This window comes from Leptinotarsa decemlineata, unplaced genomic scaffold, assembly GCF_025532065.1.
Source record: "Leptinotarsa decemlineata unplaced genomic scaffold, Ldec_3_MD MMD2_tig00004307_RagTag_RagTag, whole genome shotgun sequence".
In the NCBI taxonomy this organism is placed as follows: Eukaryota; Metazoa; Arthropoda; class Insecta; order Coleoptera; family Chrysomelidae; genus Leptinotarsa; species Leptinotarsa decemlineata.
Window position 1 is genome coordinate 1,102,366 of NW_027412606.1, and position 1,063,713 is coordinate 2,166,078.

At 35.9% G+C, this 1,063,713-nt stretch overlaps 20 protein-coding genes, 2 long non-coding RNA genes, 1 other non-coding gene and 1 pseudogene across 32 annotated transcripts in view; 13 read left to right on the forward strand and 11 right to left on the reverse strand.

Moving 5' to 3' along the window:
* Csp1 (chemosensory protein 1) overlaps positions 1 to 5,024 on the forward strand; it is a 10,135-nt gene extending 5,111 nt beyond the window's left edge. For both annotated transcript variants that reach the window (XM_023167426.2, XM_074178734.1), the window contains exon 3: positions 4,663 to 5,024. In XM_023167426.2, coding sequence (XP_023023194.1) covers positions 4,663 to 4,802 — 140 coding nt within the window. In that variant the 3' untranslated portion in view covers positions 4,803 to 5,024. The remainder of the gene's footprint in view (positions 1 to 4,662) is intronic.
* Positions 5,025 to 8,444: 3,420 nt separating this feature from the next.
* LOC141483846 (uncharacterized) lies at positions 8,445 to 9,732 on the forward strand. Its single transcript, XM_074178735.1, has one exon. The coding sequence runs from the start codon at positions 8,743 to 8,745 to the stop codon at positions 9,613 to 9,615; it is 873 nt and encodes a 290-aa protein (XP_074034836.1). The 5' UTR covers positions 8,445 to 8,742; the 3' UTR covers positions 9,616 to 9,732.
* Positions 9,733 to 23,150: 13,418 nt separating this feature from the next.
* On the forward strand, positions 23,151 to 24,374 carry LOC141483811 (uncharacterized). Its single transcript, XR_012466299.1, has 3 exons — positions 23,151 to 23,443; positions 23,509 to 23,601; positions 23,902 to 24,374. It is a non-coding gene; the product is annotated as an uncharacterized lncRNA (long non-coding RNA).
* Positions 24,375 to 26,600: 2,226 nt separating this feature from the next.
* On the forward strand, positions 26,601 to 52,727 carry dy (transmembrane protein dusky). Its single transcript, XM_023167427.2, has 3 exons — positions 26,601 to 26,823; positions 38,137 to 38,211; positions 50,283 to 52,727. Exons 2-3 carry the CDS (start codon positions 38,167 to 38,169, stop codon positions 51,924 to 51,926), a joined length of 1,689 nt encoding a protein of 562 aa, XP_023023195.2. The 5' UTR covers positions 26,601 to 26,823; positions 38,137 to 38,166; the 3' UTR covers positions 51,927 to 52,727.
* Positions 52,728 to 58,862: 6,135 nt separating this feature from the next.
* Positions 58,863 to 94,830, reverse strand: m (zona pellucida domain-containing protein miniature). Its single transcript, XM_074178736.1, has 8 exons — positions 94,488 to 94,830; positions 91,428 to 91,511; positions 87,046 to 87,475; positions 75,397 to 75,519; positions 73,066 to 73,417; positions 70,735 to 70,942; positions 65,376 to 65,830; positions 58,863 to 59,444 (listed from the first exon to the last, which is right to left on the reverse strand). Exons 1-8 carry the CDS (start codon positions 94,509 to 94,511, stop codon positions 59,228 to 59,230), a joined length of 1,893 nt encoding a protein of 630 aa, XP_074034837.1. The 5' UTR covers positions 94,512 to 94,830; the 3' UTR covers positions 58,863 to 59,227.
* A 14,844-nt stretch (positions 94,831 to 109,674) lies between these two features.
* Positions 109,675 to 125,966, reverse strand: Nemp (Nuclear envelope integral membrane protein). The gene is made up of 8 exons (XM_023169315.2): positions 125,807 to 125,966; positions 125,634 to 125,749; positions 121,062 to 121,269; positions 119,244 to 119,410; positions 118,985 to 119,135; positions 111,639 to 111,828; positions 111,190 to 111,351; positions 109,675 to 110,744 (listed from the first exon to the last, which is right to left on the reverse strand). The coding sequence occupies exons 1-8, from the start codon at positions 125,880 to 125,882 to the stop codon at positions 110,621 to 110,623; spliced, it is 1,194 nt and encodes a 397-aa protein (XP_023025083.2). The 5' UTR covers positions 125,883 to 125,966; the 3' UTR covers positions 109,675 to 110,620.
* Positions 125,967 to 128,392: 2,426 nt separating this feature from the next.
* Positions 128,393 to 131,283, reverse strand: Vps60 (Vacuolar protein sorting 60). Its single transcript, XM_023169312.2, has 4 exons — positions 131,117 to 131,283; positions 130,175 to 130,492; positions 129,448 to 129,675; positions 128,393 to 128,560 (listed from the first exon to the last, which is right to left on the reverse strand). Exons 1-4 carry the CDS (start codon positions 131,183 to 131,185, stop codon positions 128,513 to 128,515), a joined length of 663 nt encoding a protein of 220 aa, XP_023025080.1. The 5' UTR covers positions 131,186 to 131,283; the 3' UTR covers positions 128,393 to 128,512.
* Positions 131,284 to 133,793: 2,510 nt separating this feature from the next.
* On the forward strand, positions 133,794 to 142,057 carry ics (ras suppressor protein 1). The gene is made up of 6 exons (XM_074178740.1): positions 133,794 to 134,072; positions 136,066 to 136,116; positions 136,829 to 137,068; positions 137,274 to 137,356; positions 137,870 to 138,117; positions 139,219 to 142,057. Exons 1-6 carry the CDS (start codon positions 133,967 to 133,969, stop codon positions 139,301 to 139,303), a joined length of 813 nt encoding a protein of 270 aa, XP_074034841.1. The 5' UTR covers positions 133,794 to 133,966; the 3' UTR covers positions 139,304 to 142,057.
* Positions 142,058 to 144,885: 2,828 nt separating this feature from the next.
* LOC111513155 (heat shock protein beta-1) lies at positions 144,886 to 160,027 on the reverse strand. The gene is made up of 3 exons (XM_023169318.2): positions 159,843 to 160,027; positions 147,577 to 147,772; positions 144,886 to 145,258 (listed from the first exon to the last, which is right to left on the reverse strand). Exons 1-3 carry the CDS (start codon positions 160,025 to 160,027, stop codon positions 145,067 to 145,069), a joined length of 573 nt encoding a protein of 190 aa, XP_023025086.1. The 3' UTR covers positions 144,886 to 145,066.
* Positions 160,028 to 162,846: 2,819 nt separating this feature from the next.
* Positions 162,847 to 191,299, forward strand: Ucp4A (Uncoupling protein 4A). Of its 2 annotated transcripts, none has more exons than XM_074178738.1 (7): positions 162,847 to 163,139; positions 165,801 to 165,918; positions 176,220 to 176,323; positions 181,058 to 181,262; positions 183,051 to 183,227; positions 186,466 to 186,688; positions 188,947 to 191,299. In XM_074178738.1, exons 2-7 carry the CDS (start codon positions 165,816 to 165,818, stop codon positions 189,119 to 189,121), a joined length of 987 nt encoding a protein of 328 aa, XP_074034839.1. In that variant the 5' UTR covers positions 162,847 to 163,139; positions 165,801 to 165,815; the 3' UTR covers positions 189,122 to 191,299. The 2 variants fall into 2 exon arrangements, with proteins under 2 accessions (XP_074034839.1, XP_074034840.1); XM_074178739.1 differs by having other exon boundaries at positions 162,854 to 163,139; positions 176,220 to 176,296.
* A 4,236-nt stretch (positions 191,300 to 195,535) lies between these two features.
* On the forward strand, positions 195,536 to 201,517 carry LOC111513149 (uncharacterized). The gene is made up of 2 exons (XM_023169313.2): positions 195,536 to 195,719; positions 201,115 to 201,517. The coding sequence occupies exons 1-2, from the start codon at positions 195,594 to 195,596 to the stop codon at positions 201,445 to 201,447; spliced, it is 459 nt and encodes a 152-aa protein (XP_023025081.2). The 5' UTR covers positions 195,536 to 195,593; the 3' UTR covers positions 201,448 to 201,517.
* A 1,088-nt stretch (positions 201,518 to 202,605) lies between these two features.
* Positions 202,606 to 229,583, forward strand: LOC111513147 (sodium-independent sulfate anion transporter). Its single transcript, XM_074178741.1, has 10 exons — positions 202,606 to 202,763; positions 209,248 to 209,522; positions 211,480 to 211,612; positions 213,500 to 213,720; positions 215,290 to 215,599; positions 216,267 to 216,428; positions 219,887 to 220,027; positions 226,329 to 226,474; positions 227,098 to 227,274; positions 229,245 to 229,583. Coding segments are annotated over exons 1-10 (1,884 nt in total). The 5' UTR covers positions 202,606 to 202,762; the 3' UTR covers positions 229,563 to 229,583.
* A 4,574-nt stretch (positions 229,584 to 234,157) lies between these two features.
* On the reverse strand, positions 234,158 to 257,863 carry LOC111513156 (uncharacterized). 2 transcript variants are annotated; one of them, XM_074178742.1, is made up of 4 exons: positions 257,709 to 257,863; positions 240,124 to 241,107; positions 236,207 to 236,418; positions 234,158 to 235,350 (listed from the first exon to the last, which is right to left on the reverse strand). In XM_074178742.1, the coding sequence occupies exons 2-4, from the start codon at positions 241,009 to 241,011 to the stop codon at positions 234,993 to 234,995; spliced, it is 1,458 nt and encodes a 485-aa protein (XP_074034843.1). In that variant the 5' UTR covers positions 241,012 to 241,107; positions 257,709 to 257,863; the 3' UTR covers positions 234,158 to 234,992. The 2 variants fall into 2 exon arrangements, with proteins under 2 accessions (XP_074034843.1, XP_074034844.1); XM_074178743.1 differs by lacking the exon at positions 257,709 to 257,863 and adding an exon at positions 245,030 to 245,167.
* Positions 257,864 to 269,960: 12,097 nt separating this feature from the next.
* Positions 269,961 to 287,561, reverse strand: LOC111511923 (integrator complex assembly factor Brat1). 3 transcript variants are annotated; one of them, XM_074178744.1, is made up of 6 exons: positions 287,155 to 287,561; positions 286,210 to 286,341; positions 278,755 to 280,211; positions 274,713 to 274,917; positions 274,173 to 274,345; positions 269,961 to 271,167 (listed from the first exon to the last, which is right to left on the reverse strand). In XM_074178744.1, exons 2-6 carry the CDS (start codon positions 286,331 to 286,333, stop codon positions 270,271 to 270,273), a joined length of 2,856 nt encoding a protein of 951 aa, XP_074034845.1. In that variant the 5' UTR covers positions 286,334 to 286,341; positions 287,155 to 287,561; the 3' UTR covers positions 269,961 to 270,270. The 3 variants fall into 3 exon arrangements, with proteins under 3 accessions (XP_074034845.1, XP_074034846.1, XP_074034847.1); XM_074178745.1 differs by having other exon boundaries at positions 287,084 to 287,561; XM_074178746.1 differs by lacking the exon at positions 287,155 to 287,561 and adding an exon at positions 286,911 to 287,066.
* An 871-nt stretch (positions 287,562 to 288,432) lies between these two features.
* Positions 288,433 to 293,036, reverse strand: LOC141483847 (uncharacterized). The gene is made up of 3 exons (XM_074178747.1): positions 292,881 to 293,036; positions 290,371 to 290,504; positions 288,433 to 288,853 (listed from the first exon to the last, which is right to left on the reverse strand). Exons 1-3 carry the CDS (start codon positions 292,936 to 292,938, stop codon positions 288,566 to 288,568), a joined length of 480 nt encoding a protein of 159 aa, XP_074034848.1. The 5' UTR covers positions 292,939 to 293,036; the 3' UTR covers positions 288,433 to 288,565.
* A 4,386-nt stretch (positions 293,037 to 297,422) lies between these two features.
* Positions 297,423 to 301,693, reverse strand: Rrp42 (exosome complex component Rrp42). Its single transcript, XM_023167995.2, has 5 exons — positions 301,544 to 301,693; positions 301,293 to 301,489; positions 300,890 to 301,055; positions 300,657 to 300,836; positions 297,423 to 297,719 (listed from the first exon to the last, which is right to left on the reverse strand). The coding sequence occupies exons 1-5, from the start codon at positions 301,589 to 301,591 to the stop codon at positions 297,459 to 297,461; spliced, it is 852 nt and encodes a 283-aa protein (XP_023023763.1). The 5' UTR covers positions 301,592 to 301,693; the 3' UTR covers positions 297,423 to 297,458.
* Positions 301,694 to 361,627: 59,934 nt separating this feature from the next.
* On the reverse strand, positions 361,628 to 362,878 carry LOC141483962 (uncharacterized). The gene is made up of 3 exons (XM_074179102.1): positions 362,365 to 362,878; positions 362,091 to 362,305; positions 361,628 to 362,032 (listed from the first exon to the last, which is right to left on the reverse strand). Exons 2-3 carry the CDS (start codon positions 362,268 to 362,270, stop codon positions 361,628 to 361,630), a joined length of 585 nt encoding a protein of 194 aa, XP_074035203.1. The 5' UTR covers positions 362,271 to 362,305; positions 362,365 to 362,878.
* A 5,668-nt stretch (positions 362,879 to 368,546) lies between these two features.
* On the reverse strand, positions 368,547 to 935,159 carry LOC141483851 (selection and upkeep of intraepithelial T-cells protein 1). Its single transcript, XM_074178752.1, has 7 exons — positions 934,753 to 935,159; positions 770,023 to 770,193; positions 755,502 to 755,699; positions 589,764 to 589,881; positions 543,780 to 543,943; positions 399,980 to 400,072; positions 368,547 to 374,080 (listed from the first exon to the last, which is right to left on the reverse strand). The coding sequence occupies exons 1-7, from the start codon at positions 934,793 to 934,795 to the stop codon at positions 374,070 to 374,072; spliced, it is 798 nt and encodes a 265-aa protein (XP_074034853.1). The 5' UTR covers positions 934,796 to 935,159; the 3' UTR covers positions 368,547 to 374,069.
* TRNAP-AGG (transfer RNA proline (anticodon AGG)) lies at positions 531,612 to 531,683 on the forward strand. The gene has a single exon. It is a non-coding gene; the product is annotated as a tRNA-Pro (tRNA).
* LOC141483849 (uncharacterized) lies at positions 611,118 to 616,076 on the forward strand. Of its 5 annotated transcripts, none has more exons than XR_012466323.1 (5): positions 611,118 to 611,906; positions 611,964 to 613,283; positions 613,343 to 613,564; positions 613,622 to 615,222; positions 615,280 to 616,076. XR_012466323.1 is itself a non-coding variant. In XM_074178749.1 (5 exons), the coding sequence occupies exons 3-5, from the start codon at positions 614,771 to 614,773 to the stop codon at positions 615,928 to 615,930; spliced, it is 1,044 nt and encodes a 347-aa protein (XP_074034850.1). In that variant the 5' UTR covers positions 611,118 to 611,906; positions 611,964 to 613,564; positions 613,622 to 614,770; the 3' UTR covers positions 615,931 to 616,076. The 5 variants fall into 5 exon arrangements, 3 of the variants coding, with proteins under 3 accessions (XP_074034850.1, XP_074034851.1, XP_074034852.1); XR_012466324.1 differs by having other exon boundaries at positions 611,118 to 611,625; positions 611,685 to 611,906; positions 611,964 to 613,564; XM_074178749.1 differs by having other exon boundaries at positions 611,964 to 613,564; positions 613,622 to 614,941; positions 615,001 to 615,222.
* On the forward strand, positions 651,135 to 653,140 carry LOC111514679 (small ribosomal subunit protein eS6-like; annotated as a pseudogene).
* LOC141483848 (uncharacterized) lies at positions 910,931 to 917,942 on the forward strand. Its single transcript, XM_074178748.1, has 2 exons — positions 910,931 to 917,080; positions 917,144 to 917,942. The coding sequence occupies exons 1-2, from the start codon at positions 916,929 to 916,931 to the stop codon at positions 917,442 to 917,444; spliced, it is 453 nt and encodes a 150-aa protein (XP_074034849.1). The 5' UTR covers positions 910,931 to 916,928; the 3' UTR covers positions 917,445 to 917,942.
* A 14,709-nt stretch (positions 935,160 to 949,868) lies between the features above and the next one.
* On the reverse strand, positions 949,869 to 971,846 carry LOC111512244 (juvenile hormone esterase). Its single transcript, XM_074178758.1, has 11 exons — positions 971,690 to 971,846; positions 968,580 to 968,720; positions 968,008 to 968,145; positions 965,668 to 965,824; positions 965,422 to 965,613; positions 958,797 to 958,972; positions 957,548 to 957,692; positions 956,595 to 956,755; positions 952,944 to 953,076; positions 951,112 to 951,253; positions 949,869 to 950,094 (listed from the first exon to the last, which is right to left on the reverse strand). Exons 1-11 carry the CDS (start codon positions 971,756 to 971,758, stop codon positions 949,914 to 949,916), a joined length of 1,635 nt encoding a protein of 544 aa, XP_074034859.1. The 5' UTR covers positions 971,759 to 971,846; the 3' UTR covers positions 949,869 to 949,913.
* A 38,256-nt stretch (positions 971,847 to 1,010,102) lies between these two features.
* On the forward strand, positions 1,010,103 to 1,011,621 carry LOC141483852 (uncharacterized). Its single transcript, XR_012466325.1, has 2 exons — positions 1,010,103 to 1,010,620; positions 1,010,680 to 1,011,621. It is a non-coding gene; the product is annotated as an uncharacterized lncRNA (long non-coding RNA).
* Positions 1,011,622 to 1,063,713: the final 52,092 nt, after the last annotated feature.

The following is a 1,063,713-nucleotide window of genomic DNA, read 5'->3' on the forward strand; positions in this document are numbered from 1 at the left end:
TGTACAACCGCCATAATAATCATTTTTGGTCAGCAGAAAATCCAAAGCTCGTTCGCCACCGCAACTTCCAGGATTCATGGAGTTTTAATGTTTTTTGCGCTATAAAGGAAGACCGAATTTTATGTTTATATCTTTATGAAGAGAATTTGAATAGCGATAGATATTCGCATATAATTAGGAATGTGGTTGTTGAAACCATAAGGCATGTTTGTGAAAAATACCGTTTCAAGTTATGGTATCAGATGGATGCACATAGTACTGATACCGTTGATGGGTTGTTAAATGGGATGTTCGAAGATCAGTGGCTTTGCTACAATAATGGGCCACTTAAATTTCCTCCCCGCTCTCCAGACCTGGCGCCACTGGAGTTCTTCATATCGAAGAAAATGCTTATGCGGATCCTGTGAGTGATAAAGAAAACATGAAACTAAGGGTTATGAGAGCTTTCAATAATTTGATTCCTGACTCCATAGGTACAGAAAGTTACAAATAGTAGTATGCAAAAATGAATATATTCTTGTTTAGAACAAAACGGTAACGTCTTTGAACATCTGTTGAAATGAACCACAATATTATTTGAATTTAAAGAAATTACGTTAAATTCTAAAATTAAAGTAAAATGTAACCTTAAAAAATATGAACAAAATAAAATTACTGTATTCGATATCAATAAACAAAGATATAATTCATCTCTCTGATAGTATTTCATTTCAATCCATCCATTTTCATGTTGAGTTACCTTTTACCAACGACAGAGTTAATATTAGTTCATTTCTTGGTTTGGTATTGTTTCGAATGATTCAAATTTCAAATATTTTCCAAAATCGTATATATCTTGCCAGGGGTGTATTTTAGTTCAGGTATAGGACGTTCTTCACGAATTTGATATATTTTTTCGTAGAATCCAAAAATAATAGAATAGTGTATGGTTTCTAATTGGAAAAATCGTGTTTCTTCATCAGTTTTCTCGATGTTATGTTTTAGGTGGAAATTTCAACCATCCTGTGAATTATTTTCGAAAATTCTATGGACCTGTTCAAAACTTGATGCTTTTCTGAAAAAAATGAGTATCTCGAAAACCAACAAATCAGGGTATAGGCATTGTTATACAAAGTGGGCATGGCATGTGCTGAGAAATTCAAAAATGTAATAAAATACAGGGTGTTCCATTCAGGGCTGTCGCCATTAGGGAGATGGGGGGGGAGCTTCCCCCCTGCTTTTTTGACTTGGGAAAAAGTTGGGAAAAGTTGGGAAATTTTGGGTGATGAAGATAGAAAAAAATAATAGTAAAAAAATTAATAAAAATTAAAATTGAGAGAAAAGAAAAGGAGAGGAAATAAGAAAAGGGAAGGAACCAGGAGAAGGTTGGGATTTCCCAGCATACATAATTTGAAGAGAATTTTGAATTGTTGAATTGAATATCGTGATCCTTAATTAAAGACAAACCGTAAAAGATGTAAATACTTCATTACCAAAAGATAGAAAATGTGGTTCTACCTCCCATTTATTTACCATAATACTTACTATACACAAAAGGCAAGTTACAGGTTGTAGTGCAACAAAGTCTTCATCACCATCACTATATTTTCTACCCGGTTCTGTATTATGTAAAGCTTCGTTTGCCTTTTCAACTTATGTATCATTTTCCCATTTATGCAAATATTGCATAACTATTATGAACATATTAGTCATTACTTATATGATTTTACTTTTAAAGAAGAAGTTTAACTGAAGGTTAAAGGTGTTCGCATAATTCTAGGGCATTTTTGATTAATAATTTAGTTCTTTCACTCATTATACACCGTACTATGAATAAAATATTTTAATAAATAACCCACTCAAGTAAAATATCGTAACACGTGTTTCAACAGTTGAAACTGAATAAGTACTCAACGCTTTTGTTCTGTATACTATGTTGCCCGGCTGCTATGGTAGCTGGTATAGGTAAATCTAATCAAGTGCATTTTCAGTTTTGCTTCTCAGATGATTGCTCATAAATTTGCACTTGGTTATTTTTACTAATACAGTTCTATGAAACTAAGTAGAATTGACACTTGGTTATTTTCTCTTCGTGTAGAGCATGCATTAAAAAGTGTACTTGTACTAAGTGACATTTTGCCTCAAAATGTCACTTAGTGAGTTTTACCTTTTAAAGTGACGATTTCTTGAACAGCCCATTATATACAGTGTGTCAATTTGAAAACTTCCCACCCTCAATATCTCCCTTCCAGTACATAATATGAAAAAATGGTCAGACAGGTCAACTTTATTTGCAAGGGGGACACTCTGAATGAATATTTTCAACCCTCGGGGTTCAACCCCCTAGGAGGGGTGGATGTTACCCTCAGAATTTCAAATGGAAAGGGGGGTCAAGTGGCACATCATTTTGAAGGGCATTCAATTCGCTTGCCGACGGTGCCCTCATTTATTATTTTCCGATCAGCAGTATCCGAAAATGTAGTTCTAAACTAATAGAAGTAATTAGAATTGGCCTATACTAAAATGCCTGGTTATCAAGTTAGTATGCAAAGAAATACAATTTATTGACTCTCTTATAAGTAAAACTTGTGATGACGGGTCAGCTTTTCAACTTTCCATCAGGGGTAAAATTAGACAAGCCTCAAAAAATTTACATTAATTAGTTATCTGATTTCGGTGACTTTCATTTGGGTTTATTATCGGATTTAAAACTCTTATCCCTTTTTTGTTACTTCTGCTATAAAAAGTATCGTTTTTTGAGCAAAAAAGGTGTTCATCGCATTCAAGCCATTTGGTAGTACTATCATTTCAGTTTCATTTGTTGAGCTGATCAGCGATACCTTAGAAAGTGTATAAATTGTAAGAATGGTTTACACTATCCAAGACCGAATTGAAAGCGCACGAAGGGCGGCATCTCTTTTTAATGAAAGAAATCCAAATCTTAATATAAGTCACCGGTATGTGCTTGATTTGGTGACAAAGTTTTCCGAAACTGGTTCGGTGAAGAATAAAAAAAGGAATAACCCCAGAGTACTGAATGAGGATGCTCAAATTGAGGTGTTGGGAATATTTGCTGCAGAGCCGACTAGCTCCTTACGATCAGTAGCAGAACAGACGGGAATGTCACACGAGACTGTAAGGAAAGCACTGAAAATGCACAAATTTCATCCATATAAAATGCAGATTCTCCACGAGCTCCATGAGGATGATTATGACAGAAGAATAGAATTCTGTGAAATCATGACTCTTCGAATCAATGCTTTACCTAATCTTCTGTTCAATATCTGTTTCAGTGATGAATGTTCATTTTTCCTGAATGGCAATGTTAATAGGCAAAATTGTCGCTATTGGAGTGACGAAAACCCTCACAATTTTCGAGAAGGACATACACAACACCCACAAAAAGTTAATGTTTGGGCTGGTATTCTTGGAAATGCCATTATCGAACCTTTATTTTTTGAAGAAAACTTGAATGGTGATCTGTACCTAGATATGCTTCAAGCACCTATCGATCCACTTATAACTCACGAGCTCGAAACTCAAATTGATGCACACGGTAATTTACTGTTGCAGGAAGATTTGTTACATTTCCAACAGGACGGTGCGCCACCTCATTATTTTCGCCCCGTCCGACAATGGTTGAACGAGCGATTCCGGGAGAGATGGATTGGCAGAAGGGGATCAATTGAGTGGCCACCGAGATCACCGGATTTGACTCCATTAGATTTTTTCTTTGGGGATATCTCAAATCTGTCGTTTATAAAACACAGCCCACTGATATGGATGACCTCAAAGGACGAATTACAGCAGCATGCCGGTCAATTAGTGGTGAAGTTTTCCAAAATGTTCGAGAGGAGTTCGAAAACAGACTGTATTACTGTTTAGAGCAGAATGGACAACATTTTGAACATATTATCAGATAAAGCGTAACAAGATGGTTGAAATTTGTTTTTTGCAATTTAGTATTTTTTGTTTGCACTCGATGCGTATTTCGTTAACTAAGTAGTTCTACATTCCTCTCACATCCACGAATTCGAATATTACTCAAGGGTTGGAACGATGCTACCTAGTACGATGCTCACCTTTTCCAATAGTCCATTACAATCATTTGTTTTGAATACCAACCTGAATACCAAACATCTAGTGCGGGCGAGTTTTAATCATTTATTCTTATTCACTTCTAATCACCGTTCGTTTGGAACGTTATTGTTCAAAAACTGCTCATCAAAAACTAATGAAAAAGGTATCATTGGCAAGAGAATTGAATGCCCTTCAAAATGATGTGCCACTTGACCCCCCTTTCCATTTGAAATTCTGAGGGTAACATCCACCCCTCCTAGGGGGTTGAACCCCGAGGGTTGAAAATATTCATTCAGAGTGTCCCCCTTGCAAATAAAGTTGACCTGTCTGACCATTTTTTCATATTATGTACTGGAAGGGAGATATTGAGGGTGGGAAGTTTTCAAATTGACACACTGTATAATAGTTCCAAAATAATCAGGTAATAAACCGTAAATAGCTAGTTATCTCTTGTTTTCTACATTCTACACCGTGCTAAGAATCACACGTTAAAAGGTAAGACCTCGTTAGTCCTTAGCTTGACTTTTGAGAGTCATGTTCGTAAAGTGGCGATATCTGGTTGACGGAAAAACAGATTTTGACAGATTTTTTTTAATATTCCAGGTTTAGCTCCATTGGTTCTTCAAGGATCTTGTACGCAGTGTACTCCACAGGAACAAAGGCAAATCAGAAAAGTTTTGGCATATATGCAAGTGAATTTTCCCAAGGAGTGGAATAAAATTTTGAAACAGTACTCTGGATGAAGAAAAGTTCAATTTATACAAGTTATGTGTAGGTATCCTAATTGACATTGAAATACAAGTAAGAAACATTCAACTTGTTGCAATACAAACCTTGATGAATAAAGAACATGAAGCAGGATATAAACAAATTTTCAGTATATGTGTATCATTTCTTAGTGGAGATTAAAATAAATAATCTATTGTATATGTACAAAAAATAGTGAAATAAAAAAGTATAATCAACATCATGTCTATGAATGAATTATTATTACATCGATGTGAAACCTCTATAGTCATACGTAAAGCCGATTGCAGGTGTGGTGACGCATGCCGTGGCGACGGGTCGCCATGCGCAAGCGACTGTGAGATTCTCTTTCCACTGGCTTTCACCACCCTGAGCTCGGATACCTATAGTATATACAGGTCTGTTTAGTAAAGTACACATAACGTGTGTTTTACTAAATAAATTATTTTTGAAAATGATTAAAAATCGAATATATCCGACAGTGATGATTTAGAAAGTGAAAGTGAGCAGCCTCCTGGAAAGAAAGGTCAATCACACTACGGCCCACTATGAAGTCATCAGTAGATCAATTATATCCTTATATTTAACAATCAAAATGTGCATTTATCTGAGCATTGAGCCCACGTATATTAGGTATGTGTCAAGGGTCAGTAAATGTTAAATCTATTCTCATATTAGATAAACATTTACATTTTAAATTAATTAGTTGATTTTAATTTCATTGTTTTGAAAACTAATACACTAATAAATGCAACTAATAAATTTCATAAACCATTTGATCTTCACAAACTTAATTTTCATAACTATCACGAATATCTGACACAGTAGCTTTTTCCTGGTGAATAACATACTGAAAATTAATTATTTAGGTACCTACTCAAATTTTCACATACCTACACCATGTAATCACATAACTACCTAGTCAGCTACTTACTCGATCATAATTATTACCTGAAGCATCTACTTACCTAGAGCCCAGATAATATTATATCAATTGACATTAATATTATGATTATTAGAATAACATCGATTTCTAAGAAAACAAGTTCAGTGATGGTGATAAATATTGAACTTGTTTTATTAATAATCATTGTTATCCTAGTCTTCATAGATATATATTAATGTAGAATTGATATAATGTAATCATAATTGAGGTTGTTATATGAAAGTTCAGTAGGTAGATGCTATAGTTAATTTTGATTGAGTGGAAATACATACTCAATGTGATTACTTAGGGTATATAGAAATTAGAATAAATAATTAACTTTTAGTAAGTTATTGAATACGAAAAAGCTACTGTGTCAAAAATTTCACTCATGACTGAGGCATGACTATACAAGTTAATTGTGGCACTAAAGGAGAAACAAGCAAAGCAGAAGATAAAATAAATTCAAGTGACCTGTTTATTTTGAGACATGCCCGAAATATGATGAATTCAGAATAGATTTTATACTAGATAGTGTACCTAGCAACTGAGCATCTAGTGAAAGAGGAGGTAGTAAGATATACGTTAAATCTACAGAGGCTAGCTGAAGAAATAAAAATCAGGATTGCGAACGGGAATCGGGAATGTTCTAACTCTAACAAGAAAAGGCGAATCAAAAGTACAATATGGAACTTCAAAAATTTTAATTTCTGCACTAATTATGCCAAACTCAACTGAGTGACTTGTCAGTCGAGAAACTCAATGGAAAAGGAAATGAGTTTTCATTTGAAGATGATAAAGCCAGTATTTAAAACAAAAGTTGGTAGATGTCGATTATTTGGTAATTCACATGTGTTATGAATGAACTTCTTCTTCTTTTTTCCTTAATGGCTTCAGCTGCCAGGGCTATCCAGCCCTATCCAGAATCATGTTGCTACAACAGGTGGAGCCCACACTGAAGTGGATCGGAGTCGGACCCAAACTCAACCTGGGTTTGCACTTAAACAAAGTTGAACTGAGTTAACAGGCAACGTCCGACTATACGTGTATGGACATTACTATCAGGTCATGATTGGCGAAGCAATGCATGCGCACAAGTATTAGCTCTGTCTTGATCACTACATCTTCATATTGGATGCAATCAGGAATTTGGATATGGTTTGTATGTTAGATGGTGATATATGTTTGAAAAAGATATCGTGGAAGGTAAGAGGCTTAATAGTTGAAGGAGGGATGGTGACAGAGGCATTTGTATATTGTGAGAATTGTTAGGGCAGGCAAATAATATGTGTAGGAGAATCTGTACTTCCCCACATTCGCAGCGGTCGTCATCAACTATCTTAAGTTTGTGGAGATGCGCCTTATTGAGGGAATGATTGCTCCTAATTCGGCACATATTAACGATTCCTCTATGAGAACAGGTAGCCAGATCCTTGAACCGTGGAGTTTTGTAAGGTTGTGGCAGAGGAAAAGTTAAGTTTGGCTTTGAATTGGTCGAGTCTATGTTATGTTTCAATAATGCTTGAAACTCTCTATAGTCTGCTTGAGGATGATTAGAGAGTGGATGGTTTCTTCCAATATTGGCTAAGGTGTCGGCTGTACCATTACCCTTGATGTTGTAGTGACTATATAGGGATCCATGCTGTTTCCCTTTGTGGTGGCTCTATATGTCAGTTGACTGTTTGCAGATATGGTTGACTGGGAAATTTTTGCCAGTGCGCTTTTTGAGTCGCTAAAGATGACTGCGTGTTTGATATCATTGTCAACAACATACTGAACTGCTTCTCGGATGACTGTTATTTCAGCTGAATAAAGTGTTAGCAATGCTGAATAAACAAGAATAATAATAGGTTAGGTATGAACAGGATGAAACAGTTTCCTTTTTTCCGTGGTCATTGATATATATTATCATGTATCTTAATATACATGTATTAATTTTCTAGGGAAGTTTTACATCAACAAATATCTGTGTAGTAATTTTTGAATAACCAGAATAAATGTATAATATAGTCACAACTGAAGATATTTGGTACTAGAGATATTTGGCCTATATGAAGAAGATGAGTTCACCAACTGAAGATTTCGTTTGATCATCAGGTGAAAAGGTTGCAGAGTGTCACTTCTTGTAATCTGAAATATTGATAATTGATGTTTCGATTTTTTTGGACATTTTAAAAATGGGCAATTTGATGACTTTTCACCAGGGAACGTAGACGTTGTCTACGTCATAGTCACCCTATTTTCATATTGTGGTAAAAATTATTTGAAGTTAGTTATATATAACCATATATGAATGAATGAACGAACAACGACAATTTGAAGTTTCATTGTTTTCACTTTTCTTCCCCTGAGTTTGACATTCGAATTGTGAAACCTAGATGTCAGCCACTCCTCCCTCTTGAATATCACTGCGAATGAAGCATAGTTAAAACTTTCAATAAACTTTTACCGTAAATATACTGCTGAGATGAATAAAATGCACCTTGATATTTGTTAATACTGTGAATGTAGCAATAGTCAAAACTGATTTTCATATGATAGCAAGATAATGTTCCATACAAATATTGAATCTAACTTAATCTAGCGGAAACTTTCCCAACTTTAAGCAAAATCGTTTAGTTTGTATTAACGCAATCAGATGGCGCGTTACGCACCTTTTCGTCATTTAATGTTGGACATACTCATTACTTTTTATCTCTGTTCTTCATGTATTCAAACGAAGTTGCGTTATATTGAAAATTATGCAATCTGTGATATTCGTGATACCTACTTCGATGTCAAAAATTTCCAATGAAAACATCTGATTTCTGATTGATTGCCAAAATAAATTACTTCAAGATTAAGTATTTGTGTGTGAAACTAGCGATTTTTCATAAACTTTGTGAAAATGTAGATTTTGTTGCCCAATAAACTGTTAAAAGAGGTTGCTGCGACTAGTGGAAGTGTTGATCAATACCAACTACCAAGTAATTGTTTTTCTGTGAGTTGGAATAGGGGTATTTTTTTACCTCATGCCTAAACAAGATAGAGGACAACACTCACGTGAAAGTGATTCTCTTGAAGATGACAGACCCCTCAAGAAAGCCAGATTTGTCTGGGAAGTTAAAGGTAAATACCACCTCAAGGATTCCAGGAAAAACAATAATCCAGACCTTTCCAATACTTTTGCTTCCAATAATCAAACAAAAAACGATAACATGATTGCCAATGAGAGGTCAGAAAAAGAGATCCAATGTTCGACTAACCAAAATCAGGAGTGCTCGAGCAGATGTTGCCTTGAAACATTGTTAACGAAAACAGAATCTATAATGAGTAATGTAAATGAAGAATTTTCCAGTATTGTAGATGGGGTTTTTCTGGATGAAGATCCTATAACTTTCGTAAGTTTGAAACGAAAAACTGAGGAGTATTTTTTGCAGAAATGGCAAGCTAGGCAATTAGCCAGGGGATTTGTTGATAACACTATAAATAGTGTGCTAGACACTTATTCCAATCCACCGTTTGATGCAACTGATTTTGTAGAAAATTGTCAAAATGATGTCCAGGTTGAGGATGATGCTATATTGATGGCAATACAATCTCATGGATTGCAGTCAAGCTCTCAGAGAAATATTCCTTGTTTCAAATCTTCTGAAAACAATATATCTTTCAAGAAGGCTGAAATAGAAGAATCAACACAGGATAATTTTGAAAATGTTCAATCGGAGCTCATCAAAGAAAATGTATCAACATCCAACTCTAATGATACTGATATGATGTACTGTGGATCAAGTTGTTCCAGCCAAATGGATCAAAGGAATACCGTTTCAGAAGATCCCATGGAATTTTTGAATGCAGCTGTTTCAGCAGCTATACAGAAAAATGGACTCTCTTATAGTTACTGATCAATCAAAAAGTGACTGTTTTTATTTGATTCTATGATTTTTCAAAAAAGACTGGTGTTTTATAATGTAGTCAATATGCTTAACATAGTAAGTAAACAATAAAATATTTACTAATTACCACCACTGAAAAATAGACCTGGAACCCCCAGTGTGAAATGAATATAATTGAAATTCTGACGACAATTCCAGAACAACTTCCCGATACATGTTTCATCAACCACTAACAGTATAGCTCATATCCTGATGGCATCTAAATTTGTGAAACATGCTTCGAGAAGAGTATTATAGTTCTGGAGTGTAGCAGCAGTGATGCTGTTGAATAACTTAGCTGAAATTATTCATTTGAGTCAAAGTGGCATAGAAAGAAAGAAATTTTAATTATTTATGTATTTCAGAGGTTACACCATTTTTATAAAATATAATACTTGGGAAGTTTATAATAATAGTAGGAGCAATTAAGAAAACTACTACACTATGAATAATCATAATTATGCCCTGATCTCTACCTTAACATTAGCTCATAACAACATCCTGAATCATTTACATAACACTTCACATGATAATTTCAGTAGCACTGCTTTTAAATTTACCCATACTACCACAAAATGGATCACAATTACTTTGCAGCTCATTATAATTTCTACGAATCCTAATAATAGGGTTATAATAGCTATATTTTGTAGAATAAAACAGAATGGCAAAAACAGAAGGGTTGCGTCTTCTCGCCAATGTAATAAACCTAATCATGCTTAGTAACAGAGGAGACATGATAATTCCATTAACCATTTTATAAAGAAAACACATTTTTAAAACCTTCCTTCGCTTTTCCAAAGTTATCAAATTTATTTCGTTTAAAATGATCTGGTAGTTTACATGGGTAGCAAAGGTGCCCATACGAAATGAACATTGTTTTTAGAAACCTTTTCTGAATTCGTTCAATACTGTCAATGTGTGTTTGATAGTGAGGAGACCAAACAATGGAGCCATACTCGAGTGAAGGTATGACTGAATGGCAATACAATGATTTTAGTGTAGCGGGGGAGAATTGTCTACTATTCCTGACACTAAAGCCTAAATTCCTGGATGCTATATTCACCATTTTGTTTATAAGACTTCTGAAAGTTTAACCTCAATAACTATCTTCAGTCCAAAGTCATTGATTGAATATACATTTTCAATACTACTATAACCCATTATAAAACTAATAGAGAAACATTTTGAAATATTCAAATCCGAGTTATTTTAAGTAGACCAGGTATTGAAGCTATCTAAATCAGACTGAAGCAAAACAATATCCATGTGATGCTGTATTTCCCTATGAATTTTTAGATCATCCGCATATAACATAAAGGCAGAATGTGATAAATATTTATCATTATCAAGAATAAACTCCGATTTTTTGGCAGTGTTTTGATAATGTATCTTCGGTAGCCTGATGATGTCTTTGTGTATTGTGTCATGATTGTGAATTCTGGAGCCACTAAATCTCTCACAATTTTTCTGGAGAATAAATTCTTCACTTGCGTGTGGTTAAGTACCCAATATCAGTATTCCATAGTTTATGTTACAGTGAGCCATAACAAAATGTGCAATTCTCAGCACATATACTGAACTCCTTAGTCCTCTCAATGCGAAGCGACACCTTGAGAGTTTTTTGCAAAACGATGTCGTATGTCCATTTCAATTTAATTTACACATTAGACATTAGAAATCTATTTGTGATAGTTATTTACTGAATTTCACATGACAACTGATCTTACTCCTCCACTTGTTTGTTACTTATGACAAAAGTTGCAACATCGGCATATAAAAAAAATTTTGCTGTATCAATATACCTATGTAGGAAGATCATTTATATAGATAATAAATAAAATGAGACCAAGTACGGATCCCTGGTGTACTCCATGCTTGACAATTTTGGTATCAGATTTCACATTTTTTTACATAATATACAGGGCTATTCAAATTCGTTTCTGTACATGGGGATCTCGTAAACGATAAGAGATAGAGTGTCGGTTAAATTGTGGCAAAGTTGCGTATTTTAGAGACCTATTCAATGATGTGAAAAAATCGAATATAGCTCTTTTGGTTCTAGAGATATACAGAAAAAACCAAAAAATACCAACTTATTTTTTTGACTATATCTTCTTTATTCGCTGACATATTGAAAATCTGTCCACATTTTGCTATTGGCACTTGATGTGGGCTATCAGAATATGTCTATGAATCTTTTATATAGGGTGTCATCTGACTTGGGCCACCCCCATCTTTGAATTTTTAAATACGGACTTGTATTTTTGTTGTAGTTTTTGGATCGTAGATGTTCACTTCATACTGATAAAGTAAATTCAATTTTATGCTTCGGGATGTTTCAGTAATATTTTATTATAATTGTGTGAATTGTTCCCTTTCAAATTACGGCCCTGGAAATTGGTTGACTGATTTAAATAAAACACAATGGTAACTTTCACGTCTCCCTATGTACCGTAAAGTTTTTCGAGAGTTTTTTTTTTTTCATATTTAGGTACCTATTCATATTTTTTCCATTGCTAAGAGCGTTTTCTATACTTCTAAACTTCGAATAAGAAAACCTTTTATGATTATCTGAATCATAACGAAAATATATTGCATGATGAGCAGAAAAAGAAATGATAGCAATAATAACATCCGAAACGAAGACTATAGGTAATTGTAATGAAAATTGAAATGAAGTAATTTATATGTACAAAAAAAGTAATGGCGCAATATATGTTCGAATTATTCGTCAGTTATATGTCCTTCCATTTCGAGACAAATAATGGGCCAATAAGATGGCCTGCAAGATCACCAGATTTTACTATTTTAGACTGTTTTCTATGGAGGACATTGAAAAATAGGATTTATGCTGGCAGAGAGTTAGAAAATGTGGAAGACTCGAGATTGAGGATTTTGAATGATTTCGCAACAATGCAGCAAATAAGTGTGTTGATGGCAATGAATAATATGAAAAACCGAGTTCATAAATGTCTCGAAATGGATGGACTACAATTCGAACATTTATTGCGCCATTATTTTTTTTGTGTATATCAATTACTTCATTTCAATTTTCATTACAATTATAGTGTTCGTTTCGGATGTTTTTATTGCTATCATATCATTTTATGCTTATTGAAACACATGTAAGATATTTTTGATGCAGATATGTTTTAGATAATTATAAAAGGTTTTCTTATTTGAAGTTCATTGTGGAAAACGCTCTTAGCAATGGAAAAAATATGAATAGGTACCTGAGCAAAAAAAACTCTCAAAACACTCTACGGTGCATAGGGAGACGTGAATGTTGCTATTGTGTTTTTATTCAACTCAGTCAACCAATTTCCAGGGCCGTAATTTGAAAGGGAACAATTCACACAATTATAATAAAATATTACTGAAACATTCCGAAGCATAAAACTGAATTTACTTTATCAGTATGAAGTGAACATCTACGATCCAAAAACTACAACAAAAAATACAGGTCCGTATTTGAAAATTCAAAGATGGGGGTGGCCCAAGTCAGATGACACCCTGTATAAAAGATTCATGGAGATATTCTGATAGCCCACATCAAGTGCTAGCAAAGAGCTATATTCCATTTTTTTACATCATTGAATAGATAGGTATCTAAAATACGCAACTTTGCCACAATTTAACCGACACTCTATCTCTTATCGTTTACGATATCCTTATGTACAGAAACGAATTTGAATAGCCCTGTATATTGCAGCCTGTCTGTCAAAAAATGATTCATTAGGTCATACACTATGACTCTGTCACTGTCAAATGATTCAGATATATCGCAAAGAAGTAGGTTAGGTCCAAGTGAGCGAGTTTGTTCGACCCTCCACCGCAACCCTCAAGGGTTTATTGTGGCTCACACCTATTCACACTCGTCCAAATAAACCCAGCTTCTCAACGAAGGTGATTAGTTTGTATGATGAGTGGTCTTTCAGGTCAGGTGGTAAAAGTACGGCTCTGCCGAACTCTAAAAACCTGATTCGATCCCCAGGGGGGCAGGCACAAAGTATGTGCTCTGCTGTTTCATTATTTTCCAAACAAAGGCGACACACATACTGTCTTCCGAGTTTCTGCATATGATGATTCAAATGACAGTGACCTGTAAGAAGGTCAATAGCGTAAATTTCCGCTTGAAATACAGTCGCCTAGGTTCCTAGGCAGGTTGATATCTCTGTCCTGGGTCTGCGACTGAAAATACCAGAACCGGAAGGTGTTTTTGATCCATCTGTTAACCAACAACTATCTGCTCTTAATATTTCCTTCTCCAGGAGGATCCCAAGAAGTAAGCCAGTGCAGATAGCCAAAATTATCCTCAATGATATACAGGGTGTCCCTGGACTTCCTCTTTTCCTCTCGGGAATGTATAGATGGGGTCAAAATATCACCAGTACTTCATATAACTTTTTTTCCTAAAATCCTTCGTTACCAAGTAACGGGCCTTCGAAGTTACAAAATGAAAAATGTTTTTCTTTGATAACTTTTCAAGTGAATATTCAAAATCATCCAAATTTTGGTAATTGACTAAACAAATGAATTCCTTCGATGAGCTTTCATGCAGGAGTCAGTTGTTTTGCTACAAAGTCAGGAACGGACTACCCCCGATAGTCCACACCCCAAAACTTTGAAATGACAGATATTTTTCAATATTTTTCAACAAATTAAGGTTACTTGGACAATTTTATGATTAAAAGTACTCGTGTGGAAAGTCGATCGGAGCAACGAGTCTTGATAAAAATGTAGTTTCACTCGACGACATCAAACCCGCTCGTCCACCAGTATTTGAAATGAATAATTATCAAAGCAGAAATAATAATAATAACGTTAATTCAACAACATTTATCCTGAGATGTCTACCATTATTCGAAAATATTAGTTTTTAAGGAAAATGGAAATGATAGGTAAAATGTTCATAACAAATTTTTATAATGCAAACACGTTTAACTAACGAAACTCAAGAGCCTCAAGAGCAAACAGAAATGAAAAATCCGCTACAGAAACTGCTCGATATGACCACCTTCTCTCTCTATACATTTTCTCAGTCTGCGAAGACACCCTCTCTGTACTTGAAATAGCATTCCAGGGTCGTTTCGTATGGCTTCACAATGTAATGTTATTCTATTCAACAATGCATCTCTTGTGTGAATAGGTGTAGCGTAAACAAGGCTTTTTAGATGTCCCCACAGAAAGAAATCCAATGGATTTAAATCCGGAGACCGCGATGGCCATGAATATGGCCCACCTCTACCAATCCATCTATTGTGGAAAATATGGTTCAGATGGTCACGCACAATCAAACTAAAATTAGGAGGAGCGCCTTCATGCATAAACCACATATCTCTTCGGGTTTGCAATGGAACATGTTCCAAAAGTCCATTCAAATCGTTCTGAATGAACTCCAAATAACGTTCTCCATTCAATCGGTCCTGTAGAACGAATGGTCCTATAAGATGGTTTCCTATGATACCAGCCCAAACATTCACGTTGAATTTCCGTTGGTGTTTGGTTTGCAATATCCCATGGGGATTTTCTTCGGCCCATATATGGAGATTATGAGAGTTGATAACTCCATCTCTACTGAAACCTGCTTCATCAGTGAATAAAACTCGATTAATAAAAGTCATATCCTCTCTTTGCCTATCCATGAACCAATTGGCATATTCCAGTCGTGCTGGAAAATCTTGAGGTGTCATGGCATGTACCTTCTGGATGTGAAATGGGTGGAGCAGTTGTTCCCTAATTATTCTATGAATAGTGGACTTGGATGTATGGAACTGTTCTGATAGATTTCTGATGCTCATTGAAGGATCATCAGCGACGGCTTCCAAAATATTTTCCTCCAATACCACGGTACGTACAGTCCTAGGAGCGCCCTCACCACCTCGTTTTGGCAAAACTGTACCTACAATAATATCGAAATAAAACAACGTGCTCAAATTAATTATCAATTATTACATACCTGTCTCCCTCAAGCTGCGATCGACACGCTCGAATGTTTCTCTTGACGGTACCGTTCGATTGGGAAAATGCTCGGAATACAGACGACGAGCTTCTGCAGCATTACAAAATGCTCGTCCATAAAATACATGCATATCTGCATATTCATTGAATGTAAACTGTTCGGCCATATCAAAAAAATTCAAAATATCCTATAGAATATTGACAATACAATGATAGTCATATGACAACGCACCACTCAACAAAACAAAATCGCATTCCAGTTTCTCATTTTTTAACAAAACTTTCTAAAAGGTTTTTTTGTCAACATCTGTGAAAGAAATGGAACATAATTATTCCCTGGATATTTTTCACCTGATCATGTGCAGCCGTTTTTGTAGTTCATTCGTTTGCTTTTTATTAGTATAGTAAATATTTTTTCCGATGTGCGTTTTTTCAGCTAAAGTTAGATTCGTGTTAAAGAATTTCTCCCATAAAATTATAATTATCAGTGAAACTCCTCAACAGTTTAGCTGTGAAGAAGAATTTGAAACATTCGAATGTTGAGTTTCATGAGATTCAGATAACTGATCAACACGAAACGTGATTATTCCACACGTATTATGTACATACAAAATATGGAATGAATTCGATATTTCATAGTAGAGTAGCTTGTTAGTTTAAAAACACCACGAATCTACAGAACTTGATATTTCTTTTGAAAAAATATCTGCTATCACAATTGTGACTTAAACTTCCATATAGGTACTGTACTTTTTGTTTACGACTTCATTTTAGCATACTTTGTATTATTCCTGTTATAAATGTTGTTGAATTAACGTTATCATTATTATTTCTGCTTTGATAATTATTCATTGCAAATAATGGTGGACGAGCGGGTTTGATGTCGTCGAGTAGAACTACATTTTTATCAAGACTCGTTGCTCCGATCGACTTTCCACACGAGTACTTTTATTCATAAAATTGTCCAAGTAACCTTATTTTGTTGAAAAATATTGAAAAATATCTGTCATTTCAAAATTTTGGGGTGTGGACCATCGGGGGTAGTCCGTTCCTGACTTTGTAGCAAAACAACTGACTCCTGCATGAAAGCTCATCGAAGGAATTCATTTGTTTAGTCAATTACCAAAATTTGGATGATTTTGAATATTCACTTGAAAAGTTATCAAAGAAAAACATTTTTCATTTTGTAACTTCGAGGGCCCGTAACTTGGTTACGAAGACTTTTAGGAAAAAAAGTTATATGAAGTACTGGTGATATTTTGACCCCATCTATACATTCCCGAGAGGAAAAGAGGAAGTCCAGGGACACCCTGTATGAACAGTGTTGGAGAAACTTATTAATAGTAGACTCAAATTTTGCAAGACGTAGTGCCTTCAGAGACGAACGAAGATGATTATACGAATATGAGTTTAGTGAATCTATTCTACTTATCTCGTCTTTTGACTTTCCCTCTAACACATAATATGTTCACAAAAGAAAAACGTACAATACAGAAAATAGCAGCCACTAACAGTTCCTCGAGGGGTATTGTAGATACCATAATAAGGAAGAAGAAGTTTAAGTTAAGAATTAACGAAATTTCGACTTTCAAAAAGGACAAAAACCAAGATAAATAATCTCAGTTCCATACCATCAATACACGAAGAACTTTGGAAATATTTTCAAGGAACTAGGTATGAAGGTGATTTTTAAAACAAGTCATACACTACAGCCTCTTGGGAAGCCCAAAAGACAAAGTCGAGAATTCAGAAAAGTCTGGAATTTAGGAAATTGAATGTAAGGACTGCGATGCAAAATATTATGGACAGACAAAAAGATCTATCAAAGTAAGATACAAGGAACACCTAGCACACTTAAAATATGGAAGACCTGAAAAATCAGCAGTCGCCCATCATATTTTGCAACAAAACCATTCCATAGACTCAAGTTCATTAAGATTAGTTAGACAAGTTAACAACAACAGGCAACTAGATGCCTATGAGAGTGTAGAAATAAGTAAACATAATAATATTATGAATAACGATGACGGACCAATACCAAATAGCATATTTATATATAGCTTGTTGAAATAATATTATTCGGTTTACTGACTATTACATAAGGACACATTCTAAAAATTTAGATAGGCAATATTGTGCAATTAATTTTGTATATAGCTTGAAAATTGCTTTATATATAATGTAAAATTAATCTAAGACACCAAAGGTGTGGTACACCTGTAAGTGTGGTATATTTGAATAGCATAAATAGGATTAGCTTCGCAAACTTTTCAGTTTAATCTTCCTGCAAGGTATATATAATAGTACAGTTACAGTGATGGTATCTTATATTATTCTTATAAAACAAATTTAATAATGATTGGTAAGTATTGAACATGCTGTGCAGCTGAAATTTCTTGTATATCATTCTTTTCAGCTTGACTGAAAAATGGAAGAAGAAATTTAAACCGTTGGGTGTGTCAGACCTTGACCTTCTTTCATATCGAATATTTATTCAAACTTACCAGGTTGGGTTCATACGTGGGACCCCAACCCGTTATTGTCTTATTCGATTCATTCACTTACATTCAAGTAGTCAACTGGAATTCTTGGTGAAATTGCCAGTGTCAATATTGAACGAACTCCATTTCTCTGCATGTTGATTTGTATTCAATCAAGTTAACCGATAGAGGTGAAATTTTGATAGGCAGGTTCGTGTGAAATTGATTTTTCTCAATGGCAGCGTCATTAACTTCACTGAAGGCAAAAGGACCCCGCAAAATCCTAAAGGAATTTGGGGCTAGGTGGATTTTTTTAATTTTTGATGTGATCTGTCTGTTTCTGTTTAAAATCTGTTTTTCCGTTAACCAGCTGTCGCACCCCTAAGAACAACTCTCAAAAGTCGAAACTTGTGCGAGCTTGTGACTAACGAGGTCTTACCTTTTAACGTGTGATTCCTAACACGGGTTGGACGATAGCAAGTGAAAATCAATCGTTGAACTGACCAGCTATTTCCATGTATTTCTCAACCAATGTTACCACTGCGCCAACCCCAAAAAATGAACACTTTTGCCGCTAGGGGTCGTTAAAATCGCCCCTTTCTCAGAATAGACTTCATTTTCGAAACCGGGAACGACATTTTCACTTGTTTCATTACATATAATGTTGAATATCATTATACTTTTTTATAAAGAAAATTATTTCCCCACCATGAATTAACGCAGAGAAATGATATGTGATATTGCGGGGTCCTTTGTCTGTTGGATCTTTGTTTGAAGATATTGTTTGGAATCAACTTTTCGGAACTGAATTTGAAGCAGTGAATCTTGGTGAGGATATCTCATAACTGCACTCTAACATCTTCATTTAAGTCATGTGATATCGTCAGTTATTGAGACGGACTATAGGGTCCTCCATCTCTAGCTACACTTCCCTGAAATTTCGGAAAATCGAATCAGCAGAAAATCTTGCATTGAACACCGTTTCTGCCTCGTGAAAATTATTACCGGTTCGGCATGAATGAGGATGGTTTCTGTTTTTTCTCTGAAGATCTAGCGCACCATTTTTGAGTTGTAGATTTCTGGATTGGTGGGTAGTGCCACCAAAAGAACTATCGAGGCGTTTTTCACCTATTTTTTTTATTCACATGAGCCTAATGTTGATAGTTTATATCAATAGATAATCTTGTTAACCTTCATTACCCCTTAGTTGAAGTCAGTCTATTTTGTCACAGACACATATCTTATTATCATTTTCTTTTCATTCATTTCATTGATTTAAAACACAATGATAGTGTGAGATATTTGACGATTGGTTTGGAACAGTACCGATTTCAAATACCTACAACTTGACATAAAAACTTTCAAATCAAGGCTATGCTCAATACATACTGTTGAGGTTGAATTCTGTATTTACTGCGCTATTATTTACCTACCGGTTATTTTAGATCATTTACAACCTTTCGGCATCGTAACATTCGCTGGCAGTCTATGGCATAATGAGAATGAGGTAGATCGTCGAAATCAACCGCAATAAGTCAAGGTCAGTTAACATTCTTTCTTGGCTGCGAACGCCAAACATCTTACTGACCTACAATTTTCACTTCCTGTAGTGTGAAGACCCCAAGATAAGACAGCCACCCATGATGATTTGGTAAATTATTATGGGTACAAAAGAAACAAACCATATTAAAAAATCCTGAACAAATTTCGTAAACAATGTAAACCGGAGAATAAATTAATATAATAAATGATCTGTCTCTTTCTGTCTTTGAGTATCTAATATCTGATACTTTATTAGTTTACCATAAACTACAGTTTGGGAGCCATGGTGCTAGTCAACAGTACTCTAGTCACAACTGAAAATTGATGCCTTCCCTATGGACAGAAAATTCTGTGAAAGTTATGCATCATTAATTTATGATACTTTTTCCAATATGAATGTTTCTTATACAGTTTTCGGTTTTCGTCAGAATGTCACTGATAGGTAAAATGTCCATGAAAGCGAAATATGGAAAATTATTGTTAAAAAAATGCTAATCCATTTTCCATAAAAATCATTTAAAGTAATCAATTCGTTTCAGTTTGGATTCTACGAGATTATAACACTCTTATCAAACTATATTCTGCATCAAGTTGGGATTCCCCGGTACATCAAGTGCAGTAAAGCTCTCAGAGAAATATTCCTTGTTTCAAATCTTCTGAAAATAATATATTTTTCAAGAAGACTGAAATAAAAGAATCAACACAGGATAATGATATTTAATAATGATGTTTATTCACCATATATATATATATATATATATATATATATATATATATATATATATATATATATATATATATATATATATATATATATATATATATATATATACATACATACAGTGTCACCATTAAAGTGCGCACCATATGGGAAACTTTTTTTTCGAAAAGTTTCAATGAAGTTCAACTTCGGCACTTGTTTGTGCTTCAAATTTAACTTAAAATGATGCGGCCAACTGCGACCCACTGACGTTCAGTGTTTGTCAAATTCTACTTTTTTTTAATTGGAAAAGTGCATTTCTAGATCGAATTTAACAAAAAGTTACTTGAAAAAGTTGTGTCTACGGCAATTTTATATCCAAATGCCAAATTTTATGCAACTAGGATAAAGTTAACGTTTTGCTTATTTTTGACAGATATCCCCTTTATTTTAAAAAAACAAGTTCGGTTAATTGTCATCAATTCATGTATACATAACAAACTCATCATGGAGTTTAACTTTTCTGATAAATTTTTACTTATACGCACATTTTTAGAGAGAAATTAAAAATGTGCTATAAAAATTTGAACATGACTGGTGCAGAGTTTCAATCACTTGGCTATTTTCTTAAATAAACGTCAATACCTTCAATTTTGAAAAAGCAGACACAACTCAAAAACTGCAATAAGTATTAATAAAATTACTAGAGTTGAAATTACATTAAAATTTCAATATTCAGTATTTACAGATTATTTATAAACACTAACTAGGGCGGTAAGGATGCTTAATCACGTTGAATAAAAGTACCTAGGTCTTGACAAACAAAATGCATGCTATGGTAGTGTCAAGTTGTTGATTTACTTGTCAAATTTTTAACAGTTATTGTGGCAATAATGTTGTTTCTTCAGGAAAGAATAGAAATAGTTTTAAAATGTGGTGAGAATACACCATACCGGCAAGTAGCTAACATTTTTAATGAACGGCATCCAGGAAAAAATGTTCAACATACTACTGTGTCAAGGATCACGACGAAATTCAGAGAAACAGGATCCGTAGCAAATCAATTTAAGAAAAGGCATACTCCAAGTAAATAAGATGAGAAGGCCCAACCACTAATTGAAAAGCGTAGCTCTATTGAAATTTGCAGGAATATACAGTGCCGGATTAGGAAGGTAGCAAGAGTAGCAAATGCTACGGGCCCGAGACTCGAGGGGCCCCGCGGCCCAACACCTGTCTGACCGTAAAAAATATCAATTTAGATAGGAGTGTAAAAATTTTTGCCAGGTTATGCTTCTCTGCCACCTGAAAATCTATAACTAGATTTCGTAACGTTAAATATTATCAGATATCAATCATTTATATTTATATTGTATAAAAATATATTCATTAAATGAAAAATTGATTAGTTGACACGTTTTTCAGAATATAAATTAACACGTTCATGTAAAAATAGTTGATTTTACTAACTTTCAACGTTAATATCTTGATGTTTATGCTGTTGAAAACACTACAACTATCAATATTTTTTTTTCGTAATACTCTTGAGCAGATCCCCTTTGAAAATTGCGTTTCTCTACTTTCCGGCTCAATTATAATCGATTACTATATAAGGTAATATTTTTTTACGCGCAAATATTTTAAGGGCGTGTTCGGGCCATGAAACTGAACAACTTTTCACAATGGACTTATATAGGACAAAATTGAAACGAATTTTCGGTCCCCCATACAAAATTGTCGATCAGCTGATTAATTTCCTATAGGAACACCAAAATTTTGCGACCTATGTTTCTTGACGAAAGTTGTTAGTTTCATTGTTCGAACACACCCTTATATATATCTAATTTATATATAATGTCTAATTTATTTCGAGAATAAGACGAACTGTTTATTTTTTTGAACCCAGTCATGATCTCTGGTTGCTAGATTTATTATAGAATATAGAATAATTTCATGAATGAATATAGCTGACCTTTTTTTGAATCGATTATCATATCGATCATGTTTCGAGATTATTGAGAGCTAGTGACGGTACTTTGCCTATTAATTTAGATCAAGATGTTTCATTATAGGTATAGTACCTACCAAGAGAAACGTTGGTATCAAAATATACAACAATAATTCAAAATTTTACCACATTTCCAAAATTGAGCGCTGGCCACACCAAAAGTTATGCGTTGTTCTACTTGCATTCCCACACAGCACTAGATATTCATGGAATATTCCCTGTATATCATAAAACGAACGTATATATTCCAAATATTCATAGAATATTCTTGGAATATATACATGCCTTTAGAATACTCATAGAATATGCTTGAATGAATATGGCAGGATTATTCCCGAAAGAATGTGCATAGAATGTCTATAAATGGATTATTCTCCCTTGAATATTCTAAGAATATTGTCGATCGAATATACCATATGGTATATTCTTAGAATATATCCCCACGGTATATTTTGGAATATTCTATACAATGGAATTTTGAATTATCTTATAATAACGTATTCAAATAATTCAATATCATTAAAAACAAAAATATTTGAAGATCTTAATCGAATGCATAACGTAATGTATATAACCCTGACAGTGTTAACCAGTTTTTGAACTCAACGCAAAGATTCTGGATGAATTGCTCCAACAGCAACTGTTGGAAACGACAAAAAAATTTGAATGGGCCAATAAATGAACCAATTGCATCAATAAATTGGTTAATTCTCATCCTATTTGTTTTTTTGTATTTGAAATTATTTAATTACAAAGCGAAAAATCCTGGAAACAGAGAAATGGGGAAGTGAATAATTGGAATAAACATTTCTCATTGGTCAATTGAAGTGTAGCGCGCGACAGTCGAATAAGCTCTGTGAAAGCGGCTGTCCCTTAATGCATGGTACATTTGCGTTTGCGTTAAATTCGACATTTGATTCAACATGGCGGTTGACGTGGCAGGTTCGCGTGTGTAATGCATGATGTGTTGGTGTTATTATCAAAATATAATTCTGTCACGTTCAGTGTACCATTTATAATTTGGGGTTGTCCAATTTGCAGTACAGCGAATAGTTTGATTTTGGATCTTCAAACAGGAGAGTTGCATCTATTCAGTCTTCAAGAAAAGTAAGTAAAATGCAATGGTATCGATAGTAAAGTCAAGGTGATTAACCTACTATACCTCATTTTAGGTTCGAGGAGAGTTGGTGTGTGGGATTTGTTGGTTTGACTAAGTACATGTTTGAACTAGAGTGATTTCAGTTGTGTATCTTCAATAGAGAAAAGTAAGTGAATGACACATTCTTTTGTATCATGTGTTTTCATAATTTTTATCACTCGTTTTCAAGATAGTATCAATTTGCCCAAAAGGAAACAGAGTGGTACCTGGTACAGGCAGGTGCGCCAAGGAACTGAAAACGTAATGATTACTTTTCAACAAGACAATGCAATTGCTCTCCAAGTCATAAAATGTTGTAAATGTTCATGAGTAACCTATGCGAAAAATATCTATTTGATTTTTATTCCAGTTTTATTGTGCCACTTTCAAATAGTGATAATGAACGTTAATGTACATTTTGTTCCAGGTATTACTATTGAAACACTGGCTGATGCATTGTTGGACAAATATAAGGAAAACTATTCTGGTGAGCAAAGTTTGAATAACTTTAAGTAAGTGAAATTCATTGAAGAACCCATCATACCACTCATTTTAAATACTTCATTTGTGGGTTTATTTTTCTAAGTGAGAAACCTAACCTAACCTATTTCTTGATGTAATACACTTTTTCTTTTTCAATGAAATGATATGTTTATTATTTTTTAATTAGTGCTGATGAATTCACAGAGTTGTTTTTTTAGTATATTTTTTAGTATACATTTGTTTGAGAGTAGGAACATCCTAATTTGAATACATTTCTAATATTTGTAATATGACAGTATTCAGGAATATTTTATTCAGTGAATAAATATTTTGAATTAGATTTTTTATTTTTAATATTGGTTGAAACGTCAAATATTTCAGTGTATATTATTTTTAAAATATATTTGTTTATGAATATTATGTGTTTTATTACTTGTGTGAATCTTGTATCAAAATGCAATATATTCATGCCTAATAGCGGTTACTCGTCACATTCTTGGAATATTCCAAATATTCCTAGAATATTCATAAAATATATTTAAAGAATATTCTATGATGTTTCTCTATTGTACATTCCTACAATAAACTAAGAATATCCTGAATATTTTATGAATATTCCTCGGGTTCTATTCCTGGAATATTCTTAATAAAATATACCTTAGATATTCTAAGAATATTATAAGATATTCCAAGAATATTCCCAAGGAATATTCTTAAAATATATCAAATGTTCGCCAGGAGCACTTCCAGGGAATATTCTCCAGAAGATATATATATATATATATATATCCATGGCATATTCATATCATAATACAATATCCTTAAATGTATATTCATGAAATATACCTGGAATATCTATTGTTATGTGGGTTGCACTACACGCAAGTTGGCAGCACTGCAAAAGTGACGAGCTAGTCGTAACAACCCGATCAAATGAAATAGGATTCTGTCGACTATCAAACAATAATAAAATGCTGTACATTTACGTTTGGCACAACATAAAAAAACTTTTGAAAGCACTTCAGATGTGAGCCATTCTTAAGAATTTTTTTTTTGGCATCGCTACGTCCAAGCAATGTTATCCATATTTCCAGTTATTGAAGCAGAAGTCAAAGATTTGACCGGTTATGAAGAATATCAGCAACAGACTTCAAGACGATGCAAGCGGAATACAGAGTAGGACCATTTTACCGGATCTACTCCAGTCGACGACTTTGTTGAAAATGAAACACCTGGACAACGTTTTGAAATTAATGTGTTTATTGTCATTATTGATAAATACTGTCTGCTTTATCTGAACGTATAGAAGCATATCATAAAATTTCTGGTGGTTTTGACAGCTAAAATCCCTTACAACGGAAGAGATTTTGGAAAACGCCTCAAATATGGTCAGTGCTTACGGAAACGATTTGGAGAACAACCTAGGCGACGAATTAGCGCAGTTCGCTGAAATGCTAAAAACAGATGTGGCTACTGTTGTTGACAGCAAGAAACAAGAGCTTCTGGAACTGCAATTTTATAAACTTTTATCAAATAATTCCTTAGAATCATGTTTCTCAAACGTAGAAATTGCCTTTCGTATTTATTCTTCTCCATGATCACTGAATGCAGTGGCGAACGTTTTTTTCAACGTTGAGTTGTAACAGGATGAATATAGACTATGATTTGCCCAAAGAAGTCGATATATGAAAGTGTTATCTCTGAATTTACCCATATTGAATCCAGAAAAGTTTACTTGTAACAGTTTTGTTTTACTTACTACCCATAACTTGAGAACCTTCAGCAAACCAAGAGCCTCTTGACAGAATTTGCTACAGGCCCTGCGCTAGCTTAACCCGACACTGGGAATATACAGTGTGCCCCTTTAAAAAACTGTTTTTCGTCAATAACTATTGATGTTCCATTTGCAAAAACTCAGTTTTTTACACCATTGAAGTCTACGTAAAAAAGTGCTTTGGAAATGTTTTCATAGACACAAGAAATTTTTGACCTGAAGAAGTTACAGCAATTTTTCGAAAATACACATTTTACAAAAAAGCTGTAACTCAGAATCAATGATATTTATTTATTTATTTAGCTATTATTTATTTAGTATTATTCTATTTGTGGTAGGTCCGGACATAGCAATATAAAATAAAATAAAATACACATTCAAAACAAAACTACAATTTAAAATATATTCCCTCATTTCTAATTATTCAGAGTTTAATTGGTTGAAGAGTGCTCCCCAATGGCATGTGTTGTAGTAATGTGTTTGTCATGACACTATGTAGTTTCCAATTAACTCACACCGGCCTCCAAATACTCAAATAGATATCGATATGTGATATTCACCATTGAGTTTGTCATAAAATTTGACCCTGAGACACAGCCATTAGTTTTCTCATCTATTAGTTTGAAAACAGGAGTTTCCCTTTGAAAGTGTCCACTTTGGCCCACTCTGTACATTGAAGTGTGTCCCTTTCAACTCCGGACACTACTATTGATACCCGCCAACAATTCTGCGTATAGGCTAGACGCATATGAATTCGAGAGCTGGCAGGCCACTTTTTCATGTTAGTTAAATAGTTTAATAGGCTAATTTTTCCCAATGCAGTATGATGCGCAAGATGTGTTATAACTGTTCTGTCTCGTGTCTGGGTCAGAAGGCGGGTCGCTCTTCTTCTTTTCTTTGGAGGGGCCTCATGTAAGATTAATCCGCATGGTGTGTACCTTTACTGGTGGTTTTCAAGACAGGTGGATTCCATTTCTGAAAGAAGCTCCGCTTTAGTTGGTTTGTGTTGTGTTTATAAAAATTCATAGTGACTGCCTCAAAAGTGAAGCTCGGCCTGAGCAGGATTACCAATATTACTAAATATAATTTGAGGTACGTTACACTTTATTTCTGCCTAAAACGCTGATTTCGCGCCAACGATCTGGTGAACACGTGCGTTGGGAGATTAGATGTGCGTGGTTTCTTTCATAAACAAGCCGCTCAAGAGCAGTGTCGATTGAATTATTCAAAATGATCAGTCTTCAAATCGAAGTTTATCAAAAATATTCGTGAATTGCTCTCACGTTACATATCGATATATATTCCACAAAAAGCTGCAGTGAATTTGAAAAAACGTGGCATATTAGTATCGTTGAAAAATAAATATATCATATAAGTTAAAAGATACAAATTTGTCACAAATGGGTTCCTTTATGCGGGCTTTAAACGCTATTCCAGTTTGCCCTATATAAACTATCAGACATGACCCACACGATAATTTATACACTCCTGATTTTTCTAAAACTGAACTTTTCTTTGTTATTCTTATGTGCATGCCTAAGTTGTTGTTGGTTTTGAAAGCAGTATTTACACCTTTGCTGTGCAGAAAATCTGAAATATTTGTAGTGGGTTGGCTTAAGTAGGTTAAGGATCTATAATTTTTATCCTCTTCTCTTTGAATTGGGTAAACTTCTTTCAAAGCTTGACTGTATAACTTTTTTGATAATAAAGAATGTATTTGACCGCTATCGTAATCATTGTTGACGGGAATTTGCTTCATATTCTATATTCAGTTCTTTATAGAAATTCGCCTCTGACAAAGGCACATTAATCAGTGGATCATACTGTTGAAAGCTGCTACTTTATGCTGATATAATTCATGATTATTGTTATTTTTCGTGATGGTTAAGTCAAGGTAATTTGTTGAATTATTTACCTCCCTCTCAGTGGTGAATTTTATTGACGGGTGGATGGAATTGACATTCAATGAACTTGCCTAATTGCCTATCTGTACCAGTAAAACAGACTGAGGTATCATCTACGTATCTGCACCAGTACAAGAAATTGTTAGTTAACTGATGATTGTGGATTCCATACTCTATATTTCCATGGATATTTCAACCAGCAAGGGACTCAAAGGGTTCCCTATTATTAGTCCTTCACTGCATGAATAGAATTTTTAGTCAAACTGGAAATAATAGAATAGAATAGAAACAATAGAATTGGTTATGAACGGAAAGAATAAATGTAGAGCATTGACCATGAACCCACAATCACCAAAACTCTATTCTCTTATTAAATTACACCAAACCAATTTCTCGATTAGACGTTGATTTATAAATTATTTGAAATTATTATAAGCAGCTGTTCAATATCATCAAAGGGTACAGTTTCACATAAACTAAGTTTACTTTTCAACCATCAATATTCATATCGAACAACTCAAATTTTAGTTGTTCAAAAGAAGACTTAAAATATCAAAGTTTATTCGCAATTCATACTTCTTTAAATAATCAATTCAATTGCTTCCGGTGAGCTCAGGAAAACATGCATCGCTGTGAGACTGCGGTTTGCGGTTTTCTTTTTGAATGTAATCGATGGTTAAGTAATGACTGAGTAAGGAAATTGTAATGATTATTACTTTCGTTAATATAGACGTTGATATAGACAGTTATTATGAAATAATAAGAGTGTCAATGTCTCAAATTGAAGCACATTTACTTCCAAATTTGGTACGTTCGATAGCAGTATGAAAGGGGTCCCAAGCGATTGGATTTGGAATAGTTATTGTGGCGGAGGCGCCAGCTTGACAGGGAGTTACCTGATTCATGCTTAATAATAATAATAATAATGATTTATTATTTACCATAACATAAAATATTCTTCAGATCACATAACGAGGTAAATAAATGGATTATGCTAGGTCTCAACACAAACGTTAACCACAACTTATACTGACATTTATTGTGTACAACTAGATTTTTTCTCAAGATTTTTTCTCCCGGATGTCATCATTAGACTGAACAATTACTAATAATAATAATAATAATAATCGTCTTTATTCATCGACATAATATGAAAATGAAATACAAAAATTTAGAACAATAATTAAGGGTCAATGAAAAGGTGAAGTATCAGCCTAGGCTGCTTTTCAACTTAACCTAGCGAAAAAAAAAAATATAGGTGTATCATAGAAGACTATGAAAATATAAATGAATCATAGAAAAATATAAAAGTAAAATTTGAGTATTAGCGTATATAAAATCAAAAATACTTATTATAGAAGAGAGACAAATCTCCAACCTTTCTTCGATGTTTCAGAGCATCAAATTTACAATTGATGTTTGTGTGTCCAATCAAGCGAATGACTGGTTCTTTTCTGGGTGGTATTTGGCAGCTTCAGGTGCTTTTCACCAGGTGCTGTGAGTTTCATCAGCAAAAATTATACTCTCCAATAATTTTGATTCAATTTGCTTAAATCGCATTTTATTACATTGTGGTATCATACGTGTTCAACAATTAAGTATGAACATTGAGTATCATATACATGTTGATTACAATTTATTATTCTGGTCACAACGATGTAAATTGGTTTCGAATTGTTTGTATGCACACGTGTTAACATCACATTCAAACGGTATTCTTTCATTATAACCTTTGCTAGAATTGACACCAATTGAATCACTGTGGTCCACTTCAGTTTTCCTGTACCCGATTTCACAATATTATTTTCTCACAATTCTGAAAATCACCCAATATTTGAGTGAAACTAACTGAAAATGTTTCAGCATTTATCTTGAATTTCTTCTTGAACTAATTAATATCTTCCGAATTTTCATATCAATACAAATAGCAGAAGTCCGAGAGAGTCGAACACAATTTATCTTGAAACTTTGATCATTCAATAAACACAGAAAACATTAACAAACAGTTACAGATAAAGGGAGATTGTAACTGACCACTATTAACTTTCATCAGGAAGATAGATACGTACATTTTCATTAGAGATGAATGAATCACGAGAAAATGAATGCATAGTTTATAGAAACGGTTATGAAACGAAACGAAAGTAGATAATATACAGAATATTGCGTGCAATATTATAATAATAATAGCTTTATTGTCCAACAGTTTACAGGACAATATAAACTTTCATTCACATAAACGAAAAATAAAATTAACAAATAAGAAAATCTAATTCTAATTACCTACTTGAAGTACACGTTCACAATTCTAATAATGTTATGCAGGTTAGTGAAGAATAAATCACCATGGGCACAAATGCTATTGAAATTTGTGCACATATATTGGGGAATTGAGCAAAATGTTAGTTCTTGCTCTGAGAGGTCTAAAAATAGATTGAGATCGTGAATCTGGCCGTGGTACATTGAAGTTAGTTTGTTCAAGAATTTTAGGACAATCACAACCCTCTCATTCACTAACTTGAATAAAAATATGAGCGACGCACATTTTCTGCGATGCTCTAAACTAAAAAGTTTCAAACGTTTATATATGACATCATCACTGATACCTCTCTCAGGGTAAGAACCATCTATTCTGAAAATTAGAAATTTACAAAACTTTCATTGAACTCTTTCAATGGTTATGTTATGAATCTCATAGAATGTACTCCAGACGACACTTGCATATTCTATCTTCGAACGTACGTAGGTGAAATACAACAGCTTCATGGCTTTAATATTATGAACAATGGCCTCTTAGTTTCACCAATATAGGGTATCCGGTAAATGCAATTCTTGGAATCGCAGTCCGCGTTTGGTGGCCTGGTTTTCGTGAGGCTGCTACGGATAGTGTTACCGGATCTGAAGCAGGTTCTGATGTTGTATTTGGAACCAATTCTTTTTATCCTCTCCGATAATCCTCTGATGTAGGGAAGTGCAAGCACTGTTTGTGACGGCTTCTCTTCCTTGCGAGGCTCCTGCTGTCTTTCAGCCAAAGTCTTTTCTACCATCGCTTTGGAGTAGCCAATCCGTTGAAGATCATCTTTGATGATGTCTAGTTCCTTTTCGAGACCTTCCTTCGTATTACAGAGCCCAAAAGCACGGTCTAATAAAGTCTTGATGATTCCTCTTTTAGTCAATTGATGGTGGTTGGATTCGTGGTTCAGATACTGTCCCGTATGAGTGGGTTTTCGGTATACAGATGTTTCCCACTTAGTGTCGGTCCTCTTCACCAAAACGTCTAAGAATGGCATTTACCGGATACCCTGTGAGTGCGGAAAATCCTATATTGGTGAAACTTAGAGGCCATTGAATGTTCGCATTGCCGAGCACAAGAAACACACACGGCGAGGGAAAACCAGCAAATCAGGAATAGCAGACCATGTTTGGACCCATCAACACAACATCGAGTGGTCCCAAGCTGAGATCTTGCACAGAGAGGAACATTGGTTTACGAGAAAATTCAAGGAAGCCACATACATGTTGTCCAACAACGTATTCAGCCAAACCAGCGTAGAAATACGCAACATATGGAAACCCATCATCAAGCGAAAAATGGCCAACTCCCGCCAAAACGGTCATCTCCCACGGAACCAGTGAAGCGGAAAATGGAAAGCGGGGATAAGTGAAAGTATTCGAACGACCTATAAATAGTCATCTCTCGGAGACGATTGTAGATACTAACAATCGAAACGTCGTGAACTAACGTGACTTGGAATCTCTCCACTTTTTATTTTTATTTTCTTTTTTCATTTCTTTATTTTCATTTATTCAATTATTCTATTTTTACTTGTATTTTATTTTACTATTATTTCATTTCAGGTTTATTTTGGTTAATTAATATAATTGTTATTTTCAGCTATTCATTTTCAATTCTTCTTTTTTAGTTGTTTCAGGGATTTCAAATTATTTTATATAGTAGACAATGGAAGTCCAAACTAGTGAAATTCATCAATTAACGTATACATATACATACATACATACATACATACATACACATATATAGATGAAGTTATTTGAGATTTATAGTATCTATACTTTTTCATTGAAGGAAACTTAGTCTACAGTGAAAACGAAGACCTCTGTAGAACAGTATTTCAGTCCTATTGTATTATTTCAGAAATTATTCTTTATATCAATCAGTTGATGGGTGAATGATCTAGGAAGGTTTCAAATCCAATTTTTCAGTTCTTTCTTGAATAGGCTTAACGAGTTGATTGTTTTCAGTTCACTGGGAAATGCATTGTATACTCTAGGTTTGAGGAAATATGATGAACGTTGGGATATTGTTTTAAATATTAAGAGCACTGCGAGGTGGCGAGCACTCCTTTCCGAGTATTGTATATGTGCACATAGTAATTTTCAGATCCTTCTTTTTCTGCTTCACTATCAAGACTTTCAAAAATAATTGCTTAGTATATTATCTTCAGTATCCTTTTCTGGAGTACGTCGAGTCCGTTCATTGGATTATTGTAGGCACCTCCCCAAGCTATTATTCCGTCAGTGCGAAGTATAAAGTTCTCAAGTATCTCATTTCAAGAAAGTGTCCCATTTCATGTGACTATCTAAGTAGACTCCCAAGTATTTGATGTTTTTGATTATGGGTATAGTGAAGGTGTTATTATTGTCGGTGATTGATAGATGTGAATTATCCGGCAAAATTGGTTTCGGTGATTGAAAACGGAATACATTTTATCTTATCGAAATCAATCATGAGTAATTTGGAGTCGAACCATTGTTTTATTTTGAGAAAATCTTTATAGACTCTGCCAAACAACTGTTGCCAATTTTCACCACAATAGATGATTGCGGTGTCATCCGCGAAGCTGATTATGTGGCCTTCTGTATCAACATTGTATAAATCGTTTAGGTATATGTTAAATAAAATGGGACCCAGTACTGTACCTTGTGGGACTCCAAATTCCACAGTTTCGAAGTAACTGAGTCTGCCGTCAATTTTTACGCATTGCTTTTTTCTTTCTAGATAACATTTCGTCAGTTTATATATATATATTGCCTCTCAATAAGTAGCAAAAACGTATGTGTAATTCTGGAACTTCAACTAGCGTTTCCTAATATGGCTAATAACCAGTCCGTGCAAAGCTTATTGTTAAATCATCTGAAAATGGAACTTTCAACAGGTAATGATCGACTGTATTGTCAAAAATGCGCCAAACTAACTGACAGTTATAAGAAAACAAGTATAGCTGCGGCACCAGTCGATCTAATAACACTGATGATCTTCCAACATGACAACCTCTGGCGGTAGCACCAAACTCTTACGAAGGTTCGAAATAGATAAACACTTCAATCTAGCAGACCACTATTATGATCTTCATGCAGTCATTTTTCACTGTGGTTCTAGCGTTTAATCTGGTCATTATTACGCCTTGATCAAAGACGAAACGGACTGGTTTAAGTTTAACGATAGTCGTGTCACTAAATGTTCTGGCGATGTATTGAATTTATTGGAGCCTCTGGAGACACCCTACATTTTGTTTTATGAAAGAGAGGACATTGGCAAACCAAGATCTTCAGACTATGTTGTGGTGCAGGTTTTTCCGGGTTTTCCTGCAGCTCAAACATCAAATGTGCCACCGGAATCAATGAAGTCGCCCCGGAGCGCCAATCAATTTTTGTTGTTGTTTTATAATTCCAATGAAGTATTTAAATTCAATACAAAATTACTCAAATTCGACTAACTAGTCAATGAGCCAGTGAATATGAGCTGCTGGCTGATAAAATCGAGAAGACATCCACTGGGCAGTAAATTCGAAGATGTGGGTCATGGATACGACGCAAGAGAATCTAGTCTTGACATTGGCCCATTGCTGAAGGCTATAAACGAAGTACCGACTATACCAACCCAGCTCATTAGCATATCTTATTGTAGTCGGATGTTGATCTTGGTTCCATGATGTCTCCTACTCAGTCGAATTCTCTTATTATACACCGGGTGTTAGCGAATGGGTGCGACAAACTTCATGAGGTGATTCTGCATTTATTCCATTCCCCTCGAAAATGTTGAAGACCTGAGAAATCGAATTATACCCGACTGTACGATAATGGGAAATATAGATGAAATATTTGCGTGAATACGGCATTAGCTTTGCGCCTATTTATTCTTTAGTATTAATTTCTGCTGTGTTCATTTATTTTCATTACATTAGATAGGTTTAGTTCTTGATGATATATTGAAGTAATGAAAACTACACGTTAAACGTTTTTATTTTTTGCATAAAAACGGCAACCGATAAGGAAAATAGGCGGAAGAGATTTTTTTGTCACAAATTGAACGGGGAATTCAAAAATGAAGTTCAGTTTGAAATATCTCATCTCTGTTTCTCTGTACTGGTAATTTCTAGGAAGCTAAACTTTGGTATATAGGTACTTCTTAGGTCTTTGATGCGCAAGAAAGGATTTTCAAATATTCCAACTGACGTGCCCCCGTGGGGGTAAAAAGGGGGCGTTTACATATGAAAATAACTTTCATCACTGTTTCTTCATGCCGATATATTTTCGGAGGCTGAAATTTTGTATGTAGGGTCATTTTATGTTGTGGATGTGCAATAAGGAAGGATTCTCAAATATTCAAACTGGGGCGCCCCTGTGGGGTAAAAAGGGCGCGTTTACATACGAAAATTACCTTTCCATCACTGTTTCTGTGTACCCCTATGATTTCGGAGGGTGAAATTTCATATGTAGGTTCATTTCAAGTTATAGATATGCAATAAGAAAAGATTTTGGAATATTCCAACTGGGACGCCCCTGTGGGAATAAAAAGAGCGTGTTTACATATGAAAATTACCTTTTCATCTTTGCCGCTATATTTTCGGAGGCTGAAATTTTGTATGTAGGTTAATTTTATGTTTTAGATGTGCAATAAGGAAGGATTTTCAAATATTCAAACTGGGGTGCCCCCCATGGGGTAAAAAGGTTGCGTTCACATACGAAAATTACCTTTCAATCACTGTTTCTGCGTACCGCTACATTTTTGAAGGCTGAAATTTTGTATGTAGGTTCATTTTATATTGTAGATGTGCAATAAGGAAGTATTCTCAAATATTCAAACTGGGGCGCTCCCGTGGGGTAAAAAGGGCGCGTTTACATACGAAAATTACCTTTCCATCCCTGTTTCTGCGTACCACTACATTTTCGGAGGCTTAAATTTTCTGTGTAGGTTCATTTCATGTTGTAGATGTGCAATTAGAAAGGATTTTCAAATATTTCAACTGAAAAGCCTCCTGTGGGGGTAAAAAGGACGAGTTTACATACAAAAATTACCTTTCCATCACTGTTATTCCGCACCGCTTTATTTTCGGAGGCTAAAATTTTGTATATAGGTTGGCTTTATGTTGCAAATGTGCAACAACGAAGGATTTTTTGATATTCCAACTGAGGCTTTCCTACTGGGGGTAAAAAGGACACGTTTACATATAAAAATTACCTTTTCATTATTGTTTCTCCATACCAGCATATTTTCGGAAGCTGAAATTTTCTAAGTAGGTTCGTTTTATGTTGTAGATGTGCAATAAAAAAGGATTTTTAAATATTTCAACTGGGGCGCCCCCCATAGGGGTAAAAAGAGTCTTTCATAAAATAAATTCACCTTTTCATCATTGTTCCTCCATATATTTATATTTCTATCATTATCACCTCCTGAAGTTTATCGCACTTATTCACTAATGCTCTTTTTAATATATATTCTTTCAAATACCCATACATAGGTTAACATTGCATTTGATTCTGCTTCAAATTTGAAGAATACTTCAAGTTTTTGGCCACTCTTTGATACGATAAACAATTATACTTATGTAATTATTGATTTCCATGTTTGTAAAGCATATAAAGCAGTTCAAGTCGGCATACCAAAACCGCCACGGCTGATCACGAGCTATTACGCAGGTATAGACTCTCCCAACTAAATTTACTGTTGGATTACGATGAGCCCCTTGCTGGCCAGTGTCGTACCTATAATCAGTTTCAATTGGGGTAGCAAATGGAACATGCCAAAAATAAATTTCAATCAGTCACTTCTATCAGAATGCAAATTTTCTTCATCTTCACAGCTGATTTAGCTTGTACTGCTATCGTCATTTAAATTTATAATCACTCGTAATTACCTTTGTTTGAACGTCTGTGAATGTTTCATTTTACCAATATCTCGGCTCTAAATCTACTACATGCCATTTTTTGGAAGTGATTTGATCAAACTTGTGCTCCTCCTCCTCCCTTTTGTTGATTCATCCGTCCAGTTTTCGGAAGATGTATGCCACTATGAAGGTATGTTTCATCAAGAAACACAATTGGACGCTGTTGGCTATGAAAATAATTGATTTTTTGTAAATACTTGATCCTCAATGCTCTAATGGTCCATTATTTACAGCCCTTCTCCATTTGAAATGTTGTATTTTCTTTCAAATTCTACTAAGAGATGTTTCGGAAGCAACAATTCCCAAAACGACTATTTATCCCATAAAAAGCAAAAAGTCAGAGTTCAAGATAATATCTCACAGGAATTGGATTTACATATAGGTGTGCCTCAGGGTAGCGTTTTAGGACCTCTGCTTTTTATCTTGTACTCAAATGACATAAACTTGTTTATAAATGTTGATTTCATAAAAAATGTAATTGCAGATGATACACTATTGGCATGCTATGATTCAAGCTTAGATATAGCTATTGATAAAATGAATACCGCATTAATGGATGTAAATGGGTACCTCATGGCAAATAAATTGAAACTGAATAAAATGAAAACTAAGGGAATGATTATTACAACAAAATATAAATGGAACAGCCTTGATTTAAATGAAATGAATCTACAAATCTATAATGAAAACATTGAAATTGTATCATGTATCAAATATCTTGGATTTCAGTTAGATAATTTATTACTTTTTGGCAATCATCTCGATTTTATATGTGAAAAAATATCTGAAAAACTATATTTCTTTGCAAGAATTTCTGGCAATTTATCCACTCAGTCTAAAATTACTGTCTGAAATGCGATTATCCAACCACATTTTGATTACTGTGCTTCTATTATTTTCTTGTTTAATCAAAATCAAACATCTCAATTACAAAATCCTTAATTTCGCGGTATGCGAATTGTTCTAAAAGTGAATAGATTCACTGAAATCGGAATTATGTTACAAACTTTGCGGTGACTACCAGTTTCATTACGGTTGTATTACTTAACTATGACATTTATATATAAAATTCTGAATAACTTATCACCTTCATATTTTTTTAAATTTGTTAGTTTAAATTCAGAAGTGCACAAATATGCCACAAGAAATCATACTAATTTGCATTAATGCAGAACATATAGAAGAACTGCCATGAATTCTTTATGTTTCAAAGAGTTTGATGCATATACAATAAATCACCAAATGAAATGAAATCAAGTCCATCATTAAGTATTTTTGAAAAACAGTTATTGAAATCCATCCACAATGTTAGATAGAATAATACTTGGTAAGATAATATTAATAAATATAGTATTTGTATGTTGTTTTCTGCTTTTTATCATTGTATTGGATCTGCACCTATATTGCAATGTATTTTTATTAGCATATGTCGTTATTTTTCAAACTAAAAATTTTTATTTTCAATCTCTATGTTAGTAATATGTTTTATATAATATTGTGTAATAGGATTACCTATTTCAATAAATATATCCTTCTTCTTCTTCTTCTTCTTCTTCTTCTTCTTCTTCATCTTCTTCTACTTCTTTTTATTCTTCTTCTTCTTCTTAAAACGTCATTAATTTCTTGCTGGAACTTTTTTACCGTGATACGAGACCCTTTCGTCCTATAAAAGTCGTAAATAATCCGTCTTATATTGGAATACTCATACTAGGAAATATCAGTTACTGGTGCTCTTCTAGGCCGCTTCTTTCTTGGGGTGAGAAAGTTTACCCCTCAGTTATTTGAAGAAATTAATTGCTCTTCTTCTTTAATCACTCTTTCAAAATAGTTTTTATTGAAATACCTAATACAAATAATAGTATTGGAGGACAAGTAACTATACGCTTCCCTACAGAGCATTCGTATGTCTTGCAAGAGTTGTAGTGGGGGCGGGCCAGCCATCACGTTTGGCACTTGCTGTTTCTCATTTTGAATTGAATGAAGGGGTTTTATGCCTGCAAAAATTTCTGTTTCATTTGAGAAATCACTGGTTACATTGGCGCTACAATGATTGTGTGGCTCTTGATGAAAATTACATTAATAAAAAAAGTCAATTCTGTACAAAAAAATAACGCGTTTTATTTTTTAGGCCCGAGATTTTTTAGCCCTGGTGTTGCTGTGTCCCTAATTTTCTGCTACTAAACTTTGAACTGTTTGAGTATTGAAGAAGCTATTATATAGTTGAAAAAGTATTGCGATTTTGTGAACTGTTTAATTGAAATTTATAAAACGATTGCTTATTTCTACTTTGAAAAATAGTATTCTGATTTCAGAAATTCTACATCTGGTCAAGTAAAAGGGACATGCGCTTCTGTTTCTTCATTTTTGTTGGCCTTTTATGTCAAGGGGTGAGTATTGAACCAAAAGTAATTATTATTTCCCTCTATGGTTATAGTTATGATGATTTCCTTCCTTTCATAATCCCAATAACTCACGTTAGCACTTATTGGCAACTCAAAGAGAAGACCCTGTATATACAGGGTTGTCACTATATTTTTGAATCCACATTTACTGCAATTCACCATATTCAGTCGTATATCATGAATAGTACGTCAGGTGTCGATTTGTTTGTACTTTTAAATCATCTGAAATTAAATTTCATTATCAATTATGTTAAGCAATACAACGGCAAATGTAAATATAGTTAAACGAATAAAATAATCAAGATTCAAAATGAAAATGATCACAGAGCGAAAAGAAATAAAAAAGAGTGCAAATAAAAATAGGCAAAAAAATTAAAAACTAAATTGAAAAATTAAAAAAGATCTCAAACCAAGTTTCTTCTCGATGTTTCGATTGTTGGTATCCACAATCGTCTTTGGAAGATGACGAGACTATTCCTCCAGGACCATGCGTACAGGTCAAGTATGTCAACAGAAACGGCTCTACATCGGGTAACAGAAAAGGTAGAACAAGAAAGTACTTTTAGCTACTTCTTGGAGGGCCCATTTGACAATACGACGTTAGAATCAATGATCCAGACGTCAAGGAGAAGAGGGATCGTCAAGACAAGCTGTAGGTGGATAGACTGCATGTTTAGGGGAACATTGGTATATACAACCATTATGGGAGAAACAGTCATAGCACGGGTAGTAAGGGGCTGTCCTCAAGGGGGAGTTTTATCCCCTCTTTTATGGAACCTTGTAATGGACGAGCTATTATGTATTCTGGGCCACAATGGGTATAAATCACTGGGCTATGCAGACGACTCAGTCATCTTAGTCCAGCGTAAATACAATAATGTAGTGAAGGGTTGCATGAAGCAGGCCCTGAACATTATAACAAGATGGACCGAAGAAGAAGGGCTTAACAGAAGCCCATCCAAATCGACCATAGTAGTATTCACCAAGAGGACTAAAGCGGAGAGTCTCGGACCTCTAAAACTTCGAGGTGAAGAAGTGTCGGGGGAGGTTAAATATCTGGGAGTAATCCTAGATTCCAAGCTGACCTGGAACCAACACTTGGACAGGATAAAGAGGAAAGCGGAGGTAGCACTGATGCTCGCCAGATGCACCTATGGAAAAACATGGGGGCTGAAACCAGACATGGTATATTGGCTATACACGATGGTGGTTAAAACCATGATAACATTCGCATCTTTGGTCTGGTGGCCAAAGATGAAGCAGGCGACCGCCATCAACAAACTAGGCAAGTTGCAAAGACTTGCATGTTTGGGAATGACGGGAGCAATGAGAACTACCCCAACAGCTGCATTGAAGACACTCCTGAATCTACTTCCTTTACACTTTGTGATAATGGGGGAGGCCAGGATGGGCCAATTCAGACTGAAAAACTTACCGAACTACAAACAAAAGATCGGAACAAGTGGAGGAGCATATATTGAACCACATGACACCGAAGTACACCTTTAACACAAACTTTACGGCGAAAATCATAAGCCGTGAAGAGTGGAAGAACATTTTTAGTCATCCCGAAAACATGTATGGAAAAACACCTGGTATATAGATGGATCGAAGACCAAACATGGAACGGGAACTGGAATATACCGAGCGGATAGAAATCTAAACTACAGCTATCCGCTAGGACTATACACATCCGTCTTTCAGGCGGAAGTGTATGTTATCTTGCAGTGTGCAAGGCTTATTAAATTGAGACCTCAAAGAAATGAGCGGATCAATATTTTTACAGACAGCAAGAGCGCACTAGGGGCTCTGACAAACCCGAAGGTGACATCAAAACTGGTCTGGGAATGCCATGAAGAACTGAATGAACTTGCAAACAGGAACAACTCAACTTTGTACTGGGTGCCAGGACATTCAGGAATCACAGGTAATGATAAAGCTGATGAATGCGCTAGACGCGGATCATCAACTTCATATATAGGTCCTGAACCATCTCTGGGGGTACCAAAATTAGTGGTACGAAACCAAATTAGGACATGGACTAATAAGAAGGACAGAGTACTGGACAAAAGTACCTGGCAACAAACACAGTAGAACCGAAGAACTACTTCAATATAGTAGGGATCGGCTCAGAATGATTACAGGGTTACTAACCGGTCATTGTCCGCTTAGAGGACACCTGAATAAAATGAGGCTGTACAACGGAGAGCTCAGCTGCTGTGTTTTCCGGAGACTTGGACTAAATGGACAAGTCAGACAGCTCCCAAGGGACCAAAAAAAAAATTATTCCGAGAGGTGACTTTTTAAAAGTCATTCGACCGCTGTCACCTATCCCCTCTTCTCTCTCTCTCTCTCTCTCTCTCTCTCCACTTCACTGGTTCAGTGGGAGATGACCGTTTGGCAGAAGTTGACCTTTTTCCGCTTGATTACGGATTTTCATATGTTGCGTATCTTCACGCTAGCTTAGCTGAATGCGTCGTTGGACATTATATATGCAGCTTCTTTGAACTTCCTCTTATTTTTTTCATCTCAATTCGTTAATAACAAATGCAATTGTTCCTGATGCAAAAACAATAAAAACATTTTTCTACACGTCATATGATGTTTTTCATGTGCTACTGCTGGCAAAGCTCGAGCACTATAAGGTAAGGAGAACCCCACTGAACATCGTAAAGTTCTATTTGACCAACGGTTAACAAGTGGTATCGGTCAACGAAACCACTTCGCTACAGGCTCAAACTGATCATGGCCTGCCACAAGGATCCGTTCTTGGGCCACTGTTGTTCACCATTTATGTCACTGATATATTCCATTACTTGCTTTAGAACATGTGTAGTGCTTTTGCTGATGACAATTCTTTAATAAATTCGCACAAGTTTCTCAACTTCTGAGAGTTGTCGTTCGTATGGGGGCGACAGCTGATTAATGGAAAAACAGATTTTAAAACAGATTTTAAAACAGATTTGAAACAGATTTTTTTATAGTCGATTTATACTCAATGAATTAATGGCGACTACTGCATCTAAAGCTGAACTGTGGTTTGCGACAAATAATCTTAAAATGAATGATGATAAGACCCAGCACATCATATTCTCCTCTAATAAAAACATTTAGAATGGATGTACTGTTAAACTTCTAGGGAAAATGCAACCTACATTCCAACAGCTCTCCTTCAATAATATAATTAGGGAACTAACTAATTTCGTTATTCAGTAATCGTTTCTGATTATATAAGAGTCACAATAACTATATATGATATGTATATAATCAAAATATATATAATAATGAATATTTTGTTTATAGGGAAATTAGTGAGTGGGAAATTAGGGATTCAAATGACGGGGTGAAAATACTTCTGAATGCTACTTACTCACTACTCAAATTTCTTTTTCAATCCTTTTCTGCTAGTCTTCTTCGATAATATTAGATTCTTCTTCTTTAATTAGCGCTATTACCTTCTTATCAAATTTTGAAAAATTATTTTTACGCCTGATGCTTTGTTTCAATTTCTCACAAGTCAACTCGATGGTATTGAAAACACAAAAATAGAGGAAAAGTATCAGTATGGTGTGTCTATACTTTTCAGGAATACATTTTTTCAAATGTTTTTGCCTGTAAGACTTCAAATAGTTGGCTTTTGGTATAGTAATCTTCAAAATACAAATTGTTATCCATTAAAAAACTTTGTATTTCATCTTTCCTCGAATATTTATTCGGTACTTTGATGAGCTGTCGCGAATGATAGAAAGCGTTGTCGAGAACTATTACACTATTTGCATCCAAATTTGGAATCAATGTGTTTTCAAACCATTCTTTGGAAATATTAGCTTTCATTGTTTGCGGGCATGTTAGGCGTACACATTCTCGAACCATCAGTTCACCTTTTCGTAACTGTGTAGTAAGTGTCATACCAAGTTTCTTCCGAATAGAAGATTTGCCGTTGTTCTTGTCTACATTAACTTATTTGTTTTGAGTATTTGTTACGCAATTCCACTATTCTTCTGCTTTCCATAGCTGATTGAAGTTCATTCAATATTTTGAATCTAAATCCTAATTTCTTGGTCCAATTCTGAAGAGCAGCTCACAGCAGCTCACGTTATGGCCGGAATTATTAAATTTCTTCCTTATGATTTCAGTGCCAGGTATCTCATTGCTTTTGTAACAGTCGTATATTATTTTTTCAATGATTTTATTAGATGAACATCTAAAGGTTCTGGTAATTCTGTATCACATCGCGTCTTGTGTTCATAAGATTTGTTTTTGACTATTTTACGTACATTTGAGAAAGGAAATTCGGTCAGAACTGATGTTGTAATAGTTTGTTTCCCTCGAAACCATACTCGAGATATAGATTCTCATATGCATTGAAACATACTCTCTGTGTTACAATATTAAAATGCATCCGAATCTCATTCACTGGTATCTCTTTTCTGCATTGTTCACCAATCGCTATTGGAATCACTACACTGGAAAAAGTCTGCGTTTTTATCACATTCGTTGTTTCTATTAGTACTTGTCCAAGGATGCCACTTTTTAAACAGATAACAAAAATTTTAAGTAATTAAAACTGCACCAATATCGAATTTCAACACTTAAATCGCGATCAATTCTTGAACTGAACACGACGGCGATAACCATCCCCATATTTCCCGATTTCTATTCGTCACCGTAACATGACTCTTCAGCCAATCATTAAACTCGGTTAGTAAAAATTATCTAATACGAACCGCCAAGTCTACAGTCCACGTGGACTACTCCGCTGCCGGTTCATTTCTATGTATTGGTTTTTCTGGCCTTTGAGAGTGCCGCTAACTTTAAGAGTGCACAATATCGTTTACTTCGACTATACGCGTATAATGCATCCATATACACAGAAATATGCACATATGCACAGAAATAGATGAATCTAAAGTTGAACTCAGATTTCCACAATTATCCCTCCTGTAACAATAAACAGGTGAGGCCAAACAGGTTCAGACTTTTGACAACCAAGTTTTGCCTATCCTTGCACTTGGCTGCACCATACTGATGATAGGCTAAAAGCCCGAAACACGTGTCTATCGTTTGCCACTTTTTTGAGTGTTATGTCCGATAAATCATCTCCTGTATTTGAATCAAGACACTCAATAATCTTTATATCTGTATTCTTTGTATCTCTACATTTATATGTGTACCTACTGTTACTGTCCATCTTGTGATATCTCTTGAATTTGACCTGCTACTCGTGTAATTTATTCCTTATACAGGGTGATTCAAAAGTACTTTGACAAACTTCAGGAGGTGATTCCTCACAATATTCTAATATGAATTGTCCAAATAAATAAATGTCCGGAAACGCTTCGTTTCCAAGATACAGGATGTTGAAGTTTTATTTTTATTTTCGTTTTTTCCAAATAACTTTTGAAATACTGAACTTAATTAAACGAAACTTGGTAATAGGAGGTTTTTAAGGTGTCGAATTCGAACCTGATGTTCTTATTGCTCTTACTCGTAGGGGGCGCCACCTACACGTCTTTTTCTTTTTTAACGATTCATAACTTTTTTGGGCGTACTTCTAGCAAATTTTTCAGTAAAAAAATCGATTCCTCTATCATATCTACGTAAATAAGTTACCCTTGTTACTAGTCGCTGTAAGCAACCGTTTTCTAAATATTTGGACTTCAAGTCGATTATTTGATAATCGATGCATGTTGAAGTTATTACGAATATTTTGCTTTTTCACAAGAATGCTTTGGAATGAATTTGACGTTTTACTCGTTTGAAGAGGTCATTACTGTTGGGTACGTTCCTTTATGACATCCTTAAGCGAAATAGTTATTTTTGTATCAAGGGTGCATAATCAGTATTTGTTTCCTGAAAAAAATGTCAACATTTTATTTCAGGAAATTTTGAATATGTAGAATAAACTAAAATAAACGAAACTAAATTGTATTCAAATGAATTGTTGGAAGTGTCCACCTTCAGCGAAGATACAGGCAGTCAGTCGTCTAGTCATTGAATCTCGTACCCGCTCAAAAATTATTGGTGTGTTTCTTATTGTTTCACAGGCGTCTACTATTCGGTTTCTTAGATCTTCCTCGTTCACTACTGGAGTCTTATAAACTAGTGACTTCAAATGTCCCCAAAAATAAAAATCTATCGGGTTTAGATCTGGGGACCTTGGTGCCTACGCCTGGTTAGGTTAGGTTAGGTTAGTCTATCCAAATCGATCCATCGATTTGGATAGACTGTGTTAAGGAATTCCCTGGCTACAACGCTAAAATGGGCCGGAGCCCCATCATGCATAAACCACATGCGGATACGAATTTCTAATGGTACATTCTGAAGTAGTCCCGGCAATTAATTTCCTAAAAAGTGTCTGTAAGTTGCGCCATTCAGTCGGAGCGGAAGGAAGAAAGGACCTATCAAGTAATTATCAATTATTGCCGCACATACATTTACAAAAAATTGATACTGATAATGCCTTTCACTAACTGCGTGCGGATTTTCGAGAGCCCAAACATGGTTGTTATGAAAGTTTGTGATAGCATTTCGGGAGAAGTTTGCCTCGTCCGTGAATAGTATATATCTTAAATATTGAGGATTTTCAGCCAATTTTCTCAAAAACCATTGACACATAGTAATGCGTTGGGGAAAGTCTCGTGGCAAAAGAGCTTGTACCCTTTGAATATGGTATGGATAAAACTGTTGATCGTGGATAATTCTCCAAACTGTGGACTGAGTGGAATTGACAGCTTCAGCAATTACTCTTGTGCTTGTTTCTGGATTCTCCTCGTGAGCGTTCAAAACAGCTTCTTCCAATTCTGGGGTTCGGACTGCTCGTCGTCTTCCAATAATATCAGCTGCCCTCTTAAAGCTACCTGTTTCTGCTAAACGACGGTGGAGACTAGCAAATGTTGGAGCTGAAGGAAGTACTCGATTAGGAAATCGCTCCTGGTAAATACGTCTTGCTTCGCGCGCATTGCCATCCGCAAGGCCATAAACGAAATGCATATCGGCTAAATGAGCATTATTGTTTGAATAATCCATTTTTTCAAAATAAGTGTTTTCTACTTCTACTTACGTAAAGTTCAACAAAACGTCTAACTGTCACAAAATATGTAATTATCAAAACTACTCACAAATGTCAAATTTATTTCCAAAGCATTCTTGTGAAAAATCCAAAATATTCGTAATAACTTCAACATGCATCGATTATCAAATAATCGACTTGAAGTTTTCGAGTCCAAATATTTAGAAAACGGTTGCTTACAGCGACTAGTAACAAGGGAAGCTCATTTACGTAGATATGATAGAGGAATCGATTTTTCTATTGAAAAATGTGCTAGAAGTACGCCCAAAAAAGTTATGAATCTTTAAAAAAGAAAAAGACGTGTAGGTGGCGCCCCCTACGAGTAAGAGCAATAAGAACATCAGGTTCGAATTCGACACCTCAAAAACCTCCTATTACCAAGTTTCGTTTAAATAAGTTCAGTATTTCAAAAGTTATTTGAAAAAAACGAAAATAAAAATAAAACTTCAACATCCTGTATCTTGGAAACGAAGCGTTTCCGGACATTTATTTATTTGGACAATTCATATTAGAATATTGTGAGGAATCACCTCCTGAAGTTTGTCAAAGTACTTTTGAATCACCCTGTATAGTCAATAAAGTTTACTCAGAATGAACTTATGGCTCATATTTTTAAGAAGTTTATGACGACTGAACACGAATTTCAACTTGTAAACTAGACTAATATATTCGTTAGTAGTTTGGCTACGATAAAAAATAGTTCATGGCCATACCGCCGTTTTAATGAAGAAGGTTATGATGCCGGCTGCCGAAAGAAACATATTTGCAGGTGATTCTTCAATATTCCGGAAAGCAATCAGGTAACCGTCTAAATATAACGGATTGGTAGTATGGGCAGGTCAGTCGGCCAGAAGCACTTATTGCGTCCAGTTCAGTCAAAGACCGCACCTAAGATCAATGCCAAACAAACAAGACTCTATTGACTCGAATTACGGATGGCGGATGTGACATTTTCAAGTCAAAGATTGTTTGCATTATCACCTTATTGGCCCACTTTTTGATAGCCTGGGAAAATCTTTCAAAATTTTATTGGGTGTTCAGTAAAACTTTTGATCACATGAGACATGTTGTTTTTTTGGCAAGAATTAGGTACTTGAGAAATAGATATTTCATTGTTAAACGTAATGGAATATTCCATGCTAATTCCGGTGTTCCTCAGGGATCAAATCTAGGACCCCTTCTATTCTTATTATTCATCAACGATTTGCCTTCGGTCTTACATCACTCATTTTGTCTGCTATTTGCAGAAGATCTCGATGTTATTAAACGTATTCAAACTGTTAGAGACTGCATATCACTACAAAAAGACATTAACAACATTGTGAATTGGAGTTACCCTAATAAGTTATTTTTCAACAAAAAAAATGTTATACGTTAACAATATCTCGTTTGAAAGATGTATTAAAATTTGAATATCATATGGACGTAGAGGTCCTGGGTTGAAAAACTGAGTTGACAGACTAAGGTTTTACTTATAATAGTACTTTTTCTTTCACAAAGCATATCATGTTGTTAGTTCAATCTGCAAATCGTATGTTGGGATATTTATTGAGATAATCGCATGCGTTCGAGTATATAAATACACTCAAATCACCCTCATACACTCTAGTTGGACCGAAAGTGGAGTTTGCTTCAATACATTGTACAGAAGAATATCCAAACTACTTTAAAAGAATTCGAGATAGTTCAAAACAATTTTCTTCGAAATCTTTGTTTTAAAAAATATCATAACGATTTAGAAACGAATTCAAACTTTTATAATCAGAACAGTGACGCGATTTGATATCCCTGATTTTCATGTATAACATAAACAATAATTGTATTGATTCCTCCGAAATCCTATGCTTTCATAACACATAGGTACAACTATGTTTAATATTTCTGTGTCAATATCTAAACTAGAGCAGCCATGTTGATATCAGTAAATGAATTTAATGAAAGACAGATATTGATTGGTCTTTACCAAATTCCAAATTTTATAACACAATACTGAAGAATATACTAAAGATATTCAACGAAAGTCATTTTTTGTGGAGGAAAAAATCAGTTTTTTATCGACCTTTTTTGGGTAATTGTTACCTTCCACAATCTGAAAAAATATAAAAATTATAATGGAGAACTTTATACAAGTGTAGAAGGGCAAACTTTTTAGTTTACCCCGATAAGTTACTGCGTAAAAATCAAAGTATTTTTCACAAAGAAAAATTTTCTATTTATCAGTAACTTGTCGTATTCAACAATTTTGCCTATCAAAAAAATTATTAAGAAATAGTACTTGACATCTGTCGAAGAAGTAAAGAAATTAGCTCTCAAAAAAGGAATAACTGCGTATATATTCGAATTTTTATCCATTTCTGAAGACGGAGGCAGATTTTGGCCTCCGAAACGTAAAAGATATTATTCACATGAGTTCTACTTTAAATGAAAAGTAACAAATTGCACTTACATGGAACACTGTCATCCTCACTGGTATACATCGATGTTTCGCCGTAAGACACTTGCCCTAAGGCTCTTCAGTACCAAATTGGATATAGAAAATACACACAATTTATTCATGAATTACGATTTTTAATGTCACGGAATAAGCTTGATCTGCTTATGCCATCTACATATCCATGTATAGAGTCGCTTATTTTCAAATTGATTTACTTCCTTCCTTTCTTTGGAAGATTCCCTCTTCTTTTTTTTGTATCGAGATGGAGTAGTAGAAAGCCAAAAACTTTCTTTCCCAAAAATTAATCACTCCTAAAAATATAACCCCTTCAATTCTAATAAATATGGTTCTGCCATTTTCCACAAACAATCTTACATGGGCATCATTATACACATTTCATCTATACATCCATATCAACATAAAGTAGCAACATTCAATACTATAAATCACAGAATATCGATTATTTCACTTTCAGAAAGCAGTTATCAAAGAGACCTGATTTTCATAAAACATATTGCTGTCAAAAACGGTTACGAGGTGTACATTATCGACTCAACTCTTTCTAAAAAATTGCAGAAACAAACTCTAAACCGAATCTATCCAGTTTCAAAGAATAATGAACCTGGCCTCCAGAACAAATAATAATAATAATTATAAATATACTTTATTTTCAGAAGTCATACAAATTCATTGATAAAGCTTGAATATAAATAAAATATATGTCATATCAGATAGTATAGACGGAAACAACATAATAGAGTACCTGAAATATGAAACATTGTATGCACAGTTAATGAAATGAATGGAAGAATTCCTGTAACGAGTAGTCTCTCAGGAAGAATTTTTTTTGCAGTTCTTCCGAAATTATTTCAGTTAAGTTTGCCGTCCTAATCAACTGGTAAGTGATTAAACATCTTGCCAGTCGTTCGTCTACTGATTTAGTGGAGTCAAAATAATAGGCGTAGCGCGCGGTACGTTGCCCGAACAGAACAATTTCATCATTTAAACGTGTTGTTGAATGCTAATGCGTGATTTTTTGCTGGTATTTTTTGGCAACACTGTTTTTGACAGATCACGCGTGAATCGTGTCTTGTGTCATTGTCAAACTTGTTCAGTTTTTTCTATAATTTACCAATAAATCGACTTACGAATGAACAACGCTTGCAAATTATTGAATTTTATTATCAATTATTATTATTTCGTCAATCTACTGAGGAAGCTATTCGGAAGCTTGTGAATAAATTTCGAACCCAATTTACACTATTGGACCACCAACACGCATACGTAGAGTGAGGACCGAAGAAAATATTGCGACTGTATTCGCCAGTGTTCCTAATGACCGTGAAAGGTCGATTCGCCGCCGTTTGCAGCAATTGGGCCTCTGTTACTCCACTATGTGGAAAATTTTGCGAAAGGATTTGGGTGTAAAACCTCATAAGATACAGCTGGTGCAAGAATTGAAGCCACACGACCTCCCACAACGTCTAACATTTGGTGAATGGGCACTGGAAAGTTGGAGAAAGATCCACATTTTTATCGAAAAATTGTGTTCAGCGACGAGGCTCATTTCTGGTTGAATAGATACGTTAACAAGCAAAATTGCCGCATCTGGGGTGAACACCAGCCACAAGCATTGCAAGAGCTACCGATGCATCCCGAAAAACTCACTGTTTGGTGTGGATTAAGGATCAATGGCATCATCGGGCCATACTTCTTCAAAGACGACAATGGCTGAAACGTTACTGTGAATGGAGAGCGATACTGTGTGATGATCGACTTTTTGTTGCCCAAAATGAAAGAATTGGACATGCCTGACATGTGGTTCCAACAAGACGATGCCACATGCCACACGGCGAAACAATGGCCCAACTAAGAGGCGCCTTCGGTGAACAGTTTATCTCACGTTTGGGTCCCGTCAATTGGCCAAGTAGATCGTGTGATTTAACGCCTTTGGATTATATCTGGTGGGGTCATATTAAGGCTCATGTCTACAGGGATAAACCAGCAATGACTGACGCTCTGGAAGCCAATATTGAAGCATTTATACATGAAATACCGGTCGATATGTTAGAGAGAGTGTGCCAAAATTGGACCTTGCGCATGGGCTATCTAAAGCGGAACCGCGGTGAACATTTGCATGAAATCATCTTCAAACATTAAATTATATCGATCGTTCTATCTATTCCAATAAAGACTTCATCCATTTTTTAAATGTTTTTGAGTTGTTTTGAAAATCAAATCCTATACCTCTTAAAAAATCACCCGTTATATACATCCACGATGACTTAGCAGTACAGACTGAATAAATGACAATTGATTTGACAGCTGTAGCTTCAACAAGATGACTGTCATCAGGTGTCAAAATTCGGAAGTCCCTGTTAGAAGACCCTGTATTGTTTCACATATCTTCCACAGTTATAGCACAGTTGTGGCATTTTTGTATAGAATAGTGGAATCTGATTTGAGGCTTGTCCTGTACAGATTTGTTTATTTTATCTTGATCATCATCAATAAAGTCCAATGATTCATTTATGTTTTCATTTTTTCCAGCTGACACCGTCTGCTGAAGAAGTGGAGGTAATAGAAGCTATCCCTGGTTCCGAAGAAATGAAAGATCACAACAAAACCCGCAACGAACCTAGTTTGGGTCACCTATCTCTGGAATCACTCATGGACCTTGCAAATCCCCCCAAAAAACATGCATATAACGCCGGACCCTCAAGGACTGCCAATCCACCTCCGCGACCGAATAACGACCATTATAGTCACACACCATTTGGGATTCAGAAGAACAACAAAAGATTTGACAACAAAAATTCCTATAATGGTCCACCTCCTCCACCACCTAATCAGGCAATGGACAAATATGACACTAGTGAAGGGGAGATTTGGCCAGCTCCTGCACCAGATATGCCTAAAATAATATCTTTGGACGTGAAGTGCGAAAAAAATCTGATGAAAGTGTATATTGGATTTGACAAACCATTCTATGGCATAGTTTTCAGCAAAGGTCACTATAGTAATGTACATTGTGTACACCTTCCTGTAGGCCTTGGAAGAACTTCGGCACATTTCGAAATAGGTATCCATGCGTGTGGAACAGCAGGTAATACAGAAAACGGACTCTATGGGTACGGTGCGGAATCAGGTTCAGGTACATATTTCGAAAACGTTATCGTTATCCAGTATGATCCGCAAGTACAAGAAGTATGGGACCAAGCAAGAAAATTGCGTTGTACTTGGCACGATCAATACGAAAAATCCGTGACATTCAGACCCTTCCCAGTGGATATGTTGGATGTTGTACGAACCGACTTTGCTGGTGATAATGTTGGTTGTTGGATGCAGATACAAGTCGGAAAAGGTCCTTGGGCTTCTGAGGTGTCCGGACTTGTCAAAATCGGCCAAACTATGACAATGGTTCTAGCGATCAAAGATGACGATTCCAAATTCGATATGCTGGTCAGGAACTGTATGGCTCATGACGGCAAACGTGCACCCATACAGCTGGTCGACCAGCAAGGCTGTCTAACGCGACCAAAGCTCATGTCGAGATTCACGAAAATAAAAAACTTCGGGGCGAGTGCCTCAGTCTTATCATACGCACACTTCCAAGCCTTCAAATTCCCTGATTCAATGGAGGTTCACTTTCAGTGCACCATCCAGATTTGCAGATACCAATGCCCCGATCAGTGTTCTGATTCCTCAGAACATATCATCAACAGTGATTTCATCGAGTTGTCGCACGGTCCTCCCAACTCGAATTATGGAATTCCACCACCACATCACCCTCATCTCGTTGAAACATACATCCGACCAAGGGAAGACAGAAGGAGTAGGAGAGCTGTTAAATTCGACCCAGAGAAAGAAGTGGGGGTCAATAGGGTGATTAGGGTTGTTTCTACAGGAGACCTTACATTTTCTTTAGATGAAAATACCAATAGTGCCACACCACCCACGATGGTTTTTCCGACCAGGGCCGAAGTTAATAATGCTGGATTGATCTGTATGACGAATTCTGGATTTGCTACCACATTAGTAGTGCTGCTGGTTATTCTCATGTTGTCTTGTTTGATGTCGGTCTTTTTGTGCGCAAAATTGAGACCTCTTACCCAAAATAAGTTAGCAAGCGTAACAGGAACTAATCCTAGGAAGAGAAAATCGATACAGACAGCCAGTTGCTTTTACTCTTGAATGATACGAACGATGTTTGTCATTCTAGGCAACTGTATAGAAATTAATTACGCCATATGAAATTGTTGGGATTTTTTGATATATTATCAATTTTGATGACCTAACCTGAATATATTTCTGTGTGAATAATTGTCTGTCAGAATTTTAATATTCAGGTTGAAATTGTGATAGGTTACCTGAAAAACTGTTTCAGAGAATTCAGAGGTATTCAAGAAAAATGTATATACAAGTTTTACCTTAAATCTCTCTGATTCCTAGTTTGGTTATGGTTTTGGTTATTTTATAGTTATTTATTTTATTTATTTGCTAGTGTATGAGTTTCAATCACTTTTTTCCATTATTAATACCATATGTACCTGTAAATCACTCTATACGAGTGAGACTTTCATTTCACTCTCCTATCGCATATCCAATATATTTCCATACATTTTCGTCGTTATTTGTCCCCTATGTAACTTTCATTGGCTATCTTTTTTTCTGTTTCCCGATTTTTTCCTTACTTACTTACTTTCCGGCTTCACACAAAAAGCTTCTTCATATTTCGATCGATTCAGACAAAACATTATTGAAATATATACATAGACAAACTTCTCTCTCGAATCATTCCGTTCATTTGTCAACACCATATCAAAATTCATTACCTAGTTTATGAGTTTATGACGTTTAGTATATTTTGTTTGAGGTGACTTTGTGGACATATCAAAGATTGAACATTTTCAACTTTTTTCTCTTGAAAATCAAATATCTAGAGAAATGATCTGTTTGTATTGCGTTATTTTTAATAAATGGTATAAATCTTCATAGTTTGTTTTTTTTCACTTTATTTCGTAGTTATGCTAATTTCAATCTCATACGGCCATCATTGAAGTAGAGGACCAGCTTCGTATTAAAATCTTCTCAAAATTTCAACATATTTAAGGTGACAAATTGCGAAATTTTATATAATTTCACTTCCGATTGAATGAAATAAAAAGTGAAACTAATAATAATCAAATGCATTGGCAGAAATTTGGGAAGATTTCCTGGAATGTCATCGGAAAATAAATTCACCTTTTTCTAGAAATGATATGAAATCAAGATAAGTTAATGCAGTCAAGATGCTAGAAAATAATTCCATGAAATTTAAAAGATGAAGGTGATATTCTGATCATTCCCAATTTGATTTCAACTTAAGAGAAACCGGTAGACAGCTGTTTCAGCCTATTGGGCATCGTCAGTACCGGGCAGGCGGTCCTCGATTGAAGACAAAATGTGAAAGACCAAGAACAGTACTTGAGAAAAATAACTGTGTAACAGTAAGCGAGACATAAGTGGAACCACTTATTGGTATAACACCCAAGTTAGCTTGGAAATGATCAAAATAGTACTTATCTATTTATCTTTTCATTTTCATGGAATTATTTTCCAGCAGTTTGACTGCAATAACCTTTCTTGATTTCATATCAATTCTAGAAACATGTGGATTCGTTTTCCGATGGCATTTCAGGATAGCTTCCCAAATTTTTGCACCGCAGTTGTCGGTTGATTGGTCAAACCACCACCTCTGACATAAAAACTTGGCAAGTTGACTTGGGTGTCACACCAATAGGTGGTTCCACTTATGTTTCGCTTGTGTTTACGCAGATATTTTTAGTAAGTACTTTTCTTAGTTGTTCACATTTTGTCTTCAATCGAGGACCGCCTGCCCGTACTGACGATGCCCAATAGGCTGAAACAGCTGTCTTCCGATGGCTCTTAAATTGAAATCAATATGGAAATGCTCAAAATAGTACTTATCTATTTATCTTTTGATTTTCATGGAATTATTTTCCAGCAGCTTGACTGGATTAACCTTTCTCGATTTCATATCAATTCTAGAAACATGTGGATTCGTTTTCCTATGGCAATTCAGGATAGTTTCCCAAATTTCTGCTACCGCAGTTGTCGGTTAATTGGTTAAACCACCAACACTGACATGAAAACTTGGCAAGTTGACTTGGGTGTCACACCAATAGGTGGTTCCACTTATGTTTTGCTTGCGTTTACGCAGCTATTTTTATCAAGTACTTTCTTGGTTTTTCTCATTTTGTCTTCAATCGAGGACTGCCTGTCCGGTACTGACGATGCCCAATAGGCTGAAACAGCTGTCTACCGGTGGCTCTTGAATTGAAATCAATATAGGAATGATCAGAAAGTACGTATCTATTCATATTTTGATTTTTATGGAAGTATTTTTCAGCAGCTTGACTGCATTAACCTTTCTCGATTTCATATCAATTCTAGAAACATGTGGATTCGTTTTCCGATGGCATTTCAGGATAGCTTCCCAAATTTCTGCACCGCAGTTGTCGGTTGATTGGTCAAACCACCACCACTGACAAAAACTTGGCAAGTTGACTTGGGTGTCACACCAATAGGTGGTTCCACTAATGTCTCGCTCGTGTTTACGCAGTTATTTTTATTAAGAACTTTTCTTAGTTGTTCACATTTTGTCCATTAGTCAGGGAAGCTATGGATTATACTGTAGACGACCTCTCTCGATATAGAAGGCCCCGACACTCTGTCGAATGAGGCCCCTATATCTTCCATTGAAAGATGAACAACGTTTTTATCCAATTCACCCCAGCCAGGCAGGGGTACACCGTGGAGGGCGCCATACCATCAATACCCACATCAGGCATGACCCGCTTGTCCTTCTGGCAAACATCAGTTCAAAGGGTAAGGGAGCCAGGCTCCAACCTGACTAAATTGAAGATGACTTCCACCATCACATTTCGTCTTCAATCGAGGACCGCCTGCCCGGTACTGACGATGCCCAATAGGCTGAAACAGCTGTCTTCCGGTGGATCTTAAACTGAAATCAATATGGAAATGCTCAAAATCTTTTGATTTTTATGGAATTATTTTCCAGCAGCTTGACTGGATTAACCTTTCTCGATTTCATATCAATTCTAGAAACATGTGGATTCGTTTTCCGATGGCATTTCAGGATAGCTTCCCAAATTTCTGCTACCGCAGTTGTCGATTAATTGGTTAAACCACCAACACTGACATGAAAACTTGGCAAGTTGACTTGGGTGTCACACCAATAGGTGGTTCCACTTATGTCTCACTTGCGTTTACGCAGTTATTTTCATCAAGTACTTTTCTTGGTTATTCACATATTGTCTTCAATCCAGGACCAATCAATATATATATATATATATATATATATATATATATATATATATATATATATATATATATATATATATATATACAGGGTGTCCCTGGACTTCCTCTTTTCCTCTCGGGAATGTATAGATGGGGTCAAAATATCACCAGTACTTCATATAACTTTTTTTCCTAAAAGTCTTCGTAACCAAGTTACGGGCCCTCGAACTTACAAAATGAAAAATGTTATTCTTTGATAACTTTTCAAGTGAATATTCAAAATCATCCAAATTTTGGTAATTGACTAAACAAATGAATTCCGTCGATGAGCTTTCATGCAGGAGTCAGTTGTTTTGCTACAAAGTCAGGAACGGACTACCCCCGATGGTCCACACCCCAAAACTTTGAAATGACAGATATTTTTTCAATATTTTTCAACAAAATAAGGTTACTTGGACAATTTTATGAATAAAAGTACTCGTGTGGAAAGTCGATCGGAGCAACGAGTCTTGATAAAAATGTAGTTCTACTCGACGACATCAAACCCGCTCGTCCACCATTATTTGAAATGAATAATTATCAAAGCAGAAATAATAATGATAACGTTAATTCAACAACATTTATAACAGGAATAATACAAAGTATGCTAAAATGAAGTCGTAAACAAAAAGTACAGTACCTATATGGAAGTTTAAGTCACAATTGTGATAGCAGATATTTTTTCAAAAGAAATATCAAGTTCTGTAGATTCGTGGTGTTTTTAAACTAACAAGCTACTCTACTATGAAATATCGAATTCATTCCATATTTTGTATGTACATAATACGTGTGGAATAATCACGTTTCGTGTTGATCAGTTATCTGAATCTCATGAAACTCAACATTCGAATGTTTCAAATTCTTCTTCACAGCTAAACTGTTGAGGAGTTTCACTGATAATTATAATTTTATGGGAGAAATTCGTTAACACGAATCTAAATTTAGCTGAAAAAACGCACATCGGAAAAAATATTTACTATACTAATAAAAAGCAAACGAATGAACTACAAAAACGGCTGCACATGATCAGGTGAAAAATATCCAGGGAATAATTATGTTTCATTTCTTTCACAGATGTTGACAAAAAAACCTTTTAGAAAGTTTTGATAAAAAATGAGAAACTGGAATGCGATTTTGTTTTGTTGAGTGGTGCGTTGTCATGTGACTATCATTGTATTGTCAATATTCTATAGGATATTTTGAATTTTTTTGATATGGCCGAACAGTTTACATTCAATGAATATGCAGATATGCATGTATTTTATGGACGAATGCTGCAGAAGCTCGTCGTCTGTATTCCGAGCATTTTCCCAATCGAACGGTACCGTCAAGAGAAACATTCGAGCGTGTCGATCGCAGCTTGAGGGAGACAGGTATGTAATAATTGATAATTAATTTGAGCACGTTGTTTTATTTCGATATTATTGTAGGTACAGTTTTGCCAAAACGAGGTGGTGAGGGCGCTCCTAGGACTGTACGTACCGTTGTATTGGAGGAAAATATTTTGGAAGCCGTCGCTGATGATCCTTCAATGAACATAAAAAATCTATCAGAACAGTTCCATACATCCAAGTCCACTATTCATAGAATAATTAGGGAACAACTGCTCCACCCATTTCACATCCAGAAGGTACATGCCATGACACCTCAAGATTTTCCAGCAAGACTGGAATATGCCAATTGGTTCATGGATAGGCAAAGAGAGGATATGACTTTTATTATTCGAGTTTTATTCACTCCATATATGGGCCGAAGAAAATCCCCATGGGATATTGCAAACCAAACACCAACGGAAATTCAACGTGAATGTTTGGGCTGGTATCATAGGAAACCATCTTATAGGACCATTCGTTCTACAGGACCGATTGAATGGAGAACGTTATTTGGAGTTCATTCAGAACGATCTGAATGGACTTTTGGAACATGTTCCATTGCAAACCCGAAGAGATATGTGGTTTATGCATGATGGCGCTCCTCCTCATTTTAGTTTGATTGTGCGTGACCATCTGAACCATATTTTCCACAATAGATGGATTGGTAGAGGTGGGCCATATTCATGGCCATCGCGGTCTCCGGATTTAAATCCATTGGATTTCTTTCTGTGAGGGCATCTAAAAAGCCTTGTTTACGCTACACCTATTCACATAAGAGATGCATTGTTGAATAGAATAACATTACATTGTGAAGCCATACGAAACGACCCTGGAATGCTATTTCAAGTACAGAGAGGGTGTCTTCGCAGACTAAGAAAATGTATAGAGAGAGAAGGTGGTCATATCGAGCAGTTTCTGTAACGGATTTTTCATTTCTGTTTGCTCTTGAGGCTCTTGAGTTTCGTTAGTTAAACGTGTTTGCATTATAAAAATTCGTTATGAACATTTTACCTATCATTTCCATTTTCCTTAAAAACTAATATTTTCGAATAATGGTAGACATCTCAGGATAAATGTTGTTGAATTAACGTTATCATTATTATTTCTGCTTTGATAATTATTCATTTCAAATAATGGTGGACGAGCGGGTTTGATGTCGTCGAGTGAAACTACATTTTTATCAAGACTCGTTGCTCCGATCGACTTTCCACAGGAGTACTTTTATTCATAAAATTGTCCAAGTAACCTTAATTTGTTGAAAAATATTGAAAAATATCTGTCATTTCAAAGTTTTGGGGTGTGGACCATCGGGGGTATTCCGTTCCTGACTTTGTAGCAAAACAACTGACTCCTGGATGAAAGCTCATCGAAGGAATTCATTTGTTTAGTCAATTACCAAAATTTGGATGATTTTGAATATTCACTTGAAAAGTTATCAAAGAAAAACATTTTTCATTTTGTAACTTCGAGGGCCCGTTACTTGGTAACGAAGGATTTCAGGAAAAAAAAGTTATATGAAGTACTGGTGATATTTTGACCCCATCTATACATTCCCGAGAGGAAAAGAGGAAGTCCAGGGACACCCTGTATATATATATTTCAAAAGATAGAAGATATAAAGCTTTAAATCCTTTTTATGAAATTTAATATTGAAATACTGGAAATGATGGAAAATTAGTTGCATCATTCAAAATATATATATATAAAGAAGTGATTTGAAGCAGAGTATTTCATTCCTCTTCCTAAGTTGGAGCGAACAACAAAATGTCACTCCATCTAGTGGACGAGATACTAAACGACTGCATATACGAAATTTTCCCAATTCCTCTGAATAAGGAAGAAATAAAAACTTTCTTATTAGTCAGTCGATGATGGCCACTATCTTGCACTGATGAGTGGCTAATGAGCCCGAAACCGGTCTGCAACTGTGTCCGTTCCAAAATTGAAGGTCGACTCTTTCAGTTGTATTGCCAATTGCATATGCCTGTCGGATATAATCCAACGCCCTTCGTGGTATTATCCAGGGGAGTAGTTGTTTTCTGATAGGCGTCAGTCCATTCAACCTACTGTGTAAGTATATTCGAGACTCGCTTGGACGTTAAGTTCATTTCTTTTGATTCAAAGAAGAAAAGTTTGTCACACAATACGTCGTGATCTCATGGGTTTTGCTGGGTATAGGGAGATAATGAAAAGTTGAAAAGCATTCATTGGAGAAGTCGACGCACAATTGTTGTAAAAAATCTGGTGAAATCTTCTAACATCAATAAATAGAATGCAGAATCAGGCTGTTTCATAAGACCGCCAGGAACTGAAAGTTCTGAAAAACTATAAAACCCTCTTAAACAGATTTGTTCAACCAACTAACCCATTTTGATAAAAAAAAAACTTCAGATAATCTGCAAATATTTATTTTCGCCATTCTAGGTCAAATATTTTACATTCTTTACCACACTCATTTAACATACATTCTTCGCAACTTTTTTATACTATTACCTGGCCTTTAAATAGAAAACTGATGAAAATACTGCTAGAAAAGTTTCTTGGATATGCATGTATCAAGAAAATGTAATATTTGTATGCCCACCTTAAAAACTCTAGATAATAATAAAACAAGTTCTTGAGTATAACAATTAGTGAATCAGTCGCTTCAGGAAACTGAATTTTTTCACATAGAATTCAATGAAGAATTAATACCGTTCACTCCTTAACACTGAACAATTGGAATTATAAATATATTTCGAATTATATTTGGTATCTTCAAGTATAGGAGATAGTACTCGATTCGTTGTTAGTTGAATTCAGTTCCACAGGAAGGTCGACATTTCCATTCTGCTTAGTACTTCTCCTGGTATTCACAGGTCTACTCCTCGTCTTGAGCCATTGAAATTTCATGCAACTCAGAAAGACATTCATTGTTGAAAATCCTTCTTGATTACACACATGTTCTTGTAGATGGTCGTTTTGAAGTTGATATCTGAAATTTAATAGGCTTCAATTAAAAGCAACTCCTAATGATTATTTTCAGAAAAGGCAAATATGCAAAACCATTTTTCCCCCCATTGGATTATATGAACAGCTTGGCAAATCTAGTTGTGCCTTTTAGGTGCGCGAATGATGAAGAGAGATGGTGAAAGTCAACTACCAACATTTATCGGGAAATTTTTTTGTGCAGCTGGAAAATAATTGAAAGATAATTAATGGGTGATATACAGTGCATTTCTTTAACGTCCTCCCCTTTTATTTTTTGAACGGGTCAACACAAAAAATTGAAAATTGAGATAATGAAATTAATGCATTAATGCTTTATTTTGAAGTGAAATTAACAGATGAAACTTTCAAGATGGCGACTGGGCATCATCTGGAAAGAAATGAATGGAAAAAGGGGTCTAGTGACACATAATTTTGAAGCTCCTGACAAATACTTCACAACCCTGGCATATGAAGTCAATATCTTCACCTACTACAAAATGGCGGAACATTCAATAATTTTCTGACGACAAACACATCAATATCGATATTTATTTCTAGAAATATTCCTTTTTATCTGCAATATAACAACTCTAACAACCCGATAAGGTTTGTTGAGTTATTTTTTCTCAATAGAAACATCAAAAAATGTCAGTACGACTATGGAAATCATTTTTCAGTTGGAATATTCTCATTAAGTTTTCGGTTTCACTAGTAGAAAGGTACCACGTCAACAATCGCTGAAATGGTCAATTTTCGTCCATTGAAAGAAAAAATTGACGCGATTTTTGTTGACGGTGCGACGCGTAACTTTCACGAGACCGAAAGGATTCTCAGTAATCGTTTTCCGAAGCGTCCTATCTGTAGAAAATATTTGAGGAAACTTGTATCCAAATTCTCAACTACCGGTAGTGTACATAACAAAAAGCCCCCTTCCATTCCGGAAGAACAGCAAGTGCAAATAATTGGTGAGATAGTAGTAAATCCTGAACAGTCTACTTATTCCGTCGTGAACGTTTGTGAAGTGTCTCCTTTTACTGTGTGAAGACTTTTGAAGAGGAATAGGTATCATCCATAGAAAATTAAAATGGTACACCAAAGAACTGAAGATGACCCTGATCGAAGAACAGAATTCTGCGAAATCATGACGGAAACCATTGCAAGGCATCCTACCTATCTCCACATTATTTGTTTTAGTGATGTATGTAAATTTTTTCAAACGACAATGTTCACAGATAAAATTGCCGCTATTGGAGTAAGAAACTATTTGGATACTACTTTTCCTGGTCGTTGGATTGGCCGTCAAGGTCCTACAGTCCAGCTCACTCGCCAGATTTTACATCTTTGGACTTTTTTCATGGAGCTATTTGAAGCAAAAGGTGTACGAAACTGAACCTGCTTCAATATCGGAGATACAGCAGAGAATAATAAATATTTGTAGAGATATTGACGTTACTGTGTTCGAAAATGTTTGGCGCGGAATATCGGATAGGCTGTTCATATGTCAAGAAGTTCAAGGCAACCATTTCGAGCATTTTCTGAACTGACCTCATGCTTATCACCTCATGTTATCTAGTTAAATGCCAATGTATTCAGGCATCCCAAATTTCAATTTTTTGAGTTGACCTGTTCAAAAAATAAAAGGGGAGGGGGATTAAAGAAATGCACTGTATAATTTCAAATAATAGACAGGTGTAGCCTCATTAGAAATGAATGAAATATAAGAAAATGGAAAAACTTACAACCGATAATTGATAAATAATTAAATGCAATGGTACTAGAGATGATTATGAAACATAGCAGGTAGATAATCTACAACACAATGCTTGCAATATTGATAATAACATATACCATATACATAGATACAATTCATAAATATAATATTTTGGAAGATTGGTTGCTTTTGAATCATAATATGATAATTCGTCTACTGTTGTTACATGGTTCTATCATCGTTTCTGAGTCACACCTTGTTTTTCAGAAATATGCATTTTCGAAAAGTTACTGTAACTCTCTTCTTGTCAGAAATTTCTTGTTACTATGAAAACAATTCCAAAACACTTCTTCACGTAGATTTCAATGGTGTAAAAAACTCATTTTTCAAATATGATATCAATAGTTATTAATGGAAAACTATTTTTTCAATAATACAAAAATGTAGCACACTTGATGTTTTGTTAGAGCTTTTAGGTTTTTTATGTAGGCTTTGGACGATGCGACGATAAAACAGAATGCAAATCTTTACTGGTAGCTGCTAAATTTTGATTCAAGCAGTAAAGACGCTCTTCAATTAGTGATTTTTGTTCAATTTTCAAACGCATTCGCAATTAAGTATGAGGGTTATGAAAAATGGGATATGATAGTCTGTTTCGTACAAAACGGGGAAAATGCAGAAGGATCAAGCAATCTGTATTAGGATTTAAAAAAAAACACAAATTCAAGTCAACTCAGACCAGGAAATTTTGAACGCTGCATGGCTTGTTGCCAGTTATTCCTGGAAAGTTATAACCAAATGCGTGATTTTTCGTTGAATTGTATTCGGACAGACAAAACTTGTGAGCAGTACCAGCATTTTTAACCGCTACAACTCTTATCCTTGGGCACAACAAAGTCCACATTCTATTGTGGAGCAGAGAAGTCAAGTAAGATTTGGATTTAGTGTGTGGTCAGGTGTTTTGAGGGGTAGAATTATCAGCACGTTCATTCATAACGAACGCACATCTCAGAGGTATTTATAGAATTTCAAGGCAAAATATTGAACCCCTTATTGATGAATTCCCTTTAATGTAGCCCCGAAAAATATATTCTCAACAAGACGGGGCTTTGCTTTACAACACTACAATTGTCACCAAATTTTTGGCTGCAAATTTTGGTAATGATAAATGGAGAGCCAACCAAGGACCCAACTGTTGGCCGACCAGGTCTCCAGACCTAACGCCTATTGACTTTTATCTCTGGGCAAGATTGAAAGGTCCTATTTTCAAATTGCCGACCAATTCTAGATACGAATGGAAAGCAGCAGTGAAGTTTTGCTTTTCTCATTTCTAACTAATTCAGCACAAAAGCGTTCAGGAAAGGTATTGCCTATGTGTAGGAGAAGCTGGTAAACATTTCGAATACCTTCTTTGAAAGAATATATTTCATTGTTTGTTCTTTATCATTATTTTTATTATTGTTGAAGTTTCACTCATTAGTAGTAAATATAGTATAAAATGTTATTAGTTTTATTGGAACTATGCGTTTTAATTACTGCTGTGGAAAGCTTTTTTAATATGTGATAGCTACTACTGAACAATTTCTTTCTTATTTTATTGCCGCATCGTCCGAAGCCTACTTGATCAAGTATGCGTTTCAAAGTCCACATGAAAAAATCTGAAAGCTCTGTATTTCAAAGATGACTCTAGCGAAAAATCAAGTGTGCTACATTTTTGGAAAGGTAATTTTAAGCTATATCGAAATATGTAGGAATATACAGGATGTCTCATGAAAAAGAATAGTTTTCTATCAATAACTATTGATATCTCACTTGAAAAAATAAGTTTTCTACCCAATTGAACTCTTCGTGAAAAAGGTACAGCCACTTTTGGAAGATGCACATTTTTGAAAAACGTACTGTAACTCAGAAACGATGGTAGATATCTATATGAGGTTTTCACCATTGGGTTCATCATAAAATTTGACTCTCAGGCACAGCCATCAGTTTTTATCTATCTAGTTTGAAAGCAGGAGTTTCCCTTCAAAATTGTCCAATTTAGCCCATTCTGTACATCCAGGCACTTTATCGGCTCTTGAAATAATTGAGATAATTCCAAATGTGATTTCGCTCCATCAAGATATCAATTTTCATTATTTCAATGTAGTCCGGTCATTATACAATATTGAATTGACGAAAATTGCGACAGAGCTAAATTTTGGTGAAGACCTTTATATTACCGAAAAAAATAAAAATTTGAAAGTCCCAATCTGTCCCATGAGCGCTTCAAAAGTTATTAGGGGTCAAAGGTCAAAATTTCAGGTTTTTTGAGTTTTTCTCGAAAACCGTGAGTTTTATCAAACAAATACTTGTTGTAGATCTTAAAATTCTCTACAAAAATGGTCCTTATAATTATTCTGTAAATGTTACCGTTACTGAGATATCGCAATTGTAAAAGTTACGTTCTATGTAATATGCACACATTAGCCACGTATATACACATTCAGGTACTTAAGCAAGTAAAAATACCTGTTTGTGTCTCTTTTATGTAAATACTTGAAGGACCGTCAGTCCCTTCGAAAATCCCCTCCACCCGTATGGCCTTGAATATAACATCTGGCTACCTATTCTATTGTCTATGTGGCGTCGTTCATGTGCCTGCTTCTTTTAAAACGTTCTGTTCGAATGAATATACGTATTCATTACAAGCGTCTACTATAAGAGTTTTTAGTGATTAATATTTGAAAAAAAATGTAGCAATTTTGCTTTATTTGCTCTAAGCTTTTGACTGAAGGTGAAACTGTTGTGGTCAATCGTGGAATGCAAACTTTAATCGACGCAAATGATGCGAGAAGTGATGAGTTTACTGAAGATTTAAGAGGTCTTAAGTCCGTTACAATCCACGTGGATTGCCGAAAATCATACACCCGGAAAACTTCAATTGCCGCAGCAAAAAGACAACGTGAAGATGTAAGATGGAATCGGCAGATACTTGATGAAAATCCATAACTAACGTATTCTAAAAACACTTTATTGTGAGATTTTCACCAGATAGTTTTACTGAGGACACGCCCGAGGAAGCCATTGTATGGCGAAACACGTGTTGCGTTTTTGTAAAAGTATCAAGTGAAAATCTTACAATGAAGTGTTTTTAGAATACGTTAACGTGAAGATGAACAGGCCAGTACTTCAAAAGTAAGTCCACCTCCTCCTAGAGCACGAGTAAGTGAATCCAGCTTTAGTTTTAAAGAAAACTACTAATTTTGTAGCGATGAAGCAGATGAGCAGGCAAGTTTCTACACTCAAATTTAAAGAATCTATTTTGAAATTAGCAAAAGATCATTCTGATGACTTATCAAAAGCTGTCGTTGATCTTATCAATTTTGAATATTAATTAGTAGCTTCTGATGCTAAATACCATGATAGTTGTTACAAGACTTTTCTAAGACCTAATACTGGCGGTAAAATTGGGCGTCCACGAAGTGAGGCTGTAAACTTTGCGATGGAGGAAATTTTTGAATTTTTGGAAAATAGTAACGACTGCCAGTTTACTTTAGATGAACAGAGGATGATTCATGTGATGCTGATGAAGAGACAACTGATACATCATTATTTGAACAATTTATGAACATCCGGCAAGAAGAGGAAGAAGACGAAGAAGAAATCGCAGAAGACGTGATTGTTGAAGGTAACTGTGACGAGTATGAATCAGATTGAAGTATCAAAAGAAATCACACTGACAATTACACTCCATAACCATTATCAACCCGAATAATCTTCATGCAGTTAAATAATTATTGTGACTGAAAATTACGTAATAACGATTCGTGGAATAGGCCTACTGGGGAAACCACGTTAAAAAACGCGCCGAGTACACTACCTCACAGATGGCGTGGAAACGTGTGCATATTACATAGAACGTGACTTTTACAACTGCGATATCTCAGGAACGGTGATACTTACAGAAAAATCATAAAGATCTTTTTTGTAGAGATCTACAACTTTGGTATTAAATGTTTTTTTGATAAAACCCACGGTTTTCGAGAAAAATTCAAAAAACCTGAAATGTTGACCTTTGATCCCGAATGATTTTTGAAGCGCTCATGGGACATATTGGGACTTTCAAATTTTTATTTTTTTTGGTAAAATAAAGGTCTTCACCAAAATTTAGCTCTGTCGCGTTATTTCATTACTGTTTTCAGGTCTAAATTGACCGGACTAATGGCTCAAAATCAATATACAAACCTGTATAAGAGCGATCCTGCAACCAGAGCGGACACAACAGCTGATGCAGCTACCACCACAAACAACAAACTAAATCCAGGAACTGGCATGCAAATTCCGTACACGACTTCTTCTCTAATACGTCCTCTGAAAATCGTAACAGCTTCGGCTCGATTATCCGGACTGAAAGCCAGGTCAGCTTCGGAAATAACTTCATAGAGGCTACTGACTCCAACATCAGTGCTCCTTGCCTTCCTATCTGATAATACAACTGATCTCTTCCTCCTGCCTGCGAATCTTTCTGTTACTTCATTTGTAGAGTGGTTTCCATTTTTATGTACCTTTTTGGATGGCTCTACCTTCAAAATTTTTTCGTAAGAATTGTTACTGTTCATACTTCTGGGGTTGGGCATAGATTCTTCCAATATCCTTGGTCCATGAGGAAATGTATCCTGGAGGGGTAAAGGATGAATTCCCTGAAAATGATTGAAATCTAATTAACGATTCACCAGCGAAATTTTGTGGAATCGCAAAGTATTCTCATGTTAATATTGAACATGTATCAATTTTCTGAATTTTTTTATCAGGTTAACCCCCATTGATTTCATTTGGGTTTACTGCATCTGCAAGGATGCAAGGAACATCATCTCTTTGTATCTGTAGAGTAGGGAGGGTGAGTGTAAGCCCACGCACTTAGGCCACATGTGACCCATTGTACATCCTCACAAGAAGTTATCCTCCTAGGTCATCGTCCATCCTGTCCTTTCCAGGAAGGTGGACAGGTCACTGGGAGACATCTCCTTTATATCGGCAGGTGTAGGCCAAGACTCGCCGAACACACCCTCTCTTATTGACGACATGACTGACAGTCTCATCTTCCTGTTCGCACATCCTGCATAGAGGTGTGTCCACTAGCCCCATATTATGTAGGTGTTTCCTCAGCTGACAGTGGCCAGTCAGAAATCCTACTGTAAGGCGTAGATTTTTCCTGGTCATCGCCAGATATTTCTTCGGCGCCAGCTTCCCAGGGTCGCCCAAGATGATCCTGGCAAGATTACATCCTTTGATTCCATCCTATCTCTTTAAGGATTGAGCATGGGTGTAACATTTGACTAGTTCCGCAATTGTCGAAGTCATCAGGCCGTGGGTGCCACTAGGTCCTAAAATTCTTAGTCCAGCCGCTTCCTTGACTAAAGAGTCGGCAATGCGATTACCTTTACTCCTGTCGTGCCCTTTAACCCACCTCAGGATAATGTTATTATCTACCGAGGGTTTGGCTAAATCTTGGTGGCACTATAGTACTAGCCCTGAGGTAACACGCTGTCTGTTCAAGGCTAATAGTGCTTGTCTGCTATCAGTGCAGATTGTTATGTTTTTGCCAGAAATTCCTTTCTTGGTTATTTCTTTTGTGGCGATTGAGATACCAGCCAGTTCTGTTTGGACCACGCTGGTATTTCTTCCCGTTCCCCACTTTAATCCTTAGGCTTAGTGATCTGAAGTACCCTCCACATCCTGAGTCTTCTTTGGTTCTTGAGCCATCTGTATAAATCCGTATTGCATTTGTAGCATCTGACTCTGTGTTCTGTTTAATTTGTATTTTGTAGGGTATATTAAACACAAACCTGGGGTCAATTGCATCACTTGTTGTCTGCAGAAGAGGTTGCGCAGTAAGCGCTTCCCGCCATAGGCCCAGCATTCCTACTTCGAGGTTTACACCAGCCATGCGCAATCGTACCATGGCCATTAGCGCAACCTCCTTAACGTACAGATCCAGAGGGGTCAGACCCGTGATTAATTAAATTGCCGCGGTTGGTGTTGTTCTCATGGCTCCTGTGATGTTTAAACAAGCCAGTCGCTGTATTTGATATAATTTTTGGATGGCCGTTGCTTGTAGAACTTTCGGTCCCCATGCAATGGCTCCATACGTTAACATAGGTCTTATTATTGCAGTGTGATCCATGCGCGTCCCACTGTCCTCCGACATTGCTCATAAGCCACGTATGCTCTTTTTGCTCTATTCTGTAGATGAGAGTTCCATGTTAGCTTCTTGTCGAGGATAGTACCAAGGTATTTCACCTCTTCAGAGAAGTTTAGTTTGCTTTCGAAGATTTCGGAAGGCTTTAGGCCCGTTAAACTTCTTTTCCTGGTGAAAAGGACCATCTCAGTCTTCTTGGGATTGATCGACAGTGAGTCTTCCTCACACCATGTTTATATTAATTTGAGCCTATCCTGCGCTCTATCGCACAGTGTGTTTACAAATTTGCCGGTCTGCAAAATAACTATGTCATCTGCGTATGCAATTGTGTAGAATCCATTTTTGTTAAGGTGATTAATTAGTTTATCCAGGACTATGTTCCAGAGAAGGGGTGATGAGACCCCTCCCTGTGGACTTCCCCTCATGACCAGTCCTTTCACTGTGATGTCTTCTACATTAATACTTATTGCTCTACTAGAGAGCATCTGGAGTATCCATTCTCCTACTACCAGGGGTACATTTCTGGAGTGTAGTTGCTGGGTAATTGTTGGAAAGGTTGTTTTATCAAACGCTCCCTCGATATCTATGAATATACCCAGGGTGGATTCTTTGTTGTCCATTGATCTCTCGATTCTACCAACCACATGGGTGGTTGGTAGAATAATACCCATGAGGGTGTTATTGGTACATCCGTCCAGTTCGCCGTTCCAGGAAAGACAGAACCTGGTAAGTGAGTTTCCATAAGAATCTCAGCACTCTCCTGGAGGTTGGCAGCTTTGTCGCCATTTTCCCTCGTCAGGATGCCGATACTCTTATGGTGGTCATTTGAGAGTGTCTTCTGTAGCCTAGAAGCTAGTGGGAAGTCTTCGACTGCCTCATAATAGGCTCTCTAGGCTTCTCTTTGCTTTCGTCTGCAGACTTTTTTGAACTCTCTGAGGTTGGCTTGATATATAACCCAGTCCTCTTCGAGTCTTGTACGTCTTGCTTGAAGGAACATCACATGAACTATGTAGATAAGAAAACAAGTATTTGATGGAGGTAGTCCCAGTTGTAGTTACCTGTGGTATATAAATTTTAGCTTAAGAAGCACCTTGTAATATTCAAATAACTGTTGAAGAAGCAAATGTGTTAGCGAAACATGTCGTGATATATTTTCCAAATAGAGTTTGTGAAGATCAAATTGTGAGTTGTTGTTTATGATATTTCATGTCGGATACACCTGTTGATGGATGTACGACGATTCATCAGTTAAGACCGTCATGAAGAAGACGTGCTGAAGCTCCAGGAAAAGCGAGTTCCTTATTTGTTGTTCTACAGATGCAGCGATACGACTCGAACTATACAACGACCCCAAAGGGGTGAGTTTACTCAGTGTCTGGGATCATACATAGTGGATTTTTTATTCTTTCATTCTGTTGTTATGTAACTTCTATTTGATTTTACTTTATATTCAATCAAGAATGATTTTTTGTTTCAAGTTAGATGAAATATCTATCTACCTCAGAATCATGTTCTTCAGCTTTTATCGAAATGAAATTTGGTTCAAATTATCCATCTGTTAGGAACTTTCAGCCTTTGTGTAGTTTTTGTAAACTCAGTTAAGATTGATCTGACCACTCTTCAGTTCTTGGTTCTTATTTAGGTTATTTTTGAGCTGTTGCGCTTGATATTTCTAAGGCCTTTGACCGTGTGTGGCATGGGGGTTTGCTGGCCAAACTTCGATGCTATGGCTTGTTGAACCATTGGTGTATTTGGCTCTCCAGCTTCCTGAAAAAACGTCCGTCGATGGATATCTTTCGAATACTTTTACTATGAACGCTGGTATTCTCAAGTATCTATATTATATCCAAGCCTATTTTTATTGTTTATCAATGGCTCATTGGAAAAAAAACAAGAATCCAATATATTGCTTTGCTGACGACAGCACACTTGTCTCGTCATTCCATTTGGATTCCAGGACATTGGCTACGGTGGGACATCTTCACCGGCAGTGGGACGTTGTATATCTTAATGGGGATCTAGAAGTGATTTCGAATTGGGTTGAAAGGAACCAGATTCAATTCAATGCCGCGACAACCCAGACATCGATTTTCTCCAAAAAGATAAATGTTTCCAAACAGGCAATTCAGTTTTCTACTTCAATAATTATCAAGTTACAAGTCTTGATCACTTTTCCATATTCACGACAATCAATACTCAGAGGATGCAGAGAAATATGAACAAGTTCCGGAATTATCATTTTGTCACAAACTTGAAAAGTCTACCATAAATCTATTCAATTCTGTTTCATGCATGTAACTTCAAATTACTCATCTCGCTGGTCCAATAATGGAGAGAACCATTCGTGATTACTTGGATCAATGGAAGATCGACAGCTAAAACAACATTAGGTATATGAGTGATACATTCTTAAGTCAAAACCCTTGAGCCTAATGGGTTGAGAAATATTGGCAACACCTGTTTCATGAACAGTGTAATCCAATGTTTATCAAACACGAGATGGTTATTGAAATAAATGAAGGATATCAATACTAGTATTTCTAATATGGAGGGTGCTTTAATCAAAGTATTCGCAGAAGTTATCAGGGAATTGAGGTCAGAAGATTCATCTGATAGGTTAACATGAAGACGTTAATAGAATTAATGAGGAATCTTGATCGATTCTAACGGAGATTGACGAAAAATGGAGCGACAGCGAAAAACCACAAAAGGCGTGGCTGAGATATTTAAGTATGTATACCTCTAAGATTGTAGATATATTCGTTGGTCAATTGAAATCCACTCATCAACAACCTTCGATCCTTTCTGGGATTTGTCACTCCCCATACCACAAATAATTGGTCAATTGAGTTTGTTATAATGCCCACAAGAGGTAAACTTTTGGATGGACATGAAAAATAGACGTGTTCGAGTTACTAGGAAAGAAGAAAATCCATATCAATCCATAAGTATCCCCATATTTCCCGTATAGTAATTCATTTTGAAATATAAGAAAGATATAAAGGAATATTGAATGTTTCCAGCAAATTTCCTCTAGATAGATAAAATATGCGCAATTTTGCAGCAGACAATGTGACTCCTTGTCGTTATAATCTATATGCACTTTCAAATTACACTGGGTTCACTTACACCGGACATTATACGGCATACTGCAAATATCCCTACACTGGCAAGTGGCACGAATACAACGATTCATACGCCGTATCACCAATTCCAACAAAATCGCCCGTGAGTGGAGAAACAAACATCCTGTTTTATGAAAAGGGATAAACGAGTGTGCATCTTCAAGATACCTGAGAGGATGTTTCTTTTCGCGTTTTGAAATGTTATTAATGACCTCTTAATTATTAGATAAAAACTCTAGATATGAAAATAAAAAAAAACAACAAAAATCTATACCCATACCTTATAGGAAGAAGACATAATATCCAGCTTTGCTTCATCATGTTCAACTGACGATTCCTTCAACTGTTTATTTATGTTAGGATGGTTGTCATTGAGAGACATTCTAACACCATTAAAATTTGTTTCCAGGGAAACATCTCCAGTTTCTTGTAATATATCTTCATATAAAGAATCGCCTCCCAGTTTTCCCTCGGCTGAATTTGGAAATCTGAAGAGATACAACTGGAATTTGAATGTGTTTTTTCTACTCATACAGACTGGTGTACTGTTCTACTCTCAAGAATACACAACAAACACAAAAAATATTTGAAAATTTCATAATCCAGAAGCTACATAATTTCATATCACATATCATCTCACCTCAGTTGATTCAAAGTAGAAACTTTCAAAAAACATTCATTGAAATAACGATGTTCATTTGAAAATAAACTTCCAAAATCTATGATCATCTCTGGAATTATTTTTATATATTATATTATATTTTATGGTCTGTTGGCGATCTGGATCATTCTAATATTGATCTCTTGAAATGTATTGAATGAAATGTGAAGTAAATTAGTCCCCAAGTTTCTCTACTAATAAAACACTTGAATACGTTCCTGAATAAACGTTTAATACTGCTGTATTTTTTACCAGAATGGAAAAACAAAGATGAAAACCGAATGTAGCCACATAAATATTGAGAACTAAAAAGGACTATAGCAAAACGTGTATTTTTCAAAAATCGTGTTAGCTTGAGTCAAATTTGAATCACTTCTTTCCATTTTTTTGAAAAGTTTAGTTGATTCTATTAAATGAAACACAGAGTATCGAATTATTGATTATAGTTGATATGGATCTGGCAATATGATTTTCAGTTCTTCGGCGAGTCCAAATCCCATATCGTGGAATATGCAGCTGCCTCGGGTGTTCCACAAGGAAGCAACCTAGGTCCACTTCTCTTCAACGCCTTCATAAACAATATAGTTGAGGTCATTGACATCAACTGTTTGATATACGCGGATGACGTGAAATTATATTGTGAGATCAATAGCATCGAGGACTGTCGTCAACTCTTTTTCAATTTGAAACGTGTTGAGCAATGGTATTTTTGCAATAATCTTCCTTTAAATGCGAGTAAATATAATGTAATGACGTAAACACTAAAAAATCGTCCACTTGCATATCAATATTTAATTAACGATATTCCACTTCAACGGCCTCTCACATTCACCGATCTAGGTGTTACCTTCGACACAAAACTTTCCTTCGTACCATACATTGAAACCATTCCGTCCGCTGCCAACAGAATGTATGGATTTACTGCACGAATCTTCAAAGATTTCGCGAATCGATCTACATCAAATTCCATACTATGCTTTCGTCAGATCAAAATTAGAATATGCATCCATAATCTGGAATCCATCTCATCAGTTGTATACAGAGAAAGTTGAATAGGTATAACGTCGTATCCTAAAAGTTCACTTCTATAGATCAGACAATATCTAACCACAAATTGGATTTCTCCATGATGGGAGCATTGTTAGCAAGACATGCTATGAATAGCTTGAGTTGCCGTCGTGAATGTTACTCCATAATTTTTCTATTCAAACTGATTAATAATTCAATTATTGCCCACATATTCTGCAAAAACTGAATTTCAATGTACCTAGACAAACCTCTAGAGTGGTTAACCATTTTTATCTGCCAACACCATGTACAAATATTCTGAAACGTAATTTGTGCAGAATTGAAAGTTCCATTTGTATTGCGAACAGATTTATAAGAGGCTGAGCTTAGTATGCGAATGTTTGACTATTGTTGTAAATTATCCCCTGAAAAAAAATCCGAACGCCACTGGTCTTTGTCAATCGACCTTGGCCAGGGTCACGCTCACTCGACTTACGCTTCTCGATCGTTCTAGATGTAGCTTCGCTTCCAGAGACTTCCCAATCGGCTTCCAGAGAATTCCATTAGGCTATATATGAACACTACCAACAGGCAGACGGGGCAAGTCTAGTTGAAAGTGCGGAACGGAGCTAGCAAGGCGACAGACGTTAGAGTATTAGTGTGGAGTTTTTTGTAACAAAATGGAGAAGTAGAAGGCCAAAAATTTCCTTTCTCCTAAAAATATACCCTTTCAATTTGAGTTGAGTTCAATTGTACAGTCTAGTCAAATTATTTTCGAACCCACGCGGAAAATGTAACACTATATTAATTGACCTGGAAACAGTTTGAGTACGAACAGGAGAAAACAGTGCTCTATTTGAAGTATAATTCCAATTGGAAACGTTCTTCTATTCAAAATATATGAAAGGGTGAGATTCTAATGAGTTGCTATTATTTACTAACCTGTCTTGAACTGTCGGCATATTGCTATCCTTTCTCTCTAGGGAGTTAACGTAATGTGATAAATCTGGATTCACATCGCTTGCTTCATCTGATTGCAACTGGCAGTGATCCAAACACCCTTGTCTGCATATTTCTACTTTACATTTTATATGAACGCTCAGTGCGTCAGGAAACTTGAAAGCATGGAAAAATGCGTAAGTGATTACAGACGCCCTTTCGTCCGCACCTCGCGCTTTGAGGAAACGACTTATCATTTTTGGCCTTAAAACGCACCCAAACTCATCAGACAGTTGTATCACATGACCTGCTCCGTCAGAGGCTAAACATGATTTCACTCTCATGTCGAATTCTCCTGCAAGACAAAATCACGATTTCAGTAATTGAAAAAGTCGAGTGGTACTAGGTAAAAAATATTAAAATGTCATTTGGGATTGATCATTTTTTGGCAAATTTTATTTTTATTTATGAATTCAAATTGAACCATAGCGCTGTTGAGATAGTCCGAAAAATCTACCAAGGCTTTGGCAATGAACGAAATGGTCGGCATACAGTAATCTAGGACGGGGATTCGGGAACCCTGGTAGAGATCACAAACCGTACGTGGGATGACTGTGATAAGTCACCTAATAGAAGAAGAAGAAGAAGAAATGTTATATGCATCAGGAGGTTTGCATATCTTAATAAGGATAGAGGTGATTTCGAATTGGGAAAAAAGTAACGAGGTTCGATTCAATGCCACAAAAACCCAAGCGTCGGTTTTCTCCGAACTCTAAAAACCTGATTCGGTCCCCAGCGGGGCAGGCACAAAGTATATGCTCTGCTGTTTCATCGTTAATGAGGTAGTCGGATAGTCGAGGTGCAAGATTCCCACTTTGATATCCGCGACAACCTTGACATATGAGGGGTTTATGCGTGTCAGCTACACCTGACGATGCTTTAGATCCAACCGTGCAGAGCTTTTTCGACTCTGGTTTTGGTGAATCATTACTTGAGCGCCAACGTTTGCCATACTACTCATGGAGGGTTTGTTACCCCACCAGAGACAGATTCAGCGCACGCAGCTCAAGAATTTGGTGCAACGCGGTTTTATAAGGTACCCCGCTCTTGAGGAGACAACACACTCCTTTCCTGGCTGCACCATCAAACTTTTTTTTAAGGTTTCGCTGTTAGACAGGATTTGGGGCATTGAGAAGCTCTTGCTCCTGAACTAAATTTACAGGGAGGTCAGTTGGAGTCGTAAACTCGACATCCATCTCCTCTGTAGACTCGCTCCTGATCTAAATCTACAGAGAGATCAGTTGGCGTCGTAAACTCAACAACCATCTCCTCTGTAGACTCGCTCCTGATCTAAATCTACAGAGAGGTCAGTTGGCGTCGTAAACTCGACAACCATCTCCTCTCTAGACTCGCTCTTGAACTAAATTTACAGGGAGGTCGGTTGAAGTCGTAAACTCGACATCCATCTCCTCTGTAGACTCGCTCCTGATCTAAATCTACAGAGAGGTCAGTTGACGTCGTAAACTCGACAACCATCTCTTCTGTAGAGTCGCTCTTTCACTAAATTTACAGGGAGGTCGGTTGCAGTCGTTAACTCGACATCCATCTCCTCTGTAGACTCGCTCCTGAACTAAATTTACAGGGAGGTAGTTGGAGTCGTAAACTCGACATCCATCTCCTTTGTAGACACGCGCTTGAACTAAATTTACAAGGAGGTCGGTTGAAGTCGTGAACTCGACATCTATCTCCTCTATAGACTCAGCGTCAGAAAGAATGTTTGAGTTCACTCTGTCCATAAAAGTCCCACGAGTAGCTAGGGAAAGAAGGTCAATAACGAGAGGGCGCCCGGTATCTCGAAGGTTCCGTAGAGATAGCTGATAGGCTCAGTGTCATTCATCCTCTCGGCACGGATACAAACACCTTTGTATTAAGCCATCGTTGAGATGCCACTCAGTTAGTTAATCACCACAAGTGATTCTGTCATTCCCATATCCAGCGGGGCTACGTGGCAGGCATCCGATGGCCGGTTTGCTCAACCCCCGCACCCCAAGCCATTGCACTCGCCAAACAGCATGCACAGTGGTTCAGGCAGTGAAAGATGAACAAGGACAGCCAACCATATAGACTCAAAACTTGTAGCGCCATCTGTTTGTTAGCATGCGAACTTTTCAACCCACCCAATACAACCCATTGAAAGGCTTGCCAGTTTACCGATTTCAGTATGAAATGGTGTGATAAAAGTAGGTCGTTCATAACCTATTTTAACTTCATTTTTGAAAAAAATGTCAGTTGAGGGGTTTCTGAAATAAATGATTCGTTTATTAGTTCACCTACCTCTGTAATCATTTATAGCGACTACCAGGGTCAATGTGGAACCTAGTGGAACAATACCACTAACAGGGGGGGCCCATGGACCTTTACCGTGTTGAATTTCCATCCAGCAGTCGACATTGTCACCTGTTGAAAAATACAAATATTCGTTATTTTTGTATGAAGTGTGTAGAATATGCAATGTATTACAGGTACCTGAAATAACAAAAATGTTACCTGAATTATAAACAGCTCATCTGAGATACCAAAACAAAATTTTTTTTATTTCTATACATATCAAAATTACTGATTATTGATCCAAAAACACTACTTGTGGATAGCTCCAGTGGATCCTAAACTAGTTTTCAAAACTCACAAATTCAAAAGGGGACAAATTTTCATGTTTTCTTTATTTTGCTGGGTGTTTCTTGTATTGATACTTAATATAAACTGCAGTTTATAATTATATTACCTTTCGTATATCAAGTGGTCAAACGAAAAGTATGCACCTTGCTTCTCTCCTTTTTTTGTAACTTAACGCAAAAATGCTCGGACAGGTCAATTTTGCCTTTGAGGGGGACACATTTTAGATGTATTTTTCTACCTGTGCCTTCAACCCCTCAGCGAGGGTGAGTAACAACCCTAAAATTTTAAATGGAAAGTTAGGTTGAGTGATATATCATTTGAAAGGGCACAAAATTCTCTTTCCAATGACACCTAATTTGTTGTATTTACTTGAATAGTTATAAAAAAAGCAAGAACATTTACTCGATATTTTTGGTGTTAATGAAAATGCGGAAAAAACGGCATTTTTATCACTACTACATTCCTTAATTTCTCTCGTGCGTTTTTTGGTTCAAATAACAACAGCAGATAAGTGTACAAAGATAATTTAGGCAAACGTTCATTGATTCAGTTCGGTTGCTTTTAAAATTATTTCAACTTTACTGTTTATTCCATTCCTGAACGAATTGAAATTGTTAAACTTTATTATCAACATGATAGTTGTGCTAGACTTACTACTCGCCTCTTTAATAACAGTCATTCCGGGAAAAATGTGAATGATTCGTACGTTGCTAAGTTAGTCCAAAAGTTTGTCGATACCGGATCTGTCTGTAATGTGAAACACCAGCCACGGAAACCGATCAGAAATGAAGCAGCGGAAGTCGCTGTTTTGGGACATGTTGAATTGGATCATACTCAAAGTACCCGTCAGCTTGCTGCAGCCTCAGGTGTCTCCCGTTCGTACATAATACGGATATTAAAAGCCTATAAATTTCATCCGTACAAAATTAAATCAGTACAGGAACTCAATGAAGATGATCCTGATAGAAGGTTGCAATTTTGTGAACAGCTACTAATTGACGATCCGCACCTATCATTCAACACTTGCTTTTCCGATGAGAGTACATTTTTTTTAATGGAGCTGTGAATAGGCATAATTGCCGTTACTGGGATGACAGTAACCCACACTTATTCCGAGAGGTCCATACCCAGTACCCTCAAAAAATCAATGTCTGGTGTGGCATATTAGGTAGTTATATCGTAGGGCCACTTTTTATTCCTGGGAATTTAACTGGTGAGGTCGTCTACGTGAACATGCTTGAAGATACAATTGATCCTCTTATAACAGAAATAATTGAAAATGACCAAAATCATAATGATGATCGGCTTCATTTCCAGCAAGATGGAGCACCTCCTCACTATGTTGCTCCGGTACGAGAGTTTTTAGATGACCGGTTTCCTGGACGGTGGATTGGAAGGAGAGGCCCCATCGAATGGCCTGCCAGGTCACCTGATTTATCGCCTTTAGACTTTTTCGAGGACACTTGAAAAATAAATGTTTTGCTACCCAGCTCGAGTCCATAGAAGATCTTCGCCAACGAATTACAGCAGAGTGCAGAAGTATAACACCTGATATGCTACAGAATGTTAGGAATAGATTTGAACAAAATCTGTATTATTGTATGGAAGCAAATGGGTCACATTTTTAGCACTTGCTGAAGTAGGATTCTACTAAGTCAATTACACATTTCAAAGTACTGGGTTGTAGTTGTTTTTCTTCATAATACCTACATGTTTGAGTGAAATACAACAAATTAGGTATCATTAGAAAGATAATTTTGTGCCCTTTCAAATGATATATCACTCTACCCCACTTTCCATTTAAAATTTTAGGGTTGTTACTCACCCTCGCTAGGGGGTTGAAGGCACAGGTAGAAAAATACATCTGAAATGTGTCCCCCTCAAAAGCAAAATTGACCTGTGCGAGCATTTTTGCGTTAAGTTACAAAAAAAGGAGAAAAGCAAGGTGCATACTTTTCGTTGGACCACTCTATTTTGAGTAAATTATTTATTTCAACTTTTTTTAATGTTTCCAAAACTGTAGGTCCATATGTTTGCTCAACGGAAGAGAGTTTAAGCAAGCCCAAATCTAAATTAATTCCTCAATGTCCTCTGGATTTTCCTAGAATATTTGCTCTTCGATTCTAGCAACGCTCTTTCCAATTCGTTGGCAATATGCATCAAATTATTTGGATCTGGAGCTTTTTCCTTTTTGCTTTCACTTTTATCCTCTCTTTCAGTTTTCAATTCAAGTTCCATAGCTACTACAGGTACTGCTTGTTGTAAAAGGGCTCTTAATGAAATCTGTGCCTCGAATTGTCATTCAAACTCCTTTAGATCCTTCATGATTCAGGTATAGTTCGTTCCTGATCAATTTTTGGTTTTTATTGGGGATGATATTCTCAAATGAGTCAACTGGAATGCGGTTATTAGATACTACCTGCTTCATGGTCTTCATTTCTTCTTGAAAAGCTTTTTCTGTTGAGGGAATCACAGATGTTCCATGTACCATTGATCTGAATGCAGATAATTTATGTGATAATGGACTGAAAGAATCCATGGGGATTGTGCAGTCCGTAAAAGTGTTTTTCTATAAATGTTGAATAGGTCATCAATCGAAGGAACAGTATTCGTGTTGGAGTGAAGAAAACTCTTTAAATTGCATGAGGTATCAGAACTATTCAGTGGTTCGAGTCGGCAATGAATTATAAACGTGTTTAATTATTCGAAACTAAATGTAATTCATACGTATCTACAACTCCGGAAATGTACAAAATGAATTGTTCCGCAGAGAGAAGATGGTCACCTACTTCCAAGAATCATAAATACCGCTACATTCGAAGGATCAACATCAGCTGGCATGGAATGAGTTATACTGGTGAAGTATCATTGAACAAGGCGTCTACGTAACCAGCGAGACCGGATATCAAGACAGCGGTTCCGTTCTCAGTAAACCCGTATTTCTGTATATCGGTGTCTTGTTAGTTATAATTGTTCATTATAATCTAGTAATAATCCCGTTCAAAATATTCTCGGTCTGAAAATTTCAATTTTCTAAGCAATGTAGGCATATTAAAATGGGAATGTTCGTAATTAATTATTTAAGGTAATACTGTTGATAGAAACAGGAAACGTTGACCATCATATTGAATCATCTTTGAAGTATGAATCCATCGAAATTTTGTATTCATTTGAATGGCCTATTGATGCCTTGCTTATATCCAGAGAGATATTCTCTTAAGGAAAAACATGATTATTTTGTACTATAAGTCTCACTGAATCAATCATCAGATACTGCATAGTCGTATGAGGTGGTGCTTTCATTACCACATTACAATCTTTACAGAGAGCACAAAACATCTTCATAAAGATCATACTAAGAAAAGATAGATTATTCTCCACTCTATTACTCTATGTAGATACCAACCTGCTCAATATAAAAACACTCTTCATTTATCAATCGTTACTACGAATTATAATACGCATAAAAAATTCACGGTGAGAAAACAAGAATGACCAGATCGACTCTCAACAAAAACCTTCAACTTCACTCTTTCAAAAAATCTTTAACCCAAAGATCGTTTATGAATTTCGATCCAAAATTTTTCAACCTTATCCCATCCGACCTTAGAGAAATAAAAAATCACAAAACTTTGAAAATACAAGTGGAAAAACGTATATTACTGACAGGTCCGTCTTTAACCTATTGGAGGCCTGGGCATAATAGGATAATGAGGTCCCTATGACTTTGACAGGACACTATTTTGTTAGAATAGACAAAGAAAGTAGATAAACAAGGTTAAATATTAATTTTTATACACAATCACATGAAACGAATAGATGAATGTAATAGATATAGTCGACAAAAGTAACTTTTTTAGCATTAACAGGTTAGTGCTTAAAAATCTATGTTATTTGAAGAGGAACCCTTCTAGATTTCAGATGGGCAAAATCGTTAATCACTTCTTTAAAATCTATGCTTTTTAGCACATCAAATTCTGTCGACATCAGCGACAAACTGGTTAATCTCTCTTGAACCACTGTACTTCTTTCAATTCATTTTTAATTCTTTTTAATTTGGAGAAGAAGCAGCACTGCAGTTAGTTACCATCATGCTTAAAAAGATGCTCAATGCGATTTCTACATTTGGGAACGTGTCTTCAATTTTGTTTCCTTTCAAAAGTTGATATATTTTTAATATACAATCCTCATTTTTACTGTCAACAACTTTCGAATATTCTGTTAAATGCAAACATTCTATTTCTTCCCCTTTCTCGTTAACATCTTCATAATGAAATTCAGCAAATTCTTCGCAACTTTGTCCCAACTCTTCAGAATTCAGAGTTTTCAAGCGAAAAAATAAATGAAAACTTTTACTGATATTCTTATACGAACTTAATCGCTGTTTTAAATGAACGCTGAGGATATCAATTATGGGAAGGAAGGTTTCAATTTTGAATTTCTCTCTTCCATTCAGTTGGACTGACGGCGCAGAGCCATAAAAAACTCTAGCGAGAACTTCTGCGTTTTGTTCTTTGAGATAGGTCCTTGTAGTCAGATTCCGGGTTTCTTTTTTTGGCAAACGATTCGAAGTAATCAAATTTATCCCTGAGGTTAATAATAAAATCATCAAGTGAAGTGAACATATTAGAAGCAACGTCTAGTGTTATTGTTTCTTTCTGAAGATAATTACTTCTTTTGTCTATTCTTTCCAATATACAGTTACAAATTTCCGTTAGTATAATATATTAAAGTTTTTCCATTTTTCTGGACAGACTAAGAGCTTCGTCTCTAGTTTCTCGTGTCTGTTCTGCATCTTTCGCGATGGAATCTATCCTTCTACAACTTGTTCATTACCTTCATGCAAGGCGCTTACTGCATCTGCTCGGGCTGACCATCTGGTTTGTGAAAGACTTTCAACAATTTTTTTTGACCTAAATGTTCCATCGACGAGTAGAGCCCAAAAAAAAGTTGTACACTTTCTGAACCATTTCAAAAACGTTGTTGCCTTCGATACACACCCAGCAGCATTCACTTGGAGCTTCATACTTCGCTTCGTTTGCTCAATTTAAATGGAGCGAATCACACTGATGAGTGTACTACTGATGATTTTTCTTTAAAATGTGTATGTGCTTATATTCATATTTGAATTTGTCTAAGCATGATGAAGTCGGAAAGCCTAATTTTTGGGAGAGAGTAGAATAACTCCGCGCATGTAAAAGCTAGTAAGTTGGTATTGCAGTCAGTAATTTAGGTTCGATTTCTCGATTTCAAAGTGCCCACTGCGAAAGAGGGGTCTGATTACTAAACCTCGATGAATTCCAAAAAATTTCCGATAGATTAAATTTAGACAATGATATATTTATTTATTCTATTGATTCCGTGATGCACCTAGAAGGCATAAAAGGAAAACCAATCCCTGTTGTCTCCGTTGGTTCCTCCTCTTATTACAACAAACTTCTTTTTGATTGATTATATACTCTATACTCGCAACTAACTTACATATAAAATAATTGCCTAGGCAATTTCTGCTCCTAAAGCAGATGCCTCTTTATAGCAGTAACCAAAATATATGTATTATTATCAAATGAATTCATAAATTGAATTGAATTGTATTATAATATCGTCAAAATGTCCGCCACGGCAGACATTTTGACGATATTCGATTGGTATCGTTCCAAATTCGATCATTTTGTTTGTTCATGTATACATTCATCCACCCATCGCTGGATATATACGTGGGACCTTCACCTTTTGTGGTATTTGTTATCGATCTCTCAGAACATGTTGACAATCGTCTCATAACTATGTTTGCAGATGATACCAGAATGATAATAACTGGGTTCACACTGGAAAATATACTAACAAGTGTCAAAGAGATTATTGATGGATTTACCTCTTGGTTCTTTCAGGAAGCTGGAGAGGCATACACAAAAATGATTTTACAAGCCATTGTATCAAAGTTTGGCCAGCAAACCTTCATGGCACACACGACTGAAGGCATTAGAAATATCAAGCGCAACAGCTATTGTTTCTCCATGTTTCTCAATTGCGTTACTCCAAATATGGGTGACATACGATAGAAGGTCGCCTGTTGATCTTTGTTTCCGAAAGCGATATTGATGATCGCTCAAGATGTTGAAACCTCCCAAATATTTGAGGATATGATGGTTCACGACTTACTCCATGATTTTTGATATCACTGATAGTAAAGCGACTAGTCTATAGTTATTTGGAAGATTTTTCTTGCCCTTTTTGGAAACAGGCTGAACGAGAGCAAATTTTCAACAAGAGGGAAAAATCCCTTTCTTGTAAGGGTTGAAAAGTCTGCAAAATACTGTTGCGAGTTCATTTGTCCACTTTTTAAATACGATGACGGGCACTTCATCAGGGCCTTGTTGATTTTAAGCTGTTTCAAAATTCGTCTGACTAGACGCTGTCGAAAAGTAGTTTCCGGCATTGTGGATTATAATTGGGGAATAGTGGGTGGTGCTTTTCCTAGTAAATTTGCTTTTTCTACGGCTGTTGTTGCAATTGAACCATCCGCTTGTGTTAGTGATGGAATTGTGGATTTTGTAAAATTATGATTAACAGCTTCAGCTACCGACCAGAAGGATCTACACCTGTTGGGATTGTCAAGCAGGTTGTCCCTAATTCTCTGATGGTGAAGTTCTTTGTTTTAATTTATCCTAATTTTGCAGTTGTTGCGAGCATTCACAAACCTAGTTCGGTTTTCACCACCGGGATTTTTACGCTACTGCCGATAGGCGAGATTTTTGGAGGCGACAGCTTCCTCGCAATTTTTGTTGAACCATACTGATGGAATATCGATGTCACATGGTGTTAAATTCCTAAGTACCATCTTAGATGAATCTCTGCATATGATAATGTTTGCAAGAAACTAAATGCAGCACTTTTCGCGATTAGACGAATGAAATTGTTTGTAGATGAAAAATCGCCTAAGTATATATTTAACAATGGCATTATTTCTTCAAATGTAATGTCATGGGGATGCGGTAGGGATTTTAATAGAATATTTGTTGTTCAAAAACGCACTTTGAGGCTGATTCTTGATATGAGTCATTGTGATAGCTGCAAACCTAGTATTGTAATAAACAATCTTGCATATTCAAAAAAAGGAGGAAAAATCAGTTTTTCATCGACCTGTGTTGGGTATTTGTTACCTTCCACAATCTTGCATCTTTTGAAACGAATTCTTTTAGTCATAATTATCGTACACGTCATGGTGGAATGTTAATGTGTAATGTAATGTAATGTAATGGTCGCACAAATCAAATAAATTTAAAAATTCTTCAATGTACAATGCTATCTCACTTCACAATTAATTTCCAAATTCAATCAAGGAGCTCAAATCATAATAATACGAAAACAAATTTAATAAAAATGTTTTCAATAGTTAAATAGTTCAACAGACTATTGGGGTAATAATTCGTGGAAATAATCCCCAATGTAAAGTAATATACAGTGTGTATGAAAGCCAAATAGAATAAATTCATTATTTTGGTAACGGTACGTATTTTAACAAAATCCCGAAATACGTCAAATTTAAATTATAATTTGACATACTTCAACGGAAAAATGCTACCCCTACCTTCAACCCCCGTCGAATGACAGGTACAACCCCCAACTTTTTGAATAGGAAGTATAGGTTTGTGATATATCGTTTCAAAGGTCCCTTCATTTCCTATTCAAAAATGTTATCGTTTTCAAGTTTATTGCAACAATAAAGATTGGTTACGGAGATAAAACCCGAACACAACAGGAAGTAGCTATTTCATGAGAAATTTCCTGATTTACCGTCCATAACTTAAGGAACAATAGAAGGCCGTCATCCTCGTTTCTTTCAGGTTTGGAGTCCAGCTCCCCTACCCTTTCGGCTGATTTATTGGTCGCAGGAAGGACCAATGGGTAAGAAACAATAAGCAAAAAGCAAAATAAAGAAGCAGTTTAGCGAGATTGGTTATGTGGGGCAGAAAAAAAAGCAGCTACTAATGCAATGAGTGATGAACTGAAATAAGATGTGGTGCTTGAGTGTGAGGAAAACCCATATACATCGAGTAGACAGGCATCAACTACATTCAATGTTAGCCATACATCGATAGTAAACATATTAAAATAAAATAAAATGATACCTACTGTCAGCAAATGATGGACATGTTAGATATCAATATCATCCAATTGAAAAACATTATGTTTTCTGATGAGTGTACTTTGTCTCTTAACAGTCATGCTAATCGGCAAAATTGCCGCTACTGGTCAATGGAAAATCCTCACTGTATGAGAGAAGAACGCACGCAATGCGACCCACAAAAGATTAATGTTTGGGCAGGGATTGTAGGAAACCATATCATTTGTCCCTTTTCCATTAAGGGCAACTGGAATGGGGATGATTATTTGGCACTACTTCCTGGTTCCAGCAGGATGGAGGACCACTACATTATCAAGCTAATGTCCGGCATTACCTCGATACAACATTTCCCAATCGATGGATAGGGAGACGAGAATCGATTGAATGGCCAGCGCGATCACCTGATCTTTCATCATTAGATTTCTTTTTTTGGGGATATGTAAAGAGCAATGTGTGCAAAACTAAACCTTCAGATGTGAATAACGATTCCCTTCCCTTTTGAAAGATTGGGGGTTGTACCTGTCATTCGAAGGGGGTTGAAGGTAGGGGTGGAATTTTTACGTTGAAGAATATCAAATTATAATTTACATTTGACGTGTTTCGGGATTTTTTTGGAATATGTACGGTAACCGAAATAACGAATTTATTCACTTTGACCTTTACTATGTATTTGTTCCTTTTAAAATTGTGACATTTGTATATTATGTGCCGTGATTTAAGTTCTTATTTTCATGTTTCATTTTTATTCTTCAATTTTTCCTTCAAATATGGCAAACTATTGTTTTCATTCTTTTTATGTACATACTATGTAGTATAGTATTTCCAATACCAATTGGAAAAGCAAAAAATAATATGCCGACATAGGCGTCGGCATATTATTTTTCAGTGGTAGTTTTTCAGTTACTTATTCTTACAATCATAGCAAATGATCACCCCATGAAAAAGTGATCTCAACTGAATTTTTCCACCATGGGTAATTATGAAAAACTTCGAAATTCAAGGTAGTTGATTTCCGAGTCGAAAACTCTAAAATACAATGAAAACACAAATAATCACACCAAATTCTCGTCAGTCAAACATATATATACAAAATAATAGAGGCCAACAAAATTGTTAGAAAAATCAAAATTCTTCTTCGCTATATTCGGATGAGGTGGAATCATCATCGGGTTGAATAACGATCGGATTTATGGAACTTTGCACATAATATTTGTTCTCCTCTTTTATAACGTGGGCCACACAGTTCTTCCACACATCACTATTACCTACTCCATTCACCACTCGCCTTATATTGTCAAGCACTACAGCATTCAAAGTCGGTGACTGGTTACATTTCCGCAAGCTTTCTTTCATTGTGGCCCAAACCATTTCAATTGGATTGAACACACAATACTATGGAGGCAAACGTAGGAGAATATAACCACGTTTTTCACACATCGAATCAATAATATACTCTTTTTTGAAATCACGTTGTTTTATGGTCGCCAGTAATACCTTTTTCGTTGGAATCTTTTCGGGTATTTCCATGTCATGATTTCGCATGAAATCAACAATATCTGCTTTTTTGTGTTATTGTTTGGTATTGTAGTCAATAACCGAGAATGATACGAAGCGTTATCCATAACAATAACCGAGTTTGGAGGAATATTTGGGAGAAGCTGCTCACTGAACCAGGTTTCGAATAAAGCCACAGTCATATCTTCGTGGTAATCAGCAGACGAATCTTTTATATTTTTGGCCGACAGAAGCAAAGCGTTAGGTATGAAACCACTTTCATTCCTGGCATGCAAAGTTATAACACGTTTTCCCCTTGAAGAAGGTGTATTCAAAGCACAATACTTGGTTTCGTGTACCCAGCCATATTTGACAACATCATGGGTGTCAAACCAAGTTTCGTCGAGCTAGATTATATGTCTGCTGGATTCTCGGTAGCTTTTCATTCCCTCAAATATTCTTGTCGGAGTTGAACAATGCGTATCGATTCCATTATGACCATCTGTTTGCTTAATTTTTATATTTGAAACCACAAGACAATAAGACACCTCGTAGAGTTTCTAAAGACTTGTAATCCTAATCGGGATAGTCGTGTAATCATTTCCAAGGTTGGTACTTCATTTTTTTGGTATATACCATACATTGTTCGCCGAATCACATCTTTTGTAGCACCATCAACGTTTGCGAATTTTTCATTCCTTTGTTTTTGTTTCATTGCATGGTCAATGACATCCCCTATTTTAATGACTCGAAGAACTGTCGAACGAGATAGTTTCGTTAACTCGCATATTCTATTCACAGTGTGACAGTTTTCCTTCTTCAAGCATTCATGAATATTTGAAATTACTCGCTAAACTTGAACATGTAAGTCCTTATTTTCAAATTCCGGATCCCTGTCGATTGACACACGTAATGTTATCATTTGTTTCGAAAGGTCTCTCATAAAGCCATATGTATTGTTGACAAATTAATTTGTATATTCAGGTATATAAACAGCTAACCCTTGTCTTTAGATTGAGTATCAATTTGCTTCTCCTGAAGATGCTAACCTTGTTAGCGAAACGCGCGTCGAGTGCAAAAATATCAGTTTGGTGTTAGGATAATTGATCTCTAGAAAAAGTATTCAAAAATCGGTTTGCAAAACCACTCACTACCTCACCTAACCCCACGAACACACGGCACTGATGAAGAAATATTGTGAAACGACAAAAAATTAGTATTCAACCAGTCCAGCTTTATTCCTCAACTACATTTGATAGCACGTTTACTAATTATCTGGGCAACTAGGTTTATGACTGTACTCTCATTTTTATTGCCGTTCCAATTGGGAATGGATAGACTATACCTACAATGATTGACATACCGTATGTAAATTGATTACCGAAAATGGTTAATGAAATTATTATTATTCCATCTAGTCTATTAGGCTGCTGGTCGACAATATAGACTATGCAATAATATTCGTGTTATTCAGAAAGATGCAGGTGACATTTTTGTCGATGAAAATTAACAGTAGGTAATTCTGCAGCACACATGCTTTAACAATAATCACCTAGACTGGCTTAAGGCTCAAAATTTTCAAAATATTGACAAGTGAGCTCGCAAGAAACTGTAGTCACACAAAGACGTTTTTAGAAAAAAATATTGCAAATGAAAAGGTATTCAATGTCTCAAGCTGAATTTACCTCTGAAATCAAGTTGTACAACATCAAGATCAGCTATGACCATGGGCGGTTTGGAAGCAGTCTTCTCATAATCATTAAACCACTCACACCTCAGGCGTTTCGCTTCATCCCAAACTTCCAAAAGATCCTTATCATATTGCACAACAACGGTATTTTCGTAAAATTGTCCGTGTAAATCTGGTTTTGTTCCACACCTAGCGTAAGCTATCCGAAACGAAAATAAAGTTTGTCCAGTTGATGGAGGAACATACACACATCTTGGATCCCCGTGCTGTCCTTTGGAGGAAACTATGCCTTCGAAAGGCTGCGAAAAAGTCAGGTGCACATCCATATGATCTTTTCCGCACATCACTTCCAAAGACTGGATTGCGGGCATCCCTTCTGGTCTGTCCAATGGCCAAAGATCACTAGCGATAACCGCATTCGCAAACTGAAACGAAAGAAATGAGTTAATAGCATTTTCTATAGTGGGAAATGGAATCCAGTATGGTTTGGAATGACTTCAGTTCTCAGTTAGTCTGTTCTCAAATTGTGACATGAATTTTTCGACATCAAACTCGATCAATTCCGCAACAATAATTCCTTTTTTATTTTAATTACTCATTGAATATTCCTCACTGTTGATCCGGTGAAATTCGTTATTTTAACAGTAATAAAGTTCGGTTTCAAGTTCAGCTACCAAGCAGAACACATGAATATGGCAAGTGGGTTCTTACCGAAACGTTGTGATTAAATCAAAGACGAACGGAATACACCCAAGATATACAGGGTGACACTCTGAAAACTTACAATGAATATATCTGAGCAACCAAACAAAATATAAAAAATGCTGAAAACGACTTTCATTATAGGAAAGGGGAAACAAAATGATGTAATAGCTAACTTATTTTCACTCACCTCCTCGTCCCCAGGCAAATGCTCTTCAGTGGTACCCTACAAAGCTACATTCGATGTAAGAGTTTTTGGTTTATCAAATAAAATACTATTTGCTTGAATTAAACTTTTTATTTCTATTATTACTTTAGGAAATGTTCAAAATTATTTCCATTTCTTTAAGACAATAGAGTTTATTTTCAAACTCTTCAAAATCAAGGGGAAAAAGGTCCGGGAATCTAGAAGGCTATTCAATGGGACCTCTTCTTTCAATCTACTGATTAGCAAAATTATTATCTAACCATTGTCTTACTGAAACTACATAATGAGGAGGTGCCCCATCCTATTAAAAATGTAATATGATAGATTTTCTTCTTCAGATAAATGTATTTATTCATTTATTTATTAATAAACGGATTTCACCTTTTTTACATATGAAAATACAGATACATACTCAAACTAAATGTGTACTAAAAATGAACAATTCAACAGTATTACAGTAATAGACGGACACTCATACTACTAATCTTTTTAGGTTGGTTTAGAATGTATTTAATGTTTGTCGATTAAAATCTAAACCTCTATTGCAATATTCATTACCTAATCTTACAAAACGTGACAAAGCACTAGAGACATTCCATTATTTTGTGACCAGTTGATCAATTCGTTCAGATCAGATTGAAGACATTTACAGTCTAGGTTGTCATATAAATTTTGAGGTCATCAGCGAAGAGAAGATATTTACAGTGGCGAAAGTTTAGAGCTATATCATTAATAAAAATATTAAAGAGAAGTGGACCCAGATGTGATCCCTGCGGTACGCCTGATGTGACCTGAATATCACTGGAAATGTGGTTTTGAATTTTTACCAGCTGTTTCCTATCAGATAAACTGTTTAACCAACATGTCAACCAAGTTGGAAAACCTATTACATGAAGTTTACTTATCAACAAACTGTGGTTGACTCTCTTACTGATTCTCTAATTCATGAACTATTTCGCCATTTGAATTATTTTCTATAAACATGGACTAATAATAACATCTCCAAATATACCAGCCCAAACTTTTTCGCGGTATTGCGTATGCCCTTCTCTAAATAACCCTGGGTTCTCGTCACTCCACTAACGACATTTTTGTTTATTTGCGTGCCCATTCAAATAAAAAATGCACTCGTCGTTCAAGCAAATATTTTTGATGAACCACGGTTCTGCGATGATTCTAGCTGTCATAGTTACACAAAAGGCAATTTTTCTGTCGGGGTCATCGTCATTGAAGGATTTGCATCTCATATAGATGGAATTTGTGTAATTCAATTACCTTTCTTACTGATTCGTTGGATAATATGGTTGCTGTAGCTGCCTGATGGGTCGATAAAGTATGAATCATTTCGACTGGGCACCATCTGGGAAAAAAATATATGGAAAAAGGGGTCTTGTGATACATCATTTCGAAGCTCCTGACGAATACTTCACAACCCTAGAATATGAAGTCAATATCTTCACCAGCTACAAAATGGCGGAACATTTAATAATTTCCTGAAGACAAAACACATTAATACAGATATTTCTAGAAATATCCTTTTTTATCTGCCATGCTGCAATTCCAACAACCCGATAAGGTTTGTTAAGTTATTTTTTGTTTATAAAAACGCCAAAAAATGTCAGTACGACAATGAACATCATTGTTCAGTTAGAATATTCTCATTTAGTTTTCAGTTTCACTAGTAGAAATGTACCACGTCAACAATCTCTAAAATGGTCAATTCTCGTCCATTGGAAGAAAAAATTGACGCGATTTTTGTTAACGGTGCGACGCTTAACTTTCACGAGACCGAAAGGATTCTCAATAAACGTTTTCCGAAACGTTCTATCTGTAGAAAATATTTGAGGAAATTTGTATCCAAATTCACAACTACCAGTTGTGCTGGAAACTACTGTTGACCCTCTAACCACATTATCAGATTATTACCAGTTCAGACCTGTTGTAAACCAGTTCAAACCTGATAAAACCTGTTCATAACCGGATCAAAACCAGTTCAGCAGACCCGATAGAAGTAGATCAAGTATCCGTTCAACCTATCCAAAAACCTGATCTATTCAAAAACCTGATATAGAACCAATTTGACCCTGTCTCGCGTGACAATTTAGTTGTATGCCTGGCTGATGACGTCACTGGTACACCACGGTTGGATGCCTGGCTGTCTTTCTCGCTCCGGCTGTCTGTCTCGCTCAATCGGGGCCGAGTCTATTCCCGGTCGTTGGATTGGCCGTCGAGGCCCTACAGAATGGCCAGCCCGCTCGCCAGATTTGACACCTTTGAACTTTTTTTGGGGGCTATTTGAAGCAAAAGTTGTACGAAACTGAACCCGCTTCAATATTGGATATACGGCAGAGAATAATAAATATTTGTAGAGATATTGACGTTACTGTGTTCGAAAATGTTCGGCGTAAAATATCGGATAGGCTGTTTATATGTCAAGAAGTTCAAGGCAACCATTTCGAGCATCTTCTGAACTGACCTCAAGCTTATTACCTCATTATATGTAGTTGAATATCAATTTATTCAAGCAATTATTATAAGTTGCGCCATTTTGTAGTAGTTGAAACTATTGCCATTATATTCTAGTGTTGGGAAGCATTTGTCAGGAGCTTCAAAAAGATGTATAACAAGACCCACTTTTCTACTTATTTTTTTTCCTAGATGGCGCCCAGTCGTCATTTCGAAAGTTTCATCTGTCAATTTCACTTCAAAATAAAGTATTCATGCATTAATTTCATTATCTCAAATTTCAATTTTTTGTGTTGACTCATTCAAAAAATAAAAGGGAGGGCATTAAAGAAATGCACTGTATAAGGATTTGTTATGCTTTTGTAAATGAATTGATTTCGAATGGGCATATTCGGAAATCTATCTCATGTTTATTTTCAAGACATAAAAATGTTCATACTTGCCCACCTAGATAATTTTATTAGATAAAACAATTTGAAAAATGAAGATTAATCCCAATATCAACAATATGCCGATGACCTACTATTTCCATGACAATTCCAGTTATATTCAAAATCAATATTATAATGGATTCGATTCACAAGGTTCACTTTTAAAAAGCTGTTCCTTTTTACGGGACTAACAGATGTATCATCAATACAAAATGAAGACAAATAATCACTAACCATGGGTTTGTCTTATAACAGTTATTTCAAGTTGACCTGGTAGCACAGCATATGGGCAATACCAGTGATTCAATCGACTTGTTGAAGTCATTGTTCAATTTCAATAGGATTTCGATTACCTGACACACAAATTGTACTGCGAATGATTTTTTTTGAAAAAGATACTCCAGAAACCTTTCCAAATAATTTTTATCTACCAATGAAGTGATACCTTCTCTCAGGTCATTTCAACGCGGCTCAACTGCATGTATGAATGAATTTCGAATTGAATTAATTCTCTCAAAACACCGATCCTAATTACGCACTAAAATTATCACTAAAATTGGGTATACTCACTGAAATAATGTAGAAAATGATGACTGTAGAATGCACCCCTAGAAGTCGCCAGATATAGCGTTCTATGAGCATCTTATTTCGATCCTGAAAAAAAAAACAGAAGAATTATGACTTTTACTGCCACACGTATTCATGAATCAGAGCTAGAGTATTTTCTCTCAATGCGCGTATCGTTTACTAGGTTTACTTCATCAGGAGATTACTGATTAATCTTCCTCTTGAAGATGATCACTTGGTGATCGAAACGAGTGTCGAGGTGTCAAAATAACGGTTTGGTGTTGGGATAAAACTCTAACAATATTCATTACTACATCAAAGGTTCCAAAAATGCTTCACAACTAGAAGAAGTACTTTTTGTTTTTGTTGTGTAAATACTTCCCCAGAAATTTTCATTTTTGGAAAAGTATTCTCTAGATTATTAGATTTGGGAGCCAAACAAAGAGTTATTGGTAGATTGGCATGGATGAAATTGCTGAAGTTGAATTTATCTTTGGAAAGTGTTCTAGTTCTGGTGTATGAAAAAATTATTTTCATTTCGGAGGTTCCAATTATATCTTCTCTTCTGACGGTATGATAACATTTTTCCAAAATGAAAATTTTTGGAGAAGTATTCTTTAGATATCGAATATCATTAGAGTGTTATTCCAAGACCAAACCGTCATTTTCAACACCTCGACACGTGGTTTCTTCCTCTTCAAGAGAAAGATTGAACTAAATATACATACATTGTCATCCTTATTTATATCATAGACACCTCTGCTAGGTACCTTCGTCTCTCGAAATCTCGGCTTGTAGAAACGACGAAAATCAAGATAAATATTTCTCAGTTCCATACCACCTTTACACGAAAAACTTTGGAAAGATTTTCAAAGAATTAAATACGAAGGTGGTATTTAAAACAAGTCGTACACTACAGAGCCTTTTAGGAAATCCAAAGGACAAAGTCGAGAATTTGAAGTCTGGAATGCAAAATATTTTGGACAGACTGAAAGATCTATTAAATGAAGATATAAGGAACACTCAGCTTGTTGAAATAATATTGTAATTATCAGTTCCCCCTGAATATTACATATGGCCACATTGTAAAATTAATTCGAAACTAGTACATTATAAGACTAATTTGAAACAATTAATACGCAGCAGAGTTATATATGATATAAATAAGGTTGATATTGTATGTATATTCAGTTCAATCGTTCTTCTGAAGATGATCACTTGGTGATTCGAAACACTAAACACCAGCCTAGCTGAGGTTACTTTAGTTTTCTCTCTCATAGGTCTTATGGAATTCTCTTATGCATTTTTTCAAGTGATTTAGTTCCTCAGGCAGACTCTCAGGCTGCTAAATATGTCTCCCATGCATATTTTAAGTGATTTAGTTCCTCAGGTAGACTCTCAGGCTAATAAATACGTCGTGCTCTCTCAACCAACAATATAGTTTCACGGCCGCTTTCTTTAATAAAATGTTGAAACGATATCAGTTGTATGTAAACTAATAAAACAAGTATTTTTTATTAAATATCCAAACGCACGCCACTGCAGGTAATAAATCGACCCGAACTCACACACATTATTTTGCTCGGATACAAAAATATGGTGGACCTGGTAGAGTATTTACCTTTAACAGCCATGGTAAATCATAATGCGATCACAGAATTTCGTTCAAGCAGTCTGTTAGCGTTTATAATGAGCATTCATTACTTTTTATTATTAGGAAACAGAATATAATCCATTTATAATTAATGATCAATCGCAGGTATGATGTTGAAACAATTAAATTTTTACAGAGTTTATGCTCCGTTCGTGTTTTTCAGATTATATTGTCCCAGTTAAGATTTTCATTCAAATTAGTTGAAATATTCGAAAAATTTTGAGGAAAGCATATGTTTCAATAATTGAGCACTGCGAACCTATTATATTACGTTGTAGGTACTCAATTCTGGGCGTTTTACGTTCATATTATCAATCAAATCAACCAAATTATTTATTGAAAAAAAAATCTGTTTTTCCGTTAATCAGTATCTAATGAGTATCTATAGATCACAAAAGTGATATAAGAATTGTCAGATAAAAATATACATGTATACTATGGAAACAAATACAGTACATATACAATATTAAAACACTTCAAACTCAACATTATTCACATATATATGTACTCACACACGTACATATACAGGGTGTTCCAAATTAAGTCGGCACCATTGCCAACTCCATTATTATTTATGATACGAATTCGGTTAAGTGGACAAACTGGTAGCATTTTTAATGACCTTTTCAATGCCGAAAACAAAAAAAATACAGTATCGTATGTGCTTTGTCGGTGCGAATGTTATTACGAATAGAAATGTATGATAAAATATAGGGTGTTCCATTCCCAAAAATTAATTTCATGAACCATTTTGAGAACGCGACTGTCAATTTTTTGCCTATTCAAACGAATTCGTAGCATCAATAATAACGGAGTTGGCAGTGGTGCCGACCTTATTTGGAACACCCTGTATACTCGTACACATCACTAAATAGATTCGGAAATATACCTATCACTTCTTTTCTGAATATTCTGAGACTGAATGAAAACTGTCATGAACTAAAAATGATTTTAGTTCTTTCTTGAATTTGTTGAAGTTTGTCTGTATTTTGACACAAAAACTAGCACAAACTTTATTCTGCTGAATGAAACTATAATCAAAAGATGATCCAAACTGATTCTTAAACAACAACTAGGTATATAAATACGCAAACAGTACTGGAAGGTGGCCTCTTTGAAAGATTCTTTTTTTATTATAATTTAGAGACATCAACCGTTACCGACAGTTGTGAAAACCATCTCAGCTTTGATTGATTTCGCAAAGAGTTCAAATAAACGCATTTCTATTTCAGAAAGACGGTATAAAAAAATCTTGAATGAATTCATCTCTAGATCTAAGACAAGTTTCAGCTGCATTTCAGTTGATTTTCTTTTAATCAGTATCACTTAAAGAATTTTTTCTCAAGGGTCGTCTCTCAAAGGTAAGTAATTTGACTTGTATCATCTAGAGATATTATTGAGAGACTTACTGTAATCAAATTCTGCAATTCCATCCTCTTCAAACCACTAAAACCATTTTATTTCGAAGTCGGCACGTGTGATTCTCAGTCGGCTGCACACAAAATCATCAGTAGATCACGTTAAGTTGCACAACAAATTCCACATAACGGAATTATCTTCTACTAGACGGCTTTTATTCATTCATGTCACGAGATATCGCGCACGTATTATCCACGAGAAGAGTGTTTTTGAAGCTCTCTCAGGTGTTCTTCAGTAACTGAAGACAATAAAGACACGGTCAGGATGAAGACTAGTAATGCGAGTCGTCTACCAATCGAATCTCGGTAGAGCAGGTGGACTGCGGGGCCAGCAGTAGAAGCGGGAGTGATGGTGAACAGACACTAAAGGCCAACGACACTCACTAAAAGATCGCCAGGAACTATACCAGCAACACATGACACATGTTCAATTGATTGATTTTCATCTTCATTCCTAATTCTTCTCGAAATTGTGCACTATGTTCGAGATTTATGAATTCAGGCGTAGATTTCTGGACTAATCAGGTCACTCGTTAATGAAATCCACTTCAACGGTAAAAAATAAATTGCTGTTATATTTTAATAATGCACAATACATTACTGCAAATGAGTAACAGTGATACAGATTCAAAAAATAATTTGATTTCTTTATCCATTCCACAGGATTCAATCATGTCGCATCATTTTATTAAACAATAGAGCTTGGTGAACACATGATTGAAAGTATATTCTTGATATAATTATTGACAGTAAATTACAATTTGATACCTACGCAAATTACTGCTTTAAAAAAGGAATTATCTTCTGGCTGCTTTGCCATAAATGTGATATCTCGTGAACTCGGATTTTCAGCAGCAGCAAATGCATCCTAATCACTTATGGGGTGTCATCTCCGGTATGGAATTCCTTTCTGGGTCTCAGGCAGCCAGATTTTGAAGCAGAGTATATTCGTTATCTAGAAAAGAGCTTTGAGAATAATATTCAAATTGAAGATGCGCGACTCGTGTAGGCCAGAAATAAAATATTAACAATATTTGAAATATTCATTCTGTAGACTGTTTGCTTACTTCACAAACATAAAGTTTATACAATCCTTGTTAATATTGAATAGTACAATAAATCATGAAATTTGGAACAATCATGAAATACAAATCAATTCAAAGAACTAAGATTATAAAAAAAAGGAAAGAAGAAAAAAAATCACATCAAAGGTGCTGCTTCGTTCCCTCCTGTTCATAAAAGAGGACATATGCCTCATCGCTCACAAGTGATTTTGGCGAAATTGGGAACAAGGGTTGTCACGGTTTAAAATACCGCGACAACATTAAGATTATTTTAATTACCTCGAGAATCCCCCCGTAAATATATTGACTCCCGATACTCCGATCGATACGCATGATTCCTACGAATATTTACGGGATAACGACAGAACACCCACGATTGAATGAGTCTTTGTCTATTGGTCGCTAGAAAATCTACGTTTATTCGATTTATCAATTCGTACCAAGTTTTTGGGATTTCAACGTAAATTTTCATATTAAACAGTTGTGTCACGTTACGTATGGTATTGATCAGTGTGAAAAACTGTTACCCTAAATGGGATTTGAATTGCACCAAAGTTAAAGATCTAAAATAAATCTGGTTAAACAAAAACAAAGCTCAAGGCCCTAGCAAAAAAACTATATATTTACTGGTATTCATTGATTTTGAGAGAAACCTCCTTCCATAAAAGAGGTAATGTAGTTTTTTTTTATATTTCCAATTCTTGAGTAACAAATACACGAATTGTTTTTCATTCAAATTTGTAGGGTTCTTGTGGGATATTTTTGTTCTTATCATTGAATTATTCGATATACTCAGAAGCTAAGTTTCAATATATTCACATATAATCAATACATCCCTCAATTATTTTAATGGTGATCATTTCACGAAAATTACCTGTTGGTTCCTCGAGATCTGGAAGTCCTCTGGCTTGGGCTGCTTGAGAGCCAGTGGCGCCCCTTTTTTTTATAATAAAACCTACCCCCAAACTCTACGACTGAAGCCGTGCATCCCCTTTGTACGCGTGTACTTAAGCATCGACAGGTAAAGTGATTTGTTTTGGTTTCTCTTATTTTTTTTTTGTTTTCATTCGTTTGAGTTACTTTTAGTTTGAAAAGATTGAACACGCGTTACAGGGTGAATCGTTGTATTCATGCTACGTGCCACTATATGGGTGTCTGCAATATGCTGTGTAATGTCCGTTGTAAGTAGTCCCACTGTGATTTGAAAGTGCATATATATTATAACGACAAGGAGCCACATTGTCTGCTACATAACTGCTCATATCTAATCCATCTGAAGAAAAGTCAATGGAAACATTCAATTTGCCTCTGAATCTTTCCGTTGGAGAGAATCTTTTCAAATGAATTACTAAAATACGGGGAATAGATTGATAAGGACTTAGGCCAACCCAAAACGGAAAAAATGAGCCAACCCAAGAAGGTCAACCCAACCCGAGGCCAACCTTATCGGGCCAACCCATGGTCAACCCAATCAAGCCAACCCAAGGCCAACCCAACCCAAAATCAGGAAAATTTTGAAAAACGGATTTTCTGGAAAACGACTTTTTTCGACTAATTCGGCTATCAGGAATCTCTTGCGACTACTCCCGGAACCGAGAAACAATTTTTCCGGTATTTTTCCAAGACCGTATCTCGAGAACTATAAACTTCCTCCGAAAACGGTTATCGGCACGTGAATCGGGGCGTCGAATAGACCCAGAAACGATCAAAAAATCGAAATATCCGGGTGTTACTAACCTAACCTAATTTAAGCTAACCTAACCTAACCTAACCTAACTTAACCTTTTTTTTTTGCTCTGCGAGTGAGTGGTGCAGCCACTAAAACTCCCCCCTTTTCGCCACGTTTGTCTACCCCGGAATCAAAGTCAGTGTTGACATACTTCGGGTTAGACTGGCAGACTGTTAAAATCATCAGAAATCAGATCCCTTGCCTTCTTCGTTTTCCTTTTCGGACATAATTTTCCTTATGTAACTGTGTAATACATTCCAGTTGTGCAGTTTTTCAATCATGATGTTCATAATTGAATTTCTACCTGAAGGCGTTCCCGAGCCCACCTGTCACATACAAAGATGGTATGTTCTGGCGTGTCCCTCAAACCACAGTACACGCATTTATCGTCCTCACTTTTTCCAATTCTATGTGTGTAAGTCCTATATGAGCCGTGACCTGTCATAAACTGCGTCAGAAAGTAGTCCAACCTTTTACGTCTACAATTTAGCCACGGTCTTTGTCCATTGGGCCGTTTCACTATGTCTATTCCACCTCGTCTGCCAGTTATCCAGGGTTTGTTCCCTTGTGATTTTCTGCTCATACCCTTCCTCTCGTCTGCGGCGATAGATTTTTGCCCTTTCTTCCACCAAAAGCTCTATGGGGATCGTGCCAGTGATCACGCAGAGGCCTTCCGCCGGTGCGGTGCGGTAAGCACATGCCACTCGCAGGAGCATCCTTCTTTGAAGAGATGCCAACATTTTCCTTTATGTTTCTACTCTTGTGACCTTGTCCCATATTGGAGCCCCGTACATCAGGATCGATTGTACCACCCCGTATAACACTTTTCTTTTCTGGCTACCCAGCCCGCTTATGTTCCCCATTATCTTAGTCAGCGCTGATACTGATTTTTCGGCTTTCCTGGTAGTTTGCCTAACATGCTCCCCAAATATATTAAGGCTATCCAACCAAATACCCAGATATTTGACGTATTTTTGTAGGGTTATCTCTGCCCCTCCGACCTCGAAAGTAATTCCTTCCCTTTTCCGTGGGCCCTTCAAGATAATTGCCTCTGTTTTCTCAGGGGCAAGGTCTAGGCCGTAATCCGTCATCCAGATCTCTATTTCTCTGAGTGCGTCGTTTCCTTTGTCTATCAGTTCTTCTGTAGTGCAGGCCGATACTATAAGGGTCAGGTCATCAGCATAGGCAGCAGTGATGCATCCTTCTGGAAGAAGAGTTTATCATACAGGACATTCCACAGGGTAGGTCCTAGGACCGACCCCTGCAGAACCCCCTGCGTCATGTACATACTACTTTTCCCTGCGCTCAGCTCTCTATCACTAAGGTAACTCTCAATGGTGTTTACTAGGTATGCGCTGATTCCTATCTCTCTAAGGCCGGTGATAATTTTACTCCAGATGGCAGTATTAAAGGTGTTTCAGACGTCAAGCATTATCGCCACTGTCCATTTCCTCCTGTCTGCTTTCGCGTGTTCCAGAACCCATGCCACCGCATCCACAGTTGACCGTCCTTTCCTAAATCCGAACTGCCTGTTTGATATTCCGTTTTTTTGTTCTAGCTCTTCTTCCAGTCTGTTTCTGAGGAGGTGCTCAAAAGTCTTCCCGATGGCATCTAATAGACAGATGGTTCTGAACTTCGGTATGCCCACTAACCTAACCTAACCTAACCTAACCTAACCTAACCTAACCCAACCTTATCCTTTGCTTGCACCCCGAACGCGTTGGTTTTTCATCTCCATCCAGAGTTTCCTCTCTTATGAAAGAATCCAAGCAATGTGACAAACTCAATTGGCCAGTTCTTTGTGGTATGGGAAGAGACAAATCCCACAAAGGATCAAAGGTTACTGATGAGCGTCCACAGTGCGTGAACTTCATAGTGGATTTTAATTGACCAACGAAATAGTCTACAATCTTGGAGTTGTTCATATTCAAATATCTCTGCCAGGACTCTTGTGCTTTTCCGTTTTCGCTCAATTTTTCGTCAATCTCAGTTAAGATCGGTTCAGGTTTTTCAGTAACTCTGTTGAGGTCCTCATGTAAACCTTCTAAAAGATATCGAAGGAATTCGTGGGCGTCTTAATGGGCAGACCCATGAATCGAGGGGCAAATCTTTGAATCTGATTTTTGAAGTAGACTGTGTTAATAACTCTATCAGTTGAATCTTCTGGCCACAATTCCTTGATAACTTCTGCGAACGCCTTGATTAAAACACCTTTCATACTAGAAATAATAGTGTTGATATCTTCCATGTATGTATCCTTTTTTAGGTATTCCAGCAACCATCCCGTGTTTGATAAACACTGGATTATACTGTTTATGAAACAGGTGTTTCCAAGATTTTTTAACCCATTGAACCGAAGAGTTTTGACTGAAGAATGTATCACCGATCTATTGTTGCAACTACGTTTGCCACTACTATCTTCTTCTGAGTAAACACGGATACGGTGATTCACCCCTTTATTGGACTGGTAGGATAAGGAATTCGAAGCAAAACTGCTCAAAACTGAATTAGATATTAGTCCTTTTGGGGACTGTGAGGGCTCAGCCAGAGGAGCAAACTCAGCCTCATTTACACAAACATTTAGACAAACATATAATCATCTACCAAAACATATTACATCAATTAATGAACTTGAAAAATTTAGAAAATCAGTAAAGAACCTTGTTTTGGGATAGTGCTTCCACAGTTTGGAAGAGTATTTTGCATAAAAATTCTAGTCTTTCGGTATACCACAATGTATATTACGATTTATGTCAAGTCCACTAATTCAGTTCACGATCAACAAACACCCGTACGTCGACGTAACACAAGATCTGCCGAAAACATCACAGCTGTCTATGAGAGTATGCAGGAGAAACCAAAGCAGTCGATCGCGTCGCTCACAAGAACTCCGCTATCCGCAGACCACAAAGAATTTTGCGTCGTGACTTGGGCCTGCCCCCGTACAAAATTCAACTGACCCAGGAACTGAATGTAAACGACCAGAAACAACAACGTATGTTCGCTGAATGGTCTCTGGAGCAGTTGACAACTAACCCTAATCTTCATCGAAAAATCATCTTAAGCGATGAGGCCCATTTCGGGAGTGAACGAACAAAATTGTCGAATTTGGTGCGATACCAATCCACATGAGATCCAAGAGCGTCCAATGTATCCCGTATAATCGTTCCGTATTTTAATAAACAGGGTCTATTTATTGTGAACTAGTTTGGTATTCGCAAGGGATTGTCCACAAGTCAAGCGATTACACAGTTCCTCAATAAAGTGTATAGGGAGTTGGATGTAAGTAAAAAGACACTAGCGGTTTTCATAGACTTAAGTAAGGCATTTGATCTGGTAGGTCACAAAATTCTTCTAACAAAACTTGAAATGTATGGAATCAGAGGAATAACCCACAAATGGTTTGAAAGTTACTTAGAGGGTAGATACTACTATGTAGAGGATAGCATAAATGAATCAGAATCTAAAAATTGTTTCCTCGGGGTTCCTCAGGGTTCTATATTAGATTCACTCTTATATATAATATATGTAAATGATTTTATAGCGATCAGTTCGTTATGTATGCTGATGACACACACCTTTATTGATAACTCAGGAAAATATTAAAGCCACGGTTAATAAAGCATCTGATGAAATAAAAAGGACCAAAAAGTGGTTCTCAGACGATGGTCTCTTGTTAAATGAAAGAAAAACTGTGCTTTTACGTTTAAATCATTCAAGAACCATTCTAGATCATAGTTTACTAGTAACGTCAATTAATGGATCAATTCAACAACAAGAGGAGACAAAATTTTTGTTTTTGAAGATAACAGAAAATCTCAAATGGAAGAAGCATATTGATATGATTTGTAAAAATATATCCTCAATATCTTGTATTCAACAACTACGCTGGAATGTTAATAGATCACTCTTATCAATGTACTGCCATGCATACTTTCATTGTAAGATTTCCTATGGTATTATAGCTTGGGGAGCATTTAGTGAGTGTTCCAGAATACTCAATATTCAAAAAAGAATCATAAGGTATATAGCAGGGGTTACTAGAAGGGCAAGTTGCAAACTCATCTTCCAAAATCTCAGAATATTGACTGTTATAAGTATATACATTTATGAGATATTAAAATATGTAAAATCGCATACAACCAGTTTTCCTACTCTTAATGGTAATAAGAATTATAATACTAGAAATTCTCTAGAGTTGTAAGTGCCAACACACAGATTAGTTGTATCTGAATCATGCCCCAGGCTTATGGCCAATAAATTGTACAATAAACTTCCAAGTACAATAAAAAGTCTGTCTTTAAAACAGTATAACTATCGAATCAAAGAGTTGCTCCTGGATAAATCCTATTATTCTCCCAAATAATATATCTGTTTAAAAAAAAATCTGTTTTTCCGTTAACCAGCTGTCGCACCCCTACGAACGACAACCTTCAGAAGTCGAAACTTGTGCGAGCTAAGGATTAACGAGGTCTTACCTTTTAACGTGTGATTCCTAACACGGGATGTACGATAGCAAGTGTCTTCACTCGATCGTTCAGACTAGGGCTTGAACCACCGACCAACACGGCAGTCAACTCGAGTGAGTGAACAAATCACCCACGCCGAACCACTTGGCTACCGACCGACCGATTGACTTGGCTACCGATTAATAACTTATGACCCTGTACATGTGCAACATTTTAGGAAGATTTTAATAACGATGATGTTTACACAAATAACAAATTATTTTTGGTTTCAACTATTATACAGTGCTTTTCAGATAAAAGCATCCACCTTTAATAGGTTTTGTAATCCTGGTATTTAGGAAAAATCCAAAAACACGTCAATTTATGTTGGAAGGAGCAAGCATTATGGCTTATTTAAACTTACTGGAAAAGCCACCCCCTCACCCCTAGCATCATCCCTTTTTTTTTAAATTACTTGTCATATTTTTTATGTAAAAATTGGATACTCCTCTTTGAGCTGATTTCAAAAATGTATAATACTTGTAGGTTAAAGTGGTTAGTTTATGAGATTTTTAATAGCACAAATTTTACTTATTTTTTACTTTCACCTTATTTGCCTGTAATAAAATGGGTTGTACAACAGTTCAAACTCTTTAATCTTGTTAACTGTGCTATTTATTATGAAGTTACAATAAGTGTTCAAAATGAGTACCATTCACTTCCATACAATGGTATAATCTATTTTGAAATGCCTCTCTGACATTGCTCAATACGGCTGGATTTAATTGTCGACATTCATTTTCTATCCTCTCTCGTAAATCATCCAGAGATTCTGGTTGGGTAGCATAAACTTTTGTTTTTAAATACCTCCAGAAAAAGAAGTCTAGGGGTGTTAAATCCGGTGACCTAGGTGGCCACTCCATCATCTGCCCTCTTCTACCTATCCAACGAGCGGGGAATGTTTCGTTTAAAAATTGTCGGACAGGCATAGCATAGTGCGGGGAAGCTCCGTCTTGTTGAAATACCAGTAAATCTTCGGAAAGGTTATCATCATTTTCTATTATTGTTGTAATACGTGGGTCAACCCCTTCCCTGAGTAACTCAAGATATGATTCACCATTTAAATTTCCGTTAATGAAGAAAGGTCCGACAATGTGGTCACCTAGGATACCACACCAAACGTTAACTTTTGGGGATGTTGTGTATGGAATTCACGCATAATATGTGGATCACTTTTAGCCCAATATCTATAATAATGAAAATGAGCATTCATCAGAAAAGCAAATATTGTTTAACAATTGTGGATTGTTATTGATAAATTGCGTCATTGATTCGCAAAACTCTAGACGACGATCAAAATCATCTTCATTCAACTCGTGCACCAACTTAACTTTGTATGGGTGGTACTTGAATTTATGTAGAATTCGGAAAACTGTAGAAGATGAAACACCGATCGCTCTACTTATTGTTAACAACGATTGGGGTTGTTGAGCCTCTAAGCTGACTTGCCCTAAAATTGCCACTTGGATTGCTTCGTTATTTACGAGTCCCTCTCGCTTATGCACTTTATTGCAAACAGACCCTGTTGTGGTAAATTTCTTCATCAGTTGAATTACATACTTATGAGTTGCACGTCTTCCGTCATGTAATTCGTTAAATATTCTAGCAGCAGCTCTTGCACAATTATTATTTTGGTAGTGTAAACCTACAATTTCAATTCTTTCTTGCAAAGAGTAAACCATTTCAGCGAAACAAAATAAATAATGTATCAAAGTACACTATCAATAGTGACTACAAATTCTAGTTGACAATGTCAAACTTTAATAAAAAGTAGAGTTTTTTGTTGTTTGGATTTTTGAAGTAGAATAAATAGCACAGTTAAACAGATTAAAGAGTTTGAACTGTTGTACAACCCATTTTAGTACAGGCAAATAAGGTGAAAGTAAAAAATAAGTAAAATTTGTGCTATTAAAAATCTCATAAACTGACCACTTTAACCTACAAGTATTATACATTTTTGAAATCAGCTCAAAGAGGAGTATCCAAATTTTACATAAAAAAATGAGAAGTAATTAAAAAAAAGGGATGATGCTAGGAGTGAGGGGGTGGCTTTTCCAGTAAGTTTAAATAAGCCATAATGTTTGCCCCTTCCAACATAAATTGACGTGTTTTTGGATTTTTCCTAAATACCAGTATTACAAAAGTTATTATAGGTGGATACTTTTATCTGAAAAGCACTGTATATTATGAACGTGTCCAACATTTTGGGCCGATTTTAATAACGATGCTGTTGCATGCTTTGTTCACTCAGTCAATCGGCCGATATGTGAGTCGATGTGTGAACGCTCGATTTCCACTTGCTATCGTCCAAGCGGTGTTAGGAATCACACGTTGAAAGGTGAGACCCTCTTAATCCTTTTGAGGGTTGTCGTACGTAGAGGTGCGATAGCTGGTTAACGGAAAAAACAAAAAAACAAATTTTAAACACATAATGGCATCAATAGGCCTTTCGAACGAATACAAAATTTCGATATCTCACACACACTTTGTTTTATTGGAATTTAAAAATAGGAAGCACCTAATGAAAGACCCTATATTACCTACGCAGTAACTTTGTAATGTGAACTTTTCAGTTTGCCCTGCATTACACTTCTGCAGATTATTTGTTGATTTAGCTCTGTTTATTTTTCAGATTATGGAAGGTTATAATAGGTATATTAAAAAAGCAATAGGAAATAAACAGTTATTATCATGATGATTATTACCAGTATCTAATAGAAATTACCAATTCCTACAGTGTAGATAACGAAAAATACTGACAGAGATTTCTTGTTGACGATGTGAACATTCAGTGAGAGAAAATGCTGTAAAAAAAATAATATTTTTCTGTAGACTTCTTTTCAAAGTCGTTTAACATCGTTCGCCATGTGCGATGGAATTAATGTTGTTAGCCATCAATACTATGAATAATCTCAAGTTGTACTTTTACTTTGAAATGATTATAGGCAATTTGTGTGTGTGTAGTGGTGTCGCTTGTCATTTAGCAATACCGTATACAGACTCTATTGGCATACCTCACTACCGACATTGTTCACATTACATAGCTCCCCGCAACAGCTATGAAACTTCAAGACATGTGGTCTTCTCTTGTTATGTCTTTGAAAAAAACTTCGTATTATAGACGAAGAAAAGGAACTACCGACCATCGCAAGTATTTGCAGGATTTTTTCAAACTTTGAAGCTGCAAAGGAAAAAACATCGAATTCAGAAACATGATCTAGTGTTTATTATACGACTTCTAAGAGCCCTAGACTTGACTCATGAGAATCATGACGTATACAGTGTGATTGAATAAAAGAACCGAGAATTGAGTATCTGTACTTGGAATTTCCTTTTTTTTATACTATTCTATGTTGAACAAATTCCGTGACGTGTGTGACGCTCTGCTAGAATATGACGAGGAGTTTGGTTGATTGAATAAAGTCGCTGGATAGTTTCCCCTTTGAAGTCATATAAGTGAACAAAATACAATCGTGTGTTTATCTGTAATCTCATGTTTTTAGGCTTTCGATCTGTTACTTTACTCTTTGTTGTTCGCTAGGTTGTTCATGTTCTAACATCTGTCAATTCAATACAACCAAGCATCAATAGTATAGTCTAGTCCAGGGATCTCCAAACTACGGCCCGCGGGCCAAATCCGGCCCGCCAGTGTCATCAATCCGGCCCGCGACAGCCAAAGATTGATTTACTGTCATCAATCTGGCACGCGACAGCCAATGATTACCTAATTGTTGTTACTATTGCTGTGATAAGTTGAAGAAGAAAACACAGAATGATAATTACTCGGTTTTATTTACTTGCAAGGTAAAACTCAACGACAGAAATGATGACAAAGAAAACTTAACTCAAGTATGCAAGTTTAAGCATATTAATAACTAACAAATAATTGAAATGAATCACAGTAAAACAAAAACACTAATGAGATTTATGTAATTGTGATTTTCCACCGACAATACTTTGTAGTTGTGGATCAATTTTACTTGTACCAATTATCAAAAGAGATTTAAGATGATCATCGGTTAATTGAGATCTGTTAAACATTCTTTGTGTACTTCATCTTGAAAAACGTTTTCTCACACAAGTAAGTAGTACCAAAAACAGAAAACAACCCACGAGCAAATTTATGCAAATTATCAAATTGTTCCAGTGGAAGACTCTTATAAAATTCCAACAAAGATGAATTTTGATATTTGTTCTTAAGCATATCACTGCACCGTAAATCAATAATTTCCATTTGGACTTCCGGAGCCAGGGTTTCAATGTCAGAATCAAAAGGATTTTGAAAAAGCTTGATTTCATTCGCAATGACATCAAAATCTGAAAAACGAGTATCATAATTTATCTTCAAAGCACTCAAAGTTTCGATTGCAAAATTGACGGGAAATTCAGTCTCTGTAGTGTGGCTGAATATTTCACATGTTTCAAAATATATGAAACATTTTTTACGTAATTGCGATTGAAATAGTATTATTTTCTGCCTGAAGGATTTGATATTGGTGTATAAATCAGGGAGAAGCTGATTTTCTGCTTGCAATCTCAAATTCAGTTCGTCCATATGATTTGTCAAATCGACATAGAAGGCCAAGTTCCACATCCATTCACTATTTTCTAAATCGGCAAAAGGGCGCTGCTTTTCATTAAAAAAAAATTCGATCTCTGCTCGAAGTTCAAAAAAGCGCTTAAGGACTTTTCCGCAACTAAGCCAGCGTACGGCAGTATGATATGGTAAATCATTTTCTCCAATCTGTTGAATAAACTCGCGGAAATGTCGGTGATTCAGTCCAGTGGATCTGATGAAGTTAACAACTGATATGACTGGTTTTAGAACTTCAGACATATCCAACATTTTCCGCACAAGGACTGTTGATGAATGATACAATGTAAGACCATCATTTTCTACAGTCTTTGACACAAGTGCAACCACTCCTTTATTTTTACCATACATATTTTTGCCTCCATCAGTTGTTTTAGATTTCAAATTTCTCCATCGAAGGTTCTTTTTATCAATGGCATTTTCAACTCCCTTAAAAATATCTGCCCCAGTTGTCGTGCCGTGAATACTATCAATATCAAGAAGTCCTTCATACACTTCATAGCTTTTATCTACTCCGCGAATGAAAATCAACACCTGAGCATTATCTGACACATCCGTTGACTCATCCAATGCTAGAGAAAACCACTCATGATGTCCATTTTTGTCAGACAGTTGAGATGATATATTTTCTGCGATGTCTTGCACCCTCCGAGCCACGGTGTTTGCTGACAAACTGACACTTTTAAATAAATTTACCTTTTCGGGGCATATTTCTTCGGCTACTGCAATCAAGCATTCTTTTATCATTTCTCCATCGGTGAATGGTTTGCCACGTTTTCCGATTTCAAGAGCCACACGAAAGCTGGCGCGAGTTGCAGACTCTTGTTCAGTATTCGCTTTGGTAAACAAAGATTGCTGCGATTTGAGTCCGCGTTTCAAAGCCGTTTCCTTCCGCAAACTTCTTGTATACTTGGAGTAACTTTGAAGATGTTTCGATTCATAGTGTCGTTTAATGTTATAGTCTTTGATAACAGCTATGGTTTCATTACAAATTAAACATAGCGCCTTATTACTGGACTCAATCACAAAATACTGAAAATTCCATTTTTCTTGGAACGTTCTGCATTCACTGTCGATTTTTCGCTTCTTTTCCATACTAACAAATCACACATAAAAACAATAAGTCAAATCAAAATACTTTTATTGACGGGTGTTACTTTATTTCACAATAGACAGTTTCGCTTCCTTCGCCTTTCCTACGCAGACTAACTCGCAGTTGCGCCGCTAGACTTTTTATATGCAATTATTACTGCCATCTCGAGGTGATCTAGCTAGAACCAGAACTTTCTCGAACCAACGCGGTAATTCCAAATATTTAATTACGCCTAATGCCACCTAGCGGGTAGCTGAAAAAGATAGTACATAGTACCACTACTCGCCACTAGATGTTAAGTGTCATAATACACAATAATAATTGAAATGCAAAAAAAAGCGTAAGTTTGCTTAGGTCACGCACTTTGCGACTATCCTAGTCTAGAAATATAGTTAAGGGCAGAAATTGGCCCTTGGAACAAACAGAAAAAATCATTATGGCCCGAAGGCTTCAAAGTTTAGAGACCCCTGGTCTAGTCGGTCACTAGCAACTAACAGAATCACATCTCTCAGATCGAAGCCAAGTCGTTAAAACGACAAAATACTCCAACGAGTTGCATGTAGAATGTGGTGTGCCTCAGGGGTCAATACTCGGGCCAACTCTCCTTACTCTGCATAAATAATGACTTGGTTAGAATAAATATTTCAAGAAAAGTAACGTTGTTTGCGGATGATACGAGTATAATCTGCAATAATAAAGATCCCGAAACACTTCTTGAAGTTATCAGGAATAATATTATTGAGTTATCCATTAATATGGCAAAAACTAATATGTCTTTCAAAAGTGAATTATATGTTGTAGGAAGCGCTAAACATACAAGATTTCTAGGTGTTCACATAGATTGCAGGCTGAAATTCGATGAACATGTTTCGAATTTAAATAAAAAATTGTCCTCTAGATGGTATGCAGTGAGAGTAACATCGAATGAACTTGGTCTTTCTTCCGCCAAGGTTGTGTAGTATTACTTAGTAGAATCCCACTTGATATGTGGAATCCCATTCAGGGGGGTGTGTAATATGAGTCTCGTAGGCTCTGTTTTTGTACTACAAAAACGTGCAGTAAAATACATGTGCAAAGCAAGAATTCGAGATTCCTGTGAACCTCTTTTTGTTAAACACAACGAATTAACTGTCTATTTCCAACAATATTTCACTATCACAAATTAATTTATTTACAACACTTAGCAACTAACGCTTACTTTATTTCCACTATTTGAATTCCTTGTTTAACCGCTCGATTCACTTTCTGAATTTAACTGCTCTCTCTAGACGAGAAGCGGGCCTTATATATCGGTAAAGATCGTTCTAGAATTCTATAGTCGTTTCGTTACTCGACTAGAGTTTAATCGGCGGTTGCCGATTGCATTCCTTTTGCGGTGATGTCATGTGTTTGTTAGCTGGCCGACATATCGAGTCAGGGGCAGCTTCATATTCGTTACAGTATAATTAAAAAACATTCACAAATTTGACACTACGTACAGACGTCCCGCCACCCGTCAAGCTGGCAACATTAAACTCCCGATCCCATCACTGACACCAAAAAAAAATGTTCAATCACACGTTGAAGAAATAAGTTCCGGAGATGATCACTTGGTGATCGAAACACGTGTTAAGGTGTTAAAATAACGGTTTGGTGTTGGGATAAAACCCCAGTCATATTTATTTTCCTATTATAGTTTACAAGAATTTTATAATGACTTAGGCTTGTTATTTTAATATGTTGTAAGATGTGTCTCATGTGCTAGATTTTATATATTGTTGTAGATATGAGACATTCTAGTACAATGTCGGTGTCGACTTACTTTCTCATTTCTTTTTTCTGTGTGTGTATTTTACTTTACCTTAATTTAAGATTGTTTTAGGCCTTTCTTTGTCAACAAGATTTTGTATATTTGAACAATAAAGTATATTCTCTCTCAGTCTCTCATCACTAGCATGATTAATGTGTCTGATATTATATACCGGAGAGATGAATGTAAAATGTAATGATGCAAACATGGTAAACAACAGAGGTTGATACCACTAGGTTAACAATGATTACAATTGGGATTTCAGTAGAGTGTTAACAAAATTATTAATGAAAAATGAAGCAGAAATAAATCAGAAAGCTCAGATGTTAGTGAACTGCACCAAGGTGTCAACTAACACACAGAGAGAGGGAGAGGAAAAGGGAGAGAGATCCAGTCTAGGCATTTACGAAAAGTCAGTCATATCTTTATTCAAGTCTGCTTTGACAAAAGTTGAATGATTGCCGAGTTAATAAATTCATCAAAGGAGTAAAAGGAAGTATAATATAATGAATAACCAGAGCTACCTGAGCTACCTGTTCTGAACACAATAATTAACACTTATAAGAACATAGGCTTTCACGGCCGGTATCACGATTAACAAGAACGAAATCCATGCTGGTTAGACATGGTGGAATGGAAAGTTATATCTCAAAGTTTCAGCAACGACTGAATGACAAGCTAAGTATTCACTCGTAATTATAATTTCAAAGGGTGGTGGAGGTGATAGTGGAGGTGCTAGTGGGTGGTGGGGGTTATAGTGAGCGGTGGGGGTTATAGTGGGGGTGGGGGTTATAGTGGGTGGTGGGGGTTATAGTGGGTGGTGGGGGTTATAGTGGGTGGTGGGGGTGATAGTGGGTGGTGGGGGTGATAGTGGGTGGTGGGGGTTATAGTGGCCGGTGGGGGTTATAGTGGGTGGTGGGGGTTATAGTGGGTGGTGGGGGTGATAGTGGGTGGTGGAGGTGATAGTGGGTGGTGGGGGTTATAGTGGGTGGTGGTGGAAACTTCCAGATATAACCTTCGTCCTCGCAGTCAACACATACCACTGATGATGTATGTCGCAGTAGTAGACGAAACGTTCGGTATTTCAGGTTACATTCAACCACAGACCGGATTTTGTTGTCGTTAATTCACATTCAATTCGAACTAATTTAAATTGGTTCATTAGTTACAATTGAACTGATGAGAGTTACCAAGAATGACTATTAAATACATTGATAAAAAAGCACAATGATTTTCAGCTTGGCTTTCTGGGAGAAAATGTTCATAAGTTTGAAATTCACTTTAATTTAGGGCAATCATTTAATGGTGAAAATATAAAAATTCACAATTGATTATGTTCAGGAAAGTCTACGATTCTTCTTCAGAAAACATATCGCTGTTGTCATCTGTCAAATCTTCTTGAACTGATGTTTCATATTCAAGAATTTCTTGATCACTCAAGTGAGAACTACCTTCGACGAAAGCTGCAAACCTAAAATAGGTTCAATGATTGAAATTCGAAACATTTTGATATATTGAGAAAAATTAAAAATGAAGTTTGAAGTATCAAAGTAGATACAGCATCAGTTTCTATAGATACTAGACGAAACATATTTATGATAAAGTTTTGTTGAAGCCTATCTGCTTCCAAAATTATGAAATATTTCGTTTCTCAATGGAACATTACAGAAATAAAAATTTCCCTTCATAAATTGAAACCATAATTCGAGTGATATGCTCGACTTTTCGGAATTGATTGATTTTCTCAAAAAACTTTCGCAAAAATTATACCCAGCTATTGTATAACAAAACATGTGCTGCGTGCCATGTTTTTAAAATGGCAGTTTTGCATGTTCTGTTGATGAATATGTAGTTCCTCAGTGTTTTAATAAACAAAAGTTGATAATATAATGAATAATAATGAATTCGATACAAACCTTTTAATGTCACGCAGTTTCTGAATAGTTTTCCACTGATTACAGTCTGGACTCAAGCAATAGCTCCTCAACTCGTCAAGCGCTTTTGACGTTTCTCTGACTCCTTGTTGATAATACTCTTCATCGCTAAGCAACTTGATCTTTGGTGGAAATTTTCGCCTCCTGTATGAAAAACGCTATTAGTCAAACCCAGAATAGAAAAATATGTTTATAGTAAATCGATAACCACTCCTGAAGGTAGTCTCAAAATAAATTCTTAGGCTAGCTAATTGCAGTGATTTTGTGCTTGGTTTGGTATTGAAATGAAATTTATTTTATTTAATAGTTCGACGTTGAATTGCGAAATTTGTTTCTCGAGATTTTAGCCTCGAAGTGGTCGACCTACAGGACGAGGATTTGAGGACACCTCTTACCTATAATACTATGTAGATAGGTTTATTTCGACTTACCAATATACTTTAGGAAACAACAGCCAACTGCTTGATAAGTTATATCCAATTAGTAGCAATATAATTTGGCCCACAGATGCCTCGCGACACTGGCTACTATTAAATACACAACTCAGACCTGCTATCTGTAATGACCATCTCACCAAATTCAATGTCCTCGGATTCTTCACTGGTCCCCATATGTAGCAAACTAAAATATAATAAGGATTCAAACTGAGTCTAAATTACAATTCAATGACAATATTTGCTAAGAAACTATTCTGATATTCAACAGCAGAGTGGCTGTGGAAAAAGGTAGGTGACGATTAAGATGCCTATACACTGGTGTAGCGACTCAAACGTGTAGAATTTTCATCTGCCGAGCAATAAGACTCAATTGATTTCATTTGGTCTTGAAACTTTCCCAAAATAACGTTGAATACCATAGAATTCTTGGCGGCACAGTGCTACATGATATAAAGTGAAAGATAAATGTGAATTGTGACGACAGTGTTACGTTTATCTTTGAATCGCATTCTTTAATCTATAAGAATCGTAAACGGTTTTTATTATCAAGCCTATGTCTGCCATCTGTGTTTGTGAGGAGACAAACTTTATTTTTATGTGAACAATGAGTTGAAAATATATCTATATTGCGAGAAACTCATTTGCGACCAGTTGTTGACTGGTGGCAGAAGAGGTCCGATCCTGCCCTACGACAACGCTCGTCCACACGATTCAGAAATCACCGGCCGAAAATTAAACGAATTGATCGTCGAAGTTCTGGCCACCATACTCCCCAGACCTCCTGTCAACAGACTACCATCTTTTTACACAGTTATCTTCATGAAACGGTCACGTTATTATATTCACTGAAGTTTCTTCTTCAAGTTGTTTACTAATAGTTTTACTTTCTGAATTGTCTGGCCAACAGTGTCTGACGAGAGTTTTCACAATACAGCATTCTTGGATTGATATAGAAATTATTTCTATAATTTTTTTCATGAGCTTAATTCTTTATACTTTTGATTCAAAATTAATCATAAAATATTCTAGTTCTTACCTATTTGTTGTACGATCTTAAGCCCTTCCAGAATAAATTAAAATCGATCCAAACTCTGACCACCATCATTACCTCAAGCGTAACCAACATATCCATCTATTATCTTTCAAACAGCTTGTCTTTCCAGAATTCTAGTACTACATAATTTTTCCCCAAATAGATTTATGATATCCATTTGAACAAATCAAAACATTAAAGTCTGTCTCAGGCAAATGCATTTCATATGAACCCCATATTACAAAAAATAGTTCTAACAAAAACTGTGAAGACTCAACAGGTTGATCCATTCAAAGGAAGATGTGGAATATATCAAAGAATCTGGAAAAGACATTTGAATTAGTCACTGGTGAAAGGTTGACAGATGAAGAGAATGAAATTTTCAACGACTTGAAAACAATTGAAAATATGATAATGACGGTTTGGAATAATCGTTCAGATTATTAGGTACTTTTGCCTTCACCTCAAACTTAGAAATTGAGCTTAAACTCTCCAAGAATGTTTTGCCAATCAGAAAAATTGTACTGGATCCAATATCAGAACAAATTTTTTGGGAAAGAAAAGTTTTAGCTTTCTACTTACCCATCTTTATACTTCCAAAGAAAGGAAGAAGGCAATTAATTTCAAAAATACTATTGAACCATTTACGAACGTGTGTAGATCATGCAGTTACTTTCATACACAAACTGGAAGAAAATGCCCTTTCGAAACAACTACTTTCAAATGAACATTGAGTAATACAAAAAACACTCTTTTCTATTCAGTTTGTATTCCAAACATTCGAATTATCTGTCAACTCCCTACACTGCAGGTTAATGCACTGACCCCTAAAACAACTACTACCCTGGCTAATACCACGAAAGGCGTTGGATTATATCCAAACATTCGTTATGGAATTGAATCAGATCACAAGATTGATACACAATGCAGTGAATGAAAGAGATAAAATTTCACTTACACTGTGAAAACCTTTCTTTCCCATAAAACTAATCCCTCCAAAAACTATACCCCTTTAAATTTGAACAGAACAAATTATTTTTACACTAAAAATTGACTTTGTTTACAATTGTTTGTGCTGAAGAGTTCACTAACAAACAAGATACCATTTTATACATACTCCAATACTAGTGAATCATTAGTTCTTCAGCTTTATTTGTACATACGAGGCCCGGCTATTAAATAACGAGACAGCGCGCCTATAGGGGGCCCTAGAGAAGTGGGGAAAAAACGAGTAGTGCTTTGGGTATCTGGAAATCTCTATTCACGTACCAAAAGACGTTTTCGTCACTATTATAAGATAAGATAAGAGCATTTATTAATATAGAAATCCTAATATACATAATACTATTATAACAATCACATTTTGAAAATATAAGCAAAAGTATAACAAGAATAATAAAAATAAATAAAATCAGAGGATGGAGTGTACAACTCCCAATAGACCAATGAACTGAAAAGCTGATATGAATGTGGAAGATATGTTAAACTCAAACATATTTTTCTTTCAGATATTTAGTTAGACGGTTTTTAAAAATTAAAATGGAGTCACTACATTTAATATCATTGGGAAGTTTATTGTAGTTCAAGAGACCCTTGTGGAAAAGATAATTCATTGTCATGGTATATTTTGTTCGGGTAACATATAAGTTCTTATTCCCTCGTGTAGGGTAATCATGGATTTCATTTTGATAAGTTATGAACTGGTTGAAATAGGTAGGAAATTTTCCAGTAATAATTTTGAAAATAAATATCATAGAAAAATAGGAAAGCCTGTCTTTTACAGATAGCCAATCGAGAACCTGAAGCATGGTCATTATAGGGGTGTATCTATTACATTTTAGGAGTATACGCATACATCTATTTTGTAGTTTTTGCAAAGAGGATATAGAGTTTGCATCAAAAAGGTTGAGAAGTGTTGGACAGATCAAAATGAGGTCGAATTATCGTATTATAGACTGTTAGTGATGTTTCAAATGTCAACGTGTTACTAATTCTTGTAAAGAAGAATATTTTTTTAATAATTTCGTTATGAATGTAATTAAAATGTTTTTTTAGGCTCAGAGTGTTGTCTATCATAAATCCGAGGTATTTGAATTCCTCAACCAACTCAATTGTTTCACTATATAATTTTATGGATTTTTTGTCGATTAGATTATATTTATATTGAGTGGTTATGATCATTGATTTGGTTTTGTTTATATTGAGTTTCATTTTATTGATATTGAGGAATTCGGATATTCTAATAAGCATATTATTAATTTTTTTGATAACATTCGTTAAGCTGATATCGCTTGCTGTCAGCAAAATGTCATCTGCAAAGAGGTTAATAAATTCACAGTCCTGAATTCACAGTCATTTAGATATAAAATAAACAGTAACGGACCTAATACACTACCTTGTGGAACACCGGTATTGATGACTTTTTTTGTTGAAATGTAGTTGTTTACTTTAGTACACTGTGAATTCTCTTGTAAATAACTAGAGACCCAATTGAAAACGTTGCCAGTCAAACCATAGTACTGTAGTTTCATAAGTAGAATTGAAATATCTATAGTCTCGAAAGTTCGTTTAAAATCGAGGAACACTGCTACAATGTACCTATTTGCATCCATATCAATTTTCCATTTGGATAGTGTTACTTGAAGAGCAGTTTCACAGGAATGACCAGCTCTAAACCCTGATTGGTATTCCATTAAAAGTTTATTTGTATTGATGCAGTCAAGAATTTGATCGTACACAGCTAATTCAACTACTATTTCCAAGATTGGTAATGTATTGATAGGTCGGAAATTGATAGCCTCGTTTGTATTTATTATTTTGGGAACTGGTACAACTGTACTTGTTTTAAGCTGATGAGGAAAACACCAGCAGTATGTGACATTTTGATAAAGTTCAAGATTATCGGACCAATCACATGAAAGATACTTTTCAGCACTTTATTATTCAGAATATCTGAATTGCACTTGCTGTCTAAACTATCTACTAAAATTTTTAGCTCATTTAAGGTTAAAGGCTTAAAAACTACCAGAGTGCATTCAATTATTCGAAGGTTATGGTTTGACCAAGGGTGGGCTAAGGGAATACTATTAATAGTATTTGTGCAGTAGCGGTTTGAAACAAACGTGTTTTTTTCTCGTGCCAAAAACCATGTGTGACGAAAAACAGGAGCAACGTATCAATTTCAAATTTCTCGTTAAATTGAAAACAACTCCGACTGAGTGCAATAAATTGTTTGCAAGAGGCCTATGGGGACAATTCTCTGTCTGGTGCGCATGTTTTTGAGTAGTGTAAGCGCTTCAGTGGGGGCAGAGAGAGCAAGAATGTCCAAATCAAAATTGGAAGCAAAGTTGATCATTTTTTTAGACAATAACGGTATCGTAATGACTGATGGGAACCAGAGGGTCAGACTGTTAACCCGACTTACTATTTGTCAGTTTTGGCAACACTGCGAGAACGAGTTCGTAAGAAACGGCCCGAGTTATGGAAACATAACTCGTGGATTTTGCACCAGGAGGCAAGGTCCACGTCGGAAAGGGTAGCTTGTAATATCCTCCAAAGCACGTTGGACGTTGTTCACAGTTGGTGCCTGAGGGAGCAGATGTCTGTCAACCCCAGCAAAACTGTGGTAATCCCCTTCACCAAAAGGAGAAAATTGGACGATCAAAACGTCAATTTCCCTCAATGGTGAGGTCATTCCATTTGGAACGGAGGTGAAATATCTTGGCATTGTCCTTGGCATTGTCACTTGGAAAAAGTTTTGCACAAAGCCAAACTGTCTCTATGAACATGTTGAAGGATTTGTGGTGAAATTTGAGGTTTAGGTCCCTAACAAATCCATTGGATTTACGTGATGATTGTCAGACCAATGATCACTTTATTCCTCCAACTGTCAACTACGAACTGCCTTATAAAGTACTACTCCCGAGTAGAGAGGACTGGATCCTCCGGGAGAAGGAAATATTCAGAGCAGATAGTTGTTGGTTCACAGATGAATCAAAAACATCTTCTGGTTCTGGTGCATGTGTTTTCAGTCGCAGACCCAGGACCTAGACCTAGGAATTTATGAGACTGTATTTCAAGCGGAAATTTGCGGTTGGATAAATCCAACCTTTGGGCTTTGCCAAACAAGCATTGAACACCTGGATGGCAAGAAGATTTATGGACTTCTGGCGGAATCTTCCAGGATTGGCTTACTCCAAGGCGTTTATAAACCCTTCGAAGCTTGATACCAAACGATGGACTACAGTAGGGATGAACTACGATGTCTAACAGGCCTTCATACAGGTCACTGTCACTTGAATCATCATATGCAGACTTGGACTGCCGGAAGACAGTGTGTGTCGCCTCTGTCTGGAAAATGATGAAACTGCAGAGCATATACTTTGTGCCTGCCCCGCTGGGGACCGAATCAGGTTCTTAGAGTTCGGCAGATCCGTACTCTTACCATCTGACCCGAAAGACCACTCACCATACAAACTAATCGGCTTCGTTAAGAAGCTGGGTTTATTTGGCCGAGCGTGAATAAGTGTGAGCCACAATAAACCCTTGCGGGTTGCGGTGGAGGGTCGAATAGACCCACTCACTTTAGACCTGACCTAACCAAACGCACCCGCCCATAACGCGCTATCTGTGAAGCGATATTTGGCCGATAAACGCACTCCAGTGAGTTTTTTTGTTTCCGAAGATAAAATCTGGTTTGAAAGGGACCCGAATCGAGTCGGTGGAAGCGGTAAAGCACAAAACGGCAGAGCTCCTAAAGGCCCTCACCAAAAAAGAGTTCCAGCACTGCTTCGATCAATGAAAAAACGTATAGAAAATTGTGTGGCGAGGGAAGAGGAGTATATTGAAGGGGAGCATTCAAATGTAGAATAATTTTTATAATGAAACCCTTTTTTGGCCCCAGTCTCGTTATTTCAAGCACTTCGATAACTTCCTCAACGATAGAATCTTCGCCAATCAGGACCAAGCAAAAACGGCCTTCGTCGACTCCATCAATTTTTATGCCGACGTATTATGTATTAGTTGACAAAAGTGCACTGATTCAAATGGCGCTTTTTTCGATTGAATGGAATTAGTACATATTCACTGATATATTACAGTTTGAATTGGACACATAAAAACGGACAAAACTTTTGGTACCAGGTATTTTTTTCAAACGTTACTTTTGGCTTTTTGAAATCTGAATAATTTTTTAACCTTCGTTCTGTGATTTCTTCAATCAACCTCTCCTTAGAAACTAATTCAAGTTTGCTTTTGGAATAATTATTCCTCGCTCTCCCTAACTATAATAATAGGAACCTTCGATTTTGTGATTTTTCCTTTTGTTTGTCTACAGTACGGAATTTTCACTTCCAGTGACTAATTGGCTTGTTTCATGCTATTGAAAATGATACTCGTTTGCTTATAGACTGATCGAGTTAGGGGTATATTATACTTAGCGAGCCTAATATCTCTTTATATTTGCAGATAAAAGAAAAATTTGAGAAGCAAGAGTTTAAATTGGCCGCGTGTCTGTTGATCAATAAAATTGATCGTGTCTACAGCGGTGTTGCCAAGTGCCAATTATTTTAACAAAAATACGATGTTACGAAACATTAGAAAGAGTACATTGTCTCATACATTCAAGAGAGATAGCTGACTGGATGACAATATGGCTAATATACCAGTAACGTTGAATTTCTTATTTTGGGTGGGTGGCAGGAATGCATAGGTAATTGATTTATTTTATTAGGGTTCATGAGTCTTCGAGAACCATTTGAAAATAGAGAATATGGAGAAATATGGAGAATTTTTTCATGAATTTAAACGTTAACGGGTTCATATACACTTCCATTATTAAAATTTCTGTGATATCAACATGAAAATGTCACTGCGTTTTGTGTTATTTGGATCCCGTGTATAATTAATTCTCCCTTCCAATGCATTTCTTACAATTTCTTCTTAGATTTAGTTGTCGGAAGTGAGTGTGATTTTACTTTGAATCACGAATGAATCAGAAACTGTTTATACGTTCCGTGAATTGGCAATGTTCACTATTTGTATTGTTCCTATTGGTCAATCGAACAAGATGCGGGACCAGGCCCGTGACGTCACGAGCCTAGAAAATCCAATTTTTAATAATTAATTGCGGTAAAACAACGTTATTTAGAGAGCTGAAACAATGTAGACTATTTCTCAATTTGAAATTACTACCAAATGAACTGTAAACCGAAAATCATGAAACATACCAATTTATTATTGAAATTCAAACTTTGATTCAATCTGGGCATGATACAATTGAGACCTTCATACATCAAACTAAACTCACCAGCAAAACTAACTAAACTTGTTGCCACAATATACCATACAAGATACAACTTGTAGGACGTAAAAATACTTTGTAAGTTTTCCCACAGTAACTGTAACACATAAACGGCTATAGTCCAACCACATCCAAGAACTCCATACATGAAGGTATTCTGAAAAAAAACTCATCAACTTATCGCAACAGGAACTGGATTTATGAAAAAAAATTAATTCTTCAATTTGATTTATAAAAATGAGTACAATAAGAAGGTACAACTTACCCTTGGAAATATTTTCCCAATGAAATATACCAATATTAAAACCGATGCACATACTCCTATTGCTACTCCACACATATATTGAAATACATTATTTCGGCTCATCTTATCTGCTGTCACAAATATGGACACTCCTGTCAGCAACAGAAGTACTTTCCAGAAATCAATAACTGAAAAGAACAATATTTAAATCAAATATTCGTCTGTTTCTTATGTGGTCTGTTTATTTTAAATTCCTTTCTAAAAAATGCGTTTTTTTACTCCTATTTGAAGAAAGAGAGTTGGACCAGAGACAAAATCATCAGAATTATCCGCCAACACCATATAGTAACATCAACCAGAACGTACAATAAGGTCCATGCTTCGTAATTCAAAGGATCACATACCACTGTAGTCCCAAGGAGTTTGAAAAGTACCACGTCAAGACTGTGACAAGACTTACATTGGCCAGACTAATAGGCGAATTAACATACGCAAGTATGAACACAAATTACCAAAGAAGGGAAAATTCCCACGTTTTTTCTCTTCCAACACGTATTGGCGACAGGGCCCAACGTCAATTTCGAGAACATAAAAACACTAGCAAGCAATGAAAACTTCTACTCACGAACAATCAGAGAGGCTATCGAAATTGAAAAACGACCTAGTAGTAAGAACAAGAGGGATAACGATTACCAGCAACATGGAGATCAGTCTTATCACCTCACAAAATCAAACCGACCGCACAACCTCAAAAGCAAAACCTAGCACATGATAATTCAGGTATAATGACAAAGTTATTATCGGGCCATAACAGGTAATTGGGCTAATATAGGTAGTGGGAAGCAATCCAGGTAAATGGTAGCATCTGCTGACGCTACCATTTACATCTGCTGCTATATAAAACTATTAATGTAAGTTACAAAAAGGATTTGAAGCTCTATAACTTCTATTTAATTATTTGCGAGCGCTTTCGACATCTGGTCGTGCTGTCATCCTCTAGGCCCTACTCTATCAGAACGTGTCATTCTGTTGTATGTCCTTTTATACGATTCGAACGCCTCAATACAGGTACTTCAGGTACTTTAGGTAAATTTGCCTGTATTTGAATTACATCAGGTACTATTCTTTGGGTGGGATCTTCTCTAGGTTTATTGTTTCTAAGAGTGTGTATTGCTTTGTTTAATATATTGAATGTTAGGTCTTGTGTTTTGATTTGTACTTGTTCGATAAGTGATAAATCACTTATCGAGGCTGTGCTATCGAACGCGCTCGCATATAATAAATAGAAGTTATAAAGCTTCAAATCCTTTTTGTGGCATATGGTTATACTGAAATACTGAAAATAAAGGAGAATTAGTTGCATCATTCAAAGTATATCCGGAAATGTTGCGTGCCCAAAGTTCAGGTGAAAAACAGCTCACCCCTTGCCTCTCATGTGGACCTACGATTTTGTAGGTACGTGTGGTAGATACCCGACGGAAGACAACAACTAGCCCAGTTAATGCCGCATAGAAGGCTGAAGTGAAACCATCAGGCACTTGTTCAACTTCTTCCGTTCGGAAGATTTGTCGCAAGCTACTTCCTGCATATGAAAATCTCAAACTACGACTACATGAGAGGCAAGGCAAGTGTTTTCACCTGAACCTGGAAATTACTAAGTTTCGGTCACCATCAGGAAATGACTAAGTCGCGCGTCGAGAGAAAGCATTTTTGTTCTGGTGTAGGAAATGTGTTTCATATTTTCATTTTATGCCAGAGGTTCCAATTCTTACTATCAAATAACTGTGAAGAACATTTTTATATAAAGTTTTCACCGTAGTCAATCATTAACCTACTTACGTATAAGAGTAACGCCGGCCGAATAATTTTTACTATTTTCAACTCCAATACAACTGTTAACGAATGGATGAAGTTTGATAGTTCCATGATTCGAAGAAAAAATGTTGAAAGACCAAAATGAATGTTTCTTCAAATATTCTTTTTCCACTTCTTCCGGGCTAGATCCCTCATAGACTGAAAAATCATCGCCATCGTGTTTCAAGTTGAACTGAAAGTTTTGAAAAATAATTACACCTCATAATATGTGATGAAACATCCTGAAAATTAAAATTTTAAAACAATATAAAAAAATATTCAGATATTTCAACGAAATTTCTCTTATTTAATTCGGACATATCGGTGCTGACCTCTTAACATAGGTGAAACATTTGCCGAATTGAAGAATAAATTTTTGCCAATATCGATAAGTTGCAGTTAGAAGGTGAAATTGGGAATACAAGATGGAGGGATAAGAAAATTTCATAAAATCGACACAGTTCTCAACAGCTAGTATTGGCTATTAGGGGCGCATCGACGACGAAATGTTGATTGAAACACAATAAACACCCTTAGCGAGAAGAATCTCATTTAGGGACGCATGCCACCCTAGAACAGATCCTAATTCTGAAAATGAACATGATTGTGACTGGAACAAATTCAAACATTGATTAAAAAGTCTTGGAATTACAATCAGAAAGAATAAATAAGAGAATGAAAAGTACAAAATGAAGTTTTTCTGTGATTTTAATGATACTTTTGGTTGCTACACCTTGAGAAGAGAAAGCAGATGTATGTCAACCCCAGCAAAACTGTGATAATCCCCTTCACTAGAAGGAGAAACGTTTGTTTGAAGGTGGTTGACAATGTTTCGTAGTGTATTTTATCAGTTCGGACTTCCATTGTCTAATATAATATAATTTGATTTGAAATCCCTGAAAAAAATAAATAAATAAAAAGATTAACCGAAAATAACAGTTTTATTAAAACAAAAAACTGAAATTACAAGAAAATATCATACAAGCTACAACAGAAAATAAAAAATTTAAATTTTAATAAAAGCTGAAAATAAAAATATATTATTAACAAAAATGAAAAATAAAAATTAAATGATTCCAAACCAAGTTACGTCACGACGTTTCGATTGTTAGTATCCACAATCGTCTTCGAGAGATAACTGGACTTATTCCTCTGAGATCTGACTATTTATAGGTCATTCGGGTGCTTTCACCTTTCACCTATCCCCTTTTTTCGTTTCATTGGTTTTAGCGGGAGATGACCGTTTGGCGGGAGTTGGTCGTTTTTCGCTTGATAGGAGGTTTCCATATGTTACGTATCTCTATGCTAGCTTGACTAAATGCGTTGTTGGACAACATATAAGCGGCTTCCTTGAATTTTCTCCTAAACCAGTGTTCCTCTTTGTGGATGATTTCAGCTTGAGCCCATTTGATATTATGTTGATGAGTCCAAACATGCTCTGCTATTCCGGATTTGCTGGTTTCTCCTCGCTGTATGTGTTTCTTGTGCTCAGCAATACAAACTTTCAATTGCCTCTTAGTTTCACCGATGTATTATTCTCCGCACTCGCAGGGTATCCGGTAAATGCAATTCTTGAAATCGCAGTCTGCGTTTAGTGGCCTAATTTTCGTGAGGCTCCTACGGATAGTGTTCCTAGATCTGAAGCAGGTCCTGATGTTATACTTGGACCCAATCTTTCTTATCCTTAAGACTTCTGGCAAAATCTTCCAAGATTTGCTCACTCCAAAGCGTTCATTCACCCTTCGAATCTTGAAACCAAACATTTGTAGGACTACAGTAGGTATATGCAGAGACTCGGACTGTCAGATCCAACGATCCATCTCAAAAAAGAAGATATGAAAAATTTGCTTTAGTCTCTTGCACGAAATTCAACTCCGGAAATATATTGTTGTAAACCATGGCCTGAAGAAAATAACGCCGGCCGCTACTGGTAACCATAAACCAATCGTGACGTAGCTTAGAACGCGCGAATGTTCCCTGCCGCTCTAGAAGCAGCGGGAATAATGCTACCGGTTTCGATGGAACTTCGATTACGATATATAAACGCTTGCCAGGAGCATATCGACACAGCCAAGAGGAAGCTAAAGTGCGGTACGCGAAGCGATCTAGTAAGGCGATAGACATTCGAATAATAGTTGAAGTTTTAGTTGAAGTGTTCATTGTATTTAAAGTGAAATAAAGTTAAGTTTGATTATTCAATGTAGTCAATTATTGGTCAACCCGCGGGTAAAAACTTAAGAATATTGAGAAACATGAAATAACATTATATATAACGAAAGCAGCCAACTTTATTGATTTTTTCCACCATGTAAAACTATTTTCCAAGTGAATATTTTAGGGTGGTTGTTCTCTATTATTGTTATTCCATGTTTCTTTATATATTTCCGTTGCTAAATTTCACGCAGAATATCAAAAAACCTGTATTATACTTGTATATGGAAAAACTCAGTCAACTTTATTGAATTTTGGTTTTCACTGATGTTATTCCATGTTTCTCAATATATTTCCGATGTTAAATTCCGTATAGTGAATTTTCGCTCGCTCGCCTTTTCTTGAAGGATGACATATACATGATATAAAAGTTCATTTCATGACCAGTGTTGCCAATGATGAATCTTCAAATCACCCACAAGTGTGTTTGAAATTACCCGATTATTGACAGGGCCCAACATTGTCAAAAAGTCGGCATTTTCAGGTAAAAATGTATTTCAGAAGCAAGAAATGTGATGCTTTGAAAATCAATTCCAGAAGCGGAAAAGTAATGAATAAATAGTAAAATAGTTGAATTTGTCTAGTGATAGATGGCAACAGCAAATTATTTTAGAAGACTTCCAGAACTCGTGCACAATTTCTTTTCTTCAAACTATATAGTGATGAAAAAAGATAAAAATACACCTACACCAAATATGCACTTGCTGCCAAAATAATTCGGTATAAAATGTGCTAGTAGCATTATTAGAGATGCCATTGGCGCCAATTCAAATAATGAGATTTGAGTAGTGACTGGGTTCTATATGTAATTGTTGGCTAACATAATTTCCGTCATAACTTTCAATGTCATACAAATGGTGCGTTCCACCAAGCGTTCACAACGCCTAAAATACTCATTCAGGCGTTCCACATGGCGACCGCGATCGTTGTGGTCGCGGCGAAAACGTCATTAATGACGTCATTACTTATGCTCACGCCTAGCTCACGACGACCCATCTCAAGAGGTGGGTCGATATGAGCGTTTTGAGAAACTGAGCGCAATTTTTAAAACTAAAAGCAGCAAACATGGCGACAACAATATCGTTCTATTGTGCCGAACGAGATACTGTTGTGGATCTCAAACTTTCTCCTGCAGATGCTGAACGTGCGTTAACTGGTGAATATTATTGTTAAATGAAGCTTATTAAGCATAATTGCAGTTTATAATTTATCGCAATTTATATATTTTCATCCTTTGTCAATAACATAACCTAAATTCATGAATCAACAACTTTAATTATCAATAAAAATATATTTGTCAAAAGAAAAGATCAATAAAGAATTCCATGAGTAAAATTTTCAAAATCTAAGTGTATTAAGTGATAAAAAATAATTTACCTGAAATGACTTTTAAATTCTTCACCTGAATAACGATAATTACATTATCGTAATCAATAATACGTGGTCTAAGTTTTCGTTTTTCACGATTATATTTTTGTAAAATTGTATTCCATTCTTCATCTGAAATGGACGAACTAGTACTTTGTGGAGCATTATTTCGACGCACCAACAAATTTCCAACTGCCGCCGGAAAAGGCATTTTTATTATATACGAACATAAATTAGTTAAATACTCCTCTAAAATTAAAGTACATACATAATTTTTGTTTAATAAATCATGTTAACCAACAATTAATAGAACTTATTGATACCACTTACAAATTGTAACATAACCTCATCAACTTTTTGTTTTGGTTTTTTAAACGCGCCATGTGTATTATTTAAATGAACGCTCAAAACGCTCCAAAATCCATTCCACTTGAGTTAATGATTGTGACGCCCAGAACCAAGTGGAACGGCAAAAATCGTGGTCGTGAGCGTGGTCGTTGTGAGTGCTTAGTGGAACGCACTGAAAATAGTGTCAGGATTTTTAGCATATCGTGAGTTCGATTACCCGGTAATCAGCCAAAATAAATTTTGTTAAAAAATTGCCAGAAGGACCTCGAATTATTCACGATCCTGGTAATTATCTGGTCATTGGCAACACTCTTCATGAAACGAAAAGTACCAATTATAACTTTTACTTCGTACGCCACTGGACGTTCGGAAGTATTCGGAAATTTTGACAGCTATCATTAGCAGCCAACTTCACACTGCTTCAAAAAAATATATATATTTGATCTAATAGAAATTGTATGAATAAATCGACCCTAAGACCACTGTAGTTATATAACTTTCTGTAAAATAAACAACTCGGTATTGTACTTCATCAATTCTGTGAATAGATTACCTAATGATTTGTGCAATGAATAAATCTGGACCAAAATGAAGCCTATACAAGTTGATTAAAAGATATAGGTAACTCACCACAACGCTCTGCCAAATATTCATAATACTCTTTGGTTGTCCTTTATAACATAATATGTGGAATTCAGACGACTTACTATGAATTATTAATGTTTCTCCGGGTATTAATTCATGGACTGAAAAAGAAAGATAATGGAAATTCATCCGGATAGCAATTATATTATATATTATACCATCGGCATTTTGTCCTGCCCTAGAGTGTAATGAATATGTGAGAACGATCCAAATAAATAAATAGTTGCGTATCATCTTATTTTGAATTTTTGAATAAAAAACTAGAAATAATAATAAACATAAAAATAAGGTTATAATGGATACGAATAACAGTGTTGCCAATCTTTCAGAGAGCGAAATGGTGAAAGCAACGATGTGAATTGACAGCCAAATTAATCAGCTGCAATGGCACAAAGGAAAAAAACTATTATTCATTTGTGGCAATCATTTATCCACAGAAATGGACAATTATCGAGTAACAAGTGACGAGTATAAGTTGTCCAGCTTTCTAACTTCAATTAAAGATGATTTTGTTTTGACAAAAATTCTCGACGCGAGTTGATAGATGTAGCAAAAAAAACGAAATAGGTTAGTTAGTTATTTCCAGTTAAGAAAAGTTGAGTATAATTACTGTATTTTCGGAAATTTAATTTATTCAGATAGTTAATGAATTTATACCTGACCTTTTCAGATAGATTCATTCGTTAGAAAGTAGGCAAACAAGTAGATAATATGTTAGAGTATGGAATAGTTGTAATTTAGAAGTAATGTATTATTAACGCTTGAGAAAGCTATTGTATAGCAAAACTTGTCGCGGTTTTTGTGAAACACTTCATAGTGAGAATCACACAATAAACTGTATTAATAAGTTTCAATATAGATTTTCAAGTATAGGCTAGTTCTATTCAATTACATTTCTTGTTTTTATGTTTTGAAAAACACTTTTCCAAACAAGTATGAAATAAGGATTTCAAAGAATATAAAGATAAAATGGAAACTAATTTTGAATCATTTATGATGTATTGTATAACTAGCATTCATTTGACCACATAAACAAAATGGGAAATTAATTTGAATTTTGGACATGATTTTGTAAATCTTCTCTCGGAAACATTTAGGTACCATTTTCTCTAGGAAAATGCTGGAGATAGAGTTAGACACTAACTCAATTTCTTATAAACTAAATTAATTGTTTCTCTGTTTTATTTTCTTAATTTCATATGTGTGATTGATGACTTGTTAATTTTGTGGTAATTCATTATATTGTAAATTACAATTTTCTTTCTTCTTCTTTAAACAGCCACTGGCCACGGCTTTCAGATCCATCTCCCAGATATATCACTCAAAAAGGGTTATCAATAACACTGTATTCGTTTCATCTGTGTTAATAATAGAGTAGATATCAATATACTGATTTTTTTTTACTGAAAACTCAAAAAACTCAACAAAAAACATACTTGCTAATTATTGAATAGTAAATATCCGTATACTGAAGAAATCCTCCCAGAAAAGGAAATACTTAAGTGATTCATTTTCAGCAGAAAACTTTTTTTAAATAAATGACAAAATTTAACGTATTCTAAAAACACTTTATTGTGTGATTTTCACTAGATAGTTTTACAAAAACGCAACACGTGTTTCGCCATACAATGGCTTCCTCGGGCGTGACTTACGCCCAAGGAAGCGTAATGACAAAATTTAATAAAAGGTATATACCTGGAACCTTTGGAGTAGATTAAATTTCAGAAAAAAATAATTCGATGAAAATTTGGCAGAGAAATTCTGTACGATCCCAAACGATGACCTAATCCAAGCGATGGGTCGAAAATAAGGGAGTCAATTCGCAAAAGGTCGTGAGGAAATGAAATTTGGTGGGATAGTAGTATGTAGAGGCGCGCTTCAAAACATCATAACATTCATTACATAGGGTCAAATTTACCAAATTGGGCATCTGGCAGACTCAGAAATCATTACTCTTCAAGAAAAAAAAATTACCTAATTGTTTCACAGCGACCTTCGTTTTGATCCGCGCTGAAATCGTCATTTTGTTGAACATTGCAAATCAACCCCCAACTTTGAAGCGCCGTAGACGAGACACTGTTGGTCTAAGACAAAAAACGCAAAGATCAAAATTTAGCACGATTTTATCCTATACATATTTCACTTGAACTTTTTTTTGATAGGATTTACCACAAAGCTCAATTTCCTCTTAAAGCGTCGCGAAGCAGTTTTCATCCCCCCACCCCCAAACCCCCGAGTTCGCGAACTTAGGTGTACTATCAAGGAACCTATGTGTACCATTCCACCAAATTCCATTTCCTCCCGACTTTTTGCGGATAGAAACTACCGACTGCTTGGACTAAATCCACGTGTTATAAAAAAATCAAAGCTGTTTGGAACCTAGTCAAAAAATTATACAGTTGAAATACCAAAAAAATCAGCTTCAATTTTTCAACTCGCCAATGGAAACAAAGTCAAAACAATCCCAGATAAAGCAAATGCAAATTCCACTGAGCAATGTGTGGATTCAAAAACAAATAATTTCTAGGAAAAATATACCCATAATAAATTCACTGTTCCTGAATCATTTTCCAGTCTTATAGGTTTGATCAGAGCATAAACTAAATGTATGTTAGATTGATCCCAACATGAGAAATTTTTTTTTCTGATGGCCTTTCATTCATGAGTATTGTCGTTCGTTGGTATTATATGAAATAAAAAATAATACATGGATTAAGGGACATTCCTTTTCCATGCATTTGAAGTAAGTTTTCAGCAAAATTTATTGATCAAAGATTATTTTACATATAAAAAAAATCAAATGAATATATATATATATACTTTATTCTATAATATACTTTTGGGTCTCACGGAACATTCGGAGTTCATTTATTCAGTTGCGGTAATCCAAACTCGTCTACGGGAACTCCATTCTGAAATACAAAAAAAATATAAATAAATAATACGTATTGTTATTTGACTCTGCTCTCATGATCAAATTCATATCGATTTTATATAGAATAGGCAAAAAAACAGTTCCAGGATTAGACATTTTTTAACATAGAGATCACAAGCTGGAGTAAGAAAAAAAACAAATATAGTAACTACACAATGTAGTAAAACTAAAAAAAAATCAACAGTTATATCGCCGAAGAATCCAAGTGGGAGTTTTTCACAGCACTACAACAAGGCATAGTTTCTACATATTTGTAATACAGATAGTCAATGAAATTCACTGGTCTTCATACTGTCGTTGTCCAAGGTCACGCTAACCTCTACTTGCGCTTCTTGATCGTTCTAGGAGTCACATCGCTTCGAGAATACCAACAGGCAGATGGGGCAAATCAAGTCTAGTTGAAAGTGTGAAACAAAGTGTGCTAACAAGACGATAGACATTCAAGTATTAGTCTGAAGTTCAGTTAAAGTTTTTGTGTTATATTGGCAGTGTAGTAGTGAGAAAAATTTGAACATAATTGTACAGTGTAATCCATTATTTTCAAACCCACGGGGAAAACGAAACATTATTTTTGATGAGCTCGAAAACCATTTAGCTACTTGTTTATAGTGAAAGCTGCAGAGATGAATCAGAGATGTGGGTATATAATACGTGTATATTTTTTCTTTACTCGCCTTTGTATTATTTTTTTTGTCTTCTTTCCCGAAATGTAACTTTGTATTTATATGCAACTCCTATTATTTTTTACATATTGTTAACCCTGTAAATATTTTTGAACTGTTGGGTCATAAATGCTATTTTCATCATATATATAAATATAACACAATTATTAAAAAAACAAACTGAAAAATCAAAGCAAGTTACCTTATTAGTGTCTCTTTCCGAGTCTGGTTTGGTACTTGGAGCTTCTGGAGCCTTCAAAACATCGTCTAAATAACTCTGATCGTCATCAAGATTCATTTCATCTCCCAGGGCATCCAATTCTGCAGCCAATTCATCATCATCTATTTCAGGTGTATTATAGGTTCTTCCTAATGCTTCCTGTACTTCATCTGCTTGCTCCAACATGTCTGCCAGTTCATCTTGGACATCCTAAAAATTGACATTAATTTGGTATGAAAGGATTGAAAAATCTATTTGATATAAATTCCAGCGTATGACAAATCGAACAGAAAAGATGCAAGAAAAGAGCGACAAGAAAAATTGTCGGCTGGAGCATACCGACAAATCAGCAGTAGCGAAATATGCTATTATTGAATTTGTTATTGCGATTGAGACCCAAGTGCTCGATAGAACTTCAGAGCTGCTTTTTAAAATTATATAGGAAGGCGATAATTCCAGCCGAAAGAAACAGGGAATGAACATAAATAAAATCTGGCTACCTGCACTGGATTCTAAACGTAGCCGAAAGAAACAGAGAATGAACATACATTAAATCTGGCTACCTGCACTGGATCAGGTCATTTGATTCAACCAATAGGAAAAAGCCACGCCCACCACGAAAGAAATGAAACTGTGAGAACAACTAAAGCACTTTGCATGTAATGTCGACAAAGCCCCACTGATATTGGCTGATATTGTAGATACTCACATCAATATCATCGATGTTGATCTTCTTGAACTCTTTTTTCATTTGTTTCATCCCATCCTTCATTGCAATGACAGTTGTATGAGTATCCTTCAGAGCCTGATGAGCCATGTTTGCTTGTTCCATATTGAACGACTGACCTCGTAAGTTATCTAGTTGGTTTTCGTAAGCCTTCTTTTGTTTCAGAATTCGTAATGCTTTAGCTTTAACAGCATTTTTTCCAGGTCCTTCTCTCATCTTTGATAACTGGTCACGAAATTTTCTTAGATCATTTTCCAAAGAGTTTATCTTCTTTTCTACAGCTTCTGCTCTTTGATCTACCTACAATATTATATCTATTATCATAACCCATAATTGAAATCATGAATTTAGCTTTCTAAGAATTCACTTCACAAATTATGTCTTGCTTTAAGCTGTATTATACGTTTTGGAAGCCATGATTTGAAAGAAGTATTTCTTTCATCGTGTGAAAAGCATAGATCATTTTTCAATTTTTTAACCTTTATCCATAGCCAATTATGTTATAGGTCTCTGCTATAGAGCTTCGCTTTGTTGAAAATATAGTGAAACCATGGTTTAGGAATATAAACTATGTTCACCTCTATGATGGTGAAGTCCACTTCATGTTTTGGTAGATTTTTGTTATCTTGCAATTTATGACATTACTACAGTTCAGTGCCAACACCAAACCTTTATTCAATCACCAAGTGATCATCTTCAAGAGGAAAATTAAACTAAACTGAGTACATATAAAGGCTTCTGGAGTACTTTATTGTTCAGATTATGGAAAAACTCAAAGAGCCCCAAAGAAATTTAAGGAAATCTATAGATCATTGCCTCTTGGTAAATCCAACCTTAGTTTTTAGGCATACCTATCTGAGTAAGTGCGACAATTTCATCACAAAATGTTTGTGCATGTAATTAATGTAATAATACAGTTCTTACCCCTGCAATAGCATCCGAAATACTAGGTGCAGGTTCTTTAGCCTTTTCTTTTCCAAACAATCTATTCATTTCTGATGTCTTGAATCCTGGTTATAATGTTGACACAAAAAAATTTAATGTTTTAGATTTATAACTTTTATATAGATTATAATTATAAATAGTAAGCGAGCAGGGTTGCCACTAGTTAATTACATTTCGAACTTGAGATATGTTCCAAAAATAATATTGTCTTGACTTCTACTTAACAAAATTTTTGACATAGAATACTTGAAAAATATAAACATTTTTATTAGTTTCGAAACACAAGATCAACATATTGTTTTTCTAGTTTTCTCAAAACGAAATATATAATAATCATCCGTTCAAATATTCCAAATTCAAAGCTGTCATCTGCCAGGTGTTATATCTGAACAAAATCATCGGTTAGTATTTTGACGTCTGATTCACCAGTTTTCAGGAAACCGTGTTTAATTTCTAACCGGTTTTTCAGTTTTTCTACATTAGTGGTAATTTAGAACCACCAAACGGCATTTCTGGTTACTTTTGGAACACATCCTATAATTGAGCGTTCAAATGAGCTCTTGAAATTCGATCGTAATTATATGAGGTAATTTATCCAAATCAATTATTTTATGTAGACTACCTTTAGTACTAGAATTGCATACAATTTTTTAAATTTCCTGAAATTTTCAATGTTTACAGCCTCTTCAGTATTTACAGGTACCTAACTTACCGATCTGACGTTTCATTCAGTGTAAAGCGGTAACTTTCAATTCAATTTCAAGTTGCCTACATGCAACATTTACAACGAAAATTCCTAATTGTTGTGAGAGAAGGGAGTCATTATTCGGCCTAAGCGCCTCATACAATTACGATCGAACTTCAAAATTTCGTTTGATCGTATAATTCTATTTTGGCGCTTCGTCAGAATAATAGATTATATATGTATACTATGTAGATGTTTGAAACAAACTAGAAATGTTGGTATAATGTAGATATTTCCATTTGGTATTGTTACAGCGATGAATCTTGAAAAATAAACCCGTTCATTTATAGCAAGAGATTTCCCTGATAAGCTTGAATGTATTTGGGTAATTTGGAAACTCTCCTCATAGAAGTGTTTGAAGTTGAAAAATGTTGTGTGGAGTATTTTTTATTCATTTCAGCTGCATCATCCATTTTTTCTCGTCTTTGAAATGGTCTCAATGTGATGAATTAAAATTCCTGATCTTATTGTCTACGCAGTCATAATGTTTTTTCAATGTAGGTGTGAAACAGTGAGGCTATGCGAAGTTCACATTACATTGTGACGCCCGAAGATGATATCGCATTGCGAAACACATGAATTCAAGTATCTATCATTCATCAATGAATAACCATTTTAATTACATACAGAACTTTTTTGAAGAAAATAAGTAGGTATATTTTATTCAAAAGTGTCCCAACACTCAACTATGCAATCACGAATAACAGTATATGAGACCATTATACAACCACATTTCGAATATTGTCCCACTCTTTTATACACTGCTGATTTTTAAACAGACAGATATGTGTATTAATGTTAACGTTATTATCATTGTTGTATATTACTAGTATGTATATACCTTATTTGAATAAAGCATTTCATTTCATCTAGATATACTATTTTATTCTCCCACATGATAAAAATATTGTATTTTTCGGAAGCACAAAAAATTTCAAAACAATCCAAATTAAGGTTCGAAAATGATAAGATACTATTGGAAAATCCCAATATACCAACTATTAAACGATAAAACTTCAGAAGATTGAATATTTCTTCTAAAACTTTTTATTTTGAGAATATTTTCGAGTATCTGAACGTTTGCGGATGTCTAAACACTTCCATTTTTCAAATATAAGTAGATCTTTTTTGTATTATTGTATTTATATGTATATTAATGTTAACATTACTATAATTGTTGTATATATGCATGTATCCTATTTGAATAAAGCATTTCATTTCAATCTCCTTTTATGCCCATTAAAATAGCTATACTGATGTCGTAATTCGCCACCCACGGACTTTTTGCGTCATAGTTCTCTCTCTCTCTCTCTCTAATGTAATCATTCACTACAAGCAATGTGAAAGTGATGTAATACCACAAGAAGGCTAACTTACAAGTTTAGCCTTCTTAACGCCCAAACCAATCCAACTTGTCACGTCTATTGATAAAAGATTTGTTTTGAGTTCTCTACCATTCGATCTTGCGCAGATAATAAAATTTGTTTTTATTTCATTTAGATTTGTTCTGATACCATTCCCAGAGTGTTTCTGTTTTTTCATTAGCTATTCGGAACTATTCTAGAACGGCAAATATTGTTTTGAATATTGAAGTAAGGACTGGTTGAAACTTTTATATTGCACATAATCACTAGTTAAATTTTTGTTGTGTATGAATAGACAAACTCTTTTGCTTACATTAACCTATTCTTCATTCTTATCCAATCTTCAATTTGAATATTTATGATTGAAATTACAAACGAAACAAACAACAAAAAATAAATGACATGAATTTTTCTGTTTTGGTTTTTCATTTGTGGAAATTGTTACAGAACTGTTCTGTATCTTGCGCATCGATTTTGCGACAAATCCGATCGATTCTCTAACAGTTCGAAGTAGAGAACAAAAACAAACCTAAAAAGTCTGTCACAGTTTTACCACAGAATCCTGTGGTTTGTGGTTTTATACTGCTTATTTCATCAATTATGAAGAGTTGAAGAGTAGAGTTACAATAAATATTTGGTTCTAATATTCATAAAAAGGAAAATATCGTTTATCGGTATTTACTATTTACAGTATTCTTGAAAATAAGTTTGAAGGCGACGATGTCCAAGGCAAAGAAGATTTTAGAGGAGGCTAGGGAGATTCAAACTCCTGAATTAGATTTATTTGATAGAGGGATTTCCTCATTTGAAGAGATGCCTGGTTTATGTAAGTTATTACAAATTTATCAGGCAATGTTTGAGGAACTCGAGTCGGGAAGTTTACTAAATGATAAGCATTATTATGATAAATAAAAGAATGAATCCCTTCTTTTAAAGTTCATATACTGCAATGAATTTATTAAGTTTCATATTATTTCCTTAAATGTAAGTGTCCACTCCCATCAAAGAAATTAAATGCTTATTTTCACATACATTTTTACTATTTGAATTGGAAAAGTTCCTCATATGTTGCTCTATTTGGTAGCAATTCAAGCAAGGAAAACCAAACTATGTGCACCCCAGAGTCCTAAAGTTGGCATTGCTCTTTATGGTGTGTTTATGCAACAACACCTAGGAACTAACCGCAATAACTAGCTCCTAAGATATACGATGGAATTGGCCCATACTTGATGAAAATCCCCAACATATTCAAGAAACATTAAACAGTTTTACAAAAACGCAACACGTGTTTCGCTATACTATAACTTCTTCAGGAGTGCTTATACTATATAGGTCTGTATTTAGTAGAACTACAACTTCTGGCATAGAATAAATCCAAAGCAAGCAATTCTCTCATACACCAGAACTTCAACACTTCTTTCGATACGCCTTTCACCAACCAAGTTGGCCTCTTTAAGAAATGAAGTAGACAGTCTACTTCATCTCCTGAAGACGTCAATTACTTTTCATGTAAACTCGGGTAAAATAAAATTATAAGTCATTAACTAGGCCGAAGGTAATATATTTCAAACTGTTATTATATGAAGCACAAATTGAGTAGAATTAAATCAAGATGAGTATAGCGAAACACGTGTTACGGTTTTGTAAACTGTCCAATGAAAATCTCGCAATAAAATGTTACTTGAATAAAAAATGGTATTTAGTTAACAATCAGTCATTATTAAACATTGGATTAACCAGAGTAAATTGGATATATTTTGATTAAAACATAGAAATTATTTCTGATTTTTTTTGTAAAAAATCACTTAGTATCAAGCTTCAACTGCATAATATATATCTATAAAATATTTCTGGAGTACAGTTTTTAAAATCTATAGTTCACAATTTCTGAAACCACATTGCTGATTGCGGATTTGTGGTTTGTTAGTTGATATATTATCGAATCACTACCAAGGACTGACATCATTAGCTCAAGAGAACAGGCATATCATAAATTGGAATGATATTAGTTATTATAAGCTTTTATATCACTATCTACTCAGAAATATCAACAACTGTTTGATACATTGTGCATTATAGAAAAAACGAGGGGTGAATGACAAACATTCAATGACTTTCCACTTCGACACAGTCTTTCAGATGATTCTTCATGAGTAATCTTAATTGGGAGCTTGAAATCACATGTGAAAGATACGACAGCCAATTTAAAAAAATTAAATCTACCATTTATATAATTGTTATTTCAGCTGTTCATTCGAATTTTATTTGTTTTTTCATAGTCCCAACAAGTAGAATTTAAGGAAGTTACTTGCAACGAATCTTCCAATGAAAAACCCATGAAAGAGAGAGAGAAATGAGTGGTTTTTCAGGGGTTCAGTCTGTTTAGAAAGTAAATGATACTCTTTTTAGCTGCCCGAGCTTTCGCTAATGTTTATTAGCTATATCGAGAGCTGTAGTATAAAAAACAATAATATATAGAAAACATAATATGGGAGGAAACTGTTACACACATGTGCTATATGATACATTCATTCTAAACTATTATTCATCCCCAATTTATAGGTAATTGAAAAAAACAGCATTATATTATCGAAATTAGTTTTTGTTATGACAAAATTGCAATAATATTATTTCTATAATGATAATCGCTTCTGAAAATTTCCATTTCAGGTACCACTTCGTTATATTATTCTGCAAGCTTAGTATTTCCCAAAGTTTTTAAAAGTATCTAGGAACTACAGAATTTGAATTTTCAAGCATTGTCTTTATAATGTTGATTAGATAAAATATGATTGTTAACATACATGTTTTCTTTACAGTGAACATGTCACAGCTCACCCGCCTCACTTTAAGTCACAATAAAATAAAAAGTAAGTATTTATATTGTAAGTGAAACACTTAAATATTTATTGCTGTTACTAGTTTGTTCTGATTGGTTTACATTGTGACAGATCTCTTAATGGCTTCTCTTAGAAGTAGGGGGGTCGTAATGTGTTGAATTATAAGGGACAGCAGTTTCATTGTATTTTATTACATGGTCTTGAACAAAAATATAATTTTTCAAGTGACATGATTTCATGAAAACAAAAGTGGCGCAGTCGGTATGATTGTGAAAGTGAAAAAATTCTTCATGAAATTAACAAATTTCACAACTCTCTGCTTATAACAAAGCAGATGATGTTATTACTAAAAAGTGTGAACAATTATACCGGTATGAAGTTAGCTATCATTTTTCAGCCGCTGTCGGTAATGAATAAGTAATTATTGGGAGATGAAATTGTACCACAACTAACAGTTTATCCAAATAAATAATTGATTACCAAGAGACGGCATATTTTGAGGTAGATTTTGGCACTGGTTTATACTTGAACAAAATTTAATCGTACAGCAGTTTTTCATTAAATGGTCTGTTTCTACTGGGACTGTTCTGCAGTAGCGGGTTTCGAAACGATTGATATTTCAGCTTCCATTCGACAACGGCCTGGATTTTATTTTTCTTACTTTGGTCGTGAAAGCATATTTTTTGTCTAGAGCTAGAGAAATATACTATTTGTTCAGTTAATAGCTAATTATTTATTTCAGGTATTCCCCCGGGTCTTGCAAATCTCACGAACTTAGAGATATTGAATTTGGCAAATAATCACATAGAAGAGCTACCTCTTTCACTTTCATCGATGCCAAAATTGAGAATCTTAAATGTCTCACTCAATCGACTGTATAAGTTACCAAGAGGATTTGGTGCATTTCCCGTTTTAGAAGTGTTAGATTTGACCTACAATAATCTCAAAGAGGAGTCTCTACCTGGAAATTTTTTCATGATTGGTAAGTAATTACCGTAAGTAAGTACCATATACCATATATTGGTGCTTAACAGCACCAATATAGTTTTGACTTGTCAGTGTAAGAGCGAAGTTTGTTCCTACAGTGTAAAATGATCAAAAACTGTTCGAGTTCTAGTCATCTCTTGATGATGCTAACTTCACAAATATTTGTATATTTCAGGTAGTTATATATTGTTATTTTTCAGAAACTTTGAGAGCACTCTATTTGGGTGATAACGATTTTGAATACCTTCCATCTGATGTCAAAAACTTGAAAAATTTACAAATCGTAAGTATATTTCAGTATCTTACTCGTTTATGTTCTCAATCTACTACATGTCGCTCAACACAACACATGTCGCTTCACAAAACTGAATAGGTGCCGTATTCTCTTTGAAACAAGATTTGATAGCCTGTTTAGTCTGACCAACGTATTTTTATTTGCCTTCCTTAGCTTATAATTTCCAACAACTTGTCTTGATTTGTACACTGCAAGACCTCACATTCAATATATTAAACAAAACCATACACATTCCTAGAGAAGATCTGACACAAAGAAGAGTACCTGATGCAGTACAAATACAGGCAAATTTATCTAAAGTACCTGAAATACCTGATATATAAAATTAGAAGCTAGTTTTAAACTTAGAAATTAGTTTGATTCATCTCCTGATGACGCCAACTTTGTGAAATGCGCGTCGAGTAGAGTACTGCAGTTCTGGTGTTTGGGAAAATTTTGGATGTGCTCTGCGCCAGAGGTTCCAGTTTCACCTCTCACTGTCATGATGATCTTTTTTTTCAGTTGGTTCTCCGTGAAAATGATCTCATTGAACTACCGAAGGAAATAGGCGAGTTATCCCGTCTCAGGGAACTACACGTCCAAGGAAACCGACTTTCAATTTTACCACCCGAAATTGGTAATTTGGATATGGCTTCCAATAAGTCAGTTTTCAAATTCGAAGGCAACGAGTGGGTTGCGCCGATAGCAGATCAATTGCAATTGGGGCTAAGTCACCTCATGGAATATTTGCGAAGCGAAACATATCGAGTGTGAGTATCTTTACATTACTGTATAGGATGATTTTAGCAACCGAAACGAAATCAAGGCTAGCTTTATCTTGGAGATCAAGGCGCATTTTTTTTTTTATTGATTTGATTGTTTCGGAGAATTTTCATCCATTCAACAATTTCTTTTATCATTTGAATTTTTTTTATGAACACGTTGTTCCAATATAGACCTGTCCGAGATGCGGTCAAAATTAAATCAAAATGGCCGCCTGTAGGCACACATGTTGTTTGTTCTAATGGAAAGAAAACTAGAAAAGTCCATAATCAACTCGTCTTTGTGAGTGATTGTGTTGCTGCTTGCTGAAATTCGTTGTCTGAGGCTGATTTTACATATCAATCGTCCTTCATAACGTAAAATCATGCCTACAACGTGTTGTGTTGTAAATTGCGGAAGCTGTGGGGATCGTGATCGGTGAACTTTTACAAAATACCTAGTGAATTTCTGCTTTTACTAAAGGCCTGCCATGCAGGTACAATGAGCTGATATTATTGCACCATATTTCTCGAATATAATCCAGACTTGCAGTGGGGGATTGTTCATCCTCTGTGAATGCTTGACCTAAAATTGTGAATAAATCAAATTCGAAAAATATCTTGATACCTTGGCAATCACAACAATGTGCTCTCCAATTGACTTTACTACATAATCATTACAAATCCAGCTTCAAGATATTTGCAGCCAGTCAAACTTTTGTAGGCCTTCATCTGCTGATTTGTATAGAAACTATGAGTTAGCACCAGATAAGAAATCATATCGAGAACAGTAACTGGTGGAAAACATTCTATAGAACTGTTCATTTCTTCTGAAATGAAAGTAAAAGAATCCATGCACTGTATCACTCTGGTTTTATCTTTGTAATGCACAGCAATGTCTTCGTTTTCACGTTCCAATGTAAGTAAATAATCACTTTTATTACAAACAGCCATCATAATTATTTTCACAGCTTCCAAAGATAACAAAACACGAAAAAACTGTGAAGTACCTATGTCATTGTACTCATTGTGTGCCTACAGGCGGCCATATTGTTCGAGAATTGGTCACGTGTTCTGCACATCCTTATTGAACTTTTCGTTTATTTTCAGGTTATACAGCAGATTTTCAACAAATAAACCTCCTGTTCCATCGCCATGTGTAGATAAAGCAAAAAAAATATCAAGAATACGTTGACTTGATTCATTCAACTGGTATTGCTGTACTATTAACTCACTAATATTTATTTAACAAACAAAAAAGAAATATATATATATATATATATATATATATATATATATATATATATATATATATATATATATATATGCTACATTGTCATTACGGGTGACATTCGTTTGTCTTTGACATCATCACGACGTTTTGCAAATATCGCACTTGCCATATTTATGTGCTCTACATAACTGAAATTAAAAATGGAGTCGTTCTTGTCTATTCAGTGTGCGTCATCTCTTTTAGACTGCCGGCCTTCTCATGTGTCTCTCTTATCGTTCTGGATTGAAAAGATTGGCAGTCTAAACAAGAGGGATGATGCACTTTACCTCTGAGCTGCAGTGACGGCTCGTGCATTGGAGAACAAAAGTCATAAAGACTATATACACACAGAAAAGCCCGCCGGAGGCGCGAAATTTTTTGGAATACTGCACCTATTTAAAGCAAAATACGTGATATTTGCATAAATGCAAACAAAAATTGTGTAATTATACGTATAAAACTGACCGTTGAAAAAAAAAAACAAAAACAAGGAAAAAGGGTTGTCTTTGAGTTATTTAATATAAATGAACTCTTCTCAGTCAATAAATAATATTTTTCTCTTCTGATATAACAGTTTTGTTAAAAATTGCTACAAATATTTTCCAAGCACAAGTACTCAATTATGCTTATCTTTGACATATCTAAAAACGATTGAAAGTTGTGATGTACATATAATATCGGTAGTTTCATATTTGCCCCATAACATTAAAAGTTCCTTGTAATAGGGCAGACAACTTTTTAATTTTTTTTATTCAATATTCACTTCATTTTGATATATAAAAAAAACATGGCTGTAAGAGTATTAATTATTTTTTCATAAAATATTAAAAATATTGGTTTAATTTGACAAGCTCAAACGCTCCTATTTCTCGCGCGCTTGAGGCGTGACGTCATAGGGCACGCCTGTCAGTTTATTGTTTACATTGAGAATTAGTTTGATAGTTAACAAAGTGTTTTAGTTTAAATATCGCCTAATAATCATGGGAGAAAAAAAAAACCATTTTATAGATATTGCATGGTACCAATGTGTCCGAACACTATAAAAAGTACACCAGATAAAGTTTCATAACCTTGAAGTTCATAACCTTATTTACGTATGTCATACAATGAATGTAAACAACATTTGAGGTTATATTGAGGGAAATAATTTTATAAGTGCATGTATGCATAAAAACAGATTTACTAGATTAAAAATACCATGTTTTACAATAATTACCTTGCAGCTTTTACTCTCTTAACCTCAGCAGATGTAAAATCCGGGTTTGACGCAAAATATGTGGTCATCATGAATGCATCTATTTTTGGAAGATTATTCGACTGTGCTTTCACAAAACTGTTGTCCGTCATTGCTGTTGATGACGCTTAGTATTTCTTGACATTAAAATATTAGAAAACTAAGGTAGAATAGCAATACAACCAATTTTTCTCTCCAACACAACCTAAATGTATGAAAATAAATCACAGGTGACTGACAGGACATGCCGTATGACGTCACGTTTCATTTCGACCAATGGTGGGGCATTTCACAAATTTAAATTTCGCTCGTAAATTTTTCACTTTTTGATTTATATTTTAAATAATTAAATACATATTAAAGTAGAAAATAACGAATTGAGTGTAATACTAGGACCTTAAAAGCTCAGGCAAAAAAAAATCAGGCCATTTTATTTTTTATGCATATTCCTTATTGTCGCGATTAATCGAATCTTCGGTTTCATGGTGTCCGCGAAAAGCTAATTTTGGGGAACCCAAATAAATAGAAATATCGATGAATCTTTTTAAATTCGACCGATTTTCTCTAACCTGGTTATTAAAAGAAATTATGGCCTCTTTTTGAGCTGTATCTAAAGCTGTTGCTATATTTTGTTTGCTAAACAATTTTAATTTACAAGACGAAAATATATGCTCCTTAGATTCAAAATGTCTTTCTGTAGAAAGAGGTAATTTTTTTTAAATCGGAGTATCCTATTTTAGACCACGTTTGGTGTTCGGTTTGTACGGAAAATAAAACACAGGGCCAACAAAACATTTTTTCTCGTTTAATGGAGCCGGTTAACTAATCGCATTTATCGTACCAACTAATATTAAATCCTGATTTTGATCGGTACGACCAACTGATTGGGTATCTCGATCAAACATCCGACTACATGAGAGGCAAGGGGTAAGGTGTTTTTCACCTGAACTTCGGGCATGTGATGCACCTCTCCGGAATCTCATTATTTTTCTGACTCCCACCATGAAGTATGTGTTTGTGTCCCTTGTGGGTTGCGATGGAGGGTCAAATAGACCCACTCACTTTAGATCTAATGTGTTTGTGTAGTTGTTTCCTGGCTTGATCTGCAGGTGGCCCAGTGCAAATCCTACTGAATCAGCTGCAGATGCAGTTTATGACTAGCTGGAATTAATTTCGTTTGGTCAGGATACTCAGTTGGTTCACTCCGTCTGAAATGACCTGTCCAGTACTGATGATGGGGCAAGTACCCCGAAACCGGTGTTTCGGTTGGTCGTACCGACCAAGTGAAATTAATTTCTGCTTTTCATATGCAGGAAGTAACTTACCAGAAATATTTTATGTTGTTGAATAAAAATTAATTATTTAAAAATTATTAAAGAATATTTATTATGAGAATGATTTTATATAATTTTACTAAAAAATAAAATATTTTATGCAGTAAATATTGTTTATTTCTCATCTATAGCTTATTTTGCTTTTTCAAGTAATGGAGGTTATAATTTACGTCTACAGTTTACTTTCTCCAAAAAAAATATTGTTTTTAAGACCCTGATAATTAATCCTGTGTAATACCACCACCATTTATTATATGGAAGAGAACCTTCATCTAAGTTTCAGAAGTCATTATACTAGAATAACTTGAGTTTCATATAAAAGAGTTGCGATGGGTCTTATCCCGGCAACAGAATGGTATTTTTCAGTTAATATTTAAGTTATAAGTGTTATAAAATAGTATCAAGTAGCATGGATACTCACTTGACATCATTATTGTACTTCCACAAGTCCAACTGACTTCAGGAAGACATATTTTCTTTGATATACGGAGCTCAACTTCAGAAGCTCCTTCTAGGAGAAATACTTCAACTAAGATTTTTTTTTTCATATGTATGTAGCTGGCAAATAAATAATCGATCGTTCTACAGACCGTGTCGCTTCGAGAGACTTCTCTATCGGCTTCCAGATACTTGCGTTGCGATATATAAACACTACCAACAGGCAGATGGGAAAAGTCTAGTTGAGAGTGCGGTACGAAGTGAGCTTATTTTTTGTTAAGGACAACGCTATGTGACTGACGGCAGTACGTAATGACATTTATTCGCTTATAAATAGTAGATTAAACACTGAGAGATGTGCTCTCAGTAATCATGTTTTTAAAGGTCACAAGATGGGTTTTAATTCGACTAAAATCTTGACAATTGAAATAATGATAACTGTATCAATATAAGGTCAGATATTAACCACCACAGCAAAATATATGTCTTTTTGCTAGACATTGATGAAAATATACACAGATTTCAAAGTAGAAATGATTTTGAAACTTTGCCAAAATAAATTATAACTTTCACTTCCTCTCACATTTGGTTAATGAGTAATATAATTTCTTTCTTTAAATAGTACATTACAATTTAATTATTGAAGTTCATTCGTTACTTGATATATTTTCTTGAAAAAAAGTTTCTTTTCACATAACAAAGAATTGTAATGTTCTAATGATTCTAATCAAAGTTTTCTAATGTTTTTTTGATGAATTTGGCATTGGATTTTCTCATTGGTATGCATACTTTTACAGCAGATGTCTCTCATCACACATACACCGAAACTGTTCTGTTTGTTCCATAGTTTCAGCATGAACAAACATATTTTAAATTGATTCTATGACAGATGTCATTGTCATGTTTCTTGGTATTGAGCATATGGTATTACGAAATGGAAGTAATAGATTTAAATATGAAAAAGTCAAATGTTAATAATAATAAAATATTTCATTTAGCGACCGAAGACTTAGAAGAACAATATACTTTCGTATACACAGACGCTTCAAAAAGAGAAGGAAAAACGGGTATAGGAATTAACATCACAGAAATAGATATCTCCTTTTCGGCCAGAGTAAATGACATGGCAAATATCTGTAACGCAGGACTAATAGCCATTCATGAAAGTATGGTAGTATGCTTAAGAAAAAACTTGAAAAAGAATCTAATATTTACGGACTCCAGAAGTGCTATAGAAAAAAATTTTACTAAAAGCAATAACAGCTAAAAATGATCATATAAGTTTATCCATCAGAGACATGGCATATCAGGCTTCATTAAATAACACCTTGTTTAAATTTGCTTGGATACCAGGTCATGCTAATATTAAAGGAAATGAAACGGCAAAAATAGGAACCAACTTAAATATTCCGTTAAATATTAAATTAAACAGTCAATCAATTTATTCAAATATAAAACATACAATTATAAATAATTTTAAATTACAATGGGAAAAGGAAATCAAAAAAGCAGGAAAAACCTATAATAAAATTTATGAAAAATACCCTAATAAAACCGACAGGAGACACATCACAACAATAATCAAGTCAAATAGAAGATTTAAACTTAAATCATATTTTTTTTGGAATGCCCTATCAACAGTCTCTCAAATGAAGATATATATTTTGAATTCAATAATAGAGGGGTTAAAACTCCCTTCAACATATTCCAAGTTCTCAGTAATTTGAACCTACAAATCATAAAATTTATTATCCAATTTTTAGACTATAATAAAATAAGACTGTAAATGTTATTGCAAATAATCTATCTCCCATATATAAAAAACCTTTATCAAGTAACCTAGAACCTATTGTTTGTATATCTTTGTCAACCTACTAACCTTTAAAGCACATGAAGAAAAAGACACACAATACTAAGAAGTGGATAAATTGAATAGAAGAACCGAACAAATTTAATGGGTTCTTCATGGGCTTAGCTCAGATAAAGACAACCCCAGATATTGAGCTGGACCCAATTGCGCCTGAATAGGAAGCAGCGGCCAATAAAGAAAGAAGAAGAAGAAGAGCATATGGTATTATACCGTTAAATTATATTTCAAATATATTCGGATGGTTCATCAAGACTTTTCATGTAATCATTGTGCTTTAGTAAGAAATCAAGCTATTTTAACTTGTGACTTGTCCTATTGTACTGACATGTATTATTTTTGTAAAATTCACACCTTTACTGACATGGCCAATCTCAACAACAGTAAGTTTTAACTTTGTCTTATAATTTTCAAAATCTTTGTAGAGCTTTTCCTGGAAGATGATAATAAATTTGACCGAAATATTGGAATGACTTATGTACACTTCCCTTCTGCTGATCACCCAAAGGTACTTTCCCTTATGTTGCTTGGAAGCATATAATTAATGTAAAGTATAATCATCTGAAGAGTAATTATACCCTTCAGGAAATTATAGCCATTGGTGAAAAGGAGGCAGAATAAAAAGATAATATTTACATAATAAATTATTTATATGGTGAAAACCAAGTCATGAACATATTCAAGGCAAAATGTGAGAACATATAAATTACGAAGATATAATATTACAGCATACTATAGATTAAACTTTGTTACTTGAAGACATACTCTACAAGCTCCACCGAACCCTAAAAATTGGTGTTGTTCCATTCGAGTTAGTGTTGAATTGGAATAAGCTTTTCTCCAGCCGTAATAGCCGGAAGAGGTGCTTCAACAGTGAGAACACCATCCTTGCTCAAAGAACTCTTTATTTGTTCTGGATTTGTTCCTTTAGGTAACAAAAACTCTCGGTTATATTCTCTATAAACCGATTTTGATTCCGACTTCTCCTCGTGTTTGGCGTGAACCTGAAACATAAAATGAAACTATATAGAATTTCTGTTGAAAACCACACATCAAAAGGTGAAACCTCGTTAATCTTTAGCTCAAACAAGTTTTGATGGAAAAAATTAACCAATTTAACCTTTGAATAGTCGCATGAAATTTTATGGCATCGGTACTTACGCCGATTTGTCAGACTGGGTTTCAATAATTTATTCATTCATTTTTTCTTCAATTTCAATAAAATATAATGTGAAAAGAAATTGTTGATTTTAATGAGGACGTCCAGGAATAGAAAGGAGTTATTTTCAAATCCATAATGCCATATAACAGATGACACGAAGTCAACAACGTAGGTGTAGAATGTAGTATATATTATATGAGAATAATTTGTGACTGGTTTCAATATAAATCGATTTATTTCATGAGGTAACATTCGGATTGGTAGGGCTGTTAAAAAGAAGTCTCTGTGATATCTGTCAAGCTTTTGGAAAATTTATTACCTTCGTCAGGACAACTAAAATAGACTACAAGATATTTTTTAGATACAAACATGACACACTCACTAAGGAGAGAATATAACTTTCTCTTATTTCTCTCGTGTTTAAGTATCTGAGCCATTTATTAAGTCCGACATGAGTCGGACTTTAGACAAAACCAGATGGAAAACTGAAGCTTCTTTTCATGCATCGAGAAACTCTTGTTAAGTGACTGACTGTACTATGAAGAGCATTATTTGCTAATAAAGAGTAATAATATAAAACAGGGTGACCTCATTTATTGTCAAACCCGAAATAAAGATACATATACGAGGGTTGCCTTTTATATTTTGAGATTAGAGGACAAAAACCAATATTATTCATCGAAAATCACTTTATTGTCTTTCAATATATTCCCCATGAAGATCTATACACTTTTACATGCGTTTGAACCAATTGTCGAAGCACTTTTGCCACTCTGATTGATGTATCTCCAAAACATGCATTCTGAATGCAGCAACAGCTTCTTCAGGTGTCGAAAAACGTTGACCTCTCAGTTTGTTTTTTATGTGCCGAAATAAAAAGAAGTCATTCGGTGCCAAGTCAGGACTATACAGCGGATGACTCTCAAATCGATGTTTTGGGTGCTTAAAAATGCAGTTGTTTGAGCCGATGTGTGAGAGCTCGCATTGTCGTAATGAAGAGTGATCCGTCTTTGGCGGTTGGTTTTCCTGACTTTTTGGTAGACAACTGGCAAACAAATGGTTGTGTAACACACTCAGAATTGACTGTTCTGCGTTGTTCTAGTGGTACGGTTGCGACATGTCCAGTTCATGTGGAAAAATTGTATAGGTGTTTACATCTACCAGCAAAGTTTCAAGGCACATTTGTCTTTGAGTCCAGATACGAAGAGTATTGGTCTCTACTTTTTTTGAGAGACATCAGTGACGGGGAATTGAACGAACTGACTGATGAAAAAGACTAGATAATCATATCGAAAGAAAAAAAAAACGATGATGGAATCCAATGAACGAAACGTTTCATTGAAAATTGGTTCGTACCGAATCATAACAAGCATGACAGTGAAAAAAGTTTCACCGACTCATTTTCATATTATTTTGAATGAAGGTGGTAGAGCCAACCAAAGTAGTTTTTTGCGAATATCCCAAAAATGGCAATTGACAGCCGCTTTCTGAAGATTTTTATTGTCTCTTTAAATAGACAAATTTTGTTTAATTATGCCAACGTTGTGAGTCTTACCATTTCTGAGATAGCTAGGAAAGTAGGAGGAGCTAAAAAAACGGTATGTAACTTTTGGAATTGTTGTAAATTATCCCTTGAAATCGTCGATCGACTGTGACTTGGCCAAGGTCGCGCTCAACTCTACTTGTGCTTCTCGATCTTTCTAGTTGTCGCGTGGCTTCAATAATATTCCAATCGGCTTCGGAAGAATTCCATCGGAATATATAAGTACTATCAACAGGCAGAGGAGACTACTCTAGTGGAAAGTGCGGTACGAAGTGAGCTAATAAGGCGATAGACATTCGAGTATTAGTCTGAAGTTCAGTTGAAGCTTTTATGTTGTATTGACAGCGAAATAATGAAATAACGTTGAGTCAATTATTGTCGAACCCACGAGGAAAACGTAACAGTATTTTCAATTGAGTTCCATCGAATTGTTGATGTTAATTTTTGAAATTATTAGTAAGTTATTCTATATTCAATCTTCAACATCTTATTAATCGAGAGTTAGTAATTGTCCTGAGAAATGTACACTACAATCACAATATCTGCTCAATTGTGTATAAACTGTACATTGCTACAGTCACTAGAGATGGATCAATTATTTCTACGCAGATACTCACCAATAATTTGTTGTCTACGGTTTTAACTACAATCTCTTCTGGTGCATACTGACTAACATCAAATCTCAATTTGAGGCATTTACTGTTTCCATCTTCTTGAATAAGCGGCGAATTCAGATCATCATACCATGTCTTCACATCCCCAGAGGGAACTTTTTGCGCTACATCAGATCCTGTAGTTGATTGCGTGGTAGTGCTGAAATCAAATAAACCAATATTGAGATCAATTTCATTGTCATCCAGTTTCATGAAAAAATTGACTGAACATTTCTAAATCAAATTGATTAAATTTATTAAGCTTTAGTTGTTTCCGTTCATTAAAAAAGATCATATATTCTAGAGAGGCTGGATATTTTCCATAATGAAGTCAAATTACTTTAATCATTTTCATTTAAGTAAATATAGAGCACAGTTTTTTTTTGTAAATTGTAAAACACTGTCGGCTGTCTGGTTATCTCTTTCCACTGTTATGAGTATTAATTGATCTTCACTATAACAGTCTTTGATTAGAAGACAAATGTTAACGAATTGTCATCTGTTCATAGCGGTTGATAGAAAGAGATGTTACATAGAGGGTGTGTGATTTCTATGATCATAAATTGATGACGTATCGGTAAAGTTAAAATAATCGAAGTGTACGTATGCTAAAGCCGTAGAAAACAAGTTGTGTGTTGTTTACTGCAGTATGTTAACTGCGTGAATATGAATAATGATAAAAAAAATAACGTTACAAGTATTGCATCGTTCCTAAATGCTAGAATTCTTCGGTAACTGCACCATTTTTACTTCTCTTTTAAGAAAGTTATGGCAGCGCGCTATGCGGAGGGCCGACTTTGTATCTGCCAAGGGGACGCATTTTTGTTGCAAAGATCATTTTAATGTAAGTATGAATGATAATGATTAATAAAAAAAAATTATAGTTTGCTCTGAGCACTACTTTGAATTTTAGGTTGAAACAGGCTTAGAAAATTACATGTACCTTTATAAAAACTATGAAAGTGGGAAAAATTATATTGAAACCAGGCGTAACTCCCATATATTTGATTGCCAGATTGATAGACCGACGGCCCATACATCTAAAGCTCCACCGTTTATTAAAAAAAAGGAAAAACAAATGTTGTTAAATACTGGTAACGAAGATATCGCTGAAAATCAAATCATGTCTCATGAAGCAGGTACACAGGAAAAGACCTTTGATGTTAAAATTCAAGTTAATGAACAGGTTTTTCGAAGATCAAAAGCTAAACAGACCGTAAATATAATGTAGCACCGAAAGAGAAATCGTTCTAAAGAAATAGAAAATACAGAGTGTATTGGAAAAAGTTACTACCAAGGTCCCCTGAGGACAGTGAGAGTTTGAGTACATCAGACATGACTTCTGTTGATACATCATCAGATTCTACTTTTTCTGGAATATTAGTTGAAAACTGGAACCCGAAAAACAATATTGAGCGAAGATCTATTCACGTCATAGAGAAATGTCTTGGAATCCCAAGGTACTCTTTATTTATTATAGAACTTTTGTCTCAAAAATGCCAGTTACCCAGAATTGATATATACATTACTTTGAAGAAAATTAAATTGAATTGACATATAGCAGCGATTCATAATCTTCAACTACAGGCCTGGTTGCTACCGCTCCTAAAATTCTTAGTCCAGCCGCTTCCTTGGCTAAAGAGTCGGCATTGCGATTACCTTTACTCCTGTCGTGCCCTTTAATCCACCCCAGGATAATGTTATTATCTACCGAGGCTTTGGCTAAATCTTGGTGGCACTGTAGTACTAGCCCTAATAGGCTAATAGGGCTTGTCTGCTATCAGTGCAGATTGTTATGTTTTTGTCAGAAATTCCATCCCTGGTTATATCTTTTGTGGCGATTGAGATACTAGCTGGTATCTGGGACATGCCCATCTCAGACCTAAAAAGCTCCTATATCTCAAATTTTAGCTTCCTAGGACTTACCAGTACGGCGAAACAGGCGTGAACGAGAGTGACTTTCGCATTCATAAGTAGAGATGCATAAAATGTTACCTATTATTTTGCAGATGAAGTACTCATTCATAAATCCTATTTTTATTTATTGAGTAAAACAAAATATTTTATCATTTCAATGTCTTGTTTTCAAAACATCATTTCGAAATAATAAATTAGTTTCTACAAGAGAGAAACAGCATCGTTTCGCGTATTTTTTTCAGAAGCGTCTGTCTCTATATTTAGATCATGACAGAGTCCGCAAATAATGCTGCTCCATTACACACACACAAATAAATCTACAATAACATGAATGTACATTGTGGTATGTCTCAGTATTTCTCAATTCTTCATTTCGGATTTTTGAGACGCTTGCTTTGGTACATGAATAAATGAGACAATTCGTCACATTTAATTTCAGATACCTAGAATCATTTACTCTCACTTTATGAAAACTGAAATGCACTTACGTAACGAAATGTTAATGAGATATTCTCGAATATAACTGGTCCATCTTTTCCATACCAGTAATTATCAATCGTCTTTTGCATTTTCCACAAATGGTCAAAAAATAAAAGGTGCGAGAACAAATGTATGTGTTTGATTTTTCACTTCAGTCCTACGGTGGCTGAAACATGATTACGTTTTTTTTTGGCAAAAAAATTTTGAACAATCTATGAATAGTTCTCCCACAATACCGGACGTGTATTACTTCTCGTAAACGGCGCATGATAATATTCCTTATTGATCGTACGACCATGTGACAAGAATTCGTGATGCACTACGCCACGGTAATCGAAGAAAACCGTGAGCAAAACCTTGACATTTGATCGAACTTGGCGTTCTTTTTTTTAGTCTAGGCTCTCCTGGCTCTTCCATTGGGACGATTGGACTTGGTTTCGATGTCATAACCATATACCCATGATTCCTCACTAGTTATTACCCTTTTAAGCAAATCTATATTGCCGTTGACGTCATTCAACAATGGGCTCACTCAGGCTAATTTAGTTTTTTATTAAAAAATCATATATTATAAAAGTAAATCATCTCCCAAGTATCCCACAAAATTTTCAGGTTTTTATGTCAACAACTGAGCAAGAGCAATTGAAAATGCGGTACATCTTGATGTCACACCAGGCAACGAGCTTCGAGCGGTGGCATCCGGGCCTGTAGTTGGAGATTATGAATCGCTGCCATCGTCGGATTTTGTTTCATTTGCTGACTGGTTTGAAAACACCACGTGTTACATAGTCACGCAGTTGATACACTGCAGTAAACAACACACAACTTGCTCTCTACGACTTCAGCACCTGAGCGGTGCTCATGAAACGATTCTATTGGTCAAAATTCAGCAGTTTTAGAGCGAACTTGCTGCCACAAAAACCCCAAAATTCACGAAAAAATTTCATGTATGTATGTAGTGCTCATCAAAATCGTTAAATCTTGGTACAAACCAACAACTCGAAGCGAATCACTCAACAGTTCGCGTGCTCTTCACAATTTTCAGCACATAGATCTCTGCTGTCTAGTTTCCCTGTCAGATCTTTTCTACACATCATTACCATCGTATCAGAGAACACCTTGTACTACATCGAATGTTTCAAGTAGACAATCAACAACATTGACATACTTCAGAACATCTTTGACATCTGTCGAGAAAATTTAAAACTAAAGAGAATCAGCGAAAAAAGTGCTTATACTCAGGTTTTTTCAGGAGGGTTTTAGCCTCCGATCGTTAAGATACGTTTCTGTATAATTTCATAGCTCTTTTTCTGATAGTCAAAATTATCAAATACAAGTTACTGATAAAAGAACATTTTTTTTTGTTGAGGATACTTTCACGCAGTAACTTATCGGGGTGAACTAAAAAGTTTACCCTTCTACACGCGTAGTTCTCCATTATAATTTCCATATTTTTCAGATTGTGGAAGGTGAAGATACGCCAAGAAGATCGATAAAAACAGATACATAATTATTTTCAATCGTGTAAATTTCATGTCATTGAGTTAATTCGTTGTTGGCCACGAATTTGATCCCCATTTTGGGAGCCGCTGATTAACGGGTGTGTCACATCGCTTCGACCAATCAATAGCTGTCGCTAGAGTTTTTCTTTCACACTAAATGTGAACTACACTATTTGGGGTTTATTTTAACACGTTTGATCCTTTAAGAAATTCCATCAAGGCTGTAGCATTCACAATTAGGTTTATGCTCTAAAGTAAATTGGAACAATATATGTTGATAATAATAATAACATTCACGAATACGCTCACAAGAGATAACAGCAGTGAAGAACCGTCTCCGCGGCAAGTATAAGCACAAACTCCGACAGATCTGGTTATCGGAACTCTCGGAGAAGCACTAAGTCGCTGTTACGAATATGCTCGCCGTTCCAATCTTACTCTACTGGTTTGGAGTAGTGAAATAGACCCGAGAGCTATATCAACTCGAAAAATGATACACTTCTATAGGAGTTTGCATTCCAAATCATCCGTCCCACGTTTGTACTTCCCCCGACAACAGGATGGCCGTGAACCTTTGAGTTTGGAGTGTCTGCATGACAGAATGGTACTGGGAGCCTGTAAAGTCGTCAGGAGTTCGGATCCCTTTCTCTGAATGGTCCGCGACCAAGACAGAGCAGGAATTGAAGCCTTTCTCTTTAGGCCAGCTGCTCGAGCGGCTAATATTCTCGGTTTAGTTTTCGACACTGAACGAGGTGATCACAACACTATCACTGAGTTGGAATCCGTCCTGCGAATGCGGCTATACAAGGATAAAGTCAATGCATGGAGTAGTCTTCTTCAGAAACATTGAAGACGTCGGCTTATTAGGGGAATCTTCAAGGCAAATAATATCTTGACAGTATATGCGATCTATATCTATGAGAGTGTAGTATACCTATTTAAAAATAAAAGTAGATTTGCATTTGATATTGGAGTCCTTGGAAAAATCCAACCTCATACACAGCAATGAGGCTGCTTTCTCCCTTGATAAGGAGGGTGCTGCAAGCAGCTTCATCGGACCAGAACCTGTCATTGGCATCGCTTTAGACTTTGCCATACAAAGATTGAACACCAAACAACCAAACAGTTGTTGGACTACAGTAGGGATGAACTACGATGTCCAACAGGCCTTCTTACAGGTCACTGTCATTTGAATCATCATATCCAGAGACTCGGACCGTCGGAAGACAGTGTGTGTGTCGCTTCTGTTTGGAAAATGATGAAACAGCAGAGCACATTCTTTGTTCCTGCCCCGCTGGAGACCGAATCAGGTTTTTAGAGTTCGGCAGAGCCGTACTCTTACCGTCTGAACTGAAAGACCACTCGCTATACAAACTGATCGGCATCGTTAAGAAGCTTAGCCGGACAAATTCTTGGGTCACCGCGCTTGCTTAGGGCACATGATTCTCGGACCCAATGATCACTTACCCCACAGTGTGGGGGATTGGTCATCGGTTGATAATGATGGCGCGCCCTCCCGAATGTATATATGTATATGTGTAGATATACATGTATATATATATATATATATATATATATATATATATATATATATATATATATATATATATATATATATATATATATATATATATATATATATATATATATATATATATATATAATATATATATATATAATAATATATATATATATATTTTTTTTATCATGTAACTTCAAATTGTTTATTTTGTACGGCTTGCTACAAATGTGTATACATAATGTGGTCAAATAAAATATCTATCTATGGTGGCTTCAGAGGACGGGGCCCAACCAGCGTGACCTCAGCGATTGAAAAATAATAATGAGAGCATATTCTAATGAGTATTTATTTTTTTGAAAATAAAAGGCGAAGTTTAGCCTTTTTTCAGCGATCGATGCTCAAAGCAGTCTGTAACCCACACTGGTGGGTTACATTGAATTATTCATCCCGAAATTACCCCCTTCCCGAACTTTAGGTCTAGATCTGCCCTTGAATTGTGGGGTGAACACTCCACAATTCAAGGGAGAAATAACAATTCTTCTTCAGGAGAGACAACATCCAAAATGCCATTGATATTGAAATATATTTTGCAAGAATTCAAAATATGTAATTACGTACTTCAAAGAAACTCTTACTCCATCTCGCCTCGCCTCGCGGCGAAACCTTCTAAATCCGTCTTTATTGTTGTCAGTGTTTATTTATAGAGGAGTCTTGTTTTGGTTAGTAACTCACCCAACGAATTCTATTCTTAAATAAAGATAACGAATATTGAATGTCTAATATATATCCACTTTATAAACATTTCTTCAATATTTCTTGGCGTTTGGAAAATGTAGGTATCGATTTCCAAATTTTATAGTACATATCCATACCCTGAGAAGATATTTCACAGTAGTTCTCATAAAAGCTAATCTCAAAGTTTTTTTGTCAATGATTGACGTTGCAATCAAAAGTAGCTCCAATATTGACGAGACAGACTTCAGTGATAGAAATGACATATTCGAGAACCGAAGCAAACACGAGGTCTGTTGAAAAAATTGGGTGAATTTCAATTTTTCTCTAAAAATATATACCTTGAGCTCTTTCAGCGATTCGGATTTCATCTCCTGAACCTTCGCAAAACACCTTTTATGGGTCTCTTCAATCTTGAGAACAGGAAAGGGGGCAAATCTGGTGAATACGGTGACTGAGGCATGATTACGGTGTTGTTTCTGTCAACCAAATACGAACAAGCAATGATTAGTGAGTAGGTGTATTATCTTGATGCAAAAGCCATGAATTGTCTTTCCTAAACACCAGACGTTTTCCTGATGCACTACAGCATGAAGAAAACACCATGGACAAAATACAAGCACTACAGGAAAATCCTTAAGGCGTTCTCAGAGCGGTGTCTGTGCGAAAGTAGCGATTCACATTGGATTTGAATCGCTGGAGATAAAATCCATTTGAATCTCTTGGTGGAATCAAATGTGCCAAGTCACTTGAACACCTCCCGTGGAAGTATCTGTATGTTTGGGGGCAGAGCTCTATACATGAGAACAATACTCCAAAGAAGGTCTGATCTGAGCTTTTGAGAAGCAAGAGTTTAAATTGGCAGCGTGTCTGTTGACCAATAAAATTGATCGTATCTACAGCAGTGTTGCCAAGTGCCAATTATTTCGACATAAATACGAAGTTATGAAACATTAGAAAGAGTACATTGTCTCATACATTCAAGAGAAATAGCTGACTGGGTGGCAACATGGCTAATATATATCGTTGAATTTCTTGTTTTTGGTGGGTGGCATGAATGCATAATTGATTTATTTCAACCAATGAGCCTTAGAGAACCATTTAAAAAATAGCTCGTTAAATTCTATTTAGAACCATGGTTTTCGAGTACATTTTATTTCATATGGAGAATCTTCTCATGACTTTAAACCTTAACGGGTTCATATACACCTCCATTATTAAAATTTCTGTGATATCAACATGAAAATGTCTACTGTCGGAGATATTTCAAAAATAACGTTGTCATTGCGTTTTGTCATTTGGATCCCATGTATAATTAATTTTCATTTCCAATGCATTTCTTACACTTGCGATTTTACTTTGAATCACGAATGAATCAGAAACTGTTTATACGCTTCGTGAATTTTACGATTTGGCAATGTTCATTATTTGTATTGTTCCTATTGGTCAATCGAACAAGAAGCGGGACTAGGCCCGTGACGTCACGATTCTAAAAACATTTTTAATAATTAATTACGGGAAAACGACGCTATTTAGAGAGCTGAAACAAAGTACACTATTTTTTAATTTGAAATTACTATCAAAAGAACTGTTAACTACAAATCATGAAACAAGCCCATTCTAGATCCTCATTAAGATATGATAGTACTTGGCGTGCTTTTTTGGTAAAGTTTTGGTTTCTATCATAACCGCCTTATCACCAGACAACAATTTTCGGACAATGCATTGCCCGGTATTTCGATTTCGAAGAATAATCGGCGTTCCTACTGATTATTAGTCACTTTTCGATTTCCTTTTAGAACCGTTTTAATTGCATGTATTAAAATTCGAAGGTTGACTACTACCTGCCCACGTATCGAAAGTCTATGGATGTTGTAAGACAACCAAAACTGGCTGGCAACCTACCTACGTAAAATATTTTGTTTACGACAGTTTTAAAATAAATCCAAAAATGAATACTTGTTATGCACTGGTGTAGGTGAATAATTATTAGTCACTACTTTTTGTCTCTACTTCTTCAATATGTCCATATGACTGCCATTTTTGTTCATTGTATTAGTAGACTGCATCTAATGCATGGTTCATGCCCCAGAATACGAGGTATGTTCAAAAAATAAGTGGAATTTTCATTTTTCTCAAAAATATGTATTTATGCATCAATTTCTATTTTGTCCCCTTCAATATAATAAACTTGTGCCAGTGTTTCGTCCAATCCTTGAAGCAGTTCTCAGCGATTCGGTTTTTATCTCCTCAATCGTCGCAAAACGCCATCCTTTCATGGGTCTCTTCAATCTTGGGTACAGGAAAAAGTCGCAGGGGGTCAAATTTGGTGAATACGGTGGGCTGAAGCATGGTTACGGTGTGGTTTTGGACCAAAAATTGCGAACTGCTAATGACGAGTGAGCAGGTGCATTATCGTGATACAAAAGCCAAGTTATGCGTCGTTTTTAACACAATACTGGTGCATAACTTCAAGATAATACTCCTTATTGACCGTACGACCATGTGGCAAAAATCCCTGATTCACTACGCCACGGTAATCGAAGAAAACCGTGAGGAAAACCTCAACATTTGATCGAACTTGGCGTGCTTTTTTTTGTGTTGGCTATCCTGGGCTCTTCCATTGGGACGATTAGACTTGGTATCGATGTCATAACCATATACCCATGATTCGCCTTTTAGGCAAATCTGGATCGCCGTTGACGTCATTCAACAATTCCTGAGCGACGCTCTTGTCATTTTTGTTGGTCAAAATTAAGCTATTTTGGAAGGAACTTCGAAAATATTGCATGGCATAAGCCAACCGATATGCGTCCTCGGCAACTTCTCTATAGTCTGTTCAGAACTGAGATAAACTACATATATTTGGATGATGCAACTAATTTTCCTTTATTTTCAGAATTTTACTATTGATGTAAGTTACAAAAAGGATTTGAAGCTCTATAATTTCTGTTTAATTATCTGCGAGCGCTTTCGACAGGTGGTCGTGCTGTCATCCTCTAGGCCCTACTCTATCTGAACGTGTCATCCTGTTGTGTGTCCTTTTATACGACACGCCATACAAAACAAACATAATTTCCCCCCACCAGAGAACATAAAACTCATAAAACAAGTCAATAAATGAAATCGCATGGACATTTGGAAAAACTTTCCATAAATTCAAGTCATAAATCACTTATCGAGGAATAAGTACAAATCAAAACACAAAAAGACCTAACATTATTAAACAAATCAAGACACACTCCTTGAAACAATAAACCTAGAGAAGATCCAACACAAAGAATAGTACCTGATGTAATCCAAATACAGGCAAGTTTACCTAAAGTACCTGAAGTACCTGTATTGAGGCGTTCGGACTGTATAAAGTTGTGTGAAGGTTCGACGTCTGTCTCAGTTGAAGAAGAATCTTTTATAATTTTCGGGTATGCAGTCAATAAGATGATGGTAAAATAAGTAAACTCTTTTTTCTGTTCTAGCTTTCGAGTCTTTACTGGTTCTTCATCAAGAACTCTACAATGAATTGATAATTGATTTTAATAATTAATTTAACAAATTGTGAAACGTGTGACATTTACGAAAGTGAGGTTAGTAATTCCTTTCACTTGCCGCGATTTGGGAAATGCTATGTTTACAAATCGCGTCAACTACGACAAACATGAAAATATGTCCAGTAGTAACCAAGTCATTCTCCAACAAATAAGTATTTAATTGAAGGGGGTTTCAAAAACATTGTTTTTGAAGGCGGAATAAATAGATATTCCTTTGAATTATACCGTAAACAGACACACTGTACCCATCAGTAGGACCGACTTGGCTTTTTCCATAGAAGGATAATATTACATCATTTTCTGTTGAGCGTTTAAAGGGCATGGTAGAGGGGTCAGTCTTAGTCATTGAACATGGGTCAGTGAGGTTCATACCGTCTCGATGGTTTGGCAAGACCAGAACATCAAAATCCTAAAGTGTGTCCCTCAGTACAGCCACACTTTTCTACTTCTTGAAAATGGCTTCAAAGTCGAAGCCGAAACGTCGAACAATGCAAAACTTTGAGCGCGGTTCAACCCGAAGTTAAGATATTCAACCGCGAAAACCTATTCTATTTCTCTATTTATCTGGTGACGTTTCGAACCCCCATCCATTTTCACTATCAAACCTACGATCAATTTGATATTGTCAGTGTCAATAATAATAATATTGAATTGATTTACATCAAAACACGAATTAATAAAAATTATAATGTTTTGATTTAAATAGGTTGGATAAAGAAAATGGGATAGTCTTCAAAAACGTCACCAGATGACACATATTTATTTTTATAATGCAAATTCAGAAATGTTTTACCCTTTCTACCTTTGTATTTATTATTCAATTTGATATTCTGATTATTTTATAGATCTGTAGAACGTAGCAATCCTTAATAAAAAACTATTTCAAATACAAATTGTCCTCAAAATAAAATATTTAAACAAAATTAGTTTTCACGATATTTCAATTATCTTCGCATCATACAGAATATATCATTGGAAAATTTATATTAATACTCCCAGTCCGACGCCTATTAATACTATTTTTAACGCAATATGACAAACAGCGTCGGCCGCCTCTTTTGAAGTTATTTGTTAAAAGTCACTATTTTAATGGCTCGTTAGCGGCATTCTCAACTTATTCACCTTATTTTGTGAACATACCTCATACTTTGTTTTACTTTGATAAAGTTTTAATTCATTGTCAATTAATGGTAGCGTTCATACAGCACACTTTTACTTCGAAGTCCCATCCCTTTGGTTTACCTTGCGACAAATTTGCTGAACGAGTAAAATTTTGGCGTATCAATTTATCCTGTGATTGCTCAAATCAAGTTTTGAGTGCAAGATTGATTTGAGAAAATCAAAATGAAATGTTTTTACTCCGCCAGGGGTGAAAGAAGTTGCTGAAATTTCATCAATGAATTCATGGCCAGAAAAATTTAAAAAAATGGTATATTTGTGGCGGCGTATATCTCTCATTTGAATTGGAAAAAAATCGATTTGGGAATCTGTCGTATTGGTGTTTTTTACGGAATTAGCCATTATTAAATGAAGTGAGTAGTATCGATATGCATCAATACAATTATGTTTTTATTTTCTCATGGTTGCACTAATAATGAGATGTACTGCATGAAAATTTGTGTTTTACAAGGCCTTGAAATAGCTTTATTAGTAAATGTGTCCAATTCCAAGACAAAAATAACTCGAAACTTTACAATAATTTGTATAAACTTTATAACTCATACAGGAATAGTCGTCCAGCTAATGTCCAAGATTTGTTGTTTTTAAACTATCAACTAACAGCATGGCAAATGCACTGCCTAAAGAATTGGTATTAATTAACTCATGAAAATGGGAAAAGGTAATATTCCTTTTTTTAAACTCAAATTTTAGAGTGCAGAATTTCTGCAAGTCTACTTGATGTTGCAGGTGCTGACATAAAGGCTTTTAAACACTATGGCAGATGGAAATCATCAGCAGTAGCTTAGGACTACATATAAGACTCCATAAGAAACAAAACAGATGCAGCTAACAAATATCAAGTTTCATACAACTAAATAAATCTTATTCTTATGCCGGCAAGCAAAACATTTCTACTCATGATCAGAATAATAATTTAGGCGTTGATTCTATTCCTGCAATTAACCAAACAATTTGGTCGAATATTCTAACTGTCACAATAAATAATCAATATCCAATTGTATCTAATTAGTAACAAGTTAATAGTTGTTATGTATTCACCTCCATGAAAGCTTCTCATTAAAATCTGTACTAGACAAGATTCTATTCACACATATAAATGGCTAATATAAGGGCTGATACTCATACGGGTGATTTATATTGAATAATATACTATTTCTACTACTTAGGTACTGAAAAACGTTGTCTTATATTTTTATAAAACCGACTGTTCTGAAGAATCAATTAGTATAGTCTAGAATTTTCCAGTTGTTGTTTATATAACTCATTGAGAACTCCTGCATAGTCACAGATATTTATATCTGAGGGGTCATATATTTTGGAGGTTATACCTATGAATACGTTACCTACCTTGTAGTACTCCTGAAGAAATTATTGGATTCTCTGTTCATCAGTTCAGATCGAAATTTGCTCATTTCTTCTTCCATTTTTCTCATTTCAGCATCGAATCTTTCTCTTATGCTGCTGAATTCAGTATCGATTACACTGAAATCGCCCATTTTGATGGGAATATTACGTTTAATTCCTTCCGCCATTATTGCCAAATCTACCTCACAACAGTCACAACACTAACTTAACACTGTGCCTCGCTGCCTCGCCCGTAAAATCGCTTGAATTTACTTTATGAAATGCTTCGTATTTCACCGGCTGCATTCACTAGTTATCGTCTGAAACCGGGGATTGGGATTTAAATAGAACTTTTTCGTGGGGGACGAATTCAGGTTGCGTAAAATGTATACACTGCAATGCCTTATGTGATATGATCTTTATATTAGTAATGCCATGTTAAATTCAGGAGGGAGGTGGAGAGACTCACGTTACCTAATTTAGAAGTTAAACAGAATTAAGAAGAATTGAAGGAGGTGTTGAGACCAGTGTTTCTTTTTTAGGATTTAAATTGATTTATGGCAAAATAAACCTTTTTTTGATTATATGACTTTTTTTACAGTTATTTTTTCAAAATCTTAACAACCGTGTTAATTTCAATAACGGACATTTATTTTTTGAAATTATTAAAAAAATATGACAACCTTTCTGTTTTGTTTCTCAAGGTTTTCTCAATTTTCATTATTCATTTAGATTGGGAAAGGAAGGTTTTGACGTTCTACTTCTCCATTTTATACATCTTTGGAAGATTCTCACATTTTTTTGTATAAAGATAAAGAAGTAGAAAGCCAAAATCATTCTTTCTCAGAAATCAACCTCTCCTAAAAATATACCTCTTTCAATTTGGTCAAATAGGTTAGTTGCCACAATTTAAAAATAAAATAAGTAAAAAAATATGTTGAACGGTTTTATTAAAATAAAAAATAATGCTGCAGATATGTACTGATAGCTAAAAAATAATGCTGAAGAGTTCATCTGCTAACACACAGTTTTAATTAACCCTAACCTTCAAAAGATACGTATACAAAGTTCACAGCTGTCGGACTATTAGTTTGTGGAATAGAACATTTTGAGTGAAGCAGCTACAGTTATTTTTGTGGTGCACTGTTTGGAACCTTTGGTGTAGTAATGAATATTACTGGAGCTTAATCCCGATATTGAACCATTATTTTAAACACCTCGACACGTGTTTCAATCACCAAGTGATCATCTTCAAGAGGAAGATTAACCAGTTCAATCTTCCTCGCACGTTTCACCAACCAAATTGCATCTTCAGAAGATGAAGAAAAGAAAGCAAGGTTTTAGCTTCCTACTTCTCTTATCTTTATACAAAAAATGTAGGAATCATGTAAAGTAACTTTTTGCAAAGATGTAACTTTCAGACACAAACTGGAAGAAAAGTCCTTAGGAAACAGTTACTTCCATAAAAGCATTTGGATAACATCATAAGGAAAAGCAGTCGATTAATTCATAAAATTACGACTCTTGTCACGAATAAATTTAATCTACTCATGTCATCGACGCCTGTACATAATGACTGATTCACGTAATGATTCATTCTCTTGATTAAATTCCAGTTACCTTTTTTAAAATTAGGAATAGTATTGCAGTGCTGGTCACTGAGATAAGTGCTTGTTTTCGTTTGTGATGTTGATGTCTATTTTGGTTGTTAATAATTTATTTTGGTTGAGAAATCATCCATGTGTTCCTCAGAAGAGGTGCGTTCGTTGCAACTAGACGGAATTTTTAGGTTAACTAAAGATGCACAGCAACGTTGCCAATGATAAACCGTCAAATTACCCACAAGTGTGTGAAAGTCGGCATTCTCAGAAATGTGTGTTAAAAGCGAAAAAGCTGTTGCTTCAAAAGTCAATCTCCTCATCGATTGATACGAAATGTTCAATTCCCAAGCTTTTACTCCTCAAGGCTTAGTTTGGGAAAACTCTCAATTTCGATTTCAAAAAAAAAGAGTAAATAAATAGTGAAATGGCTGAACTTTCCTATTGGTGCATGCGACGGCAAATTATTTCAGAAGAATTCCAGAGCTCGTGCACAATTAGTGTTTTTTTATTCTCCAAAGTACGTAGTCATAAAAAAAGATAGAAATTCACTGAATAAGCACTAGTACTCTATTGCCAAAATAATTCGATTTGAAATGTGCGAGTAGCAGCATTACCGATCCTCAATTCAAAATAACCCATTTTAGCGAATGATCACATTTGGTAAGGGATAAGTAGTGACCGGTTTTTATATTTATAAGTTGGCAATCATAATTTGTTATTAATCTCATTGTCATACGAAATGATGCCAGGATGTTAATCCTATCGTGAGTTTGATTGCCTGGTAATCAAACCTGGTCATTAGCAACAATGATGCACTGAACTCCTAGTTTTCGCTTTCCTTTCTCTATCTCTTTTTCTCTCTCTCACACTATTATAGCTTTTGATTCCGTTTTTCGCCGCTATTTTGTCAAAAATTCCGACGCGAGAAATTAGATTGTTTCAATTTCGTACATGTGTTCATAGATGGTGCAAGAATCGAAATCTGTCGCACTTATATTATTCAGATTTTCGATTCATCGAACATAATATAAAAAATCTTCCATATAATATCAATTCTTTCACAAAAGATGATAAAACTGAAAATGTAAATACCAATTGGACATTGTTAAGCAGTGACACCTTTGTATAGAGACTAACCGTGTACAAAGGTGTCACTTCAATGTGTACTCAGCACCTCTGTGAATGGGAGGCTGAAACTTAAAGATCTCTTTATTATTTCTTTATCAAGAGTGCCGTAGGTCCAAAGTTTTTGTCAAAATTTTTTATATTGGAAAGGGGTCCAGTGATCACACTAGAAATATTTTATGCACCTTGGGTTGACTATGACACAGGATTGCGTTGGTTAAAGAATACTGTGACTATTCGACTATAATCACCTCAAGATTGTAATCTGTCAAAAACGTCGATGGCTTCTGTTCCGTGCTAAGTGTTTGTTTTGTTAAGGTATTCTGTGATGATAGTAAATTAGTAGTATACTAATAATACTACTACAGTTATGATTAGTATTGTCCCCATGTGAAAGTGTTAAGATCGAGTATTGGGTGTCATGAGTACATTATTATTGGTTATTGAGTGTTATGCAATCTTGCAATTAGATCACAGATCAGAATGTGCTGAAATCTGAAATGATCTAAGTCCAAGTTTCATTTACTCTACACGAGCAAAGCAGTCTGTTCAAAATAATCCCGAAAAATAAATGGTGAGTGAATGATTGCATTTGTTTCATTTTAAAATTCATTGCAAGAAAGAAACAGTTCATTTGATTATTAACATATCTGGAAAAATTTATAGGTTATTTGTTTTGTTATGTATTCGAAATAAAGAATAATTTCGTTTTTTAATGTTCAGGAATGATTTCTTATGAAAATAACCTAATTACTGGATTGTTTTTGTCAGTGAGTCGCGTTGATTTAATAATTTAAAAAGTTTTTTTAGGTAAATAAGTACTTGATAACGAGTTTTAAAAATGTTTAAAGATCTTTTTTCCAACTATCAACATTCAAGGAAATTTTGATTGTTTTGCAAAAGACTGGGAATTAAAAAAAAATGCTCCAATATTTAAATATATTTTTTCACAATACGTGTTCTGGCTGCTTAACATTTTTTTTGTAAATTTTTGTTGTATGTAATAGTGTTTGCATAGAGTAGTTAGGTATATTGGAAATGTGATTTGTGAGTGAATTGAAGTTGTTGCTCCAAATGAAGATTAAACCTATCCTGCAAATCTTCGATCATTTATTTCCTCATTGCATAATGTGACGGGTGGTATTTTATAGTTAAAATACTTGAACCCATTTGAATATTAATTTTTTCGGATCCAAACGTTTGTGAAGAGTGATAAAAATGGCAAAAGTTTCCATTCACTACACAGAAAACAAGAATTCTGTGGATACCAGGAAGGTAGTGAGCTAGTTGGCTATCCATCCAAGTATATGAAAAACAAACGCTCTGAGATATCCAAATGGTCCTCATAAAGTCGTGACATTGAATTAACTTTATACTCAAGGTTGTTACTAGGGCTCTGAAGTCGGTAAAATTATCCACTTGGACTTCCATCACATTTTCAAGCAAATGGTATCAAATTAGTCTTGCATTTCTCTGCCACTTATTGCAATTCGGAACCCTATTCTATTGAGAATGTAAAAAAGTGATGTAATTCGTTTCAAAACAAGTTTTGTAGGTCATGAATTATGCTCCATAATATTGATAATGAATAAAAATTCATTTACATAATATAGTTCTTGTTTTCTTTGTAATATTTTATTGGTCAAAATTGGCTCGCTGAAATTATGATACTATTGCGTAACTAGTTTTAGGTATTATTATTGCTTTTTTGAAAATAAGTTATAAATATGATGAATAATAATTTCTTTCTTTTGAATACAGGTTGATTTATATTTCAAAGGTCATTGAAATATTAGATTGTTTCAGTAGTTTTGTCCGTTTTCAAACTATAATATCTCAATGAATTCTTATTTAATTTAATCAAAATAAGCGTCATTTGAATCAGTGCAGTTTTGCCAACGTAATACGAGTTGGTTGATTCCGTCAGCATAACAATTAATTGTGTGCCTTCGGCCTTCGTCGATGAAGTTAAAGAAAGCTGTTTTTGCCTGGCACTGATTTTTGAAGGTTCTACCGGTGAGAAAGTTATCGAAGTTCTTGAAATAGTTATTTATTATACAAGGGAAAAAAATATTAGATTTTAGCTCCCGACGCGAAGCGAAGGGAGACAAACCGAGAGCTAAAATCTAATATTTTTCCCGTTTATAAAACACAACGACGATTCAATATTGAAAAAAAACATATTACTACGATATGTTAAAGTCAGTACGGTACAGCCAAGTGACGAAGGCTAAATAGCCAGAAACACGTGTCTGCGGTTTGCCCACTTTCATATGAGTGCTCGTCCAAAAAGAATCCTTATCATTGTTATCATTGATAATACCATATTCACTCACGATCCCATCCATATATATATATATATATATATATATATATATTTTGAATGATGCAACTAATTTTCCTTTATTTTCAGTATTTCAATATTAAATTAAAAAAAAGGGTTTGAAGCTTTATATCTTCTATTAATTATCTGCGAGCGCTTTCGACAGTTGGTAATACTGTCATCTTCTAGGCACTCCTCAATATACGCGTTCCGCGTTTGTAATTTTCATCGTTCCGACGTTTCGGCTTCTGGAGCCATTCTTGAGAATCACTTAGATTTGTACTTACATGACTCGAGGACGAGGTCGTAATCTCCTTTGTCCCCAAATCTCGTTACTAGATCTGTTTGCTGTGTTCTAAGTTCGTACTGTACGAACTTACTACTACTGAACGAACTAACATTCATTTCAAAACGTTTATTATTAATTAAACAAATTTTACAAATCTAGAAGACCTGCGACAAAGAATTGATATCTTCAATAATGTAAAGAATGCTTTTGAAAGTTGACTATATTTTCTATGGAACTAGATGGAGGTCATTTTGAATACTTTATCCGTTGATTGTGTTGCCATTGATATTACTTTTGTTGATTTCCTCAATAAAATGAGCGACAGCTTATTTTCTGTTTTTTCTTAAATAAAACGTTCAACATTCAATTTCTCGATAATGAATGAACCAATTTCTAAAAAAATTACAGAAGTAATAGAGGAACAAAATACCTTTCAAATGATTTATCACTCGACCCCCCATGCTATTGAAAAAAATAGGGCGGGTAGTTGCTGACCGTAGGGGGGTGAAGTTTCCATATCAGAGTTAGTTCCCCTAGAAATACAAGTTTTAGGGGGGTCAGTTTGACTTTTTGAACACAAGAAAACCTCTTTAGAGAGAAAATACTTGTTTATTCCGTTTCAGGGGCCTCAGTAAAACATGCCTCCTGTGCCACCCCAAAAGGCCGAATTTCCCAAATTTGTTGACTCATTATGGTGTGTGTACATAGTGTCGGTGGCAGCAGCATTCAACGCAGAATTTGGTGAGTATAAGTCGGTTTCATCATACAGGACTTTAGTAAATTCAAATCAACTACCTACACCTACATCATTGTATAATTCAAACAGATAAATGATCATTTTGTTTACACAACAATAAGGAACACATATATAGGAATTTAGGCTTTTAAGGCTGGTTCAATGTTTTGGTTGTTTTTATGTTTTGCCGTGTTAAAACGTTTCAACTGCAACATTCATCCTCAGTGACGTGGTCAAAGTACTCTTCTTGACGTAACAACTGAAACTCAAGTGATCAAGACATTCCGCCACTGAAGATGACTGCTGCTGTTGAAACGTTCAGAAATTGTAACCAAAGAAGACCACGGCCAAACCCGGAAACCAACGAAAACAATAAGGAACGTAATTATTTTTTCACGTCGGAAATAAACTATTATTACGTTGTTCCAAAAGTTTTGTTTTTTATGAGTATCTCTCTCTCTCTCTCTTTATATTTTGGATGGTCGTTGCTTCATATCTTCAGCCGAATTTTACCAATGCTCCTCGTGTTACGTAATTGGCTGTTACAGCATCATCCTGCCTTGGATATTACTTGTGTACTTGAAACGAAGGCTAACTACAAAAATAAACTGCATTCCTGTTTCCAGAATAATTATAATTTCAAAAGAGCCAACTTGTTGAATTGGCCGCGGTGGTAGTGCGTCCGACTCACGATCGGAAGGTCGTGTGTTCGATTCCCGCCTCGACCAGATATTTTTCTCGAGAGAATTTAACTGGTTGAAGCTGGAATGATTCCGCAACCGTGTTAGGAATCACACGTTAAAAGGTAAGACCTCGTTAGTCCTTAGCTCAACTTCTGAGAGTTGTCGTTCGTATGGGGGCGGCAGCTGATTAACGGAAAAACAGATTTTAAACAGAAACAGATATCCACAACTGTATAATCAAATATCTCATATTGACTGGACCTTCTTGGAAGTTCTTGATGACGCAGAAGATGCATCCACATATTTCTATGGAAAACTTTATAATGTTTTTGATTGCCGATGTCCCAAGTATCCAAAAATAAATATCCTCCTTGGTATAATAGAAGCATTATTAGAGATTTGCAGGCTAAAAGCAGAATCTGGCGGAAATACAAGCGTGAGTGTAATCTGCAGGCCCTTGAAGATTTCAAACATCTTCGAGCAAAAATAAAGCATGATGTTGATGTGGCATATAAAAAATTCTTAGGTGAAAATGAGGAAGAAATACATATCAATCCCAACAGATTTTGGTCATTTACTTTCTTCATTAACGTGAGGATTTTCGTCGGCCCAAAAATGGTCATTGTGGAAATATTTGGTAAAAAATTATTATTGTGTGCCATGGTATGAATCCACAGCCGTCTATACCTGATATGGGTATAGAAGGTTGCTTTTTGAACTGTCCATACTGTTTTTGGGATGACTTCCAGCTGCAGTGTAATCTTCCTGGTACTTTTTAAAGAATCTTCTATCGATCCGATCCAAAAAAGGATCGTTTTGGTTGCGTAAAAGCAAAGAAGAACAATTCTCGAGCTTGTTTACCCTTCCAATACGTTTTAAAACATCAAATACCATATGGGAGCTGAAGCTTATAGTATAACCAATAATGATTGAGAGTAAAGCGCGTTGTCATATCTAAATTTTACGTTACCAGTTTATAGCAGAATCAAAATATAGTAAGCAGTAGAGTTGTAGGTTGTGGCAAATTATAGATAATACACAATACTAGTACGATTAAAAGGTATTATTTATGACAAAAATCAGTAATGAGCTTGTAATGAGTAATACTTATACATTTCCTGATTACTGATCAGTTAAAATTCATTATTTTCTGTATAGTGTTAAATATTTATTACAACTAGTGGCAACGCTGTACGCAACGATATTTCTGACTTTGTCACTTTACCGTAACTTCCATCTCATCGTTGCAGTCCTCACTAATGTACTTGCAGCCATGAGCGTATCATTGGTTTGTGAATTATACAGCGTGAATTGTACGTTTTACAGTTAAGTTAGTCAGCAATCGACGTGTTGTGATAACAATTGGTGAAAATAATAGTGCTAATAAGTGTTTAAGCGTTACATAATTATATTTCTACACCGTTCTCAAACTACTCAAAAAATGGGAGACATGGTCGGGCCTTCCACGTCGAAAATGGTAAAACGGTCGGAGTCTCGGTCAGTAAGACAAAAATAAATTGTACTGCGAGTATTTCACTGTCACGAAAGAGATCATCAGCCACCAAAAGATGACTTTGTGCATATGTGCTGTAATTCTACATGTGTACCTCCGAATAACCAACCGGGCATTAAGTTCCACAAATACAAAAGATAAATTAGTTGATATGTGCTCTGATTATACCGGTGTACCAAAATCATCGATTTACAAAATACTGAGAGAAGCAGAAATTCATGGGGACGTACAAACGCCAAAAACTAGTAGCGGACGAAAAAAAATCACAGTTGATGAAGAAGCCAAAACCAGTATACGCAGAACTATTCACAGTTTCTTTTTCAGAAATGAGCTGCCCACACTACAAACAGTTCTGGAGACACTTAGCGATCATGAATTGGTCCCAAAAATGGGTAAAGAAACTTTTAGGAAACTTGTACACGAAATGAAATTTACGTACGGAAAAGTTGACAGGAAAAGCATTCTCATTGAACGTCAAGAAATAATAGCATGGAGAAGAAACTATCTAAGAAAAATTGACGAATTTCGGAAGCTCAAAAAAAATTGTACTTCATGGACGAGACATGGGTTAACCAAGGACATACGGTCAAAAAAGTATGGCAAGATGGTAATATAACAAGTGCACGACAAGCCTTTATTGAAGGTTTGTCAGTTGGGTTAAAACAGCCATCTGGAAAAGGTAGTCGTCTGATAGTTACGCATATAGGAAGCGACAGTGGATTTTTACCAAATGGTGAATTAATATTTAAATCTAAGAAAACAGGCGACTATCATGAATAGATGAATGCGGAGGTGTTTGAAAAATGGTTTGAAGGCATCATTCAACTTATGGAACCTGGGTCTGTCATCGTCATGGACAATGCCCCATACCATAGTCGACATTTAGAACCATTACCGAAACAATCATGGAAAAAAGCAGCAATTCAAGAATTGTTAATTAATAAGAACATCCAATATAACAAAGATAGTTTAAAGGCAGAACTACTTCAGCTAACAAAATTACACACAGACAAATATAAAAAAATCGCAGTGGATGAAATAACGTTGAGTCGTGGAATTACAGTTTTAAGGTTACCACCATACCACTGCGAATTAAACCCAATAGAATTAATCTGGGCGCAAGTAAAAGGATATGTGGCACGAGAAAACAGAACATTTAAATTAGTGGACGTGCAACATCACCTACAAGAAGCTATTCGAACTGTTTCTGCAGAAGACTGGAAGAAATGCATGCAGCATGTTTTAAAAGAGGAGCAAAAAATGTGGGACGTAGACAACCGTATTGAACATAATATTGAACCAATCATAATTCACTTTGATGATAGCGGTAGCAACAGTGACGAATCTGAGGTTGAAGATTAGACGAAAATTTGTACATTTACATTTATATTATATTCTATTATCAAAAATTTGTAATTTGTATTTTCTAGTACCCCTGACGATGAGTTTAAGTTACTCGAAAGCTTGAGAATAGTTATAAAGAGTTCACTTATCAATTGCTGCAACCCAATAGTGAAAAAAAGTTATATATATATATATATATATATATATATATATATATATATATATATATATATATATATATATATATATATATATATATATATATATTGTGTTTTTTATTAATATTGTTAATTTATTTGGTACCTACTATAATTACCACGATTATTGCTCCGTTTTCATAAGGCCCACCTAATGACTACAACGATTAGGTAAATTACGATATTGCAAAGTTTTAATGAAATAAATAAAAAATGTGTATGAATATTTTAACTAATTGTACTAAGAATTTTTCTTTCATTCTCAACCCTCTCAAAAATTAATAAGCACGCCCCCGATTTGCTGTCAACTGGGCTTACTTCTACTCTCAATCATTATTGGTTTTAGTATAGTTCTTTCGCTATGGCACGCACCGTTTCTGATGGGTCAGTCTTCACCAGGGTGCATAAAACCTCGTCCTGGATTACTGAAATTCACTGAAACACTCTAATAACGCTTTATAATAGTCGCTGTTGATGTTGTTTCCCTTTTCAAGGTAATCGATAGATATTATAATATGCGAGTCCCAAAATACTCATACCATAACCTCGCCAGCCGACTGCTGCGACTTTGCACGTTTTGGAGTCGATTTACCACGTGCAGTCCACTCAGATAACGATCGTTTTGATTCTAGTGTGACATCATAATATAGTTAATCAACTGAAAACATGCAGAAAATTATAGATTGGAAGAAATGAACAGCATCAAAGTATAGAGTATAAAACTGTCACCTCCTGAAAAGTCACAAATCTGTTACGAAAACCAAAAGTATAATGTACTAAACAATAAAAAACAAATATACTTTCGTCAATATTTTTAGGCGACCTTGCCCTCGAATTGTGCATTACTTCAATTTAGTTGTTAATTTAATGGCAAATTCGCGGTTCAACACAGCTCATCATTATGCTGATCGGATGTTTTTTTAACTGAAGCTCATTGAATTTACATAGACGTGTTTTTACTATTCTGAAAATGCTAGGTTTCAAGCCATTGAAAAGGTATTTTGGATCCCAGATGTACACACTGAGATCCAGCTTTTTGAATTTATGAAAATTTCGAAGTCAATAATAATAAATATTACTGGAGTTTTTCCCTACACCAAACCGTTATTTCAACACCTCAACACGCGTTTCGATCACCAAGTGATCTTCTTCAAGAGGAATTTCAAACTAAAACTGTTTTAGTTTGATCTTCCTCTTGAAGATGATCACTTGGTGATCGAAAAGCGTGTCGTGTTAAAAATAACGATTTGTTGTTGGGAAAAAACTCCAGTAATATACATTACTACACCAAAGGTAGAAACAACGCATTTGTTCATACTTTTTTTTAAACAATACCACATAAACATTTTTTAAAATAATTTTTATTTAGTTTATGGTTATAAAAAATGGATCGATAGTAATCTTGAAAAAAATTTCAATAAATAATGAAGCTTTTTAATTTTTAATCCGAGTGAATTGTTAATATTGTAATATTGAATTGTAATATTTTTTTATTTTTCCAACAGGAATCTATTCTCAGACCTTTCAAAAATAGCTGCAAAAAGTATATTTGTTATTTAACAATTATCCCTGTTTCAGTAGAAACAATTTTTGAATAACTAATAGATAATCACAGTAAATTTTTTTAACCGCGAATCATTGTTCATTCATTTATTCAGCAGGTGCTGGATAATTCTTTACTTTGATATCCAGTAAGTTGAAATAATATTTTTTCATTAAAGGCCCAAAATGGGCGTGTCTCAAGCAAACCCGTTTCATGACGTTTTTTCAACCCCCTGGGAGACCTATAAATATCGTCTGGATCATTATATGCAGAGACTCGGGCTGTCGGAAGCCAGTGTGTGTCGCCTCTCAGCCTGGCCACGGGACATTCGCCAATGCGAATATTCGCGCGGTGCGAACAGCAAAGCGTCTATCGACTGAAATAAACGCATAGCAATATAGATATGAAGCCACGCGCAACGTCGACCGGCGAAATGTACCCAGCGAACCGCGTGGGCGACTTTCGGCGCGGCGAGCGAGCAAAACAAAGGCATGAATCAGTACGGCGCGAGCCACGAAGTCGAGTGGCAGTCGCGGCGAATAGTGCGGTGATCAAACGAGTTTACAGCCTGGCTACGGGACACTCGCCGATGCGAATATTCGCGGGGTGCGAACGGCGAAGCGTCTAGCGGCTGAAACAAACGCATAGGAATGTATTTATGAAGCCACGTGCAACGGCGACCGGCGAAGCGACCGGCGAAATGTACCGAGCGAATCGCGTGGGCGACTTGCGGCGCGGCGAGCGAGCAAAACAAAGGCATGAATCAGTACGGCGCGAGCCACGAAGTCGAGTGGCAGTCGCGGCGAATAGTGCGGTGATCAAACGAGTTTACAGCCTGGCTACGGGACACTCGCCGATGCGAATATTCGCTGGGTGCGAACGGCGAAGCGTCTAGCGACTGAAACAAACGCATAGGAATGTATTTATGAAGCCACGCGCATCGGCGACCTGCGAAGCGACCGGCTTTTATTGCTGAATAATTATTCATTCTACCGTCAATTACAAGTTAAAAGTTGTTTTTTTGTTTTAGTTGTACAAAAAATTACTGTTATATAATTTAGATTTTTGCAATAAATAACATAAATATCTGAAAGTGTTTTTATTTCATGAAATAATAATATACAGGGTAACGAGGATTTCAATACTCATTCTGGCATACTCAAAATATTTTTCTGGATATAATCTGTATTTCTCGTACTTCTTGTGGAATTCTCCATCTATAACCCGGTTCTAATTCAAATCATCTTCCAAATATTAGGTTTTGAACCAAAAAACTATTACTTTCCAAGCAATATCGAAATAATTTCGATAAAGACATTTCTTTGTCGGACTACTGGTCGCGGCGGCGAACGTGACTGCCCGTGGCCTGCAAACGGTGCCGCGCGAATGGTCGCCTCGCTCCCCGCTTCGTCGTTCGCACTGCCGATCCCCGTGGCCAAACCGTCTGTCTGGAAAATGATGAAACAGCAGAGCATATACTTTGTGCATGCCCCGCTGCACACCGAATCAGGTTTTCAGAGTTTGGCAGAGCCGCATTCTTCCCATCTGGCCTGAAATATCCCTCATCATGTATACTAATCGGATTCGTTGAGAAGCTGGGCTGGTTTGGTAGAGTTTGAATAGGTGTGAGCCACGATAAACCTTTGCGGGTTGCAGTGGAGGGTCGAATAGACCGTCTCAGTTTTGTCCTAATCTAACCTAACCTAATACAGTTCCGGCTGTAAGACTTTTTTTTTGGTGAATTTCCTCCCCTTTTTGAATATCTTTACAAATTTGAATAACGTCAAAAAGTTCATGAAATTTTCAAAAAATAACCTTTTTTTTCAGTTGATTGATCATAACATTTGAAATTTTTGCAATCGACCCTTGAATTTTTTCAAAAATCATCTACGTATCTCGTTCATATTTTGCGGAGGCGTAGGAAAAAGTTTGACCTGAAAGGCACAGAGTATAGGTTAGGTCTAAAGTGAGTGGGTCTATTCGACCCTCCACGGCAACCCGCAATGATTTATTATGGCTCACACCAGTTCACACTCGACCAAATAAACCCAGCTTCTTAACGAAGCTGATTAGTTTGTATGGTGAGTGGTCTTTCAGGTCAGATGGTAAGAGTACGGCTCTGCTAAACTCTAAAAACCTGATTCAGTCCCCAGCGGGGCAGGCACAAAGTATATGCTCTGCTGTTTCATCATTTTCCAAACAGAGGCGACACACTGTCTTCCGACAGTCCGAGTCTCTACATATGATGATTCAAATGACAGTGACCTGTAAGAATGCCTGTTAGACATCGTAGTTCATCCCTACTGTAGTCCAACAACTGTTTGGTATCAAGCTTCGAAGGGCGAATAAACGCTTTGGAGTGAGCCAACCCTGGAATATTCTGCCAGACGTCAATAAATCTCTTCGCCATCCAGGTGTTCAATGTTTGTTTGGCAAAGCCCAAAGCTATGCCAATGACAGGTTCTAGTCCGATGAAACCGCTTGCAGCACCCTCCTTTGCAAGAGAGTTAGCAGCTTCATTACCTTCCAGGCCAGTATGGCCAGGAAGCCAGACCAAAGACAATCTGTTAAGTCTTCTTATCGAGGAGTGTCGTTTTTGGCAATTTGCTACCAATTTAGACGTTCCTTGGTAGGAGCTTCCAATGCCGCTTGACTGTCCGATAATATTTTTATTGATTTGCGGCGCGGGACTTGGCGAGTCTGGCTCGCGAATTGGCGAGTCACGCGCTGTGGAAATGCGAAGGCTCGCCCGTTCGCCAAGCGGCTTGGCGTTCCCGTCGGTTGTCGGTAAATTTGGCACGAGTCAAAGGATGAACGAGCATCGCAGGCTCGGCTTGTCCGAGCTTGTGAATCCGTTCCCACACAGAATGCTTGCATTTGCAGTTTTCCCTCAGTGGCGTTGTGTTGTCAAAAGATGGCTAGTGCATCCAATGCTTTTAAATTTTTCTATTTTCACTTTAATTTTACTTTCAGAATGGAGTGGTATAACGATTTGATTCTAGAATTTTTGGAACTATATGAAGGGGAACCAGCTATATGGAACCCAAAGGATCCGAAGTATAAAAACAGAAATTTGGTGCACGATAGCTGGAAACGGATTGAAAGCAATTTGAGTATGAAATGTTCTGTTGCAGATCTCAAAAAGAAGAAAGAAACGCTGATGGCAACTTATCGAAAACTGTTGCAAAAAGTTAAAAGAAGCAGTGGAACTGGCTCCGGAACTGACGACGTTTATAAGCCAGATTTACTTACCTACTTCGACTTTTATACAAAGACGTCATCCACCATCGTCTTTTTCTTTTTTCTTTATTTTTGTTTGCTTTTAAATATTCACCGCTCATTACTATAAAAGCTGCAGCACAAGTTGCAATACGCTGATTTTGTTCTTGTTGGCGTCTCATCATTTTCCTTGATGCAAACTACTCCAGAATAACAATCCAGTGGGTACGTCGAGCGCAATTTAGAACTTGGCGAGTGACGTTGCAAGCTGTTCAACGCGCCGTGGGAATAGTCACGGCTCGTCGACTTGCCACTTGGCAAACTGTTTGCCAAACCGATGAACTCGGCAAGCACTCGCCAAGTCCCGCGCCGTTGGAAGCCGGCTTAAGGGTCTTCATCCCTGAAAAAAAAGGAGTCAGAAACGATTTTTCTTATTCTGATTGAGGAAAGATTGTATGAGTGTATGAAGGAAAAATAATAAAAAAAATATTTTTCGGATATTAGATGAATAAAAAGTATTCTCTCTCTCATTTTTGGGCATTTTTCTTCAATTCCACCATCAAAACTAACGAATATTTTGGTGTTATTCCATTTCGGTATTGAAGCCTATCATTTTCTCAGTTAAACGACTTTCTCATTTTTCTTTTTAATGTTTCCTTTATTCTGTTATTAATTTAATAAGAATGTGTTATTTATTCGAATTTGATTTCCTTGCATTATGCCTTTCGAAATGGGAAATATGAAATTTTATCAAAGTCAACTAATAAAGTTTTGCTTCAGCCGTCGACTAGTGAAAACTAATTATTACTTTTGAATCTGGAGTCAGAATAGTAGATGAATTTCTTTTAAATGACACGCCCGTCAGGTAGCTCCTCCCACACGTCTGGTGAGGGAGAGAGAGTATCATAGAGTCATTGTAAAATGTAGCACAGGGTCGGATTAGGAATAGGAAAAGATAAAAGTTATTCTGACCGAACGAATGATTGAAAGAATGAAATATTAAAATTTCTACAATAACCAGATAGTTTTCAATTTACCTATCTGTATGTTTGCGTGTGTACACGTTTGTATCAAATCTTGCAAGTCTAATATCTTCCGATTGGCTTGAAATTTTACAGGTATTCATTACTAGGGACAAAACTTCATGATATTTTCATATTAAGAAATACTAAGATGGAGGCTCTAGAATGTTGGACGAATTTCGTTATTTTTGATTTGATTACAATCAAAATTGGTAGCAAAAACATTGTTGGATTTCATTTATTTTCAACAGTTGCATACACATCAGCGGAATTGAATTATTCACGATTGGTATTGACTTATATTGTCTAACCCTTTATATGGAATCAGACAAATTATTCAAACTGTGGACCTTTCCTGTAAAATATTATATTCAAATCATTCAATTTTAAAAATATATCTGGCAGTATGAATTAATTTTGAGGAAAAATATGAGTAATTTACCCCGGAGAGCCCTGGAATGCCCCGGCCTGGTCAAGTTAGAATTAGGGAGGAGTTTGTATTTATTTCATCGGGCGAAATCGCACTGCCATCTGGCGGTATACGTTTTCGTAACTAAAGGATAAAGACACTTAAGGTTGGATCTTCCAATCTCTCCGCACGCAATTCAATAGCCTACATTTCCACTTAAAATACAGTCGCATAACTTCCTAGGCAGGTAGATAGCACAGAGTAACATTTCATTCAATTTACACACATTTAAAGTCGTTTGAACAAATGTCAAGAATCTGATTAAATAATGATCTTGATGTCAGATTTTTGGTCTCCAAATTTTCTTTCTTTTCAGTTACATACCCCTTGGATCTAGTCAAGACCAGACTTCAAATACAAGGAGAACAATCGAAAAATGGGAAACTCGGCCAGGTAAAATATTCAAAAGATTTGGAAAAGGTAGGGGAATGCGAAATAAGTTCCTGACAAAATTTTTTGAGCTGCTCCACTTGGTTCAACAATATACAGGAATATATTCTTTTAAAAAATTTAACTCAAACGTGAAAGCACGAGATTATGAATAAAATAAATGACTTTGAAAAATATACCCCTGATGCACTGTTTGGAACCTTTGGTGTAGTAATGAATATTACTGGAGTTTTTTCCCAACACAAAATCGTTATTTTTAACACCTCGACAGGTGTTTCGATCACCAAGTGATCATCTTCAAAGAGGAAGGTTAAAACTAGAAACTAACGCGAAGCTAACCCTATTTATGCTATATAGATATCCCATACAGGTAAACCATCCAGGTGTACCACCCATACAGGTATACCAACCCAAATTAATTTTACAATTTTTCCTTATCTATGATTTTACAATATATGTTTAACTGTTATAGCTGTATATAAAACAATTCTCAGCTATATAAAATTAATTTCACAATATTGCCTATCTAAATTTATTTTTGCCATGTGTCCTTATGTAGTAATCAGTAACCCAAACAATATTATTTTACCAAGCTCTTTGGTATAGGTCCGTCATCGTTATTCATAATATTATTGCGTTTACTTATTTCTACACTCTCATAGGCATCTACTTGCCTGTTGTTGTTAACTTGTCAAACTAATCTCAATGAACTGAAGTCTATGGAATGGTTTTGTTGCAAAATATGATGGGCAACTGCTGATCATCCAGGTCTTCCATATTTTAAGTGTGCTATGTGTTCTTTATATCTTACTTTAATAGATCTTTTTGTCTGTCCATAATATTTTGCATCGCAGTCCTTACATTCAATTTCGTAAATTCCATACTTTTCCGAATTCTCGACTTTGTCTTTTGGACTTCCCAAAAGGCTCTGTAGTGTATGCCTTGTTTCAAAAACCACCTCCATACCTAGTTCCTTGAAAATCTTTCCAAAGTTCCTCGTATATTGGTGGTATGGAACTCAGATGTATTTATCATGGTTTTTGTCCTTTCTGAAAGTCGAGATTTCGTTCATTCTTAACCTAAACTTCTTCTTCCTTATTATGTCATCTACAATACCCCTCGAGAAACCGTTAGTGGCTGCTATTTCCTGTAAGTCTTTCTTTTGTGAACCTATCATGTGTTACAGGGAAAGTCAAAATACGATGCACTAAAAAATTCAACCCAGTATGTTTGTGCTGTCCACAGTGATGTGAACTGTCAGGAATATACATGTACGTGCTTGTTTCTTTTCTAAATATATCGTATTCTAACCCTCCATCTTTGCTCCTCATTACCAAAACGTCAAGTAATGGTAGTTGTCCCTTAAAGCAACCTTCTACCTACCTGAAACCGATTTTTTTCCATACACAAATTAGTAAGAGAAACGAATTCATCGATTTCGTTATTATTGAAATTATTTTTCTCTAGTAATTCCCTGAGGTATTGCAAGGTATGTGAAATTGGGACGCTAGGAAATAAGGAACTAACATCAAAAGAAACCAAAATCTCACCTTCTTGCAGAACCACGTTTTTTGTATGTTGTATGAACTCTTAAACAGTTTTTTATACTAAAACTTGGTTCCGCAATAGCCAAGGTTTCAAATTCCTTAAAAATTCCTTAAAAATAACGATTTTGTGTTGGGAAAACACTCCAGTAATAATATTCATTTGAAATATACAATTAGCAATTAAAATAAGTTATTATCACTATATATAATATAGGAACATGAAGCGAGACTGCGTTTGCATGCGATACTTTGATTGGCTTCTTAATAAGGGGAAGTCCTGAGGTCTCTGACCGGGGATTCCCCGCCATAGCAGCTTAACGCCAAATAAAGTTGCCAGACCAAATAAAATCGATGAGAATTTTTTAATGAATTAATTTTGTTATATAATATAGTTTAAAAGAAAAAGAAGTATAATCACGAATTTTTCATTCATATGCAACAAACTTGATAAATATGGAATCAAAGGCACATCTTTGGACTGAATCAAATCCTATTTGACAAGTAGAACCCAACATTTGATTGAAAATGATGTCTGGGGGATAATTAAATCAGAATCAATTGTGATAAAAAAAGGTGTGCCACAGGGATCCATCCTAGGCCCATTAAAATATATACTGTACACAAATGAAATACTAAATGTAGTAAATGAAGATATTGTATTATATGCTGATGATATATCGGTTATCGTAAAAGAAAAGAACTCTCAGTTGGACATGACAAAGACAACAAATGTGCTAGATGTATTAAACAATTTCCCCACAGCAAATGACTCACTACTTAATAGTGACAAAACTAAAATAATTCATTTCGCAAATAGAACCTTGACAGAGTTGAATACCTTTGAATATAATAATCAAAATATAAACATATGCAATCAGGTAAAATTTTTGGGACTGTTGATAGAAACTGTGGAAAGAATCACGTATACAACACAAATGATCTTAGTATTATTATTATTAGTAGTATTATTTATTAAAAAAATCATGGCGTGTACTTATGGATTTTCCATACTTTTTTTAAATTTATTTTTGGCTTTTAGGCGCAGGGTCCTTTGCAACGCGAGGCCGTTGGTGATAGCTCATACCGTCGAAGATCGTATGATTAGCAAAGATCGCACGAGTTTATATGTATATTAAGCTATTGTTCAGTTGAACATGGATATTTCAGAAAGAAATTAGTTTCGCAACATCATAACCACTCTTATAGTCCCGTCACGTAAGCAAAAAAAGAGGTCAACCTCGGAATGAGAGATAAACTGTAAAATCTTTCATTTTGGTGTTCTAAAAAATGTCTCTGAACTCTCATCAAATCTCTCGTCTGCGCGGGAAGTTATTTAAGGTCAAAGGTCACAAAAATAAGTTTTTCGCGGTTATCTCTGTTTCTATTGCTTCAATGATGTTGATATTTATTATAAAAATTGAAGAGTATAAAATTTGTGACAAATTTTGTTTGAATTTTTTTTTCATACGCCCGACCGTTTTTGAGCTCAGCCACACTCTGTAATGCAAAGTCGAAATCGAATAAAACAAAGATGAATTTTTAAATTGACATGAAATTCACTTTATTCGGAAGATAATCTTTTGGTATTACAATTTTAATATGATTTCTGGCATATGACCGCCACGGCCACAAATGCCGTATGTCGGCCACAAATATTGGCGAATGTTGACCACCAAACAGTCAATCGTGTCGGGCTTATCGGCGTAGACTAGCGACTTCACATATTCCCACAGAAAATAGTCTAGCGGCGTTAAATCGCACGATCTTGGGGGCCAATTCACGGGTCTGAAACGTTAAACTATGTGGTTACCAAATGTTTCCTTCAGTAAATCAATTGTGGCACGACCTGTGTGACATCTTGCGCCGTCTTGTTGAAATCACAGCTCCTGCACATCATGATTGTTCAATTGATGAACGAAAAAGTCAGTAATCATGGCTCTATAGCGGCACCATTGACTGTTACGCTACGACCTGCATCGTTTTTAAAGAAGTACGCACCAAAGATTCTACTAGCCCAAATAGATGTAGAGTGCGATACGTATTTCGAACAGAACCATCATTTTCAAAATGATTTTGCACAATCTGGAAGTTTTATTAAGTCATCGTCTATTCATGTTGAAATGCTAAACCAATCTAAACATAAATCGCTTCACAGTTGACAAAATGGCCGCCAGTTAAAAAAGTGTTGCCAACTTAAAGTTCTATAACGAATAACGATGAGATTGGAACCTTTGGTGATTTCGTAAATTCCCGAACTTTCTGTGTTTTCTAGTCTATCTTTTGGATTACCAAGAAGCTGTTGCAATTTATGAAAAGGTCGGGGATTTACGAAATCAGTTGTCAAGATTGCAACAGCAAATACATCGGCCAGAGCCGACGAGCGATTAAAACCCGCTTCAAGGAGCATTGTGCACACATGAAATACGAAAGGATAGAAAAATCCAGTGTCGCCCAACATGCTCTAGACAAGGACCACCTAATTGGTGAAAACAATCTGAAACTGATTAAGCATGTGCATGTAAAAACAGCATGAATGGCGATAAGGGACCCATCCCGTTTAGCCCGCTGTTTAATCCTCTGTTAGGAAGAGAATAATTACTAAGAACTTGTAGGTAGTTAATTACCGAGAAATTCCACATTGGACTTCAGGTATACAACCTCAGGTAACAAATTTTAGTATATAAGGACTAACCAGACTAGACTAGGTATCAATTTTCTTCTCCTGAGGATGCTAACTTTGTTGGCGAAACGCGCGTCGAGTGCAAAAATATCAGTTTGGTGTTAGAGCAATTGATCTCGAAAAAAGTTATTTAAAGTTCTATACCTCAATAAAAAATACCCTTTATAAAGTTGTTAAATTGATAAAATATTATTAACACTGAATAATTCGTATTATTTATCAGTTAATACATTGCAATTGATATTTGCATATCTATAATATTTGCATATCTATAATATTTGCATATCTATAATATTTGCTAAAAATGTCATCACATCCTATGGAGTAAAGGCGATACTTTGTCAGTAATTTTAGATAAATACGTTAAGTATTTACAAAGACATTCCGGTTCAAAAACTGTTGTATTTGTCAGATACGCAGACTACACTGAAAACATAAAAGGAATGAAAAAAATAAAGCAAGTAAAGGAATCTTACTATTATTTCGACCTAACGTCCAACCAATCGTTATTGTATTTTTTGTTCTTTTTTTTTATAGACACCCTACCGAGGAATGATAAAAACGGCACTTGGTATCACAAGAGAAGAAGGCATACGAAAACTTTGGCAAGGTGTTCACGCAGCCTTCTTCAGACATTTAATTTATTCTGGAACTAGAATCATAACCTACAAAGCGTTAAAAGACGCTTTCATAAAACGACATCCTGAGCAAACATATTTTCCATTGTGGCAGTCAGCATTATGTAAGTGCCTTCATAATTAAATAGTTCTTGCTTTCTGGACTTGAAATTAACTTTTCAAAATCCGTCGAATGTTCCGGATGTGAAGGGTTTTCAACGTTGATGGCCAATTCAACTTTTTCACTTAATCTGCTAGATGGGCTGAAAAGTTCGTAGACTAATACACAGATGGCGTTACCATTATTAAATCCGTATGGTTTTTAGTTCACCCTAACCTTCAAAAGACACATTTACAAATTTCACAGCTGTTGGACTATTAGTTTGTGGGATAGAACATTTTGAGTGAAGAAAATGGATAAAAAGGAACTTCGTGTGTTGACGAAGCAATGGCTTTTTGTCAAAAAATTGTGTTGAAGCCAAAGCTTGGGACAAAATTTGTAATATTTATTAAAGTTTCAGGGCATACTGCGATATTTTTTCTTAGTCGAAAATCGGGATTTTTAATTAGCGATTTTTTATTGAGAAAATCACTACGCTACTGGATTCAGAGTGCCTCTAAACAGGTGTGACCAACATTTCATGAAAAAATTCATTATTAACAAAGTTATGACAACTCAAAAATTCGAAAACTCACACAGCTAACTGTCACAATATATAATTTTTTTATGATTTCAACAATAAAGTGCCGCCAGATGAAAAAAAAACAAATAGCGTAAATATTTTTAATGAAAATAACGGAATTACATTCAAGTTTTCACGCAAGTTAACTAAAACTAAGACCTAATATTTCAATTTAAATCTGTTCTTCGAATTATTTTGTGTCATGGCTGCAAGATTGAGCGTAAGAGAGAAAATTGAAATTGTACGCCTTTCGGGAGATGACGTTAGAAGTGCTAGAGAGGTTTGTAGAGTATTTAATGAGAGACGTCCAGATCGTCCTCGTATTATCTGCGGTAGGGTAAATAAAATAAATAAAATATTCAATGAAACTGGTGCAGTATCAAAAATGATGTTAATAAAAGTAATCCTGTACAAAGACGAAAATTATTAAAATCGATTTACAACTTCAAATTTTAGGGGGGTGTTTCAATTAAAAATGGGTCACACTGTAAAAGAACTCAAAATATTTATATTGTACAAAGATTTTTATACTGTGACTGAATTTTTGTGTACATAATTTGCTTATTTGTTTTATACACTCATTAGTTTGTAAGTTTTATGGTTCTGTAGTATCTGTGGCTATCCCTGTACAATGTATGTTTTCAATTATGGAAAATGATTGATTGATTGATTGATAAAAATGGTATCGAAAAATTGTATAACTGTCATAATCGTTGTATTGCCTGGAAGGCAACGATATTGAATAATAAAATCATATTTAGCCTACGATTTTTTCAGCCCAACTGTTAGTAATATCTATCAGTATCTTGTCGATTTCCAGGAAAATAATTTTCCTGGGGCTTTTTGCATTATACGTAAGAAGTTCAAAGAATTTTCTTGTCACATTCATTGGATTAACTATACAAGCAAAAACCCTAATTTTTGCTCTGTTGAAAAAACTAATAGATCAATGAAAAAGTTGAATGTTTCATCGGCATTTCCTGAAAACTGTTCCTTCATTCGTATAATACCTAAATTATTCCTCTTCAAACCGAACTATTGAAAAGATATTGAAAATAAATTGAGATTATATTAACTATCAACCGAACTACAGTCATTAATTTAAAGGAACTGCCTTACAGCTTCGAAAAAAATATCCGATTTTGATGCAGACTATCATATATAATTGTATGAAATGTTATGTGAAAAAAGATGTGGTGTTTTGCATCAAACCGACGATATGTTTTGAAGGTGGGGTATCTGCTGGGGCATTTGCCCAATACCTGGCCAGTCCCACCGATTTGCTCAAAGTACAGCTCCAGATGGAGGGTAAACGAAGACTTTTGGGACTCCCCCCTCGAGTCAATGGAATCGCAGACGCTTTCCAGAAAGTTTGGTCAGCTGGTGGAATTAGAGGATTATGGAAAGGTAAAGGCAACAAATAGACTTATACGAAGTCAATTCGAATGGCATAAAAACTGAATGGTTACCGAACGTCGGCAGTTTCTTTGTATGGCATAGGAGGCGTGGTATACGAGGTCTAATCATTATTTTTATGGGGGAGGCTTTGTACGGTATTGATTAGTGCTTGTGATGCACTTTTTGGAATCTTTGGTGTACTAATGCATATTAATGGAGTTTTATCTCAACGCCAAACCGTTATTTTTAACACCTCGATACTTGTTTCAATCACCGGGTGATCATCTTCAAGAAGAAGATAAAAATTAGTGAATTTATCAAACTCGGTACATTAGTTTCTTAATTAGCTGTTCGAATTGACATCGTATAGACCAGGGGTCGACAAGTAGTTTTAGGTGGGGTCCGGATACTGTGGGAAAATTTTAACGAGGTCCAGAGAAAACAACTGATAAAAATTGACTGCTAGCTTTGTATTATTTTGGTTTCAAATCAAAGTCTGAATTATAAAACACAAGACCTAAAATTAATGTGAAAAATTACACCGACGGTCGTGAGCCAGTTTTTCATAGTTTGGTTCTCAAGAGGAATAGCAAATTAGAAGTGTGTCTTCTAGCTAGGCGTTCGTTAATCTCGAACGATATTTGTTTTTCAAAAAATTCATCGTTGCGAAATATGTTTCACATACGTATGTAGAGCCAAACATAGTGGCCAAATTTACAGCTAGTTTCTTGAAATTTTCATATTTTTCTGGGACATGTTTGGCCCAAAATTCTTCAGTGGATACCGTTTTATACATTTGCAAAGACACATCTTCTTGCAAATCAATTATCTCAATTTGAAGTGATGCCTTTGACAGATTGAACAATTTGGCAGCCACATCTGTCCATTCTGCTGCTACACCGACTTCAAATGGTGATTTAAGAAACGGATAGCTTGTCCATCTCTGCAAAGTCTTGGAATCTTGTAGCAAATTCGTTTCTAAGATCGGCCAGAAATTTTATAAAAACTGCAATGTCTTCTTCAGAGTTCTTTTCATATTCAAGGACTGTCTGATAATGAATACATTCTTGTCTTGCAATATCTTTTTCAAAGATATCCATTTTTTGTAATTCTGTGTTGATCGCATTTAAATATTTCAAAATATCCCCAAGTTTTTTTTTCAACGTAATTACAAAGAATTCGGAACCCATCCTTTACTTTCTCCACAATGCACAATGATTAATCGCGATCCTTTGTTTGCAGGCATGTTATGCGTATACATTTTCGAACCATCAGTCCACCCTTTCGTAACTGTGTCGTCGAAATGGAAAATTTGCCATTGTTCTTGTCTATATTTAGTTATTTGTTCTAAGTATTTGTTACGCAATTCCACTATTCGTCTGTTTTCCATAAATGCTTGACGATTGTTTATTATTTTAAAACTAAATCCTAGTATCTTCATCCAATTCTGAAGAGTTTTGTCACAGCAGCTCAATTTATGGCGGAAGTATTCAATTTCAGCCTTATGATTTCAGTTGTAGAAATCTTATTGCTTTTGTAACACTCGTATATTGTTTTTTTCAATGATTTTATTAGATGAACATCTAGAGGTTTTGGTAATCCTGTATCACATCATATCTTGCATTCATAAGGTTTGTTTTTGATTATTTTACGTACAGTCGAGAAAGTAATTTCGGTTAAATCTGATGTTGCCTGTAATAGTTTGTTTCCCTCGAAACCAAACTTGAGATGTAGATTCTTATATACGTTGAAACATACACTTTGTTTTTCAATATTCAAATGCATCCGAATCTTATTCACTGGTATCTCTTTTTCGCATTGTTCACCATCGCTATTGGAATCACTACACTGGAAAAAGTCTGCATTGTTATCTCACTCGTTATTACTGTTAGTACCTGTCCAAGGACGCCACATTCTAAACAGATAACAAAAATTTAAAGTAATTATAACTGCACCAATACCGAATTTCAACACTCAAATCGCGATCAGTTCCTGAACTGAACACAACGGCGATAACCTTCCCCGATTTCTATTCGTCACCGTAACATGACTTTAAATTTAATTTTATGACTCTTCAGCTAATCATAAAACTCGGTTAGTAAAAATTATCTAATACGAACCACCAATTCTACAGTCCACGTGGACTAGTTTGCTGCCGGTTCATTTCTATGTATTGGTTCTTTTGGCCTTTGAGAGTGCCGCCACCTTTAAATGTGCACAATATCGTTTACTTCCACTATACAGGTGTTAGCACATCAAACGACCTGAATCAACATAAATACGCTTTACGCAGCTGTAATATCCAGTCAGCGGAGATTAACCCGGGATGTATAAACATCTGAAGAAGCTAGCCACTCGAACAAGCGAAACGTCAGGAAGAAATCCCAAAAATCTATGGCCTTCAAACCCGAAAAATAGTGACACTGGAAATTCATCAAGTTGCAATGAAAGTTTTCATTCTTCCGGCTACTAAGAGTTACAGTAATGAACAACAGTGTTGCTGGTATACTATTATCGCAGAATCTCTTATTACCCACATGGATGGGAACATGAGTACGAATCACCATCAAATTGCCGTCCTTGCACTCACTATTTTGTTAAATCATGTTACAGATGATTATTTCGGTTTAACTCGTGTTCTGATGATGTAAATGGAGGATTAGTTCGATGTACTGAGATTTCGACGTAGTGATACTCCTAGACTAATTTCTCTTCTTACGTCGAATTGTCGCTGCGTTGAATTATCATTACGGCACCCAGTGAAACCTACGGCCTGATGAATTCGACAAGTTTCATATTTTGGTGACGTCAGGAGAAGGGATGGCTTTCGACGTATGAAAAATTCGACATAGTGAGAATTCGACGTAGTGATATACCCCCATTGACTTTTATTTTGGAAAATTGAAACATTCTTCAAAATTGTTCACTTTAGAGTTGAATCTCGTGTCTCAAACGGAAACTGGGAAACACGAGGTTTATAGGTTATGAAATAGGAAGTAGTTGACAGATTTGAATCTCATGTTTCGTTCCATCTGGTGAATTTCCGTTCCAGCATATAAATTGTTCACTTCAAGAGGTGCAATGTCCTATGCCTCACAAGTAGTTCATATGTTTCTTTTCACAAAAAAATATAATAATCTTCCTCATTACTGACGACGGTCATTTTTGAATTAGATAGTAGGTTCAATCGTGTGCTCATAAATTACATCGACAAACCAGAATTATTCTCATAGATTTATTTGAACAGGATCTGTTCCGAACGTCCAGAGAGCGGCTTTGGTTAATTTGGGAGACCTGACAACTTACGACACTGCGAAGAGAGTCATCATGAGACACACTGATTTACCGGACAACTATGTCTTGCATATTTTGGCTAGTAGTTGCGCTGGATTCGTTGCCGCCTCTATGGGAACACCAGCCGATGTCATCAAAACTAGGGTTATGAATCAACCGTTGGATGAAAAAGGAAGGTGAGAACATTTTCTGACTTAATTAGGTTGTTTCAGAAGTTGTGTTCTTGTTTATAACTTTGTTGTTGGTAACTTGAAGATGAAAAGTAATAAAAATGAAATTGTAGAATATTCAATTCACTACATTTTATGTTTGATAAAATTTTCTGTAGGGTTGCTAGTTTACGAGATACATGCACCCTTTTTCCAAGATGGCGGCCGGGATACAAGGGTGGCGACCCCACAAACTTGAACTTAAGCTTCTACTGACCCTCCTTACACAATAAAAAAAATTGCAACCTTTGAAAAACGCAAGCTAAGGCCTAAAAAATTGTAGCATTTCAATGGATTATACCATAAAAATAACATGGTTACTGTATGGTGGTTAGCGTTTGGTGTGATTTATTATAATTATGCCACTATTTATCATTAGGGGTCATTCATTAATGACGTCACATGTTAAGGGGGGAGGGGGGTCGCCGAAGTGCAATATTGTGTGACAAGGGGGTGGGAAAGGTCCTAAATTTCGTGACGTCACAGTTTAAAATATATTAAAACATGAACTTTTAACTATTAACGAAACACTCAGAAACATTTGCAGTAATGGAATACCTGATGTGGAGTTATAAAAACAAAACTTTGAGAGTGCTGGCATTGATGTTACTAGATTGAATATTGAACAGGCTGAGGAATTGAAAAATGGTACTTAAATTATGTGCCTGAATCTTAATATTTATTGTAAATAGTAAAATACGCGGTTGTTTCATGTGGTGTGCGACAATTTAGTTTTTACAACCACTTGTTTTAATTAATCAGACGTCAAGTGGGTGTGTTACCATAGAAAGAGATATCATATAAGAGATAGAAGGTGAATTCGCCAGCTAGCATTGGATCTCCAAGCGTCGTCACATTTGAAGCAATTTTGGTATGATAGCTATTGCCCCAGTGTCGAGGCATTTGTTTGAGCGACCATGTAGCATCTGTGGCCTATATTTTTCATCATACACTAATCAACACAAGCAAGTACATAAGGAACAACAAGAAGTTTTTAATAATTGAATAGAACTGGCCGATACTTGAATGTTTCAATATTGGTTTCCAGAGCTTCAGTCGTTGGTGGTTTATCCCTGTAGACACGGGCCTTAACATGACCCCACAAGAAATAGTCCTAAGGCGTTAAATCACACGATCTAGGCGGACAATTGACGGACCCCAAACGTGAGATAAACTGTTCACCGAAGGCGACTCTTAATTGGGCCATTGTTTCGCGTGCCGTGTGGCATGTGACGCCATCTTGTTGAAACCACGTGTCAGGCATGTCCAATTCTTCCTTTTTAGGAAACAAAAAGTCGTCAATCGTCACATGGTATCGCGCCATGGTATCCGTCCATTGTCGTCTTTGAAGTAGTACAGCCCGATGATGCCGCCGACCCATAATCCACACCAAACAGTGACTTTTTCGCAATGCTTGTGGCACTCCAGATGCGGAAATTTTCCTTGTTAACGTATCCATTCAACCAGAAATGAGCCTCGTCGCTGAACACAATTTTTGGATGGATGTGGATCTTCCTCCAACTTTGCCAGCGCCCATTCACCAAATGTTAGACGTTGTGGGAGGTCGTGTGGCTTTAATTCTTGCACCAGCTGTATCTTATAAGGTTTTACTTCCAAATTCTTTCGCAAAATTTTCCACTTAGTGGAGTAACAGAGGCCCAATTGCCGCACGTATGCGTGTTGGTGGTTTAATGTTCAATAATGTAAACTGGGTTCGAAATGTAGTCACAAGCTTCCGAGTAGCTCCCTCAGTAGGCCGACCAAACTGCCTATAAATTGAAAGAAGTGTACGATGCACGTTCTTCACCGAGCATGAATTTTGATAATAAAATTCAATAATTTGCAAGCGTTGTTCATTCGTAAGTCGATTTATGAACTGTCAAACTGAACAAGTTTGACAATGTCAAAAACAGTATTTCCAAAAAGAAAGCAGGAAAAAATCACTTATCAATTAAGTTTTTGATCCAGAGTTACCCCCAAAAACTTGATGGATTTTTGACTGTTCTTCAGTTCTTTTTAATACGAACGTAATTGTTTCAGTTTTCTTGACATTCAAGCATAACTTATCTCTTATAATAAACACAATAATTATAACAATACACGTATTTTCTAGTCAGTTTAAATTTTAAAAAAAATGTATTTGTTACCGTGTACCTTCAAAAATATGAAGACTTTTCACTTCCACTTCCTCTTCGAAGTTCAATATCAGCTCTATTTGTTTTCAGGGGCCTACTATATACTTCATCTGTGGACTGTCTGCGTAAAACGATCAAACAGGAAAGTCTGGGTGCCTTGTACAAAGGTTTCATACCAATTTGGATGCGAATGGCGCCTTGGTCTTTAACGTTTTGGTTAACCTACGAAGAAGTTGTCAAGCTGATGGGAGCGAAGAGTTGGTAGAAGATATTTGATTAGAAAATGAAGTCGTGTAGTTTTTATTTTTGAAGAACACTCGTTTGGAGAGCAACTTTAGGTCAACCGTATTCATTTCTGGTAGGATCCGTGTATCAACACGTATGCTTTTGGATATATGTTGAATTTGCATCAGTATCTTATTGTGACAGCCTGAGTTCGGAATTTTTTTTGGAGTAACAGTTTGTACTTAGTAAGCCTGTTTTTCTGGTTCAGTTTGAGAGGATTTCGTAACATTTCCATTTCATTCATTAACTATGGATGTGATCTTCAGTAAGAGTGAAGCCGTTTCAAACAGTTGAATGTAATTCAACTTATCCAGGTGAAGTCATGATTTGAAGATGGATCTCAAGCATTGGAGTATTTTTACAAATGTTTTTCAGATTATCATCAACTGTCATTTTACCAGTCTCCTCAATGTTTGTTACGTGAGCCAGAATACTCTTTAAAAGTGAATATGAGTGCAATATAATTATTTTCAACTTGGTCAGGAATATCTATATAATATAATGAAAGGCACAGCTTCTTCATTGAAATCTTCTCAATGATACCGAGTCAACACCAATTTATATGGAGTTTGGTCAACTTTTGATACAAAAAAGTTAATGGTGATATCTGTTTTCACTTCACTTTTACAGAGGCCTGTAACTCACCAACGCGGGGTTTTAGGAAATTTTGAATATACAGAATAGACTTTATCTCCACCAATTTGCTCCCTATTTGTAAGAGAAACAATCTTCAGATAATCTGTATATTCACCCAGTTTGTTATCAATGCAAAAGAAATTTGTGTGAGCGATAAAGTAAGTACTTTGCTCTCATTTATGGATAGTCATCAACACAAACTGAAAAATGTATCATATATCTGTTCAATAACCTCTGAGGCGGCAAGATATTTTTTATGTTCTTATCAATACATCAATCACAAGTGGGCCTAATGAAGATACCATTCATGAGATTGATACAAACTTCATTCATAGAAGATAAACGAAGATTTAAACGGCCTCTTGTTGCAAAGCTAACTTTGAAATAAGGCAATTGGATGATCCCAGATCTCAAGAGCAATGCATTCATGATTAAGTAGCAGACAGCGCAGTATATTGAAGATGATGAGGAAATCGCACACCACTCATATATATTTATCATCATAAATTTATAATTAGTAAAATAACAATAAATTTACAGAAGAAATGGATATTCGGCAGCTCTCCCGTCTATCCGGCGGCCTAAATACTATCCGGCCAAATGTTGGATAACTAGCTCCTATCCGGCCGAATCCCGGAATAAAAAAATCCGGTAATTAATTGCTTCATACAGTTAGTGCCAATTGAAAAATACAATCAGTACTCACACAAGAATTCTACAACTTGGAAAATCAATTAGTACTCGTACTTCACTAAGCGCAAATTAAGATGAATGAATACTAATTACTCTGCATAAGGTAGCAAGCGGTTTCGCTTGTCTTCGTTAACGAGGCCAGCTTCAGAAAAAAATCTTTGGCTGTACACTAGACTTGAAACGGATATCCGCTAACTATCCGGAATCCGGTCTATCCGGCAGCCTGAATACTATCCGGCCGAATACCGGGTTGAAAAAATATTTTTCGCTTCATTCAGTTAGTATCACTTGAGTTATATAATCAGTAACCACACACTAATTCTACAAGGTAGCAAACGGTTTCGCTTGTCTTTGTAGATAATGTAAATATCCGTTTACTATCCGGAATCTGGTCTATGCGGCAGTCTAAATACTATCCGGCGGAATACCGGATAACTACTGCCTATCCAGCCGAATACCGGAATAAAAAACTATTTTTTAGGCGATTAATTGTCGTATTCAGTGATAATCATACACAATCAGTAATCACACAATAATTCTACAACTTGGGATATTAATTAGTATTCATACTGCACCAAAGGCAAATTATAATGAATGAATACTAATTTCTCTACATTGAGAGGTAGCAAGCGGTTTTCCTTGTCTTCGTAAATAAGGTCAGCTTCAGGAAAAAGTATTTTTCTGTACACTAGACGTGAAACAGATATCCGCTTACTATCCGGAATCCGGTCTATGCGGCAGTCTAAATACTATCCAGCCGAATACCGGATAACTAGCGGCTATCCGGCCGAATACCGGATAACTAGCGGCTATCCGGCCGAATACCGGATAACTAGCCGCTATCCGGCCGAATACCGGAATAAAAAAAATTTTTTAGGCGATTAATTGCTATATTTAGTGGGAATCACACAATCAGTAATCGCATAAAAATTCTACAACTTGGGAAATTAATTAGTATTCATACTGCACCAAAGGCAAATTATACTGAATAAGCAAGCGGTTTTGCTTATCTTCGTAAATAAGGTCAGTTTCAAGAAAAAGTATTTTTCTGTACACTAGACATGAAACAGATATTCGCTTACTATCCGGAATCCGGTCTATGCGGCAGTCTAAATACTATCCAGCCGAATACCGGATAACTAGCGGCTATCCGGCCGAATACCGGATTAAAATTTTTTTTAGGCGATTAATTGCTTTATTCAGTGGGAATTACACACAATCAGTAATCACACAATAATTGTACAATTTGGGAAATTAATTAGCATTCATACAGCACTAAGGGCAAGCTATGGTAAATGAATACTAAGGTAGCAAGCGGTGTAGAAAGATAGATGCACTGCAATCGATACAATAAGTCAATGAATTCGCTTCGCTAATCAACGAAAATATCCGAAATGGAACGAGTCCACCCTATTGTTCGCGCCACCTATGCAATGCACCAAATGGCAACGTTCCGCCTATTATTCGGCGGCCGTATATTCGGCTATCCGGCTGCAAGGTTGGACGAATATCTGGTATCCGGCTAAACTGTTATCCGTTTCATCCCATATCAGAACTATTGATTGAGAAACATAAACTCTTTCATGTCAATTCAATCTAAGGCCCCAATGAAGTTTTTCATGCTGTGGGCGTCTTTTTCTATAGTTTCTATTCGAACTGAACGAAAATCAAAGAATATTAAAATTCTTGTTTCTGCAGTGCTTGTTCATTAATTGTTTGAATAATCTTATTTCTGAGTCATGCAAAATTTATTCTGATATAATGAAAATTACATTCCAGATGCATAGATCCCTGGTGTGATGACTTGGACCCCTTCCCCATATAAAATATTTGTGCAAAACTCTAACCTACGGCACTCGTCATACAGGATCAATACAGAATAATATCAATAAATTTCAAGTCTTTATTCACAGAGATGCTGAGTAGACCAAGTGACCAAGCTTGACAACGCCAAGTTGGCACTTCAATGTTAACATTGGGGAGCATTTGGGAAAGTTTTTTTTTTCACATAATGGTCCATGAATTGAAGATCTGAAAAAATACGCGCTACAGATTCCGATTCTTGCACCATCTATCAACATGTGTACAAAACTGTGTCAGTCTCATTTCTCACGCCGAGCGGTTAAATCACCAGGGTTTCTATGCATCTTCGTCTTATTCAACTGTTTTAAGCTTCACACAAATCTGTATCTGAGCTTTTTCAGAGAAAATTGTTATTAATTTTATCATTTTCATATAGAAATCTTTGGTGTTTTTGACTATTCACGTTGTGTTGAACAAAATAACGGAAAGTTTTATTTGTAATTCAATTCAATGGCCTCGAAAACTCTCAGGTTACTAATTTGTTGAACCTCTGATGAAGAATATATCAGTTTGCTTTGAAGCCTATTGTTTGAAACTTGAATTATTGGTGTAGGCGTAAATTAGAACAGCATTTGGCCAAACACCCATTTGGTAGTTATAAGGCCGAATAGCAGATGGCCGGCAATGTAACCGTATGGCCGGCAATGTAACCGTAAGGCCGCCCATTGGAGCCGGGTTGCGGTAACTTAACCTAACCATTGGAGTCGGCTACCAGTTGAATATCCTCAGGTTATGGGCTACTAAAATGGATGTGGAGGAATTAATATTGTTACTATTAGATAAACCTCACGAAGGGCAAACACAAAAATAATGGATCTATCCGATTATAACAAGAATAACGAGCATAACAAGCTCCAGGAAGATGTTGCCAAATTTTTCAATTACTATCAATACATTTTGAATTATATTTGTTCATCTGTTTCAAAACGGTCAAATTTCAGAGAAGTTATAGCTCAGCGGAAGAATGCTCAGCGATGATCTTGAAGTAAGTGGTATTCAATAATAACTCATTAAGTTTGAACAAAACATTTTTATTTTAACTATTTCTCAACGTCAAATTGTAAATTTTCAAAAAGATTATGGCATCATGGAGGTGGAATAATATTGGTTTTTGTTGTAATTAATACCTGTCAATAATTTGCAATTAATGTAAAATCATTCATCAACTTATCTTACGCATTCATTTCCTCTGTAGCTCTTGCCCATAGTTTTTTTGTACATCACGACGGTGGTAATAATTACTTTTTATGTCCATCTTGAAGACCTAGAAACTCTCAGAAAGTGTGGACATGAGTTCTTTATAATAACTACACTTGTTAGACTGTTCGACCGAATAGCACCGTGAAATTCCATTTCAATCGGATCATACCGGCGGACGGCCGATAACGGCCGAACAGTAGTGTCTAGTGGATGAGCTCCAATGGTTTGAAACTGGATCGTTCAGCCGTACACGGGTCCCTTCGGCCGTACACGGGTCCCTTCGGCCGTACACGGGTCCCAATGGCCGGATACGGTTCCAATGGACGGCTAGCGGTATGCTTCTTGAACAGGGTATAGATGTGTGATTATCTAATACTTATGCTAGGCTGTAATTGATCCCTGATTTACAAGGAAACTTATCGTGAATGAAAAAATATGTGGAAAGTTTTCACTTGTATTGGTTTTTTCTATTGGTGTGCATATCATATTCTTTAATTTCTTCATCCTCATGTATTTTGTGTTTCTTTATCGAAGATATCTCGCAAATTTGAAACGGACGATCAATAATAGGAATTAGAACAAGTAGTGGAATCACTTGTAGTATTTGTCAGTGTTGCAATGGCAAAAAATATCCCAAAAAATTGTCATTGTAGCTTGTCTTGTTAGAATAGAAACCAATTTTTTTAGTTTCCTTTTCATGACAGTGGAACGTTTATCTTGAATTCAATTTATCTGACGAATGAATATTTTGTTTTATAGAGAACAAAACCAAAATATATCTCTGAACTGCCCACACTTACATTAGACTTGAATTGAGTATATTCTGAATATTTAGGTGAAGCTATAAGCACTGATTTTTTATGTAGACTTGATGTTAGTGCCACAGATTTTTACAAAGAGATGATTATATTTTTGCAGATGTATAGTATATTGCATAAACCTTGTGAAAACTATAATTTTATTGTATGATTTTTTTTTCAGTACAATGTTTCAAAGTTATACATTAATTTCGGGTACTGAGTAGTGAGAAATTCCATGATATACTTTTTTCATTTAGTTGTTTTATTATTGTACATATAGAATGTTACGAAAAATAACTTGTTTTATTTCTTGATTCCTTCTGATGAAAAAATTGGGTGTAACTGGTTCGATTTCGTGGTTGGAACTACTTCACAGGTGATTACTTCATTGAAAAAATAGTTCTCTTCTAAATATTTGTTCTCTTTTTCCCCTTCCCCCTCTCTATTGTTAATGGCCATCACTTTCAACTCGGGCGCATTTGTCCAGGCTTCGTCGAGGAGCGCGGCGGACTTGCCCTAAGCAATGTTGTTTTTCTTCTCTTTTTCTTTTCTTTCATTTAATGTAATGAAAGATTATTTATTAATAGAATCTTTTTTATTATTTTGTGTATATACATCTATCATAGCCAAATGCTACTTTTGTAATATTAAATAATGATACTCATAATGTACATACACAAAATTAGTATCATTTTTAAGCCACGTTTCACACAATAAAAAAATATTACTTGTTTACTGGTTAGATTTTTCTAATACTGCCAACAGTACGTGTCTATCGCACACTAAACACTGATCGTTTGTCCGACGAGAGAGGAGGAGTCTGCCTTCTGCTGACGAATTCGCGAGAGAAGGGTAAGTCAGATAAACTGGCGCCGTTACGCGTTAGGTAACGAAGCGGTTTATCCTCCTACTTAAAAAAAAAGGTTAGTTCAAAAAGTACATAATATCTTGCTCTCCAGGACATTAGCTTTAAGTGATATCATTGTTTCATAAATCTCCCCTGAAATTGTTTCTTGAAAATATTTTTTAACAGGTGATCTAAACAAAAATTCCCAAAACAATTTACACTGGAAATAACACTATTAGCTGTTGATCGTGTTATATTGAGAACCTAGACGCAAAACTATTGAATAAATATTGTTCATCTTCATTCATTAGTACATATTATTTTCACTAAGTGTTAATTGTTAATTTAATCTAGGTATATTTTTTTCCTGTCTAGTTGAATTAGTAACAGAAAAATAATTTCCTGGAAAATGAATGTCAAATATAACTGTGACTTCACCGGGGATAAAAGTGTTTGAATTCATAAGTTTCACACCGACAGCAGAAGGTGGCAACAGTAGTGAAGTGACAGAAAATAAACACACAATCATGTTTATTAAAGTAAGTTGTGTTCAAATTCATCTCAATGTTTGATTTTTCGTGATTTGGACAGGTCTAAATGTCAATATTCTTCCAGCTACCTGTATAATAATTCATATTAGCTTTATTGGTATGTGATGAATTTAACGATACGCTGCCTGTTAAAAAAAATACTCATTCAAAGTAGTACCTCTCAGATATAACACACTTGTGCAAGCGCTTTTTCCAATTTCCGGAAGCAGTTCTGACTTGTTCTTTAATGTACGTCCTTGAACTCTGTCAACGATTTGGTTGGTATCTTCTGAATCGTCGCAAAACGCCGTCCTTTCATGGGTCTCTTGATACTTGGGAACAGGAAAAAGTCACAGGGGGCAAATCAGGTGAATACGGTGGCTGTTGTTTTAGGCAAAAAAGTAAGAACAAGAAATGACTAGTGAGCACGTGCATCACCGTTATGCAAAAGCCATGCAATGTTTCACCACGATACCGGTCGTTTTCTTCGTATGGGTTCTCGCAAATGTGGTAGGATCTTCTGATGCACTATGCCACAGCAATCGAAGAAAACAGTGAGCACAATATTTTCGAAAAAATCATTTGATCGAACTTGTCGTGGGCTCTTCTATTGAGACGATTAGACTTTGATTTCGATGACATAATCATAATACTCATGATTCATAACCAGTTATGATCCTCTTGAGCAAATCTGGATAGCCGTTGACGCCATTCAACAATTCCTGAGAAATGCTCATGCGACCGTTTTTTTTTTGGGACAAAATTCAGCAATTTTGGAACGAACTTCGCTGCCACACGCTTCGTGCCCACAATTTCCGGACAAATTGCATGGCATGATCCATTCGATATGGTGACATCCTCAGCAACTTCTCTACTAGTGATTCAACGATTCTCCATAACAATTTTTTCTCTTTCTCGAAATTTTCATCGGTTTTGTATATTCTTTAGCCTCCAGGGCGAGCATGGTCATTCACATCTTCTCCACCTTCTGTGATAAGCTTATACTATTTTTAAACATTTTTCCGGTTCAGAGTACAATCCCTGTAAGTTACTGTCAGAATTTCAAGTGTTTTTGAGCAGTTAATTACATTTTTTACACAAAATTTGATGCAACTTCTTCGATAACAGAAAATCGCCTAACACGCAAAACACTTCTAACTTTTATGCCTCTCACCAAAAAACTAAACATGCTAAACAGCTGAAACTGTGAATATACGTTCGAGATGAGCGTACCAATATGAAAAAAAATAAAAATCGCTAATCGAATATTCGTAGCCCGCGAAATTTGAACACTCACCTAATTTTATAAACAGTCCACCGAGTCCACGTACCTCATGAAAATCCAAAACCCACTATGAATACGCTCGAGAAATCTATTGTATAGCGAAACACACGTTGCGGTTTTGTAAACTGTTTGGAGAGAGTTAATAAATGCCTAGAAGTTAACGAAAATGTCTTCGAACATCTCTATATCTATAGAGTAGGGAGGGTGAGAGTAAGCCCACAGCACTTATGCCACATGTGACCCATTGTACATCCTCCTGAGGAGGTGTCCTCCTAGGTCATCGTCCATCCTGTCCTTTCCAGGAAGGTGGACAGGTTTCTGAGAGACACCACCTTGATATCGGCAGGTGTAGGCCAAGACTCGCCGAACACACAATCTCTTATTGACGATAACTTCGGGCACTCGCATAGGACATGCCTGAGAGTCTCATCTTCCTGTTCACACATTCTGCATAAAGGTGTGTCCACTAGCTCCATATTATGGAGGTGTTTCCTTAGTTGACAGTGGCCAGTCAGAAATCCTACTGTTAAGCGTAGATTTATCCTGGTCATCGCCAGATATTTTTTCGGCGCCAGCTTCCCAGGGTCGCCCAAGGTGATCCTGGCAAGATTGCATCCTTTGATTCTATCCCATCTCTTTAGGGATTGAGTATGAGTGTAACATTTGGGTAGTTCCGCAATTGTCGAAGTCCTCAGGCTGTAGGTGCCACTGGGTCCTAAAATTCTTAGTCCAGCCGCTTCCTTGGCTTAAGAGTCGGAAATACGATTACCTTTACTCCTGTCGTGCCTTTCAACCCATCTCAGGATGTTATTATCTACCGAGGCTTTGCTAAATCTTGGTGGCACTCTAGTACTAGCCCTGAGGTAACATGTTGTCTGTTCAAGGCTAATAGGGCTTGTCTGCTATCAGTGCAGATTGTTTATGTTTATATTTCTTTTGTGGCGATTGAGATACCAGCCAGTTCTGTTTGGATCACGCTGGTATTTTTTCCCATTCCCCACTTAATCCTTAGGCTTAGCGATCTGGAGTACATTCCACATCCTGAGCCTTCTTTGGTATTTTAGCTGTTTGTATGTCATTTGTGTTCTGTTTCACTTGTATTTTGTAGGGTTTATTAAACACAAACCTCGGTTTAATTGCCTCACTGGTTGCCTGCAGCAGAGGTTGCGCAGTAAGCGATTCCCGCCATAGGTCCAGCCTCAATTGACCCATTTCTACTTCAAGGTTTATACCAGCCGTGCGCAATAGTAACATGCCTTGAAACATATTTTGGACTACTTTTTATATTTTGTGTGAGAAGACAATGCACTATTTTTGAGTTATCGCTCTTTTATAAAACATTCAGGATAAACACTTTGTAATTCATTAATAATAATAATATACTTTATTTCAAAAAATGCAGACTAATACAGCTGAAGCAGTAATGAAGACATAGAATGAAAAGGCGTCACAGAGAAAAACATTAAACATTTGTATATATGAAATCTAAAAAAAAATTAAATAATAAAGTAGATATAAAATATGTTGCAAAAATATTCATAAACATATATTGAAGACATATAGAGTTGCCTATCAGCTGGGAAAATTACAATTAAAATATTCACCAGTATTATATGGTTCATTTTCTATAATAATTTTTTTAATTTCTTTCTTGAATTTGCTGATGCCATTGATTGATTTTATTCGAGCTGGCAATTTATTGAAAAATTTTATACACATGTAGTGAGGACTACTTTCTGTTATAGAGAGTCTGTGTAATGGATACATGATATTTCTCGTTCTTGTTTCATGCCCGTGTGAAATATTATAGGTCAAAAAGGTATTTTTATTTTTGAAAAAATATATTAAGCATTCATATATATATATATATATATATATATATATATATATATATATATATATATATATATATATATATATATATATATGCCAAAAATTGTCATTATATTATTCTTCCGAAAACACCCTCTACATGATGCTATGTAGGCCATGTTTAACATAACCCGTAAGGTTCTTTTTTGTATTACAAAAATTTTTTGAACATCATGACTACATCCCCAAAACAAAATTCCGTACTTTGCCACCGATTCGAAGCTGGAATGATATATTATTTTCATTGAGTTTGGGTGGAGATATTTGTTGAGAGATCTTATAGCATAAAGCACCCTATTGAGTTTCATACATAGATCTTCTATATGTTCTGACCAGGTCAGAAATTCATTGATATATAAACCAAGAAACTTTGATTTAGATGTTATTTCTCTGTCTTTTGTAACTATTTTAATTGTCGGTGGACATTCCAACTGCAACTGTCTTGAGCGAAACAATACTGTGTGGGTTTTTGAGTCGTTAAGAATTGATTTGTTGCTATCAAACCATTCTTTTGTTTTTTTAAAGAGATTTTCAGTATTTTCTATGATTTTTGGGAAATTTTCACCGCCAATCAATATATTTGTATCATCAGCATAGCTTGTTATGAACTGATCATTTCTGGTATTCATTGAGCATAAGTCATTGGTAAAGATTATAAATAGAATCGGTCCGAGAATGCTACCTTGCGGTATTCCAATATTTGATTGAAGTATCTGTGATTTATAAATCATTCCCTCACTTTTAATGGAAACTCTCTGAGTTCGACCATTCAGGTATGAACTATCCCATTTCAAAGCGTTTCCTCTAATTCCATACTTCTCTAATTTATACATCAGAAGAGATCTGTCCAAACAGTCATATGCTTTAGAAAGATCTAAAAACATTCCTAAAGATAAATATTTTTTTTCAATGAAGTTCAATACATGTTGAGTGAATTGGAAGATGGCTGACATTGTAGATCTACCTTCGATGTAACCATGTTGATTCTTACTGAAAATGTTACATTTATTAAAGAAATCTATCAGTTGTTCAGAAAATGCTAATTCAAACAATTTTGAGAAACTAGGAGGTTGACTTATTGGCCTATAATTTTCCATGAGTTCTATATCACCGTTTTTATATATAGGTGTAACTAAAGACACCTTCAGTTGTTCTGGGAATATGCCAACTTTCAAAGAGTTGTTTACGATATACGTGAGTATTTCTTTCATGTTAGGAATATTTTCTTTGACTAATGCTGAAGGTATACCATCATCCCCGCTACTTTGTTTATTCTTAATCTTGCGTGATAAATTAATTAAGTCTTCCATAGACAAAGGTTTCAAATAAATTGGCTGGTTGTTCATCAGAAATCCTGTCTTCAATAAAAATCATGACGGCAAATTCATGGCTTTAATAAGTTTTCTGTAACTGTTCGAAATGAAAGTTTCGTAGCATGCAGTTTCATGGTGGTCATACTCATGTTTTATTTCATCAAAAAAATCTGAATTATCTCGTGACCGGTTGATTTGTGATATAGAAAATGTTTCATGTGCAAAAATAGCGATTGACATTGGATTTGAATCGCTGGAGATTAAATCCATTTGGAAAAACGTTCTCACGAAGTTCATTCCACGTTAACGCAATTCTCCAGATGAAAGATTTCTTAAACAGTAAAGTTCGAGCTGTATTGAGTTGAACCTCAAAACGATGAGCAGCTACAGTCCGTCGCGTATTTCTGATATATACTGCTCTTGTGTGGAATCAAATATGCCAAGTCAATTGAACACTTACGGAGAATATATATATTTATAAAAGATAGACAAATATCCAACCTTTCTTTGATGATGCAAGTCATGGACACCAATATGTCTTGGCACAATCTTGTCGCTGGAATTGCAAAAGCTGCTCGAAGTTCAACTCAGTACATCTCGAACTTCAACGTTCAAAAACTCTTTCATTTGGAGAACGGCTTTTATATGGAATAAACTTCTTTTCCAAATGGATTTGATCTTCAGCGATTCAAATCCAATGTGAATCACTACTTTCACACAGGCACCGCTCTAAGAGCGCATTAAGAATTTTCCTGTAGTGCTTACGTTTCGTCCTTAAAAAAAATAGGCGTATTATTAAAAATGAATCTTTGAGAAGCCAGAAAAAATTGAGGCTGATGCCTACTCATTATCACCTTCATATTTTTCAACGACATAAACCCAATAAAACACCTACATATTGTAATGTTTCACTAATTACTACTATTATTTTTAGGTATTTTCACTCGTCATAATCCTGTTGATTGTTTTGGAAATTGAATCTGAACCAGGTCATGGAGGCGGTCATGGAGGAGGGCATGGAGGATTTGGAGGTGGCCATGGAGGAGGATTTGGAGGAGGTCGAGGTGGAGGATTCGGAGGAAGCCGTGGTGGAGGATTTGGAGGTGGCCGAGGTGGAGGATTTGGAGGAGGTCGTGGTGGAGGGTTTGGAGGAGGTCGTGGTGGAGGATTTGGAGGAGGACGTAGAGGATTCGGAGGAGGTTTTGGAAGAATACCAGGTGGACTTGGAGGCGCAGTACCTTTTCTGTTCAATCGTAGAAGATTTTGAAGAGGAAGAGATTGTGATGTGGATTATTATATTTGTATGAATTGGTTAAAATTATAAAAGTGAAGCATAAGTCTGTCATTTTTTTTTTGATTTTATGTCGAAGAATTATTTCTAACCAGAGTTTTGATGGTTAGATAAGAGGGAAGAGATCGGATGTTCTAATTAGCAAATTTTATCAACTTCATCTACCAGCTGAACCAAACAGTAATAATATGTGACGTTGAATGTTTTTGTCCGACGACCTAATTTAAACTGAAACTGAAGAATACTGCTGCAGCTTCAGTTGAAACATTTGGAGATTATAACCAAAGAAGAACACGGCCAAGCCCAGAAACCAAACAAAACATTGACGCCAGCTTGAAAGCCTACATTCCAATTCAAATTATGTTTTACTAGCTGTTGCCGACGGCTCATTAAGTTTCGTGGCAGACAGTTTTAAACAAATAGTTACAATATTTTTTTATTAACCCAAAACTTCAGATTTCCAATTTCAATATTTTCCCTTTGGGGTGGAAATTCCTGATTCCCTTTTCTTGATGCTTATTTACGCTATACAAAGAACCTACCTGCATTTTTCAAGATTCTAGGTTCAGTGGCTAGCTTCTTCAGATGTTAATACATCCCGGATGACTATCTGATGTCGTAACCATTTTGTCATTATTTAATTCTTTATTTTTGGAGTAGCAAAGCATTAGGACATTTTTGAGGACGATAAGTTTATACGTAGTGCGCCCGACTCACGACTGGGAGGTCGTGAGTTCGATCCTGACCTCGACCAGATATTTTTCTAGAGATAATGTATCTAGTTGAAGTTGGGATGATTCTGCGACGTTTCATGGCTGACAGACTGCGAATAGCCATGATGCTCCCTATGTGGCTCGGGGAGTTATTAACATTGCCTACTCAGGACTCGAGGAAAATGACTAATGTAGTCGATGCCGATGACACCAAGAAAAAAGTTTAAACGGATTGGAATTATTACTCAATCCACTTAGTCACAAAGTCATCTCTCTTCCATTTTACGTGAATTTGTGAATGAAATATAAACCGTGATTGTAAAATATTAAAAATAGGATTGTTTCTAGGTTATTTTTGAAATGAACGACATAATTCAACTTTTATGATCCCATTTTGAATCTTTCTCCGGTGATAATAATTATGCACATTCAAACAAAACCTGTGTAGAAAAGAATATAAATCATGATGTTTGAATGTTTTATCTGTATTAATACCTCCTCGTTACGTTTTTGATAATAAATTTTGTTACTTCTATTGTGCTCTTAGCGGTGACATATTTGTTACAGCTTACATTACAAGTAAGTAAAAATATCAATTTTTTAAAAAAATATTGATTTAATGAAATTATCAAATTAGACTTGAAGAAAGTGAAACGCATTTTGGATTCTTATTGAAGGAAAATTTTATGCACTGACCTATTTCTAATAGGAATATTTTATACTTCCAGTATTACATGAATTATTCTTGCTCATTGATTTTCATATTTATATAGGTAGAATTCGAAAAGACCTTCGTTTTATGAAAAGCAGCTTCCCGGAATCAAAAAATCAATACCCTTCTGAGAAGATCAAGAATGACTTACAAGCAGAGTCGTGCTTGAATCATTTTTCACTTTACAAACTAATTCATTTCGGTAATAATGTCATAAGTTATTTCAATTTTGCTGGGTTTGACAGGTAATTTAATCAAAAGTGAATAATTTGTATTCCTTATTATGATGTATATTCAAATGTTACTTCGATTCGAAAATGTTTTAAAAATAATTATAAAAAACATTTTCGAAGAGAGACTTTCATATAAATCCACCAAATTGGTAAACTAATTTCTTTCATTGTTTGATCTAGGTTTTTCTGTGAGTAAGTGGCTTATCGCGGATACAAAATACGTAATATTGCGCGGATAGATTTTGAATACGTCACAGAATAACCTAGATCGAACAATTAAAGAAATTATTTTTCAATTCAGTGCATTTTTGTATAAAAGCTTTTTTTCATTATTTGTCCAATCTGGCGTATAATGATTTTCACCATAAATATCGGTGAAAATTGCGATCCCATTGGTAGTCCCCAATCTTGCGGTTATATCCAACATATATATGGATTGAATATCCATTGGAGTTTTTTCCCAACACCAAACCGTTATTTCATCACCTCGACACGTGTTTCGATCACCAAGTGATCATCTTCAAGAGGAAGATCAAAACTGTTTTGATCCAGTAATATTCATTACTACTACAAAGGTTCTAAACAGTGTATCACTAGTATACATACATGGAGTGGTTTGAAACTCTTGCCATTGAAGAAGCTCACAAGAAGCCCCGAGTCTGGTTGAGATACGTTAACGACACCTTCCTAATATGGAAGCATGAGAATATAGAATAAGACACCTTCCTGAAGCACATCAACAACGTCCTCTTATCATTTTCACAATGGAGAAGGAAGTCCACAACGAATTGCCATTCTTAGACATATTGGTGAAGAGGATCTACACTAAATGGAAAACCCACTCACACGGGACAGTATCTGAACCACGAATCCAACCACTAGCAATCGACTAAGAGAGGAATCATCAAGACTCTAGTAGACCGTGCTTTCGGTCTCTGTAATACAAAGGAAGGTCTCGAGATGGAACTGGGCATCATCAAAAATGACATTTAACGGAATGGTTACTCCAAAGTGAACAGATTTTGGCCAGAAGACAGCAAGACAAGGAAGAGAAGCTGCCACAACCAGTAGGTACTTGTGCTTCCCTACATCAGAGGATTGTCGAAAAAGATAAGAAGAATTGGGTATAGAACCTACTTCAGATCTGGGAACACTATCCGTACAGCCTCACGAAAACCAGGCTTTCAAACGCGGACTTCCAAGAATTGCATTTACCGGATACCCTGCGAGTGCGGAGAATCATACATCGGTGAAACTAAGAGGCCATTGAAAGTTCGCATTGCTGAGCACAAGAAACACACACAGCCAGGAGAAACCAGCAAATCAGGAATAGTAGAACATGTTTGTATTCATCAATATAACAAGTGGTCTCAGGCTGAAATCATCCACAAGGAAGAAGACTGGTTCAGGAGAAAATTCAAAGAAGCCGCATATATGTTGTCCGACAACGAATGTAGCCGAGCTACCATAGAGATACGCAACATATGGAAACCTATAATCAAGCGGACCACGACCAACTCCCGTCAAACAGTTAGCTCCCGCTAAAACCGATGAAGCGGAGGGAGGAAAGAGGGGATAGGTGAAAGCACTCGAGTGACCTATAAATGGTTAGATCTCGGAGAAATGAGTCCAGTTATCACCCGAAGACGATTGTGGATACTATCAATCGAAACGTCCTGACATAACTTGGTTTGGAATCTTTTAATTTTCAATTATTATATTTTAATTATCATTTCGATTCAAATCCAATGTGAAACGCTACTTTCGCACAGGCACCGCTCTGAGACCGCCTTAAGCACAAAACCCTTTAAAAAAAAAAACACCACCTGGAATGTTATTTTTTCGTCGGAACAGAATTAAAATTATTCAATATTAAATTGTTGCGTTCACACAATGAGGTAAATCCATCAATAACCTCTTCGACTCTTGTTAGTACATCTTCCAGTGTCGTCCCAGTGATTGTCATTGTGGTATCATCCGCAACCAAAGTTATGTGAAGATTTTCAACAAGTTCTGAGAGACCGATAACAAATACCACAAAAGGTGAAGTTTCCACGTATAGATCCAGCGATGGATGGATGAATACAAACCACAGTGGCCCCAAAGCCAATATAACTTATGCTGTCGGTCAAATTCAGGCTGAATCATGCACCAGAGTCATGTAAAATTGGACGTTTCTGATGCGCCCCGCTCAGAAAAGCCGAGGCGGACATTTGAAAGATGTTATATGCCACATATGAAAGCATCAATAGGCCTTTCAAATGAATGTTTTATTTGAAGTTAAAAAATAGAAAGCGCTTGATGGAAGGCCCTTTATATTAGAAGATTCTAATTAATAAATCTATCCTCAGAGTTGATTCATTATCATTTATTTTATTTCGTCGGTCCCGTGCCAAAACCGCGAAAGTGCTTTTTTCTAGTTTTTCAGGAGAAGGAAAATGAAGTTTAATTCTTCACTAAAAATCACAGTTAATTCTATTTACGAATGTTTTCTGGTAAAAATATCTCAAATATATCTTATTTTCGTACCTTGCCTAATTTTTTTTTTCTCAAAGAATTTTTCAAAAAAAAATGCACATTCGTTGTTTTAGAATTGGAAAAATTTTAATTTTTCTTTATTCGTGTGGTAAGGCGTATATAAACGTATATAAAAATATACGTTGTAATTAATTTTTCAATTTATTTTGACATTAAGAACGCAAGACAAAAACAATAACAGATTCATTCTGGTTCCTCATCTGGTTCCTCAAAATCTGGTTCCGCCAGCGCATCACTGACATCCTTGTTTGTCTTTAGAGAATTATAAAATTCATGATATCCTTTTGTTATGGTGTTGTCCTTGCACATCGTTTGCAGATCTGCAAATTTTGGTACTGAAATTGGAAGAGTTGCTTTGTAAGCTTTCAAAAGAGTTAGAGATTTGGGCGACCCCTTGTTTTCTTTACTGAAACTTCTGTGAACTCCTCTTGATCAAAACTAGTTTTGTAAAAAATCTTGTCAGGATATTTTTTGTCATAGTGCAACCAACAAATAGTTTGTATAGGAAGTTTGTTCTTTGCAATTATGTTCTCTGACAATGTTTTATAATCATAGAAATCGTCAAAAGTCATTGTATGGACCTTGTACGGAGCTGGATTTCTACGTGAATCCCTAATAAGCTGAGCCCAACCCTCAGGAACATAGACAGGAACATTTTTTGATTTTACTTCAATTTTTGAATGAATTGAATCGCACTCCATTTCCGTGTGTCCCGGCTCAAAAAATCTATGATCAATAACTTGCAACTTGGGATGTTTCAGCAAAAGTTGCAAACACATAGCCATAACTATACTGTTCTTTTGTTGACCTCCGCAACCATCTGACATCATCCGAACTGCGGTTATGTTTGGATGAGCCATTACATAATCAAAAATAATTGTACTTATTTCATTAGATCTTCTTTTTCCTTCAGTTTCATCCCATAAGTAGCAATCCACGTCTTGTGTTACTAGATCATAGACAGTGAAGTTATATACCGCTAATTTTCTCAGGTAAAAGATTTGACCTGCTGATCCTTTTGGTGTGTATAAGACTGCTTCCAAATCTGAATTAAACGCCAGTATAGAAGTGTCTGCTTTAGCCAAGCTCTTGTCCTCATCTCTACATTTTCGAGCATCGTTCTTTTTGTTTATATGTTTATCATGACATTCTTTATTCAATGCCTTCTCTTCTTCTGTCATGGTGGAATAAGATAAACATTTTTTGCATTGGTTTTTTTTCGGCTTGTAAAATCCCAAATTATATTCCTTGAAGACACTTCTGTACTTTTCGTCAGACACAGGTTTTCTGTTTTCTTCCATACACTTTTGTTTGTACATACGGTGCATAATCGAAATGTTTAATGTAGCATCCAAATATTTTTTTTTAGAGGATTGTCTACAATAATGCGACTCTACAGCCGGAAATGACAAAATATGGTTTCGCAAAAATAAATCGTCTGCTTCGTCCAGCTTATTGTGAGGTGGGCGTTTTCCACGTTTATCTTTTTCCAAAACACCACTGGCATTAGTTTTTTTTAAGCATCTTCTAATAAAGGCGTCAGTAACGTTTAAAGTCGCCATAAAAAACATTCTGCACACAGATACCCGGTTGTTATTTACTGTTAACGAATAATGATTCGTGTAGTGTTTTCTGGAATTCTCAATATTTCTTGTTGTTCTTTTCTTGAGTTTTTGTTCAACGTGAGTTACAACAAACTGGCGCTGATCGTCTATATTTTGAAATGATCTGAATTCGTTGTATATTGTTTTTCTATCTTCTTCTCTTATAAGACCAGAGCACTTGTGTTTTGATTTTTCCAAACACGGAGAAGGTAACATGGGACGACTGGGATGTATCTGGTTTTTAAACCCAACGTATTCTTCTCCTTTTAACCGTTTACAGTTTATTAGATTTTTCTTCCACCGCGAAATTATAATTAAACAAACAAGCAGTCACACGTTTATAAGCACGATGTTTTTGTGTCTGTTCTGAACGCGAATATATCACACTCAAATTGTTCCAAAGCCAAAACAGCGAATGTGCCACATTCATAGTTTTGGCATTTGAAAAATAAATGAATTTTCACATACGCGATATCACAATCCTTTATAGCAGGCAACACATAATACATATCATATTCGCTGTTTTGGCATTGGGTTCTCTGATAATAATTTATAATTTTCCAACAGAAAAGCGGAAACCTTAAAATTATCACATTCGCGGTTTTGGCACAGGACCGACGATTTAATGTGTAATTCAACATTTATCAGAACAGATAAACATTTTGTTGGTCAAATTTACCTGTTTAATTTCTGAGGGCAAGTGATCAAACATCTCGACCCCATTGTAATAAATTGAAATACTGACCAAATTTGTTAAAAGAATTAGCAATTTCAACGCGGTGGAACGGGTGCTATAAGAATGGCATGAAGCCTCGAATAGGAACAAATTTTTGTAAATGAGGCAAACCGAGTTCAAAATGAACAAAGCAATCACTGTTATAATCTTTTGTGACTGCATGAATCACGGGGTTCAATCTTACACATATAACTAATAGCCTGTTTCTGCAGTACTAATACAAACAGAAGTGCCGATGAATTGCATTATCCCCAAAACGGTATTCTATCCCACATAGGTGGTATTCAACGAGGGCGTAATACACCGCTCTGGCAGTTTTGATTCCCAAATTTATTGAAGTTACTCTCACTGCATAATATCCAGAACAAATTTTACTTTTAAGTTGTTTGATATGTTCAAAAATTTAAGCTTATTATCAATGTGAATAAGTACTTAGAAATTTAGATTGAGTGTCGTTCTTGATCCCTAAGTTATCACCAAATGACAGGTCATCAAGAGCACATCTGAATGATAAAATGTTTGTTTTAGTGATATTGAAGGATAGCAAATTAGCATCACACCACTTCTTGATTTTTTTCATATCAGTGGATATTGCACTGTGTAAATCATTTGAGTTTTTGTTGTTCCACAATATCGTCGTGTCATCAGCGAAAAGATGTAATTTCCAGAAATGCTCAAATTTGCAATGTCATTGACATATAATAAGAATAATACGGGTCCTAAAACTGATCCTTGTGAAACACCACACAAAATATCCTTTTTTTCTGAAAGTCCTGTTGTTCTTATCACTCGATAAAACTCAAAATTACTATAGAAGAGTAGATAGACAGAAAATATAAATTAAAAAAGAGGGATAATTTCTAAACAAGAAAAGAGGCAATGAACATCAATAAAATCTGGCTACCGGTCCTTACAGATGAACAAACAAGATCAGGTAATCCAATTAAGAGAAACCAAGCCCACCAATAATAATATAAAACCTTAGTCAAATTCAAGCATCGTAGTGAATGCGTTCATAACAACGGGACCACCAATTCGGGCCCTGCGACCATCACTACATCGCCTTCGATAATATCTACCGCAGTATTAGATGAAACAACAGGCATAAAAACTGCAGATCACGACCAAAAAAACCGGCAAATATCTTTGACACAGTTATCTCCGGCCGTGAGAGTTTACTTTTTCTGATTCCATGATAGGATCAACATAATTTACTCGTAAACTTTTTTATGTATTTCAGTGGGTCCGCTTCAAAATACGTCGTCAGTATCAACGGAAAATCTTTCCTCTAAAGCGAAGAAAGTGCTTTACAAGCGCGTGCATATTCTGCAATGGTTACCGAAGTACACAAAGAAAGACGTCTTGGCCGATTTTATCTCCGGACTGACCGTTGGCCTGACTATGATGCCTCAATCTATCGCTTATGCTGGACTTGCTGGAATGGCTCCCCAATACGGGTTGTATACTGCCTTTATTGGCTCGTTCACGTATGTGTTTTTTGGAACAGTAAAAGAGGTGAGGTTCGCACATATTCATATGTAGAAATGAAAAGATATTTAGGAACATACGGGCACCCCATACAGCACAGTCCCTGTTAACCAAACCGTTTTTTTTTTTCGGGAATTCCTCCATTTCCTTATATGTATATTAATTTGGAGCCTGCAGGATGGCTCAAAAAATGTGACACATCAATGGAACACCCTGTATTTCGTTACATTTTTGAATAGGTCAGGAAAAAATAATATGAGCTGCAGTCTTCGTGGTTTTGGTTTCCTTTCAGTGGAAGAGCTTCATGTAACAAGAGCCGAATCGATCCCTCTACGAAACCTTTCATCACTTGGAAGGATCGATTGCAACTTGAGAAATGGTTTTCATGCAGATTCTGTGGAACATGTTTTTCCTTACGAATCAGTAGAAAGTTCTCCTGAAAATCTTGCGTTGAAAATAGGATTAGATAAATAAAATGAAATTAAAAAGTTAAGAGATTTCAAGCCAAGTTATTTCGCTACGTTTCGATTGTTAGTATCCACAGTCGTCTTCGGGTGATGACTGTTAAGACGGGAAGGGATTTCAAATCATTTTATATAATCTCAGACAATGGAAGTCCGAACTAATGAAATTTATCATGAAACATTAATAATCACCTTCAAACAAATAATATGGGAGTTTTGTTTTCATTATTGATTCAAAGAATGCATTTAAATAAAAACTTCTATTTGGAAACTCTGAGAAACTATTTAGGTTAGGTATAGGGAACTCCAAAATGAAATTAAAGATAATTAAACTTCATATTGTTTAGCCTTAAAAAATACAGGGCGTTCTATTTGAAATAACAAAGTTATCTTTATCCGAATTTATAAAGTGACAATGATTTTTGAAGGGATGATTTCTATATATTTGGATGTTATTTTCAAGAAAAAATCAATAACTTGAGAACGGTTATAGTTAGGTACATAGTACGTTATATGAAATCATATTATTTTTTTTTCAAAAGTGTAAATAAATGAAAGGTGTTCTACTAAAAAAACACAATTTTGATAAGTCACACTTTTTTGAGCCACCCTGTAGATAAAATATTTTCCTGCCGCAGCCCTTATCAATATACTTATAATGAAATGGAGAAATTGTCGAAAAAAAATTTGTTTGGTTTACAGGGACCGTGTTGTATGGGTTGCCCCACCCTGTATAATCAGAGATTACATATATTTTTCCTTTCCATCAGTTGGACTGATTCATCAAACTATTCTACGATGTCTTTTATATAACAGTAGGAAATCAAAATACTCAAATCATTGATTCTGATAAACCATATTTAAAAAAAACAATTACATTACAGTTTGGAAAAACAATATCAATATAAAATTTCTTCTAGAAAAACAGGTGAAATATTGGCATTTTATATTAAAATCTAATTGAATAAATGGTTAATTCTAGCAAAACAGGTAGATTTCGAAAAAACAAATACAACACAATATTACTTTCAGGGAAACCTATCCAAACAATGTTTCAACTGCTTTATTGAATGATAAGCTAAATCTAAATTGCTGTCCACTTTTTGTATGTGACTCTTATCTAAAATAGTTTCCAGAGAATTTATTTCTCTTTGTATTTTTATGTCATTCAAAGTGAATAAATCACAACAGAAATTCCTTCTTACAAATTATTTCATCAATACTGACTAAGATTTATTTGAAACCAGTTTATTACGTTGATACCAACTACTAAATTTGTCAATAATTAAATATATTTTTATCGTTTTTTTCAAAAATAATGATTGTAGTATCGTCAGCATATCTGGTTATGTGACAATCTGATATGAATTCAAGCAAGTCACTGATAAAAATCAAGAATTACAATGGACCCAGAACATATCCTTGTGGAACTCGTAATTTCGCATCATGAGGAACTGATGTAATTCCAAAGTATGGTTTTCCATGTACAAATCAATCCAACGCAACACATTTTTTTTCAGGTTTCCATAGGACCAACAAGTTTGATGTCAATTTTGTCATTCTCGTATACAGTCGGAAAACCAGTTGAATATGTTATTTTATTAGCTTTTATTGCTGGAGTCGTGGAATTACTGATGGGAATATTGAAATGCGGTAAGAAAATTCATTATTAACACACGAATACTTCTCCAACACACCAGAATTGCGACTCTCTTTTCGATAACAATTAAGCTGGCTATAATGTATAGTTGATTACGAACTATATAGGCGAACTAAATAGTATAGATGAACTTTAGAGAAAAGTTCACTTCTCGATGACACCAACTTGGTTGGAAAATAGTGTTATAGTTCTGTTGTGTGGGAGAAATATTTGTGTTGGATTCGTTCTACGCAGAAGATTACAGTTTTACCTCTCATGAATGAATTATGTATATTTCCTTGTCATTATACTACACGGTCATTTCGAATTGAATGCGGAACATATATGTCTTTCTGGCTAATACTACGGCTGATATTGGATTACATCCGATATTTTCTTCCAGAAAGTATTTTCTTACAGAGAAACTTTTTTCGGCAGGCATTTGCGAAATGCCCGATGAAAACAGTCATCAGAGTGTTTTGTTACATGGAATGCCCTTTTCCTGATAGTAGAGCTCCATTGACAAAATGGAGCCGACAACATTTGATTACAGACTAAACTTCTCCAATGTGTTTTGACTTGATCTATTCTGAATTGATGAGAAATAACACTCCAAAACCGGTCACTCAATTGATTTAAATCAGGTCATGATACCAGACTGAGAGAATCATCTCCAATAATTTTCTCTGCAAGAAAACTTGCATTAATCCAATATCCATCCTGGTAACAACAAGACAAATAGTGTTTTCCTCAGGGACTTGATCAGATCATTCTGAGGTGAGAGTTGTATGTTTCTTTCGTTGTTATAATACTGTTTTGATGTATTAACCACTTCAATAGAGACTTTTTGGCGGTAATTTTATAATATTGTTGTGAATCATGCCCTGAAGAAAATAACGCCGGCCGCCACTGGTAGCATAAATCAACAGGTTGCAGAGACCATGGCACGGACCTTACTTAGTAACCAAAAAGATAAACGATCTGGTGTACAGGATCCAATTGCCATCCAGAAGCAAGCCTAAAGTTGTCCACATAGAGAGACCGAGTCTTGCATGGGTCGTGATGTCACCTCTTGGAATGTTGTTGGCGGCGAACAACCCCAAGGAATGGGTTAGTGTTGTGAATCATGCCCTGAATAAAAATAACGCCGGCCGCCACTGGTAGCATAAACCAACTGTGACGTAGTCAAGGTCGCATATAGCGTCGATTATTCTAGCTTTTGCACCGACTTCGATGGAATCCCGGCGACTATTCCGCTGGCTTCGATGGAATTCCTCGGAATTTTCTACGGCCTTCGATTGCCAAATATTATAAACACGACCCACACGCCTATCGAGACAATCAAGTGGAAGTTTGATAATAGTTGAAGTTTTAGTTGAAGTATTTGTTGTATTCAAAGTGAAGTAAAGTTAAATTTGATTATTGTCCAGTGTAGTCAGTTATTGGTAAATCCACGGGGTAGAGAGGTAACAATATATTTCTAAGCCCTTAGAGATAAATTATGAAAGTCAGATGCAATTTTATTTTAATGAGAATAATAAAAAGAATAAGAATAGTACAATGTTTTTAATCAACTGTGACCTAGATAACTTGTGAACACTGAGTGTTGTTCATTTCCAGTGTGATCAGTCGATTCGATACAGTGAAATCCTCTTTCTCAAGGCTAGTAAATGACTTTATAGTTTAGATACAGATAAAGTTGAATTTTTTTCATGGAGACTTATGTTTTTGTGTTTTCGAATCAATTGTGCTGCATCTTTATCATCTCTGTTATATGTGGTTAGTACCAATATGAGTACGTCGTAAATAATGATTTTGAAATGAATGTATTATGGTTGAAATTTCACATTATCACACAGAAATATGTTTTCAGTAATTGAAACTAATCATTTTATTTGCAGGATTCCTCGTGGATTTCATTTCACCATGTTTGACCTCAGGTTTCACATCTGCAACAACACTCATAATTACGATGGCTCAGTTGAAAGCTCTGTTTGGTTTGAAAATCAAGAGCCACGATTGTATTGGAATAATTAAAGAATTTTTTCAAAAATTCCATGATATTAAGTTAGCTGACACCATCGTCTCTATCTCGTGCTTTGTCTTCCTGATTGCTTTCAAGGTAAACTCATTTGGAATGTTTTGATTTTAAAATGAACCATACATTTTTCCATGAGGCAGACCTTCCTAAAACAGTTGACATAACGTCAGAAGAATATGAAGTTGTTAATAGTGTAGACTCCATTCATTTGACTTTCTTCCCACGAGTGTCAGTTCTATGAAAAAGTTAATACTTTTCTTATTAGAACATCAGAATGAGTGAACATAATTATAATCACAGTGTTATTGAATACAAAATGGGAGAAGGCAGATTGAGACCCCGGTGTCAAGTTACAAAACCCTTAAAGACCTCAATGTAGTGATAGCTTCTTGAAAATGGTTTCAAAGTGGAAGCCAAAACGTTGAACAACTGTAACGTGGTTCAACTGGCACAGATTAACCGCTGCAAAATATTCGTGACTCGACCCCGGGGCCTTAATCTGCCTACTTTCCAGTTCTCGCTACTAAGCTCTGTAATGGTCTCAATCTGCCTACTTCTAAGCGTAGGGAACCTCCACAGCGTGTCGCTACCTGAGGAGTAGGCAGATTGAGATCTCAGTTTAGTCATAGCTTCTTGAAAATGGCTTCAAAGTCGAAACGCGTAGAACAACTGAAAATATCAGTCGCGGTTCAACCCGGACTCTCTCATTACTAATTTTTCATAATTTTCTAATTTCAAGAAATGGATTGATTAGCAATCAACGCGAGAGGCAACTTTCCTTCAATTTTCTAACATAGAAAAATGTATTTGCGAGACTTGTTTAGATTGACATCATTCACTCTGGTATGAATTCATGGCCTTCTAGCTTCCAAACAACTTCACTTTTGTTACCTAATTTCTCTCAAATGTTCCCTACAAATGAAGAACTTTTTTGTTATCGCTCTGTCGGAAATTTTCAATCTTTGAAAAAAGGTCTGTATCGTCCCAAACTAAGATAATATACATCAAATTTGGAAAACAACATTTCATCATACAGGGGAACTGAAATCAGCAATTGGTACAAAAGAACCCTTATATTTCCAAATACAGAAAAAAATGTATCTATAAAGTTGTTCAGATCATTTGACAGAACATAAATTAACAGCGTCCTTCCAAACTTCCATTCTCTTTTATTTTCACGCTTCAATAGCTTCAACGATGGCAAAATTGCATGAATTTGCTATTGCATCCACCGCATTCTTCAGATCTGGCCCCCAGCGACTTTTTGCTGCTCGCTGGAAAGAATATAACGCCGATGAAGAGGTAATCTTCGAATTTGAGGCACACTTTGAGGCAAAAGACAAATTGTTCTACAAAAGTGGTATTGAAAAATATTATAACCGCTATAATCGTTATATTGCTCTTAAAGGCAACTATATTGAATAATAAAATCAAATTTTATCAAATTTCTTTTTTCTATGGTAGCTTACCAACTTTTCAGGCCAACAATAATATTGTTTATTTGACTTGAATGCTTTACTTTATGGACACTGCACCTTGCTATAATTTCAAATATATTTTATTGTATGTACAAGTATCACTTCTTCCGATGTTATATGTATACTGAAAAATATATTTCTAGCACTACAATAATCAAGAAAATATTTTTAGCAACTGCCCAAACTGAAAGTGAAGAATCCTTCTGTGAAAAAACTACTGTGGTTCCTGGGGATTTCTAAAAATGCATTGATTGTACTAATAACTTCAATGGTAGCCTTCTATATGGAAACTAATGGCGGTGTGCCTTTCTCAATAACTGGAAATGTGCCTAAAGGCTTACCTGATTTTAGCTTTCCTTCTCGGCCCAAAATTGGTAACGAAACGGTTGGCTACAAGGAAATGATCGATTCGTTAGGATCAGGCGTTATAGTTGTTCCAGTGGTGGCTGTATTAGCCAACGTTGCCATTGCCAAAGCATACAGTGAGTATGAAATATTCACGTAACTAACCTAAAATGCTGATGTTTTTGATACATTGATGGAGACGGAGGATCGTCTAGGCTTGGCAGATTTCTGTTATTTCAATTTCTCGTCAGGAAACCACTAAAACTGATTTTTTTTGTGATAATGTTAATGTTTTTATTCACATCTTAAGAACTATCCTTCACTTAGTGAGGACTATCAAGTCAATTTGTAGTATAACCTATACGAAGTGTGTTCGTCTGTTCAAAAATAAGATGAATTGTAATTTTTCTCAAAAAGTAGTCATTTATTCATCAATTTCCATTTTGTCTCCTTCAAAGTAGTCCTCCTCAGATATAATAGATTTGCGTAAGAGGTTTTACCATTCCTCGCAGCAGTTCTGATGTGCGATTCAATTTTTCAATCCTCAATCATGAAAAAACACCATCCTTTCATGGTTGAGTCTTTTATCAAGGACAATGCCAAGATATTTCCCCTCCATGCCAAATGGAATGACCTCACCATTGAGGGAATGTGGCGTTAGATCGTCCAATTTCCATCATATCATAGTGTAGGAAAGATATAAGTTTCATGAGGTATCTTTTTTTAATAAGTTACACAACTCACATACTTTGGTGACTGACTTTTCACTACAAATTGCAGCATTTATTTTTTGAACATTTTCAGGTGGTGAGGTAATCATTGATGCTTCTCAAGAAATGATATCATTAGGCTTGTGTAATATTTTGGGATCTTTCGTCAAAGCCATGCCCAGCTGCGGTGCTTTCACCAGATCTGCTGTGGCAAGCAGCAGCGATGTCCGGTCACCTCTTCAAGGAATTTACTCTGGTAAGTATAATGTGTCACTGAACAATATGTGAAGAAAAATAATTCTAATTATCAGTATTAGTTATATAATATTATTTACTACACCAGGACTACAGAGGTAATTAGAGAATATAAGTAAAGTGCCACTTGGGTCACACTTGTCTCGTCATTCCATTTGGATTCCAGGATATCGGCTGCGGAGGAAAATCTTCTCCGGCAGCAGGAGGTTGCTTATCTTAACGAGGATCTAGAAGAGATTTCAAATTGGGGTGAAAGTAACCAGGTTCATTTCGATGCCACAAAAACCCAGTCATCGGTTTTCTCCAAGAAGATGAATGTCTCCGAACCGGATATAATAATGTCAGGTCAGACAATTCCGCTTTCTGCTTCGATGAGTTTGTTGGGGGTTAAAATGTACACTAATAGGTCTTGGCACAATCATGTCGCTGAAATTGCAAAGGCTGCTCTTTAAAAGCTTGGAATATTGTTTCGAACCAGAAAACTGTACACACCTCAGCAACTTTTGATGCTTCATTAAGCTCAGATCAGACCTTCTTTGGAGTATTGTTGTCATGTATGGAGCTCTCCCCCAAAGATACCCTGAAGTTTCTGGATTTCATCCAGAAAAGAGCTTCACATATGAACGTCCTCCCAGTGGACTGTATTTATTAATGTTGACCTCGAGAAACATCATTTTTTGACAAGTCCAACCTAAATTACAAAACAAAATTACTATTCAATCTCGTTGAAATTTACGAAAAATAAATACCTGAGTCACGTTCCTGGAATTCAGTTGTTTGAGCCACAATTACATCGCGGAATCCATCAAAAACGGCATTCAAATCAGAAGATTGGTCCACTATTTTATTTTGGGAATTAAATGACTTCGTGTCCCTCGAATCTTGAGTCTGAAGAATATAATTCCCAAAAACTTACATATTCACTTTGATGCTTTTATGGATCCTGATGGCCGATTCCAGTAATTCAAAGACCTTCTGTCTAATCTCATTAGAAAATGACATGTAGTTAGTGGATACAATCGAACTCTTCACATGTATGTAGCAATGCGGCAATTGAATGCATTCGTTATAATTTGAATACTTTCAGACAATTGAACACATGCACTATTTTTATGACTCATGGTTCTTCGGTGAGAGTTCACTTGGGTCATAGGAATTGTCACATTACAACAATTGCATGTATACATAGTTGTTGCATTACCCACTCTCATCCATTTCACTGAAGGCCCACATTGGCAACTCTGGAGATGATGCCGACGAAGATCATCACTACGAGTGAAAGATTTACCACAGTCACAGGAATACATTTTCTATGATACGTTCTCACTAACTCACTTGATGTAAACTGACATAATCAACACTCGTCCGCTTCTTAAATACAGTCTGATCGGGTCCATCAAGACGTCATTGCCAACCCCCCCTCCCAACTACACGCGCCAACCGAACCTCTCAGCTAGATGCGTTAACAGATATCGATACGAACAGACAGTGGTCGTTGCGCCATCGTAGAGGACAGACGCTAACACAGTCCTCGCCGCCTGCGCGTCACCATCGACAGCGAGGGTAGAGCGATGCGTTACGTCATAGCCATCGTCGCATCGAGAGAGGTAAGGACACACTGATGAATACGCTTTACTCAGCAACACGCCATGGAGTGAACATCTCGCTCTCCTACTGTTGAACGGTTGCTGCTGTGACGTCACACCACTAACTTGGTGGGCTCATACCAATGGAACATTCATTACTTGGATGATCTTTGAAGTATGCAGACGTATGTTTGTACATAATACGCACATGAATAACCCTGTACCATGCATTCTCTCTCACAGACACACACACCAACCAAATGTAATCACGTCATTATATCACACACACAAAAAATTCTGAATGATCTATGCACCAGATACTTCAAGGTCACATCGTTTTGATTTTACTAAAGAAAAAAAATGAATACGTCATAGTGGTGGGGGGAGGCCCAGAAACGGCTGTAATCTACTACTGGAGACGCGAACATCACGTGCAACATTGATAGCCTGGGCATCGAAGAAAGGTTGGAGATTTGTCTCCCTTCTATAAATACTTTTACGGTTTTACGGAAAGTGTTCAAGTGACTTGGCACATTTGATTCCACCAAGATCAGTACAAATCAGAAATACGCAACGGACTGTGGCTGCTCATCGTTTTGAGGTTCAACTTAGTACAGCTCGAACTTTACTGTTTGAGAAATCTTTCATCTGGAGAATTGCGTTTACGTGGAATATACTTTGTGAGAACGTTTTTCCAAATGGATTTATTCTCTAGCGATTCAAATCCAATGTGAATCGCTACTTTCGCACAGGCACCGCTCTGAGAGCGCCTTAAGGATTTTTCTGTAGTGCTTGTGTTTTGTCCTTAAAAAAAGGACCTCCCGAGTGGTTACGTGGTCAATTCGAGGATATCTTGGGTGTATGATAATTTTTTCAGAAAAAACACTGCAATTTTTGTTCACTCTGTTTATGGGAACAACACAACATATTTATACATAAAAAGAACTGAATTTATTCTAAGACGTACTACCTACTCTTGCTTGTACTTTTTGAATTGATTCAATTCAATGTTATTTTATTGCGAATTTCATGCATCTAATATATAATTCAAAAATACAGTTTTCCTTGAGAAATATTTTTTCTGCAATAGTCATCAGCGACCTTAGGCGATTATGGTTCGCGATTGTATTTTTATTATAATAATTTTATGAGTAGGTATATTTCTAATTTTTAGTCGTGATAAGACAGTACCAAACGGATAATAAATCTACGTTGCGTTGTTTAATACTTGCTCTGGGAAAATAATAAATTTGCAATGGATATATTTTTGCGGTATGAATGCTTGAATTTTTTATAACTGACTTGTTCAAATATTTAATATTTGTATAAAGCTAACCTTGAAGGCTATTTGATCTGATTTTAGGTTTCTCTTGCGTTCAATTGACTCACTAATACAGAAGATGATTTTGATAACTTTTGACAACGTGAAAAGTATATATTGATTGATTTTTTTAATGTCAATATGGATGATATTATTTCATCTAAGTTATGTGCTTCCAGTGAAAGCTCGGAAAAAATCTCTGGATCTCATTTTCAGATCTTTAGTATCAATTCATATTTAGAATGGTTCAGTGTCAAAATATAATTGATTGAAAACGAATATACCTTATAAGTAAAAAAGTCATAAAAGTTCCTGCCTTGTTCAACGTTGAATAAATCTGCCCACAGATCTACGGAAGGATTGTGTATAAATATAATTTTTCAGTTGATCAGTTCCTTTGTGAAACTTTTTCCAGAGTAGTTCTTTTCAACTTAATTTCTTTCAAAGCACTATACATAGCATTTTTTGTACCTATTCAGGCAACGTTCTGTTTTTTTCATGTCCTACAATGAAGTTACTCAATGTTTGTCTATGAAAACTAATTTGTTTCAGGTTCTGTGATAATTTTGGCGCTCAGTTTCCTAGCACCATATTTCCGCTACATTCCAAAATCGACATTGGCAGCAGTATTAATTACAGCAGCGAGCTCTCTTTTGGACTATCAAATATTTCCAGTTTTATGGAGGACTAATAGTGAGATTTTATATTTTCAGTTGTTTCAAACGTTTTGTCCTTTTCAATATCATGTTTTTTCGTAGCTCCATATCTCAATAAATATTTATTCGTGGTGTATCGGGGTATACAACGTGACTCAGTGTCGATGGTGGGTAAGACGTTTATGGTAAATGCAACACAGGATTTTTCTGAAAATTTCACATCTTACATTTCCTTACCTATCCTATCGAAATAGAACACTCCATACATTAATACATTTTTGGAATCGCTCTTCTATAACAATACTTTTTTGTTGATAATGTCCTACACATATCTATACTATAACAATTTTCAATTGAAGGTGATTCATTAGCAACGTCGCATTTGAAGTGACCAACGAATAATCCTCTTACCAACTCTGCAGATGCGTACCAAAATAATATTTTTATTCATTTAAACACATAGGTAATTAGGTAAAAATTGTTATAGTAGGTGGCGCTACCTGTTGTCAATGGTAAAACTGATTACATTTTCTTATTATGCCTAATACAGTACTTCAAAAAAACAGAAAAATTTACAAAATAATTATTATGTTCCTTTTATATAGAAAGAGAACTACAAAGCAAAGAAATAACTACCGTTATGCTTTTGAAGTTTCAGAATCCATTGACTCGTCCGAAGAGGAATCCCCAGTCACAGTTAAACCTATAATTATTTGGTCGAAAACAGTGTCTACAATCCCGTCCAATCTCTTCATTTTTTCTTCTTCCTTGATCACATGGGCTACAGCATTAGCCCAATCTTCTTTCCGTATCCGTTCCATTGCGAGTTCTAATAAACGTTGGACATCAGAAACTTTATATGTCACGTTTTCACGAGCTACGTAACCTTTAATTTGAACCCAGATTAATTCTATCGGGTTAAACTCGCAATGGTAAGGAGGAAGTCTCAAAATGGTGATGCCTTCAGCACGAGCTATTATATCCATCACATGCTGGCGATATCTGTCACGATGCTGTTTAATGACACTCGTAAGTTCGGCTTCAACCATGTCCTCGGAAAATGGAATTCCTTTTTGTCCTAACCAACTCTGTATGTCTGCTTCTCTGGTGGTCATAGTTGGCAGCTGTTCTACTAATCGGCTGTGATAAGCGTTATCCATTACTATTACCGAATTTGGCTCGACTCGTGAAAAAAGGGATTCAAACCATCCTTCAAAGCGTTGGTCGTCCATGTCTTCGTGATAATCCCCCGTCAAAAAAGCCACTCTCGCTACCTATATGGGCGAAAATTAGTCGTTGCCCTTTACCCGTTGGTCCGCGTAACCCTGTTGATAAACCGTCCACAAATGCTTGACGATACAGTAGTATCTTGCCAGATCTTAGATACTGTGTGACCAGCATTCACCCACGTTTCGTCCAGATAATACATTTTTTGTGAGCAGAACTCATTTCTCTAATAGAGCGAAGATATCTCCGTCGCCATGATACTATATCTTCTCTTTCTATTAAGACAAATTTACGGGAACGTTTGGCATATATCAATTTTAAATCTTCTTATATTATTTTCCTTAAATTCTCTTTGCTCATTTTTGGAATGAATCATCATTCATTATCTTTGTCCTAATGGATTCGATTCGTACAATGCGTTCAATTGTCGAGACGGATATTCCCGTTAAAAATGAACACTGGGCTACAGCTTCCACTGTACGGAGTGTATTTTTTAAATTTTCGTACACACAACAGACAATCTGTTTTTCTTCTAACGACATAAACTTCCGCTTTCTTTGTGCAATACTTGGACCTGCTACGGCATCCATCTTAATACTATGAAAATAATAAAATTCAATCATATTATTCAGCTTTTTGTCAGTTGTTTGCTTACCTCAAAAACTGTTTTAAAGTTGATGTATTTTGAAAAAATCTTTATTGTGAGATTTTCACTAGAACAGATTAACAAATCCGCAATACGTGTTTCGCTACACAGTAGCTTTTTCAAGCGTGTTCACTAAAAAACTGAATTCTACATACATTGTGATTTATATATACTTTTTGAAATATTACTACCAATCTAGAAACTGAAATATTCTAGGAACTATTTAATGACAGTTATACTTGAGTTTAACGAAAATTTATACCTGAATTTAATGACTGGGTCAACTAATTATCTCACAATAAAGTGTGAATGTGATGAAAATCTATGATAATATATTTTGAAAAACAGGTATCGGCCAACTCTATCTTATATTTTAAAGTTAATAAATATAAGAGTCTATTTAATAAATATAATAAAATATATTTAATAAATACAAAACAAAGTCACCTTCACAAGAAACAGAACACACTACGCCTATGCACGCTTGATAATGAAGAAACCGAATGACTAGTTATGGCATTTTAAGGACGCAAATATAATAGACCTGCGAAGTGTTGATCAGTTTACCGATGTTTCAAAGTATTTAACGAACTGGTTCATCTATTCGCTCGTACATCCTATCGATATACAGAAGCTATCTTGTTACGAGGGGCAAATTTTATGGTATCATCTTACTTTTCAATTATTCACAATGGCGATGCATAGAAAATAAAAATGACCCCGGTAAGAATTTAGTTCTAACATTTACCATTGTTGCCGTTAGCTCTCAGTTCAATTTGTATATGAGTTACCTTCAATTGAAAATTGTTATACTATATATAGGTTTTCGAGATGAAAAATAATTTGTAGTAAATATGGTCCAAAACCTAGCCCTAAACAAACTTAAGTACATCAGAACTCTCAATTCATGAAAAGTTAATATTTTGATGATAGTTTGAACAAATTCGATATATTCAATTAACATCAAGGAATCGACGCAATATCATACAGGGTGTGCTAAAATTACTATTATTTCCATTGTGCATAAAAGTGGTCAAAAGCTCAGTTTTCAAATGAAACCACTTGTATATTACTGGATATCTAAAGAGGAAGATGATGGAAAACGCTCATGTCCCTATACCTGAATCAAAAAGTTTTTTTAATAGTCACTTCTTCTGGAAACACTATTTGTTTAAGAATTTGGTTTTAGGTAGCAGTGGAATTATCAAGCTTATAACAGTTTGGTTACTTTTATAAGTAATTTAAAAATAGTTATCGACGGTGTTTCAAAACAACTTCCAAAATGAATGCAAATATTCGAGTTTCGTTTCTGACATCGTGGTGGGCCGTGCCGATAGCGACCGTCCACGAAGAAGGTACGCGGACGCCATTATTGGAGATGGAACTCAGTTCATGTTGTGAATGTCCGCCATTTTATAACGTGAAAGCATCAATTGAAAATTAAAAATAGTGTTAATAAAAATTGTTTGTGTTTTTTAATAAATAGTGCTCCCATTCACGCCGGAGTGGGCCGGATGTCCACGTGGGAGAAGGATCGCAACGAAAAATATTTTATGAAGAAGACGATAACTTTATATGTATGTATGTCCGCCGCAGGAAGACGTGCCTATCAAAAATTAATAATTTGGGAAGAATAAAAATGGAGTGCCGCATTGCGTAAAGTAAGACTTTTGCACTCCCCGGACGAAGTTTTTATTATAGTTTTTACTATAATAAAAAGAGCAATGGTCACAATAGCGCCATCTGGAAGCTGGGACCAAAATTAAGTAGAAGAAGAATGGAAATATCGATTATTGAAAGGAAGTTCTTATGAAATTATTTATGAGAAAAAAATATTTATATTTTATATAGAAATTTAAAACGATAAAAATAAAAACAACAATAAAAATTAATTGGCGCTCCGGGGCGACTTCATTGATTCCAGTGGCGCATTTGTTTTTTCAGCTGCAGGAAAACCCGGAAAAACCTGCAGCACTAAATCATCTGAAGATCTTGTAGGGTGTCTCCAGAGGCTCCAATAGATTCAATGCATCGCCAGAACACTTCGTGATATGACTTATCGTCAAACTTAAACCAGTCCGTTTCGTCTTTGACTAATGCGTAATAATGACCAAATTCAACGCCAGAACCACAGTGAACAATGACTGCATGAATATTATAACAGTGGTCTGCTAGATTGAAATGTTCATCTATTTCGAACCTTCCAAAGAGTTTCTTGCTTTCGTCAGAGGTTGAGTCTTGTTTGAAGATCATCAGTGTTATTATTAGATTGACTGGTGCCTCAGCTACACTTGTTTCCTTATAACAGTCAGTTAGTTTGGCGCATGTTTGGAATACAGTCGATCATCACCTGTTAAAAATTCCATTTTCAGATGATTTAACAATAAGCTTTGGACGGAGTAGTTATTGGTCATATTAGGAAAAGCTAAATGAAGTTCCAGAAATTCACATAAGTTTTCGCTACCTCTTGAACATTTACTACAAAGGAAACAAGTGAGGATTTTCCAGCAAAAGATTTACAAACACAAGACTAGATGGACTGTACGGAATCATTCATTCCAGAGCTGTCAGGAGTATTGATTTTGCTATTGTTTTGCTCACGAAGAGTATTCAACAAGAACTCCAAGAATTCGGAACAATCCTCTTGTTGTCCTAACGAGTACTATCTAGTGGACTTCAAAGACTCCAGGAAATCGGTTGGAGGGAAGGATGATACCTTCTTACGAAACTGCAGCTGCATGAACAGGTGTTTGAGTTTGATGAATAAGTAGGAAACATTCCCGTTGTCGTTCATCATTAAAATCTTGTTCTTGAAATTCTTCGTCATGAACAACACTTGTAAAATGCAATTCATGTAGCAAGTGTTTCTTGCTGCGATCGATCCTTCCAAGTGAAGAAGGGTTTCGTAGAGGGATCGATTCGGTTCTTGCTTTATGAAGCTCTTTCACTGAAAGGGAACCAGAACTACGAGGACTGCAACTCATATTTGGGGGGCAGGAATGACCTGAGTCCACTGACCGCACTGAAAAAGAAGAAGGTGGATCAATCACTTGTGAATTAACCTTGATAGGAGACTGGTGAATATCCACGTATTTCGGCTTGTTTCGAAGAGATTTCAGTTCCGTACTGAAAGTAGGGCAATGCATGATCCCATCAAAATTATGTGAAGGAGGAATAGTTCCAAGGACTGAAGCAGCATTGCCACGTTGAATAGCAATACTAATTATTTCTATCGAAAAAGAGATAGACCGTTGCTTGGCCTAGTCTCCTTCCGAGTTCATGCACGAATAACAGAGACTCCGGGCCATAAACACCAATTTATTACACATGAACAAAGTGACCAAATCATTGTCAGAACTTGCAGATAATTCAACCAAATGTATCCTGAATCAAAACCAATGAACGAGAGGAAATTTGTAAGGTTACAAAATAATTTTCTTAACTACCGACCGTGAGTCACGCTGTATACTGATCGATAGAGAATTTTGTGCTCTCTACATTGATGCTGTTCATTTATACCAAACTTTAATGTTTTGCCTCTTTTCAGTAGATTGCTTTATGATGCCGTATAGCGATATTCGGCCAATTCGAATGAATTCAAATTGAATCAAAGCTCCTCCGAAACAGCTCGAAAAATCAACCAGGTATTTGTCAATGACAGTGTTAATAATGAACGGACTGTTCTACGTTGCTTTGGTAGACATTTTAGCTTCGAAGATGAGCCCCTGAAATGGCCGACAAGGCGTGGATTTGAGAACCTTGGTGGAGATTGACCCATCACATCAGTTTAATTTTCCTCTTGAAAATGATCACTTGGTGATCGAAACACGTGTCGAGGTGTTGAAATAACGATTTGGTGTTGTGAAAAAACTTCATTAGTATCCATTACAAATAGTGCGTGGGGTAGTAGAAGAACTGAGGTTATTGGAAACTTTAAAAAGCTCGAAAAGTGGTTGAACCACTTGAATGCTTAAACGGACTTCGTCGTTGTCATCGAATCCCTAGCACAAAATATTTATGCTGACAGACTTAATCGTTCAAATGGCGTAGATTCATAAAAAAGACAATAAACGAATAACTAGCTAGGGTTCTGTCAAAAAATGTCTACTAATTAGGGTTGCATGGCTATATAAGTTTGGAAACCCCTCCAGTCGTCCCTAGTTTAGTTCAGACAGAAAATCAGGTGAAATCCATTGTTCACTAGGATATCTACACCTTCATGATCGTGCAACATATTGAAACGGAGTTACACACCATTTTTTATTCAAAATCATTCTGTTGTGTGGAAAACTTTCATATCATCTTGGTTTCAGACTATTATTGACCATTTTGATATCAACACCTGCCGCAAAGTGGAGAAAATTAAATAAAAACCTAACAGAAAACTTTATACAGGTTTACAATGTATCGTTATTTGGGTTCTTTTCATATTCATCCAGTCTCATATTTGTATTATCTATTTCAGAGATGGACTTTTTCCTGACATTGCTGACTTTTATTCTCGGTTCTTTATTCGGAGTTGAAATGGCTTTAATAATTGGGTGTGTATGTAACCTAACAGTTCTTCTTAAAGTCTGGTTCAGACCAAAGATATTAGCAGAGACTCGTATTGTGAGTAAACTTACCCCATTACTTATTCAGTTTGTAGATAGATTCACGAATTATTTCAAACAAAATCACTTCCATAAAGTGGGTCTTATTCAGTTCTTTTCCAAATTTTATTGATCAGTTAATAAGATCATAAAATTATATAAATAAATATCTTCTTATCCATTCGAAAAGTAGGCGTCTTGAAACAGAATTTGTTCATATCCAATATACGTGAAAGTTAATTTAAGAAGTAAACATATCCATATTGATACTGATTGATCCTCATACCAACCAAACAAAAAATGAGAGTATATTTTTGACACTTTAATTTTCAAAACTACAATCAATGTTTCAATTGAGATTTCAAATCATTATTTTATTGTTAATCTGTAGAATACATGTAATTTCTTATCTTAATATCATCGACAAGTTCAAACCGTTCTAGGAATGCCACTCTGAAAGGCAAGACCTCGTTAATCTATAGCTGACACAAGTGAAAGCTGGTTAACGAAAAAAAACAGAAATTTGTTCAAAAGTTAAGAATTCGAAAAAGAACTGTATAACAGTTTGAAGACAAAAAATTGTAACACTGTGTTTTTATAATTATTGTTTGTGAACCCGTCCTAATTTATGATTTTTTTCAGAAAGGAGTCAATGGTGAAAGTCGCCAGTATCTATATATCAAACCCGAACTGGGATTGTACTATCCTGGTGCCGATTATGTTTCGGAGTATATTAAGAAGATGAGCAAACAAATTCCAAAACTGCCTATAATCATCGACTGTTGCAACATAATCAGAATCGATTATGCTGCTGCAAAAGTGAGTACTTATTCATGCCAAGAATTCTTGTTCAAAACGAATTCATTGTGATTTTATGTTTTACATATTTTTTGTGAATTTGTCAAAGGCAACTTAAAAACGAGAATTACACCTTACGTATTTCTATTTCTCTTTTTAGTAGTTCTATATTTTCATTTCAGCCTTAATCCGAAAACTTTTGGCTTGCTATACTTATAATAATGATAATCTTGCTCTACTTGTTTGGAGTAGTGAAGTGCTTTATCAACTCGACGTGAAGGCCCAAAAATAATGCAAATAATAAGTACAATCGTGGAACGGTTGTATAATCGTATAATAAGTACAACCGTTCTACGGTTGTACTTATTATAATAAATGATTCAAATAATGCAAATAATAAGTACAACCGTTTCACAGTTGTACTTATTATTTGTACGGAACGGTTGTACTTATTATTTAATGTGATACTTTATTTCTAAAGAAGTTAGACTCGTTTCTTGCTTTTCACACTATATTCAATTGCTTATAATACATTCTATCATACATTTCTATCATACATTTGATAACATAACAATGACAACGAAAAAAAAAGTATTTCATTCCATAATGTTATTTATACCTAACCTATTCTTCTTCTTTATTCTACAATGCCAACACCTTATTCATACCACATGTTTTAAAAAATCTGTTTCAAATCTGTTTTTCCGTTAATCAGCTGCCGCCCCCATACGAACGACAACTCTCAGAAGTTGAGAAACTTGTGCGAGCTAAGGACTAACGAGGTCTTACCTTTCAACGTGTGATTCCTAACACGAACTATAAAACAGTCAATATCTACCAATCACTGCTTACACTAAAATACAAGAAAATCATTGCAGAAAAGTTATTTATCTCAACAGTACTTCCCTCAACAACAGGAAGGCCGTAGACTTTTGAGTTTGGAGTGCCTACATGGCAGAATGGTACTGGATAGACTCTGTTGGGATCCCCCTCTTCGCGACCATTAGTGAGCAGGAATTGGAGCATTTCTCTTAAAGCTACTCGAACGGCTGACGAACTTGGTTTTCGACACTGAACGAGGTGATCACAAAGGCCTACATAAAATCCGTATAGATCACTTCACTCCTTGAAGATCTTGGGTTGGCAAAACACCCGACCCTCCTCAGGTCCAGTGGGCTAAAATCGGAAACTTGAGGGGTTCATCATGATCCGCTAGGATGGTGTCTTTAACACCTTAGTCCACCGCAGTCGCGTGATGGGTAGAGAAGTTCCTAACACAAAGTGCAGGGCCTGCCGCGAGGCGCTTGAGACCCTAATACATTTATTGTCAGCATGGAACTATCCATTTCCCACCTTTAGCTTCAGGCAGGTTAATAAGCCTGATGTAGTTCTTCGTGACCATCCTAGCAAAACGATATTTGTCGTGGAGTTTTCAGCTTCCGGTGAGCGAAATATCGTCCGGAAAGAGGAGTAAAAACCGATAAAATATCGAAAAATTCCCTTCGAACTCCGCAGACTCGATATCTCGACTTCTTTGTTAGGATTGTTGTTCGATTATTGGAGTTTTTGGTGAAATAATGCCTTTTCTACTTTCAAATTTCAAGATTATACCGGCTTGCCGCACCATAGCAGAAATCTTGGCCGGACAAATGCTGAAGAATGTCATTCTTGGTTCGTTGCATGCGTCTGTTTGAGGCATATGATTCTCGGACCGAACGATCAATTTCCTCACGGTGAAGAGCGATTATTGGTTGATAATACTGACGCGCCTTCCCAACTGTGTCCTTCAGGGACAGGGCCCGATAAGCCTACCCTTTGGAAAAAAAATTATAATGATAGTGGAGAATGCGAAAATAAAAAAGCTCCCCTTTTTTGATTCAAAAGATATAATAAATGTTTATGGAATATAAACGCATTCTGCTCAGTGTCAACGCTACTATCTACTTTCCAAGATTGAGATTACATTCATATGATGTTTTTTTATATTTCAGACTCTGGAAATACTTCTCAAAACCTACAATGAGAACAAAAGGTCCCTTGTAATGATTAACTTATCGCTTGAGATTCTGGAAACAATGAGAACAGTCACAGATACAGAATATTTAGAATTGTGTTTCAGTTCGGATACGGTTCCAGAAATAATTGTAGACGTGGAAGAAAGAGAAGCATTGTTGAATGGTTCAAAAACTGAGATGACGAAACCGTCGCTTGTCGATAGAAGAAAATCGTCCACACGTAGTGGAGGTAGCAGAAAACAATCAACGCACCGAAGCGAGGAGAGAAAACTGTCTATTTATGATTTTGAATAATATAACACTAGTTTAAAGGAATCACGTGTTTAAATAAAGATACCGTAAGGAGGAGTACCTTTGCCTGCGGTGCTAATTTCACTTGATTTAACAAAAAGAATAAATGATTTTTGTCCAGGTGAAATTATAGTGGGGGAAATGCGTTTGTCCACTTTTAAACTGATCGGATGGATCCCAGTCAGCGTTGTTCCTGAATTACTTCAGTGACAAAATGTTACTTTTCGACCAACCATGTTACTTAAATAACCTTTCTTATGTCCTCATTTTGTTACCTTTAGAAAAAATTTCAGTTATTCATAGTTTTATCTCGGACGTAGGTTTTGTCACAGAATAACAGAAAACGTTACAGAAGAGACACGCCTCTGGCGGCACTTTGATTTTGAAGGTCAAGTTTTTGTGGCCTATATTCTGTGGTGGTGGTGTTTGATGTCATTTTGCGCGATAAATTAATAGTTATTTATTATACAAGGGAAAAAAGTATTAGATTTTGGCTCGAGGTTGTGTTGTCTCCCGACATCAAGTGGAGAGAGATCAAATAGTGGACATAACACTCCAAAAAGGGGGCAAACCGCGGACACGTGTTTCTGGCTATTGGCCTCATCAGCGCGGTGCAGCCAAGTGTAAAGGTGGGCAACACTTGTTTGTACATCATACACACTCGATAAAATCTTTGTATGTATTTATATCTTGGACCTGGATGTCACGCAGGTAGCTATAGCTGCCTACGTGGTCATGTTAGATGTAGCCTGGGAATTCTAGGTCTTCTAACTGGAACCACAAATGTGCGGTTGGCTCCTGTTGCTGACTCCGTGCATATGTGTTGTTTCCTGCTTTCGGCAAACAAGTGTTGCCCACCTTTACACTTGGCTGCACCGCGCTGATGAGGCCAATAGCCAGAAACACGTGTCCGCGGTTTGCCCCCCTTTTTGGAGTGTTATGTCCACTAATTGTTTCATTTTTGATTTGTACATCATACACACTCGATAAAATCTTTGTATGTATTTATATCTTGGACCCAGATGTCACGCAGGTAGCTATAGCTGCCTACGTGGTCATGTTAGATGTAGCCTGGGAATTCTAGGTCTTTTAACTAGAACCACAAATGTGCGGTTGGCTCCTGTTGTTGACTCCGTGCATATGTGTTGTTTTCTGCTTTCGGCAAACAAGTGTTGCCCACCTTTACACTTGGCTGCACCGCGCTGATGAGGCCAATAGCCAGAAACACGTGTCCGCGGTTTGCCCCCCTTTTTGGAGTGTTATATACAGAGATAAAGATGTAATTGAGTGTGTATGATATAAATCAAAAGGGAAAATTTGTGGATAGAACACTCAAAAAAGGGGCAAACCGCGGACACGTGTTTCTGGTTGATGAGGCGCTATTGGCGCCTCATCATCTTTTTTATTTCAAGGTCATCTGTAGTCGGATATCCTTATAATATATTTTATTCATTCTGGACGAGGAATATGGATATATGAGAGCATGATAAAAAAAACAACAGAACACTTGATATCACCTCTATTTCATAAAATATGAATTTCATGTCACATTTATAAATAATATTGCTATTGTAGCACATTTTGAGCAAACTGTGTATAAATACAAATATTGCAAAAGACTAGAATACACTTGTTTGTAGTTTATATTCATTTCAATAAAATACAAAAAATACGTTTGCTACACTAATTTGACAGATCATTTGACTAGTAGGATTTCTCAAATGATATTGCAAGATTCATTTCAGAAGGAATTACTGAGCAATTAAATATAATCACTTTATGAAATACACGTATGTGATAATCGAATAAAAACTCCAGAAATTCAAAATTATATATCGGATCTATTTTCTGTCGAAGCAAATATTTATTCATTTTTCACAAAGTAAATGTGGCTACTATAATATTAGTTTGTTTGCGAAGAATTCATGAACCTAATGAGTTTTCGTCCATTTTAATAATGATAATGTAAGTGTATTCATGGTTGAAAACATTTTTGTACAATTTTATGAATAAACCGAGGTATAAACTTCACGAAGAGAAGACATAAAAATCAGAACATTCTTTGACTCACAAATATTCGTTAACGTAGAATTTCATGACTATTCAATTATTTGGGGGAATATTTGAAAATTTGTCCAATTTTCATCATTCAGAAGGTCATCAAATATTTTCTAAAAGCTTTAGTTATCCAATTCTCATTTTTTTGTTAGTAATTAATTTGTTTTCTTCAGTTCTTATGTTGGAATTTTAATCATTGTGTGTAACTTTTGTAATAATTTAATCATTTTTGTAATCAGACAGGCTTTACTTGAATGAATAAATAGAAGAGTTGGAGTAAGAAGCATTTTCTTGACTGACAGTCCTATTTAACTGTTGTTCATTTTTCATAAAATTCTCAAGCCTTTTATTAACAATTTCAAATCATATATTATTTTTCAGACTGGAAACGGAGCTTGTAATTTTACTGATAAGTTGTTTTTGTGCAGTTATTTCATACTTATCATTGAGAGAAATCCTATGACATCGAATATTTTCATATATTTCGTTATTTCCAAAAAACCCAAGCATCAAGAACTTACGCACTGAAGATGTAACAACCATTATCTTTATTTAAAGAAATGTAATGAAGTGATTCGAATCACCAAAATTTGATAAGGGGGCGTCCATAATTTACGTGAGGTGTTTTTTTTTATTTTCAGTCCCACCCTCCCCCCCTGGTGAGATGTCGTGAGATTTTACTCAACCCCCTCCCTCATCCCCCCAATGGATGGTTATTGTAAAAAGAAAAAAAAACTGCTTCGTGCTTTTATTTACGACTAGTTAAGACTAGTAATCAATATTGCTGAGAGTTTAATTATAAATGTAATAAAAATATAACAATAGAATACTCAAATCGTAACTACTGTGATTAAAAAAAGAATATCTACTCTAATTCAGTCTATGGAGAATCATGCGCAGTCTCAATAGAGACTATTGGAACCAACATGTCCATTTGATTTTCAGTAAAATTATCTGCTCCTTCAACTTCGTTTTGATCTAGCCACTATAAGCCGTTGGAGCTTGCGCACAGTAACTCATTAGCTCGTGGATATAAAATAAATATGGTGGTTTGACAGTCAGTAGATGTATAACGTCGAAGTATGAATGAAATTATTTTCTTTCGAACGAATTAGTGAATGATCTAAATCGTATTACGATTACACTTAAGATTAAATCTTTAGCATGTACAATCTGGATTAAATGGACCATAATAGTATTTTTTTTTGTTTCAATTAGAAAAAAAAATGCGTGATATTCGCCGGGACCCCCCCTCTTTCCAACGTAAGATTAGATGAGATTTGACTCGACACCCCCCCCCCTTAAACACCTCACGTAATTTATGGACGCCCCCGAATGACACTGGATATTTTAAAACATTTCGAAACAAAAACCTATATGCGAAGTAGATAACTACAATATTAAAACACTTACACCTAAAAGCGTTTTCAACTGGTATGCACTATGTGCTATATCTGTAACTGATGAAGACAAAGATACAGATTAGATGCATCCCAGTATTCTATCTCAGTTTTATGGACGGAAGAGGTTAGAGCTCATGTTTTATACAAATACTTAGAACGGGCATCGGATGGTATGATGATCATATTTTAGAAAAAAAAATAGTTACATAATTCATTAGATAAATATTCAATAATGAGAGTTATTATATATAAGTAGAAATTAACCCAAAAAATCACAAAAGAAATTGAACCTGTAAATAGGGGTGAATTGATTAAAGAGAAGGAATTTACTGTGTGAAAGCTATTTTGCGCTGTACCTGTTCTCTGAAGGCATTTTTTAGGGGATTGAAGTCCTCAAGGTAAATTCTCAGGTTCTCAGATATGTCTTGCTCTCTCGACCAACATTTTGATTAACCCTCTCTTCTGTTGTGGCTGGGGTTAGAGTTCTTGTTTGTGTTGGTTTACTGTATACTCTGAGGCCTAATATACTGTTTTCACGTCTGTTCACAAGAACACCCAAGAAGGTTTGATGATAAAGTTTGCCACCGCCGGCACCGAACTCAATGGGCTGGAATTTTGATTCATATAAACTATATTTTGAAGTTATTTTCCAAAATACATTCACATAGGAGAATATGTTCATCAGAATCTCAATACCCCCCCGAAAATTCATAATACGCCTTCCACTTTTTCACATATAACGTTTCAAGAATATTTTTGCGCGTTCTACATTTTTGCACCATACATGAAAGAATGTTTAAATTTAATACAGAATTGAAATGAATTCAAGATGAGACATTTAACGAAGATAAAATAGGTTAGGTTAGGTTAGGTTATAATAACTCTTACATTTCACATGGTCAAAACTATTGAGTTTTGCAAAAAAAATGGTTGGTTTTGCAAGCATTCATTTAAAGGTGAGTACTCACATGAATGTCGAAGTATGATCTTATTTTCTTCGATATACATGCGTCTTTGATCGATTTCCATCCGAATCCCAATAACTATATACAATTGAGCGCTCACAAACGCTAATTATTTTTATTTACAATAATTGTGGACTGAACCAACAGAAGAGTCACACGTGTTGACAAAAGGCACAATAACACACTGTGTATTTCTCAACGTAGTACATTCAGTTTCATTGAATGGGAAAGTTCACCACTTTTGGTTATTTTTGTATAACATTATTCTCTATAAATATATATGTAAAATACTTTGGATATGAGCCACACACTTATTTCAAAAAACAAGTTTAATAGTCTAAAACTATTTTGATTTTTCGCCCTGAAACATGCCATACTTACATAAATAATCATTGTAAAACTATTTTTCAGTGGGGGAAGATTGATGAAATCATTAAAATCATTCACTTTTCCTCTGAAAATCCTTTATGCGTCATGTGGGACATAACCTTACGCATGCACTTTGGCACTATGAAACAAGTTACATTCATTAGTGGTTTATCATTCAACCCCCACAGCTTCCATACAGTTATATAATATTTGCAAATCATTTTTGAGCTAATAATTGAGCATATGTTTTATATAGCCTGATTTGAGCCGAAATTATTTAGTTACTACAACTACTAACAGAAGAAAAAAAACTAAACTCAAAAAAATAAAACATATCCAAATGTGCTACAATGTTTTACTCAAACCCCAAAAAGAAGGGAAAAGAAAATACTGAAGAAATGGCTTTTTTGGATAATATAGAGATGGCAATTTGAAGATCAAGAGACCTGATAAAGCCCATAAATATTGTTTATTTTTTTCCAGAACCATAATCTGCTTTAGGTTGAGACCTATTTTCGAGGTTATATCCCTCTTTTCAATCCCAAAACACCACAAAAGGTGAGCGATTCCTACCTTCTTCTTATCAAACGATAAAATTACAAATCCATCACACACACCATTCATCCTCAGACTAATGATTAGAGTGAATCTAACAAAGAATCTAAAAGTTCAAGTTGGCAATCATCCCACCCTTTGGTGGCTAGTAACAAACCTGTGAGTTCGTCCTCACCGAGCATTTGATTAACTGGTTCTGTTATCACTGATTGATTTGGCATTGATTCTGGAATGAAATTATCAGGGATGTTATTGTTGTCATTCGATTCGGCGTCTCTGACTTTCACGTTTTTGGCTTCTGAAGTTTTCTGTGGTTTCTTTTCAGTTTTCTTCTCCCTCTTCTTTGTTTCTTCGAAGTTTTCGATGTCTGTTTCTCCGCAAATCGAAATATTGGAGAGGATATTATGCTTCCTTTCTCCCGTTTTTTGTGTTGTTCGATACCTTGAAGAATACACATCATTGATTTGAAAGTTGAAAAGACATTAGTAGTGACCTAATGTTGATTGAGGACCTCCCCCACCACTCTAAATCGATATTGAATGACGTCACAAGACCTCCAGCTTTGTCAGATCATGTGACCATGAAAATTGAGAAGCGAGTTGAATTTTGGAACGCGGCCTAGAGGTTTGAGCTTGGGTCTCACGACCTTGAGCTATGTGTATTGTAAATGTCCTTGAACATGTAGTTTGGCCTTGAGATTGGAAACGTGCACCTTGAGGTTTGATTTCGGAGAACGTCTCAGGACCTTGAGATACATGAACATTCGTTGCACATATACATGCACACAAGACTCCTCATGAAAGAACAACCCCCTTTTGACTCGATGTCGATAACAGAGTCGAATATCAAGATCAAACTCTATGTTCAAGGTCATATGGCATGCACATAGCTTAAAGATGTGAGACGTGGTCTGAGGTGAAACCTCAAGGTCATGTGTCAAGGCCAGTCCTGAGTCTGAAAGTCAACTTCCATTACAAAGGTTATATGACCCTACATATAGGTGAAGGTCGTACGCCATCATTCAAGGTCAAGGACGAATTGTGGGGGGAAGTCATCAATCGGCTTCAGACCACTACTGACATTCCGTTAACCAATCATTGAAATATATAACGAAACCCAAACGAAAAACTCCTCAGTTCATACAGAGAAAAAATGAACAAGACAAAATATATAATTACTTATTGAACAATAGTTCTTCGGAGTTCAGTTGTAGTTTATTTGTTTTGTACTGATAAGGATCATAAAACAATTCCTCTGAAAATATAATTAGCAATTATATTGTTGAAAAAATGGTTACCTTTTGATTTTTCTTGGTTGTTTCGATAATTTTTCTTCAGGAAGTCGATTTCTCGGTGCTCTTACAGTGAGGCTTGATCTTCTTTTTGATCTTCGTGACTCTTCCAGTCGTTCTAAATCCAACTTCCAGAAACCTCCTTTGCCTGGTTCGTCTTTTGATCTCGGATGTTTCACGAAACATTTGTTCAAGGACAAGTTGTGTCTTATCGAATTCTGGAAAAGATAATGAAATCATTAAAATGTAAGAATACTTGCATTGTCTTCTCACTCTATCATATACCTGAACTGTCATTTTTTTAATGTAGATCATTTTCTAATACCACCAGTGTTTCTCAGACCTTCATCATAATGAATGGGGTCAGAATCAACAACTTCATGATCCTTATTCATTAAATCGCTCAGAAAACTTTTAGGTACATCACTTTGAGAGAGTATCTATTAAATAAACCATAACCAGGTGACCATTCTATTTTAGCGTCTAGAAAGTTAAGAAAGAAGGAAGAAAAAACTACTTCATTCCTCAGGGTAGTAGGGTTATAGTCTAGATCAGATTGGAGCCAACAGCTTCCTAAAAGCCCCCCGAGACTGATAAAGATGACCTTTGTTGGATCAACGGTGGTATAACTGGGAATTTCAATAACCAATGAACGTTCTAGTCTTGACTGACATCAAAATAACACAGAATGGTGCAGAATCTACGAGCTGCATATCCTCTCTGTTATTTCCGATTTTTTTTCTTCTGAGGTGGATTATTGCACAAATGTCTATTCTGAATTTTATTCCCCTAGCATGCCTGCACTCTTCCACCACCCTTGGAGACCTGGAGTTCCTATTCCACAGAAACATAACTTTCGAAGTCATCCACATGGAACAAATGGGAGACCTTACGACTCCGTATTCTAGAGGTGACTCATTTCTGCTCAGCGCAACGGATAATGGCAATACTGAGATGCACAAACATGTTAGCATAGATAATTGCCCTGAAATTCTGAAAGTGACCTGCTCTGATTGGACCCTTATCAGATAGTTGTTGGTTCACAAATGGATCGAAAATACCTTCCGGTTCTGGTGCAGGATAGAGATATCAACCTGCCTAGGAACCTATGCGACTGTATTTCAAGCGGAAATTCATACTATTGAATTGTTTGAGGGGAGATTGGAAGAATCCAACCTCATACACAAGTCAATAAAAATATTCTCGGTCAAACGGCGTTGGAAGCTCTTGGCTCCTACCGTGCAACGTCTGAATTGGTAGCAAATTGCCAAAAACGACTCTCCTCGATAGGAAGACTTAACAGATTGTCTCTGGTCTGGATTCCTGGCCATACATGATTTAATTGACGAAAAAAATATTGTTGTAGGAGTCTTCTTTGACTTGAACAGGGCCTTTGACACTTTGAACACTAAATTTGTAGCAGACAAACTCTTCAACCTTGGGATTCGTGGTAATGTAAATCAATTAGTTGTTTCTTTTTTGGCGTATAGATGTTTCCAGGTAAAGCAGAATAACATCAAGTCGGATACATTTTTCAGTTACAACAGGTACCCCTCAGGGCAGCGTTCTTGGGCCACTAATATTTTTATTATATGTAAATGATCTTCCTCTCAATATAAGTCATGGAAAAATATTTCTCTATGCAGATGACACGTCTGTCATTCTTTCTAGTAAAACATCTGACGATATGACACAAATGGTAAATGCTGTTCTAATCGAATTTAATGGATGGTGTAACAAGAACAGACTCATTGTCAACCAGAACAAAACGGTATACATGCAATTCGCGAATTCATCGAGAAGTCAACATAATCTCAATCTCAGTTTCCAAAATAAACGTTTAGAACTGACCAGCTCGACAAAATTCTCAGGAACTATGGTTAACTCACTCCTCACATGGCAAGAACATATACATTATGAATTGAAGGGGTTATATTTTTTAGGAGTGATTAATTTTTTGGGAAAGAAAGTTTTTGGCTTTCTACTACTCCATCTTGATACAAAAAAAAAGAAGGATGAGGGAGTCTTCCAAAGAAAGGAAGGAAGTGACTCTATACATGGATGTGTAGATCATGCAAAGAAGTAACTTTCAGACACAAACTGAAAGAAAGTCCTCCTGAAACAGCTACCTTCATATAAACATTGAATTATACGAAAGAAAAAATTCTTTCGAAACAAATACTTCTATATGAACACTGAATTATACAGAAGATACTTTTCTCTACTCAGTTTGTATTTCTAACATTCGTTGTGGAATATAAATCAGATATCATTCACATGAGTTCTACTTTAAATGAATGGTAACAAATTGCACTTACATAGAACACTGCCATCCTCACTGGTATACACCGATGTTTCGCCTTAAGACACTTGCCCCAAGGCTCTTTAGTACCGAATTGGATAACATTATAGAAAATACACACACTTCATTCATGAATTACGATGTTTTAATGAAGTATTTGTTTCGAAAGAATTTTTTCTTTCGTATAATTCAATGTTTATATGAAGGTAGCTGTTTCAGGAAGACTTTCTTTCAGCTTGTGTCTGAAAGTTACTTCTTTGCATGATCTATACATCCATGTATAGAGTTTCTTCCTTCCTTTCTTTGGAAGACTTCCTCATCCTTCTTTTTTTGTATCAAGATGGAGTAGTAGAAAGCCAAACAATTTCTTTCCCAAAAAAAATATAGATTATATATGGAAGAAATTGAATCAATCATACTATCTGATGAAATCTCTTAAGTGCAAGTTAGATACAAATTCACTGATATCAGTTTATTATGCCATGTATCAGAACATTTTGGTCTGGGGACTAGCTACTGGAGCAGACAGGATTTTTATAAAACAAAAAGCACTGCTGAGATTGATATTTATTTTGGACTTTAGAACTTCATGTAGAAATATATTCCAACAAAATAAAGTATTGACAGTTGCAAGTCTGTACATTTTAAAAACTTTGACATATGTATATGAAAATAAAAACCTTTCCAAACAAAAACAGAGATGCATAGCTATAATATAAGAAGAAAAGATATGAATGCCGGCAAATTTATATTTTTTGAAGATATGAGGGGACTGTCAAAAAAAAATTGAAACGTTATTTATCAGAAAAGGGTTTTTACACAGTGGACGAATTTACACTTGAAGTAAGCAATGAGCGATCGTATTTCTGTTGAAAACTTTATTTCAAAATGCCCGTGTTACCTCTCCTTGTTTATTGTTTCTAAGCAAGCTGGTGATTCATAGTTTTCCTTTTTTTTCTATTTATATTTAAATTATTTTTATTGTGAAACCTAGTTTATTTACATTCTATGTTTGTTTATACTTTTGTATGTTTATATGTATGCATGTTTATAACTCAACTACAATTATGACTTATCCCATATACACATTATGTAGCAAAAAGGATCACTGAAATCTATCTATCTATCTATTTATTGACGTGGAAGGCAATGAGGCTGCTGACTCCTTTGCAGAGGAGGGTGCTGCAAGCAGCAGAACATGGCATTGGCATCGCTTTAGGCTTTGCCAAACAAAGATTGAACACCTGAATGGTAAGAAGATTTATGGACTTCTGGCAGAATTTTCCAGGATGGGCTCACTTCAAGACTCATGCTGTGAAGGGTCGAATAGACCCACTCACTTCGGACCTAACCTAACCTCCAGGGCGAGTCCGCAAGGCATCTGACCAAATGAAGATGGGCCCATGCGATGTTGAATCAAATGCCTTGCGGTTATTGATTTAGGGCAAATACTGTATTGAGTTCTGCCTTGTACATCTATCGATGAGCAGATTCTCCTTACATCCATAATGTATATTTCGAAAAGGATAAGATATGTTTCAAGCATTAGTTGTTAGTAAGAATTAGTTAGAAAATCAAAGTTACTTATGCGTCATCTTCATGTAACAAGCTCTTCACTCACCTGCCAACTAGGATGAGCTTTCCTGTAGTACAAAAAGTTTTCCCTGATCCAATGATAAATTGCCGACAACGTCATTTTATTTCCATTTTTTCCCATCGCCATACATATCAAAGTAGCATATGAGAATGGGGGTTTCTTCTCCCCATTCTTTTTGTAATAGTTGATATTTATCGTCAAATCTTCCTGAGTACTACTGGATTTTCTTTTTGGCTTTGGGGACGGGGATACTGGGGGAGTCGGTAAGTTTGGAACCGACATTATGTTAGTTATATTATGCAACCAGTTCAAACTAGTTAGGTCTGTTTCTGTCTGTTCATCATTTTCACTTTGAGGGCTAGGAATGGATACGTTTATAGTATCCTGAATGGTATGGTTTTTATTACTTTCCGAGGTGTTTTCTTCCAGATTTTGGAATATTTCAAAATTGTCCGTGGATTCCTCGTACATTTGATAGGGGATTATTTCCTCGTAAATTCCTTCTTTGAGATTTATGAAGCTTGATTTCACATGATCGTTTTCTAATTGTGTTTGGAGTATATCATTATCAACGATGAACTCGGTATTGATTACCCCATTTTGGAACTGGATTTCTACTATTTGGTGTTCCGGGATACTAATAACATTTGTTGACTCCACTTCAATACAGTTTTGTACTTCGGTGGGTACATACTCCAACCTGCTTTGAGCATGAATGTTTTCAAGAATAGTCAAGGCATTATTGTCTAATTGGTTGCTTCCGAATGTTAATTCCTTATTGATGTTTTGCAAATTCTTAGTTGCTATTTCTGTTTCAACGTCGGACTCCATGGCGGGGAAAGCGAACGCGAATAATTCCTCATCGCAATTATTTTCCAGTTCATCCATTTCGTTGCATATTTCCAAAGTCATTTTGAGCAGATGTGAGCAAATCGTATTCGTGGACGGATTATATATCACATTATTTTTATTTGCAGTTCAGGTCTTCAAGTCCATGGTACTATCAATCTGTAACAAAAAGTAAATTATTATGATTTGCATCCGTAGAACACAATGGAAGTTTCTATGTATATGGTTTAGTTAGAGAAAAGTTGAATTTTCTCTAATTCATTGTGTGTATCACGTACTTCGAAAGGATTGATACGTATCGTTACGTTAGTCAAAAGAATTAAAGCTATTCACAATTTTAGACGAAAGTTTTTAAGTGATTTTCAGGTTTTGAAAACGGAAAAGACTGTTTTCTTGAGCGTTAACCACTAAAGAAAGCTGAGTATGAATGGTGTTGTGAATCATCATAATATTCATGAAATTGTCCCATTTTTTCACTGTGGTTCTGGCGTTGAAGTTGGTCATTATTACGCCTTGGTCGAAGACGAAACGGACTGGTTTAAGTTTGACGAGAGTCGTGTCACGAAGTGTTCTGGAGATTTATTGAATCTATTGGAGCCTCTGGAGACATCCTACATTTTGTTTTATGAGAGAGAGGACATTGGTAGATCAAGATCTTCAGATGATGTGGTGCTGCAGGTTTTTCCGGGGTTTCCTGCAGCTGAAAAAGCAAATGCGCCACTGGAATCAATGAAGTCGCCCCGGAGCGCCAATTGGTTTTATTTTTATCGTTGTTTCATAATTTCATAATGTTTATATATAGGTATGCATCAATGTGTGTATGTAGGTAGAGGCGTAATTATCATTGTAATTGAGGTAACCCGCTTTCCTGACCGTGATGGAGAATATGCTAGCATTCTGGATGTATACCTAACAACCAATCCAGAAATTTGGAGTCACCGTAAGGTCTCTAATGAGATCTTCTGACCACAAACTCATTTCAGTGTTGAGTGAATCACCGATGAATGTTGGGGAACAATCTAAGCCGCGCAAAGTTTGGCATTACAGATCAGCTGAATGGGAGGATCTTCAAGACCATTTCCAAATTTTCCCCTGGCTAGATGTCTGTTTCAGCTCTAAACATCCATCAACTTTTGCTTCTAAAGTCATGGAAGTTATTCTATCATCCATGGATGCATATATTCCTATTTTAATGAAACGACCTGCTAACGGCAAACCTTGGTTCAACAAAAATTGCGTGCAAGATGTTGCCTTCAAAAATCTAACGGCAGTGGCGCAAAAATCCCAGTACCGAAAACCGAACTAGGTTTGTTAAGGCTCGCAACAGCTGCAAACTTAGGATAAATGAAAGCAAAGAACTTCACAATCAGAGAATTAGGGATAAACTGCTTGCCAATCCCAACGGATCTAGATCGTTCTGGTTGGTAGCTAAAGCTGTTAATCAGAACTTTACAAAATCCACGATTCCACCCGTGACACAGGCGGATGGTTCAATTGCAACAACAGCCATAGAGAAAGCTAATTTTCTAGCTGAAAAATTTGCGTTCCACTCCACAGTCGATTTTCTGGAAAAGGCATCACCCACTATTTCCATACTAGAATCCACAATGTCAAAAATTATTTTTTTACAGCGTCTAGTCAGGTGAATTTTGAAACAGCTTAATATCAGCAAGGCGTCTGATGGCACTAATCAAGTGCTCGTTATCGTTATTTTGCAGATTTTTCATTCTGTCTTATGAGAAATGGGTTTTTCCTTCTTGGTGATCAACAGGCGATATTCAATCGTATGTCACCCATATTTGTAATAACACAATCAAGAAACAAGGAGAATCAAGAGCTGTTGCGCTTGATATTCATAAGACTTTTGATCGGGTGTGGCATGAGGATTTGCTGGCTAAACTTCGATGCTATAGCTTGTCGGATCATTTTTGTGTATGACTCTTCAGCTTCCTGAAAAAAGTTCCCTGCAAGTGGCCGTCGATGGATATCTCTCGAATATTTTCACCATCAACGCTGGGTGTTCCCCAGGGATCCATATTGTCTCCAACCATTTTTTTATTGTATATCAACAACTTATTGGAAAAACGTTAATTCAATTTATTGCTTTGCCGACAACAGCACACTTGTCTGGTCATTCCATTTGGATTCCAGGACATCAAGTTTAGTGGACAGTGCGGTAAGGAGCGATCTAATAAGGTGTTAGTTAAAATAATAATAATAATAATTCTTTATTCTCCAGAAGGACAATACAAGTACTGTATAGGAGTAGTCATTTATTTAAAATTAACAGAATATGATAACATTCAGTTAAAGTGTATATAATAAAACAGTGAATTTGCAGGTATTATAGTCGTTCGTCTATAGTATAGAATAATTGTGTAACACATATATACATATACAGACATATATACATTTATACGCATATATACATATATTCAACCAAATACACAAATAACAGACAAATCATAAAGGATTTACAAAAGCTTATTATAGTGCCTGATCGACTTTATAATAGCATTTTCCAATTAAAAAATGTTTAAGACATTTTTTGAAACATGTTAAGGTTCGACTCTCTCTTACATAGTCTGGTAATTTATTAAATAATAAAGGACTTAGTGAGTTTGGAGAGTTTTTAGATAATTGGACCCTAGAATTCAGCTGATAGTAAAATAATTTTTTGCTGCGAACTGGTTTATTTTGGGCAAAAAACACAAGAGACATTTTTTGTTTAGAATGAAACAGGCCATCGGAAATAAATTTTTAAATGGTAAAAAGGGTTGCGTTTTCCACCCCTTACAACCATGGGGTAAACCAAATAAATTACTGGCTAAGTGTCTTTTTGGTAGTTCAAAACGTCAGGTTGATTTCAATATTGTAACTTTTTTAGTGCTTGTGAAAAAAATTGTTATACAAATTTTATGTACCCCCTTCAAGAGGCTGTATCTTAACAAGGGATGCTCCAATGAAGTTTCTTTATATGGAAGATCCTATCTTTTTTTCGATGAGGAATCACCTCCTTAAATGTTTAACACTTTTTCAGTTACACCCTGTATAACATAATTTTCCGTTTATGATTGAGTATGTTTGCTATTCGTTTGAATTTGTAAAGTATGCAACGTAATTTTTCAACTATGTGGTCTAGGTATGTGTTGGTTCCATCTGAGATTGCTGTCCAAAATTATTCCAAGATATTTTATTTCCTTTGTAGGTTTGATGACTTTCGTATTGAAGATTTTGATGTCATATTCTAGTAGAGAGTTGTCAAAACTACTGAATGGTACGTAATAGGTTTTCTCAAAGTTAATAGAATGGATTTCTAAAGAGGAAACTACGGTGTTACCGAATTGCGTCTAGAAATGAAAATGTTTTTGAAAATTATCATGGATTATGTTATTAATTTTTATCAAGTAGCGGGTCAGTCCATTCATAATTTTGGAAAATAAATGTCTACTACTGCAAGTGAACTATTTCAGTAATCTTCAGAAATTCTGTGAATACACGGGTAACTTTTGCTGCTCAACTGGAGAAGAAAAAAGGTAATTTCAAAACCGCAAAAACATCCAATATGGCGCTAGTAAGGAAAAGTAAAGTTGAAAATGTTGGCCTGATGACGAATCAAAGAACTATCTTGAAGATAAAAGAAGTTGCAATGAAAATGTGCAATTTCAATATTTATTGAAATTATCAGTTTAAATCGATGCGAATTTCAAATTTATGAAAAAATGGTCAACAACCAAAGCTATAGATCTGGTTTCTGCAATACTCTACAAGTACACTATCAAATTTTCTGATGCCAACTCTAACGTTTTTGTTCAAAATTAGGGCAAGACTACTTTCTTCATATTCAATGATCATCCTTTACTTGTAATGCACTGTATGGAACCTTTGGTGTAATAATGAATATTACTGGAGTTTTTTTCCAACATCAAACCATTATTTTAACACCTCGACAAGTGTTTCGATCACCAAGTGATAATCTTCAAGAGAATGATGTAGGTTTGATCATCCTGTACATGGTTATGTTACATATCTATTCGTTGTTCCACAACAATACTTGTTATAAATGAAATTACAGTCATACCTTTCAACACACCGTTTCCAGGCAACAAGTCTACCCCCATTCTTTCAAATCAGACCTCAGCAGAACATCAAACTACACATATTCCCAAGGGACTTGTATCAAAACGCACTGTTTCTCCACAAAGGAAAATCCGAACTCAAATTTCGATCCGCAAGAGCTGTAGGTGGTGAACGGGAAAATCGGTCGATTTCGGACGATGTGACGTCATCAAATGACCAGAACTGTCTGCGATCAATAGTTTTCCACGGGCTGGAAGGAACGGGTGCCCTTCGTCAATCCCCTTTTGATGGTAAAAATTGGACATATACACGTTATCTCCACCGCTAATTGGCCCTCGATGTATTTCTAGCAAGTGCAGGAAATTGTGCTTGAATGTGGTAAACATATCGCATTTTCAGGAAGCGTGGCAATGACTTTCCAAATGGAATCCTCCTATGAAAGGAAAGGCAAAGTAGTTTGATCTCTGAGAATTTTACATTCATCCTCTTGATTGAATTCATTGGAAATAAAAAAGCTGTTAAAGTTTAAATTGAAAGGGGTATATTTTTAGGAAAGGTTCATTTTTGGGAATTCACATTGGATTTAAATAGCTGGAGATTGATCCAATCCACATAAACGCAGTTCTTCGAATGAAAGAGTTCTTAAACAGTTAAGTTCGAGGTATACTGAGTTGAACCTCAAAACGATGAGCAGCCACAGTCCGTCGCGTATTTCTGATATGTACCGCTCTTGGTGGAATCAAATGTGCCAAGTCACTTGAACACCTCCCGTGAAAGTATCTATGAAAGAGAGACAAATCTCCAACCTTTCTTCGATGTTCCAGACGATCAAGATTGCAAGTGAAGTTTGCGTCTTCAGTCTGGCGGATAGCTCTTTTCTGGATGGAATCCAGCAGATTCAGGCAAAGCTCCATACATTAAAACAATATTTGAAAGAAGGTCTTATGAAGAATCAGAAGTTGCTGATGTGTGTACAGTTTTCTGGTTCGGAACAGTGTTTCAAGCTTTTGAGAAGCAGCCTTTGCAATTCCAGCGACATGATTGTGCCAAGACATATTGGGGGTGTCCATTTTAACCCCCAACAAACTCACCGAAGTGTCATTATTTTTCGAGTTTGAAAGCCGTGGATTTTTGGAATTTCTTCCTGATATTTCGCTGGCGCGAGTGGCTAGCTTCTTTAAAGGTTTAACCATCATGGCTTGCTGTCCGATGACTAACTTTTAGGCTTCATAAAGTGTATTTATGCCTTGTACCTGTACTTAATCCTGGAACATTAACAATCTTGCTGCTTGTCATTCTGTTCGTTATTCTCGAATTCTTTAAAATGGGATTCCATATTCGGTTGAGTTCGCTTCTTCTTTTCTGTTGAAATTTTCAGTGTGTTTGTGAATCTCTTTTGCCTCCCGTACCAGTCGGTTATAGTATCCCAGGTTGGGGGCAATTAGTTCTGCATTTTCAAACAAGTTTGTGTGATCTCCTTCAATAAGTGCGTGTTCTGCCACAGCTGACCTAGTCTGCAGTTCCTTTTATGATCTTTCAGTCTTGTTCCTATGGATTGTTTGATGGTTCCGATATATACCTTCCCACAAGTGCACGGTATGCGATAGAATCCCCTGCTGCTGAAAGTGGGTCTCTTTTGTCTTTAGTCGACCTGGAGCTTTGTTGTATCTTCCTCGTGGGTTTGAAGACTGTTTCGATGTCGTGTTTATCCAATAGTTTTCTAATTCTGTCCGTGACCCTAGGGATAAACGGTAGATATGCGCGTGCAACCATCTGATCCTTTTTGGCTTTTTGAACCGTGGCCCTCTTCGGTTTCATGGCTTTCCTGATCTCGGAGGCACTGTATCCATTCGATCCCGAAGTCACTTCAAGATGTTTCAGTTCCCTCTCCAGACGTACTGGTGCACATATTCTCCGAGCCCGTTCCGTTAGAGTGGAGATGACTCATTTGTTTTGGCTAGTATGGTGGTTCGATAGTGCGTGCAAGTATCTATCCATGGGAACAAGATTGAAAGAACATAAAAGGAACTGCAGACTAGGCCAAGCGGACAAGTCAGCTGTGGCAGAACACACACTTAGTGAAGGAGACCACACACTCTTGTTTGAAAACATAGAAATAATTGCCCACATATAGGGATACTATAACCGACTGGCACGGGAGGCAATAGAGATCCACAAACATACGGAGAATTTCAAAAGAAAAGAAGAAGCGGTGAACCTCAACCGAATATGGAACCCCATTTTAAGGAATTCGAGAATAACGAACAGAATGACAACAGGCAGACAAGTACAGGTATAAATACAACTGATCACCTGACAAGGCATAAATACGCTTTACGAAGCCTAAAAGTTAGTCATGGGATAGCAAGCCATGATGGTTAAACCTCCACTCGCGCCAGCGAAACGTCAGGAAGAAATTCCACAAATCCACGGCTTTCAAACTCGAAAAATAATGACACTGAAAACCTCAGCCGCGAAAGTTAGACCACGTATAATAGAAAAAGGGTTGGGATAATATGGATCCCTGTGGAATACCATTGTTATTGGTATACGAAAAAAATTATCGATGGCTACTGGTAGGCCTTTGAGAAATCTGGAGAGCCACAAACAAAAACGATATAACGAGTCATAACATCGGAATGTAATTAGTAGAAACCCTCAAATCATGTGGTATAAGATTAAAGGCCTCAGAGAAACATCCAGAAACTCTGCTGTATTTTTTGACTACATTCACACTTTTCTCTAAGATATTCTATATCACCAATGGTGACGAAACTTGTCTAAAGTTGGAAAATTTGTATTCTCCATTTCTGGTAAAGGCACAAGTCTTGTTAGAATCACATTCATTGGCCCATATTTCAAATACTGTACCAGGTACTTCATCAGAACAAAAATCTTTTTTCAATAATACGTAGTCGTAATGTAATATGCGATATTGCGAATATGCGAATAGTGAAAGGTGTTTTTTCTGAAAAGCAAGTGTTCAGAGGGTGCAAATTGTTAAGCAGATACATTTGCTTTTTCTATTGATGATTTGCTATTGAAATACGAGTATCTTTCATACGTGGAAATTATTAACACGAAAGAATTATGACAAAGTAATTTACAAGAAGGATCTGGAAGCGTTGAGAATGTCAAGCAGTTCAATACTAATTCTCTGGCTGAGCTGTTTGAGTTGAAGGAAAAAATATTATATGTATTCAAAAAAATACTTCATTATGAGATTTTCACTACATAGTTTAACGAAAATGCAACACGTGTTTCGCTTCTTCAGGCGTGTCTATACTGACTCAGTTAGTATAGATAAGCGTATGGCATATGCAAATACGCATTTTCAAAAAGTGAAAAAAAATTAGTAGATAATCGTAAGCACCAAAACATGTATGAATTTATATGAGGTAATACCCTGTAACGTAACACCGAATATGTAACTTAACACCGTGAGAAAAGACACGGTTTGCTAATACTTTGTAACGTTACTTCGAATATGTAACTTAACACCGTGCGAAATGACACGGTATGCTTCCGGAAGCATTTCGAGTATTAGCTATATCAATTATTATATATTAAAGTAATAGAATGATATTATTAAACAACGTCGCCAGCAACAGGCAAAAATACACAGTATCTGTATACCCACTGGGCGAAACGTAACAATCTTTCGATACAACGGCTAAAAATCAACAATATTTCGGCTTGTAACGTTTATGCGTGTCAAAGTGGTTACACATATCATACATCAGTACTCCATCTCCACTAGCCGTAACGTAACATGTTCACGGTTACGTTATGAGTTATTCATTACAAATAGATGCGAGCATTAAAGGCAGAATAATGGTATCTCGACTTTAGATGTGTCAAAGAGGTTACGAATAACATCCAACAGTATTCCATGAGGTATTGCCATAAGTTATATGTACGCGGTTACTGACACGTGACAGTTCGGCTTGTAATGGTTATAGTATTTCGTCCAACAAGCTGTAAGCAGTTACGCTATATCTCATTTATTACAAAAAGATACTGGTTTCAAAAACCGATAAATTGCAGTTCGGCTTGTGAAAGTTACAGAATTTCGCCCAACAAGCTGTAACGTAATATATTCCCATAAAAAGTGATGAAAATGAATTTGTAGGGAGCCACGGAAATTATTGAATCAATTAAAAACCCGAAAAATATAACCCCAAACGAGCAAATAGATTTATGTAGGTCTCCACTCTTAAATTTATTAGTTTAACAACCCCGTAATTTCTATAAACTTCATTGTTGAATTTTAGCTACAAACTCCGTATATAACCACGATAATGGGATAAAATCCGAAACCGGTGGTAAAAATAAAATAACTAGTGGAAATTAAACAAAAGTGTTATCATTCATTGCAGTGATCATAAATTTCCACGAAATAAACAAGTCATCAATCACACAAATCATATACAATAAATGTGTTGTTTTATTCATTTCTTCCAATTATTACCAATTATTATTTACACTATTGAGTAAATATGTATTGTTTTCAATTGTTCTTCACTTCGAGACATTCCACACGTGATATCATGACAACAGGAAGTACGATAATCAAAAGACCCTTGAAGAAAATTGCAAGTAAATATTTGGGAATTCGTCCCCTACTGTTTAGATACTCGTTATTCGAAAGAAGTGAAGAGGTTTCGAAAATTATTAAGTACGAAACATATTCGAATATTTCAAAAACGAGTAGGAACGCCAATTCATTTTTTATTTATTTTTCACTCGGGCGAACTAATGCAAACCAGTCACTAGAATAGTCTATTTGCATGTCTATGAACTCACGCTCAAATGCCAATAAAACATTTCATGAAACCCATTCATTTATCATTTCAACGACATGTTGAATCGAATATATATTCTTACTTCTAATTCCTTTAATTTCACGTCGCATTGAATTTTTTTCGGTTGACGTCACAACTCTGCCTTTGGCTAGCACTTTCGTAAATGCTCAGACATGATGAAACTTTTATAAAACGGCACCATGCAGTGTTTGCAAATCATTATTTCTCTGATCAATTTTTTCGCAGAAATATCCAATGACTCGAAACTGAAATGCATTTCAAATCAAGCATTATAACAACACTCTCAAAGCACTTATCCATTTGCACAAATGATCCGTAACTCCAAACATGTTACGTTACAGCTCGTTGGAAGAAATACTGTAACCGTTACAAGGCATACCATCATTGTCAATTTTTAAAGCGAGTATTTATTTGTGATAAATGTCCCACGGCGTTACGATGAACATGTTGCGTTACAGCTTGTTGAACGAAATAATATAATCGTTACAAGACGAACTATCATTTGTCAATTTTTAAAGCGAGTATTCATATGTGATGAATGAACCATGGAGTAACGGCTTACATGTTACGTTACAGCTTGTTGCACGAAATACTGTAACCGTTATAAGACGAACTAGCATTTGTAGGTTTTTAAAGCCAGTACTCATATGTGATTGATGGCCCATACCGTAACGGCGATCATTTTACGTTACAGCTTGTTGGACGAAATACTGTAACCATTACAAGGAGAACTATCATTTGTCGGTTAAAAGAAAATCTGTTTCAAATCTGTTTTTCCGTTAACCAGCTGTCGCACCCTTACGAGCGACAACCCTCAGAAGTCGAAACTTGTGCAAGCTAAGGATTAACGAGGTCTTACCTTTTAACGTGTGTTTCCTAACACGGATTGGAAAATAGCAAGTGGAAATCGATCGTTCAGACTAGGGCTTGAACCACCGATCAACACGGCAGTCAATTCGAGTTCGTGAACATAGCACCCACGTCGAACCGCTTGACTACCGACCGAAGCCAGTATTCATATGTGTAAATGGTCCATACCGTTACCGCGTATATGTCACGTTACAGCACGAAATATTGTACAATACGAACTATCATTTGTCGGTTTTTAAAGCCAGTATTCATTTGTGGTGAATGGCTCATATCGTAAGGGCGAGGAATGTTACGTTACAGCTTGTTGAACGAAATACTGTAACCGCTACAAAACTGACTGTAATTTGTCGGTTTTTAAAGCCAGTATTCATTTGTGATAAATGGCCCATAGCGTAACGAAGAACATGTTACGTTACATCTTGTTGAACGAAATAATGTAACCGTTACAAGGTGAACTATCATATGTCGATTCTCAGCCAGTATTCATTTGTGGTAAATGGCTCATAGCGTAAGGGCGAGGAATGTTACGTTACAGCTTGTTGAACGAAATATTGTAACCGTTACAAAACTAACTGTAATTTGTCGGTTTTTGAAGCCAGTATTCATTTGTGATAAATGCGTAACGACAAACATGTTACGTTACATCTTGTTGAACGGAATAATGTAACAGTTACAAGGTGAACTATCATATGTCGATCCTCAGCCAGTATTCATTTGTGATAAATGGCCCATAGCGTAACGACGAACATGTTACGTTACATCTTGTTGAACGAAATAATGTAACCGTTTAAAGGTGAACTACCATTTGTCGATTCTCTGCGCCAGTATTCATTAGTGGTAAATATCTCATAGCGTAACGACGAGAAATGTTACGTTACAGCTTGTTAAACGAAACACTGTAACTGTTACAAAACTAACTAAAATTTGTCGGTTTTTAAAGTCAGTATTCATTTGTGATAAATGACCCATAGCGTAATGGCGAACATGTTACGTTACAGCTTGTTGAATAAGATTGGTTTTTGAAACAGTTCAAAGTAGACTCATGAACACGGGCAAAACTTATAAAACCACCTAATACTTCAATAATTCTCTAATTGAAATGAATATTTTCATCCTATGATTTCATACGTTCTTAGTCAGAACCTGTAATATTCAGAAAGAAACTTTCTTAGACACATTCAAATATATTACTGTTAGTTTTATTAGAGGCTTGCTATACTAAATGACATTATGTATTATTAATATAAAGAAGGAAATACGTGTATCTCTTCTAAAATTATTATCGATCCACTTCTACTCTGACAGACCTGTATGCAAAGTTTACCTAATTTCATTATTTAGTAGTTGCATTCTATGGCAGCAGTCAGGTGGTGGTGGGAAAGGGAACAGGTGCGAACTCGATGAGGGTGAAATAGGGTTTCACTGGTTTTTTTAAATTGTCCAATAATGATAATCATCCCCAGCATTCTCTGGGGACTGGTAGGCAATTACCATGGGAAACTTAATGAAGATTTGTGTGAGAAAGATTCGTTAATAGAAATATAGCACTAATCGAAATATTTTTTATTGAGTTGCATGTTAACGTTTGATATGAATTCGTATATCTCTAACGGTATTAGTAAATTTTCTGATTGATTCGGCCTTTACTTCGATGCTGTTTCTAGAGATTCACCCTGTATAACTAAAGTGCATCCTCAAAATTATGATAACCTATAACATATTATCTCGATTCTATATCAATAATACAATGTCTACAAACAATGATTGGGTTTTTATGGAAACTAGTCCAGTAATGGTGATCTATTTAAATCCAATTGATATATGATGGAATCCCCCGATACTTGATGAAAATCCATAACTAACGTATTCTAAAAACACTTCATTGTGTGATTTTCACAAGACAGTTTTAAAAAAACGCAACACGTGTTACGCCATACAATGGCTTCCTCGGGCGTGTCTTAATAACTAATTCTACTGAACTAATGAACTAATTCATTGCCCGTTTTTTGAAGAAAGAAGACATAAACGTAGCTTACAGAATGAATAGTAATCTAAGTAAATTTATTAAAAACAATAAAGACAAAACTTCGTTGTTCGATAGATCAGGAGTATATAAGCTGACTTGTGGCTCTTGTCCAAAACTGTATATTGGCCAAACTGGAAGAACATTTTCCCAAAGAATTAAAGAGCATAGAAGTAGTTTTGTAAATGGAAAGACCAATTCCACATTTGCAAACCACTTTTTAGCAGAAGGACATGAGTGCAATCATGAATACGATGTGTTACATTTAGAAGAGAAGAGTTTGAAACTAAATCTTCTAGAATATTTAGAAATCAATAGGATCAGAAATTCGGGTAATTTACTGAATGATCAATTAGAATTAAATAACTCTCCGTTATTGAATATTTTTTCAAATGTGGAAAATGGAACATAAGCTCAGGTAATTAAATTCATTACAAACTTAGGTAAAATATCAAGTACTTGATATTCAGGTACTTCAAATTGTAGAATAAGGTATATATAGCATTTAATGTGTAGAATTAGTTATTAGGACAAGCCCGAGGAAGCCATTGTATGGCGAAACTCGTGTTGCGTTTTTGTAAAACTGTCTAGTGAAAATCACACAATAAAGTGTTTTTAGAATACGTTGAATCCAATTGGTCATTTAGTAAAATGTTTATTATTTTTCCTTGATTCCAAATAATTTACTTTCAAACCTTTATTTTCTATGTGTAAAATTTTTAATTCTCCGTAAAGAATATGATTTTCTTCTAAAATATGATTTGTATATGTTGAACTTGTTTTATTATTCACATAGTTCCTGGATGCGATTCCTAATTAGTCTGCCAGTTTCACTAATTCATATCCTACCTTAGGAAAAGTTCCACAATTTAATTTATACATATAGTCAGTGGGCACACTTGAAGAATGGCTATAAATCAACGAATTGTTCTTTCAGATGATTTGATTTAATTTATATACTCCTGATTTCTCGAATTTGGATGTTTTGTCTCTTCTATACGCAATTTTGACATCTTGTTCATTAAAAAAATGAAGCCACTTTTTCTGTTATGTTACAGCTTCAACATATTTTGGACAAACGTGTAATGAGCTATGTAAATAATATATTCAACATATTCAAATCATCTTTTAGAAGAAAATCATATCTTTAACGGAGATTTCGAAATTTTACACATAGAAAATGAAGGTTTGGAGTGAAATTATTTGGAAGCAATGGAAATGAATGATTTTGACAATTCAAATATTTTACTGAATCACCAATTGGATTCAATAGATAAAATATGTTTTTATATTAATAGAACAGGTATTTAATTTTATACTTATTTACTAGCCTTGTTAGAACATTTTTTTGGACAATAAAGTATAATAAAGAAACCTGCCGGAAAACAACTACTTCCCCGGCTAATACCAGGATGAATTTTGAATTATATCTGGGAGACTAACTTCTGTGAGGTATCTTGCATAAATATTTAATATCCAGCGTGATATTAGCCGAGAAGTAGTTGTTTTTCAGTGGACATTTACCAGAACCTACTTTGTACGTAGTTGTTAGAAATGAATCTTTGGAATTTCATTTCGAAATATTTATTTTCTAGTTCGCATGTAACTCTCCTCGATACGCAGTCTTCAGAAATGGTATGATCTATTTTCTATAATTGTTAATCACAGTAAAAAATGTGAATGTTCTGTAGACCCTGACATGATAATCAGAGTTTCTCATCGAACTTTTTGGAAATTCTCACAGTCTAAAAAAATTAAAATCCCAGTGAAGAACTTTAAATACCATGGGCTAACAAGTTATCGCGCAAATTCAAAGTATTTTTCACAAAGGAAATTAACTATTCACCAGCAAATTTTTGCATATAATTTTGCTCCTAACAAAAAAAGAAAGAAATTACACGAACCTAAAATCTACTCTCTTCTTTAGAATTGAAAAAATCGAATGTATCTCGCAGTTTTTTCTTTACATTTTGGAAGATGAAAATCCCCAAAAAGGTTAATGAAAAACTACTATATTCAAAGTTAATATTGAACTCTAAATATACTAATTTCACTGGTTTGAAGATAAAATAATGCTGATTGAAAATAATTCAGATTAGTTTCAATAGTTTTTTTCATTGGGGAATGAGAAAAATACCATCTATAAGAAGATACTGGAAAACTTCATACCAAATTGAATTTCGATAGATAGTCATTCATTTCCAAGGGACATAAACACCCAGTTTACAAGAAATGCTAAATTTTAGTATACAGGGTGTAACATAAGTACGTTAAAATATTCAAGTGACTTATTCCTGAAACAATATAAAACAAGTCTATATAAACTTGTGTCCGGAAATGCTTCGTTTTGGAGATACAGGGTGTTGAAATTGACTTTTTGTTCATTTTTCACAAATATTTTTCGCAAAAAATAAGTTATTTGCACGAGATTTGTTACCCGAGGTTTTTTCAACGTGGAATATCATAATTTCGTATAGATTTTCATGTTAAAATCTGTTTTTTCGTTAACCAGCTGTCGTCCCCCTACGAAAGTCAACTCTCAAAAGTCGAAACTTGTGCGAACTAAGGACTAACGAGGTCTTACCTTTCAACGTGTTATTCCTAATATGGGTTGGACGATAGGAAGTGAAAATTGATCGTCCGACTTTGCGTTTCGAGCCACCGGTTCACACATCGATGGATTGAGTGAATGAAGCAAACCACCCCCGTCAACCCACCAGGCTAATGTCCCTCAAATTCTAGAGGGCGCTGCGTATGCTGTCAGTATTCATTTCAATTTGAAAAAACCTCAACAACGAGGTATTTAAAATTTTCTATATCGATGCATATCGATCCACCACTTACTGAGTAAGTGGTGGATCTCGTCAAAAAAACAAGTTTTTTCTGTGAAATGTTCATCGAAAAATCATTCGTTTTCGAGATAGAAATAACTAAAATTGCAAAAAACTTATGACAAAAACCAACCATTTCAACAATTTGTATCTCGAAAACGAATGGTTTTTCGATACAGAACATTGTAAATATCTCAAAAACGATCAACTCCAGAGTTGTTGAGGAAGTGTACCTTTTTTACTTGGAAAAAGTATGAGAATTACGTTTTTTCAATTTGAAATAAATAATGACAACATCCGCAGCACCATCTAGATGTTACATGAAAATCAATACGAAATTACGATTTCCCACGTCAAAAAACACCGGGTACCAAATTTTGTGCAAATAACTTATATTTTGCAAAAGTTATTTTTAAAAAACGAACAAAAAATCAATTTCAACTCTCTGTATCTCCGAAACGAAGCATTTCCGGACACAAGTTTATGTAGACTTTTTTTAGTGTCTCAAGAATAAGTCACTTGAATATTTTAACGTTCTTATGTCACACCCTGTATAAGGACGCAACTTAGAAAAATGATAAACAATTAATTATTACGAACTCAATTACAAATATGCGAAATACCAGTATATATAAAAAAAGTACATTTATGTGACATGGTAAATAATTTTATACTCTCAAAATTATGAACCTAATTTAGAAATTGGGTATGGTAGTCAGAAGTTCATCGAATGGCTGTATAATAAACACTTTTCATTGATCATTCAAGCTTTTGGAAAGTTTCATTTCCCTTTTCCAGAATATCTAAAATAAAAAATTGGAAGCAAACAATAAATTAAAAAACATGAATGAAAGTAACTTACCAAAATACGGTTTAAAAGAAATATCATTCATTTACAGAAATAAAAACGGTGACAGATGAAAAATGTGACTAATGTTGAATATTCTGTCATTGCTCATGAGAAAATGGATTTGAATGTAATTTTGATATACAGAGAGTTGTCATAAATATAATTCCCAGTAGAAATATAGAAATAGAAAGATCTTCAATAATCGGAGTCATTTATTTTATGGGATCTGCCCATCAAGACGCCAAAAAATTTCTTCGATATCTTTCAGAAGGTTTTCATGAGGACCTCAATGGAATTACTGGGAAGCCTATACCGATCTTAACGGAAATTGACGAAAATTTGAACTGGCTGAGATACTTGAACGTGAACAACTCTAAGATTGTAGACAATTTCGTTGGTCGATTAAAATCTACTATGAAGTGCACACACTGTGGATACTCATCAGTAAACTTCGATCCTTTCTGGGATTTTTGGGATTTGTCTGTTCCTATACCACAAAGAACAGGCCAATTGAGTTTGTCACAATGCTTGTATTTCTTCACAAAAGAGGAAACCCTGGATGGAGATGAAAAACCAACCTGTTCGAGGTGCAAGGAAAGAAGGAATTGCACAATCAATCAATCCATAATTTTCCCCGTATTATAGTAATTCACTTAAAAAGATTCTCTTCAGAAGGCAATTATATGAGCAATTATGCAGCAGACAATGTGGCTCCTTGTCGTTATAATCTATATGCACTTTCGAATCACACTGGGACTACTTACAACGGGCATTACACAGAGTATTGCAGACACCCTTATAGTGGCACATGGAATGAATACAACGATTCACACGTGTTCCTAATTTCACCAAAATCGCTTGTGAGTGAGAAGGCGTATGTTTTCTTTTATGAACAGGAAAGAACAAAACAGCACTTTTGGGGTGTTTTTTTCTTTTTCTCATTTAATAAGCTGAATTCTGGTAATTGATTTATATTTCATGAATCTTCTGATTTTAAACTCTTTGAAATTGAAAAAAAAAATATAAAAAAATTTAATTATAAAAATGCAATTTGCAATCTTTGACTATAAAACTAGGGTTCTGCTCTGGACCAACTATTAGCTTGTTTTCAAGAATATTTGAAGCCATAAAAATGTATTTCTCATTAATCTTATTTATAAAAATACAGCTCATATTCATTGGTGAGTTATTAAAATCATGTATAAGGGAGTCAAAGTTGTAATGTCAATGTCAGAACTGTTTATAAACAAATATTACTATCACCAGCAAGATTAGCTTACCTGAAACATAGACCATGATCAATTTCAAATTGATTTATGTCACATCCTCAAATCACATATTATGTCACTTGAATTTCAGAAATCAATTCATATATTGACGAACAAATGTATTCAAAAAATATCAGTGAATGATCGAGTATAAACAAACAAACAAACAAACAAACAAACACTATAGTGATGCGGTTCTTGTTTAGGTTAAGGCACTGTATCGACTAGACCGCATGCGAAACGCGTCTGAGTGATTCCTGAAACGGACTGAAACACCTGAAAAGGGCGAAAGCATGGTGGAACGACCCATTGCGACACCGTGTCAGTAACGAATTCAGAAGCGTCAACAGAAGAAAAGTTAATTGGTTCACTTCAGTATAGATGAAAGACTTTTTGAAATTGGTGAATGGAGTGTGGAAAAGAATTGATCGGCTTTTCTTTGAAATGAACTACAATATTATCGATTTTGTTTGAATAATTCAGGTGTTCCAGATAGTCTCGCATGTATGTGATTTTTCACTGGAAAAATTCACTTCCCCGATATACATTTTTTCTTGTATACTTTGAAGAAACTTCTTGATTTTCGTTCTGAAAATCGTAGACAGCAGCATAATGTCGTTTTCATAATAGATTCTTTCTTTATTGAAATAAGTAGATTTTTAGGACATAATATGTTTTCGGAAAGAAAGGTTTTTGGTTTTCTACGAGTTCTGTTCAAGAAATGAAATGAATGTTCAAATTTCGCGTACAATTTTCAGTTTTTTCATGTTGGTTTACTCTACTCGAACATATGTACACTATGACCAAATTATTGTGAAGGACGTCAATGGTCGCATTACATAATATATTATATATAGCTGTATATACAGGGTGTAACTTAATAAGTGTAAAACATTTAAGGAGGTAAAAAATATTACTGGAGTTTTTTCCCAACACCAAATCGTTATTTTTAACACCTCGACACGTGTTTCGATCACCAAAAGATCATCTTCAAAGAGGAAGATTAAAACTGTTGAATTTAAGGTGATTCCTCATCGAAAAAATGATAGGATCTTTCATATAAAGGAATTTCATTGGAAAATCCTTTCTTAAGATACAGCCCCTTAAAGGGGGTACATCAAATTTGTATGACAATTTTTTTCACAAGCACTAAAAAAGTTACAATATTGAAATTAACCTGACGTTTTGTACTACCAAAAAGACACTTAGCCATTAATTTATTTGGTTTACCCCATGGTTGTAAGGGGTGGAAAACGCAACCCCTAAAATTTATTTCCAATGTAACTTTTTGTCTTATTATTTGTTTACCATTTGAAAATTTATTTCCGATAGCCTGTTTCATTCTAAACAAAAAATTTCTCTTGGGTTTTTTGCCCAAAATAAACCAGTTCGCAGCAAAAAATTATTTTACGAACAACTACAGAGATACATCGTCATAAATGCGAAAATACGAAACTAATCTATCTAGTAGGTCGCTATTAGCGATAGTAACAATTAAATTGGTATGACACCACAGCTTGAGGAAGCAGTACTTAATTTGATTGAAGAACAACCTACTACCAGTACTAGAAAGATTGCTTTCCAGCTAAATGTTGATCATATGACGGTATTTCGAATTTTAAAGGAACAACTCTTATACCCTTACCATCTGCAACGAGTACAGGCACTGTTACAGCGAGACTTTCCGAACCGTCTTGAATTTTGCAATTGGATGCTGGAAATTATTAGAAGAAATTGTGACTTTCTGAAGACTATAGAATTCACAGACGAATGTAGTTTTTCTCGGGACAAGATTATTAATTTTCATAACTACCACATATGGGCTGATGAAAACCCTCACGCTATTGTCGAAACTTACCATCAAGAACAGTTTTCTCTTAACGTGTGGCTCGGAGTTATTAGGGATGATTTAATTGGGCCTCATTTTCTACCTCCTCGATTAAATGGTGAGGCATACGTTCAATTTTTAAGAGAAGTGCATCCAGTACTGCTGAAGGAAGTTCCTTTGGGGCGTCAGAAGGGATATGTTTTTTATGCATGATGGGGCTCCCGCTCATTTTAGTCAAGTAGCACGTCAGCATTTAACTGAAACATATGCGAATCAGCGGATAGGTCGAGGAGGATCACAGAATTGGCCCGCTCGATCCCCGGATCTCAATCCTCTCGATTTCTCTATTTGGGGCCATTTACAGCATTTGGTTTATCGTACTCCTGTTCGCGATGTAGAGGACTTGAGAAACCGCATCATCGATGCGTGCAGGGTAATCAGAGAAACTCCAGGAATATTTGAGCGAATACGTGGCTCAATGCGCCGATGTCTAGACGCATGCGTATTGTCTGAAGGTAGACATATTGAACATTTACTATGATTACTACATGTTGTGTGTTTTGTTATTAATAAATTAGTTTTGTTCATTACCCTTTAATCGTTTAATGCAGGTACTAACTATAAAATAACAATAAATCCAGTTCGCATTTATGACGATGTATCTCTGTAGTTGTTCGTAAAATAGTTTTTTGCTGCGAACTGGTTTATTTTGGGCAAAAACCCAAGAGACATTTTTTGTTTGGAATGAAACAGGCTATCGGAAATAAATGTTTAAATGGTAAACAAATAATAAGACGAAAAGTTACATATGAAATAAATTTTAGGGGTTGCGTTTTCCACCCCTTACAAGCATGGGGTAAACCAAATAAATTACTGGCTAAGTGTCTTTTTGGTTGTACGAAACGTCAGGTTGATTTCAATATTGTAACTTTTTTAGTGCTTGAGAAAAAAAAACTTTTCAGCCAATCATAAAACTCGGTTAGTAAAAATTGTCCATTATCCATTGGACCATTTCGCAGCCGGTTCATTTCTATGTATTGGTTTTTTAGGCCTTTGAGAGTGCCGCCAACTTTAAAAGAGTGCACAATATCGTTTACTTCGACTATACAAGCTGTATTCGTACAGCTTCTGTGACTAACATACTTATTTGGCTCATTTTAACTGTGATTTTATATTGTTTTGTAGATATTTCTGAATAAATATATACTACTGCTAATGATAGCACCATTGGAAGAGACAAAAATCCCCTTCAAAATGATGTGCCACTTGCTCTTTCCATTCAAGATTCTGAGGATAATATTTACCTTTCGTTGGGAGTTGAATCAGGGAGATTAAATATATTGATTGAAAATAAAATTGATGTCTTCTCAGTTTTTTCGTATTCTCTCCCAGAAATGAAATGGACAGTCTGTGTTTCTGGGATTCCTGTACTCACTGTCATTATGAATAATCTCAGATGGGAAGCACTTATTCTCCGGTAACATAAGTTGAACAAACGACTAATTATATTCAAGTCGATAATTCCGCAGAGCAATCGATGTATAACAGTAGAGTGCCCACATGTCCTTGATCCTTGACAAAGAAAAAACAATAATAAGCGCCTCGGCCAGGTGAAATGCACCGGCACCAGGTGTATTCCAATAGCACGTTACATAACCATATCGACTACCCCTATGACGAAAAATCACTCATGCATGGACCGTTGTAGGAGCAAGAGGAAGTACCGCAGCCTGCTGGCCCGTGCATGTGCTCGTGCGATCTGTGAACCATGAACGGTTATCTTTTTTGTACGATAAGTGCGACTCCAATCGTGCAAAGGAGCTGAACGAGCATATATTACACAAAATGGTTAAAAGGCTTTTGCTACAAAGGTTTTCAGTGTCACTATTTTTATTCGAGTTTGGAGGCTGTCGATTTTTGGAATTTCTTCCTGACGTTTCGTTGGCAGACGTGCTAGCTTCTTCAGAGGTTCATACATCTTGAGTTTGGTTAGTTTGGCATGCCAAGGCAAAGTAAATTGTTATTCACGTTTCTCCTACCCTTTTTTACCTGCTGTCATGACGTTTGTTATTCTTGACCTCAGAATTGGATTCCATATTTTTGTTTGAAGGTGAGGAATTTCATTAGTTTGGACTTCCATTGTCTAATATTATATAAAATGATTTGAAATCCCTGAAAGAACCAATACAAATGAAAAAGTAAGAAGAATAGCTGAAAAAAACAATTATATTAAGCAAAAAAAACCCTGAAAAGAAATTACAGTGAAATAAAATACACGTAAAAAACAGAACAATTAAACAAAACATTAACTAGTTCCAACATCTAATATCAGAAACGTAGAGCTCTGAACTGCCTTCGTAGAGACAACCACATCACCATCAAAAAGTCCTATCTGCAGATAAGCAAAACACTAATGTGGTGATGGATACTGTTGTCTACGAACAGAATATCAAAGAGGTTCTTCAAAAGAGATAATACACGAAGATCGTACAGGACCCCACTGCATCAATTGAAAGGAAGTTGTACCAGACTTTGAAAAAACACTCGTATGGACTATCCAATATCCACAATAAGGGTGTTCCGCTGAGACCGATCATCAGCTCCAGAAATTCGGCTACTTAAAACTTTAGATTTTTACTCCCAATAACACAAGGAAAAACATCATGTTTTGCGAAGAATTCAAGGCATTTTGTCGAACTACTAGGAGAAATCGAAGATACAGAGCAAGATTAACCAACCAGTTTCCACGTGGAAAGTCTTTACACCAACGCAACGTTCTGGTCGAAGAAGCATTCCAAATCATTCAAAGGAAGCAATCCGAAGACGGGTATGTGAAAGATTGAACGAACTTACCTATAGAAGTAATTATGGAATTACTAGGATGTTGGCATTTTGCCGGGTGTTATATATTTTTTCGGAAGGAAAAGTATTTTTTCTCATTTGAGTTAGACATACTGTTACTAGAATGAAGATGCAGTAGATTGTTAGTATTCTACCCTTTATGAAGAGTGGTTTACAGTGGTCCAAACGCTTGGCTCTACATATGTATCTTATCGCCCTTTTTTGTAGAACAAACACTGATTGCATCAACTGCTTGCTACATAAACCCCAGAAAGCGATACCATACCTCAGATGAGACTCGACTAGTGAAAAGTTAGATGTTTTTCTGCTACTATTCCCAACTCCTTGGTGACGACCCTGATAGCTTAGGCTTCTCGAAACAAATTTTAATTAAAATTAATTTTCACTTTAAAACATACAGAATTGGAATCACACCAAGATTTGACTTTCTCTAAATCAGTTTCAATTATATTTCCCAGAGAGTTTGTATTATTTTCATGCCATAGTGAAGTTGTATCGTCTGCAAACATTTTAAACTTTCCTTGTATGTCGATATTAGATAGGTCATTCACATGGATAAGGAACAAAATGCGACCGAGCACTGATCCTTGGGGAACTCCATAGGTGATTTTCGGAAGACTGGAATTCTTTTGGGAAAGAAAGTTTTGGCTTTCTACTACTCCATCTTGATACAAAAAAAAGGATGAGGGAATCTTCCAAAGAAAGGAAGGAATTAATCAATTTGAAAATAAGTAACTCTATACATGGATGTGTAGATCATGCAAAGAAGTAACTTTCAGACACAAACTGAAAGAAAGTCCTATTGAAACAGCTACTTTCATATAAACATGGAATTACACGAAAGAAAAATTTTTTTTTCGAAACAAATACTTCTATATGAACATTGAATTATACAGAAGATACTATTCTCTACTCAGTTTGTATTTCAAACATTCGTTGTGGAATAAAAATCATTCACATGAGTTCTACTCTAAATGGATAGTAACAAATTGCACTTACATGGAACACTGTCACCCTCACTAGTATACATCGATGTTTCGCCTTAAGACACTTGCCCTAAGGCTCTTCAGTATCAAATTGGATAACATTATAGAAAATACACAATTCATTCATGAATTACGATTTTTTAATGTCACGGAATAAGCTTGATCTGCTTATGTCATCGATGACATCGTAATGACATTCATTCACTCATTTGATTTAATCCCAGCCAAGAGGAATCGTATTTGAATTGAAGGGGTTATATTTTTAGGAGTGATTAATTTTTGGGAAAGAAAGTTTTCGGCTTTCTACTACTCCATCTTAATACAAAAAAAAATAGGAAGAAAAAAAAAATAGGAAGAAAAAAAAAAAAAGAAAAAAATGTTATCCAATTTGGTACTGAATTGCCTTGGGGCAAGTGTCTTAAGGCGAAACATCGGTGTATACTAGTGAGGGTGACAGTGTTCTATGTGAGTACAATTTATTACCATTCATTTAAAGCAGAACTCATGTGAATGATATCTGATTTTTATTCCACAACGAATGTTTGAAATACAAACTGAGTAGAGAAAAGTATCTTCTGTATAATTCAGTGTTCATATAGAAGTATTTGTTTCGAAAGAATTTTTTTCTTTCGAGTAATTCAATGTTTATATGAAAGTAGCTGTTTCAGGAGGACTTTCAGTTTGTGTCTGAAACTTACTTCTTTGCATGATCTACACATCCATGTATAGAGTTAGATATTTTCAAATTGATTTATTCCTTCCTTTCTTTGGAAGATTCCCTCATCCTTTTTTTGTATCAAGATGGAGTAGTAGAAAGCCAAAAACTTTCTTTCCCAAAAATTAATCACTCCTGAAAATATAACCCCTTCAATTCAAATTAGAATTCTCGTTCTGCAACTTTACCATTTGAATTCTATCTGAAAGATAAGATCGGAACCAATTAAGGGGTGTTCCTTTGATCCCAAAAAGGAACAATTTTTCCAACAGCACTCTGTGATAATGTACAGGATCATACAGTAGTGAAATTCTATACAAACCTGTGAAAGTTTCAACCCCAAAATTACAGGAAAGGGAAATAAAGCAAAATTAGAAAGATGGTTTAATAGAATACATTATACTATAATACAAGAGTAACAAAGACAGTAGTTTTCAAGAAAGATTAAAACAATAATAATTTATTAGGCGTTAGTGAGAAACATTCAATTACTATGACTAGAAAATAAAAGGTAATAATAATACTTCATTGCACTATAAGTGTAAACAAAGTAGAAGCAAGTCAGTCTATCAAAATAATAGAGTAGATTTATTAGATAATAATAATTCATACAAAAGAATGTATATACCACCGAGATTCAACCCCTTTAATAATTACAGTTATGTAAAATAATATAGTCCATTATGTCGAATGAAAAATATGGAATGTTGCAATTCGATACATGTCTTGTAGCATATGAGTGAAGCGTTTTGAAGGGAAAGTAGTTCATATTATCATAAACGATTCCAATGCCTTTTTCAAAACGAATCTTGAGTTTATAAGAAAGGGTACACTTCAAATATTGTTTCTTCAAAACGTGTACCATAACCAATACTTGTCCAACCACTATAGCTTCAATTTGGAATTGGTATGATTAGTTAGAAGACCGGTGGTATTTTCAAATTTTCACTTCTTCAGAACATTTTTTCTGCAAATATCAAATGGTTTGCACCATTTTAGGTAGTACTTTCAATACATGCAACTAATTTTCCTTCATTTTCAGTATTTCAATATTAACATTTGTTTACAAAAAGGATTTGAAGCTTTAATAACTTCTACTTATTATATGCAAGCGCATTCGATAGCAGGCTGTACTATCATCTTCATAGCTCTACTCAAACTGAATGTCAGTTTGATTAGACATTCCGCAGAGGTGCATTACATGCCCAAAGTTCAGGTGAAATCCATCTTACCACTTGCCTCTCATGTGGACCTACGATTTTGTAGGTACGTGTGGCAGATTCCCGAAGGAGAGACATCATGCCGCGCAGAAAACTGAAGAGAAACTTCAGGCACCTATGCAACGTCTTCCATTTGGAAGATTCGTCGCAAGTTACTTCCTGCATATGAAAAGCAGAAACTAATTTCATTTGGTCGCTACGACCAACCGATAGGCCGGTTTCGGTGTATTGCCCCATCATCAGTACCGGGCAGGTCACTTCAGACGGAATGAACCGTCTTAGTATCCCCACCAAACACCTGCACGTCATCTTGATTTCAATCAGGTTGGAGCCTGGCTCCCTTACACTTTGAACTGATGTTTGCCAGAAGGACAAACGGGTCATAACTGATGGTGGGTGTTTATGGTATGGCGGCATGAATGTCCTCAGACATAAGTACCGCCCTTCACGGTGTACCCCTACCTGGCTGGAGTGAGTTGGATGAAGAAGTTGTTCATCTTTCAACGGAAGATATAGGGGCCACATTCGACAGAGTGTCGGGGCCTTCTATATCGGGAGGGGTCGTCTACAGTATAATCCATAGCTTCCCTGACTAATGGGTTTTCATGAGTTTCTGTACCATCGAAAACTCTCCGATTTCTCGACTAAATGAACTGCCGAATGGAAGGCAGCTGCAAATCTCTGCGGATGGCTTCATTCCTCACGAACCAAGGAGCTCTCACAATCATCATTAACTTGTTTTGCAATACCTCCAGAATGGAGATATTATATTTCGCCGCTTGTCCCCAGACGCCTGAAGCATACATGATGACAGGCTTGAACATCGTATTATAGATGGTAATCTTGTTCTTGAGACCCATTTTAAATTTTCTGTCGATCAGAGGGCACAGACGTGCTATTCGACTCTCGATCTTTGATTTGACGCTCGTTATGTGCGGGTTCCAAGTGAGCCTACGGCCTATTAGAAGACCGAGGTACTTTACCCGCGCTTGCCAGTCAATCTCCCTTCCAGAGATTCTCACTTTTCTGGCCGGAGAAGATTTCAGTCTTCCCATGGTTATTGCCGGAGTCTTTTCCGGGTTCACTCGGATCTTCCAATCAAGGTACCAGCGCTCGAGGCCGTCCAATGCACGTTGCATATAGACGACCCCGAGCTCTTGACCCATGGAAGATGAGAGGAGAGCCGTGTCATCGGCGTACAGAGATATCTTCACACGCTCGGGCCTCGGAAGGTCACTGGTGTAAAGTGAGTACAACGTCGGAGAGAGCACGACCCCCTGTGGCACTCCAGCAAGGATCTCTCTGTTATCAGACAGAGATCCCTCTACTCTAACCTGAAATGTCCTGTCTTTCAGGAAAGACCCAATCTTTCGAGGCCCCGAGGCAGGTCAAACGTGTTTAATTTGTGCAGAAGACCTTGGTGCCAAACACGGTCGAAGGCCTTCGAGATGTCTAATAGAACAATGTACACTTTTTTGTTGGTGTTTAACTCGTGCATGGTGTTTTCGACCAGCCTTAGAGCCTGTAACTCAGTGGAGTGGTCTCTCCTGAAGCCAAATTGTTCATCAGGCAGAACATTTCGGTCCTCAACTTCTTCGCTGAGCCTTTGGAGAACAACTCTTTCAGCCAGCTTAGCCGCCGAAGACAGTAGACTTAACGGGCGATAGTTCTGTGGGAACAGCGGGTTCTGACCCTGTTTTGGGATCATGACGACGATCGCATGTTTCCACCTTCTGGGGAAGTGTCTGAGGGCCAACGAACTATTTATGATGTTTAATAAGCATTCAACGCAATTGTCCGGGAGCCTCTTCAACAACTTGTTAGTTATTGAGTCGACCCCCGTGCTTTCTCAGCCTTTGCGGCCCTGATGTATCCCTTCAGTTCTTCCACAGAAGCTGGACGGATGTCGTCGTCATCATCTTCCCTGAGAATTCGGTGAACCCGGTCTTCCAACAGCATATCGCGGTCGATGTCGTCGTCAACGTTAAGCTGAAACTGACGTTCCATCGAGTCAGCAAAGGCTAACGCTTTGTCGGCGGGAGAGTAGCACACTCCGCGTTCTCCGTGAATGGGTGAGAGAGCAGTCTTCTTCCCCTTGAGCCTGCGAGTGACTCGCAGCGCTTGGCCGTTTCGATTAGTGGCTCTGCTAGATGGTCTGTGCTTTGCGTTAAAGTCACCAGCAGCAATTGTCGGAGTGTTGCTTCCCATCAGCAGTTCATCCAGTGATTCAGGGAGTAATCGATTGTTCGGGGGATTGTAAACCGAGATTATTCTGTGACAACCCCTACTCAGTCGAAATTGCCCCCACCAAACAAAATTAATACCAGCTAGTCATAAACTCTTTCTGCAGTTGATTCAGTAGAATGTCTACTACGCCATCTGCAGACAAATCCAGAAACAATTACACAAATACATACTCCAGGGTTGGAGTCAAAATAATGATGACATTCCGGTGAGGTGCTTTACACCGTCGAGTACCTGCCACACATACTTACAAAATCGTAGGTCCACATGAGAGGTAAAGGATAAGGTGTGTCTCACCTGAACTTTGGGCATGTAATCCACTTCCGAAATGTCATTATTGAATTTAATCCTTGACAAAGATAATACTGGTTCATAATCTATAAATTTAGGTGAACACTTACGTCAAATTGATCTTCACAAGAATGAAGTCGAGAACTAGGCAATATTTTCGTAGGATCTCGTCTTGCAATTTTAAGCCACTTATTTCATTTTGTTTTTTTGTATGGGACGAATACAAACAACTTGTTCGGAGTTTTTAATTAATGTAGTAGTACAGTGAGGGACTGCACACCGCCGATACACTTTTAAATCCATTTTTAATATTAGTTATCGCCAAATTTATGGAAAAGCTTCGAATGTTTACTCGAACGTGACGTCACAAGCGACGGCATGACACTTCGGAGTGTTTTGGTGCGAATTTTAAACTAATGAATTGAATAATACTGGAGTTTTTTTCCAACACCAAACCGTTATTTTTAATACCTCGTTCATCTAATGAATTGAAGTGTATTTATTTGATACTAAACATTTATTTTTTGCAGAAATATGATATACGATGTAGTTATATTTCCCAACATAGAACAATATTTCAAAATCTGTCATTAAGCCTATTTAAGGTAGAGAATATAGTTTTTCGATTATATTTATTGACATCTAGAAAAAAGGTATCTCGTCTAGACATACTACGTAATTGGGTAAAATCAATTGTTACGTATATTTTAATTTGAAACGAAACTAAACCTCACATATGCTATAAAAGATGTAACGGGACCGTGTACAATCAATAGCAAAAGAAATAGTTACAAATTAGTGAATGGAGAGTATAAGGAGTTTTTTTGATACAGCATAAACACCAGACTTCTATAAATAAACCAATGCGGGTATGGCATGGAGAAATCGCAAATAATATGAGATACAAATTACAGTTAGGGCTTCTCTGAATGACGTTCTGAAGTTTACTAACTGAACGATTATGGTGATACATCAGTGAAGTCTTCACTAAAAAGAGGTTAACTTCTAGCAAGTGATTCTCTATTCCGGATCATATAAAAAATATGATTGGAGGTGGTTTCTCGGACACAATACATAGGATTGAAAATCTGTGAATGCCCTCTTGCAAAGCTTGTGGAGTAGTGAAGAGAAGGAGTTTCTCGTCAGAAAAAACAAATAAATTGACGGATTTCGATTCTTTTCGAATATTTAACTGACTTAGTGTCTCTCACAATTTCAGACTTTCCCACGCTGCCCCACTTTTTTTGCAGACACACATTACAAGATTATCTGAAAAGTTCACAGGCTGACACACAGATGACGCTACTAGTATTTAGCCCATATGTATTAGTTAACCATAATCTTCAAAAGACGCCTGTACGATGTAAGCAGTAGACGCCTCAAAGAGGCTGTTACCGACGAAAACATCAAAAGCTTTCACAAAATAATTTTGGAGTAGAGATAATCGAGATGACTGAGGCTCCAAAGAACGTGTTGGATATATCGTGCATAAATATTTGGGTACGCCAAAACTCGTAATCGACCAAAAACAAAAACGAATAGACGATTTTGAGCAGTGTTTGAAGCTATTCCACCATAAAAAACTCGAATTTATGCGGCGATATGTGACAATGAATGAAAGAAAGCTCCATCATTTCACATTAGAATCAAGACGATCTTCATCTGAGTGGACTGCACCTGGTGAACCGACTCCAAAGCGTTCAACAACGCAACAGTCGTTTGGCAAGGCGCACGGTATAATATTTATAGACTATCTTGAAAAACCATCAACAGCGACTATTACATTGCGTTCAAAGGACGAAACAGCGGAAAAACGACCCCATTTGAAGGAAAAAAAGTGCTGTTTCATCAAGAGAATGCACCGTGTCATAAATCTATGAAAACGATGACAAAATTGCATGAATTGAGCTTCGAATTGCTTCCGCACCCACTGTATTCTCCAGACCTGGTCTCCAGCGACTTTTCTCAAGAGAATGCTCGCTAGAAATAAATTGAGCGCAAATGAAGAGGTAATCGTCGAAACTGAGGCCTACTTCGAGACTCTCAAAGGCAACTATACTGAATAATAAAATCAAATTTCATTTTGAAAAAATGTTTCAGCCTACGAACTTTCCAGCCCAACTTAAAAAATATGTATATGTATTTATGAAGTGTCATAACTAAATTGACGATGTATTAAGTTTTATGAATCCCACTGGAAATTCAAATTTGGTTCTTGTTTGTTTGATGAGATCATATAACCTCAAAAGTACCTGTCGATATCCCCAAACCTTAGAGGTATAACATTTATGTAACTTATATTATTTCCCATATAATCTGATATTTTTACTTCAAATACTGATTGGAATGAATTAAATCAATTCATTTGCTAAAAATATGTATATCAAAACTTTGGCACAGCCTTTCCAGAAAATCACCTCTGTATTCTTCAGTAACAGTCCATACTGTTAACGTCATCTTTATCATATTCTTTCAGAATGTCATCTAAAAGTGAACTAAAACTATCAATTCCTTCGACCCACTCCACCCTTTCATTCGTGCAAAATTCAAAGTTGGAATAAACAAAATTCACGAACTCACTTGGCGACAAGACCGTTCGACCTTTCATCTGAATGTAATCATGAGTTGGTTGATCAAGAGAGTTGAAGACAGATTGTAATAAGTTAATATCTTGCGAGTCCAGAATTTCTTCCAGGAGTTTGTCCAAATCTCCTACATCGTCGCAAGATATTCTACTTGGTGAAATATCATCCACTGAGCTAGGACCCGTTTCCGATCGGGAACAGGAACTGGCCATTGAACCAGAAGTATCGTTTCGAAGCGGTTTCTTCGAAGCCGCACTAGCTGGAGGCACTTCTGGTGCAACACTATACTTTTTTAGCAAAGCTACAAAGTCCCTGATGGTATTTGTAGCATACTTTCTGACTTGTATATCGCACTGATCTTGCAAAGCAGAATGAAACACAGCCAATGCGCCGTTCTGCGAGAGCTGACGCAAAACTTGGTGTAACCCCTTTTTTACCTGAGTTTCGCTCAAATTCACTATTTTTCTATGCTCTTTGGAGAAGGTGACAGACGGAAATGTTCCGTCTATCATGCCTTGTTGGGTCAAGTGATGATCTATAACCGATTTCCAGAAATGTAATGCCTTCACTCGTACTTCCCAATGCAAATCTGCAACGACTGCGTGAGTCATTACATCATAGAATTTATCCAGCATATTTTCTGGAATATTTTGGTGACGGTACATACAATGAACCAAAACGGCTGCCTCAGTCCGAACTATCCCTTCTGTTTCCATGTGTAAAATCTCCAAAGACTTTTCCTGAAACAAATTAAATTCTGGTCATTTTTTGTCTGAAGTGTGATGGTCTGATCATAATGTTCTAAAATATGGAAATAGTGGAATAACTTTCGGAGAATGCATGTGTTATGTGATCAGATTTATCCTTGACCGTTATCTAATTGATACCTCTGGTAGTAGGTCAAACGACACCTTTCATATTAAACACCATTACCGAAACTATGGATTCCAGAGCTCTTTAACAAGAATGGTAAGGAATGCCAATAAAGTATATTGTTGTTGTTGTATTTATTCATCTTTCAGATCATTATGATATTAGACATGTAAATAATAAAAATAACAATAAATAACTATATAAATATAAATAATTTTGGATGATGCAACAAATTTTTCCTTTATTTTCAGTATTTTACTATCAATGTAAGTTACAAAAAGGATTTGAAGCTCTATGACTTCTATTTGATTATCTGCGAGCACTTTCGACTGCTGGTCGTGCTGTCATCCTCTAGGCACTCTTCTATCTATAGAGATAGAAGAGTGCCTAGAGGATGGATTTGTAACTGCCTAGAGCAGGGGTCTCCAAACTTTGAAGCCTTCGGGCCATAATGATTTTTTCAGTTTGTTCCAAGGGCCAATTTCTGCCCTTAACTATATTTCTAGACTAGGATAGTCGCAAAGTGCGTGACCTAAGCAAACTTACGCTTTTTTTGCATTTCAATTATTATTGTGTATTATGACACTTAACGACATCTAGTGGCGAGTAGTGGTACTATGTACTATCTGTTTCAGCTACCCGCTAGGTGGCATTAGGCGTTTCCGTTTAAAAAATCTGTTTAAAATCTGTTTTTCCGTTAACCAGTAATATTTGGAATTACCGCGTTGGTTCGAAAAAGTTCTGGTTCTAGCTAGTGTAACTAGCAGACTAACTGCGAGTTAGTCTGCGTAGGAAAGGTGAAGGAAGTGAAACTGTGAAATAAAGTAACACCCGTCAATAAAAGAATTTTGATTTGACTTATTGTTTTTATGTGTGATTTGTTAGTATGGAAAAGAAGCGAAAAATCGACAGTGAATGCAGAACGTTCCAAGAAAAATGGAACTTTCAGTATTTTGTGATTGAGTCCAGTAATAAGGTGTTATGTTTAATTTGTAATGAAACCATAGCTGTTCTCAAAGACTATAACATTAAACGACAATATGAATCGAAACATCTTCAAAGTTACTACAAGTATACAGGAAGTGTGCAGAAGGAAAAATTTGAAGCTTTGAAACGCGGACTCAAATCGCAGCAATCTTTGTTTACCAAAGCGAATATTGAACAAGAGTCTGCAACTCGCGCCAGCTTTCATGTGGCTCTTGAAATCGGAAAACGTGGCAAACCATTCACCGATGGAGAAATGATGAAAGAATGCTTGATTGCAGTAGCCGAAGAAATATGCCCCGAAAAGTTAAATTTATTTAAAAGTGTCAATTTGTCAGCAAACACCGTGGCTCGGTGTTGATTTTTATTCGCAGAGTAGATAAAAGCTATGAAGTGTATGAAGAACTTCTTGATATTGATAGTATTCACGGCACGACAACTGGGGCAGATATTTTTAAGGGAGTTGAAAATGTCATTAATAAAAAGAACCTTCGATGGAGAAATTTGAAATCTATAACTGATGGAGGCAAAAATATGTATGGTAAAAATAAAGGAGTGGTTGCACTTGTGTCAAAGGCTGTAGAAAATGATGGTGGTTCAAAACCATTAGTCTTACATTGTATCATTCATCAACAGTCCTTGTGCGGAAAAGGTTTGGATATGTCTGAAGTTCTGAAACCAGTCATATCAGTTGTTAACTTCATCAGATCCACTGGGCTGAATCACCGACAATTCCGCGAGTTTATTCAACAGATTGGAGAAAATGATTAACCATATCATACTGCCGTACGCTGGCTTAGTTGCGGAAAAGTCCTTAAGCGCTTTTTTGAACTTCGAGCAGAGATCGAATTTTTTTTAAATGAGAAGCAGCGCCCTTTTGCCGATTTGTCTTCTATGTCGATTTGACAAATCATATGAACGAACTGAATTTGAGATTGCAAGGAAAAAATCAGCTTCTCCCTGATTCATACACCAATATCAAATCCTTCAGGCAGAAAATAATACTATTTCAATCGAAATTATGTAAAAAATGTTTCACACATTTTGAAACATGTGAAATATTCAGCCACACTACAGAGACTGGATTTCCCGTCAATTTTGCAATCGAAACTTTGAGTGCTTTGAAGATAAATTTTGATACTGATAGCTTTTTCAAAATCCTTTTGATTCTGACATTGAAACCCTGGCTCCGAAAGTCCAAATGGAGATTATTGATTTACGGTGCAGTGATATGCTTAAGAACAAATATCAAAATTCATCTTTGTTGGAATTTTATAAGAGTCTTCCACTGGAACAATTTGATAATTTGCACAAATTTGCTCGTGGGTTGTTTTCTGTTTTTGGTACTACTTACTTGTGTGAGAAAACGTTTTCCAAGATGAAGTACACAAAGAATGTTTATAGATCTCAATTAACCGATGAGCATCTTAAATCTCTTTTGATAATTGGTACAAGTAAAATTGATCAACAACTACAAAGTATTGTTGGTGGAAAATCACAATCACATAAATCTCATTAGTGTTTTTGTTTTACTGTGATTCATTTCAATTATTTGTTAATTATTAATATACTTGAACTTAAATACTTAAGTTAAGTTTTCTTTGTCATCATTTCTGTCGTTAAGTTTTACCTTGCAAGTGAATAAAACCGAGTAATTATCATTCTGTGTTTTCTTCTTCAACTTATCACAGCAATAGTAACAACAATTAGGTAATCATTGGCTGTCGCGGGCCAGATTGATGACATTAAATCATTGACAGTCGCGGCCGGATTGATGACACTGGCGGGCCGGATTTGGCCCGCGGGCCGTAGTTTGGAGACCCCTGAATTAGACTATATAAATTGGATCAAATTAAATGATAAAATAACAAATGAAGCAGTTACTTACCAGAATATTGCCCTTGGTCGCTAATGCGTCCCAAAATTCATCAATTTTAATCATTTCTTGTAAACATTTAAGAGCTGTTGCTCTGACGAATGAATTTCCATCTACAGACGCCATATTGAGAATCACACATGGAAAATCATTTTCTGAGACTGGTTTCCGCAATGAGGAGAATTCTAAAAAAAATCATAATTTACAAGGGGAAATGTATTACTTTATATCATGAATTGATAATATCACCTTCGATAAAAACCATTATTACAAAGGTACAATTCTAGCCTCATGTGAAATTCAGATTTTACTGTTAAATCCTAGATCGAAGATCGAAGTTGGGTTTGTTTGGAATGTTTGATTCAGTGCTACAGTATACAGAGAAATTTTGCCATATAAATATTGTTGACGAGAAAACAGAAAGTAAGGATTATATTAGAAAAGAAAAATAAACAATTGAATCCAAATTATGATTGGCCAGGTTTTGGAACTGTGAAAATTCAATGCCACATTGTTTTGGAGTAGTTAATTATGAAAAAAAGCAAAACTCACCTGTACTTGCAGTCTTAATCAATGTACAAATCAGTTCTATAGAAGAGTCTCTGATTTCCCACTCACCATCATGTAATTTCACATAAAGTAGAGAGGCTAATGGTATTATTGTCGTACAGTCAATCTTATCAATCAACAAAGCCAAATGAGGACTCATATACCGAGATAAAGCTTCATCGGCAAGTTTTAACCCTTTCACAACTACCTGAAAAAATGAAATTATTTCAATAAAACGTTTGTTAGCTGTTTGTATGGCGACCGTAAAATGGGCGGAGCGCGCGGTACAGTGCTCGAACAGGACATCAATTTTTGTTGTTGAATGTTATATCCGTCCATGGTGATTTGGTAAAACAGAATGAATAAGTGACAACTAATTTGACAGATGCAGCTTCAACAAAATGGTCGTTATCAATTGTTGAAGATCGAAAGTCTCCTATTATAGAATAGAATAGAGTAGAATAGAATTTAATCATCTGTAAAAGCACAACATAATATGTTACAAAATAATTTGGTACCTACACAAATGTTACTACTTCATTAGACTAGTCAACTAAAATCAGAATATATACCTATTTATAAGACTATTCTACATACACAACCTACTTTCAACGCCAAAATTTGTTAAAAAAGGTTAAAAAAAAAGGTCATATTCAGTCATTTGAAAATTCCTTCACAGAATAGAATGCTTTTCTCAGCAAGAACTTACTTAAAAGAGATTTAAAAGTTTCAAAATCATTGAAATTTTTTTCACTGCCATATTTGTTCTTGAAATAATTATAAAATACGATGCCTTTGTATATGTGAGAGCATTGACCAATGGCAAGTCTCGAAAACGGCTGCTGCACTATTTGTAGGTAGTACTTCCAATTGTTTTTTTACGTTTAAAATAGTTTGAAATATGTACAATGATGGCACAGTTAGAATAGATAATTCAGTAAATATTTCTTTGCATGATATTCTTTGATATACCCCTTTTATGCATCTAATAATTTTCTTTTGCTGTAGAAATACTTTTTCTATTTGAGTTGAGCCTCCCCAAAATATCAACCCATAGGATATATTTGATTGTATCAAACCATAGTAAACCAATAACAGCACGTCCATTGACACTGTGTTCTTCAATTGCCTTAGTACAAAGCAGTTTTTACTCAGTTTATTACATAAGCTGTTAATATGGTTTTCCCAGCTTAGTTTATGGTCCAAGGTAATACCTAGAAACTTCGTTGATGTGACCTGTTCAATACTTTTGCCATCAATTCTAATCAGGGAACAGAACATATTATTAATGTTTTTTGGAATGAATGAGATAAAATTTGATTTTTCTCTGTTCACACACAAGCCCATACTGGTACACCATGTGTGAAATTGGTTTGCAACGGTGTTGGCAGTTTCTACTGTTTTTGCTAAGTTGTTTTCTCTCACTATCATAGCTGTGTCGTCTGCATACATCATTTTGTGTGCTTGTTTGCATGTGGAGGTGATATCATTGACAAAAATAGTTAACAGTACTGGACCCAGTAGTGATCCTTGCGGTACCCCTACATTTACAGTTTTCTCTTCCGATTTTGCACTACCCAGTATCAATACTTGTTTTCGATTTTCGAGATACGATGTGAGCCAATTTAGTGGCGTCCCTCTAACACCAATGTGATAGAGTTTCTCAACTAGGAGATTGTGATCGACCGTATCAAACGCTTTACTCAGATCAAAGAAGAGTACAATAGAGCTGTTTTTTGAGTTCAAAGCATCATATAGTTGCAAACGTAATTCTGCCATAGCAGAAATGGTAGACTTGTTTTGTCGAAAACCGTGCTAAGTGCTATTATAGAATACTTTGTGAGGATGAGGAATCTCAAAGAATGATTGTTATTTGTTTTCAAAGTTCTAGATGACAGAAATTGATTCACTCCTAAAATATTGTTTTGGAATGTAACACACACACACACTAAAATTGTATGCTGTACCCTTCAATTAATAATAATAATACTTATTGATTTCTTTAGCACATCCTAATATACATACATTTTTTTTAAGTATTAATTTCAAATAATCATTAGTGTGCATAAGTAATCATTGACAAAGTAATAACAAAAATGATGAATTATTACTGGAAGAAAAAATCATTCTAAAATGATTCCATAATGGTTTAAAAATGTAGATATATATATATATATATATATATATATATATATATATATATATATATATATATATATATATGTATATATATGTATATATATATATATATATATATATATATATATATATATATATATATATAACAGAATAATTAGTGACTGGATTAACTATAAATCGATTTAATTCGTGAGGTTGCAGTCAATAGCTGGGCTGTTACAATGCGGTATATTTCACACCTTCGTCAGGACGAAGGTGTGAAATATACCGAAAGCTTGACATATAACAAAGAGTTTTCTTTGTAACAGCCCAGCTATTGACTGCAACCTCACGAATTAAATCGTTATATATATATATATATATATATATATATATATATATATATATATATATATATATATATAACGAATATATCACAAAACAGAAAAAAATCAGGGGTGAGAATTTGCATAGTTGATGAGTTTTTTTTTAATTGAAAAATATTTATTGAATCTTTCAACGAAGCTGAAAGTTTATCATACTCATTCAACCTTTTATAAATTAAAGACTGTCGTACTAAAATTTAGTTCGAGGAAGGAGGAATTTTTGGGAGCCACTCGTCGTGTTAAGTGGTTATGGATCTGAGATATACAGAATTCTTCAAAATAAGTTGGAAGCAAGTTATGTACTAGTTTGTGAATAAAAATCATCGCTAACTTTACAGTATTTGGGAAACAAACACCCACTGCAATGTACTTAACATGTTTGATTTACTAGTATACCTATTTACTTGTAAAATAATTCTCATTCCATGATTCTGTAACTATTGCATAGCCAATACCTTATTTTGGTCAACCATGAATGGTATCTATATCTTTCAGGTAGATTAAAAATAATATAGGTCCCAAAACACTCCCCTGAGGTACCCCGAAAACGACATCACGAGATGATGACATTGAATCTTTTTATTTTGGTTACCTGTTTGCGTTGTGTTAAATAATCAGTCAGCCATAACAAAACAGTCTCCCTGATTCCAATACTTTGCAGTTTATTTAGTAATATGTGGCGATCAGTTGTCTCAAAAGCTCTTTTAAGATCTAAAAATACGGCTGTAATATAATGTCCCTTATCTATTGATGCCTTCCATTTTGATATTGTGACTTGTAATGCAGACTCACATGAATGGTATTTTCTGAAACCTGACTGATATTTTAGTAATATATCATTATTTTCTAGATATTCAATGAGTTGATTATAAAAGGCGAGTTCTAATATTTTTTCAATACAAAGCAAAGTGTTGATTGGTCTAAATTCCCAGGATTTATTGGTGTTAGGGACTTTCTGAATTGGCACAAGGGCATTGGCAAGGGAATTGGCATTGAGGGAGTTGTTAATCGATATAACATTGTTCTCATGAAGTAAATCAGTTTGATCAACAGTGTTCACAATTTTTTGTATGCTCTCAAAAAAAAAATTGTTAAGTGATTCTGCAACATCTAGAGTATTTTTATGAATGACTGACTGACCATTTATTTTGAAATAAATACCATCAGTAAATGTATTGCTGTTAGTCTTTGGACTTACAAGCAAATGCTACCAACTTCGATGGAATTCCTGCGAAGTTTCTACCGCCTTCGATTACGACATATAAACGCTAGCCACGAGCATATTGATACAGTCAAGTGGAAGTTACAGTGCGGTACGCGAAGCGATCTAGTAAGGCGATAGACATTCGAATAATAGTTGAAATTATAGTTGAAGTGTTTGTTGTATTCAAAGTAAAATAAAGTTAACTTTGATCATTGTTCAGTGTAGTTAATTATTGGTCAACCCACGAGGAGAAACGTAACACTGTTACCCAACGAACCTTTTTGAAAATAAGTTATTTGGATTACTAGACTATTAAACTATAAGTAACTATACTCACCCTTGGTGGTAAGGTGAATTTTTCCAAAAAGTGATATACAACTTTCAAGATGCAAAATGTATCCGAACTGTCTTTCCAAGTGATGCCAAAGTCCTCAATGATTATAGTAATAGTCTCTAAAAGGAGCGCCAAGTATTCGGGCTCGCTCAAGAAGAAAGGTATCAGATCAGGATAATTCTCCATGCAGAAAGTTATGTCTACCAAAGTACGTGTGAAACAACCAAATGCAAATATAGCATTGTCACGTTTGTAATACTTTTTTGAGTGCAAGAAATACTTCAACGCCACCGTTCCCTGAGAGAATGAATCGTTATGATATAAATAGTCTCTCCACTTATAAAAAATCCTCAATGTGGCTGGGGCTATACGATCTACAAACTTCTGCATGAAACGAGTCCGACACTCATCCTGTTCTTCAAGTTTTTCCAAACAGGACCTTATTTTCTTTATATTGAACGAGGTGGCCGGAAGTATCTGTAGAATCATTAGCTGATCTTCGAATGACAAGTCAATCAGTTTTGGAGACAGCCACACCGGAGAAGTTTCTTCCATAATTTTCCAATAATCTAGACTGGATAAGATTATTTTGTATACAGTTTTCACTGGTCCTTTCGATACAGCATCATACAGAACCTCAAACAATTTCACTGTCATATCGATTTCTCCACAACGAATAATTTTTTTCTTGTGAGACTTGAAGTGCATGTCGAAGAAACACAAAATAATCAATATTTTGTATAAGTTATGAATGGAATCCTCATTTTCAGTTTGCGATATCAATTTTTGGACACATTTTTCCAGGCCACACTCCTCAGCAACCATCCAAATGTACTCTTTTTCGTTGGAGCGTACTTGATTTTCCAATGACTTGAGCAGCATTTCAACCACAAGTTGTAGATGAGGAGCTGAAGATTTATCCAAGGCATCATTTGTCTTCGCAAGCAAATCATTTGTCGTCAGCTTATTGGAAGCTTCAATCAGGGGTGTTAAGATAAACTGTATGATCGCTTTACAAAGTGTGCCGTACTTGGGACCTGCTACTACAAGTAATTTGGCGATGCATTTACATCCTTCCTTCGAAATGTAAACAGTGTGTGCATTTAAAGCTGAGTTCAAAATGATTTTCCAATGATTTGCAGTCATTATCCACTCCCATCCAGTTTCGTGATCTGTGAACGATAACAACAACTTCACAAGAGCCAGCTCGACGTTGGGTTGCGGAGGGGATGCCATACTGGAGGTTGATAAATGGAGCAACGATTCGAAAATGTTCGCATTTTTCAGTTCGATAAATATTTTTTCAGTGGAGCACAAAGTGCTTAGCAAATTCATTGTGAAGGCCAAAACTTCAGGTTTAGGAATTTCCTTAGTTTCTGCCCATTTTGTAATAACATTCGAGCACCAATCCAATAAAAATTGACGAATTGACCCATCTTGACCAGCTTCTGCATCATTATCTGCAAAAATTTATACATACAGATTTTATTATATCATATCTTTATCTTTATAATATATCATTATCTTTATAATATACGAGGTCTGGGCAAAAAATAAGGTGAACTTTTAATCAAAAAACATTAATTTATTTATCAATGAAAAGTGCAACGACGGTCAAAATCTTATTGGCCGCAAAATAATTTCTGCACAATTCCCTAGGTTTGACTTTATAGAGACATCTTACTATCCTTTTCTGTAATATCAACACAGATTAGAGAAGGGTTGCACTGCATGTTCCCCAAAATGGTATTCCATATCTTATTTGGGATTCAATTAAAGTGTAGTAAACCATTTTTGTTGTGTTAGAAACCACCCTCACTGCATAACATCCGGAGGAGATTTTACTATTGAGTTGCCTGACGTGTTCATCAAATTTGAGCCTATTATCAATATAGACACCAAGAAATTTTGTGTTCAATTTGTTTTCTAAGATATCATTGTCTATTGACAGTTCAATTAGCAGACATTTAAATGTTATTATATTTGTTTTGGAGATATTCAAGGATAATAAATTAGCATCATACCAATTTTTCACCTTTTCTAAATCAGATGATATCTTTTTATGTAGCTCTTCTGGGTTTTTTTCCTTCCACAATATTGTTGTATCATCCGCGAATAGAGTAAAGCTGCCAGATATACCTATCATAGTCAAATCATTAATATACAACAAATACAGAAATGGACCCAACACAGAACCCTGTGGCACACCAGATGTGATTGCCCTGCTTTCTGAGAGTTATGATGTTCTTACCATTTGACTTCGGCCTGAGAGGTACAATTCAAACCAATTGTACGTTACCCCTCTGCAGACATACCGGTGAAGTTTTTTGAGTAATAATTCATGATTAACACAATCAAAAGCCTTCGAAAGGTCACAGAAAATTACGGCAGCTACTTCACCAGCATTTATTTCTGAATAAAGTTTATAAAGGAAAGAGAATATTGCATCACTTGTATCTTTCTCCGTCTGGAACCCAAATTGGTTATTACTCATGATATCATGCAAGTTTAAGAAATCATTCAATCGTTTATTCACTGATTTTTCCATAATTTTCGCTAAGGTTGGAATTAGAGAAATGGGCCGCAGATTGGAGGGATTATGCAAATCACCACCTTTATGTAGGGGAATAACAATTGAAGTCTTAAAAGAAGGAGGGAATGAACCAGTTTCGAAGGAGTGTGCTTTTGAAGTCGATCCAACTCGTTTTTATCAGCAGTAAATAGTATTGAAGAACAGAAAGTGAGATTTGGTAAAACTAATGTATTATAAATTGTAATTTTTGACCGTCTAGATAGGCTAGGCGATACTCTCACCAGACAATTTACCTTATTGGTGATAGTTTTTATCACTTTCAATACATGTTCTTTGAATGTTAGTCTTTGGTCAATCAATACTCCCAAATTCTTCACCACTGTTACACTTTCAGTATCCTCATTAGCAATCTTTATACTAATTCCTCTATTTTTGATTTCGTCATAACCTTTTCACCTTCTCACTATTCAGTTTGAGAGTGTTGAGATTACATCATCGACTAACTCTGCATAACTCACTATTTAGAGTATCTACCAGCTCATTAACGTTATAAGAAAAGTAGTATATTAAGGTGTCATCTGCAAAAACTAATTTTGATTAATCATAATTAATCAGAGATTTCGGAAACAAGGTCATTTATATATATATATATATATATATATATATATATATATATATATATATATATATATATATAGAAGAAAAGGTTAGCTCGACTGGCTAAGTTAAGGAATAACGAAGGGAATGAATAGGGTATAGCAGTCAGAGTCAGTCTGACGATTCATTCCCTTATATATATATATATATATGTATATATTTATATATATATATATATATATATATATATTTATATATATATATATATATATATATATATATATATATATATATATATATATAAAATCCTTTATTTAGCAATGAAACTGCTAATACAATACATCTATAATCAAATACGACACCACAATGTGTTAGTCAACTAAACTCAGGAATAAAATTTCAAAGTATGAGTACTACAATAAATATACAACATCTACTTAAAATATCACAGTTATTAGTCAATATAAAACATAAACAGAATACAAATATAGAAGAATTTCACTAGTTCGGACTTCCATTGTCTACTATATAAAATGATTTGAAATCCCTGAAACAACTAAAAAAGAAGAATTAAAAATGAATAGCTGAAAATAAGAATTATATTAACCAAAATAAACCTGAAATGAAATAATAGTGAAATAAAATACAAGTAAAAATAGAACAATTGAATAAATAAAAATAATGAAATGAAAAAAGAAAATCAAAATAAAAAGTGGAGAGATTCCAAGTCACGTTAGTTAACGACGTTTCGATTGTTAGTATCTACAATCGTCTTCGGGTGATGACTGGACTGATTCCTTCGAGAGATGACTATTTATAGGTCGTTCGAGAGGATAAGAAGAATTGGTTCCAAGTACAACATCAGAACTTGCTTCAGATCCGGTAACGCTATCCGTAGCAGCCTCACGAAAACCAGGCCACCAAACGCGGACTGCGATTCCAAGAATTGCATTTACCGGATACCCTGTGAGTGCGGAAAATCCTATATTGGTGAAACTAAGAGGCCATTGAATGTTCGCATTGCCGAGCACAAGAAACTTACACAGCGAGGGGAAACCAGTATATCAGGAATAGCAGACCATGTTTGGACCCATCAACACAACATCGAGTGGTCCCAAGCTGAGATCTTGCTCAGATAAGAACATTGGTTTAGGAGAAAATTCAAAGAAGCCGCATACATGTTGTCCAACAACGTATTCAGCTAAGCCAGCGTAGAAATACGCAACATATGGAAACCCATCATCAAGCGAAAAATGGCCAACTCCCGCGGAACCAGTGAAGCGGAAAATGGAAAGCGGGGATAAGTGAAAGTACTCGAACGACCTATAAACAGTAATCTCTCGGAGGAATCAGTCCAGTCATCACCCGAAGACGATTGTAGATACTAACAATCGAAACGTCGTGAGCTAACGTGACTTGGAATCCCTCCATTTTTTATTTTTATTTTCTTTTTTCTTTTCATTATTTTTATTTATTCAATTGTTCTATTTTTACTTGTATTTTATTTCACTATTATTTCATTTCAGGTTTATTTTGGTTAATATAATTCTTATTTTCAGCTATTCATTTTTAATTCTTCTTTTTTAGTTGTTTCAGGGATTTCAAATCATTTTATATAGTAGACAATGTAAGTCCGAACTAGTGAAATTCATCATGAAACATTGTCGATCACCTTCAAACAAACAAATATAGAATACAAAAAAAAAAAGTTTATACAGTCAAAATTTATGTTATATAAAGACTAGTTCATTCACCCAATAGATGACTCTTCAACTTTCTTTTGAATAATGCAAGAGTGCTACATTCTTTAATATTTTTGTTCAAACTATTAAAAGCTAACATTCCTGCATGGTAAATGAATTTCTCAGTACACTTTTTATTTTTAACTCCTACATATATGTTATTATGCGTTCTTGTATTATAGTGATGATGATTCTCATTGTATTCAATATGCCTACTCAGGTATGTCGGTGATTATTCATTTTATATATCATCATCATTGTATAGTAATATATGAGATCTGTCACAGCCATCCATTGCAATTCCTTCAGCACTGCTTTGATTGGTGTCTCTCTTAGTTTTCTTAATATGATCCTCATGGCTTGGTTTTGTTGTTTTTGTAATCTATCCATTTCATTTTTATTGGCAGTATATATTATTGATGCACAAAATGTAAAATGTGGTAATATAAGTGTGTTATATATTATAATTTTTGTAGATTTGTAGTGTTGACGAAATCCTTCCTAGAAAGTTAACATTTCTTGAGATAGTTTTTATTACCTCTTGTACGTGTTCTTTGAATGTTAAGCCTCTATCAATTAAGACTCCAACATATTTCGTCGCACTAACGGCTTCTATTTCTATATTATCAATATGGATATTTAAATGTCTGCTTTCAAGTTCATGATATCCCGTTTTATTAGTAAATAACTTGAATTTTGATTTATTACCGTTTAATTTCAATACATTATAACTACACCACCGACTTTTTTTTTGTAGTTCACTATTCATTGTACTTATCAAATGTTCCACATCATGTGCACAGTAATATACAAGTGTGTCATCAGCAAAGAGATGAATTTTACACTTGTCTACATCATTAACAATATCATTTATATATATTAGGAATAAGAGTGGTCCTAGTGTACTGCCCTGAGGTACTCCGTTGTTATTGACAATTTCACAAGACGTTACATTATTAAGTTTTCTTACTTGTCTTCTACTATTTAGGTAATCTTCAAACCATTTATAGACTGTACCGGATATTCCATAATTTCTCAATTTAAGCAGGAGTCTTTTCCTATTTACTGTCTCAAAGGCTCTTTTCAAATCTAAGTAAACTGCTCCTACATTCATATTTTGATCTGTCCACATTTTCCAGTCAAATAAAACACTTTGAACCGCTGTTTCGCAATTATGCCCAGTTCTAAAATCTCATTGATTTTCAGTTAGAATATTATTACTATTTAAAAAATTTAACATTTGTACATAGACAACTTTCTCAATTAGTTTTTCTATTGCCAACAAAGTATTTATTGGTCGCATATCACTGGCTTTACTTGTATTTCATTACTTGTATACAGAGGAAGAGTAAGGGCCCAAGTGTACTACCTTGTGGCACTCCATTATCATTAATAGTTTCGGAGGAGGTAATATTATTGACCTTTGACCAAATAGTCTGTGAACCATTTCAGTACTGTGCTGGTTATTCCATAGTATTGTAGTTTTGAAAAGTTATCTCTTTCTATCGACTGTCTCGAAGGCGCGACGCAAATCTAAGAATATGGCTCCAATTGATTTGTTTTCGTCTATCCACATTCTCCAGTCAAATAAGATATTTTGCACAGCAATTTCACAACTGTGCCCAACTCTGAAGCCTGACTGATATTCTGACAAAATATCATTATCATTTACGTACTGGATCAATTGTTTATATTATAAAATGCGCTTCACATGATGAACATACAAGTAGCAAGGTACACATCATAATTAAAGACAAGAAGTATGAACATGTTGAAACCAAAGAACAGGATAGTAATTCCAAGAACGTTGGCACGCTTATGCCAACATTTTTTTCCAATGCTCGAAGCAGTTCCATTTTCCACACAAAATTTGATCGCCGAATATGCAAAACACTTCTAACTTTCATGCCTCTCACCCACAAACTAAACATGATAAACAGCTAAAACTGTGAACATATGTCAGAGACAAATATACAGACATAGAAAAATAAAAAATCGCTTATCGAATGTACGTAGCCAACTTTTAACATTCACCTTATTTTTTGAACAGACCTTGTATTCATTACGGGGACCTCATCTAGGGCCATTACTTTTCAACCTGAAAAATGAGAAATAAAACACTCTATGTTTTTATACCAATTGTATTTATAACGTTACAGCAGTTTCGTCCTATAACAACATTTTCAATGTCAATTCTTCTGATGCTACCATTGGAATCTGTACAATTGATTGAGATCAATCAATAAGAGAATAGACTTGGAGATGTGAAAATGAGGTTGGGGCTTCTAATCGTATATGTTGTAAATTGTTAAATTTTCAGATAGTACTATGTACATAGTACATACTACTATGTACTAGTACTATGCACAATAAATATTGAAAATTTGTCATGAAGCACACTTACTTATACAACAGCACATTGATATTTATTAACTGAAAGTTCAATGGTATTTATGAGTTATAGGTACAACTGATTATCCACTTTTTGTTGTTGTCACCAACACTACAGTTGAACGGAAAACAAATGTGTGAATTTATTTCAATAAATCTAATTTTAATTGTAAAATGAAGGCCTTGTGTCCTTACCTGTCACTTTGGTGGTCAAATGGGTCAGCAGTAAGTTGAGATATGAATCATTTTTCAGGTTGAAATTCGGATCTATCAACTTGTCCAATACCTTTTCAATCCTAACTTTAAGTGATGATTCCATTTCAGACTCTAAACAAATACAAGTTTTAGCTGATTAGAATATTCAAAGCAAGAAAGGATTCATCGAAAAAATATCAAAAATGAGAAAGGATTAATATAATTTGAAATTAGTATGTACAGCTCCAGAAGAAGATTATTGAAATGATTGAATTTCATTAGTTTGGACTTCCATTGACTAATATGATATGATTTGAAATTTCTGAAATAACACATGAAAAATAAAAAGAAAAGCTGAAAATAATTATATTGAAAAACCCTGAAAATGAATTACAATAAAATGAAAATTGAGCAAAGAATTTCCTAGAAATAAATTGATGGATGTAGCCCTTACTACTACTACAGTTTTCTTGTTCTTTCAATCAGTTTTGGTCAGAAGTTTCAAATCTATCTATAAAGATAATTTTTAAGGATTCCACCTAGGTAAGAGTTGAAAGCAAAATTTTCAGAGTACTAGGAAAATTTTCAGTTCTTTCTTTTTAAGAATACAATTTTCACTAATAAGTACAAATAGTCACTGAGAAATACTTTTCCAAAACAGACCTAAAAAATAAAGAAAAACTAAAATTGTCATAACTCACCAATTTTTTTATTTTCTGAAAATTTACAATCAACTCCTACAAAAGGGGATATAGAATCATAGTAATTCAAGAGGATCAAAGAAAGGCTTGCTTTTTTTACTAAAAAAAGCTGTAAATATTTCCTCTATAAGATGATTTTGGAAATTCCAGATGATTAACACCACAGTTCATACCTAACCTATCCACATTTTTAAATGTTCGCCATCACCGTTCAGTATCTCTCAGAGAAATATCATCTACTCACTTTGTGTACTCAATTTATGATACTCTGATTAGAAAACGCACTTATTTTCAATTACGAATATCAACAATAGTGCAAAAAAATCTCCATTTCCATTATTTATATTCACAATCACAATAATCTTTTATTTTTATCTTCTTCTTCTCTTTTTTTATGGTCTTTGCTTTCCTTCGGCGCAGTAGACCAGTCATCTCCTATTGCATTACAGATGTTATGTAACAGTCGCTACGTCCGGGGACGTGTGTGTCTTGCTTAACGCAAACTACGTCTGTATGTTGTTGATAGACACTAAGTCCGCGTGAATTGAGGTTTTCTTGCGTAATGAGAACTTTTGGCTCTGCGTTCTATCTTCACTTGCCGGTAGGTATTCGCCGGATATTAAGATTGAAACTAATGAATTTGGGATAAGGAGTGGATGTGGGTGTACCCCCCTCCCGCCGCTATTATAATTCAATATGGTTATACTCCATGAATTTGCGTATAATTATATATATATATATATATATATATATATATATATATATATATATATATATATATATATATATATATATATATATATATATATATATATATATATATATATATATATATATATATATATATATATATATATATATATATATATATATATATATATATATATATATATATATAATTTTGTGTATCGCTTACGAATAGGTGTGCTACAGTGACCTGTTTTCATGTGTATAAGACTTGTAATATGTCTTCTATTCCAGTACTATGGTGTTACAGGGAATTCCTAGTAGATCCTAAAATATGCTTTACCTTTTACTTGTATATTTTGTCTCCATTGTACGTAAAATTAGTTCGTTATTTTTGTTTCTGGTATGGAATGAAGTTATTTTTATTTATTTTCATATCCAGTGGCCATTTAAAGAATAAGTACCAATTTTTGCCAACATATCCACTTGTTCGTTGCCTACATTATTGTGTTCAGGTATCCAAGCAAATTTGAAAGTAATGTTGTTCTGTTCTGCCCCATTTATTAAATATTTTATGTTTAGCGTAATATAATCTAACTAATGTTATTGCAGTTTTGTCATATGAGGACATTTTCAAACTTCCTTATTAATGACCAGGTTAAAAAAAACTACATATTTAATGAACACACTTTCAAATACTTTTAATTTTTGTAATACTTGTAAATTATTGTTTATGATATTAGTTATAAGTCTTAGAATAAGTTGTAGAACCACAAATTTTACTTTTGCAAACTTTGTTACATATGGGACCTGGTTGAATAAACAAAATGTCAAATTTCAGTCATAGTATACTTTTACTTGAGGTGAATTACTTTTTATTTCAATTTAAGTTATGTGAAAAACATTGTCATCTATGGAAAAAACTTTAATTATAAATTTAACGAATTTACATTGATATATTTTCTATATCATCTTGCGAACTGTCCAAGGAAAATACTAATAATTATTATTGGCACTGTAACTGTAACAAGAGTTCCTCCACTTTCATCAGTACCGGGGCAATAAATTGTCGATTTGTCACCAAAACTGCCCCTTGCTTCGTCTTGAGCATTGCTATGGCCAGTTCCCAAGTTACATAGATCTGTTCTGCAAGACCTGAAGTACTGCCGATGAGTTTCATCTTCCACTACCTGGTTGATATAGATCGGAACATCTGTGCAGGATCTTGTCATAGATTGCAATTTCCCTCTTGGATCCTTGTAAAATAATTGGATTAATAAAAAAGGATAATCCTATGACCACATTATTGTTGGTAGACAGAAAGTGTATTACTATGTTTATATCGATATGTGACAAGTTGGATGCAAGTATTTCTAACATTACTCTTCAATTAGTCAATTAGTACATTGAAGAGAGACAGATGTATTTCGAAATGAAATTTGAAATATTCACGTCCTCCAGCGGAATACTTGAACAGATCTTGTCTTAGACGAAATTTTTGTATACAAGGTCTGTTCAAAAAATACAAACAGGGTGGTCTGAAAAGTTCCCGACCTCAACATAAAGATGGCAGCACTCGTAAAGCTAGTGAATTTCGTTGTTCAACTGTTAACAGTTCCTCGCCAAAGTTTCAGCCATTTTGGACGCGCAGTTATGTAACAGCCGTTTGAGTGAGCTGATGTGAGTGTTTTTATGAAAATGGGCAAAACCGAATATCGAGCTGTCATTAAATATTTGTTTCTTAAAGGCAATACGCCCACGCAAATCAAAGATGAGTTGAATTCTATGTATGGGGACTCTGCGCCATAATTTACCACGGGGGAATTTTAGGCAGCTGAATTTAAACGTGGTCGTAAGAGCTTGGAGACTCTGTACGTTCGGGACGTCCAAAGAGAGCAACTACCGACGAAAATATCGCCAAAGTTCATCAAATGGTACTAGACCACCGCCGAATTGAAGTGAGAGAAATAGCAGAGGATATGAACATGTCAAAAGAATGTTTTGTCACATACTAAATCAACATTTAAGTATTAGAAAGCTGTTCGCGCGTTGGGTGTCGCGTCTGCTCATGTTAAACCAAAAACGTGTTGGAATGAACATTTCCAACGTTCTATTGGCACAATTTAGGCGCAGTAAATCCGAGTTTTGGCGCTGAATAATTACTGTATATAAAACTTGGATACACCATTATACGCCCGAAACAAAAATACAGTCCAAAAATGGACTGCAAAGGCAGATCCGGCTCCAATAAAAGCCAGAACTGTTTTTTCAGCTGGGAAAGTGATGGCGACTGTTTATTGGGATAGTCGTGGAGTTTTTTAATCAATTATCTTCAAAAAGAAAAACCATTACAGGAGCATATTACGCATCATCACTTGATAAGCTAAAGGCAGAACTTGCGGGAAAACGGCCACATTTAGACAAAACAACGCACCGTCCCACACTTGCTATATGGCGAAAATCGACGAATTACGGTTTGAACTGCTTGATCATCATCCACCTTACTCAGCAGATCTAGCCCCAAGCGGCATCTTTTTTTCCCTCATCTGAAAATTGCGCTCGGAGGACAACGATTTTCGTCAAATGAAAAAGCAATCACCTTCGTGAACCATTATTTTACAGAGAAAAACTATGTTGAAAACAAACCGAAGAAATGTCTTATATCTTTGTGAGGCCACTCTCGAATTATAGCTGACTGGCTTACATAAAATGCATCGAGAAAAATTAATGTTTGGTTATAATGAAATGATACATAATAAAATAAGACTCTTACTTTATAATCCTGTCGCACTATTGTGCAGTATTTTTTATCACAGTCTGTTATGTCGCCTTCTACAGTGCCAGGATTGTCCAAACAGTGCGTATCTGAATCATCTTCCTTGAGTGAACAAGTGTAACATTTCAAACCTATGGTAAGAGAAAAATCATATTATTACATTTATTTCTTTCCAACTATAATTAGTATATTTGCGGTTTCTCGATAATGATGACATCTATCTTTGTTATTATCGACAGGCAAACATTCTACAGATGCATGTAGAGAACAGCAAAATTATTATCTGAATAACACTAATAATTGAGATACCATATATCAAAATTTCAGAGAGAACTTTGCAGAAATATGGATCTAAGTCATGCTGGCTGATGGACTGCAAATAGCTAGGTGGCTAGGGAGTTATCAACATAACCTACACAGACCACAAGGTAATGACCAGAGTAGCCAATGCCGTTGACACAAAAAGTAATCATTTGAAATAATCAGTTCAATAAAACATTCTTTACTAAAAACTCTGCAACATTCAACATTGCAATACTTCGAAGTTCAATTCGTTTAATTTTCGGACGGTGATTTGTGGAACGTGCAGACGGGCGCTGTCGTGAAGCAGGATCGGACCCCTTCTGTTGACCAGTGTAGGCTGCTACTGATGCAATTTTTGATACATTTCGTCGATTTCCGCGTGTGATCGGACGAGGCGAATGGAAGTTAAGAAGGAGGTATAAGTTAGTGAAGATAGAAAGAGACACAGTTACATTTAGTATATTACTGTGGGGGCAAGAGAGAGAGAGAGGTGCGAGCACACATTTACGGTCGAGTAGGATCTGAAGAATTGAAGAAAATTATCATACGTTGCCACTAATTTTAACATGAGAATTCAATGTTTATTTCGCGTCCGAAGATAGACAACTCTTGTCAAACTTTCTACAAGGTAAATTTGATCTAAAAATGAATAATAACTGAAATGAGTCTACCACAAGACATGAAACAACAATCGATGCAGTTTTGTCAAGGTATCTTCCTAATTTTCATTCAAAAATATATGTATCTTATTTCTAACTAGCGAATATACTACATGTTTTTATTTCTTATAAAAAGTAAAGGATTCATAACAGTTTCATTATATTGTGAAATCATATGAAAGTGATATACATAAATAATGAATAAAAGTGGCTTCAAGACACTGCCTTGTGGTAATACTAAATTTGTATCTGAAGCCTCCGACTTGACATATTGACAAGTTTCTGGGTCTCTTGAACAAACCAGTTTGGCTCATTACCATAAGTTTCATTAGTAGAATAGAAGAATCACTACAGTCAAAAGCTCTGGATATATCCAAAAATACCACATGCTATATTTCCACTATCTAGGCAGTAGTTAGATCAAATAATATTGTTTCAACACTTCTGCATTTCAAAAATCCATGTTGATTAGCACTAAAGATATTGTGCTCATCAACTGCTAAGTCAAATAATTGAGTAAAAGCTGAGTAAAATTGATAAGTCTACAGCTATCATAACATGGTGTATGTGTATAGAGAAAATATAGTGGTGGGCCCAAAACTGAACCCTGGAGAAGTCCATTTTTGACGTTTACAAATGTTCCTATCTATCGTGACAGCTCTCTTTGGTTCGAACAATAATCTTCCAAAAGTTATAATGAACCTACAGAAAATCCGAAAAATAATAGCTAGGAGTAGCTGATGCTTTATTCTGGCGAATGCTTCACAGTGTAATCAATCAAGAATACCAATAAGTACTAATTCCAAGGAGTGCAGTAACATAGCTATAACGCAAAGGATGTTGATTGGGCGGAGTTCTTTGATATCAGTTGGATTGGGATTTTCGGTGATGGTAGAATGAACGGAAACACTTTTTTTCAAGACAAATGTTGAAAACGTGGCAAACCACTGGGAGGATCGTTGAAAAGCAATGCAATAGCATGGATATATATGTTTAATGTTTTTCCGTTAACCAGCTGTCGCACCCTTACGAACGACAACCCTCAGTAGTCGAACATTATGCGACCTAAAGACTAACGAGGTCTTACCTTTTAAGGTGTGATTCCTAACTATGCTGGTATTAATGACTTCAACGGACTTGTTAAAAGACTTCTATAATATTGTATTGCAGCAATATTGATTTATGGTAGAAATGTCAGGAAGAAGATCGCTGGCAACAGAATTCATGAAGTAAGCGTTGATTTCAGTTGCATTCAATTCGGAAAAAATGTTTCGAGATATAATTCATCCAATAAAACTTTTTTCTCTTAGGATATATGGAATATTTTTAATATACCTTATCTGATTTGTGTTTTATTCTGAACTACAAAACATACTGTACAAAAACAACATTCAATGAAAGGCTGAAATGTCCCAAATCCACAATTCAGCTCTGCTAACGGTCTTTTTGATAATCTGATACTAATGTAGTATCTCTGAATATTCAAAAAAATTTAAAGTACATGCGTAGAATAAAATTCAAAGTACAAGCATAGAATAAACCTACCTGAAGTTTTAGCAATCAGGAAGAACACTGTAAAAATTAGGAGAAATATATTTTTCATTGTCACACCTGAATGAACCTTTTTGTGACTAATTTGTATCTGAAATGTTCCTTGGAGTTGATAAGATACCAGGATAATCAATCACTGATAACTGATTCAGATTAGAGAATCTGATTATGTCGCAATTTCGTAGAAAGAGAAATACATTGTATAGTGGAGAGCACGTTTCCTGTCATTCTCAAAGGTACAAGGTCTGATTTGAATGGGTTATATTTTTAGGAGTGAATAATTTTTGGGAAAGAAAGTTTTTGGCTTTCTACTACTTCATCTGATACAAAAAAAATGGATGAGAGAATCTTCCAAAGAAAGGAAGGAAGTATATAATCAATTTGAAAATAAGTAACTATATACATGGATGTGTAGATCATGCAAAGAAGTAACTTTCAGACACAAACTGAAAGAAAGTCCTCCTGAAACAGCTACTTTCATATAAACATTGAATTACACGAAAGAAAAAAAAATTCTTTCGAAACAAATACTTCTACATGAACACTGAATTATACAGAAGATACTTTTCTCTATTCAGTTTGTATATCGAACATTTGTTGAGGAATAAGAATCAGATATCATTCACATGAGTTCTACTTTGAGGTCTGTTTCAAAAATAAAGTGAATTTTAATTTTTCTCAGAGAATATTTATTTTGAGCTCTTTCAGCAATTCGCTTTTTATCTCCTCAATTATCGCAAAACAGTTTTCTTTCACGATTTCTTTCAATCCAAATGTTCCAATATTCATATTTTGATTTTCATGGAATTATTTTCCAGCAGCTTGACTGCATTAACCTTTCTCGATTTCATATCATTTCTAGAAACATGTGGATTCGTTTTCCGATTGCATTTCAGGTTAGCTTTCCTAATTTCTGCTACCGCAGTTGTCGGTTGATTGGTCAAACCACCAACACTGACATAAATACTTGGCAAGTTGACTTGGGTGTCACACCAATAGGTGGTTCCACTTATGTCTCCCTTGCGTTTACGCAGTTATTTTTATTAAGTACTTTTCTTGGTTGTAAATCAAGATGGATTTCGGCCACATTTTGTTTAGTCAGGGAAGCTATAGATTACGCTGTAGACGACCCCTCCCGATATAGAAGGCCCCGACACTCTGTCTAACGAGGCCCCTATGTCCTCCGTTAACAGATGAATAATATCTTCATCCATCTCACCCCAGCCAGGTAGGGGTATACCGCGAAGGGCGGTATGGATGTCTGAGGACTTTCATGCCACCATCAAACATCAGTCATGACCCGTTTGTCTTTCTGGCAAACATCAGTTAAAAGGGGAAGGGAGTCAGGCTTCAACCTGAACAAAATCAAGATGGAAACGTCACATTTTGTCTATAATGAGTTTCTCCCTAGTATCAAAGCCTTGATACGAGAGAGAAATCGCCTGGGAAGGCTCTATCAGCGAACCCTTCTCCCAGGGGATAAAATTGCGGCAAATAGGATGGCCAACCAAGTCAAGCAGGCCATCATTGATCATCGAAACGAAAGGTGGGAAGAGCTTTTGGAATCCGTTAAACCTGGTAGTGACGAGCTTTGGCGAGTCACTCGCAGGCTCAAGGGAAGAAGACTGCTCTCTCACCCATTCACGGAGAGCGCGGAGTATGGTACTCACCCGCCGACAAAGTGTTAGCCTTTGCTGACTCGATGGAACGTCAGTTTCAGCTTAACGTTGACGACGACGACATCGATCGCGATATGCTGTTGGAAACCGGGTTCACCGACTCCTCAGGGAAGATGACGATGACGACATCCGTCCAGCTTCTGTGGAAGAGCTGAAGGGATATATCAGGGCCGCAAAGGCTAAGAAAGCACCGGGGGTCGACTCAATAACTAACAAGTTGTTGAAGAGGCTCCCGGACAACTGCGTTGGATGAGGGTGTCTGCCCCTCAGACACTTTCCCAGAAGGTGGAAGCATGCGGTCGTCGTCATGATCCCAAAACAGGGTCAGAACTCGCTGTTCCCACAGAACTACCGCCCGATCAGTCTACTCTCTTTGGCGGCTAAGCTGGCTGAAAAAGTTGTTCTCCAAAGGCTTAACGATGAAGAAGTTGAGGACTGAAATGTTCTGCCTGATGAACAATTTGGCTTCAGGAGAGACCACTCCACTGAGTTACAGGCTCTAAGGCTGGTCGAAAACACCATCCACGAGTTAAACACCAACAAAAAATGCACATTGTCCTATTCGACATCTCGAAGGCCTTCGACCGTGTTTGGCACGAAGGTCTTCTGCACAAATTAAAAACGTTCGACCTGCCTCGGGGCCTCGTCCGGTGGATCGGGTCTTTCCTAAAAGACAGGACATTTCAGGTTGAAGTAGAGGGATCTCTGTCTGATAACAGAGAGTTCTTTGCTGGAGGGCCACAGGTGGCCGTGCTCTCTCCGACGTTGTACTCACTTTACACCAGTGACCTTCCGAGGCCCGAGCGTGTGAAGATATCTCTGTACGCCGATGACACGGCTCTCCTCTTATCTTCCATGAGTCGGGAGCTCGGCGTCGTCTATCTACGTGCATTTGACGACCTCGAGCGCTGGTACCTTGATTGGAAGATCCGAGTGAACCCGGATTAGACTCAGGCAATAACCATATGGGAAGACTGAAATCTTCTCCGGCCAGAAAAGTGAAAATCTCTGGAAGGGAGATTGACTGGCAAGCGCGGGTAAAGTACCTCGGCCTTTTAATAGACCGTAGGCTCTCTTGGAACCCGCATATAACGAGCGTCAAATCAAAGATCGAGAGTCGGATAGCACGTCGGTACCCCCTGATCAATAGAAAATCTAAAATGAGTCTCAAAAACAAAATTACCATGTATAATACGATGTTCAAGCCTGTCATCATGTATGCTTCAGGCGTCTGGGAACAAGCGGATACCTCCATTCTGGAGGTATTGCAAAACAAGCTAATAAGGATGATTGTGACTGCTCCTTGGTTCGTGCGGAATGAAGCCATCCGCAGAGATTTACAGCTGCCTTCCGTTCGACAGTCCATTCAGTCGAGAAATCAGAGAGTTTTCGATGGTGCAGAAACTCATGAAAACCCATTAGTCAGGGCGAAGCTATGGATTACACTGTAGACGACCCCTCCCGATATAGAAGGCCCCGACACTCTGTCGAAAGAGGCCCCTATATCTTCCGTTGAAAGATGAACAACTTTTTCATCCAACTCACCCCAGCCAGGTAGGGGTACACCGTGAAGGGCGGTACTTATGTCTGAGGACATTGATGCCGTCATACCATCAACACCCACCATCAGTCATGACCCGTTTGTCCTTCTGACAAACATCAGTTCAAAGGGTAAGGAAGCCAGGCTCCAACCTGATTGAAATCAAGACGACGTTCAGGTCACATTTTGTCTTCAATCGAGGACCGCCTGCCCAGTACTGATGATGCCCAATATGCTGAACCGTCTGTCTACCGGCGGCTCTTAAACTCTTAAATTAAAATCAATATGGAAATGCTCAAAATAGTACTTATCTATTTATATTTTGATTTTCATGGAATTATTTTCCAGCAGCTTGACTGCATCAACCTATCTCGAGTTCATATCATTTCTAGAAACATGTTACAATTTCTTGTGGTATGAATTAGTTTTTTGAAGTTTTTCTTAATTTCTATGAGTATCCAGCAAACAATTGGTGGTAAGGTGAGTATTTCTAGGTTTTCAAATATGGGGCGACAACTGTCATTATAATTGGCTTTAGATATTATTCGTAAAGCTCGTTTCTGTAGTCTAAAAATGTTCACAGAGTCTACGTTTTCCCATAGAGTTACACTGTAATTAATGTAGGAGTGAAATAAGCCAAAGTAGGCTGTTTTCAAAACTGCCAGGTTAGCAAATCTGCTAAGTTTCCGTAATATGAAGAGAGTTGTGTTTAATTTCATAACAATTCCAAGTAGTTTATCTTCTAAATTGTTGGCAATCGTATTGTTGGTTGAAAAAACAATATTTTTAGTTTTGTTTTTATTGAGTTTGGAGCAATAAGAAACGAACCATGTTTCAGCTTTTCTTGAAAAATTATGTGAAGTTTCTTCCAAGTGATCAAGTTTCTTACCAGAAGCATAAAGGGAGCAATCATCTGTATAACAAATACATTTGACTGGACACATGTGATGAAATATGTCATTGATGAATAAAATTGTTTTTGAGCACTTTATTCCATATTTTACACAAAATTTGATGTACAATCTTTGATACACTTTTTCAATAGCAGAGAAACGGGGAACACACAAAACACTTCTGACTTTTATGCCTCCCACGAACAAGTTAGACAGCTGAAACTGAACATATATGTTCGAGACGAGTGTACCAACATAAGAAACTCGCTAATGGAATGTACGTACCTAAGTTACGGTATGAACACTTATTATTATTGTTATAGTAGTGATGACCAAGATTTGTGAGCATCATTTTTTTCTATCAATTTGGAAAATTATTAACCTTTTCCTCATCAAGAATAATCAGAAATAAACCAACAAAAAAAACTGTGCAAAAATAAATTTTTTATTCACATAATAATCATTTCAGAAATCCAATGTCTTGATCTGGTTTTATTTGAGCTAGGGTTTCCAACAAAGCTTTGTTCAACCTTTTAGCAACAGTATATCCCAATTTCAAACTTTCCAGCAGTGTTGAAGGATGCAAAGACCCTGTTCCTGTCTGTGACACTGTGCTAAATTTGTTTCCTGAGACTGCAACCACTACTGATCCCAATGAACACTGTTCTTCTGCTGCATTTGGGTCAACTATGCATTTTTCCCCTATTTTACAAACTGTGACCTAGAATAAATTCAGAGGATATTCTTGACATAAAAATATGTTTCGCTTTCATCGAAATATATAGAATAATGGTGCATAACTTGCAAATGGATAAATACTATACATTATACATAACCATAATTGTAGAATTTTCACAATAAATTTTATTTGAAAGACTATTGTCAGTGTGCCAAGACGAAAATTATTTTGAATTCAATAATACAATACATAACAACAAACTACTATATGTAAATGACTTGGCTACTAAATGTATTTCTGGTAGTTCCATCATTTTGGCAGATGATATCACACTTTTTTGTCACAATAAAAATCACCCAAAATTCATACGAAGGCATCTGTAATGAACTCAGAGAAATTAAACAATGGTGTGATGCAAATCTGTTGTAATTCAACATTTAAAAACAAGTATAATCACCTTTAGGTGCAACCTACCAGAAATTCATATAGAATAGTCTTTCTCAAAGTGGACGATAACGACGCTGGACGATAGGCGCTGGAGGCCTATAAGGGGGCAGTAAAGGGCACAGAGAAGATTGGGGGGGCGTTGAAGCGGTTTAGGGGGGCGATGACTGATTCAAAAATATTTTTTTTTGCTTTTAACACTAACTTTACCGCTCCTTTACGCTTAACGCGCATTTCCTCGTGTAACGCCATCTAGGGGACTACACAGTAACTATTTCCGGTCCGATAGTTGTCGAACTGTACCATAGATGGCGGTAAGCTTCAATGCGAAGCGAGAAGTTTCTATTATAGTCCCCAACTTCAAGGTGACGACTTGACTTCGATCAAAATAAAAAATGTCATTGCTGCTTTTGTAGCCAAATTGCTCTTATACAAGAATAATATCGGCAGACGCGAGTTTCGCTATTTCCCTAATTTGTCAGCAGTATCTTTCAACAACGACGACTTGCTTGTTTACTGCCAACATTTGGAGAACCTCCACAGTGATTTCGCAGAACGATTCCAGGACATTTTAATATTGGAAATACCAGAATGAGTGTTGGATCCTTTTTCAAATGTCAACACAGCAGGGTCACCCCAGGTGGAAGAACTCATGGAACTGATAATGAACGAGGAAATAAAAATAAAATTAAAAAATGGATACCAAGAATTTTGGTTACAAAAGCCAATTCCGCAATTGTACCCTGGATTGTGGTCCATCGTTCATAGATTTTTGATAGCATTCCCATCATCGTATTTGTGTGAACGTGGATTTAACGTTGCTAACTGAAAAGAGAAATCGGTTGCAGATTACCGAACACGGTGACTTGCGGCTGTTTTCGAGTAAATTCGAGCCTGACATTAACAAACTTATTAAAAATCATCAAATTCATCCTTTACATTAGATTAGTTTTAAAATTCAAATTGAAATGTTTGTTTTAATAACATGAATAAAAGTTTTCCTAATATTACAAAATGGTGTTTTACATTACCCCCATCAGAAAGTCTTATTTTCACATAACACACATAATTTAATTATTAAAATAATGACTGCGATTGTGATTCTTGAGATGTAGTAAAGTAAAAAAATTTGGGGGGCGCTAGAAAATAATTATTTCTCGAAGTGGTATGTAGTCAAAATAAGTTTGAGAACCTCTGATATAGAAAGTATACTAGTGGAGAATAAGATCTCTACAAAATTCTTGGAAATCAATATCGATGAGTGACTGAAATTCAAAGAGCATATTGGCATTGCAAATGAGAAACTTTCTTCCGTGTGTTTTGCACTTAGAATAATATCGAGAGAATCAGGGTTTCATGCAGCAAAAAATGTTTATTATGCCCTCATAGACTCTCACCTAAGGTATGACATAGAATTTTGGGGTGTACACAGTAAACAGCTGTTTCGAACTGTTTTCATCTTACAAAAACGTGCGGTACGGTATCTCTGTGGAGCAAAGTGAAATGATCTATACAAGCTACTGTTTATAATGCTTGAAATTTTAACTGGGACTTCATTGTCTGTTCTTGAATCAGCAATGCCTTATACGCAAGAACAAAAGGTACCTTTACTTCTCAGTCTCACAACAATACTACACAGGCTTGCCAATTGAAGGTTCCTATCTGAACAAGTAGTCAAATCAAGAACTCAATTATATATAATGGAGTGAAAATGTTCAAGTGAGGTACCTGAAAGTTCAACAGAATGTGTCAAGCTACTACCTTTCAGGAGAAACTTGAAGTCAGTTCTTGTCAAAAAGGCTTACTATACATTAGACGAATTTTTTGATCGACACATAATCTTCATATATGTAATTTTCTTTCTCTTCATAGTGAAACGAGTTAAAGAATCAAATGTCTTGAACAAATTTATTTCTAACAATATTTCACTAACACAAACTAATTTATATTCAACACTTAGCAACTAACGCTTAATTTATCTTCACTATTCGAATTCCTTGTTTAACCGCTCGATTCACTTTCTGAATTCAACTGCAATCTCTGGGCGAAAAGCGGGCCTTATATATCGGTAACTGTCGTTCTAGATTTCTCTAGTGGTTTCGGTACTCAACTAGAATTTAAGCGGCGTTTCTGTCGATTGCATTCTTTCACGGTGAGTCATGTGTTTATTCGCTGGCTGAGATATCGGTCAGGGCCGGATTCAGATTTGTTAAATTAGTGTTTTTTTATAAATGTCATTTGTTTACTCAATTTTATTTTTACTCATGTACAAGCTAACATTTTAACAAACATACTGCTTGAATATGTGCTCATGTGTGTATATATGTGTGGACATGTATATATGTATGTATATATGTACTTAATATAGTTATACCTCACATTTTAGCAAAAAATGTTTATCGACAAGATGTATTTCTTTTGACGTTAAACATATATCTCTCGCAATCCAATTTAATTTCATTGGGTCGTATAATCTGGCCTTAAGAGTTTCAATTATCAAGTTAAAGGTAACTACCAATCTGAAAAATGACTTACCAACACCGGAGCTTTCTCAACATCTAACCTCTGACAATCAGAAAGATCCTCAGATACATCCACCTCCACATTGTTGCCATCAATGTTGACCTTCTTCACTAGCGGAACTTGGGTATTCCATAGAGCAGCCTTAACTGCTAGAGATACTGCATCAAAAAGATTGCCCCCGCATTCAAGTAGCTAAAACTCAACATTTTGAGGACACTGAGAATGTTTTGACACAGAAAACTCACTAAAATATCAACATATACTTTCCAACATTTCCTCCCTTTCAAAATACATAACTTTTTCAAATCGAATGCAAGCTGTGAACGATATGCAGAGCTCAAAGTATTTGCAATTTCTATGGCTAAATCCTCACCTCCCCTTCCTTCAAAATCGGGTGTTGCATTAGCAGAGCTGGAAATTGATTTTAAAAATTATCGGTAACAAGTAGATATACATACAATTTAGTTATTTATTGGATGTCAAGTTGACAAAAACCATATTGAAATATTATAAATAAAAAACGAATAATATATTTGTTATGTGTTATAACACTTTACTCTGAGAAAGGTCAGGCTATTTGAGGCAATATTTCATTGTTTCATGAACATGATAGTTACTGGAAATTTCCTAGACTTAAAAGGTCATTACCAATCAACGAAAAATTCTAATTTTCCTTCGTATGGTCTTTCTGGAAAAGGGACATCCATTTCCATTTTGACAGCAACCAAAACATCTGTATTTGCTAATCTTAGGCGAGCAGAACCAAAAGCATGTGATATGATATCAGTTTCCAACTCCATAGGCCTGTAGTCCTCCCTTTCTCTGCCATCAACTCTAAAGTTTTCCTAAATAATCTTTATATCAGTACATTATTCATCGTTACAGATCAAATTAATTACTTCAACTCCATGCAAAACGAATGTTTTTTCTGCTTCACAAAGGGACATTTCTGTTGAAAATATTTCTTATTCTGAAAAGTCCTAACCTACAAAATATAAAAACAAAAACAGTTCGATAACCTCAATTTCAATTAGTCGCGAGCGTGTATCTCGGTGGAAGACCACCGACATAACCTATAAGTTTATTTCGATGTGGAAGACTCTCAAGTTTGTCTAAACATAGACGACACGTCGTAAGCGAGGTCAGAGCGATGTAGTTATTTCTTGCTAACAAGAGTTTAATTTGAAAAATTATCTGTTAATTATTGATGGATTACAAAATGTCAATACTGGTCATTTTTTATCTATATTTCCTTTGTATGCAGCTGAAAATTATAATATCAGCATTATGGTCCATTCTTCCTCATTATATAAACTCATACCAAGATGCATAGAATGTCCCTACGGCAAAGAAATGATGATAGAGATCCAATCAATTTTAGCCTTTCATTCACAGAGGTGCTGATGATTACTCAAATGACACGGTTTCATTTGGGAGTGAAATAATTTCAGCTGAAAGTTTTTTTACATGGTGGTACATAAATTGAATTTTTGAACGAAATATTTTGAACGACAGATTTCGATTCTTGCACCATCTATCAATGTGTGTACAAAGTTGGTCACTCTCATTTCTCGCGTCGAGAGCTTTCGACAAAAAAAAAGTATCGATCAAAACACCAGGGTTTCTATGCTTCTTTACCTATACCATTACTGGGCAATCTTTTTGTTGTATATAAATTTTGGGCAACATGCTAATATGCTTTAGTGCCCTCTTCAGGCCGGTGGAAGAGAAAACAAAGAAGCAATTGAATGACTTCTACAAAGCTTCTACTCTGAAGTCACGGAAAATCGTAATGTTGAGAAATAATAATATAGATGGCGTAAATTGTACGAAATTCATCTTTTTGTAGAGAAAATCTTTTTGGGGATTCTCATCTTCAACATTCTGAAAAACATTAAGGAGAAGTAGAAGGTCTATTAGTTTTTTCCAAAAACTGATATCTCCTTAAAAACATTCCCTTTTCAATTTATGAAATGTAGTTACATTCAAGTATCTACGATAAGAAATGGACCACCCAGTGTAAACTTACCTATTCATTTCCTTAAACCTCTTTTGGAGATATCAGGTTTTCTGAAACTGGGAATTTCCATCGTTTTGCATATTCCTGCAGAGTGCACCTATTCTGAACCGGTCGATGCTCAATTTGAAATTCAAATGTGACAATTTGCAATACAGGTAATTACATCCTGTTTCACTCGTTAACAACACTCTTGTGAAACTGGTTTCATATCAATATATCAAGAGAGGTTTCATGACCGTTGAAAGGAAATATTTCAGTTTTTTCACAGACTAAACTTTTTGTGATATTTTTATTTACGATGAGCCTGACAAATCATTTTTATCTGTGACAATGAAAGGTTGAGTTGAATAGAAGATTACATAATCGTTATAATTTTTCAAAAGTGATGTGTGAAATCCTTAATGTATGATAATAAAAAAACATTTGAAGGCAAATCTCTAGGAAGATCTCACTGCAAAGTGTATGGCGATTAGTTAAAAATCAATAAATTCAAAATATGATTTTAAGTAATCCATTTTTAAATTCATATCTATATAAACCTTGAGAATTGGAAGTTATTCTGATGGACTATTCTCAAAAATTCACCACTACGTTTCCTTTATGCGAAGAGCGGCAGAGAAAAATCCCAACCGGTATCGGTTCAAATTCTACCACCTGTTACAGTATTTCCTTCAGACATATACCCAGAAACTACCTATTCTAAGTATGACAATACTAAAAGTAGATCTTTCTCTCTCTGCACCCCACTTCTCACTCTACGTTACACTACACTATAAGAATAAACTCTATGACTGAAGAGAAGAAGAGTATTAGTTGACGTTTATTTGTATATCTAACCGTAAAATGAATAATAAATAATTAAAATGATTATTATGGACCTAGAGTAGGTGTTAGTATTCTTATTAGATTTATTTAGAGTACTACTGTAGACTGCTCAGAAGAATCCTAGATTTGTGATAATATAAAAGAGAAATTTAAATAATTGGTATGTTAAAATCTACAAGTCGAAGTTGGCAAACAGTATTAATTGGAAAGTGGAAAAATTCATTGTTAACCAGATCATATAAGGCAGTTGGAAGTAAGTGGCTTGAACAGGAATTGGAAGAGCGTGGACTTGCTCACATATGCGGATAACATAGAGAAGTCCGGGACAATAAGTTGGATCCATTCTTCAAGCTAATTAAATGTATTGAAAGTCGTTTCAAATCAAAGTATATGAAAATAATGTGCATCAATTTTTTGAAATTTCCTCGCCCTTTTGGTTGATATGCCACACCCTCTTGTGGCGCGGTTCCAATGACTGAAGTCCAGCCAAATTTATTCGAAGAAGAATTATGATTTCTTTTCCTGATTGATTCCGGCCGTTACATGATGAAGATCCATAGTAATTTCAAAAACTACATCTCACGATTTGATTTCCACAAGTTTGTGGAGATCAAATCGTTAGGTGTAGTTTTTGAAAATATGATATTTTTTTTGGCAAAACACAAGCACTATATGAAACTCATTAAGGCGCTCTAAGAGCGGTTCCTCTGCGAAAGTAGCGAATTTTGAGGTGCACTGAGTTGAACCTCAAAACGATGAGCCTCCAAAGTATTTCTGAATGTACCGCTCTTTTGGTGGAATCAAATGTGCCAAGTCACTTGAACACCTCTCGTGGAAATAGCTATAAAAGAGAGACAAGTCTCCATCCTTTCTTCGATGTTACAGACCATCGAGGTTGCAAGCGTTTCCAATTAGGTGGATGGCTATTTTCTAGATGGAATCCAGCAGCCTAGGGTATGCTTAGAGGCGGAGCAACATACATGAGAACAATACTCCAAAGAAGGTCTGATCTGAGCTTCATTAAGCATCAAAAGTTGTTGAATTGTGTACAGTTTTCTGGTTCGGAACAACGTTCCACGCTTTCGAGAAACAGCCTTTGCAATTCCAGCGACATGATTCCAGCGACATGGTGTCCATTTCAATCCCTAACAAACTTATCGAAGCAGAAAGCGGAATTGTCCGTCGTAACTTTATTGTATCCGGTTCGGAGACATTTATCTTTTTGAAGAAAACCGTTACCTGGGTTTTCGTAACATTGAGTTGAACGTAGTTATTTTCACCCCAATTCGAAATCACCTCTAGCATCGAAGTTTGGCTGGCAAACCCGCCACACGGTCAAAGGCCTTGAAAATATCGAGCGTAACTGCTCTTGACTTTCAATGTTTCTCGATTGCGTTTTTCCAAATATGAGTGACATACAATAGAAGGTCGCTTACAAAAGCCATATTGATGATTGGTCAAAATGTTAAAGCCTTCCAAATATGTGAGAATATGGTGGATCATGGCTTTCTCTATGCTTTTTGATATCAGTGATAGCAAAGCCACTGAACTTTTTGGGAATAGACTGGACACGAGCAATCTTACAACAAGAAGGAAAAACTTCTTCCTTGTAAGTCTGCAAAACACTGGTGCTAGATCCTTGGCGCACTTTTCAAGTATGATGACAAGCACTTCATCAGGATTTGCAAAATATTATTCATTTTGAACGTTTGATGGAAAATTATTCACATTTTTCAACCTAATCTGTTTTCCATAATATTTACACATTCCTTTCGTGAGTCTCAAATAAGAAGAAACATACTAATAAATCCGCGGGCGGTTTCTGCACCGACAATGTGAACAATAAATTTGAAAACAACAAAACGATATGCACTTTTTCATTCGCTGTGGATATTAGTGAAACGCGAGTGTTGAATAAAAACGTTTTATGGAGACCGTTCTTCATGCATGTTCGCATGATACAAACTTCAAGCAAAACACGTCAACGCGAAAAAAGTAATTCTTGAAACCTAATGCAACAGAGTGATTTTATCGGTCTCAGAACTCGAGGAATATGAAGGGGATAGGTGAACTTATAAGTAAGTTTTTGATGGAGGATCTATGAACTTGATGTAGAGTTTGTTGAAACTGCATTTAGCAGTTGACCTGGTTTTATAACCATATTGATGAACATAAGTTGTAGGATGTGATATTGGCAGTTGAAAAATTCTTTCCTGAGAAATAGACAACAGGATTTCGTGGATGCAAATACTACTGAAGATGGAATTACATTCGAACATTTATAAGGAACCAAAAACAATCCTGCAACATTTTTACTAAATATAAACAGAAGAAAGTGTCTGGAGCCAACTATACTATGTTGTCACATTAGGGCCAACTGTTTAAATTGGCAACACTGCATATAATACTCGTGTCTCAAAATATTCTGATGTGAGGTACTTCTGTTGATGCAAGACGTGCCATACTTCCACAAAAAAGAATAATCACGATCATATTTTACATTGCACCGAGAAATAGTTGTAGGAATTTCATTAGTTCGGACTTCCATTGTCTAATATTATATGAAATAATTTGAAATCCCTGAAAAAACCAATACAAATGAAAAATTAAAAACAATATCTCAAAATAACCATTCTATCAAGCAAAAAAAAATGAAATGAGATTATGGTGAATTAAAATACAAATAAAAAATGGAACAATAAAAAAATTAAAATTAAGAGATTTCAAGTCAACTAACTTCCCGACGTTTCGATTGTTAGTATCCACAATCGTTTTTAGCTGTGATGAATGGACTAATTTCTCTGAAAAATTACTATTTATGGAACATTCGAGTATTTTCACTTATCTCCTCTTTCCGCTTCACCGGTTTAGCGGGAGATGACCGTTTGGCGGGAGTTGGCAATTTTTCCCTTGATTATGAGTGTCCATATGTTGCGTATCTCTACAGTAGCTTGGCTGAATACATTGTTGGACAACATGTATGCGGCTTCTTTGAATTTCCTACTGAACCAGTGTTCCTCCCTGTGTAAGATCTCAGCTTGCGACAACTCGACGTTATGTTGATGTGTCCAAACATGCTGTGCTATTCCTGATTTGCTGGTTTCTCCTCGCTGTGTGTGTTTCTTGTGCGCGGCAATGCGAACTTTCAATGGCTTCTTAGTTTCACCGATATATAGGATTTTCCGCACTCACAGGGTATTCGGTAAATGTAATTCTTGGAATCGCAGTCCGCGTTTGGTGGCCTGATTTTCGTGAAGCTGCTACGGATAGTGTTTCCGGATCTAAAGCAGGTTCTGATGTTGTACCCTGCATCTATATTTATAAAGGTCTGCTTCATGAGAGATACAACATAGTCAATCTTTATCACGAGTCAGTCACTCATAATTATGCAACACAAACTAAACACTTAACCATACCAAAACACAAAACGTTGACATTCAAGGAATCTTTGTGGTGAAACGGCACTATACTTTTTAATTCATTGTCACAGGATGTTAATACCTAAACATAATACCTTTCAAGAGTAATATCAAGGAATCATTGACGAACGGGAAATAATATAGCTGAGATAAGTTCCTGAAAACGGATGTCTGATATAATTTGCTGTCACTGCGTTTTCCTTTCCAGATTGTTTGTTGAACTTCTCAATTATATAGAAGTATTCCTACTATGTTATTTATATAATGATTCATCTACTATCTTAGAATCTGTATCTGTTTCTTTGTATCCAAAAAACCGTAGGTTTTGTGACCTACATGTTAACGTACAAATGAAGTAAATAGTTTGTAGGGAAAGGCCGGGCAAAGTGAACACCCCAGGCAAAGCGAATACTCCCCACTACTTCTAAATTATTCATTCGACTGTCATCACACCACCGTAGTGGCATTCCGCCATTTTGATTTAGTACGCGGCAAACACTAAAGCAGGAGGCCGCGTCGCTTGCCCGCCGCAGAGTGGAGATTTGTGTTTTTGTGAAAAAAAGATTGATTTTACGAGGTAAGTATATTGATTTTATTTCCAGTACTATTAGTTCTTGATCTTAAGAAATATTTTGATTCAGTACCATGTTAAAGTAGGTTTTTATTGTATCTTTCACAAAAGTTTAGAATTATTCGTTTTTGTACAAAATTTGTTAACCTCAAAAGTTACCTAGTCGGGCAAAAAGAATAGGGCAAAGTGAATATGGTATTCACTTTGCCCGCTATTCGTTATTATTGACTTGTAATTTCATCATATTGTTTATTTGTTTGAGATGGTTAATAAATATAAAAAAAACTAAACAAGGGTCGTGGGATGAGAATGTCATGAAAACAGCTATTTATTTGTGCAAAGCTGGCGAATCCATAAAAAGCACAGCTAAAAAGTATGGGTTGGCCTATGCAACCTTGTACAGGCACGTCAAAACCGGTACCACTGCTCCAAAATTGGGTCGATTCCGTCCTGTTTTCAATGAAGATCAGGAGAGAGAGTTGTTAACATATCTGAAGGATATGGATTCTGTTTTTTTTTGACTAACTCGAGACGAGTTCAAAAATTTGGCGTTCATATACGCTAAGAAGAATAATTTGAACTATCCGAAAAACTGGGACAAGTACGAAAAAGCAGGAGATGACTGGTTATCGTCATTTTTGTCTCGCCACAATCAAATTTCCCTGAGGACTCCAGAAGCAACATCGGTTGCAAGGGCTAAAGAATTTAACAGACGTGAAGTTGGACGTTTTTATGAAAACCTTGAAGCTTTGACTGCAAAACATGACATTGATGCATCTAGATTGTACAATATGGATGAGACAGGTATATCGACAACCACCAATAAGCCACCTAAAGTGCTATCAACGAAAGGAAAGAAACAGGTTGGCATAATTGCCAGTGCAGAACGTCGTCAATTAACGACCGTCATCGGTTGCTGTAATGCCGCTGGTTCATTTCTCCCATCATTCTTAATTTTTGCCAGGAAAAAGATGCAACCCAGACTACTTGATGATGCGCCACCCGGCACTCAAGGAACATGTACTCCAAATGGTTGGACTTCAGGAGAGGTATTTCTTGATTGGATGCGTTTCTTCGTGGAACATGTTCGGCGTACACCTGGGAAAAAGATACTTCTACTATTGGACAACCATGAGAGCCATAAGTATTACCCAGCTTTGGATTACGCTAGCAAAAACAACATCGTAATCTTATCCTTGGCTCCACATACAACGCATAAGATGCAGCCCATGGATGTAGCCGTTTACGGCCCATTGAAAACATATTTTGAAAGGGAGGTGAATGCTTTCCAAAAATCTCACCCTGGACGCATTATAAAGCAATATGATGTGGCCAGACTGCTATCACCGGCATTCCTGAAATGTGCAGTAGCTATAAATGCCGTTCATGGTTTTGAAAGACCTGGTATTTGGCCAGTGAATAAATATGCTTTTGGTGACGAAGATTACGAACCAGCCGCTGTAATTGCAGGAACATCTAACATGAATATTGGTACAGAAAGCACTAACTCACCAGAAAGGATTGATGTTCCAGGATCTTTTGCAGAAACTTCTTCAACCCCTTCGCCTTCGCTTTTGCAAGAATTTATTCCACCAAACCCAGTGGATCCTCTAGTAGAAATAATTCCATCTCTAAACAGAGCTACCCCTTTTGAGCTTGAAGCCTGAAGAAAAGTACTTTCGTACTTTTTTAATTCTATTTCCAGTTAATATATGTTTAATTATTTAGGTTAACTGATGACAGTATTTGTAAGAGCAGTTAATAAAGACCGATTGTACTAGTTATTTTATTTTTATACCTTATACCTTTTCTGCTATAACCTTAAATATCTTAAGGTATCCACTTTGCCCGGCCTTCCTCTAGTATTTCAAATTATGTTTGTGCTAATTGATAGGTATATATTTATTTATATTTATATATATTTTATTGACATGTCTAATATTATTATGATCTGAAAAAAGAATAAATACTACTACTACTAGTATTCATGGAACTACTCATAGTCGGAAATGTTCCTTTAGTAGATCCACCTTTCTCCTCAAAATGTTTTAATTCAGCGATAACGTCAATTGTCCTGTATGCGTCACAGAGCAATTTTTTTTATTATCATTTCATTATCTAAAAATATCAGCGCGATGCGTAGAATAGCTAAAAAAGCTATCGAAAAGATTACGGAAATTCAAACAATGACGTATTTTGACAGAGCCATGATAAATCACTGCCTGTACGCACGTTTACTCTTTTCAGCGTCTTTATTTAATAAGGATCCAGGTTGGATATCATCCCTCTCGTTTGAAAACCATTAGTCTTGTTGAATGTCACTAAATGGTGGGAATATATCGGGAAGGATATAATTTCGGATGTTAAAGTTTATGCGAAATGTTCCAGGGATATCTCTGATCGGATTACGTTGCACACTAAACCCAACAAACATGACATTGGTTTATCAGTAGCAGTAACATAAGACGATGAATTTCTATTTCTGCCCGAAAACTGTGTTATTCAGCAGTACCATGAGAGGAAACATTGGTATGCTCAAAAATAACAAAGTTTGAGTTTGAAACAATGGACATTTCACACGGTAATAATCATAAAATTTTCGAAAACACGTTGATTTTCAGATGCGTTTCGGTAGAACAGTAGCTTCCTACCGAGGAAGGTAACGAGATGACGTCATAAGTCATGGTAATTGATATTGGAAAATGTACCTATTCAAATCAATTTCATATAAATTGAAGGCCACATCGTTTATCAGCTGAAGTGACATATTCTTTCAAATTCGGTTTCTGGAAATAAACTGGTGCATTCATAGACCTAACAATGGCTAACCATAATGAAATTCATACTGGAGGACGACCAAAGTGCAAAATATGTTCGAAAACTTTCGCTAATGAAAGTTCTTTGAAAATTCATGAGAGAATTCATACCGGAGAAAAACAGTTTCAATGCACATTATATTCAAAATCTTTTACTCAAAGGAGTAATCTGAAAGTACACGAACGAAGTCATACTGGAGAACAACCATTTCAATGTAAAATCTGTTAGAAATCTTTCACTCGAGCTAGTACTTTGAAAAATCACGGAAGAAGTCATACTGGAGAGCAGCCATTTCAGTGTAAATTCTGTTTGAAATCTTTTGTCCTGAAAAAGGAAGTGAAAGTTCATGAGAGAGTTCATACTGAAGAGAAACCTTTCCAGTACTGTATATGTTTGGAATTTTTCAGTCGGAGTGATAGGTTGAAAGCTCATGTACGGAGGCATACTGAGGGATGTCATTTTTTAGCTTTCTAAATTTTTGTATTTTGATATTATTAATTTTCAATAAATCATATTCATTCAAATGTTCGCATTTTCATTTTATCAATGAGTTTGAAGTGATCAGTGGGTAGACTAATTTGTAGAAAGGAAATTGCATTATTGACCATTCAATATGAATTTACATAAATTGAAGGGCCTAATCAGAATTGGGTCAGTATTTTGCAGGTAAGCTCGTGCTCTCATAGACTCTAACAATGACTAACCATAATGAAATAACTATCGAATGTGTCTCTAAAACTCGATTCGAATTGAGCAAATGTGCCAAGTCACTTCATCACCTTCCATGAAAGTATCCAAAGAAAGACAAATCTCCAACCTTTATTCAATGTTCCAGGCAATCAAGGTTGCACAAGATGTTCGCATATCCAATCAGGCGGATGGCTTTTTCTGGATGGAATCCAGCAACTGCAGGGCATACTTCAGGGGCAGAAATTTTTTTAAAATTAATTCGAGACTATGTCATAAAATATTCATGAGATAAATTATAGTATTTGTTGTAGAACCAAATCTAACTCATGGAGAATTTCTTTGACTGCAAGTTTTCATTGTGGAATAAACGACCTGAGTTCCCTTTTTCAAAGTTTGATAATTCACAAAACAAAATATAAGCATATTTCAAAAAAGACCTTGAACGGTATCATAGTAATGTGCTCAAATCATTTTTTTGTAGGCCAGGTAAGAGTTAGAACAGTTACAATTGAAAGCTGTTATTTTTTATTAGCTGGGCATTGTTGAGTACGAATTTGGTTTCTGCAAATGAGCTGGTGAAGTTATAGACTCTGACAATGGCCAACCCTAATGGAATAACCATCAAATATGTCTCTGATGAAGTGAAACTCGACTCGAGTTCAGCCAAAGTCGAACCAGAAGAATTTGAAATGTTCAGGTGTTGAATATTGGATAATCATTCAGAGTGGATTGCAAAGATGATATCAACATCATTGGAGAACAGAGAAAATCAAAAAGTGAGGTTCTTTTACCCAATACGGTTCAACATTGAACATCGGAGTATAGAACATTAGAACTTGATGATTTTTTTGAAAAATTTAAAACAGTGCTAGAGATTTCAATTTTTTAATAATCCGTTGCTGTATACCAGTTATATTGTATTTTTGTGGTACTGGTTTCGAAACTACATCGAGAAAATATATTTGTATTTTCATAGTACGAAAACGCTTTGAGAGAGCTGCTGTACACCGAAACATACGTTGTGATTTCGTGGATTGTCGAGTGAAAATGTAATAGTAATAATAATGTGTTATCGATTTCTATTACTTTCTATTTCGAAATCAAATTGAAGTTCAAAAAAGTATTTTTTATATCATGTAATTATGTAGGTAAATTTTGAAGGATGGGATGAAAAATTGAAAGACTTTTCATATGAGGTTTCACTTGGATATTATGAAATTTTCAACATAATGTTCATTATGGAGAGGGGCTGAAGACAAGGGGTTGACTTTTATGTAGAAATGGCTCCTTTGGAAATTAAAATTGACGTATTTTAGGAATTTTTTACAATCCTATATCAAATAATTCCTACAGAGTGGCTCATTTCATTTGGAATGCACGGTACGAGATCTTCCCTACATGGTACGTTATAAAATGTATGCGATAAACATTGACAGCAGTCTGGCACACCTTCGCCATTTTGAAAAGTATTTTACTAAATGGCGAAGGAGCAACTTTGTATCAGACGATCAGTGTTATTTTCTGAAAAAATATCTTTTTTATGAAGATGATTATTGTAGATATAAGAAAATATCCAAATATCTCACAAATAGTACATTTGTTTGGAAAAAAATTTTCAAATGAGAATTGAGTATTTTCAGAAAAATATTCATGTTACTTTCATGAATAGAGATATTTTGATTTGATGTACGATTAGAAAGTTGCGTACGTGTAGCTAGCTCATTAATTCCGGCTGATATTGACCAGCTTGTATAGAAAAAGCGGTGCCAAATTCCTCATTAAATATTTCAAGTGAATTCGTATTTCTGCTCTTCTCTTGTTTGTTTTTTAATGATAATTTGTATATTTAATCTTGTGTTTCTTTAAATTTTATATTTTTTTAATCTAATATTTATTAAAAATTAAGTTTTGGAAATTAATAAGTGTTACATCAGGTGCGGCCCGCCAAAAGGTTTCAACATTTAAATTGACCTGTTGATTACCAAGGTTGCTCACTTCTGCCCTAGATCTACATTCCCCTGCTGCTGGGGGAATTTCTCGGGTTGACGACAACGTCAAGTGATAACTTCGTATGGAATTATTTGTTTTTTCCGTTCACCACTAGTCTCTTTTCAATTTTCAGAATATCATTATGATTTCACCCATTGTTGATTAAATTATTTTTCAACAACTCATACTATTGAATTAGTCCAATCGAAGCATCCAAAAACTAGTGTTGTTTGTTTCTTCTCTCGTCTTCAACGATATTGTTTCATTTTTTTGCAAACCCAGAAATTTCAACATGCATTTATTTTTCTTTCTGTAGGTTTCAGATTTGTTACCGTTTCTTACAATAGACATTCAAATTCCTTGATATCAGATACAAACAAGCAAACGAATTAAAATCTAATGGAATCGACTACGAGAAAATATTCCTCATGGGAGTTTTTCATCGTGGGAGACTGTTGATCATTCAACTTTGCTCGGTTGAATGAGATACTTCAACCAGTGGAGAGATTTACACTTTTTATTGTACAGTGAATTCCAAATGAAATGAGCCCCCTGAAAATGATTTTGATAAATTCCAGGGGACACATTTGAACGTGAAAATGCCAATCTCTCTTCATAGCGAACGTTATGTTATTCAAGAAACACTTTATTGTGGGATTCTGATTGGGAAGTTTGACATATCTACACTGAGTAATATCTATATATTCAATGATTTATGTTTATTTTCACAATTTGAAGAACCTCTGTTTTACCTACCCAAGTTATGGTTGAAAATTGTATCTGTGTTTGAAAATAAACGAATTATCATTAACATTAAAAAAATATCCGAGTATACGTATGTATGCAACAAAACCTTGATTAATTCTACTTGGTTCCACAACAAATAGTATACTTCAGAAATATCATTCAAACAATAACTGGGATTAATCGAAAGGAAACGAAATGAACTTTCCATGAATATAATTTATTGAATGTCAAAAATATAAAATTACATGAAATTCATAAAGCTAAAAAATGATACCTTTCAGTATGATTTCGTTCGTGAACTTTCAAACTGTCACTTCGACTGAAACATTTCAAACATATACCGCACTGAAAAGGTTTCTCTCCAGCATGACACCTTTCATGATTTTTCAAATTTTTCTTCTGAGTGAAAGATTTCAAACATAATGGACACTTAAATGGCTTCTCTCCAGTATGACTCTTTCAACATTTTCTACTTTGCGTTTTCTCCAAATTGTTTTACTCACTGTAATTCGTTAAGGGTTGGTAGAGTTTGTAGTAGAAAATAACATAACGTTGAAGATTATACCTTTTTTGAATTTGTGTGAGGAATTTCAACAAACAAACTGAGCGACAGCGGAAAAGCACAAGAGTCATGGCTGAGATGTTTCAGGATGTATAACTCTAAGATCGTAGATAGGTAATTTAGTTGGTCAATTGAAATTTACGAAGGAGTGCACACACTGTGGACTGTGGAAGGATTAGATATGAGCAATTATGCAGCAGACAATGTGGTTCTTTGTCGTTATACCTAATCGAAATGTACTCTCGAATCACAGGGGTACTACTTACAGCGGGCATTACACATCATATTGCAAACACTCCTACACTGACTGGCATGTGACACGAATACAACGATTCACATGTCTCACCAATTACGTCCTCTTTTATGAAGAGGAAGAATCGAAGTCGCACCTTTGAGATACCTGAGAGAATGTTTTTTCATGCTCCTGTACCAATATTTGTGATATTTATGTTTGATATTAATAATAAAAAATCGTTTTTGAATTTTGTATGTTCTCCAAAATATCTGACAACAATGACAAAATTTTATTTCAGACTCACATCAATCGTTTCATCGACGATTAAAAAAGGACAACTTTTCACGACTTTTTGCATGATGAGCTTTCGTTATTATGCGATTACTGTTTTGCATGAATATGTATCTTTTTTCTACCCATTTGTATATTTTTGGTAACCTGAAAATCAGGCCATGAAGATCTTATAAATTCACCAATATGATTCAAGATCATGAAAGGGAAGTTGTGTTCTGCCACAAACATTCAAAGTAGAATTTTACGTTTTGAACGATATTGATTGAATTTTTTTGCAATTCCAGAAATTTCAACATGCATTCATCTTTATTTCTGTAGGTTTCAGATTTGTTAACACTTTTTACAACAGAGGTTCGAATTCCTTGATATCAGATACAAACAAGCAAGCGAACTGAAATCTAATAGAATTGCTCACGAGAAAATATTCATCATAGTGAACGTTATGGTTTTCAAGAAACACTTTATTGTGGGATTCTCACCAAACAGCTTCACAAAATCTACCAAACCTTCTTTACTCATATCTATACTAACTAAAATTTATATATGTATATTATCACAATTTGGAGTACCTGAATTTAGAGTATCTCTGTTTTACCTACCCAAATTTTGGTTAAAAATTGTATTTGTGCTTGAAAACAAACGAATTATCATTAACATTAAAGAAGAAAAGTGTACAATCTCATTTGAATGGACATGTGATCAATGAAAGCATCTGACTATATGTATGTATATAACAAGACATTATTTAATTCTACTTGGTTCCACAACAAATTTTATCCTTCATTTCAGAAATATTATTTGAACAATAATCTGGAATTCATCGAAAGGAAACGAAAAAAACTTTCTATGAATATAATTCATTGAATGTCAAACAAAATAAAATCACATAAAATTCATAAAGCTAAAGCAAAAAATATATACGGCACTGGAAAGATTTCTCTCCTGGTGGGTGAAAGATTTGAAACAGATTGAGCACTAAAACGACTTCTCTCCAGTATGACTCATGAGATTTCCAAGTACTAGCTTGAGTAAAAAATTTGAAACAAATTCGACACTGGAACGGTTATTCTCCAGTTTGAGTCCGTTCATGAACTTTCAAACTATCGCTGCGCTGGTATTTCTCCCGAATGACATTTTTCGTGAACTCTCAAGTTGTCTTTGCGGGTGAAAGATTTTGAGCAGAATTCACACTGGAATAGCTGTGGTCCAGAATGAATTCTTTCGTGACTTTTCAGAGTCTTAGCTTGTGTGAAAGATTTCAAACAAATCGAACACTCAAACGGCTTCTCTCCAGTATGACTCCTTTCATGAATTTTCCAATTATTAGCTTGAGTGAAAGACTTGAAACAAATTCGACACTGAAACGGTTGCTCTCCAGTATGAGCCCGTTCATGAATTTTCAAACTATTGCTGCGACTGAAGAATTTCAAACATGTTCCACATTGAAAAGGTTTTTCTCCAGAATGACATCTTTCGTGAACTCTCAAATTGTCTTTGCGGGTGAAAGATTTCAAGCAAAATTCACACTGGAAAAGCTGTTCTCCAGAATGAATTCTTTCGTGACTTTTCAGAGTCTTAGCTTGTGTGAAAGATTTTAAACAAACCGAACACTCAAATGGCTTCTCTCCAGTATGACTCCTTACATGAGTTTTCCAATTAATAGCTTGAGTGAAAGATTTGAAACAAATTTGACACTGAAACGGTTGTTCTCCAGTATGGATCCTTTCATGAACTTTCAAACTACCGCTGGTACTGAAGAATTTCGAACATGTTCCACACTGAAAAGGATTTTCTCCAGAATGACATCTCTCGTGAACTCTCAAATTGTCTTTGCGGGTGAAAGATTTCAAGCAGAATTCACACTGGAATAGCTCTTCTCCTATATGACTCTTTTCGTGACGTTTCAGAGTCTTAGCTTGTGAGAAAGGCTTCTGACAGTATGTACATTGAAACAGTTTCTCTCCGGTATGGATTCTCTCGTGCAGTTTCAAAGTTTGTTCATTAGCGAAAGATTTGGAACATATTTTGCACTTTGGTCGTCCTCCAGTATTGTTTCCATTGTCGTTTGCCATTGTTAGGTCTATAAATGCACCAGCTTATTAGTGGAAACCAAATTTGAAAGAATATATCACTTCACAATGCGTAACTGATGAAATATAACAGTACGGTAACAACTATCAGTCAGAACTGACTTTATTTCGACCTGACCCCCAATTTATATGAAACAGAATCGAGTAGGTACTTTTTCGAAATCAATTACCATGACGTAATGACACGTCATCTCATTACCTTAATAGGTAGTTTCCAAGAAATATCGAAAGTGCAGGTATTGAATGAATTGCACTATTGATGACCATTCATCGTTTCCGAAAGATATTACTATTGAGAAAACACATTTTTCTTTTATATTTTTCGTTTACTCAATAAACATATCTTCTATAGTCCGTTCATAATTTGTCGATAGCACAAAATGAGGGCCCAAGTCATAAAACGGTCGTAAAACTCATAAAATCATAGGCGGAGGTTCCTGAGGTGTTTATTCATTAAATATAAAGCTTCAGTTTATATTCGAAACTTGCCTTGAAAGGGTGAAGTTGTTACGAACGAAAATAATTTTTGGTTTAGTACATTTTTTAATCGCATTTAATTTACGGCTCGTTGGTGTTTCGGCGTCTACGGCAGTAATTAACGTCTCTAATATTTATTTTGCGAATTTTGTGCAGTGCGTGAGTCACTTTTTTTCATATTCCTACAAACATATACGTACCTTTCGTTCCTGCTTGTTTTGTTTGATTGCTTGCGATGGCTTCGTCATCATCATCAACATCATCAAGTTTTACACCGGTACTGTTGCGTACAGTCAGTAAGTCTGTCTATTCACCAAGAGAGAAGACTATTGTTTTGAACGTTCACGATGCTCTGGTTTCTCAGAATCCCACAAATACTGTTCAGAACATAATCAAGAGTTGTGCCAACATGACGGGCGTAGGGGAGTCAACAATATATAGGTTCCTATCAGAAAGAAAAAAAAGGTATAGCTAACCCAAATACAAACGAATACTTAAAGAGGGGGAGAAAACCTATTGAAATTGATGAATTTGCCAAAAATGGTATTGGAAGGAAAATTCACGAATTTTTTTACAAAAAAGAAATACCCAACTTAAACAAAATTTTACAAGAAGTTAGAGACGACCCGGATTTGCCTCATGTCGGACGAACCAAATTGTGGCAAGTTTTAAAAGAATTAAATTTCCGGTGGGAGAAATCAGACCGAAAATCACTTTTGATTGACCGGGAAGAGATAATATGTTGGAGAAGAAAGTATCTAAGATCTATACGAAAATTTCGGGCTGAAGGAAGGCCAATTTACTATCAGGACGAAACGTGGGTAAACGCAGGTCATACTCTCACAAAAATTTGGACAGATAAAAATATATCAAGCTCCAGGCAAGCCTTAATGGAAGGTTGGTCTACTGGTATTTCCCCACCCTCTGGTAAAGGCAGTAGATTAATAGTTTCTCACATTGGCAGAGAAAAAGGATTTGCTAAGCATGGTTTGTTGGAATTTGAATCCAAAAGCACAAAAGACTATCACGAGGAGATGACAGCTGATGTTTTCGAAGAGTATTTTGAGCAGATGATTGAACATATACCACCAAACTCAATTATAGTATTAGATAATGCACCTTATCATTCACGACTAGTTGAAAGACTTCCAACGACTGCGTGGAAGAAACAGGATATTATTGACTGGCTGCGGAATAAGTCCCTGCCTTACGAAGATGGAATGGTTAAAGCAGAACTTTTAAAAATTGCCCGGCAACACAAATCTAAGTTCAAGAAATACGTAGTTGACAAAATGGCGGAAAGACGAAACATCACAGTCCTTAGACTTCCACCCTACCACTGCGAATTAAATCCAATTGAACTCATTTGGGCACAAATGAAAAGCTATGTGGCTAGAAAAAATACGTCATATAAAGTACAAGCTGTACGTGAATTGTTATATGAGTCTTTACAACATATTACAGAACAAAATTGGCGAGATGCAGTAAGACATGCAATAGAAGAAGAGCAAAAAATGTGAGATCTTGACAATATAATTAATGCGACTGTAGAGACACAACCACTAATTATATTAACCTGCTAGACGACTCGGATTCCGAAGATGATCCTGTTTATTTTGAATTTGAATAGTTTTGTAAGTAATCGTATATCATTTAAAAATAGGCATTAATTAAATAAATGTATCTTTTACAAATTGCAAGTAACTTATTATTTTTGAATAAAATAAAGAAATTTTTTTAAAATAAAAATACAGTTTACAGTACCTACAGTTTAAGAATATTAATATATTTATTTATTTAAAGTAACTAATGTTTTAATCATATACTCTACGACACTGGTCACTCATTTCCACTCAAAATACCTACATAATCGGATTAAAAGTTTTATAGCTGTATTGTATTTCTTTAGATACAAGGTGGGTTAGTCGAAAACATCCTAAACTGCCAGTTTTAGTTTGGTTTTTATTATTATATCATATTAGCTGTCCTCTCTGTATTTCAGTTCTCTAATGAGGGTCAAACTTGCAGTGAGCTATCAACAAATTATGAACGGACTATATATACATATAAACTTGCACAGCTTTGATTTTTCAGAGACAGATGGGAATCAATATAGATGGGAGTATATCGCTCTTTGAGTTAAATGATAGAAGAATTCAAATGAAAAATGATACAGTGTGAGAATTAATTCTTTGTAAGGAATTTTCAACGAGGGAACAAGTGAAAAATAATTTGACATACATATTTCAGAACATTAGGAAAACAATGAGATTTGACTATATATCGTCATATATCACTGAATTAATTTTCAAAACGGCGAAAGTGTGCGAGACCGATGTGAATGTTTATCGCACGCATTTCATCATGTAGTATGTAGAGAAGTTCTCATACAGTGTATTCCAACTGAAATGAAAAGAAAATTTTGAAAGTTCATGAAAGGTGTCATACTGGGGAGAAATCTTTTCAGTGGTGTATATGTTTGAAAATTTTCAGTTGAAGTAACAAGCTGAAAGTTTACGAACGAAATCATACTGAAGGGTATCATTTCTTAGCTCATCTATTCTCGGGGTGCCTATATATTCAACTTACAAAGTGATTTTTTATGTTATCAAGTTCTTCTTACGAATTGAAAGTTATGGATTCTGATGGACAGGGTAAGAGACGTACAGATCACATAAATGAAGTTATGATCAACTATCAAACTACATAATTTTTTTTATAAATAAAAAACCCATTTTCATACTGTGATTTTCTTCAATATTTTTATTTGCTAGTGTTTTTGTTCATGTATCGGGGTAGATCGTGCTATTATTTTCAATATAGGTTGTTATTCGATCCTTTTCCTTACAAATACTATCAAAGTCATGTCCGGATATGTCCGGCAAGATACATTTTTGAAGAATCAAAAATATTTATCGAAATTTCGTCTAAAATTTAAAATGTTTTTTAGCGACTTTTAACACAGTTTATGTTTGTGAGGGAGTAATGATTTTGACCCGACAATACTTGTTTGACCTCATGGAGAACGAAAATTAGCCTGATTTACATTCCAAATTAAAATATCTTAAAGATCATATTTTGTCAAGTGAAGGTTTCAATGAAGACCAAATTGTTAATTTGAAACGTAGTTTTGCCCATTTCAAAACAGAAATCAAACAAAGGTGGACGAAAGCTCATCATAAAGAAGATAAATTTATAAAAACAACCATTCGTCGGCTGGAAGGTTCCGTTGAAATACCTGTTGTTGATACACAAAAACGGCCAGGGCGACCATTCAAGTCGTTCGAAAATGCAAGTGAGAGAAGCAAGAGGCAAAAGACTGAAGAACTTCCTTCAAATTCTGGAAAGGATTAATTAATACATGCTGCGAAAATGGAACTGGAAAAGTCTTTTAAAAAAAGATGCATTAAATGTCCTAAAATATATTATCAGTTCTCCAACACGAGTACCTAAATATAAAAAGGCATCGTATTTATGTCGATCTATATGATTGACATCCTATGACGCTAACATTGCACAAAATTTTAGTTCATGGCGCAATCATTATTAAAAAAGCATTACTACCAATTAGACAGCTTTCGGAGGAAGCAGCTGAGATTGGCAACAAACATTATTTATAGATGTTACCGCCAAGATTTTGTGATGGAATTTTCTAGGGAAATGTGTGATCAGGATATCTTTAACCACCATCTCCTCAGTTCAGATCATCTGCTCAGTAGCATGCGAACTATCTAGTGGACGAGGTACTAACCAACTGCACATCCGTAATTTGCCCGATTCCTCTAAATAAGGAATAAAAACTTTCTCATTAGTCAATGGGCTATGCTTGAAGACTGGCAGTAAACAAATCTAAAGCAAATGGAACTTCAAACGTTCAAGCCAGTCACTAGATGGAGTGACATTTTTGATGTTCGCTCCAACTTCGGAAGAGGAATGAAATACTCTGAAAGAATTCCGATTTTCAATTGTGGAATATCATTGACTTTAGGTCGATGATGGTCACTATCTTGCACTGATGAGTGGCTAATAAGCCCGAAACCGGTCTGCAAGTGTGCCCGTTCCATAATTGAAGGTCGACTCTTTCAGTTGTATTGCCAATTGCATATGCAGGACATTTTCTGTGAAGATTCCTGCACTGACGCCTGTCTGATATAATCCAACGCCCTTCGTGGTATTAGCCAGGGGAGTAGTTGTTTTCTGATAGGCGTCAGTCCATTAAACCTACTGTGTAGGTATATAGAGACTGGCTTGAACGTTTGAAGTTCCATTTGCTTTAGATTTGAAGAAAAATAGTTTATTTACCGTGTTAACATACCAATAAAGTATTGAACTAATTTTGCCAGTGTAGATCGTGAAAATACCTGTATGTGCTACGTCGAGAAAATATATTTGCAATTTCATAGTACGAAAATGCTTTGGGAGACCTGTTGTAGAGCGATATATAAGTTGCGGTTTTGTGGATTGTCGAGTGAAGATGTATTAGTAATAATAATGAGTTATCGATTTCTCCTACTTTCTATTTCGACATCAAATTAAAGTTCAAAAAAGTATTTTTTATATCATGTAATCATGTAGGTAAATTTTGAAGGACGCGATTAAAAATTGAAAGGCCTTTCATATGAGGTTTCACTTAGATATCATGAAATTTTCAACATAACGTTCATTATGGAGAGGGGCTAGAGACGAGGGGTTAACTTTTATGTAGAAATGGGTCCTTTGGAAATTAACTGAAATTGACGTATTTTAGGAATTTTCACAGTTCTACTATCAAATAACTCCTGCAGAGTGGCTTATTTTATTTGGAATGCCCTGTACGAGATCTTCCCTTTATGGTACAAAATGTGTGAGATGAACATTGACAGCAGTGCGGAACACCTTCGCCATTTTGAAAATTATTTTACTAAATGGCGAAGGAGACAATTTGTATAAGACGATTAGTGAAAAGAATATTTCGTTTCATATTGAGGAACATATCCCAATAATTTTATTTTCAACGATATTGTTTCAATTTTTTTGCAAACCCAGAAATCTCAACATGCATTTATTTTTCTTCTTGTAGTTTCAGACTTGTTAACACTTTTTGCAACATACGTTCGAATTTCCTAATATCAGATACAAACAAGCGAACGAACTAAAATCTAATGGAATTGACTACGAGAAAATATCCATCATGCGAGCTTTTTATCGTGGGAAACAATTCATCATTCAACTTTGCTCGATTACGAATAAGATACTTCAACCAGCAGAAAGATTCACACATTTTATAATGTAGTATGTAGAAAATATTTCATACAGTGCATTTCAATTGAAATGAGCTTTCTGAAATTGATATTTAACATTGATAATTTCCAGGGGACACATTTATATGTAAAAATGCAAATCTCTCTTCATGTTCTCTCTCTCTCTCTCTCTATTTTAGATGGTCTCGTTACTTCCTATCGTCAGGCACATATGACCAATGCTCCTTCTGTTGGTTAACAGGAGCTTCGTCGGGGGGCGCAGCGGTCTTGCACAAAGCAATGCTGCCACCCATTTTTTTAAACTTTTTATAATAAAAAACACTAGTTTTTTTTTTTTAACAAAAACAATTTGATTTTTTGAAGCCGCCTCCTACTTGGGAGACCTTTTGATAATTTTTCACATATATAGCCCCCTCTACGTGGTTATCCGAACCACCCCGGCCTGGATACCGGCGTGAATAAAGGGGGCCACTTATTCATCACTTTTTTAGACACTCCACATTTCAATTTTAATACGACACAACACAAAACGGAGCCCCACGATAGCATATGGCATTCGCGTACCTTCTTTGTGGACGGACGTTATCAGCACATCCGTCCCCTACCACGGCCACCACGGAACTCCCTCTCTTAATGTTATTCAAGAAACACTTTATTGTGAGATTCTCGCTGAACAGTTTTTACAAAATTTGCCATACCTTCTTCACTCATATCTACACTGACTAAAATCTACATATTCAATGATTCATGTATATTTTCACAATTTGAAGTAGGTAGTCAAATTTCGAGTACCCGTGTTTTACCTACCCAAATAATGATTCCAAATTGTATCTGTGTTTGTGAATAAATGAATTATTATTAACATAAAAAAAGAAGGAAGGTGCACAATCACTTTTAAATGGATATGTGATCAATGAAATCATCTGAGTATATGTATGCATGTAACAAGACTTTATTTAGTTCCACAACAAATAGTATACTTCAGAAATATTATTTGACCAGTATAACCTGGGATTCACCGAAAGGAAACGAAATGAACTTTCAATTAATATAATTTATTGGATGTCAAACAATAATAAATCACATGAAATTTATAAAGCTGAAAAATCATATTCTTCAGTATGAATTCGTTCGTGAACTTTCAAAGTGTCACTTCGACTGAAACATTTCAAACATAAACCGCACTGAAAAGGTTTCTCTCCAGTATGACACCTCTCGTGATTTTTCAGATGATGCTTCAGGGTGAAAGATTTGGAACAGATTGGACACTGGAATGGCTTCTCTCCAGTATGACTTCTTCCATGAATCCTCAAAGTAGTAGAATGAGTGAAAGACTTGAAACAAATTCGACACTGAAACGGTTGTTCTCCAGTATGAATCCGTTCATGATCTTTCAAATTATTGCTGTGACTGAAGGATTTCAAACATGTTCCACATTGAAAAGGTTTTTCTCCAGAATGACATCTTTCGTGAACTCTCAAATTTTCTTTGTGGGTGAAAGACTTCAAGCAGAATTCGCACTGGAATGGCTGTTCTCCAGAATGACTCCTTTCGTGACCTTTCAGAGTCTTCTTTTGGGTGAAAGATTTGAAACAAATTGGACACTGAAATGGTTTCTCTCCAGTATGAGTCCTTTCATGATTTTTCAAAGTATTAGCTTGACTGAAAGATTTCAAACAGATTCTACATTGAAACGGTTGTTCTCCAGTATGAATCCGTTCGTGAACTTCCAAATTTTGGCGGCGACTGAAGAATTTCAAACATGTTCCACACTGAAAAGGTGTTTCTCCAGAATGACATCTTTCATGAACTTTCAAATTGTCTCTTCGGATGAAAGATTTTGAACAGAATGTACATTTGAACAGTTTTTCCCCGGTATGAATTCTCTCGTGCATTTTCAAAGAACTTTTATGAGCGAATGATTTCGAACATGTTTTACACGTTGGTCGTTCCCCAGTATAAATTCCATCATGAATGTCCATTGTTAGGTCTATGAATGCACCAGATTATTTGCAGAAACCAAATTTTGAAGAATTTGTCACTTCACAATGCGCAACTGATATAACAGTACGATAGCCACTCTCACTTAGAACTAACGTGTTTCCGATCTGGCTCACAATTTATATACAATTTAATTGAGTAGGTACATTTTCCAAAATTATTTACCTGAATCGTGACGTCATCTCTTTACCGTTGAAAGTACTTTCTAAAAAATACCAAAGGAGCAGGTATTGAATGGATCTCACCATTCATGGCCATTAAACTATTAATTATTGCCTGAATAAATTAATGTTGAGAGATATCATTCACGACGTAAACATAAAAATACCTTCACCAATTCTTTTATAACTTCAATAAATGGCGAAGGAAGAAACAACAATTTGAACAAGGTTTTTATAAAACCTGTAAGTTGAATTGAGGTATTTTTTGAGAATATTTTTTTGTAGTTTATTGAAACTCTTGCGGAAAGAGTGAATTGTATTGATCTTAAAGATGAAACGTATTATATATTCGTATTCTGCAGTTCAAAAATCTGATCGATCGATTTTGTACCGTTTTTCTTGAGCTTCTTTGCAGAAAAAGCCATAAGTTTGTATACAAACGGGGCTGTGTCATTTTTGTACATGAGGGAAAACTTGCAGACTTCAACTATCACGATAGTTGCATTTTTTTGTTTGATGACCTGCACTGTCTGTGTTTATTTCTTTTAATTTCCCATTCATTTTACAATTTCTTACAGATTAAGACGTCAAGGGTAGATAACTTCATCAATATTGCAGAAACTTCTACAAATGGCGAAACCTATTGTTAGGGTTTCGTACCATTTCAGATGACCTTCACAAAGTGAACAAAAAGATTCCTACTCCAATGACGTAACGTTGAAGGTAATTTCTGAAACAGGTAGCGAATGAATTCCCTCATTTATGACCATTCAACTATCCACCATTACCATTGATGATGGAAGAATATATTTTTAAATAACATTTGTTGTACACGTATGAATTCATACTGTTTCATATTGTTTCCTCAATGAAATTATCTTGTAGTGAAAATTAATGGAAATAGATATTTAACTAACACATGTTAAAAACGCATGTGGTTGTTTCCGAAACTAAATTTCATTTTAATTATTTGATCGACTGAATAATTCAAAATATATATGGAAGGTGAAAAAAAATAGAATTGAATTAACTACTTTTATTGGTAAGTAACGTTAACTTACGTTAATCTCCAATATAACTACTTTTATGATCTTCCAAATAACCAGATTCAAAGAAAACGACAACTAAGGCTGTTTCTTTTGATGTCTCACACTGATTATTTTCATTGAAGTATGAAATCAGAGCTCAATGATTTATTGGAATATACTGAAAAATTCAATGCTATGGTAGGAACATCATATTTCAGAATATTTTAATGTGTGATCAGTTTCTGCACATTAGTTAGTATGTGTGTTATTTTCTTCGTTTTGATATAGACTTCTCTTCTATTCGAACGAGTAACCAATTTGAACTTCCTTTCTTATTATCCGAAGCCCAAATCATTGAATAAATTATATAGTGTGATATATTGTATGTGCCAAACTGAACATTTTATAGATTTGTGCATATTGCCCTTTGCACAAATTACTTTAATACAGAGTGCGTCAATCTGTTGCAGTGGTTCCAAAACTACGCCCAGAAAATATATTTGCGTTTTCATAGTACGAAAACGATTCGGGAGAGCTGTTGTATAACGAAACATACGTTGCGATTTTGTGGATTGTCGAGTGAAAATGTCATAGTAATAATAATGAGTTATCGATTTCTCCTACAAATTGAAGTTCAAAAAGTATTTTTTATATCATGTAACTATGTAGGTAAATTCTGAACGATGGGATGAAAAATTGAAAGACCTTCCATATGAGGTTTCACTTGGACATTATGAAATTTTCAACAACAATTTCAAAGTATTAGCTTGAGTGAAAGATTTGAAACAAATTCGACACTGAAACGGTTGTTCTCCAGTATGAGTACGTTCATGAACTTTCAAATAATCGCTATGACTGAAGAATTTTAAACATGTTCCACACTGAAAAGGTTTTTTTTCCAATTTATATGAAATTGAATTGAGTAGGTACTTTCCAAAATCAATTACCGTGACGTGATGACTCATCATCTCATTATCTTAATATGTACTTTCTGAAAAATATCAAAAGTGCAGGTATTGAATGAATTGCACTATTGATGACTATTGAGATAACACATTTTCTCATATATTTTTCATTTAATCAATAATCATATTTTTATATACACATAAACATTCACAGCTTCGATTGATTGATTCTCATCTGAGATATCGTCATATGAGTAGAATAATTGAATTAAAACATTTCAAAGAAAAATGATACGGTGTGAGAATTCATTCTTTGTAAGGTATTTTTAACAAAGGAACAAGTGAAAAATAATTTGACATATATATTTCAGAATACCAGGAAAACAATGAAATATGACTTCCACCCTCGAAGTTAACGCCCATACTATTGTTGATGTTTGCATCAGTAACAGACTGAACGCCTGTTACTTGTTACTTCAAGTTCCACTTCACCTAGACCTTTCAGCCTAGATTTTTTTCTCTGTAATTGTGACTCCTGTCTATGATCTTCCATTAGAACTATTCATTTCCCATTCTCACACTGATACTAACGGATGAGTCTGTTGTAGTCCTCCTCAACCATCAGAATAGAAAGATAATCTAGCTTGCTGGTAACTCATCAAGACTTTTTGACAAGTGAAAAATCGCTCATTCCTTTGTGTACAAAGCTGGGCTGGATTCAACCAGTTTGAATTTTTATACCATGACCCCGAAGAAGAAGTCAGCAGCCTTATTGCCTACCAGGCCAGTATGGCCAGAAATCCTACCCAGAGACAATCTTTTGAGTGTTCCTATCGATCAGAATCATTTTTGGCAATTTGCTACCAATTGAAACGTTGCTCGGTATGAGCCAAGAGCCTTAAACGCCGCTTGACTGTCCGAGAATATTTTTATTGATTCGTATGAGGTTGGTTTCTTCCAATCTCTCTGCACACAATTCAATAGCGTAAATTTCCACTTGAAATACAGTCGCAGTTTCCTAGGCAGGTTGATATCTCGGTCCTGGGTCTGCGATAAAAACACCTGCAACAGAACCTGAAGGTGTTTTTGATTCATCTGTTAATCAACAACTATCTGCTGTTTATATTTTCTTCTTCCGGAGGATCCAGTCCTCTCTACTCGGAAACAGTACTTTATGAGGTAGGTCGTAGTTGACAGTTGGAGGTATCAAGCCAGAGGTCATTTCCAGAATGGTGTGACTTCCAGTGTTAACCAGCAATCTGTTGCAGCAATCTGACATTGGTCGATGATTATGACAGTACGGCCGAAGCCCGAAATCAACAAAGTGAATGGTAACCTAAGGGGGAGTGCTAATGTCACGAATAGAAATTGCTTTGATGCATGGTATGTATTTTATTATGTTATATGTAGTAAAGAACCCAGACAGTGCTTTCCAAATAGATTGAGTCACCCTGTGAAAAACTCATAAAATATGTTAACTCATATTTCCAAAGATACACATTTCTACGTAACGTAACCCCTTGTCACATAAATTCATGGAACCTGGTAACGCTGATAACAGACAACATGACCGTTTAGGACACCGTTTTGAAGAGAAATATGCATTTTTCGTACCAATCATCAAGAGTGAGTCTCAAAAACTTCTTCAGGAATCTTCATCGTCAAAGTCTGTGAGACTCAGCTGAATTCTGTAGATGATTTATGTGATGAAAATACCAGGTACTGTAGGCTACTGACACTTGATATTTTTCAGAATGTCAGGAAGGAAATAGAACCTTGTTTATTGCATCGCATGCAAGTTGATAGTGTTCAGTTTGAATACTTAATTGAGTGAATCATTCCAGTTGAAAATTTTCACTCAAAATGTCAAATAATCCCACCGGTGTGGCTCATTTCAGTTGGAATACACTGTATGAGATCTTCTCTACATACTACATGATGAAATGCGTGAGATAAACATTCACATCGGTCTCGCACACTTTCGCCGTTTTGAAAATCAGTTCTGCGATATATGATGATGAATATTGATTTTTCTCTATTTCTAAGTCATATCTCATTGTTTTCCTAGTATTGTAAAATATGTCTGACGAATTATTTTTCACTCGTTCCTTCGTTGGAAATTCCTTACAAAGAATGAATTCTCACCTACTGTATCATTTTTCATTTGAATGTTTTAATTTAATCATAGAACAATATACACTCATCTATAGACTCTTATAGACTCTAAAACTATTAATCTCAACATTGATGATGACAAAATTGAAATAGTGAATTCAACTAAATATCTGGGATTCCAGATAGATAACACTCTATCGTTTGATGAACATTTTGGGTATATTCATAAAAAAAATTCAAAGAAATTTTTTTTTTCTAGAATTGCCAATAATCTTTCAACGGAGTCAAGTATCACAGTTTACGAGTCAATTGTTCAGCCACACTTCGACTATTGTTCCTCTATCCTATATCTATTCAATCAGAATAAATTGTCTCAACTCCAAAAACTTCAGAATCGTGGTATGAGAATCATTTTGAAGTGCCGTAGAGATACTCCTATCACTATTATGCTCAATGTTTTAAATTGGCAACCCATTTCCCAAAGACTGCTATACTTCACAATGATCTTCGTATACAAAATATTGAACAATTTAGGACCATCTTATTTTAATCAGTATATTGTCTTTCATCACGATATTCACCACCACTTCACTCGAAATAATAATAACTTATGTATTAACAGAACAAAAAACAAAAATACCATGAACTCATTGTTTTTCAAGGGTTTTGATCGGTTCAACAAATTACCTAATGCAATTAAAAATAGCCAATCTCTGAACATGTTCAAAAATGAACTGAAGAAATTTGTTTTAAATGAACGAATATGATATGTATTATGTTACCTGTAGCTGTAATTTGTATAATTCCATTCATCTAATGTTCGTTATATATTTCAAATAATTATGTAATTTATCTTTCTACATGTTGCATTGAAATTTTTCGAATGTATAATGTTGCTGTTTTGTAGTAATGTCTTTAAAAATATTTTATTGAACTTATGTTTGTCATACATTCAAGTCATTTCTAGATGTAACACATACCTTTTTTTTTATTTCTACCATTCTAGTTGATTTGTATATTATTAGGATATCCTATTCAAATAAAGATCTATCTATCTATCTATGTTGATTCTCATCAGTCTCTGAAAAATCAAAGCTGCGAAAATTCATATTTATATAAAAAATAACTTTATTGAGTAAATGAAAAATGTAAAAGAAAAATGTGCTTTCTCAATCTTCAGAAAATGGTGAATGGTCATCAATAGTGCAATTCATTCAATACCTGCACTTAACAGGCACTTTTCAGAAAGTACCTATTAAGGTAATGAGATGATGAGTCATCAGGTCATGGTAATTGATTTTGGAAAAGTACCTACTCAATTTAATTTCATATAAATTGTGAGCCAGATCAGAAGTACCTCATTTCTAATTGAGAGTTATCTAACTGTTATATCAAATCAGTTGCGCATTGAGAAGTGACATATTCTTTAAAATTTGGTTTCTGCGAATAATCTGGTGCATTTATAGACCTAACAATGGCAAACCATGATGGAAACAAAACTGGAGGACGACCAAAGTGCGAGTTATGTTCAAAATCTTTCGCTAATAAACAAAGTTTGAAAGTTCACGAGAGAATCCATACCGGAGAGAAACTGTTTCAATGTACATTTTGTCAGAAATCTTTCACACACGCTAAGACTCTGACACGTCACGAAAGGAGTCATTCTGGAGAAAAACCTTTTCAGTGTGGAACATGTTTGAAATTCTTCAGTCGCAGCGATAGTTTGAAAGTTCATGAACGGACTCATACTGGAGAACAACCGTTTCAGTGTCGAATTTGTTTCAAATCATTCAGTCAAGCTAATACTTTGAAAAACCATGAAAGGAGTCATACTGGAGAGAAGCCATTCCAGTGTCAACTATGTATGAAATCTTTCATTCAGAAGATAAATTTGAAAGTTCATGAGAGGAGTCATACTGGGGAGAAGCCATTTCAATGTTCACAATGTTTGAAATCGTTCACCCAGAAGAGAAGTTTGATAGTTCACGAAAGATTTCATACTGGAGAGATGCCCTTCCAGTGCTGTATATGTTTGGAATCTTTCAGTCGGAGTGATAGGTTGAGAGCTCACATAGAGAGGCATACTGAAGGATATCATTTTCTTGCTATTTGAAATTTATGTATCTTGTATTCTAATAAATCATGTTCATTCTAAAATCACTATGCATTTTCTATTATTGAATGAAAAGTATGAAATTTGTAGTGAAACCAATTCTTACTGATCGGTAATTTGTTTGACTGCAGGTAATCAGAGTGAGATACAGGGCGTAAGTTGCTTCTTTCAATATTCGATAATTCACAAGAAATGAAAATGATATCCGCTTTGATTCGAATGAAATTTTCATCACGGCTACAATACCCCAAAATATCATTGAAACATCAATAATCGAAATTTTTGTTCGTCACAAAGTTGTTCATCTAAAGATTCGAAACAATCAGTTATCATGAACAACATATCAACTATTCATTTCCATCACGTTCATGAAATTAGGTAAATCTCAACAATGTTGATTTTACGTAAAACTGAATCTTCCATTATTTCACTCAAGGTCATTTGAAAGTTTATGAACGAAGTCTTGAAGAAGGGAAATATTTTTTCAAGTTTCATATTGTCCAACTCCCAATCAATCATTTTCATCTGAGTGTCATCTCTACATAATTTCGTCTTTTAATTTTTTTTTAATGAATCTTGGACTATTGAGTGAAAAGTGATTCTAGGATACAGTATACGATTTGTTGTGAAACCGAATTCATAGACAAGTACTCCTAAATGCGTTTGTAAAGAGTCAGTGTGTGACATTGAAAGAAACAGGAACTAAGTTGTCTTTTTCAATATTACCGAATACGATTCAATCTAGAACATCAGAGTATGAAATCAGAGCTCAATGATTTATTGGAATATACTGAAAAATTCAATGCTATGGTAGGAAAATCATATTTCGTATTATTTCATTGTATGATCAGTTGCAGCACACTAGTTTGTGTGTTATTTTTTTCATTCTGATATAGATTTTTCTTTTATTCGATTGAGTAACAATTGTGAACTCTCTTTTTTATTATCTGAAGCCGAAATCATATAAAGAGTTATAAAGTGTGTAACACTACTACACTCTTCAACAACAGAAAAATTGTTTGATTTATATAATGGGATCGGGTTACAAATCAGAGATTTTCGGTTCAGTATCAAAATTCAATGAATTCTTCTGTCCATGAGGATAGCAATGGCATTGACAAAATGAACAAATGAAACCTAAACGCTACACTGCCAAACGAGGCTTTGATTATCACTCACCGTTGTTCTGTCCCACAAGGTTGAAAAATGAGACAGCAGCCAACACCTTTCAGGTAGAAATCCGTCTAACTCTACTACACGTAAAGGAACGGATAATCTGCCAACACAAAATCAACTGCCAACAATCAATTGGTGGTTATAACACCTGGATATGCAAACATCCACTTGTCGGGACTTTTTTTTATTTAAATTGTCGCCTAGCATTGACCACTCTCAAGTTCGTCGCTCTCCTGATTGTCCTTATTGTCTCTTTCTCCCGTCACATTTGCGAAATATTCCCGTGGTGATCACATACACTGCGCGAAACAACTCATACTTAACTAGATAGGGGCGGCGTTCTACAAGTGTGATATATTGTGTGTGCCAAACTAAACACTCCATAGAAAACTGCAGCTAACAATCTTCTCTGAGTGGTATTTGAAGAAGTATTTACAAATTATTCAACTCTGTTGAGAACCAGAAATATCGCGGAAGGGTATGCCGAAGTTTGAAAGAACGACAGATTGAAACTTTCACTGATGACAATGGTCGATGATTATGACAGTACAAGAAAATGAAAGGTAAGTTAATAGGTGGGGGTGCTAATGACACGAATAAAAAATGATTTGACGCGTGATTCTTACAGATCACTGTAAATCACAGAATTCTTTTGGATAAACTCTATCACTATGGATTGGATACGGTCATATCTTTGTGACAGATGGTAGTATGTCTCAATTTGACAGGAGTCAACTGAGTACTTGAAAAACGACTTGAGTGTCCCACAAGGGTCAGTACTTGGCCCTTTTCTATTCATAATTTACATCAATGACATTGATAAGCTCCCTGTGCTAGCATCCTTCACTATGTACGCAGATGATACCTCACTTATAATTTCCAATACCCGAGAAAGTTCTACAATGGAAAACTGTGAGGAAAATTTATCCGCAGTTAATAATTGGTTGTCGGCAAATCGTCTTTTTCTGAATATTGACTAAATATTGATTAAATGTTGATAACCATCTCAATTGGAAATCTCATTGTGAGGATCTTGTTTTCAAACTCTTCACAGTTGCCTTTCAATTTAAGAATATAAAAGAAATTCTGAATCTTGACCAGTTGTTGCAGCTCTTTTATGCATAGGTAGAAAGTAGACTACGATATGGGTTTACCTTCTGGGCAACATCAACTTCATCGTCTTGTGTTTTTATAGCACAAAAACGTATTATACGTTCAATGTCGTGTTTGAGCTCTCGAATCTTTTGCAGAAATGCAATCAAAGGCCTGGAGATATTAACCTTACCCTCACTTTATATTTTAGAATGGTGTATATATATGTATAAGAGAAAAGATATATTCCTCCAGATTGATTCTGAACATGGGTATAACACTAGACACAAAAATAACTTCATAGTGCCTTTAACAAAACTTAGAATAACTCAAAATGCCCCAAACTTCAGGGCTCCAGAAATATTTAATTCGATCCCGGAAAACATAAAAAATAGTAGCTCAATTTTAATTTTCAATGGAAATCTGAAAGGTTTCCTAGTGCAAAATTGCTTTTACCCCATAAAACAGTTTTTAGAATATCACTTCTGAGGAAATACTTTTTTTTCTCATCTATTTATGTACTTATTTGCTTTTGATTTCCTGTTATATATAACCGTTTGTATGTTTTTTATGCAGTGTTTGCTATTTGTTTGTTGATGGTATATGCACTTCATATGACACCCTTCCTTTGACTTTTTCCATACAGCCTGCACTGTCTCAAGGAAATAAAATCATATTATTATTATCATTATTACTGTAATATGAATCATCATATGCTGAGACTCGAAATGTCGGAAGACAGTGTTTGTCGTCTCTGAAAAATGATGATACAGCATAGCACATACTTTGTGTCGGTCCCGCCGGTGACCGAAATGATTATGTAGGTCTGGCAGAGCCGTAATAACAGAAAACAAAATGAAAAAGGAAGAGATTTCAGCTATTTCATTGTGATTTTCAATTGTATTGCTTATTTCAGGGATTTCAAATCATTTTATATAATTTCAGACAATGGAATCCGAACTAATGAAATTCACCATGAAACATGTCAATCACCTACAAAGAAATAGGTCCTGCATGAATTACAACTCATTTTGATTACTTTCAAGTAAAAAAATAATAGATTGCTAGTAATATTTGCTACACCTAACAATTTGATCGTCACAAATTTTATTTTCATAAACATCATGACCTGTTCCGTTATGACAGTAGCTTTGTCAAAGTGAAAACATAGTCTGTACTATATGTATGTACTACAAAAATGGATCTTTATCAAGCAACGGCATTTTTCTCTTCTGAATATAACACGTCATGTTAGAGATTGAACTCTTGTCTTCTGCTTTAAGATGGTCCTTTCCATTTGACAAACTAATTTTATGGAACAAACCCATAACACAACACAACAAAAAAATATTTTTTGAATGTTTCCTACACTAAATTAGTCAATTTCTACTAATTTTGGGGTGATAAAAACGAAAATAACAATGAAAATTTTTTATTAGCTCTGGTTTTTGAGATACACAGTACTTAATCTTAAAGAGTAGTTATACTATACGTGAAAAGTGAAAGTACATAAAACAATATTGTTATGTTTCTTTTAGAATATTTTGAGTACAAAATTAATAAAAAAAACATTATTTTTAGTGTTTTGACAAATAAAAGAAGTTTGTACCACCAAATTTTAATTAAGTCCATCCGATTCATTGTAAGATCGCTGTCGTTTAGCTTGTCTTTTATAAAACACTTCTGGAGCATCCCTACACACAGACCAGCAGTAGTCTGCAAGCATTGCTTCATTCCAACGGCCCTGATATCTCTGTTCCATTAAGGCAATGTCTTGATGAAATCTTTCTCCATGTTCGTCACTCACAGCTCCACAGTTTTGTGGGAAGAAATTAAGATGAGAGTGAAGAAAATGAATTTTTAAGGACATGTTGCATCCAAGTTGGTGGTAAGCTTGAAGAAGCTCTTTAACCAATGCTGTGAAGTTATCATCTCTTTTGTTACCTAAAAACCCATGTACAACCCCCTTAAAGGCTTCCCAGGCTCTTTTTTCATTTCCTGTTAAAATCATGTCAAAAGCAGGATCATTTACGATTTCACGGATTTGAGGCCCAATAAAGATGCCTTCCTTGACTTTAGCATCACTTAACCTGGGAAACTTTGCTCTCAAGTACTTAAAAGCTTGTCCTTCCTGGTCCATGGCCTTCACAAAGTTTTTCATTAGTCCCAACTTAATATGTAATGGGGGAAGGAGAACATCCTTAGGATCTACAAGAGGCTCGTAAACTACATTTTTCTCACTAGGGTTTAGGTCTCGTGTAGGCCAGTTCATTTTTTTATAGTGAGATTTTCTATCCCGACTGTCCCACAGACACAAAAAACAACAGTACTTGGTGAACCCTAATTGCATTCCTAGGAGTATAGCAATGACTTTCAGATCACCACAGATGTGCCACTTGTGTTGTTCATATTTGATTGATTGGAGAAGTGTTTTCATATTTATATACGTTTCCTTCATGTGAACTGCATGACCTATAGGAATAGAGGGTAGCTGATTTCCATTATGCAGAAGTACAGCTTTTAAGCTTAGTTTTGAAGAGTCTATAAACAGTCTCCATTCAGATGGAGTGTGATCCAAATTCAAGCAGTCCATCAAACAATTAACATCAGAACAAACTACAAGATTTCCTTTTTTTAAAAAAAAGGAAGCAAATTTTTTGACGCTGTCTGTACTGAGATATTTTCACATCATGTTTTAGAAGATTCCACTGTTGTAGTCTTGACCCTAACAGCTCAGCCTTTTCCTTAGACAAGCGAAGATCTCTTGTAAGGTCACTCAACTCTGCTTGACTAATTCTGTGCGGATCACTAGACCTATCGCTTACCTCAAAATCAGGGTCATAGGATGTAGGGTTGCTCCTTCTAAACAGTCTTTATTACCTTCCTCTAAAATTTCATAGTTTTGGGGTGGAGAAGGGTCTGGCAAATTGTCTGAGTGTGGTACAGGCCGAAGAGCAGATGGGAGATTAGGGTATTTAACCGTTCCTCTTTTCTTCATAGATAAACCTTGCTTAATGGGAGGAGTTAAGCAGAAATAACAGTCGTCTGTATGATTGGTAGGCTCACGCCAAACCATAGGTACTGCAAAATCCATTGCCCGGTTTTTATTTTTCAGTCACTCTCGCAATATGACGGAACAAGAATTACAACATATATGAGGAGCCCATGATTTATCTTGGTCCCCAACTTTCACATCAAAATAATGTTCATAGGCTGTCTTAACGATAGGTGTCATTTTACGTTTCTGAGCCTTGAATGTTATTTCACCACATATATAGCAAAAGCTATCGACAGAATTCACACACTTTCGAGGCATTTCAGATCAGCACTTAAATTAATTTAAAAATCAACTTCACACGATAATTTCAATAGCAACCACGTGCGTACAATTGACAAACTCACATAGGTTATGTTTACTACTTAAGAACAGCTGATGAGAGGGGTGTTATGTAAACAAACATGTGTACCAACTGTTGGTGATGAAATATTTCATTTGTTGAAAACTCAATATACATATATATAATATAATGATACTATATCTTGAAAACAAGAGCTAATATATAATTTTTATGGTCACTTTCGGTTTTAACACGTGAAAATACATTAAAATCATGTAATTTCAACCCCGAAACAAAAACTTTGTTGTGTTGTGTAACTAACATTTCATTGTGAGATTTTCACTAGACCGCTTACAGAACCGTTGTAAAATAACTTTCTCAAACGGTTTCATACACTCATACCAGAGCGTTTGATTTGGTTCCTTAACCAGTCGTATATTATGATTCAGATATTATAGAAATTAATTTTTTGAACAATAGTCTGGAATTCACTGAAAAAAAAGAAATGATGTTTGTATGAATATAATTTATTGAAAGTTAAACAATATCAAAATACATAAAATTCAAAAAGCTAAGAAATGATACCCTTCAGAATGATTTCGATCGTGAACTTTCAAACTGTCACTTCGACTGAAACATTTCAAACATATACCGCACTGAAAAGGTTTCTCTCCAGTATGACACCTTTCATGATTTTTCAAATTTTTCTTCTGAGTGAAAGATTTCATACATAATGGACACTTAAATGGCTTCTCTCCAGTATGACTCCTTTCATGATTTTTCAAAGTATTAGCTTGAGCAAAAGACTTGAAACAAATACGACACTGAAACGGTTGTTCTCCAGTATGAGTTCGTTCATGATTTTTCAAACTATCGCGGCGACTGAAGAATTTCAAACATATTCCACACTGAAAACGTTTTTCTTCAGAATGACATCTCTTGTGAACTTTCAAATTGTCTTTTCGGGTGAATGATTTCAAGCAGAATTCACACTGGAATAGCTGTTCTCCGGTATGACTTCGTTCATGATTTTTCCAAGTACTCGCCTGAGTGAAAGATTTGAAACACAAACTACACTGGAACGGTTGTTCCCCTGTATGAATCCGTTCATGTTCTTTTAGATTATCGCGCCGACTGAATGTTCTTGAACATTTGTTACACTGATAAGGTTTTTCTCCAGAATGGCATCTTTCGTGAATTCTCAAGGTATTTGATTGTGTGAAAGATTTTGTACAGAATGTACATTGAAATCGCTTTTCTCCGGTATGGATTCTTTCGTGCACTTTTAAAGTTTGTTTATTAGCGAAAGATTTCGAACATATATCGCACTTTGGTCGTCCTCCAGTATGAATTCCATCTTGGTTGGTCATTGTCAGGTCTGTGAATGCACCAACTTATTTGCAGAAATTAAATTTGAAAGAATATGTCACTTCACAATGCGCAACAGTTCAATAACAACTCTCGATCAGAACTGACGTCCTTGCGATCTGCCTCTCAATTTATATGAAATCTAATTGAGTAGGTACAAATTCCAATATCAATTACCTACTATGACGTAATAACACATTTCTCGTTACTGATGCAGGTACTTTCTGATATATATCAACGGAGCAGGTAGCGAATGAATTCTACTATTTATGACATTTCAACTATTCATCACTGCAATAATGTATTGATGTTGAGAATGAATATTTTTGAAAGAAAAATATTCTATTGATCTTTCGAATTCAAAAACATGTCTTTTCATATATCTCATTTATTCAATGAATACATTCCTTATATACGTATGAATTCTCGCAGTCCCTATTTTTCATAAAAATATATAAAACTTAATATATATCATCATATATCGCTGAATTAATTCTCAAAACTGCGAAAGTGTGCGATACAGACGTAAATGTTTATCGGACGCATTTCATTATGTAGTATGTAAAGAAGATCTCATACAGTGCATTTCAGCTGAAATGAGCCACAGTGTTGGGGTTCTTTGACATTGAGACTGAAAATTTTCAACTAGAAGAATTCACTCAATCAATTATTTAAAGTGAAGACAATGAACTTGCATGCGATGCAATAAACGAGGTTTTATTTCCTTCCTGACATTCTAAAAAATATCAAGAGTTAGTACCCTACAGTACCTGGTATTTTCATCATATAAATCATCTACAGGATTTACCTGAGTCTCAGAAACTTCGACGATGAAGTTTCCCAAAGACGTTTTTGTGACTCACTCTTGATGATTGGGACAAAAATATTATATTTCTCTTCAAGACACTCCTAAACGGTTTATGTGAGAATAATATGTTCTCGACATAATTGTCGAATAATTAAAAAAAGCGAATGGATTGAATTGATCAAAGTTGAACCATTTTTGGTGATTTCAAAAAGGGTTTCGGATTCACAACAAACCCTGAACTGTATCCCAGTATCTCTTTTCAGTCAATAGTCCAAGATTTATTAAAAGAAGAGATCTACTGTTCAAATGAATATGATTGATTGAAAGTCAAATGTTAGCAAAATACATGCTAAAAAAGTATTTCCTTCATTGGATATCACACATTGAAAGTGTGGTGTGGCAGCTGGTTAATAGATGAAACATATTTTTAACATATTTCGACCCCGTTCGTGAACTGTCAAATGACTAACTAGAGTGTAATCATGGAAGATATTGTTTTAGGTAACATTTTCATATCACCGTGAAGCCCTAAAATTAGCAATGAAGTCAGGTAATTCCATCCATCACATGTTCATTTGAATGAATTTGTACACTTTCTCTTTTACATTTTGGAAAATTTTCTCATACAAATGTAACACGTCATAGTCTTGAATATATTCTTATCCTTCTGCTTAATGAAGGTTTGCGAATGTGAAATTGTTTTCCCTGTATTCTGAAATATATACGTCAAATTATTTTTCACTTGTTCCTTCGTTGAAAATTCCTTACAAAGAATGAATGTTCACCCACTTTATCATTTTTCATTTGAATGTTTTAATTCTCTCATAGAACGATATACACCCATCTATATTGATTCTCATCTGTCTCGGAAACTTTAAAAGAAATTTTCATTGAGTAAATGAAAAATATAAGAGAAAAATGTGGTTTGTCCATGTAATATCTTCCGGAGATGATGAATGGTCATCAATAGTGCAATTCATTCAATACCTGCACTTTTGATATTTTTCAAAAAGTACCTATTAAGGTAATTGGAAGATGTGTCATTACGTCATTGTAATTGATTTTGTGCGCCAGATCGGAAGGACCTCAGTTCTAATTGAGAGTTGTTATCTAACTGTTAAATCAAATCAGTTGCGCATTGTGAAGTGACATTGAAAATACATATTTAATATTTTCCCGACATGATTTTCGGATAATTAGAAGAATTCAATGCATTGAATTGATCCAGGTTGAACCATTTTGGGTAATTTCTAAAAACGGAACCCAGGCCCTGCTTGCTTCATAACTCACACTAATTGCTTAACCCTTTGAAGCCCATGGAGAAATTTTTCTGTTTTCAAATGTTTTCATTCGAAAAATAGTCTCTCAAAGTTATAGAAAACAACTTTATTAAATTATTTTAATTTATGTGAACTACAGTTTTTTAAAAAATAAGTTGTCCCTCCAAGGAATCACAAGGCCATTAGTGTTTCTGGTGAAATTTTTTGAAGCAGTTGGATTTTTCGTTGAAACATAGATCAACGTCACAAGTTGTACAATGCCATCTTGTACGATGTGGCTCCAAACTGGTGCTACATTGGGCACGACGAACTTTATTTCCATGTTCGGGTAAATGTGCACATTTGTCATATCTTCTCTCAAGAGGTACACTTTTTTTATACCTGTTTGATTCAACACTATCACTTGGTCTCTTATTAAATATTTTGGAGCCGGCTACGACGATTCCTGTCGCTACTGCAATCCAAAAATCGTTCAGGCTCAGAGTTTTGGTTCCAAGTGCACGAGATTTATAAATAGCATTTACAACTGCAAGATCTATAAAGTGCCACAAGATGCGACGCCACAACTTCCTTGATTTTCTATTCACCTTATATAAGGAAATATACATGTCAGATGTGTCGACATATCCCATGCGTTTGTTGTAATCTTTGACCAATTTCAAACAAGAAATATTTTGCGGAGAACCATCTTTTTGCTTGCGAGGTACAAAGTCGATATGTTCTGGATTATGAAAATTGCTGAGAAATAAAACTTGTCGGTTATTAGCCCAGTTCAAATACAAAAGAACTTCTGCAGTCATTCTCCAGTCACCTATTATTACCTAATAGATTTTTAGGCTCGTTTTTTCGGCCCTTTCTCTTAGTTCCACATGAATATATTTTCTTCGCTAACATTTCGGTTTACAATGAGACATCGTTGAAAAAACTGTGTATACGTTGTGCTTTTTTCCGACAAGGAATATTTTCTAGTATTTCAAACATTTCATCTGAAGTCAATTTATTCAAATCAGGAGGTTCCCAGTATAACCTCCTGATATTTCTCTAAAGATATATCATCTGAAATTTGATTTCCATTATTTTTGTAGTGTAACGATGAAATATTATCATGTCCATTATATATTTACTATACTAAAACCAATAATGATTGAGAGTAGAAGTAAGCCCAGTTGACAGCAAATCGGGGGCGTGCTTATTAATTTTTGAGAAGGTTGAAAATGAAAGAAAAATTCTTAGTACAATTAGTTAAAATATTCATACACATTTTTTATTTATTTCATTAAAACTTTGCAATATCGTAATTTACTTAATCGTTGTAGTCATTAGGTGGGCCTTATGAAAACGAAGTAATAATCGTGGTAATTCTAGTAGGTACCAAATAAATTAACAATATTAATAAAAAACACTATATATATATATATATATATATATATAACTTTTTTTCACTATTGGGTTGCAGCAATTGATAAGTAAACTCTTTATAACTATTCTCAAGCTCTCGAGTAACTTAAACTCATCGTCAGAGGTACTAGAAAATACAAATTATAAATTTTTGATAATAGAATATAATATAAATGTAAATGTACAAATTTTCGTCTAATCTTCAACCTCAGGTTCGTCACTGTTGCTACCGCTATCATCAAAGTGAATTATGATTGGTGCAATACGGTTGTCTACGTCCCACATTTTTTGCTCCTCTTTTAAAACATGCTGCATGCATTTCTTCCAGTCTTCTGCAGAAACAGTTCGAATAGCTTTTTGTAGGTGATGTTGCACGTCCACTAATTTAAATGTTCTGTTTTCTCGTGCCACATATCCTTTTACTTGCGCCCAGATTAATTCTATTGGGTTTAATTCGCAGTGGTATGGTGGTAACCTTAAATCTGTAATTCCACGACTTAACGCCATTTCATCCACTGCGAATTTTTTATATTTGTCTGTATGTAATTTTGTTAGCTGAAGTAGTTCTGCCTTTAAACTATCTTCGTTATATTGGATGTTCTTATTAATTAACCATTCTTGAATTGCTGCTTTTTTCCATGATTGTTTCGGTAATGGTTCTACCATCCTGCCATACTTTTTTGGCCGTATGTCCTTGGTTAACCCATGTCTCGTCCATGAAGTACAATTTTTTTTTGAGTTTCCGAAATTCGTCAATTTTTCTTAGATAGTTTCTTTTCCGTACGTAAATTTCATTTCGTGTACAAGTTTCCTAAAAGTTTCTTTACCCCTTTTTGGGACCAATTCAGAACTGTTTCTAGTGTGGGCAGCTCATTTCTGAAAAAGAAACTGTGAATAGTTCTGCGTATACTGGTTTTGGCTTCTTCATCAACTGTGATTTTTTTTCGTCCGCTACTAGTTTTTGGCGTTTGTACGTCCCCATGAATTTCTGCTTCTCTTAATATTTTGTAAATCGATGATTTTGGTACACCGGTATAATCAGAGCACATATCAACTAATTTATGTTTTGTAATTGTGGAACTTAATGATGTAGAAATGCCCGGTTGATTATTCGGAGGAACACACGTATAATTACAGCACATATGCACAAAGTCATCTTTTGGTGGCTAATGATCTCTTTCAAGACAGTGAAATACTCGCAGTACAATTTGTTTTTCTCTTACTGGCCGAGGCTCCGACCGTTTTCCCTTTTTCGACGTGGAAGGCCCGACCATGTCTCCCATTTTTTGAGTAGTTTGAGAACGGTGTAGAAATATAATTATGTAACGCTTAAGCACTTATTAGCACTATTATTTTCACCAATTGTTATCACAACACGTCGATTGCTGACTAACTTAACTGTAAAACGTACAATTCACGCTGTATAATTCACAAACCAATGATTTGCTCATGGCTGCAAGTACATTAGTGAGGACTGCAACGATGAGATGGAAGTTACGGTAAAGTGACAAAGACAGAAATATCGTTGCGTACAGCGTTGCCACTAGTAATAAATATCTAACACTATACAGAAAATAATGAATTTTAACTGATCAGTAATCAAGTATTTACTCATTACAAGCTCATTACTGATTTTTGTCATAAATAATACCTTTTAATCGTACTAGTATTGTGTATTATCTATCATTTGCCACAACCTACTACTCTACTGCTCACTATATTTTGATTTTGCTATAAACTGGTAACGTAAAATTTAGATATGACAACGCGCTTTATTCTCAATCATTATTGGTTTTACTATAGGATCTTACTTGCCATTATCGAAAATGCCTTTTATTTAGATGATTTCATAAGAACATGCACACAAACATGAATACTTGACTTTATGACTTCATATCTCCAAATAATTAGAATTGCTTTTCAACTTGCGCTTCTGGTGAAGAGATGGCGGTAGTATATTACTGTTTCAATAATGTGGTTCCAGCCAGCGCTTACTGGGCCACCGTGGTTCCACGGTGGCACCTCTAGGCTTCAAAAGGTTTCAAGCCCGGAAATTACATTGTGAGGAATATTTTGCCTATGAGTTAGATTCGGTTCCACAACAAAAGAAAAAAAACGAAGTAATGTTCAGATGAATATGATTGAATGAAAATCAAATTTTAATAAAATACATGACACTTCAGAAGCTTAAAAAGTATTTCCCTCATTAGGAATTGTTTGCTTGTTTCTTTCCGCTCACTAATATTTCTCCTCGTCGTAAACTCTCCCTGTAAATTCAATCCAGGAGCGAGTCTACAGAGGATATGGGTGCCGAGTTTACGACTCCAACTTAAATCTCTGTAAATTTGATGCAGGAGCGATCCTACAGAGAAGACGGTTGTCCAACTGACCTCTCTGAACATGTAGGTACTTCAATGGTTTCTTTCCTCATAGCTAAGCATATTTAAATTTTTTTTGTCGACCCAGAAATGTCGACACGCATACATCAATCTTCCGGTTAGAACCAGATCTGCTAATACTTTCCAGAACAACAGCGGTACGAACTCATTGACATGAGCTACATACAAGCAAACGAACTACAGGGTATCATAAAAATGCAAAACTTAAATAAGGAATAATTTGTATATATAACTTTTCACAAGTGAATTACCTGAGCAAATGAATAATCAATAACATTACTGAACAATAGTCCGGGGTACATTGAAAAAACGAAATGGTGTTTATATAAATATAATTGGTCGAATGTTACACAATATGAAAGTAAATAAACTTCAAAACGCCAAAAAATGATATCCTTCAGGATGACTCCTTTCGTGACTTTTCAAAGCACTAGATCGAGTAAAAGATTTTGAACAGATGGTACATTGATATGGTTGCTCTCCAGTATGAGTCCGTTCATGAACTTTCAAACTACTAGCTCGAGTGAAAGATTTGAAACAGTATCTACACTGAAATAACTGTTCTCCGGTATGACTTCTTTCATGATTTCTCCAAGTACTGGCGTGAGTGAAAGATTTGAAACAGATACTACACTGGAACGGTTGTTCTCCTGTATGAATCCGTTCATGTTCTTTCAAATTATCACGCCGACTGAATGATTTTGAACATTTGCTACACTGAAAAGGTTTTTCTCCAGAATGGAATCTTTCGTGAACTTTTAAAGTATTTGATTGCGTGAAAGATTTTGAACACAATGTACATTTGAAAAGTTTTTCTCCGGTGTGAATTCTCTCGTGAACTTTCAAACTTTTTTTATTAGCGAATGATTTTGAACATGTTTTACACTTTGGTCGTTCTCCAGCATGGATTCTATTGTGGTTGGCCATTGTCAGGTCAATGAATGCACCAGCTTATTTCCCGAAACCAAATTAATTAGAAAAATATGTCACTTCACAATATTCCGCTGATGAATGGTAATAACACAATTGCAACTCTCAATTTGAACTGACATGATTGCGATCTGACCCTCAATATATATGAAATTTAATTGAGTAGGTATATTTTCCAAAATTATTTACCTGAATCATGACGTCATCTCTTTACCGTTGAAAGTACTTTCTAAAAAATACCAAAGGAGCAGGTATTGAATGGATCTCACCATTCATGGCCATTAAACTATTATTTATTGCCTGAATATATTAATGTTGAGAGATATCATTTACGACGTAAACATAAAAATACCTTCACCAATTCTTTTATAACTTCAATAAATGGCGAAGGAAGAAACAACAATTTGAACAAGGTTTTTATAAAACCTGTAAGTTGAATTGAGGTATTTTTTGAGAATATTTCTTTGTATAGTCCGTTCATAATTCGTCGATAGCACAAAATGAGGGCCCAAGTCATACAACGGTCGTAAAACTCGTAAAATCATAGGCGGAGGTTCCTGAGGTGTTTATTCATTAAATATAAAGCTTCAGTTTATATTCGAAATTTGCCTTGAAAGGATGAAGTTGTTACGAACGAAAATAATTTTTGATTTAGTACATTTTTTAATCGCATTTAATTTACGGCTCGTTGGTGTTTCGGCGTCTACGGCAGTAATTAATGTCTCTAATATTTATTTTGCGAATTTTGTGCAGTGCGCGAGTAACTTTTTTTCATATTCCTACAAACATATACGTACCTTTCGTACCTGCTTGTTTTGTTTGATTGCTTGTGATGGCTTCGTCAGCATCATCAACATCATCAAGTTTTACACCGGTACTGTTGCGTAGAGTCAGTAAGTCTGTCTATTCACCAAGAGAGAAGACTATTGTTTTGAACGTTCACGATTCTCTGGTTTCTCAGAATCCCACAAACACTGTTCAGAACATAATTAAGAGTTGTCCCAACATGACGGGCGTAGGGGAGTCAACAATATATAGGTTCCTATCAGAAAGAAAAAAAAAGGTATAGCTAACCCAAATACAAACGAATACTTAAAGAGGGGGAGAAAACCTATTGAAATTGATGAATTTGCCAAAAATGGTATTCGAAGGAAAATTCACGAATTTTTTTACAAAAAAGAAATACCCAACTTAAACAAAATTTTACAAGAAGTTAGAGACGACCCGGATTTGCCTCATGTCGGATGAACCAAATTGTGGCAAGTTTTGAAAGAATTAAATTTCCGGTGTGAGAAATCAGACCGAAAATCACTTTTGATTGACCGGGAAGAGATAATATGTTGGAGAAGAAAGTATCTAAGATATATACGAAAATTTCGGGCTGAAGGAAGGCCAATTTACTATCAGGACGAAACGTTGGTAAACGCAGGTCATACTCTCACAAAAATTTGGACAGATAAAAATATATCAAGCTCCAAGCAAGCCTTTATGGAAGGTTGGTCTACTAGTATTTCCCCACCCTCTGGTAAAGGCAGTAGATCAATAGTTTCTCACATTGGCAGTGAAAAAAGATTTGCTAAGCATGGTTTGTTGGAATTTGAATCCGAAAGTACAAAAGACTATCACGAGGAGATGACAGCTGATGTTTTCGAAGAGTATTTTGAGCAGATGATTGAACATATACCATCAAACTCAATTATAGTATTAGATAATGAACCTTATCATTCACGACTAGTTGAAAGACTTCCAACGACTGCCTGGAAGAAACAGGATATCATTGACTGGCTGCGGAATAAGTCCCTGCCTTACGAAGATGGAATGGTTAAAGCAGAACTTTTAAAAATTGCCGGCAACACAAATCTAAGTTCAAGAAATACGTAGTTGACAAAATGGCGGAAAGACGAAACATCACAGTCCTTAGACTTCCACCCTACCACTACGAATTAAATCCAATTGAACTCATTTGGGCACAAATGAAAAGCTATGTGGCTAGAAAAAATACGTCATATAAAATACAAGCTGTACGTGAATTGTTATATGAGTCTTTACAACATATTACAGAACAAAATTGGCGAGATGCAGTAAGACATGCAATAGAAGAAGAACAAAAAATGTGGGACCTTGACAATATAATTGATGCGACTGTAGAGACACAACCGCTAATTATTAACCTGCAAGACGACTCGGATTCCGAAGATGATCCTGTTTATTTTGAATTTGAATAGTTTTGTAAGTAATCGTAGTTTATATCATTTAAAAATAGGTATTAATTAAATAAATGTATCTTTTACAAATTGCAAGTAACTTATTATTTTTGAATAAAATGAAGAATTTTTTTTAAAATAAAAATACAGTTTACAGTACCTACAGTTTAAGAATATTAATATATTTATTTATTCAAAGTAACTAATGTTTTAATCATATACTCTACGACACTGGTCTCTCATTTCCACTCAAAATACCTACATAATCGGATTAAAAGTTTTATAGCTGTATTGTATTTCTTCAGATACAAGGTGGGTTAGTCGAAAACATCTTAAACTGCCAGTTTTAGTTTGGTTTTTGTTATTATATCATATTAGCTGTCCTCTCTGTATTTCAGTTCTCTAATGAGGGTTAAACTTGCAGTGAGCTATCAACAAATTATGAACGGACTATAGTTTATTGTGCCAGTATTTGAAACTCTTGCGGAAGGAGTGAATTGTATTGATCTCAAAGATGAAACGTATTATATATTCATATTCTGCAGTTCAAAAATCTGATCGATCGATTTTGTACCGTTTTTCTTGAGCTACTTTGCAGAAAAAGCCATAAGTTTGTATACAAACGGGGCTGTGTTATTTTTGTACATGAGGGAAAAATTGCAGACTTCAACTATCACGATAGGTGATGGTACATTTTTTTGTTTGATGACCTGCACTGCCTGTGTTTATTTCTTTTAATTTTCCATTCATTTTACAATTGCTTACAGATTAAGACGTCAATATTGCAGAAACTTCTACAAATGGCGAAACCTATTGTTAGGGTTTCGTACCATTTCAGATGACCTTCACAAAGTGAACAAAAAGATTCCTACACCAATTCGTTTATAACTTTTATAAATGGCGAAGGCACGTTTAATACTCCATGTCTATATTTTCATGCAATGAACTGCCCCCCACAGAAATATAATGGTTATAGAAACCAATGACTTGAACATGGTTTCATAACACCTGCTAGTTCAAATAAGATATTTTTTGCAAATAATGATGTGCCAGTATTAAAACCTTTTGAGAATCGTGAATTTTACAGATCCTTTTGGTAAAAAACCTACCAAGTCTCACGAATTTTTTATATATTTGTATTTTGTAGTGCAAATATTTTTTCATTGTAATTTGAACCATTTTTTCTTGAGCTACTTGGCAGAAAAAGTCATAACTTTGTACAAAAATGGAGCTGTGTTATGTTTGTGCTTGAGGAAACACCTGCAGTTTTCAACTACTTACATAGGTTTTGGGGCTTCTTATTGCTTTTTTTATCAAGAAGTTCGGGTCTTTGTCGTTCTGAAAAGTGTTGACAAATCTAAAATCTACAGGGAAAGAAATGAATGCGTGTTGAGAATTCTGCCCAGTTTTCATCGACAAAATAGTAGCATTGAAAGCATAACTCATATTTTCAAGATAACCGTCAAGAAGCCCTTCTTTGGAGAAAAGCACCCAATTTGAGGACTGAACAAAAAGCCATGGCGGGAAGTCTTCATTGGAAAATCGGATGAAATGAAACTCCAAACCTCATTTTGTGACAAATACTGGGAAATTGCTGGAAATATTGATCTGACCATTGATATGACAAGTGATGAATGATTCAAATGAAATTGAACCAAGTTGACATATTTTCCACTTGTTATCTCGTCAATAATTTGTTACAATCAGATGAATTGTCACATTGCAAAATTTTTCAATTGGATTTTTTCCAATTTGATTTTTCCTATCGCAAAATGGTGTATGACGATCCGTATTGATTCTTCTCACTTTCTGAATAATTGAAGCTTCGAGAATTCATACAAATATAACAGATGTCTTCATTGAATGGATGAGGAATATAACAAGAATTGTTTTTGGAGTTCGAAGGATCAGAAGAATCGTATATTTTCCAAAATTTGTTCTCCCAACATCAATATATATGATCTCCCTTTTGCAAATAACGACGTACTAAATCAAATGAGCTCAAGATTTGCATAATTTAATAATTTTTGTAATAAACTCCTGTTTATTTTTCAGTGTCGTGTTCATAATCCATTATCCTGTTGATAAAAGTTTAATTATATTGTTTGTTCATAAGTTACGGCTTAATAAAAATGTAAATGTAATCCTCTAGTAATGAAATACATCTTACAATTTTCGAATTTACGACGGATTTCCAAGTTGGTTCGTGAACTTTAATGATATATAAGATCGGCACATTATTGCTTTCGAGGGTGCGAGAGATAAATTGTTTTTTCGTTGGAAACGAATGTCTGGTATTCTGTATCGTGTTTTCTCAACAAAGATAAATAATGGGAATGTTTGCAATGAGTACATAAAAATCAGATTTACTCTTCACTTCCTGAAAAATGAAGCGAAAGCTTCAACTTAGGAGCAGTACAAAAAGTGAATTGGAACTTTCCACTTCCTAAATAACTTTCGCTTTTTATATACGAGTGAAAATCAATTTTGCCGAAAAAGTGGAGATTTTCATTTCCAAAATGTTTATTGAAACAAGAAATAAATCAACATATTCTCAAAAAAATAGAGCGAAGAAAACGATATATCAAAAAAAAATTACATGTACATAATTCCTTATACAGGGTGTAACTGAATATGTTTAAAACATTTGGGAAAGTTGATTCCTCATCGAAAAAAAGATAGGATCTTTCATATAAAGAAACTTCATTGGAGCATCCCTAGTTGAGATACAGCCCCTTAAAGGGCGTACATAAAATTTGTATAACAATTTTTTCACAAATTAAGTTACAATATTGAAATTAACTTGACGTTTTGTACTACCAAAAAGAAACTTAGCCAGTAATTTATTTGGTTTACCCCATGGTTGTAAGGGGTGGAAAACACAACCCCTAAAATTTATTTCCGATGTAACTTTTTGTCTTATTATTTGTTTACCATTTGAAAATTTATTTCCGAGAGCCTGTTTCATTCTGAACAAAAAATGTCTCTTGGGTTTTTTGCCCAAAATAAACCAGTTCACAGCAAAAAATTATTTTAGGAACAACTACAGAGATACATCGTCATGAATGCGAACTGAATTTCTTGTTATTTTAGTTAGTAGCTGCATTAAACGATTAAAGGGTTATGAACGAAACTGATTTATTGATAACAAAACACACAACATGTAGAAATCATAGTGAATGTTCAATATGTCTACCTTCAGACAATACGCATGCGCCTAGACGTCGGCGCATTGAGCCACGTATTCGCTCAAATAACCCTGGAGTCTCTCTGATTATCCACGCATCGATGATGCGGTTTCTTAAGTCCTCTACATCGCGAACAGGAGTACGATAAAGCAAATGCTGTAAATGACCCCAAATATAAAAATCGAGAAGATTGAGATCCGGGGATCGCGCGGGCCAGTTCTGTGGTCCTCCTCGACCTATCCACTGATTTGCATATGTTTCAGTTAAATGCTGACGTGCTACTTGACTATAATGGGCGGGAGCCCCATCATGCAAAAAAAAATATCCCTTCCCACGCCTAAAGGAACTTTCTCCAGCAGTACTGGATGCACTTCTCTTAAAAATTGAACTTATGCCTCACTATTTAATCGAAGAGGTAGAAAATGAGGCCCAAATAAATCATCCCCAATAACTCCGAGCCACACGTCAAGAGAAAACTGTTCTTGATGCTCAGTTTCGACAATAGCGTGAGGGTTTTCATCAGCCCATATGTGGTAATTATGAAAATTAATAATCTTGTCCCGAGAAAAACGACATTCGTCTGTGAATTCTATCGCCTTCAGAAAGTAACAATTTCTTCTAATCATTTCCAGCATCAAATTGCAAAATTCAAGACGGTTTGGAAAGTCTTGCGGTAACAGTGCCTGTACTCGTTGCAAATGGTAAGGGTATAAGAGTTGTTCCTATAAAATTCGAAATACCGTCATATGATCAACATTTAGCTGGAAAGCAATCTTTCTAGTACTGGTAGTAGGTTGTTCTTCAATCAAATTAAGTACTGCTTCCTCAAGCTGTGGTGTTCGTACTTTTCGATGGCTACCACAATCTTGCGTTCTTTTGTCGAAGTCGAGCAAATATTCTATGTGAAGGATGCTGCCGTTTAGGATATATTTCAGCATATCTTCTAGAAGGTTCTAACCCATTCCCCTGCGACAGACCGTAAACGTAATGCATATCAGTCATTTTCTCATTTATGTATGCCATTTTGATAACAAATGAATTTTTAAAGTAAAAAATTAAGAACAGAACAATTACAGACAATTGGTATCAATTCAATTTCGAAAATTCACAAACTGACAGCGTCATACCAATTTCATTGTCACTATCGCTAATAGCGACCTACTAGATATATTAGTTTCGTATTTTCGCATTTATGATGATGTATCTGTGTAGTTGTTCCTAAAATAATTTTTTGCTGCTAACTGGTTTATTTTGGGCAAGAAACCCAAGAAACATTTTTTGTTTAGAATAAAACAGGCTATCGAAAATAAATTTTTAAATGGTAAACAAATAATAAGAAAAAAAGTTACATTGGAAATAAATTTTAGGGGTTGCGTTTTCCACCCCTCACAACCATGGGGTAAACCAAATAAATTTTTGGCTAAGTGTCTTCTTGGTAGTACAAAACGTCAGGTTGATTTCAATATTGTAACTTTTTCAGTGCTTGTGAAAAAAATTTTTATACAAATTTTATGTACTGTATCTTAACAAGAGATGCTCCAAAGAAATTTCTTTATATGAAAGATCCTATCTGTTTTTCGATTAGGAATCACCTCCTTAAATGTTTTACACTTATTCAGTTACACCCTGTATATTTGATAAGTGCCTCACTGTATAAAAAAAATCCATATCTTTTTTTTTTCGAATAAAAATAGAATCAAAGAATAGATAATAGGGACTTCACGAAGATTTTTCCATGATATAATGAATTTCAATATGTCATTTCTGAATAATTGTATTTGATTCATATATTAATTTGTTACTTCCTTTTTTTACATGTGCTCATATACTTTGTATGTGAATATATGTGAGATTGTTTTCATAAACATATATACTTTTTATGACTTACCTTGGCACAAGTTCACAAGTTGTACTTTTCAAGTAAGTATATTTGAAAGTTTGTTTATTGTTTCCTATGTATATATTTCAAAATCTCATGAATGAACTTATATTATTATTATTCTATTATTGTATCATTATATTATCATAAATCCGAATCAGGCACTTTTTCCAAACATCAGAACTGCAATACTTGTCTCAACGTGTTGAGTTGGTGACTTCAAAAGATGAAGCAGACTAACTTCTAACTCTTAAATTGGTTTCTTGGTTACAAAGAGACTTTCCACTTTCACTTTCCGACACACATCAATGATTTCTAGTAGATATTTTCTCTTCTTTCCTTCATCATTCTTCTTGAATAATCGTGTATATTATGTTATTGTTCAACGAATTAACTACCTTTCCACATTTTTTTGAAAACAATCTCCAGCCGAAATTAGGGTAACAAAATATCCCGTAGATATAAATGTTTGATGTAGGGTCGTTTGGTTTGTTTTCAACCGATAAACAATAATTAACCTAATGATATTCCGGTTGGTATGAAAATAATTTACGTTATGTAACGGGATTTGAACTGGACACAATATATTAGGGTTGTGTGCGATTAATGTATTCATGTAAGTCAATAAACAAGCCAATTATGTTGATCATGTGTGAGGTTGATTGATTTCATAACGCTGTTATTAATTTCGTTGATGTTTTGTTCCTCTACAAACTAGTTATTGTTGATAAAATGGAGTGGCAATTACGGCTAAAAATGTTGATTTCATTGTTCATTGATGATGCCAGCAATTCAAGGCTGCAAAGCTCGTGATCTCAGTAACTATTTTTTATGAATCATTATTTTCTCTACAAAATTTCATACTCCACCTCAAATGAGATGAAAAAAAAACGTTATATAATATATACCTTTCCATCGATGGGGGAAGTGGCTATAGATTTTTGAATATGTGAAAAACTGTTTCATGTATACAGTGTGTCCAAGATAAGGATCCTACGCATGTGAATCTCAGTACCTGTTGGAGATACAGCTTAGGTTGAATTAGGAAAAAGTTGTGTTCTTTGAAGCTTATTTACATGCCGTTTAGAAACTTGAAGAATTTTCATGGCCTGCTGAGATATTTGGGAAAAACGAGAATTTGACAATATTAATTTTATTTTTTTCTGACTTTATTTGAAAAGATATCAAAAAACGAATAACACTTTTTCATTGGCACTTTCAAGGTACTACACGATGGTATTTTTAGTTTTTATATCCGACGTTTCGTTTTCAAAAAACCATCATCAACTTTATTTTTTTAAATAGCCCGAAAAAAAGTACACCCTGTATCTGATTCCATTTTCTATTACGAATTCAACGATGTGACACATGCCATTGTTTTCTTTTTAGTTTAAGGGAAAATTGCATTTTTTCTGGTTTTAAAATGTATTTTTAAGTAGGTTAATAATGATTTTTTTAAAGTAATGAAAACAACAAAGAAATTAACGCATTTTTTATTTAATTCAAAGGAGGTGTTCAAACAGGTTTCCGTTATTTTCCAAACATAAGTATGATCTTCTAACTGTAGAACTTAAAACATCACGTAACATCTCTGGTGTAATACTGTTAAATGCGACAGTTACACATTCTTGTAACTGCTGTTCAGTTTCAAAAGAATGTTGGTAAACCCGGTTTTTAACAAAACCCCATATGAAGAAGTCCAGAGGAGTTAAGTCAGGGGATCGCGCTGGCCAAGACACTTCACTAAAGGTTCCAATCCACCTTCCAGGAAATCGCTGCGAAAGATGCTCTCGAACTTGTCTAGAATTATGTGCAGGAGCACCGTCTTATTGAAATCAACAGTTATTGACCTGTGCCAGAGGTAAATTATCTAAACAGTCTTCTACATAGTTTTGCGATAAATGATGGTATCGTTCGGCGGTCAAAGAATTATAGTAAAAAAACGGACCTAGTATTTTAGTTCCTAAAATTGCACACCACATATTAAACCCAAAACGTTCTTGATGTCTTGATATTTTCTTAACACGCGGATTTTGCTGAGCCCAGTAATGCGTATTGCGGCGATTGAAGATACCATTATTAGTGACCATACTTTCGTCGGACTATATTATTTTTGAAGGGAAATTATAATCTTCTTCACACGCGCGTGTATACCATTCGCAAATATTTCGGCGCCGTTCGAAATCCCCTGGTTTAAGTCCTTGGCAAATCCTAAATTCATAGGGGTGACATCTATTTTTATGCAAAATAAATTGAGCTGTGGATTTGGCTACTCCTACATTATTTTCGATTTGCCGAGTTGATATTTCAGGGTTCTCAACAACTGCTTGTAAAACATTATTTTGGGCTTCTTCTGAAGATTCCTCTTTTCGAGATAAAACAGGCTTTTTAAATGAACCATATTCTTTTAAATTTCGAGCCAGCTCTAAGAAAATGGACTTACATGGCTGCTTTCTCTCTGGATATGTATTAAGATACATTGCTGCTGTATTTACAATATTTTTGTGGCACAAAATGTAGCACGTTAGCATGTCAAACTTTTCTTCATGGCTATAATGCTCACCCGGCATATTCGACGATAATAACACAATATTATCTATTCAACAATAAACAATAATAACGACAACAGTACCAATAACTCTGAAAACAACAACCCGACAAACAGGCTAACAACAACGACAATTACTATTTTATCGTGTAATTAAATAATATTTGACAGGCTCGGTGACAGGTATTTACGTCAAAGCATTTGTTTGCAACGCCTACTTAAAGTTTTTTTTAAAAATAGAAAAAATGTAATTTTCCTTTGAACTAAAAAGAAAACAATGGCATATGATACATCGTTGAATTCGTAATAAAAAATGGAATCAGATACAGGGTGTACTTTTGTTTCGGGTCATATAAAAAAATGAAGTTGATGATGGTTTCTTGAAAACGAAACGTCGGATATAAAATCTAAAAAAACCATCGTGTAGTACCTTAAAAGTGCCAATGAAAAAGTGTTATTCGTTTTTTGATATCTTTTCAAATGAAGTCAGAAAAAAATAAAATTGATATTGTCAAATTCTCGTTTTTCCCAAATATCTCAGCAGGCCATGAAAATTCTTCAAGTTTCTAAACGGCATGTAAATAAGCTTTAAAGAACACAACTTTTTCCTAATTTAACCTAAGCTGTATCTCCAACAGGTACTGAGATTCCCATGCTTAGGATCCTTATCTTGGACACACTGTATACTCGAGCGCGTCAGATATTGATAGCTTCAATGTCCTACGTATTTTTAATAATGTTGGTATATTAATCTGATCGTTTGTATGATCTAGGTGGTTGTACGTAGGGGTTGGAAGTGAAAAAAAAAATTAATCGAGCGCATCAGATTTTCTAAGGGGGTATTAAGTGCAACAAAAAAAAGTTCTCATTCAATAATCTGACGATTTCGATCTGACGCAAACTCGCGGCCATTATTATAATGTGCAAAAAAATCGCCATTTTGAAACACTCAAGCGCATCAGATTAAGATATATATGGTTCATCTTTATGTTTTAGACGTGCTGTCTCATAATCTGACGATTATCTAGAGGGATTCGCTTGATCTGACAGAAACAATATTTTTTTAAATTTTTTTTCAACTCATTGAACTCAATTAATTGAAAAGCTCAGGAAATAGCATGCAAATGAATGAATGTATGTGTTTTAAGTAGAATACTTGTATTTATAAAAAAATAATTGAAAAAAATGCTAAAAAAATTTAATTTTTCATGATCAATTGATTAATTGATGAAAAAAAGAGAAATGAAACTTTCTATGTTTTTTACCACTTTTATTTGTAACTAACGTTACTGCAGTTTCGTCCTATAAACACATTTTCAAACTTAATTTCTCTTTTCTTCATTATGATTTCCTACCACGTAGTAACGGCTACATCCATCAATTAATTGAATAATCAATCATCATCTTCATCACGAACGAGTCTCTGTGATTAGCTGTGATAGCGTCATGGCAACATAATTCAGAGTGGGGACGAAGTGAGAGAGTAATGGAAAGAGAAAAGGTGAATAGGGAATAGAGGAATAGAAACTCGGAGAGACAAATATAGGTATCACACAGCTGCACGCATTATACTTTATCGATAAATTTTTGTCATTTCGGCTTGCGGAAATCGTCAGATTATATATTTTTCGTTATGCTTGAATTATTTCCTTCAAAATAAAAAAAATATCTACGCTCGAGAATGTCGAAATGACGTTATTCATTTACTGCCCTCCCCTTTCTTTACGTCACTCTCAAATTGTCAGATTACTGGAATATACACTTTTTAGCAGGTAATTAACTCACCCTACCTTAATCTGACGCGCTCGAGAATGTCTGCTGATCAATTTTTTTTTTACTAATCTGATCCTCAATCCCTCACAGGCGTCCTTATATATGGGGCTCATATTTGGTGGAGGTACTTAACCGGGTACCCCCTGTATATTAATCTGCCGCGTTTTAGTAAATCCCGAAATCCCCGCTTGGGCTCCCCTATTATTAGTTTACGTCATTAGTGTAATTTGAACCGAAACTCGTCAAATATTGTGGAACAACTGGAGCAACGAAACTGGCATATTTTCTCTTTATTCTTCAACAATCAATGACATTTCATCGATATGATGACAATATGGTGACATATGCCTTTCGATATAATCAACAACGCTGATTTTTGCTGATGATTTGAAGCTTTTCAAAGAAATACGTGATTCATCTGATTGTATTTTATTGTGAAACCTATTTTAGTTGCATTTTATCTAGACCTAGAATTTATTTGTATGTTTGTTTATACCTTTGTATGTTTATCTGTATGCATGTTTAAAACCTAACTACAATTATGACTTATCCCATCAACACATTATGTAGCAAAAAGGATCAATAAAGTCTATCTATCTATCTTTTTTTGAAAGAGGAGGAGGGGGAATTTTCATAGACTCTGTGCCGGATTCCTAGCGACTAAAACCCTTCTCTCGTTGCTCAGCAATACGTACCGGAATCCGCTCTCGCATTACTTCGATACGTATGCCCTGGACAGTGTTTGTATGAAATACTTTAAGTAATTTTAAGAACTATACGACGTTTACATAAACATTAAAAGAAAACATCACAATTATTATCACGAAATTTTGGCAGTTAACTATCACATTTGGTCATCGATTTGTGCTCCGACTGATCTCCATTTTTCTTGAGCTCATCACTCGAGTTTCTCGTCACCTGCCTTCTCTTTCCTTAGTTTTGATGATTTCTCTTACCGTCCTATATGTTTTGTTCCAAGTCTCTTCGCCACGTGGATATGGTGTTTGTTTCAGGTGCATATAGAAGTCTCGCACGGGGCACAATCGTGCCCCGACAGTGGCTGGGTGAGATAATAGTCCACATCTATCTATTTATCTATCTATGTTGTTCCAGAGGAATTTGAACTCACTTCACTAGTGATGTAATGGAAACAAACTCCTTCTCAATGTTGGAAAATGAAAAATTATGACTTATGCTCGAATACTGAATCGGTACCAGTTCAATTATACAATTGATAATTTCGATTCACCACGAGTTAATGATACTCTCGACTTCGAAATTTTGTTTGAAAATGAACTTACGTTCAATGGGTAGATTGAAAATACTGTTCAGAGAGCTCTTAAGTTGCTGGGATTTGTTATAAGAAACTGCAGAGAGTTCAGATCATTTAAGTGTATTCGGTCGGTTAACAATATTTGGTTCGTAGTAAACTAAAGTATCGTAGCTCTGTCTGGAATTCTGATCAAACAAAATACATTGATGCTTTGTATGGTGTTTAGAAGAAGTTTCTCGAGTTTGTGTATTGAAAGAAACATGAAAACTCCGGTTAGAAACTGTGAACACATTTGTCTTCTGAATGAATTCAATTTTGTTACATTGCAAAAATGACGAGAATTTACAGATCTAATTTGCATGTATGTACTGGAAAATGGTGCAGAGGACTCACCAACTCTATTGTCATAAATCCGGTCATAAACTCCGGTTAGAAACTGTGAACACATTTGTCTTCTGAATGAATTCATTTTTGTTACATTGAAAAAATGACGAGAATTTACAGACCTAATTTGCATGTATGTACTGGAAAATGGTGCAAAGGAATCACCAACTTTATTGTTATAAATCGATTTTAATGTCCCTCGATATACGTCCAGATCGAATGTCACATTCCACATTGATGTACCCAATTCTCAGATCAGATGTCTGTCAACCCCAGCAAATCTGTGATAATTCCCTTTAGCAGAAGGAGAAAACTGGATGATCTAACGCCACTTTACCTCAATGAAGAGGTCATTCCATTTGGAGGAGGTGAAATATCTTGGCATTGTCCTTGATAAAAACTCACCTGGTGCCATCAGTACTACACTGTCAGCGGCCATTGAGATCCTCCTAGATCTACCTCTTCTTCACATTTTTCTGGAGGGAGAGGCTAGATAGACTACATATAGACTTGTTAACATTACCAACAATTGCACAAATCAAATTATTGCTGAGTGCAATAGACTGCTAGTTGACAGTGGAAGACACAGCATTCTGGAATTGACCTCAGACTTTATGCCTCCAACTGTCAACTACGATCAACCTTATAAAGTACTGTTAACGAATGAAGAGGACTGGATCCTCCGGGAGAAGGAAATATTAAGAGCAACAAAAACACCTTCCGGTTCCGGTGCAGGTGTTTTAACCTTTGCAGACCCAGGATAGAGATATCAACTTACCTAGGAACCTGTGCGACTGTATTTCAAGCGGAAATTCACGCTATTGAATGGGCTCATTTAACAATGTTGTTTACTGCAGTGTGTCAACTGCGTGAATATCAATTATGGCTACGTTACGTGGATAACACCTTCGTCATCTGGAAGCATGGAAGAGACACCCTGAACCGTTTCCTGAACCACTTGAACGCCCAACACCTGAGCATAGAATTCACCATGGAGATTGAGCAAGACCAACGGATAGCATTCCTAGATGTACTAGTAGAACGATGTGGTACCAGACTGACCCACAAAGTGTATCGAAAACCCACACACACAGATAGATACTTGCACGCACTATCGAACCACCATCCTAGCTAAAAGAGAGGAGTTATCTCCACTCTAACGGAACGGGCTCGGAGAATATGTGAACCAGAACATCTGGAAAGGGAACTGAAATACCTGGAAGTGACCTTGAGATCGAATGGATACAGTGCCTCCGAGAACAGAAGAGCTATGAGACCGAAGGGCACCATGGATCGGAAACCGAAAAAGGATCAGATGGTTGCACACGCTAATCTACCGTTTGTCTCTAGGGTTACGGATAGAATTGGAGAACTATTGGGCAAACACGACATCGAAACAGTCTTCAAACCCACGAGGAAGATACAACAAAGCCTCAGGTCGGCTAAAGACAAAAGAGACCCATTATCAGCAGCAGGGGTCTATCGCATACCGTGCACTTGTGGAAAGGTATATATCGGAACCACTAAACGACCCATGGGAACAAGACTGAAAGAGCATAAAAGGAACTGCAGACTAGGCCAAACGAACAAGTCAGCTGTAGCAGAACACGCACTGAGTGAAGGAGACCACAGAATTTTGTTTGAAACACAGAACTAATTGCCCCCAACCAGGGATACCATAGCCGACTGGTACGGGAGGCAATAGAGATCCACGAATACACGGATAATTTTAACAGAAAAGAAGAAGCGGTGAACCTCAATCAAATATGGAACTCCATTTTAAGGAATTCGAGAATAACGAACAGGACAACAGGCAGCAAGATTGTTAATGTTCCAGGTTCAAGTGCAGGTACGAATACAGGTACAAATTCAGGTACAAATACAGGTACAAATACAACTTTACGAAACCTTAAAGGTAGTCATCGGACAGCAAGCCATGATGGTTAAACCTCTGAAGAAGCTAGCCACTCGCGCCAGCGAAACGTCAGGAAGAAATGCCAAAAACCCACGGCTTTCAAACTCGAAAAGCAACGACACTGAAAACCTCAGCCGTGAAAGTCTAAACCATTTTGTCAATATTAATAATGATTAAAAAGGACGTTACAAGTATTGCATCGTTCCTAAATGCAAGAATTCTTCGGTAACTGTACCAGACAAAATTTTTATTTCACTGCCAAGTGACTTAAAATCACGAAAGTTATGGCAGTGCGCTATGCGGAAGGCCGACTTTATATCTGCCAAGGGGACGCATTTTTATTGTGAAGTTCATTTTAATTTGAATTGAAGATTTTATATTTTTAGGAGTGATTAATTTTTTTTTTGGGGAAAGAAAGTTTTTGGCTTTCTACTACTCCATCTGATACAAAAAAAAGGGATGAGAGAATCTTCCAAAGAAAGGAAGGAAGTAATCAATTTGAAACTCTATACATGAATGTGTAGATCATGCAAAGAAGTAACTTTCAGACACAAACTGAAAGAAAGTCCTCCTGAAACAGCTACTTTCATATAAACATTGAATTACACGAAAGAAAATAATTCTTTTGTGTAATAATAATTCATATAGAAGTATTTGTTTCGAAAGAATTATTTTCTTTCGTGTAATTCAATGTTTATATGGAAATAGCTGTTTCAGGAGGACTTTCTTTCAGTTTGTGTCTGAAAGTTACTTCTTTGCATGATCTACACATTCATATATAGAGTTTCAAATTGATTACTTCCTTCCTTTCTTTGGAAGATTCTCTCATCCCTTTTTTTGTATCAGATGGAGTAGTAGAAAGCCAAAAACTTTCTTTCATTTTAATGTTATTATGAATGATAATGATTTAAAAAAATATATAGTTTATTCTGAGCACTACTTTGTTTAGGTTAAAAAAGACTTAGAAAATTACATGTATAGAAAAACTATGAACGTGGAAAAAATATATTGAAACCAGGCGTAATTCCGCATATATTTCATTGCCAGATTGATAGACCGACGGCCCATACATCTGACGCTCCACCGTTTGTTCAGAAAAAGGAAAAACAAAATTTGTCAAATACTTGTGAAGATATCACTGAAACTCAAAGCATGTCTGATGAAGCAGGTACACAGGAAAAGCCTTTTGATGTTGGAATTCCAGTTATTGAACAGGTTTTTCGAAGATTAAAAGCTACAGCGCTTATGTAGTCTCTATTGTTATTAAAATATTCGATCACCATGAAAGTATCGACTTCAGGTAAATTACCCGAATCAGCTCTACTTTAAATTGTTTTATTTCTGACCGGGATATTATAAGCTTATATCGTCATAGTTACGCTATCAATAAAGAGGGTCATAACTCCCTTGGGACATTATAGATTTTATAATTCCCTCTACCTTTCACAAGTAAAAATAAATAGAAATGAAAACTGAACCATATTTTATTTATTCACGTCATTACAAATAATAAATGTACAATTTTGAAATGTTCCCTAAAAATTACTTCCGCCACTGGAAACAATTTCTTCTTTTGTATGGCTGGAGCTTCTGTTCACTACAGTCGAGGTACCTGCCTCTTCTGATGACAAAGTAGACAACATACGCGCCGTTTTATTTCTCAATTCGATGCTATCCTCCAAATACCCCTCCGCCACCGTGGAACTTTTCCAACCTCCGTGTCTTTTTAAGTTAGTCATAGTTGCTCCTGCATTGGCTATATAGAGCAGTAGCAGAAGTGCGACGAAGGCAATGTCCCGTATAGGAAGATGAGTTTGGCAATCCTAAATACATTGCGATTTTGCTGGGGATTTTCCCAAACATGTTTTTTCCAATTGGCTGAGATGTACATTTATTTTTTCGGAAGCTCAAAAAAAATCGTTCAATACCTTTAGGACGCAAAGACATATAAAGTCTTAATAAAGGCAAAGCGGAGAACTCTTTTTCATCCACAACTGTAAATTTCTTCGATACACCAGTTTTACTTTCCGGTACGTTCACTACCATAACGGAATCCCGGTCCTCTATATCCGATATCTTCATATTCAAAAGTTCCTGACCTCTGCATCCTCCAAAATAAACCATAATCAAAACAACCTATAACAAAAAAAAAGGAAATAAATACACACAAAAAGGAAAATAAGAAAAAAAATACCTTATGCAATAAATGAATATCATTAGGAGCGTCCTTTAGGAATCTGATAACATCTTTAGGAGATAAAACAGCAGACTTTTTCGGCTTATAACTCTTACTCTTCCGTTTCAAAAAAGCCTGTAGTTCATTGAACTTGGTGATATCTCGTTTATAGTCACCATCGATTTTAGCATTGACCATTTAGTCCATAAAGAATTCGGACTATACGTTTCTGACTGAAACGAATAAACACAATTACTACCAAATCTACCGAAAAACATAGAAAATTCCTTACCAGTTCTTGAAAATATGCCAGAAATACAGTTTCAGTGACATCTTTTGGCATAACATTTTTCCGTGTCAGCCAGTCCAGATATATCTTGTATTCTTTTTGGTATACGGCTTCACTTTTCGATGGAATTAATGATTCTCTTGCTTGTTCAGCTTTTTTCAAAATATCTTCCATTATATTTGGGGTAGAAAACACGTTTTCACCGCAAACACAGCTTGATAACAAAGTTCTGTTTATAAACAAGTAACATAGCAACAACCTAGCAACAAGAAAACTCTACTATAATCAACGGTACCTGATTCAAATATACCGGGAAGGTAATGAATTGGTACATTTTTCCGTTTCAAAAATGAATAAAATTTTATTGAAATCGGTCAGAAATAAAATTATCTATGTACCACGGGAATTAATGAGCCTTAATAACCTCAGGCAATTGCTGTCCCTAGGGCCAGAGGCCCTCGGGACGTAAACTTTGCCATCGGTAATTAAGGCCCTCCTAATTCCCTTGATACATAAATAACTATCAAAAACAGAAGCCCCTTACTTTGGATCTATCCTAACCTAAGCTAGTATGGCCCGATTTCGAGCTTCACAAACAGAGAAATAGATATGAACCGCCGAATAAGATTTCAGACATTTCATTTTTCATCACACTCGGAATTCTTCATAACATCAAACGAAACTAATTTTGCTGTTTGTTTACAAACTGCGTATACAAGTCAAGTGTTAATTGGGAAAATATGAGGTGGCAAGTTAGCGGCATGTAAGTCCTTTTGCTTGCGAGTGCCAGCCCTCGTGGAGCAATTACCAACTTCGCACTCTGGAACTTCCCTAGCATTTAATTATTTTAATTAGTCTGACGGTCTTCATCCGAACTCTGAGCATCACTTTTGCCAATGGCGATTCCATGTTTGCAACTTATGAGTTTGGATTACTGCGAAAACTTGGTGTCTATGACTTTGATAATGGTTATTGTGAGGTGTTTTGAAACAATTTACCGAGTTTGTAGTTGGGATGGGATTTCGGAAAAGTTTTGTTCTCATGGGATCAAAAATTATATTTTCAACTCGAGTTTGACTACATGATTTGAGGAGAATTTATTCACACCTTGGAAGTTCTTAGTTCAAACGTTATTTGGAACAGAAAATAGATTTTGTTTCAAGGATATATTTGATAAGAATTTGTGATTGAGAGAGTATATACAGGGTGTTTCGAATTCGATCCACACCATTGGGATCTCGGAAACTATGAGAGATACGAAGATGGTTAATTTGGTACAAAGTTGCGTATTTACCTGACTAACAATATGCTGTTGTATTCCAAAAACACTTTATTGTGAGATTTTCACTAAATTGTTTTACAAAAACGCAACACGTGTTTCGCCATACAATGGCTTCATCTGGCGTGTCTTTCAACTAATTCTACACATTCAATACTAAATATATTTATAGTTTATGGAGTACCTGAAATCAAAGTACCTATAAACGAAGTACCTGAATTTTAAGTAGCTGATATTTTACCTGAGTTTCTAACGAATTAAATTACCTGCACTTATGTTCCATTTTCACATTTGAAAAAATATATTCAGTAACGGAGAGTTATTGAGTTCTAATTGATCATTCAGTAAATTACCCGAATTCCTGAATTTATTGATTTCTAAACATTCTAGAAGATTAAGTTTCAAACTCTTCTCTTCTAAATGTAACACCTCGTACTCATGATTGAACTCATGTCCTTCTGCTAAAAGATGGTTTGCAAATGTGGAATTGGTCTTTCTATTTACAAAACTACTCCTATGTTCTTTAATTCGTTGGACAAATGCTCTTCCTGTTTGGCCAATATACAGTTTTGGACAAGAGCCACAAGTCAGCTTATATACTCCTGATCTATCCGACACCAAAGTTTTGTCCTTATTGTTTTCAATAAATTTACTTAGGTTATTATTCGTTCTATAAGCTACGTTTACGCCTTCTTTCTTAAAAAAACGGGCAATATTCCTGTTTGGTTCCCCCACATATGTCAATGTCTTATAACTAACGTTATCGCATCTTGAATATGGGTTGCTGTTGAAAAAGTTCTAAAAATTTCGAGTATATCCGAAGATATTCGGATGAAACAGACATTTCGTGAAATGGTTTTTATTTTTTGCTGGTTTCATTTTTGAATGGATTCGAAAAAAAATTGCTTTCACATTGCCACTTTTTCCCCGCTACATAATGGTGTTTTCAAATTTGTCGTCTTCCGGCCACCGTCATAAACTTTATTTTTTCTTATGAGCATTACATTGGATTCTTTCTGTTTTGAATAGAAACAGATTTTACCTTTTCAATAATGTATCATAAGTTATCATTATTTATTCTTATCATAATAGGCTTCGATTTTGATGTTTCTAAATTTGACTTTCAATTTGTTACACTCAATGCATTTTGTTATTGTACAAGGGATTGAATTTTTGGAAAAATATGGTGTTAGGACTTCGGAAATGTATTCAAACTTGTTTCCCGAAAGACGACAACCACATCGAACTTTGTTCGAGTTTGGTTCTTTCGAAAAGCCGAGGAAAAAGTACGGAGACAGAATGGACCAGGAAACTGAAGAAAAAAAAAACTAATCAATACAGTTTATTTTATGATTTTCACTATAAGGGTTTTACAAAAACCGCGACACGTGTTTCGCTATACAACAGCTTCTTCAAGCATAAACCATTTGATAAATGAGGTATGTATGAGTGGAGTTAGACATTGTGTCCTTTTCAATAAAATATAATAATTTGAAGATAAACATGAACCCGGGGAAATCTGCACGTCAACTGTGCTCTGAAAAAAACGGTTTAAAATGTTACAAAATCAATATATCTCGAAAATTGCATCAAGATGATCCCAAAAGGAGATTAGAATTTTGTAAATGGCTGATAAGAAGATTTGATTTCCCTGTTTTCCTGAAAAATGAAATTTGGATAGATGAAAGCACTTTTACGAATTGTGGCATATTCAACCGAAATAACGATACATTTGGAGCATAAACAACCTCAGGCATTACCGAGAAATTCGAGCTCAAGTACGATTTAGTATTAACGTGTTGGCAGGAATTCACAAAGATACAATTTTGGGTTCTCGTTTATTTGACGGAATTCTTAATGAACAAAGTTATCACATCTTTTTAATGTCGATTTTCAAAGACTATTTAGATGATCTGCTTTTGGCTAACTATAACAACATCTGGTTTCAACAAGATGGTGCTCCAGCGCACACTACTAGACGAATATTCGATTACCTAACTCAAAGGTTTGGTGATAAATGGATAGGAAATATTGGGCCCGTGACTTGGCCAGCAAGGTCTCCAGACTTAAGTGTTATGGATACGTTCTCATGGAGTACACTGAAAAATGTGTGATTTGCTGTGATTTCCTTTTGTTTTTACATTTTATTTAATTATTGGATAATTTAGGAAACACTTGCTACATCAATAGCATTTTACAAGTGTTGTTCATGACGAAGAATTTCAAGAACGAAGTTTTGATGATGAACGAGAACGGGAATGTTTCCTACTTATTCATCAAACTCAAACAACTGTTAATGCAGCTGCAGTTTCGTAAGAAGGTATCATCTTTCCCTCCTACCGATTTCCTGGAGTCTTTGAAGTCCACTAGATACTCGTTAGGACAACAAGAGGATTATTCCGAATTCTTGGGGTTCTTGTTGAATACTCTTCGTGAGCAAAACAATAGCAAAATCAATACTCCTGACCGCTCTGGACTGAATGATTCCGTACAGCCCATCTCGTCTTGTGTTTGTAAATCTTTTGCTGGAAAAATCCTCACTGGTTTACTTTGTGGTAAATGTTCAAGAAGTACCGAACACTCATGTGAATTTCTGGAACTTCATCTAGCTTTTCCTAATACGACTAATAACCAGTCCGTGCAAAGCTTATTGTTAAATCATCTGAAAATGGAATTTTAAACAGGTGATGATCGACTGTATTGTCAAACATGCGCCAAACTAACTGACTGTTATAAGGAAACAAGTATAGCTGAGACTCCAGTCAATCTAATAATAACACTGATGATTTTCAAACAAGACTCAACCTCTAACGGAAGCAAGAAACTCTTTGGAAGGTTCGGAATAGATGAACATTTCATTCTAGCAGACCAATATTATAATATTCATGCAGTCATTGTTCACTGTAGTTCTGGCGTTGAATTTGGTCATTATTACGCCTTGATCAAAGAAGAAACGGACTGGTTTTAGTTTGACGATAGTCGTGTCACGAAGTGTTCTGGTGATGCATTGAATTTATAGGAGCCTCTGGAGACACCCTACATTTTGTTTCATAAAGAAGAGGACATTGTTAGATCAAGATCTTCAGATGATGTGGTACTGCAGGTTTTTTCGTGTTTTCCTGCAGCTGAAAAAGCAAATGCGCCACTGGAATCAATGAAGTCGCCCCGGAACGCTAAATGATTTTTATTGTTGTTTTTGTTTTTATTTTATTTTTATCGTTGTTTTAATAAAATAATATGTATTCAAAAAAAAAAATTGTATGTATATATATTTTATTGTTTTGTATTTTATGACTGACTGTACTATAAAGAGGGTTATTTGCTAATGAAGTTTAATTATTGTTATTTGTTCAAAGTTCTATTTCCATTGGAAAGAACACAATGTCTAATTCACCTCAAACACACCTCATTTATCTAATTTTCTTTAGTTTCCTGGTCCATTCTGTCTCCATATTTTCTCCTCGGCTTTTCAAATGAACCAAACTCGGTGAGATTTTGATCCAATATCTTCAACACAGTTCGATGTTGTTGTCGTCTTTTAGGATACAAGTTTAAATAGATTTACGATGTTCAAATACTGTTTTTATCGTATTAGTAATAACTTTTATCATATCTCTTTTTTCTTCATCCGAGAAAGCCATTCTTCGCCAAAAATTCAATGACTTGTACAAAAAAAAATGTCATTGAGTGTAACAAATTGAAAGTCAAATTTAGCAACATCAAAGTCAAAACGTGTTGAGATAAGAATACATTTTTTTTCAAAATCTCCAATTTTTCGAAAAAGAATGATAACTTATGATACATTATTGAAATGATGAAGTCTGGTTCTATTCAAAACAGAAAGAATCCAATGTAGCGTGCATAAGAAAAAATAAAGTTGTTACGTAGAGGAAGTGGCAATGAGGAAGGGCAATTTATTTTCGAACCCTTCGAAGCCACAAAAAAATAAAAACAATTTTCCGAAATTTCTCTTTTTTCCGGATATCTCTGGATATACTCAGAATTTCAGAATTTTCTCAAACGGCATATTTTTTGTCAGACAAATGCGCAACTTTGCTCCGACTTAACCATCTTCGTATCTCTCATATTTTCCGAGATCCCAATGATGACGATTGAATTCGAAACACCCTGTATAGTGTTTGCCGTAGACAGTGATGGTCTGGCCAACCTCGTTCTTGAAGAAATATGGACTGATGACACCGCCAGCCCAAAATCCACACCAAACAGTGACTTTTAAGGGATATATTGGACGCACTTGGATCTCACGTGTATTGATATCGTCCCAAATTCGACAATTTCGTTTGTTCACGTACTCATTCATCCAGAAATGGGCCTCGTTCTCCTGCACACTGTCACAGGCAGCGGCAATGTTTTCGGTAGATCTTGCATCTCATCAACGTACGGGTGTTAAGTCGATCGTTTACTGAACTAGTGGACTCAAATTCATCCTTCAATTTTGCCAATACTCCTTCCGTTAGGACGATTACGCCGACTGTAAAATGGGCAAGAACGCGCGGTACGTTGCCCGAACAGAACAGCCGTTTTGATGAAACAATTTCATTTTTTGCAAATGTTGAATGTCCGGCCTAGTTTCATTGTTCTACTGTTACTGATATTATGAGCTTTTACTTCACTGTTATAGTAATTTTTCATCCTAGTTGTTCTGGAGATGCTAATGAATATTGATATTTTGCTCCATTCAGATTCTAAATTGTGATGATGTGGAGGTTGTGGTGAAATAGATACTTCCGAGTGTGCCGTATAGAAGAAAAAACCTAGTATTTCCTATTTCGACTGGTTCTGACCAGAATGTTTATGAATCCAATAAGAAATGATCTCTTGACTCATTTGAAACTGAATGAACGAAAACACATATTATAAAGAGATGTTTATTTAAGCTATTTTTATTTACAACGCCCAACATATAATAAATCAATAAGAAATTTGTTCTCGTACAACATGAGTGGAGTAGAATTTATCACAAATAGTTTTTATTATAAACATTTATTCTCATACATTAACTATACTTATTCTAACAGTTCAAAAAAATGAACGTTATATTTCTTACCAATCTTTCAATTTTGTGGCTATCTTTTATACAATTTCATACATAGGGAGTTTCCTAAAAGATATGCCCAATTTTGTATGCAATTTTTGAATGCTGAACCAGTTAATTGTTCAATCGTTCATTGGTCAGCTTCACTCATGTATAATAATAATAATATTAATAATAATGATAATAATCCTCTTTATTGTATCCCAGCTGTAGTTATATACAAATATTAAATAAATTACAGAGCTAGTTGCTGACATAACAAAAGGCGAAGTTCAACTTAGTTAGCACAAGTGCTACTGAGTTGTTTTTCTGGAAATTTTCTGAATTGACTTCGGATATAAACCAGTTTGTGAGAATTGAAGAATATCTGAGTATTAGGAAGTAGAATACATGTGGTGTACCTCTGGGACTTGTGGTTGAACCAATTTTGTTCAATCTGCATTTGATCAATCTTTTTCTGACAGATATATATATTCGAAAAAATGTATTCAAGGGAATATCGACTATTCTCAATTCTGAACAGATTTTCTTCGAATAAATGTCTCATCACAAGCCTGGAATTATCGAAGGGAGGGTGATTTTGAAAACAACCAGAAGTAATTCAGTGGGGTTTTCTTAGTAGTTATATAACAGTCGTTTGAGTGAGCTGTTTTAATAAAAATGGACCAAACCAAGTATTGAGCTGTCATTAAATATTTGTTTTCGAAAGATAATATCGAAAATTAGTTTGATTCTGTGTATGGGGACCCTAAACCATCATTTACCACAGTGAAATTTTGGGTAGCCGGATGTGAACGTGGCCGTAAGAGCTTGAAAGACGTTAAATGTTCGGGACGTCCAAAAACTGCAACTGCCGACGGAAACCCTCTCCATATATCATCAAATGATGCTAGACGAGTAATATACCTGCAAGAGTTCTGAGCTATTCCTTATGGAAAAACACGTGCAAATTTGAGCAGGTTCCTCTCTGCCAGACGTCCATTATGTGTGAACTGAGCGTTAGCCTTCAAATCCCACTTCAGACCACTTCCACTTTTCGTCATTACCCAGTCGACCAATAAGAAGCTACTGCGCATACAGCGGGAAATTCAAACCAGTAGATGAACAAAGAAACTTCTAGCGCACTTCAAGGTCGTGCGTCGATGGTGTTCCAGAGAGAAACTGTAGTGAGTGGAAGAAAAAAACGTGTGACGTCATCGACGCACGACCTAGAAGTGAGCCAGAAGTCTCTTTGTTCATCTACTGGTTTGAATTTCCCGCTCTATGCGCAGTAGTATCTGATTGGTCGACTGGGTAATGACGTAAAGTGGAGAAGTAGAGGTGGTCTGAAGTGGGCTTTGGGGGCTAAGGCTCAGTTCACACATAATGGACGTCTGAGGTCCAAAAAAACGCCAGACTGAACCTGCTCAAATTTGCACGTGTTTTTTCATAAGGAATGGCTCAGAAATCTTGCAGCTTTATCACTTAGATGACCGCCGAATTGAAGTGAGAAATACAGCAGAGATTGCGAACATGTCAAATAAACACGTTTTTACCAATTTAAATCCATATTTAGGCATGAGAAAGCTGTCCGCGCGATAGGTGCCGCGTTTGCTCACGTTAGACTGAAATATTCTGGATGACTGTAGATGAAACTTGAATATACCAATCAACATTCCAAATTGCAATGGGGAAATCGGCTCCTAAAAAGCAAAAACTGTTTTTTTGGTTGGTAAAGCGACTATTTTTGTATTAATCATGAGGTTATTCTGATCTATCATCTTCAAAAAGGAAAAACTATCACATAAACATACTACGTATCATTACTTGATAAGCTGAAGGCAGATTTTGCGAAAAAACGGCCACATTTCCAGAATAAGGAAATCCCGTTCCACCAAGACAACGTACCGTCTCACACTTCAACTGTTGCTACGACACAAATACACGAATTACGGTTTGAACTGTATGACCATCCACCTTACTCACCAGACCTAGCACCAAGCGATCTCTTTTCGTTCCCTCCTCTGAAAATTAAGCTCGTGAGACAGATATCTTCGTCAAATGAAGAGGCAATCACCTTTGCGAACAATTATTTCGCAGAGAAAAACGCAGAGTAATATTTGAACGGGTAACAGAAATAGGAGCATCGCTGGGAGGATACCTAACAGATGTTGGACTGCAATAGGGATGAACTACGATGTCTAACAGGCCTTCTTACAGGTCACTGTCATTCGAATCATCATATACAGATACTTGGACTGTCGGAAGACAGTGTGTGTCGCCTCTGTTTGGAAACTGATGAAACAGCAGAGCACTTATTTTGTGTCTGCCCTGCTGGGGACCGAATCAGGTTTTTAGAGTTTGGCAGTGCCGTACTCACCATACAAACTGATCGGCTTCGTTTAGAAGCAACCCTTGCGGGTTGCGGTGGACCTCACTCTGGACCTAAACTAACCTAACTATAAAGGCTGCACTCGATTTCCGTTCAATACCTGAAACAATGACTTTTTTTCAGGTATACGCTCGATTTCTATACGGGAGTTGAATACTTACTTCGTTCCGCAGTATTTCCATTACAGACAAGAGAATGTAGTAGTCATCAAATGACGTAAATACTAAGGCTCGAACAATTCTAAACTGAAATTAAAGAAGTTCAGAAGACGCAAATGCTTCATGTCAATGAAGAGATAAGAAATTCAGGACAAAAAGTAGAAAAAGGAGTGGAAGGAGAAGCGAGAGTCATACCTATGAACAGAGAAACAACTGATGAAAAGGCTTCGAACAATTATAAAATGTATAGAACTGTATGAAAGTGAACAATATTCTCGATGGAATCGTCGGTTTGAAGAAAATTTTCTGACTCAATCGTATCAATTTTCATGCTATCAGGAGCGTCATCAAAATCATCAAACGACTGTAGAAGTTTTGGAAGACTGGACAGCCTGCATTGGTTATTGCCAATTAGAGCAACATCTTGTGAGCACAGTCTTGAAGCGTGAGTTCTTTACATTTCAGCATGGAGAAGCTTGGATGGAGGCACTGAAAAGTCGTCGAAGGCTTTCCTCTTTGAGCTGTTACACAATTTCTGCTGCTTTGATATTGAGGAGGATGTAGAAACTGTAGGAACCGTTTACGTCTACGCCTAACAATCAGAACTTGGTTGGTGGACCCGGCATTCAGAAGAGTATGTAAGAAATGTTATGCTTAATTTATTCAACAGCAGATACTTTTTCTGAAGTAATCAGATTTACCTTCGCTTTCCTCTGCTCTTCATTTTGGAATGACTGTTATTTGAATTTCAAGAATGAAAAAATTTTTCAAGAATTCATTCGAATGAAAATATCTAACTCATTTCCCAGATGTGGCGTATTCCTTCGACTACCGTTAATATTTAATTATCTTCCAAACGAGTCTTTGAATTTCTGTTCACAATTCAATTGTGTCGAACATTTCAGCTCATTTGACATTTGCTGAGATTGCCATAATTGATGTAGCTTGAAAGACTGGTAAGAAACGTTTGTTTTGTCTGAAGACTGAATTTTGTCTCAGAGAAAGCTCTAATCCACATAAAATAAAATTTGTTCAATATAAAAATCTGTAATTTTTTAATATGTACAATAAATTTCAGAATATCTCAGTTCTGTGCCTTGTTCATACTAATCTGTTACGTATATTGTGTTTTGAACTGAAGTTTGGTTTGAAATTATTTCAACAGAATAATCAATGGTGTCTGTCACACATTCAAGAGACTTCATTTCATCTCGAAATTCTTAGCACTGATCAGTCCAGGTACTATAGGCGTTAAAGACAGTTCAATCTATGGATAAAAATACGTTCGACTGTTTTTTTCATTGGACCTTTATCGTTTCATGAATAACAACCCCTGAAAACGGAGAGCAAAAAATTTTTCTTTTGACATCTCCAAATCACACATAAGATAAAGTGATTTAGTTATTACATATTTTTTATTCGTTACTGAATACTATGGAAAAAGTCATATATTTCTGGGAGAGGAAGGTATTGGCTTTTCACTCCTGCATATCTTTGCAAAACCTTTCTTTCCCAAAAATCAATTTCTACAGGGTTTATACAGGGTTATTCAGATTCTAGTCTCATCACGGGAACATCGTTGATAGGGATAGATAGAGAAACGGTCAACTTATGGCAATGTTGCTAATTATCTCCAGAGATAAAGGTATGGGAAAACAAGAAATTTCGCTATTCTATTTTTGCTGTATTTTTATTTGCAGAGATATAAAAGATCTGCTCACATTTCACCATTCCCACTTTCTTCATATCATCAGAATATGATCATGAAAATTCATGCAGTTTGTCATCACGCTTAAGGCACCCTCATCTTTGGAATTTCCAATATGACAGTCACTCCAATGGAAGTAATTCTTCATTCCTGTATCATAGCTTATCTTCAAGAACTTGAAACTTGAAATGTATTATCACAAACCCCTGATTTTTCCAGCAAAATTTTCCCAGCTGGTGTTGACCTCAATAATATAAGTTCCAATACGTTCTTAATTTTGAAGGCAATGGCGAAACAAATATCAGCTTTTGCTGGTATCTTCAATTTTGGTGAAGTTTTTGAACAGCATTCAGAATTCCTCGGAAGCTTTATTTGAGCTTCGAATCGGGAAAGATAAATCAATCAACACGAATAAAACAATTACAGCTCGTTTTTCCCAAACACCGAACCATATTTTCTAATGGTCAAAAAGCAAAGACAAATATCTTTCTTTTCACGTTTTATCACTCATATATAATTGATATTTTAGCTATCCAATATAAATTTATTGTTTTTTTTTCTAGATTCCGAATCATATTAGACGAACTGGTGAAATTCTTCATGAAACATTGTCAACCACCTTTAAACAAATTTTTTGGAGGTTTCTCCCCATGAAAAAATAATTGTCTTATATTCCTGGACTATAATATAGAATCATAAAACTTTCTTAGGAAATTCGACTTCAATCTTTAAACAAGTAGCAGTTTTCCCCTCTATGGAAATATTTACATACATTTTGAGTAGAAGTCTCTTGAAAGTTGAGGAAAAGTGTATAGTTTTCTGGGATACTTCGTGTTGGACATTTCCAACATGAAAGCAAAAGCTTGACTCAATTAAATCTTAAAATGAAGTATTTTTAGAACTCGTAGTTTGATTTTTTGGAATTTAAATTGACTAATATGAGGCATATGAGAACAAACAAAGCTGGTTATGGATTTCTGGTCATATGATGTGAATCAAGCTTATGCATTCCATAGTTTTCTGATATATTCATTGAACACTCATACTTATACTATGAATGGTAATGAGTCCCTTCAAAGATTGCACATCGAATTAGTAAGACAGTTTCAATTATTTATTTCCTTCTCCTATCGGTATTAGCATCGACCTGAAACAAAGAAAGAAATTATTAGTTACTACTTAATTGCCATTATACGTGGACAGTTTAAAAAACTAGTCTGAATGTTCAAATTTAGCGGGCTACGTACATTCGTTTAGCGGTTATTTCATTTTCTAATGTTGGTACAGTCGTGTCGAATATATTTTCAAGTAATGGTTTAGGAGAAAATTCAAGGAAGCCGCATACATGTTGTCCAACAACGTATTCAGCCAAGCCAGCGTAGAAATACGCAACATATGGAAACCCATCATCAAGTGAAAAATGGGCAACTCCCGCCAAAACGGTCATCTCCCACGGAACCAGTGAAGCGGAAAATGGAAAGCGGGGATCAGTGAAAGTACTCGAACGACCTATAAATAGGCATCTCTCGGAGAGTTTAGGTCCAGTCATCACCCGAAGACGATTGTAGATACTAACAATCGAAACGTCGTGAACTGACGTGACTTGGAATCTCTCCACTTTTTATTTATTAAATTGTTTTATTTTTACTTGTATTTCATTTCACTATTATTTCATTTCAGGTTTATTTTGGTAAATATAATTGTTATTTTTAGCTATTCATTTTCAAATTTTCTTTTTTGTTGTTTCAGGGATTTAAAATCATTTCATATAGTAGACAATGTAAGTCCGAACTAGTGAAATTCAAATGTATCACTTGTGTCTTCAAGCTTTTGATATATTCTTTCCTAAACAGTTTCAAAAAATTAAACAAAATCAAAATTCAAGTAGACACAAACCATGGATTACTAAGGATATCGTTGAAGAAGGTATATTACTCAGAGATATATATAATTTGAACAAGAGCCAAACCAATGTACATTTGTTGGGTCAATATAAGCAACTCTTAAAAAATCATAGACATAAAATTGTGCTCCCAAAAAGTCAATACTTCAATAATCAATTCCTTAAGGCTCAACATAAATCTGAAGCTGCCTGGTCCATCATCAGGAAAAATACTATTATCAACGATTCAAATGTTTACCCAGCTATTTTGACATTGGCGATGGTGTACTTGTTGATGATGGTCCCGGTATATCTCAAGCATTTAGTAGTTATTTTGTCGATTCAGTGGAGTCATTAGTAAAAAATACTACACCTGGTGGCATTGAAAATCGTTGTGTAAAAACTGAGAGTCTTTTCCTCTATCCAATAGATGAAACTGAACTCTTGGAAATAATTAAATTCGCATGTTCGAAAAATTCCAGTGGGGTTGATGAATTGCCAGGCAATGTTTTATTAAAGGCTGCTTCGAAAATAATGGAACCTCTGATTTATCTAATCAATTTATCTTTCTCTGAAGGTATTTTTCCTTCCCGGCTTAAACAAGCAATGGTCGTCCCAGTCCATAAAAAAAGCGATAAGCATGTAATGTCGAACTATAGAGGTATTGCTTTACTATCTCCATTTTCGAAAATATTTGAAAAATCATATCAAAACAGACTTGTGTCCTTTTTAAATAAATACAATATCGTATCTGACAACCAATATGGGTTTCAAGTGGGCTTGTCAACCCAGGATGCCATCCTTTCTCTACATAATCATGTATTATCAAACTTCGACAACGGTGAAAAATCACTTAGTGTTCTTTTCGACTTGACACGGGCGTTTGATACCATACATCATGGTCTTCTTCTTGATAAACTGTTTGACATGGGCGTCCGTGGTCCAAGTCTGAAATGGATTGAAACCTATTCAACTGGTCGTACACAGGTTGTTAAAGTTAGGCTTCAGACTGGGTCATTTGTCTCTGAATCTCGAAACGTTGTTACAGGTGTGCCCCAAGGTAGTGTTTTGGGGCCTACACTATTTATTTTATTTGTTAATGACCTTTCAAAAATTAATCATCCACAGTGCTCTATACAATTTGCAGATGACACATCTGTTACTGTCAGTGGTTCGGAATGTGAAACATTGTCTGTAAGAGCAAATGATGCTGTATCCAACATGCAAAATTATTGTTCTGGAAATGGCTTGATTCTAAATAATCTTAAAACCAACACCATTCTCTTTACAATTCAGGAAACTGATTGTAGTGTATTGGTTAGGTCTGAGATTAAAAGTATTGAACAGGTAAACTATAAAAAATTTTTGGGAGTTTTTATTGATTCCCAACTCAATTGGAATCATCATGTTGATTCCATACTGAAGAAATTAGCGACACATTGTTTCGTTATATGGAATCTGCGTAATTTTGTGTCTATTGAAATTCTTAAAAGTTACTATTATGCATATGTTTACTCTGCCTTCAATTACTGTATTATTTGTTTTGGCAACTGCAATAGAATCAGTGACTTATTAATTTTCCAGAAAAAGATTATTAGAACAATTTGTTTTAAAAAACCACTCGATTCCTGTAAACCACTTTTTGCAAAGTTGAATATATTAACTGTTACTTGCATGTATATTCTTAATTGCGTAATCTACGTTAAATCAAATTGCTCCAAGTTTCAGAACAGAGATGATACATGTCTTCTTTCGGGCTTCATCCTGAGAAAAAACTATAACATTTTAATTCCTAGTCATAAGTTAGCCAAGGTCACTAATCCATTAAAAAAATAACTAGTGTAAAGCTCTTTAAACAAAAAGTTCGGAAACTATTATGTGAAAAGGTATTTTATTTGCTTGATGAATTTTTTCAGTCTGATTTGGAATTTTAAATTTTAATTTTTGTATCCCTTTTATGGTCTTATAATTATGTTGTTTTATGATTGTGACCTCATTGTAATTGTACTGAGTAATGTAACTTTTTCCATGCCTTCCCTAGGTCTACGGAAATAAAGATTTTTTGATTTTGATTTTGATTTGATTTTTCAAAATAACGGGGGTAGATTATGCTGGGCCTTTGTTTCTGAAAAATTCAGGTAAAGCATGGCTGGTCTTATTCACTTGTGCTGTATACAGAGCGGTTCACTTCGAACTGGTCACGTCGATATCCACGGAGGTATGTATTTATTCTTGCATTTCGAAGGTTTATTGTTCGAAGAGCCAGAATCTCAACAGTATATTCAAATAATGGCACATCATTTGTTGGATGTAATAATCTTCTGAAAAATATTGATTGGGATGAAATTTCTAAATTTTCCTCGGTGAGGAAAATTGAATGGGTTTTCAATCCACCCACAGCCGCCTGGTGGGGTGGATAGTGGAAGCGGATTGTGAGGACGGTCAAGGGCCTCATAAGACGGAATTTAGGTAAAGCGTTTGTCAATTACGAAGAAATATTAACTCTTCTTTGTGACTGTGAATCCACAATCAATGCAAGACCGCTAACTTATATTTCAGATGATGAGGAACTGAGAGCTCTTACTCCATCATGTTTTTTGCAAGCACTTCTGAGCAATGAAAAAATGAAATACCTGATAGATACAATCGATAAAAAATATTTAATAAGAAGGCAGATATACCTTCAACGATTGAGACAACACTACAGAATACGCTTCAGAAATGAATATCTGGCAGATTCAGAGAATTCAGGTTCGCGAGAACAGCCATCTATTCAAGTGGGTAATGTTATATAGCTAGAAGTAGATAATAAGAAGAGGGTGAAATGGCCATTAGCAAGAATTTTGGAGATTTTCTCAGGCAGAGATAATATAACAAGAGTAGCACGAATAAAAGTGAATGAAGGGGAACATGAAGAAGATTAGAATACTGAAAGAAATACTGAAGACGAAGAAAAGAAATCAAGAGGAAAAGAGAACATTTTCAGAATAACGAGAAGTGAAAGAAAAGTGAAGAGTCTAAACCGTTTTGAATTCTGATTTTTTGTTTTGCAAATTAATTTGCAAAAGGTGGGAGAATGTTGGAAATGAAAATCGTTCGTCCTCTATACAGACTTTCATCGGAACGGTTGTCATGTGAATGAGTTGTTATGACAGATACTTTTTAGAATCGTTGTCATTAATTTTTGAATTGTCAAGTTATTATCAGAAAAGTTAATAAATAGTATATTTTGCATTCGTATCACACCCAAGTTTTTCCCATTTCTTACACTTTCACCATCCTATATTATCACTGATAATTTCATTGATTATTACCGAATAAATCTTTGTATTATTATTGAACGGCAAACGCTGAAAATTTCAGCTTCTCCCTTCATACAACCAAAATCTCTGAATGATCGCTAATAAAATTCCATCTGAAACATTGTTGAACTATTTCATGCTCATTGACACGAAACTTTCAGACGCGAAATTTCACATGAGTTTCGGCACAGGGCGGGATCCTGACGCACGCCAGTCGGTCTTATTATGGAAATGAGTTTGTGTTCATCACGATTCCAAATTCAAGGCGGAAGAAATGATGGATGTAATGTTACTTCGAAATGCCAACTGACGTGTCCTTCGAGGGGGACTCGTATAATGAAAATCATATCTAACAGAGTTAGTAGTTCCGCGAACTCCGCATGAACTAAGTTTGAGATCCGCCTCTATTCGAAATCATCATATTCATGCCAAAATCGAATTTTCCCCGACTTTCATCAAGTATTCATTTCTGGATATACCGAAACTCGGGACAAATCTATTTAATTTTGATCATTCAATATTATTATTAATAATAATAATCTGGTCAAGCCAGAGTCCGAACAGGTTGGGTCACTTTCAGAAGAGGTGTATTTCAGGGCGATTTCCTCAGTCCCCTTGTCTTCTGCGTCTCACTATTGCCATTATCCGTTGCGCTTAGAAATACTCGAGGGTATAACTGTGGCACCCTCGGAAACCGGAGGCACAAGGTCACCCATTTGTTTTATATGGATGATCTTAAACTTTATGTCTCTGTAGAGGAGGATCTCCATCAATCTTTGAGGGTGGTGGAAGAGTACACGCATGCTATCGGTATGTGCAATGGTCCATCTCAAAAGAATGCTGTTACCTCACAAGAGGTAACAGCAGTGAAGAACTCTCTTCGCGGCAAGTATCAGCACAAACTTCGATAGATCTGGTCATCAGAACTGTGGGGGAAGAACAAAGTTGCTGCAACAAATATGTTTGCCATTCCAATCTTACCCTAGTCGTTTGGAGTATTGGAGTGGACTCGGGAGGAGCTGTATCAACTCGACGTAAAGACCCGAAAAATGATGCATCTCTATAGGACTTTGCATCTCAAATCGTCCAATCCATGGTTGTACTTCCCCCGACTACAGGGAGGCCGTGGATTTTTGAGTTTGGAGTGTCTACATGACAGAATGGTACTGGATATAGCCTGTAAAGTTGTTAGGAGTTCGGATCCCCTTCTCTGCATGAGAGAGCAGAAAATGGAGCATTTCTTCTTAGGGCAGCTGCCCGAGCAGCTGATGAATTCGATTTAATTTTCGACACTGAACGAGGTGACCACAACTCTGACACCGAGTTGGAACCCGTTCAGCAAAAAGCTCATATAAAAGCAGCAGAGATCACCTCACTTCTGCGGAGAGACAAGGATAAACTAATGCATGGAGTCGTCTTCAATAACATTGAAGATCTTGGCTTATCAAAGCGCCTGACTTTCGCTTTCCTCAGGTCGAGTGGGCTGATGTCGGAAACTGAGGGGTTCATCGTGGCTTGCCAGGATGATGTCTTCAACACCTCAGTCTATCGCAGTCGCGTGATGGGTATGGAGGATCCTGACACAAGGTACAGGTGCTGCCGCGAGGCGCCCGAGACCCTAATGCACTTGCTATTAGCATGTCCAGCATATGCCGTTTCGACCTATATTCATCGACATAACGCGGCCCTTAGAGTGCTATATTAATATCTACGGCACTCTTACGGTATCGACGAGACACAGGTGTTGCCCTACGCTTCGGGGGATATTGAATCCGTTGTGGGGAACGTTCCCTACCTTCAGGCTCATAGAAGCTAATAAGCCTGATGTAGTCCTTCTTGACCACCAGAACAAGACGATATTTGACGTGGAGTTTTCCGTTCTTGGCGAGATGAATATCGTCAGAAAAGAGGAGGAGAAACGGATGAAATATCGAGATATTCTCTTCGAACTCCGTAGACTCTATCCAGACCACTCAAGACGGTTGTTCTGATTATGGAGTCCTTGGTGGAATGATGTCCTCTCTACTCTCGAATCTCAAAATCATACCGGCCTGCCGCACCGAGGCAGAAATCTTAGCCGAATAGATGCAGAAGGCTCTCATTCTTGGCTCACTGCCTTTGCTCAGGGCACATGATTCTCGGACCCAATGATCACTTACCCCACGGTGTGGAGTGTGGTCGTTGGTGCTGGCACCTCCTCCCGAATGTATCGGGGCTTCGGGGATAGGGCCTGATCAGCGCAAACTACAGTAAAAAAAATGTCTAACGGTGAGTTTTGAACCATTCTCTTCCAAATGCAACACGCCATAATCGCAAACTTTTGATTGGTGTTTCCATTCCAAAAACTACGTCTATGCTCTTTTTTCCTTGGGGAAAAAGAAAGGTTTGAAATTCAATTGTTTTCTTTCTTGAATAGGCTTAACGGGTTGATTGTTTTCAGTTCACTGGGAACTGCACTGTATACTCTGGGTTTGAGGAAATAAGATGAACGTTGGGATATTGTTTTAGAGACGAAGGGCACTGCGATGTGGTCATCTCCTTTCCGAGTATTATATATGTGCACATAATTTTTAGATCCTCCTTTTTTCTGCTTCACTATGAAGACGTTCAAAAATAATTGCTTAGTATCTAAAACTTTTTCTAGTTGATAAATCCCTTCACTGAAATATAATCGCTTTTTCGAGTATATTATCTTTAGTATCCATTTCTGGAGTACGTCGAGTCCGTTCATTTGATTATTGTAGGCACCTCCCCAAACTATTATTCCGTACCTCAATTGTGATTCCACCAGTGCGAAGTATAAAATTCTCGCGCATCTTATTTCAAGAAATTTCTTGATATGTTTAAACTTTGCTATGAGGCTTCTCAATTTGAAAGTGAGCTTTTTATGTGAGTGTCTCATTTCATTTAACTATCTAAGTGAACTTCCAAGTATTTTATGTTTTTGATTATGGGTATTGTGAAGGTTTTATTATTGTCGGTAATTGATAAATGTGAATTGTCCGGAAAATTGGTTTTGGTGATTGAAAACGGAAGACATTTTGTGTTATCGAAGTTGATCGTGAGTAATTTGGAGTAGAACCATTGTTTTATTTTGAGAAAATCTTTTTCGACTCTGCCAAGCAACTGTTGCCAGCCACCAGTTGCGGTGTCATCCGCGAAGCTGATTATGTGGACTTCTGTATCAACATTGTATAAATCATTTAGGTATATGTTGAATAAAATAGGGCCCAGTAGTGTACCTTGCGAGACTCCAAATTCCACATTTCCAAAGTGACTGAGTCCGTTGTCAATTTTCACGCATTGCTTTCTTATTTCTATATAATATTTCATCAGTTTATACAGTGTCACCATTAAAGTGCGCACCATATGGGAAACTTTCTTTTCGAAAAGTTTCAATGAAATCCAACTTTGGCACTTGTTTGTGTTTTGAATTTAACTTAAAATGAGGCGGCCAACTGCGACCCACTGACGTTCAGTGTTTGTCAAATTCAACTTTTTTTTTGAAAAAAATTGAAAAAGTGCATTTCTAGATCGAATTTAACAAAAAGTTACTTGAAAAAGTTGTGTCTCCGTCAATTTTATATCCATATGCCAAATTTTATGCAACTGGGATGAAGTTAACGTTATGCTTATTTTTGACAGATATTACCTTTATTTTAAAAAATAAGTTCGAATAATTGTTATCAATTCATTTATACATAACAAACTCATCATGGAGTTCAACTTTTTTGATACATTTTTACTTATACGGACATTTTTAGAGAGGAAATAAAAATTTGCTCAAAAAATTTTAACATGACTGGTGCAAAGTTTCAATGACTTGGCTATTTTCTTAAACAAACCTTTGATTTTGTAAAAGCAGAGGCAACTGAAAAAAATGGAGGGAGGGTGAGTGTAGATCCACAGCACTTAGGCCACATGTGTCCCATTGTACATCCTCCTAGATCGTCGTCCATCGTGTCCTTTCCAGGAAGGTGGACATGTCGCTGGGAGACACCTCTTTCATATCGGCAGAGGTGTAGGCCAAGACTCGCCGAACACACACTCTCTTATTGACGATAACTCCGGGCACTCGCATAGGACATGCCTGGCAGTTTCATTTTCCTGTTCATACATCCTGCATAGAAGTGTGTCCATAGCCCCATAATAGGGAGGTGTTTCCTTAGTTGACAGTGGCCAGACGGAAATCCTATTAGCGTAGGCTTTTTACTAGTCATCGCCAGATATTTCTTCGGCGCCAGCTTCCCAAGGTCGCCCAAGGTGATCTTGGCAAGATTGCATGCGTTAATTCCATCCCATTTCTTTGAGGATTGATTATGGGTGTGACGTTTAGCTAGTTCTGCAATTGTCGAACTCATCAGGCCGTAGGTGCCACTGGGTCCTAGACAATGGAAGTCGGAACTGATAAAATTCAACTATTTTTTTTATTCAAATCCATACTTCATTACATTTTTCTTGGAAATACCTGTATTGATACAATAGAGTACTGTCGGGCAGCAATTACATAATGGATAATTAATTTAATCTGTCTGGAATGTCGGTGCAAATTAAATGTCCTTGTGGACATACCGAACAAACGGATTGAATGATTTTCGAACATAAAGTAGTGGCATAATTGATAAAATGAGAGAATGTATGACTCGTTCATGAAAGGAGCCGATTTGAACATCTCAATTCTCAAGAGAATTAGTTACAGGCATTGGAATCTATTCACGGCGATTGTTGTGATATTCCATTGACTATTAAGCGATTTGCAATCCAATACAGTATATAACAGTGTCTCTGTAATATACTGTGAACCGATCGACGATGATGATTAATAATCAATTAGCAGATTTCCTAACACATGCTTCACTAATGGCAGGTTATCAGAATACAGTATTCTAACAATAATATATGACCCATACATTCTGCGTCACTTTTAATCGATATTTGATTCATGATGATCGTTTTAATTATTCAAAAATGTTTCAGTAGCAACAACTGCCATGAAATACAAGCATTGAGAAGTGCAAACATTGGGAATTCCATGTTAGTTCAATCAGGATAATTTTGTTGGAACTGTACAACTATAATTGACACAGTACCGGCGATACACCCAACAATACCAAAATACTGTAGAAAGCACACAAATAATAATTCACGATGCATCCAGATGTGAGATAATATACTCTAGTTCAAAAACTCTCAAGTCAAATTATTAGTGATTCTGATGACGGAACCTTCTATGACTAAAACAACAACACAAAGATCGTTTTCTTACCTTGCACCAAAATGCTATAATCACATTCCGGAAGAGATTAAATCTCTGAAGAGCACTAATATGTTCAAAAAGCGACTGAAATACTTCATAAATAGCAACTCGAGAAATGTGATAACTGAATTGTTTGATAAATAATGATCACAGTCGGTCTGAGTTTACCTAAATCATGCCTCCTACTTTTTGTATCAACATCATCATAATCGACTCCCGGTTAATTATATATTATATTATATTGTTCATTGTCATATGTGTGTGTGTGTATATATGTGTATGTGGATGTATGTATATACGTATGTATGTATATATGTGTATATATGTATATATATGTATATATATATTGTCAAGTTAATCATTCATTTTATTCGTTTATTTATCTATATATTGTGGATTTATTTATGTATTGTGTATTTATTCATGTAGTGTGTATTTATTCATGTTTTTACGATATTCGTGTATTTATCTATGTATTGTATATTTATTCATTCATTTATTCATGTTACACTAGGCGATATCACGCACAAGAAACATCTTTTTAAAAAATGTTCCTTTTGTGATGCCTTTGTTTGTTCACCTCTATTTTATGATATTTTTGTTGTGATCATTATGGTGAATAAACTCATTATTAATATCATATTATTATTATTGTGCTACTCCCAGTGGTTATTTCAGTCAAATAATAATACACCGAGGAAAATTTACATTTTCTTCCAAAAAAATACAAGAACTTATCTCAAAGTTCACCATCTAGTTGAATAAACACAAAGTATGATACATATGATAGTAGTTGTTCCAGGATATGCACGTCGCAATGGAATTCATGTAAGAAGAACATTTTGTCGATTAACTTTCAGTACTATTATAAGGCGAAGCCAATACTTGAGCCAATTTGCGATCCAGGGGACCACAAGAAGTAAATAGCGGCTTGTTTCCGGTAGGCACAGGAATATAGACACTGGCTTTTAGCTCAGTGGCGAAACGCCTTTTTTCCGGATGAAATCAGATCTGGTTCAGTTATTGGGAACCGATGACAGAGTTTGGAGAGGGCCAGGGCGACGATGAAGACTATCTTCCGCCAGAGAAGTCGTCGCGTCGTTCCATACCAAGAAGAATCAGTAATGGCCATCGTACGCAGCTTATTCTCATTCCAGGCACTGAAGCAGGGGATAGCTATGTTCGAAATACTATTCAAGCCATTATTCATCCCCATCGGAATGAAATTGATTTCATGGATGACAATGCTAGGCCCCGTACGAGAAGAGTTCAAAATGCACTAGATATTGAGAATATTCAAAGATAACTGTGACCAGCAAATTCGCCAGTCATGAATCCCATTAGGATCGTGTGGAATTTTATTGAACAAGCAATTTTGAATGGAATCAATCCTCCTATCACCCTTCAGGAACTCACACTCGTGACCCACGAAGAATGGAAAACGCTCCCAACCTCCCATTAAAGCCTTTATTGTTTCCATGCATAGACAAGTTACCATTTCACTACAGAACAGGAAAAGACACACCGAATGCATTTTTGATTCCGCTCTAAAGTAGTTTTTCTTCTATATTTCAGATTCTGATAATCATTTTATTATGCACTATTTTCCATTCGTATTTTTTTCTTGTTCGAAATTCACTTCTTGACTTATAGTAATAGGAGGTCTAAGTAGGTCTAAGAATTTTGCCGATATGTATAGTAAATTCAAATCATCTTAAGGAACAATTCGTTCAGGCCAATCTAAACTCCCTACACTGTATGTTAATGGACTGACACCCATCAAAAAACAACCACTCCCCTGGCTAATACCACAGAGCTTATTGGATTATATCCGACAGGTGTCAGTGCAGAATTCTTCACTGAAGCTATTTCTGCATATGCTCTTGGCGATACAATTGCCGCAATGGATTTTCAATTTTCGGAGCACACTTGCAGACCGGTTTCGGGCTGTTTGGCCACTCGCCAGTGCAAGGTAGTGCCTATCATCAACATGAAGTCGATGATTTCCGATAATTGAAAATCGAATTCCTTCAAATTTTTATTATTTGAACTAAGCTGCAGCGGACAACAAACGATACGTTTGTCATCGCTTCATCTGCCTGTGAACGAGGCAACTAAACGCATATTCGAAATTTGCCCAATTCCTCGTACAAGGTAAGAAAACTTTTCATATACAGTGTGTAACTGAATAAGCGTAAAACATCTGAGGAGGTGATTCCTCATCGAAAAAAAGATTGGATCATCCCTTGTTAGGATACAGCCCTTTGAAGGGGGTACATACAATTTGTATAACAATTTTTTCCACAAGCACTGAAGAAGTTACAATATTGAAATCAAGCTGACGTTTTGTACTACCAAGAAGACACTCAGCCAGTAATTTATTTGGTTTACCTCATAGTTGTAAGGAGTGGAAAATGCAACCCCTAAAATTTATTTCCAATGTAACTTTTTGTCATATCATTTGTTTACCATTTGAGAATATATTTCCGATAGCCTGTTTCATTCTAAACAAAAAATATCTCTTGGGTTTTTTGCCCAAAATAAACCAGTTCGCAGCAAGAAATTATTTTACGAACAACTACAGAGATACATCGTCATAAATGTAAACTGGATTTATTGTTATTTTGATAAACGAAACTAATTTATCAATAACAGAACACACAACATGTAGAAATCATAGTAAATATTCAATATGTCTACCTTCAGACATTACGCATGCGTCTAGACGTCGGCGCATTGAGCCACGTATTCGCTTAAATATTCCCGGAGTCTCTCTGATTACCCTACATGCATTGATGATGCAGTTTCTTAAGTCCTCTACATCGCAAACAGGAGTACGATAAACCAAATGCTGCAAATGGCCTCAAATAGAAAAATCGAGAGGATTGAGATCCGGGGATCGAGCGGGCCGATTCTGAGGTCCTCCTCGACCTATCCGCTGATATGCATATGTTTCAGATGAATGCTGACGTGCTACTTGACTTAAATGGGCGGGAGCCCCATCATGCATGAAAAACATATCCCTTCTGATGCCCAAAGGAACTTCCTCGAGCACTACTGGATGCAGTTCTCTTAAAAATTGAACGTATGCCTCACCATTTAATCGATGAGGTAGAAAATGAGGCCCAAATAAATCATCCCCAATAACTCCGAGCCACACGTTAAGAGAAAACTGTTCTTGTTGGTTAGTTTCGACAATAGCGTGAGGGTTTTCATCAGCCCATATGTGATTATTATGAAAATCTTGTCCCGAGAAAAACCACATTCGTCTGTGAATTCTGTCGTCTTCAGAAAGTCATTTCCAGCATCCAATTGCAAAATTCAAGACGGTTCGGAAAGTCTCGCGGTAACAGTGCCAGTACTCGTTGCAGATGGTAAGGGTATAAGAATTGTTCCTTTAAAATTCGAAAAAAAACCGTCATATGATCAACATTTAGCTGGAAAGCAATCTTTCTAGTACTGGTAGTAGGTTGTTCTTCGATCAAATCAAGTACTGCTTCCTCAAGCTGTGGTGTTCGTACTTCTCGATGGCGACCACAATTCTGCGTTCTTTTGTCGAATGAACCATATTCTCGTAATCGTTGATGAAGTCGAGCAAATATTCTATGTGAAGGATGCTGCCGTTGAGGATACATTTCAGCATATTTTCTAGAAGCTTCTATCCCATTCCCCTGCGACAGACCGTAAACGTGATGCATATCAGCCATTTCCTCATTTGTGTATGCCATTTTAATAACACGTGAATTATTAAAGTAAAAAATTAAGAACAGAACAACACACAATTAGTATTAGTTCAATTTCGGAAATTCACAAACTGACAGCGTCATACCAATTTAATTGTTACTATCACTAATAGGGACCTACTAGATAGATTAATTTCGTATTTTCGCATTTATGACGATGTATCTCTGTAGTTGTTCGTAAAATAATTTTTTGCTGCGAACTGGTTTATTTTGGAGACATTTATCTAGACCCAAGACCCAAGAGACATTTTTTGTTTAGAATGAAACAGGCTATCGGAAATAAATTTTTAAATGGTAAACAAATAGTAATACAAAAATTTACATTGGAAATAAATTTTAGGGGTTGCGTTTTCCACCCCTTACAACCATGGGGTAAACCAACTAAATTTCTGGCTAAGTGTCTTTTTGGTAGTACAAAACGTCAGGTTGATTTCAATATTGTAACTTTTTTAGTGCTTGTAAAAAAATTGTTATACAAATTTGATGTACCCCCTTTAAGGGGCTGTATCTTAACAAGGGATGCTCCAATGAAATTTCTTTTTATGAAAAATTCGATGAGGAATCACCTCCTTGAATGTTTTACATTTATTTAGTTACATCCTGTATAGTCAATGGGCATACTTGGACATTTTGTTGGCCAATCTCATGATGATGGGTCCAATATGGCAGGCAACTGTGAAGGAGTACAAGCTAGAATTGCAGAAAGGAATGATCTGGGCGAGTTTGTACTGTATTTGGCTCCCTCCGTAGGTGCCAGGAAGCTAGAGACTTCTCTCTCTCTCTATTTTAGATGGTCGTTGCTTCCTATCGTCAGGCGCATATGACCAATGCTCCTCCTGTTGGTTAACAGGAGTTTCGTCGAGGGGCGCAGCGGTCTTGCACAAAGCAATGCTGCCACCCATTTTTTTTTTAACTTTTCATAATAAAAAACACTAGTTTTTTTTTTAACAAAAACAATTTGATTTTTTGAAGTCGCCTCCTACTTGGGAGACCTTTTGATAATTTTTCACATATATAGCCCCCTTTACGTGGTTATCCGAACCACCCCGGCCTGGATACCGGCGTGAATAAAGGGGGCCACATATTCATCACTTTTTTAGACACTCCACATTTCAATTTTAATACGACACAACACAAAACGGAGCCTCACGATAGCACATGGCATCCGCGTACCTTCTTTGTGGACGGACGTTATCAGCACGTCCGTCCACTACCACGGCCACCACGGAACTTCAAGCTATTAACCTATTTGGACTGATTCATATATTGTTTTTTGTTGGATCCACTACTAAGTGTAATATTATGACAAAATATGTTGAAACTAATTTAAAAGGAAGAAGTCACACGAGATGGTCGGCGGAATATGTTGTTGTGAAGGTCCTGTTGAATAATTTGTTAGAACTACCGGAAGCCTAAGAAAAAGTTAAGTCAACTTCCCATTTTTCAGAAGCTAAGTACAAGGCATGTCAAATCTCGCTATGAAAAATTTAAAATTCATTCTCAATTCAACTGTTTGGGCAAATATTCTCCGCGAAATCAGTCGAGTGAGTTTGAAGGTGATTTACAATGTTTTATGGTGAATTCCATTAGTACGGACTTTCATTGTCTAATATTATATAAAATGATTTGAAATTCCTGAAAGAACCAATATAGATGAAAATAAAAAGAAAATAGCTGAGAATAACAGTTATATTGAGCAGAAACTCTGAAATTAAATTAGAGGGAAATAAAATACAAGTAAAAAATAAAACAATTGAACGAAAGAAAAACAAATGAAAATTAAGAGATTTCAAGCAAAGTTATTTCGCGACGTTTCGATTGTTAGTATCCACCATCGTCTCCGGGTGATGACCACTGTAATTTCATTACAGATTTTTAGCTTAATATAATTGTAATTTTCTGCTATTCTTTTTAATTTCCATTTGTATTTGTTTTTTTCAGGGATTTCAAATCATTTCATGTAATAACAGACTATGGAAGTCCGAACTGATGAAAACAATTGAGTGAATATAGATATTCAGGAAGAAGATATTATCTTTGCCCGCTCCGTCACACTGTTCAAAACTTTGCAGAAGAGACGGAATCCAATGAAATATTGGATGAAAAAGGCTGGAGAAGTTACTGAAAAATCTGGTGTTGCAAACGAATTCCGAAACGTATAAAAACATTTCGATGAGATGTGTGAAGACGAATTACAATCTGTTCAACTATTTTCGAAAGAAATAGTGATGGTATTTGATCGAACCATATCAGAAATCACAGAAAGATTCGAATATGCTACCATGCTGAGTTTGAACTTTGCTTTTTTAATGGTACTAATATTTTGGAAATGAAAAACAGGACTGGCTCGAAAATAGCAAGATTTGAGTACCGTTGAATTCTGCCAGGAACTCTACGTTTTCAAAGAGCAAGCTCCAGGTTTTTGCCCCGCCTAACTGGCCAAACTAACTGAAACTTGGGTGAGTAACTATCAAGAGATGAACAGGAGTGCTGATACCTTCATGTTGCGGTCAGTAACTTTTCAGATCACCCTCGTACTCACTACATGACCAGGGCCCTAGGGCGGCCAAAACTGCGTACCCGCCACTGCCTTCACTCAAGAGTCCACCACTGCATGTTAACCCAGATCAATACATGTTAGTAGAGCCATAATAAGCACGTGTGTCCCTACGTGACACTATGATATGAACTCTCATCCATCTATGTCAAAAGTTCTATTACAGGTGAATTCGAGTTTAACATCATTATAGGGTGTATTGTTGGGTTGGTATGGTTTCAATGCACCATTGTGTGATATTTTGAACGGCATGTTTATTCACCGCCCCATTTCTTTTATATAACCGATAGACCAATTCTGAAATAGGACAAATCGAGTTAACAGAAATATGATCCGAATTATCTGTTATCAGAATAATCATGTATGTTTTATCACCGAATTCTGAAGATTTACATTGAATTACTACTTGTTGCCCGCGGCTTCGCCCGTACAGTATTTGGTTTGTCACATTATGATTCGTGACAGACCATTTCAAACAAATAGTTATGATATTTCTTTATTCACCTAAAACTTTAGGTTTCCAACTTAAAAACTCACTAAACTCAACACAATCTTTGGACCCCTATTTTTCTCCGTAGGGGTGGAAATCCCTGATTCCCTTTATTGATGCTTATTTACACTATACAAAGAAACTACCTGCATATTTCAAGATTCTACTTTTAGTAGCTTCAGCTGTACGTTGATATAAGAGTGTCAGTTAATCAATAGGTACACAAATCCAAACAATGACAAACAACTTTTAGCACTGGTTCAACAAGTGGTGGATCAAAATAAACCCCTTTAAAACCAAAACAATCTAATTTAGACACCATAACACCACCACCTGTCCCAAACTTGATACTGACAATTCGAACCTCAGACTGTTAGGGGCGAACCACTACCTCCAAAACTCGGAGTCCTACTTGGAAGTTACTTTCACGAGTACCCTCAAATGAGAGACCGACCTTAGAGAAACCCTGGACATAGTCCGGAAAAGGGCCAATCTTCTGGAAGCGCTGAGAGGCAAGCTCGGTAGATGCAACAGTAAGCCTCTCTTACACACCTATAAACCGGTTGTGGACCACAAAGCCAAGATCCACAGCATCCTCTCCCAAAGACAAATCCACCGAATATTAAGAAACGAGAGAAGAATCCTGAGAAACAGCCATAACCTCCCTTTTAGATATCCCTTCCACGACATATATAACCAAATAGATATCTATCGCCCCGAAGAATTTGAGATTGCAGGAACTCTATGACAGATACGCAGCGAAAACAATGGGGAGCCATAACTTCGCGGCCATCAGCACCCTAAACACTTCATGGAGGCCCCGCGGTGGCGTCAAAACGATACCTCGGAAAATGCTCCCGTTCCTACCAGCCAGACTCCTGGTGTTAGTGGAAGACCCAACGGAGCAGATCCAGAATATCCTGGAGGAATATCCATTAGCCATTCGATAGCAGAAGATCACGCTCTGAAACACCCTGAGAACTCAATTTGAAGACCAACCACACCACCCGTGGCTCAATATAAACCTACTCCTCCAGAACAACGACCACCGTCATGGACCCAGACACCCGAACTACTGAAGGAAATAACTCAGAAACACTAACACAGATAGGATAAATAATTGTAACCCTGAAGAGGCATAAGCCTATAGCAGGGCCCCAACTTGTACATAAAATAACACTGTGAAATACTAACCCCCCAAAATGGATGAAAACATGATCAAGCAATCAAGAATAGGTACCCACTTATACAATATTGAATAGCATCAGCAAAAAAATTGAAAGGATGAGAATGTGATACATTGGTAATCCTATTAATCCTACTCCTATTCACATTATGAATGCGTGAAATTTGTGAGAATAGGTGAATGAAAGGTGTGTATTTACTTTTTTTACTTTTTCACGGCTGAACAGCTCAACGGATTCAAATAGATCATGACCTGGAATGACACATAGGGTAGGTTACCATGGTAACGCTGGTAAAACAGCGGGAAACGCATAACAATTTTTCCTAACTTCTTCCAAAGCATGTCGACATGTAGTTCCCAACACAGTTTACAGTAAATTGGTAGTCCAAGCAATTTTAGCTTATGTGGCTCAGAAATCTGGAACTGTCAATTCCTCTACCTCATGGTACTCTATGTTGAAAAGTAATATTTTAGTGAATGAAAATATAAACATAGCCACTAGCCCAAAGTTATCGTATTTCTCAAGAAGTAGAATGTTGATTATAGGGTGAAGAATTCAGAAATTTTCAATAGCGAGCTGATCAACGAATTCACCAGGGAAGCTAATGATGGAACATATCTCATGCTAAAGGTAATTCCAACAAGAATTTACGATTGGGATGTGAAATTAATAATTCAATCTGTTTTATGAAAAAATAAGAAATGGAACTACCACTTTTATTTGTAACTCCACATAACGGATTATTCGTGAATTACAATACCAATTTAGTTCATTGGTATCCACAGTTTTGAAAATATCAAATGAGGAATCACAGAATTTCCAAATTTACTCAATCCTAAAAATTATACAGGTCATAGCATTTGTCTAAGTTGAGCGTCGATATTTGCTGATAATGGTGGAAACATCACAAATTTGAAGAGACACGGTAGCTGGAAGCCTACCAATGTGGCTGAAGGATATATAGACAATTCACTTACAAACAAAATTCTAATTGCTCAGGCCATTTTCTTAAATCAATCCTTCCCCCCTTTGGCATCAAACCGGAGTTCATTCTGCCACAGAAATTTGGAAATGAATCGAGTTACTATGTTTTTCATCGATATTATAGATTCAATTATGAATTTTAGAATTATATTGTATATTTTTTTTATCGAGTGTACCTGAAAAAACTGTTATATTGGCCCATACCATTCAAACATTATAAAATGAAAACAATTGTTGGAACTGAAACTTCAGTTTCTTGTTTCGAGTCTAACAAATGGCATTTAAATATACCAAACACTTTGAATAAATTGAATCACTTCAATTTTATCAATGGCTCCAGTTAGAATATTTCTGTTAGTATATAGGTATCTTCAATTCGAATTCCAATATTGAATAAAAATGAGAATTGACATTTTCGAAATCCTACAAAGAAATACAAGGTGTTTCCTAACTAGGGTACTGTACGGCCGGCTCGCAGTCCTGATATGAATCCTCTAGATTTCTATTTATGGAGCCATCTGAAGGCTCCTGTTTATAAAATTCCTGTACTAGATGTGAATGACTTGAGAAATCGAATAATTGACAATTACATTTTCATAAGGAACACTTCAGGTATTTTTGAACGTGTCAGACAATCTCAATCAATTTCTAGGATTTAACATAATTTTTCAATTCATCACAAACCGTCCTACACGGATATTACTATACATTATGATTCTACCCATCCTTATCAACACAAAGTAGCAGCTTATAATAGCATGATTCACAGATTAGTCAATGTTTTTCTTTCAATAGATGATTTCAATAAAGCACATGATATCGCCAAGCCAATTGCAGTAAACAATGGGTTTGAAAAGTTTGCGCAAAAGTGATTCAAAACGTTTTTCCTATTGATAAGTTAGATAATCAAAATCAGAATCATAGAACTTTAAAAGTAGCTTTATTTTTGAGGAAACGAGATATTAAAATTGCATATAGAACAAATATTACTTTGGGAAAGTTACTTAAAAATGATAAAGACAAAACATCCAAATTCGAGAAATCAGGAGTATATAAATTAAAGTGTGAAACGTGTCATAAGGTATATATTGGTCAAACTGGCAGAACATTTGGGAATCAAATCCAGGAACATCGAATGAGCTATGTAAATGAGGAAACAAATCCAAATGTTCAAATTATCTTTTAGAAGAGAATCATATCTTTAAAGAAGAGTTCAAAATTTGGAAGCAATGGAAATTAACGTAACACGTTAAAAGGTAAGACCTCGTTAATTCCCACAAGTTTCGACTTCTGAGGGTTGTCGTTCATAGGGATGTGACAGCTGGGTAACGGAAAAACAGATTTTGAACAGATTTTGTTGTCACATTGTTTCCTGAAAGAAAAATACTAAATACACAAAATTATGAATTCATCACATTTAAATTGTACACCCCGTTAGTCGAATAATGTCATGATACAAAAACCTCATTGAAAAAATATGTGAACAAAGTTCAGCGGATGAAACGTCGCAGCCAATATTCATCGAACGAATGTTAAATCAACAGCTGTTCCCAACAAAAAAAGCACCGAAATGTTGAAATAAATTCGAATGCACTGGATCCGCACATATGCCCAAACGAAACATGTACGTTTAATTCAGATTTCAGACACGCATTGAAAATTGTGAAAAATGGCTGTGATACATCCAAAAACATAAAAAACGGAACGTATTTACCAACCGTTTGGATTGTTAATGAAATAGACACACCGAACCAGCTACGTATTGAATGTTTTTGGTCGTAAATAAAATGGTATATTTGGTTGGTGATTGTATTTCACTGAGAACGAAATGAGGTCTCTGAAATTCTGCCATTTCATTCGGAAAAATTAGAGATGATTGATGTAAAACGAGTAGAAGTGAAAAACATATCAAAAACTTTTGTAGCACTAATTGTTAATTTCCGAACTGATGCAGTTTATACAACATTGCGCAGAACAATGATACAACAGTGTAACGCCCTAGGTAACCTATAACAGTTTTTTCAGAAAAACACCCTGTTTGAGAATCAAAACTTCTACTTCTACCGCTTGTATTTGTAACTGAAGTTACTGCAATTTTGTCCTACGATGAAATCTTTAAACGCACACAATCAATTGAGTTTACAATCTGGTTCTATTCACTGTGTAGATTTCAAGAAGTTTTTGTTGATGACCACTACCTCTTAGCTCTATCAAAGAGTACCACATGGTTCCATTTTGGGACCATAATTGTTCATTTTTTATACTACTGACATTATCTCCTCCATCAAGAATTGTAAATTACAGGCTTATGCTGATGACACAGTTATACAGTGTGTAAAAGCAAAATGGAATGAATTCATTATATCGGTTACGGTACATATTTAAAAAAATCCCTAAACACTCCAAATGTAAATTATAATTTGACATTATTCAAAGTAAAAATGCCACCCTTACCTTCTACCCTCGTCGAATGACAGGTACGACCCCCACTATTCAAACAAGAAGTATGGACTTGAGATATATCGTTTAAAAGATCTTTTCATTCCTCATTGAAATATGTTATGGCTTTAAAGATTATTGCAACAAATAATATAAAATGAATTGAAATCATGTTTACCGAAATTCTATAAAATACACTCAAAACTTATTTCATGTTAAGTTATTGATAATAAGAGAGTATACGAAAACCATAACTATGGCCTTTTTAGATGGTATCCCCTGAAAAATTGTAAATAATTTCTGTTGCAACGTTAGTTCAAAACGCCTTGTCAACTTGTTTTGTATGTTGCAAGATTAGTTGTCAGTATTTAAATATAAGTTTAAAGTTCGTTAACATCAAGTCTGGCAAATGGTTATATTAACGGTTTTTCAAATGATTGGTTACGGATATAAAATCCAAACACAACAAGAAGTAGCTCGCCTATTTAATGAGGAATTTTCTAATTTACCGCCCATATCTCAAGGAACAATAAACGAAATAGAGAAGTAGTTTCGCGAGCTTGGTCATGTGGAACAGATAAAAAAAGCAGCTGATCTTTCATCAACAGATATCTTTTCATGGGTATATGTAAAGTACAAAACTGGACCTTCAGATTTGAATGACTTTAAAGAACGAATAACGTTTGCGATCAGGTCGGTCACGCCTGATATGTTAAAAAATTGAGCGTTGTACCTGCCATTCGAAGGAGGTTGAAAATAGGGTTGAAGAATGTCAAATTAAAATTCACATTTGAAGTGTTTCAAGATTTTTTAGAAAAATGTACAGTAACCGAAATAATGAATTTAATTCATTTGCCTTTCACACACTGTATATGCATATTGAAATCAATGAGTCTGCTAAAGTTAATGCAGATCTAGAGTTGATCAATTATATCTATTGACTGAACATGATTTGAAAGTCAATCCCAATGATACAATGATGAGACATTTTGCATCACAGACTAACCGTTAATTTGTAAAAAAAAACAGATTCCTCTTAGAACTTGGTCATACTATCTCTACTCCTATCGATATAGATACAAATTTAGGGGTGATGCTTGACACTGACCTAAGATTCACTGATCATGCTGAAAATTTAATGAAAAAAGCCTGTACGTCGTCGAAACTATAATACTGCAATAGTTGAATTTTGAGCTAGCCTTAAATAAAATGCTTTGTGAAAGTTTGGTGCGAAGTTACTTCAACTACTACCTGGGCTGATCACCTCGTTCAGTGTCGAAAACTAAACCAAGTTTATCAGCTGCTCGGGCAGCTGCCCTAAAGAGAAATGCTTCAATTCCTGCTCTCTCATGGTCACTGACCATGCAGAGAAGGGGATCCGAACTCCTGACTTTACAAAATATATCCAGTACTATTCTGTAACGTAGACACTTCAAACTCAAAAGTCCACGGCCTCCCTGTTGTTGGGGGAAGTACAACCGTGGAACGGACGATTTGGGATGCAAACTCCTATAGAGATGCATCATTTTTCGGGTCGTTACGTCGAGTTGATACAGCTCCTCCCGAGTCCACTTCACTACTCCAAACGAGTAGAGTAAGATTGGAACGGCAAGCATATCTGTTGCAGCAACTCTGTTGTTCCCCCGATAGTTTCGATGTCGATCTATCGAAGTTTGTGCTGATACTTGCCGCGGAGAGAATTCTCCACTGCTGTTACCTCTTGTGAGTGGCGTTGTTCCACCCCGAAGTGAGTATACGTCTCTCCGGCATCCAAATAGCGTAGGATGCTTCCATCTACGAGCTGCACATCCTCTCCGTAGTCCCCGTATCATCCTCTTTTGAGATGGACGATTGCATATTTGTCTATCCCGAATTTCATACCGATAGTATGCGTTATTATTATTATTATAGAAATGCTCTTCTAGGCATAACGGATGGTTACAAATATTTCATTTTTACCATCTTCATATTGGGAATTCATGCCATTCATTTAATGTTTTCGTTTAGATGTGGGTGAAACTCCATAACAGTTTTCGATATGCAGATGAGATCTGATGAATATATCGCTATGAGAAACCCTGTATAGTGTTCACCTTCGAGTATTGTGCTTTCGTAATTACAAACTGTCGTGTGTCAGCAGCCATTAACAATGCACAATCATAATAATTAATAACCGTCTCACATAAATGACATATAAAGACCCTTACCGGCTATTCTGGCAAAATCGATAATGTCCTGATATATCGAGGTAATTAAACTGATGGAAGCTTCATCAAACTTCCAAAAACAAATGCAATGCCCCTCTTTGTAAAAATTTTCTGGTTGGAATCATTTGTAGATGAATTAATAATAATATAATAATAACTTTATTCGTCTTTTCGATCATATACATGATATGAGACATGTTACAAATAAAAATATGAAAAATTATATAAAACAGTAATAACGGTCCACAGTATAACATAGATCAGACATTTGAAACAGGTACTTAACTATATACATATATAGAAAATAACACAAACACACCTATATGTATACACATACATAAATATACATAAAGTAAATTTATCTTTAACTAGAATGAAAGAAATGCAGTGAAAGCAATAATCATGATAACAGTGTATCCCGTTCTGAGAATTCTTCTACGCTATAATATCCCTTATTAGTTAATAGCTCCTTTATTTGTTTTTTAAATGGTATAATATGCAAATCTTTAATATCTTGAGGCAACGTATTGAATAATGTTATGCCATTATATGCAAGTGATTCCTTAAATGTCGATGTTTCATGTTTTGGAATAGTTAATAAATGTCTATTTCGTGTTGCATAGTTATGAACTATTGATTCATCTCTCAGATTGGGTACATTTTTTTTCACATCGAGCAGAGTTTTATATATATAGATTCAAGGTAACGTTAGCATCTTGTTCTTGCAGAAAGCAGGTCTGCAGCTATCCGTGGGTGCAATATTGAAGATAGTTCTATTTATTCTTTTTTGAACAATAACAACACGTTTTGTCCCACAGAAGAACCCCACATTAATACATTTTAAGCCATATGTGAGTACGCCAATGAATAGTAAACAGTCCTGATACCATCTAAACTAAGCACGTCTTTGATCTGTCGTAATGCAAATAACGCTTGATTCATTTTTTTGCAGATATAATCGAAATGGGGCTCCCAAGACAAGGTTTTATCTATAAACATACCAAGAAGTTTGGCTGTTTCCGAGAGTTGGATGCTGTTGAGTTTCACTGTTTTCCTCAACGCGAAGCTTAAATGTACTGTTTTACTTTCGTTCAGTTTTAGTTGATTTCTATCACACCAAGATATCCTGTCATCCATGACTGAATTAGAATTAATGTTATTTCCTAGCTCCTCCGCAGTATTTCCAGAAACTGTTATGGTAGTGTCATCTGCAAATAGGATAATGAAACCTTGTTTTATATACTTTGGAGGATCATTTATATAGATAGAGAAAAGCAATGGGCCTAAAATGGACCCCTGTGATACCCTAAGGATAATATCTTGAATATCAGATACTGCATTATTCACAGTCACTACCATTTTCCTATCTTCCATAAAATATTTTATCCATTCCAGAAGGAACCCTCTAATGCCAATTTTATATAACTTACTAACCATTATGTCACTATTTACTGAATCGAACGCCTTAGCCAAGTCAAATAATATTGAAACTAAGTACTTCCCCTCATCGATTTCATTGTAAATAAACTTGAATTTTCTAGCAATAGCAGTCTCAACTGATCTAGCTTTTCTAAAACCATGTTGATGATCGGTTAGAATCTTGTATTTTTCGAGAAACGCAATAATTCTATTTGCTACTATTTTTTCAATAACTTTAGATGGAATACTCAGTAATGATATTTGACGATACTTATCTATACATGTGAACCCTTTTTATGAATAGGAATAACTTTGGTTGTTTTGAAGACACTCGGAAACACGCCTTCCATTATAGAGTGATTCTTAAGATTCAATAGAATTTCAGATATAGGTGGAATGATTTTGAATTGTTTTTAGATATGTGTGTACAACATGACCACATAGAATACATATTGGAAAAATGCAATTTTTGAACAGGTAGGAAATGTTAGTAGAATATAAATAGTTACTATCTATATATATACAGAAAACAGAATGCTCATTATGAAAAATTAACTGAATTCTAATAATGGTACAGTAATAAAATGTGGTGATTCGCAGGGATAAAATTGGTTTTTTACGATTTCCACCGAAACTATAGTTTTTGTATCAAGCATTTCACAACAATCAGGAATTATTCGTGATTCACTTTTTAGTTTGTGACAGTTTTTCTCCTATGGAAATGATTTGTTTTCACATTCCTCGATAGAAACGCATCATTCTATGATCTGAACACGCTTTTGGTTCTAAAATTTTATAGATATTGGCCTTAAAAATATTTCTCCAATCTAGAATATTTCCAAATCACTAGGAGTAATTTTCTGTGTTGAATTATCATATTTTGGATAATGTTCAAATGCGCCAATTCACTTGAACACCTCCCGTGAAAGTATCTATGAAAGAGAGACAATTCTCCAACCTTTCTTCGATGTTACAGACTATCAAAATTGCAAGTGATCTTTGTGTCTTCAGTCAGGCGAATGGTTTTTTTCTGGATAATCCAGCAGCTTCAGGGTATGCCTAGGGATGAAGCTCTATACATGAGGACAATACTCCAAAGAAGTTCTGATCTGCGCTTCATAAAGCATTGAAAGTTGCTGAGGTTTGTACGGTTTTCTCGTTCGGAACAGTGTTCCAAGATTTTGAAAAGCAGATTTTCAATTTCAGTGACATGATTGTGTCAAGACATATTTATTGGTGTCCATTTTTGCTACGAACAAACTCATCGAAGCAGAAAGCTGGATTGTCTGTCTTGGCATTATTATATCCGGTTCGGAGACATTTATCTTTTTGGAGAAAACCGATGCCTGGGTTTTCGTAGCATTGAAAATAACCTGGTTAGTTTCACTCCAATTCGAAATGAAATGAGTGGGTTGATATACAATCAAGAGAGTTTTGAAGACAATATGGATCTCTGGCAAACACCAGCGTTGATGGTATAAGTATTCGAGAAATTGAAACTTTTCGATTATTGATAATTTCTCATTGGTGAAAATACGTATTCATGAGTAAAAATAGATGGAATGAAATTTCACCGTACCTATATGTGTGATGCCGTATCCTAGCGAAGTATTCACTATGTATATAACTGCTGTAAGCCATAGTAGATTGGAATTCAGGTTTCCGCTGCTTCCTGTAACAAAACAAATTTGATCAAAACTCTAATAGAATTGAAATCGGGAGGGTGAGTTTATGAATCTCATAAGGTGACAAAGATATTTATGTTGGTGAACTAATCCGGTAGTCTGCAATTCAATAAAGGTAACGAGGTAGTGCAATATCAACTCTATCAATTGTTTATAATTGACTGTTGATTTGAAGATATTACTGAATAGCTTCTATTCTACTTGACGGAGTTTAGCCAACATAGATTCCATAATTATATGCAAACACATGAAATTAATTCGTAATGATTCTTAGGAAACCGTTAACAAATAGTCTGGAACGATTTATCAGATTTATACCAGTTGCCGTGGTTCGAAATTATAAGTGAAAATGATATAACAGACACGCCCCTCTTAAAAAAGTTAGAATTACCAAACCACCCGCTCCTTGGCTCACTCAAAATCTCAGACTACTTATGAAAGAACGTGATGAAACCTTTCAAAGATTTAAAAAAACTAAATCTGTTAATGATCGTATGAGGTATAGAGAATTGAGAAATTATACCTTATCAATAGTTAGAACTGAAAAAAGGACATATCTCAAGTCTGTCTGTTCTGAAAAAATACCACTCAAAACCTGGAATGCTCTTTCTAACCTCAATGTTCGTTTGAAAAAACAATATTCATTACCAGATCACCTCTCGAATCCCGATGAAATAAACAACTATTTTGCCCAATTCGTACAAAATGTTTCTAATAATTGTGATAAAAATATTGAATTCTATAGCAATAATTATTGAATCAGGCAAGATAACTTCTCATTTCGATTCGCTACTGAAGAAGCTATTCATGAAATCCTGACTGATATCAAAAGTCAAGCTTCAAGGGTTGATAATATTTCAATCAGAATGTTGAAACTTTGTAGCCCGTTTATAGATAAATATATTACACATATCATCAATTGCTGTTTTGAACGTTCATATTTTCCAGACTTGTGGAAAATTGACATTGGGAAACTCATTCCCAAGAATAATGATCCAGCTAGTTATTCTGATCTCAGAATTATCAGTATACTTCCAACCATGAGTAAAATTTTTGAAAGAGTTATTTATTTACAAATTAATGAATATTTCAATACCAATAATTTGTTATTTCAGACTATGATACATTTTCCTGAATCTAGAGACTCGAGTTATTTGCAGGACCTGCTCATGAAGAGATATTTTCCTCTCCAGATATCGATTCTTTTTCTCTTGCCCGAAAATTCGGTGCGAGGCAGATTCAAGAATATCCTGCCCTCGAGGAAGCGATGAATCGTTTTCTGACGCATTCTAGAAGCTCCTGCTCTCAATCTGATGTTACAAGAACGACAGTTGGGTTTGTAAGGTCAACATCTCTGTGAACTCAGCTTGAAAGCTGGAGGACTGAAAAGCTTTTCATTCAAGGAAAAAGTTGGAGTAATTTTTTCGACGTTTATCATCTATCTTGGCCCAGTTAATGTACAGAACCTACTCAGTTCGACATATTTCTTATCCTGATGCAGATTCTGCTACTGTTGCTTAAGAATGTGGTGCAAAACAGGAAGCGGTGAGTCGATTTCTTGCTGCAATACCCAGCCTCCTGTATTTTTGCAAAATTTAGAGAATTGAGGAGCTCCTGCTCTCAATCCGATGTTACACTAAGGACTATCGGGGTCTTTCCACCAACTTCTATCCCCTCTGTAGAATCATCTCGAATGCAGATGAAGTAGATAGCTATTCTTCTCGATTTTTTTTACAGGAATGCTTCAGGTTCGGGGTTTTGGTTACTTCATGGACACTTTCATTTCCATCAATCGTGATATTCAGCATCAGATATGATTTATCATTTGCTTTCCTAATGAATGTGTTGATCTGCTTGCTGTTAAAGAACTCTAATTCATTTATTATACTACCAACATCCTTCCTTGTCGGAAAAGCGATAACCTTCGGAAAAATTTACATTTTTTTTCACTAAAATAGCACGATCCAACAGAGACTACATGCTCCATGGGGTAGAAGATTCGACAATTTGATTTTTGTGCCAAATAAGCTACAATCTCATGTGACATAGTTTTGCATTCCTTAATATACATCAATTTAAAGAAAAATTCATGAAAGTTTTCGGGCGATAATTGTGCTGTAGCAGCAGCTGCTGCATTGAAAATGTACTAAGTCACATCTCCAAGCACACTATCGCTGCTGCTTTCCATAGTTCATTGCGATAATTGCAAATAAAAACCATGCACACTTTCAAAAATCTAAATGTTAACTTATTTTACGCCAAACAGCTGTCAGTCTTTATTTCGCTGCTATGGTAATGATCAACTGCATTCATTAAAACCATACCTACCAAGATTTTTATATTTACAATGGTATCAATGATGTGGCTCTTCCCGACTCAGTCTGGGAAGTACGTTTTTTCCGGACTGAACAGAAAATTGATATTTTACCTATTTTTCCAAAGCAACCTAGACGCTTGCCAAAAAAGTAATTTTGTGAACAATTCCGTGTTAGAAATCACACGTTAAAAGGTAAGACTTAGTTAGTCCTTAGTTTGCACAAGTTTCGATTTCAGAGGGTTGTCGTTTGTAGGGGTGCGACAGCTGGTTAACGAAAAAACAGATTTTAAACAGATCATAGATTAATACATAGTTTGCTACGAAATCCATGGTTAACCACTATTTGAAGATTGTTATATCGAATAAGGTTTGCCTGAGCAGTGGCATACAAAACTACTGAATGAAAAATAGATGTATTGCGATGCTCCCTCCATTCTGTTTCGAAATGAGATCAAAATGACTGAAATCGAATTGCCACTTCAATGCCATGATGTCAAAACGGGAAACCTCAACACCATTGAATATTTTATGTGATAATGGATTGTCATTCAGTTGCATAATACAAGCCTAATTATTGACAATACAGTTGTGGTTTTTTTCATTAGTATCAATTTCAACTAATAGACAATTTAATGAGGGAACTCTATTTACTCGACTTCCTGAAAATGGATTCTCTACCTCCATTGTGCATAATGGAACTTTGTTACTCAAGAAACAGCCATACATTGTGCACTTTGAGTCATTTTGTTCAGTATTTTGGGAGTTGATTCGAGCTGTGATGAATCGATTTCAAAATGAGAATCGAAATAAGAAATGCACGAGGGATGTGAGAGTTCATTGGTAACTGGCAGGTTGAAAAAATCTGAAATATTCTTGTAAAATGATCAATTACTCCAAAATCAATCGAATATTTTCCATCAGTGGAGAATGGTGGTGCCTTAGGAGATAGATTGACCTGGAAAATAGTTTGACAGACAATAATTCTTCGAACTTTGAATTTACTCTCTTCAATGTATCTAGCTGACAAATTCATCCGATTCCAATAGTCATAGAACACACATTAAACACTTCAAGGTTGAAATATTTGCAGAAAGTCATCTACGAGTTTTTTAGGAAATGAATGAAAAGCCGGAGACAGTTTGCTTGGAACTCAAGATTCCATGCCATGAAGATTGGCGTATGATGAACTGGGACATTGAAGTGACATTCTGATTGGCTAAATTATACTTATGGGATACTCACGGATTTTTGCGATTTTTTCTGGGATGATACTACATGATGGTAGGAATTCATAACCTTTTGATTTTTTGTCGGACTCAATTAGTTTTCGAGATATAGTCTGTATGACGTCATATTTTACCTTTTCTAAGCAATAAACGATTGCAATTCACATATTTTTTCATTCAACACAACTTTTTGGGATAGAAAAAAGTGCGATGATATGGAAAAAGGTGTGTTGAAAAAAAAGTGAATTGCAATCGTTTATTGCTTAATAAAAAAAGGTAAAATATGACATCATACAAACATTGACAGGCTATATCTCAAAAACTAATTGGATCCGACAAAAAAATAAAAGTGCTCTGAATTTCTACCATCAGGTAGTATCATCACTGAAAAAATCGCGAAAATCCGTGAGTATCCCATAAAGTGAAATTTTCCTTTCTGATTCATAGTAGTTTCATTATTTTCATTCCTCATACCATTTCCTCACTCTTTGTATAGTATTTGTACTCAGTTGGCATAATTAGTTCTTGATTTGCGGAGGCAACGGCAGTTCGTGATTTTTGTTCAAAAATTCAATTATAAACCCTGGAAAGGGTTACCTAATTGTGACGATTACGTCACATTTTTCTCTCTTCCACTCACTGAAGTTTCCCTCTGAAAAACTTACCAACGACGCGCGACCTTCAAATGCTTTCGGACCAAGCTTGCTCATCTACTGGTTTGAATTTCCCGCTGCACGCGCGGTATCTTCTGATTGGTTGACTGAATGATAGCAAAAGTGGAGGAGTGGAGGTGTTCTGTAGAGTAGCCACCCCTACTCACATGTTTTAATGCTTTAAGTTGTTTCTACGCTTCAAGTTGTTCTTATGATTTTAGTTGTTTTTATGATTTCACCTGGTGAAACTTACACGTTGGAATTTATCCTGATGGATGATTCCCAAAAATGTTAACTCAAATTACTACTGTTTGGTACAGATAGTCTCTTTCGAAAATGTATCTTTCAGACATGGAATCAGTATCGGTTGAAAGTTTAGGCAATGCTACCACCTGTTGCATTCCGAGTGTTACACAACTAAAAGTAGATATCTGTGTGTGTACCTCACTTCTCATTAATAACTAGGAAAAATAATTCTATGACTGAATGAAAGAAAACGAGTACTTTCGACATCTATTTGTATACCTACTAACTGTGAAATGAATGAAAATAATCAAAATTTACGATATGGACTTCGAATACGTGACAGCATTCTGATTATGATTCATTTGGAATACTGCTGCAGATTGCTGAGATGAATCCCAGATCTGTGAAAATATAAAATAGAATTTCAGATAATCGGTATGTTATAATCTACAAGTTGAAATTGGCAGAAGGGGTTTCTTCATGTTAAGATTGTCTCGCAAACAGTATAAAATGAAAAGTGGAATAATCAAATGTCACAGCTGTCAATAAATTCATTTATTATTATTATTATAGTGAACTAGCGAATCGCCCCGGCTCCGCCTGGGTACGTACAATGCTGATACTAAATTTAAACTCACCCACCGCAAATTCAAGGATATGGAGAAATAGTGATGAAAAGGTAACTTTACTTTATGAACAAACCTACATACAAAATTTCAGCTTCCGAAAATATAGCGGTACGAAGGAACAGTGATAAAAATGTAATTTTCATATGTAAACCCGTCCCTTTTATCTCCAGGGGACGTCTCAGTTGAAATATTTGGTAATCCTTCCTTATTCCACATCTACAACATAAAACGAACCTAGATACAAAATTTCAGCTTCCGAAAATATAGCGGTACGAAGAAACAGTGATGAAAATGTAGTTTTCGTATGTAAACCCGTCCCTTTTATCTCCAGGGGACGTCTCAGTTGGAATATTTGGAAATCCTTCCTTATTCCACATCTACAACATGAAACGAACCTAGATACAAAATTTCAGCTTCCGAAAATATAGCGATACGAAGAAACATTGATGAAAATGTAATTTTCATATGTAAACATGTCCCTTTCATCTCCAGGGGACGTCTCAGTTGGAATATTTGGAAATCCTTCCTTATTCCACATCTACAACATGAAACGAACCTAGATACAAAATTTCAGCTTCCGAAAATATAGCGGTACGAAGAAACATTGATGAAAATGTAATTTTCATATGTAAACATGTCCCTTTCATCTCCAGGGGACGTCTCAGTTGGAATATTTGGAAATCTTTCCTTATTCCACATCTACAACATGAAACGAACCTAGATACAAAATTTCAGCTTCCGAAAATATAGCGGTACGAAGAAACATTGATGAAAATGTAATTTTCATATGTAAACCTGTCCCTTTTATCTCCAGGTGACGTCTCAGTTGGAATTTTTGGAAATCCTTCCTTATTCCACATCTACAACATGAAACGAACCTAGATACAAAATTTCAGCTTCCGAAAATATAGCGGTACGAAGAAACATTGATGAAAATGTAGTTTTCGTATGTAAACCTGTCCCTTTTATCTCCAGGGGACGTCTCAGTTGTAATATTTGGAAATCTTTCCTTATTCCACATCTACAACATAAAACGAACCTAGATACAAAATTTCAGCTTTCGAAAATATAGCGGTACGAAAAAACATTGATGAAAATGTAATTTTCATATGTAAACCTGTCCCTTTTATCTCCAGGAGGCGTCTCAGTTGGAAAATTTGGAAATCCTTTCTTATTCCACATCTACAACATAAAACGAACCTAGATACACAATTTCAGCTTTCGAAAATATAGCGGTACGAAGAAACAGTGATGAAAATGTAATTTTCGTATGTAAACCCGTCCCTTTTATCTCCAGGGGACGTCTCAGTTGGAATTTTTGGAAATTCTTCCTTATTCCACATCTACAACATGAAACGAACCTAGATACAAAATTTCAGTTTTCGAAAATATAGCGGTACGAAGAAACATTGATGAAAATGTAATTTTCATATGTAAACCTGTCCCTTTTATCTCCAGGGGACGTCTCAGTTGGAGTATTTGGAAATCCTTCCTTATTCCACATCTACAACATAAAACGAACCTAGATACAAAATTTCAGCTTTCGAAAATATAGCGGTACGAAGAAACAGTGATGAAAATGTAATTTTCGTATGTAAACCCGTCCCTTGTATCTCCAGGGGACGTCTCAGTTGGAATTTTTGGAAATCCTTCCTTATTCCACATCTACAACATGAAACGAACCTAGATACAAAATTTCAGCTTCCGAAAATATAGCGGTACGAAGAAACATTGATGAAAATGTAGTTTTCGTATGTAAACCTGTCCCTTTTATCTCCAGGGGACGTCTCAGTTGTAATATTTGGAAATCTTTCCTTATTCCACATCTACAACATAAAACGAACCTAGATACAAAATTTCAGCTTTCGAAAATATAGCGGTACGAAAAAACATTGATGAAAATGTAATTTTCATATGTAAACCTGTCCCTTTTATCTCCAGGAGGCGTCTCAGTTGGAAAATTTGGAAATCCTTTCTTATTCCACATCTACAACATGAAACGAACCTAGATACAAAATTTCAGTTTTCGAAAATATAGCGGTACGAAGAAACATTGATGAAAATGTAATTTTCATATGTAAACCTGTCCCTTTTATCTCCAGGGGACGTCTCAGTTGGAGTATTTGGAAATCCTTCCTTATTCCACATCTACAACATAAAACGAACCTAGATACAAAATTTCAGCTTCCGAAAATATAGCGGTACGAAGAAACAATGATGAAAATATAATTTTCATATGTAAACCCGTCCCTTTTATCTCCAGGGGACGTCTCAGTTGGAATATTTGGAATTCCTTCCTTATTCCACATCTACAACATAAAACGAACCTAGATACAAAATTTCAGCTTCCGAAAATATAGCGGTATGGAGAAATAGTGATGAAAATATAATTTTCATATGTAAACACAGATGCAGCAATCGTTGACACCTACAAAATACCCGTATGCTGCTTATTCAAATAATCTATTCAACAAAGACCAATGTTTGACGATTTTTTTTATCAAACGAATATACATTTCATGGTATGATGTTCACCAATCAAATATGTTGAAGAAGCAAACAGACATTTATTTTGTTTCGCCCCATATTGAAACCGATAATCGATATTTTCATGTGGGTGAGAACTTTCAATCTGAGAGATAGATGGATATATTCTATCAACTATGAATTATCTATCATTCCTCGCTCGAATTAAAAATCAATGAGAAATCTCTCTAACATTTAAAATTCTTGCTATCTCCAACCGCATTCAACTAATTTGCAAGAGAGAAAGAAGTATTAATGGGAGACTGGAATATTGATGAAGGCATTCGTTTCAATGGTATATCATCAATGCTTTCAATTATATAATGGTGTGTCAGTTGCAGTCGATTTAGAATTATTACAGTAATTTCTCTGAATCGAGGACAGAATAATGAAGTGAAAGGGGGTTATGAGTTGACACATTTTTCGTAATATTCGAATATACCTGAAAAATATAGAAATATGTAAAGTATGAAAGGTTACAACATTGTTTACAATAAGGGATCATATAATCAAAACGATGGAGTTGTAGCTTATATTGAATGTGAATTTCAGTTTGATTATAATATTGCCAAAATATGTGACATGAACATTTTAGAGATGAGGATCAAACAGGATGAAAAAAATACAATCGTTGTTTTAGCATTTCATCGATCACCTTCATCAGATATAAACATTTCAATAAAGAATTACCCAACAGCTAACATCCCCCAAAATGACAACAACTTATATACAGGGTGTCCCTGGACTTCCTCTTTTCCTCTCGGGAATGTATAGATGGGGTCAAAATATCACCAGTACTTCATATAACTTTTTTTCCTAAAATCCTTCGTTACCAAGTAACGGGCCCTCGAAGTTACAAAATGAAAAATGTTTTTCTTTGATAACTTTTCAAATGAATATTCAAAATCATCCAAATTTTGGTAATTGACTAAACAAATGAATTCCTTTGATGAGCTTTCATGCAGGAGTCAGTTGTTTTGCTACAAAGTCAGGAACGGACTACCCCCGATGGTCCACACCCCAAAACTTTGAAATGACAGATATTTTTCAATATTTTTCAACAAATTAAGGTTACTTGGACAATTTTATGAATAAAAGTACTCGTGTGGAAAGTCGATCGGAGCAACGAGTCTTGATAAAAATGTAGTTCTACTCGACATCAAACCCGCTCGTCCACCATTATTTGAAATGAATAATTATCAAAGCAGAAATAATAATGATAACGTTAATTCAACAACATTTATAACAGGAATAATACAAAGTATGCTAAAATGAAGTCGTAAACAAAAAGTACAGTACCTATATGGAAGTTTAAGTCACAATTGTGATAGCAGATATTTTTTCAAAAGAAATATCAAGTTCTGTAGATTCGTGGTGTTTTTAAACTAACAAGCTACTCTACTATGAAATATCGAATTCATTCCATATTTATTTAAAATATTCATTTAAAAACTCAAGGAACGCCTGGAAAGAATATCATGGACTTCATTGTTCAACACAAAGATCCATTCAACGACTGAAAACCCAAACCCCATACCCATACCCCGAACTACCCAATGAATTGACGGTATATATATATATATATATATATATATATATATATATATATATATATATATATATATATATATATATATATATATGAATATATCTTTTTTTTACTATTGGGTTGCAGCAATTGATAAGTGAACTCTTTATAACTATTCTCAAGCTTTCGAGTAACTTAAACTCATCGTCAGGGGTACTAAAAAATACAAATTACAAATTTTTGATAATAGAATATAATATAAATGTAAATGTACAAATTTTCGTCTAATCTTCAACCTCAGATTCGTCACTGTTGCAACCGCTATCATCAAAGTGAATCATAATTCACCAATCATAATTGGTTCAATATTGTGTTCAATACGGTTGTCTACGTCCCACATTTTTTGCTCCTCTTTTCAAACATGCTGCATGCATTCCTTCCAGTCTTCTGCAGAAACAGTTCGAATAGCTTCTTGTAGCTGATGTTGCACGTCCACTAATTTAAATGTTTAATTCGCAGTGGTATGGTGGTAACTGTAATTCCACGACTTAACGCCATTTCATCCAATGCGAATTTTTTATATTTGTCTGTGTGTGATTTTGTTAGCTGAAGTAGTTCTGCCTTTGAATTATCTTTGTTATATTGGATGTTCTTATTAATTAACCGTTCTTGAATTGCTGCTTTTTTCCATGATTGTTTCGGTAATGGTTCTAAATGTCGACTATGGTATGGGGCATTGTCCATGACGATGACAGACCCAGGTTCCACAAGTTGAATGATGCCTTCAAACCATTTTTCAAACACCTCCGCATTCATCTCTTCATGATAGTCGCCTGTTTTTTTAGATTTAAATATTAATTCACCATTTGGTAAAAATCCACTGTCGCTTCCTATATGCGTAACTATCAGACGACTACCTTTTCCAGATGGCTGTTTCAACTCAACTGACAAACCTTCAATAAAGGCTTGTCGTGCACTTGTTATATTACCATCCTGCCATAATTTTTTGACCGTATGTCCTTGGTTAACCCATGTCTCGTCCATGAAGTACAATTTATTTTTGAGCTTCCGAAATTCGTCAATTTTTCTTAGATAATTTCTTCTGATTGCTATTATTTCTTGACGTTCAATGAGAATGCTTTTCCTGTCAACTTTTCCGTACGTAAATTTCATTTCGTGTACAAGTTTCCTAAAAGTTTCTTTACCCATTTTTGGGAACAATTCATGATCGCTAAGTGTCTCCAGAACTGTTTGTAGTGTGGGCAGCTCATTTCTGAAAAAGAAACTGTGAATAGTTCTGCGTATACTGGTTTTGGCTTCTTCATCAACTGTGATTTTTTTTCGTTCGCTACTAGTTTTTGGCGTTTGTTCGTCCCCATGAATTTCTGCTTCTCTTAGTATTTTGTAAATCGATGACTTTGGTACACCGGTATAATCAGAGCACATATCAACTAATTTATCCTTTGTAATTGTGGAAGTTAATGATGTAGAAAAGCCCGGTTGGTTATTCGGAGGTACACACGTAGAATTACAGCACATATGCATAAAGTCATCTTTTGGTGGCTGATGATCTCTTTCAAGACAGTGAAATACTCGCAGTACAATTTGTTTTTCTCTTACTGACCGAGACTCCGACCGTTTTACCTTTTTCGACGTGGAAGGCCCGACCATGTCTCCCAGTTTTTGAGTAGTTTGAGAACGGTGTAGAAATTTAATTATGTAACGCTTAAACACTTATTAGCACTATTATTTTCACCAATTGTTATTACAACACGTCGATTGCTGACTAACTTAACTGTAAAACGTACAATTCACGCTGTATAATTCACAAACCAATGATACTCTCATGGCTGCAAGTACATTAGTGAGGACTGCAACGATGAGATGGAAGTTACGGTAAAGTGACAAAGACAGAATCATCGTTGCGTACAGCGTTGCCACTAGTAATAAATATCTAACACTATACAGAAAATAATGAATTTCAACTGATCAGTAATCAAGTATTTACTCATTACAAGCTCATTACTGATTTTTGTCATGGATAATACCTTTTAATCGTACTAGTATTGTGTATTATCTATAATTTGCCACAATCTACAACTCTACTGCTTACTATATTTTGATTCTGCTATAAACTGGTAACGTAAAATTTAGATATGACAACGCTCTTTACTCTCAATCATTATTGGTTTTACTATAGCTGTTCACAAATTAGATCCAGCCTTATTCCTCTCCAAACATCACCTTGAAACAGGCTGCACAGTGCATAATAAGCTTCGAAAACGGAACAGTCAAGAATTCTTTACCAGCAGGTCATGTACCTGGACTCTGCTTTATTCCTGTACAGGACTATACTTGAATATTGCAGTGATTACTTGAAACTGAATAGATCAAGAACAAAGCGAGTGACAAGAACTGGGGGTCTGGTAGATTAGGACCCCGTCGTAATCATGTAACTTCAGTTTCAATTGGTTCTAGAAAATATACTCAAAGTAAAAGCCGAAACGTCGAACAGATGAAAACTAGAGATTATTTAAATGATATCCATGAATACTCGAACAGAATCGTTACAGAGCTAATTGAATATTTCAAACTGTAACCGAGCCCTACACTGAAAGGAGCAGGATAGTCAACTCAATAGTTTCACGGATTGCATTTAACAATTGTTTTCATGTACGAAACGACACTCACCATTGTTTAGATGTACTTTCGAGTGCATGCCTTCCTTTGTACACCAACGCTGAAACTTTAATAGGGTTCAAACAATTATAACGTTGCTATCTGAAATATTTCATTAGGTTGTGGAAACCAACGTTGATATTCGATATTACGCCGTAGCAGTTTGGTATTTCCATTCGTGAAGTGTCTGAAATTTAATTTGTAAATCCGGATTCGAATCGAAATCTGACACTGCACTGTAAATTGAAATGGGTAGGGCTTTTCGTTGAATTAGAGTTGAGCCGCTTCGTGCGCGTTTATTGCCCATTTTCATAACTGTATGGTTTTCACTGAATGAGTTCGTGTTGTTTTTATTATTATATAATGGGGTATTATTTCAGCTAGGACAACCATGTTGGTTAGGTTAGGTCCAAAATGAGTGGGTCTATTCGACTCACCGCAACCCGCAAGGGTTCATTATGGCTCACACCTATTCACACTTGACCAAGTAAACCCAGCTTCATAACAAAGCCGATTGGTTTGTATCGTGAGTGGTCTTTCAGGTCACATGGTAAAAGTACGGCTCTGCCGAACTCTAAAAACATGATTTGGTCCCCATCGGGGCAGGCGCAAAGTATGTGCTCTGCTGTTTCATCATTTTTCAAATAGAGGCACGAATAGAGACACACACTGTAGTCCAACAACTGTTTGGTATCAGGCTTCGAAGGGTGAATAATCGCCTGAAAGTGAGCCTATGCTGGAAGATTCTGTGAGCAATCCACAAATCTTGCCATTCAGGTGTTCAATCTTTGTTTGGCAAAGTCTAAAGCGATGTCAATGCCATGTTCTGCTCCGATTAAGCTACTTGCAGCACCCTTTTTTGCAAAGGAGTCAGCAGCCTCATTGGCTAGGAATCCAGACTAGAGACAATCTGTTGAGTGTTCCTATCGAGGAGTATCGTTTTAGGCAACTTGCTATCAATTTAGATGTTGCTCGGTAGGAACCAAAAGCTTGACTGTCCGAGAATATTTTTATTGACTTGTGTATGAGGTTGGATTCTTGCAATCTCTTCTTATCATTTTTCTCGTGAACAGGACCTACAGTAGCATGTTTAAGACACGAGGGAAATGAACCCTCAAGGAAAGAGAGATTAAGTAGGTATGTAAGTGGTTCAATGATTAGTTCAGCAACATTCAACAATACTCTAACCTGGTAATTCATCAAAGTCACTAGAGTTCTTAGACGGTATGGACTTGATGATATCAAGAAGTTCAGTTCAGTCTGAAGGATGAAGAAAAAAAGAATTTGTTTTTATATCGTGATGATGTTTACCAGCAGGCTCAGAATCATTGATTAGAGAATTTACAGAGTAAATGAAATAATTATTAAAGACTTGAGGAATAACAAGACCATCATGAACCCGAGCTCCATCATCAGTTTTAAAATAATTCGGAAAACAATTGTTAATATTATTGAATGTTATATTCTGTTTAGTTATATTCCAGACAACTTTAGATTTGTTATCAGCTCCAAGAAATTTGTTACTGAAATACTCTTTTTTTCAATGATCAATTTTTTTTTCTATGATTCCTCAACATAATTTTATACTGCTCAATAACGATTTCACCACATTGAGTTCTGTTCAGATTGAAAACATCACGAAGAAGTAAACCTTCATTGATGATTTCCTTGGTGATCCAGGTTTGCCTTTAGGAATGTGAGGGTTGCTGATTATTCAGTGTAATATAATTTGCCTGCGGTCTGAAAGGTTGAATAATACTTGTATTGTGGCGACCCGTGCCTGCATCTTATTTTAGGTAAGCAATGGTAAAACAAGTAGTGTTATATTGTGAGAATTAATTACATCTTATTTTAGCTGTATATTTGCGAGTAATCATCTATTGGGACGCTGGGAACTAGCGTCCCAATTCCACAGACTTTGCAATACCTCAGGGAATTACTATAGAAAAATAATTTCAATAATAACGAAATCGATGAATTCGTTTCTCTTACTGATTTGTGTATGAAACGAAATCGGTTGCAGGTAGAAAGTTGCTTTTATGAACAACAGGAGTGAACGGGCATGGGAAACCCCTTGTCCCCCTACTTGGCAGACCTGTTCATGAGCAGATTCGAAATGGAAACCAAAAAAAAATTAAAGTATTTTCCTAGGATTTGGCTAAGGTATGTGAATGATATTTTCATGATATTCGATACCAAAAAATCGAATATTGAGGACTTTGTTTACATTTTAAATAATAGATGTCCATCAATAAAATTCACGTATGAGTTGGAAAATAAGGGACAACTATCATTTCTTGACGTTTTGGTAATGAGGAGCCAATATGGAGGGTTAGAATACGATAGATTTAGAAAAGAAACAAGCAAGTATAGGTATTTTCCTGACAGTTCACATCACTGTGGACAGCACAAAAGTTCTGGGTTGAATTTTTTAGTGCATCGTCTTTTGACTTTCCCTCTAACACATGGGAGGTTCACAAAAGAAAAACGTACAATACAGAAAATAGCAGCCACTAACGATTTCTCGAGGGGCATTGTAGATGACATCATAAGAAAGAAGAAGTTTAGGTTAAGAAGGAACGAAATCACGACTTTCAGAAAGAACAAAAACCAAGATAAATACATCTCAGTTCCATACCACCAATATACAAAGAACTTTGGAAATATTTTCAAGGAACTAGGTATGGAGGTGGTTTTTAAAACAAGTCATACATTACAGTCTAAAAGACAAAGTCGAGAATTCGGGAAAGTCTGGAATTCACGAAATTGAATATAAGGACTGCGATGCAAAATATTATGAACAAACAAAAAGATCTATTGAAGTAAGATATAAGGAACACATAGCACACTTAAAAATGGAAGACCTGAAAAATCAGCAGTCGCCCATCATATTTTGCAACAAAACCATTCCATAGACTTCAGTTTATTAAAATCAGTTAGACAAGTTAACAACAACAGGCAACTAGATGCCCATGAGAGTGAAGAAATAAGTAAACACAATAATATTATGAATAACGATGACGGACCTATACCAAAGCTTGTTGAAATAATATTGTTGGGTTTACTGATTACTACATAAGGACACATTGCAAAACTAAATTTAGATAGGCAATATTGTGAAATTAATTATCATATAGCTGAAAATTGTTTTATATACAGCTATAACAGTTGAACATATATTGTGAAATAATAGATAAGGCAACATTGTAAAATTAATTCAGGTTGGTATACCTGTATGGTTGGCACACCTGGATGGTTTACCTGTATGGGATACCTATATAGCATAAATAGCGTTAGCTTCGCGTTAGGTTCTAGTTTAATCTTCTTCTTTGAAGATGATCACTTGGTGATCGAAACACGTGTCGAGGTGTTAAAAATAACGACTTGGTGTCGAAAAAAAAGTCTAGTAATATTCATTACTGGAAAAGTTTAATATTTGCATTCCTAGAATCTGTTTCAGACTCGCACTGAAGTTCTGGAGAATTCTCCAATCCATACCATGTGTGAAGTGACAAAGTCTGTTAGCGATAATTTAGATATATTTAGTTGCTAATTGTCAGATATAAAATCCCACTTTCTAAAATAATTGATTTGTCACCTATAATAAATATAAAACTGTAATTTTTATAGTCACTTGTTTGTATTGCTTGAAGTGTTTGTAGACTTTACAGTCACTTGTTTGTGATGTATTTATTATACTCTGTTATTTACTGCTCTGTAATTGGCTATGTCCTGTAGAGTATTGTTTTACAAATAAATAAATAAATAAATTTCCAAAACGAACACAAAGGAAATTATGTAAATTTTAGTCGAGCAACCAACTACCTATCTATCTAACGCTAACAATATCTCTCTCTATCTTTTCTGAGGCAAGGACAGAAAATTACAGGATTCAATCGATAAAAGAAGTGTATAAATTCAAAAGGGTACGTTCCAAGTGAATATATTCCATAAGTTATTGATATTATCGAAGTGAACATACTGGTCGGGTCCATTTATCCCGTAATAATGGGCTCGAGCTGACAGCTTGTGTGCAGAGGACAAAGTTATGTGGGGTGAATAAAGAGGAGCGGTTGTATGGAAATTGTCTCAGGAACACTTCGATCCAAGGAGGAACTTCGGTATTAACTGATTCACGAAGTTTTGAAGCTACCTCATTCAAGAAATGGAAACTTCTTAGTGTATCATCTTCAATGGATAACTATTGAGGTGTGTCTCGGGTGGTTTTTGAAGAGAAAAATTTATTTGACATTGTGTGAGTCGAATGTAGTTCCTGAAATTGAATACCATTTCTGTAGACCTATTGATCTGCGATTTGGTACACAACTTTAGTTCTGATCACTGAGAAATTTTTAATATTCATGATCATTATCAATTCACGTTTCCTGCCTTTTCTACCTCAATATGGGTATGGAATGAAAAGGCTTGACTTGTACACAACTCATTTCAGAAAAAACGTCTCAGTCAAAAAGTGACGTCCGAAAAAATTGCATAAAAGAGAAATTGAAGACTTACATTGTCAACAAACTGCAAAATGGCATTGTATATAACTTAGTTATGTACTCAGGCTCGAAATTATTTGGTAGAGTATGAGTTTATATAACAGTGAATTGAGCCTAACTAACTACTAATTAATGCTACTGCAGTAACTAATGAAAGTGCAGTAACGTTAGTTTCAAATACAAGTGATATGAAAACAAAGGAAGTTTCATTTATCATTTTTCATGATAATAATAATAATAATTAGTTTATTTACCATAACGATCACAACAAAAATATTATAAAATAGTTGGGTAAACAAACAAAGGCATACATACATGGTGAAACAGGTAAAACAACGATTGAAAGAAGATGGTATCTTGTTTATTCCTGAGCAAAATGAAGGTCATTTGTCGTTAAAAACAACCCAAGAAAGAATTTTATGGAAATCAAGATGTCAGCAGAGAATTACCAGGTTAAAAAATACAAATCCGTATATGAAAATGGACAACAAGTTCAAAAACAGAAACGTTTAATATTAGGCAACTTAAAAGAAATTTATCATTTGTTTAAGAAAAATATCCATTTGAAAAAGTAGGTTATTCAAAATTTGTGAGTTTAAAATCTGTTTCTTCGTTAACCAGCAATCACCCTCTTACGAACGACAATTCTCAAAAGTCGCAACTTGTGCGAGTCAAGAACTAACGGGGTCTTACCTTTTTACGTTGAATAACTACAAAGGAAATTCAATATGAATTATTCATAGTTGATAATTTTGAAATCATAATCTTGAATACAGCTATAATTGAACAGCTGCATTTCAACTGTTGAAGTTCAACAGATGCAATTCAACAGTTACACTTCTCAAATTATAACAGTATTTTTCAGGTAACTGTGTGTTTCACTTTTCATGTTGGTACAATTCTACTCCTATTGTCGTAGTTCAATAGCTGCAATTTACTGCAATTCAATAGGTTGAATTCAACAATTGCATTTCATGAGATGCAGTAGTTGTTCAACAAATCCACTTTATATGTTGCAGCAGTTCTTTTTGAGTAATTGCAACGGTTTCAACAGTTGCAATGCAACAGTTGTAGTTCGAGAGCAGCAGTTCAAAAAATCTACGTTTCAAGTTGAAACAGTTCAACAGCTGCAATTCAACAGTTGTATCTCAACAGTGTTGCAGTTCACCAGCTGCAGTTCAACAGTAGCAATTCAATGTTGCAACATTACTGTTCATGTAACTGTTGTATCAGTATTACTCTTTATGATACAGCTCAATAGTTGCAGTTCATAAATTCAACAGCTGTATTTCAACGATTGCAGTTCAAAAGTTGCAATTACCATCTGCAGTTCAACAGTAGCAGTTCAACAATTTCACTTTTCATGTTACATGTTACATGAACATTACTGTTCATGTAACTGTATACCTTTCATGTTACAGCTCATAAGATGCAGTTCAACAATTCAACAGTTGTAATTCAACAATTGCAGTTCAACAGTTGCAGTTTACCAGCTGCAGTTAAACAGTGGCAGTTCAACAATTTCACTTTTTTGTTGCAACAGTACTGTTCATGTATCTGCAGCAGTTGTACTCTCCAAGTGAATGTTGTACTATTCATGTCCATATAACATTGGTATTATTCCAAGAGTTATTTCTTGAGATTTCCATATAGTTAGACTTTCGAGTATTCATGGTAAGTTTGTGTTGGTTCAAACATTTCACAGTAAAAGAAATATTATTTTCCTTTAAGTATATTACTTTTTTCAGCATCATCTGTAAGTAAGGCGGAAGGGAAGTCTGTATTATTTTATGATATGTCTGATATAGGAATCTCTAGTTTTTCACCTATTTTGAATTTATGCTGGATATTATTTCCATTTCCATACAAACATTATGTTCAACAACAGAGTGAAAAATTTAAATTGAACAAGCTTCCATTTTTTGATTCGACAGATTTTCAGTAAAAAGCAGGAACTTGGATAAAGTTGAACATGATTGGAAATCCAAATATATCACCTGTCTACTGTATTCTCATATCGTTCGAATGGATGGAAGTGAATCGATTTCTGTAGTTCATGTTATATCAAAACCCAATAATTCATAGTGCGTGCAGCGGGGTCGGCAAACCATATTTAATATCGATGGGAATGATAAGAAAATTGGTAAGTACGTTGTTGTGGTCTTGTGGAAATGCACTACCAAGTTAATGACAACCTAATGGATGCAACTGACAAGTCGATTGGTTACCTATTTTTTGTATGTAAACAAATAATGTGAACTGAGTCATTTCTGTTTGGATATAATGGAATGTTGTCATTGATAGATATTGGGGAAACAATTCTGCAGGAATTTTCATGGGATGGGATGAAAATTATGGTTATATTTACATTTTTAGTTGGGTATAGACAATGTATTTAAAAAAAAGTGATTCTTTTATATTTCAGAAAAATGATACTTCCATTCAGAAATGAAAGTTTTCATCTGTTCTTCAAGAGAATTAACTTCTTTACGAACATTGTGCTGTCCAGTTCTTGTGTTATTATCTTTATTTTAAAAGTTGTTCGAATGAAAGTCGTATTCATAATACATAATAACCTCCGTAAAATTTTCAAAGTACTCGTTACGTGAAAAAATTAGGTTATATATATATATATATATATATATATATATATATATATATATATATATATATATATAACTTTTTTTCACTATTGGGTTGCAGCAATTGATAAGTGAACTATTTATAACTATTCTCAAGCTTTCGAGTAACTTAAACTCATCGTCAGGGGTACTAGAAAATACAAATTACAAATTTTTGATAATAGAATATAATATAAATGTAAATGTACAAATTTTCGTCTAATCTTCAACTTGAGATTCGTCACTGCTGCTACCGCTATCATCAAAGTGAATTATGATTGGTTCAATATTGTGTTCAATACGGTTGTCTACGTCCCACATTTTTTGCTCCTCTTTTAAAACATGCTGCATGCATTTCTTCCAGTCTTCTGCAGAAACAGTTCGAATAGCTTCTTGTAGGTGATGTTGCACGTCCACTTATTTGAATGTTCTGTTTTCTCGTGCCACATATCCTTTTACTTGCGCCCAGATTTTAATTCGCAGTGGTATGGTGGTAACCTTAAAACTGTAATTCCACGACTTAACGCCATTTCATCCACTGCGAATATTTTATATTTGTCTGTGTGTAATTTTGTTAGCTGAAGTAGTTCTGCCTTTAAACTATCTTTGTTATATTGGATGTTCTTATTGATTAACCATTCTTGGATTGCAACTTTTTTCCATGATTGTTTCGGTAATGGTTCTAAATGTCGACTATGGTATGGGGCATTGTCCATGACGATGACAGACCCAGGTTCCACAAGTTGAATGATGCCTTCAAACCATTTTTCAAACACCTCCGCATTCATCTCTTCATGATAGTCGCCTGTTTTCTTAGATTTAAATATTAATTCACCATTTGGTAAAAATCCACTGTCGCTTCCTATATGCGTAACTATCAGACGACTACCTTTTCCAGATGGCTGTTTCAACCCAACTGACAAACCTTCAATAAAGGCTTGTCGTGCACTTGTTATATTACCATCCTGCCATACTTTTTTGACCGTATGTCCTTGGTTAACCCATGTCTCGTCCATGAAGTACAATTTTTTTTTGAGCTTCCGAAATTCGTCAATTTTTCTTAGTTAGTTTCTTCTCCATGCTATTATTTCTTGACGTTCAATGAGAATGCTTTTCCTGTCATCTTTTCCGTACGTAAATTTCATTTCGTGTACAAGTTTCCTAAAAGTTTCTTTACCCATTTTTGGGACCAATTCATGATCGCTAAGTGCCTCCAGAACTGTTTGTAGTGTGGGCAGCTCATTTCTGAAAAAGAAACTGTGAATAGTTCTGCGTATACTGGTTTTGGCTTCTTCATCAACTGTGATTTTTTTTCGTCCGCTACTAGTTTTTGGCGTTTGTACGTCCCCATGAATTTCTGCTTCTCTTAGTATTTTGTAAATCGATGATTTTGGTACACCGGTATAATAGAGCACATATCAACTAATTTATCTTTTGTAATTGTGGAACTTAATGATGTAGAAATGCCCGGTTGGTTATTCGGAGGTACACACGTAGAATTACAGCACATATGCACAAAGTCATCTTTTGGTGGCTGATGATCTCTTTCAAGACAGTGAAATACTCGCAGTACAATTTGTTTTTCTCTTACTGACCGAGACTCCGACCGTTTTACCTTTTTCGACGTGGAAGGCCCGACCATGTCTCCCAGTTTTTGAGTAGTTTGAGAACGGTGTAGAAATATAATTATGTAACGCTCAAACACTTATTAGCACTATTATTTTCACCAATTGTTATCACAACACGTCGATTGCTGAATAACTTAACTGTAAAACGTACAATTCACGCTGTATAATTCACAAACCAATGATACGCTCATGGCTGCAAGTACATTAGTGAGGACTGCAACGATGAGATGGAAGTTACGGTAAAGTGACAAAGACAGAAATATCGTTGCGTAAAGCGTTGCCACTAGTTGTAATAAATATCTAACACTATACAGAAAATAATGAATTTTAACTGATCAGTAATTAGGAAATGCATAAGTATTACTCATTACAAGCTCATTACTGATTTGTGTCAAAAATAAAACCTTTTAATCGTACTAATATTGTGTATTATCTATAATTTGCCACAACCTACAACTCTACTGCTTACTATATTTTGATTCTGCTATAAAGTGGTAACATAAAATTTAGATATGACAACGCGCTTCACTCTCAATCATTATTGGTCTTACTATAGTAATCATTTGTTGAGCAGTGTATGAAATGTCAAACGCTGGCAAATACAGTCGTGGCAGATATTTATGGATACGCAGTAGTGCTAAAAAATAAAACTGTGAGAAACAAACATCAAAGGTCCCGACAAGAGTGAAACTACTGGGTCTTTCAGCATCAAACTTGTGACACTACTATTACCACCATTGAAACATCTCCTATTACTCTGTGAATTTTTAATATCCAATCTACAGAAAAGTATCTGACTCGTGAAGCTCCTCGATTGAAAATTGATTCATCGCTGAGTATCCTATTACAATAAAATCCTGTAGAACTGAAACAAATCCTCAAAACGTGTTTCCTTCTCGTTTTGAAAATTACCATTCTTCAGAGTAAAGAAATCGCCCTGCTTATTCTGAAAAGTGAAATAATGTGGGATAGTCTGAATTTATGTCGAAAGGAGGTAGGTATCTCTATTGAATTGGCTGTCTTTAAATAATTTAAAGACTTCCTGCGGAAACCCAAGGGACCCTAGCGCTATTTTCTCTGGCTCATTCAACTAAATATGTTTATGTTTAAATTCTGTGTTTTGGAAGATCTGCCTTTTATCATTGAACGCAGTACCGAAGTTTTATGAGGTGAACATTGTCAATTCATTACCTGTAATGTGGAGTTGCAGAACATTTAAATTTGATTTGTTTTAACGAGAATGGACATCACTGGCGGTGGTTATATTTTTAGGATGCTAACGATGCTCTAACAAACAATTCCTCGTTCTCCGTTAGTCGAGATCCGATGATCTGAAGGTAACATATATTTTGTGTTTCTAGTGTATTTCAGATATGAAACATGGAAACAGTTAGATAACGTGTATCTCTTTTGAAAAACCAATATATTTTTTTTATCCAGTCATTGTTATTCAAGCTCTGATATAACAGATGAGAGTCCCAGTGGTAGATTAAATATTCTGACTCAAGTCTTGTCGTACTGTGGTGAGTCATACTGTGGAAAAGAAAGGTTCATTCTGACTGTACTCTTAGAAGTTTCAAAACGCAATTGTATAATTTTATAAGAGAAGGGTGTATATTCTACCCACCTTGTTAGGACGAAGGCACGAACAGTTATTATAGGGAAGTGGAAGATGATCGGATGAAATGAGGGGTGGGAAAGGGCATAATAGCGGGTAAGTTTCGAAATGAGGGGCACAAGAAACAATAAGGGAATTCATAAATAGACTGGTTGTAGTTCCCAATATTTACGTGGGAATATGGACTGCTCAACTGAATATATTCGTAAATGATACATTTTATGACGATGAGTGGATTGAAAAAGCCCCAGATATTTGAGAAACTAACTAGGTAACCCAGAGAGGGAAACCCATGGAAATAATGCAGAAATGAATTGAAAGGAATTATTTTATGATACCTTTGAGATGAAGAATAGAACAAACCAAGCTGCTCTGTTGTATGAATGTTGTACAGTAATGCAAAAACACATCGAATGAGAAATGAAACGTGAGGCATGAAAAAGTATGATACATGGAAGTTTCAAATTGAATCAATTTTTGAAAGTCTAACTTCAACCTCTGGCCACTAATCCAACCTTGGAGACTTTCACGGCTGGCTCAGTGTTTGGGCACATAGCATTGAAAGGCGACAAAACAAAGCCATTTCTCTCAAATCGCGCTAGAAGTACGCGCGAACCCGCCATTACAAAAAGTGCGCGAAAAATCAGTACTATGAATGACATGGTAGAAATGAGAGCTTCAGTTTCTTCTCGTTCTACTTCTGAAGGAAAAATGGGGCCTTCCAACTCCAACAAGCCTTCCAACTCGCTTCTCTACAGTCCTAATTACTTCGTTCTTTCTCAAAGCATACCTTCTTAAAGTAAGTTGACAATTCCAAATGATTTTCCAACTGTTGTCACTTGCTCAGTATGGCCTGGTTGTCCCGCTAAGTTTCCTGATTTTTTGTGAAAATTTCATGTGAAAATTATAGTTTTTTTTGAAAGAATATTATATTTTTATTAAAACAACGATAAAAATCAAATAAAAACAAAAAAAACAATAAAAATCAATTGGCGCTCCGGGGCGACTTCATTGATTCTTATGACGCATTTGCTTTTTCAGCTGCAGAAAAATCCGGAAAAACCTGCAGCACCAAATCATCTGAAGATCTTGATATAACAATGTCCTCTCTCTTATAAAACAAAATGTAGGGTGTCTCCAGAGGCTCCAATAAATTCAATGCGTCGCCAGAACACTTCGTGACACGACTATCGTCAAACTTAAACCAGTCCGTTTCATCTTTGACCAAGGCGTAATAATGACCAAATTCAACGCCAGAACCACAGTGAACAATGACTGCATGAATATTATAATAGTGGTCTGCTAGGTTGAAATGTTCATCTATTTCGAACCTTCCAAAGAGTTTCTTGCTTCCGTTAGCGGTTGAGTCTTGTTTGAAAATCATCAGTGTTATATTAGATAGTATAGCTGGTGCCTCAGCTATACTTGTTTCCTTATAACAGTGAGCTAGTTTGGCGCATGTTTGACAATACAGTCGATCATCACCTGTTAAAAATTCCATTTTCAGATGATTTAACAATAAGCTTTGGACGGACTGGTTATTAGTCATATTAGGAAAAGCTAGATGGAGTTCCAGAAATTCACATAAGTTTTCGGTACTTCTTGAACTTTACCACAGAGTAAACAAGTGAGGATATTTCCAGCAGAAGATTTACAAACACAAGACGAGATGGTCTGTACGGAATCATTCAGTCCAGAGCGGTCAGGAGTATTGATTTTGCTATTGTTTTGCTCACGAAGAGTATTCAACAAGAACCCCAAGAATTTGGAACAATCCTCTTGTTGTCCTAAAGAGTATCTAGTGGACTTCAAAGACTTCAGGAAATCGGTTGAAGGGAAAGATGATACCTTCTTACGAAACTGCAGCTGCATGAACATGTGTTTGAGTTTGATGAATAAGTAGGAAACATTCCCGTTCTCGTTCATCATTGAAACTTCGCTTTTGAAATTCTTCGTCATGAACAACACTTGTAAAATGCTATTCATTTAGCAAGTGTTTCCTAAATCATCCAATCCAATTTTCTTCTCTAGATTTTCAGGACAACTATCTACTGATTCCTGAGGAAGAACATGTTTCACAGAATCTCCATAAGAACCATTTCTCAAGCTGCGATCGATCCTTCCAAGTGAAGAAGGGTTTCGTAGAGGGATCGATTCGGCTCTTACTTCATGAAGCTCTTCCACTGAAAGGGAACCAGTTCTACGAGGACTGCAACTCATATTTGGGGGCAAGAATGACCTGAGTCCACTGACCGCACTGGAAAAGAAGAAGGTGGATCAATCACTTGTGAATTAACCTTGATAGGAGACTGATGAATATCCACATATCTCGGCTTGTTTCGAAGAGGTTTCAGTTCGGTACTGAAATTAGGGCAATGCATGATCTCATCAAAATTACGTGAAGGAGGAATAGTTCCAAGTACTGAAGCAGCATTGCCACGTTGAATAGCAATACTAATTTTTTCTATCAAAAAGGAGGTAGAACGGTGATCTTTCGTTGCTTGGCTTATTCTCCTTCCAAGTTCATGAACGAATAACAGAGACTCATGGCCATAAACACCAAAAGTTTCAACCGCCACTGGATGAAACAGATAGTTGTTTCCAAGATTCTGGTATTTTTTTCTCCTCAATTTCTCGCCGGACAATGCTGCAGTCCCAGCAGACTTGGAACTTTCGGCTGAATGGGAAGCCGCGACCGTGTCAACGCAAGTGAAGTCCCATACCACAGGTTTACCGTATTTTCATGATATGAGAGACATACCATGGAAATTATCATTTAGAGAAATTTCCAGTTTCAAGAACCGATCAGAAACGTTATTGTACCATATTTCGTGACCAGCATGATATTAACAATAATATCAGTGAAAATGAAAAAAGTAGGAGTTTCCTAAGTTTCATAAGATTTGAATGAAAACAATTCCAGATATTATCATCTGCTTCATTTTACTGGAAATTGGGTAGCTGAGATTTGCCGTTATTCCAGAATAGATGTATGTTGGTAGTTCAGAAAATTCAGCTGCATTTCAGTAGTATCAACTTTCCACGCAGCGGAGCAAATTGGAGAAATGTAATTTATCTATATTTGTAGGAATTTTACTATTGAAAATATTGATAGGAAGGAAAATTTTGTAGGAAAATTCAATCAGAGCTGCCTAATACTAATTCAAAATTAGGCTTCCATATTTTCAATGAGTTGTTGTATAATTTTTCATATGGTCTGTACCTGTGAAATCTCAAATATTCACAAAGTGTTTCCCTATTATCTATCAAAACATGTTAGATATATCTGACTCGATCATATATTCTCTATTCCCAAAGAAACTTTACCCATGCATTTCTGAGTACCAAAGGTCGATAACACCCGCTGCTCCAAGTTGAGTAATTATAGAGTCATTACACTTACTCTACAATTATTAGTACAGTATCAGAATTCTAATTACAGAGATTTCGATTAAATAATTCTAATCTAGGTTTAATTAAACTTTGGTCCTGGTTTTGTTGAATGCAGTCTTGCTCATGAATAATAAAATAAAGCATGCCTTCCCCACAAAAACGACCTATGATTACGATTTCAACACGAGTCATAATTTCGAAATTTGAAATACTACCGTTGCCAACAGATAAATTAGAGCCGAGCTGAGTTTTGCTGTTTAATTGGGAAGTTGTTATGTGCACATGAGGAAAACGTTTCTCTGATTTTCAATGAACATAACATCTGGTAAACTTCATTGAAACACATTTCAATTCCGGTTATTACATTAGTATTTTCCTTCATGTTTTTGATGTAGATTTTTTCCATCGAATTCGTCATGGACAAGCTGATCTTCCCAATTTGTCTCTATGTCAGTGTTGTGGAAAAATACAGATTTTAAAAACTCGTTTAAATTCATTTTTTGACAAACATAACACAATCCATGATTGTCAATTTGGCTTCCGTACTAATCGTTCCACAGTCCAAGCAGTAAGCAGGGTGGTTTAGAAGATAATTGAGGGTTTTGAGTCCTGTGAACTAACAGGTGTTACGCTGTGCGACCTCTCCAAGGCCTTTGGCTGTGTTTCCCATCAGCTACTGTTAACAAAGCTAGAACACTATGGCGTGAGAGGAAGCCCACTTAAAATTTTCAAATCTTACCTATCCAATAGACTGCAATGTGTTTCTGTCAATGGGGGTAACTCTGAACAAGCAAGTGTCCAATACGGAGTACCACAAGGCTCCATCTTAGGGCCACTATTGTTCACCATATATATATATATATATATATATATATATATATATATATATATATATATATATATATATATATATATATATATATATATATATATATATATATATATATATCAATGACATATTTAACTTCCTCTTGCCAGATATGTGTATTGCTTTTGCGGACGACACCATCACATTCTCCTCTAACAAAAATCTTACCAATGGGTCAACTGCCAAACTGTTGGGAATAATACTTGATGACGGTCTTAAGTGGAATAGCCACATTGATAGTTTGTGCAATAAACTGTCCAGTCAGCTATTTGTGTTACGCAAACTTAAAAAAATTGTCAGTACTGATGTACTGCTTATCTCATACCACTCCCTTTTTCACTCTCACATATCCTATGGAACCCTGCTGTGGGGCAACTCCACTCAGGCTATATGAGCATTTCGACTGCAGAAGAGAGCACTGAGAATCATCGATGGAGCACGTTTTGATGAATCATGCAAGCAAATTTTCATCAAACATAAGATAATGGCACTACCTTGTATTTACATATATCAAACTCTCATTGAAATTCATAAAAATAAAGAAATGTTCAAGCTGAACTCTGATTTTCACAGCTATCCAACACGCAGTGGCTGCCAGCTGCGACCACTAAAGTTGAGATTGAAATCATCACATTCTAATACATTGAATCTCAGCCTCTACAATAAAATTGATATGAATGCAAGATGTCTTGGTTTGCATGCGTTCAAGACAGTTATTAAAAAAGCACTCATTGATAACTGTTTTTATTCCGTTAGTGAATATCTGGAGGCAATATCAATTAAATCCAATCAATGCTGATGCCCCCATCGCATATATTTATATAAATCACGGGATGTTTCAACACTCTTTGTAAATTGACGTACTACCCATGTATATTGTGCATATCGTAGTCAATAAAGCATTTCTTTCTTTCTTTCTTTCTTTAACTTTCCAAGATTCTGCATTGATATATGGAAACAAAGAATGAAAAATATGAAGATATGACGTGACGATATTTGAAGCAACAGTTACAGGTTTGGATCACTTGCAATTATACTGGAGGTATGTTCAAATTTCGTCTGACTGACAGAACTGTCAGTTAGCTAAGAAATACCTTAATATTTACGCCTCACCTCGAGGCTACAAAAATTGTGAGTTGCAAGCAATTCATAATTGGGTATTCCTACAGTAGGATACGTGCCTTCAAGTTTAAAAACATATATTTTAAGAGGCGCCTCTGTAGGGCTTCTACTTGATTTATATGAACCTGCTAGTAGGGGCTACACTCGACACATGCATATTCCAGCCTAGATCGAACAAAAGTGAAATAAAGTAATTTCAATGTTGAAGCTTTGTCGAAGTCTTTTGTATTCCTAACTAAGAATCCATACATGCAATAAGCTGCTGTTAGAGTAGTGTGAATATGTTTATTGGAAGAGAGGGATGAATCAAAAGTGACACCTAGATCAGTGAGTGTGTCAGGACGCTCCAGAACCTGATTGTTTATGACGTAGTTGCGTAAATTCAAGTTCGTTTTCAGTGAATAAGACATTACATTACATTTGGATATGTTGAGAGATAGATTATTTTCCCGATACCATGTAGCAACGCGATTCAAATTCAGGGCGAGACGTTCGCAATCATTAGAACATGTTATATTGTGATAGAGTTTCAAGTCATCTGCGTATAAAAGGAAATTGTCATCAATCTCAGCTCTGATATCATTAATGAACATATTGAATAGTAGGGGTCCTAGATTTGATCCTTGTGGTACACCAGATGTGTTGATGGTTGTAAAAATACGATTGGGAAAGGGTACTATGTGCCAGTACGCTTTAGAAAAATCAGTGTAAATGACATCAGTCTGAGACTGCAATACTCTCTGCAATACATTGAGTGACTATTACAAGATTGGTGGTGGTTGAACGTCCTTTCATGAAACCGTGTTGATTGGGGCTTATAATGTTGCTGACATGACAATAGATTGTCTTCTCAAGACAGGCATACAGAGTGGTACAACGAAAAGTATGCATCTTGCTTTTCTCCTTTTTTGTAACTCAACGCAAAAATGCTCGGACAGGTCAATTTTGCTTTTGAGGGGGACACATTTTAGATGTATTTTTCTACCTGTGCCTTCAACCCCCTAGCGAGGGTGAGTAACAACCCTGAAGTTTTAAATGGAAAGTGGGGTCGAGTGATATATCATTTGAAAGGGCACAACATTATCTTTCCAATGATACCTAATTCGTTGTATTTCACTCAAACATGTAGGTATTATGAAAAAAAAACAACTACAACCCAGTACTTTGAAATGTGTTATTGACTTAGTAGAATCCTACTTCAGCAAGTGCTGAAAATGTGCTTCCATACAATAATACAGATTTTGTTCAAATCTATTCCTAACATTCTGTAGCATATCAGGTGTTATACTTCTGCACTCTGCTGTAATCCGTTGGCGAAGATCTTCTATGGACTCGGGCTGCGTAGCAAAACATTTCTTTTTCAAATGTCCCCAAAGGAAAAAGTCTAAAGGCGATAAATCAGGTGACCTGGCAGGCCATTCGATGGGGCCTCTCCTTCTAATCCACCGTCCAGGAAACCGGTGATCTAAAAACTCTCTTACCGGAGCAACATGGTGAGGAGGTGCTCCATCTTGCTGGAAATAAAGCCGATCATCATTATGATTTTGGTCATTTTCAATTACTTTTGTTATGAGAGGATCAATTGTATCTTCAAACATGTCCAGGTAGACCTCACCAGTTGAATTCCCAGGAATAAAAAGTGGCCCTACGATATTACTACCTAATATGCCACACTAGACATTGATTTTTTGAGGGAACTGGGTATGGACCTCTCGGAATAAGTGTGGGTTACTGTCATCCCAGTAACGGCAATTATGCCTATTCACAGCTCCATTCAAAAAAATGTACTCTCATCGGAAAAGCACGTGTTGAATGATAGGTGCGGATCATCAATTAGTAGCTGGCTCTGTTGTTCACAAAATTACAGCCTTCTATCAGGATCATCTTCATTGAGTTCCTGTACTAATTTAATTTTGTACGCATGAAATTTATAGGCTTTTAATATCCGTATTATGGATGAACCGGAGACACCTGAGGCTGCAGCAAGCTGACGGGTACTTTGAGTATGATCCAATTCAACATGTCCCAAAACAGCGACTTCCACTGCTTCATTTCTGATCGGTTTCCGTGGCTGGTGTTTCACATTATAAACAGATCCGGTATCGACAAACTTTTGGACTAACTTGGCAACGTACGAATCATTCACATTTTTCCCGGGATGACTGTTATTAAAGAGGCGAGCAGTAAGTCTAGCACAACTTTTATGTTGATAATAAAGTTTAACAATTTCAACTCGTTCAGGAATGGAATAAACTATTTTCACAGTAAAGTTGAAATAATTTCAAAAGCAACCGAACTGAATCAATGAACGTTTGCCTAAATTTTTTTTGTACACTTATCTGCTGTTGTTATTTGAACCAAAAAACGCACGAGAGGAATTGAGGAATGTAGTAGTGATAAAAATGCCGTTTTTTCCGCATTTTCATTACCACCAAAAATATCGAGTAAATGTTCTTGCTTTTTTTATAACTATTCGAGTAAATACAACTGATTAGGTATCATTGGAAAGCGAATTTTGTGCCCTTTCAAATAATATATCACTGGAATGCACTTTCCATTTAAAATTTCAGGGTTGTTACTCACCCTCGCTAGAGGGTTGAAGGCACAGGTAGAAAAATTCATCTAAAATGTGTCCCCCTCAAAAGCAAAATTGACCTGTCCTAGCATTTTTGCGTTAAGTTACAAAAAAAGGAGAAAAGCAAGGTGCATACTTTTCGTTGGACCACTCGACAGACAGACAGACAGACAGACAGATGATCAGTTTCCGCAGTAAATTTAGGATTAAATTTTTTTAGAGTATGATAAACATCTTCAATACTGAAGTTTTTGATTACCAAGCTAGGAATATCACTACTGTTGTTCGCATGGTCATTTGATGTTGACACTATATAAGAACCTCTGAAGAAATCTGCTAAACCATCAAGAATATCTGAGAGATTATCGAGTAGCTTGCCTTCATGCAACATTTCATCTTCGATTTCATTCGTATATTTTGACTTGTTAATGAATGACCAAAACTTATTAGGGTTATGGATAATCTCGCTCTCAGTTTTCCGAATGAATTTTTTATAAGCTATTTTAATGGCTGCTTTGATTTCTGCCCGAAGACGTTTGAGTTCGTGAAAAGCGTGAATGTCGCCGTTTTTAGGATTGACAGCAAAATTTTGTTTTAGTTACAATTTTCTTTATCAATAAGGTAATAATAGAGGTACCTAGCTTAATTGAGTACCTGAATTTTGTTTACTACCGACAATGTGGATATGCTAACGAAAACCGTTGAGTATTGTTGAAAATTTCGACTACATAGCTATGGAAATTGATATTGTCGCAACTCAGTACTCGCTTGGTTTATTAACGAGAGGATTTTTTTCGCCGTTTCACCCATTCATCATTCATCCAAATAATGAAAAAACTCATTTGAAAAATTAATTAAATATTTATTGTAACGAAACGGGGGTGACTATTTTCAGGAATAAACTGACACTAAAATTTCAATTAAGAATACAATAAATCTCCCAAAAATCACATTGTACAGCCACCCAGTAGGATCGAAAAAAGAGAGATGTGCTGCATTGCTGGAACCTTTCTTGGAATCAATAGATACTTAATGTATTTCCCAATACTGTCTCTTTCTGATCTTGACCTTGCGTACTTGGAGGTTGTTTTATGTTTCTATATTCTGTGATCGTATCAATTTCGATGTCCATGAACTTGGAATATTAAAAGATTGAATTCTGAATACTGAGTGTTTTTGTTTTAGAATATTGAAGTTGAGGTTGGAGCATCTTTCAATTCATGGATTCGCTTGAATGAATTTGAATTATTTCATGATTATTTTCCATATTTGACAATATAATTACACAGATAGGCCATTATGATGGGTTCAACGCAGACACAATCCAAGGCTGTCAGCAATGGTCACTTCCCTGTGGGTGTGGGGAGTGGCCATTACTTGATAATGCTAGCGCTTCTCTCCAAATGAGTCGAAACTTCGAGGACAGCTTCCCTTTTGGTAAAAAAAAGTATTTACGCTTATAAACGTGAAAGTCACTTACTAAACACATATTCAGCTCTGTTTCTTCATACTGGTAAGTCCTATGAAGCTAAATCTTGGTACATAAGTACTGCTCATATCTAAGATGCGACTGAAAAACAATTTTCAAATATTTCAACTGAAGCGCCCTCCGTGGAAGTAAAAGGGAAGCGTTCACATACGAACATTACCCTTTTATCACTGTTTCTCTGTACCGCTTTATTTTCGGGGACTGAAATTTTGAATAAAATAATCCAACTGAGGCGCGGGGAAAAAAGCGCGTTTATAAAATGAACTAACCTTTTCATCAGTGTTTCTCAATGGCCTACGATTTCCAGTGGGGGAATTTACATTTTGTATCAGAATTTCACCCATGCAGATTCAGGGCGGTTCACTAGTTCATTCATAAACAAACAAAGGCACATAATTTATCAATAGAATATGCCTTGATAATTTATTTATACCGGTTTTAATCTTTGAGAGAAAGAATTGACAAATTAATCGATAGTTTCCCAAAGAAAAACTACCAGATGATTTGATTTTAGTGAGTAATCGACTATGGTTTATACACGATGAAGCGCACCGAAAGTTTGATGAGAAAAATGAAGCAGAGGAAAGCATATATGGAAGGGGTAAGTAAAAAATTGATTGAATCAGATGTTAACTCTGATTCAATCAATTTTTCGTGTGTCCGTATTCCAAAATGAATTCAAATCACTGTTCGAGGATAGTTCTTTCAGAACATGAATATGAATTATTTTTCTGCGGAAACAATTCGTCAAAAGATCATCCAGATTCGATGAAGATACCAAAAATCATTTTCACTGATAGGAAAGCAGTAGTCATTCACTTTTTTCGTTGAAAATTCCAGTGGAAATCCTGCACGGATGCCTCTGACGACAATAACAAATTTTTCACAAATCCACCAGAGATTCAAAAAAATATTCATTGAGTTAATATGTATTTATCAAATGAATATTTTTTTTTTAAATTCTGCACCATGTTGATGTTCATATGCAGTTTTTCCTTGACTCAGGCCTGAAAATAAGCTCTTCAAGTATGAGCATACAATTGTGAAACGCTATCTAAATCAAACCATGTCGAAAAGCTTGGTGAATGAATTTAATAGTGTTAACTTGAAAGAAACATTATTCGTTTCTTCAATTCAGCTATCGGCATCTCAAAGGCCAAAAAAACCAATACAGAGAAATAATGCCGCTACGAATTAGCCCACGTGGACGGAAGAATTGACGGTTCGTATTGGATAATTTTTACTAACCATGTTTTATGATTGGCTGAAGAGTCATAAAATTGAATTATTTCAATTTTATGACTCCATTACTTCCATTGATGAATCCATACTACCTTTCTGTTAATACCTTATTTGCTGGGTTTGGATTTATCACCAGATTTAAAAACGGGAGTGACTATGGAATATTTCCATTGCAGTGATATTCTGCCAGTTTTGAATATTAAATTGATTAGACAAGGGGTTGTACCAAATACAGGTGTGGAGTTTTTATAAGTTTGGAACTAATTCCATCGGGACCAGGTGCACTATTGTTTTTTAATTTTGATATTTTTGATATAATGTTTATAATTTCTTCATCATTTACCGGGGTGAGAAATATTGAATTTACTATTGATTTGTCGTTCAAAAATTGTGGGGTCATTCTATATGATTGATTAATTTTTTTAGCCATTTCTGTGCCAACACTAGCGGAATATTCATTGAAAACGTTTGCCTTTTCCTTATCTTCCCTAAATATCTTATTTTTTAATTTGATTCCCCCTATATTTTTCTGTTTTATATTTCTCTTAGTTATTTCATTGATTGTTTCCCATGTTTTTTGCAATCTTCAATTTATTTCTGAAATAGTAATTTTTTGTAATTCATAATAATTTACTCAATTCATTTCTATACCGCTTATATTCATTTCTCAATTTTGGGTCCATATTTTTATTCATTTTCAGTTTCAGTTTATCTCTATGCTCTATGGATTTGATTAAACCTACAGTGATCCACGCTTTAAGTTTGTGCGGAGATTTTTTTTACGTTTGTGTCTTGTAGTGCAGTCTTTTAAATGTTTTTCAAATTTAGTAATGGAGTTATCATAGAATTGTTGTGATTCATTGCAATTTGTAACAACAAACCAATTTTTGTTTTGTAACACAGTGTAAAGTTTTGTATAATCAATCTATAGCTTTGGGATGTGTTTCTTTCTATCATCATCGGTTGGCTTCTCGAATCGTGTTTACTATTCTATGACAAAAAAAGGCATTTAGTCATGTGGTCTGAAGTATTTGTTCCAATTACTGAGGGTGTGGCTTTAATTTTTTCTGCAATTTTATATTTTTTAATATATATGTGATCAATTAGTGTTTCTGTTTCTTTTTTTATATGGGTAGATTCATTTATGTAGGATATAAATCCACTTTCTGTTAGGATATTTCCATAATTGATTACGTCATTTGAAGTTTTATCCAAAATGTTGATATTTATGTCTCCTAGAAAAAATTCTATGTAAAGGTATTTTAGTGTTGACAAATATTCTGATAGTTCTTGTATATACGTCTTAATATTTGTGGATGGTGGGCGGTAGGAAGCGGTAATCCCGATTGTTGAATTGAAAACTGTCAATATTAAATATTAGAGTGAAGTATTATTATTAAAGGGGAACTGCTGGAAGGTAGGTTGCACTATACTTGAACTACATAATTCCTGTAATTCCTCACTGCAAATGCATTATAATAGTTCCACTAGAAGAATTATATTATAACTTCATAAAATATAATCACTCCAGGGGAACACGATACGTGCATAAACTAAAAATTAAACAGTTTTCAAAACTCCCTCGCAGACTCCACCCAAAACTAAAGTTTTATTTTGTCGTTATGAAATATTACTCTGAAGTAGCCAACTCCCGCCAGCATTATCCTACATAAAAGCAACTTTCGCATCTCCATCATAAACTTCACTTCTGGCTTATCTCCGTTTCAGTAACATAAAACTGTAACACGGTTGCGTGTTGTCGTTGTTGTAGGCTTTCGAAACCTTAATTTATAATACTTGCGACACTGAAAATGGGACGACTTCCTCAAGGAAGTTTCGTGAAAAAAGTACCACAATGATGACGATAGTTTGGTGATAATCATATGAAGATTCGTCTAAGATTTGTCCATAACAAATAATCTATTCATTCAATAAGAAAATGCATCGAGTATGATACGGAAGTAGGGTTGAGTTCATACTGGGTGTTTCCTAGCTACACGCAGGCGCGCGTTTTAATAAAAAATCCTTTTTTCAAATGGACAAATACATGTAAAGTGATTTCGAAGTATATCAAGGAGGTTAAGTACAGCGCCATCTGCCCGCGAATAGATCAAGCAATAATGTCGATAATTCTGTAAATACAGTTGATTTGTTTCCGAAACACGAGGCGTTGAAGTTGAGAAGCACCATATTTATATAATCACAAATAGATGACTTGGTTGAAATTTGCTACATTTATTAAAATCAATAAGACGCTTGTTTATTTTGGAATAGATTGAAATGATTATGTTCAATGGAGTCTCCGTGGGCACCATAGTCAACAATATTAAGAAAAAGTACGACACTGACTTGTGTTGTAAGTTTTCTAATTTTTTAGATTGGCCAACGAAAAATTCAACTTTTTTGTCGCTTGTGTTTTCATCATATCTAGCTCCTTTTTCGAGAAAAAATTGAAGCCACTGACTGGAGACCAGCTGAAAGTGATAGTGTTGTCATATCAGTGAAGGTCAGATATGTCAATTACCAGTGATTCCATCATGGATATTTTCAATAACGCTGAAATGGCTGACGTGCACTTCATTTATGAATTAGCAAATGGAAATGCGGAAGAAGCACGAATAATTTACCAGGAGATATATTTCAACAGAGTAATTCCATGTGCTGAAACATTCAATTCAAATAAGATTCCTCTTGGCTGGGATTAAATCAAATAAGTGAATGAATGTCATTACGATATCATCGATGACATATGCAGATCAAGCTTATTCCGTGACATTAAAAATCGTTGTTCATGAATGAACTGTGTTTATTTTCTATAATGTTATCCAATTTGGTACTGAAGAGCCTTAGGGCAAGTGTCTTAAGGCGAAACATCGATGTATACCAGTGAGTATGACAGTGTTCCATGTAAGTGCAATTTGTTACCATTCATTTAAAGTGGAACTCATATGAATGATATCTGATTTTTATTCCACAACGAATGTTTGAAATACAAACTGAGTAGAGAAAAGTATCTTCTGTATAATTCAGTGTTCATATAGAAGTATTTGTTTCGAAAGAATTCTTTTCTTTCGTGTAATTCAATGTTTATATGGAAGTAGCTGTTTCAGGAGGACTTTCTTTCAGTTTGTGTCTGAAAGTTACTTCTTTGCATGATCTACAAATCCATGTATAGAGTTACTTAGTTTCAAATTGATTATTTCCTTCCTGTCTTTGAAAGATTCCCTCATTCTTTTTTTTTGTATCAAGCTGGAGTAGTAGAAAGCCAAAAACTTTCTTTCCCAAAAATTAATCACTCCTAAAAATATAACCCTTTCAATTCATTTAGAACACAATATGCAAGATTATGTGAAACTGTGAGTTTCATTGAAAATACAGGTGGTGGAAGACCAGAAACTGTATCAACGCCTGAACTAGAAGAAGCTTCACTTGATGCGATAATGAAAGACCCTTCAAATAGTACCAGAAAGATTGCACTGCAGCTGGAAGTCAGCCCAAAAACCGTATGGACAGTTCTATTAATCATATCATACACAGGTCCAAGCTCTACTGCCTCGGGATTTTCACCCAAGATTAATGTTTTGCAGGTGTTTGCTTCATACGATAGCACACACTGACCATTTTTGGGTTATTAGAAGAATCAGTTTTCAGCAACAATTTTCGCTGTACGTTTGGGTAGGAATGATTGATGAGTATCTAATTGGCCCATATCGTTTACCAGAAAAAATGACAGGTGAATCCTATACGGACTTTTTGCGGGATCATTCACCCATTTCGTTACAAGAAGTACCGGTACTTGTGAGATACAACATGTGGTTCATGCTCGACGGGTCTCCAGTTCATTATAATGTTGTTGCACGTCAGCATCTCGACCCTAATTGCCGGATTGGATGTGCGGGACCTCAATATTGGCCAGCTCGCAGTCCTGATATGAATTCTGGTTTCTATTTGATGTTGTCCAAGTTTCTCAACTTCTGAGAGTTGTCGTTCGTATGGGGGCGACAGCTGATTAACGGAAAAACAGATTTTAAACAGATTTTTTTAAACAGATTTTTAAACAGTTTTCAGAAGTTATTTTTTCCTCTCGAACACGAAGTTTGATATAGAGAAAACACAAGTGGCGAAAAACTAGCATTTTTAATTGTGAATTATTTTTCTTGAGATTGTTATTTGTGGTGCACATTGAGACGCCACTGGAACTAATAATTTCAATCTAGTTCGCTTGAAATAAGCGCCTCATTACTTCAAATAACTTTGGCCAGTTTCAACCAGATAGATGCAAGGATATTCATGATATCTTGAAATAACCTTTTTTTTAACTTCAACGCCCTGTATTTTCGAAACGAAGCAACTCCGGACACATGTTCATGGGAACTCTTGTTCTTAAAACGACCTACCGAAGCCCCCTCTGAGAGAGCTTTGTATCGTAGTTAGGAAACACCTTGTATATTTTCGTTAATTCTTCAGTGGAACACAGCGAGTCTGTTCTTATAAGTAACTTATCGGGTTTATGGCTCGATATACAGGGTGTAACATAAGTACGTTACACTTATTTTTGAAAAGCTAACAAAAAATTATCTCTGTATCTCTGAAACGGAGCATTTTTGGACACAAGTTCATAACGACTTTTTTTCTTAAAATTGTCTCAGGAATACGTCACTTGAATATTTTAACGTATTTATGTTACACCCTGTACATATATTTGAGAGTTTGAAGGAAAGCATATATTTCTCCACTGTATACGCTGGTATTATTTGAAGGAGAGAAATCATATGACATGTTTTGAGAAATGAAGGCAAAGATACGGATATGTGTAGATCATGCAAATTAGTAAGAAACGAGGCAGAAATCAAAATTTAAAAAATGAATGGATAGAATCAATGTATAGAGTACAAAATTATCTGTCAATCAGTATCATAGGATGACACAGTAAAATAAAAATTCATCGAGATGTGGATCTACAAAAACACATGACATTGAAACGGACAAAACTTTCCGAACAACCTCATATAATTCCGATGCGCTGCCTTAATAAATTTCATTGGAATTGAAATCAACGGAAAAGCCAACATCGGGAGAACAACGAAATGATGTCTTAGACTAACTTTTAATCAGGCTATAGTGACGCTTATACGGATTACTTCTCGATGTATGTGAGCGAGGTTGTGCGAGAAAACAATAGGGAAAATAAAACAAGGAAAACTGACTCCAATCCAATTAAGGAATGCAATCGCTTTCATTTGGGGTTTTCAATTTCTTCAGACTTCCTACAAGAAACTCGGCGTTGTAATAATGCTTTCCGTTGAAGGAACATGAAAACGAAACCAAGGAAGTATTCAAATGACTCAAATCCATTATGAATATTACATTTCTTTTCCCTTGACGCATATCTTTACATATTTTAATCTGTTGAAAACCGAGTCCGTATCGGTTGCGGAAACCCACTGGGACTTCGTCTCGGTTGGTCTTAATCATTTTGTTTGACAACTGTAGCATCAGTCACTGCAGTTCTCTAACCGGAACTTGTGGAATGGAAATTGAATTTGGTTCAATGAGACACAATTTAATAGAACTTTCCTTACATTGAACACTTGGCGTTGTATCCAACTGAAATCCTAAAGCACTAAAGCACTGTAACCAGCAGGTAGCTAAATATTGGCAAAAGCAGACATAACATTTTATTTTGTGACTACCTTACTTTCATCAGATGAAATTACGTATCCAAATACGTTATATTTGAACTTTGATAGTGAATAATGAATTTTTCCATTTCTAGTTGAATATTTTCTCTATGAAGATCCAAAAGTTTAAAGCCAAAAACCTATCTTTCCCCTTTCAATGCAAACAAGATTATTTTTTTGTAAATACACAGAATGAGCCTATGCATTTCCTTTTGTACAGTCATCATAACATGAGCAGATTAGGATAGATAGATAGTTATACTATCTTCAATCGAATTTGAAGGTCGTCATAGTTTGAAACTACAGTCTAACGTTTCGCTAGCACGAGTGACTGGCTTCTTCAGAGGTTTATTCATCTTCATGAAATATATTTATTGAAATAGGTAATCCTAATACACAATATTATATAAAACATATTACTAACATAGAAATTGAAAATAAAAATTTTTAGTTTGAAAAATAACGACATATGGTATCATGCATATGCAGTGTATTATGTCTGATGGGGACTACTTTGAAGAAGACAGAGAAGAAATTGATGAATGGGTGGATTTGAGAAAATGAAAACTCGCCTCATTTGTTGAACAACGTAGTATATTAAATCTTCCAGCCAATGTTCGATGTGTAGTTCGCCCGGAAATCCATCGAAGATTTTGGACATTAACGCAACCCTGCTGGGTCGAAGATAGATCGATGCCGGCTAGGACGATGGGCAGTTGTTCGCGACAGTGACTGATGTGTTTGTTAATAAACCTCTGTTAATATTGTGAAATCTACCATATTTATAAAGTTTCATGAGTGGTGGATATACTGCATTTACGTTTCGAGAGAAACATCCCTATAGTAAAACCAATAATGATTGAGAGTAAAGCGCGTTGTCATATCTAAATTTTACGTTACCAGTTTATAGCAGAATCAAAATATACTAAGCAGTAGAGTTATAGGTTGTGTCAAATTATAGATAATACACAATACTAGTACGATTAAAAGGTATTATTTATGACAAAAATCAGTAATGAGCTTGTAATGAGTAATACTTATACATTTCCTGATTACTGATCTGTTAAAATTCATTATTTTCTGTATAGTGTTAGATATTTATTACAACTAGTGGCAACGCTGTACGCAACGATATTTCTGTCTTTGTCACTTTACCGTAACTTCCATCTCATCGTTGCAGTCCTCACTAATGTACTTGCAGCCATGAGCGTATCATTGATTTGTGAATTATACAGCGTGAATTGTACGTTTTACAGTTAAGTTAGTCAGCAATCGACGTGTTGTGATAACAATTGGTGAAAATAATAGTGCTAATAAGTGTTTAAGCGTTACATAATTATATTTCTACACCGTTCTCAAACTACTCAAAAAATGGGAGACATGGTCGGGCCTTCCACGTCGAAAAAGGTAAAACGGTCGGAGTCTCGGTCAGTAAGAGAAAAACAAATTGTACTGCGAGTATTTCACTGTCTTGAAAGAGATCATCAGCCACCAAAAGATGACTTTGTGCATATGTGCTGTAATTCTACGTGTGTACCTCCGAATAACCAACCGGGCATTTCTACATCATTAAGTTCCACAATTACGAAAGATAAATTAGTTGATATGTGCTCTGATTATACCGGTGTACCAAAATCATCGATTTACAAAATACTAAGAGAAGCAGAAATTCATGGGGACGTACAAACGCTAAAAACTAGCAGCGGACGGAAAAAAAATCACAGTTGATGAAGAAGCCAAAACCAGTATAGGCAGAACTATTCACAGTTTCTTTTTCAGAAATGAGCTGCCCACACTACAAACAGTTCTGGAGGCACTTAGCGATCATGAATTGGTCCCAAAAATGGGTAAAGAAACTTTTAGGAAACTTGTACACGAAATGAAATTTACGTACGGAAAAGTTGACAGGAAAAGCATTCTCATTGAACGTCAAGAAATAATAGCATGGAGAAGAAACTATCTAAGAAAAATTGACGAATTTCGGAAGCTCAAAAAAAAATTGTACTTCATGGACGAGACATGGGTTAACCAAGGACATACGGTCAAAAAAGTATGGCAGGATGGTAATATAACAAGTGCACGATAAGCCTTTATTGAATGTTTGTCAGTTGGGTTGAAACAGCCATCTGGAAAAGGTAGTCGTCTGATAGTTACGCATATAGGAAGCGACAGTGGATTTTTACCAAATGGTGAATTATTATTTAAATCTAAGAAAACAGGCGACTATCATGAAGAGATGAATGCGGAGGTGCTTGAAAAATGGTTTGAAGGCATCATTCAACTTGTGGAACCTGGGTCTGTCATCGTCATGGACAATGCTCCATACCACAGTCGACACTTAGATCCATTACTACAGAACTACTTCAGCTAACAAAATTACACACAGACAAATATAAAAAATTCGCAGTGAATGAAATGGCGTTAAGTCGTGGAATTACAGTTTTAAGGTTACCACCATACCACTGCGAATTAAACCCAATAGAATTAATCTGGGCGCAAGTAAAAGGATATGTGGCACGAGAAAACAGAACATTCAAATAAGTGGACGTGCAATATCACCTACAAGAAGCTATTCGAACTGTTTTTGCAGAAGACTGGAAGAAATGCATGCAGCATGTTTTAAAAGGAGAGCAAAAAATGTGGGACGTAGACAACCGTATTGAACACAATATTGGACCAATCATATTTCACTTTGATGATAGCGGTAGCAACAGTGACGAATCTGAGGTTGAAGATTAGACGAAAATTTGTACATTTACATTTATATTATATTCTATTATCAAAAATTTGTAATTTGTATTTTCTAGTACCTCTGTTATATATATATATATATATATATATATATATATATATATATATATATATATATATATATATATTGTGTTTTTTATTAATATTGTTAATTTATTTGGTACCTACTATAATTACCACGATTATTACTCCGTTTTCATAAGGCCCACCTAATGACTACAACGATTAGGTAAATTACGATATTGCAAAGTTTTAATGAAATAAATAAAAAATGTGTATGAATATTTTAACTAATTGTACTAAGAATTTTTCTTTCATTCTCAACCCTCTCAAAAATTAATAAGCACGCCCCCGATTTGCTGTCAACTGGGCTCACTTCTACTCTCAATCATTATTGGTTTCAGTATATCTAAGTGTGTTTCATTATTTTATCAATGTGCTGGCCCACCCTGACGAATCTCGAGATAAGAGTGAATGTTGCAGATGTCAAGTGTTTCTGTTGATCATGCCCACAGGGTTTATGTTGCGGCTTCAACCACAAAGTTCACATCGAAAGCTTACACGAAGTCCATACATTTCTTTTTGGTTCTATTATATAATTCATCATATTTCATGAAAACCATCCCAGGCGACTTCTATGTATATTCACCAATCCACTTCGTCAGTGTATTTTAACATTCGCTGTGCAAATTCAGAAAACTGGCCACGTAATGAAGTCGTAAAATAGAATAATGAATGCCTGCTGGTTCACTTTATTAACTAAACTGAGTGGGTCAGTTGTGGTCACTGCATGAGCAGGGGCGCACCCAGCTCTGGTTTAGGTTACAGAATATTTCCAACAAATTATCCTACTGAAAACATTTTTCATTCTGAAATTCTGAAATCGAATTTATTAGATTCTAAAAATTACTGAGTGAATGAGCTCACTAGAATTAAAAGATGGGAACTTGGTGATGCGTTCAGATGCATGAAAAAACAAAATGTTCTTTCACAAATCTACCTAAATCGTATCAGCAAGCTTCTTCAGCAGCAGGGTTTCTGAAAACGTGGTTCAGAAGTGAATGATAGTTTCGACCCCATATAGCTACCATCAGTGTTACAAGGCCTAACCTCGAATGCATTCTGTACTCAACCGTCCTAGAATGATAAGCCTAAACACAAGACGAAACCAAATTATGAATGCATTGGTCTTTGATCAGTGTTCGGTTTCTTGTTTTGAAGGGTTTCTTCTTTCTATTAACACAGTGTGTGTCGTCACATTCAGGTCCTATTAGATGTCTGAGATGAAGGAGCAGATATTGAAAAATATCATATACAAAAAATTGAGTTATCAATGCATTGGATTTATTTGAAATATTATTCAAAATATGGGGTGCCGAGTAACAGCGTTGCATATCAAAAGTTAGCATTTTTAAAGAAAGTGACATATTCCACTTTCCATATTTGTAATTATTCAGAAAAGTATTTTGAAGAAAATGGGTATATACCGAGTCGTCCAAAAGATATTCCAAAAATAATGTCAGAAACTGATCAATTCAATTGAAGAGTATGTTTTGTTATAGGGATGTTTGAAAAAAATCATTTCCGTTATCAAAAAATATTTCAAACGAACACTTAAAAATGAATAATTCTCTATTTTTGTTATTTTTGTTTTTGCATCCACCGCGTTTTCAGTTAGTAATTAACCTTGAAAAGAAAGCTGTTGAAATTTCATAATATTCTATTCATGAGTTTGTGAGTTATTGTGTGCTACTTTTGTTATTTTCAAAACAATGGATCAAAAATGATTTTGTGTTTGAATTTTACACTGCTTCTTGATGGGAAAAAATACCTTTCAAGTGAATCAACGGTTTGAAAAGTGTTACAGGGACTCCGCTCCATCAGAAACAATAATTAAACGTAGATACACCGATGATGTAGAATGCAGTGGACGTCCAAATGACGCAGTTACGCCAGAAAACATAAAAGAATCTACAAAATCGTTTTGAATGCTTGGAAAGTGAAGTTGAGTGAGCTAACTGACATTGTAGAAATATCAAAAGATAAAACAAAATTTTAATAACATATAATTCATTACAACATTGAAGTCGGCAATTCGAAAATAACTTTTCAAAACGCTCAAATGTCCGAACTCGTTTCCTCCTCTTCATAAAAGAGGATGTATGCATTTCTACTCACAAGCGATTTGGGTGAAATTGGTGACACGTGTGAATCATTGTATTCATGCCACGTGCCAGTATAAGGATGTTTGCAGAATGCTGTATAATGTCCACTGTATGGAGACCCACTGTGATTCGAAAGTGCATATAGATTATAACGACAAGGAGTCAAATTGTCTGCTGCATAATTGTGCATATCTAATCCATCTAGAGGAAATTCTACGGCAACCATTTAACTTGCCTATAAATCTTTGAGTCAGAGAAAATCTTTCAAAATGAATGACTAAAATACGGGGAACCTTATGGATCGATAGTGACTTTGTGCATTTTCTTCTTTCCTTGCAACTTGAACATATCGGTTTTTCATGTCCATCCAAAGTTTCCTCTCTTGTGAAGAAATCCAAGCACTGTGATAAACTTAATTGGCCAGTTCTTCATGGTATGGAGAGAGACAAATCGTATTCAATCAATTTAATGATTTTAATCATTTAGTCCGCCATTGATTGAAGAACAAATACCACCTTATCAGAATCACAGATGAAGCCATTCGTTTGTTTCATGTCGTCTCGGAAATTTGGTTGTTGCAATGTTTTTTTTATTGAATGTATCTTATATGTGTGATGGTTTTCAAAAAAGTAATATCATCAACACGAAAAAACTATTTTTCGGTGAGTAATTTGATTAGGAACTCATTATTTCTTGTGAAATTGGAACGATAATAATCGTATAAGTTTTGTGGAAGGTATATTAATGAAAATTCATTGTTTCAGTGCCCTGAAGAAGAGTTAAATTGAATTTGAAATGTCGGAATGAAAACAATTGTTACCCGTTTTTTCAGGATTCTAATAGTGCCTATAGACAAAAGATCACTAAATGAGTTGAAATACATTTTTTTCATCAATGACTATTTCAGAGTTTGATGAGACAGAAGATCCATGTATTGTTGATGGCTTCATCACAACAACGAATCTTCGAAATCTTATTTCATCCACCACTGGCCTCCCCGGAGCGCATTGAGCTATATTGGGATCCTGTACGTTAAAGTGGACATGTAAATTGTCGGACATTTCCGGGCTATATATTGCCAGGAGACCAAAGTTATTGCACTAATATAATAGGTAATATGTTGTTCATCTTGGGGTTTTGGAGAATGTCCACAGCACGAACTATGAAAGATGGTTCATATTCTGGAAAGACGTTCAGAAAGAATCCTTAGAGGTGAAATATTTGAGTCTGTTGTATGTTCTAGGTATATTCCTTGTGATAAAGTTTGTGAAAAGTGAATGAAAATTGACGAGAAAAGTATAATGGGAATGAGAAGGAAAATATATCACATTTTTTAAATTTCCCAAATTATATCATCCTGAGAATCATCTTCACAATGATTACGATGAGAATTTGTCCAACTGATGAAATTGCATTTCTCTAAATATGACATGAAATTGAGAATATGTGGTATCAATTCGAAACCCTAACACCCTCTATGTTGCTAGTCTGGATCACAAGACCCTTTTATGGAACTTCAGTCCAAGAGCACCAAAAATTATGATGCAGGGATCATTCGATTCGGAATGGCCTTTAGCAACTGAAAGTTTCAAGAGGAGCTCGAAAAAATTGCAAAAGTTATAAACACTTCAGTAAAAACAAAGGAGGGTTTGGTTTTTTGCAAATATTCGGGAAAATATTGAGGATATTCGAAATTTGATAAAAGATCCTCAAAGCGGAGGAAATTTCCTAAAAAAAAAGGCTCACCACCCGGAATTCTATCACCAATATTTATAATTTTAATTTCGAGGCGGAAATAGCGCTGAAAGCGTGCGATAATATGTGAAAATCCATGAAAAAAAATGTTTCCTGTGATTATTTTATTAGATATACTTCAGTTAATTAACTAATTTTCACAAGTTTCAAATTAATATAAAAACCCTGAAAATTTATGAACCAAAAACCTCAAATTTTGTTTACTTCTTGGAGCTTTTCTTGGAAGCCTCAGAAAAAATTTTGATTTTCCACTTTGTTATTAATAATCAAAGCCGTTAAAGAAGGGAAAAATTCAATTGGAGCGAAAAAAATTTCTCACTATTTGAATTTTTTCATATTCTCATTATTCAAAGTTACATAAAAATGATTTTTAATAATTTTTGGCTCTATTTGTTTGAAAAATTGTTATAAACAAATGTCAGTGATGAATATTATGATTTTTAAACACAAAATCGTTTCTTGAAAAAAATATATTGCTCAAAAACGCATTTGTGATTAACTATTTTTTTTATACTATATATATATATATATATATATATATATATATATATATATATATATATATATATATATATATATATATATATATATATATATATATATATATATATATGAAAAAAAACTTTTTTAATTTTCATTATCTTGTTCATTGAATGAATAAAGAAAATATAGATTTAAAAAAAATTTTTTTCAGAATATCAAAGAAAAATAGAAATTATGATTTTCACAAAAAAATCGAACCTAAATGTTCATATTTATTAGCAAAAAAATGTTACTCAAAGAATGCGTTTTTAAACAATACATTTTGTTTAAAGAAACGACTTTGTTTTCACTGATAAAAATCCCACCAAAAAATTTGGAATATCTTATAAACAATATATTTGTATATAACAAAATTTCAAACAAATGGAGCTAAAAATTATGAAAAATCATTTTTATGTAACTTCAAATATGAAAATATTTAATAATTTAAATATTGAGAAGAATAATTTTTTTCATTGCTTTAATTGATTTTTTTCACTTTTTAACGTTTTTGATTATTGATAACAAAGTGGAAACCAATTTTTTTTAAATTTTCCGACGGGATTCTTTTTTGAAGGCTTTCAAGAAAGTTGCTAGAGAATACATAGACAATTCACCCACAAACAAAATTGAAATTGCCAAGAGAACTCAAAAATTATCAAATGAAAACAGTCAATGTGAAACGAAAACTTCAACTGCTTGTTCTGACTTCAACAAAATGCATTTTAATGAACCAAGAATTTCAAACAAATTGAATCCGTACAGTTTTAGTATTATAGGAATCAGAATGTTTCTTTTAGTATCTATCTTCTGTTTTTTGTTAACCAGTTGTCGCCACCTAGGAACAACAACCCTCAGAAGTCGAAACCCGTGCAAGGCTGATAATTAACGATGACGTGCGATTTCTATCGAAGCACTAAACTTTTCCGAAAGTACGAAATAGATGAACATTTCAATTTAGCGGGCCACTATTATAATCTTCATGCAGTCATTGTTTACTGTGGTTCTGGCGTTGAATCTGGTCAAAGACGAAACGGATTGGTTTGACGATAGTCGTGTCACGAAGTGTTCTGGCGATGTCTTGAATTTATTGGAGCCTCTGGAGATACCCTACACTTTGTTTTATGAAAGAGAGGAGATTGGCAGATCGAGATCTTCAGATGATGTGGTGCTCCAGGTTTTTTCGGCAAATGCGTCACTGGAATCGATGAAGTCGCCCTGGAACGCCAGTTAACTTTTGTTGTTTTATAATTTCTGATTTGTTTAATATATTATTGTTGTTTCAATTTAGAAAAATCAAATAAGAATTGAAATGTTCGAAATTTCGTTTCACAAAAAATATAATATAGAAATGTTTTTCATTGATTCGTTATTCCGTATGGTTCCCGAGAAAATAGTGTAGGCAATACGTCTGAAAATATTTTTTTGGACTCGTGAACTTCAAGGACAAGCCGTAGGCTTGAATTTTGTCTACTCCTCCAAAAAACAGTATTTTCCGGAAACAGTATAACCCGTGTGTGATCTTATCTATAAGAGCACGTGTTCGATGAATGAGTTGAGTTTTCAGCAGTGAAATTCAGCAACAGATACGTCATCGCTGGAATAGCTTAAATAAGAGCCAGAAGCGATCTTCAGTGATATCCGGCAATACAAAAACATCATTCCAATTACTCGTAATTCTAGGAATTACCCTCATACTAATTCCCAACACGCAGGCGTTTAATTCGACAGAATTCCACTCGCATATTTCATTACACCTCTACACTTTCAGCCACATCAGCCGTCACCCCAAATACCGTAGTTAATCAGTTGGAACAAGCTTGATTTGATGCCAGTAGGACTCACGTACGAATGAATGACAGAGTTGTAGGGAAAAAACCGAACGATATTCTCCTCACATCAAGGCTAAGTATAAACTACATTCGATTTCGTAGTTTCCCAATCTCACATATGAATATCATGATATAATCAACATACAGGGTGTACTAGTTGGTGATTACTTGATATATTTCATGGAAAAAAGTTCATAATAATGTTTGTCATAACTTGCTGCGTTTCTGAGTAACGAGGTGCTGAAAATATCGTTTTCAAGTGATACATTCTCATGGGAGAGTGAACCGCTTCGTTACCTAACGCGTAACGGCGCCAGTTTGTCTGGCTTTGCTTTTTTTCTCGGATACGTCAACGGAAGGCAAGCTCCTCCTCTCTCGTCGTGCAGTGTTTAGTGTGACATATACTGTTGACAATATTATAAAAATTTAACTAGCAAGCATGTAATATTCTCCATGTGAAATGTGTCTTGAAAATTATGATACGAATTTCGTGTATGTACATCATTAGAATCATTATTTAATTCTACGAAAGTGAAAATTGGTTTATCGTAGCTATAATATACATACATGAAATAATCAATAAGAGATATCATTAATAAATAACCCTCTCTTATATTGTCATATTGATATACATGAAATTGAAGTTATAACCTGAGCTTTTCTCAAGTTGATCAATTTCAATATTGAATAGTTCAACTTAGATTAGTTTGAGTTATCACTTCTGTAGGGCGTCTCGAGACGCACAAGTATTTTTTTCTAAATAACGCGACAGTTTTTTGGTACATTTTAATGAAACTAGTCAAGTTTGTTGGCAGTAAATTTATATTTTTAAATTTTTTGAATTTTTTATTTTTCAGCTTTTATTATTATTTTAATTTTTGTAATTGTTTGGTTGTTGCTTGTATGTTATTTCTTCGTAATTTCAGTTTTTTGTATATTAAAATTGTCATTTTCGGTTAATCTTTTTATATTTTTAAATTTTTTTCAGGTTTTTCAAATCCATTTATAGTATATTAGACAATGGAAGTCCGAACTGATGAAATAAACTAGTCCTCTAATATACTATTCCAAGAAACAGGTACACTCGACCTCAGACAGCTGCTTATGTATAAAATGATCATATATATCTACAAAAACGAATCTGTAAAAAAAAATATTCATAAATATGAAACAAGCCATTAAGAAAATGGACATGTCCGAACAATACAAACTAGAAGAAATGTGTTAACACGAAACTACACTTATCTATCATCTAAAATATTCGAGCACTTACCTGAAACATTCAAAACACATCTTACTTCGCACTATTTCGTGAATCAACGTATCCATAATGTTTCAAAGTAGCTATAAGTTTTTACTAAAAAAAATCACTTCTATCATAAATTAGTTATTAATATCTATACCCGGGCAACTAGCAAACCTGTTAGCAATAAAAGAACCGGGAACCCTTCTACGCACAACCAAATTGGTTTTAGAGAAATTCATCCTGCTCTTGTTTATTATCCTTTTGTCTAATGTAACGTACTGTCCATTGTATTTTGTATTTTGAGATTACCAATGAACATTATATATTGTGGAAATTGTGCCTTAATCTTTTTTATTGTTTTCCCAATTCAATGAATATTTATGTGTATCAAATATTTAAAAAAGAGCAATATTTTTTCAACAAATACTCAAATTAACCACTCCTCAGCATATTTTCAATTTCTTATGGAAGTATAAATATGTGAGATTCTCCATGAACTCTGCAGAAATCAATACTCGCGATGGTAAACATACCAAAGTCAAACATGTGGAATTCAGAAGACGGTGACGATATGATATAATACATAATGGGCAATATCATGTAAAACGGGTAATTCCTGAGCATGCTTCCACTTCAATTTTGAAGGCAATAAACATCAACACCGCAGGCTTTATAAACACAAAATTCATTATTGAGTGTAAACATCAGATTAATCGCAAATCTATGCTGACTCAGGAGGAGACTTTCGGTGTTTATATTTCATAAGCGGAGTTTGAAATTTGAACGGTCGGATGAAGAGAGATGAATTATTTTTCCGCATAAATAATTTGCTTTCTTCACGGTAATTCGCTTACTTTGTTTTGATATTCAAGTGACCATATACCTTTGCTTGAAAGCGGTTGACAATATATATTTCATGGCAAATTTTACTGGTATAGACTTCCGAACGGTGAAAAAAAAATTATTTGCATTCAATTACAGGGTTCAGTATAAACATAAAAATATTTCAGAAAGGATGACAAAACAAAAAAGTATGTATAGATATAAAAAATAATTAGAACAGGACTGCAAAATAGAGTTGAAAACAATTTAAAAAAGTTCTGGTTCAGCCCCAATTTATAAGTATAATCATAATTGTTCGCATGCCAATAATTTTTATTTTCATTTTAAAAATGTTGAAGAATAAATAAATATTATCTATGGAAGCATTGAGTTATTCAGTCTTGGCTAACAGACCGTCATTTAAAAAATGTTGAAGAATAAATAAATATTATCCGAGGAAACATCGAGTTATTCAGTCTTGGCCAACAGACTGTCTCTCATTTTGTCTCGAAATAAATATAGTTTCATAGCACGAAGTGATGACTCGATCTCATTATAAAGCTTGAAGACATTGTACGTACAGCTTCTTCGGAACAGAGAAGTTTTGTAAGGTGGAAGCGAGATATGATCCCTAAGACGTAAATTAAGGTTATGAATATTTGTCCTATATTTTATTTTATTGTAAAGATATGGGGGACACTGTTTATTGATTACTGCATGGGTTAAAATGAGAAAAGGAAGTTTTCGACGATCTTGCATTTTTAACCACTTTGCAGATCTTAGCTTGTGAGATATTGAGAGATCATATTTGCGAATAGCGTAGATAAATCTGAGACATGATTTCTGTATTTTTTCTATAGGATTGATATCGTTATGATCTAAGCATGGTCCATAGAGAATGTCACAAAAGTTAAAGTGTCTCAGGACAAGTGTTTCACTTAACGTTTTTTTCAAGTGATTGTGAAAGAACATGTCTATGAGGGGAAAGCATTTTCAATGAACAATAAGCCTTCTGAAGACAAGAGTTATGTTTTCTGAATCGAAGTTCTGTATCTAACTGTAAACCTGAATTCCTTGCATTACTTGTGAACAGTAACTCTTCATTTTGAATTTCAATTCTCATAATGGTTTCGATGTGATGTATGTTTTTTCCAAATATCATCACTTCAGACTTGAGTGCATTGAGTTGATTTTCAACTTATGCGCATGTGATACCTCTACTAATCGGTTTATATCTTCAGATATAACTTTTTGAGCCTCAAACCAATCTTCTGAAGCAAATGAGTGATACAGTTGTGTATCATCAGCATAAAAGTGGACTTTACAAGTTGTAATGCTCGAAATCAAATCACTTGTGTATATACTTAATAGTACGGGGCCAAGTATAAACCCTTGTGGATCCCCACAAGTGAACTTTTCTCTTGCTGACTGACCCACAGCTGTCTCCACTTATTGACTCCTGTCCTGTATATAATTACACATAAGATTAATAGCACTGTCCGAAAAACCTGAGGGTAAAATGGAGAGTAAAATTTCGTGGTTTATCGTATCAAATGCTTTTGAATAATCTAAGAGAATAAGAACAGTTATTTTTTCTCCATCTGTCTCTCTAATAATATCATCAACAATGTTGAGTAAGGCGGTAGCACAACTGTGTCCCGGTCTGAACCTTCATTGTTCAGAAGGCAATAGTATATTTTTCAATGTGATGCCTTATTTGAAAGTTCATGATTTTTCAATTACCTTCGACAGACATGGTATTATACTAACCGAGGAGGTCGTTGTAACTCAATACATAACTTTTCTTAGGCAATGCTATTATCCGTGACATTTTCCAGATATCAGGAAATATACCTTCCAGTAAAAAATATTAGATAATACTAGTAGAATTGTTGGGCAGCAAAATAATATCATTTCTAAGTTATTGAGTCAGGACCAGTAGCTGGTGATTTCAACTCTAGCAAGCATATATGAATTTATACGACAGTAACTGTTGAAAAATGTTGCTGGAATTGCAAAGGTTGCTTCTCAAAACATTGAAAGACTGTTCCTATCAAGAAAACTGTATAAAGCCCAGCAAAGTTTGATGATTCATAAGGCTCAGATCAGACCTTCTTTGGAGTAAAGTTAACATGTATGGAGCTACGCCCCTAAGCATACCCTGAAGCTGCCAAATTCCATTCAGGAAAAGAGCCTGAAGCTGCCAAATTCCATTCAGGAAAAGAGCCTGAAGCTGCCAAATTCCATTCGGGAAAAGAGTCTGAAGCTGCCAAATTCCATTCAGGAAAAGAGCCTGAAGCTGCCAAATTCCATTCAGGAAAAGAACCTGAAGCTGCCAAATTCCATTCAGGAAAAGAGCCTGAAGCTGCCAAATTCCATTAAGGAAAATATCCTGAAGCTGCCAAATTCCATTAAGGAAAAGAGCCTGAAGCTGCCAAATTCCATTCAGGAAAAGAGCCTGAAGCTGCCAAATTCCATTCAGGAAAAGAGCCTGAAGCTGCCAAATTCCATTCAGGAAAAGAGCCTGAAGCTGCCAAATTCCACTCAGGAAAAGAGCCTGAAGCTGCCAAATTCCATTTAGGAAAAGAGCCTGAAGCTGCCAAATTCCATTCAGGAAAACAGCCTGAAGCTGCCAAATTCCATTCAGGAAAAGAGCCTGAAGCTGCCAAATTCCATTTAGGAAAAGAGCCTGAAGCTGCCAAATTCCATTCAGGAAAAGAGCCTGAAGCTGCCAAATTCCATTCAGGAAAAGAGCCTGAAGCTGCCAAATTCCATTCAGGAAAAGAGCCTGGATGGAATTTGGCAGCTTCTGGAGACAAGAACATCACTTGCAACCTTGACAGGCTGAAACATCTAAGGAATGTTGGGGATTTGTCTCCCTTTTATAGATACTTTCACGGGAGGAGTTCAAGTAACTTGGCACTCTTGACTCCACCAAGAGGGGTACATATGAGAAATACGCGACGGTGTGTCTGCTAATCGTTTTAAGGTTTAACTCAGTACACTTCGAACTGAAAACTCTCCCATTTAGAGAACTGCGCTTATGTAGAATAAACTTCGTGAGAAGGTTTTTCCAAATGGATTTAATCTCCAGCGATTCATGACGCGCTCTAAGAGGGCGTCAAAGATTTTCCTGTAGTGCTTGTGTTTTGTCCTTGGAGAAAAATCAAAGTTGTATGTTTTCCTGGAGTATTTCATTTTGATTGATTTGAATTATTCACTGATTATTATTCCTATGAAAATTCTGAACTCTAATCACACATCCACCCAAACCAACGTGGTTTGCTGATCATTAAAATTTTTCGAGATCTGTAATTACGTTATTATTTGAGTACATATTCCTTTTCACGACGAAACATGTACGGTATCATAAACTGGACAGGCTGATGACGGATCATTTCGTTAATCAACATTTCATACAGACTCCCTCATTCGCAGTGACATTCTCCATCCCGAATTGCAAACAGCTCACGTGTTTCTGTCATGAAGGTCCAAATTTATTCCAAACCTCGTTGGAGTTCGTTTCGTCGTTGGCTGTTTACATGGCTGTGTTGACCCCTTTTGTTCAATCCAAATGGACAGCCTGGATATACGTCCACACCTGACAGCTCGTCCAATTTCGTGCATTCCGCGTTCTGTCGATGAAGAATCTGTGTCCTTTTGGAATGTCACGGATGCAGCGGTGTCAGGGACTATGATGCCAACAGGAGTTGAACGGTAGATGATTGGGTTTAACGAAGTTCGGGGTTGATAATAATAATAAGAATGATAATAATACGTTTATTGGTCCTTAATATGAGCATACAAGAAGCTATAGGGCAAGTCAAGGTATACAAAATTGTAGTGAAATATATTAATATATATATATATATATATATATATATATATATATATATATATATATATATATATATATATATAAGTGAATAAAGTACTAGCAATTGCGACAATATTCAAAATACTCATTCAGATCGTACGGTGTAATATGAAATAAGAAATCTTTAGTTTTTTTCCTGAAAATCCTCAATCCCATTATGTCAGATAGATTGTGACACAGGTTCAGACGTGACTTTGGTAGGCGGAGCTCGTTTCTTCTTCTGGTGTTGTAACTATGACAGTCAGTACTTGTGAGAAACGTGTTTTTTTTTTATGAATATATATTGCGACTTCCAAAATATAGAGACCGTAAAAAGAAAGAATACCTAATATCTTTGAACAGAAACAAAATTACCCCTCACCTTTTTATGTGAAAATTGCCAAAGTTTCTGATCACCATATAGACTTTCCAAATATTCTTCCTCTTGACTTGAAAATTTCCCCTCCCTGGACATCACTTGCAATCTTGACAGTTTGGCATATCAGAGATCATTAATTCAGTAATAATGACACTCTTATATAACATGTATGCTTATACACATTGAATTATTCGCAGGTAATATAATTACGAATTATAGATACTGGGAATCACTGTAGGAATTCTCGTTTCACTTTTGGGACTCTACGTTTCAGAAATCCTACTGACTGTACCACTCGTTATATTGGAGTCTTCAAATATAGTTTTGAATAGATATAGTTTGAGAAAACTAAAAAACACGCTTTTATAGCATATGAAACTAAAAAATAAAGAATAAATATAGTTTTGATTTGAAAAATGAAATTATTCCATTATTATTTTGAATGAAACTTCAAATCAAAACATCAAGACTGACTTGTTTTTTGAAATTATTACTGAAATTATTATCCAGTAGCGGTTGAAACTTTTGGTGTTTATGGCCCGGAGTCTCTGTTACTCGTCCATGAACTCGGAAGGAGAATAGGCCAAGCAACGAAAGATCACCGTTCTACCTCTTTTTCGATAGAAATAATTAGTATTGCTATTCAACGTGGCAATGCTGCTCTAGTCCTTGGAACTATTCCTCCTTCACATAATTTTGATGAGACCATGCATTGCCCTAATTTCAGTACGGAACTGAAACCTCTTCGAAACAAGCCGAGATATGTGGATATTTATCAGTCTCCTATCAAGGTTAATTCACAAGTGATTGATCCACCTTCTTCTTTTTCAGTGCGGTCAGTGGACTCAGGTCATTCTTGCCCCCAAAAAATGAGTTGCAGTCCTCGTAGAACTGGTTCCCTTTCAGTGGAAGAGCTTCATGAAGCAAGAGCCGAATCAATCCCTCTATGGAACCCTTTTCCACTTTGAAGGATCGATCGCAGCTTGAGAAATGGTTCTTATGAAGATTCTGTGAAATATGTTCTTCCTTACGAATCAGTAGATAGTTGTCCTGAAAATCTAGAGAAGAAAATTGGATTGGATAATTTAGGAAACACTTGCTACATGAGTTTAAATGATGAACGAGAACGAGAATGTTTCCTACTTATTCATCAAACTCAAACACCTGTTCATACAGCTGCAGTTTCGTAAGAAGGTATCATCTTTTCCTCCAACCGATTTCCTGGAGTCTTTGAAGTCCGCGAGATACTCTTTAGGACAACAAGAGGATTGTTCCGAATTCTTGGGGTTCTTGTTGAATACTCTTCGTGAGCAAAACAATAGTAAAATCAAAACTCCTGACCGCTCTGGACTGAATGATTCCGTACAGCCCATCTCGTCTTGTGTTTGTAAATCTTTTGCTGGAAAAATCCTCACCTGTTTACTTTGTGGTAAATGTTCAAGAAGTACCGGAAACTTATGTGAATTTCTGGAAATTCATCTAGCTTTTCCTAATATGACTAATAACCATTCCGTGCAAAGCTTATTGTTAAATCATCTGAAAATGGAATTTTTAACAGGTGATGATCGACTGTATTGTCAAACATGCGCCAAACTAACTGACTGTTATGAGGAAACAAGTAAAGCTGAGGCACCAGTCAATCTATAATAATAACACTGATGATTTTCAAACAAGACTCAACCTCTAACGGAAGCAAGAAACTCTTTGGAAGGTTTGAAATAGATGAACATTTCAACCTAGCAGACCTCTAGTATATTATTCATGCAGTCATTGTTCACTGTGGTTCTGTCGTTGAATTTGGTCATTATTACGCCTTGGTCAAAGACGAAACGGACTGTTTTAAGTTTGACGATAGTCGTGTCACGAAGTGTTCTGGCGATGCATTGAATTCATTGGAGCCTCTGGAGACACCCTACATTTTGTTTTATAAGAGGGAGGACATTGTTATATCAAGATCTTCAGATGACGTGGTGCTGCAGGTTTTTCCGGGTTTTTCTGCAGCTGAAAAAGCAAATGCGCCACTGGAATCAATGAAGTCGCCCCGGAGCGCCAATTAATTTTTATTGTTGTTTTTATTTCATTTCCATTGTTGTTTTAATAAAGAAATTAACGTTTTGAAAAACCAAAAAACACTTTTTTAAAGAACATCGAACTGAAAAGTTGAATTTTTTTTAAATAAGCTTAAAAAAATAACGAACGATACAAAAATATGGCACAAAGCGCCCACGCTTTTTTCACAATAATACTAGTATTTGTCGTTCGTTATTGTTTTAGGCTTTTTTAAAAAAAAATATTTTTAACTCTCTGGTTCTATGTTCTTCAAAAGCGTGTTTTTCAGTTTCTTCAAACTATATTTATTTTTCACTTTTCAGTCCGATTTATTGTCAAAAATATAATACTAGTTCTAGTCACTAGTATTATAAATCTTTCACAGACGGTGCACGAATGTAAAATTCCTCTCAAACAAAATAATAATGTTTGAGGTATTAAATTCTTTAGTAATACTGAGATGCAGGTAGTATAGATAGCCCCTAACAGAGTCTCTAAAGAGAAAATTTGCAGTGATAATTTCAAAAAACAATTCAGTGTTAATTCTAATTTTCGATTTTTTGAAATAATTGATTAACTAAATTTTTTAGGTGTACAATTTACGATAACGTTTTCATTGTTGAAATCCATATTCTGATTTGCAAAACTTTGTTCTGTACTGAATCACGGGTAATTGAAAATATTTAATTATATAAATATTTCATCTGTAGTACAAAATTTCGCTAACACACACATAATTCTCAAAATATGTTTTTTATTTTGATTTCCTTTTGAACAACCTATCAAGGGGGTTACGTACAGCGCCATCTGCCCGCGAATAGATCAAGCAATAATTGATAGTTACGTACAGCGCCATCTGCCCGCGAATAGATCAAGCAATAATGCCGATAATTCTGATAATACAGATCCCGAACTTGAGAGTAACAAGCAAACAATCATACATACAAACAAACATACATACAGGTGAAGCTAATATAAATCGTGTAAAAAAATACTTTTACATTATGAAACTGAAACACTTACTTGGCCAAATGAATGATAAGGCTCCTGAGTCGCCTGGTTCTAAAGCTCCTGCCCAATTTGAACTTTTTGTCTTCTATTTCTAGATTTCCTGACTCCAAGGTCCGTAATAGTGCTGAATTTTAGGTTGAATGGAAATCGAATTGGAACCGCTTAGTTCCTATGACGTAGTACTAGACAATGAGGCATCGTGCTATTCCATATAACGAATATGAAGCGTGAGCCAGAGTTTTCTTTAAAGGCGTGATTTTTTGTAAATATACTTCATTTCATGTATGATTTCTAATATTGAGAAATGGTTGTGAAGGTTTTCAGCAGGTTTCCTGCGAGCAGATGTTCCGGACTTTCAAATATTCTCAACTGGTGAGTGGCACACAATATTAATGAAACGGTGAAAGAGTTTTGGAATTGTCAAAACATCGCCTCATCATCCGAACAGACAAAAGCCTGATATCAAAGGAGGACGTCCTGTTTCCGTAAATAGTCATTGAAAAGGTTCGAAATCCGCGTCTCTCGTCGAGCATGGTAACGTCCCTGTTTCCATTGCAATGCATGTTTGTGACGGGTGAACGACACTTCATGTCGTGGAAAATGCGGTTAAGTTGAAACGCGAATCATCGGGCCGTACAATTAAAGGGATTCCATTGTCCTGCAGCCGGTCAGTAAATTCGCAAACAGTTTTAAACATACACACAAAACGTAAATAGAACCATTCAGAGCCGAATGGCAAACTGGATAAACTGAGTGCGGTTTTTGTTCCGATCAATTACAGCTTGAAGTTTGTTCGAACAATAGAATAATAAAGTGCTTTCAAGAATTCCCTTGGAAAGTAAATGCATTTTTAACCGAGTTTAAAGAGCTTCTGAAACTGACCATTTGTTTGTATGCATATCTGAACAAATATTTTACTGCAATTACGGCCTTTCTCGATAATAGGGGTTTTGGTTCTCAGTGAGTTTTATTATTATTTCATATTTTAGTTCATTGTCTATATCATTATTATTTTTTCGTTTCAAATAAAACCTTTTAATATATATTTTTTTACTTATTTCTTTAGTTTTTATATTTTTCAGTTTCTAATTTTATTACTCAATTCTTTTTAGTTCATTTTGTGCCTCAGTATTACAATATAATATGTAATCTCAGTCTACTCAGATAGTCTCATAAAAAAGCTCACTTTCGAATTGAGAAGCCTCATAGCAAAGTTTAAACATATCAAGAAATTTCTTGAAATGAGATACTTGAGAATTTTATATTTTGCACTGGTGGAATCACAATTGAGGTACGGAATAATAGCTTGGGGAGGTGCCTACAATAATCAAATGAACGTACTCGACGTAATCCAGAAATGGACACCAAAGGTCGATTATATTCCAGTGTTGGAATTCATCAACTAGCACAAGGTTTAGATACTGAACAATTGATTTTGAACGTCTTGTTAGTGAAACAGAAAGATCTTAAGATTACTATATGTTGATATATAATAATCGGAAAGGAGATAACCACCTCGCAGTGCCCTTCATCTCTAAAACAATATCACAATGTCCATCATATTTTCTCAAAATGCAGTTTCCAGTGAACTGGAAACTACTGTTCTACAGAGGTCTTCGTTTTTATTGTAGACTCAGGGGGAAGAAAACTACTCTCTTACCCATTCACGGAGAGCGCGGAGTGTGCTACTCCCCCGCCGACAAGGCGTTAGCCTTTGCAGACACGATGGAACGTCAGTTTCAACTTAACGTTGACGACAATGACGACATCGATCGCGATATGCTGCTGGAAGACCGGGTTCACCGACTCCTCAGGGAGGATGACGATGGCGACATCCGACCGGCTTCTATGGAAGAACTGAAGGGTCATATCAAGGCTGCAAAGGCCAAGAAAGCTCCGGGGGTGGACTCAATAACCAACAAGTTGTTGAAGAGACTCCCGGAGAACTGCGTCGAATTTCTTTTGAACTTAATTAACAGTTCGTTGGCCCTCAGACATTTCCCTAGAAGGTGGAAGCATGCGATCATCGTCATGCTCCCAAAACAGGGTCAGAACCAGCTGTTCCCGCAGAATTATCGCCCGATCAGTCTACTCTCGTCGGCGGCTGAGCTGGCTGAAAGAGTTGTACTGCAAAGACTCAACAAAGAAGTTGAGGACCGGAATGTTCTGCCTAACGAACAATTCGGCTTCAGGAGAGATCACTCCACTGAATTACAGGCTCTAAGGTTGGTCAAAAACACCATCAGCGAGCTCAACACTAACAAAAAAGTGCATATTGTGCTGTTAGATATTTCGAAGGCCTTCGACCGAGTATGGCACGAAGGCCTTCTGCACAAGCTAAACGCGTTCGACCTACCTCGGGGCCTGATCCGGTGGATCGGGTCTTTCCTGAAAGACAGAACTTTTTAGGTCAGAGTAGAGGACTCTCTGTCTGATAGCAGAGAGATCCTCGCTGGAGAGCCACAGGGGGCCGTGCTCTCTCCGACGCTGTATTCACTCTACACCAGCGACCTGCCTAGGTCCGAGCGAGTGAAGATATCCCTTTACGCTGATGACACGGCTCTTCTCTCATCTTCCATGGGTCGAGAGCTCGGCGTCGTCTACATGCAACGTGCATTGGACGACCTCGAGCGCTGGTACCTCGATTGGAAGATCCGAGTAAACCCGGAAAAGACTCAGACGATAACCATGGGAAGATTACTATCTTCTCCGGCCAGAAAAGTGAGAATCTCTGGAAGGGAGATTGACTGGCAAGCGCGTGTAAAATACCTCGGCCTTCTGATAGACCGTAGGCTCACTTGGAACCCACACATTATGTACGTTAAGTCTAAGATCGAGGGTCGGATAGCCAGTCTATATCCTCTGATCAACAGAAAATCAAAGATGAGCACGGAGAACAAAATCATGATCTATAACACGATGTTCAAGCCTGTCATCATGTATGCTTCAGGCGTCTGGGGACAAGCGGCTCCGTCCAACATTTCCATTTTGGAAAGGTTACAAAATAAGTTAATCAGGATGATTGTGAATGCTCCTTGGTTCGTGCGGAATGGAGCCATCCGCAGAGATTTGCAGCTGCCTTCCATTCGGCAGTCCATCCAGTCGATGAATGAGAGAGTTTTCGAAGAAACGGAAACTCATGAAAACCCGTTAGTTAGGGAAGTCACAGATTATGCTGTAGACGACCCCTCTCGATATAGAAGGCCCCGACACTCTGTCGAATGAGGCCCTTATGTCCCCCAATTAACGGATGAATAACTTTCTCATCCATCCCACCCCAGCCAGGTAGGGGTATCCCGACACTCTGTCGAATGAGGCCCTTATGTCCCCCAATTAACGGATGAATAACTTTCTCATCCATCCCACCCCAGCCAGGTAGGGGTATCCCGTGAAGGGCGGCACTGATGTCTGAGGACTTCATGCCGCCATACAATCAGTCATGAATCCACTGGTCCTTCTCGAGACCAACAATCAGTCAAAAGGGTAGGGGAGCTGGTCTCCAAACCTGGAAGAATTGAAGATGACATTTTGGAATACGTCCAGTTATCACTCGAAGACGATTGTGGATACTAACAATGGAAACGTCGTGAAGTGATTGTTCAGTTCTCAACTATTGCTTGTATTTTATCGTATTGTATTTTATTCCATTGTAATACCAGTTTTTTTGCTTGATATAATTGTTATTTCTCAGCTGATATTTTGATTTTTCACAGATTCTTCCAGGGTTTTCGTATCATATTAGATAATGGACCTCCAAACTGATGACGGCACCACGAAACACCACGGCACCTTCAAACAAAATACTTCTTTGCTTGCTTTAATATTTGCTGCCAAAAAATGCCTTCAATTCAACTAGTTGTTATCACTTGAAAAATGCATTTTTGAATCCAGAAACTTCTCTACCCAGGCTCAGAATATTGACCCAGAATGAAAGGATCAACTAATTTTCAGACATGTATTCGTGTTCTGTCGGAAGGCTTTCTATCGCATGAATGGTAATTTAACAATTTTCATGCATTATCAGTTTTGGTTTTATATATTTCAACATCGCCTCAAAGGTAAAACTAATGTTCTGTAATGAGTAGCTTGAACGCGGCTTTATTATGGTATTACATTTCACTTATATGTCGAATTCGAGTTATTTCAACCTATGTCAGGTTACACGAGGAGTTCACGCAACGGAATCAATGGTTTTTCCAAAGATTGGTATGAGAAACTTAATTGAGAACTACCATTTTGGAACGAAAGTTGAAACAGAACTCAAAATATATAATTATTTTAAATACTAGTTGTTTTTGATGGTTATTATTGGGCGTGAATGCTTTGTTCCAAACATTCAATCAACCACTATGTGAACGTTAGTTCTATCCCTACTGTCGGAATGTTTGATCTGGCTGAAAATTGCACGTTGAAAAATTATACCTTCAACAACCCTCATGAGCTTCGACTTATGGGGGTTGTCGTTCGTAAGGAGTCAATTCCCCAACATCTGAGAGAACAATTCTACATAACATTTATAACCTCCCAAACCGATACCCATCCCAAGATTTATATAACATATTGAATATTACTCTAAGATTTCAACTGCAAGGCCGTCGCAGAAATAATGAGCATCAAAAACGTCGCAGCCATCAAAACACTGACCACACCCTAGACGCCTCGTGGAGGCCTCAGGACACCGAGAAAGAAGCACTCGTTTCCCCCCTGTAGACTCCTGAGAGCAATGGAAAACCAAAGGAAGCATATCCAGGACATTTTCGAGGGGTACCCACTGGAAATCAGATAGTGGACAGCATACATCCTGAAATAAACTGAAATCTTAGCCATACCATTCCCGGACTGACCTAACTTGAATCCAAAGGATTAGGGTATTAGGGTATTTAACCGTTCCTCTTTTCTTCATAGATAAACCTTGCTTAATGGGAGGAGTTAAGCAGAAATAACAGTCGTCTGTATGATTGGTAGGCTCACGCCAAACCATAGGTACTGCAAAAGCCATTTCCCGGTTTTTATTTTTCAGCCACTTTCGTAATATGACGGAACAAGAATTACAACATATATGAGGAGCCCATGATTTATCTTGGTCCCCAACTTTCACACCAAAATAATGTTCATAGGCTGTCTTAACGATAGGTGTCATTTTACGTTTCTGAGCCTTAAATGATATTCACCACATATATAGCAAAAGCTATCGACAGAATTCACACACTTTCGAGGCATTTCAGATCAGCACTTAAATTAATTTAAAAATCAACTTCACACGATAATTTCAATAGCAACCACGTGCGTACAATTGACAAACTCACATAGGTTATGTTTACTACTTAAGAACAGCTGATGAGAGGGGTGTTATGTAAACAAACATGTGTACCAACTGTTGGTGATGAAATATTTCATTTGTTGAAAACTCAATATACATATATATAATATAATGATACTATATCTTGAAAACAAGAGCTAATATATAATTTTTATGGTCACTTTCGGTTTTAACACGTGGAAATACATTAAAATCATCTAATTTCAACCCCGAAACAAAAACTTTGTTGTGTTGTGTAATCGACCAAAGCAAAAAACTTCGATTGAGAGACAAGGTAGATAAGAATCATAACTGAACTAACCCCCACCCTGAAGAGGCATGAGCCTCTAGCAAAGCTCCACCAATGTAACTTAAAATTAGCTACCCTGAATGTGAATAAATTAAATTTGAAGAAGGTAATAGTTGATTAACATAAAATCACAAAAATTTCAAACACATTTTGTACTAGTACAGAAAACTGCATATTTTCAGAACAAGTTGAAAATCATGAAAGTTTCATTCCAACTGACAATTTCAAAACAAAGATAATTTAATGACTTGATGGATGTAGCTGTTACTACGTGGTAGGAGACCATAATGAAGAAAAGAGAATTGAAACTTTCTATATTTTTTACCACTTTTATTTGTTACTTACTGCAGTTTCATTCTTTATGGACATTTTCAATCTTATACATTGAACTAACAATGATTGATTAAATTAGCCCTTATATAGCACCTCTGTAGGTGATAATAGAGGTACTTGGCTTGATTGAGTACCTGAATTTTGTTTACTAGTTACAATGCGGATATGCTGATTTGAAAACCGGTGAGTAAACTGAATCAATTTGATCATTTAACAGATTGCACCCGCAATGTTTATGCTTGTGAATTTCCAAGGACTCTGAATAATTTAGTTTGCAACCCTTCATTGCATAGTGCAAAATTTCCGTATCGTGATGACTGTCATCACCCGAAGACGATTGTAGATACCAACAATCGAAACGTCGTGAACTAACGTGACTTGGAATCTCTACTCTTTTTTATTATTTTCTTTTTTCATTCCTTTAATTTTTATTTATTCAATTATTATATTTTTACTTGTAGGTTATTTCACTATCATTTCATTTCAGGTTTATTGTTGCTTAATATAATTGTTATTTTCAGCTATTCTTTTTTAATTATCCTTTTTTTACTTGTTTCAGGGATTTCAAATCATTTTATATAGTAGACAATGGAAGTCCGAACTAGCGAAATTCATTGCAAATCAGATAACCTGGGATGTGGTATGAATGCCACTTCCAGATTGTTTTTCCTCAAGAAACTCGCAGTTATCTCTGTCCTTTTTCCAAAATATGTTAGTTACCCATTTCTTAATTTCTGATTGTTTGACCTGAGGGTATATTAAACTGTAAGTGAATTTACGGCTTTGTTTTCGGACTAACTTCTGGATAGTATCTGCGTTCAAATCATTATTATGTTATTATGACCTATCTGTGTAATTATATCAATTTTCCTAGCTAGATTGTTAGCAGGAAGAGGCAGTGAGGATGCTCTGTGCAACATTGAATTGTAGCCTGCTAATTTATGACTGTTTGGATGGAAAGAATTGCTTGAGATGGTAATGTCTGTATAGCTAGGTTTTTTGAATACATTGAACTCAAACAAGGTTATATTCATTCATTGACGTATAGCTATGAGTTTCGAGTGATTTTTGTATTTTTCTATGTCTATTTTTGCTATTTTGAATTTATATTGAAATTGAAGGCACAAATATTTGAGTAACATGTTTTCCTGTAAAATATATTACTGCAAAAAGTAACAACACGTAAATACGGAGGTTTTTCTGCCTTGCTCTGCAGATTTTTATGACTAAAATTCCGTCTACTACGGTGATAGAAATGATCGAAGGCGATGTGTTAACGGTCGCAGTGCCCAAGTTGGTGCTTGGATGGTTTTTCCCATTCTATACAACGCAGAAACTACGAAGCTGGTATTTGACTCTAGTTTTATAGTTTTATTGGTGGGTGTGAGTTGATTCCTTCTGAATGAATTATATGACCTTGTTTGTGTACCTCTAAGGATAGGTAACCGAACTTAAAAAACGTTTATTGCCTCTTATTTTGTATTGAAATTATTCCTGTGTGATAATGTAAGTGCATTCTTCGTTAGGAGCATGTTTAGCTACAGCTGATTCGTAGATTTGTTCGAGTAAACAAATTCTCTTGTTTCACGTATAGTCAGTGGGCATACTTGAAGACTGGCTATAAATCAAATCATCTAAAAGAACAATTCGTTCAGGCCAGCCTCAACACCCTACACAGTAGGTTAATGGACTGACACCTATCAGAAAACAACTACTCCCCTGGCTAATACCACGAAGGGCGTTGGATTATATCCGACAGGTGTCAGTGCAGGATTCTTCACTGACGGAATTCGATTTTCAATTATCGGAAATCATCGACTTTATGTTGATGATATACACTACCTTGCACTGACGAGTGGCCAAACAGCCCGAAACCGGTCTGCAAGTGTGTTCCAATAATTGAAAATCTATTGCGGCAGTTGTATCGCCAACAGCATATGCAGGAATAACTTCAGTGAAGAATCCTGCACTGACACCTGTCGGATATAATCCAACGCCCTTCGTGGTATTAGCCAGGGGAGTAGTTGTTTTCTGATAGGTGTCAGTCCATTAACCTACTGTGTAGGGTGTTGAGGCTGGCCTGAACGAATTGTTCTTTTAGATGATTTGATTTATAGCCAGTCTTCAAGTATGCCCACTGACTATACGTGAAAGATTTCTTTCCTTTTACGAGGAATTGGGCAAATTTGGATATGCAGTTGGTTACCTCGTTCACAGGCAGATGGAGCGACGACAAACCTGTTGTTTGTTGTAGTCTTCAGCTTAGTTCGAGGAATGATACTCTGACGGAATTCGATTTTCAATTATCGGAAATCATCGACTTTATGTTGATGATATACACTACCTTGCACTGACGAGTGGCCAAACAGCCCGAAACCGGTCTGCAAGTGTGTTCCAATAATTGAAAATCTATTGCGGCAGTTGTATCGCCAACAGCATATGCAGGAATAACTTCAGTGAAGAATCCTGCACTGACACCTGTCGGATATAATCCAACGCCCTTCGTGGTATTAGCCAGGGGAGTAGTTGTTTTCTGATAGGTGTCAGTCCATTAACCTACTGTGTAGGGTGTTGAGGCTGGCCTGAACGAATTGTTCTTTTAGATGATTAAATTCTCTTGTGTTCAGAGAGACGGGTTCCCACACTCCCTTTCGTAGTTCCAGTACAGCCCGAACCGCATATAAAAGAAATACGATATACCCTGGGTGTTGCTTAACGTCTTAATTTTTTTTCAATATTTTGTTCTAAAATAAAAGTAACTATGTGTTTTTTTAATTTATTCTATTTTTTATAAAACTTGTTTATAATATTGTGATACCTTGATACTTGTCTTTTTCATTCGCTCCTTCGCTTTTATAATTATAATAACTTTCGATGTGGATGTGAAAAAGCTGGGCTTCCTTGCTCATCTTCATGCAAAAATTGTAAAGGTGAAACATGTTCTAACAGTACAAGGCCATCACTTGATGATGCAATGATGATACTGATATCATGATCGGTCGATTAAATGCTATCGATAGTAATCCCGATGGAAATGAAGACGACCTTAATGATTATCAAGATTTTCAAGTAGGAGTTCAAGAATACTGTGAAGCGATACTTGAAGAAGTTGAAGAGGAGGAGGTTCAAGGAACATCACGACAAGAAAATACAGGAGAAACCACAGATGATGAGCCACCGCCACTAAAACGATCTGAAAGATTACAAAAAAAATAATAAAAATCATAAAAAAACTTTCAACTGTACTGAACATGATTTGATAGATTTCAAAAATAACTTTCAGTATGTTTTTGATTTAGTAAATTCCCTGAAAACTTGAAATTTTTCTTTTTTTAATAAATAACGATCAATAATGAAATAAAAAATAGGACTACAACTTCAGTAAAGTGCTTGAAATGTTAATGAATTCATAATGAACAAAAAAGACTTGTAGTATATTTGTCATAACTGCAATAGTTGAAAAGTTATTATAATTATGAAAGCGAAGGAGCGAATGAAAAAGACAAGTATCAAGGTATCACAATATTAAAAGTATTACAAAAAATAGAATGAATAAAAAAAACACGTAGTTACTTTTATTATAGAACAAAGTATTGAAAAAAAAAATAAAAATGAAAAAAAATTGTTTATAACAAATTTTTTATAAATAAACAATTAAAAAAAGAATAAAAAAAAAGTTTTTTCAAAACCTTTAAGAACAATAAAATTTATGATTGAAAAAAAACGGTTCCTTAATTTTGATATTTAGTAGCAAAAAACGATTGTTAATTAACAAACGCATTTTTTAGCAGCAAAGATATTTTTTTTAAAAACCATTTTTTTCAAAAAATCATGATTTTTTTCAATTAACATAATGCAAAAAAAATTAGAATTGCTTATAAACAATGTATTTGTTTATAATAAATTTATTAACAATAGTTGTGAAAAATTAAAAAAAAAATTAATAATTACTTTTTAGCCATGAGACATAGAAACAATAAAAAAATTTGTAATGTATTTTTTATAAAATTATAATTTTCAATTGACGGAGTGTCCATTGCGATACTATCTGTTTGTTCGTAAAAGATTGTGTTTTTACGAACAAACAGATAGTATCGCAATGGGCACTCCGTCAAGTCTGGCGGTTAGGTTAGGTTAGGTTAGGTTAGGTTAGGTTACGTTAGGTTAGGTTAGTCACTGAAATGAGTTGATGATAAACAATGAGCGAAGTGGGACGTTATATCTGTTGGGAATACTCTGCTGATTAGCCGTATCGTGTACTTGATAGAAACCATTGTGTATAAGGAGACCACGTCGAAAAATCAAAGTATATTTCGCTACGAAACAGCATTCTGTGATATTACCAACAAATTAGCTACCCCGTATAGTGTCGGCCACTGTCAATATGTTTTTATATTTGGTCGGCCATCATTGCAGTGTTGGCACCCGTAAAAACTTCAAAGAAATTACGCTCCATAATTCTTGGTTCAATAATTCTGGATTCTAAGTTACTAAAGAAAACAAATTTGATACCTGCTAGCTGCTACCTACTGGAGCTACAATGATAGTTGTGCCCTCACATGGCTTATTGCCACATATTTCAAACTCAATCTTCAATAATATCCTGATGGTTCTCAATTCTATCCAATGAATACTATTTTTCTGATTGAGGACCAAAACATAAGAATTCTATCCAATGAATACTATTTTTCTGATTGAGGACCGAAACATAAGAGTTCACAACAAAGTTAGGCTGAAGATTTGTACATCTCTCTTCCATTTCTCCAAAATCTCCAGAAAGTATTACCATCCCGTAGACTACTGCGACTTTTATTAAATCAACCCCCTTCCTCACAGTCACATACACGTGATTTGCATTGGCCATGGATTACTTGCTTACTGTGGTCCAGTGACTCGCAATTGCATGAAATATAATGAGCTGTCTCCATTTTTCTGTTGAACTACAGCCAGCTTGAGCTGAATATCCTCGTCCAGTAACCTATCTAGCTATTTTTTCCTCTTCCAGATACCTCTTTGGTTTGGTTGATTTTGCTTAAACAAAGTTGAGTAACTCTGGACTCCATAGAGAGATACTGAAATTCATGGAACTCATCTTTTGAATATTGCATTGTCCAATAAGTAGGAGTAGTACTTAGCTTAAGAAAGTAAAAATTTTATCTGTTTATATAACGTTATGATCAACCATATCAACCAATACATACTTTTCTATGCTATGGAATGAAAAAACACAGAGAGACTAATATATCGACACGATAACGGGTCGATGAAAAGCAACAACGTTATTTCGAGTCAAACAGGATGACGCTGATTGTTCCTGCCTTTTAGAAAGCTCTCAATCTATATTCAAATTCCCGACTCCATTTTGCATAATTCCTGTCCATCGACCTGTCACTCATTCGGCAGGGGTGGTGATGAATGGTTGTTGAAACCGTGAAAGGCAGGAATGGATTTTATATTAGAATTAATGGAAAGCCAGGTGTTCCACCACTTGGGAGTCATGATTTCAAGTAAGTTTGCTCCCGACACGCTCTGTTGGTACTACTGGCTATTTAAGTTGCAGTTGGAGTGGTGATGAAACTGCAAATCGACAAATATAAGTATTTAACCCATATTTGAAATAACGCAATCGAAAATATGGAGAATCATGACCTGTTGCGCTTGATATTTCTAAGGCTTTTGACCATGTGTGGCATGAGGATTTGCTGGCCAAACTTCGATGCTATGGCTTGTCGTATCATTTTTGTGTATGGTTCTCCATCTACCCGTAAGAACGTTCCCTGCAAGAGACAGTCAATGTATCTCTCTCAAATACTTTCATCATCAACCCCAGGGATCCACATTGTCTCCAACCTTCTTTCTATTATATATAAACGACTCGATGGAGAAGCCAATAATTGTTTTGTTGACGACAGCACACTTGCAATGTTCTGGAATTCATTTGGATTCCAGGACATCAGCTACGGAGGTACATCTTGCATCTACAGAAGCAGGTTGCATAGCTTAAAGAGGATCTAGAAGTGATTTCGAATTGGGGTGATACTAATCAGGTTAAATTCAATGCCACAGAAACCCTGGCATCGGTTATCTCCAAGAAAATAAACTCCAAACCGGATATAATGATATCAGATCAGACAATTCCGCTTTCTGTTCTGATAAGTTTGTTGGGGGTGAAAATGGATACCAATACGTCTTGGCACAATCATGTTGTTGAAATTGCAAAGGCTGCTTCTCAAAAGCTTGGAACACAGTTCTAAACCAGAAAACTACAGGGTGTAACTAAATAAGTGTAAAACATTCTAGGAGGTGATTCCTCATCGAAAAAAGATAGGATTTTTCATTTATGATGCACTGTTTGGAACCTTTGGTGTAGTAATGAATATTACTGGAGTTTTTTTCCCAACACCAAATCGTTATTTTCAACACTTCGACACGTGTTTCGATTACCAAGTGATCATCTTCAGAGAGGAAGATTAAAACTCGATTTGGTGTTGGGAAAAAACTCCAGTAATATTCAGGATCTTTCATATAAAGAAATTTCATTGGAGCATCCCTTGTTAAGATACAGACCCTTAAAGGGGGTTCATAAAATTTGTATAACAAATTTTTTCACAAGCACTAAAAAGTTACAATATTGAAATTAACCTGACGTTTTGTACTACCAAAAAGACACTCAACTAGAAATTTATTTGGTTTACCCCATGGTTGCACGGGGTGAAAAACGCAACCCCTAGAGTTCATTTCCAATGTAACTTTTTGTCTTATTATTTCTTTACCATTAAAAAATTTATTTTCGAAAACCTGTTTCATTCTCAACAAAAAATGTCTCCTGAATTTTTCGCCCAAAATAAACCAGTTCGCAGCAAAAAATTGTTTTACGAATATGTAACTACAGAGATACGTCGTTATAAATGCGAAAATACGAAACTAATGTATCTAGTAGGTCGCTATTAGCGACAGTGACAATTAAATTGGTATGACGACGCTGTCAGTTTGTGAATTTTCGAAATTGAGTTAATACTAATTGTGTGTTGTTGTTCTGTTCTTAATTTGTTACTTTAATGATTCACTTGTTATTAAAATGGTATATACAAATGAGGAGATGACTGATATGCATCACGCTTACGGTCTGTCGCAGGGGAATGGGTTAGAAGCTTCTAGAAGATATGCTGAAACGTATCCTCAACGGCAGCATCCTTCACATAGAATATTTGCTCGATTTCATCTACGATTACGAGAATATGGTTCATTCGACAAAAGAACGCAGGATTGTGGTCTCCATCGAGAAGTATAAACACCACAGCTTGAGGAAGCAGTACTTGATTTGATCGAAGAACAACCTACTACCAGTACTAGAAAGATTGCTTTCCAGCTAAATGTTGATCATATGACGGTATTTCGAACCGTCTTGAATTTTGCAATTGTATGCTGAAAATGATTAGAAGAAATTGTGACTTTCTGAAGACGATAGAATTCACAGTCGAATGTAGTTTTTCTCGGGAAAAGATTAATAATTTTCATAATTACCACATATGGGCTGATGAAAACCCTCACGCTATTGTCGAAACTAATCATCCAGAACAGTTTTCTCTTAACGTGTGATGATGATTTAATTGGGCCTCATCTTCTACCTCCTCGATCAAATGGTGAGGCATATGAGGCATACGTTCAATTTTTAAGAGAAGTGCATCCAGTACTGCTGGAGTAAATTCCTTTAGGCGTCAGAAGAGATATGTTTTTTATGCATGATAGGACTCCCGCCCATTTTAGTCAAGTAGCACGTCAGCATTTAACTGAAACATATGCAAATGAGTGGATAGGTCGAGGAGGACCACAGAACTAGCCCGCTTGATTCCCGGATCTCAATCCTCTTGATTTTTTTTCGGGGCCATTTACAGCATTTGGTTTATCGTACTTCTGTTCGCGATGTAGAGGACTTAAGAAAAACCGCATCATCGATGCGTTCAGGGTAATCAGAGAGACTTCAGGAATATTTGAGCGAATACGTGGCTGAATGCGCCGACGTCTAGACGCATGCGTAATGTCTGAAGGTAGACATATTGAACATTTACTATGATTTCTACATGTTGTGTGTTTTGCTATTAATAAATCAGTTCCGTTTATTACCTTTCAATCGTTCAATGCAGGTACTAACTACAAAATAACAATAAATCCAGTTCGCATTTATGACGATGTATCTCTATAGTTGTTCGTATAATAATTTTTTGCTCCAAACTGGTTCATTTCGTTCGAAAAATCCAAGAGACATTTTTTGTTTAGAATGAAACAGGCTATCGGAAATGAATTTTTAAATGGTAAACAAATAATAAGACAAAAAGTTACATTGGAAATAAATTTTAGGGGTTGCGTTTTCCAACCATGGGGTAAACCAAATAAATTACTGGCTGTCTTTCTGGTAGTACAAAACGTCAGGTTGATTTCAATATTGTAACTTTTTCAATGTTTGTGAGAAAAATTTTATGTACCCCCTTTTAGGGGCTGTATCTCAACAAGGGATGCTCCAATGAAGATTCTTTATATGGAAAATCCTATCTTTTCTTCGATGAGGAATTACCTCCTCAAATGTTTTACACTTATTCAGTTACACTCTGTATACATACATCAGCAAGTTTTGATGCTTCATAAAGCTCAGATCAGACCTTTTTAGAAGTATTGTTTTCAAGCATGTAGCTCTGCCTCCAAACATATCCTGAAGTTGCTGGATTCCATCTTGAAAAGAGCCGTCCGCCTGATTGGAGACGCGAACATCACGGGAACATCAGAGAGAGGTTGGAGATTTGTTTCTCTTCTATAGATACTCTCACGGATGGTGTTCAAGTGACTTGGCACATTTGATTCCACCAAGAGCGGTACATATCAGAAATACGCGACGGACTGTGGCTGTCCATCGTTTCGAGGTTCAACTCATTACACCTCGCTGTTCACTGTTTAGGAACTCTTTCATCTGGAGAACTGCGTTTATGTGGAATGAACTTCCTGAGAACTTTTTTCCAAATGAATCCAAATGGATTCAAATCCAATGTGAATCGCCACTGTCTCACAGGCACCGCTTTGAGAGCGCCTTGAGGAGTATGTTTTGTTCTTCAAAAATGTTATTTCCAAATGAAAAATCTTGTCGAGAAATATCAAATTTCATCGCCATTAGATAAAGCTCTAGATTGGGCACTTTTCTCCTGATTCACCGACATTGTATCTCTTCCGATTCTAGATTTGTCCATGCTGGTCTTCCTTATCTAGAACACATCATACACACAGTATACAATTTGCGAAATCGCTGTCTTCAAACGGGTATCATATTTTCCAATCATAGTGCAAGGAAGGTTTAACAATTTTTCAAATAACTTTCAATTCATGTTCAGAAAATTAGTATGGAGTGGAACTTTGTGCGAAATTTTTGTGTGGTTTAAGGGATCCACAACCATTCTATTCAGTCATTTAGATATTTTGGCTGACTATTCACCGTACCAATAGACATGATTCATCAATGCAATTTATGATTATTTATATTTCCCGTATCTATAGAGACATACAGATGACTCCATTTTGCAACTTTTGCCAGTGTCGTAAAAAGTCGAGACGTTGTCACCAAATGACCAGTCAATAATACTGAAGCCCAACCAATTTCTTCACCAAATAGCTATCTGATACTCGTATATCCGAGAAGCAATATGAAGTAATAAAATTTTCATGTCTTGGTTTTATAACTCTCATTTGGAGAATATTACATTTTTATAGGAGTTTCATGTATATTTGAGGTTCTTTAGATATCGCTATATAGCTGAAATTGAATGAGCTGTTATCCGCGTATGGACCTAATAAAGATGTCCACTTTCTTCCAGAATTTCATACAACGGAACTTGAGCCGGATATTCATAGTCATTTGAAAACGATGTTTGCATTATTATGGGTATCCGTGGAAAAATATATGATGAAAGTGGCCGATGGAAACGTATTCAAAACCGCAGAAATACTGACTGACATAATTCTACACATTAAACAATTTGAGATATATGACCTTCCATGTACCTCATAATTTCAACTGAGCTTGGGTCAAGACTAATTTGAACATTTCAGAAGACATATCAATGAATTATCAAATGGACACGCAATAAACTCATTTCCAAACAGATTCAACATAGGCAAAGAAATCGATTCTATTTGGTCATTCAGTTAATTTTCAGAATCACCAAAATCTATCAATTTCCAAGCATTCGAAAAGAAAAACTCTCCCTTTTCAAATGTAAACTAGGCTGACAAGATCGTAGGCTAACGTGGCCTCTGTCTTTTTTCAAGGACAGAACACAAGCACTGCAGAAAACCCTTAAGGCGTCCTCGGAGCGGTGCCTGTGCGAAAGTAGCGATTCACATTGAATTTGAATCGCTGAAGATGAAATCCATTTGAAAAAACGTTCTCAGGAAGTTTATTCCACATGAACGCCGTTCTCAAAATGAAAAAGTTCTCAAAAAGTAAAGTTCCCGTCTTCAATCAGGCGGATGGCTTTTCTCTGGATGGAATCCAGCAACTTCGGGGAATGCTCCATACATAAGAACAATAAATACTCCAATGAAGGTCTTATCTGAGCTTTATGAAGCATCAAAAGTTTTCTGGTTCGGAACAGTGCTTCAAGCTTTTGAGAAGCAGCCTTTGCAATCCCAGCGACATGATTGTGCCAAGACAAATTGGTGTTCATTTTAACCCCCAACAAACTTATCGAAGCAAAAAGCGGAATTGTCTATCGCAACACTATTATATCCGGTTCAGAGACATTTATTTTCCTGTAGGAAATCGATGCCTGGATTCTGATGGAATTGAATTGAACCTGCTTGCTTCCATTCCAATTCAAAATCAATTCTTGATCGTCATTAAGATATGCAACCTGCTGCCGGTGAAGATATGCATCCGCAGTCGATGTACTGGAATCAAAAGAGGGTTGGAGACAAAATGGATCCCTGGGGAACAACAGCATTGACGGTGGAACTATTCGAAAGATATCCATAGACGGCCACTGATAACAAAGTGGCCGTTCTAAAGCGCTGGGTAGCAATCCTGCGAATGGTATCTTCTTCAATTCCTTCACGAGTGTTTGGAGTAAAGACTAGATGAGAGTGACTTTTGTCTGATTCAGTATTCATATATTGGAAAGTATTCATTTCGGGTTTATTTTTCTTCCAGTTTGTATAGAAAACAAGCGTATGTGCAGCTGTCGCGAGCATTAACAAACCTAGCTCGGTTTTCGGCACTGGGACTTTTGCGCCACTGCCGGTAGGCGAAATTTTTGGAGGCGATAGCTTGCTCGCAATTTTGGTTGAACCAAGGTTTGTCGTTAGAAGATCATAACGAGTCATACATCGATTATCTAGTATATTCACTCCATATAATATACACACGAGTATATATAAATCGCTAACAAGGGTATAGATGGCCTGAAACATGGAAGGAAAGTATATTTTCCGTCCCTTTTCCAAATATAATTCCAAGAGAGATATATGCTTGACTTATCTTACTTGATTGCATCAAGAGATAAACGGAAATGTGTGACAAATAAACAATGATACCCATTACTTCGAAGATGAACTCTAAAGACCCCAAACTACACTTTCTCGTGCTATAAACTGCTTAAAACGATTCATTCAGAAGAATTCAATCTGTAGCAATCTTAAGACTCCATCAATCGTCACTGTTGCACAGATACAGCTCTCATCTCATTTGGATGAATTTCTTGTATCTTGCATGCTGACAAAAAAATTGATAGACGTAGCCGTACTACGTGGTAGAAGATCATCATGAAAAATAAAGAAGCACAGGCTTCTTCTCAAAAGTTTTGAACCAGAAGACTGTACAAATCTCAGCAACCTTTGATGCTTCATAAAGCTCAGACTAGACCTTCTGTGAAGTATTGTTTTCATGTATGGAGCTCCGCCACTAAGCGTACCCTGAAGCCATTCGCCTGATTGGAGGCACAAACATCACTTGCAACCTTGATAGTCTGGAAAATCAAAGAAAAGTTGGAAATTCGTCTCTTTTTTATAGATACTTTCATAGGTGGTGCTCGTAGAGCTATGCCTTGTATTTTGTTCTTGAAAAAAGTGGTGGTATAAAAACATTGAAAGTTTTTCAAGTTTTTGTCAACCTATTTGCAGTTTATCACAAATATCGAAATTTTCTGCAGGCTCCTAGAAATTTAACTTGAATTGAAAGTTGACATACAGAAACTCAATAATATTTCAGATACTCATGAAGCTCATTGTCGTTACTGCGACTTTTTCTGCGACAGAAAAAACAATAGAGAAACTACAGAACACTTGCTCCTGATGTTCCCGTTTGGTTTTTACTAACTTTTTTTCTCTCCTTTCCGATTGGCAAGCCCGGCAAGAGTTACGGCCCTATTTCAACCCTTGAAATGATGGATATTGGGGTCGAATTAGGCAATGACCTATTGCGGTCATTCCTGCTGGCATTAAATACGTATATCGCTCATAATCTTCCCATTGTGGAATAATGGTCAGCCATAAATCCGTACACTTTTTATGGCCTTCATAGGATTATGGATTTGTCGGCCTCTACAAGTTCTCGTGGATTAGGAGAATATGCGATATTTATTCCCAAGTGCTACACAATCGAGTTGATGAGTTGTCTGTTAGGATCGGTTGTTTGGAAGTTTCATTCAGTTAATTGAGGTAATACCTTCTTTGTGATATGTTAAAAATAGTCACCAATTTTTAGAAATACTTTTCCTAAATAGATAGATGTTATTTGAATTTTTTGTGCACACTGATTCCAGCAACATAACAAATAATTCTCGAATATAATAATAAAAATATTTTTCACATTTTCACAAATTATTTAGTACATCAACATTGTAAAAATGCAAATAAAAAGAGAAAAACTTCAACAAAGTCAAGTATGGAAATATTGATAAACAAAATACCAAAAAATTATACGATATGTGTTTTAGTCACCAAGTGACATCTTCAAGAAAAAGATGGACGCATAAAAATATGCATATTTATATGATGTGTTGTTTTACACCTCTCGAAGCGAAGCAGTAACTCGTCTTGATAATGCCATCTGAGATGATGGCATTATCAAGATAATACGATCAAGATAATACAATATTATTTCAACCAGCTATATACTATAATATTAGGTATTGGTCCACCATCGTTATTCCTAATTTTATTATATTTACTTATTTCTACACTCTCATAGGCATCTAGTTGCCTGTTGTTGTTAACTTGTCTAACTAATCTTAATGAACTGAAGTCTATGGAATGGTTTTGTTGCAAAATATGATGGGCGACTGCTGATTTTTTCCGAAATTTCGCAAAAGTCTGAAATTTACGGAATTGAATGAAAGTAAGGACTGCAATTCAAAATATTACATACATCATAATGAGATATATGGACCACTTAGCACACTTGAAACATGAAATACCAGAAAAATCAGCAGTCGCAGTAGACTTTAGTTCTATGAGATAGAGAAGTTAACAACAAAAGGCATATAGATGCCCATGAGACCTTAAAAATGAGGAATCATAATAATATTACGAATAACAGTTAACCAGTTTGGTGATTCAATAATCCACACTCTCCGAAACAAGCCGAGATATGTGGATATTCATCAGTTTCCTATCAAGGTTAATTCAGTGCGGTCAGTGGACTTAGGTCATTCTTGTCCCCCAAATATGAGTTGCAGTCCTCGTAGAACTGGTTCCCTTTCAGTGGAAGAGCTTCATGAAGCAAGAGCCGAATCGATCCCTCTACGAAACCCTTCCTCACTTGAAAGGATCGATCGCAGCTTGCGGAATGGTTCTTATCGAGATTCTGTGAAACATATTCTTCCTTACGAATCAGTATAGTTGACCTGAAAATCTAGAGAAGAAAATTGGATTGGATAATTTAGGAAACACTTGCTACATGAATAGCATTCTACAAGTGTTGTTCATGACGAAGAATTTCAAGAACGAAGTTTCAATGATGAACGAGAACGGGAATGTTTCCTACTCATTCATCAAACACCTGTTCATGCAGCTGCAGTTTCGTAAGAAGGTATCATCTTTCCCTCCAACCGATTTCCTGGAGTCTTTGAAGTCCATTAGATACTCGTTAGAACAACAAGAGGATTGTTCCGAATTCTTGGGGTTCTTGTTGAATACTCTTCGTGAGCAAAACAATAGCAAAATCAATACTCCTGACCGCTCTGGACTGAATGATTCCGTACAGCTCATCTCGTCTTGGGTTTGTAAATCTTTTGCTGGAAAATCTTTACTTGTGTACTTTGAGATAAATGTTCAAGAAGTACCGAAAACTTATGTGAATTTCTGGAGCTTCATCTAGATTTTCCTAATATGACTAATAACCAGTCCGTGCAAAGCTTATTGTTAAATCATCTGAAAATGGAATGTTCAACAGGTGATGATCGACTGTATTGTCAAACATGCGCCAAACTAACTGATTGTTATAAGGAAACAAGTATAGCTGAGGCACCAGTCAATCTAATAATAACACTGATGATTTTCAAACAATACTCAATCTCTAACGGAAGCAAGAAACTCTTTGGAAGGTTCAAAATAGATGAACATTTCAACCTAGCAGACCACTATTATAATATTCATGCAGTCATTGTTCACTGTAGTTCTGACGTTGAGTTTGGTCATTGTTACGCCTTGGTCAAAGAAGAAACGGACTGGTTTAAGTTTGACGATAGTCATGTCACGAAGTGTTCTGGCGATGCTTTGGATTTATTGGAGCCTCTGGAGATACTCTACATTTTGTTGTTATATAAGAGATAGGACATTGTTAGATCAAGATCTTCAGATGATGTGGTGCTGCAGGTTTTTCCGCGTTTTCCTGCAGCTGAAAAAGCAAATGCGCCACTGGAATCAATGAAGTCGCCCCGGATCGCCAATTAATTTTTATTGTTGTTTTTATTTTATTTTTATCGTTGTTTTAATAAAATAATCCCAATATATCCAAGAAAAATAAAAAACATTTCAACAATCAAATTTCCGAGAACAACAACACAAAACGACATGAATCATGAATAACGATGGTGGATCAATACTTATCAGTATACTATATTGCTTGTTGAAATAATATTCAAATTATTAGATTTACCTGACTCTTACGTAGGGACACATTGCAAAATAAATTTAAGACTAGCAGATGAGACAATATTGTGAAATCAATTTAAGACAGTTAAGACGCAGGTCTTCAGATGAGGTATCTATGGTATGAATAAGGATAACTTTGTAAATCTGTTTGAAATATGTTCTTTTGTTAATCAGCTGTCGCCCCCATACGAACGACAACTCTCAGAAGTTGAGAAACTTGTGCGAGATAAGGACTAACGAGGTCTTAACTTTTAAGTATATTTAGTTTAATCTTCTTCTTGAAGGTGATCACTTGATGATCGAAACACGTGCCCAGGTTTTGAAATCACTATCTGGTGTTTGGGGAAAACTCCAGTAATATTCATTATTACACCAAAGGTTCCAAACAGTGCATTACAAATACCTCTGTATGTGTATAAGACCATCAAATCCACGTCACAAACGATAATAACAAATTATATAAAATTTTGATACGTTCACTTCACATGGAAAATGAAGTTATGACTGAAACTCCTCAACAGTATAGCAGTTTTTTGACAATGCCAGTTGCTTAACTTTTGTCTTGAAGATATGTACATGTTGATCCATGTTGACTGTCACATAATAGGTTATTCATTCCGAGGTGAGATAAATTATGATTAGCTACTATTTGTCCAAAATTCAATCACAGTCAGATTGTGAATGGAGGACTTTTTATATTTCGGGGATTGGCAACACTATTGTCAACAGGTAAAATGTGGCACCAGCATGATAAAATTTGATATTTTGCAGTATAAACGTACTCAAAACGGTTTGATGTACAAGTGCTATTTGTTTTGTTCACAGTGACTTGAGTAAATCAATTTGACCAAGAAATAGAAATTTCAAGAAAAGGTTTTCGTTGCATTATTCCTCACAAATTTTGACGTTTATTATCTCAACAATGGCGATGGAACACCATCAAAAACCACAGTATATCTCTGGTATAGTGAATTCAATCGTGGCTGTAGTTCGGTCGCTGACAAATTCCGTGAAGGTCGTCCAAAGTCGGTTGTTGTGCCACAAAATATCGATACAGTGCGTGGACTGATGATGCAAGATTATCGTGTGACATATTCTGAGATGAAGGCATCCTTGCATATTAGTTTTAGTGGAACGTATCCAATGAGAACAATTGTTCTCGTTGGATACCCCATGATTTATCAATCGCTCAAAAATAGGCTCGCGTTAAGTGGTGTGGGAAAATGATTATAAAGTTCGACGTGTATGAAATTGTGACCGGTGATGAATCATGGATATATGCGTAAGAGCCGGAAACAAAACAGCAATCGACCGTGTGGGTATTCCAAGACAGGCTAAATCCAACAAAAGTTGTTGAAGAAGCACAGTAAAGCAAATGGTCGCGTGTTCCTTCGGCCGAACGGGTCAAGCGGCCACTGTTTTGCCTGAGCAACGTAGAACTATCAATTGTGAGTGGTACATGAGCGTATGTTTGCCAGAAGTCTTCGAAGAATTTCATAGAACCAATAGCCAAAGACGCATCATTCTCCATCATGACAATGCGAGCTCTCACACATCTCGTCCAACAGGTGAATTTTGGAGGAGTCAAAACATTGAATTGATGACTCTTTCTCCATACAGTCCCCATTTTTGTTCCTAAATATCAAAAGTAAACTGCGTGGTCAAGGATTTACGAGCACCGAAGAAGCAGTTGAAGCCTTCAAAAACCAAGTGTTGGAGGTGTCTCTAGAGGAATGGAATAACTGCTTTGACAAACAGTTTGAACGAATTCAAAAGTATATTGATCATCAGAGGAAATACACACATCGGAAAAGTCTAGGGATATTTTTATAACACACTGAATATCATAAAAATAAATGCATGAGGTCGTTTAATTTGGATTAAATTGGTACACTCGACCACCCTGTAGATTTCTATGGGTTGAACAAAGCCTGAAATAACGGTAACTAATCTTCCATCAGGTTTTTTACAAACTGTAGGATTTCGGCTAAAATGAATAATCTGAAAGTGTCGAGTTTGTACATTCTATGCAGTTCTTGCTCAGCAATTGAACTGGAAATATTGTGCTTTAACATGGAACGCCATCACTTACCATTGGCTGAGATAAATAGAGCTGTAGGGCTTCTTCAAGGTGGCATGCGACAAAATGATGTAGCTCTTCGTTTGAGGGTCTCCCAAAGTGTTATCAGTCGATTGTGGCGGCGTTTCCGTGAAACTGGCAGTCCAGCCGAACAACATCCAGGGCGAGGACGCGCTACAACTACAGTTCAAGACCGATTTTTGGTCTTAACCGCAAGAAGACAACCGACAATCACAGCACCTGAGTTGGTTAACGTGTTGCAGCAGACGCACCAGGTAACCATTGGTCGTGATACTGTCAGAAATTGACGGTATGAAGCAGATTTCCACAACAGAAGGCCACTTAGATGTCCACCTTTATCGAGAGGCAATCGCGGTAGAAGATTAGAGTGGTGTCAAGAACATCAAAACTGGGATGCAAATGATTGGGCCACAGTTTTGTTTACAGACGAATCCAGATTTGGATTTCATCCAGATTCTCGTCGAATAAGACTGTGGAGACGACCTGGAAATAATGAACGTTTGAGACACGTCCAGGAAGTCCACACATACAGAGGTGGTACAGTAATGCTATGGGGCGGAATAATGACCGGCGGCAGAACCGATCTCGTTTTTCCAAGTCGCTCCCTCACAGCTCGACAGTACCTCGACACCATTCTTCTACCTATCGTCCGTCCTTTTGCTGGTGCTGTTGGTGAAAACTTCCACCTAATGCACGATAATGCTCGTCCACATGTCGCGCGTCTAGTGACTGACTGGCTCACCAACGAAGGAGTTGATGTATTACCATGGCCAGCACAATCACCGGACCTGAATTTCATCGAGCATGTGTGGGACATGCTTCAACGAAGAATCACTCCGCATATGGGGAACATTCACACAACGTTTCAATTGAGAGAGCTTTTAATCGCTGAATGGGCAAATGTACCTCAACAAGACATTGACAACTTCATTTTGTCGATGCACGATAGATGTAGGGCCGTAATAAACCAGCGTGGAGGCCATACTTTGTACTGATTCCAATTTTTTTTGTATTATGATTTTTTTTCTGGGTGCCAAAGAAGAGCCATTTTTTTTTTAGTTTTGCTTATATTCGCACTCAGTATTTTTGACCATTCAATAAATTTTGTTGTGAGTTACATTCGTTTAATAATCACCCGTCAACTTTTTTTTCCCTAAAGCGATCTAAAAAAAAAATTATTGCCATTTTTAAAAATATCCCTAGACTTTTCCGATGTGTGTATTTCGAAAAACAATAAATTAATTTTAATTGAAAACTGTTTTTTATTATTTGCTATTCCTGAAATAAAAATAGTATCCCTCGTTGAGAAGCAACAAAAAAAATTACTGAAACAAAAATTGAAGTGAATATTCAGTTGAATATGATTTGCTTATTCTCCTTTCATAGAATATAACCACCCTTCAGAAACTCAATCAATTATTTTGTTCCGTAGGGGTATTGGATCCTTTGTCTACCAAGTAACTGAAGCGAATCAATTCCCATATTTACCCACAATATTTGGTATCGGGAAGACGATAATATTCGCAAACGCGATTTTCCGAATGATCGATTCGTTTCGTTTCCTTTTTCAATCACTTGAAAGTCTTTCAGGGTTCAAAGAATTCCCCTCGTTATTCATATCCAAAACATCGATCTGATCAGATTTAGCGTTGGTATCGAACAAAAAGGACAAATTCCTAGACTGAGAACCGACATATATCAATAGTTAATTCAGCAGGAATGGCTGATACTTTTTATTTCCGGGTCATTTGTCCGGGAGATACGTTATCCGGAAGGGCCAAGGTTAATAGATTATACAATTTTGTAGAGGAATGGAGACCTCATGTTAGGGACGGTGTGAGTTGGAAATTGAATCAGGTTAACCCGCTTGTCTACAGATTGGGGTCTACTTCTTATGGTCAGTCGAAGATATTTTGTTATACAGTGTGTAAAAGCCAAATGGAATAAACTCATTATTTCGGTTACGGTACATATTCATACAAAATCCCGAGACTCAAATTCAAATTATAACTTGACATACTTCAATGGAAAAATGCTACCTTTTTCTTCAACCCCCGTCGAATGACAGGTACAGCCCCCCATTTTTTGAATGGGAAGTATAGGCTTGTGATATATCGTTTGAAAGGTCTCTTTATTCTTTATTAAAAATGTTATCGCTTTCAAGTTTATTGCAACAATTAAGAAAAAATGAATTCAAATCATGTGGTTACCGAAATTCGATATACTCATAACTTATTTCATGTTGAGGTATTGATAATAAGAAAGTAAACAAAAACCATAGCAATGTTCTTTCTAAATGATATCCTTTGAAAAACTGTGAATAATTTTCGTGACAACGTTGTCAGTATTTCAATTCAAGTTTGAAGTTCGTTAACTTCAAGTCTGACAAATGGTTTGAATAACAGAAATGCATAAAATAACAGTTCAACAAATGATTGGTTACGGACATAAAAACCGAACACAACAGGAAGAAATTTCCTTAGTCACCGCCCATATATCAAGAAACAATAAGCAAAATAGAGGAGTAGTGTCGCGAGCTTGGTCATGAGGAGCAGATAAAAAAAGCGGCTGTCAATGCAATGAGTGATGAACTCAAATTAGATGTGATGCTTGAGTTTGAGGAAAACCCACACACATCGAGTGGACAGGCATCCACTACATTCAGTGTTAACCATATGTCGATAGTAAACATATTAAAAAAAAATAAAATCCATCCCTATGAAATGAGACCTGATCAGGAGCTCATGGAAAACGATTTTGATAGCAGAACTTATTTTTGTGAGCAAATGATGGACATGGTGGATAACAATATCATCCATTTAGAAGAAGTTATGTTTTTTGATGAGTGTACTTTGTCCCTTAAGTGTCATGCTAATCGACAAAATTGCCGCTACTAACGAAAAATCCTCACTGGATGAGAAAAGAACACATGCAATACGCTCAAAACCATATCATTGGTACTTTTTTCATTGAGAGCAACTTGGATGGCGATAATTATTTGGCACTACTTCAAAATGATGTCTTTCCAAGTTTAGCAAATTTATATCCTGAACCTAAAAACCCTCAAGTTCCAGTGAATACCATATGGTTTCAGCAGGATGGATCATCATCACATTACCGAGTTGCCCGGTAATACCTCGATACAACATTTCTCAATCGGTGAATAGGGAGGAGAGGATCGATTGAATGGCCATCGCGATCACCTGATCTTTCACCATCAGACTTTTTTATGGGGATATATGAACGAATTACGCCTGCGATTAGGTCAGCCACGCCTGATATGTTAAATAGTATTAAAAGACTGTTTCATTTGAGATTGAGATGTTGCCAAGACGTTCGCGGCGAATGGACCATGTTCAATCGGGAAAAAGGTAATGATTCATCAATGATTTCGTTCAGGAAAAAAGCTTATTGACTTTCCCATCTTCATACGAAAAATTGTGGGAAACGTCCAAATGGAATGAAAAATAAACACATTCAGAATGAAACCTTCAAACACATCTGTATATCATGCATAAAAGTTACTTCCAAATGAAAACTGAAGGACAAATATTCGTTGTGGAATAAAATCAGATATCATTCATAAGAACGATGAACAATTCTATGTAAGAAAAAGTTACGGAAGAAAGAATCACTCACATGGAGCACTATCATCATCGATGACGGAGTTTCGAGTTCTTGGTACTCATATTGTTGGACTATTCTTCAATGAAGGGCATCTCAATGAAGACACAAGAATGTGTCGATCCTATGATCACACAACTTTTGTAAATTGGTCACAAATTACTGGAAAACGGAATAACCACCATCCTGCTGGAAATAATGTTCCAGTGGGATCTCGCATACCCACATTTCGATGTTCGAGTGGGAAATTTTTTGAACGAACGTTTTGTAATGCATTGGATCAGCACAAGAAGTCCATTGGAGTGGCCAGCTAGACCACTTGATCTCACATCGCTGAATTTTTTCCTGTAGGGACACCTGGAGTAGAACTGAGTCTTCAAATTCAGAAGAGCTGACAAAGAATTGTTCGGGAATGCTGATTGCTGACCTCGGACATCTTGAATAATGTAAGGAAAGCTTTCGAGAGTCGACTCATTCATTGTATGGACCTGAGTGGAGATCATATTGAGCGATCAGTCCGTTGAGTTTGTTCCCATTAATACTATTTGTTGTTGATGTATCCAATGAAAGAAACGACAGCGCATTTTCTGTTATTTTTGAAATGATACGTTCAAAATTTCAGTTCTCAATAACGAATGGACCAATAAAGGAATGAAAGAGCTATCAGTTGATGAAACACTCGATCAAACACATTGAAAAAATCATGGGAGTTAGCTGATGACCCTAAGGAGGTGAAGTTTCGGGTATGACCTCAAAAACTGATGTTATTTTTGATTACAGTCCGTGTTTGACATACGGGGGGAGCCAACTTTTGTTGGAAAGCCCTGTATATGTACGTAATAGTAATGAATCCATCACTAGTAATCATTACAATGGCTCTCAATAATAATTTTTCTTTATTCCGTTGACTTCATTCGTTAAACACCGAGACGCATCGTCTTTATTACGTGCTTCTGCGACTTGGCCGGAACCCAGTCCGATGATACATGGCGGAAGCGTTTCAAAGATGATGAAAATAAAACCAAGAGAACACCCACTTTATATAAAATGTTCTTACGATATACTGCTGCTTATCTTTATGGGCTTTTTGCCACCGAGTTCGGATCTTGCTAATATCACGGTGATATATTTGAAGTAGACATAATAACCCAGTTCTAGTTCTCATCTTGTTGGGAAATTGAATCCAATGTCATGGTGTCAGTGAAAGGAATTCAGTTATTGGGGGTTATGAATGGAGAGACAGATTACTTTTTTCTTCTGAAATATGAAATGATTATTTCAGTTTATATGGCCAATGAAAAGTTAATAACATTTTCTTCTTCAAACTGAAAGGGGTATATTTTGGGAGAGATCTTTTTTTTAAAAAAAACTGTCCATGACAATATTTATAGTATTTTCACAATGAATTTCATTCAAAAGGCGTTTTGCTACTAGGCAACTTCATTTGTTACTGATACATCAAACTATTCCACAATATATTTTATGAAACAGTGGGTAATGTTGAAAACTTGCTAGATAAATGATTGAATCTGATAAAATAGATAGATCTTGAAAGAACAATCAGTGATATGACATGATATGATATATCCATATATGATAAGATATGATATATCTTTATATGATATATGATGATGAATGCGGATAATGACATGATACAATTCTACCAAGAAAAAAAAGGAGCATGGAAAAAAATATGTATGTGCAAGAGGAAATACTATCAGAACAAAATTTTTAGCCCAGAAAGTATACAAGGTAAAAAAAAACAAATGTGGAACACTGTTAGTGAACTAACTGGAAAAGGAAATAACCAATATTCTCAAGAAATGTACATTGGACATAAATTGATAGGGGGTGAATCCATTATAGCTAACGAATTCGCCAAACATTATTCATCTGAAGTGCCAAATAGTTTGAAACAATATTTTAAAGATGTTAACCTTCCAGGGACTATTGATCTTGTCGGTAATTTGAATAGTTTTTATTTCAACCTTGTTATTCCATTGAAAGTGTACAATGTTATTCTTGGACTCAAAAATAAAAATTCCACTGGCATGGACTGTATGATATTCATCTTGTTACACAAAAATCCCAACGGGGAGTTCACCCGAGGGTGCTCTACCACTCAACCCTTGCTATTTTAAATAAGCATATTATAACTTGAAAACTAACCTAACTAATCCTAAAACCTAAATTTTTATTTCACAATTTCTCGGCATTTGACATTTGTCATTTGTTGGGTCACCTGAATATTCACCACCAATGACCAAGTGAAAAAAAAAGAAAGTTCTTAACGAAATACAATGTAATTAACAAATGTCAAAATTAATTTTGCCCCGGTAGATCGACAGAAAGTGCGACTACAGCTTCCTTGGAAAATATCTATAGAGGAATTGACAAAGAAAAGTTTGTTGCCGCAAACAAAGGCTTTTGATTTTATAAACTAAACTCCGATATACTGGCCAAGAAACTTAGTGCAATTGGAATTCGAGGTAAATTTCTATCTTGGATTATGTCTTACATGAAATTTCGAAAGATGTACGTAGAATGGGATAATGTAAACTCGAGTACTTATGACTTGGAAGTTGGAGTTCCACAAGGCTCAGTCTTGGACCATTAATGTTTTCACTTCACATAAATGATTCACCACAACATATCGGCACTACTTCGCTAGTTCCGATGATACTTCTATTTCCGCAGAAGCCGACAGTCCTTTGGAACTTCAAGAAAAATTGAATGTAATAAGTCAAAATTTCTCAAAGTGGTGTCAAAGAAATAGACTTATGGTCAATGCAGAAAACAGTATTGGCACAGTTTTCTCCAAGAAAATCTGTGGAACATTCCATACATGTTATTATAAATAACACGAATATATACCCTTCAGAATCCATAAAGTTTTTAGGAGTTCACATCGACCACTCATTGAATTGGCAATTTCAAGTTGACTACGTGAGTAAAAGACTTATTTACAGTTTCCATGCCTTAATGCAGCTTGAAAAATACTGAGTGAAGAACAACTGTTAGATGTTTACTATGCTCTTGTTAATTCTGTTCTTTCTTATAATGTGGTCTTATGGGGAGCAACAAATATCAACAGGGTCTTTGTTGCTCAGAAACGAATAATATGCTTCACAATCTACGTCATACTGATTCATGTAGACCTGTTTTCAAGCAAAGGAAGATATTGACAGTACTTTCTCTCTATATTTATAACTGTCTGCTCTTTGTGGAAAAACGCGTACTCGAATTAGAAACTAACTCCCAATGTCATAATTACTCAACAAGGAACGGGAATTTAATCACACTACAACAACATCGTACAAAATTATTCGAAAAGACGCCATCTCTAGCAGGTTCCAAATTTCAAACGGAGTATTAGACTCTATCTTGTGAATGGTTGTTTTTACAATATTAATGAATATTTGGAATATCCATATTCGCCAATCAACAATTAATATTATGTCCGGCATTACCTATTTCAGCTATTATGTACATGTATAAACACTTTCAATTATTTATTTTAAACAAGCACTCTCATGTGTTGAATTTATGTATTTTGTACTATTGTTTATATACATTTCATGTTTTTTACCATTGACGACTCCTATATCATTGTGAAGTGATCATTTTAAGGAATAAAGATGTTTTATTGTATTGTATTGATACGATATGATATATCTTTATATGATAGGTACGATATGATATAAACAATTGACTGATTCTGGCAAATTATAAGAATGAGAAAGCACACATTGTTACAATATGATTTCTAGAAAAACAGTTAGTAAGTGTTGATTATTGACATTTTATATAAACCATTTTACTAATGATGAATGTATAACTATCTGTTGGTCGTTCGAAAACAATTTGAATATTTACATTTATCGATTTCCAGAAATTCTTCTGCAACTTTTGAGGCTTCATAGATGTTCAAGTCAGTACACCCCGAACTTCATTGTTTGAGAACTCTTTCATTTGCAGAACTGTGTTTATGTGAAATAAACTTCTTGAGAACATTTTCTTCAATTTTCTGTATGTGATGTGATGTGATGTGACGTAGAAATGCTGACAAATATAGGTAGGATTAGTTTTCGTCAGCACAAAACTTCTTTTATGTTTGGCGATTCTCGTTTCATAATTTCATGAAGTCCTTCCTATATAAACTTTTGAGCATGATCCAGTTTGTAGATCCTTGATTTGTTATCTTCGTCACTTTTTGATTTGGAGTTACCAATCTTATAATGGATCTTTTATTAAGCGCTCCTTTCTAGAAAACAACTACAGAAACAAAGTGAGACTACACAAGACCTAGTGTTCTCGTTTGAGTAATGTGAAAGATTTTTTCTAAAAAAGTCAATTGATTCAAAATTTACTTGAATTCTTTCGGCAACGTATTTGGCATGTTATTCCAATTTAAACTTCTACGAATATATATGCTATGTTGATATTATTCACATATGGTCAATGGGCATATTTAACTTCAGTGAAGAATCCTACACTGACACCTGTCGGATAAAATCCAACGCCCTTCGTGGTCTTAGCCAGGGGAATAGTTGTTTTCTGATAGGTTTCAGTCCATCACGAATTGTTCCTTTAGATGATTTGGTTAATGTTATTTTTTGTTGGTAGTTTTTTCATTTCATACGATGATTTTCTTGTATATGTGAGTGTTTCGTAGGTGTTAATGTTATTTTTGATGAGGGGTATAATTATTGGTTGAAGATCTGTATGGAAAGTTTTTTGTCAAGACTGTGATGAATTATGTTTGGGTTAAAGTTGTTTACTACAATTTGTTTTATCAAATTCAATTTCTTATCAAAATTATCTGGACATCGGGATGCTACTGAGTCTATGGTTAGCTGCTAATTTATGTTTATGAGGGTGAATATTAATAATAATGATAATAATAATAATAATCCAGATCGCTCTGTCGAGATGGTTGTTCTGATTATTGGAGTCCTTGGTGGAATGATGTCCTCTACTCTCGAATCTCAAAATCATACCGGCTTGCCGCACCAAGGCAGGAATCTTAGCCGCACAGATGCAGAAGGCAAAGTCTTAAGACTTTCACAAAATTATTTTCATGGTGGCATGTTCTATGACGGCCGACAATCACAACATAAACTGAGTTCCACCTCAATTCGAACAACAATGGCGTCAGCGTACCTTGTTTGTGGACGGTCGTTATCGGCTCGTCCGTCCACCACCATATTAGAAAAGAAACTCGTCAATAAAGTTCAGTAGTAATAGAGAAATGATATAAAAATATATAGATACATATAAAATGATAATTAGTAAATATATCTCTTGATGTGTATAGGACCGTCACAAAAAATTATCACAAATAATATGAAGTATATTGAAAGTAGGTAATTCTAGGTGTGTATGAATAGAAAAAGTGTATATGGAATGAAACAAACGTAAAAGTAACAGCTGAAACTCCTCAACAGTGTAGCAGTTTTCTGACAATAACAGTTGCTGATATTCAAAACTTTTTTGGTAGAGTATGGTTCTATATTGACTGGGTAGGAGTAGAATGGTTATTGATAGTTGTGTCTATATGGGCTGGTATATGGTTAATCGCGAAATCATAATTGTTGTTAATTTTTTTAATTGTGAGGTTTAAAAAGTTTATTGAATCATTGTTTTCTAGTTCCAATGTGAATTTTATGTTGTCGTTAGTAGAATTGATGTATTGAAAAAATTACTGTAATTGTCGATGTGTTTCTGTGAAGCAGACTATAACATAGCCATACCAACAAATACATTTTTGGAAAATTTGATATCATGTTGAGTGTTTTCAATGTCCATGAAAATTTCAATGAGGAGAATTTCTGGGCCTGTAAGACTTCTTAATAACATTTCATCTATGAGATTGTAAGAATCTTCTGGAGAAATGCTTGGGGATGCATGATTAGAAGGGAAATGAACTGAAATTGGGTGAAAGGTAAGGTGCTTATGAATCACAGTATGGATCATTCTCATTGGAAGTAGTTCCTCAACAAAGTCTTATATTTGATCTACAGTGGGTTCAAGTTTTGAATAAATCAGTGATTTGAATGATTGAGTGATTTGAATGATTGACTGCGTCGACCACATGATCCTGTTAAAAAAATGTATTTATACGGCATTAGGGGTAATGCCTTCAATTGGATTGAATCCTCTACTGAAAACAGAAGACAGTTTGTCTCATTTACCGATCACCAGCATATATTCAAATCTGGAACTCGAACTCTGGAAATTGGGGTCCCTCAAGGTTCTGTTTTGGCACCTTTATTATTTATATTATATTGTAATGATATGAATACTGCAGTCGCTGAGTATACATGCATTATGTATGCGGATGATACGGCATTATTAGTGTCTGATAAATGTGACATTTCTTTGAAGGAGGAGTGTAACCGGTCACTAAATAATTTAGTTTTATGGTGCGATTCCAATTCTCTGTTTTTTAACTCAGAGAAAACCTTTTCTATTCGATTTCACCATCGACAAAAAACTTGTTCTGACATCAAAATAAATGCCAACAACAGGATACTTCCTAATGTCACTGAATGTAAATTTCTAGGGCTTACATTAGACCACTGTCTGAACTGGAAAGGACATTGTAGCCAACTTACTTCCAAATTATCATCTACCACATATTTAATGAGAAACCTCCTAATGATTTTAACCAGTGATCAAACACTGAATTATTACCATGCCTATGTAGAATCGCGAATTAGATGTGGCATTTGTCTCTGGGGTGGTTCTTCATCAGCGCAAAGTGTTTTTATCGCACAAAAAAAATTCTCCGAATCTTGGCAGGAGTTGAACCTCAAACATCATGTAAAGACCTTTTCAAGCAATACAAAATATCAACTCTTGGGGATATATTTATATTTGAAATGTGTGTTTATATTTATATGAATCAATCAAAGTTCGAACGACATAGCTCCTATCATAGTATTGACACAAGAAATCGTAATGGATTGGATAATTTAGGAAACACTTGTTACATAAATAGCATTTTACAAGTGTTGTTCATGACGAAGAATTTCAAGAACGACGTTTGTATGATGAACGAGAACGGGAATGTTTCCTGCTTATTCATCAAACTCAAACAACTGTTCATGCAGCTGCAGTTTCGTAAGAAGGTATCATCTTTCCCTCCAACCGATTTCCTGGAGTCTTTGAAGTCCACTAGATACTCGTTAGGACAACAAGAGGATTGTTCCGAATTCTTGGGGTTCTTGTTGAATACTCTTCGTGAGCAAAACAATAGCAAAATCAATACTCCCAGCCGCTCTGGACTGAATGATTCCGTACAACCCATCTCGTCTTGTGTTTGTAAATCTTTTGCTGGAAAAATCCTCACTTGTTTACTTTGTGGTAAATGTTCAAAAAGTACTGAAAACTTATGTGAATTTCTGGAACTTCATCTAGCTTTTCCTAATACGACTAATTACCAGTCCGTGCAAAGCTTATTGTTAAATCATCTGAAAATGGAATTTTTAACAGGTGATGATCGACTGTATTGTCAAACATGCGCCAAACTAACTGACTGTTATAAGGAAACAAGTATAGGTGAGGCACCAATCAATCTAATAATAACACTAATGATTTTCAAACAAGACTCAACCTCAAACGGAAGCAAGAAACTCTTTGGAAGGTTCGAAATAGATGAACATTTCAACCTAGCAGACCACTGTTATAATATTCATGCAGTCATTGTTCACTGTGGTTCTGGCGTTGAATGTGGTCATTATTACGCCTTGGTCAAAGAAGAAACGGACTGGTTTAAGTTTGACGATAGTCGTGTCACGAAGTGTTCTGGCGATGCATTGAATTTATTGGAGCCTCTGGAGACACCCTACATTTTGTTTTATGAGAGAGAGGACATTGTTAGATCAAGATCTTCAGATGATGTGGTGCTGCAGGTTTTTCCGGGTTTTCCTGTAGCTGAAAAAGCAAATGCGCCACTGTAATCAATGAAGTCGTCCCGGAGCGCCAATTAATTTTTATTGTTGTATTTATTTTATTTTTATCGTTGTTTTAACACATTGTAATTAGCGAAATAATATACTAGATTTCTATGTGAAACCCTATAAATACAACCTAACTGGCGGTCCCCTTTTTACTTGGGATTGAAAATGTTCAACAAGTTATCTTCTTTTCTCAGAGAAATTGACAGAATCCATGTTTTTAAATTCAATTTGAAAATGTTTTTATTGAATTATAGTTTTTATACCGTGCAAGAATTTTTTAATGTGACTGTATGATCTTGTTGATGGTATTCATTCATATAACTGACTAGCAAAATCAACCAATGACCACTCCCCACACCGTGGGGTGAGTGATCATTTTGAGTAAGAATTTCACAATTCATGATTGTGTGTGATACAAGTGAACATGTTGGAACAGGTTGGACTAACGCTTATTGTACCTGTAGAAAATATACCTACACATTTGAATTCATTGATATCAAAGAAGCATAAAGTTTTGAAAAAATTTCCAACAAAAACAACATTTAATGATGAGCAAATGGTTGTCTACTTTATTTCGTTCTATTTTGATGATGATGATGACTGTTCGGAAGTGTCTATCGAGTAATGGCTGTCCTTATTCATTAAAAACTTCCAGAAATGCTTTTGTTTTCATTCAAACAACCCAACAACTGTTAAAAATAAATAGTTTTTACTGTTTATCATGTTTATTTTAATTCGTGTGGAACATTCCACAGAATGCAACATCATAATTCAATTTCACACTCATTTCACTATTATTTTCGCTTCCACAATAATACGCTTGTTCAACAAGCGTCTCTTCAAAACATCGTAAGACTGAAACAAAGCTCTATCGTTTGTAATATGCTGCATTTAACTCAACTCAGCGTCATATTACAGTGTATATTTCTGGGATGCGAAAGGAAATTATATTATTACTGTGGAGTGAACAATATTCACCTGTTAATGAGAGTGATGGAATATTGAACATCATTGAAAAGGGGAGAATTATTTCTTTACAGGCGGTTTTTTAGCTGGTCCCACTGTTGCTATCTCAGACGAAATTCATCTTAAGTTCGTTCAGGTTTGAAGACCAGCTCCCCTACCCTTTTGGCTGATCATTGGCCTTGAGAGGGACCAATGGGTACATGACTGATGGATGACGGCATGAAGTCCTTAGACATCAGTGCCGCCCTTCACGGGATACCCCTACCTGGCTGGGGTGGGATGGATGATAAAGTTATCCATCCTTTAACGGGGGACATGAGGGCCTCATTCGACAGAGTGTCGGGGCCTTCTATATCGGGAGGGGTCGTCTACAGCATAATCTGTGGCTTCCCTAACTAATGTTGCTATCTCAGATGCGGTAAGACCTATAAATCGGTTGAATGGAACGAAAGTTTTCTATTTCGGTAAACTAGAATAATATCTTTTTTGATCGAGAGAATATCAAAATGTCGGGAAACTTCCAATACTGTTTCATATTTATATTCATTGAAAGATATTTTTTTGTGGACGACTCAATATTTTCCACTGTTTTTTTGGGTATATAACCTTCCACAATCTTGAAAATGAACGAAACGAAGCAGTAGAGAATCTGCTGCTACAAATTGAAAACATTAATTGTGAAAAATTAAAAATTACATTGAAAATATTCAAAAAATTTATAGATCTGAAAATTGTACATCATTTTGAGAATTATAACATCACAGAAACACTCAAATGGCAATATAAGATCTCAGCAACAAAATAACAACAACTTTTGAAAAACTGAAGTATACAGAAATAACTTTTTGTGATCTAAGCAAAGCATTTGATTGTGTGTCACATGAAATTCTCTTTAATAAATTAAAAGTATAAAGTTGATCAACTGATACTCAGAAAATCGATTTCAGAATTCAAAAGAGGACAATACTCTATCAACAAGGAAAAAATTACAACTGGTGTACCGCAAGGATCTATTTTGGGACCTCTATTATTAATGATTTCAATTAATGAACTTCTATATCGGGAGAACCGATATCATATATTTTCTATGCTACAATCCAAACGAATGCTGAAACTTCATTACATTATCCTGTGAAACACAGTCACAAACTGAAAGGTGGGTCAGTGACAACGAATTATATCTGAACAAAAACAAAACATTGTATTCACCCTAAGATATATGTGAAATTATTCAAAATTGCAAAGTAGTGTGAAATTTTTGGGAATTCATTTTGACAGTGAGTTGAAATGGGATCATCACATAAATAAGATATCAAAAAACTCACGAGAAATCTATTTTCACTAAGAAACCTCTCCAGACTAGTTTCAAAATCATTCATTGCATTAAAAATACTAACTTTCCCTGCTCTCTATATAATGAAAAATATAATATACATAAAAAATAAATCTATTTCGAAATGAAAGTCTTGAAAATGTGCACGACCATAACACTAGACATAAAAATGATTTGAGTACAAACTATTGCCGCTGAAAAAGATGTCAAAATGGACCAAATTATTGGGCTGTTGGACTTTATAATAAATTACCTCAAAAAATAAGATCTCTATCTGATAAAATATTAAAAAAAAGAATGAAATATTTTTCAATAAAAATACTTTCTTCGTACCACACTTTCAGCTAGTTTTGCAACATTTGCCTGTTGGTAGTGTTTATATATCGCAATGGAAGCCTCTGGAAGCCGGTAGGAAAGTCCCTGGAAGTCTTTCGAGGCGACGCGATATCTGAAACAATCGTAGAGCGCAAGTCAAGTTGAGCGCGGCCTTGGCCAAGTCAGAATCGTTTGATAAAAACCAGCGGCGGCCAGCGTTATTTTTTTTCCGGGGGATGATTTACACCAATACGTTGATTGCCTTCAGCATTTCGTGCTCCTCATATCATAACTCACAATTCAAATTGATATATTCAGAGTTATCGGAATAGTGATTTTCAACTTGTTGAAACTCTCCCGAACATTCGAATATCAGGGAATGCTCATGAACGTTCTGGATTACCCAGAAGGTGAAACTTTCAGTCCTTGTTTCTTCGAAAGCAAGATAAAAATGGAAACCTCTTTCGTGGACCTGCTGATGTCACACAACGGACAGGTCAGATTGTATTTCACCTGACCTGTCCGTAGTCATGTCAGGTCTTCAGTATTGGTATAGTGAAATATTGATATAATACGATATTTACTACCAGAATTCCGAAATGTTCACATCATGATAATGGAGTAGTGAGGGCAGGAATTGAACACAATTACATTTTTCAATTGATTCCACTAATCACGAAATGATATTCATTTGAGTTGATGTTCTCAACTTAAACAACTCCTTTTAATAACAAGGTAACATGAAACTGCCATTATAGCATTCCTCCAATCATGAATCATTCAATGTTAAATAGGTACGTGACGGTGAACATTTGCTGGCCTATTAAAATACTTTATAGTAAGCGATTACACGCAGAATTGAAATCCGCAGTTATATGTTGTTCAATATGTTGACATATATTTCTAAACGTGTCTACTGCTCAAATTTCAAGTGAATACATTTTTATTTCTCCATTATTTCTCGAAAAACTGAGCAGTTGTTGTTGGAATGATTCTCAAGAACACTTCGGCTTCAACTAATTTTGATTCTGAAATTCGAGACAGAACTAGTTTGGAAGTGAGCTGATTGAGACCTCAGCGTCAAGTCACAAAAACTTTGGAACGTGTCACGACCTGAATAGTAGGCAGATTGAGCTATGGTCTCCTTTTCCTTGAAAATGGCTTTCATAAAACGCATGGTAGCTGACGCCCAGTTATTTTCCTATCTCATGCACCGATTGTGGTGGGTCAATCTCCACCAGGAGATTGACCCACCACATATATATATATATATATATATATATATATATATATATATATATATATATATATTTCTAAAGATCAATCAGCTATAAAAACATATGACCTCAAAACAAATGAAACTGGTAAAACAACCTATGCCACTATCCCAACGTAATTTGAATCACTTGGATTTCGAAAATGAATTGTAGATTTGAAATCCTCCCAACACATGAATTCATAATGCTCTTTTTCACGTTTGATCACTCTGTTAATTTTCCACATCGTTACATAATTAATGAAACTCATTCAATATTAATCGAACGAATTACTCAATTAGTTATGTATGATTTGGCATTTCAACCGCAATTCATCAATTAATTGAAATGCATTATCGTACTTCTGCCTGATCGCGTGTTCACGTTAACCAGGTGAAAGGTAAAAGTAGTTTGAGCAACCACGTTACTAAAAATAGAATTTCCATTTGTACATGATTCAATAAAGTTCATTTGCGTGATGAGTCGAACCCAGAGAGTCGAATAAAATGAGTTAGGAGACGTACCACTTCTTTTGGGTTGGCAAGTCTGGATATGTCAACTGTCGTCAATCCTTGAATATTTAGTACAAGTAAATGCTATTCGGATTGGTTCAGAGAGCTCTCGTTTGTTACAGTTCTTTCTAATTCAACAAGTATTTGGAATTTGAACATGAACTTTCAGCAAAGAGAGATTTTGGCTTTCCACTTTTCCATCTTTATAGAAAAAACTCTATACAAAGATGTGTAGGTCATGGAAAGAAAAAAAAATTCAGTCACAAACTGAAAGAAAAAGTCCTCTCAAAACATCTACTTCCATATAAACATTGAATTACACGATTGAAAAGTACTTTCGAAATGAACTATTTTCATATAAACATCGAATTACACGAAAGAAAAATAATACTTTCCAAACAACTACCTTTTTGTCATATGAACACTGAATTACACAAAAACACCTTTTTTATTCAGTTTGTACTCTAAACATTCGTTATGGAATTGAATCAGATATCATTCACAGGATTGCCACACAATATAGTAAATGAAAGAGGTGAAATTTCAGTTACTTGGAATACTGTCATCCTAAATGGCAAACATTCGTTGTTTCGGAATGAAACACTTGCTTTATCGCCTCTTCAACACCAATCTGGGTAATATTCTGAGATGAAGCACTCAATTGATTCATAAAATCACGTCTTTATGTGACGTATGACTTGAATGTATTCAACGAAGAATCTACGGCGGTATTTTGTGATTTATCAAAGGCATTCGACTTCGTAAATCATGGAATACTGCTCCGCAAACTTGAAGTTTATAGGTTAAAGGCACGGTATTGTCCTGACCTCATGTCGTACTTATCGGAGCGTGGCCAAATTGTATCATTTAATGATATCAAGTCTGGAAAGTAAGTGATTGAGAGTGGAGTTCCTCAAGGATCAGTTTCGGGCCCGATTCTATTTCTCATTTATATTAACGACCTCACGAACTTAGACATCAATGATGAAATTACTATTTTTGCAGATGATACATCGATTCTATAGCACAACAAAAGCTCTTCAGAGCTTAACTACCACATAAGCATAGACATAGAAAAAGTTAAGAATTGGTGTGATTCCAATCTTCTAGCTTTCTAAAAAAGCAAAACAAATATCATAACATTCAAGGGCGACTTAGATGATGTTTATTTGGACAAGGAACAAATCTCCATTTCTACGGATAATACATTTCTGGGACCTCTGATGATAAATTGAAGTTTGGTAACCATATTACAAAATTATGCAATCGATTAGCTTCAGGTTGTTTTGCGGTTCGTGTCGTTGCTAATGGGTTGAATTTGGGTATAGCGAAGAACGTATACTACGCACTAATAGAATCACATCTTCGTTATGGTATCTGCTTCTGGGGCGCTTGTGCTCAGTATTCATTTCAAAGAGTATTCTCTCTCCAAAAAAGGGCAATTAGATACCTATGTAGTTCTGCTTACCGTGACTCCTGTCGTCCTTTGTTTATGCAACATGAAGTTCTGACATTGGTTTGTATCTACATTTTGGAAATGGCTTGCCTCATGCACAAGAAATACCAAGCTATAATTATTTCTGAGTCAACCTATAACACTCACTCCTCTCACTTGATCTTGCTTCCAATTCCCTCCTCAACCTTAACTCGGAACTCTTTAATTTTTGAGGGCAAGACAATTTTCAATCACCTTCCCCTAACCTTGCGTGTCATCAAAAGCGAAGTAAAGTTCAGAAAATCTGTGAAAACGCTCATAGTTGGGAGGGCCTACTATACCCTGGAAGAATACTTTCAGGATTCTTTTTGCTGAGATCTCTCTCTTTGGCGGCGGTCAAATAACGTATGCCTAATTCTTTATATATTTAGAGGTAGTCCTTGTAATTTCAAGTACAAAATGTAATTTTTTTTAGGCATGTTATTTTATTCATTCATTTGGCACATCGTAGTTTTATTGTTCAATTTATTTTGCTTAGTGGTGTAAATCTTGCTGCTCATGTATATGTATTCATGTCCGCTTATTGTGAGTGTGAATTTATGTGTATTTATGATCTCCTAGCTAACTGTATATTTGTGATGTTATCATTGTGAATTTATGCTTTGTCATGAGAATTGTTATTCTTGGACAATAAAGTATATTTTGATTTGATTACTCTACTCTACTTAACGAGAAAATTGTTAACTATAACGGATCTTAGAAGTGGGTAAAATGATCGCTCAAGTGAAAATTGTTATTCATTATTATTGACGGCGGTCTGGATCTGCGTCTGTCAGTTCGTGCACCATTTTTATTTTGTAGGGATGAAATTTATTTTTCTTTAGAACTCTCAATACCGTCATCTGCGAAACCTCGCAAAAGAATACTACAGTTTTACCCGATGAGGACGGATTATTTACAAACTCTCAAATGATTTCAGGGCCAAATTGTTAATTCTAAGGATGATGGCACTACGTTAATTGTCATTATTTTCAAACAATCATAACTCTTGAATTAATGTAGCAAATTTCGATTTCTTTGCACGATTGAATAGAGAATGATACCCCTTATCAAATGAGCTATCAGTCACCACGCCATGCTATTCAAATTTTTCGAAAGGGTAACTCCTCTCATTGTAGAAATCAAGAATCGACTTGTCTCGGCGATTTCATAAACAGTCCATTAACGAGTTGGATAGCGGGGGTAACTGTAGTGTAGGGAAGGGGAGTGTAGACCCACATATGTCACATATGACCCATTGTACATTCTCCCAAGAAGTTGTCTTCCTAGGTTATCGTCCATCCTGTCTTTTCCAGGAAGGTGGGCAGGACAAGAGAGACATCTCCTTTATATCGGCAGGTGTAGGCCAATACTCGCCGAACACACACTCTCTTATTGACGATAACTCCGGGCACTCGCATAGGACATTCTTGACAGTTCCATCTTCCTGTTCACACATTCTGCATAGAGGTGTGTCCACTAGCCTCATAGTGTGGAGGTGTTTCCTTAATTGACAGTGGCCAGTGAGAAATCCAACTGTTTAGCGTAGATTTTTCCTGGTCATCACCAGATATTTTTTCGGCGCCAGCTTCCCAGGGTCGCCCAAGGTGACCCTGGCGAGATTGCATCTTTTGATTCCATCACATCTCTTTAGGGATTGAACATGGGTATGACGTTTGGCTAGTTCCGCAATTGTCGAAGTCATCAGGCCGTAGGTGCCACTGGGTCCTAAAATTCTTAGTCCAGAGGCGGCAATGCTTTCACCTTCACTCCTGTCGTGCCCTGTAACCCACGTCGAGATAATATTATTATCTAACGCGGCTTTGGCTGAATCTTGGTGGCACTCTAATATTAGCCCTGAGGAAACACGTTTTTTGTTCAAGGTTAATGAGGCTTGTTTGCTATCAGCGCAGATTGTTGTATTTCTGCCAGAAATTCCTCTCCTGTTTATTTCTCCTGTGACGATTGGGAAACCAGCCAGTTCTGTTTGGACCACGCTTGTATTTTCTGCCATTCCTCACTTAATTCTTAGACTTATTGATTCGGAGTCAACTCCACATCCTGAACCTTCTGTAAAACCCGACCATATACCATATATGTGTATTCCTTTCATATATGGTTTTATCTATTATTATTATCAAATTAGCAGCGGCTGTCACCAGATGCAGATTTCTCCGCATCAAATTTTGAATATTAAGGCAGGTCCGAAAAAGAGTTCGTGCCGAACGCACGAAGGCTGGTCTTTTGGAAACCTAACTACACCGTGTACCTTTTTGAGATGGTTTTCCTTGTAATACCACTCCAGAATGAGGCAGGAGACTAATACTTAAGGCTAAAGGCCTTTTAACTATCCTGAAATGGTGCGGGACTTGATGAAGTAGTGAGCCATTAAAAACAACAAGAAGCTTCAGATTAAGTTTATATTACAAAAGAAATAACTGTTTGAAAAATATATAACATGGAAGTCCAACAAAACAATAAGAAAAAAAATGTTCGAAAAGTACGATCAAAATTTTACAAGAAAGCATGTCTCAAATAGCTGATTGTCGAACAAAAATTATCTCTTTAAACAAATTGTGAAATGTTATATCTCTTCTATGAGGTAGAATTCCAACTTACACGAAAACAATTACTCTATTCGAGTTTTGCGCAAATTCTGAAATTATTATTTGAAATTGCCTGGCTTCAAACCCGTACGTACTAATCGCTATTACACAAATGAGAGGGGTGTAGTGTAATTTGTTGCCCTTTCTATATCGTCCCCAAGACGCAACAACAATAAGACAATTAATTCAAAATTAAAATGGCAATTATTACAAAATTGAAATGGCATCCTCTCTCTATACCGACATGGGAGTTAGTAAAAAATCCTATGCTGGGTTCTGATCTCCCTTTCTGGTCCGGTATCCGGTAACTCACTACCAAATTCACCGGAATTCCACTATTGAAAAAAAAATCATTTTTTGGAAAGTCCCTTTTTCTTGCTACCCTCTTCCGCAACTGACTTTCGCGACTCTTCCAAATTAACTATCGATCGCAAAAAAATCTTCTCGCAACTGACTTTTCAATTGACTTTCCTAACTTTTCTAAAGGAATTCACTTTCGCGACCTACTTCACGCAACACTCTTCCGCAACTCCCCCAACTGACCGATCGCCATCGTGCCCATTAACCGACTCCCTTAGTATTCTCAAGTCCAAAAAATTGCTCCTAATACTTCTCCCTTGTATCGTCCACTGATTGGTCTGGGCTTTGTTCAATATTTTCGAATTTTTCCATAACTCTTCCTACACAAGACCTATATCTTCTTTCTTTTTTCGAAGTCATTGGTCAGTTTTTATTTTAAATGAATTTTCGGACCCACCTATTCAGATATGGCCGATCTTTCTGTCCACGGAGCTGAAATGCAAACTCTCAGCGTTCCCAGTATTATTACTCATCAACAGGATACGTTTGTTATGTTTACTTCGAAGGAAACATAATCCTCGTAATGCCGTTAAAGATCACCAACCATAAATTAAATTCAACGCTTACTCTGTTGGACAAATATCGATATCGAAAAAAACGGGTGACGGACCTCGATCTTTATGAGTAAAATTATATTTTTCGTTAACTATCGCAATGGCAGTTATTACACTTCTTTGGGTTTTGAGCCGTCTGTATATATGCGTATTGCATCCGACTCAGTATTCTGTTTTATTTGTATTTTGTAGGGTTCATTTAACACAAACCTGGGTTCAATTGCATCACTGGTTGCCTGCAGCAGTGGTTGCGCAGTAAACGCTTCTCGCCAAATGCTCAGCTTCAATTGACCCATTCCTACTAGATATGTGGGGGGGGGGGGTGACACTCATGTTGCGTACTGTATAAATGCACACAACATATAATTTTTACGAACAGTGTTGTGATGCCTGAAGATGATATTGTATAGCAAAACACGTGTCACGGTTTTGTAAACTTTCTAGTGAAAATCCCACATCAAAGTGCAAAGGCGTTCCAACTAATTGGTTAATGGTTGTTCTTTCCAGGTAAATTTGTATATTCACTTGTCTACTGTCATTCCTATCTGTTTTCATGTCTCCGCAGCAAAGCTTCAGAATTAGTCATTCATTTCCGAGTTGTTATTTTAAAAAAAGGAGTTACGATTCACAGTAGGTCTGAAATAACAGGACAACTGTCAGCTGTTTTTTTTCAGTCGCAATTCGAACAATTGCCGCATTACGAATTTACAATGATTCACCATTTCCAATTCTGCTAAAACAAATATCAGTCTGTCATAAACCCATTAGAATAATGGACTTCTGCAATTTCTCTTTTGATTTTCAATCGATTGGAAAATTAAAGGAAACTGTTTCATGAAATTGGAGTCATAGTTGTAATGGATATATTGTAATATCAACAATGAAATACAATTTGTTCACATAAACATTATAGTATACTGTTTTTGATTGTGATAATGATAATGGAATCAGTAATTTCACGTAACAGAGTATTGGAATTCAATACTCATACATAATTGAGAAAATGCATTGAGACTCAAGTAGTAAAGATCAACTTGAATCCACTTTTCATTTTTTTTGGTGGAATTCCTTTCAGTGGAAGTATTTTATTTTATATTTTCCTTAGTGTAACATGAAGATTGTATTAAAATTGACACTGTTACAGTTTTTGTTTGAAATATATGGAAGTGATTGTGGAATGTATTAAATATACGAGGTCTGTTAAAAAAATAAGGTGAATTTTCGTTGAAACACTTATTCATTCATTAATATACAATAAGGCCCTCCAAAGTAGCCCGCTCAGATATAATATAGTTGTAAAAGCATTTTTTTCAATTCTCAAAGCAGTACTAATATGCACTTTTTGGTATTTCCTTGATCCTTCAACGATTCGGTTTTAATCTTCTCAATCTTCACAAAACGCACTCCTTTCATGGGTTTCTTCAGTCATGGGATTCTTGCATCCAACAGTTCTTGTAGAAACCTCCAGAAAGTTATATTTTGACTGACGGAGTCTCGGCGGACGAGGACACAGGGGGTTTGATTGATAAAGTAGTAGACAACTTTCTGCTCCTGCAGAAATTGTGTTCAATGTTAATTCTAGAATAGGTGGTACAGATGAACCTACAGGAATAGAACATACCAATAACACACAGAAAATGGAGATTGTCAGAGAAATTGAATCAAATCAAGAGCGAATGCATGAACACGATAAAACTCATGATAAAGAAGGCGATTTATTTGTCAGTTAGGAGATCTCGAACCTCCAAAACATATTTTTCCTGAACCAGACTATAGCAAATATTGTGACATGAATTGTGTTCAGCTCTTTGAGTTATTTTTTTCGGACGATCTTCTGCAGAAAATTCTTGTTGAGATGAGCAGATATGCGCTATTTAAAATTTTTCCAGACCCATCAATGTCGATTTCACAAATGAAGGTTTTTCTTGCAATTTTACTTCTGAGTCGTTACAATAATCTGCCCTCAAAAAGAAACTACTGGGAAAATTCATCTGACATGAAAAACATTCTAGTTTCTGAAGGAATGAGACGAGATCGATTCTTACAGATCTGCCGTTTCTTGCATTTTGCAGATAGTTCTGCGTTAGATGCCCAAGATGAAGAATTATATTATTGATTATATAATAATATTATAATCAATAATATTATTATATAATCAATATTCGTTTTGTATTTCAGACATATCTGACACGATTCAAAAACGAACCAAAAGGCCCAGGTCGAACATCAAAGGCATCTGGCAGCGACTTTCGAGTTGATGAAAACGTTAGGTACGATGGAATGCATCATCATGTGGTTCAGACACGAGAAGCAGGCCGGAGAAGATGTGTAGGGTATCTGTGTAAAAGCAGAGTTAGAACAATGCGCTAAAAATGTAACGTTGGATTATGTGTAGAGTGTTTCAAATATTTCCACACTAAATAATGTTATTTCTCTTGATTTTCTCTTTTTCACAGAGTCAAAACAGAATGGTCAGTGAAGCGCCTAGCGGTACCATATGGTACCACCTTTTTTTTCAAAAGCTATCAAGAATTTTTTTGTAAATATGGTATTTTCTGTTCAAATATACATAGTTTGTTAGGTCACAGCCAAAGAAATGATGAAATTTAAAAAAAATTAATTCCGGCGCTAATGGGTTAAGAAACATAACATGTAGTTTTTGGTAATAAATTGTTATTGTCGAAATTCTTTTTCGCTCCGTATCTTCTAAACAAAGCACCCTATCAAAAATCATCACGGGACAAAATATCCTCAGAATAGTCCTTTGCAATTTTGCCGCATGTTCACTGAATACCCTGTATATTGTATTTCATTTAATGAACCAAAACTTACTATATAGAATATAGCTTTGTAGGGTACCATTGAAGGGCATTTCTGTCTGTCTCTCTGTTTAAAATCTGTTTTTTCCTTAAACAGCTCTCGCCCCCATATGAACGACAACTCATAGAAGTTGAGAAACTTGTGCGAGCTAAGGATTAACGAGGTCTAACCTTTTAACGTGTGATTTCTAGCACGGTTGCAGAATCATTCCAGCTTCAACCAGACAAATTCTCTCGAGAAAAATATCTGGTCGAGGCGGGAATCGAACCCCCGGTCTTCCGATCGTGAGTCGGGCGCACTACCACCGTGAACAATTCTACAACAGTCGAGAGCTTTCAGATAAGGTATAAAAAAATGGATTTATTGCCAACAGGATTACCCAGTAAGAGGAAATGCTGTTATTATAGAGTATATATGAAATGAATATTAAAAATAATGGAATATAGAAATGTATGAAAGCAAATGCTGAAACAAAGTATATATAAAATATTCGAATACGTAGAAGTTCAAAAAAGGAATGAAAAATTGAGCATATCGAGTGGTCTAACGAAAAGTATGCACCTTGCAAGTCAATTTTGCTTTTGAGGGGGACACATTTTAGATGTATTTTTTTACCTGTGCCTTCAACCCCCTAGCGAGGGTGAGTAACAACCCTAAAATTTCAAATGGAAAGTGGGGTCGAGTGATATATCATTTGAAAGGGCACAAAATTCTCTTTCCAATGATACCTAATTTGTTGTATTTTCTTGAGTAGTTATAAAAAAAGGAAGAACATTTACTCGATATTTTTCGTGTTGATGAAAATGCGGAAAAAAACGGCATTTTTATCACTACTACATTCCTTAATTTCTCTCGTGCGTTTTTTGGTTCAAATAAAAACAGCAGATAAGTGTACAAAAAGAATTAAGACAAACGTTCATTGATTCAGTTCGGTTGCTTTTGAAATTATTTCAACTTTACTGTGAAAATGGTTTATTCCATTCCTGAACGAGTTGAAATTGTTTAAACTTTATTATCAACATAATAGTTGTGCTAGACTTACTGCTCGCCTCTTTGATAACAGTCATCCCGGGAAAAATGTGAATGATTCGTACGTTGCCAAGTTAGTCCAAAATTTTGTCGATACCGGATCTGTCTGTAATGTGAAACACCAGCCACGGAAACCGATCAGAAATGGAGCAGTGGAAGTCGCTGTTTTGGGACATGTTGAATTGGATCATACTCAAAGTACCCGTCAGCTTGCTGCAGCCTCAGGTGTCTCCCGTTCGTCCATAATACGGATATTAAAAGCCTATAAATTTCATCCGTACAAAATTAAATTAGTACAGGAACTCAATGAAGATGATCCTGATAGAAGGCTGCAATTTTGTTAACAACTGAGCCAGCTACTAATTGATGATCCGCACCTATCATTCAACACGTGCTTTTCCGATGAGAGTACATTTTTTTTGAATGGAGCTGTGAATAGGCATAATTGCCGTTACTGGGATGAAAGTAACCCACACTTATTCCGAGAGGTCCATACCCAGTACTCTTAAAAAATCAATGTCTGGTGTGGCATATTATGTAGTCATATCGTAGGGCCACTTTTTATTCGTGGGAATTTAACTGGTGAGGTCTACCTGAACATGCTTGAAGATAAAATTGATCCTCTTATAACAGAAATAATTGAAAATGACCAAAATCATAATGATGATCGGCTTCATTTCCAGTAAGATGGAGCACCTCCTCACTATGTTGCACCGGTAAGAGAGTTTTTAGGTGACCGGTTTCCTGGACGGTGTATTGGAAGGAGAGGCCCCATCGAATGGCCTGCCAGGTCACCTGATTTATCACCTTCAGACTTTTTCCTTTGGGGACACTTGAAAAATAAATGTTTTGCTACGCAGCACGAGTCCATAGAAGATCTTCGCCAACGAATTACAGCAGAGTGCAGAAGTATAACACCTGATATGCTACAGAATGTTAGGAATAGATTTGAACAAAATCTGTATTATTGTATGGAAGCAAATGGTCACATTTTCAGCACTTGCTGAAGTAGGATTCTACTAAGTCAATTACACATTTCAAAGTACTGGGTTGTAGTTGTTTTTCTTCATAATACCTACATGTTTGAGTGAAATACGACAAGTTAGGTATCATTGGAAAGATAAGTTTGTGCCCTTTCAAATGATATATCACTAGACCCCACTTTCCGTTTAAAATTTCAGGGTTGTTACTCACCCTCGCTAGGGGGTTGAAGGCACAGGTAGAAAAATACATCTTAAATGTGTCCTCCTCAAAAGCAAAATTGACCTGTCCGAGCATTTTTGCGTTAAGTTACAAAAAAAGGAGAAAAGCAAGGTGCATACTTTTCGTTGGACCACTCTGTATAATACAAAAAGTTTCAAATCATGCAATGTAGTAGTACTGACACAAATGTTATTCATAGTATTATTGAAACTGATTGTGTACATGAATACATGATACCAAGGCGTTCAGAGATTCGAAATGAATATCGCAGTGTTCACAGATTTTATTGAAGCTACTGCACATAAAATTCAATGGTGATCGTGGCATAACATTTGTTCGTGATGCTTCGCAATAGAATTTCAGATTGTGTCGACCTTCACTTCTTGGTACTAAGAAACTAATCTCGTGTAAAAGAACCGTACTGTCAATATTGTTGTTTGGTAATTTATGCAGGAATTTTATACCAAGGATAACTCTCCTATTTTCCAAACATGTCATATCAAATCGTGTCAACAAAATGTTATGATCGATGCTTCTCATGGGGTATTGACCATCAATTTCAGAAGTAGGTAAGTATTTTTGGAACTTCCTTTGCACGCTCTTGATTGTAGTATCGTTGATTGAATAATCGTGCATTAAAGTTCGCTTATTTTTTGTGAATGATATTATTTCATATTAGTATACGTTCAGCTGTAGAAGATTATTATTACACCAAAGTTTGATTACATCTAATTCATGTTGTACACGTTGTCGTCGATTTTATAATATAGCTTCAGGTCGTCTGCAAATAGTAGGCTGGGAATATTCAAAGACGTTGCCAAGTCATTAATGAAAATTGAAAATTAAAGAGGTCCAAGATTAGAACCTTGTGGTACCCCAGATGTAACTACGTACTGAACCGATTTGAAAGCTTCATATTTGAGTAGCTGTTACTTCATTTCGTTTTCGATTTCTTATATTTTATTTGGTTGAATGCTCAGATATAGCAATTGTAAGTTTTTAAATTGTCATCCAGTATATAAAATGGATCACATAACCCGAAATGAATACTCAGCGAAATTGAATTGAGAAATATGGACGTTCCACGTCTATAACTCTCGGTAATGTCTCTCGGGAGGCTGTATAAAGTGTCCCTATTATTTTTGAATGAACTTCTGAATGGGTTTCAGAAAGAACTCCATTCCGTGTAAGGCAGGAAACTTTCTTATTATTTTGTCAACACGTGTGCTCGGTTAAAAGTTTCCTAATATAACGCTTAAACGTTGTCTACCTGAATAATGACAACACTCTTAGGACCACAAAACTTTAACACAGGGAGAACGGGATGGTGAGTATTGCAGATGTTTTCGGACTGCAAAAATATATCGGGGTCGAAGGAACTGTTTTATCGTCCTTAATTGTTCAAAATGACGTTACTAGGGGTTCCAAATAGGTTCTTTGTGGTTGTATAGTCACAGTTATTTTTTTTAAACATATACACTGTTTGTTCAAAAAATAGTAGAAATTTTAATTTCTCTCAGAAAATATTCACTCATTCATCATTTTGTATTTTGTTTTCCCCAAAGTACCCCCCTGGATATAATACACTGGTGCCATCGTTTTCCTAATTCTTTTCAATCCAATTCTGATATACAATTTTTGGTATGTCCGTGAGTTATTTCAGTGATTCGGTTTTTATCTTCTCAAATGGTTTGATGAAAATATAAAATGCATGAGAGATACGGTTCATGTAGTGAAGACGGTGTCTGATGCAACTATGGATCCCATTCACAAACAAGACTTCAAATATGCCCACAATGAATATCGTAAAGATATCAGTGTAGCCAAAAAGGACGCTTATGATAACTTCATCCAAAGCTCTGAGAACAAACTTAAGGACAGCTGGAAGCTAATCACTTACGAGAAATCCAAACATAAACGGCACATAATTACAGACAAAATAGCTCCCAATGAGTTTAATATATACTTCACTACAATTGCTAATACTATCATTGCAGATCTTCCTATTGATAAACACAACATCTCTTTAATATTAATATTATATTTAATAATAATCAAAAACAGGTTATAGGTATTTCTGAAACTGTAACTCTGTGTGACCTGAGTGAGGTATTCGACTGTGTCTCTCACCACTTACTACTTCATAAAATGAATGCATATGGGGTTAGAGGTGTGACTCTCTCCCTTCTCACATCGTATTTACAAAATCGAAAGCAATATGTCGACCTAGGAGACAGAACGTCTGATTTAGAGCCTATAGTGACCAGTGTTCCCCAAGGATCTGTGCTGGGACCTCTCCTATTCATAATATTTGTTAATGACCTTTTCTTCCTAGTTCAGCCCCTTAAATGTGTTGTTTATGCCGATGACACATCTATTGTCTGCTCAGACAAAAATTGCAAAAAATTATTGAAAATCTCAATACTTGCTGAAAGCCAAGCTGAAAAATGGTTCAATGCGAATCTTCTCAAACTTGATAAGGGGAAAACCCAGAGACTGATATTTTCTTCCAATAAAATGCTTTTGGAAGGTAAAACAGCCCAATTACTTGGTATAACTTTGGATGACTCCCTAAATTGGACATGCCATATTGATGAATCAAATACGAAATTATCTAAATATCTGTTTTTGTTGAGGGAACTGAGAGAATTTGTTTTTATTGACACTCTTCTTGCTGTCTACTATGCCTTTTTCCATTCGCTTATTAGCTACGGGACACTTCTTTGTGGTAATTCTACTTCTGCTGCAAAGATATTTGTAACAAAAAATGCAATAAGGATAATTTCTAATGCGAAATATCGGGACACATGTCGTTCATTATACAAAAAATTGGGAATCATGACTCTTCCATCGATTGTCATTTTTAAGTCACTGCTGGAAGTACATACAATTAAGGGAACTCTTTCATAACTATGAAACACGTGATGCTAATCCTATACTACCTGCTGAATTCAATCTACAGAAATATTCCAATAATTCCCTAGATGTTGATCTATTCAATATCTTGCCAACTATAGTCAAAAACTTATCACAGACATATTTCAAAAAGAGCATAAAAAATTTCTCATTGATGAAGGCATTTATAGTATAGCTGAATATATGGCTGTTTCCAGGGTAATGCCCGGATTTATTTTTTAAGCGAAAATGCGTGTAATAATATCTTTCAAAATTTATTGTATTTTGTTATACAGTGATGCTTGTAATAATGTATTTGAAAAAAATTATGGTCCCGCTTTTGGGTGCCTTGTGTAGTGTTAATGTTTTTTATTTTATGTAGACATACATACATATGTAGGCTAAAAATGTTTATCACATATACGTAGTCGAATAAACTATCTATCTAACTATTCGCTGCAAAACGCCGAAAAAAGTCGCAGGGTGGAAAATCTGGTGAATGTGGTGACTGAGTCATGATAACAGTGTTCTTTTTGGCCTGGAAGAACATTCCTTGTAAGTGGTTGTCGATGGATATCTCTCCCTGGGGAACACCATCAACGCTGGTGTTCCCCAAGGATTCATATTGTTTACAACCCTCCTTTTACTGTATATCAACGACATATTGGAAAACACGAAGAATCTGGGATAATGTTTTGCTGACGACAGCACACTTGTCATTCCATTTAGATTCCAGGACATTGGGTGCGGATACACATCTTCTCCGGCAGTAGAGGCTGCATATCTTACAATTCCACTTCCTGCTTCAAAAAGTTTGTTGGGGGAAAAAATGGACACCAATATGTCTTGGCACAATCATGTCGCTGGAAATGCAGAGGCTGCTTCTCAATAGCTTGGAACACTGTTCTGAACCAAAAAACTGTACACCCCTCAGCAACTTTTGATACTTCACAAAGCTGAGATCAGACCTTCTTTTGAGTATCGTTCTTATGTATGGAGTTCCACCCCTAAGCATGCCCTGAAGCTGCTGGATTCCATACAGAAAAGAGTCATCTGCCTGATTGGAGACACGATCATAACTTGCAACCTTTATGAAGAAACGAGTGCGCTGTTGTCTGCAGAAAATATATTGGATTCTTGGTTTTTTCCAATAAGTCGTTGACATACAACATCTGCAAAACGTTCAACTCCCTGAAAGAGGTTTATATCCCCCATTTTCAATTGGAGTGGAGTGTTGAGTAATATCTGATTAGAAATGAATGATCCACAGTCCACTGGTTTGGGAGATATGAAACTTTGAAATGTCAGCAATATTTTTAGAAGAAATGCGAATGTTGAACGGTTTTTGATTTTGAACATGGCTTTTGTCTGAGAAACGCTCAACCAGCTCAATCATTTCAATTAGCGAAATGCTGGGAAATGCATTTTGGACATCAATTGATACTAATTTCGCGTTATTAGATAGAGTTACATTTTTGATATCATTCACTTGAAATGATTACAGAGCATTTCTGAAATTTCTATGGTTGGAACCGTTACAAACGACATCACAAGTGTAATTTATTGGGAGAATACAGTTTGGGTGCTTGTGGATTCATGATCACATAACGACATGATAGGATTGAAATTAAAAACTTTTTATTGAGTTCATTCTACAGGGGGTTTTATTCTCACTTATGAAAGTCATATTGTATTATAGTAAGGTGTGCATCACGATTAGTTTTTTTTTTAGAAAACGTGTTGATTATTAATTTAATGAAACAGAGTTCAATCAGGATTTTCGATAAAATTGTATAGTTCTTTCTTGACTTTGAATTTATTTCGTTTAATAATTAGTTGTATTTTATCAGGACTATGCTCCAGATCTTTGGCCAAGATAACTACAGTGCCTCTGACCTACAAAGTTTTACCATCTTGGAGCTAAATATATATTTTCTTTTCTTCGGGTATTTTACATGTGTTCAACTGGTTTTATTATTATTTTGTTCTCACCGAATGAAAATAAAATTGAAATCAGTGGAAGACATGTATACAGGGTGTAATTGGATGAGTGTAAAACATTCAAGGTGGTGATTACTCATCGAAAAAAATTGGTAATTGGCATTGAAGCACTGAAAAAGTTACGATATTGAAATCAACCTGACGTTCTGTACTACCAAAAAGATACTTAGCCATTAATTTATTTGGTTCACCCCATGGTTGTAAGGGTTGGAAAACGCAACCCCTAAAATTCATTTTCAATGTAACTTTTTGTGTTATTATTTGTTACCATTATAAAAATTATTTCCGATAGCCTGTTTCATTCTAAACAAAAAATGTCTCTTGGGTTTTTTGCCGAAAAAAGAACTATTTCGCAGCAAAAAATCATTTTACGAATAACTGCAGAGATACATCGTCATAAATGCGAACTGGATTTATTGTTATTTTGTAGTTAGTACCTGCATTAATCGATTAAAAGGTAATGAACAAAACTAATTTATTAATAACAAAACACTCAACATGTAGAAATCATAGTAAATGTTCAATATGTCTACCTTCAGATACTACGCATGCGTCTAGACGTCGGCGCATTGAGCCACGTATTTGCTCAAATATTCCTGAAGTCTCTCTGATTACCCTGCACGCATCGATGATGCGGTTTCTCAAGCCTTCTACATTGCGAACAGAAGTACGATAAACCAAATGCTGTAAATGGCTCCAAATAAAGAAATCGAGAGGAATGAGGTCCGGGGATCGAGCAAGCCAGTTCTGTGGTCCTCTTCGACCTATCCACTGATTTGCATATGTTTCAGTTGAATGATGACGTGCTACTTGACTGAAATGGGCTGGAGCCCCATCATGTATAAAAAATATATCGTTTCTGACGCCCTAAGGAACTTCCTCTAGCAGTACTGGATGCACTTCTCTTAAAAATAGAACGTATGCCTCACCATTCAATCGAGGAGGTAGAAAATGAGACCCAATTAAATCATCCCCAATAACTCCGAGTCCCACGTTGAGAGAAAACTGTTCTTGATGGTTAGTTTCGACAATAGCGTGAGGGTTTTCATCAGCCCATATGTGGTAATTATGGAAATTAATAATCTTGTCCCGAGAAAAACTACATTCGTCTAAGAATTTTATCGTCTTCAGAAAGTCACAATTTTCTCTAATCATTTTCAGCATCCAATTGCAAAATTCAAGACGATTCGGAAAGTCCCGCGGTAACAGTGCCTGTACTCGTTGCAGATGGTAAAGGTATAAAAGTTGTTCCTTTAAAATTCGAAATACCGTCATATACCTCTGTACCATCAAGGTATGCTCCAATGAAATTTCTTTAAATGAAAGATTTTTTTTTCGATGAGGAATCACCTACTTAAATGTTTTATACTTATTAAGTTATACCCTGTATAGAATAGAAATTCAGGTAATCAGCATGTGACAATCTATGCGTTGAAATTGGCAAACATGCAATCTCCATTGCACGATCACCTCGCAAATAGTGGAAAATCAAAGGTCAGAAAAGATAGTATATGTGAAATCCATATGATTGAAATGGAAATTATTTCAATTTGTTATTGAGGTGAATTCAAGTAATTGAATTTTCACTAATGGACTTTAATGGAACTATTTCAAATAGACACAAAATCAACACGAAATGGAATCATGTTCATTTTTCCATCTGAATTGTGAAATTTTCCGCTGTCTGTTATTATTCTACACGAAATATAAACCTCGTAATAAATTTTCACAGCAACTTCATGCTCCATACCCATATTTCCAAGATTTTTATTATATCTTTCGTATCAGGTACGCGTTCCGAGGTGAATTATTCATCTGGGGGAAGATCTGGGGCATCTGTATACATTTTCAATACAGACAGACGACATGACGTAATATCCGCGAGGGACTCAATAACGTATTCAAGAATACGACTCACATGAAATTTGGTCGTCCGCCGTACTGAAAAGAATTTTCCACGCTGCACCTGTGTACTATTCATCTTTGAGTTTCGGTTCGGCATACAGATAATTCACAATTCCAGATTTCATTTCATGTCCTGACTGTGTCGGATGTTTCCATCACGTTGTTGAAAAATGGAATTCAAATCGTCATTTATTGACAACAAACACTTCCATGAAAACTATTGTTGAGTCAGCAAAATAGTTTTCATCATGGTTTTCTGAGTTGAATATGTGAAACATCTGATCACCGGAAATATTTGTTGTTTCTGCGTAAATCGTTGCTCAGAATTCTGCTGCCTTCTATTTCGATTCCATGCATTTTAATCTTCCGCCGTAGACTTGACGTTAATGATGAAGAGAACATTGTTAGCTTCTCAATATTTTCATTACCTGCAAATGATATCGTGAACTGAACCGTCGCTGTGTTTATCTGATATTAAGGGATAAGTAGAAAGCTGATGATGCTAACATAATTAGCGAAATACGCGTCGAGTGTCAGTACTTTTGTTCTGGATACGAAAAAAAATGTTTATTTATTTATTTATTCATTTAGTTAACGGCAGAACTGATGTACCACACACTAATGCAACATGAGACAATATGATGAGACAAAAAAACTAGAAAAGCCTTAAAATGTGCAAGGAAATCAGGTTCATGGGACCAATACAGAAGGTCCCTAACTGAATATAACAAAGTCCTGAGAATATCCAAGAGAGAAACGTGGAGAAGGCAATGTGAGGAGGTCGAACAGACCCAAGCATGTACCAGGATCTACAAAATACTCTCGAAGGAACCTCAGGTCTCAATAAATAATCTGAAAACCAAAACCGGAGAAGAGACTATTAGAGAGCTTTTTCGGGTACACTTTCTTGGGTCAGAAATTATAAATCTAACACCGAAGTCCTGGGCTAATTCAGAACTGGAGACCCCGAGAGGGGCATCCAGGGAGAATAGGCAAATGACAAAGAAGGTGATAGATGTCGAGAAAATTAAATGGGCTGTAAACTCATTTCAACCCTATAAGCCAGCGGGACCTGGCTAATTCTCAGGGCAAGCTTAGCACTGGGACACATACCAAAAACTTGGAGACTGATCAGGGCCACCTTCATTCCGAAACCTGGGAAAATCAAACAGGACTTGGCGGAGGCTTTGAGACCAATTAGTCTCATATCATTTGCGTTGAAAATGCTAGAAAAACTACTTGACAGGCATATCAGGGACGTATCACTGGCTATCAGACCATTACATCGAGACCAATATGCATACAGGTCAGGTATGTCAACAGAAACGGCTCTATGTCGGATTACAGAAGAAGTAGAAAATACTTACAGAAACAAGGAAGTACTTTTAGCTGCTTTCTTGAACATTGAGGGCGCATTTGATAATACGTCGTTAGAATCAATCATCCAGGCGTCGATGAGAAGAGGGATCGACAAGACAAGTTGTAGGTGGATAGACTGCATGCTTAGGGAAAGATTGGTATATACAGCCATTATGGGGGAATCAGTCGTGGCACCTGTAACAAGGGGCTATCCTCAGAGGGGGTTTCTATCCCCTCTGTTATGGAACCTTGTAATTGACGAGCTACTCAGTCGTCTTAGTCCAGGGTAAATGCAATAATGTAGTAAAGGGATGCATGCAGCAGGGGCTGAACATTATAACAATATGGACCGAAGAAGAAGGGCTTAACATAAGCCCATTCAAATCGACCATAGTAGCATTCATCAAGAGGACTAAAACGGAAGGTCTCGGACCTCTACTTCGAGGTGAAGAAATACAAGTGTCGAGGGAGGTTAAATATCTGGGAGTAATCCTAGATTCAAAACTGACCTGGAACCAACACTTGGACAGGATAAAGAGGAAAGCGGGGGTAGCACTGATGCTCGCCAGACGCACCTATGGAAAAACATGGGGGCTACTACCAGACATAGTATATTGGCTATACACGATGGTGGTTAAACCCATAATAACATATGCATCTGTGGTCTGGTGGCCAAAGATGAAGCAGGCGACCGCCATCGACAAACTAGGCAAGGTGCCAAGACTTGCATGTTTGGGAATGACGGAAGCAATGAGAACTATCCCAACAGCTGCATTGAAGACACTTCTGAATCTACCCCCTTCACACTTAGTGATAATGGGGGAGGCCAGGATGGGCCAATTCAGACTGGAAAACTCATCGAACTACAAATGATCGGATCGAACAGAAATGTTGGAACAAGTGGAGGAGCACATATTAAATATGTGCACGGACCACATGACACCGAAGTACACCTTCAATACAAATTTCACGGCCAAAATCATAAGCCGTGAAGAGTGGAAGACCATTAGTCATCCCGAAAACATGTTTGGAAAAAACACCTGCTATACAGATGGATCGAAGACCAAACATGGAACGAGAGCTGGAATATACCGAGCGGATAGAAATCTAAACTACAGCTATCCGCTAGGACTATACACATCCGTATTTCAGGCGGAAGTGTATTCTATCTTGCAGTGTGCAAGACTTATTAAATTCAGACCTCAAAGAAATGAGCGGATCAATATTTTTACAGACAGCAAGAGCGCACTAGGGGCTCTGACAAACCCGAAGGTGACATCAAAACTGGTCTGGGAATGCCATAAAGAACTGAATAAACTTGCAAACAGGAACAAATCAACTTTGTACTGGGTGCCAGAGCATTCAGGAATCACAGGTAATGATAAAGCTGATGAATGCGCTAGACGCGGATCGTCAACTTCATATATAGGTCCAGAACCAGCTCTGGCGGTACCAAAATCGTTGATACGAAACCAGATTAGGACATGGACCAATAAGAAGCACACAGAGTACTGGACAAAAGTACGTGGCAACAAATACAGTAGGACCTTCATTAGGGAATCGTCCGAGAAAATAACTGAAGAACGACTTCAATATAGTAGGGATCGGCTCAGAGTAATTACAGGGTTACTAACCGGTCATTGTGCGCTTAGAGGACACCTGAATAAAATGAGGGGCTGTACAACGGAGACCTCAGCTGCAGATTATGTAACGAAGGGATAGAAACAGCTTTGAACCTCTTATGCGAATGGGAGGCACTGAATCACAGGAGGCAGGCAATATATGGACGTACAAAATTACGCTCTGAAGAATATGACGAACATCCAACACGGAACCTGTACAAACTAGTACAGGGAACGAGAGTGATGGAATGGGTGTCATGATAAGATGGGAGAATAAACGCAATAAGCCCAAGCTGCAGTGTTTTCTGGAGACTTGGACTGAATCGACAAGTCATACACCTCCCAAGGTACAAAAAAATGCAATACACCACATGGAAGCTTCGAGAATTTTTTGAACTCACTCAGCATCTTTTCGGCAAGTTTGTGTTCTAAAGTTTGAGCTCATCCGCTAACATAAGAAATTCTGAATATTTGAAAACAAACTCTATGCCCAAAACAATCAAGATGAACAGCAGTGGGCCCGTATGGGATACCTGCGGTACCTCTGATGGAACCTGAATGGGCATAGATCTTATATCTCCGTATTTTACAGACAGTTCTAGCAGTCAAGAAGCTATTGATTACTTGCAAAATATTCCCGCTTATACCAAACGCTTGAATTTCAGGTATAAGTAGGTTGTGGTTGACTCTATCAAAGGCTTTGGAAAAGTCAGTATAAACAAAGTCAATCTGTGGCCTCCTCTCAAGATTTTCAGTTGAGTAGTTTGTGTACTATCACGAGATAGTACCATCGTACATTTGTCCTTGCAAAAGCTGTTGTTGATGGAATAATGAAATTTTTCTTCAATTTTCATCAAAGGTGCTCAAGAACAAAATGACGTCTGGTGTAGCCAACATACCTAGGTTCATAGGGAAGATTCCATGCGTCATTTCCTATATCATTTGGAAAGTGAAGAAGTATCCTGTTCTGTGAGGAACAACACAAACCTCCACTATCTTCAACTAACGCAACTTCTCAGAGTTGTTTGGGATTATTTTGAACAGCTACATCTATTTTTAGTTACGTGAAATTATAGTTTTACAACAGAATTCCAATTGAAACACATTCAGCATACTAAACTAGTTTCTGAAAGTCCCAACAATCGTGTATAGGCAGATATTATATATACTGATGTATATCCGATACAATCGATCATTATCTTCTGTTAGCCAAACTCAAAGCGATCTGATTATCTGAGTAATTGGTTGAACTGATGTTATCTTATCTAGTCAACAGAATACAGTATGTAGATGTAGATGGAGAACATAGTTTGCAAACTTTATCTAGCTAGCTCAGGTATGCCCCAAGAATCCAAACTTGTCTCAAGCAACAACTTTTTTCCATGAATGATTTACTTCTTGTTCTCAATTCTGAATATTTTGATGTCGTAGATGATCTGAAATTGTTAAGCTCAACAATTAACTCCTATGATTGCATTACACTCCAAGAAGAAAATACACAAGAGTTCTGGTGATACAGAAATTGTTACGAATTCAATATCTCCAAAAGCGAGGTAATAAACTTTGATTATTCAAAAAATGGTGCTGTTATTGAGAAGTTTTTAGAAGTGATTTAGTTTTGCACACAGAAGAGAGGGAAGTGTATTCTACAGAAGTTAATTGGAAAATATTGTGTCATTCATTCACTAGCAACTAACTTGAATATACAACGATTATTTGATCACCACTAAACGAAAATGAGATCAACCACATACAGTATGTCAGTGTCATTGCTTTTCGAGTTTGAAAGCCGTGGATTTTTGGAATTTCTTCCTGACGTTTCGCTGGCCAGCGGAAGTCTAAACCATTTTAGCATACAGTATGCTCAGAAAAAATATCTGGTTATTCAGAGGAAATTTCATGGTTGTTTTCCCAGGAAGAAGTTTCGACCACATGCTGTTTTCGGACTCTTTCAACTATGAGTTGTTGAATAAAAGGCATAACCTGACGATTTTACTCTCAGTTGATTGTTCCATGGAAAGCATGACTGTTTCTCTTTGCTGGAAATAAAAAATTTTTCAACAGCTAGGTCAGTCTCATGTCAACAAAAAATATTTTGTTATTCAATCAGTTGAACTGATACACTCATCATGTCAGCAGTCATCAAACTGTGCAATATATTCAAAACCACTCTGACATTTTGATCACCTGAAATCTATCTCGGCGAAACATCGATGTCTACCAGTGAGGATGGTTGTGTTTCATGTAGGTGAAATTTTTACCTTTCATTTAGTATACTATGTAGAAATCCTGTGTATTATATCTTATTCAATTCCATAACGAATTTTTGGAATACAAACTGAGTAGAGGAAAGTATTTTTTGAATAAGTCAGTGTACATATGAAAGCATTTGTTTCGCAAGATCTTTTTTTTTAAATGAAATTTAATGTTTATATGAAAGTAGCCATTTCATGAGAGATTTTTTTTTCAGTTTGTGTCTGAAAGTTACTTCTTTGCATGATCTACACATCTATGTGATTGCTTCCTTCCTTTCTTTGTAAGATTCCCACATGTTTTGTATGAAGATGGAGTAGTAGAAAGCCATCAACTTTTTCTTCTGAAATATAAGTCATTTCCAAAATGTACGTGTATGATGGTTTGTGGAAAATTGCAAATTCATGTTTATTGTTATTTTTCGTAATGGTTGAGTCAAGGTACTTCATTGAATCATTCACCTCCCTCTCAGTGGTGAATTTTATTGACGGGTGGATGGAATTGGCATATTCAATGAACTTGCCTAATTACCTATCGGTACCAGTAAAACATACTAAGATATCATCTACGTATCTGTACCAGTACGAAAAACTGTTAGCTAACTGATTATTATGGATTTCACACTCTATGTTATCCATGAAAATTTCCGCCAGCAAGGGACTCGAAGGGTTCCCCATTATTAGTCCTTCATTGCATGAATAGAATTTTACGTCGAACTGGAAATAATTTTGAGACAGACAAATGGTAAGTAAATCTACAATTACCTGTCTTATCAGTGGATTCACGTGGTTTTGGTATAAGAGACACTCAACTAGTCCAATTGTTTCAATTGGCGGTATACTGGAAAATAAATTTTGGACAACAAACGATATTAATTTTGCGTTTTCCGGAAGAATTACATTTTTAATATCATCCACTAATTGATAAGAATTATTTATACTGAATTTTGGCTTGAAATTGGTATAGGTTTGAATCAATTTAATCAATATTTCTGAGATTTTTACGGTAGGTGCCGTTACAAACGACACCACTGGTCTAATCGGGAAATTGGATTCATGATCTGTTTAAAAAAAAATCTGTTTAAAATCTGTTTTCCGTTAACCAGCTGTCGCACCCCTACGAACGACAACCCTCAGAAGTCGAAACTTGTGCGAGCTAAGGATTAACGAGGTCTTACCTTTTAACGTGTGATTCCTAACACGGGTTGGACGGTAGCAAGTGAAGATCGATCGTTCAGACTAGGGCTTGAACCACCGACCAACACGGCAGTCAATTCGAGTGAGTGAACAAAGCACCCACGCCGAACCGCTTGGCTACCGACTGACCAATGCTCATGAATCCACAACCACCAAAACTATATTCCCTCATTAAATTACATAAAACCAATGGATAACATAGAGTATGAAACCCATAATAATCAGTTAGATAACAGTTTTTTGTACTGGTACAGATACGTAGATGATATCTTTGTATGTTTTACTGGTACTGATAGGCAATTAGGCAAGTCCATTTAATATGCCAATTCCATCCACCCGTCAATAGAATTAACCAATGAGAGGGAGGTGAATAATTCAATAAATTACCTTGACTTAACCATTACGAAAACTAACAATAAACATGAATTTGCAATTTTCCACAAACCATTGTAACAGGCATTATCTTACATAATTCCTCCACACACCCTTACCAACATAAAGTTGCTGCATTCAATAGTATACTTCACAGATTATTGAATATTCCACTGTGTGATAGAGAGTTCCAGAAAGAGCTGAATTTGATCAAACAAATCACGGTTGATAACGGTTTCAAAGTAGATAAGTTATAGATAAGTTACAAACGCCATTCTTACCAAAAAACTTCAAAAGCAAGCCATGGACTTGGTCTACCCATATTCAAGATGCGATAACGTCAGTTATAGGACATTGGCATATTTGGGTGAACCAACCAAGAATATTGCCCGTTTTTTGAAGAAAGAATGCGTAAACGTAGCTTACAGAATGAATAATAATCTAAGTAAATTTATTAAAGACAATAAAGACAAAACTTCGTTGTTGGAAAGATCAGGAGTATATAATCTGACTTGTGGCTCTTGTCCAAAACTTTATATTGGCCAAACTGGAAGAACATTTTCCCAAAGAATCAAAGAGCATAGAAGTAGTTTTGTGAATAGAAAAACCAATTCCACATCTGCAAACCACCTATTAGCAGAAGGACATGAGTTGAATCATGAATACGATGTGTTACATTTAGATGAGAAGAGTTTGGAACTCAATCTTCTAGAATGTTTAGAAATCAATAGATTCAGGAATTCGGGTAATTTACTGAATGATCAATTAGAATTAAATAACTCTCCGTTACTGAATATTTTTTCAAATGTGGAAAATGGAACTTAAGCTCGGGTAATTAAATCCATTACAAACTTAGGTAAACAATCAGGTACTTACTTGAAATTCAGGTAACTCAAGTTGTAGAATAAGGTATATATATAGCATTTGATGTGTAAAATTAGTTATTAAGACACGCCCGAGGAAGCCATTGTATGGCGATATCCGTGTTGCGTTTTTGTAAAACTATCAAGTGAAAAACACACAATGAAGTGTTTTTAGAATACGTTAGTTGTGAATTTTCATCAAGTATCGGCCGATTCCATCATATAATCTATACATGTATTCATATATTTTTCCCCCTTTACTATTTCTTGTATGTCAAGTTTCAAACCATTATATTCATATACTGTCGGAAAAAATGTAATACTATCAATATCATCGTCATATCATAACCAATTTCCGGATAATGATTGAGATAACAAATAAATAACCTGGATTTCATAAATCTGTTGATTCCACGAATAGAGACAAATTCAAAAAACAATTTTGTTCATATCAACCAACTTGCCGCCGAGGATTTTATACAGTTCACGAAATATAGATGTCACCTCATGGTGAAGGGAAGTAATGATTAATTTGAAAATACATTCTTGAATCACAAAGCAGTATTTCATGGAGAGGTATTTATTGATATCGAACGGTAAATAATCCCAAAGTTCACTTTAAGTGAATATGAGAAAGATTCTCTACATTGAATGAGGAAGGATTTTCATCCCTTGAAGATAAAAATATTTCCACAATCTTTTTTTAAAAACGTCGACGATGAAAATTATTATCCACCTGACGAGTCGACGTAACGACGCCTCTAAAATGATACGGATTTGACAAATGAGTTGCAGCATTCCCAAGTGTAAATGATTTCAGAACGATTTTAATGAATGAGTTTTTGCCATCTAGAGGCAGAGAGTCACTTCGCGAATTGAATTGAAATCATTTCTGGAATGATTCATTTGTTACAAATTTGGTAGACTGAAAGAAAGTCACCATGTGAACAGTTATTTGGAAAAAACACCTTTTTCTAGCAGAAATTAAACAGAATTGTCTTACTAATTATGAATTTACATATTCATAACTATTATTCTCCAAGACATCAGGTCATCGACAATCACAACCTCATTCGTACCTGCCGGAGATCTCTGTTGGAGCACGTTGCTGAAAACGTTTATTCGTTGAATAACCAGTATTGAGGAAAAAATCACGAAGAGAACGCGAAAAAAAAATCATGATTTTTTCAAATTCACATTTAGTTGGAAGAAAGTAATTACCACTACTAACTACTTGTCTTTATGAAGTTCTTGACAAAAAAATTTCAGCAATGTGCATCTTCGTTGATGTATCCAAAGCTTTTGATACCGTCAGTCATACAAAACTCCTGAGAAAATCAGACAACTGCGGAATACGTGGGAAAGCTTACGACATTTTTGAAAGCTATCTATGTGACCGAGAACAGAGAGTAAGTATCGATGGAATTATGAGTTATCTCAAAATTGTTACTCATGGTGTTCCGCAAGGAACGGTTCTAGGACCAATCCTATTTACAATATATGTGAATGAACTATTGCAGATACCAACAAAAGGTAAAATTTTGAGCTATGCTGACGATACGGCTGTCTTGTATACCGACTCTCTATGGAACCAATTGAAAATGTCTGCAGAAAAAGATTTTATTGAGATCGATAAATGGTTCTGTCACAATAAACTTACGATAAATTTCCAAATATTTGCCTTTCACGTCTTACTGCAATACATTCCCCAATATGGGACCCATAAATATAGGAAACAATAATCACATACCTGAAGGCGAGTCAATAAAATATCTAGGTATCCATTAAGATAGACTTTTTGATGGCACCTACATATGAAAGAAAAATCAGAAAGTTAAGAGGTACACTTTCTGAATTCAACAACTCAAAAACTTTTTTGACATTCAACATTTGAAAACGTTGTACTTCGCACTTGTCCAATCCCAACTATCCTATGGTATAATAGGTTGGTGAGGAGTGAATGATTGTTATCTTAGAAATCTTAATGTCATACAGAAATGGATACTGAAGATTATATTTAATAGGAAAAAAACTTGTCCAACTGCCGCCTTATTCAAAGAAGCGAATGTATGTGATATTCGACAACTTTTTTGTACGAGCATACTCAGTAATGTGGAAAATGGAATAATCAAAATAGAACCAATCATCCACACCTACAATACTAGGAAAAAGGGAAACTGTTTAAATGCTCCACGATGTGACAAAACCATATGACAAAGAAATGCAACATATCTCGGACCACGCTTATACCAAATATTACCAGAAAAAATCAAAAATATCAACAGTTCTCCCATGTTCAAAAGAGAAGTGAAGAAATTCATTCGGAATACCGGAAGAGCTTTCTTTTCTGATTTTGTTAATCAAACTATTTCAAACAGTAATTTAATTTAAGCATTTGTTGAGCAGACAAAAATAACTATGTATTCTGTCTGAAACTACTGTCTTTGTTAAACAGTATGATTGAATAATTGATCATCCATTATTTTTCAATGTTAGATTAGATATTTATACAGTTAATTACAATGTATCCTTATCACGAACAAGCTATAGATTTCTATGACTTCTGTGATTATCTTGTTTATTTTCGATAGCACTCTGTGTGAAGTATATCAGTGTATGCGATAATAAACATATTATTATTATATTATATTATTATTATTAAATTAGCTGACTGCCTGGCGTGTACACTGAAGATTTTCACAAAGCAATATTTGTATTCAACAAAAGCCATTTTTTGTGGAGAAAACTCAGTTTTTCATCGACCTTTTTTGGGTGTTTGTTACCTTCCACAAACTGAAAAATATAAAAATTATCATGGAGAACTTTATACAAGTGTAGAAGGGCAAACTTTTCAGTTTACCCCGATAAGTTACTGCGTAAAATCAAAGTATTTTTCACAAAGCAAAATCTTCTATTTATCAGTAACTTGTCGTATTCAACAATTTTGTCTATCAAAAAAATTGCTAAGAAATAATATATTACTTATCTTACGCCAATATATTGGCAGTTATTACTTTTTGATTATTTATTTTTTTACCTCTTCGACATATGTCAAAGAAGTTTTATGTAATTGTGAGATTCTTATCATGTTTTTCGACTGATTTTTCATTGGGTTCTCTCATCGGTATGCATACTTTAACAACATATATCACATCACACTTGCACCAGAATTATTCCAATTATTATCTTCAATTCGAATTTCATGACAGATGTCATTGTCAGGTCTCTCTCTCTCTCTCTTCTTGGTACCGAGCACTTTGTCTAAATTTGCCTGTATTTGGGTTACATCAAGTAATATTCTTCGTGTTGGATCTTCTGTAGGTTAACTGTTTCTAGGAGTGTATATTGTTTTGTGTAGTATATTGAATGTTAGGTCTTGTTGTGTTTTGATTTGTATTCGTTCCTTGATAAGTGAATTATAACTGTTGAATTTATGGATGTTTAAGTTTTCCCAGATGTTCATACGGTTTCTCTTATTGACTTGTTTTTTGAGTTTCATGTTCTCTGGTGGGGGAAATAATGTTTGTTTTGTATGGCATCAATAGCATCACATACAAGAAAAACACGAAAATAACACAAAAAATAAATAGCTACAAAAAAAGAAGACAAAAACCTAAACGGAATGTACAGCATATAACGTACAGCATACAATTTGCGGACCGCAACGAATTCTATATCGGCCAAACCAAGAAAAAACTGATCCAAAGGTACGATGAGCACGAAAAGGCATAGATAAACCCAATAATATATTAATCAAAACTTCGCAAACACACGCCATACAAAACAAATATAATTTCCCCCACCAGAGAACATAAAACTCATAAAACATGTCAATAAGAAAATCGGTATGGACATCTAGGAAAACTCAAACATCCATAAATTTAACAGTTATAATTCACTTATCGAGAAAAAAATACAAATCAAAACACAACAAGACCTAACATTCCATATATTACAGAAAACAATACACACTCCTAAAAACAGTAAACCTTGAAAAGATCCAACAAAAAGAATATTATCGGATGTAACCCGAATACAGGCAAATTTAGGCAAAGTGCTCGGTGCCAAGAAGAGAGAGAGAGAGACAAGAGACATGACAATGACATCTGTCATGGAATTCCTGCAGTACCTGCACTAAGGCGTTGGGACCGCATAAAAGGACAAACAAGAGGATGACACGTTCAGTTTGAGTAGAGCCTTGATGATGATAGCACGACCAGCTGTTGAAAGCGCTCGCATATAATAAATAGGAGTTATAAAGTTCCAAATCCTTTTTGTAACATATATTGATATTATAATTACAGGAGGTAATTTATCGGACATAGCACCATAGACACGTGTTTCGGTCTTTTGCCCCATCATCAGTATGGTACCGCCAAGTGCAAGAATGGGCAACACTTAGTTGTCAAAATTACTAAAAAAGCACAGAGCCATCAGCAGAAGCCAGCCGCAAATTTGTGACTTCAGTTAATAGATCTTGTGTTCACAAGAATATTACAAACATCACCACGGAAGCAGCTATAGCTACCTGCGAGCCAATAATATAGATATGAAGATGATATACCAAAATTCCGAAACACGTGTCTTTGGTTTACCACTTTTTGAGGGCTATGTCCGATAAATCACCTTCTGTATTCATATTAAGACACTCGAAAATCTGTATTATTTCCTCGACCCGGATGTCACGCAGGTAGCTATAGCTGCCTCCGTGGTGATGTTAGTAGTATTGAATACGTAAATTTCATAAACAATAAGATATTATAGACAAACGAAGAAACAATTTTGTGTATGTCTTATCTATATTTCGTTTGTAACTGCTAAATTTTAATGACAGAGTCAACTTTCTGAAGAGGATACAAACTTTTCGAAGAAGCTATTAGCCTCACCTCTGTTGAGCTCTCAACTTGTTTGGAGAGAAAGTCGAAATCGATAGGTATAAATCATACTCCTCTCGGCAAACTTCAACTTCAAAATTGAATTAACCAATTTAGCGACAGTGTTTCAACTCCCGAAACTTCCAACAAAAAGACTAGGTAATAATAAACGGTGTTCTTATTTCAGGAGTTTTCAGAGTGTATCACGAAGTTTTCCCACACCAAGTTGTGCTGGCGAGGCGCAGATATTTTACGCAACTTTTCAAATGGCTTCATTTAAAAAGAAACACCCCGAAACTCAGAATATCACCTTAATGTTGTTTCGTCATTCTCCGAAAGAACTTTCTTCAAAGTTTGTGTTCTATATTGTTCGAGGATCAAACAGACTTACAGCTAAGTTGGTGTTTTCGTAGCTTTCAGAGTGATGTGCTGAAACACACGTCAAATTACGGTTTTTGATTTTACTAAAACGTGGAGCGAAGGAACTATACAAATATAAATGTACGAAACAGTATATAATTTAATATGATATCATATGACGCTTCCTGTAAACCTTGGCGGACTAGGGCTACGTTCGGCTTCTTCCGTAGCTTTACTAGCTTTTCTGTCATCAGTCAATAGTGTTTCTGATCTTATCGGTGCCATCCTTCCTTCCATATTCATCAATATCAAAGACTTTTTTATGCTGAAGGTGAATTACTTTGGCATGCCGCAACTAATATTGCTCCTCCAACAGATAAAAACAAAATACAAAGTGCATGGGACCGATCTCTTCTGAACATTATAACTGATGAAATTCTGAGATCTACAAGTGTATACGATAAGGCTTGTCTGAAAGCAGCAATGATCAAATAATCGGGTGCTTGGCTGAATGCTTTACCTGTTGCATCTCTTGGAACACTATTAGACGATGAATGTTTCAGAGTAGCAGTTATACTTAGGATGGGTTCATCTATTTGTGTGCCTCATGCTTGTGTTTGCAGTGGTATAGTTGATGAGAAAGGTATACATGGTTTGAGTTGCAGGAGAAGTGCAGGGCGTACATCTCGACATCACCAAGTGAACGACATATTGAAACGAGCTATGTTGTCAGCGAATGTTCCTGAAATTCTGGAACTCTTAGGTACCAGTCGAGATGACGGTAAACGACCAGATGATATGTCTCTGATACCATGGAAATACGGTAAACCTGTGGTATGGGACTTCACTTGCGTTGACACGGTCGCGGCTTCCCATCTAGCTGGAAATTCGAAGTCTGCTGGAACTGCAGCATTGGCTGGCGGGAAATTGAAAAGAGAAGAATGTTGGAATCTTGGTAACAACTACCTGTTCCATGCAGTAGCGGTTGGAACTTTTGGTGTTTATGGCTCGGAGTCTCTGTTATTCGTTCATGAACTCGGAGGGAGAATAGGCCAAGCAACGAAAGATCACCGTTCTACCTCTTTTTTGATAGGAAGAATCAGTATTGCAATCTACGTGGCAATGCTGCTTCGGTCCTTGGAACTATTCCTTCTTCACAAGATTTTGATGAGATCATGGATTGCCCTAATTTCAGTACGTAACTGAAATCTCTTCGGAACAACCCGAAATATGTGGATATTCATCAGTCTCCTATCAAGGTTAATTCACAAGTGATTGATCCACCTTCTTCTTTTTCAGTGCGGTCAGTGGATTCAGGTCATTCTTGCCCCCCAAATATGAGTTGCAGTCCTCGTAGAACTGGTTCCCTTTCAGTGGAAGAGCTTCATGAAGCAAGAGCCGAATCGATCCCTCTACGAAACCCTTCTTCACTTGGAATGATCGATCGCAGCTTGAGAAATGGTTCTCATGGAGATTCTGTGACATGTTACTAATCAGTAGATAGTTGTCCTGAAAATCTAGAGAAAAGAATTGGATTGGATACATGAATACTACATGAATAGCATTTTACAAGTGTTGTTTATCACGAAGAATTTCAAGAACGAGGTTTTAATGATGAACGAGAATGGGAATGTTTCCTACTCATTCATCAAACTGCAGCTGCAGTTCCGTAAGAATGTATCATCTTTTCCTCCAACCGATTTCCTGGAGTCTTTGTAGTCCACTAGATACTCGTTAGGACAACAAGAGGATTGTTCCGAATTCTTGGGGTTCTTGTTGAATACTCTTCGTGAGCAAAACAATAGCAAAATCAATACTCCTGACCACTCTGGATGGAATGATTGTAAATCTTCTGTTGGTAAAATCCTCACTTGTTTAGTTTGTAGTAAATGTTCAAGAGGTAGCGAAAACTTATGTGAATTTCTGGAACTTCACCTAGCGTTTCCTGATATAAGTAATAACCAGTCCGTGCAAAGCTTATTGTTGAATCATCTGAAAATGGAATTTTCAACAGGTGATGATCGACAGTGTTGCCAAACATGCGCCTAACCAACTGACTGTTATGAGGAAACAAATATAGCTGAGGCACCAGTCAATCTAATAATAACACTGATGATTTTCAAACAAGACTCAATCTCTAACGGAAGCAAGAAACTCTTCGGAAGGATCGAAATAGATGAACATTTCAATCTAGCAGACCACTATTATAATATTCATGCAGCTGCAGTTTCGTAAGTATGTATCATCTTTGAAGTCCACTAGATACTCGTTAGGACAACAAGAAAAGAGAATAATTTAATATGATATACTATAATATGATATGATATGATATAATATAATATAATATAATATAATATAATATAATATAATATAATATAATATAATATAATATAATATAATATAATATAATATAATATAATATAATATAATATAATATAATATAATATAATATAATATAATATAATATAATATAATATAATATAATATAATATAATATAATATAATATAATATAATATAATATAATATAATATAATATAATATAATATAATATAATATAATATAATATAATATAATATAATATAATATAATATAATATAATATAATATAATATAATATAATATAATATATTATAATATAATATAATATGATAATGTGATCATTGAAATCGATGAAAACAATGGCAAAATTGCAAGATTTGGGCTTCGAATTGCTTTCGCATCCACCTCAATCTCCAGATCTGGCCCTCAGCGACTTTTTTTCCGTTCGCACACCTCAAGAAAATGGTCGATTGAGAGGTAATCGTCGAATCTGAGGCCTATTTCGAGGCTGATGGAAAATCGTACTATACAAGTGATATAAAAAAAATGTTAGCCTACAGACTATCGTGTTAGGAATCAGAGGTTAAAAGGTAAGACCTCGTTAATCCTTAGCTCGCACAGGTTTAGACTTCTGAGGATTGTTGTTCGTAGGGGTGCGACAGCTGGTTAACCGAGAAACAGATTTCAAACAGATTTCAAACAGACTTAGCACAACCGTTATATTTTCCCATGCTGCATAAGAAACTCATGAAACTAAACGTTTACAAACCTTTCGTAATTGAAAACAAATATCTTTGTTTTCGTTGTATTCTATTGAAGAATGGGAAATTTTCATTGCAAAGAAACTCATGCCATAATGTGGAGAGTTTGTTTGTGGGACCGATACGAAATAAACTTCCATGCAAAGCCTCCGAAATCCTCGAGACAACATTGACATTGCCAAAGTAAATATTCTTTGAGAGAGTGGATCTCAAAATATTCGATTGGAGAAAAAACCTCTCTAAACATATTCTACTTGAGTCTATAGAATCACTGATTCGTAGTTTTGGTGATAAAAGCGGCGAAGTCCATAGGCGGAGGCTGGGAATATATGTAAGTCCAATCGATTTCTATTTATTCATTCATTTATTTATTTTACTATTAATGTAAGTTTCAAAAAGGATTTGAAGCTCTATGACTTCTATTTGATTATCTGCGAGCGCTTTTGACAGCTGGTCGTGCTGTCATCCTCTAGACACTCTTCTATCTGACGTGTCATCCTGTTGTGTGTCTTTTTATACAGTCCGAACGCCTCTATACAGGTACTTTTGTTGCTTTAGGTAAATTTGTCTGTATTTGGATTACAAAAAATTAGTTGCATCATTCAAAGTTTATTTATTTGTAATACAATACTCTACAGGACATAGCCCAATTACAGAGCAGGAAATAACAGAGTATGATAAATACATCACAAAAAAGTGACTGTGAAGTCTACGCAAACACTACAAACAATACAGACAAGTGACTACAATTACTACACATTTTATATTTGTTATAGGTGACAAAACAGTTATTTTAGGAAGTGGGATTTTATATTTGACAATTTGCAACTAAGTATATCTAAATTATCGCTAACAGAATTTGTCACTTCACACATGGTATGGATCGGAGAATTCTCCAGAACATTTGTGCGAGATGTTTTTATATAGAAAGTACTCGGGTGTCTGGAACAGACTCTAGGAATGCAAATATTAAACTTTTCCAGTAATGTTGGGCAGTCTATGCGTTTGATAATCTTATAGGTTAGTGCAACACTATAATATTCACGCCTTTTTTCGAGACTGCAAAAGTTATGCATCTGTAGCAATTCGAAGTGGATTGTTCCTATTGGAGGATAAATGCAATAGGTTTTCAGGCTTAGCAGTTTTAAAGATCGTGGTTGAATTGCTTCTATTCTATCAATGTGATATTGATGAAAGGGGATCCACACAACTGACGCTTATTCTAACTTTGATCTTATGAAAGCATAGAATAAAGTTTTTAAAGTCGAAATTTCATTGAAATCACTACTGTTACGTGCAATCAATCCGTACAAACGACAGGAGAAGGTTACAACATTATCGATATGCCTATTAAATGATAGTGCAGTGTCAAATGTGACGCCAAGAGCAGTCACATTTATCCGGGTTCAGTGACAAGTTATTTCGATAACACCATTCTACAACCCGTCCTACGTTTGCTGAGAGGTTCACACAATCATTTATGTTCTCAACGAGGCAGTATAGTTTTAGATCATCGGCATATGGAAGGAAATACACATCTATAACATCTGCAATATCATTAATGAATATATTGAAGAGCAACGGTCCCAGATTTGAACTTTCTGGAACACCGGAAGAAGCACTATATTCGGTAGATCTGAAACCATTGAACATATTGTTTTCGTTCCCAAGATAGGACTGAAGGAGTGCGATTAAGGATGAAGATAATACAAAGGCTACTAGTTTGTTCAGTAGAATGCCATGGTCAAGCCTGTCGAAGGCCTTAGAAAAGTCTGTGTAAATAATATTAGCTTGGCCCCTATTGTCAATAGATTCAGCAATATGTTGGGTTACAGTTAGAAAATTGGTGACCGTTGAACAATTTTCCAAAAAACCATGTTGGTTATATTTGGTTCATAAATGACGTCAAACAAGAAGGTACCGATTTTTTGTTATAAATATTTTTAAATGAAAGTTCCAGAGAGATATGCGTTCAAATCATATATAACTCGCTCCAGCAGAATCTCAAAAACCTTTGCAAAGCTGCAAATAATAGAGATAGGCCGATAATTTGAACTATCTCGTCTATCTCCTTTCTTGAAAATGGGACAGACTTTTGATGATTTTCAGATCCTTGGTATTGTAGCCGATCTTAAGCAGATATTAATTAGTATAGATAGAGGACGAGCAAGCACAACTTCACAATCTTTCAGGATGAAAGCTGGAATGTCATCTAGACCAGTGGTCTTTTTATGCTTGAGCGACCTTAGTGCCTAGTATAATTCGTTTTCACTGAAGCTTGATGTTATGGTGCGTTTCGAAAAAAATATAATGCTTATTAAACATCAAGGTAGTAAATGATTTTCAACCCGATTTTGGGGAAGGAAGTAATGGTGAATAAATATTTGTATTTTGCAAAATTTTGTACAGCACAAAACGTTTTTTTTAATCATCCTTCACTTTGTCAAAATACAATTGTTGTTATTTCTTTCATTACAAATTAACTGATGTGAAAATATAGTTCAGTGATTTCAGTTCGGATGATATTATTATTATTATTGCTCAATAGTTTATGAAATCTAGTGCTATTTTAAAGTCATACAGATATTAGTTGTGATGAAACAATTTTTATAAAATAACATATCGGCTCGTTGGTCTAGGGGTATGATTTCCGCTTAGGGTGCGGGAGGTCCCGGGTTCAAATCCCGGACGAGCCCTTTTTTTTTAATCATTATAATCGTAACTATATTAATATGGACATGTAAATTTTCTAAACTAATAATATAATTGTAATTCATGAAATCAATAAATACTAACATACAACAGCATACGAATCTCTAGTAAGCAAGATATTGATATTTCACATCATTGGATTCCAAAAATAACTGCACAGTTTCTGAACAATTGGTGTACTCATCACAACTATTGAACTATATAAGAATATTTGGGAAAGAAAGTTTCTGGCTTTCTACTACTCCATCTTGATACAAAAAAAGGGATGAGAGAATCTTCCAAAGAGACGAAGGAAGTTATCAATTTGAAAATGAGTAACTCTATACATGGATGTGTAAATCATGCAAAGAAGTAACTTTCAGACACAAACTGAAAAAAAGTCTTCCTGAAACAGCTACTTTCATTTAACACTGAATTACACGAAAGAAAAAATCTTTCGAAATGAATACTTGTATATGAAGACTGAATTATAAATAAGATACAGTTTATATTTCAAACATTCGTTGGTATACACCGATACACTGGTATACACCGATGTTTCACCTTAAGTGAGGGGGACAGTGTTCCATGTAAGTGCAATTTGTTACCATTCATTCAAAGTAGAACTCATGTGAATGATATCTGATTTTTATTCCACAACGAATGTTTGAAATACAAACTGAGTAGAGAAAAGTATCTTCTTTATAATTCAATAATAATAATAATATCGTCTTTATTATCTTCTAATACATTTAAAGCAAATTAATCATGTACAGTTCATTTATTATAAGAAGTTAAAAGGCGAAGTTCAATTTACATAATGACAAATCATCATTCAATTGCTCTTTCACTCAACCTCAATATTCATATAGAAGTATTTGTTTCGAAATAATTTTTTTTCTTTCGTGTAATTCAATGTTTATATGACAGTAGCTGTTTCAGGAGTACTTTCTTTCATTTCGTGTCTAAAAGTTACGCTGTCTCTGGTAAGATCACGAGTCCATCTAGCTGCATCACACTGATGGATGTTGTGGAAGACAGAGGATGGAATTCTTTCACTGATTGCTTTTCAAAGCTTGGCTTTGCAACTGATCGTCCTGGGAAGCCTCGTTTATCTTTGTTAGTTGAGGATTCAGTCTTTTGTCTATCTCATAGATGGCATTTTCTTAGGGGAAAATGTTATTATTGTCACCAAACGCTATTGCTGAATTACATTATTCTGTACAGTTTTGTCAATTGGTGCAGTACCACCTCCTTGCAGCTCTGAAATGAAGCAACAGAATACTGTCAAAACCAAGATCTGATTTGTCTTTTAGTTGAACAATTATGACATTCAGTTCATTCAGGAATGTAAATTATGGCATTTTGTCCAGGTTTGTAAAAGAATGCTAAATCATCATCCTGTAATTTTGAAATGAAACAACGGATCTGTTCTGTTTTTCAGGTGAAAAATTATAACATTCAGTTCATTCAGGAATGTAAATTCCTGAATGAACATTTCGTTCAGTTTCGTATGAGGATGCAATATCATCAAACTGCAACTTTGAAATGAAGCAACGGACCTGTTTTGTCTTTTAGGTGAACAATTATTACATTCCATTAATTCGGGAATGTAAATCATAGCATTTTGCCAAACTATAACGTTTTGGTACTTGCAAATTTGAAATGAAGCTGAATACTGTCAAAACCAAGATCTGATTTATCTTTCAGTTGAACAATTATAACATTCAGTTCATTCTGGAATGTGAATTATAAAATTTCGCTCACTTATAGTTTCTTGTCCAATTTTGTGAAAGGGTTCAATATTATCTTCTTGCAACTTCAAAATAAAGCAACAGAATACTGTCAAAACCAAGATCTGTTTTGTTGCTGAACAATTGAATGTGAGAAATTGTTGTCCAATAATAACGCAACTATTACACCAGCTATTATAACCTTCTCCAAAACAGTTGGTGCTATGATGAACAATATACTTACCTATAGTCCGTTCATAATTTGTCGATAGCACAAAATGAGGGCCCAAGTCATAAAACGGTCGTAAAACTCGTAAAATCATAGGCGGAGGTTCCTGAGGTGTTTATTCATTAAATATAAAGCTTCAGTTTATATTCGAAACTTGCCTTGAAAGGGTGAAGTTCTAACGAACGGAAATAATTTTTGGTTTAGTACATTTTTTAATCGCATTTAATTTACGGCTCGTTGGTGTTTCGGCGTCTACGGCAGTAATTAACGTCTCTAATATTTATTTTGCGAATTTTGTGCAGTGCGTGAGTAACTTTTTTCATATTCCTACAAACATATACGTACCTTTCGTTCCTGCTTGTTTTGTTTGATTGCTTGCGATGGCTTCGTCATCATCATCAACATCATCAAGTTTTACACCGGTACTGTTTCGTACAGTCAGTAAGTCTGTCTATTCACCAAGAGAGAAGACTATTGTTTTGAACGTTCACGATGCTCTGGTTTCTCAGAATTCCACAAACACTGTTCAGAACATAATCAAGAGTTGTGCCAACATGACGGGCGTAGGGGAGTCAACAATATATAGGTTCCTATCAGAAAGAAAAAAAAAAGGTATAGCTAATCCAAATACAAACGAATACTTAAAGAGGGGGAGAAAACCTATTGAAATTGATGAATTTGCCAAAAATGGTATTCGAAGGAAAATTCACGAATTTTTTTACAAAAAAGAAATACCCAACTCAAACAAAATTTTACAAGAAGTTAGAGACGACCCGGATTTGCCTCATGTCGGACGAACCAAATTGTGGCAAGTTTTAAAAGAATTAAATTTCCGGTGGGAGAAATCAGACCGAAAATCACTTTTGATTGACCGGGAAGAGATAATATGTTGGAGAAGGAAGTATCTAAGATCTATACGAAAATTTCGGGCTGAAGGAAGGCCAATTTACTATCAGGACGAAACGTGGGTAAACGCAGGTCATACTCTCACAAAAATTTGGACAGATAAAAATATATCAAGCTCCAGGCAAGCCTTTATGGAAGGTTGGTCTACTGGTATTTCCCCACCCTCTGGTAAAGGCAGTAGATTAATAGTTTCTCACATTGGCAGTGAAAAAGGATTTGCTAAGCATGGTTTGTTGGAATTTGAATCCAAAAGCACAAAAGACTATCACGAGGAGATGGCAGCTGATGTTTTCGAAGAGTATTTTGAGCAGATGATTGAACATATACCACCAAACTCAATTATAGTATTAGATAGTGCACCTTATCATTCACGACTAGTTGAAAGACTTGCAACGACTGCGTGGAAGAAACAGGATATCATTGACTGCCTTACGAAGATGGAATGGTTAAAGCAGAACTTTTAAAAATTGCCCGGCAACACAAATCTAAGTTCAAGAAATACGTAGTTGACAAAATGGCGGAAAGACGAAACATCACAGTCTTTAGACTTCCACCCTATCACTGCGAATTAAATCCAATTGAACTCATTTGGGCACAAATGAAAAGCTATGTGGCTAGAAAAAATACGTCATATAAAATACAAGCTGTACGTGAATTGTTATATGAGTCTTTACAACATATTACAGAACAAAATTGGCGAGATGCAGTAAGACATGCAATAGAAGAAGAACAAAAAATGTGGGATCTTGACAATATAATTGATGCGACTGTAGAGACACAACCGCTAATTATTAACCTGCAAGACGACTCGGATTCCGAAGATGATCCTGTTTATTTTGAATTTGAATAGTTTTGTAAGTAATCGTAGTTTATATCATTTGAAAATAGGTATTAATTAAATAAATGTATCTTTTACAAATCGCAAGTAACTTATTATTTTTGAATAGAATAAAGAAATGTTTTTAAAATAAAAATACAGTTTACTGTACCTACAGTTTAAGAATATTGATATATTTATTTATTTAAAGTAACTAATGTTTTAATCATATACTCTACGACACTGGTCACTCATTTCCACTCAAAATACCTACATAATCGGATTAAAAGTTTTATAGCTGTATTGTATTTCTTCAGATACAAGGTGGGTTAGTCGAAAACATCTTAAACTGCCAGTTTTACTTTGGTTTTTGTTATTATATCATATTAGCTGTCCTCTCTGTATTTCAGTTCTCTAATGAGGGTCAAACTTGCAGTGAGCTATCAACAAATTATGAACGGACTATAGTCGTACAACCACTTTCTAGAAATCTTGTCAAAGATTTGCGCAAAACATTCATCATATCTGTCTTTACTGATCACAATGTCACCTATCGTACAATTATTTGAACAAAAATTCCATCGTCTATGGGTCCTTATAGGTATCAAATCAGTTAATCACATTAGACAGTGCAGGTCCGGTCCTCCAACATCCAATAATACTCACGAAACCTCACTAACCGCACGATGAGATATTGAATTTCTAATACATTGGTGACCATTGGCAATGTGATGTAACATCCTTGGAATAGACGAGCAGCTATTCGGGAAAGACATCAAGCGTGCTTATTCCCATCAGGATCGCCAGAAGGGACACGATAACCACATGAATACTAATTAGATTAATGGCCATATAAATTTCTACGTGGATTAATAGCCATGCAGTGAGGTTCAAATTACATTAATAATATTCTGTGGCGGTTCACTAGGTCGGATAATGGATCATTTTGGATTTTTTATAAAATAATTGGTGGTTGTAATATAAAAAAGTATTGTTCACATTATGAATGATTATTTTTGTCGGGGATTTCGAACAGAAACTTATATTTGGAATGTCATTAAGTTCTCGTTACTGCATTCATTGACGAAGGACGGAACACGTTTGAAAATGAAAATTACTCGAATGAAATTTGATATGAAAAATGAATTTTCATATGACTGATTGCTCTGATCCAAGCAATATTTTCACTGAATCAATGGAACACGAGAGGTTGCCGGATGTATCGATATAAATATTGTTTTGCTTGTACTTTCAAATGTCCAAAATGAATATTGTCGCATATAAGTTGATAAAAAACCCTTCAGATACGGCGCCTCCACCATGTGTCGCAATTCAGTACCCGCTTTGCTTATTACGAGAAGATTTTTCGCTGTTTCACCCAACCGTCTTCCATCCAAATAATGGAAAATCCCATTTGAAAACTCAATAGAATATTAATTATGAGAAAGAACGGAAAAATACGCTCAGGAATGAACTTAAATAGTTAATAAAAATACAAAGAATCACCAAAAACTTACATTATACAGCTATCCAGAAGGATCGATTAAAATGAGATGTGCTGCATTTCGAGAAAGTTCTGAAATCGTTTCTGAAGAGTGATCATAGAATTCTGAATGAATTTTTCAACTATTTGTGGTTGCTCTTGACCTTCCTCAATATTCATATTCATAAAGATTCATATGCTGCAACTTTGTGTAGTTGGATATTGTTTTATATTTCTATATCCTGTAATCGTATAAATTTTGGAGTCTATGATCATGGAATATTAAAAGATGGAATTGCTAATACTGAGTGTTTTTGTTCCAGAATATTGAAGTTGAGGTTGAAAAATCTTTCAATTCATATATTTGCTTGAATGAATTTGAATTATTTCATGCCTAATTTCCATATTTGACACAATAACTGGGGTTTTATCCCCACGTCAAACCGTTATTTTTGACACCTTGACACGTGTTTCAGTCACCAAGTGATCATCTTCAAGAGAAAGATTAACCTGTTGAATAGTTTGAACTGTTTACTCTTCCTCTTGAAGATAATCACTTGGTGTTTGAAACTCATGTCGAGGTATTACAAATAAGAGTTTGGTGTTGTGATAAAACGTCAATTATACTCATAACTACACCAAGGGTTCCAAACAGTCCAAAACGGGAACAAAATAATTTGTTGGTGTGTTCTAGAATTTGTGAAAGCAACAGAGAAATTGTTGGTTATCCTTAAAGTAGATATTCAATTCAACCAATCAATCAATATACTTTATTGTCCAAGAAAAGATATTCTCATTGACAAAGCTTTCAATAATTTGAAGTCAGTACACATACACAAGACACTGGCGGTTATCAATTTTTGCCGAGAAAACAACGTTCATGTGATGAGCTGACCACCATACATCACCCACAACCTCCCACCACTGGACAGAACATTCTTGAAGCCATTCAAATATGCTTATAACCAACGATGCAACATGTGGATGGGAAAAAATGCCGGATCTTGGATAACCGGCTACGATATTGCTGGTCTGGTCAAAGAAGCGTTCACTAAAGTAACTCGGCTGGATATTGCCATGTCTGGGTTTGTATGCACATAAATTGACCCATTTGAGAGGTATTTATTCTCTGACGTGGATTGTTTGGCTGCAGACATGACCAGAAACTTCCTTAAATGTACCAAATTGCGGCGGAGAAGTTTCCGTGACGTCCTGTGATGCACAACTGTCCAACGATTTGGTCCTAGAAGAATCGACAGTCACTCCTAGAGAATCTATCAACGAACCAATAATCAGCAGCCCCAAGCCGTCGAAGAGCTTTGATCCAGATGTTGTTTAGACTGTCTATAAATGAACACCATTGCCGGATGCTGCCATAAGAAGATCAGCGATTCGGAAAAGGAAAACTGGAAGAAGCGATATTCTAACATCATCATCCTACAAATTTGCTGCTGGAGAAAAAGAGAATGAAAAAACTTGGAGATAAAATAGAAAAGAATGGGATCCAGGTTCAAAAAAGTGATAGAAGAGTAATAGAAGGAGAAACGAACGAAAGGTGTGGAGGCTGAAGGAAAAACTCGGCATGAAACGAAGAAAAAGGAACCATTAACTCAAATATGTGACATCGGAAAAACAACTTGCGTAGTTTGCTTGGAGGACCACGACGAAAACTGGATACAATGCTCTAGTTGTCAAGAGTGGGCTCGTGAAGCATGTGCCGACATTCCTGAATGTCGGCACATGCCGACACTATTGAAACTCGTGTTGAGTTGACAACAGTACACTGACTTAAATGGCGCTTTTTTGAATTGAATTGAATGAGTATCCATTGAGATATTACAGTTCAAAGTAGACTCATAAAAACTGATACAACTTTCGAAAAAACAATATTATTGTGATATAGTAGTGCATAACATGAAAAAATTAATGAAATTCCCATTCCATCGACCTTGTTTATAGAGGAGGATGAATTCAAAGGAACGGAAACATAAAAATCTGTCGCACCGGAAATCACCAAAAATGTCATTAGCATAAAACCTAATATATATCCTTTGTACCAATGTTTAACATTTGTTTATGCGCGATTTCCCGTTTGAATAAATTCAACTTCCTCCTAGGAAATGATTTAGTGAACAAGGAAATGAAACGAACTTCCAAAACTGATTTAATTCTCGTTAATTCCAGTCGAATAATGACAATACACCCTGCGCACTAAAAATGTATTATGTCGGGAAGTAAGGGTGGGTGAATACCTGTTTGTAACAGATAAGTGGAAAGGGCGCCTCGAGGCTTTGGCTGAGTTTGAACGATGGAGTCGAAGTTAGATTGGAAAGAAAACTTCCTTTCTTGACTTCCATGCAGGTAATTTAGAAAAGGATCTTTTTGTCATTAGTTTAATCCGCTATTATCTACACTACGGAAGTTAGAGATACAGTCGTTGACCATGAAGAAACAGAGAGTATAAAAGTCAATTATAGGTTCGAAAAATACTACGGAAAATGTAGGTGACACAATTCAGTCGGAACAGTTTTGTTGTTGACTCAAATGTTATTCACATTAATTTATACTATAGCTTCCTATAGCTTGAATAGAATTTCATTGTGATATTCAAATCAAATCACTGCCGAAACATGAGGTAGATAGCTAGATGGGCTGAAAAGTTCCGGACCGAACACATGGAACAGATGGCGCTGGTGTTGCATTCACCGCTTTTAGAGTTGGTAGTAATTTCATGATGATCTACTCATGAGTTTGTGAGTTATTCCGCTGAGAGTGACACTACTTTTGTAATTTTCAAAACAATGGACGGAAAAATATTTCGTGTTTTGATTTTACACTGCTTCTTGATGGAAAAAAATACCGTTCAAGCAAAGCGATGGCTTGAAAAGTGTTATAAAAACTCCGCTCTATCAGAAACAACAAATGAACGTTGATTTGCTGATTTCAAACGTGGCCGTAGAGATACCGGTGATGCAAAAGGCAGTGGTCGTCCAAATGGGGCAGTAACACCAGGAAATAAAACAACGTGTTGGCTTTATATTGCATTCGACAAGAGAAAGCAGTGTTTAGCCATGTTTGAACATAATAAATGAACCGGAATATTTGCATCGATATGTGACAATGAATGGAACATGGATCCAGTACTTCTTTCCAGAATCAAAACAGTGGAGTGGAGAACAACTGGTGAACCATTATACAATGCGCTCGAAAGCCCAACAATCGGCTGGAAAAGTTATGGCCTCAGTATTTTGGAATGTGCGTGGTATAATATTTATCGACCATCTTGAGGAGGAAAATAACATCAAAGTGAATATTATGTAGCGTTATTGTAGCGTTTGAAGGCCGAAATTGCAAAGATACGACCGCATGGCGAAAAAAAACCATTGTTTTATCAAGACATTGCACCGGATGATAAAACTAGAATTGCCCCACATCCACCGTATTTGCCAGACTTTGCTCCCAGCAACTACTGGCTGTTGACATACCTTACGACAATGCTCACCAAATAGGGATTCCACTCTAATCAAGGAGTTATTGCTGAAACCTGATGGTGATTGCGTTGAAGCCAATTTTGAACGAATAAAACGCGTTTTCTGTCTTGGGCCCAGGACTTTCCAGCCCGTGTATTGAGTGCAAAGAACATTCACTACCATCAATTCTTCAGTCGTGTGAGTCGAATAATTGTAATGATAAATTATTATTTCGAAAAAATACACTTTGATCTGAGATTCCCACTTGTTGGTTCTACTGTTGGTGTAGCTGAAAATGTTCACGAAGTAGATACTTACTTTCATTTTCTATGCATTCACTTTTATATTTTAATGTTTCATAGTTTTTATATTCTTATATTTACATTCATGTGTTGCATGAGAATATTCATTATTATTGTTATTTATTTCAATATGTAGCAGATATATTATTACTTTCTGACTATTTGGCGGAAGTTGGCCATTTTTCGCTTCATGATGGGTTTCCATATGTTGCGTATTTTCACGCTAGCTTGGCTGAATACGTTGTTGAGCAATATATATTGATGCAACTTCTTTGAACTTCCTCTTGAACCAGTGTTCCTCTCTGTAGATGATCTCAGCTTGGGACCACTCGATGTTATGTTGGTGGGTCCAAACATGCTCTGCCGTTCCTGATTAGCTGGTTTCTCCTCGCTGTGTGTGTTTCTTGTGCTTGGCAATGCGAAAATTCAATGGCCTCTCAGTTTCCCCGATACAGGATTGTCGGCACTCACAGGGTATCCGGTAATACCATCCGTAGCATCGTGAGGACGCTACGGATAGTATTACCGGATCTGAAGCAGGTTCTGATATTGAACTTGCTTCCACCAATGCTTCCTATCCTTTCCGATAGTCCTCTGATGTAGAAAAGTGCAAACACTGGTTATGACGGCTTCTCTTCCTTGCGAGGCTCCTGCTGTCTCTCAGCCAAAGTCTGTTCTACCATCGCTTTGAAGTAGTCATTCCGTTGAAGATCATTTTTGATGATGTCTAGTTCGTTCTCGAGATCTTCCTTCGTATTACAGAGCCCGAAAGCACGGTCTAATGAAGTCTTGATGATTCATCCGTTAGTCGATTGATGGTGGTTGGATTAGTGGTTGAGATACTGTCCCGTGTGAGTTATTCGGTATACAGTTTACATGTGATATTTACATTTTCATCAGTGTTAATAATAATGATAATACCAGTTTATTTCAATCAATAAGGTTGTATACAATGTACACAATGACAAAATTATTGTGAAAGACGGCAATGGGCGCATTACATAATATATTATATATAGCCGTATATACACAATAAGTAATAAATAACAGTCACACAGATTAAAAAAGAGGAAAACTTCAAGATCTAGTTGAGGAATTCTTCAAAAGCGTAACAATTTTTTGTAATATGTATTGTTTTGTAATTATTTCAAACACATATGATTTTACATCCTCATCCTCAGGAGAAGATTTTCCTGATGATGCTAACTTTGTTGGCGAAACGCCCGTCGAGTGCAAAAATATCTGTTTGGTGTTAGGGCAATTGATTTCGAAAAAAGTTATTCAAGTTCCACACCAAAGGTTCCAATCTCATCGTTATAGAATATTTGCTCGACTTCATCAACGATTACGAGAATATGGTTCATTCGACAAAAGAACGCAGGATTGTGGTCGCCATCGAGAAGTACGAACACCACAGCTTGAGGAAGCAGTATTTAATTTGATTGAAGAACAATCAACTACCAGTACTAGAAAGATTGCTTTCCAGCTAAATGTTGATCATATGACGGTATTTCGAATTTTGAAGGAACAACTCTTATACCCTTACCATCTATAACGAGTACAGGCACTGTTACCGCGAGACTTTCCGAACCGTCTTGAATTTTGCAATTGGATGATTAGAAGAAATTGTAACTTTCTGAATACGATAGAATTCACAGACGAATGTAGTTTTTCTCTGGAAAAGGTTATTAATTTTCGTAATTACTACATACGGGCTGATGAAAACCCTCACGCTATTGTCGAAACTAACCATTAAAAACAGTTTTCTCTTAACGTGTAGCTCGGAGTTATTGGGGATGATTTAATTGGGCATCATTTTCTACCTCCTCGATTGAATGGTGAGGCATACGTTCAATTTTTAAGAAGAGTGCATCCAGTACTGCTGAAGGAAGTTCTTTTGGGCGTCAGAAAAGATATGTTTTTTATGCATGATGGGGCTCCTGCCCATTTTAGTCAAGTAGCACGTCAGCATTTAACTGAAACATATGCTAATCAGTGGATAGGTCGAGGAGGACCACAGAACTGGCCCGCTCGATCCCTGGATCTCAATCCTCTCGATTTCTCTATTTGAGGCCATTTACAGTATTTGGTTTATCGTACTCCTGTTCGCGATGAAAAGGACTTGAGAAACCGCATCATTGATGCATGCAGGGTAATCAGAGAGACTCCAGGAATATTTGAGCGAATACGTGGCTCAATGCGCCGACGTCTAGACGCATGCGTAGTGTCTGAAGGTATTGAACATTTACTATGATTTCTACATATTGTGTGTTTTGTTATTAATAAATCAGTTTTGTTTATTACCCTTCAATCGTTTAATGCAGGTACTAACTACAAAATAACAATAAATCCAGTTCGCATTTATGACGATGTATCTCTGTAGTTGTTCGTAAAATAATTTTATGCTGCGAACTGGTTTATTTTGGGCAAAAAACACAAGAGACATTTTTTGTTTGGAATAAAACAGGCAATCGGAATTTAATTTTTGAATGGTAAACAAATAATAGGACAAAAAGTTACATTGGAAATAAATTTTAGGGGTTGCGTTTTCCACCCCTTACAATAATGGGGTAAACCAAATAAATTACTGGCTAAGTGTCTTTTTGGTAGTCAGGTTAATTTCAATATTGTGACTTCTTCAGTGCTTGTGAAAAAAATGTTTATACAAATTTCATATTTCCTTTTTAAGGGGCTGTATCTTAACAAGGGATGCTCTGATGAAATTTCTTTATTTGAAAGATCCTATCTTTTTTTTTTGATGAGGAATCACCTTCTTGAATGTTTTACGCTTATTCAGTTACACCCTGTATTGTAGATATGCAATAAGGAAGAATTTATGAATATTATAACTGGGGTGGTAGCTGTGGTAGAACAGGCGCGTTCATAAAATGAAGTAACTTTTTCAAAACTGTTTCTCCACGCCTTTAAATTTCCAGTGGGTGAAATGAACAACTCTGTGACCCTCTTCGAAAGAGATAAATCGATATTTTTCCATATAAAACCCATACAATAATGAAATACATCATTACTCTGTTACCCACCGCATTTTTATAGCCAAACAGAAATCGGTTTATTCGACTCCACGAACGAAGCGCCGTGGAATATTCCAAAATTTATATTTCTCTTATAACAAATCCCAGCAGGGCAAAATGAAGTCTCACCTGGATAAAAAACCGTCTCCCTTCGAGTCGTGTAGTTGGCTTCTGGGATATGTAACTTACAGGAGAATTCCTCTGGGTCATTCAAAGCGGGCAACGTCGTCGTCGCTGAAACCTCGAAGAGTTTTCCTCGTCTTCGGAAAGTCACATCTGGCTCCGTTATATTCCTGGAATAAATTTCTTGATTCAATATACTCCGAAAAATGCGAACGGAAAAATTTTGGTCATGCACACGTACAACTCAAATAATTTTTTTCAACAGTCCCGTCAAAAAAGTTTATGACTTTGATGCGTATCTGTTAAGATTATGAATTCGATTGGGGTGTTTGGAAAACTTCACGACTTCAATTGGTTTGCATGAACAAGTAGCCTCAATTATCTGTGATTAAATAATACTGGAGTTTGTTCCCAACACCCAATCGTTGTTTTTAACACCTTGGCAACGGGTTTCGATCACCAAGCGATCATCTTCAAAGAGGAAGATTAAAACTGTTTTAAGATGATCACTTGGTGATCGAAACACGTGTCAACGTGTTAAAAATAACGATTTGGTGTTGGGAAAAAACTCCAGTAATATTCATTACTACACCAAAGGTTCCAAACAGTGCATCATAAGTATCTGTGATTATATTTCGTGTGAGTGAATCTGAAAATAATGATGATAATTTTAAAAACGGAAAGTAGTATATTATAAGGACAGAATAATTTTTGAGAAAAAAAGTTATGGCTTTCTTCTTCTTCATCTTCATAGAAAAAATGTCTTTATCTTTCAAAGAAAGAGAAAAGTAATCAACTGCAAAATAAACTTCACACGAAGATACAGTGTGTCTCACTTCTCATGGAAACACCCCCGTATCTTTCGTAATATTCAAGGTAGAACGATGAAACTCTCTGGACTGATGGAAATGCTCAAAATGCACCTACCACCTGAATGGGGTTGGCCAAAGTGATATACACTGTCCGCCACTCGCGATGGAACACCCCATTTTTACGGTAAAACATATTAGGGGGCAAAATAAGCTCAAAATTCCTTCAGATTCGTGATCAGGACTACCAACTTACTAGGAATACACTTTTTTCCTGAAAAAAACTGTCAGTCCTGAAAAATCCGAATTTGTCTCACTTCTCATGGAAACACCCCCGTATATTCCGTAATAATTGAAGTAGATTTTTTTGGTTTTGACATCAAAACATGACCATCAGTCCTGAGAGTTTCATCGTTCCACCTCGAATATTAGTTCGATATAATAGTGTGAATCCCATTTAATGTGTCGATCGATCATTGAGGTACTTTCTGGAATCGATAAGTTTTGATTGATAATCGATGGACCTTTGGTAGTTCATTGGCATAAGAGAGGATTTGCAGGGGCTGCTTCTCAAAAGCTAGGAACACTGTTCCGAACCAGGAAACTGTACACACCTCAGCAACTTTTGATGCTTGATAAATCTCAGATCAGACCTTATTTGAAGTATTGTTCTCATGTATGGATATCCGCCTCTCAGCATACCCTGAAGCTGCTGGATTACATCCAGAAAAGAGCCATCCGCCTGATTGGAGACGCGAACATCACGTGCAACCTCCGAACCAGCAAAGTTGTTTTATAATTGCACGGTGTTGCAACAGTTTTATTTTATTAGTATTTTATAATCACTTCCAAAATGCTAATTGATTATATTAGATGATCAGTGAACACAATACAGTTGTAGGCAATAGAAGTGTTTTATGAATTTGTCATAGAAACGTTGATGAGATAAAATTAAGGAACCATTATAAAATAGTCGGGAAATTATCACAGAAACGTTTTTGCAACTAACTTATAAAACTTAATTTCCTATAAAGGTGAATTGTTATGTAGCAGTTTCATAACACTTTTCTGCGAGATTTTTATGATACTTATAAAACTACTTCAAGCTAATTTCATAACTTTTTCCTGTAGCTTTGATGAAATTATTTTATTGAAATGCTTTCAGATACTATTTTATTTCAATTACCATATTGTCACTTCAATAATTATTTCCCAACTATTATATAGTATGGTATATTAACTACAATTGAATAACACTAATATAACTATTGCCTTTGCTAATATATATTTGCTGCCACCAAAAATAAAATGCAGCATTTAAGAACAACCAGCTGACATCGATTCCTAATCACAGCTGTGAAAAATTCTTCAGAATTTTAGTTATGTTCAGTAAGAATATTTTTGTTTAGTTATTCAAGTGGGACACCATCGATATCGTGGTGGAAATGAGTTCTTTAGCAACTTCTCATTATTTGATTTTTATTGAGTACGGGTACCCCATAAGTAAGTTCAATATTTTTAATTCATCCTTAATTTTAGATACGATGATATGCATATATATGTGTTATACTTTCAATTTGATAATGATTCCATTGCGTGGATACTGTTGTGGATTTTTCTGGTTGTATCCCGAATATATAAATAGAAATGAATAATAACTCAATGGCGGCCATTTTGAACATTAATTTGGGGGTATATAATAGTTTCAGATTCAGTTCGAGGTGATTCAAATAGACGAAGAAATGACTTGGTGTTCCATAAAAAAACTTTCTGGAAGCTTTGAGTCGGCCTGTATATTGGAAATACTAAAAAACACCTGAAACTATCCCACCTAACCTAGTGCTTCAATTTGTTTTGCGAAAAACAGAAAAATGTTATTATAATGGTTAAAACCCGTCGTTCAGCCTTTATAATCGATGAAAGAAACTTTTTAGCCAAAACATCCCGACATATAATATTTATCCAAACTGTATGTGAGAAATCCTTTATTCATACAAGCACTTTTGTAGAAACCTACAGCTTTAAAAGTGGTCCGACTCTGCCGCAATACCATCATTCCCAGAATTTAGTGTTTCTTAACAGTTTTATAGGGGTAACATAGTAGCTGAAATACGTTGAAATGCTTGCTACTGATACCAATTTATTTTATAGAACGACGCCATTTTAAATGATAGCGATCCGGGATACTGAAATTAGATGAGTTGAAAATATGGAATACCGCATATATAGTGATATTTACAGCTGAAAAGTACATAAATATTATAACATTATATTATTCAGAACAAAGTGAGTTAAGTTTGTGACTAGAAAATTAATACGTCGACAGAGTGAATTTTTGTATAATTAATAATTTTACCGAAAACATTTATAAATGAGAGCGCGCTCAAATTTTGCTAATAATAGGCTATATATTTGTCAATAAAATTTCATTTGCAGTACAAACAATGTCTTTAACAGTTTTATGAGTGCAATTGTGAATTTCATTTTCAACACTTTATTTTATAGTTAACGTTTTATATATCGCATTATATTTTATAAGGCCTACTTGGTACTACTAAAAAACTCTTATGAAATTGTCTTCTGATTATTATATGGGTATCGCTTATATATGTTGCAAAAGTGCAGTAAGGGAAGTATTCACAAAACTACTTTTTGAAAGTGTTAGACAAATTTTATAGTAACTGCCAAAATGTTTATAAAACTGTTTTGTAGAGTTTGTAAAAGGTCTTACAAAATATTGATAATAACTATGATGTTCTATAAAACGGTGCCAATTTCCTATTTATAGCAGTTTTATACACACATTGAAAACATTTCTGGGAGAAATGTAGTTTTATAATTTGTTTCTCCGAAACGTTTCCGCAACTATCATAAAATACGAAATTGCTAGTTGGGCTTGATAGTCTGGAACATCGAAGAAAGGTTGGCGATTTGTTTCTCTTTTATAAAGGTGTTCAGGTGACTTGGCACATTTGACTCCACCAAGATCGGTACATATCAGAAATACGCGACGGACTGTGACTGCTCATCGTTTTGAGACTCAACTTAGTATACCTCTAACTCCACTGTTTAGGAACTGTTTCATCTGGAGAACTGCGTGTATGTGGAATAAATTTCTTGAGAACGTGTTTCCAAATAGATTCACCCTCCAGCGATTCATATCTAATGTGAATCGCTACTTTCGTACAGGCACCCCTGTAAGAGCGCCTTTAGCATTTTCCTGTAGTGCTTGTATTTTGTTTTTAACGAGCCCACATACTCCAACACACAACCCACATACTTCAACATATGTCAAAAAATGTTATTCTTCCGACAATGAAGTATGTTCTGTTTCTGATATCTATTTTCTTATTTCGTCAATGAATATTCAGAATTATTTTTCGTATGGATTGCTTCCACCTATATACTCCGTTCCGTATATTTACTCTCTTGCATCACCACTCAACTCGATGAACCCATCTCCGAAAACGAAGAATTCAAATTAAACGAACTGGCAAGCAATAAAGTAAATCGTCAGTTGTTTATTCACGTGTTTTTCTTCCTTTTGCTAGGTTGTTCATCACGTAATAAAGGGAAAGTAATAAAATCGAAATTGCTCAGGGGAAGTTTAGCACAGATATAAATGTCAAGTCGAATGTTGATGTGCTGGGTGGGGAATTATTTTGATTTCGATTACGTGAGGAAAATGTAGTATTTGTTCATCAAATTGGAAGCACATAACAACATATTAGGTGGGCTGGAAAGTTCGTAGGCTAACACATAGATGGCGCTACTAGTATGAAACCCATATGATCTTTAGTTAACTCTTACTCACGAAAGACGTATGTACAAATTTCACAATTATTGGACTATCGGTTTGTGGGTTATAACATTTTGAGTGAAGCAAGTTTGAACATGGAAGCGAATTCCGTATAATAATAAAGCATTGCTTTTTGGCGAACGGAATACTGGTGAAAGTAAGGCTTGACTTGATCAACATTATTCGGATTTTGCACTAGCAAAATCACCTGTTGAGAAGTGCTGCTGAGTTTGAACGAGGTGAAATTAGCACGAAGTTGATCGGAATAACTGGTGCTCTGAAGATATCAAAGAAACGTGTTGGACGTATCATTCATGAATATTTGGTCAAAAGCAGCAACGAATTGATGATTCTGAGCAGTGTATGAAGCTGTACCACCATAATAATCACAAATTCAGTCGTCAATATGTGACAATGGATGAAACATGACTCAACTATTTCACACCAGTATGAAACAGGTCGTCATCTAGTGGACCACACTACAACCAACTCCAAAGCGTACAAAGATGCAACAGTCGCCTGGCAAAGTTATAGTGTCAGCATTTTGGGATGCACATGGTGTTATAGCCATCGACTACCTGTCTTGAAAAGGAAAAATCACCAAGAACGGCTATTATATCGTGTTTATTTATTAACTCATTTATTTATCTATTCATCCATTCATTCATTCATTCATCCATTTATTCATTCATTCATTCTTTCGTTCATTCATTTATTCATTTATTTATTCATTTACTTAGAAAATACACCCAACAGGTCATGAGACCCAATTACAGGAGTACATATACAAACTGTGAGATTATATTACTCCTGATAAACGAAAATTGAACAAAAAACTCAATCTATATCAGCATTACCTACCATGTAACATTTTATCAGTTATGTATTTAGTGCATTATATATTGCTGTCCTAACCTGAGATAAGAAGAATATATGGATATTTTGTAGACTATTCCCAACAAGTAAAGTTGTTTTATAATTCCATGGTGTTGAAACAGTTTCATTTAATTAGTATTTTATAATTACTTCCAAAATGCTAATTGATTGTATTAGATGATCGGTGAATACAATACAGTTGTAGGCAATAAAAGTGTTTTATAAATTTGTCATAGAAACGTTTATGAAATAAAATTTAAAAACCATTATAATATAGTCAGGAAATTATCACAGAAACGTTTTTGCAACTAACTTATTTTCCTATAAAAGTAAATTGTTATGTAGCAGTTTTATAATACTTTTTTGCGAGATTTTTATGATAGTTATATAACTATTTTAAGCCTACTTTATAACTGTTTCCTGTAGCTTTAATGAAATCATTTTATTGGAATGCTTTCAGATACTATTTTATTTTTATTACCATATTGTCACTTCAACGATAATTTCGCAACTATTTTATAGTATGGTATATTAACTACAATTCAAAAACACTAATATAACTGTTATAAAATCAAATTGCCTTTGCTAATATATATTTGCTGCCACCAAGAATAAAATGCAGCATATATGAACAACCAGCTGACATCGATTCCTAATCACAGCTTTGAAATATTAATTCTTCAAAATTTTAGTTATGTTCAGTAAGAATATTTTTGTTCGGTTATTCAAGTGAGACACCATCGATATCGTGGTGAAAATTAGTTCTTCTGTAACTTCTAAATATAGGTACCCCATAAGTAAATTCAATATTTTCAATTCATCCGTAATTTAAGACACTATGATATGCATACATATGTGTATATATATGTTATAATTTCGATTTGATAATAATTCCATTGTGTGAATATTGAAGTGGATTTTTTTGTTTGTATCCCGAATATATATAAATGGCGGCCATTTTGAACATTCATTGGGGGGTATATAATAGTTTTAGATTCAGTTCGAGGTGCATCAAATAGACGAAAAAATGAATTTGTGTTCCATAAAAAACTTTCTGGAAGCTTCGAGTCACCCTGTATATTGGAAATACTAAAAAAAAACACACAAAACTATCCCCCCTAACCTAGTGCTTCAATTTTTTTTGCGAAAAACAGGAAAAGGTTATTATAATGGTTAAAACCCGTCGTTTAGCCTTTATAATCGATGAAAGAAACTTTTCAGCCAAAACATCTCGACAGATAATATTTATCCAAACTGTATGTGAGAAATCCTTTATTCATACAAGCACTTTGGTAGAGCTTTAAAAGTAGTCCGACTCTGCCGCAATACCATCACTCCTAGAACTAAGTGTTTCATAACGGTTTTAAAGGGGTAACAAAGTAGCTGAAATACGTTGAAATGCTTGCTACTGATACCAATTCATTTTATAGGATAACGCAATTTTAAATTAAAGCGATCTGGGATAATCAAATTAGAGGAGTTGAAAATATGGAATACCGCACATATAGTGATATTTGCAACTGAAAAGTACATGAATATTATAACAATATATTATTTAGAAAAAAGTGAGTAAAGTTTGTGATTAGAAAATGAATACGTCGACAAAGTGAATTTTTGTATAATCAATGATTTTACCGAAAACATTTATAAATGCGCGCTTAAATTTTGCTAATAATAGGTCAATAAAATTTCATTTGCAGTGAAAATATCAATCTTCGAAACACAAACAATATCTTTAACAGTTTTATGAGTGCAAAAGTGAAATTTTAAAATGGCTTTAACCCTTCTATTTCTTAATTCTCAGTTGGTGACATATCAATTATATTTTCCTAGTGTCCAATTCATAATTACTTCTTGCGTCTTCGAAAAAACATTTTCAACACTTCTTTTATTTTATTGTTGACGTTTTCCGCTGTATTATATTTTATATCGCCTACTTGGAACTACTAAAAACTCTTATAGAACTGTCTTCTGATAATTTTATAGGTATAGCTTGAATATGTTGCAAAAGTGCAGTTAGGAAAGTCTTTACAAAACTACTTTTTAACAGTGTTAGACAAATTTTATAGTTATTGCCAAAATGTTTATAAAACTGTTTTGTAGTGTATGTAAAAGGCCTTACAAAATATTGGTAATGACTATTATGTTTTGTAAAACGGTGCCAATTTCCTATTTATAGCAGTTTTATAAACGCATTGAAAACATTTCTGGGAGAAATGTAGTTTTATAATTTTTTTCTCCGAAACGTTTCCGCAACTATTATAAAATACGAAATTGCTAGTTGGGTTGTAGCTTCTACACATAGACACATAAAAATTAAGTTTTTTATTAGGTGGCATTTTTTAAGTGATGTATAGTTGAACTCTTCCAATAGTAAATCATAGCTATGCTCTCGTATTGGTTATTGGAGTGTTTGAAGGATGTATTACACCGAGTCGCATATTAAGGAAAACGATAGCAAAATTGCATGAATTGGGCTTCGAATTGCTTACGCATCCACCATATTTTTCAGATCTGGGTCTCAGCGACTTTTTTCTGTTCTCAGACCCCGAAAGAATGTTCGCTGGATGAAAATTCAGCTCCAATAAAGAAATAATCGTCGAAACCGTATTTCATAAAAATAAATCTTTCTATGCTTCTTAAAACAAATTTCATGAAAAACATTCTTTCCATGTTAGCCTACGGACTTTTCAGCCTAACTGTCTAATAATTTCGATAATGACAATGGCGACAGGGTGAATTGAATTTCGTTATAAGCATGAATGGACGCGGTCATGGAGCATCAACAAATTTTGGTGCATCCTCGGTCATACTCAAAATCTCATATGCTACGACTAGTAGTAGACTTTTGTCTACCGATGTTTTCCGGATGAAAGTCCAGACTTTCCGGACTTCCTGAAAAGTGATATATTATGGAATTGGCCGATAGTTGATGAAAATCAATAACTAACGTATCCAAAAAACACTTTATTGTGAGATTTTCACTAAACGATTTTACAGAAACATAGATGTATAGATGAAAATTCGATAAACTGTAACTAAATAGCTAGTACCTTCATGAAAAATGAAAAAAGGTTAAAAAAACTGAATAAAAAACACGCTTTCAAAGAACATCGTTGAAAACATTTTTTTTAAATGAGCTTGAAACAATAACGAACAAAAAATACTAGTACTATTGTAACAAAAGCGAAGGGCGCTTGATAATTCACAATTCTCGTTCGTTATTGTTTTAAGCTCATTTAAAAAAATATTTTCAACTTTTTAGTTCGATGTTCTTTGAAATATTGTTTTTAAGTTTTTTAAACTATATTAATTTTTCATTTTTCAGTTTCGTATGCTATAAAAGCGTGTTTTGTAGCCTTTTTAAACTACGTACAGCGCCATCTGCCCGCGAATAGATCAAGCAATGCTGTCGATAATTCTATCAAATACAGATCCCGAGTTTGAGAGTTACAAACAAACATACATACATACATACATACAGGTGAAGCTAATAAAAGCGTGTTGAAAATACTGACGGAATATTCTACAATTCAAGTAGTTTTACCTGATCACAATGCTGGTTCTTTGTTTCATATTTTCGAAACCGTTCACGTTTTCGTTCCGATAAATGAAATTTTCATATTTATATACATTTCTATTACATTATATCCTCAGAATCACAGTCAACTCAAGCGGAAATTCCCAATAATTCCTAACTATTCAATGGAGGTTCACTTGATATAAAGAAAATAGCGAAAACAGCTCGTTTTTTAGTATTTTGTTTTCACGAAACTTCTCTTTTGTTTTTCTATCAAGCAGAAGCACTCGGTTGGGCATTACCAAGTTTTATGAGAAACTCTTCAAAGTTATTTTCCTTAACACACTCGATTGATATGAAATACAAACATCAGAACGAATTTAAGTCCTTTGTGAATTATCAGGTATGAAAAGACGTATAAAAGCCTTCCACAAACAATACAACCCACCCGAAATCCAAAGCTTTAGCGAAGTTATTCAATTTTTTTATGCCTTGAACCCGGTAAACTGTGAATTTCTCCGTCAGTAACAATATTTTTCTTAAGTGAGGTTCTTTCTCGATTTGGAATCGGTGGTGTGTGAAAAGATAACCGTTGGTCATTCGGAGGCTTTTAGTAACTTTCGAAATAATTTAGAAGGAGTGAAATTGAGTCAGGCGAGTAATCTTGAAAACTGCTATATCGATTTTGAATGTTCGGAAACATAGCAAGTGATAACCTAAGTCATGAATTGTCCTCAATATCATGAAAACCACATTCATTACATTTTCTTGTAGTGTAAAATATCAACCAAAATTTGATGAAATAAAAGTTCATTGTTAGGAATGTTTGGGGAAACATTTTTGGAAATGAAATTGCACTCTCAAATTGAATAGAACCCCTGGAATGTAATATTTAAGGATTTATATAGATTGTTTTCTGAAGTGAAAAAACATCTACTTGAATTAACAGAAAAATCAAAGAAAAGTCTTCATGAGATCAAACTTCTGTTCTGGACCTTAGAATTGAAAGGGCGGGTGTCCATCTTTGGCCAATAATGGGTTAGGCAAATAAATGTACATAAAATCGTTAGATCTAAATAGTAATGATGAAATGGCGGCTGTCCCACGTACCAATACAGTTTTTGTAGTCGGTTGTCCATATTTTGATCAGTTTTGAAAGGTCGTATGTGGGACAACAGGCTTTTTAGTCCTTACGATTGATTCAAAAAAGGCGGCTGTCCTAATAATGAGGACATCTGCCTTTTAAAATTCTCACAGAATAGGAGGACATGCGCCTTTTTAAAGATAAGGTTAGGTTAGTAATATCAAAAATAATTTCGTGTTTATTAGTGTGTTAACAGTTCATTACATTATTTTGAGAATGTATTCCAACACAAGAACTAATCGAATATTGCAACAAGCATTATTACAAAATAACGGTAAGTCAAATAATCATAATCGAGTTAGTTTTCTCAATACCTAATTTATTATAGATCAAAACACCAAAGAGATTACTAAAAATGAGGTTATGTGCTGTGCCGATAAAGCTAATCAAGAGGTTTTAAATGTTTCTGATCATGACGATGAGCCTAGACAAGGCAGAAGCAGTTATAACGTCTTCGAAGACAAAGAGAACATGAGATCCTTTATTGAATTGAGGCCAGTGGTGGATATTATTGTTGGTGAGAAAGAACAGCGGGAAAATATTACCACAGCGATGGTGGAAAGTGACGATGCCTCTCGGCATTCTGATAAAGATCCAATTACCGGATTTTCTGATGATTCTCTAGAGGACAGGAACTATGAACCTGAAACGGATTCAAATGATTCCAATCGAGATAATATAGAAGATTTCGATGGAGACAACGTTGACACAAATTTTGTAGCAGGACAACGAATTAATAAACAAGAGAAAGAGCAAAGGAAATCGAGAAAGAGAACAAGGCAGCTTTGTACTTGGAAAATTAACGTGGCTAAGCAAAAGAGGTTGATGGGAGAGGAATATGAAGGGCATAAGAAGAAAATTAAAAGGAAGAAAGAAATAGGTCCAATATGTAATAATTGCAAATTAAATTGTGCTACAAACATCTTAGACGAAGTGAGAAAAAATATTCATGAGAGTTTCTGGAAAACTAAAACAGACTGGAAGCAAAGAAGACAGTTTTTGGCACAAAGTGTGGATGTAGTCCCTATTCAAAGACGCCGACCACGAAGTGGTTCGCAGAACAACCGACGACAACACAATTATATATATAATTTATTGGACAATGGGATTAAAACAAAGGTCTGCAAAAATTTTTTTCTCAACACGCTTTCAATCTCCGAAAAAATGATTCGTAACGCTGTACAGAAATGCCTTGAAAATTCCGCAGGGTTGGTTGAAACGAATCAGGTTTCTAACCACAAACTTGATGATATGGCAGTAGGCTTAGTTCGTGAACACATTACATTGTTTCCGAAAATTGATAGCCATTATTCAAGAAATAAATCGGATAGACAATATTTAAATCCTCAACTTAGTATTACTGCTATGTACAAACTGTACAAAGAGTGGTGCATAGAAAAACAAGTAGAAAAAAAGCATATTGTTAAAGAACATAAGTATCGTGAAATTTTTTCTACTGAATTTAATTTACACTTCAAACCTCCTAGTATAGACACGTGTGATACGTGTGACCATCTAGAAAATTTGAAGCGTAATGTTCTGAATGATCCGGAAGCAAAACAAGAGGTAGAGAGAACTTTGAAGGAGCATATTGAGGAATCAAACAGAAGATATAAACTAAAAAAGGAAAATAAAGATAATTTGAAAGTAGCTCAAGGAGAGGTAGTAGCGATGATGGATTTACAAAAATGTCTACCAACCCCATTCTTATCAAACTCCAAGACATTTTACTTAAGACAGCTTTGGACGTTTAACTTAACATCATACTGCGACACCCTCAAGAAGAGCTATTGTTTCTTATGGGATGAAACTATAGCTAAGAGAGGTGGCAATGAAATTGCTTCATGCATATTGAAATTCATAAAATTATTGCCACTGAGCATAAAAGAGGTTACCATTTGGTCAGACAATTGCTCTGGCCAAAATAGAAATTTTCACTAGTTCGGACTTCCATTGTCTATTATATAAAATGATTTGAAATCCCTGAAACAAGTAAAAAAGGATAATTAAAAAGAATAGTTGGAAATAACTATTATATTCAGCAACAATAAACCTGAAATGAAATGATAGTGAAATAACCTACAAGTAAAAATATAATAATTGAATAAATAAAAATTAAAGGAATGCGAAAAGAAAATAATAAAAAAATAAAAAAGTGTAGAGATTCCAAGTCACGTTAGTTCACGTGTGAACATTGTCAATCACCTTCAAACTAGAAATTTTCAGTTATTTTGTATGCTTCTGTGGGCTGTTCAAAATACACATGTTACTGTCATCCAGCAAAAGTATTTGTTAAAAGGGCATACTCATAATGAAGCTGACACTGTACATGCAAGGATAGAAAAGAAGAAAAAACAACTTCCTACAATGTAATATCAGTTCCCCATGAATGGGCTCAATTTATTAGAACAATCCCTTCACTTACTGACTCAGTGTATGAGATGGAACAACATGAGTTTTTTAACTTCAAAGCATTGGGTGTAGGACCTGGATGCTCATTTGTTAAGCGAAAGAAGAACTGTGAAAAGGAACCGTTTTTGTCGTCCAAAATAGTCCATTTGATGGTAAAGAAAGAAGCGCCCGGTATTTTGTATTACAAAACTCGGTTTGAAGAGACGAACTTCAAATCTGTTAATTTTAACAGAAACGCAAGATCTGTAAAATCCAAAACAAGTCTCAAAGTAATTACTGGTTCATTTTTGGCTGTAGATAAGAAGAAACATGATAATTTACAGGAGTTACTTCAGTGGGTGCCCACAATTTATCATGATTTTTATAAAAACATAAAAGTGAAAAATAATGACAACAGCGATCCAGATGATAGTGATGACGACCAGTAGTAATGTTTTTTTTATTTCTGTTTCTGCTGTTCTCTTTGTTAATATTTGATTTTTTTATCATGTATTATCGAAAGTGCATGTTTTAGTTTTGACTTCAGAATTTATTTCAGAGATTTTCTGCATATTAGCAATATTCTATTTCTATGGTATGTGAAACCGTATAAATTTTTTTGAGAGTTTTTTTATTTTTTAATAAAATACACAATTGAAAAGACTTGTGTCCGTTTTTAATGTCTAACGAATAAAAATTTTAAAAAGTCGGTTGTCCATAATTATTCAATTACTATTACAAAATTATCATTTTTTTAAAATATTGTCAATAATGCTTCTTGATGACTATGATATCTGACCCATTACAAAATATTTTTCAGATCAGGCAAAAATTGAGAAAGATAGACCATATTATTAGGTTGAGTATCGAAATGAGTACCACTTTATTTGGCCCTCCTTTAAAATTTGCAGAATGTGACAACCGCCCTTTCAATTCTAAGGTCCAGATATATTCGAAGTGAAAACTTCATCTATGTTTTATCATGCATTCATTTTCCAAAATCATGGGTTTTGCTTATGAAAATTCATTGAAATCTATCAAGACATAAGTATGCATTGAAAATGATTTTCAGGAAACTTTTTAGATTTCCATCAAAAGTTTGTAACATGTACATTTTCGCTACATTAGTTTGTTAATGAATGAAATTTTTTTTAGAGCAACATAGATTCACTCCGTGGTGACCTACCCTCAGCGAACATGAAAATAACAAACATAGATATCTAAAGTTGATTGTCTAACTTCATCTATAGAAACCTCATAAAAATCCTATTGCTAATTTCAATTCAAAAACCACCTTCAATGGAAATTAAATTTTCGCAAGTTGTCACTACAAGGAAAAGTTCTTGATTCACCATCAGAAAAATTCGTAACTTTTCTGATTTCAACTTGTTCTCACTGAAACTGCATATTAAAGCCCAATTTGTTTTTTTAAGAGTTTCAGCTTGTATTTCTGCTTACTGTGGAAAGTATGATTTGTTTTAATGCGTAACAGTCTTGATCTTGAAATGATTAAAAGTAGGTAAATAAAATTACTTCAAAGAAAATATCCTACTCATTTGACGTCCGATGTTTGTCTTTAATGGAATTTTCATAGGTGATTCATATCTATGTCTGTGTTTTGGTTATTGATAAGGTTCACAAGGAGTGTCTTCGAATTGAAATTTTCATTTTGGTATTGTCAGCTGTTTGATGACATTTCGACTGTCGACTGTTTTATTTTTCGTCAGTGTAGCCGATTTAGCTTTAGGGGGTGTCTGACCAGATACAACCAAACATACCATTACTTTATGCTGTTCAGATTGGCCCGTTATGCATGGAACATGCAGACATTGATAGGTCGAAACGATAGTTCCCTATTTTCCGAAAAGAAGAAGAAGGAAAAAAGGAATTCTTTTCTGTTCAGTTAGGATGGTAGATTTCGCGGAAGCTACAGGTGTCTGCCCTACAGGTGTTTCTGGTTTGGTTCGGCTGACGAATCCTGTATTTGTTAAATGATCCTTAGTGGATATTCCGTTCTACCCATCTCATCATCAACCACAACGTCCTGGCTTTTTATAGAGGCCTATATTGAACATTTACAATAATTTTGTGTTTGAATACTTTGTACCACGCCAACACATTTTTACTACAAGATAAAACCCTTTACGGAAGGTGAGTTTTCCAACTTTTCTTTTCATTGTTCTCTTGCTAGCGACAATATAGGATTTACAGGGTTGCTGTACCCAGATAATTTTCACCTAGGGAATTGTCACGGTTTCTGTTCTGATTGGTTTAACCCAACGTCTACATCTTAAGGATATTTTTGATTTGTATTACTTCCAGAATTGAAAATCATTTTATTGAGAAGTTTTCTGAGATAGGAATTTTCGATCAATAAGTCTCCAAAAGATGTTTGAGATTTTTTTGCTTGAGGGAAGGGTATACTAATTTTTTTATTCTTTTTTCCAAACAAAGGATTGAATTGATTTCAACTGGTTCCTTATGAAAAGAATAGTAATTGATATATCTTCCTGAATTAGTAGGTTTCACATACCAATCAGCGAGAACGACCTTTAACAAGGCGAAACGTACAACACTCGAAGAGGACTGGGGTATATATCAAGCCAACCTCAGAGAGTTAAAAAAAGTCTGTAGACGAAAGCAAAGAGAAGCCTGTAGAGCCTATTGTGAGGCAGTCGAAGACTTCCCACTAGCTTCTAGGCTGCAGAAGGCACTCTCAAATGACCACCATAAGAGTATCGGCATCCTGACGAGGGAAAATGGCGACAAAGCCGCCAACCTCCAGGAGAGTGCTGAGATTCTTATGGAAACTCACTTCCCAGGTTCTGTCTTTCCTGGAACAACGAACAGGATGGATGTACCAACAACACCCTCACAATACGACTGGCAATATGCTAGTGCAGTTATTGATGGGGACAAAATAAGATGGGCTATATCGGGCTTTTCCCCCTTCAAGTCACCAGGACTTGACGGTATAAGACCAGCCCTACTTCAGTGGGGACTGGACACTTTTATGCCGCACTTGGTTGAAATATTCAGAACCTCCCTAACTCTGAGGTATATTCCCACTAAATGGAGAGAAGTAAGAGTAGTATTTATACCCAAACCAGGTAGGAAGGATTACACCCTACCAAAAGCATTCCGACCAATTAGTCTCACATCGTTTTTCTTAAAAACCATGGAGAGGCTATATGACCGGTATATAAGAGATGAAGTACTTGTTAACAACCCACTTCATCCAAATCAGCATGCATATACCCCGGCAAGGTCTACTGATTCGGCCCTTCACCATGTGGTTTGCAGAATCGAGAGATCATTGGACAACAAAGAATCCACCCTGGGTAGATATCGAGGAAGCGTTTGATAAAACAACCTTTCCCAACAATTACCCAGAAACTACACTCCAGGAATGTACCCCTGGTAGTAGGAGAATGGATACTCCAGATGCTCTCTAGCAGAGCGGTATAAGCAATAAGTAAAAGACATCACAGTGAGGGGATGTCGATAGGGAGGGGTCTTATCACCCCTTCTCTGGAACATAGTCCTGGATACCCTAATTAATCACCTTAACAAAAATGGATTCTACACAATTGCATATGCGAATGAAATAGTTATCTTGCAGACCGGCAAATTTGTAAACACACTGTGCGATAGAGCGCAGGATGGGCTCAAATTAATAGAAACATCACTGTCGATCAATTCCAAGAAGACTGAGATGGTCCTTTTCATCAGAAAAAGAAGCTAACATGGAACTCTCATCTACAGAGTAGAGCAAAAAGAGCATACGTGTCTTATGAGCAATGTCGGAGAACAGTGGGAATCTCTCACCCCGTGTGGTCACCTGGATCTACACTGCAATAATAAGACCTATGTTAACGTATGGAGCCATTGAATGGGGACCGAAAGTTCTACAAGCAACGGCCATCCAAAAATTATATCAAATTCAGCGACTGGCTTGTTTAAACATCACAGGAGCCATGAGATCAACACCAACCGCCGCAATGGATTTAATCACGGGTCTGACCCCTCTGGATCTGTACGTTAAGAAGGTTGCGTTAATGGTCATGGTACGATTGCGCACGGCTAGTGTAAACCTCGAAGTAGAAATGGGTCAATTGAGGCTGGGCCAATGGCTGGAAGCGCTCACTGCGCAACCTCTGCTGCAGGCAACAAGTGATGCAATTGAACCCAGGTTTGTGTTTAATAAACCCTACAAAATACAAATTGAGCAGAACACAAAGTCAGATGCTACAAATACAATACGGATTTATACAGACGGCTCAAAAACCAAAGAAGGCTCAGGATATGGAGTGTACTTCAGGTCACTAAGCCTAAGGATTGAGTGGGGAATGGGAAGTAATTCCAGCGTGGTCTAAAGAGCACTGGCTGGTATCTCAATCGCCACAAAAGAAATAACGAAGAAAGGAATTTCTGGCAAAAACATAACAATCTGCACTGATAGCAGACAAGCACTATTAGCCTTGAACAGACAGCGTTTTACCTCAGGGCTAGTACTAGAGTGCCACCAAGATTTAGTTAAAGTCTCGGTAGATGATAACATTACCCTGAGGTGGGTCGAAGGGCACGACGAAAGTAAAGGTAATCGCATTGCCGACTCTTCAGCCAAGGAAGCGGCTGGACTAAGAATTTTAGGACCCAGTGGCACCCACGGCCTGATGACTTCGACAATTGCGGAACTAGTCAAATATTACACCCATGCTCAATCCTTAAAGGATGAAATCAAAGGATGTAATCTTGCCAGGATCACCTTGGGCGACCCTGGGAAGCTGGCGCCGAAGAAATATCTGGCGATGACCAGGAAAAATCTACGCCTTACAGTAGGATTTCTGACTGGCCACTGTCAACTAAGGAAACACCTCCATAATAGGGCTAGTGGACACACCTCTATGCAGGATGTGTGAACAGGATGATGAGACTGTCATGCCTGTGCGAGTGCCCGGAGTTATCGTCAATAAGAGAGTGTGTGTTCGGCGAGTCTTGGCCTACACCTGCCGATATAAAGGAGATGTTTCCCAGCGACCTGTCCACCTTCCTGGAAAGGACAGGATGGACGATGACTTAGGAGGACAACTTCTCAGGAGGATGTACAATGGGTCACATTCAGCTTAAGTGCGTGGGTTTACACTCACGTTCCCTACTCTACAGATACAGATACCAATCAGTGATCAAGGAATCATCAGTTTTACGGATAACTCTTGTATCAAGAAAAGGAAGGGTCTGATTATTTTCTATTTCGATAGTGAATCGCAATTTTTCATCATATATATTGACAACATCAAGAATTTCATGAGATTTGTCATAAGGTATTGCACAAATGACATCATCAACTTATTTTTTCAAAAAAGGAATATATATATTGGTAAATTTATATTAATACCCCCAGTTCGTCGCCTGTTGATACTATGTTCAACGCAATATGATAAACAGCGTCGGTCGCCTCTTCTGTTCTTTGTCGAAAGTCACTATTCCATTGACTCCTGAGCAGGGTCCCCAAGAGGCATAGCGAGTAGAAATATCTGAGTGGCTTTATGTATGAATTGAAGTGCCACTTGCTTGAGATGACCATTTTCCTTTATTTGATGTACCGCTATGTTTGCATTCTTGGAGTCCTTTTTCTCTCAGACAATACCAAATTGGTTAATTAATTGGGGTTATTTTCTTCAGTCCTTTATCTGTTTCGATATCTACATTCATTCTTTCCTTTCCTTCTCTTCCTACTCTTCGTTATAATTTGGGAGCCTTTTAAAATTCATATTTTTCAATTTTTGGCGTTGGTGGAAAACCAAATGCTAATGCCAATTCGTAATTTGAACTGAAAGCTATTTGAACGCAAATACAAAGGTTTTTTGAAATTTTATTTCATGAATATTCATTGGAAAATGTTTTGCTGAAGTTATGTATTATTATTATTCTTTCTTCCACAGGGGTTGTCCTCACTATTATCTGCTTCCTACATGGAATGATATCAAGTGTATTAACAGGTTATCGTTTTTTATGTAAGGGGTTCTGAAAATTTACGAACCATGAAAAGACATTAATTTTCGTTGCATTTTCCTTTCTCATTTCGTGATCATTTCGATATACTGACTATATATCTTCACGTTTGTGATAGAGGAACGATAAAATGGTTTATTCGTAGTTCAATACTTTCCATTTCATTCGAAGAAAATAATAATGCTGCCTCATGAAATTGCACGTTAAAAATGAACGAAATGAACTATTCAGAACATTCCGCTTCCCCGAACATCACTATTTCATTCAAAGACAGCTCATTTCGAACGAATTTCAGAGAATGTAACACCAAAACAGATTGCGTTTTTGAAGCAGCACTTAGACGTAACAGTGCTTGTGCTTTCCCGAATTCAATTTGTTTCCATGTTACGTTGGGCAGTTCGAGACGTGGAGAAGGATTTTCCTGTCCGAGAAGGAAATAATCGTTTTGTTAAAGTTTTGCAGAGATCTTTTCTTCTGAATCGGACTGCTCCAGATATGATGTAGCAATCTGGTGATTGCACTTCAGTTATTGTGCTCTTACGACGAGACACACATACGGTGTCTGTTCAAAAAATGAGGAGAATATTCAAATTTTCGGGTTACGAGTAGCAATTTGATTTTTTATGTTGATACACTCGTCTTGAACACAGTTTCCGCTGTTCAGCATGTTGAGTTCATTGATGGAATGTATTTGGCGTGTTCAGCGATTTTTGCTGTCAGAAAAAAAAATTGAAAAGTTTGCATCGAATTATATTGATAATTGATATGTTGACCGTGGTATACGGTGATTTTGAACTGTTTCACAAAGATGTTAACAAGTGACACAAGCTTTTCACAGAAGGTCGAGAAGATGTGAAAAACGAGAATTGGCCTGAACACGCAGGACATCAACAACCGATGAAAATGTTAAGAAAGTGAGAAAAATTGTTATCGTGAATCGTTGAGTTACAGTTTTTTTCGAGAAATAATGGGTATATAGTTATGACATTGAAACCGAGGTACAGTCGTCCCAATAAAATAGCCCAGTAGTAGTATAGCTAACGTGGTTCTAGATACGATGGTAACCCATGCAATCGAGTTCTCCATCGAGGTCGTTAGGGGTGTGGTTGTTTAGGAAGAAGAAGTGTGTCACAAAGGCTTTGTTTGCGAAGATCAATGGTAGCTAGTGTAGAAAATGTGACACTCCTTGAGCAACCCTTGTTCTAGTAGATCGTCAACGACCAGAGGGTGTTGTAAGAAGAGGCAGCCCTCAACGTCAATGACCGAAGGGTGTGGGCTAACCGTGTTGGAGCGGGTGTGTTCATGTGTAGAAGAGACCTTTTGGCTCAGTGAACCCTCTTCGGGCAACCCTTTTTCGAACACCCCTTTTCGGCAACCCCTTTTCGGTTAACCATATACCGTAGCGTACGCCAATGTGTTTTAAATATTCAATGACTGTGTTTGTCAACGCTAGCTGATCTTCAGGATACTTTGTTGCAGGTAATTAGGATATTTTCGTTATGTTTAAGCTGACCTTAAGGTCATGTGTATTATTAAGGTCATGTGTATTAAGTAAACATGAATACTTTGTTGCATTTCGTTGTTCCATTCAAAAGCCGATTAATGTGCGGACATCATAGCATTGAACAATTTTAATAACCATCCATAACTTACAAAGGTTTATGATGGAAAACTGTAGACGATTTTTATGAATATGCAAATATTAATTTCAAGTAAAGAAGAAGAATTTTTCAAAAAAAACTCATACATTGTGAATATCTACTGATGAATAAACGTTAGTGAATTACGTATTTCCTTTTTCATTTAAAACAAATATTCATGTTTAATCTTACATACGATCCTTAAAGTCAGCTAATCTGGTTTATTATCACTGAAACAGCAAATATTCCAATGAAATATATCAAAGTATTCATGTTTACTTATACAAATAACCTCAAGGTCAGCTAATCTAGTTTCCTGTCGGTGAAATAACAAATATTTCAAAAAATTACAACGAAAATATCCTAATTAAGTCCAACAAAGAGAGGTACCTGAAAAGGGGTTGCCCGAAAATGGTTGGCCGAAGAGGGTTACCCGACGAGGGTTCACTGAGCCAAAAAGGTCTCTTCTACACACGAACCTATCCGCTTCAACACGATTAGCCTACACCCTTTGGTCATTAACGCTGAGGGCTGTCTCTTCTTACAACACCCTCTGGTCATTGACTATATACAAGAACAAGGGTTGCTCAAGAAGTGTCACATTGTTAACACTAACTACCATTGTTCTTTGCAAACAAGGCCTTTTTGACACACTTCTTCACCCCAAACAACCACACCTCTAACGATCTCGATGGAGAACTTGATGGCATGGGTTACCATCGTATCTAGAACCACGTTAGCTATACTACTCACTGTATTCACCGGATTTGATCTCTTGCGACTTCTTTCTGTTCCCAGGATTCGAGAGACTAATAGAAGGACAGCAATTCACGTCGATTGTGAAGATAAAACTGAATCGGTGAGAAAGCTCAAGGACTACATATCAAAGTACCTACACCGTAGGTTCTGATGAATACCTACCGTGTTAGGTTAGGTTCCTAATACTACCGTGTTAGGAATCACACGTTAAAAGGTAAGACCTCGTTAATCCTTAGCTCGCACAAGTTTCGACTTCTGAGGGTTGTCGTTCGTAGGGGTGCGACAGCTGGTTAACGGAAAAACAGATTTTAAACAGATTTTTTTAAACTTGTCGAATAACAATTACTTTCTTGGCTAATTCGACACTGAACATTGAATTATATCAGACAGGCATTTATGCAAAATACCTCACAAAAGATAGTCGCGCTGATGTTTCTCAATCATCCAGTAGAAAGACCATGCGGAAATTATCACCTACAGACCAGTTTTGCGGTATTACCTCTCATTAGTGAAGGAAAGATTCAACATAAACAGCAGTGAGCTTGAGACTCGATTAATTTCAACTATGGGGGAGATGAATATTCCAAAATTTCATTTCAAAATATTCATTTTTTCCTATGTATGTATTGTTGTCGTATTATTGAAACATGGGATGTTTCTTCCTCGCTTCGGGGTTTTTTTCAAGGACATAACACAGGCATCACAGGCAAATCCTCAAGGCGATCTGAAAGCGGTTCCATTGCGAAACCGCTGGTGAATAAATTCATTTAGAATAACGTTCTCAGTGACTATATAGCAGGGAGAGTTCTGAGCCATTCCATATGGAAAACACGTGCAAATTTGAGCAGGTTCATTCTGGACCTTTTTAGACCCCAGCCCCAGGTCACACGGAAGGAACAAAGATCCGCGTCTCGTCTCTGCCAGAGGTTAATGCTGTGTGAATTAGGCTTTAGACTTACAGTCACTTTTGCCGTCATTCAGTCAACCAATCAGCTACCGCGCCCACAGCGGGACATTCAAACCACCAGTAGATGAGCAAAGAGACCACGTGCATTCATTTCTTTATGGAGCTAAACTTATTGCAATTTTTATGTCAAACGGGAATGTGGGAAAGGAACGTATGACGTAATCGATTCAGGATAGAATGAGTATCGAAGAGATTCAAAGAGCGTCGGCCCCTTAGTACTCCGCCTCACCGTTCAGGACCCCTTGAGACTCCGCCCCACCCCTCGGGCCCCCTTGTCACGTACCAGTCACGTGGTTCTTTCCCCCACTCCCGTTTGACCTAAAAATTGCAAAAAGTTCAGCTCTTCACATGGGAGTTTGCGCTCGTGGTATCTCTGTCCATCTACCAGTGGTTTGAATTTTCCGCTGTACGCGCGGTAGCTGATTGGTTGACTGAATGTCAGCAAAAGTAAAGGAGAGGGCTCTGAAAGACTAAAGCCTAATTAACAGAGCGTGGACCTCAAGTATTGACGAGGCAAAGACCTTTGTCCCTTCCGTGTGAACTGGGCCAGAGGTCCAAAAAGGTCCAGAATGAACCTGCGCATCCATAAGGAATGGCTTAGAACTCCCCCTACCGGAAGTTTATCCTGCATAAACGCAGTTCCCTAAATGAACGAGTTCTCAAACAGTAAAGTTTGAGGTGTACTGAGATGAACTCCATAAATGAGAATAATTCTCCAAAGAATGTCAAATCTGAGCTTTATAAAGCACTAAAAGTTGCTGGTGTGTGTACAGTTCTCTGGTTCGGAACAGTGTTGCAAGCTTTTGTTGGAGCTGGAGTTGGATCTGGAACCTTTCTTAGACTTTGCTATTTGACACAGATCTTCTATGCATTGATGAGTGATAATACTTCGAATCCGGTCTAAAGATGATCTACTCGAATAATTTTAGCGTGGTCCTGCTACTAGATGAACGGGAAACATATGAATGCTTGTTCGAAATGATTCAATATCCAGCGTGGTGTTAGCCAAAGGAGTAGCTGTTTTCCGGCAGGCATCTACCAGAACATACGGTGTATGTAGTTGGGAGATTTTGAAATTTCATTTCAAGATATTCATTTTCTAGATCAAACTCAAAATTTTCAATGAAAACTTGAAATGCTTATTTTCACATACTGGAAAGTTGTAGTTGAAGTATGTCCTTTTCTCATTCTCCAGAAATCACCCACTTAGTTGACGAAACGTACGTTGAAAATAGTATTGCTCGTTTTGGATTCATTGTTTCACGTTTCATTAACAAATTCAGGCTTCCGTAGAATCCCTCATGAATTACAAGTAATGTAGACATCAAACTTCCTCGCTTCGCAAAATCAATCAAATCCGAAAGTGTCCGACAACGCCTCCTCAACCCAATTCCTGGCATTAAAACACCTGAACGACTTCCTGATGTGCGTATTGTTTCGGAAGGAATTAAGACTTCCTCGTCTAGGTAGGCGTTGGAAAGCGTTCGCGTCGTAAATTAACCTATCACGTGACTGGCTGCGGCCGAAGGGCCATGGGAAACATTCCATTCTCCATCTTCGCCTCTATTTTCCGCAATTAACTAGTGGAACGTGTTCTGTTTACTGCAGTCTCTGCATAAATCTGTCTCTGGTATGGCGAATGTTCTCTCCTGCGCCGATTTAGAGTCCAGATTTTATCTGAGAAATGCTGAAGGCATAAAATCGAATGGAACATGGCCTCCTTTGTCGTTGTAAATGATTGTTGACTGGTGGAGTTCAGGGCATTCTCCTAGTGCAAAGAATTCATCTCCAAGGTGGTTGAAATCAATATTTTCCATTCGAGGTAAGTGGAAAGCCAGAAATATTCTTTTCTGAAAACTGATCTCCACATAAAATATACTCGTTTCATTTTGAACAAGATTCCTGTGGCTGGGATTATGTCTTTACGAACTGTATGTGATGGAAAATCCATAACGTATTCAAGAAATACTTCATTGTGGGATTTTCACTAAACAGTTTCACAAAAACGCAACACGTTTATTGCTTCACAATATTCATTCTGAAATAGTCAGTTTCGAAATTGTTCTTTGGAGTTTGGACCTGATCGTATCAGATCCAGAATCGACTATCCGAAAACTAGACGTTGTTCAGAGTACAGCACTTCAAATAGCATTAATAATTCATCGAACAACTCCAGTCCAAAGCTTATCATGAGAAGCAAATGAAATCCCACTAAAGTATCGTAGACAATGCATGAGTCTCTCTTATGCTCTTTCTATTGCAACCAAACCAACACATTGTACATATTATAATGTTTTTTCAAGTCGCTATAAACAACGATTCAAACGGGGTGAGAGTCATAGTTACGACAGCACCGGGGGGCCTGGCGTTGGATGCGATCGGGTGTGGAGGGGTGGATTTTTGGGAAATCCTTGCGGGTACCGCCCCTCACCCCACACCAACAGGATTTCGCAGGGCTTCCTCCCACTCACCGAAACCGGAGTTGCCTCCTTACATCTACTTAGTGTGGCTAACCAAGAGACAGGACCATCGGCAGCGTTCGACCGAACGTTCGTACAAGTTAACTAAGCTCTTCTTTCGCCAGAGAGTGCTCGCGTCGCACACCTGCCCCCGCCAACCATGCCAACTCAGTTTGGGAATATGGTCCCGGAAGTGGCCGGTCGGGGTCCTAAGCTCGGATACTAGTAGCTCCGTTCAACCGGGGTCCGACACCTCAAGCGTCTGCCTTGGTGCACTCGGATACTAGACTCGGATACTAGAGCCCGGAAGGACCGCGAGCCCCGACACCTCGAACGCTCAGATCCGTACAGAAGTAGGCGAGGATCACGGAACAGCATAAGCCGTCCAGTGCCTCAGTATGGGGCTGCAATGCACCCATGAATAGATTACCGCAACCCTGTATCCCTTTACCCGCTAGCGGAGCCGCTGCCCCTAAGAGGCCAACGCCAGTTGGAGATGAGGCTCACTAGCCTCCAGCCGCGAGCGGGCACTCACCTTCTTCCTAGAACTCATGTTAGGAAAGTTCCCTTTCCAACGTTTGATGAGTAACCGTCGAGGACTCTTTCGAGCATCCTCTACCACACATCATATGTCGAAGATGTCGCGCCCGTTACCCGTGTAGGTGCGGGATAGGGCGGTTCATCAACAACTTTTGGGTGTACGCCGTGTGGTCTGCACCGCATACGTTACCCCGAGGGGCACTCATGTTAGGAAAGTTACCTTTCCAGCGTTGGATGAGTAACCGCCGAGGGCTCTTGCGAGACACCTCTCCCACACATCTAGCTTGAAACCGGCCTACGCCTGTTACCCGCAGGTGCGGGATTGGGTGGTTGACCGATAACTTTACTGGGTGATTGCTGTGTGGTCTGCACCGGGGACTGTCAAACACCCATAAGAGAGAGACAGTGATCCCCCGCCACTCACCCCTTTTTACGAAAGGATAAACAGATATTTAGAACAACTAGGGGATACACATCCTCCATCATTTTCCAACTCCATAACTACCCCTCCTCCTTGGATGATCAATCCCCCTATATGTGACTCCTCTTCCTGTTTCACAAAATATGATACTCTTCCCCAAATTCTACTGAACTTATTCAAACAAAAACTAACCGTTTATGAGAACCATGTAATTCTGTACACCGATGCTTCAAAAACAGATCAGGGAGTTGGGTTAGCTGTTGTATTGCCGGACGAAACATTAAAATACAGACTTCCCCAAGCCACATGTATATACACTGTTACAAGATGAATTTGTCTCACCGAAAGAGTACTGCGAATGCATTAAAGATCGATCAATTTTGTACTAAGCTTCGAAGCTTCCGAATACAACTATGATATCGTACATTCTCAGCCACTAACGCTGAGTTCCTTTCCAGAAAATAACAACTGATTTACTCTTTTTTATGTTTCTGAAAAGATTGTTTAGGCACAAAGATTTATTCCGCATACAGTGTTCTTGATTTTCTTGTGGTAGTAATAGAGAAGTAAGTAACCACTAGGACTCTTAATTATACCTGTAAGAAATACACACCGATATTACAGGAGTAACATTACACAGCTGATAGTTCTACCCACTTGTTGAAATTCGGTAATATATTAGATGTTATGATTTGAAGTGATTAACCCTAGTTTTCAGATGTCCACTAGATACTCGTTAGGACAACAAGAGGATTGTTCCAAATTCTTGGAGTTCTTGTTGAATACTCTTCGTGAGCAAAACAATAGCAGAATCAATACTCCTGACGGCTCTGGATTGAATGGTTCCGTACAGTCTATTTTGTCTTATGTCTGTAAATCTTTTGCCGGAAAAATCCTCATTCGTTTACTCTGTAGTAAATGTTAAAGAGGTAGCAGAAACGTATGTGAATTTCTGGAACTTCAACACTAGCGTTTCCTAATATGACTAATAACCAGTCCGTGCAAAGCTTATTGTTAAATCATCTGAAAATGGAACTTTTAACAGGTGATGATCGACTTTATTTCCAAAATAACTGACTGTTATGAGAAAACAAGTATAGTTGAGGCACCAGTCAATCTAATAATAACACTGATGATCTTCAAATACGACTCAACCTCTGACGGAAGCACCAAACTTTTACGAAGGTTCAAAATAAATGAACACTTCAATCCAAGGTCACTATTATAATCTTCATGCAGTCATTATTCACTGTGGTTCTGGCGTTGAATCTGGTCATTATTATGCATTGGTCAAAGACGAAACGAACTGGTTTTAGTTTGACAATAGTCGTGTCACTAAATATTCTGGCGATATCTTGAATTTATTGGAACCTCTGGAGATAGCCTTCATTTAGTTTTATGAGTGAAAGTGCAGCTGAAAAAGAAAATGCGCCAGTGTGGTCAATGAAGCGCCAATTAATTTTTGTTGTTGTTTTATGATTTCCTCAGTTGTATTTTGGAAGTGTTGTTATTATATTGTACATTTTCAGAAAGATGTCGACACATTATTGATAATCAACAATGATTTCAGGATGAATATTCCAAAAAGATTTTCTATGAGTATAGATCGTTCTTATCACTTACAGCAGTGCATAACAGGTACACCCTTTATTCTTGAACAACCAGTATATCATAGAGTGGTTTAAAATTGAATGGATACGTTCGTAGTAATACATTTTAAGAATATGTAGTGATACGCAATCTCTGAGTTTCCACACTACAAAATATTGCTTGGCGATTTTGTTGCAGATGAAGTCGATTCGAGGGCGCCAAGTCAGTTGTTGTTTCATTTCCAAATTCGAAAATTTCATTGCTCAGTGTTTTTTTTTTATGAACCCAACAAAAATCTTGTTGGAATAATATATTCCACCCGTTTAGTGAAGATTCCCTTTTTTCCGTTATATTCGTCATTAATTTTTTCCTTTTTGATATTATTTCATCAAAATGTTCTATATATTTTTCTGTAGATTTCAATAATGTCGAAACTTTTTCGAAAGTGGAAATCTTAACTCCTAATATTTACTTATTCTTCACATTTTCGAAGATGGTAACTGCTTTATTAGTGAAAACAATCAAAATGAATTCGTTTATTCTCGAAATGCTTTCACTTGGGAAAATCATCTCTTTTATTCGATATTTTCAAAGAAAATACCCGGAATTTCCAGATGTGAGCTATAATTACCTATCACAAGAGCAGAGACTCATAACCGGTTTGGGAAATGCTCGATCTATGGCATGTGTTCCTCGGGAATCGTTTCCGCAACGTCCAATGTTTTTCAATGTGAGGCAGTCTTATTGGAAAAGCTATAAAGTTCAATGAATGTAACAAACGGTATTGCCACGACTGGTTCTTACATAAATAAAGAAAAACACAAGTCTGCAACGTAAAAACTGTCTGGATATTTCAATACTCGAAAAATTCCAGAACGGCGAATCATTTTGCAAAACGCAAACTTGTATCATGAAGAAAAGGGTTTTTAAGCTGACTTGAAATAATGAATGAATAAGTGAAATTTTATTTTCATTATGAATGTATACCGACCTCAACTAAATTCTCTGCAGTTTCTTATAACAAATCTCAGAGGCTTAGAAGCTCTCCGAACAGTAAACTATTCAAGTAGGATACATCCTAATATACAACAATGATAGTAATGTTAACATTATTTTATATATATATATATATATATATATATATATATATATATATATATATATATATATATATATATATATATATATATATATATAAATACAATAATACAAAAAAGATCTACTTATATTTGTTAATAAGTAGTCTAAGATAAAAAATATCACATAATACCTTAATGGTCTCTTAAATGGTCTATTAAATTTTTTTTGAACAGAATAAGACTGTTAGACTTCACAGGTAGACTGTTATACTTGATAAATCCTTTGAACATTAATGTTTCACTGTTAAATGTTTTTGTTTGATTATTTACAAACAAATTATTATTTCAATTCAAATTATTTTTTATTCTAGTATTATACTGGTGGATTTGATTATTAAAAATTACAAATTTGTCAAAATATGAGGGTAGAAGGTTATGTAACATTTTGTAAATATAAATCATCGTTAAATATGTAAGCCTACTTTCTATAGATAACCATTTTAGAGTAATTATCATTAAATATTTATGGGTACTCCTGTCACATCTCAAAATAATTCTCATTGCGCGATTCTGTAGTTTTTGTAGTGTTCTCATTTTATCCAACTCACTCGTGTATAGAAAAGTGGGACAACATTCAAAATGTGCTGTATAATTGTCTTATATACAGTTATTCGTGATTGCATAGTTAAGTGTTGAGATACTCTTGTGAAAAAATATAATTTCTTCAAAAATTTTTTCTGTATGTAGTTGAAATGGTTATTCACTGATAGTTATTCAGATGCAATCAAGATATAAAAACTAGAAAGTATTCATAACATGAAGTGGAGGGGAACGGGGCAAAAAAGAGTCCTTATCGCTTGTACTGGATTACATAAATATTACTGAAATTTTATCCCAACACCAAACCGTAATTTCAACACCTTGACACGTATTTCGATCACCAAGTGATCATCTTCAAGAGGAAGATTGGTTATATGTCAACGCGAAGCCTACAAAAATCACTAACTTATCAAACTTTCAACAAATTCCAACAAGTTCCTTTTCGAGAAAAACACGGAAATTCGTTTATCAATATCAATCACACACGAAGTATCAACAGTCACACATCACATAATTCAATTTTATATTTATATTCTCGTTTGATCCGTTGTTTTCATCATCAAACAATTCATTGTTTCGATATTCTAGTTACTTAATCATTCAAACATTCTTCCTATCATCGATTATCTTTTCATTCGTTTCAGTTTTCCCTAATATAAACATTTTATTATTCAATTCATCGTCTATATGTGCATGTTACCTGAAACTAAAATATCTATTAGTTCGTTACGAACATACAATTTATCCACATCGAGTAAGTTATCATGTCATAAAACAGAAATATTCATGAGCTTGGAAGAGATGAATAAACAGGATAAATATCTAATAACTGAGGAAATGAATACCTTTTTCCTATAGTGTGCGAGTCTGATGTAATGAAAGATATAAAATGATATAAATAAGCACATAATGAAAAACAAATCGATTATACTTTTATGCAATGGAGCAAGTTATCATATTCGAACAAGAGAGGGAGCTATAATTTCTTTTTCAAATGGAAAGAAGAATCTTGTGACATTTTGTATACGAAATATTTCAATTCTCTATACACTGACCATATTTTTTTTTATTTTTGAGTTAGGAACTAGGAACTTCTTAACTTCGTCTTCCTATGTCAGATTTCTTGAGATAAATGTTCATTGGGAAGACAAATGAATCAGTGACATCTTCTGCAATAGTTGAGTGTTGATTTGAAATGCAACAAACGATAGCATTTCATTTTAACCTCGTTATTATTCATCTCATACATGAAAATTATTATTTGTGCGGATGTTCTGCGGTTGTTTGTTGAACCTCTGAGAGTCAAATATGCAATTTTCGAAGTCATTTCTAATATTTTGGAGTAATGCTAGGATAAACGTCAGAAATTCAGTATTGTCATGTTTCGGTGTTGTCCAGTTTGTGAAACATATCCTTCCGTATTGATACGGCCCTGAATGAAAAAATTGGAAAAGTTCAAATCGAGTGAACGAGCAAGCCATTACAATGGACCGCGCTTCTAAATTCACATGCTTACATATGTCTGATCCAAGCAATTCCTCTCAGACCTAAAAAATGTGGAGACGCCACAACAAATCGATTAACAACTGGATTTTTGCCACAATTTTTGAATTCATGGGTGACTTTTGTTTCGAAGAATTCCCAAAGATAAATTACGAGTCAGATAGAGACTTGCGTGAAATCAGCAGTTTGCCAACAATATCAAAAGTTTTACAAAAGGCAATGGAATTACTATTAGGAGAATATTTCGAGAGAAATTCTTTGGGGTCAAATATACAGTATAGATCCAGAAAAGGTCATAGTTGTACAACTGAAATCTTTCATATCAGTCATGACATAATGAGAAAAATGGATCAGGGTAAGTGCACGATATTGGTTCTCCTCGATTTCAGCAAAACATTCGATATTTTGGATCATAAACTCATAACAAATATATTACATTATATGAGTTTATCTGATAACGCTGTCAAACTGATGGATAATTATCTGGAAGGTAGGAAGCAGGACCTTTGGTTGGATTCTCGAACGTCGAATAAACTGGAACTGAAGACAGGAGTACCACAAGGATCAGTTTTGGGACCATTGTTCTCTACTATTTACTCGTCAACATTGCTAAGGAAACTTGAAACCTGTAATGTACATTTTCATGCGGACGACACTCAATTTTATCACAGGTTTTATCCAGAAGATGTCAAAGGAGCCTGCGGAATCATAGACTCTGATATTAGACACTTTATTGAACTAGCAACTTCACAATCGCTTTTTATTAATACAGAAAAATCCAAAGTTATCATTCCCGGGTCAAAAATTAATAGAAGTAAAATCATTAATTCAGTTGAAATTCACATAAATGCAGATACACTTCATGTTGTTGATGAAGCCAGAAACCTTGGCATGTTATTTGATTCTCATAATGAGGTTTGAAAAACACACCAACAAACTTATTCAACGAGCTTATGCCTCACTCAAACTGATATATAGTAATAGACATTGCCCATCGATAGAATTGAAAAAAATGTTATGTGAGAGCTTAGTACTAGACCAATTGAATTTTGCAGATACTTTTCATGGGCCGAATGTGACAAGTCACTATAAACAAAAAAATCAGAAAGTCCAAAATTCTTGTTTGAGACTTTTATATGGAATAAGAAGAAGAAACTGAATATCTAACAAGCTGAAGGAAGTTGGATGGCTAAATATGGAGAATAGGACAAAACTACATGCTTCCTGCCTTTATCATGAGAAGCTCTCATATGAAATCCCTTAGTACCTGCAAAGGAAAGTGACGTTTCGAATCGATGTTCAATCGAATCGGTGTAAAAGCTGTTCAACAACTCCCATTTTCACAACCCAGTTATTCAAACGCTCTTCCGGATAGCTAAAGTATTCAATGCTATTCCTGAACTTTAGAAAAATTGCCACCCTCTCAGTTTATAATTGAATTGAACTTTTTTTTAAGATCAATAACATGATGAACTTCTCACTATTCCGCTTTTCTATCTTTCATCATCTTTTTTCTATTTTGAGTGATTCATGACCATTGATAGTTTGCTAAGTTTTGTATCATCGCCAGTCACTGATCTTTATTTATGTTTTCATATAGTTATATTAATGCCATGCTACTTTAATAACCATGCAGAGATTTTATTGGGTTAAGTGTTAACTGTTGGTTAACAGTTATGCAGTTATTTGCATAGCTGCGAAAATTGAACTTCGCCTTTCACTATAACTTTTTATATGTAGTTAGAACTTATTAACGTGGTTGTAGTAATGAAGACGTTTATCAATATTATATATGAGACCAACATCATTTCCCAATATTCCAGTTCAGACATTTATTTTCTCAGGAGTTGAGTATGACCTTTTCGGGTTTATGTCTAACCAAAGGAATTCAATAGGCTGTTGAGGTTGAGAAATGAAACTACAGGAAAATTGAGAAATATCTAACAGAATTGCAAGACAAAATGGTCAAGGCTTTATTTTTATTTTGTTGTCAGGAAAGTTATTCCTTCTCAATAAGAGAGAAAATGTGAGTGAGGTTTTAGGATGGTTAATGTTAGTTCATATTCTCTTTTTCCCATTATTTTAAAAAAAAACAAGGATATTTTGTGGCGAAAAATGTTATGTAGTTCAAAATTCTTTGGAAGTACTACTTTCAAAATCACATTTTCAATTTAAAAACAAAACAATCAATTTCAAATGATTTAACTGTTGACAATTTCATATTTTCGTGCCTTCTATGAAATTTCCCTTCAATCGAACACATTTCTCTATGCGCCTTCTATCATTTCCTCCAACTCTTCTCAGTTCTCTAGGTGTGATTTCTCTACACGCTTGTATAATTCTTGCATGGAGATCTTCCTTATTTGTATGCCTATCCTTATAAACTTCATTTTTCGAGTTTCCTCATAAATAAAAATCCAGTAGAGTTGAATCTGGGGATCGTGGTGGCCATACTACTAAACTCTTGTTATGCCACTATTGTGAACTGGTGAACCATCTAACTGAAAAATCGTGCTGTGTCTCACATCCAAAGGTAGTTCTTCCAACACATCGGAAAATGCATTTTCGAGAAAATCATAGTCGTCCGTTTCAATTTTGAACGAAATAAAAATGGCCCGATAATATTTCCGTTCAGGATACCACACCACACATTAACTTTCTGAGATATTTGGTCTCTACGATTCACCACCCAATTTGGATTTTGTTCAGCCCAAAACCTCATGTTCTGGGAAGATACAAAACAATTCGTGGTAAAGGTAGCCTCATTACTGTATGAGATATATTTAAAAAAATTCCTGTCATTAAGATAATTTCCCTGCATCCATAAACAATACTGCATTCGGCGGATTTCATCTCCTTCGTGCAGAATATGTAAAAATTTGGTTTGAACGCATGCATGTTATGCCTCTTTAAACACCTCCATATTTTACTGCAGCTCATATTGAGTTGAAGCGATAAGTTTCTCAAACTAATTCTAGGATCAGCTTGATGATCCGCCAATATCGCCAACATCATCAATTTGATGTTTTACAATTTTTCTATCCTTTGTTACTTGGCGAATAGATTATATATTTTATGTACAGTTCCAGGGTGTACAGCTACCTCTAGCGGGTGTCTTCTATTAAATTCAGCGGCCGCTTCACGATAAGACCTCACTCCTTCACCAACAATTAAAACAATTTCAATTTTTGCTTGAAGTGACAGACGTGCCATGTTGAACTTTGTCAATCAAAATGAGCTTATATCAGTCAAAACGGGAACTTCAGGAATATTAAAATATCAACAGGAACTCACGAACAGAAAACAACTGGAACACAGTGTAACGGTCTAAATTTACTTGTAAATATTGTAGATATGGTTCGTTTATTTACTATGGAATCGACAGAATTGTCATTTATTGATGACGAACTTTTCGTCACAGCTAGGGACACATCTGGTTTGTCAGTGTGCCCGACCTACATTTTCAAAGAAGTTGTTACGTTTCAATTTAGCACTAGATCAAACTGCTCTTATGTGACCTTTCAAAACCACTACCTTACCTTTTAAGATCTTTATTCAGAGGATATTAACAATGTAATTCAGTTACAAGTTCATTTTATTCATTTAACATCATAGTAATGGGAATCTTCCGTTCCATAGAAAACCATACCTGAAATGTATAAGAATAAATGTATGCTCCCTGACTAACTGCTTTGACCAGTACTTACGCGTTCTCCTATTGCCAATCGACATTGGAGATCCGAAATTCCTCGCTAGGTTGAAATAGTTGTTATTGTTTGTTTCTCAGTTTTCTTCACCTATCATTTTTTTTAGCCGTTGTCTGCCGTATTCCCTATACCTTTCCGAGAATATTTCTTGCATAGATTGTTATTCATCACTTCCAGAAGGTTTACTGACATATTAGAGCCATATCGCCTGAAAAACAATATTAGTTACCTCTGGGTTTCTGAATACTGTTTGATATTTTCGGTAAATATTCTGCATAATATGAATGCTCTAATATTTGTACTGAAAGGGAAGGTTATGGCGACTTACCTTATATGTTTCTATTCCATCGCATGAATAAGGATTGGTAAATAGTTGAAAATAGGTTGGAACAATATATTTTGTAAATATTCGTAAACAAGGTTAAGAGACAGCTGTTGGTTGACATCTGCCGAACTTTCGTAGTGTCGTTCCGTCGACTTACACCGAACTAGTTCTACAGTTGTTCACGGGTGAGGGATTGATCGGTTACTCAAGTTGTCAAGGGTTGTTTTAGGGTTGCATTGCTTTGAGAAGGAGTTTTGATGGGTCATGGACTTGTTGATGATGTATCAAGTGGCTGTGGAGGAATTGTTAGATTTATGATGTTGTGCACAGCGCCCCCTTGGTGCTTGTAGTGTAGATTGGATGCACTGTGGCAACAACTGGTTAGCTGTCAGATGTGGCATTCTCTTAGTATTTGGAAGTTAGCCTTCGGTGAGCTTGGTTCGGAGTTCAAAGGGTATCATCAGACTGATTGTAGGATATATTTGGTTGTATTTGTGCCATCCTTCACGGGGATTATTTCTACAAGTCAGGATTGTATAGTGGAAGACTGATTGGTCATTTTGGTGTGGATATTTGCAGTCTGAAACTTAAGCTCTTTTGAGGATTTGTGGTGGTTACCGAACTCGTGCCAGGTGGAAGGATTTCCGAAATTAGGTATGTCTGAATCACTGTCGCATCTCTCATGTGATCTTAGCTATGATATCACTTCTTCAATTCTACAACCTTCGTTTCTCGTCTCTAGATTCATAAGAAACAGAAGGCCCTCAGTCACTCATCAAGTCCCAGCAGGACTTCCGTGCAGAACACCGCACGCGAAGAATCGTATAGAAAACCCCTTGGCCAGGGTAAGAATTTTACCATTAAATGTGTTTTAAATGATTTTAGTAATTTCTGGTTCCATCGTTATATCTCAACTGAATATTAGTATTGAAGAGAGGTTTCAACACTCATTCAATTTTCTTGATTTTTACGGATCATATGGTTATACAGGGCACCCAAAAATATACTCTTGTTATCTTGCTACTTTGCTTGATGAAAATATACCAGGGGTATTGATTAGTCAAATAGTCCTATTGAATGGGGGTTGAATCTCACCTTGTTTCATCTGATTCTGATTGAGAATTTTCTTCCGTAGGGTTTTTCTGCCTGTTTTTCTTCCTGTTTTTCTTCCTGTTTTTCTTCCTGTTTTTCTTCCTGTTTTTCTTCCTGTTTTTCTTCCTGTTTTTCTTCCTGTTTTTCTTCCTGTTTTTCTTCCTGTTTTTCTTCCTGTTTTTCTTCCTGTTTTTCTTCCTGTTTTTCTTCCTGTTTTTCTTCCTGTTTTTCTGCCTGTTTTTCTTCCTGTTTTTCTTCCTGCTTTTCTTCCTGCTTTTTTTTGTCTTCGTCAAGGGTTCCTGTTTTCCTTTATTTTCTTTCTGGATCTTATTTGGTGATCCATTACTGGTCCAGCTTGTCGTGCCCTACAGGGTGATCTAGCTTGGTGGTGCTACAGGGTGATCCATCTCCGCCGTACTACAGGGCGATCCACCGGTGCTACAGGGTGATCTATCTTGGTGGTGCTACAGGGTGATCCATCTCCGGTGCTACAGGGTGATCCATCTCCGCCATACTACAGGGTAGCCTAACACCATATACCGGGTGGCCCAAAAGGAGCACGCAAGTTATAATTGATTTAATTGAATATTTGTGATATACTGAGATATTTGAATAATTGTTGCCCTTATGTTTATTGATACCTGTTGATATAGTGTTTGTTTATCGTTTATTGATTAAGAGTTTGTTATTGATACCTGATTGACATAGATATTTGTGAAACGGAAATTGAGGTATATTCTTCCTTTCACGATTGCTGATTGACACCGATGCGCCTACGCCTGAGCTCACGCGACGCAAACGAGTTTGTCTTACCATCCGATACTAGTATTTACGATTTCACCTACTCAATTTTCGTGGTAGTTTTACTCGACGTATTGTAGTTTTTTTTGAGCGTCGTTACTACCGTAATTTATGGCTGATTGAATTCGTGGTTAGATACACCGCGCTCTTGTATGGACATTTGAACATCGCGTAGTAGTGTGAATATTGCATTGTTGTCTTAGAAGCGTTGTTGGTTAATCCATGTAAGTTAGGATTACTGAATAAATCATATTGGGGATTTTTATCTTTTATTTCCAATATTAATTGGTAAGTTATTGATATTGTGAGTTACTTAGGGTATCTGGAGGATTAAATTTACCTGGCGCCCATTAAGATCTATTTGAAATTTGCTAAGTTGTTTAACCCACTCCCGTCTCCACTGTTTAGCTTAGCCGCGGATACCCATCTGTCTTATTTGTTACCGACAGATGATTTAGTCCCCTCTTGTGGTTTGTGAGGTGACATTTTGGCGCCCAACGTGGGGCCCTTAAAAGAAGGTTTTTTTTTGCGTTTTGGCGTTAGTAGGTGACTTTTGGAAACTTTGGAAAAATATAAATATTTTTTTTTTAATTGATACCACTCTAGTAGAATAGCGTTATGGCAAGAAGACTGGTAATAAATCGTCTTGATAAAGACGAACTGACCTATGAATTAGCATATCGGGGCGTGGCAACTGGCACTTGTGAGGAAATGAGACATCGTTTGGTTCAAGTAATGCAGATGGAAAGGTACGGCGAGAGTCTTCGATATCCTTCATATCCATTCACTTTCGAGGAAGATGAGGCTGCAATCAGAGGGAAACTAGATGATATCAGAAGGCTGATTGATGACATAACCGATTCTGGAACGAGTAGCGGGGCAATGAAACTTCAGACCAAGCTAGCACATGTGTTGAATCGTATAGACAATATGGACCCAGATAAGGATAAGGACAAAGAAACCCGGAAATCCGAACTCCTGGGTTTGACTCTGTCGTTGATGGACGAATTTTCACATAAAGTTGACAGCAGCAAGAGAAGTGATACGAAGCGTGTGCCGGTTGCACTAAATCAATTAGAAAGCAGATTGGGAGCGCAATCATTCCATGCTAACTTAGGAGCAGTTGCTCGATCGTCTCTGACGGAAGATCCAGTCTTTGACCCATGCTCAACCAGTAAAATGATTCCGCCTTATAAATGGAATCTGAAGAAGTTTTCTGGAGATGGTAAAGGAATGTCGGTGACAGCATTTTTCGAGGGAATAGAGGAGTTGAGACTAGCGCGACATGTCCCCAACGCTGTTTTGTTGGACTCAGGTGTGGACCTCTTTGCTGACAAGGCGTATCAATTTTATAAAGATTGTCGGAATCGAGTATCGACCTGGGAAGAACTAGTGGAAGAGTTTCGAGAAGAATATCTCTCTGCCAATCATTCTGACGCATTGTTCGAAGAATTGCAGAAAAGGACTCAACACCACTCAGAAACCATCGGAGTTTATCTTGCAGTGATGTCAAGCTACTTCAGCCGCCTAGGTTGCCCAATGACAGAGGAAGCTAAGCTGAACATAGTTATGAAGAATTTACATCCCTTTTACCAAGACAGATTACGTGAACCCTTACCCACAACCATTTCAGAACTTCGCTCGGTATGTCGAAGAATGGAAGCCAGAAGGGACATAATCAATAGCTACGTAGAACCATCAGCACGTCGTGGCAACGTGATAGAGAAGGATTTGGCTTTCGTAGAGGTCACCAAGGAATTGAATGCCTTAGAGATAGCAACGGCACGAATTCCGTCGAACAATCAGTCGAAGGAGATAGTATGTTTCCGATGCGATCAACCCGGACATCGTGCTATAGGATGTGCTCTACCGAAGCAACTGGAATGCTACAGATGTAAGAGAAAAGGGTATACCGTTCGTAATTGTCCAAACTGCTCCGTGTCGGGAAACGACAAGCGACGCCTTTGAATCGTCGAGGGGAAGGCGCTCGCGAATTGCACTCGGCGACTGCTATTCAACCAATCCTTGATTATATTCTGGATCACGCCGAAAACGATGAGAGACCCTACCTTAAAGTTGAAGTCTTGGGGCGTAGTTTACTGGGGTTATTAGACTCAGGTGCCTCAGCCACTATCTTGGGACACCCAGGTTGGCAAATCGTAAAAGATTTGGTACATTTGAATTCAGCAAAGAGAATTAGTTGCACTGTTGCCAATGGTCAAGTATGTGAAAGTATAGGAGAATGTGAAGTGCCATTTTGTTTAAGAGGCAAGCTGAAATTAATTCGAGTTTTAGTGGTTCCTGATGTCCCTCATCACTTAATTTTGGGAACGAATTTCTGGAGAGCAATGGGAGTGGTTCCGAATCTGAGGCACAACGAGTGGAAATTTTCTGAGGAAATTTGCTATCTGAACGCATTGGACCATCTTCGAGGACAAACAGCTTTATCACCATTGGAAGAGGCCCGGCTAAACGCTGTAGTAGAGAAGAACAAGGAGCTCATGGGGAATAATTTAGGCTGTACGAATCTAGCTGAACATGTCATCGTGACCAACTCACCACCCATCAAGCAGCGTTATTATCCAGTGTCGCCTATTATTCAACAACATATTGATCGAGAACTAACAGAGATGTTGAAGAACGATATTATCGAGAAGTCGAATAGTGGCTGGTCGTCACCGGTTCTTCTCGTTAAGAAGAAAGATGGGAGCTACCGCTTTTGCGTTGATTACAGAAAACTAAATTCGGTAACGGAACGAGACAGCTACCCTCTCCCATATGTTTCCCACACGCTCGATAAATTGAAAAATGCACATTATTTATCCTCTCTTGATATCAAGTCTGCGTATTGGCAAGTTCCTGTGGCGGAAAAGTCGAGACCGTATACAGCGTTTACCGTTCCTGGGCGTGGTTTGTTCCAATTTAAAAGGATGCCGTTCGGATTACATAATTCACCAGCAACGTGGCAGAGGTTGATCGATACCGTCCTAGGACCTGAACTAGAACCACACGTCTTCGTCTATTTGGATGATGTAGTGATCGTTACCCAAACTCTGGAGAAACATCTGACAATTCTTGATGAAGTTTTCCGCAGATTGAGGGAAGCAAATCTCACTGTTAGCTTCGAAAAGTGTCAATTTTGTAGGCCAGAAATGAAGTATTTGGGATACGTTGTAGATAGAAATGGGTTGCATGTCGACCCCGATAAAGTCAAGGCTATGTTGCAGCTTCCTAGACCAGAATCGGTAAAAGATGTCAGGAGACTGGTGGGTACTTTTTCCTGGTACAGGAGATTCATACCTGAGTTTGCATCCATCGTTTCTCCACTCACATCGCTGCTGAAAAAGGGTAGAAAGTTTGATTGGACCGAAACTTGCGATATCGCTTTTCAGAAGATGAAGGAACGTCTTATATCAGCACCAGTCTTGAGCTGTCCGGATTATTCCCTCCCATTTGTTCTGCAAACAGACGCCTCGGCATTTGGAATTGGCGCTGTTCTCACTCAGACTCGCGAGGATGAGGACGTAGTAATTTGCTATTTGAGTAGATCATTGACGAAACAAGAGCGCAATTTTTCTACTACAGAAAGGGAATGCTTGGCCGTGCTGTGGGCGATTGAAAAACTGCGACCTTATTTAGAAGCTATTCCGTTCACCGTAATAACCGATCACTATTCCTTGGTCTGGTTACAGAATTTGAAAGATCCATCAGGACGACTGGCAAGATGGGCAGTCCGCATGCAGCAATATGACTTCAAAATTGTTCACAGGAAAGGGAAGGATCACATCGTTCCTGACACCCTTTCTCGATCGGTCCCAGTCATTGATGCCATCAACCAGCAGATGAAAGAAGAGATTTTGGACAAGTGGTACCTGCACGTGAAAGATCGAGTGGGTTTACAACCCGAAAAATACCCCAATTGGAGATTCTCTCAGGGATCACTCTACAAGTACGTCAAACCGTGTTACGTGGAATTAGAAGACCAAACCGACGTTTGGAAGTTAGTTGTACCAAAAGCGGATCGGAAGAAAATTCTTATTGAAGCTCATGCAGACCCGACCTCAGGACATCAAGGAATATTCAAAACCTACCATCGTATCAGGGAAAGGCATTATTGGCCAAAGATGAAATCTGACGTGTCGAAGTTTGTTCGAAATTGTTCCACTTGTTCCGCCTATAAACCCGACCTCAGAGGACCAAATGGACTAATGACTCCACAACCGAAAGTGACCCGGCCATGGGAAATGATCGCCAGTGATATCATGGGACCCTTACCTAGATCTACAAAAGGCAATAAATTTATCCTAGTCGTAACAGATTACTTTAGCAAGTTTTCATTAGTCTTTCCGCTAAGATCGTCAACAGCAGAAATCATCATAAGGAAGATCGAAGAGGAAGTTTTTCTGGTATATGGAGTTCCCCGAATTCTTTTGTGCGATAATGGGCCGCAATACCGATCTCGACAGATGAGAAAACTCGTGGAAGAATATAAGGTGAAAATTAGGTATAATGCCCATTATCATCCTCAGGCAAACCCGACTGAACGAGTGAACAGAACATTGAAGTCAATGTTGGCTATGTATGTGTCCGATAATCACAGGACCTGGGATTTCAACTTACCCAAGCTATCATGCGCCTTGAGAACGGCTCGACATGAGACGACTAACCACACTCCATATTTCGTGAATTTCGGCCGCTCAATGGTTTTGTGCGGAGAGGAGATCTCTCGGAGGAAAAATCTATTGGTTGATAGTGAACCTGCTGAAGATTCGAGGCCTGAAGGATTTAGAAAACTCTTTGAGGAGATAAGGAAAAGGTTAGATGTGGCTGCTCGAAAGAATGAAAAAACTTATAACCTTCGAAGAAGGAGTGAAGAATTTTGGCCAAATCAACCCGTTTGGAGGAAGAATTTTGTGGTATCAGAGGCGGACAAATATTTTAGTGCTAAGCTAGCGCCAAGATTTGTCGGGCCTTTTTATATTAAAAAAAGGGTATCCCCGTGGACATATGAATTAAGAGATGAAGACGGTAATTATAAGGGGATATGGAATGCGAAAGACCTAAAGTCAGCTAGCGCTGATGAAAATTTACGCTAGTAAATTTTCTTGAGGCAAGGGGGGAATTGTAACGGTCTAAATTTACTTGTAAATATTGTAGATATGGTTCGTTTATTTACTATGGAATCGACAGAATTGTCATTTATTGATGACGAACTTTTCGTCACAGCTAGGGACACATCTGGTTTGTCAGTGTGCCCGACCTACATTTTCAAAGAAGTTGTTACGTTTCAATTTAGCACTAGATCAAACTGCTCTTATGTGACCTTTCAAAACCACTACCTTACCTTTTAAGATCTTTATTCAGAGGATATTAACAATGTAATTCAGTTACAAGTTCATTTTATTCATTTAACATCATAGTAATGGGAATCTTCCGTTCCATAGAAAACCATACCTGAAATGTATAAGAATAAATGTATGCTCCCTGACTAACTGCTTTGACCAGTACTTACGCGTTCTCCTATTGCCAATCGACATTGGAGATCCGAAATTCCTCGCTAGGTTGAAATAGTTGTTATTGTTTGTTTCTCAGTTTTCTTCACCTATCATTTTTTTCAGCCGTTGTCTGCCGTATTCCCTATACCTTTCCGAGAATATTTCTTGCATAGATTGTTATTCATCACTTCCAGAAGGTTTACTGACATATTAGAGCCATATCGCCTGAAAAAACAATATTAGTTACCTCTGGGTTTCTGAATACTGTTTGATATTTTCGGTAAATATTCTGCATAATATGAATGCTCTAATATTTGTACTGAAAGGGAAGGTTATGGCGACTTACCTTATATGTTTCTATTCCATCGCATGAATAAGGATTGGTAAATAGTTGAAAATAGGTTGGAACAATATATTTTGTAAATATTCGTAAACAAGGTTAAGAGACAGCTGTTGGTTGACATCTGCCGAACTTTCGTAGTGTCGTTCCGTCGACTTACACCGAACTAGTTCTACAGTTGTTCACGGGTGAGGGATTGATCGGTTACTCAAGTTGTCAAGGGTTGTTTTAGGGTTGCATTGCTTTGAGAAGGAGTTTTGATGGGTCATGGACTTGTTGATGATGTATCAAGTGGCTGTGGAGGAATTGTTAGATTTATGATGTTGTGCACAGCGCCCCCTTGGTGCTTGTAGTGTAGATTGGATGCACTGTGGCAACAACTGGTTAGCTGTCAGATGTGGCATTCTCTTAGTATTTGGAAGTTAGCCTTCGGTGAGCTTGGTTCGGAGTTCAAAGGGTATCATCAGACTGATTGTAGGATATATTTGGTTGTATTTGTGCCATCCTTCACGGGGATTATTTCTACAAGTCAGGATTGTATAGTGGAAGACTGATTGGTCATTTTGGTGTGGATATTTGCAGTCTGAAACTTAAGCTCTTTTGAGGATTTGTGGTGGTTACCGAACTCGTGCCAGGTGGAAGGATTTCCGAAATTAGGTATGTCTGAATCACTGTCGCATCTCTCATGTGATCTTAGCTATGATATCACTTCTTCAATTCTACAACCTTCGTTTCTCGTCTCTAGATTCATAAGAAACAGAAGGCCCTCAGTCACTCATCAAGTCCCAGCAGGACTTCCGTGCAGAACACCGCACGCGAAGAATCGTATAGAAAACCCCTTGGCCAGGGTAAGAATTTTACCATTAAATGTGTTTTAAATGATTTTAGTAATTTCTGGTTCCATCGTTATATCTCAACTGAATATTAGTATTGAAGAGAGGTTTCAACACTCATTCAATTTTCTTGATTTTTACGGATCATATGGTTATACAGGGCACCCAAAAATATACTCTTGTTATCTTGCTACTTTGCTTGATGAAAATATACCAGGGGTATTGATTAGTCAAATAGTCCTATTGAATGGGGGTTGAATCTCACCTTGTTTCATCTGATTCTGATTGAGAATTTTCTTCCGTAGGGTTTTTCTGCCTGTTTTTCTTCCTGTTTTTCTTCCTGTTTTTCTTCCTGTTTTTCTTCCTGTTTTTCTTCCTGTTTTTCTTCCTGTTTTTCTTCCTGTTTTTCTTCCTGTTTTTCTTCCTGTTTTTCTTCCTGTTTTTCTTCCTGTTTTTCTTCCTGTTTTTCTTCCTGTTTTTCTTCCTGTTTTTCTGCCTGTTTTTCTTCCTGTTTTTCTTCCTGCTTTTCTTCCTGCTTTTTTTTGTCTTCGTCAAGGGTTCCTGTTTTCCTTTATTTTCTTTCTGGATCTTATTTGGTGATCCATTACTGGTCCAGCTTGTCGTGCCCTACAGGGTGATCTATCTTGGTGGTGCTACAGGGTGATCCATCTCCGCCGTACTACAGGGTGATCCACCGGTGCTACAGGGTGATCTATCTTGGTGGTGCTACAGGGTGATCCATCTCCGGTGCTACAGGGTGATCCATCTCCGCCATACTACAGGGTAGCCTAACACCATATACCGGGTGGCCCAAAAGGAGCACGCAAGTTATAATTGATTTAATTGAATATTTGTGATATACTGAGATATTTGAATAATTGTTGCCCTTATGTTTATTGATACCTGTTGATATAGTGTTTGTTTATCGTTTATTGATTAAGAGTTTGTTATTGATACCTGATTGACATAGATATTTGTGAAACGGAAATTGAGGTATATTCTTCCTTTCACGATTGCTGATTGACACCGATGCGCCTACGCCTGAGCTCACGCGACGCAAACGAGTTTGTCTTACCATCCGATACTAGTATTTACGATTTCACCTACTCAATTTTCGTGGTAGTTTTACTCGACGTATTGTAGTTTTTTTTGAGCGTCGTTACTACCGTAATTTATGGCTGATTGAATTCGTGGTTAGATACACCGCGCTCTTGTATGGACATTTGAACATCGCGTAGTAGTGTGAATATTGCATTGTTGTCTTAGAAGCGTTGTTGGTTAATCCATGTAAGTTAGGATTACTGAATAAATCATATTGGGGATTTTTATCTTTTATTTCCAATATTAATTGGTAAGTTATTGATATTGTGAGTTACTTAGGGTATCTGGAGGATTAAATTTACCTGGCGCCCATTAAGATCTATTTGAAATTTGCTAAGTTGTTTAACCCACTCCCGTCTCCACTGTTTAGCTTAGCCGCGGATACCCATCTGTCTTATTTGTTACCGACAGATGATTTAGTCCCCTCTTGTGGTTTGTGAGGTGACAACAGGAACAATACCCAACACAAATACAGGAACAATAAACACAATAGGAACAAAAACACGGCAGAAACAACAGAAACAAAGGTGCTTCTAAGAACAACTATACTAGAAACAACAAATGCAATGAAAACTGGTCTGGGGGTTAATCCAACAAGATCTTCCAACAATATTGTCAGGTTGACAGTAAATATCAATGAGCAACTGTTTTCCATGGTGATTTCAGGGCACCGCATGATTCAATGAAACTGATGTAATTCAATCCGTTCAAATGATTTCAGACAACAATTCAGCAAGTAGGTAAAATAATCTAAATTCTACCTGTTCACCGAGTGCAATTTTTTCTTTAAAAATTAACAGTTGTTTCGGTGTTGCAATGAATATAAAGATTAATTTTGTTTCGGATGGTAAAATGTTTCCTCAATATTTTGATAAAGGACCCCGCACATTCCTTATGAGAAATGGCTTGCCTTGAATTTTGCCAAAATTTTGATATGTTGTAGTTCTTGATGTGCTGATTGAAAGTGTCTACAGCCAAAGCTCAGAATTGTACAGTTTTCGAGATGTGAACCTTTGAATATATATTTTTTCCATTTTTTGCAGTTTTTGCTCATCAAACGAGAGCTTTCATTTCTGGTTGGGATAGAATTTGGATGTTCAGCAACCCGAATTAGTTTTCCGAATAATCTTCTTCAGTTATATATAATAATTTTTCATACACTGCTCCACACTATCTCGATAATCTGAGAATGTGGTGCTGTGACATTTTCCTCCGATAGGCTCAAAATGGATGATAGCATCTCACAGCATCTGTATCTTTCATATCTGAGAGTACTCTCCAGATAGAATGAAGGGGTTCAGGTATTGGAAGCGAACTATTTTGCGCCGTAATATGTTTTACCTAAAAATAGGGTGTTCCATCGCGAGTGGCAAACAGTGTATATCACTTTGGCCAACCCCATTCAGGTGGTAGGTGCATTTAAGCATTTCCATCAGTCCTGAGAGTTTCATCGTTCCACCTAGAATATTACGGAAGATACGGGGGTGTTTCCATTAGAAGTGAGACAAATCCGGATTTTTCAGGACTGAAATTTTTTCAGGAAAAAAGTGTATTCGTAGTAAGTTGGTAGTCCTGATCACGAATCTGAAGAAATTTTGAGCCTATTTTGCCCCCTAATATGTTTTACCGTAAAAATGGGGTGTTCCATCGCGAGTGGCGGACAGTGTATATGACTTTGGCCAACCTCATTCAGGTGGTAGGTGCATTTTGAGCATTTCCATCAGTCCTGAGAGTTTCATCGTTCTACCTCGAATATTACGGAAGATACGGGGGTGTTTCCATGAGAAGTGAGACACAATGTATACTTTCACAATGAGGCTTTCAACATTGCTAATCAACATAAGCAGCATCAGTGAACAAAAATAGGTGGGTTGAAAAATATTCGAAGGGAAAACCACTACTTTCGTGTGATTATTGAATCCTTTTTATTTCAATACATGTTTCACTCGAAATATTCATTATAATTTTATGTCACCCAAACAGACAATTCCATTCTACTCTCGATACCAGTTTGTAAAAACAGATAGTTTTTGAAAAAAAGCGTTTTGTCTAGTAATCAAAAGTAGAAGGAAATGAATCCGAAATGAACTATTCACAAAAATGTGTAGATCGTGAACAAACATATTTTCCAGATATGAAAGTTCATTGTTCCAGTAGTGGGTGATGATAGAAAAAATGACTCACCTCTGCTGTGATCGTAGGACCATATCTGGCATAGGAAATATACCTTCCGCGATACACTCAACGTTGATGAATCCATCCTTTGCGTTTAGGACTCGTAATAAAAGATTTTTTTCTGAAACTGAAAAAAAAAAACAATAATTAACAATCAATTTCAAATTTCACTGAACATTATTTTCATATCGTGATTCTCCTTCCCTGAATAATTTGGTGAATGAGGTCAATGAAACAAAATTCACTTTTTTTGCAGAACAAAATTACGAAAAATCTATTTTCCATGTTTTTTTTCTTCAGATATAGAAAGGAATAGTTTGCAATATATTGCACTTGAATCTGTAATGCATACAAGAATCTTCTTTACTTGTAGAATTTGTAAAATTTCTACTTTTCTGTTATTAGTGACGGAGAAAAATCCGGTTATATTTCAAGATCCGTTGTTCTTGAAATATAATATCGTTCCTTTGCTCATTGCTTTCATGTAAAATGACATAAAAGCAATATCAGATATTTTCAAATGTTTTTTCATTAATTTTCATTCAACTTTCCACTGAATTCGTGGAGGGATGAATTTTCAAAATACTAATCCACTTCCACTCGAGTAATAAGGCACAGAACTCAATTTCCGCGAGATGAACCAGTTTAGAACCGCAGTAATTGTAGTTAATAATAACCTCGCTTATTAATAACGTTCAAAAGCATTGTGGGAACAAAAAAGGATTCCGTTATGACAGAGAAACGAATTAATTGAATCTGCAGAAGGAAAATGGGGGGATTTTAATAAGTCATACAAGGTAATATGTCCCGCAATGTAAATTGGGACGGAAACCTTGTGAGCAAAATTTTATGGCTTAAATAACGAACGCCATGTTTGTAGAAATGGAACAGGATTATCAGCATTATCTTTCATGCTTTGAAACTGGTAGATCTTTTATAGTTGTGATGAATATACATTTCATTTGTGAATGGATTGCTGTTGTAATATTAACAATGTGGGAAATGGAAGTTTTTCACTGTTCATCCAATAAATCCGTGAGTTTAAAAACCTTGCATGAATGGAAAACAATACCCATTCGGCTCAGAAATCTTCTATTCGTTTTGAGCATTGATCAGTTCATATAATACATGAATTATACTGAATTCTCTATTCATATACATATATTCAACAAAACAGGTCTTCCACATATCAATCAAATTACATTGGATGATAACTTCACCATAGTCTCAGCAGATAAAATCAAATACCTTGAAATCATAATTGATAGACATTTGAAATGGAACTCACAGGTAGAATATCTGGTAAAAAAACTCCGCTGTATTTTGTACAGATTCAAAAAATTTTCAGGAATATTCGATACAAAACAACTTAAAATTATATATATATATGAGTCTAGTAGAATCTCATTTGAACTACGGGATGGGGAGGAGTCTCTAAAAGTCACCTCAAACATCTTGAAGTGACAAAAAATCGTTTTCTAAGAATGATTCTAAACAGAAAATAGATATTCAAGCGACGCTCTTTATGAATAGTCTTATATGTTTGATCTGAGACAATTATTTTTCATTAGCATAACTACAACGCAGTTCATAAATAAAAATGAACTCCAGAAACCATTACTCATGCTTATACAACGAGGCAAATTGGTAACTTCTCAATACCCTTCGCATCCAAATCAATTGGTCAAAACTGTTAGAGTCCTAGCTCCAAAGGCATTTAATATACTTCCTAAAGAATTGAAAAACGAGACTTCCAAATTCAGATTCAATAAAGGAATAAAACTCTTCACGAAATAATCTGATCAATATGAGACTCGTGCACTAATTTGAAACTGAAAAAAAAATAAAATAAAAGAAAAACAATAAGTTTGTTAACTACTATATTGATTGTTCACCATAAATTCCCATGATGAAAAAATCACATTTTCAATACACACATAGACCACTCACATGTACATATATATTTAAGCGTAATAATATCATAAATTCTTTATATTTGTTCATTTTAGCAAGGGTAGATCACTTCAACATCTTCATCCAGAAAGTACCTACATCTCAGTGAAACATTAAAATATCAACTTGAATTATTCTCATCAAAAGAAAACTATTGGAGTAGGATATCGAACGAAGCAATCAGTTTTGTTAAATAATTTTTCCAGTATGAAATATTGTAAAGTCCTTGAAAGTACAACATTGTCGAAAAATATACAAAATTCAATTTCTAAAGGCAATCATGAAATGTTTCCAGTTGAAAATTTTCCTATTTCGTTTTTGAAACCTGTATTCACTATGAAAATCTCGCCCCAAAGGATGATAGTTTGGTATCAATATTTGATTTTTCGTTTGTTTGAAGGTGGTTGACAATGTTTCGTGATGCATGAAAAATCAAAAAGATTAGCCGAGAAATAACAATTATATCAAGCAAAAAAAACTTAAATTACAATGAAATGAAATACTAGCAACAAAAAAAATAAAAAAATTCAACTATCAACACGAGATGACAATGAAAAATTATTAACTAGAAATGAAAATTGAAAATTTCCAAGCCAAGTTATTTCACTCCATGTATATGTTGGCTATATTACCGTGTTTGTTTATGTACTATTTTATGATTGATATTCACAAACACAAAAAAGCAATTTTACACTAATGTCAGAGTCCCATACCTACAACACCCGTTCATCTAATCTCATGAAAACACAGTCTTTTCGACTTACAAAATAAATCAAAAAACAACTCCCTTCCCCTAGGTCTTTACAATAAAATATCGAAGAGAATAAGGCAGCTCCCACTACAGAATTTCGAAAAAAAACTAAAATGTTACCTTCTTAAAAATTGTTTCTACTCTGTGGAAGAATATGCCTCTTCTCACATGGACATATAGAACACTGTACGTTGATATACAGGACCCACTATATATATGAAGGATTTTTCTTTATTTCGAATATTTCCTTCGGCAATACTGCACGACTGTATGTGCTTTTAGGTAATCTGTATTTTATTTATATATATTTCAGTCTGTATGTCTGTGCAAGTGCGTGGGCATACATATATGTATGATTTATTAATATAATTCATATTATGAAGGAATTAATACAATAAACTGACTCAGTATTTCTAGTTTCACATTGTTAAATGAATGACATGACTTGCTACAAATGTTTATTTTTACATAACGTAGTCAAAACAAATCTATCTATCTATAACCAGTGAAAGTGGCGATCCCATTGACATAAATTATTGTTAACACTGCACCACAGTGAGCCCCCTCACTTGTATGAACTACCCAAAATTCACAAGAAGGATATTCCTCTCAGACCGATCATTAACTCCAGAGATTCAGCTACTCAAAACTTGTTCGGATTTTCACTACCAATAATAAAACCACTGCAAGGAAAATCACCATATTTTGTGAAGTATTCAAGTCATTTTGTAGAACTCCTTGGAGCAATCGAAGTCGAAGAGCTGGATCAACTGATCAGTTTCAACGTGGAAAGCTTCTACACCAACGTTCCTGTTGAAGAAGCACTTCAAATCATACATAGAAAGCTATCCGGAGATGGTGACCTGAAAGATAGAACAAACTTACCGATACAAGTAATCATTCAACTACTAGGAAGCTGCATACGAAACTGGTACTTCCAACTGAAGGACGAATTCTTTACGCAAGATGTGGGACTGCCAATGGGATCGCCACTTCCACCGGTTATATCCAACATATATATGGAGTGATTTTAAACTCTGAACATTGAAAAAGCCCACATGAAGGCCCGAGTCTGGTTGAACCAGCGTAGAATCTTCCATCACTATCACAATGGAGAAGGAAGTCCACAACGGATTGCCATTCTTAGACATATTGGTTTGAAACTCTGGCCACTGAAGAAGCACACAAGTAGTACTGAGTCTGATTGAGATACGTGGACGACACCTTCATAATAGTGAACCATGGGAATGCAGAACTAGACATATTCCTGAAGTACATCAACACTTCCAAGATGCAGAATGAAATCCACAACGAATTGACACTCTTAGACGTATTGGTTAAGAGGACCGGCACTAAATGGGAAACATCTGTATACCGAAAACCCACAAACACGGGACAGCATCTGAACCAGGAATCCAACCATTGTCAATCGACTTGGAGAGGAATCATCAAGACTCTAGTAGACTGTGTTTTGGGCTCTGTAATACAAAGGGAGGTTTCGAAAAGGAACTAGACATCATCAAAAAATATTCCACGGAATGGTTACTCCAAAGTGATTGTGAAACAGACTTTCGCTAGAAGACAGCAAGAGCCTCATGAGAAAGAGATGAATTTACAACCAGTACTTGTACTTCACAATATCAGCGGATTGTCGGAAAGGATAAGAAGAATTGAGTCCAAGTGTATCATCAGAACCGGCTTCAGATCTGGGAACACTATCCGTAGCAGCCTCACGAAAACCAGGCCACCAAACGCAAACTGAGATTCCAAGAATTGCATTCACCGGATACCCTGCGAGTGCGGAGAATCATACATCGGTGAAACTAGGAGGCCATTGAAAGTTCGCATTGCTGAGCACAAGAAACACACACAGCGAGGAGAAACTAGCAAATCCGGAATAGCAGAGCATGTTGGGACTCATCAACATAACATCAAGTGGGCTCAAGCTGAAATCATCCACAAAGGGGAATACTGGTTTAGGAGAAAATTCAGAGAAGCCACATATATGAGTTGTCCAATAACGTATTTAGCTAAGCTAGCGTAGAGATACGCAACATATGGAAACCTATAATCAAGCGGAACTCGACCAACTCCCATCAAACGGATAGCTCCGGCTAACAACGATGAAGCCGGGAAAGGGAAGAGGGGATAGGTGAAAGCACTCGAAAGACCTATAAATAGTCAGATCTCGGAGAAATGAATCCAGTTATCACCCAAAGACGATTATGGATACTAACAATAGAAACGTCGTGAAGTAACTTGGCTTGAAATCTTTTAATTTTCATTTCTTGACAATAATTTTTAATAGTTCTATTTGTTTATTGTTGCTTGTATTTTATTTCATTATAATTTCAGTTCTTTTGCTTAATATAACTGTTATTTTTCAGCTAATCTTTTTAATTTTTATAGATCCTTTCAGGGATTTCAAATCATCTGATTTCTCAATTGATACTGACTAATTGAATTTTCCAGTAGTTTATATTACGCAGTTCTCATGTATGGAACTTCCCCCAAACATAACCTGAAACTGCTGGATAACATCCAGAAAAGAGCCATCCGCCTGATTGGAGACGCAAATATCACTTACAACCTTGATAGTTGCGAACATCGAAGAAAGGTTGGGGATTTGTCTCTTTTCTACGGATACTTTCACGGGAAGTGTTCAAGTGACCTGGCATATCTTATTCCATCAAGAGCGAAATACTCGACGGACTGTGGCTGCTCATCGTTTCGAGGTTCAACTCAGTACACCTGGAACTTCACTGTTTGAGAACTCTTTCATTTCGAAATCTGTGTTTATGTGAAATGAATTTCCTGAGATCATTTTTCCAAATGGATTCCTAAAAAAAGTACCTTTTTGGGGTGACCTTTTCAGTTTGTTCTTTACTGAACTGCGGCAGATTCCCTATTGATTAGGCTTCTATTTTTTCAGATTGTGAAAGGTAATAAACCCCTAAAATACAGTATAAAATTTGTTTGAAGGTGGTTGACAATGTTTCGTGGTGTATTTCATCAGTTCGGACTTCCATTGTCTAATATAATATAAATTGATTTGATAACCCTGAAAAAACCATGGAACCATGAAAATGCAGAACTAGACACTTTCCTGAAGCAAATCAACAACATAAGGCCTTTCATCCCTTTCACAATGGAGAAGGAAATCCACAACGAATTGCCTTTCTTAGACGTATTGGTGAAGAGGACTAACACTAAATGGGAAACATCTGTATATCGAAAACCCACCCACACAGGACGACAGTATCTGAACTAGAAATCCAACCACCATCAATCGACTAAGAGAGGAATCATCAAGACTCTACTGGACCGTGCTTTTGGGCTCTGTAATACAAAGGAAGGTCTCAAAAAAGAAGTAGGCATCATCAAAAATGACCTTCAACGGAATGGTTATTCCAAAGTGATGGTAGAACAGGCCTTAGCTAGAAGACAGCAAGAACTCCACAAGGAAGAGAAGTAGGCATAACCAGTACTTGCACTTCCCTTCATCAGAAGATTTTCGGAAAGCATCAGAACGATTGGGTCCAAGTTTAACATCAGGACCTGCTTCAGATCTGGGAACACTATCCGTAGGAGCCTCACGAAAATCAGGCCACCAAACGCAGACTGCGGTAAATTGCATTTATCGGATACCCTGCGAGTGCGGAGAATCATACATCGGTGAAACTAAGAGGCCATTGAAAGTTCGCGTTGCTGAGCACAAGAAACATACACAGCGATGATAAACCAGCAAATCCGGAATAGCAGAGCATGTTTGGACTCATCAACACAACATCAAGTGGGCTCAAGCTGAAATCATTCACAAAGAGGAACAATGGTTTAGGAGAAAATTCAAAGAAGCCGGGTATATGTTGTCCAACAACGCATTTAGTCAAGCTATCATAGAGATATGTAACATGTGGAAACCTCTAATCAAGCGAAAAACGACCAACTCCCGCCAAACGGTCATCTCCCGCCAAAACCAATGAAGCGGAAAGAGGGAAGAGGGGATAGGTGAAAGCACTCGAATGACCTATAGTCAGATCTCGGAGGAATGAGTCCAGTTATCACCTGAAGACGATTGTGGATACTAACAATCGAAAAGTTGTGACATAACTTGGTTTGAAATCTTTTAATTTTTATTTTTTCATTTTTTGTTAATAATATTTTCAATTTTTTAAATTTTTTCAGCTTTTATCAATATTTCAATTTTTATTTGTTTTGTTGTTGTATGTTATTTCTGTGTAATTTCAGTTTTTTGTTTGATAAAATTGTTATTTTCGGTTAATCTTTTTTAATATTTTTTTCAGGGTTATCAAATTGATTCATATTATATTAGACAATGGAAGTCCGAACTGATGAAATACACAGTATAAGATATCGAGACCTCCATGAAAAAAAAAGTCGTTTGAATAATATAGATATACATGTTCAGCTTTCTCAACAATTCAGTGAATATTTTCAGATTTTGATTAAATTTATTTTCTGAAAAATGAACCAAACTGAACTCAACAGAAATTACTTGGAAGAAAATTTATGGAAGTTGTGTAGATGCAACATAATACTTGCATGATAAATTCAATGCTGACCAAAAATTGATAGTTTTTCAGAGTGCAATTTGTGCCCCCCAACCAAAATTATATTATTATTCTTAGCTACAAGAGATCGAAGCAGTGAATTAATTCGCTGATGTTCAAAACAGGACAAGTGAGTACGATGAAATAACAAAAAGATTAAAAAAGCGGTTCAAGTGTTAAAACTCTGATTTCTAAAGGCATAACAAGGACTAAACAAACCACACTAATCACCAGACAAACATAATCCTCAACATCCTCTCGACCGCCAACTACAGCATATTTCCCCTAATTCTCAGTAAACATTAAATCTGGGTACGAAATTAAAAGAGCGAAGGAATTCGTAAACAACTGGTTCAGCCTAAATAAATAAGAGTACATTCAGAGAAAATCATTTGGCCTTTATATGCCCACAGCCTGAAAAAAACGACCTTTTTTCAAACAAGCCATTAAGTAGATTACTTTTTTTGTAACTACGGAAACTACGGCTTAGGTACGTAATTGGATTAGGATGGGATTACTGTGGGAAAATGAATTTGTGACAAGTTATTAAATATGATTCAAAGCCAGGTGATTTGTCCTAGACGAAAATCACAACCATTGTTGGATATAAATTTCTCTCACATATGAACTGATACAATTATTTTTCGTTCAAAATCTTTCTATCAAGTTGGTTGTAAAAAAGCAGATTTCAAACCACATTTTGAGAGAACTTTTAATGTTATCGGGCAAAAAAACCTGCTGTTGTATAGGCAAAAGTTCAAATTTCAATGTTTATTACAAATAAAAATCAAAATGATCGAAATTTTGTTCTACAACGAAATATAATGAAGATGTGTCACATTTATTCGTTATTCTACACCAATGCTGGAAAAATAGTGTACGCACCATGTTCAAAAACAAATTTTTTGGACTCGCAGACTTCCAATTAACAATATTACTATACGTAATCTTCGACGTTTTGCTTGTTATTGTGTATATCTATATGTATGTTGCTTTTTATTAGGAGAATGAATAAATGATTGTCATTTCAACAATATTATTAGAAAGATATGGTCATTTTTGAATGCCCGAAAAAAAAATCTGATACCACTGTTTAATCACTATATCTCTTACAGTCATCGATGAAATCAGCTACAGCACCTACCTATACCGAAATAATTTCTGGCTGTGAAATTCTGAGTACTGATCATTCTATTGTGTATAAGACACATGATCTTTTGTAGCCAGTTTGTATATAATAATTTTGCTAGATCAGTGTACAACATATTGAAGTACGATCTCAGTTTTATTCCATAACTAATGTCAAGAGCTCTCGTCGTTCCAGTTTAATAGCCAAATCACGTCTAATTAGAAAGAAATAGGCCGAAACTTCTCCTCGATAAAAGTTTTATGTAATGAAACTTCGGGTCTGCACGAAATCCAATTAAATTCTCCCAAATTACCTAGAAACGTAATAGAACGTGTCATATTGCCTTTCGACAACTTAATACTAATAAATAAAATAATGGCGAAAATATCTCGTAACGAAATCTCTTGGAAAACCTTTAATTTTCTTCAATTACTGTTTGTTCATATACTTTCTCGAGGGTTGACTCAATTATTTCTATTACTCAGAATTGGATTCAGATAATTCAGGAATTTGATAGAGACGATAACGAAATAGGTCAGAGGAAATAGCAATAATTCATCGTGTGCGCCAGATTACGAGAAAGAAGTTGCTGGGATGTATCGATTCTTTACAATTTCATGAATGCACGAATTTGAAACCAAGGTTTTCATAATACAGGAAAAAAAATTAATCACGACGAGATTCATGGAAACCGACCAGTACATTTCTGTCAGTATATTTCCAGTAGCATATATTTATACAAAAAGGTTCTTTCAGTGAAAAACAGATATCAGTTCGACACCATTCTTCACAAACAAACCAGCAGATTTCATCACCTATAACACTCACAACTACAACGCTTTAATACTTCTTCATCTGAAAATGTGTTCTTACCTTCTCATTTATCTTTAACCCTTCAACACAATGTCACCATCATTATAGCAACCCAGCCCCTGAATCGATATCGAAGATTGAACTACGTTACTATCAGCTGAAATCATAGCATAAAGATGAACCGTGGGACATTTGTTCGAATAAAAATCTTTTGGGCATCAAGTCAAAGTTTCACTAAAAATGTTGTCCTTCACACGTTCATATTATTAACAACAAACCGTTACTGTTCCAAGTAGCTTTTCCAATAGATTTTCTTAATAGATTAGAGAACTTCTTAAACAAATTTGAAATTGCAAGCTAACAACAACATGGTTTCCGCCCTGGTATATTCACCAATACGACTATACAGTCTTTTCATTCAGAAATATTGAAATTCATTGAGGTTGGCGAGTGCCCGGTGGGTATTTTTTGTGATCTTAGGCGTTCGACTGTGTCGATCATACAAAATAAACTGCATTCTTACGGATTGAGGCATGTTACTCTAGATTGAATAGCTTCATTTTTGAGAAATCGTGTGTAATATGTAAGCATAAAGTATAAAGTGTATCATCTTCAAACTCAGAAGTCAATATAGGTGTCCCGTGAGGCTCTATTTTAGGCCCTATGCTATTTCTTCTCTACATTAATGAAATCGGTACAATATTTCATAGGATACTATTTACATTATATGCTGATGATATATCATTGATTATTTCTAACAAATCCAACAATATCTTACAAAATGAATGCGAATCTATATTGGAGTCTTTGATGAAGTGGTTTTGGTCCAATGAATTATCATTCAATCCAGACAAAACAACTATCGTTAAATTTCAGACAGCCCAACAACACAGTGAGGACTTCAAAATTGAACTATCTAGTCAAGAAATTTTAACCAGTGATACTGTGAAATTCCTAGGTATTGAACTATTATTATTATTGAGGTATTGATTCATTCTATCACTTGATCAATTGTGGAATTGGCCGCGGTGGTAGTGCGTCCGACTCACGATCGGAAGACCGTGGGTTCGATTCCTGCCTCGACCAGATATTTTTCTCGAGATACTTTATCTGGTTGAAGCTGAGATGATTCTGCAACCGTGTTAGGAATCACACGTTGAAAGGTAAAACCTCGTTAGTCCTTAGCTCGCACAAGATTTTCAACTTCTGAGAGTTGTCATTCGTATGGGGGCGACAGCTGATTAACGGAAAAACAGATTTTGAACAGATTTTTTTTGAATAGATCTATAATTTGACGACTATTCTAACTCATGAACTTCTACCATGCACAGGTGTAATCTCGTTTGAGAAATGGAATTCATTTCTGGGGCAACTCTATATGTTCTAGAAACACATTCATTGCACGAAAAAGAATCGCAAGGTGCTTAGCAGGAAAATCAAGATAACATTTTTTCAGAGATCTTTGCAAAATATTGAAAATTTCAACTCTGACTGGATTATTTTTTTTTGAGATATATTTATTTGTCTAAAGCAGGGGTCTCCAAACTTTAAAGCCTTCGGGCCATAATGAATTTTTCAGTTTGTTCCAAGGGCCAATTTCTGGCCTTAACTATATTTCTAGACTAGTATAGTCGCAAAGTGCGTGATCCAAGCAAACTTACGCTTTTTTTGCATTTCAATTATTATTGTGTTTTGTGACACTTAACGACATCTAGTGGCGAGTAGTGGTACTATGTACTATCTTCTTCAGCTACCCGCTAGGTGGCATTACGCGTAAATAAATATTTGAAATTACCGCGTTGGTTCGATTCTGCAAGAGTCTGCAACTCGCGCCAGCTTTCATGTGGCTCTTGAAATCGGAAAACGTAGCAAACCATTCACCGATGGAGAAATGATAAAAGAATGCTTGATTGCAGTAGCCCAAGAAATATGCCCCGAAAAGGTAAATTTATTTAAAAGTGTCAGTTTGTCAGCAAACACCGTGGCTCGGAGGGGGCAAGACATCTCAACTGTCTGACAAAACTGGACATCATGAGTGGTTTTCTCTAGCATTGGATGAGTCAACGGATGTGTCAGATACTGCTCAGGTGTTGATTTTTATTCGCGGAGTAGATAAAAGCTATGAAGTGTATGAAGAACTTCTTGATATTGATAGTATTCACGGCACGACAACTAGGGCAGATATTTTTAAGGGAGTTGAAAATGCCATTGAAAAAAGAACCTTTGATGGAGAAATTTGAAATCTATAACGTCTGACGGAGGCAAAAATATGTATGGTAAAATGAAGGAGTGGTTGCACTTGTGTCAAAGGCTGTAGAAAATGATGGTGGCTCAAAACCATTAGTCTTACATTGTATCATTCATCAACAGTCCTTGTGCGGAAAATGTTTGGATATGTCTGAAGTTCTAAAACCAGTCATATCAGTTGTCAACTTCATCAGATCCACTGGGCTGAATCACCGACAATTCCGTGAGTTATTCAGCAGATTGGAGAAAATGATTTACCATATCATACTGTCGTACGCTGGCTTAGTTGCGGAAAAGTCCTTAAGCGCTTTTTTGAACTTCGAGCAGAGATCAATTTTTTTTTAAATGAGAAGCAGCGCTTTTTTGCCGATTTAGAAAATAGTGAATGGATGTGGAAGTTAGCCTTCCATGTCGATTTGACAAATCATATGAACGAACTGAATTTGAGATTGCAAGAAGAAAATCAGCTTCTCCCTGACTTATACACCAATATCAAATCCTTCAGGCAGAAAATCATACTATTTCAATCGCAATTACGTAAAAAATGTTTCACACATTTTGAAACATGGAAATATTCAGCCACACTACAGAGACTGAATTTCCTGTCAATTTTGCAATCGAAACTTTGAGTGCTTTGAAAATAAATTTTGATACTCGTTTTTCAGATTTTGATGTCATTCCGAATGAAATTAAGCTTTTTCAAAATCCTTTTGATTCTGACATCGAAACCCTGACTCCGGAAGTCCAAATGGAAATTATTGATTTAGGGTGCAGTGATATGCTTAAGAACAAATATCAAAATTCATCTTTGTTGGAATTTCATAAGAGTCTTCCACTGGAACAATTTGATAATTTGCATAAAGTTGCTCGTGGGTTGTTTTCTGGTTTTAGTTCGGCTTACTTGTGTGAGAAAACGTTTTTCAAGATGAAGTACACAAAGAATGTTTAACAGATCTCAATTAACCGATGAGCATCTTAAATCTCTTTTGATAATTGGTACAAGTAAAATTGATCCACAACTACAAAGTATTGTCGGTGGAAAATCACAATTACGTAAATCTCATTAGTGTTTTTGTTTTACTGTGATTCATTTCAATTATTTGTTAGTTATTATTATGCTTAAACTCAGATACTCAAGTTAAGTTTTCTTTGTCATCATTTCTGTTGTTAAGTTTCACCTTGCAAGAAAATAAAACCGAGTAATTATCATTCTGTGTTTTCTTCTTCAACTTATCACAACAATAGTAACAACAATCAGGTAATCATTGGCTGTCGCGGGCCAGATTGATGAGAGTAAATCATTGGCTGTCGCGGGCCGCATTGATGACACTGGCGGGCCGGATTTTGCCCGCGGGCCGTAGTTTGGAGACCCCTGGTCTGGAGCATCGAAGAAAGGTTGAAAATTTGTCCCTCTTTTATAGATACTTTCAAGGGAAGTGTTCAAGAGCGGTACAAGAGCGGTACATAATGTTGCGGTTTCTGTGGATTCTTTTCACAAAATCCATATTGGCAAGGGGTCAGCAGGTTGAATATTTCAGAAGTAGTCGCTCATGCATGCATCTCTCCAATACATCCTAAAATAGACTGAGAATGGGAATACCCCCGCGGTTATCAACTTTTTTCGGATAACCTGCCTTGAATAAAGGTATTGTTTTCATAACTAAGCAAAGAGAAATGAAACTTTTTATGTTTTTCACCACTTTTATTTGTAACTAACGTTATTGCAGTTTCGTCCTATATGGACATTTTCAAACTTATACAATAAACTAACAATGATTCATTACATTCGCCATTAAATATCACCCCTGTAGGTACTGATAGAAATAGAGGTACTTGACTTGATTGAGTACCTGAATTTACAGTTCACAATTCGGATGTGCCAATTTAAAAACCGGCGAGTAAACTATATCGATTTGATCATTTAACAGGTTGCACCCGCAACGTTCATGCTTGTGAATTACCAAGGATTTAAATAATTGAGTTTGCAACCCTTCCTTGCATAGTGCGGAATTTCCGTATCGTTTAAATTCGGAAACTTGTGGTTCCATGCCAAGGAGTGGTTTGAAAACGTCAAATAATTTTTTCTTAGTCTGAAGGAACTTTGATGTTAAGCGTACCGTTTTTGGAAATTTCAGCCACATTGTCCTACATAAACACTATCACACTCCGGACACTTAAGCTTATAAACTCCAGAGTTTTCCAACTTGTCGACCTTATCTTTGGCATTGAAAAGGAAATGAGATGACCTGGCATGTGGTATAGTTTTCGATACTTTTAGAACGTCTGGTAGATCACATCATTCCATTTACTGATAGCGTTTCGTGTTTCAGAAATATCTTTGTGGCAGTAATTTCACTACTGTGTCTATAAGAAGAGGTATTCATTCTCACAACTTTATCTTAATGTATAATAGACGAGTCAGTTAAAAGAAACCCTTACTTTATTTTGATCGCTACAATGCACCAACTACTCGACCAAGCTTTTCATTCGACTATTCGGCTTTTACCCTGGGAATATCGATGTAAAATTTATTAGTGCGGGAAGAATTATGGTTGCGGCGCGGCCCAGCTGCAAAAAAGAATTCAAATCGCACTTTAGAATACATTAACAGCGTAAGGGCAGTGCTTTGTTCCATAAATTCCAAAACAACTTTCTTTGTGAGAAATTTCCACCGAAACAAAATAAAAAAGAAAGATGAATTCAAGGAACGAATGAATTCATTTTGATATATTAAGTGCTTTTTTTCGAAGACAATTAAGCGGAACTTGGTCGAGTCTGCATTAGAGCTAACTGGGCTCTGATGGAAAAAACAAATTTCTTTATCTGGAAACTTGATACTTCATTATCAGTGAGCACAATATATTTGGAACTGTGAGATTTGAAGTGAACAAAAAGATTTTGAATGATCTGAGATCAGCTTATGGTATATAATGTAGAAAGCAAGAAGTGACTGAATTAATGAACTAACAGGTATTCAAGCTCTGAGCTTTGGAAAATTACAGATTTTTTTCGTACCTTTGGAGCTGTCTGACTTGTCCATTTAGTCCAAGGCTCCAGAAAACACTGCAGCCTCTTGGGCTTATTGCGTTTATTCTCCCATCTTCTCATGACACCCATTCCATCAGTCTCGTTCCCTGTACTAGTTTCTACAGGTTCCGTGTTGGATGTTCGTCATATTCTTCTGGGCGTAATTTTGTACGTCCATATATTGCCTGCCTCCTGTGATTCAGTGCCTCACATTCCCATAAGATGTGTAAAGCTGTTTCTATCCCTTCGTTGCATAATCTGCAATTGAGGTCTCCATTGTACATCCCCATTTTATTCAGGTGTTCTCTGAGCGGGCAATGACCGGTCAGTAGCCCTGTAATTATTCTGAGCCGATCCCTACTATATTGAAGTAGTTCTTCGGTTCTTTTCTCGGACGGTTCCCTAATGAAGGTTTTACTGTATTTGTTGCCAAGTACTTTTGTCCAGTACTCTATGTGCTTCTTATTGGTCCATGTCGTAATCTGGTTTCTTACCAATGATTTTGGTAAGAAACCAGAGTTTTATCATTACCTGTGATTCTTGAATGCCCTGGCACCCAGTACAAAGTTAATTTTCCCGTTTGCAAGTTCATTCAGTTCTTCATGGCATTCCCAGACCAGTTTTGATGTGTCTTTCGGGTTTGTCAGAACCCCTAGTGCACTCTTGCTGTCTGTAAAATTATTGATCCGCACATTTCTTTGAGGTCTGAATTTAATAAACCTTGCACACTGCAAGATAGCATACATTTCAGCCTGAAAGACGGATGTGTATAGTCCTAGCGGATAGCTGTAGTTTAGATTTCTATCCGCTCGGTATATTCCAGCTCCCGTTCCATGTTTGGTCTTCGATCCCTCTGTATACCAGGTGTTTTTTCCAAACATGTTTTTGGGATGACTAATGGTCTTCCACTCTTCACGGCTTATGATTTCGGCCGTGACGTTTGTGTTAAAGGTGTACTTCGGTGTCATGTGGTATTGTTTACTCCTCCGTATTTGTTTTCAGATTATTTATTGAGACCTGAGGTTCCTTAGAGAGTATTTTGTAGAGCCTGGCACATGCTTGGGTCTGTTCGATCTCCTCACATTTTTCAGATTACTTGAGCTTCCATAGTTCATTCTGTTCAATAAGATTATGAATGAAACTCACTTTTCTCCGAAAAATCAACCGGAAAAGTTCAGATTCTTTTCCAAAAGTTACTAAAATGATCAATGGATTGTTACTGATATATCATTGAAAGACCGATCTAGAATTGATGCTGGAACCTGTAACAATTTTTTTTTCATCAAGCAACTTGAATTACATTCTAGTAAATGGAAGAATACCTAATTCGATGATAAGACCCCCATGGAAATATATTTGAAAAAGTGTTCGGCAAGAACCTGTTGAGATCGACTAGAATCGAAAAACAAAAAAGTAGTGAGAATGGGCCTTACTAAAATATTGAATAGTCAATATTCACGCTTAAACAAAATATAAAGGGTAACATCACCCAATTTTCTCCGATATTTAACGCCTCTCCACCAAAAACCTGACGAGATCGGTGAAAACTGTATATATCAAGTGATGAACAATGTTACTCTTAATAGATTCTATATGGAAATATGGAGTTAATAGACTGCAAGGGGGATTCAACCCCTAATATTAAAATTGTGCCTGAGGCAGTTTCTCGCGAGAATATGTGGATCAATGAAAATCTACAATAAGAACATATGGAAAACAACCCAAATATCATGGAAATGAATATTATCTATATTAATTACCAATGAAAAGGGTGATCCCGCCCCTATTATGTCAATAAATATAAATTTCTGTTTGTCAGAAATTGAACGAGATCGGAAAACTTTTCAATACTCAAATGATTCATTATAACCATCTCGATGAAATGCATATAGGGATATATACCTGTTGAGATAGACTCGATTCTAAAACAGAAAAATATGAAGAAAACCCGTAGTGAAATAACAAATAGTATCTATGTAGCTTTGAAGAAAAACAACAGAGTGATACCGATTTGCTCTTATGGCCTGATCTTTGTTTTGAAACCCTATATGCATTTCATCGAGAGCGTTATAATGAATCATTTGTGTACTGAAAATTCTTCCGATCTCGTTCAATTTTTGATAAACAGAAATTCATATATATTGACAAAATAAGGGTGGGACCACCCTCTTATTATTATTGAATATGAATGGTATTTATTTTCATGATATTGGTGTTGTTTCCTATATGTTCTTGAAACAGATTTTCATGGATTTCGATTTTCTCGCCAGAAATTGACCTGAGCAAAAATTTTATATAAGGGGTTGAACCTCCTTTCAGTCTATCAACTATAATAAATCAACATGTGCATTCTGTGCAGAGAAACATTTTTCATTATTTGACATATGAAATTTCTACCAGTCTCATCATATTTGTGGTAAATAGATATCAAATACCAGTAGACATTGTAATTACTTGTAGAAATAGGGGTGAGATCACCCTTTCTAGATTCAAGCAGCCTGGCTACTTCTCAATTTTTACTAAAGCTGTCATTTTGCATTATTTTGTGTTTAAAATCCAAGTATATCTCGACAATTGTTTGCCAATCTCTTTTTTGAAGGTATTTCTATTAAGGGTAGTGACTCGCCTTTTTAGGGTGATCTTTGATATGAATTCCAATATGCGTGATATAATCATGCATTTCTACATCCAAAATTCATTGTGAAGTAGACATATTTCGAGAAACTATCATTGTGAGCATTTTTCATCTGGTCAACTGTAAAATTGGAGGAATCGGATTTAAATATCTGAAGCTAACTTCAGCCACATACAATTTAGTTGTTGTTGTGGGATCCAATTGTAATCCTGAATTCTGGAATAGACTCACCTCATGGTGTTGTCGTCCTACTTTGAATCGCAACAAAGTAGTTCATTATCAAGTTGTTTTTTTCACATCAAGTAATAACTCTACTGAAAGTGCTTTCAGCTGTATTCATAACAGTGTTTAGGTCATCTTCAATAACCATAATAATAATATCATAATAAATATCAGACAATGAAAGTCCGAACTAATGAAATTCATCATAAGAGTAAGTTTCCAATATTTTTTGTACCAAAAATATCGAAGTATTTTGCAAGATTATTACCCCATTTAACGCATCAACATAGAGGGGAGTTTTGCGAACCGTTTGTTCTTTCACAGGGTGAAATATCCATGCCTAATTTATGTTTAACACTCCATGCCTGGGAAGCACACGTCCATCTTGAACATCATTCCTGAAACTATGAAATGGAATCGTTACCAAAGAATTGAAAAAATATCAAATTCATACACGGGAATATTAATCTCAACTTCGAAGCTAACAGACTAGTTATACACATTCGCCTTCTGCATTCATGTATAAAAAATATTACCGCAACTTCGCACACACACACAAGCCACAAATTACGAAATTATGAATGGGTCGTAACCACATCATCACGTATTGTATGCACCTCTTTCGTATCTTTTTATCTCTCGTATAAAAAAGAACATTGTATTTTCCCCATTATGGGAGTACGTTAAACAAAATACTTTCTAACAAACATGTAACAAGGTTGCATGTCGCTTTATCTCTTTGAATATTTCATAGAGTATACCTAAAAACGAAAAAGAATCGTGTTGCGCAAAACAGTGGCGTGTCGAATTTATTTCAACTTGATGAATGTTCGTTCATAGTGGAGGTGCATGTTGAATGAAATATGGTATTATAGTGCATTATAGCATGATGTTACTAAGAGAACGAATTTCAATTTGAAAAACACGTAGAGCACCAATACAGGTACCCTTATTCTTCTTCTTCAGACAATTTACAGTTGTATACAATACGTGAAAGTGACACCTTTCATTGTAACAATATACACATTTTATGGGTGAGTTTACCACAAAATAAGTACAGAATACTCTGATGATCCATCAACTTGTGCTTCTGAAGTCATGGAAGTTATTATAAGATCCACGGATGCATATATTCCTTTTTCAATGAAACGAACTTCTGCCGTCAAACCTGGGTTTGCCGGCAGTTAGCACAAGTGCTACTGAGTTGTTCTTCCACTCAACCTCAAAAATATTCTACCTAAGCTGAAATAAAAAGAAAGTAATACATAAAAAATTGGGATTATTCAAATATCTATTAGGATGCTGGAGAAAAAGTCCATTACTGAGACTTATTCTGATCTCATAATGATGAAAAATGTATAGGGTTGGGCAGTTTATACTTGAAGTTGGCTTTCGAACAGAAAGAGTTTGAATCTTTTCCGTAAAACAGAAAGTTCTGAATTTCTTATTTCTTTTGGTAACAGGTTGATCACTTGGCATATATTATAGCTAAAAGATCGCTTGAAAAATTCAGTTTTGAAACTAGGTGTGGTAAAAGTACCTTTAAATCTGATGTTCAGATTGTGAACATCGTAAGTAAATAAAACCGAGTAATTATCAGTCTGTGTTTTCTTCTTCAACTTATCACAGCAATAGTAACAACAATTAGGTAATCATTGGCTGTCGCGGGCCAGATTGATGACAGGAAATCATTGGCTGTCGCGGGCCGGATTGATGACACTGGCGGGCCGGATTTGGCCCGCGGGCCGTAGTTTGGAGACCTCTGGTTTGGAGTGTCCAAAGCTCGACTGAAATCAAGAAGCACGAGTACAGAACAAATACCCTCATCTGTAGCCCTAATAATGTCGTCCACGATATCAGGAAATCTTATGTAGGACGGTTACTGTAGAAGACTGTTGAGACAGATTATGACTAGAAAACAATAAGAACCCAGAAAAGAAGAGCAATTATGCTTCTGAGGACCATATATAGAATTGAGAAGAATCAGGTCTAACTGCAATATTATTATCTGCTTCAGATCCACAAAAAATATGAACAGCCGCTTCACAACAATCAAACAATCAAACGCGTACAGCGACTCCAAGAATTGCGTGTATCAAAAATTATATAAGTAAAAACGAAACATTATCAAATCTGAAACAAAAGATGCACCAACATAACATCATATGGATCAAAGCTGAAATATTTCTCAGGAAGAAACACTGGTTTTACGGTTCCTGAACAAGTAGCTTCTTTGTTGTACGGCTTTTTATTCACTGAGACTAAGACTAAGACTAAGAATAAGACAAACCCCTCTACCATGGCTTTGAACCCCCAACAGAAAATAATGTTATATTTTTTTCCTATGGAAGAAGCCATGGGTGCAGTGTATTTGTCGACGGTATAATTCAAAGGAATATCTATCCATACCACCTTTAAAAAAACAATGATTTTTCAAACTCCTAAAACTAAATACTTATTTGTTGAAGAATGTCTTGGCTAAAACTAGGCATATTTTCACATTTATCGAAGTTGATTTGTTATTTCGTTTGTTAAGAATGACATTTTTCAAGAATAAATTTTTTATATTCATTTATTCAATTCATTGAGAGTAAATGATTTGACTGCAGTACGGCTGTACGGCTGTAGCACTGATCTATATAGATATATTGCTGTGGTTTCTCGCATTTCTGGACAGACTATAGTGTTCATTCTCTATTCTGAACAATGCATTTCATTTCATTCTTATTATACTCACTTTCAGGAATAAAAACAAAGGAGTTCCGCAGTGCATCAATAGAACAAAAGGGGATCGATCTTGAATGAACCCATATTCGAATCCATAGACCATGTACCCACTTCATTTCCGAATGCAATATCATTTCAGAGGAAACTTATTATTCTTGTCGACGAACCACTTGAGAAACGCCTTTGAGAGATCTAACCAATCTTTCCATTTCAAATGAATTCGTAATGTGAAGCCGTGTTCGATAAAACCGATAAACCATGAAATTTAATGAAATCCCAGTTAACAGACGGGGAACCGATAACGCAGCAGAAGAATCAATAAACTTAAAATTTCATGAGCAATCCGGAGAGGAGCAAATCGACATCTGTACATTCGCCTTCAAATATTTCTAACGAACTTTGAACATTTCCAGTCATAACGTTTATGCTTGTCTCCTTCTGTTGCTGACGATATGAGATTTTCTCGCCGAGGAAATTTCCGTTCCAATCTTATATTTCCGGATGAAAATATTTGCAGTGTAAGCGCCATCTGTTGATGAAGTACGCGCGAAATGACGAACGCCACTCATTTTATAGACCTCGGCGGGGAGTTTGGAATTCGAAATGAACTCATAGTAAGCAATTCATTCGAAAATAAAAAGACACTTCGGAATAGATCTGGGAGTCAGTGCCGGGACAGAAATGTACCCGAGAGTTATGAAACTGATTTTCAATTTCGTTTCATTTCTGGACAGACTATAGTATTCATTCTCTATTCTGAACAATGCTCATCATTTCATTCATATAATACTAACTTCCAGGAAGTACTTAAATACATCCTGAATTTAATCTTGTTCTCAATGTTATTGACTGGAATAACAATAATTTGTGTAAAACAGACTATTATATACCATTTTTCATAACTCTCATACTTTATTGCGAATGTGTTTGAACATAGAACAAAAACTATTATCTTCAAATCAAAATTTGACAGCTACCAGTCAAGACTTACATTTTATTTTATCACCGCATCATTCAAAGCCTACTTGATCAAAGTGTGCGTTTCAAAGTCTGCAAGAAAAAACCTCAAAAGTCTCTATTTTGAAGATGACTCTAGCAGAACATTAGATTAGATTAGATTAGATTCCTTTATTTCCTTCATTATGACGAACATTTACATTTCGTATAGGAATTGTCAAAGCACATACACATATTCAACATAAAACAAGTAAATAAATAAATACGAGGTGAAACAAATACAAATATTCAGATGAAATATGAGTAATCATGAGGCAAATAGTTATTTATGTATCAAGGGAATTAGGAGGGCCTTAATTACCGATGGCAAAGTTTGCGTCCCGAAGGCCTCTGGCCCGAGGGACAGCAATTGCCTGAGGTTATTAAGGCTCATTAATTCCCGTGGTACATAGATAATTTTATTTCTGACCGATTTCAATTAAATTTTGTTAATTTTTGAAACGGAAAAATGTACCAATTCATTACCTTCCCGGTATATTTGAATCAGGTACCGTTGATTATAGTAGAGTTTTCTTGTTGCTAGGTTGTTGCTATGTTACTTGTTTGTAAACAGAACTTTGTTATCAAGCTGTGTTTGCGGTGAAAACGTGTTTTCTACCCCAAATATAATGGAGGATATTTTGAAAAAAGCTGAACAAGCAAGAGAATCATTAATTCCATCGAAAAGTGAAGCCGTATACCAAAAAGAATACATGATATATCTGGACTGGCTGACACGGAAAAATGTTATGCCAAAAGATGTCACTGAAACTGTATTTCTGGCATATTTTCAAGAACTGGTGAGGAATTTTCTATGTTTTTCGGTAGATTTGGTAGTAATTGTGTTTATTCGTTTCAGTCAGAAACGTATAGTCCGAATTCTTTATGGACTAAATGGTCAATGCTAAAATCGATGGTGACTATACATGAGAAACGAGATATCACCAAGTTCAATGAACTACAGGCTTTTTTGAAACGGAAGAGTAAGAGTTATAAGCCGAAAAAGTTTGCTGTTTTATCTCCTAAAGATGTTATCAGATTCCTAAAGGACGCTCCTAATGATATTCATTTATTGCATAAGGTAATTTTTTTTTTATTTTCCTTTTTGTGTGTATTTATTTTCTTTTTTTTGTTATAGGTTGTTTCGATTATGGGTTATTTTGGAGGATACAGAAGTCAGGAACTTTTGAATATGAAGATATCGGATATAGAGGACCGGGATTCCGTTATGGTAGTGAACGTACCGGAAAGTAAAACTGGTGTATCGAAGAAATTTTTTACAGTTGTGGATGAAAAAGAGTTCTCCGCTTTGCCTTCATTAAGACTTTATATGTCTTTGCGTCCTAAAGGTATTGAACGATTTTTTTTGAGCTTCCGACAAAATAAATGTACATCTCAGCCAATTGGAAAAAACATGTTTGGGAAAATCCCCAGCAAAATCGCAATGTATTTAGGATTGCCAAACTCATCTTCCTATACGGGACATTGCCTTCGTCGCACTTCTGCTACTGCTCTAGCCAATGCAGGAGCAACTATGACTAACTTAAAAAGACACGGAGGTTGGAAAAGTTCCACGGTGGCGGAGGGGTATTTGGAGGATAGCATCGAATTGAGAAATAAAACGGCGCGTATGTTGTCTACTTTGTCATCAGAAGAGGCAGGTACCTCGACTGTAGTGAACAGAAGCTCCAGCCATACAAAAGAAGAAATTGTTTCCAGTGGCGGAAGTAATTTTCAGGGAACATTTCAAAATTGTACATTTATTATTTGTAATGACGTGAATAAATAAAATATGGTTCAGTTTTCATTTCTATTTATTTTTACTTGTGAAAGGTAGAGGGAATCATAAAATCTATAATGTCCCAAGGGAGTTATGACCCTCTTTATTGATAGCGTAACTATGACGATATAAGCTTATAATATCCCGGTCAGAAATAATAGTTATTTATGTATCAAGGGAATTAGGAGGGCCTTAATTACCGATGGCAAAGTTTGCGTCCCGAAGGCCTCTGGCCCGAGGGACAGCAATTGCCTGAGGTTATTAAGGCTCATTAATTCCCGTGGTACATAGATAATTTTATTTCTGACCGATTTCAATTAAATTTTGTTAATTTTTGAAACGGAAAAATGTACCAATTCATTACCTTCCCGGTATATTTGAATCAGGTACCGTTGATTATAGTAGAGTTTTCTTGTTGCTAGGTTGTTGCTATGTTACTTGTTTGTAAACAGAACTTTGTTATCAAGCTGTGTTTGCGGTGAAAACGTGTTTTCTACCCCAAATATAATGGAGGATATTTTGAAAAAAGCTGAACAAGCAAGAGAATCATTAATTCCATCGAAAAGTGAAGCCGTATACCAAAAAGAATACATGATATATCTGGACTGGCTGACACGGAAAAATGTTATGCCAAAAGATGTCACTGAAACTGTATTTCTGGCATATTTTCAAGAACTGGTGAGGAATTTTCTATGTTTTTCGGTAGATTTGGTAGTAATTGTGTTTATTCGTTTCAGTCAGAAACGTATAGTCCGAATTCTTTATGGACTAAATGGTCAATGCTAAAATCGATGGTGACTATACATGAGAAACGAGATATCACCAAGTTCAATGAACTACAGGCTTTTTTGAAACGGAAGAGTAAGAGTTATAAGCCGAAAAAGTTTGCTGTTTTATCTCCTAAAGATGTTATCAGATTCCTAAAGGACGCTCCTAATGATATTCATTTATTGCATAAGGTAATTTTTTTTTTATTTTCCTTTTTGTGTGTATTTATTTTCTTTTTTTTGTTATAGGTTGTTTCGATTATGGGTTATTTTGGAGGATACAGAAGTCAGGAACTTTTGAATATGAAGATATCGGATATAGAGGACCGGGATTCCGTTATGGTAGTGAACGTACCGGAAAGTAAAACTGGTGTATCGAAGAAATTTTTTACAGTTGTGGATGAAAAAGAGTTCTCCGCTTTGCCTTCATTAAGACTTTATATGTCTTTGCGTCCTAAAGGTATTGAACGATTTTTTTTGAGCTTCCGACAAAATAAATGTACATCTCAGCCAATTGGAAAAAACATGTTTGGGAAAATCCCCAGCAAAATCGCAATGTATTTAGGATTGCCAAACTCATCTTCCTATACGGGACATTGCCTTCGTCGCACTTCTGCTACTGCTCTAGCCAATGCAGGAGCAACTATGACTAACTTAAAAAGACACGGAGGTTGGAAAAGTTCCACGGTGGCGGAGGGGTATTTGGAGGATAGCATCGAATTGAGAAATAAAACGGCGCGTATGTTGTCTACTTTGTCATCAGAAGAGGCAGGTACCTCGACTGTAGTGAACAGAAGCTCCAGCCATACAAAAGAAGAAATTGTTTCCAGTGGCGGAAGTAATTTTCAGGGAACATTTCAAAATTGTACATTTATTATTTGTAATGACGTGAATAAATAAAATATGGTTCAGTTTTCATTTCTATTTATTTTTACTTGTGAAAGGTAGAGGGAATCATAAAATCTATAATGTCCCAAGGGAGTTATGACCCTCTTTATTGATAGCGTAACTATGACGATATAAGCTTATAATATCCCGGTCAGAAATAATAGTTATTTATGTATCAAGGGAATTAGGAGGGCCTTAATTACCGATGGCAAAGTTTGCGTCCCGAAGGCCTCTGGCCCGAGGGACAGCAATTGCCTGAGGTTATTAAGGCTCATTAATTCCCGTGGTACATAGATAATTTTATTTCTGACCGATTTCAATTAAATTTTGTTAATTTTTGAAACGGAAAAATGTACCAATTCATTACCTTCCCGGTATATTTGAATCAGGTACCGTTGATTATAGTAGAGTTTTCTTGTTGCTAGGTTGTTGCTATGTTACTTGTTTGTAAACAGAACTTTGTTATCAAGCTGTGTTTGCGGTGAAAACGTGTTTTCTACCCCAAATATAATGGAGGATATTTTGAAAAAAGCTGAACAAGCAAGAGAATCATTAATTCCATCGAAAAGTGAAGCCGTATACCAAAAAGAATACATGATATATCTGGACTGGCTGACACGGAAAAATGTTATGCCAAAAGATGTCACTGAAACTGTATTTCTGGCATATTTTCAAGAACTGGTGAGGAATTTTCTATGTTTTTCGGTAGATTTGGTAGTAATTGTGTTTATTCGTTTCAGTCAGAAACGTATAGTCCGAATTCTTTATGGACTAAATGGTCAATGCTAAAATCGATGGTGACTATACATGAGAAACGAGATATCACCAAGTTCAATGAACTACAGGCTTTTTTGAAACGGAAGAGTAAGAGTTATAAGCCGAAAAAGTTTGCTGTTTTATCTCCTAAAGATGTTATCAGATTCCTAAAGGACGCTCCTAATGATATTCATTTATTGCATAAGGTAATTTTTTTTTTATTTTCCTTTTTGTGTGTATTTATTTTCTTTTTTTTGTTATAGGTTGTTTCGATTATGGGTTATTTTGGAGGATACAGAAGTCAGGAACTTTTGAATATGAAGATATCGGATATAGAGGACCGGGATTCCGTTATGGTAGTGAACGTACCGGAAAGTAAAACTGGTGTATCGAAGAAATTTTTTACAGTTGTGGATGAAAAAGAGTTCTCCGCTTTGCCTTCATTAAGACTTTATATGTCTTTGCGTCCTAAAGGTATTGAACGATTTTTTTTGAGCTTCCGACAAAATAAATGTACATCTCAGCCAATTGGAAAAAACATGTTTGGGAAAATCCCCAGCAAAATCGCAATGTATTTAGGATTGCCAAACTCATCTTCCTATACGGGACATTGCCTTCGTCGCACTTCTGCTACTGCTCTAGCCAATGCAGGAGCAACTATGACTAACTTAAAAAGACACGGAGGTTGGAAAAGTTCCACGGTGGCGGAGGGGTATTTGGAGGATAGCATCGAATTGAGAAATAAAACGGCGCGTATGTTGTCTACTTTGTCATCAGAAGAGGCAGGTACCTCGACTGTAGTGAACAGAAGCTCCAGCCATACAAAAGAAGAAATTGTTTCCAGTGGCGGAAGTAATTTTCAGGGAACATTTCAAAATTGTACATTTATTATTTGTAATGACGTGAATAAATAAAATATGGTTCAGTTTTCATTTCTATTTATTTTTACTTGTGAAAGGTAGAGGGAATCATAAAATCTATAATGTCCCAAGGGAGTTATGACCCTCTTTATTGATAGCGTAACTATGACGATATAAGCTTATAATATCCCGGTCAGAAATAAAAGATTAAAATATTCATTCAGTGTATAAAAACAATGGTCGAACAAAAACGACTTCAGTCTATTTCTGAATTTCGTTGGGTTTTTGGTGGTTTTTATTATATTTGGTAATTGATTAAAAATTTTAGGTCCCATTAATTTAGAAGAATTTTGAGTAATTTCATATTTAGGGGTCCCTTTTGACGTGTATCAAAATTATGGATATCACTTTTCAGGGTGAAATCGGTTTTGTTCATAAACACATAGACGCATACCTCAAAAATATATATAAATACTAGAGTTAAAACTTCATATCTTTTAAAAATTATTTTGCAGGATTCTCTCTGAGAAATATTGAATATACATCGAAGTATTGCTTTTTGTGCAATAAAAACATTCTTGCTCATTGTTGAGTTGCCCCACAAGCAAACACCGTAACGCAACCTGGATTCGACCTGAGCATAATAAACCTTCATTAGTTGGTGTTTATTAAGAACAACCCTCAAATTTCTGAACATATAAGTTATTAAGCTTAACTTGGATACTAGCTGATCACAATGGGCATTCCAATTTAAATTTTCATCGATATGTATACCTAGAAATTTTGCAGTGTGAGTACTTTGTGTTATTGATATTCAGATCAAGTGTTTCGACTTTGTTTTGGTGATTATGGAAACGAATTACTTGAGTTTTTTTGGTATTAAAAACTAGATTTTGATTTTTGAGATATTTGGGAGTCAGAGTCATAACATTTTCATATTTATTAATTAAGACATCTGTTCGTTTATCAGATATAAGTAACGATATATCATCTGCATAGGCATAAAATAGAGGGTATGAAATTTCTCTATCTATATTGTTTATATACAGTATGAAGAGAATCGGTCCCAGGATGGATCTCTGTGGCACTCCAGTCTAAACCGTTTTCATTTCGGATGTGGGAGAACATCTCCATAATCAAATTTATGAGACACGCATTGATTTCGATTAGTGAGAAACGAAGAAGCCCAATTGAAAGAATTTCCCCTCAGACCGTAAGATTCCAGAATATTCAATCAAGTGTACTTGATTTTCAGTGAGATGATTTTAAGCTCCATTGAAATATGTCGGAATATACAGAATTTCGCATTGAAAATATAGTTTTTCATCAATAACTTTTGATATATCATTGAAAAATAGTTTTTACACTATTTAATCCAACATAAAAAAGTGCTTTGGAGATGTTTCTCAAACTCAAAAACAATTATAGATATCGAAATGTGATTTTTACCACTGAGTTTGTCATAAAATTTGACCCGTAGATACAGTCATCAGTTTTCATCTATCTAGTTTGAAAACGGTAGTTTTCCTTCAAAATAGTCTAATTTGGCTCACTCTGTACATATGGAGTGTTTGAAAATCTTGAATTCTATACACTGTTATGACAAAACGGAAAGAATATCATATCTTGAAGGGAAATATGGATACATACAAAATTGGAAGATGTTTATGGACTCCACAAGTCTTGAGAATTTCGAATGTTATACAGAGTGTTTTGGATCGAATCATCAAGTATAATGGAAAGTGGATCCATCACGTCAATAGGAGACATTCAGGTTAAAGGTTGAACACCAATGAGTCAACCAGGCATTTTCTAAAGGCGAAAATCCATAATAAAAACCATCGTTACTCTATGGTTGTCAGCGGCTGGTTACTGTTACTTTCTACAACCGGGCTGGAGTATCACACCAGAGTCCTATCATGAGGGAATCGATAAAGGTTACCGAAAATCGCAACAGCAGCAGCCGAAACTATTTAACAGAAGAGAACCGAATCTGCTCCATGACAACTTCCGTCTCCACGTTGTTCAAATGATCGTCTGAAAATTAAACAAATTGAGTGTTGAAGTACTGCTCACTCTCTATACTACCCAGATCTCTTACCAACCGACCACCATCTGTTCAAGCACTTCGATAAACGACCTCCTAGCACAAATTTTCACACAGAAGAAATTATTACGTTGACAATACTGACTGAACGACTTGGGTTCAATTCTCATATCGATCGTTTTTTCAAATTTGATTTCCCTCAGCTACCGAGGACCACTAGGACCACGTCACTAGTGCACATGACAATGGGGCTCAGGGGTGAAGTTATAAGAAACCCTAAGGAGTGAGGCCGAGTCTCAAAGGGGCCAAGCTCTTTGAGTATCTCCGATATTCATTTCATCCTTCTCTCCATCGATTGCGTCACACGTTTCTCTCTTTCTCACTCACCAAAGCCTCTTCGAAACACTTACCAACAACGCATGACCTTGAACTGTTCTAGGAACAAGCTTGTTCATCTACTGATTTGAATTTCCCGCTGTACTCGCGGTAGCTTCTGATTGGTCGACTGGATGACGGCAAAAGTGGAGAAATGGAGACGACTACGTCACACGTGTCTCTTTCCCACTAACCAACGACGCGTGACCTTGAAGTGAGCTTTGAAGATCGAAGGTCGTTAAATCGTCAGAATGAACTTGCTCAAATTTGCACGTGTTTTTCCATAACGAATGAGCAAGAACTTTTGTAATTATTCAGGGTGTATCTAAATAAGTGTAAAACATTCAAGGAGGTGATTCCTTATCGAAAAAAGATAGGATCTTTCATATAAAGGAATTTCATTGGAGCATCCCTTGTTAAGATACAGCCCCTTAGAGGGGGTACATAAAATTTGTATAACAATTTTTTCACAAGCACTAAAGAAGTTACAATATTGAAATTAACCTAACGTTTTGTACTACTAAAAAGACACTCAGCCAGAAATTTATTTGGTTCACCCCATGGTTGTAAGGGGTGGAAAACTTTGTAATATATGTATACCATCATTCTACATATTATACTGAATATCTTCTTCAGTGCAGAACATCTACTTGAAGTAAACAAGAGGATCATCAAAACGCTTACGAGGACCTGAATATAATAGTTGGAAACAACCCCAAAAAATTGAAGTGGAACACTCTTTATTAATTTCTGCATGAAGGAAACTGAAACTTTTCAGTATCAGGATCATAAAATTCCATTTGAAGTCACGAATCTCCCTGCCTGTTGACTCCAACTTCAACAAACTTTGCATCTAATTACGGAAGAAAGGTAAATAGAAGTCTAGTTTCAAGAGATCCATTATACATCACGATCACAATGGTGTGGATGATGTTAAGGGATCATAGAAAGAGTTCTGATTTCAGCAGCATACGGTGAGATCCATTTGAAAGTTTAAACATTGAACATAGAAACTGAAATTTCGATTCATACTATTTGGAAGGGTTTTAATCTACAAGTTTCATTCAATACAGGGGGTAACATAAGTACGTTGAAATATTCGAGTGACGTATTCTTGAGAAAATTTCATGAAAAAACGTCTGTGTGAACTTGTATCCGAAACTTTTTTTTTGGAGATACAGGCTGTTGAAAATGAATTTTTTTGTTCCTTTTTTCGAAATAACTTTTGCAAAAAATGGGTTATTTGCACAAAATTTGGTACTCTGGGTTTTTTTGATGTGGGAAATCATAATTTTCTGTGATTTACTTTTTCAAATTTTCCAAACATTTTTGACCGTGAACTTCCGTACTTTCCATAAAAAAACATAATTTCCACATCTTTTCCAAGTAAAAAAGGTACACCTCCTCAACAACGCTGAAGGTGATCGTTTTTGAGATATTTACAATTTTATATATCGATGTATATTACCTAGCTTCTGAAGTGCTAGTTGAAGTTGCTGAAAATAATACAAAAACTATGTATGTGGTGGATCTTGTAAAAATCAACCACTTTCTCCTGTCTCTGTATCTGTAGAGTAGGGAGGCTGAGTGTATACCCACAGCACTTAGGCCACATGTGACCCATTGTACATCCTCTCAAGGAGTTGTCCTACTAGGACATCGTCCATCCTTTTTTTCCAGAAAGGTGGACAGGTCACTAGGAGACATCTCTTTTATATCGGCAGGTGTAGGCCAATACTCGCAGAACACAGACTATATTATTGACATGCCTGACAGTTTCATCTTCCTGTTCACACATCCTGCATAACATGTTAAGCGTAGGTTTCTCCTGGTAATTGTCAGTCTTGCCAGATTTACCCTGGCAAAGCTGTATCCATTGATTCCATCCCATTTATTTAGGGATTTAGCATGGGTGTGACGTTTGGCTAGTTCTGCAATTGTCGAAGTCATCCACTCCACATCCTGAGCTTCTTTTGGTTTTAAGTCGTCTGTATATATGCGTATTGCACTTGTGGCATCTGTCTTTGTGTTCTGTTTCATTTGTATTCTGTAGGGTTTATTGAACACAAGACTGGGTTCACTTGCATTACTCGCTGCCTGCAGCAGAGGTCGCGCAACAAGCGCTTTTCACAATAATGATAATAATAATTCCTCTATTCCATCTGGATCATTTACATGATATTGGAAACGTCACAGTCACAAGAATGTCTCATTCAAAGATAGAGTATTCTAAGGAATAAATATAAAAAATGTATATACATATGAAACACATTACTAACATCACTAAAACAGTCGCTAAACAGATGATTGAACATTTCATTCAGAGCGGATATAAGTAAAACACATTACAAACATTATTAAAACAAATGATTTCAGTTTTGCCCGTGTTGAAGAAACTCTGTAGTACTATAAAAGGCGTTCTCCAAGAGGTATTTTTTGAGAGTGGACTTGAAAGTAATTTGACTGTTTACCTCTTTTACGTATGTGGGAAGAGAATTAAAAAGTTTTATGCTCATATAAAATGGACTGTTGTCATATAGAGCTGTGTGATGTTTGGGAAGCCTGATAGAGTTTCCTTGTCTTGTGGGATAGCTATGAAAATTAGAATTTTTTTCAAACATTTCCTGATGGTCTCTGAGGTATAGAATGCATTTATAGATGTATATGCTAGGCAGAGTCAGGATTGAGTTCTGATTGAAGCATGTTCTGCATGAGTCTCTTGGACCTAAACCAAATATCAGCCTAATACAGCTATACTCTAAGTGTGTTCCGCGGAACCCTAGGGTTCCATGATACCTCTGTCGGGGTTCCGCAAGAATTTAGAAAGAAAAATCAAAACACCTCTCTCTGGTCGCTTCGCGGCTGCGCGGACTCCGCGGCCGCGCGGGGACAAAACGGTATGAACGTTATTTATTTATTTATTTATTTGTATAAACATGTGTTACAATAGCTGGTACAATATCTCATAAGTTTGGAATCAACAATTTTATACTTGTACAACCCGTTCGCTCTAAGTTTGGCGGTCTGTGGAATGCGCGTACCCTCCCCCACGTGACAACAAAACTTATAATGTGTCATAGTTTTACCCAAATATGTACGTACACAATTTTTATTGTTACAATTAAATAAAAAATATTTTTATATTATGTTTTGCTGACGCTACTTTTCGAACGTCATACCTATCGCCAGCGGCAAACTTAAAGCGAGCGGGTAGTATACTTGTGAGCGCGCAGTCTCTTTGATAAAAGCCGCCTCTGAATCAGACGCTATAGTTGTCAACAAGCGACTTTCGACTCTAACTTCAAAGGATAAAGTCGATATTGTTTACAACGCAATTTTTAAATTTCTGTTTTTATTTTTGCTTTTTGTTCATCAAAGGTGCCGACTCGAATATTTTCGAGAATATTTGAGATCGAGTCTAGGACTAATTATAAAAGCGGCGATCGCGCGTCGCGCGTCGTCAGTTGACGATTAGCGTTCGGAGCGATAAGTTACTATCTACTTACAAGCTCGCTAGCGAGAAAATAATATTCATTGTTTTACTGCCTGCTGTATTCTGTTGTCTCAGTGTTATACATTTCTTCACTGTACCTAGGTACTAAATTTAGTCTCTCAGGTATACGCAGTAACGATTGTGCATTATTTAAACCCCACTATCCTGACGTGTAACATTATAAATAAAGAAGAATGGAACGTTGGCTTAAAGGTGTTAAACGTGTTGCACCAACATCTTCTAATGACGCTGACTGTTCAAAAGCAGTGCGCGCGGAGAATATAGCAATCACCGATCCAGAAGATGATGCCACGACGTCAAGCTCGACGGTTTCAAAGACGAAAAGAAGGAAGTATGATGAATCTTATATCAGTTTCGAATTTGTTGATTCCAACGGCTCACCTCTCTGCATGCTCTGTAGTAAACTGCTTCCTAATAGTTCCACGGCACCTGCCAAATTGCGCCGACATTTAGAAACTGTACAACCCGAGTCTAAAGACAAGAATAAAGGATTTTTTGTTCGCAAAAAAGATCAGTTATTAGAAAGTCAAAAAAATATGATGCATGTAACACAAACCATCAACGAAAAGGCCACGAAGGCATCATATTTAGTTAGCTATCGCATTGCACAAGCAGGTGAAGCGCACACTTCATAGACATAACAAAATGTATGCTCGATGAAAAATCTGCAAAGCATCTTTCTACTGTTCCGCTATCAAACGATACTGTTTCACGACGAATCCATGATCTGGCAAGCTACGTCAAACAAGAACTAGTTACACGTCTACAAAATACACGATTCGCCTTGCAAATGGACGAGTCGACTGATGTCGCTGGTTTGGCTATCCTGCTGGTTATTGTGAGATATCCATATAAAAGTTCTTTTGAAGAAGACATGCTTATGTGCTCACCGCTGCTCACAAACACTACCGGGGAAGAAATTTTTAATAAAATGAATATATTTTTTGAAGAAAATAATCTCAGTTGGAACAATTGCATTGACATTTGTACAGATGGGGCCAAGGCGATGACAGGTAAAACAGCAGGAGCAGTGTCACGAATGAAAAATAAAGCGCCTAATTGTAGTTCCAGTCATTGTATTCTGCATAGACAAGTACTTGCGATGAAGCAAATGCCGTCAAATCTAAAATCAGTTATGGATGAAGCGGTAAAAATAATTAATTTTATCAAATCACGACCACTACAATCCCGATTGTTCTCATTATTGTGTGAAGATTATGACAGCAAACATAAAACACTGCTGCTCCATACAGAAGTGCGATGGCTGTCTCGGGGTAAAACTTTAACAAGGCTATTTGAACTTGGAGCCGAGTTACAAATGTTTCTTTCAGCAGATATTTCTTTTAATTTGAAGGACCGTTTGTATGATAAAACTTGGTTGTTCCGATTGTCTTTTATGGCGGATATCTTTCAAAAACTTAACGAATTGAATTTATCGTTGCAAGGTAAACAGACAACAGTGTTTCAGGCCTATAATAAAATAACTGCTTTTAAAAGAAAATTAGATTTTTGGATCATTTGCATTGGTAAGAAAGAAATAGAAAGCTTTACGTTACTCAGTGAGTTTGTTAGCGAAAACGGCTCAGAAATGTTTGAAGATGATGTGTTTGAAGAATTGGTCCAATATCTCAGTTCGATGCGCGCATCTTTTGGAAAGTATTTTCCCGAAAAACACACTACAAAAATTAAAGTGAATTCATGGATTTATAATCCTTTTTTACCCAACTTGGAAAAGCCTGAAAACATGTCAAACGAGATATATGAATCTCTTTTAGAAATGTCATCAGACACAAGTATGGAGTCACTGTTCAAAACGACGCCTCTCAATGATTTTTGGTGCAAAATCCAAGATGAATATGCAATGCTTGGCCAAATGGCTCTGGATATTCTTCTCCCGTTCTCAACTACATATTTGTGCGAAACAGGATTCTCTACCTACGCAGCCACGAAAACAAAATATCGCAATAGACTGGACGCCGAAGCTGATATGAGACTCCAACTTTCTTCCATCAAACCTGATATCAATCAATTGATGAAAAATAAAAAACAGTTTCATATCTCCCACTAGATAGATTTTTTTTAATGTTTTCTATTATTGTCCTTGGCAAGTGGTGAAGTAAATAATAATTAGTAACTGTTACAGTGTACTTTTATTATGCTGATTAATAAAGAATACACTTATAAAAATAATTGTTTTATTGTAGGGTTCCATCAAGTATTTTGCTTCCCAAAAGGGTTCCGTCATTAAAAAAGTTTGAGAACCACTGGCCTAATAATTCTCTTTTGGGATATGAAAATTCTATGAGCGTGTGATGTGTTGCCCCATAATATTATATTATAAGATATATGAGAATGAATTATGGCATAATATACGTTTAGGAGTTGCATGTTATCCAGTGCAGTTTTGAGCTGTAGAATTGCATAATACCCACTACTAATTTTTTTTATATAAAGTTAATATTGTTTTCCCAGCTCATATTTGCATTCAAATGAGACCCCAAAAATTTTGTAGACACCATCTACTGAACTCCATGGATATGGTATTGAGTTTGATTTGCAGTTCCTCAGGATTTCTTGCGTCAGCAGCAATTGTTGTATCATCTGCATATAGGATGGTATGTTGCACACTTAGATGTAGTGATAAATCACTAATAAATAACAAAAACATTAGCGGACCCAGAATGGATCCCTGAGGAATTCCAAGATCTGTGTTGTATATAAGAGATTTCTCTTTTCCTATTTCTACATTCAATCTTCTGTACTGTAAGTATGACAGTAACCACTTCAAAATAGTGCCCCTAAAACCCAATGAATATAACTTGCATTTAATGATTGTAAGATTGATGGTATCAAATGCTCTGCTTAAATCGAAAAAAAACTGCTCCAACAATAGGCTTAGCCCCCTATAAATCATTCGTTTTCGAGATACATATTATTGAAATTTTTAAAAACATGATTGGTTTTTGTCATTAGTTTTTTGCAATTTCAGTTATTAGTGAGTGAATAGGGTTTCAACAAGATGGGGCTCCTCCACATTATGAACGTGTGGTACAGGCATGTTGGAATGAAACTTCATATGGGGTCACATCCAAAATGTAGTCTACAAAAATAGGCCACCAGATATCTTAAAGTTGGGAGAAAGAATGAGAAATTAAATTTCTACCACTCCTCCTCACATAATTTTAGATTCAGTACAAAATGTGTTCAGTGAGTTTATTACTGTCAGGAGGTTGATGGTAGATCTAAAGTAAATATTTGTTGTTTATCAAAACTGTTTTGTTTCTTTTTCTCCTGGCATAACTATTCATAACAACATAAAATTTCAAATATCCTGTTCATTCATTAACAAATACATTTTATTGTTTCATGCATTTTCATCAACCCTGAACAATTATGCTTGTTCAATTTTCTGTAAAAAAAATATAGTTATATTTTATTTTTATTTTTTTTTGGGTAATTGTTATGATGGAGAACTTTATACAAGTGTAGAAGGGCAAACTTTTTAGTTTACCCCGATAAGTTACTGCGTAAAAATCAAAGTATTTTTCACAAAGAAAAATCTTCTATTTTTCAGTAACTTGTCGTATTTCACAATTTTGCCTATCAAAAAAAATTATTAAGAAATTATACTTATCTTTTACGTTTCGGAGGCCAAAATCTGCCTCCGTCTTCAGAAATGGATAAAAATTCGAATATATACGCAGTTATTCCTTTTTTTGAGAGCTTATTTCTTTACTTCTTCGACAGATGTCAAAGAAGTTTTGAAATATGAAATTATGTCAATGTTGTTGATTGACAACTGAAATATTCGATGTAATACAAGGTCGATAAAAACTGATTTTTCCTCCACAAAAAATGACTTTCGTTGAATATAGTTATATTGTAATTATATCCACATACTCCACCTTGTGTGGCTTTTATAATGAATATCCATCATTTTGTGTTATTTCTTTAATAAATTTGAGACTGGTAACAAGTTATTTTCAAAATTCGAAATCTCGAAAACGGTTTGAATTAGGAAACGATGTGTTTCCCAATTTCGAGCAGACGTGAAATATGGAATAATATATATGGTATTCTCTTAAAGAAAAAGCAACTTTATTTCTTCAAGACTTTTTGACTGATCCTGTATACTTGATTTTTATTTAATGTGACAGATTTTGACAAACTCTTAAGCTTCTGTACCTTAACATTTTTCGCTAGTTATCTTACTTTGAGAGATAATCGACTGTTTCCATACATATCAGCGAACCTGTATAGTATAAATTTATTTCAAATTTCAGAAGATTGATCCAAATGATGATGATCATTATCCTATCTGCTGCATCCAGATATATGATCGTGGTTATTTCTTATGGAAGCACCATAAACTACATGAAAAAAAAAATCGATTTTTACTGAAATTTCTTTTTACTTGGTAAGAAGTTCTGAGAATGTTTTGCAGTGTGAGATTATCTATTCAGATATCTGTCATTTTTGGTGTATTCGAAATTTATTTCGCATACAAATAATCAAATATAATACATGATAGTCTTTTTTTCACTGATAAAAAATACCTGCATATGCAACTGAATTTTACACATATGAGAAAATTGTATTTATTTTGTGGAAATTTTAACATGTTTCGAATACTTGATGATAATATCACTATTTTGTTTGGAAAATGCATCTTCTTTTTTAAAAATCTTCAGCGCGCACATGAAATTGAAATAAATATCACTTTGCTTTCGACAGCGTTAATGCCGACATCATTCTGACAAGGCTAAAATAAGTTAGGGAAAACAATGGAAATTCTGTCAGCAATGAATTATGCATGGGCAAACTGAATTAACGGAAAAAGGATATTGAAATGCCGTGTTTTCCTGTAATTTATGTCGCGAGAAACGTTAAATTTAGGTCTCGCTCTTGAAAACTGAATTATTTACTCTAATTCGTTTAGTTAGTAGCTCTTCCGTCATCAACGAGCAGACTAATAATCGACTCATATACAGGTCCAACCAAAAATATAAGTTCCCATCAACAAAATTATTGAAGGAGAAAGTTTCTCATAATTACATCAACAAAAGTTTCATTCTGACTTTCTGATAACGGCAAATCATGAACACTGTAACCCGAATGAGAACAAATTTCAGCAAAATGAGGATATACACAGGAAGAATTTTGATTTTCTGATGACTTTTACGCAAAACAAAACAAAAACTTGAAAAGAACATTTTGCAAAAGTTGTTGAAAAATATCTTCAAAAACAGTAGTTTAATTCTGATGTGGAGAAAGTGATTTCATTCAATTTATTTCATACTAGAGGTTGTACAACAGTTTGATACAGCTCACAATCATTTATAAAATATCTTTCCAATACACAAATAACTGAGATACTGCCTTTGAGATGGTTTGACCACCTTTCTGTTCTGATGACAATACAATTTAATGAATTCTCTATCATTGTAAATCTAAGATGGACGCAATTGTTTGTGTTCTTTAATGTGTTGAAGTTACAAATTTCTTGATTTCTGGTTGTTTGATCTGGGAGCATTCCCGTCCAACTTAGAAATGGGTAAAATGATACCTATTCATGAAAGAAACTAACATACTTCACCGGACAACTATAAACAGGTGAATGGAATGAACGTTATTTTCAAAATTTGTGAAAGTATCTATTACGAAAGAATTGACGACTTTCTGGAAAGAAAAAGGGTCTCTCATGTCGACAACATGGATTCCGTATAGAGAGATCAACGGAAATTGCAACAATTTGATTCATGGAATCCGTCTATTATAATATTGATGTAGGCAATTATGTTGCTGGTACTTTCTTTGATCTCTCGTGTGCATTTGACAGCCTACACATAAATTTAATTCTGTATGAACTAGAAAGAAATGAAATAAGAGGAAAAATTCTTGTAGTAATGAAGTCATGCCATACTGAAAGAAAACCCTAGATAAAATTATTAAATGAATGTTCTGACACCTACTCAGTAGATATCAGGACATGGACTTTCAGAATTCTAGGACATCGGCTACGGAGGCACATCTTCACCGGCAGCAGGAGGTTGCATATCTTGATGAGGATCTAGAAATGATTTCGAAGTGACCATGTTCAATGCCACAAAAAACCAGGCATCGGTTTTTTCAAGAAGATAAGTGTCTCCGAAACGGATATAATAATGTTAGGTCAGACAATTCCCGCTTTCTGCTTTGGTAAGTTTGTTGAAGGTTGAAATAGACACCAATATGTATTGGCACAATCATGTTGCTGGACACCTCAGCAACTTTTGATGCTTTATAAAGCTCAGATCAGACTTTTTTTGGAGTATTATTCTCATGTATGGAGCTCTGCCCCCAAACATACCCTGAAGCTGCTGGATTCCATTCAGAAAAGAGCTATCCGCCTGATTGGAGACACGAACATAGAAGAAAGGTTGGAGATTTGTCTCTCTTCTACAGATACTTTCACGGTAGGTCTTCAAGTGATTCCACGATATCAGAAATATGCAACGGACTGTGACTGCTCCTCGTTTTTTAGATTCAACTCTGTACACTTCGAACTTCATTGTTTGAGAACTCTTTCATCTAGAGAAGTGCGGTTATGTGAAATGAACGTCCTGAGAATCTTTTTCCAAATGGATTTCATCTCCAGCGATCCAAATCCAATACGAATCGCTACTTTCGCACAGGTACCGTTCTAAGAGAACCTTAAGGATTTTTCTGTAGTGATTGTGGTTTGTTCTTATAAGAATCATATCACAATGTTTGTAGACGATTCTTTGGTGGTGGCCTCTGCACAGACCCTGAGGGAACTGAAAAATACTGTAAGTGAGGTCATAAACTCTTTCATAAATAGGTATAATGCTAATAATTTGACACTAAACATTGATGAAACTGTATATATTCAATTTAAGTGCAGGAGAAACAGTCCTGGTTCTTCTCTTGCCAAAATTCAGAACTCAGAATCAACCAAATTTTCAGGATTTCACCTAGATCAATATATGTCATGGGACAACCATCTTCAATATATACAAAAAAAACTCTGGATTTTTTGATATACTCCAGCTACAAAAAACAGTGGACAAAACCGTACCAATAGACATGTACTTCACTAGATACTGTCACCTCTCATACTCATACTCATACATCCTCATCCTATGGGGAGATTGCACTAATGCTGAAGGAATTTTAGTCTGCCAAAAACGCAACCTGAGACATGTTCAGTATGAAATGCGAAGAGAGTTGCAAAACTATAATTATTGACAACAAAATATTGACCCTTTCTTGCATATATATCTATGAAAATATTAAGTTATGTACCTAACAGAAAACATACATTCATTCTAAAGAAACTGATCCTTCCATAATTATCCAAAAAAACTGCAAATACATTTTGCGTACCTCAACATAAATTAATAAAATTTGAAAAAAGGCCAGGAGACAGCAACATACAGAGCATGAGTTTAAGAGAATAGAGAAAAATAATCAAGAAAATAAAGCTGGGGTAAGCATATTATTCTATTAGAGAATTCGTCAATGACTCGTTAGAATGAATCAAACAGAACGACCATTTTCATTCACCAATATATATTCATATATGTTTTATTTTTACATTTCACGCTTTATATTAGCTTCACCTGTATGTATGTATGTATGTATGTATGTTTGTTTGTTTGTACGTATGTTTGTTTGTAACTTTCAAGCTCGGGATCTGTATTGACAGAATTATCGGCATTATTGCTTGATCTATTCGCGGGCAGATGGCGTTGTACGCAACTCTCGACATTATTGCTTGATCCATTCGCGAGCAGATGGCGTTGTAAATAACCTCCTTGATAGGTTGTTAGAAAGAAAATCAAAATGAACGAATATGGCTTTAAAAACCTAAAAAAACACACTTTTGAAGAACATTGAACTGAAAAGTTAAAAATATTTTTTAAAATATGCTTGAAACAATAACGATCGGAAAATACTAAAGCAAATTCAAATCCAAGATAGAGTGGATGTAAACATTGACATGACCTAAGCACGTGATTTTGAAAATCTCAATATTTGGCCAGGGTCGTATGCAGAACCAAGATCTTGTTGATCGCAAATGCTATATCATACTTAGGAAAACTTTTTCATAATAACGAGTGAAATGCACAAATTTTGCAGTTTAACGGAAAAAATGCAGATAATATGTGTGATATAAAAATATTTTCATTGGATTTTTCACAGCGCACTCAAGCATTATATGAAAAGAGACGTAATTATTTCTGTATTGATAATTTTTATTTTATGTAAAATCAAAAGGAATATTAATCAAAATTATTCAGCTGGATGAATTTGTCTCTTCATCAGTAGTGTCATCCTCACCAATCTGAATTATCAGTGGCTCGATTTGTGCCTCTATTATGTTATCAAACTTCCACATCTTTGTCTCGACTTTCGATATCACATGCCGAACACACTCCTCCTATTCCTCCGCTATGACTCTTTTCAAAGCTTCATCTGTTCTGTTTAAAATCTGTTTTTCCGTTAATCAGCTGCCGCCCCCATACCAACGACAACTCTCAGAAGTTGAGAAACTTGTGCGAGCTAAGGACTAACGAGGTCTAACCTTTTAACTTGTGATTCCTAACACAAAAAGTACTTTGAGATCTGTAAATTTGAACATGTTGTTATGCTGAGCTACAAAATTCTTCACATCCGCCCATATTAACTCGATGAGATTGAGCTCGCAGTGGTATGGAGGCAGGCGAAGGACAATTTTGTTTTGGCCTGCTGCCATCTCATTGATTATATATTTTTGGTATTCAAGCTTGCGCTCCTTAACAATTTTTAGTAGCTGTACTCTTAGCATTGAGTCTTCAAAGCTAATATTCTTTGATCGCAGCAATTTTGGATTTCAACCTTCTTTGAAGACGTTGTCGGAATCTTCTCTAACCATCCCGAATGATAAGGTGCATTGTTCATTACAATCACAGCATTATCCTCCAGATGGGGTAGAACTTTGGAAAACCACTGTTCGAAATATTCACCGTTCATTTCTTCGTGATAATGTCCAGATTTCTTCGACTCGAAACACCACAACCCTTCAGCAACAAACCCATTCTCATTGCCGATGTGACAAATAATAAGCCGTTTTCATTTACCTGAAATTATGAAGAGGTATGTAAGTAAATAAAACAAATACGAGGGTTACTTTTTATACATTGAGATTGCAATATAAATATAAGTTTACCTGATGGATTTGTTAGTCCATCTAGAAAGGCCCTCCTAGATGAGGTCACAGTTTCATCAACCCATACTTTAGGGGTAGTGCGACCAGCATTAACCCAGGTTTCATCCATATAATAAATTGTTCTCTGTTGTTCCCTATAATATTTAATTTTGGTCAAATACTCTTTCCTCCATAACACAATTTCCTCTCTATCCAATAATAAACTATTGCGCCTTCGTTTTTTCCATAAAAATTTCAAATGTTTCAATACTTTATGGAATATTGACCGCCTAAAACTTGGCAATAAAACATCTTCATTTATTTCTGTGAGTACTTTGTCTATCGTGGGTATTTCATTTCTGAAAAAGTACTCATGCACTCTCCTCCTGATTGCATGTTTATCAGCATCTTCTATTGATTTTATGATGGTTTGACGATTCTGATTTGTATTCGGTTTGAAGAATGTATGATTGTGTTTATATTCACGTAAAACATTGTAAATCGAAGCGCAACACACTCCAATTTTATCGAAAACTTTCAATACGACTTCGTCGATGTCTCAATTTCTTCCATCTCTTTCTGGAACACATTCAAAATCACTTCTTTCATCTCAACACTCAAATGTCTATTTTTGGATCATTTCCTGGTTGGACTCAGAGGATAGCTCACAGTGTCATCAGCAGTGTCTGTACTGGACAACTTGGAAAAAATTTTTAAACAATATACTATAACGTACGCCACACAAACACATAAACGACTGATTACAACCCTGTGCTGGTACCGAACTCGTACCAGGAAGGCGAATTAACCAATGTTGCCCTTTCCATCTGACACTGGGCGATCACGTGAACATCACGCTTCGGTTTTGTTTTGTTTTACTCTATCTTGGATTTGGATAGGCTTTAGTATTATTGTGAAAAAAGCGTGGGCGCCTTGTGCCATATTTTTTGTATATCTAGCGCTCACGCTTTTTTTACAATAATATTAGTATTTTTTTTCGATCGATCGTTATTGTTTTAAGCTTAATAATTTTTTTTAACTTTTTATTTCGATGTTCTTAAAAAGCGTATTTTTAAGTTTTTTTAAACTATATTTATTAACTATCTACTTGTTTTTGAGTGTATTGTCAATATATGTGCATAGGTGTAAAATGTAAAACATGACGAGTATATCCATCTGCTGTTGGAATTACGAACAAATGGATTAGAATTTGATTTTTTTTAACTTTTATATTCATCTGTACGTGAATTTGTGGCTTTGTTTCATGACCCACTTCTGGATTTTGTATTCATTGGAACCATTTTTCTTTCCTATTATTTGAGCTGCAAATATATTCTACGGATTGGAAAAACTGATAATTCGTTTAGAAATTTGAATTTTTCCCAATAGGTTGTTGTCTCAGTTAAACACTCCATTAATAAACACTTTTAAGAGTCTGGTCTCTGTTTTAATCAAATCCCAGAGTATAATTTTGTGTTTATTATCATAATCTCAGTTTCGATCTGTTTCTCCATAATCCGTATTTTCTCCAGGGAGGACGAAGTTAATAGTCCACAATAAATAACTTAATATAAACACAGGCGAATTCTAAACTGCTGAATGGATGAAGGTTAAATTTGTTGCTCTCGGGATGAAAATAAAATTTATGTTTGATATATTTTACGCGTTTGCTGCGGCCCTAACGGTTTGCTGTAGGCCACTCAAAATTTTTATGGTCTTTGTGACCATAACCCATTCACCCGAACAAGTTCGAAATACGACCTCAGTTTATTTACATTTCGGTGAATGTGGAACTCGGTGATATGCAGGAAATTGCAAGTTTATTGTCTCTGAAAACATGGCACGGAAGGACGACGGTAAAATGTGGGATTGCAAGTTGTTATCGCAGAACCATATCGGGAAAGAAATCAAAAGGCAATTCGTGACAGGAATACATTCAAGATCGCATAATTGAAAGCTTGGTGAAGTGACAAAATTATAACTTCCAAACAAGCTAGCTAGAGAAGTGAATGTCAGGAATCGTACAATAAAACTTAAGCCCTCGCTATTTCCAAGCTTGCATGGGTTATTACTCTTGAAAGTTATTATTCATATGGGAATGAAAGCCAGTTGATCATTTGATATGATATAAAATTCTATTCTTGACGATATGAGACTAATGATTATTTCATAGAAATAGAAGATATTATTGATCGACTCAATCCTAACGGAGGAGCATGTGGATTTGCTGAAATTTCTGCAAAAACTGTGAAAGCAAATCCTTCGAAAGTGGAATAGTTCCAAAAAAAATGAAAATTGCAAAGGTTTCGCCCATATATAAAAGTGGAAAAAAAACGATTCGTATAAGTATCGACCAATTTCTGTGTTTCCAGTTTTTGCGAAAATCTTAGAGAAACTGATATATCGAGTGGTCCAACGAAAAGTATGCACCTTGCTTTTCTCCTTTTTTTTGTAACTTAACTCAAAAATGCTCGGACAGGTCAATTTTGCTTTTGAAGGGGACACATTTTAGATGTATTTTTTACCTGTGCCTTCAACCCCCTAGCGAGGGTGAGTAACAACCCTAAAATTTTAAATGAAAAGTGGGGTCGAATGATATATCATTTGAAAGGGCACAAAATTCTCTTCCCAATAATACCTAATTTGTTGTATTTACTTGAATAGTTATAAAAAAAGCAAGAACATTTACTCGATATTTTTGGTGTTAGTGAAAATGCGGAAAAAACGGCTTTTTTATCACTACTACATTCTTCAATTTCTCTCGTGCGTTTTTTGGTTCGAATAACAACAGCAGATAAGTGAACAAAAAGAATTAAGGCAAACGTTCATTGATTCAGTTCGGTTGTTTTTGAAATTAATTCAACTTTACTGTAAAAATGGTTTATTCCATTCCTGAACGAGCTGAAATTGTTAAACTTTATTATGAACATAATAGTTGTGCTAGACTTACTGCTCGCCTCTTTAATAACAGTCATCCCGGGAAAAATGTGAATGATTCGTACGTTGCCAAGTTAGTCCAAAAGTTTGTCGATACCGGATTTGTCTGTAATGTGAAACACCAGCCACGGAAACCGATCAGAAATGAAGCAATGGAAGTCGCTGTTTTGGGACATGTTGAATTGGATCATATTCAAAGTTCCCGTCAGCTTGCTGCAGCCTCAGGTGTCTCCTGTTCGTCCATAATACGGATATTAAAAGCCTATAAATTTCATCCGTACAAAATTAAATTAGTACAGGAACTCAATGAAGATGATCCTGGTAGAAGGCTGCAATTTTGTGAACAACTGAGCCAGCTATTAATTGATGATCCCCACCTATCATTCAACACGTGCTTTTTCGATGAGAGTACATTTTTTTTAATGGAGCTGTGAATAGGCATAATTGCCGTTACTGGGATGTAACCCACACTTATTCCGAGAGGTCCATACCCAGTACCCTCAAAAAATCGATGTCTGGTGTGGCATATTAGGTAGTCATATCGTAGGGCCACTTTTTATTCCTGGGAATTTAACTGGTGAGGTCTACCTGAACAAGATACAATTGATCCTCTCATAACAGAAATAATTGAAAATGACCAAAATTATAATGATGATCGACTTCGTTTCCAGCAAGATGGAGCACCTCCTCACTATGTTGCTCCGGTAAGAGAGTTTTTAGATGACCGGTTTCCTGGACGATGGATTGGAAGGAAAGGCACCATCAAATGGCCTGCCAGGTCACCTGATTTATCGCCTTTAGACTTTTTCCTTTGGGGACACTTGAAAAATAAAAGTTTTGCTACGCAGCCCGAGTCCATAGAAGATCTTCGCCAACGAATTACAGCAGAGTGCAGAAAACACCTGATATGCTACAGAATGTTAGGAATAGATTTGAACAAAATCTGTATTATTGTATGGAAACACATTTTCAGCACTTGCTGAAGTAGGATTCTACTAAGTCAATTACACATTTCAAAATACTGGGTTGTAGTTGTTTTTCTCCATAATACATACATGTTTGAGTGAAATACAACAAATTAGGTATCATTGAAAAGATAATTTTGTGCCCTTTCAAATGATATATCACTCGACTCCACTTTCCATTTAAAATTTTAGGGTTGTTACTCACCCTCGCTAGGGAGTTGAAGGCACAGAAAAATACATCTAAAATGTGTCTCCCTCAAAAGCAGAATTGACCTGTCCGAGCATTTTTGCGTTAGGTTACAAAAAAAGGAGAAAAGCAGGGTGCATACTTTTCGTTGGACCACTCTGTATATGAGGCTTATGAACTAGCTGGAAAACAATGACCTTTTATATAAAAGTCAATACGGTTTTCGCAGATCTAGCGACACAAAGACAGCGGTAATGGATGTAGTGTCGCAAATCCAAATGGAAATTGATAAAAATAAGAAATGTTGTCTCTTGTGTCTCGATTTTTTGATTCTGTTGACCATAGTATATTGTTGAAAAAATTATTCTATATTGGAATCAGATAAAATCTTCTAGAATGGTTTCAGAATTATTTGTATGATAGAAGACAATATGTTTATATAGGTAATCAAAGAAGCTCTCTTGAAAATTTAACTTGTGGTGTACCCCAAGAATCCATCCTTGGTCCTGTTTTTTTACTTATTTATATTGATTCACTAGCCACTTTGAAATTGAAAGGTATATTTAAAGTATTTGCTGATGATACTACCATTATATATTTCTCAGACAGACGGAGCTCTCAACAAGGGCTTCTGTATGCCAACCTGCATACCAACCCCAACGTCGGGAAGGTTTGTGTCCCAAATTACAAAGACCATGGCAAGGACCTTACTTGGTAACCCAAAAGATAAACGATCTGGTACAGAATCCAATTGCCACCCAAAAGCAAGCCTAGAGTTGTCCACATAGAGAAGCTGAGTCCTTACATGGGTCGTGATGTGCCCTCTTGGAATGTTGTTTGGGGCGAACAACCTCAGGGAAGGGGGTAGCGTTGTGATTCATCCCCCTTATTTGAAGTTTGCACCGTTGCTATGGAATTCTGTCGAATATTTCTCCGGTTTCGATGTATTTCTAAGGAATTCTCCACTGGTTTCGGGATAGTTCGTTTGTCGCAGAGAAACGGACAGTGTGGTGCAGAGCGTTAGTATAAGGGGATAGAAATTTTGATAATAGTTGAAGTTTTGTGTTTGTGAGTATTTTGTCGTATTGATAGTGAAATAAAGTTGAGTTTGATTATTGTACAGTGAAGTTAATTGTTGTAAACCCAAGGGTAAAAACCTAATCATATACTGATGCGCTGTAAACATATAAAAAATTCAATTTTGTACAAAAATGAACATTATCAATATATAGGGTACAAAATTCCCTATCGATCAGTATAGACTATGACACCATAGAATAAATATCCATTGAGATATGGAGCTATAAAATTACATGACATTAAAACGGACAAAACTTGTGAAACAAATTTGTTCCATATTCATTTCAAATAATCCTCAACATTTTGCATATTATTACAATCATCACAAACTTAACAAACTCCTGCCTATAGGTTACTTTACTAGGAAGTGATATATTTTTAACTTTGAGAATTCCTGCCCTGACTTCGAAAATCTGACTATGAGTTTTCTTGGCAATGAGCAGATTGTGATCGCACAAATGCATACAGCTATTTATTCATTTATTTTTTCATTCAAAAACAGCCAGTCAGAAATATCTGATTATATGTTTCATATGTCATTCAGATAATACAACATTGTATTTATAGTTTCATATTGAAGCTGGGAGTATGCCTTTTGGAGCTTTGAATCCTGTGTGTCAAAATCTGTTTCTCTAAAAAATTTGTGTTACGCTCTAACTTCCTCCTATACATTTGAAAAGTAGAGGGAAAAGATAGGGCAAGCAGTTAATCAGAATCATATTTCACGAAATGGGAAAACTAATTTTTGAGATCATTTAGAAGTGTTGTTAAATTGTTCAATTTTATCTACGGTGAAATTGAATCGTATGACAACTAACTTTTCTAAGTGAATATTTCAGATACTACTGATGAAAAAGATGAAAATGTTCCGCAGTTTTCATGTTCCAAACTTTTTATTTTTTCCGGAGTATGTAACCAACCCTCAATTTGATATAGAACTCGAGGGACTGAAATCCGATAAATTTCACAAGGAATACGAGTTACATGAATAACAATTCGCATCCAGAGTCTGTTACACATGTATGTATACACGGTTTCGACTATTTCACCGGAATTTGCAGACGTACCCATAAAATCTCGACTTTATTGTCTCTTTTCTTGGCGATATTTTCACTTAAAATGCACCTCAAGCCCATCAATTTTGCTAGTTTCGGTTCAAAGCATGCTATTTTCCTTATAAGATATTCCTTTTTCTCCTTCATTTCTCGAAGATAGGTTGTTTGAGCATTGACTACATTAAAGAATCATGTTGCCACTCTTATGGTTATGGTTGCGGCAGAAAAGAATATTGAGTCTTGCCGTGTAGGTCAGAAGTATATTAATGGTTGAACTAAGTGGAACTTTTATTCAATTCAAAAATTACAATCATAGCAGGATATTAATATTCAACAAGTTTTTGAGATAAAAATACAATTCAGGTTGGTAGTTCCATCATATTTATTGGAATCCAGAGGCTCAAGTGGTCAAATATGGAGTATCTCAGGGATCAGTGTTGGAACCTCACTGTTCTCTGTTCATATAAATAGCCTATTAACGATAAATTAATCTGGAAAAAACTACAGTTTCGCTGATGATACAGCAATCTTATACTCTGCAAATTTGTGGGAGAAAGTGAAGCAAAAATGTGAAAATGATATTAAACGAAAATCATTTTTTTGTGGAGGAAAATCAGTTTTTTATCGACCTTTTTGGGTATTTGTTACCTTCCACAATCTAAACGTTTTGGAGGCCAAAATCTACCTCCGTCTTCAGGAATGGACAAAAAAATCTAATTTTATATAATTAACTGCAGATATATTACAATTTTTTTGTCCATTTCTGAAGACGGAGGCAGAGTTTGGAATCCGAAACGTTAAGATTGTGGAAGGTACCAAATACCCATAAAAAGTCGATAAAAAAGTGAAAATGATATAGCATCAATACTAAATTGGTTCAACCACATATAATTGATAATAATAATGGATGAGTAGATACAAAAATCAATGAAATTTATCGTCAATTTTGAAAAAAACATTCCTCATGTCTTTTGCATCTTATACGTCGTCTTTACCGTTATATTTGGGGTTTGGGGTTTAGGTCCCAAACATATCCATTGGATTTATATAATGATTGTCAGACCAATAATCACTTATGGTGCAATTGCCTGGTGGCCGAAGGCTTTTAAAAAACGACCCAGGCGAAGCTGTCTGGCTTACAGAGACAGGCCTGTCTGACTATTAGTGGTGCCATCAGTACCACATCATCAGCGGCCATGGAGATCCTTCTAGACCTACCTCCTCCCCACATTTTTCTGAATAGAGAAGCAAGTCCATCTAGCTTCTCTATTCATACAGACTTGTGCACATGCATACAGACTTGTGCACGTTGCCAATTGCACAAATCAATTTAATGCAGAGTTCCAACAGACTGTTGGTTGACACTGGAAGTTACAGCATTCTGGATCTCTGACTTTATGTCTCCAACTGTCAACTACGAACTGCCTCATAAAGTACTGTTCTCGAGTATAGAGGACTGGATCCTCCGGAAGAGGGAAATATTAGGAGCAGATAGTTGTTTGTTCATAGATGGATCAAAAACACCTTCCGGTTCTGGTGCAAGTGTTTTTAGTCGCAGACCCAGGACAGATACCTACCTTCCTAGGAACCCATGCGACTGTATTTCAAGCGGAAATTTACGCTTATGAATTGTGTGCGGAGAGATTAGAAGAATCCAACCTCATACACAAGTCAATAAAACTATTCTTGGACAGTCATGCGGCGTTGGAAACTCTTGGCTCCTACCGATCAACGTATAAATTGGTAGCAAATTGCCAAAAACGACTCTCCTCGATAGGAAGACTTAACAGATTGTCTCTGTTCTGGATTCCTGGCCATACTAGCGTGGAAGTCAATGAGGCTGCTGACTTCTTTGCAGAAGAGGGTGCTGCAAGCAGCTTCATCGGACCAGAACCTGTCATTAGCATCGTTTTAGGTTTTGCCAAATAAGGAATGAACACCTGGAAGGCACGAAAAGTTATGAACTCCTGGCAGTATCTTTCAGGATAGGCTCACTACAAGGCGTTTATTCAGCTTTGGAGCTTGATACCAAACAGTTGTTGGACTACAGTAGGGATGAGCTACGATGTCTAACAGACCTTCCATCTAATTGGTCGTTAATGAGGTAGTCGGATAATCAAGGTGCAAGATTTCCACCTTGATACTTGCGACAGCCTTTCCATATGAGGGTTTTTGCACATCAGATACACCTGACGATGCCTTAGATTCAACCGTGCAGAACTTTTTCGCCCGAATCAGCATTTGAGCGCAAACGTTCACTAACCTGCTCATGGAGGGGTTTGTTTCCTCACCTGAGACAGAGTCTGAGTTCGCCGCTCAAGAATTTGGTGCAAGGCGGTTTCATAAGGTACTCCGCTCTTGAGGAGACGACTCAGTCGTTTCCTGGCTCCATCACTGAACCTTTTCCCAGGTTCAGTTTTTGGATCAGGATTTGGAGAGTTGAGAAGCTCTTGTTCGTGATCTAAACTTACTGGGAAATCAGTTGGAGTCGTATGCTTGACATCCACCTCCTGTGTAGACTCAGCGTCAGAAAGAAATTTGATATAACAGGCCTTCTTACAGTTCACTGTCATTTGAATCATCATATGCATAGAGTTTGGCAGAGACGTACTTTTATGATCTGACCTGAAAGACCACTCACCGTACAAACTTATCGGCTTCGTTGAGAAGCTGGGTTTATTTGATCGAGTGTGAACCCTTACGGGTTGTGGTGGAGGGTCGAATTGACCCACTCACTTCAGACCTAACCTAACGTAAGCGTTATATCAAACATCAATAATTGACAATTAGGGTGTAATGATTGACAAAAATTTGAGATGGGATGAACATGTCAACAGTATAACCAAAACCTTGAGGTAAATGGTATTGAAATTTAAGCAAATAAGAAGTTTTTTAGCCCCAGAACAGTTGGGAGTAGTGTATTATGCATCAGTTGAATCACAAGTTCAATATGCTATTCTCAGTTGGGGTGGTATTTCACCATCACACTAGACGTTCTCAACACTGCGACTTTTAAGAGCATTTTTGCATAGCTCTAATCCATTCAGGCCCAGGAATACTGAGATACTGAGGAGGGTAGGGTTCAATATTCCAGTTGGATTCCGGAGGAGATAAGAGTATATAGGCAAAATAGATTCGATCATGGAATAATTCCACTTGACTGTAAAGTTTCAAAACTGGAAACTTCATGGAAAGCTAATTTTGGAAATATATTCATCGTTATTACCCCATTTTCCAAACAATAACCCCTCAAAGCAAACCGTTTCATAGCCAGCCGCATGAAGTGCACAGAGAGTATGACCCGAAATTAATATCAGGTCAACATAGAACCATAAGTTAACGTTTATCAGGGGAAACCATAAATCCGAGCAGCAGCGAATGCCAGAAATAGAGCGCAGTATCCGTTTGCACCTATCTATTAATATCAATAAAAATTGATGTTGATCGTGCATGTTTGGCCGCAATCTGTTCCAGAGACAGCTATATAAACAACAAAGGGTTGGATGCAGGCACGCCCTCGTTATACTTTAGCTCTATTTTCCACTCTAAATGTTTATTGCTTCATTAGTGAACTCAATGGATTATCATGTTGAGAGGAAAGGGTTGATATTTAAATCAGGGTAAATGGGTAAGGTTAGGGAGTCGAGTAATTTACGCTGAACGCTTTGAGTGATAAAGAGTCGGCTGATACGCTAATGAGAACCTAAATCCACAGTTGTTCCACGAAAACAGATTCCATTTACTCTCTATTTATTTATTCGGTATAATCCCTACCTCAGATCACTTCAAGTTCAGGTCTTCATCCTTGTGGAATATACAAGGGAATTTGAGGTTTATCGCTTCGGCGATCATATTTTAACGAATGGTTTTCCAATTATTTCTTCTGGAGGATTTGAAACAGTAAAAGGATCCAGAGTGAATCATTGATTGCATTCAACTGGAAGATATTGAAAAATTTCCAATTCTCGTCTCCTATCGGATGAAATACGACGTTCTCCTTCCACCAGAAGAATAAATATGTATCGTTTTCTTGACAATTTGTCTTCTACAATAAACGAAGAAGAGCTCAAACAAGTGTCAATGGAATTTAATTGCGAAGCTAAGAGTCGCAGACATATCCCGATCAGTTAATCCAAATATTGATTTGGTATTCAAACAACCGACAAAATTGAAAGCGATATCAAGGTGTTGATTGTTCAGTTATCCTAAAAAAAGAGCGAGTTGTGAAAAAACAAAATTCTAAGAAGAGACAGAACTGTGAACGACTAGGTTACCGGCAGATGCAGTATGGAAATCGACCGAGGTCTCTGAAATATAAAGTAAAGACACACCTACTGAAGAGGAAGGAAAAGATGCTCACAAAACGAGGTAGAGCATCCAGTTGAAAAGCAATGAACGTGTTCCGAAGATAAACGACAGATCCGCAAGATCGTAGGGACGATAGAAATTGCCAACACCCCAAAGAGGAATTGAAGCATTTTGATGATGAATTGACAGCTAGAAATATGCATATTGCTATCGAGAAATTGCCATTACCTCAAGATCAGATGAGCTATGATCCAATGACTAGACAGGAACGAGCGAGAAGGTAGTTGGTTGAACTGCGGTTGGTTAGTTACTGAATAAACCATGGGACTCGATCTGATTGGCTCAGGTAATGAAATTTATTCTTTAAAGGCAAAAAATAAGCATCGCAAGGAAACCCTCAGGTGCGATTTACATTGGGTTTGAATCGCTGGAGATTGAATTCATCTGAGAAAACGTTCTCAGGAAATTTATTCCGCATAAACGCAGTTGTCCAAATGGAAGATTTCCTCAACAGTGAAGTTAGAGGTGAACTGAAATGAACTTCAGAACATTGAGTAGTCATAGTCCGTATTTCTGATATGTACCGTTCTTCATGGAATAAAATTTGCCAAGTCACTTGAACACCTTCCGTGAAAGTTTCCATAAGAGAGAGACAAGTTTTCAACATTTCTTCGATGTTCTAGATCAAGTTTATGAGTGGTGTTCGTGTCTCCAATCAGGCGGATGCCTCTATTCTGTATGGAATCCAGCTGCTTCAGGGCATGCTCAGAGGCGGAGCTCCATACATGTGAACAATACTCTAAAGAAAGTCTGATCTGAGCTCCAACAGTATTTCAAGCTTTCGAAAAGCAGCCTTTGCAATTTCAGCGATATGATCAAGACATATTGGTGTCCATTACAATCCTTATCAAACTCATTAAAGCAAAATTGTTTGTCTTGACATCATTATATTTGGAAACAGTTATCCTCCTGGAGAAAATCAATTCCTGGGTTTTGTGGCATTGAATTGAATCTGCTTGCTTTCAACCCAATTCGAAATCACCTCTATATCCTTATTAGGATATGCAACCTCCTGCTGCCGGTGAAGATGTGCATCCGCAGCCGATGTCCTGGAATCCAAATGGACTGTTGTCCAAGTGCACTGTTGTCAGCAAAGCTATATATTGGGTTCTTGGTTTTCTTCAATTAGCCGTTGATAAACAATTAAAAGAGGGTTGGAATCAATGTGGCTCTCTGGAATGGATGAACAATGGCTGTTTATCTGTTTAAAATCTGTTTTTTTCGTTAACCAGCTGTCGCACCCCTACGAACGACAACCCTCAGAAGTCGAAACTTGTGCGAGCTAAGAGTTAACGAGGTCTTACCTTTTAACGTGTGATTCCTAACACGGGTTGGACGATAGCAAGTGGAGATCGATCGTTCAGACTAGGGCTTGGACCACCAGTGCATAATCACCATGAGTGCATATGCTTTCATGGCCGAAGGTACGACTGGAGAGAATGTCGTGGTTGAGTGAAACCTTTCGTCTACTACTACGGCTGACATCTTCAGAGGAATATACATTGACCGGAGAAAAAGATGGTGTCTCTTTCAGAGACAACTTTGTCAGTCGTTGCTGAGTTAGAATACCAACTGAAAAAAAATTATTCAGTAATCATACAATAAAGAATCCACTATACAATATTACTTCGTATGATTGTTTTTTCATGTGATACTTCTTGATGTTTTTTTTTTGAATTCCTGCCTATCAAGTAAAGTTGTAAATGTTCTGTTTGCCAAATATATATAAATATATGTATCTATATATTCTTTTAATTCATCTTCCATTTTGCCTAAAATATTCATGGTATTCCCTTATTAGCCTCATACTCATATGTATTCACGGACACTTTATCCTTTTTGAGGTCTTCATTTTTCATTTTCTGATGCCTCTAGATCTCATAATTATTTGTAATGTTTCTTTGACTGTTTGAGAGAAGTATGTGTAGGTATTCGTGTGTCTCGACTTCTACGTTGGTAGATTGATAAACCCAATATCCTGTAGGTACTAACCACATCGAATTTTCAGTAGTGTATCAACATCAGAGAAATATTTCACATTTTGAAACTTTTTTGATATCTATCAGAGGGGTTTGATAATGTAACGAATCAAAAAAAAAGTACTGCAACTTATAAATAGTTATTCAGTCTCCGTTCTTTTTTTGATATTCAAAATCATGAATACGACAAGTAACTTATGAATAGGGCATTTTCAGTTATGAATAATACAGTGAACTTATTTGAAAATGTATCGCGCTCAACTGGAAGTTTGCACTCCCTTTCAATCTTTCAGATTGTAAGATGTGAAAATTTCCAGAGAATTCAATAAAGAAAATTCCGATTTCCACCACGAAAATGATTACTGTTCAATATCTTCAGAAAATAATTTCTTCTGGTTTCTTGGTAGCTCTAATTAGAGCCGAGTGATTTTGATATGATACTTTTCGTTCTCAAACAAACCACGAATTTATGTGAAATCACAAATCAATAACATATGCAGCGCCTCATTTTTATCTGGTTCATTACCATTCCACACCAAGAGTGCCGATTTTCATGAAACCCATTAATGAAACAATTGATCAAATGCAGACAGTTCATTAAATCTCAATCAATATCCGGATGGCGATTGTTCTTCAAATGAATAACTGTCATTCTTGATTAGGTGGTGTACGAACCTTCTCAATCAATTCCGGTGTCTGACAGCTACAGTCAGAGGTAGATAATGGTCAATTTGATTATCTGTGCTATGTGTGTTCATCATCAATTATTATTAATTATTATTATAAGTGAAGTGGAATGTGAAGGTACATATGGAATGAGAAATCGAGTATGATCTGGAAGACCATTCTGAAACGGATGATGGCTAGCATACAGGGCTATTCAAACTCTATTATATGCTGTCAACGATGAAATATAGTATCAGTTCATTAGTGTGTGAAACTGAAAGCGAAATAATATTTCCTGGACTGGACTGGATTGGACTCGACTGGACTGGACTGAACTGGAATGGAATGGACTACACTGGAATGGACTGGACTGAACTGGAGATGGGATGTGATGGGATGGGATGGGATGGGATGGGATGGGATGTGATGGGATGGGATGGGATGGGATGGGATGGGATGGGATGGGATGGGATGGGATGGGATGGGATGGGATGGGATGGGATGGGAAGGGACGGGACGGGACGGGACGGGACGGGACGGGACGGGACGGGACGGGACGGGACGGGACGGGACGGGACGGGACGGGACGGGACGGGACGGGACGGGACGGGACGGGACGGGACGGGACGGGACGGGACGGGACGGGACGGGACGGGACGGGACGGGACGGGACGGGACGGGACGGGACGGGACGGGACGGGACGGGACGGGACGGGACAGGATGGGATGGGACGGGACGGGACGGGACGGGACGAATCAGAGTCGAGCGGAGCGAATCGAATTGGAGCAGAACCAATCGGCATAGAGCGGGGCGATACGGAACGATACGAAACGAGACGAAACTGAATAAAAGGCAAGATGCACTCCTGAAGTACCACACAACAGACCAAAAGGTTACATAATAAATGAACGAGTTGTGCTTGCATATCTGCAGAAAACTTAGGAGCAGTACAAAATATCAGTGTCTTCCCAATTGCGTACATCCAGGATGGAAATCGATAGCTTAGGTGAAAGGTTACGTTGAGAATTGTAGTATCGATGGGGATAGTGCTTAAAGCATCCTTTGAGTTTCACTGATGGAAGTGTAACCTCAATGACCTCCGAAAAGTTTAGCAGTGTCAATTCAAACAGCATTTTCTCTAATTTGAATAACCAAATGATTGATATTTGAATCGAAACCAACTGAGGTTGTTATATATCTGAACAAAGCTTTCGAAATAATTTGTTCGTTGATATTTCATTTGATATTTCAACGCACACCATTACTCAAAAACTCTTTTTGGGTTATAGTTGTTGCTACGGTTAGTTTAAAACATCTGCATTTTTGATCATGATACCTAAACACGCTAAGGCTTACTTCAAGTAATCAAAATATGGTATCAATAAATAGATGTTCTTTGTGGTTTACTGCGATATATTCAAATGAATGAGTTATAAACGTCATATATCAGATGAATCGCAATTTTAAATCCAAATCAGGTAGATCCCTTCGAGCTATAATTGTCGAGTTAGATAATGGTCAATTTGATTATCTATGTTAATATATCATCAATTATTATCATACGTGGAGTGGAATGTGTACATATGGAATGCGAAATCGAGTATGAGCCGGAAGAACATTCTGAAGCGGCTGACAGCTATTATATATAGGGTGCCTAAAAGACTCCGGAGGGGTCGGTAATCAACCGAAAACAAGTGAAATATGAACTCTTTCAGGATTTTCTCTTTGGAGTGCTTCAACTTTCCGCATCATTATTGCAAAAAATAATGAGTTGAAACTAAACGACCGTTGGTGAAAAATTAATGTGATATTTGATTTTTATCCTTGAAAAGAGGCAAAGAAGCCAAACGAAATTTTAATCTCAACGATTGCGGGAACTGATTGTGATACTGCGAAATATACACAGAGTTCCATCTGAACCTCCCACACACCATGTAACTAAAAGAATGGATGAATTGCAATGGGACAGTTGATAGTGAGTTGATAGAAATGAACGTCTTCAATTTGTATATCAGTCAACTAATATTGTGCGATTGTGTTTATACTTTCATCCTGACGATAACTACGAAATATGAATATTATTGGAATTTTATACCAACACCAAACCGTTTTTAACACCTCGACACGTGTTTCGATCACCAAGAGATCATCTTCAAGAAGAAAATTGAATTTCCTCTTGGAGATGATCACTTAGTGATCGAAACCCGTGTCGAGGTGTTGAAAATAACGATTTGGTGTTGGGATAAAACTCAAGTAATATTCATTACTACACCAAAGGTTCCAAACACTGCATCACAACTAAGAAATAACTTGAGGACCTCATTATTATGTAGTAACTACTTCCAGATGTTCCGCAATACAGTAGGACGTTGCAAAGCCAAGCCACAACATCGACCACCAAGGGAGATTTATCCTCTAACTTTCCACTGCAGATCTCGCCAAAAGGCAACCAAAACCAGAGCCCTTAAATAAGGCATTCATTTCAAAATCGTTTCAATTCACTTATACCTTTCGATTGCTTCGTTCGTTCATGGACTCATCTTCCAACTGTTAATAGTTTTCCATCTTCATATTCAATATTTTTCTGAATACTTCGGATATATAATGGCATGCGAATGATCATACAATAACTGTAATGACATGTTTCATTGACAACGTACTGAACCCTTCAGAATATATGAAACCGCCAATCGACATTCAACCTTCCCTGTATAACTATTTCCGAAAACGAAATACCCCGACCTCGATAAATTCTCTCTCGACCACTCTCATCCTTGATGGCAACACTGCTGACTTGAACATAGCTAGAATTCTCGCAGAAGTCACGACATTCCGATAAAATCAATCTGATTACTGGCCGCCAGTCGTGCCGCTCCAAATGTTAGCAATTGACACCGAAGACTGGATCGAGCAACGAGTTTCCGCTTCCTTTGTTTTCGGGTTTCACCTTATCCCCAAGGAACGCGTGTAATTAGGCCAATAAATGCATGGAGCTGATGCTGAAACCTACAAACCGCATGGTGTGGTTTTCTTCGTTAAACTTTGTGTAATCCTTTCGAACTTCTATATCGATAACAAATTGATGGTTCTTTCGTGACAGTTGGTTTTCCAGGCGGATTGATTTGGGATGAATCAATTCAGTGAGTTTAGGTGTTATTATACAGGGTACATCGCGATGACCATCGGTCAGCCGTATTTTGGGAAATGATAGGATCCATACCCTGAAAATTGACCAAAGTATGTTTTGAATATTACTGGACTGAACACCAAACCGTTATTTTAACACTTCGACACGTATTCCAATCACCAAGTGATGAAATTCAAGAGGAAGATTGAACTTCCTTCTTTCCTCAAACTTCCTCTTGAAGATGATCACTTGGTGATCGAAAAACGTGTCGGAGTGTTGAAGTAACGGTTTGGTGTTGGGAAAAAACTCCAGTAATATTGATGGATGTAGTCATTACTACGTGGTAAGAAATCATACTGAAGGAAAGAGAATTGGAACTTTCTATGTTTTTATCACTTTTATTTGTAACTTACGTTACTGCAGTTTCGTCCTATGAAGACAAAGAAAGTTTCTATTTTTCTTCCAGTAATATTCATTACACCAAAGGTTCCAAACAGTGCTTCACAAAAATAGTGGTACCAAATACCTCAATTCAAATATAACTCACTGTATATTTTAACATCTCTCAAATCGACGTTTATGTATTGCTGTCATAATCTTTCGCTACATTCACTTATGTTTCACTTTGCGAGCTTTTACATTGTCTCTGAGGTCTTTGACTAAAAATCAGCCCACACCCCGGTCGTAATTTGAGGAACCACCCCCAAATCGTAGACCCAAATCGAGGTCCAAATCGAAGGTCCAATTCGAGGTCCCAAGTCGAGGGTCCAAATCGAAGTCCCAAATCGAGGTCCCGACATCAAGTCCAAAACATGCACCCACTCCAAAATCAAGGACCCACCTCCAAATCAATGACTCCTGAGTGCAATACACAAAGCAATACGAAATGGCTATTCGAAACGAACATCAAAAATCGAAGACTCCGCCCCAAATAAAAAAAAACCCAAATCAAGGACTCCGCAACAAATCACACACCAAATTAGAAATGACTTAACGACCCTCCCAAAAATCGATGGCCCGCTAGAGGACCCGAGGTCCAAAATTTGGTATTTATGACCCCCACCATGCGACACTTGGTAAGACCAATTCAACATTTCTCTAGTACTTTCAAGATCTCACGTTGTCGTCAAACCTAAGGCTCTCGCCTGGCACGCCGACGACCTGGGTTCAATTTCAACATAAAACTTTTTATTTATTCAGTTTCAAAAAAATTATTATAGGCGGCGCGCGCTTGATAGCGTGACAACCTGACAGTTCCCCCCCTCCAACCACGTGATAACCGAAGTTGACAGCTGACACTGCTATCTGATGTTGACAGCTGACAGTGCTTCCGACCACGTGATTCAATGTGGCCGACCTGCTGGCGGAGCTTAATTGGCAAGGGTGTAACAAATGGGCGGAGTATGGCTTCGATAGGTGACAACTGGGGGAGTTGATGGATCCGTGACTGGTTGACCATGTGCGGAAGGGGCGGGGCTTCACACTGATTACCTGTTGCGGTCAAGGGGTGCTTGATTCTGATTGGCTGAGGGGGCAGGGGATGAAAAAAGTGGAGGGGGGTGCTTGATTCTGATTGGCTGAGGGGGTGGGGCTAAAAAGTGGAGGGGGTGCTTGATTCTGATTGGCTGAGGGAGCGGGGCTGAAAAAAGTGGAGGGGCTGGTCTATAGTGACTCTATCCGCTGGTATAAATCTGATCACTACATAGTAAAAAGCGAAGTCGCTTTCCGCTGTCTATCCCTATGTATGCTTGGATCTTCAAAACTTTTTCATTTGAGGACAAGACACAAGCACTATAGAAAAATCCTCAAGGCGCTCTTACAGCGGTGCCTGTGCGAAAGTAGCGATTCACATTGGATATGAATATGAAGATTAAATCCTTTTGAAAAAACGTTCTCAGGAAGTTTATTCCACATAAACGCAGTTCTACAGATGGAGGTGTTCCCAAACAGTGAAGTTCGAGGTGTACTGAGTTGATCCTCAGAACGATGAGCAAGCAAAGTACGTCTCGTATTTCTGATATGTACCGCTCTTGGTGAAATTAAATGTGCCAAGTCATTTGAACGGCTCCCATGGAAGTATCCATAAGAGAGAGACAAATCTTCAACCTTTCTACGATGTTCCAGACTATCAAGGTTGCAAGAGATGTCTGTGTCCCCAATCCGGATGGCTCTTTTCTGGATGGAGTCTAGCAGCTTCACGGAATGCTTAAAGGCGGAGCTCCAAACATGTGAACAATACTCCAAAGAAGGTCTGAGCTTTATGAAGCATCAAAATTTGCTGGAGTCTGTACAGTTTTCTGGATCAGAACAGTGTTCCAAACTTTTAGCAGGCAGCCTTTGCAATTCCAGCAACATGATTGTGTCAAGACATATTGGGGTCCATTTCAACCCCCAACAAACTTATCGAAGCAGAAATCGGAATTGTTTGACCTGACATTATTGTATCCGGTTATCTTCTTGGAGGAAACCGATGCCTGTGTTTTTGTGGCATTGAACTGAACCTGGTTACTTTCAGCCTTATTCGAAATCACTTCTAGATCATCATCAAGATATGCAACCTCCTGCTGCCGGTGACGTGCCTCCGTAGAGTGAGAGACAATATGGATCCCTGAGACATACCACTGTATTCGAGAGATATCCATCGACAGTCACTTGTACGAAACGTTTTTTCAGGAAGCTGAACAACCATACACATAAATGATTCCACAAGCCATAGCATCGAAGTTTGACCAGCAAACCCCTCATGCCACAGCAACGGATTTTGATGAGGGTTTTTCAATAGATAGGGTGATTCAAGAAGAAGGTTTATGTGACATGCACAATGGAGCAGAGAAACATTGATAATTTTAGAGGTTTCTAATGTGATGTCATGAATAAACACATTTTTGCGCTAACATTGAAAACGCTGGCTGAACCCTACGAGATATATCAAAAATTGAACTGGACTATTGTACAACCCACAAAGATCTACAAGAAAGTCCGCGATGGTGTATGTCTATCTCTTGAGGGTAACCCACAATAACAATACTGATGGGTACTTCAGCAAGACTGACATCTGATCTCTTTTGGTCGAAAGTCAGCCTTTAGGTGCATGTACTTTCTGATCGGTTATTTGTTTCATCATAACTATTTTTTTTGGGGGCCCCCAAAAACTAACCGGCGGCTATTGTGTTTAGCATCGAGCATTCCTCAGTGAGTCTAAGGAAAAGTGAGTCGCGGTCGCGGTCGAATTGTTCTGCGTTGAACCTACCTGAAAGATAGTTCATCCGATTAGTTTTATGTTTACCTGAGTTGCTTGACGGCGACTCGGGGGAATGGTCGTTGATTTTGTTTTGTAGGCCTTGGATGTTTGTCCCTTCCTTGGAACCTGGGGTCATCCATACTCAACGCATCTTATAGATCGCGTAGCGCAGGGTTGTTGTGCGATCTGATCTCTCATTTACACGTCCACGTCCACATGTTGCGTGTCCATGTCTATGTCTCTGTATATATATCTGTTTGGGATATAGTACGGTGCGTTTACGGCGGCCCTTACATTCGCGTTCTTAAACGACTGTATCCTCTTCCTGTATGTCTGTACGCACTGGCCCCATGCAGTGCAGACATACAGTATTATGGGCATGAGAAGGGTTTTAATCATCAGCAACTTTACTTTCAGCCCCATGTTGCTTCTGCGTCCTATGATAGGTGCCAGGCGTTGTCTGGCGTGTCTGGCCATCCCGATTCTCTGCCGTACGTGAGACTGAAATGTTGATTTCCTGTCTAAGATGACCCTCAGGTATGTCGCTTTGTTGGTCCACGGAATATCTTGTCCGTTGAGGGTGACGTTGCTTTCCGGTTGTACAAGCCTGCGAGTGAACAGTATCGCCTGACTCTTGTCAGGGTTTATACTGATCTTCCACAGGTTGGCCCACCCCTCTAATCTGTTCGCCTGTTGTTGCAAGTACCTTGTGACATGTACTTGGCTCGTGGATCTCGCCAGCAGGGCCGTGTCGTCCGCTAGAGCGCCAACTTGTTATAGTTGTTCTCTGGCTTGGGCATGTCCGCTGTAAATACGGAGAAAAGGTGTGGCGAAAGGACTGCTTCTTGCGGGACTCCTGCCTCAAGTAGTCGAATTGTTGATAATTCATCTCCTACTCTGCAACGGCATCGCCTGTCAGCTAGAAAAGACTGAATCAGTCTTACCATTGGTTTTGTGCATCCAAAGTCGCTCATTTTGGCCAGTAGTCCGTCATGCCTAACCCTGTCGAACGCCTTGAAGACGTCTAAGAAGATTGCTCTGATGTTGTATCCTTTGCCGAGGTTGAAGCCTTCGCTCGCAAAGTCTACTACCCTCAGAACTTGTAGCTCTGTTGAGTGTTCTGATCTAAAACCGAATTGTTCATGCTGGAGGATTCCTAGCTCTCTGGTTTGTTTTTCGAGTCTCTTCAAGATGACATGCTCCGCCACTTTGTTATGTGGTTCGGGCCTGGTGCTTTCCGAGTGGATAGACGTCTTAATATGTCTTTCACTTCCTCGGGAGATGTCGGGGCCAGGGGTTGCCACAATGCCTGCATTTGAATCTGATTTTATATTATTATTAGTGGGCGTGGCTTGGTTTCTCTCAATTGGATTACCTGACCTTATTTGTGTACCTTCAAGGACAGGTAGCCAGATTTTATTGATGTTCATTGCCTTCATCTTCCTGAAAGAAAGTTTTCTGCAAGTGGCCGTCGACGGATACTTCTCGAATAATACTTTTACTAGCAACGCTTGTGTTCCCCGCGGGTCTATGTTGTCTTGAAACCTTTTTCTATTGTATGGCAATGACTTATTGCTTTGCTGACGACAGCACACTTGTTTTGCCACTCCATTTGGATTCCAGGACATGGGCGGGGACATATTTGGGTTCAATTCGATGCCACAAAAACCCTAGCATCGGTTTTCTTCAAAAAGCTAAATGTCTCCGAACTGGATATAATAATGTCAGGTCAGACAATCTCACTTTCTACTTCGATGAGTTTAATGGTGATTAAAATGGACATCAATATGTCTGCTAAATATAAATGTTCAATTCCAGGTTCTAATTGCCTACTCGCGGCGGAAGCTGAAGAGATACAAGAAGCAATTTTTCACTGTTGAAATTTGGTTCTTCAAAAAATTTTCAACGATTTCTTGAAGCAGAAAATGCTCTAATGTTAATGTGTTTATCTATAATGGCAACGGCAGGGTACTTCGTTTACTTTGTAAAGGTCATTTTTGCTACATACAGATCCAGACGTACCGGCGACAGAAAACGAAAATCTGTCCGTGGGTGCATAGTTGACGGCAACCTCAGCGTCTTGGCTTTAGTAGTTGTTCGTAAAGGTGAACAGGAAATCCCTGGCCTAATGGACACCACCATTTCTCGTCGTTTGGAACCCAAGAGGGCATCTCGCATCAGTAAATTGTTCTACCTAAGTGAAGAGGATGATGGGGTTATCAAACGCCTTCTGGAACCTAAAGAAGGCAAAACCAAGGCCCGTACCAAGGCTCCAAAAATCCAACGTTAGATTACTCCAGTCGTTCTTCAAAGAAAACATCACCGTTTAGCTCTCGCGAAGAAACGTTGTCTTAAACGTAAAGAACAAGAAGATGCAGACGCCAAATTGCTAGCTCAATGTAAGAAGGAATCTAAGGCCCGTATGGAAATCGCCAAGAGGAGCAAGTCCAGTATGAGAGATAGTAAATCCAGCACTCACAGTGGGCAGAAGTATATTCAAATTTTTTATTTCATGTAAGACAATGTGAGAAATAAACGGTGTTGCTGAAAAATACTTCTGTAGAGGTGTTGAATTCCCATATCGAAATTGTAATGAAGTTTGATCGAACAAACTCGAGAGATAAAATGGCTAGAATATTAAGTTTCCGAGTCAGCAAATGTCAATTTCGGAAAGTTAGAACAAAATTGGAAATTGATTTACGCAAACGTGCTCCTCAGAAATGGGATATTCAATGTATCCCTAACGAAATTGAACAAAAAATTCAATTTATTCCGACCGATAAACTAACTCGCCTTTGTTTCAATATATGTCTTCTGCGAACACTTTCCTGTCGACTTAAAGGCTCTGAGCAATTAGCAAGAAGTCGTACAAATAAAAATTTATGAGTTTGGTTTTGTTTTAATTAAGTTAAAGTGGAAAATGTTTCAACTGGTTGCTTTTAATTCTCGACGGCGGAGCAATAAACAACCGAATACGGCACGTTTTGCATTTCAAGGCAGTGTTCTCAGCCACATTTTATTAACAGACAGTTATTTGTGACCGGAGGTAATCTATTTATCTCGTTCAACGCCTCTTAACGGCATGATATTTGATTTACTGCTGAATCTGTGGAACTAGATATCTCAGATCTTCCAGCTCAAGAAATATCGTCGGAGAAAAATGAACCATCATAAGTCATGAATTCTTTCACTGTAGGAATTGCTTGCGACTCATCACGAATAGTAAAATCTATAATGAACATGATTTTATTAAAAAAAAACGAAATTATTATGATACAGTGCTCCCAAAACAATTCTACAATTTCATTTCATGGAAATATACTGAAAATATACAGATACATCAATATTATGATGGCTTTGACCGATACTTGATGAAAATCCATAACTGAAGTTTTTAAACAACACTTTGTTGTGAGATTTTCACTAAACGATTTTATAAAAACGCAACACATGTTTCGCCATTCAATGGCTTCTTCAGGCATGTCTTAACTTACTAATTCTATATATTCAATGCCTAATTCAATAGGCATAATAAAGTACCTGATTTTCACCACAGTTTGTAATGAATTAAATTACCTCAGCTTATGTTCCATTTTCCACATTTGAAAAAATATTCAGTAACGGAGAGTTATTCAATTCTAATTGATCATTCAGTTAATCACCCAAATTCTTGAATCTATTGATTTCTGAACATTCTAGAAGATTGAGTTTCAAACTCTTCTTTTCTAAATGTATCACATCTTATTTATGATTCAACTCATGCCCTTTTGTTAAAAGGTGGTTTGCAAATGTGTAATTGGTCTTTCTATTCACAAAACTACTTCTATGCTCTTCACTTCTTTGGGAAAATGTTCTCCCTGTTTGGCCTATTAGGAATCACACGTTGAAAGGTAAGACCTCGTTAGTCCTCAGCTCGCACAAGTTTCTCAACTTCTGAGAGTTGTCGTTCGTATGGGGGCGACAGCTGATTAAAGGAAAAACAGATTTTTAACAGAAACAGAATATACAGTTTTGGGCAAGAGTCACAAGTCAGCTAATATACTCCTTATCTATCGACACTGAAATTTTGTCTTCATTGTTCTTAACAAATTAACTTTGACTATTACGCATTCTTCGATTGCATATATCACAATATTTTGCTTCGCAAACTTTTCAAATACGGTATACGAGGTAACACTTACATCTGGTTCAACTCATATCTTGAAAACAGAAAGCAGATAGTACAACTCAACCAGAAAAATGAAACAGTTAGATCAAAGGCCTTGGCTACATCGATAGGAGTCCCGCAGGGTAGTATTCTGGGCCCAATACTATTCATTATTTTTATCAATAACATCAGCGAGGCCTTATCAACTATGCTGATGACACCAATCTCCTGCTAACTGGTGCCACTTTACCAGATATAATCAAAAATGGATGTGACGTAATCAAGCAATGCAAAGAATATTTTCTTGAGAACAAGTTGCTTCTAAATGAAGAAAAAACTGACTGCCTCATATTTGAAACCAACAACAGTTTGGAAACGCCACATCACGTAACACTTGATAGTGAAAAACTTATTTGCAATACGTCAGTAAAGTTTCTGGGAATCAGCATTGATGATACTTCGAGTTGGACAATTCAGAGAGACAATATATGCAGTAGATTGTTTTCAGTAATATATGGGATGAGAGTATATAACAAATATGTTGATCTCGAAGTATTATTAACTGTATATTATGCAAATTTCTACTCAATCATGAGGCTAGGAATAACAGTTTGGGGTTCAAGTAATGAATTATGTAGAGTTTTCTGTGTCAAAAAAGAGTGGTACGAGTACTTTCCAATAAAAATTCTAGAGATTCCTGTAAATAAAGTAATAATGAAGTAAATAAAGATATCTATCTATCTATCTATCTTTTTTCAAAAATCGAGCAATATTATTGGTTGGTTCACCCAAATATGACAACGTCCTATAACTGACGTTATCGCATCTTGAATTTGAGTGGAGCAGGTTCATGGCTTGCTTTTGTAGTTTTTTGGAAAGAAATGAGTCTATAATATCTACCTTATAACTGTTATTAACCGCGACTTGTTTGATCAAACTCAGCTCTCTCTGGAAATTACTCTCAGACAGTGGAATAATCAATAGTTTGTAAAGCATATTATTGAAAGCAGCAACTTCATGCTGGTACATAGTTGTAAAGTCATTCCTCCGAATCTCGTAGCTTCCTGAATTGAATAAATCTAGAGTTTTTCCTACGTAGTCATTTTTTTGTAATGCAATATTTGCTTTCGTGAAAATCACTTCATTATCCTTAGCTTTTCACTTAATTGATTTTGCAATTTCAATTTCTCCATTAGACTGAACCTGTTGATCAAATTCAGTCTATTTGAGAAATTGAAATTGGAAAATCAACTGAGCAAAAAGCTAAGGACAATAAAGTGATTTCTAAGAGAGCAGAAAAAGTCGAATGGTTCTTGCATTACAAAAAATGATCTCTTTGGAAAAACTCCACATTTTTTTAATTCTGAGAGCTACGATATTCTGAGGAATGACCCTACTACTTGAATCCACAACCACCAAAACTGTATTCTCTCATTCAATTACGCAAAACTAATTTCCCGATTAGAACTGTCGTGTTCGTAACTCCTGCTACCGTAAAAATCTCAGAAATCCTTGAATAATTGATTCAAACCTATACCAATTTCAAGTCGAAATTAAGTATAAATAGTTATCATCAATCAGTGGTTAATATTAAAAACGTAATTCTTCCTGATAACGCAACATTGATATCGTTAGATGTCCAAAATTTGTTTCCCAGTATTCCGCCAATTGAAACAATTGGACTGCTTCGGTGTCTCTTGTGCAAAAACCACGTGAATTCACTGATAAAACAAAAATTTTCAGATTAACTTACTCTTTGTCTATTTAAAAATAATTTTCAGTTTGACGAGAAATTTTATTCATGCAGGAAAATACTATTACTGAGGAACCCTTTGAGTTCCTTGTTGACTGAAATTTTCATGAATATCATAGAGTTTAAAATCCTTAATAATCAGTTACCTACCAGTTTCTTGTAAAGGTATATACAATATATACGTAGATGATATCTAAGTCTATTTTACTGATACAAATAGGCAATTAGACAGGTTCATTTAGTATGTCAATTCCATCCACCCGTCAATAAAATTCACCACTGAGAGGGAGGTAAATAACTCAATGAATTACCTTGAATCAACTATTATGAAAAATTTCAATAAACATGAAGTTGCTATTTTCCACAAAACATCGTACACGGACATTATCATACATAATTCCTCCACACACCCTTACCAGGATAACGTTGCTGCATTCAATAGTATGCTCCACAGACTGTCTGAGAGTGATTTCCAGAGAGAGTTGAGTTTGATCAAACAAATCGCGGTTAACAACGGTTATGAAGTGAATATATATTCTTTCAAGTAAACTACAAAATCAACCCATGGATCTGGTCTACTCAAATTCAAGATGCGATAACGTCAGTTATAGGACTTTATCATATTTGGGTGAAACAACCAATAATATTGCCCGTTTTTTTTTAAGAAAGAATGCTCAAAAGTAGCTTACAGAACGAAAAATAGTCTAATTTTGGAAACAATAAAGATAAAACTGCAGTCAGGAGTATGTAAGCTGACTTGTGGCTTTTGCCCAAAACTGTATATTGGCCAAACAGGGAGAATATTTTCCAAAAGAATTAAAGAGCATAGAAGTAGTTTTGTGAATAGAAATACCAATTCCATATTTGCAAACCACCTTTTAGCAGTAGGTCATGAGTTCAATCATGAATAGGATGTGTTACAGTCAGAAGAGAAATCAATAGACTCAAGAATTCGGGTAATTCACTGAACGATCAATTAGAATTAAATTACTCTCCGTTACCGAATATTTTTTCCAATGTGGAGACTGGGACATAAGCTCAGGTTATGTACTCCATTACAAACTTAGATAAAAATCAGGTATTTGAAATGCAGGTGCTTCAAATTGTAAAATGAGATATATGAAGTATTAAATATGTAGAACTAGTTACGTATAGTGACAATCTCACAATGAAGTGTTTTTTGAATACTATTGGAATTCAATTACGAGGTAGGATGCCTTCACCAATATTTTTTTATACTGATCAAATAGAACAGTTCGTTGGAATTAATTATTGATGCAGAATTCAAAAAAGAAATAACAGTGGAACGGTATCGAATCGAATTGAATACTCAAATTGCTCAAAAGCGTGTCCAACATTGTCTATCATTGATATTCCCAAAAAAAGAGAATAGCTTCAAAACTCCAAACAGCGTCGTTCAATACATTGACGGCGTGAACCATGCCATCCTATTAACTGAACTAATTGAAATTGGTGTTGAAGGAAATGCCCTGAAATAGATAAAATTCTATTTGCACGCTCGTCACTAGTACGCTTCTTGGGGTAACTGAAAAAACAGTGACCACCTGTAATTCAGTGTAGGTGTTCCTCGAGGATCATTAGTGGGCTCGATATTGTTCCTGATATATAAAAATGCCACAGTAAAAGCAAACCCATCCATACATTTCACATTCTATGCGGGTGATGCGCCCTTACTCATCTCCGAACAATCTATTCATTAGCGAATTTCATTGTTTTGGACTTCCATTGTCTACTACGATATGAGCTGATTTGAAATCCCTGAAAGAATCTATAGAAAATTATGAAGATTAGCTGAAAAATAACAATTACATCAAGCAAAAAAACTGAGATTACAATGAAATGAAATACAAGCAACAATTAAAAAATTGTACTATCAATACGATATGAAAATGGAAAATCATTAACGAGGAATGCAAATTAAAAATTAAAGGATTCCAAGACGAGTTACTTCACTACGTTTCTATTGTTAGTATTACAGTCGCCTTCGGATAATAACTGGACTTATTTCTCCGAGATCTCATTATTTATAGGTCATTCGAGTGCTTTCACCTATCCCCTCTTCCCTCCCTCCGCTTCATCGATTTTAGCGGGAGCTGACCGTTAGGCGGGAGTTGGTCGTGTTCCGCTTTATTATAGGTGTCCATATGCTGCGTATCTCTACGATAGCTTAGCTAAATTTGTTGTTGGCCAATATATATGCGGCATTTTTGAATTTTTCCTAAACCAATGCTCCCCTTGTGGATGATTTCAGCTTGAGACCACTTGATGTTATGTTGATAAGTCCGAACATGCTCTGCTATTCCTGATTTGATGCTATTCCTCCTCGTTGTGTGTGTTTCTTGTGCTCGGCAATGCGAACTTTCAAAGACCAGTTTCACCGATGTATGATTCTCCGCACTCGCAGGGTATCCGGTAAATGCAATTCTTGGAATCGCAGTCCGCGTTTGGTGGCCTGGTTTTCGTGAGGCTTCTACGGATAGTGTTCTCAGATCTAAAGCAGACAAAACATGCGACTACAAAAGACTATGTAGGTATTATTACCATCATTTTCCTGCAAATTCAAATCAGATGTCTCATTGCTAGATCCTACAAATATTTTTCAGTTTTGAGTATACGAACGCTTATCAAATACTGTAAACTTCCACTGTATCAAATTTTTTTTTTCGGAGATGTCAGCAGGTTCTCATGACTAACATTTCGCACTACAGGAGAATCCGTGGAGCACTCTAAGAGCGATGCCTGGGCGAAAGTAGTGATTCACATTGGATTTGAATCGCTGTCAATGAAATCTATTTGAAAAAATTTCCTCAACAAGTTTATTCCACGTGAACGAGTTCTCAAAATGAAGGAGTTCTCAAACAGTAAAGCTGGAGGTTTCAGTCATTCATGTATATATTATTAATGAAGTTTTGGAAAATATATTATGTGTAAGGTTTCTGGCCTGCATATCGATGAGTATCTTGACTGAAGAGGACACTGTGAGTTAGTGATTTTGAAACTTAATTCTGTCAGTTATCTATTAAGAAACATGAGATAAGTTTTGACGAAGGAACGACTGATAATATTGTAAATAGGTCGAATCCCGACTGAGATACGGAATATGTTTTTGATGGTCATCTACGTGTTTCAATGATGTGTTCATATCGCAGAAAAAATTTTTCGTTGTGTCTTTCGTACCTCTAGTTGTAGAGAATTATTTGAACTTTTTCAAACTTCAATCTTGCCGTGTTTGTACATATTTGAGGCGTGGGTTTTTGTATTTTGTAATTCAAACTCTTTCAAAACCAATGAGCAAATTCAAACTATTGATACAAGACAGATGAATGACTTACATGTGTATTTTGAAGGACTAATATTTCATATGGGTCACTCGGTGCGACTGGGCAAAGACTGGTCAGGAAAGTTCTGACGTAAAAGCATTCAAACAACGTCTTAGGAGTAACCTGTTGAAAATCGATTTCACTTCTTGAAAGAGTTTCAGTTTTAGTCTTGGTTTCAGTTAATTTTTTTTAGTTAATCGACTACAGTTTTTTTGACGAATTCCGTACATAATTCTGCATGTCACTGGAAAAATGAAGTATTATTTTCAAATATCTAAATAATGCTTTATAGATATGTTGTAATTCCATGTAGAGTTGTGAGATTAATAACAAGATGCCCTTACATAATAATTGTACTCTGCCAGTACTATTGACAAACTTATATTACTTCATATATAAAGTTTGCGATCTTATATGGAAATTTCCAGACATAATATTTCGAGCTAGCTAAAGTTAGTCCGCAAAATCGATTTTACATCGAAGCCGCAGCTGGAACCCGGAAGAGGAATAATAGAGATCATCTCCTTTTGTTTCAGTATCAACCCTTTCTCGAGGGATATCATGTAACTTGGTTGAGTATCCAAGTCCGAAATGTTGTTAATTATTCAGGGTATTGTCCTATATCCAGGGTTTTAGTCGAAATTGCTTAATAAATGTTTTGTATTTATCACGAAATATTGATAATTACAAGATGAGGGCGACGAGATATTTCACAAAGGAACCGATGTATTTAAAGTCGGTTTTTGTGTTTGTCGAATGAATATTCTAGAATATTATGCATAAAATGGAATGAACTCTATATTGAGTTACATTTTCAAATAGCATATTACGAATTCTCATTCAAATCACGTGTATTATTTGGATACATATTCATTTTATCACCAAGCAGCACAATATGATTCTGTAAACTTATGAAGTGGAATGTCAAATAACAACTATAACTTTATCTACTAAAAAGTTGATTTGTGTATCATAGAAATTACATACATTGAACTTCATACTTTCATCCACTATTGGTTAGATCAGGTCGAAAGTGAGTGGGTTCATTCGACCCTCCACCACAACCCGCATTGTGGCTGAAACTCGACCAAATAAATCCAGCTTTTTAACGAAGCCGATTAGTTTATATGGTGAGTAATCTTCTCAGTCAGATGATGAGAGTGCGGCTCTGTCACTCTGAAAACCTGACTCGGTCCGCAGCGGGACACCCACAAAGTATGTGCTCTGCTGCTTCATCATTTTCCAAATAAAGGTGACACACAATGTCTTCCGACATTCCGAGTCTCTGTATACGAAGATTCAGAAGACAGCGACCCGTGAGAAGGTGTGTTGGACATCAAACTTCATCCCTACTGTAATCCAACAACTGTTTGGTTTCAAGCTCCGAAGGTTGAATGAACGGCTTGAAATGAGCCAATCCTGGAAAATTTCGTCACAAGTTCATGAATCTTCTTGCCATCCTTACCAATGACAGGTTCTGGTCCGATAAAGCTGCTTACAGTACCCTCTTTTTCAGAGGGACTAGCAGCCTCATTGCTTTTTAGCCAGTATGGCAATGAATCCAGACCAGATACAATTTTTTAAGTCATCGTTGCTCGGTATGAACCAAGAGCTTCCAACGCCGCTTGACTGTCTGAGAATATTACCAATCTCTCCTCACACAACCCAATAGCATAGATTTTTGCTTGAAATATAGTCGCAAAGGTCCCTAGGCAGGTTGATATCGCTGTCCTGGGTCTACGACTGAAAAGTACTGCACCAGAACTGGAAGGTGTTTTTGATCCATCTGTGAACCAACAACTATCTGCTCTTAATATTCACTTCTCCAGGAGGATCCAGTCCTCTCTACTCGGAAACAATACATTATGAGGCAGTTCGTAGTTGACAGTTGGAGGCATGAAGTCAGAGGTCATTTCCAGAATACTGTCAATCTACAGTCTGTTGCACTCTGCACCAAATTAATTTGTGCAATTGGCAATATGCACCAGTCTATCAGCAGTCCATCTAGCCTCTCTCTCCAGAAAAATTTCGAGAGGAGATAGATCTAGAATAGCAACTTCAGTATCATACCAACGATTGAATGATTTTAAAATTCTGAAAAATATTAGAAGAACGGAACAACACTTATCGTTGATTCAGTGACATATTCTAAAATAATCAGAAAAAAAGAAATACTTCGACTTTTCCTACAACTTACGAAATTGCTGTGGATCTTCATCAAGTAGCGGCCGAATCAATTAGAAAATCACGAAATCAGTTTCAATTTTGAAACAATGCTCCAAACGAATCAACATAAATATATTCATGTGAACTTAGAACTGAACGAAAATTGATTATTGTTTCACGGCGAGAGTTATAAGAGGAGTGTCAAAAAATTATCACTTATTAAACTTAGCAAAACCAGAAAAAATTGAACAGGAGTGGGATGCTTTGCAATAATTGTACAAAAACTCTGTACAAGACACGAGTTCGAAATTATCTTTGTTCATCACTGTTACGCCCCATGAATATTTGCTGCGATGACATTATTTCACAAGATTCGACATTCGCCGTGATATACGAGGGGCATAAAACTAACTTTATTACAATACCAAAGATTAGGCTGATTTGGGGGGATTTCGCTAACCAATGATCGCTCCTCATACCAAGGGGTCACCATCAAGTCTAAGAGTTATGTGTATTGGGCAGAAGCAATGATCGAAAAATGACAGTTTTCTGCATTTGTACATCCGAGATATCTGTCTCAATGTGGTAATTTGGAGATCATGCCAATACTCCAACCGCTCCTCATTTTGAAAGATATTCATCTCACCGGAGCTGGAAACCCCACCAACAATATTGTCTTGCCTGAGGATTCAATGTTCCTTGAGCGTAGGGCAACACCGATGTCTCGTCAAAAGAGCCGTTGGTTGTAATGAATCACTCTTAGAGACATATAGGTTGGGACCGCACAGATAGATGAATAGATACATCACTACCATCATTATTCTTCAAATTCGAATATTCTTCAAACCGAAATAGATATTTCGTTGCAGCCCACACCCCACAAATATTCTTCAGTTTTAAATATGGGAAAGTTGATCAGATACTGTCAATTTTCACATCGAAAGATGACTGTATCAAATCTATTTTACTGGTGTGTCAGCAGGTTGACTAATGTTTCATCTAAGACTGCGTAAAATCAAAGAACAGCTAGATCGAGAACCAGTTCCAACTTCTAACGTCAGCAACGAAGAACAAAGAGCCCTCAACGGGCTACGTAGAGACAACACCATCAAGATCTCACCTGCAGATACGGGAAACGCTACTGTTGTGATGGATACTAATCTCTACGGACAGAAGATCGAAGAGGTGCTTCAGAAAGGAAAATACACGAAGATCGTAAGAGACCCTACTGTATCAATTGAAAGGAAGTTGTACCAGACTTTGAAAAACATCAAGTCTATTTTTCGGAAAAAGAGAGATCATCGCTAACACCGCACAATAAAGCCCCCTCACTTGTTTGGACTACCCAAAATCCACAAAAAGGATGTTCCGCTCAGACCAATCATTAGCTCCAGAGATTCAGCCACTCACAACTTATCCAGTTTTTTACTTCCAATAATTAAACCATTGCAAGGTAAAACGTCAACTTTTGTGAAAAATTTAGGGCATTTCGTTGAACTACTAGGGGAAATCGAAGTAGACAATGGAAGTCCAAACTGATGGAATACACCACGAAACATTGTCAACCACCTTTAAACAAATGTCTCAACCAGCTTTCCAATCAAGCTCTCAACTGCCATGGCTGGTAGTTGGGGTTCAAATTCAAGTACCTGTCTGTTCGCGTTGGTTTTTTCTTCACTCTATGACCCAGTTTCCCATCATGATGACAGTTCACGATCACATCCAAGAAGGTGATTATACCTTCAGTTCCCCGTTCAATGATGATTCGGATTTTTCGTTAGGGACGTTTATATACGACGGAATCTTTTGAATTTGAAAACTCTACTTTTCATAAGATGAGTTGGGAGGGGTTACTTAGATATTCTTCGACAAACCGTACTGATACTGAACTGCCAATCAAAACCGGGAGGTGTTTCATCCTCTACTCTTTGTTCACCCGTTTCGCCCTCCGCATGTAACACCATTGCGATGCCTCCTTTCATGCACTATAGTGTATTTCATTAGCTCGTATCAGTGAACGGAATAAGACATGAGATGGGTTGGTATACTCGAATTCTGTAGTCGGCATCACAATGGTGTCGAATCGTAGCGACAAAAGATGGCTCAACTCGAGATCCGGAGATGAGGATTCTCTTTGATCAGACGGCGGATCTAACCGCTTAAGTGGAACGGAAGAGAAACACACGGGTGGTCGGGTGTTCTTGAAATTCCGGAAATAATTGTCTTGGGTTGTGGTGTTTGAGTGTCTGCTTGTGTGAGCAGTGGAATGATTTTGAATCATCTGTAAACAAATTGATAGCACTGGCGTATCAGTGAATCACTCAAATACTGATCTACGTCACAATTGATTCAATAAGTGATGAAAAGGTTCATTTCACTTCAGGATATTTTATTCTGATTCGTGTTGGGAATGGCATTGTTATTTTCATACAGTTTCAAAATGTGAACCACGATAGGTGTCGTCTTTTTATTTTGTTCTTTGGTCAAATTAAAAGAGTACTAATTGCGAGCCGCCCATTTTCGTGACATTCATTTCAACAAACTTGTTTTCTATACTCACATCCGGGACGGAAAGTTCCAGGTCTAAGGAAGATATAGTTATTTATTATACAAGGGAAAAAAGTATTAGATTTGAGCACGAGGTTGTATTATCAAAAACCGAGAGCTAAAATCTAATATTTCCCCCGTGTGTAATGAACATTTACAAAAAACGACGATTTAATATTGAAAAATTGAATTTCTATCTTTACGTATGTGTATATATGTAATTATTTATTTATTTAACAATTTTTTTCACAAGCACTGGAATAATTACAATTTTGAAATTAACCTAACGTTTTGTACTACCAAAAAGACACTCAGCCAGTAATTTATTTAGTTCACCCCATGGTTGTAAGGGGTGGAAAACGCAACCCCTAAAATTTAAATACAAAGTAACTTTTTGGTTTATTATTTGTTTACCATTTAAAAATTTATTTCCGATAACCTGTTTCATTCTACACAAAAAATGTCTCCTGGGTTTTTTGCCCAAAATAAACCAGTTCGCACCAAAAAGCTATTTCACGAACAACTACAGAGATACATCGTCATAAATGCGAACTGGATTTATTGTCATTTTCTAGTTAATACCTGCATTAAACGATTAGAGGGTAATAAACAAAACTAATTTATCAATAACAAAACATTCAAGATGTGAAAATCATAGTAAATGTTCAATATGTACCTACAGACATTACGCATGCGTCTAGATGTCGGCGCATTGTGCCACGTATTCCCTCAAATATTCCTGGAGTCTCTCTGATTACCCTGCATGCATCGATGATGCGGTTTCTCAAGTCATCTACATCGCGAACAAAAGTACAATGAACCAAATGCTGCAAATGGACCCAAATAGAGAAATCGAGAGGATTGCGATCCGAGGATCGAGCAGGCCAGTTCTGTGGTCCTCCACTGATTTGCATATGTTTCAGTTAAATGCTGACGTGCTACTTGACTGAAATGGGCGGGAGCCCCATCATGCATAAAAAACATATCCCTTCTGACGCCCAAAGGAACTTCATTTAGCAGTACTGGATGCAGTTCTCTTAAAAATTGAACGTATGCCTCACCATTTATTGAAGGAGGTAGGAAATGAGGCCCAATTGAATCATCTCCAATGACTCCGAGCCACACGTTAAGAGAAAAATGTTCTTGATGGTTAGTTTCGACAATAGCGTGAGGGTTTTCATCAGCCCATATGTGGAAATTATGAAAATTAATAATCGTATCCCGAGAAAAATTACATTCGTCTGTGAATTCTATCGTCTTCAGAAAGTCACAATTTCTTCTAATAATTTCCAGCATCCAATCGCAATATTCGAAACGGTTCGTAAAGTCTCGCGGTAACAGTGCCTGTACTCGTTGCAGATGGTAAGGGTATAAGAGTTGTTCTTTTAAAATTCGAAATACCGTCATATGACCAACATTTAGCTGGAAAGCAATCTTTCTAGTACTGGTAGTAGGTTGTTCTTCAATCAAATTGAGTACTGCTTCCTCAAGCTGTGGTGTTCGTACTTCTCGATGGCGACTACAATCATGCGTTTTTTTGTCGAATGAAGCATATTCTCGTAATCGTTGATGAAGTCGAGCAAATATTCTATATGAAGGATGCTGCCGTTGAAGATACATTTCAGCATATCTTCTAGAAGCTTCTAACCCATTCCCCTGCGACAGACCGTAAACGTTATGCATATCAACCATTTCCTTTTAATAACAAGTGAATTATTAAAGTAACAAATTAAGAACAGAACAACAACACACAATTAGTATTAATTCAATTTCGAACATTCACAAACTTTCAGCATCATACCAATTTAATTGTCACTATCGCTAATAGTGACCTACTTGATAGATTAGTTTCGTATTTTCGCATTTATGACGATGTATCTCTGTAGTTGTTTCTAAAATAATTTTTTGCTGCGAACTGGTTTGTTCTGGGCAAAAAACCTACGAGACATTTTTTGTTAAAAATGAAACAGACTATCGGAAATAAATGTTTGAATGGTAAACAAATAATAAGACAAAAAGTTACATTGGAAATAAATTTTAGGGGTTGCGTTTTCCACCCCTTACAACCATGGGGTACACCAAATAAATTTCTGGCTGAGTGTCTTTTTGGTAGTACGAAACGTCAGGTTAATTTTAATATTGATGAAAAGAGAAATGAAAATTTCTATGTTTTTTACCACCAAGTGTTAAAAAAATAGAAATTTTCATTCCTCTTTTCATCATGATCTCCTACCACATAGTAACGGCTACATCCATCAATTTAATTTCAATATTGTTTAGTGCTTGTGAAAACAATTGTTATACAAATTTCATATACCACCTCTAAGGGGCTGTATCTTAATAAAGGATGCTCTAATGAAATTTCTTTATTTGAAAGATCCTATCTTTTTTTCGATGAGGAATCACTTCTTTGAATGTTTTACACTTATTTAGTTACACCCTGTATATGGAGTGATTTGAAACTCTGACTGTTGAAAAAGCCCACAAGAAGGCTCGAGTCTAGTCGAACCAGCGTAGAATCTTCCGAATCATCAAGACTGGTGAATCGTACTTTCTAGCTCTGTGATACGGAGGAAGGTCTCAAGGAGGAGTCATCAAAAAAGATCTTCAACAAAAGATCTGAACTTCAACGTGATGTTGAAACAGATTTTGGCTAGAAGACGACAAGAGCCTCGCAAAGTAGAGAAGCCGTCACAACCAGTGCTTGCCCTTCCCTACGTCACAGAATTGTTGGAAAGGATGAGAAGAAATGGGTTCAAGTACATCAGAATCTGCTTCAGATCCAGAAACACCATCCGTAGCAGCTTCATGAAAACCAGGCCACCAAACTCGGTCTGCGATTCCAAGAATTGCAATTACCGGATACCCTGTGAGTGCGGCAAATCATATATCGGTCATTGAAAACCGAATTGCCGAGCACAAGAAAAACACAGTAAGAAGAAACCAGCAAATCGGGAATAGCAGAGCATGTTTTGACTCATCAACATAACACCAAGTGGTGCCAAGCTGAGATCATCCACAGGAAGGAACACTGGTTTGAGAGAAAGTTCGAGGACGCTGCATATATGTTGTCCAACGAAGCATTTAGCCAAGCTAGCTGGGAGATATGCAACATATGGAAAAAATATGGAGAAGGCAAGGAGGGACAGGTAAAAGCTGTCGATTAACGTATATAACCAGTCATCAGTCGCGAACGATTGTGAATACTAACAATCGGAACGTTTGACGTTTTTTTTTATTGTTTATTTTTTTATTTTTTGCTCATCTTCATATCCATTACATTTTTAATCATTTTTACTTCATGGTCATTTTCATTTTTTATCTTGATTATTTTATTTGAAGTTTTTTTGATCGTTTATTTTCTTCATTTTGTGCTCATCTTCATTTCCATTTCATTTTCAATTATTTTTTTTCTATGGTCATTTTCATCTTTTATCTTGATTATTTCATTCGTTTCATTCCATATTTCATTGCTCACAATGATTGGTGTTCCAGCTATTCATTCCATATATTCAATTTGTTCCATATCAACATTTCGAATCGAATTAGACAATGGAAGTCTTTACTATCAAAATTCACCATGAACCGTTGTCAACCGCTTTCATACAAACGTTCATTAAATTAATTGTATTGCTGGAGGGTGCACTTGTACAAACAATACATAGTTATCTTGGCGACGTGTACTGTCGGTTTAATTCCACTAAAGATTAAAATACCGTTACATCATTCCATTTATGTGAAATAATCATATTACCGCCATGAAATTCGAATGTTGTTCTGAGCTAGCGAATATGTTTATCGACAATAACTACAGCCTGTCTCTCGTCTTTAAATGGTTCAACAGCTAAATTAGCAGGGAAACCCGAACGGTAATAATTCTTGAGGGGCAATAACTAAATAGAGATAGTTTAATTAACTTCAACATGTACCAACGTAGATTGTATAACTTCTCTTCCGACTCCAGTCGAGCTTAATACGCTAAGTATATTATGTAGTAGCATCGCTTGCAGCAGGAGATTGGATACGTTTGTGTTTAGTCAGTACGAGGAGCGAAAGATGCAGCTTAAGTGATTATTGAAAACACTCCGAAAAACGTTTATAATTCGTTGTAAGCGCGAGAAACTATATTTTTGAATGATGTTGAATATCAGTGGAATATTTTCCAAACACCAACCCGTTATTTTAACACCTCGACACGTGTTTCGTTCACCAAGTGACCTTCCTCTTGGAGATGGTCGCTTGGTGATCGGAACACGCATCAAAGTGTTAAAATAACAGTTTGGCGTTGGGATTAAACTCCAGTAATATTCATTACTACACCAAAGGTTCCAAACAGAGCATCCAAGTAAAAGTTATGAGTTGAGTACAAACTCTGGAATAATTTTGCAAGCACCGGAACCAGAACAGGTCAAGTCAGTAATTGAAACAAGTAGACTCGGCCCCGATTGAGCGAGACAGACAGCCAGGCATCCAACCGTGGTGTACCACTGACGAACAGTGACGTTACCAGCCAGGCATACAACTAAATTGTCACGCAAGACAGGGTCAAATTGGTCTATATCAGGTTTTTGAATAGATCAGGTGATTGAACAGGTTGAACGGACACTTGATCTGCTTCTATCAGGTCTGCTGAACTGGTTTTGATCCGGTTTGAACCGGTTATGAACAGGTTTCATCAGTTTTGAACTGGTTTACAACAGATCTGATTCTGATACTTCTGTGGTTTCTACGATATTTATTCAACTGTATGTATTACTTAAGTTATTTCTTTTTGTGATTTGAATTTGAGTAAACATTAATATTATTATAGAAAATTTCGAATACAGTAGAACTTTCTTTTTTCAGTACTTCATATTTTTCAAAATAACAGTTCTATTCTTGAAATCCAAAAACAGAATTTCTAGTTTGCTCTATATAACTCGAGAAGGGCGAAAGGCCCTGTAAATTTTCTTGGATTATTGTACTGATCCGTACAACAGTTACTCTTTCCCTTTCAATCGTCTCCATATGATGAAATATATACGTAATGAAAGAAACGGCCAGTATAGTCTTCTCTCGTTAGGACTGATCCGAATTGGAATGATATTTCTATGAAGACAGTTGAAGTCAATTTGTCAAAACACCATTTTCACAATACCTTTGAGAAAAATACCTATCCAATGAATATTGTTTAGACCAATAATGAAAGTAAACCATATCCCTGTCGGATTCATTTTTCCAAATGAGGAGGGGGCGCCTAACAAAATCCAATCTGAGTAGGCGTTACTTTAATTTCATAACCTGAAATTTATTTACGATTTCGGAAATTGCCCTTAGCTCAATGAGTGATAAAGGCAATAACCCAATCAAAACTATAATTGCCAATTTTCGACGACCCTAAAAATATATTGGAAAGTTTGCTGAGAGGAGGAGAGTGTGTTTATAACACTGGGACACTCCAAATTCCGTAAAGTTTGAAGAAAATGGTAATTGGGTTTGATTTTCAATTCATGGCTGTAAAATGGAAAACATCAATGGGTACATAATTATCCATGAATATTGAATCATCAACGCCTGTGAAGAATAATTCTCAGTGACTTCCATAAATGAAAGGAATGAATAAAAATCGTCTCGAAATCACCAGTGGTATTTCTCTCAAAAAATTAAATGATAATTGAAAGCGGCAGTCAGATCAAAAACTTATATTTCAGCATAACTTTCGAGCTATTCGTCAAATCATATCCATATGTGGAAACATGGTTAAGGCAACGATTTTTTTTTCTTCGACTTAAGATAAATCTAAGACACTCAGCGATGTCATCCCAACCAGCGAAGTTGTTTTATAATTCCATGGTGTTGCAACAGTTTTATTGGTATTTTATAATTACTTCCAAAATGCTAATTGATTATATTAGATGATCGGTGAACACAATACACTTGTAGGCAATGAAAATGTTTTATAAATTTGTCACAGAAACGTTTATGAAATAAAATTAAGAAACCATTATAAAATAGTCAGGAAATTACCACAGAAACGTTTTTGCAACTAACTTATAAAACTTATTTTTCTATAGAAGTAAATTGTTATGTAGCAGTTTTATAACACTTTTCTGCGATATTTTTATGATAGTTATAAAACTATTTCAAGCTTATTTTATAACTGTTTCCTGTAGCTTTAATGAAATTATTCTATTAGAATGCTTTCAGATACTATTTTATTTTCATTAGCATATTGTCACTTCAATGATAATTTCCCAACTATTTTATAGTATGGTATATCAACTACAATTCAAAAACATTATTATAAGTTTTATAAAACCAAATTGCTTTTGCTAATATATATTTGCTGCCACCAAGAATAAAATGCAGCATTCAAGAACAACCAGCTGACATCGATTCCTAATCACAGCTTTGAAAAATTCTTCAAAATTTCAGTTATGTTTAGCACCATCGATATCGTGGTGGAAATTAGTTCTTCAGCAACTTCTATATATTTGATTTTTATTGAGTATAGGTACACCATAAGTAAATTTAATATTTTTAATTCATCCTTAATTTTAGACACTATGATAGGCATATATATGTGTATGTATATGTTATACTTTCAATTTGATAATAATTCCATTGTGTGGATACTGTAGTGGATTTTTCTGTTTGTATCCCGAATATATGAGGGAAATTAATTATAACTCAATGGCGGTCATTTTGAACATTTATTGGGGGGTATATATTAGTTTTAAATTCAGTTCAAGGTGCTTCAAATAGACGAAGAAATGACTTGGTGTTCCATGAAAAACTTTCTGGAAACTTTAAGTCGTCCTGTATATTGGAAATATTAAAAAAACACTTTAAACTATCCCACACAACCTAGTGCTTCAATTTTTTTTGCGTAAAACAGGAAAATATTTTTATAATGGTTAAAACCCGTCGTTTAGCCTTTATAATCGATGAAAGAAACGTTTTAGTGAAAACATCCCGACAGTTAATATTTATCCAAACTGTATGTGAGAAATCTTTTATTCATACAAGCACTTTTGTAGAAACCTACAGCTTTAAAAGTAGTCCGACTCTGCCGCAATACCATCACTCCCAGAACTAAGTGTTTCTCAACAGTTTTATAGGGGTAACATAGTAGCTGAAATACGTTGAAATGCTTGCTACTGATACCAATTTATTTTATAGAACGACGCCATTTTATATGATAGCGATCCGGGATACTGAAATTAGTTGAAAATATGAAATACCGCACATAAAGTGATATTTACAGCTAAAAAATACATTAAATATTATAACAATATATTATTTGGAATGAAGTGAGTTAAATTTGTGACTAGAAAATTAATACGTCGACAGAGTGAATTTTTGTATAATTAAAAATTTTACCGAAAATATGTATAAATGAGTGGCGCGCTTAAATTTTGCTAATAATAGGCTATATATTTGTCAAGAAAATTTCATTTGCAGTAAAAATATTAATCTTCAAAACACAAACAATGTCTCTAACAGTTTTATGAGTGCGAAAGTGTAATTTTAAAATGGCTTCAACCTTTCTATTCCTCAGTTTTCAGTTGGTGACATATCAATTATATTTTCCTAGTGTCCAATACAAAATTACTTTTTGAGTCGTCAAGAAAACTTTTTTAACACTTTTTTATTTTATTGTTATCGTTTCCGGCTGTATTATATTTTATAACGCTCACTTAGAACTATTGAAAAACTCTTATAAAACTGTCTTCTGATTATTTTATAAGTGTCGCTCAGATATGTTGCAAAAGTGCAGTAAGGGAAGTCTTTACAAAACTGATTTTTAAGAGTGTTAGACAAATTTTATAGTAACTGCCAAAATGTTTATAGAACTGTTTTGCAGTGTTTCTGAAAGGCCTTACAAAATATTGATAATAACTATAATGTTTTATAAAACGGTGCCAATTTTCTATTCATAAGAGTTTTATAAACACATTGAAAACATTTCTGGGAGAAATGTAGTTTTATAATTTGTTTCTCCGAAACATTTCCGCAACTATTATAAAATACGAATTTGCTATTTGGGATGGGCTAGACCTCCAACACACTTTACTGCGCGCGATTCGTCAGCCACGTTGACATTGTAGGACATGATTACCAGTGGCGGCGCAAGATCTAAATTTGATGTGGGCAAGTAACATTTCGCGAAGCCCTCTGATGGTGCGAGAGGAAGGGTGTATAAAATAAAAAAAAAATCAAACAATGTTTCATTCATTATGACCTTAATTTTTATTTACTCACCAGTTGATAGTAGAACGGCAAACTTGAAGTTGGTTCAGAAAAACTGTAGAAATTTTTTTCATACAATTTTTATATTTCAGGTACTCTATTGAGTTGTTTAAGTCTATACTATTTGTTTATTTCAATCTCCTGACTGTCCCACTAGGTGACGTACCATTCATTTAAAGTCATGTGCCCTAGGCAAGCGCAGTGAGCCAATATTATTATTATCTTTACTTATGTACTTTTTTTGAAACATTGAACAATAAACTTGAAAATTAATCGACTCAAAAGTAATAGAAAAAACCTCACATCCAGGTCGTCGTATTGAAACCCCAGTCCAAAGTCCACGTCACGTCTACTGTAAGTTGTCGATGAGTCAGACCTATGCAGAATGTTCTGGTTGCAGCAACAAGTGGAAGTGAAAATGTTATTGTACATACTCTTGAAAATGTCAAATTTTTATTTCGATCAGTCAAGTGCAAATGCATGATTCTTTTTATGATATTCCAAATGAGCTGGTAACTTCTAAACGTCCTGAGCGGTTTCCTTATCTGAGAATCATCCCGACAAAATTAGGTTTTAAAAAAACTGCATCAAAATCGGTCTACTAGTATAGGAGCTACAAAGACACAGACAGACACACAGTTACACAAGTCAAACTTATAACACTTTTTTGCGTCGGGAATTGGAAATGGAAAGAAAAGAGTGGTTCAAAAAACCAAAACTTTTCTACCTCTGGTTCTACTGAACTCCCTTATCATTTTGGTTGATGAGGCTGATGGGAAATCTTCAGGAACTCTCTGGGTTATTTCCCACACAATATGAACAAAATTTTGTATCTTTTGATTACGATATGAATTTCAAAGCTTCACTGAGTTTCCTGATGATTTCAAACAGAACGAACTTCGACGCATATTGAATTTCTATAAAACTTTGCAGATTGTTCTTGAACGAATAATGCGAATTGATTAAATTTGTTCAGGGAACTAAAAATTTCCATCAAGGATTGCGGTTAGTCAGTTAATTGTTTTCGATTTTCCGTGAACATAATATAGAAAGTTTACAATTTTCTTCTCTGAAGTTTCAGACATTCATTGGGTTTCCGAAAAATTTTTCAAATAGTGTTTGGAGAGTATCGAAAGCAGAATGAAGTTGTCCACAAAAGTTCTACATCCAATTGAAATATTTCGGGGAGTGCCATTCACAATTGGTATTTCTGAATGAGAATGAAAAAAGTATGCGATATTCAATTTCGAATTCGGTGGAATAATAGAAAACCCCAATTATATTTGACATTTTTGGTAAGTATACCAATTATTGGATACTCAGTTTATATACAAAGAAGTTTATCGAAATTTTCGGCATGTCAGGTATCATTAAGTTTTCTGTTGGCTACAATGTATTTTGTAAGCTATATCATATTGTAACATTGATAGTGCTAGATTTTATTCAGTTGGTGGCATTCCTAGGATATATTTTTGAAGGTGGTTGATAATGTTCCGTGGTGTATTTCATCAGTTTGAACTTTTATTTTCTAATATAATATAAATTGATCTGATATCCCTGAAAAAATGAAAAAGATTAACCTTAAATAACAATTTCATTAAACAACAAACTGAAATTAAAAAGAAATAACATGCAAGCAACAACAAAAATTTTTTTTTTTTTGAAAAAAAAATATATAAAAATTAAAATATTAATGAAAGCTGAAAATCAAAAAATTGAAAAATATTATTCACAAGGAACGAAAAATGAAAATCAAAAGATTCCAAACCAAGTTACGTCACGACGTTTCGATTGTTAGTATCCACAATTGTCTTCGGGTGATAACAATAATAATAATAATAATATTTTATTCACCATTCACGATACATAGTGTATATATGGTGAGTCAATCAATAATCAGAATTAATACTAAGTATTAATTTAAAAATGTTAATATTTATACAAGACGTCACTAAAAAGAAAAAAAAAGAAATGAATTTATACATCCATATAAACACATACACAATTAAAATATACAAAAACGTATACAAATCTAGTTCATATTTTATTTTTCAGAAATTAACGTCTAAAAATTCTTGGAAACTATAGTAGCATTTCTCTAATAGCAAGTCTTTAACTTTCTTTTGAAATATGATGTTACTTCCACTCCGTTTGAGTGATTCTGGTAGTTTATTGAAATATATGATTGCATTGTAATCCGGAGACCTCTCATAGAATGTCGTTCTATGTTTAGGAATTTTCAATAAGTTGCCGTGTCTGGTGTTATATTCATGTTTCTCAGAATTACACGGATAATTATCTATATTCTGTTTGGCAAAGATAATACATCGAACACTGAACGCTTTTGGGAAACAAACACTCTCAAGAATTCTCTTGCTCGACCCCATGCCAATATATTCAGATTAATATGTGCATATGCCATAGCATAGTAAATGCTTAACAAGCCTGCTTTATTCAAGGTTGATTTCATTTGTTTAATAGCGAAATAGGCTTTATTTAGTTTTGAACATACACTTTCAAAGTGTCTACCCCAATTTATACTCGTCAATTACAAAAAGTTCGTTGGGTAACAATTTTCGGTGAAAAAATTTGACTATTACCGATTTGGACGTGTTTAGAATTAACTTATTTCTCTGACACCAGGATGAAAATTGATTTACAACCATTTCCAGTTTAACTGCGAGCTGTTCTGCATCCTGATCGGATATTGTTATCGTTGTGTCGTCGGCAAACATGGTAACATGAACGTTTTCTAAATATTGTGGAAGATCACTTACATAAAGAAGAAACAGCAGTGGCCCAAGAATTGAACCCTGTGGTACCCCAAGTTTCACAGCCTGACTGTGTGAAATTGAATTATTGCATCTCACTATCATGGTTCTATCTGTCATATATGATTGTATCCACTTTATTATACTGGCTGGAAGTCCTAGAGGCGCCAATTTATCTATTAAAGTTTCAATACACACTGTATCAAAGGCTTTTGACAAGTCGAAAAATAATGATAAGACATATTTGTTGTTGTCAATCTCTTTATATATATAATTAAACAAGTGACACGAGGCTGTTTCAATCGACCTGTTTTGCCTGAAACCATGCTGAGAAGTACTTACTAATTTGTTCTTTTCTAAGTGATAAATCACTCTTGTAGACACTATTTCTTCAAACAATTTCGATAAAGAACTGAGAAGAGAAATTTGCCTGTAGTTGTCAACTACTTTTAGGTCACCTTTTTTGTGCAGAGGAATTGCCAATGCTTTTTTAAATTCATCTGGAAAGAACCCTTGTATAAGTGATTGATTTATTAGGAATATAAATGGTTTTAGTATTAAGTCAATAATATTTTTTATAACTATAATCGATAATTCATCATATCCTGAAGATGTCTTATTTTTCATTCTATTAAGACAATCAACTACTTCATATTCTGTGATAGGGTTAGATGGGTATGGATAATTGATGGTGACATTTTCTACCCTAGTACAGGGAACAGACATATTCTGACCAAAATGATTTAACATTGTGGAATCTGATGCATTAGCGAAATGCTCAGCAAAAGTTAATGCAACTTTGTGTGGGTCAGATATAACGGTATCCTTCTGCTGAAAAATAATTTTTTCTTTTCCATCTTTCTTTTTTATACCTAATTCACTATTAATAATTTTCCAGGTTTCTTTAGTTTTATTTGCGGATTTATTTATTTTCGACGAATAATGGTCTCTTTTTGCCTTTTATCCGTCCTTTAGAATGGAATTGGTTTCATGAGACTCATTCCTCCGAGATATGAGTATTTATAGGTCAGTGCTTTCACTTATCCCCTCTTCCCTCTCTCCGCTTCAGTGGTTTTAGAGGAAGATGAACGTTTTTTACTTGATTAGAGGTTTCCATATGTTACGTATATCTACACTAGCTTGACTAAATGCGTTGTTGCACAACATATACGCGGCTTCTTTGAATTTTCTCCTGAACCAGTGTTCCTCTTTGTGGATGATTTCAGCTTGAACCCACTTGATGTTATGTTGATGAGTCCAAACATGCTCTGCTACTCCGAATTTGCTGGTTTCTCCTCGCTGTTTGTGTTCCTTGTGCTCGGCATTGCGAACTTTCAAAGGCCTCTTAGTTTCACCGATGTATGATTCTCCGCACTCGCAAGGTATCCAGTAAATGCAATTCTTGAAATCGCAGTCCGCGTTTGGTGGTCTGGTTTTTGTGAAGCTGCTACGGATAGTATTCCCAGATCTGAAGCAGGTCCTGATGTTATACTTGGACCCAATTCTTCTTATCATTCCCGATAATCCTCTGATGTAGGAAAGTACAAGTACTGGTTGTGGCGGCTTCTCTTCCTTGTAGAGCTTTTGCTGTATTTTAGCTAAAGCCTGTTCTAACATCACTCTGGAGTAACCATTCCGTTGAAGATCATTTTTGATGATGCCTAGTTTCTTTTCGAGACCTTTCTTTGTATTACATAGTTTCGGTCTGGTAGAGTCTTGATGATTCCTCTCTTAGTCGATTGATGGTGGTTGGATTTCTGGTTCAGATACTGTCCTGTGTGAGTGGGTTCTCGATATACAGATATTTCCCATTTAGTGTTGGTCCTCTTCACCAATACGTCTAAGAAAGGCAATTCGTTATGGACTTCCTTCTCCATTGTGAAAGTGATCACTTTCATATCATACAATGGAAGTCCGAACAAGTGAAATTCACTACGAAATATTGTCAGCTACCTTCAAATATCTCATTTCACCTTGAATCTTGATGCCATATGAGGTCTTTTGATGGATCAAAAACCACCACCAGAGATGAAAAATTGTAGTTAACCTTTTCAAACAAAAGCGACTACGGCTCTAGTCAGTAACAAGAATACGTTAGGTACAAATCCTATGTTGAAAACCTGCTTCTATGCAGATAAAATATAAATCCGTAGGGATAGAACCAACTCATGGTTGCCTCTCCTTCATCCAATTCTGAAAAGTAATTCTTTCCTGATTTATAGATTTATAACCATTCCATTCATCAGATGAATTACCACTTGTGTAAGAAAATACCTCCTTCCACTCGTAAGGAGCTTTTGCTTCTGGTAAGAATTTCTTATGTTCTGTGAATGCCCCCGTATACATTTCCTTGATCCCAAGCAAATCAAACCCGGAAGCGAATAAAGAAGACGTTCTCTGACATCCACATTCACGACAGGAAGGAAATCGTCAGCGAGGAGATCCGTATTTCAAAATAGCAATCTAGTTTATAGTTGTGCACCAAAATATATGTATGAATTCAGATATATTCAGCAGAGATATACCTCCATATGAGATGGGATAGATATATAATACGACTTCATACCCAATCGAATACAGTTATGCAAAATAGAATCGATATTTGCTACAGATGTCATGAATATTTTCAGTTTTGTTTGTATTGCGGAACTTTTTACGACACGAGGATGAAAACAATTTTACTATTCTTTCCTAACAGCAGCATGGGATTGTGGCAATGCGGAGGGACTTTCTGCAGGAACAAGGATATAAGTGGGTGTTAGTTTCCTTGATCGCACTCTCTATTCCATTTATTTTCCAATGTCTGACAACGTCAGAGGGAATATCCAACTATGGAGTTGAATTTGTGACGTTTGACAACTAGTTTAGGATCCATTGGTAGTTGGAGAAATCCACAAGTGTGGTTTTCGAGAGTTGGTGATTTTAAAACGTTATGAAAGGTGAATAATATCTAGCCGTTATACTATGTGGTAGGAGATCATCAGGAAACTTGAGAAATACACTATCCTACGTTTTTATACCACTTGGAAAAATTGATAATATCAACCCTAATATGTCTATACATCATCATAGGTAATAACAGGAGTTGTTATCTTGATTGGGTGCCTGAATTTTGTATCTTCAAAATATGTATTCTGAATGCAGCAACGGCTTTTTCAGGTGTCGAGAAACTTCAGGTGTCTGTATAATTCCCTATCAGAATTTTCAGCAGACAAAGTAACATCAGTTACAGATTCAAGTGATATGAAAAAATAGTGAGTTTTATTCCTCAATTCTCATAAACAGTTTGTTTCAGTATTGGTATGGACAACTCAGGTAACATTTTTCGTTATTTCGGATACATATTGCAGGTATCAATATATTATATTTGAGTTGTTTGTGAAAATTGTTTAACAAACTAGAACAGATCGCAATAAATGATAAACTTGGTAGAAATCAGAAAAAAGTTACTTCCTTTATGCTTTATTCAACTATTGGAAGATTGTTTTCAGTTTTCAAGGTAATATGAGTTTCTATAATGAAACAACAATAAACAAACAGGGTAGTGAATTCTCTCCACTCACGAAGAACATCACTTTGAGAAAGTGAACGAAAAAATATTTTTTCTTAAAGAAAAACCATTGTTGGTATTTGACCTTTCCAAATGGAAAACCATAGAAAGTGCATTAAAAAATATAAAAAATCATAGCAGGAAGTAGAAATTTTCATAAGAATTTTTTTGGTATACACTAGAAAAACGAATATCTGGAACATATAACTATTACTCCAGTCATTTAAGCTTAAATTAGGTAAGAATCTCGGAATTCGAGATACCCAGTTGTAAGTCTGTAAATACTTATATATTGACACCCTAAAAGTTGTCTTGAAACCTACATATGGTAGGGTGTACGCAACTATTAAATTTCAAGGTCAAAGGTCACAAAAATCGTTTTTTGCGCTTTTTTTGTAAATACCTCATTTCCTATGTGTTTTTTGCTATTTGTATTCATTATCAATATTGTAGAATACAAAATTCTCTACAAATTTTGTTTGACAAAATTTTTCATACGGTGAACCGTTTTCGAGATAGAGGGCGGAGAGCGCGCGGTCATAGGATCACTTCAGGTCAACCGGTGCCTCCGGTCGAAAATGCGCCATATATAGTTGATGAACAAAGTCTCATGAAAACCATGAAAATCGAAGGAGGAGTATCTCGTGGTCGAAGTACGAAATGAGGTGTTTTGTGTAAATGGGTATATGCTATGTACGCCACAAATACTATTTGTGAGGAAATGGAGAAGTTCTGTAATATCTCCTTGGAGTCGACCGAGCAACACGTAGATTCCAGAGACTCAAGAGTGAAAAAAGACAATGCTGACGTGAATATACTATTTGATTGGTTTAAACTTCATGATCCTTTTCCAAATACTACGCAGTTAATATCGATAGCTTCTGGAATTGTTGAAAATGAGCAAATTAACTGCCACAGTTGAAACGTTCCGAAAAAGTAATACCGCTTTCCAGTGTTAACAAATGTGCAAAAATAAATGATTGTAAAGTTTCAGTGAACCCATTATTACTCTTCCAAAGAATTACTGTCAGCAAACAATTTGAAAGTAATCTTGAAGAATATTTTCAATATGAATTGAGTCCGTATCCAACAGCTCTATTTGATAATGATGGCATGAGAAAAACAACAAAATCGTCATTGTATGTCAACATGAGCCCAATTGATTTTGTTCTCAATGAAAATAATGTGACATTCATTATTGATGGCGGATTTCTGCTTCATCATGTTGTATGGAGAAGAGAAGATACTTTTTCTATTACTTTCGATAAATACACCCTACCACCTACCCTACACCCTACCATATGTAGGTTTTGAGACAACTTTTAGGGTGTCAATATACAAGTATTTACAGACTTACAGCTTGGTATCTCGAATTCCGAGGTGAACTTAATATAATGACTGAACTATATAGATATTGATGAAGACGGGCATAACTTGTTTGTCCTCAATGTTTATAACCAACCAACAATAACCCTCTAAAATCTAAGGACATGTATTCGGAACAAAATCAGTACGAACTCCGATCTCGGGTCAAATCTCGGTGCAAATTGATGGAAACCCAATAGAAATACACTAACCAAAAAGAGCAAAATCAACTTATGCGAGTCTCTAGTCTTTTCAAAATTAAATTTTGCTGATTGTATTTACGGCCCTGCTATTCTACGTTCTGACAGTCGACGTATTCAATTAATTCAAACTCGTGTGTGCGTTTATTATGTGGGTTACGAAGACAGGAGCATGTGTCAAATCATCTTCCTGAACTTGGATGGCTACCAATGGATAAAAGCAGGATTTCACATTGCTGCACCCTTCATCGTAAAATCCTCACAACGAAGAAACTTTCATATTTTTGTAATTAGGTTGAATTCAGATATGACCAGCACAATATCAATGTTCGTTATAAAACTAATATTTCAATCTCGAAACATATAACCTCATTGTTCAAATCATCATTTTTGTATAATATAGCCATCCTTCACAATGCTATCCCCATTGAAATGAAACATATGTCAATTTATTATTTAAAAAAAAATAAATTGACATATATTTCTGTACTGATATCATTATTGTAATTTCTAACAACATAATTATTATTACCTTTCTGTCTCTAAATGTTTTTGCAGGTGCCATATAAAACTCAAATATATCTATTAGGAATTCATTTCTATACAGCTTCTTGACCTGAAGTAGAAATTTTAAGATGTGTTTATCAAAACCATGTGATGGAATTAATTTGTAGGTTGAGTGGAAGAGCGCTGCTTCTTAAATTCTGTTGAGAAAGCACAGACTCTGCCTTTTGCTAGACATGTATATTTTGTTTTTTTTTAGTCCATCATATTTATATGTAATTATATGTATATGTTTCTGATCTTCTGGTAATGAAATCGTGGTAGGAATCGAACGTTGATTCTTGGTTTACGAAAGTTTCGACTACTGAATAATAGTAAAGGAGAGAAAAAAATGTTGAACAACAGTTTCTCAACAGCTCCTATGGGAAACAAAAATATGTTTCATTTACAAGAAATTTCGAAAAAGGTCATAAAAGGCATTTAACAGCCCAAATCGTAATTGAAAAAATTTGTCAAACATCAAGTTTTTGGGATACGTATCATGAAGGTGTGGAAAATGCACATTGAATCCATAAGGCTGCAGCAAATATTTTCCTTACAATTAATTCAAGTAATAATGCATACAAAAACAATTCCTATCGTAGAGTAAAAACTGCCTGATTTATCATATAAAAGGAATGAAAACGAATTCTATGCGAAACTAATTAACATTAATTTGAATGGAATCCACAACTAACTTGGTGTAATGAAACATAAAAAGCTGCACTGAAATATCTCAGGAGTTTGTTCGAATAAGGAATATGCATATTTCGTTATGTTCCTCGGAAGTAATAATCCCCTGCAAATAATCAACTTTATTATTCAGAAATAACAACATTGTACTTTTATGCCACAAAACTGCAACTTCTTGTAATTTCTGTTTCAGTAAATGGATATTCATCTTTTATTAAAAATATATCTAGGTGAATTGTATGGAAAAATTGTTATAAATATAGTATATTGCAAAAATAATTATTTAAGACATCATTGCTGTTCAATTTCTTCTCCAGAAAATTGCAATGTTAATGAAACAAAGTATCTAGTGAAATTTGAAGATAATTCAGATTTCTTCATTGGAAAGTCTCAGCAACAACTGCATACGAGACGATTCCGTTTCTTGTTTCATCAACATATTACCTTCTCTACTCAAAATGGAATTTTTAACATGTGATGATCGACTGTATTGTCAAACATGCGCCAAACTAACTGACTGTTATAAGGAAAGAAGTATAGCTGAGGCTCCAGTCAATCTAATAATAACACTGATGATTTTCAAACAAGACTCAACCTCTAACGGATGCAAGAAACTCTTTGGATGGTTCGAAATAGATGAACATTTCAACCTAGCAGACCACTGTTATAATATTCATACAGTCATTGTTCACAGTAGTTCTGGCGTTGAATGTGGTCATTATTACGCCTTGGTCAAAGAAGAAACGGACTGGTTTAAGTTTGATGATAGTCGTGTCACGAAGTGGTCTGGCGATGCATTGAATTTATTGAAGCCTCTGGAGACACCCTACATTTTGTTTTATGAGAGAGAGGACATTGTTAGATCAAGATCTTCAGATGATGTGGTGCTGCAGGTTTTTCCGGGTTTTCTTGCAGCTGAAAAAGCAAATGCGCCACTGGAATCAATGAAGTCGCCCCGGAGCGCCAATTAGTTTTTATTGTTGTATTTATTTTATTTTTATCGTTGTTTTAACACATTGTAATAATTTTATAAATATATTTAGACAACAAATAAAGGTTTGAAAAATTCTCAAAATCGTCTCATTCCAGAAATTTCACAAACTTGGCGATTGAATTTGATACACAGGGTATTTATTGAACATAAATAAAATAAAATTAAAGAAATTGAATGACTCAATATGTCCAACAGGCATAAATTACTTTTCCTTTGCCACTTCTACAAACTTTTGAAATTCAAGCAACCCAACTATCTCCATGATGAAGTTATATATAGAAATGACATACGTGATAGAAATACTCGACAAACATTCCTTATAGAAAGGAAATTTTCAAACGTAGTTTTTCATATAATACTACTAGTTACGTACAAGATAGCCGACTACAGGAGGTCGTGTTTCTCTTTGAAAAAAACCATGACTGTATGTTTGCGTGAAGTACAAAAATGAAAAATAATTGAAATTATCTCCCAACTCAGAGCAAAAAATAAAATTCTCACATCGTCGTCATGCAACCAAGCAGTTTCATGACCTAAAGGAATCACTGCCCTCACAAGTGAAAATGAATTATAAAAAGGGTTTCTCTCGTCTTCTTTTCCACAAGTTCCAATCAATAAGTATGTTTTAATTTTAAGTTCAGTTTGTAGTGGGGTCTGAGTGGAAGAAGACCAGTTTCTCTCTTCCTGATGTTGAAAGAAAACTGAACTCTCACCTTTTATTTACCTAGCTATTGTTTATGGATTTGTGGTAAATAATAAACGTACTATTATTATTATTATTTCACTAGCAATTCCCATATGAGATGTAATAGGTTTAGGTGTTGAGAAATAAAACCGGTATTGGATTCTTCCTCTGTCAACTTTTTACCCACCAGATACAATATTTCAATAATGAACTCCGATACACCTCATGTTCTACATCTAATAGCGTTTTCGCATCAACGCTAATTTTGTCTTCAGCTAATTAGTCTGAGTATTCCGGAGAGTGATACTCAGTGGCTCCAGTTTAATTTTCATTCGGTTTATCAGGGAGGCACAGAGTTGGCTAATCTTGTGAATAATAGTAAGTGAATTTAGCTTAAGTTTTGCAAACATGAAGCAAGAAACTGGAATTGCGTTTGTCTTTATGGGAGTTGAACGTTGAGTTCGTTTCCAAAAAGGCTTTCCAAGCTAAAAGCTCTGGCGGAAAATACTTTGTTGTCGGTGAATCACTATCGCGAGTTAATATCTAGAGAACATTTATGAAGAGTTTTATAGTGTTTTAAAACTGAATATCAGTTTCATGATAGTTTGGTGAGCATTACAATATTGAATGGAACGAAGTGATTATCTTACAGGTTTGAAATTACGAAGAATGTGTCTTTGAACCCTCGCAATTATGAAGGAAAAGTATCAGCGAATGATTTTGTAATGGAATTAACATTTTCCTGATGTTTCCAGGAACATCATCTCTTTCTTCTCCATACAGTTCGTCCGAAATGTGAAAGTTTAAAAATGTTAGAGAGTAGCATCTGGCGTTAATTTCATTAACTTTAGTAGTGGGGACCTATGAGTTTCCTTTTCGCGTTCCATAACACAATTACCAAGCTGAAGAGTGAAGAGTTGGGAAATGAGACGTCGAGTAGCATAAATGGTATCAAATATTCTGATCATTGTTCAAAAGAAGTTCAAATTTCCTAACTGTCACTGTTGGAAGTTTATTGAGATCATATCATATATTTACTCTCGTGGCCCGTCGTTTCCCTTCAGGACCAACGACTCTCGTATTCTCCGATTATGACACTAGCACGCTATAAGTTGAATTGTGACTATAGGTTCGATCCTGAAAAAGTTTGTGTGATGTGAATTTAAAAAAAAATATAAATAATGAATTTTAAGAGGAATTATTTCCCAAGGGAGATTAGTATTTGATCTGCATATCTTTGTTGGGAGTTTATTTGGAAACTTACTCTTTTTTCATTTTTTTTTTGGAAGTTCAACAATTTTTTGTTTGGAGATGGAAAAGTGTTTCGCTATACAATAGCTTCTTCAAGCATGCTTGAAGCTTCAATAGCTTCTTCAAGCAAAAATCGCGACACGTGTTTCGCTATACAATAGCTTCTACAAGCATGCTTGAAGCTTCAATAGCTTTTTCAAGCAAAAATCGCGACACGTATTTCGCTATACAATAGCTTCTTCAAGCATGCTTGAAGCTTCAATAGCTTCTTCAAGCAAAAATCGCGACACGTGTTTCGCTATACAATAGCTTCTACAAGCATGCTTGAAGCTTCAAAAGCTTCTTCAAGCAAAAATCGCGACACGTGTTTCGCTATACAATAGCTTCTTCAAGCATGCTTGGAGAAGCTATTGTATAATTTATATATTTACATAATAAATATATAAAGACGATGAAAGTCTGAACTAATGAAATTCATCATGAAACATTGTCAATCACCTTCGAACAAACCCTTATTCTCTCCTATCTGTATAATTGTTTCAATTTCCCTATCTAGATTTTTAGCAGACAAAGGTAACGAGAATGCTCTGTGTAACATTGAATTATAGGCTGCTTTTCATCCTGACAGTAATTAATTTCTGCCTCAGTATAGCAAGCCGGCTTGCTATTGGGATTCAAGGGTAGAGAGGGCATAATTCCACCAAGAAATCCAATAATCAGAACAACCATTCCAACATCTCTGAAAACAATTGATAGACATCAAAATATCCAGTGAACTTTTTGAAATCCTAAGGCAACTATTGAGTGGAATGGATGAAGATGGATGAAGACAATGAACTACATGCAAGATGTGAACAAGCTCAAAGAATTAACAAATAAACATGCAAACTTACATCTGATCAGATATACATGTTGAGTAGATTATTATGAATGAATCATTTTCGGCTGCCTGTTTTAAGAAAAGTATGGAGAATGACGAAATGGCAGAAAAGTATATTGTGTAACAAGTGCGTGAAATCGACTTTTTTACACAAGCGTGGAATTTGCGACACGAGCCCTCAGGCGTGTGTCGCAAAAAACGCGAGTGTAAAAAAGTCTTCACGCACATGTTGCACACTATACTTTTTCTACGACCATACAGAGAAAATTAAGCACCATTAGTTTAAAGAACTCTATTGAATTTCAGAATAATTATCAAGTATTATAAAATTAACAATTAATTCTTATACTGAGATTATTATTTTTGGTTTTCATTCTGATGTGGAATAATAATGATTATTAATAGTAATATTGGAACCTGTGACCATTTCAAAACTTACACCTGCAGCATTTGATTTTTCTATTAGTGTGTTTCTTGACTTGGAAGTTGAGATGATAGAAGTAGTGGCGATAGGGGCTGAGGAAATTTGATTTTGAGGCGATAAAATTTTATTTGCCACATCAATTTTCTGAGTAATTGAGTTTTCTATATAATGCTCTGCCACTGCAGATGATTTCCAACCTCCATGTTTTTTTAAGGTAAGCAAATCGCCTCCAGCTTCTACTAATAACGTGGCGGATGACCGCCTGAAACAGTGGCCTGTATATTGTTCAGCATGAGGTAAATTTAGGAATTTTGCGATTACCGAAGAAACTTTACCAATTTTATTTATACCAACGATCTGGTAGGTACATTTTCCACCTTGATAATTGATAAATAATTTTTTTTCTGCGTATTTTTGCGGACGGAGTGCCGTATATTTTCGGTATAATTCAAGATGTTCCGTGATGGTAAATTTTCTTGAGATTTTGGTTTTTGTATCATGGACGTTTACTATGAGTATTGTACCTAAATCTTCAATATCATCTAATTTCAGTTTATACAGTTCATCTCTTCTAAGAGCTCCAGCAAGTCCAAATATTAGTATAACCTAAAAGAAAAAGAAATTACAATATAGAAACTAAAAAAAGATTATGGCTGTCAGAAATCGAACCCAGGTCCTTGAGCGCGCGAAGCCGACGCTCTACCGCTGAACCATTCGTATTTACAAATATATGTGTGAAAACGCGATTCTCAACGCCCAATTTGAAATAATTTAGAAGATCATAGTTAGATATCACATTAACATAGTTTTAGATAATATATCTGATTTGGCCAACTATACTTATTAGGATCTACTTAATTTATAGATTTATTTTCTATTTATTCAATACTACCGTGAGACATTAAACTTACCTTGGTCAATAAAACATTTTCGTCAGGAGCTTCTTGTATAAACTTCAGTATTTGTTCTTTCTACAAAACTCTGGATTTTTTGGGAACGTATCCCTCACTCTTCCTTTTTAAAAAAGCACGTACCTTAGGATAGTCAATATTTATTTTTTTTTAATGCTGATGGTACTTTTTAGCATTGAGAAATTACTCCAAAGTGTTGCTGCCTTAAAGTTCTTGGATAATTCTGACAAATATGCCAATATTACGTTTTCAGAAAATGAATTGATATTCTTTGTTTTCCTCCATGCCATGAATTTCTCATACGTATTTTCATACACGCTCAATGATTTTTGGGGTAATAAAGTCTTACTAGCCTCATTGGCTGCATCCATAACATCCAGCGGAGTACTTCGTATATCTGAATGATCAGAATCCATTATAATATAATGTTAAAATATTAATAATTAACTCTCAACAATGAGCTCACAACAATAATGATCAAGCTATTTTGACAGTTTATTTATGATTTATTGCTGCTCTTAAACAAAAGATGCACTAAGGCCGCCTATCAGCGAAATATTCATGTATTAGGTCTTATGGACAGACTACAATGTATTTCTTATGAGTATATTTCACGCACTGGTAATAAAAACATTTGGATGTACCCATGTTATTCTTATAGGTTTATTTCACGCCCTAGGGCGTAAAAATAATTCCAAGCACAAGGGCGTGAAATTACATTTTACGATTCGTGAACGGTGTGTGAAAGTACTATTTCACGTACGGGAGTAGAAAAAGAACTTTTATTGTCCAAACAGGCACTAGACTCAATTGCAGTACAGGACAGTGTTGAATATAGGAAATATATACATAGGTGTCACAATAGTAATAATACATCAATGGAATATTAAAAAGGAAATAAGGGAAAAATAACAAATTTCAAGTAAGTGTTTGATTATTTGCAAACATAATACAGAGTTTGTTTGATGGTGGTTGACAATGTTTCGTGGTGTATTTCATCAGTTTGCACTTCTATTGTCTAATATAATATAAATTGATTTGAAATCCCTGAAAAAAAAATTAAAAATTGAAAACATTAACCGAAAATAACAATTTTATCAAACACAACACTGAAATTACAAAGAGATAACATACAAGCAACAACCAAGAAGATAAAAATCGAAATAATAATAGAAGCTGAAGAATTGAATATTGTTATTAACAAAAAATGAAAATTAAAATTAGAAGATTCCAAACCAAGTTTTGTCACGATGTTTCGATTGTTAGTATCCACAATCGTCTTCGGGTGATAACTGGACTTACTCCTCCGAGATCTGACTATTTATAGGTCATTCGAGTGCTTTCACCTATCCCCTCTTCCCTCTCTCCGTTTCAACCGCTAAAACCATTGAAGCGGAAAGAGGGAAGAGGGGATAGGTGAAAGCACTCGAATGGCCTATAAATAGTCAGATCTCGGAGGAATAAGTCGAGTTGTCACCCGAAGACGGTTGTGGATACTATCAATCGAAACGTCGTGACATAACTTGGTTTTCTGTGCATATCTGAGACGAGCTTGAACATTTAAAGTCCATTTGTCCGAATTTGAATGTTAGGATTGAAGGATACACATCAAATCTTTCATTCAATCGAAAGTTTGGCATATTTCTCCTGAGTCTCTTTTGAGAACTGTTGACACATTTTTGAATGATGCGAAATCAATTTTGAGAAGTTCAAGTATTCAAAAACCAAGCTTCATTCTATTGAATAAAAGAGTCTGATCAAGAATGACCAGAAAAGTATTTTGAATGCATGCATTACAATATTTCATTTCTTCACAGCGACTGAATTACAGTGAATTCGTTATTCCATATGCCTAGAAATGATCCTGTTTCAATCACTGAAGACTTTTCTGAAGGAAAAATCAATACTCATGATTTATCATGCTAAAAGTTGAGGACCCATCAATTGCAGTATAACAACCACCCATTCTGAAATGAAAATCATTTTTCTCCACCTCTCTTCTACACTGTCGCCTTCTATTATCGTTCTCGTGATTTTCTATGCACAAAATTCGCGACGCAGAAAGTAATATATGAAATAATTAATTTTTGAACGCCAGCACTCACACCCTTATTGTTCTCTTGATTAATGATTTGTTTTTCACGGTCTCGCGACGTACGACAAATTCAAGTTTAATCATTTTCCTTATTCATGAACAAAATTTCACTTCACAACGAGTGAACAGGAAATATTTCTATGAAAACAAAAATTTAATTGGATTTATAATTACATTGGAGTATGGAAAGGAGGAATTTTATATTGAAGGTGCAGCAGATAGGCTTCAGTGCCTTTGATGAACACAATCAAGTGATTTCAGTAATAACGCTTGAGTTGACGAGATCTGAAATGTTTCTTAATTGGTCTTTCAATAATGAAGTTCTCTAACATGCTATTAATTTCAAGTTGGTTTCAGTATCAATAATTTTTATCAATCACAGGCAGTAGTTTTTCAAAGAAAAATGTTTCAACGAGTCTTCCAATAGGAACTTCCAAACTTTGACAATTATTACCGGTCAGCTTATTGTAGCTACTTCTGTAAAATTAGTTGTCATTTATAGTTGTCATATTTTTTCAAATCATCGTGGACGAATATAGCATTCAACAATATGTGGAAATAATGAGAATGTTTTGTCAAAATGAGTATTCCATTCCAACAACTTAATAAGAAAGTGAGTAAAAACTATAACAATATTCTTTTCAGATGGAATCCTTTAAAAAACTGTAAATAATGTTCGTGGCAACGTTAATTTAAAACGCCTTGTTAACTTGTTTTGTTGTCAGTAGATCAATTTGAGTTTGAAGTTCATTAACTCCAAGTCTCACAAATGGTTGGATCAAGAGAAAAGCATAAAATAACATTTTTTTAGGTTATGGAGATTAAACCCGAACACAACAGGAAGTGGCTCGCCTATTTCATGACCAATTTCCTAATTTACCGCCCATATCTCAAGGAACAATGAGCAAAATAGAGAAGCCGTTTCGCGAGCTTGATCATGTAGGGCAGATGAAAAATGCAGCTGCCAATGCCATGAGTGATGAACTCAAATTATATGTGATGCTTAAGTTTGAGGAAAACCCACATTTAACGAGCAGACTGGCATTCACTACATTCAATGTTAACCATACATCGATAGGAACCATATTAAAACAAAATAAAATACATCCCTATAAAATGATATCTACTCAGGTGCTCCTGGAAAACGATTTCCATAGAAGAACTTATTCTTGTGAGCAAATGATGGATATGTTGGATAACAATATCATCTAATTAGAAGACGTTATGAATTCTGATGAGGATACTTTGTCTCTTAACGAGCATGCTAATCGGCAAATTTTCCCCTACTAGTCAACGGAAAATCATCACTGGATGTGAGAAGAACACACTCAAAACCCTCAAAAGGTAATGTTTGGGTAGGAATGGTAGGAAACCTTATCATCAGTCCCTTCTTCATTGAGGGCAACTTGAATGACGATAATTATTTGGTACTACTTTAAAATGATGTCATTCCATAGCAAATTTATATCCTGATCCAAGAAACCATCAAGTTCCAGTGAATACGATATGATTCCAGCAGGATGGAGCACCACCACATCACCAAGTCAATGTCCGGCAATACCTCAATACATTTCCCAGTCGGTGGATAGGGAGGCGAAGATCGATTGAATGGCCATCGCGATCACCTGATCTTTCATCATTAGATTTCTTTTCATTGGGATATGTGAAGAGCAATGTGTACAAAATCAAACCTTCAGATTTGAATGACTCAAAAGAACGCGATTTTGATCATCTGCTTCGTTATCTTCCATAATTATTTTTTGTATCATACATTTCATTACGTTTTGAATTACATAGTAGTTTTTGAGTGTATTTCATAGAATTTCGGCAACCACATGATCTTAATTTATTTTATGCTAATTGTTGCAATACACTTGAAAGCGATAACAGAGACCTTTCAAACGATATATCACAAACCTATATTTACCATTTAAAAAATTGAGGATTGTACCTATCATTCGATTCCAAGAGGGTTGAAAGTAGGGGTGGCATTTTTACGTTGAAGAATTTCAAAATATATTTTACATTTGACGTGTTTCATCAAATATGTAGAGTCTCCGAAATAATGAATTTATTCCATTTGGTGAACTGAACTGAAATTTGACCTTATTCATATACTGTCTAAGTAGTGAAAGATATATTGAGCACGAGGTACCACAGGGATCCATTCTAGAACCCTTCTTGTATTTAGGTTTTGCCAATGACTTGTCAGTGTACCTAAATAAGAACTCGGCCATTCACTGTACGTGTTATGCTGATAATACTAATATATTAATTACTGAAAACGATATGGACTCCGCGAAAAACACAGCTCTTGAGACCTACAAGAAAGTTATAAAGTGGTCAAAGAGAAACAATTTAATGTTGAATGAAGCCAAAACTATCTTGTTAAATTTCAAGATGAATACTGGGCAACAATTTGGGTTGAATCTGATTGTTGATACTGCTTCAGAATTGAACCTAACCAAGTGAACAGAAATGTTGTGTGTTGGTTTTGATGACAAACTTCAATGGAGGACACAAACTGACAACTTATGTAATAAACTTAGAATAGCTTGTTATTCTCTTAGGTTCCTCTCCCACAAACGAATCACATGCAACATACGTTGTAACTTCTGTTTGTTATATGGCGGAAAAAAAATTGTATAACACCGAACAACAATACCCGATATGGGGATAAATAAGAGTTTTAACTAACCTGAGTTTCATTTCTTCTGATAACTGATACTTGAATTCATATAGCGATTTGAGTTTGATGAATGATACTTTGAAAATGTTTGTCACATGTTCATGGAAAGACAAAGAACTATCTATGGTTACGCCAAGATTTTTAGCACTGTCTACCCAGTCAAGTTCTGCGTTATCGAGAGTGAGTCTGAAGTTACACTGACCCTATGCATAAGGCAAAAGTGTTATTTGGATTTATTTTCAGTTCATGATTCTCCGAGTATAGGAATGTTTTGTGCAAATCTGCGTTTATATTGGCCATGCAACTTTCTGTATCGAGTTATGAGCAGACAAATGTGACTGTATATCATCTGCCTATAGATGTACTTGACAATTTTAACAATGACAATATAAAAATGAATGGAATAAAAAATTAGGGAAGATTTAAAAACAAGTCTTTTTTTATTATTTGCTTACATCCGTTTTTTTAAATTTATTCTACCCTATGGTCATTTTCATATTTCATCTTCATTATTTTTTGTATTTCCATTTCATGATTTTTTGCTTCATATAGTTGATGTTTCAGCTATTCATTCTGATGTTATTAATTCTTCCAGAGATTCAATAATAATAAGTTTATCATTTTCCACAAATCGACAAACAATCTTCAGTATCAATTCTGAAGAACTAGGTAAATGAAAGGTGAATGTTCACCTTTTTTCAACACCAGGAAGAGTGAAACTGGTTTTCCACTTGAACCCTTCTTACAACCTAAACTTAAAACTAAAATATAATTACCAATATGTACACTAAAAACAAGAAGAAGAAAGAAAAGCAAGAGAAAGAAAGAAAAGAAACAGAGATGATAGGAAACCTTTTTATATTTTATTTTCACTTTAGCGATTCCTTTAAGTTATGAAACCGTTGCATGAGCTATTTTCAATTATTTTTCATTTTTGCAGTTCACGCAAATATTCAGTCATTGATTTTTTCAAAGAAAAACAAGACCTAGCGCAGGCCAATCATATTAGAATAATATTTGAACTAGTGAAATTTCAAATCAAATCAGGATTTATGTTTGATTAAATTAATGTGCATGAAAAAATCCTTCATAACTCTCGGCCACAACCAACTCTAGCCTCAAAATATTCAAAAATTCGAGCTGAGCATTATTTTCGTAGAAAAGATCGTATTTGCTCCGACTTTTTGTTCTGCAAACATGGACTCTCCCAAGTGCTAATTCAGTCGTAATTCCTAGTAGTCGGACAAATGGAGCGGAAAGTGCGATGGCCGTTACTTGGGAATTGAAACGGTCTATCGGGAAGGCCAAATGGTCAAATAACCACATCTCTTCGATCGAGGATACAGGAGGATATTACAATTCGAAATGGACAATGGTGTTTAGAGTTGCAAAAGAAAAAACACACCAGTTTCAATGAAATATTTCACTTAGCTGGTACTTTTTCATTTGTAGAGTGAAAATGAATACGGTGTTTTTCAAATTGGAATTGGATTAAATCAAAAGTATCTCATGATGATTTCAATTTGTAGGTTGAAAGACTTTATTTCGGAGTACTGAACTGTGTTCTCATTGTGCCACATACATATGTGTGAACAATCACCAAAATCTCTTGCTGGAAATACATTTTGCATCTGATTTTATCTCAAACGTACTCGTGATATGTAAGGTGACATCTTTCAATTTTTTTTCGAATTGAACTCCAGAAACTAGTTCATTTCAAACTGGCTTCTTTCTGCGATGGAATTGACCCATGATTAATGAAAATCCGTAACGTTCGAGCAACACTTCTTGAGAAGATCTTACAGGTGTACAACCACTGTCTAGGCACCAATCTTCATATACATACAGTGTGGTCCACTAAGTGTGCAACATATGCGAAACTTTTTTATTATCGATTTCTCAAAAAAATTTATTCTTGACAAAAGTTGGTGCATGTTCCGAAACTATACCAAGTGTGCCTGAAATGGCTTTATGACAAACACCATAGAGGATAGGCCAAAAAATATAAAGTTCGTTCAAGAGTAAAATACCCTTATATCAAAAAATATAGAAATATGTTGAAGAGAAAAATTGCTTTGAAATGAAAGTTATGTTCAGTTCCTGAACTAAACACGACGGCGATAACCATTCCCGCATTTTCGATTTCTATTCGTCACCGTAACAGGACGAATCCCAGGTCTACAGAGTCCGTGGACTAGCCCGCTGTCGGTTCATTTCTATGTATTGGTTTTTTGTCCTTCAAGAGTACCGCCAACTTTAGGAGTGCACAATATTGTTCCCTTCGACCAATATACCAATATTTTCAGTTACTCAATCGAGTTGAGTACCTCCGTTATTACCTACAGTGGTGTTCAGTAATCTGAGGGGTGATATTGTCATTAATAATGTTCATTGTATCAGTTTGGAAATTGCAGTAACGTTAGTTACAAATAAAAGTGGTGAAAAAACTAAAAGAGTCTCAGTTCTCATTTTTCACTCATTATTGCTCATTCATATTTTTGAAATTCACCTTATTTTTCGAACACATCCAGTATATGCCCACAATATCCCAACATGACCGCGATACGACTATTTTTTATGAGTTTACTGCAATAGTTCTCGTGGAAAATTCAAACAAGACCATTGGTCCATAATTTTCTAGAAAGTTAACAGAAGAAACGAACATTCAGTGAGCGAGGGTTTGTATCCATTCAGCTATTTTGGATCCATTGAAATATTTTTTTGTATAATATTCATTATTCATCATTATGAATTCTTGTGACCGATTACTTGCATTTTCCTAATTACTGCATTGTTTGCCGATTTTGCATAATAATTTTCCGACGGCAGCACTATAATTTCCTAGATCATAATTTTAACCTTGTATAATTTATCCCATACATTCTGAAATTCACAATTTCGTAATTCTCTCGGCAATAGTGTTGCTAATAGAAGGAATAAGCAGAGTACACCAACTCCATTAGTCCTGCCATCTGTATTGAATTAAATTAAACTTCATAGTGATGAAGTATTTTAATTAACACTGGATGTTGTTCTTCGACCTTTCACCATAGTTCTAATTTCAACGAATGGCCCGCCATTCGTTCCAATAGCGGGGTCCTGCAGCAATTTGTGAATATTAATTTACGGAAGTAGGGTGATTTATCTAGTAAGAGCTTCATGGATAGAAAATGGTGTGAATGTGAGATAGTTCTTGGGTTTGGACACTCACCAGCAAATCATGTTTTTTATATGCGTAAAAATAAGTTTGTTTTTTGATTTATATTGTTGTTTCTGAAATGTTTTTTCATTTTGAGACATACGTCCAAATTTTCAGCGTAGATCAAACTAATATTCACCAGCAGCTGGTAGCAGCTGGAATTTGTCCAGTTTTGAAGGAAAGTAATTGGTTATTTGTTAAACAATTGGGCGATTTCATCCAACATTTTTGAACTTTTGGAGATAATTTTGTATATTATGAATAATTATGTAGAAGAAAGTTTCACTTTCGATTTCTGTCATTCTTATTTAAACATTTGTGAATTGATGGCTGTAGCTATAACTACGTGGTAGGAGATCAACATGAGAAATGTCTGTTCTGACATGATAATAATAATAATAATATTTATTTTTCCGCAAGTAAATGTATAGCAATAGTCAGTATATAATGCAAGAGGACTAAAACAGAGTACAGTCATTTAAAAATAAAGATATATAAAAGTCAACATAAAAATACATGTACACACATACACTTACACTTATATACATATATGATATAACTAGCCATTAGAAATTGTTCCAACGAGTAGAAATATTTTTCAGTCAGAAATTGTTTGAGGAAGCTACTGAATTTTTGTAAATATTTGGCTTCTTTTATATTTTAAGGTGAATGATTGTAAATTGACAGACCCATAATTGTAGGTGCATTGTCAGAAACTTTATATTTTGTAAATGGAATGTGGTAATTTTTTCTTTGGCGTGTATTTACGGAGTGAAAATTTTCCGTCAAAACAAATTTTTGTCTATTTTCAAAAATAAAGACGGATAATTCCTAAATATAGACAGACATGATAGCTTAGGTATTTCCAATATATGTTTCGAGATTCCTGAACATTAAACATACAGAATTCAATCTTTTCATTAAGTTTGTACAGTGACCTTTCCAGCTTACATTTTCATCAACAAAGAGTCCAAGAAAATTGGTTTAATCTGTACTGTCAATAGATACATCAACACTCATCTTGATTCTGAGAGGATCGCATTTTCTTTGATAGTTATGAAATCGTATAATTTGGTTTTTATGAGCGTTCAAATTCAGAAAGTTTGTATTGCACCAGTCTTGCATCAGTTCAAGAGCTTTTTCTGTATCTTTTTGCATATTAAACTGGTTTTTTGAGGAAATTATCAATGACGTGTTGTCTACATACATTGTAATATGAACGCTTTTCAAGAATTAATCCAAATGGTACAATATGATTAAATAGGTCCCAGGTTCCTTGTGGTACACCAATATTAATGGCATTACTCTTTGAATTGACGATATCAACCCTGTCAGATGGATATTTGGAATACATACGTACTGATGACTGTGTTTCAAAAAAGAAAAAATCCATTTTAATGTTACACCTCGTAATCCATAATTATACAATTTCAATTTTAACTGATTATGATTGACACAGTCTAATGCCTTGCTGCGATCACATAAAATCCCAGCAGAGCACTCGCCTGCCTCAATGAACTCTATAACTTTTTCAAAAAAAGGGATAATAGCAGTATTAGTCGAACGACCAGCTAAAAAGCCATGCTGATTTTCCGTGAATATATTGCATTTATACAAAAATGTTAAAAGTCGGTTGAGAAATGAGTACTGAAATACTATTGAGAAACTTGATGTTACAGTAATTGGACGATAGTTATTCATATCAGTTGTACATGCCTTTTTGAAGATGGGAATGATTTTTCCAACTTTCAGACATTGTGGAAACTCACCATTCAGAAAGGACAAATTCACTAAGTGAGTGAAAGTCAATAATATTTTCTAAACACGCCTTGATTATGAAAAGTGGGATTTCGTCCTGTCCATAAAAATGTTCATCTTTCAGTTCATATTTCAATAATGTTTTCAGTTCGGGAGGGGTGAAAGGATCAAGAAAAAATGAGTATTCATTTATATCTATTTTGATCTCATTAGAAATGTTACGTTTTTCACTTACACCTTTTTTTATATTTTGTGATAGAGCATTTATAAAAAAAATAATTAAATGAGTTTGATCCCTCAATAGGGCTGTCATAAGTCCTATCGCCATTTTTTATAATTATAGATTGTTGACTTTTCACGTTCGTGTTGTTGAGTTCAGATATAACATTCCAGACCGTTTTGTTAACATCGTTAGAATGAGTGATTCTATTTTGGTAGTATCGTTTTTTTTGAATCTCTATTAAAACTTCGTATCCCGTTTTAGCTTTTTTGTACTGAGTTGTTAATGGAGGGTAGTATTTTCCAAGATGGTGTGATTCCTTCAGTTTTATACTGGATTTTTTAATCTCGCCTGTTATTCACATTTTGTTCCAGACATTATTCTTATCAAAATATTTTGTCAAAGGAAAATGAGTATTGAAATGAAATAGGAAAACATCCATGAAATCACTGGAAGATAGTTCAAGGCTTGAGTACCTGAACACCTCACTCCAATTTTTTTTTGTTAGAGCATTATTGAAATTGATAATGGCTTATTCATTAAAGCTTCTTCTGATTTGGAAGGTTTGCTTATATTTTTCAGACTTTATCATATTCGGTATGGAGAAGACCGTTGCCTTTGTTTCATGACATTGAGTCGAACCTGGTTACTTCCACCCCAATACAAAATCACCTCTAGATCCTCACTCTAGAGTATGAAACTCCCTGCTTTCGGTGAAGATTTGCATCCGCTGCCGATGTCCTGGAATTCAAGTGGAATGACGAGACAAGTGTGCTGTCGTCAGCAAAGTAAGTTCCCCATTACGCTGACAATGAAAAAGGTGAAGTAATAGATTTTTCCTAATTTCGTATAGTAGATAACTCCCTCTAGGGTACCATCTTAGTATGTATCACCAGCAAAATTTTTCATATAATAAATATTTTGATAATCACTTCTCAAGTACTAGATCATTGTGCAATCAACTAACTGGTTCAGAAACTAATATGGAATAATCAAAGAAGCTATGTTTTTTCTACTAATGTACTTACTCACTTACAACGAATAGTGAACTATACTTCCGCTTCTCTGAAATGAAATCGAATTGGATGTCTTTCAACAAAAATCATCTATAAATTTTCTATTCCCCCTGCATCATCATTACTCCTGAGCGAAGTTACGACTTACATCAACTTTCCCAAAGACGTTCCTGAACTTTATTTCTCAAAAAGTGAGATATAGTGGAGAACCGGGTATAATGGACAGGCACAGAGGATATTACCATATCTCTCAATTTCAGATTCAGAACTTGACGCCTTCTGAAAGATGAAGAAAAATCGCGAGACTTGTAAAACTTGCGGACAACTGGGGGAATAATAAGTGTCCAAGATTCCATTGATCACATGATCGATGGAATTTTTTTTCTGTTTTATATATTGAATTCAGAAGAGCAAGTGGAATCTAACCAATGTACTCCTTTCAATGTAGGTGGTTCTACTGTGATTTGATGTATTCAAGTTGTTTGGTTTATTACCTATGAATTGAAAATGATGATAAGTAATTCTTTAAATTGAATGTAGATCTGGAATAAAGATCTGAATAAGCAGCCACAAGATTATCTAAACTACAATTTCAGCAAATCTAAATAGTTATTGAAAGTATGTAAAAGGTAACGTTCGTGGTGATATACTACTATCTTCTAAAAATAAGGTGAATTTTAATTTTTTCTCAAGAAATATGTCTATTTTGTTCCCTTCGAGTGGTCCCACACAAATATATTACGATTGTGCCAGGGTTTTTTTCAATCGTCTGAGTAGTTCCAATATTAACTTTGTGGTATATCCTGGAGCTCTCCCAGTTATTTGATTTTCATCTTCTCAATCGTTGCGAAACGCCGTCCTATCATGGATCTCTTTGATCTCGTGAATATTATAAAGTCGCAGGAAGCCAAATCTGCGGAAAACGGTGGCTGGTGGAGTGATAACGGTGTTTATTTTTTGACTGAGAAAGATGGAAGAACACTTTACAAGAACATTGAAAGTAATTTATTCGTCCGTACAGCACCCCCAGGATATCACAGTGGAAAGGACTATGCGAGAATTGGGAAGAATTTCGAAAACTTATCAAATATTCTCGATGAGCGTTTGAAATCCCTGATGTGATTAGGTTTCTGAACAACGTAACTTATGAAACGACTGGATTTTCTCCGGTGGAACTTCACTTCAGGGCTCGAGCTTTCTCTCCACTCAGATAATTTTTGACTGGTGAACAGATACCTTGTTACCCTCATGTTGAATTATTTTTCACCAGGAAAAAATTGCAGAAACTGGTAGAGAGACGTGCAGCTTGTTTTTCTTCGAGGCCTTACCAGTCGTTCACCCAAGGTGAATTAGTGCTTCTTAAGGTTAACCCAGTTTCGTCCGCGATCCTTTAGGAGACCAAAAAGTTCATGTTGCTATTCGAGAGACCCTACAAAATCCAGGAAGTTTTGAGTTCTAAGATAAACGTACTAGCCCATTGCGACTATGAGGTGGAAAGGTGCACATTTCATATTTGTTACTTGAAAAAAATTCATTCTCCCTGTGTACTCGAGCACTGTTCAGAAAAACGAGTCTTGGACCTTTGAAAAGGTGGCAGATGTGACAATATGCCTTGGATACCGGTACCTTTGGTTGAGGAACAGCATTGCTGGCCTTATCGAAGTACTCGCGTATAGCGCAGCTGCGAGAGGGAAGTATATGTGGGTATTTGGGAGACGTTTCTAGCATTTTATTATTACAGCGAATTGGGAGAAAAATAAGGAAAGAAAATTTTGTTGGAGCTCTCGATTACTTGGAAAACAGTTTTTTTATAACCTTGACCACTCGATGTTGTGTTGATGGGTCCAAACATGGTCTGCTATTCCTGATTTGCTGGTTTCCCCTCGCTGTGTGTGTTTCTTGTACTCGGAAATGCGAACATTCAATGTCCTCTTAGTTTCACCAATATAGGATTTTCCGCACTCACAGGGTATCCGGTAAATGCAATTCTTGGAATCGCAGTCCGCGTTTGGTGGCCTGGTTTTCGTGAGGCTGCTACGGATAGTGTTACCGGATCTGAAGCAGGTTCTGATGTTGTACTTGGAACCAATTCTTCTTATCCTCTCCGATAATCTTCTGATGTAAGGAAGTGCAAGCACTGGTTGTGATGGCTTCTATTCCTTACAAGGTTCCTGCTGTTTTTTTGCCAAAGTCTTTTCTACTATCGCTTTGGAGTAGTCATTCCGTTGAAGATCATTTTTGATGATGTCCAGTTCCTTCTCGAGACCTTTCTTCGTATTACAGAGCCCAAAAGCACGGTCTAATAGAGTCTTGATGATTCCTCTTTCAGAGGAATCACTAAAAGACTAAAAGAGGACTCTATCAGACCGTGATTTTGGGCTCTGCAATACAAAGGAAGGTCTCGAGAAGGAGCTAGACATCATCAAAAATGATCTTCAACGGAATGGCTACTCCATAGCGATGGTAGAAAAGACTTTGGCTGAAAGACAGCAGGAGCCTCACAAGGAAGAGGAGCCGTCACAACCAGTGCTTCCCTACATCAGAGGATTATCAAAGAGGATAAGAAGAATTGGTTTCAAGTACAACATCAGAACCTGCTTCAGATCCGGTAACACTATCCGTAGCAGCCTCACGAAAACCAGGCCACCAAACGCGAACCACGATTCCAAGAATGGCATTTACCGGATACCCTGTGAGTGCGGAAAATCCTATATTGGTGAAACTGAGAAGCCATTGAATGTTCGCATTGCCGAGCACAAGAAACATACACACAGCGATGGGAAACCAGCAAATCAGGAATAGCAGACCATGTTTGGACCCATCAACACAACATCGAGTGGTCCCAAGCTGAGATCTTGCACAGAGAGGAACATTGGTTTAGGAGAAAATTCGAAGAAGCTGCATACATGATGTCCAACAACGTATTCAGTCAAGCCAGCGTAGAAATACGCAACATATGGAAACCCATCATCAAGCGAAAAATGGCCAACTCCTGCCAAAACGGTCATCTCCCACGGAACCAATGAAGCGAAGAATGGAAAGCGGGGATGAGTGAAAGTACTCGAACGACCTATAAATATTCATCTTTTGGAGGAATCAGTCCAGTCATCACCCGAAGACGATTGTTTAAAAAATCTGTTTAAAATCTGTTTTCCGTTAACCAGCTGTCGCACCCCTACGAACGACAACCCTCAGAAGTCTAAACTTGTGCGAGCTAAGGATTAACGAGGTTTTACCTTTTAACGTGTGATTCCTAACACGGGTTGGACGGTAACAAGTGAAGATCGATCGTTCAGACTAGGGCTTGAACCACCGACCAACACGGCAGTCAATTCGAGTGAGTGAACAAAGCACCCACGCCGAACCGCTTGGCTACCAATTGTAGATACTAACTATCGAAACGTCGTGAACTAACGTGACTTGGAATCTCTCCACTTTTTATTTTGATTTTATTTTTTCATTTCTTTATTTTTATTCATTCAATTGTTCTATTTTTACTTGTATTTTATTCCATTATCATCTCCTTTCAGGTTTATTTTGGTTAATATGATTGTTATTTTCAGCTATTCATTTTCAATTCTTCTTTTTTAGTTGTTTCAGGGATTTCAAATCATTTTATATAGTAGACAATGAAAGTCCGAACTAGTGAAACTCATAAAATATGATTCTGAGTATGACAACTTCATGATGGTGTTTCTATTCGTTAATATGAACATTTATAATTCGAAAAAGAGATATATTTCACGATGAGTATCGATTCTTGTGAAAATTTTTGATCGAAGATAGTCATTTGTGATGAAACTCTAATTTTTCAGAATGACTTGATTCGGCAAAATCATAGTAACATATCATTTTTTTGCAATTCTGTATAAAATCGTCTAGGAAATAAATAACCTTAATTCCCAGAAATAATATATATTCTTAGTGCGAGCGCAAAATTTTCGTTCAGTGTCAAATAAATATTGAAGTTGGTAAAACTTCATGGCTCAATATTTCAGCTTTCTGACATTTTGTCCTTTGTTAAACGGCCTCACACTCGGACTAGCTCCCAATTTATTACCCTCCATGTCGGCTCATTTTCTCTAGGAAAATAAATTTGTCAGAGCGGAAGAATACAATTTTTGTGCCCGGCAGAATTACCAACTGAGATTCTAAATGAACTTTGCTGAAAGTTGAAATATATTTAATTAAACTGGTTTCTTTGCAGGACTCAGAAAATGTCTCTTCAGAAACTTATAAATTAGGATTCCCCCTGCTGTACTTGAAGACAATTTTCATCAAATTTAAGTTTCTCGATGGAAAACATTTGAGATGATTGCGAAATCCGACATTGAATTTGTTGTTCTGTTGTTCCCCAGATTGCCGGCAGGTACGTTATGGTGGAAAGTTAGATTTGATATGGCGATTGTGGCTGCATAGAGGAATGTGAAGTGGGGTTAGAATATTTTTATGGAATTTCAGGAACATTCATTTCAAGATGGAAAATTATTCACAAGCAATGAAGTTACTCGAATCTTTCCATCACTGAATACCAGCAAAACAAATATATTAGCGTTTGTGTGAAGGTGGTTGACAATGTTTCGTGGTGTATTTCATCAGTTCAGACTTCCATTGTCGAATATAATATAAATTGATTTGATAACCCTGAAAAAAATCAAAAAATGATTAACCGAAAATAAAAATTTTATTCAACAAAAAACTGAAATAACAAAGAAGTAACACACAACAACAACCAAACAAATAAAAATCTAAATATTAATTAAAGCTGAAAAAATTCAAAAATTAAAAATAGTAACAAAAAATTAAAAAATTAAAATTAAAAGATTTCAAACCAAGTTATGTCACATAATTCGGTCATGATAATGAAAAAATAAAGATTAAAAGATTTCCAATCAAGTTATGTCACATAACTTGGTTTGATATCTATTATTTTTACTTTTCTATTTTTTGTTAATGATATTTTTAATTTTTTAAATTTTTTCAGCTTTTATTGATATTTCAATTTTCATTTGTTTGGTTGTTGTTGTATATTATTTCTTTGTAATTTCAGTTTTTTGTTTGGTAAAATTGTTATTTTCGGTTAATCTTTTTGATTTTTTTCACGGTTATCAAATCAATTTATAGTATATCAGACAATTGGAGTCCGAACTGATGAAATACTGAATTAAGTGTTGGAAATGGCCTCCTTCGGCTTCATTATAACCGTCTAGCCACCGCATCATTGAATTTTGCACTCTTCTGAAAATATTTGGCGTATTTTTCATTATGTCACATAAATTGATGATTTTATTCCGTAAATCCTCTTCACTTTGAATATCAGTTTTTCATACCAACGCTTCAAGGTGTCCCCAGAGGAAATAACCCAAAGGATCAATTTCGGGTGAGCGAGGTGGCCATGGGTGTGGGCCTGCTCTCTCAATCCAGCGATTATGGTAATTTTCATCCAAAAATTGCCGTGCCACTACACTAAAGTGTGATGGAGCACCATCGTGCATGTACTACATACGGAATCTTTCCATTACTGGAATTTCTCCTGGAAGTCCAGGTGAAACAAATTCTAAAAACCTTCGGTATTCTTCTCCATTAAGTCAAGGTGGAAGGAAGTGAAGCCCAATGAGATGGTCACATCTCATTGGGCAATTGCAACCCAAATATTAAAAGAAAACTGTTCTTGAGATTTATTTTCTATCAAGGCGTGTGGATAGTTTTCGGCCCAAATGTGATTGTTGTGGAAGTTATTAATTGAATAGCGAGAAAAAAAAGCTTCATCTGTAAACAATATTCGACTTAGGAAACCTGGATTTCTTCTTATTTTACCGCGTAACCAATTAGAAAAAGCTAGCCTTACAGGCAAATCTCTGGGCAATAGAGTTCGAACACGATGCATGTGATAGGGATATAGCTGCTGGGCTCTTAAAATCTGCCACACTGTAACATGGGTAATATTGAGTTCTCCAGCTATTTTTCGAGTACTGGTATGAGGATTTACTTCAATCTTATTCAAAACAGCTTCTTCAATTTGAACTGTTCGTACCGTTGAAGGCCTCCCAATGACAACCGTCGATCTTTTAAAGCTGCCTGTTTCCAGAAAGTCGTGCATGGCGACGTACAAAAGTTCTTCTATTAGTTCTATTCTATTCTATTCTTACACGCCCAGGAAATCTTTCATGGTAAATGCGTCTTGCAGCATTCGGTTTTCTGTGAGCCATTCCATAACAGAAATGCATATCTGCCATTTCACTGTTAGTAAATTAAACCATGTTTTAAAATGGTTTGAAAAATAACCACTAAACACACTTTTTATAACAATAATAAATTAAAAGCTTATGAATGTGACAACAACTGCCGAGTTGTTTATTAAATGCTGCAATCGTTTTCCAAGGCAACCCTTGATTATTATTTATGGTATTTTCAGAATACTGCGAAATTCAATGATGCGGCGGCTAGACGGTTGTGCTGAAGCCGAAGGAGGCCATTTCCAACACTTAATTTAATGCAATTTGTTAGTCTAGATGTTAATGTTATTCAATATTCGTTGTTATTGTTACATAATCAGTAATGAAAAATTGTAAAAATAATAATTTCCAAAAGAAACATTTAATTTCCCATATTATTCCTTATGAGGTCCAGGGATATGCAGTTAGGTCGACTTACTTTTATTAAAAACTAAGCAAAATACGAAAAAAATTCAAGAGACAAAAAAGTTGTATTTCTGATTGCTCAACCTAAAGGAATGATAAAAATCGCACAAAAGTCAGTGGCATACATTTTCAAGTCAAAAATATTCGTTCAAATCCCGCTCGAGACGCCACTGGACTTGATAAATTGAATCAAATTTGGGTTAAATCAGCTCCTCAATGTTATGAATACCATTGCCAAACTACAACAAAATTAGGTGAACGATATTTAAGATATTTACGAATAACTTTTTTTTTAATTTTCATTTTAACACCCTGTACCTTGAGAACGAAGGATTTGCGGACCCATGTTTATATGAACATTTTGTCTTGAAATCACCTGAAGAATCGTTAGTTGAAACTTGATAATAGGAGGTTTTTGAGGTGTCGAATTCGAACCTGATGTTCTTATTGCTCTTACTCGTAGGGGGCGCCACCTACAGGTCTTTTTCTTTTTTAAAGATTCATAACTTTTTTGGGCTTATTTCTAGCACATTTTTCAGTAGAAAAATTGATTCCTCTGTCATATCTACGTAAATAAGCTACCCTTGTTACTAGTCGCTGTGAGCAACCGTTTTCTAAATATTTGGACTTGAAAACTTCAAGTCGATTATTTGATAATCGATGCATGTTGAAGTTATTACAAATATTTTGCATTTTTCACAAGAATGCTTTGGAAATAAATTTGACGTTTGTGAGTAGTTTTGGTAATTACATATTTTGTGACAGTTAGACGTTTTGTTGAAGTTTCCGTAAGTAGAAGTAGAAAACACTTATTTTGAGAAAATGGATTATTTGAACAATAATGCTCATTTAGCCGATATGCATTTCGTTTATGGCCTTGCGGATGGTGGCAATGCGCGCGAAGCAAGACGTATTTACCAGGAGCGATTGCCTAATCGAGTGCTGCCTTCAGCTCCAACATTTGCTAGTCTCCACCGTCGTTTGGCAGAAACAGGTAGCTTTAAGAGGTCAGCTGATATTATTGGAATACCACGAGCAGTCCGAACCCCAGAATTGAAAGAATCTGTTTTGAACGCTCTCGAGGAGAAACCAGAAACAAGCACAAGAGTAATTGCTGAAGCTGTCAATTCTACCCAGTCCACAGTTTGGAGAATTATCCACGATCAACAGTTTTATCCATACCATATTCAAAGGGTACAAGCTCTTTTGCCACGAGACTTTACCCAATGCATTACTATGTGTCAATGGTTTTTGAGAAAATTGGCTGGAAATCCCCAATATTTAAGATATGTACTCTTCACGGACGAGGAAAACTTCTCCCAAAATGCTGTCACAAACTTTCATAACAACCATGTTTGGGCTCTCGAAAATCCGCACGCAGTTAGTGAAAGGCATTATCAGTATCAATTTTCTGTAAATGTATGGGCGGCAATAATTGATAATTACTTGATAGGTCCTTCCTTCCTTCCGCTCCGACTGAATGACGCAACTTACAGACACTTTTTAGAAAATGAATTGCCGGGACTACTTCAGAATGTACCATTAGAAATTCGTATCCGCATGTGGTTTATGCATGATGGGGATCCGGCCCATTTTAGCGTTGTAGCCAGGGAATTCCTTAACACAGTCTATCCAAATCGATGGATCAGTAGGGGTGTAGAAGAACCTAACCAGGCGTGGGCACCAAGGTCCCCAGATCTAAACCCGATAGATTTTTATTTTTGGGGACATTTGAAGTCACTAGTTTATAAGACTCTAGTAGTGAATGAGAAAGATCTAAGAAACCGAATAGTAGACGCCTGTGAAACAATAAGAAACACACCAATAATTTTTGAGTGGGTACGAGATTCAATGACTAGACGACTGACTGCCTGTATCTTCGCTGAAGGTGGACACTTCCAACAATTTATTTGAATACAATTTAGTTTCGTTTATTTTAGTTCTATATATTCAAAATACTGATTATGCACCCTTGATACAAAAATAACTATTTCGCTTCAGGATGTCATAAAGGAACGTATCCAACAGTAATGACTTCTTCAAACGAGTAAAACGTCAAATTCATTTTCAAAGCATTTTTGTGAAAAACGCAAAATATGCGTAATAACTTCAACATGCATCGAATATCTAATAATCGACTTGAAGTTTTCAAGTCCAAATATTTAGAAAACGGTTGCTTACAGCGACTAGTAACAAGGGTAGCTTATTTACATAGATATGATAAAGGAATCGATTTTTTTACTGAAATATGTGCTAGAAGTACGCCCAAAAAAGTTATGAATCTTTAAAAAAGAAAAAGACGTGTAGGTGGCGCCCCCTACGAGTAAGAGCAATAAGAACATCTGGTTCGAATTCGACACCTCAAAAACCTCCTATTACCAAGTTTCGTTCAATTAAGTTCAGTATTTGAAAAGTTATTTGAAAAAAACGAAAATAAAAATAAAACTTCAACATCCTGTATCTTGGAAACGAAGCGTTTCCGGACATTTATTTATTTGGAAAATTCATATTAGAATATTGTGAGGAATCACCTCCTGAAGTTTGTCAAAGAACTTTTGAATCACCCTGTATAGTTTCAAGGGAGGTGTTCAAGTGACTTTGCACATTTGAGTCCACCAAGAGCAGTACATATTAGAAATACGCGACGGACTGTGGCTAATCATCGTTTCGAGATTCAACTCAGTACACCTTCAGCACTGTTTGAGAACTGTTTCATTTGGAGAGCCGCAGTTATGTGGAATAAACTTCCTGAGAACGTTTGTCTGAATTGATTCAATCTTCTGCGATTAAAATTCACTGTAAATCGTTACTTTCGCACAGGCATCGCTCTTAGAGGATTTTCCTCTAGTGCTTTTGTTTTATCCCTAATTTAAAGAAATATGGTTATGATTTTACAAAACTTGCTTTTTTAAACTGAAATCCTTATACAAGTTCAAGTTCCAGCTTTCACAAGAAACAAAACTGAAATTAGTTCAATCATTGATTTATCCCCATATTGAGTATTGCTGCGCAGTGTATTACAACTTCTTGCCAGACTATAATAAACACAAACTTCAACGCATACTAAATGCTTGTATGAGATTTGTGTGCTGCATAAACTACCGTGATCATGTAATTCCATGTTTATTGAAATTAGATCAGCTGAATATTGAGTTTAGAATTCGTTATCTCATATCTGTATTCTTATATAAACTATTGGAGAGGAAAACTCCTAATTACTTGTTCGGATTACTTAGTGAGCGATCTGATAATCATTCTATCAATTTAAGAAAAGATACATTTACCATTCCATATCATGTTTCCACCAAATTTGAGGGATGTTTTTCTTACTTTGGACCGAAATATCTAAATAATGTATTACCGTATATTCATTTGTCTATATATAAATTCAAAAAAACTTTGAAAATTCATTTCTTAGATGTTCAGAAATGATTGTAATTTTTTATATCATCTCCATAATAGTTTTTTTTATTATTTTTGTGTCTATTGTAACTGTTACTTATAGTCTTACTGTATGCTTTTTTTTTCTCTTAATTATGTGACGGGTGGAAGATAGCCTCTGGTTAACCCTTTTCCCTTTGTATATAAAACTTATTTTTGCACAATAAACTTTATTATTATTATTTCGAAACCAAAGTCCAATAGTCCCATTGAAAGAGCCCAAGAGAGCCAAGACCAAAATGAGCGTGGCAAATTCAATCAAATATCAAGGTTTTGCTCACTATTTTCTTCGATAACCGTGGCGTAATAAGAAGTATTGTGTAGTTATACCTTTGCCATCGTATCCATCAGATTCGGCACCCCGCGACTCTTTCCTGTTATCAAGATTGAAAAAAACAGTGACGATTGAGGGAATAGAAACCGAATCGATCAGAGAACTCCAGGACATACCGAAAGGTGCGTGTTAGAACTGCTTTGAGGATTGTAAAGTCCCCCTCATCTGAGGGGGAATTCTTTGGAGAAGACAAAATTGAAATTAATGAATAAATGGATGTTTTCGAGGAAAATAAAAATTCACCTCATTTTTGACCAGACCTTGTATTTCTTTCAGTGAAATGAAAATTTCCATTCTTGTTTATCATTACAAGTTCATCTCAAACGATAACAAGCTAAACATACTCTGATATCCAACAAATATATATGAATCCTTTCCATACATCCATTCAACAAAAGTGGCCAGAATATGTTTTTTCGCGAATCCCTTTTCCTGAAATTACGGAGAACGAAAACAAAAGAATACTCGCCGAGAATAATCCAGCATGCTGAATAATGGTCCAATCAGACTTTCCGTCCAGTCGGTTGGTTCCAAATTACATACGAGATCCATTCCGGGATATCCTGTATGTCGGAATATATGCCATACTACTGTTTATTCTGTTTTCTCTCACCAATTTCTGGTAGCGTTTCTATCCTAATAAGGTATTTCAGATTGCGTCCGTTTTTCTGCGAGGATTAAAGGAAAATTACGAGCAACGTTAAATTCCGTTAATCCGGAGCATCCGATATTGGATAAAAATCCGATGGAAACATTCCTGCAGAGTTTTTCACTTGCATTGAGGGACGTCTGATATGCCATTTTTCAGCTCATTTAGTTTTGTCTAGTTGAGTAGTTACTGATTGGACAAAAAACGATACCGATTATGACATTTTTTGACATGTGTCATTGATGACTTGTTTATTTTGTAGTAATTCATGATCACTATAATGAAATTAATACCACTTTCGTCTAATTACCACTAGTTAATTCCATTTATACAATCGGTATCGGGTTTAACCTCATTATCAAGCATAAAAATGAAATGTGAAATTAGAAAACTCGGTTATATCATGAGTTTTGAGGGAACATGGAAGGACAGGTCAGGGTACCAACTTTGAAATTAAACACTGAAGATTATAGGGGTTGTTGAACTTATAAATTCAAAAATGGAGACTTACATATATCGAGTTGTTTGTTTAGGGGTATATATTTTTTTTTAATTGATTTTTTGAATTCCATGGCTTCCAACAAACACATTCTTTTTCGTTCATTATGAATGTGTGGGATTTTAAGGTAATCTTTATCTTGTGTTTTGATTATTGAAGATGTTCATACATTGTAGATTTTTTTTCCAAACAGAAGTGTTAACGAAGCCTTACGTCGAAATTTCTACCGGTTTGGCCTGTATATACTGCAGAGCATTCACCACGCTATATTCTATATGGGTACAGTAAATTTCTTTAATGTTCCCCCCTTTTATTTTCTCAAAAAATTGAAATTTGGGATTATGAAATTAATACATGAATACTTCATTTTGAAGAGAAATTGTCGGATTAAACTTTCAAAATGGCGGCTGGGCGCAATCTGGGAAAACATTGAATGATTCGTTGTATCGGTGGTGTCTCTCGTACATCTAGTTGTAGAATTTTTTTTAAAACCTATCAAATCTTAACCTTGCCATGTTTGTACATACTCGAAGTGTGTGTTTTTGTATTTTGTAATCTAAACTCTTTCAAAACCAATAAACAAATTCACAATGTTGATACAAGACAGCGGAATGATTTACATGTGCCATTTTCAAGAACTAATCTTTTATATAGATCACCCACTGTAACTGGGCAAAGGTTGAATCATGTATAATACTGAAAGCATTCAAACAATGTCTTAGGAAGTACGTGTTGAATGGTGGATTTTATTCCTTGGAAGAGTTTTAGTCTTAGTTTTTAGTTTTATTTTGTGACAAATTCTACACATGTATCAGCATGGAAATGGAGTATTATTATTATCATCAATTCTTCTGTATCCATCTCGTTTATCCATCTGTGGATCTTCTGAATCTAGGCTTTTCAACTATGCATTTTTCCGATTTGAACAGATTTCAATTTTTGGCGAATTCACCGGTGGAAACCGCAAAATTCTATGTATAATTTGGCGGCGAACATTCGGATAACTCAATAAAAATAATATACAAAAGATATAAGAAGAAATGAACGATGAAATGAATGAGAGTACAAAAATTATGATTTATGGATGGAACATATTTTTGAGATCTCAAATGAAAAAGTTCTAATATTGTAACTTCAAGTAATTCGATGCCCATTATTAACAGTCGAAAAATCGGGAAGTGAACCTATGATTATTTTTTCCATGAATTTCCATAATATTATTTTTTTCTTGTATTTTGCAAATTATTGACCTTAAATGAAAAATTTCAACCCAAATTATTATTAATTCATTTCCACGTTTGTTTGAAGGTGGTTGACAATGTTTGGTGGTGTATTTCATCATTCCATTGTCTAATATGATATAAATTGACTTGAAATCCCTGAAAGAATCTGTATATTTATTTCTGTAATTGATTTCAATTCCAGTTGTAGAAATTGTCCACAATATACATTGTTTGATTCTTCTTATATTTTTAAGATTTTAATTTCAAGATTTTGAAGTCATCCAAAATAGAATTACGATCTCCGCCAAATTATAGAATTTGCGCCGGCGAATTCGCCAAATTGAATGAAATGGATACAATTTTAAAATATATAAACGTTAGGAATAGTAAAATCAGAAGTGAGACGGCATTCTACTAGTATTAGATTTCAGAGTGGCACTGAAACTGGGATATGTGACAGTAGGTGTAAAATAACAACATGAAAAATCTGTCAATTTTGTGGGACAAATAAAAAACTAGCAAGATAGCTGCAGCCCCCAGTATACATATACATCAAATATGATAACAACACTTTCAAAATACCTTCATAAACGAAAAATACACCACGAATGATGAGTAGACTACTAACCAAACAGAACATCAACATAGCATACACGATTGGTAACACGTCAGAAGTATAAATAAAAAACAAAAAATCCAACATCGACAAGGATAACAAATCGGTTGTCTCACCGAATACAAAATAATTTTGAATGATAGAAAACTAATTCAGCATATGTATGCCATCTGTTGGGAAACAAGCATGACCTCAACAAAAAACTACTACAAACTGTATGGTCCAACTATTTTCATAAGGATAGTTTGATTTTCTCAACGAGTCTGAATTCAGTCTATACCATTATTACCATTTTTATGCAATATCATTTGTAACAGAATTCATAGTAGGAGTGCAAAATTAACAGATCCATGAATTACTGAGATGTTTTTGAAATTTTGAATTCTGCTCACTTGCAGATCTATTATTATATGTGAATCCTTTGATAATTATTACATATTTCTGGAACCTCATTTCATGGAAACTAACTACAACACAAGCCACGATTCATGAATATTTCTATCAATTCATTCACAGAGAAAAAAATTCAATTCATAAGAAAATAACATCCCAAGTAACTGACCGCTCTTCCACTCAACCCAATTGTACTTCCCTTGAATTGAAAAAGGTATTTTGAGGGCTCTGTTCTGGAGTTTGTTGGAATTTGTTGAAGTGAGGTTCACGGTCAAAAGACGAGAATTATGAACGTTGCTTGTTTGATATGAAAACGAGCTCTTCAAAAATCTGATCCCTTTTGACATTATGTTAGAGTGTCCTTGAACCTTATATTTCGATTTCGATGGTGGTTATGTATACCGAATTGTATTTCATGATATAAAAATACAAGGTTTATCAGAAATCACAGCACGGCATGTCACAGCTGCATTTCATTTTTTTTATCGATTTTGAGGGCAAATGTTCCATTTTCAATTCCAAATTCGAAATGACAGTTGTTTATTTTCGGTACAGCCAATTCTTAACTACTAATTTCACTAAAAATCTAATTGGAAATAGCGGGTTTTGGAATGTAAAACCACGTTTTTGAAATTTTTAGCATAATGTGCAATGTTTTGCGATTCATCAACTTGATCAATTGTTGTTTGTTGAATCATTGAGAGTTCTGTTGACTGTTTTTGCAATACCAGTAGTTTTTTCTCAGGTAGGATACAGTGAACAGGATAAGATTGTAAATTCCTGTCAAACAAAGGTGAACAAACAAAAAAAGTTTAATTGAAAGTAATACAAATTATGAAATTGTTAATCATCAACAACAAAAATTAATTAGCGTTCCAGGGCGACTTGATTCATTTCATTCACTTTTTCAGCTGTAGGAAAACCTGGAAAAACCTGCAGCACCACATTATCTGGAGATCTTGATCTGCCAATGTACGTAAAATCTTCCGTAAAATGAAATGTAGAGTGTCTCCAGTGGCTGGTAATATTAGGAAACGCTGCTTGAAGTTCCAGAAAGTCACATACATTTCAACTACCTCTTGAAAATATTCTACAAAGTAAACTAGTGAGAATTTTTCCAGCGAAAGATCTACAAATACAGGATGAGATAGACTATACGCAATCATTCAATCCAGAACGATTAGGAGCATTGATTCTACTATTTTCCCACTCACGAAGAGTATCCAAGAACCCAAAGAATTCGAAATAATCCTCTTGTATCTAGCGGAATTCAAAGAGTATAGTGAATTGGTTGGTGGGAAAGATGATACATTTTTACGAAACTGCAGCTGTATGAACAGGTGTTTGAATTTGGTGAATGAGTAGGAAACAATCTCATTCTCGTTCATCGTTAAAATCTCGTTCTTGAAATCCTCTGTCCTGAACAACACTTGTAAAATGCTATTCACTGAAAAATATTAATGAGCGAGAACAATTATACATATTTGTTAAGCGCCCCTCAGTTGACAAGCTGATGCAAAGGTGGGCGATAAAAAGATCGTTGAATTGTCAAACAAGTCAACGAAACAGATAGATTTCCATCTGTCGACTTTGAATACATTAACGGAAAGTGAAGTTGAATGTTGGAAATGTTGGAAAGAGAGTTTGTACGAGCCATGATGCAAGCAGCATGATGAAACCACTAGTCCGTAAGACGAGTGGTTTCATTTATTGCTGGTTGATCGATAGGTATCGCTCAAAAATAACGGAACAATGTACATATACCTGTAAAAACTTTTGGATTGAGTGGTATTCGTTGATATTATAGGAACAAAATATCAAATGTCGAATTCAATTGATTTCATTACTTGAATAACAAGGAATTCCAACAAGTACATTTATTTGAAAGTACAAATATCAGGTTGTTCCAAAAGTTTTGTCCTTTTTGATGTCAGATGTGTAGCTCAACGCCTCAAAGAATATTTATTCTACTGTCTTGTGGTAGATATGTTTTTGTTGATATATTTTTGTCCGATTCTTCTCTTCGAATTTGAATTGAAGTGAACAGCTGCTGAAACTGCCCAGAAAATCAATGAAAACGTTATCGGACGCCCGGTTCGACGTTGGTTTATGAAATTTTGTTTCAGAGATTTCAGCTTCGGAGATGATCCAAGAAGAGGTTGACCTAAAGTCAACTGACCCATCAGAAACGGTGCGTGGGATGGAGAAAGAACTAGACATCAGCTCCCATGCAATTTTTGATGGTTGAAAACATATTGGAAAGATCGAATAGGACGAAAAGTGGGTGCACCACGATCGACAGTAATTGGAAGGTTTGTGCTAATTCAAAAATCATGTTCAGTGTTCAACATGAATATTTCGATTTTTGAGTAATCGTTTCACAATTATTGAATAACTAACTTCAAGAAGATCTACCTGATCTTACTCTTGAAGATGATAACTTGGTGATCGAAACACGTGTCGAAGTGTTGAAATAACGGTTTGAAGTTGGGAAAAAACTCTAGTAATTCTAAAGTATATTGTGTTTTTTATCGATTTTTTATCGACCTTTTTTGGATATTTGTTACCTTCCACAATCTGAAAACTATGTGTAGGAGAGCAAACTTTTCAGTTTACCCCGATAAGTAACTGCGTGAAATCGAAGTATTTTTCACAAAGAAACATATTTTATTCATCAGTAATTTGTAGTATGTAACAATTTTGCATATCGAAAAAATTTCTAAGAAATAATACATTACTTATCTTAACGTTTCGGAGGCCAAAATCTGCCTCCGTCTTCAGAAATGAACGAAAAAACTCAAAGATATTGGCAGTTATTCCTGTTTGATTATTGATTTCTTTACTTCTTCGACATATGTCAAAGGAGTTTTGGAATATGAGATTATGTCAATGTTGTTGATTGAAAACTGAATCATTCGTTGAAATACAAGGTGCTCTCCGATATCAGTCTGCTGCCATTTCCTCACTATTCAAATTTTTCTTCGAGATTGGTAGCTATAGTGTATTTCTGAGGAGCTGTTCGAGATACAATTCTCTCCAGATATGACAATATACGCTGATTCTTTCAGCTTACGTCTCTCAGAGTGAGGTTCATTGGTAATCATTCTTGTCTTGTTCCGTTCCACTCAATGTTCACCGTCTGATTTTAAAATGTGTTATGACAATTTAGATCCTGCCAATTGTCTATTTTTTATGTAATCTCGATGTTCATTCTCACGCACTTTCAATGTTCTCGAGGTTTCACCAATGTAACTTTTACCACAAGAACAAGATATTTCATAAATACAATTTTTTGTTTTTTCTTCAGCGTTGTTACGTTTTGTATGTGTGAGTATAGATCTCAGTGAAAATTAATTTCAGCTTGCTCATGGTGCTGTACAAAGAAACATAATTTCAGAAATTTCCTCAATGTGTACTCATGCAGGAATTTCTGTCTAGTTATATTCAATATCAACTATATAAAAATGAATGTTGGTTGGTTGGTGAGTGATAAACTTCTACATCGCCCAACCGATCGTGATGAAACTTGACATGTTTGAGTAATTTTTCATAGAGAAGGTTTTTAGGCTATCAATTCTTCTGTAACTCGCTACTAGATGGCGCTGTAGAATATTTTTTTCGTTTTCGTTGATTCTGATTCTGTCAAAACATTGGAACGGCAGCGATACAGCAACATAGTACTAGTCTGTTATAATGATAGCTGGAGAAACTACGATATATCAGAGAATCTGGGTGAGATAACAACCGTTTCAAAATAATAATTTTTCTATCGTTCACTCGTCAGCAAATACTGACTGTGTGGGGGAAAATCAATTATTAATTTCGGTAACATAGCGCTTTCACAGTGTCTAACGACTTCAATACCCGTTATTCAGAAACGTTCATGTGAAACTTTCACCGTTCAATTTCGAGCGATTCGCATCATCAGACTTCGTTAACAAGATCGTTGGTGTATAATTCCTGCTTCTTTACAATTCTGTCAGTCGGGGAGATCTTATCATCTCTTGCAAACTTCAACAAATAATGCCTCAATCTATTTTCAGGCTCCACAATCGAAGTAAACGAGTTAAGACCGCCAAATTGATTTCGGGAATGTATGGTGATTTGTTTGCGAAAGAGAGAAGTGAGACTTACAATCGAGATCGACTTTTCTGTGGAGATGAAATTGGTGAGTCAATATTGAGTGATTGATTTCGGCCTCAGGATCATTGCACGGGAAGAGAGTGACACTTTTCATAATGAAATGGTGATTTTTGAATGTTTTGAATACTAATATTGTTTGCTGATATGTTAGTTCATTTCTCAGGAGGAAAATAGCAAGTTTCTGTTATATATAATGGAACATAAAATATAGCAATACATAAAAAAGAAGATACTCAAAAAATAAGTATTCGTCGTCCCATATCTTTAGTAACCCTCCTCTTGGGAATATTTGAAGAAACAATGGAGAAAAATACAGAATCCTATCAGAATATCAATTTGGCTTTAGGGAGAAGACATATACTGAAGACGCAATAATTGCTTCAACAACAAAGATAACAGAAGCCCTCAATGGAAGCAGTCCTTGTATATTTGTAGACTTGTCGAAAGCTTTTGGCACTGTTAGTCACCATCTCCTTCTGCAGTCAATGGAAGATATTGGTGCCAGAGGAATTTGCTTGCAGCTCTTCAAAAGTTACATAGATGATAGAACTCAGTCTGTAAATGTTGATGGTGTACTGAGTGACGTGAAATAATTTGACTATGGAGAACCACAAGGTACAGTACTAAGGTCTATACTATTCAATATCCATATATCTATTCTTCTTTTGATTTTCATGGAATTACTTTTTAGCAGCTTGACGACATTAACCTTTCTCGATTCCATATCAATTCTAGAATCATGTGGATTCGTTTTCCGATGTCATTCCAGGATAGCTTTCTAGATTTCTGCTACCGCAGTTGTCGGCTGATTGGTCAAACCACCAACACTGACATGAAAACTTGTCGGGTTGACTTGGGTATCACACCAATAGGTGGTTCCACTTATGTCTCGCTTGCGTTGAGGCAGTTATTTATCTCAAGTACTTTTCTTGGTTATTCACATTTTGTCTTCGATCGAGGACCACCTGCCCGGTACTGACGATGCCCAATAGGCTGAAACAGCTGTCTATCGGTGGCTCTTAAATTGAAATAAATACGGCAATGATAAGAATAGTACTTATCTGCTTATATTTTTCTTTTCTTGGAATTATTTTCCAACAATTTGACTTCATTAACCATCTACGTTATCTACACTACGGGATTCTGGCTACGGGATTATGGCATAGCGTGGAGCTCTGAGGACGCACATAAACCAACAAGAAGTAATTCAGAGGAGATTCATAAGACTGCTATACTCGAAAGATCTCAGATATCCTTCTAACTAACTCTATTCTAAATCACAGATCTCAGACCTGAGACTGCTACTCTTCTCGATCACCAGTATTGAATATCCCACTTCAAATACTCCAAACAACTTCCTACTCATAACTATAACACACGAAATAAAAACTATCGCACACTTCCTTTTATGACCAAAGCAACAACACGAACAACTTCTGCTTGCCCTGAAACAAAATGCTATAATTACATTCCGCAAGTAACCAAAACTTCTAAAAACACTAATATTTTTGAAAAACGGCTGAAAGACTTCATCAACAATAATCAGAGAAGTCTGATATGTGCATCATTAGATGAAGAATACTCAAAGTCAATCTGTGTTTACCCCAGTCTACTTTTTTGTATCACAATCTTTATGTTCAACTCAGTGTTGAATATGTTTTCATTTATATTGTTCGTTGTCATATCTTTATTTTCTCAGTATGGTTTCAGGAAAGGAAAATCTACAGCTGAAGCAGTAAGAAGATTTGATGAGTTTGTAGCCGATGGATTTGAATCCGCAACTCCCTCTCTGTCTGTTATCGTTGACCTCCGTGTAGCGTTTGACTGTGTCAATCACACAAATGACAAATTGAAAGTCTACGGATTTTCTGACTCCGCAATGGAACTGATGACATCACACCTTCAAAATAGATCCAATTTTGCTACACTCAGTCGATATTTATTATCCAGGAAAGAGCCATTAGAGCTCTGGTCGGTATAACTCAGACTGAAAGCTACAAAACATGGTTCAATGAGTTCAAAATATTGACATTTCCGTCAGCAATTATTCACAATGAACTAATCTACATAAAAACGCACATGCATTTGTACACACTTAATGGAGATATACACGATTATCTGATCAGAATGAGATCCCATATCGCTATTTCGAATAACAGATTAACCTCTACGAATTGAAAATTTATTGGTATCAGATAATGTGATTCTCTACCAGATGTTATCAAAGAAGCTTCAATACCAATTTTAAAAACAAAACTGAAAACTCACTCACAATGCTCTGCCTATTATAGCATAGATGGAATACCAGCAATTATACTGGAAGAGTCCATTGACAATATCTCAAGTACATTAGCCATTATTACAAATCACTTCGTCATTAGTGGAGTGTTCCCAAATAAATTGAAAATATCAAAAGCAGCTCCGGTCTTCAAGACTGGGGATACCCAGTGCATGGAAAACTACAGAATGATATGAATTTCATTAGTTCGGACTTCCATTGTCTACTATATAAAATGATTTGAAATCCCTGAAACAAGTAAAAAAAATAAAAAAGAATAGTTGAAAATAACAATTATATTAAGCAACAATAAACCTGAAATGAAATGATAGTGGAATAACCTACAAGTAAAAATATAATAATTGAATAAATAAAAATTAAAGGAATTCAAAAAGAAAATAATAAAAATAAAAAGTGTAGAGATTCCAAATCACGTTAGTTCACGACGTTTCGATTGTTGGTATCTACAATCGTCTTCGGGTGATGACTGGACTGATTCCTCCGAGAGATGACTATTTTATAGGTCGTTGAAATACTTTCACTTTCTCTACTTTCCATTTTCCGCTTCACTGATTCCGTGAGAGATGACCGTTTTGGCGGGAGTTGGTCATTTTTCGTTTGATGATGGGTTTCCATATGTTTCGTATATCTACGCTGGCCTGGCTGAATACGTTGTTGGACAACATGTATGCGGCTTCCTTAAATTTTCTCCTGAACCAATGTTCCTCTCTGTGCAAGATCTCAGCTTGGGACCACTCGATGTTGTGTTGATGGGTCCAAACATGGTCTGCTATTCCTGATTTGCTGGTTTCTCCTCGCTGTGTGTGCTTCTTGTGCTCGGCAATGCGAACATTCAATGGCCTCTTAGTTTCACCAATATAGGATTTTCCGCACTCACAGGGTATCCGGTAAATGCAATTCTTGGAATCGCAGTCCGCGTTTGGGGGCCTGCTTTTCGTGAGGCTGCTACGGATAGTGTTACCGGATCTGAAACAGGTTCTAATGTTGTACTTGGAACCAATTCTTCTTATCCTCTCCGATAATCCTCTTTGTGTATCGTACGGGACCCGTACGATACACAAAGATCGTACGGGACCCTACTGCATCAATCGAAAGGAAATTGTACCAGATTTTGAAAAAACACCAAGTCTATTTTTCGGACAAGGAAAGATCATGGCTAACACCGCACCACAGTAAGCCCCCTCACTTGTATGGTCTACCCAAAATCCACAAGAAGGACGTTCCGCTTAGACCGATCATCAGCTCCAGAGATTCGGCTACTCAAAACTTGTCTAGATTTTTACTTTGCTTAATACAACCATTACAAGGAAAAACATCGTCTTTTGTGAAGAATTCAAGACATTTTGTCGAACTACTAGGGTCAATTGAAGTCACACAAGAAGATCAACTAATTAGTTTCGACGTGGAAAGCCTTTATACCAACGTTCCGGTCGAAGAAGCACTCCAAATCATACAGAGAAAGCTATCCGAAGACGGGAACCTGAAAGAGAGAACGCATCTACCTATAGAAGTAATTATGGAATTACTAGGATGCCTATAAAATAGTCATCTCTCGGAGGAATCAGTCCAGTCATCACCCGAAGACGATTGTAGATACCAACAATCGAAACGTCGTGAACTAACGTGACTTGGAATCTCTACACTTTTTTATTTTTATTATTTTCTTTTTGAATTCCTTTAATTTTTATTTATTCAATTATTATATTTTTACTTGTAATTTATTTCATTATCATTTCATTTCAGGTTTATTGTTGCTTAATATAATTGTTATTTTCAACTATTCTTTTTTAATTATTTTTTTACTTGTTTCAGGGATTTCAAATCAATGGAAGTCCGAACTAGTGAAATTCATCACGAAACATTGTCAATCACCTTCAAACTACAGAATGATATGTCTGCTGAGCTGTTTTTCCAAAATTATGGAATTGGCAGTCTATAATCGAATAACATCATACCTAACTAAACATAATTTTATCAACCCCACGACAGTTCGGATTCCGACCTGGCCTCAGCAGATCTAGTTCAATATGTACATGATAGCATCAACGAAAATAAGCTTGTGGTTGGACTGTTCTTTGATCTGTCCCGTGCATTTGACACAATCAACCCTAGGTATCTACAAATAAAACTGGAAGCTCTAGGCATCCGAGGTCTAATTCAAAAATGGATCGAGTCATATATGTCCGGTAGATCTATTAAGGTGCAGGTTGAGAAGCAGTTCTCTGAAAATTTTGATATAAAGATTGGCACACCCCAAGGTAGGGTTCTTGGGCCACTGCTATTTCTGCTGTATGTCAACGACCTTCCTAACCATATCAGTCAAGGACGTACTTTCGTATACGCAGACGACACAACAACCGTTGTTACATCTGAAACTATCAATCAGGTACAGGCCAAAAGAAGAATTTACATACTGGTGTGAAGTGAATCACCCCATCAATAATGCAAAGGAAATGGTCTCCATTGAATTCACTAGTATCTTAAAGCGCAGTAGTAAATTATCAATAGATGTTGGTAACACAGAAGTTCACAACTCAGAATCAACGAGATTCCTAGGCCTCGAACTAGACCAAAAACTTTCTTTCAATAGACAAGTTGATGGTCTGTATAAAAAACTCAACAAGCTGTACTTTGCATTTATTACTCATAAATAGAGTTTTCATAGGCACCACCTAGTAAAGCTATATTATTCTTTAATATACAGTATCATAAGTACTAACATCATTGTGTGGGGAAGAGCTACAGACACATGCAGAATTTTCATATAAAAAAAATTCATAAGGTTGATATATGATTTGCACTATAGAGAAACGTTCAGAAACACGTTCATTGAAAACAATATCCTAACACTAACATCTACCTATCTCTACAAATTATTAATATATACCCATTAGAATGCTAAAAATATGAATAGTAACAGTGACTACCATGAATATGATACCAGACAGAAAAATAACTTCCATTTGCACCACTTGCAAAGAAAGCAAAATATAAAGAGCCCTCTATATGCTGGACCACGTTTGTTCAATCTTCTGCCTGAAGAGTTGAAACTCATTACCAATATGACACATTTCAAACTATCTTTGAAAAAGTTTCTCATCCGCCATGCCTTTTATTCATTAGACGAGTATAAACAACTTAGCGACTAGTCAGTTATGTTTCAATGTATTTCAACATGTGTTTATATTTAAATATTTTATATTTTATTTTATTTTATTCTTATTATTCCTAATCAATTTGTAACGACTCGAATGTTTGTGATGTTTTTTTGTTGATGTTTATGTCCAATGAGAATTTTTTCTACCTTTATGTACTGTGACTCATCTCATGTTGTGAAGCAACCATAAGAGATTAAATAAATATCCATTAATCTATCTATGACATCTTTAAATTTAGTCGATAAACTGTGTGTAATATTATTAACTCCATTTCAAGAAACATGTAAATACATTTTAAAAATTTCGAAATTTGGAATCCAAAAAGCAGTGCCGTGAAAATGTATAATAATTATTGTGAAATCCAATATGTATATTTTAATCATAAACAAATTTTATTTAGTCAATGACTTGTTAAAACACTATGTCATGTATTGCAGACCAATGAAGTACAATACAATACAATATGTTGTAATTCATTCATCCATTCCATTCGTTTATTCATCTATCAGCAAACCTTCATGCTACACACGGTCAAAAGTCTTAGGAGCATCAAGCGCCATGTTTCTCTATTGCGTTATTTCAAATATGGGTGACATACGATGATAGAAGGTCGCTTGTTGATTTTTGTTTCCGAAAGCCATGTTGATGATAGCTCAAGATGTTAAAGCCTTCCAAATATTCCACTTTGATTTGAATAACTCCACTTCTTCCTACAAGAAAAGTTTAAAACTAATACCCTAAACTGAATTAGTTAACAATGCACACCCTCATATACTTATATCTGTTCGTCGCATATCATTCACTATCCAGCGTGGATTAGCCAGAATAGTAGTTGTTTTTCTGCAGGTTTTCACCAAAATCTAGTGTTTAGTTACGTTGAGAGAGACGAATGTTTCGGAATTTCATTTCGGAATATCAATTTTGTTTCAACGAAATATTTGTATTGCGAATTCTAAGATTTGATTCAATTCATATTAAATATGAAATTATTTCATTGTTTCTGTTTATATATCACGAATGGCTGCTGGAAAATATATGCTAACCTGACTTGTGCCGTGACGGACACTGGTTTATACCTTTCAGACGTACGGCAAGTTCACTGAGAAACAAAAATCATGGATTTTTCCTCTACTGAAGTCAATCTGGAGACTTCAGTATCTTCTTACAATTATAAGAGCATTCTATACTTGATTTCCCGAAAACTCAAGAACCTAACTGCATTTTCCACAAACTTTCAAAATGTGAAACTCAATTATGCTGCGATTACCGAGTGAGCTATACTATGGAAAATTTATAGAAAGCAATTTACCATCGAGTATCAATTTTCCAAACTTCTCCCTATGTGAAACTTCTGAAATAATATTTATCTATGAGTTTTGACTTGGTTCATTTATATTTCATGGTCCGCTTCTACGTCATTCAACTTGCCGTATGAAATATTCAAGACGGAATCAAGTGAGGTTCTCGGTTGGTTGAGTACATCATTATTTTTTCATAAGGAAGTTTCATATGCAGTTTTGGGACGTGGATTCGACGAGGAGGCATTAAAATTGGATAATTGACCGAAAATTCCGTCTACTTATTTCGTAATTATGCATCAACATTCAGCAATACAGTAGTGTTTTTCTTCGGAATATGAGGATAAAAAACTTGAACCAAGTTTTGTGTTCATTACCTAGGGTAAGATTTATATCTCTATTGCAAAACAATTTTGAATTCGCTTCTTAATATGAATGAAAAGCAATATTTCATTCAAAAAAATGAAGAACGTGCTAAGTGATATTCCTTTATCTGTAAAAATGAGGTGTCAATTTGAGAAATGTCGTTTTTTTACGTAACTTTCCAACATCATTAAGGTAGTTGGATATGAAAAAAATACTAATCGACTAATAGAAAAAAAAGTTTAATACAAAACATTGTACAAGTACAATACAAAGGTATTGAATTTTAATTCATTGATTCTTTGAAAAACGCTCTATTCTCTTTCTCCGAATAAGCCCTAATCTGTTGCAGACCCTTGTTATTTTTTCTGATAAATTAGTTTTACAGGATTGTGACGGTAAATGCAAGTCCTTGATTTCACTAATGGTAACCCCTTTCTTAAGAACCCTGCAGTTTTGAGTTGATTGAACATTTTTTCTGTCTTCACAACTCCGGGTACTGCTTTTTGAACTCTAATCTAACTGCATTTGGAAATATTCAATTTTATAGTATTGATATACGAATTTGCTTGTTCGAAGTCAAAGAAGTCTTTGGGTTGTAGTATAAGTAACCAGGAAGTGGTTGTTCGCTGATGCGAAAATTTATGGTTATTCTCATCATACTTGCCCGTAATTGTCAAATAAATCCAAAGGAATTCTATCATTTTATTTTTATTTCGGCCAATGCAGTCATCGGACCAAACAATAACTTTACGTTTCCTTGTAACTGCAGGTCTGCTGAGTACTTCAAAGACGCACGAAGCAATTTCATCACCACCTCGACCACCCATACCCTCGTGCCAAAAAAAATATGAACCCCGTGTTGTTATCTGTTTAAAAAATCTGTTTAAAATCTGTTTTTCCGTTAACCAGCTGTCGCACCACTACGAACGACAACCCTCAGTCGAAACTTGGTTGAGCCAAGGATTAATGAGGTCTTACCTTTTAACGTGTGATTCCTAACACGGGTTGGACGATAGCAAGTGGAGATCGATCGTTCAGACTAGGGCTTGAACCACCGACCAACACGGCAGTCAATTCGAGTGAGTGAACAAAGCATCCACGCCGAACCGCTTGGCTACCAACATGAACACAAAGATTGTAGCATAAAAGCTGACGAGAATGAAACATATGAATATGGGTTAGAGACGGCAAAAGTTAAACTTGTTGAGGATAAATCGAAAATATTGATAGGTAGCTAAGATGACTTACTTTCTTGCTGAATTACTTCTCTTGCTTTCTCGGCTTCTTCATGGTATATTAGTGAAGGGATTTTTGCCATTCTATTGCCAGATTTTGTTGGTGACTCTGCTGATTGTAAAGCGCATATGAAAACTTTCATAAATGTACTGCATGAACAAAAGAACCAGACAACTGCTTCTATTCTACACAGCAGAAATCAACTAAAAGTAACTGAAGGGGTACTTACTGGACATTTTCCATTCAGAGGACGTCTACGAAATTGGACTTTTAACGGAGACCGACAACAAAACAAAAGGGCAGGCAGGCATGTTTAATGCGATTTCGAAGCAATAGATCACATGATACAAGCAGTGCATGACCAAACCAAATCATATCCAGTAGAAACAGACAAATAACCAATGAAGCAGTTGGCCAAGTAGTTATTTCATCAAATAACAGATGTTCGTTATGGAAATATATGTGTAACCTTTTCAATGTGACTGTCACAATGTGACTGTCACAATGTGACTATGGAAAAAAGCCATGGAATAATTCAAATTCATTCAAGCAAATACATTAATTGAAAGATGTTTCAACCTCAACTTCAATATTTAAAAAAAAACATTCACTATCCACATTTCCATCTTTAAATATTCCAAGTTCATAGACATCAGAATTGATACGATTACAGGATATAGAAATATAAAATAATTTTCAAATACGCAACGTTACACGGATGCGTATCAAGCATTTTACCTCAGTACGGTGACCAGAGCAAAGTTGCAACCCCAGCATATGAATCTTTATGAATATTGAGGGAGGTGAGGTGAGTATTCAGTATGCATCAATATATTCGAAAACGGTTGCAGAGCATCTGTAGAATGCAGCACTTTCCCTTTTCTTCGATCCTGCTGGGTACCAGTATAATGTAAGTTTTTGATGATTCTTTTATATAATTTTTCAACTATTTGATGTTAGTTCATTCCTGGACGTATTTTTCTCGTATTTTTACACGCTTCATATTAGCTTCACCTGTTTGTATGTATGTTTGTTTGCATGTTTGTTTGTTTGTAACTTTCAAGCTCGGTATCTGTATTGAGAGAATTACCGGCGTTACTGCTTGATCTACTCGCAACCTTCTTGATGTTTCTTGACCTATTCGCGGGCATATGGCGCTGTACGCAACCTGCTTGATCTATTAGCGGGCAGATGGCGTTGTACGTAACCTCCTTGATATTTCTTGATCTATTCGCAGGCAGATGGCGCTGTACGCAACCTGCTTGATCTATCAGCGGGCAGATGGCGCAGTACGTACCTACTTGATAGGTTGTTCAAAGGAAAATCCAAATAAAAATTGGATTTTAAGAATTATAAGTGTCAGCAAAATGTTGTACTACAGATGAAATATTTAGATATTTAAATATTTTCAATTATCCTTGATTTAGTGAAAAAAAAGTTTCGAACGAAACGAAAGATACATTACAAAATCTAATTCGATTATTTGAAAGCAAACCAGAATATGGATTTCAACAATGAAAACAAAATCGTAAACTGTACATCTAACAACTTCAGTTATTTAAATATTTAAAAAAATCGAAAAATTAGAATTGAGGTGCTTGACATACATATCAAATCAAAAGATTGATTCGAAAAATAAAATTATTCACTGAAAAAAATATTTTGAATATTTTGAAATAAACTTCAAATCAAAACATGAAGACTGAATTGTTTTTCGAAATTATCACTGCAAATTTTCTCTTTACTTCGAAACAAATTTTACAACTGTCCGCGTTCTGTTGGAGACTTACTTCACTACCTGCATCTCAGTATCACTATAGAATTCAAGACCTCAAACATTATTATGTTGATTGGGAGGAATTTCACATTCGGGCGCCGTCTGTTGCAGATTTATAATACTACTGACTAGAAGTAAAAAAAAATAGTTTTGACAATAAATCGGACTAAAAAGTGAAAAATAAATATAGTTTCAAAAAACTAAGAAACACGATTTTATAGCATATAATAATAATAATAATAATCTATTTAATTGCCAGAAAATCACAACTTATACATATAGATACCTATACATATGATAAAGTGAAAGAAAAGTAAATATATATAAATACATATATATACACATATATATAACATTTACATTTCTGACAAAATGCAGAGTTCGTGCTTTCTCAACAGGAGTAGAGAAGCAGCGGTCTTCCACTCAACCTACAAATTACTTCCAACAGACGGTTATAATGATCACATCTTATCAGATTTCTACTGTAGGTAAAAACTATACGAAACTTAATCCCTGGATAATTAACTAATGAAGAAAAAAGAAAATGAAAATATGAAAAAAAATAAAGTTTTCTAGGTATCCTATTGGAAATATTTAAATTTTATTTTATGGCACTTGCAAATATATATCGACACCGACAAGTAATGTTAATTATATTGTTCAAAGTTACATGGATGATATCAGCACAGTAATAATTATTCAAGAAATTGGAGGTCTAAACCATCAAGTAGAATAAGTTTCAGTTTTTTCCGAAAAGAAAAGATTGACATATGTTTCATTTCATTGGGGATATCATTATAAAGGGTAGCTATATTATACGAAAATGATGATTTGAACAACGAGATTTTATGTTTCGAAATTGTAATGTTATTTTTATTACGTACATTGATATTGTGCTGGTCAAGTCTGAATTTCACCTTATTATACAAATATGAAGGTTTCTTCAGTGCTAGGAATTTATGATAAAGGCTGCAGCAATGTAAAATCCTGCGTTTATCCAAGTTTAGAAAGATGAGTTGATATATGTTCCCGTCTTCGTAACCCATATATTAGACGCACACACGAGTTTTCAATTAATTGAATGCGTCGACTGTCAGAACGTAGAATAGCAGGGCCGTAAATACAGTCACCAAAATTTTGAAATGACTAGGGACTCGCATAAGGTGATTTCACTCTTTTTGGTTAGTATATTTCTATTGGTATAAATTAATTTCAAACTGCAAATAACATTTCTCATAAGTTTAGAAACGTGTTCATTAAATCTCATATCCGTGTTTAAAGTTACCACAAGACTTTTCTCTGAATCGCTGAAGAGTAGTGGGTTTCCATCAATTTGCAGCGAAATTTGACCTGAAATCCTAGTTCGCACCGTTTTTATTCCAAATAGCATGGCCTTAGATTTTAGAGGGTTGAAGCCAAGACAATATTTTTTGGAAATTTCTTGTATTCTTTGGAGGTCCCCATTTATCTTTCCACATGCATATTGCGTATCGTTCTCAGAAAATTCCTTGTATAATTGAGTGTCGTCAGCGTAAAAATGACTTTAACAATATGCAAGATACGTATGAAATTGTGACGTATAGACCGTGAAAAGTAGAGGTCCCAGGATAGATCCTTGTGGGACCCCTGTATTTACAGGAGTTGGTAGTGATGTCTCATTATCTATCCTCACAACTTGAGACCGGTATGACAAGTAATTTGCTATAAGACGAAGTTATAAGCGAGTCCAATATAATGAAGCAAAGGTATTAATAATTGATAATTCACCCTATCAACGAATGAAAATAAAAAGTAAAAAATAGATATAGTTTTTTCGTTCGTTATTGTTTTAAGCTTATTTCAAAAAAATTATTTTGCACTTTTCAGTTCGAGGTTCTGTAAAAGCGTGTTTTTAGTTTTTAAAACTATATTTATTTTCAACTTTTTAGTGTCATATGCTATAAAAGTGTGTTTCTTGTTTTTTTTTATCAATTTTCATTTTTATAATAAATGTTTAAAATAGTTCTTTCATTACTTGGATGAATGAGGGTTGGGTAAAACAGTGATGAGTGCTCTCTTAATAAGTAAAGCGAGTACTGAGTTGCGACAATATCATATGTGGTGAATACTGTATTCTTCGTGGAATTCTCTCGATTGGAAAAAAAGCGCATGTGGAATATTGAAGGATATTGTGCGCTGGGAGGGGTTCGTTGCCGATGCATTTGTCAAGTATCATCAACTCGGAAAATATTCTTTCATCGTTCTGAAGGTACTCGCGTCTCCAATTTTCAAATTTTTCAAGTATCTTTATCGCCAAGTTCTCACGTGTTCACTACTGTAATAAGCAAAAATATGAATATATTGCAGCGATGTGAAATATCAAAGTGCACTACACCCACATTGAACTTGCATAAAAGAATCCGGCGGAGGTTCAACGAGGAATTCAGACGAAATTCTGGAAAATAAGTCACGTCACTCGTTCCAACTTTTGTTTCATTCCCTTTCTGTGTGATGTTGGCCACCACTTGCCACGTAATTTGGTCCTCGGAGAATAGGTCTCATCTCAGAGAGCTAGAGTGTGCGCTTTCCTTTGATTGCAGATTTCTCTTTGGTACTCTTTTTCGCTTTTTGTTTTATCTGGTTACCTCCATACCCGGCGACGGAGTCATAAGAATGGGATTGTTGGAATTATCCGGTTACGCTCCGGAGACTGCTAGAAGGCTTTGGAGAAATGTATCGTGAAACATTATTTTGTAGTGTGATTTTTGTCTTGAGTGGGCACTCAGTTCTTCGTGGTGTGTATCGGGAAGTAAACGACAAAATATTACTTCGTGGTAATGTTGATATCAGTTGTTTGGAAATTGATAACTGCCAGTAGTAGCAGTATTTTTAATTTTTTTAATTGAATAGAACTGGCCGATACTTCATGAAAATCCATATTTAAAAAACTAATCAATAGAGTTTATTCTATGATTTTCACTATGGTTTTTCAACCAATGTTTAAAAGAAGAAGTGTTCCCGAGATTCGTCCGATTGAAGACCAAGAACATAAGCTACGCAGCATCTGAAGGAAGTAAACATGAAAAAATCAAATGGATAAAAATGGAGAGAAAGATACAGTACAGCAAAAGAGACGTTGCCAACATCTATCTTGAAGTGGTTCATACACAACTGTTGTGTAAACTCCACTACATTGAATTTCAAGTCCTAGACTCGAATATTCATGATAAAGTCAATGGTATCATACATAAGAAGTTTTTAACCCAGAGAAGGAAATTAGATGATTTAATTCGGAGCAAGCAACTGAAGAAAAAGAAAAAGGCCAAAGATAGTGACCTATTTTCACATCATAGGTTCTTTGACATATTTGTCAATCTCACGAACACTAGTTTCACAGAACAGGAAACTCATCTATTAGAAAAAGGTCTCAATTACAATATCAAACCCAACATAAATTCGACAAATTCAGAAGTTTTGGGAATTGATACAGATATCGCGTTGGTGGGGACTTGCTACGCCAATAAACATATTGCTGCAGAAATTTTAAAATCTGGAAAGATGCATGAAGGTAGGTTCAATCCGGAATTGAAACTAGTGAAATCCATAAAAAAGAAATCGGCAGAAGATAATATTGTTTTTACGCGAGCTGATAAAGGAAAAACGGTCATAGCCATGAACAAAGAAGAATACGTGGAGAAGACTTTAGATTTTCTAAATGCTGGCATGTACGATAGTCTCAGAAACGACCCCACCCATTTATATCAGATAGAAGTCAAGGAAACTGTTGAAAATATTCATTGCGTCATGGATGAAAAGGAAAAATTCCGATCGTTAGTCATGAACCCACAACCACCGAAATTGTATTCATTTGTTAAATTACACAAAGATAACTACCTGATAAAACCAGTAGTGTCTTTCGTCACAGCTCCTTCAGTTAAAATATCCGAAAAACTCATTGCAATTATTCAAAACCACACCAATTTTAAATCAAAATTCAGTTTGAGGAATTCATACCATTTGATCAATGAAATTCAAGATATTACTCTCCCGGATAATGCCAAATTGATTTCATTCGATGTAAAGAATCTGTTTCCCAGTATCGATTACTTTGGTGGAGAATCTATTTGACAAAACTCTATCAATCCAGTAGTGAAAAATTAAATACTAGACTTGCTTACGGTATGTTTGTCACAGAATTACTTCCAATTCAATGACAAGTTTTACTCATCTTGCAAAGGTCTCATAATGGGAAACCCACTTAGTCCTATTCTGGCAGACATTTTCATGGACGATTTGGAGAGAAGTAACCCACTGGTAAGAAGTTTCCTGTATTGGTATAGATATGTGGATGATATTCTAGTATGTTTCACGGGAACGAACAGACAGTTGACAAACTTTTTGAAGTTCATAAATTCTCTTCGCCCATCTATCACATTCACAGTGGAGATGAAACAGGACGATTCTATACATTTTCTGGATTTGACAATAGCAAAAGTTAACAACAAACATGATTTGTCAATTTATCGTAAACGGCACATACAGATATTATCATTCATAATTCGTCCACTCACCCATATCAGCATAAGGTAGCAGCTTTCAACAGTATGATCCACAGACTGATAAATGTACCCTTGTCAGAAGCGAATTTCAATAAAGAACTGAATATAATAAAGCAAATAGCAGGCAACAATGATTATGATAGTGGTCTGATACATTCTTTATCATCAAAGAAGTTATACAGTCAAGCTTTGAAAGAAGTTTACCCAATTTCAAGAGAAGAGGATAAAAGAACCTTATCCTACTTAGGCCAACCTACTACAAATATTTCAGATTTACTGCACAGCAAAGGTGTAAATACTCTTTCAAAACCAACAACAACTTGAGCATGCACATTAAAAATAACAAAGATAAAAGTTCAGTTTCAGAGAAATCAGGAGTGTATAAATTATCGTGTGGGTCATGTCCGATGTTTTATATAGGTCAAACTGGAAGAACGTTCAAAACCCGCATAAAGGAACACAAATATAGTTTTCAGAATGAAAAAGTAAATTTCATATATGCCAGTTATCTAATCTCATAGGGACATGAGTTCAACCATGAATACGAACCCCTCCATTTCTAGAAGAAAGGTTTGGAACTCAACCTGTTGGAGAGTATGGAAATGAACAAATTCGGAAGCTCTCACCATCTTATGAACGATCAAACTGACTTGAATAATTCGCCATTATAGAATCTGTTCATACGCAGGTAATAATAGTTAGGTATATTTACAGGTAGACTTTCGGAAAATGTATTGATACAGGTAGATTTATTACTTTGGTAGACGAATAGGTACTAGGTTATAGTATATAAGATTGTAATTTAGAAGTAATTCTTAACCCATCCCAAACTAAACCCGGACAACTCAAATCTCAGACTTTTGGGGGAAAACCTCATACTCCAGGACTCGGTTTCCCACTTGGGGGTCACCTTCACGAGGACCCTCAACTGGGAAATCTACCTGAGAGAGACACTGGACAAAGTCCGGAAGAGAGCTAACCTAAAAGCTCAGAGAGGAAAGCTTGGGGGATGCGACAGTAGAACTCTGCTTCATACCTATAATACCTTCATAAGACCAGTCCTCGACTACAAAGCAATGATATACTGTACGCTTCCTCCGAGACTGTCCCACCGCATCCTTGCGACAGAAAGAAGGATACTACGCAACATACACAACCTGCACTACCGATACCCTTCCCTACACTTATACAACCTCATAAATACTACACCAATCAACCAAAGATTTCAGGAACTCCGAGGACGATATGCGACCAGGACGATGAGCAGCAACAACACCGATGCCATCGACACGCTCACATCGCCATGGATCCCCCGTGGAGGATCCCGAAGGAAACCTAGGAAAAAGCTCCCCTTTCCCCCAGCCAGACTCCTGGGAGCAATGGAAGACCCACCGGAGCCGATCCAGGACATCCTAGAGGATTTCCCACTGGGATACAGATAGCGGATACCTGACAGCAGCGTCCCAGAAAGAACCGAAATCCTAAACACTCACAACCCCGGCTCAAAAACCCGTACCGAGTCCCAACATCTGGACCACCGCAACGAACCCGGACTACCACATGGATCAACATAAAAAACAATGAAGAAAACTGGAACACAAAAACAACACAACACAAACACCAACATAAAACACACACACACCCTACCTACCCTGAAGAGGCATAAGCCTATAGCAGGGTCCTACACAAACACATACACACACAAAAATTGTAAATAAGTGTAAAACTTGTAATATACGATTTTCATTCAAACTTGTAATATATAAGTAATTCTTAGTTATGCTTGAAGAAGCTATTGTATAGCGAAACACGTGTCGCGATTTTTGTAAAACCCTTATAGTGAAAATCATAGAATAAACTCTATTGATTATTTTATTAATTTTTTTTACCGACCAATTTTTTTTACATTTATTTGATGTCGCATTAACTTCGAGGGTTATTAGCGACAATTTGAATTTTATACCAGTATCGATTTCTTACAATAAATTTTCATATACGGTGCAGCAGCTTTATATGTCTTAGAGAGGCAACTGGTTTTTCATAGTTGAAAATTTTAATTGATCGTTCATTTTTTCAGGAAAATGGGGTACCCATATCACAATTTATTGGTTTATACGGCATTGAAAATGTATGTCATATCGGATCCATTCTGCTTGTTTTTGCAAAAGTGAGTTTCAACTTTTTCATAGCTGACAGCAATTCGTTTTTTCATCGAGTTTACTTTGTGTGTATTTTAAAAGTGGTTGAGAGATATATTTGAATATTGATATAGTGCATTCTTATGCTGATTTTAATTGTGCAGAAAGGCACAAGAAAACAGAAAGCGCATTGGTTTATAGGTGATTTATTTCATATAATGAGTTTAGATTCCCAAAGGATAAAATGATGGGAAAAAAATGGGTGAGAGTATTGAAAATAAAGAATTTCAATCCTTCTACTCTTCCAAGTCTTTATAGAAATCATTTGAAAAGTAACTATTAATGAAAGGGAAACGAAAATATTGAATTTGATGACACAGTTTTCTGTTTCACCTCCAAGTATTCTCCACAGAAAGTATTATCTTGAGTAAATACTGTTGCTGAAAGTATGAAACAGAATTAATTAATATTTCTGCAAAAAAATCAAATTCTTTTCATTTTACTTCATTAAATTTTATCATATGATCGATGGTATTACCTCAGAAGCTTTTGTTGGATCAGTTCGAGTACAATCAATTCTGTCTATACTTGACCTCATTCAACCTTTCTCCTAAGATTTGGAAGATTCAACAGATAACATTTCAGCATATATTTTGATTTTCATAGCTGTATATTATTGAATAATGCATAAAATCATAGTTAGGTTGATATTTTGTGATCTTTCGAATTTGTGTATTGATTTCACATATAGAACTAATTTACAAACATGATTTTTCGTGTACATTCTATTCCATGTGGAGAGTTTTTCATTAATTGAAACATTAACGGGTTCATATACACTTACGAAATTAAATTGATAATTATAGGCTTCTTAAGTTTTACGATTTGGCAATGTTGATTATTTCTAATGTTCCTATTGGTCAATTGAACAAGAAGCGGGAATAGGCCCGTGACGTCACTGGTCTACCACATTCGATTTTTAATAATTGATTATGAGAAGACTACGGTACTTAGAGAGCTAAAAAAGAGTGCACTGTTTTTAAATTTGAAATGTCTACCAAGTTAACTATAAATCAAAAATCATGACACAAGCCCATTGTGGGGGGGGATGTCGACCTCAACTCTCTCGTTGTAGTAAGATACGCACTCAGATGAAATATGTTTGACATTTATGGCACAGTCACAAACTTCACAAGTTGGAGGGTTATTACTGCTGAGGATGTATTCATGGTGAGGCGAGTGTGCCCGAGTCGAAGACGTGACAGGATAACTTCCACTTTTCTTGTTTTTGGAAGTGCTGTCTAGGGTAAGACCAATGGTTCAATTGCTGATAACTTAGAAGTGGAGCCATTTCATTGCTCTTCCATTGGTTACTGAGGATTCGTTTGTAAAATGGTTTCAGGACAGGGTGGGCTATTCTTTTTTCAATATCTGTGAGTGGATTAGTAATACCATCCTTTGTCAACTGGTCGGCCTTTTCGTTGCCGGCTATGCCAACATGTGATGGAATCCACATAAAGTGGATATGTTTACGTTTCTCAATGAGTGAGTGGGAGCTCATGTTTGATGTGAAGTATGATGAGGTGTCCTGGGTTTAGCTTCGTTATTGCATCGGGTGTACTCAACGAGTCGGTTATTACCAAGAATTTTGAATGATCGCTTTTCTCCGCATATCCAAGTGCTTTCCTTATGGCATAGAGTTCTCCTGAGAACGCAGTTCTTTCTGCTGGTAGTTTGAAAGAGTGAGTGGAGGTATCATTGATGAATGCTGTCCCTACTCCTTTTTCTGATTTGGATGCGGCGGTGTATAATTGGATACAGTCTTCGAATTGCTGCAATAGTTGTTGAGAGTTTGCGTTTATCTGTGCATGTTTCATTGTGGATCAAATGAATTCAAAAAATACTTTATCGTAAGATTTTCATTAAGGACTTTTACAAAAACGCAACACTTGTTTCGCCATACAATGTTTCATCATCATAGTTCATCAACTAATAGCTAATTGCCTCATATAATTGTGGATAAGCCATAAGTCATCTGATATTTGGTCCAACGAAAACATATTTTTTCAACACTCCCTCTGAAAGGCCAGTGAACGTTGATATCAAGTATTTGGACCCATTTCCCTTTCTTGGAGGTGATTTTACGAATTGCTTCATCAATCCCTGCTTTATATGAAGCGGTGGTAGAGGAACTCCATGAGAAGGCACCAAAGTTTCATGCAAGACGGTCGCCAAAGTTAAGTTCTCTTGGAGGCCAACACTTTTTGGTCCACTGCTTGGTCTCTTCCATCCCACAGATACAAAAGAAGCAAGGAAATTTGGTAAACCCAGATTGTTGTCCAAGCAACATGTCCTAGATGTTTGAATCACCGCACACTTGCCAACCGTGGTTTTCATATATTAATTTTCGAAGAATCAACTTCGGGTTCTTGTAGGTTTCCTTGAGGTGTACGGAATGACCAACAGAAATGGAGACATAGAATCCGCATTTGTAAAGCAACTGCTTCAAGGCTTCTTCATGGAGCATCTATGTAAATGAGCCACTGTGCTGGGACATGAAATTTTGAGTGTATCCATTGAACCTTGGATATTGGTATATTGGACAGTATATTGGACAGAGTAGGAAGAGAGCTGCTTGCCACGGTATCTACATTAGACAAAGTTAAGTTCTTGCTTTAGAGCCTTGATCCAACCAACGCAGCAGCGTTTTTGAGAAGATTGAAGGCTCATACTAGTTTTTTGTGAAGCCAAGAAATTATTCATGATTTAAAAACGAGTAATCACATGGAATATTCATTGTATTTGAAGCAGTATACTCAGATTGATTGTCATTCAACTGAGGATTTGAATTGTATCACGGCAACTGTTAACTCTGAAATGGTGATTCAATCAAAACAATGCGTCTTCAAAATACTGGGAGCTCGTATTTCGAAATATATTCATTTATTCATAAAAAATGGAAACACAAGTACTCGCCCAGTTTGAAATAACACATGTATGGGGGTAATTTCGACTACGCAATTTCATGCCGAATTTGCATATTTATACCTATATGAGGTCGACCGTATCTATGGAAATGTGAGTTTGATGTTACGATACCCAGCTATTTTTATCAGAGACTGACAAGCTTTGTTACTGACAATTCAATATTGTAACTGGAAAATTACTAGAAATTATAATGAAAGAGAAAAACTTATTCCGTTGTTGCTTTGTCCTTTTGAAGTTGATTGAGCTTTTCATGATGAGCGTTAATAAGCCATTTCTGGCAAACTATTCAACGGATCAACCTGAAAATTCTACAGTATGCATATGTCAATATGACCTACACGCCTAAAATATTTTAGACGAAGCGGCGTTGTCGCTTCTACTATAAAGTAGCGCCTTCTTTGAGTTTTCAAATGGAAAACCCCGTATATAATATCATATTATGTTTTTAATGCTTATTAAGTTTTTAATGCTTCGCATAGAGATGAACATTCCTAGAAGTCTAAAACACACTATTGTTGATGAAATGTCAAAGGAAATCAGATAACCTGGCATTCTGAATGTCACTTTCACATTGTTTTTTCTGAAGAAACCTGCAATTATCTCTGTTCTTTTACCAAAATATGTTAGAGTTACCCATTTCTTGATTTCTGATTGTTTGATCTGTGGGTATATTAATCTGTATGTGAATTTCCGGCTTTGTTTCCTGACTAACTTCTGGATTGTATCTGCGTTGAAACCATCATTATGACCTATCTGTGTAATTATATCGATTTCCCTAGATAGATTGTCTGCAGACAAAAGCAGTGAGAATGATCTGTGCAACATTGAATTGTAGGCTGCTAATTTATGACTGTCTGGATGGAAAGAATCGCTTGGGATGCTGATATCTGTATAGCTAGGTTTTCTGAAAACTTTGAAAACAAATTTATTCTGATTGTGTGTAATAGTCAGGTCTAGTAAATTTACCTGTTTCTTCATCTCTGTTTCGAGTGTCAACTGAATGTTGCTATTGAGATTATTCATGAATGTCATGAATTGGTTCATCTGTCGTGTAGTATCTCCAAGTTGTTCATAAATATGTCTGCTGAGAGTCCAGGTTTAGCACACCACAGGAGTGGTATATAAGGGCTAATGCAATGAACCATTGTTCATTGTATAAGTTTGAAAAATGTCCGTATAGGACGAAACTGCAGTAACGTTAGTTACAAATAAAAGCGATAAAAAACATAGAGAGTTTCATTTGTCTTTTCTTCATTATGATTTCCTACCACGTAGTAACGGCTACATCTATTAACCCTTAACTGCATGATTTCTTCTATTATGTCCGAAAAAATATATATGGTGAAAAAATTCACATACATCACTAGAAAAATAATGAAAACATTTTTTCTGCAAACATTCATATGAAAATTCCTGAAAAACAACAAGTTGTAGAAATACAACATCATGCATTGAACTGAAAAACCGATGTTGTTAGAAAACAACATCATGCATTTGTTCAAAGAAATAAAATTTTCCATCTAGCAAAAAAAACTTTATTGATGGAAATTCTCAAAACAATTTTTCTTTTTTGTGAAGCACAAGGCTACCCCACATTTTTCACATATGATTTGTGAATACCCTTTACATTCAGGGTATTTACAACGTATTTGTTTGTCGACCCAAGAAGGCCAATGTTGAAATCCGTCCAGGCGAACTTCTTTTACAGGAAACACCTGTGCAGGTCCTTTCTTCTTCTTTATCTGAAGTTTATCTTCCAGATCAACGAACTGTGGTCTACCACTTGAAGCACTTGAAGCACTTTGCCCGATGACGCATAATGTTGTGGCTAGACGCGTTCGGAATTGTGCTTGTGTGAAACACTTATTTTCGGTGGCTTTTTGAGCATTCACCTTTCTACAAAGAATCCAACTGTTGGCCACGGTAAGATCTAATAGATGATAAAAAATTCTAAAATACCACTTCTTACTCTTGAGCAGTATTTTGAGACGACCCAAATTACTGTCTAGTAGATCTACGCCACCCATATTCCGGTTATATTTCTTTATTATGAAAGGGCAGTTTATATAAATTTTTTTGTTCTGCTTTTTATCATAACGAGATACAGTTCCAGTCGGATTTTCTCCTTCAAAAGTCGACAAAAGAGTTACCACTTTATTATCCCTCCAGATGACAGATGATATATCAATACCATCAGAGGTTCCTACATATTCTTCTGTTGTTCCACGACTACTATTTTTTAGGCCCTTCTCTGTAGGTAATTTGCAATCGGGAATGCGGTTCCTTTTTATAGTTCCTAAACTATAAATTCCTCGTCTGGCAAGATCTACCAGAAGAGGAACATATGTATAATAATTATCAAAGTACACTCTGTAATTCATATTTAATGGAACCAACCTACATAGTCGAGCAACCACATTCGATGAAGCCCCAAGATCAGGTTCATTAGGTAATATTACATTTTCTTGGCCTGTGTACATTTCTAAATTATAAGCATAGCCTGACACCCCACAGAGTACGAATAATCTGAATCCCCATTTGTGAGGTTTTTCTGGCAAATACTGTTTTAGATAATGTTTTGCTTTACAGGAACATATTTGCTCATCGACCGATAAATATTGCTCAAGGGGCACCTCCTTGGAAAAACTTGTTTTCAGAGCTTCCAGCAATGGTCTTTTTTTATGAATACGGTCATAATTTGGATCTTCACGGGGTAGAGCAGTTTCATTATTGTTGAAATGTAAAACACTTCTGATTTTTTCATATCTGTTCACTGACATTGTGATTTTTATTTTATCGAAAGCCAAATCATCTGACCATACCATCATCTGACTCATCGCATACAAGCTCTGCTTTCGCGATGTTCTGTGTTGGTGTTTATTTGTGTTTATTTGTATATTATATATAATATAATCGATGTAAATTAGCATGTGAACAATTGACAAATAAACATATTATTATTATTATTATATTATTATTAATAGGCTCAAGTGCTAGGAAGATGCACTAATGACATGAACAATGTAATTCCAATATACCGTTCCATTTCATTTGCTGTGATATTTATCGGTTTACTGACATCTTTTTGAATCGCATAAAGATTCGTCTCATTTACTATTTTATGTATAAGATCTTCTGTGAATAGGTGAAAGAAAAATTGATATGGACTTTTCAGTTCCAAAACGTTCCTAGGTATTGATGTATCACCATGAAATTTCAGCTGTTCTCCATTCAGGGCCAAACGTTTTCATAAGTACGTTTTCATAAGTACAATCAAGCATCTAGACATGAAATAAACAAACCATCAGATTTTTTCTTCTTTGGGTTTTTTCCGGCGTTCCCACTAGAAGTTTCGGGCTCACAGTTATGTCTCAACCTCTACCTCATTTTCTGGACTATTTGGTCTGTTGTCATTGTCATCAGAATCATTGTGACGATCAAAATTTCTGTTTGATAATTTCTCTGGTTGAAAATCAGGGTCAAAATCAAGTCAAAGCAGAGATATGACACCAAAAAAGTTGGTGTGTTGTAATTCTACAACACGATGCAGTGAAGGGTTAATTTAGTAAATGTAAAAGAGAAAAAAATTTTAATTTTTCACGTGTTTCTGGTTAACAGTGAAAATAGGTCGGGAGAAAATTGAATTTTTTCAAGAACTACCAAGTATTGGGAAACTTTCTTCAGACGATATATGCTGAATTCGTTGTATTTTATTGATATTTTGACATGTATTATATTGATGTTTTTATTTGAAATACTCGAACATATCCAATAGTTGTTAGCCTCTTTATTGAAAAACAAACTAGAAAAAGGTGTTGATGAAAATTTTTCTGGTTCTCATTCAATTGAAATTCTTCAACATTTCAAAGCAGATTTGCTAATTCAAATTTAGCTTTTCCAACAAATCCAATTCAATTACAAAGCAATAGAATACATCAAATCGTCTCAAATCCATCCCAGTTCAATCATGTCCTGTCCTGCTTTTACATATCAATGTTTCCTATGTAGCCAACCCCTAGACTGTGAAGAGAAACCACCTCGTCAAAGGGATGTAATCAATGGGCATTGCCTCGCTTGTTCATTTCCCTTTCTAATCAAACCGTACCGCCCTTCGTTTCCCTTTTGACCTGTTGCAATTATCACATGGTGGACAAATTATATAGATGGGGAAAGATGACACACCAAAAGTTTCATTGAATCGATGAATCGATTGCCAGAGGGGCAAATAATGTAATGTGGATTTTAATATTCCTTTGTTGCTGGAATTCAATTTCATGTGAAAGTCGATTAGAAGCGCGTTCAAGGTTTTTCGCCATATAATTTGTTTGTTGACGTGCTGAATATTTTATTTTTTTTGAATACTGCTTTCACGAAATGAAAATATCAACCTACAAATAAAAATTGAAATGTTGAAACTGTAATGGAGTGAGTCTATGTTGGAAAAACAGTTTTTCTAATGGTATGCCATATTTTTCCTTTACTTTGACGGACAATAGAGAGTGATGCTATATAGATATACAGTGTATGGAATTAATTCGATACTTCCAAAACCAAAGGCCGTTTTACAAAAACCTGCAACACGTCGATTTTTAATTTCAATATTCTACATTTAACAATGAAATTTCATTATACAGGGTGAGCCATATCAATGTTATTACTTTATCGATATTTTTTTTTAATGCAACACCCTGTATTTGGTGTCAGTTTTAGATAATCCGTAAGGAGCTGATTTCGAAGAAGTATGATACTTGGGGTCTAGCGGAGAGCATTTGAAAAATGTGCGCTTAGAAGATAGATTTTATTGATATCTAATAAAAGTAGAAATTAATTAATTATTTTATATTTTCTTCTAATGATTAATTTAACAATGGAAAAGTAATCTAGTAATAAATACATGACTTCATTTTGAATGTTCGAACTGTAGTCCTTGATGTATTTGCCAGTAACCTAAACGTTGAATAAATTCTTGTTGAACCTTGTTTATGGTTTCTTGAGAAATATTGCTACCCGTAAAATTCATTTCCTATGTAACTTTTTGCATTATTGTCCAGCATTAAAAAATCTATTTGCGATAGCCTATTTCATTTTAAACAAAAAATTTCTCTTGGGTTTTTTGCCCTAAATAAACCAGTTCGCAGCAAAACATTATTTCAGATACAACTACAGAGATACATCGTCATAAATGCGAAAATACGAAACTAATCTATCTAGTAGGTCGCTATTAGCGATAGTGACAATTGAATTGGTATGACGCTGTCAGTTTGTGAGTTTTCGAAATTGAATTAATACTAATTGTGTGTTGTTGTTCTGTTCTTAATTTGTTACTTCAATAATTCACTTGTTATTAAAATGGCATACACAAATTAGGAAATGGCTGATTACGTTTACGGTCTGTCGCAGGTAAATGGGTTAGAAGCTTCTAGAAGATATGCTGAAATATGTCCTCAACGGCAGCATCCTTCACATAGAATATTTGCTCGACTTCATCAACGATTACGAGAATGTTCATTCGACAAAAGAACGCAGGATTGTGGTAGCCATCGAGAAGTACGAACACCACAGCTTGAGGAAGCAGTACTTAATTTGATTGAAGAACAACCTACTACCAGTACTAGAAAGATTGCTTTCCAGCTTAATGTTGATCATATGACGGTATTTCGAATTTTAAAGGAACAACTTTTATACCTTTACCATCTGCAACGAGTACAGGCACTGTTACCGCGAGACTTTCCGAACCGTCTTGAATTTTGCAATTGGATGCTGGAAATGATTAGAAGAAATTGTGACTTTCTGAAGACGATGGAATTCACAGACGAATGTAGTTTTTCTCGCGACCAGATTATTAATATTCATAATTACCACATATGGGCTGATGAAAACCCTCACGCTATTGTCGAAACTAACCATCAAGAACAGTTTTCTTTTAACGTGTGGCTCAGAGTTATTGGGGATGATTCAATTGGGCCTCATTTTCTACCTCCTCGATTGAATGGTGAGGCATACGTTCAATATTTAAGAGAAGTGCATGATGTGACTCCCGCTTATTTCAGTCAAGTAACACGTTTAACTGAAACATATGCAAATCAGTGGATAGGTCGAGGAGGACAACAGAACTGGCCCGCTCGATCCCCGTATCTCAATCCTCTCGATTTCTCTATTTGGGGCCATTTACAGCATTTGGTTTATAGTACTCCTGTTCGCGATGTAGAGGACTTAAGAAACCGCATCATCGATGCGTGCAGGGTAATCAGAGAGACTCCAGGAATATTTGAGCGAATACGTGGCTAAATGCGCCGATGTCTAGACGCATGCGTAATGTCTGAAGGTAGAAGTTTATTGTGGTGTGAGTCACAATTAACCCTAACGGGTTGCGGTGGAGGGTCGACTAGACCCACTCACTTTAGACATAACCTAACCTGAAACATTCTATAATGAAAAATAATTTTGAAAAGTATCTCCATGTAATGTTTCAAAAATGTATTTTTCTGAAATGTAATAACTCATTCATGAAGTAAACATTTCATAAATCCGAAAGATGAATGAATAACTGTATGAAGAAAATTTCGCTTGCAGCTTGTGTTGAGGTTTATCCCCTTAAGTCGAACTTGAATTTATAAACAAGGAAACTTCAGTGTTTGCTGTCTGTATTTATCGTTTATTTTCTTGGATGTTTACAACTCAATCTTTGTGGGCTGTATTCTATTTTACTCTGTCTCCGAATCCCACGAGTGTTATTGTAAACAGCACTTAAAAATATCTGAATTCCACACGTGGGCAGTTGTTCGCTGAAAGAACACATTAGAATATCAAAACAAGAGAGTAAATGTTGCTAGATTTCAAAACGTCTGCACAAAATATGAAAGGCATATGATTCCGAACAAACTGATTCGATTGCTTTTAGATAATCATGCGAAAATTCTTCACTTCAGCAGAGAAGGTATTGTTTAGATCAGAGTTCCCCAAACTTTTTTTGTGTCGTAGACCCCTTGCCATGTTTTTCCGTGTTGGGTAGACCCCCTACTTACCTGATATTGATTTCCTGTAAATTTCTAACTGTAGTGAAGTGTTAAAAACTTAAAGTAAAAACACATATTAATTTATACATTTATTAATTGAATTTAAATTAAAACTACTCAAAATAAAATTTTGTATCTGTTATGTAAAATATACGTAACATTAAATAAACATAAAATAAGCTATAAATAAAATAACATAAGCAAAAGGTCAATATTTTTAGTGAGAAGGATGAACCTGATGCTTTAATAATAATTTATCATCATTTGGCGTTAATTTTGTAAGGGTTAATCTTAAATCTCCTCGGCTAATGATGTCCAGTCTGTTTCTTTTTTTCGTTAGAAGATTGGTAACAGCGCTGAACCCCCTTTCCACTAGGTATGACGATGGAAAGGAAATTAAAAATTTCCTCGGTATATTCCACAATACGGGATAAGTAACGGGTATGTTGTTTTGCAGCCAGAATTGCTGATATCCGTTTTTAAACTGAACCTTAAGTTCTTCGTTTGTACTTAGTTCAGTCAGTTCCTCTTGTATTATGACATTCGTTTCTTCTATGTCACCATATGGATTAATTATCCACGGTGGTTTTGCCATAGTCAAAATATCCTCAAACCTAGATTCAAAATCTGAATAGAGGGCGTTTAAATGTTGAACGTAAGTTGAAACGTCGTCTTCCTGGCAGCTTGTCTGTGACAAATTGAGGAACTGAGAAAATTCGCTCCGTCCAATATTTTGCTTCATTAGTTTAACTCTCGCAAGAAACGCTGATAAGATGGACTTTGTTTTAATCAAATTTAAACTGTCGCCTTGTAATTGCAAATTAACCATATTAAATTTTGTAAACAAATCTGTTAAATTTTCTTTTAAAATATTATCTTTAGTATCCAGAAATCCTAAAATAGTCTCAAAAAGTGCAAAAAATCTTGTCAAACATAAGCCTTTCGACAGCCAGCGTACTTCAGTGTGATGGATGCTGATGAAAGTGTTCGTCATTTTCTTCACACAATTGCGCAAATAACCGCGTATTCAACGCGTTGCTTCGGATTCGGTTTACTGCATCAATGACTAAATGAAGTGATTCATGCAATCTAACACTCAAATTTTTAGCAACTAAATGTTGTCGATGGATGACGCAATGTATTGCTAACACCCCTGACACATTTTGTTTTAAATAGCTTATAAATCCACGATAACGTCCAACCATGACAGGTGCTCCATCTGTAGCTACTGATATTATATTTGATAAAGGAATTGCTTTTTCAATTAAGTAATCCTTCAAAACATGAAATATTGATTCACCTTTAGTGTCGGTTATCAAAGTTCTTGCGAAGAGCAGTTCTTCGTAGATTTCTTGATTTATAATAAAACGAATAATAATGCTGCATTATCAGGTAAAGTTGACTCATCCAGTTGTATAGAGAAATGAGTCGTTTGCAAATAATTACATAAGAAGCTTTCAATATCAGAACTCATTTCATCAATACGTCTTTCAACAGTATTGTTGCTTAAGGTAATTCTTTTAATGATATCAGATGCAGGTTTGTGTAAAACAGTTTTAAAAACCTCTTCAACGGCTGGCAAAATTAACTTCTCTCCGATAGTATGCGGTTTTCCGGATTTTGCTATAAGTAACGAGATATTGTAAGAAGCCCGCAAACCATCATCTTTTCTTTGTGACGTCTAAGCGAAAATTCTGTCCAGTGTAGGTCTCTTCTGGAATTTATCTTTGAGTGTTTGAAAGTATTTCAAATCTTTCTCTGTTTTATCAGGGTGGCATCTTCTCAGATGATCTTGCAGTTTAGATGGTTTCATGGAGTCATTGCCCAAAACTTTTGTTGCACAAAAGGCACATATAGGCGATTGTTTGTCCGACAATGATGGAATGAAGCCAAATTTCAAATAATCAACACTGTACTGTATACATTTCTTTTTAGATTCGGACATGGCATCAGTCATCTGTGGGCAAAATTAAATTATTTAAATAAGACAGAAAATCCAGCAGCTGTATATTAAAAATATTTTTTTATTTTTCCGAAAACATTCCATAATTCGAACATCTTCTTGCAACAATTAGCTCGAATTACGGAGATTGCAGTGTAAAAAGAAACTATTGAGGAGTACTCGTGTAATTTCGCATGATTGAATATTAAACTACTAATAACTAAAGTCATGATTGGCGTAATTTATCTATTTTTGCTAACTACGAGTACAAAACTAAAATTTAATGAAAAATAATGTTCTTACTTTTCTCCAGCACTCTCAAACAAAATAACACTGACTCACTATAATTTGTGTGATATACTATCTGTTTATATTTTTTAAAATATTTCCTTTTCACTTTCCTTTTCAAGATTCAGGAAACGAATAAACGTATTTATCCCACATCCGTATTTATAGAGTGACGAATTGAACAAGTCAGTGCAAGGTAGCGAAGCTCTGAGACTGCGACTCTCAGGTTTTTACAAGTTCAAAATGAATTGCGACCACAAAGCGAATACCAACATCCTACAACTTACACAATTTTATAAACATATATAATGAATTTTTTACTTCATAGGTACTTTTATAAATAATGTATATGTTTTGATATTATAAGATAGTATGATGTAAGTAAATAGGTACTATCAGTGTATGTGTTGAGATCCACTATCGTGGACCCCCCTTTTTATTTCATGGACCCCCAAATTTTTTTTTCGCTGACGTAGACCCCTTGCAGGTTGTCATAGACCCCTAGAGGTCGATATAGACCACTTTGGGAATCACTGGTTTAGATGATTATAATCATATGACTCTTCATATCCAAATTTCATTTGCTGTACCGTTTTGATGATACCAACTTTCCTAATGTTAATTGAAACATACGGTTGTTACACAAAATACTTGGTAGATTGGTGAAATAGACAATGCCTAATCAAACAGAGTTTCCTCAGAATCCAGAAGAGAAAATCACTATGTACCTTATTTTCAAATCTAGACATATTTCTGAAATCATCCATATTGCATGAGTTGGATGGAATCATGGAATCATTAAGATAATTCCATTCTACTTCACCAAATATAAACCTGAGAAAATATACGAGAGATTTTATCATAGCAGCCTTCGAAAGTTTTCCTTTGGTGAAATATTCAAATTAACCAATTTGAATGTGTTTATTAGCAAGGTATCTTGTTAATAAACACAATTCCGTACTCTATGAGTGTTCAGATATTTCTAGTAATGTTTCAATATTTCTAGATGTACTACCGCTATTAAAAGAATGATGTTCATTTCCACCATTAAATTGATCACAATACTCTGATAAATATGACTACAATGACTACTTATTTTCATACTTTTCGATGGTAGAATTATTGAATTAGGTCAAGGTATACCTTTTTTGTTAACTAGTTCAGTAACAGGATCAATTTTTCCTTGAAAAAACAATTGTTTCCCTGCCGACGTTGCAAATTTATTGAAATTCTCCTTCAGGGCTCTGTAACAATGAATTTTCATCAAGATACCTTCCACAAAACTTATAAGATTATTATCATTTCAATTTCACAAGAAAAAATGAGTTCCTAATTAAATCGCTCATAGAAAAGTAGTTTTTTCGTGTTGATAATATTACTATTTCAAAATTATATACATATTGAAAAAAAATCAAAAACATTGCAACAACCAAATTTCCTAAACAACACCAACAAAAAACGGCATGAAACGAATGGCTTTATCTGTGATTCTGATAAGGTTTTGTCTGTTTTTCAATCAATAGCGGAAAGAAAAATAATGAAGAAAGGGTGAATTATTGAGGTACTTCACTAATCAAATTGAAATATGCAGTATCAAGGCCATCGACATCTCTTCTAGTGTTAACAGTATCGCATTTGAGGATATAATAAAAATAATAATAATAAATGGTCTATATTTCCATCTTGGCGAAGTTTAGCTTACGCTATTCTACCACTCAACCAAGAATATTTTTATACATGACTGTATTAATAGTGATACAGTAGCATAACTCAAAACTAGGACCTAATCTAGGTTTTAACAACATATGACGAAAGTATATAAAGGTTTGAAAGGGTTATATTTTTAGGAGTGATTAATTTTTGGGAAAGAAAGTTTTTGGCTTTCTACTACTCCATCTGATACAAAAAAATGGATGAGAGAATCTTCCAAAGAAAGGAAGGAAGTAATCAATTTGAAAATAAGTAACTCTATACATGGATGTGTAGATCATGCAAAGAAGTAACTTTCAGTTACTTCTTTGAAGGTTTCTAGAGTGGTTTCTAGTGGAGTAATTTTGGAGTAGATGTAATCTGGACATTGGTTTCTCAATAACTTATGAACGAAGCATACAAGGTGATGTTTCCTTCTATTCAACATTTTCAGCCACCCAAGATTGTTTAAAAATGTTGTTAAATGATCTCTTCGTTTCAGCGAAAATATTAATCGGACACAGGCATTATGAACCTGGAAGAAGTTTCTTGATCAAGGCACGGACCATAGACAATATCACCGTAGTTGAAAATTGATGAAATAAGTGTATCACATAGTTGAATTTTCAAATATTCAGTCAAGTAGTGTCTGTGTGGGTATAGATGTTTTAGTTAACTATATGCTTTCGGAATCAGAGAGGTAATATGGCTAGTTAATCTCAACTTGCAATCTAATGTCAACCTCAAGCATTTCATTTTATCGTTATATTCCAATTTGTGATTATTGATAAAAATTGAGGAATTATCTATGGCCCTACTCCTGTCCCTCTTATTACCAAAAATCATGGCTGATGATTTATTTGGGTTGATGTTTAAACAGTGATTTCTTGATATTTTCAAAAGTTCATCTATATCATCATTCAAAAAGTGTTCAACGGATAAAAATTCATCAACTTTCGCGAAAAAAATCAGATTGATGTCATCAGCATAGTTGTGCATTTGAAAATTCTTCAGTGTTTTGGAAAAATCAGAAGTGTAAATAATAAATAGAAGAGGTGCAAGTATAGAGCCTTGAGGTGCACCATATATCACGTTCAGTTCTGATGATGAGTTATTATTGATGAGAACACGCTATGTTCTATAACTGAGGAAAGATTTGAAAAAAGATTGACTTTTCTCATCAAATCCGTAACAACAAAGTTTTGCACATAGAAAAGCATGGTTCATTGTATCAATTGCTTTCTTATAATCAAGTGGAACTAGGAGTTACTTCATTTTTATCATATGAATGTATAATACCATCGGTAATACTAGAATTTTTTTTTGATAAATATGGTTGAACATGTAGAATAATTGGATGATCAAAAATGTGTCCATATTTTTTTCATGTTCAACGAGAGCCTTGGGGTTTTTATATTCAGTTTCTTAGAGTCTCTCATGTGTTCTGAAACTCTTGTTTTAGGATACCGTCAGGTATGACCAACATCATTCGTGACAGCTTCCACAGTTCAATTTATTCACTCTATTCGATTCTATTTCTTTTGATTTCCAACTGTTTTTTTCATTTGAAAAGTCCACTTTAATTTGTTCGGTACTGAGTAGCATTCCAAGTTTATCAGATAAATTTTCTACAAATGTAATTTTGTGATATTTGGGTTTCACCCCTGTATTTTGGAAGGGGAAACTTCTTTCTTCAATTATTTTTCTAATAAGGGCTCTAGGAAAATTATTTATTACTAGGTAATCTTCAATTAATTGGAGATTTTTGTTATGGAATTCTGAATTAAAAATGGCAATTGCTCTTGATTTCAAATTCCTTATAATGTTGAATTCAACCTGAAAATTATGTTTTGAAGAATAATTTAAAAATCATTTTCATTCACAAAAAAACGCGTTTCAAATTTTAGGTCATCAGTGGCGAAATTAGTACAGTCAACCACAGTTTCCTCATCATATCATTGGGTTGTTTTGAAAGTTTTGCCTGTTTCGGCTTTTTCATAAAGAGAACATCGTCCTTGTGGAATTAACTTCCCACAGCAATTTTTGTTGGTTTTTGTGAACCTTCATGGCAAATTTGGTTTGTTTTATCTGAAAAACGGCATTTTCATGAAACGAAAGAATTTAGTGACTAATTCAATTTCTGTGTAATTTGTTATTTTCTTATCGCATCGCTCTGAGAGCCTTGAAAATCATCTGGAGGTCTCACCACAGAAAAGTTCGACGATTTATTGAGTCGAATTGAAGAACATAGACTTCCAAATAAACCCGCATTATCAAAATAATCCATAGAGAACATTCGACGAACTACGAATCAGGAAAGTTCGCAATCCCGTATGAAATTATTATTAGGTACCATTGTTTAGACGCTGTGTTAATACATTAATTCTGGATGAGCCGTATTGTTCCAAGTCAGCGTAATGCGAATGATGAAATAAATAGTACATTGCTTTCCCGGTATCATTAGCCGCCCATTCCGAATAAACTTAATAGGATTAACTGGCGTAATCATTCTCAACAATACAGACAGAATGAAAATTATTGAATAACCCAATTAATATTTGAATAATGAACTAGATCGAAGTTGAGTGCGAACATTAGTGAGTCATAAAATTATCATGAATTGAGCCACGAAATATAGGAGAATGATTGATGTTTCGGTAATTTCTAGTTACACTTTGACAGTACTCAGAATTTGCTCTGATTTTGATGGCATTTTTTTTCAAATGTTCTTTCTCCATGTTGTTTGTAATCAGAAACTTTTCGAAGCAGAGAGAAATTGGCTATATAGTTTGAACGATACGAATCAAATTTAAAGTGCACTTCTGCGTTGAAGTTGCTTTTGATGGGTAATAACAATAGAAGGGAAACATCTGAGGCGAATGGTAGATATAACAATAATATTTCAATTAATTGTTCATTTGTCTAGAAAGCAAATAGGCAAATACGATTTCTTTTCAAGTGATTTTATGAACAGTTAACAGCAAACTTTAATATATTGAGCGAATTAAACACAATCTTATTTTAGAATACGATGAAAACACTCGTTCGATTGATGACTACTGAAACTGAGAATGTGTCACTTTTTGTATGAAAAAATTTTTCTCTATTTCTTACACGTTTTTTATTTATTTTTTATTTTTGCATTTGGGGACACATGGTTGTTTTTTTTTGGTAGTATTGAAAAAAATATATCGTAAAAATTTATTTGTTTGAAGCAGATATAAATAAAAAAAATCGAATATTGAAGGAAAATAGGAATAATGATTTTGAAAAAAATCGTTTTTTGATATTCCTATTTAGTAGCAAAAAAATTGATGTCCAACAAACGTGTTTTCAAGATATACTTCTTTTTAAGTAATGATTTTGTTTTCAAAAATCATAATATGCATCACTGATGAAAATCTCCCATATAAATTTCAAATATCCTATGAACAATACATTTGTTTGTAACATTTTTTCAAACAAAAAGAGCTAAAAATTATGAAAAATCATTTTTATGTAACTTTGAATGATAAAAATACGAATAAATTTGAATATTTAAAAATATTTCTCTCAAGGGTTTTTATGTAAATTGAAAACTTGTGAAAATGAGTTGATTAACTGAAGTATATCTAATAAAATAATAACGGCAAAAAATTTTTTTCAATGGATTTTCGTTCATTCCAGTGTCTAGAAAGTATGTGATTTTTTCCCCAATGGTGATATTTAATGGGTTGAAATGAATTGTTGGCTGTAGCCGTTACTACGTGGTAGAAAATCATAATGGAGAAAAGAGAATTGAAACCCTCTGTATTTTTTACATTAAACTAACAATGGTTTATTACATTAGCCCTTATATACCACCCCTGTAGGTACTAATTGAGGTACTTGGCTTGATTGATTACCTGAATTTACTGTTTACAATGCGGATGTGCCAATTTGAAAACCGGTGAGTAAACTAAATCGATTTGATCATTTAAAAGGTTGCACCCGCAATGTTTATGCTTGTGAATTTCCGAGAATTCTAAATAATTGAGTTTTTAACCCTTCCTTGCATAGTGTGAATTCCCTTTGTGTAAATTCACTTATACATTAATATACCCTCAGGTCAAACTACCAGAAATCAAGAAATGGGTAACTCTAACATATTTTGGAAAAAGAAGGGTTAAAAACTCAATTATTTGGAATCTTTGGAAATTCACACCCTCACCCTCAACTAGGAAATCGACCTGAGAGAGACACTGGACAAAGTCCGGAAGAGAGCTAACCTTCTGAAAGCTCTGAGAGAAAAGCTTGGGGGATGAGACAGTAGAACTCTGCTTCATACCTATAATACCTTCATAAGACCAGTCCTCGACTACAAAGCAATGATATACTGTACGCTTCCTCCGAGACTGTCCCACCGCATCCTTGCGACCGAAAGAAAGATACTACGCAACATACACAACCTGCACTACCGATACCCTTCCCTACACTTATACAACCTCATAAATACTACACCAATCAACCAAAGATTTCAGGAACTCCGAGGACGATATGCGACCAGGACGATGAGCAGCAACAACACCGATGCCATCGACACGCTCACATCGCCATGGATCCCCCGTGGAGGATCCCGAAGGAAACCTAGGAAAAAGCTCCCCTTCCCACCAGCCAGACTCCTGGGAGCAATGGAAGACCCACCGGAGCCGATCCAGGACATCCTAGAGGATTTCCCACTGGGATACAGATAGCGGATACCTGACAGCAGCGTCCCGGAAAGAACCGAAATCCTAAACACTCACAACCCCGTACCGAGTCCCAACATCTGGACCACCGACCACCGCAACGAACCCGGACTACCACATGGATCAACATAAAAAACAATGAAGAAAACTGGAACACAAAAACAACACAACACAAACACCAATATAAAACACAAAACACACACACAACCTACCCACCCTGAAGAGGCATAAGCCTAGAGCAGGGTCCTACACAAACACATACACACACAAAAATTGTAAATAAGTGTAAAACTTGTAATATACGATTTTCATTTATTCATTCGAACCATTCTTAGTTCAATGTATAAAGTCCTTATAGGACGAAACTGCAGTAACGTTAATTACAAATAAAAGGGGTTAAAATGATTTTCATTGCTCAAAGGTCTGTATGAGTCAGCGCGTGCGCGACGCGCATCGACCGTTTCCAGCACAATTTTCACCTTCAAATTGAAATCATAAATATTGGTGATGGAGTTCCGGAAAGTTAAATTTGTTTTAGGAAATTTCCTCCTCTTTGAGGAGGAAATTTTGCATATCTTCAATATTTTCCGAAATATTTGCAAAAACACAAACCCCCTTTCTTTTAACTGAGTTGTTTATAACTTTTGGAAATTATTCGAGCCCCTCTTGAAATTTTCCAAGAAGTTGCTAGAGCTCGCATCGAATGTGCCCTGGATCTCAATTTTTGGTGCTCTTGGACAAAAGTTCCATGAAAAGGATCTTGTCTTAGATGCGCAGTAATAAAGCAGTTTTGAATATTTCAACTGGGACGCCCCCCCGTGTGAGTAAAAGGAAAGCGTTTAATTATGAACATTGCCTATTCATTACTGTTTCTCCGTACTATTATATTTTCGAAGGCTGGAATTTTGTATGAAGGTCAGTTTTATGTTGAAGATGTGCAATAAAGAACGATTCTTGAATATTCCAACTGAGGTGCCAGCCGCAGGGGAAAAGGCGCGTTAATGAAATAATACCCGAACCCAAAATCGGTACGATCAATCAGCCTTACATCCTTACTGCTGGAAGGACTTGAGAGGATACTTGTCAGACATCAGGAGGGTAGCATTACAGGCATCCCCACTGAATAACCACCAGTATGCTTATCAAATCGACAGATTTAGCGTTGAACAACCTTGTAGAAAAAATTTTCGAATCCCTTGACAACAAGGAGATTGCGGTTGCTGTATTTCTTGATATTGAAGGAGCATTTGATAATGCACTACCTAAATCTATGGGATTGTCTCTGGCTAGACAGGGTATAGAATCGACCATAACTGGCTGGATATATGCCATGCTAATAAACAGAACTGCAACTACGACTCTTCAAGGCGAGGCTATCAGGTTCAGGGTCACCAGGGGCTGCCCTCAAGGTGGAGTACTAATCTCCCCTTCTGTGGTCGCTCCTGGTGGATAGTCTGCTCGATGCCCTCGACAGAAAAAAAGTTGATCTGCAAGCTTATGCAGATGACTTTGTCATCCTGGCAAGGTCCACGTCGGGAATGGTAGTTTGTAATATCCTCCAAAGCGCGTTGGACGTTTTCACAGTTGGTGCCTGAGGGAGCAGATGTCTGTCAACCCCAGCAAAACTGTGTTGATACCCTTCACCAAGAGAAGGAAATTGGACGATCTGTCGCCACTTTTCCTCAATGGTGTGGTCATTCCATTTGGAACGGAGGTGAAATATCTTGGCATTGTCCTTGATAAAAGACTTACCTGGAACGCTCACTTGGAAAAAGTTCTACACAAAGCCAGACTGTCTCTATGGACATGTCGAAGGATCTGTGGTAAAACTTGGGGTTTAGGTCCTAAACAAATCCATTAGATTTATGTGATGATTGTCAGACCAATGATCACTTATGGTGCAATTGCTTGGTGGCTGAAGGCTTTACAGAAAACGGCCCAAGCGAAGCTCTCTGGCTTACAGAGACAGGCTTGTCTGGCTATCAGTGGTGCCATCAGTACCAAACCGTCAGCGGCCATAGAGATTCTTCTAGATCTACCTCCTCTCCACATTTTTCTGGAAAGAGAGGCTAGATGGACTGCATACAGACTTGTGCACATTGCCAATTGCACAAATCAATTCAATGCAAAGTGCAACAGACTGTTGGTTGACATTGGTCATTGCTGGTAAATAAACATATTATTATTATTATTGGAAGTCACAGCATTCTGGAAATGACCTCTGACTTTATGTCTCCAACTGGCAACTACGAACTGCCTTATAAAGTACTATTCCCGAGTATAGAGGACTGTATCCTGCGGGAGAAGGAAACATTAAGAGCAGATAGTTGTTGGTTCACAGATGGATAGAAAACACCTTCCGGTTCTGGTGCAGGTGTTTTCAGTCGCAGACCCAGGACAGAGTTATCTACCTGCCTAGGAACTTTTGCGACTGTATTTTAAGCGGAAATTTACGCTATTGAATTGTGTGCGGAGAGATTGGACAAATCCAACCTCACTCACGAGTCAATAAAAATATTCTCGGACAGTCAAGCGACGTTGGTTCCTTGGTTCTTGGTTCCTACCGAGAAACGTCTAAATTGGTAGCAAACTACCAAAAAAGACTCTTCTTGATAGAAAAACTGAACAGATTGTCTCTGTTCTGATGAAGCTGCTGACTCTTTTGCAAAGGAGGGTGCTGCAAGCGGCTTGATTGGACCAAAACCTGTTGTTGGCATCGCTTTTGGCTTTGCCAAACAAACACTGAACACCTGGATGGCAAGAAGAGTTATGGACTTCTGGCAGAATCTTCCATGATTGGCTCACTCCAAGGCGTTTATTCACCCTTCGAAGCTTGATTCCAAACAGTTGTTGGACTACAGTAGGGATGAACTACGATCTCTAACAGGCCTTCTTACAGGTCACTGTCATTTGAATCATCACCTGTAGAGACTTGGACTGTCGAAAAACAGTGTGTGTCGCCTCTGTCTGGAAAATGATAAAACTACAGAGCATATACTTTGTGCCTGCCCCGCTGGGGACCAAATCAGGTTCTTTGAGTTCGGCAGATCCGTATTCTCACCATCTGACCTGAAAGACCACTCACCATTCAAACTAATCGGCTTCGTTAAGAAGCTAGATTTATCTGGCCGAGTGTGAATTGGTGTGAGTCACAATGAACCCTTACGTGTTGCGGTGGAAGGTCCAATAGACCCACTCACTTCAGATCTACCTACCTACCTACCTGATAACATAATCACTGTTCATCCATGTTCCGAAATTTCCGGTGGATAAATATATAATATGTAGTATCACCACAAAAAATTGGAACTTAATTCGACCAACTAGACGTCGTTTATTGACTTCTAAACGCAATACCTCAGACGTGAAGTTATATAATGAATTGCTAGTGCCTAATAATGAACTACCTACCCATAAGTTCAAGATACTAATTCGAAAATATTTGATGTCACACTGCTTCTACTCGGCGGAGGAGTATTTGGAGGCCGGTGTGAGTTCATGGGAAACTAATAGTGTCATATCAAACACATGACTACAACACATGCCATTGGAGAGCACTCTTCACTCAATATAATTCTAAATAATTAAAAATAAGTGAATATATTTTAAATTGCAGTTTTGTTTTAAATGTGTATTTTATTTTATTTCATTTTACTATTTTATGTGCTGGATCTACCACAAATAGAATAATACTCTGTAATGTGGCTGAATAAATGAATATACTATCAGCATTGCATTCGTGCGGATCCGGTGCGGCTCGCTACTCCATCATATGTCCATAATTTCGCCAATGCTATGTTCAGCGGGATACGAATTCCACATTTAACCTAATTCACGGAATCATATCGCACAAATTTATCTCCAATTAAGATGCGGCATCCCACCCACGCATCACTAAATTGGGTTATTAGGATGGGAATAACCATACCTGAGAGTCTACTCGAAATTTTCTCGGATCGAGCGGCCTTTATATTTCATTCACCCTCCGCTAGTCCCGAGTAAATTATGAAACGACCTTTCCGAGTATGACGTTACATTTTAAACAATATACGTCGTGCGTAAATATATGGGATAAGTTTACTCACCAAGGACGAGCATGCTTTTAGTCTCTATGTCCTCGCTCTGGACGGTGGAAACAGAGCATGTGTAATTCCCCGAGAGATCGGGATCCGCTTTCAGGATATGCAGAGCCCTGTGAATACTGTTGGCATCCACGCTGGCCGCATACTCCAAATTCAGACGGTCCTTGAGAATTCCCAAGCCTTGCGGTCGCTTTTTCGCTCCTGGAATAATCCTTTATCGTAAATCATGAATTTGCATATTTTTGTTGATTTCATAAATTCGCTTCCATACTGTTTTTCCTAACAATTCTCTGCTGTGATTTAAATGGAAAATAACCGAAGTAATATTAGTCGCTTGATAACACCTGTCAAAATCATTTCATTTTCAGGAAGGGTCAGAAACAAGGTCATATATCAAAACTTCAAGAAAAGGTACACAATCAGTTTTTATAAATATGAATCTCAGCTCAGTCAGTCACACGCAATTTGAATCTTCCTATGAAGACTAACTTCACTGGTAAATTTCTTTTTGGAATCAAGGTATGATCCTAAGTTTCCGGTTCCATTAATTGAAGATGAAGGGTGGATAGAAATAAATTCTGAAATTTTACAGACAGCAAACGACCATCCAATGTATGGGTATACATTGGGTAGGCGTACGTTCCGAATTCCACGAACGATTTGATGTACGTCCATCGAAGACTTACATAACATATTCATCAAAGACATCCATGGGATGTTCTTCATAGCAAACTTGAAATTGATTTTTTCGTATTGGAAGTCATCTTCTGTATATAAGAGGAAGAGTAGAGATCAAAAAAAGGTATTGGTTAATCAATAATTTTTCAACAAACTTTCTTCCATGGATTCCAAAATATCTTGTGTGAGATGTGTCATCAAGATATGAGCAAACAAATGGCCGAAATGGTGAAGTGAGCACCTGCATAGATGGAGAACAAACAACGAAAACATAAATGACTTTGACTATGTAATTTCAAACATTGAATGTTGGAAGTCATCTTCTGTATATAAGAGGAAGAGTAGAGATCAAAAAAAGGTATTGGTTAACCAATAATTTTTCAACAAACTTTCTTCCATGGATTCCAAAATATCTTGTGTGAGATGTGTCATCAAGATATGAGCAAACAAATGGCCGAAATGGTGAAGTGAGCACCTGCATAGATGGAGAACAAACAACGAAAACATAAATGACTTTGACTATGTAATTTCAAACATTGAATGTTGGAAGTCATCTTCTGTATATAAGAGGAAGAGTAGAGATCAAAAAAAGGTATTGGTTAACCAATAATTTTTCAACAAACTTTCTTCCATGGATTCCAAAATATCTTGTGTGAGATGTGTCATCAAGATATGAGCAAACAAATGGCCGAAATGGTGAAGTGAGCACCTGCATAGATGGAGAACAAACAACGAAAACATAAATGACTTTGACTATGTAATTTCAAACATTGAATGTTGGAAGTCATCTTCTGTATATAAGAGGAAGAGTAGAGATCAAAAAAAGGTATTGGTTAACCAATAATTTTTCAACAAACTTTCTTCCATGGATTCCAAAATATCTTGTGTGAGATGTGTCATCAAGATATGAGCAAACAAATGGCCGAAATGCTGAAGTGAGCACCTGCATAGATGGAGAACAAACAACGAAAACATAAATGACTTTGACTATGTAATTTCAAACATTGAATGTTGGAAGTCATCTTCTGTATATAAGAGGAAGAGTAGAGATCAAAAAAAGGTATTGGTTAACCAATAATTTTTCAACAAACTTTCTTCCATGGATTCCAAAATATCTTGTGTGAGATGTGTCATCAAGATATGAGCAAACAAATGGCCGAAATGGTGAAGTGAGCACCTGCATAGATGGAGAACAAACAACGAAAACATAAATGACTTTGACTATGTAATTTCAAACATTGAATGTTGGAAGTCATCTTCTGTATATAAGAGGAAGAGTAGAGATCAAAAAAAGGTATTGGTTAACCAATAATTTTTCAACAAACTTTCTTCCATGGATTCCAAAATATCTTGTGTGAGATGTGTCATCAAGATATGAGCAAACAAATGGCCGAAATGCTGAAGTGAGCACCTGCATAGATGGAGAACAAACAACGAAAACATAAATGACTTTGACTATGTAATTTTAAACATTGAATGTTGGAAGTCATCTTCTGTATATAAGAGGAAGAGTAGAGATCAAAAAAAGGTATTGGTTAACCAATAATTTTTCAACAAACTTTCTTCCATGGATTCCAAAATATCTTGTGTGAGATGTGTCATCAAGATATGAGCAAACAAATGGCCGAAATGCTGAAGTGAGCACCTGCATAGATGGAGAACAAAGAACGAAAATATAAATGACTTTGACTATGTAATTTTAAACATTGAATGTTGGAAGTCATCTTCTGTATATAAGAGGAAGAGTAGAGATCAAAAAAAGGTATTGGTTAACCAATAATTTTTCAACAAACTTTATTCCATGGATTCCAAAATATCTTGTGTGAGATGTGTCATCAAGATATGAGCAAACAAATGGCCGAAATGGTGAAGTGAGCACCTGCATAGATGGAGAACAAACAACGAAAACATAAATGACTTTGACTATGTAATTTCAGACATTGAATGTTGGAAGTCATCTTCTGTATATCAGAGGAAGAGTAGAGATCAAAAAAAGGTATTGGTTAACCAATAATTTTTCAACAAACTTTCTTCCATGGATTCCAAAATATCTTGTGTGAGATGTGTCATCAAGATATGAGCAAACAAATGGCCGAAATGCTGAAGTGAGCACCTGCATAGATGGAGAACAAACAACGAAAACATAAATGACTTTGACTATGTAATTTTAAACATTGAATGTTGGAAGTCATCTTCTGTATATAAGAGGAAGAGTAGAGATCAAAAAAAGGTATTGGTTAACCAATAATTTTTCAACAAACTTTCTTCCATGGATTCCAAAATATCTTGTGTGAGATGTGTCATCAAGATATGAGCAAACAAATGGCCGAAATGCTGAAGTGAGCACCTGCATAGATGGAGAACAAACAACGAAAATATAAATGACTTTGACTATGTAATTTTAAACATTGAATGTTGGAAGTCATCTTCTGTATATAAGAGGAAGAGTAGAGATCAAAAAAAGGTATTGGTTAACCAATAATTTTTCAACAAACTTTATTCCATGGATTCCAAAATATCTTGTGTGAGATGTGTCATCAAGATATGAGCAAACAAATGGCCGAAATGGTGAAGTGAGCACCTGCATAGATGGAGAACAAACAACGAAAACATAAATGACTTTGACTATGTAATTTCAAACATTGAATGTTGGAAGTCATCTTCTGTATATAAGAGGAAGAGTAGAGATCAAAAAAAGGTATTGGTTAACCAATAATATTTTTCAACAAACTTTCTTCCATGGATTCCAAAATATCTTGTGTGAGATGTGTCATCAAGATATGAGCAAACAAATGGCCGAAATGGTGAAGTGAGCACCTGCATAGATGGAGAACAAACAACGAAAACATAAATGACTTTGACTATGTAATTTCAAACATTGAATGTTGGAAGTCATCTTCTGTATATAAGAGGAAGAGTAGAGATCAAAAAAAGGTATTGGTTAACCAATAATTTTTCAACAAACTTTCTTCCATGGATTCCAAAATATCTTGTGTGAGATGTGTCATCAAGATATGAGCAAACAAATGGCCGAAATGCTGAAGTGAGCACCTGCATAGATGGAGAACAAACAACGAAAACATAAATGACTTTGACTATGTAATTTTAAACATTGAATGTTGGAAGTCATCTTCTGTATATAAGAGGAAGAGTAGAGATCAAAAAAAGGTATTGGTTAACCAATAATTTTTCAACAAACTTTCTTCCATGGATTCCAAAATATCTTGTGTGAGATGTGTCATCAAGATATGAGCAAACAAATGGCCGAAATGCTGAAGTGAGCACCTGCATAGATGGAGAACAAAGAACGAAAATATAAATGACTTTGACTATGTAATTTTAAACATTGAATGTTGGAAGTCATCTTCTGTATATAAGAGGAAGAGTAGAGATCAAAAAAAGGTATTGGTTAACCAATAATTTTTCAACAAACTTTATTCCATGGATTCCAAAATATCTTGTGTGAGATGTGTCATCAAGATATGAGCAAACAAATGGCCGAAATGGTGAAGTGAGCACCTGCATAGATGGAGAACAAACAACGAAAACATAAATGACTTTGACTATGTAATTTCAGACATTGAATGTTGGAAGTCATCTTCTGTATATCAGAGGAAGAGTAGAGATCAAAAAAAGGTATTGGTTAACCAATAATTTTTCAACAAACTTTCTTCCATGGATTCCAAAATATCTTGTGTGAGATGTGTCATCAAGATATGAGCAAACAAATGGCCGAAATGCTGAAGTGAGCACCTGCATAGATGGAGAACAAACAACGAAAACATAAATGACTTTGACTATGTAATTTTAAACATTGAATGTTGGAAGTCATCTTCTGTATATAAGAGGAAGAGTAGAGATCAAAAAAAGGTATTGGTTAACCAATAATTTTTCAACAAACTTTCTTCCATGGATTCCAAAATATCTTGTGTGAGATGTGTCATCAAGATATGAGCAAACAAATGGCCGAAATGCTGAAGTGAGCACCTGCATAGATGGAGAACAAACAACGAAAATATAAATGACTTTGACTATGTAATTTTAAACATTGAATGTTGGAAGTCATCTTCTGTATATAAGAGGAAGAGTAGAGATCAAAAAAAGGTATTGGTTAACCAATAATTTTTCAACAAACTTTATTCCATGGATTCCAAAATATCTTGTGTGAGATGTGTCATCAAGATATGAGCAAACAAATGGCCGAAATGGTGAAGTGAGCACCTGCATAGATGGAGAACAAACAACGAAAACATAAATGACTTTGACTATGTAATTTCAAACATTGAATGTTGGAAGTCATCTGCTGTATATAAGAGGAAGAGTAGAGATCAAAAAAAGGTATTGGTTAACCAATAATTTTTCAACAAACTTTCTTCCATGGATTCCAAAATATCTTGTGTGAGATGTGTCATCAAGATATGAGCAAACAAATGGCCGAAATGGTGAAGTGAGCACCTGCATAGATGGAGAACAAACAACGAAAACATAAATGACTTTGACTATGTAATTTCAAACATTGAATGTTGGAAGTCATCTTCTGTATATAAGAGGAAGAGTAGAGATCAAAAAAAGGTATTGGTTAACCAATAATTTTTCAACAAACTTTCTTCCATGGATTCCAAAATATCTTGTGTGAGATGTGTCATCAAGATATGAGCAAACAAATGGCCGAAATGGTGAAGTGAGCACCTGCATAGATGGAGAACAAACAACGAAAACATAAATGACTTTGACTATGTAATTTCAAACATTGAATGTTGGAAGTCATCTTCTGTATATAAGAGGAAGAGTAGAGATCAAAAAAAGGTATTGGTTAACCAATAATTTTTCAACAAACTTTCTTCCATGGATTCCAAAATATCTTGTGTGAGATGTGTCATCAAGATATGAGCAAACAAATGGCCGAAATGGTGAAGTGAGCACCTGCATAGATGGAGAACAAACAACGAAAACATAAATGACTTTGACTATGTAATTTCAAACATTGAATGTTGGAAGTCATCTTCTGTATATAAGAGGAAGAGTAGAGATCAAAAAAAGGTATTGGTTAACCAATAATTTTTCAACAAACTTTCTTCCATGGATTCCAAAATATCTTGTGTGAGATGTGTCATCAAGATATGAGCAAACAAATGGCCGAAATGCTGAAGTGAGCACCTGCATAGATGGAGAACAAACAACGAAAACATAAATGACTTTGACTATGTAATTTTAAACATTGAATGTTGGAAGTCATCTTCTGTATATAAGAGGAAGAGTAGAGATCAAAAAAAGGTATTGGTTAACCAATAATTTTTCAACAAACTTTCTTCCATGGATTCCAAAATATCTTGTGTGAGATGTGTCATCAAGATATGAGCAAACAAATGGCCGAAATGCTGAAGTGAGCACCTGCATAGATGGAGAACAAACAACGAAAACATAAATGACTTTGACTATGTAATTTTAAACATTGAATGTTGGAAGTCATCTTCTGTATATAAGAGGAAGAGTAGAGATCAAAAAAAGGTATTGGTTAACCAATAATTTTTCAACAAACTTTCTTCCATGGATTCCAAAATATCTTGTGTGAGATGTGTCATCAAGATATGAGCAAACAAATGGCCGAAATGCTGAAGTGAGCACCTGCATAGATGGAGAACAAACAACGAAAATATAAATGACTTTGACTATGTAATTTTAAACATTGAATGTTGGAAGTCATCTTCTGTATATAAGAGGAAGAGTAGAGATCAAAAAAAGGTATTGGTTAACCAATAATTTTTCAACAAACTTTATTCCATGGATTCCAAAATATCTTGTGTGAGATGTGTCATCAAGATATGAGCAAACAAATGGCCGAAATGGTGAAGTGAGCACCTGCATAGATGGAGAACAAACAACGAAAACATAAATGATTTTGACTATGTAATTTCAGACATTGAATGTTGGAAGTCATCTTCTGTATATCAGAGGAAGAGTAGAGATCAAAAAAAGGTATTGGTTAACCAATAATTTTTCAACAAACTTTCTTCCATGGATTCCAAAATATCTTGTGTGAGATGTGTCATCAAGATATGAGCAAACAAATGGCCGAAATGCTGAAGTGAGCACCTGCATAGATGGAGAACAAACAACGAAAACATAAATGACTTTGACTATGTAATTTTAAACATTGAATGTTGGAAGTCATCTTCTGTATATAAGAGGAAGAGTAGAGATCAAAAAAAGGTATTGGTTAACCAATAATTTTTCAACAAACTTTCTTCCATGGATTCCAAAATATCTTGTGTGAGATGTGTCATCAAGATATGAGCAAACAAATGGCCGAAATGCTGAAGTGAGCACCTGCATAGATGGAGAACAAACAACGAAAATATAAATGACTTTGACTATGTAATTTTAAACATTGAATGTTGGAAGTCATCTTCTGTATATAAGAGGAAGAGTAGAGATCAAAAAAAGGTATTGGTTAACCAATAATTTTTCAACAAACTTTATTCCATGGATTCCAAAATATCTTGTGTGAGATGTGTCATCAAGATATGAGCAAACAAATGGCCGAAATGGTGAAGTGAGCACCTGCATAGATGGAGAACAAACAACGAAAACATAAATGACTTTGACTATGTAATTTCAGACATTGAATGTTGGAAGTCATCTTCTGTATATCAGAGGAAGAGTAGAGATCAAAAAAAGGTATTGGTTAACCAATAATTTTTCAACAAACTTTCTTCCATGGATTCCAAAATATCTTGTGTGAGATGTGTCATCAAGATATGAGCAAACAAATGGCCGAAATGCTGAAGTGAGCACCTGCATAGATGGAGAACAAACAACGAAAACATAAATGACTTTGACTATGTAATTTTAAACATTGAATGTTGGAAGTCATCTTCTGTATATCAGAGGAAGAGTAGAGATCAAAAAAAGGTATTGGTTAACCAATAATTTTTCAACAAACTTTCTTCCATGGATTCCAAAATATCTTGTGTGAGATGTGTCATCAAGATATGAGCAAACAAATGGCCGAAATGCTGAAGTGAGCACCTGCATAGATGGAGAACAAACAACGAAAACATAAATGACTTTGACTATGTAATTTCAGACATTGAATGTTGGAAGTCATCTTCTGTATATCAGAGGAAGAGTAGAGATCAAAAAAAGGTATTGGTTAACCAATAATTTTTCAACAAACTTTCTTCCATGGATTCCAAAATATCTTGTGTGAGATGTGTCATCAAGATATGAGCAAACAAATGGCCGAAATGGTGAAGTGAGCACCTGCATAGATGGAGAACAAACAACGAAAACATAAATGACTTTGACTATGTAATTTCAAACATTGAATGTTGGAAGTCATCTTCTGTATATAAGAGGAAGAGTAGAGATCAAAAAAAGGTATTGGTTAACCAATAATTTTTCAACAAACTTTCTTCCATGGATTCCAAAATATCTTGTGTGAGATGTGTCATCAAGATATGAGCAAACAAATGGCCGAAATGGTAAAGTGAGCACCTGCATAGATGGAGAACAAACAACGAAAACATAAATGACTTTGACTATGTAATTTTAAACATTGAATGTTGGAAGTCATCTTCTGTATATAAGAGGAAGAGTAGAGATCAAAAAAAGGTATTGGTTAACCAATAATTTTTCAACAAACTTTCTTCCATGGATTCCAAAATATCTTGTGTGAGATGTGTCATCAAGATATGAGCAAACAAATGGCCGAAATGATGAAGTGAGCACCTGCATAGATGGAGAACAAACAACGAAAACATAAATGACTTTGACTATGTAATTTTAAACATTGAATGTTGGAAGTCATCTTCTGTATATAAGAGGAAGAGTAGAGATCAAAAAAAGGTATTGGTTAACCAATAATTTTTCAACAAACTTTCTTCCATGGATTCCAAAATATCTTGTGTGAGATGTGTCATCAAGATATGAGCAAACAAATGGCCGAAATGCTGAAGTGAGCACCTGCATAGATGGAGAACAAACAACGAAAATATAAATGACTTTGACTATGTAATTTTAAACATTGAATGTTGGAAGTCATCTTCTGTATATAAGAGGAAGAGTAGAGATCAAAAAAAGGTATTGGTTAACCAATAATTTTTCAACAAACTTTATTCCATGGATTCCAAAATATCTTGTGTGAGATGTGTCATCAAGATATGAGCAAACAAATGGCCGAAATGGTGAAGTGAGCACCTGCATAGATGGAGAACAAACAACGAAAACATAAATGACTTTGACTATGTAATTTCAGACATTGAATGTTGGAAGTCATCTTCTGTATATCAGAGGAAGAGTAGAGATCAAAAAAAGGTATTGGTTAACCAATAATTTTTCAACAAACTTTCTTCCATGGATTCCAAAATATCTTGTGTGAGATGTGTCATCAAGATATGAGCAAACAAATGGCCGAAATGCTGAAGTGAGCACCTGCATAGATGGAGAACAAACAACGAAAATATAAATGACTTTGACTATGTAATTTTAAACATTGAATGTTGGAAGTCATCTTCTGTATATAAGAGGAAGAGTAGAGATCAAAAAAAGGTATTGGTTAACCAATAATTTTTCAACAAACTTTATTCCATGGATTCCAAAATATCTTGTGTGAGATGTGTCATCAAGATATGAGCAAACAAATGGCCGAAATGGTGAAGTGAGCACCTGCATAGATGGAGAACAAACAACGAAAACATAAATGACTTTGACTATGTAATTTCAGACATTGAATGTTGGAAGTCATCTTCTGTATATCAGAGGAAGAGTAGAGATCAAAAAAAGGTATTGGTTAACCAATAATTTTTCAACAAACTTTATTCCATGGATTCCAAAATATCTTGTGTGAGATGTGTCATCAAGATATGAGCAAACAAATGGCCGAAATGGTGAAGTGAGCACCTGCATAGATGGAGAACAAACAACGAAAACATAAATGACTTTGACTATGTAATTTCAGACATTGAATGTTGGAAGTCATCTTCTGTATATCAGAGGAAGAGTAGAGATCAAAAAAAGGTATTGGTTAACCAATAATTTTTCAACAAACTTTATTCCATGGATTCCAAAATATCTTGTGTGAGATGTGTCATCAAGATATGAGCAAAAAAATGGCCGAAATGGTGAAGTGAGCACCTGCATAGATGGAGAACAAACAACGAAAACATAAATGATTTTGACTATGTAATTTCAAACATTGAATGTAACTGGCTGAGACTTGATGATGATCTATATGAAACTCATCACATGGACTGGGAAGTGTCGGGATCAACACACAGATGGCGCTAGTCTTAATGCATTCAACGCTCTTTCAGTTAGTACCAACCTTAAAAAGAGATCTGTTGAAATCTCATGATATTCTAGTTATAAGTTTGTGAGTATTGTGGTGAAAGTGAGACTGCACTACATATCATCTGTAATTTCCCGAAATCCTATTTTCAATTTATGAGAAAAAAATCTATGAAGCTGTTAACCACGTACTCTGAATTTGAAAGGTCTTTGCCAATTTCCAAGCCTCGATCACCAGCTCTAGTTCCCGCTATTCCATGGTGGCGGGCAATTGCAGAGAAGAAGATCCCAACTCCTGAAGACTTCACAGGCTCCATCCGAAACATGTAGCCACTCCAACCTCAAAAGTACTTGGCCTCCCTGTTGTCATGGGTTGTTGGGTCTCAAAGTCGAGTTGATACAGCTTCTTTCCAGTCTATTTCACTACTCCAAACAAGTGGAGTAAGACTGAAAGAGCAAGCAAAATCATTGCAGCATCTCTGTTCTTTCTCTGTGATTACCAGATCTGTCGGATACTTGCTGATTCTGATACTGCAGACACTGATACTTGCCGCGGAGAGAGTTCTTCACTGCTGTTACCCCGTGTGAGTAGCATTGTTTCACCCCGAGGTAAGTATACGTCTCTCTGGCAATGAAATGGTGTAGGATGCTACCATCTATGAGCTGCACATTCTCTCCGTAGTCCACTTTTGAGATGGACCATTGCACATTTATCTATTCCGAGCAGAAGAGAAGGAAACTGAGGAAATCTCCCCGAAATACACCCCTTCTGAATGTGACCCACCCTGTTTGGACTCTAGTCTGGACGTTTTTGGGCAAATGCAATATGAGCTCATGCGATATTATATCAAAAACCTTGCGTTTATCGATCCTGGCCGTAGAGAGGTTACGCTCATACTGTGTCGAATCCTGCATTATACATCTATCGATGAGCAGGTTTTCCTCACATCCAGCGACTCCTATCTTCGACCATCTTGGCGCATATACAGGCTGATTCACGGTGGATGGCACATTAGACGTTTCTGGTGAACCAGACAACGGATCACTTTGAAAATTCAATGGAGGGCATATTCGGACATTCTCTAGCCAACTAAAATATTTTCGACAATGCGGTGTTGCCGCTTCTATTAGAAAGCAGTAGCAACTTTGATTTTTCAAATGGAACACTCTGTATATAATATTATTTTTGGAATCTCCAACAATTGCCCGACAACTTTTCTTGATATTTCCCTATACCTATCTGTTACCGTTTTCGAAATAAAAATTAATTTCAATTTTTTTCTTCGAAAATCATGACTTCTAAAAATGCCGATATCTTTCAGTTTAGAAGTACTATGATATCGAAATTTGGTTTGGAGTTAGATGATACTTGGACACTTCTCACACGTCAGCCTAATCTCCGTTACTTCAATACAGGGTGGTAAAAAAATACAGTTTTTCGTTTGCTTGAAAAAGTTGCTGAAATTTGATTATTTCAAATGGAACACCCTGTATATTATTGAAAATTCGGAAAGCTGCTGAAATTTGCTTTCTTTCTATGTATATCATACCTATACCTAACTAGTCAAGTTTCGGACTTATGAACATTTATTTGTTAAAATGTCCCTTCAGAATGGTATTTCCATTCGGTATTTGGTAAACAGGCCATGATTACTATTTGACAGTAGCGTTGTGACATTCTCCTAATAATATCGACATTTTCGTCACTTCAGAAGTTGCAAATACCTTCAAAACGATGGAACAAAACTATTCAAACGAAGTTATTTTTGGACAGTGTGACAAAATTATCAGCAGAACATGTAGAAAGTTCAATGAAATGTATCCGAATCTACCGCCAATGAACCTCAAGAAATTTATACGAATTCAAAACAATTTCAATATGTTTGGATAAACTTTAAAAAAGCACCAAGAAACTTGAAATTGGAAATATTGATATGAATAATTATAAAAAAGTAAAACAATCATGTGGAATATTTCAAAATATGTTCGAATCGCTGGCCGTTCACTTCCAAGCACTTTAAAATGCGGGTGTTGACTGCTTTCGTGGTGGCAGATCTGATTTCATTGGGATCCAAATCTTCAAATGTTTGGGCAATCCTTTCTAACAATTCATCTCTCGAACGCACGGGTATTTTGTAAACTTTTTCTTTAAACATTCCCCACAAATAAAAATCTAATGGATTAAGATCGGGTGATCTCGCTGGCCAATTCCATGGTCCCAAGCGCCTCATCCACCGATCGTCAAATAGTCTATCCAGTTCTGCGCTCACTTCTCTTGTGCAATGTGCAGGAGCTCCGTCTAGTTGGTACCAACAGTTTCGATAATCTTCGAGTGGCAGATTATCCACGAAACTGTCTACAGTATTCTCCAAAATATTCAGGTAGCTTCTGGATGTTAATGACTCCTCGTATATCACGTACCTCAATTTGTTGTCCATCAACATGCAGAAGACATTAAAACTAAATTTTTCTTGAAATCCGGCTTCTTTTGTGACGTGAGGATTTTCACTGGACCAATAATGACGATTTTTTCTATTGAAAATCCCTTCTCTCGAAAATTTCGATTCATCAATCCAAATAATTTTATTTAAAAAAGTGGATCTTCTTGAATGCGTGTCAACAACATTTCACAAAATTCTACTCTCTGTTGAGGATCTTGAGGCTTCATTGCTTGAATTTTGGTGAATTTATAATCATGCATTTTATGTCTTCGCAAGATTCTTTGAACCGATGAATATTTTATACCCAAATCTTCTTCAGCACTTCTTATCGATGACTCATGACTCGGGAAATGCGTGAAAATATGCTAAGACATTAATCTGGTTGTCTTCGAAAGTTAGGGGTCGAGGCAAGTTTCTTGGTGCTTTTAAAGTTGATCCAAATGCATTGAAATTGTTCTGAATTCGTATAAATTTCTTGAGGTTCATTGGCGGTAGATTCGGATACATTTCATTGAACTTTCTACATGTTCTGCTGATAATTTTGTCACACTGTCCAAAAATAATAAACAAATTCATAAGAACTTCGTTTGAATAGTTTTGTTCCATCGTTTTGAAGGTATTTGCAACTTCTGAAGTGACGAAAATGTCGATATTATTAGGAGAATGTTACAACGCCACTGTCAAATAGTAATCATGGCCTGCTTACCAAATACCGAATGGAAATACTATTCTGAAGGGACATTTTCACAAATAAATGTTCATAAGTCCGAAACTTGACTAGTTAGGTATAGGTATGATATACATAGAAAGAAAGCAAATTTCAGCAGCTTTCCGAATTTTCAATAATATACAGGGTGTTCTATTTAAAATAATCAAATTTCAGCAACTTTTTCAAGCAAACGAAAAAACTGTATTTTTTTACCACCCTGTATTGAAGTAACGGAGATCAGGCTGACGTGTGGGAAGTGTCCAAGTATCACCTAACTCCAAACCAAATTTCGATATCATAGTACTTCTTAACTAAAAGATATCGGCATTTTTAGAAGTCATGATTTTCGAAGAAAAAAATTGAAATTAATTTTTATTTCGAAAACGGTAACAGATAGGTATAGGGAAATATCAAGAAAAGTTGTCGGGCAATTGTTGGAGATTGATTCCAAAAATAATATTATATACAGAGTGTTCCATTTGAAAAATCAAAGTTGCCACTGCTTTTTAATAGAAGTGGCAACACCGCATTGTCGAAAATATTTTAGTTGGCTAGAGAATGTCCGAATATGCCCTCCATTGAATTTTCAAAGTGATTCGTTGTCTGGTTCACCAGAAACGTCTAATGTGCCATCCACCGTGAATCAGCCTGTACACTTTCGAATACTTGCTCAACTGCGGTGAGTATTCGTGTGTATAATATTCTCGTAATCAACTCACAACACGAATTTTAGCAAATTATAGATCTGTAATCCGCTTCCCAAAAAACAAATACGGAATTGGCTGTCCGGCTATGAGTTGCAAACTCTGGCTATATGACGGTGGGTGCTTAGTAGTTTTTTCCACCAATGAGTGTTCAGCCCATCTGGGCCTGGAGCAGCAAAGTTTTTGGAACCTACAAGAGCTCTTCGAAGGGCATCTGGGGTTATGGGGTTGATGAAAGCTTGAATTGAATTTTAGGTCAACTCTGTATGATTTCAACTCATTTGGTGAAAAGCGCTCGTATTTATTTTACGTCTGATGTATCAACTTCATATGTCTAATATTTGGGATTACCTAACGATAAAAATGGAGTGTTCAGAATGAAGTAGTAGCTTCTGGCTATATTTGAAAGTGATGAAAAGGTAGCTAACTGATCATATAAGAGACAGACAGAGAAAGAAAGCGGTGTACTCCAGAAAATTTAAGATTTGTGAAGAACAATTATTTTTTTCCAGATACGATATTTGTTTTGGAATGGGATTTTAAAGAAAAAGAATTTTCATATTTGGCTCACACGTGCTTTATTGAATATGATTGTGGTGGTATTTTCAGAGACATATTATCTTCAACCAAATATTTTATCGATTCCAATACTAATATCGTGCTAGGAAATGAGAAAAGCATCATCAGAATTTTAGAAAACTCACCTGGTATCCATTGGTACACCCATTTACCGTTAAAAAACCACTTCACAACCAATTCATCATCCTTGTCCTCTAAAGTAAAGTCACAATCAAGAACCACAGGTTTTCCATAATGAATTACTTCCGGCACTTCAAGTTTATTTATTTTAACACTCTGACTAGATTTCAGCAAACCTGAAATAAAAATGGAATATTGTTAGTTTTATAGGAATGTAGGCTTTCACGGATGAAGTCAGTTTCGTCTCATTTTCAAACAATTACAATAATTGCTTGAAAAGGTCCCTAAAAGACGAAATTGCAGTAACATTAATTACGAATGAAAGTGGTAAGAAAACATGGAAAGTCTCATTTCTCATTTTTCACAATAATGTTTCTACAATATCTGTGTCGTGGTTGTATAGTAATTTGAATCACCATGAATATTACTACCTGCCGATTTTCTATAACATGAATTCATCACCTGAACTTTTTAGAAACAGCTCATAAGACTGAAAAAATGGAGAACAATTTTCACCTTCTTCCAGTATCTGTTCTAATCACGAATTTTCTCTTTGAAAACTAAATTCAAATATATCCGGTCATTGAGCAATGAACATGAATGCTCTCTCTATTCTTTTGTAATAAGTTTTCCTCTTTGTCCGGTACTTGCAAAACCAAGCTCTGAACCAAAGAATATTATTGAACATTATGTCACACTCACTTCGGTCATCCTACTAATAATATCGCACGTTTTTTGAAAGGCGAAAGAATTGAACGTATTTTAGAAAACCAAGGACAATTTGAGTAAAATAAACAAAAGCAATGAAGATAAAACTTCGGTGGTGGATAGATCGAAAATATACAAGTTGAATTGTAGTTCTTGTCAAAACACTATGTTGAACGTCTCCGGCTGTCGTAGAGGATCCACTTTTCATCACACGTGAAGATCCGATTTAAAAAAAACGGACCTCAAAGTATGACAATTTCTGTCGATAGTTCAAATCGAGGGGTATTTTTCGAGCTTATCGACCTTTCCAATACGTTTTGAACCAACAAAAACTTCAAGGAAGCTGACGCCCAGTATTTCCACCATTTCACGCACCGTTTGTGATAGGTCAGTCTTCACCAGGATCTTCCTGGTTTACTGTAGGTCATCCACATCGGGGCTCATCTTCGAATCTGAAATTCCCGTAAAGAAATTTCGCATACCATCGTTCAACATTATCATGTTTTTATTCGAAAACTACACCTTGTGATTTGATCTCCACAAACTTTATTTGAAAAATATATCACAACATGTTTCGCTAGCGAAATTGCTATGGATCCACATCAAGTAACGGCCGAATCGATCAGAAAATAAAACATTAGCATTGCCAAACGCCTAGGTGATTGGAATTCCTAGAGGGGATCAAAAATCGCTCAGCGCCATCATATAATAATAAGCTGAAAAGAGAAAAAAAAAATGAAAGTTTGGAAAAAATGAACATCATCAATGTATAGAGTACAAAATTCCCTAACGATCAGTTTATACCGCGACACAGTAGAATACAAATGGAGATAAAAAAATACATGACATTATAATTGACAAAACTTTTGAAACAACCCAGTTTGATAGTTCTGAATGGAAGATTCCTATCGATAACCTAATTGGGGATATTTATAGTATAGAAATGTACAAGTAAAGGAATTTCACATGTGAAATGAACAAACTGAGGAAGCAAGTCAAGGGGTATGGAATCCTTTGAAGAGGTGTGAAATCTTCACCTTTCTCTCCCTCCACAGTTAAACTAACCAACCATGTAATTCCACGCAAATATCAGACCTGAAATAATATTTAACTTGCATTCCGCACGACTGAAACAATGCAAACTCTCCAATTTCGTCTGTTTTTCCTCTCTTTTCATGTTCATAAAATGTCTCCCTCGGGACAACTTGATTATCTTCATTTTCAATTATGAATCTCTTTGTCCCTACAAACCACATTACCCGGGTAAAGGTACCCAATCTCTGCTGCTGTATACAGAATACGTTACCGAATCTTTGTGGGGGTGATATTTCAAAAAGTAAAGAAATAATTCATTGTTTTTGTCTACCGCAGGCAGAAAATATCGTCGAGGGAGTGTTTAGGCTAATTCTTCACATCCCCCTACGTTTTGTTATCGCTTATCTGGCTTTCATTTTCCATACTTCATTCTTTCAAAGTACTTAAATATCATCCGCGTTATCCATTTTCGCTGTGATTTTTTTGGAATGGATGTTTCTGGAAAGTTTTATGTAATTGTTTGGGAGATAGCGAATAACTTGCTATCAGGAAGCAAAGAAGAACTCTCCGAAAAGTTTTGTTATAATAAGGTTTATTCGGGTTCGCATTTCATTTTTATCAATCATACAATTGAAGTAATACACGAGCTTTCTCAAGTGTTTACATACTTAGGAAGCTTTTGTGTAGCGAAACACTATACCCAGCACACTCATTTTATTGTGAGATTTTCACTGGGCAGTTCAAAAAACCACAACACGTGTTTTGCTTTACACTAGCTTCCTCGTGTGTTTGTATATTTATCAGTGAAACACTGTACAATAGCTCCCTTAGTCGATACTGAGTGGGCTTTTGTATAGCGAAACACTATACTAAAGCTATCTCAGTTGGAAAGCATAACAAACGCATCATCGGTTGAATAGCTCAACACTGTACAATATATTCCTCAGTTATTTGGCAAACCACTGTATAATTGTTCCCTTAGCTTCATACTGATTGAGCTAGCTGCATACTAAGTGAGCACTATGCAATAGCTCTCTCAGTTCAATTGGGAAATACTTCATAAAAGCTTCCTCGGTTGTATGGCGAACCACTATACAAATGCTTCTTTGTTGCATACTGAGTGAGCTATTGTGAAGCGGAACACTATACAATATCTCTTTCAGTTACATATTTAGTTAGATATACGAATATAGTATAACGAAATACTATATTATGGAAGCTTCATCAGTTGTATACATGAACACTATACAATAGCACCCCCAGTTGTATAGCGAATCACTATATGATAATTTTGTCAGTTGCATACTCAGAAATATATTATATAGCGAAACACTATACAATAGATTTCTCAGTTGTATAGCGTACCACAATACAATAGCTTTCCCAGTTGCATAACTGTTGTATAGCGAAACACTATGCAATAGCTTTCTTAGTTGTATAGTGCAATACTATATAATAGCTTCATTTTTTGCATACTTATTGAGCTGATGCCACAATAAAATAACTTCCTCTGTTGCATACAAGGTGAACTGTTGTATAGCGGAACACTATACAGTTGAATACTGAGTGAACTGTTGTATAGTGAAACAGTATATGAAAGCTTTCTCAGTTACATACAAATTGAGCTATTGTATATCAAAATACTATAAAAAACCTTTTTAATAGTTTCATAGCTGCACATCTCACAATACCTCCTTCAGTTGTATAGCGAAACACTTCACGAAAACTTTCTCACGTGTAGAAAAAAACACTATACAATAGCTTCCGTAGCTGCATACTAAATGAGCCTTTGTATAGCGAAATACTATATGAAAGCTTCCTCTGTTTTATTACTCAACACTATACAGTCACTAAACAATAACTTTCTTTATTGCATAGTGAGCTAGCTATTGTATAACGAAACACTATACTACAGCTTCCTCATTTGCTTACTGTTGGATTCAAAATGTATGTTTTTATCATTCCCTCTGTATATAGATTTTTTATTTATTTTATGTGATGTCTGATAATATTTTTTAGTTAAATCAAGTTTGTTAGTAGAAAGAAGATGTTGATGACAGTTGTCAAATAAATAGAATTTAAATACGTCAGTAAGACTTTATTTGATAATAAAATTATATCCATCCCATATTTAAAATAGTGGCGACCGTGACAGGACTAAATTATTGACGATGGATATTATGCAGAAAGAAAGAGAGCAGCTGCGAAGACATTTTCGCAATACTAGCAGCGACCTAGATGTAGCCTTGAGTACGAAGCAAACTAGTAAGGCACAAATACTATCACTCTTGAGACAATTGGAAGACAAGAGTGATAGAATATTCACTATTGATGAGAACTTCAAGGAGCAGTTATTTTCCGGAAAGTTTAACGATGCCGAAGTTCAACAAGAGTTCGACGAAATGGAGTTTTATAGAGCTGAAGTAATCAAATATAAATCTGAATGCGAAATCCGATTGGCAGATAACCAAATGCGAGCAGATTGTGGAACCAGTTCACAAATTTCTTACGGTGAAAAAATCAATCGAAAATTCAGATTGCCAAAGTTAGAACTGATCAAATTCGACGGAAATGTGAAAAGCTGGATTGGGTTCTGGGGACAGTTTAAAAAGATAGACCAGGATGAAGACATCGATTTAGAAGACAAGTTTCAGTATTTGGTGCAGGCAATGGAACAAGGATCACCAGCACGGGAACTTGTGGAAAGTTTTCCTCCATCCGGCGCAAACTACAAAAAAGCACTTGACCAGTTGAAAGTACGGTTCGCTAGAGACGAATTTCTGATTGAGGTTTATGTGAGAGAGTTGCTGAACCTAGTTCTTCACCAGGTAAACAAAAATAAGTCAGGTATGTCATTGTCATCTTTATACGATAGATTGGAGACTCAATTACGAGCGTTGGTGTCATTAGGTGTGACAACTGAAAAGTATGCTGCAATGCTTTTCCCATTGGTTGAATCCGCACTTCCGAGTGAGTTACTCAAGATTTGGGAAAGACATCGTAGTTCGAAGGTGAAAATACATACTAAAAATGAAAAAGATAATTTTGCTTCTGATAACTATCTCACAATGTTGTTAGATTTCTTGAGAACCGAGGTGGAATCAGAAGAAAGAATAAATTTGGCAAAAACAAGTTTTGGAATTGAAAAGAAGCAGCCGAAACATAATAGTAAGGGAAAACATTTACTGCAAGGTGAGCCTGAACTCTATTCTGCTGCAGCATTGTATACAGTTAATACAAAAGATTCCTTCAAAGGTAAGAAACCTAACTGTATATTTTGTAATAATAGTACCCATGAAAGTCAAGATTGTTTTGCTGCACAAAAACTTTCTTGACTTTCATGGGTACTATTATTACAAAATATACAGTTAGGTTTCTTACCTTTGAAGGAATCTTTTGTATTAACTGTATACAATGCTGCAGCAGAATAGAGTTCAGGCTCACCTTGCAGTAAATGTTTTCCCTTACTATTATGTTTCGGCTGCTTCTTTTCAATTCCAAAACTTGTTTTTGCCAAATTTATTCTTTCTTCTGATTCCACCTCGGTTCTCAAGAAATCTAACAACATTGTGAGATAGTTATCAGAAGCAAAATTATCTTTTTCATTTTTAGTATGTATTTTCACCTTCGAACTACGATGTCTTTCCCAAATCTTGAGTAACTCACTCGGAAGTGCGGATTCAACCAATGGGAAAAGCATTGCAGCATACTTTTCAGTTGTCACACCTAATGACACCAACGCTCGTAATTGAGTCTCCAATCTATCGTATAAAGATGACAATGACATACCTGACTTATTTTTGTTTACCTGGTGAAGAACTAGGTTCAGCAACTCTCTCACATAAACCTCAATCAGAAATTCGTCTCTAGCGAACCGTACTTTCAACTGGTCAAGTGCTTTTTTGTAGTTTGTGGTTCCGGTACCGGGAATCGAACCCGAGCCTCCTGTCACGGTCGCCACTATTTTAAATATGGGATGGATATAATTTTATTATCAAATAAAGTCTTACTGACGTATTTAAATTCTATTTATTTGACAACTGTCATCAACATCTTCTTTCTACTAACAAACTTGATTTAACTAAAAAATATTATCAGACATCACATAAAATAAATAAAAAATCTATATACAGAGGGAATGATAAAAACATACATTTTAAATCCAACATTCTCCCCCATTTTGAAATTAAAATAAAAAACAAAAGAGAAATTTCAAAATTACATTATAAATTTCACTCGAAACCATAACGATGCGGAGCTCTGACTTTTCGCCCCCTTCTTGTGACCATCTCTTTAGTTTCCTCTTTGATGCCTTGCTCTTCTGTTATGTAGTCCTCATCAGTTTCACCTTTGACTGCATTCATTTTCTTTTCAATTTGAAGAAAATTGTTACTGTCCTCTTCCGTCGTCACTTCTAAAGGATGTAAACGCTGAAACGGTCGAATAAGTTCCCCACTGTTCACTTTTATTTTCGCTACCCTGGGTACGTCATCTTTTCCAGGATAAATTTCCAATACTTTTCCTATAGGCCAGTTTATTCGCTTTACATTGTCGCTGCTGACAAGAACAACATCTCCAATTTTTAAACTACCTATTTTCCTTTTACCAGTATGTACGAGTTCCGCTAGATACTCCTTTCTGAATCGGCTTCGGAGTCCATCTCTTATCTTTTGCAGGTATCTATGTCGTTTCACTAAATGATGTCTGTCTATGATATCGAAATCTGGAGTTTCACTGGTAGATATATCCGAAATAAACATAGAAGGGCTGAGCGGTTTTAAATTATCTTCTTCCGAAATATAAGTTAAGTCTTGCATTAATTATGGCTTCACAATCGTATAAAGTCGTCATCATTTCTTCATAAGTTAAAGTTGCTTTCCCTACAAATGTATTCCAGGACCCTTTGGTTTTTATCCATGTTAGGGCTACCATGGAATCACTCCAATAAAATGTTTCCAAGTGTTTCATCTCTTCCACTCTCTTAATGGATTGACATAATCTTACTCCAATGACTGTACTTAATAACTCAAGTCTTGGTATTGTGGTGTTTTTTGGTGCTATTCTAGATTTAGCCTGAATGAGTTGTAGAACGACTTCCTTATCTGTTTCTGTTCTTAATAATACACAAGATGCATATGCCGCTTTGCTGGCATCGCAAAATACATGAATAGAAACATTTTCCTGAATGAAATGATTTAAATTATTAAGCGATCTAGGGATTTTACATACATTAAGGAAATGTAATTGTTTCATCCACTCTTCAAATTTATCGATTATGTCACTAGGTAATTCTTCATCCCAACCAATTTTTAGTGTCCATGTTAACTGTAATAACAGTTTCGGAATCAACGTTACTGGACATGTGAAACCAATGGGATCAAAGATCTTTTGAGCTATTGACAATAAACCTCGTTTCGTTTTAGGTGTAATATTCAAATTAATGAGACTTGATAAATCACAATGAAGAATATCTCTTTTGGAATCCCATGAAATACCTAAAACAGACACGTTTCTTTCATTGGAAAAATCGCCAGCAAAATTATCCGATGAATTATATACCCATTGTGTGAGGTTGAATTTTCCAATCGACATTAACTCTTCTGATTGACTAATAAAAGTGTCCAATTCTTCAATATTATTGACACTGGTGACACAGTTGTCAACGTAAAACGATGTTTTCAATTTATCAGCAGTGTTTTTCAAATGAATTGGTGCCCTATCTAAATGATGACTGATAGTTGCACCTAACAAGAAAGGGCTAGGCCGCAAACCAAAAACCACTCGACACTGCCTAAAGATTTTCTTTTCGGTTTTTGATTCATCTACCCACCAAAAAAACCTCAAATTGTCCCTTTCATTGGGATTAACACCAATTTGCAAAAATGCTTTTTCTATATCAGATGTAACTCCTATTAGTCCTATTCTGAATTTTATCAACAATGAAGGGATCAATTCTAACACATTAGGACCTTTTTCTAAACACGTATTTAGTGAATTTCCGTTATTATCCTTTGTTGATGCGTCGAATACTGCCCTAATTTTAGTAGTAATACTTTTTTCTTTAATAACGGCACGATGAGGTAAATAGTGACTTGGCATATTAATTGAATCTCCCCTAACTTCTTCTATAATAGCTAATGATTCCCATTCTGCAAAAACCTTACTATAGTCTTCAAATTTTCCTAAACTGATTAACTTTTTTGTTGAAGACAATAATCTTGCTTCAGCTATTTCTTTATTGTTAGAAAGTTTTGGATGCCCTTCTTTCCAAGGAAGATTTACTTGATATCTACCATCATCTGTCTGCAAAACCGTTTCTTTAAAATACTTTTCCGTTTTAAAATCAATAATTTCTTTTGGTGTGGTATTTGCGGGCTCTTTTATACCCAAAACATCTAATTCCCACAAGTCAGCAATAGAAAAATCAGTGAAACCGGAAAAAATAGGATTTTTACTTGTGTTATGGACTTGTTGTCCCATTATAGTCCATCCAAGATACGTTTCTATGCTTACGCAGTTGGATATTATATAACGAAACACTATACGAGAGCCCCATTACTTGTATAGCTGAGCACCATATAATAGATTCCTCAGTTGCATAGCAAACCACAATACGATAGTTTTCCCAATTGAATACTCAGTGAGCTGTTGTATGGCGGAATACCATATCGAGTGGTCCAACGAAAAGTATAAAGTATATATAAGTTTTTATTCCTGGGAATTCAACTGGTGAGGTCTACCTGAACATGCTTGAAGATACAATTGATCCTCTCATAACAGAAATGATAGAAAATGACCAAAATCATCTCCAGCAAGATGTAGCACCTCCTCACTATGTTGCTCCGGTAAGAGAGTTTTCAGATGACCGGTTTCCTGGACGGTGGATTGGAAGGAGAGGCCCCATCGAATGGCCTGTCAGGTCACCTGATTTATCGCCTTTAGACTTTTTCCTTTGGGGACACTTGAAAAATAAATGTTTTGTTACGCAGCCCGAGTCCATAAAAGATCTTCGCCAACGAATTACAGCAGAGTGCAGAAGTATAACACCTGATATGCTACAGAATGTTAGGAATAGATTTGAACAAAATCTGTATTATTGTATGGAAGCAAATGGGTCACATTTTCAGCACTTGCTGAAGTAGGATTCTACTAAGTCAATTACACATTTCAAAGGGTTGTTACTCACCCTCGCTAGGGGGTTGAAGGCACAGGTAGGAAAATACATCTAAAATGTGTCCCCATCAAAAGCAAAATTGACCTGTCCGAGCATTTTTGCGTTAAGTTACAAAAAAAGGAGAAGAGCAAGGTGCATACTTTTCGTTGGACCACTCTGTATAATAGTTTTCTACGTTGTTGAGAGAAACACTTTACAATAGCTTCCTCCGTTGCATACTAATTGAGCTATTGTGTAGCAAAAATTTATATAATAGCTTCTTTTGTATATGAACAGTTGAAGAAGCTATTGTATAGCAAAACACGTGTCGAGGTTTTGAAAAGTGTTGGGTGAAAATCTCATGATGGAGTGTTACTTAAATGAGTTATAGATCAGGCCAGTTCCATCACATATCAATTATATGAAATAACATATATACAGTTTGTCTTCTACTCTGTACGCTCATTTTGAAGGCGAGCAAACGTTTCATTCGAAGTATTCATTGCAAACAAGGTTTTATTTCCGAATTTGGAATCCAAATACCAAAGAAAATCGTGGTCCGGAAAATTTTTGAATCGAAATTATTTCATTCTGTACAATCACTACAAACTTTTACCTTCTCAACTACACTGCATTCAACTGACTAGGTCATATTTACGAATTCTATATAGCTCAATATTCCAAATGAATATTTCCAAGAGCATTTACTATTATAGCATCAGATTTATCAACACCAACAACTCTCTCTGAATTTTTTACTTGATAATCCGCTTCAATTCCTCTGGTGAAATGGCCTAATTACTCGTTAAAATTTTAAAACCAACTTCCAAACCAGGTGCAGGTCGTATTGACTTCATTTTCCATTCTCTCTTTCTATTGTTTTCAACAACAAAACACGAATCTGGAAATTACTGGTAGATTCAAACGTCCGCGGGTTTTTTTTGCTACTCGTCAAAGGGCTGAATTGTCAGACAACTCTGGTCAGAATAATAATGAAACCGGTTTTTTCTGCAGAAACACATCAGTTTGGAGATTTGTTGATTTCAATATTGTAATATGTGAGCTATAACTGATCCACTTCTTGAACTATACAAGATGCCGTTTACAGATTCGCAATTTATTGTTTGTGTCATTATTTCTACTGATCCATTTCCAGATCAAGTATCGTATCACAGATGTTGGTACTTCCATAGTGCTCAAGTGCCCATATAAGGAGTAGGTGATTAGTTCAACTCATTTCTCAGGTTACCTGGGATTCCTGAATATTCACAAAGAAAAACGTTATCACCCCAAGAACATTCTGGAAACTTCAAGTCTTGGAAAACAAGGAAGTATTTGTAGTATCACCAAAAAAACAGGCAGATATGGAATCCATTAACTGGTAATTTATGAAACTTGACGTTATTTATCAATCACTTCTTTCCATTATGAAATATATGCCAGGAAAAGGACTGTAGTATATTTCGTATCCTGAACGGGCTGGAGAGAAATATTTTATTCATGACTTTACTTACTTCACAGTGGAATTCTTTAGCGGAGTCTGTTGCCGACGAAATGTCATAAAGCTTAATTTGGAAATATCGCCACAGCAGGAACATTTGGGACTTTTACAATTCAGCGAATGTCATCAGGTCTTCGTGCATTATTAAGCGACTGTTTGAGCGCTACTGCAGAGAGGCAGTATGAATAACTAAAGGAACAAATGACTTGGAAGTGCCGTTTGAGATTTTTTTTGTATAAAGAATGTTATATGGCTTGAAAGTTCGTAGGCTGACATGGCTTTTTTTATGAAATTTGATTTAATTACACAGGTCTGCGATTACAAAATTGTAGGATATTCAACTAGTGATGTTAACGGTATTTTGTTTGCAGATTACGAAAAGAATAGTAAAAAAATTCTATCACCTATATATAAGTCACAAATTCCACCTGCAATTTTCTTAATAAATGGGTACCAGCAAACCCGGCGAACTCCGTTTCGCCACCAGATGGCTTCGTTTTATGTAACATTTCGTTTGATGATTAAAAGATGAAGAAACATTTTTTTTTTGTTTTATATTCGAAAAGGAAAAATTTTATTTCATTTCACAACAGTAATGAATTCATTTTGATTACAAAAATGAAGTGTTATTTAGTTGAACTTCTCTAAGTAAATGAAAGGGAATCCAAAGTAAATACCGAATCAAAGCGTTATACGTGTCCGCAAATTATCCGTTTCATTGAAGTGCTCTTTGGTAAACCACATTTTTTGTTTTTTGGTCTGACCTCAACACAAACAAAGCGGATGGTTTCCCAACTCGTGAACACGCAACGTATAACTGCCCATGTGAAAACCATGTGCATGATATTGCTTCTTCGCTGAACGACAATGTCTCGCGATTTAGTTGGATCACCAACAATAATTGCAGCAACATCATTAACGGTGGGTGCATTGAATCTCCGCCCATTTTCACCTGTTGGGGTACAATCCGCTCTTATGACAAATTTGTGCGAATCTGATGGCATTCGTTCCAATGCTGTTTTGAACATATTAACCACAGCGTTATTAGCGTGAAAAAATGCTTGCAACTGTTCAATGATTCGTCTGTTTAACTGTTGTGTTCCCTGTATATTGCACCGCACATTCAGCTGATCCACCATCGACGAAATGAAATATATTTGCAGAAATTGATGCGGTTCATCTGGTTTTGGCACCATTGAACCATGCAAATGATATATTTGTCCTTGTATCTGTAATTGCAAACAATCATTTGTTGAAGAATACGGTGTAACTTCTGATCGTGTGATGGTGTAGTGTGTGGTGTATATGTAGTTGTTATGTATTTCACTAGTTCGGACTTCCATTGTCTACTATATAAAATTATTTGAAATCCCTGAAACAAGTAAAAAAGAATAATTAAAAAAGAATAGTTGAAAATAACAATTATATTAAGCAACAATAAACCTGAAATGAAATGATAGTGAAATAACCTACAAGTAAAAATATAATAATTGAAATAAATAGAAATTAAAGGAATTAAAAAAGAAAATAATAAAAAAATGTAGAGATTCCAAGTCACGTTAGTTCACGACGTTTCGATTGTTGGTATCTACAATCGTCTTCGGGTGATGACTGGACTGATTCCTCCGAGAGATGACTATTTTATAGGTCGTTGAGATACTTTCACTTTCTCTACTTTCCATTTTCCGCTTCACTGATTCCGTGAGAGATGACCGTTTTGGCGGGAGTTGGTTATTTTTCATTTGATGATGGGTTTCCATATGTTTCGTATATCTACGCTGGCCTGGCTGAATACGTTGTTGGACAACATGTATGCGGCTTCCTTAAATTTTCTCCTGAACCAATGTTCCTCTCTGTGCAAGATCTCAGCTTGGGACCACTCGATGTTGTGTTGATGGGTCCAAACATGGTCTGCTATTCCTGATTTGCTGGTTTCTCCTCGCTGTGTGTGCTTCTTGTGCTCGGCAATGCGAACATTCAATGGCCTCTTTGTTTCACCAATATAGGATTTTCCTCACTCACAGGGTATCCGGTAAATGCAATTCTTGGAATCGCAGTCCGCGTTTGGGGGCCTGGTTTACGTGAGGCTGCTACGGATAGTGTTACCGGATCTGAAACAGGTTCTGATGTTGTACTTGGAACCAATTCTTCTTATCCTCTCCGATAATCCTCTGATGTAGGGAAGTGCAAGCACTGGTTGTGACGGCTTCTCTTCCTTGCGAGGCTACTGCTGTCTTTTAGCCAAAGTCTTCTCTACCATCGCTTTGGAGTATCCATTCCGCTGAAGATCATTTTTGATGATGTCTAGTTCCTTCTCGAGACCTTCCTTTGTATTACAGAGCCCAAAAGCACGGTCTAATAGAGTCTTGATGATTCCTCTTTTTGTCGATTGATGGTGGTTGGATTCGTGGTTCAGATACTGTCCCGTATGAGTGGGTTTTCGGTATACAGATGTTTCGCACTTAGTGTCGGTCCTCTTCACCAAAACGTCTAAGAAAGGCAATTCATTGTGGATTTCTTTCTCCATTGTGAAAGTGATGGAAGGTTTCACGCTGTTGATGTGTTTCAGAAAGGCGTCTAGTTCAGTATTCCCATGGTTCCATATTATGAAGGTGTCGTCAACATATCTCAACCAGACTCGAGGTTTCTTGTGGGCTTCTTCAATAGCCAGAGTTTCAAACCACTCCATATATATGTTGGCTATGACTGGTGAAAGTGGCGATCCCATTGGCAGTCCCTCATCTTGTGTAAAGAATTCGTCCTTCAGTTGGAAATAACAGTTTCGTACACAGCATCCTAGTAATTCCATAATTACTTCTATAGGTAGATTCGTTCTCTCTTTCAGATTCCCGTCTTCGGATAGCTTTCTCTGTATGATTTGGAGTGCTTCTTCGACCGGAACGTTGGTGTAAAGGCTTTCCACGTCGAAACTAATTAGTTGATCTTCCTGTGTAACCTCAATTGACCCTAGTAGTTCGACAAAATGCCTTGAATTCTTCACAAAAGACGATGTTTTTCCTTGTAATGGTTGTATTAAGGGAAGAAAAAATCTAGACAAGTTTTGAGTAGCCGAATCTCTGGAGCTGATGATCGGTCTAAGCGGAACGTCCTTCTTGTGGATTTTGGGTAGACCATACAAGTGAGGGGGCTTACTGTGGTGCGGTGTTAGCCATGATCTTTCCTTGTCCGAAAAATAGACTTGGTGTTTTTTCAAAATCTGGTACAACTTCCTTTCGATTGATGCAGTAGGGTCCCGTAGGATCTTTGTGTATCGTCCCTTCTGCAGAACCTCTTTGATTCTTTTTTAATTATTCTTTTTTACTTGTTTCAGGGATTTCAAATCATTTTATATAGTAGACAATGGAAGTCCGAACTAGTGAAATTCATCACGAAACATTGTCAATCACCTTCAAACAAATAGTTGTTATGTGTTGCAATTCATTGTGTTGGTGTGAGTGATTGGTTATGTGTGTTGTATCTTTTACCTTGCAAGTCGGCATGAAGCCGCCTTCTTGAATGATATTAGCTCCAAAGGAAGTCATGCGAAAGCAGTTATTGTATTCAAGGATGTGTTGAAGAAAATGACTGGAATCGGGATCACTTCCATCGAACAATGGTTCCAGTAGCTATGGTGGTGTAAGTAATGGATCCAGTTTGACTTTTCCACTTGCGCAGCACAATCCAGCCGTTTCTCTTTTGAACTTTAACGCATTGCAATATCGGCATACAGTCGTCATTGGTCCAATATCTAAATTTTCATCATCACTGTAGTTCGCAGTGGGATCATATTGGAATGCCAAGCGATTGTATGATGCCACTGATCTTCGTGTGCTCACGCGTTGTCTCAATCGGGCATTTTCTCTTATTATATTTTGTCTTTCTTCGCTTAAGTTCTGTGAATACTTGTTGCTGGCTTGCATGTCTTGTGCGGCGGCCGATGTTCGCACGTCGTCCTCTAGGCATTTTGGACTATGGACAGAGTGGTGACTTTAACCTCAAATGCACGATCCACATAATTTACACAGTTCAACTTACCACCTTAAAGACAAATGCCTGCTGTTGAAATTGAATAAAAATTTGCACAATACACGTGATCGATTTGATGGTTTCCAATTGAAATGTTAGCAAACGAATAACTTATTTTTTTTACTTTCTTTTCACAATTTCACACTGAACACAATACCGGTTTGTCACATGAAATTAACTGAGCAGAGAACAATGAGTAGCTGTCAAACAATGTATCACGCACCGGCGCCATCTACTTAAAATATTGATTTGTAGTACATGCTATGTATCAGAGATGGCGCTGTATGTGAAAAATGATTTTCCGGCTTTTCTGTTGAATTTTTCCTGAATTTTCTTTGCTATGAACCTCACGGAGCTCAAGACCTTTCCAACGAATGCAAAACCGTGGAAATCGGTTCGTGCGTTCTGGAGTTATAGCGTCAGGAAGGAAAACCCGACTTATTTTTATATAGTAGATAAGTGGAAAATTGAGTCTGAATTATGGAGCTTTTATGATGAACAAGTTACTACACAATGTGAGTGTATATCTGGGATAAAATACTTAATCTATTTATTTCAATAACGAAACGAATCTAAACTGGGAAAATCCAGTTCCTACTGAAACAAGACATGTAGTAGCTCAGCTACTCTGATTATAAGTGGACCATTTGTGAAGACTTGGAAGTTATTTCAATAGGCAATATTGTGAAACTAATTTTATATAGCTGAAAATTGTTCTATATATAGCTGTAACATTTAATCATACATAAGGACATATTGTAAAATAATAGAAAGGCCAATTGTGAAATTAATTTAGGGTGGTACACTTGTATGGGTGGTATTACTGATTACCTACCTGTATGATGTACCTGAATAGCATAAATAGCTTTATTTTTCAGTAGTTTCTAGTTTTATCTTCCTCTTGAAGATGATCACTTGGTGATAGAAAGACGTGTTGAGGTGTGAAAATAACGATTTGGTGTTGGGAAGAAACTCCAGTAATATTCATCTATTTATATGTTTGTAACTATATTACTATTAAATTGTTAAATAATTATTGGTGCTGTTACTTCCACGAACTATTATATAAGTACTAAATTTCAATATATTCTCATCTTATATATTTTTATCTATATCGTCTATATAATTGTAACATATAATAATATGTTTAATGTGTAATTTAGGTGCAAATAAAAAAATATCAACAGATCAAGATCAGGCGCAGGTTTTTCCAGCGCCACTGGAATCAATGAAGTCTCCCCGGAACGCCAATTAATTTTTGTTTTTTCATAATTTCATGATTTGTATTATTTTAGTATAGTTGAAATTATTTGGAAAAAAAAAGTAATGGATGAAGCGATTTTGAGATAAGTGCAAAGCACTTGTTTGTTGACATATGGATAGTATAATGTATAAGAAACATATGTATAAAACATGAAAAAAAATGACAAAATCAAAAATGTTATGAAAAATTATGGAATGTAGAAAAGTAACAACTTGAGAATGAGTTTGTTTATGAATAATGTGAATTCAAAACTAGTAGCGCCATCTGCGTGTTAGCCTAGGAATTTTTCAGTCCCCCTAAAAGCATCTGATGTAATAAATATCACTCACAGAATTCACGAGAACTAGATGAAAAGATGTCGTAACGAATTTTCGACGAAAAAACACTTCAGGTACCATTTCGAAGAATCTCTTGCAGAAACTACGACATTTACATAACCTCCAATTGAAATATCCTCGTTATCATAATACATTTCTACTCTCGTCAGTATAATCGATCAAAGTTCCTCTGAAACTCATTAAATTTATTTCAATCGTCCACTGACACGTAAAAAATTAACTCCTGGAGCTTAAAGCGGAGGACGGAAAAAAGAAAAGAAAATAATACCTGGCATTTTCACAGCAAATAATTCATCCGTTGTCGTTTCATGGGAAAGAGAGTTGCGAGGATTTCAACTGAAATTCGAGATAAAGGAAGGAGTGAGTGGGTAATCAATCTTCGGAGACGTAAAAGATATGAAATTATTTGTCGAGCAAATACACCTTTTCATCAGGTTTATCTCAAGAGAATGTTCATCCATCGATTTGGGATTCTGTTGACCAGTTCGAATTGCCCTCATATATCACTTCTAGCTCCGTTCAAAGAACCCGGTTCTCTATATTCTTTGCTATTTATAAATTTCAAGTTTATACTCCGTTGTTATTTATAGACCCTCGCGTCGTCTAGAATGGTCTTTACTCTTAGCGAGTTGAAACACTCATGGTGTTTGCGATATGGTATATCGATTCTCGTATTGAATCCTTCCGACATAATCATCATGAATTCACTGACAGGTATTGGTCTAATCAACAAGTTCAAAAACATGAAAAATAGAGATAAAGGTCCTAAAAATATGAGAGATAGCTCATTCGATTCGGAATCACATCTAGAAAAATGTATTTGACGGATTTTGGTGCAGGTAGAAAATTGCAAAAAATGGTTTTTAGTTTTTCGTTAATAACTCAAAAAATATTAATATTTGAGTAATTTTGAAAAAAGCTCGTTGAAGAGAAGATTTTCGGTGAAAAAGTCCCAACTCCCGAAACTCTATCTCCATTATTTATAATTTTAATTTGGCGTTGAAAATAGGGTTCCGCGGGGATGTTACGGCAAGCGCGCGCTGCCGCTAAAAAGAGTTTGTCAAAAGAAATAATCTTTTTATAACATAGAATGTCATTTTAAATATTAAAAAAAAACCTAGTATTTTCTTAACACTTGAATGAATCGAGTCTCGTAGAAAAAAAAGTTTTATCCATCCAAAGGTACAATGAGCACAAAAAGGCATACATAAATCCAACAGTATATAAATCAAACCTTGCAACACACGCCATACAAAACAAACATAATTTCCCCCCACCAGAGAACATAAAACTGATAAAATAAATCAATAAGGGAAACCGCATGGACATTTGGGAAAACTTGAACATCCATAAATTCAACAGTCAAAAATCCCTTATCGAGGAACAAGTACAAATCAAAACACAACAAGATCTCACATTCAATATATTAAACAAAACCATACACATTCCTAGAGAAGATCTAACACGAAGAAGAGTACCTGATGCAGAACAAATACAGGCAAATTTACCTAAAGTACCTGAAATACCTGAGTTAAGACGCTCTGACCGTATAAAGAGACAGACAACAGGATGACCAGTTCAGTTTGAGGAGTGCCAGATGATGACAGTACTACCAACTGTCGAAAGCGCTCGCAGATAATTAATATATATATATATATATATATATATATATATATATATATATATATATATATATATATATATATATAGATATATATATATATATATATATATATATATATATATATATATATATATATATATATATATATATATATATATATATATATATATCTTCTATTAATGTTAGCGACTGGAGAAATGTATGGTAAAATGGATTAACAGGGTCTCTCAGCCAAAAAATCAAACTCTGCTTTACTTTGCCAAGCTTTCGCTTCTAATGGGAAGCTTCTTCAGGGCCTATTATTTAATGATTTTTCAATATTTTCGCCTTTGAATAACATTACAAATCATACTTACAGTAAAAATGAGTGAAAAACAATAAATTGAAGATATAAATTGACGTAAAAGTTAACATGTATAAGATTTTTTTTGTGGGTTTGACAAATGTCATACCTTCACATAAATGTCATTTTTCAATGGGTATGATGATTTGATAATTTTTTACTGTAATGAAAGAGTTGATTGATACATATTTCATTATTATTATGTTTTTGATGTAGTTCTAGTAAATTACTTTATCATTAAGAATTCTAGATGTTGTTCCAATATAATTCAAGTTACAATTATTACAGGGATTGTTATAAATCACATTTGACTTTTTTGTTGTTTTATCTTTCTATAAAGAATTTGAATACTAAATCGTATACATGTTAACTTCTACGTCAATTTATATCTTCAATTTATTGTTTTTCACTCATTTTTACTGTAAGTATGATTTGTAATGTTATTCAAAGGCGAAAATATTCAAAAATCATTAAATTATAGGCCCTGAAGAAGCTTCCCATTAGAAGCGAAAGCTTGGCAAAGTAAAGCAGAGTTTGATTTTTGATTTTTTGACTGAGAGACCCTGTTAATCCATTTTACCATATATACAATAGTTATTGTAGTTTCCCTGATGATGGAAATAAAATTTTCCGAAAGCTGGCATCGCATACACAACTAATCAAATAATACAGGTACCTACTCTTGTGAGTATGAGAACTGATGCTCAGCCTTCAATATTCATTTCAATCGAGGAAACTACCGTAGAATAAAAATAATTGTGAACATTATCATGGATAATATATTCAGAATACAAATCCGTCCAAAGTATTATTCCTACCACGTACCTTATCTATATGTTGTACGAACATATTTTCACATTATTTTTCTCAAACAAAAGTTGAATTACAAAAACTAGGTGCCGCCATAGTGGCAAATGCTGTTGTACCATTAGAGCTGTTGTTCAGCACGATTATATAATACCTCACGCTGTCATACTGCATTATCTTTCCTTTGGTGTTTGTCGGTGTTGTAGACAAGGATTCTGCATTGAGATTATTAATTTTGCAGGATTATTCGACGTGTCAACAAAAGTATGAGGAAGGGTGGATAAGACTCCCGAGTGTATTGTTAGATGGCGTTGAAACGAGAGGATTTATACAAAGCGATTCAAATAAGTTTCATAACACCCGAATTCATTGGACTGATTCAATTAGGAAAGGAACTTGAAGAAGACATGACAGTGTGTTCTGTTTAAATTTGCAGTTGACGTCAACTTCTGTTTCGATTCAGAAACAAAATTGTGATATGATCCTCCATATACAGTGCTTCTTGCTAGTAGCGGATAAATTCTTGAGAATCATTAGCAGAAATTTTTTAGGAAAATATTCCGTTGAGTCAATTTCCATATTCATATTAGCTAGGATATAAAATAACAATTTTATTGAACAAAAAACTGAAATTACAAAGAAATAGCATACAAGCAGCAACCAAAAAATAAAGAATTGAAATGATAATAAAAGCTGAAAATTAAAAAAATTATTATCATTAACAGAAAATGAAAAATAAAAATTGAAAGATTACAAGTTACGTCACGACGTTTCGATTGTTAGTATCGACAATCATCTTCGGGTGATAACTGGACTTATTCCTCCGAGATCTGACTATGTATAGGTCATTCGAATAGAGGTTTCCACATGTTATGTATCTCTACGCTAGCTTAACTGAATGCGTTGTTGGACAACATATACGCGGCTTCTTTGAATTTGAAAACCAGTGTTTTTGTGGATGATTTCAGCTTGAGCCCACTTGATGTTATGTTCATGAGTCCAAAAATGCTCTGCTATTCCGGATTTGCTGGTTTCTCCTCGCTGTGTGTGTTTCTTGTGCTCAGCAATGCGAACTTTCAATGACCTCTTAGTTTCACCGATGTATGATTCTCCGCACTCGCAGGGTATCCGGTAAATGCAATTCTTGGAATCGCAGTCCGCGTTTGGTGGCCTGTTTTTGTGAGGCTGATACGGATAGTGTTCCCAGATCTGAAGCAAACTTGGACTCAATCCTCTGATGTAGGGAAGTACAAGTACTGGTTGTGGCGGCTTCTCTTCCTTAAGGAGCTCTTGCTGTCTTCTAGCTAAAACCTGTTCTACAATCAGTCTGGAGTAACCATTCCGTTGAAGGTCATTTTTGATGATGCCTAGTTCCTTCTCGAGACCTTCCTTTGTATTACAGAGCCCGAAAGCACGGTCTCCTAGAGTCTTGATGATTCCTCTCTCAGTTGATTGATGGTGGTTGGATTTCTGGTTCAGATACTGTCCTGTGTGAGTGAGTTTTCGATATACAGATGTTTCCCATCTAGTGTCGGTTGAACTGATGAAATACACCACGAAACATTGTCAACCACCTTCAAACAAATGATAATATTGGATGCTCGCTTGGGCCACGATCAGATCCTGCCTTGTATACCCATAACAACTGGTATCTTTGGAATGTCCTTAATATTCCAGAATATGGATGAACGTTAGAGACCTATCACACCGAAATTTCATGAGTTTCATACAGCTTATCAAATCTAGAAAGAGAATTGAGAATTTTTACAAACTGAGTTATCTCTGATAAAGCATGACAGCAGCGTAAGAAACAGCTCTCGTCCAAGATATTTTCAATCAACTTCAACAACCTGTTTCGCAGGAATAAGATGTTGGAAAGCTATGTTTAGAAATGTAATTTCTTATGAAACACCTTTTAAATCATCTGCAACCACAGATTATGTGATAATAATCCCTGAATTTTTAGTTTTGAACCTATATGAGATCTTCAAACCCAAGTTTTGAATCCATCTCCTGTGATTTTTTTCATGTTTATAAATGTGCAAAACACGATTTTCGAGATACAATTCATTCTGCAAGTACTTCTGAACCTTTTTTTTCTATAAATATTGCTCATGAAGTTAAATGATATTAAATATAGTTCGCATCCAACAAAAAAACCTTTCATTTCATAAAGTCATGTTTCGAATGATGCTCTATTACCAGTAATTAGCTTAACATAAATAGAGATTGGATATGAATAGCACTATAAATAAAATCAGCGGAATACATTAAAAAATGTATGGAGGTGGATATTCTGTATATTTTATCCATCAGCTATTGGCTATTATCAATTAACATTCGGAAAAAGGCTGAAAGGCAAATATATTTCAATTGGATTAACTGCAGCGGCCATTCCGAGAACAAAAATTAGCCGAACGTGTATGTATATCGCATAGATAAAATATACACCAAATGAGTTCAAAAGGTTCAGTTTAAATTTCCACAATCAACTTGAACATTTAAATTCAGATTGAATTGAATTATTCAATGTACAGCACTGAAGCGAATAGTTGGAGTGACACCTTTCATTTTTGATGCACTGTTTGGAACCTTTGTAAGGAATATAACTGGAGTTTAGTCACTTGGTGATCATCATCAAGAGGTATTGGGATGAATCTAGTAGTAGTAGAAAGAACAATTATTTGAGGTATTGGGGTAAATCTAGTAGTAGTAGAAAGAAAAATTATATCAATGATAGTCACTGATCTCTCAGTTTTTGCTTATTGGACAAGGGAGTCACCTCGTTTAGTATCGAAAACTAAACCGAGTTCATCAGCTGCTCGAGCAGCTGCCCTAAAGAGAAATGCTCCAATTCCTGCTCTCTCATGGTCACTGACCATGCAGAGAAGGGGGTCCGAACTTTTGACGACTTTACTGGCCATATCCAGTACCATTTTATCGTGTAGACACTCCAAACTTGAAAGTCAACGGCTTCCTGTTGTCGGGGGAAGTACAACCGTCGAACAGACGACTTGGGATGCAAACTCATATAGAGATGCATCATTTTTTGGGTCTTCACGTCGAGTTGATACAGCTCCTCTCGAGTCCACTTCACTACCCCAAACGAGTAGAGTAAGATTGGAACAGTTCCGATCACCAGATCTGTCAAAGTTTGTGCTGATATTTGCCGCGGAGAGAGTTCTTCACTGCTGTTACCTCTTGTGAGTGCCGTTGTTCCACCCCGAGGTAAGTATACGTCTCTTCGACATCCAAATGGTGTAGGATGCTTCCATCTACGTGATGCATATTCTCTCCGCAGTCTCCGCATCGTCCTCTTTTGAGATAGATAATCGCACATTTGTCTATCCCGAATTACATACCGATAGCATGCATGTACTCTTCCACCCCCTCATCCATATAAAACAAATGAGTGAGCTTGTGCTTCCGGTTTTTGTGGGTGCCACAGTTATACCCTCGAGTATTTCTGAGTGCAACGGATAATAGCAATAGTGCGATGTAGAAGAGGAGGGGACTGAGGGAATCGCCCTGAAATACACCCCTTCCAAAAGTGACCCACCCTGTTTGGACTCTGGCTTGACCAGATGTTATGGTGAAGCGAGTTCGCCAGAGTGGTATTAGTTGTTCAATGCATCTCACTATTTTGTTGGGTACCGCAAGGCATCTGAGCAAATGCAAGATGAGCTCATGCGATATTGTATCAAATGCCTTACGCTAATCGATCCAAGATATAGAGAAGTAACGCTTATATTGTATCGAGTCCTGCGTTACAAATCTATCGTGTACATTATGCGGTGGTGCTTATTGGTTGAGTTTGAGTAGCCTTGAGCTAGAAACTCCGATAATCTTTCGTAATTTATTTTTGTCATACCTCTTTCTATTTTTCCGTGTTTTCAAAACAACCGATTCATTATAATAGTTGTCATTACTTTCGTTATATTTATGTGAATCAAAATTTCTGAAAATTTTCATGAAAGTGAGGTTTATTTTCGCATACACGAAAACTTCTTTGGGCATCCAATAAATATTGAGGATCATCCCAACTTCCCTCAAGTGAATTATACGCTTTTTTCCGTGATCATTTCTCTCAATGAACTGCGAATCCCCCGTTTTCTAGATCCGGATACATTGCACTCGACAATCTGTAGATTATTGTCCGACACCGAAAAGTCCACAAATAAAAATAAATGTAATCTCGAAGTGGGGCTTAAGTGTAATAGACATCTGGCTCCTAAATCGAGTTACATTGGACGGACACGAAGTCGAGTGAGACCAGCATCCATCCCCGGAGAATTAGTAATACGGCTCCGGGCCTCCGGAGAATTTCGCGCCTCTGATTTATTATCCATCGCTCGAATCGTGAATGGACTGAACCGGACTCGGAGAAGCTGGCTTCTGCTATGTTTTCTTTTGCGGTAATTGCTTCTTGATTGCTCTGGGTGTCACTCCCTGGGACACTGAGCATAATTTAACTGCTTCAAAGTGACTTTTTACAGTCGTTTTGACGGGAAAGGAAATGCAACGCGTTTGATTGTTTTTGAAAAAGGTTCGTTGTACAGTTTTCAGATAAAATAGATTGATGATCAAGTTCTGATTGTTCATAACTACACAATTCATCGTTTTTAACATATGAACAAACTCTGTTTGGTTGAAGCAAAACAACTTGGGTTTGAAAATGTTTTTATTCCATTCTGCCCAGAGAATCAACTCACTCTTCACTCATTTATGGCCGGTAAATCGACTCTCGACTAGTTTTCACTCACTAAAATCTATACAGAATCTAACGGGTATTTCATTGAGCGCTTCCTATCTTTGAATTTAAATGGAACAAAGTGTGTGAAAGATATTATCAATTTTTTCAATCATTTGAAAGACCTATTCATGCCATTATGTGTGAAATATAAGAACGTTCAAATGTGGAGCGCAAGCGAACCGTCCTATTTTCTATGACTCGCGGGAAAAATCAGCACTATAAATGACATGACAGAAATGAGAGCTGCATTTTCAGTTGATACGTTAAGAAAAGTACTTTAACCTCGCCAATGCCATGACTGCCACAGTTGTAGTTGGAACGTTTGGAGGTTGTAACCAAAGAAGACCATGGCAAAAGCCGAAAACCAACCAAAATATTGGTTAGGGTAGGTTAGGTTAGGTCCAAAGTGCAAGTTTATTGTGGCTCACACCTATACGCAATTGACGAAATAAACCCAGTTCATCCCTACTGTAATCCAAAAACTGGTATCAAACTTCGAAGACTTAACCTTTTGGCGGTCGCGCGCGGACTGTCACTCCGCAAGTTTAACATTTTTGCGATAGTTTTTTGGCGGCGTTGCAAGTAACAGTAGTCTCCTGGAATATCTTGATAATGATCAGTATAGAGTCACAGGTCAGTGGTTGCATTTGTTCCAGTGTTGTGTTCGTTGCGGAGTGAAACTCCACGCGCGACCTTTCTTGTAACAAAGGCATTTAGAAAAACTCATATCAGAGTGTTTGATGAATAATGATACGCCTGATGCTGATTTTGAAGATGACGTTTCAGACGAGGATAATGTCGAAACACAAAAGGATATTCTTGAGACACAAAATATCGATAGTGACACAGAACAAGAAATTTCAGACCTGGAAGATTACAATGATGAAACTCCAATTCAGAGACCAACATTCACAGGAAAAGACAATACAACCATTTGGTCTAAATTTCCAATACCCAGAAATGGACGAACTAGGAGACAGAACCTGAAAAAACATCTTCCTGGTGTGAAACCACCAGTGACAAACTTGAAGAAGGAAGCAGAAATTTGGTCTCACTTTTTTTCTGATACAATTTTGGATATAATTGTGGAGTACACAAACCATCACATACAAGAAAAACGTGTCCATTATCAACGAGAAAGAGATGCTAAAGATACAGATTTATTGGAAACCAAGGCGTTCCTCGGTCTTGTATATTTATGCGGAGTTCTAAAGTCTAGTCGCCTGAATCTCAGGAATTGTGGGATAAAAATGGTACAGGAGTAGAGCTTTTTCGACTTACGATGTCTACACAAAGATTTTGTTTCCTCTTGCAACATATAAAGTTTGATGATTCAACTACACGTGACGCACGAAAGAAATACGACAAGCTTGCTCCCATTCGAGAAATATTTGATAACTTCGTCAATAATTGTAAAATTGCTTACTCTCCGTTTGAATACGTAACCATTGACGAAAAACTCGAGGCATTTCGCGGGCGGTGTAGTTTCCGTCAATATATACCCAGCAAACCTGCTAGATATGGCATAAAAATGTTTGCGTTAGCCGATTCAAAAACATTTTATACGACCAATTTGGAAGTGTATGTTGGCCGGCAACCTGAGGGACCTTTCCAGTGAGTAATTCGCCGAAAGATGTTGTTCAAAGACTTTGTGAACCAATAAGAGGAACAGGCAGAAATGTTACAGTTGACAATTGGTTTACCAGTATGGCGCTTCTTGAAAATTTGCAGAAAAATTTCAACTTAACTCTTCTGGGTACCATAAAAAAAACAAGAGAGAACTGCCTCCAGAATTTGCTCGTCCTCCAAGTCGTCCTCCTCTATCAAGCATGTTTGCTTTTCAGAAAAATGCAACATTAGTCTCTTATATACCAAAAAAGAACAAAAATGTTTTATTGGTATTGGACATTCATTTTGACGACAAAATTGATGAAAACACTAATAAGCCGGAAATCATTATAGATTACAATCAGACCAAAGGAGGTGTTGACTGCGTTGATAAGCTCTGTGCAGCTTATGATGTTTCAAGAAACACTCGAAGGTGGCCCATGGTGGTCTTTTATTCATTGTTGAATGTTGCTGGAATTAATTCTTTTGTCGTATATGCAACTAATAATTCGAAATGGAACATTCAAAGACGACAATTTTTACGAACGTTATGTTTTTAACTAATTGAAGGCCATCTTCGCCGCCGTGCCAGTCAGAAAATTCCAAACATCATGAAAGTTCGAACAAGAGGAATTTTAGGATTAGAAGAACCTCTACCTCCTCCGACTTTAGATAATGCTCGTGGTCGTTGTGCCTATTGCGATCGAAATGAAAATAGACCAACTCGATTTTCATGTGTTAAATGTCAAAAATTTGTATGCTTGGAACATTCACTCAATATTTGTCGTGGTTGTTCTGATCTTCTGATCTTCTGATTGTTTTTTATACTATCCCAAGATTCTGAGTTTCATTTTGTTTATTAGAAGTATTATTCTTATTTTTTAATAGAAATACATTATGAATTGAAGTTTGTTTGCTGTTCAGTGTTGTTTTTTATTGCAAAAATGAATTAATTACACCCAATTCTTATAGCGGATGGACAGTCCGCTCGCGACCTTTCTTGTCTGAAAACTAGATGCGACCGCCGAAAGGTTAATTAACGCCTTGGAGTAAGCCAATCCTGGAAGATTCTGCCTGAAGTCCATAAATCTTGCCATCCAGATGTTCAATCTTTGTTTGGAAAAGCCTAAAGCGATGCCAATGACAGGTTGTGTTCCGATGAAGCTGCTTACAGCACCCTTCTTTGCAAGGTAGTCAGCAGCCTCATTGCCTTTCAGGCTAGTATGGCCAGGAATCCAGACCAGAGACAATCTGTTACGTCTTCCTATCGAGGAGCGTCGTTTTTGGCAATTTGCTGCCAATTTAGACGTTACTCGATAGGAATACTTTCACCATCAACGCTGGTATTCTCCAGGGATCCATATTGACTTCAACCTCCTTTTGATATTATATCAACGGTTTATTGAAAAAAACCAAGAATCCAATATATGTACTGCTTTGCTGACGACATTTCAATTGGATTCCAAGACATCGTCTGTAGATGCATATCTTCACCGGCAGCAGGGGGTTGCATATCTCAGTGAGGATCTAGAGGTGACCTCAAATTTGGGTGAAAGTTACTTGGTTCAATTCAGTGCCATGAAAACCCGGGCATCTATTTTTTCCAACCTCCGAACCCAGATATAATAATGTCAGCTCAGACAATTCCGCTTTCTGCTTCGATTAGTTTATTGGTAGTTAAAATTAACACCAATATATCTTGGCACAATCATGTCGCTGTTTCGTACCAGCAACTTTTGATGCTATATAGAGCTCATATCAGACTTTCTTTGGAGTATCAGAAAAAGGTTTATTACTTGTGTCTAGTTATACGTGGATGCTTTTACGGGAGGTGTTCAAGAGACTTGGCACATTCAATTCCAACAAGAGCGGTACATATCAGAAACGTTCTCAGGTTCAACTTAGTACACCTCGAAATTCACTGTTAGAAAACTCTTCCATTTGAAGAACTGTGTTTATGTGAAACGAACTTCCTGAGCACGTTTTCCCAAATGAATTTGATCTCCGGCAATTCAAATCCAAAGTGTATATAAGAGCGCCTTGAGGATTTTCCTGTAGTGCTTGTGTTTTGTACTCGAAGGAAAAATCAGAAATCTTACTGCAGGATATTAGTGTGAATCATCCTGTGAGTTGAGAATGAATAGTTTTAGTTTTTATATACTGGTGTTTTTTATGTACTCTCGAAAAGCAACGGATAGTATTATGTATTGTAGTTGGAAAATAAACTTAAAAGAGAAACAATTGTGTATTATTTGGAGTAATGAAATCCCCCTCAAATTAGGAAGAATACATTACACTTTTTGGGAAAGAAAGTTTTTGGCTTTCTACTACTCCATCTTGATACAACAAACAAAAAGAATGAGGGAATCTTCCAAAGAAAGGAAGGAAGTAATCAATTTGAAAATGAGTAACTCTATACATGGATGTGTAGATCATGCAAAGAAGTAACTTTCAGACACAAACTGAAAGAAAGTCCTCCTGAAGCAGCAACTTTCATATAAACATTGAATTACACGAAAGAAAAAATTCTTTCGAAACAAATACTTTTATATGAACACTGAATTATACACAAGATACTTTTCTATACTCAGCTAGCATTTCAAACATTCGTTGTGGAGTCAAAATCAGATATCATTCACATGAGTTCTACTTTAAATGATTGGTAACAAATTGCACTTACATAGAACACTCTCATCCTCACTGGTATACCTCGATGTTTCGCCTTGAGACACTTGGCCTAAGGCTCTTCAGTACCAAATTGGATAACATTATAGAAAATAAACACACTTCATTCATGAATCACGATTTTCAATGTCATGGAATAAGCTTGATCTGCTAATGTCATCGATGACATCGTAATGACATCCATTCATCTATTTGATTTAATCCCAGCCAAGAGAAATCTTATTTGAATTGAAGGGGTTATATTTTTAGGAGTGATTAATTTTTGAAGATTCCCTTATCCCTTTTTTTGTTGCATCAAGATGGAGTAGTAGAAAGCCAAAAACTTTCTTTCCCAAAAATTAATCACTCCTAAAATATAACCCCTTCAATTCACATTACACTTATAATGGAATGTTTCTTCAAAATATGGCTTACAAGCTATTATTGAAAATGAAGCAATATTAATAGTGATAACACACACGGCACAACTTTTTCCTCAAGAGAAATCTATTTTCTTTATAAATTATCGTTATACAAATGTGGAAAGAATTCATTAAGCTATATCCGAATGATTCAGTGAATGAAAAAAATAACCCTTTTTATTCCATCATTGACTATGCTGAATTATTTTTAAAAAACACGAATTTATGAAATGAGTTCAAGCAAAACACCGCATGCATCAAGAATCGTGATTTCAAATTCAGCGACGTTAGATAAGTCTTCAATGTGATGATAATCTCGTGTTTTAACATGTGTTAGTTGCCGGTATTCGAGAATACAATTTGAAGGGGGTTCAAAATCTGAAGTGGTTAGGCAGCCTGAAAAGTTCTGTAAATTTTATTTTGGCAACATTTTGTCAATCATTTGTTTGTTTGTTTGTTTTGAATTTCTGATGATTAAATGAGACTGAAGTTATGATGCACTGTTTGGAACTTTTGGTGTAGTAATGAATATTACTGGAGTTTTTTCCCAACACCAAATCGTTATTTTTAACACTTCGACACACGTTTTTCGATCACCAAGTGATCATCTTCAAAGAGGAAGATTAAAACTGACTGAAGTGGTGTAATTTTGCTGTTTCATGACTGACTTGGGTTATCATGATAACAGTGAGAAATTATTTCTCCCTATAATGGCGGATATTTCTCACTGCGTGAGAAATCTTTCGTTTTGAACGTATGAAGGCGATGAGAGAAGTGGCACATTGTATAGCATCCGTAGAAAAAGGTAATTGTCATATGTATGAATAGGATTCAGTCAGTATGGGAACGCTTGGGGGAAACACTGTATCGGCAGCGCGTTGGTTCAATTCGAATTTGTAGGAGAACTGAAAAATATTCCCATTTATATTGGAAGTTTGCTATGTTGATGCATGCATTGAAGGGTTGAATTCTGATAGATTTTCTGCTTTCGTGAGTTATATTCAGTTGTTTTCTATTGTTTCTTAGTTTTCTTTTATCTATATTTATATGTATCTGTATTATAACAAACTAAAAGTTGTTCAGAACTGTTTCTGATATTCATGTCACAGTATAGTATAAACTCAAAATATTTGTTTTATCACTTCTGCCCACCAATCAATATCATTGTTTCACAAACAGAAGAATTTGTTATGAAAAATAATAATTCAAATCAATGATGCATGCTTTGCGTTGAAGTTGATGATAAATTGGTCATATTCCTATAATTTAATGGCAAATGAATTAAAATTCAATTGCACTCGACTGAATAGTTCAGCGGTGGTTGATATTTTCCACATCCAAACCATTAAACATGTTAAAATTGAATTGATTCGCATAAAATATTTCGTTTTATTAAATTCAATTGGATTGCTACCAAATATTCCAGGCTAGATAACACTAAAAATGGGCGAATCGCAGAAGTGCCCGGAACGAAACTTTCTGATTTCAAGAGTTATTATCATTAAGAATGAATACATTTCAGTGAGAATTCTTCGGAAGATAGATGTGTGCGTAAGTTATCCCTAGGGATTTTTCTTGAGATGCGAAACTTAAATAACTCTACTTCCTTAACAAGTGTCAACACTCATAGCCGGAGATAATCATGTCAAATAGATTTTCAGGGTTTACTGACCGTTATCTGCAGGTTTTCATGTCTGAGCTCTAGTAATCCTGCCAGTAAATAACAACTTGTACAAATAGCATCTGCAATGGCGGAAGGAAAAATGTGAGATGAAAGAAATAAACTGTGGGGATTGTGATAAAAAGTATATGGGTCAAACTATAATAACTATAATAACGTGCTACAAGGAATATGTATAACATCTCATTCCGAAAAGATGTCCACAATATTAATATTAGGTACAAAGGAACTGTTACTCCACCCGCTCATCGAACTGACATATTTAGACGGTCTTTTTCGTATCAAGTTTCACTCATCTATAATTCCATTCCAGCTAATATGAAGAGTCTTAACATCGAATTATTTTAAAAAAATCAAGATCCCCAAAAAATAGGCAACTGCGGCATGATCTAACCAATTTCTCATTCTTTGAGTTCAAAAATGAAACCTACTGAGACTGCAGTATCATCGGCAAAAAGTGATATTGATTTTGTACCTGAATGTCGAGGTAAATCATTGATATAAATTAGAAAAATCAGTGGTCCCAAAACTGAGCCCTGTGGAACTCCAATGTCTACGTTGAATGTAACAGAGTTAGTACCATCCCATGTCACATATAATTTCCTGAACTTCATATATGATATTACATTACATTCATATGATTACATTATAATATTCCGATTTATACGATACTAGCGATCCGCCCCGGCTCCGCACGGGTGCAATGCTGATACTGAATATACTACAGAATGTCTGTACAGGGTAGGTCATCGAAAACTTGACATGGGTACTAATCTTGCAAATCCTAAAAAACGCTCAGACAGATCGATTTTTACTGGGAGGGGAACAGTTTTTTTTTCTCCATTAATAGCTTCGTCACTTCAACCCCGTAGCAGAGGGGTTGTACGTTTCCCCATCAACTTCAACTTCGACCGCAGCTAATATTTCAATTACCGAAAACATGTTGAAACAAAACGACCTAGGAGGCGTGTCACACATCGTTTGGAAGATCTTGGAATTCTCGAAACGATGGTGTACATTTTTTTTTAATTTGGACATATTTTTTAAGAGTTCTTTCCGATAATGAACTGTTTCAATATTGTTAATAGCAACAAATTGTTGTACGCCACTGCTCAGTCGGAATGTATATGGAACTCTTTCATTCATTGCTTACGATACTTTTTGGTTAATTTATCAGTTCTTCTCTGATAAGAGGACTATTACAATTGAGAAATGGCTGAATATGCTGTTTCTCTTTCTCATTTTTATGTTAAAAGTGATATCTACATTATTACTAGTAGTGAGTGCCGTAAAGTTTGCTAAATAAACAACGGTTTACACAACTGCAGAGAGTGTTGAGTTGATTGAACTGTACCATGGAAATAGACGTTGTGCTGCGAGAGACGCTGAACTGTTCAATCAACAACATGGGAAGAATGTGTCGCGACAGTATGTTTTCGATTTAATTGCAAAATTTCGCGCAACTGGATCGGTTGCGAATCAAACAACCAGTAACAAATAAGGCGACACAAGTGGCAATTCTGGGCCATGTTGAGCTTGACCATACTTTGAGCACAAGAAAGTTAGCATTCGTTTCCGGGGTGTCACGAACTAGCATTCGGCGTATTTTAAAAACCCACAAAATGCATCCTTACAAAATTGAATTAACGCAAGAACGGAATGAAGATGATTTTAATCTACGCTTGCAATTTTGCGAGTTGGTTAGTGAACGAGCGGTGGAAAATCAACATTTTGTTTTCAACATTTGCTTCAGTGATGAATGTTCTTTTTTCCTAAATGACACAGTTAATCGCCATAATTGTCGCTATTGAGCTGATTCAAATCCTCACACTTTTCATGAAGTGCTTACTCAACGTCCACAAAAATTAAATGCATGGGCTGGAAATTTTGGTGACCGTATTGTTGGCCCATTGTTTTTAGAAAGCAATTCAACCGGACAAATATATCTGGAACTTCTGGAAGATACTATTAATCCCCTTCTCACTGATATTATTGAAAATAATCATAATTATCGGGAGGATCTGTTAATATTTCAACAAGATGGGGCTCCTCCGCACTAAGCTCTGCCTGTTCGGCGGTATTTAGATCAGACTCTTCCGGATCACTGCATTGGGAGGCGGGGCACTATCGAATGGCCACTACGATCACCAGACCTTTCGCCGGTAGATTTCTCTCTGTGGGGTCATTTGAAAGCCGAATTTACTGTACTCCTCCTGCATCACTCATAGATTTACGGCAACGAATCACAAATGCACGTCGCCAAATCACACCAGAAATGCTCCACAATGTACAAGAACGTTTCCAGCAGAATCAATATTATTGTATGGGAGCTGGAGGTGCCCATTTTGAGCATATGCTAACATGAGAATGAAGTAAGTAACTTCAGCTCTAAATTTAATATGTTTCGTCTAAATTTAAAAAAATGTACACCGTTGTTTATAGAATTCCAAGACATTTCAAACGATGTGCGACTCGCCCCAGTTCCCTGTTAAAATTCCAAGGGCTCTTCACCCCTCTGCTACGGGGTTGAAGTGACGACGCTGTAAATGGGGAAAAACTGTCCCCTTCCCAATGAAAATCGACCTGTCTGAGCGTTTTTTAGGATTTGCAAGATAAGTACCCATGTCAAGTTTTCGATGACCCACCCTGTACAGACATTCTGTAGTATATTTAGTATCAGCATTGCACCCGTGCGGAGCCGGGGCGGCTCGCTAGTATCGTATAAATCAGAATATCATAATGTAATCATATGAATGTAATGTAATATCATATATGAAGTTCAGGAAATTATATGTGACATGGGATGGTACGAACTCTGTTACATTCAACGTAGACATTGGAGTTCCACAGGGCTCAGTTTTGGGACCACTAATTTTTCTGATTTATATCAATGATTTACCTCAACATTTAGGTACAAAATCAATATCACTTTTTGCCGATGATACTGCAGTCTCAGAAGGAGCTGATAGTCCTGCGGAACTACTCAGTCGAAACTGAATACAATAAGACGTAAACTTACGAAATGGTGTCACACAAATGAACTTATAGTCAATGCCGACAAAACGGTGTTAGTTCAGTTCTTCATCCGAAGACACTTAGAGCCTATACAGGTTGATATAAATGATGTCACTATCTATCCGTCGGAAACCACAGAATTTTTAGGACTTCATTTAGATTCTGGGTTGAGTTTGCAAGTTTACATAAATATGTTTGCAAGAGAATCAACACCAGTTTTTACGCATTGGTACAACTTAAAAAGGTTATGAATGAAGAGCATTTGTTGTGGTTTATTCAGTACTATCTTACAATGTGATTTTGTGTGGAGAAGGGATTAACATCAGGGATTAACATCCTCAATAAAGGATAATACGTATGGTGTATGGTCTTCGACACACATATTCCTGTAGACCCATTTTTAGGGAAAAAAAATTTAACACTACCATCTATGTACATTTATAATTGTCTACTTTTTGTAAAAAATAAGAAGTCTGAGTTTTAAACCAATTCAAAGTGTCACAGTTACCCAACAACTGGAAGAAATGGAAATCTAATTAAACTGCAGCAACATCGTACTAGATTGTTTCAAACATCATCCACTCTAGCAGCTATTCAATTTTCTACCTTAATATCTACTTTCAAACGCAAAGTTAAAGAATATCTTCTAGAGGGATGTTTTTATTCTACCAATGAGAATTTTGAGTATACTTCCGAATAATTGTAATCAATGTAGTGTACTCTCTATGTAACACATCTACATGTTTCTTTTTACTTGACGTTTCCTATATCATTGTTAAATGATCATTCGAAAGGAATGAAACATTATTATTATTATTATCAAACTGCCACCTCGGACTGTAAAACCTTTCGGTTCATATGTGTCAGTAATCGATATCGTCAATGTGCGTCGACCGCAAATTGTATGCATTGGTTGGGATAGAGAGAAACAAAATTTATCATGATAGCCATAAAAATAAAACAGATGTTTTTACCGGTGCGGGTTTTTGTGGTAATAAAATGTTCGAATCACCTACAATTTGATTTTCCAAATATATCTGTATCTGCCTATAGGGTCGAAGTTTATTGTTTCGAAACATGTTACTATTTATTGATTTATTTGTTTCAATATTACGAGAGATATTCGACGAGATAACACATGATGTAATTGAGAAGTATTTTCCAGTAGAATGCGTCAGTTTTTGATCCATTTCGTTTCCTCATTTGGATTTTTCAGAGTTCACCTATAGGTTTAGTTGAATTTCACATTTACTTATGGTGGAGTTGAAGATATATTTGTTGAATAACCGAGACTGAACGGATCAGCAAGATCTACTGATTTAAAACCTTTTCATTCACAAAGGTTCCATTTTTGAACTCAAAGAAAGAGAAATTGGTTGAATCGTGCCAAAGTTGCCTATTTTTTGAGGACTATTGAATGATATCAGATTCGAGTTTCAACTCTCTGTCCGAAGGCATACAAAAAAACCGAAAAACTACAAATTTCATAATAAGACATCTTCTTCATTCTCGGAGATTTCAAAAACCACTTTGAAATACATCAAGGAAACAATCAACGGAATATCAAAATGTGTTCGCAGGAAGTCATCAGAAAGTCATCATTCAAAAATTAATCCGGTGTATCATCTGGTATTCTATTGGTTATAAACAACACACAAAATGATAAAAATGTCCGATACTCTAGTACAACTTCCAGTGATTTCTATGCATCCAAAGCGACCAATTTTGGTAGGAAGAAAAAACATCATTTGAAATCACTGCATTTTGTGTCTAACCACCTTCAAGTGACACACAATACCAGGCACCGGGTTCTTTGATTAAATATAATCACTTATTTGCATATCTGTCTTCCGTGTCTTCAAATGATAGCGAGAATCGTGATGCCAAAGAAATTGCAGTAAACAGCCCTCCACTAGATTATGAACAAGTTGATACAAATTCCTCATTGTAATTTGGTGAAACAACTAGTTCTAAATTTCACATGGTGAGCATAATTTGTCTATACTGATCGTCCGGCCACAAACACAATACTGTTTTGAATTAACTACCAAGTGTTGAAGTAGACATCTCAGCAGTACAAAATAAATGCCAAATGGATGTGACCTTCAATATCATTTTCGAACTTCTTTCCAGCTAGACGTTCATTCCAACTGTCCAACTGAATACACACAAGCTACGACATGTCGCCTATTGAAGCTATCGACAGCAACACAAAGATTCCAGCAAACGAAATCGTGCTGTTATTCCTTATAATGAGTGCAAACTCAAAATGAGGAAACGTGAAGAACTGCACAACCAGAATGGCAAATGAACTGCGACCATTCTAACGTTCCTAAATCTTTCTAGTTGAAGTTCTTGATCAAAAATTCCACTAGGTCCAGAATTCCACCCATAATACGAACGTTTGCATTAACATCAACAACAAACGCATTCCCACCCTATAGTTGATAAACGAATATCTTCAATATGCAACGTACAAGTTCAGATATCACAAGGCCATGGTCTCAATGAACGAAATCAATATCAATAATGAAGAAAAGAGAAATGGAACTTTTTATGTATTTTATCACCTTCATTTGTAACTAACGTTACTGCAGTATCGTCCCATATGGATATTTTCAAACATATATAGGACGAAACTGCAGTAACGTTAGTTACAAATAAGAGTGGTAAAAAACAAAGAATGTTTAATTTCTCTTTTCTACATTATGATTTCCTACCACGTAGTAACGGCTACATCCATCAATTTGCTGAATGTCAATACTACTTTCAGTCATCTCATCGTACTTGCGCTAATGAATTTTCATCAGGGTTTTGGAGGCTCCTTCAAAAAAGAAGTATTTTCTCACTGGTGACATATCCAAATTCAGCCCAATCCGAAGATAATATGAGAAATTCATCAAATACCTGAAGATGGGAAAGGAAATTGTTTGGATCGAATTCACTATAGTTCTATCAATTGATAGAATGATTCATAGCCAAAATGTGAATGAATTTGCCAACTGAAATCATTGGCGGTAGATTCGGATACATTTCATTGAACTTTCTACATGTTCTGCTGATAATTTTGTCACACTGTCCAAAAATAATTAACAAATTCGTAAGAACTTTGTTTATTATTGAATAGTTTTGTTCCATCGTTTTGAAGGTATTTGCAACTTCTGAAGTGACGAAAATGTCGATATTATTAGGAGAATGTCATAACGCTACTGTCAAATAGTAATCATGACCTGCTTACCAAATACCGAATGGAAATACCATTCTGAAGGGACATTTTCACAAATAAATGTTCATAAGTCCGAAACTTGACTAGTTAGGTATAGGTATGATATACATAGAAAGGAAGCAAATTTCAGCAGCTTTCCGAATTTTTAATAATATACAGGGTGTTCCATTTAAAATAATCAAATTTCAGCAACTTTTTCAAGCAAACGAAAAAACTGTATTTTTTTACCACCCTGTATTGAAGTAACGGAGATTAGGCTGACGTGTGGGAAGTGTCCTAGTATCACCTAACTCCAAACCAAATTTCGATATCATAGTACTTCTTAACTAAAAGATATCGGCATTTTTAGAAGTCATGATTTTCGAAGAAAAAAATTGAAATTAATTTTTATTTCGAAAACGGTAACAGATAGGTGTAGGAAAATATCAAGAAAAGTTGTCGGGCAATTGTTGGAGATTCCAAAAATAATATTATATACAGAGTGTTCCATTTGAAAAATCAAAGTTGCTACTGCTTTCTAATAGAAGCGGCAACACCGCATTGTTGAAAATATTTTAGTTGGCTAGAGAATGTCCGAATATGCCCTATATTAAATTTTCAAAGTGATCCGTTGTCTGGTTCACCAGAAACGTCTAATGTGCCATCCACCGTGAATCAGCCTGTATATCTTACGGAAAGAAATGCTTCAATTCAGGCACAGTTACTGACTGCATCAGAAAACTCTTTGAGCTTCACGATATTGAGACCATTCACAAGCCAAATAATCTACGTCGCAACACAATCAGATCAACCAAGGACAAAAGAAAGCCTTCGACATCTGCTGGTGTTTACAGGATTATCTGATCCAGCTTACATCGGAACTACTATCAAACACATGTGCGGAGAGATTTAAAAAAAAACAACCTCAAACACAAGTCAATGAAAATATTGTCGGACAGTCAAGTGGAGTTGGAAGATCTTGGCTCCTACCGAGCAATGTCTAAATCGGTAGCAATTGCCAAAAACGACTATTCTCGATAGGAAGACTCGATAGCAAGACCTTACTGGCATGGAAGGCAATGAGGCTGCTGACTCCCTTGCAAAAGAAGGTGCTGCAAGCAGCTTCATCCGACTAGAACCTGTCATTGGCATCGCTTCAGGCTTTGCCCAACACAGATTGAACACCTGAATGGCAAAAAGATTTATAGACTTCTGTCAGAATTTTCCAGTACTCCAAACAGGATACCAGGATACCAAACAGTTATTGGACTACACTAGGGATGAACTACGATGTCTAACAGGCCTTCTTATAGGTCACTGTCATTTGAGTCATCATATGCAGAGATTCGGATTGTCTGAAGACAGTGTGTGTCGCCTCTGTTTGTAAAATGGATTCCAACAATGTAAACGGAGGAGAAGAAGGTATGGGAAGTCTCCTGATAATGATATCCAGTACTCAGTGGGATGAGAAATGGACTGGAATACAACGCCGTCGACACCCCGCCAACAGCATGCCTGTCAACACCGTGGACCAATCAGAACAACCTAGCGGACCAATCAAGAGTGAGCATTCGCAGGAATATTCCACCACCACCCTCACTACAATCTCCACCATCAACTCCACCAACCTCTGGAATTATAAATACAAGTGATCACAGAGCTCGCCAGGTGGTCGTTGTAGGAAATTTGAAACATAAACTCCATCCTCGCAGTCAACGCATATTCCACTTGTTACCAAAGTCCAAGTGTATAGAATAATGTGAGAAACAATTTGGAAATGAATTCGTTGAGGTCAAGAGATGTATCGTCGTGTGGTTAGCGGAGACTACTGGCACTTGCCGCCAGAACATATCAGCAGATTTGAAGCTGACATACATACAGCAGTTCATTCAGTGAATGATTCAGAGAGCTTTCGAGTCTGCGGCTACTCATGAAAACCCACTTTTTAGGAAAGCTGTAGATTACGCTATAGACAATCCTTTCCTTTTTAGAAGGCCCCAATACTGCGAAGGAACACTGTTGGTGGAGGCCACACGATTTCCGTGAAAGACGAAAAGTTTGTTCATGAAATATCTCACTCAGGAAGGGGCTCCGGGCCAGGGCAGCATATAAATCAAGCATCTCTATACCGCGACCAAACACCTCAAGTTATGAATCATCTATCTTCCTGACGAATATACCATTGGAAGGATGAGGAAGTCAAGCTCCAAACTGAGCGCCAGTCGTTGTCTTGGTCACAGTCATTCCCACGCGGTGCTTAACTAAGCTGGATGATTGCGATTTTTTTCTTAAATACGAACTTTTGTGTTATTTGAGGCTTCACACGAGAGGTTCCGGAATTCCCGGATCATCAGATGCTGGAATCCCACCAGGTCCTAGAAGGCCTTGTGGGTTTGGGATCCTCAGATGAACTAGAACTCGCTGACTCCAGTTACTGAAGTCAGCGAGTACTTCTTTAGAAGGGTACTTCTTTTGAAGAGCCCTCCAATAGATAACTGTCTCAAGTGCTGTCTCGTAGATCAAGGCCTATCAGCCGGGATTTCATTTTCTCTATGGGAGAAAGACTGTTTTCTGATAAAGCACATAAGCAATTATGTCGATGCTCATTTTGTCAACCAAATTGTTCCAAAATCTACATGGGATTAATCCGAATTTCTTGACCAAAAAAGTCTAGAACAACAGTTATTAAATGGAGTGTTGAGATCTGTACTTGACAATCATTTAGATATAATTCATGTTAACGATAGTAGTAATACTTTAAAATCTGTTTCTCATTGAGTCGATATCCTCGTTCTTTCACAAACATTGCTGATTGAACAGTGATGATTCACAACAATTCATTTGTGCAGTTTCAATAAGCGAAGTGTTTGTCTAGTGATTTTTTTTCAAATGTTCTATTTTGTTTACTAAAAACTGAAGTGATTTAATGATTAGTTTCTCAAACATATTATCAGTATTATATTTTGAAGTCGGTTATCAGGAAAATCTGTTCTTACACCATTACGTTCGTGAATATAAAAGCCAAGTCGACAGCAAATTCATTTGAAAAAATCATTAGTTCCAATTATTCATGAGATCAAAAGTGTACGAGAGATAATTAATGAATGATAATTGGACGGTGAATCAATGAATCCCTGCCAAGAATAATGAACTCAATTACCCAAAGAACTACAGTTTCTTTGTAATAAGGTTCTCATTTCCACGTTTTCATTTGAATTTTTGACTCTGCTTCAATATTTCCTTTGATGAAGTATCCGTTAGCATTCAAATAATTTTCTGGGGAGATATTTATTAAAATTTTGATATTCAGTTTCGAAGAAAGTTTCAGTTGAATGAAATGATTGCGAAATGACTTTTCTTGATACCAATTTCATTAGAAATTCATGAATTTATATATAGAGCTAGAACTGTGATCACTGGAAAGAGCTAGTCCATTATTCACGTGAAGTTTTCAGCAACTTCTCAAATCTTCCCCCAAAAACGAATATTTGATGAATATATGAGTATTTTATTCTCTGAAACAATGTTATTTTGACGTGAATTTTATAATAACATGTCACAGAGAGGGAAAGAACGATGAGAAAAATTTACAGGCACTTGACCTATTATTATAGATTGATGTGAAAAGTGGTTGGTAATATTCAATGAAAGTCATATTTTGTGAAGGAAAAATCAGTTTTTTATCGACCTTTTTTAGGTATATGCTACCTTCCACAATCTGAAAAATATAAAAATTATAATGGAGAACTTTATACAAGTGTAGAAGGGCAAACTTTTTAGTTCACCCCGATAAGTTACTGCGTAAAAATCGAAGTATTTTTCACAAAGGAAAATCTTCTATTTATCAGTAACTTGTCGTATTTAACAATTTTGTCTATGAAAAAAAAATTGTTAAGAAATAATATTATCTTTCACACTTCTACACTTGTATAAAGTTCTCCATTATAATTTTTATATTTTTCAGATTGTGGAAGGTAACAAATACCAAAAAAAGGTCGATAAAAAACTGGTTGGTAATGAAACATATTTTTCTGAAACAGTCAAAAGCTGGTTGCATCTTTTCTTTCCTTTTTTTTCAACAATTTTGAAATGAATTGATGGATGTAGCCGTTAGTTACTACGTGGTAGGAGAACATAATGAAAAGAGAAATGAAAATTTCTATGTTTTTACCACTTTTGATTGTAATTAACGATACTAACTAATACAATAAACCAACAATGATTCAATGAATCATTGTTAGTTCATTGTATCAGTTTGAGAATGTCCATATAGGACGAAACTGCAGTAACGTTAGTTACAATTGAAAGTGGTAAAAAACATAGAAATTTACATTTCTCTTTTCATTTTAGTGTTAAAATGGCTAGCCATTCCATAATAACACATATAATACACGATATTCAAATCCAAAACACAGTATGCCGTGACTATATCATTAATATCTTGAATGATGGAAAATTATGGACAGATGACAGATATGTTGGTTTCTGTCACCCGTTATTAGTTCTGTACTTAGAGTTCTCTCTCTCCATGGACTTTCGAGACAGAGAGAGAGAGAGAGAGAGTGATCGATTTTGACGCTCTTTTTTTGGATGACGTTCAATGAAGTAGTTCAGCCTCACGAAATTTCCAAAACTGAAATTATATTGAACTGTAAATATAATTTGAATTCAATGGTTCATGAGACCCTTCTGCTAAAAAGGACTTACTATATTCAAATTAGAAACTCATCAACAAGTTTCAAGTTCAACCCTTCACGTCATTTGGTTTTATTGTGCTACTTTCTCGTTCAAGATGTCTGGGTTTCCTCTGATTGGAATCCGTTCGCTGTTTATTGTTTTGCAGTCTATTGAAAGAGGTATACATCAATTCAAATTCGAAGAATACGCTTCAGTTAACTGCCTAGAACACTCGACAATTCTCTTAGAAAGTGATCTGGTCATGACACGTGAAGACATAATATCCCTACATTGTTCGCCCACGTTTCATTCTTGTGTCGACTTTATATCGTGATATCTGCGAAAATGAAACCATCATGTTGTTAAGATCTCTGAGAAATATGTTAGGATGAGTATTTCACACATAATAGATAACTAACTAATTGAGCTTGACATATTGCTTGTAGCTCTAGGAAGATGTCAAAGGTGTTGATAAAACTCAAAGTGCAGGATTTGTACACTGAAAATTATACGTGGACTATTCAACAAATATAGTAAATATTCAAACTTTGCAGCTACGTGCATTCCATATGAGATTTTTTCCATTTTTTATGTTCGTACACTTGTTTCGAACACATATTCACAGCTTCAGCTGTTTAGCATATTCAGTGCTCAAAAACACTCAAAATGTTGACAGTGGCATAAGATGATTTCACTCTGAGTCGAAAAAATGTTTACAAGCTTTCCACAGAAAGTCGTTACATATGAATGACGAAGCTTCCCCTGGACGTCCCAACACATCAATAACCGATTAAAATGTTGGTAAAGTGTGAAGAATTGACAAAAATTCGAAAACTCACACAGCTAACAGTCACAATATATCATTTTTTATGATTTCAACAATAAAGTGCCGCCAGATGAAAAAAAAAACAAATAGCGTAAATATTTTTGATGAAAATAATGAAATTACATTCACACAATTCAACTAACAATTCAAGCAAAAAATTTTAATAAACGTAACTAATAACCAATTATTGAAATGTTTCGATTCAGTGCAACAATTAATTCTAACTCATATTCTAGTAGCCTCTACTCATCCACCACGTATTTCGATACATATGTCGTAGCGCTTACGAATGTTTCTGATTACTTTCCTTAGTTCTCGAGGGCTGATATCTGCACATACTTGTCGAATTCGTGCACAAAGTTCATTTCTATCTCTTTAGCGGTTCTTGTAAACCTTTTGTGTGAGAAGTCCCCAGAGAAAAAAGTCCCAAACTGTGAGGTCTGGAGATCTGGGTGGCCACTCTATAAACGGACTACCACGGCCTATCCATCGGTTTGGAAAATATTCGTTAAGCCATTGCCTCACAGCTCTGGCATAATGAACTAAACACCCATCTAACTGGACAATTACATTTGATCGTTCATTGATTGGCAGCTCGTGAATAGCATCCCAAAACTCTGCGTTTAAAAATTCTAGAAACCTCTGCGCATTAATGTTTTCCTCAAAAAAGAAAGGACCAATAATTCGTTCGTTCAATATCCCACACCAGACGTTGATATTTTGGGAATACTGGCTTTTACAGTTTATTACCCAGTTAGGATTATCCCCTGCGCAATAGCGACAATTCTGTGATGACACTACTCCATTTGTAGTGAAAGTGGCTTCGTCGGTATACAAAATATTTTTTAGGAAATTTCTATTTTTTAATTATTCCCCTTGGGCCCACAAGCAATATTCCAGGCGTCTTGCTTCGTCGCCTTCTTGAAGTGTGTGTAAAAATTTTGGCTTGAAAGGTTTAATATTCTTCCCCTTGAGACATCTCCGAATAGTTTCTCGTGGAATATTCAAATCTGAAGTGACATTCCTTATATTGGCATTAGAATTATTTCCGAAATAATCTAAAATGATTTTATCATTCCTGTCATTCCTGTTTTCTCTTTGTACATGATTACTTTTTAACATCATTTTTGATACTGCACCAGTTTCATTGAATATTTTATTTATTTTATTTACCGTACCGCAGCTAATACGAGGACGATCTGGATGTCTCTCATTAAATACTCTACAAACCTCTCTAGCACTTCTAACGTCATCTCCCGAAAGGCGTACAATTTGAATTTTCTCTCTTACGCTCAATCTTGCAGCCATGACACAAAATAATTCGAAGAACTGTAAGGTGAATATTGTTGACAATAGTACACTTGAATCTTTCACAAGTGTCAAACTGTAATATCATTTCCATGGCAACTAAGATTCAAATTGAAATATTAGGTCTTAGTTTTAGTTAATTTGCGTGAAAAATTGAATGTGATTCCGTTATTTTCATTAAAAATATTCACGCTATTTGTTTTTTTTTTTCATCTGGCGGCACTTTATTGTTGAAATCATAAAAAAATATCGTCATGGCTATATCTGTTGATATAGGGTGTTTTTTGTGACTGTTAGCTGTGTGAGTTTTCGAATTTATGAGTTGTCATAACTTTGTTAATAATGAATATTTTTCCATGAAATTTTGGTCACATCTGTTTAGAGGCACTCTGAATTCAGTGGCGTAGTGATTTTTCCAATAAAAAAATCGCTAATGAAAAAATCCCGATTTTCGACTAAGAAAAAATATCGTAGTATGCCCTGAAACTTAATTAAACATTTCAAATTTAGTCCCAAGGTTTCCCTTTAGTACTTGACATTTCAAAAAAAAATATTATTGAAATCGTTTTACAACTTCAAGTTTTGGGGGGGGGGGGTGTTTCCATTAAAAATGGGTCACACTGTATATAAACTGATGAAAATGAATTAGCATAAAAAACTATATACATAATATGAAATACATAAGGACATGATGGGATTGAAATTAAGTATTTTTAATTGAGTTCATTCAACAGGGGGTTTTATTTTTTAGAAAGTGTGCTGGTTAATAATTTGATGAAACAGAGTTCGATCAGAATTTCTGAGCCAATTTTTCAGTTCTTTCTTGAATTTGGATTTAGTTTGTTTATTAATGGGTTGTATTTTTTCAGTACTAGGTTCCCGATCTTTGGGCCAGTGTCCTTGACCTACCAATTTTTGGCATCTAGGAGCTAAAAATAATCTTTTGACAGTGTAGCTGCCGTGTAACTAGGACATTACTTTCGTCAAATAAGAGGTCACTGGAGAACGTTCTACCTTTACCTGAATAAGAAAAAGATTAAAACTCAGTTTTAATCTTCCTCTTTGAAGATGATCACTCGGTGATCGAAACACGTGTCGAGGTGTTGAAAATAACGATTTGGTGTTGGGAAAAAACTCCAGTAATATTCATTACTACACCAAAGGTTCCAAACAGTGCATCATAACTACCTTTACCTAACAAAATTTTTAGAATTTTTTTTGTAAAGTATCCAGACATCTCAAGTGGGTATCCCTAATATTTGCCCAATCTATAATACCATAAGAGAGTTGCGATTTAACCAAACCATAATATACAGTAGTCATATAGGGAATTTCGAGCCATCATTTCAATAGCTTGAAGCGAAACAAAAATCCTCGTAATTTTTGAGTTAGATATAATACGTGTGAATCCCATTTAATGTGTCGATCGATCATTAGGCCAAGGTATTAAATTGTGGTATTTTCTGGAATCAATAAGTTTTGATTATTGATTAATAGACCTATATTCCGTAGTTTGTTGGCATAAGAGGTAAATGATAGATATTTTGTTTTTTCTACGTTTAAGGTCAATTTGTTATATTGAAACCATTTCATTATGTTTTTGAAATCTCTTTCTGATTTCGTCTTGAGGTCTTGCCATGTCTCCGCATTACAAAAGATCGCTGTGTCGTCAGCAGAACTTAGAATGTTTTCTTCGGTATGCATTTTTAATTAACTATTTATCTAGATTTGCTAATGAAGAGTCGATAAAGCAACTGTCTTATACGGCGAAACACCGAATGTCTAGCAGTGAATACGACAGTGAGTGAAATTCCACTTCTTCCATTAATTATATTGTGTAGGAATCCTGTGAATGTTATCTGATTCGAATCCATAACGAATGTGTGAATTACTAACGTAATAGGGGAAATTGTTTTTAGTTTAATTCAGCGTTTCTTTTGGAAGATTCCCATATTTTTTGTATCAAGTAGAAGGCCAACAATTTTCTTTCCAATAAATTATTCTCTCCTAAAAACATACCCTTTCAATTCATAACAGAGACATTGAGTCACGATCAGATATGTCTGGACTTAATTGCTTTGAATGTACGCCTCAGTTGATGAATATATATAGTTAACTCAAACATCCGTCATTGTAGAAGTAGTTTGAACAATGTTTACATTATCTAATACAGGTCGACAATGGTACGTTCCAATTCGAAATATAATATAAGGCCAGACTTCACGCGAACTAATTCATTTATTTCGTGTTCAAGTTTTATTCATCAACTTGAGAGACGGTTATCACGATTTTCGTTGGTGCTTTTTACATTTTAATCAGCTGAAAGGTTTTGCCCTCCTCGCTCGCCTTCTGATATTTTCTGTGTAACAAAATCATAATTGAGAATTTTCCACACTGACGAATTGTCGACGTTTGTATCAGTGGAGGCTTGCTGGGTTATTTCATTTCCGACGATAATATCGGACCAATATTCATCAGTGTTATCAGATCGGGTTCTGAGTGAACTTCCGCTTTTATGTGGGATAATAAAAAAACGTATGAAAGGCGTGCTTTTACATTGCTTGCGTTTGTACATTAACTGAACTTTTCACCACATGAATCTCATCAATTTTCAAGATAATTCTGTTTATTCACGCTGAGTCCATTTTCTTTGTTGGAATCGTTTCAAAGTATTTCAGTGTCATTACCATTGCATTATTGTGTTAAAAGCTACGAATGTATCCGAAACAACTATCATGTTTGGTACGGAATAATATTTGTTTCATAGGTATTTCATTGAGCTCTTGTTTCCATCAGAGTGTTCAAATAGAAACGGACAATACAGGAAATAGCAGTCAGTAACGGTTTCTCGAGGGGTATTGTAGATAAGGAAGAAAAAGTTTAGGTTCAGAAAGAACGTAATCTCGACTTTTAAAAACGATGAAAACCAAGATAAATATATCCGAACCCACACTCTCTTATTGACAATAACTCCGGGCACTCGCACAGGACATGCCTGACAGTCTCATCTTCCTGTTCACACATCCTGCATAGAGGTGTGTCTACTAGCGCCATATCATGGAGGTGTTTCCCTAGTTGACAGTGGCTAGTCAGAAATCCTACTGTAAGGCGTAGGTTTTTCCTGGTCATCGCCAGATATTTCTTCGGCGCCAGCTTCCCAGGGTCGCTCAAGGTGATCCTGGCATGATTGCATCCTTTGATTTCATCCCATCTCTTTAAGAATTGAGCATGGGTGTAACATTTGACTAGTTTCGCAATTGTCGAAGTCATCAGGCTGTGGGTGCCACTGGGTCCTAAAATTCTTAGTTCAGCCGCTTCCTTGGCTGAAGAGTCGGCAATGCAATTACCTTTACTTTTGTCGTGCCCTTCAACCCACCTCAGGATAATGTTATTATCTACCGAGGCTTTGGCTGAATTTTGGTGGCACTCCAATACTAGCCCTGAGGTAACACGCTGTCTGTTCAAGGGTAATAGTGCTTGTCTGCTGTCCGTGCAGATTGTTATGTTTTTACCAGAAATTCCTTTCTTGGTTATTCCTTTTGTGGCGATTGAGATACCAGCCAGATCTGTTCGGACCACGCTGGTATTCCTTTCCATTCCCCACTTAATCCTTAGGCTGACCTGGAGTACACTACACATCCTGAGCCTTCTTTGGTTTTTGAGCCGTCTGTATGAATCCGTATTGCATTTGTAGCATCTGACTCTGTGTTCTGCTTAATTTGTATTGTGTAGGGTTTACTAAACACAAATTTGGGTTCAATTGCATCACTTGTTGCCTGCAGCAGAGTTGCGCAGTGAGCGCTTACCGCCATAGGTTCAGCCTCAATTGACCCATTCCTACTTCGAGGTTTACACCAGCCGTGCGCAATCGTACCATGGCCATTAACGCAACCTCCTTAACGTACAGATCCAGAGGGGTCAGACCTGTCATTTATTCCATTGCCGCGGTTGATGTTGTTCTCATGGCTCCTGTGATGTTTAAACAAGCCAGTCGCTGTATTTGACATACTTTTCAGATGGCCGTTGCTTGTAGAACTTTCGGTCCCCATTCAATGGCTCCATACGTTAACATAGGTCTTATTATTGCAGTGTAGATCCAGGTGACCACACGGGGTGAAAGACCTCATGCGCGTCCCACTGTCCTCCGACATTGGTCACAAGCCACGTATGCTCTTTTTGCTCTACTCTGTAGATGAGAGTTCCATGTTAGCTTCTTGTCGAGGATAGTACCAAGGTATTTCACCTCTTCAGAGAAGTTTAGTTTGCTTTTGAAGATTTCGGGGGGTTCTAAGCCCGTTTAACTTATTTTCCTGATGAAAAGGACCATCTCAGTCTTCTTGGGATTGATCGACAGTGATTGTTCCTTACACCATGTTTCTATTAATTTGAGCCATCCTGCGCTCTATCGCACAGTGTGTTTACAAATTTGCCGGTCTGCAAGATAACTATGTCATCTGCGTATGCAATTGTGTAGAATCCATTTTTGTTAAGGTGATTAATCAGGGTATCCAGAACTATGTTCCAGAGAAGGGGTGATAAGACTTCTCCCTGTGAACATCCCCTCATGACCAGTCCTTTCACTGTGATGTCTTCTACATTAATACTTATTGCTCTGCTAGAGAGCATCTGGAGTATCCATTCTCCTACTACCAGGGGTACATTCCTGGAGTGTAGTTGCTGGGTAATTGTTGGTAAGGTTGTTTTATCAAACGCTCCCTCGATATCTATGAATATACCCAGGGTGGATTCTTTGTTGTCCAATGATTTCTCGATTCTGCCAACCACATGGTGAAGGGCCGAATCAGTAGACCTTCCCGGGGTATATGCATGCTGATTTGGATGAAGTGGGTTGTTAACAAGTACTTCATCTCTTATATACTGCATACATAGCCTCTCCATGGTTAAAAAAAAAACGATGTGAGACTAATTGGTACTAATTTATAGCTACCCATATTGGCTTTCCAATATCGGTAGCTATAAAATTTAGGATAACGTCATTCTATGATAAGCAGAGCCACTTGAGTAACTACTTTTCGCGTTAGGTGCTAGAAATGCTGATAATGTTTTAGAGTATCTGTTTCACTTTGTGTTGATTTTCAACGAGGTTATCACAAGATTTGATTTTTCTGAGTTTTGCTTGTCATAAGACAGGCATATTCCTAGTTTCAGAAGAACGGAACTTATCAAGTTACAATCGAATATAGAAGGTAATTCAACAGTGGCAATTTCAATCCATACATTTCCAATTGACGAATCTACTTCGAGAAGTCTTCATTGGGTAGGATGATGGCCGGCTTTAGCTGTATCAAAAAATTTGATAATTCCATTGGAAGTAATTCCTGAATATGGAAATTGCCACCAGCGCAGATTAGGCAAATGACCTAACTTGCAGTAAATATCAATGCATTGTGAACGAAGGTAATTTGCATCGATTCTCGAACTATTGTACGGAAGCTAGGGCGCTTTTTAGATAATTCGAAATTGATCCCGCTTGTTAGTGAAACAGACGGAAAGCATTTCAGGGATACAACACCGGTTCGAAACCCAGAAATGCAGAACAAGTGCAGGGATTCAATATAATTGGAGTTGGAATTCAGACTGAGGAATAGAAATGGAATTATTCATTTGGAAAAGGGTTCGCCAACAGAATTTTCAAACGTAGAATTCAACAGAGAAATTTTTTTTCTTATAAGTCAGTGGGCTATGCTTAAAGACTGGCAGTGAACAAATCTGAAGCAAATGGAACTTCAAACATCCAACCAGTCCTTATATACCTACACAGCAGGTTGAATGGACTGACGCCTATCAGAAAACAACTACATCCCTGGCTTATACCACGAAGGGCGTTTGATTATATCCGACAGGCGTCAGTGCAGGAATCTTCACAGAAGTTATTCCTGCATATACTGTTGGCGATACAACTGCCGCAATAGATTTTCAATTATTGGAACTCACTTGCAGGCCGGTTTCGGGCTGTTTGGCCACTCGTCAGTGCAAGGTAGTGTATATCATCAACATAACATACCTTTACTATGCCACAATATAGTGGTGTCGTCAGCGAGAAGAGTGAATGTTCCAGATATACTTTTGTTCATCAAATCGTTAATATACAACAGGGACAATATGGGACCGAGAACCGATCCCTGTGGTACACCAGTATTCATTTCAATACTGTTTGAACAGTTAATCGTTTCCACAATCTGACTGCGACCATTGAGATACGACTCAAACCACCGTAGTGTAATCCCTCTACATCCATAGATATTCAGCTTTCGTAGCAGTATTTTATGATCAACGTAGTCAAACGCTTTTGTAAGATCGTAAAATACTGCTGCAGCAGCATCTCCATCATTCATATTGGAATAAACCTCAAACAGGAAAGAGAATATTGCATCATGTGTGCTCTTGTTGCTCTGGAATCCAAATTGATTTTTCCTTATAATGTTATGGCGAAGGAGAAATTCATTGAGTATTTTCTTAACTAGTTTTTCAACTATTTTTGCAATAATAGGAATGAGAGATATTGGTCGATAATTTGAAGGATTATCTACAGAGTAACCTTTATATAAAGGAATCACTATCGACAATTTTAGAAAGGATGGAAACCTGCCATTTCTGAATGAAAGATTGATTAGTGATACAAGAGTTCTGAGCGCTTCTATCGGAAGATTTTCAATAATTTTGATTTGAATTTCATCATAACCAAATGTTGATTTATTCCTTATATCACAAAAACTTCAAACAGTTCATCAATTTTCGTAGCATCCAATTGAAGAGATTCATTAATTGCAACATTTTCTAAATTAATCAGTGGATCATATGGTACCACAATATTCTGACTGAGTTGCTGTCTAATCGATATCGTCCACACTGATTGGTATTTGAATATCTCTGCTCTTTTTGGTACTATTTCTCAAATCATTTATGATAGACCAGCTTTCTTTCATTTCATTGTGTGAGTTATCAATTCTATTTTTGAAGTAAATTTCTTTAGTAAGTCTATTGGAATGAAAGTAAGGATTATAAGTGAATTTCCGCAGATGGTGTGGAAAGCAAAGATTTCTTGACGAAATTTCAATTTCTTGCGTCATCCAAAGCTTTTTTTTGTTTTGATCTTCTGAACAGGAAATGAAAAATTGAAAACTTTGGGGAGTTGGTTATGGAAAACAAGAAAAGGATCATTTTTGGATAATATGTTTTTCCAGTCAAGTTCAAGACAGTTTTGGTAGAACCCATTATAATTCGCACTGCTGTCTAGTCTTCCATATTTATATTTCTTACTTTTCATAATATCGAAATCTATAGTACATTTGATGGCTTCATGATCTGAAAGTCCTGAGGAAATAACTGTGCACTTAATATTTTCCAAGTGAAAATTACTCGAAATATAATCAATACAAGACGACGAATATTGAGAAATGCGAGTATATGAATTAACATGCATGTATAGACTGAAAGAGTTGAATAAATTATGAAGTGTTTGGGTGGTCGGTGAATTCATATCCATATAATCTATATTGAGATCTCCAGTCACAACTGAATTTGAGTATATCGGTAAATCGGTTGAAATTAATTCTAATTCATCTAAAAATAACAATACATCTGCAGAGGGCGCTCTATAGAGGCACATAATATACAATTTAATTTCTTTGAAATAGCAAATAGAGCATTCAAATATTTTTTCAGAAAACAAATAATCATATTTCGTGAGGTTCTCTTCTTTAGCCTTTGAGGCTGAGGGAGGTGGCCTAAATAGGGGAGATATTTTGTTTGTAAGCACGTGGGGCAAAATTTAATAAGTAAAAACGATAGTGAAATCTTAAGCCGGTATGGGATACAGGGGGGTTTAAATTAAAAGTGTTGGTGTAGAAGACACACCGGGTCAACGAAACCTATGGTTGACCACGAACCACACAAAGAGGCGTTATGTAAGTGTTTGTTATTTTTTTCTACTAACCAGTTGATATTTAGAGAGAGTTCACATAATATTTTATCTGAGTCCACTTCCTATTTACAAAGAGGTTACATATTGTGGGGTTCCTAGTGCTGATAGTTAAGCTAGAGTACAATTACAAAAAAATGGTGAAAATTTGAAGTTATACACCACTCTCCCTGAAGTAAAAGTAAAACTGAAAGTATTTTGTACCGAGTTGGTATATTTATAGTTGTTCAAGAAATTGAATTAAATAGTGAATAGCACAGTAAACATTTGCGGCGAATTATTTGTTCTATTTTCTCTTGTTTTATTGCAATTCAACATTTTTGTATAAGATTTTACACGTTGTTTTTTTATTATTTTGTCCATACAGTCGTATTCTACTTATTATACTTTATATTCGAAACTTTGGACTTTCATTTTCTCTTGGACTGAGAAAAATACCATTTTAGTAGAGTAATATGAAGTTAAGAGAACACAAACAAATAAGAGACCTTTTGTCAATCTATCGAGAAGAGAATAGTGAGTGAAAAGCATTTGAATTAAGATTAAAATTCAGTTCTGGAACCACACAATGAGAGAGAATATAAGTAAGTATACCAAATGATCAGATTTAAAAAAGACCGGCTTTCGTGCGATCGGCACGAACTCTACAGCTTTTTCGGACCTGCCTTGATATTCAAAATTTGATGCGGAGAAATCTGCATCTGGTGACAGCGCTGCTAAAATTCATTTCAGAAAATAAATGAAGGAGAAACGAGCTAGAAAGCTCCTATACTCGAAACTTTGAAACCTTCAGTTTCTTTCATTTTCTCTTGTCCTGAGAAAAGGACCATATTATTACAATATCATAGTGCCACCATAACCAGCTCTCCTACAATATTTAAAATTGTTTTCATAAACGGGCATTTTTTAGTCACAAACGATTAATAATTCTACAAAGCCAAGCTTCCAATCATCTTCTCCACGTTCGTTTCAGAGCCCACCATGTATTTTTTCTCTTTTCATTGTTATTATCACCAAAGAAACCCACCCTCACTCGGTCGGCTTTGTCGACTTAATGGCAATCGTGACCTTCACTTTGACACGGCAAACGCGCTCGGAAATCTTAATGCAGACTCAGTTGGAGGGTGTGGTTTTCTCAGGGGTAGTGTTTACGATTTTTTACTGAGATTTTCATTCAAAGTGTTGTCAGTTTGTTAACGGGCGTTGAAGTGGTGTTTGAACAACAGAAACGCTTTCCTGGCAACGGTTTCAAGTTTCGGTTAAGTACACCACGGTCGTTTGTTTCGTTATTTCGTATCGAATAAACTGCTTTGTAGGAATGGAGATCATGAGAATTACGATTTGGAAGTTTGCGGGTCGCGTTTCTTGCTATTGCCTTCGAATCAAGCCGAAGTGAATTCTGTGGTTTGCATTCGATGGAATTGTATATTATCGGAAACTAGGTGCATTCTAGCATGAGACTCGATACTGCCATATTCAGATATGTGAAATGTTATCTTTCTGTGAATAATATTCATTGGAATTGGCAGTTCGACGTGGGTGCTTTGTTCACTCACTCGAATTGACTGCCGTGTTGGTCGGTGGTTCAAGTCCTAGTCTGAACGATCGATCTTCACTTGCTATCATCCAACCCATGTTAGGAATCACACGTTAAAAGGTAAGACCTCGTTAATCCTCAGCTCACACAAGTTTCGACTTCTGAGGGTTGTCGTTCGTAGTGGTGCGATAGCTGGTTAACGGAAAAACAGATTTTATAGTTAATAGAGTATATCCAAGAGGCGACAGCTACACCCAGAAAACACCATATTTAATAAGTAACGCAACATTATTCAACTATAAAGCTTCAGTTCGGTGGAATTTTACTTATATATTACACTCTGCCCAGTGAATTTAGACACTACTCTAAATATAATTAAAAAAAAAGTTGAAAACATATCTGAAGTCTTCTGGATAGGTGTTATGCCTTGCTCATATGGTTTTCCCTTTGTGTTACTTTCGTGTATGTGTTTCTATATATTTCACCTCATTTAAGCTGAATAGATTTTCAATATTTACTTTGAAATGTATAGCTCTTGTTCGAATTTCTCAGGCTAAGTACCTTCAATAACAATTTTTTTTAATGTTACCACACCCGTTTCAAACATATGTTTATAGTTTCAGCTGTTCAGCATGTCAAGTATTTTACGTTTTAGGGAATTTTCTGCTATCGAAAAACATAAATCAGGAAATTTGCATTGAACTTTGTGTAAAAAAGGGAATTGAGTGCTCAAAAATATTTGAAATATTGACAGTGGCATACGGTGATTGTACTGTGGGTCAGAAAAATGTTTACAAGCTTTTTATAGAAGGTGGAGAATATGTGAATGACAACACCCGCCCCAGCACATCAATAACCGATGAAAGTGTAGACAAAGTGAAGAAATTTGTTAGGTAGAATCGTCAAATCACTATTAGAGATGTTTCTGAGAATGCCGGCATATCAGTAGGCTCATGCCATGCAATTTTTTCCGAAATTTTGTGTATCAAGCGTGTGGCAAATTCGTTACAAAATTGCTAAATTCCGATCAAAAAAACGTCGACGGCGAACCATATTTGCTGGGAAGGGTCAGTTCTGATGACGAATCATGGTTATATGCTTATGACATTGAAATCAAATAGTCTAGTCAACAAGTTCAAAAACATGAAAAATAGAGATGAAGGTCCTAAAAATATGAGTGAGAGCTCATTCGATTCGAAATCACCTCTTGAAAAACGGTTTTGAAAGATTTTCGTGCAGGTACAAAATTGCAATTGTTATCAACAAAATGAGATTGAAAAAAAATGGTATTCAGTTTTTCGTTAATAACTCAAAAAATATTGATATTTATATAGAATAGGAGGAAATTCACGATAAAAAAGTCCCAACTTCCGAAACTCTATCTCCAATATTCATAATTTTAATTTGACGTTGAAAATAGAGTTTCGCGCGGCTGTAACGGCATACGCGCGCTGCCGCTAAAGAGAGTGTATCAAAAGAAATTATTTTTTCATAACATAAAATGTCATTTTAAAAATTTTAAAAAATCTAGTATCTTCTTAATACTTGAATGAATCAAGTCCCGTAGAAAAAAAAATTATCACCATTTTTCAAAAAGTTATTCAATTGTTAACTGAACAATTTTTCCCAATCTCCGTTGCCAATTCCCTTTTTTCATTATGATTTTCTACCACGTAGTAACGGCTACATCCATCAATTTATTTTTTTACTCAGTTTTATTCCACACATTGATTACTTCCGTCCTTACTTTGGAAGATTCCCATAGTTTTCTGTATCAAGATGAAGTAGTAGAAATCCAAAAACTTTTTTTCCCAAAAATTTTGTGAAGAATTTGAATAATTGATACTCTTGGTATGAATAATAATTCTTCGAACAATACAAACAACTGTTCATGCAGCTGCAGTTTCGTAAGAAGGTATCATTTTTCCCTCCAACCGATTTCCTGAAGTCTTTGAAGTTCACTAGATACTCGTTAGGACAAGAGGATTGTTCCGAATTCTTGGGGTTCTTGTTGAATACTCTTCGTGAGCAAAACGATAGCAAAATCAATACTCCTGACCGCTCTGGACTGAATGATTCCGTACAACCCATCTCGTCTTGTGTTTGTAAATCTTTTGCTGGAAAAATACTCACTGGTTTACTTTGTGGTAAATGTTCAAGAAGTACCGAAAACTTATGTGAATTTCTGGAACTTCATCTAGCTTTTCCTAATACGACTAATAACCAGTCCGTGCAAAGCTTATTGTTAAATCATCTGAAAATGGAATTTTTAACAGGTGATGATCGACTGTATCGTCAAATATGCGCCAAACTGACTGACTGTTATAAGGAAACAAGTATAGCTGAGGCTCCAGTCAATCTAGTAATAACACTGATGACTTTCAAACAAGACTCAACCTCTAACGGAAGCAAGAAACTCTTTGGAAGGTTGGAAATAGATGCACATTTCAACCTAGCAGACCACTATTATAATATTCATGCAGTCATTGTTCACTGTGATTCTGGCATTGAATTTGGTCATTATTACGCCTTGGTCAAAGAAGAAACGGACTGGTTTAAGTTTGACGATAGTCGTGTCACGAAGTGTTCTGGTTATGCATTGAATTTATTGGAGCCTCTGGAGACACCCTACATTTTGTTTTATAAGAGAGAGGACATTGTTAGATCAAGATCTTCAGATGATGTGGTGGTGCAGGTTTTTCAGGGTTTTCCTGCAGCTGAAAGAGCAAATGCGCTACTGGAATCAATGAAGTCGCCCCGGAGCGCCAATTAATTTTTATTGCTGTTTTTATTTCATTTTTATCGTTGTTTTAATAAAAACATTGTGAAATACTTTCCTGAGTGTCCTTTGTATATAAAGTTTACATCGACTCCACCATAAACGTTTCGAAATAACAACACTCCAGAGTAAAATATTTTTGGTTACATTTTGGACATTTGGGTAAGTGAAACTATCTAGAGGAAACTAAAAACAGCTATTTCACAGGCGAACTATTCAATATATATTCACGATACAAAATAACCAAAAGTTCATTTTTTCCGGCCTTTCTCGGCATCACTGATGTGCAGTTTCCTTTCCGCGTCCTTGATTGTCTGCTTGCCTTTCTCGGAAGCTGCAGACAGCTTTTTCATCGCTTCCGATTGCAATCTCGCGTGACTGGCCTTCTGGTTATATTCCGTGTATTGTTTCAAAATTTCCTTCTTCCCCTCGCTGACCAATTTCACGGCAGTGTTCGCTGTTATGGTCAAGACCATTTTGGTGAATTCTAACGCTGTTGAAGCGAAACTTACAAATTTATCTTTTGACATTTCGAATTGTCAGTTCAATTTTCTAGTGACATTTTCATGAAGTTTCATGTTTGAAGTCAGTCGATGGAAGGTGCGACAATTCAAAGGAACGTTTTCCAATAGGAATATAGGAAATGTGTAATTTGCTTAGGGTATGATTTCAACTGTTTTCAATCAATCATAAAAATGTAAAAAAAAATAACTAACCTGAACTCTTCCGGTGATCAATATTGGAAATGAACAAAACAAAACAAAACTTTCTTTTCAAAAAAGAAGCTTTCTAAAATATTCATCAACCAGAAGATATTTGTGGTATCGAAGAATAATTGTCATTTTAAGCATTACTGACTTTGAAATCGAAGCAAATTTTCAAAGTACTGATGCTGAAGGTGAGTCACTTCTACATGCCGCAACAAATCCTAACTGTGATCTCCCTATTTATATACGAGACAATCTGCCTTGTCTTCAAAAATAGGGTATTGTTTAACAACTTGGACGCGCCAATGTATCAAACCAGGCAAAGATTCAGCTTTAAATTACCGCTGCCTTCTTCGTCGCTAGTTAAAGATTCCATTATTTACAACGGTCTTAAAATGTTCAATCACCTTCCTCAAGCTATAAGAACCATAAATGACCTTAGAGCTCTTAAGAAAGAGTTGAAAGACTTGCTCTCTGGGAGACCTTATTATAGCTTAGCAGAATTCTATGATGATAATTTTAATTGAGAAGACTAACTGTAATATCTACGGTATTTTATTGATTTCATTTCATTCAATTTAGTTTAAATTGATTTATTTACATTTTGTTGACCATGTTCTTATATCCTGAACGTTTGTTATTATTTACATGTCTCTTTTCAGTTCATGTTATAACCTACTTTTAGTGATTTTACTTTTGTGATTTCATGTATATGTTATTTATATTTCGCACAAGGCTTTGTCAATAAGAATTTATTCTTCAGACAATAAAGTATATTGAAAAAAAAAAAAATATTGCTTCTCCTATACAGTGTGTCTCACTTCTCATGTAAACACCCCTGTATCTTCCGTAATATTCGAGGTAGAACAATGAAACTCTCAGGACTGATGGAAATGCTCAAAATGCACCAACCACCTGAATGGGGTTGGCCCCCATTCAGGTGGGGGCCAACCCTAACTATTCAAAATGACGATCCACAACAGTAATACAAGCTTCTGCTCTCCTCATCAAAGAATTCCGCAACCGTTGAAAAATGCCCAAAGAGTTTCTTATCGTTTCGCAGCAAGCTATGATACGATCCCTCAACATTTCCTCGTTTTCAATAGGGCTAGCATGAACTAATGATTTTAGGTGTCCCCAAAAGAAAAAATTGACGGGATTGAGGTCCGGTGACCCCGGAGGCCAGTGCTCAGTGCCTCCTCTTTCTATCAATCGTTGGGGATATGCTACACTTGAAATTTTTTTTGCTATCACACTAAAATGAGCAGGAGCTCCATCGTGCATAAACCAAGAGTTATTTCGGAGACCAATGGGAACATCTTCCATAAGTTGGGGAAGCTCGTGTTCCAAAAAATGTGGGTGGGCATCTCCGTTCAAACGTAAGGGGAGGAAATAGGGGACAATTAAATAATCCCCAATTATGCCTACCCATACATTAAAAGAGAATCTGTCTTGGAGATGAGTTTGCGTTATCGCTTGTTGGTTATCTTCGGCCCAAATATGGTTGTTATGGAAGTTCATGATACCATTTCTTGAAAAATTAGCCTCATCTGTGAAGAGGATTTTCGATAAAATTTGCGGATGTTGTTCGACTTTTCTTTGAAGCCATTGAGCAAATTCGATACTTGGTTGGATATCACGTAGCGTAAGTGCCTGGACACGCTGAATATGATAGGGATATAATTGCTATTCCTTTAAAATTCTGTAAACTGTCATGTGACTCACATTTGAAGTTTGAATAATTTTTTTTGTACTTGTCTCTGGATGTTTACTAATTTCTTCGAGAACCGCCTCCTCCAATTCTACAGTTCTTGCAGTTCATGGCCGTCCTACTGCAGAATTTGTTTCAAGGCTTCCAGATTTGGAAAGTCGCCGGAAAAGATTCGCAAATGTCGCTACACAAGGAGTCACGCGTTGGGGATACCTTTCCTTATAGATGCGTCTGGCCTCGCTTGAATTTCACTCAGCCAAGCCGTATGCAAAATATCAGCCATTTCAGCATTCGTAAAGTCGGAAATGGTACCAATAAATCACTTTATAAACTCCGAACTGTAAATTTGTCAATTAATAGTGACAGCAAACTTCTATTTTTATAAAGAAACTTTCATAGCCTACTCGATCTAATCAATTCAATTTGCAAGCGGAGAGTGACGAAAATTATTGAAATCGAATTTGGCAATAAAGTAATATGCATCGATATAGAAAATTGTAAATATCTCGAAAAAGATCACCTCCAGCGATGTTGAGGATGGGTATCTTTTTTACTTGCAAAAGGTGTGGAAATTAGGTTTTTCCATGAAAAGTACCAAAAGTTTCCTGTCAAAATATTACAGAAATTTCAAATAAATAATGACAGCGTACGCAGCGCCCTCTAGATGTTACATGAAAATTAATACGAAATTATGATTTCCCACGTCGAAAAAAACCAAGGGTACTAAATTTCGTGCAATTAACTTATTTTATGCAAGAGTTATCTTCAAAAAGCGAATAAAAAAATTCAATTTCAACACCCCGTATCTCCGAGACGAAACATTTTCGGACACAAGTTCATATAGACTTTTTTTCTTAAAATTATCTCAGGAATACGTCACTTGAATATTTTAACGTACTTATGTTACACCCTGCAGGGTATAAAATTGTTCATCGGCCAATGAAGAGAAGATTAATTAAACTAAATTTCTATGTTTTTTACCACTTTTATTTGTAAGTAACGTTATTGCAGTTCCATCTTATAAAGATATTTTCGAACTTATACAATATATAAGGACATTTTCAAACCTATACATTTGAAAATGTCCTTATAGGACGAAACTGCAGTAACGTTATTTACAAATAGAATTGTTAAAAAACATAGGAAGTTTCATTTCTCCTTTCTTCATTAATTAATCAATTGATTATACAAAATTACATTTTTTTGAGCATTTTAAAAAAATTATCTTTTCATAAATACAAGTATTCTACTTAAAAAACATACACTTATTTATTTGCATGATATTTCCTGAGCTTTTTAATTAATTAAGTTCAATGAATTGAAAACATTTTCAAAAAAATATTGTTTTTGTCAGATTAAGCGAACCCCTCTAGATAATCGTCAGATTATGAGACAGCACGTCTGAAACATAGAGATGAACCATATAAATCTTAATCTGACGCGCTTGAGTATTTCAAAATAGCGAATTTTTTTTGCACATCATAATAATGGCCGCGAGTTTGCGTCAGATCGAAATCGACAGATTATTGAATGAAAGCTTTTTTTTGTTGCACTTAACACCCCCTCAGAAAATCTGACACGCTCGATCATTTTTTTTTTCTTTCCACTTTTAACCCTTACGTACAACCACCTACATCATGCAAACGATCAGATTAACATACCAACATTAATAAAAATACGTAGAACATTCATGCTATCAATATCTGACGCGCTCGAGTATGTCCATGCAACAGTAGTTTTTTACATATTTAAGAATCTATAGCCGCTTTCCCCACCGATGAAAAGGTATATATTATATAACATTTTTTTTCTTTTCATCATCTAAGCTTCGCAACCCAATATGTCTCAATGACGCTCGAATAAATCCCCATTTTGCATCGTGGGCTCCCCTGCTAGTACTCATAAATCTGAAAAATCAGTTATCTTCTCTGAAAACAGTTTAACAAACCGGCCAACCGTTAGGTAACGTTAGTGTTCAAATCTACTCGCTTCAATGACAGTTATCAAAGAGCATACACATTATCAGACTGTAATTCCAGAATTAGACTCGATTCATCGATTCAATCACATCGCTTTCTGTCCAAATGGATTTAATTATTTCGTCACCTAAATGTCAACTCATGCGATCTAATTCTAATTGGTTTTGGTCCCACCTAGACACGAACTTGAGCAATTTGTAACACTGAATAACCTGATGGAACAGAACATCTGGATTCCTGCGAATGGAGAGCTTGAAACGCCATCATACAGTAATACGGTCCATTTCGATATCCTAAGAATAAAGTACCAAAAAAGGAATTTCAAATGATGGAGCAGAAGCAGAGTTGGGTAGTAACCGATTACTTCTGTATTCGGATACAGTATCCGGATACTTTATATGTATTCAAAAGCTGTATTTTGTATTCAGTATCCGTGGCCAAATTTGTAACGATCCTCGGATACTTTTGAATCATTCGATGAATGAGAACCAGACCAAACAGCCCCATTTTATGCAGGCGTATCTTGTCGCATTTTGTCGGGCATCTTCGAAAACGGTGAAATACAATTTTAGCACTTTGCCACCTGGAAAAATGAGTTATTAGAGTGCCTCATATATAAAAAATGTGCAGTAGAACCCACTTGGGGCTTGTTTTCTCGTCTAGCATCTAGCGGCACGTTTTTTACAGGAAAAATCCAGCAAAATCTTGTCTGCTGTAAGGATCACGAACTTGTGGTAGTTACATTCAGCTCAGTTATGATTGAGTTGTCATAGATGAGAGTTGTTAAAAATTTTCAAAATTTTAGATGATGGCCATTTTTAGTTAAATTGGAAAGTAATTGAAGTATTTTAATTTAATTGATATTATTAGATAACTTCAGTAGATGAACAAAGATAGTTATGTGACACAGGAAATTCAACTAACATAAGTGAGTCGGTCGAAAACGATCGAAGGCGCACGCAAAACGATCGACGACGCACGAAAAACAATCGAAGAAGCACGCAAAATGATCGTCGACGCACGCGAAACGATTGAAAACGCACGAAAAACGGTCAAACCAAACGCGAACGCCTGTGTTTTCGATCGTTTACCTTTCTTTTCGTTCTTGGTTCAGTACACTCTAGCAAATTCTTGAAGAAAAACTTCAGAGGACTTGACAACTGATTGGAAAGGAATTGTTGAAATGACTGAAACCCTTCCTCACGTCTTGGAATCTTGTCCATTTGGTCAACATCTGAGAAACACTTGGCATCATATAAGTCGTCACTCCATAGCCATCACATTATCAGACGAAATTGAAATTTATCAGGAAGTTACCTGTACAGTTTCCGATGGTAGCAATAAAAGAAATGACATTATAGCGATAAATTGAAAAAAAGGATATTTTATTCGTAATGGATCCAACAATAGGATTCGAAATAGGTTATTCCCAACTTACTCGTTAACACAAGTGATCAATGAAAACTCCTACTCTCGAACAATCAGAGAGGCTATCGAAATTGGAAAACGACTTAGCAGTATGAACAAGAGGGATGGCGCTCAAGTATTACCAGCAACATGGATATCCATCTTATCACTCCACAAAATCAAACAGACGGCTCATCCCGAAAAGCAAAACTTAGCACGCGATAATTCATGTATAACGACAAAGGAAGCAATGTTAAAAATGTTTGTGTAAATTCACATAATATTACGTTGGCCACAAATAACCAACGTGATGTCATGTGAAAATACAACAGTGGTTGTAACGAAGACAGTCTATTATAAATTATGTAGAAGAAAAACCGTTGATATATTGAAGAATAACATATGAACTTATGTGTTTCTCCACAAATGAAAATAAAACAGTGAAAAATGAACTGGATTATTTCTGCATATATAATGTATTTTTAAATAATATTTTGAGTAAATTTCCTCAAAAGTAATCCAAAATTTTGCGATAGGTAATGCAATTTTGTAGAAGAACTTATGTAATATTCACCTTATTAATAATGTGTTTTCATATATATAATACAAAATTCACACTGCATGTTTCCATTTTCTCTGTAATTTCACAATGTATTACTCTTCCCTGTAATATTCCAATGTAATTTCACATACTTATTGTATCATAACAGTGTATTTTCACATACATCATTGTCATTTTACAATGGTCATATTTCACTTTTTCATTCATGTCAATGTTCTGGAAAATTACTTCAATTTTTAACTGTGTGGCGGACAGCACAGGTTATCTGGTCAATACAGGTAATCCGGCAGCAACAATTGGAAGTAACCCAGGTAAATGGTATTATTCACTCTTATGAATAAAGGAACAGAGTTTGAGTGAATCATTTTCGTTTTAAACTCCATACAACAACAGAAGATGACAAATGAAGATGGCAAACAATCAACGGCTCACTGTGATTTATAAGCACAACTCATTTCAATACGAGAAAAATAATGTGAAATCAATATCATAATCAATGTTGACAATATTTAGTAGGTATGTGGGTGGAGTATTTTCCAAAATCTATTCTCTAAGCTGGGTAATAGTTATTCAATTCTGTCCAATTCATAAGCTCAGTATACTTCAGAGGTAGCTTGTTTCTGAACAGATTTTTCCACCATTCAATGAATGACAAAGAATTATATTTTTTGGAAAACATTGAATGGATCCATCGACTCTGATATCTTCTCTTTATCATGAGTTATGGGGTGAAGACTTCCCACGATCTCAAATCTTCAGAAACTATAAAAAACTATTGATTATAGTGTCAGACGGTACCTATGAAAATGGACGAGGAAAAATTGCAAGTGCATTTTCCTTGAAATCGAACATACAGCACCTTCAGCATGCTGGTTGTAGCTGGACAAGGGTGACAAGCTTAAGAAAACAACTATTTCCGTAAAGTTTGAAACCACAAAAGATTGTTTAGCGATTACCTATTTTCATAAAAAAAGTGCTGAAATCCAACAGTGGTTTGTACATCAACACATTAATCGATTGATTTCATCAAATTCCGATGGGAAGAAAAATATTTTTCGTGTTTTCAACAGACGTAACACTCGATCTCGTTACTTTCAAAAAAATATAAGATAGAAATCCGGCTGAGCAAACTAAGCCGATCGCTCGTTGGATGCAATAAGACATAAAAATTCCAGCTTACACGAGTGGATTTCACTTTGATAAGATCGATGTAATTTAATCCTTTTGTGCGACTAATCGACTTTCCTTATCCATGAATGCGCTTTCCCATCAAACAATACATCCCTTCCTATGAATACAAAGCGCTCGAAGTGAACCTAGTAGAAAACGACTGAAACTTTTTTCATTCAGCTTTTGTTTCTGAGCCTTTGTTCGGTAATGAGAGTCATCAGTATGGTCAATTTCGAAACGGTTTAAATATCATTGTAATAAGAATCAGTTCCTCTTCTTAGTGATGAATGGTATTTCACTGAGTCAGATGGTGGTTGGGGTAGTTCAATAAATTACTGTAATTTCAATCAGCGGGGCATTTTACACCTACTTTATTGCCCAAAACTATCAGTATTGAATCATTTTTTTTGATAAATAATATTTTCCTTTGCTATCGGGTTAGTCAGGTGGGTAACAATTATCACATGACGGAATCATACGAAAATATATAGTTTCATAACATTTTTTCAAGGAAAAATCACAAGTACTACAGGAAAATCGTTAAAACTACGGCCCGTGGGCCAAATCCGGCCCGCCAGTGTCCTCAATCCGGTCCGCGACAGCCAATGATTTACTGTCATCAATCTGGCCCGCGACAGCCAATGATTACCTAATTGTTGTTACTATTGCTGTGATAAGTTGAAGAAGAAAACACAGAATGATAATTACTCGGTTATATTTACTTGCAAGGTAAAATTTAACGACAGAAATGATGACAAAGAAAACTTAACTTAAGTATCTAAGTTCAAGCATATTAATAAACAACGAATAATTGAAATGAATCACAGTGAAACAAAAACACTAATGAGATTTATGTAATTGTGATTTTCCACCGACAATACTTTGTAGTTGTGGATCAATTTTACTTGTACCAATTATCAAAAGAGATTCAAGATGCTCATCGGTTAATTGAGATCTGTGAACATCCTTTGTGTACTTCATCTTAAAAAACGTTTTCTCACACAAGTAAGTAGTACCTACCAGAAACAGAAAACAACCCACGAGCAAATTTATGCAAATTATCAAATTGTTCCAGTGGAAGACTCTTATAAAATTCCAACAAAGATGAATTTTGATATTTGTTTTCAAGCATATCACTGCACCGTGAATCAATAATTTCCATTTGGACTTCCGAAGCCAGGGTTTCAATGTCAAAAGCAAAAGGATTTTGAAAAAGCTTAATTTCATTCGCAATGACATCAAAATCTGGAAAACGAGTAAGTAACAAAATTTATCTTCAAAGCACTTAAAGTATCGATTGCAAAATTGACGGAATGAAGGATTTGATATTGATGTATGAATCAGGGAGAAGCTGATTTTCTCCTTGCAATCTCAAATTCAGTTCGTTCATATGATTTGTCAAATCGTCATAGAAGGCTAACTTCCACATCCATTTACTATTTTCTAAATCGGCAAAAGGGAGCGGCTTCCCATTTAAAAAAATTTCGATCTTTGCTTGAAGTTCAAAAAAGCGCTCAAGAACTTTTCCGCAACTAAGCCAGCGTACGGCTGTATGATATGGTAAATCATTTTCTCCAATCTGTTGAATAAACTCGCGGAATTGTCGGTGATTCAGCCCAGTGGATCTGATGAAGTTAACAACTGATATGTATGGTTTTAGAACTTCTGACATATCCAAACATTTTCTGCACAAAGACTGTTGATGAATGATACAATGTAAGACTAATGGTTTTGAAACACCATCATTTTCTACAGCCTTTGACACAAGTGCAACCACTCCTTTATTTTTACCATACATATTTTTGCCTCCATCAATTGTTATAGATATCAAATTTTTCCATCAAAGGTTCTCTTTATTGATGGCATTTTCAACTCCCTTGAAAATATCTGCCCCAGTTGTCGTGCCGTGAATACTATCAATATCAAGAAGTTCTTCATACACTTCATAGCTTTTAACTCCGCGAATAAAAATCAACACCTGAGCAGTATCTCACACATCCGTTGACTCATCCAGTGCTAGAGAAAACCACTCATGATGTCCATTTTTGTCAGATAGATGAGATGATATATTTTCTGCGATGTCTTGCACCCTCCGAGCCACGGTGTTCGCTGACAAACTGACGCTTTTAAATAAATTTACCTTTTCGGGGCATATTTCTTCGGCTACTGCAATCAAGCATTCTTTTATCATTTCTCCATCGTGAATGGTTTGCCACGTTTTTCGATTTCAAGAGCCACACGAAAGCTGGCGCGAGTTGCAGACTCTTGTTCAGTATTCGCTTTGGTGAACAAAGATTGCTGCGATTTGAGTCCGCGTTTCAAAGCTTCAAATTTTTCCTTCCGCAAACTTCCTGTATACTTGGAGTAACTTTGAAAATGTTTCGATTTATAGTGTCGTTCAAGGTTATAGTCTTTGAGAACAGCTATGGTTTCATTACAAATTAAACACAGCGCCTTATTACTGGACTCAATCATAAAATACTGAAAGTTTCATTTTTCTTGGAACGTTCTGCATTCACTGTCGATTTTTCGCTTCTTTTCCATACTAACAAATCACACATAAAAACAATAAGTCAAATCAAAATACTTTTATTGACGTGTGTTACTTCATTTCACAATAGACAGTTTCGCTCCCTTCGCCTTTCCTACGCAGACTAACTCACAGTTGCGCCGCTAGCCTTTTTATATGCAATTATTACTGCCATCTCGAGGTGATCGGAATGCACTAGCTAGTACCAGAACTTTCTCGAACCAACGCGGTAATTCCAAATATTCAATTACGCCTAATGCCACCTAGCGGGTAGCTGAAAAAGATAGTACATAGTACCACTACTCGCCACTAGATGTCGTTAAGTGTCACAATACACAATAAGAATTGATACAGTATTTTTGTTGCATAGATGATCGATAAGTGAGCAAAAACCTGTTTTGAGATACAAGTACATTACTTAACTACCTAATAAATATGCAGTCCAATACAAGAACACTACGAAAAAGAAATTCGCTTAAAAAATATATATGGGAATAACAGAATACCTAAAAAACAAACACATCAAAAGTACAAACATTTTGTAATAAGTAATTGTTATGAAAACAAAAATTGAACCCGTGCATGAAGAATTGAAAAGGCGAGTATAAGTAAAATAAAATGAAATGAATCAGTTGAAGAAACTTGGTTCGACGATCTCATTACAGTTAGCTTTTGGTGTTTCGCATATGAATCGTTTTATCTTTTTTTTAAACATGTTATTTCTTTAATATGGTCAGGAATAGAATTGAACCCCTTGGGTGCTATATAAGGAAATGATCGCTGGCAAACAGATTCGCTCTGTGAAACAACATAATGGTGTCTTTGTCGAGTACCATAATTGTGCGTAGGTAATCTGGCGTGAGTTTTTATTTTTTTATATTTCAATATAACATTTAAACAATATAGTTGCCTCAGATACAGTATTCCGCATTCCTTACATAAAAGATCTGTAGAATATCGGTGGGGTTTTTCTAAAATCAACTTCAGGAATCTGTTTTGGATTATCTCTAGTGGTTTGATGTGTATTTGCAGGGCCCCACCCCAACCTACTGTGCCGTAACGTAAGTGACTTTCTACTAAAGCATAGTGTATAGCAAGTATAGTGTTTTCATATAATTGAATGACAAAATTTTCTTAAGGTATCCGAATTTATAAAGGATGCTCTGTAGTTTTTTGATGAAAAACAGAATGTGATTTTTCCATTTCAAATTACTATCAATGGTTACACTTGAGTATTTGATTTCTTTCACAGGTAATATTGAGAAACTTTGATTTTGTGAAGTAACGATTTCAACATTGTCAAAATGCGATCATTATTGCAACTCATAGGTAGGTAATTGGTTTTTTCCAAGTCAACCGTTAGTAATTTATGTTCGAGCCAGTTCTTTACTCGTGTATAATCAGCCTGAGCTTTATCTCCCAGTACGTTAGGATTGTCAACTTTCCTTATTCTTCTCCGATCAATCAGTGAGTATTATAGCAGTTTTCGATTTCATCTGAATGAAGAGTACGGATTTTTGAAAGTGGTTTCGTCATCATCACTTCAAATATATATTAGAAAAACAGGAAACTTCCTCACCACAATATGCATTTTCTACGGAAATGAGTAATTAAAACGGAAGCCGGGTTCAGATATGAAAGCCAGAACTATGTTCATGAAAGAACAATTTCCGGCTCTGAAATAACTAAGTGAAACTACGCGGGCTAATGGATTCACAGGGCGTATCGCAGCCTCACTTTGCATTCTACACATGTCTCATGGAACTAACCCTCTGATATAAGCGAATTTCCTCCAGCCACCCAAAATGTATTCTAATTAACCACTGGGATATTCCGGCGGGATGAACCAGAAAGTGTGGTTAGACTTGAATCAATGACGTATGGGTGCAACGGGCGAGTTCTTTGATGGAAGTGGGGAACCGGCGTTCAGAAACAACGGCAGTTTATATCTACGTCATCACATGAGGAGTAGGAAACTGTCAATTCGAATACATCAATTCATTAGATATCGACAAAATATTTATCAGGAACAACTACAACCGTATAAATGTATATTGAAACTGTAAATTCCTTATTGGACGTCGTTGAGAAATATTATTTCGACATTCAAAATGTACTAATAGTTTTCAAGCATCGGCTGTTGACGATGAATAACGAAAAAACACATTTCGTTGCATACACATCTGATGTTGCTTGTAATAGTTTGTTTCCCTCGAAACCAAACTTGAGATGTAGATTCTTATATACATTGACACATACTCTCTGTGTTTTATTATTCAAGTGCATCCGAATCTCATTCACTGGTATCTCTTTTTCGCATTGTTCACCAGCGCTATTGGAATCACTACACAGGAAAAAGTCTGCGTTGTTATTACACTCGTTACTACTATTAGTACTTGTCCAAGGACGCTACATTTCAAACAGACAACAGAAATTTTGAATAATTATAACTGCACCAATATCGAATTTCAACACTCAAATCGCGATCAGTTCCTGAAAACATTGATGACACGACGGCGATAACCATCTGTCTGTTTTGAAAAATCTGTTTTTCCATTATTCAGCTGTCCCCCCGTACGAACGACAACTCTCAGAAGTTGAGAAACTTGTGCGAGCTAAGGACTAACGAGGTGTTACCTGACAATGTGTGATTCTTAACACGGTAGATAACCTAACCAGCCGGTTCATTTCTATGTATTGGTTTTTTTGGCCTTTGAGAGTGCTAATAGTGCAAAATATCTATTACTTCGACTATACTACTGTTAAGATACAAATTCCACTGTTTAGTTGATACTTTGACCATGTGAATACCTACTGTTGTGGATTTTGAAAAAACTAATAACTTATTTCCACAACAGTTTAATGAATATGCAAAGATAAATAGTCAAATGAGATGTTATAATTCCCTTCTTGTGATTTTGCGTGATTTGAGTTTTTGGACATATTTCCTGTTTTTCGAATTGGCGGGTTGCTTACAAATTATTCAACCCAATTTCTGATTTTACTCAGCAGCGGTTCTCATTTGAAGTTCATTGTTGAACATTGGATTGGCAGTAAAATGCCGTTGGGGTATCTCTTTCATCGTTTGATATACATAAACGGTTTGAGTTTTGTGATGAACCCACAGATGGCGTCTTTGTGAAGCATACCAATAAGCCGTCAGCTTACTTAGTATATTTCGTAACACTGAAGTCACTCATTTGAAATGAGACTCAGGCGATAACCATGGGAAGACTGCTATCTTCTCTGGCCAGAAAAGTGAGAATCTCTGGAAGTGAGATTGACTGGCAAGCGTGGGTAAAGTACCTCGGCCTTCTAATAGACCGTAGGATCACTTGTAACCCGCACATCATATACGTCAAATCTAGGATCGAGGGTCGGATTGCAAGTCTGTACCCTCTGATAAATAAAAAATCTAAAATGAGTCTGAAAAACAAGATTACCATCTATAACACGATGTTCAAGCCTGTCATCATGTATGCTTCAGGCGTCTGGGGACAACCGGAGAAATCTAATATCTCCATTCTGGAGGTATTGCAAAATAAACTAATGAGGATAATTATTGTGAATGCTCCTTGGTTCGTGCGGAACGAAGCCATCCGCAGTGATTTGCAGCTGCCTTCCATTCGGCAGTCCACTCAGTCAAGGAATCGGCGAGTTTTTGAAAGTTTGGAAACTCACGATAATCCGTTAGTTAGGGAAGCTATAGACCATGCTGTAGACGACCCTCATGTCTCCCGTTAACGGACGAATAGCTTTTTCCTCCATCCCACCCCAGCTAGGTAGGGGTACCCCGTGAAGGGCAGTACTGATGTCTGAGGACTTCATACCGCCATCCCCTCAGTCATGAACCCACTTATCCTTCTTCGACAAAAATCAGCCGAAAGGGTAAGGAAGCTGGGCTCCTTCCCGATCGAACTGAAGACGTTGGTCAGTACTAATTTGAAATACGTTTCGAGCGGCCACCTCCAGGGAAGAATGTCCGCTGAAGAGCAATAATAAGTTTTCCCTCTCCTATCAAAGCCTTGATTCGAGAGAGAAATCGCTTGAGAAGGCTTTATCAACGAACCCTTTTCCCAGGAAATGAAATTGTGGCAAGCAGGATGGCCAATCGAGTTAAGCAGGCCATCATTGATCATCGAAACGAGAGGTGGGAAGAGCTTTTGAAATCCTTCGAAGCAGGGGATGACGAGCTTTGGCGAGTCACCCATCATTGATCATCGAAACGAGAGGTGGGAAGAGCTTTTGGAATCCTTCGAAGCTGGGGATGACGAGCTTTGGCGAGTCACCCGCAGGCTCAAGGGGAAGAAGACTGCTGTCTCACCCATTCACGGAGAGCGCGGAGTGTGCTACTCCTCCGCCGACAAAGCTTTAGCTTTTGCCGACTCGATGGAACGTCAGTTCCAGCTTAACGTTGACGACATCGACCGCAATATGCTGTTGGAAGGCCGGGTTCACCATATCCTCAGTGAAGTTGTCGATGATAACATCCGTCCAGCTTCTCTGGAAGAACTGAAGAGTTACATCAGGGACGTAAATGCGAAGAAAGCCCCGGGGGTCGACTCAATAACCAACAAGTTATTGAAGTGGCTCCCAAAACAGTGTCAGAACCCGCTGTTCCAACAGAACTATCGCCCGATCAGTCTACTCTCGTTGGGGGCTAGGCTGGCTGAAAAAGTTTTTCTCCAAAGGCTCAACGAAGAAGTTGAGGACCGAATTGTTCTGCCTGATGAACAATTTGGCTTCAGGAGAGAACACTCCACTGAATTACAGGCTCTAAGGCTGGACGAAAACACCATCCAAGAATTGAATAATAACAAAAAAGTGCACATTATACTGTTAGACATCTCGAAGGCCTTCAACCGTGTATGGCACGAAGGCCTTCTTCACAAATAATCGCGTTAGACCTGCCTTGGGGCCTGATCCGGTGGATTGGATCTTACCTGAAAGACAGAACATTTCAGGTTAGAGTAGAGGGCTCTCTGTCTGACAACAGAGAGATCCTCACTTTACACCAGTGACCTTACGAAGCCCGAGCGTGTGAAGATATCCTATACGCCGATGACACGGCTCTACTCTCGTCTTCCATTGGTCGAGAGCTTGGCGTCGTCTATATGCAACGTGCGTTGGAAGACCTCGAGCGCTGGTATCTCGATTGGAAGATCCGAGTGAACCCGAACAAGACTCAGGCGATAACCATGGGAAGATTGCCATCTTCTCCGGCCAGAAAAGTCAGAATCTCTGGAAGGGAGATTGGCTGGCAAACGCGGGTAAAGTACCTCGGCCTTCTAATAGACCGTAGGCTCACTTGGAAGCCGCACATTATGTGCGTTAAGTCAAAGATCGAGGGTTGGATAGCAAGTCTGTATCCTCTGATCAACAGAAAATCTAAAATGAGTTTGGAGAACAAGATTACCATCTACAATACGATGTTCAAGCCTGTCATCATGTATGCTTCAAGCGTCTGGGGACAAGCGGCGCAATATAATATCTCCATTCAGGGAGTATTGCAAAATAAACTAATGAGGATGATTGTGAATGCTCCTTGGTTCGTGGGGAATGAAGCCATCCGTAGAGATTTACAGCTGCTTTCCATTCGGCAGTTCATTCATTCGGGCAATCGGCGAGTTTTTGATAGTGCGGAAACTCACGAAAATCCGTTAGCTAGGGAAGCTATAGATTATGTTGTAGACGACTTATCCCGATATAGAAGGCCCCGACACTCTGTCGAATGAGCTCCTCATGTCCCCATTAAAAGACGAAGAGATTTTTCATCCATTCCACCCCAGAGCCAGGTAGGGGTACTCCGTGAAGGGCGATACTGATGTCTGAGGACTTCATACCGCCAACATCCCCTAAGTCATGAACCTGTTTGTCCTTCTTCGACAAAAATCAGCTAAAAGGGTAAGGGAGCTGGGCTCCAACCTGAATGAACTCAAGACGACGACGAGGACTCATTTGAAAAAACTCACTGTTATATAATAGAAAGCAAACATCGGTCACAGTTCAAGTTCCATGAGATCTCCAGAAAATTTTCAGCTCATCAAAATTCGGAATGAACTTCTCGTATACATCTAGATTATTAAAAATTCTCGTCGTAACATTTTTCCATCCTTTTTTCCATTCAATCCCAACATCCCTCAATATTATCTCCAGCAACGCTGCACAAACTCGAATCACGAATACCCCAACTTCCCGAACTTATTAAACAACAAACCATTTGCATATTTACATATGGTAATAGGACCTTCTGGTTTCTGGATAACATGTTTCCAGCAATACACAACCTGAATTATGTCCCGACAAATTGATGGTTCGCTTTACGTGACTGCTGAATGAATGATGGAAAGTTATTTTCGATTTTTTTTATTCGCTATAGATGATATCGAATTACGTTGATTAATATCAACATACAATCCACGGAACGATGTACGGATGTGTATTCATCAATAAATTGTAATGGAGAGTGATACCGAGGTGATGTATTAGTGAAATATATTGTTCCGAGAAATTGATACCTCCAATGTGTGGGTTTAATCCAAGTAATATCAGTCAATGAAATAGATACGGTGATTCTCACAATTCAGTTAGAGCGATTTCTTATTTAATATAATAAATTTCCGCACTTAATCCAGTACGTATCGCTGAAAGTATTCAGTGATTTGTCGAAGCAAGTTTTCTCTTGAATGGTCCATATACAGGGTCATCCCCAAAGTATGCACCATATGGAAAACTTATTTATTAAGGGTTTTTCGACAAAAAGTTATTCCTAATAAAACTTCCCCTGTTCAGCACTGAAAACTACATCTGAATTTGAAGTTATCGCCATCTAAGTGGAGTTTTAATTTTTTACCAATTTTTTTTAATGTTGACTACGAAAAAAAAATTTTGCTAAATAAATAGACAGTATCCTGTATGAAGCGGTTCATTTTGAAAGCCTGTAATATTACAAATTACACAACTGTGGTGTTAACCACGGTCAATTGTTTTGAATAGTAAATTAACGTTCAAAATTTTTTGTTAACACCGAAAATTACTCAAAATTATACAGTATTGTAACAAGAACTTAATATCCAATAATATCAAATCACAAAACATCAAAATAAAATAGGCATTTTGTAACAAACTCATTGATTTTCTGGAGATTCAACTTGAAATAATTATTTTGGACAAGAAAACCTCCAAGAAATCAATGAGTTTGTACAGAAATACCGATTCTATTTTAATATTTCGTGATTCGATATTATTGAATATTGACTTTTTGTTACAATTCTGTATAATTTTGAGTTATTTTCGGTTATAACAAAAAATCAAAATAACTTTGCACCAAAAACTTTGAAAATTAATTTATAATTCAAAGAAAATGACCGTGGTTAACACGACAGTTGTAATTTATAATGTTACAGGCTTTCAAAATGAACCGTCTTATACAGTATGCTCTCTATTTATCGTTTCAGCAAAAATTTGTTTTTCGTAGTCCCTATTTAAAAAAATGGGTAAAAAATTAAACTTCACTTAGATGGCCATGACTCCAAATCTAGATGTATTTTTCAATGCAACAACCTTTCTAATTGACATTTCCCAAGATTTTTCAAAATAAGAGTACTCTACTCTTGTTACAAAATCAAATATTTGACGGCTCCTCGTATATTACGTGTGTTGTGCTGCATTTTGTTGGTGTATGTTTAGTTTTAGGGGATGCACAAACTTTCATCAAGAATAACTTTTTGTCGAAAAAACCTCAAAAAATAAGTTTCCCTTATGGTGCATACTTTGGGGATGACACTGTATAACGGTTTTTACGAATAGGTGGACTGTTGAAAAATAAGATAAATGTTCAAAATTCGCGTGCTACGTACATTCGATTAGCGATTTTTTCATTTTTATATGTTGGTACACTCCTCTCAAACCTATTTTAACAGTTTCAGCTGTTTAGCATGTTTAGTTTGTTGATCAGAGGCATAGAAGATAGAAGTGTTTTGCTTGTTCGGCGATTTTCTCCTATCGAAAAAATGGATCGAATTTGTATCAAATTTTGTGTGAAAAATGGAAACAAGCACTGAAAATCGCCTGAAATGTTGACAGTGGCATATGATGATGTACTCTGGGTCAGAAAAAGTTTTACAAGTTGTAGATGCTTCTCTCAGAAGGCCGAGATGATGTCAGTAACGACGCTTGACCTGGACGCTCCAGCATGTATACTATGTTGGCGAGAGGCATGAAAATACGAAGGTTTTGCGTATTTGGCGATTTTTGGCCATTGAAAAAAATAGATCAAAAATTTGCATCAAATTGTGTGTGAAAAGCCGTCCTGCGAATTTTTCCTTTTTTTCAGATTTGAAAGACCTATTAAAGGACGACGTTTTGCGACGATTGAGAAGATGAGAATGGGAAATGAAAACCAAAAAGAGCAGATCAGAATTGTTTTGAGGATAGGAAAAACCGCTGGCCAAATATATTATATCTGAGGAGAGTACAACCTCACATTTAGTTCTGTTTCATATTTACCAAATGGATGATATTTCAAAAAGAACAGGCCTACAGGCTTGACAAAAATGCTCTTGGTATGTTGGATTGGTTTTGAGACTCTGATTCCGATCTGCTTTCGAGTAGAAACTGCAGAGGAAGACAAAGGAAGAAGTTCTTTCAACGGTCAATGTCAAAGCTTGCCTTTGACGTTTATCACTAATATTCATGGATTTAGTGTTCCATACCTTAGATGGTATCTTCTCGAATAGAAATATCATGGCATTCACTTTCTCAAGCTTGTGCTTCAACGGCATTTGCTCCCAGAGTTTCATTTGTGATTCAGGCTAAGACTCTAATGAGACGTATGCATCAGCATACGTCATTCAAACGGGAATAAAATGAAACGGAGAGTTACAAACAAACAGACAAACAAACAAAAGAATATACATACAGGTGAAGCTAATAAAAGCGTGTTGAAAGGCGTGTTGAAAAATGATTTGAAAGTCCTGAAAGAACTAATAAAAAGAAGAATAAAAAAAATGATAACAACAATTATATTGAGCGAAAAAACCCTGAAATAAAATAACAGTGGAAGAAAATACACGTTGAAAAATTGAACAATTGAACAAAAATTAAAAAATTAGGAGATTCCAACATTGTCAATCACCTTCAAACATATATTACGTAACTAGTTAAAACAAGTATTTTGACGTTCGAAACACATTTGAATAATCATTTTACATTTTCAATAATAGATCGGGCTGTATTTTTGAGTTTCGTGAATTTGGGAATACACAAATTTCAAACATGACTTCACTGAATCAAGAAGCTATTCATGGTGAACAAATCCATGAGTAATCTGGACGCATATATTGATTCGGGGGTACACTTTTCGATTATCCATTCAATCGAAACGAAATTACATTTCGTGATATAAATTTTAATGAATTTCATATCTTGCTCGCTACGCTCTGTTCATGGCAATGCCCATAACGAATGTGAAAAGATATTTTATTCATTTCGCACGCGAGCCTTGTTTTTCTTGACGAACCAGGAAAAGAAATGTGACGTATCAAAGCTTTCTTTCACACGATACGTTCATTTTTTCTGGGTTTTATATTTCAAACATGACGCGAACGCGACAGGTCTTTGTGAGAATTTTAGAAAGAAATCCTAGCGAGAGGATACATTATTCACGCATCAACAACATGCCGTTCTCCAATGCAACGATGCGGGAGCAATATGCTTCTGATGCATCTTTGGAAGTTCTGCAAGTGATCGATCAATTGACTATAATACATGGATATATGAAAACATCGGTCAGCTAAGAAGTGAACACACGAAAAGAGCAATATTTGTCGCTGCGAATCTACCAAGTGGCAAAGTTTCATTATTCGAAAATGATACGATACGAAATTCAGTTAATATCGATATAAATACGAGAGTCCAATGGAAAATTGAAAACAATACTTGAATACACTATCAATTTCCACGTATTTTAATAGGAGCTTCCTATTTTCAAATTTTAATAAAACAAAGTGTGTATGAAATATTTTATTCGTTTCAAATATCTATTGATGCTATGATGTGTGCCACTGTTTCTCTTACTGAAATGCAACCGAAACGTCCTATTTGCTGTGACCGATGACGTGTGTTACTTTGGCTTTTAGGACTGCTATGAATCCTCCAGGAGAAGAAAATATTACGAGGAGATAGTTGTTGGTTCATGGTGAACAAAAATCACCTTCCGGTTCCAGTGCAAGTGTTTTCAGTCGCAGACCCAGGACAGAGATATCAACCTGCCTAGGAACCTATGCGACTGGATTTCAAGCGGTAATTTGCAATATTGAATTGTGTGCGGAGAGATTGGGAGAATCCAACCTCATACACAAGTCAATAAAAATATTATCGGACAGTCAAGCGGCGTTGCAAGCTCTTGGCTCCTACCGAGCAACGTCTTGATTGGTAGCAAATTGCCAAAAACGACTATCCCCAATAGAAGATTCCTGGCCATACTGGCCTGGAAAGTAATGAGGCTGCTGACTTCCTTGCAAATGATAGTACTGCAAGCAATTTCATCGGATCAGATGTCATTGGCATCGATTCAGGTCTTGCCAAATAAACCTTGAACGCCTGGATGACAAGAAAATGTATAGACTTCTAGCAGAATCTTCTAGGATCGGCACACTCCAAGGTGTTTATTCACCCTTCGAAGCTTGATACCAAACAGTTGTTGGACTACAGTAGGGATGAATACCTTCTTACAGGTCACTTTCATTTGAATCATCATATGCGGAGACTCGGACTGTCGGAAGACAGTCAGAGCATTTACTTTGTGCCTGCCCCGCTGGGGACCGAAACATGTTTTTAGAGTTCGGCAGAACTGTACTCTCACCACCCCGAATTCATTGTTTCTTCCACAGAAACCTCAGGAGCATTTTGTCAGAACAACAACTATTATCATTATATCACGCGCAAGTTGAGTCGAAGTTGCGATAAGGCATATATATATGGAGTAATTTTACACTAGCAGCCGCTTCCTTGTCCAAAGAGTCGACAATGTGATTACCTTCACTCGATTAATGAGGCTGTGGCTGAATCTTGGTGACACTCTGGTACTAGTCCTGAGGCAACAATTTGTCTGTTCGAGGCTAATAGGGCTTGTCTGCTTTCTGTGTAGATTGTTATGTTTTTGCCAAAAATTCCTTTCCTGGTAATTTTTTTTGTGGCGATTGAGATACCGGCCAGTTCTGTTTGAACCACGCTGGTATTTTTTCCCATTCCACACTCAATTCTTAGGCTTAGTGATCTGGAGTACACTCCACATCCTGAGCCTTCTTTGATTCCGGAGCCATCTGTATCTGTGTATCTGTATTGTAGGAAGGGGGAGTGTGAGCCACATGTGACCCATTGTACATCCTCCCGAGGAGATATCCTCCTAGGTTATCGTCCATCCTGTCCTTTCCAGGAAGGTCCACCTTCCTGGAAACAACAGGTCGCTGGGATACATCTCCTTTATATCGGCAGGTGTAGGCCAAAACTCGCCGAACACACACTCTCTTATTGACGATAACTCCGGGCACTGGCACAGGACATGTCTGACAGTCTCATTATGCTGTTCACACATCCTGCATATGAGTGTGTTCACTAGCCCCATATTATGGAGGTGTTGACAGAGTTGACAGAGGTCAGTCAGAAATCCTACTATAAGGCGTAGATTCTTCCTGGTCATCGCCAGATATTTCTTCGGCGCCAGCTTCCCAGGGTTGCCCAAGGTGATCCTGGCAAGATTACATCCTTTGATTCCATTCCATCTCTTTAAGGATTGAGCATGGGTGTAACATTTGACTAGTTCCGCAATTGTCGAAGTCATCAGGTCGGGGGTGCCACTGGGTTCTGAAATTCCTAGTCCAGCTGCTTCCTTGGCTAATGAGATTACCTTTACTCCTGTCGTGCCCTTTAACCTACCTCAGGATGATGTCATTATCTACTGAGGCTTTGGCTAAATCTTCAAAAATCAAAAAAATCAAAAGATATTTATTTCCGTAGACCTTGGTGGCACTCTAGTACTAGCCCTGAGATAACACGCTGTCTGTTCAAGGCTAATAGGGCTTGTCTGCTATCAGTGCAGATTGTTATGTTTTTGCCAGAAATTCCTTTGTTGGTTATTCATTTTGTGGCGATTGAGATACCAGCCGACTGTACATATGCGTATTGGATTTGTAGCATCTGACTCTATGTTCTATTTCATTTGTATCTTGTATGGTTTATTAAACACAAACCTGGGTTCAATTGCATCCCTGGTTGTCTGCAGCAGAGATTGCGCGCTTCTCGCGACTGACGTATCAACTGAATCAGTTGTAGTTGCAGTTGAAATGATTGGATATCGTGACCAAAGAAGACCACGGCAAAACCTGGAAAACAACCAAAACACCCTTTTTTTCATTTTGTCGAGCTGCCATTTTGTTATGAAAAACTTTGATGTTCAAATGAAACTAAAATACTGGTAAAGGAGAAAAAGGGACCCACCTCATGAATAGTGGTCGATCTAGCGAAGGTCATTTTATGGTTGAAGTATTTTGAACGTGAAGGGCGTGTGAAGGTGAAGGTCGTTTGAAGGTGAAGGTCGTTTGGAGATGAAGACCGTTCGAAGGTGAAGTTCATTCAAAGGTGGACTTCGATTGCGAAGGTTACTTGATGAGAACGGTCGTATATTCCGCGCTAGGAATTGCACATTTCAAAATAAGACCTAGTTAATCCTAAGTTTGCACAAGTTTCGGATTTTGATGGTTATCTTTCGTAGGGGGTGATAGCTTAACATATTTTTTCAATATCGAAGGTAGTTTAGTATCTGTAATTTTATATGAGGTATAGGGTAACTTTCATATCTGAAATTCAATGGAGATTTTATATTTTCGTGGAGCGATGATCAGAATAGATAATAAAAATAACTGGGATATCATCTCGCGGCAGCGTCAAAACTAGTGCGGCTGCTCCACAAGAATATTTTGAAAGAAATTGTATCCTAGCAACAACCAGACATCACCGATTCAGCTGGCATATAACTAGTTCTCTCAGAAGTCTGGTTAGAAAAATCTGTCAAAACCCTGTCACTCTCATTCATTTCATCACATTTATAAACATCTAGAAAAATTTTTAGTTTTCAATATATTCAATAATGAGCACATCCAACTCTGAAACAGAAACTTTTTCTACCCATACTGAGGATGTTGAAGTATTAGAACTGATGACAAAAGATATTGTGGATGTGAAGGAGGAGCTAGAGGTAACGATCGATAACATCAAAGAGAATATCAAAAATTTATTCCTGTACGTCAGTGGAACTGCTAATGATACAGAGCCCGTTAGCTCACACTCGTCATTCAGAAGAGATGAATCGGTTAGAGAAGAAATGAATTCTATAATTGAAACCAGTATTTTGGAGCTACACAAAAAGACAGTGTTAGATTTGAGGTTCGTTCAACTTTATGATCAGTTTCTAGCTAAAGAACTCGGCCTAAAAATCAAAAATGAATGTGTAGAAAAGAAATTAGGTATCGCCAAAGACAGGATGATTGAGCACTTTCTGAAACTGAATGAAGAAACGGAAAAGGCCGTGGAAGCTACCAAGTCCAGATTAGAGAAATACCTTGAAATTAATAATGACGGAAACATGAATATTTTTGATACTGAGGTTTTCACGAGATTCAGAAAGCAGGCTTTCGATGATTTACAGAAGTGCAGAGAAAAAACGCGGAAGGATGTTCAAAGAACAAAACGAATGATAATGGATAACATCGGTGTTTTCTGGATAAATCCAACTGGTCCAAAAACTGTTGAGGAGCTGGAATCTGAACAATTCGTGAAAGATCAAATCGTCACCCTGAAAGAGGCTGTGGAAAAGGATTTGAAAGCATCCAAACAAATCACGGAAGAAATAGCAAAAAGAACTAAACAAGCCATCGAGAACCTTACCCCTAGAAGTGAAACCAGTTCATGTGAAGATGGAAGATGTGAAGCTTTCGATTTCACCATCGATAATTTGCGAAACAAAACTATACAGGATTTCAACGTGGTTAATGAAGAAATCGATAAAACAGTATCACAAATAAAAGAATCAGTGAAGACTTGTGTTCGTGACGCAAACTCAAATGCAGCAATGTCTCACCAAAGAGAAAACACACCTTTCCAGGAGAATGACGAGTATCCATTAGAAAGTTCACACGTAGATAAACTTAAAAATGACTTTCAAGTGATCGATGACAAGATGAAAGAGGAAGCCAACGATTTGAAGATTGGAATAGCCGACTTGGTGAATAATGTGAAACAGAAACTACAACAAGATTAGAGGAAGCAGGAATCACTTCTGAATGAGGAAATAACACATTATCAACATGAATACATTCATTTGAATATATTGTATAACTGAGTTTGCAATTTTCCACTACATCGAACGAAGTAGCTTGCATCTTTTCCTATGAAGATGTCATCTACGGCGCAAAAATCCAATCCTTTCAGCTTGAATGAAACCAGTCAACTATAATTCTAATACGTGTATGAAAACTATATTGAGGAGAGGTACATACATATGAGAGAAAAAATAACTACCTACACAAGAGATTATGGTAAATACCTGCCGGAAAACAACTATTTTCTGGCTAATATCACGCTGGATATTGTATGATAACCAACGGGCATTCATGCAAGATTCCTCCCAGTCTCGCAACTGGGGGTATTTAACAAAAAACAGGATGAAGGAGAAGCATCTGCGAGACCTCTTTGAGGTATCTTGCATGAATTTATGTCAGATATAATTCAATATCCAGCATGGTATTAGCCAGAAATAGGTTGTCTTTCGTTAGGCACCAACCAGAACCTACGGTTAAGGTTGCTGAGAGAGGTGAATATTTTGAATTTTCATTTCTATCATATAATTTAATTGTTCTGCAAGAATAGTTTTGAAAATCAAAATCAAAAAATTATCATTCAAAAACAGGTCTCAGCTGCACTTTGGCTCTTCTCGGAATTACTTACTACATTATTTATGCAATCAATGGAGCAAAAGTAATACTTTTTTGATATCATAAGATTATTCTAAAGTTTTCAGCAGAAAAAGAGGGTATGAGAAAAATAATTTTTGAACTTCCCATTATGCTCAATATTATGATGAAACAATATTGGAATTACTATTTTCAGTTTAAAAATGGCATTTTCTTCATTCTATTCTTTCATGAAAGCGACTCTATTATAGTCATGATAAGCAAATGAATTTTTCGTTTCAAACGAAGATTCATCAGAAGCTTCGAATTTTCATATTTCCAATTCTGAACTATTTTTCACCTGTATCAATTTCAGCTTCTACAACAATTGCAATATTTTTCGGCAGAAAAGATTGAGATATGATATCATGCTGAATCATTTTTCAGAAAAACGTTGGTTTTCTTCAAAAAAACAATTGTTCTCTTGCCGACGTTTCGACTTTAATTAAATTCTTCTTCAGGGATCTGAACCAATGAATTTCCATAAATATACTTTTCACAAAACTTATACGATTATTATCGTTTCAATTTCACAAGAAATAATGAGTCCTTAATTGAATTACTCATCGAAAAGCGGTTCTTCGTGTTGATAATATAACTATTTCATAGTTAACTATTAGATAACTGTTAGATATATTAGATACATATTTGAAAAAAATAAATATCATAGCGACAGCCAAATTTCCGAAACAACACAAAACGACGTGAAACAAAAGAATGGCTTCATCTGTGGTTCTGATAAGGTGGTGTCTGTTTTTCGATCAATGGCAGAAAGGAAATGAATGAATGAAGAGTAAATTATTCAGGTATTTTCCATATCAAATTGAAATATGCAGTATTGATGCCATCGACATCTCTTCTATAGTTAACAGTATCGAATATGTATTTCGCACAAAAGTCTTCTGGATAAATATGGTTGAACATACAGAATAGTTGGAAGATTAAAATAAAAAATGTGTCCATATTCTTTTTCATATACAACAAGAGCTGTGGGGGTTTTTATATTCCGTTTCTTAAAGCCTATCAAGTATTCTAAAACTCGCGTTTTAAGATACCGTCCGGTTTGACCAACATAGCATTTCTGACAGCTTCCATAGTTCAATTTGTACACCACATGAATATTTCGATAGAAATGCTTTCCAACTGTATTTTCATTTGAAAAGGCCACTTTAATTTGTTCGGTACTGAGTAGCATTCCAAGTAATAGATTTTCTACAAATGGAATTTTGTGATATTTGGGTTTGGGAGGAGAAACTACTTTCTTTAATTATTTTTCTAATGAGGGCTTCAGAAAAATAATATTTAACTAGGTAATTCTCAATTAATTGGACATTTTTGGAATGGAAGTAACAATTTCGTCAACATATCTTTTGAAAAAACTAAAACTGACAACATTTTAATGCATCTGTTTTGTAGTTCTGCCATGACCAAGTCTACAGAAATGGGTGATATATAATTACTCTTTCCCAACTCAAAAATGTGTTTGTAAAAAGATCCATTGTAACAAAAATAATTGGAATATGAAGAGAATTCAAAAACTTCCATGAAAAGATCTATGGGTAAAATGGTAAAGTACGAAATGATTTCCCATTTTCTTCTAATTACACTAATCAATAGATCTATAGGATTCTACGTGGAAGATTCTTTCGAATTTTCTAATTTCATCAGAAATAAAATTATACCTGAAAATTGAATTTTAATTTCTCTCGACGTGGTATCTCTTTTCACTAACATTCCAAAACACGAGTTTCAGAACACATGAGAGATTCTAAGAAACTGAATATAAGAAATATGAAAAAGAATATGGACACATTTTTTATTTTTTTCATCCTACTATTCTAGATGTTCAACCATATTTATCCAAAAGACTGCGATAGTGTTAACACTAGAAGAGTTGTCGATGGACTCAATACTGCATATTTCAATTTGATACGTAAAATACCTGAATAATTTATCCTTCTTTCATTCTTTTTCTTTCTGTCATTGATTAAAAAACAGACACCACCTTATCAGAATCACAGATGAAGCCATTCGTTTGTTCAATGTCGTTTTGTGTTGATGTTGTCTTGGAAATTTCGTTGTCACAATGTTTTTTTCAAATATATATATAATATGTCTGATAGTTTTTAAAAAAGTAATATTATCAACACGAAAAAACTACTTTCCGATGAGTAATTCAATTGAGAACTCATTATTTCTTATAAAATTGAAACGATAATAATTGTATAAGTTATTTGGAATGTATTTTTATGGGAATTCATTGTTACAGAGACCTGAAGAAGAATTTGATTGAAGTCGAAACGTCGGAATTTTTTTTTTCAATTCATACTGTTACCCAACCTACCTTTTTTCAGAAAAATTAATTATTGATATTTACAAACTTTATTTTTGAGAAAATATATCACATGTTCCGCTATCACAGAAGTTATTTCGTAGAAATAGACAAATCCAAAAAGATAAAAATCATAAGAATTGGTCCAGCTGTTCGTGAGTTCTTTCATTGTTATCATTATTATTTTTATTGATGAAATATCAGTGTTCAATACTTATTATTATATTCCCGGCAAAGACAAATCCAAAAAGACAAAAATTATAAAGATTGCTTCAGTCATTCTTGAGTTCTTTTATTATTATTTTTTGTTAGGAATCACGCGTTGAAAGGTAAGACCTCGTTAGTCCTTAGCTCGCACAAGTTTCTCAACTTCTGAGAGTTGTCGTTCGTATGGGGGCGGCAGCTGATTAACGGAAAAACATATTTCAAACAGATTTCAAACAGATTGATGAAGTATCATAATTCAATACTTATCCAAACCGTAGTTTGCGCTGGTCAGGCCCTATCCCCCGAAGCCCCGATACAGCATTACCAATATAGCACAATTAGGACCGCGTTATATTATTATTATTGTTTTCTTTCTTCTATTTTTTCATATTCACTCACCTTTTAAACCTTCCCCGGACTTCCACAATTAATTAAAAATCAAAATGAGCCAAATCGACCCAGTCGTTCTCGAGATTCAGCGAGACAACGAACATCAATTCATCTTTATATATTATGTTATATGAAGTATATTATTGTATTATATTATATTATATGAAGGATACTGAATATTTTAATCCTTGACATTATCCAAGGATTCTCAACAACGAGAAAGTATACACCGTCCTTTGATGCTCCATGCTTGTGAGCTAGCTTCAGGAGAGTGCCAATAAAACATCGTTTCAACATATATTTGATAAAATCTATACTATCGAGCTTACGTTAGCTTGAAGTGAACGTATAATAAAAATATGAAAAATCAAAGACCAATCTTCTGCTTCAGCTTTGGATGGCATTTCTCTAAAAAAGATTCAGAGCTCCAAATTCAGTTCCTAGATCAATGACTGGATTATCTACATCGAGTTATTTTTCTTTCAAAAATGATATTAATTAATTTTTCTCTAAAATTGTCTAGAAAATTCAATTTATTAAACTGATAAGTAATAATTTGTATCATATGAACTCTCACGTTTTTGACTCACTGTTAAATACGTTGCAATAAATAATATATCACACGGAATGAAGACTATATCCTTCGCAATGCGGGGAATATTTTTCCTAGATATTGTGCTGGAGAGTAATTGTGTTGAAAAAAGTAATTTGATGCACGGAACTCCAGCTCGGTTTGTTAAGGAAACGTAATGAGGTAGAAAGAAGACTTTCGGTCGCAATACGAGACAAGAAAGAACACGTTCATGACTGCAGGGCTGAAGTAATGAAACAACCATTTATATTTTTTGTCCGATTTCATTATGATCTCATCGGATTTTTCCTCAATGAGATTCACAAGCTCCGTGTATTCATTAAACTGCAATACTTTGTTGGGTAAATAAATTGTGAATTTATTATGGTTCTTTTGATTATTTGGATATGAAAGTTTGTCCAGAACGGACATGGAGAGAATCATAAAGTCTGAGTACAACTATTATTAGATAATGGAGGAAGGTTGTATTCTCTAAATGTATTAATAAATCACCAGTGAGAGAATTCATATTTTATGAAGGTAGCAGAGGGAGATATATTGCACACTTCAAATTGTGACAGCCTTTCTGAACAATCCAAAACAAAACAATTGTAATAGTGATATATTCAAAGTGAGAGGTTGAATTTGTGTCGCTAGGGAAGAAAATTTCACATTAATCAAAAAATACGTCAAATTCGTTGTCATCTAGCACAAATTACGACCTTGGAATCAATGCAAACGCTTCACAACCCTTTGCATGAGAGTGGAGATTCCAACTTGGTTGGAGAAACGCGTATCGAGAAGATAATGACAGTTCTGGTGATTGGGAAAGGTGTTTATTCTACGATAATTTTCAAATGAGTTCAAATGAGTTTCTCAGGAACTGAAACAATCTTAGATCTTCCAAAAATACCATTCGTAAAACGTAATAGAGTATGGAAATAGATTTGGATAGACCAGATTCAATTTTATTCACTAAACTACTATGATTGTCATATACGGGCTAAATAAGGACAAATCACAAGCACTACAAAAAAATCCTTAAGGAGCTCTCAGAGCGGTGCCTGTGCTAAAGTAGCGATTCACGTTGGATTTGAATTGCTGGACACTAAATTCATTTAGGAAAACGTTCTCAGAAAGTTCATACACATAAACGTAGTTCTTCAAATGATACCGTCGCGTATTTCTAATATGTACCGCTTTGGTAGAATCGAATAACAATAATTATGAATTGCTACGAGAGTAGTAAATGGTACATGGCGAGATTGCATGCTCTGTGGTGTGAAACACATCCGGGGCATGCCGCCTTTTCCACCCAATATCTTAGGGAATACGTATCCTATCTTCGGCGCCAGGGTTATTTAGCTCCTCCCCAGCCTGCTAACGAAGTGGCAGGATTGACAGTTCTACCACCCGTTGGCACGGCTGGAGAGGAGACTCGCATCATGTCACCAATGGAGTCGATCAGAACACGCAGGGCGCTCCACAGGATTAGGCTCCTGAAGCCACAAGAAATGGCTTGCTTGGATGCGGAGGTTCATAGTGTTCTAACTGAAGAGGCTGACATCTGGCAAATCAACACCGCCGTGTATAACGTCGTCCAATCGCTTTCTGAATCGGAAGGATGAATTCACGGCTTTGCGGTTCGGAAGATTGAACGGCGTGTACACAAGATGGATGTTAAGATAACGTCGGCAAGACTACACGCGTCTCGTATCCAATGTGTGATGGATTACAGGGCGGCCGATAGGCCTTTCACGCCCACAGTGCGACGTATCCATCACACTTCAAGTCTAGGCGTGCTGCTGACCACCAAACAGAACTGGCTTGATAGGATACGAATGCTAGTGGCTGCTAAGAAGTCACTAGTGAGGCGAGCGAGAAGTATCGCGGAAAACCTTAGGTTACGCGTCGAACTTTCTCGCTTATTCCAAGAGCCTCCACATGTTGTGGATAATCCGCCGACCGCTGGTCAGTTGGAATCCTTCTGCAAGGATGTCTATGAACACCCGCAGCCACTCAACCTAGACACTCCAGCCCTAGTGCAGATCGAAGCTTCCAACAGAGAGCTTCGACAGCCTGAGCTCAATGAACTGCGCAACCCGATAACCCCGGATAGCGTTCGAAGGGCCCTTGTTGGTTCCAAGAACTTTGCTGCCCCAGCCCCAGATGGTCTGAACACTTATTGGTGGAAAAAATTACCAAGCACCCACCGCCATCTGCTCAGAGTTTTCAACTCATGGCTGGACGGACAGCAGCCGATTCCGGATTGATTTGTCGAGGGGCGGACCGTTCTAGTCCCCAAAAGCGGAGATTTGTCGATTCCTAAGAATTACAGACCGATAAAATGCTTGAATTCGTATTATGAGTTGTTCACAAGCATCTTTTACACACGAATACTTACCGCAGTTGACCGAGTGTTCGAACGGATATATGAGCAGAGAGGGCCGAGGAGAGGAGTCGCTCGATGTGAAGAGAGGTTCTCTTCACATCAGAACCTGCTCATCGATAGATGTGTAACGCAGGACTCGATACAATCAAAGCGTAACCTCTCTATGGCCTGTATCGATTACCGTAAAGCATTTGATACAATTTCGCATGAGCTCATCTTGCATTTGCTCAGAAGCCTTGCGGTACCCGACAACATAGTGAAATGCATTGAACAACTGACACCACTTTGGCGAACTCGCTTCACCACAACATCTGATCAAGCAAGAGTACAAACAGGGTGGGTTACTTTCAGAAAGGGTGTATTTCAGGGTGATTCCCTCAATCCCCTTCTCTTCTGCATCTCACTATTGCCATTATCCATTGCGCTCAGGAACACTCTAGGGTATAACTGTGGCACCCCCGAAAACCAGAGGCACAAGGTCACCCCTTTGTTTTATATGGATGATCTTAAACTTTATGCCTCTGGAGGGAAGGATCTACATCAGTCCTTGAGGGTGGTGGAACAGTACACGCATGCTATCGGTGTGAAATTCGGGATAGACAAATGTACAATGGTCCATCTCGAAAGAGGACGATGCGGGGACTACGGAGAGGATGTGCAGCTCGTAGATGAAAGCATCCTACACCATCTGGATGCTGGAGAGACGTAAACTTACCTCGGGGAGGAACAACGCTACTCACAAGAGGTAACAGCAGTGAAAAACTCTCTCCGCGGCAAGTATCAGCACAAACTTCGACAGATCTGGTCATTGGAACTGTCGAGGAAGAACAAAGTTGCTGCAACAAATATACCAAGTCTATTTTTCGGACAAGGAAAGATCATCGCTAACACCGCATCACAGTAGTCCTCCTCACTTGTATGGACTACCCAAAATCCACAAGAAGGGCGTGTCGCTTAGACCGATCATCAGCTCCAGAGATTCGGCAACTTGAAACTTGTTTAGATTTTTACTTTCCATAATACAACCATCACAAGGAAATACATCGTCTTTTATGAAGAATTCAAAGAATTTTGTCGAACTACTGGGGTCATTTGATGTCAAAAAGAAAGATTAACTAATTAGTTTCGACGTGGATAGCCTTTACACCAACGTTCCGGTCGAAGAAGCACTCCAAATCTTACAGAGAAAGCTATGCAAAGACGGGAAACTGAAAGAGAGAACAAATCTACCTATAGAAGTAATTATGAAACCACTAGGATGCTGTGTACGAAACTGTTATTACCAACTGAAGGACGAAGATGAGAAACTGCCAATGGTATCGCCACGCTCACCAGTCATAGCCAACATGTATATGGAGTGGTTTGAAACTCTGGCCATTGAAGAAGCCCACAAAAAACCTCGAGTCTGGTTGGTATATGTTGACGACAGCTTCATAATATGGAACCATGCGAATACTGAACTAGACGTCTTCCTGAAACACATCAACAGCGTGAGACCTTCCATCACTTTTACAATGAAGCAGGAAATCCACAACGAATTGCCATTTTTAGGCGTTTTGGTGAAGAGACCAGACTCTTAGTGGGAAACATCGGTATACCGAAAACTCACTCACACGGGACAGACATTTTGAATAGTCTTGTTCCATCGTTTCGGAAGTATTTGAAACTTCTAAAGTGACAAAAATATCAATATTAGGAGAATGTCACTGTCAAATAGTAATTATGGCCTTTCTACAAAATACCGAATGCGAATCGGGAATAACAATTAACGTTTGGACCCATCAACATAATATCAAGTGGCCCCTAACTGAGACCTTCCACAGGAAAAAAAACTGATTCAAAAGGAAGTTCAAAGAAGCTGCGTATATGTTGTTTAACGACGCATCCAGTCAAGCAAGCGTAGAGATACGCTGTAATCAAGCGGGAAAACTCTCGCTAAACTGGTTGAGCTGAGAGAGGAAGGAGGGGATAGGTGGAATGACCTTCAAATAGTCATCCCTCAGAGAAATGATACAGTCATTACCCGGAGACGATTGTGGATACGATTTTTAGGTTTTTTTTTCCATTATTTCTTGTTTTTTCATTCCTTTATATCTGTAGTAATTTTTATCTTTCATCAATATAATTGATTTCTTAGTTATCAATGCTAATTTTATATATTCCTTCATAAATTTTAAATCATGTCAGGCAATGGAAATCCGATCTAGTAAAATTCAAACAATAATATGTTCAGCCTATTTCTCACACTAATTGTGGTAGTTTATATGCCGTATTGAGATATACTCAGGAACGAAAACTCTTAGAAATTAATATCCCTCATTATGAATAGCGTTAGCCGCCTGAAGGGAAAAGATTTGTCGAGTATTCCACCCGGCACCGGTTTTTGAATAATTTGCTGCAGGCCTCCTATATATAAACCTTTCCGGCATTTCAAAGTCACATGTATGAAAAGGGAACAAAAACTATCCGAACCGTGAAATAATTTCGAACAATTGCATCAAGACCGTGTTAAATGAGTTCTTGAGCTCAGATCGTAGCACACGGAACGTGAAAAGAGCAGAATGAAATTAATTAAGGTATGGCTGACGTGGGCAGGACCAGAAAAAGAAGTTTTGTTTTATGGAGCGTCACATCTAGGACATTATTTATTCTGGTGGGCCATGAAACGATTCAGAACGACCCTTTAGAGGCATGATGTGTGCCAGACTGGAGAGGGGTCGTAATATCCTGGGTGGAGTTCCACATTAGAAATAAAGGAATGGAGAGAATAACTCTTCAGATGAACAATCTCTTGGACAGACTGATGATGGAAGTCATCAAAATTACAAATGAGCTGCGAATCAGATCAATGAACCAGTCGAATGTCTGAGATAGACATGGGATATTTGTCTGATGGAAGAATATTGATAGAATTGATAAAGGTGAAAACTAGTAAGTTTCCTCTGTGATATATCTTGCATAAATGTCTATCGGATATAATTCAATGTACAGCGGGGTATTAACCGAGAAAGTAGGTGTATTGACCAGGCTCTGATGTGCAGTTAGTTGGGAGAGATGAATGTTTGGAATTTAATTTCGAAATATTCATTTTCTTGTAACTTACTGACAGTTTCCTCATATTTTTCCATAACTTTTCGAAAGCACTGTAGCGCTTATCTTACTATTTCTTCACTACACCTCGACGGCTATAAATTTTAGATTCCTGAAGGCGACATAAATCACAATTCAATAGTTATCGGTCGAATTTTCTTGAACTATACAGGGTGTAACATACCTAAGTACGTTGAAATATTCAAGTGACGTATTCCTGAGACAATTAAAAAAAAGTCTATATGAACTTGTGTATGAAAATGCTTCGTTTCGGGGATAAGGGGTGTTCAAATTAAATTTTTCTGTTAGCTTTTTGAAAATAAATCTTGCAAAAAATAATTTATCTGCACGAAATTCGGTACTCGGGGTTTTTTTGACTTGCGTAATTTCGTATTAATTTTCATGTAACATATAGAGGGCGTTGCGTAAGTTGTCATTATTTATTTCATATCGCCCCAACTTTTTTGACAGTAAACTTTTGGTACTTTTCATGAAAAAACCTAATCGCCACACCTTTTCCAAGTAAAAAAGGTACACTTCCTCAACAACGCTGGAGGTGATCGTTTTCGAGATATTTACAATTTTCTATATCGATGCATACTTTACTTTACTTTATAGCCAAATTTGATTTCAATAATTTTTTCACTCCCCGCTTGCAAATTATGTTAATCAAATCGAATAAGCTATCACAGTTCATTTATAAAAATAGAAGTTCGCTGTCACATTTTCAACTATTAATTGACAAATTCACAGTTCGGTGTTTATAAAGTGATATTTTGGGACCATGTCCGACTTTACGAATGCTGAAATGGCTGATATGGTTTTTGCATACGGCTTGGCGGACGGAAATTCAAGCGAGGCCAGATGCATCTATCAGGAAAGGTATCCCCAACGCATAACTCTTTGTGCAGCGACATTTGCCAATCTTTTCCGGCGACTTTCGGAATCTGGATGCTTTGAAACAAATTCTCCAGTAGGACGACCACCAACTACAAGAACTGTAGAATTGTAGGAGGCGGTTCTCGAAGAAATTAGTGAACATCCAGAGACAAGTACAAGAAAAATTAGTCAAACTTTAAATGTGAGTCACATGACAGTATACAGAATTTTAGAGTAACAGCAATTATATCCTTATCATATTCAGCGTGTTCAGATACTTACGCTACGTGATTTCCAACCAGGTATCGAATTTGCTCGATGGCTTCAAAGAAAAGTCGAACAACATCCGCAAATTTCATCGAAAATCCTCTTCACAGATGAGGGTAATTTTTCAAGAAATGATATCATGAACTTCCATAACGACCACATCAGGGCGAAAGATAACCCACATGCGATAACGCAAACTCATTTCCAAGACTGATTTTCTTTTAATGTATAGGTAGGCATGATTGGGGATTAATTAATTGGGTCCTATTTTCTCCCATTACGTTTGAATGGAGATGCTCACCTACATTTTTTGGAACACGAGCTTCCTCAACTTATGGAAGATGTTCCCATTGGTCTCCGAAATCACTCTTGGTTTATGCACGATGGAGCTCCTGCTCATTTTAGTGTGATAGCAATAAATTTTTCAGACGTAGCATATCCCCAACGATGGATAGGAAGGGGAGGCACTGAGCATTGGCCGCCGAGGTCACCGGACCTCAATCCTGTCAATTTTTTCTTCTGGGAACACATAAAATCACTAGTTTATGCTAGCCTCATTGAAAACGAGAAAATGTTGGGGGATAGCATCATAGTTTGCTGCGAAACCATAAACACTCCGGGCATTTTTCGGGCGGAATTCTTTGATGAGGAAAGCAGAAGCTTGTATTACTGTTGAGGTTCGTCTCTTTGAACAGTTGTTGTAATAGTTGTTTCGTTCAATTTTTATAAGTTTATTTTCCTAATAAATTACATTGTACTTCTCCAAATTGGTTTCTACAAACTCTGAAAAGCAGCACTTTATAATTGAATAATTAAACCTGATGAATTATTTCAATTTGTATTGAGTAAGCAGTTCGATAATGCTCACTTCAGAATAACTCTGTATGGGTATAATGCGTATAAAGTTTCATGAAAATAACTAAAATTGCAAAAAACTTATGACAAAAACCTACCATGTACAAAAACCTACCATGTTTTGAGAAATTTCAACAATATGTATTCCAAAAACGAATTATTCTTCGTTAAACATTTCATAGGAAAAAGTTATTTATTTTGACGAGATCCAGCACATACTTAGTTTTTGTAATGTTCTCAACAACTTCACTTAGCGCCTTCGAAACTAAGTAATATGCATCGATATAGAAAATTGTAAATATCTCGAAAACGATCATCTCCAGCGTTGTTGAGGAGGTGTACCTTTTTTACTCGGAAAAGGTGCGTGAATTAGATTTTTTTATGAAAATAATGATTACGATTTTCCAAGTCAAAAAACCCCGGGTACCGAATTTCGTGAAACTAACTCTTTTTTGCAAGAGTTATTTTCAAAAAGCGAACATAAAAATTCAATTTGAATACCCCGTCTCTCCGAAAAGAAGCATTTTCATACACAAGTTCATGTAGACTTTTTTTAAATTGTCTCAGGAGTACGTCACTTGAATATTTTAACGTACTTATATTACACCCTGTATAAAGACGCTGCTTCTTCCAGTTCAGATTTCAAACTAAAAGGATCGAAATATGTATAGGAGTCATTCCAATATCTGGAGTAAATTCATACATCACTTCTATTAAATTAAACTCCCCACTTCTACAAGGCTTCGGGAAGACCCACAGAAGCGTATCGGTTGGATTTTGTCGAGGGATTTCACACATACTTGAAATGAGCCAAGTTTTTGTGGTAGTTTCAATTTCACATTGACAGATATTCATTTCAAATGAATATGTGTACTATCAATCATTCAGGATATTACGATAGTTGATCAAAGAGTTTAAACATTCTTGGCGAAAGTTTGAGGTTTACCGATTTTACAACTCTCAACTACAACTACAAACAAAAATATTCATATGACTCATATCATTGATATACAGTGTGATGATGAATTTATAGAGGGCTGTTCAAAATACCACTTGTACATGTTGATTGGTATTTTCGAATGCGCATTTATTCCTACAATTTTTTTCATAAAGTTTGTATCATGTATTATTTGCAACACCAACTTGCTTCATTCAGAATTTAAATCTACAAATCTCTGTATAATTATTGTACAATTCCAACTTGTATTCCCAATTGTCTCGAGAATTGAATTCAAAATTATTGTAAATATAACGATGAAAAATTATCACCAAAGTTATTTACAATTAATACAAAAATACCGGTTATTCTTTTGATTAACGGAAGCACAGCTGATTAATGGAAAAACAGATTTTGTACAGATTTTTTTGAACAGACAGTTTGAAAAATATTGATGCCATTAGATAATTTTAGTCAGCAACGGTACTCAACATTTCAAACAGGAATTATAAAATTTTTATTTTTAAAATATTCCCAATACTTTTGACATATTTCCAGAAGTGGAAGTTCAATGATGTGTGATCAGGGAATCATGCTGGCCATTCCATCGATACTCTCCTCCCTACTCAACAACTTGGAAATTTCAGGTTCAGGGACTGCGGGATATCAATTCAGTAATAAGGTAGTGTTTCGTCTTTCTGAATCCATATCAAATCTACCAGAGCTTTCCGTACTTCTTGATCAGGATATAAGTTCATGAAAATTGACAAAACTTCAATCTCTGTACAAGAAGCAGTGACTTTGATGATGATTTTAGTTAGCTACGGTACTCAACATTCTAAACAGAAATGATAAAATTTTCATTGTGGAAATATTTGACATATTCCCAATACTTTTGAAATATTCCCAGAAGTAGAAGTCCAATGATGTCAGATCTGGGGATCGTGCTGGCGATTCCATCGATACTCTCCTCCCTACTCAACGACTTGGAAATTTTAGGTTCCGGTTCTGCCGGATATCAATTCAGTAATAAGTTTTGTAATGTTTTTGTTACCGAAGAAAAACATTCCGAAACACAAACATTTTGAACTGGTATTTGTGTTCATTAAATATCTTGATAACCAGTTATCTGTACAATTATTATAGTGTACATCCCGGAAGTAATAATAACGATAATAATAATAATAAATTAACTTCATTCATCATATTATGAAATAGAATACATAGCATTGACAGCAAGATACTATTTCAATAAATGATAAATTGGCGGGGGTTCAGCCTGAACTGTTTTTCAACCCTACCATGAGAACGGAAGTGTATACAAATATCTTGTGGAATTGGCCGCGGTGGTAGTGCGCCCGACTCACGATCGGAAGACCGTGGGTTCGATTCCTGCCTCGAACAGATATTTTTCTCGAGATAATTCATCTGGTTGAAACTGGGATGACTCTGCAACCGTGTTAGGAATCACACGTTAGAAGGTAAGACCTCGTTAGTCCTTAGCTCGCACAAGTTTCGACTTTTGAGAGTTGTCGTTCGCATGGGGGCGACAGCTGATTAACGGAAAAACAGATTTTAAACAGATAATTGTAATCATAATACAGAGATCCATAGAGGCAACAGTTGCTGACCAGTGGCTGACGTTGGATCCAAAATCATGAAAGAAGATTTTTTCCCATTGAGCTTCAGATTGTGTGCCGTAGATATGTCCAACAATGACAGAAGATCTTGATTCATTAATATTTCTGAGATAATTATGGAAGTCAAGTTGAAAGTGAAGTATATTTGTGTGTCGTCAGCGTAATGGTCTGTTCGACTACTCTGTATGTATTCATGGAAATCCGATATATACATACTGGATAGCAAGGGACCTAAGATTGTACCCTGTGGTATTCCATATGCAACATTCAATGCTTCAGATCTATCGTTGTCTGTCACTACCTTTGTGTGCGATTAGTTAGGAAATCTCGTATGAATTCAACAGAATCAGATGAAAAACCAAAAAATTCAAGCTTTGTGCAAAGAATGTGATGATCTAAGGTATCAAAAGCTCTACTATAGTCAAGAAGGACCAGACAGGTAGGGTTTCCCTCATCACTAGATTTCATTATATCATCTGTAATTTTCAACATGGCTGTTGTGTTGAGCGAAATCAACGTGTTCCAATAATAATAATGATACATCTAATTATAGTTTTTCATTTCATATCAGGAAACGCTGAAATGGATTTTTCCCACTCTCTCATTATCAAGCACCAAAATAGAAATAAATATTGTACGGAATTTTTGTTGTCAAATAGTTTTCTGTTATTCCTGCAATTTTTTTCCAAATCTCCTGGTCAATCCCTTCGAAATAGACAGTGAACTTTCCTTCAATTCACAGTGAACTCCGCCAAAGAATCGTGAATGAGAAAACTGAATAGAGTCATACCGTCGCCCAAAAATAGTTTCAAAGAGAATGCACGTGAATAATTTTTCGTATATTCACTTCAGACTCAGTGTCTGAATGAAGAATTATATTGTTTTATTATTTCATTGGGTGTTTACTGAATTTTGCATGATCTCGTTAATAATCAACAATCACTCAGACGGCACCCAACTTAATATTGATCTGGTTCATTATTCATGAGTACTGGTGATATGTCTGAGCTAGAAGTCAACTTGAGTAAATATTCCAAACTGCATATACGGTGGGTATCAAAACTTTGTTAGTGCAACTTCGAAATTGTTCAATTTGAGCTGATTTTGAAAACATAACCTCGGTAAAAAAATCAGTTGATTAAATAATACACTGAGGATATCACTGAGTTCTTGATGTTCTAATAGAAATAGAATACGAAAGTGAATAGAGAATTTAACACATATATTCCACAAGTGCATATTTGGTGCTATGAATTCAAATTTCATGTTTTGTTGTTACTTTAAATTCATTTTCTCACGTTGTACAGCACTCAGTTAACCACTACTCCATTTCCATATATATCACGGCATAAGGCTCGTGACTCTTGCAGGTATATGTTCACTGAATTGAAAGTCATGACAATATTTTCTGTATATATCTACGAGTCTCTTTTATAAATTCATTTGAATATTGTAAAATATCAATCTTATTATGGGTTACATGGCTACAACATAAAAAATTATATTCATCTGGTATTGAACCGGTATACGCTTTCTAAATCAGTTGGTTATTCGCTTGATTGAAATTTGTTCAATAAATTACCGAATGAGGTGGAAAATATAAGTCATGAAAAATTCAAACAACAATCAAGTGATTTTCCATTGAAAACTATTTTTATACTATTGACGAGTATAAATTTTGCCACCCGTACTACTTAAACAATGAATTATTATATAGGTAAATGAAAACAACAATAAAAATTAATTGGCGCTCCGGGGCGACTTCATTGATTCCAGTGGCGCATTTGCTTTTTCAGCTGCAGAAAAACCAGGAAAAACCTGCAGCATCACATCATCTGAAGATCTTGATCTACCAATGCCCTCTCTCTTATAAAACAAAATCTAGGGTGTCTCCAGAGGCTCCAATAGATTCAATGCATCGCCAGAACACTTCGTGACACGACTATCGTCAAACTTAAACCAGTCCGTTTCGTCTTTGACCAAGGCGTAATAATGATCAAATTCATTCTACGAAACCTAATATGCGAAACATATTATTAACATCTAAAATGTAATAATAACAGTAATATCGTTTAATATGCATAACAAATTATACAGTAGTGTAGAAAAATACTTATTTACTATCATAACAATGATAGAGAAAAAATATAAGTCATATAGTTGCTAATAATTCTTAATATTATTAACATTATTTTGGTCAATTTAACAATTTCTTCACATTACCATACATTGAATTTCAAATTAACTCTGAGCAGTAAGCCTCTATGATTTTATTTCTTCCTTAAATATATGAATATTATAATCCTTCAAGTATTCAATTGTTTTTGGTATGTTTACATTTGGAAATAACGAAGATACCTCAAAGGATACTAGGTAAGACCTCTCTTTCTCACATCCTTATATCTCTGATCTTCTGGATGCATTCTTGTTCTGGTGTTGGAAAAACTGCAGTAACACCGTGATTGGCCTTCATACCTTATTAATAATACACCTTCTCTCTATTTGAAATTTTAAAGACTTGAATTCTTCATTTCAGTTGATATTTTGGCGAAGGAACATTGTCAGCTCCTTCGCCATTTATGTTCTCGTGTAATATTGGAAGAGTTTTAAAAAATATCTTTAAAATATGTTTTTTAGTTATCCAGCTGTCACACCCCTACGAACGACAACCCTCAGAAGTCGAAACTTGTGCGAGCTAAGGACTAACGAGATCTTGCCTTTTAACGTATGATTCCTAACACGGCTTGGACGATAGCAAGTGAGAATCAATCGTTCAGCCTGCCTGCTACTCTTTATCTGGTCAATCATGTTTTATCCAAATTTGAAAATGGCGAAAAATCGATCAGTATTCTATTTGATTTGTCACGTATTTGATACCATTAACTTCTCCTCGATAAACTTTATAATACTGGAATTCGCGGCCAAAGTCTAAAATGGATTAAGACTTATCTGACTGGCAGATCACAATCTGTTAAGGTTAGGCTCAAATCTGGAATATATCATTCTGAAAATCCTAACATATTAATAGGTGTTTCACAAGGTAGTCTCCTGGGGAAGGTAGTGCCAACAACATTGTACTGTACAGTTTGCTGATGATACGTCCTTCTTATTGAGTTCTTCTTCTTGTGGAGGGTTATCTGATCAGGCTGATATTGCAGTTGCTAATATGATTAATTACTGCGCCAGAAACGGCCTCGTACTAAATAGCAATGAATCTAATACCATTGTTTTCTCGCTTAGAGAAATGGACTGCAGTATATTGGTTAGAGCTAATACTAAATCTATTGTGCAGAAAAAAATCAGGCAATGTCTTAAGATTGAACATTGACTCTCAATTATCCTGGAATGATCATATTGACTCTATTTCTATAAAATTTTCCAAGCATTGTTTTGTTATTCGGAATCTCAGAAATTCTTTCCCCATAAATATTTTATTAAGCTACTACTATGCCTATGTTCACTCTAGTCTTAATTATTGCTTAGTCTGCTTTGGTAACAGCAGCAAATTGAATGATCTGTTGATTGCTCAAAAAAAGATACTAAGAAGCATGTGTTTTGAAAAATATGGTGATTCTTGTAAGCAGTTATTTACTGAGTTACAAATTTTAACTGTGATATCCATGTATATTTTAAATTGTGTCACTTACATTAAGAATCATTACCATGAGTTTCAGCAAAGGGATACTATCCGAACAAACAAGAGTCAGCCATCTTTTTTCCACTGTTCTTTTCGTGAAGTTTTCCCATAACTGACTTGATCTTCATTTGCGAAGATATGGTTGACATCATTGACAGAAGTCACAACATTAGCTGCTTTATCAGCAATTTTATTACCCCTTATATGAAGGAGATGCATATATTATGCTGTGCAATGACACTTTTAGCTAAGCTAGCGTAGGGATACGCAACATATGGAAACCTATAAACGAGCGAAAAAACGAGAAAAAGCTCCCGCTAAACCGGTGAAGCGAAGGGGGGATAGATAAAAGCGTTCGGATGACTCATGAATACTTATCTCTCGGAGCAATAGTCCAGTCATTACCTGAATAAAATTGAATTCGGGTGATTCATTTGTAATTGTTCGGTTATCAATTTTTTTACCTTTTTTTATTTTATTTCAATTTAATTTCACGTTTTCATTGCTCAACATAATTGGCATTTGTAGATGATCAGTTTCATTTCATTTGTTCTTTGAGATATTTCAAATCACATTAGAAACATTGTCAACCACTTTCAAGCAAATGACAAATTCGTGATCACTACAGATGATTATTTATTCCTCGTGCTACAATATTACAGATACAGCCACCGACACACCACGTCTCCCGTATACTCCCCAACAATAGAGTTTTCATGATCACTTAATTTCCCGAAGTCCCTTCCCTTCACAGCGACAATGCGTACCCTTATCCCTTTCTCTAAGGACGTTATCCCAACACCATGGCATTCTAACAATGGTCGATAATCTACCGAATGTAATCTTTTGTTTGCTAATAGTTTCTGGATAATACATTAAGGATGTATCAATAGAACGGTCCCAGAAAACAGACAGACCTTGACCTCAGTCCGTAATAACTTCGCAAGGGTGGGGTTACGTGGTCTTTCTTGATTTGTAAGCTCTAAATTGGTTTCTGTGGCGAATAGGTGAGGTTGCGAGGTTTAATTGCACTATGAATTGGATTTTGTTATGCTCGAAAATTGCCAGGTGGAATCCACAAACTTCCGTTGGAAATTATTAGACTTTCGATAGGTCGAACCACAGAGCTCTCTATTTCTTCAAAAATTGAACAGTTATGTGGAAATTCATAACATCAGCAGAAAAAAGTTGCTGTATCATTCATATTCTATCATTATATATAATTTCACGGAAAACAATTACTACAGAAACGTTATATAAGAGCTCGTTCTATAATTCATTATTTCTTAATGCCTCTGAATTTATTGAAGATGAGAAGGTAAAGTATTCGTTAAGAATCACAGCTAGTTCAATTCAAATGTCAGTTTATCTATTACAATTGACATACATTGGAATGGAGTTGATATGATTCATATCAATTCCCTTGCCATTGATTTATTCAGTGAATGAATGTTCTGACATATACTGAATTGAATCCACATGTTTCTGTTTGAACGAAGGAGGGATGCCTTCAATTGCCTGAAGTGATAAAAATAATGGTTTGGTCACACATAACACTCATTATTGGTCAAGTTACAATGGATACCTCATGAGTTCATATTTGTACACTCGTAGTTTACCAGGACCATGATATTCAGATTCGATTATCTTTAAAAAGGAGAAACCTTCACAAGAGCATACTACGCATCATTACAAGCTGAAGGTAGAAGTTGCGAAAAATATGGCCACAACGCACGTCGAATTACGGTTTGAACTGCTTGACCATCCTCCTTACTCACCAGATCTAGCACCAAATGACTTTTTTTCACCCTACACCTGAAAACTGCACTCGAAGCGCAAATATTTTCGTCACCTTCGTGAACAATTATTTTGCAGAAGAACACGCTGAATACTATTCAGCGTGTTCTTCTGCAAAATAATTCATGCTATTCAGCATGATAGACGGCTCACACATATAAAAGCATCAGTGGTAGAAGTGAGATTGAGTTGAGGAATGAACAAAACTAAAAATGATTTGTATCTTTGTTAGGTCAGATCTGGATCGCCAGTGGATAAGATGGTGCTTCCTCCATAATTCGCACATGGTCACCTCATTTTGATAATATGTATCTACATCTGCTCAGAGATGGATAGGAAATAGAGGTCCAATGCTTCAGACAGCTCATTTTTCTAATATGATTTCACTAGATTTTTAAGGAGGTTTTCAGGAAAAAAATAAATAACAAATACTTGTATTTGTTATTCAGGGGTATTTCAACAATAAAATCTTTCAGGTATGCCATACTATCACACCAGCTATGGTCACATCTGTTTGCACTAGGAAAGTTATGAGACGATATAAAACTTGTGTTGAAAGGAATGAAACACAGTTCCATCATATTTTTTAGAATTTGTAATTTTTTTGTATTTCATGTAATTTTCTATCTATTACTTGAGGAAAGTATCTACATGAGTGAAGTATACAATTGATGGAGGTGCCATGTGATCAAAATCTTGCAATGGTTAAAACAATTTTAAATATGATATCAGAAGGTCACTCCAATATTTCAGGCTTTACAGATAACGAAAATGTCTCGTTGACTGAATTCTGAATATGGAGATCCGTCAAAATCCTGGTAATTTTTTGTCAACTTCAACAAATACAAATCTAGATTTCTGGCAAATATGACTCACAATAGTTCAGCATTCGACCATACAGTAGTTGTCATTATTGGAATATCACAATTCTTCTCTGACATTTGTATTCATTTCAACACTAATAAACTTTCGGTTTTTTTAATGAATTCAGTAATCACTCCAATAAATAATTTTTTATCCACTATCACTGTCTCACTCGTCTGATTATCACTGATAATTGAATAATATGTGTATCAAAGGAACTCAAGAACAATATAACATGTAATGTAGATTTTATACCCAGTTTTTTAGCGAAATATTTCACATATATTTCAGTGAAACCAATAAAAAGTAAAACCCAAATCTGTGACCAAGAACTAAGTCAAAATGAACATCTTCAAACACACAAGTGCTTATATTGAATTCAGTGAAATATTACGAGCTTTCTCTCTACTACATTCAAGTGGAACAAAGTATATATGAGATATTATAAATTTTTGTTCATTTGAAAGACCTATTGATGCCATTATGTGTGAAATATGACTTCATACACACCTAGCTCAGGGGTACCAAATGGCTCGAACTTGGGGCCTGTTTCATTTCTGCGTTTCATTGATGACCTGGCGAAAATGATGAACTGCCCAAAACTTCTTTACGCTGATGATCTAGAGCTATACAAAGTAATGGACAATTATGAAGACTGCTTAATTTTACAAAATGAAATCGATTAAGTATTCGACTGGTGTTCCAAGAACCATTTACGTTCAAATGTTACATTTCATCATTTTCTAGAAAAAAGAATATAATAGAATTTTTTTTTGTTATTGACAGCACTCCAGTTAGTCGAGTAAATGAGATGACAGATCTTGGAATCACTTTTGATTATAAATTCACTCTCACTTCCCACATAGACCAGGCTATTTCATCAGCGAATCGAATGTTGGGCTTTATTATAAGGAGTACCAGAGAATTCAAGAATAATAATACTGTTCAATACCTATGTGAGGTCTAAACTAGAATACAGCGTGTCAATATGGTATCCAATTTATAATTTAATTAAAAATATCTGTCTTTCAAGATCACAGGAAAATATCCTCAGAGGGGAACCGACTATTCTATCCTTCTGAATCAATTTAATGTAATATCTCTGAATACACAACGACCCTTTGTCACAATCTCCTTCCTTCACAAACTGCTAAACAATAAGATCTCGTGTGCCCCTCTTTTACAAATGATCAACTTCCGTAACCCACGTCTTCATTCCAAATATCAAACGACATTTTACTGTGATCTTGTCAATACTTTGTAACAACTATAATTCAATATGTGATATGTGCGATATTAATCACAGTTCTCAAAGTTTTATTTTAAAATGTATTCTTACTAGAACCTTTCAACTGTGATCCTTTTTTTTTCGCTTCTTGTGGTATATTTCTATTCCTACTTATTGTTTTTTTAGTTGTAGCAATCTTTTTTTTAACTTATTATACTGTTTTGCATATATTTTCATCAACACCTTTGTACATTTCCTGTAATTGGGTAAATGCCTGTTGGAAATAAAGGGCTATCAATCAATTAATCAATCAATCATTCAAAGTCCGCCATGGCTTCTCCGGATGAAGCGCATCAGAAATATCCAATTTTTGATAACTGCTTCTTGAGAAAACCCCACAAGAAATGTGGCTTGACATGTGTGGCACTCAGGGCATTCTTGTTGAAACCACATTGGTGTCCAGATCATTCAATTCGAGACGAAAAAGTTGGTAATCATCGGCTTATAGTGCTCGCCGTTGACAGTAATGGCCTGGTTAACGTCGTTCTCGAAGTAATGTGGAGCGATGATACCTGCTGCTCAAAATTCACATCAAACAATGACTTTTTCGTGATGCATTGGACGCTCTTGGATCTCATGCGGATTGGCATCGTCCCAAATTAGACAAGGTCTCATCATCGCTGAAGATGATTGTTTGAAAATTAAGGTTAAGTTGCCAACTGCTTCAGAGCCCATTCAGCAAGCAAACGTCGTTATCTTTGATCGGTTACCTTCAGTTACTGGGTAGGTTGATTTCTGTGTGGGTGCAGACCCATACAAAATTCGCAAAGTCGTGGTCTACAGAAGACCAAGTTCTTGTGAGCGACGCAAAATCGACTGCCACGGAATCTCCTACACACTCTCACAGACAGCCAGCGGCGATGTTTTCGGCAGATCTTGCTTCTCATGAAGCAATAGACTCGAATTGATCCACCACATTCCGAATAATTCTCTTGGTAGGTAGATGATTATGGAGACCTAAAATGGGTAACGCGCGCTATAAGCTGCTCAAACATATCACCCATTTTGATAAAACAATTTCATTATTTGCACCTGTTTTTGAGTGTTATATCCATCCTTTGCGGTCTCCGTTAAGAGACTCTATACATTTGACAAGTTTGAAACTTCTTAAAAACGTTTAGAGAGACGATGAGCATTCACTAGGTATCATCTGATCTATACTATGAATCGGACGTCAAAATTTGTGATCTTGTGAATCGTCAACTTGTTCAAGTCCCTTTTCCAATTGATTTAAATGCTTCTGGTCTGTCTGAATAACAAAAACCCTCGGCATTATTCCTTCGGCTGAACCCAGCTGGAGGGCATTTCAAACACACTGTCTCCGTATTTATATTTATACAAGTATCCCAAGCTCTAATTCCACCTTGGGGACTACTTCGACATTATGCCGCTTTCGGTTTCCATTGAGTAAATAACAATTTCGTTCCATCACGCGAAACATTTCGATTAAGTTTTGATGGATAGTCAGTCACGGGCATAATTGCGCAGTCTGCTCTCATTGAACTACGAATATAAATGAAATTTTCATATTCATAAAATGAAGTTTCATCAACTGAACTTTGAAACGAACTACTCCACAAACAAACCATCGATTTTTTCCTAATGAACTGAAAATTATATGTCAAGTATGCAATTACTTGATGAAACTTCTCGAAAAACGATCCAAAACTCCATTCCGGAAACTTTTAATGATTTCCCGCAGGAGATTGAAGAAATTAATTTAAAATATCGCTCAAAATTGTAGAGGAATATAACAAAAAGCTCTACTCGTGAACAGAAAGTCGGAGAACTTGCCTAAGAATAGTACTGGAAAATACATTTCCATTAATTGCATCAGGAAATTTTGTATCTAAGTATCACGATGTAATCGTCACCGACTACAATGTGCTCCACTGTACACTATCTTCCTCAGAGCCAGAATTCAATAACGAAGCATTTGAAATCTAACACCAGACAGCGTTGTTCCTCTAGCCACAAGTCCCATCACACCACTCGCTTTGCTCTCAGTGACATCAAAAATCATATAGAAAGCCCTAAACCACCACATCTTCAAATATTTGGAAGGCTTCAACATCTTGACTGATCATCAATATTGCTTTCGAAAAGAAAGATCAACAAGCGGCGTTCTACCTACCCATATTTGGAATCGAGAATCATGGAGAATTAAGAGCTAATGTGCCTTATATTTGCAGAGCCTTTGACCAAGTGTGGCATGAGGATCAAACTCTGATACTGTGGGTTATAGAATCATTTTTGTGTATGGCTCTCCAGCTAACCGAAAGAAAGTTTCCTTACAATGGCCGTCGATGGATATCTCTCAAATAATCTCATTTTCTGCTTCGATGAGTTTGTTGGAGGTTGAAATGGACACCAATATGTCTTGGCACAATCATATCGCTGAAATTACAACGGCTGCTTCTCGAAAGTTCGAAACACTGTTCCGAAACAGAAAACTTGTATAGACCTCAGCACCTTTTGATGCTTCATAAAGCTCAGATCAGACCTGCTTTGAAGTATTGTTCTCATGTCGAGAAAATTATGAAGAGGAGAATGACAGCATTTCTCAAAAAATTTAATATTCTAAGTACCCGCCAATATGGATTTCAATGTTCTAAGAACACTCAGGACGCCATTTTCACTTTCTCAGAATTTCTCTATATTGATTTAAATGAACAAGAGGCTGCGGCGGCGATATTCTGTGATTTATCAAAGGCATTCGACTGCGTAAATCATGGAATAATGCTCCGCAAACTTGAAGTTTATGGGTTTCGAGGCACGGTACTGTCCTGGCTCAGGTCGTACTTATCGGAGCGTGGTCAAATTATATCATTTGATGGTATTAAGTCTGGAAAGCAAGTAATTGAGAGTGGAGTTCCTAAAGGATCAGTTTTGGGCCCGACTCTATTTCTCATTCATATCAACGACCTCACCAACTTAGACATCAATGGTAAAATTACTATTTTTGCAGATGATACATCGATTCTATGGCACAACAAAAGCTCTTCAGAGCTTAACTACCACATAAGCATAGATATAGAAAAAGTTAAGAATTGGTGTGATTCCAATCTTCTAGCTTTCAATATAAGCAAAACAAATATCATAACATTCAAGGGCGACTTAGATGATGTTTATTCGGACAAGAAACAAATCTCCATTTCTACGGATTTCTGGGACTTCTGATTGATAATAAATTGAAGTTTGGTAACCATATTACAAAACTATGCAATCGATTAGCTTCAGGTTGCTTTGCGGTTCGTGTCGTTGCTAATGAGTTGAATTTGGGTATAGCGAAGAACGTATACTATGCACTAGTAGAATCTCATCTTCGTTATGGAATCTGTTTCTGGGGCGCTTGTGCTCAGTATTTATTCCAAAGAGTATTCTCTCTCCAAAAAAGGGCAATTAGATACCTATGTAGTTCTGATTACCGTGACTCCTGTCGTCCCTTGTTTGTGCAACATGGAGTTCTGACATTGGTTTGTATCTACATTTTGGAGATGGCTTGCCTCATGCACAAGAAATATCAAGCTATAATTACTTCTGAGTCAACCTATACCACTCGCTCTTCTCACTTGATCTCGCTTCCAATTCCCTCCTCAACCTTAACTCGGAACTCTCTAATTTTTGAGGGCAAGAAAATTTTCAATCACCTTCTCCTAACCTTGCGTGTCATCAAAAGCGAAGTCATGTTTAGAAAATCTGTAAAAACGCTTATAGTTGGGAGGGCCTACTATACCCTGGAAGAATACTTTCAGGAGTCTTTTTGCTGAGATCTCTATCTATGGTGGCGGTCATATAACGTATGCCTAGTTCTTTATATATTTCAGAGGTAGTCCTTGTAATTTCATGTACAAAATGTAAACATTTTTTCTATTAGTTTTTCCGGCATTTTATTTCATTCATTTAATTGGCACATCGTAGTTTTGTTGTTCAATGTTATTTGGCTTAGAGGTGTAAATCTTGTTGCTTTTGTATATGTAATTATCTCCGCTTATTGTAAGTGTGAATTTATGTGTATTTATGATCTCCTAGCTAACTGTATATTTGTAATGTTATCATGGTGACTGTATGCTTTGTCATTAGAATTGTTATTCTTGGACAATAAAGTATATTTTGATTGATTGATTGACATGTGTGGAGCTCTGCCTCTAAGCGTACCCTGAAGTTACTGGATTCCATTCAGAAAAAAGCCATCCGCCTGATTGGAGACACGAACATCACTTGCAACCTTGATAGTCTGGAACATCGAATAAAGGTTGGAGGTTTGTCTCTCTTCCATAGATACTTTCACGGGAGGTGTTCAAATGACTTGAAAAATTTGATTCCACTAATCAGAGATACGCGACGGACTGTGGCTGCTCATCGTTTCAAAGTTCAACTCAGTATACCCTGAACTTCACTATTTGAGAACTCTCCCAGTTGAAGAACTGCGTTTATATGGAACAAACTTCCTCAGATCCAACGTGAATCGCTACTTTCGCTTAGTGCATGTGTTTTGTTCTTGATGAAAAAATCCAGAGATGCTTGGTTAAACTATAGTCATCAATGAGATCGGTATGACAGTCTATCCATGAATATCAAAAATAAACGAGGCTTCTCAAGGCGGTCGGTTGCAAAGCCAAAATTTAACATCGACCGCCAAATGACATTAGTTCTATGCCTTTCATCGCACTTTCACTGGAACGTCAGTAGGTGAAACTAGAAATTGAGGAAAATGACTAATGTGTGTCAAATCTGCTTGGGAATGAGAAGAATTCATATATTTCTTTTAAAAATTTCGCCCTAGTTTGTAATTCTGTGACTTTTTTTCACTATTCCTTCTTCATTTATTTTTTTAAAATTTTTTTCATTACGAACTGTTTTGAAACACTTTACAAATTTTCCAGATTTGTTTCTGTTTGTGCTGTGTTATTTGGTCCCTGTTCTGCATTCATTTCTATCTTTGTTTCTGTTTTTATTTATTCTTTTTTCAGTGTGCTAATTGAACAGTTATACTTCATATACTGTACGTATACTGTGTGTTATTCTTTTTGTCTGTATCTGTTACAAGAAACGATATATTTGCTCATGACGTCCTCTTCTACAAATTCTTTCAAAACTTTTGCCTTGGTACAGCATTATGTGATCATTTTATTCTTTTATATCAATGGAATAAATGAAAACACTAGTTTTATCTCACTTCATTTATTAGTTTCATCGCCAACATGCCTCATCTTCAAATTGTCGTGGCCATTGAATGTAACGAAAAAATTGATGTCAAAATATTAAAACTCCACATTGAATATGTATTCACCGATCGCTGAAGTGTTTTCTTCTATAAATTCCATCGATTCGTATACAGTATTATCTTCGCAAAGGGCGTTTTCTGTCTTCTGCACTCCTTCTGTAACTTCCGCTCAGTATCTTCTCTTTTTCTCTCTCCTTATAATATATTGATTTCTTCTTCATATTCTTCTTCTGTTCTGAAATAATCTGTTTCGTTCCTGTTCAGCATTCACTCGTTGTCATTTTTTATATTCCTTCTACTGTTTTCTCTGCCCTCATCCCCTTTTTTCTTTAGATTTTTTCTCCACTTTGCTTTTTGCTATTCCTCAGTTTTATCTTATTAATTGAAACCCATTTACAAATATTCTATCTTCATGACATTCTGCTGATTGTTTATGTTCGCCAATATAAAATCGAATATATTAGTTGGATATCCTATGAATCTATGATACTGAACTGATACTGATACTGAACTTAGAAGGAGGAATCTGGATTCGGGTCAGCCAAAAGTGATTGTCAACGATAGATATCTATCACAACTAGAATATTTTTGCTTTCTATCCGTTTCACCAATCTGCATCTTCAACAGGTGCATTTTCTGCCTTCTGTATTTCTTTTATGTCTTTCACCACACTTCAAAATGTTGATACCTTCTCTTTCCATTTTTGACTTCATTTCCATTGATTCCTTCTTCATCTTCTTCTTCTGTTCTAGAACTCACTTTCATATTTTTTTCTGTCTGTTCCGCATCCATTTTTCTGTACTCGTTGTCAACTTTTCTATTTATTTCGTTTTTACTCCACTATTTTCATCAATTCGTATACAATATCATCTTCAAAAAATGTATTCTGTACTTCCTTTCTAAGTTTCGCCCCTGTTTCTATATTTTTTTTCTTCTTTTTGATTTCATTGATTTTTTCATTTCGTTCTTCTGTTCTAAAACACCCTTTTTTTGTTGTCCCGATTCGTTATCATTTGTGCTGTGTTATTCCGTTTCTCTTCTGCGTCCACTAGTTTTCGACTTTTCTATCTCCTGCTTCTTTCTCCACCCTCATCTCTTTTCCGTTCAGGTTTTCTTTCTACTTTGCTCCTTGCTATTACAAAGTTCTGTTCCTTTTTCAATGTTACTAGCTTCTCAACATTCTGCTGCTTGTTATTGGTCTCCAACATAGAATCATCCAACTCAGAAACAGAGACTTGGATTCGTGTCAACTGAAAATGGTATTCATAGATAGACATCTACCAAAATATTTTCGACGTCAACATGCATCATAGCATAACTGTAGCATAGAATATCATAAAAATCCCTATGCCAAAGTATAAAGGCTTTATATAGAAAAGGAGTTCGTTCTTGGTCGATAACGTAGGTGTTTATTAAGCCTCGCTATCTCACCGGAAGTGTCGTTCCATGTGGAATTACAAAAACAGGGAGTGATAGCGGTGAAAGTGGAAGTGCCATTATAGACCGGTCATTCAGTTTGCCCTGATTTCCAGCAGGAGTGTGAAGAAATATAATTGCTTTCTTGCCTACATCGCCAGGGTTGAGGATTTCCTGTGAATTTTGAAGTCATTAGTGAAAATTATCTGCCGTAATGATGCGAATAATCATTGGAAATCGAGTAAAGAGAAGAAGGTATTCTGAAAGGGAATTCAATTCGTCACACTGCACTGAAGCTGATCAATAAAGTAATAGAAAAGAAAGATAACGTTTTATGTCAATTCAGAAAATTTTTCATTTCGGTAACAGTAATGATAGAGATTTAACAAATGTTCGAAAATCAAATTGATTAGTTATATCATATTCCGTGTTAGGAATCACATGTTAAAAGGTAAGACCTCGTTAGTCCTTAGCTCGCACAAGTTTCTCAACTCCTGAGAGTTGTCGTTCGTATGGGGGCGACAGATGATTAACGGAAAAACATATTTTAAACAGATTTTTTTAAACAGATTATCATTCAATTCCTCATTGGAAACCATCATGAAATATAAAAGTATGGGGGACTGTTATTCGATAGGATGTATGTTTGTCAGAATATATAGGATGATGCTAATGTTCATGATTTCATAATATTTCCTATAACCGTCAGAGACAGAAAAATGATGATTTCAAGACACAGTCAACTAGTGAGGAAAAACTGGCTTCAACTTGAGTTTTTGGCAATACAAAAGCAAATCCTCCAGATCATCATTTGATATGAAAATGATGAAAAAATTTAACACTAGGCAGTTTCAACAAACGATGTCAGTTCAAAAAATGAGGTGGAATTTCATTTCCTTAAAGAAAAATTCATCTATTTACAATTTTTTTTTGTTTCTCCAACGTAGTCCCCCTCTCTGATAACATACACTTGTGCCAGTGTTTTTTTCAATATTCGAGTCAGTTTTGATATAGGCACAAGAAAAGTCGCAGAGAGGCAAATCTGGTGAAAATGGTGGCTGAGGCATGATTTCTTCTTATTGCTTCCCACAAACGTCACTTGTTGGTGTGGTGAGGCGTCCAGGATAAGCGTCGTCATTCACATATTCTCGACCTTCTGCAAGAAGCTTGTACAACTCGTAAAGATTTTTCTGATTCAGAGTAAAATCACCTTATGTCACTGTCAATATCATAAATGTTTTTGGGCACTTTATTTCATTTTTCACACAAAATTTGGTTCAAATTCTTTGTTAAATTTTTTTCACGGGAAACACTTCTATGCCTCTCACCAAGAAACTAAATATACTACACAGCTGAAACTATAAATATATATTCAAAATGGGTCTACCAATATAGAAAATGGAAAAATCGCTAATGAAATGTACGTAGTATACAAATTTTCGAATATTCACCTTATTTTAGAATAGTTTACGTATATCAAAGCTTATGAAAATCGCTCTCAAAATTACTATTTCTGACATGTATTTATAATATTAGACAGTCGATAAACTTGGGATATTTTACATTTATTATGCGTGTTTGTATGACAAACTCCATGTAGAAGTCAAGACCGTGCCCAGGGGGATCTGTGGGATGTGTGATGTACCCTGGGCCAAGTGATACCTACCTAGTGATGTACGAGGACCTGGTGGAACTAGACAAGGCACAAGGCGAATTTCAACGATGGAAATTGTTGTGGCAGGGCAAAAACCTTTTGGACCTTCTTGCACTTTTGAGGCTGTCGGAGAGTGCAGCAGGCAATTGTGTCCCAACATTTACATGTTATTGTACATCTTGTCGACTCTACCAGTAACCACGTGCATCCCGGAAAGATAATTTTCAACACTCAGGCGCCTAAAAACCTACCTACGGAATTCTTGTGGGCAAGAGAGGCTAACTGGGTTGGCCCTAATGGCAATTCACAGAGATGTCATCATACTAACTGATGATGTTATAACAGAATTGGCCCATGAGAAGTCTGAAAGGCTCGATTTTGTATTGTGAATTCACTGGACTGGAAATTTGAGGTTTTCAGTTTCAAAAAAGAATATGTTAGTACATGTTTTTCAGTGGAGGGCTTTCCCCGTGCCAATGTAATGGTATTTACCTGAATTTTAATTAGCAGGACATCTTTATCGAGACCCCCCCGAATCAAAAATCTGTGCACAGCTTTGGTTGAAGCTAAAAGACATAAGTTGAACCTGTCTCTGAAAATAAATGAGGGTAAACGTTTGGGTTCCCTGCTGAACGACCAACAAAAGGTTATCCAGTCACCATTGTTGAACCTTTTTCATAATAGCGATAAGTTCATTCATATTCGAAATTCATCTGCTCTCCAAGAACTGATGATATGATTAGTTTCCAAATTCTACCTGTTATCGCTTCCACTATCAACCAATCAATTAGGGTACCTACTATTTTTGTATATATGAATTGAAGCTCAGTATGTTTTATTGATTTATATCGAGAAAGCTACCGTATTAGCGAAACGCGTCTAGAATTGAAAATGTTCCTTCATTCATTAATCAAGGATCGTATCATACCCTATATTATACCCTATATCATACCCTATATCAGCCATATCATAAATTCCTGTTCCACTGAGAATGTCTGCCCAACGGTTTGAAAGAGAGCCATTGTGTAGGTTCTAACTGAATCCAATGGAATTTGAAGATTTGGGGAAAATAATTACTTTGTCTGGATTGTCAAATATCCTGGAGAAAGCCATAGAGCCTGCCTATGTGATGCCTAGTTTGGACATCGTCAGTACCGGGCAGGCGGTCCTCGATTGATGACAAAATGTGAATAAACAAGAAAAGTGCTTGATGAAAATAACTGCGTATACGCAAGCGAGACATAAGTGGAACCACCTATTGGTGTGACACCCAAGTCAACTTGCCAAGTTTTTATGTCAGCGTTGGTGGTTTGACCAATCAACCGACAACTGCGGTAGCAGAAATTTGGGAAGCTAACCTGGAATGCCATCGGAAAACGAATCCACTTGTTTCTATAAATGATATGAAATCGAGAAAGGTTAATGCAGTCAAGCTGCTGGAAATTAATTTCATGAAAATCGAAAGATAAATCGATATTTACTTTTCTGATCATTTCCAAACTGATTTCAACTTAAGAGCCACCGATAGACAGCTGTTTCAGCCTGTTGGGCATCGTCAGTACCAGGTAGGCGGTCCTCAATTGAAGACAAAATGTGAATAACCAAGAATAGTACTTGATAAAAATAACTGCGTAAATGCAAGCGAGACATAAGTGGAACCACCTATTTGTGTGATACCCAATATACACACATGAGGTCGTTTAATTTCGATTAAATTGGTACACTCGACCACCCTGTAGATTTCTATGGGTTGAACAAAGCCTGCAAAAACGGTAACTAATCTTTTATCAAGTTTTTTACAAACTGTAGGTTTTCAGCTAAAATGAATAATCTGAAAGTGTCGAGTTTATACATTCTATGCAGTTCTTGCTCAGCAATTAAACTGGAAATATTGTGCTTTAACATGGAACGCCATCACTTACCATTGGCTAAGATGAATAGAGCTGTAGGGCTTCTTCAAGGTGGCATGCGACAAAATGATGTAGCTCTTCGTTTGGGGGTCTCCCAAAGTGTTATCAGTCGATTGTGGCGGCGTTTCCGTGAAACTGGCAATCCAGCCGAACAACATCCAGGGCGAGGACGCGCTACAACTGCAGTTCAAGACCGATTTTTGGTCTTAACCACAAGAAGACAACCGACAATCACCGCACCTGAGTTGGTTAACGTGTTGCAGCAGACGCACCAGGTAACCATTGGTCGTGATACTGTCAGAAATCGACTGCATGAAACAGATCTCCACAACAGAAGGCCACTTAGATGTCCACTTTTGTCGAGAGGCAATCGCGGTAGAAGATTAGAGTGGTGTCAAGAACATCAAAACTGGGATGCAAATGATTGGGCCACAGTTTTGTTTACAGACGAATCCAGATTTGGATTTCATCCAGATTCTCGTCGAGTAAGACTGTGGAGACGACGTGGAAATAATGAACGTTTGAGACACGTCCAGGAAGTCCACACATACAGAGGTGGTACAGTAATGCTATGGGGCGGAATCATAATCGGCGGCAGAACCGATCTCGTTTTTCCAAATCGCTCCCTCACAGCTCGACAATACCTCGACACCATTCTTCGACCTATCGTCCGTCCGTTTGCTGGTGCTGTTGGTGAAAACTTCCACCTAATGCACGATAATGCTCGTCCACATGTCGCGCGTCTAGTGACTGACTGGCTCACCAACGAAGGAGTTGATGTATTGCCATGGCCAGCACAATCACCGGACCTGAATCCCATCGAGCATGTGTGGGACATGCTTCAACGAAGAATTACTCCGCATATGGGGAACATTCACACAACGTTTCGGTTGGGAGAGCTTTTAATCGCTGAATGGGCAAATGTACCTCAACAAGACATTGACAATCTCATTTTGTCGATGCGCGATAGATGTAGGGCCGTAATAAACCAGCGTGGAGGCCATACTTTGTACTGATTCCAATTTTTTTTGTATTATGATTTTTTTTTCGGGGTGCCAAAGAAGAGCCATATTTTTTTTTAGTTTTGCTTATATGCACACTCAGTATTTTTGACCATTTAATGAATTTTGTTGTAAGTTACATTCGTTTAATAATCACCCGTCAACTTTTTTTCCCTAAAGTGATCTAAAAAAAATTATTGCCATTTTTAAAAATATCCCTATACTTTTCCGATGTGTGTATTTCGGGTTGAACCGCGTCTGGAGTTTTGTATTCGACATCTGGGCTTCGATTTTGGAGCCATTTTCAAGAGTTTGATGTGACTTGACGCCGAGGCCTCAATTTGCCTACTCCTTGGGTTGAACTGAGTTGTCGATGGGTGTTCGGTGGTATTCGTAGCTGTTGAAGTGGGTATGTAGGGGCGGGGCTTATGGTGGTTAACATCACCGAACGTCTTGGTGGGGTGAGCATCATGAAATTAGGAGTTTCCAGGCAGTTGGAAGTCTCTGACTCACGTTTGTTCAGGCAGAAAGATCGCTTTTTGATTTCGATGCCCCGCGAATTATCACAGCTTGTAGTGTTTTCGCTGTGGGAGTGGCCTTAGTGTTCGCAAAGTCTATGTTGTGTTATGTTTCTCAGTGATGTTTGGACAGGGCTGAGGATGGGTCTAATTTTCGAACAGCAGGTTGATGCTCCTTTACTCTACTTGTAACACGTCTATTCGTCTGGCCTACATATGTTGTATCGCAATGGGAGCATGGAATTTCATATACACCCTGAGATTCATTGACTATTTTGTTCTTGGGAGAACGGAGAAATATGGAAATTTGATTGTTGCTGGTGAATATCGTTTTGTTTGTCCTGTTTTCTGAGAATTCAGGCATTTTTGTCGGTTACACATTCAATGTAGAGAATAAAAGCATTGTGGGAAATGTCTTTTGGATCTTTGGGACTGGATGGAGCAGTTTGTAGAGTGGAAGAACATTTTCCGTGATGTAATGCATTACGGCCGATTAACTTTGCCCATTATTTCACTTGCTAGTTTGAATATATCAGTTATGTTGAGTTTGTTTTCATGAAATGATAAAAACAATATTATTATTATTTTATTGATATTCGCGATGATATTCACGAAGGCCCTGTGTGTTCAAACAAGTTTTTTGGGCAATGAAAGTTCGAACCTCTCACATTGACCAATTCACATTGTCAGACAAAAAATAATTTGTTAACTACAAACACTAAGCCATGATATTTCTTAGATTCCAGCCTTCTTCCAACTGAAAACAAAACAAGCGAAGGTAAAACATCCAATCACCCGAAGAAAATTCTATCGTATCGAATTTCATAAGAAATCGATCATCTTCCAGCGCGCCAGCGGTAAATTTCATTTTCGTTTTTCACGTCCTCCAACAACAGCCAGTCCCGTGAAAAACTATATCTGGCATTGATGTGTGTACTTTCCAGATCTTCATAAATTGACTTGGAATAAATGGTGAAATATTATCCAACGCAACATATTTACGAGCTCATTTTTCACCGGTATATGAGAATAGAGAGTAATCAATATGGATTTTCGAACGGGAAAAGCTAGATTATGACAAATGTTAAAGACTTCCTCCGTTCCCTTTCCAACTGAACCTAATGTATTACTGCAGGATCTTCTAATAAATCGTGGTATATTAGATAACGCGTTTTATTACATTTCCATTCATTGATGACGTAATTTCGAATATGACACTATTTTCAGTTCGGTCTTGGAAAGTTTCGTGTCGAGCAGCAATCGCGGAAGTGAATTGCCCACTTAGCATTTTTAGAGTCTATCGTTGGATCTTATGAAGCTCTGATGAGTTTTATAGGTTTTATTTATATTCTTTCCAACTTGACAAATTGATCTTTATCTATAAATACCAAAACTATAGTTATAAATCACATTATACGAAATATGGTGGTTTTTGTTTCTTGTCAGAATGAAAGAATAATTTTTCCATACAGAGGAATCTGAAAAGTGAGTCCAAGCATTTCTTTCCCTATGATACAGATGCTCAAAAAAATATACCATTATATACTCAAATGCAACCCTAGTTCTCTGAACTTTTCCATTCAATTTTCAAAAAATCATTGCAAAAAACTATTCACTGGCATATGTACAATTCGAAACAATGATGAACTTTGGAAAATCTTTCAAATAATAAGAGAAAGCAATTAATTCGATGTGTAGATCATGCGAAGAAGTAACTTTCAGGTAAGAAACTGGAGAAAAAAGTCAGATCGAAACAGATACTTCCATATAAACATTGAATTCCACAAAAAAATATACTTTCGAGGTATCCATATGAATATTGAGTTATACGAAAAACACTTTTCTCTATTCGATTTGTACTCCAAACATTCTTTATTGAATTCAATCAGATGAAATTCACAGGATTGCTACACAATATAATATATGAGAGAGGTGAAATTTCACTTACTAGTCTTGTTTACATGTACCATTTTTCTTGAAAATATGAAATTTTTTTCTATAGTCTTCGAAAACTACGATCAATGTAGAAAGTTTGAAGAAAAGTTCGAAGATGGAGTAATAAAAAACCAAAAACTTTTTTCCACTATGAATTTCGAAAAATATTCTAAATTTTCGAGTTTTAAAAAATAATCCAAAGAGTTCATCGATAAAAAAAGTTTCGACTCCCGGAGGTATACTTCTATCAATTTTAATTTTTACAGAGCCCTGAAACTGAAGCCAAAAACGGGTAGTGGTTGAAAATTCTTTATCCTAATTTATCCATTAATTATGCATTTGTTAAATAATATTTTTTTATAAACTGAAAGTTAACATAAAAAATATGTTATACAGTTTGACCCATTTTTAATGGAAACACCCCCCTAAAATTTGAAGTTGTAAACCGATTTTAATAATTTTTTTTTTGAATATCAAGTACTAAATGGTCTACCTCGGGACAAAATTTGAAATGTTTATTGAAGTTTCAGGGCATACTACGATATTTTTTCTCAGTCGAAAATTGGGATTTTTCATTAGCGAATTTTTTATTGGAAAAATCACTACGCCACTGCATTCAGAGTGCCTCTAAACAGGTGTGACCAAAATTTCATGGAAAAATATTCCTTATTAACGAAGTTATGACAACTCAAATATTCGAAAACTCACACAGCTAACAGTCACAAAAAACACCCTATATAAACAGATATAGCCATGAGAATATTGTCGCCATTGGGCAGCGGATAATCCTAACTGGGTAATAAACTGTAAAAGCCAGTATTCCCAAAAATCAACGTCTGGTGTGGGATATTGAACGAACGAATTATTGGTCGTTTCTTTTTTGAGGAAAACATTAATGCGCAGAGGTTTCTAGAATTTTTAAACACAGAGTTTTGGGATGCTATTCACGAGCTGCCAATCAATAAACGATCAAATTTAATTGTCCAGTTAGATGGGTGTTCAGTTCATTATGGCAGAGCTGTGAGGCAATGGCTTAACGAACATTTTCCAAATAGGCCGTGGTAGTCCGTTTATAGAGTGGCCACCCAGATCTCCAGACCTCACAGTTTGGGACTTTTTTCTCTGGGGACTTCTCACACAAAATGTTTACAAAAACCGCTAAAGAGATAGAAATGAACTTTGTGCACGAATTCGACAAGTATGTGCAGATATTAGCCCTCGAGAACTAAGGAACGTAATCAGAAACATTCGTAAGAGCTACGACACATGTATCGAAATACGTGGTGGATTAGTAGAGGCTACTAGAATATGAGTTAGAATTAATTGTTGCACTGAATCGAAACATTTCAATAATTTCAATAATTAGTTATTAGTTACGTTTATTAAAATTTTTTGCTTCATTGTTAGTTGAATTGTGTGAATGTAATTCCATTATTTCCATTGAAAATATTCACGCTATTTGTTTTTTCATCTGGCGGCACTTTATTGTTGAAATCATAAAAAAATGATATATTGTGACTGTTAGCTGTGTGAGTTTTCGAATTCTTGAGTTGTCATAACATTGTTAATAATGAATATTTTTTCATGAAATTTTGGTCACACCTATTCAGAGGCACTTTGAATCCAGTGGCCTAGTGATTTTTCCAATAAAAAAATTGCTAATAAAATATCTCGATTTTCGACTAAAAATAATATCGTAGTATGCCCTGAAACTTTAATAAACATTTCAAATTCTGTCCCACGGTAGACCTTTCAGTACTTGATATTGAAAAAAAAATTATTGAAAGAAAAAAACATTTTCAAATTTCAAATGACAACCCTCATAAGTCGAGTCGAATACTAACGTGGTCTTACCTTCCAATGTGTGATTCCTAACATGGCTAATTAACAAACTGAAACCCTAGAATTTTTTTCACTTTGTGAAGTTATTCTCAATAGGCTAATAAATAGATCGCCGTTGCAGAAAGTACAAAATTTTTCCCTTTTTCATTAACAATTGAACATTAAAAATTGAAAATGTGGAGAATTTTTTTTCTGAATCTTGATTGTTTCGATGTATAACGGTTGAAAGCTACTCAATTTTCTTTTTCTTTTTTACTGTTACATTACATTACATTATTTATGAGCAAATCTAAAATGTTTTATCGTAATATACTTATTGATGAAAAGTATTATTTCCAGAGAAAAAACGGTTCCTTAAAAAATTTTATTTGTTGCTGAAAATGCGTTTATTCATCAACAATCGTTTTTGACGACCAAATATTGAAATTAAGGAACCATTTTTTATCTAAAAATCATAAATTCCATTATTTTTTGAGATTAAAAAATTTTCTTTGTTTTTCATTTGTTCATTCAAAAACAAGTTGTTGTAAATACAATTTTTTCAACTTATTTTTGAGGTGCCTGTATAATGGAGATCTTAGTAGTAGGCAATAAAACAAATAGACGAGATATCTTGTTATGTTCTAGATTTTCTATCACATGAATCGCAAGCAACAACATGAACATTATTCAATAACGCATGAATATATGTGAGGAACAAAAAATTAATTCTAGAAAATGATTATTAAATGAACGATTATAAATTCAACCGTGTAGCAGAATAATAAACGATTTGATTGCCACCTTGCCTGAAACACAATTCATCGAGCTTTCTCACCATTCCATTCAATTTCAGCATCCTCCACTCCTTTTACTTTCTGAGAGTATTTCAAAAATCATACAGTAATTCGCGAAGAGAATATGGAAATATGTATTCAAAGACGATTTGGTAGATAGCATCCAATAAACAAAGATCGAGCAGAAGAGAAACAGTAGTGACATACATGGGCAGCAAGGGGTTGTCCTCAGGGAAAGGGGATTTGTTCAAAATATTATGGAGCCTTGTGATGTCTTAGTCATTCCAGTCCGGGGCAGATGTAATAATATAGTGGAGCAACGCATAAAGCCGGCTCTGCATATCATAACAGGATAACAGGAGACTTACGAAAAACGACGAAAACTTTGATAGCATCCACAAAGTGTGCCTTAGGAACTTTGAAGTTTGAAGAGCTGTCAGGAACATTGAATATTTGGGAATGATAATAGATTCCAAGTTGACTTGAAGGAACATCCAGAAAGATGGTGATGCATTAGTTCAACACGGTGATTGTAAAACCTATGATAACATATGCATGAAGAGTATTATGGCTGCAGATAAAACAAACTACCGCAGAGTGAGCAGGTTGTGAAAACCTACATGTTTGGCAATAACGGGAGCAATAATAACAGCATCAAATGCTGTACTGGAGGCACTCCTGAAACTTCTTCACCTGCATCTAGCAATAATGAAAGGAATCATAAGGTATTGGACAAAATTGGGATTTTTGAATATGTGGAGGACTAAGCAACAGAGATTTAGTGCGTTTGGATTCTCACTGGAAAACTTTCATACAATGTTCCTCAGTAAAGAGGGTTCCTGTATGAAGGTCCCATAAAAAAGAAAATGAAGGGGTTGTATAATGGAAGTGCATGAGGAAAAGTTTGGCTGCAGGCAACACAATGAAAAAACAAAGAAGCTGCCCATTTGACTATCTATTACATGAAACTAGAGAAATTCTTGATGAATTTCGAGTAATAATAGTTGTCCATTGACGAATTTCTCCGAAAAATTGAAAGAAACACGGTTCCACAAAATAATGCATCAATTTATGGAACCTAACGAATATAATTTCGACCCCTGATCTGAATGACAAACGAGTCGATTGTGGCCTCGCCTGAAATACAATTCAGCGAGTATTCAAACCCTTCCATTCAATTTCAGCGTCCTTCATTCGACCTGACCATGTCACTCACTTCCTGAGGGTATTTCGAAAACCATAAAGTAATTCGCCCGGCGCGGCGGAGGAAAATATGAAAATATATATGAAAATAACACTTTGGTAGATTCTGCGGGCCTTCATGCAGAAAATGGGGAAAGGCTTTTGTGTTTCTGGCATTTTAAATTAATGGGGCTGATGTCGTCTGGGGTTTTTTCTGTCAGAAGTTTCTTAACAAACCCGCTTTAATTGGTTTTATGAAGTTGTTATTTCGTTTTGTCCTTCGGAGAATGATTGCTGCGGGACAATAGAAATACCCAGCAGCTGGTTTCGGAATTATTAAATTATTTTATATGCAGAATGTTTTGTTGAAGACGTTTGGGAATCACGATAAGTGAAGATGAATACTGAAGAATACAGTTTTTTTTCAAGAAAAGAACACAAGCACTGCAAAAATTAATTTGAGGCGCTTTAAGAGCGGGCTCTATGAGAAAGTAGCGATTCAAGTCGGATTTGAATCGCTGAAAAATAAATTCATTCAGAAAAACGGTCCCAAAAGGTTCATTTATGAGCGCAGTTTCCCAAATGAAATAATTTTTGAACTGTGTACTGAATTGAACCTCAAAACAATGAGCAGCCACAGTTTGTTGCATATTTCTCCCATGAAAGTATCTATGAAAGAGAAACAAACCTCGAACCTCTCTTTGATGTTCCAGACTATCAATTTTGCAAGTCATGTTTGTGTTTCCAATCAGATGAATAGCTCTTTTCTCAAGAAATGTAGCAGATTCAGGATATGCTCAGGGGTGGAGCTCCATACACGTGAATGATACACCAAAGGCCTGATACTTTATGAAGCATCAAAACTCTCTGGGGTTTGTACAGTTTTCTGGTTTGGAACAATGTTCCAAGCTTTGAGAAGCAGCCTATGTAATTCCAGCGACATGATCGTGTCAAGACATATTGGTGTCCCTTTCAACTCCCAACAAACGTATCGAAGCAGAGAGCGGAATTGTCTGACCTGATATTATTATATCCCATTCGGAGACATTTATCTTCTTGGAGAAAACCGATGTCTGGACTTTTGTGGCATCGAATTGAACCTGATTACTTTCATTCCAGTTCGAAATTACTTCTAAATCCTCATTAAGATATTGAACCTTCTGCTGCCGTAGAAGATGAACAATAAAAAGGAACAATATTACCATCTTCGAGACATGAAGCTTACGATCATCCGCTCTTATGTCGCTACCAACAGTGTAGAGTCATCTAGGTGTCCAAGAAGTGGAGATTCGCCAACCGCTATTCCCAAAGTTGGGGAGATTTTGAGGTTAGCAACGAACAGGCAAATGGAAAATTAAGGCCTGGGATGGAGTGGGGCCTTTGAGATGTCCGAGTTCTTCGACAAGGTGAACTTCAATCAAAAAGTTTCGAGTAATTCCAACATAAATCACACGACAGTAGGTGATTGATTATCTCTCTTGAGATAAATCAATTTTTGGTTCAGGAATACTTTGAAACATTCTTTCAAATCCGCAAAAGCGCGTGTTTGGTCCGTGTTTGGTCCAAAACCAAAAAACTGGGAAGAGACGTTTTTTTCTGTAGTCTCGAAATGTCGAATGTCATGAACTTTCATGAAAGACAGATGAATTATTTGGGAAAAACGATATCTCATAAGTAAACTTTGTGAATATGCCGATTCCAGCAAAGATAAGAAGACTCGTTTCAAATTCCTGACATATACAGGGTCTATAATCTATGTAAAATTTTATAGACGTTTTCTTTCTCCATTATGAAATCTACTGGGGGTTTACTAAAAATTGAGGTATTGATTTTGAAACCGTAACAGACTGACCAATCCGAACATTTCATATATAATCATTGTATATGATTTCACTCTTGATATGACATATTTTACTCTTCCAAACTGCTGACAATTTATTGAATGAATACAAACTGATTACTGGAATGACTAACGGTGTGCATTTATTCCATTTGCCTTTTGACCTAGTTGGAACTCATGAACGTTCACTATTTTGTGTTATGTGATGGAAAACATTTTGAAGCTTTTAGTATTGGTTTGAATATAATCGTAAAAGTGTATAGTGTAATGAACGATTTGAATCAAAACTGGAATTGAATAATCACCGAAATCACATACGGTTCGAAACACATTTTAAAATGTATGCGATATGTCGTCATTTCACCGTCAAACGGTTCATTCATACGAACCACTTTGATTGTCAATTGTATGAAATGGAAAACGTTTTCAGTATTTTCAATTTGTGACAACGTCAACCATAATGAAAAATGTAATCGACTCGTTTCTATTGCAAACTTTCGAATTTGATTTGAAATTCGCTATTTTCTTATTATCCCTTTCCATGTGTGTTCTACAGATGTATCTTAAATAAAAAAAGGAAAAATAATTATCTTGTTTGAATCAAAAGGGTGTTATTTAAAGAGAGATTAATTTTTGTGTCTGAAGGTTAACTCCTCTGCAGGATCCACACATCTTTATACAGAGTTAATTTTGGAATTGATTGCTTCATTCTTTTATTTGGAAGATTCCCCCGTTTTTTATATGAAGATGAAGAAGTAATAATGATACTAATGATAATAATATTTATTTGCGTTTTAATTTGAAATACAAAATAATTTTAGTTAACGACAAATAAAAACAGTTCCCACAGAAGGATAAACCTGTCTGTCCATGGGCTATATCATTTTGATATACAATAGATTATAATTAATGAAATATAAAAATGAAGTTAAAAGGTAAAACCTCGTTAGTCCTTAGCTCACACAATTTTCTCAACTTCTGAGAGTTGTCGTTCGTATGGGGGCGACAGCTGATTAACGGAAAGACAGATTTTGAACAGATTTTCAAACATACATCAACATATTGGTGTATCTGTGCTCTAAGCAAACCGGAGATCCAAGCTTCAACCTTATTTTTGAACATATTAATGCCAACGATAGTTTTGATATGTGCTGAAATGAGATTATCAAGCCGCGGAGCTGAGTAAGTATAACCATTTTCTAAAGTATTTTTCTGTGATTTTGGTTTTGCCTTGATTTGAGTTTCAAACTAGGTATAGTATAGCATGAGCATTTGAGCTATATCTAGGTAGGATGTCATATATTTCAATCTATATGTAACACTACGTATTTTTTTCACCAAATAGTTAATATGTGCATATATATATATATATATATATATATATATATATATATATATATATATATATATATATATATATACATATATATATATACATATATATATATATATATATATATATATATATATATATATATATATATATATATATATATAAGCATAAGATATGAGGGTGATGTGAAATGTTTTGGCTATATTAATAAAAGTAGTTTACTTTCAAACCATTGAATTATATCTATGAAATTTTCTTCAAAATTTTTTTTCAAACAGCTACACGTTTCCGATTTTTAAATGACTACTGTGTCATCTGCGAAGCTTATTATGTCCCTTTTTACTTCTAGCATGGAAAGATCGTTTAGGTAGATATTGAAGAAGATTGGACCCAGAACTGTTCTTTGGGACAGAAGCCAAAACCTATTTTTTCCACATTATTATCTATTCCAACTTCTAAACACAGTATAATTCGACAAATGCCTACTGATGCAACTACTTTTCCATCATTCCGGATATATATTCAATAATAATAATAATAAATGATAACACTGGTAAACACACAGTTTGGTGACGGAATTTTTTTTACTATTTCTAGATAATTTGGGTCTGCTGAATCCAAAAATGTCACCAGATTTGCTCCATCAGATCGTTTTCAGAAAATACGACAACCATTCTACCTACATATATGTAGTACTGCTACCCATCAAATAAACGAAACACGAATAAAAAGTAAGATATTTATTGTACAACAATATACTTACAAAAATTATCACACATATCTGCCAAAAAAACTTAACTTTGCATGTTACCTAACCAGCACAAATCTGTTATTGTTATTCGGCGTCACCTGAAAACTTTTTCTTGCCAAGGCTTCAAAAGGACGGTGCTTTTGAAGACTCCAGCAGTAATCCGTCATCATGTAAGTGTCACATATCCCCTGATACATCCATTCCATCGTTTTGATATCTTGGTGGAAGAGTTCCCCTCGTTCCTCACTGAGGTCACCAAGATTCTCTGGTAAACGGTCTAAGTCGCTGTGGAGGTAATGAATTTCAATACTCATATAACAACCGTATTTCTTGAAATTGTTGAGCATTTTTTCCACTAAATCCCGGTAATTTTTCAGTTTATTGTTTCCAAGAAAATTTTCCACAACTTTCATAAAAGAGCACTATGCAGTACACTCAATTTCAGTCATCGATTCTATAAAATGCGAATCTTTTATAAGTTGTCGTATCCGAGGCCCATCAAATATTCCGGCTTTGAATTTTTCTTTACTGAGTGCAGGAAATTTGCTGGACAAGTATTCAAAACAAGAACAATTCTGGTCCAGGGCCTTTAAAAATTATTCCATCAGCCTTAGTTCAATAGGTTTATGAGAAAATATAATTTTTTCTCGGTCGACCAATGCTTCGTTAACTATGTTAGCTTCTCCTTGAACTAAAGCATCTATAGAAAGACATTTTCTTCTACTCCAGTGTTGATCCTTAGCCCTGTTATCCCAAAGACACAGGAAACAAGGATATTTTGTATAGCCACCTTGTTGTCCAAGAAGAAAGTTCACCATCTCAAAATCAACACAGATCTCCCACTGATGTTGGTCGTACTTGATGTTTTTTAGCACCAGCGATATTGTTTCATATTCTTCTTGCAGTTTTATAGAATGCCCAATTGGTATACTTCCATATTTGTAGTCATTATGTAGCCACACTTTAAACTTCGTTTGGAACTGGTGTAAACTCCGATATACCCATTTTTTCTAACAGTCCTTTAATATTGTTACAAAAAACCATATCATCTTGCTGAGAAAAAAAAAAGATCTGTTTCTCTATTACGGTAGTGTGTAATTATGGTGTCTGGGTGAAGAAGTTTCTTTTCTTTCAGTCTGGAGGCAAGCAATTCGGAAGAATCCCTTGGAAGGTTAAATCTCTAATAAGATCGCTCAGCTCTTCCTGAGTAAAGCACTAAGGACGTGTTGAATCCCCTTCAAAATCACTGTCGTCTTCCTCAAATCCATTAGTCTGTAGTTCGTCAGATAACATTTCGACGTAAGTAGGCTGCTAAATATTGGAATAGGTATTTGCTCAAGCTGATGTGGAATTGGTCTTATTGCTGAATTCAGGTTAGGTTATGTCCACGTATGTCGACTGTTACGATTAATGCCCTTTATATTCACAAGACAGAAATAGCAATCGTCAAAATGATTTTTTTGGTTCTCTCTATACCATTGGAACACCAAACTTCAAGACAAGTTTTGCACACTACATGTGTAGCCCAGGATTCATCTTGAACTCCTGAATGGACACCAAAATAGGCTTGACATGCCCTTTTTATAAAATCACAAACTGGTTTTCTACTTTACAATGTACTCGCCACATATGTAGCCTGCTAGTAGAAGCCATGGATTTCGAAACTCTTGCAACGAAACTCAAGTTCTGACTAAATTTTACAATGGAATGCAGTCGACTTATAGGCCATTTCCGACAAAATACTATTGACTTATCGGGCAATAGGTAAGAAGCAATTAGGGCTAATTTCATGTTATGGGTATTTCCAATAAGTACACTTTAACTAGAAGTCATTAGTATGTTTACAAACATATTGCAATTATAGAGGTGGAATATACAGAAATGTAAGAATATTCAAGTATTGGATGAGTATGTTATATTTCGAGAACTGGAGCCGATACAAAGAAAAGGATTATATTTTTAGAATCATCACAGATGAATTAACCAAAATCAGTTGATTTTTTTTCTGCAGCAAGACAAACATTTTTTTGGTGGGCTGTGTAATGATAATGATTTCATTTTGCTACAAAACTTTTTTCATTTCAGCTCATTGCCCATCTGACTCTCTATGAGTTCATGAAAATAGTTTCCAAGTGTGACAAATCATTTTGAAGATGTTTTGCTACAGGGTCGGAGTGTTACGTTCCAACGCTTATGATGTGTGCGTATATGGTATTTTGAAATTGAAAATTTTTGAATTGTAAAGTACTGCTACTGCTGAAAAAACTGCTAATGTGTGTCCTTACACCCCACTTAAGAAAATATCCTATAATCAGCCGCATATTATTGAAAAAAAAATCGGTAGTTCCTTAGTTCGACTCTGTACAAGTAGCCTTGTATGGGGGATTATTGCACTATGCATGATAATGTTTTGAAGCACTCTGTTGCTTGTATGGACAGAGATTGGTTGAATACATGAGGGGTGATTGGTATTTGAATTGAAGTCCTGATTGGGTAATTACAGTTGTTGGAATTCAGCTCAAAACTATCTATGAATTGCCTCAGATTTGTCTGGATATGATGTGAATGTCCGACATCACCATGTTAATGATGGAGCAAATGCACTAGAATCATAATAAAGCAGATTACTGGGACATATTGTGTTTACATTGGGTCGTGTTTAGAGAAAAAACGATTCTAAGTACATTTGAAATAATTTCTGAACGCCTTGCGACTCCACCAAACTGTTTTACATTTTGTTTTCTGTTTGATATTGTGAACTCATGTTGATTATTTGAATTTGCATGCATAGCTTACTGCTCATCTTTTCTACTGAAAATCTCCATGTTGTCAAAGATACAATCCAACACAATAAAAAGATATTTGAACTTTTTGACTCTGCGTCGATTTCTTGAGAAGTAAATCAACATTAGGATATGAGGCACACTCCTGAGAAAAAAATATCTCATTTGATGGTTCTGGTGCCTGGAGATTCACTCAAGAAATCCAGACCTCTACTAGTTATGTCGGGCAAAAATTTTTTGAGATTGGATTAATTCAATATAATAACAGCACTAGTGAAACTTGAATCCCGGTAGATTCAAAATAAAAAATCGCTTGTGTTAGAGCAGTGTTACTATTCCAGCCATTCTGAAAGAAATATGAATATTCCATCATTTTTAATTTCAATGTGTTTGATATGTATATTTTCATGTGATTTGTATGTAGTTTGAGTCTATGTATATATGTTTGTTTATAAAGGTATCATTTTTGAAAGTTTATATGATACAATCCAGAAATTTCAGGTAATTTGAATCCAGTTACATATGTATCAATGGTATGTCAAGTGGTGAATAGATATATATCCATCCATATATTTATCCTGAGAAGGATAAAAGAAATACAGTTTAAAAAGACTGAAAAACACGCTTTTATAGCAAACGAAACTGAAAAAAAAAATATAACTGAATATAAACTAAAAACACGCTTTTGATGAACTTCGAACTGAAAAGTTGGATTTTTTTGTGCCATTTTGCTTTGTTCCATATTTTTTGTATATTTGTGTATATTTTTTGTATATTGTTGCTTTTTTCACAATAATACTAGTATTTTTTGTTCGTTATTGCTTTAAGCTTATTTAAATAAAAATTATTTTTAAATTTTCAGTTAGATCTTCTTTAACCCTTCATAGGTCTTTGGTAAAATAATTTACCACCTCACATATGGTTCAAAGTATATTGTATTTTCTATAGATATTGATCCTTATGGATCGAATATGTTTCTATATAGTCTACCCTGGTAAAAATAGCATACATCTCATAGGTTGGCAGGAAGAGAGATGGTGGTAAAACTATTTACCAAGTTTCCTAAGTAGTCATATAATTTCATTATTGTGATGTTCAGTTGAAAAGAAGTGAAAAGTGAGCTTTTATCCGTAATACTACAGTAAGTAATGTACATAACTATCATTAAAATAACTGAATCGATGAGTAATGAACTATTTTTTTGAAATTATTCCTACATTCATCTGAGAAATTGTTGATTATTCCGTTTGAAATTTTGAAGTTAGAATATTTCCGTAAACTTTGAATTGATTTTTTCCCACAATGAATATACATTCCCATAATTTGCAATATTGCAATATATTCTCATGTGCATTCATACAGTTCGCCAAATTTTGCTGATATTTTATCGGCAAAGATGATATGAACTATTTTAGAGTACGGATACAAACAGGGTCGCTTTTATCATTTTAGGAATGAACACTTTCGACCTTTCGAAATTGTCAAGCGACGAAGCATTTGCCCTCCTCGATGAGGAGACATCAAATCAAGAAGGAATAACAGACCGGCAGGCTATAGACTCAGACATAGGTGGGGACTCGAACGCAGAAGACGATTTTCCGTATGAGTCAGCTCTTTCTATTCGATCGAATAGCCATTTGTGTTCCTCAAGTTCTTCTTCACGATCTACTCCCACTCTGAATGTAGATTCGACTTCTCTCCCCTCCACATCAGGCTGTAGACTAAAGACGCGACGTCAAATATTACCTCCTAAATGAATACGTCGTCAGTCTCAAACTGTTGATCCAGAAGAATCGGAACCTTATTCATCTGATGATAGCTTCAAAGACCCAGATTATACTTTCGATGAGAAAAATAGTAAAAAGAAACCGCCTCGCCGTCCTGCTTTTGTTTCCTTAAGCGCGCCTTCCGAAGCTAGTGAAGAGGAAACGATTGAAGCTGAAGTAGCACCGGCAAAAATAAACCCATGTGATAACCCAGATGCAATAAAGTGGGAAAAAGCTTCTCCACTTCCCAACCTTTCTTTCAAGTCATTCATCTTTGATCGACCTTTTGGAGTGGTAGGTAGAATTTCCACTAATGATGTCCTATCCATTTTTGAAACAAATTTTGACGGCAGCATTATGAAAACTTTTGTAGAACAGAGCAATGTATATGCATTACAAAAAGGTGTGAAACTGGATTAGAATATTGTTGAGTTGAAAGCTTTCTTTGGACTATTGTTACTGTTTGGAATCAACAATTCACCGAGTATCAGAATGTACTGGTCAAACAATCACAATTTTCATAATGAGAGAGTTTAAAAGGTTATGACAATGAAAAGGTTTTTGGAAATATTGAGGTTTCTCCATTTGGCTGACAATGAACGAATGCCCAAATAAGGTGAAGATGGATAAAACAAATTATATAAAGTGCAGCCTCTACTTACCCATCTTTCTTCCAAATTCAAGGAAAATTTCGCACCATCAAGATTTATTTCTATCGACGAGAGTATGGTGACATTCAAAGGTCGGTCAACGCCTCTGAAACCCATCAAGAGAGGGATCAAAGTGTGGGCAATGGCTTCTGCAAACACAGGATATATGGTAGATTTCGATGTGTACCAAGGAAAGTCTGAAAATCCTGACAGTCTTTCTTTGGGAGAGAAAGTTGTTGTGAGTTTATCGAAACATCTGCTGGTTACTGCTTGTATTTTGACAATTTTTTCTCATCATTTCCATTGCTTCGAAGGTTATTGGATGACAAAATATTTGCTTGCGGAGTATTTCGTTCCAACCGAAAACAATTTCCACATGACAAACTTTCTCCAAATAAAGCTTTATCGTTAGGACAATTCGATGTTGCTTCTTCAGGTTATATAACAGTGTAAAAATGGAAAGACAGAAGTACCAAACCCGTCATATTGGCGAGCAATATGCATGATCCATCTTACAAAGCCTTGGTTCAGAGGAGAAATAAAAGAGGAGAGAAAGAGAATATAATTTGTCCAAGAGCGATCCGGGATTATAACCTGCACATGGGAGGCGTTGATCACTTTGATCAGTTACATTCAACATATAATATGTCATGGAAATCGCGTATGTGGTGGATGCAATTATTTTTCTATTTCCTTGATGCAGCTGTGGTGAATTCGTACATAATGTACAAGACTCAATATATCACGCTTTCAAGTGCATGACGCATTTGCAATTTAGGAGTTGCCTGATAGATCAGCTCATTGGGACATTTTCCAGTATTCAGAAACGGGGGAGGCCAATTGATGAAGGAGGGACTGGCCGAAAAAATAATAGTCGATATGCGAGGGGGACTGTACATAATTCAATTAGGTTACTGGACGTAGGTAGCCACCCCCCTGTAATTTCCACTTATAGAAGATGCGTGTTCAGTAGTACCAAAGAGAAACAGAAACGTAGCAAATTAGTTTGCAAGGCCTGCAATGTTGCTCTTTGCAAAAAATGCTTCGATCCATTTCATCAAAATGGTAATGTCAGTAGAAAATCATGCAGTTTTGAAGAAAATGTCATAGTTATTGTTGAATAAAGTTTCATTTCAATAAAGTGGTATATTATTTTACCTTGTTTTGCTTGGTTCCATATAAACACTCAATGCACTTTGGTATAATAATTTACCACCCTATAGAACCGGAAGTGACGATTTTTTTCAGGTTTTTCAAGATACTTTGCAGTTTATATATGCTGTTGACCACTTATTATATGAAAAAAAGTTGAAAACAAAAATTACAATAATTGGTCCTATAAAGGGTTAAAAGCGTGTTTTTTAGTTTCTGAAACTATATTTATTTCAATAATAAATTTAAAAAAAAGATAACAGAGATACAACATACTATACAAGTTATAGGTTTGGTTCATCACTACTTTATAAATAAGGATGAACACTATCAAACCAGATATGAGGTAGTCGTTTCCACAATTTTTTTTCTGATGAAATGGGAAAGCACTGGAGTCACAATTTCCAGTCTGAGTTTGTTGTTTTCTTTTCTATACTAGTTTCTCAAGTTATCTAGTTTTAATTTTGAATTCATATTGTATATTATGCTTACCTGAATAAAATTTACTTTAAAATTTTCACTTTGTTCCTTGTACTAGCCTCATTGCCTCGTCAGCAATCAATTCATTATGTTACGAATGAGTTTAATCTACTCTTGTCATCGACGACAGTACATTTATTCGTTTATTTGATTCAATTCCAGCAATAGGAATCTCATTTGAATTTAGAGGGGTATATTTTGAGGATAGGTTGATTTTTGGGGGGGAAACGTTTTGGTATTTTCCTTCTCTTTCTCCACCTTGAAGTCATTTTATTCTCCTCATCATAAGAGTAACGTCAGAGCTCGATAGAAGAAGGCAATTCCGCAGTCAAACCAATCAAACGCCTATGAATTTCAATATGTAAATATGAAATCATATTCAGATTTCTCCTGAGAAGCATCCAATTTTCTCATGCAGTCCTGAGGTGGATGTGTGCCATTTCTCAAATAGAAAATTCTAAAAAACGATAACAAAGACACAATATTAGTTTTCATCTTCTCGCGGAATGTTCGCTGCTGGTTTGGAGCAAACTGCAAAGTGTTACAAGATTGCAAACGTGACTCGGAAAACAAAGAAGTTTCATATGTTTTGGCAGATGGCGACGTCAGTTTTACTATTTTACGCCAATATCGAATAGGGACCGGCGCTGTTGTGAAAATGACCAATGAAGAAACACGTTCTTGAGGACTTTCGTATGTGTTGAATAGACGTGTTTCAATCCATTTCTATTCATTCGAGGAGGCAAAATGGTTATGTCTAGTATCAGTGTATTTACAATCTCCTGAAAACAAATTCTGAAAAGTCAAATGAGGAGTACAAATCCGTAAATTCGATCAGATATGTTACTGCGTTTGAATGAATTCCAGATATATATTTTCCCAACCTACTATTATTTCAGGGGTCCACTGGTAAATAGCATGGTAACTGCAATTGCTAAGAGGCTAACTAGCAACTTCAAAATCGATGTCTGCAACATTAGGGGACTCAACTCAAATAATAACTCAGTGCACCAACATCTTCAAACAAATAGTCCTCATATCGTCGCACTCAAAGGAACCAAAGTCAGTGCTTCAACAAACGCAGGATTCCTGATCGTGATAAAGAATATGCTAGTCTTTTGGATCTATACCTAACAACCAATCCGAAAATTTACACAGTCACCGTGAGATCTCAATTGATATTTCCTGAGCACAAACTCATGTTAGGAGATGTTGTTGGGGAAGATGTTGGGAAACAATCTAAGCTGGGCGAAGTTTGACATTACAGATCTGCTGAGTTGCAGGCTCTTCAAAACTATTTTCGTAATTTTCCTAAGCTAGATGTTCGTTACAGCTTTGATGATCCACCGACTTGTGCTAAAAAATTTACACAGTGGCCGTGAGATCTCAATTGATATTTCCTGAGCACAAACTCATGTTAGGAGATGTTGTTGGGGAAGATGTTGGGAAACAATCTAAGCTGCGCAAAGTTTGACATTCCAGATCTGCTGAGTTGCAGGCTCTTCAAAACTATTTTCGTAATTTTCCTAAGCTAGATGTTCGTTACAGCTTTGATGATCCACCGACTTGTGCTAAAAAATTTACACAGTGGCCGTGAGATCTCAATTGATATTTCCTGAGCACAAACTCATGTTAGGAGATGTTGTTGGGGAAGATGTTGGGAAACAATCTAAGCTGCGCAAAGTTTGACATTCCAGATCTGCTGAGTTGCAGGCTCTTCAAAACTATTTTCGTAATTTTCCTAAGCTAGATGTTCGTTACAGCTTTGATGATCCACCGACTTGTGCTAAAAAATTTACACTGTGGCCGTGAGATCTCAATTGATATTTCCTGAGCACAAACTCATGTTAGGAGATGTTGTTGGGGAAGATGTTGGGAAACAATGTAAGCTGCGCGAAGTTTGACATTCCAGATCTGCTGAGTTGCAGGCTCTTCAGAACTATTTCCGTAATTTTCCTAAGCTAGATGTTCGTTACAGCTCTGATGATCCACCGACTTGTCCTAAAAAATTTAAACAGTGGCCGTGAGATCTCAATTGATATTTCCTGAGCACAAACTCATGTTAGGAGATGTTGTTGGGGAAGATGTTGGGAAACAATGTAAGCTGCGCAAAGTTTGACATTCCAGATCTGCTGAGTTGCAGGCTCTTCAGAACTATTTCCGTAATTTTCCTAAGCTAGATGTTCGTTACAGCTCTGATGATCCACCGACTTGTCCTAAAAAATTTAAACAGTGGCCGTGAGATCTCAATTGATATTTCCTGAGCACAAACTCATGTTAGGAGATGTTGTTGGGGAAGATGTTGGGAAACAATGTAAGCTGCGCAAAGTTTGACATTCCAGATCTGCTGAGTTGCAGGCTCTTCAGAACTATTTCCGTAATTTTCCTAAGCTAGATGTTCGTTACAGCTCTGATGATCCACCGACTTGTCCTAAAAAATTTAAACAGTGGCCGTGAGATCTCAATTGATATTTCCTGAGCACAAACTCATGTTAGGAGATGTTGTTGGGGAAGATGTTGGGAAACAATGTAAGCTGCGCAAAGTTTGACATTCCAGATCTGCTGAGTTGCAGGATCTTCAAAACTATTTCCGTAATTTTCCTAAGCTAGATGTTCGTTACAGCTCTGATGATCCACCGACTTGTCCTAAAAAATTTAAACAGTGGCCGTGAGATCTCAATTGATATTTCCTGAGCACAAACTCATGTTAGGAGATGTTGTTGGGGAAGATGTTGGGAAACAATGTAAGCTGCGCAAAGTTTGACATTCCAGATCTGCTGAGTTGCAGGCTCTTCAGAACTATTTCCGTAATTTTCCTAAGCTAGATGTTCGTTACAGCTCTGATGATCCACCGACTTGTCCTAAAAAATTTAAACAGTGGCCGTGAGATCTCAATTGATATTTCCTGAGCACAAACTCATGTTAGGAGATGTTGTTGGGGAAGATGTTGGGAAACAATGTAAGCTGCGCAAAGTTTGACATTCCAGATCTGCTGAGTTGCAGGCTCTTCAGAACTATTTCCGTAATTTTCCTAAGCTAGATGTTCGTTACAGCTCTGATGATCCACCGACTTGTCCTAAAAAATTTAAACAGTGGCCGTGAGATCTCAATTGATATTTCCTGAGCACAAACTCATGTTAGGAGATGTTGTTGGGGAAGATGTTGGGAAACAATGTAAGCTGCGCAAAGTTTGACATTCCAGATCTGCTGAGTTGCAGGCTCTTCAGAACTATTTCCGTAATTTTCCTAAGCTAGATGTTCGTTACAGCTCTGATGATCCACCGACTTGTCCTAAAAAATTTAAACAGTGGCCGTGAGATCTCAATTGATATTTCCTGAGCACAAACTCATGTTAGGAGATGTTGTTGGGGAAGATGTTGGGAAACAATCTAAGCTGCGCAAAGTTTGACATTCCAGATCTGCTGAGTTGCAGGATCTTCAAAACTATTTCCGTAATTTTCCTAAGCTAGATGTTCGTTACAGCTCTGATGATCCACCGACTTGTCCTAAAAAAATTAAACAGTGGCCGTGAGATCTCAATTGATATTTCCTGAGCACAAACTCATGTTAGGAGATGTTGTTGGGGAAGATGTTGGGAAACAATGTGAGCTGCGCAAAGTTTGACATTCCAGATCTGCTGAGTTGCAGGCTCTTCAGAACTATTTCCGTAATTTTCCTAAGCTAGATGTTCGTTACAGCTCTGATGATCCACCGACTTGTCCTAAAAAATTTAAACAGTGGCCGTGAGATCTCAATTGATATTTCCTGAGCACAAACTCATGTTAGGAGATGTTGTTGGGGAAGATGTTGGGAAACAATGTAAGCTGCGCAAAGTTTGACATTCCAGATCTGCTGAGTTGCAGGATCTTCAAAACTATTTCCGTAATTTTCCTAAGCTAGATGTTCGTTACAGCTCTGATGATCCACCGACTTGTCCTAAAAAATTTAAACAGTGGCCGTGAGATCTCAATTGATATTTCCTGAGCACAAACTCATGTTAGGAGATGTTGTTGGGGAAGATGTTGGGAAACAATGTAAGCTGCGCAAAGTTTGACATTCCAGATCTGCTGAGTTGCAGGCTCTTCAGAACTATTTCCGTAATTTTCCTAAGCTAGATGTTCGTTACAGCTCTGATGATCCACCGACTTGTCCTAAAAAATTTAAACAGTGGCCGTGAGATCTCAATTGATATTTCCTGAGCACAAACTCATGTTAGGAGATGTTGTTGGGGAAGATGTTGGGAAACAATCTAAGCTGCGCAAAGTTTGACATTCCAGATCTGCTGAGTTGCAGGCTCTTCAGAACTATTTCCGTAATTTTCCTAAGCTAGATGTTCGTTACAGCTCTGATGATCCACCGACTTGTCCTAAAAAATTTACACAGTGGCCGTGTGAGATCTCAATTGATATTTTCTGAGCACAAACTCATGTTAGGAAATGTTGTTGGGGAAGATGTTGGGAAACAATCTAAGCTGCGCAAAGTTTGACATTCCAGATCTGCTGAGTTGCAGGATCTTCAAAACTATTTTCGTAAGTTTCCTAAGCTAGATGTTCGTTACAGTTCGGATGATCCACCGACTTGTGCTTCTCAAGTCACGATAGTTATTTTGTCATCCAAACTACTTCCAAACTACTTCTAACGGCAAACCTTGATTCAACCAAAAATCTCGCCTACCGGCAGTAGCGCAAAAACCTTGGTGTCAAAAACCGAAGTAGGTTTGTTAATGCTTGCAACAGCTGCAAACTTAAAATGAATGAAAGCAAAAAAATTCACAACCAGAGACTCAGAGATACACTGCTTGCCAATCCCAACAGGTCACATACTGAAATCCAGTCAGACAAATTTTGAAACAGCTCAATATCAACAAGGCGTCTGGTCCTGATGAAGTGCCCGTCATTTTACCTAAAACGTAAGCCAATGAACTTGCACCAGTATTTGGCAGACTTTTCAACATCCCCTAGAAAAAAAGGGTTTTTTCTTTTTGTTGTTTGTGTCAGAAAGTTACTTCTTTAACTGATTCACACATCTTTGTATAAGACTCATTTCAAAATGAATTGTATTCTTTCTTTCTTTGAAAGATTGCCACATTTTTCATAAAGATGAAGAAGAAGAAAGCAATAACCTTCCTTTTCCAATATCTTGAGTAGTTTCATGATTAAAAGAGTTATTTTTTTTCGATCTCCAATATTATCAGTTTCAAAATCAGGAATCTTGAGAAATGAATGGATATTTCACATAAGTGTAACTGACAGAAATCTGAAGAATATTGAACATTGTATCACAAAGAGATTGGTACATATGTATAAAAGAATGGAGGCGGGTTGGCTTTCCTTGTTCATCTTTCACTGCCTGAACCACTGTGCATACTATTTTTGGCAAGTGCATTGGCTTGGGATGTGGGGGTTGAGCAAACCGGCTATCGGATGCCTGCTTTCACGTAGCACCGCTGGATACGGGAATGACAGGATCACTTGTGGTTTCATTATTCCCTAGCTGAATGGCATCCCAACGATGGCTCAATGGCTCAATCCTAAGGCTAATTGCACACACACACACACACCAATTTTTGACGGCCGATTTTATACCGGTCGTCCAAATTCCAATAGTGAACCACATGTGGGAACGGGACTTGGTACACAAGCCGACCGGTGATGGTCACCAGTAAAATACAAGCTGTCCACTACCACTGTATCGCCGGCAGTACCAGGAAGTAGTGGCGTACGTGACTACTTACCGGTTTTTTGCCGACCATTCCAGTCTCGACTGCTCGGTGAAATTGTAGTTACTACAATTACTACAATCAACTTAGTTTTGATAGTGCGTGCTAATTACGGTGACCGGTAAAAATCCGGTGAATCTGCAAGCACGCGCTACCATTAAAATATCGGCCGTCCAAAATCAGTGTGTGTGCAATTAGCCTAACGCTAGTTGCACACATAACGATTTTGGACGGCCACTATAAAATCGGCCGATATTTTATTGGTAGCGGGTGCTTGCACACTCACCGAATTCTTAAGGTCAAACAATAAGTTGCTTTGTTGTCGTAATTAGCACGCACTACCAAAACGAAGTTAATGCGTAGTAACTACAATTTCATCGAGCATTCGAGACTGGAATGGTCGGTAAAAAACCGGTGAGTATGCAAGAGTGTATTTAATCATGTACGCCACTACTTCCCGGTACTGCCGGCGATACAGTGGCAGTGGACGGCTGCTCACCGGTATTTTACCGGCGACGATCACCGGTAGGCATGTGTGCCAAGTCCCATTCCCACATGTGGCTCACTATTGGAATTTGGACGACCGGTACAAAGTCGGCCGTCCAAAATCGGTGTGTGTGCAACTAGCGTAATGCTAAATGCACCGACCGGTGATCGGCGTCGATCACCGGTAAGCATGTGTGCAAGGTCCCGTTGCCACATGTGGCTCACTATTAGAATTTGGACGACCGGTATATATTGGGCAGTTCACAATCGGTGTGTGTGCAATTGGCCTGACGCTAGTTGCACACACACCGATTTTGGACGGCCAGTATAAAATCGGCCGATATTTTATTGGTAGCGGGTGCTTGCACACTCACCGGATTTTTATCGGTCAAACAATGTAGCCACATTTTTCTTACGTTCATCTCATTTTTCAATGTCACATCAACAGGCAAACACAAAATATGATGAAGATGTGTGACAATATGAGTTCGAACATAACAGGAATTTCCAAAATTCATCCAAATTCATACTTTTACAATTTCAAAATTACAGGCCGAATATTAGACTAAAGTCAAATTATTAGTGTATACGAAATCAAATTCTTTGTTTCTTTGGTCACTCAGTTTCGGAAGTAATTTCTATAAAAGGTTGTCGATGGAGTTATCCTACATCCTGTAGAATAAATCCGAAATTATTTTATATTTCACATCCCAATCCGGTCCGCCATTTTGTGAGGGTTTCCGAAATCCATTCAATAGAATGCTTATATAATACCTTACCGTATTGAATGGAATGGAAAAAAGGAAAGAATCATCTATGAAGGAGATAGATAGATCTCCAACGATAAAGGCGAATGTTATGAATTTTGTCCCTTTTTTGTATGGATCGCAAACAAAATTTCATCTAAATATATCATCATCCCTTTCATTACACTTTAATGAGGAGAAATGATTAAAAAGATTAAGACTGCCGGAGCTGGTGCGATATTCCTCAGCAAAGCAGACAAAGCGATGCAAAATGCCTTCGTTATTTTCACCTGCACATAAAAGACTTCCCAGTTTATTCACACTGTCATTCTTTGTTAGAACAGTATTTACTCAGATTCTATGATGAATGGGACCTTCCAGGTCAGTCGCAGAGATAAGGGATGTACGAAAATGTATTCACTTAGTAATTATTAGTAGTGAATAAACCTATATGAAATTCATATTGTGGAGAGAATCCTATCCTCAAATCTCAAATTGAACTAGGGGTCAAGTCTTTGTCTTTTGTTTGAAGGTGGTTGACAATGTTTCGTGGTGTATATCATCAGTTCGCACTTCCATTGTCTATTATAATATAAATTGATTTGATAACCCTGAAAAAAATCAAAAAGATTAACCGAAAATAACAATTTTATTAAACAAAAAACTGAAATTACAAAGAAATAAGATACAACAAATACCAAACAAATAAAAATTGAGATATTATTAAAACCTGAAAGAATTGAAAAAATTAAAAATGTCATTGACAAAAAATGAAAAAACAAAAATTAAAAGATTTCAAACCAAGTTATGTCACAACGTTTCGATTGTTAGTATTCACAAACGTCTTCGGGTGAAAACTGGACTTATTTCTCCGAGATCTGACTATTGATAGATCATTCGAATGCTTTCACCTTTCACCTATCCCCTCTTCCCCCTTTCCGCTTCATTATTTTTGGCGGGAGATGACTGTTTGGCGGGAGGTGGTCGATTTTCGCTTGATTAGAGGTTTCCATATGTTACGTATCTCTATGCTAGCTTGACTAAATGCGTTGTTGGACAACATATATGCGGCTTCTTTGAATTTTCTCCCAAACCAGTGTTCCTCTTTGTGGATGATTTCAGCTTGAGCCCACTTGATGTTGTGTTGATGAGTCCAAACATACTCTGCTATTCCGGATTCACTGGGTTCTCCTCTCGCTGTGTGTTTCTTGTGCTCAGCAATGCAAACTTCCAATAGGCTCTTAGTATCACCGATGTATGATTCTCCGCACTCACAGGGTATCCGGTAAATGCAATTCTTGGAATCGCAGTTTGCGTTTGGTGGCCTGGTTTTCGTGAGGCTGCTACGGATAGTGTTTCCATATCTAAAGCAGGTCCTGATGTTATACTTGGACCCAATCTGTCTCATCCTTTCCGATAATCCTCTGATATAGGGAAGTACAAGAAGAGGTTGTGACGGCTTTTCTTCCCTGTGGAGTTCTTGCTGTCTTCCAGCTAAGGCCTGTTCTACCACCACTTTAGAGTAACCATTCCGTTGAAGGTCGTTTTTGATGATGCCTAGTTCCTTTTCAAGACCTTCCTTTGTATTACAGAGCCCAAAAGCACGGTCCAGTAGAGTCTTGATGATTCCTCTGTCAGTCAATTGATGGTGGTTGGATTTCTGGTTCAGATACTGTCCTGTGTGAGTGGGTTTTCGATATACAGATGTTTCCCATCTAGTGTCGGTCCTCTTCACCAATACGTCTAAGAAATGCAATTCGTTGTGGATTTCCTTCTCTGTTGCGGAAGTGATGGAAGGCCTTACGTTGTTGATGTGCTTCAGGAAAGTGTCTGGTTGTGCATTCCCATGGTTCCATATTATGAAGGTGTCATCTACGTATCTCAACCAGACTTCTTCTGGGCTTCTTCAATGGCCAAAGTTTCGAACCACTCCATATATAAATTGGCTAAGAATTCGTCCTTCAGTTGGAAGTAGCAGTTTCGTACACAGCATCCTAGTATTTCCATGATTACTTGTATCTTTCAGGTCCCCATATTCGGATAGCTTCTTCTGTATGATTTGAAGTGCTTCTTCGACAGGAACGTTGGTGTAGAGGCTTTCCACGTGGAAACTGATCAGTTGCTCCCACTCCTTGACTTCGATTTCCCCTAGTAGTTCAACGAAATGCCTTGAATTTTTCACGAAAGATGATGTTTTTCCTTGCAGTGGTTTAATTATTGGTAGTAAAAATCTGAACACAAGTTCTGAGTGGCTGAATCTCTGAAGCTAATGATCGGTCTGAGCGGAACATCCTTTTTGTGGATTTTGGGTAGTTCATACCCAAAGTAAGGGGGCTTACTGTGGTGTGGTGTTAGCGATGATCTCTTTTTTTCCGTAAAATAGACTTGATGTTTTTTCAAAGTCTGGTACAACTTCCTTTCAATTGATGTAGTAGGGTCTCTTACGATCCTCGTGTATTTTCCTTTCTGGAGCACCTTTTCAATCTTCTTTTCGTAGAGATCAGTATTTATCACAACAGTAGCGTTTCCCTTATCTGCATGTAAGATCATGATGGTGTTGTCTCTACGTAGCCCGTTCAGGGATCTTCGTTGTTCATTGCTCATAGTAGAAGTTGGAACTGGTTCCCGATCAAGTGGGCTCAAGCTGAAATCATCCACAAAGATGAACACTGGTTTAGGAAAAAATTCAAAGAAGCCGCGTATATGTTGTCCAACAACGCATTCAGTCAAGCTAGCATAGAGATACGTAACATATGGAAACCTCTAATCAAGCGAAAAACGACCAACTTCCGCCAAACGGTCATCTCCCGCCAAAACCAATGAAGCGGGAAGGGGGAATAGGGGATAGGTGAAAGCACTCGAATGACCTATAAATAGTTAGATTTTGGAGGAATAAGTCCAGTTATCACCCGAAAACGATTGTAGATACTAACAATCGAAACGTTGTGACATGAAGGAAGGTTTCGAAAGGGAACTAGGCATCATCAAAAACGACCTTCAACGTACCCGAAGGCACGATCTAGTAGAGTCTTGATAATTCCTTTCTTAGTCGATTGATTGTGGTTGGATTTCTGGTTCAGATATTGTCCTGTGTGAGTTGGGTTTCGAAATACAGATGTTTCCCAGTTAGTGTCAGTCCTCTTCACCAAAACGTCCAAGAAAGGCAATTCGTTGTGGACTTCCTTTTCCATTGTGAAAGTGATGGTCAATTTCTGGTTCAGATACTGTCCTCTGTGAGTGGGTTTTCGAAATACAGATGTTTCCCATATAGTGTCGGTCCTCTTCACCGATACGTCTAAGAAAGGTAATTCGTTTTAATATTTTTCAGGAACTTCAAATCATGGAAGTCGGAACTGATGAAATACACCGCGAAACATTGTCAACCACCTCCAAACAAACTAATCATCATGTTTTTCTATCCAATGAAACAGATAAACACTTGAATTGACTGGTGTATTCGAAGGAAGATTAGGAGAGGTCAATTTTCTGGTATCAAAAGTAAATGATAAAATATTGAAATTCTTTTTGCCCAAATATAACGAAAGGTTTACTAATTACCAAACTGAAAACAATCAACGTTTGATACTTGCGAAAAGTACCAAACCCTGTGTACAAAAAAATAACATGGTGCACGTGAATACAGATGAATATGCGATACAACTGTAACATGTCAGTGGAACTGATTTTTTCCATTTTGATAATTAGGACGAATTTATTTTTCACCATTCTGTTGACAGTTTTATAGGTTTCTTATGTCAAAAATTTCGAGAAAGTGTGATTATTTTCTCAAAACAACAGTTGAGTTAGTTTGTAATATCAAATATTTTTATCCATGTGAGATATAATGAACTATTTCCTTATTTTGGTGTGACGTCCTAGGCCCAATTTTATTCTTGCTATATATTAACGATATGGCAAAACTTGATACACTACGGTACTTTGACGTACCTAATAAAGTTCCTGATACTTCGACTCGGTCTGTCCACTCAGATTCAAAAAAAATAAAAAATTGTGTGAATCGAATATGTTATCGCTGAATGTTTCAAAAACATACTAGGTGAACACATAAGTGAAAGTAAGCCCGTGACTGAATTTCTTGGTACATTCATTGACAGTAATTTAAAATTTGATACGCAAATTATTGTTCTATAAAAGAAATTATTTTCTGGTTGCTTCGCCATAAATGTTATATCTCGTGAATTCGGATTTTCAGCAGCAATAAATGCATACTATTCACTTATGGAGAGTCATCTCCGGTATGAAATCCCTTTCTGGGACTCAGGCAGCCAGATTTTGATGCAGAGTAAGTAGTTGTTTACAGCTGATTCTCGGCCTCCCCCCACCACTATGACGTATTAATTGCTTTTTTTATTGGTTGTTGTTTGGTGAAGTTTTTTTGTTGTGCAGTGAAGTCAAGGCGTTGTGACCTTGAAGTGTCTGGTGCATGGAAGTTCAGATTTTTTTTTCATATGAGATTTTGTGTGTTTATGTGTGTGTGTGTGTGTGTGTGTGTAGGAGAATGCACGGTACAGGGTTTCATCATGTGCTTGTTTGTCTATGTACAAACATACGTCTGCATACTTCGAAGATCCTCCAAGTAATAAATGCTCCATCGGTGTTAGGGCACCAAGTTAGTAGTGGAGTGACGTCACAGCAATAACCGTTCAACGGCTAGAGAGCGACATGTTCACTCCACGACGTGTGGCAGAGTAATGCGTATTCATCGGTCTGCCCTCACCTCTCCCGAAGCGATGAAGGTTCGCTCTAGCCCCGCTATCGATGGTGACACAACGGCAGCCGAGGACTGTCTGCCTAGCGTCTACCCTCTCCGAGACCGCAACGACCACTGCTTGCTCGTATATCGACATCTGTTATCGCATTCAGTTGGGAGGTAATCTTGGCGCATGTAGTTGAGAAGTGGGGTTGGCTATGACGTCTTGACGGGTCCTATCAGAGTGTATTTAAGAAGCGTACGAGTGTTGGCTATGTCAGTTTACATCAAGTGAGTTAGTGAGAACTATTATATAAAATGTATTCCTGTGACTGTGGTAAATCTTTCACTCGTAGTGATAATCTTCGTCGGCATCAGCTCCAGAGTTGCCAAGGAGGGCCTGCAGTGAAACGGGTGAGAGTGGATAATGCAACACCTATGTATACGTGCAATTGTTGTAATGTGACAATTCCTATGACCCAAGTGAATTCTCACCGAAGAACCATGAGTCATAAAAATAATGCATGTGTTCAATTGTCTGACGGTGTTCAAATTATAACGAATGCATTCAATTGCCGCATTGCTACATACAGGGTGGAGAGTTCGATTGTAACCAGTGACTACATGTCATTTTTCAATAAGATTAGGCAGAAGGTCATTGAATAACTGGAATCAGCCATCAGGATCCATAAAAGCATCAAGGTGAATATGGAAGTTTTTGGGAATTATATCCTTCAGACTGATGATTCGAGGGACACGAAGTCATTTAATTCCCAAAATAAAATAGTGGACCAATCTTCAGATTTGAATGCTGTTTTTGATGGATTCCGTGATGTAATTGTGGCTCAAACGACTGAGTTCCAGGATCGTGACTCAGGTATTTATTTTTTAAAAATTTCAATAATATTGAATAGTAATATTTTTTTTTTATAATTCAGGTTGGACTTGTGAAAAAATATTGTTTCTCGAGGTCAACATTAATAAATACAGTCACTGGAAGGACGTTCATATGTGAAGCTGCCTCAATGTATTCAATGGAAGAAAGCTGTTGTGAATGTTCGTAATGAAGATCAATATTGTTTTGCTTGGGCTATAACATCAGCATTATATCCTGCAGATAGTCGAGTGTCCGAACTTACGTCATATCCACATTTTTCCACTGTTTTAGATGTCACAGGTATGGATTTTCCGGTTAAAGTTAATAATAAGAGTATCGAAATATTCGAAGATAGGAATGATATTTCAATTAATGTTTACGGTTTAGAGAGTACATTTGAGAAGGGTAAAATGAAGTATGAAGTGATTGGTCCATTGCGATACTCACAGAGAAGACTCCGGAGACATGTCAATTTGTTGTTTATAACTGATGACTCCGGTAATGGTCACTATTGTTGGATCAAAGATCTTTCAAGATTAGTTTCTAATCAACTATCAGCTCATAGACAGAAAAAATATTTTTGTGACGGATGTTTGATATATTTTTCTGATGAGAGATTGCTTTTACGTCATAATATGTATGATTGTAATCACATTAGTACCACAACACCAACTACTAATTTAAAGATCAATAAATATGGTAGAATGGTTGCGGAAAATAAACTAATGTTTGAAAACTTTGAGAGGCAAATGAGGGTGCCATTTGTAGTGTATGCTGATTTTGAATCAGTGCTTAAACCGATTCATGTGAATGAGCCAAATCCTGGAAGTTCATACACGATTAAAACATTCAAACATGCCCCATATTCATTTGCTTATTTGATAAAGTGTTCATATAATGATGATTTGACAAAATTTGTTACATATAGGGGTGTAGATGCAGCTCAGAAATTTGTGAGTAGCATTGAAGATGATTTGAAAGAGATACATGAAAATCATCTCAGAAACCCTAAACCAATGGATACACAAACTGTCGAAGAAGAAGAACAGTTTGTTGCAGCCAGAACTTGTGGTATATGTAATAAAGCATTTACTGATGGTGACGTCAAAGTAAGAGATCATTGTCATGTCACAGGAAAGAAAAGATCACATGCCGCTCACTCGAAATGTAATTTAAATTTCAAAATACCAAACTTCATACCTATCATTTTTCATAATTTAAGTGGTTATGATTGTCATTTATTCATAAAAGAATTGTATAGGAATAAAGAGAAAGTTGATGTTATCCCGCAAACTAAAGAGAAATATATATCTTTCACGAAGCATCTCTTTACACACAGCTATACCGATAAAGATGGTGTGGTTAGGAAGAATTATCTCAAAATGAGATTTATCGATAGTTATAAATTTATGACTAATTCGTTGGAGAAGTTGGGTGCAAACTTGACCTCCGATCAATGTTTGGAGATGCACAAACATTTCCCACAAATTGAGAAATTCAATTTGATGAGACAGAAAGGTGTATTTCCATATAGTTTTGTTGATGACATTGACAAATTGAATTATCCATTACTTCCGACAAAAAATCAGTTTTATGACACACTCAATTGTGAACATATATCGGAAACTGATTATGATAGGGCTAGAAATGTTTGGAATTTATTCGAGTGTCAGAATTTGGGGGAATACTCTGATTTGTATTTGAAGTCGGATGTATTGCTACTATGTGATATTTTTGAAAACTTCCGCACCACAAGTTTAGAGATATATAACTTAGATCCGGCACAATATTACACTGCACCTGGATTATCATGGGATGCCATGTTGAAGTTCACTAATGTTGAATTGGAATTACTAACTGACATTGATATGATTCACTTTTTTCAAAAAGGTATACGAGGTGGAATTAGTCAATGTAGCGAGAGGAAACATATAGCAAATAATAGATTTTTACCCAATTATAATCCCAACGAACCTTCCACATTCATTACATATTTAGATGCAACAAATCTATACGGTCACAGTATGTCACAACCTCTACCAACAAGTGAATTTACATGGTTGACACCAAATGAAATTCTTAATCTCGATGTGATGGATGTGAGTACTGATAGTCCGTATGGGTATGTATTTGAAGTGGACATTCATTATCCACAAGAGTTGCATGATAAACATTCTGACCTTCCATTTTTAGTCGAAAAAATAATACCACCTCGTACACAATCGAAAATTCCCAAATTAATTCCAAATTTGAATGATAAAAGAAAATATATTGTTCATTATAGGAATCTACAGCAAGCTGTCAAAAATGGATTGATTGAAATGAATACACATAGAGTATTGAAATTCAAACAATCATGCTGGATGAAACTCTATATAGATCTTAATACTGAAATGCGTAATAGGTCTAACAACAAATCTGTTAAAGATTTCTATAAACTAATGAATAATGCGGTGTATGGAAAGACAATGGAGAATGTAGATAATCGAATTGATGTTAGACTCGTTACACATTGGGAAAATATAAAGAAAAATATAGGTGCCACCACTCTCATAGCCAAACCAAATTTCAAAAATTGTTCAATTTTCACTGATAATTTCGTTGCCATTCAATTGGGTAGAGTGAAGGTTCATTACGATAAACCATTATATTTGGGATTTTCCATATTAGAATTATCTAAAACAGTCATGTATGACTTTTTCTATGGATGCATCAAACAACACTTTGATGAAAATGTCTCTTTACTTTACACAGATACCGACTCGCTCATTCTTAAAGTAAACACAGAAATTTTTTATGAATTCATAAAAACTAACATAAGTAGATTTGATACATCCAATTACAGTATAGTTAACCAATTCAATATTCCAGTAACAAGTTCAGTCTTGGGTAACTTCAAAGATGAATTTCCAAATGATCCAATCATGAGTTTTTATGGTACAGGTGCTAAAGCATATTATGTGAAATCTGTTGATGGTGAATTTAAGAAAGCCAAAGGGGTTAAACGATCTGTAATAAAGAATGAATTAACATGCGAAGATTATCAAAAAATCGTCGAACAAGGTGGTATGATATTCAGAAAGATGAATTCATTTAGAAGCGTGTTACATGATATGTATACTGAATTAAAAAATAAAGTTGCATTATCATATCACGACGATAAACGATTTATCATTCCGAATACTACCCACACTCTTCCTTGGGGTCATAATGATATTGAATTTTATGAAAACGATCCAAATGAGAACATTCGTTGGATAAGTAATATTATTCAACAATCACAATCTCAGGAGACTCCATTGGATTAATTGATTAATTTATTATCTGCCGAGATCAATGATTGAAATATCATTCAATATCTTCAAAACCGGAAAATTCAATATTGATATTTATGTAGCCATTTATAATTAATAATATATGATAGAAGTAATGTGATATTAATGTATTATGTATGTATGTATTACTGTAATGAATATAAAATGATTAAAATTTTATTTGTATTATTTCTATTTCCCTAATCAATTACTGCAATATATAGTATAATGTAAATGACAGAAATATCAGTTTGAAGAGAATCATCGTAGAGTGCACAATGTCTAAAACAATCGATAAGTTTGGTAGAAAAAGAAAATGGGGTGGTAATGTCATTCGAGGTCCTCCTGAGAATGGTTTTAAATTAACAAAAGATGGTCATTATGACATGCAAAGGAAAATATTGAAAAATACAAGTGAACCAATTGACAAGAGTGATTGTGTAACCGTATCATATCTTGAGGGGGAAATTAATGGAGCAAAGGAAGTCATACTTCTAGCCCTACAAGCTGCAATACAATCCACAATAGGCAATATTGCTCGGGACGCCCGGCAAGCATTTGACGATAAAATTGCAGAGGCTCGGATAACTTTCACTCGTAAATTTGACAAACTTACAAGTGATGTAGACATAAAAATGTCTGACATAACAGCGTCTACAAATAAAAAATTTGATGCTATGTCAAACATAACAGGGACTACAATGAAAAAGTATGATGTACTGGAACAGAGAGTTGAAGTATTGGAGAAAAACCATAAAGAAGTTTTGGAGAGAAACTATAAAGTCAGGCCATCATCATCAGGTGGACTGGGATATCCAGGACTGAACATTAATCCAAATCATAGAATAATACAACCAAAACCAAAACCAACTGATGATGTATTAATGGAACCAACATGGTGAATGTATTCCCTCGTTAGGTTAGGTTAATAGCTACGTTAGGTTAGCTGCATACTTACGTTAGGTTAGGTGTTAGGTTAGTATTCCCTCGTTAGGTTAGGTTAATAGTTACTGTAGGTTAGGTTAGGTTAGGTTAGGTTAGGTTAGGTTAGGTTAGGTGTTCGGTTGCATAGCGGTAGGTTAGCGTACTAGGTTAGGTTACGTTAATACATACGTTAGGTTAGGTGTTCGGTTGCATATTATGTTAGGAACGCGCGAAGCAGGCGTAGATGTCTCTCCAGATGTCCCGCCTACCTGGGGCCGGAGGCCCCACCCACCTGGGCGGAGCCCAGGCAGTGGGCGTGGCCCGTTAGGGCCACGCCCCCCCCCCCGTCGCCACCAACTTTTCGGATACCCCGCCCCTTCCCGAAGCCCCGCCCCCTTTCCGAAGCCCCGCCCCTCCCCTCCCCGAAGCCCCGCCCCCCGACTCCCAACATTTGCGCATGTACACCCCTACCCTCATCGCGCATGTGCGCTCCCACCATTTTCCCACCGCTCACGCATCGAAGTCGATACCCTCCGGAGAGCACTCCACAACATTCAGTTCGAGAAGTCATCTCATCGAGAGCAGTCCACTCCACAACAAGGCAGTACGTTCCAACGACCAACTTGATATTTGAGTAAGTAAATTAGGAATGTTATTTTTTATATCAACTAACTTTGTATTATTTCTTCTTTTTCAGAATGGCAACCAATACACAGGAGGTGAATAATGCTGTGGCGTCTATTCTGCCGGTGTCCGCTGACCAGGAGGAGGCAGCATCTTCGAGAGCGGTGACGGGTGACCAGCCAACCACTTCGCGTTCGCGAGTTAGGTGCAGATCTTCTAGCCCTGACTTATTCGAGGAGGAGGAGGAAGTCAGGGCTGTGAAGAAGGTTTGCCAACGACCTGTAGTTTTTCGACCTCTCGTAAGAGGGCCTCCACACCAGCAGCAGCACCAGCAGCAGTGGAAATTCCGAGGAGTCCTTCTCCGGAGTTGGTGATATTGTCGCCGTTGGTGACGCGACTACCACCGCTGCCAGCGACACCGGCGGATCCTGAGGTGTTGGTGCCACAGCCTATCGGAGAGGTTAGTGAAAAGATGAGTGTTTTTCTGCAGAGATGCAAGGAAGCAGAACGAGCTGCCCGATCTAGCGAGGCCGCGTTGGTTACCATGAAGCGACAAATGGCTGAAATGGATAACCGACGGAGGGAACTCCAAAAGGAAATGGCCGAAATAGATCGGAAGTATGCATCTCTGCAGGAAAGGTGTAAAGCAGAGACCTCTTCGATGAAGCTGTACAAAAAAATAGTGACAGTTATGGACACTCTTTTTGTAGATGAAGTGTAAATATAAGATTAGTTTTAGGTTAGTTAGGAGTATTTAATTATGGTAGTTTCAAGTTTATATTTGTTAAGTTTATATTGAATAAAGGAAAAGGAAGTGAAATAAAGGGTGTACACTGTTTTTTGGTTTGGTACACATTGAACAATGCGATGGTTGGAGCATTTTTCTTCACTCCCTCTTATTATTATTATTATTTTTTTATTTCAATTCCAAGTTCTTCTAGACAAATACCTCACATCAATTTTTGTGTTCTCTAATCACTTGTAAATAATTTCATGTGAAGAAAATTTAAAAAATAAAAAATAGACATGTTTCATAGTGAAATCGACAAGTATATTTCATTTGTATTTTATCCATTCAAGTATCTCTTTCATTGAATATGTCTTATGTCACTTTGCAATTTACCCCTACTCATTGAATATATCTTATGTCACACTACAATTTACCCCTACTCAATGTTCCACTCCTCTCCCACTCCCTCTCGAAAGTATAAAAGTAGAAATCATCTGATGAAACATTCAGTTGATCAGCTAGCATCGAGATGGAACCCGATTCAACCTCCGAACCCTATAGCTGCCCGGATCAGGGGTACAACTTCAATTACTGGGATAACAGCCAGGTACAGGTAGTCTCTTCCACCACGGAACCCCACAGTCCGCCATACGAATACCGGGATCACGACATCAGGATGCAAGTTCAACATGTCACTGGCAGTGACGAAGGACACTTGGATGACTCGGAATATCCAGATCCTGACGGATGGTGGGACCCTGCTTATGATGACATTGTCCCAATGAGTAGCGACGACGACGATGATGACGACGACGACTCTGGTGATGATGCTGATGACGAGCTTGACGTTAGACGTCCTCCACCATCCCCTATCCTCATCGAGGATAGTCCTCCGCCATCCCCAATCCTAATCGATGATGATGTCCTCAATTCCGATGATGACATATAATCATCTACTCGTCCATCATTTCCTTTCCTTTCCTTCCACGGAGTACACACTTTTTGGTTGGTGTACACGAGGCACTGCGAGGCTGGGGCAGTGTCTTCCTCCCTTCCTCTCCCTCTTATTAGTTTTTTTTCCATAATAATCACTAGAATTTCTCCTAATAATCGCTCAGAGTTTCATTCTTGATGTTTTCGAATCTCAAACACTGTTCTACATTTCACCCCCTCCATTTCATTTCTTCCAATATAAATATAGCAACAATCCCAGTTCTATATCATTCTTCCACAATGTCGAGTACAGGACCCATCCAAGTACATGAAATAGATTCAACGTCTGATCATTTGAGTACAACCTTCGCTCAATTTCTGCAGCGAATCTATGATCTTCCTGATGATTTCGCAGAACGAGTGGAACAAGGTATTCAGGACGACATAGATGCTGTTGACGATAATAATGCGGATGATGTGATTAGTATATCATCTGATTCAGCTGATTATGACGACGACGACATCATGAGTATATCATCTGATTCAGATGACTACTATGAGGATGATATCATTAGTATATCATCTGATTCAGATGACGATACCATAATTATTGTTTCTGATGATGAGGAGCGTTAGTCCATATCATTGCATGGATTAATAAAAAAATAACAGCCCTTTTCAGGGCTACAATTAAAGACTGAAACAATAAAAAAAATAGCTCTTTTCAGAGCTACCATTATACTTTCAAACAGAAACAGATTCATACCATTGTTAACATTATAATCTCAAACGAAATATATGTATGTGAAAGTATTCATCATTATATGCATACAATGATTGACAAAATGCCAACTTCAACTTTCATTTAAAGTAGTACTCATCATATGCATAGATATTCAATGACTATCAAATTCCAAATTTCGACTTTTCAGTCAAAGTAGTAATTTATTTGTCATATAATGTATAGATATTCAAAGACTAACAAATAGTAATTTATTTGTCATATAATGTATAGATATTCAAAGACTAACAAATTTCCAACTTAGACTTTTATTAGTCAAAGTATTCATTTGTCACATAATCTATGAATACTAATACAACTAACTACTGTTTATGTGAATAATGTAGCCCTGAAAAGGGCTGTTGTTTTTTTTTTGACCAGTAGGTCCACGGTTATTGTGCCACAGGTTGGACATTATTACATATAATACATGTAGATACTCGGGTGAAGTTTGTTAGTGGCCTCTCGCAAGCTTCACACCAATTCTGTCCCATTTCCATAATTGAGACAGTGTTGTGGGTGTTGACATGGGCATACCACCCTCCATTATTGTTTCTATGCGAATAAAACCGAAAGCAGCACCAACATAGTTTTTTGTTCTCTCCATCTATTGTGCTGATCAATACGTATGCATCCATTGCACAATACAAATCCAAGGGATCTTCCAGTGTCTCACTGACATTGAGTGTTCGCATACCGATCCTCATAGCACCATCACCTTCAGTTGTGTCAGCTTCTATCCCTTCATCATCTCCTTCTTCATCCATGACCCTCTCAAACTCCATCACGTCATCATCTTCGTCGCTTTGGTTGGCCTCGTTTTCAACTTCGTCTATCTCATCTTCATCGACTCCAACATCTTCTGCTTCAACTATTACTTCCTCTAGCGGAACATTGACATCCTCATCATCTGATTCGTCTATCCAATTGTTTTCATCAACAGCAGCTATTCTATTTAATGCAGCATTTATTTTTGCAGAATTCATCTTGTTGTTGTTTGCTCACAGTTGTAGAGAGTGAATGAATGAACTCTAGGTTTGCAAGTCAACTTATATAGGAGGTGATGCGACTCCCACTTGACTCGTTTAGAGTGGAATAGTAGGAGAAGTTATCCCACTATACTTCCACATGATGTTGATTGGTATAAATAGAGATCGTAGGTATAGGAGAGAGCATTCAGAGTTTCTGTAAGTCATCTCTTAATATTTCTAATCGAATTAGTAAAATGCCGTTTCCAAAAGAGTGGAATGAAAAACCAAAAGTGTGTGTCTACCCAATGATGATTGTAGGGGCTATTGTGTGCTACTTTTGTCAAATAAGTAGACCTAAGGATTCAATCAATCCATGTACTGGTATGTGTAGTGATTGCGTGTTGCGGATTCAACTATCGCCTCCTTCTCATCCACCGAAGCGAACAAAATCGGATTATCGTCAACAACAGTTACAGTGTCTGAAGTGTTCCGAACCTATAATATTTAACAATATAGGTATCTGTAGAAATATTTGTGGTACCTGTGCTGCCGTTCCAACTCCACTGCAACGTTGTTTGCGTTGTGATACATATTCCATGAATTGTTGGAATCATGTATGCAATGCATGTAGAAGTACTTGGGATCTGTGTGAGAAGGTTGGTCAACTCTACCCCAATAGGAGAATCCATTTTTTTCAATGTTGGTGTTTGACGCACGAGCAACAACTATTGAGGAATAGAGTCAAAGAACGTTCCACATCCACAGAGACATATTAACATTTTTCATTTTTTATTATCGTTATTGTCCTCTATTATTAATAAATATATATATATATTTTGAAATTATTTGTATTATTTTCTAACATTTAAAAATACATGCATGCAACACAAAGTTTTCCTCTTAAATGACAAAGATTGTTACATGCGTGAATAGTTTAGTGAGAGAGCGCATGTGCCAGTTGATGAAAGAGCGCATGCGCTAGTTTATTTTCTTCTATAAATGGTGAGGTCTCAGTAACATCATCACCTTTCCTATCCACATTCTATTGCTATCACATATCATTCCTCAGACCTTAATAATCATGAGCTCTATGCCGCTATTGATTGCTGAAGATGGTTCACCACTTGTTGATATCGATCAGACTGATTTTGAAAATATTCCAGTATTACATTTATCGAGTCAAGATTCGATAAATGATTTTGATATTAACGACTTCGTTAACTTTGCAGATGTGCCAGAACCAAATGAGCAAATTATTATTGAAAATCCGATCGTTTCGCAATTATCATCACTCAAACACTCTTCATCTACCCTTCCTCTTGGTGTTGATAAGAAATCTAGAACAATCAAGAGGAAGGTTACTAAGGCATCTTCATCGATTGTCACTGACTTTAAAGAAAAGAAAGAATCCAAAAGTGTTGTGCGACAGAAAAAACCCGCAACGAAAAGTGACAGATCGAAGAGGAAGCCAAAAGGTACTCCTAAAGAAATGAAGAGTGATTTGAAAGCTGAACCGCTATCTTCTTTCAGCCCCCTCCATCGGTTTGGGGAAATGAAAAGGAAAGCAAAATGCCGTCTTGTAAAGGCACAGATGACTATTGCTGAACTTGAAAAGAGTGAGCGAGCTATTAATGCTAATAATGAAACTCTTGAAGCATTAGATGCCAAGATTGCATTAGCGAAGGTTGAATTGGCTAGAATGTCTAAAGATGCTGATGAACTCCGTTCAAAAATTGGTAAAGATAAGCAATTCCATCAACGTTCGAGAATGCAAGCTCAGGCTGAGCTTGAGGAGTCGACTAAGCTTTATGAGACAGCATTATCAGTGAGAGATAATTGGCAAAAAGAGTTGGATACTGCATTTCAAAGTGACGGCGATTAGTTTTGGGAATGATAATGTGTTTTCAATATCGTGAGTTGAAAAATATAAGCGGGAATGGAGTATACAATTAATTTGGTTTGGTATACACAGAACATTGCGAATGGCTGGGGCAATGTTTACCGCTGCAATATTTTTCAGTTCACATACTTATAATTGAAATGAAAACAATAATGAACTTTAATATTACTTTATTCATAAAAGTCACTATTATATACATTTAAACCATATTTGATTGATCAATCCAAGAATTTTGTTCGCTAGGAAGGCCTAACCACTTTACATATACTTTATTTTTTCTTCTCTTCAACACCTTCTCAATCAGATATACGTCAGGATTCTCGGTTCGTAATAACTCTTCTTCGTAAAAACATCCTCTAATCGGCTGTTCATTCATATCTTCAAGATTATAAGTCGTTGGGATGGTTTTATTAATTTTAACAATCTTGAATAGCTCCGTGGTAAAATTCGCAGTGTAAGACTTTTCAAAAATATGTTTGTATTTACTTATACGTACAATATCATTTAATTGGAATTTGGGTTTACTTTGTCTTCCTCCAATTCCATTGATACCCTTGAATTTTAATTTTGTTGTTGAATCAACATTGATGGGTGCCATACCTATTGTACGATGAACTTTATTATTATATCTACTAGTTATAATTGGAAGAATATCAAGCCATTTGTGGTGACCTCTCATCGAAAATTCCTTGTAGAGCCATGCCTTTATTGTACGAATCACTCTTTCTGCTATAGCTGCCTTCTTTGTGCTAAATGTTGAATAATGATTGATATTATATTCTCGCATGAGAGATGAGAAGCTTTTATTGAAAAATTCTTTCCCTTGATCGCTTTGTATGTGTTTGGGGGAGTATTTGGCTTCTTTCAGTACATGTTTCATTGCATTAGTTACTGTACTACCTGTTTTATCTTTAACTGCTACAGTCCACAGATATTTGGAGTAACAATCTATCACTACAAGTATATATCGGTATCCTTCATTACTTTTTGCATAAGGTTGCAGTTCAGCTAAATCTATTTGCCATAGATCTGCAAAACCTTTGATGGTGGTTATTCTTCTACGAAAATTACGTCTTGCAGGTTTATGTAATTCATTAACAACTTGTCGTTTGACATCACTTATTTCATTAGTCATTCTATTTCAATATGATTAAAGAGAAAAGGTGATAATGTTACTGCATTGAATGATGATGTGACAGTGATCATTACATGTGAATATGTTAATATATTATACCTTCTTCACGTAATTCTTCAATTATTGAAATTATTTCATTATCATGTCCGGTATGTCCGGCTGACTTTGAAGCTACCAATAGTCGTAGGCGAGCAACTAACTCTTTCGGTGAATTCCAGTACACATAATTCACAGGTTTAGAATTATATATTTTCTCCATTTTCACTCCTTTGAGTGCTCCACCAATTTTACTTCTACTTCTTATTGGATATTGTCGTGAGTCTAATAGAGGTTTGATAACTTCACGAAATTTTTTAGAATTTGTATTTTTAAAACCATTCTTCAGATGATATTGTTTATATGGAGCATTCGTTATTTTCAATATTTTGGAATATACTTGACGAGTTTCTTCATTATCAACATCTTGTGGATTCTTCAAAAAAATCATATCATACAATTCTGGACTACCTGCGCATTCATATTTTTTCACTTTATTACCATCCCAAAATGAAATGTTTCCATCTTTGAAATTTACCACTAGACTTCCCATTTTCAGCTTTTGTGTAATTGGATCCATACGTACGCCAAATGTTCCATCATATGCTGGATTTCTAGATTTTATATCATCCAAATGTTTCATCAAAACATCTTCACCACTTTCATTCATAACAGGTGAGATGTCAGGATCCGAGGAATCGATGTGGGACGATGATGGTGTTTCGAATAGAGTTGTTCTCATATCGTCTTGAAGTGTGCTCGTGTCACTATTCACAGATGATGCACTACCAAAAGATTGTTTTCTTCCTATTGGAGTACTCATGGGATAATTTGAAGTAGATTGAACAGTTCCATGATTTGGTGATAACACTGGTGATTTAGAAGTAGCGTTTGATGATAAAACATTCAATGGTTTCATTATGGGCTCATACAATCTTTCAAGTGTCGTACGATTTTCAATATTATCATTCTTGATAGAGTTGAATTTCTGCCTGACAGCTTCTGTTGTCTCTACTAGTTGACGTTTCAAATTTATTTCATTGTTTTTATTTTCAGGAACTTTTTTTGTATTCATAATGCCCTTTTTTTGAATTAAAGCTTAATTCGTTGGTGAAGTGACCACTACAATATTCAGTGATCGAATAAGTTCCAAAAACAAGATCATGGGTATATAAAACTATCGAATCCTTTGCGATATCTACCTTCATCTATTTTTCTATCCTTATCAATGACTAGAAATCCATATTGGTCCTCCCAGCATTTAACACACATCAATTGGAATTGTTTGAATGTTACATCGGGTGAAACATGATCTGAATAAATGTGATGTAAATTCGTCTCATCTTGTTTGAACATTATAATGAAATTGGTATTGTCACGCACTAACTGTTTGGGTACCCGTGAATATGTCTGTGCTAGATAAAAACAATCAACATCCTTATGACGTCCCATACAGAAATATGATCTAATAATATCTTGCTTTTCACATATCACATCATCGAAAATGAAAACAGAATTAGGCTTAGCGTCGGAGGGTTCCACTATTTCTGCATTATTGCTGAATGTATAAAAACCTAATCCTTTTATAGGTTCCAAAACACTTCGCAAGTACTGATATTTAGGTTGATTGAGTGATTTCGAATAGAGATACACATTTCTAAATCTCAGTCCTTGTGGATGTGTTAATAGTGATATCATTGCATTCGTCTTTCCACAATTTGAAGGTCCTATAATGAGTCCTCGAACTGATGATGGAAGTAGTGGACCATGTCTGAATACCCTTTGTCCATTCAATCCACAACCAAATTTCTCATCTAGATTATCTACAGCAAACTTTTCTTTCTGTTTTACAATGCGCATCGTGCCGTGGTTGGAGACTATATAAATGTTATTAGCTTATTCATTTCAATGTGTACCATCAAACGATACGGACGTATTGAAAGTGATCGTAAAATTAAAAGAGGTTGTGGTTTTGTTAATGATTTAATAAACAAACTTCCTTTCGAATTACATCTACCCGGAGGTTATCAATACTGTGGACCGGGTACAAAATTGAAACAACGTTTAGCTCGTAACGACCCTGGAATCAATAAATTAGATATTGAATGCAAAAAACACGATATTCAATATTCTAAGCATCCATCCGATCTTGCAGCAAGACATTTAGCCGACAAAGAACTTGAATACAGCGCTTGGGATAGGGTTAAATCGAAGGACACGAGTATTGGGGAAAGAGCAGCTGCATTACTTGTCACCAACATTATGAAAGCGAAAAGACATATGGGCATGGGTTGTAGTACCAATAAGAAAAAATGTAAGAGGAAACAAACGAAGAAAAATAAAATTAAAAAAGTTGCATTTGGTGCTGGGATAGTCCATAAAGTGCGAAATGTATTGAAGAAAGCTGGTGGGAATCAATTTGTGACGAATAATAGCAAAAAAGCTATCACTGTGGCATTGCAGGCGGCACGTAAATACCTTAAAGCTGCCGGTGGAAAGAAGAAAATCCGCACACCACGCATAATTCCTGTTCCCAAGATCGGTGGACTTTTACCATTGATACCAATTTTTGCTGGACTATCCGCACTAGGAAGTTTGGCGGGAGCCGCTGCTGGTATTACCAAGGCCGTGAATTCGGCAAAAGCCAGCAGAGCGGCTTTAATGGAAGCCAATCGTCACAATAAAACCATGGAGGCTGTAGCATTAGGCAAACGCGGAAGTGGAATATATCTCAAACCATATCGTAAAGGTTTAGGACTATATTTAAAACCATACAAAGCCACAAACAAAACAAAAAACTAATTGAACCCCTACCTCAGAGGCCTCTTACTGATCTCGATCTCAGTTATTATGCACAAAAAATGAAAATTCCACATTTTCGTGGTGTTTTTATGCGTGATAGATTACCATCTTCAGGTCCAAAACAAAACGAGACACCTATTGTTAATTTAGATGGAATAAGTGGACCAGGAACACATTGGGTGGCATATAAAAAATGTGGGAAAGAAGTCACATATTTCGATAGTTTTGGAGATCTACCCCCACCATTGGAATTGACTCGATTCTTTCGAAAATGTTCGAATGTAAAAATCAAATATAACTATGATCGACAACAGAAATTTAATACAGTTCTCTGTGGTCACTTGTGCTTGCAGTTTCTCTCTAAATAATTTTCCAAATAAAAATGGATTCAACACCAAAACTGGATCGGGAGGCTATCAAGGGAATGGGGTTTTCACTTAGAATGTTTTCAAAATATGGTACCTTGAAAAAAATGGATAAAGTGATGCTTGCAAATATGCCTAAGGAAGTGATACTTGCATGTGTTGCACATGAGATTGCATATGTTTGGGAAAAGTTGCCTAAGCATCTGCAAGATGACATCGATATAATGAAACATAGATATTGTTATGAGCACCACCACCACGATCAAAATTCAGAATCGGATGTTAATGACGGTCCTATACCTCGGAAATCTATGTGTTGTATTTGTAATATAGAGGATGTGAATATTGGTATCAATAAAAATGATACTTATTACAATACAACACCTTCCAAAAAGTGTAAATTGTCTCAAATGTGCTGTTGCTGTGTACAATAATAAATTGAAATGTGTTTCAAAATATTCATCAGTCATGTCACGAAAGTTCGAGCTACAAGCTGTCGGGACAAGTGTCTTGAGTGCGGATTTTTTTCCACCAATTGAATTGGATAGGAACAGTCGTTATGGATTAGGACTTTTGGGATTCTATGGGTGCAATACAATCAATAATATAACTGAAGCTAATAACTTAGTTAGTTTTAGAATCAGTAATGACAACTTATCGATACCCCAAAAGTTGACAATTGAAATTCCATGTGGTGCTTATGAAATAGAAGAGATCAATGCCGTCATACAGAAACATATCATGTTCAGATTGTTTCATGATAAAAAACCAAATGATGTCGTTGCAGATGATATTTTCTATCTACACGCCTATAATAATACATTCAAATGTGAAATGCGATCCAAATATGAAATTGATCTGACACATCCAAATTCAATCGCAGAAATGATGGGGTTCGCTCATGAAATATTTCCACCAAATCAGATACATGAATCATCATTACCAATAAACATTACAACTGTGAGACTTATCCGCTTAGATTGCAATATAATATCTGGTTCATATATAAATGGTGAAGAATCCCACATTCTTTTCTCATTCGATATTGATGTTGAACCTGGCTACAATCTCACTAAAGAACCACACAGTATTATATATATGCCTGTCAGTCCAGAAGGTCGTCAATTGATTCACAACATTACAGTGCGTATTTTGGATGAAAAAAATAACCTTATCGATTTTGGAAGTGAAGAAGAGATTTTCATTATTTTGGAATTGAAGAAAATCGAATAACTGTTGTTATGGGTTTCATTTATAATAGACAAAATCGCATTGAACAATCCCAAACGAGTTGCACTATCAAAAAGAATGGTGTGCATAAAAAGAAGCTCATTCCACAAGTGTATGCTAAACAGTTAGCACATAACGCTCTGTCTGTGAGTGATCTTAAATTTTTGAAATCGATTGGATTGAAAGTGAGAAAATAACAATGGTGCTCGAAACAAACAATGAAAAGTTGAATATATTCAATGAACCAGTGCTCGATCATTCTCTCATAAGTTTACATGAGCACACATATAAGCCCTATGGATCACCGCTATTCAGGAATTCGGATGAAATCAGAATTGCAATCAATAATCAAGATGTTATACTAGATATTGCCGAGAGCTTCATTTACATAGAAGGTAAATTCACCCCCAAAGATGTAGCGAAAACATGCTATCTCTCGAATAATGCAATTGCATTTCTCTTTGACGAAATTCGTTATGAAATGGGTGGTGAACAAGTGGCTGTTGTTAGAAAACCTGGGATAACATCTACAATGAAAACCATGATATCATTTGGACAATCTCATGCTAACACATTATTGACATCTGGTTGGGGACTTTCACAATTGAAGCAAGATATCTTGGATACAAACAGTCATGTTTTTAGTGGAAAACTACCACTGAAATATTTGATGGGTTTTGCTGAAGATTACAACAAAAGTATCTTGAATGCCAAACAGGAATTGATTTTGATTATCGCTCGATCATTCAAAAACTCATATATAGGTGAGGTTGATGCTGATTTGGAAATAAATAAAATCGAATGGAAAATAAGGCATATTGTACCAGATGATAAACACAAGCTCAAACTTTTGAGTAGAATAAACAAAAGCGGTCTGAATGCCAAAATCAAGTTGGCGTATCGTATGTGGGACCTCTATGAACTACCATCATTACGTGGGACTTCTTCAGACATATGGGCCATCAAAACAACTAACGCATTGGAAACTCCTCGTTTTGTCATCATCGCATTCCAAAGTACTACCACATCTGAAGATAGAACACAAGATATTACAAAATTCACAACTGCTGATATCAATAGTATTCGAGTATACTTGAATTCTGAAGTTTATCCATATGAGCGTTGGAATTTGAATTTCGATAAAAAACTTGATGCTTCTGCTTATTATGCTTTTGAGAGTTTCCAACGAAGTTATTATGATAAAGATATGAGTGAACCGCTGATGGACATTGGACAATTTAGAGAGAATCCACTATTCGTCATCGATTGTTCCCATCAACCGAATGCAACAAAATCATCAACTATTGATATAAAGATTGAGTTTGAGACGAGGAAGACCAAGTTTCCAGACAACACTAAAGTATATGCATTAATTTTGCATGATACAGTTTTAACATACAATGCATTGGATGGTTCAGTTCATAGCAGATATTGACACTTTTTTTTCACTCTATCATGTACTGTTTTATGATCTTTTTTTTTTTTATTTGTAACTGACTTATATCATGTATTGTATTTTATATCATATTTATTGTTTTGTAATCATTTTCTATTGTATTTCATCAGATTTAAATAAATAAAACATGAAAATAATACAAAGTTTTTTATTTGACATTATTTATGATTTACAGGAACATACAGACTATCTAAAATAACTTCTTCCTCATAATCATCATTTTCGCGACCATCTTCAATTTCCTCTCGATTTTCATCATTCAATTCAAAGTGATGAATAATCCATTCTGGCAAGTATGGTTGGAGGCTATACAGGAATCTTCTTAGGTTCAGTTCAATCATAACCTCACAAAGTTGCCACAATTCCAATTCATTATCCAAAAATTTGTTGCAAACTTCTGCACCACTCCAATAGTTCTCAGCATCACGAAGGCATAATTCGATTTGTTTTTCATCATAGCATACACTCATATCATAAACGCTTGCATGTTCGGCTCCATCACCCAACACCTTCAATTTAGACGACAAATGTTGAACCGATGATTTGAGATCTACAATATCGACCCAATCTTGACTTGCGTACTGCATCCACATCTTTAAATGGTGGAACTGAAATCGAATAAAAAAAACAATAAGCAACCTCCAATTTTTCAGTGATATAATACTCACATTCCCATTTTACTTGTAGTTACAAAGTGAGTGTATTCAACTAAGTTAGTAATGTTTATATTTCCATATAATTATCATCTAATATATGAATATTAATAAAACAATAAGAAATTCATTATAATTACTATTATTATTCAATCATATTGAATTTGACTAGAGTTATCGTTTTCACACCAAAAAAACTTTGTAAGCTATGACCTAAAGAAATTCACTATAAATTATTACTATTATTCAATCATATTGAATTTGACTAGAGATCGCGTTTTCATGCCAGCAAAACTTTGTTGGCTCTGTCCTAAATACATCATCGTATATTTACCACCTGATGAGTTGATACAAGATATATCGTCATCACTGAATTGCAACGAAATACGTTTTGGTAGCCATGTTTTAAATAATTTATCATTGCTCACATCTTGCAAAGTTAATAAAATTGATTTACCAAATCGTGTAGAATAAGTTGACATATTTTTAATTATGTACACTTCATCAATTGGCAATGATGATAAGGCCTTTTGCTCTAGTATTTCAACCTCCTGTACAATCAAATTATTAATTTTATTCAAGTCTACTTTTGAAACGGACATGATGAAAATATATATGAAAATATAAACAATTTCCAACAGACAAATACACTCACCGTCTTCCTTCTATTACGAACTGAATAACACTCTACCAATTGCTAACTGCTGCAGATATATTCGTCTACTGATTTCATAGTGTGCCAGGCATTTCTTTTATATTAAACAGTGTGAGTCACCCCCACCATGAAACCGTGAAAGATTCACATTGCTAGTTGCTATCCACTAGAGATGCCTGACGTCACAGCCAAGCCCATCTCCCAACTTGATGCGATAACAGTTGCCGGTACGAGCAAGCAATGGTCGTTGCGGTCTCGGAGAGGGTAGACGCTAGGCAAACGGTCCTCGGCTGCCGTTGTGTCACCATCGATAGCGGGGCTAGAGCGAACCTTCATCGCTTCGGGAGAGGTGAGGGCAGACCGATGAATACGTATTACTCTGCCACACGTCGTGGAGTGAACATGTCGCTCTCTAGCCGTTGAACGGTTATTGCTGTGACGTCACTCCACTACTAACTTGGTGCCCTAACACCGATGGAGCATTTATTACTTGGAGGATCTTCGAAGTATGCAGACGTATGTTTGTACATAGACAAACAAGCACATGATGAAACCCTGTACCGTGCATTCTCCTACACACACACACACACATAAACACACAAAATCTCATATGAAAAAAAAATCTGAACGATCCATGCACCAGACACTTCAAGGTCACAACGCCTTGACTTCACTGCACAACAAAAAAACTTCACCAAACAACAACCAATAAAAAAAGCAATTAATACGTCATAGTGGTGGGGGGAGGCCGAGAATCAGCTGTAAACAACTACTAGAGTACATTCGTTATCCAGAGAAGAGCTTTGAGAATAATATTCAAATTGAAGATGCCTGACTCGTGTAGGCCACTTTTCTGCAGAAATAAAATATTGACAATATCTGAAATATTCATTTTAGAGTCTGTCTGCTCACTTCACAAACATAAAAAAGTTTGGAAGCCATATAGAAAGGTATACGCGTAGCGAAAAAAAACTTGCCCTTCCACTGCCCACATCATCTTTGACCTGGCAGTCTCAAATCTATAGAAGTAGACAAATATATAAAATCTACCAAAACATATATCAAATAATGAACTTAATAAATTCAGAAAATCAGTAAACAACCTTGTTTTAGGAAAGTGCTTCTACAGAATATTTTGCAAACAGATTATCTTTTGGTATACCACCATGTACAGTGTGTAACAACGAAAACTTAACAGAGCCGTTTTTGAATATAAAAAGTAAGATTTTTAAAAAAAGCTTGGACACGTCGATTTCTAATTGAAGGGGGACACCTTTCAAACTAATCAGATTTTTTGTAGTACGCACCCCCTCGGAGGGGTACGTCCGACGACCCTTATATAGATAGGGAAAGTAGGTCGAGTGGCACCTTGTTTTAAAGGTCTTTCGGACACCTTGACATTTATGTTGAAAAAAAATGTTTGTAACGATTAGTTTTCGAGATAATTTGAAGTAAAAATTGTCATGTTAATAAAATATTAGACGGACCACTCGGTAACTTGTATGCCTGAATAAAAAAAATTCGAGCAGTTCTTCTTATCAGTTTTTTGTTAAATGAAATCCCTTTTTTAAAATCAATACCCACTCCTCTTCCTCCAGTTTTCATTAGTACATCGTTCGATTGTTTTGTTTAAACGTGTCGTGTATTGTTATTTGATTAAAAATGCCTAACACTACTGCTGAAAGGGTTTCAGTTATTGCTTTACTTTTTTCGCCCAAAATACTAATAGAACATCAATTTTATTTAACGAGCAAAACCCTAGTAAACACCTAAGCAGAAATCACGTTCTGAATTTGGTCACAAAATTCAGGGAGACAGGTTCGGTTTTAAATAAGAAAAGAAATGTTCAGAGAAGGGTAGTAAATGACGATAATGCGATTGGAGTGATTGGTCAATTCATCGCCAATCCCAGGTTTATGTACCAGAGGTTTATCAGCAATGGCCGAAATAAGCCATATGAGCGCATGGAGAATCCTTAAAAACCACAAATTCCAACCTTGTTCATGAACTCAATGAGGATGATTTTGACCAAAGACAGGAGTTTTGTGACGGCATTTTATAACATCTGTTTTTCGGACGAAAGCTCATTTTATTCAAAAGGTTGCGTGAACCATCACAATTGCTGTTATTGGTCGGATGAAAACCCAAGACAATACGCAGAAATACATACCCAACATCTCCAAAAGTTGAATGTCTGGGCCGGAATATTAGGCAATCATATTATAGGTCCATTTTTCATTGACGGAAATTTAACTGGTGATTCTTATTTACAACTTCTTGAAGAGGCAATACAACCTCGTATAGTTGAAATAATTGAACAGTATCCAAGATGTCAAGATGAATTAATCCATTTTCAACAGGACGATGCACCACCCCATGATGCCCAGCTAGTTCAAAATTTTTTGAATAATCATTTTGAAGGACAATGGATTGGCAGAAGATATCTAATTGAATGGCCAGCACGATCACCAGATTTAACACCACTGGACTACTTTTCGTGGGGATATTCAAAGTCTAAAGTTTATGCTACACAGCCAGCCAATTTGGATGAATTACGTCGTAGAATTATTGATGAATTCCGAGCTATAACTCCTGAGATATTGAATAATGTAAGAGCAAATTTCGAACAGAATCTTTATTGTTGCATGAAGCAAAATGACGCACATTTTGAACATTTACTCTAAATTTCCTATGTGAGTTACCTTTATTAGGTATTACTTTTTTTTGTGTGCTTTTAAAACAATTATTGGGATTTATTAACCCTAAAACAGTTTTTTAAACTTCTCTGTGTCATCAGCATTCATGGAAATCAGCAGGTTGTATTCGTTGTGTAGGTAAGTTTTTAGTATGATTCACTTTTTTATCAGAAGCATAAAATATCCACGTCAAAAGGTAACCTTCATAAGGAGGTGCCACTCAATTTACCTGAAATGTAAGGGTAGTAACCAACCCCATCCTCGTAATAAACAAATGATTCTTACTTTTTTACGAAATCAAATAGACACGTATTAGCAGGTTGTCATAAAAAGCAAAAATTTATTTTTTTATGAAAGTTCTGAACGTAAATTGTACCTTTAAAAACAATTTGATTTATTTCAAAATGAGTTGAACTCAATAAAAATACCTTTAAATTTTCAAATTATCTCGAAAACTAATCATTACAAAAATTTTCTTTTAACAGAGATGTAAAGGTATTCGAAAGACCTTTAAAACAAGGTGCCACTCGACCTACATCTAAATAAGGGTCGCACCCCTCCTCCGTACTACGAAAAATCTGATTAGTCTGAAAGGTGTCCCCCTTTAATTAGAAATCGACGTGTCCGAGCTATTTTTAAAAATCTTATTTTTTATATTCAGAAACGGCTCTGTTAAGTTTTCGTTATTACACACTGTATAACGATTCATGTCCAGTAATTTTAAAATTGTGTTATTTTATTATTAACATATTTCTAATTTCTCCTATCTTTGATATTTTTTGTTTTTTTTTGTCTGTTATTTTTATTCTTCACGGTATTTTTGTAAATACTATATGGTCTTAAAAAAACAACATTTTATATTCTTTTAACATTTTATGTACCTATTTATAAACATGACACTCTTTGTCGAAAAATTGTGTTACATTTCAGACCATAAAGATCTATCTATCTAATGGTCAACTGACTCGAAAATCAATCCAGCAAAATAAATATTTCACCGTTGGTCTACCATTCCATATGAACATATAATTTTTCAACTGATTTAGAAAATATAATAAGCACACGGAGATCTTATAAAAACGACTTCTTCGTTGGCTTTCATCAATGTTTACCAGTAAAATTCGAAATGGTGGACGAACATTTTCACCAAAAAAATGTAGCCAGAAGTATTGTCATTGGAGCATCAAAATATTTCAGGAAAGAAGAGCCACTGTTCATTTAAATCATCCTCAACGACAAATATTTAACTATATTCTTGTAGTAATGCTGATATGATGTTCACAACGCGCCCAAAAATTGCTAGAAAACCTACTAAAAAAATTATTTCAAAATAACTTACCGATAATGAATAACACCAAAGAGAGCTTCATCCTGATCTGCATGATTCGTTCAAAATCCTTCGACACAACGATTTTTTGCACCACTATATCAAAATGAAACTACTTGATGGTTGTTCACGAATAGTATCTGAAAAGTCACAGTTTTTCCATTTGCTACACTTTTTAATTTCCACCAAAATCTCAGTATCCTTTTTAAGAACTTCACTCGAAAGGAAAGTGCAATACCTCAACTGGAATGAACTCACGTCGAAATCGCGAATCACGTGCTACTAGATGGAATCAACAGTTCAAAAAGAACCATCATCTACGTAGCCAAGCGCCCAACTAACGTGGCAGAGGCAAAACTCAAACTTTGTTGAGGCGCTCCAGATATTTCACAGGTTGGCATGCGCCAAGGAGCTTCCTTATGAACTTTGTTTGTTGAAGGGATCATTCAGTGAACCGTTGACGTAGGAATAGTGAGGTCAACCATTATGCACTTCCAGGAGATAGTTCCATGATAATTTTCTGTATGGAAGGAAACGTCTTACAATAGGAACATAAAGGAAATTTAATTTTTCACAGCCACTGTTGATTTTTTTTGAACTTATTGCTCCATAATGCCGTTGTTACGTACTGTTATGACTTTTGGTATCTAAAGTAATGAAATTTTCAATCGTGGATCACCAATATACAGGTTTTCTGAAAAACAGTGGGACTCTAATGTTTCGAATGGTGGTTGTCACATTTGGGCGTGTCAACTTCAATTATAAAATATATCGGGTTATTCCAAAAATGTCGTTCGTTTCAATGTTAAGTATTTGTGTAGCTCCATATTTCAATGAATATATACTCTACTCGATGCTGAATTTCATTGGTTCAGACTTCCATTGTCTGATATGATATAAATTGATTTGAAATTCCTGAAAAAATCTGTACAAAAATAAAAAGATAAGCTGAAAAATAACAATTTTATTAAGGAAAAAAATTTGAATTACAATGAAATAACATACAAGCCAACAACCAAAAAAATGAAAAGAATTATCAATCAACACGAGCTGAAAATTAAAAAATAATAACAAAGAATGAATGAAGATTTCAAACCAAGTTACTTCAGGACGTTTCGATTGTTGGTATCTACAATCATCTTCGAGGGATAACTGGACTTATTCCTCCGAGGTCTGACTATTTATAGGTCATTCAAGTGCTTCCACCTATCCCCTCTTCCCTCTCTCCGCTTCATTGGTTTTAGCGGGAGATGACCGTTTGGCGGGAGTTGGTCGTGTTCCGCTTGATTAGAGGTTTCCATATGTTATGTACCTCTACGCTAGCTTGTCTTAACGCGTTATCGGACAACATGTATGTGGCTTCTTTGAATTTTCTCCTGAACCAGTGTTCCTCCTCGTGGATGGTTTCAGCTCAAGAACACATGATGTTATGTTGATGAGTCCAAATATGCTCTGCTATTCCGGATTTGCTGGTTTCTCCTCGCTGTGTGTGTTTCTTGTGCTCGGCAATGCGAACTTTCAATGGCCTCTTAGTTTCACCGATATATGATTCTCCGCACTCGCAGGGTATCCGGTAAATGCAATTCTTGGAACCGCAGTCCTCGTTTGGTGGCTTGGTTTTCCCAGATCGAAAGCAGGTTCTGATGTTATACTTGGAACCAATCCTTCTTATCCTCTCGGACAATCCTCTGATGTAGGGAAGTACACGGATTGATTGTGGCGGCTTCTCTTCCTTGTGGAGCTCTTGCTGTCTCCTAGCTAAAGCCTGTTCCACCATGACTTTGGAGTAACCATTCCGTTGAAGGTCATTTTTGATGATGCCTAGTTCCTTATGAGACCTTCCTTTGTATTACAGAGCACGAACGCACGGTCTAGTAGAGTCTTGTTTATTCCTCATCTAGTCGATTGATGGTGGTTGGATTCCTGGTTCAGATACTGTATGGTGGGTGGGTTTTCGATATACAGGTGTTTCCCGCTTAGAGCTGGTCCTCTTTATCAATACGTCTTGTGGACTTCCTTCTCCATTGTGAAAGTGATGGAATGAGTTACGTTGATATATAACAATTTATTTAAATAATACTTCATCTAATATCATCAACATCAGAGAGAACAATAAAACTGAAAATCCAAATTTCAAATACTTTTTCATTCCTTATGTCCCTGAATTGTCTAGCAAAATCATAAACGTATTTAAACAAGAACAGAATATGAAAATTTCACAAAGGAAAGTTGAACCCTTAACTAAACTACATTCAAATTTAACAGATGAAGATCCGTTATTTGAAAAGTCACATGTGGTTTACGAAATTCCCTGCAACAATTGTGATAAGATATATATAGATCAAACAAAAAACAATTTAAAAACCCGCATGGCTCTTCATAAAAGTAATTGTAAAAATTTGAAACGAAATTTTTGTCTCTCACACATCACGTTCTAGATAATGATCATTCACTCAATTATACTAACAGCAAAATTCTCCATTTCGAACCAGATTCAAATAAAAGGCAATTTCTGGAAATGGCTGGAATCAAAATTGAAGAAAACAATATCAACAAAAAGACAGACATCGACAACCTCAGCAAAATTTATTCATTTTTACTAACAAAAAATATAAATCTGAATACATCCTGCAATATTAACACAGTATAAATCACCATGATGAACGACAATAAAAAATTAGAAACAATATTTCACATTTTTCAATGTCAAAAAGTTGTCATTTTGATGTTGAAGACTTCTTTTGAAATTGAAACTTCCAAATTAAATATCCTCACATAGTACAGGTATGCTGTTTTATCCGTTATTATGTTTTATATATATATATATATATATATATATATATATATATATATATATATATATATATATATATATATATATATATATATATATATATACATATAACATATAACATATAATATATAATAATATATAACATATATATATATAATAATATATAATAATATATAACATATATATATATATATATATATATATATATATATATATATATATATATATATATATATATATATATATATATATATATATATATATATATATATAGAAACAGAAGTTAATATCGGACATAGCACTCAAGAAAGTGGCAAACCAAAGACACGTGTTTCGGGATTTTGGCCCATCATCAGTATGGTACAGCCAAGTGTAAGGATGGGCAACACTTGGTTACCAAAAGATAGAAATACAAATGCACGGAGCCACCAACAGGAGCCAACCGCACATTAGTGGTTTCAGTTGATAGATCTTGTGTTTACGAGAAAACTATCAAGACACTCAATAACTTTCATATTCGTATAATTTCCTGGACCCGGATGTCACGCAGGTAGCTATAGCTGCCTCCGTGGTGATTTTGTGCCTCCATTTGTGGTTTCAGTTGATAGATCTTGTGTTTACGATTACGATATATATATATATATATATATATATATATATATATATATATATATATATATATATATATATATATATATATATATATATATTACCTGTTGGTGACACCGTGCATAGGTGATGTTTTGTCATTTTTGGTAACCAGTTGTTGTCTATCTTTACAATTGGCTGCACCGCGCTCATGAGGCCAAAATCCAGAAACACGTGTCCGCGGTTTGCCCTTTTTTTTTGAGTGTTCTGTACACTAATTTATCACTTTTGATTTATATCATACACACTCGATAATATCTATATTACTGTATTTATATCCTGGATCCGGAAGTCACACAGGTAGCTATAGCTGCCTTCGTGGTGTTGTTAGATGATGCCTGGGAATGCTAAATCTTCTAATCGAAACCACAAATGTCCGGATAGCTCATGTTGGTGACACCGTGCATATGTGATGTTTTTCATTTTTGGTAACCAGTTGTTGTCTATCTTTACAATTGGCTGCACCGCACTGATGAGAATAGCATTTTCGTAAACAGCATCCTAATAATTTCATGATTACTTGGTTCCAAGTATAACATCAGAACCTGCCTTTGATCTGGGAAAACCAAGCCACCAACCGAGGATTGCGGTTCCAAGAATTGCATTTGCCGGATACCCTGCGAGTGCGGAGAATCATATATCGGTGAAACTAAGAGGCCATTGAAAGTTCGCATTGCTGAGCACAAGAAACACACACAGCGAGGAGAAACCAGCAAATCCGGAATAGCAGAGCATGTTTGGACTCGTCAACATAATATCGAGTGGGTTCAAGCTGAAATCTTCCACAAGGAGAAACACTGGTTTAGGAGAAAATTCAAAGAAGCCGCATATATGTTATACAGCAACGCGTTCAGCCAAGATAGCGTAGAGATACGTAACATATGGAAACCTCTAATCAAACGGAAAGGAATTCGATTTTCAACTATCGGAAATCATCGACTTTATGTTGATGATAGACACTATCTTGCATTGACGAGTGGCCAAATAGCCCGAAAACGGTCTGCAAGTGTGTTCCAATAATTGAAAATCTTCTGCGGTAGTTGTATCGCCAACAGCATATGCAGGAATAACTTCAGTGAAGAATCCTGCACTGACACCTGTCAGATATAATCCAACGCCCTACGTGGTATTAGCCAGGGAAGTGGTTGTTTTCTTAAAGGTGTTGGTCCATTAACCTACAGCGTAGGAAGTTGAGACTGGCCTGAACAAATTGTTCTTCTAAATGACCTAACAAATGAGTTTCAATGCTTCACAGAGCACAGACAAAATATTAAATAATTATACAAAGCTGCGACATTTCGAATATAATTGGGATCCTACAATCAAGATCCAATAAAATTACTGTCTTTTTCTAGTTGAATTATCTTTTAAATGAAGAGTCATCTGCCTAATGAATCTCAACAGGCAGCATTTCGCTATTGGAGTTCGTTCTACGTTTTAATGAATTTCATCAATTCAACTTCCAAGTATCATGATTCCCCATCACTTTGTTTGAAATTCTAAGTGAGCACTTTTCCCTTTTATCGTGATTAAAAATTCACAGACTTTCCAGAGAAGAGTGTCTTTTTGTTACACGGTATCATGTTGCGTTCGGAGTTGTCGAAACAACTGAATTTACTGGGCAACACCATTAGAATACAGAAAAACATCAAAGATCCCAATGGAACAGGAGTGAAAGAAAAGCATATCGAATTGTTCCATTAGGAAAACGTGCTTGCAATGAGTTATTGTATCTTGTTTCAGAATTGCTTCCTTTGTCACTACACCTGGAAATACTTTATCAATTTATGAGAAGGTTTTTCTGGAAGTGTGATAAACATTAACAGATATTACCATTCATCATATTCAATACAGCTGGTACAATAATTGGATATGCAGATGATACAGCCATTTTTTATGAGGAAAAGACCTGGAATAACCTGAAAAATGTAGTTGAAATGGATTTTAAAGCTATAAAAGAATGGTTCGACCATAAATTACTCACTGGTAATATGGAGAAAACCAATTTCTTACCCTTTAGTTGCAATTCAAACAATTCCTACCCTTTTGACAATCTCCAAACCAAACATCAAACTTTACAATTCAAGCTGTTAACGAAGTGAAATATTTAGGTGTCTATTTGGATAGGTACCTGAAATGGGATACTCATATCAAGTATATCATCAAGAAACTTCAGACAATCCTATTCAGATTCAGATTTCTGAGGAAATACCTCCCCATTAAAGAATTAAAAATTCTTTATTATGCGATGGTTGAAGGTCATTTGAAATATGGCATTGTAGCCTGGGGAGCTGCTCTACGTACCCATCTCAACCCGTTAGAAATCCTGCAAAGGAAAATACTTAAAATTATGATGTTCAGAAACAATCGCTATTCCTCGGACGAACTATACAAGGAATGTCAAATAATGGACCTTTAGACAGCTTTATTTTTACAACGTACTCGTCAAAACGGCACAATTCCAACAAAAATCAAATATAACTTGAACATCACAGTTACTATACAAGAAATTACAAGAAAATACCGTATCCTATTATACTGAAAAAGTCAATTTCACAAAAAGCATTTTCATACACATCAATCAAATTCTACAATTTCATTCCTGATAAAATTAAAAACAGTAACCGCACTCCAATTTTCAAGAAGAATTTGAAATCGTTTATATTCGAAAAACAATGACAATATGTGATAAATATATTAGAATAAAAATAAATATATTAGAATATTATCCTAGTCACATTATATAAATTTTATACAAATCTTATTATTATTTTCACATTCTGTCAACATATATTGGTTTATGTCTTTGTTTTATTTCTTTTTATATTATTTGTCCAATTTGAATTTTTTTCCAAAAAATGTTCAGAAAAGCAGTTATTGCTCGAAATTTCGAAAATCGGTAAAGAGAAAAAATAATTGTTTTTTCATATACCAATTTTTAGCTCTCTAGTACAAATTTAGTGTTTTTACAGTTTTTCGAAAATTTGACATTTGCCGATTTCTCAAATTTAGCCAAACCTCAACAACAATAGTGCTTTATGCCTAACTTATCTTTCCAACGCATTTTCATTACCAATTGCAATTCTAAATACAATTTATTCCGTAAAAATTTAAAACACCAGAAAAAATTATGCCAAAAATGATGCAAAGTTGATACAGTTTTTAGAAATTATACTCATTGTTACGATAAACAGGCACCCTGTATTGAGTTTACACGAATCTTATTATAATTATCATTGTTTCATTTATATTTTCTGTCAACTTATACCGTCATGTCTTTTCAAATTATTTTTTTTTGTTTTTATGTTACATTTTATTTGTTTTGTAGCGTATTCTATAAATTATACCTACTCCTTGTTACACAGTAACGAAACAAGTGCAATAGCGCTTATCGTTCAAGTCTTTATTCCCACTCTATCATGTAGTTCATTTATTTATATTCTGTACTCTTACGGTGAATAAAGTTTTTTATTATTATTATTATTATTATTACGATTCTACCCATCCAGAACAACACAAAATAGCATCTTGTAATAGCATGATTCATAGATTAGTCAATGTTCCTCTTTCAATAGATATAATAAATAGCTTGCAGTAAACAACGGATTTAAAGCTGAATTAATAAACAAAATATTTTCCAAAAAAGTCTACGAAAAATTTTGGAGATTCTCCTACTGATAAGTCAGATAGTCAAAATCATAAAACTTTTATATGTTTTAGACAAACAACAGAAAAAGTGGCTTCATTTTAGAATGAAGATATTAAAATATTAAATTTTGGGAAAGTTAGTTGAAAATAATAAAAAAAAAACAGAAAACAGAAATATAGATCAAATTGTAGAACCTGTCCTGAGGTATATATTGGTCAAACTGGCAGAATATTCAGGAATCGCATCTAAGAACATACGTGCTATGTTAAGGAGAAAATAAGTTCAATATATCCAAATATTTTCTTAGGAATCAATATTGTATTGCTGATGAAAACTTGATATAATATGCTTTACGTGATCATAATTTGAGGATGTATCATAGGTATGGAAGTTGAGTGGATGCTTCAGGTAATCGAAGAAGTACCTAGTAGAAGTAGAAGTAGAAGTAGGTATCTCTCACTTATGATTACGTGGGGTATATGAAAATTAGAGTATACAATAGAATTAACTTTCACTCATGTCATTCACTACGAAAAAACTACAGGGACAGCGAAACAAGTCAGGATATATAAATTTCAAAATAACATTTGTGAAGGTATGCTTTATGAAATTACTATCGATCTTCCTCTAGTAATGGCCGAATCAATCAGAAAACTCAACTGAAACATTTTTTCTGTACCGAAGAAAAGGTTTATGTTAAAAGTATTACTGTCTGAATAAATTCAATAAAATGTTCAACAAAGAGATTTTGATGGTAGAATCTATCAATTTTGTTAGTCATTTTTGTTGTATTTCCCACCTCTATATTACTCATCTGAGAGTTTGGTTTTTTGTCACTTCAAAAATTCAACTGGTTTGGTATGAAGGTTTCTTTTGAAATTCCAGATAACATAGAATTCAGGTTTCGATGAGGAAATCACATCAGCATCTGTTATAAAAGTAAATATGGAAGTAATAATAATGGTCAGGGATGACCTCTAACATCTGGGACCAGCCGTACCCGTGAGGGAGAAGACTACTCTACCTCAAGTATCGACCGTGGTTATACAGGGCTTACCATCCGGTAGACCCAAAGCCGACTTCGTAATAGTGGTGGAGTCAGTAGCAAGGTGTTGGGGCTTATAACGAAGAACGGGCTATCGATGACAACCCTGGCAATGACAACGGATGCTTTGAGTGAACGCATGAGTTTTGGAAGCCCCTCTGCTAGTCGGTAGTTAGAACCTTCAGTAGACAGACACCTTTGAAACAAGTATAGAAAACAAGTCATACACTACAGAGCCTATTAGGAATTCCATAGGACAAAGTTGAGATTTCGGAAAATATGAATGATGCTGTTTGGAACCATTGGTTAGTAATGAATTTTTTTTTGATTGATTTGGACGTTACCTTATGAAGATCCATAATAATTTCAAAAACTACATCATCATTATATTCATAGTTATTGTTATTTACTTATTTCTACACTCTCATAGGCATCTAGATGACTCGCAGGGTATCCGGTAAATGCAATTCTTGGAATCGCAGTCCGCGTTTGGTGGTCTGGTTTTTGTGAGGCTGATACGGATAGTGTTCCCAGATCTGAAACAGGTCCTGATGTTTTACTTGGACCCAATCCTTCTTATCCTCTCCTATAATCCTCTGATATAGAGAAGTACAAGTACTGGTTGTGGTGGCTTCTCTTCCTTGTGGAGTTCTTGCTGTCTTCTAGCTGAAGCCTGTTCTACCATCACTCTGGAGTAAACATTCCGTTGAAGGTAATTTTTGATGATGCCTTGTTGTTTTTCGAGACCTTCCTTTGTATTACAGAGCCCGAAAGCACGGTCTAGTAGAGTCTTGATGATTCCTCTCTTAGTCGATTGATGGTGGTTGGATTTCTGGTTCAGATACTGTCCTGGGTGAGTGGGTGACATTTAGTGTCGGTCTTCTTCACCAATACGAAAGGCAATTCGTTGTGGACTTCCTTCTCCATTGTGTAAGTGATGAAAGGACTTACGTTGTTAATGCGCTTCAGGAAAGTGTTAAGTTCTGCATTCCCATGTAACCACCATCTAGATGCATGTTGTTGGTAACTTGTCTAACTAATCTTAATCAACCAAAGTCTATGAAATGGTTTTGTTGCAAAATATGATGGGCGACTGCTGATTTTTCAGGTCTTCCATATGTTAGGTGTTCAAAATGTTCCTAATATCTAATTTCAATAGATCTTTTCGTTTGTCCATGATATTTTGCATCGCAGTCCTTAATTCGATTTCGTTAATTCTAGACTTTTCCGAATTCTCGAAAATTCGAATAAAAAGTTATCATTCATTTCAGTTCCTCACGTAACACATCAGTCATGACAATAGTTTAAAATGATTTGAGATTGAATAGCTCTTAAAAAAACCTGAGATTTGATCATATGTGACGGGCATGTATAATAAAAAACTATTATTCCTCAGAGTTTTCTTGCCTAGCACATTGTCGCAACTTGTTTACATATTCATTCTGTCAAGCGACATGTTTATATTATTGGTCTGCAGATAAGCGTGATTTGTAGGTTTGCACCCCGATTCACCGCTTTAATTGATGCAATTCGTGCGCTCCCATCATCAATCAACTGCTAATAAAATATTTTCATTACTTGGTTTCACGGTAAACAACCACGTAATACAATATTACCATAATACATCAATTGTGACCTGATTTGGGAGTAATATCTGTTTCAGGTGTGTGAGGAAATGTTCATATTTACTCCACATAGGTAATAACACAATGTTTGTATGAACGAAAGTTACTTTTCTACCTGGAAAAGTTCAGTTGTATAACTATTGCGCCATTTCGTTCGAATGAAATATAGTTTAGTTTACTAATATAGTTTGCTTGGAAATAGGAGAAAGGAATACACCGATGTAATGAAAATTGAACGAATTCGAATATTTGGTAGATGAATATGCTTAATCACTGAATAAGTCTTTTGCCATGAGCCTAGAATTTTATAGGCTGCGTAACAAAACCTGACAGATCTTCTTCAATTCAGTATATAGCTTCCCCTTAGAGAGCCCACACACGAGCCACATTTTGCAGTAGGAGCGACCACACACCTGCAGTCGCGTCCCAGTGAATTCAAGCCGTCTTGTACTACACGTACACGGGCGTTCACAAAAGTCAAGACGGGCGTCTGCAGTCTGCTGCTGATTTCCGTCGAGATGTCATCACGGCATCCGCCGTACACTAACCATAAACTTGCAGTCGTTCCCAACCGCGTACACCGTCCTGTACTTTTTCTCATATTGGTCTCACAGCGCTCAATTTTTGATTTCAAAATTCTAATTGATTCATCAAAAGAACCAATGGACATTTGAAGTAATCGAAAAAATGTTTTTCGTCTTGCCGGAGTTTACCGGTTGTTGCTTGTACGTTATTTCATTGTGATTTCAGTTTTTTGCTTGATTGAATTGTTTCTTCAACTTATATTTTTAATTTCTTTACAAATTCTTTCAGGGATTTCGAATCAATTTATATCATATTGAACAATGGAAGTCCGAACTGATGAAATGCAAACAAAAGATAAAAATATCCTTCCTGTTGTCGGGCCACCAAAAGTGGATGTTGATGAAGTAGAGGGAATATCTCAAGTAAACTCTTGGATGAATGTATTAATTTTAGACAACTCAACTCACACTTTTATTATGTCAAAATTAATATCTTAACTACCTATAAACATATACAATGTGGACGAAAACAAATTAACAAATTATGAAAATGGTGGTTTTTCAACACCCTCTCTCATCGAAAAATTTGTTCAATCCCATCGTTTGTCGTAAAATATTCAATCTTGGCTTGAACAACGGTTTGGTAAGTGCATCTGCTACTGGATTACATTCCATATCCAAAAATTCTTCATATAGCTGTTTCAACCAAACCAGTTCACGGGGAGCTTCACTTGCAGCTACTATCTCACCTACCTCTCAGCTACCGAAGTTTGTCGTTGATTGAGCCAAGATATCGCACCTTCAGCATACATACAAATAACACCTGTTGTTGAACGTCCTGTTGTTTAATCTCCGCCATGGTCAGCATCACTAAAACTTCTCAGGCCATCCATACTGGTTGTTTTGTACGTTATACCGTAATCTGTTGTTCCTTTGACGTATCGAAGTATTCGTTTTACTTGGATACAATTATGATTGCTGGGATCTTCTAACGACCTGGAAACAACACTGATTGCATAAGCAATGTCTGGTCTTGTACCTGTCATTAGATACATAAGAGCCCCAACCGCCTCTCTGTATGGAAAAGTTGTATTCAAATCCCTTTCGTATTCGTTCTCTGATTGAATACAATCTTTAACAATCGGTGTTGAAACGGGGTGAGTGGCGGGGGATCACTGTCTCTCTCTTATGGGTGTTTGACAGTCCCCCGGTGCAGACCACACGGCACTCACCCAGTAAAATTATCGGTCAACCACCCTATCCCGCATCTGCGGGCAACAGGCGTTGGCCGATTTCAAGCTAGATGTGTGGGAGAGGTGTCTCGCAAGAGACCTCGGCGGTTACTCATCCAGCGCTGGAAAGGTAGCTTTCCTAACATGAGTGCCCCTTGGGGTAACGTAAGGGTATGCGGTGCAGACCACACGGCGTACACCCAAAAGTTGTTGATGAACCGCCCTATCCCGCACCTATACGGGTAATGGGCGCGACATCTTCGACATATGATGTGTGGTAGAGGATGCTCGTGTGAGTCCTCGACGGTTACTCATCAAACGTTGGAAAGGGAACTTTCCTAACATGAGTTCTAGGGGGGAGGTGAGTGCCCGCTCGCGGCTGGAGGCTAGTGAGCCTCATCTCCAACTGGCGTTGGCCTCTTAGGGGCAGCGGCTCCGCTAGCGGGTAAAGGGATACAGGGTTGCGGTAGTCCATTCATGGGTGCATTGCAGCCCCATTATGAGGCACTGGACGGCTTATGCTGTTCCGTGATCCTCGCCTGCTTCTGTACGGATCCAAGCGTTCGTGGTGTCGGGGCTTGCGGTCCTTCCGGCCTCTAGTATCCGAGTCTAGCCTTGGAGGGCACCAAGGCAGACGCGAGCACTCTCTGGCGAAAGAGGAGCTTAGTTAACTTGTACGAACGTTCGGTCGAACGCTGCCGATGGTCCTGTCTCTTGGTTAGCCACACTAAGTAGATGTAAGGAAGCAATTCCGGTTCGGTGAGCGGGAGGTAGCCCTGCGAAATCCTGTTGGTGTGGGGTGAGGGGCGGTACCCGCAAGGATTTCCCGAAAATCCACTCCTCCACACCCGATCGCATCCAACGCCAGGGTGCGTCTGGGGGGCCTAACCGGCCCCCCAGGCCCCCCGGTGCGGTCGTAACTATGACTCTCTTAATGGTACTTAATGGTACTTTTCTTGTATAAGCTGCTTGATTTAATTGAATGGAACCATCTTTTCTAGTTTTGATTTCTAATCCTAGGAAATAGAAAGCAGGTTTCACCGTCATATTGAAATGCAATTTCTGCAAGCTCTGCAAGAAATTATTCTTCAATGTATCATTAGTTGTTGCAATCAACCCATCATCAACGTATATGACCAAGATTATCATATCATTTCCATGTTTCTTTATGTATAAACACGGATCTGCATTACTTTGCTGGAAATCAAGTTTCTTCACAACATCATGGAATCGCTCATTCCAACAACTTGGTGCTTGCTTGAGTCAATATAAACTTTTCTGAAGTCGACATACTCGATTAGTACCATCCTCATATCCTTCAGGTTGCTTCATATAAACTTCTTCGTCAAGCTCGCCATAGAGAAATGCAGAAGTAATATCAAACTGGGTGAGAGTCATTTTTCTACTAGCAGCAATACTCAGAACAGCCCTTATCGTACTACCTTTTGCTACAGGGCTGAAGGTTTCATCGTAGTTTTCACCCTTCCTTTGTGAATAACCTTCGATAACCAATCTGGCCTTGAATTCATCTACAGAACCATCTACATTCAGCTTCCTTCTGTTAACCCATTCACATGGAATGGCTTTCCTACTAGGTGGCAGTTCTTCCAAAATCCAAGTTCGCTTTTCATTTAGGGATTCAATTTCATTTTCCATTGCTCGAATCAAATGATCTTTCTCAGGACAAGAGATGGACTCTTCGTAAGTGAGTGGCTCTTTAGGTTCGGTTATTTCACTTGCAACAATCATGGCATAATCATCGAAACGGGGTGGATTTCTGATTTAATGTCTATCTCTCAGCTGCCTTTTTATTACAATGACCTCATCTTCTAGAAATGGATCTTCTATCTCTTCAGTTTGAGAGCCGGAGATATCCGGTGTATTTTTAGCATCTGTGTCTACTGGTATGTCTTCTTCTGACGTATCATTTTTATCAGTAGAAGGTACTCTTGCCATAACAGAATTTGATGGTTTATCTTCGTGAAAAATTACATCAAAAGATCGTATTAGTCTCTTACTTTATTCACACCAGATACGATATCCATCATCATTCTCATATCCACTGAGTACTCCTTTTATAGCTTTTGAAGTAGAGGGAATATCTCAAGTAAACTCTTGAATGAATGTGTCAATTTTAGACAACTCAACTCACACTTTTATTATGTCAAAATTAATCTCTTAACTACCTATAAACATATACAATGTGGACGAAACAAATTAACAAATTATGAGAATGGTGGTTTTTCAACAGATGTACCTAAAGATCGTATCTTTCTACGTCTTCTCCTTCTCCTCAAAATAAGAAGTAGTAGTGCTTCTCCTAAATCCATATTGAATCTGGCACTTAACTCTGACACCACAAAATATAGATGTCAGTTGCCTCAACTGCAAGTGCAGTTTATATGACCGCAAGTGGACCACAAAAATGTGGTTGGGTCAACCGCGAAGTGTAGTTAACGTGGCCACAATGTTTTGGTTGCCTCAACTGCAAATATGTGGTCCGTGTACGGCCGGAATTAGTTTCAATTCTGTCTGTATCTGGCCCATTGTAATCCTCCCGAGAAGTCCTCCTAGGTCATCGTCCATCCTGTCCTTTCCAGGAAGGTGAACAGGTCACTAGGAGACATTTCCTTCATTTTGGAAGGTGCAGTGACATTAATGTCGTTGCGCGGCTTCTTCAACCTTCTTGGGGTTCCCTACGTGGAGGTGTACAAATGAGGGAGCTTTCCTGCAGACACAGCCGGTTCCTCGCCTTTATTCAAGGCGGAGCTCCTGGCGCCAGCCGCAGGAAGTGCCCTTGCTGTTGGAGGTGGAGTGATGGAGAAGAAGGGACACTTATAGTTGCTGCCACTCCTGCCTACTTAGCTCTCTTCGTCCTTTTGGCCTCGGTGCCGCAAATGCGCTAACACCTTGGCCTTTGTATCACATCACGAGGTGATCTGCTATGTCCAGCCTCATTCCAAGCGGAGGGCATTTATGTTCATCCTCAGCCACCGCCTTAGATTGAGGTGATCACTTCTGTCCAGCCTCGGGATTGGTTTTTGTTGCTTCTCTTTTTGTGTTTTTTTCATTCATGCGTATTCCCACGAGTAGCAAGGAAAGAGTTGGTCACCTCTGGCCCCGCATTACCAGAGGGCTGATTATAACGAAGTTCCGCCCAGTTCCCCAAGGGGATCGTTCGTAACCACATATCACCCAGCAGCCATTCAGCTGCCGGCACGATTCCTTACGCTTTAGCTTGGGTAGGCTAGTTCACGGTGGTATGTTTTGCAAAGGCTTTTGGAGAGGTTTAGTTCCCCTCAACCCACTTATTTCTGCCACTGACCAGGAGTCCGGTGATCCCGTCCGTAAGGCCACATTGGTTTTCCCGGACAGGGCCTCCAGTCCCCTGGTCGTTCCCCTATACGGCACATGAGGATGCGCCCAACATGATAGAAATGGTCAAAGATCTTTGATATCACAAATTCAAATTTGAATGAATGAGTGAATGTAAAATGTTCCTCTACTTGATGTTCTTATTTCTTTTCCAGCTCACAGATTATGTGACGTCGCTTCGAAGAGGAGAATGAAGTGATCACGATGATGAGTACTTCAAGAGAAAACAACAGAGGTTTAATGAAATATTTATATTCTTTTCAACTAATCACAATACACTTTTAGTAATAGTTATATGGAGGTTCCATATAACTATCAAAGATCACCTTCACATCTCTGAATTGCCTTGGATGTTCTCTCACCTCCAGAGTGTCATTGAAGTTGAGATAGAGAAGATTTTCACTGTTTGTTCTGGGCCAGGTAAAATTATTCAGAAGAGGATCTTTTTCCGGTGTTGGATTTCTGAAATGAAAATATTTATGATCATTGCATGAAATTCTACAAAAAAATGATGTAAATATATAAATTTGATAAATAAATTTTTTGATATATCGAAGTTTGAATACCTCCTGGATGAAATTCTGATGTGAAAGAATAATGTGGAATCCAAGGCACACATGCCAAACAAACAAATAACACATGCTTTTCTAGGATGCAAATGCTAATGATGGATCCAAAAGTTACATCATCATTTTGAAATATGATCGATAAATTCACATAGGAATCTTTATATTGAACTAGTACTATGTTGTTGTATCGCTGCTGTTCCAATGTTTTGATAGAATCGGAATCAACGAACTTAGGCGTGCGCAGCGTTATAGAACAGTGCTTTCAAAAAAGTGTTCTACAGTGCTACTAGTGGCGAATTACAAAATTAATTGATAGCCTAAAAACCTTTCTATGAAAAATTACTCATACAAGTCACGTTTCATATGATCGGTTGAGAGATGTAGAAGTTTATCACTTACCAACCAACCAACCAACCAACAAACATCCATTTCTATATATTAGATTCGGGTCATTTTTTGTGGGGGAAATCAGTTTTTCATCGGCCATTTTTGGATATTTTCACCTTATAGAACACCTAATATTGCATCGAATGTTTCAAAATTATTTAACGGAAATATAACGGATCAGCGGAAAACCTGCAGAATCAATTTACTATTTTCAATGCAGAATTTGGCTGAATTGATTTTTCAACTCTTTTGTGATAATTTAATACGACAAACTGATAAATAGTACATTTCTTTGTGACAAATGCTTCTTGAATTCGCGTAGTCAATCATCGAAATGCACCAAAAAAGTTGCCACTCCTACATCTGCATGAAGTCCTCCACCATTTTCAATTTTTTGTTACATCGTGGAAAAAAATATCCAGGAAAAATCGATGGAGTACTTCATATTTTCTAGTTTATCTCCTATGAAGTTACAGATACAAGTACAACAAATGATACAGATATTTAAATTTTTAGTACTCACAGATACTTTACAAAGTTTGTCCACATTTTCACGAACCGGTGAAGTGTCAACCCATCTTCTTCTGGAAATTTGCTCAGATCAGAATTAGAGCCATCGTCCCACATATAATGTAAATCTTCAGCATGAGCCACTCTTCCAGCACCTTTAAAACATAAATTTCAACTTGCTAGTGATTACTTCCATTGAAGAAAATATAGAATCAAACAAATCCTAACCAACATGTAGGTATATATTATCACTTTTTCGACCAAACAATATTTGCACCCAAACTTGACTACTCATGGCTCCTTAGGGTACAGAAGAATCAGTTCTCTTTGTCGATCACTGTTTGATTATTGGAAACAGTCCCTTATCAGCACTTTCTCGGAAATCTCCAAAAGACGACTATATATCATTGAAATCATTCTTATAACTAGATATTACAATTTAAGCTGAACAAAATTATGAAATTATGAAGCAACAACAAAAATGAATTGTGACGCTCCGGGGCGACTGATTCCAGTAGCGCATTTGCTTTTTCAGCTGCAGGAAAACCCGAAAAAACCTGCAGCACCACATCATCTGAAAATCTTGATCTACCAATATCCTCTCTCACAGAATAGAATGTAAGGTATCTTCAGAGGCTCCAATAAAGTCAAGATATCGCCAGAACACTTACTGACACGACTATCGTCAATCTCAAACCAGTCCGTTTCGTCTTTGACCAATGCGTAATAATGACCAGTTTCAATGCCTGAACCACAGTGAACAATGACTGCATGAAGATTATTATAGTGGTCTGCTAGATTGAAGTCTTCATCTATTTCGAACCTTCGTAAGAGTTTGGTGCTTCCGTCAGAGGTTAAGTCATGTTTGAAGGTCATCAGTCTTATCATTAGATTGACTGGTGTCTCAGCTATACTTGCTGCTATACTTGTTTTTGCTACCTCTTGAACATGTACTACAAAGTGAACTTGTGAGGATTTTTCCAGCAAAAGATCTACAGCACGTGATATACTGTACGAAATCATTCAATCCAGAGCGGTTAGGAGTATTGATTCTGCTATTTTTCTGCTCACGAAGAGTATTCAACAGGAACCCTGAGAATTCGGAAAAATTATCTTGCTGTCCCAACGAGTATCTAGTGGACTTCACAGACTCTAGAAAATCGGTTGGTGCAGCTGCATGAACAGGTGTATGAGTTTGGTGAATAAGTAGAAAACATATTCTTGTTCTTGTTCATCGTTAAAACGCCGTTCTTGAAATGCCATTCATGTAGCAAGTTTTTCCTTAATCATCTGGTCCAATATTATAGATCGCGAAGGGAATCTTTGTTTTCATTTTCTACAAAATAAGAGAATTGCTATGGCTACGATCAAATTTTTTGTGGATGATTTCACGAACTGTCATTGTGATGGATGGAGCAGATTTCTCTTTTTCAGTAACAGGTTTATTTTTCGAGTGTATCATGGAGGATATTTGCGATACTGATTTTCAACGACAGCATAAGTTATTTAGATTCGATGCCACATCAAATTTGCGACTATTTTGTAATCATGGGCACATCCTAGGTATGTATCTATAAAGTTTTCGCTCATAAAAATTTATATTCCGGATTATTTCTATCGAAAGAAGAGGACATCATACTGTTATCGCAGATGACCGTCTCCCTCGACCACTATTCACGTTTTTTCTCCAAATATATCTTTTAATAGGTGAAATGAAAAGACACTGTCAATTTTAGATATTCAGAATTCGTTCTTGAACAAACGAGCCTCTTTGTAGACTGACACGTCTCCCAAATATTGGTTGGTGGTAGTGGAGAAAATGAGAACACTTTCATTGAAATTTACCTGGAATGATATCCGTTGGACCTTGTCCCAATTCGCCGTAGTACGAAAATTGGTATAAATAAACTGGCACCTCAGCGGCTATAAGTTCCGCCTGTTTACAAATTGGAGTTATCATTATGTTATCACTGTTCCACTGAAAAACAGAAATGAATTCATTCAGAATGTGTTAGTGTACGAATTAAGTAACTTAATGGTTGAGACCACTAGTAGTGCTTCAACAATTTGATAACGTTTGCAAAAGGAAAGAACATCAATAACCTAGGAACTCTTCTACAACAGCAAATAAGACTCTTTGAAAATTGGTCCAAACACACGGGTTTGGACCAAAAAAACCATCTGAAACAATCCCAGCTATTGAACTGAACAATGTAACTCTGTTTTATCATAGTTTTATCATGTCAAAAGGGTTTAAACTTACTTGAACACTTAGCTGTTAGACAATGGGGGGTGGAAGGCTCAACTTTACTTCTACTTTACACACCACTGATACGTTCAAAAATAGACTACGGAAGTATTGTTCATGCCTCAGCCAAGAAAACTACGTTGAAGCCCCTGGACAAAATACATAATTCTGCCATACGTATCATTTTAGGAGCATAGAGAACGAGTCCAGTTGAAAGTTTATATTGCGAAATTGGGGAACCATCATTGAGTCATCGCAGAATGCAGTTGAGTCTATCGTATGCATCAGCAGTTGCATCACATGAAAACCATTCAACTCAAACGATAACAAATCGGTTTCTTACCTCATATAACCAACCAAGAACTGACCCCCCCTATTACGAAAGGATCAGACGATATCTTGACTCAATCCAAATCCAGAAATTTCCTTCTATATATCCTACAAATATCAGGATTCCACCACCACCCATATCCAACTACCAACTATCCCATTTCAATAAATATGCCACCAATACTAACATCAGTATCCAGAACTTCAGGTAACTGATCATCAAGTATAAGGGCTACAAAGAAATGTACACAGATTCCTCAAAAACTGATGTAGGAGTAGGTGCTGCAGTACTAATGGATCGAACGAATTTAACTTTCAAACTTTCGAAAACAGTAACAATCCTCACAGGGGAACTTTTTGCCATTCTCCAAGCAAGATTATCTCAGACTCGAGCAATAGTCTGCAAACACTCGAAAAAATTTATGTGAGACATCCAATCGGTGAAATTATCAAAAGCGCACTATATAATTTGCAAATTTTGAATAAGCAAGTTGTCCTACTCTGGGTCCCCTCCCATATAGGAATAAGAGGCATCGAAACAGCCGACCGAAGCGCACGTGAGGCAATAATAAATCCGAACCGAAAAGCCTCACAGCTCACTTCCTACATAGATTTGAAGTCATATATAAAAAAAATGCTGAGGGACATCTGGAACAGGAATTGGCAAAATACACAATCCAAACTTAAAGAAATCAAAACAGCGGTAAGACCGTGGGATAATGGAAATCTGCCGAGAAGAGAACAAGTGATCATGACTCGACTCAGAATAGGACATACAAGGCTTACCCATGAATACCTGATATCTCGAGAAGAGGAACCACAGTGTCAAATTTGTGAAATGCCACTAACAGTAAAACACATCATGAAGGAATATCCGATGTTCCAAATAGAAAGAGACAATTACAATATACCTCAATAATTGAGAGAAGCTCTAGGACGACATCAAGTGAAAAATATTATTTGCTTTTTAACTGCTCTCAACCTTATTATAAAATTGTAAATACTACCTAATGATTTGTAATAAACAGACTCCGCCGCTAATAACCATCAGGTTGATGCGGATAAACTGTAGTTTATTGTATAAGTTTGAGAATGTCCATATAGGACGAAACTGTAGTAACGTTAGTTACAATTAAAAATCGTAAAAAACATAGAAATTTTCATTTCTCTTTTCATTAGTATAGTTTCATTTCTTTTCAATATTGTACATTGACGTTTTCCTCTTTTTCATTTTCACTTCTGCTCCTGTGGTTATACAAATCATTCTGAGTAAATAAAGAGATTATAATTATTATTATTACTGGAGTGAGTGAATGTGGTGTTCATCTTCATGTCGAAGGAATTATACAGTTTTGGAAAAAAATAGTAGGTTGGACACTCGCTGGGTATGACTTTTTCGTCTCTTTGTCTTTGTCTCATAATAATTATTTTTGTTTCAAAATATCCATATAAGATACTGGTGTGCATATGGTTCCAGGGTATGACTTTTCTGTTTCAAATTGTCCTTTTGCATTCTGAAGTGCCTGAGCAATATTCACCACATTCTCAAACATTTCAGCCTACACTGTGATCTGAAAGAGTGACTTTTTGTCAAGGACAACACACAAGGACTACAGAAAAGTCCTTGGGGATTGAGGTCTTAGAGCGGTGCCTATAGTAGCGATTCACGTTGGATTTGACTCGTTGAAGCTCAAATTCATTTGGAAAGTCAGGAAGTTTATTCCACATAAACGCAGTTATCCAAATGGTAGAGTTTGGAGTGAAGTTTGAGGTATATCGAGTTGAACTTCGAAACGATGAGCAATACGTCGCGTATTTTCAATATGTACCACTCTTAGTCATTTAAAGTAATTTAAACACCTCCCGTGAAAGTATCTATGAAAGAGAGACAAATATCCACTTTTCCTTCGATGTTCCAGTTTATCAAAGTTGCAAGTGATGATCGTGTCTCCAATCAGATGAACGGCTCTTTTCTGGATAGAATCTAGCAGCTCTGCTTAAAGGCAGAGCTCCATGCATGTAAACAGTACTTCAAAGAAGATCTGATCTGAGCTCTATAAAGCATTAAAAATGCTGAGCTGGTAAAGAACAGTGTTTCAAGCTTTTGAGAAGCAGCCTTTGCAGTTGCAGGGACATGATTGTGCCAGGACATATTGATCTTAAAGATCCTCCCAGCGGATCTGTAATGCCAAACTTTGCGCATCTTGGTTTTTTCCACAACACTGTAATGAGTTTGTGGTCAGAAGATTCCAACGGAGACCTTAGGGTGACTGTGTAAATTTCTGGATTGATTGCTAGGTATAGATCCAGAAGATTAGCATATTCTTCTTCACGATCAGGAATCGTGGTTGGCTCAATTATAATCTGGCTAAGTCCGCTGCTCATTGCAGAAGCCTCAGCTTTGCGATCTTGTTCGTCGTTGATATTTGAAAACTAGAGCTATTCGATATTGTGGACACTGAAGTCACCGAATAAGGAAATATCGGCACTGGGATTATTGATTTGCAGACAGAACATGGTAAATTTTCAATTTGAACCCATTTTTCCTACTGCTTGACAGAAATAGTAAAAACAAAGGAGGACTCTATCAGTTTCAGAGGTATTACTGTATTTCTAAAAGTAGATCAGCTGGCCAAATCTGAACGGTTAGGACAAATATTCATCCCAGATCCTTGTATCAATGTGATGACAATTAACAACAGAACTGGGATACGAAATAATACATATAGAAATCTCACGATTCAAAATATAACATTAACTTGAAGCAATGGTTCACTATGCCATTTCATTTTGAAGCATTTCTGACACCTTGTTCATTTGAAGCTAATTATTGCTAATTTCATAAATACTTGCTATGACTATATACACACAAATCTCTGCGAAAAAGTTGTTTTATTAGGTGTTATATTGTCACTTACCCTGCAATATGCACCAATATCTTTTTGAAAGGAAGTTTTCGTGTACAGTTTTCTCAAGCGTTGGCCAGCGATTTTTTTATTTGCTGGGGACATATGGATCAAATCTGGTATGAGTTTTTCAGGATTATCATCGAGTTCAGCTAAAGCAGTGATATCTGGATCTGAAATTTTGTATTTGGTGAAACAATGTGGTCACGATGGAAGCATATTGAGTATTCTCAAGAATAAATAAAACACCCATGAATGAATGAATGAATGAGTGATCATGGAGAATTATCCATTGTGACTATTGCATTCTTCGTGAGAATAAAAATTATAATTCAAAAGAAAGATGGAATATACAGATATTGATGGATACAATTTCAGAAAACCATTCAAAATAGCTATTATTCAGAAGATGAATATCTTAATATCTGCTTGAGAGCTTGGCCCTTTTAGAGACGTCAGAGGGACGAAAATTGAATATTCGAATGTCAGAACACCAATATCAATGAATACCACCATCATCGGAATGTGACAATGCTATATATTTTTGATGGAGAAGCCAATAATTCGCCAGTAATGGCAAATTATTCAATTAAGTTTGATTGTTCATGATATATTGAGAGTTTTTGAATTTGTTTATTTCCATACTCTTCAACAGGTTAAGTTTCAAACCTTTCTTCTGGAAATGGAGGGGCTTGTATTCAAGTATCCATTTCCAGAAGGAAGGTTTGAAACTTAACCTGTTGAAGAGTATAGAAATGAACAAATTCAAAAACTCTCAATATCTCATGAACGATTAAACTGAATTTAATAATCAACCATTATTGAATTTGTTCATTTCCAGGTAGAAATAGTTAATTATATTTACAGTACTTTCGAAAATAAACTGTATTGATTCGTTTTTAATATGGATTTTCATCAAGCATCGACCGGTTTTTTTCAATCAATGAAAATAAGATATCACATACCCAATCCCGACCACATCCATTCTTCCGAGTTGAATCCCATCAGAATTGGTACTTTTTTGAAATTACCATCCATATACGATTGAAGAGGGGCGTAGGAGAAAGGTCCTTCTTTTTCTATAACTGTACCACTTGCTGCACCACATGCCTTCCGAAAAAAAAATTGATGATTTTCAAATTTTTTTCCGGACTTCAAAAATGGAACTAAATCTTCAAAGAATAAGTTTCGAGTTTAATAGGAAGAGTCATCCAAAAATAAATGGGAGAAATATTTAATTTATATAATATTCAACTGTTATATCATCTTACGTCAAAATATGTATATTTAAAAAAATACTGTCGAACAGTTCAATTTTTTGAGCTGTCTTCTCAATGAAAAGGATGTGATAATTTCCATAACATGACCATAATTCAATAAATAACAAATTTTGGAAGAGAAAAGTTTTGGAATTCTGCTTCTCCATCTTCATAGAAAAAAACATCGGGATTTGTTTTCTTTCCCAAAAATCATTCCCTACCAAAAATAACGTTCAATTTATACAAGATTCCTATGACTGGGATTGAATCAAACGTACTGTGAATGTTGACATGGAAAAATTGAACTCATTCATGACATAATGTCATAATTTTATTAATGATCTTTTGGAGGCCAACGGACTGCACCAAGACGTAGGATTAGGTAGTTGAAGAGATGAATATCTAGAGGTTTTGGTTCTTAATGTTTACTTTCTAGAAGTATGTATCTCTTCAGACACGGTTTGTTTCTTTACTGCTTGGGGCTTTGTTCACGAGATGGAGCTGTTTCTAGTTAACAATCCCACAGTTGAGCAAAGTTAATATTATTCGAGTGCCAGGAGGAGGTGGCGAGTTGACTGTCCTTATTCATCTTTCACTGCCAGAACCATATTGGAAGGTTGTCGCGGGTATAAAAGTGGAAATCTTGCACCTTGACTATCCAACAACCTCATTAATGATGGAACAGCAGAGCATATACTTTGTGCCTGCCTGGCTGGGGATCAAACTAGATTTTTAGAGTTTGGCAGTGCCGTATACTTACCAGCTGATCTGAAAGACAACTCACCATACAAACTAATCGGCTTCGTTAAGAAGCTGGGTTCATTTGGCCGAGTGTGAGCCACAATAAACCCTTATGGGTTGCGGTGGAGGGTCAAATAGACCCACTCACTTTGGACATAACCCAACTCAACCTAACCTAACCCAAGAAGAGGTACAAATGAATACAATATCTCACCTGAAGGAAAGACTCTGCAGATGCTCCTTGTAATACTTTTAGCAGGTCACTTGTATCATTCGAAGCAAAATTTTCATCCAAAATACGTCCACAATCGAAAGCAGTTTTTCTAGGATTTTCTTGTATGAGTCCTCCAGTAGGTGAGCCGCTTTGCATGATAGCGGCCCGAAAAAGCTCTGAAAACATGTTTACTCAGTACTTTAGGAAAGAATCAACAAAAAGATCATTTTGTTGGAGATACATAGAAGCAATCTGGGTGTTGAACAAAATGATGTAAGGTAATTGTACCCTTGACAGACCACTTAAGGTTTTATTCAGTAACAGATTCAAGAATAAGAAAACTAGATTTTATTTTGTCTTCGTATTATTTTCAATAATAACCTTCAATATATCTATTTCAAATAATCACATATAAATATTGTTATTGTTAAATATACATTCTGTATAATGGATTTAATAAGTATGTGCAATATTCATCAAATCGCTGCCTTCACCAACCGGCTTGCCAATATCCACAAATTACCGACCGATTTTGTCCCTATTACCAACCAGGATCACCTTAGTACCGACCATTTCAGCTATACCACCGACCTTCTATGGTGAATATTTAAAAACAAACATATTTGCTTGAAAAAAGAAAAAAAACACACATTTGAATATGCTTATAAATGTATAATAATGGGTTACTGATCTCTGATTAAAACAAAAAAAAACCTAATCACGATAAAACTAGTAATAAAACAATGAAATTCAACCCGATTATGAAATAATGATATGAATGTTTTATTTCATCCATCTCTGGAATTGCAAAGATGCCCCGTTTATTATTAGGTGTCGTTGAATTGATTTTACGAAGAATTTAATTATCTGAATATGTCAATATATCCTCCTTCTCTGGCCATTTCCAATGCGGACCACTTTTTGCCATAGTCTTGATTTTCAAACCCGTTTCATCTGGACCGAGGCTCACTCCTGGAAAATACTCCCCTTCATAAATAATTACAGCATATTCTCCTTCCAGAACATCTAACTTATTTTTCCTTGTGATTTCACTGGAATCAATATTTTCCTTTTCCGCTAGATTTTTCGTTTTCTTTGCTCAGGCTCGATATAGAATCTTCTTTTTCTTTCTTTTTTGCTGACGATGTCGTTGGGATTTCAATAGAGTCGATTTTTTTTTTTCTCATGTTCTTTGCTTTTGTTTTGCTTGGGTTCGATAACAAATCCAGCTTTTTTTTTCTGTTTTCCAGTGATTTCTCTTCTTTTTTCTTTTTTTCGGCTCTGATTTTTCGTTGGTATTCTAAAAACTCTTCCGATGTCTATTGCCGGAGTCATTTTTTTCATTACTTTTTTCAATCTGATCCTTTTCTGGCCAGAATAGAGCTTTCTTGAAAGGGGTCGCGATATTCTTCAAAAGAGGAGGAATATTTTGAAAATGTTTCGGGTTTATCTATATTTTTTTGTGAATCTTGATGCTCAGTGGTTTTCTTTGCTGGGGTAATATTGTACTCTTCCAAGAATGGAAACTCAATATTCGATGAAGGCTGGTTAGGTGTATCATTTCGGGGAAAAAAAAATTCTGAAACACCAGAGTTTCCACAATCTGATATCTGGACTAAAGTGCCTTCTGGTTTCTTGGAGGGAGTTGTGACATTTTTTAAAGTAGCAATATTTTCCAAAGGTGTCTCTGATTCATCCCCATTTTTTTCTGAAGCTTGATCCTCAGTAGTCGTCTTTGCTGGGGTAGTATTGTGATCATCCAACAAAACTCAATACTTGATGAAGGCAGTTTCCATCTTCTGGTGTTTGAACTAAAGTACCATCTGGTTGGTCCCAAATAGAATTACCTATATCCAAATTAATGTTAGAAATTTCGTTATATTCCGGCATATTTGCTTCTAGAGTATTATCATGGTTATTCACTGATTCGGTATCTTCGTCATGGGCGTCCGGAGACTCATTCCTGATTCTTCTCCAGAAATTCAACAATTCTTTATTTAAGAGGTTTCCTTTCCAAATATCTCCACAATTGTAAAATTCCTCTAAAAGTGTACTGTAAATTCTCTTCTCTACTTCAATTGAAAAAGAACTCTTTTGTGAAACACTTCCACTTTCTGCTTGAGATTTAGATGCAACTTGAGTGAGTAGTTTGGTGTAACCAATTCTATTCTGATATATGATGGAATCGGCCGATACTTGATGAAAATCCATAACTAACGTATTCCAAAAACACTTTATTGTGAGATTTTCACTAAATTGTTTTACAAAAACGCAACACGTGTTTCGCCATACAATGGCTTCATCTGGCGTGTCTTTCCAGAAAGACACGCCAGATGAAGCCATTGTATGGCGAAACACGTGTTGCGTTTTTGTAAAACAATTTAGTGAAAATCTCACAATAAAGTGTTTTTGGAATACGTTAATTCTATTCTGATCATATGAATATAATCCACAAGTCCTGAAATCATTTCTTATCGTATCCTCGGTAGCGCTATCACGCTGCAAAATCTTCTCTTTTCAGTTTTTTGCCGTTATTCTCAATACGCCAATTTTGTACTCTATTTTTCCACGAAAGTTTGAGGGGGCGAAACATCTAATGGTTGTAATCGATGTGTGGAGTTAGGCAGAAGTGCAATAAGTATAATACCCTTGTTTCTGCAGAATTTGGTTAGGTGAAGGGTTGAATGAGAAGAGTGTCCATCTAGGAAGGGAATAACTGGTAATAGAATGTTATTTTCGAAGATGCATTAGTCATGCGCCTGCGTACATCTTAGATGTTGCCATATCTACTATTATTACAATAAGGTCGTTAAAAATTTCAGTGGTCAAATGAGAAATATGTACTGCGCCTAATACCAAAGAAATTCAACGTGGTCGGTGATAGAAAACGAACGGTGAAGGGTACATTTACCTTAGTTCCTGGCCGGAAACTTGGAGACCTATAAAAATTATAACTCGATGAAAGTATCGCAAGCTATCAGAATTGTCAGTTTTGACTCTCATTCTATCAGATGTCTTCTTTATATAGAGCTTACTGCATAAGCAAAAGATGAATGTGACGATTCGATCACTAGATAGATAGATCTTTATTATCTGAAATGTAATACAATTTGTCGACAAAGGGTGGCCTGTTTATAAATGAATTAAATTTTGTTTTTTTTAACTATATCTTATTAACAAAAATACAGTGAAGATTGAAAATAACAAACAGAAAATAACAACCAAAAAAGATAGGAAAAAATTTACAAATATGTTTGTTATCAATAAAACAACACAATTTTAAAATTACTTGACATAAATCGTAATATACGTTGTGGTATACCGAAAGACTAGAATTTGTATGGAAAATACTCTTCCAAACTGTGAAAGCACTTTTCTGAAACGAAGTTCTTTACTGATTTTCGAAATTTTTTGAGTTCATTATCTAATGCAATATGTTTTGGTGAATATTCATATATTTTTCTACTTCTATAGATTTGAGACTGCCTGGTCAAAAAAGATGTGGGCAGTGGAATAGCAAGTTTTTTATCGCTACGCGTATACCTTTTTCTATGGCATTCAAACTTCTTCTAATGTTTGTGAAGTAAACAGACACTCTCAAGAATGAATATTTCAAATATTGTTGATATTTTATTCCTACAGAAAATTGGCCTACACGAGTCACCCATCTCCAATTTGATTATTATTCTCAAAGCTCTTTTCTGGATAACGAATATACTCTGCTTCAAAATCTGGCTGCCTGAGCCCCAGAAAATAATTCCATACTGGAGATAACTTTCCATAAGTAAATAGTATGCATTTACTGCTGCTGAAAATTCGAGTTCCGAGATATGACACTTATGGCAATGCAACCAGAAGATAGTTTATTTTTCAAAGCAGTATCATATTTTTAATTACTCTCAATATACCAAGAAATTCAGTTACAGGCTTAGGTACTTTCAATCATTGCTCGTTTCGGAAATGTTCAGCGGTAGCGTATTCGATTCACTCCATTTTTTTTAATTTTCGTAAATCTGTGTGGACAGACCAAGTCCAAGAATCAAGATCTTTATTATGCCAAAATATCGTAGTGTCATCCGGAAACAAGGTATATGCTTCAGATGTATCAAGTTCTGCCACGTCGTTAATATTTCTGACTGTCCGAGCTCTTAAAAGGAATTCCATACTGGAGATGACTCTTCATAAGTGAATAGTTTACGAGATATGAGATTGCTGTTATCGTTTGAATTCTGTTGATTACTAACTTTTCAGTTTTGCCGAATAACTTTGAATAACTTAGTATCACCAAATTCAATAGAGCCATCAAGAAAATGCTACTCAACCAATGTTTTTATTAAGTTTCCGAATACTCATTTTAGGACAGTTCACGTCAACTATGTCTACTCGAGATGAAACATACTCATCGGTATCGATTCTACTGTGGTAGTTTGTAAATACTCATATTATCATAGGTGAATATTTATTTGTTTATATATGTACGTAGGCAACTCCTGCGTTGTTAATTATTTTAACATTTTCACAATTCATTTCTTGGTTTTATTTGTTTATTTAGGAATGCATATACACCTAACTTGCTACAAACATGAAAATGTAACGTAGTTAATAACCCATTTTATTCTATAGCAAGAATAAAATTGGGCCTAGGACTGACCAGTGAGGAACTCCGCGTACAAACTTTCCACTATCAGAAGTGTTGCTCAATGTTATTTTTTGACTTCTACCAGTAATATGAGATTTGAACCATTCATTCGCATTCTGAGGCTGTTCTTCCATAATGAGTTTTTGTAGCAGGATTTCGTGTTCCCCAGATTCCATAACGAAAGAGTTTTTGCAGCACGATTTCGTGTTCCACGTAATCAAATGCCTTAGAAAGATTCAGAAACACTGCCGCCGACACTTCTTTATCATTTAGGGTCGTGTTGACGTTTTCGAGGAAATTAAAGATGGCGTCATTTGTGTTTTATTCGTGTCGGTAGGCAAACTGTACGGAAGCTATAAGTTCACGTTTTTCCAAGAAACCCACCTTTCTACTTTTTTTTCAAAGATTTTTGATAACGTTGATAAAATTGAGATCGGTCTGAAATTGCTGGGGTCATCAATGGCACCTCCTTTGTAGAGCCGTATCACTTTTCCTGGTTTCAAACTAGAAAGAAAGGCACCAGTAGTAAACGACTAGTTTGTAGCTATCAGGTACTGAAGCTGCATCAGGTAATTGCAAAAACAATATTGCTTCACCAGCAGAGTTTTTGTTTTTTGTTTCTTTCATTACTAACCTCAGCTCACTCAAATCTGTGTCATATAAAAACAAGGAATTCATAGGAGAGCTTATCTTACTCAAATTTTGAAGCAGATCAACTGTTGGAATGATATTGTTGGCTAATTTCGAGGCTATTGAACAATAATAATCTTTTAACTGATTTAGGTATATCTTTATCTCCAGATAGTTCTGTTTCTTATATCCTTTCAAGTCACATACTATTGCCCACATTTCTTTTTGTTTATTTTCTGTCCCATCCAGTCTTTTATTGTAATAGGGATCTTTGGCTAGTTTGATAGTATGTCTCTAGATACGAGGAAAATGACTAAAATGTAACAAAAAATATTTTGTCACTTTGGAATTTTCTAATGGTATGCAGGCAACTTGAATTTTTCCTTTAGTAACCTAAGGTTTGGATATTTTCCGTTTTATCAAGCGCAGGCAAAAGGCCTTGCTAAATTTTTCACAGGCAAGTTTCTGAAATTCATTCACTGGATTTTCTGCCCCAGGTATAGAGTTCAAATCTGTGGTCTGAACATAGTTTTTTCTGCAATTCATTCGTCCATACAGTTTATCCTGGTGTATGTTTTCATGTCTGAGAATGTTTGGGGTGAGACAAAGAATAGCCTCGTGATCAGATAATCCTGGATTTATCACTGAGCTTGATACATCTTTGATGTTTGTGCAGACGTAATCTATAACGCTCAATGACAATTTAGATATTCGAAAGGGGCCATCAACATGCATGACTAGATTAAAGCAGTCTAATAAGTTATTGAGTGTTTGGGTATCAGCGCATGTTTTGTTTTCGTAATGTATGTTGAAGTCTCCAGCTGAAATTTTTGATGCAAGTGGGGTTTTGGTCTATAAGTGCGGAACATATTGAATATTTTTGAAAAGATCATCGCAAAACTATGATAAAACAATGTCTGAATTTGAAAATCATCAGATACATTAGATATACATGAGGAATATTCACAACCGAACACAATGACATAAATTCTATGACTTTGATACGGTTTCTGTTGTTGTAAGGAAGAATTAGAATAGAAAAAAATAATTATGTTGGTATTTCACTGATTAGGTTGTAAATTATTGAGGCTAGTGGCAACCCTTCTAGTGTTGACAGCAACGTGTTTGATGATGTGAATTATTTCGGTCAAAAGTCTTAGATAAATATGGTTGAACATTTAGAATCGATGATTGTTCAAATTGAGAAGTGTGCCCATGTTCTCTTTCATGAATAACCAAAGCTGTGTGGCAAGTTAAAATGATTTTTCTTCAATAATTTCATCCTATTGCCCAACAAACATTTCTGTATTAGTAATTGTAAGTTAGAAATGTTTTTGAAGCGTACACGAAACTAACCTTTCTCGTTACTTAACTGTCCCAATACATGCAGACCTACAGAAAACGAACCAGCACTTTCTCCAACAATAGTAACCTGGGTTGGATCTCCGGCAAACAAATGAATGTTTTCGTTAACCCATTCGAGTGCAAATCTCTGATCCTTCAACCCGATGTTAGCAGGGATCGCACTATCATCAGTTGTGGCGAATCCTAGAAATAACTTCGATAACTCTTAGTGAATCAAAAAAGTATACATGTTTTTACCGAACGGTCCCAATCTGTAATTTAAAGTTACCACTACTACACCCTGATCCATGATATATTTTGGACCGTAATATTCGTATGTGCTAGACTCTGCAATATAAGCTCCACCATGGATCCAAACGAGAACTGGTAACTTCTTGAGATAACTTCCAGGTTTCTGAAATATAATTAATAAATGTTCTATTCACTAAAATATACAGAGTGGGGCATCCCATACAACATGGTCCCAAACCATTGATATTTTCGAGATATTCTACATTTCATTATATGTATATGTACATCTGAAGTCAAGGACTTACGAATATTATATGCCTCTAAGCTATTATTTGACTCGTATATTAAGTATACTGCAAAAAAAAGCCAACAAAGCTCTTAGATTTCTGATCAGGACGTAACAAGACTTCCGTAATACTGACTCTGTTCGTACACTTCACATGGCTTATGTGAATAGCCAACTCAGTTCTGCTTCAGTTATTTGGAACCCCCTGTATATCTCTTATATTGAAAGACTCGAATCTATACAAAGCAAATTCGTCATCTATATCAATAGAAAATTCTAACATAATCTCAAAGATCCATTACCAAATTAAATTTCAACTTAATCTGATATCTTTGGCGGATTGACGCCAAATAGCTGATATTACGTTTATGTATGAAATAATGAAAATTGTTTGGACAGCAGTTCTATATTGAACCAACTTTTGATAAATGTACCTCTGTATAATACCAGAGGATTATATTCATTCCAAACAAATCAAAGTAGAAGTAATTATTTGGGAAAGAAAGTTTTTGGTTTTCTACTACTCCATCTTGATACAGAAAAAGGATGAGGGAATCTTCCGAAGGAAGGAAGTAATCAATTTGAAAATAAGTAACTTCCTTTCTTTGGAAGATTCCCTCATCCTTTTTTTGTATCAAAATGGAGTAGTAGAAAGCCAAAAAAATTCATTCCCAAAAATTAATCACTCCTAAAAATATAACCTTTTCAATTCAAATAAGGTTCCTCTTGGCTGGGATCAAATCAAATAGGTGAATGAATGTCATTACGATGTCATCGATGACATAAGCAGATCAAGCTCATTCCGTGACATTAAAAATCGTAATTCATGAATGGTGTGTCATTTCTATAATGTTATCCAATTTGGTACTGAAGAGCCTTGGGGCAAGTGTCTTAAGGCGAAACATCGATGTATACCAGTGAGGATGACAGTGTTCTATGTAAGTGCAATTCGTTACCATTCATTTAAAGTAGAACTCATGTAAATGGTATCTGATATTTATTCCAAAAAAAAATGTTTGAAATACAAACTGGTAGAGAAAAGTATCTTCTGTATAATTCAGTGTTCATATAGAAGTATTTGTTTCGAAAGAATTTTTTTCTTTCGTGTAATTCAATGTTTATATGGAGGAGGACTTTCTTCCAGTTTGTGTCTGAAAGTTACTTCTTTGAATGATATACACATCCATGTATAGAGTCACTTATTTTCAAATTGATTACTTCCTTCCTTTCTCTGGAAGATTCCCTCATCCTTTTTTTGAATCAAGATGGAGTAGTGAAAAGCCAAAAACTTTTCTTCTCAAAAATTATTCACCCCTAAAAATATAACCTCTTCAATTCAGAACTAGGTGTTGTAAATCATACAACTCTATATCCAAATCAATAGAAATTGACATCTTTTCTAATTCCTTCGCAATCTTCACCACGTCTCTCAAGGGTTCATACAATATCTGACTATTGTTTTTTGCACTGCACTGTTAATAACACGATATTGCATATTATTCATAACAATCAAATCATTTATTGTTATTTTCACCTCATCAATTGTAAATAATTTCTTGGATTTGTTCCGTTTTGTATTCCACTGAAAATAAAATAAATATATTGATGAAGGCTGCAGTAAGAAATCATGTTGGAGTCTACAGGGTAGCTCAAAAAAGTGTGAAATATCAAAGTTGTGTTTCGCTACAGTTTTGAATAGGTCAGGAAAAACTTATATGATTCAATACAGAGTACTATGTACCGTTTCTCAATATTATACAGCATGTTGAAAAATCATAAATAACTTCGTTATTTCAAATAGAAATACCCTATATTTTTTTTCAGTTTGAACAATATAAAATTCAATTATCTTCAATTCAATTGCTTGAATGCTTTCTTCAACAGTCATAGACTAGTATTTTCAACCAGCTGATATTTACTTGATATTGTTCATTTGAATTTTGAAATCTTTACTGTCAAATCATGAATTTGGAGCCTTCGTTTGGCGACATGGAAACGAATAAAAAAGTAATTCTTCTTTAGGGAAACAATAGTTAAATCGAAAGAAGATAATCACTCACCAGAGGTGTATAGACATTGATGTACAAACAGTCTTCTTTGATTTCAAGATTACTATATTTGGAAATTTTTTGGTAACACACTCTTGTATTTTTCGTGGTATCCAGTATTCCATTCCAGGGTTGGACTTTCTTGGGAAGCTGAAATATTGAAATAGTAATTTTATCTACTAGCAAGTTGACTGATTGTATGTTGTAACAATGAGAAAGAAACAAATGGAGTGTGTCTTCTGAAAAAAGCAACATACTAGTAATCATGGCACTGACGCAAATTTCTCATAGATTGAAGAAATAAGCGAAGCTACGGCTCTCAATAAATGACACTTGTCTAAAACCTTCAAAATATTGTGTTGTATTCTGTATTCAGTGGTACCATTTTTCCAAAACCGCAGAAATTAAATGATGACATATGGATGAAAAATCATTAGTTTTCTCAATCTGAAAGTTTTTATATAATTTTTGTGTCCCTATAAATATACAAAAAACAACGTTATTGAAACTGGTATAGAGTCGAAGAAAAAACACAAAATGAAGTGCTCCATTTCAAATGAAAATATGATGCGATTGTGACTCACCTGTAATCTGTTTTCACCAACAGGCGGTGCAGCGTATGGGATTTCTTGGAAGGCATAGTAATCGTTCCCATTTTCACTTTTCAGGATATGTCCACGAATTTTACCTTCCCTAAGTTGAACTATAGTATCATCGTCCAGTTTCTGCAATGGAAATGCTGTATATAAAGACTAGGAGTAAGCGGAGGACATCGATGATTCCAGTTTTGTTTCACAATCAATACGAATTTTGACATTTGTAGGTATATTCAATGATTTTGTCCCAGTTTTTCATTGAAACATTGAAAACCAGCCAATTATTTCCATATATGGGCAGAAAATAACCAGGAGGCATTGAAGAAGATTACTTTAACTTCAACAAGATTTTGACTGAAATCGAAATAGTTCGTAGACTGTATTGAGAAAGATACCTCCTAGTGGTTAGTGTTGCAGATATTTGTCGTTCATTCAGCAGCAGGAACTAGCTGCAACCATTCGAGTAGCGTAGAGGTTGGAAGAAATTCCAAAAATCGACAATCTTCAAACTCGAATAAGAATTGTGACTATACTTTTGTTGATTGAACTTTTTTTATTCAAATTTAAGAATAACATAAAAATCTTGATAATGTCCAGAATTCGTGCTTGGATTATTTCTTTTTCGAAGTGATATTTGAAGTCTTTGAAAACAGTCCTTGCTGGAATATGTTTCACTAAGTGGACGGACCAGATATCATAGTGAGGCAAATCTTCGAGTAGGATACCGCAAGGTATCTAAGCAAGTGAACGATGTGTTCATAGGTAGGTCTCATCAAATGGCTAGTGAAAGGTTACGGTGAGAAAGCCAGCCACAACTCTCTTTAACCTTCTCTGCTCATTTAACCGTGGAAACGTTGCGAAGAGTATTCGTGCATTCAATTTGCTGGGAAAGAACTCATAACTCAGAATTTCAAACTATCTTTCAACACACGATCATAGTGCACGAAAATAACATCACTGACCAGGCTGAAGCTAAATAGTTGACAATTATCGTTGTTAGCCTGCTTGCATATAGCCCCTCTAACTGACCTCTCTGTAAACTTAGATCAGGGGCTAGTCTACAGAGAAGATGGATGTCGACTTTACGACCTTACGACTCGAACTGACCTCCGTGTGAACTTAGATCAGTAGCTAGTCTACAGAGACGATAGATGTCGAGTTTACGACTCCAACTGAACTTCCTGTAAATTTAGATCAAGAGCGAGAACTTCTCAACCTTCCAACTCCTGACCCAATAACTGAACCTAAAATAAAATGTTAGTGGTGCAGCCTGGAACCGACTGAGTCGTCTCCTCACGAGCGAAGAAACTTATGAAACCGCCATGCACCAAATTCTTGAGCGACGTACACAGAATCTATCTCAGGTGGAGAAACAAACCACCTATGAGCAGGTTAGCAAACGTTTGCTCACAAAAAAGCCCTGCACGGGTTAATCTAAGGCATCGTCAGGTGTAGCTGACATACAAAAACCCTCATATGGAAAGGTAGTCGCGGATATCAAGGTGGAAATCTTGCACCTTCACTATCCGACTACCTCATTAACGGAGAAACAGCAGAGCATATACTTTGTGCCTGCCCCGCTGGTGACCGAATCAGGTTTTTAGAGTTCGGCAGAGCCGTATTCTCACCATCTGACCTGAAAGATCACTCACCGTACAAACTAATCGGCTTCGTTGAGAAGCTGGATTCATTTGGCCGAGTGTGAATAGGTGTGAGCCACAATAAACCCGTGCGTGTTGCGCACGCACTCACTTTGGACCCAACCTAACTCAACCTAGTCACTACCATTTTACGATTCTTTCTCGTATGATCTCGGCGAAATAAGAAAAATTCAGACTATTTGAAACAATTTGGGAGATTAGAATAACTCAAGCTATTTCTCAGGCAATATAAAAATTCTATGCAGAAAAAATATTTTTAAAATTATGGAAACCAAATAATTTTATGAATAGTGGAGATGATGCTGTTTATTTTTTCGAAGATAAGATATCTCCTACATTAATCGATTGTGATTCTCGTTATTTTTCATTATGAAGTGAGGTGTGTTTCAAGATTTGAATAATCAAAAGATTTGATAACATTGATGAAATGACTTCAGATTGACAGGATAATTTGAACGACTGCTTGAACGTCATTGATTATTTATGAAAATTGATCAATTGACATGATTTGATATCAATTATCTGGGGTTTTTCTCCATTAAATTGAAAGTTTGAGTTTTTTTCTTGACTTTAATATTTATTCAAGGTTCATATGTTTTGACAATATTGGCACTGCTATCGGGAACAAATTTGAAATGTTCATATAAATGTTGCTATAAATAGATGGATGTAGCCGTTACTACGTGGTAGGAAATCATAATGAAAAAAAGAGAATTGAAACTTTCATCACTTTTATTTGTGAATAAAGTTACCGCAGTTTCGTCCTATCACGACATTTTCAAACTTTCAAATGCCAAAATTAAATACTTTTTTCCTTTTATAATAAATAACATTTTTTTTATGATTCAGATTCGAAATTATTTCGTCTCTCGGAAGTAACTGTTTCAAAATGGCGTTTTTTCCAGTTTCAGTCTGAAAATTACTTCATCGTGAGGAGTTCATTTCAAAAATGTTTTGCTCTTCTTCTCTCTACTAAAGATTCACACAAAGTTTTTGTATAGAAATGAAGAAATAGAAAACCCAATACTTTTTTTTTATTATTCTCTCCCTCAAAAACATCCCTTCCAATAAAAAAAATCAACTGTATCAGAAATGATATTGTATAACTATTACCAAAAGTTTCAATAAGACAAAAATATTAAGTCGTAAATTCCTTGACAGGACACTTTAGATTGAATTGACCCCCTTGATTGAAATGCCAGCTGTGTGAATGAAAATTTGCAACAAACTAGAATGTCATATCCTGGCAAAATGTATGTTTTACGAAACTGATAAAACCAGTGATTTCAGGATATCACTATAGCTTCAAACTTGAGCATTTGCAAAGTAATCAAGATATTATGATTGTGAAATTCAATCCATTTCCCAAATCTCATATTCATGTAAGATAATATTCCTAAACAGTGTTTATAATAAAAAAATTCATTTTTCACTTACTCCAGTAGTTGCTGCATGTGATATACTAAGCAACAGCAAAAAACCATTTATAGCAAATACTTTCCTCATGTTTATGGTAACGACAAAATAATCACTGACTGCGATTCAGATCATCTCAATCGTTTTATATGATTTCGATTGGAAAATACGTGGGAGAGAGTGAAACAAAATGCAGTCGAGAGAAGAAGAATCAGTTATACACCAAAAGTCCTTGCTAAATTTTCGGAAGGTCATGTAATATCTTATAAAATATATTACCAGAGCTGTGAAGGAATTCAACACCCTTGCGCCAATTTTTACATGCTTTATATTAGCTTCACCTGTTTGTATGTATGCTTGTTTGTTTGTAACTCTCCAGCTCGGGATCTTTAATTGACGGAATTATCGACATTATTGCTTGATCTATTCCCGGACAGATTGCGCTGTACGCAACATCTTTGATATATTGATATTATTGCTTGATCTATTCGCGGGCAGATGGCGCTGTACGTAACCTCCTTGATATAATTCGAACTCACTTCACATGTATTTCTTCATTTGAAAAAAGTATTTTTTTCGCTATCACGCGAGTCCGCTGCCTCATTTGTAACCCTCCTTTGTGTGCCTGCTGCTTTGGGCTTGGTAACTGATTTTCAGGCTCCCTTTTCGGAATCGGAAAATATTAATGGTCATTTTTCTGAACAATAATATACGGCTGATTGATCCCAAAGTTTAGATAAAATAAATAAATTTTAAAAAGACTAAAAAACACGCTTTTGAAGAACATCGAACTAAAAAGTTAAAAATATATTTTTTCAAATAAGCTTAAAACAATTACGAACGAAAAATAGTAGTATTATTATGAAAAAAGCGTGGGCGCTTTGTGCTATATTTTTTGTATATCAAGCGGATTGAATCATTTGATTCAATGATTTCCATATAAAAATTCGTACCCCGCCTTGGGTTATACTGCACCTCCTACAAGTGACCATATGAGGCTGAAACTCATTTTTCTCTCGAAGGTTATCAAAATCATATTTTCATGTTTGACACTGAGTGGGAGAATTCATTCATTTTAAATCAACTATCACCATATATTGGAAAATGTATACAGTGTCACATATGAAGTTTGCGTCATATGAAAGTCTTCCTGTTGGAGGGAATGTTCTCGAATGAAGCAATAAAATACGGAGAAACTTATGGATTGGTAGGGACTTTGTACATTTGGCCCTTTCCCTACACTTCGAACACAACGGTTTTTCATCTCTTTATGAGTTTCCTCTGTTATAAAGAAATTCAAGCTATGCGATTATCTCAATTGGTCAGTTCTTTGTGAAATGAGGAGAGACAAATCCAGATAAACAAACCATTATTCATTTCATGAAGATACAACAGAATAGTCATTGGATTTGACTGATCTGTCTGGATTTCTCCAAAATTTTTCTCGTGTATTGTTCATGGGTGGTGCAGAACTATGAACTTGCAAGGACAAAACACATGCCCTACCAGAAAATCCTCGAGGCGTTCTACGAGCGGTGCCTGTGCAAAAGTAGCAATTCACGTTTGAGACTGAATTCATTTGAAGAAACGTTCTCAGGAAGTTCATTCCACATCAACTCAGTTTTCCATATGGAAGAGTTCCTGAAAAGTGAAGTTCGAAGTATACTGGTGAAGTTAGGTTAGGTTCGAAGTGAGTTGGTCTATTCGATGATCCACCGCAACCCGCAAGAGTTTATTGTGGCTCACACATATTCACACTCGACCAAATAAGCCCAGCTTCCACATCAACTCAGTTTTCCATATGGAAGAGTTCCTGAAAAATGAAGTTCGAAGTATTTATAACATTCATGAACAATCTCAATAGCAACATTCAGTTCATTCAGGTTGGCATGCAACCACAAGTTTCCGAATCTAAACAATACGGAAATTCTGCACTATGCAAGGAAGGGTTGCAAACTCAATTATTTAGAATCCTTGGAAATTCACAAGCATAAACATTGCGGGTGCAACCTGTTAAATGACCAAATCGATTTACTTTACTCTCCGGTTTTTATATTGGCACATGCGCATTGTGAACTGTAAATTCAGGTACTCAATCAAGTACCTGAATGGTATATATTAGCGAATGTAATGAATCATTCTTAGTTATTGTTTAAGTTTGAAAATGTCCATATAGGACGAAACTGCAGTAACGTTAGTTACAAATGAAAGTGGTGAAAAACATAGAAAATTTCATTTCTTTTTTCATCTAAATACCTGATTCGGTTCCCAGTGAGCATAAAGTATTTGCTCTGCTGTTTCATCATTTTACAAACAACGGCGACACACACTGTCTTCTGACAGTCCGAGTCTGTGTACATGATGATTCAAATGACAGTCACCTGTGGAAAGGCCTGTTAGATATCGTAGTTTATTCTTTACTATAGTCCAACAACTGTTTGGTATCAAAATTCGAATGGTGAATAACCGCCTTGGAGTCAGCCAATTCCGAAAGATTCCGCCAGAAGTCCATAAATCGTCCTTTCATACAGGTGTTCATTCTTCATTTCGCAAAGCCTAAATCGATGCCAATGATAGGCATCGTTTTTGGCGATTTGCTTCCAATTCAGACGTTGCTCGGTAGGAACCAAGAGCTTTCAACACCGCTTGACTGTCCGACAATAATTTTATCAACATGTGTATGAGGTAGGACTCTTTCAATGTCTCCGTGAATTTCCGCTTGAAATACAGTCGCATAGGTTCCTATGCAGGTTGATATATCTCTCTCCTGGGTCTGTGACTGAAAACACCTGCACCAGTAGCGGAAGGTGTTTTTGATCCATCTGTGAGCCAACAACTATCTGCTCTTGACTGAAGTGAAATGAGTTGAACCTCAAAACGCGATTGAACCGTTGAATACTTGAAAAACGACCAAAAGTTTCACAAGGGGATTCAATACACTAAAGTCTCTTTCTGAAATACTTACTGCGACGCGCGACTTCGAGGTGGGCCAGAAGTATCTTTGTTCATCTACTGGTTTGAATTTTCCGCAGTACGCGCGGTAGCTTCTGATTGGTCGACTGGGTGATAACGAAAAGTGGAGAAGTGGGGGTGACTGGAGACCGGCCATCCCTACTATGGTCAAGTTATTGGTAATTCACTCATGCGTCCGGTTTCCTTTTCCCCACGATTGAATGGTACCAAGTACGGACAATTATCATGTAACAAAATAACTATCTCAGTCAGAAGTCTCAATTGCTGTGAGAAATTCGATATTTTTCATATGAGATCATCAAGCATAAACTGCCAGTTTATGAATATTACTGGAGTTTTTTCCCAACACCAAATCGTTATTTTTACACCTCGACACGTGTTTCGATCACCAAGTGATCATCTTCAAAGGTTGCAAACAGTACATCATAAGTGCCAGTTTATGATTGAGGAAGCTATTGTATAACGAAACACGTGTCGCGGTTTATGTAAAACTATTTTACAGTGAAAATCATACAATAAACTGATTTGATTAGTTTTTCAATATGGATTTTCATCAAGTATCGGCCAGTTTTATTCAATAATATTATGTAATTTGAATTCATCAGGCAGAGTATTATACAATTGGATGACATTGAAGACAAACCACTTTTCAAAAAATACTGTTTTGTGCTGAGGCATGGTCAGGGTAGATTCGTATCTGATATTTAGTGAATGTATTTTGAATCGAGGAATGAATTTATTAATCAATGCTGGAGGGTTAGGATCATTTAAAAGTTTGTGAGTAAAGGTACCCATGTGGTGCTGTTTTCTATTGTACATATTGAGCCAGTTGCATTCAACAATTTTACGTAAAATATGTTCATATTTTCTGATACCATAAAACAGTTTTGCACAGCTATTTTGTACTTTTTGTATTCTATCCTTATCGACTTTTGTTAGGCATGGTCCATAAACATTCAAAAACATCTTACTTCGCACTGATTTATTGTTTTTCAAAATGACAGAGTTGTCAATCAAGTGATCAAACGTTCTTGAATACTCGAAAAACTTCACAAAACTCATCTTGGGATTGAATAAAGATCCACATTGATTATTTGAGTACTTTCCAAAACTCTCTTCAAATTCTCATAGGTTTGAAAGGAAGAAATGCAGAAAAAAGTATTGTCTATTCAAATCTATGGACGAAAAATGTTAAATTGTTTTTTTAAATATTTTCACATCGATTTTGGAACATGGAATTTCCAAAAAATATCTGAAGAATGCCATATTCAGGTATCAACGTCAGATTATCATAAAATAAAATTCCATGAAAAATAAATTCAGTTTTTTTTATGTCCCCGTCTTTCGTGTCTTTCAATAGGCATAATGCCAAGAAGTAGATTTAGCTTATTCGTAATGTTACGAACTCCAATTCCAAAATGAATTTTTGAACAAACTGATAAGGAACGAGTGTTTTTGTATAATTGTTATCATGAAACTAGTTGTTTCTTCTCCATTTTTGGCCAGTTTCCATCTGAAAGTAATTTCTTTGCATGATATACACATCTTTCTAAATAGTTCATTTCGAAATTGATTGCTTCGGAAGTCTCCCACATTTTTTTGTGAAGATGGAGGAGTAGAAAGCCAAAACGTTTTTCACAACAAACTCAACAATATTTCGCTAGTAGCAAGAAATCTGTTCAAGAAAAATATCACGAGGAGGTTTTAAAATTCTTTGTTTGATGACTATCAAAAGTTACTATTTTTTGGGCCTCTCTCTTCCCTATTTCAAGACTTTCCTAATCGTCTTGAAAATTTTGTATACACATTGAACTGGGCACGAATGATCTCAAGTGTATCTCCTTTTTAAGTTGATGAAAATATTTCAAATTCACTTCTCCTCTTTATAGATAATCTACAAATAATAAATTAGACGCCTGATAGAAAATATGAAAAGAGTGATAAGAATGTATTTGTTATCAATAAATATTTTAGGAGAAACGAGTTTATTTTTGTATAAGATACGTTTAGAGACAAGAGTTTTGTTTTCAACACAATTATAAATTTTTGACATAACTCGTCCCACTCGACATAACAAGTGATTTTTGCCAAGATGCGCAAAAGGGTGTTACCGATTTATGAGGTTCAAGTTTTGAATCGTTGTATTTCAATCAGAAGCATGCCAATGAACGGCACAACTTTTGATAAATTTACATGAAGTACATATTTTCGTATAAAAAAAATGAAGTAGAAAGTTGAAAACTCCCTTGCCCAAAAAATTATCACTCCTGAAAATAAACTCGTTTCATTCATCTGAATGATATTTTATATATCACTCTACATTACTTGGCATTGTGTGCTGCATTCGAATGGAAGCCTGTTGTTACAAATGAAGCATGTTTTCTGGTTTTCTCTTTGTTCTTGTTTGGAGTTAGGTGATACTTGGAGGCATTCCACACTTCAGCGTAATCCGCTTTACTTCAATACGGGGTGGTAAAAAATATAGTTTTTTCGTTTGCTTGAAAAATAAACTGAAATTTTATCATTTTGAATGAAAAACCCTGTTTATCAATGAAGAAGGAAGTCCACAACGAATTGCCTTCCCTAGACGTATTGGTGAAGAGGACCGACACTGAATGGAAAACATAAGTATACCGAAAACCCACTCACACAGGACAGCATCTGAACCAGGATTCCAACCACCATCAATCGACTGAAAGAGGAATCATCAAGACTCTAGTGAACTAGTTCTTTGTATTACAGGCTCTGTAATATAAAGGGAGATCTCGAAAAGGAACTAGGCATCATCGAAAAAGATCTTCAACAGAATGGTTACTCTAAAGTGATAGTGGAACATACTTCAGCTAGAAGACAGGAGCTTGTGGAGCTCCACAAGGAAGTGGAGCTGCCACAACCAGTACTTGTACTTCCCTACACCAGAGGGTTATCGGAAAGGATAAGAAGGATTGGGTCCAAGTATAACATCAGGACCTGCTTCATCTGGGAACACTATCCGTAGCAGGTAATACGGAGAATCATACATAGGTAAAAACTGAGAGGCCATTGAAAGTTCGCATTGCCGAGCACAAGAAACCCACACAGCGAGGAGAAAACAGCAAATCAGGAATAGCATAGCATGTTTGGACTCATCAACACAACATCAAGTGGGCTCAAGCTGAAACTATCCACAAGGAGGAACGCTGGATTGGGTGAAAATTCAAAGAAGCCGCATATATATTGTCCAGCAACGCATTTAGCTAAGGTAGCGTAGAGATACGCAACATATGGAAACCTCTAAGCACGCGGAATACAACCAACTCCCTTCAAACGGTCAGCTCCCACTAGAACCGATTAAGAGGAGAGAGGGAAGAGAGGATGAGTGAAAGCACTCGGATGACCTATAAATAGTCAGATCTCGGAGGAATAAGTCCAGTTATCACACGATGACCATTGTTTCCACAATCGTCGTGAAGTAACTTGGGTTGGAATCTTTTAATTTTTAATTTTCTTCTCTTGTCAATATTTTTTTTTTCATATCGTGTTGATAGTTCAATTTCTTCATTTTTTTTTGTTGTTTCTTCATTTCATTGTAATTTCAGTTTTTTTTGCTTCATATAATTGTAATTTTCCTCAGCTAATCTTTTTAATTTTTACAAATTCTTTCAGGGATTTCAAATTAATTTATATCATATTAGACAATGGAAGTCTGAACTAATGAAATGCAACATGCAATATTGTCAACCACCTTTAAACAAACCCTATATATCCTTACAAACTTAGAAAGCTACTATAGTTAGCTTCCTTTCTATGTATATCATGCGTATACTAACTAGACCAATTTTGGTCTCATGAGCATTCATTTGTGAAAATGAATGGTATTTCCATTACGTATTTTGTAAACAGTCCATGATTACTATCTGACAGTAACGTTGCGCATCGACATTTCTCCACTTCAAAAGTTTCAAATACCTCCAAAACGATGGAACAACACTATTCAAACGAAGTTCTTTTGAAGCAATGAGGTTTTAATTTCGGTAATCATTTTTCACTTCATATTTTACTTCTTCATAAATTGAAAACGATGAATTGTTAACTTGTTCCGTCAATCTCTAACATTGATAAGTTCAACATGATTCCATCAACCAATTTCGACAAATCCCGAATTTCACTTCGTCATAACTCTCATATGTCTCAAAAGAGACCGTTGAAAGAAGGACGTGACAGGAACGAAACGATTAGTTATGAGTGCTTATCTCTCCTGAAATTCGGATGGTTCGCAGGCCCGCACCGGAAATCGCAATAATCCCGAGTGAAAGCTCACATAAAACTGCGGATCACGATGGGCCTCGCGGTTAGGCAACACTTTGCTATACCCTTTCACATCGCTGCTGCGACATTTCTTCAGAGTTATGTTACGTGACCCCAAAAATGAAAACTCATATTGGGGCATCTATGGCGAGTTGGTCGTAGCACGGTGAAAGTACGACGAAGATTCGACGAAATTTTCCAAACCATTTCATGACGTCAATGCCTTGTAGTTTCATGTATCTAAACCCAAAGTGAACTGGTTTTTTTGTTCGTAACAGATAATTCGTTCGAATAACACTTCATTGTGAGATTTCCACTAAATCACTACAAAGACTGGAAAATCTCAGGCCTAGCATATAGATGGCGCAAGTCTCTTTGCATTCACCACTTTTTCATTTAGTCCTAACTTTCAGATGGAATATATTGAAGTTGCATGATATTCTACTCATAAGATTGTGAGTTATTGTGCTGAGAGTTAGACTACTTTTGTTATTTTCAAAACAATGGATCAAAAGCAATTTCGTATTTTGATTTCACACTGTTTCTTGTTCAAAACGTGCCGCTCCATCAGAAATGACAATTGAAAGTTGGTTTGCTGACTTCAATCGTAGTCGTAGAGACACCGATGACGCAAAACGCTGTGGAGGTCCAAATGAGGCAGTAGCACCAGAAAACATAAAAGTTTTTTTCTGGTTCTAACATCCAAAACTGTTTGGAAACTGCGCAAGATATGATGCATACAAGCAAAATATCTCAAACAGTCCGAGATAGTCTCGGACACTTGGTTGAACCAAAACGCATTTTGGGGAGACCACTGTGCCACCTATCGTATATATGAAGAGATAAACACGAGAAAATACTGTTGATCATGTTCATTTTGTTGTGTAGCGTATCTTTGTAATCAGTTCATATGTTATCTTACCTCAATCATCAATAACTTAAATCAAATGAATGAAAAAACATCCTAGAAAATAGCCCAAACAAATTTCCACATGAATGCGCTTGAGCAACAGGAACAGTTCTCAACAGTTCAGCCTCGAGAGGAAGAACGATTCAGGATGGTTCAAAACAGTTTAGAATCATTTCGCAGTCGAAACCAGAACAGAGGATTCATCAATTCGAACTTGTCCTCATTAAACCAGAACGCACTATATCAACCGCGTATCCTGACGTCCTAGAACCTGAATTTCGTAGAACCAGAAAAACCTGAATAAATCTACAAAATCGTTTTGAATGATCGAAAAAAGAAGTTGCGTGAGTTAGCTGACGTTGTGAAGATATCAAAAAAACCTGTTGACTCTATGTTGCATGAGCTTTTGACTATGAGAAAGCTCTGTTCAAAGTGGTTGCCTCAGAAGCTCTTGGGTGAGCTTCTGAGGCAAGAACGTCTTCATGATTCTGAGCAGTCATTGGCCATGTTTGAACATCGAATCGGAATTTTCGCGTTAATATGTGACAATGAATGAGACAGGGATTCAACGTTTCACATTTTAATAAAATACAGTATAATACAATCTAATAAAATAAAGTAGAATAAAATAAAATGGAATAAAATAATAAAATGAAACGAAAAGACATGAAATACTGTAAAATACGCTTTCCATAATGAACATACAAGTGACAAGGTACATATCATATTCAAAGACAAGAAGTCTGAACACGTTGAAACCGAAGAACAGGATAGCAATCCCAATTATAAAGAGGATTACCTACTTACATGCACATGTAACTACATATCCAGATGATCATCTGCGTAGTAAAAACAGTGCTGTGTTGAATCTTAGTTTTGAATATTGCATAAGACATTGTCATTTTTGAATTGCTGTGGCAAAGCATTACACAATGTTATGCCCAGAAATCTGTAGGAGTTCTGTGTGAGTGAGTGTGATAATGATATATTTGACATTATGTTTTTTTTCACATAAAGAACTCCATAATGAAGCGTGGTACAGTGGTTTACAGTGATCATCATATTGTAATGAATCTGAAGCCGGCCCTGACCGATATCTCAGCGAGCAAACGCATGGCTCGCATGAGATCCGGAGCGTTCGTTGACGATATAAAAAGGCGCCACTTCTAGTCGGCGAGTCAACATCATAAATGCTATACTCCGATTGCAACACTTTCCCTACCCGTTCAAAGAGGCAACGGTAATCCGCATACCGAAGCCCAAGAAGAACCACCTGTTTCCAGCAAACCACCGGCCAATTAGCTTACTGTCATCCGTAAGCAAAGTGGCGAAGCGTGTCATCCTGAAGAGACTGGAAGAACAAACTAGAGAGTTAGGGATTCTCCCCGACGAACAATTCTGTTTTAAATCAGAACACTCAACAGAGCTACAAGTCCTGAGGGTAGTGGACTTTGCGACAGAAGGCTTCAACCTTGGCAAAGGATACAATACCGGAGCTATCTTTTCTTTTGACAGAGTTTGGCATGACGGGCTACTGGCCAAGATGAGCGATTTTGGATACTCAAAACCAATGGTAAGATTGACTCAGTCTTTTCTAGCTGACAGGCGATGCCGCTGCAAAGTAGGAGACGAATTATCAACAGTTCGACTACTGGACGCAGGAGTCCCGCGAGGTGCAGTCCTTTCGCCACACCTCTTCTCCGTATACACAGCGAGCGTACCCAATCCATAGAACAACTTCAACAAGTTGGCGCTCTACTACGCGGACATCACGGCCCTGCTGACGAGATCTACGAGTCAAGCACACGTTACGAGATACCTTCAACAACAGGTAGACAGATTGGAGGAGTAGGCTAACCTGTGGAAGACCAGTATCAACCCTGACAAGAGTCAGGCGCTACTGTACTCGCAGGTTCGTACAACCGGAAGGCAACGTCACCTTCAACGGACAAGAGATTCCGTGGACAAACAAATCGACATACCTTGGGATCATCCTAGACAAGTAACTAACATTCCAGGCCCACGTACAGCAGAGAATAGGAATGGCCAGACAGGCCAGACGACGCCTGGCGCCGATCATGGGAAGAGGCAGTAACATGGCATTGAAAGTCAAGTTACTAATGATCAGAACAATTCTTATGCCAATAATACTGTATGCATGCACTGCCTGGGGTCAGTGTGCGCAGACATACAGAAAGAAGATCCAATCGTTTATGAATGCGAGCGTAAGGGCCGCTGTAAACGCACCTTATTACATACCCAACAGATTTATATAAAAAGATCTAGACCTGGACACGCAATATGTGGACGTGTATATGAGAGAACATGCAGAAAGCACATTCGAAAGAATCAGATCGCACTCAAATCCAGCGTTCCGCGATCTACACGATGCGTTGAATATGGTTGACCCCAGATTCCGAAAAAGGGAAAAACATCCCAGGCCGACTAAACAGAATAACAGACCGCCCCCGTTAGTCGCCGCCGGTTAGTTTTTAGGGGCCCCCATGCCTAAATTCATTTAGGAATAGTCAGATAAAACAACGATTCGACAAGAAAGTAAAAGCACCTAAAGGCTGACTTTCGACCAAAAGAGGTTAGATGTCAATCTTGCTGAAGTGCCCATCAGCAAGTAGAGGACCGCTCGGAGAGCGGGGGTGGATGGAGTGGGGTAGTAGGTTCTCCTCGCTAAATAGCTGGGGGGGAAGCTTCTACTTCAGGGCACTCAACCCGGGAGGGGGCATGGGAGGGGGAGTCGGCGAGTCAGTCTGTACTTAGAAAGTGAATCGTGTGTTTGAAGAAAGAAATCTAGGAAGATGAATTAAGCGTTAGTTGCTAAGTGTTGTACATAAATTAGTTGTGATAGTGAAATATTTTTAAAGATAAATTTGTTTAAGACAGTTAATTCTTCAATTCGTTACAATATTTACTGGATGTTATTATTCGAATGATTTTTTTTGCGCTATGAATATTTTGTGGTTGTGACCTGCGTTTCCACAAATTATCTAGGCATATGCCATTTTGCTATAGAATATAGCAGTATATGCCATTCTGCTATATTCAGTTGCTGCCAGCTTTAGTTGCCTGAGAGCATTAGTAGCTTTCGCAAGGCGCTTAGATAGATTATCAATATGAGGAGCAGAACTCAGTTTTTTATCCAGTATCGGTTAAAAAACAGATGCAGGTAAATCATTCTGGGTTTTTTGTTGAATTATTCATTCCCAAGTTCATTCCTGGTTGCCGAAACAACGTTATTGTTATTTTCATTTCTCTTTTCATCATGATCTCCTGCCACATAGTAACGGCTACATCCATCAATTTATTGTTATTGTTAAACTAGTTTCGTGAGTTAGTTTTTTATTTTCAACAATGGTGTTTAAAATCCAACAAAGAACTGAACTTTTTCGAATATACGCAACAATGATTTGAAACATCAGCGACATAGCGACTAATTGAAACATCAATTAGTCGCTAAATTCAGTGAAACTCGTAATGTTGCTGGAAAAAAATAATAATCACCTTCTGCAGAATAAGGCAGCTCACCTTTACTGCAAAACTCTACTAATAACTCCGCATTGTGGCAGGCCAAGTAGGAATGTATCATGGAACATTGAGAAAAGCACTGGAGGGAAATAAATTCCACTGGCAAACAAATGAACATGCAATCTTCCAATTGGTCAGTGGAGCAATAGAATGGTCACTGATACTACTCGACCTAACGATTCTAGAGTTTTCCCGTGAGGCATCTAAAATCGATTATTGATGAAACACAGATGGGCATCTGAAAAAATTGAAGAGAAGACTAACAACTGTATGTAGAGAACTCTACGCAAAAATTTGGGAGATGAATTTTCAAACAGAAAGTGACTGATGATATAGTGAATATATTTCTTCTTGAAGTTATGATATTTTTTGTTTTTTTGCAAATTCTTGCAATTAAATCAAAACTGCTTATTACTCAGGAACAGCTGATTCCATTCCTGAAAATCAAACCCTTTTGAATAGAGAATTGAAATACATATCAAAATGAATGTGAAAATATCCTCCATTTCCATGTGAAAAAGAAAGTTAGCGTCAACTTGGTGGCAAGTGAGGCGACATCTCTGTCTTTCTTTTCGAAAAGTATAATAGATGAAATGTTGAATTTCTACATGAATTTTGACAGACCTTGATATTTTGAGAGGGGGGAGTACTTCTTACGTGTACACTCTGTATCACTCAAAGAAACTACTACAAATCTAGTTATTGTTGAGAAACATCAGGGTAATATCATTTCCTGACAAGAAAATGTCTGATGCAACATTCGTTGCACTCTGGTTCGAGGAATAATGTGATTGCAACTCCAAACAACAGATCCAAGAAATCTTCATTTTCTCCCTGCAGGAAACAGCAGACAAGTGATTTCTACTGGGAGTTGAAGTGGAGTTCAGAATGCAATTTGGATGTAATGAGTGTAATTGAACTTCCATTTGCCGATAATCTAATCTCATTTGCAATACAATTTCAACTTGAAGTTTTTCTGTTCGATGGAAACACTGGCAATGGCAATTTAATAGTAGTGTTAATATTATTATAAGAAAACTGAATGTTCTCCACAAACTTGTCCATTGAAAAAAGTGCAACTGTTTTAGAAAGTTGTTGAAACAGTATATAGGGAGAAAAACTCGATTTTGCTGAACGGTAAACATAGGGAATGACCGGAAGAAAAATATCAATCATCCTGAGGGACTATTTATATTTCGGAAAGTGACAAAACGAATATCAATAGGTAAAATGTGACAACACCATAATGAAGTTCGACATTTTTCAGCATAAACGTACTTGAAACATTTTGATGCACAAGTGATATTTGTTTTGTTTACAGTGAGTTTAAAAAATCAATTCGACCAAAAAAATGGAAATTCCAAGAGAAGGTTTTCGTTGTATTATTTTTCACAACTTTTGTGGTGAATCGTCTCAACAAGAATGTGTCGATGAACTCAGTTCTTTGTGTGGAGATAAAGTACTATCGTACACCCTAGAATAATGCTGGTATAGTGAATTAAATCGTGGTCGCGGTTTGGTCGCCGACGAATTCCGTGAAGGTCGTTTAAAATCGGTTGCTGGGCCAAAAAACATCGATGCAGTGTATGAACTGATAACTCAAGATCGCTATGTGACATATTGTGAGATAGAGGCATCTTTGCACATTAGTTTCTCCAATACATCGATTTTGCATGAATAATCAGTTGTAAAAAAATGTTCTCGTTGGATTCACCATAATTTATCAATCGCTCAAAAAAATGCTCGCCTCAAGTGGTGTTAGGAAATGATTGAAAGGTTCAACCATGATGCTTCAGAAGACAGTAAAAAATCGTGACAGGTGACGAATTATAGATATATAAGCATGAGCCGGAAACAAAACAGTAATTGAATTGTGGGTATTCCAAGACGAGCTAAATCCAACAAAATTTGTTCGTGGAAAGAGCCCAGCGAAGCAAATGTTTCTAAGGCTGAATGGGTCATGTGGTCACTGCCTGAGCAAAGTAGAACGGTCAGTTCTGAGTTACACACGACTGTTCGTTTGTCGGAAGTCTTCGGAGAAATTCGTAAAACTAACCGTCGAAGACGAATCATTCTTCTTCGTGACATTCTGAGCTCTAACACATCTCGTCAAACAGGTAAATTTTTGAGCAGTCAAAACGTCAAATTGATGACTAATCCTTCATACTGTCCTGATTTGGCACTCAATGACTTTTTGTTCCCAAATATCGAAGGAGAACTTTGTGGTCAACGATTTACGAGGGCCGAAGAAACGTTCAAAACCATGTTTTGGAGGTGTCTCAACAGGAATGGAAAAACTGATTTGGCCAATGGTTTGAACGGATGCAAAAGTGTATTGCTCATTAAGGGAAATATTTTGGAAAGAATAAAAGCCATTTTGTTGAAAAAAAAATTTCATTATCTGCTTTTTCCGAAATATGAATAGTAACCCTCGTAACCCTATTCATTTCTATGAAAAGCATCAGCTGATGAATATGAAAACGATACGAGAGATGGATGGAATAGTGAATAATCAGAGTGAATTTCCATTTTCCATTGAAATGGAGTGAAATAGAAAAGGGAAGATTCATGGAGAAAAAGGATGATATCTGTTTCTTTTTTATTAGTACTTTTACGGCAACCATTCAAATGACTTATCTCGCTGGTTTCCACATAACTGCCAATCGTTTCAAAATTCAACTAAATACATTTCAAATCAAATCAAATCAGTTTATTTCTAGAGACTCTACAGCATGAAAAGAGTCAATTGAACTGAAATATAGAAATTCACAATACAAATAATTATATACAGGCTATTCAAATTCGTTTCTGTATATGGGGATCTCGTAAAGGATAAGAGATAGAGTGTCCGTCGAATCGTGGCAAAGTTGTGTATTTTAGAGACCTATCCAATGATGTAAAGAAATCGAATATAGCTCTTTTGGTTTTGAAGATATACAGGAAAAATAACAAAAACCCAAATTACATTTTTGCCTATATCTTATTCATTCGCAGACATATTGAAAATCTGTTCACTTTTGCTATTGGCACTTGATGTGGGCTCTCAGAATATATCCATGAATCTTTCATACAAGGTGTCATCTGACTTGGGCTACCCCCATCTTTGAATTTCTGAATACGGACCTGTATTTTTTGTTGTAGTTTTTGGATCGTAGACGTTCACTTCATACTGAGAAATTAAAATTAAATTTTATATTTCGGGATGTTTCGTTAATATTCGATTATAATTTTGTGAATTATTCCCTTTTAAATTACGGCCCTAGAAATTGGTTGACTAAGTTAAATAAAAACATAATAGCAACTTCCACGTCTCCCTATGTATCGTAGAGTTTTTCAAGAGTTTTTTTCAATTTTTAGGTACCTATTCATATTTTTTCCATTGCTCTGAGCGTTTTCTACAATGAACTTCGAATAAGAAAACCTTTTATGATTATTTGAAAGATATCTACATCAAAAATGTATTGTATGTGTTTTAATAAGCAGTAAAAGAAATGATAGCAATAATAACATCCGAAACGAACACTATAATTATAATGAAAATTGAGGAACACCGGTGGGAACGACACAGGTTCTAGAGTCGAAGGTCCCAACCTCCAGTTTAATCCTCACAGTTTGCGTTCTGCAATCCAGATAAGATTTCAACCAATACAGAGATGAGCCACGAATTCCTAGACAAAACAGCTTGCTCAAAATTTAATCGTGATCAACAGTGTCGAAAGCTCGTGACAAGTCGAATAGAACACTTATCGTTTTGACACCTATATCGATATTAGAAATGACTTCATTAACTAAATTCATCGTGGCATCCCGAGTGGCCTTGCCAATTTGGAAGCCATATTAACAGTCTGGGATGATTTTATACTTCTTGGAAAAAGAGAGGAGTCTTCTTTGATAAGTTTTCTCGAATATTTTGGAAAATGCAGATAGTTACGCAATTCCTCTGTAATTGGAAACCGAGTGCTTATCATTTTTCTTATGGATAGGCACTATTATTGCATGTATGGGTCGAGTAAGGAATATACCTTCGACTAAGGAGATATTAGTGAGGTATAAGAGGGGTTCGACTTCACTATCTCGAGTAGTTCTGTTTCATCCAGAGGATATAAAAAAAGTGAGTTGGAGCTCATGTCACAGTTATTTACTAAAATAGAAGATGTTTCTTCAACTAATTTTTGGACAGAATTCAAGAAGTAATGACTGAATGTTTGGGAGATATCAACATCCTCGTTTTCATCAATAACATATTTTGTCAAGAATTGGCTTTTTTCATCACATGCGGTATTCTGTTTGATTATAGTCCAGGCAACCTTAGATTTATTTGTGGCTTCAAGAAATTTGTGGCCAAAGTAAGACTTCTTTAAAGTATCTATCTTTTATCGACGCTGTTTCAAAAGTGATTTATATTGTAGGTTAATGATTCCATCAGATCGGATTTTACTGATGTAGGAAATATCTCTGAGTAATTTTCCTTCATTAACGATCTCCTTAGTTATCCAAGGTTTATTATTATTAGATTTTTTATGTGTATTGGTTTGATGTAATTCCTGAGGAAAGGCTTTATCGAATAGGTTGAGAAATGAGTCATAAAAAATAGAGAATTTTTCATCAGCATTACCGTTGCTGGAGTATATAGATAGCCAATCCTCACGAGCCAATAAAGTATACTTTCCATAAAAAAGAGCAAAAATAGGTTGGTTCACATGGTTCTGCATCATCACTCAATTAATAAATCGCGTTGACAAATTACATATTTCCGATGCAAAACCTCCCATCTATAAATAGGTGGAGTAAATCATAATTTTGCTCTCTGTATTTCATTATGCGAAATAAAAAGTCGGAAAACATAAATCATGTCTTAATAAGAGCGGAGAGTTTAAGACGGCTGTTATTTCGGACTGAGATGAATAATTGCTTTTTCCGAGTTTAATTGAAATCACTTTTTGTCTCCGTTTCACGCTGCCTTTTGCTCAAATTAATTATCATTTCGCGAAATTTTCCTCATTATTTTATGGCGATGTCACTATCAATTCGCCCTTAAATCCAACATATTTAATTAATATCTGGGGAGAATTTTCTGTCAACGACGATTTAACTTTTTAACCGCCGCGTGTTCGTAAGACCAATTAATTTTCAATTCTTGATTAGTCATCAAGTTATTAAATTTGTCACAAAGTTTAATTTGATATCTGAAATTGCAACTCCTGAAGTTCTCTTGAGAAATTTAATAGCGAAATATTGGAAATGATATTTATTGTTGCAATTATATTTCAGAAAATTAATTATTCAGATCAAATTCGAAATTTTTTTCCCTCCTGAACTCCTGAAATGTGAAGGGATAATGGATAATGAAGTCATTGCTTTTTTTCCAAAGTTGAAGGACGGGGTGATGTACATTTTTATATGATTTGTGTGAAAACAAAATTGAAAACCTTGATGGAATGTACGAAGTGAAATAGAGAGATGTTGATCCACATTTGGTGATGGGATCACATTGACATTGTGTTGAATGTTTTGGCCGCAATTCTTGGTATTCATATTGCTAGACTATCCGATGTTCGGCTGGAATAGTTTTTGAACGAACGTTTTCCAATGCGTTGCATCGACAGAATAGGTTCAGTGGAATAGCCAGCTAGATCACTTGATCTCACACCGTGGAAATACCTGAAGTCGAGAATTCACTTTACTGAGTTACAAATACAAATAATTTTGAATTGGGGTGAAAGTAACCACAAAAATCCGGGCCAGTATGGCCAGGAATCTAGACGAGAGACAATCTGTTCAGTCTTTCTATCGAGGAGAGTTTTTTTTGGCAGTTTGTTACCAATTTAGGCGTTGCTCGGTGAGAGCCACGAACTTCCAACGCCGCTTGGCTGTCCGCGAATATTTTTTTTGACTTGTGAGTGAGGTTGGATTTATCCAATTTCTCCGCACACAATTCAATAGCGTAAATTTCCGCTTGAAATACAGTCGCATAAGTTCCTAGGCAGGTAGATAACTCTGTCCTGGGTTTGCGACTGGAAACACCTGCACCAGAACCGGAAGATGCTTTTGATTCATCTGTGAACCAACAACTATCTTCTCTTAATATTTCCTTCTCCCGCAGGATTCAGTCCTCTCTACTCGGGAGTGATTTATAAGGCAGTTCGTAGTTGACAGTTGGAGGCATGAAGTCAGAGGTCATTTCCAAAATGCTGTGACTTCCAATGTCAATCAACAGTCTGTTGCAATCTGCATTGAATTGATTTGTGCAATTGGCAATGTGCACAAGTCTGTATGCAGTCCATCTAGCCTCTCTCTCCAGGAAAATGAGGAGAGGAGGTAGATCTAGAAGGATCTCCATGGCCGCTGATGATGTGGTAGTGATGGCAACACTGATAGCCAGACAAGCCTGTCTCTGTAAGGTACACCCTAGGGTGTATCTAATACACCCATAGATACACCGTAGGGTGTAGCTTATAATTTGATAATTGATACTGTAATTATATTTATGTACATGTAAATGTGTATATACCTATATGAGTTATGTGTGTCTAGTGTATATGTATGCGTGTGCTCTTTTTGAGTTTATCAAATTATTGATTCGACGTATGTGAAAACACTTTGTGTGATAGCATGAATAAATATCTATCTATCTATCTATCTATCTATCTATCTACTGTGTTCTGTATCTCCGATATCCCTACGACCACGTTTGAAGTCAGCAAAGCAACGTTTAATTGTTGTTTCTAATGGAGCGAAGCCCTTGAAACACTTTTCGAACCATGGTTTCTCTTGAACAGTATGTTTCCCATCAAAAAGCAGAGTAACATTAAAACACGAACTCATTATTTTTACTCTCTCCATTTTGAACTAATCATTACGAGTTTGACAGCATTTAGGTAATGGTTCATTTAGAATACACGTGTATTCTAAATTAATGGGAGCCACTTCCGGGAGAAATTTTTAAAGAATGATGAGATATGTAACATTTACTCTGATAAATATGATCTCATAAGAGATCTATCGATAACTTGCTCCATGAAGATCTTCCAATGGAAGAGAATCAAAACCACAAGAACTACAGCTCATATCTGGGTGGCAAGAATGACCGATGTCCATTGACCGCACTGAAAAAGAAGAAGGCGCATCAATCACTTGCGTTATGACCAAGATTTTGGTATTTTCTTCGTTTTAATTTTTTGCCAGATAATGCTGCAGTTCCAGCTAGATGGGAAGCCGCGGCCGTGTCAACGCAAGTTAAGTCCCATACCAAAAGTTTACCGTATTTCAATGGTATGAAAAACAAATCATCTGGTCGTTCATCATCACCTCAACTAGTACCCAAGGGCTCCAGAAATGCAGGAACTGCCGCTGACATCATAGCCCGTTTCAATATGTAATTCACCTGGTGATGTCGAGATGTACGCCCTGCACTCCTCCTGCAACTCAAACCATGTGTACCTTTCTCATTAAATATACTACCGTAACACTGATATGAGGCACATGAATAGATGAATCATTTCAAGAGATGCAACAGGTAAAGCATTCAACCAAGCACCCGCAACAAGCAACCTTGATCATTGATGCTTTCAGACGAGCCTTAGCTTATACACTCGTAGATTTCAGAAGTTTACCGTTTTTAATGTTCAGAAGAGGTCGGTCCCATGCTCTTTGTATTTCCTTTCTATCTGTAGGAGGAGCCATATTAGTTGCGGCATGCTAAAGTGATTCACCTTCAGCATAAAAAATGTCTTTGATATTGATAAATATAGATGGAAAGTTGGAATCAATGAGACAGGAACACTATTGATTGAGGACAGAAAAGCTGGTGAAGCTAATAAAGAAGCCGAACGCCAAGGTTTACAGGAAGCGTTGCTTGGAGCCATGAATAATAATTGAAATAATTGTTTGTAATATATTCCATCGTATTACGGAGTAAATTATCAAATTCGTCAAGCTCTAACTGACTTGACCAAATGGGGAAACATCTGAGGGCGTACATGAGTTTCGGAATCGCCAAATTTTTCAAAAAAAATAATGCTTAGGAAGTTTATTCAATCTGGTGGTCAGCAATTAGAGTGATTTCCGTTCTTCTCGAAGATGTTCTGAAAGTGAATCTTTGGAAAGAGGTGCACCCAGGAGTTTCCATTTAGACTTTAACAAAAATTCTTATACCAGGAACTAATTTCAAAATGATGAATTCGAAATTATCATTCGGAGTTGAAAAAGTGATTAACTCGCATTCAGTTGACTATTTCGATGAGGTCCAGTGAAATCACAGTTTTGATAACTATCCAATCATTGAATTATAAAAAATATTACCAATAATCATGATTGTCATGAAGAGATTACGACATATCTGAAATACATTTGAGAACAACCGTTTCTCGTATTTTCAAATTGTAGTCACAACCATTACTAAATAAATATTGACAACATCAATCATTTTGATAAAATTTTCTCTCGTTCATTTTCTCAATCAACTAATTCATCGTGAATAGAGTGGAACTTCTATGAGAATGATGTTGATCTAGATATCCATGAAAAAGCCGCCGAGGTTTTTTAGGAAGCAAATGAACAGATATCCTCTTTGCGTATTTATTTATACACCAACTCAAACCCATTTCAGGCATTAGTTTATTACAGAACGCTTTTCAGTAAAAATAAAGGGCTTTGCATTCAGTATTGAAATGATTTCCTTTCAAACGAAATCCATGCATACAAAAATTAGTTATTCATAAACAATTGGGTGAATGCAACCTGATTATCAATAAATTCAGCATAAATTTGAAGAGGGCAAAAAGTGAATTTTATTACGAGCGATTCTCTATTGAGAGAGCTTCACAAAAAAATGAAAACATTGAACCTGCTGCAGATCATGGGATATAATGGTCTGACTATGGACTATAACTACATCCAGATAATCCCCAACGTAGAATGGTTTTAGAAACCTGCAGATATCTTTGGATATGAAATATTCAGTAACGACTTCAGTCGTTCACTCTGACGATTCTTCTTCAACTTTCTCTCACCAACTCTCACGAAAGACTCCTTCTGAACTGGAAATCTCACACTTCCCAAATCCATTTCGTGATACTTTGAGTAGTGTTACCAACGGATATCTTTCGTACGACTCATAGAGGTGCGTTTCCAATTGTAGTTTTTGCATTCTGCGGTAAAATCAACGCGCATGAAAGTTATAATCAATCTATCATCGGAAAAACTACTGGAAACCTAATATCACCTGATCAGTTCACCATTGTTTTTTGTGATGTAAAGCCACATCCAGTTTTCCTGACACGTACTGGCATTTTGCAGAAAAAGTTGAAAGGAAATATTCGATTTGTTATATTGAAATTCAATTTTGAATACTTCAGTTGAAGAACACAACAATACAATACAACATTAATACAACAATACAATAGGACATCAGTATTTGAACAATCACTAAGCAGAAACTCTCCTAGTTCTCTACTCGCTAACCTCAACTATCTGTGAATTGAGGAACTTTAATCATTTTCCTAGGGATTTGAAGATTCAAATACAGAAATTCAAAATCACTACCAAAATTGCTTTCCACACACAACCCACTTTCTCTGGAGGCAACGTATTGGTTGGTTCGAGTTAGATACAAAAAAATCTTGAAAATGATGCTGAAAGAATGGAGAACAACTATCTAAAGAAAGTGCACGAATGGCTCGCAAATCAAATTCCTTGGAAATAAAAAGGAATCTCAAGGAAAAGACAAATACTTTTTCGTTTAACACGACTGCTAGAATTAATATTTAATGATGTAGCGGTGTGCGATTGGAGAATTACAAATCAGTCTGTTTCAGAAAGGTGTCCAACTTCAAGTAAATAAATTTACCTTGCTTCGTCTCTTGTGGATATTTATTAGCTTGTGCATTGCAAACAAACGTATTTCTAAGAATCTAAGTTTTTTTATCAAATAATTTTTTCGGGGAAAACATATAGAGGTGAAAAATGTGCAAAATGCATTTTCATTTTCTGGAAAACTGCAAAGGTTATACCAATACATTAAAAAGGTTCCCAAGTAGATATTGACAACTATCGCCAAATTTCATCATCAAGTGTGCCATCAAAACTACTAAAAAAATTGTTGCAAATAGAATTTTCCTATTCCTTGAAGAATACAAAATCTTTTCTGATCAACAACATGGCTTTAGAAAAGCTAGATCGGTTGAAACAGCTATTGCTAGTAAATTTGAGTTCATTTACAATAACATTGATGAGGGAAAGTATGTAGTCTCAATCTTATTTGATCTAGCGAAAGCATTTGATTCAGTAAGAAATGAAATTATGATCAGTGAATTCTACAACATTGGTAACAGAGGATTCTTACTTGAATGGATTGAGTCATTCTTATCTGACAGAAAAATAGTTGTGACTCTGAATAACACTTCATCACATATTCGAAATATTATGCTTGGTGTACCACAAGGTGCAATGTTAGGACCGCTGCTGTTTCAATATATATAAATGATCTCCCGAAATATATCAAATATGGTTATACCGTAATGTTCGCAGATGACACTACCATATCAGTGTCTGGTAGCACAATAGATGAGCACAGATGAGCACAGAAACCAATTGAAACTGAATGCAAATAAAATAATTCACTTGGGTTTCTCCTTGAGAAAAACATTGAATCTCAAAAACGTCCAACTATCTGATACAGCCAAACTCCTAGATATGTACTCAGATAAAGCCTTGTCTTGGGAGCCTCACATTGATCATGTGTGTAAAAAATGGAACCAGGCAAAGAGTTGCTTGACTTAGATGGTTTCAAGACGGTCTATTATTCTTTGGCCTATTCTCACATGGCTCAAAATATACTAATGTGGGGTACTTCTACTGACGCAAAAAAGAATCATATTTGACATTACACCGAGATCTAGCTGTAGAGCTTCATTTTCAAAATATAAAATATTAACTTCACCCTGTATCTATATTTCTGCTTCATGTGAGATACAACATGGTTCATTTCAATCACGAGTCAGTCACTCATAATTATGCAACACGAACTAAACACTTGACCATCCCAAAACACAAAACTTCAACATTCAAGGAATCTCTTAAGTATAACGGCATCATACTTTATGATTCATTGCCACAGGAAGTCAAAGACCTACACTTAGCGAGTTTCAAGAACCATATCAAAGAATTATTGACGAACGGGGGTTATTATAGCTTAGATGAGTTCCTGCAAAGGGATGTCTTGTATAACTTGTTATCACTGCTTTTCGTTCCTATTTTTATGTTGAACATTTCAATTGTATATAATTATATTATGTTGTTTTATTATAATTTGCCTATGATTTTGAAATTTGCATCAGTATGTCGCTTGTAGTGTTTTGGATAGTGCCTATTTTATTTGATAGGTATATGTTTATTTATTTATATTTATATAGTTATTTATTGCTATTTTTATTATTGACATGTCTAATAAAATAATGATCTGAAAGACGAATAAATACAACAACAACAACAACAATTGTAGGGAGAATTCAAACACAGGTCATTCTTGAAGTAGTAGAGATGTTCGAAAAGGATTTCTTGAAATATTAGTTTCTTCATGAATAAAATTCAATTTTGTTTTTCTGTGCTCAAAATCAATCACCTCTAATGGAATAGTCCAATAAACAAATACCAAAAGTTATCAGTTCGGACTTCCATTGTCTGAAATGATATAAATTGATTCGAAATCCCTGAAAGAATCTGTAAAAAATTAATAAGATTAAAAAATTGAAAAATTCAAACCAAGTAACTTGGTTTGAACCTAGTTACTTTTTATTTCATTGTAATTTGAGTTTTTTGCTTGATTAACTTGTTTTCTCAATGAAGTAACTTGGTTTGGAATCTTTCAGTTTTATATTTTCAATTTTTATTTCTTGTTAATAATTTTTTAATTTTTCAGCTCGTATTGATAGTTCAGTTTCTTTGTTCTTTTTTAGTTGTTGCTTGTATGTTATTTCATTTTAATTTCAGTTTTTTTGCTTGATGAAATTATTTTTTTCAGTGAAGTGATTTGATTTATAATTTTTAATTTTATATTTTCAATTTTCATTTCTTGTTATTAATTTTTTAAGTTTTCAGCTCGTGTTAATAGTTCAATTTTTGTTTATTTTTGGTTCCTACTAGTGTTATTTCATTGTAGTTTCACTTTTTCGCTTAATGAAATTGTTTTTTCAGTGAAGTAACTTGGTTTATAACCTTTTAATTTTATATTTTTAATTTTCATTTCTTGTTATTAATTTTTCAATTTTTCAGCTCGTCTCAATAGTTCCATTTTTTTGTTTTTTTTGGTTGTTGCTTGTATGTTATTTCTTTGTAATTTCAGTTTTTTTCTCGATAAAATTGTTAAATTGTTTTTTCAGCTAATCTTTTTTATTTCTTACAGATTCTTTCAGGGATTTCAAATCAATTCATATCATATCACATACCAATGTTACTCTAGGACTAACATGGTGAGGATATCACAATATTCTGGTTTTTTTATCGTTCAGTTCCAGTTCATTTTCTGTGCACCAAGTGTTAGCTAAATTTTTATTTCTGTCCATCATTTGAGGTAAACTGGTACGTGATTTGTCTGAACATATGAGGGATGTGTCGTCGGCAAACAAAACACATTTTGTTGGTGAAATAAAGCTATATCAGTCATTCATATAAATGATGAATAATAACGGGCCAAGGACAGAACCCTGAAGAACGCCATGACAAATTGGCTGTAAATCTGACTTGATATTGTTAACGCCGACGCACTGATACCTATTTTGAAGATAACACTCTACCAGAGCAGTTCCTCTCATGCCATAATAACTCAATTTCTGAATGAGGATTGAGTGAAGGCAAATTATTTATGCTTTGTTACATCCAAATTATATCAACTCTCAAATGATGGATATTTCCGAATTCATGCTGTCCATTCACTATCTTTTCGAGGCGATCAGTAAAAACTACCATGCATGGAAACCTTGTTTAGAAGTACAGAATTTCAACCTTTCCATTATTCCGATAGCGGAGCTCAAGCCTGCTTAGCGTTCCTGACAGCTCAATTTATAACCCATTAAGTAGTTGAGAGTTGATAATGATTATAATGAGTATTGTTGGTAAAAATATACCCAAAGTAATGTGTTCAACTTGGAGAGAGTTGTTTGCATGAAAACCCTTTCAGCACGAGATTCTACAATTCTCTCTATAATACGTTCACGCCACATTCGAAAGCTTATAAATTTTCAAATTATGCAAAACGCCGGAAAGATCGATTCAGAATGAACTGAAGTTGGTGAAATGAATGTGGGATCAAACTAAGTGAAAATGATATGTACTTAAAACGTATCGAGTCACTAATGCTTCGGAATAGTCCATTATCGAAATTACCATAAAGTCAACATTTCACTTAAAGTATTCCAATGGTAAAAAAGTCAAGGAAAAAAAACTATTTAATGATCTATTAATTATTTATTATTCATTTTAGAATATTCCTGAGAATGGTGATAGTTTACTACTACCACATAAAGTTACTACTCCTATAGTATAAGGTTGTTTCGAAAGTTTGTTTGAAGGTAGTTGACAATGTTTCGTGGTGTATTTCATCAGTTTGGACTTCCATTGTCTAATATAATATTAATTGATTTGATAACCCTGAAAAAAATCAAAAAAATTAACCAAAAATAACAATTTCAATAAACAAAGAACTGAAAATCACAAACAGAGAACATACAACAACAAGCAAAAAAATAAAAATTGAAATGTTAATAAATGCTGAAAAAAATTGAAAAATAAAAAATATTATCAACAATAAATGAAAAAATAAAAATTAAAAGATTTCAAACCAAATTATGTCACAACGTTTCGATTGTTAGTATCCACAATCGTCTTCAGGTAATAACTGAATTCATTCGTCGATAGTCATCTATATCTTAATCAGGTTGGAAACTTATCCCTTACCCTTTCAACTGTCTTTCGTCAGGAGGACGAGTGGTTCATGACATAGTGTGTTTTGGTGGCGACACAAAGGTCAATGATGTCTATGCCGCTCTGTCCTTGTGTTCCCCTTCGTGACTGGGGTATTTGATGAACAAACTGTTCATTTTAGCAGACGTCGTGGGGCCTTCACTCAACCGAGCGACGGGGCCTTCTAAATCGAGTGGGGTCGTCTATAGTGTAATCTATAGCTTCCCTGACTAACGGATTATCATGATTTTCTGCTGACTTGAAAACTCTCTGATTCCTCCACTGAATGGATTGTATAGGTAATAGCTTCAAATCTCTGCGGATGGTTTCATTCCGCACGAACCATAGAGCATTCACCAGCATCCTGAGAAGTTTATTTTGCAACCTTTCCAAAGTGGAGAGGTTTAACGAAGCGGTTTGTCCCCAAGCGCCTGAAGCATACATAATGACAGGCTTGAACATCGTGTTGTATAATAAAATCTTATTTCTAAGACTGAGCTTAGAGTTTCGATTGATCAGAGGATAGAGTTTGGCTATCCTCATTTGTATTCTGTCCTTGATGTACTCAATGTGATTTACCCAGGTGAGTCGGCGGTCTACCCAAAGACCTAGGTATTTGACTCGCGTTTGCCATTCTATCTCCCTGCCACCGGATCAGGCCCCGAGGCAGGTCAAAATCGAGCATTTTATGTAATGAGCCTTCGTGTCATACTCGGTCGAAGGCTTTAGAAATGTCCAGGAGGACAAGATGGACTGTCTTCCTATTATTAGGCTCTGAGATGGAGTTTTCGTCCAATCTCAAGGCTTGCAGCTCGGTGGAGTGTGCCCTCCTGAAGCCGAATTGTTCATCAGGTAGAACATTTCGGTCTTCAACTTCTTCGGTTAGCCTTTGCAGCACAACACGTTCAGCCAGCTTAGCCGTTGAGCAAAGCAGACTAATCGGATGATGATTCTGGGGAAACAGCGGGTTTTGGCCCTGTTTCGGAATCATGACAACTACGGAATGCTTCTATCTTCGGGGGAAGTATCTGAGGACGATTAAGCTGTTTATTATGTCCAATAGATAACTGACAAAGTTCTCCGGGAGCTGCTTCAACAAACCATTGTTGATTGAATCAATTCCCGGAGCTTTTTTGGGTTTGGAGGCCCTAATGTACCCCCTCAGTTCTTTCTCCGAAGTTGGACAAATCACGTCATCATTTTCCCTAAGGAAAACCCCAGGTTTGAGAGATTCCAAAAACTCGCTCCACCTCTCGTTTCTGTAGTCAATGATGGCCTGTTTAACTTGGTTGGCCATCCTGCTAGCAGCAGCCTTGTCTCCAGGATAGAGAGTCCGCTGATAAACTCGCCTGAGTCGGTTTCTCTCCCGGATAAGGTTCTTTATCCTGAGAGGAAACTCATTATAGCTTCGCAGAGGACACTCTGTCCTGGTTGTGGCTGGCTCCACTAGATGAGCCTTGAAGGCTTTCCAATCCGTGGATGATCTCATGCGATAGTCCTGGGGAGGAGGATCATCACCCAGCATCAGGATGACTGGATTATGATCTGAGTCTAGTTTCGACAAAGTGTACACTTCGCAGGACATGGAAACTTTCCTGAGTAGTGCGATATCAAGCACGTCAGGTCTGTTATCCTCACGGTAGAACGTAGGCTCACCTGGACCCATCACTTGATACTCCTGCCTGTCAGCATGCGCATGGAGCGCTTGGCCGTTCGCATTTTGGTGATTCTGCTTCACAGATTGTGCTTGGCGATGAAGTCACCAGCAGCAATTGTGGAGGTATCTGTCGACAACAACAGTTCATCTAGTGATTCTGGAAGTAGAGATTAGTCTATGACGACCTCTTCTCGGTTGGAGTTCAACGCCCACGGCTTCCGTGCCGTGTAACTGATTCGAATCAATGCCGAATTGAACGTGAGGAAGATTACGTTCGAAAAAAATGCCAACTTCTCCCACAACACGTCCAACTCGTTCTCTATGGTAGAAACGGTAGTTTGGAATACGAAAAGGTTCATTGTGCAGGTGGGTTTCCTGCACAAGTGCGAGGTCGATATTCTGCGCTATCATGAAGTTTTCGTAATCAAGTTTTTTGTTTGAAATGCCGTTGGCATTCCAAAATACGACCTTATGAGAACTAGGCAATGTTGGTTGTCTAGCCATTAACAGGTTCCAGTTATCACGCTGAGTGAACAATTTCTTCATCTGGTCCAGAGAGGAACATATGTCACTAACTTTCGACGAGCGAGGACTATTGGGCGCTTCAGTCGGCTTGGCGGAGGTGTTGCCGCTCCTGCATAACTCATCCCCGGGCGTGTGCTCGATGCTCCAGCAGGGCGCCTTCCAGGTGTGTATGCATTTTGGGGGGCATTTGCAGCCACCTTGGTCCTCCTGCGAACCTTGGAGAACTCAGGACAACCTCGGTAGTTCGCAGTATGCACCCTCTTGCAGTTGTTGCATTTCGGAGGTTCTGCTCTGGGTTTCTTATATTCACCTGGAAGGTGTCTGCCAGCGCACTTAACACAGATGGGGATGGCTAAGCATTTCCTCTGGCTATGCCCGAACCGCTGACATCGATGACACTGCTCTGCCAGTGTCCTCTGGTGTTGGGACTCAACCTTAACTTTGACGTTAAGGAGTTCCCGTTCGTCGTAAATGTGTTTCCGGTTTTGGCTCACTTGAACCAAAACCAGAGGAAGTTGGCGATTTCCACGCATCATCCTGGAGACGGATGTTGGCTGGAAACCCATTTCCAGCAAGGCATCCTCGATATCCGTGGTCTCCAGATGTTCTGGGACTCCTCTGAAGGCAGCTCTGAGTTGCCTATCTTCAGGTAGGGTGTACGTGTGATGAGGGATTTTTTCCTCACCAGGAGTTTGGACATATTCCTATAGTCCTCGATCGTGGAAGGCTGAACCTTGATGCTGTCGGCCAGGTTCACCGCTTTTGAATAATTGACCTTATGAAAGGTGGCAAGTTTCGTAAATTGAACCCACTTGTCCTTCTGGCGAACGACAATCGGGGGAACGTGTGTTTTCTTGGCGCTTTGGGGCGCTTCAGAACGCTGATGGAGATGGGAGATATTTCCCAAATCATTGGGATTTCCAACCTGACCAAGACCAAGATTTTGTGGTGGCTATCTTGGGCCACCCTGTATTGTTGATATTGAACTTTCCGATTTAATTTCATTTTTGTCAACCAACATTTCGTGTTCTACGTCTATAGAGGATCCTGTCGTCGAAAGTTCCGATTCGAAAGCATTGTTTCTAGCCTCATCTTGAAGCTTTGTCTTCTTGATTATTCTTTTAGGCTTCGTGTTGGTGTTTTTATTCATCGTAGGAGCTGGCTTGGAAAAAAGACGAGGAAACTTCACTGGAAGGCGGCGTTTTTTGTTGGCCGGTTCCTGCGGCTTGATCGTATCCGCTTTTATGGGTTCTGATTGAGCAGAAGGGGTGGTGTTTTCAGGAGTATCTTTGGGGGATACTTTCCGTGGCGGGCGCTCGAGAAGCTCCCTGACCCCTGGTAGGGGCCAGAGGGCTTCCGAACTGCCGTCCCGGGGCTGCCTCTTAGCAGCTCTGATGGACTCAGGCCCAAGTGGTCGAGTAATAAACCCATGAGGGTAATTAACTCGCCCCTGTCCCTGGTCATCAGACTGTCGAGCAATTCCTCCATACTGCTATCAATAACTCACTTCCTTTGATACTCCAAGGGCGGGCGATGGTAAAATGAACAGTCTAGCAAATTGATAAATCATAATGTACTCACTAGAAGCCTGGAAGATTCTTACGCACTATAACCAACGCACACACTAGCACAAGAGATATACTACAGGCGAACGGCTGATCATCAACCAGAACACACGTTTTTGTGGAAATTCCTTTGAAATGTATGCAGCGAAAAATAATTGACTTGTCACTTTGACAGATAACCTCAATATCTGTCTGGACTTATTTCTCCGAGATCTGACTATTTATAGGTCATTCGAGTGCTTTCACCTATCCCCTTTTCCCTCTATCCGCTTCATTGGTTTTGGCGGGAGATGACCGTTTGGCGGGAGCGAAAAAGACCAACTCCCGGCAAACGGTCATCTCCCGCCAAAACCAATGAAGCGGAAAGAGGGAAGAGGGGATAGGTGAAAGCACTCGAATGACCTATAAATAGTCAGATCTCGGAGAAATAAGTCCATTTATCGCCCGAAGACGTTTGTGGATACTAACAATCGAAACGTGGTGACATAACTTGATTTGAAATCTTTCAATTTTAATTTTTTAATTTTTTGTTAATATTTTTAATTTTTAAATTTTTTTCAGCTTTTATTATTATTTCAATTTTTATTTGTTCAGTTGATTTTATTTGTTTTTTTTTTGAGGAAATTGTTATTTTATGGTTTCGCAGACTGGTTTCGGGCTGATTAGCCACTCAGTCTGCAAGTGTGCCCGTTTCAAAATTGAAGATAAACTCTTTCAGTTGTATAGCCCATTGCATATGTAGGGAATTTGCTGTGAAGATTGCTGCAGTGACGCCTGTCGGATATAATCCATCGCCCTTCATGGTATTAGCCAGGGGAGTAGTTGTTTTCTGATAGGCGTCACTCCATTCATATCCGAGACTGGCTTGAACGTTCCAAAGTTCATGTCTTTCAATTTGTAAAAAAAGTATTTTTACATTAGTATCTGCAGAATATTCTCGGATCCAGGCCACCTCTTGGAAAGCTCCCATTGTCTCTATTCTCCCTTAATTAGTGGCTTAACTGCATCCCCACACAACGCGTTACAAGCGACATCACCATCGTTGAACAACACGAAACGCATTACGGATGGTCTGAAAACCTGAAACGCTGACCACCACAGCTGGAGTATAATTATCCTGTAATGAGGTGAACCGCTCTCCCTGGATCTACATACGTTGATAACATCGTTGCAAACATTGTCTGCATTCTCTATTTTAACACGTTAATGTGAATTCATGTCGCTGATTGGGTTTTGCTGCAGATAAATTGTCCTATTTTTAGGGTAATTTCGAATATTGTCGACGAACCGATATTATCCTTCTGCTGAGAAATGCTAAAGCTGAACATAGAACAGTGAAAAATTTATAGAAATGCTATACACTCAATATACAGTGTCATACAAAAAGTCCGCAATATACTGAGGTTTTTTCTAAATTGATAAGGGTATATTTTTATTGAAGTTTAAGTTTTAGGAAAAAAAGTTTTACGTCTCCATTTTTATTCTTAGACTAGTTGTTGCCCGCGGCTTCGCTCATTAAGAATTTGGTTCATCACATTGAGTTTCGTGACAGACCAGTTTAAACAAATAGTTGCAATATTTATTTATCAACCCAAACCTTCTGGTTTGCAATTTCAAACCCCTATTTTTCCCCCTTGGGGGTGGAAATTCCTCATTCCTCTTCTTGATGCTTAGTTTCGCTATACCGGCTTTACAAAGAACCTACCTGCATATTTCAAGATTCTAGGTTCAGTAGCTTCGGTTGTACGTTAATATAAAAGTGTCAGTCAATCAATAGGTTTCCACCTATATAATATTGAACAGCATTAGCAGATGAAACTGAGAGGATTAGAATGATATACATTGTATAAATTGGTAATCCTTCTCCTAATGATATTATGAATGCGTATGGTTTGTGACAATGGATGAATGTAACGTATGTATTTACGTTTCTTACATTTTCACGCCTTAACAGCTCAACGGATTCGAATGTAAGTTGATATATAGATATATCATGACCTGGAATAACACATAGAGTAGGTTTCCACGGTAACGTGGTTAAAACAGCAGGGAACAGCGAGTATTGTATAAGTGAGTACCTATTGATAGACTGACACTGATAGACACTTATATTAACGTACAGCCGAAGCCACTGAACCTCGAAACTTGAAATATGCAGGTAGGTTCTTTATATAGCGTAAATAAGCATTAGGGTAGTGAATCATAAATCGTCTTTCATTGTCTTACAGTAGAAGCGACGCATAATGGCTCACTGCGTTGCGTCAAATTATGCAAGACAGCTCTCAGGGAGCAAGAATTTTTTCGACTTACTTGATACTTATCGTTATATTATGACTAAAATTACACAAAACCTTCGTGAATTTTAGCCTATTTGTTATTAAGATGTATAAGCTGTATTTATGTAAAGTTTAATCCGAAAACGATCAGTCGTTTAGGCGTGAAAGAGGCACAAACATACATACATACATCCATTCTCACAAACTTCCATCATTATCTAATATATAAAAATGGATGTTTGTTGGTTGGTTGGTTGATTGGTTGGTAAGTGATGAACTTCTACATTGCTCAACCAATCGTGATGAAACTTGAAATGTATAAGTAATTTTTCATAGAGAAGGTTTTTAGGCTATCAATTTTTCTGTAACTCGCCACTAGATGGCGCTATAGAACAATTTTCTGAAAACACTGTTCTATAACGCTGCGCACGCCTGAGTTTGTTGATCCTGATTCTGACAAAACATTGGAACAGCAGCGATACAGCAACATAGCACTAGTATTAGTATATATGGTTGGATAGATTCATTATATGTTTGATTCCGCAGTAAATTTGTGTTTGAGAGAAAAAAACAGTTTCTTTTCTTCTGGCTTGTGCTACTCCAAGACCTGTCAAATTTGAATTATTTTTTCGAGAAACAAGATTGTTTTTTTTGAAATTAAAAAAAAAAGAAAATGATAAATGTTGCTCAATTCATAATTCCATATATTTTTTTCAAATTTGAACTCTTCGCTGTCACTTCGCCCTTTTTCAACTTTTTATTATTTTTCGAATCTTTCACCCTACTGATATGAACGAAATGTGATTCAAATTTCATAACTTTGATGAATGCGAGACTCTGATATAATTTTTTCAAAGAAATTAAGTTCATGAAATCACATGTAGAAGTGGATTATTCATCATAAAATTTCTGTACATGTTCGAATTTTCTCTGAAAAATGCAGTTTAAATATTTGGTTAGGTAATAAGCCACTCCACACATTTGTTTTGACTGAATGTTGGTCACTATTACGAAATTTGAGACATTATTAGACCACCAGCGACAATTTTGGGAACTATCTATTCCATTCCTGTAGAAAATCCATTTTCTCCCTCACCTTAGAAATCTCTTTACGTAAAAGTGTCTTATAGGAATAGAAATTCTTCTCACAGTTTCTCTGCCAACCCCTGTAGTTCCACTAATACTACCAATATTACTTTTTCCGATTCCCATAACGCTCAAATATTCCGGGAAGTGGATAATAATATCTGAATGATATGATCTTGTCACGGTGACGCGTTATTCATATTATGATTACTATACTTTCATTTTGTAACAAAGCACGGCATCAAATCTCGTACTTTGATCACAGTTATTACACGTTTGAGCATTTCTCTCAGTTTGATTGAGTTAGTAATGAATACTTTGGTGATTTTAAAAAACACGCAAAGACAGGGGGACATTTGTGGTATAATAATAATGGTTTGTAATGCTACTTTGAGTGACAACTTACTTTAGAGTTACGACTTTTCTTAAGAGTCACGCAATTTTTAAACCTGCATGAATGATTGAATCACGAATCATATTCAAAGGCAAATACTAACCTTGAAGCAAACCGAAGCAGAAGGAATATCTGTTGAAACTTGTAAAATTTTAAAGAAGTTATGATGGATATACAGAAGATTCTGTATATCCAGAAGAGTTATTCAGCTATTGAGTTAGTGTAATTGAAATATTTGAATATATTTTGCTTCCATTCTACTGATCACCATTCATTGTGTATATAATGTTGCAATGGTGAATTTCCTCTAATTTCAAAATAATGTTCATCTCAGGCCTCACAACAGAAATTCAGAAAATATAAAAAAAATTTTGAATTTCACTAGTTCGGACTTCCATTGTCTACTATATAAAATGATTTGGAAATCCCTAAAACAACTAAAAAAGTAGAATGAAAAATGAATAGCTGAAAATAAAAATTATATTAAGCAAAATGAACCTGAAATGAAATAATAGTGAAATAAAATACAAGTAAAATAGAACAATTGAACAAAAATAAAGAAATGGAGAAAGAAAATAAAAATAAAAAGTTGAGAGATTCCAAGTCACGTTAGTATCTACAATCGTCTTCGGGTGATGACTGGACTGATTCCTCCGAGAGATGACTATTTATAGGTCGTTCGAGTACTTTCACTTATCCCCGCTTTCCATTTTCCGCTTCACTGGTTCCGTGGGAGATGACCGTTTGGCGAGAGTTGGCCATTTTTCGCTTGATGATGGGTTTCCATATGTTGCGTATTTCTACGCTGGCTTGGCTGAATACGTCGTTGCATAACATGTAAGCGGCTTCCTTGAAATTTCTCATAAACCAATGTACCTCTTTGTGCAAGATCTCAGCTTGGGACCACTCGATGTTGTGTTGATGGCTCCAAACATGGTCTGCTATTCCTGATTTGCTGGTTTCCCCTCGCTGTGTGTGTATCTTGTGCTCAGCAATGCGAACATCCAATGGCCTCTTACTTTCACCAATATAGGATTTTCCGCACTCACAGGGTATCTGGTAAATGCAATTCTTGGAATCGCAGTCCGCGTTTCGTGGCCTGGTTTTCGTGAGAGTAAGAATTTAATTTGAACAAAAAAAAACTGAAATTACAAAAAAATAGCATAAAACCAAACAACAACCAAAAAATAAAAATTGAAATAATAATGAAAGCTGAAAATTAAAAATTGTTATTGAAAAAAAATTAAAAATAAAAATTAATAGATTTCAAACCAAGTTATGTCACATGAAATGAAAAATAAAAATCAAATCTTTCAATTTTTATTTTTATTTTTCATTTTTTCTTAATAATTATTTTCAATTTTCAGCTTTTATTAATACTTCAATTTTGGTTTTTTGGTTATTGTTTGGTTTCATGTTATTTCTTTGTAATTTCAGGTTTTTTTGTTCGAATAACATTGTTATTTTCAGTTAATCTTTATTAATATTTTTTCAGGAATTTCAAATCGATTTAAATTATATTAGACAATGGAAGTTCGAACTGATGAAATACAAAAAATGTTTTATTGAGTTTCTTGTAGACACCATCAATATGAGAGTTGCAAATGAAGGATTCATCCACAATTGTTCCAAAACATATAACTTTATGTGACATATCTATTTCGTCAATAGAGAACTTCACATCTTGAATAGTATTCTTCCCCTTGCTAAGGCATTCGACTGCGTAAATCACAAAATTCTCTTGAATAAATTGGAAATGTATGGTTTCAGAGATGTAGCGTTGAAATGGTTTCATTCTTATTTGTTAGATCGCACCCAGTCTGTATTAGTTAATAATAAGAGATCTGAACCTCTGTTGGTATCTTGTGGGGTTCCGCAAGGTTCAGTACTCGATCCACTACTGTTCCTGCTCTTCATAAATGACCTATCTCTCATCAATACGAAAGGAAAAATAACTCTATTTGCTGATGACACTACTATTGTTTGGCACTCAAAAGACAATACTGAACTATATAATAATATATCGGTTGATCTAGACATCGTTAAAAAGTGGTGTGATGCTGAAAGACTGGCATTCAATACCATGAAAACCTACATACTAACCTTTGAATGTATATTAAATGAAATTTTTCTAGGGAATACTTTGATTAGCTCCGTCTCATCAAGTGAATTCTTGGGTTTGCATGTAGATAATAATCTATCCTTTGATATCCACATCTCTAATCTATATAATAGGATGGCTTCGGGATGCTATGTTTTAAGGGTTATTACCAGAGAACTCAACTTACAAGCTGCAAGAACAGTCTATTTTGCGGTAATAAAATCCCGCCTAAGATATGGAATTTGCTTCTGGGGTAATGCTTCTCAGTTCTTGTTACAGTCTGTGTTTATCTTACAAAAGAGAGCGGTTAGATATATTTGTAAGGCAAAACCGAGAGATTGCTGTAAACCCCTGTTTATTGATCAAAAAATCTTGACTCTGACATGCATTTTTATCTTTGAAAGTGTGTGTATGATGCACAAAAAATTTAATACTACCAGTGATTCAACAAACTCTTATAATACTAGGCATAATAGCCACTTGATAGCACTACCCATTTCTAAAAGCGCATTAATAAAAAAATGCATAATATACAATGCAAGGAAAATGTTCAATCATTTGCCAGTATATCTTCGCTCCACTTCTTCATATAAAAATTTTCGAAGTGCTGTAAAATGTTTTTTGCTAAATAAAGCTTTTTATACTTTAGACGAATATTATAATGAAGATTTTGACTAACATTGCAATCACTTGCATATGCACTTTATATTACTTTACTTGGTTTTATTATTTTAAGGTGTTTATTTAATTTTGAATTGATCCCTTTGTGTTACATATGTATATATGTGTGTGTGTGTTTGTATATATAGATATATGTGTACAAACATAAATGTATTTCTAAACTTTGTTAACAAGAATTCTGTTCTTTGGACAATAAAGTTCTTTCTCTTTCTCTTTCTCTACATTATAAAATTTTATTGTCACTGATTCTGTACAAGACTAGGAAATTGCGGTCACACCAAGAAGAAAATTCATCAATAGTGCTATTAATTTTGGCTACCGCATCATCCATAGTGTGTCCAGCGACTGTAAGAGTGGTGTCATCTGCAAACATCGTTATTTGGCAGTCCCTCATGTATTCAGACGAATTATTAATGAATATAATGGATAATAATGGTCCTATTACTGAGCCCTGAGGAACGCCCAAGGAGCCATGATAGTGATTAGTTCGAAAACACACTTCAAACTGAATTTGATATGAATATAAATATCAACTCACTTTGTTTTCTCTCTCAAGACTAACTAGTGAATCAATTCAGAGGGGAATCGCTAATGGAAGTTACGGTTATAAGATAATCTGACAGATCATTAAGTACGGTAGATATCATGTATCAATTAGTCAAGTAACGCGATGTGAAGGTTTGTTACCCCAGTAATAATAAGTAAGGAAATTTGAACTCGGGACGTAGTCGCTGTACATTATTCTCAGGTAGGAATTTACTTTCTCTAGAAACGGTAGAGCAGTTTCGTGTATCTTTCCGTTTCGAGTTGCTCGGTAAATTTTTCGAAATAAAGTGTCAGTATCTGAAAGATCCGGAGAATCGAAATGCGCAAAACCGGATTCATCCACAAGAACAAGTATCTCAGAAAGGGTGAATCCATTTCGCAACATCAACAACCATTACAGAATAATCAGGAGAAATGAACTTATGATGTACTATTTGGAACCTTTGGTGTAGTAATGAATATTAATGGAGTTTTTTCCCAACACCAAATCGTTATTTTTACACCTCGACACGTGTTTCGATCACCAAATGATCATCTTCAAGAGGAAGATAAAACTAGAAACTACTCAAAAAACTAAATCTATTTATGCTATTCAGGTACATCATACAGGTAGGTAATCAGTAATACCACACATACAAGTGTACCACCCTAAATTAATTTTACAATTGGCCTTTCTATCATTTTACAATATGTCCTTATGTATGTTCAAATGTTACAGCTATATATAGAACAATTTTCAGCTATATAAAATTAGTTTCACAATATTGCCTATCTAAATATATTTATAATGTGTCTTTTTGTAGTAACCAGTAAACCCAACAATATTATTTCAACAAGCTATATAGTATGCTATTTGGTATTGGTCTGTTATCGTTATTCATAATATTATTATGTTTACTTATTTCTACACTCTCATAGGCATCTAGTTGCCTGTTGTTGTTAACTTGTCTAACTAATCTTGAAGAACTGAAGTCTATGGAATGGTTTTGTTGCAAAATATGATGGGCGACTGCTGATTTTTCAGGTCTTCCATATTTTAAGTGTGCTATGTGTTCCTTGTATCTTCCATAAATTCCAGACTTTTCCGAATTCTCGGCTTTGTCTTTTGGACTTCCCAAAAGGCTCTGCAGTATATGACTTGTTTCAAAAACCACCTTCATACCTAGTTCCTTGGAAATCTTTCCAAAGTTTTTCGTATAGTGGTGGTATGGAACTGAGATGTATTTATCTTGGTTTTTGTCCTTTCTGAAAGTCGAGATTTCGTTCATTCTTAACCTAAACTTCTTTTTTCTAATTATGTCATCTACAATACCCCTCAGGAAACCGTTAGTGGCTACTATTTCCTGTATTGTACGTTTTTCTTTCGTGAACCTATCATGTGTTAGAGGGAAAGTCAAAAGACGATGCACCAGAAAATTCAACCCAGCACGTTTGTGCTGTCCACAGTGATGTGAACTGTCAGGAATATACCTGTTCGTGCTTGTTTCTTTTCTAAATATATCGTATTCTAACCCTCCATCTTTGCTCCTCATTACCAAAACGTCAAGAAATGGTAGTTGTCCCTTATTTTCTAATTCATACGTGAATTTTATTGATGGACATCTATTATTTAAAAAGGAAACAAAGTCCTCGATATTCGATTTTTTGGTATCGAATACCGCAAAAATATGATCCACATACCTTAGCCAAATCCTAGGAAAATACTTTGACTTTTCTTTAGTTTCCATTTCGAATCTGCTCATGAACAGGTCTGCCAGGTAGGGGGACAAGGGATTTTCCATGGCCGTTCCTTCCTGTTGTTAATAAAAGCAACCTTCTACCTGGAAACGATTTTGTTTCATACACAAATTGGTAAGAGAAAGGGAAAAAGAGATTAGTTAGACAAGTTAACAACAACAGGCAACTAGATGCCTATGAGAAAGTAGAAATAAGTAATAGTTATTTATGTATCAAGGGAATTAGGAGGGCCTTAATTACCGATGGCAAAGTTTGCGTCCCGAGGGCCTCTGGCCCGAGGGACAGCAATTGCCTGAGGTTATTAAGGCTCATTAATTCCCGTGGTACATAGATAATTTTATTTCTGACCGATTTCAATAAAATTTTGTTCATTTTTGAAACGGAAAAATGTACCAATTCATTACCTTCCCGGTATATTTGAATCAGGTACCGTTGATTATAGTAGAGTTTTCTTGTTGCTAGGTTGTTGCTATGTTACTTGTTTATGAACAGAACTTTGTTATCAAGCTCTGTTTGCGGTGAAAACGTGTTTTCTACCCCAAATATAATGGAGGATATTTTGAAAAAAGCTGAACAAGCAAGAGAATCATTGATTCCATCGAAAAGTGAAGCCGTATACCAAAAAGAATACAAGATATATCTGGACTGGCTGACACGGAAAAATGTTATGCCAAAAGATGTCACTGAAACTGTATTTCTGGCATATTTTCAAGAACTGGTAAGGAATTTTCTATGTTTTTCGGTAGATTTGGTAGTAATTGTGTTTATTCGTTTCAGTCAGAAACGTATAGTCCGAATTCTTTATGGAGTAAATGGTCAATGCTAAAATCGATGGTGACTATACATGAGAAACGAGATATCACCAAGTTTAATGAACTACAGGCTTTTTTGAAACGGAAGAGTAAGAGTTATAAGCCGAAAAAGTCTGCTGTTTTAGATCCTAAAGATGTTATCAGATTCCTAAAGGACGCTCCTAATGATATTCATTAATTGCATAAGGTAATTTTTTTCTTATTTTCCTTTTTGTGTGTATTTATTTCCTTTTTTTGTTATAGGTTGTTTTGATTATGGGTTATTTTGGAGGATGCAGAAGTCAGGAACTTTTGAATATGAAGATATCGGATATAGAGGACCGGGATTCCGTTATGGTAGTGAACGTACCGGAAAGTAAAACTGGTGTATCGAAGAAATTTACAGTTGTGGATGAAAAAGAGTTCTCCGCTTTGCCTTTATTAGGACTTTATATGTCTTTGCGTCCTAAAGGTATTGAACAATTTTTTTTTGAGCTCCCGACAAAATAAATGTACATCTCAGCCAATTGGAAAAAACATGTTTGGGAAAATCCCCAGCAAAATCGCAATGTATTTAGGATTGCCAAACTCATCTTCCTATACGGGACATTGCCTTCGTCGCACTTCTGCTACTGCTCTAGCCAATGCAGGAGCAACTATGACTAACTTAAAAAGACACGGAGGTTGGAAAAGTTCCACGGTGGCGGAGGGGTATTTGGAGGATAGCATCGAATTGAGAAATAAAACGGGTATGTTGTCTACTTTGTCATCAGAAGAGGCAGGTACCTCGACTGTAGTGAACAGAAGCTCCAGCCATACAAAAGAAGAAATTGTTTCCAGTGGCGGAAGTAATTTTCAGGGAACATTTCAAAATTGTACATTTATTATTTGTAATGACGTGAATAAATAAAATATGGTTCAGTTTTCATTTCTATTTATTTTTACTTGTGAAAGGTAGAGGGAATTATAAAATCTATAATGTCCCAAGGGAGTTATGACCCTCTTTATTGATAGCGTAACTATGACGATATAAGCTTATAATATCCCGGTCAGAAATAAACATAATAATATTATGAATAACGATAACGGACCAATACCAAATAGCATACTATATAGCTTGTTGAAATAATATTGTTGGGTTTACTGGTTACTACAAAAAGACATATTATAAATATATTTAGATAGGCAATATTGTGAAACTAATTTTATATAGCTGAAAATTGTTCTATATATAGCTGTAACATTTAAACATACATAAGGACATATTGTGAAATAATAGAAAGGCCAATTGTAAAATTAATTTAGGGTGGTACACTTGTATGTGTGGTATTACTGATTACCTACCTGTATGATGTACCTGAATAGCATAAATAGATTTAGTTTTGAGTAGTTTCTAGTTTTATCTTCCTCTTGAAGATGATCACTTGGTGATCGAAACACGTGTCGAGGTGTAGAAATAACGATTTGGTGTTGGAAAAATACTCTAGTAATATTCAGGAGAAATGAAATTTTACTAAATTATAGAACTGATATACATGTTGGGTCACGATCAACAGGGCGGTTTTTGGAAGCTAGACGAAACATATTTTTATCTTTTTACATAATTTTTGTGACTCAGCAGATATACAGGGTGTCCCTGAGGAATCTAGTGTATCAAAGTTACGTTTTTTTTGATGGAACAACTTTTTTCAATTCGTTTTTTCAGTTTTACGATGCTATTTGAGGAAGTTATCTGAAAAAACGCCATTATTTTCATCCGATAAAGCATAACGGAAAAATCTTTGTTTGTCAACTTTCAGGGTATGAATCCTATCATTTCCTAAAATAGAAACATATTATTATTTGTGTCGAAAGCCATCTGATTTTCAATGAAGAATGATTTTGACTTTCTACTTCTCCATCTTCATACAAAAAACGTGGGCAATCTTTCGAAGAAAAGAAGGAAGCAATCAATTTCAAAAGAAGATGTCTATATCATGCGAAGAAGTGAAATTCAGACACAAACTGAAAGAAAATTCCTCTCGAAACAGCTACTTTTATGTAATTTCTCCTTAGAACACACCTTACTCACTTTCTGAATATTTCTAACACGAAAGATTTGAATATTATATTCAGTCGAGTTTTTTATGGATAACCTGGGCCTCTTTCAACCAAAAATTCAAACAAGTTGTTGGATACACGTAGGATTTCCGTGGGTTTACCAATAATTGACCACACTGTATAATAATCAAACTAAACCTAATTTCACTGTTGATACAAAATAACACTTCAATTGAAGTTTCAACTAATATTCGAATGACTATTGCTTTATTAGATCGTTCTGCACCGCACTGTCACTTGAACTTGACTTAATTGATATGCGAGCGGGCAGCGTTTATACAGGGTGTAACATGAGTACGTTGAAATATTTGAGTGACGTATTCCTGAGACAATTCTAAGAAAAAAAGTCAATATGAACTTGTGTCTGAAAATGCTTCGTTTCGGAGATACGGGGTGTTGAAATTGAATTTTTTTGTTCGCTTTTTGAAAATAACTCTTGCAAAAAATAAGTTATTTGCACGAAATTAGATACCCGGGGTTTTTTTGACGTGGGAAATCATAATTTCGTATTAATTTCCATGTTACATCTAGAGGGCGCTGCGTTCGCTGTCATTATTTATTTCAAGTTGCCCTAACTTTTTTGACAGTAAACTTTTGGTACTTTTCATGAAGTAACCTAATTCCCACACCTTTTCCAAGTAAAAAAGGTACACTTCCTCAATAACGCTGGAGGTGATCGTTTTCGAGATATTTACAATTTTCTAAAACGATGCATATTACTTAGCTTCTAGTGAAGTTGCTGAGAACATTACAAAAACTAAGTATGTGGTGAATCTCGAGTCAAAATAAACAACTTTTTCCTATGAAATGTTTAACAAAGAATGATTCGTTTCCGAAATACAGATTGTTGAAATTTTTCAAAACATGGTAGGTTTTTGTCATAAGTTTTTTTGCAATTCAAGTCAAATCTTGAATGATCCATAAATAGTCATCTCTCGGAAAAATCAGTCAAGTCATCACCCGAAGACGATTGTGAATACTAACAATCGAAACGTCGTGAAGTGACTGGGCTTGAAATCTCTCAAATTTAATTTTTATTATTATTTTTTGTTCAATTGTTCTATTTTTACTTGTATTTTATTTCACTATAATTTCATTTCAGTTTTTTTTTGCCTAATATAATTGTTATTTTCAGCTATTTAGTTTCAATTCTTTCTTTTTTATTAGTTTTTTCAGGGATTTCAGATCAGATCATACTATATAATATCAGGCAATGGAAGTCTGAAATAATGAAATTTGTTTTTGGAGGTGTTCAAACATAGTCTAGGAGATTGAAGTTCCGTATCATGAATTTTTCTCCCACGCGAATTTTATACCGCATCACTCTATGGCAACCTCCCAGAATAGGATAACTAAATTAATATGGCTCTCAAATATCTCTAGATTCTCGCTGATTTTTCTTTGCCACTAAATCCGCATCTGTCACTCAAATGCGAAAGCTCATGACATCTTAATCAAATTTCTTGCTACCCCAGTTAGCATATGAAAGGGCAAATCAACATAATAACTACGTCATATATTGGATTTCGCGGTAACTAGCAAGCTGTTGAGATTTCATGAATATTTTGATTTATGGGAGGGAGAACTGTGAGAATCATAAAGTACAAAACTGAATGTTTTATAGGTGAAATGGAATTTGCTGTCGTTAGTGATCTATATCTGAGTATGGTGAGCTATTTGGAAATTCGAAAATTGGTTTCTGTGAACTTTATGAAGAAGACAGAACGTGTTAGTGTGTATATAGCATGAAAAATACAACTGTTGCATACACTGTTGTATGAGTCCTCCATGGTGCAATTTACTCCTGTCCATAGAAGAGAATATACACCTCTCCACTCAAGAGATTTTGCTAAAATTGATGTATTGATACTACAGAATGGTTTTCTATGTAATGTGCTATGATGTCCTATGTATATACAATCGATCGTTTCAGAAACACTCCACTAACTTTCTTCGGAAGCTTCTGATAATTCCCCTTCCATAGTCTTTGTTTCACTATCACTGTCATTTAAATCAATAAGGAATTCATTTCCACCATTAATATGGAAGTGTCTAATCTCCATATAGTTATTTTCAACTGAAATTACTTCTTTAATCCTTTTCTACCAGTCTCCTTCGATAATATTAGATACTTCTTCTTCAATTAGCTCTATTACCTTCTCATCAAATTTTGTTTCCAGGCATGTTATACGTACACATTCTCGAACCATCAGTCCATCCTTTCGTAACTGTGTCGTGATTGTCATACCAAATAGAAAATTTGCCGTTGTTCTTGTATATTTTTGGAAAGTTTTTGGCTTTCTACTACTCCATCTGATACAATAAAAAAACTTTCTTTCCCAAAAATTAATCACTCCTAAAAATGAAACCCCTTCAATTCTTGTATATATTTTATTATTTGTTCGAAATCGAACTTGAGATTCAAAAGCATCCGAATCTTATTCACTGGTATCTCTTTTTCGCATTATTCTTTATCGCTATTAGAATCACTACACTGGAAAAAGTCTCTGAATTGTTATCACACTCGTTATTACTATTAGAACTTATCCAAGGACGCCACATTTTAAACAGATAACAAAAATTTCAAGTGATTATAACTGCACCAATATCAAATTTCACTACTCAAATCGCGATCAGTTCCTGAATTGAATATGACGACGATAACCATCCCCGCATTTCTGATTTCTGTTCGTCACCGTAACATGGCTTCAAATTTGATTTTATAACTCTTCAGCCAATCATGAAACTCGGTTAGTAAAAATTATTCAATACGAACCACCAATTCTACGGTCCACGTGGACTATTTCACAGCCGGTTCATTTCTATGTATTTATTTTTTGGCATTTGAGAGTGCCGCCAACTTTAAATATTCACAATATCGTTCACTCCGACTATATCATTTGGTTCGACAGTACATAGAAATTATAACGAGATTTGATGATAAAGCTACACGACTAGAACGAATGAGTCATGATAAATTGGCTCCTATTCGAGATGTTTTTGAAATTTTTGTAAATAATTTCCAAGCAGGATATTGCTTATCAGAATTTGTCACCATTGATGAACAACTCCCAGCTTTCAGAGGAAAATGTAGTTTTAGACAATATATACGTTCAAAGCCTACCAAGTATGGTTTTAAAATATTTTCCCTTTGTGATACAAAGATGTTTTTCACAAGTCGTATGGAGGTGTATCTAGGCAAACAGCCTGAGGGTCCATATAAGATTTTATACACAGGAATGGATGTTGTCATGCGACTAAGTCAACACATTTACCAGTTTGGCCGTAACATTACCACGGATAACTCGTTCACTTCGGTACCTCTAGTAAATACTTTGCTCCAGGACCATGAGTCAACTTCAATTGGAACTTTGAAAAAAACTAAACCAGAATTGCCAATTGAACTTTCAAAACCGAAAGGAAGACCTTTATATGGCAGCATGTTTGGTTTTACCGCCGGAACTACCATTGTGTCTTAGACAAATAAAAATGTAGTTTTAATTTCAAGTTTATATAATTCCGACGAAATCGACACTGATGATCAAAATAAGCCGTCAATGATAACCGAATATAACAATACTAAGGGTGGTGTAGATTTAGTGGATAAACTATGCAGTGCCTATGACTGTGCTCGCAATACAAGAATGTGGCCGATGGTTATTTTTTATCACCTCTTGAACACAGCTGGTATTAATTCACAGATTATTTATGATGCGAATACTTTTGATCCTAATAGGCCTAAGCTATTGAGAAGAAATTTTTTGAGGCACCTGTCAAGTAAACTGACTGAACCTTATATAAACCAACGTACAAGCCTGACAAATCTGCCTAAGGGTCTCAAAATGTGGCTACAAGACATATGTGGTCCCAGCACGTCGGATGCCCAAGAAAATGTGAGACCAGGTAGGTATCAATATTGCAGTTACAAAAAGAATAGAAGAACCAGATTCACCTGCTTCAAATGTTCCATGTGCCTGAAACATATAAGACCAGTATTTAAAGAATGCAAAGAAGAGGTCTGTCACTGATTAATATATTGTATTTTATTGTAACAGTTGGAAATGAATAGTTTTGAAATTATGTTTTTGATGTCTCATACTAACTAATCTTTTTCAGTTGTTGTAGTGAACCCTATTGTAGACGGTTTCGTAGACCATCGCGAGCTATTATGTTACAAATAGTGGCGCTATGGAGGGTTAAGTGAATTTTTCTCCAGGGCTCAAAAAGTAGTTTTTTGGTGTTGAAAATATTACTATTTTAAAAACCATCAGACATATCAGCTACATATTTCAAAAGAATAAAAAACATTGCAAACAACCAAAATTTCCGAGACACCAACACAAAACGACATGAAACAAATAAATGGCTTTAAAGTCTTTTGAAAACTTACCCCCCCTCACTACCTGAGTTATTTTTTACAACTGACAGCATAAGGCCGAAACTCATATTTAACTTCAGGACTATGAAAATCATACATTTTCAAAAGGTGTAAAAATCAGCATTAGCTTGAGGTCTTTACGTATCCAGCTTCTTCTTATATATAAGATATAAGTTTAGGTGGAGCCTGTCATTCTGTATATTTTCGAATGAACTCTATTATTCAATTCAAGCATTGAAATAATGCATATTCAATATTTACTTCATAGTATGACTGGTCATAATCACCATGTAAATTTATGCAGGTTTCGACTCACATTAACGATAAACATACCCTGCCTGGAAACTTCTCTTGGGAAAACTATTGTTAACTAATTATTAGGTGGAAAGCAAAACATGATGTGTGGAACAAGAAAATAAGCATAACATTTTCACTTTGGAGTCGCGTGTGATGAATATGCTCCGCAAAAATAGTGTATTCTAAAACTTTTTTGTATGTACTACAGACTCTGTTGAACTAATTGTTTCATTTCTTCATTATCTTTTGTTTATCAACTGTAGTCCGGTCAATTTAGACATTCGAAGCTACCTAAATTCTACTTTCGTACAGACACCGCTCTTAAAGCGCCTTAAGGATATTCCTGTAGTGCTTGTGTTTTGTCCTGGAAATAAAGAATATTCCACTTCGTCAAAGTCTTCAAACTCTTTTGATATATTGATGAAAGTGAAATCCACTACAAATGAAATTATGGTCAATTGGTGATACGAAAATTGCCGAGTATTTTAGAATGAGAGTCGACTGAAAATCAATGCACTATTCCTATATGAATTCCCCATGTAATTTGTTGCAAACACTAAACAAGTTACTGCTCTTGCCGATGATTGAGCAAACTCTGTGTTCTATTGACAGCCTTAGGCAAGGTATAAATCTCTGAACTAAGAAAAGTGGAACACTTTGATGAACTTTTGTTTGTTAGTACCAATCTTCGTTCACTTTAATTTCCGAAGGGAATGCTAGCTCTTCCCATCGACTGTATGTTTTAATAATGAAAAATAATAGCACTGGAATTGATTTCTGAATTGTTTATGTCAATGAAATGAGTAAATATAGGTGTGAGATATCATCGACATTTTTTATTCTCTTGAAAGACCGTTTGATACCATTATGTGCGGAATAAAACATTGTTCAAATGTCCGCCACGGCGTCTCTGGATGGAGAGCATCCGAAACATTCAATTTTACATGAATCTGGCACATAAATCACGCTGAATTTGACCGTTAACATGGGTTATGTTAGCTTTGAGGATCGTTGTGGTTTGTGGCTTATTCGCATATACCTGCGACTCAAGAAAACCCTACAATAAAAAGTCTAACGGGGTCAAATCGAACCATTTCGGTGACCAGTTCATATCATCTCTAAAATCGCTCGTGGAGAGGGATTTCAGAGGTGAGCTGTGTATTTCACGAAGTCCAATGTTACTATCAGAAACATCAGCAATCACTTTGGAAACTGGTATATTTTTGGCGATACTGTTTTTGACAGATCACGCGTGAATTGTGTCTCGTGTCATTGTCAAACTTATTCAGTTTGGTATATAATTTAACCATGAATCGACTTACGCATGAACAACGCTTGCAAATCATTGAATTTTATTATCAAAATTCATGCTCGGTAAAGGAAGTGCATCGTACACTTCTTCCTATTTACGGGCAGTTTCGTCGGCCTACTGAGGGAGCTATTCGGAAGCTTGTAACTGAATTCCGAACCCAGTTTACATTATTGGACATTGAACCACCAACACGCATACGTAGAATGAGGACCGGGGAAAATATTGCGGGTGTATTCGCCAGTGTTCGTGATAACCGTGAAATGTCGATTCGCCGCCGTTCGCGGCAATTGGTCCTCTGTTACTCCACTAGGTGCGAAAGGATTTAGGTGTGAAACCTCATAAGATACAGCTGGTACAAGAATTGAAGCCACACGACCTCCCACAACGCCTAACATTTGGTGAATGAGCGCTGGCAAAGTTGGAGGAAGATCCACATTTTTATCGAAAAATTGTGTTCAGCGACGAGGCTCATTTCTGGTTAAAAGAATACGTTAACAAGCAAAATTGCTGCAACAGGAGTAAAGACCAGCCACAAGCATTGCAAGAGCCCACCGATGCATACCAAAAAAGTAACTTTTTGGTGTGTATTATGGGTCGGTGAACTGTGAATGGCGATTGACGACTTTTTGTTGCTCAAAATGGAAGAATTGGACTTGCCTGACATGTGGTTTCAACAAGACGGCAAGCAAATGCCACACGGCACGCGAAACAATGGCCCAACTAAGAGCCGCCTTCGGTGAACACTTTATCTCAAATTTTGGGGCCCCTAAGGCTCATGTCTACAGGGATAAACCAGCAACGACTGACGCTCTGGAAGCCAATATTGAAGCATTTATGCGTGAAATACCGGTCGATATGTTAGATACAGTGTGCCAAAATTCGACCTTGCGCATGGGCCATCTGAAGCGGAGCCACGGAGAACATTTGCATGAAATGCAATAAAGATTTCATCAATTCTTTCAAATTTTTTGTGTTGTTTTGAGAATCAATTCCTACACCTCTTAAAAAATAACCCGTTATTTGTTTGAAGGTGGTTGACAATGTTTCGTGGTCCATTTCATTATTTCGGACTTCCATTATCTGATATGATATAAATTCATTTGAAAACTCTGAAAGATTTTATAAAAATTAGAAAGATTAGCTGAAAAATAACAGTTACATTGAGCAAAAGCACTGAAGTCTCAATGAAATGAAATACAAGCAAAAATAAAAAAATTGAACTTTTAACAAAAAATGGAAATTTAAAATTATTGACGAGAAACGAAAATTAAAAAATTAAGAGATTCCAAGTCATTCCAAGTTCCAATTTACTTCACGACGTTTCGATTCTTAGTATACACAATTGTTTTGGGGTGATGACTGGACTACGAGATCTGACTATTTATAGGTCATTCGAGGGAAGACGGGATAGGTGAAAACACTCGAATGACCTATAAATAGTCAGATTTTGGAGGAATCAGTCCAGTTATCACCCGAAGACGATTTTGGAAACTAACAATCGAAACGTTGTGACATAACTTGGTTTGAAATGTTCCAATTTTTATTTTTTCATTTTTGGTTATTAATTTTTAATTTTCATTTCTTGTTGATAGTTTAATTTTTCAACTGTTGCTTGTATTTCATTTCATTGTGATTTCAGTGTTTTCGCTTAGTATAATTGTTATTTTTTAGCTAATCTTTTTAATTTTTTATAGATTCTTTCAGGAATTTCCAATCAATTCATATCATAGTAGACAATGGAAGTCCGAACTAATGAAATACACTTTTAAAACTAATTTCAATATACTTTTTTTTCATTTCTGTTCGAACTCGTCGAACTCAAAATTAAAATTCAATTGTCAAATCAAATATAACAATTCATTGTGCTATTGAATTCACACCATTCCTATCAAAATATATTCAGTTTCAACCGTTGAGCTCACGTTATTAATTTTATTTTGTCACATGTCATAAATGTTCCAATGCGAGGTCAAATGAACAACCCAACGCGAATTCAGTAATGCGTTCCCTCTCCCACTATCCAATATCATATTATTTTTCGAGGAATAAATCAATAAAATTAATCACTTTTTGAGTGGTTTTAGGAAATCGAATTAAATAAACCCGCTAGATGTGCATCAGTGGGCTGGAAACCTTGATGCTACAGAAAACTCAATTTAAATTTAGATATAAATATTTCCGAATCACCGGCTTGTGTGAAAAAACATATTAACGTTCAACAGGAACCCATATTTTCAGATGGAAATAATTGAAAATTGAATCATTCTGGAAGGTTTGAGGGATCGAGGGACAATTGAAATGTTGATCGAACAAAATTAAAACTGTCGTTTATTTTTATGAAATTGTTTATCATTGAGGAGAGGTCCAACAAGTGTAGGGAAACACAAAAGACAGGATAACGGTAAAAAGGCACTGAAAAGTTCAAAATATAAGCTTAGTGTTAAGCGACAAAATGCGACAAGAGAAATATTGTCAATCACATCGAAAGAGTAAGTGAGTTAAACTAAGCGGACTACAATAACTTGTTTTGAAGAACATGTTCCACATGAATTTCACTAGTTCGGACTTCCATTGTCTACTATACAGGGTGTTCCTTAAACACATGCTAATATTTAAGGAGGTAATTCTTAGACCCAATTAAAAAAAAACTTCCTATGGACGTATGTCCTAAACGCCTTAACTTTTGAGATACAGGGTGGCAAAGTTTTCAAAAATAATCAGTTTTTTAATAATAACTGAGATAATTTTGTAGACATCTTTGGCATATTTGGTACATATGTTCCATGCCTCAAGGCGCATTTTCTGATGTAAACAAATTTGTATTTTTTCAAACAGTGGCATCCCTACGGGTTTCGCATTGAATATTTTTGGGGAAAAAGTACTACGCCAATGCTTTCTTCTCAAAATAAAATCATTTTTAAAATCCTCATTTATTTTTGAGAAAATTTGAACTACTGGTATTTTTTGTCCGACACATGATTTCCACTCAAAAAAATAATTGACAGAAAGCAAATTAAGAAATTAGATCAATTCTAAAATGAATGAGAATCTAAATATTGCTTCATAACGCATTACCAATTCCCTGCTTTTAATCTTTAAAATAAATCACATATCGACAAACTCCATATTTCCAAGAGGTGCAGTAAATAAATTCTGCTACACGTCATTTATTCCAGGATAACTAAATTTATGTTTTCAAAAATTATTAAGCAGTGCTGCGTTATGACCTAATTTTAATTGAGAACAGTGCATCTGACAACAAACAAATACCTTTTAGATCCTCAATTATTTTGCAACAAATCTGATCTCTTAGTTTGCTTTCAGTCAATGCACGATACCGCATCAGATTTTCAAGGAATTTATCCTTAAGTAAAGCGATTTTTAATTTTTTGGGCGAAAACCATGCGTCGGACAAAGAAAACCCAGCAGATCAAATGTGCTCAAAAATGTATGGAGATTTTAAAAATAATCTTTAATTCAAGATAAAGCAGTGGCGTAGTATTTTTTTCGCCAAAAATATACATTTCAAAACTCGTACGTACGCCACTGGCAGAGAAAATTGAGAAAATTGTACATCATAAAATGCGCCTTGAGGCATGGAATATATGTACCAAATATGCCAAAGATGCCTACAAAATTATCTCAGTTATTATTGAAAAAATGATTATTTTTGAAAACTTTGCCACCCTGTATCTCAAAAGTTAAGGCGTTTAGGACATACGTCCATAGGACGTTTTTTCCTTAAAATGGGTCTAAGAATTACCTCCTTGAATATTAGTATGTGTTTAAGGAACACCCTGTATAAAATGATTCGAAATCCATGAAATAACTAAAAAAAAAAAAAAAGAATTAAAAATCAATAGCTGAAAATAACAATTATATTAAGCAAAAAAACCTGAAATGAAATGATAGTTAAATGAAATACAAGTAAAAATAGAACCAAAAATAAATAAAAATAAAGAAATGAAGAAAGAAAATAAAAATAAAAAGTTGAGAGATTCCAAGAAGTCACGTTAGTTCACGACGTTTCGATTGTTAGTATCTACAATCGTCTTCGGGTGATGACTGGGTCAGTTATCAGCGAAGACGGGTGTTCTATTTTTACTTGTATTTCATTCAACTATTATTTCATTGCAGGTTTTCTTGCTTGATATAATTGTTATTTGCAGCTATTCATTTTTAAGTCTTCTTTTTTAGTTGTTTCAGGGATTTCAAATCATTTTATATAGTATACAATGGAAGCTCGAACTAGTGAAATTCATGTGGAACATGTTGTTCAAAACAAGTTATTGTAGTCCGATTAGTTTAACTCACTTACTCTTTTGATGTGATTGACAATATTTCTCTTGTCGCATTTTGTCATTTATTAGTTCACATTGTTAATATAGCCTGAATTGTTATCAGTTTTATTGAAACTGCTGTGAAAAGCTTTTTCAACATTTGATAGATACTACTTACTGAACATTCTGTTTTATCGTCGCGTCGTCCAAAGCCTACTTGATCAAAATTGCGTTTCAAAGTCTACATGATAAAACCTAAAAACTCTGTATTTCAATGATGTCTCTAGCAAAACATCAAGTGTGCTACATTTTTGTAAGGATAATTTTGAGTTCTATTGTATCATGCAGGGATATACAGGGTGTCCTTAAAAAAATAGTTTTCCATCAACAACTATTGATATCTCATTTGGAAAAATAAGTTTTTTACACCATTGCATTCTACGTAGGAAAGGGCTTTGGAAATGTTTTCGTATGAACAGGAAATTTTTGACAGGAAAGAAGTTACATTTCTAAAATGCACATTTTCGAAAAACATACTGTAACTCAGAAACGATGATAGATATCGATATGCGGTTTTCACCATTGAATTTTCCATAAAATTTTACGTCCACAGACACCCATAGCTTTTCATATATAGTTCATATCTACTTTTAAAACTGAAGTTTCCCTTTAAAAGTGTCCAATTTGGCTCACTCTGTACAACGGTTGGCACCAGTCATGGGCACGTCCATCATTTTGACGACGTCCGTCATCATTTTGACGGCATTTATTAAACCGATGGTATCGTGCGGGATTCCCGGGCGCAAATATGGAGAAAGACAAGCTGAACTGCTGTTTATTCAACGAACAATCTATTATTCCCGTCAGCTGAAAATCATCAAATTTTCATGCCACGAGGCTGTCAGCGCTCACTAAAAGCCGGTTTAGGTAATTTGCAGGACATGAAGTTGAGCCAGGAAGTAGGTGTCTGCCTGTACCACTGTAAGACGTATTCAGTAGCGGAGAAATAGGCTGGTGAGGAAGGGGATTCTAGAATCTTTATTTTGTATCGACATATACACGTTACAAAGTATCAACATATCGCAATACGCAACGATACCGTGACTTACTGGGGTATTTTTGACGAAAAAACTCCTTGGGGGCTAATCAAGAGACCAAAGAAAATGCTAAAGTACTGAGTAGTTTGATAGTGATAGGATTACGTAAGTGTGGTACTGTACGATATAACTCTGGAAGCGCAGAAGTGTCACATATTTTCATAATTTCAAAACTCGAAATCTCGACTTCAATCTGTAAATTTCGACTCACGTCTCAAAATACATCTTTAAATTCGAAATGTCAACTGGAATCTACAAATGTCCACTTCAATACAAAAATTGCGACTTTAAACTCTGAATTCCAACTTTGGTCTCGAAATTTCGTCTTTATTTTCGAAATAACGACTTTCGACTCAATATTTCGACTTTGGTCTCGTGATTTCAACTTCAATCTCGAAATTACTACTTCATATTCAAAATTTCGACTGTTAACCAGAAATGTAGACTTTGACTCCAGAATTACGAATTTAAACTCTAAAGCCCGAGAAAAATCTCGAAAATTTTACTTTAATCCCAAAATGACGACCTCTAACTCAAAATTTCAACTGAAATCTAGAAATTTTGACTTTGATTTCAAAAGTACGACACTCGAACTCAAATTTCGATTTTAATCTAGAAATTTGGACTTCAATCTCGAAATTACGACTTTACACTCAATAATCCGACTTTGATCTAGAAATGTCTCAAATGTCTCAAAATTACGACTTTGAAATCAAAATTTTAACTTCAATTGAGGAATTCAGAGGTTATTTCCAGAATTACGACTTCAAACTCGAAATTTCAACTTCAATGTCAAAAATTCGACTTTAATCTTAGAATTTCGACTTGTAACTCAAAGTTCCGACTCTATTTTCAAATAGTTTACTTCAATCTCAATATCAGTACTTCAAAGTGAACATTTCGACTGTAATTCAGATATATCAAAATTCCAAGTATGATTTCGAAAGTTTGATTGCAGTCTCAAAAAAACGACTTCAAATTCAAAATTTCCAATGTGACCTAGAAATTTCAAATTCAATCTCAAAACTACAAGTTCAAACTCAAAATTGAACTTTGATCTCGAAATTTCGACTTTAAGTTCAAAATTACGATTTGAAACTCGAAATTTTGACTTCAATTCAAAAATGACGACTACAAACTTGAAATTCTGATTCATATTTCGGAATTTCGGCTATTATCTCAAAATTACTACTTGAAACTCGAAATTTCTACAATAATCTATAAATTTTGACTTTATTCTCAAAAGTACGACTTCAAACTCAAAATATCGACTTTCATCTCATGATTTAGATTTTAAACTCAGAATTATGAATTTGAAATCAAAATTTTGACTGTTTTGACAGATATTGAGACTTTATTCCCAAAATTACGACTTCAAACCCAAAATTTCTACTTTAACCTCGAAATTTTGACCTCAATCTCAAAATTACGACTTCAAATTCGAAATTCCAACTGTAATGTACAAATTTCGACTTTATTTTCGAATTTATGACTGACTATAAACTCTAAATTTTGACACTTCTCTCGAAATTCTGACTTTTGTCTAAACATTTTTATTGTAATCTAGAAATTTCGATTTAAATCTGAAAAATGCAACTTAAAAATCGAAATTCCGACTTAATTCTCGGAATTTCGACTTTGAATTCGAACTTTTGACTTTGAACTGAAAATTTTGACATCAATTCGAAAATGAAGACTCTTAACCCAAAAATTTTGACTCTTATTTCAAATGTTTGGCTTTGATCTCAAAATTAATACTTCAATCTCAAAACTTCTAGTATAATATATAAATTTTGACTTCATTCTCATAAGTACAACTTCGAAATCGAAATTTCGACTGTAATCTAGAAACTGAGACTTTCATTTTCAAATGTCGACTCTAAACTAGCAATTTTGACGTTAATTTCAAAATTAAGATTTGAAACTTAGAATTTCGACTTCAATCTGGAAATTTCGACTTCAGTCCCAAAAGTACGACTTCAAATTCGAAATTTCAACTATGATCTACAAATTTCTACTTTCATATCAAAATTGTGACTATGAACTCCAAATTCCGACTCTGATCTGAAAATACCGACATTATTCTCGAAATTACGATTTTTGACTCGATATTTTGACTTTGATCCAGTGTTTTCAACATCAGTCTTGAAATAACGACTTTGAACTCAAAATTTTGACTTTATTCCAGAAATATCGAATTCAGTTTAAAAATTAGGACTTCAAACTCGAAATTCCGAACATAACTTCAAATATTTGACTTCAATCTCAAATTTACGACTTTGAATTCAAAATTTTGACTGTTATCTAGAAATTTCGACTTCAATCTCAAAAGTACACGTTCAAACTCAAACTTTAGAATTTTATCTCGAAATTTTGACTTTAATCTGAAAATATTGAGATTGAATTAAAAATTACCACTTTATACCCAAAATTCCCAATTTTATCTCAAAATTTTGACTTCAATTCCAAAATTACGACTTCATTCTGAAAATGAATGTATCAAACTCAGAATTTTGACTATGATTTTGAAATATCGACTGTTATCTGAAAATTTTGACATCATTCTCAAAATTTCGACTCCAAACGCTAAATTCCGACTTCAGTCTTGAAATTTCAACTATAAATTCGAATTTCTGACTGTAATATAGAAATTAAGTTTTCATTTTTGAAATTACTACCTCAAACTCGAAATTTTCCACTTTCCAAAAGCTTCTCCAAAAAAACTCAAGGACATTTTTCAAGTAACTAACTTCTCAAACACTAATCTGCGCCACTGCATCCGTAGTTATTCTTCACCTGAAAACCGTTCGCTAACAAGGCAAACACGTGACAGTTATGTAGAATCTGCAAATATTCCTAGCGAAGAATTTCGTTTATGTAACCCCGATGAACAGATTGTGTTATTTTGTGTTAGAAACGTTGTTTATTCTTCCAAGTTCTGCCAGGTCACATTCAATATTCATTCTTACGATTCATGCAATTGCTCGAATTCCAAGTGTTTGTTTTTGTGTCGAATGCTTGTTGAACTTTTGTGTGTTTCGTGATAGTTTCTCTTTGAGTATTTCAGAATAAATTATTGTTTGAAATGTATATGTACGCCTTCAGTTATTTGAAATTCCAAACGCTGCCAGTGGAAACCTCTTGTGAAAATTTGTGTGATTCGAATATAGATCTCTAATTTATTGATAACTTCAGAAACATTGTTCATAATTCCATCCTTCTTTTCAGCGAAGTAAACGTGAAAATTTTACTTTCTCTGGTCGAAATTTGAGAATATCTATATAAAAGCAGCAAATATTAAATCAACCGAACACGTCTATCATAAAACAAAGAAGGAATTAAATAATTGAATTAATTGAAAGCTGAGCCACCAAAACAAAATTCTCCAGCGATTAAACGCTTTTTTAGCAGCAAAAAAAATAACTTCCAGGTTTCAATAATCTTGAAGTAGCCGTGATGAATCACAGGGTTTAATTAAACATCATTCTCACAGTCTCAAGCACCGTAAAACTGTCGTATCACTTTAAACCAATATTCAAATAAAATGATCATGACGGAATATTGAACTTTTGCATAAATACTTCTACAGAAATTCACAGGTTTAATGAGTATGAAAGTGACTAGACGGGTCGGAAAACAAAATGCCACAGTAAAACAAGAATCCTTCAATTCAAACTCCACCTTGAATATCAAAATTCATATATGATATTCGGAAATATGAATATCCTAATCGGAACTCATTGATATACAGGGTGTTCCTTAAACACATGCTAATATTTAAGGAGGTAATTCTTAGACCCATTTAAAAAAAAAACTTCCTATGGACGTATGTCCTAAAAGCCTTAACTTTTGAGATACAGGGTGGCAAAGTTTTCAAAAATAATCAGTTTTTTAATAATAACTGAGATAATTTCGTAGACATCTTTGGCATATTTGGTACATATGTTCCATGCCTCAAGGCGTATTTTCTGATGTACACAAATTTGTATTTTTTCAAACAGTGGCATCCCTTTCAAACAGTGGGTTCCGCATTGAATATTTTTGGGGAAAAAGTACTACGCCAATGCTTTCTTCTCAAAACAAAATCATTTTTGAAATCCTCATTTATTTTTGAGAAAATTTGATCTCCTGGTATTTCTTTGTCCGACGCATGATTTTCACTCAAAAAAATAAAAATCGACGGAAAGCAAATTAAGAAATTAGATCAATTCTAAAATGGATGAGAATCTGAAAATTGTTTCATAACGCATTACCAATTCCCTAATAATATTTGAAAACATAATCTGCAAAAAAATAAATTTTTCACAAAAACGAGTTTTATTTTATTTTGTGACAGTAAGTCTAAACGAATAGCACAAATTTGTTAATTAGTAATAATACCAAAACTGATTACAAAAATTGTTGGAAGTGGCCACCTGCACTTAGTATGCATGCTTCCGCCTTTCTACGCATGGAATTACGCACCCGTTCAAATATTCCCGGCGTATTTCGTATAGTTTCACACGAGGCAACTATTCGCTCTCTTAAATCTTCTAATGTATTAACGGGAGTTTTATAAACAAGAGTTTTAAAGTGACCCCATAAAAAAAATCTAAACTGTTAAGATCGGGGGATCTTGCTGGCCATTGCTGAGGTCCTCCGCGACCTATCCAACGATAAGGATAAACTGTATTTAAATGGTTTCGGACAATTACACTGAAATGAGCAGGGGCGCCATCGTGCATGTACCATATTCGATTTCTTAACGCAAGTGGCACATCTTCCAATAACCCAGGTAAGTCTTCTTCGAGAAAGTATATGTTTAAGGAACACCCTGTATTTAGACAATAGTAGCAATTTTATTGAAATCCAAGATTATCAATTTTTCTTGAAAAACAATTGTTTTCTTGCCAACTTTTCGAATTTAATTGAATTATTCCTCAGGCCTCTGTAATTAATGGAAGAAAACAATTCGGTAGCATTTCTAGATACTAAAATAATCAAAGATGCAAACCGAATTCTAAAAGTAGACTGGTATCATTAACCAACTTTTCCTGAGAGATTTTTAAATTATTGTTCGAAACATAACTTTCACAGTAAAATCAACATTATAAAGAATTCGAAATCAAGAGCAATTACAATTTCCAATTCTGAATTCCATGAGAAAAATCTCCAATTGATTAAGAATTACCTAGTAAAAAATAATTTTCCTAGAGCCCTTATTGGAAAAATAATCAAAGAAAGAAGTTGCTCTTCCCAAAATACAGGGTTGAAACCGAAATATCACAAAATCCCATTTGTAGAAAATTTATCTGATGAACTTGGAATGCTACTCAGTATCGAACAAATCAAAGTGGCCTTTCCAAATGAAAATACAGTTGGAAAGCATTTTTTCACGAAACAAAAAACAAATACACCACAAACATGCAGTTCAGTACAAACTGAACTATGGAAGCTGTCACAAAGGCTATGTTGGTCAAACCGGACAGGTGTATCTATACACGAGTTTCTGAACACATGAGAGACTATAAAAAACTAAATATAACAAACCCCACATCCCTCTTTGAACATAGAATATGGACAGAGAACATGGACACTTTTTTATTTTGATCATCCAACTATCCAACTAATCGTTTTATCATATTCATTCAAAAGACTCTTGAGCGAAATATATATTCTCAAATGCGATAGTGTTAACAATAGAAAAGATGTTGATGACCTCACTATTGCATATTTCAATTTGATAAGTAAAATAAACTGTCATTGAATAATTTACCCTCTTTTCATTCTTTTTCTTTTTGTCATTGATTAAAAAACAGCGAAACATTGATGTATACCAGTGGGAATGACAGTGTTCCATGTAAGTGCAATTTGTTACCATTCATTTGAAGAACTCATGTGTATGATATCTGATTTTCATTCCACAACGAATGTTTGAAATACAAACTGAGTAGAGAAAAGTATCTTCTGTATAATTCAGTGTTCATATAGAAGTATTTGTTTCGAAAGAATTTTTTTTTCGTGCAATTCAATGTTTATATGGAAGTAGCTGTTTCAGGAGGACTTTCTTTCAGTTTGTGTCTGGAAGATACTTCTTTGCATGATCTACACATCCATGTATAGAGTTACTTATTTTCAAATTGATTACTTCCTTCCTTTCTTTGAAAGATTTCCTTATCCTTTTTTTGTATCAAAATGGAGTAGTAGAAAGCCAAAAACTTTCTTTGCCAAAAATTATTCACTCCTAAAAATATAATCCTTTCGATTGAAATAAAATAGTATTTTTCATTCGGAAAATTCATCTCGCATAGTTGAGAGACTTTGCTATCATTGAACACTTTTCATTTCCATAAAACACTATACTATCTCAAGAAATGAATTCAAATATCATGCTCAGGAAGACTCCTCTGTTTATGAGAGAGACAACACTCTGGAACGAAAGATAGGTGAACGGAACTTCACGTTCCGAAAACTTGAAAGCGTATTCTGACAACAAAATCAAAACGCGCAGCACTTCCCAGTTTCAATAAAACTTTTGGTCTTGAATCATCATTATCATCCGCTGGGAAAGTCAAAGTATGTAAGGGGGTGCAAATACGGGTCACAAGACGAATAAACATCAATTAAATCGTTATAACGTGCCCCCGAAGCTTTTACTAATTACAGAACAACCCTTAAGGGTAAACAAGGACATTATTTTCTCATTACCTCAGTAGAAGCGAGAGTTGAGTAATTGTCATAGAGAAATGAAGTGTTGGTGTAATATATCGAGTGTGTCTCATGAATAGTGTCCTTGAGAATAGGATAAATTCAAGGAATCGAAAACCCAATTACTAGTAACGTCATTTCAGTGAGATTCAACATGTTAGATTGAAAATCAAACAAGGAAAGACCAACTATTATAATGCAAAAATATATAACTCCAACAATAAAACTAAACAAGTATGGACTATCATAAATAATGAACTTGGGAAAAAAACTAAAAATGAAAATCCAGCATGTATAGCTTTGAAATATAACAATCAAGAAATTGAAGATCAACATACGGTTGCAGATTTGTTTGCTAGGCATTTCTCTTCAGCGGCTGCAACAGCAATTTCGGATCATTTTGGATGTAACTTAATTCTACCATGTACTTTTGCCAAGAATATTGTCGTTCAAAATTAATTCGTTCTCTCAGAAATTTCACCGCTTGAAATTTTGAAAACTTTAGATAATATGAGGAACAAAAATTCAGCTGGTATCGATGATATGTCTATTGTTACTGTAAAGCAAATTATTTATATAATTATTGAACCATTAGTTTTTTTGCTTAACCAGTCCTTTTATGGGTTTTTTTTTCCAGATGAATTGAAGAGGGCTCTTGTCTTTCTACTGCACAAAAAAGGTCGGATTACAGAAATTGACAATTATAGGCAGATTTCGTTGATTTCATCCTTTTCAAAACTCTTTGAGAAAATAATAGGTAATAGAATTTTGATGTATATTGAACAAAATGACCTATTCTGCAATAATCAACATGGTTTTAGGAAGAGTAAATCAATTGAATCTGCATCTTATCAACTATTGAACTATATTTATGCACAAGTGGATAATAATAACCTGGTTTTTTCACTTTTTTCAGATCTATCAAAAGCATTCGATACTGTTTCTTCCAAATTTCTATTGAAAAAATTACTAGTAATGGGCTTTCCCAATAATGTGTTGTGTTGTATAGAATCGTACATGGAAAACCGTAGTTTGGTGGTTAAATGTAATGGAATTACATCAGTTCCTTATGATGTGAAACTAGGTGTTCCACAAGGGTCTGTTCTGGGTCCGTTGTTATTCTTGACTTTCATCAATGACTTGCCTGAATTCATATCAGATTGTCACATAACTATGTACGCTGACGATACAACAATCACTGTTTCTGGAAAAAATGAGAATGAATTATCGATGAAAATTAATTCAATTATTGACGAATTCAGTAGTTGGTGTTAACGTAACAAACTGATTTTAAATAAATCTAAGTCAGTGCTGATGAAAACATTTGTTAGGAGGGATTTTTGTTGTAATTTAGTCACTTTGAATGACATAAAAATATCAAAAGAAGTTGATTTTCTTGGAACTATTTTAGATGAGAATCTCACCTGGAGAAGTCACATACAAAAAGTGTGCAGTAAACTCAATTCCGCTTATTATTCGATCAAACAGTTGAAACATTGTTTAGATAGGTTTGATTTACTAAATGTTTACTTTGCGAATGCATACTCCCACATTAGTTTCAACATAATGGCTTGGGGATGTGCAAAGGAATTTTCTAGAGTTTTCATTTCTCAAAAACGACTGATAAGATTGATATTCAACCTGGGGTAACAAGAAAGAGAACGCTTGTTGACTGCACCCGCAATTTATATAATGAAATGTGTCATTTTTGTGCACTGGAACCTTGACTTGTATAACGAACTTGAGCATTCACGGTCGTGATACTCGCATTGCTACTGCTCTGAGGTTCCCTTCACATAAGAGTGATCATTTCAAAAAATCTCCATTATATAATGCCATAAATTTTCATAACAGACTGCCACTTTCTATAAAGAGGTTGAATTCTTCAACTTTGTTCAGTAAGAAAGTTAAAAACTTATTACTGGACAAAAGTTACTACAGTCATAAGGAATATTTACAGGATTCTTTCACAGAAGGATAATAAGATATATAATCGTTCTAAATTTTCACTTGTGTACATGTTTGTGAATATATGTATATATGTAAATATATACATATGTATATTTATTTGACTGCGGCAAACAAAATTGCCACATTTTTTATTCATTTTTTAATTAGCATTTTATATATCTATATGTACATATACTATTGTATATGCAAATATTAATTTTTATTCAAGCTTTGATTCCATAATTTTATTCATAAGTGACACACTGTTTTTTGTAAATAATCATTGACCTACCATATATACGCTATGTATCACAAATGGTGAATAAATATTATTATTATTATTATTATTGTTTCATGACCTTCTTTCTACATAATGACTAATAATTTCACCTGAGTTCAATTGAAAATTTTAATAACTTCAAACATTCTATTACCTCTTTCTGATATTTTTTTTAATGATGATCGAATGAAAATCCACGGCTAATAGAGAATTAAAAAAAAAGTAACAAGTTGCTAACGGCAGTCAATATATTGGGAGAACAGTGGTCGTGGGTTTTTTATTTTGTGGAACAACCTTTTTTTTTGGGATGGGGCGCTACTTGATTTTATTTTGCCAAAATCAAGAAATAAAAATATGCATACGTCAGAAAATTATTTAATAGTTGCTGCAGACTAAAACTCCAAAAATATGGTAGACAAAAAAATCGGTTATTGTTTTCTTTAAAAAAAGTATGTATTCCGGTAACACAAGAAATGAAATAATACGACGCCGCTGCAGCTGCAGTAGGATCTTACAAAACAACGTTATAAAGTAAATTCATACGACTTTCATTACGTCTACACAAAATAATTATTGAAACGTTGGAAATGATATTTGAAACGTTGGATGCATGTAGGTACATAAAATTCAAACAGGAAACAACAGGTATATAGTTGGTCTTCAAAAATAGGTTGTCTGTGTAGTGGAAATCAACTCCGATGTAAAAAATTGAAAACTCCTCACCAAATGAGTCTCTTCTTTCCTGGATGTTATCAGCAGGCTGTCTGAGGGGTCGAGTAGACTCTGGATGTAGTCTGGAGGGTTAGAGAACGAAACAGTTCCACTGTCAGGCGATACTATTAATATCCTGGATTCGAAAGATATATGTCGAACTGGAGCAATTCAACTTTGATTTTTTATCAAAACTGGTCGGCAGCAAAAGACGATATTTGGGGATCCAATAGGTTCCAAACCAGAACAAAACGTTCAGGATAGTTGGACGACCCACGCTCCTTGGAAAACACCAAGTGCTGTACTTGTTCGTAGCTTAATGGAAACCGGCAGATATACGGAAAGTGATCTCGGTTGTGATATTGGTTCCAGAAAGCAAATGGTTGAAAAAACTCACTTCCTCTAAGGGAAAGGCTTCCACTGAAATAATGCGCAACACAAAAATGGTAACTGACGTGACACACTCTACTTTCGTTTCTCAACCGTCACCCAAAATCCTTTCAGGTTGACATCCGACCAGAAGTATTACACAAACTCGTCCTTTGCGCCGTTACGTACACGTTGACGAAATTTTGGGTACTCCAATGGCAATACTTCTACTCTGTATGGAGTATTCATTGAGCATTCCTTCTTTTTGGGAATTTTATTTCATTAATAATAATTCGTTTCTTTTTCTCTTCCCTTGACTACATCAACTATGCAATGAAATACAGAGTTATCAAGAAAATCAAACAGCTGATGTTTACTAGATTGAAACTCTGAAATTGTACCTATACATGTATTTTATGATTTCCACAATTAAATGATACATTTCGTAACAAGTGTTTTGGATTGTTGATAAAAGTCAACTTTTCACGTTACAATTATAAAAAAAAATGTTCACTATATCATCAAATGGACATGTGATGAATTCAATACAATTTGAGCTTCATATTATAATAACAGAAAACATTATACTCCATAAACTGATGAATCTCAATTTGATTGCGGGTATGTTGGGGAACTTGTTATTAATTTTATTTCCCATTCTTTGGCAAATAAATGAAACTGATAACTATTGAACGGCATATTATCTGATACCAGCTCTTCTGGTACACCGTTTCTCGCAAATATTTCTTTCAGTTGGGTATTTACACACAACGCAGTTTCAATTCCTTAATTTCCAACCAGTTGGAGAAGTAATCTATTCTATAAATTCCAATATATCAGTTGCAACTTTCTTCCAAGCTCTATTAGAAACTTTGTGTGTAATGAGAATTTCTTTTCTATTTTTATTTCGAAATTTGTTACAAATTCAACAACTTACTACTTCATTTTCTCTGCTTTTCATTATTCCCGGCCAAAACATGCATTGATTTACTACTAATTTACTACTAATTTGCGCTCAACAAACAAAAGATTCTCCGCCACTGATATTGATTCCTTCATGCTCCAATACGAACTAACAGATCCCTTGACATCGTGTCTATAACGTGGCCATCCATTTTGGTAATAAAATATTACCTGTTACAGAACAGAATCTTCATTGGTCTGTTTTTGAAAATCCAGTTTTCTCTCTTCTGTAATTGCTAAATTTTTGACAATAGAATGTAGAACATTTTGAAGTTCAGGATCATCCCTTACTAAATCATTTAAATAAGCCCTTGACAACTTATCGGCAATATACATGCATTTCCTAATCCTAATACTTATCTCTAGTTGTCATCAAAAGTATAATAATATAATTTATAACACTTTCCCCGCGATTTGAGTGATATGGCTTCAGTGCTAAGGGCCAGTAGGGAAGTAGGGATGATAGGGATCGAGGATTTAGACCTTTACGCCAACTAATGGCAAGAATCTTAACTTCCTGAGCGTACTTATAAAATTGAAGAAATTCTGAAGACGTAAATGCTTCATGTTGATGAAGAGATAAAAAATTCATGGTGAGAGATATGAAAAGAAGTAGAAGAAGCTATAGCCAGCTCTCAATAAACATCAATCTTGTTCTGTCTGAAATACGCTGGTAATAATTTTGAAGATATATCCCTAATGATTTGTGGACGATTGGTGTCGCCACCCTTCCACTGCAGCATTTTATTATAAAAACGCTGCTCTTTCTAAAGAATTTGGATGGATTGTTTGATAGTGCTGTGCATTTTGATGTACAAATCACACTGCAAATCAAGAACTTTTAAGAATTCATATGGATTGGGATCCGAAGAGTGGAATGGGGTATTGAGTTCAAAGTGAGAAGTATCTGCCTTACGAATTATCGATGAAAAAAATCATCGGAACATTCCGACAGGAAATAAGCTTCATCAAATAGTTATTCAACACATAATCGCAAAATTCCTCAGCTCTAGAATCTTTAAGCTAAATGAAAATGAAGTCAAAAGCAAAACATTCACTGACTTCAGAAATATGAAATAATAATAATAATACATTTATTTTCCCAAAGATGATAAAACATATAGGAATAGTCACTTATAATCTAAAGATCTAAAAAATAAAAAATTCATCCAATATATAAAAGGCATTGTCGAGTAAATATTTCCTCAAGCGAGTTTTAAAAATAGGAATGTTGGCGCAACTAACTATTTCTTTAGGCAGTTTATTAAAAATCCTCAGACTCAAATATTCAGAAGATTTCGAAGATACAACAAATCAAATCACATCAAATCAAATGTTAATATACAATTTGTTGTATGACATACATAATTAATAAATTTCAATTATCTTGAATGAGTAACTTTCACCTAGACATTGAAATGCCTGTATTGTGATCTGTTACTCACCAAGATAAGAGCTCAGTAAGTACATTTTATAAAATAATAAAAAAATATGATAATATTATAATAATCCATGGTAATACGATTAGTGAGAAAGAGAAAAAAATAAAATAAACATTTTTTTTTCAAACTCTGAGGAAACAAAAACAAAAAAAAACAATATACAAATGGTATAGGAATTGCTATTCAATGTGTAAAACTCTTTTTTATTCCTTTTAGTATATGTCAAATTTTTGAAGGTTTTCGATTATGAATTGTTTGAGCTTTTGTTTGAATTTATTAATTCCTTTGATAATTTTCAATTCTACTGGGAGTATGTTGTATAATTTCGGACCATAATAAAACACGAATCTTTGTGCATGGCTTTTCTTGTATAGAGGTATTTTGATATTTAAATTCTCGATTGCTCTAGTTCTTACCGTTATATGTGTTGAGTAATTACTAAATTTCGGGAACATCCATATTAGACACAGGTAACTGTATAATGATCTTACGTTTAGTAATTTAGTCTCTTGATATAAATGATCCGTTGAAAATCGTCTATTTTTTTTCAAAATTATTTTCAAAATTGAGTTCTGTGTTATATGTAAGCTGTTAATGTGGCTGTCGAAAGTACCCCCTCATGATGTCATGCAATATCTTATAATGGATTCTGCCAAAGACTGATATATTAATAATAAGTTTTTTTCAGAAAGAATATCTCTGAGTCTATAAAATTTACGCATGAGTAGCCTCATCCTTTGTATTACACATGAAATTTGTTTGTCCCATCTCATATGTTGATCAATAACAAGACCCAAATATTTAATGATTACAGTTTTTTCTATTATCGGGCATTTACAATTGTAATTTTTTGTGCAGGTTATTTTTTGTAATTTCAGTTCATCAATATGCGGCTGATCATCTGAATTTAGTGAAAAAGCCATAAAATTTGTTTTATTCACATTTAGACTCAATAGATTATTATTCAGCCAAAGAAGAATTTTTCTCACATTGATTTCAGCAGTTTCATAGACTGTATCCCAACTTTCACCAGTAAAGATCAAGGCCGTATCATCAGCATAACACACTATATGACCGTGAAATTCATTAATTTGTGTAATTGCGTTCATGTAAACAAGAAAAAGAATCGGGCCAAGTACTGTACCCTGGGGTATACCAACATTGATTTGTAATGTTGTACCGAGCTTGCTACCAATTTTAACAGTTTGAGTCCGTTCTTTTAAATAATTCTGCATTAGTTGCAGAGCATGACCTCTAATACCATAATTACACAATTTTTGTGTAATTACATATAACTACATATTTACAGTAGAGAATGTGGAAATCAGCGCAATTTCTCGTATTATAACTATGAACTTGTTGGATTCTAGTGAACTTATTTTTATTTGTGTATACGTATACACACATTTCTGTGGTAAATACGTCTGGTGCTCGAGTGGAAACACCCCAGAAACATATGCCATATCGTAATCGGGAGGCTACTTGTGCATGATATAGTACGATTAATTGTTCACGTAACAAAATGTCCTTAAGATTTCGGAACATAAAACATAATGAGTTCAATTTTGAGATCAAGTTGGTACAATGTTCTTTCCAGTTTAAACCAGAGTCTATAGTAATTCCAAAAAAAATAACTGATAAAGTAGGCTCAATCAAGATTTCATCAGTTTTTATTGTTACAGTTCCACATTGTTTTGGATAGTTGTGGAATCGTATTATATTGGTCTTATTACTATTGAAATAGAGACACTTCTGATCACACCATGAAATGAGGTTACCAACCGCAGTTGTACACTTTTGTTTCAAGGTATTTTTACATTTGTCAGAGACAAATATATTGGTGTCATCTGCATATCTAATAAAGCTGGCAGAAGATTCGATATTATCCATGTCATTCGTGTAGAATAAAAAAAGGCCCCAAAACAGAGCCTTGGGGAACGCCCATAGAGATATTTTGATATGCAGTTTAGTGGAAGATATACTAACAAATTGTTTTCTGTGTGTTAAGAAACTCCGTATCCAGTCGAGTGAAACTCCACGAATACCATATTTGTACAATTTAGACAAGAGTACCTCATGTTGAACGCAGTCAAATGCCTTGCTGAGATCACAGAAGATCCCAAACAGGGCACTCACCTGATTCGATTGCTTTGATCAATTTTTCATAAAATGACAACACCGCACTCTGAGTTGAGCATCCTGGCAGGAAACCATGTTTATTATCTGAGAAGATGCTATGACTCAATGCAAAATTCATAAGTCTTTGGAGATAAGAATATTCAAAAACCTTAGAAAAGCAGGATGTGACAGTAATGGGCCTATGATTTTCAAGATTTGCTGGATTTTGCTTTTTGTATACTGGGATGACTTTGCCGATTTTCATTGAAGATGGAAAACATCCACAAGTGAAAGAAATATCAACTAGATAAGATAGAGGCGAAATAATGTGACGTATGTGAGGTAAATAAAAGCAGTCCAAAAAATTTTCTCACGAAGCAACTAATTTCTGAACTGTACGCTGGAGTTGTTGAAGTTTTTTCTACCAGTTTTATCTTAGATGGAAACGACCGCCAGCAGTTTTTATCGACCATAATACTACGTTGGAAGCTGAATGTATCGCTTTATCAAAATATGCACAGATAACTGTTAAAAATCTGTTACTAACGACAACTTTCGAGAGTCGAAATGTGTGCGAGCCAAGGACTAACGTACTTTTACCTTTTAATGTGTGATTTCCAATATGGGTGGGACGATAGAAAGTGAAAATCGATCATCCGGCCTTGCGGTTTAAACCACCGGTTCACACAGCGGTTGATTAAGTGAGTGAGGCAAACCATTCACGTCAACGCACCATGCTACAGAAGGTGAAAATGTAACCCACAATTCATTGCACAGGTTTATAACTGAATGGAAAACGAATTCACAAGATGATTATCATTTATTCAGCAGAAGAAAAAATACTGTTGGACTGTACTTATTGTTTCGCTGTATATGTTCATTGAATAACTGATGAAAACGCTTCAGAAAACTGTGAAATCCACCATCAACAAATACAGATTATAATTCACATGAGGTTCTGAAATTTGAAACTATAGAAAATCAAACAATATTGTGGATGGAATCCTTGATTTGAAAAAAATTGGATTCATTCGTGTCGATTTTCCTGCTATTGAGAGTGTCATTACTGCGAGTTAGGGCAACAACTTGTGAGCACAGTTTTTGGAATAGCAGTTCTCTATATTTCAGCATGAAGGAGCTTGGATGGAGGAGCTGAAATGTCATCGTAAGCTTTTTATTTGAGCTGTCACTCAATTTTTGCTGTTTCAAAGGTGGTTGCCGTGTTTCAAATGATCTGCATGCTTGAACAGTCACTTCACGGTACGTCAATCTTCGGCTATCTTCAAGAAACTGTTTGTGAATGCAAGCCAGCATTGGATTTTGTTACGACCAGTAATTAACTACACTGAATAATCAAACCTATCTCAATTTCACTTCAAATATAACAAACACTTCAACTAAAACTTCAACTATTATTCGAAAGTCTATCGCCTTACTAGATCGCTTCGCGAACCGCACTGTAACTTTCACTTATCTGTGTCGATATACTCCTGGCTAGCGTTTATATATCGTAATCAAATGCGGTAGGAAATTCGCCGGATTTCCATCAAAATCGGTATTCTCGTTACATCTGCAGAGGCAGCGAACATCGTACATTAGCGCGCTCTTAACTACGTCACAATTGGTTCATGGTTACCAGTGGCGGCCGGCGTTATTTTCTTTCGGGCATGATTCACAAAACTACCTCCTTCTCTGAAGTTGTTTGCTCCGAACTACATCCCAAGAAGGGACATCACGACCCATGTAAGGACTCAGCCTCTCTATGTGTAAATCTTTGGGCTTGCTTCTGGTGGAGTCACCCTGTTATCATTAGGGTTGATTATTCTTACTGGAATGGTCTGATTGTAACTATTCACCATGATAATTCTTGCTTCAGAGCCGTTCGATGGCTCTATCAATGCTGTACCCAAGCCGCCATGCCCAGCAAATTCCGCTTGAATGATTTTCTAGGTATCAGGAGAGATGAAATCTTCAAGTATAATCACTTTGGCGCTGTCATAAAGCGGAAAGGACATGTCAAGCACAATTTCCTCAATTTCAACCTTCAACAGTTTGTTCTTTGTGTCCACCACGAATCCGTAGGGGGAAATGATGTCTAGTCCCAGAATGAATTTGTCGACGATGTTGGCCAGTAATACCGTAGTTTTTATTTAGCTATTTCCAAGCCTGCCACACTTCAAATCCTCCATAAATTGTCAATCTATCTCCAGTGGCTGTTTCCAGAACAAGTACTACTGATCATTTCTACAAACTGGTTCTGTTGGAAATGTCGGCTCTCATTACTGACCTCGTTGCTCTAGTATCAATAATGAAAAGGCACTGATAATTACTCAGAAATCCGTCGACAACTAAGCTGTTACTGTTATGTCTAATCATGGAAATCGATTACCTGGGGTCTTGGGATGCAGCAGCCAATGTACCTTGGTTTATGGCTATCAGTGGCGGCCGGCGTCATTTTCTTTAGAGTATGATTGACAACAGTATTGTTAGCCAATGCTTTGTACCAACCGAATTTGAACCCATCAACAACGACTAAGGTTTTATCTTCCTCACTAAGCATTGATTCACACTGAATATTCTCCATGATTTATTATCCAGCATTGATTCACACTGAATATTCTCCATGATTTATTATCCAGCTTGTTCTAATTGTGCAGTACACCTCAAACTTCACTTCAATGAAGTGAACTCAAAACAATGACATCCACAGTCCCCCGCATTACTCGGTTAGTAGGATTCAAAACCTCTGGCCTGGAATGAATCTATGGAGTCCATAGAATCTATGGAGCACCATCTTCTGATGGTGCTAACTTAGTTTGCAAAACTACGGTAATACGTCCACTGCCCTTTTGATATTGCCAGCCAGTTTTCTAGGCGGTTTAAATATTGAATATATGCATGGATATTATCTCACAAATAAAATTGTATAGTCCGACATTGTTTCCCAAAAATAAATTCAATCAACAGTAAGTGGTGTTTTTCATTTCAATTGGAACATCAAGACATAAAGGGTTGCTTACTTGTCACAAAGCTATGAAATAACGTCTCGTTGATACCGAAGAAAAGCAGAATTGAAAATTTATCGTCAAATCTATGTAAATATTCTCATGATCAGTGGCTTTTTTATTCAAAGTGTCTGTCAAAACACTCGATTTTATCAACTGTCTGCACGTCACTTCCACTTCGTTTCTACTGAAAAAGACGGGGTCGAATAGGGTCCAAATCGATAACGTCTAGAGAAATAAATGGCATATTTTATCACTGTCATAACGCGTTTGATAACGTTCGCTCCTAGCGGGTAATTATGTCTGAGAATTTGCTGAATATTTCCACTACTAGTTGAATAAATGTTATAGAAAACTGATTCCTTGTGCTCCCTATCAAAAAGGAAAAGTAAAAATCGTCCAGGGTTATACCGAGATATCCCATTCTTACGATTCATGTAGACTAGTTTTACCAAGTTTCACCAGTCAGGCCCTTTTTCCGATCGATCAGAGATTCAATGAACGTGATGCTATTGTCTCATTCCACACTAGCGGTGAGATATTGAGGTTTACAAATATTATGATTTCTTATTAGAATCCTTCAGACAGGACAATCATTTTAACAAAATGGTTTCTGCTCAGAGTACCTATGCGAACTTTTGAAAACATATTTCGAAATTCGCTTTTGTCGAATATCAACATTACTTTTCATGGAGATGTACAAGCACTGCAGGAAAATCCTCAAAATGCTTTGACAGCGTGCTTGTGCAAGCCATAATATTTTCCTTCTTGTTGTGGAGATTTCTTGAAGCTTTTCGCCGTCTAAGCACTTGATAGTTTTTTAAAAACAAAAACCAATGTTTCGAGCTTGATCAAGCCGAAACTCAACGTTAGTCAGTTTCTGAGCAACTTGGAAAGTCCATTGGAGAAATGAAATGTCGTTGAAACCACCTTTCTAACTATAGCTTTGTATGAATGAGATACAAAAAATTGGCTTTCGCCAGTACCATCAGTGAAATCAAAAATCATGAAGGAAGTCATAAACCACCATATCCTTGAATATTTAGAGGGCTCCAACATTTTAAGCGATCATCAATATGGCTTTCGGAAACAAAGATTAACAGGTGATTTTCTATCGTACTTATGTCACCCATATTTAGAATAACGCAATCGAGAAACATGGAGAGTCAAGAACTCTTGATATTTCTGAAGCCTTTGACCATGTGTGGCCTTCTTTGGAGTATTGTTCTCATGTAAGGAGCTCTACCACTGAGCATACTCTGCTGCTGCTGGATTCCATCCGGAAAAGAACATCTACCTGTTTAGAGATTCAAATCAATTCACTTTATTTCCAGAGATTCTACAGCATGGAAAGAGTCAATTAAACTGAAATATAGAAATTCGGTAGCCAAGCGGTTCGGCGTGGGTGCTTTGTTCACTCACTCGAATTGACTGCAGTGTTGGTCGGTGGTTCAAGCTCTAGTCTGAACGATCAATCTTCACTTGCTACCGTCAAACCCGTCTTAGGAATCACACGTTAAAAGGTAAGACCTCGTTAATCGTTAGCTCGCACAAGTTTCGACTTTTGAGGGTTGTCGTTCGTAGAGGTGCGACAGCTGGTTAACGAAAAAAACAGATTTAAATATATATATATATATATATATATATATATATATATATATATATATATATATATATATATATATATATATATATATATATATATATATTTTTGATTGATGCAACAAATTTTCCTTTATTTTGAGTATTTCGATATTAAATTCTACAAAAAGGATTTGAAGCTTTATATTTCTATAGATTATCTGCGAGCGCTTTCGAGAGTTTTTTTTTTGTAGGGTGCCTAGAAGACGACAGTACTACCAACTGTCGAAAGCGCTCGCAGATAATCTATAGAAGATATAAAGCTTCAAATCCTTTTTATAGAATTCAATATCGAAATATATATATATATATATATATATATATATATATATATATATATATATATATATATATATATATATATATATATATATATTTATATTTATATTTATATATATATATATATATATATATATATATATATATATATATATATATATATATATATATATATACAGAGATATAAATATTAACGAGTGTGTATGATATAAATCAAAAGGGGAAAATTCGTGGACAGAGCACTCAAAAAATAGGGGCAAACCGCGGACACGCAAGTAGTGCAACTGGGTCCCTTAGGACCCAGTTGCACTACTTGCGTAACTTATACCTGTGTGTAGCAGTCACGGGCTAGAAGAATTCACATGTTAATTCCTAACGCAATTAATCACTTCTTAAAATATCAGGATCTATTTCAATTTGAAATTGCGATCATGCATGGAACTTATTCCTGATTTGGAAGTCAGATGAAATATTTGTTTCCAATCAAATCACTCCAATTATAAATCCCCACACGACGATCCAATCAGAGAAAACATTTTTGAGTCCTGGCCTGTAGGGGTACATTGGGTTTTATTGCACGCCACCTCAATCAAGAACCAATAACCTGCCCACTGATCGTTTCCGCTCTGCAGTATCCGGTTTCCGCTTGGTAATTGTATTTTAACGCACTGCCAATATGAGAAATCAAAACTTGCTTAGCTCTAGGCGATGGATAGACCTAATGCCATAAATTCTGTGGGGAACTGCGATTTATGTCATGATTTAGGCATTGGGAGATAGAGCGAGAATGAAATCATTATTTTCATTGGTTAGTTCGTTTCGAATATGAGGTACTGATATGAGAGTTCATATGACAAATAAGTGACGGATTACATTCTGTTTCAGTATTGGAAATTGATAGGGTATTGGTCATTAACATATTGTGATAATAAAGAGACTCTCAGAATGATAAAAATTATAATGGTCTTTATTATTTTCAAAAAAAAGTACATATTTTTTATAATTTCTACTTTTATAATAAAATATTGGAAATGAAAGTTCAATTCATTCATTGAGAATATCTCTGATGACTTGTTCTACCACTTAACCTTGAGCTGTCTTCACTATCAGAGTTTGTAGTCCGTACCTAATTTTATTTAAATTCAATTGTGGATGTATGCACTTATACATTGGTAGTAAATAGTATATTTCACATTTTACGTGTCATTGTGCTGATTCTAAAAGTAGTGTCTTAAATGCTACTTTAAAGCGACCTGGGCTCAATTTTTTCAACTCAGAAGAGATGTTATTATACACTGTTGCAATCTGGTAGCTGTATAAGCGCATGAACATTTATGTTTTGAATGGAGGGGGAGTTAATATTACCTTGAACATAATTATCAAGTTGTGGATATCCGTGCGGTATTTTATTTTATGATAAAGATATGGAGGTGCTTTATCAGTAATAATTTTATGATACATACATGCACTATGGAGATGTCTCCTGTTTTCCATACTCAACCATCTTGTTTCTTTCAATTCATGTGAAATCCTTTGGTGCCTCCTTATCCCATGTTGAAGTGGAATTGAAAAGGTCAAGAATCGATCAGATCTTTCATGAGAGATTCAAACTCGTTTATTCATCTGAATAGAATATCACACAGTACATGTTCGTTAGGAGTTATTACATTCAGTACATATTTCATTCTTTCGCGAATACATGTACTTAACTATCATTGTATTCCTTCGATCAGTAAGAATACAAACTAAGCATAGAATGCTTGTATTTTGCACTTCTTAATGATCATCCATAATGAACATAATGAGCATCAATGTTCAAACCTAAAAAATTTACAGATGAGGTTTGTTGTATTGACTTGATCACTCTCATGTAGTGAAAAGACGATTGTATTAGTTTTTGAGCTGCTCTGAATGAGACCATTTTGAGAACAATATTTTTGCATATTACCAACTGCTTGATTGGCCTGACTCGACAATCCCTCATAATCTGAAGACTTCAGAGTGAATGAAGAATCGTCGGCAAATTGCACTGTACAATGTTGACGATTACTGTTGTTGAGGTCATGTACAAATGAAAGAAAGAGAATAAGTCCTAGGACGCTACCCTGGGGAACAGCGGTGGGAACGACACAGGTTATAGAGTCGAAGGTCCCAGCCTCCATTTTAACCCTCACAGTTTGCGTTCTGCAATCCAGATAAGATTTCAACCAATACAGAGATGAGCCACGAATTCCTAGACAAAACACCTTGCTCAAAATCAAGTCGTGATCACCAGTGTCGAAATCTCGTGACAAGTCGAATAGAACACTTATCGTTTTTTTTACCCCTATCGAGATTAGAAATGACTCATTGACTAAATTCATCGCGGCATCCTGAGTGGACTTGCCAATTTGAAAGCCATATTGACAGTCTGGGATGATTTTATACTTCTTGCAAAAAAAGAGTAGTATTCTTTGGTAAGATTCTAAATCTATCGCACTGATCTGCCAAAGTAATATTAATTATTATTCCAATTTAAAGAATAAAATTAGGTTTTCTCGAATATTTTGGAAAATGCAGATAGTAACGCAATTCCTCTGTAATTGGAGACCAAATGTTTGTCATTTTTCTTATGGATAGGCACTATTATTGCATGTTTGAGTCGAGTAGGGAATACACCTTCGACTAAGGAGATATTTTCAACCACGTCACATTTTCAACCACCTTGAACAACCTCACTTGCAACTTTGATAGTCTGGAACATCGAAAAATGGTTGGAGATTTGTCTCTTTTTTATAGATACTTTCACGGAAGGTGTTCAAGAGACTTGCCACATTTGATTCCACCATCAGAAATACACGACTGACTGTGGCTGCTTATCGTTTTGAGGTTCAACTCGGTATACCTCGAACTTCACTGCTCAAGAACTCTTACATTTGAAGAACTGCGTGTTCGTAGATTGAACTTCCTGAAAACGTTTTTCCAAATAAATTCAATCTCCAACAATTCAAATCCAACGTGAATCGCTTCTTTCGTATAGGCACCGCTCTCAGAGCGGTTTAAGGATTTTCCTGTAGTGCTTGTGTTCTTTCCTTGAAAAAAATGTGCGGCGGCCTACACTTAATCAATTATTGATAGATCTACGAAGTTGAATCGTTGAATATGAATAAATAAAAACAGCATTTTTATTCTAGCCATGCCTAGCCTCTACTCGATCAGTATTGATCCACCAAAGGACATAAATTCATAAACTCATTCAATTCGTTTCTCATTCTGAACAAATACTTCAAACACTGACATTATTGTTGAGAAAACTGATATTCACAGACTGTATCTCGATATTTCTTCAGTTTCTCACCAATTGCAATTTGTTATTTAATATTTACACCTACCCAATCCAACCCACCCCCCATAAAATTCGTTCCTGAAGGACGGAAATTAGAGATCCTCCACGGATAACAGACAACAAATTTATTTCAAATCTTCCACCTCATTGCTGTTATACATTTCGAGTGATTTCGTGCGAAGCTCGATAATGCTGATGAAGTTATGAGTTTTGCCTATTCAATTTCCATTCCTTTCCCGGTTGTATTCGCGGTAGGGTTTATTTTCTTGGGATTGATGGGTGGAAAATATTTCACTAGTCTGTGGTTCATTTCATGTCTGTTCATCGCCATTTTTTTTTTGAAATATTGAAATAGATCAGGGTAGGTATACAATATAATATCTCACACAAAATATAGAAACATATTAGATATGCTGAAGAGTTAGTACGCTTACACACAGATGGAGTTACTAATATCAAATCCGTATGATTTTCAGTTAACCCTAACCTTCGAAAGACACGTGTACAAAGTTCACAGCTGTCGGACTGTTAGTTTGTGGGATACAACATTTCGAGTGAAGTAACTATTGTTAGTTTCAAGAAAATGGATGAAACGGAATTCTGTGTTAATTGATTTTTGGCAAAAAAATTGTTGAATCCAGGCTTTGGCTTGATAAACATTATCCGAAATTTGCACCCGGAAAACCAAGTTTGTATGCAGAAAACTTAAAAAAGGGGCCAAGAAAAATATAATAATGAAAAAAGTGTATCAAAATATTAAAATACATGTGAAAAATGAACGAAATATACCTTACAAACAATTGCAAACGCACAATTGATGTTTGTTTTTCTGTCTTGTTTAGCAGGACATAATGAACATCGTTTGAGTTTGGACTTTGAAACAACTTCTAAGGGTTCAATGGGACATTCGATATCAATTTAAAAACAAATTGAAGCCACTTCACGTGATTGGCGGCTTACCTTTGGATTGGATGCTCTAAGTTGGATAAGTGGTTGACATAATGAAGTCCCAAGTTCTTTGATGTATTCAGATCTCCTAATTTCATTTCCATGTGGAAAAAATTGATATAGAACTCTACCATTGGCAGCTGAAACATTAAGAATCATGCAAAATATTGCCATAGGCCATCTACGGGTTCGCCTGGAAAAAAAGAATTATCTCAGGTTTTGTGAACCCTGTTGTCCTTGTATATCAATTTGAACTTCCTGTGGTTCTTGTGCTTCAATCTGAACCACCTCTTGTTCTTCAGCTTCAGTTTGTGTCTCGTCAGAAGAATCAGATTCATCACTTGAAGGTTTCCATTCCATTTCACTGTCTGTATCATGACAACTTATTTCCTCACAACCTGATTCTGAAATATCACCGGCCTTTCCATGGTCGAAAGTTTGCTCAGCAGCATGCATTCGTTCCTCAAAATTAGATGAATGTCCTTCAGCAGCATTTGAAGAGCACCCTTTAATTGTTCATAGATAATTTCTAAGACAATCTAAGACTCCCACAAATCAATCTATTTTGCAACCACAAAATAAAACATCAAGTATTATTTATACGAAATATCTCAGTCACTGAACTTCACTATCATTGTTTTCAACAATGAAAGTTTCTCTTGTGAAATAACTCAATATTACCTGGTTCACTGCAGAGCCAACAATAAAAATGTTCGCTTAAAACCTATCGAGTACTAATTTTTTCTTCTATCTGGGCATCTGAAGCTGAAGTGGATCAGATATGTTCGTTTCTTTCAGAAAGCTATACTACTCTTATACAGAAATAACAGGTAGGCTATTATATTCCCCATTACCTCATGAGATTGGCATCAGCGCAGCTGAACTATTTACATTCTGTAGTTCAGGTGGACGATGTCACAGGAAAAAACTATTCTATTGTCCACAAAAATGTATTCTGTAACATCTGGATTAATGATAACATTTCAATAGTGACAACTCCAAATATCTATCTATCTATCTGTAGGTTACAACTTTGAATTAAACCCAGGTGAAACCGAAGCTGGTCGCTAGAAAATAAATTGAAGTAGTTGAAAGAAATCGGGTTCGGTTTTTGGGAGAACTTTTCCAATTGAGTGTATAATTTTTATTAAAACTTTTCTGCTGGGAAAATACATGACAAAATTCTTTCTGACGCTGAGTCTATAGAGGAGATTGATGTCGAACCTGCGACTCCAACTGACTTCCCTGTAAACTTAGATCAGGAGCGAGTCTACAGAGGAGATGGATGTCGAGTTTACGACTCCATCTGACCCCCTGTAAACTTATATCAAGAGCGAGTCTACAGAGGAGATGGATGTCGAGTTTACGACTCCAACTGACCTCCCTGTAGACCTCCAACTGATCGCCCTCTAAATTTAGTTCAGGAGCGAGTCTACAGAGGAGATGGATGTCGAGTTCACGACTTCAACTGACCTCCCTGATAATTTAATTCAGGAGCGAGTCTACGGAGGAGATGGATGTTGAGTTTACGACTCCAACTGACCTTCCTGTAAATTTAATTCCGGAGCGAGTCTACAGAGGAGATTGATGTCGAGTTTACGACTCCAACTGACCCCCTGTAAACTTAGATCAAGAGCGAGTCTACAGAGGAGATGGATGTCGAGTTTACGTCTCCAACTGACCTCCCTGTAGACCTCCAACTGATCGCCCTCTAAATTTAGTTCATAAGCGAGTCTACAGAGGAGATGGATGTCGAGTTCACGACTTCAACTGACCTCCCTGATAATTTAATTCAGGAGCGAGTCTACGGAGGAGATGGATGTTGAGTTTACGACTCCAACTGACCTTCCTGTAAATTTAATTCCGGAGCGAGTCTACAGAGGAGATTGATGTCGAGTTTACGACTCCAACTGACCCCCTGTAAACTTAGAACAAGAGCGAGTCTACAGAGGAGATGGATGTCGAGTTTACGACTCCAACTGACCTCCCTGTAGACCTCCAACTGATCGCCCTCTAAATTTAGTTCAGGAGCGAGTCTACAGAGGAGATGGATGTCGAGTTCACGACTTCAACTGACCTCCCTGATAATTTAATTCAGGAGCGAGTATACAGAGGAGATGGATGTCGAGTTTACGACTCCAACTGACCTCCCTGTAAATTTAATTCAGGAGCGAGTCTACAGAGGAGATTGATGTCGAGTTTACGACTCCAACTGACCCCCTGTAAACTTAGATCAAGAGCGAGTCTACAGAGGAGATGGATGTCGAGTTTACGACTCCAACTGACCTCCCTGTAAATTCAATTCAGGAGCGAGTCTACAAAGGAGATTGATGTCGAGTTTACGACTCCAACTGACCTCCCTGTAAATTTAATTCAGGAGCGAGTATACAGAGGAGATTGATGTCGAGTTTACGACTCCAACTGACCCCCTGTAAACTTAGATCAAGAGCGAGTCTACAGAGGAGATGGATGTCGAGTTTACGACTCCAACTGACCTCCCTGTAGACCTCCAACTGATCGCCCTCTAAATTAAGTTCAGGAGCGAGTCTACAGAGGAGATGGATGTCGAGTTTACGACTCCAACTGACCTCCCTGTAAATTTAATTCAGGAGCGAGTCTACAGAGGAGATTGATGTCGAGTTTACGACTCCAACTGACCCCCTGTAAACTTAGATCAAGAGCGAGTCTACAGAGGAGATGGATGTCGAGTTTACGACTCCAACTGACCTTCCTGTAAATTTAATTCCGGAGCGAGTCTACAGAGGAGATTGATGTCGAGTTTACGACTCCAACTGACCCCCTGTAAACTTAGAACAAGAGCGAGTCTACAGAGGAGATGGATGTCGAGTTTACGACTCCAACTGACCTCCCTGTAGACCTCCAACTGATCGCCCTCTAAATTTAGTTCAGGAGCGAGTCTACAGAGGAGATGGATGTCGAGTTCACGACTTCAACTGACCTCCCTGATAATTTAATTCAGGAGCGAGTATACAGAGGAGATGGATGTCGAGTTTACGACTCCAACTGACCTCCCTGTAAATTTAATTCAGGAGCGAGTCTACAGAGGAGATTGATGTCGAGTTTACGACTCCAACTGACCCCCTGTAAACTTAGATCAAGAGCGAGTCTACAGAGGAGATGGATGTCGAGTTTACGACTCCAACTGACCTCCCTGTAAATTCAATTCAGGAGCGAGTCTACAAAGGAGATTGATGTCGAGTTTACGACTCCAACTGACCTCCCTGTAAATTTAATTCAGGAGCGAGTATACAGAGGAGATTGATGTCGAGTTTACGACTCCAACTGACCCCCTGTAAACTTAGATCAAGAGCGAGTCTACAGAGGAGATGGATGTCGAGTTTACGACTCCAACTGACCTCCCTGTAGACCTCCAACTGATCGCCCTCTAAATTAAGTTCAGGAGCGAGTCTACAGAGGAGATGGATGTCGAGTTTACGACTCCAACTGACCTCCCTGTAAATTTAATTCAGGAGCGAGTCTACAGAGGAGATTGATGTCGAGTTTACGACTCCAACTGACCCCCTGTAAACTTAGATCAAGAGCGAGTCTACAGAGGAGATGGATGTCGAGTTTACGACTCCAACTGACCTCCCTGTAGACCTCCAACTGATTGCCCTCTAAATTTAGTTCAGGAGCGAGTCTACAGAGGAGATGGATGTCGAGTTCACGACTTCAACTGACCTCCCTGATAATTTAATTCAGGAGCGAGTATACAGAGGAGATGGATGTTGAGTTTACGACTCCAACTGATCGCCCTCTAAATTTAGTTCAGGAGCGAGTCTACAGAGGAGATGGATGTCAAGTTTACGACTCCAACAGATCTCCCTGTGAATTTAATTCAGGAGCGAGTCTACATAGAACCAGAAAACTGTACACATCAGCGTCTATTGTCACTTTATAAAGCTCAGATCAGACCTTCTTTGGGGTACTGTTCTCATGTATGGAGCTCCGCCCCTAATCATACCCTGAAGCTGCTGGATTCCATCCAGAAAATAGCCATCTGCATGATTGGAGACACGAACATCACTTGCAACCTTGATAGTCTGGCACATCGAAAAAAAAATTGAGATTTGTTATAGATACTTTCACGGGAGGTGTTCAAGTCACTTGGCACATTTGTTTCACCAAGAGCGGTACATATCAGAAACTGTGACTGCTCATTGATTTGAGGCTCAACTCTGTACACCTCGAACTTCACTGTTCAAGAACTCTTTCATTTGGAGAATTACGATTGTGTGGAATAAACCTCATGATAACGTTTTTTCAAATGAATTCAATCCCAGCGATTCAAATCCAACGTGAATCGCTACTTTCGCTCAGGCACCGCTCTTGAGGCGCCTTGTGGATTTTTCTGTAGTGCTTGTATTTTGTCCTCAAAAAACACTGTATTCAAAAACCACTCATCTGTTTCTCGGTAATAACAGAAATCCTCCAGTTTCTCATCAAGAATTCGTTGTTTATCCTCATTTTTTATATAAAGCTATTTTTCATTCTTATCCAAAACTGATTAACCACCTTGAATGAAAATTAAAAAACAACATGAAAATCCTCAATCCGGAGACCATTAATCATCCTCGAGATAGATCTGTGTTTTGCTTTAATTTCATATTAAAGTAATAAATTATTATCTCGAGGATTTCTTCAAAATTAAAAGGGGATCATGAAAGGCCAGAGATGGATTACTTTGGGAATTCATAAAATTCATGAGCTCCGGTGACAAGATTTGGAAATGTATAGGTGGCGATGGAAAGCGATGAAATAATCCACCAAAGGAGATTTGTCCCGAGAAGTGCGGCCTAATGATGAAAAAGTCTGATAAAGCCCCCCAATCGATAGGATTGGTATACGTAGAGGGGATGTGATTATAGTTCTTTATTTTAATGAAAAATTCTTATACAGATTACCCTTTTGACAAACTTTCAGATGTTTAGAGAGTTTCCCAACAGGAACTTTCGAATTTTGACAATGGAAAACGAACATCTATCAATTGAATAGAACTGGCCGATACTTGATGAGAATCCATATTTAAAAAACTAATCAATAAGTTCATTCTATGACTTTCAATATAAGGGTTTTACAAAAACCGCGACACGTGTTTCACTATACAATAGCTTCTTCAAGCATAACTGAGAGTTTGAAGGTGGGAATCTTGCAACTTGACTATCTATCTCATTAACAGAGCATATACTTTGTGCCTGCCCCGCTGGGGACCGAATCAGGTCTTATAGAGTTCACTCTCTGTCTTCACTCTCTCACTATCTGATCTGAAAGACCCCTCACCATACAAACTAATCGGCTTACAAAGTTTTCAACTGACTCCCGATTATTCCAGCTGAAAAAGTAGAACAAGTTAAAGAAAATGTGAGCAATGTAGTTGTAAATCTTTTGAAATCATTGAGGTATTCTGACACAACTAAACAAGGAATAAGACGGAAAAAAGTCCAAGTGGCAGCTTCCAAAAACGTATCTGAGGCAGATTTTTCAGATGAAGAAGAAACTGTAATTGAAGATGATTCATGCTTGCCAAATAATACAAGAGATGCAGATAATAAAGTACATGGAATGCATGAAGATGAGGAATCACTTGAATCACAAACAGACGAAGAGATGAACATGTCTTTAGCACTGATTGCTGCTGCTCAATCAAAGTATGGAAATGAATCAATACAAAGGATATCCTTCAAACATATTTTCTCTGTTTCAAAGGAGTCCATTCGAATATCAGATTGGCTGCTGGTTGCTTTTCCAACCAGTTTTGGGAAAATACAAAAATGTAAATATAACATTGGGAAAGTGCTGAAGATCGTTGATGAAACTGATGAAAGTTCTAGAACTTTTTTGAGACAACGAGCAATCAAGCAATCCTCATGATATATTTATGGGTTTCCTGCTGAACCTGATCTCTGCTATGTTTCATATGAACAAGTTGTTGGAAAGATTTATCCGAGAGATAACTGTGAAGTTCCAAGCAGTTCTTAGAGGGAGATTCTCAAATTTCCAATCAATCAGAATAGTCTCAATTGAGTATTTCACTAGTATATCAATTCCTGAAAACCAGAGTTATCTACCGATCCCCTGCCAAAGATGTTGCTGCAAGAATTGAGGCACCAGATCTATAGAATGATACATTTATGTTTCTTATGTTGCTAATATAGCAACTATAGCAATATAGCTAATATAGCCTTACCAATAGGTAAGGAAAGTTTATATTCTTATTTTCGTAATAAACATCAAGGTGGAACATTTTCTTTATTTTTCAAAAATTTTTCAATGACTAGACACTTGAAGCTAAAATTTTACTGTTTCTATTCGCCTTCTACATGGTTTCTCTTATATCACTTCCAGTTTTTTATCTTTAGATGAAGTGAATATGGACCCAGTCCGAAAAGTCGAAAACTGTTTCTATTGACTCTATTTTACGGTATCTCTTTGATTGTCTTACAGGATCACCTACAGTAATCCAGGACGAAGATCTGAAGACCTTTGTGAAGACTGACTCATCACAAACGGTGAGTGGTGGAAGACCTGGGCTCCTATGCGGTTTTTGATAGTTTAAAACGAATCGAAAGGTCGAACAGTTCGAGAAGGGGGTACCCTACGATTTGAGTGATCGACAGAAATTGTCAAGTTTCGAAGTCTGTTTTTCTTCGCATTTGCGCAACCACTATGAACCAAAAAAGACCATGGTTACTATTCGATGGTCAGGGGCTGGTGTGATTCACTATAACTTTCTGAAACCGAGCCTAACCATTACAGCAAAGTCCCATTATGAGAAAATATCCTGGAAATTGCACCAGCAGCAGTCAGCACTGATCCTACTCCTCGACAACGCCCACCCGCACGTTTCACAAATCACCGTCCGAAAATCAAAGGAGTTGAGCGTTGAAGTTCTGCTTCACACACCATACTATCCAGATCTCTAGCCAATGGACTACAATTTTTCAAGCACTTCGATAAATTCACCACCAATAAAATCTTTGCCAATTAGGACCAAACAGCCTTCGTCTACTTCATCGAATACTGTGCACCCAATTTTTCATGCCAACAAAATTAATGGACTAGTGCATTGGCAAAAGTGCACTGATTCAAATGACGCTTTTTTCGTATGAATTGAAGAAGTATGCACTGAGATATTACAGTTAAAAATAGACTCATATAAAGGAAAAAGACTTTTGAAACAACCTAATCCTTCAGCACCATTGTTGTATGGTAACCTATTTTAATAAATTTGTTTCTATTATTAATTCGTAGTCCAACTGACTACTTCGCTAGAAGATGAATTAATAACTGTACAATAATAAAACTGAGATATACCCACTTGAATCGAAGACACAGCTTTTCAAAAATGAAGTTGAATAAGATAACTCTAATCGAAAATGCAATTTGACTGTACTATAACTTCACACTTAACTCTATAACAGACACACACATACTTCAAGGAATAACAGCAACACGAAATTTTCCTTATCCAGCAGTGATGTCGTGAAAACAGACACTGGATTGCTGAATTTGCTCACCAGTAGGTACAAAAACTGCAAGCAAAAATGAGACAATGGACAAAGACAGCCAACCCTGATTATTTCAAGGGTGGATGCTTCTCCTCGTTAGGGATGAAACATGGAGTTAAAAAAAATTTGAAACACAAAAATGAAATAATTGTTTCTCTACGATGTTCCAACCTGTTTCCTAGATCGTAGACTTCGATTTCTGATGTATAACATTAGCCGCACGTGAACCCAATTACTGGCATGGAGACAAATACCGTGGCGACGGGTCGCCATGCGCAAGCTACTGTGCAATTCTCTCTCTACTGGTTCGGCGTTACACTATCTCTCTCGCCACATTGAGCTCTAAAATATATAGTGTATTGAATTCAATATATTTCAAAACCATTATTCATACAAACATCAATATCAAAAACAATCAATAATGTGGAAATAAATAAAATGATGGTTATTGGATAGTTGTATGAGTTTTTTAAAAATGACTCACTGAAGTAGACTCACGTTAGGCAAATATAGCCTGTTTTGTGATGTCTAAATCAGCATGACATTTGTAAAATTGTATATCTTATGTAATTTTATTCAAATGGCAAGTGAAGTTTACTTACTTTTTTTACGAATATAGAAAGAGAAGAAGAGAGAGAATTTAAAATTAGGGTTCAAATGAGATTGGATAATTTGAATCACTTGGGTTCACTTGTTAATTTTTGGTAGTGTGTGTAAAGTGCTTATATAGACAATATATACAAATTATAAGTAAGTATTTATTTCAGTATAAAGTTGGAAGTTTTTCTGGGTGATTATGTACATACTTTTTCGCCTCTTTTTTGATTAATTTCAAGAATGTTATGTCTTTTATATTTTTAGGTAAGATGTTGAATATTTTTGGACCATGAAAGAAAAAAGAACTCTGGGTGACCGTTTTATTGAAGAATTCAATTTTTACGTCCTGGTTCACTTTTGATCGAGTTTTTTTTGAATGTTTCTGCGCGAAATCTGCTCGTTTATGGAACATTTTTATTAGGCAGTGATAACTGTATAGTAGATGAATATTCAACATATTGGTTTCTTGATATAACTCTCTTTTCGAAAAGAGTCTATTTTTTTAAAGATAATTTTTAATAGATTGTTTTGAGCGGTTTGTAATGGGCTAATAGCATTTTTGAATGTTGTACCCCAAGCATGAATACAATATTTTATTATAGATTCGACAAAAGAAGTATAAGATTTTTTTTTCACAGTATGTCACGTTGTTCATAAAAAGTGTGTATTACTATTCTGATCCTTTTTGTTACAAAGTTGATATGTCCCGTCCATTTTAGGTGCTGATCTAATATAACTCCGAGGTATTTTATAGATGTGGTTTGTCCTATGGTCTAACAGTCGCAAGTATTTTGATTATCACAGTGCGGTATATGCATTTTTATTTAGTAGTTTTTGGGTTGATCACGAAAGGTGGGGGAAAAGGTTAGTCTTGTTTACATTCAGTGATAGTTTAGTACTATTCAACCATATGTATATTTTTTGTAAATTTGTTTCTACTGTCCCTCTTATTTCATGCCATGATGTTCCTGTGTAAATTAGAGCAGTATAATTGCCTAGGCATATCATATCGCCTATGAAATTGTTGATTTTTGTTATACTTTTGAAGTAAATGAAAAAAAGTGTCGGTCCCAAAACGGTCCCTTGTGGTATACCAATTTGTACACAGTTGTGTTTACTACAATATACATAACCTGTGTTTAGATAGATAGATCTTTATTTAAATAGGATATCCTAATAATATACAAATCAACTAGAATGGTAGAAATAAAAAAAACAAGGTATGTGTTACATATAGAAATGACTTAATGTATGACAAACATAAGTTCAATAAAATATTTTTAAAGACATTACTACAAAAACAGCAACATTATACATTCGAAAAATTTCAATGCAACATGTAGAAAGATAAATTGCATAATTATTTGAAATATATAACGAACATTAGATGAACGGAATTATACAAATTACAGCTACAGGTAACAAAGACATAATACATATCATATTTGTACATTTAAAACAAATTTCTTCAGTTCATTTTTGAACATGTTCAGAGATGGGCTATTTTTAATTGCATTAGGTAATTTGTTGAACCGATCAAAACCCTTGAAAAACAATGGGTTCATAGTATTTTTGTTTTTTGTTCTGTTAATATATGTATTCAGTGTTTCACTGAATGAAGAATTTTTTTAAAAAACTTAAAATGAATTATTTTGGACAGTGATAATTAAGAAAGTGGAAGTGAGCAGCTTCCTGCAAAGAAAGCAAAATCACACTACATCACACTATCAAGTCATCAGTAACTCATTTATATTTTCATATTTCATAATTGCAATATTCATTTATCTCTGCTCTGCCTCCAGGGCAAGAAAATTTATGAAATTTATACAATTTTCATAGTATATAATATTTTTAAATTGATTGATAATTAATTTTAACTCCACTCCTATAAAAAATAATGCACTAAAATACTTGCTTGAAGGATAAATTTCATAAAAATTGACAATATTTCATTTCAAACTGAGCTGCTAGCGAGTAGCGCTAATAATCGATTTTCTAATGATGGTGGATTTTATTTTGAAAAATTATATATTGCTGTTTATGATTTAGGATCTTTAGTAATATATTGCAATAAGTGGATAAGATTCTTGAGTTTGCTAGTATATTTTGATTACATAGTTTTTATAAATATTTCAGTAACCAACAATCATCACAGAATATTATTATTGATGTATCACATCTGTCAGGCGTCCCGTGACGGCTCACAATTTTTTTTTCAGTTGACATCCTGTATAAGTATAGTATCACTTATATAACTATTACATATTTTCAGCGAGGCAGCAGCTTCATATCCGTTCCTCATGTACCTACAACAAATAATAGTGAAAATGGTAAATTTCAATAAGTCCTCTCCATTATTATCACCTTTTTCGGAAAGCCATTCTCATTCTGAAATATAGCATCCGGGTTTCGACCGAAAATCTCCTTGCCTCTCTCTCTTTCTCTAATTTATTCATATTACACAAAGCGCGAATTGTAATAGGCTGATAGTAATCTGCAGTATATTAAAGATGTTTTACACTAAGTAAATAATCCTCAAATAGGACAATGTGGAATAGAATGTGAGTCAGAAAAGCCATTATGAGAGCGCTTTTTCCATTAATGTTGATGCACAAATCATTTTTGACCCTACCTTATTAAAAGTTGCGCCCAATTCCTATTACCCCGAAATGGGGAAAACGGAGATGAAAATATTAAAGGTGAAAATTCATTCTAATTTTGTACTACTTAATGTTTGGTCGTATTTGCATTGTTTAATAAAGAAATATACGCCAATATGGAAAACAGAGGTGTATCTTTCAAGGGGGATTCCTGGGGCAATGACGTTACGAATTTATTTTTTTTCAGTAATCTTGCAGAAAATATAGTGAGACATTCTGATCAGTGAAAACAATTTTGTTATCAACAAATTCAAATCAGCTTGATAGCAATGTGTCATTATGAATTCTGCCACAGACTGATATATTTGAAATAAGTTTTTCTTAAGAATATCTCTAGAAGTATAGAATTTACGCATGAGTAGTCTCATCCTCTGTGTTACATATGATGATTGTTAGTCTCATCTCATATGTTGGCCAATAACAATACCCAAATATTCAATGGATGCTGTTTTTTTCTATTAACCGGAAATTCATCGTTAAACTTTTTTCCAAGTCATTTGGTGCAATTTGAGTTCATTAATATGCGGCTGATCATCTGAATTGAGTGAAAAAGTCAGATTTTTTAAAACAGATTTTTCCACATCCTCATTAAATGCATTATCGAATTTTACTGGTAAGGACATCGATTCTCTAATATTATTCTGATATGATTCGAAATCTATGAAAGGACAAATAAAATAAAAATGAATAGCTGAAATACGAGTTTGCTTGAAAGCAATTTCATTAGAGATCATCGCTAACACAGCACCACAGTAAGCCCCCTCACTTGTATGGACCACCCAACATCCACAGGAATAGTGTCCCGCTCAGACGGATCATCAGCTCCAGAGATTCAGTTACCGAAGGAAGGAAAAACTTCATCTTTTGTGAAGAATTCGAAGCATTTTGTCGAAGTCATAGAGCAAGATCAACTAATCAGTTTCGACGTGGAAAGTCTTTACACCAACGTTCCTGTCGAAGCAGCACTTCAAATCATACAGAGGAAGCTATCCGAAGACGGAGACCTGGAAGATAGAACGAACTTACCTATAGAAGTGATCATGGAATTACTAGGATACTGTGTACGAAACTGCCATTTCCAAGTGAAGGGCGAATTCTTTACCCAAAATGAGGGACTGCCAATGGGATCGCCACATTTACCAGTTATAGCCAACATATTTATGGAGTGGTATGATACTCTCGCCATTGAAGAAGCCCACAAGAGGCCCCGAGTCTGGTTGAGATACGTTGACGATACCTTCATGATATGGAACCATGAGAATACAGAACTAGACACCTTCTTGAAGCACATCAACAGCGTAAGACCTTCCATTACTTTCACAATGGAGAGGGAAGTCGGGAAGTTCACAACGAATAATCTATTTCAGTCGTATTCGTGAAGAGGAACGACACTGAGTGGAAAACATCTGTACACCAAGAACCCATTCACACGGGACAGTATCTAAACCTCGAATTCAATCAACATCAATCGACTGAAAGAGGGATCATCAAGACTCTAGTTGGCCGTGCTTTCGGGCTCTGTAAGACGAAGGAAGGTCTTGAGAAAGAACTAGGCATCATCAAAAATGATCTTCAACGGAATGGTTACTTCAAAGTGGTGGTGGAACAGACTTTGGCTAGAAGACAGCAAGAGTCTGTCACAACCAGTCACACACAATCTGTCACAGCCGTCACAACAAGTACTTGTACTTCCCTACATCAAAGGATCGTCAAAGAGGATAAGACGAATTGGGTCCAAGTATCACACCAGAACCTGCTTCAGATTCGGAAACACTATTCGTGGCAGCCTCACCAAAACTAGGCTACCAAACTTGGACCGCGATTCCAAGAATTGCATTTTCCGGATACCCTATGAGTGCGAAAAATCCTATATCGGTGAAACTAAGAGGCCATTGACAGTCCGCATTGCCAAGCACAAGAAACCCACAAAGCGAGTAGACACCAGCGAATCGGGAATGGCAGAGCATGTTTGGACTCATCGACATAACATCAAGTGTTCCCAAACTGAGATCATCCATAGGGGGAAACACTGGTTCAGGAGGAAATTCAAGGAAGCCGCATATATGTTGTCCAACAACGCATTCAGTCAAGCTAGTGCAGAGATATGCAACATATGGCAGCTCATAATCAAGCGGAAAACGGACAACTCCCGCCAACCGATCAGCTTCCTCCAAATCGTTGAAGGGGAGAGAGGAAGGAGGGAATACGTGAAAGCACTCAAATGACCTATAAATAGTCACCTCTTGGAGGAATGAGTCCAGTTATCACCCAAAGACGATTGTGATTACTGACAATCGTTAGTTACAAACGTCGTGAAGTGACTTGGCTTGAAATATTTTAATTTTTATTTCCTTTTCAATTGTTGTTAGTGTATTATTTTATTTATTTTATAAAATACGAGTATCCATATTGAGCAATATAACGTGAAATGAAAATACAGTAAATAAAACAAATGAAATAATCACAATGAAAGATGAAAATGACCAGAGAGTTAAAATGAAAAAGAAATTGAAAAAATTTTAAAAATATTATATACCAATTCACTTCACGACGTTTCGATTGTTAGTATCCACAATCGTCATCGAGTGATGTGTACACTAACAATCGAAACGTCATTAAGTAACTTGGTTTGAAGTTTTTCTCAATTTTTGACTTTATTTTCATTCTTACTCATTTTTATTTTTCATTTTTATTTATTTCTTTTCACTGTGTGGTCATTACCGTCTTTCATCTCGATTATTTTATTAGTTCAATTGTATTCTCATATTGATATCGATAGTATGGCTTTTCAATGTTATTATATTTGTTGTTTCATAGATTTTGAATCATATTAGAATCATATGAAAGTCTGAAATAGTAAAATTCACCATGAAAGATTGTCAACCAGTTTCACTCAATGAATTAGCATTCAGCCAGCGAAACATTTTTCTCAGATCAACTCCAGAAGCTTTATAGAGATCATCCTAACTTTAACCACTGAAGATCATGGCCGTATCATCAGCATAACGTACTAATGTGACAGTCAAATCTGTGTTATTGCGTTCAATTGAACAAGAAAAAAGGATTGGGCCAAGTACTGTTCCCTGAGGTATACCCAAATTGATTCGTAATGTAGCAGTGAACTCGCTACCAATTTCAATAGTTTGAGTTCGTTTTTTCAAATAATCCTGCGTCATTCCACAGCATGACTTCTAACACCATATTTACACAATGTTTCGAGTAGGATTTCATGCGACACAGTATCGAAAGCCTTTGCCAAGTCAGTTAAATACTGCTAGACATTTCAAAGGCTTATCCAAGACCCCCACTGTTGTTCCAGGACGACGAACATGGCATTTTCAGTATTTGATTTGTTAATAAAGAACCTATCTATAATTCGATTTTTGACAGGTTGTTATGAAGATTCGGCAAAATTATTGATGACAGAACCCATGGGTTGGGCTATCTATTGGGCGCTTCCCCAGGTGGCGGTTAGGGGAGCAGCCAGTGGACTGGGGCCCTCTCCGGGAAGCCAATATGATGCCTTACGGACGGGATCGCCGGACTCCTGGTCAGTGGCAGCAATAAGTAAGGTGGGGGGAACTAAAACTACTCAAAAGCCTTTGAGAAACATGCCACCGTGGACCAGTCTACCCAAGCTAAGGTGTGAGGAATCGTGCCGACAGCTGAATGGTCGCAGGGTGATTAGTCCAGTTCCCAGAGGATTTCACCTTACAAAAGGTGGGGTAGAAGATTTTATTTTTTTATTTCGTTTCAATGGGTATAAAGAGTGAAATACAAAAAATGTGACTAAATCTGGGCACGGCACAACTTTTGGTAGCCGAAAAACTTCGAAATTTTTGGATATTTTTCGGTTTTTTCGCAATATCCCGAAAAGGAGGGGTTCTAGCAAAAAATAGTCCACATACAAGGTTGTAGAGCAATAAATTCTTTACAAATTTTACCAAATGGATCACTTTTTCAAAATGGTAAAACATCCAAATGGAGCATTCTTTTGTGTGTTATTGCAACCCATGCATTCTTTGGTTGTATTTTCGAATTATATTTTGGTCCGATAAGGTTCTCGAGCCCCTCCCATCACCAACCCTCCTCTCCAAACACCCCAACCTTCCTATCAACCACCTCCCCCATTTTTCAAAACGCTCACAGTCCCATGCAATGTGAGAAAAAGCACTTCAACCTATTCGCCGAGCTTTCGCATTGTTTTAAACCTTCATCAGGGCCTAAAGTCAATACAGTGAAACAAAACTATGGTTTTCTTTCCACAAAATGGTGCTTAACAGAAAATTCGAAATAGGCGTTATTGTTTCGAAAATGAAGTACAATGATCTAAAACTTTTCTGTGAGCCCCCCATTACAAAATAAGTCACCAACGAAAGGAATGAAGGAGACAAGAAAATGAGAAAACATGTGTATGGATAAAAATTTTATTAAACAAATGAAGTATCCAATTACAATTGAATTATTGAAAAATTGACCAATGAAAAGAGAAGTTAACCTTTCACTTCACTTCCTTCTTAGGCGTTTCGACGGTCCCGGTTCCTCACGAACAGGTGCCATGATGGGTGGGTCCTCGTAGACCTCATCTGCGACATTGTCGCAGTCGGTGTCTCTGCATTTCTTGCAGATGCTGGAGCATTTCAACTTTGCTTGTTTGTGGCATCCAGCCAATTTTGAATCTGGTAAAACCATCTTAGTGAGTGTAGAGCAGCAGCATCAGTAGTTGGGGGCAACAGAGCAAGAATAACTTTACCTGCAGACACGGACTTTTTGAAAAGATAGTGTTGCATGTCGTCCAAGGTTTCGAGTCCACTGAACGTCCCCTGTTGGTACAATGCTTTGAACACAAGCTCTCCAGCTTCAATAATCTCTCCACTCGTGCACTGCTCATCCATGAACACATCCAACGCATGCTTCATTTCTCCGGAAGATTTTTCCAGAACACTGCACAGCTTCACTTTCCCATGGCCAAATGTGGCATATGCCACACCCGGTGAAAGTATGGCTGTTGAGGATGTATTGTGGATTGAATTTGTATGATGCTGTTGAGTG

Bases quoted from the DNA above. Each gene is read 5' to 3' on its own strand.
- LOC141483846 (XM_074178735.1), top strand. From the start codon at position 8,743: ATGCCTAAACAAGATAGAGGACAACACTCACGTGAAAGTGATTCTCTT.
- dy (XM_023167427.2), top strand. From the start codon at position 38,167: ATGCGCTTCTGTTTCTTCATTTTTGTTGGCCTTTTATGTCAAGGG. The intron at 38,212-50,282 runs GTGAGTATTGAA...CATTTTTTCCAG, and splicing joins TTGGCCTTTTATGTCAAGGG to CTGACACCGTCTGCTGAAGA.
- m (XM_074178736.1), bottom strand. From the start codon at position 94,511: ATGGAATTGCAGAATTTGATTACA. The intron at 73,418-75,396 runs GTAGGTGAACTA...TTTGTCTTGCAG, and splicing joins CGCTATAAATGATTACAGAG to GAGAATTCGACATGAGAGTG. The intron at 59,445-65,375 runs GTTTGTATATTG...ATTAAATTTCAG, and splicing joins GCAGGATCGCTCTTATACAG to ATATCAACTTCAAAACGACC.
- Nemp (XM_023169315.2), bottom strand. From the start codon at position 125,882: ATGATACGCAACTATTTATTTATTTGGATCGTTCTCACATATTCATTA. The intron at 119,136-119,243 runs GTAAGTTGTACC...GTTTTTTTTCAG, and splicing joins TTGGGAAAATATTTCCAAGG to AATACCTTCATGTATGGAGT. The intron at 110,745-111,189 runs GTTTGTATCGAA...AACCTATTTTAG, and splicing joins AAACTGCGTGACATTAAAAG to GTTTGCAGCTTTCGTCGAAG.
- Vps60 (XM_023169312.2), bottom strand. From the start codon at position 131,185: ATGAATAGATTGTTTGGAAAAGAAAAGGCTAAAGAACCTGCACCTAGT. The intron at 130,493-131,116 runs GTAAGAACTGTA...ATAATATTGTAG, and splicing joins TTTCGGATGCTATTGCAGGG to GTAGATCAAAGAGCAGAAGC. The intron at 129,676-130,174 runs GTGAGTATCTAC...GTCAATTTTTAG, and splicing joins TCAACATCGATGATATTGAT to GATGTCCAAGATGAACTGGC.
- ics (XM_074178740.1), top strand. From the start codon at position 133,967: ATGTCCAAGGCAAAGAAGATTTTAGAGGAGGCTAGGGAGATTCAAACT. The intron at 136,117-136,828 runs GTAAGTATTTAT...TATTTATTTCAG, and splicing joins AAGTCACAATAAAATAAAAA to GTATTCCCCCGGGTCTTGCA. The intron at 137,069-137,273 runs GTAAGTAATTAC...GTTATTTTTCAG, and splicing joins TGGAAATTTTTTCATGATTG to AAACTTTGAGAGCACTCTAT.
- LOC111513155 (XM_023169318.2), bottom strand. From the start codon at position 160,027: ATGGCGGAAGGAATTAAACGTAATATTCCCATCAAAATGGGCGATTTC. The intron at 147,773-159,842 runs GTAGGTAACGTA...ATTTGATTTCAG, and splicing joins TTCTTCAGGAGTACTACAAG to CACTACCACGCAATCAACTA. The intron at 145,259-147,576 runs GTGAGTATCTGC...TTTATGTTTCAG, and splicing joins CCGTAGACAACAAATTATTG to GTTCACGCCAAACACGAGGA.
- Ucp4A (XM_074178738.1), top strand. From the start codon at position 165,816: ATGCCTCCTGTGCCACCCCAAAAGGCCGAATTTCCCAAATTTGTTGAC. The intron at 183,228-186,465 runs GTAAAGGCAACA...TTATTTGAACAG, and splicing joins AATTAGAGGATTATGGAAAG to GATCTGTTCCGAACGTCCAG. The intron at 186,689-188,946 runs GTGAGAACATTT...ATTTGTTTTCAG, and splicing joins CCGTTGGATGAAAAAGGAAG to GGGCCTACTATATACTTCAT.
- LOC111513149 (XM_023169313.2), top strand. From the start codon at position 195,594: ATGTCAAATATAACTGTGACTTCACCGGGGATAAAAGTGTTTGAATTC. The intron at 195,720-201,114 runs GTAAGTTGTGTT...TATTATTTTTAG, and splicing joins ACACAATCATGTTTATTAAA to GTATTTTCACTCGTCATAAT.
- LOC111513147 (XM_074178741.1), top strand. The intron at 215,600-216,266 runs GTGAGTATGAAA...GAACATTTTCAG, and splicing joins TGCCATTGCCAAAGCATACA to GTGGTGAGGTAATCATTGAT. The intron at 227,275-229,244 runs GTGAGTACTTAT...TTTATATTTCAG, and splicing joins TCGATTATGCTGCTGCAAAA to ACTCTGGAAATACTTCTCAA.
- LOC111513156 (XM_074178742.1), bottom strand. From the start codon at position 241,011: ATGACTTTGGAAATATGCAACGAAATGGATGAACTGGAAAATAATTGC. The intron at 236,419-240,123 runs GTGAGTGAAGAG...TATCTTTTCCAG, and splicing joins AAGCTCATCCTAGTTGGCAG to AATTCGATAAGACACAACTT. The intron at 235,351-236,206 runs GTAACCATTTTT...GTATTCTTCAAG, and splicing joins CAACCAAGAAAAATCAAAAG to GTATCGAACAACACAAAAAA.
- LOC111511923 (XM_074178744.1), bottom strand. From the start codon at position 286,333: ATGGAATCATCACTTAAAGTTAGGATTGAAAAGGTATTGGACAAGTTG. The intron at 280,212-286,209 runs GTAAGGACACAA...AAATTTTTGCAG, and splicing joins TTTGACCACCAAAGTGACAG to ATAATGATGCAGAAGCTGGT. The intron at 274,918-278,754 runs GTGAGTATAGTT...TCATTTTTTCAG, and splicing joins AATTCACCTTACCACCAAGG to GTAGTTGTGAAAGGGTTAAA.
- LOC141483847 (XM_074178747.1), bottom strand. From the start codon at position 292,938: ATGAAAAATATATTTCTCCTAATTTTTACAGTGTTCTTCCTGATTGCT. The intron at 290,505-292,880 runs GTAGGTTTATTC...CTCTTACCATAG, and splicing joins CCTGATTGCTAAAACTTCAG to GTTTGAAATGTTACACTTGT. The intron at 288,854-290,370 runs GTAAGAGTCTTA...TTATTTTACAAG, and splicing joins TAGTGCGACAGGATTATAAA to GATCCAAGAGGGAAATTGCA.
- Rrp42 (XM_023167995.2), bottom strand. From the start codon at position 301,591: ATGTCCCTTTGTGAAGCAGAAAAAACATTCGTTTTGCATGGAGTTGAA. The intron at 301,490-301,543 runs GTAATTAATTTG...AAGATTATTTAG, and splicing joins TCGTTTTGCATGGAGTTGAA to GAAAACTTTAGAGTTGATGG. The intron at 297,720-300,656 runs GTAAGTCATTTT...AATTTATTCTAG, and splicing joins TTGAGAAAGCTCCGGTGTTG to GTCACAGTTTGTAAAATAGG.
- LOC141483962 (XM_074179102.1), bottom strand. From the start codon at position 362,270: ATGGTCAATGCTAAAATCGATGGTGACTATAAACGAGATATCACCAAG. The intron at 362,033-362,090 runs GTATTTTTTTTC...TTTTTGTTATAG, and splicing joins ATATTCATTTATTGCATAAG to GTTGTTTTGATTATGGTTTA.
- LOC141483849 (XM_074178749.1), top strand. From the start codon at position 614,771: ATGGAGGATATTTTGAAAAAAGCTGAACAAGCAAGAGAATCATTAATT. The intron at 614,942-615,000 runs GTGAGGAATTTT...TATTCGTTTCAG, and splicing joins TGGCATATTTTCAAGAACTG to TCAGAAACGTATAGTCCGAA. The intron at 615,223-615,279 runs GTAATTTTTTTT...TTTTTGTTATAG, and splicing joins ATATTCATTTATTGCATAAG to GTTGTTTCGATTATGGGTTA.
- LOC141483848 (XM_074178748.1), top strand. From the start codon at position 916,929: ATGTGCGCTCCCACCATTTTCCCACCGCTCACGCATCGAAGTCGATAC. The intron at 917,081-917,143 runs GTAAGTAAATTA...CTTCTTTTTCAG, and splicing joins ACGACCAACTTGATATTTGA to AATGGCAACCAATACACAGG.
- LOC141483851 (XM_074178752.1), bottom strand. From the start codon at position 934,795: ATGCAGATCAGGATGAAGCTCTCTTTGGTGTTATTCATTATCG. The intron at 770,194-934,752 runs GTAAGTTATTTT...TTTTTATTTCAG, and splicing joins TTTGGTGTTATTCATTATCG to GTTTGCTGAAATCTAGTCAG. The intron at 400,073-543,779 runs GTGAGACTTCAT...GTTTTGTTACAG, and splicing joins GGAGACGGTTTTTTATCCAG to GAAGCAGCGGAAACCTGAAT.
- LOC111512244 (XM_074178758.1), bottom strand. From the start codon at position 971,758: ATGAGGAAAGTATTTGCTATAAATGGTTTTTTGCTGTTGCTTAGTATA. The intron at 965,825-968,007 runs GTGAGTGATTAT...ATTATATTTCAG, and splicing joins TCAATGTCTATACACCTCTG to AAACCTGGAAGTTATCTCAA. The intron at 951,254-952,943 runs GTAAATTTCAAT...TATGTTTTAAAG, and splicing joins TCCAACGGATATCATTCCAG to GTGCTGGAAGAGTGGCTCAT.